A 1,153,433-nucleotide genomic window follows, 5' to 3' on the forward strand; every position below is an offset into this window, starting at 1 on the left:
GAGTATTGATTATAGATATTGCAGAGGTACAGTTTTTCTTGCACTAATACTATTACTATTCCTATTACGAGTGAAATTCCACCCAAACAGAAAACTTAATTTGTACACTGAACTGAGTGGCTCTAAATATTTTGATGATTTTTCTACAATTTTTAAACTTTTTGTATATACCTTAAACAATTTTTTAACTTTTTAAATAATTTTTATAATTTTCTAAAACCTTTTTTCAGCATATGGTGCTTACATATATTCGTGCATACATAGGAGTGTTGCTTATTGAGAAAGCTGACTGTATAAACATATTTACACACAGGCATACATATTTGCACAGGGATCCACACTCTAATGCACTCAAGTGCATATACACAGACACATATGCAACCACACATGCAATCACACCATACATCACACACATACAATATTTACAATATGATAAAAGAGCCGTAGTATTCAGCACAAGCTCACACTCAGCCAATTACTCTCTCTCTAACTCTGTTTCTCTCTCTCTTTCTCTCTCAATCACACCCTTGGATTCCCCACCCCTTCTCACACTTCAAGTAAGTAGAGTGAGTACAGGAGGGTTTCGATCCTCTCATCACAAATGGTTCTTTTGTTGTCATGAGGTGACAATACAACTTTAGACTGCAGCAATATGTGCACCTCATGACACAGTGATCGAATACTAGTTTGCCTTACCATATGTGCAGATTACTGTGGAGCACTACAAACACCACCATACAGGCTCTGCAAGTAGTCTTTGATCGTGAGGACACGTGATACTGCATGTCGCATACCCTTTGTCTGACTCTGGGTGGCCCCATCCATTGTACGATATGCTATCATACCCACAAATTCCACAATCAGTAGTTCTGTACCAGAATGAGTCCCTGTTTAGCATTCGTAATAATCTGCTGCATGTCCTCAAAGTAGCCCATAAGCATTTTCAGATGTATACACACACTAAATCGTTGGTACTCTGCAACTGTTCTGTCCACCGGATTGTCTGTGAACCATCCTGCATTTTCTAAATCATTCAGATGGTTCAGATGTCTCTAAGCACTATGGGACTTAACATCTGAAGTCGTCAGTCCCCTAGATTAATAACTACTTAAACCTAACTAACCTAAGGACATCACACCCATGCATGCCCTAGACAGGAATCGAACCTGCGACCGTAGTAGCAGCGCAGTTCCAGACTGAAGTACCTAGAACCGCTTGGCCACAGCGGCCGGCTAAACCGTTCAGCTCCATGGGTCAACCAGAGGCATATGATTTAGATGTTGATGTTATGCTGACACCGTGTGTATGGTCAGTCTCAGACCCACTGAGTTAATAGCGTATCTCTTGAAACAGGAATAATAAAACATTGAGTGTAATCTTGGATCACGCTGTAATGTTACCATCGGTTTTCATTAGTGATACTTCCAAATATATGATACTCTTGCATGGAGGGGTCGGCGCATCTTGGTGCTGGATGACAGTCCTAATTTCGTCATTCTTGTTAAATGTGGTTAAAGCATAAGGTTTATGCAAGAAGTATTCCTGACGAATAATTCGCTGATCATACTCTACTGGACTGGCAATACTGAGTCATAGCGAGGTTTCAAGCCAACTGATTTAAGAAACTCATAGTTCGCACGTGTTATCACTTTGTATTTGGCGGCTAAGCGGCATGCTATGAACTGTATGCACTGGTTGTACACCGTACATCCTTCCTACCTTACATGTAATTATACAATGATTTCCTCACCGTGATAGTCAACAAGTTAATTATTCTGATTCACAATACACAACTCCAAATAGTCCAATGTCTGAACTGTCACTGGAAGATGAGAGTCGCAGCAATCTTATACCCTGCGACAACTGAGAGGAAGAATCTGTAAATAGTACAAATCAGTTTGTCGTTGAGGTAGGAGTTCGTTGTAATGATACGCTCGACGTGGATTATACTGACAGGCAGTCTGATCTGACTTGTAAAATTTACTAGAATCCTTCTTCAAAAACCTCTCCTTTTATGAAAGCCAATAGTCGCCCTTTTGAAACTTTTTGGTTAAAGTCAGACGTTGTGTTGAAATGAATCTTATTATTTTTTGTCGTTCTTTTCTTTTGATATATAGTTATTTTGTACCAGCGATAATCTTGTGATACAAACAAAATAAGTAGAGATACGGTCTTCAATTGATTAATTTCTGTATCTTCACCTGTTTGTCTCTATAAGTGGTAGCGGGCGGACGTATGAAGAGTTCCGCCGCATTAATATTGTTCAAAAATGTGTGTTTTAACCGTACATTAAAGAAGTGTTATAGAGTTATTAGGGAGACGAAATTTATTAATAAGCATATATGTTCATCATTTCGTTCGCCCCAAGAATCCTGCATCAAGAGGATCGAAGCAGACAAGAAGAATTTGCGGGAGCAGAGGAGGGGCGACCCGGAACCAGTATTGTCATACCAAGCTCTGTCCACAATAGCGGTAACAGAAAAAAAGAAGTATGTACATTTAGGTGACAAATATGAATCTAGAAATGTATTGACTTTAAAGCTCCTTTGACATTATTGTCAGTTAAAGTTCACTCAGGATATGTGTACCTTCCAATTTCTTTCAATTATTCTTTCCAATTTTTTTTGATTATTCAAGCAGCAATTATTAATCAGTTTCCATTACATATTATATTTTTATCCCCACCCCCCGCATCTGTGCCCCTATTCAGTATTCACAGTTCTTATTTCAGATTTATGTGTATTGATGTTTGCACATAGCTCAATACCTTTTCCAGACTGTTGTAAGACAATGTTTAAATGGTAAATGCTCAAATCAATTGGCGGAAAGTAATTTGTACGCAATACAGGTGATCATTCTTTTAAAGTCAAAGTGTACGACATTTGAACCCCAACTGATGAAGGAATGTTTAAGGCTCCTCCTTATATATTCTTCTTTGTAAATGTCAAGATAAACATAATGCATAGATGCCCACAAAAGTGTGTATTAAACTTTTCTATTGTAGAACACACGTCTTCTGCGAGTGAAGTATCGCTGTAATTCTTCTGGTGGTTGCAGGTCACCAAACGAGTCGAAATAGTACACGGTATTTGCATTTTTCATAACGTATGACACACAATGGGTGCTGGGACCTCCAGCCACATCTAATTTCACAATAACACATTCAGCAGTTTTCCACGTAGTCTTTGTAACGTATCCCGCATAAACACACCACAGAATCTTGAAATGTTTCATTTTTTTCTAACAAACTTAAGTAGATCAGTATTTGTTAGTGCTCGATCTGGTAGGACAACTGAAGGGCCCTTTTTTATTTGTGAATGGACCAAGTCTTTTCCTGTATGGTTTCAATTATAGTCCTTTTCTGGTGGCTGCGACTTCCGTCATGCGATTATGTCTTCTCGGTTCTTCTGAGCTTGGGACTTTTAGTGCGTTCGTGACTGCTCGAACAATAGTTTCAGCACCATCAGTGTGGACTGGGATGAGGAATGGTAGAACTCGATGTGTTTTATTAACCGATCCTCTTGTTCGTCTTCCAGCTCCTTTGTGCTTCAGAGAGTTTTTACGTGCATAAATCACTGCCAGGATACAGTTCTTCAAACACCTTTGCTTCTCATTCTTTTTCTTCTTTAGTGCACAACATGCAGTGTTCATAACTCGTTTGAAATTCATCACTGGTAAACCCAAGTTAATTTTTCCACTCATGGTTTTATCAACTGTCAGTACCGCAATCCATTGACGTACACCAGTATCCTTTCTTCTGCATATCCTCTCAGCCTTATCTGCTACAATCAGGTCTACAATGTGACGATAGGGGACGTCTTTATTTGCAGCATATGCAGTGTCATGTTCCATACACGCTTCGTCGAGCAGATTAATCCCCTATCACCTCGTGCCAAGCGTTTTTGAAGCTTTGTTCCAGGTCCACAGTAATTATATCCTGGAATGTGTAATTTCACTGGGAGTTTGTCTGGAAACCCGCCATCTCCTCTGATGCTTCTTCTAGCACGTATTTTATGGTAATGCGGTGGTTTTGGACTGCGCACCCCAATTATAAAGCATATTGTTAGCATCAATCAAACGGTTTTGTGATGCAAGAAAACCAAACCATTTGACTAGCGCTCTATTTCCTCGACGTCTTATGACTCTCTCCATGAGTAACACATCCGGTTCTGAGTTTTTCTGCTAGTCTTGAGTGTAGAAGCAACCTACAATTACTTCACTCTTACTCTCCGTTAAGATATAAGTTCTAGGATTCGTTCTTTTCTCCTTAGAACCCGTAAATTTCTCTGGCAGGTATGTTTTCTCAAAGGCAGTCTTATACTTTGAAATACGCACTAAATCACCCATAGTAAATTTTTGTTTGATTGGAGCCACCATTTTACTCTATTCAGAAGCTATTTTGTTGAGTTCGGATATACTGGTCAATTATTTGTGGGAGAATATCTATCCATTTGTATGATCCACGAAGATTAAAACACATCCACATTTGACCTTTTATTGTTCAGTCCAGCAGTTCAACGACGCTATCCATCAGGTGGATGAACGTTGTGAAGTGGTGAATCCCCTACAGTTTTGAAATATCTGTTGTAAAGCTCTCCACCAATATCTGTTTGAATATTGTCAGGGCATCGATTCATACCCGTCTGTAACAATTGTTCAAACACCCTGGCACGTTTACTCCAGCTTTTGTTTTCACAGGTAAAGCCCAAGCAAATTTAGAGTATGTGTCAATAACCATTAAAATATATTTGAAGCCATTATTCGCACGTGATTTCTCCTGGATGTTTTCAAGATCCGCCTGACATAAGTCATTCAAACTTTTAATCATAACATGGCCGCGAGGGTATGTTTTTCCTGCTGGTTTGTGTAGCTCACGAACCACCGCCTCCATAATTATTCGATGGTACCTCTCTCTCTAAGCTCAGAGACTACTGAAAAACCTCATGTTATTCACATTTATTTTGTTGTTATTGATCTGGTGAATCTCATAAAACATGTCCCAGACGTGTATCTGCAGTAGTTTTCCGGAATCCCTATTTCATAAATAATCTACGAACTACAAAAGTTACTTTGTGGTTTCAGTTAAATACGCTGTTGTTATTATGTTCTTTCACTGTACAATACACAACACTAACTCGTTTCATGGTTAGGAAACGACTGAAACAATTCACTAACGGTTGCCAACAATGACGTAAACTTTCTATATTCTTAATGGAAAGTAATCAAATTTACATGTAATAATCTATGCTTTCCTGGGTGTTCTGGGAAGCTACTGCAGACGCACGTCTGGGATATATTTTATTAGATTCACCAGCCCAATAACAACAAAATAAATGAAAATCGTGCTTTTCTTTAACCTCGTACAGTTTTGCGATAACTTCATATCAGCGAAGTTGCTAAATTTCAGGCAAAATATTTTATTAGCCGTAACTCCGCAACTAAACATTTGCGGACCTATATTTGTATGCACTTTTCCTTTAGTTTTACTTGTAGAATAACATATTAAAATATTTGCATATCTTCGTGAAGCGCCCTGTATATATTGCAGGATTCGATTGTTCACTGCTTTATGCTCAGTGTCTATAACATCACCGCTGCTGCCGTTATTGTTTTCACTATCGAGTAATGGTTTTATAGTGGTTTTGTATTTCTGGGTGCTCTGGATTTTTGCGATCTTATGTACATCAGTCAAATGTAGTACTTCACGATACATTTCCCTGTCATTACCTGAATAATTTCTGTTTTTTTTTCGTGGTTCTTAGAAAAATAAGGCTGATTAAGCTAGTTGTTCTCTCAAACTGCCTATCACCAGTCTGTATTGTACCATTAGTTACATTTATAAGCTGCGTGCCCAGCATAAACGGTCTTCCCCTTCTGATGTTCCATCTATTTGGCCATGGGCGTGACGGTTAATGAATTCGTCAATGGCCACACCATCGTTATCATGTAGTATTGTGTTTGCTGAGAGCTGCCCGAAAGATTCGCTAACCGACGTAAATGTCTGTCTTAGTGTTTGCTATCGATCCAGATGCCCTAACCCTAGCAACCGTAGTTTCCCTTGAACGGCTTTCCGCACCTGAATGACTGCCGGCCGGTGTTACCGAGCGGTTCTAGGCGCTTCAGCCCGGAACCGCGCTGCTGCTACGGTCGCAGGTTCGAATCCTGCCTTGGGCATGGATGTGTGTTAGTTAGGTTTAAGTAGTTATAAGTTCTAGGGGACTGATGACCTCAGATGTTAAGTCCCATAGTGCTCAGAGCCATTTTGAACCTGAATGACTTTCTGCTTCGTCGACATCTCGATGTATACTTACTAATCAGGCTTCTCTGCAGCGTGAGGCTTTATACACTGAAGAGCCAAAGAAACTGGTACACCTGCCTAATATCGTGTAGGGTCCCCGCGAGCGCTCATAAGTGCCGCGCCAGCATTCATTCAGTTTGACAATGACTGGTGAGGAGGTGTTTGAGTCAACCGTCTGCTGCTGTGTATAATAGGTGTAGCACTGAAAATAATGATATTAATTAGTTCAATACTTGGACTATAATGAGATAGGTATGAAATTAAACGCAAACAGAGTTTGAGATTATATATACACATTATTTAAATACTGTACATCAGATGCAGTATTTCAGAAAAATCATCAGACTCTTTTTTTACCTTCTTTGCACCTTTAGAATATTTACCAAATAAAGCTTTTTGAAATGCAACGAATTCCAAGCACATCTCCTTCAAACCGATGATCACCTCACAGTACTCTGGTGTTTCACATGTTCATTTAACTTGTTTCTCTTTTCGCTCTGCGTTGATGCAGAAACAAAGGTACTGTTCCAAATCATCAGCATGAATGCTATGCAAAAGTAGAAAGTTTACATCACTGTTGCGGCTTCTATACTTGGCAACCACCTACGCAAATCTCCCATGCAAGGTGTAACACAGTATCCACATAGTATAAGTTCTTAACTGTGATGTACCATAGATAAAGACACATGTCATTCACAGTGATCACCATACACTGTTGTAACACGCTGGTGTCCAAAATTAAGGCAACAAACCGCTATTTGCCTGTCATGTGTCTAATTCATGATGTAACCGTACAAACTGTCAACAGATGTCTGTACGGTCGTGTTCTGCATGGAAGAAAGCATTCCAGTCAATGGACAACCACGTCAACGTCTTCGTCAGGGCACCTATCAAACAGGGTAGTGCTTGCCAGGTAGTCCTATACCAACAATCGCTGTGTTGACAGTCACAGAAGGTGCAGTATGGCACAGAAAAGACACCTACCAGACTCTCTGCGGTAGAGGGCCAAAGGAAGAGTCGAAAACTGATGTGAACCAATGGCTTAATGTGAATAAAATGATGTGACCCAATGGCTTAATGTGAATCGTTTTGCTGTTTCTTGGATGTGGCGACAGGATGTGGCAACAGTTTATAGAGACGAAACTGTATCAAGAAGTCCAGGAGAGGGCCGACCATGTGTGACATCCAAACGGGAGAACCGTTATTTGGTTGCAGGGCACGATGGTACCGCCTTAATATTGGGCGACAACTGGCATCTGATCTCGTAGAATCCACTGGATGTGTTGTATCGAGGCAAACGGTGTACGAAAGGCTTTGGCAGAGTGGCCTTTATTGTCAGAGACCTGCTGTATGTCTACCTCTGAAGTGTCTTCACAGAAAGGAACGAGTAGACTAGAGTAGTCAATATGCCACCTGGACGGTGGAATAGTGGGCTGATGCTCTTTTCACAGATGAGTCCCGATTTGGTCTGAAGAGGGGTTCTCAACGGATTCGCATCTGGAGGAAACGTGGAACACAAACATTCGGGACACAAACATTGTGGAAAGAAACTGATATTGAGGAGGATCCTTAATGGTGTGGGCAGGGACTACGTTGACCACTAGAACACCTGTTAAAGAAATTGTATGGGTTAATCGGGAAGGTTAACTGCTGTCAGGCATCGTGACGAGCTCTCAGGATCTCATATGCGGTTGTCGCGAGATGCTATGAGCCCAGACTTGGCACTGATGGACCACAATACCCGACCTCATGGATCACAGCTAGTTGATGTTTTCTTGGAAATGGAAGATATCGCATGTATGGCGTGGCCTACTCACTCTCCCAATTTGAATTCCATAGAGCATGTCTGAAATGCACTAGGGAAACAGGTTGCACCGTGTCAGCATCCACCAGCCAGTCACCAACACTTGTGAGCAGCTCTACAGGAAGAATGGGCGTTATTGCCTCACTCATTGATGACATCATTCACAGAATGATCTGTCTTTGTCAGACCAGTATTGCTGCCAGAATGGTCATACACCACACTGAGCACATTAGCCAGTTGTCGGAATGTGTGTGCAAATCCTTCAATTCAGAAGAAACGAAGAACGTTTTTGTGTACAGTTATGCACATTGCAGTTGTTTGCATTCTGTATTCATTACACTGTTTCTACTTTGCTATCACCTGTTCATACTGTTTTGTGGCAAAATAATGCAATCTTGCAAAATTTCCGTTTGTTGCTTTAATTTTGGACACCAGTGTAGATAGTGATGCACCAGTAAGGCGGATGTCTGGTGGAGCAGGGGTAGAGCCATACTGTTTGATCATCTGCTGGTTGATATAGCGCTCCACAAGACATATTTCGTACCAGTCGAACTTAGAAATAGGCACTTTAACAACCTTTGATGCATTTTCAATTTCTATCATCACGTGCAAGCCCCAGTTATGGCGTGCTTCTATACCCACATTTACAAGTTTTGTTCCACTAGGAGTTAAATTGTATGTATAACTGAAAAGCATGTGCACATTTGGTACCTTCTCATCCACAGCATGTGCAGTCTGTCCTTGGGCTACCACAGCGTTGTTGTGGTGGGATGGGTCATAAGTCGGTAACCAGTACTGTCCTCCATCCTGTTGTTTAGGATCACCAGAAGCACTTGAGGCATCCGGAACAGGCCGGGTATCCTCATCATACAAACTGATGAGCAGGGCAGACAATAACAGCTTCCTCTCCTGTTCCAGCATGTGGGCTATGTGTGGAACCTTCTTATCCACAGCATGCGCATTCTGCCCTTGCACTACCACAGGGATGTTCTGGTAGGACAGGTCATATGTTGGTGACCAATACTGACCCCCATCTTGATGTTTAGAACCACCAACAGAACTTGAGGCATTGGTAACAGGCCACTCATCCTTACCACCCAAATCGATGAGTGGGACAGACAATAACAGTTCCTTCTTCTGATCCAACATGTGGGCAATGTGCCCTAGAGGATCCCACATGGTCGCTACAGGTTCGGACGTGCTGGAAGTTGCTTCTGCTGCAGGTCCAGAGGTTGGTGCAGGCCGCTACAAGATGGTGGCTAAGATTACTGCAGCCCCAGATGCAATGGAGGTCGACATGTTGGCGGTTACTCCTGCAGGCCTGGACAGGACGAAGGCTACTGCTGAACAAGGAGGAGGAAGCGCCACATACAGATCAAGACATGAAAGATCTAACAACAATACTAACTATAGAAAAAGATGTAACATATGGTACTTACTTTTCTGCTTCTTCCTGTTCTGCAGACACTTGCTGGATCTCAATTGCTGCTACTGATGCTTCATGGTTCTTCTACTGCTGCTGCTGGTTGACTGAGTGAGGCTAGGCTACGGAGCCACTGAGTTGTTCTTACATCTCCTCCAATGACGTCACCAGATACTGCGGTCCTATTGGCTGAAGCATATCATGTAACAGTATTCAGCATTCCTACTGGTTCCCACCCATTTTTCTTGACCGCCATCTTGGATTACGTCACGTAAGGGGGTGGTTAATTATGCTAATTAATTAATTTGATAACAATTTGTATCAAACTTGGCACACTACTCTCATCACACAACTACTTTGTAGGTGTTATGCTTCTGAATTTCTTTGTGCAACCTGTTTACACTCTGCATGGTTGTGAGTTTCCTCCCGTAATTTAGTGTGCTATTTTTCTCATTGGAGGGCTCTCTATTTAGTCAGTGATGGATGGAGGACTATACATCCTTCTAACTATGAAACAGTGCTGCCACAACGTGATGGGATTTCGAGAGCATTAGCAGCGGTCTATAACTTAGCTGGAGGTAACAGTTCTTCCTGCTCTGGCATACGCCGACTATTGTGCAAGAAAGTACATACATAAGTAAGAGATGCGAGAGCTTGTTACTTGTAACTATGTTCCTTATCCCTCAACGAATGTGAGATAATGACGATGTGGCGAAGAGTTTCGCTACTGGGAAGCTACGGTAGGCCCTGAGAAACAACACTCAGCTGATGTGTGTGTGCACATACCCTAATTTTTCGGACACTATACACTTATGAATGATGATCATACTACTTATTGGGAACGTTATGTTGTTGGAACTTAAGATTACTGTGGTTATTGTTCCGACGTATCCCCAGACACTATTCCTGTAAAAAATTATGTATGTCCAGCCGTCTGGGACGACAGATTTGACGTGGGGAATTGTGATTTCAATGCATTGACGAGTATATCCGACCGTAAGAGATGATAGATTCACTTCATAAACAGCTGCACAATATAGCAATGCAAGGATTCAACAGGATCTGCTATATTGTACAAACAGGATAGGCAATACGGCTGTAACATCGTGGATACACAGAATGTCCTCTCATTGGCTACCCTAAGCAGATCATCACAAGTTTTTTGTGGCACTACCGACTGCGCTCTTTTTTACAGTACACTGACCCATACTGATGATGTCTTTCCAACCCTTTCGTCCACTGTAGCTCTACTGACTGTCACAAAGTGCCAGACACCTGTGCTTTATAACACTTGTTTGTTTCGTGATCGCTTGTGTTGCGAGTGTTCTAGGATTCTTATGTGGAAATTTGAGAAGATTCAGTATGGTGAGTGTTTGTGCTGGACGATTACCGCCCCTCCCTCCCCCTTCCCCCCCTCCCAAGTAAACTGACTGGTTGAGGCTTGGTGATCATGGCAATAGTCTCTCCAGCCTCTCAGCGTCTGGTATGACCGGTATGTGGATGCCAGGGGATGTGTGTGGAAAGACGACTGATGGCGCTGGCCTATGGAAATTTCCGCGATCTCTGACATATAACGTGGCAACTACTATGGAATGGATCGTAGTTTAAGTGTATGTGATTACCAAGGGTTCTGTCCATGTGTTGATGGACGGCGTGTGTGGCGTTGGGTATTACTCAGTACATCCCAGTGGACTCTGTCTTGCAGCAGAAAGCTGGAAATAAATAAATGTGGATTTGTTGGTGTTACTATCCAATGATGCGGTAGGCCCTTTCCCCTCCTTCTTCTTCTGTTGTAAACAGAGAACAAACTACTGAATTCTATAATCCTTTAAAAAATAAACTTAGCAGACCTGTAGGTGTTCAGTAATTACACAACCATGACGTCACAAATCCTCTCTAAAATTCGAAATTAAAACTACAGTTTTATACAGCACTGTTTCCAGTCACGATGTCAGTCTCGTAATTGATCAATTTATTGTTTCCAATAGTGATATTGTGAGCACGCTCCAGTCAGAACCCTGCCATGTCTCCAGCACATTGTTTAAGGACATAGCTCAATTGAGGTGACATTTGAAATTCCTACTACCATTCTCAACTACCTCCAACATAACGGATTTCAGCCAAACGACCTAACTGTGCCAGTATCCACCAACAGGAGGAAAGGAAAATCCAGAAGTGGAAAGAATAGGGTTTGGAAACCATGCAGCTGTGGGATCGACTCCCAGACAGCTCCAGAATTTCCTACCAAATATGCTAGTCCCAGTATCCACCAGTAGGAAGCAAGGGAAAACCGTTACACGCAGAGGCTATCGATTTAATTAATTAATCAATCAATTTAATAGAGTGGGAATATCGCAAATGGAGTATTTCCAAGACATCCACAGCCTGTGGGTACCAGGTACCCTCTGCTTCGTTCAGGACAAAAGAGGGGCTAGTGTGGTTTGCAGTGGCATGCGACAGATGCTCGGTGGTCAGGAAGTAGCCACTTGAGATAGAGAGAGCGAGCATGGGTGTCGACAGGAACTTGCCATGTATCAATAACAAAAAGTTGCTGCCACCTCATGCATTATCCAATAGGAAGTAATAATGAGGGTGAGGGTGGGTAGACAGCTTCTCCCAGCGTCCTCTGCTGGTAGTATTGTGAACTAACTCAGCTAGTGTCTGCATAGCAGGGTGAGCACACAGAGCAGCTGCATCCACTGACCTGATATAGAAGGTGTGTCTTTGGGAGCAAAACAGGAAGTGTATCTGATATTAGATTTCAAAGGAAGCCGACATATGGTATCACACATTCGTCCACAGGCTGTGGTGAGTCCCAGTACAGTGATCGGGATTCAAAGGGTTGCTGGTGCTCTGTCACATGTGATGTGTTATGGCATGTATGAAGACGCGATTGGAGTTTTTCTTTCCACCAGTATGGGTTGTGGTGGGTGAGGAGGGCACATATTTAATCACACAAGACCTGGGGTATACGATGAATGTTTTTCCTGCAAATTGCAATATTCCACACAATCAATCAATCTGATGAGGTATTTCCCACCAAATATGCAAGTGATCAGTCAAAAGTGCCAAAGTATTTCCGAGGAACTATTGGGTTGTGTGATCGCCATAGTAAGGTTTTTGACCTATCTACACCAGTATCAACCAGCAGATGTGAAATGATGTCATAAGAGTGAGGTGCCACAACTGAGGTATTTTCCATCGATTTTTTATATCAAAAGTGGCACAATGTTTCTGAGAGGAGAGATGGACAGGTGGGGAAGGAGGAAGACTGGGGGTAATTATGTCAATTGACATTGATTTCAATTTCGTGTCATGAGGTCATTCCTCTCCAGCAGAGACTGAGTCTTTTTACCAACAATTTCCAGTTGGGAAAGTGGGGGAAGGGAGGGGAAGCTTGGGTGATTTTTCCAGAGGGAAGAGGTTAATTAATCAATCGATTTTTATTAATTAGTCAATTAATATGATATCAAAAGCGTGCTTGTATTGGCCAGGGGGAGGGGGGATTAGTAGGGTATTTTCCAGAGGGTTGGAGAAGGAGGTGGAGGAGGGGGAGGGGTAGGAGATTTCTCAGAGGGATGGATTATTCCCAGGGGGCCATAAATCAATTAGAATAACAATAGGTTAAGTGGATGGGTAGAGGGACAGTGTGCCCTAGAATGTATCCTTGCTTCTGAATGTATGCAGCTCACACAAAAAAGTGCTGTAGCACTCTCTCTACCCTACTACTACCGTGTCTGGATAGCCAAACCCGTTAAGGCAACTGCTCATGAGAAGCGGAAAATAACTTTCGCCATTGCATTTCTACAATGCCCTATGCAGCTGGAAGTCACTAGATTCCCTTTCCTTCCCATTCCTCTATGCCATTTGTGTAACATTACATACACATTTGACAAGCTACTGTCCGTGTTTCAGAATGATGAGTTTCTTTCCACGTACAGCTATTGTAACAAGCATTTTCAATTGGATGGAGATTGCTAGTTTGATAGTCCACCTCCTATTAAACTGTGATGTGAAGGTTGTAAGCAAAGGGATTGAATGAAAAACAAATGGATTTCTTAATGGATCTACTTATTATTTTCATATGAAATGTGCAACTGATTTGGCACAGTTGGCTGGTAATCATGGTGGCCACTCCCTTTTCTCTATATGCAGGCACCTCACTGACTGCCCCAAACCATTTACATGTCTGTATGCTCTTTGAAGAAAGTGTACACACTACAGCAGGGATTGAGTGTTCACTCTATAGACCGGCCTGGAGGAGGAGCTGCTGCATAGCCCCATCAGGTTCATGCCGATGCACCGCCACGGCACCCACGATCATGCGCTTCGCCTCCATCACCCATCCACCATCCCACTGCTGCTCGAGCACAGTATCAGGATATGAATAAAATAAAGTTTGTAGCTAACATACCACAGTGTTCTTTGCTGTGATATTAGAGCAACAACGGCATATAGATGTGCCACAAAACTTTAACCCTGGTCAGCTGATGCCAGTAGGAACCAAAATTACTAATATTGTGTAGGTCGACAACGCACAATTTTTAAACTATGGAAACTTGGCGCCACGCTCTCCAGTTGGCGGCGGGATTGCCTTGTTGCTGGATGCTCTGGACAACGCATGACCGCAAATCCTTTGCCTGCTGGAGACCACGATGTATCCAAGGCGGCCTGCACGCTCAGTGGTAGCGTGCCAGCCTTCCACTCTGGCAGCAAATCCGCAGTGGTCCCGACACATCCACTGTAGTTTCATGATAAGATGTACCGGGAACAAACCCATCAACAGCTATTAGTTCGCGTACAAATTGTGTTGGCCCTGAAAAGGCCCTTTTTTTGTAGCTAAGATTCTGTTTAGTTAAAGCAAGTGCTCGAAGTGGCGACCCTCTGACGCGATACAAGCTTGGCAACGTCGAACGGTGTTTTGCCGAACTCTTTCAAAGATTGATGGCATTACCCTGATGTGATTGGCGGCATGTTGAATGCGATCCATTAATTCCTCTTCGTTTCTAGGTGGTTCGCGTCCGATTGGGTGAACTAGAACGTTGAAGAATCCGCACAGGAAAAAGTCTGGTGGCGTGAGGTCTGTTGATCACGGTTGCCGTGTCCTACGAACACCTCTGCCAATTACCCCGCCGTCAAAGAGTTCATTTAAATATAGCCACACAGCGCGACTGTTATGTGCGGGTGCCCCATCATGCTGCAATCACATGTGCAGCCGTATGTCCAGGGGAACATCTACCAGCAGGCTGGGTAGAGTTTCTTGCAAAAAGTAAGTAAAGAAACACACGAGTTTCAACACGTCGTTAAATACGATAAAAAATTGTTAATCTGCACCCTTCAAAAATTTTTTTTGTAACACGTAATGAGTTTCATGGCATTTTGACCTGCTATATTATGACATACATTGTATAATTACATTTATGTATTTGACTTTTTCGTTTCAATGTAACATTTTACGTAAATTAAGAACTTTATATCTCTGGTTCCCTACGCCAGATGGCGGTTACTGTGATATAACAAATCTGTTATATTTGATGTCATGTTATTTGTATATTTTTCTTCTTTTCTAGTCTTGTAATCTGACACCATATAACTTCACCTGTTGATTTTTATTCTGATATGTTTGTAAATTGTTTGAAAATAACACGCCAGCGTATGTAGGCAAGATGTGCATTTGGCCCCTGTCTTTTCTTTTCTAAGCGTTTTTTAATGTACAATTTTAAAATTGAAATATTCAATTAATGATTTGCAGGTGCACGTTGTTATTTTGTGGTAATCTCTTGGGCAAATAAAGAATTGTTAAGTCCTCACCTAACACATGCGACATAGAGGGTGTTCCAAGACCCTGTCTCACCGAGGTCTGCTGTATAGGTGAATGTAAACAGCGGCTTCAGTTATTGTGATCGCTTCTCAGTTTTGGTTATCGATAACTTGATAGCAGTGTCTGAGTTTAATTTGTACACCACATGTATGTTCTTTCCCAGTTAGTTTATAGTCAGGTGTATTTGTGGTATTTTGTTTTTTACTCACTGATCGCTATGTAAAATTTTTAACTTCCAGCACTGAAGCTGATCACTGTTGTTGTTGTTCTGGTCTTCAGTCCCGAGTCTGGTTTGATGCAGCTCTCCATGCTACTCTATCCTGTGCAAGCTTCTTCATCTCCCAGTACCTACTGCAACCTACATCCTTCTGAATCTGCTTAGTGTGTTCATCTGTTGGTCTCCCTCTACGATTTTTACCCTTCACGCTGCCCTCCAATACTAAACTGGTGATCCCTTGATGCCTCAGAACATGTCCTACCAACCGATCCCTTCTTCTAGTCAAGTTGTGCCACAAACTCCTCTTCTCCCCAATCCTATTCAATACCTCCTCATTAGTTATGTGATCTACCCATCTAATCTTCAGCATTCTTATGTAGCACCACATTTCGAAAGCTTCTGTTCTCTTCTTGTCCAAAATATTCATTGTCCACGTTTCCACATTTCGAAAGCTTCTGTTCTCTTCTTGTCCAAACTATTCATTGTCCACGTTTCACTTCCATACATGGCTACACTCCATACAAATACTTTCAGAAACGACTTCCTGACACTTAAATCTATACTCGATGTTAACAAATTCCTCTTATTCAGAAACGCTTTCCTTGCCATTGCCAGTCTACATTTTATATCCTCTCTACTTCGACCATCATCAGTTACTTTGCTCCCCAAATAGCAAAACTCCTTTACTACTTTATGTGTCTCATTTCCTAATCTAATTCCTTCAGCATCACCAGACTTAATTCGACTACATTCTATTATCCTCGTTTTGCATTTGTTGATGTTCATCTTAGATCCTCCTTTCAAGACACTGTCCATTCCGTTCAACAGCTCTTCCAAGTCCTTTGCTGTCTCTGACAGAATTACAATGTCATCAGCGAACCTCAAAGTTTTTATTTCTTCTCCATGGATTTTAATACCTACTCCGAATTTTTCTTTTCTTTCCTTTACTACTTGCTCAATATACAGATTGAATAAGATCGGGGATAATCTACAACCCTGTCTCACTCCCTTCCCAACCACTGCTTCCCTTTCATGCCCCTCGACTCTTGTAACTGCCATCTGGTTTCGGTACAAAATGTAAATAGCCTTTCGCTCCCTGTATTTTACCTCTGCCACCTTTAGAATTTGAAAGAGAGTATTCCAGTCAACATTGTCAAAAGCTTTCTCTAAGACTACAAATGCTAGAAACGTAGGTTTGTCTTTCCTTAATCTATTTTCCAAGATAAGTCGTAGGGTCAGTATTGCCTCACGTGTTCCAATATTTCTACGGAATACAAACTGATCTTCTCCGAGGTCGGCTTCTACCAGTTTTTCCATTCGTCTGTAAAGAATTGGCGTTAGTATTTTGCAGCTGTGACTTATTAAACTGATAGTTCGGTTATTTTCGAATCTGTCAACAAATGCTTTCTTTGGGGTTGGAATTACTATATTCTTCTTGAAGTCTGAGGGTATTTCGCCTGTCTCATACATCTTGCTCACCAGATGGAAGAGTTTTGTCAGGGTTGGCTCTCCCAAGGCTATCAGTAGTTCTACTCCCGGGGCCTTGTTTCGACTCAGGCCTTTCAGTGCTCTGTCAAACTCTTCACGCAGTATCATACCTCCCATTTCATCTTCGTCTACATCCTCTTCCACTTCCATAATACTGTCCTCAAGTACATCACCCTTGTATAGACCCTCTATATACTCCTTCCACCTTTCTGCTTTCCCTTGTTTGCTTAGAACTGGGTTTCCATCTAAGCTCTTGATATTCATACGAGTGATTCTCTTTTCTCCAAAGGTCTCTTTAATTTTCCTGTAGGTAGTATCTATCTTACCCCTAGTGAGATAAGCCTCTACATCCTTACATTTCTCCTCTAGCCATCCCTGCTTAGCCATTTTGCAACTTCTTGTCGATCTCATTTTTTAGGCGTTTGTATTCCTTTTTGCCTGCTTCATTTATTGCATTTTTATATTTTCTCCTTTCATCAATTAAATTCAATATTTCTTCTGTTACGTAAGTTTTCTACCAGCCCTCGTCTTTTTATCTACTTGATCCTCTGCTGCCTTCACTATTTCATCTCTCAATGCTACCCATTCTTCTTCTACTGTATTTCTTTCTCCTATTCTTGTCAATCGTTCCCTAATGCTCTCTCTGAAACTCTCTACAGCCTCTGGTTCTGTCAATTTATCCAGGTCCCATTTCCTTAAATTCCCACCTTTTTGCAGTGTCTTTAGTTTTAATCTACAGTTCATAACCAATAGATTGTGGTCAGAATCCACATCTGCCCCTGGAAATGTCTTACAATTTAAAACCTGGTTCCTAAATCTGTGTCTTACCGTTATATAATCTATCTGAAACCTGTCAGTATCTCCAGGCTTCTTTCATGTACACAGCCTTCTTTTGTGATTCTTGAACCAAGTGTTAGCTATGATTAAGTTATGCTCTGTGCAAAATTCTACCAGGCGGCTTCCTCATTCATTTCTTCCCCCCAATCCACAATCACCTACTACGTTTCCTTCTCTTCCTTTTCCTACTACCGAATTCCTGTCACCCATGACTATTAAATTTTCGTCTCCCTTCACGATTTGAATAATTTCCTCATACATTTCTTCAATTTCTTCGTCATCTGCAGAGCTATTTGGCATATAAACTTGTACTACTGTAGTAGGCGTGGGCTTCGTGTCTATCTTGGCCACAATAATGCGTTGACTATGCTGTTTGTAGTAGCTTACCCGCACTCCTATTTTTTTATTCATTATTAAACCTACTCCTGCATTACCCCTATTTAATTTTGTATTTATAGCCCTGTATTCACCTGACCAAAAGTCTTGTTCCTCCTGCCACCGAACTTCACTAATTCTCACTATATCTAACTTTAACCTATCCATTTCCCTTTTTAAATTTTCTAACCTACCTGTCCGATTAAGCGATCTGACATTCCACGCTCCGATCCGTAGAACGCCAGTATTCCTTCTCCTGATAACGACGTCCTCTTGAGTAGTCCCCTCTCGGAGATCCGAATGGGGTATTATTTTACCTCCAGAATATTTTACCCAAGAGGACGCCATCATCATTTAATCATACAGGAAAGCTGCATGCCCTCGTGAAAAATTACGGCTTTAGTTTCCCCATGCCTTCAGCCGTTCGCAGTACCTGAACAGCCAGGCTATTTTGGTTGGTCTATCATCCAGACTGTTGCCCCTGCAACTACTGAAAAGGCTGCTGCCCCTCTTCAGGAACCACACGTTTGTCTGACCTGTCAACAGATACCCCTCCGTTGTGGTTGCACCTACGGTACGGCCATCTGTTTCGCTGAGGCACGCAAGCCTCCCCACCAACGGCAAGGTCCATGGTTGATGGGGGGAGGAGATGATCACTATGTGATCGAAAATCGTTTCTGCTATCAAAATGGTTCAAATGACTCTGAGCACTATGGGACTTAACTGCTGAGGTCATCAGTCCCCTAGAACTTAGAATTACTTAAACCTGACTAACCTAAGGACATCACACACATCCATGCCCGGGGTAGGATTCGAACCTGCGACCATAGCGGTCGCGCGGTTCCAGACTGTAGCGCCTAGAACCGCTCAGCCACTCCGGCCGGTGATTCTGCTATCAATAAAACATCAATATTATGGCCAACGCTGACCTTCCTTTTAATTTAACTTATATTATTATTATTATTATTATTATTACAAGCGTTTATTTTTTCTTTAAAAGTCCATTGCACGCCAAAACCTGATGTAGTCAGTATCATGGCCAGGTGGGTGAAGCATCAGGACTTTGTTGTGAGTGACTGGTCCTGTGACGGTGCGGAAGAAGACCGGAAGAAAAAGAAGAAGAAGAAGAAGAAGAAGGAGATACTCGTACCCGATAATGTAAGAGTGATAATTATAGGTTCATGCAACTGTGGCAACACTAATGTTCTCTAGTCACTACTAACACTCCCAGATGGAGTCCACCTTGAACATGTATGTGTATTTTCAAAAACGCCGTTTGAACCCAAGTAACAGCTACTGCAAAAGATATTGCAGGGTGTTGATGGTGTAAATACAAGACATTCAGTCAAAGCAGTCAAATCCCCCTCGCCAGAAAAATTAAAGCTAAACACAGTGTTCGTGTTCGACGATGTTGCTGTGGAAACCCAAGATTAAATTCTACGATATTTCTGTTTTGGTTGTGATATACGTATTGACGTATTTCATTTGAGTCAGACATGTTCCAGAATCCCGAAACAGTTGATAAGGGATAATGCAAATCTCATTATAGCTTTCAGACAAGAAAATTTGAATCTAAAAAACATTTACCTGGCACATATAGTATCCAACATGTCATTCAATGATTTTGTAAAGGTATGTGCACATTGCTGGAATCACACACTGTGGGTTTCTTGTTACTGATAAGCCAAAAAATCTGAATGACGCTAGGTATGGATGGAACTTACAGGAGTTTCTGTCTATGCAGCTATGAAAAACGTGATGAGTATATCAATACACATCACACCATGGACAGTTTGCACTTGTGTCAGCCTGAGTGGATAGGTCTCTTAAACAGAGAATGCGTCTGTACACAGATGGAAAATTTCAATCTCTCGAACTTAAAATTAAGGTTGGTTGGTTGTTTTTTGGGGAAGGAGACCAGACAGCGTGGTCATCGGTCTCATCGTATTAGGGAAGGATGGGGAAGGAAGTCGGCCGTGCCCTTTCAGAGGAACCATCCCGGCATTTGCCTGGAGTGTGAAAGGTGGCTACACTGAGCCACTGCGCCAGAGATTGCGCCAAAGAGTATTATTAAGCCGCCTACACAGTGCGTGTTTAGAGCTCGTAGTAGTCAGTGTGGAGAGAGCTCGTAGAAGACAGTTCGTGTTGAGATGTGCTAGTGGGCACTGCTTGTCGTGAAGTCGGAGTGAGATATGATAGTGGAGAGTGTTGTTCCATGTTTTATGCAGTTATTTGATGGGAGAGATAGCAGATGTTATTCTAATGGAAATACTGTAACGATCAGAGTGCTTTTCGTCAATATATATGAAGGTAAAATATTGCGTGTTTTTTCATTAATTCCATGTTTTAAATAATTCGTCATTACAGGTTCAGTCAACAAAGCATCTGGCGTGTGTTCTTGTATTAGAGTTTAATTCTGGTTTCCTTACGCAATTGTAGTATTTGTAATTTTCTTTTATCACGTCAGTATAATTGGTATTTAAAAATTCTTGTCTTATTGGAAAAGAACCGTGCCAGATGTGTACGTTGAGTCACACTCCCACATACAGAACAGTTATACTTGTGCTTTGGTTTCGTAGGTTTTATAGTTGCTGGGGACTTAATTAATTAACTGTGTTTATGAAAATTTTCATTTCATTCTTTGTTGTTGTTCTTTGCAGTCAGATAGCGTAATAATACTAGTCAGGGCCAACCGTTTACGAGATACAGCGTAATCGGACATAACAGCTACTAAAAATAAAATAATTTCAATCATATTTAATTAAGCCCCCATGCACGTGGCGACCGCTGCTTCGGATCGTCCCTTGGAATCTTCTGATTGTGAAAATAGTAGACTGTAGTATTGTTGTAGTAATTTGAGTTTAGTAATTGTAGTCTGTATTGCATGTGTAGATTTGGTAATTGTCATTTTTCTAATGGTATTTTTCAAAATTTAAATTGTTGCCTTGTCTACGGGTTTGATAATTTAGTGCAATTATTTCAATTGTTCGATTAATCGTGTTTGAGGGAAACTTTTCATGTAAATGGTATTGTTGGAGATAAAGAGCCATTGTGTATAATTTTCGTACAGTGACGAATTTTTTTTTTATGTTTTGTAAATGATTACGCGATCGATGAAGAAGGCAAAAATGATGGATAGTGAGAATGACGAAATTGTTAACATGGCGAACTCGCCAACAGAGGAAAACAGTGTGATGAATAATGAAGTGGAAAACAATGTAATAAGTCGGGAAAATAGTCCGGAACCTTTTCAAAATTTTTCGCAATCAGAAAATTCACAGAATACGAGATCAACGATAGAAGATTCTGAAATAGTATCGAACACAGATAGCTTTATGGCTATGCAGAAGGAAGTTAGTTTTGTGGGAAATGTTAGGAGCGAAAAGAATTTCGAACCGGCTGATATGGAGCAGTTGATGGGTGTAATATTAAATTTGGGATCAGAATTAAAAACACGGTTAGACTCACAAATAGGAACAATTAAAACTGAGATGGGAACAATGGAAACACGATTTAGATCTGAATTACAAACACAGATGGGAACAATGGAAACACGGTTAGACTCACTTGGATCACAGTTAGGATCTGAATTAAAAACAGAGATGGGAACTTTGGAAACACGGTTAGATTCACGAATAGGGACATGTTTCAAAAATATGAAAGATGAATTAAAGAAAAAAATCAGAGAAGTAGTACAACCGATTTTGAATTCTCACAATAATAGATTAGTTGCAGTAGAGATTAGACAAAGGGAACAGGATAGAGAACAGGAAGAAAGAGATCGCGTGGTAGTACAGAAATTTTCAGAGTTAAATTTACAACGTGTAAAAGATAAGGAAGAAATATTTGAGAGAATCGAGGAATCCGTACCAAATGACAGATTAAATAACCTAACACAACAATATGAACAGCTAACTACCAAATGTGTTAATACTGAAACCCGAGTCGCGACACTTACGGAAGTCGTAAATAAACAGAAAGAACAAATAGGTGATTTATCGGAAAGAGTTGAGGAGATTTCAGACAAATTGACAAATCTTAGTTTACATGGGGACAGAGATTCGGATGATACAGCTCCATTACCATTTGCAGAAACCGAAGAGTACCAGAACATAAATAGGCATGTTGAAAATCAGGGAAAATTTAATGAACGCGTGAAAAGGGAATTTGAGGCATTAAAAAAGCAAGTCAAACAAATTGAAGGCGAAATTGTAGGAAAAGACAGTAAAAGAAATTTAGAATCACAGATACCAGAGGGGTTTGAAGAAAATAATTTGTTTCATTTACGGGATGCAACAAGAGAGCGCCAGGCGCGCGAACTTTACAATAATCGACATTCGGACTGGGACAGACGCGGTAGGTCTTTGTCGCCACGAGGCGAGAGTTTTGACTATAAACACTTTTTGACTGTTCGGAAATTTAAGATCTTCCGCAACTCTAAGAATGACATACATCCATGTGCATGGTTAGATCAATTTACGTACGCACTTCCGCCAAATTTGCCACTAAGTCACAAACTAGAAATTATGTGCGGCTATTAAAGTCCTCAGGGGATTCACTACTCTAAGTGAATATGTGCCGTAGCGAGCATAGGGCCCCGAGCTGTAGTGGTGCTATTTCTCTTTTAGTTTTCTGTACCGCTGCCTACTCTTTTACTATTCTTTGCATCTGTCAAAACAACTCTTCGACTATCAATCTATCTAGTGAGTAAGTAAACAATAACCGGATTTGACTAATTTACCCAAAAGTGATTTCGGAAATTACCATGTGGAGTTAATGTACCTTCAGCAGCATTCATTCATAGCTTAAATGAAATTTTACCTGTTTATCTTCGTGACAATATTACTTCGTATATTGACGATATTCTTATTGCTAAACATTCTTGGAGTGAGCATAACAAAATTTTGGATTCATTATTACGTATTTTTGCACGAATTGGCATTACAGTGAACTTAAAAAAAAAAAAAAAATCTGAATTTGGTCGTTCTCAGGTGAAATTTCTCGGTCACATTATTTCTACAGAAGGTATTCTCCCTGATCAAAAAAAAATTAGACGCTATTCGTGATTATGCTGTTCCTACCACAAAACGTGAGGTTGGTAGTTTCCAAAATTTTTGTGGAATGATATACTTTTAAAAAAAATTTTGTAGAATGACATACTTTAGAGAAACCAACAGCTACATGTAAACATGCAGAGAATACAAGGATACCGCGCTGTGTTTTGGCGGCGGCACATACTCAAAGCAACAGTCAAGTCTGCGCGCCGCACAAGGCAGTCGTTGACCGCGAACAATTGCTTCCTACGTCACGCGCCTACAGCTGATCGAGCGCTCAGTGCGAATGCACTGACAGCCGTAAACAAATACACAGTTTAATTTCTCCGATTAAATTCAGTATAAAGCTATAGTGACTTGATGAATTATGTTATTAACATTCAGTATTTTTCAGGATACGGTTTTATAAAATATTTAAGAACTTCAGGTAAATTCTGTGCGTGTCCGACGTTAAGACGACTTGCTATCGAGAAATTTTCAGGAAGAATGTAATTTCGAAGAAGAAACTAATAAACTAAAAAAGCTAACTATTAATTGAGTTTATTTTTCAGGAAACAAATTTCCACTTAGGTACGTACTTTAGACGTAATTGGCTGCTCGCGATTACGTAATTTATACTTTGTGCTAATTTCATGTTCTATGAATTTACTTGTGAAGCGACGTGCTTGCGTACGTTAACTGATTTTGACAATGATTATTAATGAACTGGGTTGTAACTTGCATATATTATGCATCGCTTGGCTGCACTGCTTTTTCACTGATGTCATTTTTTTTTAATTATGTGCCTGCTGTGCTTAGTTATTTAAATTATAATTGTCACCTGATTTATTGTGCTGATGTGGTTAGGTATGTAAGTTATACTTTGTGATTTATCTGCTTGCGCCTTCATGTTTGCTTATTAAGATGACATATGAACATTTATTTGCTTATGCTGATATGATGCTAATGACATGTTTACTGCTATGCGTATGGATTGCATATTTACACATTTCTGTTTTGTTGTCATAACTGCTCTTTAATTTGGTATATAGAAATGCTGATATAAGGTGTACAAACATAGAGTTTAGGTCACACTATGGTATTAATTATAGATTGTTCGCTTGGCAGAGCCTCGTTGTAAGAATTGTGCTGCATACACTTGTTGACATTCTGTTCTCTACTGGTATATTTACTCGCTATTGCTTGTTTTGCTTACGCTAAGTGCCTTATATTTTTAAGATAAGAAAATGAACTGATATAATTCGACGAACGACATTGGTACAAAGAACTTCGTTGAAGTCACATGAGCTGGAGGTTTTATGGAAGCTGTATAAATTTATGCTAATAGGAAGGAAGCTAACGACATGACATACCAACACTAGGTTTAGACCATTGACAGTCATTACACTGCATTTTTCGTGAGCAATTGAAATAGGAAGTGACACTTGATACAAGAAATACTCCACATGTTTGCTTCTGTTTGCCATAATTCTTGAAGTGGTGTACACACTGTGAAATATTATGATCATTCACATTCCGTAATCGTACTTAATTACTGAGAGTTACTCGAACTAAGTCTGTTAGAGGTCATGTATGCATTTCTTTGTTTATAATTCATAATGAGTAGAAGATTGGGCTCAGATGGATTACACAGAGGTTGTGTGTTGACAATGTGTCTTCGGATTGTATGGGATGATGAGGTTTGCATTAGGATTTTATCTGTACTTGTTCGAGGAGACGGACTAGAGGAAAGAGTTGGGTTGGAAGTGAGATGATATTGGCAATAAGGTTCATATTTATCGACGTATTGAAGAGGTATTATTGAGGTATAGAGATTATATGAAGTTGATGATTATTGGAGTTTTTGTGGACAAGAGGTAAGGTAAATGCTATTAATGATGAGGTTTATATGTATCGACGTATCGAAGAAGTATTAGTGAAGTATTGAGATTATGTGATGCTGATGATTATTGGAGTTTTGGTGTATAAGAGGTAAAGTAAGCGAGGAGCATATTTTTTTTGTTGGTCTTAATGGAACAAGGAGGATGAAGATAGCAGACTAGAACACTAAAGTAGAAGGAAGATAGTCTATACACACACTTTGTTAAATCACTAAGCAGTATATATTTTTTTTGAAGAGAGGAAGTATTTGCATATCTTGGCTCACTGACAGTTGTTCAACAACAGTACATTCGATCTGGCTTCGCAAACATTGGTCTTGACATGATGACTATGACGTTGACTTAACTATTATTGACTGTGATACATTGCTGCCATTACTACTTGATACACATGATGCACATCAGATTTTGACAGAATTGCATTTACAAAGTTAACACTATTCAGTTACACAGTAGTACTTAATGTGGATGAAAGATGAGTGAGTGTGTTTTGTGTGTTTTCCTTTCCTAATCCTACCCACCTATCTCGTAAATATTATTTTATTTGTTTGTAGTGGCTTGCACTGACACCCATAAATATTATAGGTTTACTGATATTTCAGTATTTGTAATAGTTAATATGACAATTATCTGATATCATTTGTGTGTTTATTAGAATTTGTATGTTTAGTGTAAGAGCATTGTAAAAGCATTTGTATGTGTTTTCAAACTATTGTTCATGCCTGAACTGTCTGATCAGTGATCGTGAATATTATGGACTGTTACTTGTGCTTTTTCTTTGGTGTCACTAGGACATGTTTAATTTCTGCTGATGAACAGTGTGATTAGTATGTGTATTCAAACTATTGTTCATGCTTGAACTGTGTGATCAGTGATAGTGAATATTATGGACTGTTACTTGTACTTTTTCTTTGGTGTCACTAGGACATGTTTAATTTCTGCTGATGAACAGTGTGATTAGTATGTGCATTCAAACTATTGTTCATGCTTGAACTGAGTGATCGGTGATAATGAATATCATGGACTGCTGTCTGCACCTGCTCAACATTGCTGGGTGCCACTAATGGAACTGCTTCTACTGAAATGAAGTCACTTGTTGGTGTCTGCACCTGCTCAACATTGCTGGGTGCAACTGATGGACTGCTTCTACTGAAATGATGTCACTTGTCGGTGTCTGCACCTGCTCTCAACATTGCTGGGTGCAACTGATGGGCTGTTTCTACTGAAATGATGTCACTTGTTGCTGTCTGCACCTCTGCAACTTTACTGGGTGCCACAGATGGAACTGCTTCTGCTGAAATGATGTCACTTGTTGGTGTCTGCACCTGCTCAACATTGCTGGGTGCAACTGATGAACTGTTTCTACTGAAATGAAGTCACTTGTTGCTGTCTGCACCTGCTCAACATTGCTGGGTGCAACTGATGGACTGCTTCTACTGAAATGATGTCACTTGCCGGTGTCTGCACCTGCTCAACATTGCTGGGTGCAACTGATGAACTGTTTCTACTGAAATGAAGTCACTTGTTGCTGTCTGCACCTGCTCTCAACATTGCTGGGTGCAACTGATGGACTACTTCTACTGAAATGATGTCACTTGTTGGTGTCTGCACCTACTCAACATTGCTGGGTGCCTCTGATGGATTGCTTCTACTGAACTAATGTGACTTGTTGCTGTGTGCACCTGCTTAACATTGCTAGGTGCAACTGATGGACTACTTGTATGGAAATGAAGTCACTTGTTGCTGTCTGCACCTACTCAACATTGCTGGGTGTTACTGATGGACTGCTTCTACTGAACTAATGTGACTTGTTGCTGTCTGCGCCTACTCAACATTGCTGGGTGCCACTAATGGAACTGCTTCTACTGAAATGAAGTCACTTGTTGGTGTCTGCACCTGCTCAACATTGCTGGGTGCCACTGATGGACTGCTTCTACTGAAATGATGTCACTTGTTGGTGTCTGCACCTGCTCAACATTGCTGGGTGCAACTGATGGACTGCTTCTACTGAAATGATGTCACTTGTTGGTGTCTGCACCTGCTCAACATTGCTGGGTGCAACTGATGGACTACTTCTACTGAAATGATGCCACTTGTTGGTGTCTGCACCTGCTCAACATTGCTGGGTGCAACTGATGGACTGTTTCTGCTGAAATTATGTCACTTGTTGGTGTCTGCACCTGCTCTCAACATTGCTGGGTGCAACTGATGGACTACTTGTATGGAAATGAAGTCACTTGTTGCTGTCTGCACGTACTCAACATTGCTGGGTGCCACTGATGAACTGCTTCTACTGAAATAATGTGACTTGTTGCTGTGTGTACCTGCTCAACACTACTAGGTGCAACAGATGGAACTGTTTCTACTGAGATAATGTCACTTGTTGGTGTCTGCACCTGCTCAACATTGCTGGGTGCAACTGATGGACTGCTTCTACTGAAATGATGTCACTTGTTGGTGTCTGCACCTGCTCTCAACATTGCTGGGTGCAACTGATGGACTGTTTCTGCTGAAATGATGTCACTTGTTGGTGTCTGCACCTGCTCAACATTGCTGGGTGCAACTGATGGACTACTTCTACTGAAATAATGTCACTTGTTGGTGTCTGTACCTGCTAAACTTTACTGGGTGCCACTGATGGACTGCTTTTACTGAAAAGATGTTACCGGTTGGTGTCCTTTTTTTTGTATAAACTAATCATTGAAAGCATTTTATGTGAACATTTGTATAAACTAATTTTTGGTGTATTGTGTGAACTATTATGTAAAGCTACATGTATGAAAAGAATTTGTATTGCCTACTGTATTTTATATACTAGGTTATTGAAAGGTCAGTGCAAAGCCAAAATTTTAACTAATTATGTGATATTTAGGTATTAATATTATCTTTTATTTTTGTCTGTATTTTTCTGGACGAATTTGGTGGTATTTTCACCACCAATGCTGGCAAAAATACCATCAAATTCTGGCCTGTGGAGGAGGGGCATATGAAAGGTGGCTACACTGAGCCACTGCGCCAGAGATTGCGCCAAAGAGTATTATTAAGCCGCCTACACAGTGCGTGTTTAGAGCTCGTAGTAGTCAGTGTGGAGAGAGCTCGTAGAAGACAGTTCGTGTTGAGATGTGCTAGTGGGCACTGCTTGTCGTGAAGTCGGAGTGAGATGTGATAGTGGAGAGTGTTGTTCCATGTTTTATGCAGTTATTTGATGGGAGAGATAGCAGATGTTATTCTAATGGAAATACTGTAACGATCAGAGTGCTTTTCGTCAATATATATGAAGGTAAAATATTGCGTGTTTTTCATTAATTCCATGTTTTAAATAATTCGTCATTACAGGTTCAGTCAACAAAGCATCTGGCGTGTGTTCTTGTATTAGAGTTTAATTCTGGTTTCCTTACGCAATTGTAGTATTTGTAATTTTCTTTTATCACGTCAGTATAATTGGTATTTAAAAATTCTTGTCTTATTGGAAAAGAACCGTGCCAGATGTGTACGTTGAGTCACACTCCCACATACAGAACAGTTATACTTGTGCTTTGGTTTCGTAGGTTTTATAGTTGCTGGGGACTTAATTAATTAACTGTGTTTATGAAAATTTTCATTTCATTCTTTGTTGTTGTTCTTTGCAGTCAGATAGCGTAATAATACTAGTCAGGGCCAACCGTTTACGAGACACAGCGTAATCGGACATAACAGCTACTAAAAACTAAAAAAAATATTTTCAATCATATTTAATTAAGCCCCCATGCAAGTGATTAAGGGAAATCACGGAAAACCTAAATCAGGATGGCCGGACGCGGGATTGAACCGTCGTCCTCCCGAATGCGAGTCCAGTGTCTAACCACTGCGCCACCTCGCTCGGTTAAAATTAAGGAGCTAGGGACGTAAGCCCAGATCCTTGTGAGACTGATCAGTGAATTAGGCGCTATGGTGAAGGAAATAGAGATGTTCCCGCATCCTTCTGAGAAAGAAAGCAGATAATTTAGCTGTAAAAGCTGAGGGAGCTCAAAAGGAAGTACATAACTTAACTGTAAAGGTTGCAGCCTGTGAAGCGCCCCGCTTAGTACATAGCAAGATGTCAATAAAGCATAAGGTCATCACTGTACGGAAGGCCGTTCGAGAGACGTTATAGTTGCTGAGGTTAGGACATTTGGGTCGAGAGCAGACACCGCGAGAAATAGTTGAACCAGATACTGAATCTCTCGATGAACTCCCTGCAAAATTACACAGCGACAACGATGATGCTACTGCTAGTTTCATTAACGATCAGAGCATTGCTAGGATAGACAAAACTTTCGGTGTCAGTGTTGAAAAGCTGTTTGGCACGCAGCCTATAACCTTAAATGAAAAAGCAACACAGATAGGGGATAGGGAATTCCAAAGAACACTAGGTCTACGGATCCTCATTTTCCTAAAACCCTGAAAAACAGTAAAATTTTCACCCAAAGATCTGGGGATGTATGGTGAAATACTACAAGTGACTAGTGTACAGAGGAAAGTAGGAAAACAGTGCAGTGCGAAATGCAAAGACATTATAAAACCATTATCATTAGTCGGCCGGTACAGCAATGGTGATGGTACTGACATTCAGCATAAAAGTGTCAACAATGTCTCCTCAGTATATACACTACGACGGCCCCAGTAAGATCGACTACGACTGCTCATGGCATCAGCTGCTGCAGCTACTACAGTTCATTCGAATGAGGTTGTCTCAACAATTTCAGAGCTTAGGGAGGGATACATAATCGAATAAGTATGGACACAGTAGTTCGAGAATAGCACAAACCATCTCGCAAAATAGAGTGTCGCGGGTATGTTACGATTAAAGATTTGGATAACTTATGGCAGGCTGATCTTGTAGTTACAAGAAGTTATTCACACGAGAATAATGAATTCAATTATATTTTAATGGTTACTGATACATACTCCAAATTTGCCTAGGCATTACTTGTTAAAACAAAAATGTGCAGAAATGTTCTAGATGTGTTTGAGCGTTTGTTGCAGACAGGGAGGAGTTGATACCCAGACAACCTCCAAACCAGTCACGGTGGAGAGTGTTACAATAGGTATTTTAAGACTGTGATGCAATAGTATGGAATACATTACACTCAACATTCACCTGCATGAAGGCAAGTGTCGTGGAACGTCTGAACATGACAATAAAAGTACGAATATGAATGCGTTTTCATCTTTGCGGCGCATACAAATGGACAGATATCCGCCCAGAAATAACTGCACAGTATGATCGAGTCAAATATAGCAAAATAAATACAAGGCCAATCGAAGTTCGCAATGATGGAGTGATGTATACGGCATACTATGGTATAAAAATGATGGACCCACGTAAACAGAAATTTAGTGTAGGTGATTTGGTACGTATCTCAAAACACAAGGCAGCATTTGAGATGCCATACCTCTCGAACTGGTCGAGTGAGATATTCACAGTTTCCAAAGTGCAGAGAAAAAAATCTCAGAACTTACATCTTAAAGGATAGGAATGACACTGAAATTTCGGGACGCTTTTACACCGAGGAAATGCATAAGAGCTCAGAACCACAAGTGTTTCTCATGTAGCGGCTCATAAGACGTCGAGGGAAAAGAGTATTAGTTAAATGGCTTGGTTTTCTCGCCACACAAAACGGATGACTTGACGTTGATGATTTGCTATATAATAGGGTGCACAGAGTACAACCAGAACAGTGGTATAACATGTGTGGTAGAAGGCGAATTAAAGGAGGCGGTGGTATTTTAGACAGACTATCAGTGGAAATGCACATTCCGGGGTATAACTGCTGTGGACCTGGTACAAAGCTCGAAAAACGTTTGGCCCATGGTGATAAGGGGACTAACTTTCTTGACGAGGCGTGTTTGGAACGCGACATTGCATACGCAAAAAATAAAGATCTCCCAGGACATCACGTCGCGAATCGAGTTTAGATTTAGGCTAAGGCGATACGCAATAGAAAGGATATTGGTATAGAATAGCGCGTTGTGGCACTTGCAGTTGATAAAACCATGTGTGGTAAAATGAGTTGGGCTTGGAGGTGATGAATTTCAAGCAAGTTATGAATGCTGCACGTCGTGCACTGAAGAAGAAGAAGAAGACAACGACGAAGAAGAAGAAGGGGTGTTTGTAAAACTGTATCCTGACAGAAATGTATGCAGCTAAATGTGCCCTGAAGCATAAAGGACCGGTTAAAGCACCCAGGGTCCTACCGATGCCCAAGACATAAGGTGGAATTATCCCCCTCATCATTTCTGCCCTCGCAGGACTCTCAGCTATGGGTTCACTGGGTGGTGGTGCTGCGGCTATTGCCACAACAGTGAAGAACGCACAACACCCAGGAACAGCTAGAAGAAGCAAGAAGACATAACCGCATAATGAAAACAGCAGCTACTGGAAAAGGACTATAACTGAAACCAAACAAGAAAGGACTAGGACAAATAAAAAAAAGGCTCCTTAGCTGTTCTACCGGACAGACCACTTACAAATACAGATCTGTTCAAGTTTGTCAGGAAAAATTTCAGCATTCCAAGATTCCTTGGAGTGTATATGCGGGATACGTTACCGAAGACTATGTGAAAATACAGAGAATGTAGAATTGTGGATTTAGATTTTGCTGGGGGACGAGAAACCCATTGGGTGCCGTATGTTAAGAAAAAATATAAATAGCGTCTACTCTTTCGACTCATTTGGTGATCTGCAACCTCTGGAAGAGTCACAACGATACTTCACCGACAGAAGACTTGTGTTCTACAATTCTGATCGCTACCAAGTCCTCAATACATGCTTATGCGGGCATCTGTGTATCATGTTCCTGCTAAGGTTTACGAAGGAGCATATATGTAAGGAAACGCATTAAGCATCCATCCGTCAGTTGAAGTTCCTATACAATGTCGTGCACTCTGACTTCAAAATAACGATCGTCAGTATTACCCGTGAATTACTTACCACCCGTTGATTTACGCAGCGGGGAGTGGAGTATAGCTCTTATTGGACTGGAGACTTACAACAGCATTCCAAATATCACAGAGACTAACGATAAACTTCGTCTGGAAATTAATGGTAGAAAAGAAATTGTGGAAATAGAACCTGGGGCACACGATATTGACGATTCAACGAAGTTTTCAAACGGTCTGCACAAAGGATTACACTACGTGCAAACATAAACACACTTAAACCTGAAATAAAGACAATGAGTGCAACGACTGAGTTAACCGGAAAGGATCAAGAGGAAGGCTACTGAGTTTCACAAATCACAAGTTTTGAAGAAGGATCCTAATAAATTCTACAGATCCGACCAGTCAGTCGATGTACTTCCTGTCAGTACAATTCGCGTCGAAAGTAACGTAGCGACAAACTCTTATCTCAACAATAGACTGATTCATACAATTTACGGACTCTTCCCGTCAATAGAGACAGGATATAAGATCGTTGAGAGCCCTACCAACGATCCAAATAGCAGTTCAGGGTTTGAACTATCTGGACCTGCGTATTGTGGACCAGGATAACCAACTTATCGATTTTCGCGGCGAGGAAATCATTGCGCGGTTACATCTAAAGCGGAACCACATTTATTAAAAACTGCCATAATTTCAGGAACATTGACATTAATAAATTCTGTTTAGAGCAGCATCTAGAAGCATGTGCAACATAAGTAGAGTTCCATAACAGATTCTATATAATAGTAACTATTTACCAAGCACCTGCAGGAAATTATAATCTATTCATAAATCATCAAGAAGCTCTTCTGGGTTATTTAACAGAAAGAAGCAAAGAAATTTTGATTGCTGGTGACTTTAATACAGATTTTCTAATGAAATCTTCCAGTAAACATTTACTGCAGTTAGTAATGTTGTCTTTCAATCTAACTCAAACTGTAAACTTTCCAACTAGGATCACTAAATCCTCCAGGACAGCCATTGATAACATTTTTATAGACAAATCAAAGGAACAAAATCATATCATAAAACGTGTAAGAAATGGACTATCAGATCATGACATGCAGCTCCTTGTTTTAGATGTAAATTCTAAGCAGATAATCAAGACTGCTAAGTCTGAGTGCAGGAGAGAAGTCAATCAACCAAAAATTGAGTGTTTTAGAAAACTGCTCAAAGATATGAACTGGAAAGAAGTTTATAGTGCTCATGACATGAATGAAATATATAACATATTCATGAACAATGTCAGTACCATGTTTGAAAACTGTTTTCCTCTAAAAGTTACTCAAATTAAACACAAGTCTATAATAAAACCACAGATTACACAAGGAATAAAGATTTCCTGTAAGACAAAAAGGAAAATGTATCTGTCGACCAAGAATAGCTCCAATGCTGCTGATTTGACTAACTACAAGGAATACTGTAAAATATTTAAAAAAGTAATTCAGACATCTAAACAAATGCACTACGAGAAGAAGATAGCAATGTCAGGGAACAAAATAAAAACAATATGGGATATAGTGAAAGAGGAGACTGGTAGAACCAGAAAGGAACAGGAGCTAATAGCATGAAGGTTAGAGGACACATTAGTATCCGATGGGCATAGTGTGGCAAATCTATTTAACAAGTACTTTATATCAGTTACTGATAAAATGGGATTGTCAGGATCAGTAAATAATGCCCTTGAATATCTGAAACTAGCCTTTACAAATAGCTTCAGGTACATGAAAATGTCATTCACTTCACCAAAAGAAATAACTTCCACAATAAAATCTTTCAAAACAAAGCATTCTAGTGGTTATGATGAAATATCAACAAAGTTAATTAAGGCATGTTCTTGTGAGTTTAGTACAATTCTAAGTTACTTGTGTAACAAGTCAATTATAACTGGGACGTTTCCTGACTGGCTAAAATATGCAGATGTTAAGCCTCTATTCATGAAAGAGGATAAAAAGATACCATCAAACTACAGACCGATTTCACTTTTACCAGCATTCTCAAAAATTTTAGAAAAAGTAATGTACAGGCAGCTTCTCAACCATCTGACCAAAAATAACATATTATTTGTATTTCTGAAGGGTTCTGATATCGAGAAGGCCATTTACACCTACAGTGAAAATGTACTTAATTCATTAAATAACAAATTACAAGCAGCAGGTATTTTCTGTGATTTGTTAAAGGCATTTGATTGTGTGAACCACAACATCCTTTTAAATAAATTAGAATTCTATGGTGTCACGGACAATGCTGCAAAATGGTTCAAGTCATACCTCACTAACAGGAAACAAAGGGTGTCAGTGCAAGAGACTAGTAAATTAAGTCATCAGTCATCATCAGAATGGGAAGAAATTACATGTGGTGTCCTACAAGGATCCATCTTAGGGCCATTGTTTTTTCTTGTGTACATTAATGATTTCTCATCAGATACACTGCCAGAAGCAGAGTTCGTTTTGTTTGCAGATGATGCAAGTATTGCAATAAATAGTATGTCAAGTGTAGCTCTAGAAAGATTTGCTAATGATATTTTCAGGGACATTAATAAATGATTTAAAGCCAACTCACTGACATTAAACTTCGAAAAGACTCACTATATGCAATTCAGAGCTTGTAAGAGGTTTCCACCCAGCATATGCATAAAGTATGAAGAAGAGCAGATAGAAGAGGTTGACAGTCTTAAATTCCTGGGATTACAACTTGATAATAAATTCAGCTGGGAGGAGCACACCACAGAACTGCAGAAACGCCTTAACAAATCTGTATTTGCAATTCGAGTGTTAGCTGACATAGGCGACATAAAAATGAAAAAGCTTGCATACTTTACCTATTTGCATTCCATAATGTCATATGGTATAATATTTTTGGGTATCTCTTCAAGTCAAACAAAAGTTTTCAGAGTCCAAAACCGTGTAATACGTATTATTTGTGGAGTAAATTCATGGACATCCTGTAGAAACCTCTTTAAAGAACTGGGTATACTAACTACTGCCTCTCAGTATATTTACTCCATAATGAAATTTGTCCTAAATAATATATTTCTTTTCCAACAAACAGCTCAGTTCATACATACAATACCAGGAACTAAAATTATCTGCAGAAGAACTTAGAAGCACTTACTTTAGTTCAAAAAGGGGTCCACTACTCAGGAACACTCATCTTCAATAATTTGCCAGCAAACATAAAAAATTAGTTACAAATAAATATCTTTTTAAAAGGAGCCTGAAAGACTTACTAGTGGCCAACTCCTTCTACTCCATTGACGAATTTTTTAATAGAAAAAAATGATGTATTGTATATATTCGTACTGTTAGTATTGTTATTTCAGCTTAAAAAATTGACATGTTCCACATCCACGAGGATCTCCTCAGCACGGATCTATGGAACGAAAAACTAATCTAATCTAAACCAGTGACCTCGAAAGTGCAGAGATCCAGAAGCGGTGGCGGAGAACTTCAACCAGTCAGGGGATCGCAGCAGCCCTGTATTATCAAAGAAGACAGGATGGGAGTAAGATATAAAATCAAAGTGCATACCATGCAGTGCGGCACTTCACAACAGAACAGCAAGGTGATAACACATGCAAACTACGAGTTTCTTTAATCAGTGGCTGAAGTCTCGCAATTATGTCGTTCGATATAACTACCCCGGTGGAATATTATGAGAGAACCGTAAACCAAGAATACTTCTTCCATAAACGTTATGCCTCAACCACATTTGACAAGGACAGTGAAATTAGGATTGTCATCCAACACCAGACACTTTAACCTTCCCATGCAAGAGTTTCATATGTCTTGATGGATCATTTACGAAAAGGGATGGTACTGCTAGAATGGCATCGAATCCTACACATAATGCTTTAGCGTTCCCGTTTCATGAGATACGATATGAACTTAACGGGGCCGAGATTGACCGTACACGCAATGTAGGCAAAACGTCAACTCTTGAAACATATGTCTCTGCTTCTCCTCGGATTTGAACGATTTAGAAAATGATGGATGGTTCATTGACGAGACAGCCGATAGAACAGTGGAAGAATAGAAGAGCTTTACTACGTGTATATCTTTCAAATTGCTTATAGGATACTTTGGGGACAAGCGGCGAATTGTTCTGAATGCTAAACAGGAACTCATTCTGGTATGGAGTGCAACGGATAACAACTCAAACATTCAAGAACTAAATAGGAGAACGAGATCACCATCAATAAAATAATATGGAAAATGTCACACAATACAGTACCGGATGAGCAGCGTTTGAAGCTTTTAAAAGTTCTGAATGGCAGTTTATTTCTACCGCTATCTTTCCGTTCATGGGAAGTTTTCGAGTACCCAGTGCTATGCTGTGGCCTGTTATGGGGTTGTGTACCACTGAGGGCTACGGCGGGACGAAGCCTCTCCATCGTTTCTAGGTCCCCGGTTCAATACACAATACACACACCCAGTGCTGCCGACGGCAAGCAGACAAACGGGATCTATTAAAACCTCCTCTAAGCTGGAGACGCCCAGATTCATCATACTTGTGTTTCAGACCAGTATAAGAGGTAATATAGGAAATGATTCCAATAAATTTGAAAATTGCAAGTTAACTAATGCTAGAGTTTACCTAAACTCTGAGTTCTGCCCATATGATAATTTACTCCTGCGGTGGAATGAAAATGAGTACTGTCTAGCATATGACATGTATGAGAGGTTCTGTGGTTCATACTGTGAAGTGGAGGAGTGTCTACTTAGTCCACGGAAATTCAAGGAGATGACGCAATCATCGTAATAGACTGCTGAAAACAAAAAGAGATAATTAAATCTGGACCTGCAGATGCACGAATCGAATTTGAATCTTTGGCAAATTTCCCGAAACGCACAGCAACATATGCTCTAGTCCTACATGACCTTATGGTCAGTTACTGCCCGATCATTGGTGTTGTGCAATGAGCTGTACAAATGGAAAGGTGCTGCGCCATACCCAGAGCAATCCACAATGGTGTCTCAAGGTGTGAACATAATTGCAGGCGTTCAGGATTTCTATGATGATGAGCGTAGGCAGTCAATATTTAAAGATGTTGCATTCTTAGCGTACACAGAAGATGCCGTAATAATATAGACATTCTCAGCAAAAATTGCATCACCTTGGGCTTGCAAACATGTGAGGTGCGCTAAAACATGGAAGAGTGCAAAGTGATTAACACATTTTCTAGTATGGAATTTACTGGGAAGATCCTGGTATACGAATTTACTGGGATGATCCTGGTACACCCTACAACGATATGGTGACTTTGTTTCGAGTATTCGACCACACAGATACCATCATCGACGTCAAGAGGATGTAGAAGATCTCATGGATGTGTCCAATCTTCAAGTTTGCTGCTATTCAAGACCTGGAATTCTATGGGCGTCTTGTTCTCCAGCGACTCAAGAAGAAGATGTGTGAAAATATTTTTTCTGTGTCTGCTTATCAAAAAGCAAAATTACTTTTAAGCTTTATGGGAAATAAATGTATTTTTACCTCACAATCCGTGTGTATTTTTTCCCACCAAATTCCCCCTTTGATAGTATACAGTTTTACTCAGATACTATGCCTGTGGATTTCTTCAAACACAGGAGATATAATTTTAGATATGTTTGTTATGTGTTTTTGGAAGCAGACACTGTCACTTGCCTCCTGCTCCCATAAGCCAATCTGTGATGCACGATAGGGGTAATCCCATGGGACCGTTCTATTTATTTTGTTATCTTCGATCTTAAACTTCACCTCGTTAATAGCACCCATCTTCAGAAAAGTAGTGTCATTTGTAGAATGAGAATTTCACTCTGCAGCGGAGTATGCGCTGACATGAAACTTCCTGGAAGATTAAAACAGTGTGCCGGACCAAGACTGGAAGTCGGGAGCTTTGCCTTTCGCGGGCAAGTGCTCTACCATCTGAGCAACCCAAGCACGACTCACACCCCTTCCTCACAGCTTTACTTCCGCCAGTACCTCGTCTTCTTCTTTCCAAACTTCACAGAAGCTCTCCTGCATATCTTGCAGAACTAGCACTCCTGGAAGAAAGGATATTGCGGAGCCAAAGGCAAAGGTCCCAAGTTCGAGTCTCGGTCTGGCACACAATTTTTACCTGCCAGGAAGTTTCGTATCAGCGCACACTCCGGTGCAATGTGAATTTCTCATTCTGGAAACATCGTCTAGGCTGTGGCTAAGCAATGTCTCCACAATATCCTTTCTTCCAGGAGTGCTCGTTCTGCAAGGTATGCAGGAGAGCTTCTGTGAAGTTTGGAAAGTAGGAGACGAGGTACTGGCGGAATTAAAGCTGTGAAGACGGGGCGTGAGTCGTGCTTGGGTGGCTCAGATGGTGAGCACTTGCCCGCGAAAGGCAAAGGTCCCGAGTTCGAGTCTCGGTCCTGCACACAGTTTTAATCTGCCAGGAAGTTTCAACGTCATCTGTGTCATACACATTCTTTTTATATACACAAAGCAATAGGGGATAAGTTGCCTTTGTAAACAACAACGACAATGACACATGGTAACGAATTTTTCATTTTATCAATTCACACAGATACCATTTGATTTTTGAGATACAGTTCAGTTCTTGAGATACAGTTCAGATCTTGAGGTAGAGTTCAGTTCTTGAGATACAATTAGACTCTGATATTTCAATGCAGAAATACTTCTTACGCACTATAATGGTAACACTGGATGGGAATATTTCTTAGAACTTTTTTTCCAGTAGTACAGGATGAGAATGTTTTATACAATTTTTTGTTATAAGTCTTTTCCACAGTCCCAATATCATAGGTGGCACAGTAATTCTGATGGACTGTGTATGCTTAGAAACTAATCAGTCTTGGACAGCTAGCGGCAGGTGAAACATAAAAATTATTCTGTTTACATGTCGCACATGGGGCGTAGATATATATATTTACACGGTACACATACGCAATGTATGAATAAATAAATATACAAATATGTTTGGCTTGTTTATGTTTTTGTTTACATATTTTAACTTTTTTTTTCACGAGGCGACAGGCCTATTTTAGACTGCAGCACAGTGTACACCTCGTATCCTCTCAATCGCATACTACACTGAAGAGCCAAAGAAACTGGTACATCTGCCTAATACCGTGTAGGGCCCCCGCGTGCATGCAGAAATGCCGCAACACGACATGGCATGGACTCGATTAATGTCTGAAGTAGTGCTGGAGGGAATTGACACCATGAATCCTGCAGGGCTGTCCATAAGCCCCTAGGAGTGCGAGGGGGTGGAGATCTCTTCTGAACAGTGCGTTGCAAGGCATCCCAGATATGCTTAGTAATGTTCATGTCTGGTGAGCCTGGTGGCCAGCAGAAGTGTTTAAACTCGGAAGAGTGTTCCTGGAGCCACTCTGTAGCGATTCTGGACGTGTGGGGTGTCCTGCTGGAATTGCCCAAGTCCGTCGGAATACACAATGGACATCGATGCAGGTGATGAGAGAGGCTGCTCATGTACATGTCACCTGTCACAGTCGTATCTAGGCGTATCGGGAGTCCCATATCACTCCAACTGCACATGCCCCACACCACTACAAAGCCTCCACCAGCTTGAATAGTCTCCTGATGACATGGAGGGACTATGAATTCATGAGGTTGTCTCCTTACCCGTGCACGTCCATGCGCTCGATACAATTTGAAACAAGACTCGTCCGGCCAGGCAACATGTTTTCAGTCATCAGTAGTACAATGTCAATGTTGACGGACCCAGGCGAGGCATAAAGCTTTGTGACCAGCAGTCATCAAGGGTACGCGAGTGGGCCTTTGGCTCCGAAAGCCCATATCGATATTTTGTTGAATACGCTGACACTTGTTGATGGCCCACCACTGAAATAAGCAGCAATTTGCGGAAGGGTTGCTCTTCTGTCAAGATGAAAGATTATCTTCAGTCGTCGTTGGCGCTGTTCTTGACCATCTTTTTCCAGCCGTAGTATTGTCCGAGATGTGATGTTTACCAGATTCCTGACATTCACTGTACACTCGTGAAACGGTCGTACGGGCAAATCCGCACTTCATCGGTACCTTGAAGATGTTGTGACCGCCAAGTGCTCAGCAAGAAAGTGAGCGTGAATAATGTCTGATAAAATAGTGGGGCGTGCATAAAATATAATATGTAATGAAAACTGATTAAAAATTACTGCTAAAATAATTAAGAAAGAGATTTTGAAAGAATAATTGAAAGAAATTGGAAAGTACTCATATCCTGAGTGAACTTTAGCTGGCACTAATATCAACAGTCCTTCAATATTCAATGCATTATTAGATTAACATTCGTAAATTTACGTACCGCTATTGTGCATAGAGATTGGTATGACGATACTGGTTCCAGATCGCCTCTCCTCTGCTCACGCAAATTCTTGTTTGCTTCGATTCGCTTGATGCAGGATTCCCGGCACGGGCGAAATGATCAACAGAATATGAATGTACGAATAGACAGTGCTTTCGTAACTTTCTATAACATTTCCTTAATATACGGTTGGAATACAATTTTTTTAACGATATTAACTCGGCAGAACTCGTAGTGCGTCCGCCAGCTACCACAGAGACAAACAAGTAAAGATTAATCAGTTGAAGGGCGTATCTATCCTTGTTTCGTTTGTATACCAATATTATCTATGGTACAAAATTATTATTATTATGTATAAAAAGAAAAGAACGACAGCAAAAAATAATGTGATTCTTTACAATTTCCCCCATACGGGTTGATAACTCTGGCCGGTATAGGGCATAGCTTTTATGTTTCAGCCATTGTAGTTATCCTATATGGTTTTCAGTTTATATAGGCATGTCAGCTCCCTTAACACATACATACATACATAAGTTTACTTTCTTAACAAAGTGCTTGCTGTCACAGCAAAGTCCCATTATTGTCAGTCAGTATTTAGCTTGCGAAGCATGCGCACGCAGCTCTACGTCCGTAACCGTCCCAGCTCCCTTTCACATGTTTAATACAAAGTCAAGAGTGCCCGTGTCGTGCGTTCACATACCCTTCACTGCACAAATTCGTGAAGGTCGTGTTCAGCGGCATGATCCCTTGTGAAATCTTCGATGCGGTGACAACTGGTTTCCATATCAGCGGCCCGGAAAATGTATTTCACCTCCTCGTTCGCACTTATTCAGTGGGGATTCCAGCCGTACATCCGACATTCGCCTACAAGGTGTTTCTTGCCGCTTGTACGAAGTTGTCTAGCACAAAAAATCATGTTTTTACGAGGTTGTAGAGCACAGGAAATCCATGTTACACGAAGTATTGTCCTTTTTAGTTCATCACGCACACACTTAACACTTTGCAGGCAGGTTTCGTATGTTTTCATGCTTTGTTTTTGAGCGTCTTTCATTCCATTGCATTACACATTGTAGTTGTAGTATAGTTTCTCCCTTAATTTTCTATGTCCCCGTTTATGCAATAGGCTTTAAAAAATGCTAGTGCAGGCTGCAGCTCACAGGGTTTGTTTGCTTTGGGTGCTCCAACACTTCCAGTTGTGTTTGTCTGGCGCGCACGCGCTTGCAGTTTGTTGACTAGCTTCGGCGGGTTGTGTAGTGCATTGCGCGCTACCGTGCGTATCACAAGTTCGTTTATTCATTTACAACTGGGCTACGCGCAAGGTGAAGCGTTGTGTTTAAAGTATCATCGTATTTAGACACATTAAAGTAAAATTCTTCCTTGTCACATCCACTAACCATATCATTTACACATTTGACATACAAGAAAAAAAGACAAACAAAACTTTTCCTTATCAACTAACAACATAAATTCTAGAATATGATTTTCCAGCATCCTAAATCTAATATTATTATACAAATATACAGCTTAGAGGGTATACCTACCTTGACCATATCTGATGAAGCAAGTGTTGAACAAGCTCGTGCCCCCGCTCCCCTCCAAGGTCATAGAACGGAGGCCTACCGTGACCGGTTCAAGCTTTCCGGCGTCGCGGTGGCATCGGTCTCTGTATTCGGCGTAACTTCCACTGTGTGGACTGTTGGTGTTTGATTACGCCAATTACTATCCTGCGAGGCTCTCGACTGAAATTCTCTATGCCTCTGCGTGTTATTCGGCATATGTGTGTTACTTTGCTGGCCGAATTCCGCTGTCTGTGGGTTATCCGGTTGTCTGTTATTGTTTTGCGTTTGCCAAGAGATCGAATGATTAATGCCGGTAGCTTGTTTCTGCACATATTGTACAGGCTGGGCCGGTCGGAGTGGCCCAGCGGTTAAAGGCGCTACAGTCTGGAACCGCACGACCGCTACGGTCGCAGGTTCGAATCCTGCCACGGGCATGGATGTGTGTGATGCCCTTAGGTTAGTTAGGTTTAAGTAGTTCTAAGTTCTAGGGGACTTATGACCACAGCAGTTGAGTCCCATAGTGCTCAGAGCAATTTGAACCAGTTTTTTGTACAGGCTGGCCGTACCTACTCGCCCGTTGTAGTTGTTTTTGTTAGATCTTTGCGCATTTCTTTTATATTCACCTTTGTATTTACGGCTTTCTCCATCGCCGTTGTGATTACCGTTACCATTACCGTAGGCTTGTGTGAGGTTAAGATTGCCATCCGTGTTGTACTACGAATACCTTGTCTACTTGTTGGTCCGTAAATCTCTTTGTCGCTATCGGCGTATTAACAGGCTTGGGTTGTACTGGTCTCGCTTCCTATATCAAATCTATTGAGTCCAGTACAGATAGAAAGTGTTCGGAGTCGTGTTCCGGGATGGTAATGAGTTTTTCCCTAATGTGGAAAAGAAGATGGCTCTTTAAAATTTTCAGCACGTCTACTTGAGATACCGGGTTCGCCCAGTACCTGGTTTTATTCAAATATTTTTCAAAATAACCCCTTAAGCTTCCATACTTGCTATTGAACGAAGCTGGGTTGAATACTTCACGTCTGAGCCTCTGTTGTGCGGCCTCAGACCAATACTTATCCAGAAATGCTCTCTCAAACTGTTCATAAAAAAAAGTGTGTGAAATCTTATGGGACTTAACTGCTGTGGTCATCAGTCCCTAAGCTTACACACTACTTAACCTAAATTATCCTAAGGACAAACACACACACCCATGCCCGAGGGAGGACTCGAACCTCCGCTGGGACCAGCCGCACAGTCCATGACTGCAGCGCCTATGACCGCTCGGCTAATCCCGCGCGGCAACTGTTCATAATAGTAGCAACGTTCCGCCATGTCCGTAGCCCATAGCAGAGAGTCACCCTGCGTATACCCAACAACAAATCTAATTTTTTGGGTTCGATCCAGGTACGAGGTAAAACATTTCGAAATGCTCTGATAAAGACCACAGGGTGTGTTCTTTTACCTTCAGAAATAAATATCGGAAATTGTCGATGCCTAAGTAATCCCTCATCTGCAAGTAATGTTGACAAACACGCCGCGCTGTCGGTGACAGGCGTTTTTGTGCTCGACAGGTGCAACTGTCGACAAGTGTTGTTGCATTGTGCAAACTTCGTTATTTCCCTTCGACGGGCTCACCCCGTATTGTGGGTAGCCAGTGAAGGTATCTAACTTCTCCAAAAGCATGGGTTTGTTTTCTGTCATATGTTGTATTGGAATGTCAGTAGTTTTAGCAGCACTGCCTCGAAACCTTTCCTCTGCTTCCTTTAAACCCGAATCTATTTTAGCTAGAAGTTGACTTTCTCTTTTAAAGCTTCTTCTACAGTATCTACATTAATTTTGGATTCTGACACTACCTTTTCAGCAAGGGTGCTGCCCTTATCCAGTATCCTGGCTTCAGCTTTTTCAGTTATTTCCTTTACATCTGCACATAACTTATCTCTCTGTTTATTGGCACATTCTGACTCTAAACGTAACTGATCTACTCTTAGACTCAACTTGTGTATTTCTGTAGGTAGGTTTTTGTATACGTCTTGCAGCTCACTGACTCCGTTCGTCGCATTTTTACTGACGCATCCACTTCGGATTGCGTCTCCTGAATTTGAGAATATGCTTCAGTAGGGTCTTGTAACTCACCTGCAAGTTGTTCCTGTTTATAGTCTACGGATGTTACTTTTTCCGTTAATATATTTATATTGCGGGACATGTCGATAATTATTTCTTGTCTTACTTGTTTACCGAGTTCTGTGAACTTGCCGGATAATTCGTCAGTGCGTACAGTTTTGGCCACCTCACTGAACTGTTGATTAATCCTATTCTGGAAATCCTTAAATGCCTGATTTTACGGTGCAAACTGTTGTGTTATTAGTTGCATCAGATGTATCAAAGTGTGTGTCTCATTAGTATTAGCACTGCTTTTGTGAACTGTTTCGTGTTCTTGCGTTCTCGTCGTCGTGAGCAAATAATCAAAGGAAGTTTCGCTGTCGCGCGCTTCAGTTTCACTATATGAAAAAATGTTCCCCGGAGAGATCTGAGAAACTGTCTCATCGAGCGTCATAAAAGTGGCATAATGTTTAGTTATATTACCAGTGTCATCATTTTTCGATAGTGGGACACCAACCTCGTTGTTTTGGTAGCCATCGGCCAGTTCACGAGTTGGCGCATTACCTTCAACTGTTGACAAGCTCGGATTTCTGACATCTTGGCATATTGCATTTTGTAATGAGTTTTCAAACATGGCCATTCCCTTTGACTCCATTGTGAAGAATGTTTAACAAAATTATGAAAAAATATTTTCAAAAACGAAATTTTGTTTGTATCAGTACCTTTCAGTTAAAGCAGTTTTAGATGCATATTCATTAATGAACCTGATTATTCTCTGATACAGTCTTATAGAATTTTAATAAATTATTTTGCGCTTTAATGTTCACTTTACACAAATTTTCGTCTTTCCTATAGAAATGTACTTTCTGTAAAGGATATTAATTAGAAGCAAAAGAGTTTATTTACGTCGAGAGAGACGCCGCCAAGCGCGGCCATTTAAGCATACAGCATAGCAGCTTCCTACCTTTACCACTGAATCAGCATTCCTGGCGCGTCTTGTTTGCAGGCTGAATTTAATTTTAGTTTGCTCCTTCAAGTTTTTATTAGTCCCAATCTCACGGACATTTAACAAATGCAACAAAGGCCTCATTAGTTTCTTGTAACGATAGAATGAACCATTTATCTCTAAAACATTTATCTCAACAATTGAAAGGGCTGTTCCTTTGAACGGTCGCCATTGAATAGTGTCTAGAGAGAATAGGGGGGCGTGCATAAAATATTATATATAATGGAAACTGATTAAAAATTGCTGCTTGAATAATTAAAAAAGAAATTTTGAAAGAATAATTGAAAGAAATTGTAAAGTACTCATAACCTGAGTGAACTTTAGCTGGCATTAATATCAACAGTCCTTCAATATTCAATACATTATTAGATTAACATTTGTAAATTTACGTACATCCTTTTCCTGTTACCGCTATTGTGCATAGAGATTGGTAATACAATACAGGTTCCGGATGGCCTCTCCTCTGCTCACGCAAATTCTTGTTTGCTTCGATCCTCTTGATGCAGGATTCTCGACGCGGGCGAAATGATGAATAGAATATGAATGTACGAATAAACTTTGCTTTCCTAATAACTTTCTACAACACTTCTTTAATGTACGGTTGGAATTCACATTTTTTTAAAAACAATATTAACTCGGCGGAACTCGTAGTACGTCCGCCCGCTATCACTTACAGAGACAAACAGGTGGCGATTGATCAATTGAAGAGCATATCTCTCCTTGTTTTGTTTGTATGCCAATATTATCTATGGTACATAATTGTTATTATATTATATAAAAGAAAAGATCTAGAGAAAACAAACAATATGATTCTTTACTTGCTTAAATTATGGAAGAAAACTGTTATGTGCCTTCGCAACTGGTACTTCAAACTGCATGTGTTGTGAGTTGTGCCACAGAACTTACCCATAAATATGACTGTCCACAGCTTTATTGTACAGATCTTCATTCTGCTTCGATTTGGTCATGGGAACGTTCTCGCTATAAAGCTTATTAACCTCCCATGAAAGTTTTCCAAGCTCAGTGAGCAGCCAAACCGCAGGATTAACCCCGACATAAGATTTGTAGCTATTAAAACTTGAATCCTAGGACGATACAATTTGGTACGTTGTCGCATATGGTCCATGTTTTTCTGTAAAGATGGTATGTAAGGCCCTAGGGTCACCTTCACAGCGGGTCACAGCAGCGAGGAGGCATTCAAAGTGGGCTTACACTACGAACGGGCATCCCTCATAGCCGTGAGCATTTTTAAACTTCATGAATTTCTATTCCTCGGTAGGCATAATTACATGTACCAGGCCCTTGAAAGTGCAGTCTACTAAATGTGCTGCTAATAACTTGTCTGGGGAAAAATAATTGTGACACTTTAAGCAAATATGCCTTTTTCACTTGTAGTTACTCAGTTGAGAGAACCGAAGTCCAGACGTGTCTTTAATCCAAACATAATGATAATTATTACTCTCAGAGGAAAGCAGCATGTTTACATGCATCTTTTGCTCACCAGCAAATTTTGAGGACTGGAGGGGGCGGACGACAATATGCTCGTCTTGCTCATTTGGCTTTCTTTCCTTCCCCAGGTCATAAACATGAACCTGTATTCCGGTGTACTTGGCCTCAAATTTAGGTATGTCCTGGATCTTGACGGAGAGCTCAATATCGTCAAAGTTATAACACTCATAAATGTCAAGTTATCTGCCGTACTTAGATGTGCGTTGCGGATTTTTCTCGTAATTTCTCTCTCAAGCCAGGACTGCCCATGCAAAACATGCCTGATCCTTTTTATTTTCGACATTAATGCATGCCCTCTGATCATTGTACCTTTAGGAAGCTCTATATAACTAGACCTTTCATTTACCGGATCATACACATGTATATGGATGTCCAGGTGTAGCATTCGGCTGAGTGCTATAGCTGATCCTCTCACTTCCATCTCGGAAAACTGGGCCATTGTAGCTCTCAAAACGCATTCACGATTCACGAAACCACTCGGCGATTGACGTGCTCCGAGTTATCACACCATTATCCCCCCGCAGATAATAGATAATTACACTCCTCTCTTCAACGGTGACGGGGGGGGGGGGGGGGGGGTGGTGACAGTTCGATGCACATCACCGCACTGCACATAATGTTGGGACATTGTGTATCGTTGACTACCTTGAGGAGCTGCGTCGCCACGACAGAAAGGCACACTGTTACAAAACCAGCAGGGTCGCGGTACCCTCCAACGGATTCTCTATCCTCGTGAACGAGATTCGCTCCTCAAAGGCATCTGCAATCACCGAGTATTCTAACAATGGAACTTGTCTATACAATCACCAAGGCTATGATCAAATTAGAACTACGGAAGTGGCTTAGGAAACAGCACGTAGGATATTGGACCAAGGTCCATAAACAAAAACATGGTAAGGTAATGATGCCCAAGCCATGTTTTAAAAGAAGCTCTGTAATCCTGGGATTGAACAGGAAAGAGATCAACTTCATGACTGGACTGATGCCCGGCCATGGGAACTTCAAAAAACACCTACACACAATGGGTGTAATGGAAGAGGACCCTAAATGTAGGATCTGTGACGAGGATGAAGAAACTGCATCACACCTCTTACAATACATGGCATTGGAGAGTAAAAGATACAGAATCTTCAGGACAACTAGACCTGAAGAAATTGTGTCTAACAAAAAACTGGTAGAGAGACTCCTTTTTTTAAAAAAATCTTTATTTCCAAAATCTTAATAATTATACAATTTTAACCCACTACCTTATATGATTAGTGGGTCCAGATAATGATACAATGCTTACAATTGCAGCTAAACCCTAAGTTACATTTAACTAACTAATTAGTAGAGTAAGCTGCAGGATAATTGCAATAGGCAGAACTAGTTGATTTTGATTTTATAGGAATTACTTAATAAACCTAACTATTAACTAGTTACTACTGCCTACAGCGTTACATATGTATCAGTCAAAATATAAACCTAATTGTAGAGCCTTGCTCATTGAGCTAAACCCAATGAGCATGCCCCTGACACTGGGCAGGCCAAGATGTTAGTCTCTGCAGGTTTCTAGAGATAAGTACCAAAAAACTAAGTCCTACAACTAATTCTATCCTAAAGTCAAGTTCGGTGCTTGTCATTGATTGGTAGTGTTGCACCCCACTCCCCCTAGTCCCGGAACGCGGCGGATTCGACTGTAGAAGTCGGCCTGTCCACGCTCAGGCGGTATGGGAATAGGGTACTGGACTCAGTAGGTGTTACGTATTTCTCAAGTTCTTGCTTAGAGGGACTCCTTGCACTATTTAACGGCACTGGTTGGCTTTGCTAGATATACAGGGAGCGATAGCGCACAATAAACCTAGTTTCGGTGCGGACAGTGGCGGGTCAGACCTAAGCTGTTTTAGCTCTCCTGTTAAAATTAGTCAATCAATCAATCAATTCTAACTATGGTATGGTGTCACTGATCTGATGTCCTTCACTGAATGACAGGAGAGGGAACTACCACCAGCCACAGGATCTTTGCTATTTCAAACACTATAACTACAACTAGATTACTAAGTCGCTTGTTATGATGTGTTGTGGGGTATGTGTCGTAAATTGCGAGATCAGCAAGGACGAGTTGGAGGAGGAGGAGGAGGGGGACGAGGAGATGCTGTAGTACCAAGCCAGTACGATCAGCCTCGTTGCTGCAGCCCTGACCCACTCGCCAGAGGCAGGGTGGCCCATGGACGCCAGAGCGGACCTGTGGCGTCGGCGGGGGCGAGGGTGGCAGCGGCGGTGGTGACAGCGACTTCTAGCGGCGGCGCCCTTGTCGGCGAGGCGTGTCTTTCTTCGCCGCCCCGGTACCCACAGCACGTCGTATTGCAAGGACGATGGTGCTGTAGAGAAAGAGAAACTAACACAGTTAAGCACAATGTTTCAGACATCGCCAGCGGCTGCAAAGAAAGAAAGAATACGTACGGTTCATTTGTATGCACAGTGAGTATGTATTACCTATTTCGCTCTGGCTCCTTGGCATCTCCCTCGTCTCCTCAAGTCGACGAAGGTCTTTCTCCGTCTCCTCCAACCAAGGTGGCATTTCGTCCTCGCCTGAATTGGGAAAGACCCATCTTTCCAGCTCCGTAAATCAGCTGCAACATAATTATCGAATAATAAACAGATACACACGCAAAACATTAAACTTACAGGAGATCTGCAATGGCTCCAGCTTATCCACAACACATATCCCTCTCTGTTTATATTCTTCTGTCACGAAGTCATCTGCAACAAAGAATGTGTGATATATTTTATCAATACGATGAAAGTTTTGTCATACAGCAACATGCCAGGTACACACAGTATTACGAAGAAGAAAAATGTATATACTACAGTTGCTGCTGCTGGCTTTCAACAGCCAGGTTGTCAGTTATCCGCTGGACATGCACTGAAACAAAACAAATTCTTAGTGAAAATAAAAGAAGTAACATTTTATCGATCCTCGAAAGTATTTACAACAACAACAACGTATTACGTATATGATGAAATTTTTAGAAAGAAATTACGTACACGCAGTACTACTATGAAAAAAAATTAATGGAGATATACGGAAAAAAAGAAGTAACATTTATCGATTTTGATTCTCAAAATCATCTACAATAAGATACTGTGTAAATGTTGAATTTTTTTTAGAAAGAAATTAAGTATGCAAGATACTATGATGAAAAAAATTAATGGGCATGTAAGTATTGTGGCCCCAAAGTACCGTTGGCGGCGATGACGTCATCCAACATGGCAGTGATGACGTCAACCAAGGCGGATTTTGGCGGGAAGTTTCAATTTTGGTGGGAAAGTGCCACGCCCCCCTCGTCCAGAAAAATTGCGCAAAGTTCAAATTCCAGCATGATAATGCACCACACCTCACTTATCTCTACTAAGCAAAGAAAATGGCGCGCAAAAATTACTTGTCTTTATAACTTAACCAGTTTCAAGCAGATGTGTTTGTCACTAGTTCTGGACACCAACCGGCTTAGTTGATATCGGCGTCACCAGAGGATGCCAATGTGATGTCAGGTTATAACGCAAGTAGCATTACTCAAGATAGCGGTACCTAGTGTGTTCACAACGAGCTCCAGAGCCCAACTGGCTTAGTTCATATCGATGCCACCAGAGGGCGCTACCGTGACGTCAAGTGATGACACAAGATCCTCTGCTCTCTCTCGCACCACACCACCGGCCCGCGGGTGTCTGACCACTTATGTCAAACACCCTCGACCGCCACCTCAACAGACACGCTGGATATAATCTTCTACAAATATGCTAACTTAAGTAACACCCGCATCACGCATCTAACCTATCAATTACCGAAGTACTTAATTCCACTTCAATTTTAATCATATTCAATAAGTCTATTTACAATTTCAATATTCAATGATCAAATGAGAAGTTCCTCATTTTCCCACTATCAGCGTGGTGTTCATTCATGACCTAGCACTCCCCCACCCCTCGAATGCTGCACTTATATTGGCTACTGCATTAGTCACGTGATTCGACTTCGTAGAACCTAGGACTTGGAATCAATTTTCACCAATGCCATACCCACCTGGACTTGAAATCAAATAATTAAATTTTCCACCACGATCCTCAGCCCAGCACCACACCACATTAGCCACCCATGTTGGTGGGCTAACGTGTACTAACGTGCACTAAAGCGCACTAATGTGCACAGCACATGACGTCATCCAATATGATGGAGCGAAATGACGGGAAAACAGATCTGAACACAAGTCGTTATTTTACAGGCCATGTCTTCACCATTACACATACTGTCCAATTGACATAGTACACATTACTGCCATCAGATCGTACTGTCATCCCTCCTATGACCTAATCTCAGATAGTGGTCTGTAGGGGCGAGAATTATGCTAAAATTTTTCAGGCTGCGCTACGTTGCTGGGGAGAGTAAGGAAGGAGTCCACTCTATTTACTTTCGAACATTTTATTTAGAGATGAGATATATTTATCACACTGAGGCAAAACACTCTCCATTTTATCCTTGCGCTCACAATACACGCTCTGCAGACAAGCAAAAAACTCCTAATTTACGCAAATAATTTAATTACAGACATTCCCACTCCTCCTAAATAATTCAGCACAGGTATGTCTAGACACGCTCAGTAGTCGTAAACTGTTCAAATAACTCATAGCACAGCCTACACACCTGCTCGCAAAATAATTCAATCAACGCCGGCAAGCACCCGCCGCCAACCCCTATCCAGTACAGCGTACAGCCAGCCCCAACGACGTGGTGCTGCCGTCAACTGTCAAACCATGCACAGGCCCCTGCCCGTGTACTGCAAGCGGCGACATCTCATTCATACTTCATTTCTTTGAAATTCCTATCCAAATACCTAGACACGCATGCTTACGTGGTCGGGCGGGAGCACGGCCACGAGCTGCCCCTGAATGCAGGTGACAGTTGCGTGTATACAGTGTCCCTTATACCCATGTCACAGAACTCCAAGGCGCAGCCCCATACTCGAGACACCTCAGGCCAGTATTGTCTTTACCGTGGATGGAAGAATTGCTTCCATCTAACGGAACATACGTGACGTGTTCAGCTGTGCATGGCTCACACCGTGTCTCCTGGCGAAATGTCTGCGTCGCGGCTCGCCATATATGAACAGTCCCTATCTTATTCTTACATCACATTTCCTACTCTAACAGAACCTCCTTACGAAAGTAACATCGAATGCACTCATCCCAGCGTTCCTAACGTCTTTTCCCTCCAGATTTCAACATACGCAAACGATCCCTCCGCTATGTACACACCCCTATATCCCAGCACAAACGATGGAGCATTCTGATTTGCTCTTATCGAATTTACAGGCCCAATTACTTATGCAGCCGGTATCGAAGCATGATCCACCTATTCTTTCTGGTGCTTTCAGTCGTTATATTACACAGAACGCTAAATTTCATTCACAGTTAAACCCACAAAATTGTCTCCCTATTATTAAATACATACCAGACTCACAAGAATATTGCAAGCCAGGAATATATTTACCACTGTAACTACAATTAAATATTACTGTTCCTGCTACAGTCCGACACCTATCAATGTACAAGTAATCTCTCCTCTTGACGACTGTACTTCAGTATTTATAGCGAATATACTTTTCCACTTAAAAATTCTCACTCATACCCTCGTCGTTATCAACCTGCTCAATCTATACGTCCCTCATGATAGGACACACAGTCATACACCCTAGTCATGCCATAACATTATCCATACTATCTTTACAATGCAATATATACACAGTTTAGACAGTGTAAGACACAGTAGCTTTACAATACAATATATACACGTTTTAGACAAACAGTGCAATTGTCTTTTATATCTGTACAGCACCCGAAAAAATTTTGTCTACAGATCATCAAACATATACCAGACTCGCAAGAATATTGGAGCATGAAACCGATCAACATCCCAGCGATATATCACTGAGTACCTTGTCGATCTAGTAAACATACAGTTCACATCCCCCATCATACAACATCACCCCTTTTACATCAGTGAACCAGTCACTCTCAGAACTGTTCCACAAATTCGCGATCGTTTCCCCTCGACACAAATGCGTTACTGTCTCTGCTTCCTTGCCATCTCGCTTTTCTATGCACATCTCCAGACTTGGGGATTACAAGAACACACGTATTTTCGCCATAATAGTATACCATTTTCGCTATACATCTCGATATCAAGTACACAGCAGTTGCCTCTCAATAGCTAACGCAACATAATTCCCGACATATAGACTCGAAATCATTTCTCTACGAACACGAAATTTTAGCTACGTGGAGCATCCTCTAGACCACTGAGTAACTAGAAAAAAAACATATGAAAAATCATATTTCCATCTGCGAAAACCAATCTCGCTGATCTAACATACTCCAAATCGTCCATATAATTTACAAGCCAACTAAGGTCCTTCTCATGTCTAGAGAACAGGCAAACGTATCTTCCACACACCACGTTTGATCTTCTCTCAACTAAATAAAGATGCGAAATGTGCACAAACAGTCAACGGAACAATTTACATGGGCTGGAATAACACTCCATCGCAATAATACCATCTTCTGAAAGTTCCACTTGATCACGAAAGCTGCCCAACACATACTAAGTATTAGTTCGTTATCTGGTCGTCTAGACAAGGGCAAAGTTAACTCATATACATGCCTATAATCCAACAGACCTTTACATTCGCACAGGAAACGTGAAGCATTACCACCACGGACTTTACATACACTGATTCATTCCAGAAAATCGGTACTTACAACTAAATATTACAATCGCGGTCTCATCTGAACGGTATTCGGCATTGAGCGAAGTATTTGAAATACACTCTGTTGATTGCTGTGTCTCTGGAAATACCTGTACCTTCCTTACGACTAGACATACTCTTCCCTTCTCTATCGCAGTACTCCAAGTAAAATTCATACCCCCCCCCCCCCCCTACAACAGGACATGGACATTTCCTTTACACAAAGACATATACTTCATAAACCTGATGCTCAAATGCGAACATATCACACATTCAGCAGTAATACTAAATATAATATTACCTCATCAATAACTGGATGCATATGATACGAAATAATACTGACCGAAAATCAACGATGGGTGTGCACGTCTCTTACATTTTCCTGCGAGTCATACCACCGTGTCATAGACGTAATCGCGCAAATGTTAAAGAAAAAACACGATCCCAACAACTACTGCATGTTACTGTCACAATCAGTTTTGGTTCTACAGGTGCACCAAGTATACATGTTAAAACCTATACCCGCGTTTCGAATGGAGGTAAGACATTACCTCTGAATGAGGTGGTGTTTTCCGGACAAATACCATAACGGTGATCGTAGAAATGTGTCTATTAATAGCCAACGATGCAACCTCAGGATAAAATCACTGAACTATGAAAGTGATTCGGCTAAGGAACGTGGTATGTACGCGCTATTTGCGACTCCATCATACTACACCGAACTAGATAATTCTTTACTATTTGTAACGCACTCTGTCTCGACATCATATCAGAGGTTCCGCGATATATCCATCGAGCTATAGGTGGTGACAGACAGTAGTAGTAGTTGATGTGCTGATCGAGGTCATAAGAAGAAAAACATACACTATCTTCTCAGATCTATAGCGTTATGCTATATGTTAGAAATTACGTCCATTCAAATACGTACTTGCATAGGCTCACACCCACAAGTCAATCATATTTCACGCACTCTCATATCTCTAAACGAGTCACCTTCCTCGAACCTGACTGCTACAGTAAAATTACAACCTGGTTTTAATCATACCCTACACATCTTGCAGTCACACCCATTTCTACAGCTTCCCACAAGTGCTCGTTCCAACTTAAGTCAGAACTGAGCAGAAGTCGGAGAAAGACATACCCAACACCTTCTGCAACACGTGTAGAAACAAATCGAGCTGAGTTACTGCAGCAGGACCGTGTTTTGAGCATTCGGTGGAAGTGCGCGCAATGTGGTACGTCCCCAAACTAGATACAAGTACTACAGATCCCAAACATGCTATCTTCGTTATTCTATACCCACCTCAACATAGAACAATTACGAACTATAAAAGCTCATCCTATTTACAAGTCACCTAGGCATTGATGCGGGCGCAGTGATGTATAGCTGTGGTCGGCCTCCAGCGCGAAGAAAGAAATTTCACAATACTTCCGCAGAATAGCGTAGCGTGTAGCCATCCAGGAACTCCTAACAGTTCACCAAGTCCCACACCTCAAACTGCAGCTGCCTATGTGGACACGATCATATTAAATATACAGGCATCGCAGAGACCACTTTAAAGTTTTATCACCTACACTCTAAGCGAATTATCGTAGGACACGCTCCCTCTGGTCCTGATTCAAACACTGTTTTCTAGCGTGCTTTTGTACATTGTCAAACATTTCGTTTTCTACCACGCCTTCGAGGTCTGTGTCACATTTTAAACTGACATTAAGACGCTCTGATCCACGACCTCTCACAGAAAACTAGACACCGCATGGTGTAAATCATATTCTTATGGCGAATAGCATAACACTGGATGATTTTTAAATAAAAGACAATTACAACATGTAAAAGGAAACTAGAACAGTTTGGCAGCGTCGTGGAGAGTTTCCAAACTACTGTCCAAAAGTGATTGACGACCTCTACATTTAAACTCGTATGTCAGAGTGACGGAATAGATGATGGCTCCGCGTTCCTATTTCGAGTTATTCCTAATTTTGCACTCATGTACGCGATCACTGTTTAGCTGCTAGCAACCCCCAGAAATTGTCACCCATCCACAAAACTTCTTCCCCAACTCAAACAAGGGATCTCACTCAATCATTATGTGATAACCATCAGCGCACCAATGCACGGATGTGATGGAAAAGACACCGCTGATGTACTGTAATATTAAGCAACACACTTCATAGCGCGAAGAAATTTACATTAAATCCAACACTGTCCAATCATGTGACAGCATGTTTCCTCAATTTCAGTATCATAGCTAAACAATCTCTTCTCTATTTGCAAGTATCATTACGAACATGGACGTATGACTGCTCAGCACGCCCATTCACAGTTAATTCTCGAACACATTAATCATCAAAGTATACCAGACGGCGCTCTACATATTTATAAGACCTCGAGTATAGTACTTAATTTACGATCCATCTCTCTGCGTGTGGGAGTCACAGTGCATTCTCGCCGTCTTAGGCTAAAAGACCATCCTCACACTGTCATTGACCAACCCGCCCTGCAGCACCATTACCGAATTAACATGCAACCGATCAGAAGAAGACCATTACACTGCACGTCCTGTGTATGAATAAAGCTTTCCGAGTCCTAACCAATCCAAGTGCATGAGATTTCTCGAGATGTGGCCATGTCAAGGAGTTAAGCACTCCTTACTGTTGTATAGTAAAAGATCTCAAACTGCCGTCATGTAACAGCATACAGTTAAGAAGAACAAGAACCGACTGATTTTTATATGCAATCGAATTCCAGACGAATGGAGTTCGATACATTTTTACTTAAATCATCCAAGCTATCAATTCTAAAGTATTGTTCTAGAGTCTAGGATCGATACCAAGAAGGTATTGGCAAGAGAGAGAGGACATAAACACACGCACTCCTATGACTACAACGTTCTGCACTTAAAAACTGGCTATAATGTCAGATCGCATACGTTTCCGACATATCCTTCTTCCTGGTTTCTCTATGCTGAACTATCTTATTGAATCGTAAAACATTTGCGTTGCATGATACGAACACAATATAGTTTTGCGGAGATGTATAATGTCCACTGTTCACATCCGATCACGGTTCAGAAATTATACGATGCCGGCATGGATGTTAGTAGCGGGGAATACATCCTACAAGGAAACAGATAAACGCTTACCAGCAGCGTCCGACATGTGAAAATCACAACTCATTCCATCACTGACTCTGTAAACAGCACATCAGTCGGGCAAATGTGTACACATGGATTGCAGCGAATCACAAGCTCTTACCGCTAAGTTAGTTATGACCCTGAAGTCTCGATTTTACACACAAGATGCGACAGGGGGATCGCATAAAATCAAAATTCGTTTAGAGGAATGTGTCAAGTTTCATCACACATCTGATGGAAGTCTTCTGATGACCGAAAGGTTTACCGTTAACCATTGCAAGTAGACACTACTTCAAGCCACATACTAAACACGTAGCTGTATACGAGTAGAATGCAGGCTGTGTCACGTGACTCATGCATCCGGTTAGAACACTGGAAAAAAAATTTACCTGCACCAACTTCTCCTTCTCTAGAATGAATTAGTCAACCTTTTAATCGTACCTCGTTATAGCCCTTTCTCTGTCGATCAACCCCTCCACTCTCTGTTATCCTATAACGCAGATGCAAGGAAGTTTAGAGGTGAACCGATCTCCGTACTCCTCAAAAGCACCAAATACAGTAGTCAACTCGCTTGTGTCACTAATACCTTAATAAATATACAGTGTAATACTGACTCAATGGGATAAAAATGACCACCTCCCTGATTCCCCTTCGTTTCGATGTCAACGTTTTCTCGCATTCCTTTTGTTGGCGCATACTTTATCCCATGTACAAACTGTTCGGCGCGATCCGGAACATACACAAATATTTCCTCAATTTCCCCACATTTCGGTGTATATTTGATCAATTTATTCATATTCCCTAGACATTTTTCGCAATTCTATCGATTTTATGTCAGATTTGTCCATGCGATCACGACGTAACCGCTCGTTCTGGGTTCTAAGGTTTATAATGTATATGTGTTTGTGTAAACGAAATGTCTATGTCCTATTGCAGGGAGGGTATGGATTTTACTTGGAGTACTGCGATAGCGAATGGCAGAGTATCTCTGGTCGTAAGGAAGGTACAGGTATTTCCAGAGCCACAGCGGTCAACCGAGTGTATTTCCCAAACTTGGCTCATTGCCGAATACCGTTCAGTTGAGACCACGATTGTAACATTTAATTGTAAGTATAATTGTAAACATATATGCGACCGGTTTTCCGGAATCAATCCGTGTATGAATAGTCCCTGGTGGTAATGATTCACGTTTCCTGTTAACAACAGCATCCGTGTGTATGTAGGGGTCCGTTGGATTGTAGGCATGTATATGAGTTGCCTTTGTCCTTGTCTAGACGGCCAAATAGCGAACTAATACTTAGTTTGTGTTGGGCTCCTTACGTGATCAAGTGGAACTTTGAGAAAATGGTATGATTGCGATGGAGTGTTATTCCTTCCCAAGCAAATTGTTTGGTTGACTGTTTCTGCACATTTCGCGTCTTTATTTAGTTGAGAGAAGATCGAATGTAGTGTGTGGAAGATATGTGTGGAAGATACGTTTGCCTGTTCTCTAGACTTGAGAAGGACCTTAGTTCACTTGTAAATTATATGGACGATTTGGAGTATGTTAGATCAGCGAGATCGGTATTCGCGGATGTAAATATGATTTTTCATATGTTTGTTTATAATTACTCAGTGGTTCAGAGGACGCTCCACGTAGCTAAAGTTTCGTGTTTGTAGAGAAATGATTTCGAGTCTATATGTCGGGAATTATGTTGCGTTAGCTATTGGGAGGCTACTGCTGTGTACTTGATATCGAGATGTTTAGCGAAAATGGTATACTATTATGGCGAACATACGTGTGTTCTTGTAATCCCCAAGTTTGGAGATGTGCATAGAAAAGCGAGATGGCAAGGATGCAGAGACAGTAACGCATTTGTGTCGAGGGAAAACGATCGCGAATTTGTGGAACAGTTCTGAGAGTGACTTTGGTTCATTGATGTAAAAGGGGTGATTTTGTATGATGGGTGATGTGAACTATATGTTTACTGGATCGACAAGGTACTCAGTGATATATCGCTGGAATGGTGATCGGTTTCATGCTCCAATATTCTTGCGAGTCTGGTATATGTTTGATGATCTGTAGACAAAATTTTTTCGGGTGCTGTACAGATATAAAAGATAACTGCACTGTTTGTCTAAAATGTCTATATATTGTATTGTAAAATTACTGTGGTTTACACTGTGTAAATTATTTGCGTAAATTAGTTTTCTGCTTGTCTGCAGAGTGTGTATTATGAGCGCAAGGATAAAATGGAGAGTGTTTTGCCTCAGTGTGACAAATATATTCGATCTCTAAATAAAATGTTCGAAAGTAAATAGATTGGACTGCTTCCTTACACTCCCCAGCAACGTAGCGCAGCCTCAGTTATTTTAGTATAATTCTCGCCCCTACAGACCACTATCTGGGATTAGGTCATAGGAGGGATGACAGTACGATCTGATGGCAGTAATGTGTACTATGTCAATTGGACAATAAATGTAATGGTGAAGACATGGACTGCAAAATAACGACTTGTGTTCAGATCTGTTTTCCCGTCATTTCGCCACACCATCTTGGAGGACGTTTGCCCACTAACATAGGCGAGTAAGGGGGTGTGGTGCTGGGTTGAGGATCTTGGTGGAAAATTTAATTATTTGATTTCAAATCCAGGTGGGCGCTGTATTGGTGAAAATTGATTCCAAGTCCTAGGTTCTACGAAGTCGAATCACGTGACTAATGCAGTTGCCAATAGGAGTGCAGCATTCGAGGGGTGGGGGAGTGCTAGGTCATGAATGAACACCGTGCTGATAGTGGGAAAATGAGGAACTTCTCATTTGATCATTGAATATTGAAATTGTAAATTGACTTACTGAATATGATTAAAATTGAAATGGAATTAAGTGCTTTGGTAATTGATAGGTTAGATGCGTGATGCGGGTGTTACTTTAGTAGCATATTTGCAGAAGGCTATGTCCAGTGTGTGTATTGAGGTTGCGGCCGAGGGTGTGTGACATAAGTGGTCAGACGCCCGCGGGCCAGTGGTGTGGCGCGAGATAGAGCGGAGGATCTTGTGTCATCACGCGACTTCACGGTAGCGCCCTCTGATGGTCACAATATGAACTAAGTCAGTTGGGCTCTGGAGCTCGCATTGAACACACTGGGTGAAGTCATCTTGAACACCAGTACTTGCGTCATGATCTGACGTCAGGAGAGCGCCCTCTGGTGGCATCGATATAAACTAAGCCAGTTGGGCTCTGAGGCTCGTTGTGAACAGACTGGGTACCGCCATCTTGAATAACACTACGAGTGTTATCACCTGACATCACATTGGCGTCCTCTGGTGACGGCGATATCAACTAAGCCAGTTGGGGTCCAGAACTAGTGACAAACACATATCCTTGAAATTGCTTAAATAATAAAGACAAGTAATTCTTTCCCGCCATTTTCTTTGCCTAGTAGAGATAAGTGAGGTGTGGTGCATTATCATGCTGGAATTTGAACTTTGCGCTATTTTTCTGGGCGAGGGGGGCCTGGCACTTTCCCACCAAAATTGAAACTTCCCGCCAAAATCCGCCTTCTTGAGTGATGTCATCGCCGCCATCTTGGATGACGTATCGCCGCCATCTTGGATAACGGTTTTTTGGGGCTCTATTGGCCTATCCCCAATACTCTTATACAAACTTCTTATGAAAAAGTAACATTTATGGATTATTGTACACGTAAGCATGTACAACAGCAAAGACTCGTTGTGTGACCGCTAAATAATAGCAACATATTACATATAAGAAGAAAAATATATGTATACTACTTATGACAATATTGCTGCTACTGCCAGTGTTGGACCTCTGCCTCCAACTCTTCCGCGATTTCGTGGTTTTATGCTGAAATAATAAGATAAAAAATTTACGCCTAAATCTGAACACACATGCTACAAAACTTTTCTTAACTTCGAAATCTGAAAGCATGAAGGTTTGATACTATGCTGTTTTTACGAAAATCTATTTCGAAATCTGAATATGCAGTGACTTGATACTGCAAAACGTTTTACTAAAATATACACTGTGAATTCCGATCTCACGCTATGAAATTAAATATATGCTTATCTGGTAATTCTGGATGCCTCGGGCATTTGCCACCTGATGCAACTGATCACTTCATTTTTTTCCCCAAGTAAACCAGTAGCACATGCACCCACCATTACACTCAGGGTGCCAGTAGGAGTGTGGCACGTTCTCCCCCCCCCCCCCGTCCCCTCCCCCGTCCCCCCCCCCTGCTGATGATCGCTGGTCTGAGCACACACAAGAAGTTGGTGCTGGTCTGCCAGCCACGGATTTCACACACTTTCGCATGCGGTTTCTGGCACACTCTGGAAATACCACCTTCTTCCACTGATCCAGTCTTTGTGCTGGACGTGCTCTTCAGTTCAACCAGGAAGACTCCTTCTGGTCGCCTGTTCATTCTGCGGCGAGCTGCGGCCACTGACGGACGTGTCGCTATGCAGCGCACGAGGCAACTGGCTCTGTGGCAGCCAACGTGACATCGGCTGTGGGGTCCCGAGCTGGCTTAGTGCCTTCTCTTGGATGACAGCGAACGGTCCGTGCTTCACGATCTAAAGACTTTTAACAGTGTAATTACATGTGATGAATGTTTCATGATGGTATTCCTTGTGCGATGGGAATAAGAAAAAGCGATCGAATTAATTAATTCTTTTCGATGTATTTTACAATTCCTGCATCTTCCCAAACAGCAAAGAATGATTAGCAAGAGAGATCCAACCCCTGAAAAATGAATTTTATAAATAAACGATATACCCTTTGCTGTGTGGTTGAATTTCTTGTCATGAGATCCCTCCTCTCCAGCACAGCCCCGCCAGTTCCCAGGTGGGAGTTTGGGAGGGCGGGTTGAGGGATTTACCAGAGGGTGAGGGGTTAATTAATTGATCAATTTAATTAATTAGTCAATCAAATTGATAGAGTGGGAGGGGCTATTCGAATAACTCAGCCTGAAGGTGTGTGGGAGGGTTGGAGGCTTCCAGAGAGGTTGATAGGAGGAGGGGGATGGTTAGAGGCAGGTTTCTGAGGACAAATTATCCCCAGGTGGTCATAATCCAAGCAATAGGTTAAGGACCTGTCAGTCAAAAGAGAACGATAGGTTTGCCCTTGAATGTATACTTGCCCCTGATGTAGGTAACCTGCTGATGCCTCTGTTGTCCTACTGCTACTAGGTTATTCTTTACAATATACACACAATCTACATTATGGCTATATACAAAATAAATTAAGCGCTACAGTATAGGAAATCTGTATATACCATGAAAGAATGAATAACTCTAGAAACATGCTCACACTCTGAATAAGTTGCAAGAGGGGATAATGACACTGTACCTTATCTAGGTAGATACTTACTACTTTTATGTGCACTTATTGTATGAATATGAAAGAGATTGAAAAAGTAAGGTAAAATGATAGACATGCTATTAATATTTGCAGTCTCACTAAGAAAGGTTGAAATCTGAGAATCAATCAGAAAATAATGAATTAAAAACATTTGCATTATATATATATATATATATATATATATATATATATATATGTGTGTGTGTGTGTGTGTGTGTGTGTGTGTGTGTGTGTGTATAACACTAAAACTTACCACATGGAAATTCCCCAGCGGAAAGCAAGAATTACAAATCGACCATGTAATAGTCCAGAAAGACTCACAAAAAGAAATTTTGAACATAGACACACGTAAAGGCTACTTCGACTCAGACCACCACCTACTACAGATCAGGATTCGTCTTTTGCCCAAGAAAAAGCTCCAGAAGAACAAAATTGTTAGATCAGATCCAGAATACCTTACTTTAAACCAGACACAAATATTACACAAAATTAAAATGGAGAAAACGACAGACTGGACACAACTTTCACAAAGAATCCGAGAGGCTATAAAACTAGCACAAGCACCACGCACAAGGTAACACAATTGGTGGAACCACACATGTGACCAAGCTATTGAACAACGAATCATTGCATCGAAAAAATTTAGTAGCCATAAATCCCAAGAGAATTGGATGAACTTCTTGAAAACACAGAAACAATCAAGCAAAATCATTCGCAGTGAAAAACGACAGTATGATAAACGGCGACTGACGGAGATCGAATCGGACTTTATAAAGAACAATACAAGAAACTTCTACAGAACGTTCAGAGTAAATATGACTGGATATCAATTACCGAACTTGTGCTTCAGAAGACCGGATGGAACCCTAGAAACCAATACCAAAAACAATTGTGACATTCTGGCAAAGTACTTTGAAAAACTGCTCAACACGGACCCCCCTATGGAAGAAATGATGACAGAAACGAGCACATACAATCCAGATAGTGAACCTCCAACTCTAGAAGAAGTTAAAGAAATAATCAAGTCACTCAAGAATCGTAGAGGACCAGGAGAAGACGGCATCATCATGGAAATCTGGAAGTTACAAGACCCAGAACTCACCAAAGACATCCATAGGATCTTGGAAGACTTCTGGAAGACTATGAAAATTCCTGACGACTGGAAAACTGCCCTGATACACCCACTACACAAAAAAGGTGACAAGACTGACCCAAACAACTAAAGAGGAATATCCCTACTACTGGTCACATACAAGATCCTCTCTAAAGCTTTACTGAACAGACTAGAATGCCAGACCGACCACTTGATTGGGGGAATACCAAGCAGGCTTCCGTAAATGGCGGTCTTGTGCAGAACAAATTTGGAATCTGAAAATGATTTTACAACACACACAGAACATGATCATTACCTTTGTTGACTTAAAAAAGGCGTACGACTCTATCGACTGGAAACCTCTTTTCAAAATTCTAGCAGAATACAAAGTAGACAACAAAACACGGGCTATCATAGATCAAACTTTAACCAACACGACCTCCAAAGTAAAGTTCTGTGGGGAACTATCAGAGCCCTTTGAAATTCGCACAGGTGTCCGACAAGGCGATGGCCTCTCCTTTTCAATCTGGTGTTAGATAAGGTAATAAAGGAATGGGAAACATCACAACGGGCGATAACCTTAGGAAACCTACAGATTAAATGCCTGGCTTTTGCAGACGATTTGGCGATTGTCACGAAAGATATAAAGGAAACAAAAGACGCTATTGAAAAACTGCACGAAATCGCTTCCAAAACTGGACTACAGATCTCTTACGAAAAGACACAGTTTATGAGCACAAAGAAACTCTCATCTCTGAACACAAAGTATGACACGATTTACAAAATGGCAAACTTCAAATACCTCAGTGAAACACTACAAATGAGTGGACATAACAGAGACTCAAACGAAGAAAGAAAGACTAAACTGGACAAGGCACACAAAGTAGTGGGGAATCATTACAACAAGAAGTCTATCTCACAAAAAGCCAAATTACGCCACTACGACACCATGGTGCTCCCCGAGGCACTATATGCAGCAGAGGCCACACTAACCCTAGGGCACACACGTATCAGACAATTAGAAAAAGTAGAACGGAAAATACTTAGGAAAATATTTGGCGCAACTAACAACAATGGAATATGGATCAAGAAACCTACAGAGGAACTATATAAACATACGGAGAGAATCACAGAAAAGATTAGAAAACGCAGACTACAATTCTATGGACAACTATACTGAATGCCATCACACAGGCTGACCAAACAGATCTTTGACTGTGTAACCACTAGAAACAACAAATGGGTGGCAGAGGTAGAAAACGACCTGAACCAACTCAACATAACAGCAGACACAATAAATGACAGAATAAAATTCAGAAACATCATTAAGAAAAGTAAACTACATGAGATACAATGTGACAAACGAACAGGCATAAAATGGACCGAAGAACGCAAGCAACAAGATCACAGCTGGAAGATGGAAGAAATATTGACAACCAAAAAGGCAATCAAGATGAAGCCGAAGACACAAAGCCGACAAGAAGCATAGACAGAGGACCAGAAACAGAAACACAGCGAGCAAATGAGGGAAGTTTGGGCAGCAAGGAAGGCAGCAAAAGAAACTGGCCATGTAGTTGAGTCCAAATGCGCTCTTTAAGGGCAAAACACCAATAATATATATACAGGGCTATTACAAATGATTGAAGCGATTTCATAAATTCACTGTAGCTCCATTCATTGACGTATGGTCACGACACACTACAGATACGTAGAAAAACTCATAAAGTTTTGTTCGGCTGAAGCCGCACTTCAGGTTTCTGCCGCCAGAGCGCTCGAGAACACAGTGAGACAAAATGGCGACAGGAGCCGAGAAAGCGTATGTCGTGCTTGAAATGCACTCACATCAGTCAGTCATAACAGTGCAACGACACTTCAGGACGAAGTTCAACAAAGATCCACCAACTGCTAACTCCATTCGGCGATGGTATGCGCAGTTTAAAGCTTCTGGATGCCTGTGTAAGGGGAAATCAACGGGTCAGCCTGCAGTGAGCGAAGAAACTGTTGAACGCGTGCGGGCAAGTTTCATGCGTAGCCCACGGAAGTAGACAATTAAAGCAAGCAGGGAGCTAAACGTACCACAGCCGACGGTTTGGAAAATCTTACGGAAAAGGCTAAAGCAGAAGCCTTACCGTTTACAATTGCTACAAGCCCTGACACCCGATGACAAAGTCAAACGCTTTGAATTTTCGGCGCGGTTGCAACAGCTCATGGAAGAGGATGCGTTCAGTGCAAAACTTGTTTTCAGTGATGAAGCAACATTTTTTCTTAATGGTGAAGTGAACAGACACAATGTGCGAATCTGGGGGGTAGAGAATCCTCACGCATTCGTGCAGCAAATTCGCAATTCACCAAAAGGTAACGTGTTTTGTGCAATCTCACGGTTTAAAGTTTACGGCCCTTTTCCTTCTGCGAAAAAAACGCCACAGGACACGTGTATCTGGACATGCTGGAAAATTGGTTCATGCCACAACTGGAGACCGACAGCGCCGACTTCATCTTTCAACAGGATGGTGCTCCACCACACTTCCATCATGATGTTCGGCATTTCTTAAACAGGAGATTGGAAAACCGATGGATCAGTCGTGGTGGAGATCATGATCAGCAATTCATGTCATGGCCTCCACACTCTCCCGACTTAACCCCATGTGATTTCTTTCTGTGGGGTTATGTGAAAGATTCAGTGTTTAAACCTCCTCTACCAAGAAACGTGCCAGAACTGCAAGCTCGCATCAACGATGCTTTTGAACTCATTGATGGGGACATGCTGCGCCGAGTGTGGGAGGAACTTGATTATCGGCTTGATGTCTGCCGAATCACTAAAGGGGCACATATCAAACATTTGTGAATACCTAAAAAAACTTTTTGAGTTTTTGTATGTGTGTGCATAGCATTGTGAAAATATCTCAAATAATAAAGTTATTGTAGAGCTGTGAAATCGCTCCAATCATTTGTAATAACCCTGTATATATATATATATATATATATATATATATATATATATATATATATATATATATATATATATGATAAGTGTGAATGATAGATTAGTTGGCCTTAGAGCAACTATGTACTTACTTTATAAGTTAATATTAATTTTTTTTACAGGGAACGATGCAAGGATGCATCTGTGTGATGAGAAGAAAAAGAATTTACATAGCTGGTACCAAAAGAAACAGGCCATGCAGCAATATGAGTAATATTTATATATAGATTTGTGTATGAATGTGACAGTGTGAATGTTATGTGTGAATATAAAGAAGTTAAAGGAAGCAAAATGTTATGAAATGGAGTCTTGTACTACTGAAGGATAAAAATAAGGTGTTGGACTGTACATTGAAGAATGCTAGTGTCACATATGAACACCAAATACAAGAGTTCCAAGTCACAATTACACATGATTATAGCTCATCTGAATGTCTTTCCACAAACATTTCTTTTGACACAATTTTCATTGTAAAGTATTTACACATACACATTTTATAGTTTACACAGCAGCTATACGCTACAGCAAAAAGTATAAATTTAGTACATGGAAGTACAATCATTACAAGTACTTATAAGGAAATGACATTAATAAACTTATATGACACAATGATGTAAGAATTTTATCAATAGCACTGCAAACACTGAATAAATAGTTTGTTGAAAAACACAAAGAATCGTTCACAGAGAATTTTCTCAATCATTGCGTGATGTGTAAATGATGGATTTCAACATTCTTTATCATAAGTCCCTGTAGATTTGTACACCACATCCTGGTAGAATTGAGAGAGGTGTGGCTAAGCACAGTTTTGCTTGTTTGTGCTGGAAACGTGACAGTGAAGTTCTGTTTTACTTTCGTTAGTTATCTTCAATTAGAAACGCTTGAGTTAAATGAGATGATGTAGTAGTTCAAACATGTCATCAGATTGCAGATATATTTTTTCCATCCTGACATAAACATGTTTTGCAAATTATTCATGTAAATAAAGATTACATCATAAGTTTATAACTGAAAGGAAGTACTAGCTCATCATAAAAGTTTTAAACATAAGTTATGTATGAGAATTAATATGAAATAACTTATCACTGCAACGTTGCCTCACGACTTTTGAAGGTGAAAATGACTTTTTAAATGTTATTAACTCATACTAAAATATTGTCATGCAAACATCGAAAATGATATGACAAATTCACATATAAACTTGCATATTAGTGAAATATATTAGACCTCACATGCCAGCTAATTTTAAAAGGACATGTATGTGTGGTTATAAGAGCGTATTTACATCATGTTTTAATTTCTTTATGTAAGTCATGTAAAATTTTATGGACCTGTATAAAGATATGTAAGGAAAAATGTATATGAAAAGGGTGTTTAACATATGTGAAACGAAAGGGAACTTCAATAGACATATCACATATTTATCATGTGTTAAATGAAGGAGACACACTTGTGTGAAACAGTGATCAAACTTGTGTGTACCTACAATGATGAAAACATTCTAAGCGTCCTTTGTTGGACGGCAAACTTTACTATGCTAGTGGAATTAAAACATTTGTGGACTTACCTGGAAAATCATTTAGGACACTGAAATATATGATGGATGACGTATTCTATATAAACGTGGTCGGAACTTTCTGGCTTGTCCATCATGGCATTGAACTTTTTAACCAAACATGTATCAACATGCACTCATTCTATGGAGTTACCCTCTGGACACTACAACAACTTGCAGTTCGTCATCATCTACAAAGTTACAGACCTAAAGCTGAACTGTTCTCTGTAGATGCACTGATGGTACCACAAGGCATGTGCACAAAGAACACCACTTAACATGTGGATTTGTGGCTGCAGAAACTATGGGCAGCGGTCAAGCCCCAATAATGGAGCAAAAGTTTTGTAAATTTCGTGTAAACTAATTGCAGTATAAATAAAACTGACATGTGCGATGTACAAATAAAATATAAACTTGGCCATAAATAATTGGTGTGATCCCCAGCCAGGCAAAAAAATAATTTAAGTGGTACTTTCATATGAAATTTGATTATTTATATTAGGTATGTTTGTAAAATGCACCACTGCTATATAATGTCGTCCAGAAATCATGGATAACGCCAGCATACATTAGGGGGCAGTTGTAATAGATTTTGTTTTGTTTTACTCATAAAGCATAAGTCATTGAATGAATATCGAAATACTATGCAACAGATGCAACATAAACATGCCCATGGCAAAAAGAGATATGTACGAAAAGAAAGACGAACATATATTTGTATTCTCATGTTTCCTTAAACTGATATCAAATTTCTCATGTTTCAAGTATCTATCACTTCCCGTCTGTGATTCTGGGTGGATGTGTTGTGTGTGTGAAGGACAGTTATGTGAATTTGTGTAAAAGTGTTTACAATATATCTGCTGGAAAGGGAGGCAGTTTCTTTGATTTCTAAAGTGTTCACAACGAAAATGATAGCTGAATGCACCACAGCCTGCGATTTTCAGATGTAACGGCGACATTATTTATGACCATATTATATTGCATTCTCAAACACGGCGATGAATGGCGCTCCCTTTTATTCAAGAAACAAGCGGTAAATATCACTCTGTTAGAAGGAGAGTTAATATATTAATCAATTTTGAATGTTTGAGAGGTAATCATAACGAGAGGTCGTGGAGGTGCAAACTTAGACCTGTGAATTGCTGATGGTGAAAGTATCCGCCAATCACACACCTCGAAATAATCCGCATTATTCTCACCTCCCTTATGGCGCCAGTACGTAAATGCCCATATATTGGGAATGTTAATGAACTGGCATGTGGCATCGCTAGAAAAATTTCGGATAGAATACGGAAAAGCAATGGTATCTAATTTTCAGCAGAACGCTTTGGTGAATGAACTAACTTTATGGAAGGCTGGCAACGCGTATTTGATGCATTTTTAAGAGGATTAACTTTAGAGATGTCGAGACTACAAACAGGGGTTCCAAAGGATTTGCTTGCAGCTGTCAGACTGGCAAGGAAATTAACATGTCAACCGGATTGCAAGCTACACAGACACTGTCTTCAGTGAATAAAAGGTGTTATGGATTGGGCATGTACAGAAGAAATGTCACCAGCCTCAGGTCAGTGGAAGTAGAAGCAGAGGTTAGCATAGTGGGAACAGTAGTTTCAGAGATAGGTTACCGGGAAAGTGGTAGATGATAAACGCCAAAGGGAATCAAGGTGCACCTATCTGCATTTCCAGTAAACTTAGATACCACTTAGTCGTATGCAGAGATAGATTTTGCAATCAGGGGAATAGTAGGAAAAAAGAATTGCAATGTATTGGTGAACACAGGCAGTGTATGCATGTGTCAGTTTCCAATGGAGAACTGGTGGAACAAGGCAATGGAACCCACTATGGTATAGGCTGTGTGGAATGGGTGAGAGAGACATCACACCGTTAGGATATCCTAGAGGAGAATGAATGAGACACAAGGAGTGTTGGCCAATGACATTCGCCAAACGCCTTTGGAACTATATTATGAGCGAAAGTGAAGTTCTTAAAGGGAAGTGATAATGAATATATGGAAGAGTCGCTGTTGGAATTTAGGGATTTGCATTTCCAAAAGAACTCTTGCCAGCAACATACAGGGTGAATATAATTATAGTTAAACTTTCAAAAGACAATAGAAATGACACCACTGGTCAGAACGACGTCAAATTGCAACGGAATATTATCGGAGGAGTGGAATAACTTACGGTAGAAGAAAAAAAAAATAGTGTGAAAATTGATCAATAGATGGTGCTGCATGTGTCAGAATACGTAAATGAAAACACCTGGTCATGCGCACGACCCATTGAAGTTGGTATAAACACGCCGGCCACTCGGCGTTTCTCATTTCGCGTCTGCGACGTTCGACATGACTGCCTCAATACAGGATCGCGCTCTGCTTGTTAGCCTGTATTACAAGAATAATGACTGTGCAGACGTGGCTCTGCATAAGTTCTGTTCACTGAAGGGTTTGAAAAAATTACTATCTCTGTCACTTGAAATAAGACATGAAAATGAAGAAGGGAAGAGAGTTCAACGAGCAGTAGCAGTGTCAAGCGTTGTGGGTAAGTGAAAAACAGTTCCCCCTCTCCATCTAAACGATTTTTTAGTCGAAGGCAGCAAGGAGAAGAAGCCCATAAGGTAAATAGTGCAGGAGATTTAATAATAATGGTACACTGATCTTAAAATATGCTATCTTAACATTCAAGGAGTGAGGAATAAGGAACGTATTGTCAATAATCTTGGAATAGAAAATGGGGTTGATTTTTTGTGTTTGAGTGAACACTGGGCTACTGTTAAATTTGATAATTATAATATAGCCAATAGCTACTGCAGAAAATTGCATTTAAGAGATGGTGTAGCAATCTATGTTAACAAGTCACTTAGATGTTCACTCAGTGGATTGGAAGTAGATTTTTTTGTATGATGAACTGAACTTTGAAACTGCTGGTATAGTTTTAGACTGTTTTAAGTTATTGGTAATATCCCTGTACAGAGAGCCTAAGGGCATCATCAGTCTATTTCTAGAGAAACTGTACCAGCTGTTACATGTATTTGGCGAAACTAGATGGATAAATTATGATATTGTAGTAGGTGGTGATCTGAATTCAGATTTTGATTTAACAACACACAAACGTAGTGTCACTGAACTTGAAAATCTACTAAACAATCCAACTCACACTGTGTCAATAATAGGCCCACAAGAGAACAAGCATGTCTTGACAATATTTTTGTGAATTTTAAAACAATAGACGAATCATGTGATGTGTCAGAGTTTGCATTTTCTGATCGTAGTTCCGTAACCTTAAATTATAATAGTAGGTTCTCTCCTGATAAGACTAGTATAACTAAGCCTGTCCTACAAAATTGTGATCACCAGACCTGTCTCAGATGAAAAAAATTCATAGATTTTGTAATTCCCTTCCAGACAGAGACGGGTTTGGCCAGTATTATGGAGATACACATTATACTTAAAGTAACGATTTGCCAGCAAATATACTATTTGATAGGTTTTTTAAAGTATTTTTGGCACACTGTCATGACTGCATTCCAACGAAGAAATTCAAAGTAGCCCTAACTGATTGAGTCCTGAAAACTAAAGTTCCAAAAAGACAAAATATGTAGTATACATAACAATTGACCACTCTGAAAAACCAAGTTATGTTGTTGCACAATGTTTATTGTAGATTGAAGTCTAATCAAGCTAAACTAGCCTATGTTACACGTAGGAATGATTATAAAAAAATTATCATAGAAGCCAAAAAACCACACAACCTCAGAAGTATTGAGAAATCAATCAACAAGTGCAAAGCTGCTTGGAAGCTAATAAATAGTTTTGCTAAAGATGAAAGAAGTGTTACAGTTAATATCTCTCCCCAAAAATTCAATGATTGTTTTGTAAAGTCAGTTGAAGAAGTAGGAAGTAGTATTGCTAAACCCAAAATCAGCTCATCACAGTTACTGTAAAAAAATAGTTGTAGATCATCAACAAACACAAGTATCTTCAGTTTCTCTGAGGTCTCACCAGATTTTGTATTAAGAATAGTGAAACAGTTAAAATCATCATACAGTGTAGACATATATGACTCATCCTGTAACATACTAAAGAAAGTCATAGGCAATATAGTGTACCCCCTATCACATTCTATAAACAAATGTCTAGCTGAAGGATATTTTCCTGATGAGCTTAAACTATCTAGGTTGGTTTCAGTTTATAAAAAAGGGGATAAGGACTCTGCCTCAAGTTACCGGCCAATGTCCATAGTCCCATCTTTTCTAAATTTCTGGAACGCACAATTTACAAACAACTATCTGAATACTTTGATAATATAGGAATTATTAGTGGATCTCAATATGGTTTAAGGAAAAGCATGTCATCAATCAATGTGATAGATGCTGTTGTAAAATACATCCATCAAGTATTTGAGAATAAAGACTTTGCCCAAGTCTCTTTTTGTGACCTAAGCAAAGCCTATGACTGTGTAGAACATACACTACTACTTGAAAAATTGAACTTCTATGGTGTTAGAGGTAATAGTTTTAAACTATTAAGATCAGTTTTACAGAACCGTAAGCAAGTTGTCTGTGTTGGCAAGGAATTGTCCAGTGTAGAACTAGTTAAGGTGGGTGTCCCACAGGGATCTGTACTGGACCCTTTCCTGTTCCTAATAATGATTAACGACCTGCTGTTCTGCATTGAATCAAAAACTGTACTATAAGCAGATGATACAAATTTTCTGAACAGCAGTAATGAGCTCCATAGCCTTAAAACTTGTGTTAGAGAGACATTTGATCAAGCATCAGACTGGTTTAAAGCAAATGGATTTTTGCTTGATGAAAATAAAACTCATCAGATAGTATTTAGTCTAAAAGACAAGCTACCATGTGATGATCCTAGTTTTGTTAAGTTTTTAGGGGTATATTTGGATGACAAATTATCTTGGGGTCAACATGTCAAGTGTCTTAGTGGTAAGTGGTCAAGGGTAATCTATCTGCTAAGGCGACTAATGGATTTTGTACCTAAAAATTATGTTACAATATCCTATATCTCATTCTTCCAAAGCATAATAAGCTATAGTATCATTTTATGGGGAAACTTCAGTTGTGTGCGTGACGTCCTGCAACTGCAGAAGAAAGCTATTAGGGTAATTACAGGCTCATCATATAAGGCACACTGTAAACCTGTTTTCTGAGCAAAAATCTATGACAGTAGTAAACCTATGCATATACTATATCTTGATCTATAAAAAAAAGAATCTACCCGAAGCTAAATGCAGAGAAAATATACATTGCTACAACACTAGGATGAATAGATGTATTTATACTCCATTCCACAGACTCTCAAAATCACTGCACAGTTATGAACTAATGAGGGCACGAATTATTTAATAAACTTCCACTAGCTATGCAAGATTTACCAGAGCAACCATTCAAACAAGCACTGTATGACTGGTTAGTTTCCCACTCATTCTACAACATAAAGGATTTCATCAATTGTAATATTATACTGTAATAACATTCCGATTACTCTTTTGCAATTATAATTATATCGTATTATAAGTATGACAATGTAGGATTTCACCAATCGTAATATTACACCGTAATAACAAACCTATTGATTTATTGCAACATGAATTATATTGTATTATATGTATGACTTTGTTCATTGCCTTAATGGCCTGACAATAAAATTATTCTATTCTATTCTATCCCAACTCTGTACTCTCATACTTTCAGTTCAGCTCACGTGTATTTTCATTTCCGCAGGTTTCATATACGCATACAAACTCTTACAAGTCAGCTACACCAGTACCCATTAGATATAATTAAATATAATCACAATTACCTGGTTTTAACAACCAAATAATTTATAGACATCCCATGCATCATGCTTCGTTCAGAGCTAAGAAATGAAGTAAGTTAAAAGTCTTTAGTCCAATGTTCATTTTTTTTTCAACGATCACATTCACTAACACAGCAGAGAATAGCATTTAATTATTTTGTGTCCTCTCACACAGCGTCTGTGGCTCTTGAGGCAAACACTTATCAGCGTCGTTCGACTGCCCCACTTATCGTCTTCTCATTACAAACTTCCAACCTGCACACAGAAACCGGAGGCGCAGTAGATACGTTTCTGCTCTCTTACTTACTTTTAAAATATCGGGTGGTCGAGATGGTGGAAGGCAGAGTGCCTCTAGAATTTACACCGAAAATCTCGAGTCACTACAACATACTCCTCCCACCTATACACTTTCCCTTCTGTGCTTACTACCAGTCTTCCCTCTCAACTCTTGATATTCATGCAGTTGCTTTTCTTTCCTCCAAACGTCTATTTAATTGTCCCATGCGCGGCATCTATCTTTCCCCTAGTTACATGTGTTTCTAGACCAGGACTCCCAGGGTATTTGCACCAACGTATCGTGCAGTGCATAGTGCAGGTGATGGCTTCGCTATGTTGAGACAGTGCAACCCCCGACTCCTGGACTTTGCACAGTAGCGCTGTCTCTTTCCTTAAGTGTACTCGCTTGCTCCACCTGTGTTGACGTTCTACAAGACTTCACCTCTGTTTTCTTCGTCATTGACAAATGTTTATGTGCAGAGGTCGGAGCGTTTAGTTTGGTGCGACAAGACCACTAATGCAAAAGATATTTAAATAATAATAATAACTTTAAATTTTTTTGAGAAGATAATTCTCTTCCATTTTCTTCTTTGTGTATTTGCAATTATGATACTAAGATCTGAAACAAGGGGTCGGCTGACAAAACTTCATAGAGCATTTTTTAAATTACAATCAGAAATACTTGTATGCAATCTTGTTTGTCTACAGGACAAAACAGCAAAACCCCTAATCATCGCTGCTTCTGTGTGCACCAAAGGAAATTCTTCCTTCAACAACTTCTGATAGAATCCGAGCTAACTTTTCATATCGTAAAATAAATCTTGTCAGTGAACACTGGTTTGCAAATCAGTTAGTACAAAAACTAAATCAGGAGGCGCACTTTCAGTTGACATCGATAAGGCCTTTATGAACACATCATGTATTTGCTGCAAGTTAACAATTTCCTGCAATAAAACAAAACCAAATGTTAGTAAATGAAAGTAATGTGTAAAGTTACTTCGAAGAACTAAAAGGCGATATATTTTAATATACAGGTACTGTGGTCTCTTATTTTTAATGTAATGTTACAATTGTACATTTAACAAAATCGGTTTTATCTTCCTGTTAATGATATATCAGTTATTACCTTGCACAGGTCGCTAAACTCATTTTAACTCAGTTTGACTGATTGTAGGACCTTGATATATTTTTCAAAGTGCATTCCTTCCCACACAGATCCCGTCAAACAAAACCATAGTACTATTTGAATAAAGCACTTTAAAAATGTGTGCACCTTATTAAAGGTAAAATTTATATATCACTTGCCTAGCTCACAAAAGTGTTACGTACTTTTCTCTGAACGACTGTTTTTGAAGGGCTGAAGATTATTTTGAAGAGCTTGTATTTTGTTGACCCTATTGTTGATGAGATTATTTTCTTTTGAAGTTTCAGAGTACAACTTTCTAGGAGAGTCATATTGTCTGCTAAAAATCCTGAATCAGCTGCCAATTCAGGGCCATGGAAAAGTGGCTCCAGACTTCCTTTGACCTCCAGAAACTGGGCCACAGAGTGGTGTAGTCGAAAAACTCGGGAAATCACTTTTCCTTTGCTCAACCAGTTTATTTCAGCATGACAGGGAATATCTGGATACTCTTCTTCAAATGAAATCAAAAATTCTTTGAACTGATGTTGAATGAGCCCATGAGAACGAATATACTCGTAGTTCACAATACGCATCACTACGTTCATCACGTCTTGTAGACCAATAACTTTTTCACAAAGAGCCTGTTGGTGAGCAAAACAATGAAGAAAAGGTAAATTTGGCATGTAAACTTCTTCTGCAGCTGATCAATAAACCCTTTTACTGCACTGCACTTGCTGGCACCCCATGTGTGGTTATGGAAACAGCTTTTCCCATGTAAGTCCTATTGCTTCAGCTGCCACTTCAACTGCTTATAAAATATCCGCTCCTGTAGCAGGGTCCATCGAAATCAGATCCAGGAGATCCTCCGTTACATGTATGTCGTCATCCATGCCATACAAAAAAAAATGGTTAACTGATCTGTGGACTCATCAAGTTCTGTGGTGTACACTACCAGTTTTTGATTTTGGCTGCCCATTGTTCATGCAAATTCCAGTCTATGCCACTGATTCGCAGAGATAGTGTTATACTGGAAAGTGGTATTCTGCCTTATGCTGGAACTAATGTGTGATTCATTGTCTTTACTATGTCTAAAAAGATATTCTTTATTAATAGCCCTTTGTAAATGGCTTCCTAGCTGTTGGTAAACATAGAGCAATTTTATTGGATAAGGACTTCCATGATCCTGTCTCCCCTCCCATACACACACACACACACACACACACACACACACACACACACACACACACACATGTGTGTGTGTGTGTGTGTGTGGTATATTCGAAGTCAGGATGTAGCCTGATATATCACCCATGCCTGCAGGGTGGCAAAACTGGTGGAGAAATGAAGGTCAGTCCTGCAACAATGGGACTGAGGTTCCAACTTCTTTGCCCCTCCTGCTTTTATAACTAGAACACTTGAGTGGGTGAGTTCATTTTTTAGCTGCACATTGTAGGAAGAGGTCAGGGTGTTGGTATTTGTTATAAATAATAATGTATTATAGTTATTGTAATTACGTAAGTTTCATCATTCAAGGTCTAGGGAGATAACAAGAGTGTGGATATTTGTTATGAATTATTATTATTATTAATAATATAATTATGTAAGTTTGATCACTTGACATCTAGTGAGAAAACTAGTGTGCATGTATTTTTTTAATAACGAATTAAATTTAATGTTATTGGAATCGAGCGAATTTCATCATTTGAGGCGCCAGCAGAGAGTAATCATCACCCCCCTCCCACAAACAGACATGTAAGTACTCTCGTTTTCCATTTTTTCCGTATTGTTTTGCACTTTCACTGTTTTTCGTTGTTTTGATATTTTCTACATTTTTCAGTTTTTTTGTGCTTTTCTCTATTTTCATCATTTTTCGTGTTTTTCGATTTTTTCACAATTTCGCCACTCTTACACATTATTCTACATAGTTCCACATTTTCCTATAGTCTAAAGGCAGATGTATAAGAATACATATGTTCTTAATGAACTGTTGATGGTGTACAGCAATCAGGCACAAATTGGTTTTATGTTACTTTATTCAAAAAGTACCATTAATGGTTTCGAATTTTTCACAATTCGTCATCAGACAGTTTTTTCATCATTTCATCAATAGAGATTATACATTGACTTCCTGTGAGTTTCCCTAGAATGAACAATAATTCATAAATTACAAACATATAACCAAAATGGTTCCACTACATGTTTGAGTTGGAATACAACTTACATTAGCTGCCTGCTGGTACATTTCTTTCAGCATTTTCTTGCAATTAAATACATTCTCAAGGATGTATATGTTTTCACAGTCACAAACGTTGTACTGCATTGTAAACTACTTTCGTTCAGTCACAAAACGAATGTGCACCAAATGTTTTGGTCTACAGCATATGAAAACAAATACACAGTTTTCATATCACATGAGTGTCAAAGATGTTACAATTCAATGATACAAAGAGATGGAATTTTTTGGGGGGAGGGGGGGCAGGAAACTTAAATTACTGTTATGAAAAATTGAAACAGTGTGTTATGTTAAATCTAAGGCATTAAATGCAGACAGAAATGATAAATACATGGGATGTTGAAAATTACAGCACTAAAAACTTATTTTATACAACAATAGAGATACAAGTGTGAGCAAGAAGTGTGTGAAATTCTTACATGCTTTGAACATCGATGATGATAGTATATTAGAATTTATTAGTATTTACTGCCGTAAATATTACTGACTATTGTACATACATACAATATTGAAAGATTTGTTACTTGATCTGCATTTATATTGATGCATAGAAAGTACTTTCTGGAAGTTTTCCAGGAAAGGAGTATTAGCCAATTCAGTCTGCTCATTTTCGATATTATGACATGAAGTGCTTTTGTGTGTATATATTTCTATTTCCTCTAATATATTCACAGTGGCTCTTTTTTCCCTGAAGTGTAACATTTTCATATTGCTTTCAGTATCTTACTGAATGGTTTTCTTCTGCAATGGAGGCTACAAATGTAGATTTATTCAAGTTTGCGAGCCTTAAGGCCAAAGTGGTGTTCTTTGTACCTATTCTCAAAACTTCTCACTGTCTGGCCAGTGTAGAATTTCGGGCTGAATCACATTGGAGCTTATTTACTGTAGGGAGACTTGGAAAATTTTACATTGTCGATCACTTTTTGCTGGAGTTTACTGTTGGTAGAGAAAATTATATTAATATTCTCCCTTTTAAATAAGTTTGCAGTTTAGTATGATACTGGGCATGTGTATTGGATAACACTATATTCAGATTTGGCTTCTGCAGGAGACTGATTTGTTTTGGATTGAATAGGCCTAATGTGTGAACTGCTGTTCTATGGAGTTGTGGCTTTTGTTTTTATTTTGTTGTGGAGTTTATCAACTATTATAGGATCATAGCCATTAATGTGAGCAATTGTTTTAATTAAACAGATTTCATTTTGTTGTTTTCGCATTTGGTGCACCATGGCTCTGAAATATGACATTTTGTGTTGGTTGAGATTACATGAAGACTTGTCAGTGATGACATCTGTGGTGGTGGGTTTTCTGTGTATGCTAAACCGACGTTTATGGATACTGTTACAGATTTTAAGATCAAGAATATTTATGCTCTTTTTGCTTCATGCTCATTTGCGAATTTAATAGTTTTATACATTTTCCTGAGTTCTGTTGCCAGTGTACCAATTTTATTGTTTGCACCATCAAAAAGCCGGATTGTAGCATCAACATACTTTTTTAGTATATTAATTTGTTAGTGATTTATTGATTAGTTGAGAAATATTTTTGTTCTGCGTGGTTGATGGGAATGTCTGCTAATATCCCAGCTAAGCTACTTTTCATTGCCAAACAATAATGCTGTTGGTAAACCTTATTGTTGAAGCTAAAATAATGTTGCTTCAGGATGAGTGTGAGTATTTCTGTGTGTTCAGAGGTCTCTGCAGTACTAATTGACTTTTAGCTAAGCAGATTTTTTTTATAATTCTAATAGTCTCTTTAACAGGTTTATTTGTGTATCGATCAATTACATCAAGTGATGCAAGTTTAGCTGTGGGTGGGATGTGGATGTCTTCATTAGAGGCTATGAGTTCATGTGTGTTCTGTATGGGGAAGCTATTTTCAAAGGTATAATATTTAGTAATGATGTCTTTCAGTCACAGGCTATAAAATAAACAGGATTGTTTCTTGAGTTCATGATTGCGTGATTAGAACAGCTTTCTTTATATATTTTTAGCTGTGCACATAGTTTTGGTGCTGATGGATTCATTGTTGGACAGCTGCACACTTTATATGTGTTCAATAATGAATTGCAGTTATTTAGAAGCTTACTGAGTTTATTTTGGAATTTCATTGTGGGATCTGACTTTATTGCAGCAATGTTGTTGCTATGGAAAAATTGTAGTGCATCACATATTTCAATATAACATAACAGTAATTTACGTTTCGTTCCACCCTCCTCTAAAACAATGCCATATCTTTGTATCATGGGTTTCAGCATCTTTGATACTCATGTACAATGCAAACTGTGTATCTGATTTCATATGTCGTAAGTCAAAACATTTGGCACAAATTGAAAATTCGTTTTGTGACTGTACAAAAGTGGTTTACAATGGAGTCCAACGTTTCTGACTGAAAATACAAACCTGCTTGAGAACACATTTAATTACAAGAAAACTGCTAATACAAATGCGCCAGATGGACATTTCATGTAAATTACGTTCCAACACAAATACATAACGAAACCATTTTGATAACACATTTATAATTCGTAAATTATTGATTATCCTAAGGCAACTCATAGGAAACCAGTGTATAATCTGTATTTACGAAAGCATGAAAAAACCGTGTGACAATGAATGGTGAAAAATTCCAAACCTGTCAACGTTCTCTTTAAATAAAGTGACTAATTTGTGGCTGGTTGCTGTACACCATCAACAATTTATTTTGATACCCCCAAACCATATATATGGTTTCGAATTTTTCACCATTTATTGTCACACGGTTTTTTCATGCTTTCATAGATACAGATTATACACTGGTTTCCTATGAGCTGCCTCAGGACAATCAATATATATATACGAGGCATGGTTTTTAAGTAGGTACCATTTTGATATTAAAAAAAATGTGCTAAGATATCTCAATAATTTTTACATGAAAGGCTGTACTTTAATCTACTTTTCTACATCAATTCCGCCAATATTGAGGCACTTGCCATAACGTTGTACCAGTTTTTGAATACCCTCCTCACAAAAGTCTGCTGCCTGACTTGTTAACCACTGCATGACCACTGTTTTAACTTCATCATCGTCTTGAAGATGCTGACTGCCCAACTGTTTCTTCAAGTGCAGGAACAGATGGCAGCCATTGGGCGCAAGATCGGGGCTGTACGGTGGATGATCTAGAGTTTTCCATCGAAAATATGTGATGAGATTTTTGGTCTGATTCGCCACATGCGGACGTTCATTGTCTTGCAGCAAAACGATGCCCTTGCTCAACTTCCATGGACTGTTGCTTTGATTCTGGTATGACGTAGGCCACCCATGTTCCATTGCCCATAGCAATTTGTCTTAAGAAATCATCACCATTGTTGTGGTACTGCTCAAGGAAAGTCAATGCACTGCCTAAACGTTTGGTTTCGTGTACATCCTCAACAATTTCGGTACCCAACATGCGCACAATTTTTGGTAATTCAAGTTCTCGATCACAATGGCATACGAAACAGTATGAGAAACATTAGGAAAGTCATCCCACAAGGAGGAAATCGTTAAGTGTCTGCTTTCTCTCACCTTATTGTCCACTTCCTGCACCAAACTTTCATTATCGACTGAAGGACGCCCACTCCGGTGTTCATCATGCAATTTGTGCAGCCATCTTTAAATGCTTTCACCAACTTGCTTACCATTCCATCACTCATAATGTTTTCTCCGTACACTGCACAGATTTCACGATGAATATCGACTGCTTTTAGGCCTTTAGCACTATGAAATCTTATAACAGCCCATACTTCACAGTCGGCGGGACTCACGATTATTGGAGGCATCTTAAACACTCAGTATACAACATAAACAACGAAGAATCAGACTGTAATGGCGTCAGTGTGTAGATTTAAGTGCAGGCTTTCATGTAAAAATAAAATTATTGAGATATCTTAACACAGGGTGGTCCATCTGAAGTTTTGGATGAGATCATCTCGAAACCTATACATCGGGTAAAAATAGTGGGTAAGACAAGTTCGTAAGCTCAAAGGGGGACATCAAATGATACTACACATATCATTTGAATGATTATTTAGAATGATCCGAGAAAGACACATCAAATCGATACAAAATGTGCATTGCGCCAAATTAAGCTATTTTTTTACAAAATTTATCCTATCTGCCACAGTTTTCGATGGAGGGAGGCGGAATGGTATTGAAATCTCGTTAGAGAACTTTTCACAATTGCATTACTTAACCCAATTGGTGCTGCTGTGGCCAAACTGTGAACTATGGCTCAGTATAAAGGGCGGTGTAATGCGATCAGACGTCACTTCACGTTCAGATTGTGAATTGTAAACATCAACTGACGAAAGTAAATTATTCTTTATCGAAACATGGCTCACTATCCACCTACAGAGATTGTTGATGTGATGTTAATTTTAGGTGAATGCCATAACAATTACGCTGCAGCTGCACAATTTTACGCTGATCGTTTCCCAAACAGACGACATCCAAGCGAAAACATTATTCGAAATTGCACTCAGCGAGCTCGAAATGGATACATGCATTGTCCACCTCGTCATCGCGAATACAATGAAAATGACGCTCGTACCCTTACTGTGCTTGTCTGTGTTCAACTGGATCCTGAAAAGAGTAGTCGTGCGATTAAGAGACAAACTGGAATACCGAAATCAACTGTTTTGAGGATTTTGAAGGCACATAAATATCATGTGTATCATATCACACTGACACAGGCATTACGCCGAAAGATATGCAAATACGTGTGCATTTCTGCCAATGGGCCTTGGAAATGATAAAAGGTGACAATGAATTCTTTACATACGTTATGTTCACTGATGAAGCCACATTCAAAAACAATGGCGAATTAAATCGTCATGATTGTCATTATTGGTCCCCTGTCAATCCACACTAGCACAGACACGTTGACAATCAACACAAATGGTCGTTAATGGTCTGGTGCGAAATTTTAAACGGTTACTTGATAGGACCGTATTTTTTGACCGAAATGTTACTGGGGAATCTTATTAATAACTTCTCTGCATGATTTGTTGGAGCTAATGGAAGATGTTGATTTAGAAACTAGGAACGAATGTTGTTCCAACAGGATGGAGCAGCTCCCCATTATGCTAAAAATGTGCGGAACATTTTAAATTTACAGTACCCTGGTCGGTGGATATTACGCGGCGGACTAATTCAGTGGCCTCAACGTTCACCAGACCTAACATCTCCTGATTTTTTTCCTTGTGAGGTTATTTAAATAGTATTGTTTATGAAAGACAGTCCACAATCCGAAACGATATGGAGCAATGCATTCGAAGAGCGTGTGCAGCCATACCATGGGATGTGCTACTCAAAACGGTGGACAACTTTCGCAGACGATTGACTTTATGCACTGAAGCAAATGGGGATAATTTTGAACAATTTCTTCGTGGCTAATTTCATTAATTAAGCACCCAAATTGTGAGAGGCAAGGTGGTTCACACTAATGAATCAATCCAACATGTGAGAGGCGAGGGACTCACGCTAATGAAGCACCCTATGGCAACGTTATTCTACTATGTTCATGTCGTTGCTCCTGGGCAGCGCTTAAAGTAGGATACAGTACATTATGTACAAAAATAGCTTAACTTAGCGTAACGAAAGGACTGGTGCACATTTCTATCGATTTGATACGGCTTTCTCGGATAATTCTAAATAAATCAGAGTTCTTCCCCAATTTTACTTTTTTCTCGATTTCAGTACCATCTGTCAATGGTTTGAAAAAATGTTTCAAACAAAACTTGAGTGCTTTTTTTTTATGGAGAATCCGAATCTGCAATAAAAAATGAGGGTTTCCATTTAACATCTAAAAGTTACCCCCCATCCCACCCAAGGTGGCGAGGGTTGGGGGTCATGTGTAGTATCATTTGATGTCCCCCTTTGAGTTTATGAACTTGTCTTACCCAATATTTTTACTCAAATTACTGCAACACATTATTTAATGAGAACTACACTCTCAAGAGAATGTAAATGTTAAACAATTGTCACAGTATGATTTATAAACTAATAATGTAATATTTAACAATAAATACACTCTTGCAAAGAGCGTAAATATTAACAAATATCGTTGTGCTACATATTAGCAAGTGAGCTCTTGCTACATCAACCTTACATTACTAGTGTGTGTGTGTGTGTGTGTGTGTGTGTGTGTACATGTGTGTGTGCGTCTGTGTGTGAGTGAGTGTGTGTGTGTGTGTGTGTGTGTGTGTGTGTGTGTGTGTGTGTGTGTGTGTGTGATGGCAGTGTGTGCATTAAAATGAGAGTGTTCTGCTAATGGCAGAAATAATGACATCACAACATATTGTGCAAATATTCACAAAATTTATGGTGTCATAGCAAAATTCTGAGGTTTATCTACGAGACATGTGAATACAGTACACACCACCACTGCCAACTGCAGGAGCTGCTATGACTCTACTGTGATAAGTGAGGTCTGTATAGGATATGCAGCACTTTGAGCACTCGTGTGTACAGAGCTATGATCAACAGAGGACTGCAAACCTAAGCTATCTGACCACCCAGCAAAGACAAAACATTGGAAACATTTTAACAATGTATGTGTAGTCATCCCTGACAGACTGACCTGGTTGCTAGTAGAGAATACACTGATATGGAAGCAGGCACTCGAGGAGGACCATCCCACCCATGTGATTATTGGAAAAGAATTCTGAAAAGCTAGTGTAAAAATTTGGCACCTATGCATATAACTGCAAAGCACTCCCCTCCCCTTCTCCTTTTCTCTCTGGACCAACAAGAAACAAGCCTCCCAACCATCCTGCTTTTAATACTAGGGAAACTGTGTGTGGGCTAGTCAGACAACATTCCCAGGTGGAATAAAAAAGAGCAAGAAAATGATTAGCGTAACACAACATAATATTTTAAACAAATATTCCATGCATTATTAGTGCATGAGGTCAGAATAAGGCTCATGAATAACTATGGAAAAATTCAAAGTGTATAGACATCTCTGCTTCCCAAATGAGACTGATCAATGACCATAGTGCAGCAAAAATAAACTATTTCTACATACTACGTCACTGACTCTTCAAGGTTACAACACCTTTGCCAATGTAAAATAGATGTGGCCATAGAGATATGCAGTATTCTCATGCTGACGGTTGATAAGCTGAGACGACTCAGTTAATACTGATCACATGCTGTCAACACTGCATATGAGATATTTGATGCAAAAATCCGAATATGTATACTTTCAACACATCAGTACAAACAAGTACCACAGCTCATTATTTCAACAAATTGTATCGATATCATACATTAAACGATTTACACAATGTGGTATTTTACCAAGAAAGACATTCTTGCTTGTATCTTCCATAAGCATACACTGACAAAGAGCTCATCCCTCCATTACTAATAAAAGTTTGTACCAGTTCTACAAAGACACACTTGGAACTGAACAATTAGCCACGTACTGAGAGTGGAAGGAACTATGCACCACAACACCGCCATGTCACTGACATCTCTGGTAATATACTCCAGTGGTCCCTATGTAGTGTTGTCTGAGACGATCCTATCTGACAAATGCAATGGTGCTGTATCTAACTTATATGGTAATTGTCTAGCTGGGGGAAGTACCGCCAACTTTTGCCAGCATGAAGCACATCTCTTAAAAGATGATGTAATTTGTAGAGACATTTGCACAGAGAGATTGTTGCATCTGGACAGGCATTAACACTCATGAAGCCATAGAGGTACCCACATATGAGTAACATATCAATATCTCTAGTAGTATACTTAGCCAAGTACAAGGATAAAAGCTGATTCACAGTAGATGGCAACAGATCATTACATCATGTCATGTCACTGTCACATCAGGATATATTTGCAGTGTACATCACATCACGTCATGTTAGTCAGCTTAGCAAAGTACTGAGTGGTTAAAGTGAGACTATGAGCAACCACAAGTTAGAGTATACTGTATTATTGGAACTGTGTAACTAGCAATGGTAAAGTTTGTTAATGGTCAGAGTTTACGTCTTAACAGTTGTTCTTGATCCGTTTTGTGTGGTGAAGTGCTGAGGGGCGAAAGAACACTGCAAAACATCAACATTTATTTGTTAGAAATAAATATATTAATACAACTACAACAAACAATATTCGTAAGGCAAGAAATAATGTTTGTTTACCGTAACCATCGTATCAAAGCAGCCATTTACAGCTTCAGTGACAATGTAGGAATGTGGCTTAGATCGTACCTAACTGATAGAAAACAGAGGGTATCACTTAATCATGGAGACAGTACATTATCTTCATCTGAATTGGGAACTGTAACTCTACATGTGTCTCAAGGTTCGGTGCTGGGTCCCTTGCTCTTTTTGTTGAAAAAACATCAGAAAACGACGTTTCAAGATCTGCAACAATGGTTTCTCTGATCTGGTTCAGAAGTAATGGTCTAACTTTAAATGTTGAAAAAAACAGTACATTCATTTTTATGGGTCTCAAAAATTTCAGAAGGACGTAAGTTAAAATGCAATTATCAAAACTTTTTAGGCCTCCACATCGACAATAAATAAAACTGGTTGTGCTATACCCTGGATTTGACAAAAAGACTTAGTACAGTGACTTATGCAACAATCAACTGTTATAATGGCACTGTTATGGCTGCTTATTTTATTAAGGCTTTTTTCATCATTTTTGGTATTTTCATTCATTGTTGTCGTTATGGCATTATATTTTGGGGTAACCAACTAGTGGCGAAAAAGCATTTGTTGCTCAGAAGACAACAGAGTTAATATAAATCATTAATGAAGAAATCTTAAAAAAACACTAAATGTTATCAATGGTCTCACAGTATCTGTCTCATGTGATATCTAATTCAGAACAACTCCACGTACAAAGCCAACAGTGCCAGCATGACTACTGTCATGGCCAAAACACAATTTGCATGCTGGCTGTAAAAATTGGAATCTTATGCAAAAGACCATAAGGTCGCACATTATTCAGGCACAAAGGTGTTCAATGTACTTCCCTCTGACACAAAAAGCCTTCCCAGTGTAATGCCAGAATTTAAAAATAAACTGAATAAATATCCACTGGAAAGCTCTTTTTACTTTCTTGATGAATTTTTAATGTGAATATTTCTTCACTGTAGTTTAGGGATGGCAGAATGTCCATGTAATACTTGTAATTACCATAATGTAAATGAAAACTGTAGCCTATCTTTTCACTGAAATTTTTTGAACTCATTATCAGTTTAATGGTTTACTATAATTTTAGCAGGTTTATATCTTACACTGTGGAATAAGAGTAATGTGGGATTTTATTGTTTTATACTTACGTTTCAGTGTAGTAAATGATCAAGTTTGTAATTTTTAGCATATTTTGTTCCTGTGCACATGTTATGTTACAATTTGTAATTATTAACACATTTAGTTGCTGTACCATGTATGGTTCTAATATTTCAATTTCTAAATTTTTTTAATCTGCTAAACATGACTCATTCCATATTCAGTTAATTCTTTTGTTTTCTGGATCAATGGAACAGAAATAAATGAATAAAATATTATTTCCTTGCCTACCAAATAACATCATAAACAAGTGTATTTTTCTCCGTTAATCGAGCTGACTATTTCACATTACCTGTACTGCAAATCTAAATCATATGTCGCTTTCAAATATCTGGTCTCGTTTTGGAGAAACACTCAATGGGAAAAATATCCTTGCCGTAATCGAACATTTGCAAACTGACACGAAAACAAATCACAATAATAAAATAAAGATTACAAAGAAACAATACCACAAAATCCTCTACTGTAACATGTCTCAGCTTGATGAAACAGTTTAACTACCCGACGTTAGCAGGCGGACAAGATAGTCTGCCTCCTCGCCCCTACCATCTCAAGCTCCAGCAATCTTCCATTGACGTTACAATCCAAGCTGTCTTCCCGAGAAATCTAGACGGTAACGTGACGTGACGCTTCGTCTCGTTCACGGTCTATGTGAATGCCTCATTGGAAAAGCATTGTAGGACGTTTTGACGTGACGGAAAGTGTGAATTTGCCTTAAAAAAATTGAAATATTGTATGACATTTCTTTCTTTTTACAAAGGATAGAATTACAATTTCTTTATCGTAATGTGCGTAAAAAAGTTTTCGGTTGTGTTGAGCCATAGTCATGCAAAACTTTTTAAAAGAGCTAAACCGCCATTTGACTGTGCATTATTATATTTGTCTCTTCTACTACGCAGATTTCGTTTTTTGTGCTACTATAAAGTACAATTCTAAAAGTTGTTAGACCATTATTAAGTCATGTCTGTTAAGGCAGTCCAAAGCCTATTGGACTGCTTTAACAGACGTGACTTAGTAATGGTAAAACAACTTTTAGCGTTGGACTTATTATTATATATTTTAAAAAATTAATAAAAATAAAAACCTGATAAATTACTTTTTCCTTCTTCCCTCTTTTTACCTAGAAAGTGCGATGCAGTACTCTCAGGTGACACCGACTCTTAAAATTATCTGTGGACGTCGTGTTGTATTAGGGAATATCTTTGACAATTTGTATAATGGTCGTCTGCTGGCGTAGTGTGAAAATGTTATCATGTGGGCTCAAGTAATAGATATTTAATGAAATAAATTTTGCAATGCAATTCGTTTGCTATTGAGGACACATTAGGGACTAATATGCAAAAATATTGGCTGGCTACTCTTCTGTATTTGAAACCGATTGGCGGAGTCTGACAGATATTGCTGGACATGTACGTCTATCGAGTAATGACTGACAGATGTCAAGGGAAGCGCGTCTTTGAAAGACCGAAATGAGAAGCGAATGAAGTGATTTTTCTGAACAGAATATTTGTGCTACACCATGGCGGGGCTGTTCGGTTATGGCCGTGAAGCAATAAGAGTGAAAGTGACGGTACGGCTGTTCATTATTAGGGCAATCCATATTTTGTCAGCGAACAATACGATCATTTAAGTTGCCAATACGAATGTGTAATATTTGTTGCATGTTTTTATTTCACATTCGCTTACGTAAAATAATCTATTTCAGAAATGTGAAGGAGTCATGCCCAGGGAACACAGGAAATTTAGTGTTGATCCCCAAATAACATCATTTGAAGTACTTCAGAGTATCTTGGCGAAAGCATTTGATATTAAAGGGTAAGCGAGCTTTGCAGTGCGGGCCGCATAATGAAATAGTTGTACTTTAACTTCAGCATTCTTAAAGACGATCGCTTTTTACCAATTTCATGCGAGTTACATGGGCAGATTCTATTAAAGCTTTTAATCACTGCATAATGTGTCCCTACAAAAAGTTGTTTATTTTCCCACATTTAATTGGTTAACATACTACTTGTTTTGACAAGAAATGTAAAACATTCAGGAGACATTTATTTAATGTGAAGCCCCAGAGAAAATAATTATCGAGGGAAAAACCATTATTCAAATGAATCGTTAGCCTAACTGAAATGGGTCACAGACTTCAATGTACACATCAGTACAGAAGTTATCAAAGTTGATTTAGTGTACATACATACTTTGCAAAGCACTGTGCAATAGTATTGGACACGTCAGTTTTAGATGACATTTAAACACAAACAATTCTATGAATATATTAATAAAATGAATGATAATCTTAATATAAATATCAAAAACTGATGATACATGCAAAGATTTTTTAGCTCCTTACATGAAGTTACTCATATATATCTCAATAGAAGGCATGCTTGTTTGTTGTGGTCTTCAGTCCGAACACTGGTTTGACACAGCTCTCTGTGCTACTTTTTCCTGTGGTAGACTCTTCATCTTCAAATGACGAATGCAACCTACTATCTTTCAAAACTGCTTGCTGTATTCATCTCTTTGTCTGATTTTACAATTTTTGTCCCCTACGCTTCCCTGTAGTACTAAACTAGTGATTCCTCGATGTCTCAGAATGTGTCATATCAACTGAGCCCTTTTTATGGTCAAGCTGTGCCTCAAATGTCATTTTCCCCAAGTTGCGTTCAGTAGTTTCTCATGTATGCGTCTAATCTTCAGAATTCCTCTGTAGCACTGCATTTCAAAAGCTTCTATTCCCCTTTTGTCTAAGCTGTTTGTTGTCCACATTTCACTTCCGTGTGAGGCTACACCCCAAATACCTCCAAAAAAGACTTCCTGATTGATGCTTAAAGCTATGTTTCACATTAACAGATTTCTCTGATATGTTTTTCTTTCCATTGCTGGTACATTTTATATACCCTCTAATTTTACTGGCAAAATAACTCTCTCGTGAGCTAAGCCAATTGCTTCAGCATCACCTGATTTAATTCGCTTCCATTCCATTCCCCTTGTTTTGCTTGTTTTGATGTTCGTGTTATATCCTCATTTCAAGACATTAACCATTCCATCCAACTACTCTTCAAAGTCCTTTGCTGTTTCTGGCAGAACTGCAAAGTCATTGGCAAACATCAGTGGTTTTATTCCATCTCTCTGAACTTAAATTCCTTCTCCAAATTTTTCTTCGGTTTCCTTCACTGCATATTCATTGTACGGATTGAGTAACATTGAGGATAGGCAACAACCCTATCTCACTCCCCTCACAACCACCACTTCCCTTTCATGCTCCTTGACTCTTATAACTGCTGCAGGTTTCTGTACAAATTGTAAATAACCTTTGATGGCTAATTAACTGTGGCAGCTTGTATTTTATCCCTAATATGCTCAAAATTTCTGAGATTAGTTCAATCAGCATTGTCAAAAGCTTCTCCTGGCTCCACAGGTGCGATAAATGTAGGTTTTTCTTCAACCTGTCTTCTGAGATAAAACTCTGGGGCAATACTGATTCACATTTCATACCTATCCCTGCAACCAAATTGATCTGTCCTGGGATTAGGTTCAACCCATTTTCTGTTCAGTAAATTCATGTCAAAATTTTGCAATCATGACTTTTTAAACTGACATTTTGGCGATTTTCACATCTGTCAGTGTGCTTATTTATCTTAAGGTAACTACTTTAAAACAGTGATTATACAGAGATGAATTATCACAGGATATCGTGAATTGTTACAACCTGCAACAATTCCAGATATTTGAACTCATTATGTTTGAACACACCACTTTAATGTTTAGCTTCATGATATTCTTTAACATCATATGGACAAGTTTTTACTAAATGACATTTGAATTTCGTTCTGGAAATATCAATGTTTTCTGTCATCTTTGTAAGGTGGCAAACAATGTATAGAAGTCTTCTTGCATTTACAGGCTCTGTATCAGTCAATAATGGGCCAGTTTCCTGAAATTTGATGATAATTCTTACTTCTTGGGTTTTAATCATGGATATACCTGATTAATGATGCATATGTACATAAATAGTTTCATTATGTGTAGTGATGATGCAGTTGATATGGCTAGTTCCCTGGAGGTATTTTTGTACAAATTATTGGGACAATTTTGCTGCACATCGCACAGCTTTCTTTTGAAGTTTTAGTAATATTTGTATGCGCACATCAGCAGCACTTCACCAGATCAGGATTCCGTATGATAATTGTGGAAGGATTATACCATAGTACACTCTTCATATTGTGTGTGTATGTATTGTCCCCAGCATTGTTCTCATCAGAAATAATGTTTAACTCATTTTGCAACAGACATTGTTTATATGATTCTCCCATGTCCAGTACCGATCCACCATCACACCCAGGAATTCATAATTTTTTCTCTGTCAGATCTAAGGCTCCAAGCTTGTTGATAATTTTGTTCAAGTTATGGTTTTGGTTGCATGTATATGCATATATTTGGTTTGATTAACATTTATAAAAATATTATTTTCACTGAAGTAATTGTTTCCAATTTTATATTTAGAGAAGACTTTAGTCGTCTGTTGAACGCTGTTGATGATAAATGAAATGTCATTTGCAAACATGACAAAATAAGTGTACCATCCAGTACCAGTGACATCATCAAGATGATGGTCACTGCCATTTCAGCCTCATGCAGTATGCCTACCATGACGCCGTGCATTCAGGATCGGAACAGACGAAGACAATCTCATTATACAAAATGTAATGAAAGTGATTCTAATAACTACATGGAACTAACAGGAATTGGCAGATTCAGGGCAAGAACAATGAAAATTTAAAACAATGTATTCGAAAAATTAGTGGTAGAAGTTTCACTTGAGCCATATAGTTCAGACGAAGACCACAATACCACAAAACCTTAATTTGTTCCAAAACGTGATATCAAAAACATCACTTGACCTACCCAGTTCAAGTGAAGTCCATGTAACCACAACTTGCTCCAAAAACCAAACAATAGTCTAGAAAACTTCACTTGCCCTCAGCTAGAACAAAGTCCACAGTACCCAGAAACAACTCCTCATTGCAAGATCTGCTACTGAAATCTTCGCTCCACCTAAATAGCTAGAACAAACTCCAAGCTTGCTGAGCTACTATCAAAGATCTCACTGAATCAAACAAGACCATGATAACAATAAACCGAAACTCACTGATCTATCAATAATTGAAAATCTAACTTGATCAAAATCGCTAGAACAATCTCCACCACCTAAATCAACCTTTATTTTAACAACAATGAAAATGCCTGGGTGGAGCAATACATGAAATAAGGCAAGGGCAATCACTCACCTGTAGTGGATTGATGTGCAGAGCACAGTAACTCATAATAGAAAACAGCATTCATGCTAGTTTTTGAGCTCTAGCTTTTTTTCCAGCAGTAGTACACACATGAACACATGCAATCAAATACACCAAAACACACACACTCATGGGTGTGGCAAGACAGTCTTGACAAGGCTATGGAAGTGTGCATTTCTGTGTATGTAGTTGTGTGTACTGTCACTGGAAAAATAGCTAGTGCTGGAAAGTTAGTGTAATTGCTGTTTTCTGTTGTTTGTTATTGTGTTCCACACATCGATCTGCTTTAGTTGAATGGTTGTCTTTCTCCTTTTTACATATTAATCTTAATTTTATTTGTCATTCACAGCAACTAATAATACAACATACAAATTCATAAAAAAAAGTTCCATTGACTTAAATTTCCACATACAAACAAAACAATCATGCACATTAAGCACAATTACCATAGTTCTTACAAAAAACATAAACCTACATACCAACCGGAATCAAAGATTGTCATGATGGCGGTACAGTGCCTGATCTGAAGGCAACAACTTTGGTTAGCTTCATAAATTCCCTGGAAACATGTTACATGACATATTTGAACACCAGACCATATAACTTCTGTATTTTTATGTACTACAAGACATAAAAGATTTGTGTAGGAGGCTAATGTTTTGCTAAGGGCTTCCCATGTCTTATTTATCTTTCCTGTTAAGTATATATCACTCCAGTCTTCAGAATACAATAATCTTTGTAGCTGTTTGGGTTTGTTGTTTTTGTTTGTTGCATTCTTTAAAGATTTTTTTCTGAGCTTTTTATCTTGTCTGATACTTCAGTTAATACCTGTTAGTGAGCTGCATTGGCTGAGTTTAAGACCTGTACTTTTTGTCTGTGATGTGGTGTATTGGCCATTACATGATCTGTTAATGTTTTATTTTTTTATTGCACAGTTTGGAACTATTTTTACTGCTAGATTAGAATCATAATTGTTGATTAGATAATTGCATCTCCTTGGATAACAGTGGTCTTTCAGTGTCTTAATATTTATATCAGCTGCTACTGTTTTACCTGACTCATAATGATCTGCATAGCCCTAATATCAAACATTTTCCCCCTGTGAACATTGTATTGCTGCTGATTCAAATAACATTTATAAACAGTTGTCCACTGATCATGGAATGTAATACTTTATTTCATTGCATAAATGTACTGTAACTTCTCCACCTATATGTTCAATAATACAGAAGTAAGCAAATTTTTTATAGTTCTGTAGTAAACACTAATTTCATTTTCTTTTAACCCGTGTTCTGTCACAAGAAAAGTGTGTGCTAGTTCTGCTGCTACTGGAACTTTCCTCTCTTCTAGTTTACTTGATGTGTACTGTACATTCTGGTGTAAAATTCTTAATATGGAAACATTTATATCTAAATTTTATATTTCACCTTTTTTCCCAGATACTGGTACAATAAAAAAAAAAACACTGTTCTTCAGATGTCTTGGTTGTTTCTACTCTCCCCAGTTTTTCTTGTGGCTTCTTGCTGGTGACAATGTTTCTTCTGGTAGGGTCATTGGCATGTCTTCTTGTTCTACAAGGCAGAGTGAAGTATCTTTTTTTTTGCTTCGGCCTGAATCTGTGAGGATACTTTTTCTGGAGGACACAATGATGTTTCTTCCTTTTCTCTAAGGCACATCAATGTTTCTTCTTCTAGTTCTTTGTCATTAATCTGTAATGGTCCTTCTTTTCCTGGAGATAGTGATATCACTACTTCTTCTTTCATTGTTGACAGTTGTATTGGTCTGTGAATTTATCTCACGCTGGTTATGCTTACACCTATGCGAGACACATGGAACACCGTTCCTTGCCAGACGGCTGTAGTGTTTGTACTGCAGAGTTGGTAGCCATCTTGTGTGCCCTGGACCATGTCCGCTTCTGCTCAGGACTGTCCTTCACTATCTGTAGTGACTCCTTGAGCAGCTTGCAGCTATCGGCCAGTGCTTCCCTTGCCACTCATTGGTCATAGCTATCCAGGACTCCCTTTCTCTCCTTGATCAACATGGATGCTCATTGGTTTTAATTTGGACCACAGGCCATGTTGGGATCCTTGGCAATGAACTTGCCAATCAACTGGCTAAATTGGCTACCCACAGGCCATCTCTTGCTATTGGCATTCTGGAAATAGACCTTCGCTTTGCATTATGTTGTCAGTTTTTGGGACTTTGGAATGAAGAATGGCACACTCTTTCTTCGCTGAACAAGCTCTGGGCGATAAAGGATTCTACAATTATGTGGTGGTCCTCCTTACGGGCCTCTTGTAAGGCCTCTGTCGTCCTTTGCTGGCTCTGTATCGGCCATACTTGGCTGATTCACGGTTATTTCCTCCGTCTTGAGGAACCCCCTCTCTGTCATTGTAGATCAATGTTGACTGTAGTTCACCTCTCACTGGATTGTCCCAACTTAGCCACCCTGCGACAAACTTCTAGCTTTCCTGACTCACTACCCTTGGCATTAGCTGACAATGCCTCAGTGGCTGATCTAGTTTTATGATTTCTTTGTGATGGGGGTTTTTATCGCTTTATTTAAGGGTGGGACCTTCAACCTTATCAGTGGGTGGAGGGGATGGCAGGCCGTCTTGCTCCCCCCTCTGCCCCGATTGGACTGGCTTCGACTAGGCTTGGTGGTTCACACCCCCGCCCTCTGCCTTCCCACTCCTTTCCTTATGGGGTCTGTTTTATCTTGAGTGTCTATCTTGTCTACCTATGCTTCTTCCTTCATGCCCCTGTCATTAGTCACTTTCTTTCCCTCCTCTCTTCTTCTGCCTTCTTCCTTCCTTCTCTGTCAATAGTTTGTAATTTGATGGCCATTGTATTTCTCTCTTACAGTGTGAGGTTTTATAGGTTTTAGTTATTCCACGGTCAGAGGGACTGATGACCACGTAGTTTGGTCCCTTTCTCCAATCCAACCAACCACCCAAAAACACATTTTGAACCCTTTTTAAATTGAAGACTCCCACTTTTGAGCACTTCACGTAGAGGGCAATAGGCTTGGTAATATTAGTTACTTGAATTTTATTTGTTTGTTTGTCATACAACCTGCTGAACCTCTTCCATGGCTGTCTGAAAATGTGTAAATTTCTCACTTATTATTTTTCATATTTAAAGACACTTTGCAAGTACTTAGGTATATTCTTGCAACTTCAAAAGACTTCATGCTGTTGAAAACCATTTTTACTTGTTTGGGTGCAGCTTCAACAGTTGTTAGCATCTAAGATTTGGTTGGTATTTCGAGTTCAAATTTTTTCCGGTTGTGTTTTGGGTACGGGGGTAGGAAGAATAACTCTTGGTTTTACAGTGCCTGTGAAAGTGCTGCATGTGGTGTTGAACTATATTCCCAGACTTTTAACATAATAAGAGTTCTTCTAACTTTGCCAGTAGCCATTTTCAGGATAACTTGAATAAGTCTTCAAGCATCTTATAATTCATATTGTTGAGCATTTCTCTGTTGCTTGCATGTGAGTCATACAAACCTATCGCCATTCATGCTTCTTTGTATGTTCAATACCTCTAGTTATTTTATATGGGTCCATTACCCATGTGTAATACTCTAAGATGGGATGAACAACTGTTTTGTAAGCTGTCTCCTATGTAGACAGATGCATTTTCCCAGTCTCCTGCCAATGGACCAAAGTCTGTCACCTGCTTTAGCTGCAACTGAGCCTGTGTGATCATTTAATTTCATATCCACACAGATTGTTACACACAGGTATTTGTGTTAGTGACTGATTCCAAATGTGTTTTGGGGATATTTTAGTCATAGGATACTACTTTAATGCATTTTTTAAAGTGCAGAATTTTGTATTTCTCTTTGTAGACTGACTGCATGTTCCTAGTATCTTGAAATAAACTGAAGTGTGCTATCTGCTTTACCTGGAATTGAGCTTATGTTATCATTCCATTTCCTGTTCCTAAAAATTGTCACATACAGGGAGAGATCCATATTTTGTGATGTATGGCAGCATGTGTTGGTTTCAATTAGAACATTGTGCATCTTACAGTAATCCACGCTTGTAACTCTTTTCAGAAGGATAATATTTTGTGGTTCATCCCCAAGTACTTTTTGATTGTAAATTGGACTGGAAAAACAATGATTTTTTTCACACACACACACACACACACACACACACACACACACAAAACCACAGTCCTGGCAGCCAGAGACTGTGGTTTTGTTTGCTTGTGTGTGTTGTCTAATTCCGATGAAGGTGATGTTGGCTGAAAGATAACTTGTTTGACAGTCTTTTTGTTGCGCCTATCTGCGACACAACATCTCTGCAATATGGTGAGTAGCAACTATACTTTTCACCATGCTGTCAGTATTCGATCCTGGATTTTCCATTGTAAGATTTCTATTAGCTCTGTATCCATGTGCCACATGGGTATAGAAACAGAGAAATAAGTGTGTTTACCATCTAATGTACAACCAGCATTTTTCATATCTTGCTACCTCTATTTGTTTGTGAAAGGAGTGAGAGTTTACTTTGAACTTGATGACACACAGATAGGCATATTGATTTCTGTTATAGTGGATAGAGAAATGAAGAGTGATTTTTATGTAAATGCTGAATTTACAAATGTTGCCCACCACTTGCTCTTAATTTTCATTGGATCATAAGACAGTCAGTTGTTCCATTTTCTACCAGATTACAATTCATATCTAGGTTCTTTTGATTTTTATCCAAGAACAATGTCACTTGTTTTGTTGCATGATTGTTTCCTCATTCGTGTTTCTGTTTATTTTTTGTTTACCCGTTATTAAAGCAAATTCATCTGGCAACTATTCACCCAACATAATACTAAAAATTATCAACAAAAAGTTAAAAAAACTTTTCTTAATAAAATCTTTTAATAGTTAAAATTGCAAGTAAATAATGTTAAGTGATTTAATTTTATTTACTTGTGACTTTGACTGATAAGAGTTTTAATGATTTTCTAACTGTTTGTAAAATATTAGATTGCTTGTCTTCATCCTATCAGGAACTAACAAAAGATATCAGTATTTTATTCTTGCCACCATCCAAGAAGACCTCACATCAGAACCAATCTATACATACAGTGCTGTCTGATGCAACATTTACCATAGGCCAACATCTCTCTGTTTCTGTATTATCAATTCAATTCATTGTTAAAATGTCTGACATAGTTTTGTTGTGATGTAGTTACTGCATTTGTGCATTTCTCATCTTCATTTCACCTAGATGTTTGTTCAGTACTTTATTAGTCTTTTCTGACCTTTTTCTGTCAGTTTTGATAGTGATGGCAGGACACAAACATATCCATGATATTTTCTACCTTAAACATTGTCATACTTTACCATATGCACAATGCTTATTTCAAGTACCATGAAAAATTATCAGATTGAAACAGTTTTTTATGCTTAATATGGGAGCTGGCTATCAAGATTTATGATACAATGTAATGGGTGATAATGACATAGTGTAATGTGTGATAAGTGTTGCTCAGAAAAAAGTTGTATTTTATTGCAATGGTGGAAGCAATAATCATTTAAAAATTCAATTATTTCTATGAATTATTTTTGGTATTGCTGAAACCGTACTTAACTTTTGATGTTTTTACACCAGGGGTAATTTAAGGACCTTTATGTGAGATTGCAACTCAAAACAATTCAATTGGAAATAACTGATGGAACTAATTAATGTTATGTGATTCCACTGTGACAGTTTTAGAGTCATTCATGGAAGTCTACTGACAGCATTGTGGAAGTACCCCGATCGTGCAATATTAGTTTGAGGTATCTTTAACTTACCGGGTGTAGGCTGCAATGTGTGTGGATTCACTGCAGATGGTACAATCAGTTTGTCTTTCGTAGTACTTCTGAACACATTTTCTGAGAACTGTCACAAACAACTAGTTACACAAACCACACTCAATGGAAACATTTTAGAACTTATAGCTACAAACTGGTCTGGCCTTATTAACAGTGACAGTATAGAAACAAAGATTAATGATCCTAATGTTGTCATAGCAGCAATGGCTACTAAGTTAATAAATCCATCAAAGACATCAGAGAGCATCTATGCTAGAAAAAGCAGATAAGCAGTTGTTAGCACCCCACTTCGATAACGTATGGGCATCAGTTAGCTCGAGTATGATGGGCTTAAAAGGATATGACCAAAGTTTAAAACGATTGTGAATTGCGCTCTGGAGACTTGTATGCTAAGTAACCAGATTAAGAATGGAAAGGACTCTCCATGGTTTAATAATCCAATTGAGAAAAATCTGAGGAAGTGGACTGTTGCACTCTTGGTTCAAAAAAAGTGTGCAAATGTTGACAGGCCAAAGTTAGTAGAAATTTGTGCATCCTTAAGAACTTCAATGCATGAAGAATGCAACAATTTTTCTATTGTCATGTATTAGTCAAAAAGTGTGCACAGAAATTAAAAAACAAATTCTGGTTGTATGTAAGATCATGAAGCGGGTTGAAGGCTTCTATCCAGTCACTAGTTGACCTGTCTAGGATGGCAATAGAAGATATCAATAGATAAGCTGAAATCTTAAAATTCACATTTAAAAAATCATACATGCAAGAGGATCATACAAATGTATTGTTGTGCAGGTTTCCACGTGGAGGACATAGAAATTGGCATCCATGGTGCAGTGAAACAACTGAAAGAATTGAAAACAAATAAGTCATCAGGTCCAGATGGAATTCCAGTTCGATTTTATAGGGAGTACTCTGCAGCATTGGCCCCTAAATTAGCCTTCATTCATTGTGAATTTCTTGCCCAGCAAAAAGTCCCAAGTGAATGGAAGAGAACAGGTGACCCTGTATTTAAGAAAGCTACACGACTGGCCATTAAAATTGCTACACCAAGAAGAAATGCAGATGATAAACTGGCATTCATTGGACAAATATACTAGAACTGACGTGATTACATTTCCACACAATTTGGGTGCATAGATCTTGAGAAATCAGTATCCAGAACAACCACCTCTGGCCGTAATAATGGCCTTGATATGCCTGGGCATTGAGTCAAACAGAGCTTGGATGGCGTGTACAGGTACAGCTGCCCATGCAGCTTCAACACGATACCACAGTTCATCAAGTGTGGTGACTGGCGTATTGTGACGAGCCAGTTCCTCGGCCACCATTGACCAGACTTTTCAATTGGTGAGAGATCTGGAGAATGTGCTGGCCAGGGCAGCAGTCGAATGTTTTCTGCATCCAGAAAGGCCCGTACAGGACCTGCAACATGCGGTCGTGCATTATCCTGCTGAAATGTAGGGTTTCACAGGGATCGAATGAAGGGTAGGGCCACGGGTCATAACACATCTGAAATGTAACGTCCACTTTTCAAAGTGCCGTCAATGCGAACAAGAGGTGACCGAGACATGTAACCAATGGCACCCCATACCATCACGCCGGGTGATAAGCCAGTATGGCGATGATGAATACACGCTTCCAATGTGCGTTCACCGCAGTGTCGCCAAACACAGATGTGACTCTGATGATGCTGTAAACAGAACCTGGATTCATCCGAAAAAAATGACGTTTTGCCATTCGTGCACCCAGGTTCGTCGTTGATTACACCATCGCAGGCGCTCCTGTCTGTGATGCAGCGTCGAGGGTAACCACAGCCACGGTCTCCTAGCTGATAGTCCGTGCTGCTGCAAACGTCTTCAACCTGTTCATGCAGATGATTGTTGTCTTGCAAATGTCCCCATCTATTGACACAGGTATCAAGATGTGGCTGCATGATCCGTTACAGCCATGCCGATAAGATACCTGTCATCTCGACTGATAGTGATATGAGGCCCTTGGGGTCCAGCACGATGTTCTGTATTACCCTCCTGAACCCACCAATTCCTTATCCTGCTAACAATCAGTGGATCTCGACCAATGCGAGCAGCAATGTCGCGATACGATAAACCACAATCGCGATAGGCTACAATCCGACCTTCATCAAAGTTGGAAACGTAATGGTACGCATTTCTCTTCCTTACACGAGGCATCACAATAATGTTTCACCAGGCAACGCCGGTCAACTGCTGTTTGTGTATGAGAAAAATTGGTTGGAAACTTTCCTCATGTCAGCACGTTGTAGGTGTCGCCACCGGCGCCAACCTTGTGTGAATGCTCTGAAAAGCTAATCATTTGCATATCACAGCATCTTCTTCCTGTCAGTTAAATTTCGTGTCTGTAGCACGTCATCTTCGTGGTGTAGCAATTTTAATGGCCAGTAGTGTAAATGAAGTGGCCCAAATAATTACAACCAATATCCTTAGCATCATTTTGCTGCAGAATTCCTGAACACATTCTGAGTCTGAATATAATAAATTTCTTTGATACAGAAAGGCTTCTGTCTAAAAATCAGCAAGGATTTAAAATCATCAGTCATGTGAAACTCAGCTTAACCTTTTCTCACATGGTATCCTACAAACGGATGGAGGGGAACTGGCAGATTCCATATTCCTAGATTTCTGGAAAGCATTTATGAGATCTATCGTACAGGATGAGCAGCAATGTATGGCTGATTATGGTGTGATGTACAGGAAGTGTCACCACTGAGTGACTGCAAAAGGCCACAAGATGACATAGACAAAATTTGTATTTGATGTGATGAATGGCAGCATGCAAATATAGAAAAATGTAAGTGAGTGCAAATGAGTATGGAAAACTGTCCTGTTATGTTAAAATATGGCATTAGTAGCATGCAGCTTTACACAGTCACTTTGATTAAATATCAAGGCATAATGCTGAAAAGTGGTATGAAATGGAATGGGCATGTCAGGTTGATAATAGAGATGGTGAACCCTCGACTACGTTTTATTCAGAGAATTTTATGAAAGTGTAGCCCATCCACGAAGGAGATGGTGTATAGATAGTTAGTGTGAGCCATTTTTGATTACTCTGTGTTTTCGATCCCAAACAGACCAGATTAAAGGAAGACATTGAAGCAATTCAAAGATGTACTGCTGGATTTGCTGCTGGTAGGTTCAATGTGCATCCAAGTATTATGGAGATGGTTTGTGAACTCAAATGGGAGTCCCTAGAGAGAAGACAATGCTCTTTCCACAAGCCACTACAGCACAAATTTAGAGAACCAATTCCAGATTGATGCTACTGCTACCAACATATATATCATGTAAGGACCATGAAGATAAGATGCGAGAAATTTGGGTTCATACGGATGCTTTTGGAGCATTGTTTTGCCCTTGCTCTATTTCCGAGTGGAACAGGAAAGAAAATGCATAGTAGTGGTACAAGGTGCCCTTCCCATGCACTGTTCTGTGGTTTGTGGTGTTTGTATGTAGGTAGGTGTAGACATGTTGTCTGAAACATAACCAAAGGACTGAAGGAAAATATATTGCCCAGAAGAGAAGGTGAAATGAAATGTGAAAATTTCCAGAGAGCACCTTCATATGCACAAAGTTGTAAAATACAAGGGTAATTTGATAATTAATGCAACATCTTATTTTTCTCAGCCAGTTTTGGTTGAAAAGTGCAGAATTTCTTGTGGGACATTGTGGAATTTTTCTGCCTCAACACCTATAGTTTCATGAATTTCTAATAGGTGCCAGCACTTTATGTAACCTTCAAAATGGTGTCTGTAATGGAGGTGTGCTCAAAACAAAGAGCTGTCATTGAGCTACTTCTGACAAAACCAGAGCATAATATATATTTGTAGGCACTTGTAGAAGTTTCATGGAGACCTGATAGGGAACAAAAGCACATTGAATCATTGGGCGAGGCATCTGTCATCATCGCAACAAGGTCATGCAAACCTGTCCGATCTCCTGCGTGCCAGCCAGGTGCACACAGCTGTGACTCCTGCAGTGTTGGAACTTGGGGACACTCACATTTGAGGTGGTTAACAGATGAGAATCAAACACATCACTGCACAACTGGATGATGTGGAGGTTATTGATACAGTAAGACATGGGCTCAGACGTCAAGCAGTAGAGTGGTACCATGCAGGCAGACAGACCCTCCCATTAAGGTGATTTATGGCTGTCACATTGAATATAGATTGTTGAAAAATAAGTTTTGTAGCCAAAAGAGTGGGGAATAATATGGTGTATTGGAATCCTGAATAAAACCCACTGGCTTTTAGAAAAAAATGTGTTGCATTACTTATTGAGTGCCCTTTTTATATCAGTCAACACATCAAATAATTGTTACGTACAGATGACTGGACATATCAAAAATACCTAAAATCTTTTATTCTATAACTGCAGAATTTTATCTGCACTGGCAAAAAAGAAAGGAAAAAAGAACTGTGCACCTTCTTTGTCTCTGTAAAACATTAACTTACACCATGCTTTGCACCCTTCCAACACCATGAGAAATGATTTTCTGTGCACACAATGCTTGTGATTTATATGAATGAAGTTTGAGGTATCTTATGTCTACACATTCTTTAAGTATATCATCAAGAGAGGGACGAATAAAATGGTATGTGTCTTTCAATGAACTTTGTAGGTTTGTATCTTAAAATGCACAACTGAACAGTTTATCATGTGTGTAAACTGCAAACATGCTGGCCCCCACAGGAAACCCTGTGTTAAACAAATATTTCTGACTCAAACCTTGAATATCATAATTACCATGTGTTATGGGAAGACTTTGGTCACATGACTGCCATAAGTTAAACAATGACCGTCACAAATGTATCCCTAAGTAGGTTCAAAAAGAGGTTGTCACATTATTAATATGGTGTGAGACAGAGTATTTCATAAGAGTGACTGTCACCCAAGAAGTAGTGTAGTAATAAATTGACATTACCCACCGTACACATCACCTCACGAGTGCCTCATATTATGCCAACTGGACAGTGCTTGCTTACATAAGGAGCTATCAGAATTGACATGTGGCAGTGAGTTGGAGTGCAGGAAATACTTCATTAAAATGTGATGATTGGAGAGGCGGTTCATTATTGTACAGAAGATAGTAAATCCTAGAATTTGAGTGCAGACACTGCTGCTTCATTGAGAAGAAACCTTCACTCTTCTTTATGTGTGTGCAGTTACAAGATCTAGCCACTAATTCCAGCAATTCTCTGAACTGAAAAGAGAAAATATGTAAACTGTTTCAAAGGCAGTAGCAAAAACTGTCTCATCGCCCTCATAATATTTGATAAAGACTGTGGAATCTTCTCATCTGTTTTGGTATAAGTGTCCAAATGTCCAATGTGCAAACCCCTAAAATGACTTCTTTTATTGGTGTTGTTCCATTTCTACTGCTAATAAAGTGCAATGTGTTGTAAAACTTGATGATGGTTGACATGATCACTTTGAAGGGAATAGCGATCTGAAGTGCAAATTAAAGATAAGATTGTTTTGGTTTTCTCATATGTTGCCAATGTACAATTCATGTAAGAACCATGAAAGTAAGATAAGAGAAATTAGGGCTCCTAGAGAGATATTTAGATAGTCGTTTTTCCCTTCACCTGTTTGCAAGTGTAACAGGAAAGGAAATGACTAGCATTGGTACATGGTACCCTCCACCACAACCGTACGGTGGCTTGCAGAGTATTTATGTAGATGTAAATCTGAAACTGATGTAAATTAAAGATATTAATCATCGATCTTTAATGAAATTGTACATTTGATATATCTCTGAGTAATAATAGTGAAATAGATAATCTTTTATTTGTCTTATAAATGTTTACAACTATGAGGCTCATTTTAAAAATAAAGTATATGAACTGAACTGACCTTGCGGTCAAATGGTAAGTATAAACTCCCACAATTCAAAATATTGATTGATGCTGTGTGCAACATTAAATTCGGCATACAAAGAATAGCTGTCCCATAAGAAAAAGGTAGTGGAGGTCTTGTTGACAAAGATATTCAAAATATAAACTATATCGGATTATTTCATAAACAAGCCAATGCGTCGCACTTTCTGAATATTATTTCAAATGTGGAGAGCAGTTGACACTCTGAAACCTGTCAATTTTTACTCCATGATGTCAGACTGACTAAGCTACAGATAGTGAATGATAAGCTTTATAGTTATTAGGGAACTTTTTATTGCTGTAATAGCTTCAGTTAACATGGAATTGCCAGATATTTTGTTATCCATATATTATATATTTGCACCCAAAACCCAAACTTCATACTGTTACTGAAGACTGAAATTCATTCATTAAGACACCAAAGCAACAAGGAAAAAATACCCAAGTTTTTGAACGGACAATTTTGAAAGTTGCAATGCAACCCACAAAACAATCAGTGCTTCTACAGTGAAGCAGACCCAGATTCAATTGCTGATCCAGCACAGCAGTTTCATTCAGTGCTGTAATTCTTAGCTTTAACTGCTTGCCGTACATATCAGATTTTGCAGACAGAACTAGATTATAAACACAAAATATTGGCAGATTGTGAAAACTACAAAGAAAAAGATCGCTACATGTAATAACTGATTTACATATCCTACGATGTGACCTCCAACCACCCCGCCCCCTGCCCAAATGCATAAAAAAAAAAAAAAAAAAAAAAAAATCTTGGGATTGTACAGTTACGTAAACAGAGGGTGACACCATCGGTGACCTGTGTAGACAGTGAGCAAAGCTGTGTTGTATACCACGAGGCCTCCCGGTGTAAAACACAGCTTTGTTAGTCCTGTATGCAGGTCAGTAGTGGTGCCCCCTCTGGTCTGAAGATGATCTACATAGACTAAAGCCGGTCACAAGTAATGAAATAAATCATCATTTGCAATCATGACTGTTTATTTTCATTAAAATAAGATATAAATCAGTGCTGTTCCTGACATGCTTTCAGAAATTATCCTCCAGCTCTACTTATTCTGTGAATCATGTTTTAAATTTGTGTAAGACATATGTGTACCACATTGTGTGTCAACGTTTTGAGCCCAATATTGGCAAACTACACATCTCTTGTAGTGATGTGTTGAGTATTGACCTACATTTTAGGTGAATAAAGCTTCCATCAACCCAACGGCTGATTTAAACAACCCAGTACCTTACTGGGCATGGACTTATTGGAGGTGATATGCCTTTCCCTTCCAATTTTGAACTGTCTGACCCAGCCAGGTATAGAAAGACCTATAGTTTAACACAGACTCAGAACTGTGGTGTGTTGTTTTTTGGCAGTTTTCCCTCTGGCAAACATTGCAAGAGGTGAAAGAAGTAATAGTGTACAAATTGCCGAGGACTTCACTGGCTTGTGAACAAGCCTTGGCCCTTTGGATATGTAGACTGTCACTTAACTATTTAGCCACACAATCTGAATTTTTAATTTTACAACCCATTACACCTGATTTCTGTATTTCTTATATCTTGCCACTCCAGCAATATGGAGGCAGACTCGGAGAACGGCAGCAATATTATTTGTATGGTGCAAAACTGTACTTTTGACATTTATGGCTCTAGGTATCATAGCAAACACATTAAATGGGACTGTCTGTTAGCTGTATACAAAAAATAAGCAAGTGGATTGACAGTTCATATCTCTTCACCAAAAACCTTTGTTATGCTGATTCTCAAATATAACTCTCACCTCACTTTTCTGGACCTGGTCTGGTCTTTGCTTTGGAATTCCATTGAGTGCGTGTTCCTGTGCATGATAATTCTGGCTTTGTTTGTGAGTGCTATTGGTGCTGACAGTTGTAACATTATGTAGCATCTTCAGCCATTGTCTGTGTCGATTTTTGTTTTGACAGTGTGTGCAGTTCATGGTAGTGACCTGTTTACTTGGGGTTAGTTTAAGACACAAAAGTACTGACCATTCCAAGGATTATTGTAGTGTGAAACATTGACATGCAGATCATATTTCTGGAACAAATTTATGGTGAAGACGGATGAAATATAACTGGTGGATGACTTCTTGTTACTAATTGTATGACAATTAAATTTCCTCATAACACTATAGTAATACAAACAGAATACACACATAATTTACAAATTTAAAAACATGTTATTTGTATAATTGATCACTCTGCTGTAGTATCCAAAAAGTCTGAGAGGTTTCCAGGGTACAAATTTTGAGGGAACTTTTCAACAATATGGTTGACAGTCTGTCTTCAAAAGCCACGGGTCCACTCCACATTGGTAATCTCTGCCCATCTGTAAAATAGGTCACTGCATTTGCCATGATTATTTCAAATCCTGTTGAGTGTACGCTGTGTCCTAAGGCAGCAGATCATTTGCATGGTTTGTTGCTGACTTGGAGAAAGCTATGGAGCTCTGGTGTGTAGTCGTTATACCATTCTTGCATCCAAAATTCATGGAGGTTGAAGTTGTGGTCCACCAGGTTGCTACCTGTTCTAAGAGGTGTGTGTGTGGAACAGAGTCTGTTAATTTGGCATGTTCTCATGAATTTGGAGTTGTTGGTTGTCCAGATTTTCTTATGTTCTCTCTGAAGGATATTCTTTCTTCTCAAGTTAGATGATGGAATGTGGCTCAGGACAGGTAACGAGAATACTGGAGTGGACTTAATTGTACCAGTAACAATCCACTTTGTTGTAGTTGCGAATCTACCAGCTTCATGTGGCTGCTGTTTATCCAGAGTGGGCTGCAATATTTAGCTGCTGACAAGACAAGGCCAAGGGTAGATGATAGGAAAGTCAATGGTGCAGAACCCCATATTGTACCATATCATTTTTGCAGCTTATTATTTCTGAACTTCAATTTAGCTGCAGTCTTTGTCATGTGCTGTTTAAATGACAAAGTTCTATCAACTGTAGCTCCAAGGTTGCTATCAAAAATTATGTCCAGTTCACAGTTGGCTGGGATTTTTCTCTCAATCAGATTTGGTTAAAAAATTCAAAATTTGTTGTGGGACATGGTGAAATATTCCCACGTCAGTCCCTATAGTTTCATGAAGTTCTGTTAGGTGGTTGGTGCTATATGTAACCTTTAAAATGGCATATATAATGTAGGTGGGTTCCAAGCAGAGAGCTGCCATTGAGTTTTTTTGGCAGGTATTTGTAGGTACTTGTAGAATGTCTGCGGACACCTGTCAATCAACAAAAACACGGTCAGTCAGTGGGCAAGGCATCAGTTGTCATTGCAACAAGGTCACGCGAACCTGTTCAGCCGCCCGCATGCTGGCCGACCGCTCACAGCTGTGACTTGTGCAGTGTTGAAATGTGCGAACTTCCTCATTTGAGGTGATCAACAGATCACAAACCAACATTTCACTGCTCAACTGGACACTTGTCCACCAGTAGGGGTACTCAAAGGTGTGTGCCTGCTGGTTTCTCGCCACGTAACAGGAGACTTTAAAGAGCAATGGAGGACCATTTGTGCGGAATTGCTTGTACTGATCATGACAATGTTTTGTCGAACATTGTCATAGGTGATGAAACATGGTTTCATCACTGTAAAACAGAACCATAATGGCAATCAATGAGATGGTGTCACACCACCTCTCCTCTACAGAAAAAGTTCAGAGTTGCAGTCTGTCAGTAGGGTCATGGCAATGGCCTTGTGAGACTCTGAAGGGGTTATTCTGTTTGATGGCCTCCCTCATGGTGCAACAATCAACTCTGAAGTGTATGGTGCTGCCCTCAGGAAGTTGAAGAAACATCATCAGTGTGTTTGTTGCCACAAAAATGCAAACTAACTTATCCTTCTCCATGATAATGAAAGGCCTTATGCAAGTCTGCACACCCGAGAGGAGCTAACAAAACTTCGTTGAACTATTCTTTCTGATCTGCCCTACAAAATGGATCTCTCACTTCCTGACTTCAGTCTGTTTAGCCAATGAAGGCTGCACTCAGTGGGAAGCAGTAACGGGACGATGGGGAGGTTATTGGTGCAGCAAGATGTTGGCTCCACTATTAGAGTGGTACCATTCAGGCCCAGAAGCCCTTACAGTAAGGTGGCATAAGGCTGTCACATTGATCAGAGATTATATTGAAAAGTAGATTTTATAGACAAAAGAGTGGGGAATAATATAGTGTTTTGGAATCCTGAATAAAATGACATGCTTTCACAAATAAAATGTGTTACGATAATTATTGAACGGCCCTCGTACTGAGATGAAAGCATGTGGATTCAGTTTCATTAGGGCTGGAATCAGTATAACCAAACTTCCTGAACTGAGTGGCTGGCATATATGCAGTGTACAAGCTAAATAGTAGCAGAGCTAGGACAAAGGCTTGAGGTAAGCCATTGTTAACAGTCTTCTGATCGCTAGTGGCATTGCCTATAATTACTTGAAATGTTCTGGCAATCAACCAATTGTTGAGTAGTTGTGCTATTCTTCTGCAGGGTAGTACACAGAGCAACTGACAGACAACTCTCTGCCACCACATGGAATCATAAGCTGCAGACAGATCAATAAGTACAGCAGGGGTCTTTAGCTGTTTCTGGATATGGCGACCTCACAAGTAATTTGTACATCATACTCAGAAGGGCAATAGGACAGTAACTTTGTTATTTTTTTGTTGGGTTTTCCTGGTTTTAAGATACAAATGAGCTTTCTGTGTTTCATAAGTTGTGGAATGGATTCTGTTTGCAGAAGATTGGTGAGCTGCCCACATTTTAACATACTTGACACAATGCAGGAGGGATTCTGGGCATATGCCATCATAGCCTGGAGCTTTACCAGATTTATTATCTTCAAAGACTATTGAAACATCTTCAGGAGTGAATGGGAAAGAATATGGACTACGGTGTGAACAATCTGCCACAATGCATCTCAGGTTTCACTTCACTTGTATGGCGTTGAGGTCCGAAATAAATGGTTTAGATGTTGAGACAATGTGGGCATCAAATGTATTTGGTTTCACAAGATTGTTATTGCATGTTACTAGTTTTCCACTTCCCAAGTTGCGTAATGGAGACCAGTCTTTTCTGCTTAATTGTTTGAAGTCAAGTTTTTCAACTGTTGTTTGTTTGGTTGGTTGGTTAGTTCGTTTGTGGGGGTTGAAGGGACCAGACTACAAAGGCTATTGATCCCTTTTCAACTGTGTCCAGTCATTTCTGGTGGGGCTCAGCATCAAGACTGTGCATCAGTTAGCATGCTATTTCTTGTGCTACAGTTGTGAGGAAGTCCTTATACAGGTTCTCACCAATCTCAAGCCACCCAGAAATGTTCTCATTTTGGTATCCTCTGGGAGTAGACTTTCTTGCTGTGCTGTGAGTGCACACATGAATCTGTCACAGTTATTGATCATGGGCAAATCCATCCCAAGATCGTATCCAGGTTTTTAGAGTAGTTGGACCAGTCTGTTTTCTGAAAGTTTCAGTGTTGAGGGGGGTTGGAATTTACCAGAAGGATCTGCATGCCTGCTTCCTGTATTACTGGGTAGTAATGAATTTGGAAAGTCAGACAGAACTTATTGTGATTGCTACTTCTTGGATGACCTAATAACTGCCTTGATAAATAGTGATATCTGGCAGTCTCCTTAATTCTCTTGCAAAGAAAACATTGTAATGTAGTGAAGTCTAATAGCAACACATTGTTTTACACATTGTTTCACAGTGTTAAACATATTTACTGCTTATAAACGTAGGCTTCTGTAACCATTTACACAGGCAATAAAATTTTTCTGCGTTTGTGATCGCATTGTCAGCATGTAAAACTACCGATGTTTCAGTCATTGTTGCAAGTGATCTTCTTCAAGGTGGTTTTGTTTGACTGCGTGTTTCAAGGGGTGGTAACCTTAATAACAGAATATCACATGTTAATCGACTTGGATTACAATGTTAATGTTTTATACATGTGTTTTCTTGTAGACTGAATGTACAACTAAAATGCCATTGTCCTTACTGAGACAATAGATTTGAACTCAAAATATAAATACAAGATATGCAGTGACGAATTTTATCTTTGAGAAAAACCAGAAATTTCATATTGTTTTATAGAGTAAACTCTATCATCCGTTGATACAGGCTTTGTGTGTAAACATTCAGTATAGTTGAAGCGAGAGGTAGGAAATTAGCCAATGCCTTATTGGAGAAACTTTGTGCTCATGTGAAGTGAATTAGGGAAAAATTCCTTTCACAGTGTGGAATAGTTGGCTTGGCTGTATCCCTCCCTTGCTGCCTCAATAGTTTAGAGACTAAGTAGATGCAAAATAAATGTAAATAAATGGGGCAGCCTTGATCAGTATGTGTTCTGCAAGTACTGCAAGATCCATAATGTAATCCATATGTAAACAGCTGCATCTCTTAGCTCACTAGCTGAATTCTGAGAAATCAACTCTGCTATAACAGTAATGCCATGTTATCTGATGTAGTGATTAAGACACTGAACTTGAATTTGGGAGGAGGACTGACATCCTCGTCCTGCCATCCTTATTTAGTTATTCCAGTGTTCTTCCCCTACATTGGTTAAGGGGAATATCAGAGTAGCTCATTTGAAAATGACATGGATGATTACCTCATAATCAAAAGGACATTACAGCCCAATCTTATTCCCATTTACAACATAAATGCTAGTGGCACGGGCAGTTTCTGAATCATGCATTTAAGGAATCCATTGATGTAAATTTTTGCAAATTTGCTTTACATAGGTTGATTTTTCCCAAATTATTTTTTGTTATGATTATGACAATGAGGATGACGATTTTGTTTGTGAGCATTATTACTGAAATGAATAAATAAGGCAGAAAATGATTTTGTGTCTTGCATACAAAAGTAAGTTAAGACAAAATAATTTTTTTTTTTTTTTTTTTTTTTTTTTTTTTTTGTAGAGAAATAGGTCATTTGGTTGAATAACACACACATTCTGTCATCAAATTTGAGAGATAATTTTATCCAACACAAGATTTGGGATGCACTATATTTCAATAGAAATCATATTGACGTTATGATGGATTTTCCATTTTCATTACTTTTGAGTACGCTGACAATGATTTTGTCTGCAGCTCTGCTGCATTCCTGTTATTCATGGCAAATGTACACCATATAGTCTTTGTATTTGCTCCTGTTAATCCTAACTCTGAATTAAGTTGTATTTTGTATCTACCTTCAGGGATTTCACAGTGTGCTACAGAGCATATGATGACTGTGGAGAGGAGACCTATTTACCTTTGCTTTCTGACTGGGATCTAGATGCTGCATTTATCAGGTTTGTTTCTTTGGTATTTTAAAACTGGCTATTTATGTTAAATTAAAAGGAAAAGTATTTCCAGCTGTTATTCATTCAGATCATAATATGATGCAAATTTGCTGGTAAATATGTCTGCAAACTGATATTAATTTAAACTGTATAATGTGTGCTGTAAATGTGAATAATTAACATTCTCATCAGTCAGAAGGATTGGTAGGAACTCCACAGTGTTTAGCATGCAATGTCCGAATGATAAATAGTGCCCTCTTGCCTTTATTCATGTATGTGATTTTTCTACTTATCCTGCACTATGGCAAAATTTATTTAGTCAGTGTAGGCTGTTCTGATTTTGTTGCCAATTTTTCTACTTACTACTTTCTACTTGATTTTTCTACTTATCCTGCACTATGGCAAAATTTATTTAGTTAGTGTAGGCTGTTCTGATTTTGGTGCCAACTGGTCCTGCAACTTTTCCCATGGGTACCCACTTTAAAAGGATATCAAAGTTGTGGTTCACTCATTTTCTTTTCTTTCTTTTCAGATCTACCAATTCTTGACTTTAGGATAAGATGACCTGTTATTTTTGAAAATGTTGCTAACCATCCCCCAACACTCTGGCCGTGCCCTGGCTCTCTGGCCGTGCCCTGCCATTCTGCCCCGCCACCTGCGGGTTCGGGGGTAAGAATAGGCCTGCGATATTCCTGCCTGTTGTAAGAGGTGACTAAAAGGAGTCTCAAATGTTCCGGCCCTTATGTGATGGCCCTCTCTCGGGTTTGACCTCCATATTTCAAAATTATTCCGAAGAGCAACCCAATTGGGGAATGGCACTTTACATGGTGCATTGTGTCCCTCATGCATTGATACTGATACTAACCAGTTTTCTCGTCGCCGCATTGCAGTCCCGCTCGTTCTTCATCTCTTAGGTGAGGATACATTCCTGGGAGCTATTTCTACCATGTACTACAGTGTTGCTTTCTGCGGAGGTGACGACCATGGACTTCCTTGCACCTAATATCCAGCCCGTTAGCCAGTCCATTGTGGTGGGGCCTCCATGTACCCTGTTGGTTGCAGCCCCCTGACAACTCAGGGATCGCTCTGCTGATGCGTGTGCCGTTAACTCCCCATGTATGCCAAGGAGTAGATGCCTATCTCCCTGGGGCATCGGGACTCCTGGCAATAGCCTTCCTGCCAAGTGGCCCTTGATGTGTCTGGATGGTGCCCGTGGGGAGGTCCCTCGGTCGGAGTGGGTGGCATCAGGGCAATGAAGTGTGGTACATCATCACTTGGTGGTGGCCAGCCACCAGCAGTCTCTAAGCATTCAAGGGCTCAATTTAATGCAAATACGGAAGACCCCAAATCGTTCCCCTCCTTGGCCACACCATGGGAGGAACAAAAGGCTAAGGCAGATAGTGAGACTTATTCACCCCAGTATCTAGTATGTATGAGAGCTGATGGGGAATCCTTTGTGTCTGTGAAGCCTCAGTTCTTTGTAGAGCATTTAGAGGACAAGTTTGGGGAGGTAGAGGGCTTGTCCAAAATGCGCTCTGGGTCAGTATTGATAAAAACGGCATCCTCTGCCCAGTCACAATGGTTACTTAGTCATGAGAAGTTGAGGGATGTTGCAGTTGCCATCACGCCCCATAAGAGTTTAAGTATGGTCCAGGGTATTATTTTCCATAGGGACCTTCTTTTGCAGTCTGATGATGAGCTGCGCGCCAGTTTAGAGGTGTGGTGTACATTTTGTCCGACATGTTCATCGGGTTCTGAGGGATAATCAGGTTGCTACTGGTGCCTTCATCTTGGCCTTTGAGGGTGATACATTACCTGAGAAGGTCAAGGTGATAGTCTACCGCCGTGACATCAAGCCCTATATCCCTCCCCCGAGCCGGCGGGGTGGCCAAGTGGTTCTAGGTGCTACGGTCTGGAACCACGTGTCTGCTACGGTTGCAGGTTTGAATCCTGTCTTGGGCATGGATGTGTGTGATGTCCTTAGGTTAGTTAGGTTTAAGTAGTTCTAAGTTCTAGGGGACTGATGACCTCAGAATTTAAGTCCCATAGTGCTAAGAGCCATTTAAACCATTTTGAACTTCCCTCGATGTGGTTCTTTAAGTGCTGGAAGTTTGGCCATATGTTTTCCCGCTGTACTTCCAGCCTCCCATGTCGAGATTGCAGACGCTCATCACATCCCAATACTCCGCCTCCAATCTGTGTCAATTGCGGAGAGCATCATTCACCTTGCTCACCAGACTGCAGGATCTTACAGAAAGAGTGGAAAATCATGGAATAAGACACTGGACCGAATGTCCTACACTGAGGCTAAGAGGAAATATGAACGATTCCATCCAATTCGAATGACTTCCTCATACGTCGCCACTATGACAACAGTGTTGGCCCCAACAGTTCAGCGCATTCCATTCGGCTCCTCGAGCCGTAAGACTACACATACCCCCTTGACCGTGGGGGGCACTACCCTCTCTGTTGCTGCTGCTGCTGTGCCACCTACCTCAGGAGCAACACCCCCCCCCCCCCCCCCTCTCATCGGGGACATCTGTCCCTGCTTCTAAGCCGGAGAGGCGCCCAACTTTTTCAGCTCCTTTCACTCGCAAGGGGTCCGTTGGGTCCCTCTCCTCTCAGGTTTCCACCAGTGGGAAGGATGATGCCCGCCAGTGGCACAAGTGCCTACAAGCAGCAGGTCGTAGGGCTCCAAGATCCTCTTCATTCCCGGAGACTGAATCAGTGAAGCCCTCCCAGCCAGTGAAACCCAAGGAGCAGTGAGAAAAGTCAAAGAAGAAGACCTCAAAGCCCAAGGAACTTGTGGTGGCACCCACCCCACCACAACCTACAAGCTCTGCATCTGAGGATGAGGTGGAGATTCTGGCATTCACTGAGGACTTAGATCTCGCTGGACCCTCAGACCCAATTGATGTCACTCGCACAGGTACTCAGTTGGTGGCAGCAGGTGACCCTGAGTTGTAACGTGCCTTCTTGAGCACTTTGTCTTTCCAGCCTGATCATGATGTCACCCTCCAGTGGAATTGCAGCGGTTTTTTCCACCACTTGACTGAACCAAGACAGATTTTGAGCTCAACACCTGCTCTCTGTATTGCCCTCCAAGAAACCTGGTTCCCAGAATCATGGACCCCTGCCCTTTGTGGCTATCGGGGTTTTTATAGAAATCAGACTGACTGTAACAGGGCGTTAGGTGTCATGTGTCTGTGTGTCCTTACCTCTGTTTACTCTGAATCGGTGCCTCTTCATACAGCTTTAGAGGCTGTTGCTGTGAGGATAAGGACAACCTTGGATATTACCGTCTGCAATGTCTACCTTCCTCTGGATAGTGAAGTACCTCTTAATGAATTGGCTGCTCTGATTTCTCAACTACCCCCACCATTCCTACTTTTGGGGGACTTCAATGCCCATAACCCCTTGTGGGGTGCTGCCATGATTACTGGCCGGGATAGAGATGTCGAGAATCATCTCTCTCAGCTCAACGTCTGCCTCTTAAATACAGGAGACCCCACACAGTTCAGAGTGGTTCATGACACTTATTTGGCCATTGACCTCTTGCTTTGCAGCCCAGGACATTCACCATCCATCCATTGGAGGTTTCATGACGACTTGTGTGGTAGTGACCACTTTCCGATCTTCCTGTCACTACCCCAACGTCACACTTCTGAACGTGTACCACGGTGGGCCCTTAATAGGGCAGATTGGCTGGCTTTCACATCTGCTGTCATTGTGACACTCTCGCTCATGGTGCTATTAATGTGGTGGTCGAGCAGATCGCTGCATCGATCGTATCGGCTGCAGAACGCGTGGTTCCTCTTTCTTCCGGGTGCCCTCGGCGTAAAAATGTGTCTTATTGGTCGCCGGATATTGTTGAGGCCATCAAAGAGTGTAGGCGGGCCCTCCAATGACATAGGCAGCATCCATCGTTAGAGACTCTATTCTTTTTAAGCTGCTCCGTGCCCATCACTTGATACAATGGTGGAAGCAAGAGTGCGAGGGACAATGTTTCCTCCATTGGTTCTTGTATCCCTGCCTCCCAGGTGTGGACTTGGATTCGCCGCCTTTATGGTCACCCGATCCCACTGTGGGTGCCTGGGATTTCAGTCAATGAGGCAGTGTGCACCAACTGAGGTGAAATCGCCGAGTATTTTGCTCGGAGTTCTGCATCTGCCAATTATCACTTGGCTTTTCTTTCCTTGAAAGAGTGGGTCGAACGACAGCATTTGTCTTTTACATCGCACCACCCTGAGCCATACAATGCTCCTTTTACTGAGTAGGAATTCCTCAGTATCCTTGCCCATTGTCCTGACACTGCTCCAGGCCCTGACAGAATTCACTCCCATTTTCTCAAACATCTGTCTGTGGCCTCACTGCGACAGATTCTGTATGTCTTGAATCGTATCTGGGGTGAGGGAGTGTTCCTGTTCCAGGGGAAAGACAGCATCTTAATCCCAGTGTTGAAACCTGGGAAGAACCATGCAGCGTTGGACAGCTACCGCCCCTTTAGCCTCACCAACGTTCTCTGCAAATTACTCGAACGAATGGTGAGCCGAAGGTTGTGTTGGCTCCTGGAGTCTCGGGGTCTTCTGGCTCCATCCCAGGGTGGTTTCTACCGAGGTCGCTCAACAACAGATAATTTGGTATGCCTTGAGTCTGCCGTCCGAATAGCTTTTTCCAGATGCCAGCATCTGGTAGCCATCTTTTTTGATTTACGGAGGGCCTAAGACACGACCTGGTGCCACTACATCCTTGCCATGCTGCATGAGTGGGGCCTCCATGGCTCACTCCCGATTTTTATATGGAACTTTCTCTCCCTCCGTACCTTCCGTGTTCAAGTTGGAGGCTCCTTTAGCTCCTCCCATATCCAAGAAAATGGGGTCCTGCAGGGCTCTGTATTGAGCATTCCACTGTTTTTTAGTCGCTATAAATGGCCTAGCAGCAGCTTAGGGCCATCAGTGTCGCCCTCCTTATATGCTGACGATTTCTGCATTTACTTCAGTTCCTTCACCATTGGTGTTGCTGAACGCCGACTACAGTGAGCCATTTAGAATGCGCTGTCATGAGCTCTTGCCCACGGGTTCCACTTCTCTGCCGACAAGACCTGTGTTTTGCACTTCTGTTGGCAATGGACAGTCCATCCTGACCCTGCACTTTTTTGTGATGGCCATCCACTACGAGTAGTCTTCCAGGTTTTATAAAGACTGATGAGAAGAGAGGAACAGAAAAATTATCATCGTTGTCATTTTTTGGGACTGGTTTTCGATGCTCGCCTAACATGGCTTCCACAAATTCGTCAGTTTAAGCAAAAGGGCTGGCGGCATCTTAACACCCTCTGCTGCCTGAGCAACACCACTTGGGGGGGGGGGGGGCAGATAGCTCTACATTGCTATGGCTTTACAAAGCCCTAGTTCAGTCACAACTTGACTTTGGGAGTGTAGCATATGGTTCGTCAGCGCCCTCAGCATTGAAGTTGCTTGATCCTGTGCACTACTGCGGGACCCGTCTAGCGAAGGGCGCTTTTTGAACGAGTCCAGTGGCCAGTCTACTAGTGGAGGCTGGAGTCCCTCCATTGCACATCAGGAGCTGACAATTGCTCGCCCACTATGCAGCACATGTCCGTAGCTCGCCTCAGAATCTGAATTACTGTGTTTTGTTTCGAAACACAGTGGTTCATCTCCTGGAACGGTGGCCTCAGTCAAGGATAACAATCGCTGTACATGTTCGTTCCCTGTTGTCTGAACACGAATCATTTCCTTCACAGTGTTTCGTGCGAGGCCATACACATATGCCTCCGCGGTATATGCCTCGGCCGAAACTACGGCAGGACCTTTTGCAATTCCATAAGGACTGTGTTCCTCCTGAGGCACTCTGCAGTCACTTATTATCAGTCCTTGACACGTCCCAGGTTTCTGGAGTCATCTACACCGATGGCTCACTGGTTGATGGGTGCGTAGGCTTTACCTATGCTCACTCGGCGCATATCGAACAGCGCTCCTTGCCGAATAGCTGCAGTGTCTTCACTGCTGTGCTGGTGGCCATTTCTCGTGCCCTCGCCATCTCTCCGTGATCCTCTGCCGCCTTCGCATGGGCCACACTTGGCTGACGCATGGCTTTCTTCTCCGGCATGAGACCTCACCATGTTGTCACTGCGGTCCCCGTTTAACAGTGGTCCACCTTTTGCTGGACTGTCCACATCTAGCTGTTCTAAGACGGAATTTTAATATCCCTGACTCTCTTCCTTTGATTGTAGGAGATGATGCCTCCACAGCTAAATTTGTTTTACATTTTCTACGTGATGCTGGTTTTTATTCTTCAGTTTAAGTTTTAGTTCCTATCCTTTGTCTCCCTGTGCTCTCTACTCTAGTACTTTTATGTTAAGAGATTTTAATATGTTGCAGAGTGGCTGGCTCATCTTTTTATATACTCGTGATCAGCCAGCCCAGGACATCTGCTGTGCTGTTTTAATCTCTTCTGCCTGTTCCTTGTATGACTGTGCTTTTCTTGTCTTCTGTTGTCCCTAGTGTGTTCAGCTTTGTGTTTTTTGTCCATCTAGAACTCCTGTGGTGTGTCTTGTTTGTTTTCCGTTTTATCCCATGGACTTAGTTCAATGGAACAACGGACTGATGACCACTTAGCTTGGTCCATTTCAACATCAAACCATCCATCCATCCCTGACTCTCCGCCCGTCCCCCTCGCCCTCTGCCCGTCCCCCTCGCCCTCGCCCCGCAAAACGCACTTTCCTGGTCCACCCAATATTCCTTGTGAGCCGATGCATGCAGAAATTTATTCTCATCTAACCATCACAAATAATGGCACTGAAACTTCAGTAGTGTTGTCTGTAGTAAGGTAACGTAGAAAACCTATTGTAGCAGGATCTAGCTTAGTAATGAAAAAAATATTAGTTCAGAACTCACAATATGAAAAGTGCTTGGTGATGGGCAAATACCTGAGAGGACTTGTTTGTTGTTTATTGCATAAATGTACAATTTGTTAATAGTTGGGATGCAGTAACTAAGATGGAGCATATATTAGTGAGTTAATTGTGATATTATTCAAACTACAAAAACTCATATTTTCTGAATTACAAGTAATGGTTTGTTCTTTGTATAAAGTCCACCACAGAGTTAAAATTCCCTTTGGGCAGAATTATTTGTTGCCTGTATCAGTGGCATATATTATAAATTTTGCTGGCAGATTCAGAAAAGGGTAGGCAACTCACTGAAAACATACAGCAAAAGATAAAGAATAGAAACTAGAAAATATTTGGTAACAATTCAGACTTATGAGATAGTTTTTAAAATGTGTTTCACAAATAACAGTTTAAGGCATAAATAAATGTCAAAAAATTGACAACTAGTTCTTGATGACTTTCCAATTTTGAATGCTTGTAAAGTATTTTCTGTTTTAGTCTATCAGTTACAGAATTTAGAGCTTCAGCTCTTCCTCATTGTTTGCCATGTATCATGTCTTTACCAACTAGATCCTGCTGGAACTTTTTCATTGTTTGAATTTATTTCTGATTTATCTAAACTTTCATCTATGATACCCTCAGTATTTTCTTTGAGTTGGTTTTCATTCATGATTTTTTGAAACTTCTTGGTTATTATTGATTTCACATTTATGTGGAATAGGCTTGGCTAGAGTTAGCTGAAGTATTTTGGTATTACAAATTTTCTTATTTTGACATTGTGCTACTGATAATGAATTACAAGATCTTTCACCAACTTATCACCAAATTTCTTTTGACAATATCACTATCTCTCAAGTTTTATATCCTTTCTAGGGAAAAATTGTGCATTGATTCCATCTGCATTACGCATGAAATCAAAGCCAACCAAGGGCTATGTCCTGTTAACACTACGTTTCACACATCTGGTGATTATCATCAGCTGCATTTTTGTTTTTGTTGTGGTACACAGTATTATAATTTTGTTTGTTTTCTCCCTATCATTATTAATCATAACATTATTACACATTGTACAAATGAGTGTGACTTTTTTTTTCTTTCATGAGAGATGAAGACTTGTGTGGGTTTTTCAGTCTTAAGGGAAATCAAAAGTGCTCAGTTTTACATTCTGGTCTTTGACATTGCTGAAAGCTGTAGAAATTTCTAATATGTTATTTTCAACATTACAACGATGCTGAGGTTCTTGTCAAACATTTCTTCTAGCAGTGCGACATATGAGAACTAATTGTTCATACTTAGATTACCATCTGTGTTGACCTATGTTGCAGAGAGCTTTCTAACCACAATAGATGAACTGCTGACTTCAAATGGCAGTCCTGCTTGTTATTTACCAGCATATATTTTCAAGTTATGTTCATAGAAAATATAATAGTCAGGCAATGTATAAGTTGTTATCACATACTTTTGAGAGTCCAATGATAAATATTGTACTAAGGAGATAACTTCTCAGGAAATCTAGTTTTTCATCAGCTCCAGGAGAGTAAACCTTGCAAAAACTTTTGATGAAATTTTGAAAAATTTATTAAAAATGACAAAGATGATAATTTTTCTGTTTTCTCCTTTCTCATCAGTCTGTTATAAAACCTTGAAGATGCTAGTAGAGATACGAAGTAGTATCTGCTCATTATGATCGTAAAAGTTTCAATACCATGGCTTTTGGTTTACCACGCAAGTAGGATGCTGAGGCATTGCTCTCAAAGATGTTCGGTGAACTGCAAAGTTTGTTATATTTCATTTAAAATAACTTTGTGATTGATGATTCAGGGAGTCAAATGGTATGATTGGCCACCAACCCTTCTTAGTTTTTTCTCAAGTGCCACATACTCAGTGTGTTGCTTGTTCCACTGGTATGTGCAGTGTCTTGTCAAATGTGGCTGGCTGGTTGGTGTCAGCATCGATCTTCTTCCACTGGAATCTATCACAATTTTTTTTGTCAGGCTATAGATCTTTGATACTTGTTACATTTTTAAAATGTGTATCTTGTCCTCACTGAGGTTTTGTACACTGTTATAATGTAATAAACTTAATTTTGTATTTCACAATCACCTGGGGACTATGTTCCATCGACAGCTGTTAGTTTTACTCTCCATGTCATCTAAAGTGACAAATAACGGCTGACTTCATCATGTGAGTCAAGAGAATTGAAAGACAAACGACCATCTCAATCCTTGCTCTGGTCTCATTCCTCGAAAACCTGTTCTACATCTTTGACAATACTGTGAGAAGGGTAGTTTACTACTCACCATGTAGAGGTGACAATGAGTCAGACACAACAAAAGGACTGCTATACACTTGATCTTTTGGTCAAAAGGCCTTCTTGTCTTTGGCTGATGAGGCCAGACTGCGAACAGCAACAGTGCCTGTTGGGAGAAGCAACTTGTGGTTTTGCAAGTAAGGAGGAGGCTGGGGTAGGGCAGTGGAGGGATAGTAGGGTAGGGGGTGAGAAGTGGTGTAGTGTTACTTGGGGAGCATGCAGAGATGTGGCAGGGACAGGGTAGAGCTGATAGGTGCAGTTGGAAGGTTTGAGGGAGGGGATGGGGGAAGGGAGTGGAGAGAGTGGAAGAGGGAAAAAAGTAATGAGAGTTTTGGTGAACTAGAAGGCTGTGTAGTGCTGAACTGGGAGCAGGGAAGGGGATAGGTGGATGAAGGACACGAACTAGGGAAGATTGAGGCCATGGGGTTGTGGGAATGTGGGATATATTTTAGGGAGAGGTCCCATCTGCACAATTCAGAAAATGTGGTCTTGATAGGAAAGATTCATATGGCACAGACTGTGAAACAGTCATTGAAATCCAGCATGTTGTGTTTGACCGAATGTTCAGCAATTGGCTGGTCCATCTGTGTCTTGGCCGCAGTTTGTCAATGGCCATTCATGTGGACAGATGGATCGTTGGTTGTTGTGCTCACGTAGAAGATAGCACAGAGGATGCAGCTTACTTTGTAGATCACATGGCTGCTTTCACAGTTAGACCTACCACTGATATGATAGGTGATGCCTGTGACCAGACTGGAGTAGGTGGTGGTGGGAGGATTTGTGGGACAGGTCTGGCATCTAGGTCTATTGCAGGGATATGAACCATGACGCATGGGGTTGGGAACAGGTGTGGAGTATTGATAGAAAAGGATATTATGTAGATTCAGTGGATGGCAGATTACCACTGTGGGAGGTTTGAGAAGGATAGTGGGTAAGATATCCCACATTTCAGGGCACAATCAGAGGTAGTTGAAACCATGGCGGAGAATGTGATTCAGTTGCTCCAGTGCTGGGTGATACTGAGTCATGAGGAGAGTACTCACTTGTGGCTGAATGGTGGAAATTTCGGAGGTGGTAGGTGACTGGAGGCTAAGGCTTTCTGATTCTATACAAGGGTGGGAGGGTAATTTCAGCCTGTGAAGGCCTCAGTTAGACCCTTGATATATTTGGAGAGGGGCTGCTCATCACTACAAGTACAATGGTCATGGGTGGCTAGACTGTGTGGAAGGGACTTCTTGGTATGGAATGGGTGGCTACTGTCCAAGTGGAGGTGTTGCTGGTGGTTGGTTGGTTTGATATGGATGGCGGTACTGATGTAGCTATCTTTGAGGTGGAGTTCAACATTAAAGAAAGGCTTGTTGGGTTTAGGAGGACCAGGTGAAGCAAATAGGAGAGAACATGTTGAGTTTCTGGTAGACTTTGGATAGGGTGGCCTCACCTTTATTCCAGACCACAAAGATGTCAGTGAATCTGAACCAGAGTCTGGTAATTAGGAAGGAATCCTCTAGGTGGCCCATGCATATGTTGGATAGGGTGGTGCCATGCCTGTGTCAATTGTCGTACCACAGATTTGTTATAGGTGGTACCTTCAAAGGTGAAGTAATTGTGGGTGAGGATATAGTTGGTCATTGTGACCAGCAAGGTGATAGTAGGTTTGGGGTCAATTAGGCATTGGGAGAGGTAGTATTCAATAGCAGCAAGGCCATGGGAATTAGTAATTGTAGTGTAGAAAGAGGTGGCATCAACTGTAATGAGCAGGGGGCCATGTAAAAATGATTGATACATTTTTTATATGAGGATAGGTGTTTCTCCATGAGAGCACTGATTCTCTCTGGGGGGGGGGGGGGCACATTAACTGGCCACAATGGGGCATCCTGGGTGGTTTGTTTCCTGAACTTCAGGAGGCATATAGAAAATAGGAGTACGAGGAGAGGTTGGAGAGGGGTGAGGGAGAGGGAGGGGGGGAGAGAGAGGGGGGGGGGGAAGGGGGGATTCTGGGATGGTTCTAAGGATTTGAAGGAGAACTTGAAATCCTGTTGGATTTCTGGAATGAAGTCACTGTGGAAAGGTTTGTAAGTGGATGAATCTGACAGATGGCAGTGTCCCTCCACCAGGTGATTCCTGTTGTTGAAAACCATAGTGAGGAAGCCTTTTTCAGCACTCGAGATTATAAGATCAGGATCAGTTTTTAGATGATGGTTTGTGGTTCCTTCTGCAGATGGAAGGGTAGTTTCCATGCTGCGATATTTGGGAAATGATGATGCAACGTTTGAGGTTAAGTAATTCTCGAATGTGAACAGGGGGCAATTTGCAAGCATTGGGTGTGGATCACAGTTGGATGGAGGAGTGAAGTGTGTCAGACAAGGTTCAACATTAGCTTTGGGTGGCTTGAGTGTTGTTGGTAGGTTTTGTGGTGAAAAAGTGTTTCCATTGTAGGGTCTGGGAGGAGGAGGGAAGGTCTTTAAGAAGTTCAGCATATAGAATTTGGGTGTGGGGCAAAAGGTAAGGGCTTTCCAAAGGACTGTTACTTCTGTGGGACTAAGGCTTTTATAGGGAAGGTTCATGGCTATGTTTCAGGTCTACTTATGTTCTGGATTCTGAATGGTAGTGTGATAATGTGGTTGGTCTGCGAGGTAGGGTTTGTCAGCTATGAGTGGATGTGGGGGAAGTTTGGAGGCTGTTCTAGGAGGTGGATAGTGCGAGTCCAAGACAGATGTAGGAGGTCAATGGGTTGGAGAAGTTATTGTGGTGAAAGTGTGCATGCTGCTTTAGTTCCTGGAGGGCAAGAGTTTCTATGTGAAATATGGGATGCAGTGATTTGGAATAGCAGAACAGAGGAATTTTACAGATGTAGAGGTGGTGTTGCAAGGGAGTTTGGGGCTGATTGACATGAATTTGCAGGACTAGTTTGATGAAGGCTGAACAGATAGAAGTCATTGTGGAAGTGGGATCTACAACCAGAGAGTGGTTATGTGATGGTATGACCATTTGGGGCAGGGGGAATCCCATGAGTTAAGTAATAACACAGGAAGCACTATTTTGGACTGGTTCTGGCAAGTGATAAAAAAAAAAAAATAATAATTCTGTATCGGCACAGGTGGAAGGTGCAAGGCTCCATGGTGGAGGATAAAAAACACACAAAAATAAAAAATAGTCTTCACCTTTTTGTTGTCTGAGGTTATTTCACCTGTCTCGTACATCTTGCTCACCAGATGGAAGAGTTTTGTCAGGGCTGGCTCTCCCAAGACTATCAGTAGTCCTACTCCCAGGGCCTTGTTTCGACGTAGGTCTTTCAGTGCTCTTTCAAATTCTTCACACACTATCATATCTCCCATTCCATCTTTACCTACATTCTCTTCCATTTCTGTAATATTGCCCTCAAGTACATCACCCTTGTATAGACCCTTTATATACTCCCACCTCTCTGCTTTCCCTTCTTTGCTTAGAATTGGTTTCTATCTGAGCTCTTGATATTCATACAAGTGGCTCTCTTTTCTCCAAAGGTCCCTTTAATTTTCCTTTAGGCAGTATGTGTCTGACCCCTAGTGATATATGGATCTACATCCTTACATTTTTTCTGTAGCCATCCTTGCTTGGACTTTTTGCACTTCCTGTTGATCTCATTTTTGAGACGTTATTATTCCTTTTTCCCCTGTTTCATTTACTGCATTTTTATATTTTCTCCTTTCATCCCTTCTGTTACTCAAGGATTTCTACCATCCCTCGTCTTTTTACCTACTTGATCCTCTGCTGCCTTCACTATTTCATCTCTCAAAGCTACCCATTCTTCTTCTACTGTATTTTCTTCTCCTGTTCCTGTCAATTATTCCCTAATGCTTTGTCTGAAACTCTCCACAACATTTGGTTCTTTCAGTTTATCCAGGACCCATCTCCTTAAATTCCTATGTTTTTGCAGTTATTCAGTTTTAGTCTACAGTTCATAACCAATAAATTGTGGTCAGTGTCCACATCTGCCCCTGCAAATATTTTACAATTTGAACTGGTTCCTAAACCTCTGTCTTCCCATTATATAATCTATCTGTCTCCAGGCCTCTTCCATGTGTTCAACATTCTTTCATGATTCTTAAACCAAGTATTATTGAGTTACGCTTTGTGCAAAATTCTACCAGGTGGCTTCCTCTTTCATTCCTTACCTCCATTCCATATTCACCTGCTACTTTTCCTTCTCTTCCTTTTCCAACTATTGAATTCCAGTCTCTCATGACTATTAAATTTTCGTCTCCCTTCACTGTCTGAAAACTTTCTTTTATCTTATCATACATTTCTTCAATCTGTTCATCATCTGCAGAGCTAGTTGGCATATAAGGTTGTACTACTGTGGTAGGCGTGGGCTTCATGTCTATCTTGGCTACAATAATGTGTTCACTATGCTGTGTGTAGTAGGTTACCCTCGATCCTATTTTTTTATTCACTATTAAACCTACTTCTCCAGTACCCCTATTTGATTTTGTATTTATAACCCTGTATTCACCTGACCAAAAGTCTTGTTCCTCCTGCCACCATACTTCATTAATTCCCACCACATCTGACTTTAACCTATCTATTTCCTTTTTAAATTTTGTAACCTACCTGCCTGATTAAAAGATCTGAGATTCCATGCTCTGATCTGTAGAATGCCAGTTTTCTTTCTCCTGATAACGACGTTGTCCTGAGTCGTCCCCGCCCAGAGATCTGAAAAGAGGACTATTTTACCTCCGGAATATTTTACCCAAGAAGATGCCATCATCATTTAACCATACAGTAAAGCTGCATGCCCTCAGGAAAAATAGCAGCTGTAGTTTCCCCTTGCTTTCAGCCATTTTCAGTACCAGCACAACAAGGCCATTTTGGTTAATGTTACAAGGCCAGGTCAGTCAGTCATCCAGACTGTTGCCCCTGCAACTACTGAAAAGGCTGCTGCCTCTCTTCGGGAACCACTCGTATGCCTGGCCTCTCAACAGGCTGAGTGGTTCTAGGCACTTCAGTCTGTAACCGCACTGCTGCTATGGTTGCAGGTTCGAATCCTGCCTCGGCCATGGTTGTGTGTGATGTCCTTAGGTTAGTGAGGTTTAAGTAGTTCTAAGTCTAGGGGACTAATGACCTCAGATATTAAGGCCTATAGTGCTTAGAGCCATTTGTGCCTCTCAACAGATACCCCTCCATTACGGTTGCACCTACGGTACGGCTATCTGTATCACTGAGGCATGCACGCCTCCCCACCAATGTCAAGGTTATTGGTTCATTGGGGGAATTGGTTCACAAATAAAGAAATTCTCTCTCTTTAAAAATAGGGAGTGACATATCAGACACCCTGTACAACAGCCTCCAAGCTTTCCCCACATCCACGCATAGCTGACAAACCCTGCCTCGCAGATGTACCACACTTATCACACCCTCAGAAACTCACTCTCATCACGATACAGAATTCAGAACCCAAGCAGTTTTGAAACACAGCCATGATCTTTTCCTCCAAAATTCTTAGTCCCACAGAAGTAATAGTCTTTTGCAAAGACCTTACCTTTTGTCCCACACCCAAATTCAGTCATGCTGGACATCTTAAAGACCTTCCCCTCCTCCTCCTGATCCCTCCCTCCCACAGTGGTATTCTGCCACAAACCAAACTTATGCAATATTCTTGTCCATGCCTACTCCACCCCTGCTACTGACCCATTGCCTCATGGCTCATATCCCTGCAACAGATGTAGATGCAAGACCTGCCCCATGCATCTTCCTGTCACCACCTGCTCCAGTCCGGTCACTGGCATAACCTGTTCCCTTATATGCAGGACTGCCTCAAAAGCAATCATGTGATCGAGCTGTCTGTCTAGATGAATGGCCACTAACAAACAGCGACCAAGAGACAGATGACCAGCTAGTTGGTGAATGTGCTGCCCAACACATTGTGATTCACTTCAGTGGCTGCTTCGCAGAATGTGCCATCTGAATCCTTTCTACCAAGGCCATCTTTTATGATTTGCACAGATGGGAACTCTACCTGCAATATATCCTGCATTCGTGGAACCCTCTGGCCTCAACCTTCACTAGTCCCCATTCTTCAACTGCCTAGCCCCTTCCCTGCTCACGCTGCATCACTACACAGCCTTGTATTCCACCAGCGTGCCCACTAGATTTCTTTCCTGTGCTCTACTTCTCTTCTTTCCTACTCCCCTTTGCATGACCCCCTCCCACTGACTCCTTTCCCTCCCTTAGACCTTGTGACTGCACCTAAAAGCTTACCCCTGTGTTCTCCTGTAAGCAAAACTACACATTCCCCCTCCCCTACCCTGCTGTACCTTCCCCTCACTGCCCCAGCTTCCTCCTTACCTCAACCATCCACAAATTGCTTCTCCCATCAGGCACATTGCTGACCTCAATAGCCAGAGACAATGATCATGCAAATGTGAGTTGTGCTTGTGTGTGTGTGTGTGTGTGTGTGTGTGTGTGTGTGTGTTTGTTTGTTTTCAACTTTAGAAGAATGCCTTTTGACCGGAAACTCAGATATATAGCAGTCTGTCAGTTGTGCCTGTCTGCAGCTCATTGTCGCCTCTGTGTGTTGAATAACAATCTATCTTTTTGAATATTGTTCATATTCCATCCTCGATTTTCCATAGTTCTAATCGTCTTCACCTAGAGCTTGATCAGTGCTTCCTAATTTATCTAACAGTAGCATCACATTATAGGAATTATTCAAACTGTACACTTGTTGCTGTGGCATTTTTACCTGGGGGGGGGGGGGAATAAATATCATGACTATGGAACTCTAATTGGCACCTCAAAGCATGAGATTTTTTACAATGTTGTAATATTCAGGACCATGAACACATGCTGATAAAAGAAATTTGCTGTATATTATCTCGTATCAGTCCTGGCAACAAAAGAAACTGCAGAATTACCTTATGGTACACATTAGCCCTATCAGGTCTTCCAGCAACTACAAATGCACACATGTCAAATGAGTGCTGAATATATACTGGAGATTAGTGGCATAACTTGAGTCATCTTGAGGCCTCCATCCCCTCTCCACCCCAAGATCAGTGCACAAACAAAGAGTTAAGGAAAATAAAAGTAAATTATGAATGAGGCCTACAGACCACACATTCCATAGTTTACATATTACTATATCAGCTACTAAAAATAGGGATGGCTGAAAGCTGCTACCTTCATTCATGTTCAGGTAGCTTTAGATCCAATAGCTTTCTTCAGCTTTCTTATTTAAAGTTGATTTTTTCTTTTAGGCTGTGTGATGTTTGTTAATATATTTGCTTAAATGCATGTAGAACATTTTCAAGCAATCCTGGCCTATCTGTTTGTGTTCTCCAATATTGTGATGTGGGAACATGTCATGGCTGAGCCTGTGACCCATAGCACTTGAATCTGAAGTAACAGATGTTGCCAGAGAGTGGGAATGTATCCTTACTTCCTCCTTGCCTTGCCATGGGTGATAGCTACACCATGTAAAAACATGTTCCAACTGAAACCCCATTGAAACAGACATAAAAGTTGGTCCAAAGGGCATAAAATAGCTTATGCGTGGGAGCAGAAACTCTTACTTATCCTATCCCACCAACTCCACTGCTCCTTTCCTTTTTTGTGACCCACTTTTCATGTACTTAGCTCTTCACATAGTACACTGACATAAATCCCTGCCAATTTCCTTAAATTACCTTTGATCTCTTGCCACATATTCTCTCATTCAGTCATCTTGACATCCTTTTTTGTTCTTTCTTCCTTCCGTTGCTCTTGCGTTGTATGTTGTATCTGCCTCCCTCTCTCTCTCTCTCTCTCTCTCTCTCTCTCTCTCTCTCTCTCTGTGAGTGTCTGCCACAACATTTTATACAAATCATCTGCCCACCCAAATTATTGATGGTCACTGCCAAACTGCACGCAAGAGCAGCCATGACAGAAAAACTACTGAAGAATGCTTGTTTCACTACCTGTGCCATCTGGGTCCTTCCCTCCAACACCATTTTATCTGAATTCCATAGATTGGAATAATCCTTGCAACACATCCATGGAGACTGTGATCATCTTGGCCTCAATCTCTCGCAGGCCTTGCCCCATCTCAGCCTTCCCTCCTGCCCCACAGGCTTAACAGCCCTTACCCTACAGTCACACCCTCCTCTCCTCAGTATCCCCCCTCCTTTGTTGTATACCCTTCTTCATCCAGATCCATTTCTCCATGCCAGTGGTACACTCTGCACAATGTGCCACATTTTTATCCCATGTGCATGCTGCCTCTTCCTCCCTCCCCTCTCCCCCTCCCCCTCCCCCCTGTTAGTCACACTTCCCAAACCCTCCCACCTGCTATTGCTATTGGCCTCCTTTCTCCTCCCACTCAACCTGTCACAAATCCTTTCTAAGTTGTGAGGCAGTGTAGTGCTGACATGATGCAGTCATCCAGGGAACACAGTCACTGCACAGGGGGTGGGAGAGAGAGAGAGAGAGAGAGAGAGAGAGAGAGAGAGAGAGAGAGAGAGAGAGAGAGAGAGAGAGAGTACTTCTTAATTTTTTATATTTCACCAAGGACTTTCCTAACATAATAATTATTTTATTTATTTAGATCATTTGCATGTTGACTGCACGTATGATAGCTCTAAGTCCATAATTTCACTGTGTGGCTTGTCATTTACAGTGCCTCTGAACCATGCTTGGTACTTCAAGTGGATATGAAACCATTTGAGGAAAGTTCAGATGAATGGGAGACCCCTGGGTCAGCTGACACTAATCGTGTTGCTCTCTCAGAAACAAAATTGCAAAACAGGCTACCAGGCATAATAATGAACCAAGTGGAAAGAACATTTAATATGGTGCAACGTGCTTTAAATTTAGTTGAAGATCAACAACCAGCATTCCTGAACACTCCGCCAAGGCCCCCATTGACAGATGCTGAATTTCGCAAATTTCTTGACCCAATAGGGCAGGTTATCCAGACCCGTGAACTACGTACAGTCATCTACCTTGGCGGTATAGAACCAAGCTTGAGGTACGTCTGTGTGAAGAATTATATGATATTGTTTGTGCGTGATTTTTTATCAAATGAACTGATGTTTTTCAAGGATGAATTAATTATTATTTGAATTCAGTTTTTCATTTTTGTAGTAAATGATTATTTCAGTTGCAAATGGCTTGTTTTACATATTCAACAGTAGTTCATGTGCTCTTGTTCAGATCCTAATTACTGCTTCTTTTTCCACATAATTTCACATCACTGCTGCATAGATGTAACCCTCACCTTCTGTCGGTATCTGTGCATCTCTGTTTTCCCCCCTCCACTTCCTTCATCCATTGCCTTCACAACCTTCATACCTGGCTTTTGCCACTAAATGTGAATATTTTATGAGCAGGGTATTGCATAATCATATTACATAATAACCAATTTGTGTAGCACTGATGTTGAATGAAATTGAAGTTATCCATAGCTTTAATATGAAAGGTGTTGACTGGCAAGATACAAATTACGCAATTATGATTAGATGTAGAATTATTGGTATATCTGATATGTGGACCAAATGTAAATATTCATTTCATAATCAGAAAAAATTAAAGTCCTCCAAAATAGGTTGTATGTTCAAAGCTCATTTTTAATTTTTACAAATAGTGCAAAAACACCACTTATGTAAGTCTTGTGAACAAATAAAAAATTTCACAAGGTGGGGGCAGGTAGTTAACCATGGCTTTGTAGTAGCAACCTTACCAGCATTTTTTTTCAAGTAATTAGAGAAAACACAGAAAACATGAATCAGAATGGCAGAATGGGAATCAAAGCCTCCATCCTTCCTAACAAAAGGCCAATCTGCTTAAAATAGCACATCATCTTCATTTAGTCCTAGTGCACAATATTGTTTTGTTTAGACATTCTTCCAAAGAAGTCATTTCTTGATGTAAAAATCTAGTGATGATGATGATTGGTTTCCACTTTGTATACTGCAACTTCATTTTCCTTGCGTGATAAACTGAGTCAACATCCGTCCATAATGAGTGAGATACTAAGCATATAAAAAGGATAAGATATTATTACCACACAACAAAAAGCCTTAGTGTATGATTTTTGAGAAAAAATAGGTGAAAATTGTTACAGTTTTTGTCACACTCCTGTTCTGTAATATCTAAGTAATCCTTCACTATGTAAAAGTTGTTGCTTGATAAGTACTTTTCACTGTCTGTTTAACCCTCCAGTCATGGGCAATGAGAACATGTACATTCAGCTTTTTTCGGACAATTTCATGGGGCCTGTGATTATTGTGTTGCACATAACTTCTGCTCTGTTTGCATATTAGAAGTCATAATTTTCTTGTCAAATACTTTTCTGTTTCTCTGGATCATAGCAAGCTGCTATTTTCCTGTCAACTCTTTTACTCTGGAATGTCGTAGGAAGTATTTTGCCGTCTGAAACAGCAAGAGTTACATTTTACACATTCTGCAGTCTCTCTCACATACTTACACATATACGTTCTGATGGCAGCAGTTTTGTAACCATATGCCCAAGCTTGTGTATTGAACACGATTTAAGATACATAACACTTAGAAAGTTTATCAATAAGCTTATTCTTATTTCATAATGTTGAATGCAATTTTAGTGTTTCCCATATCATTTGCGTTAAATGTCACTTAAAAATAAACTCTAAAGTAAGTTTTCAGTTCTCTTCTTGTATTTCCATAATCCTATCCTAACTACTATTTGTACTATTGAATAAAAATGTCTTGTGATTTTATACAAAAAAGTAGGAAGATCACCCATGGTTAGAGGGTTAAATAAGATCGTTTTAATAATCTCTGTAATCTCTTCAAGAAATTTATTGTATAATCTTAATTTCTTGCAGCCCTTTTCTCTAGTCTGAAAATTGTCTTCGTATTTTATGCTTTTGTTCCTCATAAAAGAATTCCATAGCTAACAACTGAGAGTATGTACAGATAGTATGAAACTAAAAGGTAGTGGCAGCATCCTGATGTAACAAACACTATGTCATCACTCAAATGGACACCTATGCAGATATTGTAGACCAACTATAGACTGAAAGTACCTAAGAATTGGAGATTAAACTGTGAAATGTCTCAAATGATATTAAAAAATAGTTTATGAAATGTAGATGTGTCTGTGGATGCTGCAACTATTTTCAGTATCATGCAGAAATACAGACTCCAACTGGGTCACTGTTTTGGTTTATTTGGATTATCAGTTTTGACCTTTCTTATGGGCCATTGTCAGGTCCATATCTGAAACAGGAGAAGATGGCACTATAATATAAACCTGATCATATAGTGGCTGTACTCAAATAAAGAAATAAGATATCGTAAAGCAAATCATACCTAATCACTGTGAATTGCAATGTATCAGCAAGGTGAAGAATCTGTTAAATTTACCATACTGAACTATAAGGAAAGTTGTTCACATCTGAAGACAGCCTGTAGCAAAAGTATTTGTATAAACATAAAAATTTACCCAGACAGAGTCTTTATTACATCTGATTCCTATTGTATTACAACACAATGATAATGTACTTTGAGATGTGCAAACAATATGGAATTTAATGCAACCAAAACCATGCATAACCAACATTTCCTTCAGTGTTTCTTACCTTTTCTAATAGTTAAACAATCCTATGTCAACAAAAATCTTAAATTTTGAAGTGAACCATTGTTATGCAACTGGCGTATAGTAAAAAATGTGCCCGTCAGGAGTTTTGCAACAGAAAGCCTAGATGGTTGTTTGCAGGTTTGAAGAATAAAAACAATTGTGATAAAAATTTTCAACCAAAATCCATTACTCTGATTGTAGCAATAGTGACACGTGGCAATTTTGATAACACTATGGTGACTGTTCGGCATTTGGCGTGGTACAGATGTCTGCATTTAGTTGTTGGTACAGATGTCTACGTTTGGTTGTTGGTACAGATGTCTACATTTGGTTGTTGGTACAGTTTATTCAACTTTGTTGAGAAGCAGCATGCATTTAATGTTTTAGCTAGGTTCCAGACCATTGTACTGGTTGTTACCTTTCTGGTTTCTTAAATAACTGAAGAATTGTTTATAGAACCTTACGCGGTGTAGTGTGGTAGGGCAGCACTCTCACCACTTGCAAAAGTAAGAGAAGGAAACATAGTAGGTGAATATGGATTGGGGCTAAGAAATGAAAGAGGAAGCCGTCTGGTAGAATTTTTCACAGAGCATAACTTAATCATAGCTAACACTTGGTTCAAGAATCATAAAAGAAGGTTGTATTCGTGGAAGAATCCTGGAGATACTAGAAGGTATCAGATAGATTATATAATGGTAAGACAGAGATTCAGAAACCAGGTTTTAAATTGTAAGACATTTCAGGGGCAGATGTGGACTCTGACCACAATGTATTGGTTATAAACTGTAAATTAAAACTGAAGAAGCTGCAAAAAGGTGGGAATTTAAGGAGATGGGACCTGGATAAACTGAAAGAACCAAATGTTGTGGAGAGTTTCAGACAGAGCATTAGGGAATGATTGACAAGAATGGGGGAAAGAAATACAGTAGAAGAAGAATGGGTGGCTTTGAGAGATGAAATAGTGATGGTAGTAGAGGATCAAGTAGGTAAAAATATGAGGGCTAATAGAAATCCTTGGGTAACAGAAGAGATATTGAATTTAATTGATGAAAAGAGAAAACACAAAAATGCAGTAAATGAAGCAGGCAAAAAGGAATACAAATGTCTCAAAAATGAGATCGACAGGAAGTGCAAAATGACTAAGCAGGGATGGCTAGAGGACAAATGTAAGGATGTAGAGGCACATATGACTAGGGGTAAGATAGATACTGACTACAGCAAAATTAAGGAGACCTTTGGAGAAAAGAGAACCACTTGCATGACTATCAAGTGCTCAGATGGAAACCCAGTTCTAAGATACTGTGTGAAGAGTTTGACAGAGCACTGAAAGACCTAAGTCGAAACAGGGCCCCAGGAGGAGACAACATTCCATTAGAACTGCTGACAGCCTTGGGAGAACCAGGCCTAACAAAACTCTACCATCTAGTGAGCAAGTTGTATGAGACAGGCGAAATACCCTCAGACTTCAAGAAGAATATAATAATTCCAATCCCAAAGAAAGCAGGTGATGACAGATGTGTAAATTACCGAACTATCAGTTTAATAAGCCACAGCTGCAAAATACTAACACACATTGTTTACAGACAAATAAAAAACTGGTAGAAGCTGACCTTGGGGAAGATCAGTTTGGATTCCGTAGAAATGTTGGGACACATGAGGCAATACTAACCCACGACTTATCTTAGAAAATAGATTAATGAAAGGCAAACCTACATTTCTAGCATGTGTAGACTTGGAGAAAGCTTTTGACAATGTTGACTGGAATACTCTCTTTCAAATTCTGAACATGTTGTTGTTGTGGACTTCAGTCCTGAGACTGGTTTGATGCAGCTCTCCATGCTACTCTATCCTGTGCAAGCTTTTTCATCTCCCAGTACCTACTGCAACCTACATCCTTCTGAATCTGCTTAGCGTATTCATCTCTTGGTCCCCCTCTACGATTTTTACCCTCCACGCTGCCCTCCAATACTAAATTGGTGATCCCTTGATGCCTCAGAACATGTCCTACCAACCGATCCCTTCTTCTGTTCAAGTTGTGCCACAAACTTCTCTTCTCCCCAATCCTGTTCAATACTTCCTCATTAGTTATGTGATCTACCCATCTAATCTTCAGCATTCTTCTGTAGCACCACATTTCGAAAGCTTCTATTCTCTTCTTGTCCAAACTATTTATCGTCCATGTTTCACTTCCATACATGGCTACACTCCATACGAATACTTTCAGAAATGACTTCCTGACACTTAAATCAATACTCGATGTTAACAAATTTCTCTTCTTAAGAAACGCTTTCCTTGCCATTGCCAGTCTACATTTTATATCCTCTCTACTTCGACCATCATCAGTTATTTTGCTCCCCAAATAGCAAAACTCCTTTACTACTTTAAGTGCCTCATTTCCTAATCTAATTCCCTCAGCATCACCCGACTTAATTAGACTACATTCCATTATCCTCATTTTGCTTTTGTTGATGTTCATCTTATATCCTCCTTTCAAGACACTGTCCATTCCGTTCAACTGTTCTACCAAGTCCTTTCCTGTCTCTGACAGAATTACAATGTCATCGGCGAACCTCAAAGTTTTTATTTCTTCTCCATGAATTTTAATACCTACTCCAAATTTTTCTTTTGTTTCCTTTACTGCTTGCTCAATATACAGATTGAACAACATCGGGGAGAGGCTACAACCCTGTCTTACTCCCTTCCCAACCACTGCTTCCCTTTCATGTCCCTCGACTCTTATAACTGCCATCTGGTTTCTGTACAAATTGTAAATAGCCTTTCGCTCCCTGTATTTTACCCCTGCCACCTTTAGAATTTGAAAGAGAGTATTCCAGTCAACATTGTCAAAAGCTTTCTCTAAGTCTACAAATGCTAGAAACGTAGGTTTGCCTTTCCTTAATCTTTCTTCTAAGATAAGTCGTAAGGTCAGGATTGCCTCACGTGTTCCAGTGTTTCTACGGAATCCAAACTGATCTTCCCCGACGTCGGCTTCTACTAGTTTTTCCATTCGTCTGTAAAGAATTCGTGTTAGTATTTTGTAGCTGTGACTTATTAAGCTGATAGTTCGGTAATTTTCACATCTGTCAACACCTGCTTTCTTTGGGATTGGAATTATTATATTCTTCTTGAAGTCTGAGGGTATTTCGCCTGTTTCATACATCTTGCTCACCAGATGGTAGAGTTTTGTCAGGACTGGCTCTCCCACGGCCGTCAGTAGTTCCAATGGAATATTGTCTACTCCGGGGGCCTTGTTTCGACTCAGGTCTTTCAGTGCTCTGTCAAACTCTTCATGCAGTATCATATCTCCCATTTCATCTTCATCTACATCCTCTTCCATTTCCATAATATTGTCCTCAAGTACATCGCCCTTGTATAGACCCTCTATATACTCCTTCCACCTTTCTGCTTTCCCTTCTTTGCTTAGAACTGGGTTTCCATCTGAGCTCTTGATATTCATACAAGTGGTTCTCTTATCTCCAAAGGTCTCTTTAATTTTCCTGTAGGCGGTATCTATCTTACCCCTAGTGAGATAGGCCTCTACATCCTTACATTTGTCCTCTAGCCATCCCTGCTTAGCCATTTTGCACTTCCTGTCGATCTCATTTTTGAGACGTTTGTATTCCTTTTTGCCTGTTTCACTTACTGCATTTTTATATTTTCTCCTTTCATCAGTTAAATTCAATATTTCTTCTGTTACCCAAGGATTTCTACTAGCCCTCGTCTTTTTACCTACTTGATCCTCTGCTGCCTTCACTACTTCATCCCTCAAAGCTACCCATTCTTCTTCTACTGTATTTATTTCCCCCATTCCTGTCAATTGCTCCCTTATGCTCTCCCTGAATCTCTGTACAACCTCTGGTTCTTTTAGTTTATCCAGGTCCCATCTCCTTAAATTCCCACCTTTTTGCAGTTTCTTCAGTTTTAATCTACAGGTCATAACCAATAGATTGTGGTCAGAGTCCACATCTGCCCCTGGAAATGTCTTACAATTTAAAACCTGGTTCCTAAATCTCTGTCTTACCATTATATAATCTATTTGATACCTTTTAGTATCTCCAGGGTTCTTCCATGTATACAACCTTCTTTCATGATTCTTAAACCAAGTGTTAGTTATGATTATGTTGTGCTCTGTGCAAAATTCGACCAGGCGGCTTCCTCTTTCATTTCTGTCCCCCAATCCATATTCACCTACTATGTTTCCTTCTCTCCCTTTTCCTACACTCGAATTCCAGTCACCCATGACTATTTAATTTTCGTCTCCCTTCACAATCTGAATAATTTATTTTATTTCATCATACATTTCTTCAATTTCTTCGTCATCTGCAGAGCTAGTTGGCATATAAACTTGTACTACTGTAGTAGGCATGGGCTTCTTATCTATCTTGGCCACAATAATGCGTTCACTATGCTGTTTGTAGTAGCTTACCCGCATTCCTATTTTCGTATTCATTATTAAACCTACTCCTGCATTACCCCTATTTGATTTTGTGTTTATAACCCTGTAGTCACGTGACCAGGAGTCTTGTTCCTCCTGCCACCGAACTTCACTAATTCCCACTATATCTAACTTCAACCTATCCATTTCCCTTTTTAAATTTTCTAACCTACCTGCCCGATTAAGGGATCTGACATTCCACGCTCCGATCCGTAGAACGCCAGTTTTCTTTCTCCTGATAACGACATCCTCTTGAGTAGTCCCCACCCGGAGATCCGAATGGGGGACTATTTTACCTCCGGAATATTTTACCCAAGAGGACGCCATCATCATGTAATCATACAGTAAAGCTGCATGCCCTCGGGAAAAATTACGACTGTAGTTTCCCCTTGCTTTCAGCCGTTCGCAGTACCAGCACAGCAAGGCCGTTTTGGTTATTGTTACAAGGCCAGATCAGTCAATCATCCAGACTGTTGCCCTTGCAACTACTGAAAAGGCTGCTGCCCCTCTTCAGGAACCACACGTTTGTCTGGCCTCTCAACAGATACCCCTCCGTTGTGGTTGCACCTACGGTACGGCTATCTGTATCGCTGAGGCACGCAAGCCTCCTCACCAATGGCAAGGTCCATGGTTCATGGGGGGGGATTCTGAACATGGCAGGGGTAAAATACAGGGAGCAAAAGGCTATTTACAATTTGTACAGAAACCAGATGGCAGTTATAAGGGTTGAGGGACATGAAAGGGAAGCAGTGGTTGGGAAGGGAGTGAGACAAGGGTGTAGCCTATCCCCGATTTTATTCAATCTGTATATTGAGTTAGCAGTAAAGAAAACAAAAGAAAAATTCAAAGTAGGAATTAAAATCCATGGAGAAGAAATAAAAACTTTGAGGTTCGCCGATGACGTTGTAATTCTGTCAGAGACAGCAAAAGACCTGGAAGAGCAGCTGAATGGAATGGACAGTGTCTTGAAAGGAGGATATAAGATGAACATCAACAAAAGCAAAACGAGGATAATGGAATGTAGTCGAATTAAATTGGGTGATGCTGAGGGAATTAGATTAGGAAATGAGACGCTTTAAGTAGTAATTGAGTTTTGCTATTTGGGGAGCAAAATAACTGATGATGATTGAAGTAGAGAGGATATAAAATGTAGACTGGCAATGGCAAGGAAAGCGTTTCTGGACAAGAGAAATTTGTTAACATCGAGTATTGATTTAAGTGTCAGGAAGTCGTTTCTGAAAGTATTTGTATGGAGTGTAGACATGTATGGAAGTGAAACGTGGACGATAAATAGTTTGGACAAGAAGAGTAGTAGCTTTCGAAATGTGGTGCTACAGAAGAATGCTGAGGTTAGATGGGTAGATCACATAACTAATGAGGAGGTAGTGAATAGAATTGGGGAGAAGAGGAGCCCGTGGCACAGCTTGACTAGAAGAAGGGATCGGTTGGTAGGACATGTTCTGAGACATCGAGGGATCACCAATTTAGTATTGGAGGGCAGCGTGGAGGGTAAAAATCATAGAGGGAGACAAAGAGATGAATACACTAAGCAGATTCAGAAGGATGTAGGTTGCAGTAGGTACTGGGAGATGAAAAAGCTTGCACAGGATAGAGTAGCATGGAGAGCTGCATCAAACCAGTCTCAGGACTGAAGACCACAACAACACATGAAATAAAACTTCTGCATTAGGCTTAATGATCTCACTTATTACTTCTTTACTACAAACTGTATTTGTGAAACACTTTGTTAATAGTATTGAACACTTCTCTGGCTGCTCTTCTTACACTCATTCTTCACATTGTTCAGCTTTCATTTGACTTCTCTTGAATCTGTGATGAACCTGTCTTAGTTCACTTATGTTTTCTAACATGGATGTCAAACCACGGTGGGTCTTTCATATGCCTTATGATCTTGCTCAGAACTCACTTGTCTAAGGCAATTCTTCGTATTTTTTCCATCTGTGTTACAAATCTTGATCCTCAGTGCCAAATATGTGATTCTCCCCACTCAGATACTGTGCAATTTGTTTCCTGTCAGCCATGCTGAGCAAAAATATTCTCCTACCTTTCTTAACATTCCTTGTACAACCCTTAGTTATAATTGGTTTCACAGCCCTATGATCACCAATGCCTACCTCTAAGTTAACTGATTCAATAAGTTCAGGTCTATTTGTACTAGATGATCTAAGACATAACCTTCACAATTTGGTTCTCTAATTATATGCTCAAAGTAATTTTCGGACAAGACATTCAGAATAATGTTTCAAAAATCCCTGTCTCTGGCACCTGTTTTGATAGTATGACTCTAAATGGGACACTGTAGTCGCCTCCTATTACTGTAGCATGATTGGGAAAATCACTAACAATATTCTGTAAGTCTTCTCTGAAATATTTTACCGCTACAGCTCCTGACATGACTAACCTAGCCTTATGGATAAAAATTCCAATTTTGACTTAGGATTTTGTTGCTCTTTACTTCTGGTTTCAACCAGTTTTCTGTTCCTAACACTATATGAGCATTATAACTTTCAGTAATCGCTGTTAATTCTGGATCTCTCTTTGGATGATCCTACAGATTACTGATGTCATATTAACCTTTCCTATATTCAGTCCGAAAGGGTGAGCATTCTCTGAGATGATTGTGGCTGATGTAACTTTGATTTTGATGCACAGTTTGTCTCTGACCTCAGGTGTGAGTTTGTTTAATCTATAAAAAAAAAAAGAAAGAAAGAAAGAAAAAGAAAAAAACTTTATGCAAGCTACACATACTCTACTACTCTAGTAGCCACTTCCTGTGTGTCGTTCACACCCAACCTTTTTATGGGAACCCAGCAACTCTTTACCTGATAGCAGAGGGGAGAGGAGGGGAGGGGGGAAGGGGGAGGGAGGGTCTAGCTGTAGTGTCTTTAAATGATGCTGTAGGTGATATTATAATCAGAGCTACAAAATGAAAAGTGCAAGATGCTATATAAACACTGACTCACAGAAAACAACTGCGTAGCACGCAGGATTGCCTTATTGTGAATATTTTACAAGTTCATTAATATTATGAGTAGTAAATATCACAGCACTCTCTCAGAATTTCACCTCTATGAACGTGCAAGGTTGCATCAGATAATTCTTAACAATGTTTCTCTGAGATGCCTGGCACTGTGATGTTTGTCATAAGTAACTCTGCATTGTAACTATGGATGACATTTACCATAAGGTAAACATTCGTTTGCTTATGTTAAATTTCCCAGATATGTGAGTGGCTCAAAGACTTCTTAGGTAATAGAGCCCAGTACATTGTCTTCGAGTGTGTGTGTGTTCATCAGAGACTAGGATATCATCATGAGAGCTCTAGGAAGAGTGAAAGGAATGCTCTCTCTCTCTCTCTCTCTCTCTCTCTCTCTCTCTCTCTCTCTCTCTCTCTCATATATATATATAATAGAGGGAAACATTCCACGTGGGAAACATATATCTAAAAACAAGGATGCTGTAACTTACCAAACGAAAGCATTGGTATGTTGACAGGAGACAATAAAAAACACACACACAAATTTCAAACTTTCGCAACCCTAGGTTGCTTCATCAGGAAAGAGGGAAGGAGAGGGAAAGACAAAATGATGTGGGTTTTAAGGGAGAGGGTAAGGAGTCATTCCAATCCCGGGAGCGGAAAGACTTACCTTAGGGGGAAAAAAGGAAGGTATACACTCGCCCGCACACACACATATCCATCCACACATACAGACACAGGCAGACATATGTAAATGCAAAGAGGTTGGGTAGAGATGACATTCGAGGCGGATGTACAGGGGCAAAGATGTTGTTGAATGACAGGTGTGGTACGAGGGGCGGCAAATTGAAATTAGTGGAGGTTGAGGCCTGGTGGGTAACGGGAGGAGAGAATATATTGAAGGGCAAGTTCCCATCTCCGGAGTTCTGATAGGTTGGTGTCAGTGGGAAGTATCCAGATAACCCGGACAGTGTAACACTGTGCCAAGATGTGCTGGCCGTGCACCAAGGCATGTTTAGCCACAGGGTGATCCTCATTACCAACAAACACTGTCTGCCTGTGTCCGTTCATGCGAATGAGCAGTTTGTTGCTGGTCATTCCCACATAGAACGCTTCACAGTGTAGGCATGTCAGTTGGTAAATCACGTGGGTGTTTTCACATGTGGCTCTGCCTCTGCTCGTGTACAACTTACAGGTTACAGGACTGGAGTAGGTGGTGGTGGGAGGGTGCATGGGACAGGCCTTACACTGGGGGCGGTTACAAGGGTAGGAGCCAGAGGGTATGGAAGGTGGTTTGGGGATTTCATAGGGATGAACCAAGAGGTTACAAAGGTTAGGTGGATGGCGGAAACATTGTTAAAAGTTAACTAGAGGAATTGCAATTAAAACTTAACTCATTCGATTAACAGGTTTTCAAGTAGAGCCAAATAGATACTTTAAGATTACTAGTATTTTGTCTTCCAAATGTTCATAATTAGTACAGAATTTATATTTGTTTATATGTCAACAATACAATTTGTTATGAAACAATTACTGATTTCGCCCTATGTTGAAAGAAACTAACTAGGAATAGTCAAAATAAATTAGAAAATTAATTACATACATAAAACTAAGCATGAAATTAGATCTGGTGTTATATTCTTTAAAACTGCAGGCTAACCTTTCTCTTTTATGGAAATGCAGATAATAATCACTTATGCTAATGGTAAATAGTTAAAACTAACAAAACGAATTTAAGGAGGCAGATATGGCAAAACAAGAGGGGAATTGAAATTTTCCCAGCTTGCTTTGTCACAGATTGACTTTGGTTCAGTGAGAGAATTTTAGAAAAGTGTAGCTTACCTACAAGAGAGACTGCATATAAAATACTTGTGCAACCCATTCTTGAGTACAGCTTAAGTGTTTGGAATTCCCACCACACTAAATTGAAGGAAGACATCAAAGCAATCTAGAGCCATGCTGCTAGATTCAGTATCAGTGGGTTTGATCAATGCACAGCTGTTACAGAGATGCTTTGTGAACTCAGATGGGAATCCCTGGAGGGAAGATGGCATTCTTTTCACAGAACACTATTTAGATATTTATACCATTAAGATAATTTAGACAACAGGCATTTTGCAGGTAACTGCAGAATAATTCTATTGCCAGAGGTCCATGGGCACAGGAGAAGAGAAATTAGGGCACTCATGGAGGTACATAGACAGTCATTTTTCCCTCCCTCCACTTGTAAGTGAAACAGGAAAAGAAATGAATAGTAGTTGTACATGGTACCCTCTGCCAAACGCCACATGGTGTTTTGCAGAGTATATTTGTACATATAAATGTAGATGTATGAAATCAGCATTCTATCTTGCTCTATGCATCTTGGAAAAAATTCTGTGAAATTAAATTCTTTTCAGTGTATGCTTTCTGTTTAATATATGGCGTACTGAAGAAGGGGGTTGTGAAAGTAACAGCTCAAATGTTCTCCCTTTTATGACTAAATTTTTATTCTTCATTATCAGCCCTGAAGCAAATTGCAATATTTCTGAAATTTTCCTTGGTTTTGGTTTTTTCTAGATTTCTCATCTTCTGCTATTCCCGGAGTACCCTTCAGACTTTTTGATAAATTTACCCAGCAGATAAACAAAATCAGAACATTTATGATTTCTTTGTCCATCAGATGATGGAAACCCTGCAATAACTTGTTGACAAGAGATGTATGAGAAATATGTGTTGGCCTACCACCTCTGATGAAAGTAAACCACAATGCCTAGACCCATGTTTAATGTGACTCTTTTCTTCAATAATATCTATCTCTTCTTACTTGTCGTAATTATCATAGCTTTATTAGTAGATGAATTGCAACTATTTGCCAAGTAGAGAAGTAATAGTGTTGTCCATATTACTTCCATCAGTTACTTTGAGCGCATCAAGAATCTCAAACCTTCCGTTTCTGAACTCTGCCAGCCATTAGTCCTTTAGACAGACTGTTATGCATATCTATCGATTAGCCTGAGACGATCTAATAATCTTTGTTGTCTAAGTTCTGTAGAAATGATTCCTTCCATTTTTGGTGATTCAAACTAAATTTTGCAGGACAGTTATCTTATGGTGATTTTATTATTCTCCTCTCATGACCTATTCTGCTCTTCTATGCTTATGGACACACTCATGGAAACTGGGTGGTAATCTTCAGTTAGGTGATCCTTTTCTTCTCTGAACCTGTCGAGCAGTTCTCAAAGAGGAAATCCCAAATATGTGACAGTACCCAGGATACAAGTGACATTTCTTGTGTAGAATAATGGTTTGAACATGTATTATAAAGTGATGTTATTGTGGTCCTCAGTCCAGAAATTTGTTAGATGCATCTCTCCACACTAGTCTAATGTGTGCAAGTCTCTTCACCTCTGCATAATTACTGCAGCCTACACCCACTTGACCCTGGTCACTACAGTCAAGCATTGGTCTTCCTCAAGAAGACTAAACCCCTCTCCCATTCTATCCATTACCAAATTAACTAATCTTTGATGCATGTGTCCCATTAACCAGACCCTTCTTTTAGTCAACTGACACCCATAAATTTGTTTTCTCATTTCAATTCAGTACCTCTTCATTAGTTATCCAATCTACCCATGTAATTGGTAGCACCACATTCTGTTTTCTGCTTCACTGAACTCTTTATCATCCACATTTCATTTCCATAAAAGGCTATACCCTATATAAATACTTGCAGGAAAAAATTTCTAACACTTAAATTTATATCCAGTGTTAGCAAGTTTCTCGTTTTCAGAAACCCTTTTCTTGCTGTCTGCATTTTATGCCCTCTTTACTTCAACCATTGCCAGTTATTTTTCTGTCCAAACAGAAAAACATATCTACGATTTTTAGTTTCTAATTTCCTGTCTTATTCCCTCAGCATCACATAATTTAATTTGATTACTCTCCATTAGTCCTGTTTTACTTTTATGTTTGTCTTATAACTTCATTTCAAGGCACTATACATTCCATTCAGCTGATCTTCCAAGATCATTTCAGTTCCTGGCATAATTACGATGTTATTGACAAACTTAAATTTTTTTATTTCTTCTCCCTGGATTTTAATTCCCTCTCAAAATTTCTCGTTGGTTTCCTGTCCTGCTTGATTAATGTACAGATTGAATAAAATGGGGATAGCTTCACTCCAGTCTGAACTACTGCCTCTCTTTCATAACAGTAATCTGCTTCTTATGTAAGTTGCAGCTAGCCTTCCCCCCCCCCCCCCCCCCCCCCCCCCCACCCCCCTTATGTTATCCATGCTAATTTCAAAATACCAAAGAGTGTATTCAATTCAACATTGTCCAAAACTTTCTTTTGAATTTACAAAAAATATAAATGTGGTTTTTACTTCACTCTTTATCTCCTAAGGTAAGTCATAAGGTCAGTATTGCTTTTCCTGTTTCTAGATTTATGTGGAACCCAAAGTGATCTTCTCCCAGGTCCCCTTCTACCTGTTTAATATGTAGATGAGAATCTTCATGTTTCTAGACAAATATGTTGGAAGAAGATACCAATATGGGCTCTTCAACTTCCATTATAATGCACATTATGCTGACCAAGAGATTGTATTCACCTCTTAATTTGACTCATACGTATTGAGAAGAAATAAAGTAAAATTTACCATTACTCCAGTGACTGTTGTAGCTATTTCATAAGATAAACCTTCTGTTAAAGCTTGTACTTTCCAGCTTTTGAGTAAGTTATGCAGTAATTTTCTAGTGGTGTTTCTGTATCTAGAGAGGGAATAGCTGTTATTAGTCAGGAAGATAGTTACTTATGTGGACTATGAATTTTTGCCTTTACAGGAAAGTTGTGTGGAAGCATATATTAAATGTTTATCCAGAAGGAATGTCTGGGAAGGAGAGAATGGACTATATGAAGAAGAAGTCTTATGAATACCAGTCGTTGCGTGATTGTTGGAAAAACATGGTGCAGAATGGACAGGTATAATTTATTACTACTACATGCATATGACAGTATAATTTTATTTATTAGTAATATTTATATTTTCTGACATCCTCCACTGCTTATTATGCGTATGGACTATCTTACAATACTTACCTGACACGTCTAATTTTTACATAGTTAGTAATCATAAAATCAATTTATGACATTCAAAGAAGATAGGAATAGGTTAGATGTGTAATGACTGTACATAGAAAAAGTGAGGGGGAGAGGGCAGTTGGATTTTACTTCAGCAAAAGAACAAGCTGGGTTTCAGGAGAGGAAAACGAGTAGCAATTAGTGTTAATGGAAAATGCCAGTACTGCCACCTTTTTGATGACGAAATTTTCCTACAGTGCTGATAAACTTCAACAATGAATGGAAGTACAAAATACAGTAAGTTTCAAATAAATAATAAGACTGAGATAATCAATAGTCAAAATTTTAGAAAGGAAATTGTGTAGTTAATGGTGAATTCGTAGAACAATTTGCCTTTTTTAATGTAGGGCAGTTGGAAACAATCAGTTGACTGACAACAAAATAAATAAAATTAGTAAAAATGACATGGAACGGTAAGCAAAATAGATATTTTTTTAAACTAAACTTCTGCTGTATCTGCAACAGAAAGTTTATTTTGCTCTGTAGATGCCAACAGTTGAGAGATTGTTATTGGCTACACCATGCCATGCTCACTTGACTGCCTCCAAATTACTATGGTAACACACTGTCAACATTTTCACTATGCTGCACACATGGGGAGTGAATGGATGAATCTTAAAACTTCAATTGACTTTGAAATGGATGTAAGTGGGACATTGAGCTCAGCCAGTGGTTGGCAGATGGACCAGAGAAGTTCTTAGTTGGATTGCAAGAGGTAATAAAAGGCCAAGATGATGTGCACTTATGGAAGGAAGTAGATTACATTAACATGAATACATCTAACTGAAACTGTAAGAATAGAAAATGTGGAGGGAGTCATTATCCAGCAGTTGGTTGTAAAATATATGTAATCAGCTATATGACATCAACTGATGGGAAAATTCCTTCATTAGTAATGGGGACAGCCAATTTTCTTTTGGTTTGAAGCAGTATATATAATTTCATAGTCTGCGAAATGGTGCCATTTGGACCTGCTGAGGAGACTGATGACCTCTGTATCAGATTAGATTAGAAAAGTCAGTGTCTTGATCACACACCTCTTTCTTTCTTTCTTTCTTTATTTAGTGTATGGTACTACACATGAAGTACAGTCAAAAATATGTAGAAGATACATAGACACACGAATACAGGTAATACATTAAAAACTGGTGTTATATTCTAATGTCCAGTCAGCTTATCTTGTCAAGGCATGATATTGTGGCCATGAAAGTGATTTGTATCACACAGGTAAGCTCTCAGCGTATACTCCTCGACAATGTGCCAGATGGTCTGCTTCAGTGCTCCAGTCTCAGCTTGGGATGAGCTGCTTTACCCCATTTGTGCAGGTTGTACGCACACACTCCACTTCCTATTTGAATGCGATTTATGTTCTTCCAATGATACTGTGGAAGTTCAAAGCCCTTGGAGAGAGCCGGTCAGAGATCACACTTCAAATGGAGCATTTGTAGTCCAGATTTCATGCCATTTGCTGTCAACATTGAAGTTGCTATCAGCAAGCTGCTGAGAGTCAGTCTCAGAGGTGGATTTCTGGAAGTTGGTTTGTTCTCAACCTAGGAATATTTTCAGGGTTGGGAAGTTGAAGATTATTCATTATTTTAGAATATTCTTTCAGCAGGGTTCATGCCTTCTTAACAAGGAGGAACTATGTGGCTGAGTGTTGGAAGCTAGCATAAGGGAATAGTTATTAAACAAATGGAAATTATTCTTTACTGAGCTGAGTGTCAATCTTATTTATGTGAGGACTCTTCAACAAGCACAATAATCAGCTGCAGAAAACACTAAACTGACCACCAAAGTTTAAAGTGTAACTGCTGTTGCTTCCCAGCTAGTACAGCAGAGTTTTTGGATAAGGCTGTTTCGTGTGCTTAATTTCCAAGAAGTTTTTCTAGATACTTCCTGAAAGACAGCATCTTGTCAGCAGTCATTCCAAGATAATTTGAGTGACTCTGGTAGGGAAGCAATGTGTCATTTATATTGACCACCAGTTTATAACATGCTACTTCATTGTTTAAGTAGAAACTGATGGTTTCAGTTTTAGAGAGATGGGGTATGAGTCTCCACATGGTGATATATTTACATATTTTGTTGAGATTGTAATTTAGAGTGCTTTCATCACTCTTTGTGTTGAACCACGAGTCCTAGATCGTCACCATATCCAAACTTCTTTGTGCTGGTTTCAGATATGTCAGAAATATAAAGGTTGAAAAGAATAGAGGGATAATACCGACCCTCCAGGTAGTCCATTATTTTCCTTCTTTGCGTATGAGATTACCCTGCACTATTCATAAGTGCCAGTCTGATGAGAGCATTTTATTGATTAGTCTCTATATTGTTTGGCAGGGGATGACTGTGATCAGCTTATATAAGAGCCCTTCTTTCCACACTGTATTGTTAGCAGCGGTCAAGTCTATGAAGGCTTCTGTTGTTTCTGAAATCCAGCTTTTATATGTGTAGTTAGGCTTAGAATTTGGTCTGTGCAGTTTCTGTTCGGGATGAAACCTACTTGTTTCCCAGGATTCTTGTGGTTACCCAGTCTTGTGGAGGTGTGTCCACAAGTTTGTCGCAACAACTAAAAAGTGCTATTGGACGATAAGTTTCTACTCTATCTGAGGGATTTTTTGGTTTCAGTGTAGCAATAGTTTTAGTAATTTGAATGCATCCCATCAAAACCATATTACTTGTCTGTCTTTACATCCTGAAAAGCTGTTTGTAGTTTCTTCGGTGTGAAGTCCCGAGAGAATTGTGTACCGGCAGATGTTATTTGTCAAATGCTATGAATTTCCTTTTTTATTTTTCTTGTATGTTTTTTGTTTCATGGGGCTTTCAAGAGTGAAACAATTCTGTTTGCTATTTGGTCTGATGTCACTGAGTAATCTGCATGAATTGTTGTGCTACTTCCACCGAACTTCTTCACCATTCTCCAGGACTGTCAACTTGGTTTCTTAAAATCCAACTCAGTTGTTGTTTTGATCCCCTTCTCTCTTCTTTATTCATTCAGTTTTTGCTTCAGTTCATGAGCTAGACCAGGATCTCGCCATCCACGGTATATGACACACAAAGTTCTTTGAATTCATAACTCCGCCCCGATATATGTTCGTTATGGTAGCCAGTTGGTATAAATTTCTTTGCAGACAAGATTACAGCACCAACAAATCATTCATAATTTTCAGATGAAGCTGGTATCCAGCTGATAGCTTTATCAAGTCCTTTGGAGAATGTTTGCCAGTTTGCTCATTCGAAATTTCATTTTCATTTAGAAACGGATCGAATAACCAAAATCTTAAACTTCACTTCATAAATGACTGGTTGGTGTTGGCTGTTTGGAAAGTCATGTAGAACTATTCTGCACATATTTAGAGGCTGGTTTTGAGAATTTTGTGATAAGAAGTAGCGACCTGCGTTGTAATCTCTGCTCCATGCAGCAGACCTGAATGTACCCTTATCTTTTGCATAAAAAAATGAGGCTTAAACTGTTTTCTTCAGCCAATTCTGCAAGTACAATAACATTCTGATCATGGGTGGTAGCTTTTCACATTGCACGATACCTGTTAAAATTGTCTGTACAAGTGGCAGGGTGAGGGGAGTGTGGTGGTAGATATTCAGGTGGCCACTGAACTTCGGGTGGCTTATATGTATGCTTCTTTATTAAAACTGATAAGTTTCTGGCTTTGCAGCCATCGTCAAATATCACAAATACAGCAGTGACTTGTAAGCACATCATCAGCACAGTCATATACTGACTATACACCTTTGTATTGGTGCAGTAATTGTTAGATTTGATGATGGCTGCAAAACCAAAACCGGTATCAGTTTAATAAAGAAGCATGCGACCAAGATGTAGACTTTTATAATCTAATGTTATAGTGTGTAGTGTTCTGTGAGAAAAAACTATATACCATAGCTAATCTCATTTCAGTAAGTTGTCTTAGTATGGTTGCATGGTAGTTTTAACTAGCTAAGATACCATCAGCAAATACACATTTTTTTGTGTGTTCCAGTTTAATGTCTGCTTGAGATCTATTACTGCATTTTAGGTGTGAGAACTACAGTTATAACACATAATTAAGGAAACTGTAGGGTAGGTCAGAGTGATTTACATTTATCGCCTGGCAATTTATGTCGCATGCTGAGGTATGCAGTCGCACCACTCTGTACGAAATAGAAGCTTCTAAGTTGATGCAATCGACAAGTACCGTGGGCAGGGGAGGAGGGGGAGGGGGAGGAGATGAAAAGCAAACAGATGGTAGTTGATCCTAGTATCATGACAAATTGAAAAGTTTAGAGTGTCATATTACAAGGATATCATTAGAGCTTGAACGAGCCATCAATATGACAGTCAAGTGCAGGATGGCACAAGGTGCCCAATATAAGCTCAGTTGAACTAATATTTATGGCCATCTGTGTGTTTTAATTAGAGGAGCTTCCATCAAGTATTATGAATTGTGACAGTGAATAGATAAGCCACAGTACATCAGAGCACTAATTCAACAACTGAGGAGCAGTTACACAATCCAGCACTACTACTTTGTTAGAGGTTCTAGAGCTACTGCCTCACTTGGATATCTATGCACTCTGCACATCGTAGAGTACTCTTCAGACAATTCATGAAAGTATTTGTGGATAGGGAGGGTGTTTACAGAGGATAAATGGGCCTCTGATATATCTGCCTTTTTCTCACACCAATGAATATTACAGAAACCTACTGCCTGACAATGTATCTCATACCGTGCACGTGACTTCTGCCTTCCCATTTGCCACGTTCTCTCAGTTTGTGTCAGAAATGTTTGAGGAAGAATCCACAGTCATTTGAGGGCTTCCATCGTATCCACCTTCCCCTGCCCTCCTCTCCTCCCATTGGAGACAACACAGTGTCGTGTGGAGACTCCTAAGGAAAGCTAGCCCATGTGTGCTGGTAACAAAGACTTCACAATAAATGCACCAAGGAAATATAATATGCTTTTAGCAGTGGTGGAGCCTGAAGATGACAGTAATGTGCCGCTGAAACTAGTCCTGTGAGACAATAAAGACATTGTCAAGATACAGCAGTGGTGGTACTTTTTCTCATACATGATCCCATTTGAGTTCCCGAAGCATCTCCGTAACACTGGTATGTTGTTCAAACCTACTGATAAAAAATCTAGCAGCTCACCTCTGAGTTGCTTCAATGTCTTCCTTTAATCTGCCCTGATGTGGATCCCAAACACTCAATCAGTACTCAAGAATAGGTCAGACTAGCATCCTGTATGTGGTCTCCTTTACAGGTGAACGCTACTTTCCCAAAACCCTCACAATAAACTGTACATCTTCTCTGCCATAATTTCTTACATGCTTGTTCCGTTTCATATTGCTTTGTAGTATTACACCCAGATATTTAAAGAACGTGACTGTTTGAAGCAAGACACTACTAATGCTCTGGCCGAACATTATGAGTTTGTTTTTCCTGTTTATCCATGTTAACTTACATTTTTCTAAATTTATAACCAGCTTTCATTCATCATACCAACTAGAAATTTTGTCTAAATAGTCTTGTAATATCCTACAGTTACTAAACTTTGACACCTTCCTGAACACTACAGTGTCATCAACAGACAACTGGAGCTCTCTGCCCACCCAGTTCACCAGATCATTTATGTATAGAAAATATAATAGTGCTCCTATTACATTTTTAATTCTTTGCTACAGAGCTTTTCATTAATGTTACCCTGTCAAGGAAAATATTGGAATATTTCAGAAGATATATAATGTAAAACATAAAATTACTGTTGATATTGGTAAAATTTTTAAAAATGTTCCTAATGACACTGACCTGGTGTTACAGGTAACTGATGAACTGGCTTACGTTACGAGTATGGTTCGTAAGGATGTGCTTAGGACTGACCGACATCACAAATTTTATGCTGGTAGTGATGATAATCAGAATATTGCCTCATTATTTAATATACTAACAACGTAAGCATTACTGTGAAAATTATATAATTTGCTAAGTTCTAAGTTGTCATATTGGTTTATGTACAACAAAATAATGTTTACCATATACTAATATGCTTGAATTTTTTAATGTGTTGCTAATGTGCTTCTCACAAAATATAACAATGTCAGTTTTTTCTCCAACTAATAATACAGGGTGTCCCATTCAAACCTCCCTGATTTCAAGGACCCAGGAGAGAAAAATGACAGTAGGTAAGACAATGAAAAATACACCTCATTGTAGAGCATCTCAAAGAATTTATATTCCCACGTCAGAAGTACCATGTATCGTCGTCAGACTACAGAATGGTCTCATGAAGTGAAAATGGTGACTCCACAGCAGCGCGCGCAACCAGTAGTGTGGTTTGCAGAAACAAAATCGTCGATTACTGTGCAAAGAAATTATCATCATGTGTGTGAATGTGATCCACTTGATGTGAAAACAATTAAGGAATGGTATAGGAAGTTTCTGGCAACAGGAAGTGTTCTGAAATATTCTGGCGGTGCACGTTATGGAGTTTCAGAAGAGACAGTGGAGGACATCAGACAAACGTTTCTCAGAAGCCCACGTAAGTCAATTCGTCAAGCATCTAGGCAACTTGATGTACCTTGATCAACATTGCATCAGGTAGTTAACCAGCATCTTCATATGTGTACTTACAAAGTGCAAATTCTACAACATTTGATGCCAAACGACAAACCACACCAACAACAATTTGCTGTGGATATGCTGCAGCATATTGATATGGATGCCAGGAAAGATGTTTATTCTCAGATGAGGCAACCTTTCATCTATCAGAAAGGGTTAGTAGGCATAATATTTGGATTTGGGGTTCGCCAAATCTGCACATTGTCATACAGATGTTCGTGATAGCCCTTAAACTAAACATCTGGTGCGGTTAATGCACGACAAGTTTGCTGGACTGTTCTTCTTTGCAAAACAAACAGTGAATGGGTCAGTGTATCTGGACATGTTGGAGCAGTTTGTGTACCCTCAGATACAAGACTTGCAACCCAACATCATTTTTCGACAAGTTGGAGCTACGCCGCAATGGTCAACGGCTGTTCACAAGTTACTGGATAGGAAATTTCCCAATAGTTGGATTGGACATGGATGACCCATTGCCTGGCCATCGCGTTCACCTGACATTACGCCGCTTGATTTGTTCATGTGGGGATTCATGAAGGACTGCATGTATGCGACCAAAGTGGACAATATTCCTACATTGCGACATCATATCACTAATGCGATTGCAACAATAACAGAGGAAATGTTACAAAGAACTTGGCATGATATTGAATATAGACTCGATATTTTTTGTGCTACAAATGGTTCACATGTAGAGGTATAATGATGATAAATAAATAAATTCTTTGAGATGCTCTACAGTGTGGTGCATTTTTCATTGTCGTGTCTACTGTGTCTTTGAAATCAGGGGCTTTTGAATGGGACACCTTGTACAATGAAGATACTGCATGTTTTTAATTTCCCAAGAAGCTAAAAACATGTGATTTGTAAATTTTTCTCCCACTGTTCATTTCAGTAGACTAAATTTCATCTTTTGCTGTCTGTCTGTAATAATATCAGTGAAAGATTATTATCTGGATTAGAAACAATATTACTCTATTTTTGGTTATGAATTTAAAGAGCATATTGGATGAAGCCAAAAAAAGCCATTTGACTCTCTTCAGTGTGATTTTGACAGTATCCTCCTTCATTATCATCCAGTTATCTCTGAATGTAAAGAAACCAGACTGATACAGTATGGTTAAAATATTGTCACTTTTAAATATTCCACACCACTCAATTTTCTTACAATTCCATAAATATTATTAATATTAATATTAATTAATATTTTGTGGTTCAATGGTCAAATGTAAGACTTTCAATTGGATTCTGCTTTGGCCATGATGTGTCCCTAATCTACTCCAGTTATCCATCTGGAGAAAAAGGGAACGTACAATTTACTGTGGAATCTGAATCAAGTCATTCCTGGTGACTCCTCACACAATTGAGAGTTGAAGGTTAGATTAAAGGCAGACTGCAAATTTCCGTAGTCTGGGGAGGGTTTGGTCTGATGATATCCTAGTTTCCGGTCAAGTGCTTTACCACTAGACCACCATGCCTGACAATTATGTGAATTATTCAGCATTAAAGAGAGGGAAAATTTTATAATGAAAAGGCAGTAAGGAACTTCATACCGTATTTACTCGAATCTAAGCCGCACTTTTTTTCCGGTTTTTGTAATACAAAAAACCGCCTGCGGCTTAGAATCGAGTTCAAAGCAAGCGGAAGTTCTGCCATCGAATATATGTAGCGCTACACAGACATGCTTTGTAGGCACAAAGATAAATACTGGTGCCAGAACCTCTGCGTCAGTAAATAAATTTAAAAAAAAAAGGTGGAAGACGAGCTTTTTTTCTCTGCCCCGAGTTTCGACCACTGCATTCTCATACATTATCCAACGAAGTAAATATAAATTCCGCATTGTTCATCTTCGAATGTAGCAGAATTACAATGTACTACGAAAATCCGATTGGCAAGACTGTTTGGGATGTTTGTCAATATGGCCAACTCTACGTTCTGAATTTTTTCCTACCTGTGAGAAGTGATGGTTGCTAATAAGAACCTGATGAAAAGTGAATCACATACAGTATTCTCTTCACCATAAAAATAATACGAATATAAACATTTTGCCATGTATTCTTTCGTGTTTGCTGCTATCTCATTTAAATCCTGTCTGCCTAGTAAAATACGAAACTAGAGTGAGACAACAGCAAACGCGGAAGAATATACGTATCTTGTCATGTTTATATTCGTATTATTCTTATGCCTAGTAGTGATACAGTCAGAAATGAAGCATGGCAACTGACTAGATTTTTAAATCTAAGATGACTCTAATTTCTGTGCAGAATTTGATGTACTAAAGAAGCGGCCGCAAAGATTTTCAAACGGAGAAAAATTTTCGCCTAACTCTCGTTCAGAACACGTTCTATCATACGCAGTCTATTATTTGGTTCTTGTTGATCATTATCAAAGAAAGCAGCAGTGTAAGTAACAACAAATAGAATTCTCTTGCCATTGTTTTGCTAATGAGACGATTCCTCTCTTTCTTTGTTTTTTTTTTTTTTTTTTTTTTTTAAATTGTAAGCGGCCGTAGCGCGCACAAAAGCAAGCCATGCTGCGAGCGCTGACAGGCCATAAATACGCACTATAAGAATGTGACAAACAATGCATGACACAGTACAGTAATGCATTTTCAGCTTAGAGTGACGTAAACACCTATAACAGAGAATGACACTTATCAGATCAAAGCAAAATAAGCAATTGATTCAAACCAGACGAAGCACGTGAGAAAGAAAGGGTACCCGTATAAATACGGACGGAGCATCTGATGCATAGCAATGGCTACCTGGTAAAGCTTAACTGCTAAGCTTACGACTCGAACCAAACTACTGTAGGTGTATCGTCATTCATTCAACCTAAATTGTGTCTCATATTGCAATGGACCAACTTTGTTTTGATTTGGAGGTGCGGCGTAAAACTTTTCTCTCCCCTTGAATTTCGAGTCTCAAATTTCAGGTGCGGCTTAGATTCGGGAATTTTTTTTTCCTTTATTTTGAGTCTCATTTTTCAGGTGCGGCTTAGATTCGAGTGCGGCTTAGATTCGAGTAAATACGGTATGTCCTGAACATCCGGGAAAGGTCATAAGTACAATAAGTGGGTAAACATTTTAAATTAATGAACTGCACTCAACCTTTGTATGAAATGCCTAGCCAACTGACAAAACCTGTCAGAATTTTACAAAATTCTCTCCTGAGAGCTCTTCTACAGTAATTTTTTTGATGTAGATCCTTTTATTTGAATACATAACATAAATGTGTGCTTTATGTAGATACTTTTGTCTGATATAGGCAGTTTTAGGAGAGAAGGTGCAAGTTGAGTTACTTGCTATTCCTTGTTGTGTATATTTTGATCACTATGAAGGATTTCCTCTCTGTTTAGTGCTCGTATAAACCCAGAAAAAAATATTTATATATTGAGATTCTGTAACTCATATGGAGCATTCTTTCATTTAAGGGGAGACGGAACAATCCATCTCCTCTATGTTAATTTTAGCAAATGGAAGGAACATTTTTTCTAAAACCATTAAACATATTGCTCTGAAATTTGGACTACATGTTCAGTGAATATTTCTCTACAAAGTTATAATGACATGTTAAGAAATATTTATTGGTTTTTGATTTACAATTTTTTCAAACAGATGCTTATTTTTTTCTCTAAAATTTTGCACTTTTTCTTCTATATCTCTTGAATTGTACAATATTTTTTACAATTTGTTATGAAAATGAAGGAAAAGTAATAAACAATATTGTGTATAAATTTCTTTGATATTCTGTTAGCAGTTTTTGAGAAAATGTTCCTCAAAGACGAAAATTTTAAAGTTACAGGAAATGGCTTCCAAAGTTTTTTAGGGGGGGGGGGGGGGGGTAGGAAGTCAAGCGGGCCGACTTGGAGCACGAGAGGCACCACAGGACATTTTATTTTCTACTGTCTATACTTTTACAAATAAATTCAGAAAACTTTGTCACCATGACAAGGAAGGAGTCAGGATTCACACTCATAGCAGTGGAAGTGCAAAAACATAACAAAACAGATTTTTTTTAGATATGAAATTTCATCATTTTTTCACTTACTGTTGGCTGCATTTGTTGCTATAGGTACATTTTTCTTCACAAGTAAGAGAGATTCTTTGATGAATTTTGCACAGCATACAAACCATACTTACAGGTGTATGAAACTCCAGAATTTCCCAAATCTATTAAAAACTGTGGTAAAAATTGAGATAATTAACTAAAAAATTAGATTTTTTCTAAACATAAAGTTTAAAACGTAACAGCTCATTCATTTTTTCATAAATTAAATAGATTCTAGAGTTTGACACCTATAAGTATGGTTTGTATGCTGTGCAAAATTCATCGAACAGTCTCTCTTACTTATGAAGAAAAGTGTACCTATAGTAACAAATGCAGCCAATAGTAAGTGAAAAAATGATGAAATTTCACATGTTACAAAAAATAAATTGAACTTCCGCTGCTACGGGTGTGAATCCTGAATCTTTCCTGGTCATGCTGACAAAGCTTTATGAATTTACTTGTAAAAGTATATACAGTGGAAATTAAAATGTCCTGTGGTGCCTCTCCTGCTCCAAGTCGGCCCATTTGACGTCCTACCCCCCTTAATACATTTCTGCCCCATATGATGGATTATCAGCATCCTCTTCTTTCTCCAGCATTAGTTTCCTTTTCACTGGTCTTTTCTTTCCTTTTGCTGCATGTTGTAGGCTTTTGTCTCTTCTTCCTGCACCTCTTAGTCTTTCTTCATCAATTAGGCACATTGTGGAAATGGTGTTGTGTCCTGGTTGTAAGCCTAAACGTTTCAGCACATCACATATGATAATGTTTCCTTCATTGCATGTTGCCACTGCATCATACACTCCAAAATGCAATGTTTTTATCTGTACAAACACTCTTTTGGGAATCCTAATCCAAATTAAATTATTTACACTTTCATTTGGATTTTGTGTTTTCCCATGTAAACACTTTTTCAATAAACTTGGCTGTGATAAATCTCTGAATATGGGCTTAATTACATCAATTACAGCATTTGGCAAACTGTTTTTATGGACATATTCCTTTCCTGATTGGTACTTAAACCATGAGACATCACCTGTGGGGCACAGTGCATATTGTATGTGCTCATTTGTTGATGTAGTATGAAAAAATAATGCACATACTGCTCTCCTCATATGCTCAATGCTTCTTGTATTTTGTCTAATTGCACACCCACAATACCTCTGCAATCTACCAATTGCTTCATCTGTCAATCTTTCTCTTCTTCCAGGGGTCTTACCATCACTAAGCTTCTGGGATCCTAATGTCTACTTTAATTTGCGCAAGCAAGCCCCCATGTGCTTCTGCACATGTCCAATGCACTTCTGTTTTTTAATGTGAATATGATTGCCATATGGTTTGAATTCCTCTACAGCTTTATATCCCTTAGAATCACCATCTGTTAGATAGTATATCATGCATTATACCACTCCTGTGATCTGGAAAAAATTGCTTTCACTCCCTTTTCTTCCATTGCTCCGCTTGTGCTGTGAAAATTTGTTTCACAACTTTCACTGTGTTCGTCTTTGGTGTTGACCATACATCTACAATATTTTGAGAGAACAGCAACAACCAATTCATTATAAAATCCAAATTTGGTTGGTGGTTTTGGCAAGTTCATAATTCCACATAACATTGTCCCTGCAGCATTGCCCTTTCCAATCCAACACAGGCCAATACACTAGCCTAACATTTATATCATACACCTTCTTTCCACTATTACCACTACAAGGAATACTGTTAGAATTAGAAAACGAAATTTCTGCAGCACATTTGTTACACTTCAGTAACATTTTACGTGCCAAACCAATGTGTAAAGTTATTTTCAATTCCAGTCCTCTTTCTTTGCAAACGTGGCATAATACATCATGTTTCAAAATATTAGAGAGCAAGGAAATGTTAATTATTTCATTCACATCATTACTGTTACTTTCACAGTTTTCAAATTTTTCTCTGCTGTCACAAAATTTCTAGCTGGGAGAAGTTCTATCACATTCATTTGGAGTAGTCGGTGAAGCAGTCTGAGCAGCATCTCCCTTCGAAACAACAAAAGATTTCTTCTTCCACTCATTGTACCTTTTCTTAAACAGTCTTTTGCTGAAACAGGGGATACTGATATCCACAAACCAAGTACATAAAACAGGTACGAGCAAAATTCGTCAAATGTGCAAATTGCACAGCTAAACAACACAAAACAAACTCCACAAGTCAACACCCGTGGTATGGCGTTTATGTTTATTGGTATGAACAGTCACTTGTCACAGAGATAAAGCCATACAACATAGGAAAACAAAACACTGTCTAATTCCACAAAGATACCCTGCTTGCAGCCAGTGAGTGGTGCTGTCAGAGGTGACACACCAAGTCACTACAACCATTTACGCAGTGCGTCAACTTTGCACTGATAAAAAACACACTTAGGATTCAGTTAGAAGGGTGAAACTTGATTTGTTTTATTCAAAAAACGTTTTAGACCTCATAGCAACAAATAGACCGGAACTTTTCGACTCCGTGAATGTAGAAGAGGGTATCAGTGATCATAAGTCAGTGGTTGCATCAATGACTACAAGTGTAATAAGAAATGCCAAGAAAGGAAGGAAAATATATTTGCTTAACAAGAGTGATAGGGCACAAATCGCAGAATATCTGAGTGACCACCATCAAACATTCATTTCTGAGGAAGAGGATGTGGAACAAAAATGGAAAAAATTCAGAAACATCGTCCAGTACGCCTTAGATAAGTTCGTACCGACTAAGGTCCAAAGCAAGGGGAAAGATCCACCGTGGTATAACAATCATGTACGAAAGGTACTACGGAAACAAAGAAAGCTTCATCATAGGTTTAAGAGTAGTCGAATCATAGCTGATAAGGAAAAGCTGAACGAAGCGAAAAAGAGCGTAAAGAGAGCAATGAGAGAAGCATTCAACGAATTCGAACATAAAACATTGGCAAACAAGCTAAACAAGAACCCTAAAAAGTTTTGGTCATATGTAAAATCGGTAAGCGGATCTAAATCCCCTATTCAGTCACTCGTTGACCACGATGGCACCGAAACAGAGGACGACCGAAGAAAGGCAGAAATACTGAATTCAGTGTTCCGAAACTGTTTCACTGCGGAAAATCGTAACACGGTCCCTGACTTCAGCCGTCGCACGGACGCCAAAATGGAAAATATTGAAATAAACGATATCGGAATTGAAAAACAACTGCTATCACTTAGTAGCGGAAAAGCATCCGGACCAGACGAGATACCCTTAAGATTCTACAGTGATTATGCTAAAGAACTTGCCCCCTTTCTATCAGCAATTTATCGTAGATCGCTGGAAGAACGTAAAGTACCTAGCGACTGGAAGAAAGCGCAGGTCGTTCCCATTTTCAAGAAGGGTCATAAATCAGATGCGAATAATTATAGGCCTATTTCACTTACGTCGATCTGTTGTAGAATAATGGAACATGTTTTGTGTTTTCGTATTATGACGTTCTTAGATAATACAAATCTCCTTCATCATAACCAACATGGATTCCGCAAACAGAGATCATGTGAAACTCAGCTCGCCCTATTTGCCCAAGAAATTCACAGTGCCGTAGACACTGGCGAGCAGATTGATGCCGTGTTCCTGGACTTCAGGAAGGCATTTGATACGGTTCCGCACTTACGTTTAGTGAAAAAAATACGAGCTTACGGAATATCGGACCAGGTTTGTGATTGGATTCAGGATTTCCTAGAAGAAAGAACACAACATGTCATTCTTAACGGTTCAAAATCTGCAGATGTAGAGGTAATTTCGGGAGTACCGCAAGGAAGCGTGATAGGACCTTTATTGTGTACAATATACATAAATGACTTAGTTGACAACATCGGTAGCTCCGTGAGGCTATTTGCAGATGACACGGTTGTCTACAAGAAAGTAGCAACATCAGAAGACTCGTACGTACTCCAGGAAGACCTGCAGAGGATTAATGCATGGTGCGACAGCTGGCAGCTTTCCCTAAACGTAGATAAATGTAATATAATGCGCATACATAGGGGCAGAAATCCATTCCAGTACGATTATGCCACAGGTGGTAAATCATTGGAAGCGGTAACGACCGTAAAATACTTAGGAGTTACTATCCAGAGCGATCTGAAGTGGAATGATCACATAAAACAAATAGCGGGAAAAGCAGGCGCCAGGTTGAGATTCATAGGAAGAATTCTAAGAAAATGTGACTCATCGACGAAAGAAGTAGCTTACAAAACGCTTGTTCGTCCGATTCTTGAGTATTGCTCACCAGTATGGGACCCTTACCAGGTTGGATTAATAGAAGAGATAGACATGATCCAGCGAAAAGCAGTGCTATTCGTCATGGGGACATTTAGTCAGCGCGAGAGCGTTACGGAGATGCTGAACAAGCTCCAGTGGCGGACACTTCAAGAAAGGCGTTACGCAATACGGAGAGGTTTATTATCGAAATTACGAGAGAGCACATTCCGGGAAGAGATGGGCAACATATTACTACCGCCCACATATATCTCGCGTAATGATCACAACGAAAAGATCCGAGAAATTAGAGCAAATACGGAGACTTAAAAGCAGTCGTTCTTCCCACGCACAATTCGTGAATGGAACAGGGAAGGGGGGATCAGATAGTGGTACAATAAGTACCCTCCGCCACACACCGTAAGGTGGCTCGCAGAGTATAGATGTAGATGTAGATGAATAATAATTTTATAATGAAAAAAATGTTAATCTTGTCATTTTCATCGTTCCATCTCCCCTTAACATAAAAAAATTGCTGTTATAACTTTATTGACACCTTCATACCTAGAGCAGCATCTGCTTTTGGATCTTATGTTATTCAGTTCCTATTTTAGTTCTTTGTGTTCTGACCCATTTTACTTCACCTGTTTCTGATAAATGTATATGAATAAGATACTGGAAAATCTTTTGTGAAATACAAACAGTGGAAGGAGTTAAGAGAACCACTTTCCATATAATTGAGGCATTAATTGACAAGAGATGGAGATTATCAGTAATCGTTGGGCAGTGATCTTCCTTAGAGTTAACAGACAACAAACGACATGAAATCTTGAAATTATTACGTCATGAATGGTGAGCACCATGTGGTTCCCAAGTTGTGCAGCGACAGTAACCAGTCGCAAAATCACTTTTGCAAAAGTGAATAAATAAAACATGATTTTGCGACTGGTTGCTGCATATTTGGTAATCCCTCTCTTCCCCTCCCACCTTCCTTGTTCCTCTTCCTCACTCAACCCTACTTAACCTCTGACAGCAGTTGAACTGCAGCACTGAGACAATGTAACTGTGCATGTAATGTACAAGGTGTGATCAGAAATTAATGGGAATTTTTGTTTTTTGTAAAGATTCTTTATTTATTCATCATCCTTGTCAACATTTGTGCCAAACTTTTTCCAATCTTGGAAGCACTTCTGGACCTCACTGTTCTTCATGGTGTACAGTTAATCCAGTGATTCTGTTTTTATCTCATCAGTGGTGGCGAAATGACGTACTTTCATAGTTCTCTTCAGCCTTAGGAACAGAAAGTCATTGCAGTGGGCCATGTCCTGTGAATGTTGTGACTGGCGTAACATAATGGTCTTGTCTTTTGCCAAAAAACAATGAAGAAGCGTTGAGGTGTGAGCAGGACCATTGTCATGATAAATTTCCACATATGGTTTCACCACAATTCTGGTTGTTTTCTTCGGACTGCTTTGTGCAAATGGTGCATAACTTTCAGGTAGTATTTCTTATTGACTATGTCAGTATAATGCAGGACTCATGATGCACTATCTCATTGTAATTGAAGAAATCAGTGAGAACAGCCTTCATATGTAATTGAATTTGTTCAATTTTTTTTTGGTCTTGGCTCTTCAGGCAGTTTCTGTTGGGACGACTGGGCCTTGGTTTTGATGTCGGATCTGTTTACACATTTTGTCACCTGTTAAAACCTTTCTTAGAAGTTCTGGATCATTGTTGGCTTCATTCAGCAATTTCTGAGTGATGTCTATGTGACATTGTTTTTGGTCAAAAATCAACAATTTTGGAACAAACTTCGCTGCTACACATTTCTTGCCCAAAACACCCAAAAAAAATGCTTGGCATAAGCCAAAGTATATGCCAACATCAGCAACCTCTCTGGTGGTCGATTTGGTGAATTCCCAGAACCATTTTCTTTACCACTTCCACAATGCCAGCAGTAATTGATGTGCTAGGGCGTCCAGGTTAGTCATTGTCTTCAGTGACTTCGTGACCCTCTTTGAAACTTTATACCTCTTATAAACCCTTTTGTTACTCATAGTAGATTGGCCAAAAATCATAGTCAACATTTCAAATGTGGTGCTGCTCTTTATATGTCATTTTTCAAACAAAATTTGATGCAGATTCTTTGATCCACCTTTTTCAAAAGTAAAAATTCACTGAACACTTGAAAACAGGTATAACCTTTCCAACCGTCAACAGTAAACTAGATATTCAAACCAGCTGAAAATACATATATACATCAGGAACAAGTGCATCAACAAGATTTTAAAAAAATTTGAAAATTGGATTTATGTACCCTGTGAAATTAAAAAAAGCCCATTACTTTTTGATCACACCTTGTATATGTGTGTTCATCTCCATGCATGCACGCATACATGCATGCATTTTTTAGTCTGTTAGTTCTGAGGAAGAATGTTTCCCAACACCTTAATGATGATCTCTGTCTTCTTTATGTGCCGTCATTGGGTTGCTGAGTAGTTAACTTTACTCCTTCAGTTATTTATATTGCACTTGTGACTTTCCAATATTCTGCAACAGGTCAGTCATATTAATAATTTAGGAAGTTATTATATGCTACCTCCTTTGTTTTAACACTCATTAATGAGCATATATTTGTTACTAATATTTAAAATGGTATCTGCCAGCATAATGTTCACAGCTCAAATGTATAACAGCTAAAAGAATTTAAAGAGGAAGAATTCATCAATACAGAGTTATTCACAGTTGTTGATTATAATAGTTGCTAGTGGACTCTACACTAAAAACTAAACTGAAGGTGTCATTACAACTTATTGCTGGAAACCTCTATGAGATATGGTAATGTTGTTGGTACTGTGTGTACTAATACAGCACATTGCTGCAGTGCACTGTCGTAGACTGTAAGCGCTCAGTCATTTAGATGCTATGGTTAACGTAAAACAATGGAGTATAAAAATGATAAATTGACCAATATGGTTTTGATTTATGGTCAAGAACATCAGAATTCTGCTGCTGCTGCTCATGTGTGTGCCACATGTTTTCCTGACGGAAAATTTGTCACTAGCTTGTCATTTGAAAGAGACAGGTGACTTTACATCTGTGATCATCAATGCTCATAAGTTGCAATGTTGCAGGGCAGTTTCAGTGGCTGGCACAGTTCCGTATTCTATGGGATGCTCACCAAGTGCAAGTACTCTGATATTAGCTGCACACCAACTGTCACGGTGGTTTGTGTGGAGTACAGTATGTGAACAATTACTGTATCCCTTCCATGTACAGCCTCTGCAGAAACTGAAGCCAGATCTTAATTTTCAATGCCGTAGAGCATTATGAACCAACAAGCCACAGCTCAACAATTCCTCAGTAGAGTACAGGCAATAGACAAAGAAACATTTACCATAAGTGGAATTTTCAGTCAATGCAATTGCCGTATTTAGGCTGGCAAAACTCCACACTTCATCTTAAAGGTTGCCTACATGGACCATTTGAGCTGCCTGGATGTCAGACTGTTCTTCCTGATTTGCTAGAGGATTTACTCCTGGCAATATGAAAGAATATGTGGCTGCTTAATGACAGTGCCACAGCACATCATATGGCTCGCTACTTGAATGGATATTACCCTGGGAGGTGGACTGGATGTAATGGAGCCATTTTATGCCAAGCCTAATCTCCTGATCTCACACCCTGTAACTTCTGATTATGGAGCCAAATGAAAGACCACGTGTATTCCCAGTGACATAACCCAAGAAAGAATGTGGTAGTAGCTGTTGCAAATATGATCCAGGGTATCTGCAGATTTTCGAACACATGCAACTGTCACAGTTTAGAAGGACAGAGCTATGTTCTGAATGCAATGGTGGACGCTTTGAACATCTCCTGTAGATGCTTTGAACATCATATAAATGTGAAAAGTAATCTATATTCAGTATGAAGAATAGAATATCTTTATAACTGCCTCCTTCTGTTTATAAGTGTTCATAGCAATAAGTTGTAATGACACTGCTAGTTTATGTTTAGCATAGATTCCATTATTATTCTTTGTGGTCAGAAATTAAGGATAACCCTGTTTTAACATATTTGTTTCTTTGGTTAGATTTCTGTGCTAAAGTGGCTTGAATTACATGACGTTCTCTGCTTTGAAATAGTCAGAATTTTATTTTTAATTGTCACTAGATTGAGTTTTAGTAGTGTTACACTCGAGTCATGTCCACAAAGGAAATCGAAGTGTTAGCAAAAGGTTTCAGATTTGTTCCTCATCATAAACCTTCCACTAAGCAGTTAGATGTATTAGAAGTTGATATAGAACACAATATAAATAATGACATTGCAACCAGACACATAGCAAGGCTTGGAACACAAAAATGGTTAGAGTGTAACACTACTAAAACTCAATCTAGTGACCACAACACACTGAATAACCTAAAGAAGAAAATCACCCGAAACAAAACAATTACTACAAGAGCAAATAAAAGTAATACCTTGGTCCTCCTGGACAAAAGTAAATATGTTGTAAAAGTGAAACTACTACTCACACCCAATATCTACTGTGTCCTTAACAAAGACCACACAAAAACCTTTAATTAAGAAATTAAAAACTTAACCAAGTCCTGCAAAAGTATAATACACGATTATGAAGCTAAATATTTGATCAACATGAATCCAATAGCTCCTAAACTGTCTGGACTCCCTAAACTACACAAAAAAGACCATCCTCTAAGATCACTTGTCTCAACCTACACTGCACCAAACTACAAAACTGCCAAAGAATTAATTCCTGTATCAAAACCAAAACAAATTTCAAATCTAAATTTGGAATTGTAAACTCAGTGGACCTTGTCAACAAAATTAAAGACCTTCCAATACCAAATAGTGCAAAATTAGTATCCTTTGACACAAGCAGCTTATTTATAAACATACGTACACAAGAATGCCTTGATATTTTGACAGAACTATTATAGAGAGTAGGTGTCAAGCCAGTACAAGTAGAAGACATTAATTTTGCCACCTAAACATGTCTGAAACAAAATTTCCAATTTGAAGGTACCCTTTACAAACAGCTACAAGGATTGGCAATGGGGTCCCCTCTCAGTCCCCTCTTAGCTGTAATATTCATGGACAATTTTAGAAAACAGTTCCCAGAAAATGAACCCCTCAGTAATAATATTAAATACTGGTACAGATATGTAGCTGATGTACTGTGTATGTGGGCAGACAACTGAACACACTCCTAGAACATCTAAATTCACAACACAAAAATATACAGTTCACCATGGAGATAGGTGAAAAATCAATTAACTTTTTAGACCTTAACGTAGATATCACCAAAAATACACATACTTTCCAAATTTGCAGAAAATCCACAGCAACAGACACGCCCCTCATGTTAAAAACACTCAGTAATACACAAACATGCAGCCTTCCATTCCATGGTACATCGCCTCACATCCATACCAATGCCAAAATAGAATTTCCAAACAGAAGTAGACACCACTAAATATATTGAATCTAACAATGGCTACGACCCTGAATTAGTTGACAAAATCCTGCACAAGAAACGAAGAAGAAACATCTTGCCCTACATTGATGCCTCCTCTGCAATAAAAACCACACCAAAAACCAACTGGTGTACTTTTCCATATCTAGGTAAGCTATCAGACAAACTAGCCAAAACACTGAAATCCCAAAACTATAAAACATCATTTTATGTACAAGGCACTACAGTTAATCTCCTATTCAACAGCAAGGACAAAACAGATAAACTAAGCTACAGTGGGGTCTACAAAATAACCTGCACAGACTGCAATAAACTGTACATTAGTCAAACAGGCCAGGCCATATCAACAAGGATGACTGAACGTTAACACAGCTGGAGGGAGATTAAATAAGTCACTCCACCTTTGCTGAACATGTGCCCAAAGGAGAATACAAATATCTAACACACACAGAAGTGCTACATATAGCCAACAAAGGCAGAAAACTCAGCCTACTAGAAGCACTTGAAATTAATAAACACTTAGCCCTAAATCCCCAGCTGGTTCTAAATGACCAATTGCGACTGAGCACATCACTCTTAAACTTTACACAATACAGTAAACCTGCTACTAACCACAAAGTGTCCCAATAGTAAACAAATTCACACCCCTAAATAATGTAATATCCCTTATGTGTTTACATTCCTAACTGTAACTATGTAATATTTGGTATTTATTAATGCACAATTTTTCTAATAACAAAATGTACCCCCAAAGAAAACATCCCTGTTGTACAACCAACAATTAGTGTCCAGAGCAACTGTTCACAACAAATACCAAAAAATTGTAATTCAGTAATTAAGTGTATTTTAAATCATTCTAATTGTTGTCATACATTGTACTGACAAACTATAAAATGTGATTTATTATGTTAAAGAGCAGTTTTACAGAACAAAAAGTCAGAAGACCCATTTGACAATTCCAAAGACAATACCACAACTAAAGACCGTATGTAAGTGCATTGTACCTTAGTCCAGAATGTTTGGTTCTTAAGAACACAATCTCCTTGTAAACAATAGCCAGTAGTTATCTGAAGATAAAATCGGTAGAACAAAAAACCACCTAAGTGTTATTCAACCCTCAATATGGAATTGTTCTATCAAGAAGTGATGGAAGAATCCATAAATAATACATTCTGACACTTTGTAAGGAGAATGTCTGTAGGCAAATCTGTATAAGACCAGTTTTTCTTTTAAAACTTATACACTTGCGAGACTGTAGTGCTACCAAAGCAGGAAACTACAAAATTCATTGAAAACTTCATCACATGAACGTTTTATTAATTATTTTCTATGCAAGCTTGTTGTACAGTGTACTGAGCTAGTGAAAACACCAACTAGAAAACCCCTTATAAGCCTACTCCTTCCTGCCTTTTTGTTGGAGAAAAATTTGTTTTCTGTGTGTCACCATGTCGTATGATGTACAAAACAAAAATGTGCTCATCCATTTAGAGGCCTTGTCTGCTAACTGTTCACCAGCTCACCTATGGCTGCATGTACACATCATAAAATATATGGCCCAGCCAGCATGCATATAAATAAAGACAGAAATCACTTTCAGTGCTTTATATATTAATTACCTGATTTGATCTTCAAGCATATACTAATATCTTCTCTGTGTAGCTTATGAAAAAACTCCCATAATTTGGTACATGTGTAATGTTACATGGATAGAAGAGTGGCAAACAACGACTTTTTCCTCATAAGCTCATTCACAATTAAAAGAAATTGTCATCCTGCTTCCTGTATTTTTTCTTATCTGCCCACCTGAGATATTTCATAACAAAGCCCACAATGACATAACCCATAAGAAGCAGAGACACAAAAATATAGTTAGACATTAAAAACAACAGATTTGTGAAAGGCTGAGTTTCAATATCTCAGTTTTTACTTCTGATGGTATGGACACGCTTGTACAGCAGCCTCATTTTACTTGAAAAATAAAACAAAACATTATATTTGCAAGTGGGAAAATTGGGAATTTATGTCAAATATGATGTTTCTTTCATAAAATAGTGACTCACAAAAACATAGTGCAAAACATATAATTGAGAATTGTGCAAATGTTTTCAAATTCTCAATGGCGTTTTTTTTTTCTTTCTTTCTTTCTTCTTTTTTTCATACTGAAGAACTGACACTAAGCTGAACTCTGATTTTAAAAATAACATCAAATTAATTTAGTGGGGCAATTTCTTTGGCTATGTTAATTGATCTACCTCACTTTTACAATTTGAATGCTGGGAAACAGTAGCATGGTTAGGGATGCTATCTTCTCATTAGTTGTGGAGCACACTGTGAGTAAAGTTAGTAATGGCTTGATGGTTCATGATGCAAAAATATTAATACCGAAAGAAATTGCCACAGTCATCTTTGAAGGTAGTAAACAATGTATTGTGTGATATGAGTAGACCTGCAATACAGATATTTAAAGTAAGTTTCCAAAGTCACAAGAGACAAGAAGTCTCAGAGATAAGAAACAGTCAAGGAAGCATTTGAATCAATTACTGAATCACTGAAGAGTAAAGACAAACATAGATATTTTGAAATATTAAGTAAGTATACTGAAGGTCAGTTAACCATACATTAGCTCTGTTCTAATGCACCTGTGCAAATGTGTCTTTCGGATGTGCTTACTTTTTAGATAGATTAAAATGCTTGTACTAACAATTTAAAATGGATAAGAAAGCAATGTAGACAATTACAGACTAGCTTCCTTGCTGCCAGTCTTTCCAAATGTTTTCAAGAAAGCAAGGTATATGTGAATAGTAAACACAGCTCAGTACAAACAGATTTTCGCTAGACTCCTCACACACCTTAAGTGTAGTAGCCTGACAACCAATTAGCTGCCAGTCCATACTATCTGGATTATTATGTCATAAATTGCTAATGTTCCTAATACATTCAGTTTTTTTACATTTAGTAACAGAGGGATACGAACAATTTTTGTCACACTATTATATGTGGAATTATCTGCTGTTCAGAAGTACCTGTAAGATGTATTTTTGCACTTAATAGATTCTGGGCCATGGCTGGTAAGAAATGTGAACCCACAGAAGTTGTTTATTCTATTGACACTGAATTTGGAAATAGTGCAGCATTCAGAAAACTCAGGGAGGAAATTGCTAGGAGCTTCAGTGTTGGACACAGACCAGAGGCTCTCAGAAATGCATTTGGTAAATTTGGAATGAAAAAAATTGCAGGTGTTTGATATTTGTAATTCATCTTAGCTTCATTACTTGTGTTGTATTATTCTGAGACCGCTTTCTGTTAACTCTGCTAACTGGCTGCATAGGAGAAGATTGGTAGCTTTTCCTGTGATTTGGAGGCACAGTTCACAGTTTGAGTGAGAAAAATGAACCAAAGACGTTGCCCCTGAATACGTTTCGTTGGGTTCAGATTGAGATTATGAGCTTGCCAGTTCATTTCAGGAACATAATTGCTCACAAACTATTGCTTCACAGATGCTGCTATATGACAGGATATATTGTCATGATAATACAATCACTGTCTGGTGAACTGTTCCTCTACAGTAAGGAAGACACAATGCTGTAAAATACGTTCATATCCTTCCACATTTATTGGTTTCTTAAGTGCATTATGGGGCCGCGCCCTAAACACAAAAAATACCCTATACTGTAACACGAACTCGTCCGTACTTCATTGTTGGCACCACACACGATGCAACATAGTTTTCTCTTGGCATTTGCTGAAACCAAACCCTTCCATCAGACTGCCACAGCGTATAGCTCACACCTTTCCACTCATTCACCATCCTGGGGCATCACACTGTACACCCTCTTAAGCTTCACTTAGCACTGATTACAAAATGTGTTGCTTATGAGAAGCTACTCAACCATTGTACCTCATTCTTTTTAACTTTTTATGCACAGTCATTGTGCTAGCTGAACTTCTAGTAGCACTTTGGAACTTAGGAGTGCTTCTTTCCACTGATTCCTAGCAATTTCTTGCAAGGACCCTCCGCAATGGAAGACGATCTCTGTCTGCCAGAACATGAGATCTGCCTGGTATTCGTGTAACTGTGGTTGCTTCTTCACATTTCCACTTAACAATCAGATCACGAACATTCAACTTCAGCAGCTTTAGGAGGGGTCTGAAGTTGCTGACCCCTCCTAACTGAGCCATTTTTTTATTTATTTACATGTCAAGTTCTGTAGGACCAAATTGAGGAGCAAATCTCCAAGGTCATGGAACATGTAGTACATGAAATTACAATATAAAAGTAATAACAGATACAAATAAAATGTTTATGAACCTGAAAAAAGTCAGGCCATAAGTTTAGGTAAATGCGCTCAAGAATTAGCTTAATTATTCAAGTAACTCCTTGAAAGAATAGAAGGATTGGCGTATGAGGAAACTCTTCAGTTTTGATTTGAAAGTGTGTGGATTACTGCTAACATTTTTGAATTCTAGAGGTGGTAGCTTATTGAAAGTGGATGCAGCAGTATACTGCACACCTTTCTGCACAAGAGTTACGGAAGTCTGATCCATATGCAGGTTTGATTTCTGCTGAATAGTAACTGAGTGAAAGCTACTTATTCTTGGGAATAAGCTAATATTGTTAAAGAGAAATGGCAGTAAGGAATATATGTATTGAGATGCCAATGTCAAAATACCCAGACTCATGAACAGGGGTCGACAAGAGGTTCATGAACTTACATCGCTTATGCCCAAACTGCCCATTTCTGAGCCAAAAATATCCTTCTAGAATGGGAAGAGTTACCCCAGACTATAATACAGTACAACATAAGTGAATGAAAATAAGCAAAGTAGACTAATTTTCGTGTCAAACTATCACTCAGTTTTGATACCATTCGAATAGTAAAAATGGCAGCATTAAGTCTTTGAACAAGATCCTGAACACGGGCTTTCCACAAGTTTATTATCTATCTGAACACCTAGAAATTTGAACTGTTCAGTTTCACTAATCATATGCCCATTCTGTGAAATTAAAACATCAGGTTTTGTTGAATTGTGTGTTAGAAACTGTAAAAACTGAGTCTTACTGTGATTTAGTATTAGATAATTTTCTAAAAGCCATCAACTTACATAATGAACTGCACTACTTGAAACCAAGCCAGTGTTGCACACAACATCCTTTACTGCCAAGCTAGTGTCATCAGCAAACAGAAATATTTTAGGGTTACCCATAATACTAGAGGGCATATCACTTATATAAATAAGGAACTGGAGTGTCCCAAACACTGATCCCTGGGGCACCTATCACCTGACTGTACCCCACTCAGACCCCACAACACAGCCATTGTCAACACTGTGAATAATGACCTTTCTAATCTTCAGCATTCTTCTGTATCGCCATATTTCGAAAGCTTCTATTCTCTTCTTGTCTAAACTACTTATTGTCCATGATTCACTTCCATACGTGGCTACACACCATACAAATGCTTTCAGAAGAGACTTCCTGACATTTAAATGTTTACTCGCTGTTAACAAATTTCTCTTCTTCAGAAACGCTTTCCTTGCTGTAGCCAGCCTACATTTTATATACTCCCTACTTTGACACTCATCAGTTATTTTGCCTCTCAAAAAGCAAAACTCATTTACTACTTTGTGTCTCATTTCCTAATGTAATTCCCTCAGCATCACCCAATTTAATTTTACTACATTCCATTATCCTCGTACTACATTCCATTATCCTCGTTTTGATCCTCCTCTCAAGACACTGTCCATTCCGTTCAACTGTTCTTCCCAGTCCTTTCCTGTATCTGACAGAATTACAATGTCATCGGCGAACCTCAAAGATTTTATTTCTTCTCATAGATTTGAATTCCTACTTCAAATTTTTCTTTTGTTTCCTTTACTGCTTGCTTAATATACAGATTGAATAACATCGGGGAGAGGCTACAACCCTGTCTCACTCCCTTCCCAACCACTGCTTCCCTTTCATGCCCCTCGACTCTTGTAACTGCCATCTGGTTTCTGTACAAATTGTAAATAGCATTTCACTCCCAGTATTTTACCCCTGCCACCTTCAGAATTTGAAAGAGAGTATTCCAGTCAACATTGCCAAAAGCTTTCTCTAAGTCTACAAATGCTTAATCTATCTTCTAAGATAAGTCGTAGGGTCTGTATTGCCTCCCGTGTTCCAACATTTCTGTGGAATCCAAACTGATCTTCCCCAAGGTCGGCTTCTACCAGTTTTTCCATTTGTCTGTAAAGAATTCATGTCAGTATTTTGCATCTGTGACTTATTAAGCTGATAGGTCAGTAATTTTCACATCTGTCAACACCTGCTTTCTTTGGGATTGGAATTATTATATTCTTCTTGAAGTCTGAGGGTGTTTCGCCTGTCTCATACATCTTGCTCACCAGATGGAAGAGTTTTGTCAACAGCTGGCTCTGCCAAGGCTATCAGTAGTTCTAATGGAATGTTGTCTACTCCTGTGGCCTTGTTTCTACTGAGATCTTTCAGTGCTCTGTCAAATTCTTCACACACTATCATATCTCCCATTTCATCTTCACCTACATCCTGTTCCATTTCCATAATATTGCCCTCAAGTACATCGTCCTTGTATAGACCACCTATATATTCCTTCCATCTGTCAGCTTTTCCTTCTTTGCTTAGAACTGGTTTTCCATCAGTGCTCTTGATATTGTAATTTTCCTGTAGGGAAATCACTTTGCAGTGCTACTCTCAAATCTTTGATCAATGTGAATGAGTCAAGAAACATACCTTTAATACTGTATTGGAACATTACAGGATTGTTTTTCCTACTCATCCACATTAACTCAATTTTTTTATATACATTTAGAGCAAGCTGCCATTCATCACACCAAATATAAATTCTGTATGAGTCGTCCCATATCCTTTTACACTCACTCGATGACAATACTTCCCTGTATACTACATCATCATCAGGAAGCAGATGCAGCTTGCCATTCACTCTAATATCCAGGAAGATCGATGTACTCTTAAGACATGTCATTTAGTGTGATTTGCTTTCTTCGATAAAAATGTGTCTTCTTTGTAAAGTTAAATACAATCCAAGTCTCCAGAGGCCAGATGCTATTGCATTTCATGCAAGTGTGGCATGTCTAACATGGAATGGACTATTAGAACAGTTAAGGAGAGATGCAAGGAATATCAGCGACATATCTTATCAAAGCCAATCAAAGCAGCTGTTGTCAAGCACTGTGTGAAATGTAGTTATGAATTTAAATGTGATGTGAATAGTATCTTGACGCAAACACCAAGTTTCTGGGACAATGTGATTGAGGAGACTATCAATATAGAGATGTCAGAATATATAATAAATCAGGATAGAAATTTCAATCTAATCAGGGTGTCGGGTCTGGCACTCAATTTATTAAGATAACTGCAGCCATCACACCCACCAGATCCTGGAAATGCTGAGAGAATGTGTTTCACAGAATATCAGTGCCGGCTTTGAGGAACAAAAGAGCATCAGAGGGCATTGTGTGTGTCAGGAGTCAATCTCGTAATCAGCTATAAATAGCAATGTGAGACCAGCAATAGTTCAGTATGGTTGGACTATTGGCAGATAAGTACATGTACCAGTGCAACTTGCATCACCTGAAGTAGACATCTGGGTCTGTTATTGAAGTATTGCACAAAAATGGATACTACTCAGCTGTACATGTGGTAGTACGCAATGGAATGTGTAGATAGTTCACAACTGTACTGGTGCCTGTGATTACTACCACAGGTTCCTTGGAAACCCCACAGCATTAGACTGCCTCATCCAGCTAGCTCCCCTAGTGTGGTTTAGTGTTTTGAGCATCCATTTTTCCTGGACAACAATGTATCCGCACTGAACCATTGATGTTGTACAACAAGAAACCTGATTCATCCAACCAGATGACATGTTTTCATTGATCCATGGTCCATTCCCAATCCTGTGCCCACTGCTTTTGTAATTGGCAATGCCATTGGGTCAACACGGGAACATGTAGGGTGATCTGCTGCAGACCCCCACGTTCAATGATGCACACTGAATGACGTACCTCAAACAATTGTACCTCCATCAGCATTGTATTCTGTCGTCAGATCTTTCGCAGAATGCCACTTCTCCTGGGAGAATGCTGTACTGACCACTGTCTTTTGATAGCAACTAAGTTTACTATTGCTGAGCATTGTATCTACACTGGTCTTTCAATGGAGTGTGTAGAACAGTTTTGCCACAGCAACATTTTTCTGGGACACCATTATTAAAGAATAAATGAAAATATGCCTGGCAGAAAATCTGACGAACCACAATAGTGGGCACCAGTTGGCTGGTAATGTGTCCATTTCACTTGAGACTGAGGGCTAATGTGGAAGCTGGCTGTCTGGCCTTGCTATTTAACCTGTGACTGGAAAGGCTGCTGTTCCTTCAGCAGGGTCTGAGCTTGCACATGGGAAGAGGGGTTTGCTAGTTATTGGGAGTGCCAGTGTTAGGTGTGTTATGGAGCCTCTTAGAGAAATAGCATTCAGGGTTGGAAAGAAACCAATGTTCACTCGATATGTCTGCTGGAGATGTGGAGGAGGCCTTGCCTGTGCCTGTGGAGCGTGCTGGTGCAGTCTTCTACAAGTTGTGGCACATATTGGAACCAATGATGCCTGTCACTTGGGTTCTCTAGGCCAACCATAGTTCTAAGAGTTCATTGGGGTCCTTTGTCTTGGAGCTCAGTGGTGAGTCTCAACCAAAGGCTTTGTCAACTCTTTGACATTCTTGTCTGCAGACTTTTAGTCCTGTGTTAAAAGGTGGAGAGTTGTAGGATAACCCTTGATAAGTCAGGAGTGCACCACACAAAGGAGGAAGTTACTCGAGTACCAGAGTACTTGTGGAGTGCACATGGATTTTTTTTTTAGGCTAGGTGCTAGTTTGAGGTACTTTAATGAACTCCCCAGCTGACAGGCATAGAGTGAAATCAGACTGTGTTCAGAGTAACGACACTTTGACTGTCAAAATTTTTTCAGTAAATTGCCGAAGTATTTGTAACAAAGTTCTAGAATTTACTGCTCTCCAGGAAATTTGTCACACCCAGATTACACTCAGGACCGAGAGGTGGATGAATTCTAAAGTAGAAAACTCTGATATATTTAGCAAGTCATGGAACATATAACAGAAAGACAGCTTAGACACCATAGGAGGGGAAGTGTTTATTGCAGTCTACAAAAACATTACCTCTAATGATGTCGATTTTGAGTGTGACTGTGAAGTTATGGATGTGTATAACAGGTCTAGGTGAAATAAAGTTAACTGCTGGATATTTTTACTGGCTACCCAATTCTACCGTGATCGTTCTAGAGTCATTCAAAGAAAGTCTGCGCTCAGTGGTGCGGAAATACCCAGATCATGAAACATTAGTTGGAGGTGACTTTAACCTACCAAGTGTAGACTCACATTTGTGGATTAATTGTAGGAGGTACAGACATGGTGTCTTGTGAACTACTTTTGAACACACTTCTCTGAAAACTGTCTTGTGCACCTAGTTTGACAGCCTGCACACAGTGGAAATACTTTAGACCTTGTCGCTACAAAAAGACCTGACACTATTGATGGCATCAGTAAAGAGAGGGATTAGTGAGCATGACATCATCATAGTGACTATGGTTACTAAAGCTGATAAATCATACAGAAGGCTGGGACAATTTTTTTGCTAGAAAGAACAGACAGGCAATTGCTAGCATCCCATTTACACAATGCATGGACTTCATTTAGGTCCAGTATGATGGAAGTAAGGGAAATTATGGGCATTGTTTAAACAGCTTTTAAATTACACTGTGGAAAAGTATATACTCAGTTAAGTGGATTAAAGACAAGAAATTCCACTGTAGTTTAATTACAAAATTTGGAAAATTCTGGGGAAGCATAAGCTGTTACACAGTTGTTTAAAAAGAGAATGTGTGAATAGTGACAGGCAAAAGTGGGTAGAGATTCATGCATCTATAAAAAGATTTATGCACAAAGCATACAACAACTACCACTGTCATACCTTAGCAAAGGATCTAGCTAAGAATCTGAGAAAATTCTGGTCCTACATAAAACCACTAAGTGGGTCAAAAGCTTCAATCCAGTCACTCAATGACCTGTCTGGTGTGTAAACGGAAGATAGCAAAAGAAGAGCTGAAGTCTTAAATTTCAAATTTGAGAAATGGTTCATGCAGGAGGATCATACAAACATAACATCATTTGAGCATCACACAGATTCCCTTATGGAGAACGTAGTAATAGGGATCCCTGGTGTATTGAAGCAACTAAAAGAATTGAAAAGTTGCCAGGGCTTGATGGAATCCAATTTGGTTTTACGAAGAGTAATCTGTGGCAAAGGCCCCTTACTCATCTTGCACTTATAATAAATCCCTTGCCCAGTGCAAAGTCACAAAGAACTGGAAAAAAGTGCAGGTGGTTCCTGTATATTAGAAAGGTAAAAGATCTGACCTGCAGAATTAAAGACCAATGTCCTTAATATCACTTGCTGCAGACTTCTTGGACATGTTGTCAGTTCAAATATAACAAATTTCCTTGAGACAAAAGAGCTTATGTCCACAAATCAGCATGATTTTAGAAAGCATAACTCATGCAATGCTCAACTAGGCCTTTTTTCCCATGATATTCTGCAAGCTGTGGATGAACAGCGACATGCAAATTCCATATTCCTAGATTTCTGAAAAGCATCTGATGTGGTTTCGTACTACAGACTGTTAAAGAAGGTACAAGAATATGGAATAGATTACCAGATATGTGAGGGGCTTGAAGACTTCTTAAGAAATAGGGCCCATTATATTATTGTTGATGGCGAGTGTTCATAAGAGTCAAGGGTATCATCAACAGTGCCCCAGGGGAGTCCGACCGAACATTCGGCTTTGGCCACTTACAGCCAAAAATCCCTCCTTCAGCCAAACCTTTGGATTTGGACAAAATATGCTAGCAAGTGCCAAAATTGAACTAACTGTTAGAACTGCACATGGGTGGTGGAAATCCAACAATTAAATTGCAACAGTCATGAAGCCTTCACTATTTGGTGCAGATTCTAGTACATGGTGTTGTGTTGGTCGGTCACCATTGCTAGCAAATACAAGTAGTACAGGAGATTTTCTTACTCAAGAAATATTCTGCATTTATTGATTACAACTCTAATATATCCTCATTTCAAAATGAAGTAATTGACTAGCAATGAAACGGAAAACACAAGTACTGAAACATTACCATACCATTTCTATGACAGAATGAGTCTCGGTCAAGTCAAATAGCTCATACAGATGTAGATTTGATGGGCCTAGACCTTTCTGGTCAACATCAGATGCAGATACTGAAAATGCATCCTCAAAAGATGATGATGGTTTATGGCATTCACAGGATCATCTTGAATTACCTGTCAGAAGTGGTAACGAGTTGGATTTGGAACATCACTATCTGCTCTTTGAAGAACATCTAACATGCTTTTTAAAAGAACCTTTGCTTGTGAGGAACGGTGGTTTATGAATATAAGGCTTCTATTCCATATACTTATTTACGCCCAGTTGCACTTAAATATTTATCTGCTGCTCCTACAAGTGTTCCTAGTGAAAAATTGTTCAGTACAGTGGGACAGGCAATCTAACTTGATTGGTGAAAATATATCTAAAAATAAAGATGATGTGACTTACCAAATGAAAGCGCTGGCAGGTTAATAGACACACAAACAAACATAAACATACACACAAAATTCAAGCTTTCGCAACCAACGGTTGCTTCATCAGGAAAGAGGGAAGGAGAGGGAAAGATGAAAGGATGTGGGTTTTAAGGGAGAGAGTAAGGAGTCATTCCAATCCCGGGAGCAAAAAGACTTACCTTAGGGGGAAAAAAGGACAGGTATACTCTCTCTCTCTTTCATCTTTCCCTCTCCTTCCCTCTTTCCTGATGAAGCAACCGTTGGTTGCGAAAGCTTGAATTTTGTGTGTATGTTTGTGTGTCTATCAACCTGCCAGCGCTTTCGTTTGGTAAGTCACATCATCTTTGTTTTTAGATATATTTTTCCCATGTGGAATGTTTCCCTCTATTATATTCATATCATTAATTTGATTGGTGAAAACATAGACAAGTTATTATTTTAGCTTACAACATAAAACTATTTAACTTTGATTATTAATTCATTTTTGTTGATAGATATCTAAACACTAATGGAAATTTAAGTTTCATTCACTATTATTATGTGTTTTCTAATTGTAACTGTTCAAGTATTCTTTTAAGTAAATAAATACTATAATTCGTTTTATTCCAAGGTGGTGTTATTTCTGAGAGGTTGCAAGACAATTTTAACCATCTCATTAAATTGTTTGGATTATATATTTTATAAAAATCATTATTTTATTCACATTTTGCCATTCTTGAATGGAATTTCTTGGGGCTATTAAACCTTCAACTTCAGCCGGAGGTTAGGACAATAGCTGATTAATTGGTGTTGGCCAGAGATCGACCTTTGCTTGGACACTACCCAGAGTACATACACCATGCTAATAATATTTCAGGACAGGTTAGTCTTTATGAGTCTTCGTTGGCTCACTTGAGGTGGACTGACAGGTGCCCAGTCAAAGTATCATGCAATGATATGAACAAGGCCCAGCTGCAAGCCCAAAGTTTCATTCAGTAATCAGTTCAGTGGGGAGTTTTGAAAATTCACATTTGTATAGGTGTCCATCTGCCAACTACCACCAGTAAATCTGTGATCATCAAACGTCCTTTTTTTAATAACTTATTTTCTGTTGAGCGTTATGATCATGTCCTTAGATCAAATTGTGTCTCAATCCGTGTAGCTGTGGCTACGAAACAAAGTATTACAATATATGTCACATAATGCTTTTGTGTTCACCCTCAGCTTCTCTGCATCACCAACTTGTATAAACTGCAAGTGATTAAGGCTGATTAGTATTAATGATACATTTGGGTGCAGTTCAAAGAATGTATGTTCTGGCTCCTAGAGTATACCTGTCTTAACAGGTTGCACATATCTTTAACATCAGTTGGCAAATAGTGATATCAAAACAGGGTGCAGTCTAAATCTTCAAACAGTGGTAAAACTATTTGGCTGTTCATAACTTGAGTTAAAATTACAAGAAGGTGTAGTGCTGTATGAGGTGTAATAACATCATGCACTTACAAATCCTAGATTTAATGCTGTTTCTTTGTGTAGATTTCCTGGGCCACTGTCCATACCTCAGTTTGAGTAAAAATACCATTGTCAGAGTGAGCTACCATGGCCAGTAACATGTGAATGACAGAGTATGAGATGTTCTGCGCCACAAATATTTACGGTCTTGGGTTTGGGGAATTCTTGTAAATTACGCAGAGCTGCAGCTGGAAGGTAGTAGTTATGGGACCGATTGTCAGATCATATGACCAGTGCGGTTTATGCTGATATTTAGTAAATTATTCTGCGAGGCAGGTTTATGAGACCACTCACAAGAAAGAAGGCATGGCCCGGTGGGCACTGTATATGAGTGTGAAGTAATCAGGGCAGCACCGGGCACTGGCATTCTGTGAAGAACCCATACGTTGCAGTTACAACAGCACCTAGTCCCTGTGTCTAGGGGTCAAAGCAGACTGAGAAAAGCTAACATTGTAATTATTAAAGAGCATTCCACTTGTGCCCTCCAGAGGAGCTAAGTTAAAGGCATATGGGAAAGACGTATAAATAAGCAAGCCCAGAGGCTCAAATGAGGCAGTCGTGTCACCATTCTGTCCATGTCTGTAACTGGACAGAATGATGATTGTTTAAGTTGCAGGTCATGGTGATGTCTGATGATGGATATCAGTAGCCAACCAGCCTGCTGAAACTACCAACAACTTCTGCTGCATGGATGTGCCATAGCTATGGTGGGGTGGGCCATATCTTGGAGCTGCACTGGCATGACGAGTGAGAGGGCTGCTGACCTCCAGTCTCTGGGTGACACCATGCAGTGTATTGCAGGCTGCTGTCCACAGGGGTGGGGCTGGGGTGCAAAATTGTGGCCTCCTGGGTGCAGAGCTGCCTGTGGTCACTGACTGAGCTGCTCTGGGCAGATGGCTGGAGTTGATAAGGCTCACGACAGCAATTTTGGTTGGCTGTTTCCCTTTGATGCTCCACATAGGGTCCACAAATTGCCCTTGAGGAAGGAGTAAGCCATCCCCCAGGCTAATGGTGCAGCCAACACATGCAGCAGTCGCATAACCACGGTGTGAGTAGGAGTGCTACGTCTGCAAGGCTGGGCGACCAGATGCTAACGCAGTAGATTCTGGCAGTGACACACACACACACACACACACACACACACACACACACACACACACACACACACACAAAATCAAAATGGCAATCACCCACCGCCGTCACCAGGATCATTGAAAGGCCAGCTGTGTACGTTCAATGCAATAAGTCAATGACACAGTTGCTAGTGTTTCTCTGCACGCTTTGGCGTAAGTCACCACTCTCTTCCAAGTCATACCTCTTGGTCATTCTGACATAATACAACCCCTGAGCTTGGAAGGATTGTAACACTTTGGTGTCAGAAGCAGTTGTTTGCTTTCCAACATGATATGTTGAGTTTAAGTTTTATTGATGTTATTTTTTATGTTTCGTCTCATTGTTACAGTTAGTTGAGTGAGCTAGGGTACAAGATGTTAAATTTACTTTTGTGAAGCCAAGGGAACCTGTGGACTTAGCTTTATTTAGAGCTAATGGTGGATGTGATAATTTAGTGCCAGTGAGGTGTTCATTTTGCAGTTTGTCTGGGCATAAGTTACCTTGTACCAGAGCTGTAGCAGTTGTTTGTTCTGCATGTGGGCATATTGGTTATCTGTCTAGTAGTGTACTGAGTGTAGATAGGTGGTGATTCACTGTAAGAATTAATTTATGATTACATTTTTTTATTTTTTATTTTTTTTAAAGGATTAAATCAGAGTTTGTATTTAGTCTTTCTTTTTCTTTTCTTTCCTTCTTCAGGTGAATTAAGAATATGCAAAATGGTGGAAACATGTGCTACTACCTCAGATGCAGTTGCTTCTTTAACTCAGTGAGTGCAAGTGTTAACAGAACAGTTTGAGAGCATGAAACAGAGAAATTTTGAACTTAATCATGACTTAGAGGCTCTTCAAGAGAGTCACAGTCAGTCACAATCAGAGCCACAAGAAAGTGAGTCTGGATTGAGAGTGCCTTCTATTCCGTATGATGCGGCGGTGATCGCACTGATTAATTCCTTCTTAGATAAGGCAATGGAAGACGTGACAGTTTTCATTAAGGATGTTAGGAATGATGTGGAAGCATATGGGTAGTCAGATGAAGTAACCCAGTATGTTGCTAATATGCATTTGAGGAGGACACCAAAGGATATGTTGTCTACCATGAGACATTTAGTAAAGCTCATACATTCTGGGAGTGGGCCACTGGATTGTGTCAGGAGCACCAAAAGCAGAAGAGTGCATGATTTTTTCAGGCGATATTAAGTATGTTTAGATGAAGCGCAACGAGTCTGTGGGAGCTTCTGAAGTCAAGTGTTATAGATGTTGTCAGGAGTGGCATGTAAGGAAGCAGTGTAAGCAACCATAATTCTATGCATGTGGTGTAGTGGGCCTCCAGGCATTTGAGTGTGGAGGTATGAAGGGTGAAAATCACTGGCAAGGAAAGCAGCCATCAATGGAAGGCAGTCTCAGTAGCCAGTAACAAGGCACAAGTTAGTGCACAGATGGATTGCTGCATAGTGGGCTTATTGGGTGGCAGATTTCTGGTGGACAGCGGTGTGAATTTTTCTGTTATCATTCTGGACATAGTGGCAAAGAGGAGACTGTGGCCACCATGGTATAGGTTGCATGGTGTTGGCAATAATGGGGTGGAATCATTGGGTTTGGCAGTATTGGAGTTTTTGGTTGAGAAAACTAAGTTCAGTTAATGCATGGAGGCGTTGCCATGCATAGGTGAAGGTTATTCAGTAATTCTTAGGCTAGACTTTTTCGACAAACATCACACTAAGATTGATCATTTGCAATATGCAGTTGAACTCAATGGGACTTTAACTGGGGGAAACAGTTGCAACTGAGACAATGGTGCAAGGTTCACCTGTCATGAGGGCGAGATCAACTAAACTGTGAAAGTTTTCAGTAAAGATCAATCAGCGGGATAAAATACCAGCAGGTACAGGAAAGATAATATGGGTTTCAGTGGATACTGATTTGCCAAGGGAAACATTATTTGTGGTTTAACTGCTCTTAAGCAATGAAGAGACAGATAGTTTGCATTGTTTTATCCGAGGAAAGCCGCAAGTAATCTGTCAGTGTGGAAGTGTTATGAGGAAAAGTAGGTCATTTGAAGGGCTATGATCGAACGGCCGTGGAGAACTTGTTATTGAGATTTAGTGACTTATTTTGTGTGAACAGAGGGTTACCGGCAATCTCTCTGGCACAACTTCACGTACTGAAAGGCAATAGTGCATCAACTAGTAGGAAGCCGTTCTGTATAACAAAGCAGCTGCAACCATTGTTAGAAGAATTTATTGAACAACTTCTATGGGGTGGGATCATAGAACTGAGTGACAGTCCCTTGAGCACAGATACTGTTGTGATGCCAAAGAAATCAGCGGATACGACACGGAAATACAGATTTTGCTGTGACTACAGATATCTGTCTTGGCTTCACAAAAGTAAATTTAACATCTTGTACCCTAGCTCACTCAACTAACTGTAACAGTGAGATGAAACATCAAAAATAACATCAATCCAGACTCCTCCCCCCATGAACCATGGACCTTGCCGTTGGTGGGGAGGCTTGCGTGCCTCAACGATACAGATAGCCGTACCGTAGGTGCAACCACAACGGAGGGGTATCTGTTGAGAGGCCAGACAAACGTGTGGTTCCTGAAGAGAAGCAGCAGCCTTTTCAGTAGTTGCAGGGGCAACAGTCTGGATGATTGACTGAACTGGCCTTTTAACACTAACTAAAATGGCCTTGCTGTGCTGGTACTGCGAACGGCTGAAAGCAAGGGGAAACTACAGCCGTAATTTTTCCCAAGGGCATGCAGCTTTACTGTATGGTTAAATGATGATGGCGTCCTCTTGGGTAAAATATTCCCGAGGTAAAATAGTCCCCCATTCAGATCTCCAGGCGGGGACTACTCAAGAGGACGTCGTTATCAGGAGAAAGAAAACTGGCATTCTACGGATCGGAGCGTGGAATGTCAGATCCCTTAATCGGGCATGTAGGTTAGAAAATTTAAAAAGGGAAATGGATAGGTTAAAGTTAGATATAGTGGGAATTAGTGAAGTTTGGTGGCAGGAGGAACAAGACTTCTGGTCAGGTGAATACAGGATTATAAATACAAAATCAAATAGGGGTAATGCAGGAGTAGGTTTAATAATGAATAAAAAAATAGGAGTGTGGGTAAGCTACTACAAACGGCATAGTGAACGTATTATAGTGGCCAAGATAGACACGAAGCCCATGCCTACTACAGTAGTACAAGTTAATATGCCAACTAGCTCTGCAGATGATGAAGAAGTTGAAGAAATGTATGATGAGATAAAATAAATTATTCAGGTAGTGAAGGGAGACGAAAATTTAATAGTCATGGGTGACTGGAATTCGAGAGTAGGAAAAGGGAGAGAAGGAAACATAGTAGGTGAATATGGATTGGGGCTAAGAAATGAAAGAGGAAGCCGTCTGGTAGAATTTTGCACAGAGCATAACTTAATCATAGCTAACACTTGGTTCAAGAATCATAAAAGAAGGTTGTATACATGGAAGAATCCTGGATATACTAAAAGGTATCAGATAGATTATATAATGGTAAGACAGAGATTTAGGAACCAGGTTTTAAATTGTAAGACATTTCCAGGGGCAGATGTGGACTCTGACCACAATCTATTGGTTATGAACTGTAGATTAAAACTGAAGAATTGCAAAAAGGTGGGAATTTAAGGAGATGGGACTTGGATAAACTGACTAAACCAGAGGTTGTACAGGAATGGGGGAAAGAAATACCGTAGAAGAAGAATGGGTAGCTCTGAGGGATGAAGTAGTGAATGCAGTAGAGGATCAAGTAGGTAAAAAGACGAGGGCTAGTAGCAATCCTTGGGTAACAGAAGAAATATTGAATTTAATTGATGAAAGGAGAAAATATAAAAATGCAGTAAATGAAGCAGGCAAAAAGGAATACAAACGTCTCAAAAATGAGATCGACAGGAAGTGCAAAATGGCTAAGCAGGGATGGCTAGAGGACAAATGTAAGGATGTAGAGGCTTATCTCACCGGGGGTAAGATAGATACTTGCTACAGGAAAATTAAAGAGACCTTTGGAGAAAGGAGAACCACTTGCATGAATATCAAGAGCTCAGATGGAAACCCATTTCTAAGCAAAGAGGGGAAAGCTGAAAGGTGGAAGGAGTATATAGAGGGTCTATACAAGGGCGATGTACTTGAGGACAATATTATGGAAATGGAAAAGGATGTAGATGAAGATGAAATGGGAGATACGATACTGCGTGAAGAGTTTGACAGAGCACTGAAAGACCTAAGTCGAAACAAGGCCCCAGGAGTAGACAACATTCCATTAAAACTACTGACGGCCTTGGGAGAGCCAGTCCTGACAAAACTCTACCATCTGGTCAGCAAGATGTATGAGACAGGTGAAATACCCTCAGACTTCAAGAAGAATATAATAATTCCAATCCCAAAGAAAGCAGGTGTTGACAGATGTGAAAATTACCGAACTATCAGTTTAATAAGCCACAGCTGCAAAATACTAAAGCGAATTCTTTACAGACGAATGGAAAAGCTGGTAGAAGCCGACGTCGGGGAAGATCAGTTTGGATTCCGTAGAAATGTTGGAACACGTGAGGCAATACTGACCTTACGACTTATCTTAGAAGAAAGATTAAGGAAAGGCAAACCTACATTTCTATCATTTGTAGACTTAGAGAAAGTTTTTGACAATGTTGACTGGTATACTCTCTTTCAAATTCTAAGGGTGGCAGGGGTAAAATACAGGGACCGAAAGGCTATTTACAATTTATACAGAAACCAGATGGCAGTTACAAGAGTCGAGGGGCATGAAAGGGAAGCAGTGGTTGGGTAGGGAGTGAGACAGGGTTGTTGCCTCTCCCCGATGTTATTCAATCTGTATATTGAGCAAGTAGTAAGGGAAACAAAAGAAAAATTTGGAGTAGGTATTAAAATCCAGGGAGAAGAAATAAAAACTTTGAGGTTCGCCGATGACATTGTAATTCTGTCAGAGATAGCAAAGGACTTGGAAGAACAGTTGAACGGAATGGACAGTGTCTTGAAAGGAGGATATAAGATGAACATCAACAAAAGCAAAATGAGGATAATGGAATGTAGTTGAATTAAGTCGGGTGATGCTGAGGGAATTAGGTTAGGAAATGAGTCACTTGAAGTAGTAAAGGAGTCTTGCTATTTGGGGAGCAAAATAACTGATGATGGTCGAAGTAGAGAGGATATAAAATATAGACTGGCAATGGCAAGGAAAGCGTTTCTGGACAAGAGAAATTTGTTAACATCGAGTATAGATTTAAGTGTCAGGAAGTCGTTTCTGAAAGTATTTGTATGGAGTGTAGCCATGTATGGAAGTGAAACATGGACAATAAATAGTTTGGACAAGAAGAAAATAGAAGCTTTCGGAATGTGGTGCTACAGAAGAATGTTGAAGATTAGGTGGGTAGATCACGTAACTAATGAGGAGGTACTGAATAGGATTGGGGAGAAGAGAAGTTTGTGGCACAACTTGTGTAGAAGAAGGGATTGGTTGGTAGAACATGTCCTGAGACATCAAGGGATCACAAATTTAGCATTGGAGGGCAGCGTGGAGGGTAAAAATTGTAGAGGGAGACCAAGAGATGAATACACTAAGCAGATTCAGAAGGATGTAGGTTGCAGTAGGTACTGGGAGATGAAGGAGCTTGCACAGGATAGATTAGCATGGAGAGCTGCATCAAACCAGTCTCAGGACTGAAGACCACAACAACAACAACATACAGGTATCTAAAGATGGAAACCATTTCAGATGCTGATCCAATTCCAAATGTCACAAAAACTTTGGATAATCTGGGTCAACATCTGTTCTTTACAACTATGGACCTCAGAAGTGAATACCATCAATTGGAGGTGGTGCCTGAAGATAGACCGAAAACCGTGTTTATCATCCCAGCAGAACATTTTCATTACAAACGTATTGGATTAAAGAACACACCTGCAACTCACAGCGGTTGTTGGATGGTGTACTGAGAGGATTAAAGGCAAAAACTTGTCTGGCCTATCTCAGTGCCATAACTGTCTATTCAAAGGATTTACCAGAGCTTTTTAGACGTTTGGAGGATGACTTTAGTAGACTATGATCGGTGCATTTGACATAAAGTGTGTAGAAGCGCGACATGAGAAGGTTACCATAGGTGCCCAGTCCATTTTCTATGTAGAGTTACCCTGCAGGAAATAGATACATTCTCATGATCATCAATCACTTTTCTTAATTTTTGGCAATGGTATTGATGCCTGACCAGCAGGCTAGTAGTGTAGTGCAAGCATTAGTAAACAACTGGATATCAAAGTTTGGGATGCTTGAGACCATAATTGTGGACCAGGGTACAAATTTAATGAAACAGCTATGTCACATGTTGCATATATGGAAGTTATAGGTAAGTTCATTTCATCCGCAGACCAGTGGAAGAACGGGACACATACATGGGGCAATTGCAAGGATGTTGAGCTATTACGTAGGTTCCAGGCATGACATTTGGGATAGCTGTTTCTTATCTGCAGTGCGACTATAATTTGAAGGTTCATACTGCAATTGGCTTGTTGCCACTTGAGATGTTGTACAGCAGGAAAATGCTATCTCCCTTTGGCAGTTTGATTCCTAACTTACGACTGGGTAGTTAGGCAGTGAGGAACTTTACAAGAAGAGTTGGGAAAGCTTGGAGGAACGTGCAAAAGGGAAACACAAAGGTTCTAGAATGTCAGGAACGACTGAACAAATGCTGGGGCAAATTGCTGCAATACTGCATGGGGCAGTGGGTAATGGTCACTAGTCCCTATAAATCACAGAAGAAAACAAAGAAATTTTTAACAAAATACCAGGGACCATACCAGATCATGTAAATGACCTCACCGGCCAATGTGAAGATACAGTTCCTCACAAAACATCTGTTATATATGTCAGTCATATAAAACCATTTAAAGGGATGGTAGAGAGGACAGTACAGTTATTGGCAACCAACCAGGAGGTGGAAGTTACAAAGGGTAAAAAGAAGAAACCTGGGATTGGTGAGCAATGTAAGGTGCAGAATGTGCCGTGTAGGTTAAGGTCACATAAGTAAGCTATACAATAGTGTGTGTGTTTTTAAAGTGTGTCATGGAGTGTGTGTTTTTATTGCCACAGGGATTTTTTGCTTTTTTGTGGAGTTGTTAGTTTTTCATGTTGTTGTTACTGATTCTGTTTTTTTCTTTATTTTTTGCTTTCTTGGAAGGAGGAATGGGTGGTAGAGTAATTTGTGACCTGTCTGGGTGGCCAAGTAGGGACTGATATGCGGACATGTGAAGGGACTTTGTTCTGGGGGGAAGTAATGGGACAAGTTGTACGAAGGAGCTTCTACCAGCCCGAACTTGCCTCCAGTGTGTGGTGGGTATACATTGTATATATCCATATTCGTGCTGGAATTGGTATGGTTGAATTGCTACAAAGGAGGCAAACTGGTATGGTTGAAAAAACTCAAGATTTGAGAAAGTGGAATAATAATTAGTTGCATGACTTGTGAGGTAGTCGGAATGGATTTTTATCTTCTGATTACACTTATGGGCTCAACTGTTATGACATTGTCTCAGGACATGTTGTAAAGGCCAGAAGGATCCTTGAGGGTGTTGTGTTGTATTGAACTGGGGACCTAAAAATGATGGAGTGGCTTCATCCCCGCCATAACCCTCAGTGGTACACAAACCCACAACAGGCTACAGCAGTCCACTCACCCCACCACCGCCCCACACCAAACCCAGGGTTATTGTGCAGTTCGGACCCCAGTGGACCCTCCCCCCATCCCCAGGAATGTCTCACACCAGATGGGTATAACCCGCAATGTTTGCATGGTAGAGTAATGTTGGTGTACTCTTACATGGAGACAGTGTTTGCGCAGCAATCACCAACATAATGTAATTGAGGCAGAATGAGGGGAACCAGCCCACATTCGCTGAGGCAGATGGAAAACTGCCTTAAAAACAATCCACAGACTGGCCAGCACACTGGACCTTGACACTTAATCTGCTGGGTGGATTTGTGCTGGGGACCGGCATGCCTTCCTGCCCAGAAAGCAGTGCGTTAGACCACACGGCTAACCGGATGAGGGTGAAAATTTTAACATATTTAAATGACACACACTATCCAGAACCTTTGCAGTCCTTGGACAGATTGTGTCCTAGCAAGGGGAAATTTTGATGGAACAAATGTGACAACGGTACATCATGTCCAGGAAGAACCGGAGCACAAAGTATTAGTGGTGAGTGTATCACCTGCTAGCTGTAGCTTGTTTCCAGCAGGCTTTTGTGTACTGTATTTCTGGGTAAGATATAAGAAGGCACAGACTGTAGACGTGCAACACACCAATTACTAGTAAAATGGTTGACTGCCATTGTTCGGGGAAGCAATTAGTTTTAAAGTCTTCATTTGTATATAAGGGCATGATAAGAGTGCGTGGTAGTAGCAAAGAGTGAGCAGAAGTCCTGTATGGTGAATTTGGGAGATTGTCCTCAATATGTAAGTTATTAGAGTTAAGCTGATTTAATGGGAGTACTATGTTCAAGATTTGGGATGAATACTCTCTGAAGGGAGGGGGTATGCAGCGCCATGGATAAGTATAGGTGTGGATTTGGGGAATTCTTGTAAATTCCGTGCAGCTATGGTTGGAAAGTAGTAGTTAAGGGACCAATTGTCACATCAGATGGCAGACGTGGACGATGTTGATATTTAGCAAACAATTCTGCGAGGCAGGTTTACAACACCACTCACAGATGAGAAGGCCCAGCCTGGTGGGCACTGTATACAAGTGTGAAGTAATGAGGACAGGACAGGGCACTGACGTGTTACGAAGAACCCATATGTTGCATTTACAACAATGCCTAGTAACCTGTTTGTAGGGGCGAAGTGGGCTGAGGGAACTGAAGTTGTAATTATTAAAGAGCACTCCACTTGTCCTCTCCAGAGGAACTTCATTAGAGGCATGGGGAAAAATGTATAAATAAGTGAGGCCAGAGGCTCAAATTGGACAGTTGTGCCTCCATTCTGTCGGTGTCTAGAATGGGATAGAATGATGATAGTTTAAACTGCAGGCTAACCACAACATCTGGTGATGGATATCAGTGCCAAACCGGCCCACTGAAACTACCACCAACCTCCACTGCATAGATGCACCATAGCTGTGGCAGGGCAGGCCACACTTTTAGAGTGCACTGGCATGAGGAGCAAGAGGGCTTCCTGGGTGACATTTTCCAGTGGACTGCAAGCTGCTGTCATCAGGAGAGGGGTTGGGGCAAGAAATTGCAGCCTCCTGGGAGCAGAGCTGCCTGCGCTCACTGACCAAGCTGCTCCAGGTGGACAGTCGAAGCTTAGTAAGGCTCACTACAATGACAATGGTCAGCTGTTTCCTTTGGTGCTGTATATGGGGTCCACGAGTTGCTGTTGAGGGAACATTCTGCCATCCCCCAGGCTACTGGTGCAGCCAACATGGTTGATTGCCACTTAGCCATAGCATGAGTAGGAGCATTGCATTTGCAAGGTTGGGTGGCTGGATGCTGAACCAGCAGATTCCGGCATTGGCGTTTGCACTGACCCACACATGCATGCAGCATGGTGCCATTATCGGGATCATCAAAAGGCCAGCAGTGTGCCTTCGATGCAATAGTCAGTGACACAGTTGCTGGTGTCTCTCTGTACACTTTGGCATGAATAACTCCTCTCTCCCAAACCATACCTTATGGTCGTTCTGACATATTACAACCCCTCAGTTTGGGGGGTTGTAACAGCTGTTTTGGATATTAACAGTGAGTAGATGAATCACAGTGGAGTTGATCTCTCCCCAATTTAATGCTGGATGGTAAAAGCATGCAAAAAGCTATGGTGTTCAGAACAGTGTTCCCACTAGGGGCTACAGAAACCACCATCTCATACAAGTAAGTTCACTAAATCCATGTGAAGGGCATAAAAATCTACATAAGTGCAGTAACGTTACTGCTAGACCCTTACACTATGGGGAAAAGTTAGTTGGATAGCAAAGTTGTGATATATATTAATACACAGTGATAACAGTGCCCAAGTGTGCATGACTAAATAGATCTCAAATTCTCAGTATAGTACATTTTAGGATGTGAATGGAATGATAATGTTTATAAGTGATGTTTCAAATCACTGTTAAGAAATATCAGTTTTTACTGAGCACATCTGATATGCTATTGCAACGATTGTATAAATGTCACACACTACTCTGATCCACCTCTGAGTTATGGATCTGGTGCTGATTAGTCTTGGATCAAAATGTAATTTTGCTGGAAGCAAATTTAAGGAATTCCATCTATTTCTCGATTCCCATTGTTCCTCCACATCAATTGTGCATATAGTATTTACCCACAGTTCACAAATTTTGGCTGTAAGCCATTTTTGTATGGTCAGAAAAGATGTCAAGCATCATAGTGATATCATTCTTTTATGGCCCATGTGCATCCAACTTGTAATGGCAATGTCAATGTACAGAGATAAAACCTGGTATCATCATAAAATGAGATCAAAGTTTTGTGACACCCACTTTTATCAATCAAATTACTTTCACTAAAATTAATGAATCAATAGATAATCAAGTAAAGATGTAATGACATGAAATATAATCACGAAAAACCACTCAAAAATGTAATGAATATGTTGTGTCTACTGAAAATTTGTGCCAGACTGAGATTTCAAACCAGGTTATATGAATGTGGCCATTATAAACGTATGCACTGAAAGTATGCCATCTCTCCACTGCCTGACACACATCTTCTATCCATCTGAAAATTAGGTTTAGCCTAATCGGCTGATTTTAGCTAAAACAGTGCTGATTCCTCAGTCAGTACATGTGAGGTGGAAAATGAATGTCATTTAAAAAAATTATGACTGTGGTATCAAAATGCAAATTCTTAATCAAATTAACTCAACAGAGGAGACACTAAGCAGTGGTCAGGCTGGACAGGCTTGTAGAAAAATCTGACTAGCAGCTGAGTTGCTTTTGCCTGAAAGCCATCTAACACAAATATGTGACTGTCTACACTCTCTCTCTCTCTCTCTCTCTCTCTCTCTCTCTCTCTCTCTGTGTGTGTGTGTGTGTGTGTGTGTGTGTGTGTGTGTGTGTGTGTGTGTGTGTGTCCCTCCCCCTCCCCAGTCCCTCCCCTTTTTCTGAGAATACAGCTCAAACAGACCAATCAGACCACAGCATAAGCATGGGACAGAATGTTTGTTTATCCTAATGTGGATATTAAATTCATCATTAATTTTTTAAGCTGCAAGCTTTCAAGGTACAGAATTTGTTTGCAAAAATACCAGTGTAATTCTTCAGACTGATAGTTTTGTAAACATCCTATCAATTTTCAGCATTTCTTGCCATATTTTACCCTTCATCTATAGTGTGAAAGCCAGTTGGCTTTATTACAATTATAATTAAGCACCTGCTGTAGTAGTCTAATTATTAATGTAGAATGACAATTGTGATGCAGCTTAATTCTTGGAACAAGAAATTGTCTTGTTCATTTTTATGGAAGATCGATGTTGGTCTGATATTATATAAGAATTCCCATTTTTCTTTTCTTTTATATATGTATTAAAATTCAATGCTGTTTCATTTCTTCCTGTGTTCCAGATATGCTCTGAATCACCCAACTGTAAGTTACTGCCAAGGAATGAGTGATTTGGCATCACCACTTCTGGTCACTATGGGAGATGAAGCACATGCTTACATATGTTTCTGTGCTTTAATGAGACGATTACAGTCAAATTTTATGCTGGATGGTGTGACAATGACTTTAAAATTTCAACACTTAGCAGAAGGACTGATGTATTATGATCCTGAATTTTACGCCTATCTCAAAATGCATCAGGTTAGTTTCCCCAGTCATAATTGAAGAGTTGGAAGGAAGAAAGTGCTAAATTGCAAGTGCATATTTTGAGTTATGCCATGTTTGTTTAAACTCAAAGACAAGACTATAAATACAAAAAGAGAAACCAATTTATATAGCAAACAGTGTTTTCTAGCAGTTGTGAGGGTTTGTGCCCATGAAGTGCAAATTCTTGCAGATTGGACAACAGAACTGCAAAGTCACAAAAAATCTTTTGCAGTGGTTTGCAAGCTACTAAAAGAGAATCTGTGTGCTGGTTAATGACTTGGTTTATCATCAGTGCATTAAATCATAAAATTTCAGAGCATTAGTTTGACAACTTGGATATATTTTCCAGGCTGAGTCAACCTCAAGTCTGAACTAAATGAACCATTTCACATTGAATCTCCAATATTCTTCAGTTGTTGATGAAGACCATAGCAAAGAACTTCCCCAGGAGGGGCTCCAGGACACAGTGCACAGCATTGCAGAGTCTGAGCGGACACTGTATGATGAAATACACATATCATATGGAGGCCTTGTGTCACCACACAATGCCCTGGGGAGTACATCAAACATTAAAATTCTCACTAAATGAAAACAGCAACACACCAATATCTTTAAATAATAATAATAAAAAAACAGCTGTACCCTCACACAGTATATATGAAACCAAATGTTACCACTACATAGTTTATTTGGAAATACAACAGATAATGTTATCAGACTAATCTTTACTTAATTATGGCTTAGCCCTTTCTTCCACTGATCAATTTAATTATATTGTTTCATTCTTAAAAACATATTTGCATAATAATTAAATATATGTCTTTTTTTAAATTACAGGCAGATGATCTATTATTCTGTTACCGTTGGCTACTTTTGGAGATGAAGCGTGAATTTGCATTTGATGATGCTCTTCGAATGCTGGAGGTATTATGGAGTTCCCTCTCACAGATGCCCCCTGAAAAGGAATTGCCATTATTTGAGAGAAGATTCTGTGAAAAGTCTCATGGGGAATCACCACCACCAATAAGTCCTCTGCTGAAGACACCTCGAGAAAACGCTTACACCAAAGTGTGTGCTCTTCGACGTCAGAGTTCAGCTGCATCTCTGCATACATTTGGAAATGGTGTACCTGTCTCCAGAATATGGCACAGACCTGGATTAGCAGTTCGACAGAACCAGAGTTTGGATGAAACTGTTATAGGTCAACGCAACAGCAAAGTTAAGCATCAGGGTCAAGTGAAACTATTTGCTAGTCTCGATGACAGCAATTTACAGTTAACAAAAGCCAATAAATCCCATTCTACATCCCCAAATGAAGCTCTTTCTGAATCAGAAAATGATCATGTGAACAACAGAATAAACAACAGACTCTTGGAAAGAACAAATGAAGTTTTATCTGGCAGCACGGGAAACTTACTTTCTCCCCAAATGAATGAGAAAAAAAGTTACATAAATGACAAGAAACAGAAATTGTTGGGGGATAAAATTATTTTCTCTTCCTTTGAAAAAATCAACACAAGTCCTTCAAAAGATGAAATTGACAGAGCATCTGGTAAAAGGATTGTGAAAAATCTGAATGAATTTTTAAGCTTTGCATCACTTAGCAAAAATCGGAGTCATCCAGAAAAAGTTCCTGATGTTAAACAGTCAAAGTTAGCATGTCACAGTCTTCAGGAAATCTCACCAGAAGGTAAAGAAGGTAGAAATGATGTATCAAGTAATGACATATCGCACTTTACTACTAGAGAAGTGGAAGAACTTACAGACACTGATGAATTGTTGAAACATGAAGGACTACCAGCTCAGGTAAATGGGCTAAATAGTGATACATTTTGTGAAAGTAGTTCTCCAGATGATTCAACAGAGTACTTCCCAATGACAACATCAATGACACGAGAACTAAGACTAGAACTTGAGAATTTGGACCGCCAGGTCTTTGGTTCTACTTATAATCACTGTGCATTGAATTTAGAAGATTCTGAAGACTTGGAGTCTCCCTGCAGTGAGTCTTTCAGATCAATGGAAGCAAAAGTGGGAGGAGAAGAACTCGATCAAAGATGTGACTGTGTGGTATCAAAACAAGAATCAGAACTTCCAAGTGATGACACAACTACTGAAGTTGCTGAAATATGCAGTATTCCTGCTACTCCAGCTTTGAAACTGGATCTTGATATTCGTTCAAAAGTCAGTTCTATAGTAACACCTACATTGTGTGAAAATAGAAAAACAGTTGATATTGAGTGTGCAATACATAATCTGGACATTTCTTCAACAAAAAGCCATCATTTCTCACAAGCATGTAGCCCAACAATGGGAACAGGGGAGGAAATCTTTGTCTGGGAGAACCCTCTTCAGTGTCCTACCACACCAGATGAGCAGGCAGACTTGGAATTTGATGGTGTGGTTGTTAATGCAAATGACTCTGATAACTGTTTTTCATCTGTAAGTGCTGGTGAAATTTTTGAGAATGAAGGACAGTGTATTAAATCAATAACACCAATAAGATTACTACGTAATAGCTCTAGTCCTTTGAATTATCAGAAAAAAGAGGAAACACAATCAGATGATGCAAGTGATAGTTCAGATGGTTGGGTAGGTTCTACAAACAGCACATCTCATCGCCAGCAGCAAAAATCATTGTGTACTGACCTAAGACTTACAGATAGAGTTTCTGAATCAGAACGACAAAATTTGGAAATAGTTCCAGAATCCAAAGAAAAGGGAAGTAGGGAATCATTCCTGCCTGCAGCTAATTCAACAACAAATTCTCTTGCAGAATCACAGGAACAGTCCAGTCTTACAGCACACAAGAACTCCTCCAATGCTACATGTGTTAACAGTTCGTCTGTGCTACCCACTGTAAGCAACTTAACAAAACAAAATTCTCCAGTCACTAAACAAGCACAATTTGTTGGATCACAGTTACCTCCTCCACATAAATTTGGTGATGGTAATCCGTTCTTAATGTTTCTCTGTCTCACTGTCCTCCAACAACACCGTGATTTTATAATACGTAGTGCTATGGACTATAATGAAATGGCCATGCATTTTGATAAAATGGTAAGAAAACATAATGTTACGAGAGTTCTAAACCACGCTAGACAAATGTATGCTGCATATCTTAGACAGCAAGCTACTCTCAACAATAATGCTGATAGTGGAGTTGATTTAAATGTGTAAAAAGATTATTGTTATTGTGTGTGTTTGGGGGGTGGGGATGGGGGGGAGGGTTTAATTTATTATTTAGTTTGCCGTACCCTGCTCGTATGGCATGTTAAGGTATTTTTTGTCTTATTACTATAGCCTGCTCCCTCCTTTGTTTCTTTCTAAATGGATTTTGGCCTGAGTGACAATGTAGTGAGCTGCCATTTGCAAAAACCATTACACATTTGAATTCAAATACAAAATAAGATTAACATTACAAAGTTGCCTTTATGAGTAACACTGACATGAAATTAACTACACATTTGCTGCCATTCTCACTGTGGCCTCCAGCAGTAAGAATACCTGCTTCTACTACTTCAGACATTTTTAAATTCATGTGTAACAATTTTCAGTGTCTCCAATACATAATAACCACACGCACAGTGTAGTAGGAAAGAAAGAAAATCTAAATTTTAACATAAAATAGGTGAAAGAAGACTAACACCAATGTAAATAGAAAATTAATTTATTGTTAGCAAGATTTATATCAAGTTTTTAACTATATATTAAGAACTCTCAGCAGAATGATGATGATCTTTGAAGCATAAATGCATATTCAAAAAGTATAAAAAATGATAAACAATGTGAGACATATTGTGAAATAATTGCAAGACATTAATGTAATACTTCACAATTTGCAGAAAACAATTTACAATCCTAGTTTCATTTCCTTCAATGAAAAATAAATAACACTTACTGTTTTAATTATCTACTTACCTTGTATTCTGTCATATCATAGCATCTGGTAATGATCTGATGAAACTTGCTGCCAATTTTTTCCGCTTCTCTCTGTCAAAAAATTATTATATAAAAAGGTGACAATATTGTAGAAATCTTTGAGCGTCATACTATTATAGCTTTTGTAATACGTGGCTGGGATTTGTATATATAAGGATTGTACTTAAAACATAATTGTAAGTTACTTTATTTATGTATATGCTCCGTAAGCATGTTTAAAGAGGTGTTGTAGATGAAAGTGAAAGAAATGTAAGCGTCCTACATTTCTAATGTAATAAATAATTATTTATGTGGCACTTGTGTTAACAGTTAAAATTTGTTGTTATAAATGGTACACATTTATTTGATTTATTGGTGTAAATTTACATTTATTGACTTCTATAATTTATTTTGGACTACTGTATATATTTGATAGTAATGTCCTGTAAATGCATTTTTCTTTCTGTAGCTCAAAAAATAATTTCAGATTAAGGCAGTGGCAATAAATTAACCTTATTCTCCTTGACAGGTTCCTTCTCGGAAGATGCTAGTGGTGAGAAAGTGTGTACACATGATCATATGACTCACTTCATTTTGCCTAATGAGTTAAAATATTTGGCATTCCCACTATTGATGATTTGAATCCACCTACAATATATTTTTGTAATGAACAGTTGTGAATTAACTTTATTATCTCCATAGTATGATGCACATTTTCATGCACTGTGTTTATACCTAGAGACCATGTGAACTTCTCACAACAAAGCTGCCCCCCTTTTTTTTTAAGCGATACTGATTAGCATTGCTCTTGCACCTTATAACCACACTTTCTCTAAGATGTGGCCACAAAATTATTTTGTGGACAGAGATCAAACATAGCACAGCCTGTCAATCATGAACCACATTGTTCTGCGGAGGCTGTATCCTGTGTTAGGTGATGAGTTGAGTTTTTAAGTAAGTATGCAATTTATACACAGTGGGCATGTGTTGTTGTTATAGCAACATTGTTGTGTAGACTTTACAGACATTGCACAGATGTGCACTGAAGTCCACCTGTAGGACATATCATTGGGAAACAATAGTTTAAAGTACTCCTTTGGGGTATTTAGTTTTGTTGCCAAGGATGGTTAAGACTGAATCTGACAAGGTGTTACCAAGAGAATTACTTAGACAATTTACAGGTAACTTGTAAGACTTAAAGATTGAGGAATCTCTTCTTCTATTAACCATATCTTATTTTTTCCAGTTAAATGGATTAAGCTATCTTTAGGGTTGTCAAATGCAAAACCTTTGCCTTCTGAATCTTGAAAGCTTTAATTTTCTACATGAGGTCTGATACCCTACCAAATGGGGGCATTCCAGTTATATAATAAACATTATGAAATCAAAAGCAGGGCAGGTAAAACTAGGCCATAAGAAAAATAATCTCAGAAAGTAAAGGAAAGACTGTGTCACAAAAGACTGTGCGGAAGTGAGAAGGGTAGAGGGGACTGTCCTCACACTACAGAGTATTGAATCTGTAAAATATATATGTATATCCATGTCATTTGCTCTTTACTTCTTCTCCTATAATGTTTCTAATCTTTCATCTTTTCACCATATCTCTCTTTCCTTCTTCAGATCGGGGTGGCGATGGGGAAAGGGGGGGGAGAGAGAGAGAGAGAGAGAGAGAGAGAGAGAGAGAGAGAGAGAGAGAGAGAGAGATTGACATGCAGCTAGAGAATGTCTTTGCATGTCAAAGCTGGGCGTCAGTAATCTGAGTTGACTGCAACATACGACACTTCATTCTTTTCCCAGAATCTTTATTTCCTAATTTGTGACTTTACCTCACATCCCTTTAAGTGTTAGCCTGCCGTGTACCACATGACAATTTGTTTCTTCTCATTTGCTCTTTCCTTCTTCTCTCGTAAGGTTTTTAATCTTTCATCTTTTCACCATATCTCTCTTTCTTTCTTCAGAATAATAAATTTAACACTTTTCTTCTAAAAATCTTGTTTCTTGCTTCTTCTATGTTACATGAACTTAAAATTGTTTGACTTCTCAGATCCAGCTTTTTGTTCATTTATTTTCCCAGAAATATGTGAAGAGCTCTTTCGTCAGCCTATTGTCATCCATGCTGTATGGATGTCCAAGATATTTATCAGTCTTTTTGTCCTTATTGTTTTTGTTTTTATTTGTGTTTATTGATTGATTCTTAATTTCCAATCTTCTTTACTTTTTACTGGACTTAAAATTGTCTTCATTCTTCTCTCTAATATTTCTAATTTACAATTCAGTTCTAAGCATTCATTTGCGAAGAGACTTTCTGGTTGCACTGACATCATGCAACACATTTTTTCCATTTATTGACATCCACTTTTTGTTGTAAATATTTTTTGTTATTCCATATGTGATTTCCACTTTGTATATCCTTTCACTGATGGCAGATTTTTCCCTTGAATTCTCTCTCCTAGATACTTGAATGAACATTTTGACTTTGTTTGTTGTATCAATGTCTGTCTCTAAAAATTTGTATGTATTTTTTATGTTTGTGATAAATTTGGTTTTCTCTGTAGAGATTCTTAAACATGCTCTAATGTTTGTCTGTTCCAAGAGTGACACCTATTTCCACATATACTAGATTTTTAGACACTACAAGAAAATTATCTTCAAATGCAGATAGTTTACTTCAATACACTGTTTCTTTTGTCCCTGTTTTATTGATGCTATGGTAGGGCATCAATTATCTGAAACAATTGGGCGTGAGAGTAGGGGAAAAAGGAGGTGTGGATAACTAATTTTTTGGTAACCAATCATTTACATAAACTACTGTACCAGTGTTCATAGTGATATGAAACACAGGAATACTCTGGATGTCTAATTCTCCAACTCCGTGCTTAGATCTGAAATGCGTAAGCCAGCCAGCAATGTTGTCCCTGTATTTGCTGTTCATTTCAAGAATTTGTAGGCAAATCAAATGGCCGTTTTTTGCTTGTCTTTGGCTATGTACCTGCATGAGCTATGTGTAAACTACAGTGTCTAAATCCTGGTTTCCTGTCATTTTCTATGTTTTTCTGTGCAATCTTCCATCTTCACTGTAAGTACACTTGCAAATTTTGTTGCAGCATCATTTTTATTTTACATCTGATACTGTTGCATTTCCAACTCCCATATTCCTGAGCTAAAATTGATTCACTAGCACATTTCTTGAACTGGTCTATTATTGTTCCATAAAATTTTGGGCAAACATCGGCCTGTAACTCACTACCATGATATTTCAGTGTAAAATCTACTGGCCATCTTCAGGTGTATACAGACAGAATTATGAGATACACCAAGAATAATACATTTTCATTTAGCACTATTGAAAATGACACAACAGCACAATCTGTTACAAGTAAAAGTTCACATATCAACATGGAACAGCAATAGCGACGGTTTGCAGGCAAGGGTAAACTGCTGAACTGGCCACCCTAGTGCCAGAGAAATTTCTGTTCTGTGCAAGTGAAATTTTTTGTTTGTTGACCTGAATGTTGTTGGATAGCCAATCATTTAATTGACTGGTGTTCATATAACGTATGCTCTATAGTACTTCATATTTTTTAACTTTTCACTAAAAATTCAATTTTTTTCTAATACATAGTTGAAGAGATTGGAGGGAAGCCATCACACTGCCTTACATTTATATTTATTTTAAAGTACTTTGAAATTTCAGCCATGAACTTTAATTATGAGACTGTGTCTGTAATGTTTCAAGGACTAGATTTGTTAGTTTAGTATTAACATCAAATTCTGAGATTTTTTGTTCAATAGCCTGTGACAGGTCAAAAAATTTTGAATTGAATACCTGTTCTGCGCAGAAGCAGCGTTTTAGGCTAGGAGAAAGATTTCTCTGTAGTTATTGGCATATTTTTGTCGTCTTTCTTATGTGGAGGTGCTTTATGTCGACAATCCAACAGGCTACCTGGTTCTTGTTAAATCTGTTTATTACACATCACCAACTCGACTCGTCTGCAAATGGCCATAGGACGAAACTGCTCAATGTTGTCACATATAGACATGGAACAATGAAGGCATATTGTATAATAAAAATTGACAGCCATGGTGCCCTGTGTTTTTTTAAGTTTTGTCATTCAGAAGTTACATTAAGTCAGAAGTTACATTAAGGCTGTGAACCCACATGTGAAGTCATTTGCAGATCTTTGATAATCTTTTTCAGAATTTTAATAGTTTCTGAAATTTTTTCAGTGGTTCTAGATTCTCACTGAAGTCTGATAATTTTAATTTATGTCTTCACAATTTTTATCATCAGTTAAGACAACAATAAATCTTTCATTCTTGAAGCTAATACTTGGTAGGCCATTAATTTGTTGTTGAAGGTGCGATGAGAATCTCTGAAATTATTTGTTGTGAAATTTTCTTGCATTTGAGTACATTGTGATATTCCGGTTCATCTTTTGATTCTCTTTATTATCCTAGAAGTATTTTTTTCCTTTGCTGTGACTTGGTTTATGCTGGCGCTTATTACTGCTTTCTACCACTCTATTCCTGGAATTCATTAGGACTGCTGGTGATTATTAAAAATATCAAAAATATTGTTTGATAATTGTTTAAAATAAAATGTGTTGTTTTTGATTTACTTGTGCTAATGTACAAATAAACAGGCAAAGTGCAGGTTGTAACAGCTATACTCATGAAAAATAATACTCTGGTACTTTTGTGTACCTCCTTTTTCACAGCTACAGCCAAAGAACTCGGTAGAATTCTTTGTTCATTTTAGTAAGTTAATGTTCATAGGTTTTTGGAATTAAAACATAAAAATTCAATAATAATTTAATTGACATCCTTGCTTAAAATGGTATAGAGAGGAATATGAACAGAAATAAATTATATGTATCAAAGCTACAATTGTTTAATTGCTGTTGTATAAGCAACAGGTTTGATTGTTTAGTAACATACACTACAGGGTGTACTAGAAGAGATCTGAGTAATCTTGTCAGGAGTGGTGACCATTCGGGAGAGAGAGAATTACTTATGCATCTTTACGTAAGTCATATTTACTCAGTCTGTGCTAGTGTATGGCTATGGGTTATTGTTAGACTCAGAGAGAAAATTCACACAAATTTTTACACGAGGTAGATACGACTTTTCTTTCAGATGTTCTGTGTAAAGCATTTGATATTTCCATCATGCCCTTCCCATATTTTCTTTGTATGCCACCTTCTTTTACCCCTTAACACTGTTTTATCTCTGAGTATTGGTGGTATTTTATTCTCATTTTAATTGCAATCATACTTCTGTGAGAAAAATCATAGAAGTTAAGGTAGCTGGAGGCAATAGATTACATAAGAATCTTTTGAACAGACTGTGTGTTGCCCGTTGTCCAATGGAGTTGATTATTCTGTTTTTACGAATAATAGTTAAATAACTTGTTGGCTGTGCCAGGTGCTGCAAATATTGATTTTAAATGGTGTTATGTGCATTCATTACATAGACTCAGTCTGGCTGTTGACCAGGTAGTGAGCACAGAGCACAAGTTAAACCTTCCATTGAAGGGTATCAGCACCCACGTTTTATGAAAACAGGCTAGTTATCAAAACACTGTGCATAAAAGTAGAAATGTCAACCTGCATTGTGGCAAAAAAAAATTCTGTCAATCACTCTTTAAAAGTCCCTAAAATAATATCTTTTACATACCTTTCATTATATACTAAATACTGCCCAATTCTTGTGAAATTGAGTCATATATCGGTTTTCCCTTGGTTAAATAACATGACACATTCTTTTAGACACTCTGTATGATGTTACTCTGAAGTATTTAATGATTGTAAATGAAATCTCTAATGCATCATGATTGCCATTACGAGTATTGAAGCTTATTTTGGTTTAACTGTAGAACTCTTGTTTTTTGCTGTGTTCAGTCAGAGCCCCCTTTTATTTGATGCAATAATCTTATCAAGGCCAGTTTAGGTCTGGGGCCTAGTTTTACAGAAAACATTTTGCAAAAGTTGTCGCCATGTCACTTGCTAACAAATAGTTACTACTATGGGGATTCAAAGTATGAGATACATTCCAAGAGTAAATTCCAATTGTTTATGAAGAATACAGTCCATCCAGTTTTGTGATGTGAAGATTGTTAATGAATGTTCCTAAATCCTCACCAACAATGCCTCACTAGGTCATATCATGCTTTTCCACTGACTTGTCATCTTCCAGTATATATTTAGTAACAGCCTCACTCAAGTTTGTAATGTAGCCTAAAAATGGAAACCAACATGCATAAAGTTTGTGTTTTTACTTGGGAAAATTGACTTAGATGTCAGGTATGGATAACATGAAGCATATCATAAATTCAACCAGTTTGCAGTCATTTGGTGCTTTGCTTTCAGTACTGAGATGCTATTCATTCATTCATGATGTTCTGCAGTCCCCATCAAAGAGGAAACATGCCAGCATATGGAATAAGTCAAGACATACATCAACAAAGTGAAGCAGTTGTTAGAAACTGCATTAATTATTACTAACAAAACTTTGACTTATCTGTGATCTATTTCAGCTTACTCAAGCTAAATTTAACACTGTAAAACTAACAGGAAATATACTGTTATTTTGAAAGGAAACTAAAATAAACTGCTGCTTCCTCAGTTACATTAAATCCCTGCAAAATGCAATAACTTAAATGAAGGCATGCTGTAATTGATTTTTTGGAAGTCATATTAATCATATAGCCAGTTTCTCTGTTCTGCTTTTTAACACTGGTGCCATTTTGTACAGTGTTCTTGATGGCACAGCGAATCACCTGCATGTCCTATTAAGAAATGTGTATAAGTATATGTTTATGTTACAGAGCTTTTAAGATAATTTAAACTGTTCATAACTAAGTATTACAGGGAAAAAATTTTGGAACTCCTGTGAAAGTGATAGGCAGGAGTTCACCAAATATGTGTATAACTCCAGCATAATTATCATCTGTATTTCTTTAAAATTGATCTCAAAACCATAGCTAACAGTTGCCACCTTTTGTTTTTACTATGTCATTTTTGTAAATTTGATCTCTCTTGAAAGTAATGATGTTTATTATTTTAGATGAGCAGACTGTTGTTTGTTTGGCACTATTTATTACCAATATTATTGTGATTATTATTACTGTGTATAGAGAATCTCTCATTGTCTTCTTCTGTGTTTTAAAATTATGACCTTAAAACTGATCTGAAAACTGTGCAGACACACATCATGACTTTCCAACCCAAGAAATAAACTTAATTTATTACCTTGGATGATGTACTGAAAAAATAATGTAATGCTTTCTTTTCAAAGAACCATGTAGTAATTTTTTTAGTCAGTGAAAAACCAAAGAATACCATTGAAATAAAGCCACAAAATTTATGATTTTGGTGTGAAAAGATAAAATATATGTTGTGTGTATTTTGTTCATAAAGTTTACTGAATTTTAATTTATTTGGTGTTGTTATACTAAAAATTGAGAGCTGTCACATTTGTGAGGAAAAAAGACTGTTTTGAAATTAAAACTGGTAAATAAACTGTAAAAAGTCTCTTTTGAATAATACAATAGTTGTGGCACTTCTAGTTGAGTTTATCCTGAGGTTCAGATCTTGTTTGAGACATATTATTCTGTTGCTGTCCACAGTTTTGGTTTCTTACTTTCCCCTTGTTCCTCCCTTATCCACATCTAGTTCCAGTAACAGTCCTACCATGGTCATTGCAAATAGTGCAAAATATGCTTCCTTGTGTAATAATACTATTCCATGTTGATTCAAAGTATCCTAAAAGTACATACTGTTTCTTGGAAAAGCATTAATCTCATAATTTTAGTTCAAATGAAACATATGAGAAACATAAACAGCAGTCTAGGTGGTTGCTTGAAAGAGTGCAGAAAATTCACACATATAGGAGATTGAGTATAACCCTCATTCAAGTGGTTCCAAGTATTATTTAAGCTGGGCTGACATGGTTTGCAGTCTTATGAGACACTAGGTAAGGAGTCTACTTATTGTCTACAGTCACATAAGTGACTTCAACATTGTGACTTTTCAGGCTTTCCTGATGGATCTGTTGCAAATACACTTCTCATATTTTGCACCAGATTGTACTGTGTAAATCTCATGATATTTCATCTATGCAACTGCTTGACATCTTTAGATGGTGATAGCTGCTGCAATCAGTGCTGATGTTGCATCTTGCAGCAGTGACAGCATTAACTACCACCAACAGAAGATGTCGATTAGTTGCATCAGTGAAATATTGTGGAATTTACACAATACGATATGGCAGCAAACCCAAGAAGTGTATTTGCAACTGCAAAATTGTTGCAGATTAACTAAAGTAGTAACAGTAAATAATAATAATAATAATAATAAACCCCATGGAGGCTCAGGAAAAGAATAGGCCTTCGGTATGTTCTGCCAGTCGTAAAAGGCGACGAAAAGAACAAACCAGTAATAGGGCTAACCCCCCTTTTAGTGTGATTAGTTGGTTCAGGACAGAACTAATGAAGCCTCGGACAAGCGCTGTCACGGTCGGGGACGACGCTGGAACCCTATGCCCGTCCACAATGGTAACGACACTGCTAGCCACACGGAAAATGATTTAAATCCAAATAGAGGTGTTTTGCAGGACATGTTTCCTGCAACCACTCTAGAAGGAAAACAAAGACAGAGGATGAGATGATCAGATGAAGTTAACAGACACCTCATGTTCTGTTATTACCAAGCAACAAACTTAGGAACCAACACAACTGGATACAGATCACAAGTATACACAACATTTATTACCAGATACCCAGAATTAAAATTTTTAACAGAACAACTAGCTGATCAGATTCGTGTAATAATAAAAAATAACAGGATACCCCAGTCAGAATTAGAAAACCTCAAACAACAAGTACAACAAATACTGGAACAAAATAATGTGCAATCAGAAGAAGAAGAAGAAGAAGAAGAAAATACAGTAATGGACTCAAACATCCCAGAGCAAACAAACAAAGAACACGCATCAATTAAACAATCAAAGGAAAACAAAATCTTAAGACAGCCACCAGAACAAGCACAAATAGAACATGAAGTGACACGTGTTAGATATAGAAGAAAAATTTCAGTTGACATATATAGAATACAAAGACACAAATACAGACATTAGACCATTCTTGCATAGACCACCAAATAACCCATAAGTCGAAACAACTATCAACACAATCATACACAACAAAATAAATGAAAATACAACTATGGAAGAGTTACAACTACTGATTTATGTAGGAGCACTCACTACACTAAATATACACACTAGGCAGAGATCAGAACCAACCAACACACAGAAGAAACCCACAAAACCAGCATGGCAACACAGGCTAAAGATCAGAATAGAAAAACTGAGAAAAGACATCGAACAGCTAACACAATTTATAAGAAATGAAATATCAGACAAAAAACGAAAAAAGGTTAGGTAAAATCTCTCAACAAGAAGCGATAGAGCAATTAGATGAAAAGAAGCAGAAATTACAAGCATTGGCCAAACGACTTAGAAGATACAAAAAAAGTGAAAATAGAAGGAAACAAAACCAAACATTCAACACAAACCAAAAGAAATTTTACCAGACAATAGATAACACACACATTAAAATAGACAACCCACCAAACATAACAGACATGGAACACTTCTGGACCAACATATGGTCAAACCCAGTACAACATAACAGACACGCATGGTGGATACAAGCAGAAACAGACTCATACAAGATGATACCACAAATGCCTGAAGTGATAATTTTGCAACATGAAGTCACCCGAGCGATTAATTCTATGCACAATTGGAAAGCCCCTGGAAATGATAAAATAGCAAATTTCTGGCTAAAGAAGTTCGCCTCAACACATTCACATCTAACTAAATTATTTAACAGTTACATTGCAGACCCATACACAGTCCCTGATACACGTACACAAGGAATAACTTATCTGAAACCTAAAGATCAAGCAGACACAGCAAACCCAGCAAAATATCGCCCCATAACATGCCTACCAACAATATACAAAATATTAACTTCAGTCATTACACAGAAATTAATGACACATACAACACAGAACAAAATTATAAATGAAGAACAAAAAGGCTGCTGCAAAGGAGCACGAGGATGTAAAGAGCAACTGATGATAGATACAGAGGTGACATATCAAGCTAAAACTAAACAAAGGTCGCTGCACTACGCATACATTGATTACCAAAAAGCTTTTGATAGTGTACTCCACTCGTGGTTACTACAGATATTGGAAATATACAAAGTAGATCCTAAATTAATACAGTTCCTAAACATAGTAATGAAAAATTGGAAAACCACACTTAATATCCAAACAAATTCAAATAATATCACATCACAGCCAATACAGATTAAGTGTGGAATACACCAAGGAGACTCATTAAGTCCTTTCTGGTTCTGCCTTGCTCTGAACCCACTATCCAACATGCTAAATAATACAAATTATGGCTATATTATTACTGGGACATACCCACACAAAATAACACATTTGCTATACATGGGTGATCTAAAACTACTGGCAGCAACAACTAAACCAATTACTAAAGATAACAGAAGTATTCAGCAATGATATAAATATGGCTTTTGGTACAGACAAATGTAAGAAAAATAGCATAGTCAAGGGAAAACACACTAAACAAGAAGATTACATATCGGATAACCACAGCGACTGCATAGAAGCGATGGAAAAAACAGATGCCTATAAATATCTAGGATACAGTCAAAAAATAGGAATAGATAATACAAATATTAAAGAAGAACTAAAAGAAAAATATAGACAAAGACTAACAAAAATACTGAAAACTGAACTGACAGCAAGAAACAAGACAAAAGCTATAAATACTTATGCTATACCAATATTGACCTACTCATTTGGAGTAGTGAAATGGAGTAACACAGACCTAGAAGCACTCAATACACTTACACGATCACAATGCCACAAATATAGAATACATCACATACATTCAGCAACAGAAAGATTCGCATTAAGCAGAAAGGAAGGAGGTAGGGGATTTATTGACATAAAAAAAACCTACATTATGAACAGGTAGACAATTTAAGAAAATTCTTTATAGAACGAGCAGAAACTAGCAAAATACACAAAGCAATCACTCATATAAATACATCGGCTACACCATTGCAATTTCATAACCAATTCTACAACCCTTTAGATCACATAACATCAACAGATATGAAGAAAGTAAATTGGAAAAAGAAAACACTGCATGGCAAGCACCCGTATCATCTAATACAGCCACACATCGATCAAGACGCATCCAACGCATGGCTAAGAAAAGGCAATATATACAGTGAGACGGAAGGATTCATGATTGCAATACAGGATCAAACAATAAACACCAGATATTACAGCAAGCATATTATTAAAGATCCCAATACCACAACAGATAAATGCCGACTTTGCAAACAACAAATAGAAACAGTAGATCACATCACAAGCGGATGTACAATACTAGCAAATACAGAATACCCCAGAAGACATGACAATGTAGCAAAAATAATACTTCAACAACTTGCCATACAACATAAACTAATAAAACAACATGTTCCCACATACAAGTATGCACCACAAAATGTACTGGAGAATGATGAATACAAAGTATACTGGAACAGAACCATTATAACAGATAAAACAACACCACATAACAAACCTGACATCATACTCACCAATAAAAAGAAGAAATTAACACAACTAATCGAAATATCCATACCCAATACAACAAATATACAGAAGAAAACAGAAGAAAAAATTGAAAAATACATCCAACTGGCTGAGGAAGTCAAGGACATGTGGCATCTGTATAAAGTTGACATTATACCAATTATACTATCAACTACAGGAGTCATACCACACAATATCCACCAGTACATCAACACAATACAGCTACATCCAAACATATATATACAACTACAGAAATCTGTAATTATTGATACATGTTCAATTACCCGAAAGTTCCTAAATGCAATGTAACATATACCGTACAGTTAAAAGGAAGTGACGCTTGATCAATGTCCACGTCACTTTCCATTTTTAACCAGACATAACGTCTGAGAAAGGAAAGAAATAATAATAATTTTCTATAAAGCCCATTTAAGATTCTTATCTACTGAACTATTTACAGTTTCAATAACTGGTCATGAATACACAGTGTTTTTCTAGAACTTTATCTTCTTTAATTTTGCAGAACTGTATTACATGAATGAATTATTATCTTTCTGAATTATAAATTGTTTTAACAGAATGAGAATGTGTATACATCAAATTACAAATGTTTGTAATTTTGCAAATAAAATAGTTTAATTTGACAAATTATTTTCAGAACACTCAATTATTCCAAATCATTTTATGTTTGAATAATAACTGGTAAAGAAATAAACAGAAATATAAATATAGGATAACATAATAAAAGATAGAATGTATTGAGTAATTCTCTAAATATCATGTATTATCTCTTCCTGTATGGAATCTAAGAGTCTTGCATTTTAGGAGACACTGCAAGAGAAATGAAGACCAAGAATGCAGTGTTTGCATTGATGTACCAACTGCATGATAGTTTGATGCTCAAACTACACAGGATAGTAACAGCCATGTAAATAAAAAAATTAAAGCATAAGCGGAAACTTGAGGCTTATGTTATTTCTGAATTCTAACTGTAAATGGAGCAGGCAGGCTGGAAGATGAGTCTTTAATATAATTTAAAGCATCATGAACCTGTACATATGAAACTTGTGTAGTGTTTAAAGTTAAATAAAATATTTAAGTGATTAGAATAACAAAGTGATAATATAAGCTGGGCTTAGCAATATACTTTGAATGACTATATGTACACTTAATAGGACGAAAACAGCTCAGCAGAAATCAGCCAGAGTTTCTCTGTCCTGCACAGTACTGATGTAAATATAATGCCATAGGTCAATATTTTGGCTATGTAAGGCACACTTATGAGGAAATACCACATGAAATATTATGAAAGAATGCTCCTGACCATATTCTAGACCTGTAACAAAAACACACAAAAATTTCATATTTATAGGATACACTGCCATCATTGAAAGTTATGTCATACAGTAACTGAGAAGAAAATTTTGGTAGCCTCTACAGCTGAATAAGCACTGTTAAAACTATCTGAGAAGAGGTTCACAAGTTTGATTTCAGCTTTATTTGCTTCATTTCATTTTGTAAAAGATACATTCTTGTAGCTCAACAATTAAGTGTTTGTGATGTTTTCCATTATCCTACATGAAACACATTTGTCAAAGAAGGTGATCATGGTTAATATACCACACTAGACACACCAGTGAATATTGGTAGGCTACAAATTTAAGAGGATCAATTCATGTGACAAGAATAATAAAACTGAGAACAACACTGAATTTCACTGGCAGCAACTACTGATAGCCCATCAAAGTGAGATGATTTTGACATCTACAATAAATAATAAAGAAAAGAATTTCACTGGCAGCAACTACTGATATTGTAGCCCATCAGAGTGAGATGGTTTTGACATCTACAATAAATAATAAAGAAAAGAATATGCTAGTAGTGAATTTATTTTGTCACAGTTATGCAGGTGATTTGTGATTAAAGCTAATATCCAGCAACTGGACAACTGCAGGGGTTTTCTGACTTCATTACTGGATTTAATTCCCACCTTTTACAGCAGAAATAAAGGAACAGAGAAAAGAACTGGCTTAAATATACTAGTTCAGAAGTGAAACTTCGATTGACTGTGATAGTAGCCCTCACAGTGAGAGATAAGCGCTGGACCAGATCACTAACAGAATGCCGTGGCAGCATCCTCGAGTTGAAAAATGGTATCTATGAACTCAGATTCACAGCTTGTGTTAATTATTTAGAATATTTCATCAATTTGGCAAAAGAATATCAAGTGCATTTTATCAGATACTGCAGCTGCACACGAGGAAATCAGTGAATGCTGATAAAGTTGCCACGTGTCCCATCTTCTCTAAATAACACTTGACAATAGGAATACTCTGTTTCCATCTGATCCATGTGTTGAGCATATCTGAACATTTTACACTGGCAGCACAGCCCTTGCTGTCAGAAGGTGTGTTCAGGTACAAGACTGAAGAATTTCTAAGTGAAAAATCCAGGATGGAATGTAACAATATTATGAAAAGGGAAGTAGCTACTCACCATATACCAGAGGTGCTGTGTTGCAGATAGGCACAGTAAAAAGACTGCCAGAAATAAATGAAGCTTTTGTTCCATAAGGCCTTCATCAAAAAATAGACTCACCCCACACACACACAACTGCAGTCTCAGGCAGCTGTAGCTACACTGCAAGAGCAGCAGCACCGGTACATGATGTGAGTGGTGACTGGGTGGGGGTAAGGAGGAGGCTGGGGTGGGGAGGAGGAGGGATAGTAGGGGGGCAGTGGACAGTGCAGTGATGCTTCTTGCTGGGCAGTGCGGAGAGATGCGGTGGAGAGAGTAGGGCAGCTATGTGCTATCGGAAGCTTAGACGGAGGGCAGGGAAGAGGTGGAGAGTGGGGTAGCAGAAAAGGAGAGAAATGAAAAGACTGTGTGCGATGGTCGAATGAGGACTGTTTAGTGCTGGAATGGGAACAGGTAGGCTGGACAAGTGAAGACAATGACTAACGAAGGTTGAGGCCAGGAGGGTTATAGGAATGTAGGATATATTGCAGGGGAAGTTCCCACCTGCACAATTCAAGTGTTGGTGGGAAGGATCCATATGGCAGAGGCTGTGAAGCAGACATTGAAATGAAGGATGTCACGTTTGGCAGCGTGCTCAGCAACCGGGTAGTCCACTTGTTATTTGGCCACAGTTTGTCGGTGGCCATTCATGCAGACAGACAGTATGTTGTTTCTCATTCCCTCATAGAATGCATCACAGTGGTTGCAGCTTAGCTTGTAGATCACATGACTGGTTTCACAGGTAGCCTTGCCGTTGATGGGATAGGTGATGTTTGTGACTGGACTGGCGTAGGTGCTGGTGGGAGGATGTATGGGACAGGTCTTGCATCTGTGTCTATTACTGGGGTTGGGAGCAGGGGTTGTGTAGGGATGGATGAGTATATTGTGTAGGTTCTGAGGATGGCAGAATACCACTGTGGGAGAGGTGGGAAGGATAGTGGGCAGCTGAACACAGATCAAGCATGAAAATAGTAAGAAGGTGTAATCAACTGTGAAAAAAGAAGCAAAATAGAAACATTGAACAGAACAAGCTCATGTGCAACATCAAGCAAAGTTGAAGGGCTGTGGAGTCGTGGTTGTATGGTCACAGGGTTTTGCTGTGAAAAGGGAGATCTGTGTTCAAATCTCCTTCATACCCATTATTATTTTTTTTTTTCACAAAATTATGAACTTTCCATCTGGCTGCTGACGTGTCTGTCTGGTGTATTCAGATTTGTGTCTGTGTTGGGGTTTAATATCTGTCTGTAACAGCGAGATGTAATGAAGCCCCCCCCGATGTACGTACCTCTTATTTGTTCTACATGTTATGACTCTCATGTCCCATTTTGGAAGGTCTGTCTCTTGCATTCCTTTGTTGCAAAAGAGTTTAGACCTGTTTATTTGTTGTTTTCGTTACTGTTAGAGGTCTGTGCAGCATCTCACCTGCTCTCACTATTTACAATGGGGTGCGAGGGTGGTTGAACACAGATATCTGCCCCTTCGCAGTCGAACACCGTGACCATACAACCACGACGATGTGGTTCTTGCAGTTCAGTCAATGTTGCACATCTTGAGCTCAGACCGTTCACTGTCTCTACTTTGCTTCTTTTTTCTCAGTTCAGTATGCCTTTTTCATGTTTCCGTGATTGATCTGTGTTCAGTATTTGAAGGGCTATCCTCTAGGCCATTTTACGACAAAATCTGAGGGGGACGTGATGGGGAGTTTCCCTTGTTAGTAAATACAGTAGACCCTCACATAACGAGCATAATTCATTTCAGAATCTTACTTGTTGTGCAAAACACTCATTAAGCAAAACAATTTATCCTATATATATTAATGCAAAATACGATAATGTGTTTCATGCAGAAAAAGTACTAAAAGTTTTAACTTACTCATTCCATTTATTCAAAGAAAATTATATATACAGTATTAAGTACTTTATTATTCATGGTACATAACTAATTCTGTTTTACTAGGAAGCTATCTATATAGCAATTTGTTTCTGCCAATGCTTCAACACTTCGCAAAAATGCGATGCAGCATATTCTCATAAAATAAATTTGTAGTGTGCGTAGTCACTGATTCAGTGGGGTGACGATTTTTAGTGTATGATGCAACTGATTCCTATGCTTTCAGAGTTTCTCTTATTGTGCCAAAGGATTGCTGGTTTGCTGTTATAGCCTCCTCCTCTGAAGAACTTGTCTTCACAACTTCCTGCTGTGAAATACACTGCTACTCCATAAGCTCTTCTGTGGTCAATTCTTGGCTGTTATTTTCCACAAGCTCTTCAATATCATTGTTATCCATTTCTAGTCCCATGCTCTCAGCCAAAATGCCTCAGAGTCATGTTTGACAACACACTCCGGCCAAAGCTTCTTCCAAGCAGAAGTGAGAGTTCTCTTGGTAGCTCCAGGCGAACGGTCTACCCGACGGGAGGCCCTAGCCACACGACATTTCATTTCATTTCAGTACCTTCCTATGCCTTTTTGGTCCTCTTGACGCAGACAATTATGCTGAAGTAACATTTTCAAAACTCTCTGAGAGTGAGATTAGTAGCTCAGTCAATGCAAAGCAATGCTTGAAGAGTGTTTTAGTATAGAGCTTCTTAAAGTTAGAAATAATGTGCTAGTCCATAAGGTGGAATAATGGAATGGTGTTGCGACGCAGAAGTTGGATGTCGATAAATTGAAATTGTTCAAGGAGATGGTCTTGTAGGTCTAGAGAATGGGCAGGAGCATAGCTCATAACAAGCAAGACATGGAGTCACATGTTTTCACTGAAGGACCAAACACTTTGTTGAGCCAATCACAAAAAAATATCATGTGTCACCAAGCCTTGTTGTTTGATCTCCACATCTTATTTAACCTGCTCTTCTGGGCTTTACATTTCTTGAAGGCTCATGGGGTTTCTGAATAGTAAACAAACTGTGGTTTAATTTTCAAATTGCCACTGGACAGAATAGCAACGTGAAATGGTCTTTCATTGGTTTGTGACCAGGCAATGCATTCTCCTCTGTTGTTATAAAGGTATGCTTCGGCATCCTTTTCCAGAATAGACCTGCCTCATCACAATTAAAAGACTGTTGTAGCAGATAACTCTCAGAATCTAAGACCATCTTGAAATTGCTGATGAAGTTCTCTGCTGCCAATGTGTTGGAACTGGTGGCATCCCCATGCCTGAAAACACTTTCGATGACGGTTCTTCTCTTAGAACGTCTTGAACCACCCACGGCTTCCCTCAAACATTTCTTCACCCCCTGATGATCATGACTACTTCTTTATGAGGTCAATGAAAATCATTCTTGCCTTCTCGCAAATACTGTTCTTGTTCATAGTGTCACCTTGCAATTGCTTTTCATTTATCCATATAAGGAGCAACCTTTCGACATGCTAAATCAGCAAAACACACACCACCTTTGCATTTTTCAGTGACTTTATGTTTCATTTGCAAGATCATTTTCATTCTCTTATGGTCGTCTTCCTGCAGCTTTAACTCCGAGGACTTTATAGAAATGTTATTAAAATTTGCACAAAAAACACTATGTGAACAGAAGTTTAGAAAAATGTGTGATCACAAGCTGCACTAAGATGGTAGCAGAAAGAGCACTAAACCAGACTGCAGTACATACTAAAGACATTGTTCATATGCCACTGCCGATGATGAAAGGTGTTCATATTTTTGAACGTTTCTCCTGTCGTTGCGAATGACTGGTGACAACACACTAAATCTTGCCACACGTTATGCAAAATGTTGCTTGTTAACTGAGTCATTTTTTTACAATTTGTTTTGCTTGGAGTACTGAAGTTGTGTCACATCCACTTACGGCGTGAGAAATATGAATGGCCTTCTTATGCTGTCTGCCAGTTTTAAGCTGTTGATGTTGTTGTTTTTTGTTGTGGTCTTCAGTCCTGAGACTGGTTTGATGCAGCTCTCCATGCTACTCTATCCTGTGCAAGCTTCTTCATCTCCCAGTACTTACTGCAACCTACATCCTTCTGAATCTGCTTAGTGTATTCATCTCTTGGTCTCCCTCTACGATTTTTACCCTCCACGCTGCCCTCCAATGCTAAATTTGTGATCCCTTGATGCCTCAAAACATGTCCTACCAACCGGTCCCTTCTTTTTGTCAAGTTGTGCCACAAACTCCTCTTCTCCCCAATTCTCTTCAATACCTCCTTATTAGTTATGTGATCTACCCATCTAATCTTCAGCATTCTTCTGTAGCACCACATTTCGAAAACTTCTATTCTCTTCTTGTCCAAACTATTTATCGTCCATGTTTCACTTCCATACATGGCTACACTCCATACAAATACTTTCAAGAAAACTTAAATTCTTGAACAGGGGCTTACTGGTTTGTAGGTTTGCATCCTTTATGAGTCTAATCCCCTTTTTTTGTATTCTTATCTGCTGCCGAATGACCCCAAAATATGAGCCTATAGTTAAAGTGAGAAAGAAGGTAGGCACAACAGGAGAGGAAATTCTGGAGTTCTTCTTCACTGTGAGTCCAGATCATGAAGATGTCATCAATAAATCTGTACCAAACTTTGGGTTGGCAGGCTTGGGTAACGAAGAAGGCTTCCTCTAAGCGACCCATGAATAGGTTGGCGTACGAGGGGGCCATCCTGGTACTCATGGCTGTTCCCTTTAATTGTTGGTATGTCTGGCCTTCGAAAGTGAAGTAGTTGTGGGTCAGGATTAAGCTGGCTAAGGTAATGAGGAAAGAGGTTTTAGGTAGGGTGGCAGGTGATCGGCGTGAAAGGAAATGCTCCATCACAGCGAGGCCCTGGACGTGTGGAATATTTGTGTATAAGGAAGTGGCATCAATGGTTACAAGGATGGTTTCCGGGGGTAACAGATTCCAGACGTTCGAGAAAGTGGTTGGTGTCTTTGATGAAGGATGGGAGACTGCATGTAATGGGTTGAAGGTGTTGATCTACATAGGCAGAGATACGTTCTGTGGGGGCTTGGTAACCAGCTACAATGGGGTGGCCGGGATGATTGGGTTTGTGAATATTAGGAAGAAGGTAGAAGGTAGGGGTGCGGGGTGTCAGTGGGGTCAGGAGGTTGATGGAGTCAGGTGAAAGGTTTTGTAGGGGGCCTAAGGTTCTGAGGATTCCTTGAAGCTCTGCCTGGGATTAACTTGGCAAACTTTGTATGTAGTGTTGTCTGAAAGCTGACGCAGTCCCTCAGCCACATACTCCCGACGATCAAGTACCACAGTCGTGGAACCCTTGTCCGCCGGAAGAATGACGATGGAACGGTCAGCCTTCAGATCACGGATAGCCTGAGCTTCAGCAGTGGTGATGTTGGGAGTAGGATTAGGGTTTTTTCAGAAGGATTGAGAGGCAAGGCTGGAAGTCAGAAATTCCTGGAAGTTTTTGGAGAGGGTGATTTTGAGGAAGAGGAGGTGGGTCCCGCTGTGACGGAGGACAGAACTGTTCCAGGCAGGATTCAATTTGGATAGTGTCTTGGGGAGTTGGATCATTAGGAGTAGGATTAGGATCATTTTTCTTCGTGACAATGTGATATTTCCAGCAGAGAGTACGAGTGTAGGACAGTAAATCTTTGACAAGGGCTGTTTGGTTGAATCTGGGAGTGGGGCTGAAGGTTCGGCCTTTGGATAGGACAGAGGTTCTTCCTAAAATTCACAAACCCAATCATCCCGGCCGCCCCATTGTAGCTGGTTACCAAGCCCCCACAGAACGTATATCTGCCTATGTAGTTCAACACCTTCAACCCATTACATGCAGTCTCCCATCCTTCATCAAAGACACCAACCACTTTCTCGAACGCCTGGAATCCTTACCCAATCTGTTACCCCCAGAAACCATCCTTGTAACCATTGATGCCACTTCCTTATACACAAATATTCCGCACATCCAGGGCCTCGCTGCAATGGAGCACTTCCTTTCACGCCGAACACCTGCCACCCTACCTAAAACCTCTTACCTCATTACCTTAGCCAGCTTCATCCTGACCCATAACTAATTCACTTTCGAAGGCCAGACATACCAACAATTAAAGGGAACAGCCATGAGTACCAGGATGGCCCCCTCGTACACCAACCTATTCATGGGTCGCTTAGAGGATGCCTTCTTCGTTACCCAAGTCTGCCAACCCAAAGTTTGGTACAGATTTATTGATGACATCTTCATGATCTGGACTCACAGTGAAGAAGAACTCCAGAATTTCCTCTCCAACCTCAACTCCTTTGGTTCCTTCAGATTCACCTGGTCCTACTCCAAATCCCATGCCACTTTCCTTGATGTTGACCTCCATCTGTCCAACGGCCAGCTTCACACATCCGTCCACATCAAACCCACCAACAAGCAACAGTACCTCCATTACGACAGCTGCCACCCATTCCACATCAAACCGTCCCTTCCTTACAGCCTAGGTCTTCGTGGCAAGCGAATCTGCTCCAGTCCGGAATTCCTGAACCATTACACCAACAACCTGACAACAGCTTTCGCATCCCGCAACTACCCTCCCGACCTGGTACAGAAGCAAATAACCAGAGCCACTTCCTCCTCCCCTCAAACCCAGAACCTCCCACAGAAGAACCCCAAAAGTGCCCCACTTGTGACAGGATACTTTCCAGGACTGGATCAGACTCTGAAGTGGCTCTCCAGCAGGCATATGACTTCCTCAAATCCTGCCCTGAAATGAGATCCATCCTTCATGAAATCCTCCCCACTCCACCAAGAGTGTCTTTCCGCTGTCCACCTACCCTTCGTAACCTCTTAGTTCAACTCTATGAAATCCCCAAACCACCTTCCTTACCCTCTGGCCCCTACCCTTGTAACTGCCTCCAGTGTAAAACCTGTCCCATGCACCCTCCCACCACCACCTACTCCAGTCCTGTAACCCGGAAGGTGTACACGATCAAAGGCAGAGCCACGTGTGAAAGCACCCACGTGATTTACCAACTGACCTGCCTACACTGTGAAGCTTTCTATGTGGGAATGACCAGCAACAAACTGTCCATTTGCATGAATGGACACAGGCAGACAGTGTTTGTTGGTAATGAGGATCACCCTGTGGCTAAACATGCCTTGGTGCACGGCCAGCACATCTTGGCACAGTGTTACACCGTCCAGATTATCTGGATACTTTCCACTAACACCAACCTGTCAGAACTCTGGAGATGGAAACTTGCCCTTCAGTATACCCTCTCTTCTCGTTATCCGCCAGGCCTCAACCTCCACTAATTTCAAGTTGCCGCCGCTCATACCTCACCTGTCTTTCAACAACATCTTTGCCTCTGTACTTTCGCCTCAACTGATATCTCTGCCCAAACTCTTTGCGTTTACAAATGTCTGCTTGTGACTGTGTATGTGCGGATGGATATGTGTGTGTGCGAGTGTATACCTGTCCTTTTTTCCCCCTAAGGTAAGTCTTTCCGCTCCTGGGATTGGAATGACTCCTTACCCTCTCCCTTAAAACCCACATCCTTTCGTCTTTCCCTCTCCTTCCCTCTTTCCTGATGAAGCAACCGTTGGTTGTGAAAGCTTGAATTTTTTGTTTGTTTATCTATCAACCTGCCAGTGCTTTCGTTTGGTAAGTCACATCATCTTTTTATATATATATATATATATATATATATATATATACTAAGACAGAATATGATTCCAATTTGTTCAAATAAAAATTGCTCACCAAGACAGAAAAACTGCATGAATATGGATTACAAAAGGTCCTACCAGTCTGGGAAAATTAACCAAATGTGTATCAGATGGCAGCAGCCCGATTAACTTAAATGCAGTATCACTGATAAAAGAGCTGCAGCTGGAAATCCAATAACTCAAAGTTGACATTTACCTATAAGCACCTTGGAAACACTATCACCTGCTTCATATCAGCACAGGGTAGCTACAATTCACTATATAGAGTATGTCACAAACTTCAGGTCATCGATCACAGCACTTGAGACATGCCACTGGTTTCTACCTCACCTAACTGTGCCATACATGACTACACTAGAGATGTCAATACTCCAGGTCACTGATCCCATAATCCAATTACAATACTTTCCCATGAGATCCTCACAGGTGATGATCATTACTGGAGAATAAAGAGAGACTCGCTCCAATATGACATTCCAAATCATTGTGTGTATTGATGCTGAGTGAAAAATGTTCAGCTAGTGCTGTAGAAACAGTAATTATAAATTACATTCACCAGGATGGCACTCCCCCTCCTGGGGATAAAAGGGTTTGACATTTCCGGGAATTACAGATCAACAATCATGCCACCCCAGGGACAATTGTTAATGAACAAAGATTAATTAAAATAAAGCTTTGCTATCTTCCACAGGTCTTTGAGCCATGTAGCACTTTTTTTCTTTTTCACCTTTCTGCTTCAGTGCTAGAATGTTATTATGATCATAAGAAAATTACACATATTAAGCTGCTAAATTTGATTCAGAGCTCTTTTTAATTTATTAGCCTGAATGCGACCCAGGATGTACACTTAAACAGTCTCAGTGACTAAGTGTAGTCCTACCTTCTAGATATTCAAGACGAGTATGCAAGACCGCAAATAAATATATGTTTAGTATGACATACATTCAGGAACACTACTGCATCTTGACTGGACCAGTACATCTCTTGACCTTAATGCCACAAAAAATGTCAGACTCTTTGGAGTAGCGGGGCTCTGCGTTCAGCCGAAATTTTTTCAAATAATCTAACAGCGTTCAGAAAGGATAGATTAAATACGGTTGGTGGTGGAGTATTTATTGCTGTCAGAAGATTTTGCCTTATTGTGAAACTGAAGTAGATAGTTCCTGCGAAAAAGTATGGTTAGAGGTTATACTTGAGAATCGGACTAAACTTTGGATCATTTTACCGACCCCCCAACTCAGAAGATATAGCTGCTGAACAGTTCAAAGAAAACTTGAGCCTCATTTCATTTCATATATATACCCCACTCATACAATTATAGTCGGTGGTGACTTCAATCTACCCTCAATATTCTAGAAGAATTAGACATTTAAAGCAGGTGGCAGGCCTAAAATGTCATCCGAAATTGTACTGAATGCTTTCTCAGAAAATTATTTTCAATAACTAGTTCATGAGCCCACTCGAAGCATAAATGGTTCCGAAAACATACTTGACCTGTTAGCAACAAATAATCCTTGACATGTAGTGAGATTGTGACCAATACAGGGATTAGCGACCACAAGGCAGTTGCTGCTAGGCTGTCTATCATAACACCAAAAACCATCAAAAAGACACGCAAAATATAACTATTTAAAAAAGCAGATACAAATGCTTTTATCGCATTTTTAAGAGACAGTCCTCACTCCTTCCGATCTGATTATGTAAGTGTAGAAAAGTTGTGGAATGGTTTCAGGGATATAGTAACAAAAGCAATTGAGAGAGCTATTTATACCACATAGTACTGATGCCCCATGGTACACAAAATGGGTCAGATCGCAGTTGCAGAAGTAGCGAAAAAAGCATGCCAAATTTAAAAGAATCCAAAATCCCCAAAACTGTCAAGGTTTTGTGGAATTTCAAAATATACCGCGTACTTCAATGTGAGATACTTTTAACAATTTCCACAACGCAACTCTGTCCTGAAATCTGACAGAAAACCCAAAGAGATTCTGGTCATACATAAAGCACACCAGTGGCAAGACGCAATCAAGACCTTCACTGCACGATAACAACGGTGAAGTCACTGATGACAGTGCCACTAAAACAGAGTTATTAAATATGGTTTTCCAAAACTCCTTCACCTAAGAAGATGAAGTAAAAATTCCTGAATTCCAAATGGCTGGCTCTGAACACTAAGAGACTTAACTTCTAAGGTCATCAGTCCCCTAGAACTTAGAACTAATTAAACCTAACTAACCTAAGGACAACACACACATCCATGCCCGAGGCAGGATTTGAACCTGCGACCGTAGCGGTCGCGCGGTTCCAGACTGTAGCGCCTAGAACTGCTCGGCCACCCCGGCCGGCCTGAATTCCAGTCACAAACAACTGCCAAGATGAGAAACATAGAAGTAGATATCCTCAGTGTAGCAGAGCAGCTTAAATCACTTCATAAAGGCAAGGCCTCCGGTCCAGATTGTATACCAGTCAGGGTTCCTCTCAGAGTATGCTGATACAATAGGCCCATATTTAGCAATTACATACAATAGCTCACTCGCAGAAAGATCCATACCTAAAGACTGGAAAATTGCTCAAGTCACACCAATACCCAAAGAGGGAAGTAGGCGTAATCCACTAAACTATAGGCCCATGTCACTAGTGTTGATTTACAGTAGGGTTTTGGAACATATACTGTGTTAGAAAATTATGAATATTGACACATAGTCAACATGGATTCAGAAAACATAGCTCTTGTGAAACACAACTCGCTCTTTATACTCATGAAGTAATGAGTGCTATCGTAGGGGATGTCAAATTGAGTCTATATTTTTAGATTTCCAGAAGGCTTTCGACACCATTCCTCACAAGCATCTTCTAACCAAACTGTGTGCTTATGGAATATCGCCTCAATTGTGGGATTGGATTCGTGATTTCATGTCAGATAGGTCACAATTCGTAGTAACAGACGGAAAGTCATCGAGTAAAACAGAAGTAATATCGGGCGTTCCACAAGGAAATGTTATAGGCCCTATATTGTTCCTGATCTATAGGACACAATCTGAGTAGCCATCTTAGATTGTTCGCAGATGATGCTGTAATTTACCGTCTTGTAAAGTCATCATATGACCAAAACGAATTGCAAAATGATATAGTTAAGGTATCTACAGAGCAAGATGGCCGCGAGTGTAGAAGTGTGTGAATCTAACTTGAGAAATAGTTATAGTTATGCTGTTAAAAAGGGAGTTTGTAAGAATTGTAACACTGAAATAACAACGCTAAAAGAACGAATTGCTAGCTTACAATTCATAGTCAGTTCCTTAAGAAGCGATATTGACTCACTCAAGAAAGAAAATCGGGATCTGCGATCGAAGCCAACACTAAGTGAAGTGATGCAAGATAAAAGTAATATATCGTCCGAGTGGGTAAAAGTGCCGTACAAAAATAGTGTTCCAACTACAAAAAGAACAACAAAGTCTGCTAAAACTGTCACATTTTCGGAGAAAAACAAATATCATGTTTTGCAAACAAGTGACTGTGATAACGACTCTCCAAACGATCGTGAACTTGAAAAAGTCAGTGAACTGAAAATGAATAGCGTTTTTTCAAATAATGTCAACAACAAACACAGATCATCAGGGAAAAAGAGTAGTGTACTATTACTAACAGACAGTCATGGCAGGAATCTATCCAGCATGCTCCGTGAGAAAAATCGCGACATAGCAGTGACTAGTGTAGTGAAACCGGGAGCGGGATGTAAAAATGTTGTAGACATTAACTCTCAGACGAAATTAATGCAAGAAAATGACTTTATCGTCTGTATAACGGGTTCAAACGATGTGGCAAAAAATGAAGCAGAGGTTTGCGTGAAAACGCTACAGAATTTTTTACAAGCTAATAAATGCAGAAACACAGTAGTCGCCACACTTCCTCATAGGCATGATCTGATTTATAGTTCGTGTGTAAACAAAGAAATTCGGAAAACAAACATTAAAATAAGGAAACTGTGTTCTCAATACACTAAGTGCGATGTACTGGATATAAGCAAGCTGCATGGAAATCTGCACACGAAGCATGGAATGCATTTGAACTATGAAGGGAAAAGATTTGTTTGTGATCGAGTTAGTGAAATAATCAAAGAAAGACTTATAAGGGATAGAACAATTTATCAGCTTCCTGAACATCCTTCCAACAGCGAGGAAAACAAAATAAAGAAGAAAGAAGAACGAAAATACAACACTGCTGACGTTCCTAATTTAAACTAGAGGTATGTGATGCTGTAAATATGATTCCCAATTACCAAATCGTGAATACGCCCGAACTAAAAATTTATCACCATAATGTGCAATCCCTGCGTAATAAGATCGAAGAAATTAACATTCTATTAACACATGAACTTAATGATATCTCAGTGTTATGCATTTCTGAGCACTGGCTTAACCCAGAATTAATCCAGAATACGAAAATAAACAAATTTGTCTTGGCTGCTTACTACTGCAGGAAAAACAGCAAGCAGGGTGGGGTAGCAATTTACACAAAGGATAATGTAGATTTTATTACACTACCTGACTTAACTAGGGCAAATGTCGAAAAGGATTATGAAATTGCAGCTATAAAAATTACTCAGTTCAACCTGGTTATTGCTGCAGTTTACCGATCACCGTCCGGGAATTTTGAACTTTTCTTAAACAAAATGGAGTCATTGCTAAATAAAGTAAATAAAATGGATTGTGAATTGATAATCTGTGGTGACTTCAATATTGACTTCCTCACGAATAGTGGAAATAGGGAGACCATTTTGAACCTTGCAACGTCCTACAATTTAAAGGCTGAAGTAAAAGCAGCTACCCGAGTATCAGAAACTTGTCAAACAGCTCTTGATCAGTTTCTAGTAAAGAAGAGTTTACACAACACCTCACTAAAAATTTTCAATGCAGGTTTTAGTGATCATCTTGCTCAAATATTAAGCATAAAAGTACAAGGCAGTATTATTAACGACATGTCTTTTAGAACAGCATATCGAAGCTATAATCAGCATAATGTGAACTACTTCAACAACTTATTACAGAAAGAAAAATGGCTAGGAGTGTACAAAATGAACGATATAAATGAAAAATTCAACACTTTCATTGATACATTAACCCATTTCTTTGAACTTGCATTCCCACTGAAAACATTAACCATACAGGGAAACTCTAGAACAAACAGCTGGATCACAAAGGGAATAAGGGTTTCATGCCAGAAGAAAAGACTACTTTATGAAATATGTAACTCAAAAAATTCCTCACCTGTAGTACGCGCATACTATAAAAAATACTCCAAAATGTTAAGAAAAGTAACAAAAGCAGCAAAAATACTGCATAATGATGAAATCATTTATAATTCAGCTAATAAATCAAAGGCTATGTGGAGTGTTATAAAAAAAGAATGTGGAGAATACAGACAACCTTGGAAAAATATAACACTATCACATAAAAATAAAAAAGTAACAAACCCCTTAGAAGTAGCCAACACATTTAACAACTTTTTCACAGGTGTTGCTGAAAATATGTTACAATCAAACTTTAAGAGCATCCAGGCAAATGAATATAAAATAAGTGCTTGTAGAGGATCAATGTACATCAGTTCTGTTTCACAAGATGAAGTAGCTAAAGCAATAAAAGAACTAAAAAATTCCAAATCGGCAGGTATTGATGGTATACCAGCAACAATGTTAAAGAAGAGCGCATCAAACCTAATTGAAGTACTCACACATTTATGCGACTGCTCACTTCAGGCAGGCACTTTCCCTGATGTGTTAAAAACATCAAAAGTTATTCCTGTATAAAAAAAAGGGGATAAAGACAATGTAAATAACTACAGACCCATCACAATTTCCTCCTGCATCTCTAAAGTACTGGAAAAAGTTATGTATGAGAAACTTATGAAATTTATAAATAAAAACAGCATCCTATGTAATGAACAACATGGATTCAGAAATAAGAGGTCAACGACAACTGCTATCTATGAGTGCATCAATTCCATCCTAAACCTGATGGACAAAAAACAGGAAACAATAGGAGTCTTTATTGACATGGTGGACCATAAAATTCTGCTATCAAAGCTAGAAAGATACGGTATTCGAGGTCTGTCCAACAAGTGGATCAGGTCCTTCCTGACAAATCGTATGCAGGCAGTATGCGTCAAGCACACAAATATTGAACTAAAAACTGTATCTAATCACTTATCTGACTATAAACAAATAAAATGTGGTGTACCCCAAGGATCCGTATTGGGACCCCTTCTGTTTCTTCTGTACATAAATGATCTAAGCTTAAATATTGATGCACACAAATCAATCATATTTGCAGATGACACCACGATTCTACTAAAAGGAGACGACGATGAACAGTTACAGCAGACAGTAAACACGGTCACGAAACAACTTAGCAGCTGGGCACAGAGTAATCAGCTTGTAATAAACAGTAAGAAAACCGTTGCTCTAAAATTCCACAATGTTCCTAACAAGGACATGTTTATCCCATCAGTCTCTATCAATGACGAACCAGTTGGTAACAGTACTGAAACCAAATTCTTAGGACTTTGGCTGCAGAGTAACATAAGATGGCATAAGCATCTTGAATATCTCAATGCAGAACTGAGCAAAACATGTTATCTTCTTTGTTCATTAAAATCATGCTGTAGTGAGAAAACAGTATTGAATGCATATCATGCGTACTTTCATTCTCGTCTTAGATATGGGGTCACCTTCTGGGGAAACTCTAAAATAGCTAATAGCACTTTTAAACTACAAAAAAGGGCCATTAGAATCTTGTTTGGGTGCAAGCCTAGAGACTCTTGTAAACCCCTGTTTAAGAAATCTGGTATTCCCCCATTACCATGTGTATACATTATGGAAACCCTTTTGCTCATTAAATTAAATGTAATAGGCAAGGACCAGAGACTACAAAAAAACTGTGATATACATGAGCACTTTACCAGACAAAACAGAAACTTACATATGACTCAAATCAGCACAGCACTGTGCCAAAAAGGTACTTTTCACATGGGAGTTAAGCTTTATAGCAAACTTCCTGAAAACATAAAAGCTATCACTGAGGTCAATACATTTGGAAAATCTCTAAAGTCATATTTACAGCATCACTGCTTTTACTCCGTTGAAAAATATTTAAATTTATGAAATGTGTTATATAAATACTTACGTGTAAAGTGTATTATTGTAAGCTTAAATATGTATGCCTTGAAATTACTTTCAGACTGTATATTTATTACTTGACTTGTCCAATGTCTTATGCATAAGCTGCTATGTAGACAACAGGACCAATAAAATACAATCTACAATCTGTATGGCGTACAGTTATTTACACGAGTACTAAAAGAAATCCGCTAAATATCGATTACGCGATAAGTCACACAAATCTGAATGCTGTAACTTCAACTAAATACTTAGGGATTACGATTACCAATAACCTAAATTGCAACAATCACATAGATAATGTTGTGGGTAGAGCAAATCAAAGACTGATTCATTGGCTTAGAAGGTGCAACAGGTCTACTAAAGAGACTGCTTATACCACACTTGTCCATCCTATACTAGAGTATTGCTGTGTGCTGTGGGATCCGCATCAGGTTGGACTGACGGATGACATCAAAAAAGTATAAAGAAGGGCAATTCATTTTGTATTATCGCGAAATGGGGGAGATAGTGCCACAGACATGATATGTGAATTGGAATGGCAATCATTAAAACAAAGGCGTTTTTTGTTGCGATGGGATCTTCTCATGAAATTTCAATTACCAGTTTTCTCCTCCGATTGCAAAAACATTCCATTGGCATCCACTTACATAGGGAGAAATGATCATCATGATAAAATAACAGAAATCAGGGCTCGCACAGAAAAATTTAAGTGCTCATTTTTCCTGCACGCCGTTTGAGAGTGGAACAGTAGAGAGACAGTTTGAAGGTGGTTCATTGAACCCTCTTCCAGGTACTTTATTGTGAATAGCAGAGTAATCACATAGATGTAGATCTATCAAAACATCATGCAACTTGAGCAGGATATGGCATACCTGAAGAAACCCTCTTCACTGAATGTTGTTGTTATCAAGGCAAGATTTTACATAATATTATGAAAAGGAAAGTTGCTGCTCACCATATAGTGGAGATGCCGAGTCGCAGATAGGCACAATAAAAAGACTGTCACAAATAAATGTAGCTTTTGGCCTGTAAGGCCTTCGTCAAAAATAGGCGACGTGCGCGCATACACGCACATGAGAATGCAACTCACACATATGACTGCAGTCTCAGACAATGCCTGAACCAGTCGCAGCTCCGCTATATGGTGAGGGGCAACTTTCCTTTTCACAGTATTGTTACATTCCAGCCTGGATTTTCCATTGTTCAATCATCAGTCGTTGGCTGGTTTGATGCAGCCTGCCATGAATTCCTTTCCTGTGCAAACCTCTTCATATCAGAGTAGCACTTGCAACCTATGTCCTGTATTTGCTGGATGTATTCCAATCCATGTGTTTCTCTACAGTTCTTGTCCTCTACAGCTCCCTCTAGTATCATGGAAGTCATTCCCCATATCTGAACAGGTATCCTATAATCTGTCCATACTCCGTATCAGTATTTTCCACATATTCCTTTTCTCACCAATTCTGCGCAGCACCTCATTTCTTACCTTATCAGTCCAGCTGATATTCAACATTTGTCTGTAGCACCACGTCTCAAATGCTTTGATTCTCTTCTGTCCTGGTTTTCCCCACAGTCCATGTTTCACTACCATACAATGCTGTACTCCAGACATACATTCTCAGAAATTTGTTCCTCAAAGTAAGGCCTACGTTTGATACCAGTAGACTTCTTTGCCAGGAATCCCCTTTTTTTGCAATTGCTAGTCTGCTTTTGATGTCCTCCTTACTTCGCCCATCATTGGTTAGTTTGCTGCTTAGGTAGCAGAATTCCTTAACTTCATCTACTTCGTGACCGTCAATCCTGGCATTAAGTTTCTTGCTGTTCTCATTTCTGCAACTTATTGCTTTCATCCTTCTTATATTTACTCTCAATCCATATTCTGTATTCATTAGATTGTTCATTCCATTCAGCAGATCATGTAATTCTTCTTTGCTTTTGTTCAGGATAGCAATGTGATCAGCAAATCATATAATCGATAACCTTTCTCCTTTAATTCTAATTCCACCCCTAAAACTTTCTTATATTTTCCATCATTGCTTTTTCAATGTACAAATTGAACATTAGGGATGAAAGACTAAATCCCTGTCCTACACCTCTTTTAGCCCGAGCCCTTTGTTCATGGTTATTCACTCTTACTATTCCCTCTTTGCTCTTGTACATATTGTATATTACCCGTTCCTCCCTATGGTTTACCTCCATTTTTCCCAGAATTTTGAACATCTTGCATCATTTTACATGGGCGAATACTTTTTCCAGGTCAACAAATCCTATAAATGAGTCTTAGTTTTTCTTTAGTCTTGCTTCCATTATTAACCACCATGTGAGAATTGCCTCTCTCATGCCTTTGCCTTTTCTAAAGCCAATCTAATCATCATCTTGCACACGTCCTCAACTTTATTTTCCATTCTTCTGTACATTATTCTTGTCAGCAAATTGGATGCATGAGCTGTTAAGAGGATTGTGTGACAATTCTCGCACTTGGCAGCTCTAGCGGTCTTTGGAATTGTGCGGATGATATTTTTTCGGAAGTCAGATGGTATGTCACCAGACTTAAACATTCTACACATAAACGTGGATAGTTGTTTTGTTGCCACTTCTTCCAATAATTTTAGAAATTCTATGGAATATTATCTATCCATTCTGCTTTATATGATATTGAGTCCTCCAAAGCTCTTTTAAATTCTGACTAATACTGTAACGAGATGTATGACAAAGAGGAATGGCCTGAGGACTTCGCTGCAACAGTTATGATACCAATACAGAAAAAGAGAAATACTAAAAAATGTGAAGAGCACCGGACCATCAGTCTAATTTCTCATGCAGCTAAAGTCTAGCTGAGAGTGTTGAACAGGAGGTTATACGGCAAGCTAGATAGAGGGATTGCAGAGGAGCAGTTCGGATTTAGTAGAGGAAAAGGAACAAGAGATGCTATTGGCCTGTTAAGAACTATAGGGGAAAGATATATGGAAAAGGGTAGAGAAATCTCTGCTGTTTTTATAGATTTAGAAAAGGCTTTTGACAGAGTTCAGTGGAACAAGCTGATGGATATCTTGAAGAGGAAAGGAGTAGATTGGAAAGAGAGACGACTGATACAGAATCTATATTTACACCAGAAAGTAAGGATAAGGATTGGAAATGAAATGTCAGAAGGAAGCATCACTGGACGAGGTGTTATACAAGGTTGTTGCCTTTCCCCACTGCTGTTTAACGTATACCTTGAAGAGATTATTGCGAAAAGTTTAGATGGGAAAAGAGGAATATGTATTGGTGGAAAGAGAATAGAATGTATAAGATTTGCAGATGACATGGTATTAGTGGCAGAAAGAGAGCGGACAGTGAATAACGTGCTCAAAGATCTGAATGATGCTTGTGTGGAATATGGGATGCAAATAAACACAGCAAAAACAAAGAGTATGGTCATCAGTACAAGACGCAGACGGTCCAATATTAAAATAGGACAATCTACCATTAGCCAAGTAAGTCAATTTAAATATCTCGGAAGCACAGTAACTGAAGACTTGAGATGTCACCAGGAGGTGAAAACCCGAATTGCCATAGCGAAGGAGGCATTCAACAGAATGAGGAGACTTGTGGCAAATTAGATAAAGGACTAAGGAAAAGGGTTGGCAAACATTTTGTCTGGAGTGTGGCACTATATGGGGCAGAAACATGGACACCGAGACGAGCGGATGAAAAAAGGTTAGAATCATTTGAGATGTGGATGTGGAGGAGAATGGAGAGAATAGGCTGAATGGAAAGAGTGAGTAATGAAAGAGTATTGGAAAGGGTTGGTGAGAGAAGATGTCTGCTGAAGGTTGTAAGAGAAAGGAAAAAGAACTGGTTGGGACATTCATTGAGAAGGGAGTGCTTGCTAGTAGATGCTTTGGAAGGATTGGTTTGTGGGAGAAGACAGAGGAAGAAGGAGATACAAGGTGATAGACGACAAAGGGAAGAGGAAATTATGCAGACCTGAAGAGGATGGCAGAAGACCGGACAGCCTGGAGAACTACCATGTGAAAACCTGCCTTTAGGCAGAACACTGATAATAAATACTGGATCCTGTGCCTCTTCTAAATTGACTCTTGCTTCTTCTTCACTGTTATCAGATTAGCCTTTACTGCAGCTATAGCTTCTTAGAGTTCTACTTGCTCTAGAATTATGGAGTATTATGCATTGTTCACATTTTGTTATCGAGTATACAGGAAATCAGATACACTAACTTGTTCAACATTCTCCAGGAGCCAACAAAGTTTACCACAATCTCATGATCCAACATCAGGAAATAGAACAGGCCACTGCCCTACAGTTACATAAGAAACAGATAATGGGAAAAGTGAGAAAGATATGCCAAGAATGTTTTGTGAAGATTTCTGAACCTCATGGAATATCTAAAGCTTAAAAAACTAACGTTTTTGGTAATTATTAACTAGTACAGCTCTGCCCATCTTTGTATTTAAACATGTACTTACCGTACACACCTGCATCCTCAATTCTATTTGCCTATTCCAATAAATTTTGTACAATACAAGTGATAGCTTTCCTTTATTTTCATTTGTAGTACAACTATAGTTCATACGTTTTTTATGTCTAATTCTCATTGAGAGATGACTAATCTGCAGCAGTCAGCATCCTGATGGTGCCAAGTTTGCATGTTGCACTGAGATATGATTTATCTGCATGGTAGATTTTTCCCTTCAGAATGTTATCCTGTAAGAGTCTTGTATAAGTAAGGATGAGGTAAAATAATTTTATACATTTTCCAATTTTTTTTTTTGTTAAGATGAACTGGCAGGCACACTGGCAAGTATGATGCTCATGGTAGCCAATGGATTAAGAGGGTAACTCTCGGGGTGTGCACAGCACCAGCTCCAAAGAAAAAAAAAAATTAAATTGCTGGAATTGACACATGATTAATTTTTAGGATCAAATACAATTTTTCAACCAATAGGCACATGTACACATTATTCAGAATTTTCTGAAAATCCATCTTATCTAAAAAGGGCTCACTGTCATAACAGACAAACTACAGAAGGTTAAAGAGGGAAGGTGACAAAGGATAGAAAATGTAGACTGTCTACAAAATGAAAAATTTAAGAATACAACTATCTGGGGAACAAAGTGTCAAAAGACTGCCAAGAAAGAGTGACAAAACATATATTGACACACATTCATTATTGACATTATAACAACTGTTAAAACCTGATTACATTGTTGACTTAATTCACCAAATACTGTAGCGGTAGCCAACACTTCAAGTGCAGACTAGATAAATCTATAAATCAAATTTTATAATACTTTTAACAAATGGAAAAGGTAATAGGAAAAAAAATTAAATAAAAAAAATCAGTAATAAAGTATTTCTGTAGTTCATCCTAAATAACCACAAAATAATTCTAATCTTGTCATTCTTAGCTTTTTTTAAGCATATAATAAAAGGGTTTCTAATTTACTAACAACCAAAATAATATTACAGTTTGAATTGTCCTGTTGCAATTTTTAAGTTTTTATTAGGTAATAAAAAGTTACACAATAACTTAAGGAAATGAAGTACCAATTTAAATCAATTACAAAGATTATTTTACATAGAATTTAGTTTGATCTTCATTATTTCCTTCTGTTGCTTCCTGAACCAGCTAGAATCATAGCAATTCGTATGAAGATGTTCACTGTATCTAGATAAATAGAGATTGACCTGAAATAAAAAAAAAAGCAGCACAATTAAACCACAGCTGAAAACTGCATTACACTAACCACAACAGTAATCATTCTCTCTGCAGCAGGTATGTGCCAGCAAGAAACTTTTTGCTAGATTAAAACTGCTTCTCTAGCATGAAAAATTCATTTTGGAAATACCCCAGTGACTGTGACTAAGCAAATTTCAACTAATAACTTTCTTCCAGGGCTGCTAGTATATCAAGGTATGCAACATATCTTTTCTAGGGGTTTTGCAAATACGGGGAGAGATCCTGGCAGAACTGAAGATTTAACGACAGGTTTTGAGTCATTCCTGGATAGCTCAGCCAGTAAGAGAACAATTAAGATTGTAAAAAAACTAAGAGACATTACACAAAAAATACAAGAAAGAAACAAAACTTTTCATGTTCCTGAGAAATTACTGGATGTGTCATGTTATGTAGTGAAAATATTCATTAAAATTTATGAACTCTGTAGCAAAGGATGAGCAGTTACCACAGAAGTGTTCTCACTTAGCTGGAGAACGGTATGTACGAGGCCCGACACAAAAGTAACAATATCAATGATAAAAATTTCTATAGTTTGTGTGTATATTGAATTGGTGGTGGATTTATTTTGGGTCCACACACCTCTTTATCAGCTTCTTTTATAGCTCAAAACATTTCTGCAGTTAATTTTCTACAAGGCCACACATGAACATTGGCATTTTTGATTTCTAGTGGAGTAGTATTAATCCACTGCCACTGAGTTGACAAATTTTGACAGAACTTGTCACAGCATAAGAGCACAGTTCAACATTGAAAAGTAACATTTGCTTAATACTGAAAGCAGTCTTCTACTTCTATCGGTTCTATCAATGATGAAATTACTGATAAAAATAAGCATGTTAATATATAATGGTTGTTTTTAAGAGAGGTAAGCAGGCAGTTAATCAGTTCTTACTGAATATGTCAGCTAGGTACCAAATTACGTTGCATTATAAAATACGAAAAACACATACTAACTAACAAACATAAAATTTCAACTCACTGACACATTCTTAAAAACAGATAATTGAGCAATAGTTCAAAATAAACTGTTGGCACAAAGTGTGACGGCCCAGACAGCCACTGCCTCTTCAGGACAGTGGGGGCAACAGGGAGTCCTGCCAGTCCCTCGATGTGCTGACATGGCTGGGGTTCCCTCAGAGAGAGAGAGAGAGAGAGAGAGAGAGAGAGAGAGAGAGAGAGAGAGAGAGAGAGAGAGAGGGGGGGGGGGGGGGGGGAGATAAAAAAATCCCTTTAATGAATAAACTGTAAAACCAGATCAGCTACTGAGGCATCGTCCCATCGTCCGCCAACATCATAGGTAGCGAGTCAGAAGATTCCACTGCAAGGTGCCTGGGTTAGGATAGTACAGCAAAATGTGAACAACTGTCAAATGGGCAATGCAACAACACTGAGGTGGATCCTCATAATGGAGGAGACAATCATGAGTCAGCCGAGTATGGCCAATGCATATATTCCAGATTCCAACTCCTCAGAACTTCACGGCGATTAACAATATGATTCTGGACGTGTATACGACCTGGAACAACCAGGAGATCCGTGAAAAACCTGGGAATTGTTTCATCCGGGGAATCTTTTAGAATTCCGGAAATTTTTCGTTGTTTTAGTTTTCAGTTATATTTTTGTAATTTCGACTGGTAAGAACTGATACTCTAACAAAGGATATTACTGTATCCCACTACTGCAGAATAATACTGCAGCATTAAAACATGAACGTGCCATATAAAATGCACAGTGCACATACAAGCATCTGCCAACAGCAAAATGTGTCTTCCTAGACTATGCAATGCTTCATAACAACAATTTGCCTCCAATGAGTGTGACGTCACAACTGTTTACATTAGATTCATTCAAGCAGATACGAGTGGGCTCATCCACACGCGCAGTTGAGTCGCGTATGAGTACACTTTCTCCCTCTTCTGGCTACAGAAGTGTGGCTGTTGGCTGTGTAAGCAGCAGTAGCAGCAACCAGCCACATGGGGTACCTGGAAAAATGTTACTGGCACGCCCAAGCTGCCAGATTCACACGTGTGCAGCAGGCCCAGCTCTAGTGGAGGGAGGGCGGCAAACTGCAGTATCTGAACCAGGTGGCAATTTCGGGGGGAGGGGAAAATTCATATTCTTGAGGAAAAAAACTGTTTCACAAAGCACCTAGCATCCAGCGCACGTAGGACTATTGATTATTCAATGATTGTGGAACACACCCCCTGCTGGTTTTGGACATTTTTGAACACAGTCTAAGTTGATTTCTGAATGAATTATAAGTTGATTTTTGAATGCATGCATGATGTCTCTGCCAAGGCTATCCTCGTCGCATCTAGAAATGCATTTTCCTGCAGACAAAACGGGATGGGGCTATACACGCTGAGCGGAATAAAGCCAAACCAGTGAATGCCAACTGCTGCTTGTTTATGCGATTGATTTGGTTTGCAAATGTTCAGCAATGTTATAATTACTTGTGAAATCCATAGATTCAGACTATTGGAGTAGAAATACACGACTAACAGGAATAACAGGTAGAAAGATTACGTATTATCTTCAAGGTGTATCCAAGAAAGCGAAATTATGACAAAATTTTTGGCCAGATTGCAACACTGGACAGGGCTAGTTGTAGTCCCTAGCTAGCAGTCACTTAAGTTAGATTCTGGGAGTAGCGCAGAAAACGCATTGCACAAACACCTACTAACACCTAACTGGAGAATAATCACTGTATAACTTAACCGGTGATTGTGGCAGGGTTAGTAAAGTTAACCGGAGAATGAGTTTTGACAATGGTAAAAATAGTTACAGAATTAGTGATGACAATATTGTTTGTTAGAACTAGTAAGGAGAAGAAACGGGGACATCACACAAATTATGGAAGAATATGATGATTCCAAATTTATACAAAAATTTCGTTCTACTACTTTTCGGTCTCGTGCATGAGAAACTGGAGCGTATGAATGAAATGTGAAACTATTTCCTTTTGATTGTAGTAGGCCAAATAGGTACTTCGTGAATTATATTGTCGTACCATAAAAATGGTCATTATTGCCAAAACAGCCTCGCTTATTTGGTGAGTGTTACAATTGCTGCAATGTTAGAAAGGCCTATTTTCTGTTATCTAGCAGATAGTGACAAAACAGACATAATCAAATCGAGAAACCACACCAGTCTTTGGTACTATTTGTATTAACAGCTTTTTCAGTATTAGATGAGTAATAGTTCTTTTGCAGAAAGGAAAGCATGCCAAGTACAGTTGTAGCAAGATTAGAGAGAAAAATCCCTAGGACCTAAGGACTGAAGAAATGTGTACTGTCTGCCTGTGTCTTGTCTATACTGGCTTTAGGTATCCTATATTTAATTTTATGTCACACAGTAGAGCAATTTAGATAATAGGCAATAAAGAGTCCAGATTTTCTGAAGAGTTCTTGTTCTCCCGGTTACAAATAATCCCACACAGTATTAATTGCAATTTTTAAATTTTTTTATATTTTTAAACGGGGCAAATGTCAAACTGGACGACTGGGAGCAGGAGAGGCACTACAGGACTTTTTAATTTCCACTGTCCTGAAATAGTTTGATGGCATCCATTACAAAATACGCATGTTCGAGTTCCACAGAGCGAAATACAGAGACGTGGTATAAGAATGTTGTTTGAAGAGGCGTGGCACTGCACTTCGGCACACTTAAGACCAAATAACATGTCTTACATTTCCTCGAAGATATATGTTTTAAGCATCAGACTCTTCAGAAAGATGTGCACTACAAAATGAACTAATTTTTGAAAAGTCTTTAATATTTGACGTTCTGATGCGCAGAGCAGTCGAAGTTATATTGGGGTGCGGGATAGTCTCCATGTGACCCGTGTTTATGTTTATTGATTTTTCTGTTTCCTCTTCGTTTACTGCTCCAACATCACATGAAAACAAGATGGATTTCTGTGGCTGGGAGCTATCAAGTGAATTAAAATACATTTACATAATTACAGAAGGCTAAAATATGGTACTGGTCTCAGATTTTATTTTATTTCCACCTTTCCGACAGTCAGTCAAGCATTAATCGCCTTGCAGAATGAAGTTATTTTTGTTGGTTTGCTAAAGAAATTTGGCTTTTATTAAGCTTTCCTGCTGAGGCAGTAAATTTATTTGAAACAAAGTGTTTAATTCCACACTATTGGCTAGTTTCAACTGTTCACTGCATTTCAAGGGCACGTTTTCATGTTCTAGCACATATGGCATTATGCCATAATAAAGAACCAAGCATGAGATAATACAGTATGGCACTCCGAGAAAATTTAAGTCCCAAAAATCACACCGAAAAGCTTAATATCAGGTCGAGGCCTACGTCATTAGGAATATGGACATACAAACGTGCGCTTTAAGGCAAACTATGCATTTTGGTATGGTTCACAAAATTCCGATGCTCTTGAAGTATCCTCAGATGTCTTGTTTCTTTTATGACATAATGTAAGTAAGATTTTTTAATGTTTTACACATATTAACATAAGAGCTTCCTACATCACCGTAGCTGCACAAGCACGCCTCTTATCTGGCACTCTATGGCAACTGCTGAAATGAATGTAACAAGTCGCGGGAAAATATTGGGAATTGGGGTTCGAAAAACGTTATTTTCAAAGTAAATTTCCTTTCATGCAAGATGAACAATGTGCAAGAATGTACGATGAATTTCTTAAATCACAGGGCACTTGCTCTCATTTAAAAATCAACTCTTTGATGACAAGCCATTTAGAAGAATTTCGAGCCCAGAAGATCAGAGATTTATGTCGGTATTAAAACTTTTACTGGCGTTTTGTGTTAATTTATCTTAAAGTGTAACATGTGCTGAACAGATCAACATTATATGTGAAAGCTTAGCTTCTCTTGTATCTTATTAATCTTCCTGATGAATATTATACAAAAAAAGCTTTGCTTTTCTTGTAGCAATACTATGTATATTAACTTAAACCATTAACTTTTCCTGTTGGTGGAATTTGAATTCATACTTTCGTAATATGAAAATATGCAATGTACATGTTGCTACACATCAAAGATCTTTCCAAAACTTGTTTTTCCCCCTGAGTTTCGTTTTCTAAAGTGCTGAGAAATTCTATGCTGCTGTATAAAACCATATCCATTCAAAGGATTGATAAGTTTTACCGTTCCGACGGAAAGTATACTGTCACTTAACATGGAAAAAGTGCATTTTCACCCAGGAGCAAATTTATTTTTAACCGGGAGATCCGGAATTTTTTGCCCTTGTTCGCATATTCACCCTGCTGGAATACTGATCAGAAAGTGGCTTGCTGGTAGCCGATTTGGCCAGCCTGTCTGAGAGTTCATTCCTCGAGATACTAACATAAGTGTCCAGACGAAGACCACCAAGCATCCACACTGCTAGAGGGCAAGAAGGGAAGCCCGGATAGCCAGGAACAAGGGATGGCAAACTTAACACTGATAAAGAGCTTGTAAACTGCTCAAAGGGTTGCTACAGATGGGGAAGCACTCACTGGTGCAGGAACGGACACACTTAAGAGCACGAGAGATAGCTATGAACTCCACAGTGAAAAAACTGCAGCCATTGCCAAGGAGTGGACTTCGTTACATCTCACACGAATGTAAGCAAAGCCAGGGTAACTGACAACCATCGAGCCATCAGTATAGACAACTTCTGAACCATGAAAAATGCTGAGAATTGAGAGTAATTGGTGACGGAGGGCTTCAGGATGAACCGACTCTTTCGGACTTTGTGACATGTCAAGCCAGAGCTGCAGACAGGGGGGGGGGCACCATGAAGGTGTACATGAACGGGCCAAGAGGAGAAGTGGTAGATGGTAAAGATGGCGTTTAGAAAAAAAAATGACCTGGGCTGCAACTGCAGGAGGTGGATCTTTGTATCTGGAAAGACCAGATGGTAGTTTGGGTACTCCAGGGAGCAGTGGACACACAATGCATAAGCGATCAACTGCACAGAAACCACAATGATGGAACCCCTGCCTCCAGTAGGAGGCTGGTGTCTGGGCAAGTCTGAAAGGTACCAGTTACCAGTGATACCCCACAATAGACTACATGGTCCCGCAATTGTAATTTCGAAGGTGATGCTGAGCCATATGTGTAATCCAGAAGGGAATGAGCCAATGCTCTGTAGAGTCTTAACGGAGTATAGCAATCTATGCCCCAGTTGGTGTGGCTGAGGCATTGAAGAGCATTGAGGTGCCATCCAAATGTACCATTTAGTTGATGAAGATGCAGAAGTCATGTCAACCAGGCATCAAAGACCAGTCCCAAAAAATGATGAGAACCCACCACATTGAGATACTGGGCAGCAAGGTCCGGATGGGGATGGTTTGTATGGCGATGACAGAAATGCCTCACACTGGTCTTGGCAGCAGAAAAATGGAAGCCATTACTGACAGCCAAAGACTTTACTCTGTGCATTGTTCCTTGCAGTCTACATTCAGCAATTCCCTTCATGGACAAAGAAAAACATCATCAGCCTACTACGAGGGGAACACTGTAGGTCCTGCAGCCACCACCAGGCCACTGATAGCCACTAAAGAGACAGACCCTCAAAACAGAACCCTGTGGAACCCCATTTTTCTGCAGAGTGGAGGTGCCACAGGAAACACCAGCCTCTACCTTAAAAGTGCAGCATGGAAGGAAGTTCCAGATAAAAATCAGGAGTGAGCCACAGAGGTCCCACGCATGTAAGGTGGCAAGCATATGGTGGCATCTTTGGTAACTTAAACTTTATGCAGATTGAAGAGAACTCCAACAAAAGATGCCAAGCAAAAGATGTTTGGCTGGCAAATTCCAGGTGGACCACATTATCTGCAGTAGAGTGGCCTCGGCAAAGGACACCCTGGTCGAAGCCACAATGTCCCGGGATTCAACGAACCAATACAGCCTTTGACTCGCCATACATTCAAGTAACTTGCAGAAGACATTAGTTAAACAGGTTTGATGATAGCTGTCTATCTGAAATGGCAGTTTACTCAATTTCAAACCTGGAATAACAACCCATTTCTCACCACTGGGAAGAGTGTTCCCCCTCATTGTAGATACAGTTAAAATGGGCAAGTATATGACATTAGCTAGTCCCTGATAAGTGTTCAAGCACTTGGTTGTGCACACAGACCAATCCATGAGCCATCTAGGGACAGAGAGCAAGTGTGCTAGCGAATTCCCACTTGGTAAACTGGGCATTATAAGCCTCAAGGCATTGTGAAACAAAATATAAACAGAAACACAGTGTTTGAGAAGATAGAACACGGGCAGATGGTGGACCAACACTGAGGCCTGGGCAAAATGTCGAGCAAACTGCTCTGTGACAGACCAGGCTGCTGAAGATATCATTATTCAAGGAAATTCCTGGGACACATGTAGGAGGATGGCGGCCAAAAGCATCCCTGATCTTTATCCGTACCTGTAGGGAGGGAGGGAGGGAGGGAGGTAGATAGATATATATGGGTACCATCTCTAGTGTTGGAGGGCATGACAGTGGTCTTTCATAACTGCAGCAATTTCAGGGTCCACCAAGGGACAGCCTTTGCTTCGGGAGAACCCGAGGAGCAAGGAATCGCCATGCACCAGCCGAACGGATGATGTTGGCCAAATTCTTTAATGGCTCATCAAGCCATTGTGTGGTGGAGTAGTTTGGATGGCAGCCAAGGAAAAGGCATCCCAATCAGTATTAGTAAAGGCTCACCTGGAAAGGTGTCCAGGTGAGGGATGCTGAAGAAAATATAAGATGATTGCTGTCACACAACTCATGACTCCCCACTGAATGGAGGGTATGGATACAGGACCACAGACAGAAAGATCAATGGCCAAGAAAGTGCCATGTGCCACACTAAAGTGTGTAGAGACTCCAGTATTGAGGAGGCAGAGATGAAGCCCTGCCAGCTGATCTTCAATAACCTTGCCCTACTTAGTGGTTGCACTATCACCTCACAGACAGTTACGGGTGTTAAAATCCCCAAGGAGAAGAAATGTGGGAGGGAGCTATTGAAGGAGGGCACGAAGAACAAGAAGCATAGGATGCCAGTCTGGGGGGGGGGGGGGGGGGGGGGGGGGGAAATAAAGACTGCACATCATTACTAAATAGTCTAAATGGATCTGAACAGCCGTCACTTCCAGTGCAGTATGAAGAGAAGCACATGATCTAATAATGTCCATGCAGACTGATGTACAGACAACACTGGAGACTCGCAAAGGGCCAGCTTGGTTCTGGCAGAAGGCCTGAAAACCATGAAGAGATGGCGAATGAATAGCCATAAAATGAGATACCTGCAATACAACACAAGCTACAGAGCAGAGAGAAAGAAGAGACTGCAAGTCCAGAAGGTTTCAACAGTAACCGTAGCGGTTCCATTGGATGAGAGTAATACAAGAGGCTAATTGGACAACAGGCCAGAATTGGTCATACTGAGTCAGTGTCCATCACCAGTAACGATGGAGCAACTTCTACGAATGTAAACCATCATGCTCTAAAAGAGAACGAGTGTCCTTGAGGCCCAGAGTGTGGGTCCTGTGTCTGACTAAGTAGCAGACTTCTTGTCCTGGAGACAATTGGTTGGAGGGTTCCTAGAGGAAGCCCCGGCCCTGGCAGATGCCAGAGAAGATGGTTTCTTCTCCAGCCAAGGAGTGGTTCCATGAGGGGAGGGAACAGGAACCACCAGGGAGGAGGAAAGGGAAAGGGGGACAGAACTGAGGTAAGGAGAAAGAGGAAAAGACGCAACAGAAGCAAAGGCAGTGGTTACAGGTACCAGATAGAGTTGAATTTCTATGGGGCATCAGTGGGGGACATATGCTTGAGAGTTTTGAATTCATGAACCTTCCCTTCCTTTTTATGTATCAGGCAATTCAGTGAGGGAATGATATCCCCCACAAAAACCAGGATGAGGGAACCGGTATCAACGCAATTCCCTTAGGACCTATCTGAACTCACTAGATGAAATGAACACCATAGTGTTCCAGTTTAATTCAGAGTTCTTCATCAGATTAAAGGAGCATAGCCTTGTGGAAAATAACACCTTCAGTCATATTTAAGGACTGGTGAGGAGTAATGGTCACTGAGGGATGTTTCTTAAATATTTGCAAGCACAAAGGGAAGCTGACTGACAGGCAGAAGAGGGTTTAATCAGTAGGGAACCTGGATCCATCCTGGTAACATCAGGGGCTCACCCCTTGGGCACCACCCAGCTGCAGCAAGGGCCACCTGGCACAGTTGCACTGCTGGGAGTTCTGATGCACCGAAAGACAAGTGAACATTCCTAAGCACATAAAAGGTGATGATAGCTCAGGTACCAGAACTGTGATCCATGTGTCTTCAGAAGGCTCAGTCAGATGGATACATAAGCAGTTTCACCACACGGGGTGGCTGTATGTGCTGGTGATCTATTGCAGCGTTGATTGGTTGGTTGATTTGGTGGAGGGAACCAAACAGCGAGGTCATTGATCTAGAATGGCAGAAATCAAAAGAAACAACAGAAATGGCACAGTTCAGTGAAGGGGAAGGGATAACGTGCAAACAAACAGGGGAGAAGGGGCATCAGGGCAGCACAAAGAAGAACAGGAGGGGGGAGGGGGAAAGGGGGGTGAAAAACTGTGAGAACAGGAGTGTTCCAGAAATAGTACAGGCAATGGGGTGCCAGCACCACCACCAATCTGTCCTGACATCTACACCTTACCATTATGATGGTTCAACAGGGATAACAACAGGGGAAGAAGACACAAGAAACAGGGAAACAAAATAGCACAACAGGCCACACAAAATGCAGGGAAAAGGTTGGCATAACCTGGTCAGTGTGGAGGTATGGTCAAGACCTCCATAACCAACACCCACGCTAACTGAGGGACTAAAATTCAGGGGGAAAGTTCAAGGACTTATACCTAAGAGGACAAACCATTTCACGAAGAAAACTGAGGACAGACGTAATCATGTGAGGATCGTCCGCTAACACTCCAGGACAAGGAAGGTGGGAAGGCGTATTTAGTGCAAAGGACCAAAAGGGACAAGCAGTCCAGCAAAATATGGAATATGGATCACCGTGACAGGAGCCACACACCTAAAAAGGGTGTGGCATGGATCACTGCAGAGTAAAAAAACCATGAGTCAACCTAGTATGCCCAATATGAAGACAGTAGAGGACAGCAGGTTCCCGCTGGGAGAGGCAGAGGGAAGATCACCACTTGTCGGGAGTCTTCTTGATGGTGCGAAGTTTATGACATAGGGATGTCATCTCCCAAGAGTTGGCAAAAAGGATTTGATGTAAAGCCGCAAACCTGTCCCCACAGTGAGGTCACAGAGAACAGGTGCCCGCAACCCCCAGCCAGATCAGCAGGTTCATTCCCTGAGTTGCCTATGTGGCCAAAAACCCAAATTAAATCAACTGAACATGCAGCATCACCAAGAACAGTGAGAAGGTCATGGATGGCAGATACCAATGGATGGCAGAATAAACTCCAAGCAATAGCCTGAAGGCCACTCATTGAGTCCATACCTAATAAAAGTCTGGTGAGGAGAACCATTTAATAAAGCCGAGACGAATACCAGTTCTGCTGTGAACACCCCACATGTGGCAAGCATGAGATGATGATCCATGCCAACAGAGGCTGTCAAGGCATATCCTGCTTGACTGGCAGAGTTTGACGTAAAAAACAATGGCATCCTGTAACTCCCGTAAGAGTGTTTGGAACAAACAATGGAACACCATTAGAGTGATGGAGTCTTTGCATGCTGGCAACCTCGCAGAGCAGAGGGGAGCTACAGTGGGGAAGAGAGGAAAGAAGGGGATTTCTTTGAGGGGGGGGGGGGGGGGGGGGGGAGGAATGAAAGAAAGGAGTTCTTCCTAAAATTGTTCACAATACAGAAACAGAATTTTGAAAGGGAGGTCAAGTGCCATGGGGGCTGAGAAAAAGGGAGAGTGGAAACATACAAGACAAGACTGAAAATGAGTAGCAGAACCTAGGTAATAGCTGAGTCATAAAGTGAGTAAATGATGGAGAAAGGGGGTGCAGGAGGAGGAACTAGAATGGGAATGAGTGGATATGGGGAAGGGAATGCAGCCTTGGAGAGAAGAAAGGCTGCAATAGCTTGGGGCCCCGTGTGAGCCACACACTACCCACAAAAAGAGTTGTGCTCTTTATGTCGCTATCAACTTAACCTATCTCTGTTAACAGACAGGACGAAGTTTGTAATGTAGTCCAATTTTGCAGGCTTGATACGAGGGCTATCCACAAAGTACATTACATTTTGGAATTAAAATAAATAAAGTATTGGAATTTTTTTAAATTATATACATATGAAAGCCACACTTAAATACTACTTTTCTACATAGTTGCCATTTAAATTAAGGCACTTATCGTAGCGATGGACGAGCTTGGAAATTCCTTCGTCGTAAAATTCGGCCGCCTGCGCCTTCAACCACGTGGTTACCTCTTCTTGAAGCTGTGCGACTCATTACTCGATCGCATCGTTACTGGTGACGAAACATGGGTTAAGCATGTGAACTGCGAGACAAAATTGCAGTCAACGCAGTGGGGCCACACAAATTCCCCCCCAAAACCCAAGAAATGCATGCAGACAATGTCGGCAAGGAAGGTGACGGCAACTGTCTTTTGGGACAGAAAAGGTGTGATTTTTGTGGATTTCCTGCAAAGAGGCACTACAATAAACTCTCAAAGGTATTGCCAAACTCTGCACAACCTCAGAAGAGCAATACAAAACAAGTGAAGGGGAAAGTTGGGCTCAAAGATCTTGCCGATTCACGACAACGCCTGGGCCCACACGACAAATGCCACTCGTGAAGTTCTCGAATCTTTTAAGTTGGAGTTGTTTCCTCATCCGCCGCACAGTCCTGACCTGGCACCGAGCAACTTCCACTTATTTCCAGCAATGAAGAAGTGGTTGGCTATGCAGCGTTTTGATGACGACGCACAGCTTCAGGAAGAGGGAACCACGTGGTTGAAGGCGCAGGCGGCCGAATTTTACGACAAAGGAATTTCCAAGCTCGTCCATCGCTACGGTAAGTGCCTTAATTTAAATGGCAACTATGTAGAAAAGTAGTATTTAAGTGTGGCTTTCATCTGTATATAATAAAAAAAATTTCTAATACTTTATTTTTAATTCCAAAACGTAATGTACTTTGTGGATAGCCCCCTTACATGAATCGAATGACTGCTTAATCTGTCTCATCACTCATGAAACTGCGCACTCAAAATCCAAGTTATTAGCACCCATAAAGATTTGCTTTGGACAAGTAATCTTAAAAAACTAAGTCTGCCTCAAACTTTCGTTAGAACAGCAATAACTGCACTGAATTAAATAACTTTCAAAGACAGCTTCAGTAAGGTAGAAGCCCAACAAATGTTAAAATCTGTGATTGTATTTTTGGTAGATAACATTTATACTCTGTACAATGACACGACACTGTTGAATGCTGTTTCTAAAAATCTCCAAGAGTTGGTTGGGTGGTTGGTTGGATTAAAAAGAGGGGGAAAGGGACCAAACTATGAGGTCATAAGTCCCTTGTTCCAAAAAAATGGTTCAAATGGCTCTGAGCACTATGGGATTTAACACCTATGGTCATCAGTCCCCTAGAACTTAGAACTACTTAAACCTAACTAACCTAAGGACATCACACAACACCCAGCCATCACGAGGCAGAGAAAATCCCTAACCCCGCTGGGAATCGAACCCGGGAAACCGGGCGTGGGAAGCGAGAACGCTACCGCACGACCACGAGATGCGGGCTCCTTGTTCCGAATAAAACAATGCCACAAGTGTGAGAATAAAACAAACGAGACTGACAACTCAAAATGGAATGAAAGGAAAAATCACAAGAACGATGAAGGGCAACAAACATGTAAATGGACTAAAGGAGACAAGAAAACCACAAAAACGCAAGAAACGGTATGAAGAGATTAAAACAACAAAGCAGATTACATGGCTGGCTGACCATAAGAATAAAAAAGGAGAATCCACCAACTCTGCAACACATTAAAACCTCCACCCTAGAAGCACTAAGGTGGAGGACACAGAGGGACAAAGGACATGTGCTAAAATTTAGATCAAATGATAAAACCCACCCTCACAAATAAAACTTAAAACTAAATGGGCCGATGAGGCATTGTCAGATAAAATTAGTGGCAACAAGTCCAGTAACCCAAGATTTCGTCACTGGGCAGTCAAAGTGGGACAGTGCACCAGAATATGGGTCACTGTCAACCGGGTGCCGAACCGACACTCAGACGGGTCTTCACGGCACAGGAGGTAACCGTGGGTCACCCAAGCGTGGCCAATGCGGAGCCGGTAGAGGACAACAGATTTCCTGCGAGAGGTCCACATGGAAGTCTTCACACATTCTTAGTCTCCTTAACGACACGCAGTTTGTTGTGTGTTCTGTTATGCCATTCCGTCTCCCAAAGCCAAAAAACCCCACTGCGTAAGTCAGAATGCAGGTCAGATTCAGAGATGTCTATCTCCAGAAGCAGTTACCGCATAGCCTGTTTGGCCAGCCTGACGGCAAGTTCATTGCCTGGGATACCGACGCGTCCTGGGGTCCACACAAACACCACTGAACGACAGGATCAGTCCAGGGCATAGATGGACTCCTGGATGGATGCTACCAAAGAATAGCGAGGGTAGCACTGCTCCATAACTTTTAGGCTGCTCAAGGAGTCAGTATACAGAAGAAACGATTCCTCGAGGCATGAACAGACAGATGGCCACCAGCTCTGCAGTGAATACACTGTCGCCATCGGGCAAGGAATGCTGTTCAAAATGGCCTCTGTGGACGTAGGCAAAACCAACATGACCATCAGCTATCAAGCCGTTGGTGTAAACCACTTCAGAGCCCTAGGACACATCAAGAATTGAGAGGTAGTGACAGCGGAGTGCGGCAGGAGTAACTGAGTGTGTAGGTTCATGCGAAAGGTTCAGACAAATCTGCGGCCTAGGTGTACACCATGGAGGTGCATGCGGATGGACCTGGATGGGAGGTGGTAAAGGGAAAGACTCCAGTTCAGACAGAAGGGATCGCACATGAACAGCAACTGAGAACCCTGACCTGGGCCCCCGATGCGGGAGATAAACTGCCGAGGGTGGAGAAATGAGATGGTAATTCGGATGCTCAGGAGAACTACGAATGTCTGCAGCCTAACTGGCGAGCAGTTGTGCACGTCAGATCTGCAATGGAGTGACTCCAGCCTCCACCAGGACACTGGTTACTGGACTCATTCTAAAAGCTCCTGTCGCTAGGCAAACACCACAGTGATGTCCTAGGTCGAGTAGATGCAACGCTGAGGGCACTGCTGAACCATAAACCAGACTCCCATAGTCAAGGCGGGATTGAACAAGGGCTTTGTAGAGCCGCAGCAGAGTAGAGCTATCTGCACCCCAGTTGGTGTAGCTCAGGCAGCGGAGGGCGTTGAGATGCTGCCAGCACTTCCGATTGACTTGGCTACCTCACCTTCTTCAGCATTAAGCAGGTGTCAGGAACCAGTCCTAAGAATTGATATGTCACCACTACAGTGAGTGCATCATCATGAAGGTGAAGTTCTGGTTCCGGAGGAATGGTATGATGCTGACTGAAGCGAGAGACACACAACTTAGCGGCCCAAAACTGGAACCCGTGGGCGAGAGCCCATGACTGCACCTTGTGGATGGCTCCCTGTAGGTGCTGCTCAGCAACACCAGTACTGGTGGAGAAGTATGAAATGAGGAAATTGTCTGCACACAGAGAGTGTGAGAGGGACGGCCCAACAGCTGCTGCTAGACCGTTAATGGTCACTAAAAATAGTGATACACTCAATACAGAGCCCTGTGGGACTCCATTCTCCTGGATATGGGGGAAGGGGGGGGGGGGGGGGGGAAGGGGACTATGGCAGCAGGCACCAACTTGGGCACTGAAAGTATGGAGCCACAGGAAATGCTGGATAAAAATCAGGAGCAGGCCTCAGAGAGCCCACCCGTATAATGTGGCAAGGATATGATGTCCCCAGGTGGTGTCATACACTTTGCGTAGATCAAAAAAGATGGCAACAAGGTGTTTGCTTCTGGAAAAAGGCTGTTCAGATGGCAGACTCGAGGGACACAAGACTATCAGTGGTAGAGCGACCCTGCCGGAAGCCGCCCTGACAACGAGCCAGTAGGCCACATTCCTCCAGGACCCAACCCAAACACCAACACACCATACATTCCAGCAGCTTACAAACAATGTTGGTCGGGCTGATGGGCCGATAGCTATCCACACCAAGCGGGTTTTGGCTGGGTTTGAGCACCGGAACGATGGTGCTCTCCCGCCATTGCAATGGAAAGACACCATCACACTAGATTCAGTTGAAGGTGACGAGGAGATGTTGCTCGTAGTCAGAAGAGAGATGTTTAATCATCTGACTGTGGATCTGATCCGGCCCAGGAACTGTGTTGGGGCAATGTGCAAGTGCACCCCATAAATGGGGCATTATAGGGTTCACTATGGCGTGTAGTGAACGAGAGGACTTTCCTTTCCATCTGTCATTTGAGGGTGCGAAAGGCTGGGGGGGGGGGGGTTAGTTCTCCAATGCAGATGCTTGAGCGTAGTGCTCAGTAATCGCATTTGTATCGGTACATAGCACACCATTGATGGTAATGCCAGGGACACCTGAAGTCTGATCGTCCAGACTTCGGAAGGTGACGTATGGCACCCAATGGTCGACAAGTACCTCTCCCAAAACTCCTGTTTCTGTCGTTTTATAACCTGGCGTACATGAGCACAGAGCCGCTTCAAGGCTATCAGACGATTTAGGGAAGGGTGTCACTTATGTGTCTGTAGAGCTCGCCAACGCTCTGTAACTGACTCAGCGACTTCCGGCGACCACCAAGGGGCTGGCGTTCGCCGGGGGCACACTAAAGAGAGAGAGATCGTGTTTCCTGCTGCAGAAACGATTGTGGTAGTCACCTGCTCAACCATCACATCAATGTTACCATGTGGGGAGAGTCAACAGTGACATCAGAGGTGAAATTTTCCCAGTCTGCCTTGTTTAAAGCCCATATGGGCAGGCATCCATGGGCCTGATGCTGGGGCAGTGACAGGAAGATGGGGAAGTGGTCACTACCACACAGGTCATCATGTGCTCTCCAGTGGATAGATGGGAGAAGTCCTAGTCTGCAAATTAATAAATCAATGGCCGAGTAACTACCATGAGCTACACTGAAATCTGTGGCGGCCCCAGTGTTTAAGAGGCACAGGTCAAACTGAGACAGTAAAATTTTGACATCTCTGCCTCAGCCAGTAAGCATGGTGTCACCCCACAAGGGGTTATGGGTGTTAAAATCCCCCAAAAAGTAGGAAAGGTTTACGGAGTTGATCAATCAGTGCACCTAATACATTCAGGGGTACTACACCATCTGGAGGAAGATATACATTGCAGACAGTTATATCCTGTGTCGTCCATATTCTGACAGCCACAGCTTCAATAGGGGTCTGAAGGGGCACAGTTTCACTACAGACAGTTTCGGACATAAACGCAAACTACACCTGACACTCGATTATAGTCGCTACGTTTCCTGTAATAACCTTTATAGCCACAGAGGGCAGGGGTCCGCATTGCTGGGAACCAGGTTTCCTGGAGGGGAATGCAGAAAGCAGGTGTAAAGCTTAACAGTTGCCTTAGCTCAGCCAGGCGGTGGAAAAAACTGCCGCAATTCCACCAGAGGATGACATCATCTTGAGACTGGGAGAGCATGGAACATTCAATGAGGCAGTTTACACCTCAGGGTCACCTGCTGCCACTGACTTTTTGCCTGAGCAGTCTATATCCATTGTGTCTGAGGGTCTGGCAAGATCCATGTCCTCAGCGGATGCCAGAATCTCCACCCCATCCGCAGATGCAGAGCTTGTAGGTAGCGGTGGTGTGGGTGCCACTGCAATTTCCTTGGTCTTAGGGGTTTTCTTTTTGGGTTTCTCTCGCTGCTCCTTGGGTTTACCTGGCTAGGAGGACTTCACTGGCTCAGTCTCTGGGACTGAGGACGAGCGTGAAGCCCTATGACCAGCTGCTTTTGGGCTCTTCAGCCACTGGCGTTTGTCGTCTTTCCCAATAGCAGAAACCTGTAAAGGGAGTGACCCAAGGGACCCCTTCCTAGTGAGAGGAGCTGAGGAAGCCTTGTGCTTCTCTAGCTCAGAAGTGGGGACTGAAATCCCCAATGGTTGGGGGGGGGGGGGGGGGTAGCTCCTGAAGTAGGTGGTGCGGGAGCAACAGGGAGGGAAGTGCCCCCCCAAATCGGCTCGCTCTTTGGTTGAAAAATGGAGGTCAAACCCTACAGGGAACCATCACATACAGGCCGAAATGTGAGAGACTCCTTTTAGTTGCCTCTTACGACAGGCAGGAATACCTTGAGCCTATTCTAACCCCCGGACCCGCAGGGTGATCTCCAAGAGTTCCTGACTAATTTACTCCAACTCTATACACAATATTCTAATAAGCATTTGGATGGATGTGGGCTATATATTTTTTTGAAGAACGATGTCCAGGTCCTTTATTGGAAGCAACTGAGATGGCAAAGTCATCAGGTCCTTATGAAATCCCAATTTGGTTTTACAAAGAGTACTCTGCAGCACTGGCCCCCTACTTAGCTTGCACTTATTGTGAGTCTCTTGCCCAGTCCAAAGGCCCAAGGAACTGGAAAAAAAGTGCCGATGATTCCTGCATATAAGATGGGCACAAGAACTGACCGCAAAATGCAGAGCAATCTCCTGAAAATAGGTTTGCTACAGGTTTGAACATATTCTCAGTTCAAATATAATGAAGCTCCTTGAAATGGAAAAGTTTCTACCAACAAATCAGCACAATTTTAGAAAGCATTACTCACGTGAAACTGAGTTTGCACTTTTCCAGCTTTATATCCTGCGAACTATGAATGAAGGGCATTAGGCAGATTCCATATTCCTAGATTTGCAGAAAGTGCTTGACAAGATGCTCCACCAAGACTGTTGATGCAGATATGAGTATATGGAATAGGTTCCCGATATGCACGTAGCTCGAAGACATCTTAAGTGATAGGACATGGCACATTGTCCTCTATGGCAAGTGTTCATCAGAGACAGGGGTATGACCAGGAGTGCCCCCAGGAAAGAGGATCAGACTGCTATTATTTTATCTATACACAGATGATCTGACAGACACAATGAGGAGCAATTTGCAGCTGTTTTCTGACTGTTCTGTGGTGTACGGGAAGGTGTCACCATTGAGTGACTGGAGGAGGATAGAAGATGACTTTGACAAAATTTCTAGCCGGTCTGATGAACAGCAACAATTTCTAAATGTAGAGGAAAGTAAGTAAGTAAGTAAGTGCAGATGAGTACGAAAAACAATCCCATAACGTTCATATACAACACTAGTAGTGTGCTACATGACACAGTTGGACTGATTAAGTATCTAGGCACAATGTTGCACAGTGATATGAAATGGAACAAGCACTTAAGGACACTAGGAGGCATGGCAATTAGTCTGCTTCAGTTTATTCTGCTAGTTTTAGGAAAATGTTGTTCATCTGCAAAGGAAACCACATATAGAACACTAGTGCAACCAGCTGTTGAGTTCTGTTCAAGTGTTTGGGATTCCCACCCGTTAGGATTAAAAGAAGACATTGAAGCCCTTCAGAAGTGTAACGATAGATTTGTTATCGCAAAACACAAATATTGCGAATATGCTTGGGAACTCAAATGGGAATCCCTGGAAGAAAAGTTGTGTTCCATTCAAGGTATGCAACTGGGAAAAAAAGATATGTTCTATTTGAGGAATGCAACCGGGAAAATTCAGAGAACTGGCATTTGAAGCTGACTGTAGAACAACAACTGCTACCAACATACAGTTCGCATAAGGACCATAAGATAAGAAAAATTAGGGCTCGTACAGAGGCATAAGGACAGTCTTTTTCCCTCGCTCTGTTTGTGAGTGACACAGGATGGTAAGTTACCAGTAGTGGTACAAAGTATCTTCCGCCACACACGGAGTAGGACGCAAGAAAATGCTAGGCTATGTGGTTTTGTTTTCTTTCTTGCAGTCACTTCAACTACAATGGAAGGGCTGTGCAGTGCTGGAATGGGAACAGGGAGGGGCTGGATGAGTGAGGACAGTGACTAACAAAGGTTGAGGCCAGTAGGGTTACGGGAACGTAGGATGTATTGCAGGGAAAGTTCCCACCCGCGCATTTCAGAAAAGCTGGTGTTGGTAGGAAAGATCTATATGATTAAGATAAGGGATATCATGTTAGACAGCGTGTTCGGCAACAGGGTGGTCCACTTGTTTCTTGGCCACAGAGTCTTGGTGGCCGTTCATGCGGACAGACAGCTTGTTGGTTGTCATACCTACATAGAATGCAGCACAGAGGTTGTAGCTTAGCTTGTAAATCACATGACTGGTTTCACAGGGCTACCATGCCTTTCACAGGGCTACTTGTGAAATCAGTCATGTGATTTACAAGCTAAGCTGCAACCTCTGTGCTGCATTCTATGTAGGAATGACAACCAACAAGCTGTCTGTCCGCATGAACGGCCACTGACAAACTGTAGCCAAAAAACAAGTGGACCACCCCGTAGCTGAACATGTTGCCAAACGTGATACCCCTCATCTCAATGACTGCTTCAAAGCCTGTGCCATATGGATCTTTCCCACCAACACCAGCTTTTCTGAATTGCACAGGTGGGAACTTTCCCTGCAATACATCCTATGTACTCGTAACCCTCCTGGTCTCAACCTTCGTTAGCCACTGTCCTCACCCATCCAGCCCCCCCCCCCCCCCCCATTCCAGCACTACACAGCCGTCATTTCACCGCCACACCCAGCCTTTTAATTTCTTTTATTTCTCTCCTTTCCGCTACTTACCCCCTCCACACCTTCTCTCTTTCCCTCCATCTAAACTGCAACACTTGACTATCTGCCACTCCCACCGTACTATCCCTCCCCCTCCCCACCCCAGCCTCTTCCTTACCCCCACCCAGTCACCACTCTCATGCACTGGTGTTGCTATTCGCAGTTGGTCTCAGCTCTCTGAGACTGCAGACGTGTGTGCATGTGCAAGTTGCGTTTGTGTGTGTGTGTGTGTGTGTGTGTGTGTGTGTGTGTGTGTGTGTGTGTGTGTGTACTGCTGACAAAGGCCTTAATGGCCGAAAGCTTTAATTGTGTGAATCTTTTTATTGTGCCTATTGTGACTCAGCATCTCCACTATATGGCTAGTAGCAACTTTCCTTATCTGGTATTGTTACATCCCATCCTCGATTTTCCATTTTTTTCATTTAACAACAAATTTAATACTGCAATGAAACTTCAAAAGCTGAAAACCCAAGACTAACTTACACTTCTGCCTTTTGCATTGGCTAGCACATCACATCAAACCCAAGAACGGGACAAAAATACTGAGTTCAACCAACACAGACATGGCAGGTTTAATTCTGTATGTATTTGCCTCCCATAATTAAATACTTTATCTACTTTTCTAAACTGTGTGTGTGGGTGACTTTATTCACAACATTTATATCCCAACCAGGATCTTTATATCATAGATACACGCAACACGCATACTTACGCGTTTACTGGGTCATATGGACGAGCTGAATTTATGGGGTAAACTTCAGCAAGTTTTATTATTCGCTGAGTATCATACAGCAAAAATCCAGAAAAGAGAAGTAAGCCACCATACATGCTGATGGCATACAAGCCTGCCCCCAGTGCAGTAGATGGTGGTAGAAACATGGTACCTGCAGAAAAATGGAAAATGCATTAATTTAACATTGGCTTCACAAAATCAATAATTTCAACTGGAAGTAGCCCTTATCACAAAAATGCATTGAGAGTTGTAAAAGAATTAAATACCATATTAAATACACAGGGACATTGAAAATATTCATCTGTGTGACAGTAAAATGGATATGAAACAAGCTTAATATATGTCTTTCAATAGGGATGTGGTAATTTGAATTTGTAAGAGTCAGACTACCTGATAAGGAAAGTGCAAGAATTCAAATATGTGTACAAATCTCATTCTAAGGAGCTTCACACTGCATAGGTTACTTCTGAAGGGAAGATTTTCGTTTTATTTAAAGTAGCAGCATCTCTTAACCCATTTCTTAGTAAAAACAATCCTGTTTTCAAGCATCACAACATTTTTTTTAAATTAGACCTTTCTACAACTAAAGAAAAGAAGCTAATACGGATTTGGGAGAAGCAACTAGACATGACTGTCTAGACTACTGTTAAAAAGTTACTTTTCACATTATGAGAACATGCAAAAGAGGCCAACATCTCTTACACAACTTGTTAAATATCGAACACAAAAACTACACTGTTACAATTCTGTGATACTACCTAGATATTAGCTAAGTTTCATTTGTCAATTGTCCGCCCCTGATAGCTAAGTGGTCAGCACGACAGAATGTCAAACCTAAGGGCCAGGGTTCGATTCCTGGCTGGGTCAGAGATTTTCTCCGCTCCGCTAATCATCATCATTTCATCCCCATCGACATGCAAGTCATCGACGGGAGGCCCTAGTCACACAACATTTACATTTTACTGTCAATTAGATAACAGACAGCAATACTCCTGACGTGTATGAACTGATTGGGAAAGTAACTCATTAACTGAAATTTAAAAGTGATGGTGGACAGTTGATACTAATTTTGTGGCAGAAGACATCCAGTAATGACACTTTCTATCCTATAAAACCCGTAACAGTTTTCAGTTTTATTTGTCTCTTGTATTTTAGTACCTTTAGTTTCAAAAGATCAGTGTAAATTATAATGGATGAAAGGACCGATTTCTACAAATCAATTAAATATTCTTAATCTTAGTTAAACTCTTCACAGAAAAAAGGCCTTAAAACACACACACACACACACACACACACACACACACACACACACACACACACACTACTACTACTACTACTACTACTGGCCATTAAAATTGCTACACCAAGAAGAAATGCAGATGATAAACGGGTATTCATTGGACAAATATATTATACTAGAACTGACATGTGATTATATTTTCACGCAATTTGGGTGCATAGATCCTGAGAAATCAGTACCCATAACAACCACCTCTGGCCATAATAACGGCCTTGATACACCTGGGCATTGAGTCAAACAGAGCTTGGACGGCGTGTACAATTACAGCTGCCCATGCAGCTTCAACACGATACGACAGTCCATCAAGAGTAGTGACTGGCGTATTGTGACGAGCCAGTTGGTTGGCCACCATTGGCCAGACGTTTGCAATTTGTGAGAGATCTGGAGAATGTGTTGGCCAGGGCAGCAGTCAACATTTTTCTGTATCCAGAAAGGCCCATACAGGACCTGCAACATGCGGTCGTGCATTATCCTGCTGAAACGTAGGGTTTCGCAGGGATCGAATGAAGGGTAGAGCCACGGGTCGTAACACATCTGAAATGTAATGTCGACTGTTCAAAGTGCCGTCAATGCGTACAAGAGGTGACAGACATGTAACCAATGGCACCCCATACCATCACGCTGGGTGATACGCCAGTATGATGATGATGAAAACACGCTTCCAATGTGCGTTCACCGCAATGTCGCCAAACACGGATGCGACAATCAAAACGCTGTAAACCTGTAAACAAAACCTGGATTCACCCGCAAAAAAAAAAAATTTTGCCATACGTGGACCCAGGTTCGTCATTGATTACACCATCGCAGGCACTCCTGTCTGTGATGCAGCATCGAGGGTAACCACAGCCACGGTCTCCGAGCTGATAGTCCATGCTGCTGCAAACATCGTCGAACTGTTTGTGCAGATGGTTGTTGTCATGCAAATGTTCCCATCTGCTGACTCAGGGAGCGAGACGTGGCTGCACGATTCGTTACAGCCATGCAGATAAGATGCCTGTCATCTCGACTGATAGTGATACGAGGCCATTGGGATCCAGTACAGCGTTCCGTATTACCCTCCTGAACCCACCAATTCCATATTCTGCTAACAGTCATTGGATCTCGACCAACGCGAGCAGCAATGTCGGGATACGATAAACCGCAATCGCGATAGACTATAATCCGATCTTTATCAAAGTCGGAAACGTGATGGTACACATTATTTCTCCTTACACGAGGCATCACAACAACGTTTCACCAGGCAACGTCGGTCGACTGCTGTTTGTGTATGAGAAATCGGTTGGAAACTTTATTCACGTCAGCACGTTGTAGGTGTCACCACCGGCGCCAACCTTGTGTGAATGCTCTGAAAAGCTAAACATTTGCATATCACAGCATCTTCTTCCTGTAGGTTAAATTTCATGTCTGTAGCATGTCATCTTTGTGGTGTAGCAATTTTAATGGCCAGTAGTGTGTGTGATTATTTTTCTGTAGTAGCATATTATACCTAATGATGATGCAAACACTACTCCAAGACCAATGGCCAAGGGACCTCCCATCATCAAGAACTTTTCACTTGGTGCACAAACCGCCACGGTAGAGAGTCCGCCAACCACACCTGCTGTGTACCTGTAATGAAAATCATTTTGACTAGATGGTCAACCACAATGCAATGTATAAATTGTTTTAATATATGTGAAGCAAATCTATCTCTCAAGTGACTAAAGAAACAACAAATCACCCAACGTTCAGGCAAATAATATGCGAGTTAAAGAGTTTTTTTGACATTCATAATTATTACAACCCACACAAGACAGATTGCATGGTAATTATTTGCACCTTATGAAAGCCATTTATATTACACTTCTTAGACCAGGGCCATCATACCAGCAACCTGATCTCATCGATAAATAAACGACTTCATTTATCTTATTCATAATCTACACTGCTGTCTTGTTCTTATAGATTACTATTAATTTTAAGTACAAGCTAGAAGTACATATTCAGTATTACAGAATGAAAAATTTCCCGAAGTGCTGTTACAGTCACGAATCCACATAAAGCTTCCTGAAACTACTGTTATCTACAGACAGACATCTTGCTGGAAATAATGCCAGTTTTAGGGACCCAAGTTGCTCAAACATTAGCAGCACAAGAATTTATTGCATTGAAGTTTATAATTACAAATTCTTCTCTGTGTTGGCATCAAAGTCAGTGGCAGTGCAGCACACTGACTCTGAACATGATGATGCCATCTCACCAGTCTGCAGAGGATATGATCCTGCAGCATTCGACTCGTGTAATTATGGTATTGGGCACACAGCATGCCTCACTAGCAGCCAGCGTAGTCCATACAACACGCATTGCTGCTTAGGATAGAGACTGCATATCACTAGAGCACTCTTGCAGAAATCTATGGGTTGTGCTCGGGTAATCTCTCATCAGATATCCACAGTGTGGAGATGAACAGCATAGCCCTTCCACCACAGAAGGCTGGGGATGTCTGCTTACAGGTACCAGTGCAGGGCAGTGGCAGTTAACACACCTCCTGGTTACAACAACAGAAGGGCAATGCACCAACCACCACCAGTTTGACTTAGCAAGCCAAGTCTTATCATCTGTTGGTTCAAGGTCGACAGCTCACAGCAACCAAGTAAGTATTACTGTCTGAGGCAACGACGTTATGCCTGGCCAGTGATGACCAAATGTGGCCTCCTTTTCTGGGCTCATCAGCAGGTCTTCACTACCCCTCTATTTTGCAAGAATGGCTTTCAGGCCTTAAGCTTGTTGCCTTTCCATCACATTGGCATGCTGGTAGTTGATCTTTTTGAAACTTTCATTCTCTCTTAGAAAATCAAACTGTGCTATTAAAACAACACAATGTCTTCTCATGCCAAGTTTATGATTTCGGCCTCTCGCTCCCACAAGATAAGGCAGTATCTTCCGTATTTGTTCTGTTTTAAACAATGTTGGCTCTCTGTCTGTTTGTCTTTTGATGGTGACGTTGTGTGGGCCTGTTTTGGCTTGATGCTGGCTGGAGAGGATGTTGAGAAAATTTTACATTTGCCTGTAATACTTTTCTGCCGTGTAACATTCCCTCTCCTTTAACAAATATTTCCTGAATTTCTCTTAGTTTGCCTGTGAAATTCATGTTGCATAGGTAACTACACTGTACAATACTCTTTAATTTAAAGATTTGAAAGCTTGTTCACAAAGTTTTTGGTCTGTTCTTAATCCTACATTGGTTCTGTTGAGTCAATATTTTCTAATATAAGTTTACAGTCTTATTCTACACTGCACTGCACTTTTTTACTCCTTTTTGCTGTTATTTAGCCACTTGACATGTATTTGATGGCTTGACATTTAGGTTTTAGATCTCAAACAAAACAGAATGCATAAACTTTTAGTAGAACCATGGCAGCACTTTAGTGAAGTTATACCACCGTATATACCTAAAATTTTGGTTATGCTGGAACATTTGTTCTGACAAAATTCATCTGTTTCATGATGCTGTCAGTTCATTTAGTGAGTGCAAGTTGGGGTTTAAGACATTTTTGAGGAATGTTATGTTTTGTGTGGGTAACACTTCTAATCGTTTTTCTGGCCAATACAATGTAGGTTGTGAGAACTGGATCATGGCTGTACCTGTAATAGTAGCTGGAAAGATGAAATTGTGCTCTTGTTTTATCATTATTAAAATACCACTGTATCACAGTTCTACTGTGGTCAAGACCATGAGATTTCCATTTCGATAACAGTTTACGTTGACAACTTCCAGTGAAAAAACTTAACAAATACAATGTGCTACCACTCTGGAAATGTGGTTTTGGGGATAGACTTTCCTTTGAAACTCCAATAAATCTGTTTTCTATAATAACCGTACCTTACATGCCTCTACATTAGCCTGTATCACACAAGAGAACAAACTTCTATGCTTTCTCTTATATATATACTTGTAACTCTGCTAATGACATGAGGACATAAGCCTCTCTCTGTTCCGAGATTAAACAATATTTCTTGCATCTGTATTTATATCCACTTATTTACAGTTTCTTATTTTATCTGATAAGGGTGAATGGTACAATGCAGGTATTGTGCATTCCTGCCCTCTATCGGAAAGTGAATGGATCACACAGTTTGGCCTATCTTCTGGAGCAACTTCTACTTTGTAATACCTGCTTCTTAGATCCACTGTTTAAAGTATCTGCATTGCCCATATTGTCTTACGTGTCTGAATTAATGGGCATAGGATATGCACCAGGGGCAATTTTGGTCTTCAAATATCTCTAATCACAACAAAATATGTACTACTTAGTACCATCAAGTGATTTCTTCAGGGTGATGACAACATTTGCACTTCCTGGACTATTACTATGTTCTATTATTCCATCTGACAGCTGTTGGTCAATAAAGTCTTTCATCAATAATTGTGAATGCTAGGGTACACAGTACGGTTTCCTACAGACTGGAGCATTGTAACCTCTATGATGGTATTATTATGTGTAACAGGTATCACTGGTAAAGGGCTTTTTGTGTCAAATCAAAATTATAGTAACAAAGCTTGTTGATCATTTCTTTGCAAGTGATCAATTTTCGAACATAATTGAGAAACACTAATGGTTTCACTGTGGCTCCGATCATTACACATGACCTATCAATGTCTTCATCCAGAACGTCTAAATTAGCAGCCATCCAAACCACCTTCCCTTTACCTAGAGGTACATTATCATGGGACCCCGTCTCTTATCATATGTGTTAACAGCCTAGTTGGTAACACCTCCACAATAAGTGTACCTTGCAACATTACCTCACTTGCAGTTGTTCTCATTAGAATCAATAGTTCCACTGAATTCAATCCTTGGATAACAGAAGAAATATTGAATTTAATTGATGAAAGGAGAAAATATAAAAATGCAGTAAATGAAGCAGGAAAAAAAGGAATACAAACGTCTCAAAAATGAGATCGACAGGAAGTGCAAAATGGCTAAGCAGGGATGGCTAGAGGACAAATGTAAGGATGTAGAGGCATATATCACTAGGGGTAAGATAGATACTGCCTACAGGAAAATTAAAGAGACCTTTGGAGATAAGAGAACCACTTGTATGAATATCAAGAGCTCAGATGGTAACCCAGTTCTAAGCAAAGAAGGGAAAGCAGAAAGGTGGAAGGAGTATATAGAGGGTCTATACAAGGGCGATGTTCTTGTGGACAATGTTATGGAAATAAAAGAGGAGGTAGATGAAGATGAAATGGGAGATATGATAATGCATGAAGAGTTTGACAGAGCACTGAAAGACCTAAGTCGAAACAAGGCCCCGGGAGTAGAAAACATTCCATTAGAACTTCTGACGGCCTTGGGAGAGCCAGTCCTGACAAAACTCTACCATATGGTGAGCAAGATGTATGAGACAGGCAAAATACCCTCAGACTTCAAAAAGAATATAATAATTCCAATCCCAAAGAAAGCAGGTGTTGACAGATGTGAAAATTATTGAACTATCAGTTTAATAAGTCACAGCTGCAAAACTAATACGAATTCTTTACAGACGAATGGAAAAACTGATAGAAGCCGACCTCAGTGAAGATCTGTTTGGATTCCACAGAAATGTAGGAACACGTGAGGCAATACTGACCCTACGACTTATGTTAGAAGAAGGATTAAGGAAAGGCAAACCTATGTTTCTAGCATTTGTAGACTTAGAGAAAGCTTTTGACAATGTTGACTGGAATACTCTCTTTCAAATTCTGAAGGTGGCAGGGGTAAAATACAGGGAGCAAAAGGCTATTTACAATTTGTACAGAAACCAGATGGCAGTTATAAGAGTCTAGGGACATGGAAAGCGAAGCAGTGGTTGGGAAGGGAGTAAGACAGGATTGTAGCCTCTCCCCGATGTTGTTCAATCTGTATATTGAGCAAGCAGTAAAGGAAACAAAAGAAAAATTCGGGGTAGGTATTAAAATTCATGGAGAAGAAATAAAAACTTTGAGGTTTGCCGATGACATTGTAATTCTGTCAGAGACAGGAAAGGACTTGGTAGAACAGTTGAACGGAATGGACAGTGTCTTGAAAGGAGGATATAAGATGAACATCAACAAAAGCAAAATGAGGATAATGGAATGTAGTCTAATTAAGTCGGGTGATGCTGAGGGAATTAGATTAGGAAATGAGGCACTTAAAGTAGTAAAGGAGTTTTGCTATTTGGGGAGTAAAATAACTGATGATGGTCGAAGTAGAGAAGATATAAAATGTAGACTGGCAATGGCAAGGAAAGAGTTTCTGAAGAGGAGAAATTTGTTAACATCGAGTATAGATTTAAGTGTCAGGAAGTCGCTTCTGAAAGTATTTGTATGGAGTGTAGCCGTGTATCGAAGCGGAACATGGATGATAAATAGTTTGGACAAGGAGAGAATAGAAGCTTTCGAAATGTGGTACTACAGAAGAATGCTGAAGATTAGATGGGTTGATCACATAACTAATGATGAAGTATTGAACAGAATTGGGGAGAAGAGGAGTTTGTGGCGCAACTTGACAAAAAGAAGGGATCGGTTAGTAGGACATGTTCTGAGCCATCAAGGGATCACAAATTTGGCATTGGAGGGCAGCGTGGAGGGTAAAAAATCATAGAGGGAGACCAAGAGATGAATACACTAAGCAGATTCAGAAGGATGTAGGTTGCAGTAAGTACTGGGAGATGAAGCAGCTTGCACAGGATAGGGTAGCAGGGAGAGCTGCATCAAACCAGTCTCAGGACTGAAGACCACAACAACAACAACAACAACAACAAAAGATCAATTTTGGCATGATGTTTCCAAAGAAAGACAATTCCAAAAATCATAGAATAATCTTAATTAACATTTGACAACACTTCCCTGTATCCTCGAAAACACTTGGCTCCAATGCTAAAGTTGAGCAGTGTTGTGCCTAATGACTTCACGTCATTGCCACTTGCTTCACATAACCTGTACTGTGGAAACCCAAGTCTCTTTCTGCCTCACGGTTCTAGACTAGCTAACGGCATGTGTGTACCAGTGTTCACTAAAAACTTATGTTTCTTTCCCTGCACTACGGCTGATAAAACAGCATTTTGTCTCTGCATACATATGTACAGTGTTCCCTTCTACTGGGAATGCCTCCTGACAGGTAATGCCATCCCGTTTCAGTTTCATGGACACTTTTTTGGTAATATTTTCCTTGTTTCTTATTCCTGCACTCTTGTGTCTTATGACCAACTTGACCAGACCCTTAACAATCTGGTTGGCAAAACTGCTTTTGCAGATGATCCTTACATCCATATCCCTACGGCTACTTCAGAGGCGAAGATTCCATGGTTATTACGCACTTTCATACCAATATCAATTTCCTCCTACAGTGTGGCAATCCTAATAGCTTCGGTCAGGTCAGATCAGTTCTCCACCCTGATTGCATGACATGTCAGCTAAGACACCCTGTAAGGAAACATGGAACCCCTATTTTCAGCTTCCTGCACAGTAACTGCACCAGCTTCTTCCTGTAGTGTCAGCTTGTATGTTTGTGCATTAATCTTCCAGATTCTATCCCAAAATATTTTGCTGACTCATTAAGATTCTACTCAATTTCCCTCTAAAAATCTCTCACTGTTTTGCACCTGATAGCACTGGTGCAAACCATCATCCAGCTCCTGGAACATTACTACCTTGCTAAGAATATCGCAATACATTACATATGCTCTAGCTTCGCACATTAACTGTAAGTTAGTCATACGCATAACTGTTTCATTTGTCCAAATGCACCTTTCAGCAGTAGCTAATACATCTCTAATGAACATAGTGATGTCACCATTTCAGGCCTCCAGGTTGTTGCCTTTCCACTATATTGGAAGGCTGATAGGTGATCTTGTGAAACTTTCACTCTCTCTTACAAAATCAAGTTGTGCTATTACAAAGACATGATGTCTTATCCTTGCTGAGGTCACATTGCTGAGTTAACGATTGCGGCCCCTCTCTTGCATGAAACGAGGCAATATCTTCTGGTTTGTTCTACTTCATGCACTGTCAGCTTTCTGCTCATTTGCCATTTTGATTGTGGCAAGGGGTCTTTGCCTAGCTTGGCTTGATGCTAGACGGAGAGGACTTTGAGGAAATTTTAAATTTGCCCATAATACATTTCTGCTGTGTATGACAGTGCACACTGCTAATGGTGTTATTACTCCAGGAGCATAAACATGTACAAATAGCATTTACTTTTAGTCCATGGCAGAGTCCAGAATTATAAGGTTTTTAGCAAATAACTAATTAAAAGGAATAGAGTGAAAAAATAATTAAAAGGCGAATGCTACTTGGAAGCAATTATTAAAGGATCCAGAAGAGTTTATAAGAATAGGGTAAAAAGGACTTGCTTAAAAGAAATGCCAGAAATAAAACAGCTGAGCTGATGGCAGTTCTCACAACAAGGACTGAAAATGAATTTTACAGTTTTGGAGGGAAACCAGTGAGAGTTAATGTAAAAATCTCAAACCCCAGGAAAAACAAATTGGATGTTTGGGTAGCACATCCAATAAAATTGGACAAACAGGGTTTGGCTAGGTTGTAAATATTCAACATGTGCATTTTTATTAGATGACTCTAAACAAAAATAAGATTAAAAAGAAAATTAAATAATTGAACAAGAAAAGACTTATTGAATTTAAAGATTCAAGCATCACATCACATCAAATCATATTCTGTGAGCAAAAAGATGGAAGAAAGTCCTGTCAGCTAACGCAATCATTGTTAAGTCATAATTTTTATGGCTAGGTGTAGTGACTAATTCAATACAATTAGCCTACACGAGATAACTGGTAAGAGTTGTCTTCTGTTTATTTTACTGTTTTCCAGTAATATCAACAACTCTTCATAAACACACAGATCCTGTGACTTGATATTCTAGTTTTCAAATCAAGGTTCCTGAGGCAGCACACATGCGAAGACAACATCTAAGCAACACTACATGTCAAAACTAGGATGCTGTTTTACCAATAGACATTTCCATATTTGTAATAGTATTAATAACAACAGATTTAAAATCATGAGATGAATCAACACATCCTTATCCTTACCAAGCAGCCCTTATGAGCACTGGCCCACCAACAAAACAAATAGGAGCGATGAAAGCACCCAACACAGCAGAATGCGCAAGCCAAGCCATCTGCTTCACTCCGAAACCTTTCTGATAAGGGATGCTTTGAACAATTACGTTGGTTCCAATAAGTGCTGCAAATGACAAAGCAATTGCCTGGAAATAAATAAATAATAATAATAATAATAATAGTGGTAACAATGCCACAAGAAATCAATTTCACAGCACAAACTTTGAGTAATTTTCAGTGCAGCATTATTAACAGAGTGTTAAATTTAAAAGTGAACTACAATTTGCAAGTGTATGCATAAAGATAAATCATTTAACTTACACCAAATGAATTCTTTGTGACCAAACTCATGACTCTGGGAGACCGCAGAGCTGCAGCAGCACTTGCAGCAGTCACCACTATAGAACCACCAAAATACATGTATGTATCTCTAATTCTCTGCTTCACATATTCTGGCCAAAATCTGAAAACAAATGAAGTAATTATAGCAGTACAAAAGCAAATAAAACCTTGCAAATACAGGTAAACAGAGAGAACTTACGTAGCATGGTCAATAGCTCCAGTTTGTTTCGATAGTCCCAAGCCATAGAAACAGAGTGCTCCTAACCCCAGTGCCGCTCCTCCTGCTACAGCTCCTTTGCCAATATTGAAAGCTAAAAATTAAGCACAATGTTTTCTGGGATTTATCAAATGAAGTAGAGCACACTAAGATGTGTTAAACATAACTATGAAAAAGAAGTTAAATTAAAAATCTTAGCTAATTAGTACACCATCACTTTTTAGTGGTCTTTAGTACACATTAGATATGGAGAATATATAGATTTTGTTATTAAAGAACTATTGAGAGTAGGTATGAATGGAAGGAAACTGAATGATATTTTTAGAATTATCAGAACCTGTAACATGCCAAAATAATATTGCACAGTATCTTACAGTACATGTGTTGCCTCAACTCATTACAGATAGAATTGCAGCCACATCTGAAATTAAAAGGAATGGATATGCTAGCCTAATGTTTCACGTGTTGTGTGTGTTGTATGTATATTGTTGTAGAGGAAGGCAGATTCAGGAGAAAGTGAGAATGCTGCCATGCCTGGTGGAATCAGAGAAACTTTTATAACTATGCATGAGCAGCAAAGATGCAACACAGGCAGCTGGAACGGGCTGCTATTTCACACTGAAGTGGCTGAATTCACTAATCCTTGCATTATTAAAAGCAGCCTAATGTTCTTAATTTGTTAGTGTTATTGGTTCCACTATGATTTTACGTGTTGGTAAGAGTAGTCTAATTCTGAACAGAGATGAATACAGTGTTAGAAGAAATATATGTTGCTCCGTACCAAATCAGGTTGTAGAGGTATTGGTTAGCCAAGTTCAACCTAGATGTTGATTTACTGATGATATTAACAGATCAGTCATTATAAATCAGGAATTTGGTGACATTTCCTATGGTTCCAGAGGAAAACTTGTGTGAGGAAGCTTGTTATAAAGGGAGTGCATTCAAGTTGGATCCTGTGCAGCTTCAGAGAGCTGCTAAGGCATAGTTATTCAATTCTGATCTAGAAGAGATTTAAATGAGAAGTTGCATTATGACAAGCTGCCTATAGTGGTGTAGGAAGTTTGGGTATTTGTTATTTAGAGCTGGTTTGGTTTCCAGTTCTGTTCCAGTTTTCAAGCTAGTGTCCTGTTGTGACATTCTCGTAGGGAGGGTGTTTCAGTTTCTGACGACCTGTGGTACATGGTACCCAGAAGATCAAAAGGTGACTTTGTGCTCAGTTCGCAGGGCAGGCATTAGATAAGTTGCTCTAGAACTTTTCGATTTTGTGATACCAGACTCTTAGCCCACAAGCACACAAATTAACTCCTTAGTTGACAACGTAATATCTGTATACAGTTACCGACTTGTTATTTTGTCTTTCCAAGTAACGAGATATTTCAATAACACAATTTTTACTATCTGAAATAAAATACAAAGAGAAAAGGTAATAAAAAAGAAAAAGAATATAGTATTTGCTGAATACTTTATTACTCATGATTTAGTTTGCTTTCAACAATGTAGGAACAAAAAAATCAGAACTCAAAAGATGACCACATATATAAAGAAATTACATGTGCTTATATGCACATATAATCAGATATTTTAAGTTATCACTGGTATAACTAATGAGTTCATTTTCTAAAATTTATGAAGAAAGGAAAAAAGTGGACATATTATGGAAGGTATTTAGTTTTGCTTACAAGTAACAAATTATTGGGACAGTTGATGCTATATCACTGACTAATCCATAGCCAAAATTTGTTTATGAGAGATATTAAACTTCAATTAGCAGAAGGATTTTCGAAACTATATGCTATTGTAAGTAAATCTGCAAAGGAATTTGCTTGCTTTTAAATACAAAATAAACACTGGGCACATTTCACCTACGATAATCACAGATTACTAGAATTTTTCTACTGTTACGTATTTGTTTGGGAAGAGCTACAGACAGTGATATTTTGATTTTTATATGCCTTTTGCAAAAGGTTCAAGAATACTACAAATATTTAATATTATAGAATATGATTTTTTAGTAAATAATTAATTGCACTGGAGAACAGAAAATGTTTAATTAAACTAGTAAAGTACACAAAGTAGGACAGATTTGAATAGTCTGGTACAGTTTTTAAGGCTAAGACAAGGTAGCTGAGAGACTGGTCCTAGTTTTACTATCCAAACTAAGACAAACAGTGGTAGAACAGATAAAAAAATCTGCTGACCAAGTGGCGGCAGAATACGCACATCGAAGAAGGTTATAATTTTGCAAGCTTTTGTAGCCAGTGGCTTCTCCTTCCAGTGGAATGGTTGAAGGGGAAGGAAGACGGCTGAAGGAAAAGGACAGGAGAAGTCTAGGAAAAGAAGCAGCAGATTTCAGAAAAGTCACCCAGAACCACAGGTCAGGGGAGACTTACTAAACAGGATGAGGAGGAAAGACTGATTGTTGGGAACTGCACCAGATGAGATTTGAAAACCTGAGAGCTTAAAGGTCGAAGACAGAGTAATATGAAAGACAAATTACAGCTAAAACACTGTGCACGAGTTAATAAGAGTGAAAAGCTATATACATTGTATGTAACATAGGTGGGAGGGTGCAGCAAAAAGTAGACAAGTCAGAAAATGAAATATGTAAAAAACTAAACTAGAGTGAAGAAAGGAGTAGTTACTGTGAAGAAATGCTAATACAGAAGAAATTAACGTAAATTAAGGCCAGGTGGGCGGTGAGAAACAAGGACATGGTGTAGCGTTCGTTCCCACCCTCGGTGTTCTGAGAAGCTAGTGTCTGGGGGAGGACTCCAGATGGCATGTGTGGTGGAACAGGCACTGAGGTCATGGCTGCATGTTGTAGAGCATGCTCTGCAAGAGGATACTGTGTGTTGCTGGTACACACCCCCCGCCTACGCTCATTCATCCTAACTGATAACTTGGTCGTAGCATTGCCAATGTAAATGGTTGAACAATATTCACGCAATAGCTGGTATATAACGTGCATCATTTCACAGGTGCCTCTTTCATTGATAGTTTATGTTTTGCCTGTCACAGGACTCGTATAGGTTGTGGTAGGAAGGTGCATAGGGCAAGTCTTGCAGTGGGGACAGTCACACGGGTAGGAGCCATAGAGTAGGGAAATGGGTGCAGAAGGATCATAGGGTCTGACAAGGATATTGTGGAGGTTGGAAGGGCGATGAAAAGTTATTCTAGATGTTGCAGGCAAAATCTCACACAGAATGGCTCTCTTTTCAGGGCATGATTTTAAGAAGTAATGGCCTTGTCAAAGTAGCTGATTAATACATTCAGGACCAGGATAATAGTGTGTGACAAGTATGTGCTCCGAAGATGTTTTTTGAAGGGATCAGCAGTACCAGGATTGGATGTGATGGCTTGGGAAATCTGCTTTTGAACTAGGTTGGTGGGGTAATTACATACAGTGAAGGCTGAGGTGAGAGTGGTGTTGTATTGCTGTTAAGAGTCTGCATCCAAACAAATATGTTTGCATCAAATGCAAAGTCTGCATGGGAGGGAACGTTTGACATGGAAAGGATGCCAACTGTTAAAGTGTAAGTACTGTTGTTTGTTAGTGTGTTTAACGTGGGCAGAAGTGTGTAGCTGACCTTCAATGAGGACGAGATCAACATCAAGCAAAGTGGCACAGGATTCGGAATAGCACCATGTGAAATTTAATTGGGAGAAGGTATTCAGAGATTCCAGGAATTTTTACGGGTCAGCCTTACAATGAATCCATATGGAAAAGGTGACATCAATATACCTAAACCAAACTGGGGGATGTTGGTGTAGAGGGAGATGGCATCAATCTTGACAAGCAATGTGTGTGGTGGACATGGGACGGACATGGATCTCAGATGATGTATGACATGGTTGGTGTCTTTGGTATAGGAGGAAAGTCTGTACTACGGGTTGCAGGTGCTGAACAACTAAGGTAGATATGTTTGGTGGATCCTTTGAAGCCAGCAACTAAAGGACAGCCAAGAGGATTGGTTTTGTGGACGTGACGAAGAAGGTAAAAGGAGAGGGTGCGTGGTTTGGGTGGGGTAATAAGTTCTAGGATTGAGTTGTTAATCCATACGAGAGGCCCGAGGTTTTAAGGACGAACTGCAGGTCAGTTTGAATCACAGGGACGGGATCTTGATTGCAGATGCAGAGGTGTCAGGTAGCTGGCGTACAGCTTTCCTAACATACTCCCTTTGGTCAAGCACTACAGTGGTAGATCCTTTGCCTGCTGCAAGGATAATGATGGAGTCATCAGCTTCTAGGGAACACTGAGCCTGGAGTTCTGTAAAGGACAGGTTAGGGTCATGTTGTAGGGACCTGAGGAAGGGTTGTAAAGCAATACTGGTTGTGAGGAATTCTTGGCAGGCTTGTAAGGGATGATTTTGAGGTAGTAATGGTGGATCAAGTTGAGATGGTGGCTGGAAGTGTTCAAGGCAGGGTTCAATGTCAAGTTTGCTGTTGGAATGGTTTTTGGATTGGGTTGCAAAGTGATATTTCCACTTGACATTACATGTGAAAAAAGATGGGTCCTTCACCAAGGCAGCATGATTAAATGCAGGTTTAGAGCTGGAAGTGAGACCCTTGGATAATACAGATAATTTAGGAGGGGAGAGTGCTTCAGATGAGAGGTTGAGAATACGCTGCTGTTGTGACTGGTTCTTCTAATTATGGGTTACTCTTGGTCTGGGAGGCAGTGGTGAAGGCTGTGGGATGTTAAGGAGGTTGACCAAGCTCTGTTTATAAGAGAGGAGTAGTGGTTGATGGTGTGACTGTTTAGGGAGCTGCATAGGGACAGGAAGGGAAACAACTGTTCAAGTAGTTTAGAAGGTGGGATAACTCATTGAGGTGAAGTCTGGAATGTTATTGTAGTTTAAAGTCGACTTGGCAGATGATACCATCCAAGGAAACATAAGGGCAGATCACTGTAGGATTTAGTAGGAGAAAAGTGTGGTGAGTGTGAATTGGCAGATGAGGCACGTAGTTCACAGATTAGCCGGATAAGAACAAGAGATTGTAAAAGAACCTGGTCTAGAGTAGAATTACATCCTGGAATGGGGTCTTTCAATGTTATGCATTTTGGAGTAACTCCAAGGGACAAGTGAACCTGTGCCACTGAAGGCCAGCTAACACACTTCTGTCCACATTAAACCTACTGACAAACAACAGTACTTAAATTTGTCAGTTGCCCTCCTTTCCATGTCAAAATTCCCTCCCATACATCCCTGGCATTCAAGGCAAACAATTATTCAGATGCAGACTTTACAGCAATACACCACACTCACCTTAGCCTTCACTGGACATAATTATCCCACCAACTCAGATCAAAAACATTTTCTTGGCCCTCACATCCAATCCTGGTACTGGTGATCCCTTCAAAAAACATCTTTGGAGCACACACTTGTCACACACTATTATGCTGGCCTTGAATGTATTAATCAGCTATTTTGACACGGCCATGACTCCCTAAAATCATGCCCTGAAATGAGATCCATTCTGTCAGATTTTGCCCACCAGACATAGAATAGTTTTTCCATTGTCCTGCGCACACAGCTTAAATCTGCACACACAGCTCAACACTGCCAGAGGTGAAACCGATTCTTACTCATCAGATATGACAGCTGTAGATACTTCCAGGAAGCTCAACTTTCCCCACCACAAAGATTTTTCACTTTTCAGTTTACGGACAGGTTACAGTTCCCCGTATTTCCTGTACAGTTTCCTTATACGAGTAGACAAAATAATGTCACTGAGTTTGAGTCTATATATTGGAGTTATTTTCAGCTTATTAAATGAGTATTTATTTGCAGCTGTTGAATGAACTTACTGTAAAATATGTTCCTATCAACTATGGCTAAGAGGTGTCTAACTTAAGGGAGGATGTAATTGATTTTGGTCCAAAAAAAATCAATTTTTCAAGAACATCATTGTTTTGATCTACACAGTTTAATCTATGTTGTGTGTGTATTTTACGGTGATAGCAGCTTTAGAAATGCCTTTAAATTGTCAAACTGATTAACTCTGTACTGGTGGCACTTCCACCTTTTATGACATTTGGGAAACTGCTTGCTTCGGTGGAATTTTTGTCAGTGTGAAGCCTATTTTCATTCTATATATTTGCCTGACATCTATATCTCTGGCTAACATCTTTGCTGTAAAACTTTCTTAAATGTGCTTTATTTATGTTTTGGCAATACTAACACACATTCGTAGGTGAAGGCTGAATTCGCAAATCTTTACGTGGAAATCAAGATTTATGCATAATGGGTGGTGGAAAAGCTGTATTAAGGAAACAGAGGTTTCACAGAAATCAATTTACCAACAAAAAAGAGAAAGCAGCTCGAAATGAAGAACATAAGCTCTCAGCTTCAGTGTCGAAACTTGGGACAGGAAAATTGTACAGGTTCGTGAATGATGTTGGTATGGATACCACTGGAGTCAGACTTATTGATTTAGAGCTTCTCTGCCAGGCTATAAATGTTTCATGTTCATGGGTTAGCTGTAAAAATATGAAATGCTTGATTATTTTTGAAGGAAAAAAAAAGTGGGATAGCTTGTGATTTTAAACTGGTGAGTGGATATTAATTTTTATTTCCCTCCTCCAAAGAAAACTGACACTGGTACCTACCATAGCAATTTTAGGTTAGCATATGCTCTGAGATGCCTTGGACAGGACAGGGAAGGAGGCAATTTATTGTGTGGTTTTCTGAGCATGCCTCCACCCTTGTGCAAAGTTTGAAAAAATAAATAAAGAAATGTCTGATGCCATATGTGATACTGCCAAAGTTTCTATGAAGAAAGCAGTGGAGGAATTGGTGGAAATAGACCAAAAAGAAATATATCCTGGGGTAGATATTCATGACAGTGAATCTCCTGCATATGTTACTGACCTGTGCTTGTCTGTAGATGGAACCTGGATGTAAAGGGGTCACACATCTGTTGTTGGTATTGACTCTGGCAAAGTTTTAGATGTAGAAATTATGTTTAAATACTGCCACCAGTGTGCAACAAGGAAAATGTTCAACAATGAAGACAGTGAGAAACTGTAGCAAGAAAAGCATGCAGCAGCATGCTCTAAAAATTATAGTAGCTCTAGTGTGGACATGGAGGCTACTGCAGTTGTGAGGATATTCTCCAGATCTGAGGACCAGTACAGTGTTAGATATACTAAATACTTTGGTGATGGGGACTGTTCTTCGTTCAAAGCTGTAACAGATAAAAATCCATACAACACAACAATAGAACAGCTGGAATGAGTTGGCCACATCCAAAAGAGGCTTGGTGGTAGGCTTCTTCGCTTGCTGAAAGAAAGGAAAGGTGAAGTACTTGAGGATGGAAAACCACTAGGAGGAAAAGGCAGGTTTACTCTAAAATAAATGGATTCTCTCCAATTATTTTATGGGAGAGCTATCAGGAAAAATCACACATAATTTAGAGCCAATAAGGCATGCTCTGTAGGCAGTTTTCCCCCCACAAACTATCCACTGACCAAACACCAATGCACAATCTGTGTCCGAAAGACGATTGGTGTTAAGTTCAACAACAGAAATGAGATGCATTCACATAAACACTCATTCACCCTGATTTACTGAGGAAGTGTCTTCATGGAAAGACAAAAAATGCAAATGAAAGCCTCAATAATTTACTTCGGATTAGATGCTCAAAAAGGACATTTTGTCGACTAAGTACTCAAAATAGGTGTCTATGATGCAGTTTTATGTTAACAATAATGGACATAATGGCAGAACTGAAGTGCTGAAGAGAGTTGGTATAGATCAAGAAAGCTAAGAGATCAGTGTTTTACCTGCAAATGCAGGCCAGGCAGATTTGAAGAGGCGAGAAGAGAAACCTGGAGGGTGAGGTATATCAGTATGGAGGATTTTAAAATTGAGGTAAGCTTATTACAAGTAGAAGTATGAGAAGAAAAATCTTTGAACATGCACATTTTTATGTTATTAGAAATCTTTTCTCAAAAAGTATACGCGTTAATGCTATGAAATTTTCAGGAACTGTTAGGAATGTGTTGCTGTCTCCCTCTAACTAAAAAACACGAGATCCTCCAATTACATTCTGATTTTTAGATGATTGCATGTAGATAAGGTTAATTTTGGATGTACAAAATTAAAAACTCTGTTAATGATACAATTTGTACCATAAATTAATAACCATAGTTCAGTGGTCTTATAACCTTCTCAGGACACTACATTAAAATTTTCAGATTAATTGCATGATTAGAATTTGAATTATGGCTTTTTATAAAAAAAGACAATAAAAAATTAAAAATTCAAATTTTTGGCAGGATATTAATCCTGCATATTTTTATTATTTTTATCCGTTAAAACACAGCTCTTTTGCTTTACACATGCAAAATTTTAGATTTGTACATTAATAAATATGGCTATGCGATTTTTTAAATAAATGTTTACATTTTCCATTACATCCCCCCTCCCCCTTTATGTGTGATGTTAGTGACCTTTGCAATTTTGAAAGGGGGGGGGGGGGGGAAGATTTGATTGCTACATGTGGCACTTTGCTGCCATCTGTCTTCAACACGGTATTGTAAAGCTGTGCATTTGTGTTGTCACTCTGTGGTAAATTAATGAATGACCAGAAAGTTAATGAACTTATCTCACTATTAATTACACTACTGGTAGACTGCATAAATCTCTTCCATTCAGTAATTGCTGACACCCGAGTGGGCTGCACTGAGAGGAGCCCCTTACCACAAATCCACAGTATATCTTGCAAAATTGGTGTGAATATGTCTGGTGGAATTAAAAATCTGAAGTTCCAATACACATAGGACACCTTCCTGTGTTTGAGAGGAGAGATCTACTTGTGTTGCAGAAGCATAACGAATTTAAGCCTCTGGTCCTCTTCAAACATTTGGCAATACATTTGATATCCCAAATGCTGTGGAGTATTTCAGTCAGTGATAGCAGAGAATGAAATTGACACTGTCAAATATACAGGGTGGTCCACTGATAGTGATTGGGTCAAATATCTCATGAAATAAGCATCAAACGAAAAAAACTACAAAGAACAAAACTCGTCTAGCTTGAAGGGGGAAACCAGATGGTGCTGCCATAGGCCAAACGGATATCAACTGCATTTTTTAAAATAGGAACCCCCATTTTTTTTAATTACATATTTGTGTAGTATGTAAAGAAATAGGAATGTTTTAGTTGGACCACTTTTTTCGCTTTCTGATAGATGGCGCTGTAATAGTCATGATACTAGAAGCAAAAAAGTCGCAATAAACATACGATTGAAAATGTATACCTTAAGAGCTACTAGCAGTTTTCCCCATCTTCAATCTGTGAAACAAATCTATTTTACTGCAAGTTCTTTGCTTTACATATTTTTGAAAACTGGTAGTATTGGGGGAGGGGGAATCCTATAAGCATGTGCTATCAAATGCATTCCTTAAGAGCTATGAGCACTTGTTCATATTTTTTTACTTTGAAACACAACTCTTCTAATGATCAAGTGCTCGTAACATTTAGGATATGCATTTTAGAGCACATGTTTGCTGGACTTTTTTTTTCTTATTTTAGTCCTTACTACCACTTCCCAAAATATGGAAAGCAAACAACTTGCAGTTAAAGAGATTTGTTTCACCGTATCGAAGATGAAAAATTGCTCGTAGCTCTTAAGGTATGCATTTTCAACCCTATATTTACTGAGACTTTTTTGTTTCTAGAATCAAGTACCAAGTACTTTCAACTGTATGCATTTATGCCATTAATTATGATAGACCCTGTAAAACACAGGTTCAGTGAAGTCATTTTGTCTACTCACGCGAGACAACTGGACAGGAAATGTTGCAAAATGGAAAGTGCACAGTGCTCAAAGTTGCCTTTCCTGAAAGAATGCTACAGCTGCTGTACAGGACAACTGAGAATCAGTTTTCCCTCTAGCAGTGTAGAACAGTGTGCCCAAATTACGTAGTTTCTGTCCATTTGTTTTTCTTGAATTTGTATTATTAATAACTCTTATCTATATTCCATTTATTGCTAATGCACTTTGTACAAAGTTAACAACCCCTAGAGACATCTTAGCATTGTGTCGCAAGTGTTTCGTACGCTGTGCTCTGGAGGCTTTGTGTAACTTTGAGCAACACCCTGTAGTTGCTTCTTGTGGTGTAATGAAGTAGACAGAGTGGGGAAGCAAATGCTTACTGTTCAGTTATCAGACCTGTGAAGGAGGGAAGTGCAAGACCACAATGCAGTGACCTACTTTCTCTACCTTCTAACCTTCACCGCAACCCTTCACCGTTCTATAACCTCAGAACACAATTTATCCCTTAATACGGTGTAGTGTAGTTTATCGCTTTGATGAAGTGATGTGTGGCACATGAATTTTTCTAACTTACAATGACTGTCATTATAAAAAGTTTATTTTCGTAATGTATTAGCTATTCTACTGTTTGGATATGTTTTATTTATGCACACACATCGCAAGATAGATGGATGCAGTATACCTGCAAGCTGGGATGACAATAAACATCATATTTCGTTTGCAATACCTGCTGGCTGGGTAGTTAATTCCGTGACGTCAGTTCCTGTGTTTGAGGTAGGGAGTGACACAGACTAAGAGCAGCCCTGGCAATGCTTGAGACATCAAGGGAAAAAGAGAAAATGTGTTATATGGACACTCTTAATTGAAATCTGTAGATTAAGATGGGGCATAGGTGAATTCTTCTCGGGTTATCAGCCGAGTGGTGGCATCGTCTTGTCGCAACCACTCAGCTGATAACCCGAGAAGAATTCATCAGTGGAATACGGTGAGAAAGACTGCAATCACGTAAGATGGACCATTTTTGGACTTCTTCCTTGTCAATGTTTTTGGTTGTTCTGAATAGTTTAACAACTTCGTAACACACAGTTATTTAAGAAAAAGTACAGTATATGAGGTGTTGTTAATAAGCAGCCCTGCCTTATTTCAAGAGCTGGCTGTTTGACTTAACTTCCAGCTGTAAATGCACCACTTTGAGGAAAGTGGTTCAACCAGAACAGACTGGTGAGTGTGCTGAAATAGTAAAGTGAGCAAGCTAGAACAACAGGAAGGTTTAGTTCCCGATCAGACTTTACTTCATCACTTGATGGCATGGTAAAATACCAGGGGAGCATCACATGTGACTGTCGACAACGCACCAGATCAAATATGGCTTTGCTGGAAGTAAATAAAATTAATGAAGAGCAAGACTAGTAACAAGAAATTTGAAATTTCAAGGAGAATTGGTGAATTTTAAGTATGCAGATTTGTGGAAATTGACACCTGTTGTCAATAACAACAAAGATGAACAGCAAAGATTACGTTGCAGTGGAAAATCAACTGCTAGCATTGAGGAGCAAGAATTCTGGAGACATATGGGTAGCTAGTAAACAATTATTAAGGCCTTAGAATACAATTAAGATGGGGGGGGGGGGGGGGGGGGGGGGAACCTAGACCATGAGATAGAAGATTTCGACTGCAATCAGTATACAGCAGCAGTTGTGGATTGCAGCTGTGGCATGTCAACCTACAGCGGTGACAATATCTACTGCGCAATCACTTTCGGTGATACAGCATGACCTACACAACGATACAGCTTCCTGCTGGCATCTAGTCATGCTAAAATCCTGGTAAGTAGTAAGTTCTTCTTCTTCTTCTTCTTCTTCTTCTACACCACACGAGAACAACACCGCGTCACATAAAAAAAGCAAGAACTACAGAATACTATATCGGAGTTACAAATTGAACTTTCCACCTTACCAGAGGAAATAAATTTGGAAATATTGAAACAGTGCAATTTAGTATGAAAGAAAGTAAATGATCAGTTTAAAGATGTGACCTTCAACTTTAAACAATTAAAAGGTTTAACTGTGCAGGAATTTAAAACAATGCAGGATCCAATCTCTGGCACTCAAATGAGATTGACAGTGTTGGAACAAAGCAAAGGTTTGAATGTAGGCACTACTTCAGGCTCCACACTTGCTGCACTGGAGGAGCAAGCCGATAATAAAGTACAAGAAAGAACTGAATCACCTATAGGTATACTACTTCTAACATAGAAAGAGAGAACAGAGAGATAACTACAGAAAATTTGTAATGGGTTAACTAAGACTGAAAAGGAATTATATACATTCGACACTGCATGAGCTTGGAAGGGGGTGGAGGAGGGGGGGGAGGAGGATTTGAAAGAAGTATCAATTTAGCCAAGATCACTAGCAATTTTTTTTACTACTATGATTGGTTGACTGATCTACACTGTCATCATCAGACTTTTTAACGTTATTGGTTGTACATGCATTTTTTTTTTTTTTTTTTTTTTTTTTTTTTTTTGTTGTGGTTTTAGGGCGCAAAACTTCTATGGTCATTAGCGCCCAGCCCGTGACTTAAGACAGTAAGAAACCGAAATTTAAAACCAGCAGCAAGGGGAACAAAGTCAGAAAATTGGAGAAACTAAAAATAGAAGACTGCTTAAAAATCCACTACAGAAAGGGGGTGATTGTCCCCAAAAAAAGCTTCAAATGACTGACGTCATTTCACTGTCACTAATAAACTGTAGAACGCGGTCGGCGGAGCGCGTGTCATCTGCTAAAATCGACGCTAGATCAGGCGACAGCTGTAGACGGGAGCGTAACGGATTAAAATAGGGGCATTCAATTAAAAGGTGTCTTACCGTCCACAGCTGAGAGCAGTGGGGACAGAGTGGGGGAGGATCGCCGCTTAAAAGATGTCGATGGCTAAAACGACAGTGCCCTATCCGGAGTCTAGCTAAAATTACCTCCTCCCGACGACGCGTTCGGGAGGAAGAGGTCCAAGCGCAAGGAAGGGCTTTCACTTCCCGCAATTTATTACAGGGAAGTGCCGACCAATGGGCATTCCATAATTGAGCAACATGGCGACATAAATCGTTCCGAAGATCGGTGAAGGGAAGCGACTGAATAGCTGGCCGAGGAAGAGAGACTGCGGCCTTGGCCGCTACATCGGCCGCCTCATTCCCACAGATACCAGCGTGTCCCGGGAGCCAGAGGAACGCCACCGAGACGCCCCTCAGGTGAAGCAAGCGCAGACAGTCCTGAATCCTGTGGACCAGAGGGTGCACAGGGTAAAGAGTTTGGAGACTGAGGAGAGAGCTGAGAGAATCTGAGCAGATAACGTACTGTATCCGCTGATGGCGGCGGATGTAGTGGACAGCCTGGAGAACAGCGTAAAGCTCCGCAGTATAAACCGAATACTGGCCGGGAAGCCGAAAGCGATTTGGGGTGTCGCCAACAATATAGGCACTCCCTACACCTAACGATGTTTTCGAGCCGTCGGTGTAAATAAATGTGGCGTCCGTCATTTCTGCACATAGAGCAGCAAATGCCCGACGATAAACAAGTGTAGGGGTACCATCTTTGGGAAATTGACATAGGTCACGGAGCAGGCAGATCCGGGGACGGAGCCAAGGCGGTGCTGTACCCCAAGTTGTCAGGAAGGTTTTAGGAAAGCGGAAGGAAAGAGAATGGAGCAGTTGACGGAAGCGGACTCCCGGGGGTAGTAGGGAGGAGGGGCGGCCTGCATACCCTACATCAAAGGAGGCGTCGAAAAAAAGGTCGTGGGCTGGATTAGCAGGCATGGAAGACAGACGGCTAGCATAACGACTCAGGAGGACTGCTCGCCGATTGGACAGCGGAGGTTCAGCAGTCTCAGCATAAAGGCTTTCCACAGGGCTAGTGTAAAAAGCTCCAGACACTAAACGTAATCCACGGTGGTGGATAGAGTCGAGACGCCGAAGAATAGACGGCCGAGCAGAGGAGTAGACTATGCTTCCATAATCCAATTTCGAGCGCACTAAGGCGCGATAGAGACGGAGAAGGACCACTCGGTCCGCTCCCCAGGAGGTACCATTCAGGACACGGAGGGTGTTAAGTGATCGCAGACAGCGAGCCGAAAGATAGGAAACGTGGGAGGACCAGCATAGTTTTCTGTCAAACATAAGGCCCAAGAATTTAGCGACGTCTGAAAACGGAAGGTTGACAGGACCGAGATGTAAGGAGGGCGGAAGAAACTCCGTACGTCGCCAAAAATTGACACAAACGGTCTTACTGGGTGAAAAACGGAAGCCAGTTTCGATGCTCCACGAGTGCAGGCGATCGAGACATCCTTGAAGACGTCGTTCAAGAAGGCTGGTCCGTTGAGAGCTGTAGTAGATCGCAAAATCGTCCACAAAGAGGGAGCCCGAGACATCAGGAGGGAGACAATCCATAATTGGATTTATGGCGATGGCAAACAGTACAACACTCAGCACGGATCCCTGGGGTACCCCGTTTTCTTGGGAGAAAGTACGGGAGAGAGTAGTGTTCACCCGCACCCGAAAAGTGCGCTCTGCCATAAATTCGCGAAGAAAAAGGGGCAGCCGGCCTCGAAAGCCCCAAGAGAACAGTGTGCGGAGGATGCCTGTCCTCCAACAGGTATCGTATGCTCGCTCCAGATCAAAAAATATTGCTACCGTTTGGCGTTGCCGGAGAAAATTGTTCATGATATAAGTGGAGAGAGCGACAAGATGGTCAACTGCAGAACGATGCTTCCGAAATCCGCATTGCGCTGGTGTTAAAAGGCTGCGGGATTCCAGCCACCAAGCTAAACGGTAACTCACCATACGCTCCAAAACCTTACAGACACTACTCGTGAGAGAAATGGGGCGATAGCTAGAGGGGAGATGTTTGTCCTTTCCAGGTTTCGGAACGGGAACGACAATAGCTTCCCGCCACCGTCTGGGAAAGGTGCTGCCGGTCCAAATTCGATTATAAAGGCGAAGGAGGTAACGCAGACTATGGGTGGATAAATGCAGCAACATTTGGACATGGATACCATCCGGTCCTGGGGCGGAGGAGCGAGAAGATGAGAGGGCATGTTGGAGTTCCCGCATGGAGAAAACAGTATTGTAGCTTTCGTGATTTTGGGAGGAGAAAGCAAGAGGTCGCACTTCCGCTGCACGTTTCTTCGGGAGAAACGCTGGCGGGTAATTTGAAGAGCTCGAAATCTCAGCAAAGTGCTGACCCAACGAGTTAGAAATTGCGACGGGGTCCACTAAGGTATCATGCGCGACAGTGAGCCCAGAAACCGGGGAGAAACTAGGCGCGCCTGAGAACCGTCGAAGCCGACTCCAAACTGCCGAGGAGGGAGTGAAGGTGTTAAATGAGCTAATAAAGAATTTCCAGCTTGCCTTCTTGCTATCGCGGATGACGCGACGGCATCGCGCACGGAGCTGCTTATAGCGGATACAGTTGGCCAAAGTAGGATGGTGACGGAAAATGCGAAGAGCACGTCGCCGCTCACGTATTGCGTCACGGCATGCCTCGTTCCACCAAGGAACTGGGGGGCGCCGGGGCAATTCGGAGGTGCGTGGTATTGAACGTTCCGCAGCTGTAAGGATAACGTCGGTAATGTGTGTGACCTCATCGTCGACGCTGGGAAAGCGACGGTCATCGAATGTCGCGAGAGACGAAAAAAGTGTCCAATCGGCTTGGGCAAACTTCCAGCGTCGCGGGCGCCTATATGGCAGTTGAGGCTGCAGTCTGAGGACACATGGAAAGTGGTCACTCGAGTGTGTATCATCAAGGGCGAACCATTCGAAGCGCCGAGCTAGCGGAACAGTACCGACCGCAAGGTCCAAATGAGATAAGGTTGTCGTGGAGGCAGACAAAAATGTGGGGACCCCAGTGTTGAGGCAAACTAGATCCGCTTGGTGGAAGACGTCTAGCAATACGGAGCCACGTGGACAAGGGTGTGGAGATCCCCAAAGCGGGTGGTGGGCATTGAAGTCCCCAACCAGCAAATAGGGGGGTGGAAGCTGACCAAGAAGATGAAGGAGATCAGCTCGTGCCAGTGGTGTGGACGATGGAATGTATACAGTACAAAGAGAGAACGTGTATCCGGAAAGTGAAAGACGGACGGCGACAGCTTGGAAGGAAGTGTTTAAGGGGATTGGGTGATAATGGAGAGTATCACGGAGAAGAATCATGAGTCCTCCATGGGCTGGAGAGCCTTCAACAGAGGGGAGATCATATCGGACAGACTGAAAATGAGGGAGAACAAAGCGGTCATGGGGACGCAGCTTTGTTTCCTGAAGACAGAAGATGACCGGCGAGTAGGAGCGTAAGAGGACCGACAATTCATCCCGATTGGCTCGAATGCCGCGGATATTCCAGTGGATAATGGACATGGGGTGAAAAGAGAATGGAGGAATGTGACCAAAGTTGCTGTCAACTCAAAGACTGCTCGGAGCTAGCAACCGACAGCATGGAATGGCATTCAGCCGAAGGCAGAAGATCCTGATCCATAAGTTGGTCAGGAGCAGTCCCTGCCACCAGCGATCGGCCGGTTGACCGGCCACCAGCAGTGCGCCTCGGCGACACAGAAGATGGCCGAGGGCGATTTCCGCCAGGTGGTGCTGTAGAGGGGGCACGCCTTGGCGGAGAAGGAGAGGAACTGGGTTTCTTTGTAGCCTTCTTGGAAGAATGTTGTTTAGAGGAAGGAGGAACCGATGGTTGTGAAGCTGCGGTCCGTAAAAACTCTTCACGAGTATGCTCTTTTTTGGAAGACTTGGCGTCCGACTTTTGGGCTCGAGATGTAGCAGAACCCGACGAAGGGTGAGCCAGAGAGTGGGCAAGCGAAAGTGGTGAGGTTGAACGAGCGATCTTTGCGCTGGCCGATCTGACGACCGTGGTACTAAAGGTGAGGTCGCAAGTCTGCGTGGCCGCCTCCTTTGTTGGCCGAGGAGAAGCAAGGACAGTGCTGTATTTTCCTGTCTGAGGCACGGTGGGCTTGCGACTGGCGAATAATTTTCGAGCAGCAAAGGTCGACACCTTTTCCTTCACCCTTATTTCCTGGATGAGCTTCTCATCCTTAAAAACGGGGCAATCGCGAGATGAAGCAGCGTGGTCACCCATACAGTTGATGCAGCGAGGGGATGGAGGTGGACAAGCACCCTCATGGGCATCCGTGCCACACGTAACACATTTGGCTGGATTGGAACAGGACTGGCTGGTGTGATTGAACCGCTGACATCGATAGCAACGCGTAGGGTTTGGGACGTAAGGGCGAACGGAAATTATCTCATAGCCTGCTTTGATTTTCGATGGGAGTTGAACTGTGTCAAATGTCAAGAAGACAGTGCGGGTGGGAATGATGTTCGTGTCAACCCGTTTCATTACTCTATGAACTGCCGTTACGCCCTGGTCAGACAGATAGTGCTGAATTTCTTCGTCAGACAATCCATCGAGGGAGCGTGTATAAACGACTCCACGCGAGGAATTCAAGGTACGGTGCGGTTCCACCCGGACAGGGAAGGTGTGGAGCAGAGAAGTACGCAGCAATTTTTGTGACTGGAGGGCACTGTGTGTTTCTAACAACAGGGTGCCATTCCGTAATCTGGAACAAGACTTTACAGGACCTGCAATTGCATCGACTCCTTTCTGGATAATGAAAGGGTTGACCGTGGAGAAGTCGTGACCTTCATCAGACCGAGAAACAACAAGGAACTGTGGCAACGATGGAAGAATCGTCTGTGGCTGAGACTCAGTATGCTTACGTTTGTGACTAGACTTAGTGGAAGGTGAGGAAACCATTGCGGAAGAATCCCCCATGATTACCGGCGTCTCCGATGGCGCGCTCCTCCCTTGTGGGGGCCCTCTCTGAGGGCACTCCCGCCTTAGGTGATTGTTCACACCTCAGGTCACACCTCCCGACAAACGGACGGAGGGACCAATCGGCACTTTCGGAAGGTATCAGCTCGGGTAATCACCCCTCCCTGGGCCTGGCCTTTACCAGGGGGTATGTACGTGTCCTACCTGTCTACCCGGGGCGGGGAATTACGCGTTACCCCGTCACCGGCTACGCATGGAAGTGCGTGGGTCGGCCTTCAGACACGCACAGGGAGGAAGAAAGAGAAAGGGAAAGGAAAGAAGAAGGGGTCTCAAACGCCGCAGCGGAGAAAAGGGTAAAGAGAAGAGGTAAGAAAAGGAGAAGGACAAAGGGAGGAAGAAGACATACAAGCAAGGAAGAAGAAGAATGCGGTACATTTACAAGCGTCCGTCTCCGGACGTAGGCGCAAACCATACTCCCAGAGGGGGAGAAAGTGAAGGAAAGAGCCAGAGGTGAGGGGGGGGGGGGTGAAGACAGGGGATGGGGAAGGATGCGGAAAGGGAAGGTATGCAGCCCGGAAAGGAAGGAAGGCCACATTAGCTCGGGGCCCCGTGCTCGCTACGCACGTATCCACAAAAGAGTTGTGGATCCCCTGGGGGGGGTTGTACATGCATGTTACATAACTGAAAGTAACAGTGATGTTGTATCAAATAAAATCTGGAAGGGAACATCAGCATGTCATAAAATAACACACAATCAAAGCATACAACATGTTGTGCCGATGGCCCAGCACACACTAATCACTTGACACCACAATGGTGACCTTACTAGTCGCCACTGCGATGTCAAGCCATTAGCATATGCTGGGACATCAGCACATGTTGTACTTTATGCAACATCACTACATGACTCAGTATTTTAACAAGCATGTACAACTAATAATGATACACGATCCAATGATGGCAACACAGATCTGTCTAAACCATAGTAATAAAAAGAACTGCTAGTGATGTTGGACTGTCAGCTGAGCTGATCGAGGGATAGCAACTGCGAAATGGAACTACTCTATTGAAACGGTTCCATAGATTTAAACCAGATGGGGTGGTTAACTAAGCCTTTACCCAGGAGATGGGATTGATTCGTGGAGTATCGATTTCACATCAAAGCAGCAGGGTGGGAAACAGCTCTTGTTCAAGAATTTGCGTTCCTGGAACTATTTTTAGGAAAAATTTAAAAAGAAGTACTGGTCTCTTAATGCTCCACAAAAATGGACACTTGAGCTTCTTGATCCAAGGTATTATAATAGCTGAGGAGTATATTTACAAGTAATTTATGTTCCTAATCATGGAGGAAGGTGTAGTACTTAGTCCAGGGGCATCCTGAAGCATTACTAATAAGGTATCTCTCCTCCAACCTCATGAAGGACCACAGAAACTTACAATTAGTAACAGGAGTTTGTATTAATTGGCATTACATTTAGAGTAAATTTTTAGCTACAAATTACACGGACAATAAAATAAGGATATTGGCAAAGAAAATAAAAAGATGATCTGAAAACTGATCAATATTTTGGAAAAGAAATTTGTATACATTGTACATATTGCTCTACAAAACACATGAGCTGAGTGCAAATAATTACAGAGTTTCAAGTTATCCTTAATGAATTACTTTACCTGTCAAGTAGACTTTCTCCAGTAGAAGTACTGAATAAAAAGTTCACAGGAGAATCAGTGTGTGCGTGTGTGCATGTGCTTGTGCATGCTTGTTCCCTTGATGTTGGGAATGGAGCGAACATAACAGGCAATACCCTGTGGTGAAACAGAAGTAGCATTTTTTTGAAACCCCCATAATTTTCTTCCATAGTGATATGCAAGTTTAAAATTTGGCTCAAAGGTGCCTACAACCTTCCTCTGTAATGGTTCAAAAGTATTGTGGCCTGCGACATCATTCTTGGGTTGGGCAATGGTTCAAATAGCAATGTGACAAAATGTGCGAAAAAAGGCCACATCTCATATTTTCATGTGACGTGTTAAGTAGGTTAATGGTATCTCATTGGCACCACAACTCCACCCAATGCCATCATGGATTGTCACAATGACAAGGCTGTTATACCTGATCTAATCCACACTTCACCCCTTCTTTTGAAAACTCTGCAATGGAAGTCAGAATCTCAACACCCAGTATTGAAATCATGCTGTTTTCTTACAGGTGGCAGACGAAAACAATTTAGACACACCACAGCACAGAAACCAACACAAAAAGCTCTCAGGAAGTGGCATAAAGAGTGTCAATGAAACCACCCCTTCCCTTGAGGCACTGATTTGCACACTTTTCGCAGTAAAAAATGACAGTTCTCAATGCGATGAGCGGCAGGATAATGTTCTTGACAACATTCGACACTGCAGATGATTCAGTCCTACTCTAAGAAGACTGTGGAGCTGCAACCCTAATGAACATAATATGATCCCTTTGGAGTGTAGTGCAACAGCAATTTTTGGTCTATTATTTAGGGTGGAACCATCAGGGCCCATTCAAAACCAATCAGCAAAATCTGAACGTGATCTGAAGCAGTAAAGGGTGTTTAAGCCCTTTGGGGGGGGGGGGGGGGGGGGGGGGCTGCAACGTTTATATATGCATCAATAAAATATAAAATCACAAAAATCTAAGACTGCCAAGTTCGCAACATTCTCTGTGCCACCAATGCACCTTTGTTGAGTAAAGACTTCAACATGCATTCTGTGGACAGTTCCTCGCAGCTGCAACCCCTTTGACGAGGGTCACTGAAGGGTGCCACGCTTTCGTGCAATTACAGCGGAAGGTTGTAGGCACCTTTCTTCCAAATTTCAAACTTATACGTGGCAATGGGGCACAATTGCTGTAGGGTTTTGAAAAAGACACTTTTTTCCGCATAGTGTAGTACTGCTGTTGTAGTGATTAATTTTAGTTGAGATGACATTTTATAACCCCCCCCCCCCTTTTTTTTTTTTTTAATTTATCCGAAGTCTGAGGGGGAAAAAAAAAATTATAAAAAAAACAAAGATGATGTGACTTACCAAATGAAAGTGCTGGCAGGTCGACAGACACACAAACAAACACAAACATACACACAAAATTCAAGCTTTTGCAACAAACTGTTGCCTCATCAGGAAAGAGGGAAGGAGAGGGAAAGACGAAAGGATGTGGGTTTTAAGAGAGAGGGTAAGGAGTCATTCCAATCCCGGGAGCAGAAAGACTTACCTTAGGGGGAAAAAAAAAGGATGGGTATATGCGCGCGCACGCGCACTCGCACACCCATCATATACAGACACAAGCAGACATATTTAAAGACAAAGAGTTTGGGCAGAGATGTCAGTCGAGGCAGAAGTGCAGAGGCAAAGATGTTGTAGAATGACAGGTGAGGTATGAGTGGCGGCAACTTGAAATTAGCGGAGATTGAGGCCTGGTGGATAACGGGAAGAGAGGATATATTGAAGAGCAAGTTCTCATCTCCGGAGTTCGGATAGGTTGGTAGTAGTGGGAAGTATCCAGATAACCCGGACGGTGTAACACTGTGCCAAGATGTGCTGGCCGTGCACCAAGGCATGTTTAGCCACAGGGTGATCCTCATTACCAGCAAACACTGTCTGCCTGTGTCCATTCATGCGAATGGACAGTTTGTTGCTGGTCATTCCCACATAGAATGCGTCACAGTGTAGGCAGGTCAGTTGGTAGATCACGTGGGTGCTTTCACACGTGGCTTTGCCTTTGATCGTGTACACCTTATGGGTTACAGGACTGGAGTAGGTGGTGGTGGGAGGGTGCATGGGACAGGTTTTACACCGGGGGCGGTTACAAGGGTAGGAGCCAGAGGGTAGGGAAGGTGGTTTGGGGATTTCATAGGGATGAACTAACAGGTTATGAAGGTTAGGTGGGCGGCGGAAAGACACTCTTGGTGGAGTGGGGAGGATTTCATGAAGGATGGATCTCATTTCAGGGCAGGATTTGAGGAAGTCGTATCCCTGCTGGAGAGCCACATTCAAAAACTGATCCAGTCCCGGAAAGTATCCTGTCACAAGTGGGGCACTTTTGTGGTTCTTCTGTGGGAGGTTCTGGGTTTGAGAGGATGAGGAAGTGGCTCTGGTTATTTGCTTCTGTACCAGGTCGGGAGGGTAGTTGCGGGATGCGAAAGCTGTTGTCAGGTTGTTGGTGTAATGCTTCAGGGATTCCGGACTGGAGCAGATTCGTTTGCCACGAAGACCTAGGTTGTAGGGAAGGGACCGTTTGATGTGGAATGGGTGGCAGCTGTCGTAATGGAGGTACTGTTGCTTGTTTGTGGGTTTGATGTGGACGGACGTGTGAAGCTGGCCATTGGACAGGTGGAGGTCAACATCAAGGAAAGTGGCATGGGATTTGGAGTAGGACCAGGTGAATCTTATGGAACCAAAGGAGTTGAGGTTGGAGAGGAAATTCTGGAGTTCTTCTTCACTGTGAGTCCAGATCATGAAGACGTCATCAATAAATCTGTACCAAACTTTGGGTTGGCAGGCCTGGGTAACCAAGAAGGCTTCCTCTAAGCGACCCATGAATAGGTTGGCATACGTAGGGGCCATCCTGGTACCCATGGCTGTTCCCTTTAATTGTTGGTATGTCTGGCCTTCGAAAGTGAAGTAGTTGTGGGTCAGGATTAAGCTGGCTAAGGTAATGAGGAAAGAGGTTTTAGGTAGGGTGGCAGGTGATCGGCGTGAAAGGAAGTGCTCCATCGCAGCGAGGCCCTGGACGTGCGGGATATTTGTGTATAAGGGAGTGGCATCAATGGTTACAAGGATGGTTTCTGGGGGTGACGGATTGGGTAAGGATTCCAGGCGTTCGAGAAAGTGGTTGGTGTCTTTGATGAAGGATGGGAGACTGCACGTAATGGGTTGAAGGTGTTGATCAACGTAGGCAGAGATACGTTCTGTGGGGGCTTGGTAACCAGCTACAATGGGGCGGCCGGGATGATTGGGTTTGTGAATTTTAGGAAGAAGGTAGAAGGTAGGGGTGCGGGGTGTCGGTGGGGTCAGGAGGTTGATGGAGTCAGGTGAAAGGTTTTGTAGGGGGCCTTAGGTTCTGAGGATTCCTTGAAGCTCCGCCTGGACATCAGGGATGGGATTACCTTGGCAAACTTTGTATGTGGTGTTGACTGAAAGCTGACGCAGTCCCTCAGCCACATACTCCCGACGATCAAGTACCACGGTCGTGGAACCCTTGTCCGCCGGAAGAATGACGATGGACCGGTCGGCCTTCTGATCACGGATAGCCTGGGCTTCAGCAGTGGTGATGTTGGGAGTAGGATTAAGGTTTTTTAAGAAGGATTGAGATGCAAGGCTGGAAGTCAGAAATTCCTGGAAGGTTTGGAGAGGGTGATTTTGAGGAAGAGGAGGTGGGTCCCGCTGTGACGGAGGACGGAACTGTTCCAGGCAGGGTTCAATTTGGATAGTGTCTTGGGGAGTTGGATCATTAGGAGTAGGATTAGGATCATTTTTCTTCGTGGCAAAGTGATACTTCCAGCAGAGAGTACGAGTGTAGGACAGTAAATCTTTGATGAGGGCTGTTTGGTTGAATCTGGGAGTGGGGCTGAAGGTGAGGCCTTTGGATAGGACAGAGGTTTTGGATTGAGAGAGAGGTTTGGAGGAAAGGTTAACTACTGAATTAGGGTGTTGTGGTGCCAGATTGTGATGATTGGAATTTTGAGGTTTTGGAGGGAGTGGAGCTGGAAGTGGGAGACTGAGCAGGTGGGAGAGACTGGGTTTGTGTGCAATGAGAGGTGGTTGAGGTTTGCTGGAAAGGTTGTGAAGGGTGAGTGAGTTGCCTTTCCGGAGGTGGGAAACCAGGAGATTGGATAGTTTTTTGAGGTGAAGGGTGGCATGCTGTTCTAATTTGCGGTTGGCCTGTAGGAGGATGCTCTGAATAGCCGGTGTGGATGTGGGAGAGGAAAGATTGAGGACTTTTATTAAGGATAGGAGTTGACGGGAGTGCTCATTGGCTGAGTTGATGTATAGGTGAAGGATTAGGTGGTTGAGGGCAATGGATTGTTCAGTTTGGAACTGGTATAGGGACTGATGGAAAGAAGGGTTGCAGCCAGAGATGGGACCTTTAAGTGTGATGCCTTTGGGGGTAATGCCAAATGTCAGACAAGCCTGAGAAAATAGAATATGCGAGCGTAATCTGGCTAGGGTGAAGGCATGTTTGCGGAGGGAATGTAAATAAAACTTAATGGGGTGGTTGTGGGGGTGACATGGTACTAGAAGGTGGAAAGTGTAACATGAGGTTGAAATGAAAATGGAAGATAAAAATATATGGGGAGAGATAAGGGTGAACTAGAAAGTAACTGGAGATCTGGTATGAAAAAAAGGCGAAAAAGAGTTGGTTAAGTTGATCCTCTGGTGAACTTGGGTTGGTAGACAGCGATGTGCATGAAGGTTAGGTGGTTGTGTTGCCGCTAAAACACGTTAAAGGACGGAGAAATTCGGGAAAATTTCGAAAAAACGTGTAAGTGTATTAAAAGGAGTGGTGTTGTGGTGAAATATTACGGAAATGGGGCTTACAATTGTCTGACTAAGAGATAATGATGTTAAAACCTGTGGGGAGCGGCTAAAAATGATCAGTGATGTGCGAAAAACGGAAGTGGAAATAAAGTGAAAGTTATTAGAACTAGCCGAAATGGTTGTTTAATACGTGGAAGCAGCTGTTATTGAACTAGAAACGGTGGATTTTATAGCAGCGGTAGAGTTGAAAGCGGAAAATAAAAAATTTTTTTGGTTATGGTTTGGAAGTGGGTTACGTATTATTGAGTATATATAGGCGGGATAAAATTGTATTACGGTAAAAAGGGGAAGGTGAATACAAAGTGAGACTACTGGTAAAAACAGAAAGAGAAAATAAGACGACAGGAAAGATTTCGAAATGCAACAGCGACAATAACAAACGTAATTGTTGGGTTCAAATAAATGATATGGTTATAATAGAGGGAAACATTCCACGTAGGAAAAATATATCTAAAAACAAAGATGATGTGACTTACCAAATGAAAGTGCTGGCAGGTCGACAGACACACAAACATACACAAGAAATTCAAGCTTTCGCAACAAACTGTTGCCTCATCAGGAAAGAGGGAAGGAGAGGGAAAGACGAAAGGATGTGGGTTTTAAGGGAGAGGGTAAGGAGTCATTCCAATCCCGGGAGCGGAAAGACTTACCTTAGGGGGAAAAAAGGACGGGTATACACTCGCACACGCACACGCACATATCTATCATATACAGACACAAGCAGACATATTTAAAGACAAAGAGTTTGGGCAGAGATGTCAGTCGAGGCAGAAGTGCAGAGGCAAAGATGATGTTGAATGACAGGTGAGGTATGAGTGGTGGCAACTTGAAATTAGCGGAGATTGAGGCCTGGTGGATAACGGGAAGAGAGGATATATTGAAGAGCAAGTTCCCATCTCCGGAGTTCGGATAGGTTGGTGTTAGTGGGAAGTATCCAGATAACCCGGACGGTGTAACACTGTGCCAAGATGTGCTGGCCGTGCACCAAGGCATGTTTAGCCACAGGGTGATCCTCATTACCAACAAACACTGTCTGCCTGTGTCCATTCATGCGAATGGACAGTTTGTTGCTGGTCATTCCCACATAGAATGCGTCACAGTGTAGGCAGGTCAGTTGGTAGATCACGTGGGTGCTTTCACACGTGGCTCTGCCTTTGATCGTGTACACCTTCTGGGTTAGAGGACTGGAGTAGGTGGTGGTGGGAGGGTGCACAAAGTGAGTCGTGAGGTGTTCACCAAGAACTAACGCACTGGTAGAAATACCACCATGAAGAAGGGGACCTGGAACAGTTGCTGATCTTTAGTTGCCCAATACACTACTGAGCTTGACCAACACCAGGAATGAAGAGTTGTATGTTCTCAAGCACTTCCAGCATTTGATTAGGTAGCAAGCCTTTGCGTAGAGCCACTTAAAAGTGATTACAGTGGTCTGTGAAGGATGTCTCTTAAGATCTTTACCTGACCCTGTAACAGTCATGAATAGCTGTCACAGCTGGTCCATCATGTTAGTGGGTGGCTGTAGAGGTGTCTGTAGAAAGGGAAACAGCAATTCCAGTGGTGTGGGTGATCATATTGGAGAAGTCTCCTAAAAACTCATTGATGTCATTCGACAGAGGGGATGAAGGTGATGGTGACGTATACAACTGCCAGTTGGCTCTTCGGAGAGACCAAAGTGGCGAGTGGTCCATCTGGCAGTGACAAGGAAGTGACACGATCACTGGCCATCGCAGGAGAGCAATGAGACTGGGGAAGGAAATACAAATAGTCGAAAAGGTGACACGAATGGCAGTAGAGTCAGTAGGAGTACAGTCATTAAGGATATACAGAGCAAGGTCAGGAAGAAGTTGACCAATCAGAAGGCCTCTACCAGATGACTTGGTACTTCAAGAGGGAGGTGCATATGGTAATCCTTGAGTAGGAGAAAAAGGGGGAGAGTTGTTGGAGTAAGGTGGCAATCTCAAGGTAAGTAACTGCCCTTCCTGAGTGGCAAATAATGTTGCAACCGCTCGCACCCACACTGATGTGTGTCCAATGTGGTATGTACAGGAACTCACTGATGACATCTGTGCTAGCCAATGTACAGATCATTCTAGATGCTGCCTTGAGACCAACATTGTTCTGACAGAATGCACAGCAAGTTCTAAAGAGTTGGAGAATGTTCATCAGTGAAATAAGTTTCTTGGAGAGCAACACAGATCACAGTACAGGACAATGTTGTTGTTGTTGGTGGACGACTGTAATAACCATTGCAGTTCCTTTGAATTATCAAGTTTAGGGTCTCTTGGTAAGGTCTGAAATGGCAAAGGGCAAAGAAGGAAGTTCATACACCAGTATCACTGGGTCACTGGTGGGGATGGACTAACAAACAAGATAGGTTTTGAGTCCAATGTTGTGTGTGTGTGTGTGTGTGTGTGTGTGTGTGTGTGTGTGTGTGTGGGGGGGGGGGGGGGGGAGGGGGGGGGGAGGAGGGCGGGGGGATCTGGCACCTCCAGGACGAGTGGAACGGCTTTGTCCAGAGATTTCTCCTTTTTCTGTTTAACCACTTTAGGCAGTCAGGACAGATGTGGGCTTACCCTCTGTGGGGATAGGAAATGATGAGAGCGCAGCACCACGACTTGCAATTAATGACTCCTTTAATTACTAGATGGCATCATTTCACTGGCCTTTAGATTGTCAAGGAAAGAGTTAATGAAAGGGATCCCAATCAGTGGTACATACTGGAGGAGGATGCTGCTCTTCCAGCTGTGTATTGAGAATCGATGACCCCGAATATAGTCTAATTTGCTTGCACAACCTGAGCAAGTTCAAGAACATTTTTCCAAACCAACTTATCATTTGGTACCTTGAGTCCTGGTGAAAAATTATACACCATACCATGTTTAGACTCTTAGGAGGCTTATGGTAAAACTTATGGTAAAAGGTACACCACCAACTTTTTTTAACAGTCAAGTAAAGCCTGTGACAGGGTATGACTCACTGTTTTCATGAAGTTTGAATTATTTTGTAATTTACTAAAGGAAGGGATTTCTTCACATTTTCAGTATTTCCCAGACAGAGCATTGGCTTAGTAACTAGAAAGGACCCTTTGGGTGCAAACATGGAACTGAAGGGTACAAGTTACTGTATTTTGCTTCGGTTTGCTCTCTAAACATGGTGCATGCAAGGAGGGAAGTTCTCAGGCTCATAACAGTCTGCAATGAAGAATTCCAGTCTATCTGAAAAGACCGTTTGAGCTTTGCCACCATCTGATGATAAAGTCTTTTCACGGTGCCAGATATTTGCCATTATGTCACCTCTGAATGAGTAGTGTCCCATGGGGCACCACCTAGCCAGAGCAATGGTTGCACCCCTGGTTTGATAGCCAGGTCCAGAGTCTCAATACCCTCAAATGGATAGGCACTTATTCCTCAGCTTGGACAACATTGCAAACATGCCCCACACATCCCGTAAAGTTAAAAAAAAAAAAAAAAAATATTTGGGACTGAATGTAACTGATGTCCTACAAGAAAGCTGGTTGGAGTCCAGCCAGTGGCCAGTGAGTACACATAAAAGCAAAAACTGCAACACCCGAAGACAACAGCAGGGATCAGTTGTCGAAATATTGCGCAGAAAATGGAAACAACAAATCTGCTGAACACCAGGAAGCTAACTATTAATCAATCATGCCAAGAAAATCAGAGATGACAAACCAAGCTACGTCATCATTAGAGAATCTGATCTACATACCAAGTGCGAGGAAAGGTATAATTAAGACTGCAGCACAGGAAAAGGAGAAGTACTGCAATGGCTTTGTAACCAGTGCTCATTACACACAACTCTCAAAAGGTATAGAGCATACCGCTTACTGCATTGCTGGCAGAGTACTATCCTTAGCCAAATTTATCTTTATAAACTGAAAACAAACCAACAACAAGGAAAAAAAAATCTACATTTAATTCAGGGCACAGATAGAAAGAAAGCTATATTCACAAATGCCTTCGCAGGAGGAGATGACAAGTGAACATCTAATTACACATATATGTACACATCACATTTTCACTATGAACAGTTTCAGTTTATTGGCAGCACAATATGATTGCTTATTGCATATATTACCCAATTCATTTTCTTCCTTACAGATATGGGTTTTCTATCTGTCAACTGGTTGGCTATGTTGGTCACCTCATATTTCCTGCACCAGATTATTAATCTGGAGAATCTATCACCGTCCTTTCATTAAGTACGTTGAAGTTGTAAATAAATGGGAGTTTTATCACTTATGATTACGAAGTTCTACACCTGTGTCATATTTCATGCAATCTTATCTCATAACCATTAAGCTTGTACATTCCCTCAATTTGAAGCCCTAGCTTGTTCAGGTCACATTTAATGTGCTAATCCAGCACCCTTCACATATAAGCTCAATCCCTAAATTTCTAATGGGACCCACTTTATTCTTTGGAAACAAGACAAGGGTACTTACAAACTGCTATGAAACTAGAAATCCCTGAGAATGGATACAACAGGTAGTCTGACAACCCCAAGGCAGCAGTGAAGTCTTATCAAATCCTGTACCTCATACACCAGATTATATGAAGTGTGTAGTAGTTGCAAAAAGTTTAAAACTGCATGCATGGTCAAAACACACTTACTTTACTTTATGCAGAAAAAAGAAGCTGCCCTGGATGTTCCAAACCTTTTTCTGATGGAAAACACAATGAATGTGTCTATAGTCAAGGTGGTGTAAGAATATCAACAGCTTGCCGCACTGTTGCCAGCTTTCAACTGCGAAGCACTAACAGCTACAGGCAAAAACAGTAGCCTTCTACAGAACTGTGACAACACCAAGGCAATCCCACAGAGACATTTACAAAAACGCATTATGCTATTGGTTGAGATAGCACCACAATCAGCTTACACCAAATTAACTATAGCACATAGTGGAAATGAAAGAAATTTTCTGTTTTAGTCAAATCACTCCTCATTATGATTAAACAGCTTGACAAAGTCAATTTCCACAGAGGCCAGGTAACTAAGCAGCAAGTTCCACAGACTTTGAGACATACTGTCATGACATCCAATAACTCAACAGGCTATTGCACTAAGCATAGGATGAGGTAGTTGTGCAAGTACTTTAATTATGCTTCCGCTGCCTTAACCATGTCAACCCCCCTTTTTTTCTGTTTATCTGTAGGTACTTCTATTGGATTATTATTTGTCACTAAATTGAACACCTTATTTCAAAACAGATTTTACTGAATAGAGCCTCCATTCTTACAACTTTATTGAAGATAAATTGTTCCAAGAGAGGATGCAAGGGTAGGGTTTAACACTTCACTATTCAAGAGGTCCAAAGAGACTGAGCACGAAGTCAGACTGGAGGAGAATACAGAGGAAAATCTTTCAGACATTTCTTGTTCTTTTGTATGGAAGCTGAAATAGTTCTATACACATATTTTTCATTGTGTACTATTTCTGTTTAAACCAAGTGCTCATGTGCATGGTGGTACTACATTTCAGAGTTCTGTATAACTTCCACTTTTCAGTCATCTATGAGAGTTTACAAAAGAGCTAATATTTATATGTTGTGCTATGGAATTTGCATTTCTTTTACACTAATTATGGATGGCTAGTCCCATACCAGTGGCAATGTAAAGAAATAAAAGATTTTATACCTGTGAAAGTTGTTTTATCTTGAGAGTTGTATAAAGTTAATGTCCCAAAAAGGACCCATTCCATAATTTATATGAAGTGACTTGGGGAAACTACCAAAAATCAACATATGGAAGATGAAATGGAAGATCTGCTCTCCACTCACCATGAACAAGAGTCCAGTACATAACTAATGTACCACCTCACTTGATGGTTTTAAAGATGATAAAATCAGTGCATAATGAGTTGTGTTCTAAATGAACAACATTTGGTGCCACAATAATATGAATTCGTGTGTGTGTGGCACCATTATCATTGCATTTCAGAATGACTTTCAGACAACACTACCCTAACACAATTAAGAGTATTTATGCCCAGTCACTTGAGTGATATTGGGGCTTCAGTCCGAACTCATGCCTTTTAGAAGCCGTACCCTATAAACTGTGTCCCACAAGCCAACTAATCTCCAACTTGTTCTTTGCGCTTCTCCATGGCACTTAAACTAAGCCAGAACATAGATTTAATATGGCATCAACATTTATTTCAGCACACAATCCACTAAAGAGCAGAAAAGTGATCCCTGAATCAATTATTCTGTCCTCCTTAAGACCAAGTTCACTTTTGCCCATCTTTTTTTCCTTGCCTAAAAAAGTACCTTAGTGAGAATATATCATGTTGTAATGTCACATTACAGTTCGGTTGCAGAAAGTGTGAAATCACTTTATTATCAATCGCAGTACTAAGTTCAACCACAAGATCACTTTAAAAAAACATTTCAAGTTTTAGAGCTAGTAATAATAATTCCCCCACCCCCCTCTCTCCCTGTGTCTGTCTGACTAACTTTTGTGTGTGTGTGTGTGTGTGTGTGTGTGTGGTGGGGGGGGGGGGGGGTTGCACTAAAGATCGCTTTAACTCATTTTAGTAATACTTATTAAAATAATACTTACACCACACATTCTTATGTTCATACAATATTAACAATGGCTACTCACCAGTTTCTCCAGCTGGCGCCAGTAATTTCTCTTTCAACGATCGCCTCCTTGCAAGGCGTTCACTAAATGTATTTCGACTCTCATTTGTAAAACAGCGTACAATTTGAATCTTTGGTGAACACTGTTTCATTGACAGGCATCTTGTACGCAGAGGTTGCAAAGAAGGTGCCACAGACACCCGGCAGACGGTTGTGATTAACATTGTTCCTGCAATAAAAGTATTTTTACTGCATATCAAATATCTCAAATGCATAAAGCACACCCTAAACACAGCTTGTGAAAATGACATCCCAGACAAAAAGTGGTTAAATGTTTTCGAAAGGGCAAAGAGACTGTTAGATAAAATTTAGCTATGGACTAAGCTCATCAGATGTACACAACAGAACTGTCACACATCCACAAGCACACAGAGACAACAGTGGCCGTGTTTGTGAGAATGTGTGCACATCTGATTGATTTACCTGTTTCAACCCCCTATCTGTTTATCTTCAGGTACACATAGTTGCCATACAAACTGCTACTGAGGGTAGAAAAGTAAGATAAAAAAAGCTGAACTTTATTTTCATGTGTTGTTTTATAAGGGAAATTCCAAGAGCATTGCCCCAGTGCTACAAATATGAGCAAAATAGATACTAGCACTGAAATGTTCCAAAACAATGAAAATCATTAAAATTAAAGAAGGCTCCAGAGCCCAATGAAATCTCTACCAGATACCACACAGAATTTGCAACAAAGTTAACTCAACTTTTAATTATCACATAAAGTAGACCCCTGGAATAGAAAACTGTGTCCAGTGGTTGAAAGAAAGCACAGTTTATACGCAACTACCAGAAGGATAGAGGAAGCCTTCCACAAAACATATTCTGATCTCGAAAATAATTATGTATCTCGAACAGAATAACCCCACGGTGACCTATATTGTGTACAAGATCGTGGGTCACACAACACCTAACTCAAGTTTTTCCACAATACCTCTTGATACCCTTGGATCAAGGCAATAAGGTAAATGTAGGATTTACTGTCTTTGGAAAAGCATTAGACTCAGTACCATAGGACCACTTATGAGCAAAACGTATGATAATGTGTGTGTGTGTGTGTGTGTGTGTGTGTGTGTGTGTGTGTGTGTGTGTGTGTGTGTGTGTGTGTGTGTGTGGGGGGGGGGGGGGGGGGGGGGGGGGGGGAATCAATGGTAATTTGTGACTGGATGGAAGACTTCTCAATAGGATGGACACAGTGTACTTCAGGCACGTTCCCATGAAGTACTTTTTTTGTGGGGGTGAGGTGTCTTCTTACTCTTGGTGTTGTATGTTAATAACATGGCTGACTATTTTAATAGTAACAGCTTACTTTTTAAAAAAAAGATGCAGCAGTTTGTAATGGAGTAGCACTTCTTGAAGGAAAGGCTGCAGAAAAAGCCAGTCAGCTCTTGATAAAATCTCAAAGCAGTGCAAAAGTTGGAAACTTGCTTTAAAAGTTCTGAAATGTAAAATTGCACACTTCACAATATGCATAAATGTAGTATGTCATGGCCACAATACCAATGAATCAGCCAATTCATATAAATAACATACTGTAATAATTTGTAGGAATATGAAATAGAAGCATAACATAGGCAAAACAGCTGGGGAAAACACTGTTAGTCTACAAAGGGGACTGCTTACAAAATGCTCATCCATTCCATACTAGCCCTTTCAGTCCTGGTGAACTAAATAAAGCATGTCACACCACTTACACAGTTTTACTTTGTGCTACATTCTAAGACACTTTAGCTTTGGTACTCTAAACACAGCAACACTTCCACTTGACAGCTGCCATCTAGTGCCTGTGTTGCAACCTGCAGTGGAAATCAAGACAGAGGACAGAAACATAGTCCCTCATAGGTAGTGTATATTAAAGTATATGTTGTTTTTATTGGCAGTTTTATCATTCATAAATAGAGTTTAAATAGTGTAAGTATAGCTAGCACAATAATTATGTCAGAAAAGCACTATAAGACTATTTATGTTCATACAAACCTGGTGCAATAAATATAACACACTGTTACAAAAAATTAGGGGAGCATGTGTCTCGACGTCTGGTATATTAAATCTATTTTGATACAGGTGGTATCTGTGATATTGCATGACCTGAGATTTTTGTTTTCAATATACACAACAATTAAAAATCATTCTCCATCTACTGGCGTCATAAGCATTAAGGTGTCAGGTGGTGCCTCAGAAGGAAGTCAATAACACCATTCCAGTGTTTTCTATTTAGGTACATAGATGGCAGTTGGCATTTTTGGAAATTGTATTCAACCAAGCAGATGCAATGCAACATCTTAATGTGGTGCAATTTTCATTGTGTTGCTGCAGATGCCAATGCCTCTCCATGTGTCATCCAAAGGTGGGGGACACACTACAGGGACACAGGCCGCGACACAATGCAAGTTGGACAAGGTTGCCAATGTATAACAACTCCAAGTGAAGAATATCTGGCAATCTCTGTCTTGTGGTGTCATATGGATACTGCCAGATCACTGCAACAAGACCTCAGAAGGTCCGCTGGAGTCAATGTGTCCAGTCAGACTGTAATGAACTGATTACAAGAAAGGACATTATGACCCAGATGCCCTATTGAAGTATCTCACTTGACATATCATTTTTCAATTCACCTTCAGTTCTGCCATTCCCTTGTCAACAGGCAACTTCATCTTGGGCAAAACTTGCTATTCGCAGACTAGTCTGGATAATGTCTGATGGCCAGGTTAGTGTGGTGAGCGGTACCTGCCACCTTGTTAAGCCTGGACATTAAAGTAATGGAATGACACGCAGTGAGTGACAACCTAACTCTCATTGAGCATGTGCGAAACATGCTCGACGTATTTACGATTGTCTTGTTCAATCACAGACACTCCGAGTTTGCTCATGGGCTCTCATTGAAGAATGGGAATGGTTTGTTTTCAAGGCCTATAGGATGTTTCAGCTACTTTTATGTAAATGATGTAGGATGTAATGATTTTTTGAGTACTTAATTTGTGAAAGATAACACTAAAATTTAGTTGCATATCCAATCCTAAATTATTGCTCAAATGAGTACAGGACACCCGTCATGTTCCTCTAATTATTTCGAGCAGTGTATAATTCTCACCAAGTGGTGGCAGGAGGAAACACATATAAAGGTCAAAGAACTGTGCAAGCTTTCGGAACCAGTGGCTCCCTCTTCTGGCAGAAGCACTAAGGGGAAAGAAGGAAAAGGACTGGCAAGGCTTAGGGGAAATGGGGAGAGATCAAAAAAGCCATTCTGAAACCTGGATCAGGAGAGACTTACCACATTGGATGAGAAGGAAAGCTGGATTGTTGTGAACTACACTGAATGAGATTTGGAAACCTGAGAGCTGGTGTGCAGGAGTTAATAAGAGTGGAAAGCTAAGCGCATAGTATTTATGAAGGTGTGGAAAAATAAATAAATAAGAAAAAAAGGACACAGAAAAGTAAAAGGGAGTGAAGAAAGGAATAGTTACTGAGAAGAAATTCTGAGACTGAAGAAATTAACATAAATTAAGGCCAGGTGGGTGGCGAGAACAAAGGACATGTTGTAATGCCAGTTACCACCTGTCGAGTTCTGGGATGCTTGTGTCTGGGGAAGAACCAAGATGGTATGCATGGTGAAATAGGCACAGAGGTCACAACTGCCCTGTCGTACAGTATGCTCTGCAAAAGGATATTGTGTTGCCAGTATAAATCCCTGTCTATGCCCGCTCGCGCTAACTGATGACTTGGTGGTAGCCATACCATTGCAGAAGGCCAAATAGTGTTTACGTAATAGCTGGTACATGATACTTATTGCTTTACACGCGGCTCTCCATTGGATAGTACAAGTTTTGTCAGTTACAGCGCTAATATAGGTGGTGCTAGGGGGTGCAAATGGTGAGCTACAGGGTAGTGAAATGGTTGCAGAAGCAGTATGACGTCAGACCAGGACATAGCGAAGATTGGAGGTGACAAAAAGCTATACCAGGTATGGTGGGAAAAATCTCTGGCAGGAGGGACCTCAGTTCAGGGCACAATGTTAGCAAGACATAGCCTTGCCGAAGTACCTGATTAATGCAGTCAAAACCAGGATAATACTGATCGACAAGAGGTGTACTACTACTAAACTGTTTGTTGGGGAGATCAGTAGTTTCAAGAATGGATGCAATAGCCCAGGAAATCTTGCTTTTGAACTAGGCTCATAGTGTAATTACTTTCAATGAAGGCTGAAGTGAGAATGGTGGTGTACTGCTGTAGAAAGTCTGCATCTGAACAAATACATTTGCCTCTAATGCCCACGCTGTATGGGAGGGAATGTTTGACAAGGAAAGAATGGCAACTGTCGAAATGTAAGTAATGTGGTTTGTTAGTAGGTTTAATGGGAACAGAAATGTGTAGCTTACCCTTGGAGAGGATGAGGTCAACACCAAGGGAAAAGGCGAGGACTTTGGAAACAGGCCATTTAAAATTTAATTGGGAGATTGTATTAACAGATTAAAAAAATTAACAAGTCAACTTCACCATGAGTACGTATGACAAAGGTGTATTTAACAATACCAGAGAAGGAAAGTTGCTACTCATCATATAGCAGAGATGCTGAGTCGCAATAGGCACAACAAAAAGATTTAATGTGCCTAAACCAAACCAGGGGCTGAAGGCTTATGGATTGCAGGAAAGTCACCCCCTCCAAGCGAGCCATGGAACATTTAGCACAGGAACGAGTCATTCTTGTTCCAATGGGTATGTCCTTTTTCTTTTTGTATGTTGTCACTCAAAGGTACAGTAGTAGTTGGCAAATAAAAGATTGGTGAGCAGAAAGAATGTCAAAAGTTTGTAATCATGTGGGTGCAGGTTGAGTTAATGTTCAGCAGCAGACACATCATGTACATGGTGGACGTTGGCATAAAGAGAGGTGGTATCAATGGCGACAGGCAATGTGTGTGATGGAAGTGGGGCAGGCACATATTTCAGATGATCTAGGAAATGGTTGGTGTCTTTAATATGTTCAACATTTTGTAGGTGCTTTGAAACCAGCAATTATGGGATTGCTCAGGGTGACTGGTTGTGTCCTATATGGCTCATTTGCCAATTTCCACTTCAACACACTTTTTTCTTTCTACAATATCCTGCAGTTATCTGTCACTCGTGTCCTCAGATGGTATCAGCTGCAAAGTCAACTTCAAACTGTAACAACCGGTCATACATCAGTCCAAAAAGCTATTCTATCTCTTCCTGCAACAACAATGTGTTCTAGGCGGTGGAATTCCAACACCAGAAAAATCCTCTGTTCTAAGGGATAAACCATGTTGTCCACAGCACACTTGCACGTTGTGAACAGCACACGCTTACAGCAGAAAGACGACGTACAGAATGGCGCACCCACAGACTGCGTTGTCTTCTATATCTTTCACATCACTTGCAGTGCCATCTGTTGTTGAAAATTGTAACTACTGTAATTTCGAAAGTTTGTCCGCCTGAAAATGTACTGTTGTCCCAAGCATATTGCAACAAACGGTGTATTTCTATCGCTGCTCGTTTAGTTTTTATTGCCGTTTCAAATATACCGGTCATTTTTGAAACACCCTGTATAAACACCATTGAGTCTTTTACATTAAGAGAACTCACACCAGGTTATCACTTAAGATGAAATGGCATAGATTGTGTAAATTGGTAATGCACAGTATCCTGTTGGACATCTTGCTCTTCAACAGGAGGGTTGCCACCTCAGTGCCTGTTTCACCACATGTGCCATCTGGATTCTTCAAACAGACACTAGCTTCTCAGGATTCTACAGGTGGGAATTGGCAATACAATATGTCATTGGTTCTCGCCGCCCACCTGGCACATTAATTATTTTCTTTAATTTCCTTTGTTTCAGCATTTTCTCTCAGCAACTATTTCTTCATTCCCTTTTAGTTTTCTGTATCTTATTTTCTGACACAGCCAGTTTTACCTGCCCCTACTTCTAGCACATATAAAGCACTTAGCTTTCCACTCTTATTAACTCTTTCATAGTGATATGTTTTACTTATTAGCCTACCTTCCACTTTTCAGCTCTCATGCGTCTGAATCTCATCTAGTGCAGTCCCCAACAATCTGTCTTTCTTTTCTTCCCATGCATTAAGTCACCCCTGACACGGTGTTCTGGGTGACATTTCCAAACTCTCCCGATTTTCCAAGCCTTGCCAATTCTTTTCCTTCATTCTTCTTCCTTCCCTTTCGGCCCTCCTGGCAGAAGGGGGCACTGGCTTCAAAAGCTTGCATATTTCTTTATCCTCTGAATTTTCTCCTGTCACCACTCGGTGAGTTGATTTTTTTGATCTACAGAATTACATTATATTTTCAAAACTAGATTATTTTCATTGACGTACTAAATGTTGCAAACAGGTCTTGAGGGTTACAATTTGTGAATGTGTACTGTACATAGTACATATTAAATCTCCCTCGTATGAAACCTTCTTTGTCAAACAATGGAAAATCCAGGATGGAATAATGACAATATTTTGAGCAGGATAAATTGCTGCTCACCATATAGTGGAGTTGGGTCACAAACAGGCACATCAAAAAGACTGCTAAGCAAGTAAGCTTTTGGCCGAAAGGCCTTACTCTTGAGCCCACACACACACACACACACACACACACACACACACACAAAAAAAAAAAAATCACGAAGACCTTGTGGCCAGAAGCTTACTTGCTTAGAAGTCTTTGTTGTGCCCATCTGCTGTTCAGTATCTAGACCATGTGGCACGTAGCAATCTATCCTTTTCATAATACCGTCTGAACCTTATTTGTGATTACCAGACAAATGTTTGCTGATATTTACTCCGTTTTCGTAATGTCAGGCATTTATGGAGCAATTCCAACAGAATACTGAATGAAAACAAAGAGCGTGTCATGTTTCTAAATGGATACTGTCAAAGACATTACTGCTGATTCCATCACCATTTTCAAGTGTTGTGGAAACTAATGACTACTTTTTCACATTTCCGAATATTCTTTTTTTTTTTAGGAGTGCACACTGTAAGAACATGTCATTGTCAGAAGCTGAACTTTTAAGATCTGCTGCAGCAATTAGAAAACTGTGATGTATCTGACCTGGACTATATCACTGATGGAGAAAAAAAAATGAATCAGAAACAATTTGGTCTGTGTTTTGTCCAATTGTTGGAACTGATGATACTACAGGGGGGCTGAGGTCAGCATTTTAGCCACTGTTCCAGCATGTCCCACAGATTTTCTATGGGGTTCCATTCAGGTGATACTGCAGGCCAATTAAGATGTAATAGGGTGGAGAAGTGTTCAAAAAACTAGTTACATATTCTTCCAGCCTGATTAACTTTGATATTACTGTCTTTATATGGCTCTGTGAGCAATGGCCTCTTGCAAGAGGGCCGATTCCAAAAATTCATTGCATGCCATTCCCATTGCAATGTTCCCTCACTAACAGGTTGGGATGGACCTTCATTCACTGCCTGCAGCAATTCCTGTCTGGTTTGGAAGTAATTTTGATTCAAAAGCAGTGAAACAGATCTTAGATCCCCATCAATCAGGATCTTTCTCCAACTGCAACTGTAATGTGTTTCGTGGACATGTGTATTAGACCACTGCTTGCAGAGATGTCCAATACTCCACCATTAAACACCAAGAAATCTAGCAGAATCGCATCATATGGCACTGTCATGTCCTTACATTTACCCATGTTTACATACAATGTCCACTTGAAAAGTGTCTCACTGGCTACTACTGATTTATGCTCATAGAGGCAGTGCGTGCACGCGGCTGAGCATGCGAGTAATATCACTGCGCCATCTGTAGAGGTTCAACAATTCATCTGTGTGTGCACATTGTGGTGAGTAATCTTTTGTCCAGTGAGCTTATTTCAACTGATTCCATAGAAATTTATTAATGTTCTATATTTTTTTCTGGTTGAGGCTGTTTTGGAACCTGTTGACATGCATTCCGTAAGTTGATGACCCAATCTGAAAAATCATGGAACAATCTACATTTGGCAACTGACAAACCAAGCAATAGTAATGGAAGACTACGGAAGGCTAGATCTATCACTGACTGTGTGAAGTCAAAATGCTATGATCGTCACCTTGAAGCAAATTTGAGTACTGATGAGCAAATTATTCCTTTTGGGGGATCTTTGAAGGTAAAGCAATCTATAACAGATAAGGGGTATCCTTAGGGAAAGGGGAGAGGACCAGGAGGAATGTTACCTTCCATATGACAAGAGGGCTGATTCATGATTTCATTGCCTATCAAGGGAAAGAAACTACTCTCAAACCTGAAATGACAAACTTTTGGTGTAACTCGAGCTGCAGTGTAACAATTATGTATTATTACTGTTTAGATGGTACGGATGATATTATATATGACAATGTGAGACAGTGACCAGAAACAATGGACAATTACGTAAGGTGCACGGAAAATGTGCACCCTAAAGTCAAAAATCAGATGAAAAAAGTGTGATATTGACTCATATCTGACAAACCATAACAGCTTCTTTAAGTCCTTCCACAATCACCAGGTCCAGTAGCTGAACAATTAATGAAATTAGTGACAACGTAAATAATATCCACATTTTACCAAGATTTTAATAAGATATTTCAACATAGATATTGTTGTGCAGAAAATATTTACTTTATTTCAACATGCTTTCTAATGAAAAATCCAAGTTATTAAATATCTCTCTCTCTCCCGTGTGTGTGTGTGTGTGTGTGTGTGTGTGTGTGTGTGTGTGTGAAAGAGCTTGAATATTTCTCAAGTGTGTTATATCCATATCAAACAGAACAGACAGCGTACATTAGATGTATGCAAATAAGGGTAGCATGAAAGGTTGCAGGTTTGTTCTACTTATGGGAGGTGAGCAAGGGAATAGTGAAAAATCTGAATTGGCAGGTACTTTAAAATGGATGCCTAATACCATTTGCAAGCCTACTTACCAAGTTTCAAGTACCAGTATGCTGTGAAAAATCGAGGAATATACAACAGCCCTTATGTATTTTCCCGAAACATGCTGAAAAGATGAGATTCAACTCATTACAGCATGTACAGAGATATTTGAAATATCATTTTTCCCAGGTGCTCCACCACACAAATGAAATGGCAATTAAATCTGCAAAAGTTGCAGAATAAAAAGTGTCCTTCACCATTAACTCCACAATGATTTGTAAAGTATAGATACTGATGCAGAGGGACACCATTTTCCAATTGAACAGTCTCAATTTCACAAGTTATTGTCATCTCTGAACACAAAATAATACAAGGAAAGAATGGAATGACAGGATATTGGGCACCCCATTCATGGAGCTATTGATCGATTTTATGTCTCAAAGCAGTGTATTAAACTTAAAGGTTGAACAAAATAGCTATATACAGACTAAAATCTAAAACTGAATATTTCTGTCACTTAAATTGAAATGGAAGGAGGAGATCGTTAGTGTTTTAAAGAGTGATCATTTTACTTCTGAACTGTATGGCCAATTATTTCCATCCCATAGAGGAAATGGTTGAATTTCATATTTGATGATTCCATAGGCTTCATAAAGATTCACAACATTTTTGTGGTACCACAGTATGAGCAAAACAGGAGTTTTTACACTTTGGATGACAAACTAGTAATACCCCACATCCATACAGGGTTGAAGCAACGGGTGCTTTGAGAATTCAGAATGGAACATTGACTAAAGTTGAAACAAGGGCCGTAGGTATTTTCTGCAGGTGGCTACTGTTGTCAGCGTGTACAGGACCTAGTAAATACATCAGGGAAGAGGAATCGCAAATGTTCCTGCAAAATTAGTACAGGTGGTGGACCCTTGCCGAGTATGAATTTTCGTTAGATGTATGTTTTGAGATGAACAAGGATGTCTCCTTAATGTTAAAGGAAAATGTGGCACTCTTAACATAAATTATTGCTTTGTGAATTGAAGATAATATTGTAAAGGCACTAAAAATATTTGCTAGTGGTACAAGGACAGTTGAACTAAAAAGTGGAGATCCAGCCTCAATAATGACATCTGTTTAACAATCCAGAATTTATTTTCCCCATCCATTATCTTTTTCACATAATTCTCGCTTTAAACTTCATATGTAATTTAGGTTAAGATATCTGCAAACATAGCCTATATTATAGCAAACGTAACATTATGTGTCATATTCCATTTGTATTTGTCTTCATAAGAAGTTGTAACATTTCTTTTATAATATATTACATCATGTTTCCACAATTAGTAACTGTGCAGATAAATTCTCATAGAATTCTTGAAATTTTAAGGATGTGAAGGTTGTACCCCATTTTTGCAAATTATACATTTTCTTGCTCTTACTTTATAAAGCTTTTAACAAACTTTGCTGCCATTAAAGTTCTCTCTTCAAACAATATACTTTTGAGGGCACGGCTGTTTTTGTTGGTAGAGAAGTGTAATAATTATCAGCATTTGATACCTTCAGAGTGAAATGACTTTGATAAATGCACTTCAATAAGTACAAATACACATCCTTCCCTCAAATTACAATTTTAATATAAAAGTTTTATTTCTTGGCCTTCAGATCCAGTCATTCCATGAGGATTATTCTTTTAATAACACTGATTATAATAATTGTCACTTCCAAAATGGCTGCTGGTTCTCAAATATAGCATGCATGCATGCCTCCCATCCATCCCCCCAACCCCCCTTCTGCAGTTCTCCTCCAGTATGAGCTCATACAAGTTTGCTCATTCCTTGGGTTACTAATAACTTGATCCAGTCAAGCTATTAATTACATAAAATTGAGAATTGTTAACATTCCGGACAAATGTTCATAGTTACACGGTGTAACACCTTCAACAGACCACAAAACATGCAATTGTTATTCTTGTTACACAAGATTAAAAGTACACAAATTTTCTACACGAAAAAAAACTCGCTTAGCAATTTCACATAGGTCTAATTGCACAGACTATCTGTACTTGACTACAAATCGTTTCTGTCTAGTCATAAAATGAAAATATTGTTCACCAACTTTTCACATTCTTATAGTGTGTGTTGTGGGCATCGAAATGGGCTTGTTCTCTTTACGATCATTTCTCTATAGTAAATGTGTAGAAGATGGATTATATGTCTTTTACAGTAGGCATACAATTAAACACAGTTCTACGGTATTCTACGAAGCGAAAAAAATCTACTAATGACGCATTGGTAAGCTATAATTCTCTCTCTAGATCTTACATTTCCAGAACAATCTTTTTTTATTATTATTATTATTAGCAACATGTAGATTGTTGTAGTAACGCGTATACTTACAAATGAAGGATTTCACAGAGGCTCGAAAATTACAAAAAGGCAGCTAACAAGTCTAAATAGTACCTACAGCACCCTATACATTACAGCAAATTTCGCGGAGTTGCCTCACCTTTATACTCGATGTTTCTCTGATCGAACAACTGCCGCACTCTGTTATGTCAGACAAAATCACAGTATTATACATAAGAAGCACTGCAGCGTAATATCGCAGAGTCCTTGCGTGTGTTTACACTCTGGAGGACGCTTGGCGGTGTAATTAAAATGTGTTCGCGTGTTGTCATGGATACGGTTGTGTTTTGGTGTCGTGTGAAGTCCTTGTGTAATTCAAAGGGAAGAATGCGAGCAGCGTCAATAGCAATATTCATGAAAAAAATAAAGTAGAGTTACAACCGATGCGGAATAGGTGCATTTCTTGCATCAGTTCCTTTTTTTTTTTTGTTAAAAAAAAAAAAGAAAAGCTGCACTGCTCCTAAGAGTCCGGGAGTATCGGCAGTATCATGCGTTTCCAAACTTCTCTTGCAAATGAGCCACAACATAAGGACGTAGTGACATGTGTTACGTGGAATACTACCGAAGAAATTTATTCCTGTGGGTCAGTATAAATTTGTAACATAGATTTGTATCATCATATTTATTTACGTGAATTTGCCTTTTTCAGAAAAATGGAATTAAGGAAAATGATAGATCAATTAGATCTTAGGAAAGTGGTAAATAAATTACATCTCTCTTCATTTACAATTAGCTAAATAAGTTGGACGATGGAAACAAAAAAATTACTGAAAATTTCTGTGCGCGGATGAAACAATTTTATGGTTGCCTCTACGTTTGAGTGCGATCTGTTACTTATTACAGTTTTGATAATGGTATATAGGACCTATGTATCCTGCGTAATAATAGTAACTACCAATAGAGCTCGAAAGTTTTATATTTTGCTAGTAGCCATCCTTGAAGTTTTTGCATCTAGAATTCCAGTTTAGTCACAAACAAGCCAACTTTAATTATCTGCTGTAACAGTCGAGCTGATTAAGATTGGAAAATTCTCATGCAGATGCGATTTTGTATTGTATGCAAACACTAATAAGCATAGAGAAAATTTAGTTTTATGATAAGATGAGGAAAAATGAGCCGCAGGCGGTTTATGTAAGTTGTGTAATTAGCTTTCAGACTGCTGCTGATATAGCGAGGAATAATCTCCATCGTAAAGCAGAACCAACTTGCTAAAACTGCTTGGATATATATTTTGGCTAATGTTATACATTAGATTAAGTGCCTCAATGTCTCTACATATTTTGAATGTTTGTGACCCATAGTGCATAAAATGCTATTTGTATTTCATAGAAGGATTGCATCTGATGATGATCATGGCATTTATCCAGTTTACATTGTGACAGTAACATGAAAATAAAAAACAGATATGCCTGAACTCAACTCAATGTACAGCGATGGTTTGATGATGCAAGCTGTGCTGATGTGCCACCAAACAAAGGAACAGTAAGCGTCGCAGACATAATAAAACATTCACTTTTCCCGCAATGATCCATAAACAATTCATGACTAAATAAGAAAACACAGTCAATTATGCTGTTTTAGCATGAATCGTGGATTGAATCAAAGCTTCAATTTGCCAATAGTACCTTTCTATATCTTTTAAATTCCACAGAGGCTATGCCGCTGGACAACCATCCCCAGGAGAATATGATATAATGGAAATTTTGACGCAAACAATGCCATAACACACTACCAGCTAAGGACAAAGATCCAAGTTCAAGTACCAGTTAAGTAGACAGTTGTAATCCTTTAAAGCTTATCTTCAGGCGTAATGGATATACTGCTCAAATACGTGAAGTCACACAGTGTTAGCCTATCTGTTTCTCATTCAGCAATTATCAAGGTGTCTGATCCTTGTTTTTAAACAATTTTGTGTAAAACATACCACATAAAGAACTCCATTTTTCACATAATTTATATCAACATCCACATATAAGTTGCATCTAAGTTACTATCCTTCATGAAAGAGAAACTGCATGCTCTATATATCTCTTGATTATCTTTTGACGAAATAGCAGAGATGTTGAGTCACATATAGGTACAAGCAAAAGTTTGTCCAACAAGTAAGCTTTTGGCCAAAATGGCCTTCATCTGAAGACTGCCATCTAATTCAGATTAAGTCCTTTTTGTTGCTCATTTGACAGTCTTTTGCTTGTGTCTGCATTTGACATTTCCATTATACGGTGAGTAGCAATCTATCTTATTCATAATATTGTCATTATTCCATCCTGCATTTTCCATTTATTTATTAACTTTCATGAATATGTAATGAGCTGAACTGTATAAGAACTCAGATTGCTGAAATAAAGTCACAATCCATGGACATTGGCCACAGCTGGCCATTGCCCCTGTTTGATCAGCACCCCTCAGCAGCAGCAGCAAGACATCTGTGACCCTGTTCTGAGTGTCAGTGATCTGCGGATAGTGGGGCTAGCCTTTGAGAAGTCGGTCTGGCTTGACCGATTTTCATGACATTGATGTGTGCTGCCAATTATGCCAGACACTAGCTATTTCCCTGTACCAAATGGTTCATGGTGGCCCACAAAGGCAACCCTTCTGCGAAATCAGTGCTGAGGACCAACATCTAAATGCCAGTCCAGCTGAGTGTACATCATGTTCGGCACTGCAGGGCTATGCAAGGTGCCTGACATATGCCAGCCTACTCTATGACTTCTATTGATGCATCCATGGAGTCTTCTCCATAAACTGTACTGCCACCAGACTGTGACCTACATACCTATGCCTGACTGGCCTGAACCTGACAGCCAGTGACTGCATCCCTCTGCGCAGGATTGCGTATAATCACCAGATTCCAGCCAGTAAATTGGATTTAGATTTTGGGCAGCACCGCAACCTTCCTGTATGCTGGCTGACATCAGTCACTGTCCATGCTGTGCTGCAGTCAAGCCATGTGCTGTGCTCGAGCTGTCGTCATCGAGTCAGCTCACTTTTTTGGCATTTCTCTGTGTAAGCAGCTTGCCTCCCTGTGCTCTGCCATTGCTATACCTGCCACTGAGCACCAGAATATTACATGAATATGGAAATGCATTTGAATGACTGTGTGAGATCGCTGGATCAATTTTGATGGCTAAGCTAACGAATCACATTGTGTGACTCACTGCATGGGGTTGAATGTCCTTGCAAATTACAATACACACAAGTTACTGGTGTTGGAGGTTCTACCCTCAGGCCTACAACTTACATATTGAACAACAAGGAGGTTCTGGTAAGATACAATATCTTCTTTATTGCTTCTTCAATAATTTGTACAGTTTGGATCCCACCATGTAACTGGTCTGAAGTGGCTGTGGATAAGGTTCACAATGAGCATGACAAGTTTTCGTTACTGGGTTGGATCATAAAGTTAAGATAATAAGGTAGTGTGCATATAGATAAACGTAAACGAATGCCTGGTCTCTTTCAGGTGTAGTTGCAGAAAAGAGTACACTACTGTCTTGTAAATCCAGGATGCAGATTAACATGACATTGTAAATGCAGGATGTATCTTAAAATGTCAAATGAATTTTTTTTTAATTTTTCTTGTTAATTATTAGATGTACCTGATGTATATAATGGGAGACAGTGGGAGATGAGAATTTCAGCATGTAAATATTAAGTGGAAAGAAAAGCAAGTTTACACAAATTGGCTATCTTTCCTTAATCCCATTCCTTTCCCATGATGTGAAATGATGTGGCTGCTAATGGAACTCAGTAAATGAGCAGAAATGAAGATCGCGCAAATGAATACATAGAGAGTTGGGGTGAAGCAAGTGCTGATGTGAACGATAAGGGAAACAAGTGCAAATGGTAATAAATGACACCAGAAATAGAAACTTTAATTATAATTATACTTTAATTATAATTCAACTCTAATTATATGTAAATAAGTGACTATGTTTCAGCCAAAATTCAAGGGCGAATTTTCTTTGTAGAAGGGCAGAATTGTAACGAGATGAACTGTAGCAGAACTTGCAGTGCTGAAATCAGGCCACGAGCCACAAATATCAGTCAAAGCTGGTTTGCACCTGTGCTTGATCAGCATCCCTCAACAGCAGCAAGACTTCTAGGACACCATTACACGTGTCAGTTCCCTGGGACCAGCTTTCTGCCATAAACTCTGCCGCTGTGACCTATGAATCTCTGCCTCAGTATCCCAACCATGGCAGCTAGTACACTGCTGCCCCTCTATGGGATCAGTTGCCATTGCCAGATTCCAGCCAGTAGTTCAGAGGTTGATTCTGGGCAGCCCCATGACCTCCTGCTACGACAGCTGACGTCACTTCCTGCCTTGCCCGGCTGCAGCTGAGCACCGTGGTGTGCCCTGGACCATCACAATTGAGTCTGCATTACTCTGTGTAAGCAGCTCACCTCCCTCTTCTCTGGAATTGCTATGCCTACCACTCAGCCTCAGATTATTATCTGAAGATGGAAATGAATTGTATGATTTGGCTGGCTTAATTAAAGACTTGTGTTCATTCTCAAGCCTGTCCACAGCCATTTCTAGCCAGTTACCTAGTGGAATCCAAGCTGTATAAGTTAGTGAAGAAATAATAAAGAAGTTATAGTACCCTTGCTAGAACCTCCTTTCTGCTGCTGCTCACATCCATACTTTCTTCAGTAGAGAACCGTTACGCCCACACCCAGTGAAGCCACTTTCCTCTCTAACAAATAAGTAAATGTTTGCTGCATGTATTCCCTGTGCTAATTTAAACTAATATTCATAAATAATATTTCACAAATGTAAGGTGTTGCTGATCTGAAGTAGTTGTTTGCTCTTATTAAACTGCTATGGAGCTTCAACACCCTGTTCATTTTGCTGATTGCTGCTCTGGAACTTCACTGGATGTCATAAAGAATTTCATATCTCAGTACAGACAATACTGTGTAATGTTGTTAGTGTTAGTCGTGATCAATAGGTCATAATCTCTTTTTTTAGTATCCTGTTAATAACCAATGTCAAACTGTATGTTGGGTTATTATCTGTGCACAAGCCCATTTATTTCTTTTACAGGGATGATCACGTTCTTCTGAAGTGGAATCTCATCACAAATGAAACAACAAAAGTTACCGACTTTCCAAATGACTTTTATCCAACTGATCTACATTATTTTCCAAAACTGCAGTCATCTATCAAAAAACAAGGACTGGACATTTTACTTATAAGTACAGCAGATGGTAAGTGCTTTTTCTTATCGCTTCATGAGCTAGTGCAGATGGTTACTTTATCTTTTGATGGCATTGTGTAAAATGTTGTAAGATATATAAATTGCTCTCAGGGTTAGGATTGTTTTTTTTCTGTACTCTGCCTCTTTATGGAGAACTCAGCTTTCTTCAAATGATATTTAAGTTATTTGTAAGATGTTTGTACATGTTCATTTGTCAGGTTCTGCTCTGTGACTGACTCTTGCTGCTTGTGCTGTAAGTATTTCCATGGTTTCTTTGTCTTTTATAGTTATAATTAAATACAGCATCCAGTACTTTGTAAATAAACCAAATATAATTTAAATGTAGACCAGAAATACACAGTCCCATTATTGGAACATTACTGGTCACACCTACACACTTTCTGGAAAAAGAGGAGCCAAGTACATAGAAGAAACTCACTTATTCAACCACTCATATATCTTATTCTGTAAATGAGAGAGTAAAGGAGGGCCTTCAGAGTTGTGGAGCAAGTGAAGATATACATGGCTAGCAAAACCAGCTATAGTGATGAGGGCGAATGGAGCAGATATGGTGTGGATCTGTTGGAGTGGCGGGTTGTGGAGGCAGTGGCGCTAGCCAGGGATGGCTAGGAAAACTCCACAGCAAGATACAGCATATCTCATTTTGTCTTGAGCTACAGTGTCAATGTGCTGAGACACTCCTGGATACTCCCTATGTAGGTGTGTGGTCTGCCAGTGGTGCCGATGATGTCAGAGGGTTGGTGCAGCATGATGGCTGCTTGCCATCCACATTCTGCTTCATTGATACTGTTTACCTCACTCAGCAGCATGTGCCTGAGTTATCACAAGTGGCCCTGAGTGAGCAGTGCCAATGATGTGTATGTCCACTGACTTCTCACAGGTGGCCATTTCTAACAGATTAGAAACTCGCCCTGGTGCAGAAGGATGGAAGCAATACTTCCCTGGCTGTGAACTGCTACCCTTAAAGGCAGAAGTTTGGTGGTGCCATGGAGTCTGGGGGATGGATCATCTGTTGTGTTGGTCCAAGTCCACGGGTTGGGACTTAGCACTGAGAGCTGGTTTGGTTGAGCTGGCTTCCGAGACCAGTGTTGACTGTTGGGTGGTCCATAGTGTGTTGGAGACTTCCATGGACCCAATGACATGAGAAGGTGCTGTCAGACTGCACACAACTGTGCTAGAAACAGAGGGTATATACAGCAATTAATAGCACACTTGTTGTGCCACTACTCTGCAACCGGCCACATACAGATCAACACCTCTGTGTCTCAACAGTGTGGTAATATCCTACAGGCCGGCTCGTAGTTGCATGGACTTTCCGCAGTGTCATCACAATTCTGTGACTTGCCCCAGCCACCTCGCAGTGTACAAACAGGTTTGCTTGTGAAATTACATGTCAGCATTTCTGAGCTCACCTGCTTGCTTCACATATGGCCACAAAGTAGCTGCTTTTAATTCAGTAATACCCTAAATCTGGTGACGGCATTACATACCTCCTCTCTTTGACCAAGTTTGAACCCATGACCAGTTGGGAACTGAAGACATCACATACAATGTTATGACATAGATAAATAAATTTTCATCTTACATTACACAACAAAACTTCAAAAGTGGGACACAATCTGTCTACGATTTCTAGCCCATTGGTTTCACTGGACCTTACACTATTACATAAAATCTCTGTCCCCATTTTAGAGGCCTCTTAAACATTAACTTGTTCAAAATATTAAACTACTATGTACATGAATATTCCCTTATTGTCCCATTATGGTGTCTGATACTGTAAGCAACAATGCTCATTTCAACACCACTCAGAGTTCCTTGTCTTTTGTACCAGAATCAGTTATGTACCATAATACACCTCTCTTATTACCATATTTAGCTTTTTGCACCCCTTGTACCTTCTCATGTATCAACGGTTACCCAGTCCAGTGGTATCAGATGTACTGCAGGCTTAAATCAAACAATGGAAACTCCAGGTAGGAATATCAATAATGTAGGAAACGACAGATTGCTACTTACTGTAATGAAAACATGTCAAGCTGCAGACAGGCATGGTTAAAAGACACTCAAGCATAGCTTTCATCCACAGCCTTTGTCATTAAAGACACACACACACACACACACACACACACACACACACACACACACACACACACACACACACCTCATGCACACATGACCACCAACTCCAACACCTTGGGCTGGAATGCAACATCATGTGGGATGCAAGTAGCAATCTGGAGGGGGGGGGGGGGGAGGGGAAGGGATAGTAGTATACGTGTGGGGAGAGAAACGAATGCTATCTGGTGGGGTGTGTAGGGACTGGACTGTCAGCAGGTGCAGCGTCAGGAGGTTGCGGGGCAGAGAGATGGGGGAAAAAGGAACAGAAAAGGAGAGGAGTGGGGAAAGATGGGTGGGTGCTTTGGCAGAGGGTTGCAAATAAACAGGGTGGGAGATGAGAATGGGAAGGAGATGACATGACAGAGGGGGTGGAATCTGTTGGGTGGAGGGTGTGGTGACAGTATGTTGAGGTCAGGATAGTTACGGGAGCAGAGAATATGTTATAGGGATAACTCCCATCTGCACAGTTCAGAAAATCTGGTGATGGAGGAAGGATACAGTTGGCTCGAGTAGTGAAGCAGCCATTGAAATTAACTGTGTTATGTTCAGCTGCACGTTGTGCTCATCCTGGTGGACAGCTGGTTGGTAGCCATACCAATGCAAAAAGCTGTGCAATGACTGCTGCAGAGCTGGTAAATGACATGGCTGCTTTCACAGGTGGCCCAGCCCCTGGTGGAGTAGGATAAACCTGTTGCAGACGTGCACAATATGTGAGTGTCTTTTAATTGTGCCTGTCTGAAACTTGATGTGTCTTCTTTACTGTAGTGTCACATTGATTAGTGGCCCTCTGCTTAAGGTAGATGAAGGCTGTGCAAAACAGGATCAACATGGACACAGTGCCTGTGGTTGTGATGCCTATGGTCTTGACCATGTGCTGCTGCTTCTCATGATATTTCTGTAACATGAAAGCATTTGCTCTATTGAAACCTGTTCCTCCTGTGAGCATATTAGCCAGTTTAGGTATAGGATTAGGTTAGGGTCCAACGTTTCATTCCAGTAGTTCAAATTTCTGATTGTAAGGATTGTTAGTTGCTTCTCTGACCAGTAAAACTGTGGCTGCATAGTGTTCAACTTGGTTTCCTCTGTGACAGAGGCTGACAATGAAAAGTCTGCTGTTTTTTGTCACAATCTGTCCTGTAAATAATTATTCCACTCCCCTGCAGTTCCAAACATTTAGTTTCCGCAAGCTTACCCTGCTCATAGCAGTTCACTGCTACAACTTTGGTACTGTTTACAGAATAAAACCAGTCCAAACCTGTTGGCTGGAAACAGGGTTGCGGCTCCGGGACATCCTGTGGACAGTCCTGACCATCTGCGTTACCTCAATGCAACTACATCTTGCATGTGTCAGTGCCTGTTTTTTGTTCCTTACCCCTTGCTCCAAACTGTTTAACTGTTTAGTGTGCCATTCTATGGTGGCCTTATTCCTCCTTGCTACATAACTCACTTTATCATACCATTCAGTTCCCAGATGTCCCTGACATGCATAGTCCTGAAAACCTTTTTAATAGCCTACCTCCTGCATCTAACCGAGCTGGCCGGTGTGGCCGTGCGGTTCTAGGCACTTCAGTCTGGAACCGCGTGGCCACTATGGTCACAGGTTCCAGTCCTGCCTCGGGCATGGATGTGTGTGATGTCCTTAGGTTAGTTAGGTTTAATTAGTTCTAAGTTCTAGGCAACTGATGACCTCAGAAGTTAAGTCGCATAGTGCTCAGAGCCATTTGAACCATTTGAACCGTCTAACCAACCTCACATACAATGCTATAGCATGCATGGCACTACCTCCACTATCTACTACATTGGCCCCCGCAATTGCTCATATGACTGATGAAACTTTCTGTACTCACTCTTAATTTCCTTCATCGTGTCTTTCCCTTCAATAATCCTCCTAAATCCCATAAACACATCTCTCAAACACCTCACCTTATGACTCATTTCCCAAATCTTCATAGTCAGCTTCTGTGCCCAACGATGACTTGTGAGTACTGCATCCTCTAATGGAAGTCACTCCATTTTGCAATGGTAGTACTCACAATGCCTCCACTTCACTCTTGACTAAGAGTTGCTAAAATAAGAACCACCCTCATTTTTACTTCAATGTGTGGGATGCTAGGAACAGGAAACTTCCATCACTCCCCTTCCCCCCTTAAAAGGTCTACTGTCTCATAGACATACGAAAAGAAAACTCGGCCCTGAAACACCTACTTTATGCACAAATGAACATAGATAGTAAATATAACGTGAACAAAACTCCTCCCTCCTGCCTTCATCCTCTGCTGGTCTATTAATCGTTTATGCCTCTAAATAACATGTATTCTCTGACACAAATGTAAACTATTCCTTTCTTCTTCCTTGGCCTTATCTCCTGTACAGATCGTGCAAGGTTCTGTCACATCTTCTTCTTTCTACTAGCCATAGCTTTACCCTCAATGGATTGATAAAATTTGCATCAACACATCTGGAGCTCCTCAAAATTGCTTCAGAAGCCCAACATGAACCATAGTTATGTCAGTTGGTAATTGAAGCTTAATGTTTACCGGCAGTGTTGTTTTAACTACCTGATATGGCCCTTGACAACGAGCTACAAATTTCTTGATCTTACCTTTTGGAACGTACAAGTTTGATAACATTACCCACTAACCAACTTTACACTGTGGTAATAAGCCCACACGAATTCCGAGTTACTCTTGGCTTTCCAGGTCTCTGGTGTTTGCTCATCAAACATGCCTCCAAATTTCCTTCAATGTTTCAGCAAAATACTTGATGAGCTCCCCATCCTTGCCAACTCATAGCTTTACTTCGTCAAACAGCAATGGCATGTGCCTCCTGTAAACTGCCTCATGTGATGATAATCCTGTTGCAGAATGGACTTTTTAATTAAATGTGTGTACAACAAAAGATAAATAAACATCCAAACCATCACGGTGTATGTTCATGTAATTACTCAGCATCTTTCCTACTCTGCTATGCACGCTGTTCATACTACCATTAGCCTGAGAGTGCAATGGACTTGTGCTTAACTCTTTAACATTTAACAAGTTAAACAGCTGCTTTAACAAATCAAATATGAAGTTTGTCCCCGGATCAGTGATCATAATTTTTGGCTCTCCACATCTGAGTGCCCAGCTGTTGACCAATGCTTGCACTAAAGTTGCTGCTCAATGGTTGGGTATTGCAATCATTTCCACATGTCTAGAAAAAATGATCAGTAATAGTTAATACAAATCAGTTCCCAGCAGGAGTCCTGTTGAATAATCCAGTTTCATACAACCCAATCACGTTAACCCTTTCAGACCCTCTGGCTACAGTTGTGTACATTAACTTTCACCGTATCTTCACTGCAACATTAGTATTTCTTCCCAGTGGAAACCTAAGGTACACAATTGTGAATGTTTAATCTTTTCATCATGCGCAAGTGCTGCCAACTGTTGGGCATCACTGTGAAAATACCAGCAAGTCAATGCAGCAGTGTGTAGAAACTCGTGACTACTAGAATACATGGATGTGGATGGTTTGCAATATTCTACTGTTTACCATACGTACTCAAATAATCTATGCCCTCAAATATTCCTCACATCCTAATTTTGAGGAAGAGAATTTTTTTTTAAACTTTAATTTATTTTATGTACAAAAAAGAAAATGTTTTAATGTAATGGTGTGTTCAAAATTACATGTAATATCAATCGGTTTCTTCACATGCTGCCGCACAGGTTAATAAATCATCAAAATGCAACTGATTCAGTGGCTTGCAGCTTGGCTGGCTGGCCGGTCTGCTGGCTGGCCTATTAGCTGGGTGGCCGGCCGGGAGAACATAACCCTCTCCAGCTGAGACTCTAGGCCCACCTACGATAGCCATCATTAGCGAGAGAATAACTGTTGTCGTCACCATCTTCCCATAGAGAGTTCTGTCCCTTCCAGTGAATTTGTGATACCACATTTTTTGAAGCATTTTTCCACAGTGGTTGTGGAATGGTATCCAATGCACTTTTCACCCACTCACAAGTCTGGGACAAATCCGGCCGATTGATTTTTGCACTCCATGTGACCTTGTGGTTTTCATTAACCATCCATTATGTATATCACTGTTTAAGTGCAACTTTGAATGGCAAGTTTATACACAAAGAAACATCTAGTAATTGTAGTATGGATGTTAGGCCTCCTGGAATAATGACCAAGTCAGTTTTCCATTTTTGTAATCACACTTCCTTAGTTGTATGTCCGCAGAAGTTGTCCAGGACCAACAAGTTATGTAAATTCAGTAACACACCGGGATGATGTTGCCAAACGTGCGTCACCCAGTCAATTACGAGGTCATTGTCCATCTACCCTTAGGGATTTGCTCACTAATATGCCTTTCACTAATATTTTCAGAATAGTTTTCCTTTTAAATATCACGTAAGGTGGTAGTTTTCGTCCCTCACCAGTTATACACAATATCACTGTACATTTTAGCTTCTCACTGCCACCAGTTCGTATCATGATGCTGGATTCTCCTTTCCTGTTTACGGTCTTCTTGAGTGGCATCTCAAAATAGACTGGCATTTGATCCATGTTACCAATTTGCGATCATATATAGGACTGTTTATGTGACAGATTTATCATGTAATGATGAAAATACAATCCCTTTTCTTAGTAATCAACTGGAAGCCATTGAGCGATGGTAGTTTTGCTCTGGAATCCTAATCCATTTCGGTTGAGAAATCTTGATAGCTAGCCCCAGCTAGCTTTGAAAGTGGTAAAGCCTAGTTCTTTAGCTAAAGTCAATGCTTTAAGTTGGCACATTTCACTCGTCACCACGCATCCATGTTGTTGCTTCTCATCTACATATTTGCATAGCCTTTTATCGAGGTTTGGATGCTTTGCTTGTTGGCCGCAAAATGCCCAACAGTTGCTGTTAGTGTTTTGAAGCCGCATTTTGTTTTTTTGCCAGTCGTGAATACAAATCTTGCTCAAGTCATACTTTCTTCCTGCTGCACAGTTTCCAGTGCTCTCAGCATCTTTAATATTTTTTCTGTTTTTCTTTAGCAGTGTACAAGCAATAACAAGAACTTGTCGCCATAATTAGCAAGTTTGAAGACATTATTAATACTTCATTTCTAATGTGCTACAGATGCGTCACAGACTGAGGCCACAGCAATGCAGTATTATAATGGGATCTATTTTTGTAGATGGAGCAGTACCAACCTTGCTTGGAATAATCTGCGCATCCCAGTTTTTTGTCCTTAAGTTCAGGAAAAAACATGCGCGGGTTATTCAAGTAGAAATGGCAATTGAATACTGTTATTGTTATTTTGCAAGATAGCTATTGAATGATCATATTACTATTTGTAACAACAGATATTTTTTTGTAATTAATTATTTTTGTTCATAAAATGAAGCCAAGTGTACACAGTAGGTTTTCAAAACAGGTGCATCATTATAAAATCACCCAAGAGCATTATTACACAAAGAAACATTTTCTTTCCTCCAGGAAAATTTCATGTCTGAAAGGATAAAAGTTTCTTTTGCATCTGGTAACCCCTGCAAAGGTATTAACTTCTGGCTCATAACAGCCACTGTGCCCAATTTATACAACCCCTTATGTACTGATTGACATTTTCTTTCCTAGATCCACCTACTACTCACCAGTTCATTGGTCTACAACTCCCATGTCATGACAGTACCTAGTCATGTGTTTGTTTCAACACTTCCTCTTATAGCCAAGTGTGTGGTACTACCCGCATCCCCAACCTCGTTGTCTTACACAATAATTTGTCCCACAGAGTGAACTGCAGCTTTGATGCACACTGTTTACATTAGGCATCAGCCTATTGTACTACTTACCATTGTGCAATGTTGTGACCCGGTGTCTGTATCACTGCTATGTTTTTACTCAAACTATCTGCTTTTGTGTGTTTCTGTGTAACTTCATACTTGAATTCACTTAACCTTATTGCCCATCTAATCAGGCTACTCAAAGGGTCCTTAAGCCCCAACAACCATGTAAGAGCAGCAGGATCAGTTACCACTGTAAGTCTCTTTTCATACAAATAATATCTGAAATATATGATTCCATGTAGCACACTAACCATCTCCTTTTCTGTTGTTGCGTAATTTGTCTCTGTTCTGTTCAGCTGCCCCGAAATGGGCTCTCTTTAACTCATTGAGCGCGTCTTGGCATTCATTTGCTCATTCAAACTTAACTCTCTTTTTCAGCAGTTGCATAAGTGGTCCAGCTCTATCTGCAAACCTCTTTATGAACGTTCCATAACAATTCCCTGATCCCAAGAAAGACTATAAGTCATTGATATTGCTAGGAATCAAAAATTTCTGTACTGCCTGTTTCAACCTCAGATCCATCTTAACCCCTTTGCCGCTAACAGCGTGCCCTAAATATGCGATTTCTTCTGATGCGAAGTGACGTTTTTCCATGATTTATGTTATATTTGCTGCTTGTAATCTTCTAAAAACCTATCTCAAATGTTACTCTGTGTTATCCTTCATGAAAATCAACTAAATAAACTGGCAAGGTTTCAGTGGCCTCAGCATTGCATTGCAAAAATGCTGAAATGTTATCAGAGCATTTTGTAACCAAAACGCCAACCTACAATACTGAAAATGGCCCCAGGGGACTGAGAATACTGTTTTCAGATGGTCGCTTGGTTATACCTCTTTCTGGTGCTACCCACTCCTCAGATCTAAGGTAGAGAAGTAGTGCACTGCCCCAAACTGTCAAGAGTTTCAGTGATGCTCATGATTAGTTATGGTCTTACTGTAAGGGTTTCTATAGTCATAACAGAATCTATATCTGTAGGTTCTATCTAGTAACTTTTCCAGTACAAGGTTGCAAACATCACTGTATACTGTAAGGTCTATAATATACCAGTGACTCAGTTACTGTAGAAATACAATGCTGTTCTCTTCCTCAAATTGATACAATGGTTTCTCCATCTTTGATCTGTCGATACCGCTAAGATGCTCCAACTTCCTACACACTACAGTTCTATCGGTGGTTTGCACACTGCACTGATGCATGTTGACTGAGACCCTATCCACATCACCCAGGACTTTCAAATTAACTACTAACATTCCTTTGGTGAGCTTTACTCCATTGGCACCAAAATTATCTAAATTCACAAGCATTACTTTCCTGTCAAATTTATTGTGTATGCATGTTATGCTTCTTCTTACAAAGCAACATGATGTGTCTGATACATCATTTTCTGCCAGTGGTTCTACCAAGTACAAAGCATTTGGACACACTTTCTCCCAGACCAACTTCCCAGTACCTTGCGGCACAATAACATGTTAATTAATCCTTACAAGGGAACTGTCGTATATGACATGTTGAAACCTGCCCTGTAACTTTTTTATACAGGAAGAATACACTGAAAGAAATATAATGATACAATTTTATCTGCTGAGACATACTACAATATTGAGTTGCACACCATATAGTGGAGATACTGAGTCACATACTACACATATTTAAAAAAATTAAAATTCCAGGTGGCAGGCGAAATGTACACTCCTGTCGTAGCTGTAGCAGACACATGTACTTGGTTGACAACACATCGATAAACAAATAACACAACACACTGCTATCTTAATTTTAAAACAAATTTCAAGCAAATTTCAGTTTCTATTGATAGTTTCTCTGACATAACTTTCCAAAATTACTATTCTCTCACATTTGTAGCTCATTTAATATCCATAATAATTAGCAGTTGCCTTTATGGTATCTCTAAGTGTTAACAATGGAGATAAAACCGAATTAATTTTCTTTCTAGTTTCTTGGTGCAGGTTCTGGAGTTTGATAGTGATGTGGAATCCAATTAATGGTTACAATTTTGCAAAGATGAAATACAAAGTACATGGTATGCAATTAAAATCACCTACTTCTTCTGGAGACCTACAAATGTGTTACTTATTAGTTAATTTCTTAGACATTCATTTCAATGATGTTAACATTTTGTTAGTAATTGTGGAAACTATGGATGGGAAAAGTTGACTGGTTATAATAGATACCATTATTTTAGTTCTGAATAACGGGTATTCTTTGGTATTTGTTTTCTCTCATTTATAACAGGTATTTCTTATTTTTTACTAATAACTGAGTAAAAAAACTGAAATATCAATTAGCCTTAGCAGCAATGCTAAAACTTTTCATTTTTTAATAAACCTTTTTTTTATTTGTAAAATTTGCATTGCTTTGAAACATTGTATTATTATAGAAAATGGGAAAAGCAATCAGTGCTATTTTCCAGAATGAGATTTTCACTATGCAGCGGAGTGTGCACTGATATGAGACTTCCTGGCAGATTAAAACTGTGTGCCCGACCGAGACTCGAACTCGGGACCTTTGCCTTTCGCGGGCAAGTGCTCTACCATCTGAGCTACCGAAGCACGACTCACGCCCGGTCTACACAGGTTCACTTCTGCCAGTATCTCGCCTCCTTAATCTGCCAGGAAGTTTCAAGTTTCAGTGCTATTTTAATAACAGTGCCGATAGAAACAAGCAACAAACACATGACATGAGAGCTGATACACCATTACTGAGACAATACTGCCCCTATTGTTGTGTGTCATGGCTTAAGGTACATGTATGCATGCAGTGTGCAAGACTTGACACCATGTGGCCTGTATGGTAGTTTCTTGCTGTCATTGCTGGTTATTTGTTGTATTGCAGAATGGCACCAACGTTAGTCTGGAAATAGTTTTATGAAGTGATGTAGCAATGAAGTACAGGGCTTCATTTGCTTTAAAATGTTAAAGATTTGTCTGCCATTTCTATTATGTAATAAATGAGAAACAAAATTATGGTAAGGGTTATAAAATATAAGCTTAACGACAGTTCATTGATAATATACATTTAAAATAGAAAGTAGCTGGTCTGCTGCCTGTGTCTACATAACTTGTCTTTATCTGGTTGTAGCCCTCGAAAATTGACAGAGTTGATCAGCCTCAGTTTTCACCTTTTAGCATTGACTATTCATAATGCCCAAGTAGTGATATGGTCCCCGATTACAACATAATTTTTGAGCAGAGTTACAAAAAATTAAGATCAATAGGAGAATAGTGCTGATTTTTTGTAGTATTCGGCCACTTATCAGTTTTCAAGAAAGCAAGGAATGATGGATGGACTAAGTTTTCTTTTATTTGCCCAAATAGTGATATGGCCCCCGATTACAACATAAGTTTTGAGCAGAGTTGCAAAAAATTAGGATCAATAGGAGAATAGTGCTGATTTTTTGTAGTATTCGGCCACTTATCAGTTTTCAAGAAAGCAAGGAATGATGGCTGGACTAAGTTTTCTTTTATTTGCCCATTTAATTTTATATTTTGTTGCTGTGTATCTTAAAACCAAGAGAGTCATAATTTTTCATCTTTGTTTGATTTCTTTCTTTATTGCAGGAATAATAGGAATAAGGAACCAAAAATCGATTATTTCAGAAACAGGTTATTTTGAGCAGTTTTAACTGTTAGGTTAAACTGAAAAAAAAACCTGAAATCCAGTTGTTTCAGCGATAACCGCCATCCAAAGAAAAAACAGGAAATAACTGAAACAGTTCCATGATTTGTGGTTCAAGTGATGATTTCTGTGCTAAGTAAAATCCACTAAGTAGATTCCAGTGAGGAAGGAAAGGCTATACATTTTTTGGTTCTACAAAGAAAGGGAAAAACACTTCAACGTAAGCAATGTGGAAAGCCGCTTTTGTTTTGTAAAATCTGAACATGAATTATATAAACGGAAGAAAGGTTGACACAAGTGTGAAATGAGCTCGGAAGTGAAACTTGCAAAAATGTGAAAGAAATACTATTTGAAAGCTTTAGAACTGAACATGAAAGTCAGGAGCTATTGAATTGCAGACAGGTACAATGAAAGAAACTGCTAAATTATTGAGCTTTCAGACAAATTCCTTCATCTGAAACACAAAACACACACACACATTAAAGTGGTTTACACAGCACCTAGCAGCCCTATCCTGTCCCTGCATCCTCCCACAGGCAGCACAGCCTCTTCCCCAACCCACCTGCTAAACCTTCTCATTTCATTCCTCCTTCTTACCCCCACTGCCCACCCCAGCAGATTGCTGCTCACATCAAACACATTTGCAGTCAGGCTCTGGCACCCAAAGACAGCGGCCACTTACGTGCAATATGTAAAAAGTCAAAACAGTCCAATACTAAAAAAAGCCTCTAGATATATTATCCCTGGACATAGCTGGTCCATATCCAAGAAGTAAAGGAGGTGTAAGATACATAGTAGCACTAGATGATATTGTCACATAGAAGAAGGTGTAATTAGATGAATGACAAACACTAACTTCACTTGTTGTTGTTGTTGTTGTGGTCTTCAGTCCTGAGACTGGTTTGATGCAGCTCTCCATGCTACTCTATCCTGTGCAAGCTTCTTCATCTCCCAGCACTTACTGCAACCTACATCCTTCTGAATCTGCTAAGTGTATTCATCTCTTGGTCTCCCTCTACAATTTTTACCCTTCACGCTGCCCTCCAGTACTAAATTGGTGATCCCTTGATGCCTCAGAACATGTCCTACCAACTGATCCCTTCTTCTAGTTAAGTTGTGCCACAAACTTCTCTTCTCCCCAATCCTATTCAATACCTCCTCATTAGTTATGTGATCTACCCATCTAATCTTCAGCATTCTTCTGTAGCACCACATTTCGAAAGCTTCTATTCTCTTCTTGTCCAAACTAGTTATTGTCCATATTTCACTTCCATACATGGCTACGCTCCATACAAATACTTTCAGAGATGACTTCCTGACACTTAAATCAATACTCGATGTTAACAAATTTCTCTTCTCCAGAAACGCTTTCCTTGCCATTGCCAGTCTACATTTAATGAAGGTTTATTCAGCACTTGCACATTCAAGAGCGTGGAGCGAACTGCCTCCGGGCAGAACACTTATGATATATATACAGTTACAGAACATTCCAGTACAATGGTTCTTGACATTTGTGGATACTTCTAGAATGTACTTGAACTGAATATAGAAATTAAAATTTTACAGTTCAGGTGAGTTTTGGACTCGCGACCTTCCATGAAACAGTCTAGTATCATAACCACTACACTACGGTTACTGTGCTACTCAGCTTCTTCTGCAACGTCCTCCTAGTCTGGGAACGAGTCATCGGTCCTGCATACTCTGACTCCCGATGTCTGATGTTCGCCCTGGCAGTGATCTTCTTAGAACGTCCTTTGCCGTTATGCTCTTTGTCATCTTTCCGCTTGTTGCCTGTCACTGGAGCTTTGAATTTACCCTGGATTGCAGGATCCTTATAGGACTTCATTCAAAGGACGTGGACCGTATCTCTGATCTTTCGTCTTCTTGTGTCAGGGTTGAAATCTACAACTTCGAAAGTTACATCAGACAACTCTCTTACAACCTTATAAGATCAAAAGTAGCATCTGAGAAGCTTCTCAGAGAGACCAACCTTCCGAACAGGAGTGAAGATCCAAACGAGGTCACCAGGCTGGTAGACAACAGGGCGGTGGCTTGCATCATACCTTCGGCAATCATTTTCTTGAGCCTGCAGCTTGTGGAGTCGAGCTAACTGCCAAGCTTCCTCAGCTCTGGTTAACACCTGGTCGATGTAGTCGCCGTCCACATCATCAGGATGTAACGGAAACACAGTGTCCATCGTTGTAGTCGCCTCATGCCCATACACCAGGAAAAATGGCATAAATCCTGTGGTGTCTTGTTTGGCAGTGTTGTAGGCAAATGTCATGAAAGGTAGCACCTCATCCCAGTTGCTCTGCTCAACGTTCACAAACATTGATAGCATGTAGGCCAAGGTCTTATTAAGGCATTCAGTAAGCCCGTTAGTTTGCGGATGGTAGGCAGTCATCATGTGATGAGTAATGTTCCACCGATGGTTTATCTCTGTCACAAGATTCAATTCAAAAACTTTCCCTTGATTTGTAATTATTGACCTTGGGGCACCATGTTTTAATACAATGTCTTCTACGATGAATTTGGGTACCTCAAATGCTTTTGCTGTTTTTCATGGCTTTTTTAATGGCATAGCGTGTCAGATAATCAGTGCAAACAATAATCCATCTATTGCTGCTAGCAGATGTTGGAAATTGTCCGAGGAGGTCAATGCCAACATGCTGGAAAGGCGTTTAGGCTGGTGGAATTGGTATGAGTCAGCCAGGTGGTTTCTGAGGAACTGCCTTTCTCCTCTGGCACTCTCAACAGTGCGACACATAGTGACAGACACTCGTAAATAAATCTGGCTAGAAAAATCTCTTGCAGATCCTATCATGTGTCTTAATAAATCCTAAATATCCGGACTCAGGTGTGTCATGGAATCTCTGTAGAACATCTAAGCGCATGTGTTGTTTAGGAATCACTGGTAGCCACCTCTTTCCAAACGGATCAAAGTTTTTCTTGCAAAGTAATCCATTAACTACCTTAAATTGTCTTTTCACATCCTCTGACCGATTTAAGGCAAGCATAGTTTGAGATATCTTGGCATCCTTCTTCTGCTCAGCAGAGAGATCCTGGAGTGCAGCAAGACAGTCACTATCTTCATCAAAGTCTTGATGGTCTTGCACAGGGTTTCTTGAGAGACAGTCGGCATCTTGGTGTTTTCTTCCACTTTTGCACTCTATGGTAATGTCATACTCTTGAAGACGTAGTGCCCACCTGGCAAGTCTACCTGTTGGATCCTTAAGACCTGTCAACCAACAAACTGAATGATGGTCTGTAACAACTGTGAACGGCCTTCCATAGAGATACTGTCGAAATTTGCACATGGCCCAGATCACAGCAAGACATTCTCTTTCTGTAGTTGGATGGTTTCTATCGGCTTTTGTAAGTGTCCTAGAAGCTTAGGCTATAACCTTCTCTTTTCCATCCGAAATTTGCACCAGAACAGCAACGATCCCATACCCACTGGCATCTGTGTGTAGTTCTGTAGGTGCTCTCTCATCATGCAGACCAAATACAGGGCCAGTCGTCAGAGCTTTTTGCAGCACATCGAAAGAATCTTGTTGAGCACCACCCCAGATAAATGTAGCATCAGCTTTTAACAACTAGTGGAGTGGCCTGGCTTTGATACAAAAGTCTTTGATAAAATGACGGTAATAAGAACATAATCTGAGGAAGCTTCTCACATCTCTAATACTTTTAGGAATAGGAAATTACATTATAGATCTCACCTTTTCTGGGTCTGGCTGCACATCTTCATTTGACACAAGGTGTCAAAGTGTTTTGATTTCTTTTGCCCCAAAGAGACACTTTATTGGATTAAGTTTCAGTCCACCTTGTTGGAGACGCTTAAGAATGGCCCTCATTCTTTTTGTATGTTCATCAAATGTCTCTAAGAACACTGCAATGTCATTTAAATAACAAAGACACATCGTCCACTTCAGATGACTTAGAAGATTATCCATCCGTTCAAAAGTTGCTGGTGCATTATACAAACCAAACGGCATTACCTTAAAATCATGCAGACCTTCAGGGGTGATGAATGCAGTGTTCTCATGATCAGCTTCATCTACTTCGATTTGCCAGTACCCCGAGTACATGTCTGTGGTTGAGAAAATCTTGGCCCCCTTCAGACAGTCCAATGTATCGTCAATTCGTGGAAGAGGGTAAACATCCTTTCTAGTTATCTTGTTAAGCTTCCTGTAAGCAACACAAAAGCGCCAACTGTCATCCTTCTTCCTGACAAGAACCACTGGTGACGACCATGGGCTCTGCAAAGGCTGAATGATGTCATTCTTCATCATTTTCTCTACCACGTCATGAATTATTCAGTGTTCCGTTGCTGACACACGGTATGCTCTCTGGCTTATTGGTTGATGGTCTCCAGTGCTAATCCAGTGCTTCACTGTCGATTTGTCTAATGTGCTTTTCACCTGTGGATTGCAGCATTCAGAGAACTCTTGAAGAATGGCAAGTAGCTTCTTCTGTTGCTCCTTAGTGAGATATGATGATAGTTGAGCTAGAAAATCTTGTCTTGTAGTGGTAGCGCTAATTTCGTCCACAGACTTGGCATGGGAGGTTTCTATGATGCTCAGCTGTTCTGCAATTAATGGCTCAGTGTTTGTTACGCACATGCGTCTTGGAAGGTTCTGCGATTCTGGGCAACAGTTAACTATCCACAATTCACCGAATCTATTCTTAAATGAGATGACAAAGGCTGGTATGACCAAGTTATTCTTCAGTGGTATGCTTCTCTTACATTCTACTACAAGATCCATGGGTCGATGCATGGCATGACACATGACAATTACCTTTCTGGCACTGACTGCAGGAATGATCACTTCATCCAGCACACTTAGTCTCCACATACTCAGATGCACATCTTCCTGTCCATAGTATCTCATCTCATCTAGGATAGTCTTCGAGCGACCACAATCCATAATTGCCTGAGAAGCTTTCAAAAAGTCCCATCTGAGAATGACGTTATGACTACACTCTTGTAAGATGGCGAATTCTAAGGGCTGTGTGTGGCCACTTATACCCACACTAATGGTAATCTTCATGTAGGTTTTACATATTTCCCATTAGCCACCCTCAGCAGAGATGTTTTGTTGTCGATGAATACAGTTTTCTGCAACTGGTGACGGTGCTTCTCCGAAATGACTGAATATAATGCTCCAGAGTCCACAAGAGCTTGGGCTGGTTGGCCATCCATGAGGATATCAATGTAGTTTCCTATCATTTTTGTAGTGATTGACGGCAGAGGATTTTTCTCTTCGGCATCCTCACCTCCAAGGAAGGTTGCACCCTTTAGTTTTCCAGGTTGTGGCGCTAGGTCGGCTGGAGCTACTAAATGGTGATGGAGACCTTGATTGACATGTTGGGGAGCGTCCTCTCCAGCGGCTAGCTTGCGCCGATTGCAACCTACATCATCCTACACCCACATCGTCTTGTTCATCTTCATCGTCCCAGAGTTGGCGTCATCTAAGATCGGTCTGCTGTCTTCTGGTGCAGGCGTCGTCAAATATCCGCCGCCTTTCTCGACAATAGCGCACCACATGTCCCCGTCGTCCACAGTGAAAACATATGGGTTGGTTATCCTGGGTCCTCCAGACGTCAAGTTCCTCATGCAGCATTGTAGGAACGTAACTTCACCTGGGTCTCGACTTTCTCACAGTTTAAAGGGAGATGAAGGACAAGTGATTGGGTTCAATGCCTGTTCCACTTCCTCCCTTATGACCTCTTGAAGCGTCTCTGTTTTGTGCTCGCCATGCAATCCTGGTGCCTTCTGAACTTCCTCTCTCACTATCTGATGAAGAACACTTGTGAAATCGGTTCCTTCCTCCATCACAGACATCGATACGACATTTGGAATCCATTCAAACTTCTTGCATGTAATCCTTTTTTGATGCATTGTCTCAATATACTGGCACCATTTTATGAAGTCTTCTGCTATCGAAACCTCCTTCAGGAGTAGGGCTTGATACATCTCCTCAGCAACACCCCTCATGAGGTGTGCAACCTTATCTTCCTCCTTCATTCTAGGATCCACTATTTTACACAGCTCCAAGACATCTTGACTGTAGGATGCTGTAGTTTCTCCTGGATGCTGTGCCCTGCACTTTAATTTATCTTCAGCCTTGCACTTCTGTCATTGTGTTTTGCCGAAATATTTGCACACTTCCACCTGGAATATTTCCCAGCTTGTGAACTTCTCCTCGTTGTTCTCATACCATTGCTTGGCAGTGCCCTCCAAGTAGAAAAATACGTTAGCCAAACACATGGTGTCATCCCATTTGTTAAATTTTGCTATATGCTCATATACCTTCAGCCACTTGTTTGGATCTTGGTCATTGTCACCAGAGTGCCCAGAAGAATGTCTCATGTGATGGCACACAGTTGCTGTCATCGTAACATCCTCTTCTTCTTCTGTCTTCGATGGATTGCGATCTGTTGAGTATGGCTCGAACTCAGGTTTATGCCGTGTAAACAGCGGCTCTGTCGTGGCATGATGGGAGCCACTGTGTCGTTGGTAATGTGCACTATCGTAAGTCCCAGTACCTGGCACCTCCACAAGAATAATGTCATGTAGAAGAAGGTGTAATTAGGTGAATGGCGAACACTAACTTCACTTAACGAAGGTTTATTCAGTACTTGCACATACAAGAGCGTGAAGTGTACTGCCTCCAGCCAGAAAAAATACGGTATATATACAGTTACAGAACATTCCAGTACAATGGTTCTTGACATTTGGGTCATTCCATGTCAGTTCAAGCAGGGGTTCCAGCTCATAGTCTCAGATTTGACTGAAATTCAGTACACTAATTCTTCCATGTGTGGAACTTTCGTGTACAAAGTATTAGTTTCCCCTTCCAATTAGTTCCAGAATTATGACTTGTGAAAGAAGGTGACATGACCCGGAAATTGCAACCCACATCTGGCAATCTTATCTTCAGACCCAACTTCAGCTCTTAATAACTTTGGTACTATTCCACACAGTCCAATGAAATTTTTACAACCCAGTAACATCCATTTAGAGAACACACACTATGAATCGAAACACCAACAACATATTTCTGAGGGAATATAAAAAATTCCGAAATGTTATTTAAAAAATGTGATACGTTAAAAGGTACATATTGTAGGTGCCCTCTATGCCAAATATAATTCACCCAAAAAGGGTATAAATTTTTTGTGGTAAGCTTAATGTGGCCTAAACACACACAGAACTCATCATGCCCATACCAGTCACAAAAACTGAGTTACATGCACACAAAAATACAAAAATTTGAAAAATTACCTGAAAAACATGGATTTTTGAAGTGTGGTAGCACAAAACGGACAAATGGTATCCAAGCCAAATTTCACACACTGCATAAGTAGACCATAATGGTATATATCTCAAAATTTCAGCATGTTATTGCAAGACATTTGTGTACAATGAAGTTGACAGATGTATTTGGTGATGTGGCCATTGTTCCACAACACAATTTTTTAAAAACATATCATAAACTGTTCTGCCTCTTCTTATCCACTCCCACAACTGTTTAATCACTAAGCAACAACATATAGACCGATTAATACAACCTGTCATTAATGTTTACTGCATCTTAACTGCTAAAAACCAGTCGATTGTGCTTCAAACATAAGTTCTCCCACACTTTAGCTACTGTACTCTGTACATTGAGTGGCAAATTGTACTGTCCTTCCTGACACTGTGGTAGGAACTGGAATTGTCATAAGAATATGATCAAAAGGAATCCAACACCTGTCTGCCAACTGTGGCCAATGAAATGACCTTGCTGGTCCTGCTGGTGCCATGAAGTTCACAAATAACATCACCTTCTGCTTCACAGCACTCGGCAACACATCCTAAGTACCATTTGTCATCATAAACAGCAATAACATAGCAACCTGGTTGTATGTTGCTGCTTTTGCTTCTGAATCCTGAGTCAGACACACTGTGAAGACACATGTTGTGCGTGAACCTATAGTTATAACCGGACAGTCTGCTCATCTGCACATTGTTAGAGTCCGTTGGAGAGATGTGATGATGGCTCCTTGTGCCTGCAACAGTTTTAACATGTTCGAGTCTGCTTTTTAGCAGCTCTTCGACTGATTTCACCTCATCTTTCGAAGCATAGAATGATTGTATGCCAGAGACATTTTTCTGTGCCCAGGTAAATAATTGAAGAGATGTTAGAATGTGTCCTTCTGTAGGGTGCTGCAGACTATCTCGTGATGCCATGCGCTTAATGGTAGCACCTATACCATTTTTACCATGACTTGTTGTGAAAAAATTCCATTCTGCACGAATCTGAAAATCATGGTAAAGCATGCATAAATTTTTGAGATTTTTACAGTTTCTGTACTGACTAGCTGCACCATCACTGAAGTATTTTGTGCAAAATGTATGCGAGGCAGCTTGTTTTTCACATATGCCATGACAGTGCAAATGTGGGCATGAACTGCAATGGCATCATGAATTAAACAATCACTAAAAACGCACAGGTTCATAACAGACGCATCACCTGATTCACCTCTATAGTAAATCACAAGTGGCTGGAGAGTTGCTTGACTGTTGTGCCAATGGTATCCTTGGATGGCACCTTGAACTATAAATGCATAATTTTCAGGAAAGTCTAGTATTACTATAATTTCATCTTGTTTCAAATTATCCTTACAAAACTGGAGAGAAGCCGATTGTGCTGTTGCTGTGAAGCTGTGTGTGGTTAGTTTGTCCGTTTTTTGACAACACATTTCAACAAAATCTTCCTCTGTCTTTGCTTTGTTTCAAGACTTGTGCGATCCATGTGTGTCCATTGTTTATAAGAAACAAGTTCATTGTCATCCATAAGGAGTTCACCATACAGTTTGTTATTCATGTGTTCTTCAAGGTTTGCCTTACCAGGACACTTTTCACACCTGTGTATCATGCACTGGTAGGAACTGATGTCACACACTAGCAGCTTCATTGCACCTTTGTAATTCAGACGAGAATCCTTTATAGCAGCAAACATCAGCTTAGCGTTTTGATGGGTCTCACATACACAAAAATTGTGTGTGCCCCTTGCGCTTACAGGCACAACCCATTTTGGCCGAAGATTGAAAAAAGATGATAAACCTACTTTGGTATTGGGATATTTTCCTTGAATTCTACATATAGTTCTGGTATGTTGCATAGCAACAGTCTTTTTTGCATCTGTACACATACATTTCCCATTATCACTGTTACACAGTCTTTTTTTCCAGGCATTATTCGGCTGTAGTCATTGTTTTCATGAAACTCCAACACTAGCACCTTTATTTCTGAACTCAATTGCTTACCCAGAGCCTGCTGAAGTTGTGGAACTGCTCCTTGTGTTGCTTTTATTTTCCTAGTTTGCTTTACCATATATATAGAAACATTGAATTCCTTTACAGTGTAGTCAATAGACCAGCTGGAAGGTGCAAGGGTAAGAACAGCTACTTTTTTCTGGTGTGTGGATATGGCACATTTTTCTTTCATATCATGCACAATTTTGTCCAAATCAGAGCATTTCTGGCATGATTTCTATTCCTTTGGAGCAGATAGTTCTTCCTCTTCCACCATTATGTGTCAGCTATTTTGTGTTTTAATTCCATTTGAGCTTCTTGTAGTTTTCTTCTGCCATAGCTGGGCCTGTCTCTTTTCCCAACTTTGTATGTCTTCATGGGAGACAAACCAAGAGCAGTCACTGAAGTATTTAATTGCTCATCCGCTGTGGTTGTAGGTGGCTGATACTCTCATCACTGTCATGTAAATTATCAGAATATTCTTCATTTTTTAGCAGTGTAACACACCTGGAATATAATTTTGTCCTGGTTTCATGTTAAGTCCCATGCACTGATTCACTTTCAATACTGATTTTATATCAGTTTCTCTTATGCTACCCTTCACTGTCTTCTTATGAATCCGAAATGGATCAAAACAACTTCTTTGTAGGAAAGAATACTTTTCCAGAAACACTTTCATATGATGACAACAAACACTAAAGTTTCCTGGAACTGTACTGCTTGTGCCCACAGGGTGTATCCCAGATCTCCATAGCAACTAGTCTTGGTCTGATTCATCCAGATCATACAGTACAAAGTGAATGCCACATTTTGTTCCATATGTTGTTTTATGACATTCAGATGCTTGTGCTCTACCAATACTGCAACTTGTTTGAACAAAAGCACCACTAGTACACTCTTCTGCCTCCATACTGACTTTCCACAACAATACTGACCAGTCTGAACTGGAATCTTAAAAACATGAGTAACCTGTAATTGTTGCATGTTTCCTTTGTTGTTCCTGCCTAACAATGACTCATTCTGTCCCTGAAAACTACCATTGTTTAACTTTCTGTTGCCTAATGGTTCCCAACAATTGCTGCAGCTTTATCTGAAACAAGCCGTCTGCATCATCACTATTACTTGCTAAATCGTGTTAAAAGAAACGTAACCAAATACATCTGTGTCAACTTTTATTGTACACAAATGCCTTGCAATAACAAGTTGAAATTTTGCCACATATTATATTATGGTCTACTTATGCAGTGTTTGAAATTTGGCTTGTATATCACTTGTCCCCTTGCTACCACACTTAGAAAATCTATGTTTTTCAGGTGATTTTTCAAATTTTTTTGTTTTCGTGTGCATGTAACTCTGTTTGTGTGACCGATATGGGCAAGATGAGTTCGGTATGTGTTTAGACCACATTAAGCTTACCACAAAAAAAAAAAAAAACAAAAAAAAAAAAACGTTTTTGAGTGAATTATATTTGGCATAGAGGGCACCAACAATATGTACCTTTAAACGTATTACATTTTTTAAATAACATTTTGGAATTTTTTATTTTCCCTCAGAAATATGTTGTTGGTGTTTCGATTCATAGTGTGTGTTCTCTAAGTGGATGTTGCTGGGTTGTAAAAATTCCTCTGGGTCACGCCACCTTCTTTCACAAGCCATAATTCTGGAACTAATTGGCAGGGGAACTTAAAATTTTGTACATGAGTGTTCCACACTTGGTAGCATTGGTGTGCTAAATTTCAGCCAAATCTGAAACTATCAGCTGGAACATTTTCTCAAATTGTGTTTGAATTGACATGGAGTGACCCATTTGTGGATACTTCTAGAATGTACTTGAACCGAGTATAGAAATAAAAATTTTACAGTTCAGGTGAGTTTGGAACTCACGACCCTCCATGCAACCATAACCACTACACCATGGTGACTGTGGTACTCAGCTTTTTCTACGACAATATTTTCTCGAAACATATCAAAATGTATACCATTAAAAATGCAACAGCCACAGATATCAGAAAAAGAATTGTGGAAGACTATTCGAGAAGAGTAGGTAAACCAAAGGGACTACTAACTGATAATGTTTCATATTTTGTTGGGCAAAAGTGGAAACAATTTATGATCTCATAGGGCACAAAACATGTATGAGCAAGCCTTTTCCACACAGAAACAAGCCCAATAGAAAGAGTCTTTAAAGAATTTAACCAGTTTATTAGGACATACACCCCTCACACATACACCTAATGGGTAGAGTACGTAACTCACTTCATGCAAGTTGTCAATAACCTTCCACACTCTTCAACAGGATTCATACCTAATGAACTGATGTTCTGGGCAAAACAAACTAATGAGTGGTAGTCACCAATACTAAAGGTACACACTGCAGAGATGGCACTACAAGACAAAATCAACAAGCCATGGTTACACTAGAAAACAGGGCTGAGTATAGAAAGAAAATTTATAGTAAGAAACTGAAATGTGTTCCACGATTTTTTGAAGGGCAAGGAGATCTTACAGAAGCATTCTAAAAAAAATTGACAAACTGAATAAGAAGTGGCAATTCCTCTATTCAGGACAATATCTAATTTCCAAAATACCATACCCTGGGATGTACAGGTTAGTTTAAGAGAAAACGGAAGAGACGAGGTTCTCCACCCCCACAAAGACATAAAAGCTTTTATGGAAGAATGAAGCTAGGTAGCATTTTTTCTTTCTATCACAAGATCATTGTACATTGTGTACATGACTCTAAGTTTAATTTTTCTTCTGGAGATATGAATATAATAGAGGGAAACATTCCACGTGGGAAAAATGATGTGTTGGCAGAAGAGCCAACACCGTGTTGCTAGAGGAGGCCGAAAGCCACGCGTTTAAGCTCACGCAAACTGGCGTGAGGTCTGGAACAGGACAATGTAATTAATATAGCCAATAAGGTACGTTGCTGCTGAAATACTTAACTTTAATCCATAATTGGTGTACATCACTCTTGACGGTACATGTTTTACAATTTCAATATTAACTGGTAATTGCGCCTTGCTAGGTTGTAGCAATTGACGTAGCTGAAGGCTATGCTAACTATCGTCTCGGCAAATGAGAGCGTAATTGTCAGTGAACCATTCCTATCAACATCGGCTGTAGAACTGGGGCGAGTGCTAGGACGTCTCTTTAGACCTGCCGTGTGGTGGCACTCGGTCTGCAATCACTGACAGTGGCGACACGCGGGTCCGACGTATACTAACGGACCGCGGCCGATTTAAAGGCTACCACCTAGCAAGTTTGGTGTCTGGCGGTGACACCACATTCCTCCCCCGCAAATCGGCGTACGGTTGTGTTATAAGGCTTCCGCCCGCCGTGGGGAGGACCCCATGTTGACGTATGCGACAAGGTGGGGAGCCTAACAACAGGCGAGGCTGTGCCACCCGCACCCTGCCATTTGGTCCGAGGGGAGCTAGGAAAAGCCTGAAAACCTAGTCCAGGGTGCACGCCAACATGTGGTGTATGCGCCCTTAGAGAGACAGGAGGGGCCGAAGGGTCGACCTCCATCAGAACGGGGCACCTGACGGGTGAAGACGACATTTGGTCTGGAGCAGGCAAGAGGTCCATGTCGGAGGACAGCTGGTCACGGGAAGTGATCGGCAGCGCGTGACCCAGGGAGGCGCTTAGCGGCTGCAGCGAAGCGTCCACTGCGGGCGTTGCCGACGGGAGAACAGGCGGCGGCGGCTGCGGTGCGTCGCCATGGGGCAAGATGGAAGGCATCGTCGGTAACACCTGGGGATGAGGCGAGCCAGTAGATGGGTCCCCAGGGCACTGACCAGACGGCACTGTCGCTGAAAGCAGACGGGGAGCGGCAGAACCCGTGCAATGACAGAGGCGCAGCTGATTGAGATGCCGACGCACCTCACTAGAGGCCCCCAAAACCAGATACATAGCGCGGCCGAGGCAGCGAAGAATGCGCCCTGCGAGCCAACTCCATGAACCTCGATAGTTGCGATAGTATACAACGTCGCCCGGAGCAAAAGCAGGTGTCTGCCACTGCACAGGAACCTGATGCGGCGGATGCAGCAAAGACATCAAGGTTCGATGAGGACGACTGTGGAGCAACTCAGCCGACGAGCGACCATCTCCGGGCTGAGAGCGATACGAAGACAAAAAGAGCAATAACGCATCCTCCCGAGAATGCAACTCTTTCAACTTCAACATCTGTGACTTGAAAGTCCGGACCAATCATTCAGCGGCACCGTTTGACTGAGGCAAAAACGGCGCGGATGGCAGATGTTGAATACCATTGGCCTTGCAGAATGACTGAAATTCTGCGGACATGAATTGTGGGCCATTGTCGGAAACAATAGTCTGTGGAAGACCTTCAATACAAAAGATAGCGGATAACGCTTGGATGGTGGAAGATGACGTCGTGGAAGACATCCGGACAACAAAAGGAAAATTACTGAAGGAATCTACCACAACCAACCATCGAGCATTCCAGAATGGACCAGCAAAATCGATGTGTAAGCGTTGCCAAGGGGAAGTGGCTTTCGGCCATGCAAAGAATTTCTGCGGCAGTGCGGATTGTTGTTCGGCACACGCCATGCAAGAAGAGCACACATTCGTAATCGCAGCATCGATTCCGAACCAAGTACAGTGCTGACGAGCAAGTTGTTTCGTTCGCACTATACCCCAATGTCCTTGGTGGAGAAGTTGTAAGACAGAGGACTGTAACGAACATGGGACCACGACCCTGGACTGATCATTATCAGAATGCAACAACAAAACACCACGTCGAACAAAAAGTCTCTCCTTGTGAGCAAAAAATTGGCGAACCAACGGATCCTCGATCCGTGACTTTGACAAGGGCCATTGCGTAGCAACAAAACGCAAAACGGTACCAAGGACAGGGTCAGCAGCTGTGGCCGTAGCTACATGACAAAAATCAATCAGAAACGATTCGACCACGTCATCGGTTTCCGCATCAATGAACATGCAAGCAAGTTCAGAAGAATCAAATGCTCTATCCTGAGCAACAGGCAAACGGGACAATGCATCGGCGTTTCCGTGCTTAGCAGTGGACCGATACAAGATATCGTAGCGGTACTGCGAGAGGAAAATAGACCAGCGAATGAATTTCTGCGCTGTACGTGGAGGTACAGGCTTGTGTGGATGAAAAAGTGATGTCAAAGGTTTGTGGTCTGTGATGATGGTAAAGTGACGACCATACAAGAAATCATGAAACTTAGTAACACCAAATACGAGAGCCAAAGCTTCTTTCTCGATCTGTGAATAATTTCTTTGCACAGACGAGAGCAAGTTGGACGCAAAGGCAATAGGGCGATTGTGCGAACCATCTTCGTGCGCAAGCACAGCACCGATCCCGAAATCTGATGCATCTACCATCAACAATAGGGGTTTCCGGGAATCGAATGGCGTAAGGCAAGTATTAGAAAGCAACGCCGATTTCAACTGCCGAAAGGCGCGTTCGCATTCCGTCGTCCAGATGAACGGAACACCTTTACAGCGTAAGCGATGAAGCGGAGCTGAAATGGAAGAGGCGTGGCGCACATATCTGTTTTAGTAATTGATTTTTCCCAGCACACTCTGTAGCTGCTTCAAATTCTGCGGCGAAGGCAAGTCTTGTATGGCACGGAGCTGCTCGGGACTGGGATGTATGCCTTGGGCATTGAGTACATGGCCCAGGTAGGGTAAGTCCCGAGCAAAAAACACACATTTGTCCTTCCGCAAGCGAAGACCATTTTGTCGCAAGACCTGAAATAATGTTCTGAGATTGGCTAAATGTTCGTCTTCTGTCTTTCCAGAGATCACAATATCGTCCAGATAGTTTGCTGCAGTAGGGACCGATGCACAAACATTTTGTAAATATTGCTGAAACAATGCAGGAGCGGAGGCACACCCAAATGGTAGTCTTTTGAATCGATACAAACCCAGATGCATGTTAACCACCAAAACGCTTGGATTTGTCGTCCACCGGTATTTGCAAGTACACATCCGCGAGGTCCAACTTCGAAAAATATTTACCCGTGCACAGTTTGTCAAAAAGATCTTCCGGGCGGGGTAAAGGAAAAGTTGCAGTCACTAGTTGGGGATTCACTGTTGCCTCGAAGTCCACACAAAGTCTCAATTTTCCGGAAGGTTTTGGCAAAATTACTAAGGGTGATGCCCAGAGAGAAGCCTGCACACATCCAATGACACCTTGTTATTCCAAATCGTGTAATGTTCTTGCGACCTCATCACGCAATGCGCGGGGAACATTGCGCGCTCGGAAAAATTTCGGTTGTGCGTTTACTTTCAGTTCCAAATGTGCTTTATAGTTCTTAGTGCAACTAAGGCCCGGTGCAAAAATGTCTGCAAACTCTTCACATAGACGAGAAACACTGGCTGAAGGCACAGTGTAGTTCACCGATAGGACCTGATTGACTATAGACAAGTTAAACAACTGAAATAAATCTAAACCAAACAAGTTCACAGCAGAAGAAGAACGAAGGACGTAAAATGACACAAGTTTTGTTTGTCCCTTGTATGTTGCAAGAAGGCTGCACTGTCCTAACACAGGGATAGCTTGTCCTGAATAACTATTTAACTGAACATTTGCGGCACGCAATGGAGGTGTGCCCAGCTGTTTGTACGTGTCGTGATTGATCAGAGAAACTGCAGCTCCGGTATCGAGCTGGAATGGTATCACGTTGCCATTTATGACCAAATCTCCAAAAAGTTTATTGTCCTGCTGACGACAAGAGCGACTGTCTCGTGCAACGTGAACTGACACAGAATCACTTGCGACTTGACGGGATTTCCGTCAACGTCGGCGCACACTATTTGTGGGACGAACACAGTCACTGTTAGAGAAAGTGGCACTGGGCGGAGTGGAATGAACTACATGAATTTCCATGGGCGAAGGTTCACGAGCCTGAGTATTCTTGGTTCGATTCTGATTCCGGCGTGAAGCAAAGGGCCTGGAATGGTTGTGAGTGTCCGATCTGAGCTTTTTCTGGCAAACGCTCTGAACATGTCCTTTTTTATGACAGAAAAAGCAAATAGCTTGGTGTGACGGGCAATTGTCACGTGAATGTCTAGTAGCACACCGCGGGCATGATTTTAGCACTGCATTTGCTTGCTTGCGCGGCACACATAGCGGAGACCTTGGCGGCAGCTGCACGGACTGGCGCGAGGGCTGTTTACTGTTCCGTGCAGCTCGCCTGGCGGGCCGGTTAACCTGACACACGGGTGGCGAAGTTTCAAAAGATTCCTGAGCAAAGTCAAGTGTGTCCTGCCAATCCAATATGTCCATCACTTGTTGAAGGGAGGGATTGACCAGTTTCAAAATCTGTTCCCGTATATGAACATCAGAAACGTTCTGTGCAATTGCATCACGCACCATAGTATCTGAATAAGGGAGTCCACATTCACACTCAAAAGCACAATCCCTAGTAAGGCCTTGCAAAGTTGCAACCCACTCCCGATTAGTTTGACCGGCCGTACGTTTTGTACGAAAGAGGGTATACCTTTTTGCAACTACATTGACTGATTCTTTGAAATATGCATCTAACGCAGACAAAATTTCGTCGTAGGACAGAGTTGCTACGTCGCGTCGGGGAAACAATTTCACTATCACACGGTAGGTGGACACTCCTACACAAGAAAGCAAAAAAGGCTGCCGCTCAATACCTTGAATTCTGTAGGCGGCGAGATGGAATCCAAATTGGTGTGACCACTCCGTCCAGCTTTCCAGTGCCGCATCAAAAGGACGAAAAGGTGGTGCAACTGCATGTTGTGGCTGCGGTAGCGGTGGAGCGGCGGCTGCCGCATCGTTTTGCATTGCACATTGACCCTGGACAAGCTGTTCAAGGGCTTCCAATAAGGCCTGCGTCTGCTGAGTCTGCAAGCGATAAAATTCGGACAGTACATCTGGAGATTGTGGCGAAGCCATGACACAAGTAAATTAGTGCATCAATTGGTACAAATGCGATTTAGCTCATCGCCATGTGATGTGTTGGCAGAAGAGCCAACACCGTGTTGCTAGAGGACGCCGAAAGGCACACGTTTAAGCTCACGCAAACTGGTGTGAGGTCTGGAACAGGACAATGTAATTAATATAGCCAATAAGGTACGTTGCTGCTGGAATACTTAACTTTAATCCATAATTGGTGTGCATCGCTCTTGACGGTACATGTTTTACAATCTCAATATTAACTGGTAATGGCGCCTTGCTAGGTCGTAGCAATTGACGTAGCTGAAGGCTATGCTAACTATCGTCTCGGCAAATGAGAGCGTAATTGTCAGTGAACCATTCCTATCATCGTCGGCTGTACAACTGGGGCGAGTGCTAGGACGTCTCTTTAGACCTGCCGTGTGGTGGCACTCGGTCTGCAATCACTGACAGTGGCGACACGCGGGTCCGATGTATACTACCGCGGCCGATTTAAAGGCTGGCGGTGACACCACAAAAAATATATCTAAAAACAAAGACGATGTAACTTACCAAACGAAAGCATTGGTATGTTGATACACACACAAACAAACACAAACACACACACAAAATATAAGCTTTCGCAATCCACGGTTGCTTCATCAGGAAAGAGGGAAGGAGAGGGAAAGACGAAAGGATGTGGGTTTTGAGGGAGAGGGTAAGGAGTCATTCCAATCCCGGGAGAGGAAAGATTTACCTTATGGGGAAAAAAGGTCAGGTATAAACTCGCGCGCGCGCCCACACACACATACACACACAGACACATACAAACACACACACACACACACACACACACACACACACACACACACACATATACAGACATTTTGTGTTTGTGTCTGTTTTTCTTCTGGAGAGTATTTTAAGATAAAGTAATGTGTATAGGCATAAGCAATTCTTCTGATTTGTACACGTTGGCAGAAAATTAACAGCAGTGAAAGGTGACACACCACTTCATGCGAAGCAAAAGTATAAACAAAATTAGCTTGTGGCTCAGCTGTCTGTGCTCAACAATATGCGCTGACGTCAGTAGTAAGAGAGGAGGCATTGACTTGTGCACATGTGCGACAGGGTGACAGAAGGCGCAAACAAATAGGAGTGCTATATATACAAGTACTTAACAGTTGCATACCAATGGGTGGGGTCAGTAACTGACCCCAACGAAGTTTTTAGGCTAAAACTCCTGTCGTGTTCAGTAGTTTATTTAATAAATACATGACATTTATCGCAATTATAATTGCTACAATCGACAATGAGAACAGCTTTTGGTTTACACTCATTGTTGAGCTATAGCGATTGTTATAACTGAAGGTGTAGCATGTCAACAATCACCACTCGCAGTCAACCGGTAAACAGTGTGGTGAGTTGAAGGTAATATCTTTGTGGCATTTCACAGAATGTACAAGAAGATGAAATTGACAGAAGATGAAATTAGAAATTTGCTTGAGAGTTCAGATAATGAATTTAGTGGTGAACTATCTGAAAGCTCAAAGAGTTCTGGAAGAAAGAAGTACCTGAAAGATCTTGCTCGTGAACTTTGTGACCTCAACATGAAAAGACGTGCTCTAAATGCAGTAGGCCTACACTCAAAATACACTACAGCATTATCAACTTTTCGGTATGAGTGTAATCAAAATCAAGGTGCTGTGAGCAGAGGAAACAACGTTACAGAGCAGTGACGGAAAGTAATATGCAGCTGTGCATAATCTACCAAAGAAAGGACGCTGTTACTTATGCGCCAGAAGCAAAGACCGTAAGTACATGAAGGCTTGCACTTCTTGCAGGAAGTGTATCTGCCCTGCACACACCAAGAAAGAAGTAGTAGTTCGTATTGTAAAATGTTCTGAATGTGAATCTAAGTAATCCATGTAATTGTGAAATTAATACAAATAAATGTAAAAAAAAAAATTATTTTTTACTAAAAATGTCCCAGAAACCCTAATAATAATCAACATTTTAATCTTCTAATGTGCCAAAATTATGGAAATACATAAGTAATGTGATTTATCCTAGATAGAGAATGTATAATGGTTGTGGGGTCAGTCGCTGACCCCTCCCATTGGCGTTGGCCAATGCAACATACAGCATTGGTATGCAACTGTTAACTTAAATACAGAATAAACAGAAATACTATACAATTACATCTACTATTTAAGAACTAAGGAACCTATTAATATATGTACACAGAGATTTAATTAAATACTAAGCTATATAAAATGTATACACAGGCAAATGGAAATATTATGAAAATCCGTACAAGACATGTAAGCGAAGGACTAATGGCAAAACACCATGAGAAATTTCAAATAATTTTCTTTGCAGAGTAAATGATCATAATGGATAACAGAATAAAAGAATGTCTATGAATTTAAACAAAGTATGGAAATATCTGCAGATGTATGCAATGACCAAATGTATCAGTTGGCACCGAGCTACAAAATGCAATTAGTGTTAAGTTAGCTTTAAATTTTTTCTTTCAGTGAGCAGTGCATTATCATGGCATGAAGAGAATTACGCTGAGAGTGGCAGGTACCGAATGGAGAAGTGGGCCACACCTCGAGTAAACAATTTATAAGGATAATTATACAAAGGTCATAAGGCAAATGAAAAATTAAATATGCATCATCACAATGTATCTCCATGACAGTTATCAGTATCTGTTTGCTGCAGAGTACACACAAACATTTAATCGTTTGATTTTACAATAACCAATTAACTTTATTGTGTCACCTGAATGCTTGAATAATGACATTTCTAGGTATCGAGAAATATAAGTCTACGTTAATTAAAATATCATGTTTCACACTAAGCTACACTTGAATTGAAGTAAACAACACTAACACATGAAGAAACAACATGATACTACATGGATGATTTGTCAGTACACATTATTTCAATGAAACAAAGTTCCTTGGCAACTAGTCCATCATTGTACGAGTAACATTTCATTATAAATCCTTGAACCAGTGGATGAGTATTTCCTTTCTTCCCTCGCAAACAAGGAGACGGCGCCAAACGTAGTTAGACCAGCAATGCACAGTGTTTTAGTCCTATTTCCAATGTTTTTCTCCCTCCTCTACCCAAGTAAGAAATGAGCTCTCATAAATGATAAAAGCCTATGTATAAAATGAAGCATAAATGTATCATATGCTTGTATTGTGTCATAATAATGTGATATGTAATTAACTTGTACATGTGATGTGAATGAAGAGAAGTTGAAACTAACAAACACACTAGTAGCAGAACCCAGTTAATGAAAATTTATGATGTTTTAAAACTTAAGAAATTTATGTTCATTGCGTAAGCGATGGATGGAATGTCAGCCATAGGTATAAGCTATCATGCTTTGTATATTGTTGAAACTCAATACTTCTATGAATTTTCATTGGAAAACAAAATCTATATGAGAAAATGAACTTTAAGGACAAGTAATTTATACTATGACTTGGATGGCTATATGTCTCTCTCAACAAGTGAATGGTCAAGTGTGGTGACATGAACATGCGTGTGCATCAAAATAATTTCTGAGTATTGTGGCTCACAACGCTTGACACTTTAACAAGTGCACTGAAGTGGCTTGAGCAGGTACTTACCTCATCAACAGATGCTGTTGGTTGGGCTTCTCTTCACTGAAAATGCGAGTACAATGGGTAATAATGATGCCTGGGCCATAAAAATGGAGATCTTCTGCCACAGCATCGGATTTTGAACAATAAGCACACTGCATCCAGAATGAAGACGAATGCTATGGCAATTCTTCAGTGTGTGACACTCAGGTGAAAGTATGACACTCAATGTGAAATCAACACTAAGAAAGCAAGTGCACGCATGTGTGATGGTAGCGCAAGATGAATATGACCCGGGAAAAACTCGGGAATTTTTTCATCCAAGTGAAAACAGGGAAGAACCCGGGAATTTTTCGGGATTCCGAGAATTTTTCATTGTTTTAGCTTTCAGTTAAATTTTTGTAATTTTGACTGGTAAGAATTGATTCTCTAGCAAAGAATGTTACTGTATCATGCCACTGGAGAATAATACTGCAGCAATAAAATACAAACAAGAGGAAAAAAAAATAAAAAATAAAACTTTAGTGGCAAAGGAAATACGTCATTTACAACAATAAAACATCATGCACGCACAAGCGTCTGCAAATAGCAAAAATATGTCAAAGGCCGTAGGGCGAAGACTATGTAATACTTCGTAACAATAAACTGCTTGTATGAGCATGATGTCACAACTGTTCCCATTAGGTTCGTTTGACCAGTTGCCAGCAGGCTCATGTGCATGCACAGTTGACTCATGTATGAGCAGTACCTTTTCCCACTTCCTGCCACTTGAAGTGTGGCTGTTAGCTGTATTGGCAGTAGCAGCAAGCAGCCAGATGCAAATGAAAGAAATTTTTCTCGCGTGCCCTAGCTTCCAGATTCGCACATGGGAGGGAGTTAGTCTCCACATGACCTGTGTTTGCGTTAAGTGATTTCGTTGCTTCTCTTTGTTTACAGCTCCTACGTCAAATGAAAACAAAATGGATTTTTGTGGCTGGGAGCTATCGAGTGAATTAAAATACATTCACATAATTACAGAGGGCAAAAATATATTATTAGTTTCAGTTTTCTGATTTTATTTTATTTCCAAGTTATTAGCAATCAAGCATTAATCGCCTTGCAGAACAATGAAGTTATTTTTGCAAGTTTGCTGAAGAAATTTGGCTTTATTAATCTTTCCACTAAGGCAATCATTTTATTTGAAACGAAGCGTTTCATTCCAGAGTATTCACTGAATTTCAGGTGCACGTTATCATCTCCTGACATGTACGAAATTATGTCACAATAAAGAACCAAAAATGAGATCGTACAATACTGGTACTCCAAGAAAATTTACATCCCAAAAACCATGCTGAAAAGCTTAATATCAGATGGGATCTACTTCCTTGTGAATCTGGAAAACACGAATGTGCAGTTCAAGCCGAATTATGAATTTTAGTATGGTTTATGAAATTCTGATGTTCTAGGATTATCCTCTGACGTCCTGTTTCTTTTATGGCGTAATGTAAGATCTCTTTATGCTTTATACATACAAACATGTGGGCTTCCTACACCACTGCAGCTGCGCACACGCAATAATGCCTGTTTTCTGGCATTTCTGGCAACTGCTAAATCGAACCTATTTCCAACATTCTCCAGATAGTATTGCGAACAGTGGATTGAAAGTGTTACTTTCAAAGTAAATTTCTTTTTACGCAAGATGAATTATGTTATGTGTGAGAAAGTGTGATGAATTTCTTAATCACAGACCGCTTAAAACTGAACACTTTGAGGCCCAGCCACTTACAAGAATTTTGAGCTCAGAAGACCAGACATTTATGTCATAATTTTAAATTTACTGGCATATTTGTGTGATGTATCTTAAAGTATAACACACACAAAAAAAGATCAATATTACATGTGAAAGCTTAGCTTCTCTTGTAGCTTGTTAATCTTAGAGACCAATATTATATGTGAAAGCTTAGCTTTTCGTGTAGCTATACTATGTATATTAATGTAAACCGTCAACTTTTCCTCTGTGTGTTCGTGGTATGTAACAGTGACCATGCTATTGGCTGACTATAACACGTGTCCTATGCTCGGAATATCTGCTGTCATCAACTGGCAAGATCACATGGCGTGAGATACGACTGGCTTACAAAAGGATATCGGAATCTTGATTTCAATGCTCCGGAAACTAATGCACTGTGTTTGGTGCAATTCGAATTTATACTTTCATAATAAGAAAATCAAAGGTCTTTCCAAAACTTCTCTCCCCCCATCTTTTCTTCTTTTTTTTTCTGAAAGTTCTACACCAGTGTATAAAACGTTAACCATTCAAAGGATTGATAAGTTTTACAGTTCCGAGGGAAATATAAGGTAAACCTACTGACACTTAGCACAGAAAAAGTGTATTTTCACCCGGAAAAAAGCATATTTTTTAAATGGGATACCCGGGAAAAATACGGTTATAATCCGGAAATTTTTTTCTCTTGTTCCCGTATACACCCTGCAGCATCTAACATGTGACCGTTAACGTCTAGCTCTTAGTCGCCAAATCGGCCAGTGCGCCAGTGTAGAACCTGGCAGTGAGAATGAAGCATACTGAACATTATTGTTAGCTCGCTAAATTCAAATATGTGCTATCATATTATTATTATTATTATTATTATAACGATTGCCGGCCAAAGTGGCGGAGCGGTTCTGTGCGCTACGGTCTAGAGCCGTGCGACCGCTACGGTCGCAGGTTCGAATCCTGCCTCGGGCATGGATGTGTGTGTTGTCCTTAGGTTAGTTAGGTTTAAGTAGTTCTAAGTTCTAGGGGACTGATGGCCACAGCAGTGAAGTCCCATAGTGCTCAGAGCCATTTTTTTATAACGATTGTTCCCCTTTAGGAGAGCGATTGAACTTGAATTCGTAATTTCATCTTCAGATGTTTTTGTTCTTTGCTTCCCAAAACCTCCTCATCCTCTCAGAATGCTCCTTCTTCCATTCCTCTGTCCATTTTTTACCAGGCTGACGTGATGTTCTTTCTCCAAACTTCACACTTGTGATTTTATGGCGGCACTCGGTGCGATCTTCAAGATTTTTTATGTTGATCTGCTGTAGATCCCTCTGGACTTCTTTCAGCCATTCTGTGCCACATTTACTCCTTGTTATTATACTGAATAATTTATTTGCTGTTCTGGAGTCTTCCATCCTGTAGATGTGTGTATTAAATTTGGCTTGGCGCTTTCTGATTTCATCTAATACTATGTTGATCTTTCTATAGAGTTCGTTTTGTGGTCTCTTCATCCAAATGCCATTTTTGTTGATTGGACCATAAATCTTCCAGAGAATTTTTCTTTCCTGCTTTTCTATTTCCTTAATTTTTGAATGACCATCAATCACCATTGTTTCAGCTGCATAGATTGCTTCTGGAAGAATCACTGTTATATAGTGCCTTAATTTTGCGTCTGTCGAAATGCACTTATTGTTGTAATGCGTCCATGTCAGCTTGAAGGCCTTCTGGAGCTTGGTGATTCTTTGTTCATTGGCAATTCGGTTTAATCCTGAGGACTGTATAGTTACACCGAGGTATTTAAAATGGCAGACTTGTGCAATTTTACCATATTTTGATATTAAAGGGGCTTTATTTTCTGGCTGCCTTTCCATATATTGGGGTTTTTCATAAGATATCTGTAGTCCGGTTTTTTGTGAAATTTCATGTAGTTTTTCCACTGCGTGAATCGCTTCTGTTCTGTTATTGGTGATAATTGCAATATCGTCAGTGAAAGCAAGGCACTTGACTTTAATTCGGTTCTCTTTCTTGATACCAATTTGGATACCCTTTACGTGAGGTTCCCATTCCCTGATTATCTTTTCTAGAACAATATTGAAAAGGATTGGGGATAGTCCGTTCCCCTGTCGGACTCCAGATTTGATTTCGAAGGGTTCTGATACTTCGCCCATGAATTTCACTTTGGCCGTTGTTCCTGTAAGTGTCTGTTCTGTGATTTTTCGTGTCTTTCGGTCGATCCCAAATTTTTCCATGATTTTAAACAGGGTTCCATGGTCCACTGAATCATATGCTTTCCTGAAGTCAATGAATGTAACTATTGTATTTCTGCATTTCCTCATTTGTAATATTGTCTTTAAGCACCAGATCTGTTCCGCACATGAGTGTCCTTTTCTGAATCCGGCCTGGTATTCACCAATTAGTGTATCTGCTTGGGATTCTATCCTGTTTAAAAGCGCTTTGGAAAGGATTTTGTAAGCGACTGGGAGCAGGGAAATTCCTCTGTAATTGTTCATGTCTGTCTTGTCGCCCTTTTTGTGTAGCAGGTGAATTAGAGCGCATTTCCAGTCCTCTGGTATCTGCTCCGTTATCCATATGTCTGTCATTATATGGTGTAATTTCTGCATAAGTATAGGATCGTTTAGTTTCCAGAACTCAGCAATGATCCCATCTTCTCCTTGTGCTTTGTTATTTTTCAACTACTTGACTATCTCCATAATTTCTTCAAGATCCAGGGCATGTGAGTCTGGGTGTGTGAATACTGGAGAAGAGAAGACAAGTTTTTCTTGGGGTGGTTCGCAGTTGAGGAGGGAACTGAAATATTGGGCTAAGATTTTGCAGTTATTTTTCGTGTTGGTTTCCAAAGAGCCATCGGGTTTCTTGAAGCACAAGCCAGGTGCTTGGTATCCCTGTAAGTTTTCTCTGAAAGTCTTATAAAAATTTCTTGTATTATTTTTGATGAAATCCTGCTGGATTTCAGAGTCTGTTGTTGTCATATCCACGTTTTTCTTTTCTAATTATTTTTGAGGTCTGTTTTTGAGTTTTAAGAAAGTTCTCCCAGTTTTCTTCAGTTTTGTGACTGCTAAATTTTTTCCATGCAGTTATTCGGTTGTCGACTGCCTCATCACAGGTTGCATTCCACCAGCGATGTTTCCTGTTGTGAGGGGGTTGTCCTAATTTGAGGGCTTCCTGAATTTTCTCTGTTAGTTTCTTCCAGTCTGTTGATTTTTCCTGATTAATTTGCATGATGATTTTTTCTTTGTTGAGTTGCAGATATTCCGGATCTGGTTTGGTACTTTTGGGTGGCCTTTTTAGCATTCTGTTGGGTTGGAATTTTGTTTTTATTTAGAGAAGATGATGATCTGATTCAAAGACACCTTTGCGGGTTCTGATGTTTTGAATTTCTTTTATGTATATAATCTTTTAATTTCTTGTAGAAATTTAACATACATAGGATAAGCTGACATATCTATTACATTAAATAAAAGAGAAGCTGACAAATAAAGGGCATCGTCCTCTAATGGCAAATGTAAATATACACATAAAAAAAGGAAAAAAAAGAAGAAAGAAAGAAAAACACTGTATGTCAATGTACAGTTTGAGGGCAATTGTATGAGTACATGGTGAAAGGCCCCCAGGATATTGTAAAATTAAGATTTAATAAAAAACAAAAAACTGAAACACCTATAGATCTTAAGTGTTGGCAAAGACGTAATTATGAATACGTGGTAAGGTGCAGACAAATGGAGGAAAAAAAAACATTCATTCAATTTTTTGTACATGTTGTTTTTTTGCTCACTCTCCTGTAAAGAGAAGTTCTATTAAGTACTCCCCTGTGGGTCCGAGGGTTAGAATAGGCCCACGGTATTCCTGCCTGTCGTAAGAGGCGACTAAAAGGAGTCTCACATGTTTCAGTCTTTATGTGATGGTCCCCTGTAGGGTTTGACCTCCATATTTCCAATTTTTTCCGAAGAGCTAGCCAACTGTGGAAGCACATCTCACATGGTGCATCGTGCCCCTAGTGCATTGAGATCTTAAGCCCCCCTTTCTTGTCATCACATTGCAGCCCTGCTCATTCTTCATCTCTTGGGTGAGGATACATTCCTCTGTGTGGTTTCCCCCATGCACTATGCAGTGACGATTTCTGCGCTGATGACGACCATGGACTTCTTTGCCTGTTGGTTGTAGCCCCCGCACAACATAGGGACCGCTCTGCTGATGCCTGTGCCGTTAACTCCTCACGTATGCCAAGGAGTAGATGCCTATCTCCCTGGGGCATCGGGACTCCCAACAATGGCCATGCTACCAGGTGGCCCTTGCTGAGGCTGGGTGGCACCCATGGGGAGGACCCTTGGTGAGAGTGGGTGTCATCAGGGCAGATGATCTGCAATGAAGCATGGTACATCATCTCTTGCTGGTGGCCAGCCACCAACAGTCTCTAAGTGTTCCAGGGTTCAATTCAATGCACAGAAGTACTACCTCAAATTGTTCCCCTCCCTGACCACACCATGGGAGGAGTGAAAGGCTAAGGATGGCAGCGAGACTTATTTACCCCAGTACGTGGTTTGTATGAGAGCTGATGGGAAGTCTTTCATGACGATGAAGCCTCAGTTCTTTGTAGAGCATTTAGAGGACAAGTTTGGGGAGCTGGAGGGCTTGTCCAAAATGCGTTCTGGGGCAGTTTTGATAAAAACAGCATCCTCTGCCCAGTCAGGGGCATTACTCACTTGTGACAGATTGGGGGATGTTTCTGTTACCATCACACGCCATAAGAGCTTAAATATGGTCCAGGGTGTTATATTCCACAGGGAACTTCTTTTGCAGTCTGATGATGAGCTACACGCCAATTTGGAGCGGCAAGGTGTTCATTGCATCTGGCGCATTCATTGGGTCCAAGGGATAATCACGTTGCCATCACTGCCTTCATCTTGGCCTCCGAGGGTGATACATTGCCTGAGAAGGTCAAGGTGATGGTGTACCACTGTGACGTCAAGCCCTATATGCCTCCTCTGATGCGATACTTTAAGTGCTGGAAGCTTGGCCATATTGTCTTCCCACTGTACTTCCAGCCTCACATGTCAAGATTGCGGATGCCCATCACATCCCAATAATCCATGTGCCCCGCCTCCCATCTGTGTCAAATGCGGAGAGCGTCATTCACCTTGTTTGCCAGACTGCAGGATTTTACAGAAAGAAAGAAAAATGATGGAGTACAAGACCCAGGACTGATTGACCTACACTGAGGCTTAGAGGAAATCTGAACGACTCCATCCTGTGCGACTGACTTCCTCTTATGCTGCCGCTACGACAACAGTGATAGCCCCATCAGTTCAGCAAATTCCAGTAGGCTCTCCGAGCCATAAGACTACACTTGCCCCCTTGACCATGGGGGGCACTACCCTTCCTGTTGCTCCTACAGCACCTACTTCAGGAGCAACACCCTCCCCCCTCCCTCCCCTCCCCCCAACCATTGGGGATGTCAGTGTCCACTTCTAAGCCAGAGAAGTGTACAACTTGTTTGCCTCATCTCGTTAGGAGGGGGTCCCTTGGGTCACTCCCTTCCCAGGATCTTACCAGTGGTACAGCTGACACCCGCCAGTGGCTGAAGCCACCACAGGTAGCTGGTTGTAGGGCTTCATGGTCCTCCTCAGTCCCTGAGACTGAATCGGTGAAGCCCTCCCAGCGGGACAAACCTAAGGGGCAGCAAGAGAAACCAAAAAAGCAAAATACCCCAAAGAGCCAAGGCACTGTGGTGGCACCCACTCCACTGCTACCTACAAGCTCTGCATCTGAGGATGAGGTGGAGATTCTGGCTGAGGACCTAGATCTCACCAGACCCTCAGACACGATAGATATAGACTGCTCAGGCAATAAGTCAGTGGCAGCAGGTGACCCTGAGGCGTAAACCACCTCACTGAATGTTCAATGCCTTCCCAGCCTCACAATCCTACTATTCTACAGTGAAAATGTGGCGTTTTTTTCCATCACATTGCTGAGCTCCAACAACTTCTCAGCCTTCACCCTTACATCTGCATTGCTCTCCAGGAAACTTGGTTTCTGGCGATGCAAACCCCCAACCTCTGTGGCTATCGGGATTATTATAAGAGATTATGAGATGGTATTTGGTGGAGTCTGCGTCTACATCCTTAACTCTCTTTACAACAAGTGTGTCCCTCTTCAAACACCTTTATAGGCTGTCGCTGTTAAGGTGTGGATGCCTCATGCTGTACTGTCTGCAGTCTCTAGCTTCCACTGGATGGTGATGTCCCACAGCATGTATTGGCTGCGCTGATAGCCCAACTGCTGCGACCTTTTCTGTTACTGGGCGACTTTAATGCTCATAACCCTTTGTGGTGTGGATTGGTGGCAACAGGCCGAGGCACTGTTGTTGAGCAAGTGTTGCACAGCTTGACCTTTCTCTCTTAAATAATGGTGCCTCCACACATTTCAGTGTATTGCATGGCACATACTCAGCAATCGACCTTTCGGTCTGCAGCCCTGGCCTTCTACCCTCTATCCAAAGGAGTGTGCATGATGACTTGTGCATTAGTGACCACTCTTTGATCTTTCTGTCACTGCTGCAGCATCACTCTTCTGGGCACCTCCCCAGATGGGCTTTGAATAAGGCTGACTGGGCCTCGTTTGCCCCCATTGCCACTATTGAGCTTCTTTCTCATGACGCCATTGATGTGGTGGTTCGAACGATGACTACTGGCATTGTTTCTGCAGTGGAATCTGCAATTCCCTGTTATTCTGGATCTCCCTGATGGAGGACTGTGCCTTGGTGGTCACTTGAGATTTCTGAGGCAATTAGTGATCGCAGGCGGGCCCTCCAGCGTCATAAGCGGCACCCATCACTGGGACACCCCATAACCTTTATAAGGCTCCGTGCCCAAGCCTGCCGCCTTATTCGCTAATGCACACAAGAGTGCTGGGAAAGGTATGTCTCCACCATTGTCATCCGTACCTCTCCATCGCAGGTTTGGGCCAAGATTAGGCAGCTCTACGGCTATTGGACCCATGTCAGCGTACCTCTGCTTTCCCTGAATGGAGCAGTCTGTACTGACTCCGACATGATTGCAGAACTCACAGCGGAGCATTATGCTCAGAGTTCTGCTTCTACCAGCTGGCCTTCTGCTCCCTGAAAGAGTGGTTGGAATGTCGGACTCTTTCATTCCATACGCGCCACCCTGAATCGTTCAATGCTCCATTCAGTGAGTGGGAATTCCAAAGTGCCCTAGCCGTTTACCCTGATACGGCCCTCAGGCCAGATCGCATCCACTGTCAGATGCTCAAACACCTCTTGGTGAACTGCCAGCAACGCCTCCTAGACCTTTTCAACTGTATCTGGGTTGAGGGTGAGTTCCCATCACAATGGCAGGAAAGCATCATCATCCCCATGTTGAAACCTGGCAAGAACCCACTGGAGGTGGACAGCTACCACCCCATTAGCCTCACCAACGATCCCTGCAAGTTGCTCGAATCCATGGTGGGCCAGAGGTTGAGTTGGCTACTTGAGTCTCGGGGCCTTCTGGTTCCATCCCAGGGTGGGTTCTGTAAGGGCTGCTCTGCCACCGATAATCTGGTCTACCTGGAGTCTGCCATCCGTATGGCATTTGCTTGCCGATAGCATCTGGTTGCCATCTTTTTTGACATGCAGAAGGCATATGATACAACATGGTGACATCACATCCTCACCACGCTTCATGGATGGGGTCTTAGGGGCCCGCTCCCTATTTTTATTCAAGATTTTCTGTTGCTTCGTTCCTTCTGCGTGCAAGTTGGTCCCTCCCATAGTTCCTCCCGAGTCCAGGAAAATGGGGTCCTGCAAGGCTCTGTCTTGTGTGTCTGCCTCTTTTTAGTCGCTATCAATGAGCTCACTGCAGCTGCGGGAACATCTGTATTGGCTTCCTTGTATGCTGATGACTTTTGTCTGTACTGTAGCTCCAGTGGCATTGCAGCTGCTGAACGGCAGCTGCAGGGTGCTGTTCGCAAGGCGCAGTCTTGGGCCTTATCGCACAGTTTTCGGCCGCCAAGACTTGCGTCATGCATTTCTGCCAGCATCTCACTGTTCACCCTGAACCATGGCTTCATCTTGACGGCGAACTTCTTGCTGTGGTGGAGATGCATCGGTTTTTGGGATTGCTTTTTGATGCCCGGTTGACTTGGCTTCCTCATATTTGGCAGCTTAAACAGAGATGCTGGCGGCATCTTAACGCTCTTCATTGCTAGAGTCACACCAGCTGGTGTGCCGATCGGTCTACCCTTCTACAGCTGTATCAGGCACTGATTCAGTCCTGTCTTGATTGTGGGAGCCTGGCTTAAGGTGTGGCATCGCCTTCCATGTTGCGAGATCCGCCTCGCATCTGGAGCTTTCCACACAAGCCCTGTAACCAGCATACTTGTGGAGGCTGGTGTCCCTCCATTGCAAATCTGGTGCCAATGACTACTGGCCACTTTTGCTGCACATGTTTGTAGCTTGCCCACGCATCTGAATTACTGTCTCTTGTTCCCCAACTCGGGCGTCCATCTTCCGAATGGCGGCCCCAGTGAGGGTGTACGATCGCGGTTCACGTCTGGGCTCCTCTCTCTGGGCTTCAATTTTTCCTCTTTGACCTCTTTTTCTGGGCCCATATACATATACCCCCATGATGTGTGCCCTGCCCATGCCTTCGGCTGAATCTGGCACAGGGCCCGAAGGACTCAGTCCCTCCTGAGACCCTCCACCACCGCTTTCTTTCATTTCATGGCTCTGATGTGGTCTATACTGACGGTTCAATGGTTGCTGGTCAAGTTGGTTATGCTATTACTCTTGGGAATCATTCTGAACAACACTCATTGCTGGCTGGCTGCAGTGTTTTTACTTCAGAGCTGGTAGCTATCTCTCATGCCCTAGAGTATATCCGCTCCTGCTCAGGTGAGTCCTTTGTTATCTGTAATGACTCCCTGAGTGGTTTACGAGCTATCGTCCAGTGTTTTCCTCGCTCTTGTCTGGTGATGGCTATCCAGGAGTCCATCCACACTCTTGCTCGTTGTGGCTGCTCCGTGGTTTTGTGTGGACCCTGGGTCGTGTCGGCATCCTGGGTAATTAATGTATTGACATACTGGACAAACAGGCTATCAGTGCCCCGGCCCTGGAGATTGGCCTTCTGGAATGTGATCTCCAGTCGGTGTCATGGCAAAAAGTCATTGGTGCTTGAGGTACTGAATGGTGCACACTGCCTTCTCCCAACAAACTTTGGGTCATCAGGGAGACTACAGGTGTGTGGTGCTCATCCATGCAAGCCTCTCGCAAGGACTCCGTTGTCCTCTGCCGGCTACACATTGGCCATACCTGGCTGATGCATGGTTATTTATTGCGCCGTGAGGACCCACCTCTATGTCGCTGTGGATCAGTGTTGACAGTGGTCCACATCTTGTTGGGCTGTCTGCTTTTAATTGTGCTCAGGCAGACGTTTGCACTACCTGATACACTCCCTGCTCTTTTAACGGATGCTGCTACAATGGCAGGCTTTAGTTTGAGTTTTATTCAAACAGGGAGCTTTTATTGCTCAATCTGAGGGTTTGTCCCTTTTGTGTGTTGCCTCTGGCCTTTGGCCTACAGTTTTAGATTGGGGGTTTAAGTGTGTCTCTTGGTGGTTGACTTTTCCTTTTTTGTTTCCACGGTTGGCCAACCACTTGAAAACTCTGTTTGCTTTTTATTGCTTGTTTTCTGGTCTTTGTCTGTGTCTTTCTTGTTCTGTGTCGTCCCTTGTTACCTCAGTTGATGTTTTATTCCTTGTGGGTTTTCATGGTCGTGGAAAAAGGGACCGATGGCCTTTGTAGTCTGGTCCTTTCAACCCCCACAAACCAACCAAACCATCTCTTAAGCAGTGCCGTGCAGAGGATGATGGGCTACGAGTATTTTGTATCACACGTGTTTGAAATAAGAAAGAAATTTAATAGCAGTATTAAGTATTTCTTATTCAAGTGATGTGAAACCAAGTAGGGGGGTTTTTCTTAATTATGACAAAAACTGGTGTACTTGGAGTCTGCTGCCAGCAGCTACAATTGAAAAAGTGAGAAACGAAGTCCAATAGCCTAAAGATTCATTAAAGCACAGAACATTTCTAATAATGCAATCATGTTATATCAATTAAAAAAACGTTTTCACATGCATATTTAATAATATGTAGTAATATTTATTTATTTTTATTACAACACACACTTACCATCGTGTTATATGATACAATTAAGGGCTCTCTAGGGGCAGAAGGGTGCAGTTGTGTAGACAAGAAGCATAAAAATGTAGAATTTTAATAACATTTGTTTCATTTAGAAAGACATAAGTTTTCACATTAACAAAAATGGAGGCATTACTTTTTGACATATCCTCGTATGTCTAAGACTACTCACAATTTTCTGGTAGATTGGCAGACAAATTTGTATCTTTGAATTTGGTGAATCCTTCACACGTGGCTCTCTTTATGCTAATTTTGGCTTTATTCAGTTTTAATTTGGCTATGAGGCTTTGGTTACCTTTAAATCTGTGGTGGAGTTCTATTTGCTTCAAGAGCAGCTTTATAACATGGCTTTTGAACCACGATGGGTCTTTCCTGACGTCACATATTTGGTTGTCACGTACCTATTTAATGCATTTTGTTGAGTACTCTTTAAACGTTGCCCATTTATACTCAACCTGACGTCACATATTTGGTTGTCACGTACCTATTTAATGCATTTTGTTGAGTACTCTTTAAACGTTGCCCATTTATACTCAACATTGTCAGTCTCAGAGATGAATGTTTCATGTTGACTGCTCAGGTAATCTGAAATCTAATTCTTATATCACTTTCTAAGCAGATACATCTTCCTTTACAATTATATTTACACTCACAGTCAGAATGACCTAATGATCACTGATTCCCTGCTGCACGTCAACTGAGTCCAATATTTTGGGCTATGTTGTAAACAGGAGATCTACATCTATTCTCTGAAAACTGCTTTGAAGAGCATGCCAGAGGGTACTCCCATTGTACCAAACCCTCTTCCCATTCCATTCACTTGTCGAGCATGATGGAAAGCATGTTTTCCAGTAGGAGGGGGACGGGAGGACTATAACGAGCTGCACTTTTGATTCCTTTTACCATTTATAGTGAAACTAATCATTCATAAAAAGTCTGTCTGGTTGCAGCTTTTCCTCCGGTGATATTTACAAAACAGCTACAGTGTTGAGACTTGAGTTCCCCCGCCATAGACAGTGTTCAGGTAACTTTCTGGAATGCAGCTGGATGATGTCATCAGCAACTGCTGATGTTTGGACAGGGGTACACCTTCCATTTTCAAGGCATAACTGCAGTGAGTGAGTGCTGTGCAAGGGAATTTAAAACCTCAGTTTTCAGAGAAACCCCTGAAAGGGAAAACACACACATGTGCACACTGTAAACACTAGTGTCATCACAAATCAAAGATGACCAAAGTCAGAAGTTATTGATAGTGAAATTAGTAATCAATAGGTGCAATAGTATTAATTGTGTCCCTCAATTTTTTTTGACAAGGAAACGGGCAAGGTTCCATGCAGAATTTAAACAAAAACCACCATCTCTATTTATAAGGTTACTTGCTGATTTAATTTCAACTGCTTCCTTAATCCTTTCACTGCTCTGTGTACACATCCCACTACACTGTTTCCCATGTGCTGTGGATGTGTATACATGCACCACTTGGGTCTTTCTGCAATGCTATGGATGTCTGAAAGTGTCCTGAGTTGCCAACCCGTCATTGCTGCAGACGAGTTCCTTCCAAACATTGGTGAATTAAAATGTGTTTAGCATTTATTGTACAAATTATGTGCCTCATTGCATGCTGTCATTTGCAGAAAACCTTGTTTCAGGATCATGAATTGTTTATAAAATACAACCATTGTTGTGACTACATGATTCATGATGTGCAAGGACGTGAATGGGCAAGTCTCATGCAGCCATCATTTGTATATAAAACCCAATAATTTGAGAATGGAATGAGACAGCCTTCAGCTCTCAGTTTTAAGTAAAATTTTACTATCTTACCTACATTTCATTAACTGCAGTGTGTGAGCTAAAATCAACAATATGCAAAAATTCATGACAGTTTACACCAGAGTGCCAGGCCAGAATACAAACTCAGGACCTTTTCCTTTTGCAGGTAGGTGCTTTACCAACTGAGCTACCCAAATATGACTGGCAACCCATTTTCACAACTTTACTTCCACCAGTACCTTTCCTCCTACCTTCCAAACTTCACAGAAGCTCTCCTGCAAAACTTGCAAGACTAACACTCATAGAAGAAAGGATATCATAGAGACATGGCTTAGCCACAGCCTGGGGTGTGATTCCAGAATAAAATTTCACTCTGTGGTGGAGTATGTGCTGGTAAGAAACTTCTTCGCAGTCTAAAACTCTGTGCTGGACCAAGCCTCTAAATCAGGACCTTTGCTGTTCATGGGCACCCAAATATTTATTTCTTGATGGACGTGGAAAAGGATGGCTCTCTTGCCTCCTTTGATGTGTTGGTCAGGAGGAAGGTTGGTGGTACATTGGGTCATGTCATTTACAAGAAGCCTACTCACACTGACTTGCATCCGCAGGCTAATATTTATCACCATCTGGCTCAATGTGAAGAGGTACTTCATACTTTGGTTCACAGGGCCCATGTCATCTTGGACACTGAGAGTTGTCAGCTGAGTTAGCCCATCTCAAAGTCACCTTTCACCAGAACCATTGTAGTGAAAGACAGGTCAGATGTGCACTGTGCTGTCAGCCAACTGTGCACCTGGTGAGTGATGAAAATACTGAGGTCACACCAAAGTCTACGGCCACTTTGTCTTACACAGGGAGCATTTCAAACAGGACTGGTTGCATTTTGCAGAAATATGATGTGATATGTATTTTTCGACCACCATCTACCATCTTGTGGTTTCTGTAAAGGATGATCTGGATTTGCATAAGGCATGTGTCTATCACATACCCTGTAGGTGTGACGTATTGTATATTGGTCAGAGTATGAGGACTGAGGAGGACAACTGTACTGGGCTTAAGAGTCACACACGATTACAACACCCATTGCAGATCACTATATTGGTATCGGTCATCCTATGAAATATAACAACATGGAGACTCTGGCATGCACTTGCAAGTATTGGGATAGTGTATTAAGGATGGAGCTGAAATAAAATTAGCAAGTAATATTATAAATAGAGATAGTGGTTTTGTTTAAATTCTGCAGGGAATCCTGCTCTTTCCCTTTTCAAAAAACAGAGAGACAGATTTAACTCTAAGTCATCCATTCATTATGAATATCGCTATCAGTGGCACGATGTTATGTGTATGTGTGTTCCCTTTCTGCAGTTTCTCTGAAAACTGAGGTTTTAAATTCCCTTGTACAGCACTTACTTGCTGTAGTTATGCCTTAAAATGGCAGGGTTTGCTCCTGTTGAAATATCAGTGGTTCTCATCAACATCACTCTGCTGCATTCCTGTACGTTATTTCAGCAGGTACAGCGTTCTTAAACCATCATGGATAAAATAATGGAGGAATGATTGCTTATATGCCAATCCATGAATTCTAATGAGGCAAACTTTGTCTTTATGATCACTAGGAGAACTGTATGAGGGTGTTTGATTTATGTTCTTAGATTCATCTCTTAAAGCTAGTTCCTAGACTTTTGTCGAATACTTGGTGTCTGTCTTCTAGTGTGTGCTACTTTAGGGTTTACAGCATTTCCATGATGATGTCTTATAGTTAAGACAAACTTGAGACCATTTGTATTGCCTTTCTTTGTATAAGTTCAATATCCCTTGTTAGCCATATCTAGTACAGGACCCCACATACTTGAGCTGTATTCTACGATGAGTCACATGAGTGGTTTGTAAGCAGTCTTCTTTGTAGATTGATTGCAGTTCTCTAGTATACTATGAGTGAACTGAAATCTGCCACCTTGCCACCTTCTTTATCCATGACTGAGCCTATGTGATCGTTGACTTTCATATCCTAGAACTTTTTACACTCAGGTATTTGTATTAGTTGACTAATACCAACTATGACTTACTGCTGTTGATAATATATTTTTTGTTTTGTTTTGTGGAGCACACAATTTTACAGTTTGAACACACAGAATGAGTTGCCAATTTCTGCACTGCCCTGAAATCTTATAAAAACCTGACAGGATATTTGTGCAGATTTCTTCAGACAGTACTGTATCATCTGAAAAAAATGACCTTATTATTATTATTATTATTATTATTATCTTTGTCTGTGAGGTTATTAACATGAACAGCAAGTATTCTAACACACTTACCTGGGGCATGCCAGAAGTTACTTCTACAACTGTCAATGACTTTCCATCCAAATTAAGACATTCATCATCCCTACTAAGAAGAGCCCAATGTAGTCACATATTTCATTTGATACCCTGTATGATAGGATGCAAGCATCAGAGATGAAATTTCTTTGATCCACCATCCAGAAGACGAAGATGGACAAGTTAAGGAATGAGGAGGTGAGGAAAGAAGCCGGAATAAAGACATCCCTATTAGACTGAATTGACGCATCTAGATTTCGATAATACAGGCATGTGATGAGAATGAAGCCAACTAGAACAGCCAAAATAAATTTGGGAAGACATTTGGAAGGAAAAGACTTCAAGGAAGACCTCAAACCCTATGGATGGACTTGATTATGGCTGATATAGTGACCAGAGGATGGACAGTGGATGATGTTCTTCGTGAACAGGTGTATTTGGACAGGACAAAGTGGAAGAGGCTCATTACCAGTACCCAGGAAACTGGAACTGTTGAATAATGATGATGATGATGATGATGATGACCCTGTATGATCATATTTTTGTAAATAAGCATTGGTGTGGTACTGAGTCAAGTGCTGTATATAACTCAAGAAATATTGCACCCACCTGATTGCCTCGGCCCCTGGATTTAAGAATGTGATGTTAGAAAAAAGTGAGCTTTGGGTTTTGTGCAAATGATGTTCACGTAATCCATACTGGTTGGCTTGGAGGAGGTAACTGTGTTCAAGATATCTTATTGTGCTTAGAATAAGTTCTAAGATTCTAGAACAGATGGATGTCAATGATACTGAACAGTACTCTGGTGGCTTACTTCTGGTATCCTTGTAGATGGGTGTAACCTGTGTTTCCCTCTAACTACTGGGCACAGTTTTTTGTTTGAGGGATCTGCGATAAATCAAGGCTATAAAACTGGCTTACTAAGCTGCAAATTCTGTATAGAATCTAATAGGATTCCCATCAGACCCTCAAGATTTCTTCATTATTTTTTATTACAGTTGTTTCCCAGTGTCTGTGACACTACATTACTCATCTTTGGAATGTTGTGAACAATGGACTGGGACAGTTCTCCTTGAATTTCATTTGTGACGGAATATTTGAAAATGAAGTTCAGCATTTCTGATTTCACTTTGCTACTCTTATATTTGGTTCTAGTGTTATCTGTAGGTGTCTGGACACTTACTTTGGTACCACTGATGGCCTTCACATATTACCAGAATTTCTTTAGGTTTTGTCAAAAGTCTTTTGACATGATTGTGTTACGGTACTCATTGAAGCCTGCACACATTGTTTTTCTGACAGCCAAACATAACTTTATTTGGCACCTATTGTGGAGCAGTCAATGATTCCTTAAAAGTTTCTTTACAGGAACTACATCCAGTGGAGACTTCCTTGTATGATGAACTGGATGAAGTCATTATTTAAATCTGAACATTTAATGTATTGTTTAGTGTAAATATGATTGTGAGACGCAACATAATTATGTAACCATTTGAAAATGGACACAAGAGGATTGTTTATGTAATATTATTTTATGAAATTTTTGTTTATAAAGTACTTGTACAATTATTTTGGTGACATCTATAATATAACATGGCAACACAGAGATGATGAGTAACAGAGAAAGCACACAGTTGCTGGAGGCTACGAGACTTCGTATAGAAGCAAATAAAAACAACTGGGGCAGTGAACACATGGTACAGTATGTCATGGCATAGTAAAATTCTGCTTTGCTTTTTGTGTTTTGAGTCTGTTCTGATTGACCCCAGTCAGAATTATTCTGGCATTTCTAAAAGATTCATCTGATTTCATGAGACACTATTTTCTACATGAATGAAAATGGAAACTGAGGTTTGACTGTTAGTGATGTATCGAGTCTAAACGTTTACCTTGGCACCCTGTCCACCAGTGCAGCATAATTTGTCTTAAGAGTACAGAACTATACATTCAGAGCTCAAACCATTCAACAATGGCAACAGTAGTTTCAAGACACTTTTTTTCTGTAAGTGGAAATCCACAAGCTGGCCCTGAATGCTTGCTCAAGAGGTAGAATTGATTTAGCAGAATTTTTGCGTGTAGGCCATAGAAGTACATTCATCTTGCCAGCTGGGAATTAACCATTTCTCATGTTGGAGATCTGGCTTCTTCCACAGTTGTGAGATCATACCAAAAATTTCATTTTTCTTTAGGACGGCTCCAAGTCATCCAATCTCACAGTACTTTTTTTGAGTGGGGAGGGGTGAGAGAGAGGATGTTGTGAATTTCTCCATCTATGTGCCTCTTTTTCCAACAGTTTTGGGTTAATTGTGATGCTGCATAGCAACAACAGTAAATACAGTAACTCCAGACATGCTTGTAAAAGTATGGAATGAGTCTTACTGACATTTGGTTGTTCATCATGCGTCCATTGGACAACAGATTGAACATTTGTGAAAAGCAAATGAAAACTATGATCCTAAACATAATTGTAAATAGTACTCCAAGTTTGTACCTCTGCACATGTAAAATACATGACCTTGTAAAATCAAATGGTTCTTTTGAAAATAAAAACTTTATTGTCCTATGCATAAGTTGAAATCCACCCAAAGTTTCTATCTTCATTCGTGTAAAAGATATAATCTTGTGCAATCAGATGAATCTTTCTAAAATAACTTGTACTTTATGTTAATAAACAGGTATTTTGGAATACTGTATTTAAATTCTTGAGATGCCAGAATCAGCATATCATTTCTGATTTCCAACCCCTATGTGGATGACTAATTACCTCAGGGACTTCATGCCAAATATATTAATTTGCTGAAATGTTTTTCATAAATCCCTACTAACATTATAATATTCTAATACTTCCATTATGATTATGGTTCATATTGGTACCATATATAATTCTATTAGCATCAATATATTTTATTTTTTTCCAGGTAAATTCCATTTGGTCAACAAAAATGGAAGAATAGAGAAATCAGTTGATGCTCACAAAGGAGCCATTTTTAGTGCTCGTTGGAGCTATGATGGTGCAGGGCTTCTAACAGGTAACTGAATCTCCCTCTGAATTACATGGTCTCAGCAACTACACTGTGCTTGAAACTTGTCAAATAGATAGTCACTGTTATTTTTTCTATAGATCATATATTATGATTCAAATATATAATAAATAATAATAGTAATTATACTAATCTATTCAAAACTTAATGTCATTTCATAATACTATTAAAACAGTTGGTATTATACATATGGTTTTTGGATCATCTTATGTTTTCTGTGAACTTACAGCCATTGTACTGTACATTGCTCAATTAAACAGTTCTAATAGAAAAAAATGTATTGAATTTATATAGGCTGATCATTATGTATAAATTTCTCTTTGTTTAGCATTATCATATAGAATTCTGTTAGCAGATAAAATGAGTTTTGTTAAAGTCATTCTTTTTATAGTTTTTATTAATTTATTGGATTATTGGAAGGGTTATGGCTACTGGAAACAATGGACTGGCTAACTTAAGGGTGGACGGAGGGGGATACCATTTTGTATACACAATTTTGAATCAAACTCTATTCATTTACATTGGTTTCATCAAAATGTTGGACTATTTTGTCAGTACATTAAACAAAAGTAAGGATATGTCATCGATGCAGGGCACATAAACATGTGTTCAGTCAATTTCTTTAGCTTTCAGTGAGAGGCTGTTTCTAAAGTTTAAGCCCAGCATTTCACACATACCCATACAACTCCTCCTGTGGTGTTGTGGACTAGAATAGACCTACAATAATTATTTGTCTGTCATAAGAGGTGTCTAAAAGGAGTCTTAAACCTAGTCAGACTTTAACATTGACATCTTAGTTATTATCTGGACAATCATCAGTTTTAGCCCATTTCACCTTTCCTTCAACCTTTTTGGCATAGTTACATATACTCTTGTGGTTTGACCTCCTTGTTCTATAAACTTTTACAAGAGTGCAGGCCATTTGGAGAAGGACACCTAATGTGCTTTGAATGATGACATAATGAAGTAGCTTGAGGACCAAAATCAGTGTATGGAAGCACACATGTATACATCTTGTTATATTGTCTATACTAGTAGATGTCTTCCACACTATTTGCCAATTGTCCATACAAACTAACCCACATTCACGAAGGCCTATAAGACTCATTTACAGTTGATAAAAAAAAAGTGATTTAAAGTTACATTATGTATTGGGAAGTCAATGCCCCTACTTGACAGTCTTGGCTAACAATTTACAAATCTCAGTCACAATACTGATGTAGGTGACAGATGCTTGAGTACATTACCCAGCACCTAAAATCTCTTGTAATTTGACTGGTCCAGCAGGGTACAGCCATACAGCAGTGTGGGGAGTGGATACACCCACATCTCTCAGTTTGCTCCCTAGAGTTCTCATCACACACTCCAATGGACAGGTAACTTCCTGTCTAGCATTCACATCAAATCCTGAAACATTATTTTGTGTACTAAATGTGATTTAGCCCGCCCAGATAGCCACACGGTCTAACGCGCTGCTTCCCAAACGGGAAGGTGAGCCAGTCCCTGGCACAAATCCGCCAGGCGAATTAGCGTCTAGGTGCAGTGTGCAGGTCTGCCTGTGGATGGTTTTCAAGACAGTTTTCCATCTACCTTGGCAAATGCAGACTGGTTCCCCTTATTCCCCCTCAGTTTCATTGTGTCGGCGATTGTTGTGCACCATTTCCATGTATGTGTACCGGGGGGGGGGGGGCAGTTGTGTGGTTGGGGGGTCAACGGGGGCCACACCACACAATAACCCTGGGTTCGGAGTGGGGTGGCGGTGGATGGGTGGGCTGCTGTGGCTTGTTGTGGGGTTGTGAACTACTGAGGGCTACAGCGGGAAAAAGCTTCTCTGTCATTTATAGGTCCCCAGTTTAATGCAATACAATACAATACAAATATGATGTTGAATACCTTCTTCACATCACACGGCATATGCTCTCCCTATTTATATTGCAAAAGCAATTATGTAGGATTTACATCAGATAGGATTAAAAAGCATTCACATTTTAAACATTAATAAATAGAGTTAAATGCAATGAAAGAAAAAATGAACTAACAAGGTGATACACACAGATACACTAAGATACTATTCCTAATTTTTTCAGTACAAAATATGAACATCATCCCATTTCAAAATTGCAAAAGGATATACTTATTTTGTCTCATGGCATATGTGTATCAAATTCTGAAGCACAAATCTATTACAGAGCATAATTATGTAGTGTATCATAGATTTTAACTCAGTCAATAGATAAGACAGAACTTTAAAATTTACATCATCTTACATACTAAATTCATGACAAACAAAACCAATCATACAGTCGTGGAAATCTTCTTACATACTAAATTCATGACAAACAAAACCAATCATACAGTCATGGAAATCTGCAAATACATTTAAACTCAGTCAATAGATGAGACAGTACTCTGGAAATCACATCATCTTACATATTAAATTCATCACAATGGAAAAAAATAGGTACTTATGGATCATGTGTAAATGCTTTCAGTTTAGTGATATTGCATAATCCAAACATCTTCTTAGATTTAGGATACACGAGCCTGTATGCATTAGGATGTGGATTTTCAAGAATTTCGAATGGTCCAATATAAATATCGAAAAAAAATTTATCTCAGATGTTAACACTTTGGATTTTTCTTTGGCTTTCACCGTCACAAGATCTCCTACCTCAGACTTAGAAAATCTGCCTTTACCATCATGTCTCTGCTTTCTCCTATCCCCCTGTTTTTTCATCATTTCCCTAACACACTCTTCCCTGTCATGTGGTGACAGAATTTTACATGGTGGAAACTCAGTATTCTCAGAAATAATGTTAGCTGGTCTGCGATTAAACACGATTTCAAATGGTGAAAAACTTGTTGAAGAATGTTGTAAGCTGTTCATAATATCTTCAAAATCACTGACATAATCTATCCAACTGGTATGATTCCTGCTATAATATGTTCTAAACAGCCTTCCAATGCCTCTCATGTATCTTTCTGCAGGTTTGCTCGAAGGATGGCACACCAAGATTAGGATGTGCCTTATTTTGGTGTGATCAACGAAACCTTTCCAAGCTTGTGATTTAAACTGAGAACCATTATCAGATAAAATCACTTTAGGAGTACCCACCTGATGAAAATATGCTTTTTCAAACTTAGAGATGATGTGCTTACTGGTAGCTTTCTTAGGAAGAAACAGCTTTATGAATTTTGAAAATACATCAAACACCACAAAAACATAACAGAATCCATTCTTGCACTAAGGCAAAGGCCCATAAAGAGCTACAGACATGAGATCTAGGTTAGTATTTGGCCTCTGCTTGTTTGGTTACTTACCTCTTTGACATCTGTCACAGCTGGCAATCTTCTTCTTGGCTCTCCTTCCTATGTTATAAAAATACATGTTTTCTTGAATCTTTTGTGTGAATTTGGTTGATCCACAAAGACCAAAGCTCTCATGTGTATAAGTAATTAAAGTATCAATACACTGTTCCGGCCAACATAGTTTTCAATCCTATGAGTCAGTCTTAAGTCTCCTGAAACTAATGCAAGAGATTTATGTTCAATAACACCTTCAACTTCAATCTCCAGAAATAAATGAGCACCCAAACCAACGCCACTATTCTCTGTCATAATACAGAAAAGGAAGAGACAAATCTGGTCTGAACAATATCTGACTTTGACACAACTGTCCTTTGATCTCATTGAAAGCATCCTGACACTCTTGATTCCAACACTAAATGGTATTCTCTTTCAAAAGTTCGCACAAGCATAGAGCATTCAAAGCTTGGCTACCACAAAATTTTCTGTAAAATCCAGTGAATGCAAAAAAAAGGACTTAAGCTTTTTTTTGTTGCGAGGAGTAGGAAAATTAGCAATAGCATCAAGTTTCTCTTTATCAGGTGCAGTTCCTTTCTACGATATAACATGTCCTAAAAATTTAACTTCTTCCACACCACATTTACACTTAGCTATTTTCAAAATCATACCTCCTGAGTCTAATTTTGAAAACACATCTCTTAACAGATCCAAATGTTGATCCAGAGTCTTTTCAGTGACCAGAAGGTCATCAACATAAACAATTAATTTTGAACTCACTTCACTTCGCAAGATAGAATCCAGAGCTCTTATGAATTCAGCTACAGATACATTTAGCCTTAATGGCACCACACAGTATTGAAAACACTTACCTACACTCAAAAATGCTGTACACTTTCTAGAATTAATTTCTAGTGGGATCTTGTGAAATCCAGAGGTCAAGTCCAAACTAATCATGTATTTTACATAATAAAATTTGTGTAACAGCTCGTCCATGTTCTCAGGATCATTATTCTGTCTAATAAGAAATTTATTAAGATGTGTAGAGTTCAAAACAATTCTCACTCCACCATTTCTCTTAATTACCACAACTAAAGGATTATTGTAAGCACTCCTACTTCTCTCAATTACACCCCATGTTTCTGTTTTCTGATTTTCTTTTTCTACATCTTTCCTTTTTGAAAATGGTATATTATATGGCATGAGAAAGAAAGGTTGATGATTTCTAAGGTAAATCATGTACTGATAGCATTTGACTTTCCCTCGTTTTTCACTAAGCACATTTCTGAATTCCAATAACAAATTCCTAAGTTGTTCCTTTTGTAGGTCATTAAGAGTCGTAGCTTCCCTTACTTTAGAATATACTACACATTCAAAATCTTGATCCTCTGTGTCATCAACATCTATATCATCATCAAACACGTGGCACTCCCCTTGGTTCACAATGTTTTGCAAATAGTTACAACTTTTCCCACAGAAATACAGAAATTAGTTTTCACATAAATATTACTTTTATGTTCCAAAATAAACAATTTTTTCGCACTCCATCCAAAACAAGCCTCAACTTTCACTATCGAATCCATACAGAGAGTTATATTTTCTTACAGTGTAGGGGTCACCAGGCATCCATGTTCAAAGGTTTTGTCTTCTATACTAAACATTAGGAGTACCTGAAATTTTACCAATTTGCTTTGCTTACCTGTAGCTCCTCTGATCTTTACACCTACTATGAATATTTCCACAAAATTCTTACTGTACTTGATCTTGTCTCTAAATTGTTCCGATATGCCACGAATCTGGGTATCTGTATCAATTAAACAGTTTCCTTCCCACTGATTAATTTTAATCTTAATGTAATGACACTCAAAATGTGAATCATCTCTGTTATTAGACACTTCTTGTAAAAGATCACCTTCTGTTTCGTCAAATGCTACATCCACACTGTCTTTACAGGGTTTTATCAACTTTACTGGTATCATAGCATTACTTTGGTTACTCATCTTGTCAGATAAAGGTTGAACACAGTGAGTGGATTCCATAACACACTTAACATCACTTATCCATAACACAACTAACATTACTTATCACAGAAGGACCACAAAATATATTTATGTAAAAATTATATTTCCTACTTAGATCTTCTTTCACTTCATTCCATCAATTCGGATACAAATTTTGACTAACCACAGATAACTTATTCCAGAATGCACATTTATCTATGTTATCATCAATCTTGTCCCAAACAAACTTCAAAAAGTTTTCACCTTTATCCTCCAGGCTCATAGATAACTTACGTTTACTGTTTGGATCATTGCTCTGCATGACATTAATGAAAAACTACTTTGACTGGACTGGTATACCATGACTGTCACCTCCATCATCACATATATCGTTTACCATATCTGTATCGTCAACATCATTCACAAATAACTCTGAAACTTCATTATTCTCAAACTCCACAAGTACCTCATATCGTCGTCATCATCATCATCGTATTCTTCCAAAATTACTTCATCAACAACATCATTAACAATGTAAGTCTCATCTCCATCAAAGTCACTTACCTCGCCTACATTCATTTGCAGTGAGCCATCAGTCTCAGACTTACCAACCTCAGTTATTTTACAGCTCTCATTCATATCTACATAAAAAATACCACCTTGTTCACTTCCAATACAGTCATCACCTGATTTACATACATAAATAACACTGTTTTCTGACCAAGAGAAGAAATTATTAGTTCATACTGCATTGAAATTCTCACTACTCTCATGTTCTGGTTTGTGGTTAGCACCTACAGCACTATAATTAAACATAGTATCACAAAACTTTTGGTCAAAACATAAATGAAAAACCTGATATTCTTTCTGTTCAACTTCAGATACCTGTGCCATATCATTAACACTGTTATTACTTATTGTGTAATTGCAAGTGTAAATTGGGGGTCCTGTGCTTTTTGTGTTTCCTCGTCTAAAAACTGTGGACCTTTATTGAGGCGGACTGCCATTTCTCAAGTAGTTACTTCTATGATTGTTTCTTCTATTAAATTGCCCATGGTTATCCCCATTATTGATGTCCTGCTGATGTTCAAAATTCCTGTCGCTATTAACATTTTGACCCTGATAGAAGTTACCATTATCTCTGTTTCTGTAGTTATTCACATTGTGATCTCTATCATTCCGATTGTTATGGTACATACTTCTTTCTACTACCCTACCCAGCCTGTCAACATGTCATAAAAATTGTTCAAGACGATTGTCAGGTCTGTGTACTAAATCCCACTGCAGCCTTTCCTTTAATCTCCTTTGGAGTGCATCAATCAATGTCATTTCTTCAAATAGTTTGTCAAGGTTGTTAATTTCTTAAGTTGGTTCTTACAAAACTCAATCAAAGTACTGTCCCTATTCCTATAATTAGGACCATTCAAAAATTCGCTTTTAATTCTCCCCTGTTCAGCTTCTGACCAAAATTTATTTAAAAACTTTTCTCGAAACTTTGATATGTTTCCCACTGACTTAAATTTAAATTTATCCAAGACAGAGCTTTGCTTCAAGACATTTTTTAACAAATTTAATTTTTTGATTGTCACCCATGCCTGACACAAAACTATTTGTACAGTGGTGCAGAAAATCCGCTGATGGAAAACTTTTGATAGGAATGTTGGACCACACTATACCATTGCTTGAATACAGATTTTTGTGAATGCAATTTTCCTGAACTGCTGAAATTTTTTGATCTAAAACATTTACATTAGTGTGCATATTGTTTTCAACACTTAAAATGTTTTGATCTTAGCTATTAAAGTTTTGTTCCATTTTTTCCTCTACGGCCTTCTGTTGAACTCTAAGGTGATTAACATTCTTCTCCTGATCTGCAGATTTTCCAAAACAATAAATTTATTTTCCAAGACATCAACTTTTTCATTCAACACCTTGTAAACTCTCTGACAACTTGTTTTTTAACTCTGAAACCTGATTGCTTAGTCAGTCTATTTAGTATTGTACCCTATCCGGTTTCAATTTTTGGGTCATTTAATTGTCCTTTTAGTGCAGTAAATTTTTCTATTAACTATTCATTAACTACACTAAATTTGCTCTTGTTATCTGTCTTCATTTCCTCTAGTTTTGCCAAAATTAATGCAAAATATCAGCTTTTACTGTCTTTGCTGCTTGCGTTTTCACTCGGCTCAAACATGTCCTGCCTAGATCCCACATCTTTCACGTCTGCATCACTACCACCATTATCTCTGTTCATTTTGTTAACAAGTATATGAGTCCACAAGCAAATTAATTTCTCAAATTGTTTGTATGTATCTTTCCTTTTTGATGTCCTTGGTTCTAGTTGTAAAGTTCTCTTTCAATTGATCTGGTCTGTCGTTGGTAGTTCCTCGTCACTGTTGATGCGACTTTGTTGGGCAGCTCTCAGTCTTCTTTCTTTGTGTGATTGGAAATTCATTTATATATAAACTGCAAATGACACAAATCACTGTCCCTTCTTCTGCAACAGACAAAACTTCATTATCAGTCAATTGATTCGTGACAACACCTATGCTTATAATCTTTCCCACCCTCACATCACTTGTTGATTGTCACTCTCTTCCAAATTGCCTCTTTTAATAAGCTTCAAGAGTAGTAAGACTTACAATAAACTTTTTTACTTATCTTCTTTTCTTGTAGTTGGCTCCAGTTCTTCAAGTCTAGGGATGGTTCTTGAGGCTGAAATTTTTGACATTGTATGTTACAAATGACATCATAATGCTGAAGTAAGCCTGTTCTGTAATTTCTGTTTCTGTAATTTTTATTATATCACATTTTTCTATATCGCACTGTTTTTACACTCTCCACTTTTAAATCTAAAATTACATTGTTATTGCCAAAATTGAAAACATGTCTGATCACATCAGAGACATGCCCGCTACTACCTCATTCTGTGGTACTAACAATTTCCCAAAGAGTTTACAATTTTTTTCACAAATGACTTTCTATTATTATTTTGTAAATGAATCCAGAACTAAATTTAATAATCAGCATCAGTTTGTGCAATTAATAGTAGGAATTTTAAGTGTGCCGAATATTTCATAATTTCCAATGTTTCTAAAAGAAGGGTAATTTTAACTGTATATACGGGGTGTATATTAAGTCCATGAACACTTTCAATTATTTATTGCACAGGAACTAAACATTGTACAGATGTCATTCATATTGCATTTTGAAGAGAAACTCTGTTTTTTTTTAATTTTTTTAATTACAAACATTCAATATGTGAACCACGAGTGACCCAGCAAATGTCAATACGGTAATCGAACTCTTGGCATACCCGTCCTTGCATGGCATCGTCGCTGTGGCAGTCACTTCCGGTATTCTCTCCTGGGGCTCTGCTACATCACATGGTGAGGGCAGTACATACACCAGATCTTTAATGTGTCCCCACAGAAAAAAGTCACACAGAGTGAGATCTGATGATCAGGGAGGCCATTTCATGAAACAGCTGTCCCCTTCTGTAGCACAGCTGATCCATTGATGCGGCAGCTCCATGTTCAGGTACCCACAAACTTCATGATGAAAATGGGGTGGAGTCCCATCCTGCTGAAAGATGAGCGGAGAGTCCGATTGCATTTGAGGCATCAGCCATTACTGCAACATGTCCAAATCTCTCGTTACGCACTCCACATTCACTTCACTCACACTGGGACATCCACTTCTCTTTGCCGGAGACAAGCAAACCGTCATAAAGAATTTGTTGTGCCAGTGGTAAACGGCCTTCTTTGTTGGTGGCTTCTTACCGTACTTGGTTCTGAACATCCATTGAACAGCTGAAGTACACTTGTTTGTATCAAACTCCAACACACAGAAAGCTTGCTCCTCACACGAACTCGCCATGTTTGTGACTAATGCTGACTATCAGCGAATTACCAAACTATGTTGCGGTGGTATACATGAAAAACAACTTTCAGGATTTCTCTTCAAAATGACATATGTATGATATCTGTACAATGTTTGGTTCTTGTGCAATATATAATTGAAAGTGTTGGCAGACTTTATGTACATCCTGTATAGAGCTAGTACATATCAATTGCAACAAAGAAAATAAGTAATTTCTTTTTATACATTTTATACTGAAATATAATATGTCATATACAAAATCATATGAAATTCTTTTAGTTAAACAGCTGAGATAATATTAACCTGTTTTAAAGGTAGAAAGTATTTTTGGTATCGATAACTTCTGTTGAAGAAAGGTAATGTTAGAGTAGGGTGTCCCTTTACACTACCCATCTTATGTGATGATGTTTCACAGCCAACAGTTCAGACTATTTACAAATTGCCCAAAAATGGATAGACTAGCAGGGATACGATTGGAGTCTGAGCACAAGGACCTCCAACTGTGCCCTCCTACCTGTGTACATAGAGTTGCCTCACGGTATCCACCATGATGTGTGCCCAGTCCTATAGTTTGGATGGACCTCTTCCATGACCCTAAGGAATGTGCTGACACCACATTTTTCCAATGTAAATTCCTTTAGTATCTCCATGTTTCGCCCAATTCAACAAGCATCTGCACAGTGGATCAAAGTCAACAGCAGATTTGTTTATACATTTGCACACACAAAGGGGCAGGTGAAGTATTCTCTGCCTAACACATATATGTAGAGACTCCATGACCTGCTTAAAAGTCGTATTTCAGAGCTATCCTGGAAATGTTTTGGTTTCTGACAGCTAAGACCTGTTAACTGACTTGTAGCTCCAGAATAGTCATCTGGACACCGAGCTACAGGGGTATTTTGGGAAATGAACTTGCTGACAAATTAGCTAAAGAGGCAACCGCAATAGACAAACTTAAACTCAGAGTGTTGGCCACATACCTACAACTGCCACTGTGATGCCAAATTTTGAAAATCTGTGATATGAACGACAAGCTACTACAACTCTAAACAGGCCGAGGGCAATCGAGGGTACCACCAAGGCATGGCATGCTTCTCTCCAAACATCTCAAAAAATGCCATCTCACTTTGCTGATTATGTCTTAGCCACATCAGACTTACCTACAAGTTTCCTGTGTGTCAAGAGGAGTGACCCCATTGCAACTATGGGAGTCACTTTACAATAGCCCATTTTTTCACAGTGTGTGCCCTGCTGGCTGATCTGGGACAAGCTATCGACTTGTCTACCTCTCGACTCCAGATACTTGTGGATGACGAGACAGCAGCTGAAAAAGACATAAATTGCTTGAGGGGAAGCGGATTATATAAAGAATTAAATGCACCTCAATGTTCAGTGTCAGATCAGAGGTGGATGTGGGGGAAGTACTCCTCACTGCGGTGTGTGCCATGGCTGGCCTCAGGATACTTTCCACCACTGAAGTTTCATGTATTTTAAATTTTTTATTGCATATTGTATTTATTTAACTGTTTAAGCTAATTAGCACTCTAATCTGTACAGTCTTCATTTTCTCACCTCATTTTAATTGTACTGACTACGATGATCCTTCTTGGGTGTTCTTCAGAGACCAGCTACGGTTCTTAGCTGCCTGAGTTTTACCTCACTTTTAACCATTTGACATTTTCAGCCATGACAACAAGGTCACAGACCCTAGAGCTGACGATCCTGCTTTTCAAATTTCACATATTTTACATGAATTTCCAGTACAATGAAAGGCTAATAACTCAGTCTCTTTAAACCCATCATCATCATTCAATCACCAAACAACACACGCTGGCCATGTCAACATTGACTGTTTTTGAGTGGTTGCCAAGGCAGATGAATGTAGGAGGAGAGGAAGAAAATAGAGTAAATGACTTGAAAGGGGCAAGATGTAAGGTGGTGGGGGTGGGAAATAATGGACACTGTTTATTCAGTCAAATGTCTTCACTTGAAAGTTTGTACAAGTACTGTGAACACCAATGGAGACATGATAGAAATGCTACTCTTCATTGGGGAATATAAGTTAGTAGAACAGTAATGATCAGGTTGCACATTGCTTGTGTTTCTATTTGTTTACTATCAGCCCCAACAAGTGGACAAGTTGTGTTATCCCAGTTACCTGTACAGAGTGCTAGTGCACGAGAATCAAAATCAATTTATGTTAACTTTTTGATAATGTTATGTTTATGTGAATGGTACATTGTGATATACTTTTTGAACAGGTCTTGAGAAAAAGATGGGGATTACCGAATAAAAAATATAGGGTATTTTTAAAAAGATATATTATGTTTGCATAGCAAACAAAGTTACAAGAAAGACAGTCATGCTGGTGAATGTTCCCCAGGTAGCTATACATAAACTTGATATAGTATTTATTTTGCTTATGGGCAAACAGTTATGTGGGGTGGTCAAGGTAAATGGAACACTCCGTGTGTTGGATATGTAATAAGAAGTTTTATGATTAATCACACTTTTATGTGTATGAATGCATATTAGTCATGATAGCTATATATTTTCCATTTCATGCCAATAAGCTGGAGAAGATGGCCAAGTTAAAGTGTGGTCACGTAGTGGAATGCTTAGGTCAACTGTCATGCATACTGACTGCCCTGTTTACTGTGCCTTGTGGAGTCCAGATTCAAATCAGATTTTATACACCTCAGGCAAGAACTTAACCATTAAACCACTGGCACCAAACAACAAGCCCCTCAAGGTAAGTTTATGAGCTAATCATTTTACAGGGACTTTAAATTTTTTTCTCACTACCTAGTGTTTCCTGTTTTTTATATGGAAACTTCTAAATGTTATGTAACAGCACAAAAGAGTTTGGTCTTTTCTTCATCTCTTATTTCACCTTAGACTTTAAAGATGATGAGAACACAATAATATATCTACAGCAGCAGAATAATGATACTATTATGTACAGCAAAGGAATTTGTGCATACCATTTATGAAGTAGGAACAATAGAATGGTGGCCATTTGTAAAATAATTACATTCTTTTTCAATAGAACTGGGTGGATGTGAACTAGGAATAACTAAGTGCTGGAGGAAAGGAAAAATCAGTCAGAATCCTGTTTTAGTCAGAACTGGGTAATACTAATAGAACCACTTGTGGTACTATCAGCATCACACCCTACAAAATGAATAATTTCTTTATTAATTCTGGTAACTAAGGACACCCAGCTCAACAAAACGACAACTATAAATCAGACATTAATAAATATTTAGAAAAAAAGCAAAGTTATTCGTACTGCACAACAAACCTGCAGCATCTATATTCAAGTGGACACAAATTGCTGTCACTTATATTGCTGTAGCTATGCCAAAATTCAGCAACTCAAAATCAGAAGACTTGTACAGTCTATTAAATTTTGTTGTTAAAATGATTGTGGACATTATACTATGATCATTTGGCATGCTAATAAATTGGATTTTTATGAGTTGTTCTTTTCCAGCCTGCTGAAAGGAGACAAGTTATTTGTTGATGACTACTGTCCTATTTCTCTTGTACCAATACTTTTAAAAAAAGAAGAACATTGCCTGTACCAAAAAATTTGCAAACATTTCACCTGCAATAGAACACTGACAAGCACTCAGTACGACTTCAGGGAAAACTCATCTACACTGAAAGCTGTTGAAAATGTTGTTTCAACAATATTCACTGCCTTTGAAGCAAAGTCATATGTTGATGCTCTACTAATTGACATGAGCAATGCATTTGACTCTGTGAAAAATTGGACTGTAATAGATAAACTGAGGTGCTATGACATCAGAGATACAGAACTCACTCTTATAGGATTGTATCTTAATAATAGGAAGCAGAAGGTACACTTTAATAGTATGAGCTCTTGGTTCTTAGATGTTCAAGAGGTGTGCCTCAAGGCTCCATACTGGGATCCTTATTGTTTATAATATATATTGATGACCTACCTAGTATCATGCCGTGTAAATCTGTTCTGTATGCTGATGAAACCACTTTCATTGCAAGTGGAAACAATGTAGAGGGGCTAAGGGAACAAAGCAAAGCCATCCTCAGAATTTCTAGTACCTAGTTTAAAGGAAATGAATTAACTGTAAACCAGAATTAAACTGAAAATGTAATTTTTAGTTTACACAATACCAACAACAATTGTATTTCTATTAATCTTCTAGGTGTCCACTTGGATTTCAAAATAACCTGGAAACTCCACACAGATTCTATGTGCACTAAAGTATCTAGAGTAATGTTAATATACCTTTTACAGAAATTTTGAACATTTGTGAGTGAAAACATGATACTCAGCTCCTATTATGCATTTCCTGATAGCCGCATAACATGCCGCTTTGGGGCAACTCCCATGTATTTTCAAAAACAATGTATCTTGTAGGCTGCTTTTCAAGAAAGTAGGCGATAGTCACAACAGTCCACACAAACCAAGAGAGCTACACATTAAGGCAATAATTTAATTGTCACAATATATGTCACAAAGAAAAGATTGACCAACACTCACAAGAACTATAAATACCTTTGAGTCAGACTGTTCAATCCACTGCTACCAGAAGCACACACTATCTCATTTAAATCCTTCAGAAATGTTCTGCAAAACTGACACAAAAAGAAGGCTTTATATGCCACAGAGGAATATTTTGTTTGTGCAAAAGAAGATCTAAAATTGTAACTTAAACTCCTTCTATGTTTGTGGGAAAAGCTAACTGTTTTCTGTATTATTATTATATGTATCATTTGTATTGTTCAAGCTGTACAAATTGTTAACATCTATAGCATGCAAAATGCTCAAAGATGAAAAATAAATAAATAAAAAAATTAAAAAAAATTAGCAGTCACAATATGTTAATAGAAGTAAAATCAGTTGCTGATTATCTTTACTAATTGAGTGTGGTGAGAATTTAAGATTTCACATATTATTCGCTTCCCAAGGTCCTAGTATGGAAGCTGCGCGTTTCTCCATCCTCTGTGTACTCTGCAAAAGAATTAAATTTAATCCATTACATTCATGCCAACTGCTATGTAACTCTCTTGCATGTCATGTTAAGAATTTTATACTTGTTTGGGATTATAATTAGATGACCTTGAGTTGAATGTCATCATGAAACTCAGTTCAGTAATGTTTGACTGGATGACAAGTGCAGTGAGAGACATCCTTTCTATTCAGTTTTTAAACATTAATAATGTTCATGATCATTTTGTAAGATTACCAAATGTGCTCAAGAAAGCTCACAGCATTAAAGGAAAGGTGACAGCTGCAGTGTTCATGAAAACAGGAGAATAGCAATAAATGACAACTGAAAGTGGATCATGAATAATTAAAACAAAACAAAGAACTTTCAGAAATATTTCGTTCAGAATGCTTTAAAGAAGTGCAAAATGATAAAAATTTTTGGAGAAAGCAGATGAGAACTCAAACAGAATGCACAGAACCAGAGTGAGGACTAACAATAAAGAGCAAGTTCAGAGATAAAATAAATAAATTATTCACATGATGCAAAGGTCTAAGGACCTAAATCCATATATATTATAAAAATGTATGTATGTATTTATGTTCCACATGTATTCATAAACTACTGGACCAGTTTCAACCAAATTTGGTATACATGTCGCTTATTGTCTGGAAAGAGTTGCTATGGCTTGAGAATCACTGACCTATCAAAGGAGTTATGGGTGAGATAGAAGTGCTGCCCATGACACACGGATACTCAGACTTTATTCGTCTAGTATCTGAGAATAAGAGCACTCGGTGACTTACAATGAAGTTTACACATAATTTCAAACTTTAAACTTTTTCTCACTGATAACCCCCACAAGAAGGTAAAAAGGAAAAAGCTTATTGCTCACTATATTTTTGCAGTACATGAAATAAAACTGCTGCATTAGGCTTAATGATCTCACTTATTACTTCTTTACTACAAACTGTATTTGTGACACACTTTGTCAATAGTATTCACATACACCACTGAATATACCTCCAAAACTATGTTGTTGTCTGTCACATAGTTCAGGGGGTATGACATCATAAACAGTTGAGATGCATTAAATGCTGCCACACCATGCAAGACATTTAAATTTACTGCTTCTTTGCTACTAACACTATTTGCAACACATTTCACAGCCAGTATCCACACATGCCACTGAATCTACCTTCAAAATTAAATCATTGTATGACATACAGATCAGGAGATATGACATAATAAACAATAAACTTTGTGAAAACAAAACTGCAGGATAAAATTGGTTGGAGATACAGGCAAAATATGGCATAAATTTGTGTGAAGTATACTAAATGTATGTGAAATATATGTGACTGATAGTTTGCAGGCAAAGCAGTTGGTAAAAAACTCCACTGAACCCATGGATCAGTTTCAACCAATTTGCTACATGTGTAACTTACTATCTGGAAAGAAATACTGTGGGGGCAAAAATCAACAACCTACTATTGGGGTGGGGGTGATAATGTGGAGAGAGAAGGGGTGGGAAGAGATGGACAGGCAAAGAGGGGGGGGGGGGGGAGAGGAGGAGAACGTGGACACATTCTGAAGGAGGAGGCGATGGACAGAGAGAGGGGATGGGGAAATGAACAGAGAGAGGAAGGAGGAGAAGATGGACAGAGGAAGGAAAGAGGAGATGGACAGAGAGAGGTTGGAGGATGGAATGGACCAAAAGAGGGTGGAGGAGGAGATAGATGGAGAGAAGAGGAGGAGGAAATGAACAGAGAAAGGGAAGAATTCATAGGCAAAGAGAGAGGGGGGAGGGGGAGGGGGGAAGATATGGGCAGAGAAATGCAGGAGAAAATAAAAAGAGTGAGAGGGAGATAGAGGGGGCAGAAGAAGATGGACTCAGAAGGGGAGGAGGAAATGGACAGAGGAGGAAGTAGCAGATGAGCTGAGAGGGAAGGAATAGATGGACAGAGAGAGTGGGGAGGAGCAGATGGACATAGAGAGGGTGAGTAGCAGCTGGACAGAGAGAGGGGTAGGAGGAGATAGAAAGAGAGTGGGGGCTGGAGGTGGTGGTCAGAGAGAGAGGGGAAGAAAGAGGTGGACAGAGAGGAAGATAGAGGAGATGGGCAGAGAGACACAGGGTAGGAGTAGATGGCCTAATAGACTTGAAGTAAATACGTAACCAAGCAATGCCATGTACCCAGCTAGTTGATAATACAAATGGACAAAGGTCAAAAAAGTGTGGAGATGACAGGTGTAAAAAGAAAGAGAATTTCCTTTTTTTGTTTGTAAAATTTATGAGTTTTGTAGGTAGTGGTATTACTGGCCATAGTCAGTAACCAATGTGCTCCAAATTTGACACTGACTTTAAAATAAACAACTGTAAAGACACTATGTGGAGTTTATCTTGAATTTTCCACTCATCTCACTGTCTTGGTTTAGCAAAAAAGCCACTATGTCTAGCATAGTGAAAACATTCAATAACGTTGATACATGGGAATGAACTCCTTAATAAATAGTCTTCCTGACCATGATGGTCAAATGGCAGCAACAAAACAACAAGAAGGATAAAGCACAGTTCACAGAGTTATAACTAATGACTCAGTCACGTTATCCAGGGAGAATTTACTTGGTGAAGAATGTGAAGAAGTTTACTAAGGGTACGGAATAAATAAGATATTTAATTGTTTCCTAACAACACTATGAACTTAGTTTTCCTTTACAGTGGGTTAGAGACAAATAAATTTTGAGTTGAGAGAAAGAAGGCTAACATATCGGATTGTAATATTTTGTGCCAAGAAGAGAAAGCCTTGTTTAATGCAAAGGCATAGCTTTAAATATTGCAATATTCCTCTCTGTGTCATAACAAAAAGATACTTTAAAAAATTTAAAATTCCAAGAAAAAGGCAATGCAATTTACTGATTGTTACACACAAAATGATTAAACTGCTAAATAAATTATGCAGTATTAAGCTCCCCAATGACAACGGCTGCAAAACAGATGATGTTAGAATCAATTCACTACTCACAGAATTCACTGAATTATTTCTGTCGGTACCAGGAAACATAGGGCAATAAAAGCCAACTGGGTGTATTTAGATAGGTACTGCATACTGTGTTAGTGAACTTCAGTTTTGGCAACTCAAGCATTAAACAGATTGTAGAAATCATTAGATAACTGAAAAGCATCAACTATTCTAAACATGATGGAATTTTGAAAGAACTCATATGAATGCTGTGCCTGTTGCCAAAATTAGGAGATAGGGACATGCTAGGCACAGCGTACATCTGGACAAGAGAGTGAAGGCTTCTTCCAGAGAATATATGGAGGACCACTGTCCCTATGGTAAGTGACGTAATGTAACAGGTCACTTTGCTAAAGAGAAGTGTTGCATGACATGTACTAAATTGAGTAATGATGATTGGCACCATGAATGTTTATTTTAGTAAAGAGTTTAGAATGATTTGCTTTGTGGAAATTTGCTTTCTTGTTTTTAGATGTAATCTGTTGTGGAATGGACACAGGTCTCTGCAAGCTAGGATGATGCTAGCTATTTTATCATGCTCCATAACACCTGCTGCCTGGCAGTTTATACCATGTCATTGGATCCTGCCTTGGAGTAACTGCATGCTCAAGAAGTAGGTCATCGGTGATAATTGCAGTGATGTCACTATCCAGAGAGTCCTAGAGGTCATTCATCAGCTTTCTATTGAGAGAGAATGAACATCAGTTACTATCAAGTGAACTGATATTGAGCATATGCACTACCGCTCATTTTTCATAAACTACTGTATGAACTGCTGAAATATTGTAATGAAAAGGTCATTGTATTGATATTAATGAAGAAAAGCCTTTGCAATATTTGTCGGAAAGTTGAGTTTTGCAAGAGACCATTTCAGCATCCCAGCATAGAAGAAGTTGCAGAAGGAGAATAAGTTTACATTGATGAAGACATCCACAGTTATTCTGGCCTTTGCAGTTAAAGTATAAGAAGTCAGAATTATTAATTAACAGTGACTGGAAACGTATCCATGAGTATATCACATCACATAACATACGAAAAACACCTCACTGGTGTCAGATATTTGCCTTTTATAGTTTAGAATCAGGATTCAGGCACCCTGTTGTGAAAGAAGTTAAAATAGAAGAGCCCCATTAAATGTTTAAGAATGAACAGCAAAGTAAAGTTACCTTATTTCAGCAGAATATTAGGGCACTGAGTATTAACTAAGGTCTTGTCTGTTTCAAAATTTAGAGGGCTCTGAAAAAGTAGACACCCTCTGCCTATCTGAGTACCACATAACCACAGGCTAGAGAAATTAAATATAAAAGATTACAACATGGCATATTACTCATGCAGAACTAATATGGGAAAAGGAGTTGTTATATATATTAAGACAGAACACAAGATTGGTTGGTTGGTTGATTGGTTGGTTGGTTGATTGATTGATTTGGGGGAGGGGATCAAACAGCAAGGTCATTGGTCCCATCATATTAGGGAAGGATGGGGAAGGAAGTTGGCTGTGCCCTTTCAAAGGAAGCATCATGGCATTTGCCTGAAGCAATTTAGGGAAATCATGGAAAACCTGTCCGTCCCCGTTAGCTGAGTAGTCAGTGTGACAGAATGTCAATCCTAAAGGTCCGAGTTCAATTCCTGGCTGCGTCAGAGATTTTCTGCAGTCAGGGACTGGGTGTTGTGTTGTCCTAATCATCATCATTTCATCCCCATCGACACACAAGTCGTCAAAGTGGCGTCAAATCAAAAGACTTGCACCCGGCGAACGGTCTACCCGACGGGAGGCCCTATTCACACGACATTTACATTTATGGAAAACCTAAATCAGGATGGCCGGATGCGGGTTTAAACCATCATCCTTCCGAAACTGAGTCCTGTATGCTAACCACTACACCACCTCTCCTGGAATACAAGGTCAAAAAGATTGAAACAAGTAAACTTTTGTAGTGATCAGCACACAGAAGTAAGTGTTTATTAATTAATACTGAAAAGTTATCCACTTTTAATTGCAACTGCATATTGATCCCCACTGGCAAATTTTGAACTGTTTGTAAGGCATGTGGGTTCCTTAGTGTGCTATCTGTCAGTTAGCAATGTGCACTTAATAATCTGTGGTGATTTCAGTGTAGATTCTCTAAAGGATTGTGATAGGAAAAATGATCTGGAAACCATATTTGGATCCTAAAATTTGATCTCACAATTGGTAATAACACTTCCACATTGGTGGATGAAGGTAGTAGGACTCTGATTGATAATAATTTATAAATTTATAAATGATAGAGCACAGCAATCAGCCGTCTTTTTTTTTTTGCAGGTTTTATTATGCAAATCCAGATTTCGGCTAGTGCCTAGCCATTATCAATGCACTATTTTTTTAATCTTGATGCATGTTAGTTTCCTGTTGTTTGGGCATCATTGATGAAGCTCAAAGCAAGAAAATAACTTTATGCCACATAGCAAGACCTCTCTATGATCATGATGCACAGTTAGTTAGAGTAAATAAGATAGTGTCTTAGAAAATAGAAACTCCATGGAAATCAGTTAGAATAATTTACTCTAGAATCAAAATAATGATGTACACTAGTCAGTCATTGATTTAAAGTACAGGAGACTCGACTATATAGATAATGTACCAGAGACACATACAATGTGTCAAACAAAGAACAAAAACAGTCTTCATTTACAAAAATCATCACAGATTTGTTTCATTACTCTACAAAGAAATCTTCATCACCATTTAAAAATTCTTTGTGTAAATAATAAGATTATTGCATTAGGATGGTACATAATCTTATCTTCAGTAAACCTAGTTTCATGCTGTGAAAGCTTTTCATTTTTAATGTATTATAAATTTTCATAGCCAAGTATTGAGGAGTCAGGAGCAGAGTTTTAGCCTATGATATGGCAACGTGAAATTATGTTTCTTGTGTCACACATATGTTGAAAATGGTTTTCTACAGATAATTCTGGATACGTATGGATAAAGACAAACATTTCATAAATTTAAATACATTGATGGAAAAAAATCACAACAGCCAAAACATATTAATGTATATTAATGAAATTTCAGGAATACATTTGTCTAGGTGACATATTTAAGTATTAACATATGGTACATTAATACCCAGTGTAATCACAAGAATGTTGAATACAAACATGCATGTGTTGTGTTCTACAGGTGCCATATGTCAGTTTGTGAGCTGAAGTTCCATGCCCGTTGCATTTGGTCAGTCATTATGAAGACAGTTAATGCTGTTTGTGGCTGAGGCTGAAGCTGTTGTCTGATGACGCCCCATATATGCTTGACTGGAGACAGATCTGATGATCAAGCAGACCAAAGCAACATGCTGACACTGTAGAGAGTGTTGGGTTACAACAATGGTACATGGACGAATGTTATCCTGTTGGGAAACACCCCCTGCAATGCTGTGGCAGCACAACATGTCAAGTCACCAGACTGACATGCAGATTTCCAGTCAGGGTGCATGGGATAACTATGAGAGTGCTTCTGCTGTCATATGATATTGCACCCCAAATATAAGTCCAGTGTGTCTAGCAAGCAGACAAGTTGTTTGCAGGCCCTCGACTGGCCTCCTCCTAACCAACACACAGCCATCCTCAGCACTGAGGCAGAAGCAGATTCCATCAGAAAACACAGCAGAATGAGCTGTTATTGACACCAATAAAGTTGCAAGTGGCAGTGGTTTGTGGTCAGTGGAATGTTTCTGCAGGGCGTCTGGCTCAGAGCTATCCTTGAAGTAACCAATTTGTAACACTTTTTTGTGTTGCTGTGGTGCCAACTGCTGCTCAAATTATTGTTACAGATGCAGTATGTTGCACCAGAGCCATAGGCCAAACACAATGGCCTTCCCTCTCAGTAGTGCCATGTGACCGTCCAGAGCCCGGTCTTCTTGTGACCATACATTCTCATGACTACCATTGCCAGCACTCATGCACAGTATCTACAGTCTTTCTGCAGTATCACAGAAGGAACATTCAGCTTCTCATAGCTTTATTACACGACCTTGTTCAAACTCAGTGAGTTGCTGATGTGACGTCTTTGTTGGCTTAAAAGCATTCTTGACTAACATAAACTCACCATCTCCAGTCTCCAATCAGATGTAACTAACACTTGTAACCATTATGGCATGTATTTAAACCAAACCTGATTTGCATCCTCTTAGTGCCACAACCAGCACAAATCTTATGCGACTGGTGCTAAATTTTAATAGGCTTCATCTTTTGGATGTAGAAACATGCCTACTGACTTCTGTTTATGTCACAGTACTCCTTCTTGGTGTTGCGATTTTTTTCCCCATCAATGTACTGGGAATACAAATTGTTAGATCTCTGAATAAATGTCGGCATGACTATCTAGGCTTAATACTACACATATTTCTAATCATAGTTTTGTGAAGTAATAATATTCTGTTTACATTACATGCATTCCCCAAAAGATTATTCTGTGTCTTGCAATGGCTTCAAAATAGCTGTGGTAAATAACTGTCCTCATGTCAGTGTCACTTGCATAGGGCAATATTGTCATTGTGAATTCAAAACTGTATAGCTTGTTTGGCAAGTGGCTTATGTGCAAAGACCAGCATAATTTTAAACACTCCTCAGAAATTTGACAGATTGTGCTTTTCTAAGTTCCTGATTTTTATGATTATTTAAAAATCTCTAGATTTTGATTGTTTGGTTTTAAATAATGTGAGGTGGGTTTTTTCATGTTAGTTTTAATCCCTTTACATCAAACAAATGTTCTAAACTATTTAGGGTGTCAGTGACTGTTTGGGGAATTTGTTCTGTGGCCTCACTATCACGAACAGATATGTTGTCTTTAAATAAAACTGAGTGTGATGTTATATTTAGCTTTCAATCATTTACATAAAATAAAAAGTGGATTGGGCTTAAACTAGAACCCTGTGGGACACCCTGTGAAATAATTTTCTGTTTTGAGAGACAGTTTTCTGTAGCTGAACTTTTGCTTTCTATCTGTTAAATATGATTTGAACCATCTCAAAGCACTGCCATTTATTCTGTATCTTTCTAATTTATGTAACAGTAGAGAATGTTTTACACTGTCGAAAGACTTTGTAGCGTCGTAGAAAATTCCTGTGACTTTTTGGAATTTTCCCAGAGATAAAGAAATTTTCTCAACAAATTTATTGATGGCACATATTGTACTCTTCTCTTTCTGGAATTATTTCATATGCTGATGTTAGATTCTGCCATGAAACTTTTGGATGTGGATTGTAACAACTTTTTGAATACTTTTGAAAATGTTGGGAGAAGACTTACTGGTCAGTTGTTCCCTATATCATCCTTTGAACCTTTCTTGAATAATAGCTTTACTACTGCATACTTTAGGGCATTGGGAAGCAACTTTGTTCAAATGGCTGATTTATTTTTTCAGGTATAGATACTGATATTATACTAGAAACTGTTTTAATTACTCTAGTGGGTATTTCATTACATCCAGTTGAATTTTTATTTCTAAGGGAGAATACTACTATTTTCTACATCTTTAGCTGTAATTCATTCAAACTGAGCTAGAACTTGCCTGTTATCCTGACTGAAACCAAAGGGTTGGACATTATTAGGTAACCACTTACGTCATTATCTGATTTTGATACATTTGCGAAAAACTCATTGAAGTATTGTGGTACTTCTGAGAGATTTGTAATGAATTTGTCACCTATCTTAATTTTGGAAATTTGTGGACTGCAGGTTATCATACCAAATCACTTTTTATGACTGGCCATACTGTGTTTGATTGATTTTTATGCTTGAGAATGAATTTTTTATGTACCATTTATTTTGCTGTCTGAACCACCCTTCTAAATGCAGTTTTATGCATTTTTATACAGTCTATAAAATCTAAATTTGCATTACTTATCAATTTATTGTGTAACTGTCTTTCTCTACCACTTCACATTTTTGTACCAGCAGTTATCCATTTCAGTTTGCTTACCATTTTCTTGTGGCAGACTGTGCGGAGAAATATTTTGTTAAAAACATGCAAAAAACTTTCAAGAAATCTGCTATAATTTTTAGAACTTGTACTACAATGACCCACTGGCCAGTTTATTTCTTTAAGACTACAATAAAACAAGTTTATGTTTTCCTAACTGAAGCATCATTTGATGTATGTTTTTCTAATGGCTAGCTCATTTATTTTTGGTAGCTTCAAAAAAATTCAGAATAATCAGAAATACCTAAATCAATGCAGAATTTTTTTGTGTCATCAGATTAATAATTTTGCAGAATGTTATCTATAGTGGTTGCAGTTTGTTTACTCTCTCTCTTGTGGATTCTGTAAAGTTTAGCTTGAAGCCAAATTCTTGAATCAGATCAATGAATTCTGTCAATTCAGTGGATTCATTTATTATGTTTATTTAAAATCAGGAACTATTATAATTCTCTTCTTTTGCTGTTTTGTTAGTTTCTGCAAGAGACTCCAGCAGAACTACTTTTGTTACTGCTTTACCTGAGATTCTGTGTATGAAAATTATTACCATGTTTTTTGTCTTTAATTCTTTACAGCAACTTTCAAATATGTTCTCATCATTTAGAAAATTAAAATCTTCTCTTACTTTATATGTTAAAGAATTGCTAATTAGTATGCAGGTACCCCCATGAATTTTGACATTTCTTCAAAAGCTACCAGCACTCTAATTTATTAAGAATTTTGATAAAATGTTTTGTAAGGCAACGTTCATTTAGGCAAGGGACTGATACACTTCTCACTTCTGTGAAGAAAATTTGTAGATAATCAATTTTTGCTTCTTTGCCATTTACATGTCTTGTATGTAAACCATTTATAAGGTATGTTTAAATGCATCAAAACTGTTCTTTTAGAGTTACTTATTGTTTTAAGGATGGATTTTCCTAATTTTTATTGTTTTAGGCGGCTTGTCACTCTCATCATTCACATTTAGTTTCCCTTATTGCTTATAATTGTGCACATGTCAGTAAACATCTTGCTGTATTTTGCTGACTGTAACCTGTTCAAATGTAGGCCATGCAATCTGTGGTTCTAAATTTGTTTGGATCTACAAATATTGTTTCTAGACTGTTACACTGTTCTTGACAATTCTGTTTATTTTATCTATGTACTTATTGCTCATGCGCTTATTGCCACTCTTTATGCAGGATATATGTTTTTTGTTGTTGTGATCACTTTTCTTGTTTCATTGATAATGTTTTCTTCACTGTAGCTTCGAATTTTTATACCACATGGATAAATCTCCTTTGTAATTTTTATTACAGTTTATTCTTTCCGTAGGCTATGTTTTATTTCAAGAACATTCTTCAAATACTTATTTAATTGAAACTTCCTGGCAAATCAAAACTGTGTGCTGGACCAAAACTTCAACCTTTGCCTTTCGCGGGCAAGTGCTGTACCATCAGATCTACCCAAGCACAACTCATGACCTGTCCTCACAGATTTACTTCCACCAGTACCTCGTATCCTATCTTCCAGACTTCACGGAGCCTCTGTGAAGTTAGGAAGGTAGAAGACGAGCTATTGGTGGAAGTAAAGCTGTAAGGACGGGTCGCAAGTCTTGCTTGAGTAGCGCTGATGGTAGAGCACTTGCCTGCGAAAGGCAAAGATTCCGAGTTTGAGTTTTGGTCCAGCACACAGTTTTGATCTGCCAGGAAATTTCATATCAGCTTACACTTCGCTGCAGAGTGAAAATTTCTCTGCAGTATCCTTTCTTCCAGGAGTGCTAGTTCTGCAAGTTTCGCAGGAGGGCTTCTGTGAAGTTTGGAAGGTAGGAGATGAGATACTGGTGGAAGTAAAGCTGTGAGGATGGGTCATGAGTCATGCTTGGGTATCTCTAATGGTAGAGCACTTGTCTGCGAAAGCAAAGTTCCCGAGTTCAAGTTTCGGTCCGGCACACAGTTTTGATCTGCCAGGAAGGTTCATATCAGTGCACTCTTTGCTGCAGAGGTAAAATATCATTCTGGCTTATTTAATTGATGAGTTCTTATCTTTGGGTGAACCTCTATTGTGCAGTTTCGAGCTGCTACATTTTTAAGCAAAGGATCTCTGAGTATTAGAAATTCAGTTTTGGCACTGTGTTCAGTACTATGTGTACTTCTTTTGTAATTTATGTTGGTCCATTTATAATTCGTCTGTTGTTTTTGTACACTGTTTGTTATTTGCAGTTTTGCTATCCACATCAGGTTCTGTCGTATTACCAGTCTTTTTTATTATATCCAGATGTGTTTTTGTTGTATTGTTTGACACACTGTTTGCATTTTCAACAGCACATAAGATTTTTTTCCATTTTTGTGTTGCATTTTCTTCTTTCAGTGAATTTATTTCATCTTTAAGAATTTAAATGACTCTGTTCAGCAACTTCACAATTTTGTTTTCAGAACTCACTACGTTTATCAACTCTACACAGTCTTCACACTCGTATACACAATGAAACCCATCATTTAAAAATTTGAAGTTGACTTTTGCACACTTCTCATGAAACCAGAAGTTACAGTCCATACATACAACATGTGATTTTTACATACCAGTTTTCTGTGGAGATTGAAGTGTCACTGCACTGATCTGTCAGTTTCATCTTCCTGCAGAAATATTTTTAAGAATAGTTTATAAGGAATGACCTGGGATAAAATTTACAAGAAACCAAATGCCAACATAAAATTTAATCTAATCCATGATAAGCTCATATAGTAGATTTTCACAAAAGCTTATTCGAAAGGATATTAAGATGCTTTGCAAACAATCACTGCTTGCAAGTGGGATTAAAGCATATTGTGAAAGCAAAAAGGAAATACATCTGGCTCCATAAACTTTCCTGGCATAATAATTGGTTGTATTCATTTTGGGTCTCCAGCCATCTGGGCATAATAATTCGGTGGTCCACTGGCCGCCATCTTCAGGTGAGTAGAGTGTCGCACTATCACGCTGGAATATTGTGTCTAGATGATGATATGTTCCATCTGGAGACCCAACATGAATACAACCAATTATTATGCCGGGAAAGATAATAGAGCCACATCAAGAACCACTTTTGGGACAAGATGTTTGAACTTGTAAGGAAGTTTGATAAACTTCATAAGAAGAAGGGGAAGTTGCTGAGCACCCTTGCCTTTCTGCTGGTTCTGGTGAGATAGTGCGATGGACTACTCATCTGAAGATGGTGGCCAGATGGACTGCCGAAATTTTATGTCCAAATGATGATATATTCCGACTGGAGACCTGACATGAATACAAAGGAAATATATCTGTTGCCAAGAACTGTAAGATCCTGCCCACTCGTCTAATATAGGGTGCCTAGGAAGCTGTTTTCTCAGACAGTTAAACAACAATTCAAGTAAATCTTATTAATGGAGTTTATTACAATACATTAAATTGACAGTACTACTTAACTTTACCTTTTTACAAAGAGGCGCTGCAAGCAATTGGCAACATGTAAATAATCAATGTTCTTTGATACACACAATTTCCAGCTAGCAATTAATATAGATCACAAATCATGACTAAATCATTTGGATCACGGCTCGTCTTCTAGTGCGACTCTTCTAGTGCGGCCAAGGGTACTGCAGAGTGGCGCTTATATTCTCTTCGTATAGGGGCCGCTCCTGTTGTGGTGTCATCCTAGTTAGCATTCTATTGGCTGACATCGTCTCACAGCCTTCTCTGCTGTATTGTTCCAGGCCTACGTGCCGGTGCTTGATGTTACACCAGAACAAGAACTAGTAAATACCCTGCAGCAATTGCATACTACAAAAACTACTCAAAATTACTGAGAAAAGTTATTAAAAAAATCAAGCATCATGCAAATTAAGTCAGAAATCAGTAATTTTGACGACAGATTTAAGTCTGTATGGAATGTAATGAAACAAGGGACAGGATAACAGCCCACAGAACAGGATGATATCACTACTGATTTAAATACAAAGGACATAAATGGTCACTGACCAATAGAGGGATGTCTAATAACCATTTCTTAATGTAATAGAAAATTTAGGGACAAACAGTTCAAGAGAAAAATCAAAGCAATGTGCTGAAAAATCTTCTCACTGTAACAGGGTTTACTGCAGGGTTGGAGTGGGTGAGTGGTTCTCTGCTGGATGTTGGTGATAGGTTGGGGGGAAAAAAGTAGCCAATCAATTGATAGAACACTTTATTGATGAACATGAACAGATATGGTTCAGCACATCTGAAACTGTCACAGAATGAACTTGTTTGTTTTCCCCTTCAGAACGTGTGGGTTAGGTAACATAACCCACTGCCTGACATGATCCCTGGGGTAATTTAGCTTTCTTGTTGTGTTTTCCCGTCTTTGTAGAGTCTTTGTGTTCATGTTCTCCTTTTTTTAAAGTCTTGAACAGAAGATACATCCTCTCTTGAAATAGATTGACATAATTTAAAAAAATGATATTTTGCCACCAAAAATAACCTCATTGAGTGGAAGACCTGTGTTTTCATTGATTTTTGAGTTGTATGCACTCATGACAGATTGTAATAGGATCTCCCAATTATCATGCCTACTATTCACGTAATAACTTAGCATTTTGCTCAGTGTCCTGTGTACTCTCTCTGTTCTACTATTCGTCTGTGGATGAAGAGTGCTTGTTTGTAACTTCTTAATGCACCGTAGCTCTACCACACACAGTATTAACTGGCAGATTAGCACCTGCATTGATCCAGACCAGCCTTTCTGTACCTTTTGGTATTGTACCCCACGAGTCAAGTCTAAGAGACCATGTATACAGTTTTTATGGGCTTACACAATGCCTTGAATGTTCCTTGTGATAATTCAGCTCTTGGAACAGTAAAACCAAGACAGAACTATGTCCGTCCAGCTCTACCATGTCTTGCTGCATATTGACTTTAGTGTGATGTTTATTTGGGAAGTCCAGACCTGCAACGATATCGTAACTAATGCCCATGGAAGGCAGGCCTTCCACACATATTAAAAGTCTCTCCTTCCCACTCAGAAAACCCAATAATGTGGAACTGAGAGAATTCAAAATTTTACCACTCACACCACTTAATCTTTGGCACTCAGTATACTCTGGCTCACCACAGATACCTGTGATCATCTATCCAACAACAATTTATACACTCCTGGAAATGGAAAAAAGAACACATTGACACCGGTGTGTCAGACCCACCATACTTGCTCCGGACACTGCGAGAGGGCTGTACAAGCAATGATCACACGCACGGTACAGCGGACACACCAAGAACCACGGTGTTGGCCGTCGAATGGCGCTAGCTGCGCAGCATTTGTGCACCGCCGCCGTCAGTGTCAGCCAGTTTGCCATGGCATACGGAGCTCCATCGCAGTCTTTAACACTGGTAGCATGCCGCGACAGCGTGGACGTGAACCGTATGTGCAGTTGACGGACTTTGAGCGAGGGCGTATAGTGGGCATGCGGGAGGCCGGGTGGACGTACCGCCAAATTGCTCAACACGTGGGGCGTGAGGTCTCCACAGTACATCGATGTTGTCGCCAGTGGTCGGCGGAAGGTGCACGTGCCCGTCGACCTGGGACCGGACCGCAGCGACGCACGGATGCACGCCAAGACCGTAGGATCCTACGCAGTGCCGTAGGGGACCTCACCGCCACTTCCCAGCAAATTAGGGACACTGTTGCTCCTGGGGTATCGGCGAGGACCATTCGCAACCGTCTCCATGAAGCTGGGCTACGGTCCCGCACACCGTTAGGCCGTCTTCCGCTCACGCCCCAACATCGTGCAGCCCGCCTCCAGTGGTGTCGCGACAGGCGTGAATGGAGGGACGAATGGAGACGTGTCGTCTTCAGCGATGAGAGTCGCTTCTGCCTTGGTGCCAATGATGGTCGTATGCGTGTTTGGCGCCGTGCAGGTGAGCGCCACAATCAGGACTGCATACGACCGAGGCACACAGGGCCAACACCCGGCATCATGGTGTGGGGAGTGATCTCCTACACTGGCCGTACACCACTGGTGATCGTCGAGGGGACACTGAATAGTGCACGGTACATCCAAACCGTCATCGAACCCATCGTTCTACCATTCCTAGACCGGCAAGGGAACTTGCTGTTCCAACAGGACAATGCACGTCCGCATGTATCCCGTGCCACCCAACGTGCTCTAGAAGGTGTAAGTCAACTACCCTGGCCAGCAAGATCTCCGGATCTGTCCCTCATTGAGCATGTTTGGGACTGGATGAAGCGTCGTCTCACGCGGTCTGCACGTCCAGCACGAACGCTGGTCCAACTGAGGCGCCAGGTGGAAATGGCATGGCAAGCCGTTCCACAGGACTACATCCAGCATCTCTACGATCGTCTCCATGGGAGAATAGCAGCCTGCATTGCTGCGAAAGGTGGATATACACTGTACTAGTGCCGACATTGTGCATGCTCTGTTGCCTGTGTCTATGTGCCTGTGGTTCTGTCAGTGTGATCATGTGATGTATCTGACCCCAGGAATGTGTCAATAAAGTTTCCCCTTCCTGGGACAATGAATTCATGGTGTTCTTATTTCAATTTCCAGGAGTGTATGTCGTTACCTTTATATAGCTAAATAGAGAAATACTTGCAACTGATTTTGCACCTGGTTGTCCTGTAGTCAAACTTACTGGGAACACTGCACAGTGGTCACCCCACTCCATGAACTGTTAACCAAGGGGTGTGAGTGTTATACTGATTCTACCGGCTATACACCTGTGGACATTTTTGAACATAGTTCCCACTTACTTGCACCTCTGAAATTGTGGTTTCACACATAAATGTTGAATGTTACCCACAGCACCACTTCCATAACAAACAATCTACGCATTAAACACTACCTGCTTCTCCCTTGGTCTAGTTATGGAATCAACTTCAGTTAAAGCTACCACATTTGCCACTGCCTTGTCCAGGGTTCTTGGAAACTTCATGCACACTTTCTGTGACATTCTGGACCAATGGCCATGAAAAAATGCATCAAGTGCCTGTTGATCTGCTTCCTGCAAAATTGCTTTATTGACATGATCGTCATTCATTAATTCATATATATTGATGCTGAATTACCTCATACGATCCACAAAACCTTCTATTGATTCTCCCAGATCCTGTGATATACTGTTAAGTTCTTCATGAATTTCTCATTGCCCGTCATATGTCCATCCTCTACCAATTTTAAAAATGCTACATTTAATAATTGTTCATCACTTGAGTTCTCTAGTTTTGCAATTGTATCCTATCTATCCATGAATACAAAAATATCTTCTTCAGATTTACTGGAAAATAGTGCCACCAATGAGGTCATAGGTTAAGATGTGCCTGAAGATGATCCATACCTTTTTTTGCCCTTCAAACAATTCACTTGTTTCTGGGCTGCAGTCTCAGCTGTCGGTGTTTGATCAGTTACATTTCCTACCCTCTTAGATTAATCTGTTCCTCCAGATTCCCGTTTTTTCGGCATCACTGTAACAGAGACACTTTCACATCTATAAGTCTATCTTAATTTCTTGAATAAGCTTTGATGCGTCCTCCATTTCATTTTATTTTACTCTAGAACAGAATCCCACTCCTAACACCAATATTGCAATACATTTTACTCCAGGCTAGGAGTGGGCGACTGGTTCTCTACTGGAGGTCAGTGATGGTGTAGGTGAAGAAGCCAGCCAATCAGTTGATAGAACACTTTGTCAGTGAGCATGAACAGAGATGGTTCAACAAATCGGAAACAGACAGACTGCAGGTGATAGTAAGTGTTCCTTGGACCGTGGCACACAGTACAGGTGTGCCGACACAGGCACTCCCGTGGATAGTAGCAGTGTCCTGGCTACCATGGCGTGCTGGCAGATGGAGGCTGATGGCTGCAGAATGATTGCATGCGAATGAGGTGACATCCCTGTGTCTAGGTTGAACACTCAGGCAGCGGTCATTGGTTCATGGCATGGCGAAGGCAGTTTCACAGCTATGGGGCAGTTGTCACAGCCTGTGCATTATTGGACAGCTCAGCTGTGATGACTTGCTGACGGGCTGGTCCTGATGGTTTAAATCCCATTTCCACAAGCTGACAGTTGCAGAAGGTGCCCTGTATTGATGCTGCATTGAAACATCTGTAGCAAGGTCAATGGCCTGGTGCGATGTAATTTGAAGGTTGGTTGATCAAGTGGCAGGAATCCTTGTGACAGTTCTCATGTGGGAGTGCTGGCTGTAGAAGCTGTACCTGCTGACACTACTGATCTGGAAGGTGTTGACCTGTAACTGCAGCCTGGTTTAGGTGCTGGGTTGCAGATCCAGCTGTTGGTCTTCACTCATATGGATGTTTCACCCACTTCCCCTTTTGAAATTAAGAATATTATATATTCTCTCAAAAATAAAAACTCCTCTGGATTTAATGGTGTTTTCAATAGTATTAAAGATTTATTCCTGTATAATGAGTACTTTCTTTTTTGAAAGATGTATTACTAAATCAGGGTATTTTTCCAGAGAGAGTGAAATATACCATTGTGAAACTGCTCTATAAAAAAGGCGAGAAGAAAGGTATCACTAAATACTGAACTCTTTCACTACTGACATTAATTTCCACAATTTCTGAGAAGGTGGTGTGTTCTAGAATAGTATTCTAGCTGGACAACAGTAATATCCTCAGTAAATAACAGTTTTTGTTTCAGGAGAGTTTCTCAACTAATAATGCCATTTATATTGTCAGTCACCAAATTTTACAAGCATTAAATAACAGAATAACACTAGCTGGTATTTTATGTTACTTATCTAAGGCATTTGATTGTGTAGATTGCAATATTCCTGAACGTAAATTGAAGGTTCATGGAAGTGATGGAATAGGCAATCAAAGGATAATGTAAGATCTAACTAGAACACTGCAGAAATTTGTACTTCATAATTAAACCAATCTAAGCAGGAGAGATTCTTCTGACTTGGGTGAAAATCATGTATGGAGTTACAAGAAGCTCACTCTTAGGTCCACTATTATTTATCACATATTTAAATGACTTTCCATCGAATATACAACATGCAAAATTAGTTCTTTTTGTGAGTGATGTAATAAATCCAAACACACATACAGCAATATTGGAAAATAAGTTGACAAATTTTGCATATTTTCATTCAGTAGTGTTATATGGAATAATATTGAGAGATAACTCATCTTTAAGAAATAAAATCTTCATTGCACAAAAACTTGCTGTTTGAATAACTCAAAATCATCTTGCAGACATATCTTTAAGGCATTAGGTATTTTAACAACTGCTTTTTAATATATTCATCCCATCATAAAAAGTTCAAAAGAGCAATGGTGGACATAATTACAATATCAGAAGGAAAAAATGACATTGATCACTCCACATTGCTGTTGTCTTTTAGCCCAACAAGGGACACACAGTGCTGCCACCAAAAGTTTTGGTTACTTAGCCAATGACGTAAAATAGTGGTAAACTCTTACATCTGGTTCCCAGCAAATAGCTTAAGTCCTAATCTTGCAAAACTTACGTTACAGAACTCCTGACACATAAAAATAGGTTACAGGTACCAGAGGTTGAGGTCAACAGGTGCGAATTACGTGAAACTGTTAGTGATTGAAATTCATTGACGTCCAGGTGGCAGCAGTATGTCGGTAAAATAACCAAACTGTCCAATTCTGCCTGCTTTGCACTTAGAACTCTGTCTCTTTGTGATGATCAGCAGTGGGGATTGCTACCATCCTTTACATACCTTAACTCAATTTTGGCCCATGGCATAATCTTTTGGGGCAATGCAGCTAACAAGGAGAGGTCCCCAATGGTGGAATTGACTTTTTGAAATCATCTATACTGTGATGTAGGTTAATATCTAAGCTATCATACCCTGCAGCCATTCACCCTGGTAGGCCCTCATTTGCAAATTACTGATAAAAAAAATTTCAGAATTTTGTGTGATGCTCAATACTCTTAATATAGTAACCTCGTATATACTGGTTGCGTAGTGTAATAGATAGGGTAAGACATAGACATGGAGAAGCTCTGGTTAATTAATTTTTTTATTTTTAAATTTTTACCAAAATTACTCTGATCATTATTTTTATTCAACTAATTGGTTTAGATATAATTTTATATTTACATTATTCTGTCACACTATTTTAATCAACATACTGGCTTCATCATTTGCTGTCATTTTTCTTCCATCTTTCTTTTTCCACTTTAAATCTTTGTTTGCGTGATTTTAATTAATTTCATGTGTTAATTTTGATTTAATTTCTTTCATTTCATCATCCTATTTTTTCGTCCATGTTATAGCAATCATTATTTCTATTCCTCATTTTCGTGAAATTCATTTTACTTATTGTTGTGGCTCGCCGATCTTTCAAAGTGCCGCCGCGCAGTTATGCGCATCCTCTACATGCGGCGCTGTCTGCCAGCCATGCAGCAGCAGCGCCACCTAAGCGGCCAGCCAGCCAGTGGCAGCTAGACTCGGACTAAGTTATGATTTGACTGTTAAAGAGTACACACGTCTTACTCTGTTTACTTGATCTGTGACTTTCATGTATTGCGTCTTCCTTGAAATATATTTGTTCAACCTGAAGTTATAACACTTATAATCTCTTCGTTTTTTTAAATCATCATCTCCGTTGTTTTGTCCCTAGTGCAATAGGAATTTAGGCAATGTTTTAATGCTTTTACAATGATTACCATAAAAAAAGTACATCTTGTAATGAAAAATATATTTTTCACACTATTGCACATTCATTACATAAGATTATTTTATTTTTTGTTTTTTAACTGATAGATCATCATTTTCAAATATTTAAATATTATAACAGATAAATATAATTGAAGTCACATTTACAAAAATTCCAAATGGAAAAAGAGTGATATAAAGAAAAAATGAGAACAAATGAAAAAATTCATGTGATGATTAAAATGTGACAATGGGATGGATATAAAAAATTCTTGAAAGGATGGTGTAATTTCAGTGTAGGAGTGAAAAGCTGTCAAGCTTTTTGTGACAACACATTAAACTTCCAGCCATTTCCACTGTGTTTTAAATGTGTGGAATATTAGGATTTTTTTAGAGTCATCAGCCTTTTTGAGTGTTTTGATGCATCCCACCATGCCTTCCTCTCCTGCACCAAAACCATCACCTCTGATTAGCATTAACAACAAACATTTTCGTTTATTTGTTGGATGTCCTCTACATCAAATCTCTCTTTTTCTCTACAGTTTTCCCCATCAGCTGTCTTAACACATGTCCTACCACTCTGTCTTTTCTTCTTGCATGTTTCACAATATTTCTATCCTTACTGATTCTTTGAAGAAGCTTCTCATTTCCTATCTTATCGATCCGTCTAATTTTCAATATCCTTCTATTGCAGCAAATCTCAAATGTCTCAAGTCTCTTCTTTTGTGGATTTCCCTCAGTCCATGATTTACTTCCACTCAATGCTGTGCCCCAAATGTACATCCTCAGAAACTTCTTCCTCAATTTAAGGCTTGTGTAGACCTCTTTTTGCAAGAATGTTCTCTTTGCGTATGCTAATCTGCTTCTTAAATCTCCTTGTTTTGTTCATCAACATAGTTTTGGTTCCAAGACAACAGAATTCCTTCATGCTTGGTGATTATTATTACACCATGGTCTAAGGCAGTTATCTGCGCCACATGTTTCATCTCCTGGGGGTAGAGTCCCAATCGGAGGCTATAAAGACTTTGACAATGGTTTCAAACTCAAATAAATATCTTGAGTCTTTATAGCCTCTGATGATGTCCCCAGCCTTAGAAGGCAAAATATTTGACACAGAATCATACCTTAGACAACAACTAATGCCCATGTTACAGTAATCACCAAAAATGGAAATATAAGCTGTGAAAACATGCATTGCAAAATTTCTTCACTTAGTTTACTGTGTTCCCAATTTTCATGTTATCATATCACTAACCTGATTTCCACTGTTCCTTATTACTTTAGTCCTTTCATTCTTTTAAACAGGTCTTGTAAGTCTTCCCCACTTTCACTGGTGATAGAAATGTTATTATCAAACATTGTCATGAATTTCCTATCACACTGATTTTTAATCCCTCTCCTGGACCTTTCTCTTATTTCTGTTATTGCTTCTCTTTTATCTCTGTTCTTGCTTCCTGTATGAGCAGATTGAAAAGGTCCACCCCTGGTAGCTGAGTGGTCAGCATGGCAGAATGTGAATCCTTAGGGCCCAGGTTCGATTCCTGGCTGGGTCGGAGATTTTCTCCATTCAGGGACTGGGTGTTGTGCTGTCCTAGTCATCATCATGTCATCCCCATTGACGTGCAAGTCACCGAAATGGCGTCAAATTGAAAGACTTGCTTCTGACGAACGGCCTACCCGACAGGAGGCCCTAGTCACATGACATTAATTAAAAGATTGAAAAGGAGGGGAAAAAGATTGAAAAGGAGGGGAAAAAGATTGAAAAGGAGGGGAAAAAGACTTCAGTTTTTTCATACATCCTTTGTAATCCAAGCACTTTTGTCTTGATCTTCCATTTTTATTTTTCCCTCTTGTTTCTTGTACATATTGCATAATACCCACATTTCACTATAACTGATACCTATTTTTCTGGAAGTTTCAAACATCTTGCATCATTTTATGTTGTTGAATGCTTTGTCTTGGTCAATGAATCCTGCAAACATGGCTTAATTTTTCTTAAGTCTTGCTCCCATTATCAAACCTCAGAACTGCCTCATTATGCTTTTATCTCACTTAAAGCCAAATTGGTTATCATCTAACTGATTCTCAGTTTCCTTTTCCATTCTTCTGTGTGTTATTATTGTGCGCAACTTGGATGGATGGGCTGTTGAGCTAATTGTGCAGTAGCTCTCTCATTTTTCTCTGCTTACTTTGGGGGGGCTTCAGAAAGTAAGTTCCATGTGTTGTTCCACCCTAAGAGCATTGTGCAACAATAACAATAGTGGTGCACTGCCATAAGAGAATACATTTTCTGGGTTTCCTGCAGAGACAGTTCTGCTGCATTACGGATAACAAGCACATCACACTACATGACTGAAATAGTGGGACAACTGGCAACATTACAAAGTTGATATATATAGGAGAGAATGCTTCTTGTGAGCAAAAAGACTAAATTGCACACAATTTCACTGTGGAATGCTGGTGGTATATGGTCCAAGTACAGTGTCGCATCCAGCTGTAGTGAAATGGTGTCAACTATTTGACCAAGGCTGCACGAGACATGAGTGATGCTTATTGAGAAATTTAGATTTTGCGCCATGCAGTTTCCATTTTTTTGGCACCTGAAAGAAAGAGATTTTATGATGAGGATGTTTACTCAGTGGTTCTTAATGGCTCTGCAAATAAGGAGCACATTTCTGTCATCAAGGAATTGAATGTTCTGAGACTGGATGACTATATTGAATGGTAATGTCATATAACTGTGTCGCTTTGAAGTGTAGCACAGCATTCAGTAAAAGTTTCTTGAACTTCCATAAAAATGCATTACTTACTTTTGGAAATCTCTTGATGTCTTCAGTATGATATTTTCCCAAACGTCTGATGGTATGCCTTCAGTATCATAGGTAACTGGAAATGCCGTGTGGCCAGGGCCTCCCATCAGGTAGACCGTTTGCATGGTGCAAATCTTTTGAGTAGACGCCACTTCAGCGACTTGCGTGTTGATGGGGATGAAATGATGATGATAAGGACAGCACAACACTCAGTCCCTGAGCAGAGAAAATCTCAACCCAGCTGGGAATCGAACCCATTAGGTATGACATTCCATCACACTGACCACTCAGCTACCAGGGACGAACAGTGTCATAGGTACTGCAACTGAACTTGAATAGGTGTTTGGTTGCCATTTAGAAATTCTGAAGGAATGTTATCTATCACTTCTGCTTTATTTGACTGCATTTACTCCAAATCTCTACCAAACCCTAACTATGATAATAGCTCCTCTCTTCCCTTCAAACCTTGTTCTATTTTTTCTTCTGTCATGTCAACAGGCAGTTTGTCCCCCTCATAGATGCTATCAGTGTACATTATACAGCTCTCCTCTGTGTTCATTGTGGAAATCCTTTTGCATCCTTAATGTTTGTGCCTTTGCTTTTAATTTCACTTAAGACTGTTTTGATTTTTCTATATTCTGAATCTGTTTTCATGGCAGCCTTTTCCTTTTGATTTCTTCACATTTTTCTTAATGTTGTTTCACTCTAGTTCCTCTGCTCTTCCTATAAATTTCATTTGTAAGTGACTTATTGTATTCTTGTCTTTCCAATATTTTCGTACTTTCTTCTTTTGTATATCAGTTGAAATATTTCTTCAATTACCAAAGGTTTCTTTGCAGTCACCCTGTATCTGTAATTGTCTGTCCAACTTCTGTGATTGCCTGTTTTAGAGATACACATTCCTCTTCAACTGAACTGTCTACTTTGATACTCATTCTTGCAGTACATACAACCTGAGAGAACTTACAACACGTGTAATCATTCCTCAAAACTTCAGTATTCCTTTTCTTTATACATTTCTTCTTCTTGATGATGCTTTTAAACTTCAGTTCTACTCTTCACCATTATTAAATCTTCATGTGAGTATATATTTGTTCCTAGCTATGCCTTACACTGTAGCTTCTGATACTGGAATCTCTGTCTCACCATGATGTAATTTAGCTTGTATCTTTCCATGTCTCCAGAGCTTTCCCAAGTTTACTTTCCTCTCTGGTGATTCTGAACAGTACATTTACTATTGCTAGCTGAAATTTACTGCAGAACTCAAGGAGCTTTCCTCCTATTCCTACCAGCAATCCTTTACTCTCCTGTAACTCTCAATGTAGACAAGTGTAATGTGCTGCGAATACATAGAAAGATAGATCCCTTATCATTTAGCTACAAAATAGCAGGTCAGCAACTGGAAGCAGTTAATTCCATAAATTATCTGGGAGTACGCATTAGGAGTGATTTAAAATGGAATGATCATATAAAGTTGATCGTCAGTAAAGCAGATGCCAGACTGAGATTCATAGGAAGAATCCTAAGGAAATGCAATCCAAAAACAAAGGAAGTAGGTTACAGTACACTTGTTCGCCCACTGCTTGAATACTGCTCAGTAGTGTGGGATCCGTACCAGACAGAGTTGATAGAAGAGATAGAGAAGATCCAACGGAGAGCAGCGCTCTTCATTACAGGATCATTTAGTAATCGCGAAAGCATTACGGAGATGATAGATAAACTCCAGTGGAAGACTCTGCAGGAGAGACGCTCAGTAGCTCGGTACGGGCTTTTGTTAAAGTTTCGAGAACATACCTTCACCGAAGAGTCAAGCAGTATATTGCTCCCTCCTACGTATATCTCGCAAAGAGACCATGAGGATAAAATCAGAGAGTTTAGAGCCCACACAGAAGCATACCGACAATCCTTCTTTCCACGAACAGTACGAGACTGGAATAGAAGGGAGAAATGATAGAGGTACTCAGGGTACCCTCCGCCACACACTGTCAGGTGGCTTGCAGAGTATGGATGTAGATGTAGATGTAGGACTCTGTCTTCTGTTTCTTCCCTTAGTATGATGCTCCAATTCCCCAGGATTATTACATTTTCATTTATCTTTACGTACTGAGTTACATGTTAAATATCCTTATATTCTTCCTCCATTTCTTTATCTTCGGCATGTGACATTGGCATATATACTTGAACTATTGTTGCATATGTAGGCTTGATGTTGATTCTGATGAGAGGACTTCTATCACTGAGGTGCTCACAGTCACTCATTCTTTGTCCCACCTTCCAATTCAAAACAAATCCTACTCCCATTAAACCATTTTCTGCTACTATTGGTACTACCCTATATTCATCTGACCAGAAATCTTTATCTTCTTCTCATTTCTCTTTGTTGATCCCCATTATATCTAGATAGAACTTTGCATTGCCCATTTCAGCTTTCTGGTTTCTATCTTCCATAGCATGTTTTCATTTCTGCCATTCATGTACATCTGTTTCTATACTCCATAAGTCACCGTTTGGTGCATGGCAGAAGATACCTTGTAACACAGCTATCCATTTCCTTTAGTGTTTCACTCACTAATGGAGTGACAAGAACATGACTGTCTGTATGCGTCTGTACAAACCCTAATTTCCCATATCTTTGTCATCCTTAAGTGAAATGTACACTGGTGCTAGTAGAATCATTGAGCACGCAGCTTCAAATATGAGTTCTTGAAATTTTCTCAATAGTGTTTTGCAAAAAGAACATTGTCTTCCCTCTGGGAATTCCCATTTAAGTTCATGAAGCATTTTGTAATACTTGTGACTGACTGAGTTAACCAGGAACAAATACAGCAGCAGCCCTCTGAATTGCTTCAATGTCTTCCTTTAATCTGATCTGGTGAGTACCTCAGACACTTGAACAGTACTCAAGGTACCGTTGTATGAGAATTCTATATGTGTTCTTCTTAATAGATAAACTACACTTTCCTAAAATTCTCCCAGTAAAATGAACTCATCCATTTGCCTTCCCTGCTACCATCATTCCATGCTCCAGCTCAAAGAATGTTTCCCTTTCATTGATTATTCAATCTTTTTTTCATGCTTGCCTCCACCCTCTCAAAGATCCAAATGGCAAACTAATGTGGAATATTTGGCAATGGAGAAGTCGTCATGACATTTTTCTCAATTACAGACAATATATTTTGTGGATACACACATTATGTGTTATTAAGGCAGTGGTTTCTGTTGCATTCTGCAGCCTCATGTGATTGATCATTGCTGAGTCTTCCAGCTGTAAGAGCAGCCCCCCCCCCCCCCCCCGCACTAAGGACAAGACAGTGTCATGAACATATTAACTACTTTACTAACTTCATAAAGTTAATAATGAAACATCAGACTGATTGGCTTAAGTGGAAATTGATGTGAAACCTTGTCATACCAGAAGGTGACCCAGACCTACAGTACACAGCCGAAACTGAGGAATATCAGTTTTGAGAAGATTGCTTTGATTTTCTTACTGTAGGTTAAGCAGTAGAATATTTAAGGATATTTGAATTTTACATTAAATGTCTGATCGTTGCTTCCTTTAACAATATTTGAGAAAACAATGAAGATAATTTTGCGTGGTATGTGGTGTACATACATATGATGAGGAATATAAAACACATTTTAGGAAGGGTAAGGCCCATTCAGTGTAATAAATATTTAACAAGAAATCTATGCTTCTAAGCCAGAGACAATGGAAACAATGTTCATTCAAGAGCAATCACTTCTGATTTTTTGTGCTTCCAGAAGCGTGATTACCCTTCTCTATATTTGAGCCACACATGAACATGCGGACTTTAGTTCAGTCCACTTGACTTTTGGAATTGCAAACCATTTGCAAGGAAATATATGGGAACAGAGCTGAATGTCAGTAGTTATAATATTGTGAGAGTTCATTACAAAAACCGCTGTAAACTTTTCAAGACAAAAAAATTATTACACGTATGTACTCTGAAAAAATATCAAAAACACCTTAGTGAGTTAATTATGTTTGATAATACCAGAGTGATACATACAAACAAATAAAGAGCACCAAAAAAATAAGTATGCACTAAATTATTATTTTTATTTGTAGAAATGTGTTTAGTTTTGTGTACCTGAACTATCTTTGAAAACAGCTATTCTTTGACTTAATGTACAGGCAAATAAATAAATTACACACAGTAGCACCTAATAATGAGATAAATCATTAGTTTCTTGCATAAGGTGGAATTTTAATTCCAGTTCCTCCAATTCATTTAACAGTATTGCAACCAATTGATTTATTGTGTATAAATGCAGACTGAAGGGGCAAAAGAAAATTTGTACTAAGGCCAGGATTTGAACCTGGGCCTCCTGCTCTATAGGCAGATGTGCTAACCACTAGGGGCTTTGCACAACTGTATGACTATCCTAGCATGCCTCCGTTCTCAATACAAATTCTCATATTTATTAATTTATCTGGAGACTACTATTCACGTGGTAGTCACATTCTGTTTGGAGCTTCCAGTGGTGGTTGCCAAGTGTGCATGAGATGTACTTACTTGTGTGAATGTGTGTATGTTTTCTTTGCTGAGGAAGGCTTTGGCTGATAGCTGCATATGTAGAATCTTTTCTTTGTGCCTGTCTGTAAGTCAGTGGGTCATATTTATGGTGAGTACCAATCTATCCCATTCCTTATAGTGTTCAAATTAAGTTAACTATGAACTGATTATAAATTGGCAACTAACTAGTTCTCATGTCAATTCAGGTAGTGATTTATATTTAAAGATCTCTGGTTTTACAATACAGAATGTAACACAATTTGAGAAGATTCTGAAAAAAACATGAAACAATGGACAGTCCAGACTGGAAAACCAACAATATTACAAAGAGCATAGATTACTACTCACCATAAAAACATCATGTTGAGTTACAACCATGCATGATGAAAAGACTGTCACACATTTGTGCTTTTGGCCAAAGCATTCTTCAAAAAGTAAAGTGCATACTCATTCACATAAGCAATCACACCTTGCATACACGATTGCTAGTGGTCATGGGTGTACAAGACCAGAGTATCTACATCTACATCTACATCCATACTCCGCAAGCCACCTGACGGTGTGTGGCGGAGGGTACCTTGAGTACCTCTATCATTTCTCCCTTCTATTCCAGTCTCGTATTGTTCGTGGAAAGAAGGATTGTCGGTATGCTTCTGTGTGGGCTCTAATCTCTCTGATTTTATCCTCATGGTCTCTTCACGAGATATACGTAGGAGGGAGCAATATACTGCTTGACTCTTCGGTGAAGGTATGTTCTCGAAACTTCAACAAAAGCCCGTACCGAGCTACTGAGCGTCTCTCCTGCAGAGTCTTCCACTGGAGTTTATCTCCATAATGCTTTCGCAATTACTAAATGATCCTGTAACGAAGCGCGCTGCTCTCCATTGGATCTTCTCTATCTCTTCTATCAACCCTATCTGGTAAGGATCCCACACTGCTGAGCAGTATTCAAGCAGTGGGCGAACAGGCATACTGTAACCTACTTCCTTTGTTTTCGGATTGCATTTCCTTATGATTCTTCCAATGAATCTCAGTCTGGCATCTGCTTTACCAACGATCAACTTTATATGATCATTCCATTTTAAATCACTCCTAATGCGTACTCCCAGATAATTTATGGAATTAACTGCTTCCAATTGCTGACCTGCTATTTTGTAGCTAAATGATAAGGAATCTGTCTTTCTATGTATTCGCAGCACATTACACTTGTCTACATTGAGGTTCAATTGCCATTCCCTGCACCATGCGTCAATTCACTGCAGATCCTCCTGCATTTCAGTACAATTTTCCATTGTTACAACCTCTCGATATAACACAGCATCATCCGCAAAAAGCCTCAGTGAACTTCCGATGTCATTCACAAGGTCATTTATGTATGTTGTGAATAGCAATGGTCCTACGACACTCCCCTGCGTCACACCTGAAACCACTCTTGCTTCGGAAGACTTCTCTCCATTGAGAATGACATGCTGCATTCTGTTATCTAGGAACTCTTCAATCCAATCACACAATTGGTCTGATAGTCCATATGCTCTTACTTTGTTCATTAAATGACTGTGGGGAACTGTATCGAACTCATTGCGGAAGTCAAGAAACACGGCATCTACCTGGGAACCAGTGTCTATGGCCCTCTGAGTCTCATGGGCAAATAGCGCGTGCTGGGTTTCACACGACCGTCTTTTTGAAACCCATGCTGATTCCTACAGAGTAGATTTCTAGTCTCCAGAAAAGTCATTATACTCGAACACAATACGTGTTCCAAAATTCTACAACTGATCGACGTTAGAGATATAGGTATATAGTTCTGCACATCTGTTCGACGTCCCTTCTTGAAAACGGGTATGACCAGTGCCCTTTTCCAATCCTTTATAACGCAACGCTCTTCTAGAGTCCTACGGTACACCGCTGCAAGAAGGGGGGAAAGTTCCTTCGCATACTCTGTGTAAATTCGAACTGGTATCCCATCAGGTCCAGCGGCCTTTTCTCTTTCGAGCAATTGTAATTGTTTCTCTATCCCTCTGTCGTCTATTTTGATATCTACCATTTTGTCATCTGTGCAACAATCTAGAGAAGGATCTACAGTGCAGTCTTCCTCTGTGAAACAGCTTTGGAAAAAGAAATTTAGTATTTCGGCCTTTAGTCTGTCATCCTCTGTTTCAGTACCATTTGGGTCACAGAGTGTCTGGACATTTTGTTTTGCTCCACCTACCGCTTTGACGCAAGACCAAAATTTCTTAGGATTTTCTGCCAAGTCAGTACATAGAACTTTACTTTCGAATTCATTGAACGCCTCTCGCATAGCCCTCCTCACACTAATTTCGCATCGCGTAATTTTTGTTTGTCTGCAAGGCTTTGGCTATGTTTATGTTTGCTGTGAAGTTCCCTTTGCTTCCACAGCAGTTTTCTAACTCGGTTGTTGTACCACAGTGGCTCTTTTCCATCTCCTACAATCCTGCTTGGCACATACTCATCTAACGCATATTGTACGATGGTTTTGAACTTTGTCCACTGATCCTCAACACTATTTGTACTTGAGACTAAACTTTTGTGTTGAGCCATCAGGTACTCTGTAATCTGCTTTTTGTCACTTTTGCTAAACAGAAAAATCTTCCTACCTTTCTTAATATCTCTATTTACGGCTGAAATCATCAATGCAGTAACCGCTTTATGATCGCTGATTCCCTGTTCTGCGTTAACTGTTTCAAATAGTTCAGGTCTGTTTGTCACCAGGAGGTCTAATATGTTATCGCCACGAGTCAGTTCTCTGTTTAAGTGCTCAAGGTAGTTTTCAGATAAAGCACTTAAAAAAATTTCACTGGATTCTTTGTCCCTGCCACCCGTTATGAACGTTTGAGTCTCCCAGTCTATATCCGGCAAATTAAAATCACCACCCAGAACTATAACATGGTGGGGAAATCTACTCGAAATATTTTCCAAATTATCCTTCAGGTGCTCAGCCACAACAGCTGCTGAGCCAGGGCGCCTATAGTGACATCCAATTACCGTATCTTAGCCTGCTTTAACTGTGACCTTCACCCAAATTATTTCACATTTCGGATCTCCGTCAATTTCCTTCAATACTATTGCACTTCTTATCGCTATAAACACACCTCCCCCTTCACTGTCCAGCCTGTCTCTGCAGTATACATTCCAATCTGAGTTTAGGATTTCGTTACTGTTTATGTCTGGTTTCAGCCAACTTTCTGTCCCTAGTACTATATGGGCATTGTGACCGTTTATTAATGAGAGCAGTTCTGGGACCCTTCTATAGACGCTCCTGCAGTTTACTATTAGCATATGGCCAGAGTGGCTGGAGGTAGCTGTCATTTGTGTTGAGGTATGCCTGCTTATGTGAATGTGTGTGTTTTCCTTTCTGAAGAAGGCTTTGGCTGAAAGCACAAATATATAACAGTCATTTCATCATGACTGTCAGCCTTGTGTCATCTGTACAGTGAGTGGCAATCTATCATTTTGATAACATTGTAAAAAATAATAATGCTAGGACCAAAACTAAATTTGGAACTATTTAATGCAATAATACCATTGGAAATGGAAATGAGCGTTTGGCGTCGTCGGCTGGGAGGCCCCTTACAGGGCAGGTCTGGCTGCCTTGGTGCAGGTCTTATTACAGTTGATGCTACATCGGGTGACCCCTGTCTGCCGGATGGGGATGAAGTGATGATGAAGACAACTGAACACCCAGTCCCTGAGTGGAGAAAATCCCCGACCCAGCCGGGAATCAAACCCGGGCCCGTAGGACGGCAATCTGTCACGCTGACCACTCAGCTATTGGGGCGGACATAATACCATTAAAAGAATGGTATTCTGTATCTAAATTTACATCACTTCTCTGAAATTCACACTTATATGTGCCTGGCAGAGGTTTCGCCCAACCACCTTCAGATTATTTCTCTACTGTTCAGCCCTCTAACAGGACTTGGAAAAAATGAAGATTGAAATCTTTCTGCACACGCTCTGATTGCTTTTATTTTATTGTAATGATAATTTCTTCCTATGTATGTTGGTGTCAATAAAGTATTTTTGCATTCACAAAAGAAATTTTGTGAGAAGATCTCCGCACAACAAGAAACACTCCCATCCCCCCACCCCCCTTTCTTTTTAATGATTGTCACCCCAACTCATCGTATCTTTGATATTCTTTCCCCTATTTCACAATAATACAAAATGAGCTACCTGTTATTGGACTTATTCAATGTCCTCCATCCAGATCCATGCCGCAAAGCAGTACTATAGCAGAGGCTGAACAAGCTTAATGTAGGCAGTCTCTTCAGTAGACTTGTTGCGCCTGCTAAGTGTCCTGTCCATGAAATGCACTCTTTGGGTTGCCTTCCCCACAACATTGTCTCTGTGATTGTTCCAGTTTAAGTTTTCATAATTTTAATTCCTCGTTATTTAGTTAAATTGGCAGCTTTTTGATTTGCATGCTTTATCATGTAACCAAAATTTAACAGATTCCTGTTGGTACTCATGTGGGTGATCTCACATTTTCCTTATTTAGAGCCAACTGCCACTTGTCACACCATACAGATATTGTGTACAAGTCATTTTGCAATTGGCTTTAATCTTCTAATGACTTTACTAGACAGTAAACGATAGCATCATATGCAAACAATCTAAGAGGGCTGCTAAAGAGAACAGTAACAAAATTGTCTCAAGTTTCGAGCTATATCAACTCGTAGTTATGTAGCCACATACTTTTTCACAAGTAATCCTCAGCCACCGCCACATGGTGCGCACTTGGCAGTTGTCAATGGCACCTTGGATTTTTAACCACTTGACACTGCTGAAAGCTCAAGAAAATTTTATTCATTTACATCACTGTTAAACCTTGCATTTGTATAAAGAAACAATTATTTTGAAATTAAGGGGAATTACATAAAATATAAGTCAGTATCTCATTCAGTTGAATTAAACAATGAAATGAAATATGTAAGGATACTAAATGGGCTAAAGTAACTTTTGCTGTGCTCTCATCAAATTAACATCTGATCCATGATGATTAAGGAGGTCAAGGAGGTACCTGAAAGAAACTGAACATTTTTTTAAACTTATTCATTCACATTTTAAGTACAAACCTCCAATCCCATTCAAAGTACTCTCCGCTCGCACACATACATTGTCTAAACTTTTATTCCATTGTTCAAAATATCTTTCATATGTCTTTCATTCTAGGGGAAAGGAAAAAAAAAGTCACCTGGGTCAAGGTCGTGTGAATATTTGGTGGGGAGGGGGGGGGGGAGTCATGAGGAACAGAGGTCATACCATTCTTGGTCAAGAAATGTCATACAGACAGGGCTGTGTGAGCAGGGGCGTTGTCGTGATGGAAAAACCAGCTACCCAACTGCCACAAATCTGGCTGCTTCTGCCACATACTGTTGTACAATCTTTTCAAAACTTCCCAAGTAGATAAGCTGGTTATCTGTCTGACCCTGCGGAACACACTTTGAGTGGACAACTCCTCTCACATTGAAAAAAGAAATTAGCATTCTTTTAATGTTTGATTTCACCTGATGAGCTTGCTTGGGGTGAGGCGAACTTGTCATCCACTGGCTTGATTGTTGATTTGATTCATGATCTTAAGCACAGCACAAAGTTTTGCCACCTGTGATAATTTTTGAAAAAAACCTTGAACCATTTCAGGACTCTTCTTTCAAAGCTCAACGTGATTACACACAACCTTGTCGTTGTCCAGCAGTCAGCAGTCGTGACATGAATTTGGCAGCCAGTTTTTCATTCCCATATCTCCTATCACAATTCACTGCACTGAACTCCAAGTCAGTCCCAATAGCTCCACAATTTCTTTAATGGTCCATCATTGGTCTTTGTTGATGATTGCACTAATGTTTTCAACATTTTCATGTGTTTGATCCATGGAAGGATGGCCAGAATGAGGTTTGCCATCAATTGACATTTCACCATTTCTGAAATAGAAAACCACACAAACACTTGAGTTTCCCCCATACAATCATTCCTGTATGTCTCTTTAACATTTCAAGGGTTTCTGTTCCACTTTTTATGAACAAAATCCTGAATCTGACCACACAAAACAGTTTCACTATAAACTCAATCAAAAATAGTCCTCACCACCTTCAATGATGGCACACAGCTTACTGACTCTGGAATGTTTGCTATGTGCACTCCTGGTGGCAAAATGTGGCACTATGAAAGCTTTGCCCACCAAGAAATTAGTTTGGTTTTTTTGGGCGCCCCTCTGCAAAGAGATACTTTTTAAGTTATACATTAATGTAAATCATTTTTGAATTGAAATAAATGATTAATAAAAACTAATTCCACTTAACTTACAATTTTGTATCAAATACTATTGCACTATTTATGGATAACAGTATGCCAAAATTTACAGGGTGGCATAAGCTGTCTGTAGAAATATCTGTTGTCAGGGTGCTTCTTCGACAACACAGATTTTATTAAACACCCATTATGTACAAATAAAATAAGTCACAGAAGATAATAGTTCCTGACAGTTCTCTAAATACACAAAATGGGAAACTCCTGGAAGTGGATACCTTGTGGCCAATTCAGTGCTCTGGAAGTTTCTTTAAAAACTAACCTTTGAGTACAAGAGGACACTGTTTGTAGGTTTGATTGGGAAGCATTGGAATGAAGCATGCTCTTGGTGCACTCATCAGCTGTCAGTTCATCCACTGAAATCAAAACTGTCAATTAAACTTTGTTTGAAGACAATACTGCATTATCCAGGCAGACAAGTCTGTGTGGTAGCCAGACATCAACAATAGGTAACACAAAGTCCAAATCACAGTTGAGGAGAAAACTATGTAGAGCAAAATCACCATCATCAATAGTTACACTTGAGGGATTTCTGTAAACATCAGCTGGTTGCAGCAAACCTGCTTCGGGTGTTTCGTCACATGACCTGGTATCAGTGAATGTATTCTTTCACACTGCGCCTAACAGCCTCCCTGGATGTATAAATAATTATATTAATTGATCCCTTGGTACATCCAGCTGTGTTATAAGAATATCTGTGTCCACAAGTAAAGAAACATAGTAGATATATAACTCACTTATGACACTCACGAGTTTATTTCAGTTTACTGAATTTTTAATGGGCACGAATTTTTTCCTCTCTCACACTCTTACAGCTGCAGAAGTACATACATACACTATCTGACAAAAGAGGGAAGCACCCAGAAGAGGAGGTGGAAATGGAATGAAACTTCACAGGCTGATTGGGTGTGTGATATTATTTCATGGATTACGAAATCATGTCAAATTTACAAAGAAATTAGCAGTATTGATCCTATTTATCAGTATGACATTGAACCTTCTCTTACTGGATGTGTGTCCTGATTTGGTTGGGAATGGTGTCATAAAGGCAAGTTAGTCTATGGCTGTTTTAGCTGGTCATGATGTCCTTGATACTGACACTCAGACAGAGTTGACATCTGAGCTGGACCCACATGTGTTCTCTTTGGGACAGATCTGGGGGTCTTGTGCTATGACATAAGAAGTAACACAGGAGGAGACAGGATATCTGTGACTTACCATTGTCCTTTCAAGTACCCAAGAACTGAAATCATACCCAAATGCGACCCTCGCCATTATTTCAGGAGTAACACTACTGTGTCTCTCTAACACATTGGAAGAATGGGACCTCTTTCCAAGTTGAGGTCACCAACATACCCACTGATGTTGGTCATCTGGGGTAGAACAGTATCACTATACCAATGCAATGCAATGAAATTCATCAGCAGTCTGTGCTTCTTGTTCATGACAGCATTCCAAATGCAGCCATGTTTATTGTGGTATTATTGGTACCCTGTGCATAGAACAGTAATTTCTAGACCAGCTACTGCTAGCCCTAGCCAATAGTGTGGGATGACAAGAATTTTGCAGGGAGTTCAAGTACTGTTCTCGAATGGCAGTAGCAGATGTGAAGGGATTATGACATGCTTGGTGCACAATTTGCTGATGCTCTGGTGTGGTGGTCAGATGTGGATGACCAGTACCTTGACAACAACTATGCGTGCTCTCACATTTCCAAGTAGTCCAACATTGCATGACTGTCACATCTGAATGTCACACAAATCTGGATATTGCATGATTTGACCAGCTGTGCAAATTGAAACTCAAAATGAGGTCTCTTGTAAACTGTCATGTACCAATAATTCTGTCTCAGATGAGTACACAGTGTCTTCTTGTCCATCACATTGTTCACTCAACATCTGACATGCTTCATGCCCTTTATATACCAAATCAGGCTTTGTGACAACACTAAACATGAGTGCCATCTGGTCCCCTTTCTACCAGTCACAGAGAATTATAATGCTAATCATTTACATACCCAATGATAGTGTGTATGTGCTTGAAGTTATATTGGCATCCAACCATGCCTTATGGGTGCTTCTGTTTTACTGTCAGACAATGTATTTTTTTCTTACATGTGTACATATCAAAGTGAACAGCTATATTGAGTCTTAACTCACATTTGTAGTTGGCACAGTGCATACTGACGTACTGCTTTTGATCACTTGCTCTCCCTGTAAACACCCCCTTCATCTTTGCCTTCCTGCATCATCATAACAGGTTGGTCCCTATCATATTAGTGTCTGAGTGACTTGACCCTTCTTTCTAACCTTCCACAGTTTATCCTCTTTCTTCCTGAGGAAGTAAGTAACAGTTCCAGATGTTAAGGTACAATTTTTCCTACTTTTATGTCTATCAGTTGTACTGCAATTCAGTCCTCTGAAGTGAAGTAGAGGCCAGCTGTTCTATCTTCTTGTAATTTTAAAGTTTTCTCAGGTGAATTTTCCTTTTGATTCATGTATGACTAACATTTTCAGAAGTAGAACTGGGAAAATTGTGGCAATTCTTGGGGTAGTTGATTCTTTTGTAGAGTTAAGTCATTCATTCACTCTTCCATATAATGGTCCATACTGTGGATAAAGCCTACATGTTTGCAACAGAACTTATGCGACACCTGTTGCTCTTCTGCTATTGACCCACATGTAGAAGAAGTTTATAGTATCTGAGTTATGCATGTCTTGAATGGTTCCATGTCTCTGAAGCCATATATGATCTGCAGATGCTGAAATAGAACTAATTATTTATATTTTCTGTAAAATGTTAATGTTTCATTTCAGATGACACCATTTGTTCTGTTTATGATTGTTACAGTGGAAAGCACATGATGGATTGATTCTGAAGGCTGCATGGAATTCTAGCAACAATCTCATAGTCTCAGGTGGAGAAGATTGTCGATATAAGGTACATGCAAAAGTAATATCCAAACTCCAGTAATTCATGTATTCAGTAAGTTATAGTAATACTAAAAAAATTATATAATTTGTCATAGAAATAAAAGAAATTATTATATACTGCTGTCAGAAGAAGAGAGGATCTTCCTTTCATAAATATGTATACAATCCTAGTTCCTTCTCTCCTGCCAAGTTGTGCAACATTTTTAATATTTTTGTACAGGGAAATACATCCTACTAAACAAACTGTAGATCACTGTGACCTCACATAAAATTTGTTTATAGCCTTGAAAATAACATAAACATCATTGACAATCACTAATAACTATCAGCTCTGTCATGCCACAGAACATACAGATGTTTCCACTCAACACAGAATGGAATAAATCAGACCTGAGCAATTTCAGTTAGGAAAATGTTGGAGTAACTGTATTAAGTAATGTTTGTTGTTGGTGTTACAGTTTATAAACAGTCAGTTACATACACATTGCTTACAAGTGTTAGCATAAGTTCTGTGAACAGACGTAAAATAGTTCATCATCAAACTCAAGTCTTCTGCTCCTCACTGACAACACTGTCAACCAAAGCAGTATAGAAGTAATCTATTGGTGGCTTGAATATGAAGCTTGTCCAACTGAAATTTGATTCTTAGTGAAGCCTGACATTGTGAGGAAGGAGACAATGGTCTTAAAGTAATTTATTAAATAAAATTTTTTAACATAAAAAAACTTTTAATGTATAGACCACAATTTTCATAATACAATTAAATCACAATAATTAGTTTTGGTTGCTTTCTACAACCATCTTCAGATCATTCAAGTTGTAAGAAAGAGTTGGTTATGCATTGAAAAACATTATAATTAGCTACAGTCACGCAATGAAATGCATTCATATTATGGGCCAACAAGACTACAACAGTGTGTAGTTAAAAGCTTGACTGTGGGCAAGCCATGTTGTGAACCACAATCTCGCAAGATGCAGATAATAAAGAAGGAAAATGACCTGTTGTATAAATCAAAATTGCAATAAATGCCCATTATTTGCAATTGTACAGCTAATACTACAGTGAAAAAAGTACATGCAACAGTAACTATAATTGTCAGCTATTCCATAGTCTAGCTTACAAAGGAGTTATCTAACATGAGTACAAAAAGAGTCATCTTTATAAAATGTCCAAATGTTGAATCTTAAAAGTAAAATGCCACAAGCCCAACCAGCCTGACAAAACACATCAAAATTAACTGAATTATATGAGGGCAAAATTATGCAAGAACCTTTGAAAATAATGAACATATAATACAATTTTTACTAATGCAACTGGCCATTTTCCTTCTTTATTACCTTCATCTTGCAAGATTATGGTTTACAGCCTGGCTCACTCACAATGAAGCTTTTAATTACATACTGCCATAGTCATGTTGACCCATAATATGAATGCATACCATTGCACGGCTGTTGCTAATTATGATCTTTTTCAATGCATATTCCACTCTGTTTTTGATTTGAACAACCTGAAGATGATCGTAGAAAACAACCAAAACTAGTCATTGTGCTGTAATTCTATAATGAAAATTGTGGTCTAGGCTTTAAAAGTATTTTTACATTAAAAAATTTTTGTTTAATAAATTTGAGTCTGGAATTTTTAATCTCTTACTGGCGAAGGAAAACTGGGAAAGCATCGCTACTCAGAACAATGCTGATAGCATGTACATGAGTTTTCAGAGCATCTTTCTTCACTATTTTAATGTAGTATTTCCGAAAGTAGTAAAAACAGTAAAACCTCACAATACTAAGTAATGGGTAACTAAAGGCATAAAAATTTCCAGTGAGAGAAACAGATTTCTGCAGTACTGTTGTAAGAAATATAGAGTAACCCAAGAATTCACAGATTATTCAAAGGCCTACCAAAGAATCTATGATAGATAAGTCAAAGAGGCAAACATTATGTGGAATGACAGTTCCTTCTCAAAAATTCTAGAAAAACTCTTCTATGACAGAATTTTAAGTTTCATAAATAAATATGCATCTCTTACAGTACAACAACATGGTTTTGGAAAGTCTAAATCTACAAAGACAGCAATTTTCGAATTCTTAAACTGCATTTTAAAATCCCTTGATCAACATAAATTAGCTGCAGGTATTTTTCTAGATCTATCAAAAGTCTTTGATGTCCTGGACCATAACATTCTGCTCGAAAAATTAGAAAGATGAGCAGTAAGAGGTGTAGCACATAGCTGTTTGTGTTCATACAAAAAAAATCGCAGGCACAAAGTATCACTTCAGTATGAATTCAACAAAATGAACAAAACAAGAAACAGCTCCTTTCTTTCTAGCGAATTACCAATAAGATATGGTGTACCACAGGGCTCAATCTTAGGTCCACTGCTCTTTTTGATTTATGTGGATGACTTAGTTGAATATATGAGTCCCACAAAAACTTTCCTGTTTGCTAATGACACCAGCATATTGCTCACTGAATCCAGTCCAGAAACTTTGCAGTCCACAGCAGAAAGTTCTATGAAAAGACTTTCTGAGTGGTTCACAAAAAACAAACTCATTATAAATACTGAAAAAAACCGTGTGTGTTGATTTTCATTTAATTCCTCCAACTAATCAAATGTCTATTCAACCACAATTCAAAAATGATCCCCTAGAAAATGTAAGTGTCACAAAATTTTTGGGTCTATGGATTCAGCAAAACTTAAAGTGGGACACACATGTTAATAACTTGTCTAGAAAACTATCATCTGTGTGCTACAGCCTAAGAATTTTAAAGGCTACAACAAGAAAAACAACAGTACTGCAGGCATACTATGCACAGTTCCACTCACTAGTCCGATATGGGATCGTTTTCTGGCGATATTCGACTCACATTGTAAAGGTTTTTAGAATGCAAAAAACAACTCTAAGAATAATTTGTTCCCTTAAAAAGATGGAGTCCTATAAATCCCATTTTACTGAGCTTGGTGTTCTAAATGTTCCAAGTTTATTCATTTATGAAACTATCTTGTTCACTAGGGACTACCTCCTGAAAACAGACAAACTGCTGCAGACAAAAAAACGTACACAACAACAGTACCAGAGGGAAATCAAATATACATCAAAAATATCACAGAACAACCACCTATCAGAGGAGCATAATTAACATTGGTGTAATACTACACAATAAGATACCAGGGGAAATAAAAAATGCTACTCATCCAATATTTAAAGCTAAACTAAAGGCATTTCTAATAAAGCACTGTTTCTATTCTGTCAGAGAATTTCTGAATATGTAACAAAATTAACTGTAATAGGTACCTATTTTTAATTTCCCTACTATTTTGCTAATACTATGTATTATTGTAACAATACGACAGAAGGGAAGTTGCTACTCACCATATAGCGGAGATGCTGAGCTGCAATAGGCACAATAAAAAGATTCACACAATCATAGCTTTTGGCCATTAAGGCCTTTGTCAGCAGTAGACACACATAGACACACGCAGACACACACTCATGCAAGCACAACTTGCACACACTTGTGCCTATCGCGGCTCAGCATCTTAACTGTATGGTGAGTAGCAACTTCCCTTCTCTCGTATTGTTACATTCCATCCTGGATTTCCCATTGTTTGATTGTTATGTATTATTGTAACTTATCTTTGACCTGTCCAATATCAATTGTACAATTTGTGCTGGATGATGAAACTGGATCAATAAAAAATCAAATCTCAAATAAAATGAAATTGGTTACTTGTTCATGTGGAGCTGTGAAATTCTTGTACATGGTACAACACTTCTCCTGAATGGTATATAATTGAATTGTTCTTTATAATGTTAGACATGTAGGTGTCATATTTAATCTGAAGTTAAGATCAGGTAAATAATTAGCAATAAAATATTTTAGTCTGATTTTTAATAGAGTTTATTTGATTAGAGACTTTATCTGGGTAGAAAAGGCAGATATGCATGAGAAGGTATTTGAAATTTTATTGGTTGAATTTATTACTGCAGTAACTGTTCATCTGATGCTCTTGATCCCACAGTTTTCAACTAAAACTGCTAATGTGTGATATTGATATAATACCTCATTTGTTGTTGATCACGCAACTAATTTTCATAACAAATTCTAGTTATTCCTAATGTTGAACAGTTGTGGGTACTGCCCAAGAGAACATTTCCCTCCACCATTTATTCATGCCCTGTGTGCCGAGGTGATGGGGACAGGCGAGGAAGTGAGAAGCACCTTGGATGACGATACAGAAAACGATACATCTGGATGAACGTGAATTGCACCCAGAGGGCGGACAGTGGGTCTGTGTGGTGGTAACACTATTGAATTCAAATTCATGTACAAGGGAAGACTAGCAGCATTTCCTGAGGAAATGGGAATGGCAGCATGGAATGAATGACATACGTAAGAGCATGCAAAGGGGAAGGACCAGTTGTAAGTCCTGAAGGGTTCTGAAAGATGTAATGGAAAGTGGGAACGTGAGGTGTGCACAGGAACATGAAAGTAGAAAGGACCAATAGAGAGTCCTGAAGTGATATGAAAGATGTCATGGAAACAGGTCAATGTATACCAGGGGATTGAAAGGAAGAAGAAGAAATGAGCTCATTGTCACATGCACCCAGAAGAGAACATTGCACCGGCTTCATGAGGACAGGCCAATCATGACTGCAATGGCTCAGCAAAGGCACGAAGCAGTGGGAACAGCATCAGGAAGGACAATGGCCCATGGTGGCAGAAGAGTCTTTTTTTGTTTGCTGAAGAAGCCAGAGAATAGGTGGAAGAGAGGAGAAGCAAAACACTGGAGGGAGTGATGAAACCAACATAATATTTCATGGGACCCAGACTTGATGAGAGCACAAAGCGCTGTGATACCCTCATGAGGAAGGCTGACAACAGCTGTATCTGTCTGGTGAAGGCATGAACTGTCACAGGCATTGTCAGACTTGTCTGGACGAGAGCAAACTCATGGCATGACAGGGTGGCAGCTCAGCCCAGTTGCTGTGACACCAGATGATTACACTGGGAATGCTGACCTTATCCTCAGTGCCAACTTTTGTGTCCTGCAGATGGCATCCGCCAGTGGTTTATGATCAGTAAGAATGAATAAAGGACAGCCCTCGATGTCAGTGCAGAAATGTTTGACGGCCTCGTACACTGCCAGAAGCTCTCTATCAAAAGCAAAATAGTTCTTCTGTGCTGTAGAGTTTTTTTGGAGAAGAAATGAAGTGGTGAAACTGTGTCGCCTTTGCTCTGTTGTAATACTGCCCCAACCGCAATGTTGCTGGTGTCCATAGTGAAGAACAAATTGACAGACGGATCAGGGTGGGCAAGTACAGCCGCGTGAGCTGAAGCTGTTTCAAGAGCCCTGAAAGCCTCTAGCATGGGTTCAGTCCAATGGACTGGTTTAATGCCCAAAGTTTGTTTGCCAGAGAGTGAGTCCGTCAGTGGGGCCTGCATGGCGGCAGCAGAAGGAAGATGATGGCGGTAGTAATTTATAGTACCTATGAAACGTCTGAGATCTTTCTATGTAGCTGGCGGTGGCAATGATGTGAAAGCCTGCATGCAGGATTTGGTAGACTGTATATCGTCTGTGAAGACAGTGTAACCCAGAAACGTCACAGAAGGCTGACTCAATTGGAATTTTTCTTTGTTGACCTCGACACCATTGGATGCTAAAGTCTGGAGGACCTGGGATAAATGATCTTCGTGGTCTTCAGTCAATTTGCTGAAAATGAGTATATCATCCAGGTATGTGAAGCAGAACTTGAATTGTCGTAAGACTGAGTCATTGAAATGTTGCCACGTTTGTGCCGCATTCTTTAAACCAAATGGCATGAAGTTGTACTGGAACAAACTGAGCGGTGTGATGATTGCAGTCTTTGGAATGTCTTCCGGCACTACGGGAATCTGGTGATAAGCATGTTTGCAGTCAATCACACTGAAGATTGTGCTGCCCGATAATATATGAGTGAAATCATTTATGTTTGGAACAGGGTAATTGTCCATGACAGTGCGAGCATTTAAATGTCTGTAATCACCACACATTTGAAAATAACTGTTGTGTTTAGCGACGAGGTGAATTGATGAAGATCAATTGCTGTCCGATGGCTGTAGAATGCCTGCCTCCAGAAGTCTGTTAATTTGCTGCCGGGCTGCGTACAACTTAATGGGGCTAAGGCATCTAACCTTTTGTCTAATAGGAAGGCAAGCAGTGGTAATTATCTTGTGTGTCGTTCCGTCAGTGACAGAAGAGACTGAGAACTGCACACGAGGCTGAGTAACGTTCTGACGTGAAGTTTTGGGACGAGTAGGGCGCAACGAGGCATAGCTGTTAACACAAGTGGGAAAAGGCAGCATGAAAGTCACATGCCTAATACGCAAGTGCGGCAAGTGCTTGTTTGTAGAGGTTGGCTGCGCATGCAGCACGGAGTGAAGTGAGGTGCGCAGCGACTGTCTATTCTTAACTTTGCCTTGGGTAACTGGCACAGGCAAGAGAGGTACTGGCATTGTGCGAAGGACAGCAATGGCCACCGAATTGCTTGGCTGGTGTGTGGGAGAGGGGGAATGTTTATCAACAAGTGGGGTGGCTGCCTGCATAGTGGGCGTGGTCGTGCTGCGCGAGCGACTGTTATTAGACACTGTTTGAAACACAAGGCACTGCGTGTAGTGGGCGCTTGGGTGGTGCAGAGGTCACTGAGCACGAATCGTCACTCACAATGAATGTTTTTGAACTAACCTAATGAGTGTTTGAACTGATGCTTGGTGATGAGTTTCAATCTGGTGAAGGAACTGCGGATTGCAGTTTCAACACTGAGGTGCAGGCCGCAGCGAGCTCATTGTAAGTGTGAGCAATTCATTGTTTCAGCTCGTCATTCTCGGGGCTGAGTCATATTCTGAAGGCAGGTTAGTGATGCAGGTCACAATCTTGCCTGCGAGGGCGGAACACTTGCGAACTAAATCCCATGTTGCGGCGGAAACGGAATGAGGAGTATGGGTGCCGGAGCACGGTATCTGAGCGTTAGACGGGTGATGTAACACTGAACACTGGACTACGATCAGGGAGAGCTTGTAATGGGACAAAAATTCCGTATCAAGAATTGGTTCGGCGATGTAGAAGGTCCATGGGAAATAAAGAGAAGGGGATAGGTGCACCAACACTTTCACAGAACTGACAGCTTGTAACGTTGATGCGTTGACAGCTCGTAGGAGAGACTTCATCGGTGATAAGTCAGTAGGAGCCAACAATCGAGGTATGATAGACACGTTAGTGCCAGTGTCAATTAGATAGACAAACTGCAATGAAATGTCTTTCACTTATAAACGACTGCTCGGCTGAGGGGATGAGTGGATGGAGTGCATGTTAGGGGATGCCCGTGGAGTTCCCCTCAGTACTCGGTGTCACTTAGTTCCTGCAGTTGGTGTTTGGGTGTTGGCAAGGTAACCTGCACTTCTTGGCCTCAGCCCCAAATATCTTGTGGTACCAACAGTGTGGATGAGCCAGATGTGGTGGTGACGTTGACTGTGATAGCGAGGGAGGCTTGTCCTCATTGATATGTTCTGGGACATAAACTGGGATGTATGGAGCATGGGCGAGTCTTCAGTGCTCGGAAAGAGGAGAGAGCAAACGAGTACTGCCTGGCGGTGTAGAAGGCATGGTAGCAAAACGGGCCCTGCCCCTGCCTGCAGACGGCTGGTAAGAAGGAGGTGTAGTGTCACACAGCGATGGAGGATGAGCTGGGTGTTTCTGGTGCAGGAGCACATACAGCTGATCTGCGATGTGTAGGCAAGAACTGATAGACTTGAAAGAGTGTGGCAGTAGATGTATCTGTAGGTTGGCAGGTAACTTGGCAGACCTTACGACCCACAGAGTGACGTCTGGCATCGTGTGTTTACTCACGAGTAACCTGAGGTAGCGCCAAAGTTGTGACGTAGTGCGAGTCCTCAGGTCCTCATCGTACAGAATCTTGATTATCAATTCCTGTGGCGAGCAGCCAAGTCGGTCCTATATCGTTTTCAGGGCAAACTCATACTTTGGTCACGGTGGAGGTGAAAGTAGGTGATCACAAATTAAATCTGAGTGGTCGTGAAGGTGTGCAGCCAAACATAGGAACTTGTAGTTGTCATCAGTCACTTGATGCAGCTCAAAGAGGTGCTCCACCAGTGCGAAACATGAAACTGGATCGTTCACATATAGGGGAGGTAGCTTGGGTAGGTGGCCTGGAGGTGGAGACGAAGGTGGCTTCGGCGTGTCTTGGAAGGCCTGCGGTCCTGCTGCACAAGAGTTCATGCTGGGATCTGGCATCACCGGAGCGGAAATGTTAGTAACACACACATTCAGAACAACGACTGGTTGTAATGTCTCTGAAGATGCCCAAAAACACGACGCAGCAGGCACGGTCGGTACCATGGGAGCGAATGGCGAGCGGCGCATAATGAGGGCCCATAAACTGGACTGGAAATTGCAGGAATAGCACTGACATTGTCCAACTCAGAAATGACGTGGAAGGCCGGTGCTGCAGACGCAGACAGTACTGCGGAAGAAGCAAGCAGTTGTATGGTCGGAATCGTGGCCACCCGTGTGTGAGGGGGGCTGGGGGGGTGGGGTGGCCTGGAGCCTAAAGTTGTGACAATAAAAGTTTTCTATGCACACTGGCCATGCACCCTTGAGGTAGGACCATAAAACGCTGGTGAAACCTGTTGGCGGTCGTACTGTCGTAGTACAACGTTGCTGGGTGAACAGGCTATGTTGGGTGCACTTGTACCCACGTGGTCGCGAAACTGTGCCGCTGATCCGATGGTTTGTTCTGGCAAACTGGATGCATAAAAGTGTCTGTTACTGATTTGTCAGGAAGGCAAGGCTGGCATAGCTTGTTAATAGTTGACTGTGTGTGCGTTTTGCACAAATTGTGGCGTTGCACGCGGCACTACTGTAACCGATGTCATGGCGTGTAGAGGATCAAAGCACGTGTGCGAATTTCAGTACCTTTGAACTTTGTACGAGTGATCGATCGTCACACTATTTAGTAGATCGTCCACTTCACTTTTCAATTGTTGTTGTGCGTACTCCGACGAAACAAAGCCTGAGTCCATTGTTTGAGGTAACTGCGTAACACTCGAGCACTGTGGAGTTGCTAAAGTAGAGGTTACCCTCATCGAAGATCATAGATCATTGTCCATTAGCTGCGAAATAACTGATGGCAGAGGGTTGTCTTGGCCTGGTCGTTAAGAGCTGGGCCTCCAAATCTTCATAAAGAATGTTCGGTGATGTAGCCATGGCATTGGATGTGAAACCTGTTGATTCTATACGACCGATGCGGAAGTCACGGAAGACGTAGAACTTTTTGTCCGGGGTCACCAATATTGGATTCTGGATACGGATTGTAATATACATAATAAACATTTCCCAAGTTTTCTGTATACACATATATTTTACCATAAAGACTGATACACATGAACACTGCATGAAGTACAAAGACAGACTGAATTAAACATGGCGGCTGGTCAGAGCAGTTAATATTCCAAAGATTGTTATTTGTGTGGTCGATGTGACCTATCGACACCACAATTGTAACACACAATACTTCTTGTGTTATTCATTTCATACTTCAAGTAGGATTTATATAAGCTAACAACTCTGTTAAAATGATTATCATAGCTATTATTGCATTATGCCACTGTATTTCTATTGTTTGTATTCTGAATAAAGTCAAAAACTGTAAATTTAAAAGAATCAATCAATGGAAAATCCAGGATGGAATGTGTAACAATATTATGAAAAGCAAAGTTGCCACTCACAATATAGCAGAGATGCTGAGTCTCAGCTGTATGTGTGTGTGTGTGTGTGTGTGTGTGTGTTCTGTTTTTGCTGAGGGCCTTGCTGGCTGAAATCTTATTTGTGACAGCCTTTTTGTTGTGACAGTCTGTGACTCAGCATCTCTGCTATATGGTGAGTGCCAACTTTCCTTTTCATAATACGTTTAAAAGAATGGTATATGCAAAAATATGCATTTTACAACAATACAGGCATATAATAAACACTACAGCACATAAATAAATTAGTTGTGGGAAAAATACACAGCATTAAAGAAGGCAATATCACTGATACCACCAATAATTATAAGCATTTATCGACTTTTGAAGGAAAAAAAAAATCTGGACAAAACACATCCTAATATATTGTTAAAAAAACTAAATTTTAATACGTTTCATTACAATGCTTTATTAATGTCAGTGAGAGCTGGTAGTCATGTAAAAATTCAAATGCTCAAACATATCTATCTAAGTGAAAACAGAAAAACTCATTTTTACGGAGGACCATATGTGTTGCATTTATTAACTTTTGAAAAAATGCTCCTAAATTTGTAAGCACAACCAAAGCACAACTCAGTTACAATCCTCACTGAAAGAATGTAATGCTAACAGCAATGTTCAGAATAGGCTGTAGGGTTGCCATAAGGAAATTTAACACAAGCTAGCATGCAACTAAAATTTGTAAACCCAGCTATTCCATTGTTGTCAGAGCAATACGGAAATATACCATGAGTTCATTGTATAGAGATGTGGCATACACTTAACACTGCGAGCAGAGTTCACAAGCAGAGTTCACAGGCCGGTCTTCCCATTTTAACAGTGCCCCAGTGCCAGTCATGAGAGTGCACTGGGATAGCGGGAGTCTCTACCTCTATGAGGGCATCACACTGGTCAAGGTGCAGTCACAGGAACTATCATAATGATGCATCAATTATGCCTCACATTCTTCCTTCCTTAGGGCTGAAGTGATGAGAGTGGCATCATTCATACGGTGATAGCCTCAGTGGTGAGGTGTTATGATGCCATTACATCATTGGCAGAGCTGCAGTGGAAGTTTATGGCATGACAGACCTCTGGTCAACCATGTGCTGCAAGTCTGTGCTGCATGGAGCACAACATTTGTATGTAGTCTACCTGCATTTTGTGGGTGTTGTCATTCTCATTATGCAATTGAGCCATGAGGTGCCTATTTTCAGGAACATGTGCATAGAGGATGAAATAACCACCCTGTGATGGACCCATCATGAGGAACAGCCCACATAAGCCAGTGGCTGTTGGTGGCTGCATGTGGATGCCCAGAATGGCCGACTGCCTCAGTGAGATTGCACTACCAGGTAAAGGAGGGGGACTTTGTGTTGGCCGACACATCGTGGCATTTTCCAGCCTCAGCAAATTTTTAAAAGGCAGCAGTACTGTAATGGGGGAGGTGGGGGGGGGGGTGATGTCATGTTGTCACTAAGGCAACACTCATCTGTGTGTTGTGCCTGTACAGAATGTTGTAACTTAGCCCTGGGCATATACAGATCCTGGCTCTGAGGTGATAGCTGTAATGACAACAGATGAAGAGTTGACAGTTACTGCCTTTGCCTCCACAGTGGAACTGCTTGTCATCTACAGCAAGTTTAGATGCTTAGAATGCCCCACTCCTTGGTGTTTATGTTAAACATGTAGCGTCCACACATTGTGACGGCCATTGCCAGTATCCAGGTCATTCAGAGTCTTACAATGGAATGTCCAGACTGCAATATCAACGATTATGAAAAGGGTAAATTGCTCTCACTGTAGAGATGACACGTTGAGTTGCAGAAATTGCACAATGAGAAGACAGCTACATACTAAACTTTTGGCCAAAGCTTTCTTCAGAAAAGAAAGAAAAACACACACACAAAAACAACATTAACACAAGCAGGTGCACCTCATGCACACATGAGTGTGTCTCCAGCCCAGAGCAGTTAGAGATATAATCATCATGCGTGTGTGAGTTGTGCCCGCTTGTGTGAATGTGTGTGTGCTTTCCTTTCTTTTCTGAAGAATGCTTTGGCCCAACTGACTGTACAACAGTCTTTCCACTATGCCTGTCTGCAACACAGCATACAATCTTTATAGTAAGTAGCAGTATATCTGTCTGCCTCTAGTGGTCAGAGATAGTGGTCATTTTTATGTGAGATGTTCCTGCTTGTGTGAATATGTATAAGTTTTCCTTTCTTCTCTGAAGAAGGCTTTGGCTGCAAGCTCAGTGTGTGCCACTCTTGTCATTGTGCCTGTCTGCAACTCTGTGTGTCAGCTTTACAGTGAGTAGCAGTCTATTCTCTTCATAACTGTTGACATTTTGGTCAGTGTCTAAATGTTTATGCCTAGATTGGAGTGTTTCAGTTATACCGGGTCTGACACGGGAGTGACCAGGTATCCAGGGACAAGATTTCGTCCTACTTGTGGCAAATGTCATCCAATAGTAGTAGTAGTAGTAGTAGCTTTATTCACCCATAGATCTCTTTTTCAAGGATATAGAACATGTTAAAGTATTTACAAATTTATATTAAAAAAACAAAGATAATGTGACTGACCATACGTAAGTGCTGGCAGGTCGATAGATACACAAACAAACACATACATACACACAACATTCAAGCTTTTGCAACCAGTGGTTGCTTCATCGGGAAAGAGGGAAAGAGAGGGAAAGATGAAAGGATGTGGGTTTTAAGGGAGAGGGTAAGGAGTCATTCCAATCCCGGGAGCGGAAAGACTTACCTTAGGGGGAAGAAAGGGCAGGTATATACTCGCACACACACACACACACACATATCCATCCACACATACACAGTCACAAGCAGACATTTGCAAAGGCAAAGAATTTGGGCAGAGATGTCAGTCGAGGCGGAAGTACAGAGGCAAAGATGTCGTTGAAAGACAGGTGAGGTATGAGCGGCGGCAACTTGAAATTGGCGGAGGTTGAGGCCTGGCGGATAACGAGAAGAGAGGATATACTGAAGGGCAAGTTCCCATCTCCGGAGTTCTGACAAGTTGGTGTTAGTGGGAAGTATCCAGATAACCCGGACGGTGTAACACTGTGCCAAGATGTGCTGGCCGTGCACCAAGGCATGTTTAGCCACAGGGTGATCCTCATTACCAACAAACACTGTCTGCCTGTGTCCATTCATGCGAATGGACAGTTTGTTGCTGGCCATTCCCACATAGAAAGCTTCACAGTGTAGGCAGGTCAGTTGGTAAATCACGTGGGTGCTTTCACACGTGGCTCTGCCTTTGATTGTGTACACCTTCTGGGTTACAGGACTGGAGTAGGTGGTGGTGGGAGGGTGCATGGGACAGGTTTTACATCGGGAGGCGGTTACAAGGGTAGGAGCCAGAGGGTAAGGAAGGTGGTTTGGGGATTTCATAGGGATGAACTAAGAGGTTACGAAGGTTAGGTGGATGGCGGAAAGACACTCTTGGTGGAGTGGGGAGGATTTCATGAAGGATGGATCTCATTTCAGGGCAGGATTTGAGGAAGTCGTATCCCTGCTGGAGAGCCACATTCAGAGTCTGATCGAGTCTCGGAAAGTATCCTGTCACAAGTGGGGCACTTTTGTGGTTCTTCTGTGGGAGGTTCTGGGTTTGAGGGGATGAGGAAGTGGCTCTGGTTATTTGCTTCTGTACCAGGTCGGGAGGGTAGTTGCGGGATGTGAAAGCTGTTTTCAGGTTGTTGGTGTAATAGTTCAGGGATTCTGGACTGGAGCAGATTCGTTTGCCACGAAGACCTAGGCTGTAGGGAAGGGACCGTTTGATGTGGAATGGGTGGCAGCTGTCATAATGGAGGTACTGTTGCTTGTTGGTGGGTTTGATGTGGACAGACGTGTGAAGCTGGCCATTGGACAGATGGAGGTCAACGTCAAGGAAAGTGGCATGGGATTTGGAGTAGGACCAGGTGAATCTGATGGAACCAAAGGAGTTGAGGTTGGAGAGGAAATTCTGGAGTTCTTCTTCTCTGTGAGTCCAGATCATGAAGATGTCATCAATACATCTGTACCAAACTTTGGGTTGGCAGGCCTGGGTAACCAAGAAGGCTTCCTCTAAGCGACCCATGAATTGGTTGGCGTACGAAGGGGCCATCCTGGTACCCATGGCTGTTCCCTTTAATTGTTGGTATGTCTGGCCTTCAAAAGTGAAGAAGTTGTGGGTCAGGATGAAGCTAGCTAAGGTAATGAGGAAAGAGGTTTTAGGCAGGGTGGCAGGTGATCGGCGTGAAAGGAAGTGCTCCATCGCAGTGAGGCCCTGGACGTGCGGAATATTTGTATATAAGGAAGTGGCATCAATGGTTACAAGGATGGTTTCCGGGGGTAATAGACTGGGTAAGGATTCCAGGCGTTCGAGAAAGTGGTTGGTGTCTTTGATGAAGTATGGGAGACTGCATGTAATGGGTTGAAGGTGTTGATCTATGTAGGCAGAGATACGTTCTGTGGGGGCTTGGTAACCAGCTACAATGGGGCGGCCGGGATGATTGGGTTTGTGAATTTTAGGAAGAAGGTAGAAGGTAGGGGTGCGGGGTGTCGGTGGGGTCAGGAGGTTGATGGAGTCAGGTGAAAGGTTTTGTAGGGGGCCTAAGGTTCTGAGGATTCCTTGAAGCTCCACCTGGACATCAGGAATGGGATTACCTTGGCAAACTTTGTATGTGGTGTTGTCTGAAAGCTGACGCAGTCACTCAGCCACATACTCCCGACGATCAAGTACCACGGTCGTGGAACCCTTGTCCGCCGGAAGAATGACGATGGATCGGTCAGCCTTCAGATCACGGATAGCTTGGGCTTCAGCAGTGGTGATGTTGGGAGTAGGATTAAGGTTTTTTAAGAAGGATTGAGAAGCAAGGCTGGAAGTCAGAAATTCCTGGAAGGTTTGGAAAAGGTGATTTTGAGGAAGAGGAGGTGGGTCCCGCTGTGACGGAGGACGGAACTGTTCCAGGCAGGGTTCAATTTGGATAGTGTCTTGGGGAGTTGGATCATTAGGAGTAGGATTAGGATCATTTTTCTTCGTGGCAAAGTGACCGATCCATCGTCATCTTTATTTTTAAATATATTTTTCCAGCATGGAATGTTTCCCTCTATTATATTTACAAATTTAGATCAATTTAAAATAAGCTACTTCGTATACACATATATTTACAGACTTCTAGTTAGAGACAATCATTAGATTTACTCCTGGTATACAATACTTTTTTTTTTTTTTTTTTACAAATAACTTATTATATAGTGTAATGCCACATTGTTCACTCATATGTCACTATCAGTCACTGCACACACTATACACACATTGTTTCATAGCACTTCAGTCACAACATACACACACACACACACACACACACACACACACACACACACTGGTGATCTCTGGGCCATTTTCTGTACCGCAACTTCCCATTTGCTATCCTGAAAAACTGAGTCAGCATCCCTCCATGATGAGTGGGATGTTGAGCTCAGAAAGAGGAAGAGATGTTAGTATTGTGCTGTGCATAGCTTGGGGGTAAGTATTTCTATAAAGGAAAAAAAAGAAGGAAAAAAACATAAAGTGAAGGTGTTATGTGGAATGTTTGATATTTTATAATCATTGTTATTATTATTATTTATTAGTATAACATTCTTTATCAAACCCCTACTCTGTTTTAGCTAAGTAATCCTTCAGTGCATAAAATGTACTGCATAACAGGTACTTTTTAGCTGCCTTTTTAAATAAGTGTGTTTTGGCAATATCTTTAACCTCTTTTGGTAATTTATTGTACAGTTTTATTCCTTGGTAGAAAATGCTGTTTTGAGTTCTATGTTTATTTTTCCTTGGTAAATGTTAGTTGAGTCTATCTCTTGTTGCATGGTCATGGACAGAGCTGTTTGTGCAGTAATTACCAATGTTGTTTTTGATGTGTACAACTGACTGGTAAATGTATTCACATGGAGCAGTTAAAATCCCCAGTGTTCTGAACAGATCCTTACAATGAGCTTGACTAGTATTTTTGGTTATTATTTTTATGGGTCTTTTCTGGAGTTTGAAAATTGTGTTCATATTTTGTGCATTTGTTCCCCAAAAAAGAATTTCATAGCTAAGAATTGAGTGTACATATGAATAATATGTAACTAAAAGACACTGCATGTTACACACTGATGATAGGATTCTAACAAGGGAACCTCCCCATCGCATCCCCCTCAGATTTAGTTATTAGTTGGCACAGTGGATAGGCCTTGCAAAACTGAACACAGATCAATCGAGAAAACAGGAAGAAGTTGTGTGAGACTATGAAAAAAATAAGCAAAATATAAAAACTGAGTAGTCCATGTGCAAGATAGGCAACATCAAGGACAGTGTGAGCTCAGGAGCGCTGTGGTCCCGTGGTTAGCGTGAGCAGCTGCGGAATGAGAGGTCCTTGGTTCAAGTCTTCCCTCCCATGAAAAAGTTTAATTTTTTATTTTCAGACAATTATTATCTGTCCATCCGTCCGTCCGTCTGATGCGAGGTAACTGCGCCATAGTATGAGGATGCTACACCTAAACACTTCTTTGGGAGTGATTATCACATCCACATGAAAACCTAAATCGGGCAAGGTAGAAGAATCTTTTTACCCATTCGTCAAGTGTACAAGTTAGGTGGGTCGACAACATATTCCTGTCGTGTGACGCACATGCTGTCACCAGTGTCGTATAGAATATATCAGATGTGTTTCCCTTTGGAGGAATCGGTTGACCTATGACCTTGCGATCAAATGTTTTCAGTTCCCTTTGAAGAGGCAAGTCCTTTCGTCTACTAATCGCACGGTTTTGTGGTGCGGTCACAAAACGCAGACACTAAACTTACTACAGTGAACAGAGACATCAATGAACGAAGGGACAGATAATAAATTTGTGAAAATAAAGAAAGTAAACTTTTCACTCAAGGGAAGACTTGAACCAAGGACTTCTCGTTTGGCAGCTGCTCACGCTAACCATGGGACCACGGCGCTCCTGAGCTCACACTGCCCTTGATGTTGCCATCTTGCGCATGGATTACTCAGTTTGTATATTTCGCTTATTTTTTTCATAGTTCCACACAACTTCTTCCTGTTTTCTCGATTGATCTGTGTTCAGTTTTTTAAGACCTATCCACTGTGCCAACTTATAACTAAATCTGAGGGGGGTGCGATGGGGAGGTTCCCTTGTAAGGGCTTAAAATGCTGATGACATTCTGTTTGCAAGTACCTTTGTGTGTTCACACCACTTCAACTGAGAATCAATATTTATTCCCAGGAATTTTGCATTTGTTACACAGTCTATAGAGGTGCCATCTACATTTAATTTAACATTGTCATTTTTCCTCTTCAAATTGAAATTCATGGCATTAGTTTTCTTTATGTTCAGTGTCACTTTATTACTTATTGACCAATCATAAACTTTCTTGAGAGTTTCATTTACTTTCTTGGCAAGGAGTTCTCTTGTTTTCTCAGTGACTGTAATATTGCTGTCATCAGCGAAGAGGTTGTTTTCACCATGAGTAACACTACTGGGAAAGTCATTGATGTATAGCAGGAACAGTATTGGTCTTAATACACTACCTTGCGGATCCCCTATATTAATATATTGTGGTTCTGATAAGTGTTTTACTAAATGTTTAGATCTATTTGAAGTATGTGTTATCTCTACTGTTTGTACCCTATCTGTTAGGTATGATGGAAACCAGTTGTTAGCTACCCCTCTTATCCCTAATGCTTCTAATTTATTTAATAGATCCTTTTGGTCGACTGTATCAGATGCCTTTGAAAGATCCAAAAATATGCCTGTGACATACTCATCTTTGTCAAGAGCATCAAGTACAACTTTTGTGAATTCTACTATGGCTGACTCCGTATTTTTGCCACTTCGGAAACCAAACTGTGATTCGCTTAAAAGATTGTATTTATTCAGGTAATTCATTAATCTGTCTTTCATAATTGCTTCTATTATTTTTGAGAATGCTGACAGCAGGGAAATGGGCCGGTAATTTTCTATGTCTTCTGCATTTCCTTTCTTAAGCAAAGGTACAACTCTTGCCTGTTTTAACTGCTCTGGAAATGTCCCTGATGTGAAGGATTAATTTATTATATTTGTTAAGGGGCCTTGTATAATCCATAAGCATTGTTTCAGTACACACATTGGTACTTCATCTAAGTCTACTGACTTTAATACCTGGAAAGCAATCTTATCAGCGATGATACTGACTGAATCCTTTGTCACAAACCTAAAAATATTGAAGGCAGCAAGTTTGATGATATTTTTGATATGGGAATAGTGATGAACTTATACACAATATCAGCAGTGAAATGTTCTGTGACTGGCTATGTTGGTTGTTATAAATGACAGAATGACCTTGGGTACTTGATAGTGATGTAGATCCCAAATTCCAGTATGTAGCTGTGACTATAAGAGATGCTGTTGCTCCCTTATGGACATAAAATTGTATCTCTATTTATTGGATGCACTGTATAATGTGAGATTGTTGCAGGATATGATTTTGTTGGTGCAGCATCGTCATAACACTGTTTATTTGTATTGGTCACAATGGAGTGGTGTGCCATTGTAGCCACATGGGCCCACTTGTGACAGAATGTGAATAATGTGTTTGTGTGCTGGAAGTGGTTTTAACCATGTTGTCTGAAAAATTGTGACAATAGTGTTGGGTGTGACAGCGTTGCCTATACTATGTATGAACATGACACTTAGATGTTTTAGACCACATGAAAAATTTTGGTGGACAATGCTGAGGCTATGGATTTTCAGACTGGGTGGGCTTGTCTGAAAAAGATGAAATTTCTGCTGCCTCAGATAAATATTTGAATTGTTTGTCTGCTGATTGCAACACTTTGAGCACCTGTAAATGTAAAATGTCCGAATGGACTCCTCTGTGAGGAATGGATTACATATAACAGAATCCTCATAGGAACATTGACACTGAGCATTAGAACACTTAAAATGGCATCTGTGGCTTAAGCCTTGTAGGCCACTAACTCTAGCCTGGTCTGACAACAATGATTTCTTGTGTAGACTGTGGAATTCCTGCCTGTGCACAGTGATGTGGCTATTCTCACTATAACAGGGACAGAGTAATGAGGAAATATCTTTGAAAGACAAGACAGTCGGTTTCATAAACAGAGGTAAACAATCCGTAAGTTTTACAAGCTGTTGAGTGCAAGGTCATAAGTTCAATATTTAGTAAGGGTCATTTGAAACTGTTGTGTTAACATTTATGACAGGGAAAATATTAGCTGCTAATGACTCACCATGTGCATCAGGAGGGTGACAAAATGGGTTTCCGTGAGGTGCACAGATCAACCTTCTGTGGGGTGTAACTAAATTACACTTCTCCAGATGGAAACTGTCAACATTCAGGAAATGTTCAAAACAAACCATTAATTTGCACCACAGTGATCACAAAGTTTTGCACAATCAAGATTGAACTTTGGGAGTTACAGACCATGCAGGACATTCAGCAAGGTATCCACTCTTAAAAAATGCATATAGATTCATGTTGGTCAGTAACAGGGTAAATGAGACCTGATGGAATGTGATGGCATGCAATCAAATGCAAAACAGTCTGTTATGGAACTTATCATGAAACTGGCTATCCTATGAGGTGTAGCTGTAGATGGTGCGATGGTGTGTTTTATAGGCACGGAAGAAACAAACATTCAGAGGCTGAATTTGTCCAGTGGTTCCAGGTGGTATGAATTGCAATGTCACATACCTTTCAGGAGGGATAGTTTGCTCTAAATGAGTATGATATTATTTGCTGACCAGGAATCATGCAGAAGCAAGTTACTTTGACGAGCTATTGGCCATAGCTGTAGTCCTCTTATGCCCATTTTCTCATGCTTGCATGCTATAATGTATATATTCTCCGCTGCCCTTGCAGGATCATGCACACATGAAAGATCTATAGGGCGCAGAGCAACTCCAACATCTTGCACCACAATAAAAAACTTTTCAGCGAATTTACCATCCAGATTAACAGTCAGCATGACTGTATACGAATGCATTAAGGCATTGATGTTAGTTGATTTTGATACAACTCTCTTGGTACCTCTGATTTCCAGAGTTCCTATCATATGAATTTCCTCTTCAAATCCTGATTGGTCAGAGTTGAAAACAAATTTTTTACTGAATGCTGGGGTAAGTTTGTTTATCTCATCCTCAATTTTTTGGACTGATTCCGCAGTTTGCTGTACATCATCAAGTTGGCGCTTTGTTTGAAATTGTGTTATCTTACGTCTTCCAGTTCTGTAGCAGTTTACGACCATCCACTGCTTCCCTTTAAATCACTGTAATCTATGTCATGCACAGTTTGATGTGCACAAAGTAGTAGGCCACTATCACGCACATCCTGTAAATTGTATCAAGCATCTCTGAAATGCGCAGGCACCAGTTTTTGTAATAAGTGCACCTTATCCTATCTTGAATATTCATTGTTTCTCTTATGCACTACATGACTATATTGCTGTGGATTTCTTTTTAATCCGTTCATAACTAGTTTTTTAGTATACTGTGGATGATCTTCCATGTATGTAATTATGTTTAGTACCCTACCCACTTCTTGAACAATGATTGTCCTTTACTACATTTCATTGGAGATGGGATTGTCTGACATGGATGGTGAACTGCTAGCCTCAACACCTGTTTCAACATCACTTTCACTGTTAAGCACATATTGTCATCTTTGTACTTCTCATGTACATTGTCTGCACAGTCAAGCGTGTATGGCAACGCCCATACCACTGATTCATCTTGCAGAAGTGCTAATATTTTGTCTGGTACTTCTTTCCCACTCTACAAAATTCCTAGGGTTGCTTTCTGACAAAGTGCCAGTTTCGGCAACTGTTGTTGTAGATATAGTACAATGTTTGCTTTGTTTATTGTTCACATTGCTCTGCTTTGCTCCATCACCACTAGCAGTGTTGTAAGTTACTTGTCGACTAAGCAGCTCAGCTCCAGTCATATCCCCATGCTGTGCTCACCATTGGATATCTCCAGTCCCACCCTCTGTTGATTATTAGCCAATATTGTGGTTGCATGTTAGGCAATACATTGGGCGTTAAATGCTGTAAACATCATTGGCCTTTTGTGACCTCGCACTCAGATTTAATAATAAGAACAGATTATGGTAGGAAATGTCAAATAAATCCAAATTTTCCGCCGGCCAAAGTGGCCGTGCGGTTAAAGGCGCTGCAGTCTGGAACCGCAAGACCGCTACGGTCGCAGGTTCGAATCCTGCCTCGGGTATGGATGTTTGTGATGTCCTTAGGTTAGTTAGGTTTAACTAGTTCTAAGTTCTAGGGGACTAATGACCTCAGAAGTTGAGTCCCATAGTGCTCAGAGCCATTTGAACCAAATCCAAATTTTCCAATTAACTGAGTACCCAGAAGTTTCACTGATAAGTGAACATGTTGGGTAGTCTAACAGAGTGTTTTGTCCCATCTGAGCTCTGTTATCTTATGCTGTGGTTGTTTGTTCCACTGTACGGGTCACTGCAGGCTGTACTGTTCCATATACACCATGAACAGGTCTGTAAACAATGTCCTACCCAACATTCACATTGCTTGTGGAGCAGTGGGATGAAGTGCTAAGGTTGCAAGGAGATGGTATGCTTAACATTTCCCAACAGAAGGCTACCAGCAGTCAACACCTTTAGAACTGCATACCATTATTTGAGAGAAACGAGCATATTAGCACTCAAAAAGGCCAATACTGGATTGCAAAGAAAATTGAGGTATGTAGAATCTTGAATAGTTAGTCCAATGTGATAATGCCTTCAACCAATATCCGAGCATCAGCTCACAAACTGGACATCACACATTGGTTTGCTTGGAATATTGCAACAGAAAAGATTTACATTGCTACCATGCACAAGAGATCCCAACTTTGAAAGTAGAAGATTATTCAAGGCAAATGAGTAAAATTTAAGTTATGTTTTTTTTCCAGCATTGCAGTGGTTCACACTCTCAATAAAAATTCATTCATGTTCTCTGTTCATTAACATAAATTGAAATATGTAGCAATTAGATGCCATTATTAATAACATTGCACCTTCCAGTACCACTTGTTGAATATTTTACTACAGTGCTGTTTGTGCAGTACAGCTTATTATCTTAAAAAATAAATGGCATTTTGATACTTTTAGCATAGCTTATTTACTAACCAAGCTTTACCCAGTCAACATCATGAAAAATTCACGTCTAACATAACTTTCCATGAACAGGAATTCAACGTATGACTGTTCAACTGAAATAATTATCTTCAGATATTTTAATTAGTAATTCAATTTGATAGATAGCAGGAATTAGCTGTGTATTGGGACTTATGCTGGTTTATGTGTAAATGTTTTAGTTTACTGTGTTAATTTTTATCCATTAATTTGCCTAAGCCCTAGTTTACAGCAAAGATTGAAATTCAGTATGTCCACAGCAATCAAGCTGTGGGGGCAGTAAGAAAAAATTAAGAACATTAATTTTCTTATGTTTTGTAGAAACTCCTATTGGATGTTTCATTGATCTTGTACTGTCTGTCTCTTCCCATCCATGGTAGAGATAGGATGTGAATTTCTGTTTAGTTTGCTAGTATTGTGAAATATGTTAATTCTTATGGTATGAAGCCAGTGTCACTTAGTATTTTTTTATTTCACCTGCTCTTTGTGGAGTTGTGTCGCTGTGCGTAATTTAGCTGAGACACACATTCCCGGGCAAACTCGCTATTGTTCCACCTCTTATGCAGTGCCAGAAAATTTCCTTCATAATTATTATTCTTAAAATTATTAATTAATCAGTAGAGCTGGGACACTTCAGTTAAATGCATACACTTCCTCATAATTGCCATACATTGTCTTTCATTTAATTTCCATAGCTCCACAATGATGCATTTCTGACCTATGTCTGTCTATCAAATTTTGCTCAATTTGACATCCCCTGCTGTGCTCTAACCTTATTATCAGTCTTTTTTTCTCTGCCTTCTAGAACCACACACTGTCAGTGTTTCCAGCTGAGTGGAGCTGCCCTCCTTCTGCAGAGAAGACCCCTATTTGCTCCTCTTCAATGATTTAAGGCTGTGTAACAGTGACTAGCTAACACTTGTGCCACTATATGTTACATTGCTGGGACGTAATAATGTAGGTACCAGCTATTCCATCTGATAATTCCAAGCCTTTCTCAACATTTTATACTGAGCACTTACTGAGACCCATCTGTGCAGTTCCTGCATCTCAGATACAGGATATGTTTTTAATTAAATTCATGTTAATGAGTATATGTGGAGTCTTCCACGAAGCTTCAGGATTGCAGCCGGATGATCATGGTGTCTTGCAACGATATTTCAGCTAACAACCTAGCAGTCACCCTCAGTTGACTTTTCCACAGCAAATTGCTGCTGTGTGGCACTAAGTTTACACCTCATGGAATACTCATTATGCTAGGAACTTCAAGATTCACATATGTGGAGTAGTTTAAGGCATTTGTTGCTGTGTTTTTTGCAATATTTGATATCTATTGCAATTAAGTCATTATAGTGTTTTATCGGAAAACATTATTGCAGGTGTGGGACACATATGGAAGACAGCTGTACTGCAGTTCAGTTCACGACTACCCAATTACATCTGTTTCATGGACACCTGAAGGAGACTTATTTGCTGTTGGTTCTTTCAATACCCTGAGACTGTGTGACAAATGTGGAGTAAGTCATATTTTCTTTCTTTGTGTGTGAGGAATGTTTCCTGAAAGTTTGGCCGTACCTTTTTGTAACACCCTGTATGTGTGGCATATATGCTGCTTCCACAGTTCTCAAGAGTAATTACAGATCTGATCATCAAAAGTCTACAATATTTCAGCAGATAGCCATTCCACCACCATCAGGTGGCACAGATGGAGTGAAATGTCTGCTGTGGGCTCATGGTATGTTGGGCCATTACGTCGGCAAGTGTGTATATCACACAAGGAACTCAGGTGATTTCACCTGTTGGTTGAAAGAGCTAATACTGCAGGAGTCCAACATTATTGTCAGCTCTGATGTCATCTCGTTTTTCACTGGATTCGCTTTGGAAGACTGCACAAAGTATCGTGAACTTTTGACAGTTAGATCCAACAGTACACTCAAAAGTCATGGAAGCATTGTATGAGGCATTTGTGTATTGTAACTGATGGATCAATGTAATTTTGTATGAGAAGTAGTGCTTTCTAATAATTTAATAGAAAGTTGAAAACATAGGTAAGCACTTTCACATTTTCAGCACAGATACAGTTACAGCAAAGAAGAAGTCATGCTTTGGAAGAACTTTCCATATAACAGTCAGTCTCTCCCTCTGTTTACTATTTTATTCTACCCTGTACATGAAGAGCCAAGAGTGATCACTTCGCTAATAAAAAAGGACTATGCAGTCTCACTCTTAGACATTTTCTCGTCATCATCTGAACATACAGGACATAAAAAATAGTCATTTTTGTCATATGCTGGAATGTTCAGTCGCTGCCATGCAGTTTCTTTCAAAACCTAGACGTACTACTCTAGGCCAGGACCCCATAATTTTTGAAGATACAACACAGGCTACATTTCTAAAATAAATTAGAGAAAGTAACAGTATATTAAATGATAATAGCGTCCTCTTGGGTAAATCCATGGAGAAGAAATAAAAACTTTGAGGTTCGCCGATGACATTGTAATTCTGTCAGAGACTGCAAAGGACCTGGAAGAGCAGCTGAATGGCTTGGACCATGTCTTGAAAGGAGGATATAAGATGAACATCAACAAAAGCAAAATGAGAATAATGGAATGTAGTCGAATTAAATCTGGTGATGCTGCAGGAATTAGGTTAGGAAATGAGATGCTTAAAGTAGTAAAGGAGTTTTGCTATTTGGGGAGCAAAATAACTGATGATGGTCAAAGTAGAAAGGATATAAAATGTAGACTGGGAATAGCAAGAAGAGAAATTTGTTAACATCGAGCATACATTTAAGTGTAAGGAAGTCATTTCTGAAGGTATTTGTATGCAGTGTAGCCATGTATGGAAGTGAAGCATGGACAATAAATAGTTGAGACAAGAAGAGAATAGAAGCTCTCGAAATGTGGTGCTACAGAAGAATGCTGAAGATTAGATGGGTAGATCACATAACTAATGAGGAGGTATTGAATAGAATTGGAGGGAAGAGAAATTTGTGGCACAACTTGACTAGAAGAAGGGATTGGTTGGTAGAGCATATTCTGAGGCATCAAGGGATCACCAATCTAGTATTGGAGGGCAGTGTGGATGGTAAAAATCATAGAGGGAGACCGTGAGATGAATACACTAAACAGATTCAGAAGAATGTAGGTTACCCTAGGTACTGGGAGATGAAGAACCTTGCACAGGATAGAGTAGCACGGAGAGCTGCATCAAACCAGCCTCTGAACTGAAGACCACAACAACAACAACAACAACAATATGGTATAAATTAAAAAAGATGAAGCAACCAAGCCATTTGTGCCAATCTCGCATTAACTGCACAAAATAATAAACACCATAACTATCATATTTACTATAAATACTGTCTAGAGTTATGCTAAGTTACTAAAGCATGTGAGAAATGTCATATACATTACTAAATTGCTCGAATGGCAAAAAGCAAAGTAATGTTATGTAACCTTATAGTCATTACTGCCTCCCTCTAACAGGTGGTTTTAACAGACAGAAAATACAAATGCAATGTCAACTGTGACCAAGATTAAAGAATTAACTACTCAGTTGCAATTGCAGGACATGGGGCTATGATTTGTGTGTTACTTGTTCATAACATATTCAAAATAATAAGCATAAATAATGAACACCAACACTCTAGATTTTCTAATGTATAGTAGAGATTACATAAGGGAATATTTCTAGTTCATTTTTTTGCTAACATCATGTGCATAATGGCTGAAAAGTATATTGGCATAAGCAGATGGTAAATGTGCATGATACTAATGCTAGCTATTAGCAATGCATGTTGAATGGAGAAAGGAAAGGGAAGATAATAATATATGTATATTAACTGTCTGATGTACCAATGTCCAGATAGGATCAGGAGAGAGCTACATAGGTGCACCTAAAGTCACATTACCAAAACACTTTTGTAATGAAGAAAAATAAGCTTAAGTCACATTGAGTTGAACATAGAGGAACATACTTAAGAGAAAGCAGATGAGGAATCTCAGTGACCAGATATGGTTTCTAAATACAGTAAGGGTGAGTCCTTCAAAATATACAGGAAAAGGGGAGGAGATTACAGTGGTATATAATATTAAATGTGACTGAACCTTCATATATAAATTTGTGTAATTATTAATGTAGGTGTACCAGTGACAGTATGATCCACACCAAAATGAGAATGAATGGGCACTGTTGCTGTGAACATAGATGGGTGAATAGGGATTATCATTTTGTGGAAGGAGGCATCTTGATGATGGTTCCTGTAGGAGAAGGATGCCATTTATTTGGAGGGTTACTCAAAGGTTGCAGAGTAGATGAACCTCCCTGAGCTGTGTTGTCTATTGTGTATACATATTTAATAAATAAATGGTAAGTATGCAAGTGTTTGAGTTCCGAGTGCTGTTCATCAGACAGGGAGGAGTAAGTGGATAATTACAGCATGCAAGGCAATGAAAGTTGTTGGTTGCTCTAAATGTGCAACTCTTCTGGTTTGGTGGCAGTGCTGTAAAGGTTAAAAATATTAGATTTCTATACATGCTGTAATGAATCTTCTGTTATACCTAATGTAGGCATAGTAGGCAGGTTTGTACATTTTGCAGAATTTTGTAGGCTTTTCTTTTCGTTAATAGGAACTTGGTTTGGTAAGAGAGTTGTAGTAGGGCTGTTTATACCATTTGTGACTGGCTGAGCTTTAAGGTTGAACTGATACGGAATTATGTAGTAAATCTAGCTACTTACCTGTCTTACTTGATCCAGGGTAGAGCAAGGAAGAGGTACACGTATTGTTGATAAGCCATAGCTTCCTTAAATGTGTAGTTGGTTAAGTGGGTTAGTTAAGTGAATGGCAGTTCCTATTTGTATTGCTACACTATCCATGACTGGCAATAGCAGAGTATTAAAACCGATTTTCAGGACCATCGGTGATGAAGCCAGTGGTGATGATTCAGTAGAACTGGCAGATCATCTTTCGGCCCATTGGTAAGACTCCTCCCAGTAAGGGGTCCCTAGGGTGGGGAGTGGGATGGGTATCTATCTTTGGTGTCTGTCACCTTTCCTTCTTTGGTTCCGACACTCCTAGTCTTTCTTTTCATTTCCTTCTTCTCCACGAAGAGTACCATGTCAATTCTGCCTATTTCCAATGTTGAAATCCTTCTCTCATCCATCTTTTAGGAATTATTTTTACAAGACTGCTAGAGACACAGCACACAAACAAGTGACTTCTTGATGATGTACAAAACATTAAACTGGTAACAGTGACTGATCATTACTCCAAGTCCAAAGAGCATGGTTAAGCCATGAGTCCTTATCCTACTTATAAAATGAATTGATGATTAAACTAAATGCATAACAGAATTACCAGTCCTCATTGTGGTCAGTTCACAGGTGTAGAGAGTTAGAGCCAATGCAATAAATAAATTTATGAGCAGGGCATGTTATGACTGTAACTTACTTCATGAATTTCAGTTAAGCATTTTACAGCTATAGATGAGCCCTTTGCTTTTCAAGCTGAGGCAGTGTTTGTTACGGCTGTACCGCTCGTCAAGTACTACTGCATGTGCTGGGAGATGGCATTCCAGCTGATATGAAATACTTATCATCCAATTTTTCGAAAATTATTAGGTGAAAAAATTTGATTTTTGCCCTTCTTACAGCCTAATATCTTCAATCAATAAGGAATTGGATTTCATTTCATTATCAGTCATACTTACTGTGTTCCATCAAATGAAGTGAAGAAGTACATGTAATTTTAGAGAGTTTGCAGAGGTAAAAATGCATTGCATAAACTTTGCATCTGGTTCATTTCAGTTCACACATTGCAGTGAGTGAAATGTAAGTAAGATATTGAAATTTTATTTAAAATTAAAGTCAGAATGATACAAAATTTTGTTCCCGAGGCATTGGGTTTTATATCTGATGGACGGTCAGGCACGACATTCCTAGTTCCGTCCATGTGGACTTGCTGGCTGCTATGAAATACTTATCATCCATTCTTAAAACAAAACTGTTATGTGAAAAGAATTGATTTTTGCACATCTTACAGACTAACATCTTTGCTTGATAAAAGGACTGAATTTCTTTTCATTATATACTATAGTTACTGTGCCGCATCAAATTAAGCAAAACATTGTGCAAAATTAAAGATTTTGCAGAGGCAAAAACTTTGTATATGGTTGACATTGCAGTAAATGAAATGTAGATAAGATATAAAAAATTTATTTAAAATTGAGAGCAGAAGGATGTCTCACATGACATGCCCACTCATGTCCTTCCACATCAACAATCATGGTTATAACAATCATCATATCTCTTAAACATTTCAAGATATAGAACAAGGTTTTTCGCAAATTATAACAAACAATGAGGCATATATGTTGTGTGATAAATATCTGAAACTTTTTTATTCACCAAGATATGGAAGTAACTTGTCAGGAGCAGTGAGTGATCATCAGCTCAGAATGCATACAGACATCCAGAACACTCTAGGAAAACCCAAGCGGCATGCATATACATGCCCATAACATCTTCAGAATGGTGTAGCAGGATATGTACATGCCCACAGCAGCAAAAGGGTTGATAGTCCAGTCAAATGATTCTCAAAAAGACCAAATAGTGGAAAGTTTTGTAGATTTTTTTTAATGTGGTTTTGAGGGTGCTAAATCCAAAATTTTGAAGTCCTACCAAAATTTCAGCCTAAAAATACTCTGAAAAGATGCAGTACTCTGCAAAGCTGAGTGTTTGTTAAACTTTAGAGGATAAAAATTTGCACAAAATAGAGGTTAGCATTTTTTCAAAGCTGAGCAGATAGTCCTTCTCAGGACCTACCACCCACACCCTTAGTGTACTTTGTTGCACATCTGTTGCTGTATTCTATCCTTCACTAGTGTCATGATGTCATTGGAGTGGCTGGTAGTTGATACTTGCCATGATGGAGGGGTAAGACGTTTGTGTAATGCCAGTGACATCTCCCCCTCCTGACAGTCTGTTGAAGTAGTATGGAAGTGATATAGTGACTGCCTCATTTGTGAAGAAATCAGCTGTAGTTTGTTTCAAAAACACTGGATACAAAATTCTTGCAAATAGTTCGAAAAGGTCATCTCCAGAGGAAGAACTACAATGTGTGGTTGAAACAGCAGCAGGCATACATGTTGAAGATATTCAATCACAGGTTTACAACACAACAAAATAGTCCCCTCCATGCCAGTTTCTTACAGATCATCCCTAGTTCTGTCCAAAATTTCATTACTTGACTAGTGATGAAGAAGAAGTGAGAAAACTAGAATAAATAGAAGACCAAACGTGTGGCCCTAGCATGCGACATTGTGGCAGCTATCAGACCCAACACTTTCTTGTCACCATTACAGATTGGCCTGGCCACATTCATCTGTAAGATATATGGCTCTCAGAAAGTGGTTGATGTACTGTCTGCTTTAGGAAACAGGGCCCCCTACACAGAATCAGTTGGTTTGGAGTGGATGGCCAAGGGATTGGAATTTGACCCAAACTCTTGATGGAAACAATAGCTTCCATGTAATGGGAGGAATCCAGTGTATTACACTACTTGAAGATAAGCCATATTTCCTGTTGTTCTTATTATAATTTGCCATTGTGAAATCTCATGACCTCATTATTGTAACAGACAGTGGACATTGGTTTCATATCTATTATTTACTTGTTATCTGCTATGAACTGAAATTAGTGATCTCTTATCTTACTTAGCTCTAACATACCTTTACATATTCTCAATCTGCTGATAAATCAAGTAAATACATTGGCAGTGGTGCACAATGTGCAAAGAGGTTGTAACTTCTTTGAAATTTCATTAAAACTGTTGTATTAATAATATAACATCATGATACTTATTATTATTGTTACCAAATAAAAACTAAACAATTAAGTATTATGTCATTTACATAAGTTATTTGAACACCTTTTAATGGTAGGATTGATGAAAGTTTTCATTTTGCCATTTGAATGAACATCATAGCATATTGAGATGTAAGGAGTTGGGTTACACTGTATGGTTGATCTGATGAAAAAAACATTTGAACTTACTTTGTGAGAAATTTAATGCTCTTTATTTTCATAAATAGTCAACTTAACAAAAATTGAGTAGTTTCTGAATTGTAAGCAAAAACCCCAGAAAAATTCCATTTTTTCATGGTTTTTATTATTTTTGACCCATTTCAAGGACAAAATTTTGGTGGGTCTTTGAAAATTCAGTTTCAGCACCCTCAAAAACATGTAGAAAACATGTCAAAAACAAAAAAAGAAATTTACAAAACTTTGCTCTAAGAATCTCCGTTTGAATGGACTGTAATGTTGAATGAGTGACTCTTCCTAAATTTGTTTTTGTGACTGTGATCAAAGAAATACAACATCAGGAACATTGTAAGGTTTAGGGGTTACTAGCTCTTGGCGGGCAATCCAATTGTGATAATCAAGCAATGGTATGACTGTATCACTCTTAAAAGTTTTAAAAATTTGATTCTACAAAATAGTTTTCAGTTCCGAAGTTGGAAAAGATGAATATGTTCTAAAGACTAATTGTAATTAATTTTTTTAGTGGTATGAATTTCAAAGTGTGTGCAGCACTACTAGTATTATCTGTTTGTTTATATTCAATAACTGTGATGACATAGTTCTTCTAAGGAGAGTGATATGTGATGTAAAATATCACTTAAGTAGAATGATGTGTTGCACATACCTACAGTACTGACAAATGATAATTGCCACCCAGATAAATATAATTTATTTTAGTTAAGTGGTTTAGAATTACATACTGTGTAGAAACCTGTTGTTATCAGGAAAGTACACAGGTTCTGGGATATACACTGTGTTTCTGCAAGGCAGGACGATGATAGCAGGTGTATCATAATTCACTGTACCTGCTGATTGAGTTATTTATACTCTGCAGTCCTGTCCCAGCTTAGAGATGTGCTGCATGCCATAGAGCAATGAATGCCATGACAATCTATATTACATAATGGGAACAAAAGTTAAGTGTTTGTGTATAGTAACTGATGGAACAATATCATTTTATATAAGAAATAGTGTTTTCTAATAATATGTAATGCTATACAGGGAGGTCAGAAACAGTCTGTGAAATTTTGGAAGGGTTCTGCTGGACAGAGCGTGCTGACAAGTAACTGATAACAAAAAATATTGATGGAATGTGCCATCTCTGAGTTATTTAGAATTAAAGTTAGCCAATCAGTTTGTTGTGAGTGCAGGTTCAAACACTTACATGCACTAAAATGTGGTAATGCAGAGACATCCTGTAGTCCATGAGTTATCAATTGTTGAAATGCTCATACCTCTCTCTCTCTCTCTCTCTCTTTTTGTTGTGCCTATCCGCAACTCAACATCTCCGCTATATGGTGAGTAGCACCTTTCCTTTTCACAATATTGTTTGCAAAAGCTACGTTTCTTTGGTTTGAGGAAACACATTTAGTGACACCACCTCTGGAAGGCTGCATGAATTTGTGCATGCGATGACGTGATTGCCTAGCTTCAATGTTAATAACTTGGAAATGGTGCAGCATATTGAATTTTTTTCTAACAGTTTTTTTCTAGCGCAACCTTGCCCGTAGCACACTTACAAGCTTTTCAGACTGTTTCTGACCACCCTGTATAAAGATAAGTTGCTTAACATTATTACCAAAAATCTCAAAAGTTCTTGACCAATTTAATTCAGATTTTTACACTATGCTATAATAAATATCAAGACAGATATAAGCTATGTATTTTTAATATACATGATATATAAATCCATACTCATATTATAAACACAAAAGTAAGTCTGTCTGTTATGCTTTCATGACTAAACCACTCAACTGACTTTTAAGGAAATTAGATATTGTGATAGCTTGAATGTTCAACAAGAACATAGGCTATTTTAAAAAGTGTGTAGTACAAGATATTTATTGATTTGAGGAGTGTAATGTGAAATATGTGACAATAATTACTCCTTGAAAAAGCTGTTTACTCTTTGATTTTTGAACCCTTATCATATTTGTGACAATAATTACTCCTTGAAAAAGCTGTTTACTCTTTGATTTTTGAACCCTTATCATATTTGTGAAAATGTTTTTTTTGTTTGATATTTTCTACGTAATATGATTCAACATAATGAATACAATGGTTATACAATCCTCAATGTGTTTAATCCGTACTTCCATACTAAAATCATTCACAAACCCATTGCATTTTAACCACTGAGCATCATGTGTCTCTTAAAGCCTCTGAAACACTTGAGAACTCGTAACAATGGCACCATTTAAATACTGTCTGACAAAAAGAGATATGTCATGCCTTTACATGTAGACTATGGGATACTTTTAGTGAGTCTGCATTTGATTATGATTTGTGAGTGCAGCTGAAGTTAACAGGCACACATGTGATGGCAACTGATATGTCACATGCAAATATTATAAAATTTTTGCTGCATCAAACTACAAGTTACTTGGTTTCTCTATTTGCCAGTTTAACACTGATTAATAATTTTAGAAACTCAACATTTTATTTTAGTACTGTCACCATCACTCATCATAACAAAACTATTGATATGTATCAACAGCTTGTGGTCTTGTAGTTTGATTTTCTACTGGGTTGAATTTACTCCTCTCAGGACAGAGTGTATGCATTGTCCTCATCATCATTTTATATTCTCTGACACACAAGTTGCCAATGTGGAATCAAATACAAAGACTTGCACCAAGTGGTTGAAATGGGCCCCCTGGCCATTAAAACTGTACATGGATTTCATTTCATTGTACTGAAGTTAGACCCCAGCCACAGTTAACAGCTAGATAGGATGCTTATATAATCCTCAATGTGTTGTTGCGGTTAGAGTCCAACCACAGTTATATAATCGTCAATGTGTTTAATCCATACTTCCATATCAGTATTACTAAATGTGAATGTAACATTTTCGGTTACATTTTCATGACTAAACTGCTAAACCGATTTCAAGGAAATTTGATACAGAGAATTTTGAACCCCAAGGAAGGACATAGGCTACTTCAGAAAGGAAAAAAAAAAAAAGAAAACACGACTAAGAGATGAATTAAGGAATGGAACATATTTTTTTTTAATGATTTCTTGAAGCGTTAGCTGCCATTTTCTTTATTTCCTGGCGTGAACACCTCAAACTGATTTATGAGCATAACATGATGTCATAGGAGCAATGACATATAAGAGGTAATCTGTTACCAAAAAATCATTCATAAAATACCTGAAAATGGCCTAAGTTCAAAATTGTACAATCGTACAGGAAAAAAAAAAATGGCAGCTGAAGGCTTCAAGAAATCATTCAAAAAATTCATCGCAGCTGCGGACGCTATCACATTGCAAATCTTTTTTTTATAATGATGAACATGAACCGTGTTAAAAACTTTGTTGCATAATGTACATGTTGTATAATGTACAGATGCCAAGCCCCTCTGTATGCCATGTCATCATGCACTGGGCAATAGCTTACTTAATCAGCATCACTCATCATAACAAGTTTATTGAGGTGGGAGCACAGCTGTGGTTAATAGCTGGTATAATATATAAAGGGGAACCACTGTTAGGAAATATCTCAAAAGTTCAGGACCAATCTAATTAAATTTTTACACATTACTGAAATAAACTTCCAGATGAACATTGCCTATATCCTTTTAAATATATATTATATGTTAATACCAGTGGAGAAACCCAGTATTTCCCAGGTATTTGTTTATAGCTGTGCCTCCATGCCCATACCATGCAGCATCTGGCCTTTGTTCTTAATGTTTATGATGACATACCTCCTGAACTAAGCGTTGTCAATGACATAATTCTGTAGCTATATTCAGTGACATATGTGGATACCGCCTGGGAAATTTATAGCGAGTAGAGTTAGTAGCAAAAAAGTAATAAATTTAAAGTCACGTGTTATGTAATTGTTTGTCAGACATCTCATTACTGTTATGATGTCATATCTCCTGAACTATATGTTGTAAAATGATATAACTTTGCACTTACTTTGCAGCAGCATATGTGATTACTGACTGTACAATGAGTCATGAATACAGTTAGTATTAAAGAACTAATGAATTGTAGCATCATGCCTCGTGTGGTACTTTTACCGCATGGACTGTGGAAAAGTAGTAAGAATAGAAATTTTTCTTTGCATCATTTTGTAGGGGTTGTCAGTGAAAAAAATTTAATTAAGGTTTGAAATTATGTAAAAATTTGTTGCAATTCACTAACTGCTCTCATTCTTAAATACTGAATGAATAAATTCTGGGAATTTATGTGTTGTTGGCTATGCTTCTTTTTCATCCTCATCTGTTTGATAGATAGGTAGTTTTCACCCCGCAGTGACTGTCACCTTATAATATGTGTAGGTATATGTTATAATTATATAACAGAGAAATGCAAGGCCTACCATAGCACACTTGTCATCAGACCCAAATTCTCAACTTATCCATACACTACTAATGTAATGCCCCTTGCCAATTATCCTCATTATTTGCAGCATTTCACTGATTTCTGTAACAGTATGAGCATGATGTGCCATCCTGATCTTAATTATATGTATGGTATCTGTTCTTTTGGATGTGTCTGAAAGAACAGACACATTTTTTAAAAAAATTTCAGCCGTTATGACTCAAGACTCAAAGGAATGAATGACATTAGCTGCCAGTGCACATTGATTTAAATCAATGCAGAAAGTTGTTAATTTGTGGTGGACCAGGACTGAAACCCAGGTCTCCTGCTTACTAGGCAGATGTGCTGACCACTGTGCCATATGGCCACAGTCGTCATTGCAACGGGACGAATTACACTGGCACATCTATCAGACCCAAATTCTCAGCTTGTCCATACACTAAAGATGTAGTACCCCTTGCCCATTATCCTCGTTAATCATGGCATTCTGCTGATTCCCATTCCAGCATGATGTGCATCCACACTGAAGTGATTAATTGATTATCCTCACTGTAATTATATATGTGGTGTCTTTTTTTTTTTTGGACATGTTTTCTATTAAAACTGATTCCATGAAAGGAAATGATGTACTGTACTGTGAAATCATACTCCAGAAAATGACCAAAGGGTACACATCCACCTCCTGCTGCCATGAATCGGATGAAGGTAGCAAATGCTGAGGTGTGAGCAGGTCCAGCTCTATGGGTATGACAAGAGGAGGCGAGGGCTCTGTCTCCATGGGGTCATTTGTGGTGTTGTGAAGACACCCTCTGGTGGCAGCTGTGGCCGCAGTGTCCTCTGGACCCATGAATCTAGTGGAAGAGAGGCTGAAAGATCATTGTGTACATGACGTAGGTGAAGTTAATTTTGATGGCAGTGCTGCAAAGCATCAGGACCTGAATTAAGATACATGCAAGCACCAAGTCGACAGATGATCTCGCCTTGTGCCTACCATCCACTGCTGCTAAAAACCCTGTAAAAGGCAATATCATGCAGTGCGAAGTGATACTTGCGACCTTCCTTCAGCACCGGATGGTGAGGAAGGTGAAGCAGGTGGAGCAGTGTCCGATGGTGGAGGCCGTGAAGCAATTCCACTGGCGATGGTTCATCTCATGGGTGCGAACGATATGAGGTGAGAAACAGTTGCAGTGCTTGATCCCTGGTGTGTGAGGAGTGAAGTTTGGCCATCTGCTGCTTGAATGTTTTGACAAAACATTCCACTTTGCTGTTTGACTGTGGATGGAACAGTGCACTAGTTAGATGCTGTATGCCATTTCATTCACATAATGTTTCAAATGCATTTGATGTGAACTGAGGGCCATTGTCAGACACTATTACTTCAGGTAAACCTTCTAGGCAAAAAATGGATGACAACAGCTGAATTGTGCTACGTGATGTTGACGAGTTCATTGCACAGCAAAAGGAAACTTGCCATATGAGTCAACCACAATTAGCCAGTGAGTGTTCCAGAAGGGTCCCACAAAGTCTGTGTGCACACATTGCCGTGGCGATTTTGTGGCAGGAGCGGTGCTTATATTCACTTCTTTCAGATGTCGCTCCTGCTGCGATGTAATCCAATTCCGCACAGCATTGGCCGATGTTTCCCCACTACCTTCTCAGGTCTTTGATTCGTCTTCATTCTGGGCTTGTGGTTATGCCAGAATGCATTTCATTTCCATAATATTGCCTTCAAGTTCATCTAGTTCATCTCTCTTATATAGACCCTCTGCATACTCCTTCCACCTTTCTGCGATCCCATCTTTGCTTAGGATTGGTTTACCATCTGACCTCTTGATGTTCATACACCTGCTTCGCTTTTCTCCAAAGGCCTCCTTAATTTTCCTGTAGGTGGTATCTGTCTTTCTCCTTGTGAAATACGCTTCTAAATCCTGACAGTTGTCCTCTAGCCATTCCAGCTTAGCCATTGTGCACTTTCCATCTATCTCAATCCCTTCATTCCCTTTTGCCTTCATCATTTGCTGCATTTTCATATTTTCTCCTTTCTTCAATTAAATTTAATATCTCCTGTGTTATCCAAGGATTATTATTAGGCCTTGTCTTTTTACCTACTAGGTCTTGTCTTTTTACCTATTTGATCCTCTGCTGCCTTCACTATTTCATCTTTTAAAGCTACCCATTCATCTTCTACTGAATTCCTCTCCCCTGTTCGGGTTAGTCGTTGTCTAATGCTCCTTCTGAAACTCTCAACAACCTTTGGTTCTTTCAAACTATCCAGGTCCCATATCCTTCACTTCCTAGCGTTTTCCAATTTCTTTAGTTTTATTCGGCAGTTCATAACCAATAAACTATGATTAGAGCCCACATCTGCCTCTTGAAATGTCTTACAATTTAAAATCTGGTTCTGAAATCTCTGTCTCACCACTATATAATCAATATGAAACCTTCCAGTGTCTCCAGGTCTCTTCCACTTATACAACATTCTTCCCTGATTCTTAAATGAATTGTTAGCTATAATTAAATTGTGCTCTGTGCAAAATTCTACCATACGGCTTCCTCTTTCATTCCTTCAGTACATATTCACTTACAATTTTTCCCCCTCTTCCTTTTCCTGCTGCCAAATTTCAGTCCCCCAATCCCCCAACAACCTTCATGAATTCCTACTTTTCCTGTTTAAATTTTCTAACCTACCTACATGGTTAAGGGATTTAATATTCCACACTCTGATCCATAGAATGCCAGTTTTGTTTCTCCAATGATGACATCCTCCTGAGTAGTCCCCAACTGGAGATCCAAAAGGTGACCTGTTTCACTTCCAGAATATTTTACTCAAGAGGATTCCATCATCGTATAATCATGAAGTAGAGATAGATGCCCTCAGGAAAAATTAAAGCTGTTCGCAGTACCAGCACAGCAAGGCTGTTTTGGTTGATATCAGTAAATCACACATACTGTTGCCCGTGCAACTACTGAAAAAGCTGCCACCCCTCTTCAGGAACCACACATTTGCTCTGCCTCTCAATACATACCCCTCCATTTCGGTTGCACCTGTGGTATGGCTACCTGTATCGGTGAGGCACACAAGCCACCCCACCAACAGCAAGGTCCATGGTTTGTGAAGGAAGCTTTTGTATCAGAAGTGGACAGTGGAGTGATAAGAAGGATTTACCCCATTGTGAAGTCTGTGACTTGTTCATGCCGAGTGCCGGTGCTATGGACCCAGGGTTTCTTGAACTTTGGCAACTGCAGCTGTCATGCAGCAACAGAACCAAGAACAACAAACATTGCAACGAGAACAGTGTACTGCTGTCATTCAGCCCTTGTCTCAACAGCAGCAACATCAGTCAGTGGTCACAGCTGCACCCCAACACCCTTCATCTGCTTTGACAAGGCTTCAGAGGGCTGGTACGTATACCCCAGTGTTTTGAACTGCATTGTATTCAAAAAATGGCTCTAAGCACTGTGGGGCTTAACATTTGAGGTCATCAGTCCCTAGACTTAGAACTACTTAAACCTATCTAACACGTCCATGCCCGAGGCAGGATTCAAACCTGCATTGTATTGCTTATAGCATTTCCAGTAAGCAACAAACTGCTTTACTCTTGTGTTCTAGCAGACATTTGTATTAAGTGGTGCAAAAACTGTGACCATTCTCCAACTATAGTGATTTATCTTTCAAAGAACTATTTCTAGCTTCTGAATACTACGGTCATCTGTCACACCTTGCTGTAACTATGCTAAAATTTAGTCAGTGTCATAAACAACATGGACAGTCTTATGAAGCGTAGGTTACAGACTTTTAGGCTCTCACATGTCAATTCCAGGGAAGTTATGGCTAAAGCGTTAGCCACATCTGATCCTAGGCTCTGTGAAATTCTTAAAAATGATAGATCCTTGGAGGTCACTTCCAAAGCTTAGCATACTTTCACTAAAAAAATTGAAGTCTCAAAAATTGTTAGTCTCCATCTCAAGCAACAGTCAGCTGACGATTGTGATTAAGTGTCTTCTTTTTATGTCTGTAAGTCTCATCCAAGTTCAATGTCATCCAGATCATTAGTGTCACTTGAGAGTATGTCAGTCATAATGGTCCTCTCTTAGTGCTGAATAAACACTTTTTAATTTTAAATGAGTGGGTTAGGAACACTTTCTCCTCTCAATGCTAAAGTATTCACAGCTCCAGTCATGCCCAGACCGTGGCAGATGCCATTCAAGAAGTTGTTACCTGCATCACACTGCACACTGCTTGATGTGTGGCAAACTCAGGCAACTGGCATCTGTGTGTCAATAAGTTGTCCACCATCATCTCATACCAACAGTGTCTGGTGACAGCACTTCACTCCACACACTCACAACAGCTGACCAGGTAGTTCCATGAGCATCACTGAAGCTGACCTGGGCTCGTACTATTTCTAGCTAATCAGTGGAGTCCTAGTTGGACACCTGAGCTGCCATGTCAGTAATCAATGAAGACACATATCAGTAGCTTGGCTTATCTTTTCTGCAAAGGACTCAGTGGCAGGTAATGTCTTACTGCCAAAAGACAATTCCTCTCCTCAGTGAATTGTCATTTACAACTAAGCACTAAGCACAAAAGTATCAATTGCTTACTAACATTATTAGTAGTGAAGTTACTTAATGCTGTTAAAGTTTTCGATGCAGATGTGGTTATGGGATTTGGTTTGAGAGTAGTGAATTATGTAAATTTAGTGTCCAAAGCAGTGCCGTTTTCTGATCTCACTTTTCTTAGCAAAACATGCAATGAGATTGCCGGCCGGAGTGGCCGTGCGGTTTAGTGTCCAAAGCAGTGCCGTTTTCTGATCTCACTTTTCTTAGCAAAACATGCAATGAGATTGCCGGCCGGAGTGGCCGTGCGGTTCCAGGCGCTACAGTCTGGAGCCGAGCGACCGCTACGGTCGCAGGTTTGAATCCTGCCTCGGGCATGGATGTGTGTGATGTCCTTATGTTAGTTAGGTTTAATTAGTTCTAAGTTCTAGGCGACTGATGACCTCAGAAGTTAAGTCGCATAGTGCTCAGAGCCATTTGAACCATTTTTTTTTGCAATGAGATTTTCAAACCATTACTGTATTGTGCAAATAATTGTGCTGCACATATCCCCATGAAACCAACAGCAGAACCAAAATTTTGTAGAGCTCATTTGATACCATTTGCTGTTAGAGATGCTGTTCAGACTCAGCTTGCATCGCTTCAGGAACTAGCCATCATTCCATGCATGATACCTATGGTTTTAATTAAAAAATATAATGGATATTTACACATTTGTGGAAATTTTGAGGCATCTATCAATGTTCAGTCCAACATTAATCTCTATCCTATGCCTTGCCCAGAAGATTTTTTAATAAAGCTAGCCATAGACCAATATTTTTCAAAAATCAGTTTTAAAGATGCTTATGTCCAACTTCCATAGGGTAACAAATCAAAACAGTTGCAGGTTTAAATACACAAATACACCATTCAGCTTGTACAAGTATGACTGGTTTTCATTTGGGGTCATAGTGCCCCTGCCATGTGGGTCATTCCATGTCAAGTGTCCCAGTTTAGATGGTGATCCCAGCTCGATCATCTTCAATTTTGATGAAATTTGTACCGGATGTACCTGAGGACCCTACATGAACTTAGCCTCACCTGTATTTTGGTTGAGATGCTAGAGCCATTTTCGTGAAGACCACTTTTACAGAGACTGAAAAGTCATGAAGAAATCGTTAAGTTTAGCATTCCACTGTTCCTAATGTAAAAGAGCTAGGCTCTTGCTTCTGGGCATAGTGGTACAACTTTGTGTGCTCTACACACAAATGTTGCAAGTAGAGTTCAGAAAGGAATGCATTTGGCACAATCTCAGTTCAAAGTGGGCAACAAACCATGTCGCGAGAAATTTGCCCCATAGTTTAATGAGGGATAAGTAGTGGAGAAAGTGCGCTATGGACCTGGTCTGTTGCCAAACTACTGTCTGTCTGGGTGTTTAGTATATCACAAATTTTGGCCTGGCTTGTGTGTTTAATTACTGTGTTACCATCCTGTAAATTTGCTAAAAAACATGAATGTATCAAAATATACCTGTGTTCAAAGTCATGTATCTCAAACTGGATACCTACCACATTACATTCATTAACACCATTCAACAGAGTACATTTCATTCTATTAGAAAAACTTATTTTCATTTTGGTGTCTCTTTGGGTAAGGTGCAAAAAATTTACCTAAAGTATTGACTTTTTTGATAATTCGGAGAATCCTTGCATTGGTCCATGGTGGCTATGCCACTCTCAATCTCAAGACTGGTAACCCCATCGCCAAGGGGTCACGCCCGATAGCCATGCATGGTCAGCAATGGGTGGGTTTCTTTACTACAGGTTCCCAAGCCTGAAAGTGGGTGTCTAGCAGGTTCCCAAGCTGGAGTGTGAATATCTAGCAGGTTCCCAAGTCTGAATGTGGGTATCTAGCAGGTTCCCAAGCCTTTTTTGGGTCTCTCTGTGGTTCCCAAGCCATAATACAGAATTTTCAGTTGTTAAATGTTTTCAATTTTTTGCTGATGTCCATAACTATTGCTTCCGGCAAACTGTATTGCCGCCCCATTAGTGAAGCAGCTGGGACTGGTATGACTGTAATTATCCATTGTTCTGATATCCAGCGTATGTCTCTTCTAGTAGGCCAATGAAATGATTGAGGAGCTCCATGAGGATACATGAAATTAATCAAGGCATCTCTTTCTTCACAGGAAACTTCACAGATATTTCCTATCCACCATTTTCCATCATCAATGCAAGCAACATACTGGCCAGGCTGTAGTTCATTAATGGCAACATGTTTAGTAGCAACTTTTGCATGTCGGTTAACATTTGCTATAAAGGGTAATGTATCATTTGATACTCTGTGAATCTTAAGTCGCTTTTCATCAATTGGCACAAAATGGTGATGGTATCTTGCGCCAGACACTGTACGTCCATCCTTAAAACGTTTCTATTGACCAATTTTTGTATCTTCTATAATTTCTTTTTTAATATAAATAAATTCAATGCCATGAACCCTTTCTTTTTTTTCCAATATTCAAACAGATGAGTTGGTATTGTCAATTGGGCTTTGAAGGCTAGCTCTTGCTGGTAAATGCTTAACTGTGCCCCCAGTTCCGTCACTTGGTGATTTCCCATGGCTTGTTCCAAAAAAATTCCATTCTGCAATAATGCCAAAATCTTTTTGATGATGGCAAAGATTTAGGGAACTCTTAAAATTTTTGTACTGTGCTGCAGAACCATTGCTAAAATAATGAATATGCTTAATTTCTTTAAAAATGCACTTAAGGGATTTAATCAAGTACATTAAAAACACAAGCACTGTAACTGTGTCAGGTCGGCAATCACTGATTATGCAGTAGCTGACACTCTTTAGGTCTTCATTACCTTTGTCGTAAGTGACAAGTGGATGTATTGTAGCTTGACTATTTTCCCAATGGAATCCCTGCACTGCATCTTGGACAATAAAGGAGTAATTTTCTGCAAAATCCATTAATATAATCAATTCTCCTGGTTTGAAACCTTCTTTAGTGAACTGCAAATGCTTGCTCTGATGCTTTGCAATGTAGTGGTGAGTAGAAAGGGCCAACAGTTTTGTAACTAATAGTTCAATGAATTCTTCAACTGTCATTTCTCTGGTTTCAAGTATATCTCTATCAGTGTGAGTCCATTGTTTGAACTGAATTGTATCTTCAGGATCAATATCTGCAAAAAGCATTTTCCAAATATTCATTTAGAGCTTCTGTTTCTGGACATACTTCACAGCGAAGAAGCAAGCAATCCTTTGTTTCCAAATTACAGACAATTTTGCTCAGTAAAATTTTGTAATCTTCTTTTATTGGGCTATGTGCCAACATTAGTTCCACATTTTGATGTATTGTGCAGACACAGATTGAATGTGAACCAGCTGTGCCTACAGTCACACACCATTTTGGCCTTAATCCACAAAATTTGGAAAATCCAATTTCCGGTCCATTTTTATTGTGGTATGCAACAGACATTTCTTTTAAGTTGCTCAGTAATAAGTATTTCTGTTTTTTAACGTTTTCTCCATCTATCCAAACAGTAATACAGTCCCTTTTTGCTGGACAAATCTGACTAAACTCTCCATCATAAAGTTGTTCTGTGACTCTTGCCTTAACATCCTCAGAAAGCTTTTTCCTACATTTATCTTTGGGCTGTGCCTTCTGTATCATTCTTTCTGAAACTCAAATTTCTTCCATAGTCTTTTTGATAGACCAGCTTTAGGGAACTAAGGTCAAAATTTGAATTTTCTCGTTATTATTTCATATATGTAGTTTTTCTTTCAATTCTTGGATCAGCTCAATGCAATCTGAACACATCAAGCATTGCTTGCTTGTGGATGGTTGCTCCAATTCACTGGAATCTAGTCCTCCCACTTCTCCAATTTTCTTAATAATTGCACCTTCAACTTGATGTATTTTGCACTTTGCATATCCTTTTGTACCCCTTGCACCAATTCATTGAAATTTTAATGGTGATATTCCAACAGATGTTAAGCTTGTATTCAAATTGTGACCAACATCAGTCTCATCATCTTCATCTGACTGATATGTAATGTCCATTTGTGAATATTTCACTACATCAAATTCTTTTCTACAGGAAGGGCACATTTTTTGGCCTGGTTTAATATCAGACATGGTTATCCTGTTTAGTAGGTCAGCTGTTTCTATGTTGATTGAGCACAAGCTTTTTCGTGTAGTGTGGTTTTTCTTGCCAAAAGGGTTGCAGCATGATCATTGCAAAAATCCAAATCTTTTTAGGAGTAAAGCTTCATGATGGAAGCATAATTGAATATTTTCAGTAGAATGTAAACCACTCCATCTAGTAAGTAATTCTTGTTCTTCTAAGGAAAGTTGCTTCGCAGCTTTAAGGCACTGTAAGTCATTAAATGGCATGGTGAATCAGTATTTCCAAAACTGCATAAATTAACTTGATCTTGTTCTTCCATTTTAGCAACAACTTGATATGCTTCAGACACTTAAATCAAATTGTCGAGTCCTAAATAAAGAAAAGAAATAAAATTAACTAGCATTCAGCTTCCCAAAAATAATGTAGCAGTCTCTAGTGCAGTTAAATGGTTAAATTTAGCAATGAACCTGGCACAAACAGGTTTAAAATCACCGAATAAACAGCAAAATGAATATTTAAACAATGAAGACATAATCAACAAAATTCCCAATTTTAGACGACATTTTTGCACCTTACCCAAAGAGACACCAAAATGAAAATAAGTTTTTCTAATAGAATGAAATGTGCTCTGTTGAATGGTGTTAATGAATGTAATGCGGTAGGTGCCCATTTTGAGATACATGACTTTGAACACGGGTATATTTTGATACACTAATGTTTTTTAGAAAATTTACAGGATGGTAACACAGTAATTAAACACACAAGCCAGGCCAAAATTTGTGATATACTAAACACCCAGGCAGATTAGTTTAGCAAAAGACCAGGTCCATAGCGCATTTTCTCCACTACTTATGCCTCGTTAAGCTATGGGGCAAATTCCTCGCGACATTATTTGTTGCCCACTTTGAACTGAGATTATGCCAAATGCGTTCCTTTCTGAACTCTACTTGCAGCATTTGTGTGTAGAGCACACAAAGTTGTATCACTATACCCAGAAGCAAGAGTCTAGCTCTTTTACATTAGGAACAGTGGAATGCCAAACTTGACGATTTCTTCACGACTTTTTGGTCTCTGTAAAAGTGGTCTTCACGAAAATGGCTCTAGCACCTCAATAAATTTACAGGTGAGCCTGAAACTTTGCATAAGTTCATGTAGGGCCCTCAGATACATCATGTAAAAATTTAATCAAAATTGAAGGTGGTCGAGCTGGGAGCCCTAGGACACTTCACTTGGAATGACCCATATTCCAAATATCAAAGACACTTAGAGCAGTTGTTTCAGGGATTCCCAACTGAGTTAACTACTTAGACAATAGCTTAAGCTTATCCAGTATGTATATTTTAGAACCCATGACTGCTAACTGAATCCAAATACATAAAACTGCAACCTTCCACTTTTCTGAATATTATTTATTACTCCTTGAACCAGGTTTTGAAACTATTCAGGTTCATCTTTAGCTGGTTCCCTGGATGTTACATCATTATTTCTAGCATAATGCAGGGTGCTGGTATGCGACAGTATGGGCAGCTTTGTTCGTTAGAGTCCATCTGTCTGCTTCCATTTTGATGGCCAGTTGGTACATCACTCCACACTCTTTTACTCAATCTGTATTCATTTACACTGTGACAGCGAGACTCACTGTCATAGTGCAAATGAATACAGATTGAGTGAAAGTGTGTGAAGTGATGTACGAACTGGCCATCAAAATGGACACTAACGAAAAAGCCCATAGTGCCAAAATTTTTGCTGCTAAGAGGCACTGCAAGTATTTTGTAAAAAAATGTTGAAGAATAGTTTATAATAGTGGTTTGTACAGCCCTGCCCACCTAGCGTTCGACTCGGCGAATCACTCATGCAACGCCACATAGCGGGACTATGCGGAGTCCCCTGATGCCAATTCTAATCACCTAAAGCCTGGTTTACAATGGAATGAATGGAAGTGAACACGTGCAAATGAGCATTTGCAGAAAATTCGTTACCATTCGCTCGTATATGAGTTGAATCATTTATACTAGAGGTAGCGGAAGAGAACACGAGATAGTGAACATTGCCTATGAATGCTGTGTTATTAGTTTTTAGTTTTTTGAGTACTATTCAGCATACAGGATACAATTCTATCTTGTTAAAGTCACATTGTGAAACTCTGCTATTCATTGAGGATTATTTTGCATGTCAAGTGCACTGTTCTTGACTGAGTATGCAAAATAGGACAGGGAAGAAAGAATTTAAGTGCCTCAATTTGTATGGAAGTGTGACATGCATGGAGATCATGCACTTTACATGGAACTGCATCTCCATCTCTCCTTAGCACTGGTCCAAAATTTTCCTTACATGTCGGTTGCCATTTTCCCCTGGCTTCTCATTACCATTGAGGGGAAATTTATAAACAGATCACTAATTACTGACATTGAACATCATCTCAAGAGGTGACACAGCTACCTTTTCCACTATGCATGTAAGGTCTAATGGTCGTATTCTCCCCTACAAAACAAAAATGAACTAGTGGCAAAGTGTGAACTTTGAGATCCAGAGGCACAGGATCAAATCCCATCCACACCACAACTTTTTCACTATGATTTTTAACTGAGCACTGACTTCTCACAGATGTTGGAGTGGCCATGAAAGACATGTGGTTCAGATTCCATGTTAAACTGCAGGTCTCCCTCCAAAATTAATAGACTAATTTTCATGGGGTGTTTGCAGGTAGCTTGAGCATAGTTTGGGGCACTGTATAGACTTTGGTTCAGCAAAATCAGATAAGGGAAAAAATATTCCATGATTTATAGTTTTACTAAGACTTTCATGGTGTCTGTCTGTCTGTTCAAACACACTAATCTCCAAAACTAATGGTGAATTTTCATGGCTTTTTTGCAGGAACTTTAGTATAGCCTGAGGCACCATACAGGCTTTATTTTATCAAAATCAGATCTTGGAAGAAAATATATCTGTACATATTACAAAAATGTATGTATGAACATTCCACATGTCCTCCAAAACCTCTGGGCTGATTTCAACCAAGCTTGTAAACATATTACTTACCATCTGGAAGGAATCACTTTATGGGTAAGAAACAACAACCTATTGAATGGGTGGGGGTGCAAAAGAAATGTAGGCCACAACATGCAAATACCCAGATTATTCATCCAGTTTTTGAGAATGAGAGCACTTATTGACTTGCAACAAACTTTGTGGATAATTTCAAACCTTAACGAAACTTTTTCTCATGGACACCCCAACAAAATGATGCAAGGAAAAAGTTTATTGCTTACTACATTTTCTTTGTTCATTTTTGCATCAGGCAGGATATTTTAATTTTTTATTTCTTTACTACTAACTATACTTGCAGCATATTTTTCAGACAGTGAATACATATACGACTTTGTGTAACATCACGTGTGCTGGGCTGCTGTTGAAATTGCTCGTCAATATTTTATGAAGTTTTAGTCTTCAATTACTTATTTTAAAGTTTATTTGTGTTAATATTTACTGTGAAAGTAACTTATCAATGGATTTTCATTAATCTCAGTCTTTCTTCCTGTGTTATTGACTCAAGTGGTCTGTTATTCGTGAGTGTGCTTACATTGTTCGTCCAAGCCTCGCGCCTCAGTAGCATGTTTACATTTTGTGGCGTGCAGGTGCAGCTGTAGCAGTTATAATGCTAAGTACTGACAAAGTTATTTGTTCACAGTTATACAGTCATTAAATTTAATAGTTTTCAGTGGTTTTTCAGGCTGTCTGTGGTAAAATAATGATTTAATAAACTTTTGGAAACGTTCGCTCGCTGTGTTTTTTAGAGGGTTCTGTGTATTGAAATCGTTTTATAAACTTTATGCTTTAGTTTTCAGCTGATGTTTCTTATTGTTTCTAGTGAAATATTGCAGTAAAATTTTCATTCAGTGTTTTAACTTAATTGGGTATTACAGTGGCCACTTGAATTTTTGGTTTTAGCTAATAATTTTGTGAAGTTTTCATCCCAAAGCTTCTACTTTGGGAGCATTGCCCCCCCCCCCCCCCCCCCCCCCCCCCCGCCCCCGCCCCCCTTCCTTTCCAAATGCTGGGGACATTGGTCCCCAACCTCCAGCCAGAGAAGAAGCAGCCTCCTCCAGCTCCTCTCAAGTGGAAGGGGTCCCTTGGGACTTACCTTCCATGCACCCCCCTTGCCCCCCCCCCCCCCCACCATTCCACGGTCTAGTTGGTTGCTGGTCGAAGGGCATCACATGTTCTTCCTCTCTCCCTGAGGCTACTACCAAGAAGCTGTTCCAGCTAGCCGCTAAGGAGCAGCGAGAGGGCAAACCATCAAAGAAGAAGGCTGCAAAGAAGTGGGAGCCTCCAGTGGCCCCCTTCTGCTCTGTGTCAGAGACAAGGTGGAGATTGTGGTGTCCCCCAAAAACCTAGATCTCGCCAACACCTCGGATGCAGTAGTACTGGATACCAACACTCATCCGGTGGCTATAGACAATGCTGAGGTGTAATTTGCTCCTGGGTCACTTCATACCTTCCCAGGTGACAGAAAGCACTCCACCAAGATTGTCTTTCCGCCGTCCACCTAACCTTCGTAACCTCTTGGTTCATCCCTATGAAATCCCCAAACCACCTTCCCTACCCTCTGGGTCCTACCCTTGTAACCGCCCCCGGTATAAAACCTGTCCCATGCACCCTCCCACCACCACCTACTCCAGTCCTGTAACCCGGAAGGTGTACACGATCAAAGGCAAGGCCACGTGTGAAAGCACCCACGTAATTTACCAACTGACCTGCCTACACTGTGAAGCTTTCTACGTGGGAATGGCCAGCAACAAACTGTCCATTCGCATGAATGGACACAGGCAGACAGTGTTTGTTGGTAATGAGGATCACCCTGTGGCTAAACATGCCTTGGGGCACAGCCAGCACATCTTGGCACAGTGTTACACCGTCCGGGTTATCTGGATACTTCCCACTAACACCAACCTGTCAGAACTCCAGAGATGGGAACTTGCCCTTCAGTATATCCTCTCTTCCTGTTACCCACCAGGCCTCAACCTCCGCCAATTTCAAGTTGCCGCCGCTCATACCTCACCTGTCATTCAACAACATCTTTGCCTCTGTACTTCCGCCTCAACTGACATCTCAGTCCAAACTCTTTGCCTTTACAAATGTCTGCTTGTGTCTGTATATGTGCGGATGGATGTGTGTGTGTGTGTGTGTGTGTGTGTGCGTGCGTGCGTGCGTGTGTGCGCGCGAGTGTATACCCGTCCTTTTTTCCCCCTAAGGTAAGTCTTTCCGCTCCCGGGATTGGAATGACCCCTTACCCTCTCCCTTAAAACCCACATCCTTTCGTCTTACCCTCTCCTTCCCTCTTTCCTGATGAAGCAACCGTTGGTTGTGAAAGCTTGAATTTTGTGTGTGTGTTTGTGTTTGTTTGTGTGTCTATCAACATGCCAACGCTTTCGTTTGGTAAGTTACATGATCTTTGTTTTTAGATATATTTTTCCCACATGGAATGTTTCCCTCTATTATATTCAAATTTATATTTTCGTAATACAACTCCTCCTCCCATGAACCATGGACCTTGCCATTGGTGGGGAGGCTTCCGTGCCTCAGTGATACAGATAGCTGTACCTTAGGTGCAACCACAACGGAGGAGTACCTGTTGAGAGGCCAGACAAATGTGGATCCTGAAGAGGGGCAACAGCCTTTTCAGTCATTGCAAGGTCAACAGTCTGGATGATAGACTGATATGGTCTTGTAACATTAACCAAAACGGCCATGCTGGTACTGCGAACGGCTGAAAGAAAGAGGAAACTACAGCCGTAATTTTTACCGAGGACATGTAGCTATATTGTGTGGTTAAATGATGTTGGTGTCCTCTTGGGTAAAATATTCCGGAGGTGAAAAACTCCCCCATTTGGATCTCCAGGCGGGGACTACTCAGGAGGACGGCGTTATCAGGGGAAAGAAAAGTGGTGTTCTATGGATCGGAGCATGGAATGTCAGATCCCTTAATTGGGCAGGTAGGTTAGAAAATTTAAAAAGAGTAATGGATAGGTTAAAGCTAGATATAGTGGGAATTAGTGAAGTTTGGTGACAGGAGGAACAAGACTTCAGGTCAGGTGAATACTGGGTTATAAATACAAAATCAAATAGGAGTAATGCAGGAGTAGGTTTAATAATTAATAAAAAAAATAGGAGCTACTATGAACAGCATAGTGAATGCATTAGTGTTGTCATGATAGACACGAAGCCCATGCTTACCACAGTTGTAAAAGTTTATGTGCCAACTAGCTCTCCAGATGATGAAGAGATTGAAGAAATGCATGATGAGATAAAAGAAATTAAACAATGGAAAATCCAGGATGGAATGTAACAATACCAGAGAAGGAAAGTTGCTACTCACCATATAGCAGAGATGCTGAGTCGTGACAGGCACAACAAAAAGATTTACACAATTACAGCTTTTGGCCATTAAGGCCTTTTGTCAGCAGCAGACACACATATATACACACACACACACACACACTTACGTAAACACAACTTGCACACACATCTGCAGTGTCAGAGAGCTGAACCCACACTGTGAACACCAGCACCAGTGCATGATGAGAGTGGTGACTGGGTGGGTGTAAGGAGGAGGCTGGGGCAGGGAGGGGGAGGGATAGTATGGTGGGAGTGGTGGACAGTGAAATGTTGCAGTTTAGACGGAGGGCTGCAGAGAAGGTGTGGAGGGGGAGAGGGTAAGTAGCGGAAAGGAGAGAAATAAAGAGAAATTAAAAGACTGGGTGTGGCAGTGAAATGACGGCTGTGTTGTGCTGGAATGGGAACAGGTAGGGGGCTGGATGGGTGAGGACAGTGACTAACGAAGGTTGAGGCCAGTAGGGTTACGGGAAAGTAGGAGGTATTGCAGGGAGAGTTCCCACCTAAGCAATTCAGAAAAGCTGGTGTTGGTTGGGAGGATCCATATGACACTGGCTGTGAAGCAGTCATTGAGATGAGGGATATCATGTTTGCAGCTTGTTCAGCAAAAGGGTGGTCCACTTGTGTGTGTGGTTTTTTTTTTGCCACAGTTTGTCAGTGGCTATTCATGCGGACAGACAGCTTATTGGTTTTCATGTCTACATAGAATGCAGCACAGAGGTTGCAGCTTAGCTTGTAAATCACATGACTGGTTTCACAGGTAGCACTGCCTTTGATGGGATAGGTGATGTTAGTGACTGGATTGGAGTAGGTGGTGGTATGAGGATGTATGGGACAGGTCTTGCATCTAGGTCTATTACAGGGGTATGAGCCCCGAGGTAAGGGATTGGGAGCAGGGGTTGTGTAAGGATGGACGAGTATATTGTGTAGGTTCGGTGGACGGTGGAATATCATGGTAGGAGGGGTGGGAAGGATAGTGGGCAGGACATTTCTCATTTCAGGGCACGATGAGAGGTAATCAAAACTGTGGCGGAGAATGTAATTCAGTTGCTCCAGTCCCGGATGGTACTGAGTTACAAGGGGAATGCTCCTCTGTGGCCGGACTGTGGGACTTTGGGAGGTGGTGGAGACTGGAAAGATAAGGCACAGGAGATTTGTTTTTGTACAAGGATGGGAGGATAATTATGGTCCTTGAAGGCTTCAGTGAGACCCTAGGTATATTTTGAGAGAGACTGCCCATCACTGCAGATGTGACGACCATGGATGGCTAGGCTGTACATAAGGGACTTCTTGGTTATGGAATTGGTGGCAGCTATCGAAGTGGAGGTACTGCTGGTAGTTAGTAGGTTTGATATGGTCAGAGGTACTGATGTAGCCATCTCTGAGGTGAAGGTCAATATGTATGAAGGTGGCTTGTTGGGTTGAGTAGGACCAGGTGAAGCAAATGGGGAGAAGTTGTTGAGGTTCTGGAGGAATGTGAGTAAGGTGTCCTCACCTTCAATCCAGATAGCAAAGATGTTATCAGTGAATCTGAACCAGGTGAGGGGTGTAGGATTCTGGGTTTTTAGGAAGGATTCCTCTAGATGGCCCATGAATAGGTTAACATAGGATGGTGCCATGCGGGTGCCCATAACCATACCATGGATCTGTTTGTCGGTAATGCCTTCAAAGAAGAAGTAATTGTGGGTGAGGATATAGTTGGTCATGGAAGGAGGTTGTTGGTTTGGAACCCATAGGGTGTCTGGAAAGGTAGTGTTCAATAGCAGTAAGGCCATGGGCATTAGGAATGTTAGTGTACAGGGGGGTGGCATCGATAGTGACGAGCAGGGCACTGTGTGGTAAAGGGACAGGAACTGTGGAGAGTCGGTTGAGGAATTGGTTGGTATGTTTTATATAGGAGGATAGGTTCCGGGTAATAGGTTGAAGGTTTTGGTCTACGAGAGCAGAGATTCTCTCAGTGGAGGCACAGTAACTAGCCACAATGGGGTGTCCTGGGTGGTTGGGTTTATGGACTTTAGACCATGATAGATACTCCCTACAGGAAAATTAAGGAGACCTTTGGAGAAAAGAGAACCACTTGTATGAATATCAAGACCTCAAATGGAAAAACCAGTCCTAAGCAAAGAAGGGTAGACAGAAAGGTGGAATGAGTTTATAAAGGGTCTATACAAGGGCAATGTACTTGAGGGCAATATTATTGAAATGGAAGAGGACACAGGTGAAGATGAGATGGGAGATATGATACTGCGTGAAGAGTTTGACAGAGCACTGTAAGACCTAAGTCGTAACAAGGCCCCAGCAGTAGACAACATTCCATTAGAACCACTGATAGCCTTGGGAGAGCCAGCCTTGACAAAACTCTACCATCTGGTGAGCAAGATGTATGAGACAGGTGACATATCCTCATACTTTGAGAATATATTAATTCAAATCCCAAAGAAAGCAAGTGTTGACAGATGTGAAAATTACCGAAGTACCAGTTTAATAAGTCATGGCTGCAAAAAACTAACACAAATTCTTTACAGATGAATGGAAATCTGGGATAAGCCGACCTCAGGGAAGATCACATTGGTTCCATAGAAATGTTGGAAGATGGGAGGCAATACTGACTCTACGACTTATCTTAGAAGATAGGTTAAGAACGGCAAACCTACATTTCTATCATTTGTAGACTTAGAGAAAGCATTTGCCAGTGTTTGACTGGAATATTCTCTTTCAAATTCTGAAGGTGGCAGGGGTCAAATACAGGGAGCAAAAGGCTATTTACAGTTTATATAGAAGCCAGATAGCCAGATATCAGTTATAAAGAGTTGAGGGACACAAAAGGGAAGTGGTTGAGAAGGGAGTGAGACAGGTTTGTAGCCTATTTCCAATGTTATTCAGTCTGAATATTGAGCAAGCAGTAAAGGAAACAAAAGGAAAATTTGGAGTACAAATTGAAATCCATGGAGAAGAAATAAAAACTTTGAGGTTTGCTGATGACATTGTAATTCTGTCAGAGACAGTGAAGGACCTGGAAGGGCAGTTGAATGCAGAATGGACAGTATCTTGAAAGAAGGATGTAAGATGATCATCAACAAAAGCAAAACAAGGATAATGGATTGTAGTCAAATGAAATCAGGTGATGCTTAGGGAATTAGATTAGGAAATGAGACACTTTAAGTAGTAAATGAGTTTTTATATTTGAGGAGCAAAATAATTAATGGTGGTTGAAGTAGAGAGGATATAAAATGTAGATTGGCAATGGCAAGGAAAGTATTTCTGAAGAAGAGAAATTTATTAACATCAAGTATAGATTTAAGTGTCAGGAAGTCGTTTCTGAAGGTATTTGTATGGAGTGTAGCCATGTATGAAAGTGAATAATGGATGATAAATAGTTTAGACAAGAAGAGAATAGAAGCTTTTGAAATGTGTTGCTACAGATGAATGCTGATGATTAGATGGGTAGATTATGTGACTAATGATGGGGTACTGAATAGAACTGAGGAGAAGAGGAATTTGTGGCACAAATTTACTAGAAGATCGGTTGATAGGACACCTTCTGAGGCATCAGGGAATCATCAGTTTTATATTCGAGGGAAGCACGGAGGGTAAAAATCATAGAGGGAGACCAAGGAATGAATACGCTAAGCAGATTCAGAAGGATGTAAGGTGCAGTAGTTGCTCAGAGATGAAGAAGCTTGCACAGAATAGAGTAGCATGGAGAGCTGCATCAAACCAGTCTCTGAACTGAACACCACATCAACAACAACAATACAAAAATATGCAGGAAATATGTTGCTCCCCATCGAAGGTCTTTCCAAAACTTATCTCCCTTCTTTTTCCCAAAAGTGCTGGGAAGGTCTCTGTCAATGTATAAAAATTAACCATTCAAAGGATTGATAAATTTTACATTTCAGAGGGAAAAATCTGTGGAAAACTTGTTACCACTTAGCAAGGAAAAAGTGCATCTTCATCCAGGAAAAAGTATATTTTTTAATAGGGATATCCAGGAAAAATCCGAGAATTATATTTCCTTGTCCACTTATACACTCTGTGTCCTTTTCCAGCTCTGCATTGGCCATATGTGGCTAACATATGGTCACCTCCTCCATCGCGAGGATCCACCTTGGTGTCGCTGTGGATCTTGTATGACTGTCGTCCACCTCTTATTGGACTGCCCAATTTTAGCCACTCTGCGGCGGACTTTTTACCTTCCCAACACCCTGTTTACAGTGTTGGGTGACAATGTCTCCACGAGGATTTATAGTTTTACATTTTATTTGTGTGGCAGCGGGGGGGGCGGGGGGGGATTTATCGTACAAACTAAGGCCCTCTCTCCTAGGCTTCCACCCTCCCTCCCTTATACCTATTTGTAACTCTTTCTTTGATTTTGTTTGCCATAGTGTTCGTCTTTTCCCTATATGTGTTCTTCTCACCTTGTCTTTTAGACTGGCAATTTTAGTATGTTGCACAGTGGCTGACTCATCCTTTTTTATCCTTGTGATCAGCCATCCCTGGCCATCTGCTATGTGATTTTATTACCTTCCTCTACCTTTTATTTTAGTGTCTGTTTCCCCCTTTGGTTTGCTTCTTTCATTTTTGTGTTCAGTGTGGTTCCTTGTTAGTTTTATGCCCTTTTACCTTCCCCAACTAGTTTGTTTTTAATTATTTTTCCTTCAGACTTGTTTGCTTGAGGAAAAAGGGACTGATGTACCTGTAGTTTGGTCCCTTTATAACCCCAAACCAACCAACTAACCTTGGCAGCAATGCTGCACATGCTGCTGCATCATGCTTTGGGACAGCTTGTGGGGGGAGAGAGTGGAAATCACATCATGAGGTATGCTTACCAAAACAGGCTAGCGTATGAGGGCAACTGATGTTATTGTGTGTACATTAGCTTACTTACTCACCATCATTTATCATAACAAAACTACTGAAATGTTAGCACAACCATGATTAACAGCTAATTCATTATAATACCTGCATTAGATTACTGAAAAATTAGGTAAACTTATGCTGCTATGGATTCTCACACTCTTTTTAATGTTACTGTGATGTTAGTTTGTCATCAAGCATTTTCTATCAGTACTTACATCCTGCCAAATCTTACCCTCATCATCATTAGCAAACTGATCTCATACTGTAGTGCACACTATATCATCACACTATAACATATAACTGGGTAAACATGTATCGTAAGGACACATTAGAACACAGTGTAAATTTCTGCATGCTGTGCAAATATTTTAAGAGAGGATAATTGATGACATGAAACTGTTTCAGAAAATATTAATAACTATTGCTATTCCAACTGAATTTTTTTGTCTCTTCTGACAGATAGAATACCTACAAGAGAAAAAGAGATTTGACTGCTGTTAAATCCGAAGCAGTACTTCTTCATATTAAATATAGTGCTGTACCACTTGTGTCTGAGCAAACATTTCTTCTGACAAGGTTGTAATCCTGGTGAATTCCTAAAAAAGAGTTAACTTTTGGGGAAATAAAACAGACAGAGAAAAGAGTCTCACTAAGTTTACTATTGAACGTGGGATGAGCAAGGATAGAACCAGTACCCAAAAGAGGAAAGTAACAAAGGAAATGAGGAAAGAAGATAGCCTCAAAGACAGACAGATTCCCCCACCCCCACCCTTTCCCTACTCCCCTCCACAAAACCACACACAGTTAATTTTCATTGGTCTGAAATAGTAGAGTGTAGAGGCCCCTTTCTGTGGGCCAGTGGTCTCAACACCCTTCTATTTCAGACCAATCTCAATTAAGTGCTCACCAACTGAGAGTTAAAAACTACTTTTACCGGTTCACATTTCTTTTCCAAATATTCAGGTAGGGCCTTGCAACAGTATTGATATAAAACTTCCTAGCAAATTGAAACTCTGTGCCACACTGGGGCTCATACCCAGTACCTTTGCCTTTTACAGGCAAGTGCTCCACCAAATGTTTGCCTGCAAAATTTGAAGGTCCCAGATTCAAGTCTTGATCCAGCAAACAGTTTTAATCTGCCATGAAGTTTCATATCAATGTACACTCAGCTGCAGAGTGAAAATTCATTATGCCCCCAGACCGTGGCTAAGCCATGTCTCTGCAGTATCCTTGCTTCCAGGAAAGCTAGTTCTGCAAGGTATGCAAGAGAACGTCTGTGATGAAGGTACTGACAGCAGTAAATCTGTGAGGACGGATTGCGAGTCCTTGCTTGGATAGCTCAGTGGGTAGGTAGAGCAATTGCTTGCAAAAGGCAAAGGTGCAGGGTTTGAGTTCTGGCCTGACACACAGTTTTAATCTATCAGGAAGTCTTATATCAGCATACATGCAGCTGTAGAGTGAAAATTCATTCTAGTATTAATATAATTCTCATTATTTGATTAAACATTTATGAAAGTTACATCAATAAAATTAAATTCATTTTGTAATTAATTGAAGTGTTTACATATTATTTTATAAGGAAATAAGTGTATAAATGCAGTTGCCTGCTATGAGATTTTGCTCAGATTGTTAAATCTGTGTTTTTCATCTTCAGTTTGTATTAAAATTATTTGAGAGATAAACCAAAAACATAATATTACTTAATACTACAACCAAAAATAATGAAAGGCATAGAATTGTGCATCAATAGTATAAATATTTAATAGAAGGATCTTAAATTGTAGTTGTGTATTCGAATATCTTCATTAGTTAACTCAGGCTCATCTGGATAGTGTTCTATAGCCACGTGGACTCACGGTGAGTAATATCATACCTCTCAATGGTACTTTCTTACCTAACATTAGGAGTACAAAATGGTGGATATATAATATCATCATATTTATTTAGTGGCGTAATTCAGCTTTAGGGTAGACCTACAGTATGGCTTACAAATTATATGATGTATCAATAATTCTTTAATGTGGTCATAAATAACAATGCAAACTTCTCTCAAACTGTGACTCTTCCAAAGTGCAAACCTAAGTAAACATGTGAAGTTGTTTCAAAAAGGGAATGTAAGTGTCTAGTCAAATCTCTGAAAATGTGGACATGAATGGTATTGTCTGAATGTGAGTGGTATACACGATAAATGGAAAATCTCAAAATGGGAAATCGGTAAATACATGAAATTATTTTTACTTGAATATCATATATGATGATCTGTAAATCTCAAAAGTGGACTTGGTTGTATACATGAGATTATTTCATTATGAGTATCATACATAATGACTTGAAATATCAAAAGATGGCATAAATATGTTGATAGGAGGTGACTGAATAATAAAATATGAGGGGATCTGTTCTATACTGTGCTTGTGACATAACTGAACAAATCTACAATTAACTGAATTATTTGAACAATGCAACATACATTTCTCACAGGAATATGTGGGGAAAGTATAAAATATGATAGACAATATCTTACTGAGACTGGATTTAAATAAGGACAATAGAGTCTAACAAAAATGAATGGAAATAATGAATGCAATTTCCCAATAAGTATACTCTGCCTGGCACCGAATCATCTAATTTTAATATTCCATCAAATGGAGTGATTTCGGACACTAGGGTGAATTCGGACAGTATGGCTTATTTGCTCTTTGCCACTGCATAGAAACAAAGAGTTACTTATTTTAACGTCTGTGCACCAGTTATTTTAAGTGCAAGATTGCATTTATCACTTTCCACAATTTTTATTTTGCATCTATTGTTTCCCTAGGTGAATAATTGGCAAACAGTCTCAGTGTTAAAAATCCATGCGTTATCGTAAAGTGGAGCTTTCAATTGTTGCGCCAAGTGGGAAGTTATTGTAACCATAATTGTCAACGCACTCAGTAGCTAACAGCATTGAGACAATTTCTGTACAAGTTTTTCGAGTTTCTCATGCAAGGTTATAAAATAACGATGGTTTTTGTTAAACTGTGTACTGTCTGGGGTGATTTTGGACAGTGCCAAGAACGTATAAGGGCAGGAGAGGTGCTACAGTATGGTGTAATTATGACCTGGAACTTTTAGATAAAGCTGTTCGTGATATTCAGAGTGGTAAATTATCATACAGAAAAGCGCGTGATTTGTATGGTATACCTAAATCAACCCTACAAAATAAAGTGCAGGAAGCACATCTGAAAAAAATGGGATGACAGCCAGTACTAAATAAAGAAGAAGAAATGTTGAAGCAAGGTATCTTGAGGGCTGCACATTGGGGATTCCCCTTCATTAAATTGGATATTAGATATTTAGTTAAAGGCTACCTTGGTAAATCTGGCCGAAAAGAGAAGAAATTTCGTAATAATTTGCCAGGAGAAGAATGGGTGCATTTATTCTTCAAATGACAGTCAGAAGATTTTTCCGTTCGCTTACGCGAAAATATAAACAAGCTCGTGCAGAAGTGAACAAAGAAACTTAAGATGTTTTTCTCCAATATCAAGGCAAAGCTGGAAAATCTCCCACGTAGCAACATGATCAACTATGATGAAACCAACATGTCAGATGATCCAGGCAAGCAGCAGTTAATTATGAAACAAGGGAGTAAGCATGCCGAAAAAGTGATGGACTCATCAAAATCTCGTGTCTCAATAACGATGGCAGCTAGTGCTGATGGTAAACTGCTTCCTCCATAAGTCCTTTACAAATCAGAGCATTTGTTGGACATGTGGCAAGAAGGTGGACCACAAGGAACCTGTTTCAATAGGAACAAAAGTGGATTGTTTGACCTGCCAGTATTTGAAGACTGGTTCTTTACAATTGCTTTGCCCTATTTGAAGAGGCAAAACTGGCCAACAGTCATGATTGGAGACAACTTATCCAGTAACGTGTCTTTACGTGTTATTGAAGAGTGTGAACGGAACAATATTTCATTCATTCTCCTTCCCCCCAATAGCACGCACCTCCTCCAACCGCTCAATGTAAGCTTCTTCAGGCCAATGAAAGCAGCGTGGTGAGCTGTATTAACTGATTGGAAGAAACACACTCATGGTACCATTTCCAAGGATGCCTTCCCATCTCTTTTGGAGCAGACACTGACTAAGATTTCAGCAAACTCCAAGGAAAACATAAAGGGTGGATTTCGCGCATGGGCCTAATCCCTTTTGATCCAGATCATGTCTCACAAAAATTTCCTGATAATGAGGAGAGCCAGCAAAGCAATGCAGACGCATGGTCTTCCGCTTTTGAGGAAATGCTCAAAGAAATTCGTTATCCTCCAAATAAGCTTTGTAGCTCCAGCTGCCACTGCAAACTAGACATTCAGCCTGGAAAATCAATCACTGGCTGAGATTTTCAAGGAAACGAAAACAGTGCTGAAACAAGTGACAGTGCTTCTAGTAGTACTGAAAGTAGAAACGACACATCATCCAATGAAGTTTAACTGCTGGAAGAAGAGGCTTTTCTTGTTGCAGAGTACAAATACAAACATGGAAACAAGGAGCAAACAAGGCAGTATGTTGGAGTGGCCACAAATGTTGGTGCTACGGAAGTAAGTGTGAAATTCTTGCGCCCACACGAGAACAGTAAAAACATATTTGTGTTTCCTAATGTCCCCGATGAAGACACAATACAAAAATTGCAAATTTTGAGAATAATTCCCACACCAGTTGAGAAGAGAGGAATGTTCATTTTTCAAGACTCAAAGACAATTGTTTATTTAAAGTGTTTGCAACTTAATTTAGAATGATGAGTGAGAAAAATTATTTTGACCTTTTAGTTAAATTACTTTGTTTGTTTCTGTCTGTTTCTAATATTTCAGTAAAGTACTGTAAAAAATTTTTATTTAAATTCTTGCAAAATAAAAACTTATCTGTAATATATAAAATTCATTATATCGTTCCATATCACTTATTCGGAACAAATGGCTACCCTAAAATGTGTAAAATGTCACCAAAATCAAATAAAAAGCATGTAGAATTTATAAAAAAGGCAGTAACTGTCCGAATTCGCCCTCTATGTACTGTAACTTTGAACAGAGATTTACAAAACACATGTGTCCGAAATTACCCCAATCCATGGGGTGACACCAGGCACTTTATTTAACTGCCTCAGATAAATATACCTACACATACACTTTCTGGTTCTGGGATATTTTATTCGTTACACATATACCCTACCACTTCCACAACAATTAATTTAATCTAACAATATATACGAAAGCTACAATCAAAATAATGACAAAACCATCCGAAATCACCCCGTTTGACGGCTCCCATATATCTCCCCATGTGCACGTTGTGTGTATCATTATACACACCCCTTCTGTACATGCACCTCCACCTCAGAGTAGGCTAGTCAAATAAAGATTTGACAATATAATTTCTAAGGATAGTAGGTGGGGAAGGGGGAGGGGGGGGGGGGGTAGAGGATCATTCTACTGAAAACAAATATGAAGAATTATTATAATGAACTTGGGTCCTTGTAGGCATCACAAAGAATGTAAATCCCTGAGGAAACATAGCGTGTAGTTATTACCACTCTACATCACTGATCAGATAGATTATATAATGGTAAGACAGACATTTAGTAACCAGGTTTTAAATTGTAAGTCATTTCCAGGGGCAGATGTGGACTCTGACCACAATCTATTGGTTATGAACTGTAGATTAAAACTGAAGAAACTGCAAAAAGGCGGGAATTTAAGGAGATGGGACCTGGATAAACTGACTAAACCAGAGGTTGTACAGAATTTCAGGGAGAGCATAAGGAAACAATTGACAGGAATGGGGGAAAGAAATACAGTAGAAGAAGAATGGGTAGCTCTGAGGGATGAAGTAGTGAGGGCAGCAGAGGATCAAGTAGGTAAAAAGACAAGGGCTAGTAGAAATCCTTGGGTAACAGAAGAAATATTGAATTTAATCGATGAAAGGAGAAAATATAAAAACGCAGTAAATGAGGCAGACAAAAAGGAATACAAACGTCTCAAAAATGAGATCGACAGGAAGTGCAAAATGGATAAGCAGGGATGGCTAGAGGACAAATGTAAGGATGTAGAGGCTTATCTCACTAGGGGTAAGATAGATACTGCCTACAGGAAAATTAAAGAGACCTTTGGAGGAAAGAGAGCCACTTGTATGAATGTCGAGAGCTCAGATGGAAACCCAGTTATAAGCAAAGAAGGGAAAGCAGGAAGATGGAAGGAGTATATAGAGGGTCTATACAAGGGCGATGTACTTGAGGACAATATTATGGAAATGGAAAAGGATGTAGATGAAGATGAAATTGGATATACGATACTGCGTCAAGAGTTTGACAGAGCACTGCAAGACCTGAGTCGAAACAAGGCCCCAGGAGTAGACAACATTCCATTGGAACTACTGACGGCCTTGGGAGAGCCAGTCCTGACAAAACTCTACCATCTGGTGAGCAAGATGTATACCCTCAGACTTCAAGAAGAATATAATAATTCCAATCCCAAAGAAAGCAGGTGTCGACAGATGTGAAAATTACCGAACTATCAGTTTAATAAGTCACGGCTGCAAAATACTAACGCGAATTCTTTACAGACGAATGGAAAAACTGGTAGAAGCTGACCTTGGTGAAGATCAGTTTGGATTCCACAGAAATGTTGGAACATGTGAGGCAATACTGACCCTACAACTTATCTTAGAAAATAGATTAAGGAAAGGCAAACCTACATTTCTAGCTTTTGTAGACTTAGAGAAAGCTTTTGACAATGTTGACTGGAATACTCTCTTTCAAATTCTGAAGGTGGCAGGGGTAAAATACCGGGAGCAAAAGGCTATTTACAATTTATACAGAAACCACATGACAGTTATAAGAGGGAAGCAGCGGTTGGGAAGGGAGTGAGACAGGGTTGTAGCCTGTCCCCGATGTTATTTAACCTGTATATTGAGCAAGCAGTAAAGGAAACAAAATAAAAATTTGGTGTAGGTATTAAAGTCCATGGAAAAGAAATAAAAAGGTTGAGGTTCGCCGATGACATTGAAATTCTGTCAGAGACAGCAAAGGACTTGGAAGAGCAGTTGAACAGAATGGACAGTGTCTTGAAAGGAGGATATAAGATGAACATCAACAAAAGCAAAATGAGGATAATGGAATGTAGTCGAATTAAGTCGTGTGATGCTGAGGGAATTAGATTAGGAAATGATACACTTAAAGTAGTAAAGGAGTTTGCTATTTGGGGAGCAAAATAACTTATGATGGTCGAAGTAGAGAGGATATAAAATGTAGACTGGCAATGGCAAGGAAAGCGTTTCTGAACAAGAGAAATTTGTTAACATCGAGCATAGATTTAAGTGTCAGGAAGTCGTTTCTGAAAGTATTTGTATGGAGTGTAGCCATGTATGGAAGTGAAACATGGACGATAAATAGTTTGGACAAGAAGAGAATAGAAACTTTTGAAATGTGGTGCTACAGAAGAATGCTGAAGATTAGATGGGTAGATCACATAACTAACGAGGAAGTATTGAATAGAATTGGGGAGAAGAGGAGTTTGTGACACAACTTGATAAGAAGAAGGGACCGGTTGGCAGGGCATGTTCTGAGGCATCAAGGGATCACAAATTTAGCTTTGGAGGGCAGCGTGGATGGTAAAAATCATAGAGGGAGACCAAGAGATGAATACACTAAGTAGATTCAGAAGGATGTAGGTTGCAGTAAGTACTGGGAGATGAAGCAGCTTGCACAGGATAGAGTAGCATGGAGAGCTGCATAAACCAGTCTCAGGACTGAAGACAGCAACAACAACAACAACATCACTGACACCAAAAAGTGTATTCCAATAACTTTCTCTATACACCCCATGTAGCTCAATATTTTGAATAAAGACATGAGGCTGACCTTCTGCCTCAGATCTTCTTTCTCGTCCTTTTAATTTGTCATAAATATTGAAATTCATCAATGTTCAGTTTACACTTAAAGGTACACCTGTATCTCTATCTTTTATTTTCTTTGTTAACCACCTCACCAATACATAGTTATGATTACAAAATTCTGTACAAAAATCACACATTTCAGATGGAACAATATCAAATACAAATTGACCATCAGGTTTGTTGTTATTAGTTCTGAATTTAAATAATGTCTCCCAAATAGACTGTTCACCTACAAACTTGACAAAAGAGGCACGTCAGCATATAATGCAATATTTGTTGAACCTTTCGTTCAATTAAACTGTCCACACATTCCTCCAATGTCCTTAAACTAGAATATGAGGTTACTAATTCATCTGAATCTGTACCTTGTTCTGAATCTTGAGTGAGACACTATTGTGTGAAACTTGTTGTGGATCTGTATTTAGTTTGATAGCATATCCATTTATCAGATTGATAACTAAATCAAACTGTCCAAGTACGTCAGAATGTAACCCACATTATATGTTGAAGCTAGTAGATTCAGATAACTTTTTATTTATTTCTAAATTTTTCTGACATGAGTCATTAAAAGATTGACCCATCTTAGTGATAGTCAAATCTAACCCGACATTCGTTTCAGAAATACCTTGTTCAACTTTAGCAACCCTGAGCCTCTATTTTTGTGTTTAATTCATTAGTTATACCAGCAAGAATTTAAGTCATCACCCTGAGACTTTAAGACTGCTTTTAACTCTGCTTCTAAACCAGCAATAGTAATGTATCTTTGATCATTAGTTGTATCTAGCTTTTCATTCCGGTTATCACCATGGGGCTATAAGTCAGCATTGTATTGACTAACTGTCCTGTTCTAATGTTTATCTCATACACAGCCTTGAGCATTTCCTCCATCATTTTGGTCAGTACAGGCAGAGAGTTGAAGCAACAATATGTTTACAATTACTTTTCGGCCACCAAGAACAGTGTAAGTGTCAGTAACCTTCTTAAGAAACCTTAGTAGCACAAAATCAATTTCAGCTACACCAAACACCCACAAGTATTGAAAAAAAAGTTAATTTGGCTTCAATACAGCTCAACGAATTCAATTGAGTAGCTTGCCAGTCCAAGGGGATGATGACTAGTTGGGTTGTTGCACTCACTGAGACCATATTGTTGTAGACTGCCATTGATACCTCTAGCTGCTGCATCATTGCTGGGGACCCGATGAACACAGTTGTCACAAGTTGTAGTATTGGTCACCAATCTCCCAACTCATGGACTTCAAATAATCTTCTGCAACACATCTTTTGCTGATACCTTCGGTACTTATCAACAGAATTATTCCTTCTTAAATGCTTGCTTTTTCATATATGTATTTAGCTACTCACTTCCCCTCAACAGTCTGTTGTTTACTCAGTTGTTGATGACAACAGTGATAACTGTCCTGTTGATCTTCACTTAAAATTCCAAATTGTTCTTAAATACTTCGTAGTTTCTAGTTATTATTGACATTCTCCAGCAATCTGATACAATTCCAACATTAATTGTTCTGGGTCTTGTCACCAGGGTGTCAGAATTTGTTGTTCCATTCACTGAGTATATTGAATTTCATAGGTTTGTATGCAACTGATCTTCAGTTAATGAATAATATTTAGTTCCATGGTGTTCTTGACTTAGACTGCAAATCTCTTGGACTTCTTCTCTTCTCCAGTATGGAATATTGCTGGAAGTGAGATGCTTTAACATCACATGAAATCCTTGGAAATAAATATGAAGAGTTTCTTCAAAGACATCCTCTGTATGTTCTTTGATAACAGTGCAGTAAATTCTTCTATGCAAGACTTTCTTAATGTAAGAATATCATGTATAATTTTCTCTCCATATCTGACATAAGAGCATAAATCAAACAGTGGAAAATCCGGGATCAAATCATGTATAATTTTCTCTCCATATCTGACATAAGAGCATAAATCAAACAGTGGAAAATCCGGGATCGAATGTAACAATATTATGAAAAGGAAAGTTGCTAATCACCATATACCAGAGATGCTGAGTGACAGATAGGCCAACAAAAAGACCCCATTCCAGAAACCAGCAGGATTTCCAGTCCCTCCTCAAATCCTTAGGCCCATCCCAGAACCTCTCCCAGGAGTCCATCTCTCTGCTCACCCCTACCACTCCCCGTACACCTACCTTCTGCATGCATGTTAAAGTCCATAAACCCAACCACCCAGGATGCCCCACTGAGGCCAGTTACTGTGCCACTACTGCGAGAATCTCTGCTCTTGTAGACTGACAGCTTCAGCCTATTACCTGGAACCTACCCTCCTGTATAAAAGATACCAACCATTTCATCCACTGACACTCCACAGTTCCTGTCCCTTTACCACTCTGTGCCCTGCTCGTCACTGTTGATGCCACCATGCCCTTTACACTAACATCCATGACCAACTATATCCTTACTCACAATTACTTCTCCTTTGAAGGCATTACCTACAACCAAATCTGGGGTACAGCTATGGGCATCCACATGGCACCATGCTGTGCCAACCTATTCATGGGTCATCTAGAGGGATCCTTCCTAAACACAGAATGCTAAATCACTCACCTGGTTCAGATTCATTGATAACATCTTTGTTATCCTGATCAAAGGTGAGGACACCCTATCCATATTCCTCCAGAACCTGAACGACTTCTCCCCCATTTGCTTCAGCTGGTTGTACTCAACCCAACAAGCCACATTCCTAGATTGGCCTCCACCTCAAAGATGGCTACATCAGTACCTCTGTCCATATCAAACCTACTAACCACAAGCAATGCCTCCACTTTGACAGCTGCCGCCCATTCCATACCAAGAAGTCCCTTCTATACAGCCTAGCCACCCATGGTCGTCACCTCTGTAGTAACAAGTGGTCCCTCTCGAAATAAACTGAGGGTCTCACTGAGGCCTTTACAGACCGTAGTTATCCTCCTAACTTCATACAAAAGCAAATCTCCCATGCTTTATCTTTCCAGTGTCCCATAATCCCCCAAAGTCTCACCATCCAGCTACAGAGGAGCATTCCCTCACAACTCACTACCACACAGGACTGGAGGAACTGAACTATGTTCCCTGCCACGTTTTTGACTACCTGTCACCGTGCCCTGAAATGAGAAATGACCTGCCCAATATCCTTCCCACCCCTCCCACAGTGATAATCCACCATCCACTGAACCTACACAATTTATTTGTCCATCCCTACAAGGCCCCTGCTCCCAACCCCTTACATCATGTTTCATATCCCTGTAATAGACCTATATGCAAGTCCTGTCCCATACATCCTCCCACCACCACCTGGTCCTGTCCAATCACAAACATCAGCTATCCTGTCAAAGGCAGGGCTACCTGTGAGACCAATCAGGGGATCTACAGGCTAAGCTGCAACCACTGTGCTGCATTCTACATGGGCATGACAACCAGCAAGCTGTCTGTCTGCATGAATGACCACTGACAAACTGTGGCCAAAAAACAACTGGACCACCCTGTTCCTGGGCATGCCACCCAACATTACATTCTTCACTTCAGTGAGTGTTTCATAACGTGTGCCATCTGGATCCTTGCTGCCAATACCAGCTTTCCCTTCAATATATCCTACGTTACCATAACCCTCTTGGCCTCAACCTTCATTAGCCACTGTCCTCACCCACCTAGCTCCTTCCCTGTTCCCATTCCAGCACTATACAGCCATCATTCCACCATGACACACAGTCTTTTTTCTTCTCTCCTTTTCTGCTACCCCCTCCCCCCAACCCGCTCTCCCCACCTCTGTCTAACCTATCGATTGCACCTGGCTGCCCTACCCTCTCTTCACTTCGTCCTTGTGCACTCCCCAGCAGCACTTCACTGTCTCCCACCACTATCCTGCTACCCCTCCCCCTCACTGCCCCACCTCCTCCTTATCCCCACCCAGTTGCCACTTCCATCATTCACTGCTGCTATTGCTTGCTGTGTGGCTTCAGCTGGCAGAGGCTGCAGTCATGTGTGTGTGTGTCTATCAGCTATTTTCAACAAAGTCTTTGTTGGTTAAAAGCTTATAGTGTGACAATCTTTTTGTTGTGTCTATCTGTGACTCAGCATCTCCACTATATGATAGGACTACAAATGTCAGTTTGATAGTTGTAAGCATGGTCAGGGAATGAATACATTTAAATTGTTCATTTATTTTTTTCCATTTCTATCAACATTATCAATTGTGGCTCTTGCTCCAGAACTAATATGCTTCTTTGACCTGGGGTGTTGACCAGTGGAGCAAGCACAAACGCCTCACAAAGACCTTCTCTTATGAAGGTAATGTGGCCATTGTCCAACCTTGAAGACATGCATTGTCTCTTGAACTGACTCACCACATGCAAAAAACATAACAAACTTGCCCAACAGTTGTGCTTTTCTATTTGCTACATTTTTGTATCAATTTTATTTGTATATGAACATCATTAGTCAGAACTGCGGATGTAGAATTATACACCACTTTTCCAGTGTTTTATGTTATATGACAAATTGCACATCTAAGTTTGTGATAATTTTTTAGTGTATTTCTAGCAACAGGGTAAAATACAGACGACTTTTTGATTTTTAATGTTTTGATTATCTGTTTGACCTTACTAACTGTAAATGGATGTATATGCTGGTGACTGATTTTGTTGCAATCACATCTCTATAGAAGCCCATAGTCTCCTTCAAAAAAATCTTTGCAACCAATTTCCTCTTGTGCTTCCAGGACAGTGGATAAAGAGGCAACTATTGTAGATAAGCACAACTGCATCTTTTGTAATAATAGCCTATTATCTCGTGGTGGTGCGGGAAAAATGTAGTATCAACCAGAAAGAAACTTTTTGCGCAAAAAAAGAGAGGAAAACCACAGGCAAATAAGTTGGTTGTCTTTGGTTTCACTTGCCAAAGCAATGTTAGTGTATTAATGTTTGTTCTACAAAAATATGCAATTCTAATTTCTTCCAGTTTTATTTATTTTTCCTCATTTACAATATAAATGTACAACAGATAGTATGAATACAAATTACTTAAAGAGCTTGAAAAAGATTATCATATTTGACGAAGTTATTGTTCAGTTATAATCAATATGAACAAATAATTACTTTTAGTATTGTGTGTGTGTGAGTTGGTCTTGTGTGTGTGTGTGTGTGTGTGTGTGTGTGTGTGTGTGTGTGTGTTTTCTATTTCTGAAGAAGGACTTTTTTGTCTGATAGCTTAAATATTTACCAGCCTTTTCACTGTGTCTGTCTGTGACCCGCACCTCCTCTTGCGGTGAGTAGCAGTTTATTACTGTTAGAATATTATTATTACATATTGGACTTTCCATTGTTTGTCGGTAACTAGAATATTTATACAAGTTTGTGTAATGGAAGCAAGAAGCAAGTCATGTTTTTTCTGTTACTGGACTGAGAGGAACTATTACTTCATTTATGTGTATCCAGCAAAAGATGACGACACGCTATAGATAGATGGTGGATTGTAAGGTTGTTTTTAATTTTTACTTCCCTACTGGCTATTTTTACTCTATAAAAACTGTATTTATGTTATTATCTGCTTGATTGTAGTGGTCCTATTCTTTGGAGAAAGTCAGAACTGGAAGCCTATTTAATATATCTTGGTCAAGTGATGGAACCCACATTGCAGGTGCCTGTGGAAACGGGCATGTAATATTTGCTCACACTGTTGAGAGGTATGTACTGAGTAAAGCTGTTTAAAATCACTCATTTTAATCTTGTTTCTTTATTTATGCATCTTCTTTTTTTTCCCTTAAAGGAGGTTGGAATGGAAGAATTATGAAGCAACGGTCACTGATCGTAAATCAATTTCAGTTCATAATGTGAGTGATGATACTTGGGAAAAACTTGAATTTCCAGATCGAGTGATAAGATTATCTTTTGGATATAACCATTTGGTAGTGATCACACCCACACAGTGCCATATTTACAGTACAAAGAATTGGAATACGCCAGCCATTTTTGATCTACGAGAGGGAACAGTGTCTATGCTGCTACTTGCCGAAAGGTAAAATGTGGCACTAATTTGTAATTTTAGTGTTTATTAAGTGAATAGTGTGAGTGTATAGAACCTCACTGTACAAAATATTAATGATCCACTTAAAAGAACACACTAGTCACTTTGGTGCCCTGTAGATGGCTGATGTAATTCAACACAGTAAGTGATACAAATGAGAAGTGTTCAAATGAAAAGGTACAAAACAACACTGTGGCTATAATTGAAGTCCTTATTCAAAAGTAATCATCAGGGATCTGAGCAAAACTTTTCCACTGTTTCACAAGCCAAAGGTTTCCCTATTCCCAGAATTCCTGTGGCTGTGACAGGAGCCAGTCCTCCACTGTTTCCTTCATTTCATCATCTAATGAGCGAAGTGGCACAGTGGTCAGCACTCTGGATTCACATTTGTGAGGACAGTGGTTCAAACCCATGTTTGACCATCCAGATTTAGGTTTTCCATGATTTCCCTAAATCGCTCCAGGCAAATGCTAGGATGGTTCCTCTGAAAGAGCAATGCCAGTTTCGTACCCATCCTTGACACAATCTGAGCTTGTGCTTTGTCTCTAATTACCTCTATGTCAACCTGACTTTAAATCCAATCTTCCTTCCTTCATCTGAGTTGAAGTGCTTCCCTTTACTCATCAAACTCATTGAGCATGAAAAAACTGTAACAGTGAAGTGTACTGTGAAACACTCCATAGTTTATGTAAGTCCATGAAGAACAAATGGCCTGGGCTGCTCACAGAGGGAGTGATTGTGCTCCATGATAATGTGCACCCACACATCTCCCAGGTCACACAAAGTGTAATGGCCAAGTTGTAATGGGAACAGCTTGAGCGTCCACACTACAGCTCGGACCTGTCACCCTGTGACTTTCGCATATCTGGTCTGCTAAAAAACGTATCAGAGTTAAGCACTTAAACTTACACAATGAACTGAAGGACACAGTGGACTGACCCCTGTCACAGCCACAACAATTCTGGGAATAGGGGATCCCTTGGCTCATGAAACAGTAGGGTAGTTGTGCTCAGACCTCTGATGGTTACTTTTGAATAAGGACTTCAGTTATGTCCACATTGTTGTTCCGTATTTTTTCATTTGAACACCCCTTACATGTGCCAGTGGGCTGTATGGAATTAATGCAATAAGGTAGGTCGGTGTAAAGAGGTGACAGAAGTGCAGAGAGGGGCTATCATCTTTGGGTGTACCTATAACCACCCCATGGACGAAGTTCCCTGATTTATTGGTTAGTTAGTTATTTACATGATCCATGGATCTGTTGTGACTTCTTGCTATGATGTGAAATGAGTCTGTGTTATTATCACAGAATACTTTTTCAGTGAGAAATGTGGCAGAATGCTGCACATTTACAGGATTGCTGATATTTAAGATTTAAAAAAAAATACATACTTGCATATAGTGATTTATACCTCATTGTGTTCAGTCTCTCTCTCTCTCTCTCTCTCTCTCTCTCTCTCTCTCTGTCTCTCTCTCTGCCCCCAAGCCCCTTCTCTGTTACAACACATTACCCCCTTGCTTACGACACATTGCACACAAGCACGCATGCATGTGCCCAGACACACACACACACACACACACACACACACACACACACACACACACACACACACAATACAGCATGCTACTGCACACATTCAGAAATTTTGCTGTGGAGTAGAAAGAGTTGTCAAACATTTATGATTGTGGACTGTATTTGAAGTTAATTTCAGTACCCACTAAATTCTTTACATTACTGAGTAGGCATTCAAAGATTCCTGTGGCTGAATACCTCACTCCTCCCTGTGCTGCACCACATCTGAGTGTTAAACAGTGTAAGTCACGTTTCCTTCAAGTATCAACAATATTAGGAAAAGGATAGATTTCTACTCACCATAAAGATGACACATACAGACAGGTACAATAAAATATTGTTACACATGTAGCTTTTGGCCAAAGCCTTCTGCACATTTACGCAAGCAAGCACACCTCACACACATGTGATCACCATCTCCAACAGCTCGGAGTGGACCAGTTACCAGCAAGATCTCTCTCTTACATCTTTGCCACTGATAGATGAAAGACATATCAAAGGCAGAGACAATGTCCATTGTAGGATTAGCAAGTCTACCACAAGCAGTGGTAACTATGCCACATGACCACCAGCCACACAGGACAACCACCTGGGAAACTATAAAACTGGCAATATAACTGACTGCAGAGTGGGCAGAAATTCTTTTAGGGCAGCTTTCTCAAGTAGATCATTGCCTACTACAGTAAGCAGCTTTCTTTTTTACCACCACTCCTGTTGGGCTCTGAGCACAATATCTCTCTGCTTCACTGGACTCTGCTGAATTTGTCATCATGTTTTACTGTACTACTAGGGGACTTTGACTCTGTCAGCAGTACTCAACTGTAGGTGATAAATTTTGAAACATTTCTGCTGTATATCTGTGCTGCTGTACTCTGTGTCATATTGTACACTTTGTACTTGCTCTCATTACTATCAAGTGTCACTAATTCCATCCTGTGTAGATGGTGAACTTCAGGAATTTCAAGTTTCCATTCCTTCCACTTCATTTATTTTCTTGCTGATTTTAATTTTTCCCAGATCCAAGGATCCATGATTTAAGTTGTATTTATGTTTGATGGCCAATAAATACTCTAACTGTAAAGTGTTTATTACTTTAAGCTACAGCCATCTCTGATACCATAATATTTGAGTGCGGTGTGTTAATGCAGACTGTTCGACATATCTACAAGGAATGATGTACCATTCACAGTGATGTAACATGGCATAAGAAGAGTAACTGTAAAAAGATCATAACCAAATGGAGACAAGTGCCATGCTGTATCAGTGATGTTGGTTTCAAACCTGACAGGCGTTTCTGCTGTTAGTGAATGTTGATATATCTCAACCACTTTCTGAGTGTACATTTTAAAGGGAACTGCAATTAGTGGACATTTGGTGCCAGATATCTGGCAAAAGACCACTTGTGACTGTGGTACATAAGGCTGCATGTTTTTAGTGCACAAAGAACATTGAAACTAGACAAATGCTGAATGGACCCATGTAGTGTGGTCTGATAAATTATGAGTTTGCTCATTTTCAAATGATGCGAAACACTGAGTATGCCAATGACCAAACAAAATATTTAATCTGCATTGTATCTAGAGCATAATTCAACCCAGGTAAGGTCCTGATATGTTTTTGGTGTGTTCTTCATAACAGCACTCGAGCCCACTCATTCAGGTTACCAAGAACACGAGCCAGGATATTTTTTTCATCATTCTTGGTGATCAAGTGTAGCCCACGATGAGTATCCTATGCACATTCCTATCTTCCAAGATAAAAACAAGCATGTTATCAGGGCTGCATACTTACTTTCATAGTTCAACAAACACTCTGGCACTCTATCACATCTCGACTGACTCGCTAAATCACCTGATTGTAATCCCATAGAAAACTTCTGGAACTATTTGGAACAGGAGGTGAATGTAACAGTAAGTTTACTAGCTGCATGGCATCCAATTACCAAAGTGTGGTTTTAGTCGGATTTGTCATAACTGAAGAAACTATTTTACTCTCATGCTCACAGAATTGAAGCCATTATCAAAGTCAGAGGCAGTGTTACATGTTATGATTATTTCTATTTGGAGGAAGTAACATTTTGTTCAGTGTGGTTATATATACCTATTTTAGATTTACCTCTCACACTAATTTGTTAAATTAATGGTAGTAGTGTATCCAGGACTGGATGAGTGTAAGGCTACTGTAGGAAGTAGGAATCTGGCAGTGCACAAAATTTGTGAATGAGAACAGTAATGCACTTTTAGAAACTGACTGCTGTGCCAGGTTTATTCAGAAAATGTACGACTAGAGGAAACAAACTATGGTGCCAGAGAGGCCACAAACAGACTGAGGGGGATGTTGTGCAAGAGCGGGATGGGAAGGCATGCCTGAATGGGTTGAGGGCTGGCAACTAAGAGACATTGAGGTCTGTCCCAGCTCACTCTTACCAGTCCATCCTATGGCCCCCACGTGACCATTTGGTTACTTGAGGGTACTCTGGAGCCATGTGGTAGTACAGTACCAGCCAAACATGGTCATGACTCTTCAGTAAAATGCAATTACTCCTTGCAGAGAACAAAAATTGAAAAAGTAAAAATTTTGTTTGAAAAATAAAGTTTCCATTTAATCTGTTGGCCCACTATGCACATTCCCTCCCCCTTCTGTAGGAGCAGTTTAACTGATTACAAGAATTCCAATGCAGTGATTGAATTATTTAAATGATTTCTATTTTTAACTAAAGAAAAGTGCTCCCTTGGACAGGGGGCATTTACTAAGAGATGGTATTTTCTAATGGAGAGTAATTTATTTACTAAAAAATGTCTGCAGTTAGTAAAAAGGGGTAAGGGCACAAAGTTTTGTAATTTCATTGTCTTTAGAAATAATATTACAATTACTTTCAAGGTCTCAGTTGGCTTATTTTAGTTAATAACAATGGAAATATCCTCGAGGATGATACGAGCTCCAGGAACTGAAAATCCCTGGTTCTACCAAACTGGTGCAAGCCAGACGAATTACAAGCATAATGGCAAGTACACCTAAAAACAACATTACCCCAGGTGGACGATCCACCCGTCGCAAGACGGCAACCAGGCACTCGGATTCTGGGGGACCTGGAGATGTACTAAAGGGCGAGTCGGAGCGCTCTGGCAAACTACCCAAGAAAACACACACATACTTTGGCACCTTCAACATACAGACACTAATACAAACGGGAAAATTACACAATCTAACAACGGAACTCACCAGTCAAAAGATCTTGATCGTAGCGCTACAAGAAACAAGATACACGGATTCAGATACAATAGACTACGGAAACTACAGATTCTTCAAGAGTGGAACCAACAGGAAAATCGGCAAAGGAGGAGCACTCCTCGGCATGGCCTTCGCAGTAAACAAAAACATCCTAGACTCAGTAAAAGAAGTCAACGCGATCAACAACAGGCTCATGACCATGCGAATCAAACACGCCAACAAGAACTACACCCTCATCAACGTACATGCCCCCACGAACGCAGACAACAAGGACAAACCAGAAGAAACAGACAAATTCTGGGACAAACTCGAAACCACCCTGGCAAAAATACCCCAAGACAACGCGAAAATTCTACTAGGCGATTTCAGCGCACAAATCGGCAGAGAAAAACGCTACAGAAAAACAGTAGGAAATTTCCCTGCACACAAATTCACCAACAAAAACGGCACCAGACTGATCGAACTCTGCCAGCAAAACAACCTCAAAATCATGTCAACCTCCCTGATGTACTAAAGGGCGAGTCGGAGCGCTCTGGCAAACTACCCAAGAAAACACACACATACTTTGGCACCTTCAACATACAGACACTAATACAAACAGGAAAATTACACAATCTAACAACGGAACTCACCAGTCAAAAGATCTTGATCCTAGCGCTACAAGAAACAAGATACACGGATTCAGATACAATAGACTACGGAAACTACAGATTCTTCAAGAGTGGAACCAACAGTAAAATCGGCAAAGGAGGAGCACTCCTCGGCATGGCCTTCGCAGTAAACAAAAACATCCTAGACTCAGTAAAAGAAGTCAACGCGATCAACAACAGGCTCATGACCATGCGAATCAAACACGCCAACAAGAACTACACCCTCATCAACGTACATGCCCCCACGAACGCAGACAACAAGGACAAACCAGAAGAAACAGACAAATTCTGGGACAAACTCGAAACCACCCTGGCAAAAATACCCCAAGACAACGCGAAAATTCTACTAGGCGATTTCAGCGCACAAATCGGCAGAGAAAAACGCTACATAAAAACAGTAGGAAATTTCCCTGCACACAAATTCACCAACAAAAACGGCACCAGACTGATCGAACTCTGCCAGCAAAACAACCTCAAAATCATGTCAACCTCCCTGATGAAAAACCCCAAGAGACAAAAGACGTGGCGATCACCAGTCAACTCACTAGGCGAATTCCAGATAGATCACGTGGCAATCTCCTATGACTACCAGAAAGAAATCCACGACGTCCAAGTGAGAAAAGGCACCAACATAGATTCGGACCACTACCTAACAAGAATCAAAATCAAACTCACACCAAGAAGACAACACAAAAAGAAATTGACCTCACCGAAATTTGATACAAGAAAGATCAGAGAATCGAACATCACAGAACACTGGGAAAAACAAGAGGCGAAATATTGGACCAGCTTTAAACAAAAAATTGTGAACACAGCCAAAGAACTGATCCCGCTGACTAGAAAACCCAGGCACCCTTGGTGGAACACTACCTGCGAATCGCCCTACAAAATCGAAGAACAGCTTTCACAAACTACAACAGCAACAAAACACAAGAAACACAGGACAACTTCTATGAAATTCGAAGACAAACATCGAAAACAATAAGACAAGAGAAACGCAAATACATAAACGATCAGCTAAACTCCATCGAAGAGGACTTCAGAAATTTCAACACACGGGATTTCTACAGGACGTTCGCCAACCAAGTCAAAGGATACTCACCGCAGAACCTCTGCTTCAGAAAAGAAGATGGAAAACTGGCACTTACCAACAAAGAAAACTGTGAAGAGCTCGCGAAGTACTTTTCAAAATTACTAAATTGCCCGGAACCTAACTCAACCTTCGAACCCCGAGAACCGGCCAATGCACCGGAAGACTCACCATCACCAACAAAAGAAGAAATCCTCCACTGCATAAAGAAACTGAAAAACAACAAGGCAGCCGGTGAAGACGGAATAACGGCAGAACTGCTGAAGAACCTAGGACCAAACTCGCTAAACGAAATCACACAAATCATACAGAACACCTGGACAACCGAAATCATACCTGATGACTGGAAGACCGCACTCATTCACCCGCTACGCAAGAAAGGTGACAGGACACACACAAACAATTATAGAGGAATTTCCCTGCTACCGGTCATCTACAAAATTCTATCAACCTGCCTTCTCACCAGAACGCAAGGACAACTGGAACCCGCCATCTCGGAATACCAAGCGGGTTTCAGACCCAACAGAGCCTGCCCCGAACAAATCTTCAACCTGAAATCAATCATAAAATCCCACATGACAAGCCCCAAAAAATCATCTGCACTTTCGTCGACTTCAAAAAGGCTTACGACTCGATCGACAGAAAGTCCCTCATCCAAATCCTCAGAGAAAAAGGCCTAGACCAAAAGACCCGAAAACTAATCGAACAGACACTAACCAATACAAAATCCAAAGTCAAATTCATGGGCGAAATCTCGGACCCCTTTGAAATCCACACTGGCCTAAGACAAGGAGATAGACCATCCCCGCTATTGTTCAACATCGTCCTGGACAAAGTAATGAGCGAATGGGAAGCTGAAGTCAGGAGACAAAACACCTGGAGACCAGTCACATTAGGAAGGAAAAGACTGGAAATCCCTTACCTAGCATTCGCAGACGACCTAGCGATACTGACCTATGACCCAACATCAGCAAAAACACAGATCGAAATCCTGAAAGAATGCGCCGAGAAAGTCGGCCTACAAATCTCTTTTGAAAAAACGCAAGTCCTAACAAGAGAAGGTGACGACATCACAACCAAGTACGGCAAAATTAAAGGGGTCACACACTTCAGATACCTAGGCGAAATCATCGAACCGACCGGAACAGAGACACTGGCTTATGAAGACAGACAACAGAAGACACGGAAATCACTAGGCATGGTACGAAACGTCTACAACAAACAATGCATTTCCAGAAACACCAAGATCAGACACTATAACACAGTGATCAAACCCGCCGTACTGTATGCCAGCGAAACACTAGCACTCAACAGGAAAATCAAAATTGAAGAAATAAAAAAAGAAGAACGCAAAATCATGAGGAAAATTTTAGGAGGAAGACCCACACCAGATGGCTACAGACTACAGAAGAACTCAACAGTAGAAGCATATTCGAACATCGAGAACGATATGAGAAAAAGGCGCCTTAAATTCTACGGACATTTAGATAGACTCCCTGAAACAAGACTCACCAAGAAAATTCTAGAACACATCAAGACACTTAAAGTCTCGACAGCCTGGATGGAAGGAGTCCGAAAAGACCTACAAGCAATTGGCACCACAAACACCACAGACAGAAGCACCTTCCGAAAACACATAGGCAATTGGGAAGTAAAGTCAGAAGCGCTAAAACAGCGGACCAAACAAGAATGGTCTGAGGAGAGAAAAGAGGCCCTCTCCAAGAGAATGAAGGAGTACTGGAAGGACAAGAAGAACAAGCCTTCAAAGTCATAAGCTTAACGATTTCCTTTTAGGGAAAATTCGCCAACAACAACAATGGAAATATATGGCCAGTTCAAGCGGTAGACTGACTTGGTTATGTGGTGGCCTGGAAATGACACTAGGTGGTAAACAGTGTACTAAGCTGGCAAGACAGTATGAGGCATTTCAAGATATTACTAGCTGGGTAGTGGCTACACTGGCATGTTGGCAGTGCATGATTACGGAGATGGAATACTACAGTCAGGAACAACAGCATTGGGGTTGCTGAGGGTAGTTGTCTAGTGTGACAGTCAGGCCTCATAGGTTATGAGAGACTGTAACACTCCATCAAAGGGGTGCATAGATGGAGGCACATGGTAGTATATTTCAAATGCGGCTAAGGGGGTGAGAGGCTAGTCTGATGAAGTTGACAAAATTTTGCTACATCTTCTATAAACTCCTTAGTTCTGTTGTATAAAGTTACAGTCTCAAAAGATTTGTAATATCTGGTCAATTTGGGGTTAGGGAGGATGCCTTGTGACACCAGTCACACAGCCTGAAATCCTAAATTGCTCTATTATGGCTCTGCATCTTTCTCGATACAGGAAGCAGCAGCATGGCTGAGGCATCCAATAGCCTCCTGTGTATTGTCACCCCGCAGTGATGATAGTTGGGTGACTCAGGATCCGGATGGTCTTGGTTAGTTGTGGCCACATGTGTTGTGACGTGGCTCATGCAATCTGAACTGTGCAGTAGGCGGCAGGCAGGGGAAGTAATGGCAGTGACCTGCTGCCCCAGCTGATGCTGGCCTGATGTGGTGGCAGCTCCTGGTCCTGTGGTTTCATGGTGGACTGCGCTGATGCAGAGTTAAACTATGTTTCACGAACAGCATTCTAGATGGTGCCCAAGTCACAAAGTCCTATGGTGATAAAGCTGCAATACTAACAGAAGTGACTTTAATGGAAAATAGCTAGGTATTTATATGTTACCGAGCTGTGCTTGCTTGGGCTTTGTTATCCTTTGCAACATGTGTACTAAACATTTTGGCAGATGCTGGTGTGAAAAGACTTCCATCCTCTTCTACATAAGTGCTGTTATGTCAACTGTTTCCATACCATGCCCGGCCGGCTTGCCTCATAATGTAATGTAGCAATGGCTGTGTCATATTTTGTAAGACGTAACACCCATATTTGCCTGCACCTGGTGCTACTGAAAATCACTTCCTTTTTTGCGTATTTCTGACCCAGTGTGGTCCGTGTGCTGCTTTGCACTCCTCTTTAACAAGACCCAGTCCCTCAGGTCTACTATATTACATATATGCACTGGCAGCTGGCTCAGTCATCTTTAGTCCAGTCTTTTCTCAAGATTGCATATACCGCTATCTTTCCTCATGCACTACTTATTCAAAGCTCCACTATTTCCTTTTCAGCTTAACTTAACTTACAGATATAGTTGATTCTACTACGTTTTAGTCTCTGGGAATCGAATACACTGTGTTTTGAAAAGTGGCTGGGTCCAAACTTCTTCTTGTGTTTTGCTTTTTGTAGATGTAAACAAGGACTGTGCTTGACAGAGCATGTGACACTGCAGTACTTACTACGACAATGGTCAGATTGTTTCTCTCTGATAGTGGTTTTTCCTGTACTCGTCAACATGCTGCCTCAGCATCTCCACAGGGATTTTCCCCTCTCAGTTTTTGTACAGACTGAATTACCCTGGGTCCTAAAGTCCAGATTTTCAGCTGGTAATACTGCTATAGGTTCCTCTGGCCATTACAGTCAATGCTGCAAAATGCTCAGATGGATTATTCGTGGCATTGTGACAGGTAGACATAAAGCATGCATTATGACTCATTTATTAGGAATCTGCTTTTGTCTGGCTCTAGTCTCTTTTCTGCAGTGCGCTTCCCCTGTTTGTAGCAACTGGTTACTACTATCATTCTCTTGAAGGTACAGTGCAACCGGTGGGCCTCAATCTGCTGGAAGTACAACTCAGGACCAATCACATCTTTCTTGCAGCCATTTTCCACTTCATGACACAGCAGTGTCTGCACTGATCTGGAGTTCTGACCCTCTCTCAATACCCAGTGTGGACAAACTGTAACTTCACCCCTGTAAGACTTCTGTAACTCCTCTTCTACCTTGCCTCATGCCCACTCTTGTCCTCTGCATTCAATAACAACCACTGTTCTCCAAGGACCATCACCGCTCGGAGAACAGGGATACACTTTACCCTTACCTCCCCCTAAAAGTCCCCTGCTAGCCTGCTGTAGTTCATTCAGCCTATCCTATACATTATGCTATACTTTTACTGAACAAACTCAAAATATAAGTGTCCTGTTATCTGCAAGGCCTTAACCCATATGGATTACTTCTCATTGGATCATCTAAAGCTTCTCACTCCCTCCTCCAAACCACCTTCTTCACATTTTTCTTCCGTTCCAACTTCACAATTCTTGGCCTACTTCTGTACTCTCACAAAACCATTTCAAACATGACGCGTGTACAATTTTCTTCCTCGTGAGCAGGTAGATCTCAACATTCACTGGTGACATACTTTCCACAACTTGATATGACCATGGCTATTTTGCAAAAATTTCTTTGTATTTCCATTTGGATTATAAGAAGTCACTAACGTTACTCACTGGCCAACCTTGTACTGCAGCATTCTTGCTGAACAGCTGACTGATTCTTCTTGTTTTTCTAGTGCCCTGGTATTAGCATTGTGCACTCTGTTCCATATTTCCCTTATCTTTCTTGTGAACTATTTAACAGGTTCTCCTGTCTTACCCTTCTTGGCGCTTAACATGTCGATTGGTGATGGCATCTTATGACCATATACTACCGCGTTTGGTGACAATCCTGTATTCATGTGCTGCTTCAAGTTGTTCGTTGAGATCACATACCTCAAACAAACATTCCAGTTGGTATGGTATGTACCCACATAATATCCCAACATGTTCCCTATAGTTCTGTGCCCTCTTTCTGTTCTTCTGTTAGCTTAAGGATGAAGAGGACTCATTCTCAATTTTTTTACACACAACAGCTTACACTACTCCTTGAACAAATCTGAAATACAATTGGTTTCCTGATCCATCACTATCATCTCAGGTATGCCGAACTTCAGTATCCAATTGTTTACTAGTGCCTGCACCACTGTTACTGTATGTTGGTTGGGCATTGTAACCATTTCCAGGTATTTCAAAAAATGGTCTATAATCATGAGTACTTATTAATTCCCCACAGGTGTTCTATTCAAAGGGCATAAGACATCAATCCCAAGGAAATGAACTGGTGCTAATGCTTCAGGTAACTTCTGCAGTGGCACTCTTGTCTGACACAAATCAGCTCTCTGTGCACACTGTATGTAATTCTGCACATATTAGTCCATGTCTGCGTTTGTATTCCTGCACCAGTACCTCTCCACTACCCTCCTGTTTGCAGACCTACATCCCTGATGACCTGCTAACACATGACCGTGTGTCACTTGTGATACTCTATCTCTCAGCTTTGCTGGCACCACCACTCAAGGTCCTATCTTAGTTTCTCTGCACAACTACTCATCCTGCACACAAAAATGTGATTTTTCATGAAATTGCTCACATTCATTGTCCATTTTCTGTCCTGTCTGCCATTCCTTAAGCTCATTAGCTCCTGTTTGTAGTACTACCACTTTTCTACTTGATCCATCTGTGTTTTTGTTTCTCTCCACATTTATGTAAAGATCTCAAAACCAAATTCATTCAGTCACACTACCCATCACATCAATCTACTAAATGAATCCTTCAACCCCAACAACCATTCAAACACTGCATGATCCATTATCCTTCAAAAATTTTTCCCATAGAGGTAGAACTTGGAGTAGGTAATTCCACAAATAAGGCTAAACATTTCCTTTTCCATCCTTGAGTAATTCTTCTGCACTGAGTTCATCTTCCTTGATGACTTGACCAATGGATATTCCATGCCCTCATCTTCTTGAGACAACACACCACCAAGTGCTTGGTGGATGCATTGCATGACAGAGCGAATTCCTTATTAAAATTTTTAAACACTAAGGTAGGACTCAGTGACAAAGCTTCTTTCAATTTGTTGAAAGCAAATGAATTTTGAAACTTCCTTCAGCAATTACATAAATGATCTGTCAATATCCACATATCTTTTTACAAACTTTCTGTAATAAATTGTGACTCCAACAAATGATTACAGTTCTTTCATCAGTTTGGGTCCATAAAATTCATGTATGGCTTTAACTAACCTCAGGTCTGTCCTAACCCCATCCTTACTAATTATATAACCAAGGTATGCCGCCTCTTCTAACACAAAATTACATTTCTCTGTACTCATTGTTAAATTTACAGTCCTCAGCCTCAACCTTGCATCACCTCCATAACAAGAACGCCCAAAGACATTGACTGTGGATACTCTATCACAGACACAGTCCCTTTGACTGTTCAGAGGTGTCACTAAACCCACCCAACGATGTAAAAAACCATGCATGAGCAGCGCCTATTAGACGGAGGGGGTCCGACAGCCGATCAGTTCCAGTCATTCCTCCAGGAAGGAGGTACATGGCTCGTGTTGTCTACAGTTCAACCATGCCTAGACGGTCAATACAACACTTTGATTGCATCCGCATTGTTACTTTGTGTCAGGAAGCGCTCTCAACAAGGCGTCTCAGAATGGACCAAAGCGATGTTGTTCAGACAAGGAGGAGATACAGAAAGATGGGAACTGTGGATAACATACCTCACACAGGCAGCCCAAGGGCTACTACTGCAGTGGATGACCGCTACCTGCAGATTATGGCTTGGAGGCACCCGGACAGCAACACCACCATGTTGAATAAAGCTTTTCGTGCAGCCACAGGATGTTGTGTTATGACTCAAACTGTGCACAATAGGCTGCATTATGCGCTACTTCACTCCCAACGTCCATGGCAAGGTCCATCTTTACAACCATGACAGCATGCAGTGCAGTACAGATGGGCCCAACAATGTCGTCAGCAGCAGAAGAGTGGGAGTAGAGGCAGAGCTAAGTATTTTGGTAACAGTAGTTTCAGGGGTGGGGAACTGAGGATGAAGCACACAATAAACACCAAAGGAAACCCAAGGTCCACTTATGGGCAAACTCAGTAAAATTACAAGCTACAAAGTCATATGCAGAGCTGGATTGTACATCAGAGGCATTGTGGTGAAGAAGAATAGCGGGCTACAGTTGGACACAGGGGCACATGTGTTGGTTGCCAGGGGAGATCTGGTGGAACATAAGCTATGGAATGCACCAAGGTATACTTTGTGTTCAGTGAAGGATAGAGATGTCACACCAATGGGATCAGTGGACACAGATTTTCGCCGTGGTACAGTTCAGTTCAGACAATGTATAGAGACTGTGCCACATTGAATGAAATTTTCACTCTGAAGCAGAGTGTGCACTGATATGAAAATTCCTGGCAGATTAAAACTGTGTGCCGGGCCGAGACTCGAACTCGGGACCTTTGCCTTTTGTGGGCAAGTGCTCTACCATCTGAGCTACCCAAGCACAAAACAAGCCCCATCCTCACAACTTTACTTCTGCCAGTACCTTGTCTCCTACCTGCCAAACTTCACAGAAGCTCTCCTACGAGCCTTGCAGAAAGTTCTAGCACTCCTGGAAGAAAGGATATTGCGGAGACATAGCTTCTACCACAGCCTAGGGGATGTTTCCAGAATGAAATTTTCACTCTGCAGTGGAGTTCTTGAGTTCGAGTCTTGGTCTGGTACACAGTTTTAATCTGCCAGGAAGTTTCATATGAGCGCACACTGTGCTGCAGAGTGAAAATTTCATTCTGGAAACATCCCCCAGGCTGTGGTAAAAGCCATGTCTCCACAATGTCCTTTCTTCCAGGAGTGCTAGAACTTTCTGCAAGGTTCGCAGGAGAGCTTCTATGAAATTTGGAAGGTGGGAGACGAGGTACTGGCAGAAGTAAAGCTGTGAGGATGGGGCGTAAATTGTGCTTGGGTAGCTCAAATGGTAGAGCACTTGCCCGCAAAAGGCAAAGGTCCCAAGTTCAAGTTTCGGTCCAGCACACAGGTTTAATCTGTTGGGAAGTTACACTGTGCCACATGTGAGTGAGTGCTATGATATAATTCTAGGGTTTGATTTCTTGAATCAGCATTGTGCCCAAAATTGACCTCTGGCAACACATTGTGGAGTGTTGTGGAAAAATGTTACATCTGGGCAAAACTACTGCCTGTGTGGCAATGTCACGAGGGGAGTCAGTATGAGTCTATATAGTATAAAAAACTGTTTAAACTGTGGTGTCACCGCCAGACACCACACTTGCTAGGTGGTAGATTAAATCGGCCGCGGTCCATTTAGTACATGTCGGACCCGCGTGTCGCCACTGAGTGATCGCAGACCTAGCGCCACCACAAGGCAGGTCTCGTGATACGAACAAGCACTCGCCTCAGTTGTACGGACGACCTAGCTAGCGACTAGATGTATGAAGCCTTTCTCTCTCATTAGCCGAGAGACAGAATAGCCTTCAGCTAAGTTAATGGCTACCAACTAGCAAGGCGCCATTAGCCTTACAGTGATTGTAATTAAAGTCTCCTGTGTATCGTCAAGAGCGATGTACCACAATGATTGATTAAAGATAAGTATTAATCCAGCTACGTACTTTTCTTCATAGCATTAATTACGTAGCCTGTTCCAGTACTTCACGCCCGTCTGCGTTAGTCTAGCGTGCATTTTCAGCCATCTCAACCTACAAGGTGTTGGCCCCACTGCCGACACATCACTTGGCGACGAGGATGGGATCTTGTGTTTTACTTTGCCCTAATTTATTTGTGTCATGGCTTCGCCACATTCTCCAGATGTACTGTCCGAATTTTATCGCTTGCAGAATCAGCAGACGCAGGCGTTATTGGATGCCCATGGACAGCTCGTCCAGGGTCAACGTGCCATTCAAACCGATGCGGCCGCCGCCGCTTCACCGCTACCGCAGCCACAACTCGCAGTTGCACCGCCTTTTAGGCACTACGACCCGAACCACGAGACTTGGCAGGAATGGTCCCGCCAGTTTGCCTTCCACCTCGCCGCCTACAGAATTCCAGGTAATGAGCGGCAGCCGTTTTTGCTTTCTTGTGTCGGTGTGTCCACCTACCGTGTGATAGTGAAATTGTTTCCCCGACGCGACGTAGCAACTCTGTCCTACGAGGAAATTTTGTCTGCTTTAGATGCCTATTTCAAAGAAACAGTTAATGTGGTTGCAAAACGGTATAAGTTTTTTCGTACAAAACGTACGGCCGGTCAAACTAATAGGGAGTGGGTAGCAACATTGCAAGGACTTACTAGGGACTGTGCCTTTGACTGTGACTGTGGTCTTTCTTATTCAGATACAATGGTACGTGATGCAATTGCACAGAACGTTTCTGATGTTCGCATACGGGAGCAAATTTTGAAACTAGTTAATCCCTCCCTTCAGCAAGTGATAGACATATTGGATAGACAAGACACACTTGACTGTGCTCAGGAATCTTTTGAAACTTCGCCAGCAGTGTGTAACATTAACCGGCCCGCCGGGCGAGCTGCGCGGCCCGGTCAACTGCCCTCGCGCAAACAAACGCAGCTGCCGCCGCTCTATAAACCAGGTGTGCCGCGCCAGCCCACAACTGCAGTGAAATCATGCCCGCGGTGTGCTACTAGACATTCGCGTGAACATTGCCCGTCACGCCAAGCTATTTGCTTTTTCTGTAATAGGAAAGGACATGTTCAAAGTGTTTGCCAGAAAAAGCTCCGATCAGACAATCACAATCATTCCAGGCCCTTTGCTTCGCGCCGGAATAGACCCAAGGACACTCAGGCTCGTGGGCCTTCGCCCATGGACATTCATGTAGTTAATTCCGATTCGTCCAGTGCCACTTTCTCTAACAGTGACTGTGTTCGTCCCACAAAAACTGTGCGTCGACGTCGCCGGAAATCACGTCAATTAGCAAGTGATTCTGTACCAGTGTCTGTTCAAATTGCACAAAACAGTCGCTCTTGTCGTCAGCAGAACAATAAACTTTTTGTGGACTTAGACTTTGAAGGCAAAGTGATACCATTCCAGCTCGATACCGGAGCTGCAGTTTCATTGCTCAATCACGCCACGTACAAACAACTGGGCGCACCTCCGTTGCGTGCCGCAAATGTTCAGTTAAAAAGTTATTTCGGACAGACAATTCCTGTGTTAGGACAGTGCACTCTTTTTGCAACATTTAAAGGACAAACAAAACTTGTGTCGTTTTACGTTCTTCGTTCTTCTACTGCAGTGAACTTGTTTGGCTTAGATTTATTTCAGTTGTTTAACATGTCTATTGTAAATCAGGTCCTATCAGTGAATCAGACTGTGCCTTCAGACAGTGTTTCTCGCTTATGTGAAGAATTTGCAGACATTTTTGCACCGGGCTTAGGTTGCGCTAAAAACTATGAAGCACATTTGGAACTGAAGGTCAACGCGCAACCGAAATTTTTCAGAGCGCGCAATGTTCCCCACGCATTGCGTGATGAGGTGGCAAGAACATTAAACGATCTAGAATCACAGGGTGTAATTGAACGTGTGCAAGCTTCTCTCTGGGCCTCACCCTTAGTAATTTTGCCAAAACCTTCCGGAAAATTGAGACTTTGCGTGGACTTCAAGGCCACAGTGAATCCACAACTAGTGACTGCTACTTTTCCTTTGCCCCGCCCGGAAGATCTTTTTGCTAAACTGTGCCCGGGAAAATATTTTTCGAAGTTGGATCTAGCCGATGCGTACTTGCAAATACCTGTGGACGACGAATCCCAGCGTGTATTGGTGGTTAACACGCATCTTGGATTGTACAGGTTCAAAAGACTGCCGTTCGGGTGTGCATCCGCCCCTGCATTGTTTCAGCAATATTTACAAACTATTTGTGTGTCGGTCCCTACTGCAGCAAACTATCTGGACGATATAGTGGTCTCCGGACAGACCGAAGAAGATCATCTTGCGAACCTACGAACGTTATTTCAGGTCTTGCGACAAAATGGTCTTCGCTTGAGGAAGGACAAATGTGTGTTTTTTGCTCGTGACTTACCATACCTGGGCCATGTCATCAATGCCCAAGGCATACATCCGAGTCCAGAGCACCTCCGTGCCATACAAGATTTACCTTCCCCTCGCAATGTGAAACAGCTACAGAGTGTGTTGGGTAAAATTAACTATTATCACAAATATATGCGCAATGCCTCTTCCATTTCAGCTCCGCTTCATCGCTTACGCCGTAAAGGTGTTCCGTTCGTCTGGACGACGGAATGCGAACGCGCCTTTCGCCAGTTGAAATCGGCGTTGCTTTCTAATACTTGCCTCACGCCTTTCGATCCCCAGAAACCCCTTTTGTTGATGGTAGATGCATCGGATTTCGGGATCGGTGCTGTGCTTGCGCACAAAGTTGGCTCGCATGATCGCCCTATTGCCTTTGCGTCCAAATTGCTCTCGTCTGCGCAAAGAAATTACTCGCAGATAGAGAAAGAAGCTTTGGCTCTTGTGTTTGGTGTTACTAAGTTCCATGATTTCTTGTATGGTCATCACTTTACCATCATCACAGACCACAAACCTTTGACATCGCTTTTTCATCCGAACAAGCCTGTGCCTCCGCGTACAGTGCAGAAATTCATTCGCTGGTCTATTTTCCTCTCGCAGTACCGCTACGATATCTTGTATCGGTCCACTGCTAAGCACGGAAACGCCGATGCGTTGTCCCGTTTGCCTGTTGCTGAGGATAAAGCATTCGATTCTTCCGAACTTGCTTGCATGTTCATTGATTCGGAAGCGGATGAAGTGGTCGAATCGTTTCCGGTCGATTTTCGTCGTGTAGCTACAGCCACAGCTGCTGACCCTGTCCTTGCTACTGTTTTGCGTTTTGTTGCTACGCAATGGCCTTTGTCAAAGTCTCGGATCGAGGATCCGTTGGTTTGCAGATTTTTTGCTCACAAGGAGAGACTTTTTGTTCGACGTGGTGTTTTGTTGTTGCGTTCTGATAATGATCAGTCCAGAGTCGTGGTCCCACGTTCATTACAGTCCTCTGTTTTACGGCTTCTTCACCAAGGACATTGGGGTATAGTGCGAACGAAACAACTTGCTCGTCAGCACTGTACTTGGTTCGGAATCGATGCTGCGATTACGAATATGTGTTCTTCTTGCATGGCGTGTGCCGAACAACAATCCGCACCGCCGCGGAAAGTCTTTGCATGGCCAAAAGCCACTTCCCCTTGGCAACGCTTGCACATTGATTTTGCTGGTCCATTCTGGAATGCTCGATGGTTGGTTCTGGTCGACGCCTTCAGTAATTTTCCTTTTGTTGTCCGGATGTCTTCCACGACGTCCTCCGCCACCATCCAAGCGTTGTCTGCTATCTTTTGCATTGAAGGTCTTCCGCAGACTATTGTTTCCGACAATGGCCCACAATTCATGTCCGCAGAATTTCAGTCATTCTGCCAGGCCAATGGTATTCAACATCTGACATCTGCGCCGTTTTTGCCTCAGTCAAACGGTGCCGCTGAACGATTGGTCCGGACTTTCAAGTCACAGATGTTGAACTTGAAAGAGTCGCATTCTTGGGAGGACGCGTTGTTGCTCTTTTTGTCCTCATATTGGTCTCAGCCCCGAGATGGTCGCTCGCCGGCTGAGTTGCTCCATGGTCGTCCTCATCGCACCTTGATGTCTTTGCTGCATCCGCCGCATCAGGTTCCTGTGCAGCGGCAGACTCCTGCTTTTGCTCCAGGCGACGTTGTATTTTATCGCAACTATCGAGGTTCACGGCGTTGGCTCGCAGGGCGCATTCTTCGCTGCCTCGGCCGCGCGATGTATATGGTTTTGGGGGCCTCTGGTGAGGTGCGTCGGCATCTCAATCAGCTGCGCCTCTGTCGTCGCACGGGTTCTGCCGCTCCCTGTCTGCTTTCAGCGACGGTGCCGTCCGGTCAGCGCCCTGGGGACCCATCTACTGGCTCGCCTCATCCCCAGGTGTTACCGACGATGCCTTCCATTTTGCCCCATGGGGACGCGCCGCCGCAGCAGCCGCCGCCGCCGCCGCCGCCGCCGCCGCCGCCGCCGCAGCCGCCGGTCCTCCGGCCGGCACCGCCCGCATTCGACGCTTCGCTGCAGCCGCCAAGCGCCTCCCAGGGTCACGCGCCGCCGATCGCTTCCCGTGACCAGCTGTCCTCCGCCATGGAACTCCCGCCCGCTCCGGACCACATGACGTCATCGCGCGTCGGCTACCCCGACGCACTGGAGGTCGACCCTTCGGCCCCTCCTGTTTCTTTCCGGGCGCATACACCGCATGTTGACGTGCACCCTGGACTAGGTTTTCAGGCGTGTCCTAGCTCCCCTCGGACCGAATGGCCGGGTGCGGGTGGCACAGCCTCGCCTGTTGTTAGGCTCCCCACCTCATCGCATACGTCAACATGGGGTCCTCCCCACGGCGGGCGGAAGCCTTATGTCACGACCATTCGCCGATTTGCGGGGGAGGAATGTGGTGTCACCGCCAGACACCACACTTGCTAGGTGGTAGATTAAATCGGCCGCGGTCCATTTAGTAAATGTCGGACCCGCGTGTCGCCACTGAGTGATCGCAGACCTAGCGCCACCACAAGGCAGGTCTCGTGATACGAACAAGCACTCGCCCCAGTTGTACAGACGACCTAGCTAGCGACTAGATGTACGAAGCCTTTCTCTCTCATTAGCCGAGAGACAGAATAGCCTTCAGCTAAGTTAATGGCTACCAACTAGCAAGGCGCCATTAGCCTTACAGTGATTGTAATTAAAGTCTCCTGTGTATCGTCAAGAGCGATGTACCACAATGATTGATTAAAGATAAGTATTAATCCAGCTACGTACTTTTCTTCATAGCATTAATTACGTAGCCTGTTCCAGTACTTCACGCCCGTCTGCGTTAGTCTAGCGTGCATTTTCAGCCATCTCGACCTACAAGGTGTTGGCCCCGCTGCCGACACATCATAAACTGTGAACACTCACACTAAGACTCAGTTCACACAACTATATACTTAAGGTTACTAGGAAATTGCTTTGGGTTAATGTTAAATCTAATTTACAGCTAGGGGTTTTGTGTGAGGTAGAAATATTGGAAGTATACTTAAGGGTACTAGGAAATTGCTTTGGGTTGGCATCTCCTTCTCTTCACCAATGAGTGTCGAATATGCCTTCAACCAGACAATCATCGGAGGCTTGTTTGGAGGCAACCTGGTCAGGCTGAACGCCTTACACACACTGTCCAGCAAGTGTAGCAAGGTGGAGATTCCATAATGTTTTCGGGTGGCATAATGTGGGGCTGACATATGCTGCCGGTTGTCATAGAAGGGGCTGTAATAGCTGTACGATAAGTGAATGCCATCCTCCGACCGATAGTGCAGCATATTGGCGAGGCATTCGTCTTCATGGATGACAAATCGCGCCCCGATCATGCACATCTTGTGGAGACTTCCTTCAGGATAACGACATCGGTCGACTAGAGTGGCCAGCATGTACTCCAGACATGAACCCTATCAAACATACATGAGAGAGATTGAAAAGGGCTGTTTATGGATGGAATGACCCACCAACCACTCTGAGGGAATCAACGCCGAATCGTCATGGAAGAGTGGGACAATCTGGACCAAGAGTGCCTTGATGAACTTGTGGATAGTATACCACAATGAATGCAGGCAAGCATCAATGCAAGAGGACATGCTACTGGGTATTAGAGATACTGATGTGTACAGCAATCTGGATCACCACCTCTGAAGGTCTCGCTGTATGTTGGTACAACATGCAGTGTGTGGATTTCATGAGCAATAAAAAAGGCATAAATGATGTTTATGTTGATCTCTACTCCAATGTTCCAGAACTCTTGGAACCGAGGTTATGCAAAACTTTTTTTGATGTGTGTATAATCAAGATACACAACACATTGACATGGTTTCAGACCATTAAGAACTCTGCCCAACAATCTCTGAAATGTTGCAGCTGCATTTTTCAGTCCAAAAAGTATTCGTCTGAATTGATAATATCCCAATGATGAAGAAGATGCTGTTTCTCGCTGATCCTCTGAAATGACTTCTAGCTGATAGTAGCCACTCCTCGAGTCCATGATTGAAAAATATTTGCACTGTCTTAAATAGGCTATGGTTTTCATGATATTCTACAAAGGTTAGGCATCCATTATAGTCATGGCATTCAAGTGCCGGTACTCACAACAAAACCTATGTTTTTGTGATCCATCCACTGACATTTTGGCCATAAAAACAATGCTGAACTGCAACAGGCTACTACTTTCCTCAATATCCCATCCTTTAGCTGCTGATTGATGAATTCCTCCAGAATTGGCTGCAGGTAACTCTGTACTCTATATGGTTTGTGGTAAACTGGTGATCCATTTCCCATTGATATTTGGTGTTGCATAAATATGCAATGCTCCCAATGGTCTTTTTGGAAAAAACAAAGACCAAAATTCCAACAATGGCTCTTATATCTGTTGCTTGGCTCTCCCCTTTAGGTGCTTCACTTCCCCTCATAATGCAGTTTTAGTGGTGTTTGGTCATTGTCTGTGGCTGGTATTACATGTCCCATTTCTTCTCCTCCAGGATATCCACATTAGTGATCAACAGACTCTTTCTTAACCTTAAATCCTTGGCGCTGAAATTATCTGCAAACACAGGTACCATTTTTTTACCATTCACCTCTTGTACATGTGCAACACTTCTTTTCACTAAGGAACTGCCAGACCCAATACTTTATTTACTTCCAACATTTCTACCTCATACAAAACCCTTAGCTGTAAATTAGATTTAACATTAACCCAAAGCAATTTCCTAGTAACCATAAGTAACAATTGTGTGAACCGAGTCTTAGTGTGAGTGTTCACAGTTTAAACAGTTTTATACTATACAGACTCCCCTCACGACATTGCCACACTGGGAGTAGTTTTGCCCAGTTGTAATATTTTTCCACAAAACTCCACGATGTGTTGCCAAAGGTCAATTTTGGACACAATGCCGATGCAAGAAATCAAACCCTAGAATTATATCATAGCACTTACTCACATGTGGTACAGTGAAACTTCCTGGCAGATTAAAACTGTGTGCTGGACCGAGACTCAAACTTGAGACCTCTGCTGCAGAGTGAAAATTTCATTCTGGAAACATCCCCTAGGCTGTGGTAGAATCCATGTCTCCACAATATCCTTTCTTCCAGGAGTGCAAGTTCTGCAAGGTTCACAGGGGAGCTTCTTTGAAGTTTGGAAGGTAGGAGACAAGGTACTGGCAGAAGTAAAGCTGTGAGGATAGCGCTTGTTTTGTGCTTGGGTAGCTCAGATGGTAGAGCACTTGCCCGCAAAATGCAAAGGTCCCGAGTTCGAATCTTGGCCCAACACACAGTTTTAATCTGCCAGGAAGTTTTGTATCAGCGCACACTCTGCTGCAGAGTGAAGATTTCATTCAATGTGGCACAGTCTCTACACATTGTCTGAACTGAACCGTACCATGACGAAAGTCTGTGTCCACCGATCCCAATGGTGTGACATCACTATCCTTCACTGTACGCAGAGTATATCTTGGTGCATTCCATAGCTTATGTTCCACCAGACCTCCCCTGGCAACCAACACATGTGCCCCTGTGTCCAACTGTATTCCGCTATTCTTCTTCACCACAATGCCTCTGATGTACAATCCAGCTCTGCATATGACTTTGTAGCTTGTAATTTTACTGAGTTTGCCCCTAAGTGGACCTTGGGTTTCCTTTGGTGTTTATTGTGTGCTTCATCCCAGTTCCCTACCCTTGAAACTACTGTTACCAAAATACTTAGCTCTGCCTCTTCTCCCTCTGCTGCTGACAACATTGCTTCCACACGTCTCCCATCTATAACACCTTATTTTTGCCCAAAACACTGTCCAACTAATTTGCAATCTGGTTGACACATCAATTTCCTCACATTCTGCTATTAGCCTAACAGCTGCTTGCAAATCAATTGGTACCCCTATTCATGCTCCCCTCAGCATTTCGGAAGACAACTCTCTTAAAAATGTGTCAAGCATCCTCTGCTCAGTGCCCTGTAAAATTACTTAATTCACTATAGTGTTCTGCCTCAACTTGTATGTGCAACCATTGATCTTCCATATTTTATCTGCAAGTTCTTCTACTGATTTCATATGCCTCTTTGTTATGATGCCCAACTGTTCCATAAATTGCCGGTCACTGTTCTGCTTTGTATACCTTTGAACAAAACCCTTTTTAAATTCTTCAGATGTTCCAGCTCTGTTGAGAGCCTCCATGTGATATAACCCACATAATCTTTTGCTTCTCCAGTTAATCTTAATTTTACTACCCTCAGAAGTTTTGCATCAGACCACCCTTCCATTTCCACCAAATCCCCAAGATCCTCCATAAACCCTGGCACATCCTCAGTTGTTTTACCAGAGAAAGGAGTATACCTCTACTAGAACATGTAATTCTGTATTAATTGTGCTACCCTTTCCAACAATATATGAGCTGCCTCTGGTTCTAATACTTCTTGCATCTCTGTCTCTGCCAGAGCATTTCCCTTCTTGAAACTCATTTTGAAACACCAAGACAAATAAAATAAAGTACATTAACTCAATTCTTATGTCTTGTCATCAACCATTTTGATTCACGGCACTGTCTGGCCACATTCCTGCAATATTTACTAGTAAAACATGTTACTGATATTGATTCTGTACATGGTGCCAAATGACCTTCCAAATTACACTATGTACACTCCTGGAAATTGAAATAAGAACACCGTGAATTCATTGTCCCAGAAAGGGGAAACTTTATTGACACATTCCTGGGGTCAGATACATCACATGATCACACTGACAGAACCACAGGCACATAGACACAGGCAACAGAGCATGCACAATGTCGGCACTAGTACAGTGTATATCCACCTTTCGCAGCAATGCAGGCTGCTATTCTCCCATGGAGACGATCGTAGAGATGCTGGATGTAGTCCTGTGGAACGGCTTGCCATGCCATTTCCACCTGGCGCCTCAGCTGGACCAACGTTCGTGCTGGACGTGCAGACCGCATGAGACGACGCTTCATCCAGTCCCAAACATGCTCAATGGGGGACAGATCCGGAGATCTTGCTGGCCAGGGTAGTTGACTTACACCTTCTAGAGCACGTTGGGTGGCACGGGATACATGCGGACGTGCATTGTCCTGTTGGAACAGCAAGTTCCCTTGCCGGTCTAGGAATGGTAGAACGATGGGTTCGATGACGGTTTGGATGTACCGTGCACTATTCAGTGTCCCCTCGACGATCACCAGTGGTGTACGGCCAGTGTAGGAGATCGCTCCCCACACCATGATGCCGGGTGTTGGCCCTGTGTGCCTCGGTCGTATGCAGTCCTGATTGTGGCGCTCACCTGCACGGCGCCAAACACGCATACGACCATCATTGGCACCAAGGCAGAAGCGACTCTCATCGCTGAAGACGACACGTCTCCATTCGTCCCTCCATTCACGCCTGTCGCGACACCACTGGAGGCGGGCTGCACGATGTTGGGGCGTGAGCGGAAGACGGCCTAACGGTGTGCGGGACCGTAGCCCAGCTTCATGGAGACGGTTGCGAATGGTCCTCGCCGATACCCCAGGAGCAACAGTGTCCCTAATTTGCTGGGAAGTGGCGGTGCGGTCCCCTACGGCACTGCGTAGGATCCTACGGTCTTGGCGTGCATCCGTGCGTCGCTGCGGTCCGGTCCCAGGTCGACGGGCACGTGCACCTTCCGCCGACCACTGGCGACAACATCGATGTACTGTGGAGACCTCACGCCCCACGTGTTGAGCAATTCGGCGGTACGTCCACCCGGCCTCCCGCATGCCCACTATACGCCCTCGCTCAAAGTCCGTCAACTGCACATACGGTTCACGTCCACGCTGTCGCGGCATGCTACCAGTGTTAAAGACTGCGATGGAGCTCCGTATGCCACGGCAAACTGGCTGACACTGACGGCGGCGGTGCACAAATGCTGCGCAGCTAGCGCCATTCGACGGCCAACACCGCGGTTCCTGGTGTGTCCGCTGTGCCGTGCGTGTGATCATTGCTTGTACAGCCCTCTCGCAGTGTCCGGAGCAAGTATGGTGGGTCTGACACACCGGTGTCAATGTGTTCTTTTTTCCATTTCCAGGAGTGTACATCTGACAGGTACTAGCCAGTTGTGTCCACATTACCTCTAAAGTGTGACAAATCCACTGGTTTCTTACTTTGAACAAAATTCGCCATACAAAGAGCTCGGCAGACAGCTTCTTTTCCACTATCAAGATACTTTTGGCAATAACAATTAAATTTCTTGATTCACTGTACTGTAAGCCATATGTTCAAATGTTGTGTTGAAAAAGCGATGCCAGTGTTCTGACACCAGTTGTAATAATAGGTGACAAGTTCCAAATTGCTTTATTATTGCTCCCTGACACGTATCAGTACATGAAGCAGCAGCATGGCTGAGGCATCCAGCGGCCCCGAAATGCTGACAGAGCACAATGTTAGCCAGGCATTTGCTTGTGCTGCCTCTGTCAGCAGTGACTCTGGGTCCTGGCAGTCTCGGCTAGCTGAAGCCATGTGTGTTGTGGCAAGCTCACACATCCTGTGACATCTAGAAGGCGGCAGGCAGGTGATGTAACGTCAGTCACTCACTGCCCTGCGGCTGTTTCCCTGGGGCTGATGTGGTGGCGACTCCAGGCCCTGTGGTTTCAGGGTGGACTGCTCTGACTCAAAGTCCAACTGTGGTCCATGAACAGCATTCCAGATGGTGCCCAAGCATCACAGCCCCATGGTGATAGAACTGCGATACTAGTAGAAGTAACTTAAGTAAAAAATGGCTAGTTATTTATAAGCTTCTCAACTGTGCTTGTTTGGGCTCTGCTACACTTTGCTGCACATAAGCCATAACACCTGTGCTTGCCTGTCACCAGTGCTACTGCAAACCACTTCCTACTTTGTGTTTCTATGACCCAGTATGGCCAGTGCACTACAGATTTATTGAAAAATACACTGTAAACTGCCTATCCAATTATGTGCTCTCTGTGACATACTAATCCCATCAATACAACCTTTTAACACTTTTTAAAATTAATTCATATATTTATTCCCAGTGAGGTAAGTATTAACTGATAAATCCCAATCACAATGAGAAGTTACTCCTTTGGTTTTCTGGCCAAACACATTATCATATAATGTTCTACATATCATTCCCATCATCAACATATAACATATGGCTTCCATATCGATAAGCAGCAGGCAGCAGCAAGTCGTATACTCTTAGCTCACTTATTTGTTACATAGTTTAATTCTTAATTTCTTTGCGTGTTTTTTGGTACTTGCATTGTTTAATTCAAAAATTTCGGGCGTATTATAGTATTTGAGAGTTGTAGCATCACGTTTTAGTACCTGAATAGTGTAAAATCGTGTAGTCTCCTTCCGCCGCCGAGCAGTGTGTCAGCAGTGCGCAAGTAGCAGCATTACTGCATTTACTAGGCAATCTTGTATTTTAATAACCATTTAAATTTTGTGTCGAATTGTTTGTGCTCTCTGTAGATTAGTTCAGACGTTCTTTGCACAACAGTTTTTAGCATGGATAGGGACTGCAACTGCTGTGTTCGGATGCGGGCTGAGTTGGCATCTCTTCGCTCCCAGCTTCAAGCAGTGTTGGCTTCGTTCACACAGCTTGAGGCTGTTGCCAATGGGCATCACTGTGGGGGTCCGGATGGGGGTTTGTCGGGGACGGCCAGCTTGTCCCACACTTCCCCTGATCGGACTACGGCTGTGGCTTCCCGGGATACTGCCCACATTGAGGACGACCCCTCACCCATGGTAGAGTGGGAGGTCGTCTCGAGGTGTGGCAGGGGGCAAAAGACATTCCGGAGGGCTGAACGGAAGGCCTCTCCAGTTTGTCTGATGAACCGGTTTCAGGCTCTGTCTCCGGCTGATACTGATCTTCGGCCGGACATGGCTGCTTGTCCTGTTCCAGATGTTTCCACTCAGTCTGCAAGATCCGGGCGGTCGCCGAGGGTGGGCTTACTGGTAGTTGGGAGCTCCAACGTCAGGTGTGTAATGGAGCCCCTTAGGGATATTGTGGCAAGAGAGGGGAAGAAAACCAATGTGCGCTCTGTGTGCATACTGGGGGGAGTCATTCCAGATCTGGAAAGGGTCCTTCTGGACGCCATGAAGGGTACAGGGTGCACCCATCTGTGGGTGGTCGCTCATGTCGGCACCAATGATGTGTGTCGCTATGGATCGGAGGAAATCCTCTCTGGCTTCTGACGGCTATCTGATTTGGTGAAGACTGCCAGTCTTGCTAGCGGGATGAAAGCAGAGCTCACCATCTGCAGCATCATTGGCAGGACTGACCGCGGACTTTTGGTACAGAGCTGAGTGGAGGGTCTGAATCAGTGGCTGAGACAGTTCTGCGACCGTGTGGACTGCAGATTCCTCGACTTGCGCCATAGAGTGTTGGGGTTTCCGGTTCCGCTGGATAGGTCAGGAGTCCACTGCATGCAGCAGGTGGCTACATGGGTAGCAGGGGTTGTGTGGCGTGGACTGGGCATTTTTTTTAGGTTAGATGGCCTCGGGCAAGTACAGAAAGGGCAACAGCCTCAAAGGGTGCTGGGCAAAGTGAGGACATGTGGGGACCAAGCAGCAATCGGTACTGTAATTGTTAACTGTCGAAGCTGCATTGGTAAAGTACCAGAACTTCAAGCACTGATAGAAAGCACCAAAGCTGAAATCCTTATAGGTACGGAAAGCTGGCTGAAGCCAGAGATAAATTCTGCCAAAATTTTTACAAAGGCACAGACGGTGTTTAGAAAGGATAGAATGCATGCAACTGGTGGTGGCGTGTTTGTCACTGTTAGTAGTAGTTTATCCTGTAGTGAAGTAGAAGTGGGTAGTTCCTGTGAATTATTTTGGGTGGAGGTTACACTCAACAACCGAGCTAGGTTAATAATTGGCTCCTTTTACTGACCTACCGACTAAGCAGCATTAGTAGTGGAACAACTGAGAGAAAATCTGGAATACATTTCACATAAATTTTCTCTGCATGTTATAGCCTTAGGTGGAGATTTCAATTTACCAGATATAGACTGGGACACTCAGATGTTTAGGACAGGTGGTAGGGACAGAGCATTGAGTGACATTATACTGGGTGCACTATCTGAAAATTACCTCGAGCTATGAAACAGAGAACTGACTCATGGAGATAACATCTTGGACCTACTGATAACAAACAGACCCAAACTTTTTGACTCTGTAAGCGCAGAACAGGGAATCAGTAATCATAAGTAAATAGGAACATAAAAAACGGGAGGAAGGTTTATCTGTTTAGCAAGAGTAATAGAAGGCAGACTTCAGACTACCTAACAGATCAAAATGAAAATTTCTGTTCCGACACTGACAATGTTGAGTGTTTATGGAAAAAGTTCAAGGCAATCGTAAAATGCATTTTAGACAGGTATGTGCCGTGTAAAACTCTGAGGGATGGGAAAAACCCACTGTGGTTCAACAACAAAGTTAGGAAACTACTGCAAAAGCAAAGAGAGCTTCACTGCAAGTTTAAATGCAGCCAAAACCTCTCAGACAAACAGAAGCTAAATGATGTCAAAGTTAGCATAAGGAGGGCTATGCGTGAAGCGTTCAGTAAATTCGAAAGTAAAATTCTATGTACTAACTTGACAGAAAATCCTAGGAAGTTCTATCTGACCTTAAATGAGTAAGTGGCTCAAAACAGCATATCCAGACACTCCTGGATAACGATGGCATTGAAACAGAGGATGACACGCGTAAAGCTGAAATACTAAACACCTTTTTCCAAAGCTGTTTCACAGAGGAAGACCGCACTGCAGTTCCTTCTCTAAATCCTCGCACAAACTAAAAAATGGCTGACATCAAAATAAGTGTCCAGGGAATAGAAAAGCAACTGGAATCACTCAGCAGAGGAAAGTCCACTGGACCTGACAGGATACCAATTCAATTCTACACAGAGTACGCGAAAGAACTTGCCCCCCTTCTAACAGCCATGTACCGCAAGTCTCTAGAGGAACGGAAGGTTCCAAATGATTGGAAAAGAGCACAGGTAGTCCCAGTTTTCAAGAAGGGTCATAGAGCGATGCGCAAAACTATAGACCTACATCTCTGACGTCAATCTGTTGTAGAATTTTAGAACATGTTTTTTGCTCGTGGATCATGTCGTTTCTGGAAACCCAGAATCTACTCTGTAGGAATCAACATGGATTCCGGAAACAGCGATCTTGTGAGACTCAACTTGATTTATTTATTCATGAGACCCAGAAAATATTAGATAGAGGCTCTCAGGTAGATGCTATTTTCCTTGACTTCCGGAAGGCATTCGATACAGTTCCGCACTGTCGCCTGATAAACAAAGTAAGAGCCTATGGAATATCAGACCAGCTGCATGGCTGGATTGAAGAGTTTTTAGCAAACAGAACACAGCATGTTGTTCTCAATAAAGAGACGTCTACAGATGTTAAAGTAACCTCTGGCATGCCACAGGGGAGTGTTATGGGACCATTGCTTTTCACAATATATATAAATGACCTAGTAGATAGTGTCGGAAGTCCCATGCGGCATTTTGTGGATGATGCTGTAGTATACAGAGGAGTTGCAGCATTAGAAAATTGTAGTGAAATGCAGGAAGATCTGCAGTGGATAGGCACTTGGTGCAGGGAGTGTCAACTGACCCTTAACATAGACAAATGTAATGTATTGCGAATACATAGAAAGAAGGATCCTTTATTGTATGATTATATGATAGCGGAACAATCACTGGTAGCAGTTACTTCTGTAAAATATCTGGCAGTATGCGTGCGGAACGATTTGAAGTGGAATGATCATATAAAATTAATTGTTGGGAAGGTGGGTGCCAGGTTGAGATTCATTGGGAGAGTCCTTAGAAAATGTAGTCCATCAACAAAGGAGGTGGCTTACAAAACACTCATTCGACCTATACTTGAGTATTGCTCATCAGTGTGGGATCCGTACCAGATCGGGTTGACGGAGTAGATAGAGAAGATCCAAAGAAGAGGGCACATTTCATCACAGGGTTATTTGGTAAGCGTGATAGCATTACGGAGATGTTTAACACACTCAAGTGGCAGACTCTGCAAGAGAGGTGCTCTGCATCACGGAGTAGCTTGCTGTCCAGGTTTCGAGAGGGTGCATTTCTGGATGAGGTATCGAATATATTGCTTCCCCCCACTTATACCTCCCAAGATCACGAATGTAAAATTAGAGAGATTTGAGCGCGCACGGAGTCTTTCCAGCAGTCGTTCTTCCCGCGAACCATATGCGACTGGAACAGAAAAGGGAGGTAATGACAGTGGCACGTAAAGTGCCCTGCGCCACACACCGTTGGGTGGCTTGCGGTGTATAAATGTAGATGTAGATGTAGATATGACAGAATATGCAAAGGACGAAGATATTCAGTGTAAATGAACTAATATATAAACATCTTAATCCCTAGTTCTTAGCAATAATTGAGGTCTATGCCTTGATAACACCATGTTTCGAAATATCTTTAATTATGACAGTTACCTGACAGCTGCTGATCAGGTACAGCAGTGTTCGGTGTGTTGAACTGCTTACATTACCTTCTGTTACATATAATCCAAATGGCCAACTCAAAGACAACCAGAGTTAGTAGAACAGATATGACACTGGGTATAACCATTTCATGCATGTATACCAGTGCGTTCCAATCAGCAATCTGCGCGGTGGTATGATCAAGAGTAATTTGGGCTCACTCTCACAGTAATAATTCACCAATTCATTGTGGCAGGTGAACTTTTGAGTTATTAGGCATTGTAGGAAAACTGTCAGGTTGTGGCAGCACGAAAATATTTCAGGCAGGTACAGCAGGAAATATTTGTTACTTCTATTACATTTGTAAGTTAAACGATCAGATAATCTAACAGTGGATGTGATTCCATCATCATAAGAACTGTCTGCTGTCAGTTAATGTAACCCAATAAATTTGAGACATAAATGCATGATTATAGCAAAGAAGTACTATTACAGTTGGCCTTGCTACAGAACATAGCAAGGTATTTACACTGGGTACAAACAAGCGTTCGAGCTTTGTGACAGATGTGTGGGGACAAGGGGGAGCCTTGATTTCCTCTAAAAATAAAGCAATTTCATGATTCATGGCACTAGTGTGGAGTGATGATGCAGAAAACTTGTAATAGTTTATATCAGTGCTAACCTGAACCTCAGCACAATCTACCAAAGCTAAAACATGTCTCAAACAATATAATAATATGAAACTTCCTGGCAGATTAAAACTGTGTGCCCGACCGAGACTCGAACTCGGGACCTTTGCCTTTCGCGGGCAAGTGCTCTACCACCGAGCTACCGAAGCACGACTCACGCCCGGTACTCACAACTTTACTTCTGCCAGTACCTCGTCTCCTACCTTCCAAACTTTACAGAAGCTCTCCTGCGAACCTTGCAGAACTAGCACTCCTGAAAGAAAGGATATTGCGGAGACATGGCTTAGCCACAGCCTGGGGGATGTTTCCAGAATGAGATTTTCACTCTGCAGCGGAGTGTGCGCTGATATGAAACTTCCTGGCAGATTAAAACTGTGTGCCCGACCGAGACTCGAACTCGGGACCTTTGCCTTTCGCGGGCAAGTGCTCTACCAACTGAGCTACCGAAGCACGACTCACGCCCGGTACTCACAACTTTACTTCTGCCAGTACCTCGTCTCCTACCTTCCAAACTTTACAGAAGCTCTCCTGCGAACCTTGCAGAACTAGCACTCCTGAAAGAAAGGATATTGCGGAGACATGGCTTAGCCACAGCCTGGGGGATGTTTCCAGAATGAGATTTTCACTCTGCAGCGGAGTGTGCGCTGATATGAAACTTCCTGGCAGATTAAAACTGTGTGCCCGACCGAGACTCGAACTTGGGACCTTTGCCTTTCGCGGGCAAGTGCTCTACCAACTGAGCTACCGAAGCACGACTCATGCCCGGTACTCACAACTTTACTTCTGCCAGTACCTCGTCTCCTACCTTCCAAACTTTACAGAAGCTCTCCTGCGAACCTTGCAGAACTAGCACTCCTGAAAGCACTTGCCCGCGAAAGGCAAAGGTCCCGAGTTCGAGTCTCGGTCGGGCACACAGTTTTAATCTGCCAGGAAGTTTCATATCAGCGCACACTCCGCTGCAGAGTGAAAATCTCATTCTGGAATATAATAATATGATCTGCATGAGGCATCTTGCAGCAGTTAACTGTGGGATGTTGCAGCTAGTTAGTAAAATTATTCACGATGTGTATTGATTTGGCTTCACACTTAAATAATTAACTGGATATTCACAGGGTGGACAGTGTCCATAATATAAAGGAGAACAAAGTAAACATGAAATAGTAGGAGTGGACAGAGATATTCTCTTGTTATTTTCTCTTGGAAGTCACAATAGTCAGCAAGTAACACTGAAAAAGCAGATAAAATACCTTTCTGCACTATCAAAAATTTTTCACCATTTAATATTTGCTAATTTTGAATATGTAAGCTTTATTACAAAAACTGTATTTAGTGTGTAATGGAAGCAATAGTGTATTTATTTGTGCATTTATATAACTGATTGTAATTATGATGTAAGTATTGTAAATTGCTGGCTAATAGCCAAGGGAAAGCAATAATGAAATGGCAGAAGCTGTATTGTTGTTTATCTTTGTGTATGGAGAGTCTCTGTCACACTGCAAGCAGAGAGGACAGAGCAGCTTGAGTCCTGAAAGAGTGTGGAAATGGTTTTTGGGCACTCCTGCAGACACAGTGTGGAGCTATGATCGCTCCATTGTAGACGCACCTACTTTGTTAATCCATGGGTATTGAGAGCATTTTGAGAGTGGACAGGCAAAGGAAGCAGCAAATCTAACTACTGCCTGTCTCATAATTATCCGTGGACCTGGAAATGAATTGTGTTTTGCAATCAGCAGCAACAGCAGCAGCTCAGCATTGTCATTGGATACATTCTCCACCATCCGCACAGCTACAACAGTGTACGGCTGTTAACTGACGAAGTGTAACTAATGTTGTACAGGCATTACCTATGGGCATTTCTTTCACAAACTTTAATAACTAACTTTCTTGAATAATAATCTGCAATAGTTAAAAGTGGTAGAGTACCTGTGTTGTCATTGTTCTCAAACATTATTACCAAGCAGGGTCCCACACCTTTCCATTCAATACCCAAGTGTCATAAAAATATGAAAGCTGATAACTATTTACTGCCAGTTTTGTTTGTATGCTAATGACCAGTTTCAGTCTAAATTTTGGTGCCTCAATAACTGTTCATTCTTGTATTCCTTATTGGAGTCTTAACTAATTTGCAATTTTGAGCATTAACTTCACTCACTCAAAGTAACATAAAATTTTGCTGGCAAAAATAATACCTAAAGATATAGCACAAATTAAGAGTGTGCAATTTCATTTATTTTGTATTTAGCTTAGTGAGTGACTTCTGCCAGTTTGGTATGTATTTCATTGTTCTCACATTAAAGGCAAATCAGCTGCTCATTTGCTTAAAGTAAATTCAATTCAATCTTTCAATAATTAAAAGTAAATTCCTTGCCATTTTCCAATTTTTACATAAGAAAATTTCAGTTGCAACCAGTCGTTTATTTAACCAGCAACTTCTTTTAACTTTACTTTCAAAATTTATCACTTCAGAATAAGTAATTGCAAACTCAGTGCTTTCTGATTCATTTATTTTATCATGAAATGTTGTGTTGTGGAAAAGCATGACAACCTCCTGTTGGCACACCTGTGATCATTTGCTTGATTTTCTTTGCCATTACCTTTCTTAGGATTTTGGATATTCATGACCCTAGTGGACTAGTGACCATTTAATTATTGTTTTTTTGCTAATCAGTATTTTTTGGTATTAAATATTATGTGGTACTCTTTCCTCCCTGTGTGATTTGTGAGTGATTACACTATATTCCACCATCTCAAAATTATCAGTATTTAGATTAGGTTTCCTTCACCTTGTCTGTATCTTTTGCAGTTCCCACCCAGAGATCTGATTGGGGGACTACTTTATCTCCGGAAAATTTTACAGAAATTACTGGCGTGATTTACTGCTGGTGCTTGGGATATCCATAGTTCTCTAATGTGGTGGTTTCCTATTGCCTTACACATCCTATACTGTTTTCCATCAGCTGGTTTTTCCCCCTTTGAAAATGATTTCTCATTTCCAGGGCAAGAGGGTGCCGTGCCCAGCAAATGCTGGTGTGATGACTTATCCTGGTCACCTCTCGGTCCCTGTCTGCGTTAGCCATCACATGAAGTGATGTTTCCCACTCTCTTCCTTGTACAAGTTTAGATCAGAAGTTTCCCTTCATCAAGTCTATGACCTGGGAAGCAAAATCACAAGGGATGGTAGAAGTCAGAAAGAAATTGTGAGCAGAATACAACAGGCCAAAATTGTATTTAATCTGAGGAGGAACTTACTCAGTGAAACTTGGACAATGGGAAAAGAAGAGAGAAGATGGCTAGAGGCCTTGGAGATGTGGTGCTATAGATGGATGATGAAGATCATCCATCTTTTTTTTTCATGTCAACTAATTACCACTAACATGCATGAGCATAATCTGCATTGACCCTCAGTTTTAAAGAATAGAACACCAGATCTAATTTTATGCTTAATTTTGTGTATGTCATCAATGTCCTAATTTATTTTGCCAATTCCAACTTTATACTTTTGCTAGAGGGTGAAATCAGTAATTGTTTCATAACTTAAATTCTATTGTTGACTTATAAACAAATATAAATTCTGTACTAATTATAAACATTTGGAGGAACAACTAATAGAATTCTTAAAGGATCTATTTGGCTCTATTCAAAAACATGTTAGTAAACTCAGCCCTTAATTAATTCCAAAGTAATTACCAGTTTTGTCAAAAGTATTGTTTGCATAACTATATCAGTTAATTTCATTATTTAAACAAATAGTTCAGCTTGTGTCTTGTAGTAGAAGAAAATGTTAAAAAGGAGGAAATTTTTGATGTATTCAGATGTTTGAATGAGCTAAGTTTTAATTTTAATTTCTGTAAATTAAACATCAAACAATGTGTAATTTCAGTGCCTATTATTGTGAGGATGTATAAGGGTCTGATTTTTGGGCCTGAGACTGTCAGTCCACAACTGAGTTTCAGACGAGGAACCTGTATTGGTTAGATCAACAGCAATGCATCCATTTAACTGTGAAATAAGTGTAATAGGCCGTGTGCTAAAACAATGTGTGTCTGTTCAATATGTGCTGTATTATGTGGCAAGAACTGTGTGGTTAGGTTTTTACTGCTTGTAGATGTTCAACAGTAAACTACTGTAGCAGTGTGTTGATATTTTCTTGCAACCTATTAATGAAACTTATCGAAAGTTAAACAGTAGTGCACTGGCCATATAGCTGTGTATTACTGGGGGGGGGTGGAGGGGTGGGGGGTGATGGGGGGGGGGGGGGAGAGGGTGTTGTGAACAGTGATAGTAAAGAACTGTGAAAAGCAACTGTGCACCTGTCGGCTACATCATTTACAGTAGTCAGTACTGCACTTCCAACCTCTATTTTTGCAGCCAGTATCACAATGCAGTATGTCATCACCGAGGACAATCAACAAAGAAATAAAGCAGGTGAACATCACAGAAACAAATGGGACATCATTGTGTGTGTCAATTTAGTGTCCGGGTAATGGGCCATGATACATAGAACATTGTAAGTGAAAATGATATATTGGAGGGTGCAGTAGCCACCAGAAAGATCGCGCTAGGTGCATATCGGCAAGGCGCATCACGGACAGTAGTTGCCACAAGTAAAGTCCCATCCACCAGAGGGCACGCGAGAATTCGGCTGCACCCTCTGCCGGCGGAACAACAACAACTCAGGCAGCACGGGCCATGGCCAGGCAGTTGACATCGGGCATGCCTAGCAGACAGTTCCCGGTCTACACTATGTGAAGTGCGATGGGAACATGAATCGTGTTACTGCACAAAAGGTGGCGAGGAAGAGCATGCCCACCACCGGCGGCGTCTACGCGGTTATGGTAAACAGTTCATTCCCCTACTGGGTCAATTCACTACCGACGTTACTTACAAATCAGCCACTCGACCTCTTACTTTTATTGTTGTCAGTGATGCAAGCTCCGCTAACCGTTTTGGATTGGGTGCCTTTCAAGCTTTCGGTTTTTCTATCGCAGACACCATACAGTTGGTCTCCGAAGACATTCCCTATCAATCATTGGAATCTTTTACCTCTGACTTAAAGGATATCTTTGAGGAGGGTCTGGGATGTGTTTCAGACTTTGAAGCTCACTTAACGTTGAAGGTGTCGGCTCACCCGCGTTTTCTACGCGCGAGGCAGATCCCCTTGGCTCTCCGCCCTCAGGTAAAAGCAGAGCTAGACCAGCTGACAGCCCTCGGGGTCGTTCGTCCCATTTCTTCTAGTGAGTGGGCTTTGCCCCTCGTTACTGTCAGGAAACCCTCAGCAGTTGGCCTTCGGAATATCCAGTGCCCCGGCGATATTTCAGCATTATCTTGAGCACGTCACGTTGACCATCCTTCATTGTATTAATTACCTGGACGACATAATCATCACAGGTCACAGCACGAAGGAACACTTGCACAACCTTCGAACCCGCTTTCTCAAATTCAGGTCCGTGGGCCTGCGTTGCAACCTGCGTAAGTCGAACTTCTTCCAACCGTCCATTGAGTATGTGGGCTACACCATCTCTCAGCACAGCGTCCAACCACTAGGAAGTTGGGTCCAAGGTATCGTCAACCTTCCGTGGCCAGCTTTGCTGAAGGAGTTACAAGCTTTCTTAGGCAAGATTTCCTATTACCACCGGTTCATTCCCAGGGTTTCCACCGTAGCCCGCCCCCTGTACTGCCTTCTGCGCAAGGGTGTTCCTTTTGATTGGCCCCTGCATGCGAGCGCGCGTGCACATCGTTGAAGGGCCTCCTCACGTCGGCGCCTTGTTTGGCTACTTTTGACCCCAATAAGCCATTGGTCCTGGCTACAGATGCTTCGCAGTATGGGCTGGGGGCATTCCTGGCCCATTGTAATGCGGATGGCTCCGAGCAGCCACTGGCGTTTGCGTCTAAAACTCTTAGTCCCCTGCAGGCTCATTACTCCCAAGTGGAAAAAGAGGCGCTGGCCATTGTCTATGCTGTTACCAGGTTTCACCCTTTCTTGTATGGCAAGAAGTTTCAGTTAATCACTGACCATAAGCCATTAATATCATTATTTGTCCCCGCCTCTCAGATTACGGATAGGGTGGCCCACAGACTGTAGCGCTGGGCCTTGTTCCTCTCTAAGTGCCATTATGACATTCATTTTCACCCTACCGGACAGCATGCCAATGCCGATGCTCTTTCCCGTCTTCCGGTGGGCCCAGATCCTCAGTTCAATCGGGAGGAGATTATGTGTTTTCATCTGGATATGGCATCCCGCCAAGCAGTTGATGGCTTTGTGATCACTAGCTCTAGAGTCGCCAGGGAAACGGCAGCTGACCTGGTTCTCCGGCAAGTAGTTCGCCTCGTTCAGCAGGGGTGGTCATCACGACCTCCAGGATAGGCCTCAGACCCTCTTCATAATTATTTTGTTCTACAAGCCCACCTCTCAGTCTTGGAGGGAGTTCTCTTTCTGGCTACCGATGATACAGCTCCTTGCGTGGTTCTTCCTGCAAGTTTTCGAAGAGAGGTCCTCACGTTATTACATGAGGGGCACTGAGGTGTTTCCCATACTAAAACCTTGGCTCGCAGACATGTGTACTGGCCCAGTATTGACAGAGAAATTGAGCACTTGGTGACTGCCTGTTCCCAGTGTGCAAGCCAACAGGCATCTCAAAGGTCAGCGTTCTCTTCATGGCCGCCTGCAACCCAGGCATGGGAACGTGTTCACATAGATTTTGCGGGCCCGTTTCTCAATGGCTTTTGACTCATTGTCATTGATGCTTATTCCCGATTCCCATATGTGGTTCACTGCTCCTCAACCACTCCAGAAGTTGCAATCCAGGCACTCACAAAAATCTTTTCTGTGGAAGGTATGCCAGTCACCCTGGTATCGGACAATGGACCTCAGTTTATTTCACAGACCTTCCAGGATTTTTGTAGGCGCTTCGGTATTCAGCACGTTTGCTCTCCCCCGTTTCATCCACAATCGAATGGGGAAGCCGAGCGCATTGTGCGCACATTTAAGTCGCAGATGAAAAAGTATGTGCACGAATTTCATGTGGAGGAGCCGTTGACGTTTTTCCTGATGCCATACCGGACCACACCGATGGGAGAACGCAGCCCCACAGAGCTCCTCCATGGGCGCCAACCTACGACTCTACTGCACCTCCTCCGGCTTGGTCCTCGCCAGTCTTCGCAAAATGGGGTACCTGGCTTTCCACTGGGTATGTCGGTCTGGGCACGTGGGTTTGGTCGTAATCCACATTGGATACTGGCGGTGGTCCTGTGCCACAATGGCCGCCAGCTCTATACCTTGCAGGCAGGGACCGGGAGGTACGTCGTCACCAAAATCAGCTATGTCCACGTTTGGGCACCCACCCTCCGACCCCTCGGGCGCCGGCTTCCCCATTGCCGTCACCCGTGTTGTTTTCTCATGGGACACTACCGCTCTTCCCACCTGTGACTCCGCCACACTGCGATGGTTCTCAGCTTTGGCGACCTCCAGTAGCTCCAGCAAGGGCATCGCCAACGTTAGAGATACCCCAGCGGGAGCCGGCCCCCTTCGCACTTCACACGCCTGGTTTCTCAGGAGGCTGGTTCACCTGTGGTCGCCCTTCCCCATCGTCCCCGCCACTGGGTCTTGCCCCTCCTGAGGTGGACCGGGATCTGGAGTTCGACGGCTTGTCAACTGTCTTGTCCGGGGCTCCGGTGGTGGGATGACGGGGGCCTCTTCGTGTGGGTCACTTCCAACCGTATTCGAAGGTTCCGACTCGAGGGTTGGCAGGTCCCTCCGACTCCAGCCTTCCAATGGACGTGGAGGTCATCACTACTGCACGATGCTCCACCTTCCGATGTAGTGGATCACAGTGGCTTCACCCCCTGAAGGAGGAGGAGAGCAGTAGCCACCAGAAAGATCGCGGGAGGCGCACATCGGCACAGCGCGTCACGGGCAGTAGTTGCCGCAAGTAAAGTCCCGTCCACCAGAGGGCACGCGAGAATTCGGCTGCGCCCTCTGCCGGAGGAACAACAACAACTCAGGCAGCACGGGCCACGGCCAGGCAGTTGACATTGGGCATGCCTAGCAGACAGTTCCCAGTCTATACTACGTGAAGTGCGACGGAAACGTGAATAGTGTTATTACAGAGGGGGAGGGAGGGTGGGATCCACAGATAAGTATTAACATTAATGACCTTAGCCCAAGTGTTACTGACTGATAGGAGGACTGGAAGATACAGTAAAGGTAGATTGAAAACTGAATAACTTTGAGGGATGTCCAAGTCTAACATTTGCATTAAATACAAAGTTTGCATTGTTGGTGTGGGGGAAGCTACAGCAACCCAATTAAGTCAGTAAAGTGCTTAATGCTTGTGTGAGATGTGTGTGTAACTGTATGACAATAAGACAAAAGGAGGTAGAACAGATCATGGAATGAAAATGAACTGGAAGTGAGTACCATGCACAGCTGAGAGTCTGTGGAACTCCTAATTACATCACACTAGCTCCACACCACTGGAGAAGAACGGAAGACCAGTCAACAACTTCATAACTGCCTTATAAATTGGGACAAGTTTTGAGGAGCAACACCGATAGTCTGTTTAGTGAGCCCCATGTACTCATTCATCCTCAGCTTGTTCAGTGGGGAGTGTTGCAGAATAAACCAAAATAATTTAATTGGATAGATTAAAAATACACTCACTAAGCAGCAGCAGAACACACACACTTCAAACTGCAACACCATGCCAGACTTCACCTCAAAAAGCTATCCCACCTTCTCCTAAGCTATCTGAACAGTGATGTTTCCCTTCCTGTCCCTCTGCAGCTCCCAAAAAAGACAAACCAGCAACCACCACTCCTCTCCTACAAAGTGTGTTTGGCCAGACTCCTTAACATCCCATAGCCTTTACCTCTGCCTCCCAGACTGATAATAACCATTAATCACAAGAACCAGTCACAACAGTACAGTGTACTCAACCTCTCATCTAAAGCACTCTCCCCTCCTGAATAATCTGTATTATCTAAGGGTCTCACTTTCAACCCTAAACCTGCATTTGATCATGCTGCTTTGATAAAGGACCTATTTTCATTCTCACGTAATGTCAACTGGAAATATCACTTTGCAACCCAATCCAAAAACCTTTCCAGCAGCAAACCTGACATTGAAGCTTGCCTTGAACAGTTCCAATCGTGATCCCAACTTGATCCACCACCACTACCTCAAAATCATCCCTTACAAGCCCTCTAAGAATTCCTCACATCGGGCATTGCTTCACAAACCTTCCCCAGGTCCGTGCAACATGACCCTAACCTGTCCTCTGCAGAACTCCAGGCTCTACTTCTCCTGAAAGCTGATGACTCCATCATTATCCTCCCAGCAGACAAAAGATCTACCACTGTAGTACTTGAGCAAAAGGAGTATGTTAGTGAAGATCTACACCAGCTGTCTGACACCTCTACAGTCAGCATCTGCCATAAAGATTACATCCCTGTAATTCAAACTGACCTGCATTTCATCCTTAAAACCTCAGCTCCTCGCAAGCTCTAACGTCTCAATCCATAGAACTGCTCACCCCACCAAAACTATGCATTCCTACCTTTTATCTTCTTCCTTAGATTCACAAACCCAATCATCCTGGCCATCGAGTAGTTGTTGGCTTCAAAGCACCCACCGTATATACATCTTCCTTAGTTGATCAGCACCTGCAACCCATAGAACAAAGACTTCCCTCCTATATCAAAGATACCAACCATTTCGTAGATTGTCTGAAATCCATGCCTGTCCAGTCCCACCATACCCCTTACTCATCACCATTCATGCCATATCCCTTTATACGAGGGTAATCCCAAAAGTAAGGTCTCCTATTTTTTTATAAATACATAGACCTGTTTATTTCTGCAATGGTTTACATCAGTTTACAGCTTGAACATTTAGCTATTTTTTGACATAATCACCATTTTTGTCGATGCATTTTTGTAGACGCTCAGGCAGTTTTTGTATGCCCATGTCATACCAGGTCACTGCCATGCTGTTCAGAATGTTATGAACCTCATCTTTCACCTCGTCATCGGAGCTGAATCACTTTCTGGCCAAACCTCAGGAACAAACATGCAGAGATCATCCAGGGTGATCCACCAATCTTCACACATGCTTTGCTCAACATTCAACACTGTCTCCTGAGAAATTGACGGTCTCCCACTCCTTTGTTCATCATGAATTTCAGTCCAACCAGCTGCAAATACTCTGCACCATTTACAAACACATTCACTTCCATCAATTGATGATGGATTTCAATTGGCACAGTGCCCTTTGTGTTCAAAAATTGAATAACTGCGATCAATTCACACTTGGCGGTGACATCCAACGGGCACTCCATTCTCAACGGCTGCCAAGCCAAGACTGAGCACCTCATCACGGCATGCACATGTTCACACACAGCGCATGAAGCACTCTTTGTAAGTGTGTGACCAACTGCCACACAAAGAGTTCTATACTTATAAAAAAATAGGAGACCTTACTTTTGGGATTACTCTTGTACTAACATCCCCCATGTTTTTCTGCTGCTGAACATTTCCTCAGTCAGTGCCCACCTGATTCCAAACCTATGACATCCTTCCTATTCATCTTAATTAACTTTATACTTACCAACAAGTACTTCACCTTTGAGTGGCAGACATACAAACAGCTCAAGGGTATGGCCATGGGGACCAGGATGGCTCCTTCCTATGCCAACCTTTTCATAGGTCACTTGGAAGGGGCTTTCCTGGCATCCAAAAGTCTTCATCCCCTGGTTTGGTTTAGATACATTGATGACATCTTTACCATATGGACTCGTGGTTAGGCTGACCTGTTAAAGTTCCTGGAATGGCTGAATACATTTTCCCATGGTCCTATTCCGAATCCCATGCCACTTTGCTTGACTTTGATGTCATCCCCACCGAAGGTCAGGTACACACTTCTGCCGACATTAGACCTATTAACAAACTGCAGTACTTACATTTTGACAGTTGCCATCTTTTCCATGTCAAATGTTCCCTCCCATACAGTGTTGGCATTCAAGGCAAACATGTTTGTTCAAATGCAGACTCTTTACAGCAGTACACCACCATTTTCACCTCAGCCTTCACTGTAGCTAATTACACCATGGGCCTAGTTCAAAAGCAGATTTACTGGGCCATCACATCCAATCCTTGTACTGCTTATCCCTCCAATAAACAGCTTTGGATCACATCACATGTCACTCAATATTATCCTGGTCTTGAATGTATTAATCAGCTACTTTGATAAGGCTATGACTTCCTAAAATCATGCCCTGAATGAGATCCTTTCTGTCTGAGATTTTGCTCTCCAAATCTAGAATAGCTTTCCGTTGCTCTCCCATTCTCCACAACATCCTTGTCAGACCGTATGGTCCTTCTGTACCAATCTCCCTACCCTATGGCTCCTACCCCTGTGTCCATCCCCACTGCAAGACATGCCCTATGCAGCGTTCTGCCACTGTCTATATGAGCCCAGTAACTGGCAAAACATATACTATCAAAGGAAGAACCACCTGTGAAATGACACATCATATTGCAACAATCTTTAAACATTACCACTTAACTTGCATTGGCCTGTGGTTCATCGATGTTGTGGATGCTGTGAATTATGAGAACATCATGAAAATTTCAAGCTTGACAAATTATTTATTGACATCAGCTGATCGACAGTACTGACAAAAGTGCAAAACAACTGATGAACCTGAGCTAAACCAAACTGAACTGCACCAACTCCTGAAGTAAACATAACATGACTGACTGCCCACAAAGCATCGCTGCGTTGCTTTAAATACCATTTTAACAACCACTACCATTGTTAATTTATTACAAAATGTAACTTACAATTAAAAACAATTTCATCTACACTAACTGCTGTTACATTCATACAGGTTATAAAATATAATGTCAAATAACATAATATTTTTATCATCATCTTGGTTTTATGTGTGAAAATTAATTCACAATCTGGATTTTAACAATTATTTTGATTTTCCTTTAATTCCATAATTAGTGACTGTATTGATTTTATTGCTAACATTTGTTTGAAGTCTACACATCGTGCTTCGCCAGATTACATAAATTAAATACACATGTTTTTTCAAATATTGGAATTTCGTAAATTTGGATAGTCTAACTAGCAAGAGGTAAATTGGCATATGTATGAGGTGCGACAATAAAGTAATGAAACTGATGTGAAAAAAAAATGTTGCTTACCATTTTAGTCAAGTTTAGTGCTGTGTCCTTCAAAGTAGTTCCCTTCTGATTGCACACCCTTTTTCCAGCGCTTCTGCCATTGAGGATAACGTTTCTGGAACTCATCTTCTGTAATATCCTCCAAGACCCTCGTCACAGCTTTTTGGACATCTTGCGTTGTTTGAAAATGGTGTCCCTTGACTGCTGTTTCAACTCTTGGAAATAGAAAAAAGTCACACAGAGCGAATCTGGTGAATAAGGTGGCTGTGATAGTACTGAAATTTGTTTTGAGGTTAAAAATTGCTGTACTGACAGAGCAGTATGGGATGACGTAATATCGTGATGCAGAATCCAAATATCAGCAATGTTGGCATGGACACGAAGAACTCTTTTACGAATTCTTTCTAAAATTTCTCTGTAGAAATATTGGTTAACTGTTTGTCCAGGACGCACCCACTCTTTATGAACAATTCCCTTGGAATCAAAGAAGCATACAAGCATGCATTTCACTTTTGACTTTGACATGCAAGCTTTTTTTGGTTTGGGTGATCCCTTTGAGCACCATTGCGAACTTTGGCATTTTGTCTCTGGATCATACTGAAAAAACCAACTTTCATCACCAATGATAACATGGCAACAATTCTGGATTGATTTCAATTTGCTCTAACAGATTGGCTGCCACATTTTTCCATGTTTCTCGCTGTTGTGGTGTGAGATTTTTGGGGACCCTTTTTGCACAAATCATTCTCATACCAAGATCTTCAGTTATTATTAGACGAACCATTTCTTGATTGATGTTCAGTTCTTCTGCAATCATTTTCATGGATAATCTTCAATCAGATCATATGAGTTCATGCACCCTAGCCAAGTTAACATCCGTCCATGAAGTTGATGGTCGTCAACTGCGGTCTTCATCTTCAACATTCATTCTGCCTTCACTAATCATTTTATGCCAATGAAAAGCTTGAGATCTTGACATAACCTCCTCTCCAAAAGCCTTCTGAAGCTTACCATAAGTCGTCATCACGTTTTCACCCAATTTAACGCAAAAAGAAATGACATACCAATGCTCAATATTATGCGGTTCCATTTCTGTGACAAGAGAGACAAACACATGTTAACTTATTACAGCACAACTCATGACTGAGCAGTTGCATCAGTGTGTCGCTTGGACTAGAAGCAACTTATAGACCAAGGTCAAAGGTATTGTGCCTATGAAAGCCTGCAGGGTTGCCACAGTTTGCAAAGAAAATCAGTCTCATTACTTTATTGTCACACCACGTACATATTTTTGTTAATGGCTACAATCTATTAACAATCATGAGAATGTACATCATTCCAGAATATTCTATATGTATTAACAAAGAAGAATATGTTTTTGGGCAAACTGAACTGAACAATACCTATGAAAATACACATAGAAGGCCCTAGGAGGAACTGAATCATACGATAAATTCATGGATGCGTATAAAAAAGGTGGTATCGGACAGTTCATAATGATCTTGGGGGAGACTGTTGCATAATACATCCCCCCCCCCCTCCCCCAGCCACTCTTACAAGTATTACTTGTATGAATACATATAGACGATCTTGTACTTTCAAATCACATGTTTTCAATACATTTAAATTTTCATAGTATTAGTTTTAATAGAAAAAAAATCAAGTTTTATTGTTCTTAGCTCTCACTCCAGTTACTGGTTCACATCACACATCTTAAGCAATTGGCAGCTTGCAATCATCAGTCCTTTTGTGCTGTCCATCTTGTATCTGCAATCCCTCTTTTTCTGGCAGTCTCTATGCTCCAATAGCACAGTCCACTATTAGTTTCACAATTTTTAGTTTTTACTTCCAGGTCAGGTAAGGATCTTAGATACAGTTCTCTAGGTAGGAATTACACAAAGATAAGCATACCTAAACTGTAAAGATTTAATTATATACAGATTAAAGTCAAAGAACAAAAATAAATTATATAAGTTTCCTTTCTTTTTGATTAGTATTTCAATATATTCCACTATACGGTATATTTACCCCCCTCCCCTCCAGATCTCATTTTACTCTTTATCATCTCAAACATAAACTCATAGACTGTTCCTCATCACACAATCTCGTAATGACATACTTTTCACAAAATGTCTTTTGTCACAGTGCAACTTGTCCATTTAATAACATGTGTACATCTTTAGCAATGTCCATTTGTACATCTCATTACCAAATTCATAAAATCATGACCATGCCTGTAATTCTCCTAGAAACACCTTTGAACTGCTTCATGCTATCACTTCCCACAGATCAAATACGTGTTCTGCAGAATATAACTACAACAATCTCCATTATCTCATATACTCCCAGATTCTATTTTGTCATGAAAATGCTAACACTAACTTATCTGTAACTATTATACACTGTACAGTACACATACATATGGATCTAGAAAATTGTCTTTTACTCCCAGAATTATACATTGTCCCACCAATTACCTCCTGAATATCGTCACTGGTTCATAAGGCTAATATCATGCACAGAGAAAGTAAACATTACTTACAGATTTTCTACAGAGTATGATGACCAGAAAGTAGTTTCTTAACAACACTTACAATACTTATCATATACATAGTACACACTTTAACCTATTATCATCCTTATCTCTACAAAGCTGTCGTAACTTTCTCACTATGTTTTACACAAATCATTCCTCATGGACTAGTTTTAAAATGTCCTTTTCACTTATGTTTCTGCTATAGTCATAACCATTGTTTGAAATGCTTAAAGAATTATTATTTACACATCTTAAGAGTTACAAAATAATTACAAATTATTGAACAATCATTACTGTAAGAAAGTCAAATTTAGTTCACAGTTTATATTTTCAAATTATTCCTCAAATAATGCCACTCAGTATTCATATTACATACAGAAAAGTTATACTACAGAGAATGGATACTATTTACAGTAAGAGATAACTTCATTACAGGTTTAAAGATGATTGAAAGATGTAGCATCCAAAAACAAAAAGAAAAAAATTGAATGCTACATAGCTTGGAGACCTAGTGCTCACCACACGCTTGACACAAAGATGTGGTGCCCTCCTGAGGGCATTTACATCATCTTAAGAACTTATCTACAGAGTCATCTGGTCCATAAATCAACTCCCACTGTACTCTTTTGGGTAATCTCCTTTTTAAGGCATCTGTTTGTATTAATTCATCAAAAGGTTTGTCTAAGTGCACTAATTTCCTCAACTGGTTTTCACGAAAACACTTCAAGCTACCATGACTTTCCCTATACATTCAACCATTTGGGAACTCATTTTTAATCCTAGCTTGCTCAGATTCTGACCAAAACTTATTTAAGAACTTTCTTTCAAGTTCATCATATGATGTGGTAGAATTAACATTCTGAATGGCCCATGAGAGTTCTTCTTCAGCCAAAAATCGCTTAACAAATTTAATTTTAACATTGTCTGTCATGTCATTACTAAAATTAACCTGACAATGCTGTAAAAAATCAACAGGAAGAAATTTCACATCTCCTGGAAAGCACTTTAAAGGTATGCCACCCCATATGCAGTTAACATTACTAACAAAATGTCTTTGAGCTACACCTTTTTGTAATTTTACAACTTTCTTGCTTAAATCTACAAATAATTTTTACACAGATATATTTTTTCATCACACTTCAGTTCTACATTACTAATTTGAATGGTAATGTCTGTAAATTTTAACTCAGAGTTCCTTTTATAAGCTTCTACTTTGTCTTCTAAAACTCTCGTAGTCTGAACAACCTCTACTTTAAGTTTAGAATTTTTTAATTCTACATGTTTATCTAGTTTTTCGAGTCTCTCCATGTTTTTGAGCAACTCTAGTGTGAAATTAGTTTCAAATATATCTACCCTTTCTTCTACTGCTCCCACATGAGTGTTGATTTCACCCTGCCCTGCCTCAACAGCAATTTTTAGTGCTGCCAAACCCTCCTGGATTTCCCTTATCTGATTAGTATTTTCAGTAACAGTATTCTTTAATTCTGCCATTTGTTCACTTAATTGCTGACTTAACTCTTGGTTTTGCTGACCAATATCCTGCCTAATCTGTCCCATCTGTTCCTTCGCTTCTTCCATATGCTGCATTAATAACATTAACAAATAATCTCTGCCTACTCTTCCCTGGTTAATTGGAGTACTCGTGGTGAAATTTCACTGGAACCCCCTCCACCAAAACTTTGATCTACACTTGGATTACTCCTGGACAATAGTTCACTAATCCTAGGTCCGAAGTGTTTTCTACAGATTCACAGCCTACATGCTTCTCTTCATTCATTTTTGTGTTCTCATTGTTATTCATAGTACACAAATGTCACACATCACTATTTAAAATTAGAAAATTAAAAATATCAGTTATTCATCTGAATTCCAGTGGTGCAGTCTGAGAATTTGGTCCATTATCATCAGGTAATGATATCCAAAACAGACGATTTTGCGTTCTTTCCACAGCAGATAATGATTTCTTTTCTTTTTTTTTCTGGTCTTTCCATAAATGGTCACCACAAACAGTTCTCTGGGCAAAAGTTTTTGTTGTTTAGATGCTGCATTCATGTTTTTACATAACCTGAAACAATCACTTATTAAGCACATTTCCAATTTCAAACATCAGTACCAGCTCTACTCCATCACATGTAATGATCTTTAAACATCACTACTTAACTTGTGTTGGCCTGTGGTTCATCAATGTTGTGGTTGCTGTGAATAATGAGAACATCATGAAAATTTCAAGCTTGACAAATTATTTATTGACATCAGCTGATGGACAGAACTGACATAAGTGCAAAACAACTGATGAAACTGAGCTAAACCGAACTGAACTGCACTGACTCCTGAAGTAAACAAAACTTAACTGACTGTCCGCACAACATTGCTGTGTCACTTAAAATATGCTACCATTGTTAATTTATTACAAAATGTAACTTACAATTATAAACAATTTCATCTAAGCTAACTGCTGTTACATTTGTACAGGTTATAAAATATAATGTCAAATAACATAATATTTTTATCATCATCTTGGTTTTATGTGTGAAAATTAGTTCACAATCTGATTTCAACAATTATTTTGATTTTACTTTAATTCTGTAATTAGTGACTGCATGGATTTTATTGCTAACATTTGTTCGAAGTATACACATCGTGCTTCACCAGAGTACATAAATTAAATACACACACGTTTTCTCAAGTACCAGAATTTTGTACATTTGGGTGGTATAACTAACAAGAGGTAAATATCTGCGTAATTTACAAGTATCATTAATTACAATGAATTTCATAAAAATGAATAACGATTGAAATTACATCACTGGATAATGATTGTTATTTTCATTTGAATTGTAATGTGGTTTTTGTGTTAGCGAATTTACAAATTGCATTTATGGTAATTAGAGGCGTTAGTTATTTATGCTAACATTTCCAAAGCCTCTTAATATTTGTTGCTAAACATTTATTACTTCAATTTCACGATCTGATATTTAATTTGGCATATGTACATATTTTTATTAATGACAACAATCTATTAACAGTCACAAGAATGTACGTCATTCCAGAATATTCTGTATGTATTTACAAAGAAGAATAGGTTTTTGGACAAACTGAATTGAATGATACCTATGAAAATACACATAAAAGGCCCTATGCAGCACTGAATTATACACTAAATACGTTGATGCATACAGAAAAGGTGGTATCGGACAGTTCATAATGATCTTGGGGGAGCCTGTTGTATAATAATATACCAGCTGTTATACAATAACTGTTTGGCCTTTTACATCGGCATGACTACCACCAGATTATCAGTTAGGAAGAATGGGCATAGGCAGAGAGCATATATTGGCAATATGCAATAGCCTGTTTCAGAGCATGCTCTTCAGCATGACCTATGTGCCCGGTTCACCACACGCACCATCTGGATTCTCCCCCCAGAAGCCAGTTTCTCAGAACTCCACAGCTTGGAAACTAGCGCTACAACATGTCCTTGGTTCTCGCCACCCACCAAGCCTTAATTTATGTTTATTTCTTCTGTCTCAGCATTTCTTCACAGTAACTACGTTTTTCTTAACTCCTTTGTAGTTTTCTACCTCTTTCATTGTCTTACCTGTCTATTTTTTACATTCCCATTCCCACCTCTGTTACATGCACTGCACTTAGCTTTCACTCCCATGCATGATGTTTAAGCAGTAATCTGTCTTGCATATTACCCTGTCTTCCGCCTTTAAGCTCTCAGGTTCTCAAATCTCAACCTATGCAGTCCACAACAATCAGTCTTTCCTTCTCATTCCGTCTGGTAAGTCTCCCCTGACCCACCATTTTGGGAGACTTTCCCAAAATCTACCCCATTTCCTAGACCTCTCCAGTCCTTTTCCTTCATCCCTCTTCCTTCTCCTTCAACCCTTCTGCCTGAAGAAGAAGCAACTACCTCCAAAAGTTTTCCAATTATAACTTTGTTTTGTGTGTGTATTCTGCCACAGCTTGGTGAGTAGATTTTCTTATCTATCCAATTAAATTATTTTGTCAAAATAAACAAGAAAGATTTTATCATCACCAGAAGCATAGTATCTTTCCCACGTTGTATTACTGCATGATGATACTGCACCCTGGTGCTGAATGTAGTTGAACATGTGATATACCTGTTCATGGGCATGCACAAGTGCAAGATTTCTTTAGTTTTCATATGAGGGATAGAGTCGTAAGTAACAGGGTGCTCACCCAATTAGTGATGCACATGAATGGAGTGACAGTATTCCCATTGTTGTTTGTCATTTTTAGGTTGTTCTAGCCATGAAAATTTGAATAGGTCATGGGGAGACATATCTTGGGCGAAGATGAAAGGAGTTTCTTCCAGCTATCATACGATGTTGCCCAAACACTTACTGATTGATGATGGTATACTGAATCATTCTGCTGGAAAATGACACTGACCACTTACTGTGCCACTTAAGGAAAGGCATAAAACCACTGTTAAAAGGAATATTAACTCCGCAAAAATACTTTTAAGTATATGTTCCCCACTATTTCAAATAAACATACAAGACAAGGTGCACACTATCTACACATCATTATCCTTTACAATCACAAACAATTGTCACCATGTATGTTGTAAAGTAAATGCCTTAAGCTTCAGCATGACTTCATTTACCTCATACTAATACCATGGACTCCCTCTCAGTACATTATAGCAACTCCTATAAAACCTCAAACTTCAACATAATACACACATCAAAAAAAGTTTTGCATCACCCCAGTTCCCAGAACTCCTGAAGACAGACATTGACTGTGGCTATTGTATCACAGACACAGCCCCTTTGGCTGTTCAGAGATATCACTAAACCCACCCAAAGACGTAAACAACCATGCATCAGCACCAGAGGAGGTCCAACAGCCGATCAGTTCCAGTCGTTCCACCAGGAAGGAGATACATGGCTCGTGTTGTCTGTAGTTCAACCATGCCTAGACAGTCAATACTGCAGTTTGATCACAGCTGCATTGTTACTTTGTGCCAGGAAGGTCTCTCAACAAGGGAAGTGTCCAGACATCTCAGAGTGGACCAAAGTGATCTTGTTCGGACATGGAGGAGATGCAGAGAGAGAGAGAGACAGGAACTGAGATGACATGCGTCAGTCAGGCCACGTAAGGGCTACTACTGCAGTGGATGACTGCTACCTACGGATTATGGCTTGGAAGAACCCTGACAGCAATGCCACCATGTTGAATAATCCTTTTTGTGCAGCCACAGGACATCGTGTTATGACTCAAACTGTGCACAATAGGCTGCATGATGCGCGACTTCATTCCTGATGTCCATGTCAAGGTCCATCTTTGCAACCATGTCACTATGCAGTGTGGTACAGATGGGCCAAACAACATGCCAAATGGCCTGCTTAGGATTGGCATCACATTCTCTTCACCGATCACTCTTGCATATGCCTTCAACCATATAATCGTCAGAAACGTGTTTGGATTCAATCCAATCAGGCTGAACGCCTTAGACACACTGTCCAGCGAGTGCAGCAAGGTGGAGGTTCCCAGATGTTTTGCGGTGGCATTATGTGGGGCTGACATAAGCCGCTAGTGGTCATGGAAGGCGCTGTAATGACTGTACAATAGGTTAATGCCATCCTCCAACCGATAGTGCAACCATATCGGCAACATATTGGAGGCATTCATCTCCATTGACGAAAATTCATGCCCCCATCATGGACATCTTGCGAATGACTTCCTTCAGGATAACGACATCCCTCGAATAGGGTGGACAGCATGTTCTACAGACATGAACCCTATCAAACGTGCCTGCAATAGATTGAAAAGGGCTTTTTATGGACAGAATGACCCACCAACCAATCTGAGGGATCTACGCTGAATCACCATTGAGGAGTGGGACAATCTGGACCAACAGTGCCTTGATGAACTTGTGGATAGTATGTCATGTTGAATACAGGCATGCATCAATGCAAGCAGACGTGCTACTGGGTAATAGAGGTACCGGTGTGTACAGCAATCTGGATTACCACCTCTGAAGGTCTCACTGTATGATGGTACAACATGCAGTGTGTGCTTTTCATGAGCAATAAAAAGGGCAGAAATGATGTTTATGTTGATCTCTTTTCCAATTTTCTGTACTGGTTCTGGAACTCTTGGAATTGAGGTGATGCAAGTTTTTTTTTATGTTTGTATTTCACTTAAAAGTGCTCTCATATCTATATTTCATATCTTACTAGTTTCAGGGGAGAGGGACTGTTGCAACCTGATGCAACCTGGTCTCTATCTCACATTGAATACAGTATACAAAATGCTGAAAAAGTAACACATGATACAGTAAAGCAAATGCTCATAAAACGTGTAAAATAAAACACAAGTGATACACTTAAGTGTAACATGCATTTCAAAGTAGGTGGAACAGTGATGTAAGCAGTTAGCTCAACATTGTGCGTTTATAATAGTCATAGTATCTCTCCATCATTACTGAATCATAATTATCTCACATAATTCTTATTCATCCCTTCAATAATGAGGGGGTGTGACTGTTGCTTGAAAAATCTTATTTCTTAAAATCATGTAGGAGCTGTGAGTAATCAATGTTAACCCTTCATGAATTATTACTGTGAAGCTGCGCTCACTACCTTCTGTATTTTTGGTTTCTTTCAAGTACCATTGTTTGTCAGTCAGATGGAGACATTGGTGATACAAATTTGGTGATAGTCATCTCTTTGGAAAGTAGTCTCCTTTATGGAATTCCAGTTCTCAGATGCGTGAACGTTCATAGTCTCATTCTGATTCCTCACAATTTCCTTATACCCACTTTTTCCTGACTTACCTGCACTAAGACTGTATTCCCATAGTGCTGGATCAGCAATCTCAGTGTGCAGCAGCAAACTTCTGATGGTGAACTTACTTGTGCTGTTCAGGATTTCACGAATGATACCTTTTGTAGATTAGGTGAAGACTCAAGAAAAAGGTAATTTTTAAAACTGTAAGACATTCCCCAAGGTGGCGAATGCCAAGAACTGTAGCTGTAATTTGTTTTGCTAGTCATATTTGTTTCCAGTGACAAAGCGATTGACTTGAAAATCTCCTTTTATGGCTGTATATATTCGTATTTGAATAAGCTGCGGCTGGTAGCATGTCTGTGGCCAAGAGGTGATGTAGCCTCCTACTGAGTCGGCTGGGCCTTCGCCCAGTGACGCCAAGCTCTTGCTGTGTCTCTTCGGGCATGTACATGTATGGTCTGACTTCAAGCTTCATATGATTTGCTTGAAGTTCAATCCACTGAGCTGCATTCTTCAACAAGGAGGGGTCACAGGGAACGTGAATGTGTCTCGCTTACTGTATGTTAAAATGTATCTGCACATTATCCCTTTGATACTGATGTTCCATTGAAATGCAACAACCTGCTTCTCTTCATCATGTAATTGTTTCAACAGTAATATAGATTACTGTAGATAGTATCTGTATGAACAGATGGCTATGATTTGCACTGGTGTTATTGCCAGAAAATAATTCTTAGAATTGTGGGTTCAAAATAAGATAAGTATTGATGAATGTTTTTTTTTCTTTCCAGTTTGTTTTTGTGCAATGAAATTGTACAATTCTTGTTCTTTATCTTGTGGAGTATTTTACAATATTGTATTGTTGTCAGAATGTTGTGTTACAATCAGAGATACAAAGTTGGAATAAAAACTTATGTTGTGTTGTTCATAGTGACTTTCTGAAGTGCGTAGGGATGAGGCACATGCGTTAGCTTACATGTAAGGTGCCAAAGGTATCTTTCCACAAAGGTGAGACATCTGGTCTTCTTCACTTGTGATCCGGGCAGCTGCACTGGCCAGGTGTTCATCCTAAGCAAACAAAAGACATGGGCTCATCCATAAGTGGATGGGGTAGGAGTGGAGGGGTGGGGGTATTTGAGGATGTCTACAGGACAGAGATAGGTCCATGGGAGCAGAAAGGTTAGATGGCTGCTTAGTCAGTCGCAATAAAAGAGTCAAATATGAAGTCAAGTTTCTTCCAAAAGCTAGGTGATGAGTGGTAATCAGTGTATGGAAGTGGTTGTATCAGTAGGACACATGGCAAATGGCTAGTACAATGTGCTTACAGGTTATAATGATGCATAAATTCTGTTAATTTTAATGTCCTAGCAACAACACACTGAGCCATGGCACAATGCACCTCTTGTACATAGGTATGTACACAGCTGAGCACACCTGTCACGCAGTCTATTTCTTCAGTCCCACTTGTGAAGTATAATGTAACTGAGAGGAAGGTTTATTGCAGTGACATAAAAGTAAAATGATGTAAAACCTAGATACGACTATTAAGAACCACACTTGCTCTGGTTAACATGTAGAAGTCATTTACCAAACTTTCTAACACAGTTGTGTGTAAGAGAGGTATAAAATCAATCCTCCATGAATTTAGGCAGGCAGTAGTTAATAATAGCTGAGAAGTCAGGTCAATGAGGGAAAATACTCCACTCTTGGATGTTCATTGTCCACTGGGTTAGTATCTGTAGTCGATTGTTCAGATTCATATTGATCTTTCACTGGAAATATTTTTATTAGTTGCTCAGTGATGCTAATTGAGTGAATATGTCAGGTGCCAATTTGTTTTGGGTTCAACATTTGATCATCAATGAGCAAAGGTTATATATTTGGCTGTAACACATTTATATTTCAAGTGGCCCATCTCAAGAATGATGAATGAAAGCAACACAATTACACACTGACAATCTATTGTTGCTTCATGTAGTTGTTCTTGAGCATGTGAAACTCTTGGTTTTCAAGTTAATGAACTGAAAAGCTTTATCAAAACGGTAACTGATTACAAGTATTGTAGCAGGTTTAGAATAGATTAACAAATAAAGATAGAGGCCAGGTATGGCAGAAAATTATAATTTGAATAATTATGTGCAACCTCGACACCTCAGCACAAGATTCCGAGGTTGGCCTCTCTACACAAATAACACGTTGTATGCAAAAATACATACCGTAGCATCCGGTTTCCCTAAAATATGTATCTCTGCTGCTTACTCCTGCTATAAATGGCAGAAAAGCACCATGAACCTGCAAGAATTTGTGGTCCTATCAGAAATTGACAATAATTTTTGCTATGAGAGTAGGGGAAAAATTCTCTATCCATACTTTACTTAAACATAGATTGATGTAAAATTGGATTAATTAAGGTAGAAGGTGAAGGGAGCAAAGTTCCAACTCATGGCCAAAACACCCTATCTTCATTCCTTCACAGCCTCAACACCTTCTCTCTCACCTGCCTCACCTGGCCCTCCTCAACCCAGCATGCCACCTTCCTGGACATAGCAAGGTCTATCTTTAGGTGCTGTTTTGCTTGTCACCAGTTTTCTATTTCAGTTAGTATTTATTAGGCACTCACCGCATACAAAGTTCATAAGGTAGTCTGAGGCACAGCCTGATGCACAGCAATCACTCTTTAGTTGGGAGGGTAATTTATGAACTGAGTCCATGTCATAGTGATGTTAACAATGATGTGAGAAACTTAAGGCAGATGGAGCATGATGAGAATCAAACACAGAGTTCCTGTACCTAATTCTGGCCAGCCTTGTATACAGCCCTGGATGAGTGAACTGCACAGGTCACATGGTGAGATCATGTAGAGACTGGCAGTGCCCTCTCACTATATTCCGATAGTGCAGGAACTAATGTCGGTTTGGAGATGTGCTACATATTCTTGTCGGAATCCTCCATAATCAGCTCTGCGTCAGCTCTGCGTCAATGCTAGCTGGCTGCACACCTGCCTTGATAGTGCCCTCTCTGCTGTTGTGATTTTTGTCTTTAATTAACTCCATATTGACACATTCTGTTTCTGTCAAGGATGCAAGAATTATTCTACACTTCATTCATGAGTGGAACAGGAAGAAACAAAACATGTGGTACAGTAGCAGTTACTCACTGTGTTGCTCGTCACAGTCATTTAAAGAATTTGCAGTTGTAAATACTGCTGTGCAGGCACAAATATTTCATTTTTCTGTTGTACAAACTGCGTAGTGTGTTTTGCTCATGCATTTTTTGTGTACCGATGCAACTTAAATTTTTGTGTAAAGTGTTGTAGCCACATCAGATGTCTAATTTGGTTATCTTGTTTAGTTTGTGTGTTATTACTATTCTTCATACTATGTTTTGTTGTATCTCCTGCATTATGTTGCTTACCATTTGAGTGAACAACTCTGCTAAGAAATTCCAAATATTGACAGTCATCTGTTGTAAATAAAGAGTTGAATAAAAAATAAATCAATTTTATCTCTGTCGCAGACACTTTGTTATTGTTGGAAAGTCATACTTCACATTACATGGTTATGATGGTCGATTGCTGTGCTCTCCAAAATGGGGAGGAATGCAACCAGAAACTCTTAGCCCCATGTTTGTCAGCACTAGCTGTGATACACTGGCTGTCAGAGATCAAGTGGATGATAGGGGTGAGTGAAAAAAATTAAGAAAATTTTTCTCTGCAACATTTTTTAATTTTTTAAATTATTTATGTTTTTTTAGTACTGCAGTGACTGTAAATTAGTCTTAATGAAGTTTTGCTGTAATCATATTAATTTTAGTAACAAAGTAGACAATTCCAATTATAGCTTTTACAAATTTTAGATCCCAAGATCCATGTACAATATTTAGGTTCATAGAATTTCTATGTAGTTTATAATATGTATAAACCTTTATAAATGTACGTACCCTCCATATATAATTTTTTTAAAACTTTATTGCAGCATTGTATCTTTACACAAGCCTGCTGTAATTAAGATATTTGACAGCATTATATAATAGACTAATTACTCTGCTTTTCCCAGTTATTCCAATCTTCTATTAGGCAGGAATCAAACGCCTCTATAATTTTACTGAAATGTACATTTTACATTATATAAATCATAAAGTAAAATGTTTTACAAATTCATCATAATATTAATTAAAAAAAACTGGATTCTAAACAACATTTTCAATTTAATCACCAGGACGAACAATAAACAAACTCTTGGGTGAACAAAAGTTGATTTTGTGTGTATTTGTATTTGTGTGTGTGTGTGTGTGTGTGTGTGTGTGTGTGTGTGTTGACTATGTCAAAAGATTGAAATCACATCTTCTCGCGACTCCTTGAATATATACATATAGAAATTCCTGGATGGGGGGAAAAAACGTAAAATTAGGGCAAGGAAATCACTCACTTATAGCATACTGATGTGTGGCGTGTAAAAACATGTAACAAAAAACAGTATTCACACTAGCTTTTGAGCTCTTGCTGTTGCTCTAGTAAAAGTACACACATTCACAATCACACAAACATGCACTCCCCTTGTGCATTTGTGTTTCTGCATGTTTGTGTGTGTGAATGTATGAATTTCTACTAAAGAGAAACAATAAGAGCTTAAAGTTAACATGAATACTGTTTTCTGTTACTTGTTTTTATGCACAGCACATCAGTCTGTTATAGGTGAGTGAACTACATATGTACATACCACTAGGGACAAAATATCATCAGGACTCTCAACAGTCATGTAGTGACCTAGAAACTGTGGATTCAACAATAATGTCTGTCAGCTTTTATTATTTCTACATGTCACCTATTTGTCTCATGTGTTAGAGTAACTAGCAGCACATTTCTTTGTTCCAGCTATTAAGACATATAACAACAAAGTTATGTTAAAGTTGCTCTCCTCTTTGTCTCATGTGTTAGAGTAGCTAGCAGCACATTTCTTTGTTCCAGCTATTAAGACATAGAACAACAAAGTTATGTTAAAGTTGCTCTAGGCATTCCATAATTATGCTAATTTTTACATACTACCTATTCCCACCCCTGTAGTGTGAGACAAGGGCTGCTCTTATAAACAACCACTGGATGTGACTTTTTAAGGGGTATTCAAAAAGAAACAAGCTGGAGTCAGAAATGCACAAACTGGTGACAGGAGAGTAATATTGTGGCATGTGTAATGGGGTGTGGTTCCGACCAGAGTGTGGAAGTTCACAGCCCATTGATAGAGGGCGTACGTGCACGTCACATGACAATACAGAGTTAGCAGCAGCATGCATCAGTCGCCCAACATTGCCAGTCACATTGCAAACAGTGACATGAAGGCATCAAGTGAAGAGCAAAGAGGTGCTGTTCATTTTATGACAATGGAAGGAGTCCAAATGTCACAAGTGTACAGCGAACACTGCATTTCCTTGTAAGGGTCAAGGCATGGCACAAGTACTTCAGGGAAGGACGGGTGTCATTAACCAATGATGCACGGTCTGGAGCACCATACTGCATTACCGATGACATTGTCCAGCTGGTGGATGCACTCATTACCCAGGACTGCCTACTGACAGTGAAAGCCATAGCCACCGTGGTCGGTTTGAGCGTCAAAAGTGTTCACACCATCATGAAGGAACAACTCCACATATGCAAAGTTTGTGCCCAATGGGTGCCCCACAGTCTTCAACCACACCAGGAAGCATGATGAATGGCCCACTGTCTTGCTCATCTGCAGCACTATGCTCAGGAAGGGAATGCATTCCTGGCGCGAGTGGTGGCTGGAGATGAGTCATGGTGTCATCACTTCGAACCAGAATCAAAACGACAAAGTCTCCAGTGGAAACATCCAGTGTCACCACCACCAAAAAAAGCCAAGGCCATCCACACAAGTGTAGGAAAGGTTATGCTGGCGTTCTTCTTTGACCAAGATTGCCCCCTTCTGATTCGCTTCCTGCAACATGGGACAACTTTGAATGCCCAGTGCTACTCGCAAACCTTGACCTACCTTCGCCAAGTGATCAAATCAGAATGACCAGGCAATCTCACCCATGGGGTCATTCTGCTCCACGACAATTCAAAGCCTCATATGGCCAACAAAGTCACGGCACTCCTGCAGAAATTCAAATGGGAGGTTCTCAGCCACCCTCCATACAGTCCGAACCTCTCTCCATGTGATTACGCCAGTTTTGGTCCCCTTAAAAAGGCTCTGAGGGGCAAATGATTCATCTCACATGATGACGTCCATCTGTACACATGGAACTGGTTAACATCACAGCCCCAGGAATTTTATGAGACAGACATTCACCGCCTTTTGTCACAGTGGGACAAGTGTCTAAACAGTTAGGGTCAATACCTCTAACATACAGGTTCTGGTTTCTATAATTATGCCTCTGGCTTATTTCTTTTTGAACACCCCTTATACTGTTGTTTTAAAATTGTTATAATAAACATTGGTTGCTCAGAAGCTGGTTGAGTAGTTTGTCTACAGTGAATATTTAAAGAAACAATGTTGACAAAATGGACAATTTGGGTGAAGATTTTTATTGGATGATTTTTTAAATGATGCCCATGAGCAGGCATAGAGTGCAATATGCAACAAGTTGCCTTTTATAAATTCAATTTAATTTATTTTTTGTATCAATAATTAGTTTTCAAGCCAATGCAGGCTTATCGACCGATAGAAGTGGTACGTGAACATTATGTGAACCATGAGCAGCTAGACACTATAATGTTGATGCTTGTGGAAATAATGGATATTTAGTTGACAAAAAGTTTGTGAAATGAAAAGGTTGTTATGTTTTACAACATCATAATTAAAAAAGAAAAAAAGAAAAGAAGAAAAAAAACCATGACTGACTGTATTTTATACCCACATAAATCGCCAACACAATTTCCTACTTCTGGCCTTGTCAGAGTGAGCTTTTCTGGTGCTGTATTCCCATTCCCTTCACCTTCTGTTGTGCTAGCTCTTGCCAGTCCCTTCCTTTTCCTCTCTTCTCCTTTTGACTTATTTATTCATCTTGTCTCCTCCATTCATGCAGCCCTCCTTCCCAAATCCCCTCAGGCTACAGCTTGTGGTGTAACATGTTGATTCTGTGGAATAATATGTTCCACTTCTAACCACTTAGGCCAACAAAAGATGTTTGTGAGAAATGGAAACGTTTTTAAATGCATAACATCACACTGTTCATGCTCTGGTTTGCCATATGTGCAGATTTTGTGTGAAAGATGTCATCTTAGAACACTGACAAGGCATAAAAGCAAGTGAGCATGTCCACCTGTTGTGGAGGACCACTCGTGCTTTGGCATCACTGCTTGGGGTGGTACCTTGGAAAACATGGAGGAAAGGGTGCAAGTGATAATGACAACACCAGAACAATTGAAGATGTCAGATGGGAACTCTCAATCTGTAATGTCAAATCAGTACTGCAATACATCTTATGTGAGAGCTGCAAGTTGTGTGAGATCTGATTTGCCTGTAATTGTAAATGAAATTGTACAGAGGATACAGTGTGATTATAATACAGAAGAGTTATTGCAAAACTGATTAGTGGCTTGAACAGATTGGAGCTTTCTTTCAGCACTCGCCCATTGCAAAAGGTGATGAACTCTCATTGTCGCTGTCAAGTAGCACTGCATAGCATGTCCACTTTAGCGAACAACTTCAGGAATAGCGACTGCAAGATATTTGTGAGGTAAACATTGGCATACACATTGACAGGATGATGGGTATGGAGTGGTACATACTGAAAACCATTCATTTATAGCACTACATTTGCCACCCATGTACAGAACGTGAATTAGAGGTGCTAAAATAACTGAGCATTAATAGTAGTAAAAAAAAAAATGGGAAATTTGATAAAAATAATGGAAGAAGATGCAACATAGCCACAACAGCCCAAGTTAATTGAGAAAGTCTCAGTGGTCACATGCAGTGGTGTTACCTGAATTAATTTGAATATTTAAGTAGAATTAAGTTTAATTTGGTTAAGCCAAAAGAAGTGTTAACTGATATCAAGAGTTGAGGAAAGAATACTAGTTGACCACAGCAATGATGTCAACAGCACAAGATATTTGCATGCTTGTATAAACTTTGGAATGTGAGTGGAGAAAAATTCTGTCAATAACAAAGGAGAATTCTGTGTTGTGATTTTGAGATTACAATTATGCCAGTAATCTCCGACAGCATCCTTGCAGTGGCTGACCACAATGCTAAAAGCACAGCCCTGCTTTTCAGTGTAACATCGTATCAGTTCACTACAAAATGACTGCACAGTGGCTCATCACTACTTTGCATAGTCCAAGTGTGAAACACATGCAGCTAGGTTTATGCCTGATTAGGTGAACTAAATACAGCACCAACCTGAGATTTTTTTTCTTTAGTAATTTATTCTTTGAGCAATGTAAAAACACATTGCACTTGTTTTGTCCAATGGTGTGATTACCAGCAACATTATCTAAATGCTATTAAGGATACATAGACCCATGTCTTTATGTATGCTGGTGACACTCTGCAGAATGGAAGGCAGTTTACCAGAAATATTAAAGAAATTAGAAGAGTAGTCTAATAGTATGACAACTCAAGGACAAGTGCTGTCAAATTTAAAAGCACAAGGGGAGAAACTAAAAAGACAAGGGGAGGTGGTAGCTACAAAAACAGACGAAATTTCTAATACAGGGATGATATTACAGTTACCTAAGGAGTTACAAATGAAAACATAAGGAACACATTAAAAAGGTAAATGATAAGATTCAACAAATTTCCCACCCATGAATTTGAAAGTGCACAAAATGAAATCTCAGATGTATGAGGCTGAGTGCAGGCATTAGAACAACGTAGAAAATTTGGTGAAGTAATTAGTGACACAAACACTTTTATCAGTTGGAAGGAATGTTTACAGCAAATGGGTGCACAAAAAGTACAGGAGAAAATTAAGTCTACTAGCACTACCCACAATCTTCAGGCAATACTGCAGAACACCAGAAGGAATTCCGGAAGTTGTTGGAAGTCTTGGATTAGAGATTAAATTAGATTCAGTTTTCGTTCTGTAGACCCAAAGAATGAGATGATTCTCGTGGATGTGGAACATGTCAGAAACTGTAACATAAAAAACATAAAACATTTGAATATAATACTTAATACCCTGATAATTTGTCAGGAGATTGTCAAACTAGGTGAATACAATACATTAAACTGGAATAGCTAATATGTACAGAATTAATACACAGTCAGAATAAAATGTTGTTATGCACCATTAATAAATTTATCATACACAAGATACCTAATCTCGACTGTTGTGACAATGTGCTGTCAGAAATGAAATCTAACCAACATTTTAACTTAAGCTGGCCTAACAGTCTCTGTTTAGATATTCATCTTACAGTACAAGGAGTTGCCGATCAAAAAAGTCTTTCATTCTGTTTAAACAGTGCTTTATCTGAAACCAAGATTTTAAAGGTCGCTGGCAATTTATTGAAAATGTGTGTTTCTGAACATTGGACCTCTTTTTGGACAAAGGTAAGTGATTTTAGGTCTTTATGTAGTGTGTTCTTATTTCTAGTATTGATACTATGTATTGAGCTATTGGTTGGAAACAGAGATATATTAGGCCTACTTGCAACAAATTTCATTAAGGAATAAATATACTGAGAAGCTGTGGTTAGAATACAGAGTTTGTAGAACAGGTTTCTACATGATGTTATTGAATTTACTGCACGAATGGTTCTTATTACATGCTTTAGCATGCTAGAAACTTTTGCTCAGTTTGATGAGTTACCCCAGAATATGACCCCATATGACATAACAGAATGAAAGTAAGCAAAATATGCAAGTTTCATTATACCTATATCTCCTACATCTGACACCATTCTCACCGACAGACTTGTTTAGCCACTTCAGCAGTTCTGTGGTATGCCCTTTCCAACTGAATTTATTATCGAGTTGTAATCCCAGAAATTTAACACTGTCAGCCTCTTCAATCTGAATGTCTTCATATGTTACACACATGCTGAAAGGAAATCTATTACAGGTTCTGAACTGCATATAGTGGGTCTTTTCAAAGTTTAATGAGAGTGAACTAGCTTTAAACCATTTATTAATGTCAGTGAAAATTTGATTAGCAGCCATTTCTAAATCCGTACTTGACTTGCTACTTATTGCAGTGTTTGTATCATCTGCAAACAAAACAAACTTAGCATCTGGCAATGTAACAGACAAGAGGTCATTAATGTAAACAAGAAAAAGCAATGGACCCAAGGTGGAACCTTGAGGAACACCACATGTAATTAATTCCCAATCAGATGAAGATTGACTGCTTACTGCACAGATATTTTGAAACAATGCCCTTTGTTTCCTGTTAGTCAGATAAGACTCAAGCCATTTCACAGCAGTGCCAGTAACGCCATAATATTCTGATTTACTTAAGAGAATGGTGTGGTTCACACAGTCAAAGCCTTTTGACAGGTCACAGAAAATGCCACTAGCCTCTAATTTATTATCTAATGAATTAAATACATTCTCACTGTAAGTGTAACTAGCTTCCTCTATATCAGAATTCTTAAGAAATCCAAACTGTGGCTTGGATAATATATTATTTGCAGTCAGATGCTTAAAGAGACGCTTGAACACAACCTTTTCAAATATTTTTGAGAAAGCTGGCAAAAGTGAAATTGGTCAATAGTTTGATGATATCTCTTTATCCTCCTTCTTGTAAAGAGGCCTAACTTCAGTGTATTTTAGCCAGTCTGGAAATGTTCCGCTGATAAGAGATTCATTCTTTATAAATTACCCAGTGAGAACTTAGTAAGAAAATGACTTATCAATAATATTGGAGTCTCAAGTGATTTGGTAGAGGAATTTCAACTAGAAAGTGGCCTAAATTTATCAAAACAATTTCTAAAGTTAGAACTTGATGGGGATGTTCATCCAATTTATTTTTTATGGTTTTTTTCTGGGTCATGATCTAATAAATGGGAGTATCATAAGAAAGGACATTTTGCACTTAATTATTTAGTAAGGGACATAGCAGTCTGGGGAACTCCTCATTCAGAACATTTTAAATCTTGGGTCAATTTTCAGGAAAAATTCAAGAGGAAATACTAGTCCTCCAGCACACAGGAAAAGCTGACTTTAGAATTACTAGACCCAAAATATTATAGTAGTTCTTGGGGATCTACAAAAAATACTAAGTGGCATCTGACTTGATCTAAATATCTAGATAACCCATTAGAAGAACGACATTTTGCGAAAATATTGGTATGTAGATTACCACAGTATGTAAGGAAGGAAATTTTCGGATAGAGGGTGGACAAGAGTAAGGAACTTGCTGACCATCATTTTAGGGCTATATACTTTATATAAAGAACATCCAAAGATAAAACTGGGGAAATAATGAGGCAGAGGGTATTTTTCTAATCAGTTCACAAAGAAAAGAAAAACTAACTTAAAGCAAAATAGCAATTGGAGTCATTTGAAATACAGAGGAAAGAATAATATACAGTTGCAGGTGTTTGTACCAAACACAGTTAACAGTCATGTGGGAAACACAATACCTTTAAATGGGTCTGTGTCAAATAATGGAGTAATTAAGGGAAATGGAAAATGTGGAAACTCTTGGGACAGAGGCCAGGATACAATAGAACCATAGGTCCATATATAGAAAAATTTATTTCTTGTACACATAAGATATCTATGTGAGAGGGGTTGTTGTACAAGGAGGAAGAAAAGGAAGAAAATCAGTCAAAACTCATAACAGTTGGTGAAATATGCGACAGGAAAGTGGATATTTATACAGATTCTGGTAGTGAAATTTGACTGAACTCACAAGATTTTTTACAAGCAATGAAAAAAAATTGCTTGTGTGACATTCTACCTATCACCAGTGTATGCATCATAGAGATTACGGGAAGCTATTTTATGTTAATCAGACAAGAAATGCATTTACCTACAACTGTAGGAAATGCAAAGTTTCCTTTTGCAACAATATAGTTGTGCAAGACTGGGTTTCAGCTGTGGCAGCTATGAAGTTGAACTACCAACGTGAGCAAAGAACTTTGAGTGGCTGTTTCTGCAATTACATCGTGTCTTGAGAAACTTTCTTCTCAAAAGCAAGCTCATCCATCACACAAAAATTTTGTAATTTAAATTTTTAATGCTCTTGTAAGCCTTGTTTGCTGAATTATAAATGTTGTTCATTTCATTTTCTTAAATGACTGTAAATGTGGTAAGGATAAATAATTTATTTAGTATTTTAATTATAATAAGTCATGGAGTTTTAGTTTCCGCTGCATAAAATCTTGTAAACTGAATTTGGTAAATAAGGCAGAAAAAATATTTTTAAAAAATGACTGTTTTTATTACTAAAATGGGCTGCGAGGGTGGGGGGTCAGAGGAAAAACGTTTGAGAACCACTGACCTGTACTGAACGTCCATCCTATGATGTACAAAACCTGTAAATTAGAATCTGATTATTCAGAATATGGAGTTGTTTTGGAATTGTTTGGAGGGGAATGGAATCTTTCTGTAAGGAAAAGCCTTAATAAGCATGAGCTAAATTACAGTGCTATGGAAAAGGAACTACTAGCTCTCAATTTTTTAAGAACTCCAAATGGAAATTAGTTACATGAAGAGTAATCAGAACTATGTTTCCAATGCATTGTCAAGATGTCCTTTAGCTGTGAATTAAAAAAGAGAGAGACTAAGATAGCCTGGTGTCAATTTTGCAATCAGTTTCCAAAACTTAAATTATACTGTTAGAACCCTATCTTTAAATACAAAAATAAATGAATATTTTTGCATTTAATTTCAGTAGTGCAAACAGATGTTGTTGTTATCATCTAAGGTGGCATTGTGGTCAATAGTTGATAGTATCTTGTTCTGGACATTAAATGCTATGCCATCTGGTTGAAAGTTATACATAGGTTCCGCAGAGTGTTGAAGAAGACCTAATATGGTTTATCCATATGGGTCATGGACATTTCGGTATAGTTAAGTGCATAAAGAAAAAATTTATTACTTCATGAAACTGTAAAACTACTATGATCTTTGGAGTATGGCAGAAGTTTAAAGGTGGTAACAGACATTTACATTATTGTAAAGTATATCCACAAATACCAGAAGGATTGCACAATTTAGCCACTGCCAATTTTTTTTGCGACAGTTACCTACAGGTTGAAGAGGGGTCACTTATGTCTTCGTACTGATAGAATGTTGGTCAGAGTACATAAAAGCTTTTCCTATCAAGCAAGCAAATGGGCCTCTATGATCTTTATCTCTTTGATCCTGCAAAGCTCTTTCTTAATTTTCCTTTCTTACTTCTTTTACAGGAATAGCTATTTTATCACCCTCTTTCCACATTTATATATTTCCCTAGTTGAGACTCTTGTCTTGTGCAGCTCAAATGGTGATATTTACAACCCACAAATGAGTACAGCATGGGGAAGTAACACATGTACAATGAACAAATATATTCACTGTTAAGTAAGACAGATTATATGTCTGATGTTAAAATACACGTTAGGCATGTCATGTAAACAGGGGGAAATGGTGGGAAAGGAAACCATTCCCTAAGTGAAATATGACATGGTAACATGCAATCAAAAACCAGTAATTTGGTGAGTCAGTTGTTTTGTTGCCATAGTTAAGGTTATAGTTATCTCTGGTGAAAGAGCACTAATGAATTGTGTAACAGGTGCTGCGCAAAAATAATACAACAGAATCGAGCAATCTCTGATGAGAGAGTGCGCTACTGGATAAAGGATGTAAGTAAATGAAATAGGAAGGCTAGAGTTAGTAATATATTACATTCAGAGGTGTAAAAGTGAATGATTGATTAGTGATTAAGTAGATGTGTCTTATTTTATTACAAAAATAGGAAAGATTAAATAGAGATTATGAGCAGACTTAAAATTATTCTCAACAGATGTCAATAGAGTGAGCATTTGTCTAAAGAAATGAAGAAAAAATGTATGTTTCACATAGGTAAACACTCTGAACTGCATTTTTGCATTGTTTTTTGTGTGGATGGAATGTGACTGCCTTGATAATAAAGAATAAAGATAAACTTTTTTACTCTAGTAGCAATGAATAGATCCCTGCCAAACAGTCATTGTCCACAAGTATTTATTGGAAAGTTAAGACTACTTGTAGAAGCATGCATGTACAAACACTGGAGGAATAACATGAGAGAAGGTTTATTATTAGATGATTTAATAAACATATTTAAATTATGGCATTGCAAGAATGACTGGATAGAGCTGATATACTGTGAAGAAACTTTGTTGTTGGGCTGTACAAAGATAAGGGTCTGTGAATGTGCACACTGCTAAAGATTTTGTACATATGTGGGCAACACACATTGAAAACATTTACGCAGTGTCTGCCTGATGTAGAAGAAGGTGTAAGTGCAGCTCTTACAGAGATAGTGAGACTGTTGAAGTTTCTCCAAAATAGTTAAAAGCTAATGGACTTATCTGGCCATTGATGATTTCCACACATGGTTGACTTACCACAGATCTCAAGTCTGAAACTGCAGAGAGTGGTGTAGATTAAAATGTCAGCAGCATGTGATCCTTATGGTTGTACATGGGCAGGGAGAGGGAAGAAGGTTGTTACATATGCTTTGTGACGAAAATGTACAGGAGGGTGAGTGGTCAGGACTTGTGAGTGGGCATCCAGGGCTGCCATTAAATGACAGAACAGGAAATTAGGTAAAATAAAGAGAATATATTTCAGTGTACAGTATACAAGGGACACACCTAGGTTCAGAAGTTACCAGGTTTATGCCAGTCTAGGAGGTCGAACAACTAATTGAAGTGGGCAACAGAAGGGAAGGCAGTTCACGTTAATTGATGTCAGTGGGTGGTCATGGAACACAGAGCCAGAGGCTCTGCCTCCCAAGAAAGACATCTGTTGCGCTCGAGGTCTGGATCACAAGAGAGGGAAGCAACTGTGTTCTCCACTGCAGAATCCTCCAGTCCCACACACGTGATCTGTATCCAACGTATGCTATTGACTAAAACTAATGGTGTGAATTCACTAGTGAGTTCAGATGAGGGTTTAAGGCAGCTCTCCTCAGCAGCTTTAACTGGATAGAACTGTCTCGGTTCTGAAAGACAGGCAACTTGTGTCATGTAGGCAAAACCGAAGTTGCTCTGGGAGAAAACTTGTAAATGTACAATGGCAAACATGAACCTAAACATTTTCTATCTTAATAGATTTGAGGAACTTATTCTGTTCTGATCAATCAATTAAAAGCAAAGTAAATGCAGTTGCCTTTGAGTAAGAGCCTGTAATACTGATATAGCTTGATCAAACAGCACAAATATCTCTCATTTTCTTATTTACAAAAAGGAAATAATGCACATGTAGAATAATTGGATGATGGTATGAAAGGGAATCCAATACAAATAAAATGCAAAATGAGAAGGTCAGTTACTAGATTATAGCATGTGATGAACAAAAGTATGGTTGAATAGACATTCACTAGAATTTTGACCAAAGTATGTTAAGCATGAAATGAGGTGGTCAAGGAGGTATTTTGTCTTTTATCCAAGCAAGCTAAATTATGTGATAAACATTTTTCTAAATTGAAAATGCAAAGGGGAGAGCTAAGAAATCAAATTTTGAAACAAGTAGGTATGTGTAAGAAATGATGAGTCAAGGCATATGTTACAACAGAAAGAAATCGTAAAAGTGATGGTGATTTTTGTAAAGAAGGGCCCCTGTGGATGATAACTTTCACGTTCATCCTGAGAAATCTAATATTCATTAACTACAAGGACTGAAAGAAAAAAAAATATGTTTTTACATGTTTTGGTTTGGTTTTAAGGGATTTTAACTGCAACTACTAATAATGATAATAACTGAATGAAAGTTAAAACTGTTGTTATTTGATGAACAATTTTTAATGTTATAATATGTTTGTAATTAGTCAAGTAAACTGTGTTACATGACATATTTCATCTCAGTGGGGACATTGTTGGTGTAACATGTTGATTCTGTGAAATAAAATGGTATTCCACAGTTTGTACATCGCTATTCCACAGAACCGACATGTTACACTTCTAACCACGTAGGCCAAAGAAAGATTTTCATGGAAACCATAAACATTATGTGGATACTCTGGTTTGCTATACTTGTAAGTGCAGCTTCGGTGTAAAAGGTGTCAGCTCAGAACACTGATAAGGCATTTGAGTGTCCTGAGCTCTTGTGAACATCCACTTATGCTTTAGCATCATGGCTTGGTGATGCCTTGGAAGCCACAGAGGAAAGGTTGTGGGCGATAATGTCAATAACAGAACAGTTGATGATGACGGTTGGGAACTCACATTCTGTAATGTCAGATCAGTACAGCAATATGTGTAATAATCTATTTGTGAGCTACAACTTGTGTCAGATCTGTATCAACCACAATTTTAAATGAAATTGCATGGAAGAAACAGAGCAGAATGCAAACTTGTAAAGTAAATTAAATGACATTTGGTTCCTTGTGTGCTATATTTTCTTTGATGGCTCCTTGACATCTTACATGTCAATTATGTTTCTTATTTACTCAGTCAGCTTCACATTTTGCATTATGAAGCTCTCTGGACAATCGTTCAGTGGACACAATCAGTAATGTTTATTATGTATTCAAATAAATGTTTTCATTAGCAGTTTTTTATGTTTCACAATGCCCTCAAACAACATATCTATTTTCATTCCCACTGACAGTGATTTACAGGAAGTAGGGACTACATACTAATGAATGTGAAATAAATATAAAAAGAAAGTAATAGTAATTTACTGTTGTTTGAAAATGAAACATTTGTCTTTGGAAATCAAAGATGATGATCTGTAACGTGAGAAGTTTGACAAGCAGGAAACTATTAAACGAATAGTGTTAATACAGACAGATAAAGAATGAAACCTGCAAAGACAGTACACTAGAAGAAGAGAACTGATGTGATTGGTTGGATGACAAGGGCGGACCTTGTGAGAGGTATGAACTGCAGATGAAATATTTTTTGAATATGTAACACAAATGACTCAGCCCACCATTTGAACCAAACTCGCAAATGAAGAGTGAAGGAGAATGGGAAGCGACAATGTATCATATGAAACCATTTAAAAACTGATGTACAGAAAAAAAATTCTATCTCTATATTCATGTTTATCTATCTTGCCATTTCCTTGCATCTTCTTCTGAACTCAAAACCTGTTACCGATTTTTTGATATTAGTACAATACAGTATGTAATGGTGGTAGCTGTACAAATGCCTTGTTATATTTGTTTTGAATTTTATTCTTCTATTTCCGATGAGGGCCAAAGGTTCAAAGTGCATTTCCCAAGCTGTGAATGCTACAGTTTGTGTAGCTCATTTTGATGTTTGAAATTTCTTTCTGTTCCATTATTATTCTAGTTTCAGAATTTTACACTTGTATTACAAGATAAAGGCTGATATATACTGTTTACAGCAGTGTCCTGCTTTGTTATAACTTATGCATTTCCAGTATCCAAGTACATTAATCACAATTTAATGATTCTCCTTTACAGTCTTGCATCTTTTTGAAATAGGAAGTACTCGTTCTATAGCAGAACTTCCAACTATTTCACATAGCATGAGTGTCATGGAGATTGCCTTGAATCAAGCGGGATCTTCACTGATGAGACAGCTTGCCATTATTGACAAAAATCGTGATTTGTATGTGTCAACCATAAGAGGCATGGCAACACGGAAACTAAGAAAACTTGGTAAATACACTTCTAGTTTTGGAAATCATTAAACCTTTTGTAATTTTACACAATGAATATGTCAAATACTACAGCAAAGGCTACATGAGTCATTATTACATTAGGAATATATTTGTAAGCAGTGTTCACATAACTAAATTCGGAATAAGATAAAAGCAAAGGACTTGCAGCAATAGGCCATTGCCAAAAACACAAGAACTGAAAATGGGAAACAACAATGGCCAGATACAGTAGAAATATGCATATACATGACATATGTTTAAATGAAGTTTCTGTTCAGTGCACAAAAGAGCTGCTACTTTCAATATAGTCAATGATTTTAGAATTTTTGCATCTCATTTTCTATTTGCTTATGGTGACAATCATTAACTACAGTATTAATAGAGCTACTTATAAAAATGTTGAATATAAAATGGAGGAGTTTGGCAATGGTGGCATAACTACTACTATGTTAATGTATTGTTTGACTCCAGTGGTTGGCAATTGTTGATGTACATAGACTATAGTTGTCCAGTTTTCTGACTTCTGCCAATTGAGGACAGAGCACTTGATGTGGTAATAAAAAGTGTGCAAATAACATGCGTACTGAGAACGAAAATGTAAACAAGTTCAGCATAGCTGAAAGTCATACATATTTGAAATTTTTATTGAATCTCAGGAGACAATTTGTAACTAACATAGGAAATTAAAAGCAACTTTAGTAAATGAAGAAAATTTTTAGAAAAACTTGAGAGAAAAGAAAAGTATGCAAAATAAAATAAACATTACAAGATGTTGAAACAATGGTAGGTAGAGCTACATCAACCAAGAAACAAATGGTGCAGAAAGATGGCACACACGATAAACAACTCGCACCACCATACAACCAATAAGACCAACATGTGAACCTTGTGAAGAATGAAAATATCGAGGTGGTACCTATATCTGTAGCATTTCCAATAGGATTGAATATATTCTGCAGAAATTCGGTGTTAAGTGTGTTTCTCAAACACCAAGATAATGGCCCTTTTAGGATCTGTAAAATGATTTTGGTTTGCATAAGTGCAGTGTCTGCTGTATCTCATACAGATGTGGCATGTCATACATTGCTCAGACCATTATGACCAATGAAGACCAGTGCACAAAGCAAAAAAATTGTCTCAGATGCATACAACAACTGAGCAGACCTGTTGCTGGACGTTGTCATAGTACCAGTCTTCCTACAGAATATAACACAGAGATTATGGCATGCACTTCCAGCTATTGGGCTGATGTTATTAAGGAAGTAGGTGAGATTATATTAGCAAGTGGCCTTATAAACAGAGATGGAGGATTTTTCTTGAATTCTGCACAGAATCCTGCTCTCTTCCTGGTGAAACAGCAGAGAAACAGAGTTAATGCTACTTGCTCATCTCTTGGTATTTACTATTCCCTGTTGATAAATTCAGATCTTGGTCAGCTTTGGTTTTGTGGTGGCGTGATCTGTTTACAGTTTGTGTGCTGTCTTTCTGCTTATGCTGTTTAATGGCTCTTGGTCAGTGCACTCTTGCCTGCTGAAAGTTTAAATTTCCATACCAGCTACTCTCCCGCTGCACTTGTGCCTTGAAAGTTATGGGGTGTTCACCTGTCAAAATATTAGTTGTTGTTGAAAGCATTGCACCTGCATTCCTGTTAAAAAATTTTAATTTGATGAAAAAAGGAGAAAGAGGAAAAATTGTTGTGGAAGAGAATGGAGAACATCTCTAGACTTCAGAAGTTCCTGTATTAGCTTACAGGATCCAAATAATTTGAGCAATAAAACAGGAACCTAGATCCCTCCCATATGACATACAAACATGTGAATGTTTGTGCTGCCCTTCAATATCCCATGTTAATCTTATTTGGTACAGGACCTACAAACATGGGGAATATTCTAATAGGTGTTGTACTAGTGTGTCGTGAGCAATCCCTTTAGTAGATCGATTGCATTTTTCTACTATCCTACCAATTAACTGAAGTGTACCATCTGCTTTACGTCTAAAACTGCAACTATCTGACAGCCTTCATCTATAGCTTCAGGGTGTCATTTGAGAAAAGCATGAAATGCATAAATAACCTGAAAGGAATTCCAATGGGCCCTGGAGCCTCATTTATTTTTTTCAATTTTAGCTGTTTCTCTGTGCCATTGATATTAGTGCAGCCCATTCTTGAGTACTGATTGAGTGTTTGGGATCTCCACCAGGCTGGATGAAAGGAAAGACATTAAAGCAATTCAGAAGAGGGCTGCTATATTTGTTACCAGTAGATTCAGTCAACATGCCACAGATGCTTCGGAAACTCAAATTGCAGTCCTGGAGGGAAGTTGATTTTCTTTTCAATGAAAACTATTGAGAAAATTTAGAGAACTGGCATTTGAAACAGACTGCAAAACGATTGTACTGCCGCCAACAATCATTTCATGTAAGCACCAAGAAGATAAGAGGAATTATGTCTCTTATGAAGGCATATAGATAATCATTTTTCCCTTGCTCTATTTGCAAGTGGAACAGGAAAGTAACTGATCGATGGTGGTACAGAGTACCCTCCACCACCATACACCACACATGGCTTGCGGAGTATGGATGTAGATGTAGACATTAAGATCTATATCACTCATGTCTGAGGTCATTTGAGAATTAAACTGGGTCAGTACTCCTTTGTAAAGGAACTTTTGTAAACAGAGTTCAGCATTTCTACTTTTTCTCATCAATCCACAATTTCAGTTCCTGTATCATCCACGAGTGTCTGGAAAATAATGTTTGTGCCTTTACATAATCCAAGAATTTCTTTGGGTTCTGTGAGAGATCTTTTGATAATAATCTGCTTCAGTAGGTGTTGAAGGCAACATGCTTTGCCTTCTTAGACAGCAAACACATTTTGTTTATCTTTTGTCTGTCTATATCGCTATGCTTCCTTGTCTTTATTTCATTAGAAGTTTCTTTACAATGAGTGTGTTCCACGGAAAATCCCATCATGAACTGCTCTACCAGCTATATACTTATCCAGTGCTTGGCCAGCTAGTCTTGTAAACTGTAGCCACATTGCTTCTACAAGCTTCTGTCCTGAGTTAAGTGTTTCAAGTTCCTTGTAAGGATAAGACACTAATGCCCTTTAATAATTTATGGAATGTTCTGGTTGAAAATTGTGAATTACTTATGAATAAAGGAGATGACTCACTCAAAGGCAGAAGCACTACATGGTTGGCTGGCACACAAAGAAAAGTTATGGAGCTTGGCTAGCTTTCAGATTGCACTTCCTTTTTCTGGCTGTAGGAAAAGTATGCACACAAACACACACACACACACACACACACACACACACACACACACACACACACACACATGCACATGGCTGTCTCCCTACATTGTCCTCAGTCGAAAAAGTACAATGTACGGAGAGAGGTGTGCACATTTGTATGTGTGTGTGTGTGTGTGTGTGTGTGTGTGTGTGTGTGTCTTTTTGCTACAGCCAGAAAAAGGAAGTGCATTTCAAAAGAGAGCCAAGCTCCATACCATTTGTTTATGTTTATCAACAATGCAGCACTTCTGCCTTTCAGTGAGTCGTCCCCTTTATTCCTAAATAATTACTAATGCCTCTTTATTTAATTTACTGAATATATCAATCTTTTAACTTGTATTAGCAGCCATTTATATTTCAGTAATCATTGTTGGTACCAGTGCCTTGTGGTTAGCAATAGTCAGACCTGAAGACCAAAAGTCATGGGATCAAATTTCAGTCAGAGCAAGGAATATTTCAGTCTACCTGTAACATAGTTTTCACATCTCAGTGATGTGAAGATTCACCAAGAACACCATGTGGTTTGGACCCCATGTTAAACTGTGATCCTCTCCATAATGGGATTACTGGGGTAGGTCAGCGACATGCAAGTCGCCGAAGTGGTGTCTAATTGGAAAACTTGCACCAGCCTGTTGGTACCCATTTCAATGAGGACATCCTCAAAGAGGTCAGTTCTATTTGTTGCCATTGGATCCAATATATTTCCATTATGAGTGAGCAGCCAAACTGTCTCTTCCAGGTAGCTTTCAGGAACAAACCTGTATTAATCACAATCAATGGCTGATGATTGAGTGTACTCCAATGATGACAATGTGAATGTGTAACATATATCTTGGTAAGCTGATGATTTCTCTAAACTTCTCAGTTACTTCTGAGGGTGAATCTGCTGGTCAATAGAAAGACCAATCACTCATACTGAGTCTTGCTCAATCTCACATGCCTCCTCAATTTATAAGCAGTGGAATTGAGTTTCCTGTCTACTATGACAAATATGACATGTCTGTTTTCTATTTGCCTATCCTTTGGTTGTACACTTATATTTTACCCCAAAATCTCACTGCTATCAATTTCAGATTTTAACATTTTCTGTACTTAGTATTAAGGGAGCTCCTTTAATTTCTGGGAACACTTCAAACTCTGGCATTATGCTCAGAGTGCTTTGACAATTGAGCATTAGTATATTAACACACTAGCCTGTGTGGAGCATTTCTTTGCTTCTCACACTGATATGCTGTGATCATCTCCAACTATTGTTATCTCGACTGAACAAAGTGTCACCTAACCTTAAATAACCTTGTGCACACACCCCACTTAAATACCTGGATAGTAGCCTCTGATTGATGTGTAGTGCACACCTGACCCAATGAGGGGGAGCCTACAGTTCTCAGTCATACATCATAAGTGTCATAGAAACTTCAAAGTCTCTGGTTTGGCCTTCCTCTTCATTCAGAATCAAGGAGCCATGGCCAGTTCTTGGCCAGTGATGCAGGCTATAAGTTCCATTAAAATTCTGAGAGCAAAGCTAGTCTCCTCAGTCTTCTCTATAAATCACAGGAATGATCCAAGTATGAATCAGAGCCCAGACAACAGACATCAATTGTTCCAATGAGTGCCACAATCTGCAGTTGGTTCTACACTGTTCCCCCCTGGGGGCTGCTGGAAAAGCCTCTTCCCCACATTGAATGAAGCATCGAGGGATGCATTAAGAGTGTATAAGGTGATCCTCCCCATTCTTTGCTGCCACTTCCCTAAGGGGTTCCATTTTTGCCATTCATGTGAACTGCTGACAATTAATGGATTACTATCCTTTTGCATTTGCCTGCCCTTGATATGTGTCACAACATGTTTCCCAACAAGTGAAGTGAGTCTGGTTGGCTCAGTTTTAGTTTTAGTGGGAGACAGTATCTCAAACTTGTTGCTTAGAAATGTAGTTGTCTTGAATAACACTTAGGAAATAGCTGGAACGACACTAAACCCAATTTACAGCTGATGCAATAGATGATGGGGCTCTTATTAATATTCCCTACATACATTTGCTAGAAGTAGGATGTGAGTATCTAATACTGCTGACTGCACAGGTTGGGTTTAATTGCTGGACAATTCAGAGGAGGAAGTTCCATGACGTGTGTGGTTATCTTTACTCATATCATTAGGATGTAGAGTTTCCCATAACAGCAGCATTTCTGCTAAATGTGTTATGTTCATTTATGACTTTTCTAAATATTATTATAGTAAGTCATAGCAAAAATATTAATTGTAAACACATTACACAACTTCTTTCATTCTACAGCGCTTCATAGTGGAAATGCCTGAATTACAGTACTTGTCCAAATAAATGAATTCTGTATGAGGGTAGTTAATTGCTGACTGGGTAGATGAGGTACTGATCAGCAGTCAGGCACATAAATGGGCCAGGTAACTGATGAGCTTTAGTAGAACAAGGTCTTTAGTCAGAGAAATAACAATGATGCACAACTCATCTAAATTCAGTTACTCACTTCACCTGCACCCCTCCTCGAAATTGTGGCCCAGTTAGATTCAGTAGTGATATTATCCAGGGTGTATGATAGGGAAATGAAAGACATTGATTGGGGTGGAACACAAGAGGAGCAGGTTAGGAAATATTATACAGGTATGAGAGCTGTAGATACACCTACAGAAAAAATTTGGGGGGAGGGGGAGGGTGTATAATACCATGAAGAAAATGTACAGGGAAAATCTGGAGTTGTGTGTGTGTGTGTGTGTGTGTGTGTGTGTGTGTGTGTGTGTGTGAGAGAGAGAGAGAGAGAGAGAGAGAGAGAGAGAGAGAGAGAAACAGGTGTAGGGAAGAAAACAGGAGTCAGGCTACAAATCGAAAATTTGCCATTCTATCCTCAGCCAGTACAAGCATATTGTTGGTCACTTATTACTTCTTTTACTTCATTTGAAAAATCAGAGGATAGTGTGGACATACCATCTCCAATAGCACTGTGCCTTGTAAAGCAGTGTGATGTTCATACCAATATTTCAATTGAAGAGCACTTTACTTTTGAAAAATATCAAAGGGTGTGTGCAACTCATACGAGGGCAGGGAAGTGTGATGAGGTGTGATCAAAAGTGAGGAGCAGAGGTAGATGAAGGGCAGGAGCATGTGAAAGATGAGGCAGGTGAGGTTGCAGGAACAAAGAATATTTTGGATTTACAGTTTCCAAGCTCACATTCAGGAAATCTGGCATTAGAGGTGAGACTACTAGTTCTGAAGATGTAACTGTCTACTTACCTGCTGGTTACAGCTGACTGCATTGTGCTTGCACTGCAGCTCTGCAGGGACATAGGATTGGGCCATGTGTAGTGGGCAAGGATAGAAAGGAAACTAGGTGCAGGAATGAGGGTTGAAAGATGGCTGATGAATAGAAGGGAGATTTAGCAGGTGCATAGGGTAAAGGTGTGACACCAGTAAGCTTGTTCTGGCCTCAGCCTGGGGGACTTGTGTGTGGCACAAGAGTGTATTGGTTGGGGGATATAGAACAGAGGAAGATGGATATTGTAGATGGAAGAGTATGGGTGCAGGATGAGTGAATTAGGGTCCTGCAGCAGGATGGAGATGGATATGGGGCGGATACTAGTAGAGGCCAGGAGGATTATGGGATCAAAAGAAGTATTGGGAAGACAGCTTCCATCTACTTAGTCCAAACAAGCTTGTATTTAGGGATTGGAGGGGGGGGGGGGGGGGGAAGATCCAGGTGACATGGATTGCAGAGCAGTCATTGAAATCAGACATAATACGCTCAGCAGCATGTTCTGCCAATATGTGGTCAACCTGGCCACAATCTGATGGTGCCCAATCATTCAGCTGGACAACTGATCAGTGGTCATATTCACATAAAATGTTGTGTAGAAATCACAGAAGTGCCAGTATATAATACAAGTATGTCTGCTTTCACAGGGGCCCTGCCTCTGATAGGATAGAACAGTGCCTCTGATAGGATAGAACAAATGTCAAATGGACTGGAGTAGTATGGCTGTGTGGGTATATGAGACAGGTCATGAACCTGGACCTTCCTCAGACATATGATCCATGTGGCATGGGGATGGGATTAGGTGTGGTGTAAGGTTGGACTAAGATACAGGGTCGATTTTGGGAGGGGTTGAAAGGACTGTGGGTGGTACTTTCCTTATTTCTGGGTACAATGGTAAAGAATTGAAGCTGTTGCAAAGGATATGGTTTAATTGTTCAATCCAGGATGATACTGAAAAGGGTGGGGCCTCCTTTGTGATTGGTTCTTCGGGGTGGTCGGAGGATTAAAGCTGCATGTGGACCTGGCACAGAACATCTCTTTGTGGAGTAGGTTTGGAGGATACTGCCTATATGTGAAGGCCATAATAAGAAGTTCTGTTCCTCAACACTGCAGGTGCACTATCCACAAGTGCACTTTCACCCTTCCCAAAGTAGTGTTCCACCACCAAACCAGTCAAAGAGTATCCTAGTCAATGTTATGTAATTGGATAGATAAAAAATCTACTCACCATGAGGCAGCAGGAAAACACACACATAAAAGAAGTTTATACTTATGCAAGCTTTTGGAGCCAGTGGCTCCTCTTTATGGCAGAAGGGTTGAAGGGGAGTGAAGAGGGGTGAAGGAAAAGAAGTGGAGAGGTGTAGGAAAAGGGGTTGATCTCGGAAAAGTCATGCAAGATGTAAAAATCTGAGAGCTTCAAAGGAGGAAGACAGGGTAATATGCAAGATAGAGATTACTGCAGAAGCATTGTATATGAGTTAATAAGAGTGGAAAGCTAAGTGCACTGTACGTAACAGAGATGGGAGGGGGATGGCAAAAAATAGACAGGACATAAAATGAAAGATTTAGAAAATTAAAGCAGAGTGAAGAAAGGAGTAGTTACTGTGAAGAAATGCTGAGACGAAAGAAACTTAGCCTAAATTAAGGCCAGGTGTGAGGCGAGCATCAAGGACGTGCTGTAGCGCTAGTTCCCATTTGATGAATTCTGAGAGACTGGTGTCTGTGGGAAGAATCCAGATGACAAATGCGGTGAAACAGACACCAAGGTCATGACTGTCATGTTGGGAGAATTAAATTTCATGTGGTCCTAATCTGAATTCCATGCCACTTTCCTTGACGTTGATCTCACCCTCACCAAAGGCCAGCTACACACTTCTGTCCACATTAAACCTACTAGCAAACTATAGTATTTATATTTTGACAGTTTCCATCCTTTCCATGTCAGACATTCCCTCCCACACAGCCTTGGCATTCGAGGCAAAGATATTTGTTTGGGTGCAGACTCTTTACAGCAATAAACCACCATTCTCACTTCAGCCTCCACTGAACGTAATTATCCCATCAACCTAGATCAAAAGCAGATTTGTGATTGTATTAATCAGCTACTTTGATAAGACCACAACTTCCTAAAGTCGTACCCTGAATGAGATCCATTCTGTCTGAGATTTTGCCAACCAAACCTAGAATAGCTTTCTGTTGCCCTCCCAATGTCCACAATATCCTTGTCAGACCCTATGCTCCTTCTGCACCCACCTCCCTACTCATATGGCTCCTATTCCTGTGACTGCCCCCACAGCAAGACTTGCCCTATGCACCCTCCTACCACCACCTGTGCCAACACTGTAACTGTCAAAACATATACTATGAGATGGAGAGCCACCTGTGAAACGACACATGTCATATATCAGCTGTTATGTAAACACTGTTCAGCCACTTCATCATGGCTACTACCAGTTTATCATTTAGGATGAATGAGCATAGGGAGAGAATGCATATCAGCAATACACAATATCCTGTTGCAGAGCATGCTGTACAACATGACAGTCCTGTTTCACCATATGCACCATCTGAATTCCAGACACCAGTTTCTCAGAACTCTGCAAATGGGAACTAGCACTACAACATGTGTGCTCACCACGCACCTGACCTTAATTTACGTTAAGTTTCTTCTGTCTCAGCATTTATTCACAATAACTACTCCTTTCCTCACTCTCCTTTAGTTTTCTACATCTTTCATTTTCTGATCTGTCTATTTTTTGCCATCCCCCTCCACCTTTGTTACGTACAGTGCATGTACGATGTTTTTTCAGTAATCTCTGTCTTGCATATTACCATTTCTTCCACTACTAAGCTCTCAGGTTTTCATATCTCTTTGGGTGCAGTCTCCAACAATCAGTTTTTCCTTCTCGTCCCATCCGGTGAGTCTCTCCTGACCTGTTGTTCTGGGTGACTCTTCGGAAATCTACCCCTTTTCCTAAACCTCTCCAGTCCTTTTCCTTCACCCCATTTTCCTCCCCCTTCAACCCTTTTGCCAGAAGAAGGAGCTACTGGCTCGTAAAGCTTGCATAACTATAACTTTCTTTTTTTGTTTGTGTTCTCCATCTGCTGCTTGGCGAGTAGATTTTTTTATACTTTCAGTTACATTATATTGTCAAAAATTGATTATTTTCGTTGTAATATCCTACTCCAGCCGCACACCACACCTACACTCAAGTCAATAATAACTGGTTCACTTTATGGATTTCTTCTTCTTCATCTTCTTCTGCTTCAGTCAGAAGATGTACATTTTTAGTGCTGCACATTTTCATAATTTTGGCTGAGGTAAACTGATGCTGCACTGTTCATTTTTGACATTCCAGTGTTGAAGTTGTCACAAAATCAGCTAAGTAAAAAGTCCATGGAGTTCGCATGTTTATTTATTATGTAAAAGCTGACTTAGGACTTTGCTTTGTGGGGGACCACACATGCCAGGTTCATCTGCCAATTTGAAATTATATTTTACTGTTCACATTGCTTCTCCATTATCTTTCATTAATTGTATTAGTAGTCATTTGTGTTGTGATATATCGCAAAATTTTGAACATTTACGAGTGTCGTGATAAACTTGTACTATTATTGACAATTATATGCTTAAAATTACTTCTGCTCCTTTAAAAAGCCAGCCTACTGTTGTTCTAAACATCATTCTCTAGTAGCATTATATAAGTACATGAGAATCAGAATAGTTATCTACAGACTGAGTAGCAGAGGTACAGATCAGCAGAAACACACATAGAATAGATCAGATAACTCCTGATCTTTAGTAGAACAAGGTCTTTAGTCGGAAAGGTCTTTATTCAGATGCTTGCAAAATTATATTTTGAAAATTTTTTGTAAATTACAAGCATTGTGGATAACTGATTTCATAGCAAAACAGCATTTGTGATTCACAATTACTGTCAAGGAATAGATCACCCCAAATTCTAGTGTATATCAGTGCAGATTGATGTACATTTTGGAGAATTTTCAGAAGGTACCATTGTTGTGTTGTATGCCGCTAGTGGTCATGGAAGGTGCCATAACGGCTGTACAATACGTGAATGCCATCCTCCGACCGATAGTGTAACCATATTGGCAGCATATTGGCGAGGCATTCATCTTCATGGATGACAATTTGCACCCACATCATGCACATCTTGTGAATGACTTCCTTCAGGATAATGACATTGCTCAACTAGTGGCCAGCATATTCTCCAGACATGAACCCTATCAAACATGCCTGGGATAGATTGAAAAGGGCTGTTTAAGGATGATGTGACCCACCAACCACCCTGAGGGATCTACGCCGAATTGCTGTTGACCAGTGGGACAAACTGAAACAACAGTGCCTTAGTGAACTTGTGGATAGTATGCCAAGACGAAAACAGGCATGCATCAATGCAAGAGGACATGCTACTGGGTATTAGAGGTATCGATGTGAACAGCAATCTGGACCACCACCTCTGAAGGTCTCGCTGTATGGTGGTACAACATTGAACATGTGGTTTTCATGAGCAGTAAAAAGGGCAAAAATGTTTATGTTGATCTCTATTCCAAATTTTTGTACAGTTTCCAGAACTCTCAGTACCGAGGTGATGCAAAACTTTTTTTGAGGTGTTTAATTGTGATAAGTTGCTTGAAAACTGAAATTGATTGCAGTGAAATTCCTGGCAAAAATTTAAGTGTATATCAAAGGGCTAGGCTAATTGGAAATGGAAGTAGTGTATTTTTTGCACTACACAAGAAACTTAAATCACTGAGACAGAAACTGAACCTGCATGTGAGCTGTTTGGGCAAGTTTCAGTATCAGGATTAGGCATAAAATGGCAACTGGATCCTTCTATTGCCCTCCAGACTCACCTCCTGATGTAATCGTAAATTTTAGAGAAAACCTCAGTTTGCTTGTACACATGTTCCCCAGTCATACTGTAATCATCAGTGGATACTTTAATCATTCAACAATCAAGTGAGAAAATTACAATTTTGTTAGTAGTGGATATGTCAAGACATCCTATGAAACATTACATCTGCATCTACATCATACTCCACGAGCCACCTAATGGTGTGTGGAAGAGGGTACTTTTTGTACCAGTAGCTGAGGCCTCCAACCCTCTTGCACTCACAAATAGCACATGGGAAGCATGATTGTTGGTAAGCCGCTGGCCGCTGTATTGACTCTAATTTCTCGAACTTTCTCCTTGTGGTCACTACGTGACATTAAATGTGGCGGGGGGGGGGGGGGGGGGGGTTAGTAATAATATGTCTGACTTCCCAGAAGGTGCTCCCTCGAAATTTCAGAAGTAAATCTCTCTGTGATGCACAGCATTTTGAAATGTGCCACTCTTCATTGGATCTTCTCTCTCTCTTCTATCAGCCCTTTCTGTTAGGTATCCCAGATAGATGAACAATACTCAAGAATTGGTTGAACAAGCACCTTAAAGCCACTTCCTTCATGGTTGAGTTACATTGCCTTAAGATTCCTACTATGAATCTGAGTCTGGGATCTAATTTTCCCACTATTTGTTTTGTGTAGACATTCCACTTACATTCGACCTGGATAGTTACTCCTAGATATTTTTTTGTAGATACTGTTTCTAGCGGTTTGTCATCAATAGTGTAGCTATGCAGTAGTGGATTTCTTATCCTATTAATGCATAATACATTAAATTTTATTTACATTCAGGATCAACTGCCAGAGACTCCACCATTCATCAATTCTCTGTTTGCAGAATCCATGTTGATTTTTATAGAGGAGATTCTCTTTCTCCAAGAATGTCATTATTCTTGAGCATAAAACATGTTCCATAATTCTACAAAAGATTTACATCAACGATATGGGTCTATAATTGTGTGCATCTGTCCTATGGCCCTTCTGAAAAACGGGAATGAGCTGTGCTTTCTTCCAGTTGCTAGGTACCCTTTGTTGTTCAAGCAATCTACAATAAATTACTGCTAGAAGGGGAGCTAGCTCTTTCACAGAATCTTTCTAGTATGTTATAGGTGTCTCATTTGGTGCTGACACCTTTCCACTACTAAGCGACTTGAGTTGTTTGTCTATTCCATGATCAATTATCTCAATATCTGCCATTTCAGCATCCATACAATGATTGAAAGGAAGGACTGTGCTAAGATCTCCCATGGTGAAACAATTTTGGAAGACTGAAATCAGTATTTTGGGCTTCTCTCAGTTACACTACTGGCCATTAAAATTGCTACACCAAGAAGAAATGCAGATGATAAATGGGTATTCGTTGGACAAATATATTATACTAGAACTCACATGTGATTACATTTTCACGCAGTTTGGGTGCATAGATCCTGAGAAATCAGTACCCAGAACAACCACCTCTGGCCTTAATAACGCCCTTGATAATCCTAGGCATTGAGTCAAACAGAGCTTTGATGTCGTTTACAGGTACAGCTGCCCATGCAGCTTCAACATGATACCACAGTTCATCAAGAGTAGTGACTGGTGTATTGTGATGAGCCAGTTGCTTGGACACCATTGACCAGACGTTTTCAGTTGGTGAGAGATCTGGAGAATGTGCTGGCCAGGGCAGCAGTTGGACATTTTCTGTATCCAGAAAGCCCCGTACAGGACCTGAACATGTGGTCATGCATTATCCTGCTGAAATGTAAAGTTTCGCAGGGATCGAATGAAGGGTAGAGCCACAGGTCGTAACACACCTGAAATGTAACGTCCACTGTTCAAAGTGCCATCAATGTGAACAAGAGGTGACCGAGACGTGTAACCAGTGGCACCCCATACCATCACGCCGGGTGTTACGCCAGTATGGCGATGATGAATACATGCTTCCAATGTGCGTTCACTGCGATGTCGCCAAACACGGATGCGACCATCATGATGCTGTAAACAGAACCTGGATTCCTCCAGAAAAATGACATTTTGCCATTCGTGCACCCAGGTTCATCGTTGAGTACACCATCACAGGCGCTCCTGTCTGTGATGCAGCATCAAGGGTAACCGCAGCCATGGTCTCCGAGCTGATAGGCCATGCTGCTGCTAATGTTGTCGAACTGTTCATGCAGATCGTTGTTGTCTTGCAAATGTCCCCATCTGTTGACTCAGGGATTGAGACATGGCTGTACAATCCATTACAGCCATGCGGATAAGATGCCTGTCATCTCAACTGCTAGTCATACGAGGCCATTGGGATCCGTATTACCCTCCTTTTATTTTATTTATTTATTTGTCAAGTTCTGTAGGACCAAATTGAGGAGCAAATCTCCAAGGTCACGGAATGTGTCAGTACATGAAATTACAACATAAATGTAATAACAGATAAAAGTAAAAGTTCATGAACTTTAAAAAAGTCAGTCCATAAGTTTAAGTAAACGCTATCAGCAATCAGCTTAAATTTTCAAGGAACTCCTCGACAGAATAGAAGGAGTGACCCATCAGGAAACTCTTCAGTTTCGATTTGAAAGTGTGTGGATTACTGCTAAGATTTTTGAATTCGAGTGGCAGCTTATTGAAAATGGATGCAGCAATATACTGCACACCTTTTTGCACAAGAGTTAAGGAAGTCCGATCCAAATGCAGGTTTGATTTCTGCCTTGTATTAACTGAGTGAAAACTGCTTATTCTTGGGAATAAACTAATATTGGTAACAAGAAATGACAATAAGGAATATACGTATTGAGAGACCAATGTCAAAATACCCAGCCTCGTGAACAGAGGTTGACAAGAGGTTCGTGAACTAACACCCCTTATTGCCCGAACCGCCCATTTCTGAGCCAAAAATATCTTTTCAGACTGAGAAGAGTTACCCCAAAATATAATACCATATGACAATAGCGAATGAAAATAAGCAAAGAGACTAATTTTCATGTCGAACGATCACTCACTTCTGATACCGTTCAAATAGTAAAAATGGCAGTATTAAGTCTTTGAACAAGATCCTGAATGTGGGCTTTCCGTGACAGCTTACTATCTATCTGAACACATAGAAATTTGAACTGTTCAGTTTTACTAATCATATGCCCATTCTGTGAAATTAAAATGTCAGGTTTTGTTGAATTGTGTGTTAGAAACTGTAAAAACTGAGTCTTACTGTGATTTAGCATTAGTTTATTTTCTACAAGCCATGAACTGAGGTCATGTACTGCACTATTTGAAACCGAGCCAATGTTGCACACAACATCCTTTACTACCAAGCTAGTGTCATCAGCAAACAGAAATATTTTAAAGTTACCCGTAATACTAGAGGGCATATCATTTATATAATAAGGAACAGGAGTGTCCCAAACACTGATCCCTGGGGCACCCCCCACTTGACAGTACCCCACTCAGACCCCACATCACAGCCGTTATCAACATTGTGAATAATGACCTTTTGCTGCCTGTTGCTAAAGTAAGAGGTGAACCAATTGCGAGCTACTCCCTGTATTTCATAATGGTCCAACTTCTGGAGCAATATTTTGTGATCAAAACAATCAAATGCCTTAGTTAAATAAAAAAAAAATATGCCAAGCATTTGAAACCTTTCATTTAACCCATCCAGTACCTCACAGACAAAAGAGAATATAGCATTTTCAGTTGTTAAATGACTTCTAAAGCCGAAATGTACATTTGATAGCAAATCATATGATATAAAATGATCAATTATCCTTACATACATAGCCTTTTCAATAACTTTTGCAAACACTGATGGCATAAGAATAGGTCTAAAATTATCTACATCATCCCTTTCTCACTTTTTATAAAGTGGCTTTACTACTGAGTACTTTAATCATTCAGGAAACTGACCATTCCTAAAGGAAAAATTACAAATATGGCTAAATACAGGACTAACATGTGCAGCACAGTACTTTAATATTGTGCTAGACACTCCATCATAACCATGAGAGTCCTTAGTCTTCAGTGATTTAATTATTGACTCAATATCCCTCTTGTCTGTATCACAGAGGAGTATTTCAGACATCAATTTCGGAAAGGCATTTGCCAAGAAAGTTATATGATTTCCTGTAGAAACTAAATTTTCATTTAATTCACCGGGAATGCTCAGAAAATGATTGTTAAATACTGTACATACATCTGATTTATCAGTAACATAAATATTTTTACTGCGAACTGACTTTATATCATCGACCTTGTGCTGCTGACCAGACACTTCCTTCACAACTGACCATATGGTTTTAATTTTATCCTTGAATTAGCTATTCTATTCGCACACCACATACTCTTTGCCTTCCTGTTAACATTTTTAAGCACCTTACAGTACTATTTTTAATGGTCTACTGTAGCTTGATTGTGACTACTTCTAACATTTTGATATAATTCCCACTTTGTTCTACATGACATCCTTATCCCACTAGTCAGCCACCAGGGCTGCCCATCATTACTGCTAGTACCCCATTTAGAATGTTCTAATGGAAAGCAACTCTCAAAGAGCATGAGAAATGTGTTAAGGAGAGCATTGTATTTATCATCTATGTTATCGGCACTATAAACATCCTGCCACTCTTGTTCCTTGACAAGGTTAGAAACCTCTCTATTGCTGTTGGATTAATTTTCCTACATAGTTTGTAATTAAATATGACATTGGTTTGAGTACAAAAGCCTTTTAGTGTTAAAATGTGTGCATCATGGTCTGAAAGGCCATTCATGCTTTTACTAAAAGAATGCCCATCTAGTAATGAAGAATGAATAAAAATATTGTCTATGGCTGTGCTACTGTTCCCCTGCACCCTAGTTGGAAAAAACACAGTTTGCATCAGATCACATGAATTTAGGAGATCTACCAACATCCTTTTCCTTGCACCATCATATACAAAATTTATATTGACGTCACCACATATAACTAGTTTCCAGTACTTCCTACAAAGTGAATCAAGAACCCTCTCTATCTTGAGCAGAAATGCTCTGAAGTCAGAGTTAGAGGACCTATAAACAACAACAATTAGAAGTTTAGTTTCACTAAATTCAACTACCGCTGCACAACATTCAAATATCTGCTCAGTGCAGTGTTGTGATACCTCTATGGACTCAAATGGAATACTGTTTTTTACATACAGAGCCACTCCCCCACCCCGCAAGGATCTCCTTGAAAAACAGCCAGCTAATCTGTAGCCTGGTAAAGGAAGCCTCTGAATTGTCAGATTATTTAAGTGGTGCTCTGATATACCAATAATTTCATAGTCAACATCTATAAGCAGTCCACTAACTTTATCTCTAATACCTCCTATATTTTGATGAAATATGCTAATTTCTTCTCTACTTGGAAACATTACATCCTCAGAAGATGAGCCCATAGTTAGAGGGATTTCCTTTATGCAGGTATACCTATAAGCTGAGTTCAATCTAAAAAATGTGCACCTCTAACACCAACTACTACAGGAACTTTTCCACAAGTGACACCACCACCACCACCACCACCACCCACTACACTATCACCTATAAGCTTAGACATATTCTGCTAACAGTCATTGGATCTCGACCAACGCGAGCAGCAATGTTGCGATACGATAAACCACAATTGCGATAGGCTACAATCAGACCTTTATCAAAGTCGGAAATGTGATGGCATGCATTTCTCCTCCTTACACGAGGCATCACAACGACATTTCACCGGACAATGCTGGTCAACTGCTGTTTGTGTATGAGAAATCGGTTGGAAACTTTCCTCATGTCATCACGTTTTAGGTGTCACCACTGGCGCCAACCCTTGTGTGAATGCTCTGAAAAGCTAATCATTTGCATATCACAGCATCTTCTTCCTGTCGGTTAAATTTCGCATCTGTAGCACGTCACCTTCGTGGTGTAGCAATTTTAATGGCCAATAGTGTATCTTCCGCTTCACTGCCAGTATGATCACTGAATAAATTAATAGATGATTTTGACCCACTTACTGATTTTACATATGACCAAAATGTCTTAGGATTTTTACTCAGATAGGATGACAAAGTGTTGCTTTCAAAGTCATTGAACACTTCTCTCATTATTCTCCTTATGCTCATTTTCACTTCGTTCAGCTTTTGTTTGTCAGCTAGGTTTTTATTTCTCTTGAATCTGAGATGAAGTTCTCTTTGTTTACGTAACATGGCTGCTAAACCATGGTGGTTCTTTCCCATCCTTTAAGACATTACTCAGAACATATTTGTTTAGGGCATATTGCATGATTCCTTTGAATTTTTTCCATTTGTTTTCCATATCTTCGTCCTCATCACCGAATATTTGATGCTGGCTGCTCAGATACGCTGAATCTGTATCCTGTCACTTTTGCTAAACAAAAAAATCTTCCTACCTCTCTTAATATTCTTTGTCAGACCCATTGTCATAGATGCTATCACAGCCTTATAATCTATGCTAATTGATTCGATAAGTTCAGGTCTGTTTGTTGTCAGGAGATCTAAGCCATTACCCTCATGAGTCGGTTATATAACTATCTGCCCAAAGAAATTTTTACACAAGACATCCAGAACAATGTCAGATGAATTCCTGTCTCTGGCACCAATTTTGATAGCATGGCACTCCCAATCCATACCTGGCAAGTTGAAGTCACCCCCTATTACAACAGCACGACCAGGAAAATTATTATTGGTATTCTGCAACTTCGGTTTGAAGCACTCTACCACTAGAACTCCCAGGTATTCTCTAAAAGCATCTGATTACCATTTTTGACTGATCTTTGATACTTAACTTCACCGAGATTAATTCACAATCGGAAACTGTGATAACCTTGCTAGATTTTATTGAATACTTTACTGCAATAAACACACCACCAACATTGGAGACTTACCTATCCTTACAGTAAATATTCCAACCTCAATTTAGGACTTTGTTGTCATTAATATCTGGTTTCAATTAACTTCCTGTTTCTAATATGATCTGTGAATTATAGCTTTCAGTAAATGATACTAATTCTGACACCTTTCCATGGATGTTCCTGCACTTTGCTGAAATCATATTAACCTTTTCTATATCTGATCTGTGATGATGAACGTTCTCTGAGGACATTGTGGCTAATTTATCAGGCAAATCATCTTTGATCCTGAGCGAGGGTTTCTCTAACCTAGAAAAGCCCCTTGTGCACACCATAAGTACTATGCTATCCTAGTAGCTGCTTCCTGCATGTAATGCATGCCTGACCTATTAAGGGGAACCCTACAATTCTGTACCCAATTTTGGAGGTCGAGAAATTCACATCCAGTATCATCGCAGAATCATCTGAGCCTCTGCTTTACACCTTCTACTCTGCTCCAAACAAGAGTACCTTGATCAGTCCTGATTATCATGCTACAAATAGACTCCTTAGCTTGCATCCCATGTGTAATGGTGGCTGCCTTCACCAAATGAGCCTCCACCAGAATGAGCTGAGGATGCCCTCAGAACCCAAACAGCAGGCATTGTTCATGCTGACTTGCGGTACTATATGTAGGCGGTTGCACCCAGTACGCATAATAGCTGCCAGCAGCACCTCTTCCACAACTTGGATGAGACCTCCCAGAAAGCATACTGAGCACAGACTGGCATGTTTTCCCACTTTCCCTGCTATATCCCTGAGGGGCTCCATCACCCGCCTAACATTGGAGCTCCCAATGACAAACACACCCATCCACGGTACTTGTCCAGACTGGGCAACAGAAGAGGCATCCCTTCCTGGCTCAGAGTTATCATCAACACTGGGTAGAATCTTGTACCTCTTGCTAAGGCATAGGTAGACAGCTACATGACCTGCTCTCTCTTTCTGCCTACCACCCAGTGACCCACGAACCCACCTCTGTCTGCTGCCCACTCTTGAGTGAAGATGGACTGGTCAGATGTTGCATATCTGAAAATGCAGTGACACCCAGCTCACCAAGGGATTTCAACGGCACCAAAGATGTTGCAGGTCTTGTTACCAGTGCCCCAATGTCACTGCAACTTTGAGAATTATCCAGAAGCATGTCAACAGTAGCCAACACTGCTATCATCTGTTTACAGACATCAGCCAATTCTCCTTGAGTTAAAACGCAACTTAACTACTCGTATTGTTTTTACTTAATAATGGGGTTCCTCATAGTTACTCATGATCTGCCACAGTGGTGGTCCTGAATCCATTAACAGTCACTGTAAATTTAACTATAACACTAAATTAATAATTAATCTTGCATAATGTTTCAGTATATTTATTATACTTTCAAAACAAAATCAAATCATTATTACAGAAGTAAACAATACTTACAATACAAATCGAACAGCTAAATGCTCACTGCTCAAAAACCAAAACCAGACTGACTCCCTGTGCCAATGTGGCTACCCCTATATATATATATTCCAAACAATCCTGAACAATCTTCGGCATTGTTTAGAATCATTTTTTGATTAACTAACAATTAAAATTAACATATAAGAACTGAAAATACATACATAAACGTATGTTCACTCCAGAACAGCAAGTACAATTCTATGTTGGATCGTATTTGTGATACTATTCGAGTATAATATTTCGAATACATAATTACAATAATGCATTTACATATTTCGTTAATTACTTGAAGCTTCCTTCATTGAAAATGTTCCCTTCATTTACAGAGCTTCTACACTTTGAGGTAAATGAAATCAAACAGTTATTTTTGCAGTTATAATTTTTTCTAGAGAAGTTACATATTTTGTATGCATGTGTAATCCGAATTCATCTGGAGAATGTATATTTTAAGTGGGTCTAAATGGACTGTTACGTTTCAACACTCCAAAAGGATTTGTGAAACTGAAAGTTGAACAAAACCTTTTCTGACACATGGAGGAACAAGCATTTTACTTATGGTATGAAATAAATCCAGTATCTGATTAAATATGTAAATTAATATGAAGCATAATACAAAATTATTACTCAATAGTACAAAGATCCAGTTATTTCTTAAATATATGAGGTAATTTGCAGTACACAGACCGCTTTACAGAAAATCTTGATGTTGGCAGTTCGCAGACTGCTGTGTAGAATGGAATGCCTGAACAATGACCGATTATTCTATTTTTCATTCATAAAGACACTTCCGATGCTTAATTTCCATCATTACAAACATATAACTATTACTCACAGGAATATTTACGCAATACAATCGTTGCTTCTTCCTTAATAGTAAGTGTCAACATATAGTAGTATTGAGACATCATGAGTGTGGTTGCAAATTGCTCATTCCTCACGATAATATGGCTACATAACAGAGCATATTTGCATATAAGTAAGTTTTTGCAACTTACGTGTAGATACACAATAAATGAATCATAAATTACTGCTACATCACGACAACAATATGAACAGGCTATATATATCTTGTTCCCCAGATCATCCTATAAAATAGGCTTTAGTCACTTAATTAAAGCTGACACGATAAGTGAGAAGTGTCTCAGCAATAGAGACATATGCATATGGACAGAGGGAAAGATAGCTTGGTACTCTGATGAGGAGTAAGAAATGAAATAGAAGATTTGGAGTGTTGGAGTTGAAGAAGAAAAGATGACAGACCCCAAAGACAGGAAACCCCCCTACCCAGAACCCCAAGTGTTCCAGTACTTCACTGTGACGTTGGAGGGAGAGGAGTGTTCAGCATTCCCTACAGAATGGACTTGCCACTGCGTCACCTTCTCAGTCCCCAAAAATTAACCCCAACACTCCCTACTGACTGATCAATGAAGGGTGAACAATTAGCATTCTACAGGACAGAGTACATGACATATATAATGCTATGTTGGTTAATTCAAGTGACAAATGCTAGATACTACCAGCTGACGTACAAGCAGTCCCTCTAATATCTGGGTTTGATCAAACATAATTAATTACAAAAACAATGAAAATATTGAAACCTGTGACATATCTGACACATAAACATGGAAAAACTAAAGTGAGGTACAAAATTACTGTGTTCCTGTCATATCTCCTGCTGCTCAAACATAAATTAGTACATAAACATGAAAATATAGAAGTAAGGTACACAAATACCATACTGAATTATTACATATCCCATGTCGATAAATAAACAAAGTGAGGTTTCTCTTTGGACAGATCATCCAAGTGTTATAATGCTTATATTATGAGAAGTATTTTCTCACACATCAGTATATGTGCTAAACACCATAAAGTCAAGTGTGAAAATGACAAAAAAATTATGTCACATTTTCAAAATTAAGCAGGAGGCAGGTCTGAGACATAAAATTCAATTTTCTGGATTCTCATCCAAACATCATATATGTTCTCTTCTCAACTGACAATGCATATGAAGGACCAAGGACTTTCATTAAGTACACTTAACAAAATTATTTCAAGTGGCAGCTCATACAAACAAACAGAAGTAAGTTTGAGAATATCTTGACGATGAGCGATTACAGAGAATTAGGTTGCATGTGACATTATATCATGGTATAATTATGTTAATACATTGCTAGTTCTAATTTTGTGCTTGTAAGTTGTAGATCTAATTAAAGTAAATATATTTCTTTTGAAAGGAATAGAGCATTGATGAAAGGTGGTTACTGAGAACCATGTTGCACTTGACAGTATATCATTGTGTCAAGTAGAGGTAGAAGATATTTCAAGCAGCAGCACATATGAATAAAACACTCGTAAGTTTTAGAATACAATGACAGTGGGTAATTATAAAGAATTATATTGCATGTAACAGTATATCTTTGTATTAAGTCTAGATAGACCAGATTAAACTGATGATTATAGTGTACATCGTATCATGTAAAGGTAGTTGTCAAGCAATTTACAAGAAATGGTAATTGTTAGCCTTTCAGACATCTATTTTCATGGAAAAATTATGACAGTTTTCAACTGTTGAAATGCATCTAGAAATAATGACTGTACCACTTGTAGGACCAAACGTTCTTCTTTCTTTACAAGTCAAACTCAGACTTTAGAGTAACTGAAATGACATGAACATTTCAGGTCAGGAAATCATAAGGATGGATAGAGGAATTTGCCCACAATAACTGTCAAAGGCACCTTGTTCTCGTGGCTTGGTAGTCGTCATCCCAATTTTCTCTCTCTCTCTCTCTCTCTCTCTCTCTCTCCCTCCCGCTCTCTCTCTCCCCCTCTCTCCCTCCCTCTCTCTCTCTCCCTCCCTCTCTCTCTCTCTCCCTTCTTGTAAAGACTGGGTGCCACAATGGCAACAAGCCATAAAATCAGATTTATATTGCTAAGTACCAGCAGGGTACTTCCAGAATATATACTGCTCAAGAACCAGTTGGCAGACTTCTCGTTGATCATCACCACATTAGACATGATGTAGCAACATCAGATCAGACAGTAAATAAAATTGGACACAGATAAAGGTAAATTCCAACATAGGTTAAGGTAAAGGATGAAGTATCACAGGTTACATTAAAACAGGTTAAACATTATTTAAAAAAAACTTAGTTCAGCCATTCTAAAGGTGTGATCTATGCTTTTCCTCACCAGGTAAGGAGTGTCCGCTCACAACAAGCTTGGTCCCTAGTCATATCATAGTGTGTAAAAATAGATATAAAATCGCAAATGGCGCTGTTGGATTTGGAATGTACACAAAATATAGTAAGGAGAATAAAGAAACACTAAAAACTGCTCTGCAGTTTCTTGCTGTGCCCTAAGATGGCAAGCTCTTAAACAGAAATAAATTTCTCTACTGAAGAGAATGTATCTACACTTAACTGTTACCAAAAAGTCTGCTTACCCAAAAGCTGCTGCACGAGATAACTATTCTAAACTATACACTGTGTACCAGCACAAGATTTAAACTTAGTGGCATGATGTGGCAGTCTGACAGCAGGAAAATTGCACTAGGAAGCCACCTTACACAAGGACATGCACCAATATTTACACAAAAACAAAAACTTACAGTAATTTGCTAATCAATGGTCTACATAGTAAAATATACAGATATAGTTCACTTCTATGCAGAAGCAGGTCAGAAATAAAGAACCTGAATTACTGTATATCAGTAAATGCTACTCTGCTACCACTGCTAGTGCGTCTGTTAGGCTCAGTGCCTACTGGTACATTATTAAATTCCTCCATTGAAAACTGTCTAGAACAGATAATTTGAATCCCCATTCATGATGAAAATATATTAGATCTTCTGGCAACAAGTAGACCTGACCTCTTTTAAGATGTGCACATCAAAACTGTTAACATTGACCATGAATCTGTTCTGGCAGTAATGATCACAAATTAAGAAAAAGCATAGGGCAATAGATAGAGATGCTGAATGAAATGTGTTTCATTGTCAAGAGAGCAAGATGTGATACCTTCAGTGATTACCATTGCAGAATATTGTTAAATGACCTTTCACAAAACACAAAGAAATTCTGGTCATATGTAAAGACTGTTAGTGGCAATGAAGTTAGTGTCCAGTCTCATATGGAGAAGACTGGAACTGAAGTTGAAGACAGCAAAGCAAAAGCAGAAATGCTTAACTGTGTTTTTAAATATTACTGTACAAAGGAAAACCCAGGAGTTTTGCTCCAACTTAATTCTCGTACCACCAGAAAGATGAGTGAAATAAGTGTTAGTGTCAATGGCATTGAGAAGCAGCTGAAATCATTAAAACCGAACAAAGCTTCAGTGCCTGATCGAATCACTATCAGATTCTATACTCAATTTGTTGCTGAGTTCTCTTTTAACTGTAATTTATCATAGATGCCTCAAGTAAAAGAAAGTGCCCAGTACTTGGAAATAGCATAGGTCACACTCATTTACGAAAAGGGTAGTAGTGTTGATCCACAAAACTACCATCCAATATCATTTACATCAATTTTTTGTAGAAGCTTAGAACACATTCTGAGGTATCTCAAACAGAATGGCCTCCACCATGCCAATCAGCATGCGTTCCCAGACATTAATAATGTGAAACCCAACTCATTTTTTCAAACAATGAAAAATCCAGGATGAAATGTAACAATATTATGAAAAAGAAAGTTGCTACTCAACATACAGCAGAGATGCTGAGTTGTGTGTGTGAGATGCGTTTGCGTAAGTGTGTTTGTGTCTGTACTCTATTTTTGACAAAGGCCTTGATGGCTGAAAGCTTATTTGTTACAATCTTTTTGTCATGCCTGTCTGCGACTCAGCATCTCCGCTATGTGGTGAGTACCAATCCTTTTTTTCTCGCATGACATACTGAAAACTTTCAATCAAGGGAGTCTGGTAGATGAGGCATTTCTTGATTTCTAAGAAACATCTGACTCAGTACCAAATCTACAGCTATTGTCAAAAGCACAATTATATGGAGTACCAAGCAAAATTTGTGACTGGATTGAGAATTTCTTGGCAGGGAGGATGCAGCAAGTTATCTTGGATGCAGAGTCATTATCAGATGTAGAAATAACTTTGGGTGTGCCCCAAGGAAGTGTGTTGGGATCCTTACTGGTCAAGTTGTATATTAATGACCTTACAGACAAGATTAATAGTAACTTCTGACTTTCTGCACACGAGCTGTTATCTATAATGAAGTACGGTCTGAAAGAAGCGGCACAAAATATTCAGTCAGATCTTGATAAAATTTCAAAGTCGTGCAAAAATTGGGAGCTTGCTTTATATACTTAGAAATGTAAATTTGTGCAGTTCACAAAACAAAAACAACATAGTATTCTATGACTATTATGTCAGTGAGTCACAGCTGGAATTGCCAAACTCCAACAAATACCTGGGTATTACACTTTGTAGGGTTGCAATGCACGTATGGTCAAGGGGTAGTGTCTTTGATCAGTAATCAGAATGTCCTCAGTCCCAGGTCCAAAATCCGCCACCGCTTAAATTTTGATTAATAATCAACATCGCCAGCTGAAGACTTCCAACATAAGAAGTCACCCCCAGTCTATCAACTGCCTTGTCAAAGAGGGCAGAGAAATGGACAGAGGTTAAGTCACTCTCTTGTCCTTGGGTTGGAAAACTGCCTCTAAAAGCAGAAGAATCAGCAATGATCAATTGCATTAGGATGCAGAAGGCAATGGAGACCACTGCATTAAAGACACATGACTTGTATCTACAGGATATGTGGCCTGTAATTGAAAAAGTGTCATAATGATGTCCCCATTGGCAAAAGATTCCAGAATAGTCCCCCATTCGAATCTCTGGGAGGGGACTGCCAAGGGGAAGTTGACCATGAGAAAAACATTGAATAGCCAATGAAAGGATAATGTTCTATGAGTTGGGGTGTGGAATGTTAGAAGCTTGAACATGGTGGGGAAGCTAGAAAATCTGAGAAGGGAAATGTGAAGGCTCAGTCTGATATAGTAGGAGTCAGTGAAATGAAATTGAAAGAGGACAAGGATTTCTGGTCAGATGAGTATAGGGTAATGTCAACAGCAGCAGAAAATGGCATAATGGGAGTAGGATTTGTTACAAATAGATCAGTAGGGCAGACAGTGTCTTCCTGTGAACAGTTCAGTGATAGACAGCAAACAAACATTTACAACAATAGTTCTGGTATACATGCTGCAACTGTACTCGGGCTCATTCACTACCTATTTTTCAGATGGCTCATCTGCAAAGGGGGTTGGTAGTGAACGGTTGCATTTGCACCCTGCACACCTAATACTGAGTCATATATTGGCTAGCCTTTGAGCAGCAGTGAACTGAATACACAATTGTCTATAGCACAACCTTGCGCAAGATGAGGTACACTATACAAGTTCAGATTGAAACTTTTCTAACTTTGTGGCCATGGATGTTAATAATAATCGATGCAATTTGTACACATGGTTTATTGTCTCGCACCTACACACTTTCACGTTGTTCCTTCACAGTTTATTCACTTACACTGGTGTCCATGCTTACACTCGTGGCACTTTGCCACTCTGAACTTACCACCACAATGGACAAAGAACCAATTTTTCTGTTCATATCCCCAGTCCTGAATCAGGTCCCGTGACACTACATTAATCAAAATAATTCCTAAACATGGCCACAATTCGTTTACAATTTTTATATGATTTAAATACTTAAACCTAAATACATTATATACTTTTACACACTTTTATCACCACATAATTTTATAATTCATTGCAATTTAAAAAAAAAAAAAAAAAATAGAAACACTATGCAACAGAACTATGAACACTCATCAAAAAACAAAATAAGTATTTTCATGTCCATTTTGCATTACACTATTTTCACTCTGTATTTAATACATAATTTTATTCTTAATCCCAGAAAATTAAAATCAGAACTAATTTATGACATGCTATCAGATTTACATAATGAGGAATAACTCCATGTTTTGGCACAGTTTCACCCTCAACCTTTATTTAATGAAGTCTTTGCACAAAATATGAGACATACAAATATTTGTGTGGCACTACAAAGATCAAAACTGAATGGTGTCTTCATAATAAAATAACGACTTACTTTGCAGTTGTTCTAAACATCTTTATTACTTAATTCCACTATGGAACATTTTGATTGAAGTACATCAGCCCAACATATTATTTCTGCTGCTGTACTTTAAATTTAAATTACGAACTACTTGAAAGAGCTCCATATTATCCTCCGTTACCTTACAATGCCGATGTCGCAAGCTGAAGATGAAGAGACAGAGAAAGTGTATGAGGTTATTGAAAGAGTAATACAGTACGTAAATTGAGATGAAAATCTAATAGTTATGGCAGACTGGACTGTAGTTGTAGGGGAAGGAGTACAAGAAAAGATTAAAGGTGAATATAGGCTTGTGACAAGGAATGAGAGAGGAGAAAGACTAATTGAGTTCTTAAATAAATTTCAAGTAATAACAGCTAATACTCTGTTCAAGAATAACAAGAATAGGAGATGTTTTTGGAAAAGGCCAGGAGAAACAGGAATATTTCAGTTAGATTATATCATGGTAAGGCAGAGAATCTGAAATCAGATATTGGATTGTAAGGTGTACCCAGGGCAGATAAAGACTCAGATCACAATTTGGTAATGACGAACAGTAGGGTGAAATTTAAGAGACTAGTCAGGAAGAATCATTGTACAAAGAAGTGGGATGTGAAAGCACAAAGGAATGGAGGGATACACTTGCAGATGTCCAAGGGATAAGGAATATCTTAGTAGGCAGTACAGTTGAAGAGGAATGGACATCTCTAAAAATGGCGGGCACAGAAGTTGGAAACAAAAACATATGTTGTTGTTGTGGTCTTCGGTCCTGAGACTGGTTTGATGCAGCTCTCCATGCTACTCTATCCTGTGCAAGCTTCTTCATCTCCCAGTACCTACTGCAACCTACATCCTTCTGAATCTGCTTAGTGTATTCATCTCTTGGTCTCCCTCTACGATTTTTACCCTCCACGCTGCCCTCCAATACTAAATTGGTGATCCCTCGATGTCTCAGAACATGTCCTACCAACCGATCCCTTCTTCTAGTCAAGTTGTGCCACAAACTCCTCTTCTCCCCAATTCTATTCAATACCTCCTCATTAGTTATGTGATCAACCCATCTAATCTTCAGCATTCTTCTGTAGCACCACATTTTGAAAGCTTCTATTCTCTTCTTGTCTAAGCTATTTCTCGTCCACGTTTCACTTCCATACATGGCTACACTCCATACAAATACTTTCAGAAATGACTTCCTGACACTTAAATCAATACTCGATGTTAACAAATTTCTCTTCTTAAGAAACGCTTTCCTTGCCATTGCCAGTCTACATTTTATATCCTCTCTACTTCGACCATCATCAGTTATTTTGCTCCCCAAATAGCAAAACTCCTTTACTACTTTAAGTGTCTCATTTCCTAATCTAATTCCCTCAGCAGCACCTGACTTAATTCGACTACATTCCATTATCCTCATTTTGATTTTGTTAATGTTCATCTTATACCCTCCTTTCAAGACACTGTCCGTACCGTTCAACTGCTCTTCCAAGTCCTTTGCTATCTCTGACAGAATTACAATGTCATCGGCGAACCTCAAAGTTTTTATTTCTTCTCCATGGATTTTAATACCTACTCCGAACTTTTCTTTTGTTTCCTTTATTGCTTGCTCAATATACAGATTGAATAACATCGGGGATAGGCTACAACCCTGTCTCACTCCCTTCCCAACCACTGCTTCCCTTTGATGTCCCTCGACTCTTATAACTGCCATCTGCTTTCTGTACAAATTGTAAATAGCCTTTCGCTCTCTGTATTTTACCCCTGCCACCTTCAGAATTTGAAAGAGAGTATTCCAATCAACATTGTCAAAAGCTTTCTCTAAGTCTACAAATGCTAGAAATGTAGGTTTGCCTTTCTTAATCTTTCTTCTAAGATAAGTTGTAGGGTCAGTATTGCCTCACGTGTTCCAACATTTCTACGGAATCCAAACTGATCTTCCCCGAGGTCAGCTTCTATCAGTTTTTCCATTCATCTGTAAAGAATTCGCGTTAGTGTTTTCCAGCTGTGACTTATTAAACTGATAGTTCGGTAATTTTCACATCTGTCAACACCTGCTTTCTTTGGGATTGGAATTATTATATTCTTCTTGAAGTCTGAGGGTATTTCGCCTGTCTCATACATCTTGCTCACCAAATGGTAGAGTTTTGTCAGGACTGGCTCTCCCAAGGCTGTCAGTAGTTCTAATGGAATGTTGTCTACTCTGGGGGCCTTGTTTTGACTCAGGTCTTTCAGTGCTCTGTCAAACTCTTCACGCAATATCATATCTCCCATTTCATCTTCATCTACCTCCTCTTCCATTTCCATAATATTGTCCTCAAGTACATCGCCCTTGTGTAGGCCCTCTATATACTCCTTCCACCTTTCTGCTTTCCCTTCTTTGCTTAGAACTGGGTTATCATCAAAGCTCTTGATATTCATGCAAGTGGTTCTCCTTTCTCCAAAGGTCTCTTTAATTCTCCTGTAGGCAGTATCTGTCTTACCCCTAGTGAGATAAGCCTCTACATCCTTACATTTGTCCTCTAGCCATCCCTGATTAGCCATTTTGCACCTCCTGTCGATATCATTTTTTGAGACGTTTGTATTCCATTTTGCCTGCTTCATTTACGGGCAATCATAAAAGTTGGAAAGAAAAACATGGGTACAAAGAAGGTATCAGCACAGAAACCAAGGGTAACTGATGAAATACTTCAGTTGATTGATGAGAGAAGGAAGTAGAAAAATGTTCAGTGAATTTCAGGAATACAGAAATATATCTCACTGAGGAATGAAATAAATAGGAAGTGCACTGAAGCTAAGATGAAATGGCAGAATGAAAAATTTGAAGAAATCGAAAAAGAAATGAGGATCAGTCACGGTAAAGCAGGTGGCAGACTGCAGTTTATTGATAGAGTACTGGGGAACTGCAAGAAGTATACAAATGAGATTAGTTACAAATCACACGTGTGACCCATTCTAGAATATTATTCAAATCTATGGGACCTGTACCAAAAATAATTATATGGGGATACCAATGTATACAGAGGAAGGCAGCACAAATGGTCACGCTTTTGTTTGATCCATGAGAGAGAGAGTCACAGAGAACCCGAAGAAACCGAGTTGGCAGACTCTTGAAGACAGACAAAAAGTGTCCTGAGATAGTTAAAATGGTTCAAGAACTGGCTTTAAATGGTGACTCCAGTAATATAATACAAACCGTTACATATTGCTCATGTATGGATCATGAGGCCATGGTGAAATCAATTACAGCAGGCACAGAGGCATTTAACAATCATTCTTCACACACTCCATACGTGAAGAGAATAGGAAGAAACTCTACCAACTGGTACAGTGGGGTGTACCATCTACCATGCGCTTCACCATGGTTTGTGACATATAGATGTAAATGTATATATGTATAACACAAATTTTTAGCACACTATTCATTTTTTTCTCAAACATATACAAGCTAATACATTCTCTCAATTCATTACAGTACTCTTCTCACAATGAACAGTTGATTCCATGAGAGCATTAACAGTAACATCATAGCACAGAATGTGAATGTCAATTTGACAGTCTTGGTTTAAAGTATGGAATACTAATTATATTACACTGTGCTTTGCCTTCAAAAGTAAATCTCAGCATTGTTTAGTTTTGGCTTTTATTTCTGAACTGAAGCACTATACTCCTTCCTGGGCTGGCAATGTATGGAGCGTACACAAACTCCCATGCAGATACTTCTTCCTGCATGGTTACTGTGAGCTCCATCTCACCTTGATAACACACTTTCTCCCTTGACATGGCTTGTCACATGAAAGTAAATAATAAATCAGCACAGTACATGTGCTATCATATGTCATATTTCATTGTATGGTTTTATTGTTTTTGAATATCATTCTTTGGAAAAGTAGCCACCACTCTTCCAGTGTGTTGTATAACATCACATATTGTCCCACTTAGGTGGATGATCTTATGACAAAGTCATTTATTATGCTTAAGTGATATATTAATTTCTGCAAATAAGTAATAACTTTCACAAGTGCATAATATTTTATCACATTGCTTGCACGATAAATAATTACAGACTTTTCTTTAATTTTATTTTTTGGTCCACCTACCACTTTTAACAGAGTTATCAGCACTGTACCACTTTGTGTTGCTGTTACATAATCTGCTTCTCACAGCTACATATTCTGTAGACAGCCAACACTAAAACTGATTATTCCACCGCTTGAAGGCTACACTGATATTTTATTCTCTCACACCATGGAGCTCGGAAGGAAAGGGGCGGGGGGGTAGCTAGGTATACGTGGGAGGAGGGAAGAGCAGAGTCTGGTGGAGCATACATGGACTAGAAGGTAACAGGGAAAGGCTGCCAGCTGCAGCTTCAGGGTGATGTGGGGTTGGGGGTTGAGAAAGGGGAGCGGAAAAGGAGAGGAGCAGAGAGGCAGAAAGACTGGTGTATGTGTTGGGAGAGAGTGGCGCACAATGAGGGTGAGGGAATGTGAATTTGGAGGAGGGCATTGGACAGAGGAAGTGGAAACTGTTGGGTGGAGGTTGTGGGGCTGTAGGTTACCACAGGTTGAGCCTGGAATAATTTTGGAAGTGGAGAATGTATTGTAAGGATAACAGGATAATTCCCATCTGTGTAGTTCAGGAAAGCTTGTGGTGGAGGTGAGGATTCAGATGGCCTGGACTGTGAAGCACTGTTTGAAATCAAGTATGTTATGGTCTACTGCATGTTGTGACATAGGGTGGTCCACTTTGCTCTTAGCCACAACTTGGTTGTGGCCATGCATTCTGGTGGTCTGCTGGTTGGTAGTCATACCAATATAAAAAGCTGCATAATGATTGCTGCTGAGATGGTATATGACATGGCTGCTTTCACTGGTGGCCTGGCCTCTGATGGGGTAGGATAAGCCTGTGACAGGATTGGAATAGGAAGTGCTGGATGGATGGATTGATTGGGCAGGTCTTGCACCTGTTTCTCATGCAGGAATATGATCCTTGAGAAGGATTGGAATTCGGAGTGGCATATGGATGGACTAGGATTTTGTGAAGGTTGGGTGGGTGACGGAACACCACTTTAGGTGTGGTAGGCAAGGTCTTGGGTAGGCTGCCCCTCATTTGAAGGCATGTTGATAGGTAATCAATGTCCTGATGAAGGATATAGTTCAATTGTTCCTGTCTGGAATGTTATTGGGTGATGAAAGTGCACTCCTTTGTGCTGGTTCTTGGGGTGTGGGAAATGGCATGGGAGATCTGTTTGCGCATTGGGTCTGGGGGATAGTGCCTGTCTGCATAGACCTTGATGAGAGTCTGAACAAAGAAGTTCTTGTCACAGCAGGTATCCTGGCCCTGGGTGGCCAGACTCTGTGGGAGGGATTTTTTGGTGTGAAACGGATGACATTTATCGAAATGCAAGTACTGTTGGTGTTTGTTGGCTTTAATGTGGACAGAAGTGTGGATGGAGGCATCAGAAAGGAGGAGGTCAATGTCCAGGAAGGTGGCACATAGGGTTGAGGAGGACCAGTTGAAGCAGATGGGAGAGTAGGTCTTGAGGCTGTGGAGGAATGAGGATAGGGTGTCTTGGACCTAAGTTCAGATGATGAAGATATCATCAGTGAACCTTAACAAGACCACAGGTTTTGGGAGGTTAGGAAGGTTTCCTCCAGATAGCCCATAAATAGGTTGGTATAGGATGGTGTGATGCAGGTGTCATTAGCTGTGCCGCATTTGTTTATATACCTTGTAGTTGTGTGTTAGGATAAAGTTAGTGAGTTGTATGAGGAATGAGATAGTGGGTTTAGAATCTGAAGTGTGTTTGACAAGGTAATGTTCAGTAACAGCAAGACCATGGCCATGAGGGATGTTGGTGTATAGGAAAGTGTCATCAACAAGAGTATGTAGGGGTGCGGGGGATAAAGGGTTGGGGATGGTGAAAAGTCGGTGGAGGAAGTGGGTGGTATCTTTGAGATGGTAGGGCTAGATTTTGTGGAATCGGTTGGAGGTGTTGGTCAGTGGGTGCATAATTAATTAGCTACAGGATTGTTGGGTTTGTAGACTTTAGGGAGCATGAAAAAGGTGGTGTATGGGGTGTCATATAGATAAGGAGGGAAAAAGATTCAGGGGAGAGGTCCTGTGAAGGCCCTAAGGCCTTAAGCGAGGATTAGAATTTATGTAGGACTTCTGAGATGGGATCACTCTGGCAGAGTTTAAAGGTGGACAAGTCAGACAATTAGCAGAAACCTTCTGCCAGATAGTCACTGTGGTTCATCACACCAGTGGTGGAACCTTTTTTCCACAGGTAGAATTATTATGTCAGTATGTGTTCTTAGGCTGTGTATGGCTATTCTTTCTCCTGCTGAAAGGTTGGTGTTCTTAGGAAGAGAAGTATGGTGACACAAATTTGGAGGTGAGGAATTCCTGCAGGGTAGATGGTGTAGATGGTTAGGTGGGTAACGGGGGCCGCATTGAGGGGGGGGGGGGGGGGGGGGGTGTCGGATGGCAGTATGAACTGGGAGACACAGGGTTCAATTTTGGGATTTGGTTGGAGGGATTGGTGGCAAGGAAGTGTTTCTGTTGTAGGGATCAGGTGAAGGAAAATAAGTCTTTTAAAAGTCCATTATGATCAAGTTTGGGTGCAGGGCTGAGGGCAAGGCATCTGGATAGGATAGAAACATCTATGGGTCTGAGGATTTCAGTGGAAAGATTAACAGCAGTGTTCCAGGACTGTTTCGACTCTGGATTTTGTGTAGTGTTGGTAGGGATTTTTGGGAGATGTAGCAAGCTGAAGAGATCAACTAGGCTGGGGCTGGGTGCTGTGAAGAGTTGACAATGAGGAACACTGTGGATACAGTCGGGGTTGGAAAGTGTAGCCCCAAGACTGAAGTAGGATGTCAACAGATTGGATAACTTATTGAAATGTTGTCTGTAATGCTCTTCCAGGTTCTTGGGGGGCAAGGGATTCAGTTTCAGGAATGTGATATACACTGAAGCACAAAAAAAAAACTGGTATAGGTATGCATATTCAAATACAGAGATATGTAAACAGACAGAATACGGCAGACAGATAGAATATGGCGCTGCAGTTGGAAGTGCCTATATAAGACAAGTATCTGGTGCAGTTGTTAGATTGGTTACTGCTGTTACAATGGCAGCTTATCAAGATTTAAGTGAGGCTGATCATGGCGTTACAGTCGGCACTCGAGCGATGGGACACAGCATCTCTGAGGTAGTGATGAAGTGGGGATTGTGTCTTATGACCATTCCAAGAGTGTACTGTGAATATCAGGTATCTGATAAAACATCAAATCTCTGACATCGTTGCGGCCAGAAAAGATCCTGCAAGAACGGGACCAACAATGACGGAAGAGTATCGTTCAACATGTCAACAGTCCAAACCTTCTGCAAACTGCTGCAGATTTCAATGCTGGGCTATTAAAAAGTGTCAGGATGCAAACAATTCAATGAAGCATCATCGAGATAGGCTTTTGGATTCGAAGGCTCACTCATGTACCCTTGATGACTGCATGACACAAAGCTTTATGCCTCACCTGGGCCCATCAACACTGACATTGGACTGTTGATGACTGTAAACATGTTGTCTTATTGGACAAGTCTCATTCCAAACTGTATTGAGTGATTGGACATGAATGGTATGGAGACAGCCTCATAAATCCATGGACCCTGCATGTCAGCAGGGAACTGTTCAAGCTGGTGGAGGCTCTGTAACTGTGTGGGACGTGTTGAGTTGGAGTGATGTGGGACCACTGATACATCTAGATATGACTGTGACATGTGAAACGTACGTAAGCATCCTGTCTGATCACGTGCATCCATTCAAGTCCATTGTGCATTCCGACAGACTTGGGCAATTCCAGCAGGACAATGCAACACCCCATATGTCCACAATTGCTACAGAGTGGCTCCAAGAACACTCTTGCGAGTTTAAACACTTCTGCTAGCTGCCAAACTCTCCAGACACGAACATTATTGAGCATATTGGGGATCCCTTGCAATGTCCTGTTCAGAAGAGATCTCCACCCCCTCATACTCTTATGGATTTATAGACAGCCCTGCAGGATTCATGGTATCAATTCCCTCCAGCAATACTTCAGACATTATTTGAGCCCATGCCATGCCATGTTGCAACACTTCTGCTGCTCACAGTGTCCTACATGATATTAGGCAGGTGTACCAGTTTCTTTGCTCTACAGAGTATGTGGTACGGATTGCACAGCAGCAGTATCTTGTGGAGAGAACAGAGGTGGTTGTCGGATACCTGTGCCATGGAGATGTGTTTTTGCAGTATCAGCTTTGTGAGAAACAGAGACTGTCAGAACCTGAAAAGAGGAAGGTCATTGTGAAAGGAGGGGTAGGATCCAGAGTAAGGAACTTTTATGGTTGGTTAAACAATTTGGGGGGATTCCTTGGCTTAGGCAACATTCAAGGAACAGTGCATGGGTCTGGTTTTAGCAAGAGGAAGGGACACTTTTCTGAACTAGTTCATAAAGTTGGGGCGTAGGTCCAATGTGGTGGGGATGGCATTGGGGAAACAGGAAATGACATAGGAAATGGATGAATGAAGGTGTTAGGTGGTTGTGAGGGGAGCTGGATAACAGAAAAATACACATAGAAATACTTTAAAATGCAAATACATAAAAATATGTACAAGTACTTACAAATATGTGAAATGCACAAATAAATGTGCGAAAAATGTAAACATATGTGCAAAAAATGTATGGAACAAATGAGCTGTGGGAATATGCACGTACTGGGATAAGGGAAGTGAGAGAGGGGAGAGGAGATTCATTAGGTCAATGTTGAAAAGTTGGTGTGGCTCAGGTATGTGTTGAGAATAACATGCAAAATTATCCAAGGGCAGTGGGAGAAATGGGATGAATAGGAATAATTATAGTTATCGGCAGAAAGAATTTGGGATATGAGAAGCTGCACCAACAATGTGCACGTTCATGTTGCCATGTGTTCTTGTGGATGAGGCCATTGATATAGTGAGCTTGGCTGTCAGTACTTGTACGTATATCAAAGTAACTCTAAATATGGCTACAGGACCTTCAGTTCTACTTTTATTACTCATATCTGATGGTTATCACAGGAGTGGGCCAAGAAGCTTTAATCTAATTAATTTCTGTTTTATTCTTGTAAAAATTAAACCTGTCCCACTAATCAACTGTGTAATAATCTAATCTCCATTGAAAATGACAAAACTTGATTGGTCCATGTTAGATTCTGAAATTTTTTTAGCCTCTAAACAATAGATAGTGATTATTTTTCAGTTGCTGAGTAATTCAACTCATGCTAACTGAGACTTAGACTGGTAAAGGCTATAGTTCTATGTTCACCCTTTTGTGGACCCTGTCATGGTCATCAGAATTTAACGGGTTGCCACATGACAATAATGAACAAATCTGAACAGTGGGTGCACTATCCTACATGATAATTCATTGTACTGTTTCATTGTTTGTGAGTACCATTTGTCTGAAAGGTAAAACTTAGGGTTACACATTACCATTCCTAAGTGATATGTAACACCACTCCTGCTCCAGCCCCAACTTTGCTCATCCTGCATCCACACCCTCTTCTCCGTGGTCTCCGTCTTTTTCTGTTCTATATCTGCCACCCATTCTAAATCAGTCCTTTACGTCACCAAGCACTAGGGCCAACTACCCCTGCCTGCACCAATGGCACATCCATATCCCATGCCACTGTTGCCTCTCCCTCCCATCTGTCACCCTCACTATACCAAACCTCCATTAACCAAAGTACTTTAATTTTGTGTGAACTTGATGTCACTGAGAGAGCATTTATTTCCCAAATAAAATACATTTGCTGTCCTGCTAGTGATGAGTTGATATCCCATGGTAATATGTATTTATATAAAAACAGAAATAAGTGTATGACCTTCAACTACCTAACCATCCCCAGCCTTCCATGTTCTCAAACATTTTTGATTAGTTAGCCTATAACAGAATTTTGCACCACTTCACTGGCAATATCCTTTTGACAGCTGGTCAGTTTGCCTTCTGTTAAGGTTTTTCTATAAAGATTGCAATGTTTGTTTGCACTGGCTCTCTTATGGGAGAACTAAGCAAGGAAATCATCAGCTCACATTATCTGTGCCACTGACAAGACCATAAAATTCTGCTAAAAAAAAAACAGAAGACTATGTTAAAAATGATATTACAGAAATGAAACTTAATTCGGAGTGAGGAGACCTTACATGTGCTGCCCTGAAAAGTTCGATATTTGGACTAGATCTGTTCATTACCTACCTACTTTACCTGACAAGAAAACTGAAGCGCCCAGAATGGGAGGAGAAAACAAAATACTGATGAGCTCAGGGCATATCTTATGTTACTTCAGAGATTACAAACTCTTGCTGGCAGTAGAGTAACTCAGCATCATGCCAACAGATGATAGACACACGATGTGTGCACGAGCATTGCCCGGATAAAAGATGACGCACAATACTGTCACACAAGAAGTAACACATAAGGGCATGGGATGTACATGATATACTGTTAAGCTGGCACAGTTCCTTCAATGACTATCAGCTGTGACCTGAAATCATACCTGATGGATCTTCGCACCATGGTGCCAGGAGTAACACCACTGTGCCTCTCCAAAACATTGGGAGAATGAGTCTTCTTGCCAGGTCTCTGTCATACTTGCCAGTGATGGCCACCAAGGGCAGTCAGTGCTAGACACCATTCATCTGCAGTCCTGAACCTAATGTGATGCCATTAATCAGCAGTCTGTGCTTTCTGGTCACAACACCGTTCTAAATGCAGTCATCTGCCTTATGGTGTTGACAAGAGCCTACTTGTCATATGATAAGTAACTAGTCTGGCTAGTCTCCAACCAATGGTGAGGGATGACAGAGAAATTTGCAGGGAGACCATTACTTGTTCCTGGATTGCAGGTGCAGATGTGAAGGGGTTATGATGTGCATGGTGCATAATATGACAATCTTCCCTTGTGGTTGCCAGATGGCTTGACTGGAACTTTGATGATGAGCCCTCAAGTTTCCATTCAGTCCAGTATTGGGCCACTGTGACATCTGAATACTCCAGAAATCGGGATATTACATGTTTCAACCAACCAGCCAAATGCATATCGACAGTGAGGTCCTTTTCAGTATCAGGCAGTGCTGATTGCTCTGTCACAAACAAATACACAGCATCTCCATGTTCTTCACAGTGATCACTCAACATCTGATGTGATTCACACCCCTTATATACCCCAACAGTCTTGGTGACAGCACTAAACACAAACAACACTAATACCCTCTTGTGGCTATTCAACCTGGTGCAAAGACTTGCAGCTCTAATCCCTTATCTACCTACCTACAGTGTGAATGTGTACAATGTGTACAAAGTTACCTTGACATCCTGCCATATCTTCTGGGTGCTTCACTTTTTTGGTCAGGCACTGTATGTTCAAAAGCAAATCATCTCATTCTCATTTAATTTCTGTGAATCACATGAACTAGTGACCACATGTCAAAATGGTTGGCTCAGCAAGAACAATGCTGTTTCTTCTTTCCATCCATGTATAAACAGATTTACTGCTTCATATCCAGTGTTGTTATCAGAGGTGGTGCACTTACTGAGGAAGAAACCAACTGCTCTTTCCATACCTGAATTCTTTTTTACAATTGTGTATGTATAATATGTCCTTTCCACAATTGTGTTTGTTATCTTCCATCGCTAATGCTGTTATTTACAACATTTCTTACTAAATTAACCATTGTATCTCATGCACAATTTGTGAAATCAAACACTGAAGCTCTATGTTCTGTTTAAAGGATCAATGGTCCAATGTCTGAGGTGGAATTGTGATGCCAACATTTTGGCTGCCATTCAAGATACAAGACTGTCTGTCTGGTATTATCCTCCTGTTTTGCACATTGATAAGAGGCTTGTTAAGAAGACAGTGTTAGTAAAAGACATCAGGTGAGACAGATATTTTTGAGAAATGTATTTGTTAACACTATGTTTAATGCATTACTATTTCAAGTTAATGCACATTTTATTACTGTATTATTTTCTTTAAAATTTTTATTTGTCTTACGACACTCTATAAGGTTTCGGTACTAGTGTAAAATATGTTAATTAGAAAATGTTTAAATTGAAACCCAAAAGACTATTATTTCTTTCTTACAACAACTGTCTAAAGACTCCAGATGTCACTTCCTTTTTTCATCATATCATTTTTCTTTCCGTAAACTATTTCACTCTTTTTCTCTAACTGTTTCAACTTTTGAATGATGATAGTTTGAAAACAATCATTTTGAAAACATGTATTTTATCCGTCTTTTTTTTTCCCATGGTTTTCTAGTCAGTGGTCCATGGTCCATCAGCCATTTTACCAGAATAATTGTTTTTACATACAGTTTTTAGGGTTCACTGATTTGACTTAATTTAAATTTCAACAAACATTCAGCATTTTATTGACACTCTTTTAAGATGGGTTTATAGGACTTCTTATGTTTCAATCATAAAGGACTTTTACTGTTGTTTCAAAGATATTTTGTTTATTGTAACCACACTCAGATTTCACTGAAAACGGTAAGGACACTGATGATGAAACTGTCATGTGCCATAAACACAAACCATCATCATCATAAAGTTTACGGGAGTGCCACATGAATTTGATGTAAGTGATACTGCATTGAACTGTGACTGTGCCAATCTTACATTACTTCTGTACAGTTTTTGAACTTTAGTACAACACACAAAACAGTAATTTGCACATTCTACTTAAATCAGTAGACAGGGCGTTCTCATAGACAAATTATTTTAGTTTCAGACTCAATTGCATTACACATGATGTCACAAGAAATGCTATAGTAAGGGGTCTATCCCGAGACTTAAGACAAGAGACTGCCTAAAGTATACATCCAAGCTTGACATTCTCTTCTTCAACGTTGTTCATTTGGGCTCATGGAATCATCTGTCTGGCATATTCCTTGGAGCTGTGGTTGGTGATGATGTCTGTGTGCACTTATTCTGAAGTCATAACATTTACTGCTGCACTGCAAAGCCACCTGCAGCCCAATGAATACATCAGACAGAAGGTGCACAAGTCCAAGCTGAAACAAATATTATGTTCAATACGTAAAAAAACATGGGTTTACAGAACAACATCTTACGTAAGATTAATGGCTACAAGAGCAACACCATGACTCACTAAGTTTACTTATTCATACCTAACACTGAGGGAGCAGAAATGTTAGCTTGGTAACCTTTGCGCACACTTTAAAATTTCTGTGATCTCAAACTTTCCGCTCCCTTGCCACCCGTGTGAATGAGTGAACATAACTAATTTCTACATTTTTATATAACTACCTAAATGATTAGAATATAATAGAGGGAAACATTCCACGTGGGAAAAATATATCTAAAAACACAGATGATGTGACTTACCGAACGAAAGTGCTGGCAGGTCGATAGACACACAAACATACACATGAAATTCAAGCTTTCGCAACAAACTGTTGCCTCATCAGGAAAGAGGGAAGGAGAGGGAAAGACGAAAGGATGTGGGTTTTAAGGGAGAGGGTAAGGAGTCATTCCAATCCCGGGAGCGGAAAGACTTACCTGCTTGTGTCTGTGTATGTGCGGATGAATATGTGTGTGTGTGCAAGTGTATACCCCTTTTTTCCCCCTATGGTAAGTCTTTCCACTCCCGGGATTGGAATGACTCCTTACCCTCTCCCTTAAAACCCACGTCCTTTCGTCTTTCCCTCTCCTTCCCTCTTTCCTGATGAGGCAACAGTTTGTTGCGAAAGCTTGAATTTCATGTGTATGTTTGTGTGTCTATCGACCTGCCAGCACTTTCGTTCGGTAAGTCACATCATCTGTGTTTTTAGATATACCTAAATGATTATGTATATTATTCCTTTCTTCATATATATAATGCCTTGTTTGCTAGATCTAATCTATTCAAAGAAAGGCATCAAAGAATCCTGTTTCAGTATGACCTTAACACAAAATTACTATCTTTCTTTTCATAGCAATTATTAATGTGTAACTTTATATTTGTCTGCAACTGCCTGTAGTGTGTTGCTGGTTAAACTAATTAAATTATTGTATTAAATGGTAATGAATCATCATCAAAAGAACCAGTTCCATTATTACAATTAACTGTTAAGGAGTGTTGGAAGAAGGGGATATTGATTCATACACCCAATGCCTTGCAAAAATCTGACTGCCATTTGCTATCATAGATTGATATTTTATCTGCAAGAAACTTCGAGAGATCATGATGGAATTATGTGCTAACAATCCATAGGCACGCATTATCTTCTTTCCCTTTTACACATACAGAGCAGTAATACTATCTAAATGCGTTTGATATTCACTAAATAGACTAGAAGTCATCTGTGGATATAGTGCCATACAAAACTTACATAAACTACTCTTAATATAGCCACCCTGTAGAAAAATATAAATCTCTCATATGTAGATATTCAAATAAATGTTCCCTTAGAAAACTTATCATACTGTAGTAAAGAACTTAAAGTTGTGCACAAATTTTAGTTCAGGTGGGGTACATGAATTCTGAATGTTATTTTAGGGACAGGTATTGTTTGCCTCAGAACATAGCTTATGTAAGATAGAGACTCAGGAAGGATTTATGCTCCTTTGCATCTTACTGCCATTTACATTGATAATCATCGTAACAACATCAACTATCCAAGTAATTGTCTATGAAAACAGATTTCCTTGTTATAACGGATACTTTATAGTTCAAACAATGGAAAATCCAGAATGGAATATAACAATACCAGAGAAGGAAAGTTGCTACTCACCTTATAGTGGAGATGCTGAGTCATGGTTACAAAATAAATAAATGGATCCTTGCTCCTTCCATCTGTCTCAATACAGAAAGGTTTCCTTATCCCTAGCCAGATCCCAGCCCACATACTTTTCCTGCATTGTTGCTTGGCTCATGAAATTCCACCTAATGGCCTTACCATCAAATTACCTCCACCTGTTCAGATTCCGCCAATCCTTAGCCATCACCAATGTAGTCCTGCAAAACAATATCAACCAAGACCAATCCTCCTTGCAGTACCTTCTCTCCAGCCACAAAATTCTCCTGCTATGTAATCCCAAATTCCTGGAACCCATAACACACATTGAAACCCTTGCCCTGCAGGAACTTGAGCAATATGCACAACACCACCACAAAAATCTCTCCATCCTACTCACTTCCTACTCCCGCCTTGGAGTACCACTGTCCAACACTTCTACAACAACCTCCAAACCTCCCCCACCCCCTCATAGCTGACAAACCCTGTCTTGCAGACCTACTACACTTAACCCACCCTCCAAAACTTCCTCCCACCACCACACAAAACCCAGAACCTAAACAGACCCGCAACACAGTTATGAACCTTTCCTCCAGAAGACTTAGTCCCACAGAAACATCAGTCCTTTCCAAAGGCCTCACCTTTTGCTCCACTTCCAAGTTCAACTATGCAGGACTGGTTATAGACCTTCTCTCCTTCTCCCGGTCCCTACAGTGTAAACACATTTTTGCCATCAAGCCAACCAATCAGACTCAACCAAAGACCAATATTGAAGCCATCCAACTGTGATCCATACCCACTGCCTCCAAACCACCCCATTAACTTTCCAGAATTTCTTAACCTCGAACCTTGCCTCAACATCATTCCCCAAATCCCTCAACATGAAAACTAACCTTACATCCACAGAAAGAACCACAGTCCACCACCTAAAAACTGATCCTGACCTTATAATCCTACCTGCTGACAAAGGCTCCACCACCATTGTTTTGAACCGCAAGGATTACGTGGCAGGACTCTTGTCAGCTGTCAGATACTTCCACCTACAAACCATGCCACAGTGATCCCATTCCAGTAATCCAGCAAGATCTCCAGTCACTACTCAAATCCTTAGGCACATCCCAGAACCTCTCCCCAGAGTCCAGAGTCTACTTACCCCTACCACTCCCTGCACTCCTACCTTCTACATGCTTCCTAAAGTCCATAAACCCAACCACCCAGGACACCCCATTATGAGCGGTTACTGTGTGACCACTAAGAGAAACTCTGCTCTCGTAGACCAACACCTTCAACCTATTACCCGGAACCTATCCTCCTATATAAAAGATACCAACCATTTCCTCGGCCGACTCTCCACAGTCCCTATCCCTTTACCACACGGTGCCCTGCTCATCACTGTTGATGCCACCTCCCTGTACACTAACATTCCTAATGCCCATGGCCTTACTGCTATCGAACACTACCTTTCCAAATACCCGATGGATTCCAAACCACCAACCTCCTTCCTAGTCTCCATGACCAACTATATCCTCACCCACAATTACTTCTCCTTTGAAGGCATTACCTACAAACAAATCTATGGTACAGCTATGGGCACCCGCATGGCACCATCCTATGCTAACCTGTTCATGGGCCATCTACAGGAATCCTTCCTAAAAACCCAGAATCCTAAAACCCTCACCTGGTTCAGATTCACTGATGACATATTTGCTATTTGGATTGAAGGTGAGGACACCTTATTCACATTCCTCCAGAACCTCAACAACTTGTCCCCCATTTGCTTCACCTGTTCATACTCAACCCAACAAGCCACCTTCCTAGATGTTGACCTCCACCTCAGAGATGGCTACATCAGTACCTCCATCCATATCAAACCTACTAAACACCAGCAATACCTCCACTTTGACAGCTGCCACTCATTCCATACCAAGAAGTCCCTTCCATACAGCCTAGCCATCCATGGTCGTCACATCTGCAGTGATGGGCAGTCCCTCTCAAAATATACCGAGGGTCTTACTGAAGCCTTCACTGACCATAATTATCCTCCCATCCTTGTACAAAAACAAATCTCCCATGCCTTATCTTTCCAATCTCCCACCACCTCCCAAAGTCCAACAGTCCGGCCACAGAGGAGCATTCCCCTCGTAACTCAGTACCATCTGGGACTGGAGCATCTGAATTACTTTTTCCACCAGGGTTTTGATTACCTCTCGTCATGCCCTGAAATAAGAAATGTCCTACCCACTATCCTCCCACCCCTCCTACTGTGGTATCCCGCAGTCCACCGAACCTACACAATATACTCGTCCATCCTTACACAACCCCTGCTCCCAATCCCTTACCTCATGGCTCATAACCCCTGTAATAGATCTAGATGCAAGACCTGTCCCATACATCCTCCTACCACCACCTACTCCAGTCTGGTCACTAACATCACCTATCCCATCAAAGGCAGGGCTACCTGTGGAACCAGTCATGTGATTTACAAGCTAAGCTGCAACCACTGTGCTGCATTCTTTGTAGGAATGACAACCAACAAGCTGTTTGTCTGCATGAATGGCCACTGACAAACTGTGGCCAAAAAACAAATGGACCACCCTGTTGCTGAAAACGCTGCCAAACATGAAATCCCTCGTCTCAATGACTGCTTCACAGCCTGTGCCATATGGATCCTTCCCACCAACACCAGCTTTTCTGAATTACTTAGGTGGGAAATTTCCCTGCAATACATCCTATGTTCCTGTAACCCTCCTGGCCTCAACCTTCATTAGTCACTGTCCTCACCCATCCAGCCCCCTCCCTGTTCCCATTCCAGCACTACACAGCCATGATTTCACCATCATACCCAGTCTTTTAATTTCTTTTTATTTCTTTCCTTTCTGCTACTTACCCCCTCCCCCTTCTGCACCTTCTCTCCTGCCCCTATCAAAACTGCAACACTTCACCGTCCGCCACTCCCACCGTACTATCCCTCTCCCTCCCTGCCGCAGCCTCCTCCTTACCCCCACCCAGTCGCCACTCCCATCTTGCACTGGTGCTGCTGCTCGCAGTGTAGTTTCAGCTCTCTGAGACTGCAGACGTGTGTGCAAGTTGCGGTTGCTTTAGTGTGTGTGTGTGTGTGTGTGTGTGTGTGTGTGTGTGTGTGCGTGTACTGCTGACAAAGGCCTTAATGGCCAATAGCTATAATTGTGTGAATCTTTTTGTTCTGCCTACCACGACTCAGCATCTCCTCTGTATGGTGAGTAGCATCTTTCCTTCTCTGGTATTGATACTTTACAGTTCCCTGCACAACTACTAAAATGTAGACTGGTCTCCTGATTATGAACATACTCTCCCTAGGAGCAGTTACTTGTATAGATCTTGCACATACAAACCGTAAAACACCTCCATCAGTACTAAACCCTTTCAAAAATAACAAAACAGATTAGTTCCCTGATCATTCTAAAATTGTGTACTAAGATTAATTCTGAACCTCAGCACTCAAATCTTCTTCCATACAAGTTGTAGTTTCTTCATTGTTTATAATGCTGCTAGCTTATACCAGCGTTATATCACTACAAGGATGTATGTCATTCCTTCCCACTCTCAAGGCAGGGGTTCATAAGGGTCCACGGCCACTAAATCCCAGAGGTTATGTATCATTGGCTAAAATAATGTATGTGTTCCACTTGTTGATGTTTCTAGAGTTTGATACAAACTAGAGGTTCCAAGTAATCTTTTTACTTGTATGTACATTTTCTTAAATTAATAGTATTCTTTATACAAAGTATACCTTCCTTTGCTCCAAATTGTGCATATTCTAGATGTATGTGCTGTACTAGTATGAATACTGCACATCATGGTATACACACCACCCAATTGTTCATTCTATTATTCTTATGGAATAAGACACCCTTATGTATTTTCCATTTACCATCTCTTTGTGACTCTGCTTTTTTTTAAAAAAATAAAAATAAAAAAAAATAATAAAAAAAAGATGAGCCTATAAAAATGTATCTTCTCTTTGCGTACTTCCTACATTATTTGCTAATTGTCTACTCTCCCAGTCAGGAAACATATTGCAAATTGTCACTCTTATTGTCACCCCTTAGCCAGCGCAGATACACAACACTCTTCTACCAACAACACACTATGGTATTGAAAAATGAGAACAATATTCTCCCACTGCACTTGAGTGGATTTTAGCCTACATTTTAGTAGTTGTACAGGGAGCTTAAAACAAGGAACCCTGTTTTCATAGATAATTACTTGGACAGCTGATGTTATTAGGATGGTAATCAATGTTATTAGCAGTAAGATGCAGAGGATCATAAATCCTAGGTCTCCTACAATGAATTGTATTGGCCCCATCTCCTTTTTCTTTTATCTCCTTCCATACAGGTTGTAGCTCTCTCCATTGTATACAGTGTTAATAGCTTATTCCAGCATTTAACCACTACAAGTGTGTGTTGTTCCTTCCTACCCACTAGGCAGTGGTCCATAAAGGTCCATGGTCACTACTAAATCCTGGAGGCATTTAGATATAATTGGGTACAATAATATATGTGTGCCACTAGTTGATGCTTTTCTGTTTTATGTAAAATGCAAGTCCTAAGTAATCTTTCTACTTGTCTGCACATGTTGTTAAAGTAACAATATTTTTTTACATGCAACATACTCCAGAGAGTGCATTATCCCAACAGCCTTGCCACAGTAGTAACACCAGTTCCCATCAGATCACCGAAGTTATGTGCTGTCAGGCTGGGCTAGCACTTGGATGGATGACCATCTGGTCTGCCGGGTGCTGTTGGCAAGTGGGGTGCACTCAGTCCTTGTGAGGCAAACTGAGGAGCTACTTGATTGAGAAGTAGTTACTCTGGTCTCGTAAACTGACATATGGCCGGGAGAGTGGTGCGCTGATCTTATGACCCTCCATATCTGCATTCAATGATGTCTATGGGCTGAGTATGACATGGCAGCTGGTCAGTACGATTGGGCCTTTATAGCCTGTTCAGGTGAAGTTTAGTTTTAATGTCCCATACTGCACATAGTAGTATGCACAACACCCAACTGTTTGTTACTTTAGTCTTATGGAATATGACATCCTTATGCATCTTCCACTTATCATATTCTTGTGACTGAGATTTTTCAAGTTCCTCAGTATGACCCTTTAAGAATGTCTCTTCTCTTTGTGTAGTTGCTATATTATTTGCTAATTGTCTTACCTACAGAAGGCATTTATTATTTTGTAGTATGCAGACTACAAATTGTCATCTCTCTGCTGTATCTCTGTCTGTTTCTATACATATTGGCAGTTGTGGTGACATATCTCATACTATGCTGTTGTGATCTTTTACATACTCTGTTGTGAACTTTGAATAGTGGCTAGAATAGGGAGATTGGCATAAAATAGAATGTATAATGGAAAGTGATTAATAATTGCTGCTTGAATAATCAAAGAAATTGGAAAGAATAATTGAAAAAAATTGGAAGGTACACATATCCCGAGTGAATTTTAACTGACATTAATATCAACAGACCTTCAATATTCAATACATATATTCAGCATTTAAATTTACATACTTCTTTTTCTTGTTACTATCATTGTGCATAGAGCTTGGTATGACAATACTGGTTCCGGAATGCTCCTCCTCTGTTCATGCAAATCATCTTGTCTGCTTCAATCCTCTTGATGCAGGATTCTCGGCACGGGTGAAATGATGAACAGATGCAGTTCATTATATAAGTAGTCATATATAAATTGCTACTTCTTAATAAAAAAAAAAAAAGATATTGTACTATGGTATTACTGTCTCATTCCATACTAATAAATATTTAAATTATTTACAAGACCATACTGCAGCAAACGTTTCCTTTTTCGTTATACTATAATTCCTTTGCTTCCTTTTTAACATTCTGCTCATAAGAGCTATTGGACTGTGTTTATTATTAATCTTCTGGAGAATCTGGCAACCCAAACCATGGTCTGGAATGAAACAGCTAGAAAAAATTGCATTTGCCATGAACGTATGGTAAAATCCTATCACACCTAAATATGTCTTTGTTTTTGTGGTGCAGGATATGGTTTTATGGCATCCAGCCATTGTGGAGCAGGCTTTATTCCTTGTATGTTAATAATATGTCCTAAGAACTCTACTTCTTCCTTGCCAAACTGAGATTCTGATAACTTAATGCTGGTGCCTTCTGATTTGAGGTTTGTAAACAGTTGTTCTAAGGTTTTGCAATGTTCAGTCTACATTTTGGAAATAACAACAATGTTGTCTACACAGATTAACACTTTTTCTCTGAGGTCTTGTCCTGTAGTATTATATAATGCTCACATAATAACAGACACAGGCATTTTCAAACCAACACAAATACTTTGAACTGATAGCATCTCCCCTCAAAAAGAAATACAGTTTATTTCCTTGGATGTTTTGATAGAGATATTTGCCAGTATCCTGGTCTCAAATCCAGCTGCTAAGGTGTTTAAGACCTGCAAAAATTGTCAATAATTTATTGATTATAGGTGTTCTATCCCGTTCTATTCCCATTATTTTATTTACATTTCTTGCATCTGACACTAGTTGTGCATAGCCATCTGGTTCCTTCACTACTACCACAGGATTATTGTGACAGCTGCCAGATGTTTCAGTTACAGCCCAGTCTTTCACTCTCCCAGTTTCTTGTTTGACTGCTTCCTTCACCACAAGAAAACATGATAAAGTTAGATGAAAAATGGTTTCTGTTGTTTTATTTTAAGCTCACACACATAACTTAAAAATGGAAATGGATAGGTTAAAGTTAGATATAGTGGGAATTAGTGAAATTTGGTGGCAGGAGGAACAAGACTTTTGGTCAGGTGAATACAGGGTTATAAATACAAAGTCAAATAGGGTAATGCAGGAGTAGGTTTAATAATGAATAAAAAAAATAGGAGTACAAGTAAGCTACTACAAACAGCATAGTGAACGCATTATTGTGGCCAAGATAGACACAAAGCCCATGCCTACTGCAGTAGTACAAGTTTATATGCCAACTAGCTCTGCAGATGACAAAGAAATTGATGAAATGTATGAGGAAATAAAAGAAATTATTCAAATAGTGAAGGGAGACAAAAATTTAATAGTCGTGGGTGACTGGAATTCAAGCGTAGGAAAATGGAGAGAAGGAAACATAGTAGGTGAATATGGATTGGGGCTAAGAAATGAAAGAGGAAGCCATCTGGTAGAATTTTGCACAGAGCATAACTTAATCATAGCTAACACTTGGTTTAAGAATCATGAAAGAAGGTTGTATGCATGGAAGAACCCTGGAGATACTAAAAGGTATCAGATAGATTATATAATGGTAAGACAGAGATTTAGGAACCAGGTTTTAAATTGTAAGACATTTCCAGGGGCAGATGTGGACTCTGACCACAATCTATTGTAGATTAAAACTGAAGAAACTGCAAAAAGGTGGGAATTTAAGGAGATGGGACCTGGATAAACTGAAAGATCCAGAGGCTGTACAGAGTTTCAGGGAGAGCATAAGGGAACAACTGACAGGAATGGGGGAAAGAAATACAGTAAAAGAAGAATGGGTAACTTTGAGGGATGAAGTAGTGAAGGCAGCAGAGGATCAAATAGGTAAAAAGACGAGGGCTAGTAGAACACCTTGGGTAACAGAAGAAATATTGAATTTAATTGATGAAAGGAGAAAATATAAAAATGCAGTAAATGAAGCAGCCAAAAAGGAATACAAACGTCTCAAAAATGAGATCGACAGGAAGCGCAAAATGGCTAAGCAGGGATGGCTAGAGGACAAATGTAAGGATGTAGAGGCTTATCTCACTAGGGGAAACATAGATACTGTGTATAGGAAAATTAAAGAGACCTTTGGAGAAAGGAGAACCACTTGCATGAATATCAAGAGCTTTGATGGAAACCCAGTTCTAAGCAAAGAAGGGAAAGTAGAAAGGTGGAAGGAGTAGGTAGAGGGTCTATACAAGGGCGATGTACTTGAGGACAATATTACGGAAATGGAAGAGGATGTAGATGAAGATGAGATGGGAGATATGATACTGCATGAAGAGTTTGACAGAGCACTGAAAGACCTGAGTCAAAACAAGGCCCCCGGAGTAGACAACATTCCATTAGAACTACTGACAGCATTGGGTGAGCCAGTCCTGACAAAACTCTACCATCTGGTGAGCAAGATGTATGAGACAGGCAAAATACCCTCAGACTTCAAGAAGAATATAATAATTCCAATTCCAAAGAAAGCAGGTGTTGACAGATGTGAAAATTACCGAACTATCAGTTTAATGAGTCACAGCTGCAAAATACTAATGTGAATTCTTTACAGATGAATGGAAAAACTGATAGAAGCTGACCTCGGCGAAGATCAGTTTACATTTCGTAGAAATGTTGGAACACGTGAGGCAATACTGACCCTACGACTTATCTTAGAAGAAAGATTAAGGAAAGGCAAACCTACATTTCTAGCATTTGTAGACTTAGAGAAAGCTTTTGACAATGTTGATTGGAATACTCTCTTTCAAATTCTGAAGGTGGCAGGGGTAAAATACAGAGAGCGAAAGGCTATTTACAATTTGTACAGAAAGCAGATGGCAGTTATAAGAGCCGAGGGACATCAAAGGGAAGCAGTGGTTGAGAAGGGAGTGAGACAGGGTTGTAGCCTATCCCCGATGTTATTCAATCTGTATATTGAGCAAGCAATAAAGGAAACAAAAGAAAAGTTTGGAGTAGGAATTAAAATCCATGGAGAAGCAATAAAAACTTTGAGGTTCGCCGATGACATTGTAATTCTGTGAGAGACAGCAAAGGACTTGGAAGAGCAGTTGAACGGAATGGACAGTGTCTTGAAAGGATGGTATAAGATGAACATCAACAAAAGCAAAATGAGGATAATGGAATGTAGTCAAATTAAGTCGGGTGATGCTGAGGGAATTAGATTAGGAAATGAGACACTTAAAGTAGTAAAGGAGTTTTGCTATTTGGGGAGCAAAATAACTGATGATGGTTGAAGTGGAGAGGATATAAAATGTAGACTGGCAATGGCAAGGAAAGCGTTTCTGAAGAAGAAAAATTTGTTAACATCGAGTGTAGATTTAAGTGTCAGGAAGTCGTTTCTGAAAGTATTTGTGTGGAGTGTAGCCATGTATGGGAGTGAAACATGGACGATAAATAGTTTGGACAAGAAGAGAAAAGAAGCTTTCGAAATGTGGTGCTACAGAAGAATGCTGAAGATTAGATGGGTAGATCACATAACTAATGAGGAAGTATTGAATAGAATTGGGGAGAAGAGGAGTTTGTGGCACAACTTGACTAGAAGAAGGGATCAGTTGGTAGGACATGTTCTGAGACATCGAGGGATCACCAATTTAGTATTGGAGGGCAGCGTGGAGGATAAAAATCATAGAGGGAGTCCAAGAGATGAATACACTTAGCAGATTCAGAAGTATGTAGGCTGCAGTAGGTATTGGGAGATGAAGAAGCTTGCACAGGATAGAGTAGCATGGAGAGCTGCATCAAACCAGTCTCAGGATTGAAGACCACAACAACACACATAAGTTTTAATCACTTCTGCAGATAACGAAAAAATATCTTTATGCTTTATCAAAATGTCTATTAAAACATTCTTTTCAGTCTCATTTAAGTATCACAAAGTAATTTAATTTGTTAGATAAAAAATCTACTCATCAAGCAGTAACAGAATATGCACATAAAAGACAATTGTAATTGGCAAGCTTTTGGCCAGTAACTCCTTCTTAAGGGAGTGGGGTGGGAGTGGAAGAAAGAGGGTTTGAAGGAAAAGTACTGGAGAGGTCTAGGAAAAGGGGTAGATTTCAAGAAAGTCACCCAGTCAGGGGAGATTTACCACTTGAGATGAGAAGGAATTGGGCTAATGAGCCTAGTGACCAACCACTACCACTTGGGTTTTCGATGGGTTAAACTTAAACCCTATATTTTGCCCCAATCTTTATAGTGCACAGAGTTCAGTATTGAGATCCTCAATATCTGTCTTCAGGTTTATTGGTTTTTCACTTAAATACAACTGGAAGTCATCAGCGTACTTATGGTATTTGATGCAGGATAAAACTAATGACATATCATCTACGTACAATGAAAAAGAGTATAGGACCTAATACCGAACCCCGGGGGCACCTGATACTACCTGCCTCCATTGTGGCTTCGTGGTAATGAGCATGACACACTGCTGATGACCTATCAGATGTGAGTGAAATCATTGCACTTCACTTGGTGAGAAATTTAGGCTGCAAGTTTGGCAAGTAAATTGTCAAAGTTAACATGAGCTTTGTGAAAGTCTAAGAAGTCCATGATAGTGGCCTCATGTGTCTAATAGTCAAATAGTAAATACTTGTTTTAATTAAAAGATTAACAAACAGAATAACAATATTGATTGATCACTGTAAGTAGAGCTAGATTTGTGGAGTAGGGAAGATGCTGGAAATTGATTAACATGTAACTACATTCACTTAAATCTTTATTGAACATTAAACATGATGGCGTCCTCTTGGGTAAAATATTCCGGAGGTAAAATAGTCCCCCATTCGGATCTCCGGGCGGGGACTACTCAAGAGGATGTCGTTATCAGGAGAAAGAAAACTGGCGTTCTACGGATCGGAGCGTGGAATGTCAGATCCCTTAATCGGGCAGGTAGGTTAGAAAATTTAAAAAGGGAAATGGATAGGTTGAAGTTAGATATAGTGGGAATTAGTGAAGTTCGGTGGCAGGAGGAACAAGACTTCTGGTCAGGTGACTACAGGGTTATAAACACAAAATCAAATAGGGGTAATGCAGGAGTAGGTTTAATAATGAATAGGAAAATAGGAATGCGGGTAAGCTACTACAAACAGCATAGTGAACGCATTATTGTGGCCAAGATAGATACGAAGCCCACGCCTACTACAGTAGTACAAGTTTATATGCCAACTAGCTCTGCAGATGACGAAGAAATTGAAGAAATGTATGATGAAATAAAAGAAATTATTCAGATTGTGAAGGGAGACGAAAATTTAATAGTCATGGGTGACTGGAATTCGAGTGTAGGAAAAGGGAGAGAAGGAAACATAGTAGGTGAATATGGATTGGGGGACAGAAATGAAAGAGGAAGCCGCCTGGTCGAATTTTGCACAGAGCACAACATAATCATAACTAACACTTGGTTTAAGAATCATGAAAGAAGGTTGTATACATGGAAGAACCCTGGAGATACTAAAAGGTATCAGATAGATTATATAATGGTAAGACAGAGATTTAGGAACCAGGTTTTAAATTGTAAGACATTTCCAGGGGCAGATGTGGACTCTGACCACAATCTATTGGTTATGACCTGTAGATTAAAACTGAAGAAACTGCAAAAAGGTGGGAATTTAAGGAGATGGGACCTGGATAAACTAAAAGAACCAGAGGTTGTACAGAGATTCAGGGAGAGCATAAGGGAGCAATTGACAGGAATGGGGGAAATAAATACAGTAGAAGAAGAATGGGTAGCTTTGAGGGATGAAGTAGTGAAGGCAGCAGAGGATCAAGTAGGTAAAAAGACGAGGGCTAGTAGAAATCCTTGGGTAACAGAAGAAATATTGAATTTAATTGATGAAAGGAGAAAATATAAAAATGCAGTAAGTGAAACAGGCAAAAAGGAATACAAACGTCTCAAAAATGAGATCGACAGGAAGTGCAAAATGGCTAAGCAGGGATGGCTAGAGGACAAATGTAAGGATGTAGAGGCCTATCTCACTAGGGGTAAGATAGATATCGCCTACAGGAAAATTAAAGAGACCTTTGGAGATAAGAGAACGACTTGTATGAATATCAAGAGCTCAGATGGAAACCCAGTTCTAAGCAAAGAAGGGAAAGCAGGAAGGTGGAAGGAGTATATAGAGGGTCTATACAAGGGCGATGTACTTGAGGACAATATTATGGAAATGGAAGAGGATGTAGATGAAGATGAAATGGGAGATATGATACTGCGTGAAGAGTTTGATAGAGCACTGAAAGACCTGAGTCGAAACAAGGCCCCCGGAGTAGACAATATTCCATTGGAACTACTGACGGCCGTGGGAGAGCCAGTCCTGACAAAACTCTACCATCTGGTGAGCAAGATGTATGAAACAGGCGAAATACCCTCAGACTTCAAGAAGAATATAATAATTCCAATCCCAAAGAAAGCAGGTGTTGACAGATGTGAAAATTACCGAACTATCAGCTTAATAAGTCACAGCTGCAAAATACTAACACGAATTCTTTACAGACGAATGGAAAAACTAGTAGAAGCCAACCTCGGGGAAGATCAGTTTGGATTCCGTAGAAACACTGGAACACGTGAGGCAATACTGACCTTACGACTTATCTTAGAAGAAAGATTAAGGAAAGGCAAACCTACGTTTCTAGCATTTGTAGACTTAGAGAAAGCTTTTGACAATGTTGACTGGAATACTCTCTTTCAAATTCTAAAGGTGGCAGGGGTAAAATACAGGGAGCGAAAGGCTATTTACAATTTGTACAGAAAGCAGATGGCAGTTATAAGAGTCGAGGGACATAAAAGGGAAGCAGTGGTTGGGAAGGGAGTAAGACAGGGTTGTAGCCTCTCCCCGATGTTGTTCAATCTGTATATTGAGCAAGCAGTAAAGGAAACAAAAGAAAAATTCGGAGTAGGTATTAAAATTCATGGAGAAGAAATAAAAACTTTGAGGTTCGCCGATGACATTGTAATTCTGTCAGAGACAGCAAAGGACTTGGAAGAGCAGTTGAATGGAATGGACAGTGTCTTGAAAGGAGGATATAAGATGAACATCAACAAAAGCAAAACAAGGATAATGGAATGTAGTCTAATTAATTCGGGTGATGCTGAGTGAATTAGATTAGGAAATGAGGCACTTAAAGTAGTAAAGGAGTTTTGCTATTTGGGGAGCAAAATAACTGATGATGGTCGAAGTAGAGAGGATATAAAATGTAGGCTGGCAATGGCAAGGAAAGCGTTTCTGAAGAAGAGAAATTTGTTAACATCCAGTATAGATTTAAGTGTCAGGAAGTCATTTCTGAAAGTATTCGTATGGAGTGTGGCCATGTATGGAAGTGAAACATGGACGATAAATAGTTTGGACAAGAAGAGAATAGAAGCTTTCGAAATGTGGTGCTACAGAAGAATGCTGAAGATTAGATGGGTAGATCACATAACTAATGAGGAAGTATTGAATAGGATTGGGGAGAAGAGAAGTTTGTGGCACAACTTGACCAGAAGAAGGGATCGGTTGGTAGGACATGTTCTGAGGCATCAAGGGATCACCAATTTAATATTGGAGGGCAGCGTGGAGGGTAAAAATCGTAGAGGGAGACCAAGAGATGAATACACTAAGCAGATTCAGAAGGATGTAGGTTGCAATAGGTACTGGGAGATGAAAAAGCTTGCACAGGATAGAGTAGCATGGAGAGCTGCATCGAACCAGTCTCAGGACTGAAGACCACAACAACAACAACAAAACATCTAGACCTGGAATATCATGTGACTATTTTCTGAAAAACTCCCTTGCAACAATTCAGTGCCACAAACTTCAATTTTAAAATACTGACCAGCTAAAATTCTGAAAAAAATTTCCTTAACACCTGTAAATGGCATTGAATTCTTAAAAATTTTGTACAGTTATCTAAATAGGATAAAGTTCTCAAGATTTCTTATAAGATCTCAAAACACAAATGGGCATAATCCAGTGATATGCAATGTCTTAAAATTTCTTGTACAATAATTTTTTACACGCCTCCAAAAGGGACATTTTGTAATACACTGATATACAAGCCCCTTCTACAGGCCCGAATTTTTTTAATCATTCAGATAAATATAATCAGTGTCATGCTCTGAAACAGATGCTTCTTTACACTTGGGAGACTGGTCAGATTATGATCCAATACAACTGCCAACTAGCCACCTCCCTGCATGGCAACAGGATCCACATACCATCAGTGCAATAGCAAATCACAACACAAAGTAAGGCCTAGAGAAACACATAAAACTTTTTAAGCACTGCAGTATGAAGTGAACAGATGAACTGAAATTGCCTATACTTGGTTTCAAAATTTTAATCCAAAACACTGATAAATTTTACTATTAACAAACATGGAACAATCCCCAAGATTAATCACTACTAATTAGGATGACCATAATGGCACAAGAATTTAACATACAATTGGGCTTTAATCACAGTTCCAGATGGGAGACATGATACTGCGAGAAAAATTTGACAGAGCACTGAAAGACCTAAGTCAAAACCAGGCCCCTGGAGTAGACAACATTCAGTCAGAATGACTGATAGCCTTGGGAGAGAGAGCCATGAGAAAACTATTCTATCTGGTATGCAAGAAGTATGAGACAGGTGAAATACCCTCAGACTTCAAGAAAAATGTAGTAATTCCAATTCCAAAGAAAGCAGTTGCTGATAAGTGTGAAAATTACTATCAGTTTAATGAGTCATGGTTGCAAAATACTAACAAATACATTCCATACTATCACAAATACTTAATACAGTGGAAAAACTGGTAGAGGCTTATCTCAGGAAAGATCAGATTGGATTTTGAGAAATGTATGATCATGCGAGGCAATACTGGCCCTACAGCTCAGCTTGGAATATACGTTAAGGAAAGGTAAACCTACATTTGTAACATTTGCAGACTTACAGAAAGCTTTTGATAATGTTGACTGGAATACTGCCTTTGAAATTCTGAAGACAGTAGGGGTAAAACACAGAGAACAAAAGGCTACTTACAACTTGTATAGAAACAAGACAACAGTTGTAAGAGTAGAGGGGCAGGAAAGGAAAGCAGTGGTTGAGAAGGGAGTGAGACAGGGCTGTAGCTTATCCCTGATGTTATTCAATCTGTACATTGAGCAAGGAGTAAAGGAAACCAAAGAAAAATTTGGAGTAGGAATTAAAGTTGAGGGAGAAGAAATAAAAACCTTGAGGTTTGACAATAACATTGTAATTCTGTCAGAGACAGCAAATGACTTGGAAAAGCAGTTGAACATAATAGAAAGTGTTCTGAAAGTAGGATATAAGATGATCATAAAAAAGCAAAACAAGGATAATGGAATACAGTTGAATTAAATCAGGTCATTCTGAGGGACATAGATTCGTAAATGAGACACTTAAAGCAGGATCAGGTTTTGCTATTTGGGCAGCAAAATATCTGATGATGGATGAAGTAGAGGTAATATAAAATGTGGACTGGCAATGATAAGAAAAGAGTGTCTGAAGATGAGAAATTTGTCAACATTAAATATAAATTTAAGTGTTAAGAAACCTTTTCTGAAGGTATTTGTCTGGAGTATAGCCATGTATGGAAATGAAACATAGATGATAAATGGTTTAGACAAGAAGAGAGCAGAAGCTTTTGAAATGTGGTACTACAGAAGAATGCTGAAGATTAGATGGATAGTTCACATAAGTAATGAGGAAGTACTGCATAGAACTGCGGAGACAGGAAATTTGTGGCACAACTTGACAAAAAAAAGGGATCAAGTGATAAGACACGTTTTGAGACATCAAGGAATCACCACTTTAGTACTTAAGTATCAGAGGAAAGTGAGAGAGGGGGATAATTGTAGAGAGAGACCAAGAGATGAATACAGTAAGCAAATTCAGAAGGATTTAGGTTGCAGTAGGTATTTGGAGATGAAGAGGCTTACACAGGATAGAGTAGGATGGAGAGCTGCATCAAACCAGTCTTTGGACTGAAGACCACAACAACAACAAACCTTCCATCTGCAGCAGACACAACCTGCCACTAACTGGGCTAAAGATCAGTGGTTTGGTTTAGTGACCAAATTGCAAGTAGAGATTTGTGCATTTTCCATATCTATTTAGATAAATGCTAAACTCAGTACCCACTTCCGACCATCTTAAATAGCACACAGTGCAGGTGTTTTATTCAGGGAGACAGATCATACTGTCTACACATCTTCATTAAAGAAGGCTGAGATGGTATGTTAAAAAATAATTTATTGTCGAAAATGCCACAAATGCAAGGATGAGTGAGCATTGTCTGAAACAGTGACACAATAAAGAGAAATTCATGAACTGTTGAAAAATAAAAGAAGGCTTCCTCAAATAAAATGCTTTAATTTTACCTTGAAGTTCAACTATGATCACCTGTGAAGCATAATACATATAAGTTTATTTCCACAATATTTATATTAGTGAAGACTCAAACTGAAAGAAGTACTGAATCAAATTCACACATTAAAACATGTAAATTTCGGACTCCAGAAATGTGGACAAAAAAGTGTGTTCCTTGCATTATAATCACAGACAAGAAAGGTATTATTTCCGAGAGATGGAGGAACTTTTGAAAACACAGTAACTAAAAAAGATCAAGGTTTAACATCAACAATGAGCTCGCTAAAGACAGAGACAAGTTCTGTTTGCACAAGGACAGAACAAGAAACTGTTCATAGTATTTCTGGAGGTACAATATGGCAAACCATTCATTGCAATGATGAGTAGCAATGGACCATAAATCAAGTCCTGCAGGTTTTTAGTCTGAACTTCCTTCATTGAAGAGCATGTGTTTTTAACTGAGATGAACTATCATCTTTTCCTTAAACAAGACTTGATTGCAGCTAGAAATGGGTTGGATGTGCCATAATATTCCAGTTTTACAAGTATTGTGTTTTAGGATGTACACTCAAAGGTTTTGCTGGGATCACAAAGCACAAAGGATACCATACATATCCTTATTTTCAAAGGCATTTAATGATTGGTTTAGTAGTAATATTTTTACTGTATTAAGATTCAGACTGACTGTTGGAGAGGATATCATGCTTTTTGAAACAGTTATTTAGCTGGTTGTGTATTAGAGACTTGAAAACTTTGGAGAAAACTCTCTCTGTATGAACAGGCCACAGAAGGCCCAAGGTACCGAACATCCACTGTGTCATCCTCAGCCAATATGCGTCTCTGAGTGTGGATATGGAGGGGCATATGGTCAGCCCACTGCTCTCCCAGCCACTATCTTGGACAAAACTGGGACAATAGAAATTGGTTGGTAGTTTTGGGGCAGATTCTTCTCTCCATTTTTTGAGATTGATATCACTTTAGCAGTTTCATGTACATCAGGGAAAATTCCAGATTCTAAATATGTGTTAAAAGTGAAAGTAAAAGGTTGACACATAAGAAGCATTTTTTTTTTCAATAATAATTTGATGAACAGTAATAGACCATATTATTGGAGTTAGCACTGCTTTTATATAATAAACTAGGGGGTGACAACATTCCAGTGGAAGGCATCCCTCCAATGCAGCTCAGCACCAAGCAGCTCAAATGTATGTGTGCCGTTTTGCTTGATTTTGTTTTTCAGTTCACATACTGAGGTTATCAAGTAATCATTCACTTTTGAGTCCAGCACTGCAACCTGCTGTGTGGGTTTGGGAATTTTTTGATTGATAATGCCCCATGCTTCTTTGCATTTATTGGGAACACCATATGTGTAATCTCTGTGAGGACAAAAGAATGTAGAAACACATCACAAATTCGGAAATATTTGTGTCCACCGAAGTGCAAGTGTGGGCTTCTGTGTCCACAGACACAGACACAGCAAAGAAACTCCATTAACATAGATGCATGCTGAAATTAAGGACTCATAAAGAAAATACCAGGCAAAAACTTCCCACCCCTCTTGTGGGTCATGCCATAAATGGCACTAAAACATGTCATGTTGCCGTGCTTTTAGATTCAAAGATTTAATGTGTTGCAGAGTGGCTAGTTCACTCCATTTTAGTCCTGTGGTGAGTCAGCTGCATTTATAGTGTTGCAGACCTCACTGTCTAGTGGTCAAACCAACATATCATTTTCATCATTATCGTTATCATCATGTCACCAGCAGACACCATTTTTTTAATCTGTTAAAATACAGGAGTGAATCAGTGACTGTAAGGCTCTTAACAGCATCTCTGACTAAAGATGTAAAAAAGAATTTTAAGGGAGGTAGGAAACATATTTGCTTATCACATGTGAAAGAAAATAGATTGCAGATTATCTGAGGGGTTGCCTACAAACATTCATCCCTGAGTACAAACATGTGGAGCTTAAATGAATAAAATTCTAAGTGTTGTACAATACACTTTAGACACCTATGTACCATAAGAAGGTGTGAAGGATGGGAATGGTTGTTGACTAGATGCACATAATTGTAATCCTGTATCACTGATGTTGAACTGATGTAGAATTATGGAACATTTTATGCTCATGCATTTTGATGTTTTTGGAAAGTGAAGTACTTCCGTACAGGAATCAACATGTACTCCACAAATCAAAAATCTTGTGAGACTCAGCTTACCCTCTATTTGTGAGATCTAGAGTGCCACACTGCCAGCTCCATGAGGCTGTTTGTGGATAGTGTGTTGTATATACGAAATTTGCAATGTTAGTGTAGCAAAATGTAAGAAAACCTGTAGAGGATCAACACATGGTACAAGAAGTGGTAGCTGATCCTCAAAATGTAACATGTTGCACATAAGTATGTGAAAAGATCCAGTACTATTTGATTACATTAGGGCAATAAATCACTGGAACCACCAACAGCCATACAATATCTGGGAATGAGCATCCAGAGTGATTTAAAGTGGATCTACATCATAAGGTTTGCTATAGGGGAAGCAGATGTTTGGATGAGACTCATGGAAGAAACTTAAAGAAATGTAACTCATCCACATATAAAAGTGACTTACAAAACTTTCATTCGACTGCTTCTTAAGTATTGTTGATCAGTCTGGGACATTAATACGAAGGATTAATACAAGGTATAGGGAGGGTCCCCAATGAGAGGGGTGCATCTTGTCACAGGTTCATTTAGTAAGTGCAACAGCATTATCAATATGTTCATCAAACTCTAATTTCGGAAGCTACAACAGAGGTGTTGCGCATCATGGTGTTGAAATTCTGGGATTGTGTGTAACATCTAGAGTCAAACAACATATTGCTTCCTCCCACATACTCGTACATCTTGTAAAGTGATCAAGTGATCACAGTGGGAAAATTGTAGAAATTAGGGCTCATAGGGTGGCTTACAAATGGTCATTCTTCCTGCGTATCTCTTGTGAATGGAACAGGAAAAGGGGGAAATACAGCGAAACGAAAAGTACTTGTTGCCACACACTGATGGTGACTTCTGAAATAGAGATGTAGATTTATACATAAGTACAATGAATACTGAATCACTCTGCAGTGAGATGAGGCTATACAGGATTCAGTTCAAAGGAGTATGACACTATGAATATAGCATGCAAATAAAACTTCATTCACATAGGTTGGGGGTGATGGAGTCTTTCTGGATATTCAGTTTTCATTTATACCAGTTAATATGTTTAAATTATATATAATGCATAAAAAAGTAACAACAATAAAAGTTGTGGATCTCTTTAAAAACTGACCAAAGAAATGAATCAAAATGAAATAGTTGAATGTGTGAACATGCTGATTGATTTTATCAAGAAAACACCTGTATATTGATTTCTGCATTTGTCTCCCATTTATTAATGTATTGCTCATATGTTTACAGTGAATTTGGAAAAACCCCAGTGATTGTTAGTTTTGTAGGGAACCATTTAGGCATCAGACGTACTGATGGCTCTTTGGTTAACTGCAGTATTTCACCCTATCCATCAGTTCTGCATAACTATGCTGCTTCTTCTAATTGGAGTGATGCTTTGAAACTATGCCGACTTGTCAAGGTTTGTATTTTTAAAAAATCATTTATCACTAAGATGAACTGCGTCTGAAGTGTACCTAATGAAGATTGTTTTGAATATTGTAATGCTTCGTTACTGGTGTCTGTAGGATCCAATTTTATGGGCTTGCCTTGCTGCTATAGCAACACATGCCAAAGAGTTAAATACAGCTGAAGAAGCATATGCAGCTATTGATGAAGTGGATAAAGTTCTCTATATCCAACGTATTAAGGTATGTCACATGAAAGCTGTTCTGTATGTAGAATACTTCTAACATCTGTAAGAGTATCTGTGGTCCATATAATTATGTTTGTTTTAATTATCAGTTTAAAAAAAGAAATTGAGAAAATTCATGAAATATTGTTTTGTTAATGATAACTGATATGTATGGCAGTTTTCCCATTTTAGTCCAAATAATTCCAAAAATTATGCAACCACATTAGTCTTGTAGAATAAGACCCAGTTTTGATAGATTAGCTCAAAGTGCAATTTTAATAAAGTATTTGCTGTAGGAGATTACAATAGATAGGAGATTATAAGTATGCTGAAGCTTAGCATCAAGAACACATTATATGCAGATTTATGCTGCAAAAAAGCCCAAGTTCTGTTGTGTAGCCTGCAGGTTAACAAGGAAGCACATGAATAGCCATCAGATGAAGTGGAAACATGAAACCTTAGACATCTACATCTATGCGGAACTGAATAATATGTCTATGGAAACTGGGTTTGTCCTTCCATGACATTTAATCTTGCACCATGCTCCCACTAGCAGTGATGTGTGTTTGGAACTAGTAGATGGAAGAGAAATATATGCAGTGATGGCCAAATACCACAACATGAAGTGTGACTTGATCATGGAATAACTGAATCTTGTATGTGTGGATGAAAGGGCATACAATATCATCCACAGTGTTGGCCCAAAGGTGGAACACTGCAACGATTGTGTGTGTCTCTGCAGTGGCAGTTACAAGCCACTTGCTGCAGGCTGGATGGGTAGCACCTATGCTGCTGTAGCAGATTCTCTTGCCTGCATGTTTGCCTGTCAGCTGATATGTAACTCAGTTGTGCAATCAAGAGTACTTCTTTCCTTATAAGAGAATAACCATATCACATATGCCAGTCCCACCTAGTTTTATATAGAACTGTTTCAGCATGTAGCTCATAACAAAATTGTAACTATTCAGTTCTAGTTGGTTGAAAAAAAAACTAGTTTTCAGCTTAGCTGTATTGTTATGTAGAAATACTGTTGAAGCAGTCAAAACTCCACGTTGGAATATCAACAACGTAGGAAAAGATAAATTGCTACATAAGTAGCAGACAGGCACACTTAAAAGACAGTTACATAGAAGCTTTTGGCCACAGCCTTCATCAGAAAAAGAAGGAGAAACACACACCATACATTCACTCAAGCAAGCACACCTCATATATGCATGAATGCCAACTCTTGCAGATCATACCTGAATGCAGCTTTTATGTGGAATGGAAGCAGCAATTGGGGGGGGGGGGGGGGGGTCAGGGAAGGGAGGGGGACAGCAGTATGTGGGTGAGGAGGGAGGAGAGTACTGCCTGGCAGAGTGTGAAGGGACTAGACGGCCAACAGGTGTACTATCGAGAGCTTTGCGGCAGGGAGGTGGAAAAAATGGAGTGAAAAAGGAGAGGAGTGGGGAAGGATGGGCAGGTGCATTGGCAGGGGGTGGCAACACAAAAGGGGGTGGCAGATGAGACTGGAAGGAGGAGATAGGACAGAGGGGATGGAAATTGTTGGGTGGAGGGAGTGGGGACAGTATGTTACTGTAGGTTGAGGCTCAGATAATTATGGGAGCGGAGAATTTGTTCTAAGGATAACTCCCATTTGCATAGTTCAGGAAAGCTGTTGGTGGAGGGAAAGATCCAGATGGCTCTGTTGGTGAAGCAGTCATTGAATTCAAGGATGTTATGATCAGCTGCATGCTGTGACACCGGGTGGTCTACTTTCCTCTTGGCCACTGCATGATGGTGCCCATTCAGCCTGGTGAACAGCTGGCTGGTAATCAAACCAATATAAATAGCTGTGCAATGATTGCAGCAGAACTGGTGTATGACATGGCTGCTTTCACAGATGGCCTGGCCTCTGATGGTGTAGGATAAGCCTGTGACAGGGTTGGAATAGAAAGTGCTGAGTGGATGGATTTGGCAGGTCTTGCACCTAGTTCTTCTGCAGGGACTGGAACTGGGAGTGGCATAGGGATGGACTAGAAAGTTGTGGAGGTTGGGTGGGTGATAGAACACCTCTTTAGGAGTGGTAGAAAAGATCTTGGAAAGGGTGTCCCTCATTTGAGGTCATGGTGATAGGTAAGTAAGGTGAAAGATGTGGTTCAGCTGTTTCAGTCTCGAGTGGTATTGGGTGATCAAAGGGGCACTCCTTTGTGGTTCATCCTTGGAGTGGTGGGAGCATTGGGAGTGTGGGAAATGGCACAGGAGATCTGTGTGCAGACCAGGTCTGAGGGATGTTGCCTGTCTGTGTAGGCCTTGGTGAGACCCTCACTATATTGGGCAAGGGAGTTCTCGTCACTGTGGATATCCTGGCCCCCAGCAGCTAGGCTGTATGGGAGGAATTTTTTGGTGTGAAAGGGATGACAGCTATCAAAATGCAGGTACTGTTGGTGTTTGGTTGATTTAATGTGAACAGAGGCATAGGTGGAGCCATCAGACAATAGGAGATCAACATGCTGGACTGGCTAACACAATTACTTGTAAAAGTGGTCACGCTACCAACATGCTTTCAGATTGTTATAGCACAGAAACTGTATGTTTACAGACATGGGTTCAAGTTCAAAATATATCTACTGACTCCCCTTGACAAGTCCTAGAAGTTTGTAACTGGTAGTTCCGAACACCCTGTATAAAAATATCTGAGGATTATTGGTGTTTTCATTTAAAGTGGACAGTTTTGAAAGATGTAGCTGGGCTCTTAAAGTACGTCATACTTCTTAGCTTAGTCAGTACTATGTAAAGTGACTGTTGTACAAACTGATGTAATCTCGATAGTTTTGCTTAAAAAATGTTGTCTATTGAAATAACTCTGTTTCATATTATGTATTCAGTAGTGGTAGATTATCTAAGATATCTAAATGTTTTTAATTAGGCAGCTAATTAATCTCAAAGATTTTGCCTGTTATCGATATTGATACAGGCAAGATATTGCTTCCAGGAATTCCAAGATCACATCAAAATCTCTGCAGTGGTTCCTCAGGCTAGTCCAGACAGATAAAAAGAAGTGAGCATGTGACTTCAGTTTGTATATGTAGAGGGAGAAAATTTAATAAAACATTTTTAATTTACGTACTAAAATAGCAGTACAACTTACGTTTTATTTATGCATGCAGTAGTGTTCGTCTATTATGCTTTTGACAGATGATGAGTGCTATGTATGTTCAGATGGCAAATGATATTTTTTATGTTATATAATAACAATTTAACAAGTTTCAGATTTTTGCTTTACTTGTACTGTGACACCTTGCTTCTTGACAAGTTTCATTACTTAAGGTCAATGGGAAGTGCTTTTATTAGTGAGTTTTTGAGTATCAAAATATGTAAAATAAATAACTCAATCTTTTGACAGCATTGACTTAGCAGTTTAATTTTTTTAGTGCCAAGGGACAATAGAGTTTAATATGTGGCATCGGTATGAACTTGATAGTGGTACACCAAAATGTTCTAGAGAAAAAGTGGTCTTAAAAGATTGACGGATGGATGGATATGAAATGACATAAAAATTATTTTTTTCATGTGATATAATTGCAAATTAACAATTTTCAGATTTTTTCCTCTACTTGTACTCCGAAACCTTGTGCTCTGCAAAATTTCAGGGTTCTAGGTCAACAGGAAGCACCCTGCAGGTCTTGATGTGTGAGTTTTCGGGTATCAAAATATGTGGCATAAATGGCTGTATCTTTTGATTGCATTGACTTAGAAGCTTACAATTTTTACACTGCTAAGGAAACATAGACCATAGTATGTGACATAAATTTTAACTCTTCCAGACAAAAAGTGTCTACAAGTGCCAAGATATATTACATAAATGGCTGTATCTTTTGATTGAAGTGACATACAAGCTTAAAATTTTTACTCCTCTAAGGGACCATAGGCCTTAATATGTGATATAAATTTGAACTTGATACATTTCCCTGTTTGTGAAAAAAAAGGTTCATAGTTGGGGCAGCAGACAGACAGACAACAAAGCGATCCTGTAAGGGTTCCATTTTTACAGATTGAGTCATGGAACGTGAAAAATTAACAAAGTTGTATGTTGATGTCATATAAGCTGGGTTATTTTGTAGATGGCATATATTATTAAATAATTGGATTGTATTCAAACAAGTAGCAAATATACACTTCAAAGAGCTATTTGGCATGGTGGTGATCACACTAGTTACATCCTATAGTCCGTAGGATTCCCTGTGTCTTACCAATATTCCTTGTGTTGTGTGTGACCAAGAACATAGCTGTTGTATGTTATGCATTTCTGAGGAAGTTACAATTAGTTGTCTTCATATTTATGACAATGCTAACTAGTAAGTAACATCGCAGTTCTCATAATGAAAATGAACGTCAGTTAACTTGATAATTTTATGATACAATTTTGGCCAGACAGTATGGTGAACATTACAATGGATTTTTGATTTTAGCAGTTGCTAACTGACAAAAAATGTACAAGATGGTAGATGCATATGTATGTCACAGGTACTAGTGTTAGATTTGTGTATAACGTGTATGTATATACATACTGTAATATCTTTAGAAATATTTTATTTTTGACTGTTTCACTTAGATACTGTGACTGAATGGTGTACCATAACTATTTTGCCATAGATTGGGTATTATACATTTTTATGCATATATAGGTGAATTTAAGATTTTTGCTTGACCAAAACTGGTTGTCTGAAAATATTTGTAAGGGTGTTGGCAGCAACACACAGTGTCTACTGTGTTGAATGGTTGGGGAGCAAGTGTAGACTTGTCAAGATGATCATTTTGTTCTCCTTATACGGGATGTGCAGATTCACTAGTGGGAAAAAGGAACAAATTCACCAATGCTCATGTTGCAACCAGACTCATTTACTGATGTTGTAGAGTACACAACGCTACTCCAGGCACACACTCAGCAGGCAGGAAGGATGCTGAACTCTTGGTCCTTGACGACAGTGCATTATCAGAACTTAAGCAGTGGCCCACCTGGCTCAAGAGTGAAGTGTTCTTGCTGGGTAGTCAGCTCTGATGGCAGTTGGTGTTGAGTCAGTGCTGGCAGTGCAGCTATACCCCTCAGCCGCACGGTGAGTGGGTTGTGTCAACAGTGTGCCGATCAACAAGGCAATGTCCTCCAGGGAGTTAACTGCAGCCCCCAATCTTTGGCAGGAATTATCTGGTGAGGGCTGTTGTTAAGTGAGTTTGTGGGTAGTAGGGACACAGTTCAACACTCAGGCCCTTCATTGCCCAATGCAGGAAAATATGGCAAATGGTCCTGTTGAGCATTGTGGAATGACATTGGTGGTTAGGTGGTTGCACCAGTTGACAGTGACTGAGTGATGATGTTTCTTCATACCACACTTCACTCTTGAGCCAGGTGGGCCACTGCTTAAGTTCTGATAATGCACTGTCGTCAAGGACCAAGAGTTCAGCATGCTTTATAGTGATTACCGACATGATCCTCTTTGCCATCTGGCTAGGCAGTATTTATATGTCCCCTTGCCTGACACATCATCATGTACACATCTCAGATGTCATATAATCACATTGTCATAATGTTGAAATGTTGTGGATTATCATAATACTTCTGGTTGCCAGATAAGTGATAACACCAATGTACTATAGTTCAATTCTTTTATCTTGGCGGTTCGCTCATGCCCGCCCAGACGCGGGAGATTGCTGCGTTGCCAGTTGTACGCGCTAACAGAAGCAGTGCCATAGTATAGTTCGCAAACTTACGTTTAGGGGGGAGCGCGCAGTTTATGAAGTGAAGCCACCACGGCTGCATTAACCGTTTCGCTGCTACAGAGACGTGCTCCCTGCATTCCGCAATGTGCGCGATTTTGTCATCATTGCATTGCTCGCCTGTGCAGACACATGGTGTTTCGACTGTTTTGACACACTTTATCATTTGATTTCATAAAAACTATTTGGCCCAAAAACTTGATTTTTACACATTTTCTTGACTTACACCTTCCCCCCACAAATGACTTAATTTTGTTTCGATGTTCAATGCAGTTATTGTGCAGCATTAGAGGTAGTAAACCATTGCACAAAATTTTGAAGAGTTTGCAGAGGTAAAAGTCCATAGCGTATACTTTCCATATGGTCGATTTTAGTTGCCACTAGAAATTTCAAAAAATTACATTCAAACGAATAAAATTCATGAAGTAAGGCACTTTGATATTGTTTTCAAATAAAGAAAATATTAAGCGCAGAACAAGGTTTGAACTCAGCACCTTTCGCTCAGTAGCCATTACGCTAACGCAGCTCGTCATTCAATGTATCTCCCGGAGGACTTTAAAAAATCACGCAAAATACCAACAAACACTGTTGGTATGACTATGAATTACTCACATTTCGTCGAAGTACAATAGGAAATAAACAATTACCGCTGTTCTTTATTGTGAAAAAGCGCTTAGTGAGAATGATACAAACACCTTTCCTTGCTATCGCCTGAATTAGGAGGCTTATTGCTTGTTTGGTTTAATTAATTAATAGAATATGAAGCAATTGGTATAAAGAATGCTTTTTCCAAACTTTCTATAGAAGAAAGTCTGCTATCAAGACATTGCTTTTGTTCAATTACTTTATTTATGACTGAACGTTTCTAAAACTGAAGACACTCGTCAGTGCTCTGCACTGCAGTCGAGCTCTGGCAACGTCGTTCTTTGTTCATTGGCTGACTGTGTTTTGTGACGTCAGATGCGCAGAACGAACCTAAACTCGGCCGCCGTCATAAATGACGCGCATTTTAGTGCCAAATGATGTGGCATAATTCTAAAATAGCTGCTTGCTGCAGTTACCCAATCATCAGTGATGACCTACAACAGCTAGCTAGTGCTGTTACATTCCTCCCCCCTTTGAGAAATTTGGCCTTTGAATTCCAAGCTGCTGCACAACATGTAACTATTTAAATGATGATTTTTTATTTCAACAAAGTTTCTGCTGGGCATACATCCTTCATTTACACTGAGTCTTTAGTATCTGTTTACACTTAGAACATTGTTCCTTATTTATAGTGAGCACAATTCCTTATGTGCACTGATAGTACCAACAGTATAATCTGTTCAAGCAGGCTATGTTTGTGTACCACTAATGGTCTCCTGGGCATTTAGGTACTTGTTCAGCACAGTGTGGATGGCTTTCTACTGTTGATAGTCGTAGGCCATGCAGGCTGTGATCAGGTCCGAGGTGTCCATGTTGGAAGTACCAGTAAATGTTTCTCAATAGTGGTGGATGTGTTGAAAAAATTATCCCATATTCATGCAGCCATTTTGAACTGTTACCATCTTGTCTAGAGAGGTGACAGGGTGGAACATATGGAGGCACTTTTTTCCAACATGCAGCATCCTAGATTGTAGATTCAACAACTACAGCAGAAAGCACGTACCATTCAATATGATAGTCCCTGTTATCACTGGTGGTAGCAAGAAGGATGAGCTGAAAATGTCACAAGTTCCATTCAGTATGTGGTCCACTATCCCATAGCTCTAAATATTCCATCTCACTGGGACACCCTTGATCTTAGCTGATGGTGACCATGACGATGGGTTCCAATACAGAGTATATTCAGTTAGGTCCTATCTTCTAGATGTGGAGACAGAGGCCAAGAATTATACATGAGCATTCCCTCATAGGAGTCTTCACAAGAAATAGGTTGTTTCATGTGTCTCCATGAGTGTTTGTACTATGTGGAGGAACAATCTGTAATTCACTCCATCTGGCATATTATTTCTTGTTGGGTGTAAGTAGTAAAATTTCTTCTGTTTTCAGGCACTTAAATTTACCTAATGTTTTCTGGGATATCACAGAAGAAAATCATGTAAAGTTCTTAGGCTTAAATCTTGATAAAAGTTTTCATTGGAAGATGCGCATTGGCTACATAGCAAATAAACTTAACAGCTTAGCATTTCGCAATTTGTATTTTGCCAGGTGCCACAAACATATACACCAGGATTATAATGTATCACTGGTACTTCAGATCAGTTATTCATTCTGTCATAATTTTCTGGGGAAATTCAGGAAATGTTGTGAAGCTCCTAGTACTACAAAAGAAAATAATTATAAACATGTGTGTTGACAAACATTGTGTATCCGGTTGACCACTGTTAAAAAATTAAAAAATACCATCTATTCCCTCCCTTTACATATCTGAGATGTTTTTATTACTTTATATGAGGGTGGTCTGAAAAGTAATGCATCCAAATTTTTTTACATGAAAATAGCTTTTTAAGTAAAACAAATGTTATTATAGTCTACACCTTTGTTCTTTATGTCTACATATTTGCAGCCTTCAGTCACTGGAGGGCTCCAAACTGTAGCATGTAACATAGTAGTATGTAACATAACTATATCAGTGTGAGTTTTGAATTCGAATAGTTTGTCCACATGTGGAGCACCCTTTCCTTCAGCCTGACAATGCCAGACCACACGCAAGTTCTGCGACATCTGCAACAGTCTGATGCCCTGGGTGCACTGTCATCAATCATCCGCCATGCATTCTCGACTTGGCCCCATCCAATTTTCATGCCTTTCCAGGACTTCACCTCAATAGCGATGAAGCAGTGCCAGCAGACGTGGAGGTTGTAGCTCCATCAGTGAAGTCAGACATTGTACAGTGACAATATTAACAGTTTAGTCTCTCATTGGGGTAATGTGCTTGTCATCATGTGACTATGTTGAGAAATAAATATGTAGACATGTAGAAAAAGATGCTGGTGTTAATAACATTTGTTTTATTTGAAAAGCTTAAAGAATTTTCACATAAAAAATTTGAAGGCATTAATTTTCAGCATGCTCTTATAAAAACCAGCATACAATAAACTCTTTCCATTTTGATCGCAACTACAGCATTTGCCATAGAGAGAATTTTAACTCCCAATATACCATTTAAAACTCTATGCCTAAACAGCAGAGTATATGAGATTAAAATTTACAGTAAAATACAAGGCAGTAATATATTTAACGAGGATCTTGATTCACTGAAAACATTACTCTTTACTCTTCTGGTGGAAAAGTGTTATTATTCTATTGAAGAATTCATTGAGGACAGTTTCACAATGTGAACAACATAATTCTACATTTTATTTTTGTGCACTGGAAACTGTATTATGTGTTTGTGTAGCAGTGTTTCAAAAATGTGTATGAAAGAGTATAAATGTTTGTATCTATGTTAAAAAATGTTTCTTATTGTAAATCTTGGCATGTCCCCTATACATCAAATCAAATTATTTGAAAATTGTGTGTTGTGAGATGAATAACACACATTTCCATATCACTGAGTATGGGTGTACTATGTTACATTCATACCCACCACTGGTACATGCTAAGGGTACCCAGCCCATCAAATGGAAACATGCACACACTGTACTAACCTCCACAGTGGTGATATGGTGAGAAAAAGGCCTGAGCTCTCTTCCAAGTTTGCAGCTACTTTCAAAGTGACTTTTGAATCTTCCTGTACCTGTCTCAACCCTGCAAGAAACTGTTCTGGTGGTAGTCATTGGAGTGAGATATCCCCGAACTTCTCAGTGAAGGGCTTCCAGCAGTGCTGCCACTTCAGTGCAAGCATTGGCCATGATCTCTGTCAAAGTGTGCAAGGATCTTGCTAAAATCGATCAGGTGTTGAGTGCATCTTGTCATATCCAAATAACATCTATATTTTGATTTATTGTACCAGCAGAGCCTTTATCATGACCAGTCAGTGTAACAGATAAGTCTCTCAATTTATTGGTGTTATTCAGTATCCCACATTCTGTATTTGGTAATGGTTATGTATTCTATTTCATTGTGATGCTGTTCCCTGCTTCTCCACCCATGTTTTATTCAGTTACTCTATATCTCCTTAGTCAGCTGTCCTGAAATCGATCTTCAAACTTCTATCTCTGGCATTTATCCTCCTGAAGGTGTGTGTCCTGCAGTTGATCATAGAGGTGACTATAAGTAGCTTGCTGTATCTTGTAGCCCTTTGTACCTCCTTGAATATGCTCTGGCTCTCTTCCACCTGCTGGATTAAAAAAAGATAAAAAATATATATAAAAAAAGAAATAACTGCCATCCAGGCTCCACATCTCATTTAAAGTGCCCAGTTATTAAGCAAGCTTTTTCGTCCACTGGTGGTCTGTCAAGTGAACAGTACTGCACTGCATAATGGTTTTATCCACAGGACAATCACCTCTCTGAACTGCAGAGGTGATACAGCACCACCAATATGACAACACCTCTTCTGGCCACGGTGAAAAGATATACTGTAGAGAGAGCAGAGTGGCTGATTCTGAATTTGCACATTTTTTGGTTTATGTGGACAATGGTTCAAGTGCCAGATGGCCCTGCACTGATGGCACACAGGAGGATCATGGTGGACCCATGTGGTAAAACTGGGAGCATGCAGTACTGCAAAACTAAGCATGCCACTCAGACATGACTTCATGTCCGTCCAGTAGTGCTCACAAAGAGCCATAGAGCATCGTTTATGTCTGCACATGTGCAATGAAAAATAATAATAATTACAAAATAGCATGATGCACCATTGTAAAAAGAGATAGATGTGCTGTGAAAGTGATATGTCTGATTAGATACAAAACCAAGTAGGTTTCTGTAACAGATTTTCAGCAAATAATTGATAACAATTATAATTTTGTACCCACAAAAAACATTGACCCATCTGTTTATAATGCACTTTGATGCACATCAACTGAGGTAATATATGTTTGATTGAATATATAATTAATCTGTGAGAGACAATTTAATAGGGCACTGAATTAAAGTGAGCTTAATTAATGAACCAAAACAACTACAGTATCAGAATGACAGGATGTGTTGGCAAATGTTCATAATATTTATATTATAAGAATTGTAACAATATTATGAAAAGGCAACTCACCATATAGCAGAGACGCTGAGTCACTCAAAAGGAAAGTTGCTACTCACCATATAGCAGAGATGCTGAGTCGCAACTGAGTAGCAACTTTCATTTTCGTACTAGTGTTACATTCCATTCTGGATTTCCCATTGTTTGAGTATATTATAAGAATTGTATGTTTAATTGTCAGTTTTAATTAATTATTCAATATTTTGCATCAATTTGCCAATAAATTAAATATGGTTAGATATGCTTGAATTCTGAAACAGCAGGCAATTTACTATAAGAAAGAGATGCCACACATGTGTACAATAATTACTCAATGCACAAAGAGAGAAGACTGAAAATGATCATTGCAATTAAAATATGTATTTATTCAACTTTGATTTGTGGTCAAACTACTTGATGTAGAATCAAGTGTGATATTTCCAATGCTTCTGATGATACATCTAGTTTTAAAATTGAACTGTTGTATAAAAAGTTGTAAATAATGCATAAAAAGCTGTAAATAAGGCTGCTAACTGCTCAGAGTCATGAAATGTTATAGATGCTTGGAATTTCCACAGAAGTGTGGACTGAATTATAAAAGTGTAGCAGCACATTGTTCATTCACACTCGCTTGGACAGAGTGGAAGAGGCAGGACCTATGCTGTTCTTGGTGGTGATCAAGCTGCATGCTTTTAAAACATGGAAGTTTTTAGTTATATTGGTCACAAGACCTAGAAATATTCTGTGCAGTAGCCAATTGGCGACTTAGAGAAAAATCAGCAGTGGTGAGCATTCTGATTTATACTGATGATCCAAAACATTATGCCCACCTGCTTAATAGCTTGTTTGTCCACCTTTGGAATAAAATACATCACTGATTCTGCCTATCACAGATCTGGCAGTTTCTTCATAGGTACATGGAGGTATGTGGCATTAGAAGTCTACCGACAGGTCATGTAATGACCTCTGATTTGTGTACACAATGATGGCACCTGTTAGTGACCCAGATGGGTCCATTGGAGTTACACTATGTGATCAAAAGTATCCAGACACCTAGCTGAAAATGACTTAAAAGTTCATGGCGCCTCCTTCGGTAATGCTGGAATTCAATATGGTGTTGGTCCACCCTTAGCCTTGATGACAGCTTCCACTCTCACAGACATCAGGTGCTGGAAAGTTTCTTGGGGAATGGCAGCCCATTCTTCAGGGAGTGCTGCACTGAGGAGAAGTATCAATGTCGGTCGGTGAGGCCTGGCACAAATTTGGCATTCCAAAGCATCTCAAAGGTGTTCTGTAGGATTCAGGTCAGGACTCTGTGCAGGCCAGTCCATTACTTGGATGTTATTTTCATACAACCACTCCGCTATAGGCCGTCCGTTATGAACAGGTGCTTGATTGTGTTGAAAGATGCTCTTCAACAGTGGGAAGCGAGAAGTTGCTTAAAATATCAATGTAGGCCTGTGCTGTGATAGTGCCATGCAAAACAACAAGGGGTGCAAGCCCCCTCAATGAAAAACATGATCACACCATAAGACCACTGCCTTCGAATTTTACTGATGGCACTACACACGCTGAGAGATGACATTCACCAGGCATTCGTTATACCCACACCCTGCCATCGGATCACCACTTTGTTTACTATGATTCATTACTCCACACAAGGTTTTACCACTTTTCAATCATCTAATGTTTTTGCTCCTTACACCAAGTGAGGTGTCGTTTGGCATTTACCGGTGTGATACGTGGCTTATGAGCAACCACTAGAGCATGAAATCCAAGTTTTCTCACCTCCTGCGTAACTGTCATAGTACTTTCAGTGGATCCTGATGCAGTTTGGAATTCCTGTGTGCTTGTCTGGATAGATGTCTGCCTATTACACATAACAACCCTCTTCAATAGCCGGCGGTATCTGTCAATCAACAGACGAGGTTGGCCTGTACGCTTTTGTGCTGTACATGTCCCTTCATGTTTCCAATTCACTATCACATCAGAAACAGTGGACCTAGGGATACTTAGGAGTGTGAAAATCTCATGTACAGATGTATGACACATATGACACCCAGTCACCCGAACCTATTCGAAGTCCATGAGTTCCGCAGAGTACCCCATTCAGCTGTCTCACAATGTCTAATGGCTACAGAAGTTGCTGATATGGAGTTCCTGGCAGAAGGTGGCAGCACAATGCACCTAATATCAAAAATGTGTGTTTTTGGGGGTGTCCGTATACTTTTGATCACATAGTGTACATCAGGCAGATTTGGTTGCCAAGACATCTACTTGAATTCGTTCTAATGCTCCTCAAACCACTGTAGTATGATTCTGGCTCTGAGACACGGACAATTATACTACTGAAGGATGACATTGCTGTCGGGGAAGACATCAAATATGAATAGATACAGGTGGTTCGCAGCTATCAGCGTGTCTTCGATTATTACCACAGGTCCCATGCAAGCCCAGGAGAATGTCTTCCATAGCAGATACTGCTCCCACCAGTATGCTTCCTTGGCACACCACACATTTTGAGCCACCATTCACCTCAATGATGACATTTTTTGGGACAACCATTGACATAGTGTAGCAAAAATGTGATTCACCCATAGAACCAATATGTTTTTGGTGATCAGCAGTCAAATCCCAATGCTCCTGTGCCCACTGATAATGTCACTGGGTCAACATGTGAACACATATGAGTGGTCTGCTATGGAACTCTATGTTCAACAGTGTGCAATAAATGGTGTGTCCTGAAGCAATTGTGCATGTACCAGCATGATGCTCTTTCAGCAGAGGTGCCACAGATCACCCTCTGTCCTAATTTACAGAGCCAACAAGCCTCCAAACCCCACATTCTTTGAATTATTGTGGGCTTACAACCATTTAGCACCTAGTTGTAGTTTCACTGTCGTGCTACCTCTTTCCATAAATGCTCACGGCAGTATCATGTGAACGTTCAACCAGCTTCACCATTTTCGAGATACTCGTTCACAGGCTCTTTATAATAACAATTTGCCCTTTGTCAAAGTCACATATCTCAGAGTATTTCCTCATTTGCAGTCCATATCTTCGCTAGGGTGATCGCCTGCCCATGTCTGCTCTACTTACATATTTTTGCTATCGCGTCACATGCCTGCAACACCACTAGGCAGCATCCATCAATGCACTGGGCAGTGGCCATAATGTTTTGGCTTATCAGTGTATTCTGCCAGTAGTATGATGGGGTTTGCATATTTTGCATATTAACCTTGTTCAGACTTAGAGTCATCTGATACTGAATCGAACTCTGACTCTTTGTAGGGAGTCTGTACATTTCAGCATAGATTAATACTTATAATCAGTCCATCATATGACTGTTGGATTATTTGTGTTGATCCTAACTTTGAACAATTTTAAGCTGTGGAGACATGCTGTGTTACCTATTATTTTAATTATATAGTGATTTTATTACACACTATATTGGAGGCTCAAGCTATTTAAATCTGCTTAACTTTGCTGATGATTTTAATCACCATTCTGCATTTGTGTTTGATTAAGCAGAGTAAACTATTATTATTGAACACTACAAACTGTAATTATTTAGAGTACTGCAGATATATTCAACTGAACATTGTTTAATCCGATACATACATCAAGAACAATTTATTATTTTATTTACAAAATGCACACACATATGGTTGACAGCACCCCCTAAAGACAATGCAGAGACAGAGCCAAACAACTTCTATTTCAAAATATTTAACTGTGCAAGTTGCATCATCCCAGATGTTACCATTGCTTGCCATCACCTGCGGGCTTGCCCTGAGGAGTGGTGCCCCAACCGTGACCTAGGGAACTTCATATAGCTTGCACAACCATGGTGTTAGTAGGGAGTTTCAGTTTAACATTAATGGGCAGGTTCATCTTAATGACATAACAAGGCCTCTGGTACCATATGAAGAATTTCTCTAACTTACCTTATGAGCTATATAGGCAGGTTAACATTATCCACAGCAGTGTGACTTTTGGCATATGTACCTTCTTGCCACTCTAGTGCTTTCATGTTGGCTTTCTCTATTTGATCCCATATTGCTTGGAAAATTTTCACAAAATCTTACACAGCTGACATACTCTTCTCAGTCCATGATTTCACTGTCTGGAAAGGTGAGAGCATCTTCTGATCGTGGAGTACCTTGTATGCCAAGAGCCCCACACTCCTGTGCATCTTTATGTTTTCATGTTATAGGCAACATCTTCTCTATAGTCCAATGCACATGTTAGATTTTGCAATTGGTCTGTGGATGCAAAGCACTTGTTCTCAGTTTATGGATCCACATTAATGGACATAATTGCTTCACTAACTCAGACATGGAATTGGATCCCTTGACCCATAATTAGTGCTTCTTGGGTTCAAATCTTCAATAATTAGTGTTTAACCATAGCCTGTGGTGCTGTTTCAGTCAGGTGACTAAGTAATCAGATAGTAATTTTCAGTGACCCAGCAGTCTCTGTCTGTATTATCTCCATGACCTGCTAATCCAAAATCATTTGTTTGCTTCAGTACTTCAGCTCACAAAACAGCCGGTACAACTATTCATGATCCCACTTCATTTACTTAGATAACAGACTATCATCAATAATGAACTGCAGTTGTGACATAAACTGCTTGTGCTTATTTTGCCATTTTGCAGATAATACATGTACATGCAGTACAGTATGCGCTTTACAGCTTAGGGCATCTGCAATATCATATGTCTTACCCAGATGATGTATGTTGCTGAAATCAAATTTACTAAGTGTAAGTGCCCACAGTGTCAAACTTTGTAGCCACCTTAACTCTGTGTGGGTCCATTATGGCTTCAAAATTCCTTGCATATAAACAGCAGCAAAAATAAGTTGTGCCGTAAATTAGAGTTAACATCTCCATTTCCGTGGGGGAGTAATTTTCCTCAGCTTTGTTCAACTATCTTGAGGTGTATGCCACAGGATGCTCTGACTTGAAACACACCCAAATGTGTGATTACCTGTATCATGGTTTTAATCTCACTATGTTCCATCTAACAAATGCTGAAATGTGACTGGTGCATTCTTTAATTCAAATGGCATACACCAATACTGATATTGGCCTGATGGAACAGAAACTCTGTTTTCAGATAATCTTGTAGTGCTACTTCCGTCTGAGGCCAGTCAATCTGTAGATCTGTTGTCGTAAAATATCTGCATTGTCTCAACTTATCCAATGTTTCTATAGATGTGTGTGTCAATAACTGTATGTTTATTCAGGTATATCTTCATAACAAAACTAATAGGTGTTTATTTCATTAGTGCTCTTTTTTGGTCCAACCGCTACTGGTAAATGCAATAGTCTAGTACTTTATTCAGTGATCCCATCTCGTAACTGCTGGTTGATAAACTCCTTCACACATTGATGGTGATGGTATACCTAATAAAGTTTTTGATATACAGGCAATCCATTGCCAATTGGGACTTTGTGTTGTGTCACTGGAGCGACTGGTATGGCTTCAGGAGGAGTAAATAAATCTTCATGTTCTACTAGCAATTCTTCCATGTTTTTTCCACTCACTTGTCTGAATGAGTTCCTTTCCCACGTAATCAATCCTTCTTGCCATAAAACTCTCAATTGGCTATCAATAATCCTTTAAATGACTCCACATCTGCGATTCCAAAAGCACCAGCCCAGATGGGCACTACCCAATTCCTGACTAAGTCATGTATCCATACCACAATCTGATGCATGAAATGCCTCATCTATTTTTTTTTTTTTCTGCCTCCACTACACATAATATATTCAAAAGCATATCAGCTCCTAAATGTGCACAGACTAGCATTCCTGTCCAGTCTCAGTATCACAATGTGGAGGTTGCTTATGCAGAACCAGACCTCCATGAAAGCCTGGAAGTACCTCTCATCTGCCAGAAAACTCAATACAGGTTATCTCAGTGAATCTACAATCTACATTACTTGCACCTTGAAAGATCCTACTTTTTGTTATTAATTGAGAAGAGCCCCCATAGATGTAAAAGCAGGTGGTTATGATAGGGATACTAAGAAATAAACTCCACCTCTTGAGCAGTTCTGTCTAAATAAAATTCTGAAGTGTAGGCTTCAACTAACTCCCAGGCATCGGAACTAAAATGGAAAAAAAGCTAGTACTCAAAGAAGTGTTACCTACTGTGAAGCCTAAATTTCTGGTGTAACAGTCTTTTCTGATGGCACATTGATGCGAGCTTAATTGACCGACTGCAAGCATTTGACACATGACTCAACCAGCTCTCACTGGTGGGAACTGTCCACAGTGATTCCTGGGTTGGTTTAAATAGTCACTCTTCAGAAAGTAATGAGCTGCCCCCTAGTCACTCATGACTGGATGGACACATGTTCTGTCAAACATTTTTTTATTCCAGTCTTTGATCACAATATAAAGTCCTTCGACAATGACTAGTTTCAGTCAGTAATGACCATCTTCAGAACTACAATATAAAAAACATACAACTAGTGGGCAGTCTATCTTTCAAAGCAATACAGTGTTTCATATCACAATATACTCTCATACAAACTGGGAAATGTACAGATAAAATAAGATAAAACATACCTGTTCTACACCATCTCCTAATGTGAGAAAGCCATAATGGCACCGTCAAAACGTATAAATACACTCAGCAAAGCATAGTCACGTAGAACTAAAATATGTCATTTTGCAACTGGCATTACTGTACAAAACATACTGAAGTGCAGTAGCTACCAGAAATATGTTGGCCTATTTGCTTCATAGATGCCACTACTGCGGACTTAGATGCATTCTTCATTTACATAAGAACCATAATGTGATGAAAATACATTAGGTAAAATACTTGTAGCAGACTTTTAAATTTTGATAATTATTATAGAAATTAACTGTGATAAAACAAAAGAAGATTACAGTTAACCATATAAAATTATTTAAAAGAAATATATAAAGATAATAGGTGTGACACTTTTATGGTTAATTTACAGTCAAAATTAAAATTACATAATACACTGCCTATAGCAACCTATATATTAACTATGAAAGATATAATGTCTATATGACAAAATAAATGTACGGAAGAAAAGACAGATTAGTGATCAGCTCCCTCTGTTGGCTCAGCTGCCAGGATGTTCCATAGGTGCACCATGATTGTAAGAACGTAACGACTAGAGGTTTTTTTTCTGCATCGTGATATGTCGCCCACAGAATAGGTTTATGCAACATCCAAAAAGTCAATAAATAAAATTATATAGTGTGGCCATGTTGTTGTTGTTGTCTTCAGTCCCGAGACTGGTTTGATGCAGCTCTCCATGCTGCTCTATCCTGTGCAAGCTTCTTCATCTCCCAGTACTTACTGCAACCTACATCCTTCTGAATCTGCTTAGTGTATTCATCTCTTTGTCTCCCTCTACGATTTTTACCCTCCACACTGCCCTCCAATGCTAAATTTGTGATCCCTTGATGCCTCAGAACGTGTCCTACCAACCGGTCCCTTCTTCTTATCAAGCTGTGCCACAAACTCCTCTTCCCCCCAATTCTATTCAATACCTCCTCATTAGTTATGTGATCTACCCAACTAATCTTCAGCATTCTTCTGTAGCACCACATTTCGAAAGCTTCTATTCTCTTCTTGTCCAAACTATTTATCGTCCATGTTTCACTTCCATACATGGCTACACTCCATACAAATACTTTCAGAAACGACTCCCTGACACTTAAATCTGTACTTGATGTTAACAAATTTCTCTTCTTCAGAAACGCTTTCCTTGCCATTGCCAGTCTACATTTTATATCCTCTCTACTTCGACCATCATCAGTTATTTTGCTTCCCAAATAGCAAAACTCCTTTACTACTTTAAGTGTCTCATTTCCTAATCTAATTCCCTCAGCATCACCCGACTTAATTTGACTACATTCCATTATCCTCATTTTGCTTTTGTTGATGTTCATCTTATACCGTCCTTTCAAGACACTGTCCATTCCGTTCAACTGCTCTTCCAAGTCCTTTGCTGTCTCTGACAGAATTACAATGTCATCGGCGAACCTCAACGTTTTTATTTCTTCTCCATGGACTTTAATACCTACTCCGAATTTTTCTTTTGTTTCCTTTACTGCTTGCTCAATATACAGATTGAATAACATCGGGGATAGGCTACAACCCTGTCTCACTCCCTTCCCAACCGCTGCTTCCCTTTCATGCCCCTCGACTCTTATAACTGCCACCTGGTTTCTGTACAAATTGTAAATAGCCTTTCGCTCCCTGTATTTTACCCCTGCCACCTTTAGAATTTGAAAGAGAGTATTCCAGTCAACATTGTCAAAAGCTTTCTCTAAGTCTACAAATGCTAGAAATGTAGGTTTGCCTTTCCTTAATCTATTTTCTAAGATAAGTCATAAGGTCAGTATTGCCTCACGTGTTCCAACATTTTTGCAGAATCCAAACTGATCTTCGCCGAGGTCGGCTTCTACCAGTTTTTCCATTCATCTGTAAAGAATACGCGCTAGTATTTTGCAGCCGTGGCTTATTAAACTGATAGTTCGCTAATTTTCACATCTGTCAACACCTGCTTTCTTTGGGATTGGAATTATTATATTCTTCTTGAAGTCTGAGGGTATTTCGCCTGTCTCATACATCTTGCTCACCAGATGGTAGAGTTTTGTCAGGACTGGCTCTCCCAAGGCTGTCAGTAGTTCCAATGGAATGTTGTCTACTCCCGGGGCCTTGTTTCGACTCAGGTCTTTCAGTGCTCTGTCAAACTCTTCACGCAGTATTGTATCTCCCAATTTTGTCTTCATCTACCTCCTCTTCCATTTCCATAATATTGTCCTCAAGTACATCGCGCTTGTGTAGGCCCTCTATATACTCCTTCCACCTTTCTGCTTTCCCTTCTTTGCTTAGAACTGGGTTTCCATCTGAGCTCTTGATATTCATACAAGTCGTTCTCTTATCTCCAAAGGTCTCTTTAATTTTCCTGTAGGCGGTATCTATCTTACCCCTAGTGAGATAGGCCTCTACATCCTTACATTTGTCCTCTAGCCATCCCTGCTTAGCCATTTTGCACTTCCTGTCGATCTTGTTTTTGAGACGTTTGTATTCCATTTTGCCTGCTTCATTTACTGCATTTTTATATATTCTCCTTTCCTCAATTAAATTCAATATTTCTTCTGTTACCCAAGGATTTCTTCTAGCCCTCGTCTTTTTACCTATTTGATCCTCTGCTGCCTTCACTATTTCATCCCTCAGAGCTACCCATTCTTCTTCTACTGTATTTCTTTCCCCCATTCCTGTCAATTGTTCCCTTATGCTCTCCCTGAAACTCTGTACAACCTCTGGTTTAGTCAGTTTATCCAGGTCCCATCTCCTTAAATTCCCACGTTTTTGCAGTTTGTTCAGTTTTAATCTACAGTTCATAACCAGTAGATTGTGGTCAGAGTCCACATCTGCCCCTGGAAATGTCTTACAATTTAAAACCTGGTTCCTAAATCTCTGTCTTACCATTATATAATCTATCTGATACCTTCTAGTATCTCCTGGATTCTTCCACGAATACAACCTTCTTTTATGATTCTTGAACCAAGTGTTAGCTATAATTAAGTTATGCTCTGCGCAAAATTCTACCAGACGGCTTCCTCTTTCATTTCTCTCCCCCAGTCCATATTCACCCACTATGTTTTCTTCGCTCCCTTTTCCTACTCTCGAATTCCAGCTACCCATGACTATTAAATTTTCGTCTCCCTTGACTACCTGAATAATTTCTTTTATCTCATCATACATTTCATCAATTTCTTCATCATCTGCAGAGCTAGTTGGCATATTGTCTGGCCATACACTTCATGAATAGGTAAGGTATAATCAGTTACAGGATTAGAGTGACAAATGTATGGAAGTAAAGCAAATTCATATTGTTCTTGACATAAATCAGCAACAAGGCTAGATATAAAAAAAGCGAGGCATTAAGTGGTTGTTGTAGTATGTTATCAAACAAAGCAAAGTAGGCGTTGGGCACAAAATCGCTTTGCCCTTTGAGTACCCTTGTTTTTTGGCTTTGTAAATCTCCAACTCCTCCAACAAATCAAGAACACAACTCTTCTCTGCCCTGTGTAGAATGCACATACAATTCTCAATATTCCCTATAGTGTGGTCAGTTTCTGCTAAATCCACTCTCAATGCAGTTTTGTTATGTGCCTGCAAATGCTCCTTGAATCTTACTTTAAAAGAATGTCCAGATTGACTCATATAAAATTTGCCACAACTACAACAAATGATCTTGTAAACCCCAGAACGATCAAATTTATCAGAATTATTACTCAAATTATGTTTACATGGAGTTTAAAAGTTTTTTTAACTTGAAAACCACATCTAACCTTAGATTTCCTGAAACATTTTTCTATTTGCTGGGAAATTTTTCCATAAAATTTCATTGGAATAGTTTTCAGTTTTTCTTTATTACTTCTTTTTTTCTGGTTAATTATGGGTCTGCATACTATTTATATTCTGTTTTTTATCATATTGTATGGGCACATAACATCATTTTCAGAATAACCATTGGCTAATGCAATTTGCTTTAAGATACTAAGTTCTTGGCATATTTCATGGTAACCAAAACAGTTGGTGGATCATTGAGGTGGAAAAGGCCCTTTTATATCATGGTGGATGGCATGATTTGACACCAGTAACAGTATCTGTAAAAGTAGGCTTTTCTGAAAATCAAAAATTTATGTCTATTATCAACTTTCTTAATAGTAAGGTCTAAATAGTTAATTGAGTTAGCTTCTTCTACTTCTGTAGTAAAAGCTATTTTTTGGTGGACGCTGCCTATGGCTTGAGCAAATGTGATAACCTCATTCTCGTCACCCTCTAAGGGTAGCAAGATATCATTGACATAATGTTTATAATATACAGGCTGAGTCACTAACTACTGCCACCTAGAATATCTCTGAAAATATGATAGCAGCTGAAAAATTTGCAGGACAATGGGGGCCATAATATGACATTGGTTTTTCGTTGCTAGGTGGGGTCACTTCATAGATATGAAGGTCAACTTTGTTATTTTAAATGGGATTCTATAGTTTGGCACTTATTTTCTGATAGCAGCTATCAATATGAATCCAATGATGTGTACCAGTAAGATCTTTGAAGGCCAACAAAGGTCAAAAAGGTGGCATGAACGTCCATTTACAGACGGTATTCGAAATGATGACAATTGATATCAGTGCCATGCTGCAATCTTCTTATCATTGATTGAGTGGTATTCCTTATCACTTTGGCACTTATCAAAGCACATGCTCTGACAATTCTCTCTCGTATACCATGCAAATTGTAAATATTTGCCGAATATGGCATATCCATCTAACATGCCATTGACATGTAAACACCATTTGACACTAATAGAAATGGTAAGACAAGTATTGTCGAATCAAGCGAATGTGAATGATATATTCCTTCGAAGAACAACTCAATATGCTTCTCATTTATGGAGAATGCCAACGAAATTCAGTGAGAGCTAGAGGCTTAAACGCCGAAAGATATCCTCAGTGTACTCACCCTACACGTCATACATTTAAATATGTGTATGATAAATTGAGAACAATTGGATCTTTGACACATCAGAAACATATCCAGCAAAAGAAAGTTACTAACATGGAAACGGAAATTGATACTCTTGCCACTTTGGTTCGAGATCCTTGTGTTAGTTCGTGTCAAATCGCAAGGGAATCTGGCATGAGTCAGAGTAGTGTTGTTCGTGTTCTGCATCGCCATAAATATCATCCTTACCATATCAGTCTCCACCGAGAATTAACTGATACAGCTTGTATGCGTCACATTGAATTCTGCCGATGGGCTCAATTCAGATTCAGAGGGATGACAATTTATTAATTTGATTTTATTTACTGATGAGGCTAATTCATGAACCATAGAAATGTTACTTTGCATAACATGCATTACTGGGCAACTGAAAATCCATGTTGGATTCTGGAGGACAGAATTATATGCCCCTATTTCATCGAAGGAAATCTTAATGGTAGGAAGTACACCACATTCCTGCAAGAAACATTAGGTCTGTTATTGGAAGAAATACCTTTAGGAACAACGAACAGAATATGGTATCAACATGATGGGTGTCCGGCACATTTTTTGCTGATGGCTAGAAATGAGTTGCAGAGACAATTCTCAAATCATTGGATCAGACGCAGAGGAGATGTTTGTGGCCGGCTCGTTCAGCAGACTTGACGCATCTGGATTTTTTCTTGTGGGGATTCATAAAAGACATTAAAGATGTTCCAACCGCACCTAAAGATATGCGAGAGAGAATTGTCAGAGCATGTGCTTTGAAAGTGCTGATGTGATAAGGAATACCACTCAATCCATGATAAGGTGATTGCAGCACTGTATTGATACCAATGGTCATCACTTTGGACACATTCTGTAAATGGATGTTCATGCCACCTTTGTGACCTTCGATGACCTTCAAAGACCTTACTGTTACACATCGTTGGATTCGTCTCAATAGCCACTATCAGAAAATAAGTACCAAACTACAGCATTCCATTTAAAAAAACAAAGTTGACCTTCATATATCTGAAGCGACCCTACCTGGCAACAAAAAACCTACATCAGATTATGGCCCCCATTGTCCCATGCAACTTTTGTCCCACAAACTTTTCAGCCTCTATCATACTTTCAGAGATATTATAGGTGGCAATAGTTAATGACTCACTCTGTATAGTCTTGTCATTTAGTTGCAGAAATTTAGCAAAGAACTTACATTCTAAGTCATTCATAAAAAAGTATGCTAATGTATCAACCAAACTGTTACCCATCCCAAGACCATTTTTTGTTCCTATATTTTGCCATTGGAGGTAAAAAAGGTATAAGTTAATGTAAATATTAAAAGTTCTATTAATTCTGTGTATTCTGCAGTACTGACCTCATTATGAGTTAGCAGATTACATGTAATGTATCTGCACGAATGAGCATTGCCTTCTCTTTTTCCAACTTTGTATTAAGGTTTTTTTAATATATGACTCTCGTGATTAACGGCAGTAGAAGAGTTACACTGACTGGATAAAGCTTTATTAACTTTAATGGCTGTGTCTGCAACTTCTAGTTTCATCATCTTAGCTGCTTCGCACACCATTTTAGTTTCAACTATGACTCTTGTTATGGTTCATTATTAGTATTTGGAGTGGCATTATGCAGTAAACCTTTATTCAGCAAAGTATTTTCGTTCTCACTCAGTTCGATATTTGTGAAGTTAGATATCCTATCAGAAAAACGATGTTGTCCAATGCCACCCTTATGTTCTACTACATTAACCTTCTGATTCTTTTGCAGTATGCCTAACTTTTTGTTATGCCTCTTTATGTTTACACAATTCAGGTAATTGGGTCCTAATCCAGATCGTCTAACTTTTGGCTTTAATTGACAAGGCGAGGGCTGACCACTGTTTAATTTTCATTTTCGCGTTGTTGGGTTTGTTTGTTTTTATGATAGGGTAGCTAACTTGACAAATATTGAATTCATTTTTATCTCTTACATGTGACAATAAATCATGTGCAGTTGAATTTATTTCATTTGCTTGGCAATATATATCATGCGTAATCAGATATACCCCAGTCAAAAAATTATCCCCTATCCCCAACACAATTCCTTTCATTCCTTACACCCATCAAGGCTATTCAGCACCCTCTATAACCACCTGACACCTTTACTTGCCACTTCCAACAACAACTTCCTTCTCAACACTATCTCCCCCCCCCTCCCCCCCCCCCCCCCACAATGGATCCCTGCTGTATTTATCTGCACCAGTTCAGAAAAGTTTCCCTATCCCTAGCCAAAACCCTGTCCCATATCCTGTTTCTTAAATGCTGCCTAAGCCATGGAATCCCTCCACCTCCAATGTCCTAACCCTAAAAATCCCTACTTCTGGATACCACCCCTCCTTCCACAATGACCCTCATCTTTTCAGACTCCACCAGTTCCTTTCCTCACAAACTTGGTCGTACAAAAACACATTTCTATGGCACAGGGGCACAGCTTAACCACCTTCACTCCCTCTGCAAAATACTGTTACTATGCAGTCCCCACAACCAACACTTCATCACCCAAATTGAAATCCTGACACTCCAACACCCAGAAAAACATTCCACACACCATTTCCACAAGCTATCCAGCCTGCTGCCATCCTACTCCTGCCTTGGGGCACCACTACACAGCAGCCATCCTACCTTCAGTGTTCCTCCTCATCAACCTCGCATGCATCCAGACCCTGCCTAGATGACCTTTTCAGCCTACAAAATTCTCCAAAACCTCCTACCAACACTCCACAAAACCCAGAGCAGAAACAATCTCAGAACACTGTTGTTAACCTCTCCACCAAAATCCGCAGCCCCACAGAAGTTCCAGTCCTATTGAAAGGCCTCATGTTATGCCCTACTCCCAGATTTAACCATGTTGGACTTGTTTAAGATCTACACTCCTTCAGTAATGAAAAAGGCCAGTACAATGCTGACAGATATGACCCCAAATCATTCCCTTCCCTGGCAACATCATAGGAGGAATGCAGGGCTAAAGATCATGGACAGACATATTCTCTTGGATAATTAGTCTGTGCAAGTTCTGATGCGGAATCCTTTTTAATGAAAAAATCTATGATTTTTGTAGAGAACTTAGAGAACAAGTTCAGGGAAGTAGCAGAAATCTCCAACATGTGGAACAGGTCAGTATTGATACAGATGGCATCCCCTGCCCAGTCACATGCATTGCTCACCTGTGACAAGCTGGGTGATGTCCCAGTCTCCATCACTGCCCACGAGAGCTTAAACATGGTCCAAGGGATTATATTCCATAGAGATCTCCTCTTTAAGTCTGTTGACAAGTTGTGAACCAACCTACAGTGAGAGGTGTCCATCAGGCATGTGTGTAGGGGGCCTAAGGACAACAGGGTTGCTACCAGTGTCTTCATCTTGGCCTTTGAAGGAGATTCATTGCCTAAAACAGTCAAGGTCATGATATACCATATGTTCCTAGCCGTATGCAGTGATTCAAATGCTGGAAATGTGGACTCATGTCCTCTCGATGTAATGCCAGTCCCACATCTTGGTACTGTGGACATCCATCACACATGAACATTCCTTGTGCCTCTCCTCCCATTTGTGTAAATTGTGGAGAGCACCATTCGCCCTGTTCACGGAACTGCGCCGTTTTTCAGAAAGAGTGGAAAATAATGGAATATAAGACACTGGACAGACTGGCCTACAGAGAGGGCAAAAAGAAGTATGATCACCTATACTCTGTGCCCATGATCTCGTAATATGCTGTAGCTATGATGATGTCACCCTCTCCTACAATGGTAACCCCACCTGCTGTGCCTCATGTAGCAGATCCTCAGGGTCGCCAGACTATGCCTGCTTCCTTGATGCTTGAGGACACTCCTCCTCCCATTGCTCCCTTAACATCTACTTTGGGAACAAGGCCCTCCCCAGCCTTCGGGGACATCAGTCTCCACCCATCAGTCAGAGGAGAAACAGCCTCCTCTGGCTCCACTTGCAAGGAAGGGGTCCCTCAGGACGCTGCCTTCCAAGGCTTCTGCTGCTGAGAAACTGGACACAACCAGTGGCTGAATGAGCCACAAGCTGCTCATCATAGGGATTCACAATCTTCATCATTTCCTGAGACAAACTCAGAGAAGCCCTCACAGCCAGAGAAACTGGAAGAGAAGTGAGAGACCAGAGAGAAGAAATCTATCAAGAAGAAAGAGATTCTGGTGGCCCCCACAGCACTTCTGGCAGGTTCCAATTCTGAGGTGAGGTGGAGATTGTAGCATCCCTCAAGGACATAGAGCTCTGTGGAGACTCAGAACCAATGGACACAAAGGCCACAAGCCCTCACAGATGGCAGCAGGTGACCCTGAGGTGTAAACTGCCTCCTTGGTCCCTTCATGCCTTCCCAGCTGGCTGAGCTATGACAACTCTTGAGCATTACACGTTTTTTTGTTTTTTTCCCTCTTCAGGAAACCTGGTTTCCAGCAACGCGGAACCCCACCCTTCATGGCTATTGGGGACATTACAAAAATCGTAACAGGATGTCAGGCAAAGTCTGTGTATATGCTCTTACTGTTATATATAGTGATATAGTGAACCTGTATACCTTGAAACATCTTCAAGAGCTGTAGCTGTCAGGATGAGCACAACACAGGAAATTACCATCTGCAACATCTAACTTCCTCCAGATGGTGAAGTACCACAACATGTATTGGCTGCACTACCTCCTCAACATCCCCCAACTTTTCTACTTCTGGGTGATTTTAAGGCTTGTAACATGTTGTGGGATGAAACCAAGATTGCTGGCTGTGGTAAAGCTGTCAAGAATCTGCTAATTCAACTCACCCTTTTCCTCCTTAATACAGGTGCCCCCATTCATTACACTGTGGCACGTGGTACGTACTCGGCCATTGATCTCTCTGTTTGCAGTCCTGGCCTTCTACTGTCCATCCACTGGAGAGTTCATGATGACTTGTGTGGTAATGACCATCTTCCACTCCCTCCCCCAGTGTCACTCACCTGGATACTTGCCCAGATGGCCGCTAGACCAAGGCTGATGTGGGACACTTTCATCTCGGCTACAACCATTGGATCTCCATTGCTTGGTAACATTAACATCTGTGTGGTGATCCAAGATGTTACTTCAACCATTGTTTCTGCAGCTAAATCAGCAATCCTTTGTTCCTCTGGTTGCTCCTGGTAGAACACATTACCTTCGTGGTTGCCTGAAATCGCTGTGGCCATTAGGGATTGTAGGCGGGCCCTACAATGTCAAAAGCAGCACCTGTCAATGGAGCAGCTCATTGTCTTCAAATGGCTCTGTGTCTGGATCTGTCAACTAATCAAAAGACAGAAACAGGAGTGGTGAGAACAGCAAATCTCCACCACTGGAACACGAACCTCTCCTTCCCAGGTTTGGACTAAGCTTTCATGCCTTTACAGATGTCAGACCCCTGCAGGTGTTCGTGGGATTTTTACACCTGGAGCTGCATATACTGACACATGGAGATGCATATACTGACCCAGACACAATCACAGAGTGTTTTGCTGAGCATTATGCTTTAACCTCTGTGTCTGAGAATTACCACCCTGCCTTTCATACCCTAAAACAGGAAGTGGAACAACAACACCTAACTTGTACTACACACCACCCTAAGCCACACAATGCTCCATTTAGTGACTAGGAATTTCTCAGATCAATTGCAGATTGTCCTGACACAACCCCTGAGCCAGATCGTATCCATCACCAAATAATTATACATCCATCAGTGGGTTACCAGAGTCACCTCCTTGGCGTCTTCAACGGCATCTGGAGTGACAGCAAATTCCTGTTGCAATGGTGAGAAAGTATCATTGTTCCAGTGCTAAAACCTGGTAAGAACCTACTTGACATGAATAGCTATTGTCCTATTAGCCTCTATAACATTCCGTGCAAGCTGCTCCAATGTATGGTGAGTTGACAGTTGTGTTGGCTCCTTGAGTCCCAAGGTGGTTTTCAGCAAGATCACTCCAGCACTGATGACTTTGTATACCTGGAGTCTGCCATCTGAATGGCCTTTACTTGCTGTCAACACTTATTGCTGTTTTTCTTGACCTGACAAAAGCCTATGACACAACTTGGTGGCACCACATCCTCACTATTTAGCATGAGTAGGGTCTCCGGGGCTCACTCGTGATTTTTATACAGAATTTTTTGTCTCTCCACACCTTCAGAATTCAAGTCAGTGCTTCACACAGTTCCCCTATATCCAAGAGAATGGGGTCCCACATGGGTCTGCACTGAGTGTCCCACAACTTTTAGTGGCCATTAATCGTTTTGTAGCAGCTGTGGGGTCCGCAATATCACCCTGCTTATATGCTGATGACTTCTGTATTTCCATTTGCTTGTCTACTATTGGTGTGGCTAAACATTGACAGCAGGGAACCATAAGAGTGGCGCAGTTGTGGACCCTCACCCAAGGCCTTCCCTTTTTGGCTGCCAAGACTTGCATCATGAACTTGTGTTGCCATCGCACAGCTCACCTGCACTTTATCTTGATGACTACCTCCTTAATGTTGCGGACTCTTATCACTTTTTAGGACTGGTTTATGATGTCAGCTTAACTTGGCTTCCCCATCTTCATCACCTTACGCAAAAGTGTTGGCAGCAGCTTAACATTCTTCAATGCCTGACTCACATGGAGACTGGGCTGCAGATTGCCCTACACTGTTGTACCTGTACAAAGCTCTTGTACAGTCCTGTCTTTGCTATGGGAGCCTGACGTATGGTTCAGCATCACCCTCAACATTGCGAATGCTGGACCCTATACACCATTATAGAGTTTGACTTGTGATGGGAGCTTTCTGAACGAGCCCAGTGAACAGCCTATTCGCTGAAACTGGGGTTCCTTCACTGCATCTCAGATGACAACAACTGCTTGCAAAATATACTGCACACATTCACAGCTCACCTAAACATCTGAATTACCATTTCCTTTTTCTTAACACAATGATTCATCTCGTGCAATGGCGGCCCAAATTGGGGATTACAATTGCAGTCCATGACCAGTCCCTTCTCACTGAACTCAAGTCTTTCCCTCTACCATCTCTTCTCAGGGTCCACCCTCGTAGATCTCCCTCGCATATACCTCAACCACAGATTCATATGGATCTCTCAAAAGATCAAAACAACTCAATTCATCCTGCAACCCTCTGCCACCTGTTGCAACCCTCTGCCACCTGTTTCTCTGTATTCTGTATGTGTCCCAGGGTTCAGAGGTAGTTTACACGGATGGCTTGATGGTCATGTTGGGTTCACTTACGCTCATGTGGCACATACTGAATGGGGCTTCTTGTTAAATGGCAGCAGTGTTTTCACTTTAGAGCTGATAGCCATCTCTCATGCTCTAGAGCATATCTGATCCTGTGCTAGGGAGTCCTTCCTCATTTGTAGTGACTACTTGAGCACCTTACAAGCTCTTGACCAGTGTTATCCTCACCTTTCTGTGGTAATTGCCATCGAAGAGTCCATTTACATCCTTGAACAATGTGGATGGTCAGTAGTCTTTGTATGGACCCTGAAACACGTCAGAATCACAGGAACTGAACTTGCCGACAGGCTAGCTAAAGAGGCTACTCGCAAACCGAGTCTGGAGATCATCATACTGGAATCTGATCTATGATTGGTATTACGCTGCCATTTTTTGGATGTTGGAATATGCAATGGCGCACTTTGACTTTGCCAATTAAGTTATGCAAGTTAAAGGAGACAATGAATGTGTGGCAGTCCTCAATGTGAGCCTCTCACAAGGACTCCATTGCCCTTTGCTGGCTTTGCATCAGCTGTACTTGAGAGTGGTCCACATCTTATTGCACTGTCCAGATTTAGCCATCCTGAGACAGGCTTTTAACCTTCCTGACACACTACCTATGGTGTTAGGTGACAATACCTCAATGGATGATCTAGCTTTTTGTTTTACTTTTGGAGGGATTTTTTTATTACTCGGTCTAAGGGTGGGCATGAGGCCTTCTCTCCCAGGCCCTTACCCTGCCTCCATTTTAACTCATCCTCACTTCTGTGGTGCTGGCTGTTTGACTTCATGTTAATCTTTTCACCATTTGTGTTTCTCTTGTCCTGCGTTTTTAGGCTGAAGATTTCAGTGTGTTGCAGAGTGCCTGGCACATCCTTTTTTATTCTTGCTATCACCCAGCCCAGGCCATCTACTATATTGTTTTAATACCTTCTTCTGCTTTTTTCCTTTCGGTTAATGTTTTTACTTTTGGCTTGCTTCCTTCATTTTTTTTCTTTCAGCGTGCCCCATTTAGTTTTAGGCATTTTGTTCCTTCCCCAGATTTCAGGTGAAAGAATTCTTTGAGGCTATGGTTTGAATCCTATACCTGTGGGACTAAGGAAAAAGAGGCTCATGACCACGCACTTTAATCCCTTTACTCTACAAACCAACCAACCAACCTCCCAAAGTGATGTTCCGCCGCCCATCCAACTTCCACAATATCTTAGTCCACCCCCGGGATACTCCCACACCAACCCCTGCCACAGGAATCATACCCCTGTTGAAAATCCAGATGCAAAACCTACCCAGTCCACTCACCCAGCATCACCTACTCCACTCCCAGCACAGGCTTATCCTACCCTGTCAGAGGTTGGGCCACCTGTGAAGGCAGCCATATTATATTCCACCTCTGCTGCAACTACTGTACAGCATTTTATGAAGGTACATCAACCAACCAGCTGTCAAGCAGAATGAATGGCCACTGGCAAACTGTCACCAAAAGCAAGATATACCACCTAGTGGCACAACATGCAGCAGAGCACAACACGCGAGATTTCAGTGGCTGCATCACAACCCGTGCCATCTGGATCCACCACAAAGCCACCAGCTTTTCCAAGCTGTGCAGATGGGAGCTGTCGTTACAGCACATCCTTTGCTCCTGTAACCTTCGTAGCCTAAACCTAAGGTAACTCACTGTCCTCCCCCATCCCCCACCTGCTAGTGCGTGTATGTGTGGGAGGGGGGCGGGGGGGAAGGGGGGGGGCATGCGCATGTGTGTACGCATGCGTTTATGGGTGGGCATGTGCATGTGGGAGTGGGTGGGCATGGCCACGTACACCATACACTGCCCCTGTATCCCCACCTAATTTGTGTGCTGTCATCTCTTGCTGTAGCCTATGAAATCATGTGCCCACCCATCTGCCATCTGCCACCTCTACCTTCATCCCTAGCTAGCTCACAGTGGCTCCCCATTTCCCCATGAACTGCTAGACACTTCCCCCCAATCCCTTCCCTGTCTCCTGTCTCTCTCCATCCCTCACCCCACCCCACACTGCCATTTCACCCCAGTACAGTCACTGTGGACCAGTAAAAAGCTGGCAGTCAACTGAGCACAATATAGTAACAAGGATGCACATGGGAGTGTGTGTGTGTGTGTGTGTGTGTGTGTGTGTGTGTGTGTGTGTGTTTGTGTGCATGTTTTCCCTACAGCTAGAGAAATGAAGTGCATTCCAAAAACTAGCCAATCTCCATACCTTGTGTTTGTGAACCTATCGATGATGCAGCACTTCTGCCTTTTGGTGAGTCATCTCCTTTATTTCTAAATAATTCATAATTTTCAAACTAAACTTTCTTTACACTTATGAAATACTCTTTAACGTGTTTTTCAGCCCTCCACAGTCTGTTACCAATCTATCATTTACTCTTAATACCACCTGCTCCTCTTCATCTCTGTTTTTATCTGTCTTCTTATTTGCTATGTTCGATATTATAGTATTTTGCAGCATGTAAGACTCACATTTTTCTTCAAAAAATTGCCTCCAAAACTCAGGTGCATTTTATACCAGAAATTAACATAAAAATGTCCAGCATTTGATTTAAAATTCCCACATTATAAAAATGGTCACATATTTGCTATAGCAAGAAACCTATCTCTATTTGGCAACAGTTGGATCAACTAACAGCAGCAATGCGGTGCAGCGATGTGAAGAACATGAATTGCAAGGAGCTGAGGATTGCTTGCTAAAACTGTCTTCACCCACCCCATCATCACAACCCCAGAACATTGTCTAGCCTATGATGTGTCATTGCAGTTTTTGGTGCTAGTGAACATAAATTGAAAGCGATTTGTGTTATCAGTAACAGTACAATATTTTTGTAAGTAGCTAGTTTCGTAATGGAAAAAAATAAAGGGTATTCATATTATGTGGGCTGTAAATTGAAAGTGATAGCATATGCGGAAGGAATTCACTATTGTTGGGCTAGTAAAGGAGAACTGAAAAAAATGAGGATGACTAAATGTGCAAATAAAGAACTGAATGCAAAATGGCCAAAAGTAGAAGATGACGTATTGAAATGGATTCAAGAACATCATCAAAATGGCATTGGAATTAATAGAAAAATGATTCAAATACACACTAATAAGCTAGCACTACAGTGGAACCTAACATACTTTAAGGGTGTAGTCAGTTGGTGCACCAGTTTCATGAAGCATCATGGGCTTAGCACGCAAATCAAAATCAAAATATCTCAGAAAGTACCACAAGAATATGGAGAGAAAATATTATCTTTCCACTGCTTTATTATTCAACATTGGAAGAAAACCAGTGTGGAACTAAGCCAAATAGCAGATATGGACAAAACTCCTCCAATATTTGATGTGCCGAGTAACGGAGCTGTTGCCATGAAAGGTGCAAAAACAGTAACTATAAAAACACATGGACATGACAAAAATGCACTACATTGTTGTCCTTTCATGTTGTGCTCATGGTACTAAACTTAATCCAGTGATCATTTTCAAGCACAAAACAAATGCCAAAACCTTCTGAAATACCACCATGTGATGTAGTTCACTTACATGACAAGGGTTGGATGGATGAGGCTGGTGTGAAACTATGAATTAACAAAGTGATGGAGAGAAGGAAAGGTGCTTTATTGAAGAAGAGTTGTCTTCTTGTGCTGGATCAGTTTAGTAATCATTTGAAAAATTCTGCGAAAGGAAACACTGAGACAGGGAAATACAAAGCTTGCTCTTACTCCAGGAGGACTTACTTTACAATTGCAACCTCTTGATGTCTCAATAAATAAACTATTAAGGTGTATATAAGAGAAGACTAAAACAAATGGATGATGGATGAAACCCTACATGAATTCACACCGAAGGGAGCTTTAAAATGACCTACAATAAAACAGTCATGACCTAGAATGAGAGAATACATTATTGTTAAATCTTTCAAGAAGTGCATCATAAGTAATGCTCTTGATGGCAGTGAAGAAGACCAGGTTATATGAGAAGAGGACAACAATGACAATGAAGAAAGTTCAGGTGACAATTTTTACTGATTTTAAAGTTCAGTTCGGTTTTATAAACAAAAAATTTTTTTAGTCTGGCTTTGAAATCTATTAATAAAAATGGTAAAAATGTTATTTTTTTGAAAAACTGCTTAAAAATTAAGGACATCTTGTAGTCTGTAGTGTCTTATGGCCCATAAAATATGTTATCTTCTTTTTGTTATCTGATGTGACCATAATTTTCTCATAATGCATTTGCCTTGATGTTTTGAATGGTGATATATGTGGGGGGAGATAATGGAAATTAATTAATAATTGCTTGAAATATTGGAAAAATTGATAGGAAAGAATAGTTGAAAGAAATTTGAAGGTAATTTATGACTCTGTACACAATCCCGGTTCAACTTTAACTCATACCAGTAGCAACAGATCTTCAGTATCAATATATTCAAGGTCAATTTTCATAATTTGTGTTGCACACTGCTTCAGATTAATTCCATAGTGTGTATTCTTGATTATGACAATGTCAATGCAGGTTTGCTCCTCCATTGTTCACATAAATTCTTCTTGTCTGCTCTGAACCTCTTGATGCAGGATCTCGACAGCAGGTGGACGTCTTAAATGTGCTAATAAATTATGCCTTCTGAATATCTTTTTATACCACTTTTAATGTACAGTTGAAATACACATTTTTAATGATGTTGGTATGATGGATCCAAGCATATGTCTGCATGCTACCACTTATAGGAACAAATGGGTGCAGACCCAGCAATTAATAAACTGAAGAGCGTACTTCTTATTTTGTTTCATACAGATGTATCAAAACGTTATCCTTACCACAAAACAACTTACCAATTTATCTTTGCCAGTGTTTGTAACCCATTCAGTTTACATATAGCTTACATATAAGAAAAGAAAAGAATGAAAAAAATTGTATGATTCAACACAGTTGGCATTACTATCTTAAGTATTTTGCAATATGTTTTGTAATGAGCTATAGCATCAACATCAGAGCTGTTTCTGACTGACAGCTAGTTCCCTTAAGTCTTACAAGGTATCTTTATATTGTGATTAATCCATGGCTTCTTTGTAGACTTTAGTGTGGGCTAATTTTGTGGGAAAACAGTTTTCAGATATGGTAAGCAAATTTTTAATAAAAGTGTTGTAGTTTCCATTCATGCCATCAGCACTGGATACAACACTCCAGTTCATTTCTTTGAAGAGTTTCCTAAAACAATCAATTTTTGGCTTATTGAACTCATATTTAGGAGATTTTGTATCCTGATCAGTATTAACATTCAAGAAAAGAAATTACATGTTGTCATCTGAGAAGCCTTTGAGTAGTTGGGAAGAGGTAACTAAATTGTATTATAAGGTTAGTGAGTGCAATTAATACTTACTGGAAGAGTTTTTAAGAAAATTTACCATAAAATCGAAATCAACAACTTTTTAAATTGTTAAACAGGGAATAAACTTCAAGGTGACTTATGAACACATTAAAATTATCTGCAGGTGTTTGGTATACACTTTCTATTAGGAAGTATGTATTAGAAAACTCTGGTTCTGTCGTACAGGCTTCCATGTGTTGCTCTTGCCAACATTTACAAATGTCCAGGTCTTTTTTTTTTTTTTTTTGTTTCAGAACTGAGACGCTAAACTAAATCCTGTAACAATTAAGACATCTATACCAGTATCAGACAGTGGAAAATCCAAGATGGAATGTAACAATATTGTGAAAAGGAAACTTGCTACTCACCATATAGCAGAGATACTGAGTTGCAGACAGGCGCAACAAAAAAAATTTCACTGATATAGCTCTCAGCCAGTAAGGCTGTCATCAAAATTAAATGACAAACACATACTCACATGAACGCAACTCACACACACATACCATACACATATACCAGAGTATACATGATGTTTAGAGAGATAGATTGTGGTGTCACTGCCAGACACCACACTTGCTAGGTGGTAGCCTTTAAATCGGCCGCAGTCCGTTAGTATACGTCGGACCCGCGTGTCGCCACTGTCAGTGATTGCAGACCGAGCGCCGCCACACGGCAGGTCTAGAGAGACGTCCTAGCACTCGCCCCAGTTGTACAGCAGACTTAGCCAGAGATGGATCACTGACAAATACGCTCTCATTTGCCGAGACGATAGTTAGCATAGCCTTCAGCTACTTCATTTGCTACGACCTAGCAAGGCAGTACTGCATATCCTACAAAACCACTGATGTGCCTGATTTACTTCCCGAATTCCCACACCACTACAGTCATCTCAATGGAAAAAAAGCTATAGCATCCATCACATTACATCTGAACTAACAATTGTATAGCAAGTTCGGCACTTTTTATTCTTGGTCAAATAATACTTTAATAAGAATAAGTCAGTTATATTACTGGTAAACAAGAAAACACGTTTACAAAAATTTGGCCTATATGCAACTGCTTGTAAACAAACTACTTCTGCAAAGTTCCTGAATTAGGCAGCTTAAAATTTACACTATGTTCTGAAAATATGAACTGAATAATGAAGGGATATGCTCTACTTAAATTGCTGAGAAAAAAAAGAACATTAAAGAAGAGTGTCTAAAGTTACTGCACCAAAATGTAGACAAAAACATAACTACAAGCCGACTTAAAGATCTTTTCATTTTTGCTGTTGTAATACATCAAGAAAAGTAAATCATTTAAAAGAAAGCTTATAAAACACCAATAAATGTATTTATGAGTAGTCTGTGCTAAATTTTTATTACAGTCTAAATAACTTATCTTTAAAAGAGTGCAATACTGACTTGACTCACCTGGCACAGGGCTGCCAATGGGGCTAAGAATGGACTATTTTACATCATGCATAGAGGAGTTTAACAATAATTCTTCCCACACTCCATATGTGAATGGAACGGGAAGAAACCATAATAACCGACACAATTGGGAGTAACCTTTGCTATACACTTCACAGTAATTTGCAGAGTATTGATGTAGGTGTAGAATGGAAATTAACTTGATTCCTTTACTGGCTGGGTGGGCACTATTTACAAATGCCCTGGCCTGTCATGTCCTCAGGTAGTCAACATGTCATAATGCTGAAATTATATCCTTTACTTCAGTAACACCATTGGTTGCCAAACGGGTGGTTGTACCAACCTACTCGTGCTGGACATGGTAGTATATAAGATATGTTCAAAAAATTCCAGACTGTTCGTAATTTTTGGAGCAAAATGCAGTTGGCATCCCTGCATATGCCTGTGTGTAGCTGCTGGACGTTTCATTGTTGTATGGGTGTTAGTTATTGTGCTTTATTGTGTAGAACACTGTGTCACACAGTCTGCGAATTTCAAGATGACATGAGTTAGAGAAGCAATGCGCCTGTGTTAAATTTTGTGTGAAACTTATGAAAACTGTTACAGAGGCACATCAAATGATGCAAGAAGCCTACGGTGCTGAGTGCTAAGCCATACTCAGTATTACGAATGGGTCACATCTTTAAAAATGGCTGGATGGGAGTTAAAGATGACGCTCATTCAGAACGCCCTTCGATGACTACCAATTGTACTCATGTCAGGAACATCAACAAAATTGTGCATACCAATCAAAGACTGACTGTCTCAGAGATTGCAGAAGAATGTAACATTTCAGTTGGATCATATCACGAAATCCTAATACAGCATCTTGGAATGCATTGTTTTACTGCCAGGTTTGTCCCATGGCTCATGAGTCAAGACCAGAAAGACCTACGCCTCGCAGTCTGTGAAGAGCTTTTGGATCACACAAATGAGAATGAGATGTTCCTTAACATAGTCATAACTCATGTTGAGATGTGTGTCTATGGTTATGATGTTGAGACCAGGGTTCAGTCTTCACAATGGGTCGTGAAAGGTTCTCCGTGACCAAAAATAGCATGTCAGGTCATATCAGATGTCAAAGCCCTGCTGATAGTTTCCTGTGACTGAAGGTTTAGTTTATCATGAATTCGTGCGACAGGGGAAAACTGTTAATCAATGGTACTATTGGGTTGCGTTGCAATGCCTGCGAGAAAATGTGAGAAGGAAACATTCTGAAATGTGGTGTGACACAATTCGTGGCTCTTGCATCATGATAACGCAACTGCACATTCATCCCTGTTGGTGTGTGACCATTGCACAAAGAACAAAATCACTGTGCTGCCTCATCCTCCGTTCTCTTGAGACCTGGCTCCTGTGGACTTTTTTTTATTTCCAAAGCTGAAAACCCCATTGGAAGGACAAAGGTTTACAATGATATATGAGATGAAAGAAAATTTGCAGACGATGCTTCACACACTCCACCAGGAGGTGTACCAAGACTGCTTCCGGAAGTGGGAACGATGTTGGGAGCAGTGTACCAGTTGTGAGGAGAGTATTTCAAAGGAGACCATGCACAATAAGTAAAAGATAAGCATAGAAAAATTCTGTGGACAAAGTTCCAGAATTTTTTGAATAGACCTCATAATTCTGAAATATCTGCTTGTTGCAATCTGTGGAGGTTAAGCAATCATCAGGTGGTGACCTGCAAGAGCTTGAAATTTGTCATTACAGTAAATATCACAACAGCTTTTGGTGGTTCCATGTGCCATACTTTAAAAACTGGGATAAACTCATCAACTTTGATCAAAAGTAAGGGTTCTGCTCATTAACATTTGATTGCATGGTTAATAAGGGGTACCACCTGGAAGTTCTACACCATTTTCATGAAGTAATCTGAAGAAAATTTCCCCGTTAGTGACAGAACAATTCATGGTAGTTGCACCACAATTTGATACTAAATCATGAAATTTTGGCTAAAAACAAAACCATAAAACAACTGACATGACCACCTGTGATTTCCTAATACTACTAAAGCTGAAAAGAACCATGAAAGTATGACATTTTTCCAATCTTGATGAGATGTGGAAATTATATATAGAGAGTCTTCTTTGTACCATTTATTTTAGTCTTATATAAGGGGTTTAAGTTGGCTGTTTGGCAACATTTTACATAAAATTTCCAAATTTAATCACCCATGTGACCGATTATAAGTTGATTATGGTGACAAAGACTATTGGAGAGATAATGGCAAGACCACTCAAGGAGCTAAATCACATTCTTAAAATTGTATTCCTAAAGTGTTCCAAAAGTATTATTTACCATTGGGAGTATATTGAAAAGAAAAAATAAATATTGATGGATGAATAAAGTGTTTTATGAAATATGAGAATTGCAGTAATATTTGGATCAACTTTGATGTTTCCATTTGTTATTTTCACGTATTTCTCTTTGTGCTATATTTGGATAATATAACTTGAAAATTCACCCCTTTGAGGCAACTTAGAAAATTAAATTTCTTTTTCAGGAAATCCCAGTTGCAGCTGCTAAAGTAGCTGAAGTGTCACTGCTTGCTGGAAGTACACAAGATGCCGAAAATACACTACTGCAAAATGGACTGATATACAGAGCTATTATGATGAATATTGATTTTTATAATTGGACAAGGTATATTATGTGTATAATTGTGATACCTGTTAGAATCAAAATATTAATGGGTGTAAAATATGGTAATGTTACATCTTACACAAAAAACTAAAATAATATATAATTAATAAGAACTTATATACAATTAATGATTCATATCCTTTATTTACCGTTGACCACCTGTGGTGGAATAGTCATTTTACATTGATAGCATGCTACATTTTCCTTCAATAGTACCTTAAAAACTAAATTAGGTTTACATATTCCAAATAGAACTAGAAATGACAGGAGTAACAATAAAATAATTAATAAATTCACTCAGCCATGTCACATAATAAAAACTTAAAAATTAATGTTAGTTGATTTTATATTCTTAAATTCCAGTATATCATAAACAGGATTAGTAAGTAGCCATTTTAATACTTTGCCTCTGAAGCTAGTTATGTGGACTGACCAAACAGAAAATTGAAGTTTATGAAATGTTCTTAAGTTATTAATTGGATGGGAATTCTCCATTTTTGCCAGCCTGTGCCTAGGTATATCTAATTTTATTTTGCATCTAGTGTTATGATGGTGTATGTTTTCCCTCATTTTGAAATCTGCTATATTGTTTTTTCACATACAGTGATGAGACATGTATATAGCGGTTAATGACTGTTAATATTTTGAGCTATATGAATAGTAGCTGAACGTGCTCTGATCTGCCAGCATTGCTCGTTGCCTTTACCGTGTTCTTTTGAATTTTTAGAATTTCACTGATGTGAGGAGAAAGTCTCCCTATCAGCAGTCTATACATTATATGTGACTGAAAGAGTCCAAAATAAATAACTCTTAAGCATTCTTTTGTTATAAAGCCTCTCAGTTTCTACTTTAAATAAGTAACTCGAAATAATTTTGTACAGGCGTGGTTGATTTGGAGAAAATAGAACCACCTGTATGAGTATCAAGAGCTCAGATGGAAAACCAGTCCTAAGCAAAGAAGGGAAAGCAGAAAAGTGGAAAGAGTATATAGAGGGTCTACATAAGGGCGATACACTTGAGGGCAATATTATGGAAATGGAAGAGGATATAGATGAAGATGAAATGGGAGATATGATACCACATGAAGAATGTTAGCACTATTGACCACATTCTGACCATTAGTGAAGTGATAAGCAGAGCAAATGAATACCAACAGCCTGTCTGCATTGCCTTTGTTGATTTTGGAAAGGTGTTTGACTCCATTAGCAATATGGCTGTCCTCCAAGCTTTGAGTGAGCAAGGAGTGGGAGCAGCATACATTGAAGTGCTCATCAATATCTATGAAACTTCTTCAGCTTATGTTAATATCGGTGAATCAGCTCAAGAATTCCACATCATGAAGGGCATCAAGCAAGGAGAATCCACCTCCCCAAAACTATTCTCGACTGTACTGGAAATGGCTATGTCAAAGCTGAGCTGGTAAGGTAAGGTAATTAGAATTAATGGAAGAAGGCTTACCAACTTGAGATTTGCTGATGATATTGCCTTACTGGCTAATGACTTCGCAGAGCTCCAAAACTTAGTTACAAATCTTGCATTGGAATGTCAGTTGGTTGGCTTGAACTTGAACCTTTTCAAAACAAAAGTAATGTCCAAAAAATGTGTACCAGCTGGAAATGTGAAAGTCAAGGACAGTCCATTAGAAGAGGCCATTGAATATATCTACTTTGGCCAGATTATAAATACAAAGGGAGATGTAAGGCCAGAAATCTACAACTTGGCTGGTAAGCATTTGGGAAGAATTCAACAGTATTCAGATCAAAAATACCAGTAACTCTGTAGAAAACAGTATTTGATCAATGCATTCTTCCTGTGCTGACATATGGTTGCAAGTCATGGACACTGAACTCATTTACAAAAGAGAAGCTTAGGACAGCACAGAGAGACATGGAAAGATCAGTGTTGGGCTATACAAGAAAGGGTAGGAAAAGGGCAGATGACATCCCGTATGTGATGAAGGTTAAGGACATCGTAGAGACAATAGGCTCCTTGAAATGCCCATGGCCTGGCCATGTCGCAAGAAGAAAAGGTAGTAGATGGACAACGCTAGTACTTGGAGTGGAGTCCGAGAGAGCATCGGGGGCTGAGAGGAAGACCACTGGACAGATGGGACAATGATATCAAGAAGATCGCTGTTAGCACCTGGCAGAGAACTGCCCAAGACTGTTCCACTTGGAGAGGACTGCTGAAAGCCTATCTGAATCCATGACTTGAAGAGGCCACCTCATTTAATGACTGAGTTGGCTAATGAAGATGATGATGATGATGATGATGATGATGATGAAGAATTTGACAGAGCACTAAAAGACCTAAATTGAAACAAGGCCCCAGAGTAGGCAACATTCTATTAGAACAACTGATAGCCTTCCAGCCATGACAAAACTCTTCCATCTGGTGAGCAAGATGTGCAAGACAGGCAAAATAACCTAGGACTTCAAGAAGAATATAATAACTCCAATCCCAAAGAAAGCAGGTGCTGGCAGGTGTGAAAATTACTGAACTGTCAGTTTAATAAGTCATGCTTGCAAAATACTAATACAAATTCTTTACAGATGAATGGAAAAACTGTTAGAAGCCGACCTCGGGGAAGATCAGTTTGGATTCTGTAGAAATGTTGGAACATGTGAGGCAACACTGATTCTACGACTTATCTTAGGAGATGGCAAACTTACATTTCTAGCATTTGTAGACTTAGAGAAAGCTTTTGCCAATGTTAATTGGAATAGTCTCCTTCAAATTCTGAAGGTGGCAGGGGTAAAATACAGGGAGCGAAAGGCTATTTACAATTTGTACAGAAACCAGATTGTAGTTATAAGAGTCAAGGAGCACTGAAGGGAAGAAGTGGTTGAGAAGGGAGTGAGACAGTTATTCAGTCTGTATACTGAGCAAGCAGTAAAGGAAACAAAAGAAAAATATGGAGTAGGAATTAAAATCCACGGAGAAGAAATAAAAATTTTGAGGTTTGCTGACAACATTGTAATTCTGTCAGAGACAGCAAAGGACCTGGAAGAGCAGTTGAATGGAATGGACAGTGTCTTGAAAGAAGGATATAAGATGAACATCAACAAATTCAAAATGAGGATAATGGACTTTAGTCAAATTAAATCAGGTGATGCTGAGGGAATCAGATTAGGAAATGAGACACTTAAAGTAGTAAATGAGTTTTGCTATTTGGAAAGCAAAATAACTGCTGACTGTTGAAGTAGGGAGGATATAAAATGTAGACTGGTTGTTAACATTGATTATAGATTTAAGTGTAAGGAAGTCTTTTCTAAAAGTATTTGTATGAAGCATAGCCGTGTATGGAAGTGAAACATGTGCAATAAATAGTTTAGACAGGAAGGGAATAGAAGCTTTTGAAATGTGATGCTACAGAAGAATGCTGAAGATTAGATGGGTAGATCACATAACTAATGAGGAGGAACTAAATAGAATTGGGGTGAAGACAAATTTGTGGCACAACTTGACTAGAAGAAGGGATTGGTTGGTAGGACACATTCTGACACATCAGGGGATCACCAATTTAGTATTGGAGGGATGCGTGGGGGGGGGGGGGGGGGGGGAGGGGGGGGAGGGGGGGGGGAGGGGGGTAAAAATCATAGTGGGAGACCAAGAGCTAAAAACACTAATCAGATTCAGAAGGATCTAGGTTACAGTAGTTACTTGGAGATGAATTGGCTTGCACAGAGTAGCATGGAGAGCTGCATCAAACCAGTCTCTGGACTGAAGACTACAACAACAACAACAACAACATTGGTTGGTTGATGTGTTTTGCTGCAGTTAACTTAGAGTCTATGTGAATTCCTAGAATTTTAACTGCTTTCACCTCTTCCTCTTTCGACAGTCCTAGCATAATTTGCTTGTTTTTATTGGGGCTACAATACAGAGTATTTCATGAGAAACAATTTAGTACTGCTTCCATGCCATCTTGCAGAACTAATGTGTTCTCATGTTGAGCTAGCAAAGTTGTGTCATCAACGCAACAAATAACAAACTTGGGAACACAGTGGGTAAATCGTTGGCCGTAATTGTAAAAAAGAATGGCACAATGACAGAACCTTGTGGGACCTCCATTTAACTTCTTGCAATTGTGAGTGCCTTTTTCTCACATAGACAAACTGTTTCCTATGTTTTAGATAATATATAATTACTGCCATTGCAGAGTTTGTACACCATAGAATTTGAGTTTAACAAGTAACATATCATGAGAATATTTTGGGTTAAATTTTTTATCATAACAGAAACTAATATAAATGGCTACTTTTGTTGTGCCTGTATTTTATTTATGAAAGGAGTATGAAATAACCATAACTCTTACACCTGATCTGTTTTCTGACATTAGTCTTGTCAGTAGGCAAGATTTCATTGGTTCATGAAATTAATTTGCACAAACAACTGATGGATATACTTAATTTTTTTCCCAAGTTATTGATGTATGTGAAACCATCACTACATATAATGCTGCCCTCTTTGCTTAGCCATTTTCTCTCTTATTATTTTTCTTGTTTATAACTTAGTTATTTACATGTTCCATTAATAATAATCTTGACCTACTGATATGAAATGGCATGAGTCACGTTTTCACACACACGCGCGCGCGCGCACACACACACACACACACACACACACACACACACACACACACACACACAATGTAATAAACACTCAGAATTTCTTCTGTGGAGTTGAAGCAGCTGTCAAGCATATGTGGTTTCATTTTATGTTTGAAGCTGACTGTGTTATGTATTAAGTTCCTTACATCACTACGTAGATGGTCAAAGATGTTTATGGCTAAATACCTAATTCCTTTCTGTGCCACATGAAGGGGGTGTGTGGTGTGTAGTGGAAGTTGTTTCTCCTTCTAGTACATATGAATGCTCATTTTTAAAACTGTTATTGATTGTTGTCAATTAACTTCATAAGGGAGAAAATGTACTTTGAGGATGTTGACAGTATCCCCAATTGCTTAAAGAACTGCCTACAAGAGGTTCTTTAGTGGACCCCACATATTGTCCTTATTACTTGCATCTTTACAACTAACACTTACCCCAGAATATGATGCAATAAAATGTTAGTGAATGAAAACAGGAAAAAGTAAATCAAAGTTTTGTCAGTTTCATACCCATGGTGTGATATCACCTGTAATACAAAAGTTTTGCAGAGAACAGGTTTAAGATATGAAACATGTAACTTCCAGTTTAGGTTCTTATCAATATAAACACCTAAGAACCTTGAATGTTCTGTTCCGTTTATTGATTTACCCTCATGCATTCTTTCTAATGGCATGGTCAGGCCTGTGTAGTACAGAATTGCATGTGTTTGTTTTGAGGTAATAATGTGGGAAAGCTACCCTAGAATGCCTAATTTTGGGAATGGGGATGATAAAATGGTGACATGTAATCATAACTCTGTAAAGTCTGGAGCAATTTCAACAAAACTTGCTCTGTGTTTGATTTACTATCTGGAAAAATATTCATGGTGTTTCATAAAGATGCATCTGATTTCACAGTACTATATCTTCTACTTGAATAAAGGTTGAAACTTAGGGGGAATTTCAACTTTTGCATTTGACTAAAAAGTTTTTATTTCTAACGGACCATCCAGTTTTACAAGGGTATAACTTTTACATGTAGGCACATACAAGACTGAGGTACTTCTTACAATTAAATTTAAGATCAAAGTTTTCATTTACTACTTGCCAATGTTCAATGTGCTCCCCCACCAGATGCAGGACAAGCATCGAGACAACATTCATATTGTTTCAAGTGTGTCTGTAGCTACAGCATTCACTGCTGGTATTATGCAACATCACAGTCTGTGGGGAGGCACATAGACGAAGTCCTTAACAACCCTGTAACAGAAAAAAAGAGATACTATGAGATCAGATGACCTTTGAGGCAGGAGTAGAGGAGTAGGGTGTGGATAGCAAGGAGTTGACATGTTCATGTAACTGGAAATGAGTGATATTCATGTTGAATCTCGAGCTTTGGAGTTGCTGTACTAATTAATTAGTTAGCTATTTGAATGTTTCATGGATCATAATTGTATCCTGTCACTATTATATGGAATGAGTCAGTTTTACAGTTATAGAACATCTTCTCAGTGCACAATATGCCAACATGCTGATCACTTATATGATTGATTAAGGCCTTTTTCCTTGTTACATGCATACAGGGATATCTCAAGCACATATGATTTTAGGTTGTGTTTGCTTGCTATGTGTTCACAGTTACACAGTGTTACAGTTCTGATGATATTTCACACATAGAAATTTGACTGGAATAAAGGTGGTAGAACAGTTTTCAAAAATTGAGAATATTATAGTGGTGTACACATAAAAAGGCAAATGATGGGCTGATACGCCATGGTAAGCAGGCCTGTATCTAGCGGGGAGCAAACCGGGGTATCTTCCCTGGGCAGCAATTTCAGGAGGCACCAAATTCATATCCTTGAAGAAAAAAACCTTGTTTCATAAAGTGCCTATCATCCAGCACATGTTGCTCCTTCAATTAGTCATGTGATTTTGACACAAATCCCAGTTGGTTTTTGAACCTTTTTTGAATACATTCTAAGTTGATTTCTGAATGAGTCATAAGTTGATTTTTGTACGCATGTGTAGTGTACGTGATGTCTCTGCCAGGGGGATCCCCATTGCATCTAGAAATAAAAACCTTTCCCACAGACAAAAGGGGATGGGGCTATACGAACTGAGCTGAATAAACCCAAATGGGTGAATGCCAATTGCTGTTTGTTTATATGGTTGATTGGGTGAGCGAATGATCAGCATTGCTATAATTACTAGTGGAATTCGTAGAGTCAGATTACCAGAGTGGAAATAAGTGACTAACAGGATAACATTCAAGAAAGATTATATATTATCTTTGTGGTGTATCCAAGAAAATGAAATTTGTACAGAAAATTTTTGCCAGATCGCTACACTACTAGTTGTACAGTCCCAGGTTAGCAGCAACTTTAAGTTCTATTCTAGGAATAGTGTGGAAAACGCATCATATGAACACATAATAATGCCTAACTGGAGAATAAATGTGGGATAACTGAACCTGTGATTCTGGCAGAGTTAGTGAAGTCAACCAGAGAATAAGTTTTGACAATGGCAGGAATAGTTACAGAATTAGTGATGACAAGATTGATTGTTAGAACAAGGAAGGAGAAAAAACAGGGACATCACACAAATTTATATAAAAATTTCATAATACTAATTTTTGATCTCAAGCTTATGAAACTGGAGTGTATGAATGAAATGTGAAACTTTTTGCTTGTAGTAGGCCTAGTAGGCATTCAATATTGGTATTTTGTGAATTATGTTCTGTCGTGTTATTTATGTAAATGAGGTACGTAAAAATAACCATTTGTGCCAAAACAGTCTTGTTTACTTGGTGTGTGTTACAATTGCTGCAATATTTGGAATGCCTGTTTCATTTTATCTATCAGACAGTAACAAAATAGACGTAATCAAATTGAGAAAGCACACCAGTCTTGGGTCTATTTGTATTAACAGCTTTTACACTGTTAGACAACAACGTTTTGATTTTTTGTGTAGCAAAATATTTGATGAAGTTTGAGGTGATAGATTGTTTTCCAGGAAGGAAAGCATGCCATGTAAAGCTGTAGCAAGATTAGAGAGAAAAAAATGCTGGGCCTAAGGATTGAAGAAATGTGTACTGTCTTGCTTGTCTCTTATCTAAAAGAGAAAGGTATTGGCTAATAGCCAATAATGATTGCAAATTTTCTTAAGAGTTCTTATACTCCTGGTCACATATAATCCCACCAAGTATTAATTGTGAGTCCTTTTTCAAGTGGGATAGGATGTCAAACCAGCCAACTGGGACCAGGAGAGGCACCACTGAACATTTTAATTTCCAGTGTCCTGAACATAAGTTTGACAGCTTCCGTTACAAAATATACACATTTTAATTTCATAGAGTGAAATAAAGTGATGTGTGATAGAAGAATACTGTGTTGAGAGGCATAGTACTACACTTTGACACACTTAATAACAAATAATACGCCATACATTTCCTTTAACATATTAATCTTTGGTGTCCTATCTCAAATGCTCAGTGGGAGGGGGTGTCATTATCAAGTTTTTGCCCCAGTTTGGAAATATTGTAGATCCAGGGCTGGTGGGAAGGGGCAGTGTGCTGCATGACACTCCAGATAATTGTATAATTCTGCTGCATCTGTCAATTACATACACTTTAGGATGCAAATAAAATGCTTAATGCTGATTTTTGTGTTAGTTTAGGTATTATAATGGCACTTACCCTCTGTAATGTTCAGTATAGGTATCATGAAGCAAAAATGAGAAGTTTATGTAAAGAAACAACAGCTGTAGTGTTTTCTGTGGAGAGCCAATACAGAAACAATGTCTCAGTATGGTGTTTACCCCTGTGTCACCAGTTACAAAGGTAGGCAATGGTTGAAGTGTAGATTAGAGACAGAAAGCACACTGGTGACACCATACAGTATTCTCTCTCTCTCTCTCTCTCTCTCTCTCTCCCTCTCTCTCTCTCTCCCTCCCTCCCTCTCCCTCTCTCTCCCCCTCTCTCATTTTCACACACACACACACACCTACACCTGCCTTCTTACTTTCAAACCACGGTAGTGTTGCCATCCATGATATTCGAGGTTAGTGGGTTGAATGTTAACCCTAGGATCCATGAGTGTTTGGATTAACATTAATGCATGAAGGGGTCCCCAGAAGCTCCCATTGAAATTTCTATAAATATCATAATTTTTATCCTTCTTACATTTATTGTGAAAACATACTTTTATAAATAAGTGAATGCACTCTTGTAAAACATATCTGTAGTTAGTTTAAATTTGGAAAACATTAAAGAAAAGGTTTGGACATTAATTTCAGAGGAGTAAGTTTCGACTGATGACCATAGATGTTAAGTCCCATAGTGCTCAGAGCCATTTGAACCATTTGAGTAAGTTTCAGTTTAATCTTTATTAATTTTATTATTTTGGCATATAATAAATTATTTTAGCATTTATATAAACTAGGAATTGCACATTGGTGAGGTACAATGCAAATCAATATGCATAAAGCATCCAAATACAGAATAGAAAGAAAGAAAGTGGCAAAGTTGCACATTACATAGACACAACAAAAATTAAGCTACTCGGCATTTTATCCTAATAAAGATTAGATGGCCAGTCACAAAAGTCTACACGTTACTGAAAACATTCTCCACAGACAAGCACACTACGTTCATTGCATATGTTCTTGGAACATTTTGAACAACACTGAGCAGTTTTCTTTGGCAGTTCACATGAACACAAAAACCATTTTCTGGGTATTTTTCTTTTCTGGATGATATCTGTTTCTTGGCCACATCTTCTCAATGCTTGTAAGATATTTCTTTGCAAATCTGGAGTTATGCTCCACACACCATATGTGGATGAATAAGCCCTAGGCCCAAATCTTTCAAGAAAATCCTCCTTTTATGTGATTTTACATTATACTCTGGGCATTGATTCATTAATAAATAGAAAGCATTTATAGCTGCAACATCCATTACATTAGCCCATAAAACAAATGACCCTCTCCTTGTCTGTCTTTTACAAGTGTAAGCATACACCTTTTGGCCAAGAGAATCAACGCCTGATTTTGTTTTGTTATAAAATAGAATCATATTTTGTTTTTTCTTTCTGTGAGTCTCATCACCTGTGACATCGTGATGCGTGGAACTTAGTAACACCACACTGTAATTCTTCTTTGATATACAACTCACAATAGTCATATCATCTCTGAATCCAAATGTTGAAGATAGAACCTCTTGTACCTTACATTGTTTGTTTCAGGTGGAATTTGTGTTTTGTTATGGCAAAGAGTACCAACTGCTGCAATTTCATCCTTCAATAAATCTTGAAACAGGGATACATTGGGAAAGTAGTTGTCCATCATGATATTGGTTGAGCTTACTCTAAGCGTCTTTACCACATGAGGTGCAACATTAGCTTGATGAGGACGATCTGGGTTTTGTCTTGAGTACACTAGCCCATCTATAGTGCATGATCTCAAGGAGTTGCAGAGCCAGAATGTCTTTATTCCATATTTTCCTGGCTTGCTTGGGATAAATTGTAAAAATCTGCAACACTGTCTGAAAGACACTAGCTGCTCATCTGTTGTGGAGTTCTCTCCTGGTTGAAATCTTTGTCTGCAGTTGTTTGTGAATAGTTCCTGCACATTGTGGAAATCTGTTATATTATTGTCTTGACTCCTAGCTTGTCAGGTGCACCTATCTTTGAACATTATGGCTCTCCTCTTTCTTCAGAGTTGTTCACAGAAGAATTTGCCATATAAACAGGGTTACCAGTAGAGCTGTGAAACAATTCTCTTATAGAAACATCCCAGCTTTTGTAACTGTCAGCTAATAGGAGAAGAGAGATGTATTCTCTACTACAACTGTGGAAAGAACCGCACATAGCAGCAGAGAGCATTTCGTCATCAGTGGGAGGAGCATGCACACATGTCCATAGGGTAGGAGGGCTGATAGACAAGAGAGTGATCCGCTACTGTGGGCACTGGCTTGCTGGCCAACCCGCACACCCCACGTGACTGATTCTGCTCCCTCATTGGTTGGCTTTGAACTTTCTGAAAGTGTTACTTCCTCAGCAGCCCCATGGATAGTGTCCTTAGCTCAACAGAACCGAGCATGGGATCCATCCCCATTGCTGTGGGGCTGCTTATGTAACCTACATCTCACCACTGAGGCACATTGGTAATTGCAAGAATGTATTGCAAAATTTGAAAAAGAAAATAATTATCTTTTGTACCCTAAACACCACTTTGGGCTGCACAATTCCCTCCCCATTCCATGAGAGCCAGATATGGGTTCTTAATCGATTCATGTCAAGTTTGATAACCAACAAAAATATAGCTGTTGAAGTGGCTGTCCAGAAGTTTGTCGACATTTAATGTTTTAGGAAAAGGGCTTATCCTAATGGAGGATATAAATTAAAAGTTAATAACATACTAGGGGGATTGGGTACAAAGTTTCAGTATTGTAATAAATCTTGTTCACAAGTATTATTTCTTGAACAATCTTGCTTAACAATTTTGCTTGAATGTTACTTCCCAAATTTGTGACATTGTCAAAGATGGTGCAGTGGACGGTTGTCAACCGGGTATGGCTGGGAGCATGGTAGCAACAGACAGCTGGGCTGTAGCTGAGCCATCGCAAAGTTATGCAGGCACCATGATAAGGTCCTGGTATCAAGGCTGACGTGCAGCAAGTGGATTGGCTACCAGCAAATGCAGCACTCATGGATGGGTGTTGCATCAGTGGGGGTGTGAGTAGTTTGCAATTTATGGAAAAAGGGAGGTAGAAGGGTAATAATGACTAACACTAGAAATACAGTAATTTGCTGTTAAATGCAGGATTACAAAAGAAATTAATAAAATAAACTTTACATAACTCATAATAGTTAGTAAATACTTGAGATTTAAAGTTAACAAATGAAGGTAGTTTGTCCTTTGCAAATCTGGTCTTATTCGACCTGTAGAAGAAATGGAAACAGAGTTCATATCTTAACCCGAAGGAGGACTGTGCCAATGAAGTGACATTGTTAATATCAATATTCACCGACCTGTGGTGCTGGTTTATGTGATTTACCATAGCCATATTTATATAAAATCTGTACAATAAAGCCAATGTCAAGTAGAGATAAAGGCACTTATGTAACACTCAGGATGACCACTCGATTGTAATAATTGTGAGTGTGCAATTCAGCAAGGTGTGCAGATCACAATCAAGAGAAATTTGGAGAAATTTGTCCATGCTCCTTTTCTAGCAATTAATGATGGACTCAAAGAGGTGACTCTGTAGTGTGTTAGATAATGTCAGAGAATTATGTAGGGGGACTGGCAGTTCAGGTGGATACAACATTATGGGCCTAAGGTTAACATTAAGGGTGTAAACTAAATGTGCTAAAAGTTTAACAGTATGTGAATAATCCACTGTAATCCATTAGACGGAGATAATTACCATAAACCAAATATAAATTAAATGTGTCTGAATGCAAATTTGTGTCTCGGGTTGGACACAAAAGCCATCCATAATTTGTGGAATGAAAGTCCCTTTATGGGAACAGTAATGCATTACAATATTAAGTGCAAGAAGGCATTTCCCTTAGATATTACTTAGAAATAAAGCAAGTTGCTATACCATGGACTAACTACATTTATTAATTCCCAAAGGCTCATGTTGAGCGATATCTGACTGCATTGAAATATTCACCCATACTGACATAATAAAATTAAAACACATCTTCAAATGGCGGTCAAGCTCAGAGAGAAGGGGTACACTGTCAGGTGAAATACATCAACATATTACATGAAATATAACACTCTAAGGCAGAACTCCAGTCCTTAAATTAGCAAAACGTATATATCCTTAAACAAAACTTGTAAATGGCAGCGGAGCAGGAGGAGATGAGGTATTGGTTTAGTCCTTATGTGCAGTATTGCACATTCTGACTCTTGATCAGCATAATGTACATGAAAGCACTGAGCAGTGTGTGTCTAACAGCTTGTCTCACAGTCTGTTATGTTTGCATACTTCAATATTATTCTCATGGTGTAGAATCAAAGGCATGATTTTTCTTTACGTATTCCTAGCAACTTCTGACTCTCTCAAATGTATTAATTATTGCGTGATATATTCATCGTTGTTTGGTATCTGTGCGTGTTTTTATTCCTTGCATCTATGTTCTTTCTTGTATATTCTTTGCTGCCAAGTTATCATTGATTGCCAACTCCTTAGTGGTTTTTGACTTACTTCCAGTATCAAATCAGTTATAGAGCCATATTAAAGGTTCTTGTAGACGGTGAGTGCTGATTCTCCAGCAATAACTTACCTTGATGCGTTCAGGTTGCTTGTCGGCTTGCTACATTGTAAACAAATTTCTTATAGCCTAAGGTATTTGTTTCAAGACATTGTGTGTAGCATCTGGTATATGGAATAAAATTAATTCAAATTAAATTGGTTGTTTGTATCAGATATATTGTTCACAGGTGTGTAGATAGTTATGTACGATGACATTACTGTGGTTTGCCTATGTAGAGGGATGAAATGTCATTTTTATTCAAAAATTTCTAAGTTCATTATGTATGCTGTTGAGGACTGCAGTGAGGCTACGCTTGATGTTGTGATTCTGCTCCTCAGTGCTTATCAGAAATGCTATGCGAGGCTCAGCAGGTCGAATGTCCTTCTGGTGGCTAGAGCATCACTTCTGGAGCATAAGCATAAGTGCATATAATGTGAGCAAAATACATTCAGTGGTCTGTTATTTATTTACACAGTAGAGATATCAGTATTGATCTGTGGTATGCCGAGATTTTGTTTAATTCTGTCTGCAAAGCATTAAGTTCCTCAAGGAAAATGAAATGCAAGTAAAAATGACAGTTTAATGAACTGGTTATGCATAGTTCCTTTAGAGGTTTAGGTTCTCCCATTTCAAGTATAGCTATTAACCAATGACAAATTTTATCTCATTAGGTGAAAAATTACTGTATATTGTCAATAATAAATATCATTCACATCATGCTACAAAGTAAGATTTCCTGATTTTGCATTTCCAGTAGAAATCATTGCTTGGACTACAGTCTGTGTTAGACATTGATCTGCCTGGTGAGCTCAGATTATACTGTTGTGTATTGTACTACCCCTCTCTCACTCAATGAGAACTTCCATGAAAATGCATGCTGCAGCGGTGCCTGCTAAAACCTGAACCTCCGTTACTCGTATTGGCTACAGTGACAGGTAGGACGGCCAAATCTGCTGGCAATCAGTAACTGAACAGGGGTGGAATAATTCTGTTTATTCAAGGTTATTCACATTAATATCCTGAGTTTCCAGTCACACAATGCACTTAAATTGCATGTGAGGTCTCCAGTATGCCTATTTTTTTCCTCTGGGAGAGACTCAAATATTGGCTTGCTATGCAAGGAATCTACCAAATTACCTGGGCGAGCACTGTACCTTCCAAAATTTGTTTTATTCAAGCCATTAGGCGAATGCATAACTATTCATGCAACGAGTGGATTTAATTTACAATTTCCTGTTTCAAAATATCATTGTTAAAGTACATTACAACCTACAAACTTGGTGAGAAGAATTAATCTTTCGATGTTTGTTAAGTTAACCTTAGGCATGTGGGTGCGTTCTTGCACAGGCAGCTCTCCAACATGTCAAGCATTGGGGTGGAGCTTACAGTTAAAGGCTCTGTGACATCCGATGGCAGGTATTTTGTTCTATCACAGAGCCACGCACTTAGGCTGTGCTCTTAGTGACACCGACAACAGTCCTCAGACACCACCGCCGGCGTGTCTGTTCTCCTTCATCAGCTCTTGGCTGGGTCAAGGAGGTTAGGTTAGGTTAGGTTAAGTTCGTTAGGTTAGGTTGGAATTTATTCTATATATGAAGTTGATTAGATTTTAACCTCGTAGAGTGGGGTGGATACTAGGATGCCTATGTGTTTGGATATTAGTGTTGCATAGTGGCTTCTGTTAATTAAAGAGACACCAAATGCATGTGGATGAGCTTTCTTGTCTTGGAAAGAATGTTTCAACTACTGTACCCTCTGTCCTCTGTTATCGGAGTAACCAGACAAATTTTACAAATATATGAGATGACTGAAGAAACTTTATGTTACATATTTGAGATAATTCATTGTGACATTGAAAAGCAAGTTAGAAACACTCTGTTTCACAGTATTCATTTAAAGTTGTGCAGACATACATCAGTTAACATTCAATGACTGTCATTTAGCACTCGAGTGAAAGACAAGCTTAAAGTGAAGCATAAGATACTCTGAAAACCTAAAGCACTTGAAAGTGGAAATATAGTCCATACACCACATTTGTAACTTAATTATTACCCTACAGGTATAAAATGCCAGTAAACACTAGTAATAATTTGTAGACAACTAATGACAACCTACGCCTAAAAAGATCCTGTATCGTAGCTATAAGCATATAAGATATGCCACCCTTTACACATGAATAAATTATTTTTGACGTTATAATCTATGCCTAAAGTTTCCAGTAAAGATTTTGCCTGTTCGAGATTTCAAATAAATCTGTGATTTCAGTCCATATGTTCCGAACTATATCCTGATTATAATATTTTCATCCTCAGACTGTCACAAATTCACTCTTTCTTCAACTAAACTTATCAGTTCCTCTCATTCCATATTTCATGAAATGATTTTAATTTCATCAATTGTCATCTGAAGTCTGTACATTCAGATGATAAGATCAGCAGCAGTGTGACTGCACACGTAGTCACTTAATGATTTGAAAAAATTGGCCATCACTGGCCTGTGTCGGGCATCACAAGAATCGACCAATATTGGAACCACTGTGACCACAGCCTTATACAATTTGCTGTTGTTCATGATGTCATGCCTAGTGGCAACAGAACTTTTTCACTCATATTTTCTCCCATATTCCTTATGGAGCAGGGGTGAAAAGCATTTAATGATTAACCTGTATGTGATGCTATGGTTTGATGGCCTATAGTGACACATTCAAAGTTCTGTTGTCTTCAGGCTGGCATATGTAACTTCCCTTGACAGACCTGTCATTGTTCTAATTGTTTTTCATAAGTAGGCACAGGGGTGATAAAAAACATTAATGTGATGTAGAACTTCAGTGGTACGTACGAATTATTTCAGTTCCATATCAAGTGATCTGAGTGAATGAGTAATCAGTGTTTACTAGTGCTGAGCTGGCTGTTTTCTATCATATATAAGTATCCTTAAAAGCTTCCTCATTTGTAGCTGACTCTGGTCAGAACTGCAGTGCATGTAAAGTACTCAAAGAAAGTGTAAAATACTGGTGTAATGATGTACAGATGTTTCACTTAAGTGTGTAGGTCTTGGCTCATTCATAAATCAAGATACAGTGAAGCATTGATCAATCCATATGTGTTGCAGCTTATTTGTTGTTAACAGTGTGATTACAGTGTAATGGTGTGATTTATGTGCTTGGGTAGCTTCAGCATTTTGTTACATATCAATTAACTGAGAATGAATGTTAGACTGAAATGTAACTCAATATCAAATTTGTAAGTTGAATGTTGGATCCTCCTGTAGGAAGGCTGACTTGTTAAAATTCAGCAGATATTCTCCAAAAACGTTCAAGGTGTAGCATAAGAAGCAGTTTCTGATCAATCCTCTGACAGAGAGCAATTTGTAGTCCTTGAATGTATTTAATGTTCAGACATGACTTGCAATTATGTACTCCTGAATGGTGGTTACCAGTAAGCATTTGAGAGACCTTTTATGAAATCTTACATCTGCTTCTAGTGCCAATAATATCATATAAACTAAATACTTCCTAAATGCCTCACAGAGGTCTTTTGTCGTACATGACTTATGAATGCAATGACCCTTGTAATTACGAAGTCTTTTCTGTGTGAGGTATCCTCGTCCATGACCATAACCAATTGGTTGGCAGATACTATTCTGCATAACATAGTGATTGCTGTTTCAAATGCTCAGTTGTACTTCCATGTTTTTCTGCAATTGGCATGAGTTGCCATGAGTGCAAAAGCAGTTACTATGACTTCCATTAACATTTATACTCATTTCCTGTGGTTAGTTACAAAATTATTTCTCTCTGTTCTGGCTGCTAATTATGGAAACTATGTTTTATAACATGACACAAGTACAAACATGTATGATCACAAACATGAAAAGCACAAGCAAATTCTCACTGTGTACAGGGGACAGCAATTCATCTCCTTGGCTATTGTCTTCATCCTCTGAGTACATTGCATAAACAAAACTTCCATTAATCTTCATTCAGTAATAACAGTGATGTTTTTGCTCACCGACAGAATGTATTTAGTCCCAGGAGCATAAGGGTGCTTATTCCTAAAGGCATATTGGGGACAGGCTGGCATCAGCTGGTCCTTCTTTTTCTTTGGCTTCACCATTGCAGCATTTTTACATGCCATAGTTGCTTTAGAAGGAGAGGCAAGTAGAACTAATTGAAATGGTGTAGCTGGTCCATGATATGGTTTTTGCCAGTCAAAATGTACTGTGATAGTATGATCAGAATAACTGTATTTCAGCTTTTACTGGAGAATTTATCCATAAGAGTGGATAAGTGCCCTCATAACAAGGAGCAAACTTCTTGGGTCACCCTTACTTCACCATGGGATTTTGAAGCATACTAAATTGTCGGGCTTGTACTGAGGAAGTGTAGTGCTTTTGTTGTTGTGTTCCAACTGTTTTATGTGGTTTTGGAATTACTGTATTTAACCTATTCCAAAAGGCTCTGAGACTGCGAGTTACCCTTTTCAGTTCACCTACATTGATGCCAGGAGACAATTTGTCAATTTCAAACAGCTTCGTATGGATAGTATCCTGTGGCCTCATGGACACAACTGTTGTACACAGAAGCGACAAATCTTACATATCTGTCCCACTCTAAGAGTGTTTTCAATACATAATACAATAACATTCACACAGTAGTTTTGTGCACACACTGAGTCACCTGTTGGATTTAGGATGAAAGAGCATAGCTTACAAGTTTTTGATTTGTAACTTTTGCAGATTTGTGTAAACAGTGCTGACATAAAATTTGAGCATTAGTCAATGAGTGTTGCATCATGACTTCCCATTGGCAACACCAAGTGATCGACAAAGCTGCAAGCAACAGTTTCAGCAGTCATATCTGCAAGTGGGATCAAAATTAAGTACCTTGGAAAGTGATCAGTAATTGACAATATATATTTATTATTCTTGGTGCTTTGTGGGAATGGGCTCCAGATATCTAAGGCCACAATTTGAAATGGTTTCAATGCTTCTGGTAATGTTTGTAAATGAACTTTAGTCCTTGGTAGAGGTGCTATTTGCACACAAGGCAGACAATTTAATATATATTCCTGAATGTCAGTTTATCGACCTCTTCACCAGTAATTTGAGGCTATTCTTGCATTTGTGGCTTGTCACCCATTATGGCAGGCCTGTAAATTGTAAAGACACAGTGCAATTATTTGTTGTTGCAGTTCTTTAGGTATTCCTACTCTGTTGCCCAATTGTGTCTTGCGATATAGTATACTGTCTTCTGTAACAAAATCAGAGAGTGATGCATACCAGTGAAATTCTACATCTCTCTCTCTTGTGATTCTTGCAATTCTTCTATGGTAACATCATCTATTTGTGCAAGTCTAATTTTCCTGCTAAGCATATCAGCATTTCAGTGCAAACAGCTGGGTGTATGCTGAACTGTGTAATCATACTCAGATAATTTCAATGCCCACCTTACCAACTAACTGCTGGGTTCCTTTAAACTCAGCATCCACACTAGTGTGGCATGGTGGAGAGGCAGACTACCTTTACCTCACACTCTTTTTTTGGACTGATTCCACATATGAATAACTCAACCGCTCTCACTTCAGCTTCTTCAACTAACACTTCGTTACATGTATTGCCCCTTCCTAGGGTGTATGTGCGACAACATACTGCCCAAATCTGTATGCATATGTTTCAAAGTCCTTCCCGTTTTTCTGTCTAAGAGTGGACACCCGATCACGGTAACAGCTACACTCACACTTGTCTGAGTAGCACTAATAGCTAACCCCACACTTGTCAGAGTAGTGCTCTGCCAACCTCTTTACCAAGAATTCAAAAGTGAGTGCTTCCCGCAACGTGTCTACTGATTTAACGTAAGTTTGTGCACTAGCCAAAAGCTTCAGCTTGGTGACATTTAACAAAAATGTCCTGGCCATGTGCATGTATGTCCCACGTACCTTATGTCTTGCAAAAATGTTGTTACATTTTCGCCTGGCTTACCAGCGAAAGAAGATAGTAAAGTTATGGCTGGAAGCATACTGGCTTTATCTGGTACTAGTTTCTCTGGTTCAACTTCAGGGGCTCTTGAAGGGCCCCGAGTTGCTGCATTTTTGGTAGCTGTGGCTTCACATTCATGAGTTATCATATTAGGCCATTCTGTAGCTCAATTTTTCAAGTGACAGAGTGCTTATCTACTGTTGCAGTAAAGTAATGCTATCAGGCTCATTTGGAGCTGTAGTTGCAGCATTGGGAGCCAATTCAGTCCTCTCCACTGGTTGACAAGGCATGGCTATAAAACTGGGACTGAGACCAAACAGATGTACACAAAAAGAGGTCTCACTCTATTCTAGATGATGGAGAGATCTCTTAGCAGAAGTTCGCTGGAGTTGTTAACTAGCAGACTGCATTGCTGTGACACATCGTTTGTAGGTAGCATCTGCACCAGTTGCAGCGGAGGCAGCAATGGTGACCTCAGCAGCGACACGGTGGTGGCAGCAGTGTCAATGGTGGTGGAGGTAGCAGCATTGGAGGAGATGGTGGCAGGAGCAGTGGTGGTGCGCTGCATCTGTCGAAGTGATGTGGCCCACGGCAGTGTAGCAACTGCCAGTGTCTCACCTCTGCATGGCTTGGGTGGCAATGATGTGTGGCTGATGGTGTGCTTTGCAGCATTACTTAGCCATCCCAGCTGACTGCTGTGGCAGGTGTGCTTGTCATGAAAACTTACGTGCGAGAACATCAGGCACACATCTCATGCAGGCGTACATGTAACCTGTGGCAAGGTACTGCCCAGCACAAGTGTGCCTACCAGCTCATTTGAGTGAAGAGGAAAAGGTTGGGTGGACATAACGATGGTGATCCCACTTCTAGACACCACTTGTATGTGTCAGGATGGGTTAAGGAATGTAAGTGGGCATCAAGGACTGATCCTGTTCAGTTTAGCATAAGGAATGAAACAGGGAGTTTCTAAAAATGGAGATTTATTCTCCTTTTCCTATTCTATGGGGTACATTTGGTCTACCATCTGCTGTGACCACTGAGGGAACTGCGCATAGTGGCAGAGAGCATTTCGCCCTCAATGGAAGGAGCAGGCAGATACATCCATAGGGTAGGATGGCTGATAGAGAAGAGAGTGATCTGCTCCTGCAGCCACTGTCTTCCTGGTCAGCCTGCACACTCCACATGACCAATCTCTAAACTCCCATTGGTTGACTTTGAACTTTCCGAAGGCATTACTTACCAAGCAGCCCCGTGGATAGTATCACTAGCTCAATGGAACAGAGTATGGGGTCCATCCCCGTTGCTGCGGAGCTGCTTGTGTAACCTACATCTCACCATCGAGGTGCAGTGATAATTACAGAAAGATTTGCAAAATTTGAAAAAGAAAATAATGCTCTTTTCTACTCTTAACACCATTCTGGGCTGTGCAATTCATTGACTTCCTCATTTGTGGCATTACACCATTTTTGACCTTTTATAGATGCTGAGCATCATCTTCCCAGATTTATGCAATAAACTATTTAATTACTTGTTACAACATTACTCCAAGCTTATTTTGGCATTTGTTTATTTGTTCCCCTAACAGGACTGGGAGAAACTTTTATTATATTATGAGCAAGCGTTCTATTAGAAGGGGGTGGTGGTTTACTCCACTGATTTCCATCGTGTCTGGTAAAGGAGTTTGCAGGCTGGGCTGGACTTGCTATATTATTTGCATATTCAGATTAGGTTGTGCTTGGCATATTATTTTTATTTGCAAGTTGGGATGCATTTGTTTATAGTGTTTGAATTTGCAGGCTACACTATATTAGCAGGCCAGGCTATCATGGTAATCCTACGTCATTTACATCCTAAGATTCACCACTACTTTCTTCAGATTCTGAGCTGCACAATATAGATATATATGCAGGATCAATTTCATCTTCAGAAGCAATACTAGTTTCACATTTGTCCAACCATCAGAAATAATCATTGATGCTTATGAATCATCTACATTTATAGTATAAGCAGGTTCTCTTTTTTGAGTAGTTCTAGATGATTCCATACTGTAATGAACATTCCTTGTGTAAAAAAAGTCTAAATAGTTACTCTGTCAGAGGAAGAGAGAAAAAAGAAAAATAGAGAGAGTAACAAACATAATTACTTTCATCAGCTATGAGAGTAACAACTTTCACTTCTGAGGTCAACTTCAACAATGACCATGAATTCTATTATTGTTGTTGCTAGAGTTTAGCAATTGAAGCAATTGCCAGTATAAGAATATAACAGGTACCAAGTATATATGATTTTAATATGATTAAATGAATGATTAATTCACTCTCAGGCCTGAAAGGACCCCATCGTATACACAAGGTTAACAGTGCCGATCATAACGAAGCCATAGGGGTGGGTGAGGGTGGAAACAGGGTGACATGTGAAGCATAAGAGCGGAATGCCTGAAACAGTTTCAACCAGACTTAGCACACACATCACTTACTGTCACAATAAAGACTGGGGGTGAGACTTGCTTTGCACTCCTGTATAGGAGGCGAGAGTAGGGAGGAGGTAAAGTGAGAACTATCATAATGGGTGACTTTAATGTCACATCCAAAGACTTTCAGGGTTGTTTGTGTTGATTGTGTTGATTGGTGATAGCCTTAGTGGTATCTTATACCCATTGGTGGAGTGGGTGACATGCTGGCCTGCTAGTAGACAGCAAAATTAACTTCAAAAGCAAACTGAAATCATATCTGCTCAACAACCCCCTCTACTCCATAGAAGAAATTCTGGGATGGTAAAGTTATGTGTGTTAATATATATTAGAGAGAGAGAGAGAGAGAGAGAGAGAGAAAATTATAATACTAAACTAATTGATATGTTCCACATCACTGTTATTATGATCCATGGAACATGAAAATAACTAACTTACATATTTTGTTAATTTTTCCCTAATTTGCAAACTCTGTTGCTTGTGTTTTATTCTTTAGAGTTCACATATTTTGTCAATGCTGTTTCTTTAAGTAGCATTAAAGTGAGCAAGCACAGCCTCACACAGTGACACTGCCAGAAGAAAGTATGTTTTTGTTCCTTCCAAGCACCTCCAAAATTAAAACCAGTTTGCAAAAGCAATGAACAATAAACTCTGTAATACAACTGAATATGGAAATTATTGATTATCTGATGGGCAGTTTGTACAAATATACAATTTGTTATAAAAAAGTGTATTGCAGTTCTACAGGAAATAGGTTGAGTCAAAACTAGAGAAAAATTTGCGCTATAAACACACATCCAAAAGAAACTACTTGTTGAAATATGGGCCATTTTATACTTGTGCTATGTGAGTTCACTACTCAGTGGTGTTAGCTGTCTACATGTTGATCTTCATTGCTCTTTTCTCATAGGTTATTTGTCCCTGTACTTATTTCTCTGATTGTGATGCTGTTGACAGATATAGTGCTTATAATCACCTACACCATCAACTTTGTATATATTACTATAGTGTTGTCCTAACACCAGTGATCACCAGTGATTCTGTGGAGTATGACCAACATAAACAGTGGAATGGAGTACTATTATTCCACGCAGGAAGTGGCAGACATAATATTATGTGATTGATTGACTTCTTTATTAATCCATGAAACAATTTACATTAGACAGATTTCACCAATTAAAACATAGACAAATGAACAGCATAATATTAATTTATTGGACTATAATTGACACTAAAATTTATTTTAATATATAATTATATTTATTTTTTACTCTTATATTATTTGTACATATATTATAATGCAGAACTTCTTAAATCAAGTAACCTGTTTTAATTCAGGTAGTCCATTACTATATAAAAACTTTTAATTTGCAAATATCAACCAATAGAATATCCAGGATGGAATGAAACAACAGGTGACAATAAGTGAGGACACTGTATCCACATTCATCCAGAACCTCAGCAACTTCTCCCCTGTTTGCTTCACTTGGTCCTACTCAACCCAAAAAGCCGCCTCCGTAGATGTTGACCTCCACCTCAAAGATGGCTACATCAGTACCTCCGTCCATATCAAACCTACTAACCACCAGCAATGCCTCCATTTCAACAGCTCCCACCCATTCCATACCAAGAAGTCCCTTCCATACAGCCTAGCCACCTGTGGTCATCTCATCTGTAGTCATGAGCAGTCCCTCTTGAAACATACCAAGGGTCACACTGAAGCCTTCACTGATCGTAATTATCCCTCCATCCTTGTAGAAAAACAAATCTCCCGTGCCTTATCTTTCCAGTCTCCCACCACCTGCCAAAGTCCCACCGTCTAGCCACAGAGGAGCATTTCCCTTGTAACTCAGTACCACCCAGGACTGGAGCAACCAAATTACATTCTCCACCAAGATTTCGATTACCTCTCGTTGTGCCCTGAAATGAGAAATGTCCTGCCCATTATCCTTCCCACCCCTCCCACAGCGGTATTCCGCTGTCCACTGAACCTACACAATATACTCATCCACCCTTACACAACCCCTGTTCCCAGTCCCTTACCTCATACCTCACACCCCTTTAATAGACCTAGATGCAAGACCTGTCCCATACATCCTCCCACCACCACCTACTCAAGTCTGGTTACTAACATCACCTGTACCATCAAAGGCAAGGCTACCCGTGAAACCAGTCATGTGGTCTACAAGCTAATTTAGAACCACTGTGCTGCATTCTATGTAGGCATGACAACCAACAAGCTGTCTGCCCACATGAATGGCCACTGGCAAACTGTGGCCAAGAAACAAGTGGACCACCCTGGTGCTGAATACGCTGTCAAACATGATATCCTTCATTTCAATGACTGCTTCACAGCCTATGCCATATGAATCCTTCCTACCAACACCAGCTTTCCTGAATCACGTGGGTGGGAACTTTCCCTCTAATTCATTCTACGTTTCCGTCCTGTTCCCATTCCAGCACTAAACAGCGATCATTCCACCAACACACCCAGTCTTTTTATTTCTTTCCTTTTCTGCTACTACCTGTTCCCTGCCCTCAGTCTAGCCTGCAGCACTTCGCTGTCTGCCACCCCCACCATATTATCCCTCCCCTCCCTGCTCCAGCCTCCTCCTTACCCCCACCCAGTCGCCACTCCCATCATGCATTGGTGCTGTTCCTCGCACTGTAGTTTCAGTTGCCTGTGACTGCAGTCATGTGTGTGAGTTTTATTTGCACGCGCGCGCGCGCGCGTGTGTGTGTGTGTGTGTGTGTGTGTGTGTGTGTGCGTGCGTGCGTGCGTATGTCCATCTATTGTTGACAAAGGCCTTAATGGCCAAAAGCTATAATTGTGAGAGTCTTTTTGTTGTGCCTATCTGTGACTCAGCATCTTTACTATATAGCAATATTGTTAATTTGTAAATAGTTCCTTAGTTTTGTTTTGAAAGAGCATAGTGTATCTATGTCTTTTATATGTTGTGGTAATTTAGTATATAATTTGATAGCATTGGACAATAAACTCTGCTGAGTTTCAGTCGTCTGTCTGGATGCAAATTGTAACTGTGTCTAATTTCATTATCATGTACTAAACAGTTTTTATGTAGAAGTTCATAGTACTTGTTTTGGATGTATCAAGTGTGACTTTATTGTTCACTCCTCACATACATACACTGCCAGTGTTTCGTCAGCTTTCTCTCTTAGTACTTCTGATGACTTGCCAGTGATCAGTACATTACAATAATCTGCAAATAGTATTGGCTACCCCTGCTTGATACTTTGTGAGAAATCATTAATGTAAATTAGGAACAGCACTGGATCTAGCACTGTATCCTGTGGCATGCTTGTATTTCTATATATAGGGTCAGAATTGTGTGTTTCAATATAGTTAGAGCTACTTGATTTAATTTTAATTTCAGTCAACTGTATTTGATTTTCTATGACTGGAACCACTTGCTACCACCTCCTCCCCTATTCTCAGTTTATCTAGCTTAACATTATTTTGTGATACACTGTGTTGGTTGTTTTAATTACATCAAAGACTATACCTGCTTTTATTTTTCGTGGTTTAGTGAACAGTATTAATCAACTGGTACATGTTACAAGTGCCAAATTACATCCTCAGTACCACATTTCTTCTGATAAATGTTCACAAGCTCATCCGAGGAGACATGGGGTCATTTACTACAAGGACAAGGAGTCATGATGGACTTTGCATAGTTTGCCACACTGTAGTTGTAGGATCAAGTCTTAAGACAAGGGGAAGGTAATCCATGATAAAAGTGTATAAAGTATTGGAGCTGTTAAAATGATAAACCACAGCCTTGCTTGGTCAGTTCTGCCAAATGTGTTGACTGACATGGAGCGGGACGATAAATTACCATAATAGCCACATCCGGAAAAATGTGAATCCTCGAGCAATCGAGGAATCAAGGCATCCAAATCACTCTAATGTGTGGACAGAAATTGACCATGACAGACTCAAAAGGCCATACAGGTTCCCAGAAAAACTTAAACAGTGGAGCTTATGACCAGTTCCAGTGCAACAAATTACCCAGGCCATTAGAGTATGTTACCCTTGCAGAAAGATGTGAGATGTGGTTTATCTGTAAGGGTTACTACCACACTTTCTGTACATCAGTATGAAAGACGTGCATTTAATGAGCAATGGATTGGTCAAGGTGCTCCAATAGCAGGGCCTCCTTGTTCACCTAACTTGATCCCTTACGTCAGTTGTGTTCACTGATCTGCTAGTGTAAGCTGGCTTGTGCTCCTCACGCCTCATCAATGAGCAACGAGCCATCTCAGTGCAAGTAATGAAGGAAAAGGGGAAGAGGAGGGAGGAGGCACTGGAACCAGCCAGCTCAGCATGAGAATTTATTGTCAATGAATCTACTCTACAGCAGCTAAAAGCTCTACAGAGATGTACCGTGTCATGGTGGCTAATTAATGCCTTTTGTGGCAAATTTCTTTCCTAAAACTGTTGCATTGATAAGAAATGTCCATGAACTGAAATTTACATTTCTTTTAATTAATTAGACGAGGAACACGAGGCAGCTAAGTATGAAATATGGTATTTGTTACAACTGATGCAGCCTTATGGTAAATGTCGTTCTCAGATGTAGTTTGAATTGACATCAACATGTATTTTGTGACTCTTTTATTCATACGTTAAACATAGAAAAATGGCATTTCAATGACTACTACTTATTTTGGTTTTCATTAAAGCAATAGTCATCAGTTTCTACTCACTACTAATTTGAAGACAAGTTTTTAAATTGGAATCAGTCAGTGCTCTTCTGTGGGTAGATTTCATCCTTTATCATTGCAGAAAGAAGTTTGTCACACAAGTTATGTAGGTCCAGATCTTGACGTAATCATAACTGCAAACTTGTGAAGCTGTGGGAATTTATGTTGAAGAAAATTTTTGTGCGAGTTTACAAGATTTATTTTGTTATGGAACTTATCATTCAACTGTGTGTGACACTGCAGGTCTATAAGCGGCGTCTGTTGCTTGGCATCCTATACTGATGTTATAAGCTGATACAGGTGTGTCTGACCTTTGCTTTGAAGTTACCAACATGGCCATAATGTTGCTTTTCATCTATTTTAAAAGAGCCACTCTGTGCTTTAAAGCACTGAATCATTAAGTTTATATGCTTGGGTGTAAAACTACGTTGAACTTAACATGTTGCCATTCCTCTGAAGACAGTGCACTGTTTGCATTTCTCCTGCACTACATAATGATATCTGACAGCCATGTTTACCATGAGAACTCGCTACTCAAGCAGCAAGCACACATGAGCACCCTTGCCCACCTAACAGGCCTTCCTTAGATTTCTGGTTATGGAGACATTTAAGACACTGATGTATACCAGATCCATCAACAATGGGCACAATTTATGAGAGTGTGCATCTCTTTAATGTGACCAAAATCGAGGTCAGCCAGTGTGTTCCCATGAGTTTGTTATCATTTAAAGTATGTATAAGACAGAGTGATAAACACATTGAGCATCTCATGTAGTGTCAAAAAACAGATTGTTAACATAGGGCAAATGATACATACCTCAACAATCATTTCATTACAGACAAATGTTAAGGAAACTTTTTCTTCTAGCTTTGGTCAGTATTCTTTCTTGTGAAGTTTGGAAGACCTTTTTTGAACATTCTGTGTATTGCTACCTCATATAAATGTGGTCACATAAAAAACAATCATTAAAGATGTAAATCATTTGATAATGGAAACATTCATAATGCAATTCATTTATGTTCTTAGCAACTCTCGCTATCTCCATGTGTGATCATTTGAGAAAACTATCATAATAGTGTTAGAAACAGTGTTAAAATATTACTATCAACAGAATTTTTAATGGCAGCACCACATATCCAGTATTCCCCTTAATTTGTGCCTTACACTGTACATTCCCACTAATCAACTTTAAAAATGAAAAACTGTTAGTTTATGGGAATTTACAGACACAATTTTATCTGTGGTACTGTAGGCCCTAATATTTCTCTCAGTTTTTTTCTTGTGTTTATGTCAGAGCATTTAAATTGCAGTTGAATAGTGGCCGGGTTTCTGTACGACTTTCATTTTAACTGTGCCATAACAATGCAGAATTTAAGAGTTCATTTTGTGATCATGTTGAAGTGTGTAAGCACTCTTTCCTTCTACTCTGTCCACACATAATATCTTTTCTTTGTAACTGTTTGCTTATTCATACTGTATTAACACACTACGAGGCTCTCTTTCACATGTAGAATGATACCAATCTTCTGGGTTATCGCTTTTGTTATTATTTTCCTCCTGCTCCTTTGCATACATTGTGTGAATATGAACAATGATCACAGATTATAATGATGATCAAAATTTTATACTGCTTGATTTTCAATAGTTTACTCACTAAGACATGTCTTTGATGTGTTTTGTTTGTTTACATGTTATTTCTCTGTTTTCAGAGCAATGGAACTGGCTATAAAGCATAAAACACACATTGATACTGTGTTATACCACCGTCAAAAATACTTAAATGACTTTTCTAAAACTGAAACACTAGAAATGTTCCTGCAGTTGCATAATGAGGTATGATGCACTTAATGATAGAATAATCTGTGTCTTTTGTGTGCCTTATTTTTTTCCCATGGATTTTAATTGTTTGTAATTCTGATGACATTGTCCTTTTTCATATTCATAAATTAAAATAGTATTCTGCCATTTGGATTGTACTATTTTTCAGCTTCTCTAGTGGGAAACTCATTGGACATAGTTGTTGCAGTGTTTTTCAACTCATTGTGAGATATAACAGTCCGAACAGTGTCAATATTTTCTGGAGCTGATGCGTTGTCCAAAATCCAGATCCTTTTTTTTTTTTTTTTTGGCTGTTCTCACTGTCAGTTTGTTGTAAGTTGGCTCTGAATTATATCAGGGAAACACCGTGTCATTTTACCAGGCATAGAAAGGAATTGAATTTTATCTTTATTTTTCATGGTTTCCCCAAATCACTTGGTACAATTGTCAGAATGATTCTGTTGTGGTTGGCAGGAGAGCCAACACTGTGTTACTAGTTTAAGTAGCTGCCAAGTGAACCTCACTAGATTTACTCAATACAACAGTACACAGTTATGTGTTGATGAAATTTATGGATGGTATGAGTAATTACCCCCCCATGAACCATGGACCTTGCCGTTGGTGGGGAGGCTTGAGTGCCTCAGCGATACAGATAGCCGTACCGTAGGTGCAACCACAATGGAGCGGTATCTGTTGAGAGGCCAGACAAACGTGTGGTTCCTGAAGAGGGGCAGCAGCCTTTTCAGTAGTTGCAAGGGCAACAGTCTGGATGATTGACTGATCTGGCCTTGTAACAATAACCAAAACGGCCTTGCTGTGCTGGTACTGCAAACGGCTGAAAGCAAGGGGAAACTACAGCCGTAATTTTTCCCGAGGGCATGCAGCTTTACTGTATGATTACATGATGATGGCGTCCTCTTGGGTAAAATATTCCGGAGGTAAAACAGTCCCCCATTCGGATCTCCGGGCAGGGACTACTCAAGAGGATGTCGTTATCAGGAGAAAGAAAACTGGCGCTCTACGGACCGGAGCGTGGAATGTCAGATCCCTTAATTGGGCAGGTAGGTTAGAAAATTTAAAAAGGGAAATGGATAGGTTGAAGTTAGATATAGTGGGAATTAGTGAAGTTCAGTAGCAGCAGGAACAAGACTTCTGGTCAGGTGACTACAGGGTTATAAACACAAAATCAAATAGGGGTAATGCAGGAGTAGGTTTAATAATGAATAGGAAAATAGGAATGCGGGTAAGCTACTACAACAGCATAGTGAACGCATTATTGTGGCCAAGATAGATACGAAGCCCACACCTACTACAGTAGTACAAGTTTATATGCCAACTAGCTCTACAGATGACGAAGAAATTGAAGAAATGTATGATGAAATAAAAGAAATTATTCGGATTGTGAAGGGAGACGAAAATTTAATAGTCATGGGTGACTGGAATTCGAGTGTAGGAAAAGGGAGAGAAGGAAACATAGTAGGTGAATATGGATTGGGGGACAAAAATGAAAGAGGAAGCCGCCTTGTAGAATTTTGCACAGAGCACAACATAATCATAACTAACACTTGGTTTAAGAATCCTGAAAGAAGGTTGTATACATGGAAGAACCCTGGAAATACTAAAAGGTATCAGATAGATTATATAACGGTAAGACAGAGATTTAGGAACCAGGTTTTAAATTGTAAGACATTTCCAGGGGCAGATGTGGACTCTGACCACAATCTATTGGTTATGACCTGTAGATTAAAACTGAAGAAACTGCAAAAAGGTGGGAATTTAAGGAGATGGGACCTGGATAAACTAAAAGAACCAGAGGTTGTACAGAGATTCAGGGAGAGCATAAGGGAGCAATTGACAGGAATGGGGGAAATAAATACAGTAGAAGAAGAATGGGTAGCTTTGAGGGATGAAGTAGTGAAGGCAGCAGAGGATCAAGTAGGTAAAAAGACGAGGGCTAGTAGAAATCCTTGGGTAACAGAAGAAATACTGAATTTAATTGATGAAAGGAGAAAATATAAAAATGCAGTAAGTGAAACAGGCAAAAAGGAATACAAACGTCTCAAAAATGAGATCGACAGGAAGTGCAAAATGGCTAAGCAGGGATGGCTAGAGGACAAATGTAAGGATGTAGAGGCCTATCTCACTAGGGGTAAGATAGATACCGCCTACAGGAAAATTAAAGAGACCTTTGGAGATAAGAGAACGACTTGTATGAATATCAAGAGCTCAGATGGAAACCCAGTTCTAAGCAAAGAAGGGAAAGCAGAAAGGTGGAAGGAGTATATAGAGGGTCTATACAAGGGCGATGTACTTGAGGACAATATTACGGAAATGGAAGAGGATGTAGATGAAGATGAAATGGGAGATATGATACTGCGTGAAGAGTTTGACAGAGCACTGAAAGACCTGAGTCGAAACAAGGCCCCCGGAGTAGACAATATTCCATTGGAACTACTGACGGCCGTGGGAGAGCCAGTCCTGACAAAACTCTACCATCTGGTGAGCAAGATGTATGAAACAGGCGAAATACCCTCAGACTTCAAGAAGAATATAATAATTCCAATCCCAAAGAAAGCAGGTGTTGACAGATGTGAAAATTACCGAACTATCAGCTTAATAAGTCACAGCTGCAAACTACTAACACGAATTCTTTACAGACAAATGGAAAAACTAGTAGAATCCAACCTCGGGGAAGATCAGTTTGGATTCCGTAGAAACACTGGAACACGTGAGGCAATACTGACCTTACGACTTATCTTAGAAGAAAGATTAAGGAAAGGCAAACCTACGTTTCTAGCATTTGTAGACTTAGAGAAAGCTTTTGACAATGTTGACTGGAATACTCTCTTTCAAATTCTAAAGGTGGCAGGGGTAAAATACAGGGAGCGAAAGGCTATTTACAATTTGTACAGAAACCAGATGGCAGTTATAAGAGTCGAGGGACATGAAAGGGAAGCAGTGGTTGGGAAGGGAGTAAGACAGGGTTGTAGCCTCTCCCCGATGTTGTTCAATCTGTATATTGAGCAAGCAGTAAAGGAAACAAAAGAAAAATTCAGAGTAGGTATTAAAATCCATGGAGAAGAAATAAAAACTTTGAGGTTCGCCGATGACATTGTAATTCTGTCGGAGACAGCAAAGGACTTGGAAGAGCAGTTGAATGGAATGGACAGTGTCTTGAAAGGAGGATACAAGATGAACATCAACAAAAGCAAAACAAGGATAATGGAATGTAGTCTAATTAAGACGGGTGATGCTGAGGGAATTAGATTAGGAAATGAGGCACTTAAAGTAGTAAAGGAGTTTTGCTATTTGGGGAGCAAAATAACTGATGATGGTCGAAGTAGAGAGGATATAAAATGTAGGCTGGCAATGGCAAGGAAAGCGTCTCTGAAGAAGAGAAATTTGTTAACATCCAGTATTGATTTAAGTGTCAGGAAGTCATTTCTGAAAGTATTCGTATGGAGTGTAGCCATGTATGGAAGTGAAACATGGACGATAAATAGTGTGGACAAGAAGAGAATAGAAGCTTTCGAAATGTGGTGCTACAGAAGAATGCTGAAGATTAGATGGGTAGATCACATAACTAATGAGGCAGTATTGAATAGGATTGGGGAGAAGAGAAGTTTGTGGCACAACTTGACCAGAAGAAGGGATCGGTTGGTAGGACATGTTCTGAGGCATCAAGGGATCACCAATTTAGTATTGGAGGGCAGCGTGGAGGGTAAAAATCGTAGAGGGAGATCAAGAGATGAATACACTAAGCAGATTCAGAAGGATGTAGGTTGCAGTAGGTACTGGGAGATGAAAAAGCTTGCACAGGATAGAGTAGCATGGAGAGCTGCATCAAACCAGTCTCAGGACTGAAGACCACAACAACAAAACAACAATGAGTAATTAACAAAGAATTAAGTATATGTTGTTCTGTCTTCATTGCACCAGATCATCTTTCATCAATATTCATTGCTTATTCATCTTCTTCATCAATATATTCATATGCATGATTATTCTGCAGTTCACGCTAAAGTGTTTGGCAGCATGTTCAGAAAACCACTTTCAGACTGTTCCAGTCTTGAGTAATGTGTGAGAAAAATGAACACTGAAAACTTTTCGTATAAACCTTGATTTTTCTTATGTTACTGGTGATCATTTCTTCATGTGTAAGTGAGAGTGGCATTTGGAGGAGAAAGTTGCTAACTGAAATTTCATGAAAACATCTCATCTTTGTTTTAATGATTGTCCTCCTCACTCTCTTATTGTATTCATGGCACACTCTCCACAGATTCATGATAGTACAAAGTGAGCTGCCCCTCTTAAAATCTTTCAAAGTCTTCTGTCAATCCCATCTAGAAAGGATCGCATTCCATGCAACAACACTCCAGAAGAGGATGGAGAAGCATAGTGTTGGCAATCTCTTTAGTAGATCTGTTGTACCTTTTAAACTTTCTGTCAATAGAACACAATCTTTGATCCACCTTCCCCACAACATGTTTCCAATTTATTGGTAGGTAACCTGCAACCTTTAAACTTGTGTTATTTATTGAGTAACCTGAGTTTAATAGAAGTTTTTTCATATTCATTAGAGGACTTCACACTTTTTATTGTTTAGAGCCATAATCACTTTTTGCACCATTTAGCTATCTTGTTGAAATCAGTTTGCAGTTCATTTTTATCTTCTGATGACTTGACTAGATAGTAAACAGCAGTATCGTCTGCAATGTAAGAGGGCTACGCAGACTCTCTCCTGAAGCACTAACATGGATTCAGAATAGGAGAGGGCCTGTAACACCTCCCTTAGGTACACTTCAGTTTCACTAGATGGTGTCCTGTCAGTTACCATGAACTGTACCTTTCTGACAGGAACTCATAAATCCAGTGACACAACTGAGAGATAGTCCATATGCATGGAATTTGAGTAGAAGCCACTTGTGAGAAACAATGTCAAAATCCTCCTGGAAATCTAGAGGCATGGAATCAGCTTGAGAACTGCTGCCAGTAGTACTCATTACTGCATATGAATAATGAGCCAGTTGTGATCCAAAAGGAGGATATTTTCTGAATCTGTGGTGGTTAGATATAAATAGATAATTATCTTCAAGATGTTTCCTAATGTTGGAACACAGTATACAGTCCAAAACACTGCTACAAATGAGTGTCAGTGATAGGGTTCTACAATTCAGCAGATCCTTCTATTTCCTTTCTTATGTATTGGTGTGATTTAGTTTCTGTAATATTTACTGCATTTCCTTTGCTAAATCAATTTCTGATAACTGTGTTTAGCAACTCTCCATTAGTAGTGTTTTCACTGATAACATTGCCATTGCACACTGAAAGTTCTTTATTGTGTTTTGCTGCTGCTATTCTTTGCACACAACCAAAATTCTTTGGAATTTCTGTCAGGTTTCAAGAGAGAGTTTCATTGTAGAAATTATTAAAAGTATCCATGCTAAGTTTTTGAACATCTGAAAACTGTTGCCAGTCTTCAAGATATTGCATCCTTTTAAATCTGGCACTTTTTAAAATTAATTCTGCAAAAGTGTCCTAACCTGTTTTATATACTGTCAGGGATCTGTTTTGTCTCTTATTGATGTACATGGTACAAAACTCTCAATCCTCATCAACACTTTTTTTTTTACCCGAGCCCCAATTGACCAAAGCTTATCCAAGTTAGTAGAGGAGGAATGGAGATGGTCATTTAGGAATTTATGGTATTCAGACTCGCTACAACAACCTTTTAGAGGAGGAGGAGACTAGTGTCTAATGTCCCATCGACAGTGAGGTCATTAAAGATGGAGCATAAAACTTGGATTACGGAAGGATGAGGAATGAGATCAACCATGCTCTTTCAAAGGAACCATCCCAGCATCTGCTTGAAGCAATTTAGGGAAATCACAGGAAACATAAATCAGGATGGCCGGACATGAGTTTGAACCATTGCCCTCCTTAATGCGATCTGGTGTGCTAACCACTGTGCCACTTCGCCGGTCCAACAACCTTGTGGTCACTAATTGCTGAATCCATCATGGCACTATTTGCTCAGGATGGTTTATTGCTAAGAGGTCTATTATGTTATTGCAACAGTTTACAATTTGTGTGGGCTCTGAACTAATTGCTGAAAATAATTTTCAGAGAAAGCATTTAGTACAGTTTCAAAAATGTTTTATGCCTACTGCCAATTTTAAATATGTGCTGTCACCAATGTATCAAGGGTAAATTGAAGTCAAACTAATTATAATTGTACTTTTCAAGTACTTATTCAGAATGAAACTCAAATTTTCCTTGAACCTTTCAGCAAATACATCATCAGAGTCAGGTGTCCGTAAAAGGAACCAATTTTTAATTTTCTCCATTTGTGTAATAAATCGCATAGCAACTCCCTATTTCAATTTTTCTATAAGCTGAACTACTACTATCAGTAACAAACATGCAACCACTAGTTGAATTTAGTTTTTCTAACAGCAACAAACATGCCATAACCAACTGAAATCAGTCTTATCCTTGATGAACAAGGCTATTTCCTTGGTAAAAACTTTAGCCAGGCTCATGTACAACTTTTGTCGGATTCCATTACCTATAACAATGTATGCTTCAGTGCTCTGTGTGACTACTCGTAACTCTGGTTCTTTCATTAAACAGTTATGACAGGTTAGTATAATACCAAGTTGGTATCAACACCCACAGTTAGTTTCACCCTGTGCTCTTCATGGCATCCATATCTGGACTGTCTCCACCAAGTAGGTGCACTGTGTGCACACTGGATCTCTTCCCCTCCATGGCAGCCATATCCTTAAAAGGTTCCATCACATGCCTTATATTGGAACTCTCCAATACCAGTAATCCCACCCTTTATGAATGACTGGAGCTTTTGGGCTAAGAGGCTTCCTCTGAAACTCACACAGCTTCATTATCCAGGCTATCTACATTGTACCAGTGCTGCAGTGCCTCTGGCTTAGTGGCTGTGTTGGGTGGAATGGGTGAGAGGAAAAAGGAGGTGAGAAGGGAGGTGGGGGAGGGAGGAAAGGAGGTGGGGAGGAGTAGGAGATGAGCAGGAGCAGAGTGAGGTAAAGGAAAGGATGGCTGAGAACTGGGAAGAAATAAAGCAAATTCCACACTGTGGCCCATAGAATGCAATATTGGTTTCCTTTCGATGATTAAATCCTCCTGAGTAGTCCTCATTCAAATATCCAAAATGTGCCCCCCCCCCCCCCCCGAGTAATCTTCACCCAAATATCCAAATTGGGGGTGGGAGTGGGGGTATTTTACCTCCAGAAAATTGTGCCGAAGAGTATATCAACATCATTGAAGCATACAGAACAGATGCATGTTCTTAGGAAATATAATGTCAATAGTTTGCATCTGCTTTCAGCCTTGTCACAGTATCAACATATAATAACCATGTTGACTGCTTTTAATTTGGAATATTCTCTTGTTAATCCACCCCTCAAAAGTTCATCTTATGGGTTCTTATAACAACATTTTTGGCATAATTATTCTAAAGTCAGCAGAAAATGCAAGAATAATAAATTATGAAGCTATTCAGGTGTTCAGTTCACACTCCAAGGAAACTGCCCAATGTATCTTGCAAAATATGCTAACTTAAAGTTTAATTTATTCAGAACAGAGAATGGAACAGGTTTTGGAAGTGTATTTCATAAAAGGAAATACATATTAGGAACTACAAGGTGTGTTAAAAACCTCCATAAAATGAAATACAGATTTGAAACTATAAAGTCTGCTAAAAACCTGTGGCTTACTAAGGACAAACAGAATCCTATAGGACAGAGAGACAACTCTACAATGCATTAAAATAGTCCACTAATCCTATACAGTTAAGACATCATAAGACCTGTTACAAATTTGTATTCGAAAAATTTGAGAAGTCTAAGACTGTATGCGTATTGTATGAAACTAATAACTCAAGTAATAAAGTCAAAATGATCTGGAACATTCTTAAAGGAAATAGAACTACATTCTCCTCTAGGTGGCATGAGCTGTGAAGCAGGCATTGAAGCCAGTCATGATGTGTCCTAGTCACCTCACTACCTATTCTATAAATCCTCCATTCTGCCTCCTTTTACCCCAACCCTCTCATGCATTTCATTGTGTGATGCACATAACTCCCTATGACAGTGCCATGGCAAAGCTAACTCGTGCCACATTCCTATATATATATATATAAAATAAAAATAAAAACTAATAAAATATAGGGAACTCATTTGGGAAATAGCCAGGGTGAAGTTTGGTATAGTGAGAATTAGGTATAACAGGATTTTTGTTCAGATGTGGAAAGAGTTGCTAATACAAAATTAAATTACCGAATATAATATGTGAGATGCTGAATTTGATTGAAAAAAGTAGGAAATGTAAAAATGCAGCAAATGAGATGGGCAGAAGGGACTAAAGACATGTACAAGATAATATTACTAAGACATGTAAAGTGGCAATGCAAAATGGCAAAATGAGAAATGCAAAGCTGTAGAAGTAAGCTTGATTGTGGGAAATTCATTTGCCACATATAGCAGTGGGACTCATGGAGAAAAAAGAAGCAGCTGTATAAATAACAAGAGCTCTAATACCAGGCCTGTACTAAGCAAAGGCAGTAAGGCTGAAAGGTGTAAGGGCTATACAAAGCAAAATAAACTTGAAGACAATATTATGGAAAGGGAAGGGGAAATATATGAAAATAAGATGGTAGACATGATACTGCAAGAAGAATTTGACAGAGCACTGAAAGTTTTAACTCAAACCAAGGCACCTGGAGTAGATGACGTTAGCACCAAATTATTGAGATCCTTGTGAGAACTTACATGACAAAATTATTTCACCTGGTATGCAGGATAAATGAGATACATGAAATACCCTCAGAGATTTAAGAATGTAATACTCCCAGTTACAAAGAAGGCAGGTGCTGACAGATGTGAATATTATCAAACCATGTGTTCAATAAGTCATGAAGTTCTGAAGGTAGCAGGGATGAAATATGTTTGGAAACCAGACTGTAGTTCTAAGTGTTGAAAGACATGAAAGTGGTACAGTAGTTGAGAAGGGAGTGTGACAGGGTTGTAGCCTATACCCTATGCTATTAAATCTGTACATTGAGCAAGTGGTAAAGGGAACCAAAGAGAAATTTGGAAAACAAATTAAATTTAAAGTAGATTAAATAAAAACTTTTGAGTTTCACCAATGACATTGTAATTCTGTCAGAGGAAAGAAAAGACTTGAAAGATAATGTGATTGGAATGGATAGCATCTTGAAACGATGTGCAAAATTAACATCACCAAAAGTGAAATAATGGAAATGAAGTGATGCTGAGTGAATTAGATTAGGAAATGAAACTCTAAAAGTAGTAGACATGCTTTGCTATTTGGTGAGCGAAATAAGTGATGAGGACCAAAGTAAAGAGAATTTAAAATGTAGACTGACAATAGCAAGAAAAATGTTTCTCAAAAAGAAAAGTGCTGTAGCCTCTATTCTAAATTTATGTATCAGCAATGGTATTGTCAAAGTGTTTGACTGGAGCATATTATAAGCTGGAATGAAACATAGACAATGAACAGTATACACAAGAAGAAAGAAGGAATAAGATATTTACTCTGCAGTGGAGTGTGTACTGATATGAAACTTCCTGCCAGATTAAAACTGTATGCCATACCGAGACTTGAACTTGGTACATTTGCCTTTCGTGGGCAAGTGCTCTACCAAAGCTCCTGAGTTCAAGCCTCAGTCCGGCATGCAGTTTTAATCTACCAGGAAGTTTCATACCAGTGCACACTCAGCTGCAGAGTGAAAATCTCATTCTGGAAACATACCCCAGGCTGTGGCAAGCAATGTCTCCGCAATATCCTTTCTTCCAGGACTGATAGTTATGCAAGTTTCACAGGAGAGCTTCTGTGAAGTTTGTAACATAGGAGATGAGTTATTGGTGGAAGTATAGCTGTGAGGACGCATCATGAGTCATGCTTGGGTAGCTCAGTTGGTAGAGCACTTGCCCGTGAAAGGCAAATGTCCTGAGTTCGAGTCTCGGTCTGACACACAGATTTAAACTGCCAGGAAGTTTCAGAAAGAAAGAGTTATTGAAATGTAGTGTTACAAAGAATACTGAAGATTTTATATATAAATCAAGTAACTAACGAAGAGGTACTGAATTGATTAAGGGAGGAAAGAAATTTATGGCAGAACCTGACTAAAAGAAGTTATTAGTTGACAGAACACATCCTGAGGAATCAAAGGGTAGTCAGTCTGGTAATGGGGGGAAAACATGGCATTTCAGCATTGTAGAGCAAGCCCAGGTCTCAAGTACAACAGTAAGTTTCAAGTGGAAGTAGGCTGCAGAGATTATACAGAGATGACAAGACATGAACAGGATAATCTAGTGTACAGAGCAACGTCAAACCAGTTTTCAGACTTTTGATCACAACCACAACATCTCCAGTTACTGTCTGCACCTTATTTTTTTCTAGTCAAGTTCAGGAAGACAGAATATAACTATTGAACAAGAATATTAAAATTGCCAGAGAATTCCATTTATACTGCCGCAGTTGCAAATTGGAATTTATTTTTGACATGTCAATAACACATCCTTCAGCGTGTAAATCTATGCAGAACCTCTGTATGTCTATTGCATGAAATGATATATTGCTTTTTACATAAATGGTTACCTCACCTCTGCCCACATGTTTCCTCTGAAATATCCAAAACATAGTTTTTAGAGTATTGAGCTTTTCCTTTTAAGCAGCTATGTGATGTGATTTTTCATTAAACACAGAGTGCAGACACAGTTAATAACTTCTAAGTATAAATTTACTGTGAGCAGATGAAACTTAAAAAAAAGATAATTCTGATGAAATACTTTAAACTTGTGGTCGCCAGAAGCCCTTTTATCATATAATGTAGACTTACAAAATCTGTTCTCTGCTGAATCTGTGAATGGAGGCACAATGAATAATAGGAGGTGTGAGTAAGCAACACAGTTTATTCCCTCACAAGAGAAGAAACATACATAACTTCGATGATGGGGCTACCATTGCCATTTGGACAGCAATTAGATGGATGAATCTGGGGGTCAGATTGCTGAATTGCAGAACTCCCAAGAAAGTCCAGTTTCAAACGTAGTCAAAGACCAGATGAGGGTTGATCTGCATGGTGTGGTGTCAAGCTAACAGCAATAGCATAGTCCAAGGAGAGCCTACTGGAGTGTGGTACTGCATGTTCTTATAAAGCCGTGGTGGCTTATGAATATGCCCACCATCAGTGAGACTGTAGTGGTGTGATTTGAGCAGCATTGGCGTGTAACTGTTTCACAAGGGTAGGTCAGCTGGTGTTGCTAATATACTGCAGAGGCAGCTGTGTGCAGGCACTGTTCAGCTGGGTGGTGCTGGGTATGAACCAGAAACTGATAGATCTGGACTGTGTGATGTGTGGCCTATAGCTGAATGGTGGCAAGTGCCATGGTATAGGCACCGATGATAGTGTGCTCTCTATGTCTGTTGACTTTTGTGAAGCTGTTAGCTTGGAATCCTTGCTGTACTGTACACAAAAAAATCTGGCTACATACTGGAGGTGTGCATTGACATGTGAAAGTTTTTGTTAAGAGGGTCTGATGGTGACAATCCAGAATGCAGCTGCATTTTTGTTGTTGTATCTGGATCAGCTTGTGGTAAGGAAATTTCCTGCATTATTCTGGGAGACTGGGTGCTCATGCTGCTGGTGGTACTATATCCAGACCAAATATTTACTAATTTCTTCTGTTTTATTGTAATTTCACAAGAAAATGTATTGGTAGCACATTTAATGTAAGGACTGAAGGTAACAAGTCACTAGACAGTGGAGGCACTGGGTCATCAATAGACAGATAAACAAAACTGAGAACTATGCAAGCTTTGTATGAAACCTTCTTCTTCACACACACACATTTGTATGGTTTCATTATTGATCCAGCTGACTATGTTGTGTTAGCACTGCAACTTGAGCTGTGCTGAAGAATTGTGTAGAAAGGAGTAGATGAGGGGAGAAATAAAGCTAAAATTGCAGTGGGTGGTGGGGAAGGATGGTTGACAGCTGAGAGGGAGAGGCAACAGGTGCATGGAGGAGGAATGTGGAGCCAGTTGGATCACTCTGGCTACAAGAAGGGGCATTTCTGAGCAGGACACAGTAATATGGGGGAATGAGCTGGATGGGGTAGATAGAACAGAGCACTAAGGGAAAAGAGGGTGTGTGCACTAGGGTCATGGGGCAGGGGTGGGAAGGAAGGATTGTGGGTACAATATTCCTCATTTGTGGCCACATACCTGCTGTGGGACAGATGGTCAACAATATGTTCCCCATTTTTGGCCACATGATCAGGGTGGGAAGACTATGGACAGGCTTTTCATCATTTTTGGTCATGTGCCCAGAAATGAGGAACATTTTACCCACAATACTTCCTTCTCCTTTAATACTGGTAGTTGTATTCTCCACCACCCAATCTATACAATATTCTAGTCCACCCTATGCCACATCTACCCCCAATCTCCAGCCCCCTGGTGTGAGGGTACATGTTTATTTTTAATAATAATAATAATAAGTATTAGTGTGATGATGTTTTCATTTGCTGGTAACGTTTATGTTTGAGGTACTCTTGGGGCATCGTGCAGTGACCCAAGTTTGCCTTGTGACATGCTTACATCATCATACAGTGTGTCCTGAGAGGCTGCAATGCCATGCACCATTCTTTGCCTTTGACTTCTCAACAATTCAAATATATATCAGAGATTCGATGTAAAATGATTCATTTAGCCCAGACTTGAAGTTGACTCAACCTTGAAGATATATCAAGTTGTTAATTGAATGTTCCAATGTTTTAAGAATGCAGGGACTATAAACTAATTTGTTATCCTGTAGACAGGCTTCCTGTCAGTACCTTGGAAACCATCACAAGGAGATTTTTTGAGACTTTACAGGGTTGTCATCTGGGCTGGAGCCTAACTGCAAGAAGCTGCACTTTGTCAGAATGAACCCTCGCAATGGGTCATACCTCTCTGAAAGATCCAGGTACAAGACATATCTGAAACACCCTAGTGGCACGTCCTATTCCACTACCATCACAGGCTTACTGTATTGTATAAAGGGACAGGGCCTCCCATGAAAGCAGTTCTGTCATATACCAGCTCTGCTGTAATTTCTGCACAGAATATTATGTGGGCATAACTAGTGAGCAATTGTGTACTAACCACCCATTGGCAGAAAATGCTACTGAGCACAACTTACTAGATTTCAATGCCTACTTCACAACCTAAGCCATGTAGATCCTTCTGCCAAATCCCAGCTTCTTGAATTACATAGATGGGAATTGTCCTTTCAACACATACTTTGATCTTGCAGTCTTCCTGAATTTAATCTCCACTAGCTTCTGCCTCACATCTGCCTCTACCCCTGACCCTGTTTATTTCTTCTTCTGTTGAGGCTTTCCCTCTCGATCCACTCCTATCCCTCTCACTTGCAATGATCAGGATATCACAGAAGCAAACCACGTGAAGTTCTTAGGCCTAAATCTTGACAAAAATTTAAATTGGAAGGTACACATAGATTTCTTAGCTAATAAACTGAACAACTTAGCATTTGCAATGTGTATTTTGTCAGGTGCCACAAACATGGATACCAGAAAGATAGTTTATCACTGCTACTTTGAGTCAGTTATTCGTTATGGCATAATCTTCTGGGGAAATTTAGCAAATGTCACTAGGCTCCTAGTATTACCAAAGAAAGTAATTAGAAACATGTGTATTGCAAAAAAAAACAAAAAAAAAAACAAAAAAAAAAACGAGAATCCTGTCGACCACTGTTAAAAAAATTTAAAAATACTATCTATCCCTTCACTTTACATATATGAGATGGTGGTGTTTCTATATAAAAATCAACATACACTAGACACTTTCTGTTTTGACCATAACTACAGCACTCGCCACAGAGATAACTTGAAACGTCCAACACATCGTTTAAAACTTTATGCCCAAATGCCAGAGTATATGAGGTTAAAAATTTCAATAAAATAAAGGGCAGTAATGTATTTAAAATGGAGCTTGGTTCACTAAAAAGATTGCTCTTTACTCTTCTGGTGGAAAAGTCTGATTATTCTGTCGATGATTTCATTGAGGACAGCTTCACAGTCTGAACACAGGGATTGTATTACATGTGTTATTTTATGTACATGTGTATCTGTAACTTAGAAAAGTAAAATATAATGTAAACTTTTGTATTTCTCTTTAAAAAATGAAAAAAGTCTCTTTTGTAAACCTTGACATGTCTCCTGTACATCAAATCAAATGATTTGAAAATTGTATGTAGTGAGATGAATAAATCACAAATCGCATATCAATCCCCCCTCCACATTACTGTACACTGTGTGCAACTCCCACTACCTGCAGTCAGATTGAGCTCATTGCTGCCACAATCATATCCCAAATGCGTGCTACCTCTCCCTCTCAGCCATCAACCTGCCTCCCTAACCCTTCCTAATGACTCCAGCTTCATTTTCTCCTTCACCTACTCCATTCTACAGAACCCCTCACCTTGTTTGAGCTGCATTGCCAGCACAAGTAATCAGCCAGGACAATGTAGTTATACAAGTGTATGTTTGTATATGTATGTGTGTCATGTGAACTCTTTAGTTCTGAAAAAGGGTTTGTCCAAAAGGAAGCAAATTTCTAAACCTTGTTTATGTGCCAACGATGAGTCAGTGCCTCTTCTGATTGGTGAGATGTTACCTTTACCTCTTAAATTATTTGTATTGCACCAAGGACATCCTTACCATCTTGGTAGTAAATTTGTTAGTTACGGTATAACTGGTTTTAACACTAATGCTTACTTGTTTTCCTTTGATTTCACAATTTTTGTGACATCCAATGTGTCTTATTTTCACAGTGAGCAACATTTCTGTTTTATCATAGTCAAAGAAGTTCAGTTACTTCTCTGTGATTTAGGTTGCTGACAATTTTGTTTTAGAGCTTTTACTTAACCTTCCATTCCTTTGACATTCTCCTCCAAATGCAAAAATATTTTGTTGATGCCTACCTACATAGAGGGAAATGATCATCAGAATAAAATTAGAGAAATCAGAGCTTGCACAGAAAGATCTAAGTTTCTCCTGCATGCTGTTAGATAATCAAATGGTTGAAAATGTTCAATAAGCTCTCTGCCAGGCACTTAAAGTTGAATTGCAGAGTACCCATGTAGATGTAGATGTGAATATAGATTGAGACTGAGTTGCATTCCATATACTACATACCATTCTCAGTTTGCAGAAACCTACATATGGAAGTTGCATTTTAGAATCATCTTGTCCTTCCTACAAAATCTTCTAATAGTTATACAGTCTTTTTGTTTATTAATATTATTATTTTATATTAATGTGATGACACATTTTGATCGACATATCTAGGTGGTTCTTTCCCATTCCAAATCAGATTTAAGAACCGGAGGAGCTGATATAAATATGACTGTTATGAATTTTTATCGAACTCTCATTTTGTACCATCTTCATCTACATTTTCTTAGTTTTCATATTTTAAGTGCTGCTTTTAGTCCATTGAATTAAATGTCTCCATCTTTGATGTTTTCAGACTCTTGCACTATTTGTGAAGTAGTGTCTTTGTGCTAGACCTTTCCATAACGAATCAGCCATTGAATGTCAATCTGAATTAAACATTTTATTTAACTTTGTTGTTTATAAACTTTAAGATTTTATGTAATTAGTGTTGAGGTCTTCTTCTACTGTTTTAGAAAAATTATACAAAATCTTACCAATATTTCTGGTCATGTTTCCCACCCTCTTATTTTGCAGTAGATCTTTGCTGTTTGTGCCAAGTAAGGTGTATCAGTACTTATCACACTAGGCTGACATCTGGGAGGATGTCAGTTCAAAATTACGTCCAGAAATCCTGATTTAGGTTTTATGTCATTTTCTTAAAGTAGTTAAGGCAAATGCCAGAATGGTTCCTTTGACAGGTCACAGTCAATTTCCTTCTCCATCCGTGAATCAGTTCAAGCTTGTGCTCTATCTCTAATGACCTCAATGTCAATGGGATGTTAAATCTTAATCTCAATGGGATGTTAAACCCTAATCTTCTTTCCTTTTCTTCTGTTGGCAGTTTATGTTCTTGTGTTAAGATATTTTCTACATTCTCCATATTTCTTATCAATTCCCTTTTTTAAACTTTCATCCCACTTTCTTAGTCTTCTTATTCTTTGTGGGCTAGAATAGACATGCATAATGCCTTGCCTGTTGGAAGAGGTGGTTAAAAAGGAGTCTTTTACCTAGCCAACCTTTTACACTGACAGCACAGCTATTATCAGGATACCCATCAATTTTAGCTCACTTCACAGATTCTCCCTCAACATTTTGGCTTGATTACTTACGGTCTTATTTTAGAGTTTCACATCCATTTTTCTAAATTTGAAAGAAGTGCAGGACATTTGGAGAAGGACACCATAGGTGATGCAATATCTGTCAACTGTGCATTGTGATGTTCTGCACCTATAATTAGAGTGAATTTATGTTCACACCCAAAATTAGCATGCAGTAACCAATCCATCATGGGGAATTATCATGTATGCTCACAGTTGTAACCACCTGACAGTGTACAAATCACACTGCTGCGCCTGAGATGCAACCTCCCCTGGTATGCCGAGAAGTAGGTGACTGTCCAATTTGTGATATCAGGACTCCTGGCAATGGCTACTAAGCCAGATAGTCTTTGCTGTCATGGGTGGAGTGTTGCAATTTACACTTACTAACACTCTTTATTTCATATTCACTGGATAAACAAATTGTGAACAAAAAGTACTGAATCACATGGTCCAAAAGTAGGTAGTTGTCATCACAAGGCAAATGGTGTAATAAGTGTATCATAAGGAGCACCAACAAGAACTGCTTTTCCTGGCAGAGTACTCACTTATTTCAGGCTGGTCAGCCACAGGATCCCGCCAGGTGACTCGACGATCGCTTTGAGGGTGTGATTTCTTTCTGGTGTTTGTCTCGCTGTGACCGTTCATAGCTTGCAGCACCACTGGCGGTGCAGGCAGCAAGTATGTATTGATTCAGACAGTTGCAATAACTTCATCTCACTGTCCAAGTTGGTTACATCCACCCTCCCACTCCACAATGGCACATAGGTGCGAAAGTTGACCCAACAGTGCCAGCACCATTGGCGGTGCAGGCAGCAAGCATGTATTGATTCAGACAATTGCAATAACTTCATCTCACTGTCCGAGTTAGTTACATCAACCCTCCCACTCCACAATGGCACATAGGTGCAAAAGTTGACCCAACAGTGCCAATTGCAATGAGAGGGCGATGGGACAGCAATTAGTATGGGGACCAGGAGGGCCCACAGTGGGTCTGAGTCCAGGGACAGAATGAATCTCTATGTTGACAAGCACAGGATCACCCGGAGCAGCAAGGCCACACATGGAGTGGCCAATGGAGGTGGACCACCTCTGCTGGGGCTGGAACAGAGAAATATTGTGGCATCAGGCTCCACTATGTGACTGCTGAGGCACCAAGCACCTGGCCAGGGTGAAGTGGAGCTGGTGGCTCGAGAGGTGGAAGAGGGTGAGGCAGCAAGGCTGGGGCTACTGACTGTGACAATCTGGTGCATAACTGGTTCTGGTGGCACCACCAGAGAGATCCCCAGCACTGTGGGAGCCATGGAATGTAGCAGGAACCTAGGAAGGAAGGACAACGACTGAATGATCATGCTCTCATCATGGCGCAAAGGCAGAACTGGCAATAGGTTCAAAGTAGGGTGGTGGGGGTCAAGGTCCCAGTGGAGACAGCAGCATAAGGAGAGTCCATCCGTGTAGTAACTCAGCAAGGCTCTTCCCAGCGATGGGACTGATCCAATAGGTGGCCAAAAACAGCATGGTCGTCTCATCCTTGGAAGAAGAGTGCACCACGGCTGACCTATTCTCCTTAAAGTCCACACCCTCAATTCTGCCCACTCATTAGATTACAGATGGAACATGGTGCTGAGCATGTGTATGATCCCTTGGACCTCACAAAAGCAACTGAACTGTGCAGAGGTAAACTGGGATCATTGTCTGAAATGATGGTCAATGGGAGACCGTCAGTAGCAAAGATGTGAGACAAGGCCCAAATTACATTTGCCGACATGATAGATGGGGCTGGGTGGATATAAGGAAATTTGGAGAATGAGTTGACCACAGTGAGCCACATCCACTGGAAAAAAAGGGAGGGGAGGGGCTGGCAGAGACATTGTGAATATGCTCCCCGGGGCTTGTGTGGGGCCAGGACAGAAAAACATGAGGAGGAACTGACTGCTGGCAGGCACATGTTGTTGTTGTTGTGGTCTTCAGTCCTGAGACTGGTTTGATGCAGCTCTCCATGCTACTCTATCCTGTGCAAGCTTTTTCATCTCCCAGTACCTACTGCAACCTACATCCTTCTGAATCTGCTTAGTGTATTCATCTCTTGGTCTCCCTCTACGACTTTTACCCTCCACGCTGCCCTCCAATACTAAATTGGTGATCCCTTGATGCCTCAGAACATGTCCTACCAACCGATCCCTTCTTCTAGTCAAGTTGTGCCACAAACTCCTCTTCTCCTCAATTCTATTCAATACCTCCTCATTAGTTATGTGCTCTACCCATCTAATCTTCAGCATTCTCCTGTAGCACCACATTTTGAAAGCTTCTATTCTCTTCTTGTCCAAACTATTTATCGTCCATGTTTCACTTCCATACATGGCTACACTCCATACGAATACTTTCAGAAACGATTTCCTGACACTTAAATCTATACTTGATGTTAACAAATTTCTCTTCTTGAGAAATGCTTTCCTTGCCATTGCCAGTCTACATTTTATATCCTCTCTACTTCGACCATCATCAGTTATTTTGCTCCCCAAATAGCAAAACTCCTTTACTACTTTAAGTGTCTCATTTCCTAATCTAATCCCCTCAGCATCACCCGATTTAATTAGACTACATTCCATTATCCTTGTTTTGCTTTTGTTGATGTTCATCTTATATCCTCCTTTCAAGACACTGTCCATTCTGTTCAGATGCTCTTCCAGGTTCTTTGCTGTCTCTGACAGAATTACAATGTCATCAGCAAACCTCAAAATTTTTATTTCTTCACTATGGATTTTAATTTCTACTCCATATTTTTCTTTTGTTTCCTTTACTGCTTGCTCAGTATACAGATTGAATAACATCGGGGAGAGGCTACAACCCTGTCTCACTCCCTTCTCAACCACTGCTTCTCTTTCATGTCCCTGGACTCTTATAGCTGCCATCTGGATTTTGTACAAATTGTAAGTAGCCTTTCACTCCCTGTATTTTACCCCTTCCGCCTTCGGAATTTGAAAGAGAGTATTCCAGTCAACATTGTCAAAAGCTTTCTCTAAGTCTACAAATGCTAGAAATGTAGGTTTACTTTTCCTTAATCTAGCTTCTAAGATAACTCGTAGGGTCAGTATTGCCTCACGTGTTCCAACATTTCTACGGAAACCAAACTGATCTTCACCGAGGTCAGCTTCTACCAGTTTTTCCATTCATCTGTAGAGAATATGCGTTAGTATTTTGCATCCGTGACTTATTAAACTGATTGTTCGGTAATTTTCACATCTGTCAACACCTGCTTTCTTTGGGATTGGAATTATTATATTCTTCTTGAAGTCTGAGGGTATTTTGCCTGTCTCATACATTTTGCTCGCCAGATGGTAGAGTTTTGTCAGGACTGGCTCTCCCAAGGCCGTCAGTAGTTCTAATGGAATGTTGTCTACTCCCAGGGCCTTGTTTCGACTCAGGTCTTTCAGTGCTCTGTCAGACTCTTCATGCAGTATCGTATCTCCCATTTCATCTTCATCTACATCCTCTTCCATTTCCATAATATTGTCCTCAAATACATTGCCCTTGTATAGGCCCTCTATATACTCCCTCCACCTTTCTGCTTTCCCTTCTTTGCTGAGAACTGGGTTTCCATCTGAGCTCTTGATATTCATACAAGTGGTTCTCTTTTCTCCAAAGGTCTCTTTAATTTTCCTATAGGCAGTATCTATCTTACCACTAGTGAGATAACCTTCTACATCCTTACATTTGTCCTCTAGCCATCCCTGCTCAGCCATTTTGCACTTCCTGTTGATCTCGTTTTTGAGACGTTTGTATTCCTTTTTGCCTGTTTCCTTTACCGCATTTTTATATTTTCTCCTTTCATCAATTAAATTCAATATTTCTTCTGTTAGCCAAGGATTTCTACTAGTCCTCGTCTTTTTACCTACTAGGTCCTCTGCTGCCTTCACTACTTCATCCCTCAAAGCTACCCATTCTTCTTCTACCGTATTTCTTTCCCCCATTCCTGTCAATTGTTCCCTTATGCTCTCCCTGAAACTCTGTACAACCTCTGGTTTAGTCAGTTTATCCAGGTCCCATCTCCTTAAATTCCCACCTTTTTGCAGTTTCTTCAGTTTTAATCTACAGTTCATAACCAATAGATTGTGGTCAGAGTCCACATCTGCCCCTGGAAATGTATTACAATTTAAAACCTGGTTCCTAAATCTCTGTCTTACCTTTATATAATCTATCTCAAACCTGTCAGCATCTCCAGGCTTCTTCCATGTATACAACCTTCTTTTATGATTCTTGAACCAAGTGTTAGCTATGATTAAGTTGTGCTCTGTGCAAAATTCTATCAGGCGGCTTCCTCTTTCATTTCTTAGCCCCAATCCATATTTACCAACTACGTTTCCTTCTCTCCCTTTTCCTACTACCGAATTCCAGTCACCCATGACTATTAAATTTTCGTCTCCCTTCACTATCTGAATAAAATCTTTTATTTCATCATACATTTCTTCAATTTCTTCATCATCTACAGAGCTAGTTGGCATATAAACTTGTACTAGTGTAGTAGGCATGGGCTTCATGTCTATCTTGGCCACAATAATGCGTTCACTATGCTGTTTGTAGTAGCTTACCCGCACTCCTCTTTTTTTATTATACTGCTTTCAGCCGTTCGCAGTACCAACACAGCAATGCTATTTTGGCTAGTGTTACAAGGACAGATCAGTCAATCATCCAGACTGTTCCCCTGCAACTACTGAAAAGGCTACTGCCCCTCTGCAGGAACCACACATTTGTCTGGCCTCTCAACAGATACCCCTCTGTTGTGGTTGCACCTACGGTATGGCTATCTGTATCCTTGAGGCACGCAAGCCTCTCCACCAACGGCAACATCCATGGTTCTTGGGGGACGCAGGCACATGTAGTACAGGACAAAACCATCAACTCAGTATCCGTATTGATAACCAGCCAGTAAGTTTGCTAACGTGCCAGCTGTGCATCCATGAGATACCACAGTGACCAGTATGTAAGAGATCAAGGACCTTCAGGCAAAGAGCTGGCAGAATAATGACCGGAGACCAGTTTTGTTCTGTCTAGAGGAGGAGCATTCCATTACAGAGTGAGAGTCAGGACCGAGGCTGTCTGTGGGTAGTCTCTGAGGCCAACAATGCTGAATCCAATGGACAACAGAATGGAGCATGTGGTCCACCTGTGTCTGAGCTGCGACTTCTGACGCATCAAGGGGGAATTCCTGAAGGGCCAGTGATGAAATCTATTTGAAAAATGATGACTTCATGAGCATCAAACTCAGGATCCAAGCCAGCTGGCAGACAAAATAGAGTATTGGCATTTTAGGTTTGTATAGGATGTCATACATGTATGCAGACAGAAATAATGCCCTGTGCTGAAGCGTTTGTGTCATTTTGGCCCAGAGTCTGGATCAGAGACCAAACAATGCAAGTAACAGCTTTTGGTCTGTGCTCAACTGAAACTTCATGCTGCACAGTTAGGTATGGAACTTCTTCACTGCATAGATAATAGCTAATGCCTCTTCCTCTATCTGCAAATAGTTGCACTGAACCTGGGTGAGAGTTTTGGAAATGAAAGAAATGGCATGGTCAGAGCCATCAGGCTCCCACTGGGAGAGGACTGCACCAATTCCATGCATAAGGCATCAGTGGTGATGAGAAGAGGCTGTCCCAACAAGTACGGGACGAGGCATAGCTCTGACTGCAGTGCCTAATTTAGAGTGAGAAATGCCAGCTCATATGCAGGTGACCACACAAAGCTAGCCGCCTTCTTACACAGGGTGTTGATAGTGGCCACAAGCATGGCAGGTGGGTGTATAAAACGATCAGAATAGCTAATCTTCCCTAAAAAGAACTGTAGTTGTTTCAGAGTTTTGGGTGGGGGACGTTTTCAATGGCCTACATATGGGCTCAGGTTAGTCGGATGCCTTGTTTAGGTACTCCACCAAGTGCTGGAAAAAGCTACACTTACTGAGGTTACATTTCAGACTCTCAGCCAATAAATGAGGAAACAAGGAATGAAAATTCTGGAAGTGGTCAACCATAGATGCCCCTGTTATAATGATGTCATCTAAATAACAGCCATATGAGGAAATGCCCTGAATCAACTGTTCCATGCAGCACTGAAAAATAACTGGGACATTAGCAATTCCAAATGGAAGCCAGTTATACCAGTACAAGTCAAAAAGTGTGTTAAGCACCAGCATTTCACATGAATCTGAATGTAATGGCAGCTGTAAATATACCTCCAACAGATCAATCTTTGTCTAACAGGCCTCATATAATAATAGTCTTCATATAACAGGATCCTGGAGAACAGGTCCTCTGGTCATGGACTTGGAAAAGAATCTGTGATTAATTGGTCATTCACAGCTTTAAAATTGCTGCACAGCCTGAGAGAGCCATCCTGACAATGATGAGGGGAGAAGCTTGCTGACTGGAAGAAACTTGGATGATCACATCGTGGGTGATATGACCAACCTGTCCAGTTCTGCCTTCACTGCATCCTAGAGGATGTGAGGAATCAGGCACACCCATTTCAACCATAGGCATGCCTTGACGGATGCCATCTGACCAAAATGTCAAGTGAACAAGCTCTAAAAGGAGGTCGTGAAGCCTTCAGTGCCTTGAAATGAAATATCCAGGTAGATCAAATGTACATTCTTAGAAATGGAAATCCCAAACTGCTTGAAGGCATCTAATGTAAAAATGATTCCTGCTGTGCCAGAAGAAACTGCCAAAAATGAAAGTGTGTCAGATGCATTCTTATATAAGACCTCTGTAAAAAAAAAAATCCCTACACTGGAATTTCATGACCAATGTGGGCTGTAGCCTTCCTCCGAAACCTGTTAAGTGGAGAAGAGCCAGCATCACATAGGTAGAAACATTGGTCAGAGAAGAAGAGGCACCAGTATCCACCTGGAAAGAGACCACCCAATCCATCATATGCAAGATATGTAGGAATTTTATGGGTTTCTCTGATGCCAGATGAAGCACAGTGTCAATGATGTGAATGGTGTGAGCTGTAAAAGATGACTTTGTGTGCATGGTCACGACTTCACTATGTGCAACAGCAAACTGAAGCAATGTGCCTGCAAAGGCCACAGGCAAAACTGATAGCTTACTTATGAGGGCAGCACAGTCATGAATGCTGAGAGAAACACTGGTGGCATGAGGGAAATGACACTGCCAAATGTGCTTGCCAGATAGGCAAGTAGACACAACCTACGAAAAGAAACTATGACTGGAAACACTTGGTGTGTCACGTCCATTTCAGAATGATTGTGGAGAACAAGTTGTTCACCTCAGAATGCTGGGATGCACTCCAATTTTCCTGGCACTTGTTCACCGTATGTGTACTGCTGGCCTGCTGTCCTGGCCGATATGGCAAAACAGGACTCCTCTCTACAGTCTGAGTCTAGTGTGGGTTCAAAAGCCATGGCAATTTTAGGGATTTTGTTCAAGCAGGGTATATACAACCCGGGACAACCGGGAGATCCAGGAAAAATCCGGAAATTTTTCATCTGGGAGAAAAGCGGGAAAAACCTGGGAATTTTTTAGAATTCCGGGAATTTTTCATTGTTTTAGTCTTTAGTTAATTTTTTTTAACTGACTGGTAAGAACCAGTACTCCAATGAAGAATATTACTGTATCATGCTACTGCAGAGTAATACAGCAGCAATAAAACACGAACGAGAGAAAAAAAAAAAAACGAAAATAAAACTTAAATTGCAAAGCAAATGCACCATATAGAACAACAAAACGCAGTGCTCATACAAGTGACTGCCAACAGCAAAATGTGTCAAAGGCTTTAGGAATACGATGCAATGCTTCATAACAACAAATTGCCTCCGATGAGCGTGACGTCACAACTGTTTGCATTAGATTTGTTTGAGCGTTGCAAGCAAGCATATGCGCATGTGCAGTTGAGTCACATATAAATAGTACCTTCACCCGCTTCTGGCTACAGAAGTGTGGCAGTTAGCTGTATAAGCAAAAAGCAGCCAGATGCTATCTGGAAAAATTTTACTGATGCGCCTAAGCTGCCAGATTCACGTATGCGCAACAAGCCCGGAACTAGGGGGCGGGGGCAAACCGGGGTATCTGCCCCGGGCGGCAGTTTCAAGGGCGGGGGGGGGGGGGGGGGGCAAATTCGTATTATTGAGGAAAAAGACCTTGTTTCACAAAACGCCTAGCATCCAACGCACATTGGTCTATCGATTACTCATATGATTTTGAATGCATCCCTGTTGGTTTTGGAACAAATTCTAAGTTGATTTCTGAATGAATCATAAGTTGATTTTTGAATGCGTGCATAGTGTATGTGATGTCTGTGACAGGGGAATACCCGTTGCATCTAGAAGTAAACTTACCTGCAGACAAAAGGGGACGGGTCTATACGAGCTGAGCGAATAAAGCTGAACTGGTGAGTGCCAATCGCTGTTTATGTGGTTGATTGGGTTTGCAAATGATCAGCGTTGTTATAATTACTAGAGAATTCCATAGATTCAGACTACCAGAGTGGAAATAAATGACTAACAGGAATACATATTGTCTTCTCCGTGTATCCAAGAGAATGAAATTTTGACAGAAAATTTTTGGCCAGACCGCTACACTACTAAGGGCCAGTCATACAGTCCCCGGCTAGCAGCAGCTAAAGTTCTATTCTGGGAGTAGCATGGAAAACGTGTTGTACGAACAGGTAATAACGCCTAACCGGAGAATCAATGCGGTATAACTAAACCGGTGATTGTGGCAGGGTTAGTGAAGCTAACCAGAGAAGAAGTTTTGACACTGGCTGGAATAGTTACAGAATTAGTGATGACAAGATTGTTTGTTAGAAAGAGGAAGGAGAAAAACGGGAACTCACACAAATTATGGAAGAATATGACAATTCCAAATTTATATAAAAATTTCATACTACTACTTTTCGATGTCATGCTTCAGAAGCAAGAGAGTATGAATGAAACGTGAAACTATTTCCTATCATAAAACTTTTTGCTCGTACTAGGCCTAATAGGCATTTGAAATTGGTACTTTGTGAATTATATTCTGTCGTGTTATAAAAATGATGATTTGTGCCAAAACAGTCTCGTTTATTTGGTGTGAGTAACAATTGCTGCAATATAAGATGGGCTTATTTCGTTTTATCTAGCAGACAGTGACAAAATTCACGTAATCAGATCGAAACCCACACCAGTCTTGGGTACTATTTGTATTAATAGCTTTTCTAGTATTAGAAAATGACCGTTTCATTTTTTCATGTAGCAAAACGTTGATGAACTTTGATGAGGTAATAGATTCTTTCTCAGAAAGGAAAGTGCACCACATAAAGCTGTGGCAAGATTAGAGACGGGAAAAAAAACCTAGGACTTATGGATTGAAGAAATGTATACCGTCTTGCTTCTCTCTTGTCTTTACTCATTTTATGTATCCTATATTTAATTTTATGTAACACAAAACAGCAAGTTATTGGCTAATAGGCAAATTTTCTGAAGAGTTCTTGTTCTGCCGGTTACAAATAATCCCATCCAGTATTAATTGTAAGATTTTTTTTTAAAGAGGGGCAGGATGTCAAACTGGCCGACTGGTAGCAGGAGAGGCACGACAGGACATTTTAATTTCCACTGGCCTGAATATAGTTTGATGGCACCCATTACAAAATATTAAATGTTTGAATTCCACAGAGCGAAATACAGAGACGTGCGGGGGAAGAATACTGTGTGAAGAGGCGTGGCACTGTACTTCGGCTCACTCTAGACCAAATAACATTGTCATACGTTCCCTCAAACATATGTCTTATGTATCAGACTCAGAAAGAGGTGCGCTACAAAATGAAAATATTTTTGAAAAGTCGATTTTTTAAATTTCTGGCGTCCTACCTCAAACACTCGAGGGAGGGGGAGCGCCACTATCTAATATTGCCGCAGTTCGGAAATGACGTAGATCCGGAGCTGATGCACAGATCACTCTGAGTTGTAGTGGGGAGGTGGTAGTCTCCACGTGGCCGTGTTTACGTTAAGTGGTTTTGTTGCTCTCACGTCAAGTGAAAACAAAACAGATTTCTGTGATCAGGAGCTATCAAGTGAACTAACATATTTTCACATAGTTATGGAAGAGTCTCCCGCATCGTCCCCTACGCTCCTCTGAGTATGGGACCTCACCATCATCATCATCATCATCATCATCATCAAAATATGTTATTAGTTTCAGATTTTATTTTGTTTCCATTTTTCTAACAGTCAAGCGTTAATCACCTTGCAGAGCAATGACGTTATTTTTGTCGGTTTTTTAAAGAAATTTGTCTTTTATTAGTCTTTTCCGCTGAGGCAGTCAATTTACTTGAAATGAAGTGTTTAATTCCACACTATTGGCTAGTTTCAACTGTTCGCTGTATTTCAAGTTTCTAACAGGTTGCGGTAAAATATTCTGAATGGTTGTTTGAAAAGCGTTACTTTCAAAGTAAATTTCCTTTTACGCAAGATGAACTATGTGCACGAATGTCCGATGAATTACTTAAATCACAGAGCGTTTGACTCTTCATTCAAAAATCAAATCTTTGAGGACGACCATTCAGAATATTTTCGAGCCCAGAAGATGAGACATTTATGTCGTTGTTAAAAATTTTCCTGCCACATTTGTGTGCTGTATCTTAAAGCGTAACACGTGCAAAAAATGTCTGCATTATGTGTGAAAGCTTAGCTTCTCTTGCAGCTTATTAATCTTATACATCTACATGGTTACTCTGCAATTCACACTTAAGTGCCAGGCAAAAGCTTAGCTTCTCTTGCAGCTTATTAATCTTATACATCTACATGGTTACTCTGCAATTCACACTTAAGTGCCAGGCAGAGGCAACACTATGTATATTAATTTAAACCATTACCTTTTTCTATTTGCGTGTTCGCGCTACGAAACAGTGATGTTGCTATTGGCTGACTACATCACGTGTCCTATGCGCTGAATATCCGCCGTCATTGGCTGGCGAGATCGCTTGACATGAGCTGCGACGGGCTTACAAAAGCGCATCGCAATCTCGATTTTGAATTCGAATTTATACTTCCGTAATATGAAAATATGCAGTGTATATGTTGCTGCACATCAGACAACTTTCCAAAACATGTTTTTCCCCTGAGTTTCGTTTTCTAAAGTGCCGGGAAATTCTGCACCGGTGAAAGGATTGATAAGTTTTACAGGTCTGAGGAAGAGTAGTGTTACTCAACACGGAAAAAGTCTATTTTCATCCTGGAGAAAGTGTATTTTTAACCGGTAAATCTGGGAATTTTGTTTCCTCATCCACGTATACACCCTGTCAAGGAATGATCTGCATGGCACATAGTTTGTGCACACACTTCCCTATCTGGTGCAAAATGAAGAAGCAAATCTCCTAGTCATAGAATCGGCATACGATTTTCGACTACCATCTGCCAAACAAGTGAAAGCACAATGATGACTAAGGCTGCGAAGTTCAGTGAGCCAATCCTTACATGATGCTGATGCCAACTTCTGTCATCAATGAGACTGTCTTCCACAGTGGTTTGACAACAAAGTGCAAATATCAGGAAACGATAAAGTATCCGAATTCACTGTAGGAGACAACTTATGGAGAAAAGCTAACTTATCTCTAGAGGACCATGGCAGAAAAAATGATCGCATCCATTCAGTGTTGGTTAGCTGGTATGACGCAAAATTATTATTGAGGTGCTTGGAATACATGTATCACAGTCAACGGTGTCCACAAAGGAAGGAAACAGAGGAAGAGCTGTGGGAAAGTCACCTCTGACCGACAATACTGATCACTGTTGTAGTAAAATCAAGTGCTGATGCTGTTGCTACATTAACTGCCTGTCCAACTAATGCTGTTCCTTTTTTTGCACCAGCCACTTCCAGGCCTATGATGTCAGAGGAATGGAAGCATGGCAGGTCCAAAAATACTCTTTGACACTGTTGATGTTTACACTTACTAACGCTCTTTATTCCATATTCACTGGATAGACAAATGGTGAACAAGAAGTAAAGAATCACACAGACCAGAGTAGTCCAGGCCTGGGGCAGTAATTGTCATCACGAGGCAGCCAGCGTAATATGTGAATCATACAGAGCACCTACAAGAACTGCCATTCCATGTGAGGCGGCCACTTATATCAGGCAGGATGGCTGCAGGACCCTACCAGATGATGCAGCAAACACTTCAAGGGTGCCGCTTCTTTCTGGCATTTATCTTGTGGTGGCCACTTGCAGCTTGCAGTGCCATCAGTGGTTCAGGCTGCACGTATGTATTGATTTCAGATAGTTGTGATAACTCCACCTCGATGTCCTAGTTGGTTACATCATGATGCCTCTGATTGAAGTGAGTGGCATTGAGGTGGACAATCTGCAGTGAAACTGATCAAACTCACCCATATCAGTGCCATGCCAATGCAGCCGTCTCTACAGACATAAAACAAGATTTCAGTGCAGAGACTTATGACATCTGGTGTTTCCCTCTTTGGCCACACTACAGAATGAGAGTCAGGCTCAAAGCAATGGAGGTAGACAGTTTGCCCATTTCTTGATATGCCCCAGAACTGATTGAGATTCTTTGCAGCAATGAAGCCACTAGTTCTTGTTGAAAATATTGACAGTAGGGTCAGAAAAGGTGCCCTGGTGGGGAAAATGAGAAATGAATGTCTGTCAAAATTATTTCTTCTTCTTTTTGCCATTTTAAGGAATGGGTTTTGGCATATTCCAGGACCAAAGGAATTTAACAACACTGTTTGTCCATATCTTCACTGTCTGTCTTATATCACATTTTTCTGTTTGGTTGAAGGGTAATGCTTGCCATGATAGGCACTCAGTTGGCATCCTTCTGATGTTGTCAAAGAATTTTTGGTATAGTGTCTAATCTCTTCTGTCTTTATTGTTTTCATGTCTAGTTGTTGCCCTATACATTGTGTCCTCTGCCTTGTAGTGTTAATCTTTAGATTAGTGACCTGCCAACCAAAACTTTGAGTGATAACCAATGTGTCTGAATGGTCTCAGGCTACTTTACTTTTAAGTTTTTATCTAATTGTTTAAGTTAATTCACTATTTAGTCCATAAAATCTTATCTTCTCATCCCATTTTAATTGCAATGGATATGAAGACCCTTCTTAGTGTATCCTTCAGTAATGCTGGTATGGGCCAGGTGTGGGGGGTGCACTTCCTGCCACAGATACCTACCACAAATAGCCTTCAGCTGTGTCCACTTCCACTCCTACACTGGCATTCGTTCCCCATGTCCAGCTACAATTTCTAGCTGCCTTGATTTTATCTCACTTTCAGTTATGTAATACAAGTTACTGTTATTAAAATTTTCAACCATGACAGCAACTGTCCATTCTTCTTATCTTGCTTCTCATCACTCCACATGATTTTCTGACAAAATGGGGGATTGTTAACCAAAATATTTAGCCCCATTATGTTAGCTGATTTCTGTTTTCTTTTGTACCATGTTGGATTCGTTCTGACAATGCTCATAAGTAAGCTGTGATCTGATTCTATTTTTGGTCTTCTGAGTACTCTGATATCTAATACCAATTCTAAAACAACAACAGAAATTTGTGGTCAGAATAAATAATGAATGATTGAGAGGTTAAAATTATTCTGGACCATTAGCAGTACACATGCTTCTCCTCTTCTTCCTTCTTTCACACTTTGGCAGAACTGTACCTTATATATTGTTTGTAGTGTTACAGCTACTGAAACACCTCTTCCTCCCCCCCCCTCCCCCCCCCCCCTAAAATTTCACTTGTTCACCCTTATGAGCTGTCTCCTGTGCAAGAAGTACAAGGCCTGTTACTACTCTTCAACTATACTGTGAGTGCTAAGTCAGCAGTAGTTGTAGTTTCTGCACAGTTGAAGCATGGATGATACTACCCTTGTCCCTCTTACCAATAAATTTGAGGTGCTGTCTCCCACTGAAATTGAAACCACTCCAACACATTTCACATGTAGGGTGATCTATTGGTTCCCTTGAGATGGAAAACAAAAGTGAAAAGGTAAGGACCAGTTAAATTCCTGCGAAGAAAATGCATGGTAAATAGTGGTACCCCATAGAAAAATACCAGCAAGGGATAAAAAGAACCATCTTGTGCACTCAGTGTTTATGCTTGGAGGCTGCATTCAGAATGTCAGTCACTAAGAGAACAGGGTGTAACCAGCTGCAGATTGTGGTGCAAGTTGGAACGAGCAATGCATGTCATCTGGACTCCAGTTCCCATAAAAACAACTGAAATTTGTGGTCAGAATAAATAATGAATGATTGAGAGTTTTAAATTATTAGCGACTGACTATGTTCACAGTATAACAATGGAAACTCCAGGTAGGAATATCAACAATGAAGCAAAAGACAGATTGCTACTTACCGTAAAGAAGACATGTCCCATCCGAGAAGTCCAACACAAACTCCAATACCTTCTTAAAGCCTTAGACCCTTCCCAGAACATCTCCTCCAAATCCATTTCCCTCCTCATCCCTATGACACCCTGCACATCCGTCTTCTACATGGCTCCCAAAATCCACAAACCCAACAGTCCTGGATGCCCCATTGTGGCCAGTTATTGTCCCCCCATTGAAAGAGTTTTGGTTCTCATTGACCAACACTTCCAACCAATTGCCTGCAATCCAGTCCCCTACATCGAAGACACCTTCCACTTCCTTCACTGACTCTCCACCATCCTCACCCATTCACCAGCTGGATCCCTACTCACCACTGTTGATACCACCTCCCTATAAATCAACAGCTCTCATGACCTTGGTCTTACCACTACTGTATGCTACCTTTCCCAGACTCCACACCCACTACCTCTTCCTCATACACCTCACTAACTTTATCTTAATCCACAACTACTTCTCATTTGAAGGGAAAGTATGTAAACAAATCTGCAGCACATCCATGACCACCCATAAGGCACCCTCCTATGACAACCTTTTTATGGACCATATAGAGGAGACCTTCCTAGACTCTCAAAACACCAAACCCCTAGTCTGGTTCAGGTTCATTGATGATATCTTCATGATCTCAACCCAGGGCCAAGATACTCTATCTTCATTCCTTCACAACCTCAACACCTTCTCTCCCATCTGATTCATGTGGTCCTCCTCAACCCAGCATGCTGCCTTCCTAGATGTTGACCTCATCTTCTATGATGACCCCATCCTCACCTCTGTCAACATTAAACTCACCAACCACCAACAGTACCTGCAATTTGACTGTCGTCATCCCTTTCACACCAAAACATCCCTCCTGTACAGCTTGGCCACCCAGGGACAGCATATCTGCAGTGACAAGAAATCCTTTGCTCACTATGCTGAGGCTTTCACCAAGGCCTTCACAGACAGGCACTAACCCCAGATCTCCCACACCATTTTTCCTCACACTCCCAATCCTCCCAACCACCCCCCAGAACCAGTCACAAAGGAGTGTCCCCTTCAAGACTTGGTACCACCCCAGACTGGAACCATATCTTTCACCAAGGCTCTGATTACCTAACATCGTGCCATGAAATGAGAGACATCCTACCCGAGATACTTCTCACCCACCCTAAAGTGGTGTTCTGCTGCACACCCAACCTCCACAAGATCCTAGTTCATTCCTATGCCACTTCCAATCACAACCCATTGTCACAAGGATCATATCCCTGTGAAAGACTCAGATGCAAAACCTGTCCAACCCACCCACCCACCACTCCCTAATCCAGTCCTGTCACTGGTTTATCCTACACCATTAGGGGCTGGGTCACCTGTGAAAGCAGCCACGTCATTTACCAGCTCTGCTGCAATCATTGCACAGCTTTTTATGTTGGTGTGATTACCAGCCAACTGTCTACCAGGATGAATGCCCACCACCAAACTGTGGCCAAGAGCAAGGTAGACCACCCTGTGGCACAGCATTCACATGAACATAACACACTTCATTTCAATGGCTGCTTCACTACCCGAACCATCTGGATCCTTCCCCCACCTCCAGCTTTCCCAAGCTGTGCAGGTGGAAGGTATCCTTACAGGACATTCTCCCCTCTTGTAACTACCCCAGCCTCAATCTATGGTAAATACTGTACCCAAACCATCCACTGAACAGTTTCCACCTCCTCTGTTCTATCATCTTCTCCCCATTCCCATCTCCCACCCTGTATATTTGCAGCTCTCTGGCAATACACCCACCCATCTTCCCTGCTCCTCACCTTTTTTGCTCCATTTTTCACTACCTCCCTGTCCCACAACCTCCTGGTGCTGGACTTGTTGGCAGCCTAGTCCCTGTACCAGACAGTGTTAGTCTCTCTCCCGAACCACACAATACTGTCCTTTCCCCTTCCCTTCCCCATCCCATATGGCTACTTGCATCTCACATGATGTTACATTCCAGCTGAGATGCTAGGGTTGGCTGTCGTGTGCATGAGGGTGTGTGTGTGTGTGTGTGTGTGTGTGTGTGTGTGTGTGTTTTTTTACTGACAAAGGCTGTGGCCAAAAGCTGTATGTGAGTCTCTTTTAGTTGTGCCTGTCTGCAACATGGCGCGTCTTCTTTATGGTAAGTAGCAATCTTTCTTTTACTACATTGTTAAGTTCACAGTCTGCATTACTGTCCCCAGAACTGAACGTGACTCATTACTTCTTAGTCAAATAGAAGACATGAACTAGAGACTTTTTGGCTTAGGAGTGCACTACACATCACAAGCTGCTACCCAGGTAGCTGACTGTAAGTGGGGCACTCAAAATGTTTTATTTTTAGATTCGGCAACTCTCGGGCAAGACTCAGTAATAAGGATGGGCAAAATCTTGTCATTGGATCCTTCTATTGACCTCCAGGCTCACTCCCAGATGTAACCAACTTTAGAGAAATCTCTGATTACAGGTACATGCATTACCCAATTAAACTGTCATTACTGGAGGAGATTTTAATCATTAGTAATTGATTTCTTTAATAATACTTAATGCTTTCACTGAAAACTGCATAGAGAAATTGTAAACCCACTGATGATTGAAATACTCTGTGGGCCATTAAAGATGCAAAATGAAGAATGATAGCAAATAAAAAATTTTAATTACTGTTTGTATACAGTAGATAGATCATAAGACTAAATTTTTAGGTGACTTGGGGTATCCAGGAGCCAGAAATTAGTCCACAGTGCTCCCACCACATGCAGCAGCAATGGCATTAACCAAGCTGGCCACTGAGTCAGACTGAGCGTGGATGACAGACATGAGTATGTCATTCCATGATGCTTAATCTGAATGATCAAGTTCATCAATTATAGTGGCTGGAAAGTGTTGGTGTGCCAGTCTCTTGGCAACCTGTGACCAGATGTTTCCAATGGCTGAAAGATCTGGAAAAGGTGTTGGTCAGAGCAAACAATAAAACACCTTCTGAACAAAGGCAGCTCAGGACAGGATGGGCAACATGTGCTTATATTATCTTGAAATGTTTTTAAACTGTGAGAGAGAATTGCCAGCCATTACTTAGTTTCAGGAGTCAAAATTTATTAATACCAACAGACACATGTACAAGTGTAACACCTTAATATATCTATCAGCATACTACACTTTTTGCCTTCTGTTGATAAGTACTGACTTGTAATTATGCCAAATCATTTATTAGTTTTCCTTGAAATGTGTTTATCTCTCAATAGTGCAATGCTTGATTCTTTCAGTGACTACAATGTCAAAGCCTTATTGAAGAACCTCACACAAAACCCAAGGAAATTCTGGTCATATGTAATGGCTATCAGTGGCAAGAAAATTAGTATCCTGACAGTTATGGACCACAGAGAAACCAAAGTTGAGGAGCAAAGCAAAAGCAGAAATGCTCATACCACTGCAAAGATGAATCATATACATGTTAGTATCAGTGCCACTGATAAGTAGCTCAAATCGCTAAAATGAACAAGGTTCCAAGGCTCAGTGGAATCCCTGTCAGATGTTATGTGGAATTTGCATTTGAGTTTGCTCCTCTTGTAAGTTTAGTGTGCCACAGTATAGTACAACATATATATGAGAATAGTACACTGTGTTTCCAAGAACCTGCTCACAGTGATTGGAAGAAAGTGCAGGTCACACCCATCTACAGGAAGGGTAGCAGAAGTAATCTACAAAACTGCCATCCAGTTTCATTTGCACCCCTCTGTTGTAGAATCTTAGAATATATTCTGAGCTAAAATGTAATGAGATATCTTGAATAGAATAACCCTGCCCATGTCAGCCAGCACGAATTACAAAAACAATGGCCATGCGAAACACAATTTGCATTTTTCACTTCAGATCCTGAAAGACATATACCGTGACAGTTAGGGACATGTGGTATTTCTTGACTTCTGAAAAGCATTTAAGTAAATATAACAACATATTAATGAAATTTTGAACATACAGGATATCAAATTAAATTTGTAATAGTGGCAGTGTATTATGTTATCTTGGATGGAGAGTCATCAACAGATGTAGAACTATCTTCAGGCATAATTCAGAGAATTTTGTTTGGACTTTTACTGTTCATTTTGTATATCATTGACCTATCAGCAGAGCCATATGCTTTGGACTGCTAGCATTGTGCAGCCCATCACCATGGGCTGGCCTGTCTTGGGCAGGCCGCCCCATCCTTAGCAAGCTGGCCCATCAGTTGGACTCAGTTCAGCCTGTCACTGGTCTGGGTGCCCATCCAGCTGGTAGCTCATGTGCTGTGGCCAGGCACTGGGTGCAATGCTCATTCTGTGAGCTACATCTGCAGCGCTAATCTCATCTACATATTGAAGGCTCATAAAGTTTCATGTAATCTGCCCAAGTGTTTAGGAAAACCTAAAGCTGCAAGAGGTACTTTGTTACAACATAAAGTCACATATACTTTTACATTTCCAAACAAGAGATTTGATGAAATATAATTAAAAAATACTTCCAATACAAACATAGCTACCAAAAAATATGCCATGTGGATAACAGTCTCCAGAAGCAAGATTCAAAAAGCTTATGTTTCTTGGAAGCACTCTATATCAAAATCAGCTTGACAATAAAAATAAAATAAATAAACATAAAAATATTTATCTTGTACTTACATAAAATAAAACTATCTATACTTGCAGTAATTAGTGTGAACCTTACCAAATAATTGTGTATAAATTGAATGTTATTTACATTTTGAATACACTCTGTATTCCTTTTTTTGAAACAACATGTCCTACTTGATTGTAATAATGTTCTACGGAGGCATTACATTTACACCTACATATATGATTACCCTACATTTCGCAATTAAGTGTTTAGTGGAGGGTTCATAGGACCATTTTTAGAGCATTTCTTGACTGTTCCATCTTGAATAGCACAAGGGAAAAATGAACACCCAAATCTTACTGTGCGAACACTGATTTCCCTTACTTTGTTATCATTTTCATTTCTCCCTACGTAGATAGGAGTCAACAAAACATTTTGGTGTTCCAAATAGTGAGCTGGGGATTGACATTTTGTGAAAAGTTTAGGTCATATCAAAAAATGCCTTTGTTTTAATAATAATCACCCAAATCGTGCATTGTATCCATGGTACTCTGTCCCCTATTTTGCTATACTGTAAAACTAGCTGTTCTTTCTTTGAACATTTTTGATGTCTTCCATCTATCCAGTTAGGTTAGGATCCCATACTGCACAGTGATACCCCAGAAGAGGACAGGCAGATGTAGGGTAAGCAGTACCTTTAGTAGATTTATTGCATCTTCTAAGTATTCTGTCAATAAAACACCATCTTTGATCATCTTCCTCTTAACCTTTTCTGTGTGATGGCTCCAGTTTAAAATGTTTGTAATTGTAATCCCTTCATATTTAGTTGAATCTACAACCTGTTAATTAATGTAGACTGTGGCGTTTGTAACAGGAAATCACAAAGCCAAACATACACCTAACACTATGATTCTTAGACACAATTTGTTGAGAAGCCACTTGTGATGAACCATTTCAAAAGCCTTCTGGAAATCTATATTTATGGAATTAGCTTTAGATTCTCTGTTGATAGTACTGTTGCTGCATGTTAATAAAGAATGAATTTTGTGTCACAGGAACAACATTTTCTAGATCTGTGCTCTTTGCATGATAACAGAGAAACACATCAGTTTCTTCGAGGTAATTTCATTTCTTGTGTATTTGTGCAACTTTCCAGTCATTAGGTATGGATTTTTCATTGAGTAACTGTTGTTCATTATAGATGAAACTGGAGCATTTTATCAGCATAATCTGGGGTGGAATCTAATTGATATACAATCTGGACTGGAAGACTTGCCTTTTTTAAGTGACATAAGTTGGTTCACTTTGCTGGTGGTATCTACTTCCAGATTATCCAAATTACTCATGTTGGCATCTTTTGTTGATCCAAGTTCTGGAATACTTACTATGTCTTCTTTTGTGAAAGTATTTTGGAAAACTGTTTCTAGTAACCCTGCTTTAATTGCAATGTCTTGGGTAACAGTACCACTGCAATCATGCAATAAACGTATTGGTTGTGTATACATTGTGTATGACATGAATCTCTTTGGATTTGTGCCAGATTTCAAGGCAGAGTCTTGTTGTGGAAACTATTAAAAGTATCTCGCATAGAAGTCCACACTAAGTTTCGAACATCTGAAAACTGTTACCAGTCTTGGCGATTTTACCTTCTTTTAAATCTGGCCTGCTCTTTTCATTGATTCTCTAACAGTTCTCTGATATGTTTTGTGTACCATAGGGGATTTGTTCCATCTGTTAATAATTTACTTGGCATAAAATGATAAATTTCCATTGACACTATTTCTTTGAATCTAACCTTCATGTAGTAGGCTGTTAAGTAGTTAGTGTGGAATCAGTGAAGAATATCTGGGTATCCAGACTCACTAAAACCACCTTTTGGTCACTGGTTCCTATATCTGTCAAGATTCTCTGCTCTCTCATTGTTCAGCATTGTTTGTCACTAAGGGGTGTTGTATGTTATCACAATCATTTACCCTTTGTATGGGCTCCTGAACTAATTTCTCATAATATACTAGCAGCATGAATAGCTAAAAATCTTGTGTGCCAGCCTAAAAATGTTTGGAAGTAATTATGCTGTAATTTTCAGCAGTAAAGTGACATATTTTGGTCTTCACTATCTGGCTCACTTGTTGTTAGGTTCAGTCTCATTTTGTCTTTAAAACATATACTGACATTCTCAACTATATCTTTCTCAGAATTCCATTCTCCAAATCCACTCTTCTTGGATGATGGGCTTTTATTCCCTGATGTAGTTTCATTTTGTATGTCTAAAAAAGACTAAATCATTGTCAAATGTCTGTTATAAGAATTAGAAAGTCAAAGTTTGAGATTTTGTTCTAATTTGATGCAGAAAGTTAACTGAGAAGCCTTCATCAAAAATTATCTCTCACTTCCATTTCTTCCAAAGTCTAACAGTTCACACGTAGATGCAGTAGCTCATTGTATTTTATATAGAAGCTTGCTCACAGTGTTCACTCATTACGACTTGGCAATTACGATACCTCTCACTAGGTTACAGCCACCTTAAACAATACCAATCAGAAGACCGAAATGAAAGTTGATTCATGTGGTTCAGTGATACCACATACAAAACTGTAAAGGCAGTTCCCCTTTTGTTTATTGACTACATTCGTCATCTGATATGGACAAAAAATCTGTGGACATGCTATTTTGTTTGTGGCTCAGAGTGTACCATTTCCACTAACTTCCTGGGCTGACCAATGAAGGACTCTGTTTTACCATGCTGTACCATGCAGCAGTTTCATCTCCTCCTTGTCATTTCTGCCACCCGAAATCACCCATCTCTCACATGCAAAACATATTTACAACAATTATTAGTTTTTTCTCAAACAGTTAATCTGGGTGCCCAAACAATTATACTTACCAGACAATCGCATATTGTGTAAGGTGCAAATGCTTCACATAGAGATGACAAAAAAATTAATTACTCAATGGATTGCCACAAATTCTTTTTGTTAAGGAAATGCAAAAAAAGTGTGATAACACTTTATTGTTAGGAAACCTTCTCGAGACGATGAGGGGCATTGGCTCTGTAGGCTAGCAAGTGGATTAGTGATTTCAGCCTGTGTCACTATGCATGAGCCATTAAAGGCCCTTCACGCCAGCCCAGTAGAGCAGAGCCCGTTGGGATGGCCCAGGTACAGTGCACCAAGGCGACCCAGTCTGAGCTGTGTCCACTTGCTCTACATGATCAAATTTGCGTGGGGTGGGCTGCCATGGGCTGGCTGTGCACGATGTGCACATCTGCCTGACAGACAATATTAACAGTAACCTCAGACTTTTTGTAGGTGGTGTGGTTATGTATAATGAAATACTGCATGAAAAAGTTGCTCATTTACCCAAGCAGACATCTTTAGATTCTGAAACAGATGCAAAGTTTGTCAACCTGTTTAAGTGTTCAGCAGTGTGAAATTCTGCACTTTACAAAGTGCAAAAATTGCATTCAGTGACTAGAATGTTGTGGATGACAACTGGAATGGAAACATAAGTAAAGCATATAGCTACCTTCAGCTTTTTAGCAACATAATGAGAAAATGCAGTCAGTGTACAAATCACTTGTGCATCCCATCTTAAAATATTGCCCAAATGTTTGGATCAACTCCAAATATGACCAGTCTGTACACTCCATGTAGCAAAGTGAATAAGGACTTTTTTTCCATTTTTAACCTTGTTCCTGTCTGGGGCATCATAAGAGGGATCCATGTGTTTGTTTTTCTTTTTAGATGTGAAAGCAATAATGTGAGGGCTATCCAGAAAGTAGATTACGTTTTCACCTGCAGCAGGCTCATCCAAGATCTGCGCCCGGCAGGTGCAAGGCAGTGTAGTTCAGCGTCCCGTACACAACTGTGTGTCGCTAGTGTCGGCATAGGAGCGAGAGACAGCTGCAGAGTGAACAGGACTGCACACCAAAGCACAGCTCTGAGTTGGACTGTCCAGCGGTCAGATCCAACATAAACAAAATAACAGAGGTAGTGCAGATATGTAAAAGTTGTCGATGAGTGGTAAAACAAGCTAACCATTTACTGTTTAGATTACAATTAGTGTTCATGTGGCAGAATTACTACACAAAGCTTTAGAAGACAATGTCCAAAACAACAATCAAAGAACAACTTATAGTTTTCTGACCCACAGGTTGAGCCTATTTGTATGGCACATGCATATTTGTCATATGTACAGTAGGTATCTTCTGAAAGACATATCAATATCGTAAATGAACTAGTGTCATAAATATTCTAATTTCGAAATAATTTTATGTAAGAGATATAGAATCTCATTCTTACTTTTAGTAATTACAAGTAAATATTTTTTGTTGTACTTCATGCTACAGCTTTTTGTATCCCTTTACAGAGTTTGGACATCGGATCCTTAGTTTGCTGTTTTGTACACAATAATTTTAATTGGCCAAGTTTGAAAACTTATTAAAGAAATAGAATTAAGGTTATAAAGACTTTTAAACCTTACAGTCAACATTGTTAAAGAAGACAATGTTTTGCACATTTTTCTTTTTTGAGGAAATTATTTTGTCTAGGTTCACTACAATATTGCAGGAGACTGCAAATCTCAAGGAAACAGTCAAAGTTTTATTGCTAAGTAGTGAATGCTTCTTAGTTTTAACTAGCTTTAAAAGGGAGAAAAAGTGCTCACATATATATGTGGAAACAAACATTGAGAGAACTTTGGCCACGTGCTTGTGCAAAAGAGGATAATTCTCTCAAGGAAAACAGCTGTAAAAGTCATCCAAAATCTTACACATAAGAAAATGGTCCTTCAGGCAGATATTGCTCTAGTTGAAACACTTGTGAGACATCCTCTGCCCAAAGGGAAAAATGGGCCAACAAATATATCTAGGCTGATTGAAGCTCACTTATCTCCAAAAATCTGTTTTCAAGCTCTTCTTACAATTAGCAAATTATTTGAACATAATCTAAAAAATCCACATCTTCTTTAATGCTGACAAATGCAGGGAAGTGTCCATGATTCTCCTCGCACAACTGTTTTTCCCACAAAATAAGTTTTTTTTTAAATGCCTGAATCGTCTGCACTAAATCAACAACATAGTGATTTCCACCTTTGAGTGAAATGTTCAACGTATTTAAAATGACCAGTTAGGTCACTCAAAAAAGCCAAATTCACCACCCACTTAGGATCACGAAGTAATTCTTCAGGACGTCCTTTCATTTCCAAAAAAGTATTAATTCCTTCTCTCAAGGAGAAAAACCGATAAAGCACCTTTCCTCTGCTCAGCCATCTTACTTCAGTGTGGTAGGGGATGTCTGGATATTCCACTTTGATATCAGCCAGAAATTCTCTAAATTGGCAATATGTGAGTCCATGCGAGCAAAGATAATTAACTGTTCGAACAATTGTTTCCTTAACATTTTTTATATAGACAATCTTCGCACAAAGTGTCTCCTGGTGTATCAGACAATGGACTGCCGCGAATAAGGAACGGCCTTTCAGCCATTTTTGACCTGACGTAACCCAGGTATTCAGTGTGTACACCTCATAGCACAGGGGCTCCATCCATTGTTACACTGGTCAGGTGTTCCCATTTTAAGCCCATTGGTCATTTTCCATGGCTACAAAAATATCCAAATCCATGGTTTTGTCTTTTAATGGTATAAGGTCGACACCCCAAATGAATATGACGAGCTATAAAAAATGAAATGAAGTTTGCCGCTCTGTCCACTAATCGCTGCTCCATATCTGAGGCCATATGTTCAACTTGGGGAGCAACAGAATGAGGCAAAAGAGCTACTTTTTCAAATTTGCTGTGAGGTCTGCTGGACAAATACAAGCCACCGAGTCGACCAAGCAATCCTTAATGAGGTTCCCACCTGCAAAGCATTCCCTGCTTTCACAATTCTCAGCGAGCATCTGTAACTCGCATGCAAACTTTGCCCACCTGTTTCCTGCTCCAACCACAGAAAACAAAACTTTACAATGCAAAAAAAACTTTACAGTTAATTTTGTACAATCCTGTTTTTAACACACTTTCATCATTTTAACAATTAATTGTTTCATTCATCGAAACCCAAATAAAAAACTAACAAAAAAAGATTGGGTTTAAATGCGTTTTGTCCCAGCTCCTCTGAAAAGCAGGCATAGATACTAGAAAGGACAGTGAAGTGTGGTCGCAAATAAATTTTTATCTATTGGAATATTTGTTTTTTAATTAATTGAAAAGATAGATCAAAATACAACATATGTTTTCGCATCCATCAAATCACAAATACAGAAAAACAAAGAATGACTCTTAATGACACCTTGCTGTCCGAGAGAGCATTTGTGACAGCTTTTCAGAAAGTGGGTAAAAAAAATGTATCTGAAACTTTTCCTTATGTCTGTGCGATGTGATTTAATGCCACTCAAATATAAAAATTAACTGAAAAGAAATGTTCCTTGTTGCTGAAAATCTGACATTCAATAACTGGCACATTGATAAGTGACATATCAGATTATAAAATATAGTTTTATTTATTTATGATGTTTATAAATAATAAAGCGTCAAATGCTGCTTGAAATTTTCTTTCAGTTCTTCAAGCTGTGACTGATGTTCCTCTTGTGACAAGTGTTCAAACTGATCTTTGTGTCAGGTATTAAAGTGCCGTTCAGTCGAGTACTTTTTTAGATACATGATGTTCTGATGACATACTAAACATTTGGCATGATTTTCGACACCAGTACAAAAGAAATTAATTTCCCAGTCGGATTTAAATAGTGCAGACGTGCCACTCCCTTACATCTGTTGACTAACGGCTTTGTACCGTATCAATGCTTTTGACTGCTGTGGATGTGGCAGTCTGTCTTCTATATGGAGCATGCATACAGTGGCATGGTGAGGCGTGGCAGGCAGACCTGATGGTCTGCAAAGTGACACGGCTCAGCCACAGCACCCCAGGGGCACAGTTTGGATGAGCCTTACCTACAGCAACAATGGATGGGGCTAGTATGGCCATATTGCTGTCTCAGCTTTTGTCCATTCACTCAGCATCCAGCCTTGCCAATGTGAGATTCATGTCATTTCCCATTATTTAACACAAAAAGTTGAAAATGTGTGCCACAACTGTTTGCAATTGTATGAAGGTGGAGTGTGCCAGTGGTGTATTAAATTTATAAATGGCCAAACTAATGTTCACAATGAAGAATGAGATGAATGACCAATAATTGCAACTGATAAACTGGTCCCAAAAATTGACGAGAAGATTCAAGAAAAGCATCAATTCACTATGACACAGTCCTCGTTCGGTTTTCCATAAATTCCACAAAGTTTGTTGCATCAGATCATTTCATAGAAGCAAGGCTATCATAAATTTTGTGTAAAATGGATTTTAACAACCTTGACAGAAAATCACAAGAACCAACATATGCCTACATCATTGACCTTTCTCGATTCTTATGAAAAATATGGTGACTTATTACTTGATTGAATCTTACATGGAGATGACACCTGGGTCAAGTATGTGAATGTGAGACCAAATTGCAATCTGTGTGGAGGAAGGGGGGGGGGGGGGGGGGGGTAACAAACTTCCCCAAAGAACAAAGTAAATGCTTGAAAACATTGTCTGCAAGAAAGAATGTAACAATGTAACAATGAAATTTCAGAGCTTCTTTGCTGCTTTGATAAGTGCCTAAACTTGAGTGTGATGTATTTATCTACTTTCTGGGTAGCCCTTGTACTTCCCTCCAGCTAGTTACTAGCAAGGAGCTGTACCTAGTGTTTGGGGTGCCATTTCATTGTGGTTACTGAAACCTTTGGAATTTGAGTTCCTCCGTTCCTGGCATTTACAAACCAATTTGATTTACCGCTTCAAAGAATGTTCTGCTTGTTGCTCCTTACAATAGTTACTCTGCAGATGTCAAATTATAAACTTTTTTGTGAAATGCAATGCATTTATCCTTCTCTTTTTTTTCCTTCTAATGCACTTACAGATAATGTACATCAAAACTCTATTGGACTATTTCTCATATGTTGCCTGACTGACAACATTGGATAATGATCACAATCATCATTTTCTTGAATGTGCTCCAGTTTTCCAGGAGCAGTGAATAAGTATTACAATCTGCTTAGATGTCATCATCCATAATCTGCCAACCATTTTAAGGTGACTTCAACATAGAACTCATTAAGGGGTTGTTTCACTTGGACAAGATGGCAAGTATTTTTTGTTATTTGTTTTTTACTTCGTCATTTTCTACAGCATTGTCCTTAAGAACTTCACCTCACAGCTTGTTGTTTTCTAATGTTTCTGTTGCTTTGGGTGCAGGTTTCTAAACTGTACGGTGGTAACTTGTACATAAAAGTCTTGCGGAATATTAATTTTTATTTCCCCTAAGGAACTTCCCTATCTCAAAGAGTCTAATTCACAAGGTAATAAAATTGACCTCACTATGAACCCGACTAGTGAGTTCTGCAGATGCTCAGTCACATTTTATTACTACATTGCAAAGTCAACATAACTGATGTACTTATTCCAACTTTGTTTCATCTATAGTGGTGTTAGCACAGAAGTTCTGTTGCCTAACATCCAGAACTAATGTTTTGGACTTGCTGGTATAATCTTGAGACTGCTTGGATTTAACATTCTAGTTGTTTAGCTACTGTTGCACATTAGCCTTGTTTTCATCCTATATTGCAACATCATCCGCAATGGCAAAGTTGAGTTTCTTGAGTCTCTTCATTATTTGTTCTATTATTCCCCATAGACAAATACAGGATTTGTTTGGTCATCCTGGTGGCAGATGCCAAGCAGTTGACATGTTCTATAACAGAGAGCAAAAAAATAAGATTCACACATAATATTTTATGAACTTCTTTTACTTAACTTGATTGCCAAATGCAAGTCCAGAGCAATATCCAATACAAGTCGATGAGATGGATTGAGTCCAATATCCACAGTAGTGACAGAGGCTGAGTGACAACATTTAGGCTAGACAGAGAGCTGAACTGACTGATAGTTGAGACTCACTTTCTTATCTGAATTTTTATTGCATAGAAGCACCACAGGGCTTTGCTCACCTTACTTCTAGATTGACAAAAATTGTACTCCAGGCCTGGGTTTTACAACTTTGTTTTCATCTTTTTAAGTATGTACCATAGTTTTATCATTATTTATACAGATGGATCCCAGCAGGAGAATGCTCTTAGTTGTTCTGTGGCTTTCTCTGGTAGGGTTTTTAAAGTGTGTCTTCCAGAACAATTTACAAATTATGATGCGGAGTTATATGGCATTCTAATGGCACTGGAGAGGGTTCACAAACATCACCATATGAGTTTTCTTGTCTGTTCCGACTCTCTTAGTGCACTGCAAGCATATCACCAAATGTATCTGGTAGACCCACTGATTCAGCTCATCCATGACTCCTTACAAAGGCTCCAGTGCCATGGAAAGGAGGTGGCCTTTTGCTGGGTACCTGGCCTCGTTGGGATACGACATGGCTGCCAAAGCTGCCAAGGAAGCATCCATCAAAGTCCCATGCCGTTGCACACCATTATCTCATTTTCTGACAGATGCATCATGTGTCAGTGGGAGACTGAATGGTTGCAGGTGTCAGACAACAAACTGCAGTCGCTCAAATCGACCACAAAGGCTTGGTGGACTTCGTGTCAGCCTCGCCACTGGAAGGAGGTTTTGCTTACCAGACTGTGCATCGGGCATAGCCCTTTCACACATGGCTTCCTCCTCCAGCAGGAGGATCCAACATTCTGTGAAGTTTGTGGCGTGTCACTTTCAGTTTAGCATATTGTGGCTACCTGTGTCCTGTATACTGATATTATGGCAGGCCCTCGGTCTCACTGGAGATCAGCCCACCATCCTCGCAGATACCGATACTAGTGTTAACAGAGTGGTGAAATTTTGCGAACTGTCAGACCTAATCCCTAAACTGGTGGGGAAGCAGACTTTAGTACATTATAAACTGCTCCACATGTGGAGACAGCCTTCATCCCCACCCATAAGATTTCATATTGACTTTTTGACAGGGTGCTGATGACCATGATGTTGAGTGCCCCCTCAACCCAAATCATCATCATCATCATCATCTAGCTTGACTGAATGATGTGTGAAAATGGTTTTGCTGTTTATCTAAATTTTTCTTTGTATGTATGACTGTGTATTTGTAATCTGTTATGCCCTAAATTGTCTCATTCATGTGGAGACTGGTTTCTTATCTGGTGGCTAGACCAGTACAGTGTCCTTTAAGTTAGCTCCTTAGTGGCTCAGGCTGAGGAGGGTGTGTCTCGGAGCTGGCCATGGATTGGTGGCATGATCACATGGGAGCTGCCAACTTCTAAATGTGTACTGGTGCTGCATGGTATCGATAGCACATGATACTGCAGGATTTTCTGTGAATTGTGGACATATTTTACATTTCTGTCAAAAATTTGTGGAGAAATTACAGAGAATAAAAAAGCAGTATATCTCCTTATTATTGGTGCTTATGAATAGCATTGTTACAAATGAAAATATTATATTGCTCTGAAACAAATTCCTTTGTACTGTAAGAACATTTATTGGTAAGAAACTCCATCAAGGCCATTTGAAAGTGGCTTACACTTGAGCTTTTTAAATTCTTTGGAAGTTTGTTACAAAATCTGATCCTCATGTAATAGGGGCTGTTGTCTGTTTGGATGATTCATGGAAGGAAAATAAGGTATTGTATGTGCAATAAGGTCAGCTACTCCTATACATGCCTGCCTGTTCCAATAACCACAGGTCATAATTGCTCATAATTAACTTGTGTTGTGGTGTTGTCCTCCTTCGGTAAATTGATTTTCTTAGTTTTTTGTGTAAAAGAGAAATGTGATGTTTCCAAGAGAGAGAGAGAGATGCGTGTCTAACACTACACCAGGGAGGGCAGTTTTATCATCCAACTTTATTTCTGTACCATTATCAGTCATAACATTCCATTGCACTCCAGCAGGTTGATGGTTTACTTGAAAGACCATTAGACTTATTTTACTAAGGTTTAAGCCCAAGTGATACTGTGAAAGTAATTTTTCAAGCCAAGCAAGACACCACAACAAATTAGGGCCAGATCATTCTCATTGTGTTTCCAGGTAACAAATGTTTTGTTGTCTGATAGTTACCTTGCTATTGTGCACTGTGAGTAGATTATTAATATATAATGTGAACAATTAAGGCCCCACAACTAGCTCTTGGGTCAAACCACACTGCACTGTAGCTGGACTGCAGCTGTATATTTTAATAATGTTGCTCAATTTGTGTGTAAGTTGTGTAACCTGATATCTGTGTTATAGGTATGATTGTAACAGACTTAGCTATTTATCTGATGACAGCTCATAGCAGCTCATGAGATAGTATGACAAAAGCTGGTGATAAATTTAGGAACAAATATGGCACCCTTTCTTTCTCATCTAATTTCATTAATACTTTGTGCACTAGATCACATATGGCAGATGATTTTGAGTAGCCTTTCCTAAAACCATGTTCGATGACTTGTAACATTTTTTCTGTGACAAAGAAGTTTTCTAATTTCAGTGCAACATTTTTTTCTAAAAATTTGGATCAGAATTAAACTGATTGGTCAATAGTTCTCAACTTTGTCAGTCCTACCTTTTTTAAGCAGTGACATGACTACTGTAAATTTTAATTCAGATAGAAATACACCTTCATTTAAACTTTTATTGAACAGGGGAACCAGAACAGCAAAGAGTGACTGTTTGCACCTCTTTAAGATAATGGAGGGAATTGCATTTTATTCAGTGCCTGTTGTAAATTGATTCCTTATTTTATTTATAATTCGCTCTTTTCCAGTTTTATTTATTTCATAAACATTGACCATTTTTGTACCTGGTTAGGAGTTCTATGATCATCAGAACCAAAGACCACATATATTGTACCTGAGTTACTAAAAGCATTACGACTATATAAGGGTCACACTATCATTCCTCAGTTGGATACTGCTGATGCTACATTTCGGTTTTCTACCAAATCACTTACTTACACAGTTCCATATTGATTTTTTAATGTTAACTGAGTTTGTTATACAGTTTTTTGGTGTATGTATATAGACTTTTTGACGAGATAGGTAATTATCTCTAGGTTATCACTCTGGGAACTGTTTACATATTTTCCAGCTAGTAAGTATTTTCTACTTCATTTGTCTCACTCTAGAAGACACTCTTACACAATTCTGGGCATTTTTTTTTTTTTTTTTTTTTTTTTTTGAAAGGGATTGTCAATGTTACGTTGAAATGGATAAAGTGTTAAAAAAGTTATTTCACTTGTCTGCAACATTTTCAGCACAATATACATTATTCCATGTCTCAGACTACAGTGAAGACTTTAACTTCTACAAAGATTTGTCATTTATACATCAAATTTCCTTCGTCTCATGAATTCTTTGTGGATCGTTTATATTCAATATTTCAGCTGTCTGACAAATGTGATCTGAGAGGTGGAAGTTTACTGTATCAACTCTATGTATGTATCTATTTTTTTGTCTGTACAACTAGAGGTGTCTCTAGTTAGTTTGGTTGGCACATGAACTCTCTCTGGGAAATTTTTAACTACGCAGAATGTCATTTAGCTTTTCATAATCTTCAGTGTACTCTAAGGAATCCATATTACAATCACTATCTAAAACAGTACCTACATCCTTATATTTCCTACTTAGAATGTCAATCATTTTTTCTATGTTTTGTAAGAAATCATCAACTCTGTTATTAGGAGGTCTGTAGGTCTATAATGATCAGGGGAACTTTGTTTACCACCAGCTTTATTGCTGAAATTTCAAATGTCATTTATACACAAGTTCTGTGATGAAATACAGTTTTGCAGAATGTATATGCTATGTGCAATACATGGCCTCACTCCCACTTTTATGTTCTGATTGAAATTAGTGGACATAGCATAGCTGTCAGGTTTAGTAATTGTAATTCAATTATTGAACAAAACATGTTGTGTAGGAATGACTATATCTGCATTCTCCTCACTTAGAGTTTGCTGTAACTTGCATTCACTTGTTGCTTAGGTGCTGAATATTTTGATGTAACATTTTCAGGTCTGTTTGTTTTTGTTTTTTGTTTTTTTTTGTTTTTCCTTTCCTTTTTCTTCAGGACGTTTCTCCTGAAAGTATATCTTTTCACAACTTTCTTGTGATCTGTAAAGTTTAGATGCTGTGGTATTTTGGACATTTTTCTGTTTACTATATAGTTCGAGTCTCGGTCGGGCACTCAGTTTTAATCTGCCAGGAAGTTTCTTATTATTTTTATTTTCTACCTCAGTAAAGGAATCCCAAAATGTGTTTTGAACTTCGTGAGTCGCAGTTGATTCAGTCTCATCTCCTCTACTTCTTTTAGTGGGTGTGGTAATGAACTGCTACTGGTGGAAGATTCTTTGCCAAATTCCAGAAGATATTTTGTTGAGCTGTTTCATCTTCAACAACACTCAGATAGCCTGCCTTGAATCTTGTGTTGCAAATAAGTGATTTGTCATCTTTATTTAAGGATCTGAGAGAACTTTCTAATTCAGCTTTCAAAGAGGCTCCCTACACATAGTAAGTCACTAGATCCTTGTGCTGTCTCCTCCTTGTCTAAGTACATATTTACTGCCACAACATACAGTCTTACCTTGTATATGCAGGAGTTACCAAAACTTCTTTCTACGAAGGGCTTCTAAAGCTTAGCACTCTACTCCATCAAAAACTACTGACAATACATCAAAAAGTAAGTGTATTTTGATCAGCCACATACAGCAACAGAGCACTTTTTCGTTCCTATAGGCGCTTTGCCACATAAATGGTGGAATTCTGTCTTGGGCTGATATTTGCGCCAATGGATACTCCAGTAAATTTAGCTCCTTTTTAATCACCAACAACTTTTCTTGAGATAAGCTCTAATGAATGAAGTGCATTACAAGTGGTCTACCAGCAGCAATTATGGACCTTCAGTGACTCAGTTACAGGCAAATACACTCCTGGAAATTGAAATAAGAACACCGTGAATTCATTGTCCCAGGAAGGGGAAACTTTATTGACACATTCCTGGGGTCAGATACATCACATGATCACACTGACAGAACCACAGGCACATAGACACAGGCAACAGAACATGCACAATGTCGGCACTAGTACAGTGTATATTCACCTTTCGCAGCAATGCAGGCTGCTATTCTCCCATGGAGATGATCGTAGAGATGCTGGATGTAGTCCTGTGGAACGGCTTGCCATGCCATTTCCACCTGGCGCCTCAGTTGGACCAGCAGTTGTGCTGGACGTGCAGACCGCGTGAGACGACGCTTCATCCAGTCCCAAACATGCTCAATGGGGGACAGATCCGGAGATCTTGCTGGCCAGGGTAGTTGACTTACACCTTCTAGAGCACGTTGGGTGGCACGGGATACATACGGACGTGCATTGTCCTGTTGGAACAGCAAGTTCCCTTGCCGGTCTAGGAATGGTAGAACGATGGGTTCGATGACGGTTTGGATGTACCGTGCACTATTCAGTGTCCCCTCGACGATCACCAGTGGTGTACGGCCAGTGTAGGAGATCGCCCCCCCCCCACACCATGATGCTGGGTGTTGGCCCTGTGTGCCTCGGTCATATGCAGTCCTGATTGTGGCGCTCACCTGCACGGCGCCAAACACGCATACGACCATCATTGGCACCAAGGCAGAAGCGACTCTCATCGCTGAAGACGACATGTCTCCATTCGTCCCTCCATTCACGCCTGTCGCGACACCACTGGAGGCGGGCTGCACGATGTTGGGGCGTGAGCGGAAGACGGCCTAACGGTGTGCGGGACCGTAGCCCAGCTTCATGGAGACGGTTGCGAATGGTCCTCGCCGATACCCCAGGAGCAACAGTGTCCCTAATTTGCTGGGAAGTGGCGGTGCGGTCCCCTACGGCACTGCATAGGATCCTACGGTCTTGGCGTGCATCCGTGCGTCGCTGCGGTCCAGTCCCAGGTCGACGGGCACGTGCACCTTCCGCCGACCACTGGCGACAACATCGATGTACTGTGGAGACCTCACGCCCCACGTGTTGAGCAATTCGGCGGTACGTCCACCCGGCCTCCCGCATGCCCACTATACGCCCTCGCTCAAAGTCCGTCAACTGCACATACGGTTCACGTCCACGCTGTCGCGGCATGCTACCAGTGTTAAAGACTGCGATGGAGTTCCGTATGCCATGGCAAACTGGCTGACACTGACGGCGGCGGTGCACAAATGCTGCGCAGCTAGCGCCATTCGACGGCCAACACCGCGGTTCCTGGTGTGTCCGCCGTGCCGTGCGTGTGATCATTGCTTGTACAGCCCTCTCGCAGTGTCCGGAGCAAGTATGGTGGGTCTGACACACCGGTGTCAATGTGTTCTTTTTTCCATTTCCAGGAGTGTAAATAAAACGTCTACCAAAATCAGACTCGCACACTCCAAATCTTTGACCATATTAGCACCACTGTCATGCTTAAGTAAATGTACTTTGCATAGGTCAGTATACCAATGGTCTGTGATAGTATTAATCTCCCTTGCTATATTTTCTCCAGTGTCAAAACCTAGAAATGGCTTCATAGCAAGAACTCCATGTTTCAGCTGGAATTCAGGAGACAACCAATGAGCTGTGAAATTCAGGAAGCTGCCACTGTTATGCAAACAGCTTCATACAACAGAAGTTATGAGAGCACCTAAAATATTTCTTTTGGTTTTTTCATAAATTATTTTGTAGATATCAGGAACAATTGTTTGGGAAATGTATATATGGCTTGGCATTTTATGGGGAGTAACGCTTGTTCTAGGAGTCTTATACGAGGGCTGGAACTTAAATAGTGGCAACTATTTATTCATAACTGATACGAGAGAGTTACATGTTTGCACCTGTTACTGTCCTTCAAAGTAGTCACCAGCATTTTGTAGAACCCATTGCCAGTGATGTGGAAGGCATAGTATACCATTAGCAGAGCCTGTTCTGTTGATAGTGCAAATGGAGCGGTCTAAAGTTATGGTGATTCTCATGTACGACTGTGATGGTCTTATCCTCACGCATTATGTTCCTCCATGGCAAACCGTCAATGCACAGTATTACTGTTTGTTTTTGGAGCATCACCTGTGACCAGCTTTGCGAAAGAAGCGGCGATACTTTCTGCGCAACCCACCCATCATTTTGCGTGACAATGTGTGGGTGCATATAGCGCAAGCTGTGGCTGCTCTGTTCAGTCGATGGAACTGGGAAGTACTGTACCATCCACCATACTCCCCAGACTTAAGTCCTTGTGACTTTGATTTGATTCCGAAGATTAAGAAACCACTTTGTGGCATTCGCTTCAGAACTGTTCCAGAGATTCGACAGGCAGCAGACCGCTCCATTCGCACCATCAACAGAACAGGCTCTGCTAATGGTATACTACTCCTTCCACAGCTCTGGCAACAGGTTCTACACAATTCTGGTGACTACTTTGAAGGACAGTAACAGGTCCGAACATGTATCTTTTGTATCAGTTGTGAATAAATAGTTGCCACTATTTAAGTTCCAACCCTCGTAAATATGGTCCTTTCAACAGATAAAAAGCTCACTATTTAATGAAATATTCTCTGCTATTAAATAATGATTTTTTAAACTTTCATAACATTTGCATCCCAAAGCAATTGCTTTTCAAGTGATTCTGACATAGTCAATTGCATTTCTGCCAGTGTTGAAGACAGATTTTTATTGGGGATGGCTAAACATGGTGTTGATATACTAGCAGTTACACCTTTGTTAACGGCTTGAAATTTATCTAGAAGTTTCATTTTCAAATGATTCTTCACAGGTAAAGTATCTGTTAGGTAAAAAAATATTTTATTAGGTTTAAGATAGGTTTGGTATTTTCTATTAGTTTAAACTGTTTTTATAGCTATATTTTACAAAAACATCTACAGATCACAAACAAGTTTAATTAAACCAAGTATTCCATAAATCATCACATCTGTGAACACACACCAGTTGATCAGTGTTAGAAAACATTTCAAAACAAAAGAATAAATGTCGAGTTAAGGCTGTAGTATGGACATACTTTTTTTCCTTCTTTGCCACAAGAAATCTGAACCCAGTACAACAAACAAATAAACAGCATACTTATTGTTGTCACTGTTTGGATCAAAATATTCACAAACAGGCAATCTTTTCTTTACCAATGACAGTTTTTGTAAATTCTCTTGCACTTAACACATTATTTTAGTAGTAATCTCAAATAACACGTGAAAGTGATCACAATTTACAAAAAAATCAAACAGGTAAGTTAATAAATATGTCAATCACTCCCTTCAGTTATGAATGACATTGTCTGAATTTACCAAATACCTGACCGTCTGTGGCTCACCTCCACGTGCTTGCTCAGACCTACACATTACAACATGCTTCATGACAATGTTTGGCCAAATATCTGGTCACCAGATCTATCTGGCTTGTAGGATGGTCAGTCAGCTGGTTTCCAGCCAAACAGCTGTCTGTTTCATCTGTCATTTTGGTCTGCGCATGATAGTGCACCATACCAAAATGATCCAAAAATCCATGTGCAAAAATGTGGTTTTTCAGGGGATCGTATCTCAGGTTCTTTTGATCCCACAGATAAGGGGCAGGTGTTTTGGATGGCCCTTGGTCTAGCAATCACTTGTACACCTATCAGAAGAATGGGCATACTGTAACTATCCTACACTATGGTGTCACTGTTCAGACATTACACGTTTTCTCCAGCGCAAGAAAATTGAGCAGAACAGTTGGTTTCTTTGCATTAAGGGCATTCTAGAGTGGACCTTAGGTGGCTTACCAAAGACCCATTTGATTGTGGTTGGTTGCTGAGAAAACCCCCAAAAAAACTCTGATTTTTGGATACCAACAGTACCAATTGTGGGGATGGCTACTGATGTAATTTATATTTGTGGAAAATCATCCAGATTTTTACCATATCTTCTTAAGATGATGTTCTTGGGGAAATATGAAACTTTTTTCAAAATTATTATCCATCACCAATATCCACATGTTCAAAGTTATTGTATTTAGGCAGAAAACTGCAAAAACCGGTTTTTAACCATTTTTTGCGCAGTAGGCTACAGTTGACCATAGAAAATGACTTAAATTTTAACTTACATTCTGTAAACTTTCATCTAGAAACACCATCTTCTCATTTTCAAAAATCTTTACCCATTATTAAGATACACCCGAAAACCATGATTTTTGGTTACCAGAAGTGCCAGTTGCAGGAATGGCCTCGTCAGTAATTTCCATTCCTGGCAAATCATCGATATCTGTACCGTATGTGTCTTAAGATGATGTTATCAGTGATCTTGAAACTTTTTTTGAGATGCTTAGCCATTAAAGAGACCCAGAGGTTCAGAGTTACCATACTTATGCACATAAATATGTGCATAACAACTGGTCTGAGTAATATAGTTTTACCTGACATAGTGAACACATGGTAAGGATTCTGGGGTCATTGCAAGGGTTCTGAGGTCACCAAACTATGTTTTAGCCACAATTTTTTCACCAATAAAACTTAATGAAGTGCTGTCTGTATAATAGGTGTCTCACATATACAGGCTGTCTTCACCTGGCAGCAAAAGCACCCCACAAAAAATTATTTTTCCATATGAATTTCTTTGTATTTGCAAGTCAAATGCTACTTTTTTGGTATATTGTAGGTGTAGCCAAAAAAAATGTTGTGCATTCTCATGTAAAGTAGTGTAAAGTGAACTTGTGTTGGATGAGAGACGAGTGTTAACCTTACTTTAGGCTTACTTATTTGTTGTTTATATGTTTGAAATTATATAAATCTGTCAAAATACATAAATAAACTGTCATAATTATACTGAAATACAGAATTCATTTTAAATAAGCAGCACACCCTCCTGTAATAGGGAAAAGAAGGGAACAAGCTGAAAAATGCTCCTGTTGGAGCACACAAAAATCAAAAATGCTTCTAATCTGACAGACAAGTAGGGAACCAGCTGCCTCAGTCCTCATTCCACCTTCTGGAGACCACACACTGGCTTGGAGGGAGGGGGGAGGAATAACATGATAAAATTTACCCACTTTCCCCCATTCCCCATACAGACACGTTAAAATTTCCCAGTCTAGGGTTCAAAACCATCCACAAGGACATGTGTGGAGGGGAGACAATGGTGGTTAAAGACAAAGACAGCAGACTGAAAGCAAGAAAGAAAGAGACAATGGCAATGGGAAAGAGAAAATGGGATAAAGATAATGGCAGTGGGACAGAAAGACAGTGAAAGTAGCAGAGAAGACAGTGGGAAGGAAGAGCAAGATAGGGGGATGATGACAGTGACAGTGGGAGAGAGAGATAGGAAAAAGAGCCAACTGGAGAAAAAGGGAACAGTGGGAGAAAGATAGATATGTAGACAATGGCAGTGAGAGGGAGATTCTGAGTATGAATGTTTCACAGGGTACAAGGGTTTAGAATGTTTTGTGTTAAAAGAATGTGAATATGTTCACATGCCAATATTTTTGGCAAGGAAGGCAGAATGAGACTAAGGTAGCTGATCCACTATTTGTCTGTCAAAGTCTTTTAAAGAGGAACATATTAGCCCGTTTTGCACTACATCAGGAACATTTTTCCACTGGTAAAATGTATTTCATTTTAAATGTCTCAATTCCATCATTAAAAATATAATCTTGGTAAAGTATCATGCAAGAGAAGATCCAGGATTTAAAACTGATACACTTTAAAAAAATTAGAACTATGCAGAATTTTCAAGAGTAACTGTTAAGGTCACTCTAAACTGGAACAGATATGTTGCTGTGTAAAAATACAATGATCATGCTAAGTAGTAGCTACAAAAATAACCAAATGTTACAGATTATTTGCTGACTAATGAACAAACTGCATTTTAAAAGCAATATTATCAACTAAGTGTTCACAAAAAATGTGGTGTGAAACCTACAAAATGACAACTCCAAAAGCAAACTGAAATGCTCTCTTAATTCCCTAAAATTCTACTGTACCTATATCTCAAGTTAATCAGTACATTCTCCAGTGTAGTCACATATTGCATTTCCTCCTACAAACAGTCAAAACATAACTTTAAGCAAAAATGAAAGAAAGGTGACTGTGTAGTAATTCATTTTAGTTATTGGTAATTTTTATAGTTTCATGCAAAATGTGACAAAATAGTCACATTATTAGTGAGTGGATCTTTGCAAGTAAAAAAAATAAATGTATGAAGAAAGAAGGTGTGGACAGAGTGTAATTTTTATATTTGTTTTAGACATATAAAGTAAACAGTGTAAATTGTGTTTGTATTTTGTGCTATTTTATCATTAGGTTGAGATTGATGAGGAGAAAATCACAGCAAAAGAACGGATGGAGCTTGAAGCTGAGCAGCAGAATTACTCCATAAAATAAAGTTCCTGTTGTGAAGCAACTTGGTCCCATTACATGAAGCACCATGGCATGTTGTAACACTGTGTTTGTAATAAGGAGTTCAAAATTTCCTCCTTTACTAGTAGTTTATTTCTAACTTATACCAACATTATTGTAATGCATGTTAGAAGCTTGTAGCAGGCATAATATACCATTTTCAGTCAGTAATGCAATAAAGAGTTACTTTATTATTTTTAACATATACTGGTCTTTTAAATATGTCTGCTTGTGTCTGTATGTGTGGATGGATATGTGCGTGAGTGCGAGTGTATACCTGTCCTTTTTTCCCCCTAAGGTAAGTCTTTCCACTCCCGGGATTGGAATGACTCCTTACCCTCTCCCTTAAAACCCACTTCCTTTCGTCTTCCCCTCTCCTTCCCTCTTTCCTGACGAGGCAACAGTTTGTTGCGAAAGCTTGAATTTTGTGTGTATGTTTGTGTTTGTTTGTGTGTCTATCGACCTGCCAGCGCTTTCGTTCGGTAAGTCACCTCATCTTTGTTTTTATATATAATTAACATATACTGACCTTGTTATTAGTATTTCCAACATCTACTGTGGATGCAAGTGTGTGTGTGTGTGTGTGTGTGTGTGTGTGTGTGTGTGTGTGTGCGCGCGCGCGCGCGCGCGCATGTGTAAAGCTAATGTGCTTGACAGAGTCATGCACCCGGGATCATTCCTTTCATGGGCAACTCTTTTATCCAGTGAGCTATTCAGACATTGCTCATGACCTGCCCTCAACTTCACTTCTGCCACTAATTCATTCCAGTTGCTTTCTATACGTCACAGAAGCTGTCCCGCATATTTTGCTGAAATAGCAATTTTAATTTACCAAGTAGTTTCATAACAGTGCACACTCTGCTGCAGATGTCTGGAAATAATCCTATGGGTTATGACTAAGCAACTTCTTTGGAATATTTTATTTTTCAAGAGTACTAGTTCAGCAATTGTGCAGGAGAACTTCTGTTAATTTTAGAAAGTAGGCTAGAGCGACTGCCAGAAGTGAAGTTGTAAGTGTGGGTCGTCAGTCATGTCTGGATAACTCTGTTGGTATGAGTATTCTTCATTAAAGGCAGATTTACAGTTGAAGTACCAGCCAAGTATATTATTTTAATCTGCTAGGAAGCTTTAAAGCAGTTCATACTCTTCTAATGAGTGAATGGTTCAATCAGGAAATAAAAGTAATTCTGTGTTGCCTTCTCATAAAGAAAAGTAACTATTCTTTTTGCAGTGAAAGAATGGTTTGGGTCATTAATCTCATCAAATCATTGTGCACTGAAGTTACTCATCATGATGTTTCATTATTAGTCTTAAAACAATGTAATATATTTGATTTTCTAGTTTCATTGACCTTGCTTCTTTTTATGCCTTATTGAACATTTCATTTGTGTCTGAGAGTATTGAGAGTATTATTCCTTTTGATTTTGTATTTGTATTGGACAGTACCAGTATTACTACTGCTACCTACAAAAATTGATCATGATATGCTGGTGGTCTAGCGGTTCTGGCGCTGCAGTCCAGAACCGCGGGACTGCTACGGTCGCAGGTTCGAATCCTGCCTCGGGCATGGGTGTGTGTGATGTCTTTAGGTTAGTTAGGTTTAAGTAGTTCTAAGTTCTAGGGGACTTATGACCTAAGATGTTGAGTCCCATAGTGCTCAGAGCCATTTGAACCATGATATGCTATTTAGAAAAACCTGGAACTCACCTGGAACTTATAGCATTTGAGTGTCAAAACTAATTTTTAATTTATTGTGCTGCAATATCTGCAATAATGTAAAACTTCAACTATTTAGACATTTACGGGGCAATAGATAACATTATTAATATATGGAAGAATGGAAAGGATAGATTGCTACTTACTACATAGAGGATGAGTCATTGAGACCCAGGCAAGTACAGTGAAAAATAATGATACAAATATTTAACGTTTTGGACAAAGCCATTTTTCCAAAGTAGAAAACAGACACACATTCCTTGAGTGCAACTTATATGCACACCCACTCCAGACACTGAGGCCTGACTGCAGCCACGTCTGATGTGAGTGCTTGACCTGTGTGGCGAGTAGCAACCTACACTCACGTGTGTTATTATTAGTAATTGATTTACTTGGTTAAAGTTATTTTGTTAATTTTTTGTGCATGCACCTAATAAATTTGTGTTCTTTTTAAACATATATCTGACTGTGGAGCAGTTGTTTACAATATGGTATATTTTGAAGAAAATGGATGGAAAATATATTTTTAGTGGATGCAAGAGAGAAAATTCTTTGTGTTTACAATATAACATTTTAAATATTGTTTTGACAAAATTATGCAATTGGATAGATAAAAAATCTACTCACTAAGTAATGGCAGAACACACACACAAGAAGGTTGTAACTGGAAAACTTTCCAAGCCAGTGGCTCCTTCTTTAGGCAGAAGGGTTGAAGGGGGGGGGGGGGGGGGGGGGGGGTGAAGTAAAAAAGGACTGGAGAGGTCTAGGAAAAGTTGTAGATTTCGGGAATGTCACCCAGAACCGCATGTCATGGGAGACTTACTGTACGGGATGAGAAGGAAAGACTCTATGGTAAGTCTCCCCTGACCTGCAGTTCTGGGTAACTTTTCCAAAATCTACCACTTTTTCTAGACCTCTCCAGCTCTTTTCCTTCACCCCTCTACCTTCCCCTTTAACCCTTCTGCCTGAAGTAGGAGCCACTGGCTCCAAAAGCTTGCCAGTTACAGCTGTCTTTTATGTGTGCGTTCTGCCACTGCTTGGTAAGTAGATTTTTTTATCTATCCAATTAAATAATTTTGTCAATAATTGATTGTTTACGTTGTTATAAATACTGTTTTGGGATTATATATCATACAATGTTAAATAAACTTTAAAAAGACACTGTGGTATAAGTAGATAATCAACGTACGTCATTGTAAGCATTGACACTATTCTTATAACAATAAGAACTTTGCATATAGCTTCTACTTTTCAGCTGCTGAAACAGGAATAAGGTTAACCTACAGATACAGAGCCCTGCTTGAAATGTTCTTGTTTCAGGAGCTGGTATGCAGATGCTGCTTTCTGCCTGAAATACTGTTAATACTGACTTCTGTCTTTCATTTCGAATCGAAGACTTATGTAAACATTACCATTGCACCTGAAATGGTAGTAATATATCTGAATAAAAATGCATGGTGTGACTGCATAGGCTTTCCAGGCATAATAATTCTTGGCAGTCCCTTATGATTTGCTATCAGATCCTAAAATCAACATGACTCAATATTTCAGCAATCCATTTGTCCACCATCTTCAGGAGAGATGCTGCTGCTTAGTCCTTTTAAAATATCACACTAAGACTGGACCCCATTATCCTTTATATGTCCCCAAATCGTACATGGCACTTGTGCTACCCACCACCAGTGCTGCCCTCAAGACTAGGTTTGTGGCGCCGCCTGTAGTAGACACCGATTCCAATGATGTATTGCAATAAGAGACTATCATCAAATACTTGGATGACCACACCAAAGAACATTGCGCTTTGATGCAAAATAGTAGAGAGTTTCACATCTATTAATCAAGCTGTCCGCCAAACTAATTTCAACTGACTCCTTGAACACACTGTTCCAAAAATTAGAAATACTGGTATCTACCAGGATCTTGTCAAATTTCATCCTATGTCCTTCATTTGAACAGTGATCAACTACCACCCATTGTCAGGCTGTTACACTCTCGTGTGATAATGATGTTCCACACACCTGTTCTGAATTGTGCAAATTGAGCCAATGTAAGCCTTCTCACACTGATATGAAATTTTGTGAATGCCAGGCTTCTCTGTTAATGTGGGAGGGATCAAACCATACTTTTTTACCTCCACAGGGAAGTGAATATTTGGGAAGATTGAACTGAGATTTTTTGAAAAGCTGCCATGAGACCAAATAACAATATTATTGTCTACTTAAAAAATAATGCAGGTTTTAATACAGCCAACTCCAGGGTACTTTCCATAAAGTCTTGCATAAAGAGGTTGGCAACAATATGTGACAAAGGCCTCCCCATAGCAGTTTGGTCTGTTTGCTCATACAATTGATCAATGACTAAAAAGTAAGTGGGAGTCAACACATGTGTGATCCAGTCAGCTAATTCAATGACTATGTAACTGTAATGAACCCAGCAAGGGACTGTAAGTGATTACACCAAAACTTAGTAAAACATGTCACTCAAATGCAATCTCTCTTAACTGATATATGAAATTTACTGAGTTTGTAACATCATGTACACACTGGATTACTAGAGGGTTCAAGAGTGTAGCAAGGTGTTTTGCTACATGGTATTTCAGAACATCTACGTTATTGACAATAGGCCTTAGAGGATCCGCTTCCTTGTGGATCTTCAGAAAATCATATAATTTAGGATGGACAGTACAATACTAGTGAAGAGTCATGATAGTACTTTATGACAAGCAAGTGAAATGGCGGCAAGTGGAAGTGCAACATTTCTTAATCCACATAAAAACACTAATTTAGACAATGAAAAGTGCAGAAACTACGAAAATGTGTTGAAAACCGGCATCAGGTGTGTAAAATGTAAACATTCATTCCATTTTCGACATACTAAAATTGATCAGTCAGTGAAAGAAAATAACGAATTCGTGACAAACTGTAAATGTATTCAGTGCTGCCTCAAAAACACAGGTAAAATAACGACTGTAATTGCAAATTTTCAGCAACAGTTGGAGACTTAATAAGTAAAATTCAGTGTCTAAAGGCTGAGGTTTCTCTAGTAAATGAAAAGGTGAGCGAAACTGATCATGAGTGACTGCTCAACAACTGTAAGCCTAAATCAAGAACAAAAAAAAAGGTTCCAGTTGTTATGGCTAAAAACAGGTATCAGATTCTTGATGAGATAGTGGAAAATGTACCATTTAAATCTGTGCAAACAACGAGCAACACTCCAAACTGCAAAAAAGCTGCCGGTAATAAGTTAAAAAAAAGAGGCCCTAAACTTGTGTGCTAACCGAAGTGAATGTAAACAACCTGTCCAAGATAACAACAGTGAAATCCAGGAAAGTGGATGGAAGAATCTGGTCCAAGAGAACAATAGAAGAAGCAAGGTGAATCGGAAACACAAGAAGGGACAGATCCTAATATATGGAGACAGTCACGGTCGTGGAATAGTGCAAAACATTTTGAGTATCCAGGATGACTTTACAGCTGTGGCTCACATTCAACCTGGACCATCTCCTTCTGCTGTGGAGAAGTTGTGTATCAAAATAGTGAATCTTTATCATCAAATGATTGTTTCGTAATCATGGGAGGAACAAATGATATAGCAAAAGATCAAACAAATGACACTATCATGCACATGAAAGTGGCACTCGGTAAGTTGATTAACACTAATGTAATTATCATTAATATTCCACAGAGGCATGATCTAATAGAACAATCTATAGTGAACTTGGAAGTGCACAAGTAAAATGATAGGCCTAAAACAATATGTAATACATTTCACAATGAATCCCTGGTAAATGTCAGCAATCTAGAAAGAGACCTGCATACAACTCAAGGTAAGCACATGAATAAAAGAGGCAAAAGCACTGTCAGCTAATTAATTGTCAAGGAAATTAGACGAAATTCTCCACTAAGCAGTGTAAATGTGTGGATTGCCATGGAATGGCACAACCCACTAAATCAGAATCTGGCACACAAACAACCACTGCAGGCAAGCCTGGGAAACTTGTAAACCCTGCTGGACAGTTTGGTAGCCCTAAATCATTCTGTATTGTCCAGCAGGAGAAACTCAGACTTAATGTCGTACATCAGAATTTTGGTAGTCTTAAAAGCAAGCCCAATGATATGAATATTATTACATATGAGAATGCAGGCTTTCTCGGTACATCTCAATGATAAAATCTTCTTGGGTTGACAGCCGAGCCAATGAATTGTTCTCCAGCAATGTTTCAGCATGTTTTTTACTTGTCATCTTCAGGCAAAGTGTCGGGTTCACATCTTATCCAGATCTTTATAGCCATTGGACCATGGGCTTCTCTGCATCCTCGGTACCAGTTGAACCAATCAGGCACAAGCAGATCCAGCATGGCGGTGCATGGTGGGGTGGAGCCGTGGGCGCTGGGTCCTGGTGTCTCATCTCGGTGTGACCTGTTTATTCTATCTGCCGCCACTGACCTGCCTCCATCAGTGTGCTCTCATCTTATTCTTGATAATGTTGTGTTCCACGTAGTGCTGAATTGGAATGTTGTGTTCCACGTGGTGCTGAGTAGGAAACCACTATCCCAACTGACCAGGTTATCAATTACCTGTATCTCCACTGCCTCTTTAATAGTCGAGTCCCAGAAACCTTTTGCTCTACATAGTCTCTTGGTTTCTTCAAATTGAAATATGTGTTCTTAACTGAGGCTGTGCTCCGCTACCGTGGATTTCTCTTTTTGTCTGAGGCGAACGCTTCTCACATGCTCAGAGATGTGTTGTGTTACGCAACACTGCATCTGTCCAATAAATTGTTTCCCACATTCACAGGAAATGCTATAGACACCTGGTGTTCTTACACCCCAGAATATTTATGACTTTTGCTGGAGGATGGAAGATGGTTTTTATCTTGTTCTTCTCCAGTATCCTGGCAATCTCTGGCCATGGACGGCCCTGCATACGGGAGGAATGCCACACCTTTGTTGTTCTCTTCTTCCTGAAGTTCCTCCTCCTCCTCCTCCTCCTCCTCCTCCTTCTTCTTCTTCTTTTTGATCATCTTGAGAGTGCATATAATCTGAATTTCAGTCTATCCATTCTTCTGGAAGGTTTCCTCCAGGTGCTGAATCTCAGTAGATAAACTGCCCTTGTCACATATGTCATGAGCTCTGTGGACAAGGGTAGTGAGCATTGGTTTCCATTGTGCTGGGTGATGGCAGCTGTTGGCATTGAGGTACAGATGTGTGTGTGTTTTCTTTTGGTAGACTGAGTGTCCCAGTGTGCCATCTGTTTTCTTCTTTATTAGGATATTGAGGAAGGGTAGGCACTCATTTTCTTCCAGTTCCATTGTGAACTTGATGTTCTCGTGTATGCTGTTCACATGGTTGAGAAATCCCATTAGAGTGTACTTGCCATGTGGCCAGACCATAAAAGTATCGTCCATGTACCAATAAAAGACCTTGGGTTTAAGGTGTGCTGTTTCCAAGGTGATATCCTCGAAGTATTACATGTACATATTGGTGATACAGGGTGCCAGTGGGGATCCCATAACAACTCCATCCGCCTGTTGGTAAAACTTGCCTCCACACTGGAAATATATGGTCATGAGTGCATGGTGGAATAATTCCACTGTCTCTTCATCAAAGTGATGCTCCTGTAGTTTCAAGGAGTCCTCTAACAGTACTCTCGTGAAGAGGCATGTAACACCAGAGCTGACCATAATATCATTTCTGTCAAGATGCCACTCCCTGAGTGTCTTAACAAACTCCATGGAATTCTTGACATGGTTGGGACATTTACTCATGAGAAGCTTGAGTAGTTGTGCCAGGTGTTTGGATATACCATAGGTAGGAGAATTGATCGTGTCTACTATCGGGCGTAGTGGTACCTCCCTTTTGTATATCTTGGGGAGACTGTATAACCATGGTGGAACCAAAGCTCTGGGGTAAAGCCTTTTTATTAGGATCTGACTCAGACCTGAGTTGTTGAGAAGACCAATGGTCTTTCTAGTCACAGCTGTTGTAGGGTCCTTCTACACTTGTTTGTAGGCCTGGTCCTGCAGCAGCGAATTAATCTTGTCCCAATAGTCAGCCGCTCTTAGTAGCATTGTCGTGTTCCCTTTGTCTGCTGGTAGAATGACAGTATCCTCATCTTCTCGGAGGCTGTGTATCACCCTGTGCCCTACTCCGCTCCACCACATACCGCTGCACCGATTCCGCCTGCATCTGATTGGCCTGACCAGTGCTGAGGATGCAGAGAAGCCCGTGGTCCAGCGGCTATAAAGATCCAGATGAGATAAGAACCTGAACTTCACCTGAAGATAGCAAGTAAGAAACTTGCTGAAATGTTGTTGGAGAACAATGCATTGACTCTGCTGTCAACCAGAGAAGATTTTACCAATATGTGTCTTGATAAACCTGATATTTTAATCATAACTGAACGTTGGTACACTGAAGGCCTAATTAGCATTAGTCAAGCACTCTCCATGAAATACTGTTCTGCCTTTAGTAGGAAAAACAAGTCTGGGGGTGGCGTAGCAATCTTCACTGTTAAAGCAAGTAATTTCAGTGTTATTGACTTCAGTGCATTCTGCATAGGAGGAATCACAGAATTTGTTGCTATAAATCTAACATGGGGTAGAGAAAATATAGCAATTATCAGTGTGTGTAGGCCAGCTGGGGCATGTATGGATACATTTTTCAAAAATCTGTCTGGCTTGCTGATATATATAGCCAGTACATTTTCTGGGTTAAATGGCCATGCAAATACTATAATAACAGGAGATATAAATATAGACTTATTAACCAATGACGCCAATACCGAAAGGCTACACCTCCTTCTCGATGAATTCAATCTGACCCCACTTATCCATGAGGCAGCTAGAGAGACTAACAACAAAACATATCCAGATAACATGACAACAAACATGACCCATCTTTCCGACAGTACATCTGTTCTAAAACTAGCCATCTCTGATCACCATGCAGTACAGCTTCAGTTGGAGGCAAATGAGATGCCCTATGTCACCATAAAGAATCTGTATGCAAGCAAAAGAATTATCTATTATGAAAACATTAATAGATTGAACTGTATGTTAGCACACATACCATGGCTTGAGAATGATAGCTTTGCTGCTGACTTCTACTACTGCTTTGATGCCACATCCCCAGTTGTAGCCACAAAAGTTAAACAAACTAAAAATATAAACAAAGGTATCTTGATAAATGATGATGTCACTGAAGCAAGGGGAAAATTAAAATTATTCCATAGCACAATGTTGAATAATAGACAAAATCTCAAGGTAAAGGAGGCCTTCAAAACTTATCGAGAATACTGTAAAGATTTATTAATACACCCTAGGAGCAACTATGTTGCAAATAAGTTTCAGGCTTCACATAATGTTACTACTGGTATCTGGGGAGTGATAAACAGTTTTAGAATAGACAAGAGACAAATCCTGTATGGAATTTATTATTGAGCACAATGGGATAGTAGTAAAAGATCAACTTGAAATTGATAATATGTTCCATGCAAATTTTTCTTCAGTAGAAGAAGCCATCAATGAGAAACATAATAAGCTGCAGTATAATTTTAAAGGCAATTCATCTGAGCATAGCAAAGCTGCAAAGAAATAATTAACATCATTAGCTCTCCCAAATCTTCCAGTTCCACAGGGCATGATGGCCTCAGTTTTAATGTATTAAAAGTGTACAGACAAAATGTCTCTGTACCTCTGCCTGTAGCAATAAATAATATAATAGAATCATTCACCTTTCCACATTACTTGTTAAAAGACTGCAGCCCAACATTTGTTCTGGTTTGTAACAGCACAATACCAGAAACAAAGAAAAAATTTACATCAGCAGCCACAGAACAGCACTGTATGAGAAGGGTCCACAATATGCAGCCAAATTAGCCAAAGCACAGCCCAATAAAGTTATGACACTATCCACATTGAAGCGTAAATTTCAGCTAAGGAAATTTCTGTTACAAAATCCCCTTTACACACTAGAAGAATACCATACTTACATGCAGAATAAAAAGAGCTTTGAAGAAATATGTAGTTAGTGTTAAGCAAACCATTTTAATTGTAATTTAATTATTTTGTTAATCAGTAACATATTCAGAAGAATGTGTTATTGTGCTATGTGTCAGGAATTGTAACCTGTTTTTATACATATGCAATGAATCATTGAGTGTTCAATAAAGTGTTATTATTATTATTAACTTTTCTTCAAGAGGTTGTTTGTCTCCCTTCCAACTCTCTTCTCTCTTTACTGGGTCATCACTAAATCTGTGATATCCTGGATCAGATGATAAAAACTGCATCTTATGAATATAATCCTGCTTATCCAACAGAGGGGATGTTGTGGTTCTTGTGTACATAATATTTTACAGTAACTTCAAAAAAAAGATAAGCAGTGAGACTGTTTGTAATTATTAATATCTATTGTACGCCTTTCTTGTAAATGGGTCTGACACCATCATATACCAGGTGCACTGATGCTTGTTATGGAGCTTGTACAGCAGAGGAGATGGTGTTGTTTGCTTTATTTAGCACTAAGGGTGCACAACTTCTCTAACTTCAGTCCCTCTTCTTTCCGCTTAAAGTTGTTTTTGTATTTCTGAATTTCTATGGCGTCCTCGCTCATCCTAACACAGTACCTTGAACCTTACTATAACTTTGGTATTTGGCTTTTAGTAGTTATTATGTACAGTTGACCGTATGTGCAAGGGATTTTGTAGGCTTCTGCCATTGCAACTATTGGGTGCAGATCCTTAGCAGTATTCCGACATTCACATGTACTTTTCTTACGGTGGAACAGTGTTTCAATACCATACCTTTTAAGTACTCTGCTGATGCAATCTGTGACCATTTTCATTTTATTTTATTTTGTTTTCTCTTTTCCCTTCTTCTCCAGATCTTTCAGGATGTAGTGCCCCATATCTTTGTCAAAGATGCTGTTTCTTCTGAAAATAATTCTTAAATTAAGCTATTCCTCCAAATAATGTCACTCAGATTGCTTTAGCCTAGTACACCAATGTCTTAAATACTCCTTTTCTACTTGGGATGGTAATTGGAATTTTTGTGAGCTAGAGTGGGCTTTCTGTAGGCTTTCTGCCATGAAGTTCATATAAATTTTTATAAGTAACTGTAGGCCCAAAAATGAGATTTGATCTTTATTCTCATTTTGCATTGTGAACTTTCCATCAGAATTAATATCATTCAGAAAATTTAAATTCGTATACTTCGTTTCATGCATGACATCATATAACAAAAGTGTCATCAATGTAATGAAACTAACCAGTGGGCATCTATACAAATCTGTTACAGCTGTGCTTCTCAGGTTACCAGAACCACAACATCAGTTTACTTGTAGAACAGCTTCCCAGACCCTGATGATGTATCCTGCAGTAGGAGACAAAGCACTTTTTCTCATTCATCATGAGGGACCTGTATTTCTTTTTTAACCTTTCTGACCCTATCCTCTCCTCTCTTTGATGAAGGAACTAGTTCCAAATGCTATGATAAAGTCATCACTTATATGTGTGTGTGTCTGTCAGCAGTACTAAACATTTCAGTTTCTAAAGGTAAGTACCACCAGAAATCCAGTGTCATTTTTATTAGTACACTGAATAATATACAATAATGAGACAAAACATTATAACTACGTGCTTAATAGCTTGTTCATCTGTCTTTGAAACTAAGTACAGGGTTATTACAAATGATTGAAGCGATTTCACAGCTCTACAATAACTTTATTATTTGAGATATTTTCACAATGCTTTACACACACATACAAAAACTCAAAAAGTTTTTTTAGGCATTCACAAATGTTCGATATGTGCCCCTTTAGTGATTCGGCAGACATCAAGCCGATAATCAAGTTCCTCCCACACTCGGAGCAGCACGTCCCCATCAATGAGTTCGAAAGCATCGTTGATGCGAGCTCGCAGTTCTGGCACGTTTCTTGGTAGAGGAGGTTTAAACACTGAATCTTTCACATAACCCCACAGAAAGAAATCGCATGGGGTTAAGTCGGGAGAGCGTGGAGGCCATGACATGAATTGCTGATCATGATCTCCACCACGACCGATCCATCGGTTTTCCAATCTCCTGTTTAAGAAATGCCGAACATCATGATGGAAATGCGGTGGAGCACCGTCCTGTTGAAAAATGAAGTCGGAGCTGTCGGTCTCCAGTTGTGGCATGAGCCAATTTTTCAGCATGTCCAGATACACGTGTCCTGTAATGTTTTTTTCGCAGAAGAAAAAGGGGCCGTAAACTTTAAACCGTGAGATTGCAAAAAACACGTTAACTTTTAGTGAATTCCGAATTTGCTGCACGAATGTGTGAGGATTCTCTACCACCCAGATTTGCTCATTGTGTCTGTTCACTTCACCATTAAGAAAAAATGTTGCATCATCACTGAAAATAAGTTTCGCACTGAACGCATCCTCTTCCATGAGCTGTTGCAACCGTGCCAAAAATTCAAAGCATTTGACTTACTCATTGGGTGTCAGGGCTTGTAGCAATTGTAAACGGTAAGGCTTCTGCTTTGGCCTTTTCCATAAGATTTTCCAAACCATCGGCTGTGGTACGTTTAGCTCCCTGCTTGCTTTATTCGTTGACTTCCGCGGGCTACGCGTGAAACTTGCCCGCACGTGTTCAACCGTTTCTTCGCTCACTGCAGGCCGGCCCATTGATTTCCCCTTACAGAGGCATCCAGAAGCTTTAAACTGCGCATACCATCGCCGAATGGAGTTAGCAGTTGGTGGATCTTTGTTGAACTTCGTCCTGAAGTGTCGTTGCACTGTTATGACTGACTGATGTGAGTGCATTTCAAGCACGACATACGCTTTCTCAGCTCCTGTCGCCATTTTGTCTCACTGCGCTCTCGAGCGCACTGGCGGCAGAAATCTGAAGTGCGGCTTCAGCCGAACAAAATTTTATGAGTTTTTCTACGTTTCTGTAGTGTGTTGTGACCATATGTCAATGACTGGAGCTACAGTGAATTTATGAAATCGCTTCAATGATTTGTAATAGCCCTGTACATTACTGATTCTGCATACCAGTAATCCAGCAGATTGTTGGTGGGTTTCTGGATCTATGTGGCATTGGATGTCTATGCACAGGTTATGTAATTTGCATTTACATTAGGCAAATTTGGTCACGCAGACACAGACACAAGTTCACTATAATGCTGCTCAAACCACTGTAGCACTGTTCTGGCTCTGAGACACAGTCAAGTAGGGGCCTATACTGCTGAAAGATGACATCGCCATTGAGGAAGAGACCAAGCATGAAGGGATGTAGGTGGTTCACAGCTGTCAGTATATCTTCTGTTTCTACCACAGACCCCATGCAAGTGCACGAGAATATCTTCCTTAGCACAAAACTGCCCCCACCAGCCTGTGTCCACGATGTGGTGCATCTTTGGAACTGCCATCCACCTTAGTGACTGTGTTTGTGGAGATGACGATCGACCAAGTGTACCAAAAATGTCATTCAGTCAACAAGGCTATATGTTTCCATTGATCCCACTGCAATCAGATTTGATGATGTCGCTGGGTAAACATGTGGACACATATGTGTGATCTGCTATGGAACTCCATGTTCAACAATGTATGATGAACAGCGTGTGCCTAAACAATTGTGCATGCACCAGCATTGTACTCTTTCAGCAGAGGCACCACAGATCACCCTCTGTCCTACTTTACAGAGCAGACAAGCCTCAAAACCCCACATTCTGTTGTGAAGAGTTATGGTCTTGCAACCATTTAGCACCTAGTGGTAGTTTACTGTCCTGCTACCTCTTTCCATAGATACTCATGACAGTAGCATGTGAACATTCCACCAGATTTTCTGTTTCTGAGATACCCATTCACAGGCTATACCTAATAATAATCTGCCCTTTGTCAAAGTCACTTATCATAAAGCATTACCCCATCTGAATCCCTTAGCTTCATTAGGGTGATCCTCTGTCTGTGTCTGCTCCACTTTCATACTTACATTACCTCCTCATGCTCCTGCAATGCCACCAGGCAGCTTCCAATGTTGTAGTGGGCAGTACTCATAATATTTTGGCTTATCTGTGTATATGTCAATACTATAGATTTCATTGGGATCTATCATCAGGACAGAGGGATATTTTGAATTGAGAAAGGCATCCGACAAGGAAGCTCTGTATCACCAATACTTTTCTCAGAAGCCCTATAAAAAACTGTTGTACCTCTAGCTCTCTAAACTTGATTTATCGGTCAGGGTGAAGGATGACAGTTTTTGGGGGCAAGACATTTTTAGGAAGCCAGTTCACCCTGATTTGTATTTTCAGGCTGATAGGTCTTCCCACCTGGCTCAGGATGAAGGGGTAGTTCATATCTTGTTTCATAGGTGAAGTTTCTTTTGCCAGTAAGGGTATACTGAGAGACAGATTAGATGCATGTTACACTATCAACCAACCAAGAATTGGGTATATGATGAGAATGACATGGCACCTAAGTCTACAGTTTTACTGCCTTATGCATGTAGTGTTTCCAGCAGGTTTGTTAATACTCTGAGGAAACATAGTGTGAAGTATGTTTTTTGACCATTATCTTAGATTGGGGCCCTTTGGGTTCTGTAAGGATGGTCTTGGTCTGTGTAAGGCACATATCTACTGTATCCAGTGCAGTTGTAGCAAGTCATACATAGATTAGACAATCAGGACAGTGGAGGTCTGCTAAAACATCACACACTCTTACAAAACACAAGCAAATCTGTGATAGTGGAACATAGCTTGGTACTGGTCATCTGATTGGATATAACAACACAGAGATTCTAGTATGTGCTTACAGTTACTGTGATACTCATATTAACTAAGCTGTTGAGGTGAAATTAGCAAGTGACCTTACAGGCAAAATCAAACAATGGAAAATCCAGGATAGAATAATCACAATATTTTAAAAAGGATTTCATGCAAATGCACTCACACGCATGACCACTGTCTCTGGCTGGGCTGCTAGGCCAGACTGTGAGCAACTGTGTGTGATGGGAGAAGCAGTATGGGTGGTGGAGTATGGAGGAGGCTGGGAGGGGGAGGGATAGCAGGGTAGGTAAAGTGCTGCTTGTGGGAACATACAGGGACAAGGTGCAGAGAGAGTAGGGTGGTCAGGTGCAGTTGGAAGGAGAGAAGTAATGTGGAATAGAAACCTGTGTAGTGGTTGAATGGCAACAGGAAAAGGGATAGGTGGGTAAAGGACAATGACTAATGAAGGTTGAGTCCAGGAGACTTATGTGAACATAGGATATATATTGCAGGGAGAGTTCCCAACTGCGCAATTCAGAAAATCTGGTGTTGGTAGGAAGGATCCAGATGGTTCAGGCCATGAAGCAATCATTGAAATGAAGAATGTCATGTTGGGCAGCACGCTCAGCAACTGAGTGGTCCAGCTGTTTCTTGGACACAGTTTGTCGGTGGCCATTCAAGTGGACAGGCAGATTGTTGGTAGTCATACCCACATAGAAGACAGCACAGAGGTTGCAGCTTAGCTTGTAGATCACATGACTGGTTTCACAGGTAGCCCTGCCTTTGATGGGATAGGTGATGCTTGTGATCAGACTGGAGTAGTTGGTGGTGGTGGGAGGATGTATGGGACAGGTCTTGCATATAGGTCTTTTACAGGGATATGAGGGCTTGGGAGCAGGGGTTGTGTAGGGATATTGTATAGGTTCAGTGGGTAGTAGAATGCTGCTGTGGGAGGGTTGAGAAGAACATTGTGTAGGACATTCCTCATTTCAGGGCACTACGAGACATAGACAAAACACGGGAGGAGAATGTGATTCAGTTACTTCACTCCTGGATGGTACTGTGTGATGAGGGGAATGCTCCTCTGTAGCCAGTGGATGGGACTTCGGGAAGTGGTGGGTGACTGGAGAGATAAGGCACAAGGGATCTGTTTCTGTACAAGGTTGGGAGTGTAATTTCAGTCTGTGAGAGCCTCATTAAGATCACTGGTGTATTTCGAAAGGGACTGCTCATCCCTACAGATGCTATAATCACAGGTGGCTAGACAGCCCCTCTCAAAATATACCATGTGTCTCAATGACTCTTTTACAGACTGAAATTACCCTCCAAGCCTTGTACAGAAAGAGATCTCCCATGCCTTATCTCTCCTGTCACCCACCACCTCCCAAAGTCCCACCATTCAGCCGTAGAGAAGCATTACCCTCTTGACTCAGCACCACCCAGGCTGGACCAGCTGAATCATATTCTCCACCAGAGTTTTGTGTACCTCTCATCATGCCTTGAAACGAGGAGTGTCCTACCTGTTATACTTCCCAACCCTCCCACAGTGGTATTCTGCCAGCCACTGAACCTAAACAACATCTTTGTCCATCCCTACATAACCCCTGCTCCCAAACCCTTGCCTCATGGTTCGCATCCCTGTAATAGGCCTATAGGCAAGACCTGTTGCATACATTCTCCAACCACCATCTACTACAGTCTGGTCACAAGCATCACCTCTCCCATCAAAGGCAGGACTGTGAAACCAGTCATGTTATCTACAACCAACAACCTGTCAGTCCCAAAATGAAGCCAAGAAATAACTGTACCACCCAGCTGCTGAGCACACTGCCCAACACAACGTTCTTCATTTCAATGACTGCTTCATGGCCTGTGCCCTCTGGATCCTTCCTACCATACTTTTCTGAATTGTGCAGTTGGGAACACTCCCTGTAATGTATCCTACGTTCCCGTGACCCTCCTGGCCTCAACCTTCATTAGTCATGGTCCTTTACCCATCTGTCCCCTTCCCTATTTCCATTCTGCCACTACACAGCATTCTATTCCACCAACACCCAACACACCCACAGAGTCTTTTTACCTCTCTCCTTTTCAACTCCTCACCCCCACCCCCCCACCCCCAAAAACAAAAAAAAAAAACAAAAAAAACAAAAAAAAAATCATCCATCTAAACTCCTGACTGCACCTAGCTGCCCTAACCTCTCTGCACTTCATCCCTGTATGCTCCCACAAGCAGCACTTTATTATCCACCATCCCTATGCTGCTATCCCTCCTCCTCCCAGCCTCCTCCTTACCTCACCACCCAGGTTGCTTCTCCCATCATGCACAATTGCTCACAGTCTGGCCTCAGCAGCCCGAGACAGTGGTCATGTATGCGACTGTTGCATTTACGTAAATGTGTGTGTGTGTGTGTGTGTGTGTGTGTGTGTGGTGTCTAATTCAGAAGAAGGCTTTTTGGCTGAAAGCTTACTTTTTAGCAGTCTTCTTGTTGCACCTATCTGTGACTCAACATTTTCACTAGATGATGAGTAGCAATCTACCCTTTTTGTAATGTTATTCCCTGAAGATATTTAAAAAGATTTGAACCTAATACTGTTTTGAACACAAGTTATAATTCCTACTTTCTTCATAGTTTTTTTACAGAAATAAGCTGCTAATTCGTGCTCATTTATGTTTAGCTCATGCCTTTGTATATTTGTGTTGTTCTCAGAAAGAGATAATATAGCAACCTCCTTCTGACATCCTCAATCGTGTAAACAGACAAGAAACTCATTTTAAATTTGTTTATTAGTTCTCTAGCATTCTTATACAGTATGTATCAAAAAGAATCATCCAATTTTAAAAAATCATAACTATTATGTTGTTTGAGATATGTGCATGAACAACATACTATTGAAAAGACCAAATTCTCAAGTTTTACATGGTTCTTGCTAGGTAGCAGTAGTGCGCACCTACCTCAGTTCTAGTAAAAATGGTGTTGGAACAACAGAAAGTGTTTTGTGTTCTACATTTTGTGCAGTGCGGGTCATTAATAAATGTTCAGTATGACTTTTGTACCTTACCTGGTGTGGATCCTCCTACAGCACAGAGCATTAGATGATGGCATGAACAATTCTGAGAAACAGGTTGTTTATATAAATGCCAATCACTGGGCCATCCCCAAGTGTCTGACACAGATGTCGATTGCATCCATAGTTTCACAAGGAGTCCGTATAAATCTGACTGTATGTGATTATTTCTTATAGGGGTTTATAAAAGACTTTTTTATGTGCCTCCCTTATCAGCAACAATGAATGAGCTGACACATCGCATAACAGCAGTTGTGGAAACTGTAACTCAAGACATGCTAGCTGCAGTATGGGAACAGTTTGAATACCGTACTGACATATGCCTTGCATCTCACGTGTTGCATTTTTGAGTTTCCCATTTATCAAAAAACAAAATTTATTGTATATGTTTATTAGTTTCAGAAATATAGACATGCCAGTTTCGGAAGTATAGACATGCCAAATTGGGTGCTTCTTTTTTATACACTCTATATATCACAGTAAGCATTTTCAAACAAGTTTCTTTTTTGTGTTACCTTTCATTTATTTTGACCTAATTTTAAAGCAGTCTTTGTGAATGAAGTATTTAGCCTAGAATAGGATCACCTCTTATAATGACAGTTGTACTACCACTGCTAAAAGTGGAACCTTATTTTTTCAGCTATTAGTTCAGCTAATCTGTCTATCACTCCTTTTAATCTATAGGTCATGTTTCACATATCCCCTTCTCCCAATAGCAGCCACTGGTGCAGCACCATTGTGAGCCCCACCCAATGCCAACACCAACACAGTTAGTTCCTGCTTAACTCATTTTTGATCATCCAAGGTTGATCTTGCCACTGAAGAATCTCAACAAAACTCACATTTGTGTGCAAGGTTACTGCACCTATCTTATCTAGGTCACTTCTATTTTATCTTCTACATGGTGCCCCAACCAAAATCAGAACATATTTCAGTTTAAATTTTCTGCCACATTAGCCTTTCATTGGAGCTCATCATTGGCACTATGCGCTGCTTATTGTTTTTAGTAAACATTCATAATATGAAAATAGTGAATATGTTGAAATGAAGTGCACTAAAAGACCAGTGATTGTCAGAGGCCCTCACACTGCTCAATCAGCAGCAAATGTAATCACTACTTTACATGCCTGAAATCCACACACATGATGTTTTGGCAAAATATTCAGCTTCAGAACAGTCGAACATAGATTAGTGAACTGGCAAGGGAGCACTAGCCAGAAAGCCCCACTTTGAGAGTCTTTTAAGTCATAAGGAGAGCAGAAGGTCTTCAATACAGATCCTACACATTGAAGGTAAGACAAATGCTGTCCATGAGCATTTCAAATCAGTCACTTTAAATTGCTCCTATTTTCACTGAAAGATAATGCCGCCAGGCAAATAAGATTCTTTTCTGGTGCAGGAAAAAAAAATTTGTTAGGTGATTCTAAATGTGAAAGTAAACTGAAACAATCCTGTGATTATGTGTCTGATTTTCGATCATTACTGAACTGGAGAGGCTGAAGACTACACACATCCATAAATGAATATGAAGACAAGTGTGAATATTACTTACCCAAATGCTGTGTAGGTGCTGTGGTGAGATGATGACTGATCCATCCTACACGAATTATTGGGGTTTTCCAACAGATGGCAGCACTGTGACATTGCACCAAGGCTACAGCTGCAAGCGTACACCGTGTGCAATTGTGGGTCGGATCAGCAAGCAGTCGTGAGGCTGAGCACATGTCATGGTTAAGTGTTGTTTGATTGAGCAAGTCTATTGTGTCCATGAATACCAATATGATGCATATGTTCCTCCATGTGGAATATGCAGACGTTGTTTGTGTATAGGTACTGTAATGGCACGCCAGTGCAGCTGTGACAGAATACCAGAGATGTTTTCCTGATCAACACATGCCCTGTGCCAGGGTATTTTCCAGGGGTTTTCAAACATAATGTGAATCCAGAACACTACCCAGCATATATGTAATATCATAAAGTGAGGCCATCTGTTCGGAAAAGGGAAGAGATTATTGGAATCGTACAGTTGTATCCCCCCACCAGTACACAGCTTGATACTTCACAAATGCAATGTGATGTACATTATATTCTGGGGGCTTGTACTCATTCCATGTGCAGCCCATGCAACATCTACATCCAAGTGGCTCAGTAAGCGGACAACAATTTTGTGAATAATTAGTGTACACAGAGACGTGCAGCACACTTAATTTACAGATGAGGTTACATTTACATGTAATGGTATCATAACACCTGCAGTTTTCATCTACATCTAATACTCCGCAAGCCACCTGACGGTGTGTGGCGGAGGGTACCCTGAGTACCTCTGTCAGTTCTCCCTTCTATTCCAGTCTCGTATTGTTCGTGGAAAGAAGGATTGTCGGTATGCTTCTGTGTGGGCACTAATCTCTCTGGTTTTATCCTCATGGTCTCTTCACGAGATATATGTAGGAGGGAGCAATATGGGCAATGGAGACAAGGAAAACAAGATTCCAAATTAAGTTCTCAGAGAATGTCTGATGTGGTGTGATTGATGACCTGGTGATAGGGCCTGTGTTCCTGCATAATCACAGGATGGCTGCAGCATATACACATTTCCTGGTAGAAGACCTACCTGTACTTTTAGAAGACATGACACCAGAGCAATGATGGCAGATTTACCTACAACATGATGTATCACCATTCACTGTACCAGATGAGTATCCCAGTATCTGAATATCACATTTCCTCAGTGATGGATTGGCGGTGATGGACTTGTTAACTGGCCTGCCAGATCATCTGATCTAATCCCATTAGACTTCTGTTGATGGAGTAAGTTAAAGGAGGATGTGTACGCTACAAAGGTGGATAAACATGAAGAACTTGTTGCTCGCATTACTGACACTGTTGCCCTCATTGAAGCCCCCAAGATGATGTTTGATAATATGCAACACAACACACCCTCCAACACATTGACATGTGCACTGAGATTGGTGGGGGACTTTTTGAACAGCTCTTGTAGGGTGGATCAGTCATCTGTCCCACCATTATTCTGTCCAACAGAGTGGTATCTTGAATTCCACATTTTCATAAACACGATGCTGTGGCCCATATGAGCCACTGGGCTCAAAACTGAATGTCAGACAGTTTTCATATGTTTGAGATGGTTTGGCCTCCCTATATCTCTAATTTAAATCTCCTGGGGTGTTATATACGGAGAGTGGTTGAAAGGGTCTCCAGCAAATCCTGACACCGCATTAAGGATCACCACTGAGGCAGCATTGATTGACAGTGTCTCAGATGCATCAAGTTGTGCATGCACACACTTCAAACTGAGATTGGACTGATTGCTCTGTAGAAGTCCCCTTGTACCATGCTAAAGGATTTTTAGTTATATTTTGCTTACAAAATTTTGTTTGAAGAAACATTTAAATTTGTCCAGGTTTTGGTGTTGCTTTGTGAGGTCACCACTGCTGAACTTCAGTCATTAAGAGAATAAATGTAGCCTCAGTGAGCCATAACAGTACGTGGCTAAACCACTCTAGTTGCAACAATAAGATATTAAGTTATTCATTTCTGGGTGTATATACCATCAGTGCAACTTGTCGTTCATTGTCATCTGGGATCGTTTTCAGCAGAAGCATTTGCAGGAAGACATTAAGAGCACCATTAAAGTGGTAATGTAGTGTGCTTGTGGTGGCATGCATGAAGAATATTTAACCTTAATGCAATTATAAGGAGTACTGTCCAGTACTGAATCATTTCTAAGTACAAGGCGTCATTAGAATCTCATAGCATAAGTTCATTATCATGCTTCCATAACTACTGCCAACAAAGGAAATAATAAATCAACAGTAGCACCTTAGCCTGTTTTACCTTTCTGAATCTCATCCACTGGTAATTACATGGTTTTAATTAAGAAATGACTGATCATCAAAAAGAAGAGGCATAATTCTCCACAAAAAAGAGGCAAACGGCACCTCACAGTGTGCACCCCAACAATCAACACTGTGTCATCTTAGCTACAAGGTCTGCAATCTTCCTATCATTAAGTTTGCTGTACCTATCCTACATTACTAGCAAGCCTGTGACTGCATACCTTAGTCACCCACTGGCACACTATTACAGATAATTACACGTGTGAGGTACACACATCAAAAAAGTTTTACATCACCCCAGTTTCCAGAACTCCTGAAGATAGATGTTGACTGTTCAGAGATGTCACTAAAACCCACCATAAGATGTAAACAACTATGCATGAGCAGCGCCTATTAGACAGACGGGGTCTGACAGCCGATCAGTTCAAGTCATTCCACCAGGAAGGTGGTATACGGCTCGTGTTTTCTATAGTTCAACCATGCCTAGATGATCAATACCATGGTTCAATCATGCCCGCATTGTTACTCTGTGCCAGGAAGGGCTTACAACAAGGGAAGTGTCCAGGCATCTCAGAGTGAACCAAAGCAATGTTGTTTGGACATGGAGAAGATACAGAGAGACAGGAACTGTCGATGACATGCCTCGCTCAGGCCACCCAAGGGCTACTGCTGCAGTGGATGACCACTACCTACAGATTATGGCTCAGAGGAACCCTGACAGCAACACTACCATGTTGAATAATGCTTTCTGTGCAGCCACAGGACGTCATGTTATGACTCAAACTGTGTGCAATAGGCTGCATGATGCACAACTTCACTCCCGACGTCCATAGCAAGGTCCATCTTTGCAAACATGACACCATGCAGCGTGGCACAGATGAGCCCAACAACATGCCAAATGGACTGCCCAGGATGGACATCATGTTCTCTTCATTGAGTGTCGCATATCCCTTCAACCAGACAATTGTCGGAGACATGTTTGGAGTCAACCCTGTCAGGCTGAATGCCTTAGACACACCGTCCAGTGAGTACAGCAAGGTGGAGGTTCCTTGCTGTTTTGGGGTGGCATTATGTGGGGCCGATGTATGCTGCTAGTGGTCATGGAAGGCACCGTAATGGCTGTACAATATGTGAATGCCATCGTCTGACCAATAGTGCAACCATATCAGCAGCATATTGGCGAGGTGTTCTTCTTCGTGGACGACAATTTGCACTCCCATCACGCACATCTTGTGAATGAATTCCTTCAGGATAACAACATTGCTTGACTAGAGTGGCCAGCATGTTCTCCAGACATGAACCCTATCAAACATGCCTGGGATAGATTGAAAAGTGACAACATGACCCACCAACCACTCTGAGGGATCTACACTGAATCGCCATTGAAGAGTGGGACAATCTGGACCAACTGTGCCTTGATGAACTTGTGGATAGTATGCCATGATGAATGTAGGCATGCAGCAATACAAGAGGATGTGTTACAGAGTATTAGAGGTACTAGTGTGTACAGCAATCTGGGCCACCACCTCTGAAGGTCTCTCTGTATGGTGGTACAACATGCAATGTGTGGTTTTTATGAGCAGTAAAAAGGGCAGAAATGGCAACAGGTTCTGCACAAAGCTCGTGACTACTTTGAAGGACAGTAACAGGTGCAAACATGTAACCCTTTTGTATCGGTTGTGAATAAATAGTTGCCACTCTTTAAGTTACAACCCTCATATCACTGTATTACTGTATTCACAAAACATTATACTAAATTACATTATATAGACACACACATTAGTTCTGTTGCTGTATGTAACTATGAGTACACCTAGTGAGACTGCATCTCAATAAAACAGTAATAATGGCAGTGTGCCAAATAATTATCTGCAGTGATGGCAGATATGCGTCCGCTCTGGACTGCTACAAGTACAAAAAGGTGGCGCCTTCTCGGCAAGACAACTGAACTGTGTAATTATTCTAATCTGTCAGCAGTTTCATGCCACAATTGATACAATTGCTTATACTACTTAATATCTTAAGTAATTCTTTATTTATATTCTCAACTTATATATACGTTTTTGCAGTACGTCAATGCCCACCCTGCAAATGTGCCTTTAAATGTGGTATCATTTTGTCATAACATTGTTTAGTGCATAATGCTTACCTCTTCTTTTATAATGGCAACTTATTGCACTTTCAATGTATCAGTACTATGGCCACTATAATAGAAATAATAAAAATAATACTGAAGCTATGATAAGATCTTTATGGGTAACATACTTTACAAAGCCTGTACATAACATTCTCTTCACTATTTATGACACACTTGGTGTTGTAATGCAAGAGACCCAAGAAAGAAAACTTTTAGTCAGTTGGCTCACAAAAACAGTTTGGCTAATGGTTTTCAGGTAATAAAGCCAGTCGTTTTGAGATTTGGTAAACTCGGAGGGAAATGCCCAGCAGGAAGAACTCGAAATGTCACTGAGTCATTCAACATTATTATTTGGTCACAATGTTGAAAAACTTACTTATTGAGTATCACACACTCAAGTGTGGGGCAAATGATGATGTCATTATATTTTATCCTGGAAATAAAGGAAGAATAAGTTCTGGAAGTACTCTTATTAAAGGCCGGCTGCAGTGCACAGCAAAAATGTATTATGGGCAAATGTAAAATTTTCTCCAAGCACTCTCCAGCTAGCACCATGCCAAGGCAAGCCCAGTCAATGGCCTGTGTTGCAATCTGAATAACAAATGGGTAGGAAGCCAGCATTGTGAACAGCAGAACAATCCTGGAAGATACTGTCTCATCTCGCGTGAGTGTGAGGCTTTTTTGGTAAACTTAGTAACATGAGCTCACTGAGGAGAAGATATAATGTCATTCTAACACCAGAGCCTGCTTTCACAAGAGAGAGTAAAAGCTCCATGAGAATACCTATCAGCCTGCTGATATGGCAGACCGGCAACAAGCTGAAGCCCAGAAAGCCATTCTTGTGAACTAGAGAGTTGGTGAAGACCACTGGTGGGCCCAGAAAAGTAGACCACATTCAGTCATCGCTGGCCAGACATCACATCACTTCCTCAGATGAGCAGTAATAATAGTCAGGAGATCACCTATGAAGCCAAAACTGTGAGGTGCTGCTATCATTCGCCAAGATGACACCTTTCTGGTCAGCTGTACTCACTAGCTGTGAGCTGCCGACCTCACTACCACTGATGAGAAGACTTTGGAGACTTCTGCCTCCAGCTTGCTGAGCTGAACTGATGGTGTTCGGTGCACTGTCCACCTGTCCCAGTATTTGGGAGGTACGATAACCACTACTGCCCCAAATAGTCACTGTAAGCATTAATCGATTTTCACCAGCCTTCCTTGCTGTTAGGGCTATGCTGTTTTCCCTTTTTGTGCCGTGCAGAGCTCCTGAAAGTTTATACGAGCACACCCCTTTGGTGGCCACGAGAGTGCTATGGTAACAGGCAGTCACTGTCCTGGGCAGCAACGCCTGCTGTATGGGTCATTCAGGCTGCCAGCAGGACCTGCTGCCCACCAGGCAATGGTGTTTACATGAAAGGATACTGCCGAGCACTGCTGCTGGCCTAGCTACCACCACAGAGAAGAATACATGAGTGTATTCTTGCTCCACCGCATTCCACACTCTGTCATCTCCTCAATAGTGGGGTCTCAACCCAGACCCCTAAAAATTAGTATCAGAAGTGTTTATGTCAACCACTTCTACAGCATCATCATCAATAACCGGAACTCCATCGCGATGTAATGCAGTACGATGAGTGAGCATTTTTCTGTAGGCCTTTCTTATTGTGTTATTGTTTATGGCCGTGTTGAATAACAGGGACATTAATTCCATTCTCAGTGTGTTATTTGTTAAACTGCAAGAACTTGTCATTGTTAACAAGAAATGCCAGGGAAATGTATTCAATACCGGTAAGGTGCAAATCGTGTAATTTTTCGGGCCATGAGTAGCCATGCTTTGTGTGAGGACCATCTACATGCGAAATTTATATAAGATTTGGGCACTTGATGCAGTACTGTACAGATTCACACTGGGCTATGATCCGACATAAAAATTAATTTGTTTCATTGTTGTGTGTACCAGTTTGTACCTTTTTTGAGTGAGCACTGTATTTTGTTGTGAGCAAGGCTCATCACACATTATATTTAACTATGGGGTAGTGATATTCATGAAGAGCCATGTTGGTGAATCGTTAAGTAGTAAAAAAAGTGTATGATGTAGTGTATTTAAGTGTCTACCTCATCGTTTTGCATTGTGAGATTTTGTGAGATTTGTACAAATGTGAGGTTTTGTACAAATGTTAATGGGTCAACCATCTCGTTGCCGAGTCCATAGGGAGCTATCCTGGAGGAAACTTTGAGATTAGATAATGTTAATAGGTGTCAGGAATCAAAAGTTGTGGTTGTTGCTGGAAATTTATTGCAACACAAAGTAATCACATTGAGTAAGTAACAAGGAATAATGTAAGAGTATCAGCTCCAGTATCTTGTAAAAATGTGGAGTCTGGAGCGCCAAATGAAGTAAGAATGTCCTGTGTGGGTAAGAACAAGGTGATACTGAATTAGCTGCAGTAGTATTTATGCCACTAGGTGATAATGGTTGTAGTGTCAAGGCTGTGGAACGTGAACCAGACGTACAGGTAAGTTCCATATTTATCCGAATATAAGATGAGGTTTTGTCCGAGATTCGTCATTCGAAAAACACAGAATCGTCTTATATTCGCAGATTCAACTATTGCTGCTGAGGTCAACATTTTTACGTTTTTTAGTAAACTATCTAGGGGTGTTCTAACATTTATAGGGATCGTCTTACATTTAGAGATGAAGCTTTGGCTATTGAGGTCACGTTTATATTTATTTTTAAGAATTCGGATGGGCAGAGCTCGGCAACGAGCAAACGTTATCAGCCCTCCAACAGGTTCGAAATTTCTCGATATGCCGAAGCGCTCGATACAATATCGATGTTGCTCGAACAATTACGCAAGACGGTAGTGCAAGCGCCACTCGAGAAACTATGAACTGGCCACTACAGTAGTCTATTGCTCTGATTAAAATTTGATAATTTTGTAAACCACAAGAGAAAGTTGCAATAAATTCTATCTTCTTGCAAACTTTTCGTGTTTGAAAATGTTTGCATTACACGTTCTCAAACGTACCGGTACCGTATACTAACATCAATGCCGCTTATTAAGTAAATGTAACATTCAAAAACGGAAATGTTGTCCTTCGAAAAATATTAATTGATCCAGAACCCAGACCAATATTTTATTTGGATATTAGAGACTGTAATGATTTACTAAGTGGATTATAAATGAGAAATTCGGTGTTTGTTCGTGTTTTAGAATACCGGGTAATAACATTACCAGATTTTAATCAGCTTTAAACTTGGTGATATTCTGTTGAAATAGGAAGGAAAATTAATCCAGAATGAAATGTCTAACAGAGAAAATAAGTCATATTAAATTGTCTTGGGACGATTGTACAATCTCCGGTTAAGCTCCATTCCTGGAATAGCGCGAGAAACGCGTTGTACGAACCCGGAATAGCGCCTAACCGGAGAATAAACTACCGGGATAACTTAACTGGTGATTTTTGGCCGGTCAGCCAACTTAAATAGGAAATAAATTTTCAAGATGGCAGGAATAGTGACAGTTGCAACAACAATGACGAGATTTTATCTGAAATGTTCTTGAGAATGTGGAACAAGAAAAAAGTGAGACGACGCCGATTCAGAATTTTTACCAAGATTTCGCTTATCAAAGGAAGCAGTTCTTCGCCGTTTCAATTGTGTATGTGAGAAAGTGGACCATTTGATGGACAGGTGAGACTATTTCTCTGTTTTGTATTTGTAAAATTGTAGTAATATACATTTGATTTCACTGCTTCACGAATTCCGTCGTGTTATTTATGTAAATAAGGCACATTCAAAAATAGTCTTATTTATCTGGTGTGTATTACAAGTACTGCAGTACTGGAGAGGACTCTTTCGGTTTATTTAGCAGTGCCTTAAATACATAACCAAATCGAAGAATAACACCAGTTTTGGATACTATTTGTATTAACAGCTGTTTCAGGTTTATACAAAAACATTTATTATTCACGTAGTAAAACACTGATAAAACGGTACCGATAGTGTACAAATTTCATTCAGCCACATTACTTCAATAGCAGAAAAATTTGTGGGTCTAGTGCAGCAGGGGATACAACCCGTCGGCTTTGAACAATGACGTCATTCCTTAGTCATAGATCGTAATGTCTTCACTTCGAGGCATAGATAATAAAGCAGTTCTGTGTTCTAATAAGCACTATCATTAAAATAATTGAATAAAATAATTGAATGTAAATCTAAAAGCGATCGCTTGATATTGGGTGCATCATTAAACGTGTGACTTAATTAACCTAATTATTTGTTTCAAGATATTGCTTAATAAAGTAGGATCAGTTTATTCTATCTCGTGAGATTTTTAAAAAAAAAAACAGCCAAAAAACACTTATTAGGTACTGAAGGGAGCTGATTAATAAAGTAGGATCAGTTTATTCTACCTCATGAAATTTTTTTTTTAAAAAGCCAAAAAACTCGTATTACGTACTGAAGGGACCTAGAACACTAAGAAGAATCGCTTCTCGGCTTTTGACAAGATATTGCTTAATAAAGTAGGATCAGTTTATTCCATCTCGTGAGATTTTTTTTTAAAAAAAGTCAAAAAAACACTATTGCTTAATAAAGTAGGATCAGTTTATTCTATCTCGTAAGATTTTTTTTTTTTAAGTCAAAAAACACTTATTATGTACTGAAGGGAGCTAGAACATAAAGAACAATCACTTCTCGGCTTTTGACAAGATATTGCTTAATAAAGTAGGATCAGTTTATTCTATCTCGTGAGATTTTTTTTTTTTTTAAAGTCAAAAAACACTTATGCTTTTGACAAAATCAATGTTTATCTCTCTCGCATTCCTTTGTTTCTCAACATTCTCCTCAGCTCTTTCATCTCTGTAATACATGCTCTCTGGCGACTTGTGACGTCATTGTTCAAAGCCGATGGGTTGTATCCCCTGCTGCACTAGACCCAAATTTGTTCCACTTTTTGTAAATATCACGACAACTTTCGCCTCTTAATGAAAATATTGGGATTATAGGCCCATTAAGCTGAGTTTACGTGCAGTAAGATTACCAGCAAAGTTAGTATTTAAAAACATGGCGATGGCTCCCCAGCTATTGTGTTTTTCAATTATCAGTGTTATCCACATAAGCACATCCATATTTATTATAAAATAATAGCTATATATGTGTGTTAAAGGAGGATAACAGGACTTTAGTTAATGGATCAGTGTAGTTGTAGGATGGGGAAGTAGTGCCTGGAATGCTATGTTTTTATCTGTTCTTGAATATCAAGTTATTTTCAGTGTCCTCCTTTATTTCAGATTGTAATTAGCTGAAGGTAACTTATACTGATATATTGCACTTCTGTGAAGTAGCATTTTTTCTGAAATTGATGGCTTAGTATGACTGCTTATTAACAAAAAGTTTGATAGTATACTAATATTCAGAGTTCACTCAGCCACATCTGTAACAGAAAATATTCTTCACTCTTATCTCCCATTGGGACAAAAAGTTTCCATCTTTTACTTAATGCCTCAGAGCAAAAAAATTATACACCACCTAAATCATTCCTGTAAACATCTAAATTATTTGTGCTTACTCAAGCTAGGTTTAACACAGTCAAATTAACAGGAAAGTCAGTCTTTTTATGGAAGCTGTAGGATATAGCTGTTGTGTTTCTCGCTTATTAGTATTATCCACACAACCAGACCCATATTTGTCATAAAGTAATTGTTATCTGTGTGTCATAAGAATATAGGAACTTGTCATCAGCTAACAGGGAATCTTTCGTTGCTGAATCTACGTAATAGTAACAGTGGAAGGAGTGACTGGCAAGTTATGTTCTAAAGTTTCTCTTGAACTGTCAAACAAATTGTCTCATTTCATTCTTTTTCCTTCTTTCAGAAATGACTACTCCACTAATGAAGCAGCTGCTACTGACACTCAAATATTTTGCCTCTGGTGATTTCCTCTGTCCATTGGACACTTTATTGGTATTGACACGGGGGCAGCCAGCAACATTATTAGAAGGGTGTGTATGACGCTGGACAACATATACACACTACAGGATTGTTAATTATTTCAATTGTTGGATGTAATTAAGTGAAAATAAAATAAACACATGTATGTGGAATAAAATACGTTTCTTCTGAAATCATTTGTTTAATTTGTATTTTCTAATCTTAATTTTGAACTTTGTGCTGTTTCTTTTTTGACCAATGCAGTTCTTCCTCCATTCTCTGGTTCTTGTCATGCTATTTTGAAGCAGCACCATCAGTAACTCTGCTAATTCTTCCACATTTAAAAACAGCTATTTTTATTCTGGAAACAAACCTGACGGTTTTAAACTAAGATAACTGTTGAAAAGGAAGATATAGTTGAATTATGTGCGGAATACTGTTCCTCAAACATTTGGGATGAGATACAATAACAGCTTCCAGTTGGGATATTTGTCATAGATACGTTTCTACTCAAGCATTACAAAAAAGATTATAGTTGTTTATTGTAAAAGTTGGCATTTTATTTTTAATACATATACTGAATATAATTATTGGCAATCACATCATAGGAACAAGATTTATACGTCCCCAATAACTGCAAAAATGGATCCACAATATTCAGTAAAGGTACTTTCTGCTGTAATGAATTAATCATTCTAAGACACATATACTACAGTAAGCTGGCGAGTAACACCTCTCAAGATTGTCAGTCAAATCAATTATGTCTATCAGGTCCGGATCCAGGGGGGGGGGGGCAATTTCAGGGGGCGCCAAATTCATATTCTTGAAGTAGAAAACCTTGTTTCACAATGTGCCAAGCGTCCAGCGCACGTTGGCCTATGGATTCTTTGTATGATATTGAAACACATCCCTGTTGGTTTTTTTTAACATTTTTGAACACATTGTAAGTTACTTCTGAACGAATTATAAGTTTAATTTTGAAGGTATGCATAGTATACGTGGTGTGTGCTGTGGGAATCCCTGTCGCATCTAGAAACAAAAAACTTCCCATAGACAAAAGGGGACGGGACTATGAGAGCTGAGTCGAATAAACCCGGACGGGTAAATGACAATGACTGTTTATTTAGTTGAGTGAGTGTGCTAATTAGAAGTGTTATTATAATCATTAGCGACATCCTCAGATTCAGGCTACGAGGATGGAAATAAACGACTACCAGAAATAACAGGTACCGTAATAAAGATTCACATTATCTTCTCGGTGTATCCAAGAAAATGAAATTTTGACCGGAAATTTTTGACAGACCCCTACACTACTAAGGACCAGTTATACAGTCCCTGGTTAGCAGCCACTTAAGTTCTATTCTCAGAATAGCGCAGAAAACGCATTGAACAGACACGTAATAACGCCTAATCAGAGAATAAAAGCAGGATAACTGAACCAGTGATTCTGGCAGGATAGTGAAGTTAACAAGTGAATCAGTTTTGAAAATGGCCAGAATAGTTACAAAATTAGAGATGACGAGATTGTTAGAACGAGGAACGAGAAGAAATGGTGACATCACAAAAATTATATGGACGAATATGATGGTTCCAAATTTATAAAGAAAAAAATCGTACTACTACTACTACTATTGCTATCAATAACACTTTTCGATCTCATGATATAGTTCAATTCTTTTATCTTGGCAGCTCGCGCATGCCCGCCCAGACGCGGGAGATTGCTGCGTTGCCAGTTGCACACGACGCACGCGCCAATAGAAGCAGCGCCATAGTATAGCATAGTTCGCAAGCTTACGTGATGGGGGGAGCGCGCAGTTCATGAAGTAAAGCCACCACGGCCGCATTAACCCTTTCGCTGCTACAAAGACGTGTTCCCTGCATTCCGCGCGAGTGCGCGATTTTGTCGTCACTGCATTGCTCGCCCTTGCAGACACATCGTGTTCCGACTGCTTTGACACTCTTATCAATCGATTTCACAAAAACTATTTGGCCCAAAAATTAGATTTTTACACATCTTCTTGACTGATGTCTTCCCCCCATAAATGACCTAATTTTGTTTCGATGTTCAGCGCAGTTATTATGCAGCATTAAATATTGTAAACCATTGCACGAAATTTTGAAGAGTTTGCAGAGGTAAAAGTCCACAGAGTATACTTTCCGTATGGTCGATTTTAGTTGCCACAATGTTGAGAATGAAATGTGGACAAGATACCTAAATTTCATATAAAATTTACTGTATAACAATAGCTCATTTAAGTACCACATAGGTGTCGTATGTAATATTGAGAAATATTCCGTCTTTCACGACTGTAACAAAAGTGTTATTTACACTGAGCACGTTTGGCTTTATTTTCAAGCACTTCAATCAATCAAAAGGAAGTAGACAAAATACATTAAACAAAACTGTGGACTTACAAAAACATTAGGACTTGAATATACCGTCTATCAGTGAAGTGCTCTGAGCTATGTCAAATATAATTTTTGTGTGTGGCACACACAAACATCATTTATTTGCTAAAACACTGATCTGCCAACACAAACGTTGAATTTTGTGTTACCGCAGCACAAAACTACGAAAGGTGACCTGGCAATGGAGGAGACAAAATACTGTCCACTGAAGATGCTTCAAAAGAGAGAAACGCGTCTGGTCTAAATAAGTCCCTTATTACAGTTGCAGAAGAGGAATATATTTCAGTACCATTGGTAAAACTGCGACTGTGGAACAAAAACGAGAAAGAGAACATGAGTACCATTGTGTATGTGCCATACCTTTGCTTGATTGAAGTGCTTTAAAATAAAGCCAAACGTGTCTGGTGTAAATAATACTTTTATTACAGTCGCGAAAGACGGAATATTTCTCAATATTACATACGACACCTAATGTCGTACTTAAATTAAATGAGATATTATTATACAGTATATTTTATATGAAATTTGGGTATCTTGTCCACATTTCATTCTCAACATTGTGCCAACTAAAATCGACCATACGGAAAGTATACGCTATGGACTTCTACCTCTGCAAACTCTTCAAAATTTCGTGCAATGGTTTACTACATTTAATGCTGCATAATAACTGCGTTGAACTTCGAAACAAAATTAAGTCATTTATGGGGGGAAGGTATCAGTCAAGAAGACGTGTAAAAATCCAATTTTTTGGCCACATAGTTTTTGTGAAATCGAATGATAAGTGTGTCAAAGCAGTGGGAACACCATGTGTCTGCACAGGCGATCTCTCAAAGGCTTTTGATTGTGTAAATCATGAAATTCTGCTAGACAAGCTCAAGTATTGTGGCATGAGTGGGACAGTGCACAAATGGTTTAATTCGTACCTAACTGGAAGAGTGCAGAAAGTTGAAATAAGTAGTTCTCGTAACATGCAAAGATCAGCACATTCCTCAAACTGGGGAACTATCAAGAATGGGGTTCCACAAGGGTCAGTCTTGGGTCCTTTGTTGTTCTTATTATATATTAATGACTTGCCATTCTATATTCATGAAGAGGCAAAGTTAGTTCTCTTTGCTGATGATACAAGTATAGTAATCACACCTGAGAAACAAGAATTAACTGATGAAATTGTCAATACTGTCTTTCAGAAAATTACTAAGTGGTTCCTTGTAAACGGACTCTCACTGAATTTTGATAAGACACAGTACATACAGTTCCGTACAGTGAATGGTATGACGCCAATAATAAATATAGACCTTAATCAGAAGCATATAGCTAAGGTAGAATATTCCAAATTTTTAGGTATGTCCATTGATGAGAGACTAAATTGGAAGAAACACATTGATGATCTGCTGAAATGTTTGAGTTCAGCTACTTATGCAATAAGGGTCATTGCAAATTTTGGTGATAAACATCTTAGTAAATTAGCTTACTACGCCTATTTTCACTCATTGCTTTCATATGGCATCATATTTTGGGGTAATTCATCACTGAGGAATAAAGTATTCATTGCACAGAAGCGTGTAATCAGAATAATAGCTGGAGTCCACACAAGATCATCCTGCAGACATTTATTTAAGGATCTAGGGATATTCACAGTAGCTTCTCAGTATATATACTCTCTTATGAAATTTGTTATTAACAACCAAACCCAATTCAAAAGTAATAGCAGTGTGCATAACTACAATACTAGGAGAAAGGACGATCTTCACTATTCAAGATTAAATCTAACTTTGGCACAGAAAGGGGTGAATTATACTGGCACTAAAGTCTTTGGTCACTTACCAAATAGTATCAAAAGTCTGACAGATAACCAACAAGTATTTAAGAAGAAATTAAAAGAATTTCTGAATGACAACTCCTTCTACTCCATAGAGGAATTTTTAGATAGAAATTAAGAAAAAAATAAAAAAATAAAAATAAAAAACACAAAAAAATAAAGTTGTTATATTAACTTAAGTATGTTGTTAAATTAACCTAATTATGTCATGTATTGGAAAATTCGACTCGTTCCACATCATTACGAAATATCGTATTCATGATCCATGGAACTAGTATTAATCTAATCTAATCTAATCTGACAAAATCGCGTACAGCGCGGAATGAGGGGAGCACGTGTCTACAGCAGCGAAAGGGTTAATGAAGAGACAAATCACTAGAAATTTCAAAAAATTGCATTCAAACGAATATAATTCGTGAAGTAAGGCACTTCGATACTGGTTTTAAATAATGAAAATATTAATCACCGCATAAGGTTTGAACTCATAACCTTTCAGCCCAATACCTTAACCGTTACGCTAGCGCATCTTGTCCAAAGACACAACCCCATGAGGACTATAACAAGTGACGCAAAATATTGACAAACACTGTTGGTATGACTATCAATTACTCACGCTTCGTCGAAGTACAATAGGAAATAAACAATTACCGCTGTTCTTTATTGCGAAAAAGCGGTTCGTGAGAGTGATACAAACACCTTTCCTTGCTATCGCCTGAATTAGGAGTCTTATTGCTTGTTTGGTTTAATTAATTAATAGAATATAAAGCAATTGGTATAAAGAATGCTTCTTCCAAACTTTCTATAAAAGAATGTCTGCTATCAAGACATTGCTTTTGTTCTATTACTTTATTTATGACTGAACGTTTGTAAAACTGAAGACACTCGTCCATGCTCTGCACTGCAGTCGATATCTGACAACGTAGTTCTCTGTTCATTGGTTGACTGTGTTTTGTGGCGTCAGATGTGCAGAACGAACCTAAACTCGGCCGCCAACATAAATGACGCGTACTTTAGTGGTACTTGGTCATTATATTCCATCGTGTTATTTATGTAAATGAGGTGGATAAAAATGTTAATTTGTGCCAAAATAGTCTCGCTTATTTGACGTGTGTTAAAATTGCTGCTGTGTCCGCAGCTCGTTGTCGTGCGGTAGCGTTCTCACTTCCCACGCCCGCGTTACCGGGTTCGATTCCCGGTGGGGTCAGGGATTTTCTGTGCCTCGTGATGACTGGGTGTTGTGTGATGTCCTTAGGTTAGTTAGGTTTAAGTAGTTCTAAGTTCTAGGCGACTGATGACCATAGATGTTAAGTCCCGTAGTGCTCAGAGCCATTTTTTAAAAGTGCTGCAATATTAGAAAGACCTATTTCGTTTTATATAGCAGACAGTGACCACATAAGTCGTGGGTACTATTTGCATTAACAGCTTTTTCAGTAGGGGAAAATGACATTTTGATTTTTCATGCAGCAAAACATTCGACGAACTTTGAAAGGTAATAGATTCTTTTGCAGAAAGGAAAGCACGCTGTAGCAAGATTAGAGGGATAAAAAAAATGCTGGGACCTAAGGACTTATGAAATGTGTACTGTCTAGATTGTCTCTTGTCTTTAGTGGTTTTATGTTTCCTATATTTAATTTTATGTCGCCCAGAAGAGAAATTTATTAGCTAATAGGCAATAAAGAGTGCAGATTTTCTGAAGAGTTCTTATTCTTCCGGTCACAAATAATCCCACTTAGTGTTAATTATTAGCTTTTTAAGGGGTAGCATGTCAAACAGGCCGACTGGGAGCAGGGAGGCACCACAGGACATTTTAATTTCTAAGTCATGAAAATATAACGTTTGAGTTCCATACACCGATATACAGTGACGTGCGGTAGAAGAATGCTGTATGAAGAGGCGTGGCACTGCACTTTGGCAGACTTAAGACCAAATAACATGTCTTACATTTCCTCGTACACTACAAAATGAACATACTTCTGAAAAATCGTTTATTAAAATTTTAAACATCGTATTTAAAAAGCTTGAAGGGAGGGTCCACTATCAAGTTTTTGCACCGGTTTGGAAATATCATAGATCTGATGCTGATGTCTGTGTTGTCACAGCTGGAAACTCTGAAAAGACCAACTCAAGGTAGACCACATTTCACAGTTGCTTTAATATCATGTCCCTACTTGGGCTGTGGCGTCCTTCCCTTGACAACTTCATCAAATCGTCAATTTCATTGTACACAACTTGAAACTGACATTCCACCTATGGGGCACCGCCAATCTGTGGCCTCTGCTACCTTTTCTAAGCACAATATTTTCGTGCTTCTTTCTTTATGGAAACTGTTGCATTTTTCGGCAGTCTAGAAAAAGCTCCTTCAGGTTAAGCAGCAATACCTGATCCTTTAATTAATTTTACGATGGACCGTTGTACTGTTATACATGCAAATACCCTACATACTTAATTACATGTTTTTCTCTAATGTTTTCATTGAATGAGAGCGCAGAAGTTTTCGTGTTTTCTACTAGACTCTTTAACTCTTCTACTGTATCTACCAACTTCAAAATGTCCTCAAACAAACGACATGTGGTCTGGAATGCTTATCGCTCACGTTAGACACGCTATTTGTGCAGACAATGGGTTGTATGAATAAAAACGAGAACATTCTCCAGAGTTGATGACTACAGTTAATATGAAATGACGTACGCGAAAATCCCCAGTGCGCTCGTAAGTTGTTGCCAACTTAACTCGACGAAAACGCTATTCTCGGAATAATCGGAGAACAAAATGGTGTCGTACAACACGCGCTCCAAGTTAACCAGATTTAACCCGAATTTGTACAACTGGCCCTGTAATTGTTATCGCAAAAATAAATCACAGCGCCAAGACTCCAGAGATTGTACTAAAAGACGTCATTAGACCGCGGGACAAGTGCAAGTTAGAGAATGGAACTGAATCGCAGTTGCGATCTTTTATTTATGTACTAGTTGGTGGTATTGCATACGACTGCACGTTAGAAGATGTTGCAGTCTGTTATTCACAAGCTCAGCACTACGAAAGGATTAGGAGGATAGCAGTGACACCTGCTTGGCTGAGAGCTATGGTAACTGCTGGTAGGGGAAGGAGAGCGAGCAGCTAATTTTGTTATGTCGCCCACGATGTCAGTCTGAACCATGTATTTTGGCTTTTATGAACATCTACCACAATTAAACTGCGGTTTTACATGAAACCGTTTGTAGTAGGAATGGAACTGATTTTAAAATTGGACAATACGCTCAACAACAGTATTCATTTCTCCAGGGGATGGTAAATATGTAGTTGGGGGTCAGTGACGTATTTATGTGTTTCTTCCTGCAATGTTGTAGATGCTTGCCGTGAAGTATGGCGCGAATTAAGGTGGTGGGGCTGCTGGTTCTACACAGTTCCACGCCGACTGGTGGCGATAACCAGTGCAGCAGTTGGCAAGGACAGAATGCAAACAGATAATCAAGCAATCCACAAACAGTTGATTATAGTCACATAACCACAAGTCTGTTTCAAACAGTGGGCAAGGCCATCGAGATTTCGAATCTAGAGCTGTACAAGACACCAACTGGAGCATCCGAACCCACAATGTTCACTAAGTTGGCATCACCTCATATGAGGTGGTCAATATGGAGGTTAGCCAGGAAAACTTAAAAAACGTCTTAACAGGTCACCATTGGACAACCAATGAAGAAGAGGGGGGGGGGGGCATAAAGCTAATTAGAAAATGTTTTACTAGATGTGATCAGAGTTGTTGTTGTCGTGGTCTTCAGTCCTGAGACTGGTTTGATGCAGCTCTCCATGCTAATCTATCCTGTGCAAGCTCCTTCATCTCCCAGTACCTACTGCAACCTACATCCTTCTGAATCTGCTTAGTGTATTCATCTCTTGGTCTCCCTCTACGATTTTTACCCTCCACGCTGCCCTCCAATGCCAAATTTGTGATCCCTTGATGCCTCAGGACATGTCCTGCCAACCGATCCCTTCTTCTAGTCAAGTTGTGCCACAAACTTCTCTTCTCTCCAATCCTATTCAATAGCTCCTCATCAGTTACGTGATCTACCCACCTAATCTTCAACATTCTTCTGTAGCACCACATTTTGAAAACTCTATTCTCTTCTTGCCCAAACTATTTATTGTCCATGTTTCACTTCCATACATGGCTACACTCCATACAAATACTTTCAGAAACGACTTCCTGACACTTAAATCTATACTCGATGTTAACAAATTTCTCTTCTTCAGAAATGCTTTCCTTGCCATTGCCAGTCTACATTTTATATCCTCTCTACTTCGACCATCATCAGTTATTTTGCTCCCCAAATAGCAAAACTCCTTTACTACTTTAAGTGTCTCATTTCCTAATTCAATTCCCTCAGCATCACCCGACTTAATTCGAATACATTCCATTATCTTTGTTTTACGTTTGTTGATGTTCATCTTATATCCTCCTTGCAAGACAATGTCCATTCTGTTCAGATGCTCTTCCAAGTCCTTTGCTGTCTCTGACAGAATTACAATGTCATCGGCGAACCTCAAAGTTTTTATTTCTTCTCCATGGATTTTAATACCTACTCCAAATTTTTCTTTTGTTTCCTTTACTGCTTGCTCAATATACAGATTGAATAACATCGGGGAGAGGCTACAACCCTGTCTCACTCCCTTCTCAACCACTGCTTCCCTTTCATGTCCCTCGACTCTTATAACTGCCATATGGTTTCTGTACAAATTGTAAATAGCCCTTCGCTCCCTGTATTTTACCCCTGCCACCTTTAGAATTTGAAAGAGAGTATTCCAGTCAACATTGTCAAAAGCTTTCTCTAAGTCTACAAATGCTAGAAATGTAGGTTTGCCTTTCCTTAATCTTTCTTCTAAGATAAGTCGTAAGGTCAGTATTGCCTCACGTGTTCCAACATTTCTACGGAATCCAAACTGATCTTCCCCAAGGTCGGCTTCTACCAGTTTTTCCATTCATCTGTAAATAATTCGCGTCAGTATTTTGCAGCTGTGGCTTATTAAACTGATAGTTCGGTAATGCTCACATCTGTCAACACCTGCTTTCTTTGGGATTGGAACTATTATATTCTTCTTGAAGTCTGTGGGTATTTCGCCTGTCTCGTACATCTTGCTCACCAGAAGGTAGAGTTTTGTCAGGACTGGCTCTCCCAAGGCTGTCAGTAGTTCTAATGGAATGTTGTCTACTCCCGGGCCATTGTTTAGACTCAGGTCTTTCAGTGCTCTGTCAAACTCTTCACGCAGTGTCGTATCTCCCATTTCATCTTCATCTACATCCTCCTCCATTTCCATTATATTGTCCTCAAGTACATCGCCCTTGTATAGACCCTCTATATACTCCTTCCACCTTCCTGCTTTCCCCTCTTTGCTTAGAACAGGGTTTCCATCTGAGCTCTTGATATTCATACAAGTGGCTCTCTTTTCTCCAAAGGTCTCTTTAATTTTCCTGTAGGCAGTATCTATCTTACCCCTAGTGAAATAAGCCTCTACATCCTTACATTTGCCCTCTAGCCATGCCTGCTTAGCCATTTTGCACTTCCTGTCGATCTCATTTTTGAGACGTTTGTATCCCTTTTTGCCTGCTTCATTTACTGCATTTTTATATTTTTTCTCCTTTGATCAATTAAATTCAATATTTCTTCTGTTACCCAAGGATTTCTACTAGCCCTTGTCTTTTTACCTACTTGATCCTCTGCTGCCTTCACTACTTCATCCCTCAGACCTACCCATTCGTCTTCTACTGTATTTATTTTCCCCCATTCCTGTCAATTGTTCCCTTATCCTCTCCCTGAAACTCTGTACAACCTCTGGTTTAGTCAGTTTATCCAGTTCCCATCTCCTTAAATTCCCACTTTTTTGCAATTTCTTCAGTTTTAATCTACAGTTCATAACCAATAGATTGTGGTCAGAGTCCACATCTGCCCCTGGAAATGTCCTATAATTTAAAACCTGGTTCCTAAATCTCTGTCTTACCATTATATAATCTATCTGATACCTTTCAGTATCTCCAGGATTCCTCCATGTATACAACCTTCTTTTATGAGTCTTGAACCAAGTATTAGCTATGATTAAGTTATGCTCTGTGCAAAATTCCACCAGACGGCTCCCTCTTTCATTTCTTAGCCCCAATCCATATTCACCTACTATGTTTCCTTCTCTCCCTTTTCCTACTGTCGAATTCCAGTCACCCATGACTATTAAATTTTCATCTCCCTTCACTATCTGAATAATTTCTTTTATCTCGTCATACATTTCTTCAATTTCTTCGTCATCTGCAGAGCTAGTTGGCATATAAACTTGTACTACTGTAGTAGGCATGGGCTTCGTGTCTATCTTGGCCACAATAAGGCATTCACTATGCTGTTTGTAGTAGCTTACCCGCACTCCTATTTTTTTTATTCATTATTAAACCTATTCCTGCATTATCCCTATTTGATTTCGTACTTATCTGTATACACCTGGCCAAAAGTCTTGTTCCTCCTGCCACCGAACTTTGCTAATTCCCACTATATCTAACTTTAACCTATAAATTTCCCTTTTTAAATTTTCTAACCTACCTGCCCGATTAAGGGATCTGACATTCCACACTCCGATCTGTAGAAAACCAGTTTTCTTTCTCCTAATAATCATATCCTCTTGAGAAGTCTCCACCCGGAGACCCGAATGGGGGACTATTTTACCTCCAGAATATTTTACCCAAGAGGACGCCATCATCATTTAACCATACAGTAAAGCTGCACGCCCTCAGGAAAAATTACGGCTGTAGTTTCCCATAGCTTTCAGCCGTTCTCAGTACCAGCACAGCAAGGCCATTTTGGTTAGTGTTACAAGGCCAGATCAGTCAGTCATCCAGACTGTTGCCCCTGCAACTACTGAAAAGGCTGCTGCCCCTCTTCAGGAACCACACATTTGTCTGGCCTCTCAACAGATACCCCTCCGTTGTGGTTGCACCTACGGTACGGCTATCTGTATCGTTGAGGCACGTAAGCCTCCCCACCAACAGCAAGGTCCATGGTTCATGGGGGGAGGGTAGAGATATCAAAAATGAATTGTGCCAGGAAGACACCACTAGCCACGGAAGAGAAGATGAGGAAACAGTGCAAGCAATAGTTTACACCCAGATATTGAACATCCCATTACATCTAACAAGACATTTCAGGGACTATTTGATGAATTGAAAAAGCATGGCTGCATACCAATGTTTCCAGTTCAGAACTGCAAAATACAGACAACAGTAGGAAGCAAGTTAGCAAAAGCGTGGGTGCATATCATTGTTTCCAGTTCAGAACTGCCAAATACAGATAACAGTAGGAAGCAAGTCTACAGGAATCAAACTGCAAGCATTAATCCCTGTCAAAATTGATAATTTTTCTTTGCAACGTATTTTCTAGTGGTTGAGAAATTGATGGTAAATCAACTTATTGGTATGGACACTTTTAGAAAATATCAGGCACAAATTGATATAGGAAAAGGGAAATGGCATTTTACAATTAACAACCAATAATTCTCAGTAGATTTGTTTAAAATGAACTCCATTGTAAATAAACAAGAGCACACCTCAAATATTCACATGCAATTATTTTATCCACCTGTCGTGTTTTTAAATATACAAGGGGTTGAATAGCTTCCAGAGGAGGACATAGATAATAACATTGTACGCAACAAGGCAAGTTAATTTGTGTGTTTGACCGAAGACCAAAAAGACAAGCTTCAAGAACGGACAGTCAGATACACATGTTTCTGGGAGACGTCCTGTTGTAATAAATGGATATAAATATAAAATGGAGGTATCCCCGCAGCCAAACTTTCTGTTTCTGTTCATACGCCATTCTGTGGGTGAAGAAGGAGGTAGTGAGAAGGAAAATTAATAGAATGACAGATTGAAAAATTATACAACCTTTTTTTCTCCCCATACTGCAGTCCTATCTTGGCTGTTGGTAAGCCAGATGGTAGTGTCTGCCTTGTGTTTGATGCCCGAGGGACAAAATTATTGTACCAGTTAGGAAGCGCCCAGACAAGCTAGATGAACAATTATGAGAACTCCATAATGTCAACTATCTCACAGTAATAGATCTGAGAGCCTCATACTGAAAATAGACTGCCTGTGTGCATGGGGGCAGAAGTTGTGAATTCTGCATCTTATCATTCGTCCTGAACATAATTGTGGTTGTGCTCATTCCCACCCCAGATTGAGTCGTGGTACCTGATTTACTGTTTGTGTTGATAATCTACTAATACTCACCCCCACCTGCACAGAACATCTAAGAGTGTTAGTGCAAGTCCTATGCATATTTTTGGAGTTTGAAGCCACAGCCAATATAATGAAACCACGTTTTGGTAAAGAAAAGGTTAAATTCCTTAACCACATAATATCTTCACAAGGTATACTCCCAGACTGACAGAAACTTGATGCAATCAGACACTGTCCTGCACCTCAGAATAAGAAGCAGCTAAAGGCATATCTAAGTGTAGTATCATTGTTTAGAAAATTCATACTCAAACAACTTTTGAATAGTGACTCCTTGTTAAATCTTCTAAGAAAGAACCACCCATGGATACAGACTGACTAGTGTCAGGGTGATTTTGACAGTATAAAGGAAGCCCTGTTGAATTCCAATATCTGGATCTGAATGATCCTATTCCATAACATAACTGGAAGCTCTTGCAGTGGGCATTTAAAAAGTTTGAATACTACCTGTAGAATAGACAGTCTAAAGTTTATTGTGACACTCAGTTTTCTTTTAACTTGCAAGTGGTTACATTATAGAATAGCCAGTTGGTGCTTGTATTTGCAAGAGTTCCACTTTGAGATTGATATATTAAAGGCAACCAAAGTGTAATTGCAGATGCCTTGTCAAGGCTACCTCATGGACTTGACGAATTCCTGGTATTTATGGAACATAATTCGGAAATCAGAGTTTTTTATAGCAAGATAAGACACAACAGCCATATTACATTAAGATGTATAAGAGTATGGAACAGCTGCAACAAGCAGATCTGAAATGGTGAAAGGTAAGATTGAAACTATTACAAAATGGTGATGATAATTTAAAGAAATTGTTTACTATTTATTTGCTTCACATACACCACTCAAATCAAAGCCAGTGGTGTGACTGTCTGCCAGAAGACAAAGTACACCATTTTATATTGCATACTCACAATGTCTGGCGTAACTATGGTGTTTCCAAGTGCACTAGCAAAATAAATACCTACTGCTACTATCCTACTTTGTGACAGAAGGTCCTTTAGATGATACCAAAGTGTATTATATGCCAAAAGACAAAACATATCTACAAGCCCAAACTAATTGAGTTGCATCCAAGATTACCAGAAAGATCTTGAGAAACAATATCTTTGGATGTGGCTGGGCCCTGTTCAAAAGTGAAAGGGGGCATAAAATATATTGTAGCTTTGTAAGATGTTTTTTTCTTCAAAATATGTTAGTCAGTGACTGCAAGTAACATCATTAGAAGAATCACAGAAGACCATCTCTCAAGGGTAGGAAAGCGAGAAATATCATTAACTGATAATGCATCATATTTTTTAGGCAACTAATGGAAAGAATTTATCAACACAAACAGAATTAAACACATACTAGCATCCCAACCCTACCCAGAAGCAAGCCCGATAGAGAGAACATGTAAAGAATTTAATAGATTCGTCTGCACCTATACCCCTCAAAATTGCACAAAATGGATTGAGTATGTTATGCCATTTCAACAAATCATCAACAATCTTTCACATACATCTACTGGCTGAACATCAACTGAATTAACATTTGGAAGAAGACCGCTAGATGACGGGAAAAACCACTGCCTAAAATACCTCGAAAAGAAATGCCATTAGAGGATAAAATACGCTAGGTGTTGGTCAATCTTCAGGAAAGGCAGAACACAGAATGAGACAGTACAAGGGGGTACCCAAAAAAAGACCTAAATTATTTTTTAAAAGCTATACATATTTTCAAATTGCTTACAAAACAACCTTATCCCCTCAAAATACTCTCCGTTAAAACTAATACATTTGTCCAACAGGTGCTTCCACTGTTCAAAACATTTTTTTGTAGTCATCTTTAGAAATGGCTGACAGCTCCTCCCTCGTTTTTTTCGTAACTTCTTCAGTGTTCTCAAATTTGTGACTTTTCATGCACTTTTTCATGTGAGGAAATAAGAAGAAGTAGCACAGAGCCAGGTCAGATGCGTAAGCTGCATGGGGCAGCAGAACCATGCTATTTTTAGCCAAAACCTGTCTAACAGAAATGGCTGTGTATGTAAGTGCATCGTCGTGGTGGAACAACCACTCTCCAGTCTGCCACAAATCAAATCTTTTTTATGAAAACAGAGCTCCAAGATAATCCACTAATCTCTGACAATTGATCAGTTGTCTGTTGATGGTCTGTGAGCACAAGCTCTCAAATTTTTTCAATATTTCTGTCAATTTGGGTAGTTGATGGATGCACAGAACGAGAATTGCCATCAATCGACATGTTGCCATTTTACAGTCAAGCAACCTACTTGTACACTTGAGTTTTTCCCACAGCATCATCTTGGTAAGCTCTTTTTGCATTTAAACAGTTCATTATCTTTTTTACTACATAGAAAACAAAATTTCACATGTGCACATTGTACACTTAAACTTGTTATCATAATATACAAAACAAGAACAAAACAGTGCTAGCATAGACAGTCAGTGCAGATAAACAGAATAAGCCAGATCAACAACACAGGTGGCACTGAATTGGTGGCACTGTTGCGCTATAAACGCATAGTAGCAGAAATGCATACTACACAATTTGCGCCCCTGGGACTGTTATTCTGTTTTTTTTTTTTTTTTTTTTTTTTTCTGGGTACCCTGTCATATAATATGAAATTAAGACACACTGTTCCATTCCATGCAGGACAACAGGTATCCTAAGGACATGCTCAAAATCTGCAAAGTATCAGAAGTTAAACTGCAGATCGCCACCTTCTGTATACAGGTCCATTTGTCATATCTAAAATCACACATCCAGGCTGCTTGCACATTAGCCTACCTGAACAGTGGAAAGGACAAAGGACTCCATCCACATAAAGATTTGCAGGAATTTGTGCACTAGGCAAAGTTAGCATAGGTTAAAAAAGCTAGAAGTAGCATATATATACACAAGATGACACAGTTGATTTGAACCTGTATATCACAATTTTATGCTTAGTATTTTTCCATACTTATAGGATGTTTGTTAATTGAATAGAATGTAAGTTTTACTAATTTAAGAAATGTTGGAACACATGAGGCAATACTGACCCTACGACTTATCTTAGAAAATAGATTAAGGAAAGGCAAACCTACATTTCTAGCATTTGTAGGCTTAGAGAAAGCTTTTGACAATGTTGACTGGAATACTCTCTTTCAAATTCCGAAGGCGGAAGGGGTAAAATACAGGGAGTGAAAGGCTACTTACAATTTGTACAAAATCCAGATGGCAGCTATAAGAGTCCAGGGACATGAAAGAGAAGCAGTGGTTGAGAAGGGAGTGAGACAGGGTTGTAGCCTCTCCCCGATGTTATTCAATCTGTATACTGAGCAAGCAGTAAAGGAAACAAAAGAAAAATATGGAGTAGAAATTAAAATCCATAGTGAAGAAATAAAAATTTTGAGGTTTGTTGATGACATTGTAATTCTGTCAGAGACAGCAAAGGACCTGGAAGAGCATCTGAACAGAATGGACAGTGTCTTGAAAGAAGGATATAAGGTGAACATCAACAAAAGCAAAACGAGGATAATGGAATGTAGTCAAATTAAATCAGGTGATGCTACAGAAATTAGATTAAGAAATGAGATGCTTAAAGTAGTAAATGAGTTTTGCTATTTGGGGAGCAAAATAACTGATGATGGTCAAAGTAGAGAGGATATAAAATGTAGACTGGCAATGGCAAGGAAAGCATTTCTGAAGGAAAGAAATTTGTTAACATCAAGTATAGATTTAAGTGTCAGGAAATCGTTTCTGAAAGTATTTGTATGGAGTGTAGCCATGTATGGAAGTGAAACATGGACGATAAGTAGTTTGGACAAGAAGAGAATAGAAGCTTTCAAAATGTGGTGCTACAGAAGAATGCTGAAGATTAGATGGGTAGATCACATAACTAATGAGGAGGTATTGAATAGAATTGGAGAGAAGAGAAATTTGTGGCACAACTTGACTAGAAGAAGGGATCAGTTGGTAGGGCATATTCTGAGGCATCAAGGGATCACCAATTTAGTATTGGAGGGCAGCGTGGAGGGTAAAAATTGTAGAGGGAGACCAAGAGATGAATACACTAAACAGATTCAGAAGGATGTAGGTTGCAGTAGGTACTGGGAGATGAAGCTTGCACAGGATAGAGTAGCACGGAAAACTGCATCAAACCAGTCTCTGGAGTGAAGACCACAACAACAACAAGATTTCTATCAAATGTCCATGAGCCATAAAAAGCTCTAACACTTCCATAGGCAAGTCCAAGATTTACTTTAATAATCTGTGCATCTCTAAACACTCTGTAATAATATGATGCCTGAGACACAAAACAGATGATGTTATGAAGAGAGAGAGGCACTACCCATACACAGTGGGGCTTGCTTATAGGTCAACAGCCACTGCACATGGGCACAGTACAGCATAATTTGACACACTGCATCACCAGCAGACTGAAGCTGCTTAGCAAATGAACGCCAGCCAAACTGTATTTTAGAAACTTTACAATATAAGTTAACTACCATGGAAATGAAGAGTCTACACTACAAAGCTAAAACTAAAAAGAGAGTAGAATTAATCTCAGGAGTATTTACAGCAGACAAAACAAAACAAAAACTTCATACGAAAAACCAGTGCGAGTGCTTACCAAGAGCAAAACATTTTGATCCTCGGTAGAGTTGTGGGACGACAGACATTTTACAAAAGGGTGGGTTCAGAATAAAGTAGAAAACATTGTAAACTTACCTTGACCTTGACCAAGTGTCAACATGGTGCTGATCGCACAAGTTGATTTCAATTCCTGAAATATGTGAGTTATGACAGAGAACCACTGCCTTAGGCTGCAAATGATGAGCCTACTCATCACAGCATAGATTATCCAAGTATGCACACACCATGGTACGTCACTTTGAAGCAACATAATGAACACTTTCCCAGCAAACTTCATAATAAAAAGTGAAATGGTATCACAAACTTGGACAGCGTATCTGTAGTTGCACTTCCAATGAATTCACAACAAATGCGCACAAAGTACATGATGTGATGTGCATGTGCTTAACCGTGCCGGAAGCAGGCAATGGTTATACTCCAATATGGGGAGCAAAAACTTTGATCTTCAAATGTGCTTGTTGTAAATTATTTGTAAACATAAATTTACATATTATGATGCTGACACATTCTGGGTAAAGAACAAATTAAAAATTTTGCACCAATAAAGTTCTTCTGTACCCATGCAGGCAAAAAGTCATAATTTAAAATTTTAGAGCCAGGAAATTGAAGATGTTGGATTGCACCACAATTGTTTCCTGTCATCCAGTTGTAGTCAACCACGCCAGTATACAATAGTGGGCAGTTCTTTAGGTACCTGTAAGGTTTATCTGCATATCAATGCTTGTAAAATAGCTCTTCTGTTCTCATCCACCGTGGTTTACAGTTGTATATTTGTTCTCTTTGTGCTAACAACTGAAAAGAAAGAAAAATATCTTATTGCTACAAGCCTCAAGTACTCTTGTTCCCCCTATGCACACAATGAACCATTCCAGCAAATCTTCGGACGCACAGGAATAATCCTCAAGAAAATGACCACTGCATCATCATCAGTGTTGTCGTACTATGAGAGAGAAAAGGTAATTATTATTAATAGGAAGAGAACTTCCAAGACTAATCATTTTGAGTTCATGTTGCAGAAGACTGAAAGCAATACCTATCACCATCTCCTGCATAGTGTTTGTGGGGGAAAAAAATCTTTAACAATCGACAGGCACTGCTGAGTACAACACTATCACCATACCGTTCTCTCTAGCCAAATTAATTGTATTTTTATATAGAAACTGCGATTTGCAGCTAACATTTGCCAAGATGACTTTCTCTATGGAAACTTCTATCTGTATGATCTGTTGGACTCACAACCACTAATGAGAAACCTTGGAAATTTCTACCCCTGGCTTGCTGATCCAAACTAATGGCGTTTCCACGCACTGTCCACTTGTCACAATATTTGGACAATGTGCTAGCTGCTGATGCCCCTGAATAGTCCTGTAAGCACTCGTCAACATCCCCAGCCTTCCTTCGTGGAATAGCTATGCTGTTGTCCAACTCTAGCTGAGAGTTTACCTGGGTACATTGCTTTGATGTCTATGAAGTGGTCTAGCAATATGTAGCTGCTGTCTTGGGCAGAAACGCCTGCTGTAGGGCAAGCAAGACCTGCCATCTGCCTGACACCACATTTATGTGGAAGTACACCACCATGGTGATGTCCTCTGAAGATTGTTGAGAGTGTGTCAGCACATTCCAAGGTCGTGCACTGCACTGCCACTGTCATGGATGCCATCACAGAGAAGAATACGCAGTTTTATACTTTTAAGTTAGAACAAGTTGTACCACTAATGTCATATCATTAGTACTCAGTGCACCACATCTTGCCTGCTCCACCGCACTCCACACTCTGTCATGCCAACATAACTAGGAGTCTCAATCCAAAGCCCTACAGCTGTAATACACCAACAATTCTGGAAGATTTGGACAACCATGAAATATCAAGAGCAGACAAAATCATTAAATAAGAGAAGAAAATTAAAATTGGGTGGCATAGAAAGATAACAAGGATTGCAGGGGTGATGTATTTTAGCTGTTTCTTATCCTTGTAGCTATAATTTTTTATTTTTTACTTCTGTTTCTGGTAAACTTTATTTTCTGTTATATGTGGCCTACTTTCCATAAAATTCTAGCTACACATTTCAAATTTTTACCATAAGCTCATAACATTATAGTGGCAATGTGTATCTATACTAATAAAAATATTTGATAAAATTCTGTTGTAGGAAACAAAACTTTACAATAATAGGGAAAACAGTAAACATTATTTTAAAAATTGATAACCCATTTGCTACATTGTACATCCTAACAAAACGTCAATCAGCGAAAGTTATAAGTTATGTAGAATTTTCAACTTATGCTTTTAACAGTTCATGACACAATTGGTCAAGAATATTTTTTAAGTTGGTTGCAGTGGCCATTTACATGCTCTTGAAATGAAATGCAAACAGAAAAATTAGACCAGATGAACTTCTTCCCAAGTTAAATTTGTAAAAAAAATTAAGTCAAAACTTGTGATTTCCCTTCTCACAAAATTTCCACTTTTTATGAATAATGTTACCTGAAAAATGACAACTATTCTTCTGTGAACTACACACTTGACCATGTAGTATTGTCAAAATTAACTGTTGATACCTGATTAACAAATTTTTTAAATTGTAGTGCAAAATGATATGGTCTTGTCTGGCTGTTACCATTACAGTACTCAACATGCCATTTAAAAGAGTTTGAGTGCAATGAAATTATTAGATGTAGTAGAAGTTTCAGTCTGTCATTAGTAGTTCACTGGTATCATGCTGTTTGTGTTAGAAGTCTACATGTCACCAAGTTGACAAATTTCATATTCATCCAGTTATAAATATAATGCTACTTCAAATTTTTTGTATTAATATTAAAAACAATGAGAATAACAGAATGATGTAGTGATATAGTAAGGGTCATCTTTATTCTGACACACACATAATATACCTATGTGACATATCATTTTCGAAACTCTTTTCAGTAATAATAAGTATAAAATTACAAACTTGAACACAGTAGCTTTACTGAAACTTCTGTTCTTCAATTAGTCTCATACTCAATCTAAAACATGAAACACACAGGACAAAATTTTAATACTTTGGCTATTAGATGTATCAACATAAAACATTAATGACAGACAGAAAAAGCAATAAGAAAATAACATGTGACATGAGAAACATAGTAACAATTTAATCAACTGTAATAAAATAATGTAAGCTTTCAAAGATTCACTTGGAGGACAGAACAAAAACCAAACAGATGATCAGTTACTACCAAGACAGACAGACACACACACACACACACACACACACACACACACACACACACCACACTATTTAACCTAAGTTTAAATACTGAACATCTTACTTTCTGACACAAAATACAATTTTTAAAAGCAAGTTTTCTAGCATAAGAACACACTATTGCTTTTTTTTCTTACTGTCTAGACACCTAAATTGTATGTTGCTAATATTTACTGCAGTTTTTATCAATATCTGTTGGATGCTTAAGCTGTAATAAAATAAGAAAATGTCTATACATTACAATAAACAATTAAAACAAATTCATCAGAAGTTTAATCTATTGATACCCAGAACCAACTGAAAATACCTATGTTCTATTAATGTATCAAATATTAATTGCTACATACTTGTAATTTATTTGATAAAAGGCATTTCAGTAAAATTATACATTGCAAGGCAAGATCCCTTTACATAAATGGTAATTAAGGGCACAAGCAAAGCATGAAAACTTCTTGTCCAGTTAATTCGTACATTGTTACTGTTGGAAAACATCCTAGGAGAAGACATTTTTGATAAATAAACAGGAATTTTATGTTCATAAAATCATTTCTGAGTTAAATTTCGTTTAGAATTTCTACATAAAAAATCAGCAAAATACATCAGCTGAGTCATAGCTATATATGAAAAGTAGCTTGGATCCGCATTTTCAGGTGAGTCATTGAGCAACAAATGGATTTAGTAATACATTACATATAAACTTCACTTGCTCAGATTACATTAAAGAGCAACAAGTGCTGTAAGATAACTTGTCTGTAGGAAAATAATAATGGGCATGTCCCAGTTGTTTTCCACTACGTTCAATGTCATATGCAGTGTAACTGATCAACATCTGATAATGTGTCCATTGGTGGTGACAACTAGCTCATACATATTGCTAGTATGTTAGCTACCTGAACTGTGATTGTATTTGCAATGAGGCAAATGGTGGTTTAATACTATTTCTATAACAAATGAGTATGATAGACTATTTGTTGGACTTTTAGGGACAAATTCTAATATGTGGTAAACTGGGGTTGACTGTTGTTTTTTCTGGTGAGCCTGTAGTAGTACTACCACTGGCAAACAACCAAAGCAGATGTAGATATTTAAGAAAAACAAATATTCTAAACATGTTAATGGGAGATCCTGGTAAGGTGTAAATGATTTATAGGCAGAAGTAACAGCTCATCAAACAATATAAGTGTGTAGCTGTCAAAAGACTCATGAATAAAACTGAGAAACTATGCTAGTTATCAGATGAATCTTACTTCACAATTACCAATTACATGTAGACCAGTACTACTACACAGCCCCAGCTAAGAGCTGCCACTGCAGTTTACCTGGTGTGTGTGTGTGTGTGTGTGTGTGTGTGTGTGTGTGTGTGTGTGTGTGTGGGTGCGCGCACGTGCATGTACACACGAGTGAGTGCTTGCACTATAGGTCAAGAAAGGATTCATCTGAAACCTAACAAAATTCTCAGTGATGTTTACTTGCCTTTCAATAACTCAGTGCTTTTCCTATCCAGGAGTTGTTACATTTATTCCTGAATAATAAACATTTTTAACAGATACAAGAGATATATGTTAAGCATGTAAAAGAATAAGAACGAGGAAATTTATTACCTTCAAAGTTCTTTCTGTTACTACATTTTGGACATGTGTGATACATTACTATTGTTAGTTGATAAGTGCTGCCAATGTCTGCATTACTAACAACAAAACTGCCTAATATTTTGAGCACTTTGCACAAGAGTTCTTTGTACTTTATCCTTATATATCTACTTCCTGAACTTAAAAATATCAGAATTCTCAGTGCTAAATAATATATTTTTAAAAAATAGTGAATCCGTGATAAATATATTCATTTGCTAAGATGATATATTGAGTTTCAGTGCCATAACATGTGCATGTTAACAAAATATGTAATATATCTCGGCAAAAGCTTTCACACCAAATGAAAAAATCTGATATTTGTGACATTTGGCTATTTTCAAGTTGAAACACTTTGTCACTGTCTTCACTATCAAATATGTGAAACATTTCTAGTAAGTTTTTTTCCTTACCAAATGACACTGCTAATTTCACCATACAAAGTCCACAGTCTTTTACGAAAGACCCGCAGTACTGGAACTTGGAAAAGGCACTTCGAGGCCTTGTTTATCTTCTTCATCGCTGACACACATTCGAGTAAGTTCTGAAGCCACACTCTCAGCTTCCATTTCACTTAAGCTACAGACTCTCAGTTCATCATTTGACTCACAATCTTCATGAAATTTCTCGTTTGATATGGTGGGTGGCCCTTTGTCGATATCAGCATGTTGCACCCCAGAAAGAAAACTGCAGAACAAAGTTACCCATCATGTATCATATAACTCTGTATATCACCAAAGAAATATACTGCTTTACATAGTGAGAAACATAAATACATGCAAATTGATAATAACATAGTGTAGTTTTAGTAGAGAATTCCATTTATCATACAAAGAAAACACCTTCCTACAAATAGAATTTCTAAAGCAATATCTTTTTCTACTAAATGTATTTTGAAGGACACTGGAAAAGACACTTTCCTATCATGAAATTTGCTGGCAACCACTAGCTAAACCTTCTTTAGTTTATATGCCAGTTCACATCTTATATTTCTTAAAATTGTAAGTTGTTTATATTGCAAAGCTTGTTGATTACGAAAAATGTGTTTCAAATACATTAAAAATTTACGATTGTCAGCAATGAAGTGTGAAGATTGGATTAGAATACATGAAAGATGCTAAAAATGTGAAGACAAATGGGCACCACAATATATGGTTTGTATCCTCAATATAGTAATAGATATGTTATCCATGACTGTTACATTGGTATATTTATTTCATTTTCTGACATGCATTGACACACACGACTTATGAGCAGTTTCATCTAAATTACTATTAATAATTAAGGATATGAATTAATAGAGGGAAACATTCCACATGGGAAAAATATATCTAAAAACAAAGATGATGTGACTTACCAAACGAAAGTGCTGGCACGTCGATAGACACACAAACAAACGCAAACATACACCCAAAATTCAAGCTTTCGCAACAACCCGGTGTAAAACCTGTCCCATGCACCCTCCTACCACCACCAACTCCAGTCCTGTAACCCGGAAGGTGTACACGATCAAAGGCAGAGCCACGTGTGAAAGCACCCACGTGATTTACCAACTGACCTGCCTACACTATGATGCATTCTATGTGGGAATGACCAGCAACAAACTGTCCATTCGCATGAATGGACACAGGCAGACAGTGTTTGTTGGTAATGAGGATCACCCTGTGGCTAAACATGTCTTGGTGCACGGCCAGCACATCTTGGCACAGTGTTACACCGTCCGGGTTATCTGGATACTTTCCACCAACACCAACCTATCCAAACTCCGGAGATGGGAACTTGCTCTTCAATATATCCTCTCTTCCCGTTACCCACCAGTCCTCAATCTCCGCTAATTTCAAGTGGCCGCCACTCACACCTCACCTGTCTTTCAACATCATCTTTGCCTCTGCACTTCCGCCTCGACTGACATCTCTGCCCAAACTCTTTGTCTTTAAATATGTCTGCTTGTGTCTGTATATGTGTGGATGGATATGTGTGTGTGTGCGAGTGTATACCCGTCCTTTTTTCCCCCTAAGGTAAGTCTTTCCGCTCCCGGGATTGGAATGACTCCTTACCCTCTCCCTTAAAACCCACTTCCTTTCGTCTTTCCCTCTCCTTCCCTCTTTCCTGATGAGGCAACAGTTTGTTGCGAAAGCTTGAATTTTGTGTGTATGTTTGTGTTTGTTTGTGTGTCTATCGACGTGCCAGCGCTTTCGTTTGGTAAGTCACATCATCTTTGTTTTTAGATATACTTTACTATTAATAATAATATATGTTGTTGTCAGTGGTCTTGACTGCAGTGAGAAGTCTTCTTTTGGGGTGAATTAAGGAGATGGTCGGGTAGAATGTCTCTAGAGACAGTAACATATCATCACAATTAAATGAATCACCTGAAATTGTATTTCCACAGCTTCCTTGATAATCGTTCAAAGAACATCATCATTTAAGCTAAGAATTTGACAGTTAAAAAAAATGGAATGACCAGCTGCAATATAGTATATTGTTCAGTAGCAGCAGGTTTGCAGTGTTGTGGTAGGTGAATACACAGATGATGATTGAAGCACCACTTCAGTACGGTGTGTATAGTAGCCCTTTACGTTTCCTTATCATACTTGCAGAACATTTAAATGCCCTTTTTCTGTAAAAATCTATGATCTTTCACCGAATCAATCAGAATCATATTATTAGCTCTATGATTTTTAAAGACAAAGGCAAACTTGTAGTGACCAAAATGATGTGAAATGTACACTATGTTCCAACAGTGTCCAGATACCTTACTGCTGTTCACACTAAACAGATCTGCCATTTTACTGATGGTTTATAAATTCTTCTTACATTATGTGATCAAAAGTATCAGGACACCTGGCTCAAAATGACTGACAAGTTTGTGGCGCCCTCCATCGGTAATGCTGGAATTCCATATGGTGTTAGCCCACCCTTAGCCTTGATGAAGTCGGTGTTCCAAAACAAAAGGTGTTCAGTAGGATTCAGGTCAGGACTCTGTGCATGCCAGTCCATTACAGGGATGTTATTGTCATGTAACCACTCCACTACAGGCCGTGCATTATGAACAGATGCTCGATCATGTTGAGAGATGCAGTTGCCATTCTCGAATTGCTCTTCAACAGTGGGAAGCAAGAAGGTGCTTAAAGGGGTGCAAGCCCCTCCATGAAAAACGCAACACACCATAACATCACGACCTCCGAATTTTAGTGTTGGCACTATGCGCACTGGCAGATGATGTTCACCAGGTGTTTGCCTAACATAACCTGTCATCGGATCGCCACATTGTGTACTGTGATTCGTCACTCCACACAACATTTTTCCACTGTTCAATCGTCCAGTGTTTATGCTTCGTACACCAAGCGAGGCATCATTTGGCATTTACTGGCATGATATGTGGCTTATGAGCAGCTGTTTGACCATGAAATCCAAGTTTTCTCACCTCTCACCTGTCATAGAACTTGCAGTGGATCCTGATGCAGTTTGGAATTCCTATATGATGGTCTGGATAGATGTCTGCCTATTACACATTACGACCCTCTTCAACTGTCGGCAGTCTCTGTCAGTCAACAGACGATGTCAGCCTGTACGCGTTTGTGCTGTATGTGTCCCTTCGCATTTCCACTTCACTATCACATTGGAAACAGAGGACCTAGGGATGTTTAGGAGTGTGGAAATCTCCTGTACAGGCATATTACACAAGTGACACTCAATCACCTGACCATGTTCGAAGGCCATGAGTTCTGCGGAGTGCCCCATTCTGCTCTCTCATTATGTGTAATGACTACTGAGGTCGCTGATATGGAGTACCTGGCAGTAGGTGGCAGCACAATGTACTCAATATGCAAAAATGTTTTTGGGGGTGTGCAGATGTCCAAATACTTTTGATCACATAATGTATTTCTATTACAGTATTTAATCATCAGGGAGATTTACAACTAATCACCAAGAGTTAAATTTGTTTCATTTCTTCCAAAAGCAAGGTGCATCATTCATTTTTGGGGGACTGACCTGGACAGATGAGATTCTTTAGTTTACTCCAAAGATGATGAACAAGGTTCGATACAGGCATCTGAGATCAGTCCAGCCAATTACTAGAACTACTGTCATTCCTTTGCAGACAGAAGCACAGAAAAGGCTACGCTGCCGCTCTGTGAAAAATTTACTTTAGCCTGATTCACTCTAAGATAGAAAAAAAAAGATGCACCACAAAGAAATTATCTGAATAGGATAAAAATTAGTAGATGCAGTAGATGTAATGTAACCATAGAGATAAACAAATGATTACAATTTCAAAAAAATTCGATGATTTATTCAAGAGAAAGAATTTCACAAACTGAGCAAGTGATTAATGCATTGGTCCACCTCTGGCCCTGATGCGAGCTGTTGTTCAGCTTGGCACTGATTGATACATTTGTTAGATGTTCTCTTGAGGGATATCATACCAAATTCTGTCCAAATGGCACAGTAGATCATCAGAATCCTGAGTCGACTGTAGGGCCCTGCTCATAATGTTCCAAATGTCCTCAATTCATGAGAGATCCAGTGATCATGCTGACCAAGATATTCTTCGGCAAGCTTGAAGACAAGCAGTAGACACTCCCACCATGTGCAGGCAGGCATTATCAAGATGGTTTGCCATGAAGATCAACAAATGGGGCTTAGAATGTCATTGATGTACCACTGTGCTATAAGGGTGCTGCAATGTCAACCAAAGGGGTCCTGCTATGAAATAAAACAGCACCCCAGATCATCACTCCTCACTGCTGGAACATATGGCAGGTAACAGTCAGGTTGATATCCCACTGCTGTCCAGGGCATCTCCAGACATGTCTTCACTTCTTATTGGAGCTCAGTTTGTGATGGAACTCATCACTGAAGACAATTCTACACCATTCAATGAGATTCAAGGCTGAATGTGCCTAGCACCACTCCAAACGGTCTTGATGGTGTACAGTGGTCAATGGTAGTCAGCACAAGGGGTGCTGTGAGCTCAGTCCCCTTTCTGTGAGCTGCCTAATAATGGTCCTTGTAGTCACTCAAGCATCATTCGCACATTGGACTGATGATAATTATGAATCTGGAGTTCTGAGTGCCCCTCTGACGATTCCTTGGTCCTCACATTCTGTCATCTTTCTAGATTGACCATGTCCTTCACATCAGTATTATTGGCTTCTCTCCTATCATGTTTCTTAAATAGAGGTTTGACAATGGCACACTTCAGTCTCTCTGGAAAAACATCCTGAATTAGTGATGCATTACATATTACAGATAAGATGGGCTTATTGTGTGGCAACAAGTGTGTTGAACTCTCTTGGAAATGACATCAAAACCAGGTAAACTTTTAATTTTGAGAGAATGTATAATTTTCTTAATTTCAGAAGGAGAATTTAGTGATACTTTCATATGACTGAATTTTATGGGAGTTGCTTTTCAAACATACTGTTGTGTACTTCTCTTGAACTGTTTGTCCCTATACTCTCTACTATATTTAAGAAATGACTGCTAAATATATCTGCCACCTGTGACTCATCATTTATAACCCTTCCATTCAGTACAGTAGTGATTTTATTCTATTCTGTGGCTGGTTGTCCTGTCTCTCATTTCCCTATGTTCCATATTTGCACTATACTGACAATGTACATTTATTCTCGTGGTCAATGTTGGGCACCAAAGCGACCATGAAATCTAAATTGTATGACATCTTGGTATGTCATTCTATCACTGGCCTCTGTACGTCAGCTGCAGCAGAAGTCCTCTATGTCAGTTGGCAAGTTTGTCTGATTATTGTTTACAGGTTAGTGGTATCTATCAGTTTTTTAGATCTGCCTAATGATGGAATGGTTTACTGTTTCACTGATGTTTCGATTTTACAAAACATCACTAACAATGGGTGTGATCACATAAAACTTGAGTGAAATACCTCTCAAAGCATGCCTAAACTTGTGGTCCCCATCAGTTACAACACATCTGTGATTGCGTCAGAAAAAAAGTGCTCGACATCTACATACTGCACCTGCATTTAAGTAGCAGTAAAACTGTCTACAGATATCAGTAGACTTTTCAGGGTGAGGTATGCAGTAGTTATTGAACTGTATGTGTTGGTGATGGTTAGTGGATTTCATATGGATGGAGGAATGAAAGCACAGAAGGCAAATATCCAGGTAAATCACTCATGGAGCTGAAAAGAACCAAATGAAACAGAAAAGGAGAGAAAAGTTTAAGGCTGTAGATAAATGACAACAATGTCTCTTAGCCCTCACTGCTTCATGAAGATATCACCAATGAACATGAACGATATGAGTAGTTTAGGATTTTGAGTTAGTAGGAAGAGTTCCATAGACACACCATAAACATGGGATATGAGAGTCCCATGCAGGTGCCCACAGACATATTACACATTTGTTTATATCCCTTCCTCGCAAAAGAAATAGTCATCATGGGTAAGTGTAAAGAATAAAGTAGTAGACTGGGAGTTTGGAGGATATTAGAGAAGGAAATATTTAATGTCGGCAAGTATAAGTGTAAGGACTGAAGTAGTAGACTTGGAGTCTGCAGGATATTAGGGAAGGTAATATTTAATTTCAGCAAGGCTATAGGCACGTGGGTTGTTCACAGGAAGGTAGATGGCATTAACACTGCAACCAAGGAGAAGTTTGACCACTCAACAGCAAAACACGTTGTTTAGTGCAATATAGTTAATTTTTGTTAAATGTGGTTGTTTTTGCAATTAATCTGATTGTGCACAATAGGTCAATTTTAATGGCTGCTTAAAAACCTATGCCATCTGCCTCCCAACATGACTTCTTGAAATTGCACCAGCTGAAAATGTGCCTTCAGTATTTTGTTGTCTCAAAATCCTCCTCATCTCTATCCTCTTTAGTCCCTATCTTATACCAATTGCCCTGTTCACAGTTCATTTCTTGCCTGCCCCCTCCCACTCCCTCAGTCTGACACACTCACTTTAATTCTGATTTCATGTCTAATAACTCTCACCTGCACTTCCTCTGACCAATTACCAGTTCACTTAACACCAGACACCCACCCCAATTAGTCATCCAAGTCAAACTCTACTGCTATGAAAATGTGGACGTGAGTCTATGTACTCTGAAATCACAAGCTCATAAGATGAACTGCTATATTAAGTCCCTGTTTATGAGTCTACCCATCCCTCAAATATTTCAAAAATATGGTGACGTGATATCATTTTCATATTCAAAGAAGGGAAAGCAGAAAGGTGGAAGGCGTATATAGAGGGTCTGTACAAGGGAGATGTACTTGAGGACAATATTATGGAAATGAAAGAGGATGTAAAGGAAGATGAGATGGGAGATATGATGCTGTGTGAAGAATTTGACAAGCACTGAAAGACTTACGTTGAAACTAGGCCCTGGCAGTAGAAAACATTCCATTAGAGTGACTGATAGCCTTAGGAGAGCCGGCCACAGCAAAACTCTTCCACCTGGTGAGCAACACGTATGAGACAGGCGAAATACACTCCGACTTCAAGAAGAATATAATAATTCCAATACCAAAGAAAGCAGGTGCTGAATGATGTGAAAATTAACGAACTATCAGTTTAATAAGTCACAGCTGCAAACGATTAACATGAATCATTTACAGAAAATAGGAAAAACTGGTAGAAGACGACCTTGGCTAAGATCAGTTTGGATTCTGGAGAAATGTAGGAATACGTGAGGCAATACTGACCCTACGACTTCCAAAAGAAGATAGGTTAACGAAAGGCAAACCTACATTTATAGCCTTTTGTAGACTTAGAGAAAGCTTTTGACAATGTTGATTGATACACTGTCTTTCAAATTCCAAAGGTGGCAGGAGTAAAATGCAGGGAGTAAAAGGCTATTTACAATTTGTACAGAAATCAGATGTCAGTTAAAAGAGTCGAGGGACATGAAAGGGAAGCAGTGGTTAAGGAGGGAGTGAGACAGGGTTGTAGCCTGTCCCCAACATTATTCAATCTGTGTATTGAGCAAGAGCAAGCAGTAAAGGAAACAATAGAAAAATTCGGAGTAGGTATTAAAATCCATGGAGAAGAAATAAAAACTTTGAGGTTCGCTGATGACATTGTAATTCTGTCAGAGACAGCAAAGGACTTGAAAGAGCAGTTGAATGGAATTTACAGTGTCTTGAAGGGACGATAAAAGATGAACATAAAAAAAAGCAAAACAAGGATAATGGAATGTAGTCAAATTAAATCAGGTGACGCTGAGGCGATTAGATTATGAAATGAGACACTTTAAGTAGTAAATGAGTTCTGCTATTTGGGAAGCAAAATAATGGATGATGGCTGAAGTAGGGAGGATACCAAACCTCGACTGGCAATGGCAAGAAAAGCGTTTCTGAAGAAGAGAAATTTGTTAACATTGAGTATAGATTTAATTGTCAGGAAGTCTTTCCTGAAAGTATTTGTATGGAGTGTAGCCACGTATGGAAGTGAAACATGCACAATAAACAGCTTAGAAAAGAAGAGACTAGAAACTTTTGAAATGTAGTGCTACAGAAAAATGCTGAAGATTAGATGGGTAGATCACATAACTAATGAGGAGGTACTGAATAGAACTGAGGAGAAGAGAAATTTGTGGTACAACTTGACTAGAAGAAGGGATCAATTGATAGATCACATTCTGAGGCATCAAGATATCACCAATTTACAACTGGAGGGAAGTGGGTGGGGTGGGGGGTAAAATCATAGAGGGGGAGCAAGAGATGAATACAATAAGCGGACTCAGAAGGCTGTAGGTTGCAGTAGTTACTCGGAGATGATGAGGCTGGCACAGGATAGAGCAGCATAGACAGCTGCACTAAATCAGTCTTTGGACTCAAAACCACAACAACAACATTCACATATAATTTGTACTTTATAGATGAAGCTGATATTTGAAAAAAAAAAATACAGTACTTGCCTTGGTTCTGTAGGGGATGGTGGCCTCTGAGGTAAGACAGCAGTTTTTGAATTCATGGTAAGCTGCATCCAGTCGTTAAATGAAGCAGGACTGAAAAAAATTACACAACAAAATTTGAGATACTGAATAATGTGAAGGAATCTCAAGCAGTTTCTATAGATTAAAAATATACTTACTGAGGCACAGATCGTATAGCTGAAGAAGACTGATAAATATTTGGAAGTGTGAAGTTGTTTTCTAGCATCATCATAGGCATAGGCGGCATAATTTCACTGTCTTCCATTTGACATTCACTATTCTTTAGTAACATTTCATCGAACTTCAATACAGCTACAACCCAAATAAAATACATTTAAAAGAGATGTAAAAAGAAGTTCAGTTTAAAAACACATGTTTAAAAAAGTAAAATGAGTCATTTGTTTAGTCTAATTCTATCAAACTTTGTTCAAGTTCACATTAGCACAATGGTGACATATATTTTTGAAAAAAATATCTTACACATTTGTCCATACAGATTAAGTAAACATCTTGACCTGCATGAGTGCTGTAAGAACTTTACTAGTGAACTGTAAACAGTTGAGTGTCTGGCAAAAATAAATACAATGTAATTGAAAGTCATGACAAGTAGGTAGAAAGTTTAAGCAGAATAAGTCAGTTTTCAGATGCAACTCTTGGGAGGGGAGACATTTCAGAGAATATATCATTATGTGTGTTTTTCCTCAGATTTCAACACTGCTGCGAATTGCGTGTACATTCATGTCCATTCACTATGGAGAATTTTTGCATACAAGTTCGCAACATGATCCTTCATTCATCAGTCAAGTGGTTTTAATCTACTGCCCAAATTATGTAATAAGCTGGTGGTAAAAACATGTTAACAAAGACATGCATCCTGGTAACACATGTAAAATTCTATCAGTTTATGCATGTCAAAGACCACACATTAATCACCCATCCTTCTTTCCTCTCTTTAGTTTTCTGTGGGGTGAGAAGAAGAGGAAACCTAGTGAATGGAAAGAGGGAGGTCAGCCTTACATTATACTACACATTGCTCATGTGGTTTGAGTGCATAAGAAATGGGCCACACATTTTGCACTTTCTGTGGAGACCATGTGTAGCTTAAGGCTGACATAAAAGAGTTTATAATGATGAATATTTTGTGATTAAAGCTAAAATTATCTTATTAATTACCAAAAGCATGTAATGGTGCGCGCTGCTGCAATATAAATGTCCGTCATCACAAAATTTCAAATTAGAGTATTCTGCAAGTCTATGGCTGCTACTGCTTCAAATGTTGCTTGATCACAATGTGCTCTAATGTTCATGCAAATATGCTATTTAATTAAAATCTTCAGACTCCTGCTAACTGAGGACTGTGAAGCTGAAAGGTAAAGTACGTAGACAGCACACTTCAAATTCTTGGTCTGCCTGTTATATTTACCATGCTTGGTAAAACAACAGTTTTCCTCCTTTGATGCTAAAGAATGCACAAAGATATTGTGGATCGTTTCAAATGGGTAATGACTTTTCCATGGCTAACTTATATTACTTCATAGTCGTGTAGAGGAACATTGAAACAACTTTTTCAAATGAAAGTGACTTTTTTGTGGATTTTAGTTTGATGAATACTAATGTGACAGCAAAAAAGCCATATGACCCACAATTTTTTAACATTTAACACTCAGAGTTTTAAAATGCATTTTCAAAGAATGGAAAGACCAGGTTGGAATAATGACAATATTATGAAGAGGCTAGTGCTACTCATCATTATGGAGAAGATAGTGCTACTCATCATATAGAGGAGATGTTGTGTCACAGACATGCACAACAAAAACAATTATATACTTGAGCTTTCAGCCAAAAGCCTTCTTCTTCTCTTCTACAGTAGAAAACACCCATAAACTCTCTCTCTCTCTGACACACACACACACACACACACACACATACAGCAATTGTATCTCAAATTGACGGAATGGACTGCAGGCACATTAATAAAGATATCTCTCTGAAATTTGTCTGAATTGCTCCTCTGGCATGTCCACAAGGACTAACAGGCTAATTTTTTATTTTAATTTATTCATTAGTTACTGCAAAAAATATGACCAAAACCACACGCAAAACTAAATATTCATTTCAAATATCTGCCATTTTATTCTTTTGTCTAATTTCAAAAAAATGTGCTACTGTTCCTTGCACATCCTTCAGATTAAGAAAATTGTTTGTTTGTTGATTTCAGTTAAGATCTGCAGACTGCAGGACTTCTTTCATGGACACAACACGTTTTGGACAGAGCAACTTCAACTCCTTGAATGGCGGGGGGGAGGGGGGGGGGGGGGGGTTAAGGATACATGATACTTTTCTGGCTCAATATTATGTAAAAATCTACAACTATTTCTTTCAGGCACTGTTTATAATGCATACGTTTTACAGACTTTTTGTTGATATCAGGAAATGTAGCACACTTTCTAAACAAATTAAAAGTATTTTGAATATTTTTGAACCTGCTTAGGGTTATTAAAAATTTACAAAAAAACTGATGCAATTTTCTTTTACAAATTGTTTCCTCAAATTGAGGTACCATGCCAATGTTATACATTTGAAGGAGACCAAATTTTTACCAGATGGCTGAGGTACTAGACCTATTTAATTCCACCTATTATGTATATTACAATGATGAAAAATATCACATTTTACATTTTGATTTTTATAATTTTTCTCTTAATAAAAATGTTATTTTTTTCTATAATTTAGTTGCTTCTGCAATAAAGCTTAGGTCTACTACAGAAGTATGGGCTACTGCAAGTTACAGAAAAAAATTAGAGCAATGCTTTTTTAAACTTTAGGAGATATTTGTACCTGAATTCTGAAAAATACAACATGCGGGAAATTGCGAATGAACATATGAGTCCAATTAAACTGTGCCTCAGAACATTCCTGAAGCATAGTCTTCATCCTGCAGCAGTTCTTCATCTTCAAGCTTCCTCTTGGCATTCCTTTTAGCACTTCTTGCTTCTTAGGTAACTTGAAGAGTGAGTCTTTCAGCTTCATGCACCTGTTGTCTGTCACACACAAGCAAGTGATCTTCCTTATTAGAGCCACATTTCATGCCTAAATTTTTCAGGAATTCCAACTTTCCTATCACTCCATCATTGAAACACATCACTGCATCTAGTACACTGACTTTTAATTCATTTAGTCCTACAAAAATATTCTTGGGTAATCTTTCCCATATGCAATGGTTGAAACCTTCATTTTTATTCTGAGTGCCCCCATGAAGACATTTACTAAGCAAAACAGGGTCACTCAGGTCTCTAAAAATTTGTTTTATTTAATTCATAACAGGCTCAGGAAGAGAATGCTTATGATGATAAATTTGACCACTTTCTATTGCTTTTTGGTAACCACAATAAGAATCTGTTCCTTTAGGACAAAGTCCGTGAACAGGGTGGTAATCTGTGGACAAATTATGAAAGTAGGTGGCCCATACAGCTTTTCTCTTTGCTGTAACATCATTCAGAGGTGCAGTTCGTCTAATGGCCAGTCCATAACAACTCTGAAAGTCTATTTCAGTCTCTGTCAACCTGCCTCAGCCAGACAGAGATTTTCCATCAGATAGCAACTTTCCTTTCATTTCTCTTCATAGCTTCCTCAATCTAGCACCCATTATCTTTTGCACATGCCCACAACACTCCAGTTTTGTTACCAAAGTATCACCATTAACATTGAACTCATTAATTTTACTGAAAGCTTTAGAGTCCCCATCGCCTAGGTGCTTCGTATATCTAACATTATAAACAGGCACCGACCTCTGAAATATTTTTAGAGCTCCATCACACTCCATACCTCCACTGTAACAATCATAATTCTTAGAACACTGATGTTCAATATGTTCTTCAGTGGGGCACCATGGCAGGTGTGGCAGCACTTAGATAAGCACTGAACATCAACAACTTTTCCATTCTCCAGAGAAGTATCACTTACAACACCATTCAAGGAACGATGCCCTCGACATTGCCATGTCCCATCAAGTGCAACAGCATTGTCCCTGGTTCCACTAATATTTACAGTTTCTTCTACGGCACGTTTCATAGACACTTTAGACACAACTGTCAAGACACCTAATGTTTCCTTCCATTATATTGGTCCCCTCAAACCCAGAATCCCCCACAGAAGAACCACAAAAGTAATGTTTCCTTCCATTATATATATATATATATATATATATATATATATATATATATATATATATATATATATATATATATATATATGGAAGGAAACATTTCACGTGGGAAAAATTATATATAAATACAAAGATGAGGTGACTTACCGAACAAAAACGCTGGCAGGTCGATAGACACACAAACAAACACAAAGTCACCTATATATATATATATATATATATATATATAGTTAATATAATGGAAGGAAACATTCCACGTGGGAAAAATTATATATAAATACAAAGATGAGGTGACTTACCGAACAAAAACGCTGGCAGGTCGATAGACACACAAACAAACACAAACATACACACAAAATTCAAGCTTTCGCAACAAATTGTTGCCTCATCAGGAAAGAGGGAAGGAGAGGGGAAGACGAAAGGAAGTGGGTTTTAAAGGAGAGGGTAAGGAGTCATTCCAATCCTGGGAGCGGAAAGACTTACCTTAGGGGGAAAAAAGGACAGGTATACACTCGCACACACGCCCATATCCATCCACACATACAGACACAAGCAGACATATTTCAATATGTCTGCTTGTGTCTGTATGTGTGGATGGATATGTGCGTGTGTGCGAGTGTATACCTGTCCTTTTTTCCCCCTAAGGTAAGTCTTTCCGCTCCCGGGATTGGAATGACTCCTTATCCTCTCCTTTAAAACCCACTTCCTTTCGTCTTCCCCTCTCCTTCCCTCTTTCCTGATGAGGCAACAATTTGTTGCGAAAGCTTGAATTTTGTGTGTATGTTTGTGTTTGTTTGTGTGTCTATCAACCTGCCAGCGTTTTTGTTCGGTAAGTCACCTCATCTTTGTATTTATATATATATATATAGTTATGGTCTTTAAATATGTTTGCTTGTGTCTGCATATGTGTGGATGGATGTGTGTGTGTGTGCGCGAGTGTACCGTCCTTTTTCCCCCTAAGGTAAGTCTTTCCGCTCCCGGGATTGGAATGACTCCTTACCCTCTCCCTTAAAACCCACATCCTTTCGTCTTTCCCTCTCCTTCCCTCTTTCCTGATGAGGCAACAGTTTGTTGCGAAAGCTTGAATCTTGTGTGTATGTTTGTGTTCGTTTGTGTGTCTGTCGACCTGCCAGCACTTTCATTTGGTAAGTCACATTATCTTTGTATATATATATATATATAATACAGGGAAACATTCCACGTGGGAAAAATATATCTAAAAACAAAGATGATGTGACTTACCGAACGAAAGCGCTGGCAGGTCGATACACACACAAACAAACACAAACACACACACAAAATTCAAGCTTTCATAACAAACTGTTGCCTCATCAGGAAAGAGGAAAGGAGAGGGAAAGACGAAAGGATGTGGGTTTTAAGAGAGAGGGTAAGGAGTCATTCCAATCCCGGGAGCAGAAAGACTTACCTTGGGGGAAAAAAGGACAGGTATACACTCGCACACACACACATATCCATCCACACATATACAGACACAAGCAGACATATATCAAGCCTGAGAAAATAGAATATGGGAGTGTAATCTGGCTAGGGCGAAGGCATGTTTGCGGAGGGAATGTAAATAAAACTTAATGGGGTCGTTGTGGGGGTGTTGTGAGGGTGACATGGTATTAGAAGGTAGAAAGTGTAAAAAGAGGTTGAAATGAAAATGAAAATAAAAATATATGGGGAGAGATAAAGGTGGACTGGAAAGTAACTGGAGATCTGGTGTGAAAAAAGGCGAGAAGGTGTTGGTTACAGCTGGGCTATGTTGGACTTGGGTTGGTAGACAACGATGTGCACAAAGGTTAGGTGGTTGTGTTGCCGCCAAAACACGTTAAAGGACGGAGAAATTCGGAAAAATTTCGAAAAAACTGCGTGTAATATATTAAAAGGAGTGGTTTTGTGGTGGCAGATTATGAAAATGAGGCTAACAATTGTCTGACAAAGAAATAATGACGTTAAAACCTGTGGGAAGCGGATAAAAATTATCAGTGATGTGGGAAAAATGGAAATGGAAATAAAGCGAAAGTTATTAGAACTAGCCGAAATGGTTGTTTAAAAGGTGAAAGGAACTGTTTGTGAACTAGAAATGGTCGATTTTATAGTGGCGGTAGTGTTGAAAGCGGTAAAAAATTTTTTTTGGTTATGGTTTGGAAGTGGGTTACGTATTATTGAGTATATATAGGCGGGATAAAATTGTATAGCAGATTACGGTAAAAAGGAGAAGGTGAATACAAAGTGAAACTACTGGCAAAAACAGAAAGAGAAAATAAGACGACAGAAAAGATTTCGAAATGCAACAGTGACAATAACAAACGTAATTGTTGGGTTCAAATTACTGATATCAATATAATAGAGGGAAACATTCCACGTGGGAAAAATATATCTAAAAACAAAGACACAAGCAGACATATATGTGTGTCTGTATATGTGTAGATGGATATGTGTGTGTGTGTGTGTGTGTGTGTGTGCGCGAGTGTATACCTGTCCTTTTTTCCCCCAAGGTAAGTCTTTCCGCTCCCGGGATTGGAATGACTCCTTACCCTCTCCCTTAAAACCCACATCCGCTCGTCTTTCCCTCTCCTTCCCTCTTTCCTGATGAGGCAACAGTTTGTTGCGAAAGCTTGAATTTTGTGTGTGTGTTTGTGTTTGTTTGTGTGTCTATCGACCTGCCAGCGCTTTCGTTCGGTAAGTCACATCATCTTTGTTTTTATTGCACACTAAAGGATATTTACTTCCACAAATATATGTAGCAGTTGGGCAACAAACATTCAGTAACATATAAACAAACTGCTTCAGCAAAACAAAAGCAAATGCTAGCAAAGACAATCATTTACAGACACTAGAAGCCTGCACTGTTACCAACATGTACAATGTATCAGACATATAATTGCTAGAAACAGAAAGTTCATAGTTCTTTTCGAAATAATGCTGGTTTCTGTAACATAACTAGAGGGGTCGTGGTGGCATACATGACCATAACTTTAAAATTTGGTATACATAGGTCATTTTTCATTTGAAACCCTATAATGTATATATCAATGTAATCAGGAAAGACTATAGAATTTAATAAAGCCATGAAAAAATTTTGATTTTTTCACCATTCATAAGTACCCTGTATCCTTAATAATGATTAAATTTCTTTAAAAAATTAGAAAGAATCTTTAACACATAATCAAAATGGATTCTTCATGCTGTTCTTGTGTAACACAATTGGCTCTTTATTTACATAAAGCAGTGAGTGTTACTGACAGAGGTCTGAAGCTGATTCCAAATTTCAGTTTAAGGAAGTCTTTTGCCAGTGTTCCTCCAATTAAATTGTACTCACATTGCATGCTAATGGAGTACTGTGTCAGCTGTATGACTGCATTCATGAATTGTGTCAGAAAGGTCACAGTTTTTAGTAACTGACAGAAAGTCATCAAGTAAAACAGAAATGATACCTGGCATTCCACAAGGAGAAGTTATAGACCCTCTGCTGTTCTCAATCTATATGAACAATTTAGGGGACCATCTGAGCAGCACTCTTAGATGGCTCGCAGACGATGTCATATACTATCTACTGAAATCATCATAAGATCCCACTGAATTACAAAATGATTTAGACAAGATATCTGCATGGTGTGAAAAGTGCCAACATTAAATGTGTGAGGGCCGTCAGGTGAGTACTAAACAAAACACACAAATGTAAAGGCTGCAAAATCACCTAAATACCAAGGGGTCATAATTATGAGCAACTTCACTTGAAACCATCATATAAGAAATGTGGGAGAAGTAAATCAGTGACTGTTTTATTGGCAGAACACTTATAGAATGCAACAGATCTGCTAAAGAGTCTGCTCACATTACACTTGTCCTCTTATGGAGCACTGCTATGTGATGTTTTATCCTTATCAGGTAGGAATGATGGAGGACATCAAAAAAGTTCAAAGAAGGCCACCTCTTTTTGTATTATCAAAAAATACGGGAGAGAGCCTCAAAGTTGGGCAATCATTACAACAGAGGCACTTTTGCTGCAGCAAGATCTTTTCATGAGATTAAAATTACCGACTCCCCCTTCTGAATGTCAAAACTTGTTGTTGACTTCAATCTATATAGGGAGAAGTTATTAATTATCATCATGATTAAATGTGAGAAATCAGAGCACACACAGAAAGATTTAGGTGCTATTCAGGTGTGGAATGGGCAAGAAATAGTATGAAAGTAGTTCTATGAACTCTCTGATAAGCACTTAGGTGTGAATTGCACAGTAGTCCTGCAGATGTAAATAAGATTTAAAAGTAGTGCAAAGATTGGCAACCTATTTAAATGTTCAGAAATGCAAAAATACGTTCAGAAACACAAAAATGTGCATGTTACAAAATGCAAAAATTTGGTATGCTATGACTGCAATATCAGTGAGTCACAACTGGAATCAGTCAACTTACATAAATAGGGTGTAATGATAACATGGGGTCAGTCATAGGTAGAGCAAGTGGCAGACTTGGGTCCATTGGTACGATAATGGGAAAGGACAATCTATGAAGGCAGGTGCTTGCAAAAACTTGTTTGACTCTTCATGAATAGTGTTCAGGACTGTGAGACTCATACCAAGTAGGGAAAACATGGTCTATTGAACCTGCACAAACAAGGGTAGCACAAAGTGCCATTTTTTTATGTGACCCATGGAAGAGCATCATGGAAATGATGAAAAACAGAACAAGGAGATATTTGAAGATACACAGCAACTATTCCAAAAAAGCCTACTTACAATGCTTCAAGAACCAATATTAAATGAGGAATCTAGAAAAATACTACAACTCCCTACATATCATTCTCGCAGGGACTATGAAGACAAATTAGAGTAGGTTCAAAGACATTTAAGCAGTCATTCTACCTGCTCTTCCATATGGGAATGGTATGAGAAGAAAGCTCTATATATATGGCACTATGAGAGTAGGTTCAAAGACATTTAAGCAGTCATTCTACCTGCTCTTCCATATGGGAATGGTATGAGAAGAAAGCTCTATATATATGGCACTATGGGAAATACATTCTGTGATGCACTTTTCAGTAGTTTGCAGAGTATGAATGAAGAGCTAACAAAAGGTGCAAGGTTCCTGAGGCTATGATATTTTCTTCTCTCTTTCTGTTTTGTTTACAATCCCTTAATGTCATGCAGTCACATGACTTTTAGCTTTGCTAAACTATACCTTCATCTCAAGGATTCCATATGACAATGCTCAAGTTGTGATTTCTGATATGATGTACATATTTCCATGTAGAATAGCTGCATAAAAGAAGTGGAGCACATGTATGATTCTTTGTGATGTTTGCATAAATAAAAGCAAATAACCATACCAACTTATGCTCTTTTCAATCTATGTTATGCAAAGCAGGCAAAAATCTGTAATTAACAAATCATATTTCATATAGTTTGTGTCTACTGTTATGGGCAGAAATTTTAAATAAAAGTTTGTTATCTCTTGCTGTAGTTTTAATTATGGTGTTTTTAAACATGACAGTTTTAATGCTCCACAGTTCTATGTCAAAAACTGCAAATGTGTGATGTTGATTATATACACACCATATTTACATTGAATAAAGTGGAATTTGCTACTTACATTTATCAATTGGCCCCAGTTTTTGTGCTATACTGAAAACAACATCAGCAGTCCAAAACTCAGGAACACGTGCAAATATTTTTCCAGAATCAAGAGGCAAATGAAAACCCAATGTATGAAGTAGCTGAATAAATGGTTGATACAGCATCAGACTTTTCTGCTCAGATGTCCATGGCACCACAGGAATTGACTGCTTCTTCACTAGATACACAGAAACAGTTGCTTATATTACATGACCTACTGAAGAACTGTACAGAGTTATAACATGGGCACGAGTTACTTTAAAATGGGTGAGGGGATGGCTAAAAATAATTCTTAAGATATTCAAGGCTATATTGTACAAAATACTGAAATTTACAAAAAAATTGACAGTGATTGATAACTGGTAATTAAATAACTGAACCAAATTTTTTAACATGTGGGTTATATTAAAATCGCAAATTTCTACTCTTTTCAACAGTTTTTTTTTTTTCAGTTGAAAGAGAAAAAAAGAACAGCTGCCACTACTGAAGACAGAAACAGCACTGTAATTTTGTACTAAATGGTAGACAGTTGGTATTAATTATATTTTTGTGCTAACTGTCTTTGATGATTTAGATGATTCATCTGAAATACAAAATCAAATACGTTTCAAGTTTTGGAGAACATAGTGATTGGAAACCAAAATTAAATTAATGTAGAGGTAGTTTCCATTGAAACATTAGAAATACTGTCCTTGTGAGGAAAAAATTATGGTTGTAATTGAATATAAACTCAAAAATGCAAAGTGCGATACAAATTATCAATCACAAAACCATTCAATTAGCATTATAGAACCAAAAGAAACTGAAGTGTACAAAACCACTAAAAAATGTAAGTTGATCAGAGTAATGTATACCAAACATGAAAAAAATGTCATAGTAAAACAGTCAATTCTTCATTATAGGTGACTCCTTGCTACAGTAAAAATGTCATCCTCCCTAACTAAAAATTAACATTCCATATTATTACACAGGTGGCACACTAATCTCATGAAAACTTCAACACCACTTTAAATTCAGGAGAAAGGGCAAGAGGTGCGTGTATCAGGCATTCTGAATGTGTTTGTATTCACACAGGAACAAAAGTTGCTTTGAAGCAGCAGCAAAGAGATAATCATCAGTGACACAAGGAATGTAATTTGGATGCCCATAAGCCTCATTATGACTTCTAGGCTAATAATCAATGTAATTGTATTCAATGAATTAATTATAAATGTAGCAAAATCTGATGTCCAAGCAACAGATTACCATAACAAAAAAAATCCCTTTGGCCTTGATGAAAATTGTGAATATGTTCCAAAATTTTCAGATGCAGACTTAGCATAAAAAAAGTGGTGTACATCCTAAACATATTAGAGCATAGAGCAGTACACAACACAACTGCACACTCACTATTTCAAGTAATTACTAGTAATCAATGTTTTGAAGGGGGCTGCTTTCCAGAGGTATTGAAGTGTGCTGAAGTTAAATAGCTTTTCAAATAAAAATCAAGACAGGCTGTAATAAATTACCATCCTATCTCGATCCTGCAGTCATATCTACAATATTTGATGAAGTTGCTGTTACAGGATCCAAAACTTTATTGCAAAATATTCCAGATTATTTCAAACAATAAGCTGGTTTTCAACAAGGGGAAAAACAAGATATGCATTATGCTGTTTTGCTGAGAAAACGGGTGACAAGAATTTTCTGTGATCTCAAAAAGGCTTTTCATTCTTTAAAACATGCCTTGGTTATCTACATACTCAGCAAGTATGGAGTAAGAGGCAGTGCCCCACAATGACTTTAACATATTTATGGAGCAGGAAATCAAGAGTTATCATTATTTTAAATTATTATTCTGATCGGAAAACAAAGTTTCATGGTGTCCCACATGGTTCCTAGTTCAATTTCTGTTCTATAGAATGAACTATCATCGAAAACAGCCACCCATCAGTTCTTCTTGCAGACAATTCTTAGTGTGTTGGGATATAATCAAGATACAGAAACAAATCCTGAATCATTGACCCTCAAGGGCTTAGAAACTTGGTCTCATCTAAATGGGTTGAATCTAAACATATTTAAGACTCACATAACATAGTTAAAAGCAGTTGTCAAAATCATTCATAACAATCTAGATATCCCTGTTGCTGATCATACCACCCAACATGGCATCCTTCATTTCAATGACCGCTTCACAGCCTGTGCCACCTGGATCCTTCCCACCAACACCTGCTTTTCTGAACTGCGCAGCATATCCTATGCTCCCATAACCCTCCCAGTCTCGACCTGGCCCAACAACAACTTCCTTGTTCCCATTCCAGGACTACATAGCCCTCTACTCCACCAATGCACTTAGTCTTTTTACTTCTCTCCTTTTCTGCTAACCCCTCCCCCCCATCTCTCCCCCGCCCACTGTTTAACCTCCAAACTGCAGCTGTCACACTCTCCACCTCATACCTGCACACTACCAACAGCACTTTACCTCCCCCAACCCTACCCTGCTATCCCTCCCCCTCTCTGCCCCAGCCTCCTCCTTAACCTACCCTGTTGCCCCTCCCATAGTGCCCTGCTGTTCACAGTCTGGCTCCCCCCCCCCCCCCCAAAATCTCTCTCTCTCTCTCTCTCTCTCTCTCTCTCTCTCTCTCTCTCTCTCTCCTCTCTCTCTCTCCATCTCCTCCCCCAACCTGTTTTCATCTCCTCTACCACCTCTCTCTGTCCATATCACTGTGTACATCTCCTCTTCTCCCTCTCTCAGTTCGCCTCTTCTACACCTCTCACTGCCTGTCTCCTCCTCGCTCTTCTCTCCCCGTCCATTTCCTCCTCCTTCCTCTGTTCAATGTTTTGATGGAAAAATAACCGTTAGCAATTTTTAACTGAGAAAACTATTTCAGATTATATGCACATGATTGTACACTATTTTTAAATTGATGGAAATATTAAATCATTCAATTAAACTGTTTGTATTTTTGAACGTTTTAAGATATTCATTCTTGTGATCGTAATTTATTAAATCATATTTTACATATTGCAGGTAAGTTTAAGTGTTTCATTTATTTGTTTTTTTCTATCAGTCCAACAAAGGAGGGGGACATTCACAGATGTGGAACAAGTCAAAGCATACATTAATATGAGGCAAAGACATCACAGGAATATAATCCGTATACTTAATTAACAATAAGACATCATTATAGTGCCTAATGCTGTTTACCCCCAAGGCATCTAAATTTAATTAAGTAACTTAGTAAAAAAGGTGCTGCCTTCTCAGTTTTATTATATAGCTCACATTTATTTGCTATTAGCAGCTTAGCATATACTTGGTTACAATGATATTTTTCAAATAAAATATCCTCACATCTATAAATACTGTGTTCTGTTCATAGTACATTGTTACAGATCATACAGCTTTTTAACAAACATTGTTACTTGCCATATAGCTTATACATATTTTCAATCACTGAATTTAAATATTTAGATCATTTGTAGAGAAAAGTGGCTACTGAGTATGTTTTTAATTCTCTTTTGAATTGGAAGGGATTCCCAATTTCTTGCCTTGTGTTATTTATATTTAAATTTTTAATTTGGTCCACTAAATCTTTTTTCAGTTCTGATTTATAATTATACCATTACAACTAGAAAATTATAACTGAAAATATGAATAAACTAATACTAATGACTACAGTCTCTATATCTGCAACTAGGTAGTCATATTTACACAATATTTTGGTAACTGATAAAGAATGTGGGTTATACACTTCACTTCGTTAGGTTCTCAAAGATTTTGGAGGAACTCTTCAAGACTATAGAAACAATGTTCTAATAGCTATTCTTTTAATTTTGCTTTAATTTTTTTAGATCATTTAGTACTTTAATTTCTTTTGGCAGCCTATTACAATAATACATAGTATTAGCAAAATTGTAGGCAAATTAAAAATAGGTACCTATTACAATTAATTTTGTTACGTATTCAGAAATTCTCTGACAGAATAGAAACAGTGTCTATTAGAAATGCCTTTAGTTTAGCTTTATATATTGGATGAGTAGCATTTTTAATTTCCTCTGGTACCTTATTGTGTAGTATTACATCAATGTTAATTATGCTCCTCTGATAGGTAGTTGTTCTGTGATATTTTTGACGTGTATTTGATTTCCCTCTGGTACTACAGATGTGTACATTTTTGTTCTGTAACAGTTTGCTGTTTTCAGGAGGTAGTCCCTAGTGAACAAGATAGTTTCACAAATGAATAAACTTGGAACATTTAGAACACCAAGATCAGTAAAATGGGTTTTACAGGACTCCATCTTTTTAAAGCCACAAATTATTCTTAGAGCTCTTTTTTGCATTCTAAAAACCTTTACACTGTGAGTTGAGTATCCCCAGAAAACGATCCCATATCGGACTAGTGAGTGGAACTGTGCATAGTATGCCTGCAGTACTGTTGTTTTATTTGTTGTAGCCTTTAAAATTCTTAGGCCATAGCACACAGACAATAGTTTTCTAGACAAGTTATTTACATGTGTCCCACTTTATGTATTGCTGAACCCATGGACCCAAAAATTATGTGACACATTTTCTAGGGGATCATTTTTTAATTGTGCATTAACAGACATTTGATTAGTTGGAGGAATTAAATGAAAATTGACACACATAGTTTTTTCAGTATTTATAATGAGTTTGTCTTTTTGTGAACCACTCAGAAAGTCTTTTCATAGAACTTTCTGCTGTAGACTGCAATGTTTCTGGACTGGATCCAGAGAACAATATGCTGGTGACATCGACAAACAGAATAGATTTTGTGGGACTCATATATTCAACTAAGTCGTTCACAGGTAAATGAGGTAAATACATGAAAGAGGACAAATCCTCGTTCTTTTAAAGGGGTCTGCAGTGTGTGTTCCTTTTTATTTCTGCCATGATTCTCACTGTCCTTTTTGCATCCTGAAGAGTTTTAGGCAGGGTGGCAAGTTACGCCAGTAAGTGAGCCCACACTTCAGAAGTGAGTATATTAACATAGTATACAGACATTAGTCAATACTTATGGCAACAGTTCTCAAGCACTCTCCTTAAACAGCACATAATAATTAGTCTCTTAAATGTGCTATCAATGTGAGTAACCCATTTAAGATTATCTTGGAGCCAGATACCCAGAAGTTTTATATTATCTGCAGGTGCAATATCTGTGCCTGATATCTGAATTTTTATACCCTCCTCACTGTTTCTCTTGACATTATGAAAATTTAATGATATTGTTTTACTTTTACTTAATATTAGCTTGTTTTAGCTGAACCTGTTTACAACACTAGTTAATGTCTCAGATAGTGTTGTCTGTAATATTTCTGCTGTCATCTGTAAACTAGATAGTGATATGACACTGTTTGGTTGATGCTTAGTTGTTTATGTATGTCAAAAATAGGATTAGATCCAATACTGAGCTTGGTATGCCACACTTTATTTCTTTGTAATCAGAAGTGTGTGGTTGCTTTATCTTCATGAAATTGTATTTCTAATACTTGCTTGCACCCAGTAAGATATTATCTAAGCCAGTTGATATGTCTACCACTGATAGTAATACTATCAAGCTTCTGCAGCAATAGGATATGGTCTCTGATGTCAAAAGCCTTGGACAGATCACTACATATGCCAGTTACTTTTTCTCCACTATCAAAGTTTTGGAGCACTTTGCTCAGAAATTCAAGTACTCCTTTTTCTGATGATCAACTTTTCCAGAAACCATGTTGGTCTGTCAATAATATGTTCCACTTTTCAAGCAACCTTTTATCTAATACCTTTGGAAATACATATAGAAAAGCAATAGCTCTATAATTGGCTACATCTTCTTCCTACCCTTTTTGAACTGTGGCTTGTATTTCACTATCTTTAAGCAGGAAGGAACGACTCATGTTGTGAATGAACTGTTGAAAAGGTAGGCTAATACTACTGCAATGAGGCAAGCTGCATTTTTAAAGTTAGTGAAAGTTTGTTGAATATCTTACCACCAGGGTAAGTAACCCCATTCTGAACCCTGGACAAGGAAGCAAAGTCTACAAAAAATAATCTTTGTGTTTTGTACTGTGACTGCTTACATCACAATTAAGTTGAAACTGATTTTTGCTACGTATACGTTCTGTCCCAGTCTGGTCTGATGTGCAGTATTACAAACTTGAATGACAATGCTTTACATTGTTAATAACCCTTGCCCAAAAATCATATGTTGATATACTCTCACACTAAATGACATAGACCCCAAGGTCAGACAGCTGAACAACCAGAACACTCTAAATGTCTAACAGCTATTAGTTTGAATTAAGGTTATTGGTAATCTATAGCACTCAGTTTTGTTTTTGGGATAGAGTATGTCTCTGTACCATGTTATACCATATTCCTTTAAAGTTATGCTAAAAAGTTTAACCTATTCAGATAATTTTTCACTATGGGAAAACGTTGCTGATGTGATATCAAAGGGATGTCTATCGGTACTATGGCCGATGACTCTGGTAATGCGTGTCACTTTTTCCTCGGCCAATTCCACATCAGACATTGTTCTTCACAGATAAATAAGTATGCCACTGAGGCAATCATTCAGAACTGTCAGCAACATGGGTTCATGACCAAAGGAAATTTGAAGCTCCTCTTCTTCGTATATTTCTCCAGACATTCTGTCAATTTTTTGCTGGATGTTTGATTATTCACAGGTTTGTTGGAAGAGCAGCTGCTACCTTGTGATAAATATATGAATTGGTCTATATGAAGTAACTTAAGTCAAATATGGGTAATTGTGGCACATCACCGAAGGAGACACACTCTGCAGCTGAAACATGAGTAGCAACTGCTGCACGATACAACATTTTGTTACCATGAAAATTTTGTGCATTTTAAGAAGAAAGATTGCTTTGTTTGGGCTTCAAGGTCATATAAGCCCAGGCCCCCCTTTTTAGTGATGTTGCTATCATTACAAAGTATGCATTATAGATATTGCGTGTCCATACAGTTGAAGCAGTTGCAAAGAGAAGGATGGACCACAGATTGCTGCAACATGCTGCAATTTTGTAAAGACGCACCCATTAATGAAACACACACTCTGTATCCACTGACCTCAATTTGTTTTTCCTATTCAAATAATGAGAAGTCCGGAATGGAATAACAAAAATATGGAAAGGGTGGGTTGCTATTCACCACACAGAGAAGGCATTGGGTCATATACAGGCACAATGAAATACTTCAGCATTTGAATGCACTGCCCGAGACATGTGCTTCACTTTACTGACTGCTTGACAGCCTGTACCATTTGGATTCTTCCCACTAACACTAACTGTTCTGAACTGCACAGGTGGTAATTTTCACAATGATGTATCCTTCATTCCTATAATCCACCCCAGCCTCAAGCCTCCTCCACCCTGACCTCTCCTGCCCTGCTCCCAATCCAGTACATACATGCCTTCTATCCCACTGACACAACTCTTCACCAACTTCTCTCCTCTCCCTTACTCCCTCCACCTTCCTTTCCCATCTAGGCCTTTGCCAGACCTTGCTGCCCTATCCCATCCCAACCATGTCCCTCTATGCTTCCACAGGCAGCACTAGCATCTTCCCCCACCCAACCCTACCTTGCTATCCCTTCCCCTCCCCATCCTACACCTCTTCCTTTTCCCCACTACCCGTCCATCTGTATTGTTGCTCCTGTCAGATGCAGTTGCAGTCTGCCCTTAGTGCCTGGAGACAGTGGCCATGTATGTGTGAGTAGTGCTTGTGTATAAGTATGTGTGTTTCCTCCACTTCTGAGAAAGAACTTTGTCCATAAACTGAAATATTTCTATCATTCTTTTTATTGTGGCCATCTATAACTCAACGCCTGCTCTATATGATAAGTAGTAATCAATCCTTTCTGAATAGTTGTTTTACCTATTTACTAGCCAAACTGAATCATCTATATGATTCCAGTAGATTAACCACATGCCTTCTGGATGTGGATTGGTTTTTAACACTATCTGCTTCTGTTTGGTTACATGATACAAGCACTGTGTGGTGATGTAGTTGGATTCCTGATCAATGCTACTACTCTCTTTTTTATTTAGTTGTAACCCATTATTTTGCTTATAATCTTGGATGATCCTTCAGAATGCCTTTTAAGTCTGTCACATTATTTATTTTGACCATCACAACTTCTTTGCATAAGATATGATTTACTTTCACCTGTTACGGGTTAGATGCATCAATCTAAAGTTTCTACAAAAGGCTGACAAAAACTCATTGTGTTTGTGGTTACTATTGCATAGTTTTATTAGATTCTGCCCTAGGCATTCTCATAGTCTAAAAATGTAATATCTGCTATTAGCTGTTATTCCCAAGTCATGTCAAGAAATTCTCTACAACCAAATGGAATGCCTTAATGAACTGATCTGCTCTCCCACTACATTGATAGAACCCCAGGAGATGATGTGCTCATCTTTAAGTCTGTCATTCACTAGGTGCTTTTAGATACTAACGTCAATATTTAGTAGCATGACCAGCTTGTAGTCTCTTATATTGACAGTGTGTGCCTGTTTTGGTTTCAAGACAGTCACATCTTCCACAAATACCATTGGTATGTTCTATACAACTATAAGCCCATAGTAAATTTCGCTATGCCTTTCTCCCATTATATGCCAATATGCTTATATGGTGCTATCAATACGTCATCCGTTCTCAGTGACTTGTGGGTTGATGCTGCCATTATGACAATTTTAAAATGAAGGAATTTTTTCTAAGGGGTGGACAGTGGAAGACCTTGGTATTATATGGGGGGGGAGGGGGGGGTGCTAGTTCCTTATGAGAGTTCTATGCCATATGAAACAAACTGCAGAGGTTCAGAATTAGGTTAATGGACTATTGAACTCTTTCTGTTTGAGTAAAGTGTAACTGAGACAAAAGTACTTATCCAGCCAACCAGTACATCGACAAGTGTGGATACTCACCTGAAAACAACAATGGGGCTGATCAGGAGACTCAAAATGACTTGGGGTCAAGTCAAGACAGGTCTTGCCTCTGCAATTTAACTGTCTTGACAAATTTCTACATAACCAGTTCAGTGGACCAATAATTTTTGCTACTGAGAATGGACACACAATGTGGGAAGTCATTTAACTACTCACATATCTAGACAGAAGTTTTTCCATGCTATGTGAAGTGAGCTAATGAAAGTCAACTGTGTCAACTAATCACAGTGTCTTCTTTAATGCTTATTATGATGTTCAGATAACTGTACAAATATCAAGTAGTAGCATGCTTAATTTACTATGATAATATTATATTAAATGTTACCTTCACGTATCATGTAGAAGTAAATAGATACATTAAAAATATATACTTCACAGATACAGAAACCACAGTTCATCATTCCTATTGGTCCAGTGGGACCCAAAATGAGCCCTGACTAAGATACACAGCACTTTCTGCTAAAAACTATTCTAGATTTTGCTTGTTTTTACAAACTTTATTTATAGCTATGGTGTTCTCATGGTGCATTACACATCACCTATCAGTTTTGTGAGTGCTGAGCATGACAAGAAGTTCTGCAAAACAATACTAAATGCCTTATCTAAAAACCATCTTCAATAGTAATTTGGAAGACAACTTATGAATGAAATGTATATGTTCTAATAGCAACAAATACATTTGTCCACTTTGAGGATGTCTATGCTGAACTGGTTTCAGTGACAATGGGGCAGTTGCAGCAAGGATGACAACCAAAGTACAATTATCAACTAAAACGAATAGAAAGATTTACATGTTGAGTAAATACTATGAAAAAGATAGATTTCTACTCAACATGCAGTGGAGATGTTAACTCACCAGGGTGTATACATGGACAAGAAAAAAAAAATCCTGGTTTTTTTCAGATTTTCCAGGTGAAAGTACAATTTTTCTGATTAAGTGATTGGATACTTTCCCCCGGAACCAAAAAATGTGTCAATCTTTTGAGTGGTTCAGTTTTTATACACAGGTGTAGAACTACCCGATACTTTAGAAAACGAAACACACCAAAAAAAAAAAAAGAAAGTTTTGGAAAGACCTTTGATGTGCAGCAACATGTGCCCTGCATATTTACGCATTATGATACGCTGCATATTTTCATATTATGAAAAGTATAAATTCGAATTCCATCATAAAACAGCATGGTAGTTTCCAAAGCACTGAAATCAAGATTGTGACGTGCTTTTGTAAGCCAATCACAGCTCATGTCATGTGATCCCACCAGGCAGTGACAGCAGATATTCAGAGCATACGACATGTGATGTAGTTAGCCAGTAGCAACACCACTGCTTAGTAAAGCAAATGGAAAAATAGGAAAGGGTAATGGTTTAAATTTAATATACCAGATGGTTATAATTAAACTTTCACTATTGAACACGTTATAACAGGAAACTAATTACAGTATGAGTACTAAAATTTGGTAGCATTAATGTCCAGAGTAAGAGGTGTACGATTTCCATGTGTCACAGTGCCACTGCCAATTCCAGCTATGGCCACCAGGTGCAGTGGTCAGTCTTCGTGATTCATAGCCTCACACACCTGACCAGTCCCAGTGCACTTGTTGTCGTGTCAACATGAGCTTGGACAAAAGGAGCTCTATTGTCAAAACAACAGTAATGCTGCAGCTGCACTTTGAGAATATCACCGGCTGAAGGAATTATTGAAGGGTCCACTTTCTCCATATGCTGTGCAGAGCATGCTAAATAAGCTCAAACCAACTGGAGAACTGGGCATCATTGTGGGAATAGGCTGACAATTGTTTGCATCACAGGTGGTTGATAAAATCGCTGTTGCTATGGTAGATAACACTGCATGAAATACCCGATCATCAGGCAGTGCGCTTGCTGTGTCAGGACAGTTGAACATCCCATGGTCCACTGTAAGGAAGTCCGCCCCCGGTAGCTGAGTGGTCAGCGCGACAGACTGTCAATCCTAAGGGTCCGGGTTCGATTCCCAGCTGGGTAGGAGATTTTCTCCGCTCAGGGACTGGGTGTTGTGTTGTCCTAATCATCATCATTTCATCCCCATCGACGCGCAAGTCGCCGAAGTGGCGTCAAATCGAAAGACTTGCACCAGGCGAACGGTCTACCCGACAGGAGGCCCTAGCCACACGACATTTCATTTCATTTCACTGTAAGGAAGGTGTTTCAAACCATTCTCAATTGGTATCTGTGCAAGATCCATACCGTACAGCAGCATACACTACAGGATGTACAATGACGTGTTGACTTCGCTACCACTTTCTCGCAAGGATTCCAGATGACAAGGGCTGGCCTTGGATCACCCAATGGACAGACGAAGCTCATTTCTCTCTGATGGTGAGGTGAACACACAGAACTGCTGAGTGTGGGGATCTTCACCTCGAGTCACTGTGCATGAAGTTCCTCCATATGGTGAATGTGTCACCATATGGTGTGGCTTCATGGCTACATTCATCATTGGCCCATTCGTTTTTGAACAGGCTGGCACTCAAGGACCAAAGACATGCAGTGTGACTTGACAACAGTACTGCAATATGCTTCGCCAGCATGACGTACCTGCCCTACAGGAGAGAGACACATTGAACTCTACTGTTTTCATGCAAGATGTGGCCCCCCACCGCACATCGCTCGTGACATCAGCTGCTTCTCCGAAACACATCTGGAAGCAATTGAATTATCAGCCCATCATTTCCAAATACTTTCCAGTACAATCACTTGATCTCACTCGCTGTGATTTCTGGTTGTGGGGCTACCTGAAAGACAGCGTTTACCAGGGAAACATTCACACATGTGCCAATCTGAAGCACAGCATATCAAGAGAGGTAGTCAGCATACCTACGGACATGCTTCGTTTTGCTGTGCAGAATGCAATACTGCGCTTTCAGACTCTTCTGGACACTGACAGGCACCTTGCTGAGCCCCTTTTGTAGCAGTAACTGTACCAGTAGGCAATGGTATGATGTAGCATAGCAGCACATTAAAAGCGTTTCAACTAAATTGATTGTGCACTATTTCTCTTCCCCATGTCCTTGACATTAATGCTACCACATTTGGTACTCATAAGGTAGTTAGTATCTGTGTTATAACATGTTCGATAGGGAAAGTTTAATTATAACCATCTGGTACATAGCATAGCTACAAGAAAAACTAAGCTTTCACATATAATATTTGTCGCAAAGATTAATGAGCTACAAGAGAAGCTAAGCTTTCACATATGATATTGGTCTTTTTCATGTGTGTGTTACACTTTAAGATCCATCACACAAAAGTGCCAGTAAAATTTTAAATAATGACATAAATGTCTGGTCTTCTGGGCTTGAAATTCTTCTTAATGGCTGGAGCTCAAAGTATTAAGTTTTACATGGAAGCCAAAAGCTCTGTGATTTAAAAACTTCATCAAACATGCACACATGTAACATAGTTCATCTTTCCATCTAGCATAAAAGGAAATTTACTTTGAAAGTAACGGTTTTCAAACCTCCATTCACAATATTTTCCTGCAGTCTGTTAAAGATACTTTTGTTTCAGCAATTGTCAGTGAGCACCAGAAAACAGAAGTTACTGCGCATGTGTGGCTATGATGACATAGGTAGCCCATATGTTCGAACATACACTATGTGATCAAAAGTACCAGACACCTGGCTGAAAATGACTTACAAGTTCGTGGGCCCTCCATCAATAATTTTGGAATTCCACATGGTGTTGGCCCAACCTTAGCCTTGATGACAGCTTCCACTCTTGCAGGCATACGTTCAATCAGGTGCTGGAAAGTTTCTTGGGGAACTGCAGCCCATTCTTCACAGAGTGCTCCACTGCAGAGAGGTATTAATGTCAGCTGGTGAAGCCTGGCACTAAGTCAGTGTTCCAAAACATCCCAAAGGAGTTCTATAAGCTTCAGGTCAGGACTCTGTGCAGGCAAGTCCATTACAAGGATTTTATTGTCATGTAACCACTTCGCCACAGGCCATGCATTGTGAATAGGTGCTCGGTCATGTTGAAAGATGCAATCACCATCCCCGAAATGCTCTTCGACAGTGAGAAGCAAGAAGGTGCTTCAAACATCAGTGTACACCTGTGCTGTGATAGTGCCATGCAAAACAACAAGGGGTGCAAGCCCCCCTCCACGAAAAACGCGACCACACCATAACACCACCGCCTCCGAATTTTAGTGTTGGCACTATGCACACTGGCAGATGATGTTCACTGGACATTCGCCATACCCACATCCTGCTATCGGATCGCCTCATTGTGTACCATGATTCATCACTCCACACACCATTTTTCCACTGTTCAATCATCCAGTGTTTATGTGAGGCATTGTCTGGTATTTACCAGCATGATGTGTGGCTTATGAGCTGATGCTCAACCATGAAATCCAAGTTATCTTACCTTCCGCCTAACTGTCATAGTACTTGAAGTGGATCCTGATGCTGTTTGGAATTCCTGTGTGATGGTCTGGATAGATGTCTGCCTATTACACATTACGACCCTCTTCAACTGTCAGCGGTCTCTGTCAGTCAACAGACGGGGTCAGCCTGTACGCTTTTGTACTGTACATGTCCCTTCACATTTCAACTTCTTTATCACATTGGAAACAGTGGACTTAGGGATGTTTAGGAGTGTGGAAATCTCACTTACAGATGTATTATGCAAGTGACACCCAATCACCTGACCATGTTTGAAGTCCATGAATTCTGCAGAGCACCCCATTCTGCTCTCTCCCGATGGCTAATGACTACCAAGGTCTCTTATATGGAGTACCTGGCAATAGGTGGCAGCACAATGCACCTAATATGAAAAATGTATTTTTTTTGGGGGGGTGTCTGGATACTTTTGATCAGATAATCTTACATTATGTCATAAAAAAACAGGAAATCAGAAGATACTTCAAGAGCATCGGTATTTTGTAAACCATACTTAAATGCATAATTCGGTTTAAAGTGCACATTCGTATGACCAGATTCACAATGACGTGGGTCCCAGCCTGATATTAAGCTTTTCAGTGAGATTTTTGGGATGTAAATTTTCTTGGAGTACCAGTACTGTATTACCTCATGTTTGGTTCTTCATCATGGCATAATGCCACACATGCCAGAAGATGAAAATGTGCATTGAAATTCAGCGAACAGTTGAAACTAGCCAATAGTGTGGAATGAAGCACTTTGTTTCAAATAAATTGACTGCCTCAGTGAAAAAGATTAATAAAATCCAAATTTCTTTAGCAAACTGATGGGAATAACTTCACTGTTTTGCAAGGCGATTCATGCTTGACTGCCAAAAATGAAGACATAAAATAAAACCTGAAATCTGAAGTTAATAACATATTTTAACCTTCCATAATTATGTGAATATATTTCAATTCACTTGATAGTTCACGGTCACAGAAATCCATTTCTTTTTCCTTTGGAGTGAGAGATGTAAATGAAGATGACAGTAAAATCACTGAACTTAAACACAGATCATGTTGAGACTACTCCCCCTTCCCACTACAACTCAGACAGCTCTGCGAAAGTGCCAATATGGCAGCTAGGGCGCGCCAGAAAAATTTTTACGGGTAGCATCTGGTTGCTTGTTGCTACTGCCAATACAGCTAACAGCAGCCAGAAGTGTGAAATGGTACTGCTCATATGCGACTCAACTGTGCATGAGCCCGCTGGCAGCTGCTCAGACAAACCTAATGTAAAGTTGTGACATCATGCTCATTGGAAGCAGTTTGTTCTTATGAAGTATTGTATAGTCTTCATCCTACAGTCTTTGACACATTTTGCTGTTGGCATATGCTCATGTGTGCACTGTGTCTTGTTTTTGTAAATGGCACATTTCCTTTACAATTTAAGTTTTATTTTTTTTTCTCTCATTTGTTTTATTGTTGCAGTATTATTCATCAGTAGTGGGATACAGTTATATTCTTTGTTACTGTATCAGTTCTTACCAGTCAAAATTACAAAAATTTAACTGAAAAATAAAACAATTAAAAATGTCCAGAACTCCAAAAAATTCCTGGGTTTTTTCCTGATTTTCTCCTGGATGAAAAAATTCCCAGTTTTCTTCCAGATTTCCTGGTTGTGCTGGGACGTATACACCCTGCTCACACACACATACTACAAAAAGACAGCTAAACAAGTGAGCTTTTGGCCAAAAGGCCTTCATCTAAAATATATAATAGGCACTGTACATGTGTGCGAGCACAACTCACACACATGTGCCCAATGCCTCTGATCCTCAAGGCATCGGTGAGTCATGCTTGTGTGAATGTGTGTGTGTTGTCTGCTTCTGGCCTTCTGGCCGAAAGCTCACTTGTTCAGCAGTCTTTTTGTTGTAGCTATCTGTGACTCAACGTCTCCACTGTATGGTTAGAAGCAATCTATATTTTTCATTGTATTGTCATTATTCAACCCCAGATATTCCATTGTTTGATTTTACATTTACAGTAAACTAGATAAAGAGCCAGTAGTGTAATATCCCAAAGAGGAACAGCCAAAATTGAATAAAATATTTTGTATTTAACATAACCCATTTCAAGAGACTATGCTGCCATCTTCAGGTCTTAAATTCTTTGTTGTAAAACATGTTTATTTTAAGAAACTTCCTGCAGGAGCAGGAGAGCTTCTGTAAAGTTCGGAAGGTAGGAGACGAGGTAGTGGCAGAAGTAAAGCTGTGAGGATGGGGCATGAGTCGTGCTTGGGTAGCTTAGTTGGTAGAGCACTTGCCCGCGAAAGGCAAAGCTCCCAAGTTTGAGTCTTGGTCCGGCACACAGTTTTAATCTGCCAGGAAGTTTCATATCAGCACACACTCCACTGCAGAGTGAAAATCTCATTCTATGTTTATTTTATGCTGACTTCACATACAAAATGTCAAGATGATAAAAATAGCACATTATAATAGGTTTGTCATGGCCAAAATATTTAAAATCATAATGCACCTTGTGCAACAGGCTATGTTTCTTGCTTGTAATTGGGACTTAATATGTATCATAATATAGTAAACTAGCACCTCTCGGCATTGGCAAGATCAATGTGTGGAATCTAGGGGGCGAAGCCCCCCCCCCCCCCCCCCCCTATATGCACATATGCAAATGCTGTAGTATGTGCGGCAGCCTATGTATAACATAGTGAACTCTCAATGTTAAATCCCGATATAAAATCGTGGCCAGTATCAGGTAATATTCTTCCAATGTAGACATGGCACAGTTATGCAACTGTTGCTAGGCGATGGAGTTGGTCAATACCGATTTAAACTCAAGTTTATATCAGTACTTCATTTGCTATTTGTCAGGATGCATTATGTCTATTTCATGACAAAGGGGATGCAGTAGTTCAAGGTGCAACATATACAGTCTGTCCCATTTATCTTGACCACCCTAAATAACTTTTTGTCCAGATGCAAATTACAAAATGTTCCAGGCAAGTGTTCTTTAGCCCTCAGGGGCATCAATCAGTATGATTGCCTTTGTTGTAACTTAAGATATGAACAGCAGTATGACTTTTTTAAATGGCACATGCATTTTTTTATTCGGTAATCCATTTCCTCTCCTAAAGACCTATTCAAAAATATATCACAGTGTACCATTCACTGAAACACAACGTTATTAATTACATAACACAGCATTGACTTTGAGCCCGGGATCACAAACTCGTCCACTTGCTGGAGTTGTCAGAAAACAAATGAAAACCAAGTAAAAGCATAACACAAAATTGACTTTGAGTCTCCTGTACCATTGACCAGGAGTAGAACATTCAAAGGTGCTCAAAGTGGTGACCCTGGACACCAATACACTGGAGCACTCATTGAATGAAAGAATTATTTACTGCTTCCGGTGTTGCCTGCTGAAGAGAATTACAAGCAAGCATCATACGTTCCTGCATGTCCTCTGGAGTTTTTGGAATATCGTGATAGACAACATCTTTAATGCATCCCCAAAGAAAAAAGTCCAGAGGATTTAAATCAAGAGACCTAGAAGGCCATGTAACTGTTCCTCCTCAACCAATCCATCTGGCAGGATACCTTTGGTTCACAACACGACATACATACAAGACATTATGCGCTGGACATCCTTCGTGTTGATACCGCATAAGCATTCTGGTTCTTAGGGGCACTTTATCCATAAGAGGAGCAAGAATTCATCTGAGGAAGTTGGCATATGCTGTGCTGTTTAGACTATCATTAATGAAATAAGGGCCTATAATTGTAGTACCAAGCATCCCACACCAGACATTAACTCTCCATTGATGCTGATGTTCCACCTGCCTAAGCCAACGTGGGTTGTCACTGGACCAATAATGCATGTTCCTTGTATTTACCTGTCCTTTGTTTGAGAAGGAACATTCACTGGTAAATAGAACATTGGAGAAGACTTTTGGGTTGGTGAGGATTTGCTGCTGTGCCTACTGACAGAACTGTACACAATTCTGGAAATCATTCCCATGCAATTCTTAATGTAGGTGTTCATGGTAAGGATGGAACTGGTGACATGTAAAAAATGATGTACACTGGTTTTAGGAATGCCAATATTGGGTTCAAGCTGTTGTGTGCTCACATGGGGATTCATAGCAACGGAAGTGAGAACAGTAACTTCGGCAGCTTCGTCTGTGTGAGTGCTACGACGATTGCGTTATTGGGGGTTTAAACTTCCCATTTCCTGAAGCGTCACAACAAGATGAGAAACCATCTGTCGGGAAGGTGGGTTCTTGTCAGGATATTGCTCTCTGTACAGCTCCACTGCCTGCGTAGCATTTCGCCTACCTTCAGCAACAACAATAAAAGAAAAGTTATGTGGGTGCAGTTGATAGGAAGGACAGCCTTTACTGTATGCTACTCTACACAACAGTATTTAAAAGGACTAAACTACTGTACTAAATTACCCATAGATAAGAAAACAGTAATGCAATTACTGTTCTGCTTACTTACATTCCCCATAGATGAGTAGCATTTCTACTTTCTCTTCATTGGTGCACATTCTACTCACACAACACTTCAACTGACGATGGTTGACAGAATGACAGGTGTGCATTCTACTTATGTTTACATTTGTCCTCTGTCAACGTCACCATGCGGATGTGTTCCATTATCCAGAGTACCTGCACTAAGCGCTGGGAGCGTCAACGTGAATGTTGTGTTATGTAATTAATAATGTTGTGTTTCAGTGAATGGTACACTGTGATACATTTTTGAATAGGTCTTTAGGAGACGAAATGAATTATCAAATAAAAAATACAGGGTGTCATTTAAAAAAGTCATACCGCTGTTCATACCTTTGTAAAAAACAAAGCTACAACAAAGGCAATCTTGCTGATTGATGTCCCCCCTGATGGCTAAAGAACATTTGCTTGAAACATTTTGTAATTTGCATTTGGACAAACAGTTATTTAGGTGGTCAAGATAAATGGGACACCCTGTATATGACGGTGGCATAGCCAGAGTCTTGATGATTTTTGACATTCAACTCTTGCTTGTAATTGGGATTTAATATGTAACACAATACAGTAAATTAGTGCCTCTCAGCTTTTGGCAAGATCAGTGTGTAGTATCTGAGGAGTGGGGGGTTGGCTTCATATTTTAAAATATTTTAGCAATTACAAACCTTTTATAATGTGCTATTTTTATTCACTTGACATCTTGTGTGTGAGGTCAGCAAAAAATGAGCGTGTTTTACAAGAAAAGATTTTAAGACCGGCAGATGACAGCATAGTCTGTTGACGCCATTTATCTTAAATAAAAAAATATTTTATGCTATATTGGCTGTTTAATGGTTTTTAACAATTAAACAGATCACCCTTCAGTTTTCTCAAAATCAGAAAATTCAATCAAACAGAAACATTTGGCTTTGGGCAGGAGCATGTAGAGAAACTGTGGCTGAAGTTTAGAATAAGAGTTGAGCAAGCACTACTTGGATCTGTACACAATAGAACAGTTAAATGATCAAGGAACTGTCTCTGTAAAATCACCTCTAAATAAACAATTACTGTTGCGAAACAGGTGATTGGGAACCTATTGATTAATGTCACTTCCATCTTAGCAACAATTGACTATATAATCAATACCAGTGAGATGCAGAATAAGATAAAATGAATAGACATACGTTAGAAAAATGGAAATTACATGTGACAGTCAAACTTTTAGAAATATATTATTGCAGTTCCACAATGTTATCCCTCCTTATTTTTAATTATTTTTTCTACATCTACACGTATACTATGTGAACCACTGTGAAGTGCATGGCAGATGGTACTGATATGTCCCATTCTACCAGTTATTAGGGCTTTTTCTCATTCCATTCACTTATGGAGCACAGGAGGAATGATTGTTTAAATGCCTCTGTGTGTGCTGTAATTAATCTATCTTGTCTTTGTGATCCTTACGGGTTGTAGTATATTCCTAGAATCGCCATTTAAAGTCGGTTCTTGAAAATTTGTTGGTAGACTTTCTCAGGGTAGTTTCTGTGTACTCTGAAGAGTCTGCCAGTTCAGTTCAACTCTTTGAACATATCTGTGACACTCTCCTGCAGGTCAGACAAACATATGGCTATTCGTGTTTCTCTTTTCTGTATACGAGGTGTGGCTACAAAATAACAAAGACTATTGCTGTAAAACTTTTTATTTAAAAAATCCACATATTTAGTTATTGTCACTCTCAATATACACCCTCATCTATCCCCACAAAGTTCCAAGCAAATTTTTCATTGATGGAGACAGTGCTGGAACTCTTCCTTTGTGAGTTTCTAGATGACGTGTGCCACTTCTTCTTTCACTGCTTCAGTGGACTGAAATTTTGGTCCTTTTAATGCAGATTTGATCTTGGAGAATAGATAAGTGTCACAAAGTTCTAGGTTAGGCAAATACAGTGGATGGTCTAACACTGGGATGCTGTAAACCACTAGAAACTTCTTAACAGACAATGTAGTGCATTGTCTTAATGCAGAACTAAATTCAGGTCTTTTTTCTTCATTTTATCATGGGTTTGAGCAAGAACCTCAAGGTAGTAACGTTGATTAGTAGTTTGACCTTCAGGGACACAGTGAAGATACACAATTCCAAGAATACAGTGTAGGAGGGGGACAATCATCAATGCTTTGAATCTCAGTTTGCTCATTCGAGCTCTTATCATTTTTGGTGAACTTGGGCCCTTCCAATGCCTGGATTGGAGCTTAGTTTCTGTATCATAAGTGAAAAGCCAAGATTCATCACATGTTATCACTCTTTAGCAGAAATTATGATCATTTTCAATGATATTCAAAGTGTCAGTACAAACATTGTTATGGGCTTCCTTTTGTTCAGTCTTTCACACACTTTTTTACATTAAATTTATTATGTAAAATTTGCCTTGTGCATTAATTGTCAATTTCTATGGTTTCACCAATTGACGGAATACTTGACTGATGGTCAGATCCAATCAGAATACCTACTCTGATGATGTTGAAGAGTGTCCTGGGCATGAGTTTTCTATAACGTCTTCTCAGCCTTCTGGAAAATGCCTGAGCCACTCAAACACTCATGTATGTGATAAACATTCTTTGCCACATACTTCTTTTAGTAAAAATTAGTAAAAGATGGGTTTCAGTAGCAGTTATTCCTAGTTTCACAAGAAACCTTATGACGATTTGTTGCTCTGTTATTACACTTAATATTTTTCTGGCAAAACAAAATAACAGATCTTACACCAATGAAGGCCATGGCACAATGATTTGTCTACATACACCAAAGATGGCAGCATTCAACTGAGATGGCTTCCCACTTCACAGCTACTGGTCATTCATCTTTCACACACGCATACTTACTCTTTGTCGGCATTAGCCATGTTATTTTATAGCCTCACCTTATATGTTCAATATCTGCTGTTAGTCCTATTTGGAACAGGGTCCCACACACTTAGGCAATATTCTAGGGTGGATACACAAGTGTTTTGTAAGAAATCTCCTTTGTAGACTGATTGCATATCCCTAGTATTCTGCCAATAAACTGAAGTCTGCTACCTGCTTTACCCATCACTGGATTTATATGATCATTCCATTTCATGTTCCTACAGTGTGTTACACTCAAGTATTTGTATGAATTGACCAATTCCAACTGTGAATCAGGAATATTGTATTCATAGTATACTATGTTTCTGTCATTTTGCGAAGTGCACAATTTTACATTTCTGAACATTTAAAGCAAGTTGCCAATCTCTGCATCACTTTGAAAACTTATGAAAGTCTGGCTGAATATTTGTGCAGCTTTGTTCAGACTGTGCTTCATTACAGATAACTGCTTTATCTGAGAAATGTCTGATGTTACTATTAAAATTGTCCACAAGGTCACTAATGTACAACATGAACAGCAAGGAACTCAACACAGTTCCCTGGGGTACACCCAAAGTTATTTCTACATCTATCGATGACTCTGCATCTGAGATAATTGCTGTGTCCTCCGTACCAAGTAATCATCAATCTAATCACAAATTTCACCTGGTGCTCCAGCTGTTCATACCATTGATAATAAGCATAGGTGTGGTACAGGGTGAAATGCTTTTCAGATATCATCTAACCTGGCTGCCTTGATCCATCGCTTACAGAATGTCATGTGAGAATCGTGCACATTAGGTGTCACATGATCCACATTTTCAAAATTGTTCTGCTTGAGATATCTCATTACACATGAGCTCAGAATATGTTCTAAGATTCTACAATAAATGGATGTCAAGGATATTGGACTGTAGCTTTAGGAATCACTTCTGCAAACCTTCTCATAGACATGTGTGGCCTATGTTTTCTACCAACTACTGGGCCCTGATTTTCTTTGAGGGATCTGTGATACATTATAATTAACAGAGAGGCTAATTCAGCTGCAACTGGGTATACAATCTGATTGGGATTCCATTGGGCCCAGGGGCTTTGTTCAATTTTAAATGCTTTCAGCTGCTTCTCAATGCCATTGTATCTGTTTCACTCATCCTTTCAATGATATGAGGATTAGATTGGGGCAATACTCTTGGGTTTTCCTTTGTAAAGGAACATCTGGTAACAGAGTTAAACACTTCTCTTTTGCTTTGCTACCCACGGTTTCAGTTCTTGTCTTGCCCATGGGTGACTGGACACTAATTTTGGCGCCACTTAAACCATTTACAAATGATCAGAATTTCTTCTGTGTAACAATTTCATGTAAAGATGGTGGTGTACCATCAACATACAATGTCTTCCTAGTTCTATTAGGAAATTTTAATCCTCTACAAAGTTAATGATAACATTTGAAATAATTCCTGGTAATGGCATGTAAAATGTGAAAATTACTAGCTTTTACATTTCCATGTCAACTAATATGACACTGCAGTCCAAGCACTAGACAATGCAGTATTCTACAGACTGTGATTCTGAGCATTTTTAACACACTGAGCTGATACATGAGGGAAGACATCATAGTGATCCTAGATATGTAAGAAGAAGAAGAAGAAGAAGAAGAAGAAGAAGAAGAAGAAGAAGGAGTGACGAATAAAACGATTCCCACAGCGCTCACAAGCTGTTAATAAAATAAGTTCATATATTTGAACATCATTTAACTTACATGAACAATAGTAGGCCACAGGTTCCAGAATAACCTTTTCATTGTCCATCTGATGATTCTCTGTTGCAAGTTTTATGTGACAGATGTCAATAAGAACTTTCTGAAGCCATTTTAACCCATTTCCCTTATTTTCCTTTAACAGATGATCTGTAATTTTAAAAAAATCTGGGGTTACTGACCTTCTACCTGTATGAAGGTAAAATTATCATTGGACTTTTTAATGAAAAATTTGTAAAATAAAGGAAGTCAACTGCTCACATCTTGTTTATCAGTGCATGGCTCACAGACTCACCTAACATTACAGAGGAGTTACAAGGTTTCAATTTAAAGGTCTTTTTCTAATTGAAATAGATATTCTCACCACAAGCACACAGATACTGATACATACCACTTGTGGGAATGGTTATGTGTACTTACACTAGAACAAAAAGTAGCTCAAAAGTTGGCTAAGCCTCTGTACTGTTTTGTGCATCTATGAGCCAGTCATCAACTAGCCAAAGCAAGTACTTGGCTTTTCTCCTTTTTATTTATTATTTTCATCCTGATATTTCTATTATTCCATTATTTTAGTTTGATTTTTTTTATATCTACAAGAAAAACAACAAACCTTTAAGTGATGTAACTCTGTCATCAACATCTGCAGTCAGTCTGAAGTCTAAACCAGTCGCTTCTTCCTTTTCCCATATTGTTCTACTGCTATTAACTGCTTTGGAGGTAACAAGTTCTGCATTGTTATGAGCTGTTTGTTTTACTTCATTTGTAACCTGAAATTAAGAACAGTTACTGAATATAGGTAACTGTGCATATTAAATAGTAAACAACTGACAAATTGTAGGGATTTCATTATCCGAGTTAGAGCAAGAATGAGCAAAAACGCAAATTTCAGAAATTTTGGTGAGCTTTGTCATGTTTTCCATAACTGAGTCTGAAACAGAAGCTGACAGTTCAAAATTCAATGTCACTATTATCTACTACTGGTTTGCAGCTCTGAAACAATGCACCTAACAGCTGTAAGACAACAACAAAGTAAAGATGTTCAGATTAAAATATTAACATAAAGAGTTCAGTAGTCTTCCACATTAAGCAGTTATAGAGGCCAATATTTTTAAAAAATTTTAAATATTGACAGTAGAAGCATGAGAGGTACAGTAAAAAGTATGAAGGAACAATTTTTGTTGTATGCATTGCACCACTGTCTTGGAATAAGGCTTTGTGGAAACCCTACAAACTTTCTACGTCATATCAGTATTGTTGCGTAGAATCCACAATCAACTATCAGTTATGAGAGTCGAATCATCAACAAGACATCACACTGAAAGAACATTTGCTGATCACACACGTAAGCAAGTTCCAGAACCTTCTAGAAACCACATACTTCAAATTACAAACAATTGCATAAGTTGGGGATCAAACCAGTGACCTGCACTTTTCCAGGTAGCAACTACAACCATTACACCACAAAGCACACAGTGCAGGATTGCTGTTTCAGAGTAAACTAGAGCTTCTCAGAGCTGTCGTTAGTGGTCCTTCAGGTGGAGGTTGTGATAAATATTCACATTCTAGTCATGTTGTCACATTCTCATGGGGATTGCAATTATTAAAAGGAATTACTTCAATTCAGGCATTAAAATGTTGGGTTAGTCTTTATGACCTTTGTATTGGAAACCCATAATGTACTATGATAGGGCTTCATGTGAAGCATATGGACGAGCTTTCAACAATATAGGATCATCAACCGTGTCTTTCTAAGAAATGTGACACAGGCAAAGCAGTGTTTTACTTTATTTTCTGATAGTCTAACATTCTGCACATGTATAAAAATCCATACTATGTCACCTGGATTGAAGCTTATTGATCCGTGTTTATAACATTTGTGGTACTGACCCTGGGTGTTCAATGTCCTTGCTTCTTAGATTCCAGTCATGAACTGTTTGATGTATTCTATTTATTTATTTATTTATTTATTTTTCAGGTTCCTTTGGACTATATTGAGGAACAATTCAGTTCATAGTTTCCAGAAATTGATTAAAAATTTTTAAACTAAAGAATCATTCAGAACATTGTCAGGCTGAGCAGGAAGCATTTTCTTCATCTTCGTCTTAGCCTCTTAACCACGGATCAGGAAAAAACATGTGAAATCTACAATGTCTTGCTTTGCTGCATTCTGTCACAACAGGTAATAATGTATCCCAGTCTCTTTGTTCAATATCAACACATACTGAATACATCTGATACCTGATAATGTCTAATTAATATCTCTAAAGTTGCTAGTCTGTGGGTGCTAGGCAGGCAGTTGTCACCCTGTGGACACTGTTGTATTGTGAGATTACTTCTGACACCAGTCTTGGCTGAAACATTTTTGTAGGACCAAAGAGCATTTTTTTTTCTTCTTGCATTATCGTCCTCAGTAGGACACGACTATGGGCAGCCACTTCATGGATTGCATTTTCCTCTTCTCCTCCCACCACCTCTTCCTCCTTGGAAGATATTCAGTATCCTCTTCTTCTGTCTGCTCCACTAGTGACATTCTATCCTTTTCCTGTATCATTCTTTGTCATCGATCTCTGGCATATGTGTCAGTCTGCACTCGCTTCTCTGATTTTCCTTTTCTTCCAAATTGACCTCAAATTCTGGTCAATCCTTCCAGAGTTCACCAACTGACTTGGTTCCTATCTTTCCTCTTGTCCTCCCCATTGTTTCCCATACTTTTTTCATGATTTTATCCATACTCATCCTGATTACATGTCTGACAAACCTTGCCTTTTCAGCTTGAATTCTCTATACTGACTTTGTGCTTTCTCACAAAATCTTTTAGGGCCCAGTATTTCTCTCTCTTCTTTCTCTAGTTGTTCAGCACAATTTATTCTTAGTGTTACTGCCTCAGCTGCATGTAATACCACATTTCTCATTGTTGCCTTAAAGTATCTGATCTCTGCATATGTGGATATTGTTTTTACCAGTCCATACATGACTTGCATGGTACCAATGTGTCCCAAAAGGCCACATGCGAGAATGTGATTTTTCAGGTATTGTATCTTGGGTTCCATTGATCACAAACATAAGGGGTCAAGTGATTTGCATAGCCCTTGGCATAGCAGCCATTTTTATACCTATATCCTACAACACAGAGTCAAAACTTAAACATTACACATTTCCTCCAGTTCAGGCAAATTGAGCAAATCAATTGGTTCTTTTGCATTAAGTGTGGTCTAGAGGGACCTTAGGAGGCTTATAAAAGCACCATTTGTTCATGGATGGTTCCTGAGAAAACCCAGAAAGATCATGATTTCTCAGTAGGAAAAATACCGATTGTTGAAAATTTCCCTTCATGGTTGTTTGTTGAAATTTTTACCATATATTCTTAAGCTGATATTCTCAGACAACTTACAAACTTTTTTCAATATAAAACTTTTTGTAGGTGACTGTCTACATGTGTTAAATTTTTTGAAAGCAATTGTATGTATATTCTCTACCAGTTTCTGTTATTACACCTGCCTTCACAGGAGAATAACAGTGTACATCAATGGATAAAAAAAACATGTTCGTCAAATATGATCCACCAAATGTAGAACATATAACTATCATAATAGTCTGTCTGAACATTGTCCATATAAATGTGCTATACTTTGGCACAGTTACAGTAATGTACAGTACATTTAGTGATCAAAAGGTACTTCCTGGGTAAAAGAAAAAAAAAACTGATAATATTGATAAAATTGTACAGATGTCAGATTAACATGACATGGTAATTTTTAACTATAATATCTAAAATTTATAATAATAACAGCCAAGTAATTATTTGAAAATATATATAAGAGTGGCATTTGTGGCATTCAGGTTTCACTGTTGATCTAATATTAGCAATGGACCACTTGTGTCGCTTTAAATAATAAAATGTATAAAGGTGTATCTTTCACTCAATACATTTAGCACACCGAATGGAATATATATCCAAATCCTATTCTTATGAAGAATTCCTGGATATTGAGGAAGAAAAAGTTAACTACCAAAGTTAAACCATCCATCTGAACATCTGAACTGTTACTATTTCAATGAGTTTTGACTGCAGCATGTTTATGTAAATCATTTTTTATCTATAAAGAGGAGGTCCCATTTCATAGTCTTGGTCATTGTCCGTACATTTATGGTCTCCACTTCAAAATACTTTTAATTTTAAATTTTTCAAGGGCTTTGGGAGCTCTGACTCTTCCTTTACCCACTTTTCAGCTGATCTCCCGGAATACAAACACCTGCTGCATGGGTCAACTTTGGTTGACAGGAGATTGTCCCCCTGAGGCAATCTCAATTTGATAATTCAATTGTGTGATCCATTCTTTGATTTAAAAGGAAAATTCTTTGGGATGGTTAGTGTTCGTCCAGTTACACAACTGAGGCTGTTAGCCCAAGAAGATAAGTTCAGAACATCCCTGACATGGAGAAACAGAAGGCTTTGGTAGCCTCACCTAAAGTGGTGTACAGTCATTACCTGATATATTTTGATGGGTCTTCCACTCTCTCTGCAATTGGGAAGTCAAATTCCTCTTCCACCTTGAGATTGTTGGCCAGATTTCACATGTGTAATAATCCTAGGCAGGGTCAGTATACAAGGTACTCCATACTTCAATATCAAATCTTCTACAGAAAATCTGGTTATGTCTCCCATCTTGCCAGTTGTGCTGATTGATATTTCAAGCTCATCACCTAGCTCAAAGAATGGTGGGCAGTCATTACTTTGAATGGTCTGCCACATAAATAGGGTTGTAATTTATTGATTACCCATACCGAAAGATACTCTTTCTCAGTCTGAGAATAATTCTAGTGGGACTTGGAGAGTATTCAGGAGGCATAAGGAATCATGGGATCACTTTATCAGTTCCACCCTGTATTTGCGTAAGAACTGCACTCATCTCAAAACTACTAGCCTCAGTTTGTAGTTTCGTCTCAGCATTCTCACCAAAAATTGCTAGCACTTGTGAAGATGTCAGTACCTCCTTCAGGACACAGAAAGATCTTTATTGCTCTTAGCTTCAAGAATATTTGGTAGCTCCCTGCAGCAGTTCTTACAGTGGCAGGGCCTTGCAAAAGAAATTCTTCAGAAATCCTCTGTAATAGGAGTATATTCCAAGGAAGCCTCTCACATCACAAATGTTCAGAGGAGTTGCAAAATATGTTATGCCTCACATTTTTTGTCAGAACGGATGCACTATATATCTGGTAACTGCGTGCCCCACGAATTTGTTCCCTTGTGGACCAAAGGGGCATATTTTTGAATTTAGGTGCAGACATGTGTCATGAACAGTTTTCAAATGTCTCAAATGCTCTTCAGATGTTTTTGAGGAAACAGAATGTCATCCTGGCAGCAAAAGACACTCTGTCCATTTAAGATTTCTAAGCAGTCTGTCCATTATGCATTCAAAGATGCGTTAAACCAAACAGCATAACTTTTAACTTATCAAAACCATTAGGTGTTTTGAAAATTGTTTTTTTCCCAGGCGTCTTCTCCAAACTTGATCAGCCACTAGCCAGTCTGCATATCTACTTCACTCTCTTCCTACAGTCCAAGGTGTCATCAATTCATTGCAATTACTTTGCATCACTTTTAGTGATTTTGTTCAGCCCAGGTGATCAATACAGAAACACTATGTGCCACCTTCCTTCTTCAAAAGCACAAAATGAATGAATGACATTGTACTGGCAGCACCTTCTCCATTTCCTTTCGAATTAACCACTGTTCAGCTGGACACAACCCAAATTAGCGCCATTTAATTGAGAGACCAGTGTCAAGATGGCATTTCACTCTGGGTTGTGTGGATTGCCTTGTCTTCTCTCCGGAGTTGAATGTGACCAAAAACTGACACATAATGGCTAACATGTGCCAACATTATTCCTCAAGTTGGCTGTGTAGAAGATTCTTGCAACAGTTAGTCGGTAGTGATACCTTAATATGATTCTTCATTAAAGGCATTATGTGGATCTACCAGGAGGACAGTTTTGCCTACCCCTTGCACACACACTTAGAGGTGAGTTGCTACTGTTTATGGCAAATGGTGGTCAAGAGCTCTCCTTGTCCACTTGTAATGAAGATGATCATCACTTTTTTGAGGCTGAGTATCTTTTTGAACTTGTCTAGAGTATAACAGTCTAACAAAGCATCCAGATGGTTGACTATAGTTCAGTCCAAAGTGGTAGACAATCACAAAGAATCTTGTCAAAATAACTTCACTAATCTGGAGCTCCACTCTTCCACAGCTTATGAATGATTGTGGTACCCGCATAAAGCCCATCCAAGTATAACACTGCAGTTACATTCTGAGAAAATGACAAATTCAAAGCACTGCATTCTTTCATTGACCACTATTCCCACAATATAGGTCCCCATTGGCTGGAAGTATTTTCCATTTGCAACATTGAGCTTTTGGATCTCCAAACATAAGACAATAAACATTTGATAGCACAGACAATGACTACCATCTAGACAACTTGATCATTAGTGACAACATCAGTTTCATTTCCTGATGCCTTGTCAATGGTTATCTATGGAGGATTTTTGTGCACCATGGGTTCACCTCCATAGATGGCTGGCTTGTTTAATATTCCTGGTTTTGATGTCTATTAAAACTGATGACACCTATGAATGGCAATACAGAATGACTGCGGCACACTGGACAATGACCTTGATCAGGGTACAGCTATTAGCTTTGTCCCACAAATTGGCATCATCTGCAGTTGTATGATGAGTGTAGAACTGCCCTGTTCTTTACATCTTGCAGTGTTGAACAGTCTTCTTTCTTCCTAGTAGTGTGTGGCATGTGCAGGACATTCACAATGGAATAATATCCTGTAGTCCTTTTCTCTATGTTGTTGAGGAACTAGGATGTTGTGTAGTGGAAGCCAGGTTGGCTGACCTCACTCTCAGTTTTCCATGGTTTCCCGTGGGTGCTTTGCCCAGATGGGGGGGTCCAAGGTCTGGGGCCCTGCTGGTTGCCTATTGTCAATGGTGTTTGGTAAGCGTAGTCCAGCCTGGAGTGGGAATGGAGCTGGTAGAAGTCCAGGGTTTGTGATTTAATTTCTCATTGTTGGTTTGTCTTGTAGAGATTGATGCCAATGACAGACAAACCTATGTTTGAATTAATGATTGTATTTCCTTTTTGCTGGGCTCAATAGTTAACACTGGTATTTCTGGCTCTCTGGAATTTGACAGTAACAGATGTCATAAACCCATCTTCTTTTACTATTTCCTGTATGAGCTATGCAATATCTTGATGATCATTCATGACAGCCATCACTACGACATTTTGAAGCCTTTCAAACCTCTTTCATCATATTTACCTGGTGCATTGTCTCAAAGTTCTGGAACCATTTAATGAAAGCCTCTCTTGTGGTGACATCCTTCAAAAGAAGTATTTGATAGACATCCTTCACAGACATGAAATTTAGTCGGCTTTCCTCATATTCTCATTCACTGTGTGATACATAGTGCCACAACACTTTGTATATAGTACTGTGTTGTCTCCCCCTGGCACTGGGCTCTATTTGTCAGTTGTTTTTGAGCAATGCTGACCTCTCCAAGTTCTTAAGCTTCTCTTTGTTGTTCTCAAACCATTGCTGTGTTGTATCAATCAAGCAAAAATATATGTGAGACACATCCTATCTACTGTATCTAGCAAACAAAGAGAATTTCTTTAGCCATTTTGTTGGATCCTGGGCAGCATCTTCCAAAAATACAGCTGGACACCTGACTCACTTATGCTTTAGTGTCCATTGGTACCTTGACAATGTAGAATCTAGGAGGAATGTGCTGTTTGTATTCTAGTTCCTGTCCATGAAGATGACAGCTTCCCCATACTGTTATGGGTGCGATGGCAATGTTGATGTTTGCGATACCCAGCTCTTCCACCAAACTATGTGTGCAGAATCTGAAATCAAGTACCAGTTACAAAAAGCTGCATCATCACAAGGCCTAAAACTTCAAATTGAACAATGGAAAATCCAGGATGGAATAATAACAATATTATGGAAGGGATATATTACTACTTACCATGCAGGGGAGATACTGAATTGCAGACAGCCACAATAAAAATAATGCTAAACATGTGAGCTTTAGTCCAAAAGGCCTACTTCTAAAGCAGACAACAAACACACTCTGGCAAGCATAACTCACACATGCCCAGAGACAGTGGTCATATATACGTGTGATCTGTGCTTGCGTGAATGTGTGTGTGTGTGTGTGTGTGTGTGTGTGTGTGTGTGTGTGTGTGTGTGTGTGTGTGTGCTTGTGTGTGTGTTGTCTACTTTAGCAGAAGGCCTTTTGGCCCAAGGTTTACATGTTTAGCAGTCTTTTTATTGCCCCTGCCTGTGAGTCAACATCTCTTCTACATGGTGAGTAGCAATCTATCCCTTTCATAAACACTGTCAAAACTTCACACTAAGTGCACATTTATTGATCACACTCAAAAGGTATACATGGAACTGAACTGCATGTATCAGCAGAAAGTGCCCCTGTTTATAAATATAAAGAATGTTCTAGTAAGCTGCAGTATTCCATAAATAAATAAGTCTCAGCACCTTCTAGAAAACACAAATGTCAAATGTTGATTGCAGGAGGCAGAAATATAATCAGTTATCCATATGTTACCAACTTGTAATTATAGCCACTACATAATGATGTATGATACAAAGATGTGGCAGTATATGTGACTTTCTATCCTATTCCATTTGCATACTGAGCAAGGGAAACATGATTATGTATATGTCTCTCTACGGATCCTAATTTCTCTCATATTATTCTCATGAACCCCACAAAAGATATACAATGGAGGCAGCAGAACTACTGTACACTTTTTATTAAACAGTGGTTCTCTCAATGTAGTCATCAAGGTTATGAGAGAATAATATAGGTTTTCTTGTAAATATCCTCAATTAAACTGCCTGAGCTTCTCTGCCACAATTTCATATAGGCTACACTGCTCTACTATGATCCTAGAAGCACATTTCTGAATTTGTTCAATGTCTTATCATGCACACTTTATAAAGATGCCAAACACTGGTGCAGTGCTCTAAAATAGGTATGCAGTTCTCTTTGCAAAAGCATCACACTCCTTCTAACAAATCTAAGAAATCTAAGTTTTATATTTGCCTTCCCATTGATGTTCTATCTGATATTTTGGATCCTCCTTATAAAAAAGATTGAACTGAACTCTGTTACAGTCTCATGGGACTACTTACTGTACCAAAGTTATCAATAAATATGACATAGGAAAGAAGCTAATAATAACAAATCTGATGTAAAATCTAAAAATAACTCCAAACAGCTTGGTCCTTATTTGTCTCGAGCAGTCCTCAGTTGTTCAATACTGGGAGTTTTTATAACAATGTCACTTATTCAATACTCATATAAAAATGTATAGTACTAATGCAAAATATTTATTTTACTGTTTATCATGTTCATTTACTTACCTCATGCTCTGCTTTCATGAAATCATCAAACTGCTTCTGTGTAATTATATCCTGAGTAAGCAGCTGTTGTATTATCTGGGGACAAAAATTGGATAGCTTTTCGTAAAAGAAATATTTCTAGGATTCTCATAAAAATAGTAACAGATTATGCAGCATTATAAACATTAGTGCTGTGTTTATAACTATAAAAACTAACACACACACGCAAAAGAATGAATCAGTTGTTTTGCGAGAGGAAACGAAAAATTGAAATAGGACTGCAGGTATTTTATGATGCAATATGTAACTGTCAAAAGAGTTATTTGAGCTAATCAATTGTTTATACTATTAAATTACCTTTTAAAACATAAACAATGTAAAAGATCTGAATTTCATCCTCTCCCTATGGCTTTTTGGCTTTTAAGTTCAGGATGGAGTTTTATATTCTAGTGCACAGGAACACACTAATCACCAGAAAAGAAACTGAAAATGTTCAGTTATTCAAAAACAAAGTAAAAGACTACCTTATTATTCACTTCCACAATTTATACAATATCTGAACTTGGAAGTATGAATTCACCTAAACTCTAACATATATTAATCAGTTTTCAGTATGTAGACAGCTATTCTGTGTAAAACTACATTCAAGGTGTATGAGAAAACTACTGATGCTGACACTGCAAGCAACCTGGCAATTCTGTTTTGTTCTAACTGTGTTCATTTCTTCCAGATGTTCAGGCGTAGTTTCAGCTCTGTACAGCCATCTGTGATTTTTGAAAGCACCATCAGTGACATTGTGTTTTTGCTGCGTGTTACAAAAAATGGAACAGAGGAATTTAGAACAACATTTTGTAATCAAGTTTTGTGTTAAACTTCAGCAATCTGCTCATGCATCCTTTGAAAAGTTGAAACAGATCTATGGGGAACATTCCTTATCAAAAGCACAAGTTTTTCACTGGCAAATATTATTTTTGGAAGGCCAAGAACAAAGTGAACCTCACTCAGGGAGAAGTTTAATTTCAAAACTCAATGAAAACATCATCAAAAATGTGAGTGCACTTTTGAGATCAGGCCGATGTTTAACAATAACATGTGAAAGTTTGTCCCAAAATGGTGCCAAAAAATCTCACAGCCGAGCAAAAGGACTATCAAAGAAACCTGTGCGTTGATCCTCTTTGGAAGATTGCCAATGACCGCAAATGGTTCAGTGATATGATGAATTCTGGATTTTAGTACAATCTAGAGACAAAGCAGTGAAGTGAGGAGTGGCACACTGAGACATCTCCTCAACCATAAAGCTTGAATGAGCAAACCCAAAATCAAGACAATGTTGATTTAAAAGGTTCAATTGATTGAGAGTTCACACTGCAGACTAGGGGATGCTGCATCATAAAAACACCTCATGGACTTTTTTTTACCTCAAAAGACATTACTGCTGTTCCACAGCCCCCTGCCCCCCTCCTATTCACCTAATATGAGACCTTGTGACATTTTCTTTTCCCAAAACTGAAAAATGTCTTAAAATGAGGTATTTTGGGACTCGAGAACATTCAAAAGAATGTGACTGGCACGTTAAAGGCCTACCAGTTGAAGCCTTTCAGTGCTGCTACCAAGACTGGAATAACAACTCCACTGATGTGTAGCTGCCGAAGGGAACTACTTTGAAGGAGACAATGTTGTTGTTTGAAAAAACTAAAAACTTTGGTAGGTAAAAAAAATCAGTCTCATTACTTTTCTAACACACCTTGTAAAAACTAGCCCAATGAAACAAAGTGTGTGCTTACAAGGACACTGTTCCTTTATTGTAATACTTGAGGTAAAGTTCACCCAGTGTATTTTCATCCTTCGTTTCTTGTATTCCTTGTTGAGAGAGGAGGATAATATGAACAGTAGAACATTATACTTAAGAGTTTCATCCTTCACTTGTCCTCAAAAAGATCTAACACTGGACTCATTGCCAAAAGTGCTTTTCAGGGTACAAAACAGCATCATAAAAACTATAAATGCTGATGTTCCTCCAAAGAAACTGTATTCTCTGAGAATAAAACAGAAAATTTTACTAAAAATTTTTTTGGCAGATTAAAACTGTGAGCCAGACTCCATCCTGAAAGCAGGACCTTGCTTTTCATAGTCATTTCTCTTACTGACCACATGGCTCATGACCTGTCTTCTCAGCTTTGTTTCTGCCAATAGTTTTCTCATACTTTCTGAACTTCACAGAGGCTGGAGTGACACTCCTGGGAGAAAGCATAATGTGGAAAAATGGCTTAGCCACAGCCATGAGGATTATTTCCAGAATGAATCTGACTCTACGGTGGAGTGTGTGCTACTTTTGATAATGGCAGGAAATGCACCTCGAACATGATCTTTATTGTGTGGATAGCTCACTCAGTAAGAGAATTGCCCACAACTGGCAAGTTTCTGTGTTTGAATCCTGGTCCAACTCACAGTTTTAATCTTCCAGAAAATTTTGAAACATCACACATTCCATCACAAAGTGAAAGATTCATCATGGATTCTAAGAAATGTCTACTCACATTACCGGATCTCATTATCTGATTATTTTTCCTGTGCTGTGTCAACATAATTTACTGGGATGGTCATGTGTAAATACAAAAGTGGAAAGTGTGAATACAGATGAAACTAACATTTGTCAATACTCCAAACCACCTCTCCCCCCTCCCCTACCATGCACATACACTTATCTCCATCACTCAGTCCCTTATTTTAGTCAAGTTGTGCCACAATTTTCTCCCTAGTTCAATTCAGTACATCTTTCTTAATTATCCTAGCCACCCTTCAAATCCTCAGCATTCTTCAATATCACAATTTTAAAAAGGTTCTATCTTCTTGTCGGCAAATCTTGTCACTCACGTTTCACTTCCATCAGTGGTTTTGTTTGTTATAAATGACATTTATTTTCCTCTATTTATTTCCTATACAATGTATTTCAGGAAATAATTCCCACTATCAAGTGCATACTGTGTGTTATAGATTTTATGTGTGATGTTTGTGATATGTGAGCTGCTGCAGTATTCTGGTGCCTTTACTGTAATGTATAAACACAATAAAGGCACTAGAATAAAGGAGAAGCTCACATATCACAAACATCACACATAAAAGCTATAACACATGAAAAACACATTTGATAATGGAAATTATTTCTGAAAAGTGTCGCACAGGATACTGAAGAAAAATAATGACCAGCAGTATTTTATCACAAACAAATCCATTATTTCTACAGTCTCAGGCTTTCACCAATGATTTCTAATGACTCCATAGCCCTTACATTTATACACTCCTGGAAATGGAAAAAAGAACACATTGACACCGGTGTGTCAGACCCACCATACTTGCTCCGGACACTGCGAGAGGGCTGTACAAGCAATGATCACACGCACGGCACAGCGGACACACCAGGAACCGCGGTGTTGGCCGTCGAATGGCGCTAGCTGTGCAGCATTTGTGCACCGCCGCTGTCAGTGTCAGCCAGTTTGCCGTGGCATACGGAGCTCCATCGCAGTCTTTAACACTGGTAGCATGCCGCGACAGCGTGGACGTGAACCGTATGTGCAGTTGACGGACTTTGAGCGAGGGCGTATAGTGGGCATGCGAGGGGCCGGGTGGACGTACCGCCGAATTGCTCAACACGTGGGGCGTGAGGTCTCCACAGTACATCGATGTTGTCGCCAGTGGTCGGCGGAAGGTGCACGTGCCCGTCGACCTGGGACCGGACCGCAGCAACGCACGGATGCACGCCAAGACCGTAGGATCCTACGCAGTGCCGTAGGGGACCGCACCGCCACTTCCCAGCAAATTAGGGACACTGTTGCTCCTGGGGTATCGGCGTGGACCATTCGCAACCGTCTCCATGAAGCTGGGCTACGGTTCCGCACACCGTTAGGCCGTCTTCCGCTCACGCCCCAACATCGTGCAGCCCGCCTCCAGTGGTGTCGCAACAGGCGTGAATGGAGGGACGAATGGAGACGTGTCGTCTTCAGCGATGAGAGTCGCTTCTGCCTTGGTGCCAATGATGGTCGTATGCGTGTTTGGCGCCGTGCAGGTGAGCGCCACAATCAGGACTGCATACGACCGAGGCACACAGGGCCAACACCCGGCATCATGGTGTGGGAAGCGATCTCCTACACTGGCCGTACACCACTGGTGATCGTCGAGGGGACACTGAATAGTGCACGGTACATCCAAACCGTCATCGAACCCATCGTTCTACCATTCCTAGACCGGCAAGGGAACTTGCTGTTCCAACAGGACAATGCACGTCCGCATGTATCCCGTGCCACCCAACGTGCTCTAGAAGGTGTAAGTCAACTACCCTGGCCAGCAAGATCTCCGGATCTGTCCCCCATTGAGCATGTTTGGGACTGGATGAAGCGTCGTCTCACGCGGTCTGCACGTCCAGCACGAACGCTGGTCCAACTGAGGCGCCAGGTGGAAATGGCATGGCAAGCCGTTCCACAGGGCTACATCCAGCATCTCTACGATCGTCTCCATGGGAGAATAGCAGCCTGCATTGCTGCGAAAGGTGGATATACACTGTACTAGTGCCGACATTGTGCATGCTCTGTTGCCTGTGTCTATGTGCCTGTGGTTCTGTCAGTGTGATCATGTGATGTATCTGACCCCAGGAATGTGTCAATAAAGTTTCCCCTTCCTGGGACAATGAATTCACGGTGTTCTTATTTCAATTTCCAGGAGTGTATTATATGATAATGTGGTATCATCAATGCCTACACCATGGCACCTGCCACCATGTGGTCGCAGGTCACAAGTCACATGGCCTACAGCCACCCATGCCTGGGTCACATGCACTGCCTTCCAGCTGGACTGCGCAGACATGGCCCATGCACGTAGCTGCCTCCAGTGCACCCATGTCAAATAGCTGCATGCCAGTATTACACCAATCACGCTTTGCTACACCACTGTCAACTCATTGATGCCACGCAAATTCCTACACTGCCAGGGCTTTATAAATGTGCACAGTACCTCACTCAGCAGTACTGTCTTGGATTTCACGGTTGCTAAAAACTAGATGCCACATCATTCTGTTTGCCCTCGTCTGGACTATCGTCTATCCTGGGACTAGACTATACAGGAATTATTTCTACTTGACAGTCAAGCCATTTGGTTCATCCATAGATCTTGCTGACCACCATACCAGAGGCAATGCTAGTTCAGTTATTGAAGTGTTGCTCTATTCAGTTTTCCTGTCTTTACTTGTAGAGGAATAAACCCCATTGATTACTCACACTTTCTGTTATATGTTGTTCCATCATTCATGGCTACAACAAATTATTGGTGTCAGAGGCTGGTTGTTGTATAGGCACATCCTTGCTTTCCAATTCTGAGTCCAATCATCTCCAATGGGGTATCATTGTACAATTTTTGATTGATTTCTGGAGCAGATGGTGCTGAGCTTTACATTTTGGGGGAAAGCTTCTTTTTGATTGCTCTTCAAGACTCCCAGGTAGTGCTTACTGTTGCATGGTATTAGTTCTTTCACATGAAGTTCCAAATTGCCATGTTCCATCAAGAGTGGCTCATGGAGTTTTGGGGCTTGACTTGCACCTACAAATTAGTATGTCCCTGATGTAAACTGTATGCATATACCAAGTCGTGGAACATTCCTGTTCAAAATGTTACTGATTCACAACTTTGGGCAGAATTCCTCAAACTACTGGACCCCTTGAGGATGTAATTCATATAATCAAGGCACACAAATTGTTTGATACTGCAGAGCTGGAAATGTTGCCGCCTGTGATGCGCGCTATTGAGACCCATTGGTCTTCTCCACATAGGGGTTCTGCCTCTGCTGGGCACCATAAACAACCTATGGCAGACCTGCAACGGCTGCATAACAGTGACAAATTGCAATCCTGCCCTCAGTGCTACATCTGCCAAATCAAATGCTTTTTTGCTCAAACATATTACAGGATGTGTATGTTAACACAGCCACCCTCAGTTCTGAAGCCATGGTGTCCATCAGGTCGATGTCAATGACGTCGAACTCCTGAACCAGTTGGTTTGTGATGAGTCATTCCTGGTTCAAACCTTTTACAGCAGTTCCACTGTGCAGGAATCATCCTAGGCTATCAGTCACTCTCAATATCCCTTGGTGCTTGTATGTGAGCCACAGAAACTTTTCATTCTGCTGCGTATTCAGAACCAGGATGTCCAATTCCAGCTGGATACTGGGGCTTCTGGTACATTATCAATAGGTGCATGTCTGAAATAGCTTGGCTACTCACAGCTTGAACCTCAAAACAGGCTCCCACTACATACAATGGGGACCACATCACCTTCCTGGGCACATGTCCTCTACAGATGTAGTGCAGATCTACAAGAAATGTAATTCCAGTCACGTACTTCACTCTTACAACAGTCCTAAAATATCTGGTCTCGATATCTTTAATATTTTTGGCCTCCAAATCCCAGATAATATAGCAATGATCAATTCCCACAGTCTCCACAACAGCATCATGTAGCTCTGTGACAAATGTAGTCAGCTTTTTGAGGACTCTTTGGGTAAGGCAAAAGACTTTTTTGCCCACATTATCTTGAAAGATACAGCCCACCTGTGATTCATCAAAGCAAGAGGTGTCCCCCTACACCATTCAGGAGGAAGTTGAGGCAGAGTTGAGATATATACATGCCAGCCACCACCAGTCAATGGGTATCACCCCTTGTCATCATCAGAAAGCCCAATAGACAACTACGTCTTTGTGCAGATTTTAATTCCACTGTCAATGCACAGTCTGATGTGGATTTGTACCCTCTCCCTTGCCCCCTAAACTTAATGGATAAATTACAAAGGGCCATGTTCTACTCAAAGATCGATCTCAAGTACACCTACTTGCAACTCCTTATGGATAATGCAACAAAATCTTTCCTCATCATCAACACTTATATTGGGCTGTTCCAGTGTGGCAGCAATTCCACTCCAGCCATCTTCCAACAGTTTTTAGAGCGACTGTCACTGAAGATCCACTCTTGCTCCAGTTGTGTGAATGATATCATCACCTCAGGCAGGACTCAAGAGGAGCAGAACCTAGTCTGTCTCTTCGAAACCCTCACAGATGCAGGACTCTGATGCAACCAGGAGAAATATGAATTTTCATGTGCCCAAATCGAATACATCAGCCACATCATTGACTACTGTGGTATCAACCTTTCACCAGACACTTGGAGGCTATTTGGAAGCTCCCACCTCTGAAGAATCTTGGGGAACTCCAGGCTGTCCTTGGCAAGATCTCATAACATCTTCGCTTCATCCCTAATGCTGCTCAGTTCGTGACCCCGTTATTAGCTTTTAGAGAGAAGAATGTCTCTTTTGCCTCATTGTCTCAGCAAGTAAAGGCTTTCCATGCATTAAAAAAATAAAAAAAATCTTGCTTAGTTACGATGATCCATGATATCAATGCCATAGACCATCCAATTGCTTTTTTATTGAAATTTCTCAACACATCTCAGTTTAATTACAATCAACAAGAGAAGGAATACTTGGCAATCATTTAAGGCATTTCCAAGTTTCATCAGTATCTTTATGTATGGAAATTTTTTTCTGCTGGATGGACTACAAGCCCCTCTCCAGTCAATTCCATTGAGCCAAACCTGTGTCCATCCAGATGGCACAAAATCTCCAACATTGGGTGCTTACCCTGGCCAATTACACTTATAAAATACTTTAACACCCAGCGGCATGCCATACCAATACAAATACTTTATCTCACCTTCTTGTCGAATCAGATGCTGTGTTTGATTCTTCTGAGGGTGCTTGCTTTTATATTGAACAGACCGATGAAACCACCGTGGTTACCTCTCTGACTGACCACTATCAAATCACCAGGTCCACAGGGTAGGGCAGTACCCTTCAGCTCCTTTTACGTTGGTTTTCCCAGTAGATTGCCTTTTGGTCCAAAATGGGGTTGTATTCCAGACCCAAGTGCTGATCCTGGTATCTTTGCAGCAGCAGGTTTTGGACTTACTTCATAAAGGACTTTGAGGCATCATCTGTTAAAAGCAGTTGGCCAGGCAATACTGCACCTGGCTGGAGATGGACAAAGATATTGAACACATGATCATGCATTGCCAAGAATGTGATGGGAACCTGCCTGCTCCATGCTAAAAGGTTTTCAAGTGGCACCGACAATCTTGCAGGGCTATTTTGGGATTCGCGATGGCTTATCATGGTGGACACTTTTTTCAAATTTCCTTTTGTGGTCCCTCTGCATTCCAAAGTGTTGGCCAGCATGATCTGGGCTCTAGCATCTATATTCTGCCAAGAAGGATTATCAACTACTATTGTATCTCATAATGGCTCACAACTGACTTCAAAAGAATATGTGGCTTTCTGCAAGGCCAACAGCATCACACACATCAGAACAGCACCTTTCTCACTTAAGTCTAATGGTGAAGTGGAACAGTGACCACTCCCTCCACCACTGCAGCCACAGGCATCATGTCCCCTCACATTGCAGCCTATGGTACTGTGGCCACTTGCAGTGCAGTTGCAGCTGCAATTGATGCCATGGATGCTGCTCCTCCTGCTGTCCCAGCCTGAATCACCATCCTCTTCACCAGCATTTACTAAGATCCCTTGGACCTAGACTTGCCTATGCCACTGCAGGATTGTCCATGCCAGGATGGGCAGGAGCTGCATTCTGCCTCTGGTTTTCCTTCCAGTTTTTCTGGGGGCCCATGCAGCAAATGCTGGAATGCGAGTCAGTCATGTCTGTATCCAGCTCCTAGTCTGACCTCATCTCTCTGCCTCCAGCTTGGCCCCCTCATCATTGCTGTGGCCCCACTTAGTACACCACCACAGTAAAGCATATGATGGGTAGAAATGTGGTATCATAAATGCCTACACTATGACACCTGCTGCCACGTAACCACAGGTAACCTGTCACACAGCCTATGGCTGGCCATTGAGGTGTAACATATCACTTTGGGGAACGTGGTGTGTGTGTGTGTGTGTGTGTGTGTGTGTGTGTGTGTGTGTGTGTGTGTGTGTGTGTGTTAATCACTCTTCTCTCTAACCGAAGAAGGAGAGTTATGACGTTGAAGAAGCATTTTTGTTATTTTAGTAATTAAGTATTTGTTTTGGGCCTCACATTGTGTGGTAAATTTTGTTTCTCTTATGCATGTCATGGGAGCAAAAGTGGATGTAGTGTATCTGCAAAGGCAGGGGTGGTAGGCACATGGATTCCTGCCCACATGATGGAGACACCTGCTCACTGGGAAAGTTATTCCATGAAAATGCCATCCCACCTCAGAGTTTCACTGGGGACCACAGAACCCCATCGTGCAAGAAAATACGATATTGCAGTGCCTGTGTTATTCTGATTATGATGCAAAGTTCAAGTGGACATGCATGCACGTCCAAACGAACAGGTACTTCGGTGACTAGAGCCTTTATGAAATACATTTAATGTATTCGCAATGTATTTCATGCTCGTGACCAAAGTTTTCTATTGTTGGTTATATACTGAGTCTTTGTGGTGCTGCAGAAATAAACATCAAATTAGAATTGTGTGACAGTGATTTTGTTAGTGCATGCCAATGGTTACCAGAGGTGTAGCAACAAATGTCCCTGAGTGGTTACAGGATTTGAATAACACTATAGCGGATTTAGAGAATGCAATATCAACTATAGAAGCTAAAACTTCATGTGTTACTAACTTATTAAGCAAGTTTGGTGACATGAAAACAAGTTTAGAGAAAAACATTAGGGCATCTTGACAAGAGGAGAAAGAGATAAATGCTAAAATTACTAAGTTGAAAACTGTAAAAAAGACGTTAACTGGGGAGTAACACGACAAGATACATAAACAGTGCAATCAAGTAAAAGAGAAGGTTGATGAACAATTTCATGAGGTAAATAATGACGTGAGGAATGCAAGATTTTATGGAAGAGCAACAAATCTCTGACACACAATAGAGATTGACAGTACAAGGACAAACCAAGGAATCCGTTTTAAGGATTATTTCTACTTCCACCTTTGCTAGTTTACAGGATCATGTAACTGACTTCATAGAACAGAAGGTACTAACGAAAGTTGAATCAACTGTCAGTACAACACAGTATGCAGTTCTCTCAGATAGGCTTGGGGAGGAATTAGTGAAAATCTCGGATGAGCTCACGAAAATGAAAGAGGAGATGAATAAATGAAAACTACTGGGCAATAGCAGATTGTCAGGAGAGCTAATTGAGGAATTGCAACTGGGAAATGGAACAAGTTTTCCTAATCAATTTCCAAAGTTCAAACCAGAGGGAAATGTAAACCTGATGTATTTTTGGAGGGCACTTTCTAGGTCACTGACTAAATGTCGTGACTATTCAAGAAAAATTACCCATATTGTGCTACACATTCTACACTCTACAGACATGATTTATTTATTAGCCTTGTAGCTTCAACATCCATTTATGTCAATACATGATTTTAGATGTCTACTATATTTCTGAAGAAGACAAATTTATATTTGTGGAAACCATGGTAAAAGGTTAATAAACCTTTAATTCTGAAAACTGGTTGGCTGTTATTTTCCAATTCTATCAAAAATCCATTTCTACATTTCAACCAAGTATGTTAATGAAAGGAGAAGAAATAACTAGCAGGAACATACTAATTCCCTAGAGCTAATGATGAAATTCAAAATTAGACAATAAATGTGATCCCTCCTGTATATTGTCCACATCAGTGGGTAACAGGGAATATGATTGACACTAAGCATTGATCTTTACTGACACAAAAATTACTTGCACTTCATCTGTTGAAGTATTTTGCAACCTGTAAATTATGATTAATATTCAGTAAGCTGAATTAACCTCCATTTCTTTCCTGTTTAATTTATGTTGTAGCCAAAAATAAAATTCATGTAATAATAATTTGCAAAGCTTGATATCTAAAAAATATTTGATGTGACAATGTGTCCTTTTTTTACAATGTACTGAAAAAATTCTCTCTCTCTGCTCTTATGGAAAGGTTATGCTTAAGATAACAGCCCTGTCAAAAACTTTATTTCCAGTTAATTATTTGAACTATACTAGATTCTCATCTTTAACTAACATTTACATTTGTAATAATATGAACTAATGTAAAAAAAAGGAGATGATTTTATATGAGGGCAAAATTGTTGTTTGTCTTACACCAATTTTTGTTTTGTTGATAGATCCATTTTCATTATACATTTCTTTCATCTTTCCAAAGGGGTCAGAACTCCTTGCACTCTGTACATAGTACCAGTATAAATTATCTTTCTCATCCTTTGACCACCTGCAGCACAATAATGAAAATTCACATTAGACTTCACTAGGCAATTTAATATGATGTATCTTTATTCTCTTATCACTGAATAATAGATATTAGGTAAAATACTACATATGTGATCTTAAATATTGATAAATGTTCTTACCCTGTATCTTTGTCACTTTTAATACTTTCTGAGTCTTTCATTTGTACATTTTGTTCAGATGGTAGATGAAGAGCCACTGGAGTTTGTTTAGGTACATTAACAAATTTGTGGATCACATATTCAATTAAATCAGACCAAACCTGTTTTAAATACAAGGAAACCTTTTAGATACAACTAAAATAAAGAATTACACATATGAGAGTCCATAAGAGCTTCCAAAAATACAAGTTTCTAATGAAGTTATAGTTTGAAAATGGATGTGATGGTCCAAAACTAGTCATCACACAGAAATGACTATTATCACAAATGTGAGACTTTAAAAATAAATAAATAAACTTCTTAGTCCTCCACATTTTTTGGAACTTTATCATAGGAGTGTTGAATATAACACATAAATGCTTAAGAAGGACAGAGACCCAACAACCAAATATGTTGTTCTCCTATTTATTGAAGAAGAGAAAAAATGAAAAAAAAGGAGAAGACTAGCATAACTGTCTGAGTGAAACAATGACAACTAGCACATTTGGCATTTCTTAAAGGTTCTTGAAAATTAAATAAAGTATAAAACATAAAAATCCAGTAATCTGGTGTAAATATTCTATTGCAAAATAGTGAAGCTTTAAACATACAGTTGTATTGACTTACTATGCCACCAAGTGTGACAGTGCAATTGTAAGGTAACAGACCTAACCAGCTGGCAGCACATTAGTATCTTCCATGATTATTTGGATATGTGGAGGTAAATTGATCATACTAATATTTTCCAATTCAAGTAATAGTAAGTGATGTAAATATCAGCATATTTTTGATGCTTTAATGTGATGCAGTTTAAAAATATGTAATGTACTGACAGAAAATTTCTGTGCACTTCCTTTAAAAAAGTAACTCATCTGTAAGTGAGGTTCTGAAATGCAGCCTAACTTATGACTGACCCCTACCTTTTGTGGAATGTTATCAACTTTGATAATTTAGTCTTGTTAAAGGACTCTTAAATGTAACTGGGCTGATAAATTTCTATAAATGTTGGCTGGTGCTTTTTATAAAAAAAATACATATATAAAACCAATGTTGAATGGTAAACTGGTGCTGGGTTTAAATTTAAAAGTGGTAAGCCCTGAAGCATTGTATAGTTTCCAATAATGTAATAATGAAACTTCTTCATAAATGCAGTATTAGTGTAAATATATAAAAATTTTACTAATGTGCTTTTATTTAAATAGTTTCTTCCCAACCCAAGTTCCCTGAAAAGACACTGTGTGCATTTGACTGTGTAGTGTATTTGTCCCAGATGAACTAAAATAAATTTCCTTTGTGTGACAATCCACTTGTTAATTAATGTTAGACATCTGAGAGTGTAAATTTGCTTGGAGGGTGTTCTGAGTAAGTTCCAGGAGATTATTTTGAATGCCTGATAGTCTATATTTTGCTTAACAACAAATGAATTGTTGTTTGTATATACCTAGAGTAGGCTGAAACTTCCCACTGATATTTTAGGCACTGGCATTCTTTTGAGAAGAGCTGGGCCACTTACTAATCTAGTCATGCAGATTTAGATTTTTCATGATTTCTTGTATTCACATACCGAGATTGCTGGAACAATTCCTTTGCAAAGGTTGTGGTGAATTCCCACCCTTTTAACATCCAGTCGAAGCTTGCACTCCTCTCAAGGACCTAGCTATAGATGTGATGTTGAAACTTAACCATCTTTTGCTTCATAACTTACCATTTTTAAAACTTGAAGTTTTCTTTGATGATACTTCCCACGACATTTTTACCATATTTCCAGCTAACAGGTATTTGCTGCAACATTATTTTGGTTTGTGCTGTCTAGCCAGTCTTTTTGGAAATTAGAACTTAGAATCCATGCCCCTACTAAAAAGTCCATATTTGCCGCTGTTGTTATGGCTATTTCTATGGATGCTTTCTGAAAATGTTTTAGCTTTTATGTTGTGTAGTAGATTATACTACATTTCCACTGATTACAAATAATTTCTTTCAGTTTCAAACGGTACTCCTTTCATGAAGATGAAGAAGGAAAAAAGAACACATATTATGTTACCACGACAACCAGTTCAGCAGGATTATTTATCTAAAAGAGCAACTTATTTGAAGTAAAGGATACCACGTGTATCTCTGATACAAAATGATGGTACTATGTCTACTTTCTGCGCTAATTTATTGCCATTAGTTGAGAAACAGAAAGGAAGAGAAACTTACGACACATGACAGTTTCCAATAAAAACTTATTTGCAACACAAAGACTTATTGGCAGTGCATAATAGGTGAGATCACCATGAGATTAAAGTGTGTACTGCTAATGCTAATTGATCTTGTCAGTTGACCCTCCCACTTATGTGTGTCTATGGAATACGTCAATCGTGATTGAAGAATTGGAGAAATTAAAATACGTCTGTGGAACTTGGCCAAAATATAGGACTGCTAAGAATATTCTTAACAACTGGAAAGCAGGACTGTTTGTCTTTGGAAGCATACATATCAAAGAACTTTCAGAGGTCAAACTAAGTGAATGGTCTTAATTTCAAAAGTGAAAGTGGAGTGGGTAGGGTTTAATGTAATAGTAGGGTTGTCCGATGGTGACAAACCAATAATAATGGGCAGACAGAACTCCAATATTTCAATAATGGGGAGTTCCATAAAGAACAAATACTACAGGAGATAAAGCATGATGCACGAGGCAGTTCAAATGTTAAGAATGTAGATCCTCTAAGAAACGATAAAGAAAACCATACAAATCCGCACCACATTCCTCTAGGTACAAGGTGATACAACTGCAGTGAATATCAGCACACACTAAAGAATTGTTGCAGTTAAAGCAAGGCAAGTAGAAAAAGTCATTCAAAGTAATGAGTCAGTAAACATTTTTAACACTACCAGCATCTGGTGAAATCATACATAAAGAATGGTATGTAAAATCCAATGCATCAGCACTTATGTTGAAGTGTACAAGTGATTTCAATTTAAAACAGCAGTAAAAGATAAAAGCATTAAAAGACTTTAAGTACACAGTCTATGGCATAAAACAAAGTAGTTACTATTGGAACGCCAAACTAGTAATACTCTAATATGTTTAAATTTCAAGAAATCCACAGATGACTGCTTTGTTTACAAGAAAAAAGCAAAGAACAGAAATATTTGTCTTCATTGTTTATTTAGATGACATGCTGATTTTTAGTAGCAAACTACAGGGCAAAAATTACTTTAAGAAACAATTTAAACAGAAAGAGCTTGGAGAAGCGATTTATGAGGGATACCCAGTGTTGACTTTTATGAGTGGAACAGACTCATTATTAAAATCAGTTTTCAGTCAAATACAGGATAACATGGAAAACTGTAATTCAGTATCCACGCCGCTAGACAATAACCAAGTACTAACTCAGAAAATTATTTCAAAGACAGAGAAAAAGGGCTACCATGAAGAATGCCCCATAAAGAGAGGCAATAGGTAGTTTAATGTGTGCACAATTTGATAATAAGCCAAATTTTACATATGCGGGAATAACCCAAGCAGTAAACAGAAAGCTCTGACATCTAAAAAGAACTACAGATTTCAAATAATCGTTTTCTAAAAATGGGGATTACAACATCACAGGACAGAGTGATGCTGAATGGGCTGGTGATGATAAAAATAGGAAACTGAACACTAGTTTCTTGTTTAAGTCACTAAGGTGCAAAAGTTTCAAGGAACAGCTCTACAACAAAAGCTGGATACATGGAAAAAACCATTACCTGCCAGGAAGTGTTCTGGATGCAACAACTAGAAAGAATTTTCCTTTCTCAAAAACATGCCCTAATTAAGTTGTAGTGGAGCAACAAAGGTGCAGCTGCCCTACGAATGACAAATAGGTTCAGAGGTTGCATTAAAAACATTAATACCATGCATTTCATCAAGCACAAAAGTGATTTTGCAGAAATAACAGTAAAGCAAATTTCAAGTTAGCAGGCATTGATGACAAAGCTGCTGCCAAGAACCAGATATAAGTACACAGGTGTGTGTGTGTGTGTGTGTGTGTGTGTGTGTGTGTGTGTGTGTACATTGTCTCTTGTGTGTGCCTGTCAACGACTCAATGCCTCTGATATTTGATGAGTGATCTCCTTTACTCCTAAATTATTTCCTTTCTGACAGAACTTTCCTTTTATATTGCACAACAGTGTCATATTCATTCTGGCAAAGTTAAAAATTTCCAGATAGAAAAGGCACACACTCCTTATTATTGAATATCATCCATATGCCAAAGCTTTAGCTGTCCTTTATTACTTCCTGAATTTAAGAAAACCTTCTCAGAATCCTTCGCACCTCTCCAAAAAAGGTGTTCTGTTGTTGACAAAATCTATAAAACACAACCCCTTGCCATATGGGCCACATCCCTGCAAAAGACCTTGGTGCATGACTTGTCTTACGCACACACCCAACACATCTCAATTCACTCCCATCACTAAAGGTAGATGCCAGGGTGCTTCCTTCAAAAAAGACATGGCTGATTTTCTTACCAAATCCAAGTTTGCACTCCATCTCTAATGACGTTGTTTGTGATGGGATGTTAAACCCTACTCTTTCTTCTTTTTTCTGGTCCCACCAAAGGCATATCCTATCCCATCAATCAGAGATAGGGACATCTGGAAGCATTCATGTCATATTGCGTTACCTCTGACAAAACGTGTTTCAGTGGGTCTGCAACCATGTTTGGCTCGATAATACACTATTGTCTTGGTCACTATATTCCTTTTACTATTGCACCTGATCACAAGTTTCACTTTAACAGCATCTTCAAATCAAATCTATGGTACAAAGAACTAACATTAAAAGGATGGAACAAACTTTTATACAGACAATGTTTACAATAATTGCTGTGATGCATAAGTTGATCACATATCTTGTGGTTCCATAGTATCTAGTCAGAGTACTTAACCAACACTAAGAGTCAAACTGACTCTTACCATACAACACATTAAAAAGTAAGCATACCCGCCACCAGATGGCTGTAGCTAATGGAACATAATAAATATTATTTCCCACATGAATTTTTAATTTGAAACAATTATTCCCCTCCTTAAATATCCTAATTACTATTAATAACTTGAATAAGCAGTATTAATGTTCCACAACAATATTTATTTAATAGTTTGTTATGAACCAGATTTCAGTTTCTTAGGGCACTAAACAGATAGTCCACACAACTTCAGCAAGAATTCACAGCTGTACAAAGCTTGTTGTAAAAAGATATGTAACATTTTATGGCTATATTGATACAAAACAAATGTCACGTATCTTTGTGCAACAATCTTTGTACAGCTTTGAACTCTCATTGAAGTTGTGTGGACTATCTGTTTAGTATTACATTTTCTGACAATGGCCTAAGAAGCCGAAAGACAGTTCATAGTGGACTATTAAATAAATATTATTGTGGAACATTAATATTGTGCTCTCATGTTATTAATGTGTCTATGTTCCTCCAAGAACTGACGGAATATTCCATAAATATTCTAATTACAGCATAACAATATTATCACTCCCCATACAGTGATGATGCTGAGTCGCAGATAGACACAAGAAAAAGACTGTCAGAAATTGAGCTTTCAGCCAACAAGGCCTTTGTCAGAAATAGATAACATACTCAAGCTCACACACATTCACGAGATGCAACCCACAGACACATGACCACAGACTCTGGCTGCTGGGGGCGGAGACTGTGGCCATCCTGGATTTTCTGTTATCTAATTACAGCATAAACATATAACATTTAGATATGGATCACATTGAAAAACAATGATGACAGTAATAACATAAAAGACAGTGAAAAGCAATAACAGTAAAAAACACTGATAACAGTGAACAATACTGACGATGATATTACATGTGCACTCGTCTGTAGGTATTTTCTAAAGCCTAACTTTCTTTTATTACAATATGTTGATAATTATTACTTTGGGACAACCTATCACAATGGAATAAAACATAATTGTTATGTCATACTTGTTTTGCCTTTATTCTTTGCAAGGCATCTTCAGTAGCAAATTTCACATTTTTTGGTCTACATGCTGTATTCTTATTCCTAATGGAGTGAAATGTAAAAAAAGAAATTTCAAATAGCCGTTATCAGAAGAACAGCTATAACAAAGGGATGAGAACACATAGTGTAAATCAACATCCAAAAAATTTGCCACTGAAGATGTCTTGCAAACAATAAAAGCGAAGTGCACACGTAATATATATGTAATAAAAGTTGAAACATTATAAAAATGTAAATGTTAGTTTATTCAAAATTGTTAACCAGTGAAAATACTTGACACATTGCTATGAAATTTTGCTGCTAGAGATGTATGTTTTTAGGTACCGGTACCTAATTCTTTAATACATTATGTGGAACACATGTATCTGCAACTTTTTGAGATTTTTTTGTAGCAATGTTTCCCTATTATTAAATTTATATAAATTTATGTATTACATATATTTAAAAAACAGAGAAATGAAAACAAACGTGTACACCAATAGAACATGCTGTAAAAATTTCAAAGCAATGGGTCAAAATTTTTGGAAATTTGCCGTTAAAAACATCCATATTTTCTATGTCATTATAAATGTAGATCTTTGTTTCTTTAAAATCTAAAATCTCTGAATATTCTTCACAGATTGCTTTGAAATTTCGATATAACGTTGCATCTGAATACCCATGTGTTTTCATATACTTACTGGAACACTATGTGGTATATATGAAATATATGTATGTATTAAAAGGGGATACATTATAAAAATGTAAATGCTGTTTTGTTCAAAATCTCCAAAAGTTCTTCACCAATTGCTTTGAAATTTTGACATAACATTCAATTTTAAAATTGAAGTTTTTCAAGTAGCTAATTCTTTAATATATAAATATATGTGTGTTTCATATAAATTGAAAGCACTGTTACCAAAAATCTCAAAATATACGTTTCTGATTTACTTCAGATTTTTGCACTTTTTGTAACAACAATTTAGAAACATATGGACTATATACTTTTAATTACATAAATGTATAAACAAAATATACAATACTGAAACACTGCAAGCAAACAGAAAAGTTATATTTATGGTTTATTGGTTTATGATTAGAATGCTACTACCTAATCTGAATTTGTAATAACAATAAACAAGGCTCAAGGTCACAGAGACAGGGGAAGAGAAGATTGACACAGAGTAGGGAAGCAGATGACGGACAGAGAGAGGGTGAAAGAGGAGGAGGAGGAGATGGGCAAAGAAAGCAGCAGGGGGAGATGGAGAGAGAGACAGGAGACAGAAGGGGATTTGGACATACGAGGGTCACTCCAAAAAGAAATGCACACTATTTTTGTAAAAATACAGTTTTCATTCTGCATGTGTGAAAGTTTTACAGCGTGTAGATACATCCTTCCCACTTGTTTTCAAACTTATTTCAACCTGTTCCCGTGAGTGGCGCCATCACAGCAAGTCTTCAAGATGGCTGCTACACTTGACGTTCGTCAGAAGCAACATGCTGTCATAGAATTCCTGTGCTATGAAAACGAGACAGTGGGAAACATCGACAAGAGGTTGAAAAAGGGTATGGAGATACTGCTGTCGATCGCAGTACAGTTAGTCAGTGGGCAAGCAGGTTACGTGATGAAAGTGGGCACGGCAATATTGAGGATTTTCCTCGCGGCGGCCTCATACTGCACACACTCCAGACAATGTGCAGAGAGTTAACGAACTGGTGACTGCTGACAGACGCATCACAGTGAATGAACTGTCACACTATGTTGGGATAGGGGAAGGAAGTGTTTGCAGAATTCTGAAAGTGTTGGCGTTAAAAAAGGTTTGTGCCAGGTGGGTTCCCAGGATGTTCACAGTGGGTCACAAAGAAACAACAAAAACTGTATGCAGCAAACTTTTGGAACAGTACGAGAATAGTGGAGATAAATTTCTTGGAAGAATTGTGACAGATGATGAAACATGGCTCCATCATTTTTCACCAGAGACGAAGAGGCGATCAATGGAGTGGCATCATGCAAATTCACCCAAGAAAAAAAAATTCAAAACCACACCTTCTGATGGAAAAGTTATGGCTACGGTGTTTTTCGATTCCAAAGGACTCTTGCGTGTGGACATCATACCAAGTGGAACCACCACAAGTTCTGATGCACATGTGACGACACTGAAGAAACTTCAAGCTCGACTGAGCCATGTTCAACCACATCAGCAAAAGCAGGATGTTTTGCTGTTGCACGACAATGCATGGCCACATGTCAGTCAAAAAACCATGGAAGCGATCACAAAACTCAGATGGACAACACTGAAATACCCGCCTTACTGTCCTGACCTGGCTCCATGTGACTATCATCTTTCTGGGAAACTGAAAGACTCTCTTCGTGGAACAAAGTTTGAAGATGATGACTCCCTTGTGCATGCTGCCAAACAGTGGCTCCAACAAGTTGGTCCAGAATTTTACCATGCGGGTATACAGGCGTTGGTTCCAAGATGGTGTAAGGCATTTGAGAGTGATGGAAATTATGTGGAGAAATGAAAATATTGTTCCTAAAGGATGTATCCACACACTTTAAAACTTTCAAACATGTAGAATAAAAGATGGATTTAAAAAAAAAATAGTGTGCATTTCTTTTGGAGTGACCCTCGTATATCCAATTAACATACATATTAGAAACATTTGCTTTCTCTTTTCATTCTTTTCCATGTAACCAGACTGAGCTACAGTCTAGCATGTTTGGGTACAATTACTCTCTTAATAAAATTGTTGTTATATAAGTATTCTTACAATCATGTTCCCTCTCTCAGGTTTTCATAATATGAACAGGCCTCAAAGTAATGTCCCCATCACCTCTATGCGTGTTACAGCGCTAGCAACAGTTATGTATTAATATTGCAGTCATATGGTTCTTCTGCACATGTAAAAATTATTGCAGCCTTGTTTCTTTAAAAATTAATATTGTGTATGCAGTGTCATGTGATTCAAGTCGCAAATCTTTTGACACACAATAATGTCTACCATAAAATGATTTTTACATGTTATATGTTTACATTGTAATTAAACTATTGATGTTCACTAAGATGTTTTAACTCTGATGGTATGCTTTGGATTCATAAAACGTGTGATCAACTTACATTTTACAGCAACTATTCTATACATGATTTGTATAGAAGTTTGTTCCATCCATTTCATGTTAGTTCTCTGTACCACAGAATTGATATGAAGATGGTACAGTGAAACACATAATCAGGATTAGTAACGAAAAGAATGTAGCAGTCAAGGCAAGAGTGTATTACTGATTTACATCATATCATCTATGCGTAACTAACATGGCCTTTCGAGTGAGCCTGACCACCTGAATTAACTGTCACCAACAAACTCCAAACTGGCTTCCAACCCCTGTCCCTCCCCACCCCAACCCCTGTGCACTGTAAATGTATGTGCACGCACGCACGCACACACACACACACACACACACACACACACACACACACACAGAGAGAGAGAGAGAGAGAGAGAGAGAGAGAGAGAGAGAGAGAGAGAGAGAGAGAGAGAGAGAGAGAGCCCACTTGACAAAATATCTGTACAAACAATGACAGTCAGAGTCAGACTGAAACTCCAAAACAGTATAGTTTTATACATGTGTGTGTGTGTGTGTGTGTGTGTGTGTGTGTGTGTGTGTGAGTGTGTGTGTGTGTGTATTTAAAACATACAATGAGAGGAATTTTGAAATATTTGTTATAATGTGATCACACCTTTCAGAAGGGCATCCAGAGACAAGTCTGTTGCATACTTCAAGGTGTATAAATATTTATTCAGTTATAGACAATTTCGCAAAAATTTCTTGGAAACGAGAAAAAGTTGTGTGAAGTATAGATGGGACTTACCAAAGCCTGGTGAGTGGTGAGCTAATAATATACATTGCAAGTGAAGTAATATGACATACTATGACATTACAGTTCCAAACAGCGTGAACTTCCGGCAAGAGTAATGAGTATTCCAAATGGTGAAACAAGATGTTCTAACACCAACCTTAGCCAGGTGACAGGAAACATAGCAGCCTCATGCAGAGATTTTGATGGTGAGAGTAAATTACTTATAATATGAGGAAATAGCCTGGCTAACAACTTGAAATATAACATTAAAGATGACATGGAGGAAATAGAAACAGCAATAACACACACTTGTGTGGGGATTTGGAGTAGCATGACCAGCCCTACATTAACAGGGCTATTAACCCTGTGAACAAAGAGCTGAGCATATTGCTTCAGCTGAAACAAAGTCTCATATCTGTGCCACACCTGTTGCTACGATTAAAAGGTGGGGATACACTAATCAAGGCCTGCAACTGAATTGCAGGAAATATTAACTGACCATCTCACAGAAAGTGTAAGAGGGCCACAAGAATACAAGACAAAATCTCTGTGATTACTGGAGTCAAAGGGGCACATTTTCATGTCAGAGTCAGGTGACAGACAGACAATGGTGAACGGAATTAGAGCAGAATGGGACTATAAAACATGTACAGTTTCCAGAAAAATAAAATTAATTTATTCCTACAGGACATCAGAGGGTTGAAAAACAAGATAGATGAGCTTTTTGGTTGCCTAGAAGATGTGGAAAATTCTGAATAACATGTAGTCACAGGTATGGAGAAGTTATATTTGGGTCTTTCAATGTAATTTCAGTATTCAACTTACTGACAAGTATGCAGCATGGTAGTAGGAGACAGATCAATAACATCTTTATACACAGTGCTCAGGCTGAAACAATTAATATGTACCCAATTGCTAATGCACTTGTCAGTCAAACAGGAATTAACATTCTCCATTAACAGGAATCTCCTTACAACCGCCTTTCTATATCTGCTATTTTCATCCTCGTCACTACCACTACTACTACTATTATCTTTTTCGTAACCACTACTGCCACTTTCCATCTTTCCTTTCGCTCCCTTCTCCGATACTTCCAGCCTGTTTTTCACCTTTAGCCCACAGACGCTTGAGTCAGCCACGACCTTGGACACACCAGTAAATACGTCTTCCCCCGCGAAATCCAGCTTTTGTCCTTCTTCCGGCCAGCAGGTAAACTGAGCACGCTCGGTCCTACAGGTGGCCACAATGGGACGGACCGGTTCCGGCGGCGGGCTCTTTGTGGCCCACGCGAACGCGCAGTCGCTAACGGCTCACTTCGACGAGTTCTGTGACCTGTTCGGCCAATCGCTGTTCCATATTATCCTCGTCTCTGAAACTTGGTTGAAACCAAACATTTCTTCCAACGCTATCCGAATCACTGGTTACTCTCTCCTAAGCGCAGATCGTGAAACACGACGCGGGGGTGGTGTGGGTGCCTATGTTCGCTCTGATCTGACACCTACTGTACTATGCACATCGGATGCAAAGGGCGAAGAAGAAGCAGAGTTCTTGTTTTTCGAAATAAATACATCAAATCAGGAACTGCTAATTGGAGTAATCTACAAACCTCCAAACGTCGGTGCCATGTCCTCTTTTCAGTCTGCCCTGTCCTCACTCGTGACACAGTATGAACACATAATCATTATGGGCGACACAAACATCTACTTACAGTTAAAATCTCCCTCTGCAGAAAAACCAAGGCGACTGTTCCACTCCAATGATATGAGTTTAACACCACTGGACCCAACTCATCACACGCCACACACTCATAGATATAATAGCAACGAAGCAATCAGATAAAATAATTCGCGCCAATCAGACATCCGCTCCGGGACTCTCTGCTCATGACATGATATTCTTAAATTACTCAATGCATACTACCAAAGAAAAATCTCACCTGGTAACCTACAGAAACTTAAAAAATGTTAACCATGGCGCTCTTCAAAAGGATTGCTCAGATATTCCTTGGCATGATATAAGCAATGAACCGACTTTAGACGGAAAAATTCGGGAATTATGTCGCAAAATTATTGCACTGTATGATAAACATGCTCCTCAACGCACTGTCAAGGTAAAGAGAGCTCCCGCTCCATGGCTCACCACTGCATTACGCCAGTTAATGAATAAACGTGATGCTGCACATAGGGCCTTCAAGCGTAACCCAACTCCTGAGGCGTACGAAGCTTATAGGAAACTCCGAAACAGAACCAAGCAAAGCGTGAGGAATGCCAAAATCAGACATGCCCGCTCTGTCGTATGCGGCATATCAAAACCTGCTGCACTGTGGAAAAAGCTGCGCAGTTTCGGTATAGGGAAGTGCAGATCTGACGCTGTTTATCAAGCGTCTGCAGAAGAATTAAATGATTTCTTCTCAAAAGCTGTAACCTGCCACGCAGCGACAAATTACCAGCCCCAAGATATCAATCTCTCGAGAGACAAGTTTTTCCTAAAACATGTCACTACCGGCACAGTACACAAGGCAATTATGAGAATCTCTTCCGAGGCAGTAGGAAATGATGGAGTGAGCATTGGCATGATTAAGAACGCCGTAGACACTATTATTCCAGTTATCACAGACATCTTCAACCTGTCTCTTGTCAGTAGTACATATCCTACTGAGTGGAAGCAAAGTTTAATTCAACCTATACCCAAGACTGACAACCCTAAGTCGCCAGGTGACTACAGGCCGATCAGCATACTACCTGCAATATCTAAAGCCCTAGAATACATTGTCCATGAACAGCTGACGGATTACCTCAAAACTCATAACATCCATGACAAATATCGGTCAGGCTCTCGAAAGCACCATAGTACAGCAACTGCATTAATCAAAGTAACTGATGACATTAAACATGCTATGGACAGACGTGAAGCTACCATCCTAACACTGCTTGACTTTAGCAAGGCTTTTGACACAGTTGACTTTGATATATTACTAATTAAAATGAAACAGCTGAATTTCTCAAACAGCGCAATGCACTGGTTCGACAGCTACCTCAAAAACAGAAGTCAACAAGTCGTTTGTGGGTCGGAAAAGTCATCATGGAAAAACGTGCGCTCTGGAGTTCCCCAAGGCTCTGTCCTTGGTCCATTACTCTTCTCACTGTACATTAATGATATTTCTTCAGTGATTCACTCCTGCAACTACCATCTATATGCCGACGACATCCAACTGTACATAAGTGCAAGCCCCAAGAACATTGCTGACGCAGTAGCGAGTATGAACACAGATCTTTGCTCTGTTTCTCGATGGGCACAGAACCTAGGTCTGAAACTAAACCCCAAGAAATCCCTGGTCATACTTATATCTCATCCAAAGTTAATCAGCCAGTACTTTCGCGAAACAGTCCCTCAAATACTCCTCAATGGTACCCAACTACCATACCAAAAAACAGTAAAAGACCTTGGAATAATCTTGGATGAACACCTAAACTGGGAAGAACAAACGTCACAGCTTGCCAGAAATCGCTCTCCTCCCTACATGCAATTCAAAAATTTAGAAAAATATTTCCAACCCATGTTAAACAAAAATTAGTCCAAACACTAGTCTTACCTAATCTTTACTACTGTGACGTAGTTCAAAACGGCACAAACAGTGAAAATTCTAGATGCCTCGAGCTAGTGATGAATGCTTGCGTTAGACACGTGTGCAATATTCGGTTGTATGATCATATCAGTCCAGCTAGGGTGGATACGCCCACAAAAGACACGCGATCTCCGAACGATGTGCTTACTTCATCGATTTCTTAGCCACTGGTGCCCCCAATACTTATCTTCTCACATTAAACACCTATCATCATTCCACAACCGCAATACCAGATCGGATACATCTAGCATCTTGGCTGTACCTTTACATAACACAAAATCTTTCTCCGTGTCATTCTCCATCTCAGCCATACAACTATGGAACGCGCTCCCCTGTGATCTGCGTCTTATCCAGAACCACTCAACATTCAAGAGGGAACTCAAAACTTACATATTAGGGATGGTATAGCCACCATTGTTGTGCCCCTCTCATCTCTTTCTTTCTCCTCTCCATCACAGCTTTGAATTTTACCGTTCTATATCTCTTCCTCTAACCTATCTACCTCTTCTATATCTCTTTCACCCCATTCTATTGCCTTATGTCTCTGCTCGATGAGAATAACTCACAAGCTGCAAGAACATAATGAGAAAATTCCCAACTAACAATAGGACTGACATTCACAAAAGAAAAGTATGTTTACTTTCATATACATAGTCATTACTATTATTATTATTATTATTATTATTATCATTACTATACTTGATTGGTATAGTTTTTTTTTATAGTTATAATTATCATTGTACTACTGTTATAATCTCTATTTTTTTCTTTAACACCAATACTGTATAATTCGTTATATGTCCTTAATGTTCTGTAGAAACTGTAACTCGTTCAATCTGAGTATGCCTGGTTAGGTGTAAGAGAGGGCCTGAAGGCCCTAATCTTGCCAGGTAAAATAAATGCATAAATAAATAAATAAATATATGATCATGATGCACAATCAATGGAAGTAAACAATATGGAGTTTACAACCCTGAGATAGGTTAATACAAAGCACTGAGGCTTATTAATGAGAACAGGGTACAATGTTTTTAAGAGTCAGGTGACAAGAGTGGTAATATAGAAAGAGATGCTAATGTCAAATTCAGTTTATTCCATAGTAAATTTGTTCAATATTTGGAAGTTGCTTTCCTAAAAAACTATTGAAAACATCCATTAAAAAAAGGAGGAGGGGGACGAAAAGAAGACAGAAAGAAAGAAAGATAAAAAGAAACAAAACCCGTCGATAACTTAGGGAATCAATATCATGTAAGAAGAAGAGGGAACATCTGCATCAAGATCACAATAAGTCAAGATCTGACATTACTTGCATACTACACAAAATGCACTAGTATTTGAAGGAAAGTCATTAAAATGTCCAGAAGTATGCACATCCTGACCCAAATAAATAATGCAGATAATATGATTAAAACTATATAGCATATTCTCAAATGTGAGACAAGACAGCCAGGCACTATACAAGATCCCATAACAATTAAAATAAATAATAATATTGTGACTTATACTTCACAAATTGCCAGAACTTTCTAAAAGCAGCAGCAAAAATTGGCTCATATGGTTCAGTTGAAGAAGCAAGACAATATATTAAAATATCATTCCACAAAACTTTAAGGAACTAGAAGCATTGCCAACATCCTTCACTAAAATTAATACAATTCTAAAAATTCTAAAAGACAAAAGTTCATGCGGGGTTGGTAGTATTTCAAACAGAATTCTGAAAAGTTGTTCCAACTTAATAAGTAACGTGATTAATGATGTATGCAATGCATTATTGACACAGGAAATTTTTACAGACAGGTTAAAATACACAATTGTTAAACCTCTTCATAAGAAATGCAACACGACAGACTTGCACAATTACTGTCCAGTTTCCTTACTGACACTGTTTTTCAAAATATTTGAAAAATTAGTGTACTCAACAGCAGTCTCATAATGGAAAACAATTTACTTCGCGTATCACAGTTTGGATTCCAGAAGGGCTGTTCAACTGATAATGTTATTTATACATTCACTCATCAAATAGTATACGTAATAAATAATAAAATATCACCAGTTGGCATTTTTGTGATATTTCAAAGGCATTTTATTGTGTAAATCATGTTAATCTCTTAAAAAAACTATAGCATTATACAATTTATGGCTTTAGGCACAGCTGGATTGAATCATACTTAAAAAACAGGATACTTGTGCATGAAGTTGTGCTGAATAATTCAAACAAAACAGAATACTTGTGCATGGGGTTGTGCTGAATAATTCAAACAATGTCGAAAGGGTAAAGAATATTAGTGGCTGAGGAGAAATCACAAAGGAAGTAAGGGTTCAATTTTGGATCTGCTCCTATTTCTTATACACACTGATCAGCTAGAACATTATGGCCACCAACCTACTATTAATATAAACCCATGCAGGCAATAGCAGGACTGCCTGGCAAGGAATGACTGCTAGTCAGACACAAGTATGGTGCATGTAGTATCAGTGAGCATGCTGCCCGTGTGTAGAACGGGGAAGACACACGATCTATCTGAATCTGACCGAGGGTAGATTGTGATGCCCCAGAGGCTCAGCACGAGTATTCTGGAAAATGCATGACTTTTCAGTTGTTTGAGGAGTGCTGTGGTGACTTCTTCACCACATGGCAAAAACTAGGTGAAACGATGTCCAGACATTGTGGGGTTGGGTAGCAGCCACTTCTCATTACAGATGGCGGACATCAAAGGCTGGGCAGTCTGGTACAACAGGACTGGTAGTGAACTGTGGCATCATTTATTCACTTACTATTGGCTGCATTTGTTGCTATAGGTACACTTTTCTTTGTAAATAAAGACAGATTCTTCGATGAATTTTGCTCAGCATGCAAACCATACTTACAAGTGTATAAAACTCTAGAATTTATTTAATTCATGAAAAACTAAATGAGCTGTTACATTTTGAACTTCATGCTTAGAAAAAACTCAAATTTTATAGTTAATTATCTCAATTTTTACCACATTTGGAGTAACAAAAATTTCTGATAACTTGCCCAATAACATAAAATGTCTGACAAGTAGCAAAGCATCTAATATAATGTGCCTGGTAACAGAATAGTGTCTTACTGGTGTTAACAGTTTGTCTGAGACAAAAAAATGAAAAGACTAGTTGACATATTGTGTATGTGCCCATCACACATATAATACCAGGCATCTTTTGACATTAGTGAAGTTGAAGTATGTGATATCAACAAGATACATAGGGCATGTTTCTGAATGGGTGATGCTCACAGGGGTACACACCTTGGGCAAAGTGATGTAATGAGAGGGATAATAGACATCAATAGGTTATCCACAGAGATGGGATGGATGGCACAGTATAAGGTTTTAAGTGGGGGAAACTTTTTTAAGCCTGTCCCTCTTCATCAAAGCTAATGATTAATAAATTCCAGTTCAGGTTGATCTAGTGTGATAAGGGGAATACATTTGTCTTGCGTTGTTGTATCTGGGTATTATTCAACTCTCTCCACATTCCAGATTGGCTTCAACGTTTTGAGGTTAAAGGAAGGTTATTAAATGTGCTTCATTGTTATACAGCCTTAAAGATTTTATACAGGTCACAAAATGTCGGAATGATTTGGATGTCATTATTATTGTTTTGTGGCTTTCATTTTTACTGGAAAAGGATTATTTAGATATGATTTCAGGAAAAAATTATTTCATTTTTCTACTTAGATAAAATCAGATCAAGTAAAATCCTAGAGTTTCACACAGCTGTAATTTACACCTACTAATTGCCTCAACTGATTCAGGATTCTCTTTCTATGGAGATAGGAACAGAGTCTGAAGCTTTCAAAAGATGAACCAGAATTACATATGGACAGGAAGCCAATGCAAGCACAAAATGTGGTAACGCCACACCAGCACTACACTGGTAACAATTAATGAGCATGCAATAATAGCATCCACTTCACCACCATGATTTCACCCTGCTGTTAACTGAGCTCCATCTCTCAGATTCTTACTAAGTTTACAAAGCCCACTGTACGACTGTAGCCCCTGTCCTCTGGAAAGTTTTAGCTTCTAGAGTTTTCCCCGTGAAAGGAAGACATAATCAAGCACCAGCAGCCTGTAGCTCTAGTTCTGATAATCACAGTTGTTGAAGGCTCTGGATTCTATTTCATTTGCTGCAGCTTAAAATCTATGGGACCACATTCAGGCAAGTTGCTGCAGAGGAATGGAGGTCACTCTTTAAAATAGGTTTTACAATTATTTATCAGGTATCACAGCTTTTACTTACATCAGATACTTCAAAATCTGTCTCCCATATCTGTGAAAAGGATTTAAGAATGTGTGGCTGAAAAAGTACTGTAGCCTTTTCCAAATCCCCTGCTACGTGATGCATCATTGTGAAGACACAGTTATTGACAAACTCTCCATTACTTTGGAAATCTTCCAGAAGAATTCCATACTGGTACATTATTTCTGTAGTTGCAAACCTAGAAAACAAATTGACCATAAAACAAGAAAAACCATTAAAAAAGTGTATTTCAGCTCTGCAGAATATGAAATGAAAACCAAATTGTGACATTTTCAAAAACTATACGATGAGTGATTATGAACATGTCTAATTTATCAGCTCCAATGTTCAAATAAAGGCACTGTTTTATAGAATCTTCTAATGCACAGTGAATATCTGTTTGAAACATGCATATTAATATTATATTCTTTGAATGTTTTCAGACTGTCAAAAATTATCACATTAGAAGAATAGGTATGAAAATAGTGCTTGGATTTGAAATACCAATCTGGAGCAGCAATGGTTTCTTGGAGGTAAGGTGGTCAGAATGCAGTTTCAACATCACATGAAACGTTCCATTCTAGTTGTCCAACCTATTAACGATATGTAAATAACATAAATAAACAGGATTAATTTGCACAGTTCATTCTGTACTTGTTCAAATATACAAACAAAACAAAACAGATCTCTATCTATGAATTTGCATATTGTCTAAAATGTCTTATTAATTTATTTCCAGCATTCTGCTTGCTGCATTCTAAATTTCAAGTGGAACATAAAATTTGAATTATGCTAACAAATGTAACAGTTACTCAATGAAACTTTTATTCATATATCACTAATACAGGTGCTCTAAAATGATAACAAATAGTAATATGACTGAACTAAACTATATGGTGTGGTAGTTTCTGGCTGTTAGGTTTCAATATATTTTTTCTTAACGGCCATTTACTCAGTTCCATTCTCTATTAACTCAGCAGAGTGCTAAGAATTGACACATCCATATACGCATATATATTAAAGGCTTTAAATATGAAGAAACTTACCATGTTATTGATTCTTCCGGTAACAACTGCAATTAGTACTTCAATAACAGCAATAAGTTTGGTACTTATAAGATAATTTAATGTGAATATAATAATAGGACTGACTGACTAGTTATTACAACGTTGAAATACTTAACCTTGGAAATTACGAGGAAGCTCTCAAAAATTGCCTATTAACAAGAACTCGTAATTATGTGGAAATTTATTAATATGACATGCAGGTGCAGTAGTGTTAGTAAGTGAGCAGGGTAAAAGGAGATGGTAAATCATGGAAACATGTCATGAAAAAATATCCAGATTTGAACAGTTCCTTTATTGGAACATTAACAAGGCACAATCACTTGCACACACTTATAAAAATTTCTATGGGCAAAGTAACCTCAAGCCAGTTTGTATATCACTACGTGCAATGAGTGCCCGCTGTTTGTCAGAAAGATCAGTTAACACAATCTCTTTAGACAACATGAAAGAACATCATTTATATTCTTGTGATACAGAAAATGTGACTAATTTAATACAGGGGTGAAGAACTATGCTATACAAAAATAACTGGACATAAACAGGTAAAGAGCATATCTAATCTAAGAAAAAGAACAAGGCAAAAATATATACAATTTATGAATTGAGAATGTAGTGACTAATCTAGTACAATAACCAAAGAAATTGCATGGCACAGTAATGAACTTGTAGTCCATAGGTGAACTGATCTAACAATTTTCATATTTTGTCTCTAACTGACACACACATGGTGCTGAAGCAGGTTACCCAGTTCACAAAAGTGTCCGATCACACTTGTAATATTTTGAGAATTTCCGCGTAAATTCTAGAACCACTCGGCCTTCCGCCATCTCAAACCCACGATATTTTAGATGTGAGTGGGAGAAAGGAAATCTGTCTACTGTATGTCACCTGTCTGTGCGTACAGGCGTGAAATCAGTCACGAGCAAAAGGTCGACGTGGTGGTTGAACGGCACCGACAAGTACTTGTTGGGTGATCCGTGGAAGTTGTAGTGAAAGCACACGGTAGAACCAAGGAACTTCTGTGTTATCCTGTGCTTTTTTGTAACTGTGACTATTGTTAGTGACAAAAGAACAATTGAGATTCAGTATTGTGAAAAAACTCTTATCTTGAACTTGTTGGAGACAAGATGTATTTTATGATATGCTTGTAGTAGAGACATGGTTGTTAAGCCATCTCTTTTCTAAATGGACTTAAATCTGTTTCTAATGTGAGACGATATGAGTTACTTACAAGAAGTTTAATGTTTATATTGAAACTGTGAATTTGTTACTGTGCATAGAGTCCAAATATACAGACAGGGCTGCTGAAAGAGAAGAGTTTTAGAAGAAAAGGCCTATTAAAAAAGTCATCACAAAAACGTTAGAGTAAGGCCACCAGTTTGAAAGGACCGAAAACAGGAATTTTGCGACGAAAAAAAGAGAAAAAGCTATCAAGCCATAGCAACTGAGCAGAACAAGACAAATGAACCATTAAGAGAAACTGGATTATGCCAAAGTATCCGCAGGAGAAAATTTGTAATGGCACATAAGGGAGAAGACGTAAGATAGTCACAATGTGAAAAACTGGAGAGAAGATCTTGACGTATTAGACTAAGAAGATATGGGCCTAAAACAATATGACTAAGAAGATCTAGTGTGGGGAGTATACAGCTCTCACACGCATCGCGGGGATGCAGACATGGAAACCAGCCTACATCCAACGCCGCCGGCACCAGCTGCTCTTCACCGGTGCTGACCTGACGTCACATCCGCTCACCAACGCTGCGAGAATTCTATGCTGGGTGGGCACAAAACAGAACTGTTGTATCTTAGCAAGAAGTCATACAAACTATTTAATGAACTTTATTAATGTAGTTATTATACTAATAGCTAACTTCTAAATGCTCACAAGATCTAAAGCTTGTAAAATTACGGATCACATTCAGCAAATTGGAGAGACGTCAGAACTAGCCGTGGCAATGAGAATTACTAAAGAAGAGCCTGATTGGTCTGAGTTAGTCAATCTATCGTATTTACTCGAATATAAGCCGCACTGGAATCTAAGCCACACCCAAAAAATGAGACTCGAAATCAAGGAAAAAAAAATTTCCCGAATCTAAGCCGCACCTGAAATTTGAGACTTGAAATTCAAGGGGAGAGAAAAGTTTTAGGGCGCACCTCCAAATCGAAACAAAGTTGGTCCATTGTAATACGAGACACAATTTAGGTCGAATGAATGACGATGCAGCTACAGTAGTTTGGTTCAAGTCGTAAGCTTAACAGTTAAGCTTTACCAAGTAGCCATTGCTATACGTCAGGCACTCCGTCCGTATTTATACGGGTACCCTTCCTTTTTCACGTGCTTTGTCTGGTTTGAATCGATTGCTTATTTTGCTTTGATCTGATAAGTGCCTTTTTCTTTGTTATAGGTGTTTACGTCACTCTAAGCTGAAAATGCATTACTGTACTGTGTCATGAATTGTTTGTCTCATTCTGATAGTACGTGTTTATGGCCTGTAGCCGCGCGCAGCATGGCTTGCTTTTGTGCGCACTGCTGCCTCTTAAAAGAAAAAAGAGAGAGAGAGAGAGAGAGAGAGAGAGAGAGAGAAAACAATGGCAAGAGACTGCTACTTGTTGTTACTTACGCTGCTTTCTTTGATAATGATCAACAAGAACCAAATAATAGACTGCATATGATAGAACATGTTCTGAATGAGAGTTAGGCGAAAATTTTTCTCCGTTTGAAAATCTTTGCGGCCGCTTCTCTAGTACGTCAAACTCTGCACAGGAATTAGTCATCTTAGATTTAAAAATCTAATCAGTTGCCGTGCTTCATTTCTGACTGTATCACTATTAGGCATAAGAAAAATACGAATGTAAACATTACAAGATACGTATATTCTTCCGCGTTTGCTGTTGTCTCACTCTAGTTTCGTAGCTTGTTAGGTAGATAGGATTTAAATGAAATAGCAGCAAACACGAAAGATTCTTATGGTGAAGAGAATACTGCATGTGATTCACATTTCATCAGGTTCCTATTAGCAACCACCTTTTCTCACAGGTAGTAAAAAATTCAGCACGGACAAACATCCCAAAACAGACTTGCCAGTCGGATTTTCGTAGTACATTGAAACTTTGCTACATTCGAAGATGAACAATACGGAATTTGTATTTACTTCGTTGGATAATGTACGAAAATGCAGTGGTCGAAACTCGGGGTGGAGAAAAAAGCTCGTCTTCCACATTTTTTTTAAATTTATTTACTGACGCAGAGATTTTGGCGCCGGTATTTATCTTTGTGCCTACAAAGCATGCCTGTGTAGCGCTACATATATTCGACAGCAGAAGTTAGTTGTGGCGGCACCTACCAACATTTTTCAGAACTTCTGCTTGCTTTGCACTCGATTCTAAGCCGCAGGCAGTTTTTTGGATTACAAAAACCGGAAAAAAAGTGCGGCTTAGATTCGACTAAATACAGTAACCACGACTCAAAATGCTGCTCGAGTAAGGAACTAAGTGCAGCTCTAAGTAAAGAAATAAGCTTAGTACATTCTAGTTTAAATGCTCAGAATGAAACTTTTGGACTGTTAAATGCCAAAGTCGACACACAGAGCAAAGAATTTGGTAATCTATGCGAAGGCATGGATGCTTTAAAGACTGAATTTGACACACTGAATAGTAAAGTAGAGGATTTGAAATTAGACTTAAAGAATTAACCAATTCCTTGGACATTCATGTAAATCAACTGTTCACTCACTTTAGTCAGAAATAGAATGATCAATTACAAGATTTAAAAGTCAGAAATAGAATGATCAATTACAAGATTTAGTAAAAAAGTTAGAATTTGATATTGAAGAAAAATGTAATTCTGTAGAATCAGAAATCAATGAAAAGTTAGGATCATTTGAAAATGTATGCAATGTTGAGTTTGATGCTGTAAAGCAGGGATTGTATACATTAAAAGAGAGTGTTGAAAAGCTAGATAAGTTAATGCCAATAATCCAATCACAAATTACACAAGTGGATAATGTAGAAAGAAGATTCCAAGAGAAGATAGCAAACTCTGATATAGTAAATATAAGTAGTTTGGAGGAACAATTTGAAGGGATTATAGATCGAAAAGTCATGGAGAGAATGACATATGTGCCTGTGTATATGAGTGGATGGATGTGTGTGTGTGTGTGTGTGTGTGTGTGTGTGTGTGTGTATACCTGTCCTTTTTTCCCCCTAAGGTAAGTCTTTCTGCTCCCGGGATTGGAATGACTCCTTACCCTCTCCCTTAAAACCCACATCCTTTTGTCTTTCCCTCTCCTTTCCTCTTTCCTGATGAAGCAACCTTGGGTTGTGAAAGCTTGGAATTTGTGTGTGTGTTTGTGTGTTTTTTATTGTGTCTATCTACCAGTGCTTTCTCATTTGGTAAGTCACAGCATCTTTGTTTTTTAAATATATTTTTCCCACGTGGAATGTTTCCCTCTATTCAAAATGGAATGAGGAAGTGCTCTCATATGGTCAACCCAAAGACAAGGTAGAGGTACTGATCCTTGCAGAAAGGGACAATTTCGTGATAAAAGTCACAAAATTTTGCAGGGATTATTCTGGAAAGTTTGAATTCTAGGCACAATGAGCATAATTACATTTTATGTAAGTTCACGAGTGTCAAAAAGAACACTTTCATTTTGCCCAGAGTTCCTCCAAACTACAACAGATAATAAAGCTAGTACATACTAAAGAAAAAGTACTACAAAGGTTAGAAATAATAGAATACTCAAGTGTCATGAACACCTGCAGTTTAGGATTGGAAATAAGGAAAGAGTCCTCACAATTCTTAAATATTATAAAAGATGACTAAAAACATGAAAAAATGTTCAGGTCTTCATGTCAAGGTGAAATAAACCAGCATAAAGGAATGCTCAGCTAAAGATTGTTCTAGAGAGAGAGAGAGAGAGAGAGAGAGGGGGGGGGGGGGGGGGGGGGGGGGGGAAGATGGTTATTGAAGTGAAAGATGCATGTAGAAACATATATGAGAAAAGTATATTGTTATCATACGAAATGTTGTTGTGAATGATGTTATGTACTTAATGATTATGTATAAAAGATCGCATGTCCGATCTGAGTGTGAGGGGGGATTTGTAGTGTTTCGAAATTTTCCACATAAATTCTAGAACCACTGGGCCTTCCACTGTCTCCAACACACGATATTTTAGATGTGAGTGGGAGAAAGGAACCCTACCTACTGCGCGTCACCTGTCTGTGTGTGCAGGTGTGAAATCAGTCACGAGCTAAAGGTCGACATGGTGGTTGAACGGCACTGACAATTACTTGTTGGGCAATCCGTGGAAATCGCAGTGAAAGCACACGGAAGAACCAAGGAACTTCTGTGTTATTCTGTGCTGTTTGTAATTGTGACTATTGTTAGTGACAAAAGAACAATTGAGATTTTGTATTGTGGAAAAACTCTTATCTTGGACTTGCTGGAGGTAAGACATATTTTATGATATGTTTGTAGTACAGACGTGGTTGTTAAGCCAATTCTTTTCTAAATGGACTTAAATCTTTTTCTAATGAGAGACAATACGAGTTACTTATGAGAAGTTAAATGTTTATGAGCGAAGTGTGAATTTTGTTCTTATGAAGATCAAATATACCAATAGTTATTGAAAATTATTCTTCGAGTACCAAATTATTTCACAAGTGGTGAGAGAGTCTTTAAGGTTCCTGTAACTAGCATCATTCTACAAAGAGGAAGTTAATAGAGTTTCCAGAAGCCAGCTATTCAGAGAAGAAGATCGGCTGTATGGCTGTATACACCAAGTAAGTCGACTCGTATAAGAGAAGTGGGAAGCTTCCACATACACTTCACACTTAGTCATCAAAAACATTAGACACTGTACTTGCTATATCATAACAGATTCTGTGAAGTGGGTACTCCACAAGCAGAACGATCGTGAAGAAGCAGTGTTGTATCATTTGTGCCCCGAAATACTGTGTCAGTCCTATGCCAACCAGTTCTCCATAGGCATCAAGAGAAGCCTACAATACTGTTTGCTTAATAGGCACAGAAAACCAACTCATCTTTGAAGTCTTCACAGGTTGTGCACCTATCCTGTAGCACCACAGTATGCCATTAAGTTCTGATATAATTAATAAATTGAACACATAAGAAGCATTTAATCATTGCACTCATCATGTGGATAGCTCAGGATCAGCGTGAGAAGTGCCAGGGGTTGGGAGTGCTTCCTGTAGCGTGCCTCTTGAGTAACACCTGCATGCTATGGCAAAGAGACATGTGGCAGAGAAAACTCTTGTCCTAGGATCTTTACGGCCTGTAATGCACTTTTGCTGGGTGACACATCACTTGCTACAAGAAGTGATCATCCACTATGGCAAACGAGTGGCAGGCACGAACGCATAATAGTGTGTCACCATAATGATGCGTACTTACTTTTAGTCTCATTTGTATTTACGTTTTTGTTATTTTATTCATCCAAATTCATCATACTTGTTGACTGTATCAAACACATACTTTTAGTGAGAAAAAAATATAAAAGTCAAAGAAAAATCCATATGCCACTTTTTGTAAATAGGAAGTGTAATAGTTACCTGAACAGCTCATAATGCAGATAATATAATGTAACTGGACATATACAAAATCTACTCACCAAGCGGCAGCAGAACACACGCATTAAAGAAGATTATACAATACTTAGGCAAGCTTTCAGAGGCAACGGCTCTTTCTACAGACAGAAGGGTTGAAGGGAAAGGAATAGGGGTGAAGGAAAAGGACTGGAGAGGTCTAGGAAAAGGGATAGATTTCAAAGACTTATCCATGTGGTAAGTCTCTCCTGAACTGTGATTCTGGGTGACTTTTCTGAAAACTACCACTTTTCCTAGACGTCTCCAGTCATTCTCCTTCAGCCCTCTTCCTTTCTTTTCAACCCTTCTGCCTGAAGAAGGAGCCACTGGCCTCAAAAGCTTGCCTCAGTATAACCTTCTTTTACGTGTATGTTCTGCTGCCGCTTGCTGAGTAGATTTTTTATCTATCCAATTACATTATATTGTCAAAAATTGATTGTTTTCATTGTAATAATGCAGACAAATTTGAAATGACATTCACAAGCCACTTCTTGGAATGATATTAATTGCAGCTTATTCACTCTCTCACTATGTCACAAGTACCGGTACCTGTTTGGCTTATAGAACTGTATAATGATGATAGAACAATGTATGTTATTACTGTTGATTGGTTACAAGAGCATTTACAAACAGAAAATGTGATTACAGGAATCGTGCTCAATGTCAAGGAACAAGCCAATAATTCTCATTAATTTTTTTTCTTTGGTTGTTGAAAGATGAGATAGACTGTGTTTCACTTTCTGAAAGAATTAATGAAGTATGGTCAATATGCATATGCTTACATTTTTGGGTGCACTTTACTATCCGTGGAAAATTACAAGCTTTATTAGACTGCTAAAATATAACTCAATGTACGAGTAACACCATCCGCAAGTAAAATGTGCAATTAGACTTATTTTATCTACCATGTATACTTGTTCATGAATGTTACATAAAACAAACAAACGTAAACAATATATTAGATGCTACTTGAGGAATGGAAATTAAAAATGTATCTGAAAACTAAAACTATAATGAATACTGTATTAAATTATGGGACTAATCTTACCATAAACAATGTGATACAAGATGAAATTTCACATACCACACAAAGAACATGTTTTAATTCACTTTGTCTCTGTTATACACTTTCAGTTGCTTTGAGGGTACTCAAGCACTGGTAGTTCCTTCATAATTCTGGTCAAGGACTCAATATATGACAACCATTTTTGCATCTGTGGAATAGTTAAAAAACAAGTGGACAATGCATAATTCATGTTCCTCTGTGACATGTGTGGGCACTGCAAACAGACAGTACTGTTTCATTGTACAGAACTGATTCAATGAGATTATTGATTAACTGCTTCCAGCTCTGTTACAGGCACAGGGGATATTGCACCACCAGTAATGAATATTCCAAGGGAACTGCAGATATATTACATAGAAGAAAAGTCTGGAGAGTACTATGTGTTTGAGTCATAATATCAGTTTGTACTGTCTTATTCACCAACTGTTTTTAGTGTAGAATTGTCATCCATAAAAGGTAAACAATTATCACTGGCTGAATAAAAGTTTGGAATAACTCATCCCTCTATCTTCAAGTCATCAAAGAAAATTTTTTTTTTACTATTTGCACATTTGTAAATCTGTTGTCGTTGTGGTCTTCAGTCCTGAGACTGGTTTGATGCAGCTCTCCATGCTACTCCATCCTGTGCAAGCTTCTTCATCTCCCAGTACTTACTGCAACCTACATCCATCTGAATCTGCTTAGCATATTCATCTCTTGGTCTCCCTCTACGATTTTTACCCTCCACGCTGCCCTCCAATGCTAAATTTGTGATCCCTTGATGCCTCAGAACATGTCCTACCAACTGGTCCCTTTTTCTTGTCAAGTTGTGCCACAAACTCCTCTTCTCCCCAATTCTCTTCAATACCTCCTTATTAGTTATGTGATCTACCCATCTAATCTTCAGCATTCTTCTGTAGCACCACATTTTGAAAGCTTCTATTCTCTTCTTGTCCAAACTATTTATCGTCCATGTTTCACTTCCATACATGGCTACACTCCATACAAATACTTTCAAAAACTACTTCCTGACACTTAAATCTATACTCGATGTTAACAAATTTCTCTTCTTCATAAACGCTTTCCTTGCCATTGCCAGTCTATATTTTATATCCTCTCTACTTCCACCATCATCAGTTATTTTGCTCCCCAAATAGCAAAACTCCTTTACTATTTTAAGTGTCTCATTTCCTAATCTAATTCTCGCAGCATCACCCGACTTAATTTGACTACATTCCATTATCCTCGTTTTGCTTTTGTTGATGTTCATCTTATATCCTCCTTTCGAGACACTGTCCATTCCGTTCAACTGCTCTTCCAAGTCCTTTGCTGTCTCTGACAGAATTACAATGTCGTCAGCAAACCTCAAAGTTTTTATTTCTTCTCCATGGATTTTAATACCTACTCCGAATTTTTCTTTTGTTTCCTTTATTGCTTGCTCAATATACAGATTGAATAACATCGGGGAGAGGCTACAACCCTGTCTCACTCCCTTCCCAACCGCTGCTTCCCTTTCATGTCCCTCGACTCTTATAACTGCCATCTGGTTTCTGTACAAGTTGTAAATAGCCTTTCGCTCCCTGTACTTTACCCCTGCCATGTTCAGAATTTGAAAGAGAGTATTCCAGTCAACATTGTCAAAAGCTTTCTCTAAATCTACAAATACTAGAAATGTAGGTTTGCCTTTCCTTAATCTTTCTTCTAAGATAAGTCGTAAGGTCAGTATTGCCTCATGTTTTCCAATATTTCTACGGAATCCAAAATTATCTTCCCCATGGTCGGCTTCTACTAGTTTTTCCATTCGTCTGTAAATAATTCACGTTAGTATTTTGCAGCTGTGGCTTATTAAACTGATAGTTCGGTAATTTTCACATCTGTCAATGCCTACTTTCTTTGGGATTGGAATTATTAATGCCAATTCCTGCCACACCACAAGCCTTCAGCCATAAAACTGGGATGCCTCATGTGCAAATACTGAATTGCTTTGCATCCTATGCTATCTTCAAATATGAATGCATTTACTTCAGGCGAAACATTAAGTTGTGTCATCAGAAAACAAACTACAGGCCATTTCTATGTAACCCCCACACTCATCCCGTCCAAATTTCTTCCAAAAGTCCTCTGGTTTTCTGTTGCTGCAGTTGAGTCTCATTCGACCCCCTATTCCTTGGCTGTGGTTGATCTCATCTTGATCTCTGAATGCGCTCCATTTTCTAGAGTTTTTGAATTACATCTAATGACATTTCAGTAGAATTTTCTACCATATGTTATGACTGATCGGGTTCTATAAAGCCAATACCTTGTCTTCCCACAGATTCTGATAAATCACATTCCTGAGACTTAGTACTGCCTACACTTTTACTGAAATGCATACTTGCATGCATAGAACAAATTACTGTTGGGATATCCAAGATTTCAGTTATTTGTCACTTGTCATTCATCTGCCCACATTAACATCTAAGTGAGCAGAAGCCTTCTTACTTTTCCTTTAGTAATACTGAGCTGTTTTCATTAGGCAGTCAAAAGGCAATGAATTTTTACATTTCATGAAGTTCACACTTCTGTGTTTGTCTACAAGAACTAGTAACATTACAGTGATGTTTTATCAAGATCTAGTAGAGTATTATAACAAATTTCATCTGGTATCACTTTCTCACATATAATCAAATAATCTGAGAAAATTCTTATCTTGCAGTTAATGGTGTGAATCAATATGTTAATATTTGCATTGCTGTTAACAGTTTTTGTTTGCGTAACATGTAGATTAGAGGCCACACCACAGCTGTTTTAGCTACACACAAAGCTACTACTGTGTCTGCTAAATAATTCCATTCATAGCTACAAACTATGTTCTCTTGTCTTGAATTTACCCACAAAACTTGCTAGATGTACTTCATAAATACGATTTTCTTTCACTGGTAAGTGTGGTGCCAAGTGAAAAGCTTGTGAAAGTGCAGAAGCACATGGTCCATGCTAAAGCAACTTTCATCCCCTTGACATTTCTCATAGATATACACACACCTGAAATTTCAACCTTGTGGAATTAAGATATTTTATTAGGTTTATCTTTGATGGAAAGATAAAAAAAAACACAGAGTGGATTTCTCAAAGTATTTTCTTAATGACTGAAATTTCACTTTACACCGCAGTTTGGGACTAGGTGCATTAATTTCATGTCTGGTTAGTCTTCATTGCTTGCCTTCTGAAAATGCTTCAAAATACCAATGTCTCACCAGACACAGGTTCACTCTGGACATAAGAGAAGAGCTGCCTTCTTGTGATAGGTTGCTCCACAATGGGAATACGTTTCTTAATGGTTACTAAAACTTTATCCTTGGGTACATGAAAAAATTTAAGATTTCGACATTAGGAAATCTCAGTGTGGGTCCTGAAGTTTTCCTTGCACAATGAATGTTTAATGATGTTCCTGGATTCCAACTAACATTCTTTACTTCTCAGCAAAATATTTCAACCAAACATTTGTCAATCATTTTCAGGTCGATATCTACACCTACACATACACAATACTATCCACTGTATGGTATGTGGTAGACGGTATCCCATACCATTAATAGTCATTTCCTTTCCTGTTTCACTCACAAATAGAGCAAGGGAAAAACAGTCATCTATATGCATCTGTATGAGCCCTAATTTCTTGTGTCTTATCTTCGTGGTTCTTACACGCATTGTATATTGGAGGTAGTACAATTGTTCTGCATTCAGCTTCAAATGCCAGTTCCCTAAATTTTCTCAATACCATTCCTCAAAAAGAATGTCGCCTTCTCTCAAGGGATTCCCATTTGGGTTCCAAAGAATATCTGTAACACTTGCATGTTGTTCAAACCTACCAGTAGCAAATGTTTCAGCCTGCCACTGAATTGCTTCGATGTCTTCCTGTAATCCAATCTGGTACAGATTACAAACACTCAAGCAGTACTGAAGAAAAGGTCACACTAGTGTCATATATGTGGTCTCCTTTACAGATACACTACACTTTTCTAGAATTCTGCCAATAATCCAAAGTCGACCATTCACCTTTCCTTCGAGAATCCTCACATGTTCATTCCATTGTATGTCACTTTGCAGTGTTACGCCCAAATATTTAAATGATGTTGACTGTGGCAAGGCAGACACAACTAATGCTATATCCAAACATTACATGTTTGTTTTTCCTACTCATCTGCATTTTTCTACAGTTAAGCCATCAACATCTAGCACAGCTTACATCAGTCATCAATGACCCATCTGAAGATGAACAACAGATGTCTTACTGAAATGCTTTACTCGGAAGTAAACAGTGACTGTTTGGACTCCCAAATCATCATTGAGCATTAGTAAATATAGTTAGTTGAAGGAAAGTTAGAATATAATATTTTGCAACAATGGATAAAGAGTGCATTTACTTTTTTGCCATTATAAAATATTTTTAACAAAATGAAACAAACTTTCAGTAATTTTATATGAAGTAAGTTAGATCATATGGGTTATGAGATCTTAATAAATTGAGTTCAGATCCTAATCCATGTTGTAATTGATACCTCTATCACTATTTACTACAGAAGAATGCTGAAGATTAGATGGGTAGACCACATAACTAATGAGGAAGTATTGAATAGGATTGGGGAGAAGTTTGTGGCACAACTTGACCAGAAGAAGGGTTCGGTTGGTAGGACATGTTCTGAGGCATCAAGGGATCACCAATTTAGCATTGGAGGGCAGCGTGGAGGGTAAAAATCATAGGGGGAGACCAAGAGATGAATACACTAAGCAGATTCAGAAGGATGTAGGTTGCAGTAGGTACTGGGAGATGAAGAAGCTTGCACAGGATAGAGTAGCATGGAGAGCTGCATCAAACCAGTCTCAGGACTGAAGACCACAACAACAACAACAACAACAACATCACTATTTACTACAATTATGACACTTTTATTTTAGTGGACTCTTCACTAATACTGCTAAGAAACTTAGAGCCTACACTGTAATACTAGCCTTGTTGTACCACATTTCATCAACATACTTCAGGAAGTGATCATTGACTGCTGATGTTCTTAGTAAATCCAAGAAAACATGTCCAAAATATTCTGAGTTGAGAGGATGAATTGGAGTGTTATTCACCAGAATTAAATTTAAATTTTTTGTAAAAATGGTTACATATGTTGGCTATGGATACACAAACAAAAGCAGAAAGTAAGCTGGTCTTTTTCACTAGTAAATGCTTCAGGTAAACTAATATTTTTGGTTTAAATACGGACTGCTTGTTTTGTTGTTTTTACTCAATGATCTCAAACTTTGATGTTTGCAACAGGTAGGCTCCTAAAGGATATTGCAAGAAAAAGCTTGTGGATGAAGCCAGTGTGAGGAAAAGAGTGGTAACCAACAAAATATTCCAAAATACTTTTAGTCTGAAAAGTTGTCATTGATCAAATATCGACATCAAGCATATCCATCTGAGGTATTCAGAGGAAAAAAAAACTAGGTGTTACATTTGTGGAACTGCTCTGAGGAATGATATCAACCATCCTCCCTTCTCTCTGGCACAGAGGTAGAATCATCGCAAACTTATTACTCCCGCAGATGATGTTATTGGTGTTTCTATGTATGCAGAGCAACTGTTCTGTTGCAGTACTAAGGATGGCAAACATGTATACTCACAAAACCCCATTGAATTAATATTTCATGAAGCTATGAATATGTATGTAAACAATCATCCTACAGGATTCATCCGAAAGATAGAAAGTTTACATTCTTTTTTGTGTGCCTGTCATAGATACAATGCTTCTACTATTCAGTGAGTGGTCCCCTTTACTCCTAAAGTATTTACATTGCATAAACAATCCTTTATTTCTGAATCTGTATGCCCATATGAGACATGGATTGCTACTTGACAGTCTTTGAGCATACTGATAAAAGCCACTGCAAAACAATATTTACAGTCTAGAATAGCTCCTGCAGTGATAATACTGAACAATTTTGCCCATAGAAACAAAATTAGATGAAAATACAGCCCTACCATAAACAATGTCAAAAACCTGCACCACACAGTTAACTTTGGAAAATGAAGTGGTACTGGTTGACGTGTGTGCAGATTTTTTGTTGCCCACATTCTGCAGTTATGTGTATTGACATGTCCTTGAAGATGGAAATGGGCTTCAGCTGTCCACAGAATGTTGGAAGGCCATTCACCGTCCACATTTGTGCGAGCATGAAATTTCAGAGTGAACTTTTGTCGCTCTGGCAGGTTGGCAGGAAGCATCTCCTGAACATGGGTGATTTTGTATGGATAGCAATGTAGAATGTTTTGTAGGATTTCATGCACCACACACGTGTCCAACGTTTGGGCACTGCACGTTTGCACACCACTGCTTGACCCCTCCTGCAGTACTGTGGCCACATCTTCAACAGACGCTGGATCAGCTGCTTTCCTCCCTTCTCCACACTGCACTTCAAAAGAACTTGTCTTTTTGAATTTTGTAATCATTCTCTCCAGACCCCTAGCAGACATCAAACCAGTGCCTTTTTTCATGCCCTTGAGGGCATGGAGCTTCTGCAGTGGTAATGGTCCACAGCCACTGTTCTTGTAAAAGAGGTTTAACAGCAAAGTGTGATCCTTCTGGGAGACAGTCATGTTGGGCATCTCAGATGCAAACTGAGGAACAGGTATGTGCCACGCATCTGTTGGTGTGCATATTCTGATAAAGTGCCATCTGTTGGTCAAATTGCCATAGATTTTTTGTTCCATAACATTTCCCCCTGTTTCAAGTGTTTTGAAACTTTAATTATGGACACCCTATATACACACACACTTTATAAGGTGATGCTAGTTGTTCTTCAACTTGCATTTATCTGCAGTCATTTTCATGAAGGAAGAGTGTTAACAAAAACTTCTATACCCACAGAACCCATAAAAAGGGAACCAACAGCTGTAATTATTACCATCTGGGAGAAGAAAGAGTAACATGTAAATCATTCACTTAATTGGTTGAAAACTAAAGTAACGTACCTCAAAAGATGATTCAATACACTGAAATATATTTGAATTAGGCTTTTAATGTTTAAAAATTATATCAGTGTTTCTTCAAAGCAAGAATACATTTATGTCAGAATACCACATTAAGGCGAAAACAAGACAAAACTTTTAGAGTAATGTCAAAACAAATTCTGTAGTAGATGACTGGACACACAGTTATCACATTACTCCAAAAACAAAATTTTCAAATAACATTCAGTGAAAAATAAAATTAGAAATTTTAGATTTTATCTACTGTAATATAGTGAGAGGTGAGAACATGTAATGCATCAGGAACATTGTTGAACATGATCACTTTGGTTGGGCAGTTGTTAGGGTGTGGGGAGGCAGAATGCTGCGACCTCCAAGTCTTTGAAAATGGTACACTCATTGGTCAATGTTATCATGACATTGTACTCCTTCCATTGTGCATCTTTTCAGGGATGCACTTGGCCCTGATTCCATTTTTATGGATGACAATATGCAATCACATCAAACTGTGCAGGTGGAGGTGTTCTTGGCAAGAGGGTCTATTTGGTGAATGGACTGGCCTGCCCACTTCCTCATCATAAATCCTACTGAACATGTATGGGATGCTTTGTGGAAATGTACCATAGCATGGAATATCAACAATGTAGAAAAGACAGACTGCTACTTACCATAAAGAAGACAAGCCAAGTTGCAGACGGGCCCCATTAAAAGTCAATTACATAAAGCTTTTGGACACTGCCTTCATCAGTAAAAGAGAGGCACGTGCCATTCACAAACACAAGCAAGCACACCTCACATACACATAACTGCCAACTCCAGCATCTCAGGCTGGAATGCAACAGCAGCATGTTCACGTGCGCCAATGACCATCCAGCAGTTGTAAATCGTACAGGTGGAGGAATGGAATGTCCTACCGTAAGAACTCCTTGCCAACCTTGTGACCAGCATGGAGTACCATGCAGAGCAAGTATTGCCACCTGTGTGATCACACACCTTATCAAGAATCATATTTCACCTTTCGTAATGTCCAGGGGACCATCGTAAATTGTGTTGACTTTGGCATAATTATTGTGTTTGAATAAAAGTGTCATTTCTGTTCATCTCACTGCATATTTATTTCAGTTGCCTACTGCACTATACTGCTGTGGTTTTTCCCATGTGTTGTCAAAGTTTCATCAAGCTCTGTTACCTGTCAGTGATACGTCATGTGAAAGTTGCTTTCATCCTTAAGTTCTGTACACCATTGTATATCACAGCCTCAAATCACGTATATGGTATCATTACCAGTTTTGACTTATTTTCAAGTTGTCATCAAATGGTCTGCATAGCTGTAAGTCAACTTGACAGGTCCTGAGAGGTCTTCACAATGTAAACATTTCTGCATGACTTAGTAATAAGTCAAAATTGATAATAATGCCATTTAAGTGATCTGAAGCTGTAATACACAATAAAAACAATTACTGTAGAGTCATTATAATCTCTCAGGCAGTATGCCTGTTGTTGTGGTTTTCAGTGCAAAGACTGGTTTGATGTGGTTCTCCATGCTACTTTATCCTGTGCAGGCCTCTTCATCTCTGAGTTACTACTGCAACCTACATTTTTTTGCATCTGCTTACAGTATTTGTCTCTTGCTCTACAATTTTTACATTCCAAATGAATTAACATGTGCATGCATGCCCACAAATGTGCACACACACACACACACACACACACACACACACATACACACACACACACACACACACAGCACTTCCCTCCATTATTAAATTGGCCATTTCGTTATGTCTCAAAATGTATCCTATTAACTGACCCCTTCTTTTTTGTTAAATTGTGCCACAAATATCTTTTATCCTTAATTCTGTTCAGTGCCTACTCATTAGTTCCATGATCCACCCATCTAATCTTCAGAATTCTTCTGTACCACCACATTTCAAAAGTTACTATTCACTTCTTTTCAGAAGTGTTTATCATCAACATTTTACTGTCATACAATGCTACACTCCAATGAAATAAATTCAAAAAAGACTTTCTAACATTAATTCTATATTCAATGTTAATGAATTTAGCTTCTTCAGAAACGCTTTTCTGGCTACTGCTAGTCTACATCTACATCATACGGTCCGTGGTGGAGGGTACCTGATACCAGTACCATTCATTTCCTTTCCTGTTCCACTCACACATAGAATAAGGGAAAAATGACTATCTATATGCCTCCATACAAGCCCTAATTTCTCTCATCTTTGTGGTCCCTATGCAAAATGCACATTGGTGGCAATGGAATCTTTCTGATGTCATCTTCAAACGACAGATCTCTGAATTTTCTCAGTAGCATTCCTCAAAAACAATGTAACTTTCACTGCAGGGATTGCCATTTGACTTCCTGAAGCATCTCTGTACAAATGTAACAGCCAATCTATGAACTGCTTTGATGTCTTCCCTTAATCCAACCTGGTGCGGATTCCAAACACTTGAGCAGTACACAAAAATGGGTCACATTAGTGTTCTACACACGCTCTCCTTTACAGATGAAACATACTTCCCTAAAATTCCCCCAACGAACTGAGGTCGAGCATTCACCTTCCTTACTACAATCCTCGCATGCTCACTCCATTTCATATTACTAGATATGTAATCAACTGTAATCGCTGTTCAAGCAGCATGCTACTAATGTTGTGTTTGAACATTACAGAATTGTTTTCCATACTCATCTCCATTAACTAACATTTTTCTACATTTAGAACTAGCTGCCATCAATCACATCAACTATAAATTATGTCTATGTCGTCTTGTATCCTTTTATAATCACTCAGCAATGACACCTTCCCCTATACCACAGCATTATCAGCAAACAGCAGCAGATTGTTGCTCATTCTGCCTGTCAGATCATTTATGTATATAGAGAATAATAGTGGTCTTATGACACTTCCCTGGGGCACTATTGATGATACCCTTGTCTCTGATGATCACTCCCCATTGAGGACAATGTACTGGGTTCTATTACTTAAAAAGTCTTTGAGCCATTCAAATATCTAGAAACCTATTCCATATGCTTGTACCTTCATAAATAGTCTGCAGTGAGACACTGTGTCAAATGCTTTTTGTTAATATAGGGATACAAAATCTGTCTGTTTTCCTTTATCCACAGTTCATAGTATATCACACGAGACAAGGGCAAGCTGAGATTTGCATAAGTGATGCTTACTGAAACTATGCTGATTTGTGGACAGAAGCTTTTCCCATCTCAAGCAGATTTATTATATTCAAACTGAGAATATGTTGAAAAATTCTGCAGCAAACCAAGATGGTTAAGATATTGGCCTCTAATTTTGTGCTTCCTTTCATTTACCTTTCTTATACATAGGGGTCACCTGCACATTTTTCTAGTCATTCGGAGCTTTTCGCTGGGAGAGAAATTTTTAATAAATGGAAAGTAAGTACGGGGGCCAATGTCATAGAGTACTCTTTGAAAAACCAAACTGAGATTCCATCAGGACCAGGCAACTTATTTGCTTTCAACTCCTTCAATTACCACGTTACACCAGGTATGCTTAGTACTATGTCCTTCATATGGGAGTCTGTGCAATGATTAAACAATGGTATGTCTGTACAATCCTCCCACATGAACAATATCTTAAACACAAGATTTGAAACTTCAGCTTTCCTTTTGCTATCTTCTATTGTCACATCAGACCAGTCAAGACACGACTGGAAACATGCCTTCAACCCACTTAGTGATTTTACTGGGAGAGAATTTTCTTTGAGTCTCAGCAAAATCTTTAGCTATGGAAGATGGTGGTAGCAGTTGTATGATTTGTGCATTAGTCTTTTTACGGACACTCAAATCTCTACTATCTTTCACTTCTTGTCATTTGCACATTCTCTTTTGAACCAAGGGTGTAACAGCCGTTGCTTCCTCAGCATTTTCCAAATCTCAATGTTAAACTACAGTGGGTCTTTTCCAGCCTTAATCCACTTTCTCGGCACATACTACTCCAGAGTGCAATTTACGATCCGTTTCAACTTTGGCCATAACTCACTTATGTCCATCATACAGGAATAAATGTCAGTTCACTGTCTTGACAGCATACTAACAACTGCATATGTGCTCTTTCTAGCAAAAATATTCTCCTGGCCTTCTTCGTTGATTTATTGACTTCAGTAAGCATCTCTATTTGGAGACCAAGCCAGAACTGTTTGTAGCTACAAGATTTAAAATATTTCCACTTCATGTGGGCTGTTCAGTTAGTTGCTCAATACAGTTTGTGGGAAACGAGATCAAAAGTACTTCACAATGCTGATTGTTCATACCCCCTGCAATGAATCCGTAGACATCCCAGTCTATACTCAGTATGCTAAAGTTGCCAACAATTAATACTGCATGATCTGGGTATTTCCACACTATTGAACATAGAATTTCATTGTATGAAGGGCAGCAAAAGTTCACAACATTTTTATGCAGCTGTGGAGTAGTAGATGTAACACAAAGTGTGATGTGTCAGCTACAAGGCAATGAGGGCCAGAGGCCTCCAGGAAAGAGACTAGCTAAATAAAAAGAGGCCGAAAATGGGGAACAAGAAATGGTGGCAGCTGTAAATAACACTTGTGGTATAATGATGGGTCATTTAATGAATAATGGTAGTCACAGCCCACAGATGGAGGGATTCTGCTCACTGTTAAATTAGAAGTATTTAGAAGTTTCTGTTTTTTTTATCTTAATAGAATCAAATACTTTATTTCACTTACTGTTTAATATGTTCTGTGATGGAAGCATTTCCTTTGTATTGTGAGAGCTTAGAAGTGCAGTCCAGAAATAGCATCAGAATATGATTACTAACTATAACATCCTGGAGATACTGTTTTGTCTGAAATTTTTGATTGTAACTGCGCAAAAGTAGAATGAATAAATATTTCAGGTCTTCAGTCATTGCAATTTCCACTGTAAAAATAAAAAAAAGTCCTGCATATTAGTATACTGTTACACACACACAGACACACACGCACAACCTAAATAATCACAGTTTAAAATGATTATTTACACAAAGATAACTTTTTTCTTTTTTCTGTATCTATCTATACACAAATACGTAACAAACAATTATTATAATGAGCATATTCAACAATGAATCAATGGTGACATAAAAATATGGCATAAAACCACGCACATTCTGGCAGAAGGTAAGTAACTTAGGAATAAAGGAGACCACTCACCAAGCAGTAAAAGCATTGAATTGTCAACAGGCACACAAAAAAATGAAAACGTTGCTCTCTGCACACTTACCTTGTGTTACCTGGACACACAATGCAGGGATTGCAGTTTGGCAAGTGGACTGAGGTGAGGGGTTGTATCAGCTGGGGTGGGTAGCAGGAGAAAGAGACAGAAAGCAGGAGGAGGGTTTGAGAAGCTCAGAGGGTGGCAGAGGGAGGCAGCAGGTGTATGGGATAGGAATTCAGGAGGGAGAGGCAGCATGTGCATGGAATAGGATGCAATACACAGAATCCATAGCCAATGTATGGTGTGATGCACTGTGACAATGATGAAAAGGTGTTGACTGGGAGTGGATGACAGAACAGAGGAGAGGAGACTGATGGGTAGAGGGAGTGGGTGCAAAGGGCTAGTGAAGATAGAGATTAGGAGGATTACAAGAGAGACGGACGTGTTACAATAACTTTGATCTGCGTAGTTCAGGAAGCTGCTGCTGGAGGAAAGGATCCAGATGTAATAAGTTTTGAAGCAGTCACTGAAGTCAAGTATGTGGTGCTCAGCAATGTGTTCTGTGTGGGGTCAACCCTACTCTTGACCAGTTTGGTGGTGGCCATTGTTTCTGGTGGATAGCTGGTTGGTGGTCAAGCCCACAAAAAATACTGTGCAGAAATTGCAGCAGAGCTGGTAACGACATGACAGTTTTCACAGGTGGCTCTGCGTCTGATGGGGTAAGAAAAGTCTGTGACATGACTAGAGCGGGATGTATTGGGTGGATGAATTGAGCAGGTCTTGTACCTGGGACTTCCACTTAGATATGACCTCTGTTGCAAGTACTAGGAGGAGGTGTGTGGCATAGGGATGGGCCAGGATGTTGTGTAGGTTGGGTGTGCAGTGGAATACAATTTTAGGTGGGTCACCCAGTTGCTCCAATCCATGTGGATACTGGGTAACTTGTTAGTATGATCCCACTTATCAGTATGACGTTGCACCTCCAGCCTGGATATATGCATTTACTCAGTTGAGGATGGAGCTTAAAGCCATTGTATCCTCTTCTGAGGCAATCTGAACCACAAGTGTCCTAACTGGTTCAAAAATGGTTCAAATGGCTCTGAGCACTATGGGACTTAACTTCTGTGGCCATCAGTCCCCTAGAACTTAGAACTACTTAAACCTAACTAACTTAAGGACATCACACACATCCATGTCCGAGGCAGGATTCGAACCTGCGACCAAAGCGCCTATAACCGCTCGGCCACCCCGGCCGCCCTAACTGGTCCTCGATATCCTGGATAATGACACTGAGAAAGCTGACGTACAAACTAGTGTCACCAATATTCTATTTGGGGACAGATCTGGGGATCTTGTTGGCCATGTGAGTACTTCAACATCAAGCAAACAGTTCATAGAAGTATGTGCCATGCTTCGATGAGCACTGTCCTGTTGAAAAGTGGCACCACAGTAATGTAGCAAAAGAGGTAACACATGAGGATGCAGGATGTTCTTGCCATACTGTTGTGCCGTCAAGGGTTCCCTCAGTCACTACCAGCCATGACCTGAAGTCATAACCAGCTCCCAAGATGGCATCGCGGTGTGAGGAACCATTGGATAGGACTTAAGGTCACAGCCAGTAGTGGTTGAGGAAACTCTGGCAGCATATCAACAGGACAATGCTGGCCCACAGAGGTCACATGTCTATATGAACTCTATCTGTGATGTTGAGGTACTCCTGTGGCCAGTAAGATTGCTAGATCTGTCCTCGTTACAACACATGTGGGACTGTCACAGACAGCAGCTCTGTCCCTGTGCCAGTATCCAGGACAAGTTACAACAGCTGTGCACCAGTATGCCTCAGGAGAAGCATGCCAACTGAATTAGCGCATAAATCCAGGCCAGAAGGAATGTGCCATACTGATAAATGTACTCATAGTGCCAACTTATTTGTAAATTACTCAGTATTGTAATAACTGCAATAACATCACATAGCCTCTCAACCCATGAAGTTTCATTTCATTTCCTCCTCCCCTTCTAGGTACTTCAATTTTTTAGGAGGCAAGCAGAAGAAAATTTACTACTTTTTGCGTAGTTACAGTGTAATGGATGATTATTCTACTACGAGGTAATGGCAATTAAGTGAGGTATAATATGATGAAATACAGTGAACTGTTAAAATATAATGAGAATTATTGTAAACTGAAATGATGATGTTCTGATGGGGTTACTTGTGAATAATGTATGAAGGAACAATGATGCTGATGATGATGAACGCAGTGATGATGTATTATAAGAAGCATGATAAAGAAGTTATATTCAGGGTTTTTGCTGTCTTTAAATTTAGTACAGTATATATTCATAATATCATTAGAAAATGTTGAAAATGGATGAAATGGATTTCTGTGTGATGAAGAAGTAGTAATGCTTGAGTCGCTGTATCACTCTGAACCTTGTAGGAACATATTATTACAGATATTAACACAAGTTCATGAGAAATTGTATCAAAGATTGGAGAAACAAATTGGAAATCATTACTGCAACAGATGTAGAGAATACTGCTTAAAAATAAGGCAGTGAATCTGTTGCTATTAGCACTGTCCATTAAAACAGCATCATGACTGGGTATTTCAACTTTTACATCTTAGCACTAAGCTGTTTAATTTAAGTATAAATTATGTATGAACTTGCTTACGTCTGAAAAGAATTTCTTCCAGTTCTGTGACCATGTCAATGACACTGAAATTCACATGAATTTACATGTGTTCTAAATATTTACATGGACTTTTGTCATTTTAGTGCTGATATGAGTAATTTCATTCAACATTAGCTCACATCTGTTTCTTTCCAGTACCCATGCAGCTACATGACTACATGTTCTTATACAAATCTTGTATACAGAGATTAATTATGAACTTCAAATAAATGATATGCTAGTGTTTCAATATCAGAACATGGTGAATAGTAAACTGTTTAGTGTTAAGTCTTTACTTTTCAAAATACTACTTCTATATTTACAGTCCTGTCAACACTCAAGCATAGCTGTATAACTTGGTTTTTACACTGTTTTTGCTCTGATTATATTAAGTTCTGGCAAAATTATGTACTATTTCTGAAAACACTGACTACAAACTGTACCTGATGCTACACTCCAACATGGAACTAAATAATAAAGCCAGAAGGTGGTAAATGATGAGAGCAGCTAAGAATAAGGACATAGATACAGAAAGGGGAAACCCAGTTGAAACCAAATGTGATGATTATCATAAAACAAAGGCAACTTATTTAAAAAGATATTAAAAGAGTTCATGAAACAGTTCATCATAACTGAAGTAATAAACATTATTATTAAAGCCTAGAGGATCTTCAAAGTGTATTCTGTGAAAAAAGTGTTCCTCAAAAAATAAAAAGTTTTTCCACATATTTCCTTTACAAACAGAAATTATATGAGTTATATTGGTTCTCACTCCTTTATATACACAGGATGGCCAGAAATAGGCTGAAAAGCTTGTGAAGGTGTAACAGGGGAGGTTGTGATGAGAAATAATTGTTAAGAAAAAAATTCAACTGTTCCAGAGTTATTTAGCATTGATGTTAGCCGATCAGGTCATCAAGCATGCAAATTCAAGCAGCTTGACAGCGACATTGTCACCAAACTTGTTCTTCATTTGGATTCCTCATACCAAACAAACATAGCTTTTGATCACCTAGCTTAAACTTATCACTTCTGAAATAGTCAAATTTTAACTGTAATGAGCATTTGGACAAGTAGAAACTCACGGACTCATAGAGGTCTGTGCATTACTACATTTTAGCATGTGCAAGTGATTCACTTGTGAGGGCAATGACCTGATTGGCTAATTTCAATGCTAAATAACTTGGAAGCAGCACACTGTAATTATTTCTCAATACAACCTCCCCTGCAACACCCTTACAAGCTTTGTAGTGTTTCTGACCACCCTGTGTATCATAAATTCATTGCATCCAAACAATTTTATCACATTTTGCATTCTAATTTACTAATGTTGCTTCATGTTTAGTTGGTCTAAACTAAGTTGTAGGAGTGCAGATTATTAGAATGTATATTGCCATTTTCAAAGTTTGTGCTAATTATATTTACTGATTAATGAAATTCATTGAGATTAATCATCACACAGAAAACAATTTTTATTAGTCTCCTGAACAACACAAACACCAAAACTTCGCAGGAATGTCTGTAACTGATTATGACCCACGCACAACTCTGTTCAACCTGCGTCAACTCTTTTTACACATATCCTCTTGTTCTGGTCCATGCACACTCTGCCAAAATATCATCTATAAATTTTATGTGTGATATTCTGGAAAAGTGGGTAATGTACCAGACCAAGACTTCTTCAGTTCAGTACATGATACACATTAATAATGATGCAAGTGTGTGTGTATGAATATGTTTCATAAATACAGTTTAACCTTTCACCATTTGTTGAATGTTGTCACTTGTATGTGAAAACAGGAGGTTTATTTCAATGTTTCTACAGAATTAAAGTGATATGGAATCAGTGTTTCCAAAGCAACACAATACAGAGTATAGTTTCTGTTTTACAGTATATTTTAACAAGTAAGAAAAAGCTAATCAATTTGAAATGTATATTTTTGATCTAAGAAGCATGAAAACAGTATTTGTAATTCTATAATTAGTACAAAAATCAATACTATTGAAATTCATTGTTTCAATATCCATAGTTGTTAGTCTAGTTCCTGCATGATCTGTCAATCAATGCTCTTCTCTCTCTCAACCTGTACGCTGCTATCCCTTCCCTTTCCCCGCCCCCTCCAGATTTCTGCTTCTGTAACATGTGACAGTTACTTTCCAATGTGTAAGTGTATTTTAGTTGTGCCTGTGTGCAACTTAACATGTCATCTTTATGGTAAATAGCAGTCTATCTTTTCCTAATATTGTTCATAAATTTTAACTGTAAATCAATTTTGTAGACAGTAAAACAATAATATGTAATATTGTATTTGTTATGATTCCATTTATAGTGGGGCATTACTGCCCACTGAGAGAGATGAGAGAGTTGATTTTTGGAGTCAGTTTTAGTGTTGAGAGAGTGTTAATGTGTGCAGTCCATTCAAAATTCCAGATTATGTAGATTCACCGAGAAAAGTTGCTTTCAAAAGAGAAAATAAATGTCAAAATGCATAAAAAACAGTCTTAATTATTTAACAATGAAAACCATCAATTATTAATAAAGTTATTTAATTGCATAGATAAAAAATCTACTCCCCAAGTGGCAGTAGAACACACACATAGAAAAGGCTGTTGTGATTGGCAAGCTTTTGGAGCCAGTGGCTCCATCTTCAGGCAGAACGGTTGAAGGGGGAGGAAGAAGGGTGACGGAAAAAGACTGGAGAGGCCTAAGAAAAGGGGTAGATTTTGGCAAAGTCACCCAGAACCGGTAAGTCTCCCTGACCCACAGTTCTGGGTGACTTTCCCAAAATCTACACCTTTACCTAGACCTCCCCAGCCCTTTACTTCACCCTTCTTGCTTCCCCTTCAACCCTTCTGCTTGAAGAGAGAGCCACTGGCTCTGAAAGCTTGCCAATCACAACAGCCTTTTTTATGTGAGTGTTCTGACACCACTCGGTGAGTAGATTTTTTATCCATCCAATCAAATAGTCTTAATTATTTGGTGAAGTGCACTAACTAGGTCCCACATGCATCAGTATCCATGTTAGCTTTCTCCAGCAAACAATTACTGACAACTCTTTATTGACATGAAGACCAAGAGATAAGTATCTGAAATATAGCCACCTGACACAAAATATTTGCTGTTTATAATATGCTTCAAGAAGCTGCAGAAGCAAAATACAAATGGTTAAAGATTTTTATGCCTTCCTTCTTGTGCCATATTAGAACTTAGTAGATAGAATAAATTATGTCTCCTTCTAGTATTATATTTATATGTTCACAGTGTAATTAACTGTTGGCAACAAGCTTCGTAAGATTGGAAATGAGATGTGAGGTTGTTGTCAATATGTTCAATTGTTTACAGAGCTGTTCACAAGATGTTCTCAAGTAGACACCACATATTATTATTATCACACACTTCTCTGCACCAAACATGTTTTTTTTTTTTTTTTCAATTAAGCGGTAGTCCACTGTATGATCCCATTAGACATTAAAGTAAATCAACATTTTTACATTTGTAACTCCAAAATCTGATATTATCAGTTATATGATAGTTCCAGGGCAAAGATGTTTAAGAAAATCGTAACATGTGACTTTCATTTCAGATTCTTATCAATACAAACACTTACGCATGTAGAATATTGTGTGTCCTTTCTTGATTTGCCCTTATGCATCATTTCTAATGGTAGGGTCAGGCCTAGTTCAGTATTGAATTGTGCTTTATCTAAATTTAGTGACAGTACATTAGCAGAGAAAAAGTTATGACAGTCTGCTGGCAAATGGCACACACTGGGTTCTCTACAGGCCAACTAAGCTGCTAGTTAGTTTGCTCATTTTCTCTCATTGCTCCAGTACCTAATAAGCAATAAGGAAAGGAGGGAACTGGATAAGAGCTGGGAAGGGAAAAGACAGGTGGATGCATTTGCAGAGGTTGGCACACAACAAGGGTGAGAAGACATGAACAGGGAGGAGGTGATGGCACAGAGGTGGTGGAAACTGTTAGGTGGAAGGTGTGGAGACAATAGGCTACTGTAGGTTGAGGCTGGGATAATTTTGGGAGCCAAAAATGTTTTGTAAGGATAAATCCCATCTGTGCAATTCAGAAAAGCCGGTGTTGGACAGGACGATCCAGATGGCATGGGTTGTGAAACAGCCATTGAAATCAAGCATGTTACGTTCAGTCACATGTTGTGGCACAGGGTGGTCAAACATGCTCTTGGCCACAGTTTGGTGGTGGCCATTCATCCTGGTGGACAGCTGGTTAGTCACAACACCAACATAAAAAGTAGTGAAATGATTACTGGAGAGCTGGTATATGACATGGTTACTTTCACAGGTGACTCAATCTCTGATGAGATAGGATAAGCCTTTGACAGGACTTGAGTGGGAAGTGCTGGGTGGGTGGATTGGGCAGGTCTTGCACCTAGGTCTATCCCTGTGAGAATGGGTTGGGACTGGGAGTGGCATAGGGGTGGACTGGGATGTTGTGGAGGTTGGGTGGGTGACAGAACACCACTTTAGTAGGGGTGGGAAAGATTTTGGGTAGGATGTCCCTTATTTCAGGGCATAATGATAGGAAATCAAACCCCTGGTGAAGGATGTGATTCAATTATTCCCTTCCAGGGAAGTATTGGATGACAAAGGGGGCACTCATTTGTAGTTCGTTCTTGGGGGATTTGGGGTGTGTGGGGAAATGACAAATTTGTGGACTAGGTCTGGAGGACAGTATCTGTCTGAGAAGACACTGGTGAGACCTTCAGCATACTGGGCAAGGAAGTTCTTGTCACTGCAGATATGCCATTCCTTGGTGGCCAGCCTGTATGGGAGGGATTTTTTGATGTAGAAGGGATGGCAGATGTCGAAAAGCAGGTATTGTTGGTCGTTGGTGGGTATAATGAGGACAGAGGTGTGGATGGAGCAATCAGAGAGGAAGTGGTCCTTCTTGGACATTGACCACCCTGTGGAAGACCCTGGTGGAAGATATGCCAAATCCACCCTCCCAACACTTCCTATTCCTGTCCTTTCACAGGTTTATCCTATCCCATCAGAGGTCAGGCCACATCTAAAACCAAGCCATGTCATATACCAGCTCTGTTGCAATCATTGCACTGCATTTTATATTGGTATTATGACCAATCAGCTGTCCACCACGATGCACGACCATCACTAAAAAGCAGCCAAGAGCATGATACACCACCCTTTGGCATAATAAGCAACTGAACATAAAATGCTTGATTTCAATGGCTGTTTCAGATGGAAGTTATCCTTACAACACATTCCCTGCTCCCTAAACTATTCTGTCTGGTCTCAACCAACAGTAATGTACTGTCGCCACACCCTCCATCCAACAGTTTCCACCCCCTCTGTCTTATCACCTCCTCCTTATTCACATCCCGTCCCACACCGTGTGCCGCTCTCTATCAACACATCCGCCCATCTTTCCCCTTCCTTGCTCCTCTCCTTTGCACCTGCCCCCCCTTCCCCCCAACCTCACTGCTCACATCCCAGCTACAGCACCTGACAGTCTTCTCATGCCTCCATATAGTCCCTGCACACTCCACAAGAAAGCACTCTTCTCTCCCTCCACCAATACCCTATTATCCCACCCCCTCCCTGTCCCACTCCCGACTGCCATGCAGTGTGACAGTTGCATTCCAGTCCGAGCTGCCATACATTGCAGTGATGTGTGCTTGCTTGTGTGTGAATACGCATATGTGTGAGTTTTCTTTTCTGAAGAAGGCTTTGTTGTCCGAGAGCTAAACATGTAATAGTCTTTTTGTTGTAAGTGTCTGAAGCTCAGTGTGTTATCTTTATAGTGAGTAGCATTCTATCTTTTTCCTTATACTGCAGACCTAAAAAGTATTTTCTCCATTAGCCCCTAATGGCAGCATAAGGCCATTAAATTACTGCAGGAAGTGGTGAAACCAGGAAAACCTTCCAATGAATATGAAATGCTTACTAATAATAAATGACAGACATCCACACAACTACTTAGTGGATGTTAAATAAAGATATAGACAAAGTTTTAACTAGTGATTAACATGTAACAAAATAATCATACTAACTTATGACAATTTTACGTGTAATTATGCCATGTTAGGTTGCTCTGTACTATAACATATTATGTGCATCCAGAGGCATGGAACATATATACTTAAATAAAACATATGGTGACAGCGTTTACGGGTTATGTCTGGAGGCCAATAAATGAATAACAAAAGTTCATCATTTATAACCTGGGTTAACAATATTATATTGGTATAAAACAACACACTGTGGAACATGGAAAAACTTAAGTTCATCATATTCACTATTAGAAATAATCTCTACAAGAATATTTGTTTTTAAGAAGAGAAATCATTTATATCTCATTACTTCACAGACAGGCTGTCATAGAATAAAAGGTACAACAGCATGCCATCTCATTAAATCTAAGTTTTAAATGATAGATTTTAAAGTTGAAAGTTGACAATCAATACTTGACTTTAATTATGTCTTGTGCTGCATTACACTGACTTACCTAATACGATTGTAAAATGACGCATGGGTTAATACACAACTCATCAATTAACTAAGCCATTGGTAAATAGCACATCTTGAGGTTGAGGAAGTTTTTCTTGTGATCTGTACCACCCACATAGTCTACATGGTTAAACTAGGAACTTTCTCCTTGTGATACACAATATTCCAATTTTGTGCAATTGGTAGTCATTGAAGCCTGATCTCAATTTAAAGTAATAGAGAACTAGCAGTTTTGATTGGCCTCATCTTGGTGGGATCTCTAGGTTTGCCAAACATGTTCCTGGTCATGACCAGACAAATTCCCCTAGGTTTTTGATATTTGGCATGATCCACGTGGGCACATTATGCTTATCAAATTCTATGAAGGTGGCTACCCCTCCCTCCAGTCCCCCACAATCCATCAGACACTTTACAATTAATTCTTGTCATGAAACTTCCTGGCAGATTAAAACTGTGTGTCGGACCGATACTCGAACTCGGGACCTTTGCCTTTCACGCGCAAGTGCTCTCCCATCTGAGCTACCCTAGTACGACTCACGCCCCGACCTCACAGCTTTACTCCCACCAGTACCTCATCTCCTACTTGCCAAACTTCACAGAAGCTCTCCTGCAAACCTGCAGAACTAGCACTCCTGAAAGAAATGATATGTGGGGATATGGCTTAGCCACAGCCTGGGGGATGTTTCCAGAATTGGATTTTCACTCTGCAGAGGGGTGTGCGCTGATATGAAACTTCCTGGCAGATTAAAACTGTGTGCCGGACCAAAACTCGAACTTGGGACATTTGCCTTTTGCGGGCAAGTGCTCTACCATCTGAGCTACCCAAGCACGACTCACGCCCCGTCCTCACAGCTTTACTTCCACCAGTACCTCGTCTCCTACTTTCGCAGGAGAGCTTCTGTGAAGTTTGGAAGTAGGAGACGAGGTACTGGCGGAAGTAAAGCTGTGAGGATGGGGCGTGAGTCATACTTGGGTAGCTCGGATGGTAGAACACTTGCCAACGAAAGGCAAAGGTCCCAAGTTAGAATCTCGGTCCGACACACAGTTTTAATCTGCTAGGAAGTTTCATATCAGTGCACACTCCGCTGCAGAGTGAAAATCTCATTCTGAACTCTTGTCATTCCCTCCCAATGCAAGATAGAAGAGCAATTTAACTCACAACACTGGCCCATAATGTATGCTGAACTGAGTGACATTACCTGTACAACTTTGTTTGACAAGTCAATAATAAAAATTCTCACTATCTATTAATCTGAAGTGACTATTTTCATTTTATAGGCAGAAAGTCTCCTCAATTTAGTGACCTTAATCTCAGACAAGGCATTCAACACAGAGAAAATATTACATACAGAAAAAAATGGACTTGGCATCCCATATGAATTTTCCATGCTTTTCATATATTGGTAATTTTTCCAAGTTATATACTTATTTTTAAATAGGATTTTTATAAATAAACCCATGGGATATGGATATGAGTAACTACTTACACTGCAATTGCAGAAGATAGTCCCTGTCCTCAGGGCTTAAATGTGATATTTTTTTGTATGTTTCCAAAGCTTGAATAAATTCACGAATTGCAGTCACCACCTGTCGGAGGACAAAAATACTGAATTTATTAGATGTTTTTTGCAAACTATCTATGAGAACATACAAAACAACTGTACATATTTAAACACAATACAGATTTCAATTACAGGAGTTATTAAACCAACATCAGTGCGAAAAACGTCACTACTACTACTACTACTACTACTACTACTACTGTTACTGCTACTAATAATAATTCATGAATTGGAGAGGATTGAAAAACTATTATAAAAATAAAACATTAAACTTTAAAAGATAATTATGAGAAAAAGTAAGAATACAGAAACTGTATTGTCAGAAGAAAGAAAAAATGATAATGTGGGAAAAGGCAAGACAATACTGCAAAAGTGGGAAATAACACAAAGAAGAGGAACAGAAACTGTAGATCAATATGATTGGGGGCAGGAATGACAATGATCACTTAGGCTTTCAGCCAAGGGGCCATTTGGCCTGTCCATGAACAGGCTGATGTTACTGAGGTGGTGCCAGGTGTCTGGCAACCAGAGAGGCTAGTGTCCCTCCACACAGCTATAACCTCGGTTTGGTTTTTTGAAACCAATGGTCACTGGATCTTCTGCAGTTTCAGGAATAACATTTTGAGGAATTTATGAATTAACTACTAACAGAATCCAGAAATTTCCACCACTTGACAGTCCTGTGCTCAAGCAAGCTATTTGTGTTTGATCATCATGTTCAGTTTAAATGATTTGGGAAGCAAAAGACGATCTAAGTCAGGGGTGGGTAGAAGATTACTTGGAACCAATGTCTGTATGATGCAAGTGTAATGTTTTAATCAATGCATAATCTTACATAATATTTAATTTACAGGCATACTAAAATTATCCAGCATGTCCTTTACTTCATCCTTTGCTAAAAGTTTTACAAAATGAGAACAGGAATGCCTGAATAAAGTATAGGACTGGTGATCTGTCAAGCTATCACATTTTGCATGATGTCTTCTCTTGGCTCAAATCATGCTCCTTTCAGGGGCCTTTTCAGCTAGGGAAATAGCCGAAAGTCACACAGAGTTGGAGTCCTTTTTGCATTGTCTAGCATTTCTTCTGCTATTTCCAGACAGAGTTGCTTGCTCTCCATTATCAGCAGCAACGGTACGAATTTTGCAGACATTACACTAATGCACAAATCTCTGATCAAACCGAATGTACCAATCCAATAGTTGCTCCTCCACTGTTTGTAGGTTCTTGCACTGTGGTACAATAGCCTTCCGTAACCAAAGTATGCACTAGCTTAATGATATTGTCATACAGGCTTGCTGGGGGTCTGCCTGTACACAGTTCACCGTCAAGTGACATGTGGCCATTTTTGAAGTGGATGTGCCACTCCTTTCTCCATGAGTTACTCATAGCTTCATCTCCAAAACCCTTTTGAAATCTTGTGAATGTTTTCCACTTGGATATCCCTAAGCTTGTGCAAAAATTATATGCAATATTGCTGCTCAGTTTGTTCTGTCATTTTACAGCTTACTAGAATCTGATGAGTGCTCATTACACGTCCTCACTCAAAGGAAGATAGCCAGCAACTGACACTTTCTGTTAGCAGGAAAAACTACACGGCTTTGTGTGAATTTCCTGCACCATATCTCCACAAAAGAAAGTCTCCAGTGCTTCATTTATGTGGGAAAGAAGAAGGTTTGAAAGTTTTTGTATGCTCCTATAATATATCATGAAAGGCATATGGTAAGCTAATATATTAATACTCCATTATCAGAGACTGTTTTAAGGAGAGGTGCTGAATGTTTCAAACAGAACATCAACAATCTCTTACAGGACATACGGGAGCAAGATTCAAGAAACTGGCTAAGCCTATGCAACACACTTTAAATATCAGTTCTGAAATTAAGACAGCCTCCAAGTACGTACAAAAATAGATGGTGGAATACAATGTGTGATAAAGTGATAGAGGGCTGACTCAAAGTGTGGACTCAGTTAAACAGACATTGAACAACTGATTGATGGGAATCTCTCCAGAAGACTCAGAAAATTGCCTCTCCAGAATAATCTACAAAGGAAAATGAGCTGCTGCCTCCTTCTTAAAGCCCTCTTAGTCAGTGCCTCTGTTATGTTAGTGGTTAATTTCTATTTGACCTCTCCACCTCTGATTTGGTTTACTTATTGATCTCTTTGCTACTGGTCAATAGTTCAGCATTATTTTAAGAATTTTATTTTCATGAGCTTATGACAAAAAGAAAGCTCATAGATATAGAACAAGACTGCTTCAAAAACAACACCAAACACCATGAATTTGAGAAGACCTTTAAGGAGAGTCTGTCTGGTTACCAGACAGAAATACTACATTTCCATTGAGCAGACAGATAATGAGAGATGAACACCAAAGAAAATTGAATGATACTGGTTGACTACTTCTAAGTCTTGCTCAACTATGATATGTCATAATAAAGACTGCCCTTCAGAAAGCCGATGCCAAATTTGAATTCAAAATCTACAACAATATAGGAATCATTAGATATCATCACAGCACTTAAAAACTACTAAGCATCTGGTGAACACAGCATTATTACTGAGATATGGAAGATAGCAAGAGAGGAACTCTTAAAAATAATACATACATGTTTAACAGAGAACTGGTACACTGAAATAATTGCAGTGGACTTGAAATGTGCATTTATACATCCACCTGATAATAAAAGTGATAAGGCAGATCTGAATGAGTACAGAGGCTTATCTATTTTGCTGGTCACATACAAAATTCTTTCTAAAGCTCATCTAAACCATTTGGAACAATAGACTGACACCTGATTGACATCTACCAAGTAGGATTATGGAAGAACAAATACAGAACTTGAAGAAGATCTTAAGTTTCTCACAAATGTAGCAGCACAACTGTGACCTTCATAGACTTCAAGAAGGCATACGACTCTGCCAATAGACAGTGATTTTGGCAGTCTAGAATGCTATGAGTGGACAGGAAGGGTGAACTCTTGCAAATACCAACTCAAAAGTAAAATTCCTTGGTGAAATCTTTTGACAAATGTATAAGTGTTCCATTTGTTGTTAAACTCCATTCTGCATTAAGTTATAAGAGAATGGGAAAAGATGTCAAAGGCATAAACATCAGAAGGTCGATGTGTAAAATCAATGTTAAAAGCTTTGCCTTCAAGCAGTCATCACTAAGACTGAAGAGGAAACTAAATATGCCACAGAAATGCTACATAACATAATGGAAAAGGCAGGGATCCAGATATCTCATGAGAATACCTATTACATAGAGAAATGGCATTAATGCACCTGGAAAGTTCTATTAAAGATGAAATACGGAGTGATTTTACAAGTATCCTCTCTCAAACAGCATAAGATCTCATATTATCATCAGCATTGGACAGTAACAAAAACTTAGAAAGAGCTGTAAAACAAACTTACAAAGATCTGTAAAACTGCAAAAGGCATTCTGAATCATGCAAAATTACTACAGCCAAAAAATTATACTGCTCAATGGAAAATTCTGACATACAAGACAGTTCTTTTACCAGAAGTACTAAACGTATCAGGGACCACTGCTGTTGAACTTGCAGAAATTGAAAAATGTGAGTGAAAATTTTTCAGGAAAATATATGCCCCCCCAGAAGAAAACATACACTGTAGTGAAAAAAGTCATGAGATATCGATATACAAATATACAGTTGACAGAAGGATGTATACACAAGGTATAAAAGGGCAGCGCATTGGTGGAGCTCTAATTTGTGCTTGGGTGGCCATATGAAAAGGTTTCTGGCATGATTATGGCGGCATGATTGGAATTAACAGATTCTGAACGTGGAATGATAGTTGGAGCTAGATGCATGGGACAGTCCATTTCAGAAATTGTTAGGGAATCTAATATTCCAAGATCCACAGTGTCAAGAGTGTGCAGAGATTACCAAATTTCAGACATTTTAGGCATTACCTTTCATCACGGAAAACACAGTTGCTGATGGCCTCCACTTAACAACTGATAGCAGGGGAATTTGCGTAGAGTTGCCACTGCTACCATACAAGCAACACTGCATGAAATAACCACAGAAATCAATGTGGAAGATTCAACAAAAGTATCTGTTAGGACAGTGCGGTGAAATCTGGTGCTAATGGACTATGGCAACAGATGACCAACATGGATCCCCTTGCTAATAGCATGACATTGCCTGCAGCACCTCTAGTTGGCTCATGACCATATCGGTTGGACCGCAGATAACAGGAAAACTGTGATCTGGTAAGATGAGTTTCAGTTGGTAAGAGCTGATGGTATGGTTCTAGTATGGTGCAGACCCCATGAAGCCATGGACCCAAGTTGTCAACAAGGTACTGTGCAGGCTGGTGGTGGCTACATAATGGTGTGGACTGTCTTTACATGGAATGGACTGGTTCCTCTGGGCCAACTGTCTTATCTTTGACTGTAAATGGTTACATTCAGCTGCTTGGAGACCATCTGCAGCCATCCGTGAGCTTCCTGATCCCAAAAAAACATGGATGACGATGCACCAGACCACAATTATTCACAATTGGTTTGAAGAACATTCTGGGCAGTTTCAGTGAATGATTTGGCCACCCAGATCACCCAACATGAATCTCATCAAATACTTATGGGCCTGTACAGAGTAAGAAACACACACAACTTCAGTTCAATTTACAAACGTGAAGTATAAATAATGCAGCACAAAAAACACTGCAGAATGGCAAAAACTGCCAAGCGCATACACAAATCAAAGTCTTTCACTGTCAGCCACTGCTAGCAAGAGGGCAAGAAGCAGAATAAGTAAAGAAACACCAATAACCACAGAAGATGCTTTATAAATAAAATCAAAATGCATCTGGTGTAATTCTCTTTAATTAAATTGCCATAAGCTCAAGATGAATAACCAACAGTAACTGATTCTATGTTCATATTTAAAGAATGAACAACAATAAACTCCAAAAGGACTAGCACATTATTAATTTAAAGAAGGTTGAAATCAGCTTGTTAGAAGAAATTAGGGAAAATTTCCAAGATATGAACAGAAGAAATCACAATATATCGTCTTGTCTTTGGGACACTAAAACCAAGACGATGATTCATGGAGAAGTTTAAAAAGTATAAATGGCCAGAAGAAGAAAATCACAGTGAATTCTTGAAGAGAATTTGTTACATAAGAGAGCAAAAAGCCAGCAAAGTGTTAAACAATCAGCAACCCACATATGCACAGCTGTTTTGAGTTTTTGGGCCTCAAACATAGGGCATTTGCCTTTTGCAGGCCCATTCTAGTAACTGAGCTAACCAAGCATGACTCACAACCCACTCTCACAGCTTTACTTCCATTAATGCCTCCCTCATCTCCTACTTTCAAAACTTCACTGAAGTTCTCCTACATATGTTTTGGGACTAGTACTCCTGGAATAAAGAATATAAAAGAGAAATATCTTGGACACAGGGAGGAAGATTCAGTCAGAATACTACTTAACACTACATGAACTTACACCAGCAAACAAATTACAAAGAAAGCTGCTACTTCCTCAGTTACATCAAACTAGTAACCCTCCTCCCCCCGATTCCTTGTGGAATCAAACTCTCAGGCATGAAACAGCTTCCAACAGCTAATCTACGTATTCTCTATATTATTTCTTCCTGGAATGCTAGTCCTGAAAGGTATGCAGGAGAACTTCTTTTAAGTTTGGAATGTAGGAGATGAGTGATCACTTGCCTGTGAAAGGCAAAGGTTCCATATTTGAGTCCCAGCCTGGCACATAGTTTTATCTGCCAGGAAGTTTCAAATCAGTACAGCAGCCAGAATGCCAATCTACTATTTCTGATATGTGTCGTGGTGATGAACATATTGACACATTTCACAATTCTTTGTGTTTTGCATATCAAACAATTTAGAATATAGAGGGACATAGCTGTTGGTATTTTTAATCCCCGTACTCATGTCTGCCCCTTTTCTCTCCTCAAAGTAATTGACTATAGCAGAGTTCCATCTATTAACTGATTAACAAAAAAGGCATAGTACGCATTGAGTAATTGCTTGTCACTAACTAAGTAATAAATACACAACATGTGTACAAATATAACTGATATGACTGCTCTCGTGTAATTTCATGCCAAAATGAATTCTAAGAAGTTAGCAGAAGCATACCCATTGCTTCACCATTAATACACAAACTGAAGAGAATTTCTATAGTTTTTCATCATCACCAAATAATTAATTCCACATTACATTATGGTTTCTGTGAGATGATCCCCACTTTGCATTTATAACACTATTAAGTCTTTTCCAGCTGTAACAAATGTAGTGTCATCTGTATAGAGTGTGGACTTACACAATATAATACTGAGCAAGTCATCGACATAGATTACAAAATGTAAAGAGCTTTTGACAAACCCAATTTTTTGGACATCTGAACATGTTATCTCATACTGCTGAACTATACAATTTTTTTTTCTCTCACTCAGATATGGTCTGATAAAAGAATGTTCTGAACCTGTAACCCAATACTACCAGAACTATTCCCCCTGTAGAATTCAGTGGATGATAGAACCAAATGCCTTTCTGAGATCCACAAGCAACTCATTAGGAGATAATATCTGTTTGAATGAGGATCGTCTAAGGGAAAGAATGTCTTCAATTGCTTTCACTGTTGACAAAGTTTCAAATCAGTGTGAGTTACTTAGAACAGTGTATACAGTCATATAGTGACAAATATGGCATAACTACTTTTGAAAGTAAGGGCACAAGACAGGTTGCATGGAATTTAGTAGGTGCAGATATAATAATCAACGTTTTTAGTGATGAAAACAGCCACTATCAAGTACCCCCCCCCCCCCCCCCCCCTAATGAACCATAGACCTTGCCGTTGGTGGAGAGGCTTGCAATGCCTCAGCAATACAGATAGCCGTACCGTAGGTGCAACCAAAATGGAGGGGTATCTGTTGGGAGGCCAGACAAATGTGTGGTTCTTGAAGAGGGGCAGCAGCCTTTTCAGTAGTGGCAGGGGCAACAGTCTGGATGATTGACTGATCTGGCCTTGTAACATTAACCAAAATGGCCTTGCTGCGCTGGTACTGCGAACGGCTGAAAGCAAGGGAAAACTACAGTCATAATTTTTCCCGAGTGCATGCAGCTTTACTGTATGGTTAAATGATGATGGCATCCTCTTGGGTAAAATATTCCAGAGGTAAAATAGTCCCCCATTCAGATCTCCTGGCGGGGACTACTCAAGAGGACATAGTTATCAGGAGAAAGAAAACTGGCATTCCACGGATCGGAGTGTGGAATGTCAGATCCCTTAATCGGGCAGGTAGGTTAGAAAATTTAAAAAGGGAAATGGATAGGTTAAAGTTAGATATAGTGGGAATTAGTGAAGTTTGGTGGCAGGAGGAACAAGACTTCTGGTCAGGTGAATACAGGGTTAGAAAATACAAAATCAAATAGGGGTAATACAGGAGTAGGTTTAATAATGAATAAAAAAAGTAGGAGTGCAGGTAAGCTACTACAAACAGCATAGTGAATGCATTATTGTGGCCAAGATAGACACGAAGCCCACGCCTACTACAGTAGTACAAGTTTATATGCCAACTAGCTCTGCAGATGACGAAGAAATTGATGAAATGTATGATGAGATAAAAGAAATTATTCAGATAGTGAAGGGAGACAAAAATTTAATAGTCATGGGTGATTGGAATTCGATAGTAGGAAAAGGAAGAGAAGGAAACATAGTAGGTGAATATGGATTGGGGGTAAGAAATGAAAGAGGAAGCCACCTAGTAGAATTTTGCACAAAGCATAACTTAATCATAGCTAACACTTGGTTCAAGAATCATGAAAGACGGTTGTACACATGGAAGAACCCTGGAGATACTAGAAGGTATCAGATAGATTATATAATGGTAAGACAGAGATTTAGGAACCAGGTTTTAAATTGAAGGACATTTCCAGGGGGCAGATGTGAACTATGACCACAATCTATTGGTTATGAACTGTAGATTAAAACTGAAGAAACTGCAAAAGGGTGGGAATTTAAGGAGATGGGACCCGGATAAACTGACTAAACCAGAGGTTGTACAGAGTTTCAGGGAGAGCATAAGGGAGCAATTGACAGGAATGGGGGAAAGAAATACATTAGAAGAAGAATGGGTACCTTTGAGGGATGAAGTAGTGAAGGCAGCAGAGGATCAAGTAGGTAAAAAGACGAGGGCTTGTAGAAATCCTTCGGTAACAGACGAAAGTAGAGAGGATATAAAATGTTAACTGGCAACGGCAAGGAAAGCGTTCCCGAAGAAGAGAAATTTGTTAACACAGAGTATAGATTTAAGTGTCAGGAAGTCATTTCTGAAAGTATTTGTATGGAGTGTAGCCATGTATGGAAGTGAAACATGCACGATAAATAGTTTGGACAAGAAGAGAATAGAAGCTTTTGAAATGTGGTGCTACAGAAGAATGCTGAAGATTAGATGGGTAGATCACATAACTAACAAGGATGTATTGAATAAAATTGGGGAGGAGTTTGTGGCACAACTTGACTAGAAGAAGGGATCAGTTGGTAGGACATGTTATGAGGCATCAAGGGATCACCAATTTAGTATTGGAGGGCAGCGTGGAGGGAGACCATGAGATGAATACACTAAGCAGATTCAGAAGAATGTAGGTTGCAGTAGGTACTGGGAGATGAGGAAGCTTGCACAGGATAGAGTAGCATGGAAAGCTGCATCAAACCAGTCTCAGGACTGAAGACCACAACAACAACAACAACAACATCACGTATCCAGTGAATTAGTGACTGCCATTTTATATTAAATTTTGTATACACATGAAAATTGAAGAGATCATATACATCCTCTGATTCTGAGTGACTTAATTTTTCTATTGTCCTGTTCAGCTCATCTGACTGACACAGCAGTAGCCGAGTTCAGTACTGCCTAGTTCCTAGTACTGCCAGGGATTTTCCCTCAGTGGGATGTGTACTCAGTCTCAACTCAAAACTGAGGAATTACATGAATGAGAACTAGTGACTGCAATTTCTGGAAAGGTGACAACTGTTGAGAGAGCAGTGCACTGACCCCTATGCCTCTCAAACACATCAAAATGATGACAGATGATGCCACAGCAGTCGGTCAGTATTGCATTGTCCTTAGGACCAGAACATTTAGTTGGTACTGGTAATTTAGCCATTGCTATTTTAATGTCGCTTACTTTTACCTCTTTCCATTTAAAATCTGGAGCTACATCGCCAGCATACTGTGGGAACTTACTAACATTATTTTAGTTATGGATGATGTCATATTTCTGGCTTTTTTCAGTGTTATGTGTATTATTCCTATCACAAACACTAAAGAAGAAACTGTGTGGTACAATAGTTAAGAAAAATGAGCACTGTTACTGCAATAGTTTAATAAAATAACTACTGAAGTCCTGGTGTGACATCATCACACCTTTACTTCTATGCACATGAGTCTTGATAACAATAAACTTAGTTTTACATTTATTTTGTGGGTTATTAATGTAAGCATCATTTGCCTTCAAATGATTAATCTCATTTCTGATTTGTATTTGCTCTTTAATTTTATGTAGCTAGCTTTCTCAACATCACATTTTTTTACTTGTCATAAGGAATCATCACTGGAGTTCTAAGCATTTATAAAATCAGGTGTAAACCAGTTACACATAGGTGTGAGATTATGTTTCGTGGCAGTTCCTTTACTTTATTTTACTACCTTCAGGCAACAGATTTTAATTGTATGTGAGAGGGCATACAGAAATAACATAAACTCATCTTCAAAACGAGCACTTTCGAGAATATAATTGCATTTTGTCATCTTTAACTGTGACTTGTGTGTGGTGTCTTATATCACTCAGAAGCCTAATATACTTAATTCCAATGCATTTTTGTTTTTAATTTTAACCATGTACCTTTATGATCTGACAAAATAATAAATACTGAAAAATATAGTTCATACAGTTTTTTGAACATTTGTAATTACATAATCAAGATAAGGAAACTGCCTTACCAAATTATTATTAACAGAATACAGGACATCATGATCTTTGCATGTTAAGTAGGTGAAGTTGCTTAAGTGTATGTAGCCTTATGTGAGTATTTATGTCTTCAAAAATTAAAATCTTCTATCCAGACCATTTTTAAACATGTCGGATAATTTTCTCTGAGGCCTGTGCAAAACACTCTGATATCACTCTCTGTTGTACCGTATACAGATACGATTACATGTGTTAAATGTGAAGATGCTTCTCGTGCATTTTCTATGCATTAATCATCAACACAAAAGTTAAGAATTGCACATCTGTGCCAGTATGTTGCTGACAAAACCCTCGTCTGACCAATTCTTGAGTATTATTCATCACACTTTGGCCCATACCAATGGAAGTGACAGATTAATAGCCAAAGTAAAGCTGTATGAAGCACCATTAATTTGTGTATTCAGTATGAGAGTATCATATGTAAGCTCAACAAACTCTAGTGGGAGATGTCACAAGGAAAGTGTTGTGCATCATGAAGAGTCTTAAAAAACTGGGAGAACTCCAGATGTGTCAAGAAATATATAACTTCCTCCAACATATATATTACATAATGATCATAAAGTCAAGGAAGGGAAATTTGGGCTCGTGAATAAGGGTATCAACAATCATTATTCACTGATACCATCTGCAAATCAAACAGAAAGGGTAGGAAATGAATTATGTACACTGTATGCCTGTTGCTGTATATGTAGTCTACTCATAGCTTGAAGGTTTAGCACTTGTATAAATAGAGATATTGTGGAAAATGACTTGACCACAACTCAAGATAAGTTTTGAAATGACATCTTGGAATTGCCAGTGGCATGTACATAAAACAACTTCCATGTTATCATTAACTTTTGTACACTATGGGGACTTAGACTGAAAGATTCGTGGTAGATGATAACACTACTAAAGAATAGCTGCCACAAAAGTGAGAGATATGGACTCAACTTTTGATTTGGTATTTTAGTTTCTATCATTTTTCAATGCTTATTTCAGTGCACACTGTACTGGTGATTCAAAGATTCAGATTCAGATTCTTTATTTGTCGTCGATCACACGCAGTGAAATAGGCATTACAATTATGTCAAGATACATAAGGAGTTACTAAATTAGTGAGTGTTTACATTACAAGTACAAATTATTTATACTTCATTAATCTATATACAGTATTGGAATCATAGACTTAAAACTCAATTTCTATGTTACAAGTATCCATGAATTCTGTGAGACTGTAGTATGGATTGTCTATTAACCATTTGTGCAGTTTACGTTTAAAATTATTGAAAGGTGTATTGAGTGCAGTATGTGGTAATTTGTTAATAATTTCAAACAGTTAACTTTGTGAGAGTTGCCTGTTTTTGTCAGCCTATGTCTAGGAATCTCAATACTGTCTTTGTTTCTGGTGTCATGTAAGTGTATGTTCTTTCTGGTGTTAAATTTTGTTCTGTTCTTTTTAGCAGATATCAGTGATGCATAAATATAAAGATTTATCACTGTCATTATTTCCATTTTGATGAATAAGGGACGGCAATGTTCCCTTGGACCAACCTTGCACATTATTCGTAGAACTTTTTTCTGCATCAGTAGTACATCACTGATATGACATGAGTGGCTCCATAGTAACAGCCCATAAGATATATGAGACTGAAAAAGTCCAAAGTAAGCTGTTCTGAGATATTTGTTACTCACTAGATCAGACAGTTTCCAGATGAGATAGTATACCCTCGATAACTTTTTGCATACCTGGTTGATATGGGGTTGCCAGTTAAGTTTGGAATCAATGTGTATTCCGAGCAGTTTTTCGGATTTTGGTTCTACCTCATTAGCCAGTCCCAACTGCAGATGCTGAGTTTTCTCTGGATTACATAGACGTTTGTTAGCCGAGAACCAGTTTAGTGTTAAGGTGAGAGTGTCCTGTGATGTATTCAGAGCTTCAGAATTTTAGTCAAGTTTCTGTATGTGAACACAATGGAAAATGCAGGATGGAATGTAACAATATGATAAAAATGATAGTTGCTACTCACCATATAGCAGAGATGCTGAGTCGCAGATAGGCACAACAAAAAGACTGTCACAAAATAAGCTTTCGATCAACGCGGCTTTTGTCAAAAATAGACAACAGATAGACACACACACACACACACACACACACACACACACACACACACACACACACACAAATGCATGCACAAGCGCAACTCACATCCACATGACCACAATCTATGGCAGCTGAAGCCACAACTGCCACAGACTGTGGTCATGTGTGTATGAGTTGTGATTTTGTGTGTGTGTGTGTGTGTGTGTGTGTGTGTGTGTGTGTGTGTGTGTTAACAAAGACCTTGTTGGCCAAAAGCTTATTTTGTGATAGTCTTTTTGTTGTGTCTATCTGCGACTCAGCATCTCCATTATTTGTGCTAATTCTGTTGTGTGTAACATCTACACCTGCTCTGCTCATAGACAGCTTAGCATTACCTTTCAGAGAGCAGTTAAAATTTCTATAACAGTACATACTAGCCTTTTACTAAGCATGAGAAGATTCATATGCAACCTTGTTATTTCCCTATAGCAATTTCAGCTTACAAGTATTCAGCATTACTTACCAGATGCAGTCTACGAATGGATGGTTTGACATCAGCACTCTCTTGAGGAAAACAAATTTCCAGTTCCTCACAAAGATTTACTCCTTCATAAGTCAAGTACGAGACAATTCTAGAGGACAGGACCACACTGAAAATATAATATGTTCTTCGTCTAAGTTACAAGATAAAATTTAGGTGCAAGAAATTACATATCACTGATTGTCAGTGGAGTTTAGTGGATAAGTGCTGATAAATAATAAATTTTACAAAAAATCATTTAAACTTTTCACTAAATTTGCACTACACTACTGTTCACAGTTCTAGTAGTTTTGTAGTAATGCAAAAAAAATGGCAAATACTATGATTCAAAAACATTAAACTGCTTTTGCTACAACTTCATAATATGCAAGCTGTGACATTACAGACAAGTAACAGTGCACTTAAAACATTTTATCAAACAAACAACATCTGATATACACTGGTGCACAACAGAAAAGTGGAAAATTCAAGTAAGGTACCAACACTCTTATAACAATAAATTTGTCGTTCATTTTGTACAACTGTGAAAGGCACAGAATTTTGCACGACTGTGCTACATAATGAGAACAGTATTAAGAAAGAGAGTAGATGCATCCCAGAACAGTGGCAAATGGTGAAAGGGTTTTGAGATTTTGGCAGCAAGTGGCTCTTTTGCATGCATTTGCTATTAGTCAATATCCCTTGCTTCAGACAATACTGATTTCATGATTTCATACATCTCTCAGTATAGTGGGTTTGGACACAAATTGATACAAATTGATTTTATTTTTTCATTATGTACTTCCTACACTGTGATGCATACATGCCAGGGGCATTCAATAAGTAATACAACAATTTTTTTTTTCTTGGCCAATTCTGGTTGAAAAACTGGGGAATTTTTTGTAGAACATCATGGAATATTCCCACTATGGCCCCTACAGTTACATGAAGTTCCGATAGGTTGTGTCACTAGATATAGCCTTCAAAGTGCTGTCTGTAATAGAGGCGCATTTCAAGTGGAGAGCTGTCACTGAGTTTCTTTTGACAGAAAACCAGAGCATCACAGATATTCATAGGAGCTTGCAGAATGTCTATGAAGACCTGGGAGATAATAAAATCGTAGTGAGTTATTGGACAAGGTGTCTGAAACCATCACAACAAGGTCACACAAATCTGTCCATCTAGCCACACACAGCTGTGACTCCTGTAGCTTTGGACTTAGTGTGTTCATCAGCACAAAAATGCAGATGAACTTCTCCTTCTTCATGATGATGTACGGTCTTGCACAAGTCTGTGCACCCGAGAGGAACTCACAAAACTTCGATAGACTGTTCTTCCTCATCCACCCTACAGCCAGGATCTCGCACCTTCTGACTTCCATATGTCTGGCCCAATAAAGGGTGCACTTTGCAAGAAAGAGTACGTGGATGATAGGGAGGTTATTGATGCAGTAAGACATTGGCTCAGAAGAGTGGTACCATGCAAGCATACAGGCCCTTACAGTTCAATGATGAAAGATTGTTGCATTGAACACGGGATTTTGTGGCAAAAGGTGTGGGGAATAATATGGTGTATTGGAATCCTCAATAAAATCAACCTGTTTTCAGAAAAAAAAATTTGTCTTACTTACTGAATGCCACTTGTAATTACGGATATTTCCCCTGTTATGAACTACTGCTTATCATTCACGTACAATTCAACTTTCAGGTACAAAAGTCTCCTACTCTGTACACTGCTCAGAGTTATGACATGTGGTGTGTGTTTATTCTGTTAAATAAAGTTCCTATTTTTCCATTGATCACAACAGTTATTTGCCACTTGGGTTAAGAAAAACAAGCTATTCAAAGGTTGGACAGGCCTAATTCTAGCTGCACCCAACAAATGGTGAACCTGATCTTATTTTTAAGCTGACGAGAAAACCACAATTCTAATTTGAAATAATTTCACAAGATGACACATGAACCAGCAGTATCAATATTAGCGATGGGCATACTTCCACTCTGGCTGCATAACCTTGTATTGTAGTCTGCGCAAGTTGAAGTGAGTTTTTACTATGCTGACATCATAGCTGGTGCAATAAGCTTTCCTCAGTAGTGAACCAGTTAGACCACCGCTTTGTTGTGGAAGTACAGTACACCAGTGGCAAATTCTTTTGGTGAGCTCAATACAGAATTAATTCGAAGAGACACAGCCATGCACGAAGACAGAATTCATCAAGTGCTGATGCAGGAGGATATTGGAGACCACAAACTGTAAGTCCGGCAGTGTTCAGATAATTCTGCTGAACACCACTTGGCGCAATCACCTACCACTGCAAGTTAACGCAATAGTGGCGTCCCAAAGAGAGATGCCATTGGACGGTGTGGGAGAGCTCATTGACAGAATTTGAGAGACCATCACTCCTTCTCAGATTAGTTCATTATCAGAGCTTTGCAGCAGTAAAAAAACAACAGCAGCAGTTGTGCACTCTGACTATGACTCTCTAGTGGCAAAGATTGAGTTACTGGGTACTCATATCAGCAGGCTGTTGTCTCAAAGTGGTACTGGCAATGACAGAGGATGAAACCATAGAAGATCAATCCATGGCTGTTGCTTCTGCCATGACCAATGTTTATGTAATGAGATGGTTTCGCCATCTCCTTCCAGATGGAAGAGGAATGTCATGTATGGCTAGTCCCTGATGACCAGGCACACCCAGCATACACCACTGCCCTGTGGGTTGCTGTACAGCCAGACACCAGCAGTTGGCACTACTCAACTTGACTGCGCATTCCACTGCAGTAAATAGAGCACCACAATCACTGGACACAGCGGGCACTATTTCACATCACAAAAGCCACATGATGATAGCCACTTCCTGGTACCGGTACACCAGGCTCCCTTTGTAGGACTGTTGCCTGCAGTTCTCCAGCAGTCTGATTTTGAGTAAACGATGAGTCTACTACACAGCACTACCAAACCTGCTGTTCAGTGCCACATGGGCAACTATTTCTTTTCTACATCCATCAGCCCACAATGGGAACTTCATCTGGCAATGAGGGTACACTTTTCATACTTCTTGTGTCTTCAGAATTTCGCTCCAGTATCTATGTTCACCCAGGTGGGTCTATTTCTGCACTAGTGTGCTTCCATGCTCATTCGACCAACATTCTTTGCATATACTTTTCGCATGACTTCTTCTGCAATCGAACTTTCACTTTTACAGCTTGTCCAGTTGTGAGGCCAGCAGTTGCTCCATTTGAACCAGAATACCAATCATTTGCTTCAGTGCTTTTCCAGTGCCAACACCCCCATGTGCTACAGCCAGGGCAAAAAAGCTTCTGTTTCATGCTTGGCACTTCCTGCGCACTTCAAAGCTCCTCCAGTAGCACCTAAGCTACCCTAATGCCCTCCTGGTGTAGGATGACATGTCTGTATCCCCACTTTCCTCTGACTTCAATGTGGTCTCGGATCCTTGGCTCATCTTCCTGACTCCACTGGACCAATTAGTACATAATTGTACTCTTCCCGATGCTTCTCCCCTGGCCACCTCAACCCTTGCCCCTGACCACTTGGCCTCTCGTATACTCACGAACTATGCTGCTACCTCAGACTCATCCACCACAGCTCTTCTAGTGTCTCGTGAGATGGTGCCTCTCGACATGGTGCCTCCCAATGTGGCTCTTAGACTTGCTCCAGCACTGCCCAACACATCTCCTACAACAGCTCCAGCACCTCCTGACGCAGTGCCCCATTCATTCCAGCGCATCCTAACGTGTGTCCTACAACTCTCTGGTGCCTCTGATACAGCTCCTATGCCTGCTCCGGCAACTCCCACCGTGGATCCTATGGTCGCTCCAGCACGTCATGGTGCAGGACCATGGCTTGCTCTGGCTTCTCACGATGTGGTTCCCACGCCTCCTCTGGTGCCTCTAACGTGCATCCTACAACCATCTGGCACCTCCTCATACCCTGGTGCTTCCACTCACTATGGTGCATCCGCCAGCATGCCGTCTCCACCTAAAGTGGTGCCCCTACCCACTATTGTGCCTCCTCCCACATCGGTGCCTCCAGTTTTCGCACTTGTGGCACCCTCGCCGCCCTCCTGGTAGCCACTGCCACCTCCAGCACTGGCCTGGTCAGTCTCCTTCTCCATCCAATCCAGTTCTGGCCTTCTGATGTCTGTTCCATGGTCTTCCTTTCTCCTTTCGCTGCTGCCAAAGCTTATACTTCTTCTGCTATCACTGCTCTGGGCCTCACTCCTCTTTCTGCATCATCCATTGCTATGGCTTTGGTGGAACCCTGCCAAGTGCCACCCCCTCCTGGTCACCAGCCTTGGCCTTCCTCCCTCATGGCTCTCTCTGATGGTCTTGTGGACTGCTTGCACTCCTGTGCATCTCTCATGGAAGTTTAGGATCAGCAATGCCTCATCTTGGGGCCTTCGGAATCTTCAGTGACCTTCTCAATGATGTCTTTGCAAACCTTTTGTTTTTTGAGGCCACCTCACCAGACAACCTTTTTCTTTCAGATGGTGTCCGCCTCATGGTCCCACACTGAGAGCTTCTTGTTATCTACTCAAGGACCACCATTACTCTTGCTGCTGGCCTCAGCACTGCCCTCCACCCTTGCCACTGGCCCACGTGCCCACTTCACACCCTTCACTAGAGCTCTGTGCATTACACACTGGCCACTGGTCCGCTAAGGCCAACCACATGTGCACGTGGCCCACTCGTCGTCCTCCTTCATACCTTTTGCCCATGTTCCTCTCACAGCATTGGCTCTGTGCAACCACCCTTAGATGTCTGCTTTCTCTCAAGCACCAGGTTTTCTTCCCCGCAGGCACCTTCGTGCTACACCATGTCTCTTTCATCCTCTGATATTGTCTCTTGCTGGCAGAGCACTGGCCTCTTCTCTTCACTGGTGCCTCTGTTTTCCAGTCCTCTTCTCCAGCTGGCTGTGCTGCCTCCTCCATGTGGAAAGGAGTGCCATGTGCTTGGCTGTTGCCTCTGCTGTGGTCACCATCTACAAACTGAAATGGCTCCACCACCTTCTTCCAAAGGGAAGAGGAATGCTGCGTCCTTGGCTGTCACCTCTGCCATGGCAACTGCTTACATATCAAAATGGCTTCACCATCTCCATATGAAGAGAACAGGAATGTCATGTGCAGCTAGTGCCTTATGACCTAGCACACGCACCACACAGCACTGACCTGTGTTTGGCCATCCAGCTGACACTGCCTGACTTCACTGTGCCAATCCACTGCAGTAAGAAGGGTGCCATGATCACTGGACACAGCTGGCACTATCTTGCATCCATGAAGCCACTTGATGCTGGCCATTTCCTGGTGTCTATACACCAGGCAGCCTTTGTAGGACTGCCTAAACAATTGCTACATAGTACACTGCACTATGTCAGAACTACTGATAGTCCACCAGTGTCATGCATTTGGCACCCATTCAGCTGATTATAACTAAAGCCAAGTTTGTCACTAAGTGGCCCCTGGTAGTCCTCTCTACACCTAATAGGTAAGAAGTGTGGAGCATGGAAAGTATGTGGAGATGATCATGTGCTTAACACCAGGATGTCCCAGATCACTACCCTGAGTCATTATGGTGGACTATAATTACACCTTGCATGGTGCAACCATATTCGCTATACTCAATTGTGACAGAGCCTATATCCTGATTCCGGTAGCAGAGGAAGACAAAACAAAATCAGTGATTATCACTATGTTGGGTTGTTTGAAAGTATGTAAATGACCTTTGGCTTACGAAATGCTGCTCAGATACGGCTAGAATTTATTGATTCAATTCTGCAAGGCCTGCCATTTTCTTTTCATCTTACTAAAGTGCTTAAGTGTTTATATCAGTACATGGTGAAGTCTTGAACATCTAGATGCATGTTTGGCAACCCAAGATTGCTTTCTTTGGCCATCAGATACCTTCTGCAGGCTACCTACCATTATCAGAAAAGACTGAAGTCATCCTGCAGTTACTGTACCCAAACACCTTTAAAGAAATGTCCTTTGCACACCCAAAGCTTGATGCACACTTAGTGATAGTGGTGGACACAAGTCAGACAGCTATCAGTGCAGAGTTACAACAATTTTAAGGTGGCAGATGGCAATCATTTGCTTACTATTCTCAGAAACTGTCACCATCAAAGCAGACATGGAGTGGCTATGACTGCGAACTTCTTACCATGTATGAAGCAGTCAAGTGCTTTCAGCCACAGAGGAAGCAAGAGAATTTTCCATCTACACGGGTCATAAGCCATTGATTTACACCTTCAAGTGGAACAGCAATAACTGCTCACCTCATACGTATAACCACCTAGAATTTATAGCTCAATTCATCACCAACATCAAGCACACTTCCAGAACTGACAATGTAGTTGCTGATTGCTTCTACGTGTCAACAGTGTGTCAAGGCCTATTGATTTCATAGAACCCACACTGGCATGACAAGTTGTCCAGGAGCTATAGAGTTCCCTAAACAATGCTACTTCTGCATTATAGTTGCAGCTTGTCAGCGTTCCTGGAGAAGATGTCAAGTTGTATTGCAATCTCTATCAGGGAACATCTCATTCATTCCTACCAGCTGCATTTCATAGACAAGTCTTCAACGGCCTACAAAACTTGTGTTACCCAGCAGTTTGTTCAACATATCACTTGGTATCAAAAGTGTTTGGTCAGACCTAGGGTGTACAAAGACTGTCATGAGTGTACATGTATATGTTTGCAATGTCAACATAGCATAGTGCATGTGCCAGTCGGTCATTTCCCTGACACAACTTTATGTTCCGCGTACATGCTTACTGATGTCATAGGACCAGTACCTCCATCAAATGGCCAATAATATTTGCTTACTATGGTTGATTGGTTTACTTGCTGGCTATAAGCGGTGCTGTTATACAATATTTCCACACAAACATTAGCCTCCACTTTCATATCGGCGTGGTTATCTAGGTTTGGTTGCTCACTGCACATTACTACCGACTGTGGCCAACGATTTAAGTCTGACTTCCTCACCCAGCTCACAGAATTCTGCAGATACGTGCACCATAAAAACGCTAACAATCATTCAGCGAGTATTGGCACAATCAAGCAATGGCATCTGTCCCTTAAGCTACACTCGTATCATGACACTAATTGGACGACAACTCTCCTGATAGTTCTCCTCGATCTGATGAACATGTGCAAAACAGTCATAAACTCACTGTTAGCAGAACTTGTTTATGGTGAAGCATTACGCCTCCAACGAGAATTTATTGATGCACATTCTCTGCAGCCATCTGGTCAAAACCAACCAGAATTTACACATTGTCTAAGGGACCATATTGCTCACATTCATCTTCACAAAGCTTTCAGGCATGGCGTGCCACCCAGTTACATGCATCATGATATAAGTAGTTGCTCTCATATAATAATGGATAGTGTGAAATCTTCATTATAAACGCCTTATACTGGTCCACACTGTATTTTAAGAAGAGATGTGCAGGCATTGGATACTGCAGGAAATGGCAAGACCACAACCATTTCTTTCAATTGCGTCAAGCCCACTTACATCTTCCAGGATGCACTAGAAGCTGAAGCACAAGAGACAACCTCATCTCCCAGTACCAGCATCAGTACTGCAAGTGCAACAACTGCCCAATGTAGAACTGCAACCAGAGTTCATAACTTGATATGGACATTTTGAGCACTTTCCTGCATGTTTTCTTAACGATGCTCTATTTCCAACAAGTGGCTGATGTATTGTCAGAGTGCCATCATGTGCTATGTGTGTTGTTGTCACAGTTGTCAGATTTAATTATTCAGCAGCCAGTGACTCTGTTCGCAGCAGCAGTGACAGTTTATTTTTTGAATTTTCGTAGGACCTACTTCTCGCATTGTAATGTGTACATGGTTATGGAGTCTTCCCCGTTACGAGCTGCTGCTTATCATTCAGGGACGGTTCTCCTTCCCAGTATCACATCTCCTAATCTGTTCATTGCTCACAGCTATTATATGTTGGATGTATTTATTCTGTTATTTAAATGTCCTACTTTTCATAGATCAAGGAGTGATTTTTCAAGCACTATCACTCAGCTTACTAAATACATGCTGTTCTTATGTTGGATAACTCTAATATAAGTTGCACCAAATTACCTTTAAAAAAAAACTGTAAATAAATTTTTGTGTTTAGATGATTGTACTCTACAGTGAGTGAGTGACAAAATTTTGTGTTGTGAAACAATAATCTTCTATTCTGTTCCATTCTATTCAGCTATGAGTTTATGTTATTTGCCAGATTATGCTTCTCTTCTACACTGCAGGCCTATTTGGTACCTTTTTAGCCAGTTCACAAAGCTGAAGTGTATGCATGTGAGCGCTGCACGCATGCACGCACGTGCCCACACACACACACACACACACACACACACACACACACACACACACACACAAAGCAGTGTCCACACGTGAGTTTATGCTTAGCCTCTGGCTTTGACAAAGAATTGATCTTGTTCAAATTAAAATAGCATTTTTCTTCCATACAATTACAGTAAGTGATTTCACACTGAAATATGCTCTGTATAAAATCTGTGATCAAAATTGTCAGAATTAAAGAGTTATTACAGTTGAATTGATTAAATTTTTTATTAATCATAATGTGCACTTACTTAACATGTTCCAACTCTAATTCCAATTGTGCTGCAAATTTCAGGAAGTATGTAATTAGCCAAAAGAAGTGTGATGTATCAACTTGTATGCACTGTTTAGGTGAGAGAAGCTGTATAAATAATTCTTGCACCAAGCATCCATATCCTTTTAAAAGGAAATCCACTGTAAATTCCTTTAGGAGATTGGAGATATCTTCATCTGTAGGAGTATGATGAAGTAGTGCTTTCATATTCATTCTGAAAAGTCAATGGTCAGTTATAATAAAAATATAAATGCAATGCATTTCATAAGCATCAGATGCAAGCCATTGAAAACAGGAAATTGGGCCTCATTATTTCTGGTAACTTGGAATTAGTATGTCTCATAAACTATTATAATCTCTAGCTGGTATAGAATACAGTTAACAAAAATTGCTAGACTATCAATAGAATATTCTTCGAACAAAAATTCTGCTTGTTAGATCCAAATATCGATGATTTATTTCTGTTGAGTATGTATTAATAAATAACAAGAAATAATCATAAACAGGTGACAATCTATAGTAGAGAAATCCAATACAAGTATGTTCAACAATAACATAGGAAGTCTGAAACTCACATGTTTGTTTTACTTCTCTTTACCAACTTCTTTCTTCTCCATTCTTTCTGATCTACCTTCATCACTTGTGCTGGTTTGGAATTATACCATAACTTTTGCATTGAATGTAGTTTCTGATGTACTGGTCTGACACAAAAAATATAAACCTATTAGGCACATACACCAAAGGTAACTTTTCAAGTGACTGAGAATCATCAAATACATAAATTTCTAAGATGAAAGTTATGCCGTAAAGATGCATTCACAAATGATTGAATATTTATCATGCCATTTATTTTTATAGCTCTATCACACATTTGATGCAGTTTTATGGGATATAAACTCATCAGAAATTGAGTAGCAGGATCGGGCCAGATTTTGGGATTCTTACATTGATATGCCAATACATTTACTTCCTAATGGTATTTTCAGTTAATTATAACTTGAATCTAGGAAGAAATGTAAATCTGACAACCACAATAATAGACACAAAATAATTTCAATTAAGTAATTGTTCCCTGTCTAGGTTTCAAAAAGAGTTTTATATTCTGACCTCTTTAACAGGTGGCTGGCGGGTGTCAGGCCACAAACTGGAAACCCCAAATACTCAAAATTGAAGTAAAAGAGTACATTATTAACTACTTCTTTTGTATTTTATTAGAACATCGGAACTTATGGATGTACATTCTAGCTAATGCTACATTTAAACATGAAACACACTTTAACTTTATCACAGTATGGACAGCTCACAGTGCTCTGTGTAAAGTTACATATGTATTTAGTTTGAGAATCACATGAACATTATAAGAGGAGGATCAACTGATGTTTAGAAGGTAACTGACTTTTTTTTATTATATTTGATCGTTCTTATGCTTTACAGATGTTGCTTGTAGTGGTTGATTCTACTTAGTAATGTACAATGGCTTTTGATCTGACGAGAAATTGGTTACAGATATATATACGTTATATGTGTGATAATGCAATTTTGTTGCTTGGGTTTCAGCTATCAGTATATTTCTACAAAAAAAAGCAAAATAGTAATTTTGGAAAAATTAAGCAGTTCTCAATTATGTCACTGAGGATCAAACAGCACAGTTTGGTCAATGAGAATGGGGGTGGATTCACTTCCAGGATAAGGTATTTAGTTTGTCATTCCTGCATCCTTTTAGTTAGACAGGATGAAACCAATTATCAGCAAGGTCTCCAATACCGTAACATCTTAACTTCTCTAGGAGAATACTATGAACAGCACAATCTAATGCATATGACAAATCACAGAATATAACAGCTGGCAATATTTTGTGTTATTTAAATTTCCTATATTCTGATTTGTGAATTGAAAAATAGCATTTTATGTGGAGAGATTCTTTTGGCATCCAAATTGGGGCTTAATAAGTTTCTTAGTTTGAAGGAGATTTTTTCATGGTTCTTGCATACATAATATTTTCCAGTACCTTCAAGAAGGAGCTAAGTATTGCGATTTTTTAATAATTATTAATATCTCACTACCTTTCTTGTAAAGGGGACTGATGATAAATTTCAGTCTGTCTTGAAAAATCCTCTGTGACAGTATTTTACTGCATTTGTGACTGTATATATGTGAAAATAGGATTTTGGTACTTTACTTGGGCTATTGTCAACTCAATGAAAGTTTTTGATTTTGAGGAAGTTAATTACATTCATATCAAATAGGGGTAATGCAGGAGTAGGTTTAATAATGAATAAAAAAAATAGGAGTGAGGGTAAGCTAGGTAAGCTACTACAAACAGCATAGTGAACGCATTATTGTGGCCAAGATAGACACGAAGCCCACACCTACTACAGTAGTACAAGTTTATATGCCAACTAGCTCTGTAGATGATGAAGAAATTGATGAAGTGTATGATGAGATAAAAGAAATTAGTCAGGTAGTGAAGGGAGACGAAAATTTAATAGTCGTGGGTGACTGCAATTCGACAGTAGGAAAAGGAAGAGAAGGAAACATAGTAGGTGAATATGGATTGGGGCTAAGAAATGAAAGAGGAAGCCGCCTTACTGCTAATAATACAGTATTTTCTCTTTTATATCAGGGAATTTATCAAGAAATCTAATTCGAAGTCATTAAGGGAAATAAATTTCTGTTAGTATGACATCCACAATTGTTATGTAAGTTTCATAATTGAAACTTCAGCTATAGTTGTACAAAATTTGTATTATTTACATCTTGCACAACCTAATTTCTGGGTCTCCGCCCCATATTCAGGCGCAACAGTAAATTGAAAGTGAAACTTTTGTGTGAACAGTAAAATCCATGAAAAGCTTCCAGTAGTACAAAAGCAAGATAGGAGGAAAAACCAACAAATTTTATTAAATGAACAAAATAAATTCAGTTAGCATGGATTCGGCCAGTTATTGGATGAGGCCTTGTAAATAAACATTCGAAACATAATTTCAACTATCTGCCATATTATCCTAGCAGAAATATTATTCAAACTGTATTTTTTGCTATATTTTGGGAACATATTTGTAATGGTATTTTTAAAGATGTATTTCGACAGCTACTGCTACATAATGAAATTTTGCCCAGTCCAGTGCAGAAATGACCTGTCGATATACACGCCCATAAAAGTGATAACTGAATGTGGAATAATCCTAGAGAATTTTTGTGTCCTGGGTATACACGTTTGGTGCCATGTACAGAGTGTCTCAAACCTTTTGGATCAAACTGAAACAGGTGTTAATGTGTTCACAACCAATTATATTGAGACAGGGAATCAACAATTCGAAATGCACTTTATTGTGTTACGGACATACACAGGACACAACAACAAAGCTCATAGTGATTGTTCAAAGTGACTATCACCGTCTCTATGTGTGTACTGCAACAGGCCATGCAGTTCTGCCACTCTCTCATGAAGATTCTGGGTGTCTATCGTACACTGGAATAGGCAGCAGATGATAAACAGCATACATCCCTGAGCACCAAACAATCATACTGTACACAACTTGGCTCACAGCACGTGTGTCATGTGACAACTGCAAGCATGACACTGGCACATTAACCTGAGCCACATGATCACCATTATCCCTGGTGTCAGTTGTCCATTGCATCAGACAGCTTGTGATATGTTCATAGTGAAGTGTGTTAGCTTGTACAGTGCATGATGTGTAGTCAAAGATGGTACATAACTTATTGATAGAGTTGGCAGACATGCATTTAATGTATGGTGTGACATGATGTAGTGCCCACAGAGCAACAGAAACACAGAAAACGTTTTCCCAACAGGTGTCGTCTTAATTGGAAGATGTTTATCTCCATGGATATCAAATTACAAGAGACAGGGTCATTCACACTGCAGAGAGCTGGATAAGGTTTTCACCTGAGATATGCCTGAAAATCAGACTTTGAGAAGATGGTGTTGGATCATGTAGCCAACCACCCAGCAATAAGCATCTGTCAACTTACACACAAAATGTCCACTTCAAAGGGCACAGTGTAGAGAGCACCAGTGGAATAGGTATTAAACCCTTATCAAAAAAGAACATGTGCAAACACTAGAACCAACATATTCTGAGCCCAGAATACATTTCTGTGAATGGATTATCTACTGCAGTGCTGTAGTGCTGAACTTCATACAGCTTGTATTGTTCATGGAAGAGGCCTCATTCACCCATGATCATTTCAACAACAGCAACAGCCATATCTGGAGTGAGGACAATCCCCATACCACACACATCGGCGATCACCAACAACAATTCTCTGTCAATGTACGGGTAGACACTGTCGAGGATCACCTAACTGGACCTTATTTTCTGCCTCTGCATCTGATTGGTCCATGTTACCTGGTGTTCTTAAAACATGTGCTGCCACAGTTCTTGGAGAGCATATCCCTTGTTGTCTGTGAAAGGATGTGTTTTCAACATTACAGTGCACCTGCCCACTTCAATGTTAATGTCCATGAGTGCCTGAACAACATATACATTCATCACTGGACTGGCAGAGGTCTTATCCCATGGCCAGCGTGATAACTGGATCTCACTTCTCTGGACTTCTTGCTCTGTGGTTATGTCAAGACACCAGTGAAAGAAAGACTGTAGAAATGGACAAAGACCTGCTTGCTAGGGTCCATGCTGCATGAACCCTAGTACAAGAGACAGCAGGAATCTTTGAGAGAGTGCATTACAACTTCATGTGCTGTTGCCGAGTATGCATTATGACTAGTGTTCATCACTTTGAACAATTACTATGAGCTAGGCTGTTGTTAATTGGTGTACACTGTGTATATTCATAACATAGTAAATATGCATTTCTGAGCATTGGTTTCCTATCTCAGTGTCTGAACATAATTGGATGTGGACCCATTGTCACATGTTTCAATTTGATCCAAAAGATTTAAGACACCCTGTATTTCCAGAAACCCACCAATGACTTGTCATATCCATCCTACACAGAATCTGGAGTGTATTGCATTCCAAAGGTGGACCAACACATTATTAAACAGATGGTCATAATGTTTTGGCTCATCAGTGTGTGTGTTGTGTGTGTGTGTGTGTGTGTGTGTGTGTGTGTGTGTGTGTGTGTTGGTTGGTGGGTGGGTAGCTGTGGGTGGGTATGTGTGTATTGCGTCATTGTTTCCTTTAGTTTCTTTACACTCTTACTTTTTCATCTTTCCTCTCTCTTTCTATCAAGTTCTACTCTCTCTGGTGCGTCATAGCCTCCCCCTTTTCATCTTTGTTCCACTCCTCCTCACAACAGGCGAGTCCCTCTCATCCTGAGGTCTGAATTATCTGCCCTTTGTTTTTAACCTTCTCTCAAAGAAGGAACTATTAGTTTCAAAAATTAGGACAGTGAATTTATTTTTATATGTGCCTGTCAGTGGTAGAGACATTTCTCCTGAATAAAAGTGCTGGTCAGTATTTCTATCTCACAATTTTAAAATCAAAATCTAAGTAGGTCAAGGATGGCACCACACAAGTACTTATAAACTACCTGTATTACCGATTGCCTTTCCAGCTTTCACAGCCATTAGAGTTTCAGTCTGAAATGTAATTCTGCCCATTGACATGACCTTAATAAGATTTTGAAGATATTTGCCATTTATATTCTTTCTTTGTGGCTGTTGTTATTTGCATTGGAGGAGCATGTTGCATAGGCAAAAGTTACTACTTTCTAGGAATTTGATGCTACTGTCATTGTAAATACTTATCAGAACAGGGCTGCTTTCTACCCAGGTAAATATTATAGATGTTATTTTGTTAGACTTTTTATGATGACAAGCCAGAAGCCTACCTAATCAACATAGCAAAAACTAGGTAATTTACAACCAAAATTAAAATTCCAACCATTCGGCTGATCATTAAATTGAAATATTGTATGAAGTGCTCTACACTTAATGTACTTCTAAAAATAAAATGGAATACCAGTTAAAAAAATCTCTTGCTTTCCACAGTCACAGTTATACTTGAAATAACAGTGTTTTGCTTCATATTTCTGATTGTTGTAATATCAGCATTACTGCATCTGATCTTAACAATGCAGGAAAAGGCAGATTGCTACTTACCACAAAAAATACATGTTAAGTTTCAGACAGGCACAATTAAAAGACACTTACATAAAGCTTTTGGCCATATCCTTCATCAGCAAAAGAGAAACACACACTAGTCACACACACAAGCATGCACATCTCATGCACACATGACTGCCAGCTCTACCATCTTGGGCTGGAATACAACTATCACGTGGGATGCAAGCCGAGATGCTGGAGTGGGTGGTCATGTGTTCACGAGGTGCATTTGCTTGTGTGTATGAATGGCACGTGTTTCTCCTTTTGCTGATGAAGGCTATGGCCAAAAGCTTTGTGAAAGTATCTTTTAATTGCACCTGTCTGCAACTTAACATGTCTTCTTTACGGTAAGTAGCAATCTGTCTTTCCCTACTTTGTTGTTATTCCTATCTGGAGTTTCCATTGTTTGATTTTGCATCCAGTCCTAGTCATTCAGTCATAAATGATCAAGGATTTTCGTTGACACCACTACTCCATTACACTTTCATCACAGTGGCAGAGAACGGTCATTAATATCAAAATGTATTCTATATTATATAAAATATGAACATTATCTCAAGATGCACCTCTCAAGTTTGAAACCCGTGAAACATACAGTTTGGATAAATAAGAGTACATTCTGTAATAATTACTGGTTGCTGTTTTAATTTCATTAAGAGATTATCTTTTTTTCACATTAACATTATCCAATAATGCCAGTTTTCAATGAGTTAATATCACAATATCTACATTTAGTAGGTAATTATGTAAAATCCACTTGTAAACCAAAAATTATAATGACTCACACCTTTTAAATTGTGGGCTGTCATCATCATTGCTGGAAGTTGATACAGAACCTTGATTTTCCACCTGAGTACCATATCCATAGTCTGAAAGCTCTGATGCTGATGGACAATCTTTTCTAAGATTGTTGGATGTTTCCATAGACCAGCTGTTGGGACTATGTTGTGTGTGAAGTGCACCTGACTGGGAAAGATCCATTTTGATAACTCATTGCAGAAACCTCCTTAACAACACTATTTATTTAGCTCAACTGAAAGGTATGGCCACATTAATGGGGATAACAACATGTGGAAAGCAACAAAAATGCTGTAATGTCCCAAAATGAGTCTAACATAACAGTGCAAAACACAAAGAGATAAAATTCAGTGTGCTTTAGTCTGGCCCAACTTTTAATTTGCTCTCATTTTAGGTATGTGTAATAACTGAAAACTATGTAGGTTATATTAAATATTACAGTTTTGCACATTTCAGAAGATATCCATGACGTGAGAGAGGTAGTTGGTGCAATGTGAAAAGATGTACAGGACTAGAGACAAAAGTCTTACAAATGTATTTTCTTAAGAAAAACAGTGAAACAATAATGACACTGAAATAATATCCACTGAGGAAGAGATAATATATCCGATGTGACCATATTACTGGCAAATAAGTGACAAAAAATAAAGGTGAATATATTTTCCAGATAACAAATATGAAACATTAATATCATTACCTTCTGTTCAGTGGCTGTTGAGTGAGATGGAGTGACTTCTTCAGAATCACTCCGATGTTTTTTTTTATTGAAGGTTTTGCCTACACTTAGTTTTCTATTTGGTCGCATTGGGGTTTGAGGCTTACGTTGGATTTCAACTGTATCTGTGCAGAAAATGTTTATTTTATTTTCACATGGAAATTACAGTTAGAAGAAGAAGTCTTACAGGAATTCCATTTGGAACTTACTTTTTCTGTTTGCTTTGTTTGCTTCACAGTGAGATGTTTTTCTATAAGAATGCTGCAATTGGAAACATATAATTTTTAATAAATTAGGTTATATCTATTAAATGTCTCAAACAATTGGAAACATATAATTTTTTATAAATTTGGTTATATCTATTAAATGTCTCAAAAATCATTGACTAATTTCCAAGTACCCTTATTAACAAGCAACATTACTAACAACTATTTCAGCATTACAAAAATTACCAAAATTTGTTTTAAACATCTTATTCTCTACACTGCCAAATTCCAATCTGAGTACCCTGTATTTAAATATTGTTATGAAAGGGTGCTAAACTACTGCATAAAATGGAACAGTTTTTTATCTTTAAAATCATGCCTCTAAATGTAACAAATGTGTACTGAGACATTGCCATAATGTGTAACACTTTTTGTCCATAAAATAGGAAAGTCTTTTAATTTATCACAGATGTACACTTTTCAGAAAAATAATTCTGTTTATGAACAACTTATGAGACAGTAAAACATTACTTACTATGCCCACAACATAAATTGGCACTTCGTGCCAGAGCTGCTGAGAGTGGACTACCTTTGTGTATCAGGAAACATCTGAAATCATGTTGTGCCTGTGTTTTCACAGAAGCGTAGGTGATAATACAAGAAAAGAACAACTGTTTAAATGATTTTATATTGCCAAAACTGAAATCTTGTGACTGCAAATTACAAAATACCACTGTAAAATGCTATTTCAGACATTATTGTTTACTAGCTAATGTTGGCAGAAACATGTCAGCACTGACTGACACTAATTCTTCTGCTCTCAGCACCCCTCACACAAAATGCCAAGTTATATTGAACATATAGCATATTGATGTGGGACTCATAAATTTAAAAATAGGCAAAACTTTTCACTCTCATAATTTTTAAAACTCTCTCATAAACACATGGAGAAAAACAGGAAAAAATGGAAGGGTATATTGCAGCAAAGAAAATGAAAAGTTGTGTGTGTTGATGGTACATGAATTTAAAAGTAACAATATTTGTAATAGCTAATATAGGGTATAGTGGAAATACCAAAAAAATAAAAGCAGGAAGAATGTGACAAAAAATGGCTTCAGCTGAACAGGAAATAGCAGACAAGAACCAATTAAAAATAAATTTCATTAAATGTGTTTTTACAAGTCAAACTTTATTTATTTATTTTCTTTATTGGTCAAGCAGAGGCAGAAAGACAAAGGATGGGAATGAAGAAACCATGAGAGAAGTTTCACATTCATTAACGAGTCCACCTGCTCCTAATTAATGCTTGCATCTCCTCTTTCTGCAATTCTCTTCAAAATGTTTATCTTTTTCTCTGTCCCAATTTACACTTCAAACTTCATTAATAACAATAACAATAATATTTTTTCCATTTCTTTCATTCATTTCTCATAGCCTCTTCAACAAATTCTGCTCCCACATTGTGTTTTTACATAACCTTGTAACATTTGCACCAAGCAATTTTATTCAGGTAAAGCTCTCATCCCTGACTTATATGTTGTCCAGGCTTAGCTTATGTGTTGACAGTTTTCCTGATTTAGGGTTTACAACTTCTTTTTGTTTCAACAAAAAATTTTATTTTTTCCTATTTCCCATCCTCCCCAGCCCTCCTCTTTACCTCTACCCCCCCCCCCCTCTCACCCTCTCTCTACCTTTCTCTCTCTCTCTCTCTCTCTCTCTCTCTCTCTCTCTCTCTCTCTCTCTCTCTCTCTCCCTCCCCCCCTCACACGCGCACGCACGCACACACACACACACACACACACACACACACAATTATGTACAAATTATTTTAAAAAGTTCCATATGTTAGAAATTGAATATTAATTCTTTCATATTTTTAATCTGACATCTTGCTTCAATCATTCCAGCTTAACAATACATAGGTACATATGTACCCCTGTAGATAACATAATTTTAATTTATAGTGTTGCAGGAAATATGTGTTATTTCTACTTGCAATACCTGAAATAAATAATTTTACTCAGTAAGTTGGCTCTCACTCCTCCATCCTCCATCAGTGATACTGACAATTTATTATAAAAATTAGTGTTTTTAGCATATATGGTATACCTGTTTTGAGGGATGTTGTTCATTTGTATTTTGTTTCATTTCACCAGTGCCACAGTGATTAGTGAGTGATTTCTCATAATTGTTACCACCATTGTCTGAGGAATCAGATGTTGGGTCTGACGTTACCATAGTTGAAGAGTCTTCTGCACCTTGATCCTGCACAAATATTAGAGTTACAAGCAATTATATACAAATTTTCTTCTTCTTTTTTCAATAAATCATTGAACAAAATAAAAACAATTACACAAAATGTAAGAATTAATTGTCAGACCAAATGAACTGAATGAGTATCCTGACCTTCTGATATCAAAGAATCTGCTTTTAAAATTGGAATATAAATAACGTGAATAAAGATAACCACTCAGTATATAGCAGTATTATTAAGCAGTGTAACATTGCAACTCAGCTTATGAACTGGTATTTATCTTCAGAGCGCGCGTGCGCGCGCACACACACATGCACACACACACACACACACACACATACACACACACACACACACACACACACACACACACACACACAGAGAGAGAGAGAGAGAGAGAGAGAGAGAGAGAGAGAGAGAGAGAGATGGAGAGGTTAGGGGGGAGGGTGGGGGGAGATATTTTCCAAAGCTGCAGCCCAACATATCCAGTCAGTCCACAGGTCCAGTGTAATGTAACTCTCTTTAGTTCCACTGAGCAACACCTCCATTATACAGTGAGTGGTTTCTTTACACATTTTATTGTCTATATTCCATATCAGAAATCCTAGTCACTTAATGGTGTTAGTCATCAAGTTAATCAGATGACTAAGAGGAAAAATGTAATCTGAAAGCCAATGAATGCAAACAATACGTTGAAACTCTAGTGTTAGAATCTAAACTGTTTCTGAGACATTTTACCAGCAGTTTATCGCTGTTTAGGGCTTTTATTTGAACAGACAGCACTACTGAGGATGTCCACACTTACATTGCATTTCACAACATAGGTACAAGATTGCATTTCACAACACAGGTATCAAGTTCTATCTCGTGTTTGTGGCAGCATGTCTCGAATATTACCAAATTTAAGTTTTATTTATTGCAATTTTTGATTGCACAGGGATTTCATGTAGGGCTCTGAATTCATATACTGTACATAATTAATTATCTAAATCAAGGACTATAAATTAGCACTGCATAGGTATTTCTAGTTTCACAGTTTGTCTATAAGGGTTCATATGCAAGTTCACTGGTTAAAGACACTGTAGTGTGGCTAGCTCTCGATCAGAAAGGTCACACAATGCCTGCACAGTTTTACAAAGCCTGCTTTATTGTTTGATGCTATGATATCTGCTCAACAAGCATTTGACAATGAGGTACGAGATAGCTAGACATTGTCAGAACCTACAACCAGTTGAGGATAGTTACCTACAGGACAGTGACCCTGAGGACAGTTGCCTCTCAACTTCCAAAATTAATTCTGTTTCACCACCGCACCCTCGCATGGTAGTGTCACACAGATCAATTGTTTGTAGTAAAACCTTCACACTCTTGGTAGCTGATACACTTGAGGAGCATGGAGAACAATGTTGCTCCTGTTCCAGTGAGGTAGCATTCTTGAAGCTGCACTTCCTCAATGTTGTCAATGAATACCCTTAGTTTTAAACTGAATAACTCGTATGCTAAATGCCACATACAGCAAACCAGAAGTCAGTGCCCATATCACGATGTGCAATGCTTGATATGCAACAAGCAGGGCAACCTAGTGGAAGTTTGCATGAGCCAGTGCATCACATCATGACAAGGCAGAACAGTGGTCCATTGCATAGTGTTGTAGACCATTTCAGAAGTGATAGCACTGACCAAGCTTCTGCTCTGCCTCACTATTAACATTGTGTGTGTGCTATTTCAAATTGACACCAGGGCTGCAGTGCCACTCAGTAATATGGACATATTGGGGTGCAGCTATCTTGGCGGCAAATTGGCACTTATAACAAAGAATCTATACCCCTACAAGGATAGCCACTGTTTCAAAAAAGGTGTAGAAATGCAGCTGATTGCACTGATTTTTTAGGATTCTGTGGTGTAACAGTGCACCCACATTTCATCACAAGTCACAATCCACTGCAAAACATGTTCCCCTTTGGTTTGGTGGCATGTCAGTAGCTGTTTGCACACCTCAAAATGACAAAATTTGTGCTCTGTGGTGAGAAGATGAGGTACCCACCTTGTTGATAGTTTTTTAAATCCAAGGTTATCACTAATGATCACCTAAGCACTACCAAATCTTACACCAACCTCAGTAGCAATTTCAGCAACTGTTATTCAGCCATTATCTTCAATAAGCTGGATAACAATGCAAATGTTCTCCTCAGTCTTGCAGGTCCTCAAGCAATGTCAACTTTTCCTTACCCTTGTAAAAATTGTGCTGTAAAATTTTTAAAAATTTTGGATGGTTTTATGCCCTCTGTTGTGAGAAACTTGATTACAATGCATTGTGCAACAGATAACGCCACCTCTTGCTCTGATGTTGCGATACTGACTAAAGAAACAGTATGACAATGTTCTAGTTGTGGAGAATGATCACTGGAAACAAAAGCAACAATGAGAAGATATCGTGACACTCCCCACTTACGAAATGGCATGTAAAACCAAATTTCAGTTTGTATTTGATTCACCCTCATAGGAGCAGTAAAAGACGGACCTCGATCTTTCACAGGTTTGAGAGTAATCGCTTCAATAACAATGAAGGGGCCATACCAACAGTCATTGTTCATAAACCATCTGAAGCCATTAGAAAATGTGGCGATTTTAAGGCCAACATCAATGCCTAGTAACAGACAAACTGCTAACAAATTTACCAGGTGGTCACTACTTTCTAATATCAATCTCTCACATACGAGGGTAAGTCAATTATTATCTGCAAAGAAGTTATAAAATTTTATTGTAATCAAATAGGAAACTTACAAGAACATCATTTTATGACATAATTTTCTTGCATTTCAACGCACTTGGTCCATCATTGTACAAGCTTCCTGATGCCCTCATAAAAGAAGGTCTCAGTTGAGCTGCGAGCCAGGAATGCATTGCTTCTTTCACTGCTTCGTCTGATGCAAATTGACGGCCCCTTAATGACTGTTTGAATGGACCAAACAAGCAATAGTCAGAAGGGGAAAGATCGGGACTGTATGGAGGATGATCCAGTACTTCAAATTTGAGTTTCTGGAGCATTTCAGCAGTGTGGGCAGCAGTATGCAGACGGGCATTGTTGTGCAACAATACAACACCTTTTGACAGTAATCCTCAGTGTTTGCTTCAAATTGCAGGCTTTAGCATCTCACTGTAACATATACTGTTTACTGTTGTGCCCCTTTCCCCATAATGTTCCAGTACTGGACCTTGTGTGTCCCAAAAAACCGTAAGCATAAGTTTTCCTGCGGACAGTTGAGTCTTGAACTTTTTCTTGCACGGCGAATTTGGATGTTTCCATTCCATACTCTGCCGTTTACTCTCCGGCTCGTAATGATGGCTCCATGTTTCGTCATCAGTAATAATCCTGTCTAAGAAGTTGTCCCTTTCATTGCCATAGCAATCCTAATGTTTTTTTGCAGATGTCCAAGCGCATTTGTTTATGCAATTGTGGGAGTTATTTGGGACCCATATTGCACAATCTTTATGAAACCTAAGTCTGTTCTGGATGATTTCGTAGGCAGAACCATGACTAATTTGCATGTGATGTACCACTTCATCAATCGTTAATCGTCTGTCTAAGAGAATCATTTCATGTGAACATTCAATGGTTTCTTCATTTGTGGCAATAAACAGTCGTCCGGCTCCTTCACTGTGCGTAACACTTGTGCGACCATTTTGGAATTTTCCAATCCATTCGTAGACACTCCACTGTGGCAAAACACTGTTCCCGTACTGTATCAAAGACTCGGCCCCTGATACGCCTTCCGACCACAAAAAACATATCACTGAACGTTGGTCTCCTTTGGTGCAAATAGACAGCAGAGCAGACATGATTAACAGCACGGCAGCGATAACAAAACAAACCTGGCAGCTTGTAAACTGCAAAGATATACCAACAAATAAACAAAGCATGCGTCATCAACATAAAACGACAGTACTACCAAAATAAACAGAAATATAACTTAATTGCGGATAATAACTGACTTACCTTCGTACATATCTACAGTTACCCTTGGATGCTGACATACAAGTTATCCTTGTAATAAACATTCATATTGGATTATACCAATACAACTGATTACCATCAATGTCACAAGAGCGCCAGAAATCTTATGATGGTTTTTGCAACAGCTCTTGCTCACTACTCAGCAGTGTGTTAACAATTTATGTGACATAATCATGATAAGAACCATGAGGAAGCAACACCTTTACAGTTTACCTGCTTTGTTTGATAGGCTCCAGACTCACAGTCTTAAGTGTAGATTAGATAAGTGCACTTTCTTTAAACCTCATGTAAAATAAACAGAACATATATTAAGTACAGACGGTCTTTGACCAATGTCAGATCATCTGGAGGCATAAAACAAACTGCCATTTCCATAATCTTAAAGAACTACAAACTTTTCTCATCATCATCATTTAAGACTGATTATGCCTTTCAGCGTTCAGTCTGGAGCATAGTCCCCCTTATAAAATTCTTCCATGATCCCCTATTCAGTGCTAACATTGGTGCCTCTTCTGATGTTAAACCTATTACTTCAAAATCATTCTTAACCGAATCCAGGTACCTTCTCCTTGGTCTACCCCAACTCCTCCTACCCTCTACTGCTGAACCCATGAGTCTCTTGGGTAACCTTGCTTCTCGCATGCATGTAATATGACCCCACCATCTAAGCCTGTTCACCCTGACTGCTACATCTATAGAGTTCATTCCTAGTTTTTCTTTGATTTCCTCACTGTGGCCACCCTCCTGCCATTGTTCCCATCTACTAGTACCTGCAATCATCCTAGCTACTTTCATATCCGTAACCTCAACCTTATTGATAAGGTAACGTGAATCCTACTCAGCTTTCGCTGCCATACAACGAAGTTGGTCGAAAGATTGAACGGTGCACAGATAATTTAGTCTTGGTACTGACTTCCTTCTTGCAGAAAAGAGTAGATCGTAGCCGAGTGCTCACTGCATTAGCTTTGCTACACCTCGCTTCCAGTTCTTTCACTATGTTGCCATCCTGTGAGAATATGCATCGTAAATACTTGAAACCGTCCACCTGTTCTAACTTTGTTCCTCCTATTTGGCACTCAATCCGTTTATATCTCTTTCCATATGATATTACTTTCATTTTGGAGATGCTAATCTTCATACCATAGTCCTTACATTTCTGATCTAGCTCTGAAATATTACTTTGCAAACTTTCAATCGAATTTGCCATCACAAATAAGTCATCCGCATATGCAAGACTGCTTATTTTGTGTTCACATATCTTAATCTCACCCAGCCACTCTATTGTTTTCAACATATGATCCATAAATAATATGAACAACAGTGGAGACATGTTGCAGCTTTGTCTTACCCCTGTGACTACTCTGAACCATGAACTCAATTTACCGTCAACTCTAACTTCTGCCTGACTATCTATGTAAAGACCTTTAATTGCTTGCAAAAGTTTGCCTCCTATTCCATAATCTCATAGAACAGACAATAACTTCCTCCTAGGAACCCGGTCATATGCCTTTTCTAGATCTATAATGCATAGATACAATTCCCTGTTCCACTCGTAGCACTTCTCCATTATTTGCCATAAGCTAAAGATCTGGTCCTGACAACCTCTAAGAGACCTAAACCCACACTGATTTTCATCCAATTTGTCCTCAACTAATACTCGCACTTTCCTTTCAACAATAACTGAGAAGATTTTACCCACAACGCTGATTAAAGAGATACCTCTGTAGTTGTTACCATCTTTTCTGTTTCCATGTTTAAAGATTGGTGTGATTACTGCTTTCGTCCAGTCTGATGGAACCTGTCCCAACTCCCACGCAATTTCAATTATCCTGTGTAGCCATTTAAGACCTGACATTCCACTGTAATTGATGAGTTCCGAATTAATTTCATCCAACCCAGCCACTTTATTGCACTGCAATCTATTGACCATTTTCTCCACTTCCTCAAATGTGATCCTATTTCCATCATCATTCCTATCCCATTGTACATCGAAATCTGAAACATTACTGATCGTATTTTCACCTACATTGAGCAACTCTTCAAAATATTCCCTCCATCTGCCCAAGGCATCAACAGGATTCACCAGTAATTTTCCTGACTTGTCCAAAATACTTGTCATTTCCTTCTTACCTCCCTTTCGAAGACTGCTAATTGCACTCCAGAATGGTTTTCCAGCAGCTTGACCATAAGTCTCCAACCTATTTCCAAAGTCTTCCCAAGATTTCTTCTTGGATGCTGCAATTATCTGTTTGGCTTTGTTTCTTTCTTCAACATAACTTTCTCTCTCTACCTGAGTTCTAGTATGTAGCCATTTTTGATACGCCTTCCTTTTCCTTTAACAGGCTGCCTTGACTGTGTCATTCCACCCAGCTGTTCGCTTCATCCTACCTTTACACACTACTGTTCCAAGACATTCTTTACCCACTTCTAGTACTGTGTCCCTGTACCTTGTCCATTCCTTTTCCAATGACTGTAATTGACTACATTCAACTAACTGGTACCTTTCTAAGATCACTGTTATGTACTTGTGCCTGATTTCCTTATCCTGAAGTTTCTCCACTCTTATCCTCCTACATATGGACCTGACCTCCTGCACTTTCGGCGTCACAATTCCAATTTCACTGCAGATTAAATAGTGATCAGTGTCATCAAAGAATCCCCTGAATACATGTGTGTCTCTCACAGCCTTCCTGAATTCCTGATCTGTTATTATATAGTCAATGACAGATCTGGCTCCCCTGCCTTCCCAAGTATACCAATGAATGTTCTTATGTTTAAAAAACGAGTTTGTGATTACTAAGCCCATACTGGTACAGAAATCCAAGAGTTGTTTCCCATTCCTGTTGGCCTCCATATCCTCTCCAAATTTACCCATAACCTTTTCATACCCTTTTGTTCGATTTCCAATCCTGGCATTAAAATCACCAATGAGCAGAACACTGTCCCTGTCCTTTTCTCTAACAACTACATCACTGAGTGCGTCATAAAAACTATCCATCTTATCTTGATCTGTCCCTTCACAATGTGAATATACTGACACAATCCTAATTTTCTTGCTTGACACTATCAAATCTATCCACATCAGTCATTCGTTTACATACCTTATTGCAACTACGCTGGGTTCCATTTCTTTCCTGATGTAAAGCCCTACACCCCACTGTGCTTTTCCTACTTTGACTCCTGACAGGTAGGCCTTGTATTCTCCCACTTCCTCTTATTTCTCACCCCTTACCCGAATGTCACTAACAGCTAAAATGTCCAACCCCATCTTACTTGCAGCCTCTGCTAGCTCTACCTTCTTCCCAGAGTAGCCCCCATTGATATTAATAGCTCCCCATCTTGTTACCATTCGTTTGCCGAGTCGTATCTTAGGAGTCCCTGGTTTATCAATTAGAGGTGGGACTGCGTCACCTCCAAAGGTCTGAGGCATTTTGCTCTGATTGTTGCCAGCATCATATTTAAAGTACCAGGGAAGCAGGTTGCTAGCCTTACTTGCCCCGGATCCCATTGAGTTTTACCCCTAATGGTTGAGGAACTAACCGGTGGATTTGCCGTCTGAGCACAAAGGTGACCACGAGTCCGAATATGTCCAAGATGCCCGGCCATATTCCAAAGTAACTGGTATCCCGACTGTCAGGACCACTTACTTGGCCACTCATACTTTGCCCATGATTCATGAACTAGGACATGACAACAGGAACCCACACCATGAACTTTTCTAAGGAAAATAAATTATTATGGAAAATTCATATCCAAGTAGGCCTATATTTGTCATCCTCTAAATTTGTGTGTGGTCTGTCAGCTGCCAGAGAGCCTTTGCTACCTGAAAAAGAGTGCCTCAAACCTGCTCTTTCTTTATTGATGTTTATGCCCAAAATATGGATTATGTTGACCTCCGACACATCACATTTTGGCATTGGTATAATTCTAACCCACACAAACACCTACAAGACAGAACATCCTTTTATGTTACCATACTAAACTTTATCCCTGGCAAAAAATTTCTCATGTTGAAAAAAACAACCTTAACCACAATTTACGGGGTGAAAAAGTTCCATGTATTCCATATGGTATCAAGTTACAGTTAGTGACAGACCAGAGCTACTTATCTCTCTGTTTGATCCAAAGTGAAAATCCATGAGCAAATGACATGGAGGCTTCAAGGTGTGCCTTGTTTCTCAGCAATTATAATTGCAACATTCACTACAGGCCCACTTTGTAACATGTCAACACTGACATGTTATCCTGTCTCCCAACAGGGTCTGACACAGGATTCAATAAAAAGGAGGTTGTTTGCTTTTCCATCAATCAAAACATAAAGCATACACAAACAGAGTTCGCAATCATGGCCCATCATGACATGAGTGCAACACAGAAGAACCATTTCTTCATCATGTGTTATTTCAAATTCAGCAGGTTTGGCTGGAGCGTAGCCAGAGGCTCAGGCTTCACTTTCAGAATGCTTTCCTCTGTGTGACACCACCTTAATGCTGTTGATGGCATCCTGCTGTTAGCCACAGAGGACACACAGTGCAAAGTAGTCGTACTACCCACACACAGACTCCGTATACTCCAGCTCACATCACAAGCACTGGGGAATGAGTCATATGAAGGCCACGACTAGGCATCACATTTTCTGGGTGGGAATAGATGGGTGGATAGAATGAATGGAGATCTTCTGCAATGTATGTACACAAAATCAGTTTGGCCTGTGCAGCATTTTTCACCATGGTCCAACCCATAACATCTGTGGGAGCAGTTGATGCATGTGGATTTCATTGGATTATTCAAATGTGGCTTTTGGTAGTAGATGCCCTCTCTGAACAATATGTGCCCTGTTCAGTATCTTCACAATAGAGAATGCACTGCACACAATAGTTTCTGATGATGGTCCTCAATTCCTGGCTCTGAGTTCCACCAGTTCAGCCTGCAAAATGGCATAGGTAATCTGACTACCACTCCTTTTCACTTAGCATCAAATTTGGAAGTTGAGCAGCTGGTCAGGACCTTTAAACTTCAGGTGCTAATGGCACACTCTGAGGAAGCCCTTACCCAATTACCAGCATCATATGAGTCCACCCCTATCAGTGGTCACTGCCAGCTGAACTGCTGCACAGGTAATGACCATGAATTTCACTCAGCCCGTTATGCCCAGCATCTTGGACATGGCACCATCAAACACACACTTATTAATACTCAGGCACCTATGTCTAGGCTCGCATCTGTGCCCATAAGCTGGGGTAGGTGCCCCACCCTGTTGTTGGCCACAGGGGACGTAAAATGTATGATCTCATGACTCATGCACCAATTCCCCTGCAATGTCATCAAAATCAGATTCTGCCATGACACTGGAAGAATGTCACACCCAAAGCTACAATGACTGTGCGAGCAAACATTTCCAGTTTTGTGCCAACACCTAACAGTGCTCATTGGTCTCATCAGAGTGCTCCTCCCCTGCAAACATTATTATTGCGCAAAACTCCAACGCGTCATGAGCTTCATCCCTGCCTAGTATTTCAGTAGTAGCAACGAAGTACTGACAAAGAGAGAGAGCTGACCATGGAGACTGAGCTAACCTCTCCACCCACACAGCTCCCAGCTCCTGTAGTCCTGATGGGCACCACTGGAATGGCACTCTTTCTCCAGTCCACCTCACTGATGCCTCCACTCTGTTGCCACTGTTGAACAAAGTGGATGTCATGGTCCCTGTGTCAGCTCCCATGCTGCCCTACCTGCATCTCCAGTTCCCCCTCTGTCATTGGTCCCATTACTCTTTGGGAAATTACTGACATTTGGGCCAGTTAAAATGGGAAGGAATATTGTATCACACTTGGGTCAGTTAAAAGGAATACTGTATACCCACCAAGTACCAATGAGGATAGTCCACCAGCGGGCAATGATATAAATGTGGAATTGATTAGTTGCCTGGAGAAAGACTGGAGCATAATCACTGCCCCATGCAGCAGCAGAGGCTGCCAGAAGGCACAGCTCAGATGGGCAAAGTTCTTTGGTTTTTGGCCACTTTAAACAAGTGTGCATCATGGCAGGAAGTAGTCCACGTACTTGCATGAAGCACATATTCATCATCATTACAATATTGTGTTGACTTCTTCTCTTTGGACTTGGATTTCATTCTGCGTGCAAATGTACTCATATATTGCTTATGACAGAGTTGGCATCCATTCTGGAAATTATCAGGTTGCACATTCCTTGATGAAGTCATATATTACTGTCTTCCAGTTAGTACCATTTGTAAATGTGTTCCACATCAGTTTGAACTTTATTCTGAGTGCTGAATAGTCGGACTTGCCTATCATAATTGTGAAGGACAAACTGTGTTTGTATCCACTGAGATAAAAATTTGCTATTGCAGCTAAGCATAATTACTATTATTCAGTAAAAGTTCAGTATTTTTACTTATAAAGAACAGACACAAAAGAGTCTTTAAGACAAAAATACACCAAGTAAGATAAAAAAAGAACATAAAAGTATCATACCAGGCAATTATTTAACTTTTGGAGGAAAAGGCGTCATTACAAAGAAAGGATAATACAACTACGTCAAACAAATGCAAAAAATGACAATTTTCATATATTTGTTAAAGATCATAGAACAGTGTCATACAGAGACTGAAGTAGAAAGATCTAAGGAAGATTCTGTCATGTACATGAAATATAAGAAGGGGAAGGAGGAACTGGAGTGACAGGGGAGCAGTTGTTGGAACTATCATGTTTCACACACACACAACAACAACAGAAACATGGAGGAACTGGATGCAAAAAGGTACACAGAGATTGAGACACAGTGTTTCTTAAGCATCAAAATCAGAAAAAAGTGTAAACAGAAAGATACACAGAGAAAACCCAATAGCCTTCTATTACACATTCCATAAATTCCAAAATTAAATTGCCCTTGAGTGCATGAAAAAGGAAGAGTATCTAACATCAAAATAACTGCTAAGTATTTTCTTCTCAAGTGTCATTTCACTTTTTTCTGTGTATGAAGAAAATTCCATGTTGATAGGGCAGCAATTAATTAACTTATTGTTGACATTTTAGAGGATATTATGAAAATAGACACAAATATATTACCGGTGGTGAAGTGTTGCTTTCGTTATCCTCTGAGCTTTCACTAAGAGATGCTTCAAACCAGAGATTCAAAAGATTCTGCAGTGTTCCTACATGCTGATCCTTGTAGATTAATGCAATGAGCTGAACCATTGTCACACCCCAGTGTGCCTAAAACAAAGAGAAAAACACACACTATAAATACACGCAGGTAGATAGCATAAAAGTAGGATAAACATGGTTTATGGTTTGTTTCGAATACAAAACAGCAGCCTGTGCAACACAATTATGAGCAATAATTTAATACAGTTTAACTAAATTAATTGGCCATGATGTTGTTTTCATATGCTGGAAACATCAGTAAAAGTAAATGAAAAAAATGCAAATTTCAATTAATTTTGTACCTGTTTATTATTCTAAGCAGTTGGCATTCTACAACTGACAATATTTTAGTAACATTTTTCACAAAACATTACAATCCATGTCTCTTTGGAATAGTGTGGACACATTGCAAGAAAATTTTAAGACATGTTATTCTTTATTTTAAATCCAGAAACTAGATTTCTATAATTCTTAGAAAATATGTTCACCGTTTTCACACAAACAGTTTTTTGGGTATGACAAAATAGTGGTTTTAAATATGGTTTGAACATTAGTATTCATTTATATTTCAAACTGAGTATTTTAGCAACTAAAAGAAATTAATGCCAATGTATAAAGCTTTTATTAATTTTTCAACAAAGGACATTTGAAGATGGATACAGTAAAAAAAATTAGAAAAAGGCAATGCCTCCTCGGCAGATGAATGCAGGGTGGTGCATAAACACATAGGTCTATAACTTGTAATGACTGTAAGGATGCAAATGCATATGGTGATCAAAGGGAGTTGGTGATATGCACTATTACTGGTGAACTAGGATTGTGGGATCGCGTGTGTGGGTGTGCATAGCATAAACTTATCAACTGTTTCTGTAACTTCATTACTAATTTGCACTGTTTTATTTCCAGTAATTTGGTTATACAGTATTTTAGTCTTATTTTGACTGACTTTCAGATCTACTTTCAAACTTATTCTCTTAAGTTCTTCCACTTGTTGTGGATGTTTTCTACACTAGAGACAAAGACTATGATACCATCAGCAATTGATTCGAATATTTTTCATTAAGGCATGTGTTTCCTTTACTTATAATGATCTGAAAATTTTCTGAAACAGTGGTTGAAAACTGGCTGCTCTTGACAACAGAGCAGGCAGGAGCTCAGAGTCTGCAGAGCAGTGTGGCGTGCCATGGAGTTGCATCTGTGACAAAGTTCTGTGACCATGGGACTCTGTAACTAAGGAGATCTATGCATAAAACAAAACCAAATTTGACTTGGAACCATAAGGAGAGTCTATTCACATTATTATCTGGTTGTATGAACTTAGTCATTCAGAAGTTAAACTGATTGTAACTGGGAAAAAGAAACCCTGTTTGTGAACCTATTACCACTTACTACTCTGCAATAGTAGTCATTTCACAGGAAAAGTCTGGGGGGGGGGGGGGGGGGGGAAGTTTCCATTTTACAAAAACTATTTTCATCAGTTGTTTCAGGAAGTTTACAGTTCATTATACATGAAGAAAACACAAATCTTAGTAGAACATACTGAATCATTTCTAATGGCATTCCACCCTTTGTGTCTAGTGAAGAAAACTTCCAAAACAAGTCAATGAACTTAACAGAGAATGTTTGAAAGAAGGTTTGACAGGTAACCACAATAAGACCAAAATAATCAATCTCCTGAAAAGAAAACAGTGAAATTATAGAACCAGTTAATGAGTTTTCATAGTTTAGTGCACTTGACTATGACTGTATCAACGGCAAAAGAAATAAACAGAAAAGTAAACAGGACCAGGACCTGTAGTAATTTTTGTGAATTAAATAGACTCTTCAGGACAATACTTCTGACATGTTTGGAGAGAATGTATACAATCAGAGTATGTTGTCACTTTTAACACATGACAGTGAGCCATTGACTTCTGATGCAAAAACCACTCAAAAACTGAGAGTTACATGTTGTGAATAACTAGGGGAGGCAGAGAAACAAAAAAATGCATCAGGAAACAGACCAAAGTGAAAGACATAATTACAACTAATAAAAAGGAAATGGAGGTGGCAGAATATATAGTCAGCAAATGGACAGTATATGAATCAAGGAAATTCTTCACTGTATTTCTTTGGATAAGAAAAGATTAAGATGATCAACAATTAAAAAGAGAAACATGAATATACACAGCTGAAGATTTTAATGCATGGAAATGTCTAAAGGAGGCCTTTTCCACCAGTAGCTTATGGTTATGACCATGTGCAACAATTGACATGTACATCTACATTCTCCAAATCACTGTCAAGTGGATGGCAGATGGTACTTCACATTTTACTATGGTACCCAGTCCATTTACATATACATTGATCAGTCAGAACATTATAACCACTGACATATTATCAATATAAACCCTTCACTTGGCAAGGAATGACTGCTAGTCAGACACATGCATGATGAATGTAGTATTAGCGAGTGTATTGCCTGTCTGCAGAATGGGGAAGGTGCATGATCTATCTGAGTTTGACCAAGGGCAGATTGTGATGGCTCTGAGGCTTGGCATAACTTGTCGGGTGTTTGAGGAGTGCTGCAGTGAGTGTCTTCAACACATGGTGAAACGAATATGAAACCATGTCCACATGTCATGGGGTTGGGCAGGCACCCCTCATTGCAGATGTCAGACATCATAGGCTGGACAGGCTGGTAAAACAGGACAAGTGGTGAACTGTGGTGGAACTAACATCAGGTTTTAATGCTGAGCAGAGTCCAAGTGTGTCTGAACACACTCCTAACAATGGGCCTGCACAACCAACGACCCACACATGTGCCAATGTTAACACCACAACATTGGCCACCTTGACTGAAATGGGCACGTGACCATCAGCATTCAACATCAGTACAGTGACAGAGCATTGCATGATCTGATGAATCCCAATACCTTCCCATTGTGCCAATGGGAAAGCACAAATCCGAAGTCGTGGAAGGGAACAGCCCCTTGATACCTGTACTGCAGGTTAAAGACAATCTGGCGGTGGCTCCATTATGCTCGGGGGAACATTCACACGGGCATCCATGGGTCCAATGGAGCTCGTGCACGATGACAACCAAGGAGTATCGTACACTGGTTGCAGGCTGCATATACCAGTTTTTGACAATCCGGTTTCCCTACGACAGGGGTGGAAATAGGTGCATGAGAAAACAGGTAGCAGTTGTGATTTAGCACTGTTTACATGCTCCCTTGTACCAGATGAGACATGCCAGTACTACATGACCTAGCCACCTTGGTCCTCTGCACATCTGTGTGGGTTGCTTTGCTAATACTGTCATCCCATAGTGCTGTTACAGCTTGCAGCCAAAATACTGGATGCACTTATCTTCTCTATTCATGTTGACAGGTTACTTAGGTATGGTACTTCCACTGACACCTTAGCAAAATGCAATTTACTAAGGAAAAGAAAAGAATATGGTGCTGCCTTTCCTAAACATGACTCTTTACCAACAGCCTGATGGTAAACTTAATGACATCATGCACAGAAAATCCACCAGCACCGACAGGTACCTGCATGCCCCCTCCCATCATCACTCAGCGCAGAAGAATGCGCCCTGTATGTTTTAATCAAAAGATCACAGGATCGACAATGAAGAACATCTGATGGCAAAACTACAAAACCTCAGGTCCATCTATAGAGACAATGGTAATGGAATGAAGCTAACAGATAGAACTATGTAGACAGAGGATGAGAGTAATAGGAAAGAGCAGAAGGGAGTACAAAACATTGTTCTATTACCATAAGTACAAGGGTCATTGAGTGTGTGGGCTAAATTCCTCAACAAGCATGTGAGAAACCAATTTCATGAAGCACCGACAAAATAAAAGGTTTCCAGAATGAGATTTTCACTCTGCAGCGGAGTGTGCGCTGATATGAAACTTCCTGGCAGATTAAAACTGTGTGCCCGACCGAGACTCGAACTCGGGACCTCTGCCTTTCGCAGGCAAGTGCTCTACCATCTGAGCTACCGAAGCACGACTCACGCCCGGTACTCAAAGCTTTACTTCTGCCAGTATCTCGTCTCCTACCTTCCAAACTTTACAGAAGCTCTCCTGCGAATGGTCAGATGAATCGTACCATCGAGGATCGATGCCGTGAACACCAGAGGCACACTCGACTGATGTATCCGAGCAAGTCGGCGGTCGCTGAACATTGTTTGTCGGAAAATCACGCCATGGAGTATGACCGCACGAGGATTCTGGTACAGATGTCGAGATACTGGGACAGCGTTGTTAGAGAGGCCATCGAAATTCGCACCAATGACGACCTCATAAACCGTGACTGTGGCTATAATCTTAGCAAGGCTTGGGAACCAGCGATTGGGTTAACCAAAAGTAAATCGAGCAAACGTATATTTGTGACGACCACGGCGGACAGAGCCATCACACCAACATCATCTCAGACGCCGTCGCAATCTGTTCCACTGCGCGACCGTGGCGCGGGGCGCGGTCGGCAGAGGGAGCGCGCCGCGGGCAGAGGGTATTTAAATCGGCCGCCGCCGCGACCGAACCCAGTTCCCTCTGAGCAGCCATAACGTATGGATCTCCGTGCCGGCACGTTCACAGGAGCTCAGTCCATCAGTTCACCTGATGATGGCGACATGTATTATCGCCGAAATATTGTGCCCATTGGACACTATAGACCGGCAGCACACCCGTGGATATTTTGATTACAGATTTATCATTACAACAGCATACTAAAATGCACAGATTGTTCAGATTGATAGTTAATGGATGTAAAGTGAGAAACTGCATGCAAGGTCATGATTTCTTACAGGAAATAACATCAACTTTTCTGATGTTTTAATTGCTAAATAATTGGACAGCTATTATCCACTTTGAATCAAATATTCTGTAATTAAAAAGATACAGATTCAATTCAGTCTAAGGAGATTGAATAACATTCATTGCTAGCTTCCAGCTACAAAGTTCACTTACAGCACGATCCCTGAACATACTACAAGATTCTGCAGAGAGCTGCATGGTGTATTCCAGCAAACTTAATGTGTTGTGAGATGAATTTGGATAACGTCATTAACTAACTATACCAGTGTGCTTTAAATAATGTATAAATAATAATATCCAAGAATCTAAAACTCAAACTGTAACTGAACTGTAATTAAATCAATAAATCCAAAACAAAGAGAATAAATGAAATATGTTTTAATTTATGTATCATAAGTGTCATCAACAGTGACTGAACAAATTACAAATCTTTTAATTGTTAAACTGTATTGTAATATCTTGCATTGTATTCTAGTCAATGTGTTGTATTTTGTATCACAGATAGGTTTTGTGGAGTCTGGTCTTGGCAGCAGAGCAGTCCAGGTCCATCACATCAGAATTTTGCATTGCTAGAGGATGGTGCACAGGCAAGTACATATAAGAATCTTGTGTTCTCGCTCACCTGTGCCACTCTGATCATTTTTATTCTCTTCACTAATAGAAGAAGATATATAATTTTTCCATATTTCCACTATTTTCTGTGCAGAGTCTTCAGGAGTTTGTTGGCACATAATTGGTGTTCATTCTTTCCCTGAAGTGCTTAGAATAAGCATGTGTTAGTACTAGGAAAGTATGCAAACTAAGTATGATAATATGTTTTGTTAGTGACTTAATCTGTGGGGTGATAAAGACATGTGCACAGTTCAAAAGGCAACAAGATCAGAAATTAAAAGTTCACCCTGCCAGGGAAGTTCAGGAAGTAGTAGAACCAGCTGCATCAAATCCAAAAAAGTTTGAAGAACATCAAGTAAAGTTTTTGAGCAAATTCAATGGGTGGGTGCAGGCTAAGGAACAAAGAATTATTCACTGTGTTAATAAATGTTTTAAAGAGGCAGCAGAAAATATTTTGGTTGATAATTTACCCCAACCTAATCAAATTAAACTAGATCTGCAAGATGTGAAAGACAAATTGGGATCTTACAGTGGTGGACAAAGATGGTCCAGTCCACTGAAACATTTATGCAAGACTTAGAAGAGGACCAGAGGCAATAAAAGACTGTCCAGTCAAATTGCACAAGGAGGAGAGACAACAGACTTCAAGCCTCAGATTTGAATATGGTAAAGCGTGTCTGCATATCAGATGCATAATAACAATTTATTTTCTCTGCACACTGTTCATTTGTCAATAAATCTTTATACTACTGTGCAAGAGAAAGTCCTAAAACATAGACAGTTTCAGCCATTCTCACCAGATGTGAAAACTGTAGACCCTGTCAATTTCATATGAGGATTTAGAAGAGCATTACCAGGATCCTAGATTGAAGTCCAAAAGATTAACTATGTGTGAGGCTATATCCAAGGAGATGGTGCATCATGGACTATGGACATGATGGACTCGTGTAAAACATATGAACAGTCTGAACAGGCATTCCTAGCCAAATATTGGTCTCATGGAAGCTATAAATGCCTGAGGAAGGAAGTATTCAATCTGGAGCCCTTCTCTTTCAAAACCAATTTTGAAAAATGTTTGAAAGAAGCAAGATACTGGTGTGAGTCTATTACTCAGAAGGATATACTTCAGATTCTAAAAGCAAAACTACCTGCTGCAATCCTTAAGAAACTATTACACGCTCTAGAAGACAGTTTGGAAGAATTTATGTCTGTACTTGACTCCATCTGTTTAATACAGGAGGACATAAAATTGTGAAAAGGACAAAGTAACTTTTGTGTGTGTGGTGTTACTCCACATAACACCTGCACAAATAACCAACAGGCACATGAAACAACTGCTAGTTGGCTGATGCAACACAATTACAATAATGGACAAAACACGAGGGGCATTCAGTAGGTAATGCTACACATTTTTCCTGAAAGCAGCTTGGTTTTATTCACAATTCCAATACACCACACAATTCCCCAACTCTTTTGGCTAAAAAAACCCTATTCTTCAACATAATTTCTATTCAATATGATGGCCTTACACAAACTGACTGGGAGAGCCTCTATGTACACATGGTACCCCTCAACTGGTCAACATCACAGCCAACATCTTGCTGCAACAATAATATCTCCATCAACCACATACTGCTTCCCACAAAAGTGCATCCCTCATTGAGCCAAACTGATGGAAGTCGGAAGGTGTGAGATGTTTGCTGTAGAGCAAATGAGGAATAACAGTGACCTCCTCTTGGGTGCATAAATTTCCTGAGAGTAGTGAAATACATTCCAAGTTAACCTTTGTACCATGAGGGAGGACATCAAACAGAACAGAACCTTCACAGTCCCAGAAACTGTCACCATGACTTTACTGACTGAGGGTGCGACTCTGAAGTTTTTCTTTGTGGGAGAGGCAGTGTGGCACCACTCCATGGATTGGCATTTTGTTTCCGGTTCAAAGTGATGAACCCACATTACATCGCCTCTGATGAAGTTCGAAAAAAAGTTGTCATGATCAGCCTCAAATGGCGCAAGCAACTCTATGCAGATGTTCCTTCCTTGCTCTTCATAGTCTTCCAACAGCTGCTGAGGAACCCAGTAGGCAAACACCTTTGAGTACCCCAACTGTTGGACGAGTATGTTAGCACTACCAACACATGTCCAGCTGTGCAATGAGGTGTTTGACTGTGATCTGTCAATCACCTTGAGTGAGAGTGTCCTCCTGTTCCAACACTACAGAAGTCACAGCTGTGCACAGCTGGCTGCACACAGGAGACTGTACAGGTTTGTGAGATCTTGTTGGAATAGTGACAGATGCCTCACCCAAAACTCATTGTGCCTTTGTTTATTGCCAGTTCCACTTGGACTTTCTGCAAGTGTCAATGAATATCTGCGATGCTCTTGTTTTCCATCAAAAGAAACACAGTGGCATTACAGCCACCATTTTGAATGCTACATATAGCTTCATCACCAATCAGAATTTCGTGAAACTATAAGGGCTGAATTGGGATTGTTCCATGATGTTCCACAACAAATTCCACATTTTTTCAACTGAAATTGGCCAATAGAAAAAATGTGTTGCATTACTTATTGAACGCTCCTCTTAATAACTAAAGACAAAATGGGAACGCTTGCAGTCACTGTCCTAAATAAGGTAGGCAGAAGATTGGAAAGGAGATACAATCCAGGTTTTATTCCAGTGTGATCAGTCACCTTATCATAATCAGTCAAATCAGCTGCTACCTACAAATTATAATTGCTGAAAACAATCACCAGTAATGATGGAAGTCAAAGCTGTTCATTCTAATAATTATTATCTGTTAAACTAGACTCGACCGGATTGTGCCCAGAGATTGGTCAGCCTACCGTTCAGTTCTTTTGATATAATGATGGAGAGAACAACTGGGAGGAACTCTGTGCAAATGTTAATGAATGTATGAGAGAATATCCCTCAGCACTGATATCAGCCATTCAGGCAACAGTGGAGGATACACCAGTTACAGTTGCACTAGATAGTAGAGCATTGGTGAATGTTTATCAGGCAGCTTCTTCCAGAAAATATCACAAAGGACCCAGTTACCTAGTATTCTAGTTCACAACTGTAAAATTAGCGGAGCTATAGACATACAATCATAGCGTATAAGAATACAGACATTCTGGAGAGTTGGAAAATGCAGCAATTAAATCCGCATACCTAGTGATAAATAAATTGGTAGTCAAATGTATTCTAGGCCTAGAGGGGATCTGGCAGAGGGTCGAACAGATTGACTTATCCATGAGGAAGGTTCTTTTTTGGACCAACAGAGTGGTGGCTCAAGTAGACTTGATACAAAAGAAGGGTAATCACAGTAAGTACTGCTGACGGGTAAGGATAAAATCAATAGTGAAGCAGGGCCAATGAACTCACATTTTTCCAGTAAAGGTAATGAATGTACTCAGATTGTCAGACCAACTATAACAAAAGTCAACTGAGCCAGACCACTTTACACTTGAGGAAAGAAAACAATTGCCTGACCTTCTGAAACAATACTATAAAGTGTTTGAGGAAAACCAGGAATGATGAAAGGACATACCTGTGATTTAGATGTTTTACCTCATCAAACATACTTCCACAACTTTTGTTCAATTCCACGGAGATAATGTCAATCAGTGAATGAAGAGATACAGAGGATGCTCAAGTGAGATTTAACAAAACCATCAACCAGTCCATAATGCAGTCCGCTCCTAGTTGTACCTACATCAAGAGCTTAAAAAGTTCTATGCTTGAAGGAAGAGAAGAAGTGACATGCCTGATCCTAAAGCATACATATGACTGTCATCTGTAATTATAAATATATTGTCTAAAAACAAAGATGATGGAACTTGCCAAACGAAATCATTGGTACGTTGACAGAGACACTAACAAACACAAACACAAAATTCAAGCTTTCGCAACCCACTGTTGCTTCATCAGGAAAGAGGGAAGGAGAGGGAAAGACGAAAGGATGTGGGTTTTAAGGAAGAGGGTAAGGATTCATTCCAATCCCGGGAGCTGAAAGACTTACCTTGGGGGGGGGAGGGGGGGGCGGGGGGGGGGGGGGGAGGACAGGTATACACTCGCACACACACACACACATCCGCACATATACAGACACAAGCAGACATTTTGTGTATAAATATATTGTGTTAGTTATAATGTGACAAGTTTTCTTTAAATTTTCAGCAGTTATTGTATGTGTAATATACAAATACATGCAAATCGATACATATTATTAGTGTGTATGTCTGAATATGGATTAATGACATTTCTTCCTGGCAGCATATGATTCATTAATTGATTCAAATGTTGTGATATGTTGTAAATAATAATGATTTTCTGATTTTTCATTACTTATCAGTAAAGCTGTTAATAATGACAATATAACAGTATTAAAGTTACACAGTTTAATTTAGTCAAATGGTTTGATAATTTTAAGAAGTTTTGTTGAAGAGAGCCTTCTGCAATTACAATTAATGTAATAATTCCCAATTGAAAATGAGCCACCATGGATACTCTACACTGATTAGGATTACCATGTATTCCATAGCTGAGGCACTTTACATTCATGTACATGGTTTGTAACAAGATGGGGTGAGTCTTGAGGTCGTTGTGATGTTTTATGCTCTCAAAATGTCCCATCCTACTTCGGGGGTATTTCACTGGGCTTCAGATTATTGGTGCTGGGTGTGGTATCACTGATCTAACTAATCGCTGAACTGAATTCGATCAGCTTCGGGGGCAGTAATCATATCAATTGTTTTGTAATAAAAGATGCATGAAACTTTCTATTATCAAAGTCTATTGGAAAAAATGACAAGCTATAACTACTAGTAATGAACTTCATATGAAGTGTTGTAAGGTATTATGTGGAAGAGTAGAGAACTAATGAACACACGCATCTGCAGGTTCATGTGTGAATTAATGTAGTGGCTATACACAAACTGTGAAAATTTGCTGTTAGACTGTGGAATGTCACTTGATCTTTGGACAATGCATTAAATATTATTGTCACCAAGATGTCCACAAGTGCATGTAACACTGTGATGAATGTGGGATACCTGGAGTGTACCAAGATCAACCAGTGATTGTTGATATGGTCCTCCACAGTACACAAGTGACTGATGAGTGGATGTCAGTAGTCATAACTCTCAATTCAGGTTCAGCTACTCCGTTAAAATAACTCTTCTAAATCCCAAAATTCAGCACAGATCAGAAATGAATAAACTGTTTCTATTAACCTCACTGTTTTACAGTAAAATCAAATAATGGAAAATCCAGGATGGGATAAGAAACTGCCTCTCTCTATGAATGGCCACTGACAAGCTGTGTGCCAGAAACAGATGGACCACCCAGTTGCTGAGCACACTGACCAACACAATGTTCTCCATTTTAATGACTGCTCCACAGCCTGTACCATCTGGATCCTTCCTACCAACACCAGCTTTTTTGGAATTGCACAGGTGATTTCTTTCCCTGCAATATATCCTTTGTTGCCATAACCCTTCCGGCCTCAATATCCGTTAGTCACTGTCCACCACCTACCTAGCCTTCCCTGTTCCCACTCCAACACTACATAGCTTCCTCCTCCTGCTCCACCAATGCACCCGTTGTCTTTTTGCTTCTCTTCTTTTGCAGGAGTCCAGATACTTTTGATCACATAGTGTATAGTGAGTGGCAATCTGTCATTTTTATAATATTGTCTTTTACAGATAAATAACCTTAAATAAGTACTTACAAACCGTATATTCACAGGCATATGTTTCATGTTCACATGTCATCACCTCAAACATGGTGCTATGAGAGTCCGATCCTGGGTCCTTCCCATCTGTGAATTAACGCTGTTTCTTTTCTGTCCCACCATCTACATCTGTTCTGGCATCAAGAAGGACTCCTTTTGACTTCACACTCAGATCTTTTCCACCTATTGTGTACCATAAACATGACGCCATGGCAACATCAGTTAAACTTATTATGCAAACTGATATTTTGTTTTCATGTGTTCTTGTGATTATATACCTGATTCCACCAAAACCTTTAAACCAATACCAGATTCAAAAAGTTTTTCATACTTGAGTGTAACAATATGTACAAACTGTATTACTACTTTTGTATCCAACAGTGATTCAGATTCCTCACTTAGCACAGACTTGGACATTTCAGAGTTACTAAGGTGGTGAGCAACATCAGCAGGCCATGCCATAAAGGGAGCCACAGCTGAGAAATATATGTCACGTGGCACTAATCAATGCCAAATATTTGCCACTGAGCCTGTGGCCTGGGCTCAATGGTGTGGCTTATTCCTTGCCTCCTCTGTAGCTGTTTGAATCATACCACTGGACAGCCAAGTAGAGTTAGCCTGTTTCCAATCTTGAGTGGTTAATGATCTGGAACTGTTGTATTGCTATGCCAATTTTGCTACATCCCAGACTTGTTTGTGGTTCATTCACTTTGTGGAATCAGCCTGTTGTGGACTTGTAGGAATGTTTGTTTGTTTCCTTGTTTTGGAAATTTGTGGTAAGGTCTTGTGGGACCAAACTGTTTAGGTCATTGGTCCCTAAGCTTATACACTACTTAAACTAACTTACGCTAAGGACAACACACCCATGTGTGAGGGAGGACTCGAACCTCCGACAGGGGGGAGCCGCACGGACCAGGACAAGGCGGCTTAGACCGTGCAGCTACCCCGTGTGGCTGTTTCCTAGAGGTTTGGTGTATGCACAGGAGCAAGTGACCATAAACAGTTTCTAACCACACCATGCAGGAAAAAGAAATTACCGTTGGGTACCATCATACTTATCATTTATTCTTTTACAAATTACTCAAACTAATACAATTACAGTAACTAAAACTTTTAAAATTTGTCAATAAATTTCAAACATATGTAACCAACTGAACTCGTACTCCTTTGTGAATTTATGAATGTGGAACAGTGTTCAATGAGCTATGTTCCAGCTTTTCCATGGTTTCCCCTGGAACCCTCACCCAAATGGGAAACTCCTTCGTTAATTAGAAGTCCACAGCAATACTATTCCATAAGCTGTAAACAAAGTGACTAGTGCAAATATTTTAAATCTTATTGATAAAGACATAGCATGCTATTACTGGTTACCCAATCCCGCAGGAATTATTGTTGTACACAGCTACTCGAATTACATTCAGTAATAACACCTAACACAAAGTATGAACTTAAAGCTGACAAAAACCTTAGCAACCACAAAATGTTAATTTATCAAAATTTCACTCATACGAGGGGCATTGTAGTATATCATACACAGTGATTGTAAATTTTATAACTCAAGATATAAATGAACATCATCGAAATAGCTGCGAGAGATAGAGGCACTACCTGGCTAGCAGCATTAATCTGTGAATGGAACATCTACCCATGTTAATGCAATGTGCTTATGAGTACACACATTTATCACAATTAGCATCTTTTGTGTGAAAAGCATTGTTAGCAGCTGCCAATACTGATTGTTTTGATTCATGGAAGTTAGGCTAGCATCAATGATGAAATATTGTCAGTAATTTCTTCAAATGTGACAATGTGTACTCCTATTTCAAAGAATATTTCTTGGTTAGTGCTTGAAAGGTATATTATTATTTTATTTGGTAAAAACACACATTACACGTTACAACAGCCTACTATGACATGTAGATCATCCAGATTGATTGTTAAAGGGTCCCAGTGAGAACCTCATCCCAAAATCATAATTTCTTTTGGGAAATATTATCAACTTTTCTGATGTATTAAGTGATTCATAACTTGACAGCTATCATCCACTTTTCATCAAACATTCTGTAACTGCACACATAGCATTCTGTAACTGCACATATACAGATTCTGTTCACTCTATGCAGATCAAATAATAGCTACAAATTTCACTTGCAGCAGCATCGCTGAGCAAACTACCAGATTCTGCAGAGAGCTGTGCAGCAAATTCCAGCAAACTTAATGCACTGTCACATAAATTTATATAACATCATTAACTAATCATAACAGTGTGCTTTAAATATAAATGAATAATAATATCCAAGAATCTAAAACTCAAACTCAAACTGAACTTTAATTAAATCAATAAATCCAAAACAAAGAGAATAATTAATTAATAAATGATATTTTTTTTTATATATTGTAATTTGATGACACTGTTCACAAAGCAACTGACGCAGGTGTGCAGGAGACCAGAATGGCCACAGGGACACAGAATACTGAAATGCCTCAGCCAGCAACAGGCAGCAAGTAAACAGCACTACATCGCAACTGCTGCTTGTTTTCTCATCCACCTATTTGTACCAATGACAAGAAGTAATGCAAACACCAATAGAGCACATCTAACACCCACCCTCCTCATCCTCAATATCCTATCATGTTATAAAAACAGTTTCTTCCACAAGTATATAAGAAAGTTTTCCTCATTCAGCAGTCTAGCTTAACCCCGGAGGAAAGCCATTTGTAACAGTGGCTTAAACGTTGTAGAATTTTACATATCAACAATGCAATCACACATTGTGAAGTATTTTATTGACAGTGACAAGGGCTGTGGAAACCTTTGCTTACATTTAACCAACTTAAAGGGAATCTATGGAAAAACCAAGCAGCTTGAATCACTGTAACTAAGAAGAGGTAAACTGCTGAACTGTCTCTTCTTCTTGAAGAGATGCATCACCTCTAGTGTAGCCCAAAAATTTTTATGGTTGATGTTCTACATAAAACTGGTGAGGGATATCTGTATACAAGCCAGTAAAGCTTTGTTTCAGGAAAGCATTGACCACATTCATATTATGATATTGCAGTGCTTGTAATATTCTGATTATGATGCAACACTTCCTTTGGACAGGACAGATGTATTTGAAAGTCACTTGTATAGTATCAGCAAATAAACATGATATTTCAAATGCCTGTGTTATTCTGATTACAATCAAAGTTCCTTTGAATATGCATGCATGTCCAAAGGAACAGGTACTGCAGTGACTACAGCCACAATGAAATACATGAAATGAGTTCACAATTGCAAATAAGGACAACCATCAGCTGTAGAATGGAATTACAGCAATAAAAATTTGTGCCAGACTCGGACTCAAACTTGGATTTCCCACTTATTGCGAGCAGTCGCCTTATTATTTAGCTACCTGTGCACCTACCGTTGTGTCCTGAATGCTGGCTCCAGTACTTTGTTATACCATTTTCAAATTACCACATGGAGAAGACAAGCTTGAGAACTTCCACCAACACCTGATCAACAGCACAGCAAAATAAAATGTACTATGAAAATAGAAAAGAATGGGGTACTGCCATTTCTCAATGTGGAAGTTTATCAAAAGCCTAATGGTAAACTTGCCCACAGAATATCCAGAAAATCCACTTGCATGGACATGTACCAACATTCCTCCTCCTACAACAACCCTATGCAGAAGAAATCCCCTCTGCACCAAAATGGCGCACACGACTGGTCATGAAGAACATCTGATGGCAGAGCTAAAAAAGCTCATGTCTGTCGCCAGAGCCAATGGTTATGGGATGAAGATGATAGATAAAACTATGGTGACAGGGGAGAAGGTAATAGGAAAGAGCAAAAGGAAGTTCAAAACATTGGTCTATTACCATATGTACAAGGGGTCACTGAATGTGTGAGCGAAATTCTCCATCGAGCAGGTGTCAAGCCAATTTTCTGAAGCACCAACAAAATAAAAGGTGTTACTGGCTCAAAAGATGCAATTGACAAGCTACATACTGATGGAGTCGATGAAATAGGCTACAAGTGTTGACTAGTGTATGTGAGTGATACATGGTGAGGGATTAGCACATGGGTATCTGAATATGAAAGATGAGTGAAGGAAATTGATAATATTTCAAGAGCCTTGTGTACTGGCTAAACAGCCACTTAGCTTAAGGAGGAAGATTGTAAAGGTGTTATAAATAGCTGTGCAACCTGACAAAATAAATTTACAAGATGGGTACAGACCTCTAGCATCCCAGCTGCCAGTATTAACAGCACTTCAGGATGACAGCATTCACAAAGCAACTCAAACAGCCACACATCAGAATGCAGTAGCCACAGGGACATGCGAGTACTGGCATGCCTCAGCTGGCAACAGGCAGCAAGTAAATAATGCTACATCATGACTGTTGCCTGTTTTCTCATCCACCTATTTCCACCAATGACAAGAAACAAAGAAAACACCGATAAAGCATGTCTAACACCTCTCCTTCTCATCCTCAACACCCTATCAGTTTTCAAAACAGTTTCTATCACTAGTACATAACGACCGAACTTTTTCTTATTCAGCAGACTAGCTCAACCCCTAGGGAAGGTCAGTTCAACAGTGACCGAAATGTTGGAGAATTTCACATATTGACGATGCACTTACATACCTTGAAGAATTTTATTGACATCTGGGATAGTTCTATCAAGAGTGCATGTGGAGTTACGCCTACTTTTGGCTTGTTCTTCACAATGTCATCCCAACAAAACCAGAAGTACATGGTGCAACAGAGAATTGTTCATTTTTTTCTTAATTCTACTGCCTTTCACAAAATGGATGTGAGCTTCATTATAAGTGGTTTATCTGACCATGACGGGTAAATGGCAGCAATAAGACATCCTCATCAACCAGGTTCAGATAAGAAAAGGAAAGTACAATTTCATAGAATAATACGTGATAACTCATTTACTGTATTCAGAGAAAATTTATAGAATGTACAATGGGAAGCAATTTACCAAGGAAACACAGCAAATAACAAATTTTTCCCACGTGGAATGTTTCCTTCCATTATATAAATTTATTTCTTACAGTGTTATGAACCCATTCTTCCTTTACAACATGTCATGAACAATTAAAGTGAAATCCAAAGGAAAGGGTGAGTAATGATTGGGATCAAAGTATTTTGTGTCAAGAGACACACCTTTATTTAAAGACGAGAGCTAGCCTTAAGCAGGAGTTTAAGGGACAAGCAGTAGTGCAAAATTCTTCACTGTTTCATTAAGAAAGGACAAACCATACCCTACTCACAAAGAAAAATCAAAACTCCTAGAAAAAAATAAGGCAAACATTATTGGACATGAAATAAATAAACTCAATAGGGCAAATGAAATTCAGCTTCTTGATAATAGTAACAGTGAGACAGATGATGCCATATTGATATCATTCATTACTAAATTCAATTAATTCTTCCTAATAGTGGCTTGAAGTGAAGGAAGAAAAGAATGGGCCATGAAAAATAGATCCACAAGAGTTCCTCATAAAAGCACTGTATATTCCACCACCAGATGTCAGTTTTGCTGAATCAACTATTAGAACAATTACAAAAATCATTACATCATTGAAAAGTAGTAACTCTTCTGGCAATGATGCTACTTTGTCCAAATTACTAAAATCTTGATTTTGTAGTCCTACCCCCCCCCCCCCCCCCTCTCCCCCCACTCCCTCTTATGTCACCTTTGTAACCAAGCTAGAGCATGCCACTTCACTGATATGACCTGCACTCAGACTGCAACAGTGAGCAACTGACAGGCTCACAACAAGTAATAGTGTGGAAAGGAGAGGGGAGTGGAGGCGAGGGAGAAACCAGAACTGTATTGCTTCATGATGGCTAATTAATGCCTTTCTATGGCTGTTGCATTGATGAGAAATGACAGTGAAATGAAACTTACATTTTGTTTAATTGATGAAGTGAAGAACATGTGTCATCCAAATACAAAACATGACATTTAGCATGACTGATAGAGCTTTATGATGAATGTTGTTTTCGGAGAAAGTTTACATTCACATCAGTTTGTATTTTTGTTGCTGATTTATTCATACATTAAACACAAAAACATTGAATGTTAATGTACACTACTTACTTTGGTTTTCACTAAAGCATCAATGTCTGGTACCACTTCTGGAGCACTGATAATTCAAAGTTAAGCTTTTAAGTTGATGTCTACCAGTGTGCTTCTTTGGGTAAACATTGTTCTCCTCATTGTGAAGAAAAAGGTGCTCACACAAGTATGAAGGTCCAAACATTACCACAATCGCAGCTTCATACTTGTAAATTGGTGGAAATATTTATAGAAGTCTACAAGACATATTATGAAACTTACCATGCAACTTTCTGTCATGCTATATATCTGTAAGTTCTAACTGTAGCTAGGCATCTTGCACTGAAGTACTGACATTGTAAATTGATGTTTGCAAGTCTGATCTTTGGTCTGAAGTTCCTAACTTGGCCATGATGCTACCTTTCATTGATTTAAAATGAGCTACTCTCCACTTCAAGTGCTAAGCCATAAGTATATATGCTTGTGTGTGTGGCTACAGAGAACCGAATATATGATCATTCGTCTGAAGTCCTGAAGAAAGCAAACTGTCTGCACTTCCACTGCACCATATAATGACATATAAGTGTCCCACTTTATCCCAAGTGCTCACTCCAAAAGGGAAAGTGAGCATGAGTGCTCGTGCTCATCTAACTGCCTCCTGTAAAGACCTGTAAAGTGTCTGGTAGTAATACTCATTTATAAACGTGACCTGTAATTATAGACTCATCTCCTTCCTCCCTGATTCCTGTAAAAATTTTGAGAAGTAAACTTAAAGTAATTCTTCATGCTTTCCCGGCGATCTGTTGACATCTTGGATACACGGGAATCCAGTCAAATATCCGGCTGGATTCTTGAATATCCAAGATGTCAAACTTAAAGTAGTTTGTTGAACTACCTCTCTGAGAATAAACCTTTAACAGCAGCTCAGTCTGACTTTTGTAAAGGCTTCTCTACAGAGAAAGAAATTTGTGATCTCATGAAGTGGAAACAGAGAAAAATAATTACCCTTTTGTCATTTTCTGCGGTACTGACAAAGACTCTAATTGTGTAAATCATAAAATTCTACTGTGTAAATGAAAATGGTAGGGCATTAAAGACAGTCACCCTACATCAATGGGTTTTAGCAATAGAAAATCTTGGGAGTTACAGTGACAAATGAAACAACAGGAATAAGACTAAATTTGGATAGAAGAAACATTAAATTTGCTGTCCCGCAAGGTTTGGTGCTTATTTCACTCCAGTTTTTGAACTACATGAATGACTTACTCATGACATTGGAAGACTTCTCAAAACTATAATGTTTGCTGGTGACATAAGTATACTGATGAATGGCCTGAACATGTCCATACCAGACACAGCCATGAGAATAATGGAACAGACTTACTACTACTTCATAGCAAACAGCTTAAACCTTAAGCTTTCTTCTTAAAAATTCTCATATTATGCAATTTCACACAAATAAAAGTGACTTAACAGGTACCAGTAGTAGAATTCAATAGGCACACATTAAATGAGAAGCAAAAAATGTTCAAATGTGTTTGAATTCCTAAGGGACCAAACTGCTTAGGTCATCAGTCCCTAGACTTACACACTACTTAAACTAACTCATGCTGAGAGCAACACACACACCCATGCCCGAGGGAGGACTTGAACCACCGGCAGGAGGGGTCGCGCAGTCTGTGACATGATGCCTCTAACTGCACAGCCACTCTGCGTGGCTTAATGAGAAGCCTTATGTTGCGGTCCAGCAGATGGATAAGTTAGCCATGAAGCTCAGGTCAGTGTGCTTCAGACTTCTCACATTGTGTTGTCATGCAGACAGGATTGCTAGTGTAATATGTACACTTTCAGTCAACTCCAGCCAGGCTTAATTTCCTGGGAAATGCAACTAGGGTCAAAATGTGTTTGCTATACATAAGTGTGCAGTAATAAAACTGCAAAAACTCGATAATCACACATCTCGGATAATTGTTTTCAGGGACATAGGGATCCTTATACCTACACGCCAGCATGAAATGTCCATATTGGTATTTGTGGTTAACAATAAGGGTGATATTACAATGAAATATACAATTCACAACCACAGTACTAGAAGTACAAATAATTTCCATGTAGACAAAATGTGGAGTTTAATACTACGGTGCAGAATTCATAGCAGGTCACTGGCAGACATCAGGTATGAAACTGAAGATATACATATATTAAAAAACCAAGTAAAAGATATCTCATTAGGTGCTTCTTCTACAGTTATTAGAATACTTGGACTCTGTAGTTTGTCAGTATCTAGACAATTGTGTAAAGTTACAATAATGCTTTCTTTGAATTATTAGATAAAAACATCAGGAGAAATAAGAGGACAGGTAGTGGCATTTTTCAGAGTAGCTTCTTTTCTCATAATATGAGGTCTGTTAGAAAAGTAGCCAAGCTTTGACCAGGATAAAAAAAAACTGGGTTACCTGGAGCACTGGACACGTAATCACCCTCAAAGTAGTCCCCTTTGGACACCACACATTTCTCCCAGCAGTGCCACCATTGTTAGAAGCATGCCCAAAAAAGACTCCTTTGGAATGGGGTTTAGATCAGCTGTCATTGCTGCCGCAATGTCCCCTCTCATCTGAAATCTTGTTCCTTTCAATGGCCTCTTGAGTTTGAGGAACAGCCAGAAGTCACAGGGGGCCATATCAGGAAAGTAAGGAGCCTGTTGAAGCAGGGAATCTCGTTGTTCACCCAAAATGTCTGAATCAAGTGTCACAAATGTGCTGGAGCATTGTCATGATGGAAGTGCCAGTTTCCCATGGACCACAAGTCCAGTCTCTTGCAGGGCACAGCATCAGATAGGCAAGGGAGGACATCCCTCTCACACTCTTTGATGATTGTTTGACACTGTGGTTTGTACTCATGGTGTACCATACCATGGGCATGAAAGAAAGCAGTCACCATCATTTTGATGTTGCTGCGCACTTGGCAGGCCTTCTTTGGTCTTGGTGATGAGGAATGCTTCCACTGTGACAGTTGGGATTTTTTCCTGTTTGTATCCATACACCCATGACTCATCATCAATGATTATGGTATTCACAAAATCAGAGTCACTGTTTGTGGAGTTCAGCAGTCCCTGTGAGACTTCAACGTGAAGTTGCTTTTGCTCCAACATCAGCAGCTTTACCACAAATTTCACCAACACTCTCTTCATGGCCAAATCTTTGAACACAATGAAATGTGTCAAAAAGGTGCAGATACCCACCTCTTCTGCAATTTTTCTGATAGTCACATGACATTCCTGCATCATCACAGCATTCACTTTGGTAATAACCCAGTCATTTCAGATGTCAATGGCTGACCACAGTATGGCTCGTTCTCCACTGATGTGCAGCCATCTTTAAACCAGTTGTACTTCCCCTTAATATGTGTGATGCCCATAGTATCAACCTGGCAGTCACCCTAGTTTCTGGAAAAATTTTATGCAATAGCACTGCTCCAGTCATTCCATCATTTCCCTTGCAATAAAAAACCAATGCGAGCACTACACACTACCTCATTCAACTGCTGCTTGCCAGCAACTAACTGATGCTATTGACAGGTGGAAAAAATTCATGCATGCACATGAAGGTTCATCATCAACTCCTGCAAGTGCATTAGATTCAAATCCATCAGGTGTTCACAAAAGAAAGAGAGAGAGAGACAGACCAGATATTTTTCTACCAGACCTCATACACCTGTAATTTAGAAATAATTTTCTTATTTATCAGTGTGAGCAGATTAGCACTAGTCATATTTGTTGTTAGTATACTTTACAGTGAAAGCCTGCAGTGTCTGCAGTTTCCTGTAAACATATAACATTATTTGTCCCTGAAGGTTCTCCTTCATAACATGATATAGAAACCATGATATGTGAAAGAATGAATTAATTAATTAATTAATTAAAAAATTTTTCTGCTTATAACTTCAGTCTTTTCCTTGATAAATTCAGACGTGAAATAAAATCCCTTGAAGATAAATTTTGAGGTTAGTCACTGCTCCTACGAACATAATCATTGTCTTGTGATTCTATCAGTAGCTACCCTTCCAATATCTTACATGAAAATGTCCATTTAGGACATTTTATAGTTATTGGGTCCCATAATATGTTTGGTAGATTTAAATCTGAACATAAAAAAATGATGTGTATAGTACTGTTGCTGGTTACAAACTGTGACTGTACCAAGAGACAATTGTGTGTCATTATGCCCTATACTTTCATCTCCTAATACACATTGTTTTAATGAGACTGAAAGTAGTATTAAAGACTACTTCTTGCCAGAGGTCTCTGGATGTCATAGGTCAAATTTTTTTAAAAATATTTCAGCAATGGCTGGAACCAAAGTCACAATTTTTTTTATTAATAATGAAACTATCTAAATGCTAAGGCACAAAACAAAAACAAAACTAAATAAATCTAAAATTCTATTTTGGCACTTAAGAGGCTTTACCAAACAGTCCCAACCTTGGTTTATTGACATCTGTAAAACACTGCTCTGAAAACTACAATCACACAATGAAGTTACCAACAACTTCTTGGATAACTCCCACAACCTCCCGTAACTTACCCTATGTATTAGCAATGAATTACTATATTATTATATACTAGAAATCCCCCTTCACATGGCATCTTCAGTGATACCATGGCATGATCCATTGCCTCATCCACTTAGACAAATTCATATCAAGGGTTATTAACTTCAGGATACCAGTCAAGGAGACATGCCAGAAAAGGAACATGAGGTTGATGGAATTTATTGAAATTTCTTCATTAGCAGTATCAAAATAAATTTGAATAAGGTGTACCAAGGATGAACACATTCTCTCATTTCTAATGAAAATGTCAAGCAATGGAAAATCCTGGATGGAATGTAAAAATATTAGGAAAAGGAAAGTCGCTACTCACCACCATATAGGGGACATGATGAGTCGCAGATAGGCACAATAAAAAGACTGTTAAAAATTTAGCTTTCGGCCAGTAAGGCCTTAATCAAAATTAGACGACAAACACACACATACACACTCATGCAAATTCAACTCACACACACATGACTGCAGTCTCAGGTAACTGAGGTCACACTGTGAGCACAAGCACCAGTGCATAATGGGAGTGGTGACTGAATGGGGGTAAGGAGAAGTCCAGGACAGGGAGGGGGAAGCATAGCAGGATAGGGGTGACAGTCAGTGACGTGCAATTGGGAGCACGCAGGGACGAGGTGGAAAGAGGGTAGGGCAGCTATATGCAGTCGGAAGATTAGACGGAGGGCAGCAGAGGGGTGGGGAGAGAGGGGATAGCGGAAAAGGAGAGAAGTAAAAAGACTGGGTGCAATGGAGGAATGAGGACTGTGTAGTGCTGGAATGGGAAAAGGGCTGGATGGGAGAGGAAAATGACTAACAGTTCTCTGCAATATATCCTATGTTCCCATAATCCTCCTGGCCTTAACCTTCGTTAGTCATTTTCCTCTACCATCCAGCCCTTTCTCTGTTCCCATTCCAACACTACACAGCCCTCATTCCTCCATCACACCCAGTCTTCTTACTTTTCTCCTTTCCCGCTATCCCCTCCCTCCCCACCTCTCTGCTGCCCTCCATCTAATCTCCCAACTGCACATAGTTGCCCTATCCTCTTTCCACCTCATCCTTGCACACTCCCCAACAGTGCGTCACTGTCTGTCACCCTTACCCTATTATCCCTCCCCCTCCCTGCTCCAGCCATCTCCTTACCCCCACCCAGTCGCCACTGCAGCTCGCAGTGTGACCTCAGTTGCCTGAACCTGCAGTCATGTGTGTGTGTGTGTGTGTGTGTGTGTGTGTGTGTGTGTGTGTGTGTGTGTGTGTGTGTGTGTGTGTGCGTGTGTGTGTGTGTGTGGGTGGGTGGGTGGGTGGTTGTGGGTGTTTTATCTTTCTAATTTTGATGAAGGCCTTACTGGCCAAAAGCTAAATTTGTGACAGTCTTTTTGTTGTGCCTATCTGCAAGTCAGCATCTCTGCTATATAGTGAGTAGCAACTCTCCTTTTCACAATACTGTTCTAATTAAAATGTATATTTCTTATGTAAATGATCCTATTTTCATGCAAAATTAGCTGGTGATATCACAAAATGTCTGCCACCTACATCATTGTAAGGTTCCTTCTTAATGACGAACATATTTATTGTGAAACAGCCAACAAAAATAACTGCCAATAAGAGTCATGATGTGTGATAAATGGTACACTCCTTTCTACAGCATTGGCTCCAACATCTATCTTTTGAAGCTGATTATCTCCATAAATGCTAGACTAACTTTCCAACTAACTTGCCCACATCTGGGGGGATATTTGGTCAATGGTGCGAAGTGGGTGGGAGGGGGTTGTTAAAGCATATTATGTTTAGGAGTTCAAGGTACTTAGTACCTGATGGAGAGATCCAAATGGCCTTTGTGGTGTAGTAAATATTTACTTCTCTTAAGCCATGCTGTGGAACACAACTGTCATCAAGACAGACAGTTCCTCTGTGTCCTTTCATAGACTCAGCCAGTTTAGAGGAGCTCATGCATTGAACACATGCTTATTGGTGAATAACATGTGAAACTATACTTGATATAGAGTTTTTTTATTATTTTAAGTATTTCAATTGGCAGAACTTGGAATTTAACCATGTGCAAGTAAGTACTGGTCAGCCATTCTCTCTCCCTGTAATTTTACAACTGTCTGAATTAGTATGACAACTCTGAAAAAGTTACTAAGAATAAATAGACACACCAGTGTATACCTAAGATGCTTGCTTTCTCACTGTGAAATGTAGGGGAGTAGAACAAGTAGAGTAGAACTGTTTGTCTTGATATTACTTCTAACTACACAGATTAGTTACCTAAAATGCCAAAGTTAAGTTACAATCTGAATTTTTCTGGTTCTTCTTGATAAAATTGAAATTAACATTTTCTTGGTTACTATAGAATCAGTCATTTTTTTAGAAACATGTCATTTAAGGAAATATTCAATATTTAATATTTTTAAGATAATTTTGAATGCCCTAGTAATTTACTGTAGCAGGCATGATTTGCCCCATTTTAAAGGCATCAGTTTCCTCTACAAAAAAGGAGTTAAACTCCTTTCATCATTTAGTAGTTGAGAATATGTTGCTGTTCAAAAACATCAATTTTGTACAAAATGCAAGACCGCGTAGTTTGTACAATATGCATCACCATCACTGGCAGCAGCAGCAGCAGCCATTTATCATGCACTGCTGGATACAGTACTCTTCCAGGCTTCTCCATACTTTACAATCTTCAGCTTTTAGTGTCTACTTTTTGTATTCCTTGTTTCTTTATGTCATCCATTCTTCTTCCATTAGATCTTCTAGGTCTTTTCTTATCATGAGCAATCTAAGACACAAACTCCAACAAGCACCTGCCATCATTTTGCCTTACTATATGTCCAGTCCGTCTTCAGTTTCATAATAGTTTCTATCAAGTCATCAACCCATGTCTTGAGTGTCCTTCAGCTTATTGTTTTTATTTGTACTAAGTAACTGTACTAACTAACTGTTGCCATAAAATTGTCACTACCTTGTGATTAGTATACTGATTGTACATTATTTTGATCACACTTTAATGGTCAGGCATATTGATTTACTGGTATACTGATATATTTGTTCTGTTCAGCTCCCCTTCCCAGCACCCACCACACTCAACATTTGCTGAAGTTTGTTGGTATTCAGAGCAAATCAAAAAATGTCATCTTGTAACTGAAGGTAGTATAGGTAAAACTGTTATATACACAAAATTCAAGCTTTCGCAACAAACTGTTGCCTCATCAGGAAAGAGGGAAGGAGAGGGGAAGACGAAAGGAAGTGGGTTTTAAGGGAGAGGGTAAGGAGTCATTCCAATCCCGGGAGCGGAAAGACTTACCTTAGGGGGAAAAAAGGACAGGTATACACTCGCACACACGCACATATCCATCCACACATACAGACACAAGGTAAGTCTTTCCGCTCCCGGGATTGGAATGACTCCTTACCCTCTCCCTTAAAACCCACTTCCTTTCGTCTTCCCCTCTCCTTCCCTCTTTCCTGATGAGGCAACAGTTTGTTGCGAAAGCTTGAATTTTGTGTGTATGTTTGTGTTTGTTTGTGTGTCTATCGACCTGCCAGCGCTTTCGTTCGGTAAGTCACCTCATCTTTGTTTTTTTTATATATATATATATATATATATATATATATATATATATAGAAGGAAACATTCCACGTGGCAGGTCGATAGACACAAACAAACACAAACATACACACAAAATTCAAGCTTTCACAACAAACTGTTGCCTCATCAGGAAAGAGGGAAGGAAAGGGAAAGACGGAAGGAAGTGGGTTTTAAGGGTGAGGGTAAGGAGTCATTCCAATCCCGGGAGCGGAAAGACTTACCTTAGGGGGAAAAAAGGACAGGTATACACTCGCACACACACACATATCCATCCACACATACAGACACAAGCAGACATATATATATAAAAAAACAAAGATGATGTGACTTACCAAATGAAAGTGCTGGCAGGTCGACAGACACACAAACAACCACAACCACAAACATACACACAAAATTCAAGCTTTCGCAACAAACTGTTGCCTCATCAGGAAAGAGGGAAGGAGAGGGAAAGACGAAAGGATGTGGGTTTTAAGAGAGAGGGTAAGGAGTCATTCCAATCCCGGGAGCGGAAAGACTTAACTTAGGGGGAAAAAAGGACGGGTACACTCGCGCACACACACACATATCCATCCACACATCTTTATGTACTGTAATAGTCTTCAAGAAGCTGATTTACGTAGAGTACATTCTTTGGTTTTCTAGTGCAACCAGCATATATTTTATTCTGACTTTTATGCATTCCATAAATCCGTACAAAGTTCCTTCTTTCTACAATTTGTTTAGCAACCTGTAGATGGTCCATTGTCCTACACTCATTTCTGGACCAGCTTGTCCTTTTCCTTTAATAATGTTTTTTCTAGATAATGGATAAGGATTTTTGTAAATTTTATAATACATAACCCATCAAAAATCTGGTGTTACCAAGCTATCTGGCCCCTGTCAGGACTTTTTTTATGGCCTCTGTTCTTATAGTGTTATATGGTTGCAAGTGATATGCCTTCCCTTGTGGAATTGTTGGACAGTCTGTGTTAGTACACCAATAAATCAGAGAACTACATTCATAGTGCAGTCATGGGCATGTTCTAATATGATAGCTCCTTTCTGCCATTCTGTCTTGTCTTTATGTTAACCCCTCTTACTGCACTAAGTCCATAAAACTGACTGTCACAAACACACCACTTCACACCATAGATTTACATCGACATTTTAGTGTCTCAAGACTACCTGATACCAGTTCTACAACATCTACAGTGCTCCAAAATGACCAGTGTGCTCTTTTAAGGGGGTGACTAATACTCTGTCTAGCGAGTTTCTGCATTTTTGTATAAGAATGTTTCTGTCCTGATTTTCGAGTTTTCAGTTGTTTGCTGAAACAAGCCTTTATTTCCACCAGTACATGCACTAATAAACACATTTTAGTATTGCTATTAACATGTCCAATGTCAATGTGCAAGTCATCCAAGGACAAATAAATAATAATAACAATTCAGTTATAGTATACTATACCAATAGTACCTTTTGCTCGCATGTCAGAAGATGGATAAGAATCTTGTCCACATTCTGTGCAAATATATTCCACAGAATCTGATTTTGCATGCTGGTATGGTTTGTAGATGACTGGTTAATGCGTGTTTCTGGAATATGTAGAATATTGCGCAGCAGGAGTAAGCAGTTATTGATGCTCTCACATTCACTTTCAGATAGCTTTTCCTTCTGCAAATTGAAAATAACAGTTGTTTTTATTAATAGGGACTAATTTAATGTGTTTCCTAAACAATAAATTACCTCTTATATCATAATGAGTTCTGTAGTACCTTGTCAAGTAATATTTTCATGAAGTCAATGACAGCCCTCGTACTTCGAGAATCCACAAATGCTTCCTTTCCTGATAAGAGTAACTGGTTTACCTCGGAAATTGTGAGGCGACCAGCATCCGTCTTTGATACTGAATCCACTGCAAATAAGCATTCTATTGGTGTTGTTGCGTTCACAAACACTCTGAAAACAAAAACATTAAAAACAATCACATAATAGTCTTATTTTCCATATAGTCATTCTGGAGAGGGAAGTGGGAGAGAAACCCAACAATCATTATATGGACACAAAGAGGATTTTTTTTACAAGTGGTGAATTTTTTATGCGCAGAGTTATTTTTTCATGTCTACATCTAATTAGTTGAAAACTTGTGTACTGGACTTGAAGTGTCAGTTTATAACTGTACAATAATTTTACAATTACACATTAGACCATTACAGCAGTATACAGTGACAGCACTATTAGACAGTAAATACATTAATACATACAAAACTGCTGTAGGTCAGCTGTTGATAATGACTCATACAATGAATGTTACATAATCTTTGTTTAAATGCACCTCCAGGAGACCTTTTTACAACTACTACAAGCTTATTAAATAATTTATGGCATGTTAGCTCATAGCTAATAATTAATTTTGACAGTCTATGACGTGATACATAAATACGGCTACTGTTTCTCAAATTTTCAAAGTGGATGTTTTCTCTGTGTTTACTCTGGGCAAATTCTTTGTATAAAATAAACTATATTGCATTTTATATGAAGAACAAAATAATTATTAAGTAAAAACAATTTGCTGCATTTTTCTCTCATTAAGCAAAAATCCATTCATTCCAAATCCATACAATGCTTGAGCAATGGTATTATCAACACAATTTTAGGTATTGAAGACAGGTCATTAATTATTAACGGCACCAAAAAAGGTCACAACACAGATCCACAGTGGACATATATCTTCATTTGTTGTGAACTAGGTCTTTCTCTAGGAATACAGGCATATTGCTTACCATTCCTCAAATAAGATTGACTGTTTGAAAGAAAAGAGTGACATAAAAGCACTGATAGAAGTATAATCAAAATAGAGGGAGAAATATATGCAACAAAGGCTTTGGTAGTATTGAATTTGTGTATGGATTGCGTATTGGGGAGCAGACTGGAAGGCAGGATGTCAAGTAGAGTTGATTTTGGTGAAAATGCTGTGAATGTTGGGAAGGACAAAAAAGAGCAAATGGTTACATTTAAAGAATAGCAAGACTATGCAGAATACAGATGCATTTATGAGGCTATATTATGCTATTACAGAAGAAGACCATAGAAAGCAGAAACAAATAGATCATGTGAGATACAGCAATTTGAAATAGCATCTATAAGATGAAGGACACGCAATAGAAGAGTGGAAATTACCTGGAAAATTGCAAAGCACAATAGTAAAATTGAAGAAAATGGTTCAAAATCGTTTAAAAATGAAACTGAATAGGGAAAAGAAAATGAGAGGAAAGAAGAAGGAAGGAGGATGAGATGAGAAAGCTGAACAAGACAGAAAATGCACAAAAGTTTCAAAAACACACATGTGTGCAGTGGATGAAAGGATGGAACAAATTTTATGGGCATGAAAAAGGATGGCAGAAAGAAGGAGGAGGAGGAGAAGGAAAAGAAAGATGGACTACACATCTCATTACACAGTAGTGACAGACAAGACACAGTGTTGTTCAATAAAAAAAGACTTCATGAGTGTAAATCAGTTTGCCAGTCTTCATTATGTTATTTGTAAGTGAATGCTTCAGCGCAATTAGTTTTTACTCTATATTGTCAACAAGTCACAAGTTTACAGCAATATCGCGTCCAGACATCAATAATGTGCAGGCAAGGAGTAGGGCTTTTCCTTCTGTCAGAAGTGGGAGCTAGGACATCAAAACTGTGCAGATGCATGGTGACTCAGCTTGTCCCCACAACAGGTGACTAAAAGTAAAATGAGGAAGCCACAACTGCTTTCGACGGGCATTCATCTGAAATCATTCACTTGACACCCCTCGCCTGCTACTTTTGACATACCATACTCGATTCATCTTATTTCATTGTTTCTGTATTATAATCGTGTGTTATGACTATGTTATTTCAAGGCAATGGTGCATTGAAGATTTATCAAAGACATGTCATTATAGGTACAGTTTGTTGTAATTAAATGTCAGTTAATGACACAATGGCTGTAATAGTCCTTAAGAGATTCTAATTTAATGGGATAGATAAAAAATCCACTCAAGAAGCAATGGCAGAACACGCACATAAAAGAGGGTTGTAATTAGGCAAGCTTTCGAAGCCAGTGGCTCCTTCTTCGGGCAGAAGCTTTCCTTCTCATCTTGTGCGGTAAGTCTTTCCAGAAATCTACCCCTTTCCCTAGACCTCTCCAGTCATTTTCCTTCACCCCTCTTCCTTCCCCTTCAACCCTTTTGCCTGAAGATGGAACCTCTGGCTTCAAAAGCTTGCTTAATTACAACCGTCTTTTATGTGTGTGTTTTGCCATCGCTTCATGAGTCGATTTTTTATCTATCTAATTAAATTATTATCTCAAAATTTGACTGTTTTCATTGTTATATTACAAGATTCTAAGATGAATGATGGTAATGCTCAAAATTGTGTATGACAATTGTGGTCATGTGGCTAGAGACATGCACTTATGGAGTTGAAGGAAATAGGTTCACGTCCAGGTAGACGGTTCCCCTGCCCCACCCCTCCCCCAGAATCACGTTTGTAATACATTCTGGGACTTTCTTATTCATTTAACATAAGTATGTTGTGCAGTACTCGAAGTATATATAGGAATGTGCAGTATCAGGAACTAGTTTCTTCAATTTCGTGACTTCAGTCTGATTAAAAAACAAAAGATGAAATTTCGGTACATGAAACCATCGGTATTTTGTATATATAGGAATGTGCAGTATCAGGACCTAGTTTCTTCAATTTCGTGACTTCAGTCTGATTAAAAAACAAAAGATGAAATTTCGGTACATGAAACCATCGGTAATGATGTTTATATTCTTTCTTGTCACAAAAATTTTGCTGTTTATTTTTTAATATGTCACAATTTCTGATGGTATGTTTATGCAGGAACCAAAGAGCATAGCTTAAACTGCTGAGAGTGAAATGAGCAGCAATCATATTTATAGCCTTGCTTCTCACAAGTATTTAGCTACAATAGAATCCTTAACAACATGTTCATAAATATGGCAGTAAAGACAAAGATCACATTACACAGAGCAGCAGTGAGGGATGTCATTTACCAGTTTCTGATTTCAGCCAAACACCAGCTATGCAGTGTGGTACTTCCTCATTTTAGTCACTCATGAAAATAAAGACCAAATTACAGCTAACACTCAGATGGATTTGGAGCAAAGATATGAGTGATAATGTGAAAGTACTATAATCAAATCATTAGTTGAATGATGTTTCATGTGTGGCTGTTTTGGTTAATAATTAATCTCGATTTATCTTTTGTCTGTTACATTACTGCTTTGTAAAAATGTACAGACACTGAAGCACGTGTATAGGGCGAATTCATTTAATTCATGCATGTTTAAATGTTTTTTAAAGTATTGTGTGATTGATGTGTTGCCTATTACTTTGTCATACCATGGAGGGATGTGGAGTAAATTATCATACTGTACTAGTTATGTCATTTCAAACTTTTGTTTTCCAAATTTTCTTGTCAAATTTGAAAAATACGTTAGTGGAGGATGTAAGGTATCTTTTCTTTAATATGAGTTTTGATGTGTAAGAGTTATGTGGCAGTTAGCGTACTGCATGGAATTATGGCTGGAGTACTGCGTCAGATAGTGAAATAGTTCTGAAGTAAAAAACAAAAAAAAAAAAAAAAAAAAAAAAAAAAAAAAAAAAGGCCCGAGTATTAAATGAATAAGTATAAAAGAATAAGCAAATGTAAATAATGGTGCATTCAAAGGCAATAGTTGGCAATGGTTGTGGTGACTAGCAGTTGCATCAAATGGTATCACTGTTACAAGCTAAAACAGGAATCTGTACAGTAAGTGAAGGAGGAGGAAGAGTATGCATTTGTAATCAGTGTGTGTCATGGAAAAAGACTCAGTACAACATACAGTTTTTGATCAAACTGTGCCATGTGAAGAGTTATTTTTCTTTTCCAAATGACCGACAAATTCAGTGACTTACTAATTAACTTCGATATTTACTTGCCTGCATCGGCTTCTTGTATCTCTAGCAAATGCTGCAAATATGGAAATTTGTCTGCGCTAGACACATCTGTTCTCCAGGAAAGTATCCCTCAAACATGCATTAAATATGCCAAGAGTTACAGGATTATTAATACTCATATTACCATCAATTTCTTCAGAAGATTGCAATATAAATCACATATATCTACACTGTGTATCTATCTGTCTGTATATTATTCAGGAAGGAGGAATCATTCAAAATCTAGCAACATTTTCAGGCATGTTTATGTGCTTATCCATTAATCAGCGTCTCAACTTTCAACAATTTGTTGCCCTAACTCCATAAATTATTTATATTTCACTAAGTACTTTTCATGTCATATCTCCCTTTTAATCTATCACTGAACGGTTTAAGCTCTTTACCACATTTACAGTGAAACTAAGTCAGATCTCAGATAACTTGGTCATATTAGGTGATGATCTACAACAATTTTGTGCTAGAAATTCTGATGAATTGATATCAGGTTTGGTGATACCACAGTCTCACTCAAGCGATTTAATAAGAAAATCATAGAGAATGTGTGGAAAGATACTGTTTTTTTCATTTCTGGAATTTTTGCCAACATTTTGTTACTAGCTTCCATGCAACTTTGCACTTATTGTTGGCTTCCTCAATATTAGTAAGATTTTATTTACCCTCCTTTCTCTTGAATGGATTTTTTAATAATTATTTCTACATTTAACAAATTAATTTCACATAATTGATGTTATACATGGAAAATAATTAAACTAGTTGATTCGTATTAATCAAATGAACAGAATACCAAAAAATATTTGTGTATGACATTTTATTTTTGAAGGCTATGTTCATTACTTTACATTACCATTCAATACTTCCAAAGACGATTTCAAAAACTTCTTGAATAATACCTTGTCCAAAAAGTCATTAACTGAAATGTGAGTGTCACATTGGCCAGACCAGTGTCTGATAGAAAAGGAAATTCTTAGACTGAAAGTTAACAGGCCTTAAGATCATGAGGCCAGAAAAAATTAAATCCTGTTGCATCACTTAATTTTAACATTTAAAAAAGTGTTACATAAATATACTACATCTCTAGCTGATTTATAATTTACACATTTTAAACTGAATTGTCCTAAAAGATTTTCAGCTCTGATGTCTGGCTACGTTACTGTCTAAGAAACAGTTCCCACATGCTGAAATTAATTTCACAGAATCAAGTTAATCTGAGTGCCTGATTTGGGGCCTACATTTTTCTCTGCGGTGCACACCATCACCACAGCAAAAAGGCCCTAACAGTTAGTAAGCTGTCTTCATAAACCACAATGCCTGTATCTGTTCACATTGATAACTGACATAGCTGCTTCTAGATTACTTCAACAATATTGTGCAAAGGAGAGTTGCTACTCACCATATAGCGGAGATGCTGAGTTGCAGATAGGCACAACAAAAAGACTGTCACACATTTAACTTTTGGCCAGTAAGGCCTTCGTCAAAATTAGATGACAAACACACATATACACACTCCCACAAACGCAACTCACACACACGTGACTGCAGTCTCAGGTAACTGAAGCTGCACTGTGAGTAATTGGACCAATGCACGATGGGAGTAGCGACTGGGTGGGGGTAAGGAGGAGGTTGGAGTGGGAAGAGGGAGGGATAGTAGGGTTGGGTGCAGACAGTGACGTGCTGTTGGAGAGTGCATAGGAACGAGGTGGAAAGAGGGTAGGGCAGCTGTGTGCAATTGGGAGGTTAGACAGAGGGCAGCAGAGAGGTAGGGAAGGAGGGGGATAGCGCAAAAGGAGAGAAATAAAAAGACTGGGTGTGATGGAAGAATGAGGGCTATGTAGTGCTGGAATGGGAACAGAGAAGGAGTTGGATGGGAGAGAACAATGACTAACAAAGGTTGAGGCCAGGAGGGTTACGGGAATATAGGATATATTGCAAGGAAAGTTCCCACCTGCACAGTTCACAAAAGCTGGTGTTGGTGGGAAGGATCCATATGGCACAAGCTGTGAAGCAGTCATTGAAATGAAGGATGCCATGACTCACAGTGTGCTCAGCAAAAGGGTGGTCCACTTCTTTCTTGGCCACAGTTTGTTGGTGGCCATTCATGTCGACAGACAGCTTGTTGGTTGTCATGCCTACATATAATGCAGCACAGTTTGCAGCTTAGCTTGCAGATCACGTGACTGGTTTCACAGGCAGCCCTGCCTTTGATGGGATAGGTGATGTTTGTAACCGGACTGGAGTAGGTAGTGGTGGGAGGATGTATAGGACAAGTCTTGCATCTACGTCTATTACAGAGGTATGCACCATGAGGTATGGAGTTGGGAGCAGGGGTTGTGTAGAGATGGACAAGTATATAGTGTAGGTTCAGTGGACAGCAGAATACCACTGTGGGAGGGGTGAGAAGGATAGTGGGCAGGACATTTCTCATTTTAGAGCACAACGAGAGATAGTCAAAACACTGGTGGAGAATGTAATTCAGTTGCTCCAGTACTGAGTTAGGAGGGGAATGCTTCTCTATGGCAGGACAGTGGCACTTTGGGAGGTGGTGGGAGAGTGTGAAGATAAGGCATAGGAGATTTGTTTTTGAACATGGTAGGGAGTAAAATTACAGATTGTGAACGCTTCACTGAGACCCTCAGTATATTGCAAGAGGGACCGCTTGACACTGCAGACGCAACAACCTAGGTTGTCTATGCTTTGTGGAACGGACTTCTTGGTATGGAATAAGTGGCAGCTGACAAAGTGGAGGCATTGCTGGTAGTTAGTAGGTTTGATATGGACGGAAGTACTGATGCGGCCATCTTTGATGTGGAGGTCAACATCGAGGAAGGTGGCTTGTTGGATTGAGTAGGACCAGGTGAACCAGGAGCGAGAAGGTGTTGAGGTTCTGGATGAATCTAGATAGGGTGTCCTCACACTCAATCCAGATCATGAAGATGTCATCAGTGAATCTGAACCAGGTGAGGAGTTTGCGATTCTGGGCGTTGAGGAAGTATTCCTCCTGATGGCCCATGAGTAGGTTGGCACAGGATTGTGCCATGTGAATGCTCATTGCCGTACCTCAGATTTGTTTGTAGGTAATGCCTTCAAAGGAAAAGTAATGTGGGTGAGGGTATAGTTGGTCATGGTAATTAGGAAGGAGGTTGTAGGTTTGGAATCTGTCAGGCGTTGGGAAAGGTGGTGTTAAATAATAGTAAGGCCTTGGGCATTAGCGGTGTTAGTGGTAAAGGGAGGTGACATCAATAGTGACAAGCAGGACACCACGTGGTAAAGGGACAGGAACTGTAGAGATTTGGTGGTAGGAAATGGTTGGTATCTTTTATGTAGGTAGGCAGGTTCCAGGTAATATGTTGAAGGTTTTGGTCTAAGAGCGCAGAGATTCTCTCAGTGGGGACACAGTAACCTGCCACAATGAGGCATCCTTGGTGGTTGGATTTATAGATTTTGGAAGCATGTAGAAGGTAGGAGTACGGGGAGTGGCTGGGGTGAGCAGAGAGATGGACTCTGGCGAGAGGTTCTGGGATGGGCCTTAGCATTTGAGGAGTGACTGGAGATCCTGTCAGATTTCTGGAACGGGGTCACTGTGGCAAGGTTTGTAGATAGACTTATCTGACAGCTGGCTGTCAGATAGTTCTTGCAATTCAAAACAACAGTGTTGGAGCCTTTATCCACAGGTTATGATTATTAAAGTTTGGGATTAGTTTTTAGATGGTGGACTTCAGTTGTTTCTGCAGATGTAAGATTTAGTTTGCATGTTGAAAAATATGGGGAATGATGGTGAGGCAAGGTTTGAAGTTAAGAAATTCTGGAAAATTAACAGGGGGTGATTTGGGGAGTAGTGGGGTGTGGATCATGGTTGGATGGAAGAGTGAACTGAGTTAGGCAAGGTTCAATTTTGGTCCTCAGTGAGTCTGATAGCTGATAGGTAGGGTTCATGGCAAAAAAAGTAATTCCACTGTAGGAACCAGGAGAAGGAGAGAAGGTCTTTAACGAGTCCTGCATGGTTGAATTGTATGAGTGGGGCAAAAGGTGAGACCTTTGAAAAGGAAGTGGTATTTCTGTGGGGGTAAGGCTTCTGGAGATAGGTTCATCACTGTGTTTTGGGTATGTTTACATGGGAGGGAGTTTTGGAGGGTAGGGTTAAAAGTAGCAGGCCTGCGAGACAGGGTTTGTCAGCTATGAGGGGATGTGGAAGAGGTTTGGAGGTTATTGTAGAGGGGGGTGGACAGTGGTACTCCAAGGTGAGAGTAGGAAGTGAGCAGGGTGGAGAGCTTTCTGAGATGGCATTGTGCATGCTGCTCTAGTTCCTGGAGCGCAAGATTTTCAATGTGTGTTATGTGTTACAAGGAATTTGGGATTGCATAGCAGGAGAATTTTGTGGATGCAGGGAACGTACTGCAATGAAGTTTGTGTTTGGTTAATATAATTTTGCAATGACTATGTTGGTGAGGGTTAAGCATTGTCAGAATCTGAACAGTTGGAAGTCATTGTGGAAGGAGGAGGTGGCAGCTGGAGGTGGCTAAAAGCCATTTTTGGGGATTCCATGAGCCAAGCAACAACGCAAGTAGCAGTATGTGGGACTGGGTTCTGGCTAGGAATAAGGAAACCTTTTCGTGTTGACGCAGATGGAAGGTGCAAGGATCCATGGTGGTGGAAAAATTTCGAAAAATCATGTAAATAACACAGAATTATGTCTGAAAAAATTCGCAAAAATACACCCAAATAAGTGTGAAAAATCATGAGAAGGATGAAAATTGAGACAAAGGGGGAAATAAAATGACATCAACACTAGTGAAGAGTGAAGACTCACTAAAATTGGCAAGAAGTCACAATGAGGTCAAAGAAAAGATATAAATAATATATAAATATATATTTTACTGTGGGTAGCATGTCTGATGGAGGACAAGTATGATGAAGGGGGGATGGCAGATGTGACTGGATGAGGTGAAACTGAGTGTGATGGGGATAGAACAGAGAAAGAGTGAGGAATGGGGAGGGGTTCATAGGATGACATACAAGATCGTGTGGCACCGGAAAGGTGTGGGAAATAACACGTGAAAATACAGGAGAGTAACGCAAGGAGAGTGATCAATTGAAGGTATCATTTAATGGTATCAACGGGATAATGTGGGACATAAGATGCTGCAACAACAATGAGCATGGTCTTGTAGCTGTCTGTTCTGCGCAGCCAAGATGGTTTATACAGTGAGGCTCTTAAGTACATCATGCAGTGCAGTTTGTAAGGTGACAAGAGAAACACAAGAAAGAAGAAAAAGAAGGACGGACATTGAGTATAGCGATGCATTAGAAAATAGTAACAAAGGAAAACAGCACTTGGTTAGGATCAAAGAGAAGCCGTCATAGAAAAATCAAACAATGGAAAATCCAGGATCGAATGTAACTGTGATATGAAAAGGAAAGTTATTACTCACCATATAGTAGAGATGCTGAGTCGCAGATAGACACAACACAAAAACTGTCACAAATATAGCTTTCGCCCAGTAAGGCCTACATCAAAATTAGATGACAAACACACACATACACATTCACGCAAATGCAGTCTCAGGCGACTGAGGCATACTGCAAGCAGCAGCACCAGTGCAGTGCATGTTGGGAGTAGCGACTGGGCGGGGGTACAGGGGAGACTGGGGGGGGGGGGGGGGGGAGTGGGAGGCATAGTAGGGTGAGGTGAGGTGCAGACAGTGACGTGCTGTCGGGGAGCCTGCAGGGGGTGAGGTGAAAAGAGAGTAGGGCAGCTATGTGCAGTCAGGAGGTTAGGCGACAGATAACAGTGGAGAGATTGCGGGGGGGGGGGGGGGGGGGGGGAAGATGTAAAAATACTGGTTGCGATGGAGGAATGAGGGCTGTGTAGCACTGGAATGGGAACAGAGAAGGGGCTGGTTGGGAGAGGACAACAACTATCGAAGGTTGAGACCAGGAGAGTTACGGGAACATAGGATATTGCACGGAAAGTTTCCACCTGCACAATTCAGAAAATCTTGTGTTGGTGGGAAGAATCCATGTGGCACAGGCTGTGAAGCAGTGATTGAAATGAAGGATGTCATGTTTGGCAGTGTGCTCAGCAACAGGGTGGTCCACTTGTTTCTTGGCCTCATTTTGTCAGTGGCCATTCATGCAGACAAACAGCTTGTTGGTTGTGATGCCCACATAGAATGCAGCACAGTGGTTGCAACTCAACTTGTAGATCACATGACTGGTTTCACAGGTAGCTCTGTCTTTGATGGGATAGGTGATGTTTGTGACCGGACTTGAGTAGGTGGTGGTGGGAGGATGTATAGGACACGTCTTACATCTAGGCCTACTAACTGCGGGGGAATGAGCTGTGAGGAAGGTTGTGTAGGGACGGACGAGTGTGTTGTGTAGGTTCAGTGGATGGTGGAATACCACTGCAGGAGGGGTGGGAAGGATAGTGGGCAGTACATTTCTCATTTCAGGGCACAATGAGAGGTAGTCGAAACCCTGACGAATGTAATTCAGCTGCTCCAGTACTGGGTGGTACTGAGTTACAAGGGGAATGCTCCTCAGTGGCCAGATGGTGGGCCTTATCAGGTGGTGGGAAACTGGAAAGATAAGGCACAGGAGATTTGTTTTTGTACTAGGTTGGGAGGATAATTATGGGTTGTGAAGGCTTCAGTGAGATCCTCAGTACTTTGCAAGAGGGACCGCTTGTCACTGCAGATATGACGACCTCAGGTGGCTAGACTGTACAGGGGCACAGTAACTGGCTACAATGGGATGTCGTGCATGGTTAGGTTTATGGGCTCTAGGAAGTATGTAGCAGGTAGGAGTGCACAGAGTGATAGGGGTGAGTAGAGAGATGGACTCTAGTGAGAGGTTCTGGGAAGGGCCCCCACTGAGAGAATCTCTGCTCTCGTAGACCAACATCTTCAACTATTACCTGGAACCTACACACCTATATAAAAGATACCAACCATTTCGTCCACCAACTCTCCACAGTTCCTGTCCCTTTACCACATGGTGTCATGGTCATCATCACTATTGATGCCACCTACCTTTATACTAACATCGCTAATGCCCATGGCCTTACCATTATTTAACACTACCTTTCCCAACACCCAACAGATTCCAAACTTACAACCTCCTTCGTAATCACCATGACCAACTATATCCTCAACCATATTACTAACCTACAAACAAATCCAAGGTATGACTATGAGCATTCACATGGCACAATCCTGTGCCAACCTATTCATCGACCATCAGGAGGAATAGTTTCTCAACGCCCAGAATCCCACACTCCTCACCTGGTTCAGATTCACTAATGACATCTTCATGATCTGGATCAAGTGTGAGGACACCCTATCCACATTCCTCCAGAACCTCAACAACTTCTACCGCATTTCCTTCACCTGGTCCTACACAACCCAACAAGCCACCATTCTAGATGTTCACCTCCACCCCTAGATGGCTACATCAGAACCTCCATGTATATCAAACCTACTAAACACCAGCAATACCTCCACTTCAACAGCTGCCACCTGTTCCATGCCAAGAAGTCCCTTCCATACAGCCTAGCCACCCATGGTCATCGCATCTGCAGTGACGAACCGTCTCACTGAAGCCTTCACTGACTGTAATTATCCTCCCAACCATGTACAAAAACAAATCTCCCATGCATTATCTTTCCAATCTCCCACCAGCTCCAAACGTCCTATTGTCTGGCCACTGAGGAGCATTCCCCTCGTAACTGAGTACCACCCAGGACTGGGGCAACTGAATTACATTCTCCACCAGGGTTTCGATTAAGTCTCATTGTGCCCTGAAACAAGAAATGTCCTGCCCACTATCCTTCCGACCCGTCTCACAGTGGTATTCCACCGACCACCAAACCTACACAATATACTCGTACATCCTTACACAACCCCTGCTCCCAATCCCTTACCTCATGGCTCATACTCCTGTAATAGACCTAGATGCAAGACCTGTCCCGCACATCTTCCCACCACCCCCTACTCCAGCTCAGTCACTAACATCACCTATCCAATCAAAGGCAGGACTAACTGTGAAACCAGTTATGTGGTCTACAAGCTACATTGCAACCACTGTGGTGTATTCTGTGCAGGCATAACAACCAACAAGCTGTCTGATCACATTAATGGCCTCCGACAAACTATGGACAAGAAACAAGTGGATCACCCTGAACACGCTGCCGAACATAATATCCTTCATTTCAATGACTGTACCACATGGATCCTTCAACCAGCAACAGATATTCTGAATTGTGCAGGTGGGAACTTTTCCTGCAATACATCCTGCATTCCCATAACCCTCCTGGCCTCAACCTTCATTAGTCACTGTCCTCACCCATTCAGTCCCTTGCATGTTCCCATTCCAGCACTACATAGCCCTCATTCCACCACCATACCCAGTCTTTTTATTTCTCTACTTTTCTGCTAGTTCACCCTCCTTGACAAAAAGGTTTCTGACTCCATTTGACCATATCAGTCTGCCTTGACGATGTCAGTTGAATTGTGTTTTATTCATCTCATGACGTACATTTGCAATACATTTGGTTTGCGTACACGAGACATGTCAAAAATTTATAAAACAATTACAATTATTTTTACATTAATAAATATTAGCACTATAATAAATAATGACACTATAAGGATAACACATTGTACCCAGTGCCAAAGATCAATGAACATCATTTTGAATTAGTAAAATTGCTTCTTCCTAGTTGGGTTCAACATTCAATGCAGTTCCATTTATCTGGGCTTTGTACCATTTCAAGATGCCATCATTAGAAAAGAGTAGTGACACTTCACTTTTACTAAAAAGGCAAAAATAAACAGTTCTTCGTATATAAAATGTGAAAAGTGAGTGATAAAGAGTGTTTTGGGTTCCAAGCACAACTAATGATTACACAAAAAGTGCACAAAAGTAAAACTTAAAATTCATCAGTGATGATTTTCTGTGGATGTGCCATGGCTGCTACATGACGAAATGACTGTTCTTGTAAGTGCAGTGGATTCAAAAAACAAAGTTATAAAGTTGCTACAAAATGACATTGAGGCATTAAAAATTGAAGTATTAACTATAAAGAAAGAATATCATAGATTAATATGAAAAAAAAACAGTCCGCTATGTGTGAAATCCATCAAACAGAAAAACAACAATACCACAAAATACATGTATACATACTAGCAATGACACATCCATGATGTCATGATAAACACAGCAAGCCAAAACCATGTGTATAAATATAAACAGAAGGTGGTGACAATCAGTAAAAGAAAAGACATGTCTATGCAAGGAAAAGAAAATGAGTTTCTAATAATTGGCAATCACTGCAGAAAAAAAAAGCCATTCCCAACTGACATGGGAAATGCAAAACACAGAACTGCACAACTGAATTCTGAAACCAAACATAATTACAGAGATATCTTTACACATGTTGATATGAAGAACAAATTGCTAAAGACACAAGAAAACTGATTCCTTTGGCAAGTGTCTATGTGGGATCCTAGATGATGATATTTAGTGGAATCATAAAAAAGAAGGTCAGTGAGAGACAAAGATATCTCCAAAATAAATTTGACATCAAAGAATAAGTATATTGTGGTCTGCAAAACTAAGCAGAATGTTTAGAAATGTCTGCAAAATCATTAGAAGCAAGAGAAACTAATATTGCCTGAAGGGGGTGAAAAACCAGAAGCTCTAGCTGAAACAGCAAAATACAGGCACCACACAAAAAAGGAGGTATTACAGAATATGCTCTCACCATACAAACCACAATGTACAAGTCAGCAAAAGAAAAATTAGATAGAAGTATTTCACCAGATTATCCAACACATTGGAAACAGTAAGCTATAGCTGGAAGTATTCCTAAGTATAATCAGGCATATTATGCATCAGTGTACAAGGACTAATTTAAACTCACAGAGGTAATCTGACATTAAAGGACTGTATTTTATCCAGTTACTTCTGTAGACCTAAACATAAAGATGGTGAAGTTTCTCCATTTATTATAACAGGAATGCTCCGAAAGACAGCAAACAGTAAAAGTGTAAGGTTACCCACAGCTAGAAAGAAAAAAAAAAAACTTTGAAATGACTAATGTAGTAAAAGACAACTTTACAGTGTTTTATGTACATATCACCAGGTGGCAAGATTAGCATTGTTCTGAAAAAAAAACTGCTAACATACTAAGGATGAATATGAAGAGAAACACTGTTACACATGGAGACTTCAACATAGCAAAAGGTTCAAAAACAAGACAAAGTTTCGAAGAACTGTTAATATGGTATAAGATGCAGACAACAATAATTTTGCTAAGAAGAGTGACCTCTCAAAGTCAGACAGTCATTGGTAACAAACAATGAAAATTCCAGGTTGGAATGTCAACAATATACAGATGAAAGCTCAATGTGTAACAGTCTTTTCACTGTATCTGTCTGCAGTTCAATGTGCCACCGTTATTGATTACATCATTACTAACATTAACAGGTGTAATTATGAGTCATATATAGTTCAAATAGAAGTCTCCCATCATCATGGACAGCTGATCTCCATCTGCAGAAGCAATGACATACTATCAGAAACAAAAAGAACAACCAAATGAATCAGGATCATCGGTGAGTAAAATATTAACATCTTTAGAACAATATTAAGTAGACAAACCTGGAATGAAAACTTACAGGCACAGAATGTAAATAAGGAGTATGATGTATTTATTACAACAATTAAATATTATTTTAGTATAGCATTCCCCTTTAAAGAGACAAGAAAAGCTGCAAGACTGAACACAGTGGATTATCAGTGAAATATAACCAGCCACAGAAGATGAAGTGAGGAAAACTGTACAGAACTGAAGTCCAAGAAATAAGCTGGTGAGTGATGAAATACTGAACCACATAATAAAGATAGTAAGTGAGTGAATAATCACACCACTGCTGGACACAGCAAACAGCTCTTTCAGAGATGGAATTTTTCCAGAAAAACTGAAGATAAGCAAAGTGGTACCAACATACAAGAAAGAGGATAAGGATGATCCCAAAAACTACACGTCAGTTCCACTCATATTATGTTTCTCCAAAATCTTGGAAATGATTATGTACAAAAGATTAGTCACTTACCAGGACAAACATAACATTCTTGTACAATCACAGCATGCTTTCAGACAGGGTGTATCTAGTCAATCAGCAATTTCAGTTCTGGCAAAATATACAGGGTTTACATAATGTCGGGGAACACTTTCAATTATTTATTGCACAAAAACTAAACATTGTACAGATGTCATACATATTGCATTTAGAAGAGAAACTCTGAATTTTATTTTTACAAACATTCGATATGCGAACCATTAGTGACCTGTCAGATGTCAATACAGTAATCGCATTCTTGCCATACCTGTCCCAGCATGGCATCATTGAATGTGGCAGTCTCTTCACGTATTCTCTCCCGGAGCTCTGCTACATCACGTGGTAGAGGCGGTACATACACCAGATCTTTAATGCGTCCCCGCAGAAAAAATTCACATGGAGTGAGATCTGGTGATTGGGGAGGCCATTTCATGAAACAGCTGTTCCCTTCTGTAGCAGGACCAATCCATCAATGCGGCAGCTCTGTGTTCAGGTACCCACGAACTTCGCAATGAAAATAGGGTGCAGCCCCATCCTGCTGAAAGATGAATGGAGAGGCCAATTGCATTTGAGGCATCAGCCATTGCTGCAACAAGGCCAAGTAGGAGTATCCAGTGACAGTGCTCTCAACAAAGAAGATTGGCCCGTACAGTTTTCGACGTGACATGGCACAAAAAAACGTTTACCTTTGGGGACTCACACTCAAATTCAATGCATTCCTGTGGATGCTTTGTACCCCAAATTCGACAATTGTGCCTGTTCACTTTTCCATTAGTGTGAAAAGTGACTGCATCACTAAAAATTAAGCGATCAACAATGCCATGCCCATCTTCATTCAATTATTGCAACTCCGAACAAAACTCAAAACGCTTGTCTTTGTCATCATCATTGAGCTTCTGCACTAGCTCCAATTTGGTTGGTTTCATAGACAGCTTCTGTCGCAAGACTTTCCACACTGTCATTGGAGCCATTTCGAGTTCACCTGATGCAAGACGCACTGATTTCTTTGGAATCCTTATGGATGTCTCTCGTACGCGTTCAACATTCACTTCACTCACACTGGGATGGCCTCTTCTCTTTGCCGGGCACAAGCAACCCACTGTAACAAATTTGTTGTGCCAGTGGTAAATGGCTTCCTTGTTGGTGGCTTCTTACCATACTTGGTTCTAAACATCTGTTGAACAGCTGTAGCACACTTGTTTTTGTTGAACTCCAACACACAGAAAGTTCACTCCGCACTGAACTCATCATGTTTGCGACTAGCGGTGACTATCGGCAAATTACCAAACTATGCTGTGGTGGTATACATGAAAAAAAACTTTAAGGGTTTCTCTTCTAAATGACATATGTATGATATCTGTACAATGTTTTGTTTTTGTGCAATAAATAATTGAAAGGGTTCCTGGACTTTATGTACACCCTGTATTATACACTTCTTAGATAAAAAAGATGTTGTATCTGCAATTTTTCTGGGTGTCTCCAAAGCGTTTGACACCACTGACAGTGAAATACTGGTACAAAAATTAGGAAACTATGGTGTTTAAGGGAAACCAGGAGAGTGGATACAATCATCCTTATGCAACAAGAAAGAGTATCTATCAATAGGAAACTCATAGCAATCAGAAAGCAAAGCCATCAATTATGGAGTGCCACAGAATCCAGCAATGGGCCTTCGCTATTTGACCTCTTCGTTAATGATATACATGTTGAAGAGAAGCAGAAGAAAATATTGAAAGCAGATGACATGACAATACAGAACAGTGATAAAAATGTGGAACAGTTTGTAAGAAGAGCATGCATTTCTGCATAGTCATAGCTCAAGGGCTCTTGAAGAATGAACTGGTTATAAACCTGTGTATGCAGCATTCATAAACAAAGAGAAGGCTGTAAACATGGATTTACATGTGGACAAAAGAATGGAACAAGTAGAATCCAACAGATTCTTAGATATTACTGTGGATAATGACCAGGAATGGAAACAGGATATTAGCTCTTCCTGTAGGGAACTCAGTTCTGACATATTCATGATGAAGCAGCTATCGCAGTATGCAGATGTATGGCTTCAGTGCACAGCATACCATTCATTTTTTTAACCACATCTGACAATGAAGTGACAATGTGAGGAAACACAAACACTCAAGAAATGAAGTGTTCACATTACAGAAAAAAAATATATAAAACAGGATCATTTTAAGAAGAAAGATTTCTGAAACATGCAGAAACTGCTGCAAAAATCTAGGGATCTTTAATTTTTACACCTCCATAAACTACAAATACAAAACAATAACATCCATCACAAAAGATAGTGCAGAGTGGATTACTAATGTTATTGTAGACAACCACAACACACAAAGAAAGAATTATATACTACACATACTCCACAGTTACAATCCTAGAAAAAGGACCTCTGTACTCACGTATCAAATTGCTAAGAAGTCTGCCTAAAAACCTGCAGGGTAGTGTGCATAACACTAACTTTCCAAAGAAACTCAAAACTATCCAGTGGAAAAGAAATTTTACAGTGCTGAAGGTATTTATCATATTAGATTTGTATATATTGTTATTTACAATCAGTGCCATTAGAATGTAAGCAAAATGGTCCTATATTGCATGTACATTTACTGTACACAATGCAAACCTACAGGACCAAATAAAATTTGATTCAATTCAACTGAATTCAATACCACCAATTTGCCATATTAGTGAAGTAAGATTCCTGCCGCTCTTCTGTGACTGCCACCAATAATATGATTGGAAGTCTGTTGAGTGTTTTCTGGTCTACTCTTCTTTGGAGTATTACCTCAGTTTGCTGTCATCAACTTATGAAGCTATCTGTTGTGGTGATATCCTTAATAAGAAGCACTTGCTAGATGTCATCTGCTACTCCTTCATTAGGTCTTAAACATTATCAGCTTTCTTAATATTCGGCTTCACTGTGATAAATAGCTTCAAAGCAATTTGTGTATAACAGTTACTTCCCAAAGCCTGATTCTTTAAAGCACTAAAGTCTTGCATATAAAACAGCTTCAAACATCTGATTACTTTACAAATGAATTAATCTGTCAAATATTTGATGGTTAATGATATAAAACCCTAATTATGCTGATTTCATTAGCTTCAAGTTATTCATCCACTGACTAATGAAAAAATCAACACTAAAATTTATTGTGTAAAACTTTTAACATAATGATTAGATTATGACAAAAACGTAAACTTAAAAGTTTGATTGATAATTGTGTGAAATAATAAAAATAAAATTTTTGTTGTATCTAAAAACCACTAGACAGGCAACCTGCAATTTGGACTGGATTACTGTTTCAGATGTTTAGCAATACAGATGACTGTGTTATCTCCCTCTCTATGTTGAGCTCTGTTCTTCAGTTCTTCTTTAGCTGTGTAGACCTACCACTGATTGGCACCAAATGACTTCTTAATTCTGCCTGAAATTGTATTGGCTCTTGAGCATTTTCTCACTGTTCTTAAATCACTGAAGGGCTGTACCAATGAAGCAGATGTTGGTAAGGTACATCATATCAACCCAACCACTGTATTTAGTGATACTGTCGAATCTATTTAGCTATTAAATCATACTGTGGTCAGCATCTCCTAAAAACACTGCCAGATATGTGATGTACTTCTGATTCATTGATGAATCTGTAGAGATCCAGCTGTATGATGAACTGATAAATAAAGGTGATACTGAGTCACCTTGTCGGCCGAAAGCTCATTTTCAGACAGTCTTTTTGTTGTGCCTACCTGCGACTCAGCATCTCTGCTATATGGTGAGTAACAACTACTGTTACATTCCATCCTGAATTTTCCATTGTTGATAAATAAAGGCAGCAGTTTCCAATCAGTAAGGCTTAGGATCTAGCCTTGAGAATACTGACTGTACAATGACAGTCTGTTGGATGATTCAATCACGCCATACCAGCTGAAGAACTGATATCACACCGTGTCGATGTGCCTCCTCCATGTCAGCAGCATCGGAACATCCATGGTGTAGACATGCTTCCTCAGCATCAGCAGCATTCTGACAACCACAAAGAGGCTGTGAATCAAGACTGATGTCTCAGCTGCCCACTTCCTCTTCCACTTGACCAGTGGACCTGTGCCCAGGCATCGCAAGTCTGAGCTTGAGAATGGGAGGAAGGGGATATACATACAAGATGGCACCCAGCAGACATAATCAATTAGGACCACCTGAAGTCAGATTGCCATCACATTGCACCATCTGGACAAACATACCTGGATGAATGTCCGATATGTTTCAGAATCAACATATACTGGCAAAGCTTAAAATCACTAACATATATTTTATTCATTGTCTTAAGCACTGCATTGGGCAATTTATACACATGCAGTACTTCACAAGTCTCTCAGGCAACTGACAACAGATCTTCTTTTCCACTGGAATCAGGAAAACCGAATGGAAAACTACATACAAAGACAGACATAATGTCTTTCTAGAAAATAACTTTAGAGAAGGATAGTGAGATGCACCAAAACACAACTCTGAAAAACTAAGAAATAAGAAGCACAATTTAGTGTTGGTAAACAATACATGCTCAACAGTATCTAAATTTCTGGGAAACAAATAGAAAGAGAAAAACAGAACTTTATCAGTTACAGGAAGAAAAATTAAGTTGGATGAAAGTAACCTCTGTGAATCAATGGTGACAGTAAAAAAGTTATTCATAAAGAAGAGCTGTGTGACAGACCTGTTCCCTAGGCCTAGATGATTTTGGTGTGGGCACTAAGCTGTATAAATATTCAAATGACCACTGATGCTGGAGGCGGATGTTAATGAGTTTCTGGAGGCAAAAAAGTTGATTAGCATGGAACCTAGAAGTTATCTAGGACTCCAAAATCCACAAAGGGCAGCTATGTCATGAGAAGTGGCTTTGTACTGGAGGAGAAATGGACCAATTTTTTTTTGCTTTACAAAAAGCAGTTAGGAGTCAGCTTTCAACATCTACCAGCAAATAAGTGTATGTATGGAGACTTTTATTCATTTGCGGTTGGCAGCTGCCAAATTGTGTGGTACTACCATCGGGCTTCATGACAGGTGAGTGATACAGTGTTATCAGCGCACTTTTGGTTGCAGGTTTTAGCAAGGTGCTTCTAGGCAGAGAGAGAGAGAGAGCTGTTGGAGAGTATAATAATGTGCTAAAAAGGGGGCATAAATCATGGAGTGGTGTTGGAGCTGAAAACTGATAAATAACAGAAGACAATGACTACATTTTCATAATTTCCAGGATGGCTCTGAACTATCTAACATACTGTGCTTCATTTTTTCCCCTTCTGTGAAATCTGTATTGGATGGTGATTTTTTAAAACTCCTGCTATGCAATGGTAATCCATTATTGAGATGTGGAAGACAAACAAGTTATCTCAACACAGAAATGCAGCAATACTCATTAGCCTTCAAGGTCTCCCCAAAGAAGGAGATTAATAGGGGCGCACTCTTGAGAAGTCTCTTGTCACTGCACAGGGGGTAATGAGAGACAGCTGGTAAGGAATGGAGGAGCAGGTAGTAACAAATCGCACCAGAAATGTGCCAAAGTCAAAGAAATTTACAGTGCATGCAACAATATAACTGTGTTCCAAAGACTACTCATATCTCTTAATGGAGAAGAAATAATACATGTGCATCTATGAACATGAAGCTTTGATCATTTTGTTCCTCTTGAGCTGGATATTTTACAGCTTTTCTTTTCCAACTTTCTGTGTCCTTTCTTCCATTTTCCTTCAGTTGCCAAAGACAAGCTATGATAATGAGGTTTAGATATTTAATATACATTGTCTGCTGTTGCTGATAAGCTGCTTGAATTTCATTATTCTCAGCAAGCACAACCCTTCTGTCTGTAACATTTCTAACACTATTTTTTTTATTTATTCTGTATGCAAGGCAATGCACTAACACAAAAAATAATAATCATAAAAATATCAAACTTACCTTATTATGCCATCTGTTATTCTAATATCATCTTTTGCATTGATCAGAAGTGGTATAAACTCCTAAAAAATAAGAATAATAATATTTTAGCATTACATTCAACACATTTTTATTTTTGTCTTCACTGTATTAAACTCAGTGAATTCAATACATGACGGCAGTGTCATTAACTTAAATTGAGGACTAAACTATTTAAGTTATTTGAATGCATTAATATTAAAATCAATGTGTGGTGCATGCTGTAAATTGTGGTTTATTCACCTCATGATACATATCTGCAATGCGTATGGTTTGTCTAATGGAAAATCTCCAGGTGCCTATGAAGTGAATGTGGGCATGGTAAAACCAGCAGGCATCTAGGCCCTACAATGATTGCACAGGACCCTCAATGCCATGTGGAAAGACAACAAATGCCTTCAGGCTGGAGTAAGGGTGTTACAGTTCCTCTGCTTAAGAAAGAGAGTAGATGGAAGCCCACTAATTATAGACGAATAAGACTGATGTCACATGGGTTGAAAATTCTACAGAAGATCACAGAGCAAAGATTGAGAATAGTCATTGAACCACAACATAATTGGATAGACAAAAATCTACTCACAAAGCACACACATAAAAGACAGCTGTAATTGGCAAGCTTTTGGAGCCAGTTGCTCCTTCTTAGGGAGAAAGGTTGAAGGGGAAGGAAGAGGGGTGAAGGAAAAGTACTGGAGAGGTCTACAAAAAGGGGTAGATTTTGGGAAAGTTACCCAGAACTGTGAGTCGAGGGAGACTTATCGCACAGGATGACAAGGAAAGACTTTCTTTCCTCTTCAACCCATCTGTCTGAAAAAGGAGCCACTGACTTCGAAAGCTTGCCAATTACAACTGTCTTTTATTTTTGTGTCTGCCGCCACTTGGTGAGTAGATTTTTTATCTATCCAATTAAATTATTTTGTCAATAACTGTTTTTGTTGTTATAGAACCACAACTGAAGAGGGGTAGTATGGTTTCAGAAATAACACAAATAACACTTCAATAGTGGATCTAATTTTCTGTGCCCTCAAGATGATGAAAAATACTGGAAGCAAGGCAAGAACCTTTTAATCATGTTCCTAAATGCAAAGAATGCATATAACAGTGGAGGTCAACATCAAGGAAAGTGGCATGGGATTTGGGTTATCCTACTCCAAATCCCATGCCACTTTCCTTGACATTGACCTCCACATGTCCAATGGCCAGCTTCACATGTCCGTCCACATCAAACCCACAAACAAGCAACAGTACCTCCATTACGACAGCTGCCACCCATTCCACATCAAACAGTCCCTTCCCTACAGCCTAGGTCTTCATGGCAAACGAATCTGCTCCAGTCCGGAATCCCTGAAGCATTACACCAACAACCTGACAACAGCTTTCGCATCCTGCAACTACCCTCCCGACCTGGTACAGAAGCAAATAACCAGAGCCACTTCCTCATCCTCTCAAACCCAGAACCTCCCACAGAAGAACCACAAAAGTGCCCCACTTGTGACAGGATACTTTCCGGGACTGGATCAGATTCTGAATGTGGCTCTCCAGCAGGGATACGACTTCCTCAAATCCTGCCCTGAAATGAGATCCATCCTTCATGAAATCCTCCCCACTCCACCAAGAGTGTCTTTCCGCCGTCCACCTAACCTTCGTAACCTCTTAGTTCATCCCTATGAAATCCCCAAACCACCTTCCCTACCCTCTGGCTCCTACCCTTGTAACCGCCCCCGGTGTAAAACCTGTCCCATGCACCCTCCCACCACCACCTACTCCAGTCCTGTAACCCGGAAGTGTACACAATCAAGGGCAGAGCCACATGTGAAAGCACCCACGTGATCTACCAACTTACCTGCCTACACTGTGACGCATTCTATGTGGGAATGACCAGCAACAAACTGTCCATTCGCATGAATGGACACAGGCAGACAGTGTTTGTTGGTAATGAGGATCACCCTGTGGCTAAACATGCCTTGGTGCACGGCCAGCACATCTTGGCACAGTGTTACACCGTCCGGGTTATCTGGATACTTCCCACTAACACCAACCTATCCGAACTCCGGAGATGGGAACTTGCTCTTCAATATATCCTCTCTTCCCGTTATCCACCAGGCCTCAATCTCCGCTAATTTCAAGTTGCTGCCACTCATACCCTACCTGTCATTCAACAACATCTTTGCCTTTGCACTTCTGCCTCGACTGACATCTCTGCCCAAACTCTTTGTCTTCAATTATGTCTACTTGTGTCTGTATATGTGTGGATGGATATGTGTGTGTGCGTGTGCGAGTGTATACCCGTCCTTTTTTCCCCCTAAGGTAAGTCTTTCCGCTCCCGGGATTGGAATGACTCCTTACCCTCTCCCTTAAAACCCACATCCTTTTGTCTTTCCCTCTCCTTCCCTCTTTCCTGATGAGGCAACAGTTTGTTGCGAAAGCTTGAATTTTGTGTGTTTGTTTGTGTGTCTGTCGACCTGCCAGCACTTTCATTTGGTAAGTCACATCATCTTTGTTTTTTATATATATATATATATATATATATATATATATATATATATATTACAATACAGAGTTAAGGATTAATATTTCTATTATTTACCCCATTACCTTAAATGGCACAAAATGCATATACTATATTTACAGATTTATTTATTCCTATTCAAGAATTCATCTACGGTTTAGAAGGAGTTGTCAAGGAGATATGATTTCAATTTATTTTTGAAACTATTACTGCTGTCTGTCAGACATTTTATTTCATCTGGTAATTTGTCGAAAATTTTTGTAGCAGCATATTTTACCCCTTTCTGTGCCAAAGATAGGTTGACTAAAGGATAGTGTAAGTCTTTCTTTTTTCTGGTATTATAATCATGAATGTCACTGTTGTTTTTAAACTGGTCCATGTTGTTGAGAACAAATTTCATTAGTGAGTAAATATACTGTGAGGCTGTTGTAAGAATTCCCAATCTTTTAAAAAGATGCCTACAAGATGTGTGACTATTAACCCCACACATTATTCTAACCACTTTCTTTTGAGCAGTGAATATTTTTTGTCTAAACATTGAGTTACCCCAAAATATTATTCCGTATCACATCAGAGAGGGAAAGTATGCAAAGTATGTTAGCTTACTAATTCCTATATCCTCAAAATTGGCAATTATTCTGATTGCAAAAGTTGCTGAACCTAGTCACTTTAGAAGATCCAAAACATGAATTTTCCAATTAAGATTCTCATCTATGTGTACACCCAAAAACTTAGTATGCTCTACCCTGTCTACTGACTTCTGTTGATGTGTTATATTTATTGAAGGAATTGTACTTTTTGCAGCAGAAAATTGGATGTACTGTGTTTTTCAAAGTTTAGAGCAAGCCCATTTGCAGAAAACCAATTAATGACTTTTCCAAAGACCTTATTTGTATCATTTTCAATTGGAGTTTCTTTTACCAGATTAATAATTATGCTTGTATCATCAGCAAACAGTGTCAGTTCAGCTTCCTGTTTCAGATAGGAAGGGACGTCGTTCACATATATCAAGAACAGAAGGGGACCCATGATTGAACCCTGTGGAACACCCAATGTAATTTCACCCCAGTTACATGAAGTGGCAAACTTATTTAAATCACTTGACACATATAAGGAAACTTTTTGCTTCCTCTTCTGTAGGTACGACTTAAACCACTCATATGCTATTCCATTTATACCATAGAACTGTAATTTCTGTAACATAATGTTCACAACGGTTCACACAATCAAATGCTTTGGACAAGTCACAGAAAATTCTTATTGGTGACATTTTACTATTTAAAGACTCTATTACGTGGACAGTGAAATTGTATATTGCTGTCTCAGTGGAACAGCATTTTTGAAATCCAAACTGTGATTTACTAAGTATCCCATTACTGTTGAGATGGCTAACCACTCTTGAGTACATTACTTTCTCGAAGAGTTTTGAAAATGCTGTAACCAAGGATACTGGCTGATAATTACTGACATCTGTGGTGTCCCCCTTTTTGTAGAGCGGCCTGACAATGGCATATTTTAACCTGTCTGGGAAAATACCTTGAGTTAATGACGCATTACATATGTGACTCGAAACAACAGCTGTAATTGCTCCACATTGTTTTAATATCTTATTAGAGATGTCATCTACACCAACAGAACATTTATTTTTCAAAGATTTAATAACTTTACTTATTTCACAAGAGATTGTTAGGTGAAACTTAATCTAATTTTTTTTTCAAAACAGACTCTTCCATGTACTGCCTGGCTTTTTCTTTTGAACTGCTCTCACCAATTTTTTCTCCTACACTTAGGAAATGGCTGTTAAACACATTAGCTACTTGTGTACTGTTGGTTAGTATGGTCTCATTCTCCTTAATAGTAATACTACCTACCCCAGTGGTTACTTTTACTGTCTCCCTTCTAACAACATTCCATACTGATTTTATTTTATTGCCAGAGTTGTTAATTTCTTCTCTAACATACATATTTCTAGATTTCCTTCCAACTTTTCTCAGTATGTTACAATAATTTTTATAGTGTAAAACTACTTCTGAATCTTTACTAGTTCTTGCTGTCTCATAAACTTTTCTTTTTCTTTCTGAAGACACTTTAATACCTGTAGTAATCCAAGGTTCCTTTGAAAACTGCGTGGTGTTACATTTAGTCATTTTCTTTGGAAAACAATATTCAAAAAGGGATATAAATTTATCAAGAAATAGGTTGCATTTATCATTAGCATTTGGCTCATTATATACATCTCCCCAATTAACATTTCTTAAGCTTTCTTTGAAGTGCTCTATAGATACCACGTTGAGCAACCTTACACTTTTACTTAATGATTTCCGAGCTGTACACCCTGTTAGGTTTTGTAAGTTAATCAGTTGTGCATCATGGTCTGACAATCCATTTGCCACAGGGAAAGCATGTGTTTGTTTTACATCCTCTTTCTGTACAAATACATTATCTATTAGTGTGCTATTGTCTTGAGTTATACATGTAGGGAAATTGATCACTGATTCAAAGTTATATGTTGTTAATAACACTTCTAGTTCACTTTTCCTCTCAGAATTATTTAGAAAGTTTACATTGAAATCACCACAGATTAATAACTTCTTCTTTTTGTCTGTCAGACAGCATAATAGGGAGTCAAACTTTTTTATGAATAGCTCCCAGTCTCCTAATGGGGACCTGTACACTGTTGCTAATATCAATACTACATTATCTAGCTGAAGTTCACATGCACAAACCTCGAAGTGCTGATCAACACAAAATTTGCTTACTTTTACAGTTTTGCTTTTATACCCTTGTTTTATGAAAATGGCAACTACACCTTCATCCATCCTAGATCTACAAGTGTAATATGCTAAATTATACCCACTTATACTGACACTATCCATGCCCACAGTTACATAGTGTTCAGACAGACAGAGTATATCAATCTCATTCTTATTTTTGAGATCATCTAAACACACTAATAGCTCATCTACTTAATTTTTTATTCCCTGATGTTTTGATGAAGTAAGTTGATACTGCCCTTAGCTTTACCCCTTTTTATGTGAAGTTTCTTTTATTCTATTTATCTTGATTGTCATCTGTATGGACATCGGCTTTAACCTAAAAAATCTGTCTGCCTGGACCCATTAACCACAGGGATCACCACTTGTGTGACTGTGGACCCCCTTACAGTTTCTGCTAATAGAGAAGCTAACTTACTTTTCCCCATCCTATTCAGGTGCAGGCCATGTATAATGTATCCCCACCTACAAATAGCATTTACTGGAACAACACTTATGTGAGATTTTGCTGGTGTCTGGAGAATCCTGTTCAGCTCAGTGTTAACATGCTTTACAGCAGTGTTTACCCATCATGGGGCAGAAAGACCTCCACAAACCCCACATTTGTGTGCTCAGTTTCTGCTCCTATTTTATCCAGATCACTCCTAATACTGTAGCTTGGATTCATAGCCATGCTGTTTCCTGCTCCCTCAAACTATAATTACGTGATCTTCCTTCTCAAAATCACTGCATAGCTGACCAAGCTTTCTGTCAGCTGGCTAAGGCTAGCACTTGGTTTCACAAAACTTGTGACCTGGTACCCTGCACCTAATTTCTCCTGAAGCTGCTGGCCCACACCCCACCCATGACTGCTGCCTATAAGCAGAATTCTTTTTTTCCTATTCTGTTTTGATCCCAACTTGTCTTTTTTCTTTAAGCTAATATTCTGCTTCAACCTACTTTCAACTACATCTGGATGAGGCCCTTCCTCAACTTCAGATAGCAACCCAAACTGATTTACTAATTGAATTTCTGGAGTTTTTTCAAGTGTTTCCCTATTTAGCCCTTTGCCTGCTACCTTTCCCCAGTTCCCACTCTCTTTTTCCTCCCTTGACCTACATAATTCCAAGTTCGCATTTTCTAATTCAGCCTGAAGGACACAAATTTTTGCCTCCTGTTCACCGATTTTTCTGTCCTTTCTACATAACCTACACTGCCATGGAAGAGATTCATTTTCTACCCTCATTTCCTCGCCGCTACATTCGCCCCAATCAAACCATAATTTACAGTCTACACAGAACACCCCCTCTTTCCAAATTTCTGCGGAAACCACTACATTTGTCACACATTATTTGATAGACAAACTTAACACAAAAGCAGAGAATAAGTTGTATGACCTACACAAATTAATTTGACTTTGAAGTGATAACTCTAGTCAAAAATGAAAATCTACACTCGAGCAAAATTTACGTCCAAAAAACGTAAACAAAACTAGCGACTACCAGTCTTTTATGAAATACTTCCTTTTCAATCTAAATATGGTCAGAAAAGTGAAACCTTCAATAGATAGCCTAGAGATGACGTATATACACTAGTCTAAAATGTAATATTAACTAAATTAGCTCTTGTTTCAATATTAATCACTTAACTCAGCGAGAGCTTCATATATGCACGTCTGCCTAGCTCCAGAGATCCCAGTACTAAGAATACAACATCCACATCAGTTAGATGAAGACAGTGGTGGTGGCAGTCAACAGAGAGGGGCACCCAGCAAGTGTAAAACTAGAAGATCGCCACCCAGAATATGTAGAAAGCTTTCCATACCTCAAAAGTATAGTCACCAGAGGTAATTCTGTCAGACAGGAGATCACCATCAGAGTGCAAAAAGGCGCTGAATTCTACGAACAAGTGAAAACCCTGGAATGTGACAACATGGTTCCAGAAAAAGCAAAATTAGTTATGTTTGACTACTAATTTGCAGCAACACTGACCTAAGGTCTCAAAGCGTGCAGTCTCAGGAAGAGAGTTTCATCAAGTCTCCAGGCCTCAGAAATAAAATTCCTTAGACCCAACATCCAGAAGACCAAGGTTGGTAAGTTAAGGAGTGAGGAGGTGAGAAACAAAGCAAGATCCGAGACATCTCTTTTAGAGTGAATCAGCACAAACACACCATGGTGGTATTGACACATAATAAGGTTGGAGCCTATAAGAACAACCCAAATAAATTTGGAAAGAGAAGTGCATAGAAAACATCCTGCAGGAAGACCCAGAATCCATTGGATGGACATGTTCAAGGATGACCTTGCTGACAGAGGAAGGAAATGAATGATATTCTTTATAAAGGATTATACATGGACAGGAGTAAGGGGAAGACTCTTGTAAATAGTACCTGGGAGACTGGAACTGTGTAATGATAATGTACAGAAAACATGTCAAAAATTTATGATACAGTTACAATGATACTTACACTAATAAATAACAATACAACACTGAAATGATATTTTGATGAACATACATAGTATGTATCTATTACATACATACATAAAAACAGATGTATGTATGCATATTTGTTTCACCTTTTCTCCTAAACTACAGGAGTGATTTCAACCAAATTTGGCACACTTACTTCTTATTGTCTAGTGGAAGTATTGTTGGGGGTAAGACCCATTAAGCTCCCACAGCAGTGGGATGAGAAGGGTTGGTAACACCTGAGATCTACAATGCCCTGCACATCAGGCATGTTTTGCAGGCATGAGCTCCAGAGGCTATGTGTGCAGATGGGCACATCTAGCCTTACATTAAACAGCTGATCAAAAATAAAAAAGCAACTTCATACCTCCCATTAAATGGATCAATTTTATCAATTACGGTGGCATCAATACAGAATTATTTCGTATACTGTATTATTGTGGTTATTTTGTATACTGTTGCAGAAGTCAGTACCTATTTTCATAAGATTTTCATTAAATGATTATAATTAAAGAATGAATATAAAACCAAGTTTTGCTTATTTTAGGGCTCCATTAAATACACTCCTGGAAATGGAAAAAAGAACACATTGACACCGGTGTGTCAGACCCACCATACTTGCTCCGGACACTGCGAGAGGGCTGTACAAGCAATGATCACACGCACGGCACAGCGGACACACCAGGAACCGCGGTGTTGGCCGTCGAATGGCGCTAGCTGCGCAGCATTTGTGCACCGCCGCCGTCAGTGTCAGCCAGTTTGCCGTGGCATACGGAGCTCCATCGCAGTCTTTAACACTGGTAGCATGCCGCGACAGCGTGGACGTGAACCGTATGTGCAGTTGACGGACTTTGAGCGAGGGCGTATAGTGGGCATGCGGGAGGCCGGGTGGACGTACCGCCAAATTGCTCAACACGTGGGGCGTGAGGTCTCCACAGTACATCGATGTTGTCGCCAGTGGTCGGTGGAAGGTGCACGTGCCCGTCGACCTGGTACCGGACCGCAGCGACGCACGGATGCACGCCAAGACTGTAGGATCCTACGCAGTGCCGTAGGGGACCGCACCGCCACTTCCCAGCAAATTAGGGACACTGTTACTCCTGGGGTATCGGCGAGGGCCATTCGCAACCGTCTCCATGAAGCTGGGCTACGGTCCCGCACACCGTTAGGCCGTCTTCCGCTCACGCCCCAACATCGTGCAGCCCGCCTCCAGTGGTGTCGCGACAGGCGTGAATGGAGGGACGAATGGAGACGTGTCGTCTTCAGCGATGAGAGTCGCTTCTGCCTTGGTGCCAATGATGGTCGTATGCGCGTTTGGCGCCGTGCAGGTGAGCGCCACAATCAGGACTGCATACGACCGAGGCACACAGGGCCAACACCCGGCATCATGGTGTGGGGAGCGATCTCCTACACTGGCCGTACACCACTGGTGACCGTCGAGGGGACACTGAATAGTGCACGGTACATCCAAACCGTCATCGAACCCATCGTTCTACCATTCCTAGACCGGCAAGGGAACTTGCTGTTCCAACAGGACAATGCACGTCCGCATGTATCCCGTGCCACCCAACGTGCTCTAGAAGGTGTAAGTCAACTACCCTGGCCAGCAAGATCTCCGGATCTGTCCCCCATTGAGCATGTTTGGGACTCGATGAAGCGTCGTCTCACGCGGTTTGCACGTCCAGCACGAACACTGGTCCAACTGAGGCGCCAGGCGGAAATGGCATGGCAAGCCGTTCCACAGGACTACATCCAGCATCTCTATGATCGTCTCCATGGGAGAATAGCAGCCTGCATTGCTGCGAAAGGTGGATATACACTGTACTAGTGCCGACATTGTGCATGCTCTGTTGCCTGTGTCTATGTGCCTGTGGTTCTGTCAGTGTGATCATGTGATGTATCTGACCCCAGGAATGTGTCAATAAAGTTTCCCCTTCCTGGGACAATGAATTCACGGTGTTCTTATTTCAATTTCCAGGAGTGTATTTAGCATTTTAAAAGTGTTCCATCACCATAAAAGTTTGAGAACCACTGGGTTCGAGCTCAACCATGAGATGGCACCCACGGAGTATTCACTTACATGGCCTTTTAATGTTTATGTGTGTTTGGTATGATACTCTTTGTGTATGTATGTGGTATTGGTTATTCAGAATCTTTACATAAAGAGAACATATCATATATATACACTGCACCTGTAGATGCAGAAACTTTCTATTGTCTCTTTCTCTGGTTTAAGTGTGCAAAAGCCTGGTTCCTTTGCTTTATGCAGACACTTGTTAGTGAAAAGCCCCAAGAGCATATTAAGTTTGTATTGATTTTATGGGTTGTTCGGCTGTTATTAGTTTAAAATTTCTTTTCATGTGGATGGTTATGTTATTTGATATATGGGGATCTATTGTGTCTTACCTACGTCTATCAAGAGGTCAAGAGATTTTCTATGCAGCCAAAAGTACATACGGCGAATTTTCTGCTTACATACCATGTACCAGAGAATCACTATATCACTTCCTTTAATTGACTTGTATGGGTATTCGGTCTCTACTGTTGCATCTTCTTTAGAGTGTAGCTACAAGCTGTATTGGTTTCTTAGAGTTTGATAAAATTTATAGTCACTTTAGTTCTATTTTTCAGATGCACCTGACGACTGGGCTGTTGTACTTAAACCCAGTTGTGTCTTTTTCCTTAATTGGAAAATAAAATTTAATATGACTATAGTTGAAAGTTGTCAGTCTTCAACAAAAGGAAAATGGAAAATTTGCTTTCTACTATCTGTACATACAGAATATCAATACAGACACAAATAAAAAAATACTGAAGTTGCTGTAATTTCAGCAAAACAAGCCTGGGCAAAAAAAGAATAACTGTGTGTGCTCAAGGCAGAATCTATTCAAAAACGAATTTATTTGTAACCAAACATGAACATGTGAGTGAATTCCATCTCAAGATGATTATCTGAAATTTTCCTTAGCAGACAGATTACTGTTTCTATGAAAAGACTCCAAAAACAAATATGATAAAATTCTGCTTCATCCTGCATCTCTAAAAGTATCCATGGTACTCAGAAAATTTTAGATCTTACAGTGAAGCTTGTATGCTTGATTAATGTGATTGTACCATCTATATACACAATGACACAAATTATGTAATATACTGGATTCACTTAGGTATGGAAATTCTGTCATGTTTCATAATAATGATTTCTGATTCCGTACTTTATGTAATTTGGAGACAATGTACATCAAGCTACCTTTTTTAGGTCTGAAGACGGTCATAGCTGACCAAAATTAATTACCTGCTTAATAAATTTTATGTGATCTGTGTCTGGATTTATATATATAAAAAAAGCTCTAAAAGAAGTTTTCAGTACCATCAAATCTCTTCAGAGCATTATGATGATATCATAAAATAAATAATGAACTGTTATTCAGCTGAACTTTGTAACACAAGGCCCAGGAAAAAAACTACAGAGTATATGATAATGAATTTGCACCATATGCTAGAGCATCTCAAAGAGTTAATTTACCAGTCATCAGTACATCTCTACATGTAAATCATTTGTAGCATGAAGAATATCAAGTCTGTATTCAACTTCTTGCCATGTTCTTTGTAACAAATCCTATGTCACTGTCACAATCACATCAACGATTGGACATGTCCACACAGACACCATCTTTGATCCTGCAGCCTTTATATGACAATTAATAATGACATTAGCTGCTAGTGGACATTGAATTAAATCAATGGGGAAAGTTGTAAATTTGTGCTAGACCGAGACTCAAATGCAGATATTTCTGTTTCTCACGAGTGGTCACTGTGACCGCCTCAGCTATCCGGACATGGTCCCTGACTGACACAAATTCCCAATTTATACACACACTACTAACATAGTGCCCTTACCCATTACCTTCACTCCTTGCAGTGATCACTGATACTCATACGCAAGAAGACCAATGATCCTCTCAATGCAGATGCGCAATTAATCCCAAATAATAATGTAACTTTTCCCCTGATTACTTGTCCTATGTCTTCCATTGAGTCTTCTGAAACACTATGACATGTGCCACCAGAATGTTACACAATACTTCTACTTGAAAGAAACCTATGATAGAATTCCTTAATTGTTTTCAGATCAGGTGAATCACATTCGTATAACCTATGATACATTTTTTGTCCAGTAAGCGGCAATTTTGTTTCTGTAAACCACTCTACTGTTTGTGCGTGCTGTTGTGGAATTGCCATTTTCTTTTATGTGATCATGCTGCAGCTGACAAGAATAAGTTGACGTATCTGATGTGGGAATATAAATTTTTTCAGATGCTCTAGCATGTATGCAATTTCACAGTCATATTTACTGTAGTTTTTTTCCTCGGCCTTTGAAATGTAGGAAGTAGGAAAGAAAAACCGTGTATATTCTGTTACTTATGTAATGAACCTCTTCACAGCTGCACTTTTCCAGACAGACAAATATGTTATTGCCAAGACACTTCACTCAAAAGGAGATAAAACATCAGTTAAAAAATACCAACCCATCCCACAGTATTTTCAAACAATTAGAGAAGATTAAATACAATGGACTTTATAAATACCGGGCATTTATAATTAAAGTGCAGCTACTCAGAGGGGTCAAGTGTCTGCTGTAATTATCATACAGTCGAAAAACTTGGTAGATATTCTAATACATTAATGCGTAGCAGATTTAGGCTGGAGAAAATTAATTTCAATTTTGGCCACCAGGTGCAAGTGTGACACTGTAAATGCACGAAAGACATACAAATGTTTCCATATGTAATGGATTAGGAACAGGTCATGGGCAGAAAAGGTCAAACAAGTGAGAAAGGCATAATATTGATTTTATTACTAACCGCCACTTAGACAATCTGTTAAAAATAATCACTAAAAAAGTTGATGAGATGCTGTACAGTGGCAGAAATGCACCTAGTGGCCAAAATTGGAACTAACTTTTTTCCCATCATAAATCAGTTCTTAATTAATGCAGTAGCATACCTACAACATTTCACTACCATAGGATAATTAATGCACTCACTGGACCTCTGTGAATAGCTGCACTTTAATTATAATCACCTAGCACTTAATATATGAAAACATATTTGATAACGATCTGCTCAGATGTCAAAAAGGGCTGTGAACTATATAGACTACATTTATCTTAACAGAAGATACATTAGAATCAATAAACCAGATATTACTACTATTTTGAATACCTTGTGACCTAGCTCATGCTTTTTATAGTATGAACAATGAAATCCTCATCAAAAAGTTAAAATATTATGAAACAGTAGACACAGCAGGTTTGTGATTTTCGTCTGGAGTGAATGACACAAAGCAAAATCTATGAGTTTCATGTTGATCACATAACAACAGATACTTGGAACTGAAGCAATCAGACCTGGTGTTCCACAAAGTTCTACATTGGGTCCTTTGTTGTTTTTATAAGCATAAGTGATCTTCTGTTTGCAGTTCAGAAGATGCAAATGTTGTGCTGTTTGTAGATGATAGAAGTGTAGGAATAATAATTAGTATCAGTCTCCTTACTGAAATGGCAGCTAATAAAATATTTGAAAACATCAACAGATGCTTAAAGGCAGATGGAATATCATTGAATTTTACCAAGACTCAGTATATACAGTTCAGTACTACTCTTTGAACTCCATATACTATAAATATAGTTTTGTCAAACAACAAAATACAAGAAATACAAAGCATAAAATTTTTAGGATAACAGATAGAACACAAAGGAAACCTACTGTCTAGAATTTATTAAATGCCTCACTTCGGTTGCTCACAGTACACACATTACTGCTATAGACGTCATTTAAAAATGAAGAAACTAATTTATTCTGCATGTTTCCATTCACTAATGAATTATGGAAGCAGTTTTGGAGAAACTTAACTTACAGGTATAATATTTTCAGAATACACAATGGTGTTGTAAAAACTATATATAGTTTTAATTATCGAACATTTTGCATAGACATCATAAAGAAAATTTTGGTATTTTGACTACTTCACAAGGCTCCACCACTATGGTTGTGAACCACACAGAGAATGCATGCCACAATGACCCCCCCCCCCCCCCTCCAGAAATCCAGTAGGATGTCCAGCCCGTCCTCATATCCCCCAGGTCCATCCCAGAACCTCTTTCCTGAGTCCATCTTCCTTCTCAACCTCATGACTGTGCTGCCAAAGAGAGGATCTCTGGCCTTGTGGACGAACACTTTCAACTTTTTCTCCCTATATCTATAACCTTTCCTCCTATATAAAAGACACTAACTATTTCCTCTTTTGACTCTTTAAAGTTCCTGTTCCTTTACTATTTGGCACCCTGTTCATCACTATATGTGGCACATCCATCTACACTAACATCCCCAATGTCCATGGCCTTCCCACTATTGAACACTAACTTTCCTAATCACAACTGACTCCAAATCTACAACCTCCTTCTTGATCACCATGACCACCTGTTTCCACACCCACAATTACTTCTCCTTTGAAGGTATCACCTAAAAACAAATCCATGGTATAACAATGGGCACCATGTCACTGCCATCCTATGTCAACTTATTCATGGAGTATCCAGAGAAATTCTTCATAGCACTAAGAATCTCAAATCTGCAAACCTGATTCAGATTCTTTTATAACAACTTCAAGATCTGGACTGAGGATGAGGACACATGATCTTAATTCCTCCAGAATCCCGACACCTTCTTCCCCACTTGCTTGAGCCTGGTACTCCTCAATCCAACATGCCACCTTCCTTGATGTAGACCTCCACTTCAAGAAGGCTACATTAGTACCTCTGTGCATATCAAACCCAATCACTGGGTGCTCAATGATGAGGTTATGTGTCCGAAAATAAATAGAAACAAATGTCTAAAATGATATAAGACAAGGAAGAGTAAGATTCACAAGATTACACTCACCCACAGTCGCCCACACAATCACTTTATCTCACAACCTGTAAGACAGCACAAATATGGTCAGATGTTCTAAAGCTTTCCACTAAAATGCAAATAATACAAGAAGAGAGCTAAAATAATCACAGGAATTTTGTGTCTGACTGGTCACTTTAAAAAAATTTTTTTTAAAAAATGGATCAGTCATGCACACTGAGAACACATTAAAAACTTCTCCCAACAATTTTAGGGAACAAGCTGGACATTGCACAGAACTCCAAAACTCAACCACATTTGTGTCATTCTTACTTAAAAGTAGAGAGTGACTGTCAGCAAATTAGCTGCTGCCTTCTTGTCTGATCTACTAAAACGTGGCAAACCAAGATCTGTACATCACTAGCACCTCACATTGGAGGGTCCTCTAAACAGAGTCAGAAGTTATACATCACAGGGCTGCGTCTTATGTGAAAACAACTGGGAATGACCTCATCCCATCTGCATGAATGGTAGGATGTATGCTAGGGCTGAGCTGTCAGCTTTACTATGTGCACCTTTTGTCAGTCAGTGCCAGCCACTTTTCTTCCCATCAATGCCTGACTCTACACCTCAACAGGGGAATGATAGCAAGTAGGGAGATGGCACAATGAACTACCTGATTATCACAACACATCTCCTTGGCTGCTACATATGCCATTTTATTTCCCTTAGTATCTAGTACCCATGTGCCCTGATATTCAGCAGAAAGACATTCCCTTCATCTGCGTTTTCATAGGTGGAGAAGGGTGTTATGGATGGTTTGAACTACTTTATCTGCTGGTACAAGTGCTGTAAACAGTTAAGGGTACTCAGGGAGTCAGAAGTCAGAAAAGACCAGTAAGTTAGCAGTCATAACAAATCTCATCTGCTTCAGTGTCCACAATATAGCATACAAATCTGCATGAAAAATAGTAAATTCCCTGTTTAGGCCCACCCATGATACAGATACATGGTCATAAAATGTCATAAAATATTGTAATAAAAACAGATGCAGGAATGCAGCTTCTCCTTATTACACTAGATCTAAAATTACTCTGGGCCTCTGTATTAACCAGGGTAGTAATTGGTTTCAACTCTGTATTTCGGTTTGTACTTAACCCACACCAAGTGACTCCAGCACATGCTTTATGCAGATCCCAAACTGCCTTGTTGCTAGTGGATGATTCAAGAAAGACGGATGAGCAACAGTATGGTACGGTGGTGAATTGAGAGCAGCAAGAATGTTATATGCTTGACAAATAATGAGGAGTTGTCACCATATGGTGAATGGTGGATCCCCAGCCTCCACACAGAGAATGGGTATGGGGCTGGTCGTGTAAGTACCCTTGACCAGGCTGATCCCTCATAGTGGATAATATCAATGATTTTTAGGAAAGAAGGTCTCTCTGATCTGTACATTGTGCACCTATACTGTAGCAGAGATCTCACAAAAACCCCATTAAACTGGAGCAGATGCACATTCCACACAGAGGATGGGTATGGGGCTGTTCGTGTAAGTACACTTGGCCAGGTTGATCCCTCATAGTGGATAATATCAATGATTTTTAGGACAGAGGTCTCAATGATCTGCACACTGTCCACCTATATTGTAGCAGAGATCTCACAAAATCCCCATTAAAGTGGAGCAGATGCACCACACCCATTCCACAAGTCCTGTGGCTAAGTGGTCTCTGGGTCCCTGACTTCAGACAATTTAGGTGAGATTACCATGACAGTTTTCAATCAAAAATAAGTCACTGAAACCTCACCAAGCCTTTAAAATGTGGAATGGTGTACTTTATGTGCAAGTGAGGTAAATTAAAAATAAAATGACAATGATAAAAATCAATAAACATTTTTCTGTAAAAATGTAAAACCTGTCTCTACAGCTCATTTCTCCTCTAAGTCATAACTGATGAGCTACTGTTGCAGTGTTGGAGGTGGAACAAGAAACTGCAAAACAGTCCACAAATTAAGAGCATTGTACAGGATCCTTACTATAGACATTACGCTGTTTATGGCTATGGCAAAGAGGGTAACACTTAAAAACTTCCTCGGGAACACCATTCTCCTACCCAAAACTATCTGATAGCATGGTACCAAATCAGTACCTAAAAGGCTATTTAGATAAGAAAGATCGAATGACTGTGGGCAGGTGACCACAAAAGCACTATTGGTGGAGCTATCCTACAATATTGTGACTGCAAGCAGTGTCATACACTTTTTTGCTGTCAAAAAACACACCTATACAATGCTGGTTCCATAGGAAAGCATGCTGGATAGCCACCTCTAGCAGGGTCAGGTCACTGGGATCAACATCTCCAGAATCCACAAAGAGAGCGGGCTAGGGAGTTGTCTGTTCTCTAAAATCTAGATCAGAGAATGGCTGACCATTCAATCCAAGGCCTTTCCTACACAGCTTGTTAAGGTGATGTTCCTGTAATTTTTGGAATATTTTCAGTCCTTTTCTGGTTCGAAAAAGGGTACCAAAGTTGAATCTCTGCATGAGTTGAGAAGTTTTCCTGTCTACCATATTGAATTACAACATTCTAGTATGATTTCCTTTGACACTGTCTGCAAGTTTTACATCATGACTCAGAATTATTGGATCTGAAGACCGACTCACTCCTCTCCATGGTCACACAGTAGCAGTGGAGTGCTGGATTCTGGCTGGCAATGGCAGCAGTCATTGCAAAATCCTTTACCATTGGCTGAGCGAAGTCACCAAGTGTTGTTTGGAGGCAACCTTTCTTCTGCTATACATAACAGACTGGATTGACCAGAAATCCTCCTGATGACCCCCCCTTCCCCCTCCCACTTTTGGAGAACAGATGGAGGAGTTGACACAGTCCTGAAACACTTGTCAAGACCTTTTCTTGCTTTCTTTGATTATGCATCAAGCCTTGGCTATTGCTACTTGAAAGGCTGTGAGGGTTTTCTGCTGCTCAGTAGCTTTCTACCTGTTGCTGAGCCACACATCTCACCTGGACTGGAAAGCAGTAATCATCAATCCACGACACTATAGGCTGCCTTCTAAGAAGACCTGACGACTTTGGGATGGATAAGTCGGCAGCATGGTGTATCATAGGTGTGATGGGATCCACTCATTCCTAGATGTTGCCTCAGAGTTTAGATACAGGCAGCTGGCTGAACAGTGTCCAGTTTGCTCTGCTGATCATCCATTTTGGTGGTTTCCAGTCAAGGACTGGTAGATGGATCCAAGTTGGAAGTGATCACTAGAATGAAGGTTCACCAGTAACTTCCCACTGAGCAGAATCTGTGAGGCCTGGGGAGCAGAAAGAGATGTCTGTGGGTGAGGATGACATAGCAGCAGCTCTGAAATGAGTGGGATGCCCATACTGAGGATACACAGCTTTGAGACATCACGAGGCTCTCTGAAACTCAACTCCTGGAACCAGTAGACTGTGAGCACCATAGAACAATATAGGAATTAAAGTCTCCCAATAAGACCAATTGTCAGGGAAGTTGGTCCATGAGATTTATTAGAGCAACACACTTCAATTGCAACTGCAACTGCTTGGAGGTCAGTGATCATGGATAGAGCAGAGGACTGGTGTGTGTTATTTACAAACAAAGTTACCACGACCTTGGCCCTTTCCCCAATCTGATCATCCTTGCAGTGGAAGGCATAGCCTTGTTGCATAAGGGCATCAGTTAAGTTTAAAATGTTTCTCTTCTAAACATAACACGGGGAATGTTTCTGCACTAGGTGTTTAAGTTCCTCCTCATGTCTCATGAGCTCACTAATGTTCCACTGTAATATGGGAGCATCTTATCAATGATGTTCGTCTTTCATGCTGTCTCTCTGCCAGGGTTGGGATCCAGCAACGGTTGGAGGCTTAATCATTGAGCTAGATGGTTGCTTCAGGCAGGCCTCATAATTCATTGTCCCCAAAACAATACCATTAAAACTGTTAGATATAATGAGATCTACAATACTTAAAAAAGAGGGAAACATTCCACGCAGGAAAAATATATCTAAAAACAAAGATGATGTGACTTACCATACGAAAGCGCTGGCAGGTCGATAGACACACAAACAAACACAATCATACACACAAAATTCTAGCTTTCGCAACCAATGGTTGCTTCGTCAGGAAAGAGGGAAGGAGAGGGAAAGACGAAAGGACGTGGGTTTTAAGGGAGAGGGTAAGGAGTCATTCCAATCCCGGGAGCGGAAAGACTTACCTTAACGGGAAAAAAGGACAGGTATACACTCGCACACACACCCATATCCAACCACACATACCGTATTTACTCGAATCTAAGCCGCACTCGAATCTAAGCCGCACCTGAAAAATGAGACTCGAAATAAAGGAAAAAAAATTTCCCGAATCTAAGCCGCACCTGAAATTTGAGACTCGAAATTCAAGGGGAGAGAAAAGTTTTACGTCGCACCTCCAAATCGAAACCAAGTTGGTCCATTGCAATATGAGACACAATTTAGGTTGAATGAATGACAATACACCTACAGTAGTTTGGTTCGAGTCGTAAGCTTAGCAGTTAAGCTTTACCAGGTAGCCATTGCTATGCGTCAGACGCTCCGTCCGTATTTATACGGGTACCCTCTCTTTTTCACGTGCTTCGTCTGGTTTGAATCAATTGCTTATTTTGCCTTGATCTGATAAGTGTCGTTCTCTTTGTTATAGGTGTTTACGTCACTCTAAGCTGAAAATGCATTACTGTACTGTGTCATGCATTGTTTGTCGCATTCTGATAGTGCGTGTTTACGGCCTGTCGGCGCTCGCAGCATGGCTTGCTTTTGTGCGCGCTACCACCGCCTACAATTTTAAAAAAAAAGGAGAGAGAGAGAGAGAGAGAGAGAGAGAGGAATCGTCTCATTAGCAAAACAATGGCAAGAGAATACTATTTGTTGTTACTTGCACTGCTGCTTTCTTTGATAATGATCAACAAGAACCAAATAATAGACTGTGTATGATAGAACATGTTCTGAACGAGAGTTAGGCGAAAATTTTTCTCCGTTTGAAAATCTTTGCGGCCGCTTCTTTAGTACATCAAATTCTGCATAGAAATTAGAGTCATCTTAGATTTAAAAATCTAGTCAGTTGCCGTGCTTCATTTCTGACTGTATAACTATTGGGCATAAGAATAATACGAATATAAACATGACACGATACGTATATTTTTCCGCGTTTGCTGTTGTCTCACTCTAGTTTCGTAGTTTATTAGGCAGACAGGATTTAAATGAGATAGCAGCAAACACGAAAGAATACATGGCAAAATGTTTATATTCGTATTATTTTTGTGGTGAAGAGAATACTGTATGTGATTCACTTTTCCTCAGGTTCTTATTAGCAACCATCACTTCTCACAGGGAGGAAAAAATTCAGAACGTAGAGTTGGCCATATTGACAAACATCCCAAACAGTCTTGCCAGTCGGATTTTCGTAGTACATTGTAATTATGCTACATTCGAAGATGAACAATACGGAATTTATATTTACTTCATTGGATAATGTAGGAGAATGCAGTGGTCGAAACTCGGGGTGGAGAAAAAAAGCTCATTTTCCACCTTTTTTTTTTTAATTTATTTACTGACGCAGAGGCTTTGGCGCCAGTATTTATCTTTGTGCCTACAAAGCATGCCTGTGTAGCACTACATATATTTGACGGCAGAACTTCCGCTTGCTTTGCACTCGATTCTAAGCCGCAGGCGGTTTTTTGGATTACAAAAACCGGAAAAAAATTGCGGCTTAGATTCGAGTAAATACGGTACACAGACACAAGCAGACATTTTGTCTGCTTGTGTCTGTGTATGTGTGGATGGATATGTGTGTGTGTGCGAGTGTATACCTGTCCATTTTTCCCCCTAAGGTAAGTCTTTCTGCTCCCGGGATTGGAATGACTCCTTACCCTCTCCCTTAAAACCCACGTCCTTTCGTCTTTCCCTCTCCTTCCCTCTTTCCTGACGAAGCAACCATTGGTTGCGAAAGCTAGAATTTTGTGTGTATGTATGTGTTTGTTTGTGTTTCTATCAACCTGCCAGCGCTTTTGTATGGTAAGTCACATCATCTTTGTTTTTAAATATACATCTTTGTTTTTAGATATACTTAAAAAAGAGTAAAAAATGGACAAACGGGGTATCAAATTAACCAGTTTGAGGTCTAACTTTGCAAAGAAAGCTTTAATTGCTTGAAAGTAATCAGTAATTAAGAAAAGCTTAATTAGTGATTTGAAGGAAAATTACAGAATTGATTTTTGTCAGAATTTTCATAGTCAAGCAAAGAGTTGGAAATGGACAAGTGGGATACCAAAGTGACCAGCATAATGTACAGTTTCACAAAAAATTGAATTCCTTGAAAGTAATCAGAGTAATTAAGAAAAACTTAATTAATGATCTGACGGAAAACTGAAATAATTCACGAACAGCTGCTGCAAGCTACAACATATATGAAGGGTCATAAAGTCCATCTCTTCATGTCTAGATGTTATGTGCTCATAGAAGTTTCATTGGTGTGGTATTTAACATCACAATCACTTCCTTGATCTATATGCTGCTAATAATAATAGAATATCAATTGATATTTAAATATATTTCATGCTTTTTGAACAAAAACTGAAAATAAAAAGAAGGTTTTAAAAAATCAAGCATTTGGTGAAATAATTTGTCTAAAAGGAAGAAATAAAATAGGTTAGAGAAAGATTTGACATGCCTCTGAATGATGCTGAAAATGATGTGCAGCAAACGAGGCATATCAAATGTCCCTCTAGCCTGTTTTATTTCTTACTTTTAGAAAAACCATTTCGCAAAACATTTTTTCATTTTTTTTATTTTTTGGCTCCTCTACCTTACGTCTTTCAAGGTAAGCACTGCAGTCTGTACTCCACACAGGGTGGTCCCCAGAGCAATTAACACACTGCGGAGTAGAGGAACAAATGACTCCCATGTGGGTGGTGTTACAACATTTGTCACACCTTACCTGGTAAAGTGGTGAGACAAAAGTGTTGGTATTTAAAATAGTGTACTGGTTTTGGTATCAAAGGCCAAACATTTAATCGAATGAAACCTGCCTTGACATGCTCCAGAAGTGATGTGCTACTGAATATAAGAATAAAGGAATATGACTTCACCAATTCGCCATCTGCTCTTTTCATTATATTTTGCACATAAATCACACCTCCTTTAGCCCACTTATCTTTTAGTTATTCTTTGGGAATATTTATAATATACCTGCATGACACAGTACCTTTGGTACAGTTCAAGGTGTTGTGTAGCTCTATTTCAATTCCACTTTCCCTTGAGACATTTAGCTGCATGGAGGTTTGTTGCTTACTGGGAGTAAATGTTTCAACCAACAATGTCCAATTTCTCAGTCGCATTATGGATTTTAAGGTTCACAGCAATGTTCTCTAACTCTATATTAATGCAAAAAAGTTAAACTTTCTCAAAGCTCCCCTCTTTTCTTTTAACTATTAAAAACACATTCTGTCTAACAAAATGTGTTCTGTTAGTATAAAAAGAAGTATTTGGAATAATTCCTGCTCATTAGGACTGATTACATAAGCCCTCTTGTTGGGTGGAGTGTTGATACCCACCAGCAGTATATATCTTCTGTTAGGAGGTGATTCAGAGAAATCAATGGTTCCAACTTGGTCGTCCCATGAGTAGATAGTGAAATGAGACTCCACCCGGACAGAGCCCTGCTTGCATGAGTAATACTTACACAACTGAGGTGTGACGGATTCCCCAGCAGTTGCCCGCTAATGACTGTTATGCTTCAACATACATGCGTCTCACTGGCACGCAGCTCACCTTGAGATTGAGGTTTCTTTTTATACGGGTTTATATCCAGCCAAGATCCCCATTCCCTTGACACATGACGATCTACCACCATACTGCAAGGTGCTTGCTGAAGCCTGCCCAGAGCTTATTGTTACAGAGGACTGACGGCTCTTACCATTAACAAGGTCAGGAAACCCAGATTCTTCATAAGCTCATACTCAACAAACCAAGACCGAGCTCCCTGAGCTGCAGGCTATTTAGAATGATATGGAGTGTAGTTGTGACTTTATCAAAAATAAGACAGATGACAGATGCAATGAGCATTACCATTCCCCCCCCCCCCTCCCCTCTTTCACACCCTTAGTGATGAGTAGTTCTCTCCAGATCCACCAAGGTTCTCACTGAGGCCATCACAAACCAAAACTACACTCCCCACCCTGTCCACAAACACATAACATGTGCCTTGTCTTCTCAAGTCATCTACCAACCCCAACATACTCATTAACTCGCCACACAGGAGCACCCCCCTCGTAATTCAGAAATATCTGGGGCAGAGGCAACTGAATCGCATTCTCCATCAGGGTTTCAACCACCTCTCATCACACCCTGAAATGAGCACCCAATTTACGCAATGTCCTAGTCTGTCACTAGTCAACCTCTGCTCTCAACGTGTTGCCTCAATGGCTCATCTCTCTTCAACAGACCTACATGAAAGACCTGTCCCATACATCCTCCAGATATCACTGATTTCAGTCTCAGACATCTCCTACCCCATTAACAGCAGGACCACCTGTGAAAGCAGCCATGTGATGTACCAACTCTTAGCTGTAACTGCTACACTGTATTCTACAAAGGCATGACAACTAACATGTTGCCTGTTATCATGAATGGCCACCTCCCAACTGTGACCAACAGACAGACTCAAATCACTGCTTCATAGCTTGTGCCATCTGATTTCCTTCCACTGACACAAGCTTCTCTGAACTGCTTTGGTGAGAACTCTCCCTGCAACATATCTGTTATTCCTGTAACCCCTGTGATACCAATGTTCGCTAGTCCCTGTTCTCCACCAGCCCATATTCCCTTTCCTGCTCGCATTCCAGCCCTACACCTGCATAATCTTTTCCCCTTCCTCACTTCTCTCCTTCCCCCTCTTGTCCCCCCCCCCCCCCCCCCCCACACACCTTCCAGCACAATCTCATGTTGCTGCACCTAAAAGCCTACCCCTGCACACTCCCACAGTCTCCACCAACATCTCTCCTACTCTTACCCTGCTATCCCTCCCTCTCCCTGCTCCACATCCCTTCTGTACCCCCACATCCATCCCGTCTGAAATCATTCCTTATGTTGTCACAGTCGCACTTAGGCCTTTGTAGCTGGAGATGACAAGTGGCCACGTGTACATGAGTTTTTGTGTGTGTGTGTGTGTGTGTGTGTGTGTGTGTGTGTGTGTGTGTTATTTATTTACTTTGGCTACGTCCTAATGCATAATCTTTTGAACTGCTGATTTTTATTATGTTTCTTCTGATTCAGGAAAAAAGAATACAAGTACAACTAGATTGTATTTCATAAAGAACATCTACATTTTCACAACTGGAGTTCTGTATGGGCTCTGAGGAGAGATGATGGATCTACCTTCAAAGTCTACTTGGAGACTGTGGGGAAAAAAGAAAGAAAGAAAAGAGAGTCTGTATTTAAATGGTATTGTGAATATTCATTTTTACTCATGCAATTAAAACCAATGATTGTAGAGATCTGTTATTTTCATGATACTTCTTTTTATAACAAAGCATGAAAATTAATGATTTCAGATTTCCAGGACATGAAGCAACACAATGTTTTTCTTCATAAATCTGTGTAGGCTATGTCACTGAATTGTAGTCATCATTTATATTTTCCTGACACTCACCAAAATATCCATACTAAAAGAAAATATCTGCTTGAATTTGTGCTCTCTTTCCACTAAATTCTCATTATGTTGCTCTTCATAGTGAAATATATGGTTGCAATGTCAAATCTAGTTTAGCTCAGACTTCTACAGCACGTAAGACAACCTGGTGAACATTGCTGGCCTTAACACAATACAAACATATTGCCATATAATTGGAAGACAGAGGGATACTGAATCCTTAGCTCATATTTCCTCTGCTTCTTAGATAAAATACTTATAGTAAGGCACTCTTCAGCCACAAATGTAAAACAAAAAACAAAAATTCAAAGCCCAAAACTGAACTTAAATAGTAATTAATTTTATCATTAGTTCATTTATAAAGAATATAATATCTACAGTACATTGCTTTTTTCTTAAATATTCAGTTATTACAATTATTTCTTGATGCAAGCAAGCACTAGGTTGTAAAATGTCAGTAGCGGGTGGCTTATACACGTGGAATGACACAGCGATTAAGACACTGGACTACCTGCCATCCAGAAACATATTATTCCCTGATTCTCCTAAATCATTTTAGTTGAATGCCATGATAGCTGCAGCAATTAAGTCATGGTCCCTATCCTTGTCCAACAGGGTTAGTGTTATGTTACTAATGACCTTTACGTTGATAAGTTGTAGAGAAAAATGCTACTGCTTGCTATTGGATCAGTAAACCCTTTAATGTAGTGGGCTTAAAACAAAGGAAGACAGAAGAAAATGAAGGAAGATAAAGGTCTGATGTTCTGTCAGCAATGAGGTCACTGTGTTCCCAACTGAGACTGCTGCTGCAGGCAGAGGCCTGGCAGTGTCCTGTCATGGTACCGCTGGTGGGTACCATCAAGTTATCATTCTGACATTTGCCTAACACAATTTAGGGAAAACATGAAAAATGTACATCTGGGGCCACGCGGGATTAGCCAAGTGTTCTAAGGCGCTACAGTCATGGACTGTGCGGATGATCCCGGCGGAGGTTCGAGTCCTCCCTCGGGCATGGGTGTGTGTGTTCATCCTTAGGATTATTTCGGTTAAGTAGTGTGTAAGCTTAGGGACTGATGACCTTAGCATTTAAGTCCCATAAGATTTCACACACATTTGAACATTTTTTTGTACATCTGGGTGACCAGATGGATACTTCAACTACAGTCTTCCTGAATGAGAATCCAGTGCATTACCACAGTATTTTTCATAGGTGTTTAAGGAATCCATACAGGGGCAAAGAACTCTTATATAATTCATTAGTTTCCAGTCAGTTAGCTAGCAGTCAGTGCTCAGTTACATTAAGCTCTTTATTTGTTTTTGGTTGTTACAACCTAACAACTGTCTCGTTCATTTCATATAAGCATCACCACCACAGAGATGATTCTGCAAGTAGAAATGATCATATCACTAATAGAAGATAGAGAGTTTTTCTAAAAAACTATAGTGTTTCTCTTACAGTTTACCTTCTTAATTGCATGTGACAACCAAAGATATCTTCGAAAATTACGGTCTGATTGAATATCCGTTGAAAATTTGTTTAGTATTTCACCCAAAGCACCTGGAACACAATACATGCATTACTTGGAAAACTCATCTGTATTCCTTTAATGTATGGTAGGATCTGATTCATTCCACTTTAGCTATCTCCTGAAGGGCTGTTTTTGAATTTATTGTCTATGGTACATTGTTATACTTACTTAAACAATTTTCATTAATTTGATAAACATCTCCTACATTACCACCTAGTGATGCAAATATGTTTTGGATCTCCAAGTGAAACATAACATCCATTTTTATTTTATTGTAGGCTTAATTCTGAAAAAAAGATACAAATTAATTATTACTATAACATACCATTAATGCTACATATTTAGTGATATTGTTTGTTTCTCAAAATTGTAGATGATACTTTAAAATATAACGGTTTTGTAAATGGGATTCTCAGATGAGACATCAGCTGTCATTGTGAAATCAAAGATCAAAAAGGAAACGAAGGTGTAAGAAAAGATTTATGAATGTATAAACTAAATGAAAAAATAAAGGAAAATAGGTGAAAATGGAAGTAACATGTAGACTGTATGGATGGTGAAAGATTGCCAGTAAAGGCTCTAAATTATAAATGCACTGGAAGAAGAAATGTAGAAATACCATACACGATATGGTTACTGTAACAGGCAATCTGCCTGACACATGACACGGAGAGGAAGAAGGAGAAGGTAATACATTCTTTTGCTAGGTTACTTACCAAATTTTTCATTAATATCTTTTTTTCCAGATATTGTGGTTCGAAGTGACCATGGTGCACAGATTTTAAAATAAGGATAAAGGAAGAAAGTGTGCAGTCATCCAATATTTGCTGAAAAAATGACATGAGTGCACGAGAGATACATAAGGGCATGATGGACACATTTGGAGGGGTTTCTGCTTCATATTGCAACGTGAAAAAGTGGGTGGCAGAATTCAAGTGGGGCAACACCTCGATCCAAGATGTACCTCACAGTGGAACACAGGTAAAGGCCAATTCAGAGAAAAATGTCTCTAAAATCCAGGATATCATCATGGCAGACTGGTGTCTGATGGAACACTACACTGCTGAGAGAGTGGGTATATCTCAGGAATGCACTGCTCAAATAGTGTGTTTGAGGGAGGCCATAGAAGTGAAACACATTGGGATGTTGACAAAATGAGTGCTCTTTTTCATCAGGACAATGTGCCCCTGCACACATCTGTCATTGCAATGTGTGCCATCAAGTACCATGGCTTCAAACTGCTTTGAACACATTTTCGATCAGATGATGATGCCAAGACTGTGCCGAATGAGTTTTTTGTAATACAAGAAGAAACATTATACAAGGAAGGTATAATGGGCCTGCAACACTGATGGAAGAAGTGTGTGGCTCTAAAACAGGACTACACTGAAATATAGCCATAAACATTTGGACTACTGACAACCTTTACTGGGTTGTCCAAGAACTTTTCAGTTTCCCCTCAACCTTCATATATACATGGTGTTACAAATCTTTGCATTAAGTGACTGGGAATCATAGAACACATCATGGGAACAACTTTTGTTACAAGCTAAATGTTTGCTGATTCTTCCCAACAATGTTATTCATCTTTGTGTATTGGTTATGTCCCTGAGAGGCTGAAGGGCATTGGTACTCTACAGCATGCATATGCCTTGTATGTTGCCTATAATCCTGGCAAATGCCACATATGAAGCAAAATTAAGGTTCCTGATTCACTCCTGAAGTAATTCTCCACTTACAGATACTCATTCTCAAGGTATTCTTACTGAAAATAACTCTATCAATTTAATGGGGCAGGTAGTATGCAGCACACCTGATTCGTAGACCCTGACAATTTAGTGAAATCTCGTCATACCAGTTTGGTGAAATCTTGTCATCTGAGAGCCAGTGAATACTAAAGGATGCCTAACATCACTGGGAAGTGTCAGCGAACATTTTGTCTCCAACAGCAGTTGTTCATATTACGTGATCTATCACCCCTAGACATTTGATACAAAGACTGAAATGCCCAGTATATGGTCACACAACTTGTCTGGTTTGGCAGAATTTTGCTCTTGGGGCACTGTGTACAGTTATGATTGAAATTCAGAGAACAGCACTACTTAACTGAATATCATCAATCTCATATATAATTTAAAAATTTAAGCAGCATACTCCAGGAAAATTCTCACCAGGTATGAATGTTATCTGTTCCGTATTTAACTGGCATTTGAAGTGACATCTCGTAGCAATGATGGGAGCTGCAAACTACCGAGCTGCCTGGTCCACCAAACTGCAGTGCCAGTTTGGCACAGTCTATAGCCACTAGGAAGTCAGTCAGGGTCACGCTGCTCTCGGTAGCAGTGGCTTGCATAGGACTAGCACCACAGTTGGGAATCCTTACACCTACCTCCAGTCCCCAGAAACCTTTATCGTGGAAACCTTATCAAAACCCCTACAGTAGTTCCTGAGATTAGCTTTCACATACAGACAGAAAAATGTGATGAGAGACTTTAGAATATGTATAGATGATTCCAAGGAGTTCTGCTGTTCACCGCTAGATGGCAATGCCGTTGTCTTCACATTAAAGCTCTGTATACAGAGCTTTATTTCACATTGATGAGGGACTGCAATTCATCATAGTGCCTTTTGGTGTCTACACTGTGGTAGTCTTCTTAAGCAAGCCAATGTGGAAGTGATGCATGTACAACTAAGTTGCTTCTGAATGGATGAAAGTAGCATATTCAGAGTGGAATGTCATATATTGGTCAAACATGTGTACAGTGGAACAAGTGTACAGAGCATCATCAGAATACATGTCTAGGCCAGACAGATAAATCTGAAGTAGCAGAGCATTACCTTACCACAGCACACCTAGCACAGTATGAGAAGAAAAAAATTATATTCTCTGAGGCTGTAAGGTAAAGGAGGTCATAGATATTCACACTCCAAAGACTTGGGATTCCAACTAACTATAGCCTGGCATCCAGTGCTGCTACCATTAGACTAAAGAAAAACAGCTTTTCCAGAGCATACTGGAGGACCAAGTGGCTACCAACCTTCGTTTAGGTCCCTGCCATTCAAAACCCAGCAGCAGCATCAAAACATAGCAACACATGCAGGGGCTCTGAATATGCTACCATCATGTGTCCAGAAGCTATATTGTCACACACGAATGATTTCTGGATGATGCCTGCATAAGAAGACTGCCACAGTAGGGACATTTGTAGTCGCTATTAGCCAGAAATAACCAACAGCAGCCATCTCACAATATTTCCACTCCTTGAAGGGATTTTATGATAATGTACAGTCTCTGTAGGTTACAATGTAATACCTTGAAAACTGTTACAAAAAGTATGCATTATTAGAGAGCATGAAAGACCTAATATGGATTTACACTTACAGGTGTGCATGAATTTCACTGTTAACACCTTTTTGTTTTTACAATGAAATTATTTTATGCATGGACTAAGTTATTGGAAATATATGATACAAATCCGTAGTAAATCCTACATCACTGCAACTTAGTTCCTTAGATATTCTGTGGAATGCAAAATAAATAAAATACAGATATACATATGAGATTTAGTTTCAAAATGAAAACAGGTTATATGCAGGTGGATTTAGTGAAGAAAATATAGTATGGAAGCATACATATGGTTCTATGTATCTCTAGGGATAGAAAAAGCTCTAGGAAATAGCAACTGACTAGGACTTGCTGCAACTCATGTGAATACTCACCACGAAGTACAAGGGCTGCGTAGCAATTTGTGGATGTTTATCACGTGGACTGCATTTGTAAAGTCTGTCAATGCTCTACTGCTGGCAGTTGTTGGTGTACAGAGTTTTGTGACCTGTGATCAGCACACATCTACATTGGTAATCTGTCTCCTTTGAATCCAATCCAGCCCTGTAAGTAATACACAAAATCATTTATATAATAGTGTTAAATTTGGTTTCCAGAAAATCTCAATGGTTTACAAAATGCAATGTCTGCTTTTTCTCATTTTTTACACACATATGTTTCAACACCCAAATGAAGCATGTGGTTCAGTTTTTTTTATTTTTGTAAAATATTGTACAATGTTTTTGTTTTCTATTTTAGCCTTAAAACAATAAGCATGTATGCTGCATTAATTTAGTAGTTGTACTGTAGTATTAAACTAGACCAATTTTTACAAAAACTATTCTTGAAGAAAGGTATTTTTAAATAGTAACTGTAGAGAAATCTATCTCGGTTTCCCTTTGAGAGGCGAATTGTGCCTTTACTAGATAGTAGCAATCATTATACATGAAACCATTCAAAAAATTTGATATAGTATTGGAAGTTTTCAAAATGAATGAGCCTGAGACAGCTCATACACCCTCGAATAAATTTTCATCTAATTTTAACTCAGTGTGCATTATCATTTTCCTATTACCATCATCATCATCTTGGGCAGTTTCCAGCCACTGGCTGGGTCTGTCGGGAACACAAGCCTCTCCATCATGTTCTGTCTTTCCACCATTCCCCCTCTTCCACCTTCATCCAATTCTCTCCTCTTCTCATCACACATTCCTTCACTCCCTTCACCCATCTATCTCTTGGTCTTCCTCTGGGCCTCTTCCCCTCCAGTTGCAGATCAAACATCCTCTTTGGAATTCTTCCCTCATCCATTCTCTTCATGTGTCCATACCACTGCAGTCTTGATTTTTCTATCCTGTCCTGTACTGGTTCCTCCTTTAGTCTTTCCCTCACATACACATTTTGCAATCTGTCTCGTCTTGTTACACCCAACCTGCTCCTCTGGAACTTCATTTCACTAGCCTGTATTCTACTTTTGTCGCTTTTGTGCATTACCCATGTCTCACTTCTGTATGCCAATATGGGGACAAAGTAGGTTCGGTATATAATTCCCTTGGATTTCTGTGGCACCTCCTTGCTCCAAATAAGCCCCCTAATGCATTTGTAGAACTGCCCTGCTTTTCTGCACCTTTCATTTATTTCCATTGCGTTTCCCCCCTTACTTTCAATCACGCTTCCCAGGTACTTGAAGTTCTCTACCACTTGTAGTTTTTCCCCTCCACAAGTTATATCCACATTTGGCCTATTCTTCTTCCTTGTTGTGACGATTATTTCACTTTTTTTTTGCAGAGAAATGCATTCCATATTGTGCTGTCGTTGCCTCCCATGCATCTAACTGCTCTTGCACCTCCTTCTCGCAATTTCCCCATAACATCAGGTCATCAGCAAAAAGCACTGCTTTCATTTTATGATCTCCAATTGCATCTGATACTTGCTGTAGGATTTCATCCATAACAGTAATAAACAATAAAGGCGAAAGTGCACTTCCCTGTCACAGCCCATTTTCCAGCTTGAACCATGCAGTACGTTCCCTCCCCACTTTCACACAACTCTCACTTCCCTCATACATTTTTCTGACTTTTCGTGTTATCTCTTCATCTATCCCTTTTGCGTTCAGCACATCCCAGAGCTTTTCCCCACAGATACTGTCATATGCCTTCTCAATATCCAAAAAGGCCATGATTAAGTCCTTCCCGTACTCATAGTGCCTTTCCTGCAGTTGCCTTACCGCAAATATGAGGTCCGTTGTTGATCTTCCCGGTCTGAAACCGTACTGCTCCTCTTGCAGTCTACTTTCAACACTGCTTCTTATTCTCTTCTCCAGGATCTTTTCATAGATTTTTCCACAGTGGCATAGCAGGGTGATTCCTCTGTAGTTCTCACATCTCCTTTTATCCCCTTTCTTGAAGATCGGGACTATAATTCCTTTCTTCCAATCCTTGGGAATTCTGTTCTCCTTCCACACCACCCTCATCACTCTGTATAGCCACTGGGTTCCTACTTCTCCTGCTGCTCGTATCATATCCACTGTTACTTCGTCCCAACCTGGTGCCTTGCCTCCTTTCATCCTCTTTATGGCTTCTTCCACTTCGTTCCAAGTTAGATCATCAATTTCCCCACTATTATAATCGTCTGCTGCCTTAGGCTCTCCATTGCTGTTAGTTACCCGCTTGGCGGCATTCAACAGATCTTCAAAGTACTCCTTCCAAATCTTTTTGAGCTCATGCATTTCCTCCACAACTCTTCCATTATTATCCATGATCCTCAGGCACTCACTTCTGTCGTTCCTCTTATTTCTTACCATGGTGTAAAGTACTTTTTTGTTCCCTTCACTGTCCTCTTCTAACATTCTTGTCCATTTTTCCATCCACTTCTTCTTCTCCGCCCTTACTATGGTCTGTGCCGCTTTCTTGCTTTCCTTATATTTTACCCTAGCTTCCTCTGTTCGGGTCTGGAACCATTCTCTGAAGGCTTTGTTCTTTCGAAGTACTGCCTCTTTACATAAGTTGTTCCACCATGGGGTTTCCCTACTTCTCCTCTTTGTGCTAGTTCTTCCGCACACAGTCTCAGCTGCCTCAACTAGAGCCCTCTTAAAATCTCCCCATTCTTCTTCCACTGTTCTCTGATCTTCCTTTGGCAGCTTCTTCCTGATCAGTGTCTGGTACTGGGTCCTCCGTTCATCCTCTTTCAGCATCCATGTCTTCAACCTTTTCTCCTGTATATCTGTTGCCCTCCTATCTTTCTTCTCTCTCAGGGTGGCTACCAACAGCCGATGGTCACTGTCTAAGGCCTCAGATGGAATGACCTTAACATCTGTGAGGCTGCTCATCATCTGCCTATCCACTAGTACATAGTCTACTACTGAAGTTTGGGACCAGTCCCCACTGTACCAAGTTATTTTCCTATTACCATGTGCTTAAATTCTCCCATGTCTCATATTTTCTTTTTGTTGGCTCTGTTAGCACCTATGTAAGTACCTGCTTAGGTACCAGATAACTTTGTTGAATAACCTATTTTCTCTCTATGCAATCCTCATTACCACATCTAAGATATGGAACTTTCTGCTTACTTTAATCTGGTATACCTTCCCATTCTTAAATAAATTCTCATAACCTACAGTTTTTACTTCCTGCCTAGCGAGTCTGTTCCCTTCCATCAAGTTGTATGTTCAATGCCTAGAAAGTGGCACAACAATTAAATGTTGAATGGCAGTTTTGAGAGGACAAATAATGCACAGTCATTCTGTCAGCACTGATTCACCTCATGCAGTGTGAATACATGATTTCTATAATAGTAACAGATTTTATTGTCACTTTTACTCTGCTATATCACTGTAACGTAAAAGTCTAGTTTGACACCCACTGACATGGAATGGTAAGCCATTGGACCATAGCCTTCACATAGGCCTCGACTGGCCCCATATCACTGACCTTTAGTTGCAGAAGGATTCTGGAACATGTAGGCCTATTGTACTTGAACATTATTAAATACCTCAAAGAAAATTATCTATCGGCACACAGCTAGCAATGACACAGAAAATATTCTTCTTTTGAGCACAACTGACTCTTTATTCTCTAAAGTAATGAGGGCTATGAATGGGAATCTCAGACTGATGCCATATTTCTAAATTTCCAAAACGTTTTTTACAACATTCGTAACAAGTGGCTTCTAGTCAAACTGCATGCCTATAGAGCATATTCTCAGTTGCGCAACTGGGTTCAGGATTTCCTCTCAGAAAGGTCACATTTTGTAGTAACTGATGAGAAGTCATTGACTGAAACAAAAGTAATACCTAGCATTTGCCAAGGAACTGTTATAGACCCTTCTACTGTCCCTAATATACATTCACGTTTTAGGAGACAGTCTGAGCAGCCTTCTTAGATCGTTTGCTGATGATATCATTTAGCATCTAGTACTCATCAAATGATCAAAACAATTTGAAAAATGATTTAGACAAGATAACTGTATGATGTGAAAATGCAATTACCCTCAACAATAAAAAATATTAGGCTCTCCACATAAATAATAAAAAAAAATTCTGTTAAATTTTGGCAACATATAAATCACACTAAATAACTAGTGATTACAATTACAAACATCTTAAACTGGAATCATCACATGGAATATGTTGTGGGGGAGGAGAAATAAGACTATGTTTTACTGGCAGAACACTTAGAAGATTTAACATTCTTTTTATATTTTTTGCATGAAGTCATACAATAATGGCTTACCAAATGTCATGTTGTTACATATTTATGTACAAAGGATTCATATTTAACTACAAAGGTTGACACTTAGTACAAGGGTGAAACAAATATAACTGGACTCCTTTTTATAAGTTTATTTAAGCTTCATAAAATTTCACATGCATGAACTTATTTTTCTATATAGTCTCATGAACAAGAAACGCATTTTTTCCCAACAGATAGACCGTTTCTTATCTCATTTTTGTAAAATGAATGTGGATGTGACAGCAGCCAGTTGCGCACAAACAGTAAAACAGCACCACAGTCGTCAAATCTGTGATCTCCAACTGCTCCCTTTAGTAGTCCAAATGCATGACTATCGCAGGATGACAAGTCCAGACTCTAAGGAGGATGCTCTAGTGTGGTCCAGAAAAATTACTGAATTTTTTGTTGAATTTGGGCAGCTGTGTGGGGTTGAGCATTTTTAGAAACCACAATGACATCCTGGATTGGAAATGTGCGCCTTTTCAGATGATAAGCATATTTTTCTTGGTCAAAATGTTGGCTGTAGTATACAGCAGTTCAAAGCATGACTTTCATGGATAAAATCGATGAGAAGAAGTAAAATGAATAAAGAATGCTGCAAGATCCTTCCCCACTGAAAGACAGTTTTTGGCTTTGAAGAGTGCAAATTTGTCCTTTCTGTCCCAGAACAAGCTGCCTTTTTTTGGATTCATGGATGTAATAGTGCTCCCACATTTCATCACAAGTCAAAATCTGGTGCAAAAAAAAATGTTCCCCTTCAATCTGGTAGCATGTCAGTGACAGTTTACACATCTCAAGGCAATGAAATTTATCTTCTGCGGTGAGAAGAAGAGGCACCCACCTCGCGGACACTTTCTGAAGTACACAGTTGTCAGTAATGATCACCTGAGCATTACCGTTGCTTATGCCAACCTCAGTAGCAATTTCAGCAACTATTATTTGCCAATCATTTTCAATGACATGGCTAACAATGCAAGTATTCTCCTCAATTACGTGGGTCCTTCGGCAACATCAGTGAGATGCATTCCCAACAGCTTCTCATCCTTGTAAAAACTGTTTGTGCCATGTGTATACTTGAATCTTTCCCAGGGTCTTGACACCACAGTGTGGCACAAGTCTTTTCAAAATGTCAGGTGGTTTCAAGCCCTCTGTCATGAGTAACTCAATTGCAATTTGTGTGCAACAGGTGATGGTACCCCTTGTCTGACTAAAGAAGTGGCACAACAATGTTCTAGCTGTGAAGAATTATCACTGGAATCAAAAGCAACAATAAGCAGAGATCTGGTACTCACCTTTACAAAAAGTCACATATATTCTTTCAGTGAGTACAAACACTTATTTAGAATTTTTTTTAATTTTGTTTTACATTGATCTCCAGTATATACTCTTACTGATTCTGGCAATTTGTTGTACCTCACTGAGTCACTGATATAAGGACTGTGGTCTATTTTGCTCTTTGTCTGTAATAATTGTTCTTATTTCTTGCCTTGTGATTATGTACATAATAACATTTTGGTGTGTCAGCCCAACAGCTTACAAAAAACTTGAGTGTCTATATACACTGTCCAGTCACAACAATTTGGACACCTTTTAAAAGAGTGCAGTGCAGTCTGCTGTAAGACATGCAGGAAGAGTGTCACTGGGGTTCTGGAGGTTACTAACAGGGTGTTCTGGAGGTCACTAACAGGAATGTGAAGCCACGCCAACACCATTACCATAGCCAGCTGTACTAGGTAAACAACTAGGTGGCATCAACAATTAGACTGAGAGGGTCCCACAGATTCTCAATTGGGTTTAAATCCAGGGAGTTTGGTGGCCAGGAGAGTATGGTAAACTCATCCTGGTGCTCTTCAAATCACACACATGCACTGCGAGCTGGGTGACAAAAATAGCTCTGAGCGCTATGGGACTCAACATCTTAGGCCATCAGTCCCCTAGAACTTAGAACTATTTAAACCTACCTAACCTAAGGACATCACACACAGCCATGCCCAAGGCAGGATTCGAACCTGCGACCGCAGCAGTCCCACGGTTCCGGACTGCATCGCCTAGAACCGCACGGCCACCACGGCCGGCTGCTGGGTGACATGCTGGTTTGTTCTGCTGATAAATGACATCGTGCCAAGGAAAAACAAGCTGTATGTAGAGGTTGACACGGTCCCCAAGTACAGATGCATACTTGTGTTGATCAACTGTGCCTTCCAGAATGATGAGGTCTTGCAGAAAATGCCACAAAAACATTCCCCAAAGCATTACACTCCCTCTTTGTTTGCTTTCAGACATTTCCTACCATATACACCAACAGGCATATGTCAGATGGAGCATAAAATGTGATTCATCAGAAGAGGCCACCTGTTACCACTTAGTGGACAGCCAGTTGTGGTATTGACATGCAAATTCCATACTTCATCGCTGACGATCAACAGTCAGCATGGGTGCATGAACTAGGCACCTACTGCTGAGGCCCATTTGCAGCAATGTTTGCTTAGCGGCTGTTGAGGAGACACTGTTGATAGCCCCTTAATTCATTTGGGTGGTCAGTCACTCAATAGTTGCTTGTCTATTCGCCTGTACCCATCTCTGCAATTGTCATTCATCCCTGTCATCTATGGCCTACAGTGAACCACAGCTGCGTCAATGCAGATTTTGGATAGTGCCATTTTTCCAAGCATCGTGTACCTAAACCACAGTGACATACAAAAAGTTGACAAACTATTGAAGTGCTTTCACTCTTAGCTCAAAATCCAACGATTGTGCTCTTTTTGGATGTCAAGTAAATCACTGCATTTGTGCCTTATGACAATGACTACGACATGCTTTATATACCCTCCAGGGCTAGTACTGCCACATGCTGTCTGTAAGTGGTTACTGCACGTTGATGCCGAACATGAGTGGTGGTGAATGGACCATCTATATAAAAAGATATTTCTTTTTGATAAGGGCTTCATGACATGTTCTCCAGTATCCCAGACCATTTGTCAATATAACACTTCTCTTTAGTAGCACCAGGGTCATTCCATGTTAAAGAGACTTGGTGACAAAAAAATTAAAATGACAATATTACAAATATAACCTTAAAAATGCCAAGTTAAAAGTACATTTGTTCATTGCAAAATAATCTTGAACATGAAAAAATTAAATTTCTACCTTCACTAAGCGTTTAAAGTGCACTACTCTATGGCACCACAGAGAGGTATGTTTTATGCTATTTCCAGATGAGTATTAGTTGTGTTATCTATGGCTGATTGTTCTATTGTTGCAAAGAATATTGAAGTCAACATTGTTATAGCTCATAATAATTCGTTTTGTTGAAGTAAGCTAATTGCATTTCTTTATTTTGTTAGTTTTATAATATATATGCAGCTTGTAACACCCGTAACAAAAAAGATATAAAAGTTTAATTTGTAATCTAGTAAATTTGTTCTGTACAATACCTTTCTGTAAAAGTGAGGTTATGCACATGTTTTACAATATCATACCATTACATGGCATTTTGAAATCTTATTTAACACTCTTAGAGCTGTTACGAGTGTTACTAATTTTTGTTTCGGGTGTTACTTAACACATGTGTAACACCAGTAACTTGAATTGGAAGCTTTAATGCCACCTTCATCTTTAGTAGGTCTAGGCCCTACATTTAAATTATAACCAAAGGGTATTATTATGAATGAAAAAAGGTTTTTTAACTATGTTTATTACATATGAAAACAGTTTTAAGCATGAAAACTAAAATTTTTATTCCTCTGCATACATTTCTTTAAGCACTACACCTACATTATAAAAGTTAATTAGAGCATTAACCTGACTCAACTGATGTTCTCCTAAAATGTTAATTAAGCCCAAAATTCTTTAGATTACATATAATTTATGTTTTCCATTTTAACTTTTCCAAGAACAACAATATTTCTAACCTCAGTTTTAAATTTTATATAGGCCCAGTAAACTGCTTACTGAGGCAAATTCTAGTCATTCATAAGAGCCTATGTTAAACAATGTACTGTACTGGGCAGTTCAAAAACAAATATACTCTGTCCAATCTATGTTATTTTGAGAGAGACTTTGGACTGACAGTTGAGTGGAATTTTTTGCCAGTTCACATGGTAAAGGAGCCATGGATGGCATTGGAGGTGCACTGAAGAGGAGCATGTGTACAGCTGTTAGATCTAGGAAAATTATTATTAACAACACAATTGACTGTTATGACTACACTCTGAAGAATTTTTCTAAAATTAAGGTATTATAGGTTGATAACATAACAGTGGAGCATAACAGTCCTATTTTGGATGAAAGGTGGAAAATTTTACAAGGGATTCCTCAAATTCAGGGCTGCCATCACTTGTGGCCTTATAACACAACTGATTTGCTGGTTTTAAAAACAGCAGAGTCATTAATGACAAGGGTGTCAGTATTTATTACTGAGGAGGCCAAAGTTAAAACATTACATGCAAAAAGATGCATAAACTTCTATGAAGTGTGCAATTCTGATGATTCTGATCAGGAGACTGTTTCACTATCTGAATCACAAGACAATATTGGAAGTGCTTGTGAGTTAAGCCTAACTAATAAAATTGAAAAGTCTGATTTAAAATTTGGGTTATTTGTCTTGGCTGACATTCCAAGTGACAAAAAGAAGCCAACCCTATCCAAAATTCAATACTGTTACTTGGGAATCTGCCAGAGTGAGGTTGATGAAGAGGAGGATGTGAAAATAATGTTTCTGAAGTCAGTAGGAAAAAGTAAAACACTTTTTAAACTAGATGAAACTGATGTTTGTTTTGTGAAATTCAGTCAAGTACTATCTAAGGTAACAACACCAGAAATCAAACAACAAGGTAACCGTTTGTACTATGACTTCAATTTTGAGTTGGATGTTGCTGAAAAAGATTATTAAAAAGTTTTTAAACCTATCAATAATAAGAAAACATTTTTGTCATAAATTTGTTAGGCCTACAAAATGAGGTAAATGAAAGTAACGATATCTTGGCCTAGTTGTGCTTTAAACTGTAACAAAATGTTTTGTGTAATAAATAGCTTTATCCTTCAAATATGTTTTCTTAAGTACATACTTTTATTCCAAATAAACTATAATACTTCTTTTCTTTTTATGCAATTGTAAGAGGTAGATTTATTCCTTTAAGAATGAAATCTGATGCATCTATGTAACACCCGTAACATTTAATGTAACACCCGTAACAGCAAAAAATATATAAATACTGAGTTATGATGTCCAAAAAAATAAAAATTTATATTTCAAAATAAAATTTGGGGCAATACCTCTTAACAGTTGTTTTACAAGAATAAAAGCTTCAAGTTTGCAGAAATTAGAGAATTCCCTAACTCATAACAGGGGCCAGGTCTACCTTTTGGTAACACCCGCAACACTACTTTTTTGATTAATAACCAGGAGAACAATAAAACAGTTCCAGTATCAACATTTATAACATGAAATATAATGTAAGCCTTAAAAGTTTTCAATATTAAATCCAATAAATATTTTTCCTTACATTATTTTTCCTGATTTTAAGGTGTGTACATGTAACACCCGTAACTATGGAATTGCCCACCAGTGCTCTGTTCAGGCACACCTCAGCAGCACACACCCCCACAGTCCTATCCCATAACTTATAAATGGGAAAATTTTCCCATAGAAAACTGTTTTTAGCATTTTATTATATACAATTCTGGACATTTGGATACACAAGTAAAATGCACTGCTTATTTTCCAGCATACATAGTTAACATAGTCTTCTCACCAAAGATTACCATCCAAGCACAGACCAAGGAACTCACAGTCTTCATTGTTTGTATAAAAAATTCCCCAAATATTTCCTACATATGGAGGGCACAAGTCACCTGCTTTGAACTCCAGTAACTGTTATTTTTTGATATTCAATTTTAGATCTTGGTTATTAAAATATTTAGTCACTTCAGATACCCCTGTGTTTAAAAATATGTTATATCCTCCTCATTGTCACTGTAAAACTGCAGAAAGTTGTCATATGGGCAAGTAATTATATGGGAATTAAAAGGTTGTATAATATCCTTTACATACACAATAAAAAGAAATGTTTCCAATATCGACTCCTTGCATTACTGCTTCAGTCACAGACCGAATGTTGATTTTCATAATTTTGTTTTGATAATTTATATTTCTATATTGTTTATGGTTTTTTTAGGTACGTAGATAAGAGTTCAAGAAATCTGTGTGTGATATTGCATGCACGGAATTTCTGGAAGAGAAGTGCATAATTGACCAGGTCAAAAGCTTTGGTGCGATCTAAGAATATGCCTACTGTATGCTTTCTTTCAGTCTGATAACTATACACTTGGAGCAAAAATTTCTGTGAGAGTTGTTGTGATCTTTTTGGAATCATGTTGAGTTTCAGTGAAGATATTTTTTTTTCTTTTTAGCGAGAAAGGTTGCTGTTATAACACCACGGATTCAAAAATCTTATGAAATGTAGGAATCGGAGATTTGGGTCTATAGTTTGATGCTTCTTCCTTTGATCCTTTTTTATGTCTGACAATGCTCCTTTTCAGTGCATTAAGAAACATACCTTCTCTGATGCAACAATTGATGATTTATGTAATTGTATTAGCCACAACTTTTGTGAATTTTTTAATTACTGTGCTAGAAAGACCATCCCATCAACCTGTGTGTTTGTTTTTTTAGTTATCAAATTATTTTGTTTATTTCTTGTTCTTTTACTTCCCCAAATAAAAGCCCTTAACTGGTGTATAGCAGAGTATCAGAATGTTGAACAGATCTGTGTCTGGAATAATAGTGTCACTTGGGGGATAAAAGATGATAAAAACTCTTTCTTGAGCTTGTATCAGTTGACCTTCATGTCTGATATTTACTGATTCTCCCTCTGTGTTTGTATGTGTTTTACGGTTTTTGTTAATAAGGTACCAGGAGGCATGTTGGTGGTGCTATCGCTTCACTGTGAACTTGTCTTCTAAGATTTAGGGTTTTAATTTGAAACTTTGTTTAATATGTTATATTTTTCTTTGAAAATGTGGAGCCCTTATGATTTGTAAGTATGTAGAGGTGATGGATGTTCTGTCTAAGCTTGACTAATCTATGTCGTAGTTTTAATTTAACTCTTCTTTCCCATTGACTGAATCGGCCAGGGTGGCCGAGCACGTCTAGGCGCTACAGTCTGGAATCGCACGACCGCTACGGTTGCAGGTTCGAATCCTGCCTCGGGCATGGATGTGTCTGATGTCCTTAGGTTAGTTAGGTTTAAGTAGTTCTAAGTTCTAGGGAACTGATGACCTCAGAAGTTAAGTCCCATAGTGCTCAGAGCCATTTGAACCCATTGACTGAGAAGTGCTTTTGTTTTAATTGAACAACAAGAGTTAAAATGCTTCAACACAATTGAATATAATTCATTCAATTTATTATTTGAGCCTTCTAACTTGTATACGCTGTCCAAATTGTCTCTAGCTAATGTATTTTTGAACCTGACTACGTTCTTAGTGGTACTGCTTCTTTTCTGCTGAATTAGTCTTGCAATTTCTGGAGGATCTACATTTAAGTAATCAATTTTCTGGCAATGATCAGAGAAGTGGAATTCTATGTTACTGAACTTAATACTATCTTCATCACATTTGCTGTTTATTGCATAGTCTATCCTACTGGAGGTTAAATCTGTTATTCTGTGAGGTTATCGGGTCCAACTTGGTCAGTTATGTGACAGACACCCAGAGCTTTGTTTCAAGTGTGCTGTTCTTAAAGCCTTCATAATGTATCACAGTACCAGTTAATTCAAGTGGCCCTACTCTGCAGTACTGTTCAAGAAATAACAGTCTCTTTTACTATGTTGAGTAACATAAAAACCTAATCCATCACCTTTTTGATGCTGGCTACGGTAATTACTTCCTAGGGATAGCCATCTAATTTAAAATGTTTTATTTTGTCTTGCTTTAAGTCATTTTCTGTTGATACTAGAACATCTGGATTACATTCATCGATGACAGACTGCAGCAAGTGTAATTTATTTCGAACATGTTGTATGTTTAAATACCTCAAACAGAATGGCCTGCTCTCTTCCTTTTTAAGGCTTATTTTCAGGGAATACAGACAATGCGCTAACATATTCATTTGATGCAAAAACAACTTCTTTCATTACATTCAACTGTTGCTTTGCTATAGACACTGGAGACTCACTTTGTATACATGAGAGAGATTTGCACCTGGCTTGAACAGTTTTTCTCTTATTGGCTCACCATAAAAAACACTGTGCCTCTTTCCTGTTGTGAGTTCGATGACACTGCTTCTGCTGTGTTTGGTGATGCTGGTTCTCACAGCATTGTAGTTATCGATGACACTGGTGATTCTGATGCTTCTTATACTGTTCCTGTAGATTGAAACACTTCACTGCACTTGGCATTAATATGGTTTGCACTTTGTGAAACTTCTGGAGCTTTACAAGTTGTGCTTCATTTACCTCTTCCATTTCTGGTTCAAACAATTTTTGTAATTCACAGCTGACTGACGACTTGTTTTTTCCACTGCACTTTTCTGTTTAAACCAGTCGGTAATCTCTTAAAGAGATTACCTAAACTACACTTGCCCATCCTCTTCTGGAATATGCTACACGGTATGGGATTCTTACCAGACACAACTGACTTAGGAAGTGAGAGCGTCAAAGGGCAGCTAGTTTTTTCTTATAATGAATTAGGGAAGAGAGCGTCATGGGTATAATACTCAAGTAGAGGTAGCAATCATTAAAACAAATGCTGTATTCGTCGTGGTGAGATCTTTTCACAAAATTTCAATCACCAGTTTTCTCATCCAAACGATAAAGTATTTCACTGGTTCCTACCAACAAAGGGAGAAATGACCACTGTAATAAAATAAGAGAAATTAGATCTTACACAGAAACATTTGTGTGTTTATTTCTCCCATGTACTATTCGAGAGTGGAATGGTCAAGAAAATCTGGAATTAATTGTATGAATCATCCGCTGATTGTTTACATGTGAACTGCAGAGTAGCACTGTAAATGAAGTTAAAGTGGGGTTTTGACACTTGTCCAACCATCTAGTTTTATGTTTCCCTTATATGACTCAAAGTAATAGTTCTCTCTTCCTTCCTTCCAGTTTGATAACTACATGCTGCTATTTGCGTATGATCACTCGTCCATTCAGATATTATATAAAAGTGAATAGCCCTGTCTGCTCCATGTGCCTAGGTTAAAGCCTTCAAAGAGCTGGTCCCTGTTCACATTTGCAGCATCCACAAAACAACTGTCTCGCAATATATTTAAGAATATCACCCGAAGAACTCTTAATATACATAATTTTGTCTTCTTTGTCATTTCTGAAAAATATATTCAGATTCTACACACGATCTAGTAGTATGTCAAATTTCATATTTTTCACAACATCTCAAAAATATGTCATTTTGCCTTCTCTACAGTCACTTTTGTTTCTTTTTACTTCTTATTATTTTATTTACTGAAATTGGGAACAATGGTACCTTACAGTCATCCATGTGCACACTCTGTATTACGTAGAATTATTATGTATTTTGTCCAAAGGTGTGGCCTATGCTACTTCAAAAGACATGTCATTTCAAAATGTGCACTCTCTGACAAAAAAGTGAGACTTCCTAGAAGATATGGTCAGATGTACAGGCACACCATCAGCAGGTATTAAATTATCAGAGCTGTGGTTCTCTGTGAAAGTGCATTAATGTTGTTTGTGTGCACTGTTGCTACCCAACCTCTGGCAGCCCATTCTTCCTAATGAGCTGAAACCAGTGAAGGTAGTGTTGTTGGATTCTGGGATCTGAAGCGAAGTCAACATTCTGACTCACTCCAAACATTTTCCATTGGGCTAAGTTCTGGACTCTCTAAGTCAGTGGTTCCCCATCTTTCCCAGACCATTATGCCTGAGTGTAATCAGATTGTAGCTAGTACCTCAACTTCAGAATGAAAAGAATGTTACCTGAACACTTTTATTTTTAAAACAACAAAAGATGAATGATATTTACTTTTTTAGGTGTTTTATTATACTGTGGCCATGGTGGTCTACTAGCTAGGGCACTACCCTCCAGTCCTGGAGGTCCTGGATTCAAACTGGATAGGGGCATGGACTTTTCCTCATTCCAGTCACTCCAGGACTGTCCCGGGTCTGTTGTCAAATGAATAACAGGGAGCTTTCCCAGGGGGGTGCAAGGTGGTTGGTGCGCTGGGCTCACAACTTGCCCCTCCTAGTGCCACAGGTGATAACTGGAATTGTTTATTTCCAACAATCAGTTTTGTATGATAATGCATCAATTCTCTGTGCCTCACGATAAATACCTAAACTCCTTCTCAGAAAAGGAAGCTAACTATCCATATTGAGAGCACACACTTATTGCAAAGTACACTTCCTCTCCACCACTCCTCTCCCTACTGACTCTTGTTTTACCCCTACCTGTGTGCCCATTTTAAAATATACAGTTTTGAAATGTGTGCACTACACTTTTCGTTTATAAATAGGTTTATTGCTGGACTCTTTATTTCTGAACTGACAGAAATTGGGAGACTAGTAATATAGCAGCCACTACATTGTGACTGTCCTGTTGTGATATCAATTAGTTTGTTTACCTGTTGCAAAAGTTAATAATGAAGCAGTTTCTGTCCATTGCAGGAACGAGTATGTCTCAATTTTATTGGCTGTGTGTAGGGGGTGGAGTGTGTGAGGTGAGGAAGATGTTCACACACTTGTTTCACAAGCTGAAATCTCCACCACAATGCTACATGTTCATCCTAGTAGGAATCTACTTGAAAAAATATAATTATTGGAAACTAGTGTATTCAGTATTACAGTCTTATGAAATAGAGATAATGGGACAGAGTACCACACTGTGACAACAAGCACAGTGACAATATACATAAATATTCCATGACACTCATAATTTTATGTGTTGTTATTTAACTCTTGATTTAGTTTAGTATTTTATACTTCATGTGTAGAGAACACAACCTACATACAAGGGTGAATATTTATGTAATGTATGTGGAAATAAATGATTAATTATTAACAGATAACCACATATTTGTTGAATGCCAATGTAGCATTACATCAACACAACAACGCTCGCTCTGACACACGGTATTATACTGCAATGGACACAGATTCATTCCTACCATACCAGCCATGCCACACATATTTTCACGTTGGAAATGACAGACTCACCAGAAATGGCTGCAAGCAATGGGATCATCAGAATCATGATAAGGTTTGTGCAACTGGAAAGCCAGTTCATATTAGCACAGATATGGTCACATGAAACCAAATATAGCTATTTCGTAGCAGCACTAAATGAAGATATAGTTGCAGAAGACATACGTGCATGTGACACTATTACTCAATCTCGGATTGTGTTGCAGATTCAAATGGCAGTTCACGGCGGCAGATGTGTCACGTCCAACTCTACAAACAGATTTCTTATCTTTTTACAGCCTGGTCCGTGATCTACAACATCAGTGACTGATAGATTCTATCACTAACCTTGATAGCCAAGAAAAGATATGTTGTGTCATCCCGAAGACTGAGTGCTTGATTCTGGAGGATATTCCATTAAAATGTCTGGTACCAGTGAAGCACACCACAGTACATCATATCTTTACCACACCAGGGCCATCAGCCTATGCACATCCTAGTCCTCTCACACTGGAAAAGTTAAAAGTCATGAAGCAAGAATTCTGTCAAACCTCCCCGTAGTAGTTGGATGGCCCTGTTACACATGATGCTCATGTGGTGATTGCTTTCAACTCAGCACGAGGGCCATCCTTGACTGGTATACCATGTCACATATCAAAGACTTTGCTTTCAACATACAAGGTAAGAAAATATTCTCCACTATTCACTTAGTGTGAGTGTACTATGAAATTCCTATTGCACCTGAAGACAGACACAAGAAGTCTATAACAACGTCCTTCAATCTTTTTCAGTGTGTGAGAATGTCTAATGAAGCACAGTCATTTCAACATTTTATGGACAAAATCGCAAGAGATCTATATTTCTGTTATGTCTACATAGACGACACATTAGTGATATGTACATCTGAAGTGGAACAGCAGCAACATTTAACAAAGATATTTAATTGTATGTGTATGCAAGGCCTTGTTACTAACCCTACAAAGTGTACCTTCGGGGCAACAGAAGTCCAATTTCTTGGATGTACAACTGATGGCTTCCGGCCTCCTAAAGATAAGGTGGAAGCCATAGCCAAGTATTCCTGTCCCATTACTCTTAGGCAACTACGTCATTTTCTTGGCACATTTAATTTTTATCATCAAAACATACACAACCATGCACTAATAACAGCCCCATTAAATGAACTTCTGTAGGGCGCACCGAAGCTGAATACCAGAATGCAACGGACAAACGAATGGATACTGCTTTCTTAACGTAAAATCAGAAATAGTGGGGTGACACAATTAGCTCATGCACTATCACAGGCTCCACTTGTGCTCATGGTGCATGCATCAGCTACCGCTTTTGGCACTGTACCTGAGCAACAAGTTGGCAGCCACTCATGTTCTTTAATCATAAACTGTCATTGTCACATCAACACTGGGCAACTTATGAGCAACAACTCTATGCCACATATGCTGCACTCACTAAGAAGCCAACACTTCACCACATACATGGACCATGAACTGCTGACAACTGTTTTCAATATAAAACCAGAGAAAACATCACCAACACAACTTCGACAGTTGGACTATATGAGTCAGTATATGACCCATGTAGTCTATGTGCAATGAAAGTTGAATGTACCAGCAAATGCTCTCTCAAGTTTTAAAGCTATAACCACTGCAATTCATTGTGAGGTCCTCGCTCAGTCCCAGCATCACAATGATGGATTACACAAGTTATTGGATCACCCAAGGAATTAAAGTTACAACACATGACTGTACCAGCAACAAAAGTTGATACTGTACTGCAACATGTCTGGAGCAAAAGTAAACCATTCATACCTCATCAATTTCGCTCAGAAGCAATTGCGTCAGTGCACAGCCTGACCCATCCTGGGGTCCGAGGCCAAGTGAAATTAGTCAAACAGAGTTTCATCTGGTTAGGAATGGATGCTGACTGTAGGACATTTGTCAGACACTGCATGGCACACCAGAAAAATAAGATCACTCAGCAAATCAAGGCACCATTAAGCACATTCCTACCATAAAGTAGTCAGCACTCTGAACACGTGCACCCGGACGTTGTGGCCCCCTTTCCACTGTCCGAGGGCTACAGCTGCCTTCTCACAGTCGTGGATCGATTTTCAAGATAGCCTCAAGCTATCCCTATGAAAGACATTACAGCCAAGATGGTAGCACAAGCATTTCTCCGCAAGTGATTTGCCGGTTTGGCGTCCCAAAACCCATTACAGCAGATCAAAGATGCATATTTGAACCACACTTATTTAAAGCGCTGGACATCTTGTTAGACACTAAACACACACACACGTGGCTTATCATCCAAAAGTGAATTGAACAACAGAGCGCCTGCATTGTCAACTCAAGGCAGCCCTTCGGTGTCACGCTACAAGAAATTTGTTGGAGATGTTACCCATCATACTCCTTGGTCCCCACATGTGATTTGACTTTAAGGCTACAGCAGCTGAAATAGTGTATGGACAAACACAGCGCCCACAAGGGGAGTTTATGCATAATATGATGGATGATATGGTCAATGCGACAGAGTCTGTCACCAAATTATGATCACACATCTGACAACTCCAGCCAGTGACACCTAGAGAACAAAGTGGATGACACCCATTCATATTCGAGGACCTCTCTAGCTGCAATAACGTATTCATACAAAACGACATGATGCACAAGCCACTGCAGCCGTCGTATGGAGGGCCATGTACAGTACTTGGTAGAAGCAATAATACTTTTATGATAGACATTAGGGGTGTGCCTAACACCGTATCAACTGATAAGACTCAAACCTGCCTTCTATGTTACGCAAAATGCATTGAAGACAGTCAGCCCCGCACCTGCTGAAGATAAAGATGCAGTACGGAAGATAAAGATACAGTATCTGAAGATACACACGTCCAACATAATGTCGAACAACCAACAGGTCCGCAATGAAGAAAGTGACTCTGAGTACAGTACCACCACAACCCACTGAGTTCAGCAATAAGATACTCAATTTTCCAAAAACAGTGACATCGCAAGCAAGACGTCATGTCCGATTCAACCTGAGGTACCGCTGACTTTGAGGGGGGCGGAAAGGGGGGGGGGGGGGGGGGGGATTGTCATGTACAATACGGTGACAAGCACAGTGGCAGTGTACATAAATATTCCACGACACTCATAATTCCATCTGTTACTCTTAGCCTCTTCACTTAGTTTTAGTATTCTATGCTCCTCAAAAGTGAGAGTATGTTTGTAATACATGTGGAAATAAATGATCAATCATCAACTACTAACCACAATGGTAGTCTCTTTTAAAAATAACTTAGTTTCGTGACTGAAATATAATTGAACCACTTTGTTTTTATCCCTCTGGAAATTCCATTTTATCCCTCAAGGGATAATCACCTGCAGCATGGGAACCACTGATAGAACAATATTTCCTGACATGCGCCATAGCACTGTGCCACACAGTAAAACAGTGCAACATACTGGTTGAGAAAGCCTTATCTACAGTTTTCCTTAGCGGTGGAATTTGGAAACCTAACACCGCCACGTTTGTCGAGAATGAGCTCACTGAGTTAAACATTTAAGTACGGTATGCACGACGACTTTACAGAAACGGCGTGGAAACATGGCAAGCATATGTTCTTTAAAGGCATACTAAGGGAAAAGAAACGTAAATCAGGGTCGCATAAACGGCACTGAGCAGAGTAAATTATCAGTAACCTTAACTCAAACGAATAGCTGTCATACTTAAGGATTCTTGTTACGGCGCTTGTTATGCTAACAAATGATGTGTGCGTGTGTGAGTGTGTGTGTGTGCTTAAAGTTTCCGTTGACAACTGGGTAGCACAAATTCGTAACAATAGTGGCACAAGTTCGTAATAATTCACAACAGACCACAATGAAATAGAAATTAAAAACTCTCGATGTGGCGGTCTATCACAGAATTACAACGAATTTATTCTTCAAAAGCTCCAAAATACACATACTTTTACGGCAACGATCTATTATTTACATTGATTTAAAAATACTGCCCAAACATCTGCATGTAATCCTAAGTAGTATTACCATTTTCAATTCAAAACTGCTACCGGTTAATTTCCCTACGATCTTAGCTGTGCAGTGCATTATCAGGATCCATGACTGCACAATGCCTGTCTGCAGTACTACATATGTTACATCGATAAACCGGTTCTGTACCACAGGCCAAAATACAATTTAACTCTTTCTGAAACGACCATTCTATAATGAGGGCTCAACCCGAGCAACAATAGTGAGGAACCTACGTTACTTTGAGTTCATCTTACAGATCAACATTGCAATTGAAAATCCCGCCATATATGAAATCCAATGCGGAACATCGTTTTTAGAAGCGAAAAAGTCCAAGAACTCTTGACGTTCATAGTAAAATTCGTGCCGTATACGAACCAAATATGAAGAGTGGAGACGTCTGTCAACGGTGTCATTTTAGAACAGAAGGATGAACGTTTTGTTGATGGCACAACTGGACAACAATCTGCTGTCAGCAACAAACTGGTTCAAAAACTCACAAATTCGGGAAAACAGGGCTTTCATTGTAGCGGTACCTATATGAATAAACGCCTATCCGGATTCACAGCACCTTTTCCCAGTTGCAGGTTGCCTGTCTACGGCTCCTATGGGAAACAAATGTTTGATTTTTCAATTTATCATACAGTTATTAGCCTGTTTCAAAAATGTAAAATGCTATCGTGATCTACTCACTAAGAGCTACAATCATACATTATAGATATAACACAGTAAGTCAAGTATTACAGTTTGAAACTATATACAGGGTGATGAAAAAAATTTCGCTCTTGATCGCGGTCGGCATGCGATTCCTCATCCTAGTTCAAGAGAAAAGCGTATCTAGCCAAACCGATTCACGCCTGTAGGTTTAGCAGAAATGCAATTTAAAAAACGATGCACTGGCAACGCTGTAACTGCGTGCAGCATGGCCAAGAACAGATATGAACCCTGCACTCTGCCAGAGCCGTCCCATTAGCGCAGTGAGATGAGGCACGGCAGTGACGAACGATATGCAGACTCACCTTTTTTTCAGTTAAAGCATCAAATTATATCCAATTTACAGCTCCACAATGTGCTATCTTGTGTATTTCTTTCTTTTACTGTGTCCAGGACACAAATAAAAAAAAATGTTCAAATGTGTGTGAAATATTACGGGACTTAACTGCTAAGGTCATCAGTCCCTAAGCTCACACACTACTTAATCTAAATTATCCTAAGGACAAAGACACACACCCATGCCCGAGGGAGGACTCGAACCTCCGCCGGGACCAGTCGCACAGTCCATGACTGCAGCGCCTTAGACCGCGCGGCCACAAATAAAACCCAATAGAAAACAATAGTGCATACAGTAATATTGTACGTAACACAACAGGTAGCCTACATCAGATTGCACATTATGCTACTCACAATAATTCCATTCTGTACATTTGACATCCAGGCTTATCTTCACAGAGCCGCTTGTACATGTGTGAGCAACATTCATCTTAAGGATCCAGGGTACTTATAAATGGTTGGAAAAATCAAATTTTTTTATGACTTTATTAAATTCTATAGTCTTTCTTGATTACATTGATACGTACATTATAGGGTTTCACATGAAAAATGACAGATATATGCCGGCCGCGGTGATCGAGCGGTTCTAGGGCCCAGTCCGGAACCGCGCGACTGCTACGGTCGCAGGTTCGAATTCTGCCTCGGGCATGGATGTTTGTGATGTCCTTAGGTTAGTTAGGTTTAAGTAGTTTTAAGTTGGAGGGGACTGATGACCACAGCTGTTAAGTCCCATAGTGCTCAGAGCCATTTTGACAGATATATACCAAATTTTGAAGTTACAGTCATGTATGCTGTCACGTCCCCTTCATTTCTGTTACAGAAACCAGTATTATTTCGAAAAGAACTTTTTGTTTCCAGCGATTATACGTATGATACATTGTATATGTTGGTAACAGTGCAGGTTTCTAGCGTCTGTAAATGATTATCTTGGTTGTTATTTACTTTTGTTTTGCTGAAGCAGTTCGTTCACGTGTTATTGAATGTTTGTTGCCCAAGTTCTACATATACCCAAGTGGAGGTACATATCCTTTAGTGTGCAATAAATAAGAACTTTGCCACACATCTAAAAATTCAATAAAAGGACATTCCGTGGTAACCAGTTCACAAACAAAGCAAGCCACACTGTTGAAAGTAACCTGTAGTGACCTATTTCTGACAATCGATCCCTACTAGTGTACAGTGCTTCAAAAACATTCTGTGAAGTGTAAATTTACGTGCAGTGATATAGTTATTATTTGACTTAGCTTTTGTTAGTTATTCGCTCATGTCTACACAATTCATTCATGTGTGTAGTGTTAAGTTATTGCTAAATATATGTGGGAATAAAGGAATTGTTTTCTCCAACACCCACATTTGGTGACACCCGACGAACTACGTAACATCCGCGTCGGCTTCAGCGTTTAACGAAGTTCCGCAACGATCAAGTTTGTAACTTCCGCGCCAGCCGCGTCGCGCTCGTTTCAGCACGATAATGACCGACTCGCCAGTCTCAATTCAACCTGAAGCCAGCAGTGCAATTAACAGGGTGACGATAAAACTTCCACCATTCTGGTTACATAATCCTCTGTTGTGGTTTGCCCAGTTAGAAAGCCAGTTCGTCCTCGCACAAATATCGGCGGACGAAACTAGAAACAGCTGTGTGGTTGCAGCACTTACAGAAGATCTAGCAGGAGAAGTACAAGATATCCTAGCCGCACCACCGGATACCGATCGTTATGCATCCATAAAAAACGCATTAATAACGCGTTTGTCACAATCAGAGGCAAAACGGCTAGAGAAGCTACTGCGCACTGAAGAACTCGGAGATCGCACTCCATCACAACTCTTACGACGTTTGCGCACACTGGCAAGTAACACTGTAACTGATGTGCTACGAAATATTTGGTTGTCTCGGTTGCCGTCAGATCTCAAAAAATTCTCACGGTATGTGCAGGCGATTTAAACGCACTGGCACAAACGGCCGACAGGTTAATTGAAATGTATCCCACATCAAGTGTCTCAACATTAACGCCACAACAAGAAAATTCGCCCACAGTGACGTTAGTCTCCTTACAATCACAACTGGCAGAGCTGACCGCACAGGTAGCTGCATTACAAACAGCGCACAACCGCCAACGGCCACGCCGCCGACGGTCACGAAGTCGCAATCGATCACCATCACTACAGAACTTATGCTGGTACCACAAGACATTTGGTAATGATGCACGAAAGTGTACGCCACCTTGCAAGTGGAAACATGAGGCAGACACCGTAGCAGCGATAACTTCCAGTGCAAACACTCGCCGACTCTTTGTGACAGACCGCGAAACAAAACTACAGTTTCTCGTCGATACAGGCGCAGAAGTGTCCGTATATCCAGCAAACCGCCTATCACGCCGGAGCTGCGACGACTTATCTATACGCCGCCAATGACTCCAAAATTACAACATACGGTCGAGTAACATTATTCCTTAACTTGGGGCTACGCCGTGTGTTTGAATGGCAATTTACAGTGGCAGATATATCACAGCCTATTATCGGAGCAGATTTTTTGTCCTTCTACGACTTACTGCCAGATCTGCGACGTCAGTGACTAATAGATTTGACTACTAGTCTGCATACAACGGGAAAAGTCCGTTGTATCACACCACTAGAGGTACGCACAGTCACAGGCGACACATCATACATACGATTACTGAAAGGATACCCCGAGACCACACAGCAATCGCCTACTCTCCCACCAGTCAAGCATACAACTGTCCACCACATTTTGACCATGCTAGGGCCGCCAACTCATGCTCTGCCTAGACGTTTAACGGCCGAAAAGCTAAAAGTGGTAAAGCAGGAATTTCGCAGCATACTGTCACAAGGGATCTGCAGAGTTTCTAGTAGCACTTGGGCATCCCCAATTCGCATCGTGCCTAAAAAGAAGAATGGATGGCGCTCCTGCGGTGACTATCGCCAACTCAATGCAAGGACCATTCCAGACCGGTACCCAGTTCCACATATAGGCCGGCCGGTGTGGCCGTGCGGTTCTAAGCGCTTCAGTTTGGAACCGCGTGACCGCTACGGTTGCAGGTTCGAATCCTGCCTCGGGCATGGATGTGTGTGATGTCCTCAGGTTAGTTAGGTTTAAGTAGTTCTAAGTTCTAGGGGACTGATGACCTCAGAAGTTAAGTCCCATAGTGCTCAGAACCATTTGAACCATTCCACATATAGAAGACTTTTCTGCAAATGTTCACGGTAAGACTATATTTTCTACCATTGATCTAGTTCGAGCTTACTATCTGATCCCTATAGCTGCAGAAGACATTCCTAAAACAGCGGTGACAACACCATTCGGTCTATTTGAATTCACCCGAATGCCATTCGGACTATGTAATGCCGCCCAGACCTTCCAATGTTTTATGGATGAGGTTACAAGAGATTTGGATTTTTGCTATGTTTATATAGATGATTTATTGGAGATGTCTGCATCGGAAGAGGAGCACCTACAGCATTTGGCACAAGTGTTTCACCGCCTACGCACACATGGACTAGTAATTAATCCTGCCAAGTGTGTTTTTGGTGAGAAAGAGGTCCACTTTCTAGGATATTTGGTGAATGCACAGGGTATTCGACCGCCACATAGTAAAGTAGAGGCCATAAACAAATACCCCCGCCCTGTCACAGTCAGAGAATTACGACGATTCATTGGAGTAGTGAATTTCTACCAACGCTTCATTCGCAATCATGCACTGATAACTGCACCACTGAATGAACTACTTAAAGGCGCACCTAAACCTAACCACAGTGTGCATTGGACTATCGAGGTGGACACTGCGTTTCACGCTATAAAAAAAGCTATAACAAGAGGCCACACAATTAGCACACCCGGTCGCGCATGCTCCACTCGCTCTCATGGTTGATGCTTCGTCCACTGCCATTGGTGCCGTACTTCAGCAACAAATTGATCAGTTATGGCAGCCCATTGCATTTTATAGTCATAAGTTGTCACCATCTCAGCAACGTTGGGCAACATATGACTGTGAGCTGTAAGCAGCTTATGCGGCAGTAAAAAAATTCAGACACGCATTAGAAGGGCGACAGTTCACGATTTACACAGATCATAAACCGCTTACCTATGCCTTTAAGGTAAAGCCAGAGAAAGCGTCGCCCAGGCAGCTGCGACACTTAGATTATATCAGCCAGTTCACGACCAGCATTGTGTATGTGGAAGGGAAGCTAAATGTTCCAGCTGATGCACTTTCGCCGGCCGAAGTGGCCGTGCGGTTAAAGGCACTGCAGTCTGGAACCGCAAGACCGCTACGGTCGCAGGTTCGAATCCTGCCTCGGGCATGGATGTTTGTGACGTCCTTAGGTTAGTTAGGTTTAACTAGTTCTAAGTTCTAGGGGACTAATGACCTCAGCAGTTGAGTCCCATAGTGCTCAGGGCCATTTTTTATGCACTTTCTCGCATAGAAGCAGTTTCTACAGTAGCAGATGACATCGCACAGGTGGAAGCAGTGACAAAGCCCATTGATTACGACGCCCTCGCGCATGCGCAACAATGTGACAGTGAGTTGCGTGATCTATTGCAACAAGAGAAAGGATTGAAGCTACAGCTCGTGACAGTTCCTGAAGCAAACATTGAGTTGTACTGTGACGTAGCAAGAGGAAAGATACGTCCATTTGTGCCACAGCAATTCAGAACACAGGCAATTGCATCAATGCACAATCTGTCACACCCAGGAGTAAGAGCCACACTCAGATTGATCAAACAAAAATTTGTATGGCCATGTATGCACACAGACTGTAAAATATTTGTGAAGCAATGCTTGGCGTGCCAGAGGAATAAAATCACACAGCATGTCAGGGCACCATTAGGCACATTTCTTCCACCAAATCAGCGTTTTGACCATGTGCATGTTGACATCATCGGCCCACTCTCGACATCAGAAGGCTACAATTATTGCCTCACGGTGATTGACAGGTTTACTAGGTGGCCTGAGGCATTTCCAATGAAGGACATCACTGCAGAAACTATAGCTCAAACATTTTTTCGTGGTTGGATTGCCCGGTTAGGAGTGCCACTGAGAATTACAACTGATCAAGGACGACAATTTGAAGCCTACGTTTTCAAAGCATTGGCTACGTTATTAGATACGAAACGCATACGCACCACGGCATACCACACCGCGTCAAATGGCATGGTTGAGCGTCTTCATCGACAGTTAAAGGCAGCACTGAGATGTCACGCAACACCGAATTGGACAGAGACATTACCTATCGTACTTTTGGGTCTACGAACGTCATTCAAAAGTGATCTGAAAGCAATAGTAGCAGAGCTGGTGTATGGACAAACGTTACGCCTACCTGGAGAATTTCTGCACAGCATAGCAGATGATACAATCACAGCCTCAGAATTCGCCACAAGATTAAGAGAGCATATACGCCAATTGAGACCAACAATACCCAGAAACCAGCTTGGAAGACACTCGTTCGTTTTTGCGGAGCTAGACAAGTGCACGCATGTATTCTTACGCAATGATACAGTGCGTAAACCACTGCAGCCACCATATGACGGACCATATCTGGTAGTCAGTAGGGATACGCAATGATACAGTGCGTAAACCACTGCAGCCACCATATGACGGACCATATCTGGTAGTCAGTAGGGATACCAGTACTTTCCGCATAATGATTAACGGTACACTCACCACAGTTGCAGTGGACCGTATCAAGCCTGCATTTCTGGACGCAACACACACCACAGCTACCACTGAACACAGACCAGAGAAGACAGGAGAAGATACAAGATGTGTTCCTGTACCCCATGAACACCACAACGCTCAGCGAACACCAGTCACTGCAACACCAAGACCGACGTCGAGGACTACTACACCACTCCCTGACACAACCACTGACACATGTGACGCACCGCCCGGTTTCAAGAAAGAAGTAGTTACAAGAGCTGGACGGCGTGTGAAATTTAATCTGCGGTATCGTTAGCGTTAAAGGGGGGAGTCATGTAGTGACCTATTTCTGACAATCGATCCCTACAAGTGTACAGTGCTTCATAAACATTCCGTGAAGTGTTAATTTACGTGCAGTGATGTAGTTATTCTTTGACTTAGCTTTTGTTAGTTATTCCGTGCTGTTCATGTCTACACAATTCATTCATGTGTTTAGTGTTAAGTTATTGCTAAATATATGTGGGAATAAAGGAATTGTTTTCTCCAACACCCACAAACCCATGTATCAGTTCTTCGGGGAAGAAACTCCCACATGGCACGCCACCTGGTGATTCAAATTTCTGTGTTAACAATGATGGTGTTTGTAGCGGATTTATTGTTGTTTATGTGGGCATCTTATCTTCTTTGACAAAGGAAGTGTCGAAATGTCAATAATGTGAAGATGTAGGCTGTCTGGGAATAACTGAACAACAAAGTAGCAGGAAGGGTTTAGCACCAAAATTAGTTGTTCTGTGTAGATCCTACAGTAAATCTAGCTCGAAAATGACTTCTAACATTATGCATAATTCATGTGATGTGAATTTGAAGTTAGTGTATGCAATTTGTGCAATAGGAAAAGGGAAAAAAGGCTGCTCAAACGTTTTGTGGTTTGATGGACCTTCCTCCTCCTTCCAGTAGGTTCAGGAAGTACATAAAAATACTTTCAGGCGCCATGACGGTTGTGTCTAAAGCATCTATGAAGTGCGCGGGAGAAGAAATTGTAAATATTTGTGGGACCAGAGGCATTGCTGTTGCACTTGATGGAACATGGCAACATCGAGGACATTGTTCCTTGAATGGTGTTGTAAGTGCTACTTCTCTGGAAAATAGAAAAGTTATTGATGTTGAGTGCTTATCCAAGTATTCCCACACCTGCCATGGTAACACTTAAGGACATATTGAGCATCAGTGTTCTAAGAATTATGACGGTTACAATGGAGGTACGGAGTGTGAGGGGGCTCTAAAAATATTTCAGAGGTCAGTGCCCATTTATAACGTTAGATATACGAAGTACCTAGGCGATGGGGACTCTAAAGCTTTCAATAAAATTAATGAGTTTAACATTTATAGTGATACCTTGGTAACAAAAATTGTAGTGTTGTGGACATGTGCAAAAGAGGATGGGTGCTAGAGTGAGGAAGCTACGAAGAGAAATGAAACGAAAGTTGCTATCTGATGGAAAATCTCTGTCTGGCCGAGGCAGATTGACAGAAACTGAAATAGACCTTCTTCAGGGTTATTATGGACTGGCCATTAGACGAACTGCGCCTCTGAATGATGTTAACAGCAATGAGAAAAGCTGTATGGGCCACCTACTTTCATAAGTTGTCCACAGATGACCACTCTGTTCACGGATTTTGCCCTAAAGGAGCAGATTCTTGGTGTGGTTACCAAAAATCAAAAGAAAGTGGTCAAATTTACCATCATAAGCATTTTCTTTCTGAGCCTGTTATGAATGAAATAAAACCAAGTTTTAGAGGCCTGAGTAACCCTGTTTTGCTTAGTAAATGTCTTCATGGGGGCATTCAGAATACAATACATCCTAACAAGGGTGTTAGGTGAAAGTGTGTGTTGTAAAATATGTGGAGGGCCAGTTAGTTTACATGAAGACAGTGAGGTAGCAAATGGACTATCCAGGAAACTTATCATTAATTGTGCCAACTGTAGATATACTCGTTCATTTTGGAATTTTGATAAGTGTAAAGATAATTATTTTGAAGTAAATGTTAGGTGGTTTTATGGATTGAGAGCTATTGGCAAAGGACACACTGCAGCAGAAACAATGTGTGCTGTGATGAATATGCCACACCCACCTTGTAAAATCAACAAGTATGCACGATTCATTGGAGCTGCTGTAGAATCTGTTGCATGTGAGTCAATGAAAGGTGCTGCAAATGAAGCTGTTGAAGTAAATGATGGTATGACTGACATACCAGTAGCTTTTGGGCAGACGCACCTACAGTTCTAAGAATTCTGTTGCTACAGTGACCCGTGTGGATACTGGAAAGGTAATAGATTTCCAGATTTTAACGAAACATTGTTATAACTGTAAATAAGGGAATGAAGAAGGGCATACCTGTGACAGAAATTATGAAGGAACAAGTGGTGGTATGGAGGCCTTTGCAGGTATTGAAATTTTTAGTCGATCTGTAAATGAAAGTGGAGTATGTTACACTAAGTTCTTAAGTGATGGAGACTCAAAAGCATGTAACAGTGTAGTAGCCACTCAGCCTTATGGCGAGAAGAGTATCACCAAACTTGAATGTGTTGGTCATGTCCAGAAAAGGATGGGCACCAGGTTGAGGAAGTTGAAATAAAGTTTGAAAGACAGAAACTTTCTGGTGGCAAAACCATAAAAGGTAGGCTGATGGACAAAATGATTGATGAACTACAGCAGTATTATGGGACGGCCATTAGAATTAAGCAGGCATTGTGGGCTACCTTCTTCCACAGACTATCAACTGATGAGAAACCAGTGCACCACCTTTGCCCTCACGGACTTGATTCATAGTGCAATTACTGCAATGCCCTGTACTCACACAGCCATAAACATTCCATCCCAGAAGCAGTCAAGAGATCTGACAAATTCTGAATTACTGAAGAAGTGTCTGTATAGTCAGACTCAAAATCCCAATAAGTCATTCAATGATCTTATATGGACTCGCTTACCAAAAAGTTTTTTGTTGGAATGAAGACATTACAGTGGGGGTCAGTGATGCTGTTATTGTTTTTAATGATGGCAACATTGGTTGGGTGAAAGTGCTACAGCATATGGGAATTAATCCTGGAACAAACTGCATCAGAGAACTTGAACGGATGGACAAGGTTCGCATTGATAAAGCTGAGTATGCAGCACAGTTGGCCACTAAGGAGTCCTGAAAGAGGAAAAGAAGAAAAAACTTGGAAAAAGCTCAAGAGGGTGATATACAGTATGGTTCAGGGTGCTTCTGAGTCACTAAAAATAAAAAAATTAGCATATATTAAGTGAGTTACACTCTTTTGAAACTTTAGAAGCTGTTCTTGAAAATTTACATTTTCTGTAGCATCTTCTCCAAAACCTCAGAAACCATTTCAAGTAGAGTATTCAAATTTTCAGGGAGTAATAACATACATATCCTGAGCCTACTGAACTAAAAGAACAACATAATGTCATGTACAATTAAAATTATTTAGGATAACGTGCAAAAAAGGCCACAAAATTTTAACTGTGTAATTAAAAAATTGTATTTCCGAAAGCAGTGGCTGAAATGCGTTATTGTAGTTCAGTAGACTCAGAACATACAGTTTAATGTCCAATAAAAGTTTCATGTCAATGGCTACAGTGGTTTCCTGAAATACAAGGAAACCAAGTCACTAAATTTAACATGGGTGGGATATGTCCCCTTAAGTCGATCCCCCCTTCATTGTCGACCTCAGCCATGTCTTTGTAAGCCGCAATGTTGAAAAACTACTTCTTTCTACTGTAGCAATAGATGCAGGTAGACAAGCAATTATTTTGTGCAGCATGTTCAAAGTAGGATAGTCAGATCTAGGACAAACAGACAACGCTTGCATAATAGAATCACGATCATTAAGGGCGTTTATGCTCGTTTGCCTGCATTGAAGAATCTCTCCCATTAGTCTCTTTTTAATCACAAAGAGTGATTCTTCTTCAAAGAACGGTAGTTCAGTTAAGCACTGATTCAATCTATGTGCCAGATCATTACTGTCATGTTTCAGTAGTTGTGAGCGCTAAAGTATGTTGAATTTTAAATGATAAACATTTTCTTAAGCAAAACGTTCTCTCATGTCAGTCGTAGCATGCCCGTGTTGAAATAAAAACAGCTCTTTTCCAATATGCCATAGCATCAACATTATGATCGCAGTTTTCCCTGTGCCTTTGTCTGCCTGTAAGGCGAGGAATACTCATCTCCACGTCTTAATTCTTGTTACATTATTAGTAAAAATATTGTTACGAGTCTCGTAAAAATATTTTTACTGATAAATTACAATGAATTACTATTATTAATACTTCACAATCAACTGATCACTCTCACTTTTTAATCTGCACACTTGCATTTGCAACAACTAGGACTTTTTATTTATTCATTCTTCAATCTCAATATTTCTGCTTCTGAATGTAAACTAGCTTCCTATTCGGCGAATTGTCCGTTTTTATAACGTTACGTACCGAAGGTTCTCTGCACAAGAAAACAGTAGAATATTTGCGACTTTTCTCGAACAAATGCCAGACAGAATAAGGTATCGAGATCACTTGAATGGTCGTGAGTTTTCTCGTAGGTATGTGTTAACTATCTATGTGCCGGACAGAAACGTATAAAATATGATGACACGGAGACACATGCTACATAGGAAAGTACAACTACCCAATAGCTCGATTCAATCGAGTCGACTTGCCAATGAAACGAACGAATAGCGTGCGGGCTGACTGGCGGGGCTGGCAATACTGGCGGCCACTCAAGGCGGGGGAGGGGGGATACCGCGGCCCACCGTATGTATCCGCCACTGGGTGAGATTGTGTAAACTCAGCTGAGTTTTGGCAAAAGAAGCAAATTTCAACGTGGCAACGAGAGAAATGTGTAGCTTTTACTCAAAATTCCACCCTCGTGACTCCTTTCTGAAAATTACAAATGGTTAACAAGCCAGGAGAAAATAAATCGCTGCATTTTCGGCGGAATTCTTTAAAGATACTAAACATAGAAGAGGTGACAGATCTCCTTGAATGGTCATCATGCAAGTGTTGGCATGGAGGGGGTCCACTTAACATTTACCAAAAATGTGAGTGTAGGCTTCAGTTTAGAACAGCAGTTCCGCTCCAGGCGCCCCCCACCACTGCCGCTCTCCCCTCACTTCCCCAATCGATTGCCGGCCGGTGTGGCCGTGCGGTTAAAGGCGCTTCAGTCTGGAACCGCGTGACCGCTACGGTCGCAGGTTCGAATCCTGCCTCGGGCATGGATGTGTGTGATGTCCTTAGGTTAGTTAGGTTTAAGTAGTTCTAGTTCTAGGGGACTGATGACCACAGATGTTAAGTCCCATAGTGCTCAGAGCCATTTGAACCCCAACCGATTGCGCATCTAGCGGCCACGACGTTTTGCGCGCACTATAGGCTTTGTCACAGCAGAAGCTTCTCTTTCGCCTACAGTATCCATTCAAAACTATAATACTCTAGACTAGAGCAGCTTCTGATGAGAAAAGTTCACTTATGCTGCAAGGAAGATTTTCTTGCATATGGAGGTGGTATGATAGAGGCCCGGACGAACTATCTGTGCTCGAATCCGAAGTGATAACATTCGGAGAAGAGGAACATTCTGCACACTCGTCTGAAACGACTTTTCAGGTGATGCAGGCCCATTGTTATCCCTGGCGACACAGCCTGCAGTGACGCTGTGGAGGGGTGTCTGACGGAGTTGCACGGAATCAGAAGAAATAAGGTTCAGAAGATTTTACGTAACTCGGTGCGGCCGTTGTGACGTTACAACAGCCGTGGCGCTGTCACGCGGCGCGACGCGCCTGCACCCGGGACAATGACGCAGGCGCCGTGCTACGGCTGGCCGGGGACTAGCTGCCTCGTGGGACCGGATCACGCTTGCGTCACTCCGCTCCACTGATGGCCGAACGACAACTGCACTGTGGGAATTACTGGAATTCGAGAAACATTATCGACTTCTTCACTTGTTATATAGACGAGGCAGAACACTGAACTGAAAGATATACACGATGGAAAAAGATATCGCAACAGCAAAACACAATGTAGAGTAATGAGATTTCAGGAATACATTGTCCAGGTAGAGGGTGTTTCAAAAATGACCGGTATATTTGAAACGGCAATAAAAACTAAACGAGCAGCGATAGAAATACACCGTTTGTTGCAATATGCTTGGGACAACAGTACATTTTCAGGCGGACAAACTTTCGAAATTACAGTAGTTACAATTTTCAACAACAGATGGCGCTGCAAGTGATGTGAAAGATATAGAAGACAACGCAGTCTGTGGGTGCGCCATTCTGTACGTCGTCTTTCTGCTGTAAGCGTGTGCTGTTCACAACGTGCAAGTGTGCTGTAGACAACATGGTTTATTCCTTAGAACAGAGGATTTTTCTGGTGTTGGAATTCCACCGCCTAGAACACAGTGTTGTTGCAACAAGACGAAGTTTTCAACGGAGGTTTAATGTAACCAAAGGACCGAAAAGCGATACAATAAAGGATCTGTTTGAAAAATTTCAACGGACTGGGAACGTGACACATGAACGTGCTGGAAAGGTAGGGCGACCGCGTATGGCAACCACAGAGGGCAACGCGCAGCTAGTGCAGCAGGTGATCCAACAGCGGCCTCGGGTTTCCGTTCGCCGTGTTGCAGCTGCAGTCCAAATGACGCCAACGTCCACGTCCACGTATCGTCTCATGCGCCAGAGTTTACACCTCTATCCATACAAAATTCAAACGCGGCAACCCCTCAGCGCCGCTACCATTGCTGCACGAGAGACATTCGCTAACGATATAGTGCACAGGATTGATGACGGCGATATGCATGTGGGCAGCATTTGGTTTACTGACAAAGCTTATTTTTACCTCGACGGCTTCGTCAATAAACAGAACTGGCGCATATGGGGAACCGAAAAGCCCCATGTTGCAGTCCCATCGTCCCTGCATCCTCAAAAAGTACTGGTCTGGGCCACCATTTCTTCCAAAGGAATCATTGGCCCATTTTTCAGATCCGAAACGATTACTGCATCACGCTATCTGGACATTCTTCGTGAATTTGTGGCGGTACAAACTGCCTTAGACGACACTGCGAACACCTCATGGTTTATGCAAGATGGTGCCCGGCCACATCGCACGGCCGACGTCTTTAATTTCCTGAATGAGTATTTCGATGATCGTGTGATTGCTTTGGGCTATCCGAAACATACAGGAGGCGGCGTGGATTGGCCTCCCTATTCGCCAGACATGAACCCCTGTGACTTCTTTCTGTGGGGACACTTGAAAGACCAGGTGTACCGCCAGAATCCAGAAACAATTGAACAGCTGAAGCAGTACATCTCATCTGCATGTGAAGCCATTCCGCCAGACACGTTGTCAAAGGTTTCGGGTAATTTCATTCAGAGACTACGCCATATTATTGCTACGCATGGTGGATATGTGGAAAATATCGTACTATAGAGTTTCCCAGACCGCAGCGCCATCTGTTGTTGAAAATTGTAACTACTGTAATTTCGAAAGTTTGTCTGCCTAAAAATGTACTGTTGTCCCAAGCATATTGCAACAAACGGTGTATTTCTATCGCTGCTCGTTTAGTTTTTATTGCCGTTTCAAATATACCGGTCATTTTTGAAACACCCTGTAACATATCTGAGTGATTAACGATGCAAGATCATAGGTTGATGCAAACGCGAGATAAGCCATTGCAAATGTAAAATGCTGGGTCATTAATAACAGATGTAACGACCAGAATGTTGAATGCAAGCGTGCAAACGTGCACGCATTGTGTTGAACAGCTGCAGGGTGTCAGTTTGTGGGATGGAATTCCATGCCCGTTGCACTCGGTCAGTCAATACAGCCATTAATGCTGGTTGTGGATGACGCCAGAGTTGTCGTCTGACGACGTACGGTATGTGCTCGACAGGTGACAGATACGGTGATCGAGCAGGCCATGACAACAGGTCGACACTCTATAGAGCATGTTATCCTGTTGGTAAACAGCCCCTGGAATGCTGTTCATGAATGGCAATTCAGCTGGTCGAGTCACCAAATCATCATAATCATCATCATTTGGTTTCCTGCCTTGCGGCAAGTTTTGACTGCATGCTTCTCTGTTTTCTGTGTTCCTCTTCATTCTTTGGTACCCGGTACCCTCCTTGTGGCCTGCTGACATCATCCAGCATCTGGAACTTCCTTCTGCCCTTCCCTCTCTTTCCCAGAATGAAACCTTCAATTGCTTCTACTATAGTTCAATTCTTTTGTCCTGGCGGTTCGCGCGTGCCCGCCCAGACGCGGGAGATTGCTGCGTTGCCAGTTGTACGCGTTAAGAGAAGCAGCGCCATAGTATATAGTTCGCAAACTTACGTTTAGGGGGCAGCGCGCAGTTAATGAAATAAAGCCACCACGGCCGCATTAACCCTTTCGCTGCTACAGAGACGTGCTCCCCGCATTCCGCGATGCGCGCGATTTTATCATTGCACTGTTCGCCTGTGCAGACACATGGTGTTTCGACTGCTTTGACACACTTTATCATTCGATTTCACAAAAACTATTTGGCCCAAAAATTTTATTTTTACACATCTTCTTGACTGATACCTCCCCCCCCCCCCCCCCCCCCCCATAAATGACTTAATTTTGTTTCGAAGTTCAACGCAGTTATTGTGCAGCATTAGATGTAGTAAACCACTGCACGAAATTTTGAAGAGTTTGCAGAGGTAAAAGTCCATAGCGTAAACTTTCAGTATGGTCGATTTTAGTTGCCACTAGAAATTTCAAAAAATTACATTCAAACGAATAAAATTTATGAAGTAATACACTTTGATGTTGTTTTTAAATAAAGAAAATATTAAGCACCGAACAAGGTTTGAACTCACAACCTTCCACTTAGCAGTCATACACTTTCACCATGACGCTATCACAGCTCGTCGATCAATACATCTCCCAGAGGACTTTAAAATATCACGCAAAATACCGACAAACACTGTTGGTATGACTATGAATTACTCACGTTTCGTCGAAGTACAAAAGGAAATAAACAATTACCGCTGTTCTTTATTGCGAAAAAGCAGTTAGTGAGAATGATACAAATACCTTTCCTTGCTATCGCCTGAATTAGGAGGCTTATTGCTTGTTTGGTTTAATTAATTAATAGAATATGAAGCAATTGGTATAAAGAATGCTTTTTCCAAACTTTCTATAAAAGAAAGTCTGCTATCAAGACACTGCCTTCGTTCAATTACTTTATTTATGACTGAACGTTTCTAAAACTGAAGATACTCGTCCATGGTCTGCACTGCAGTCGAGCTCTGGCAACGTCGTTCTCTGTTCATTGGCTGACTGTGTTTTGTGACGTCAGATGCGCAGAAGGAACCTAAACTCGGCCGCCGTCATAAATGACGCGCACTTTAGAGGGTAATCTCTTCTTAGATTGTGCCCTGCCCAGTTTAGTTTTCCTGTTCTTCACCGGCACCAGCATCCTCCGTTAATCTCCAACTCTCCTCAGTGCTTCTTCTTTCCTGACTTTATCAGTCAAGCTGATCCCCATTCTACGCCATACCCACATTTCAAAAGCTTCAATTCTCTCCTCATCCTGCTTTCTCAACATCCACGTTTCAGCTGCATACAAGGCCACGCTCCATATTAAGCTCTTGACCAATCGCTTCCTTAATTCCTTGTTTAAACAACTACTTAGGAGTCTTCCCTGCTTTTGAAATGCCTCTTTCGCCTGCTACACAGGCTCCATTCAGGTCATTTAGCATTTGCGTCAACATCTCTCGATTTTCTGCGAGGATCGCCATGTCATCTGCAAATCTTATACATTCAATTTTCCGCCCACCTATCCTGACGCCTCTTGTCACCAGATAGACGTACAAATTTGCAGTCACCACGAGAGTGCTCCTGCTGTCATACGAAAGCGCACCCCGGACCGTAACTCCAGGTGCATGCCCAGCACGCAGACAGGTTGGTTACAGGCATTCACCTGGCCTCCTTCTGACCAACACACATCCGTGATTGGCACCAAGGCAGAACAAGCTTTCATTCACGCCACAGGGCTTCTAGCTCGGAGCTGTCCGGCGCCAACTGCTGCTCAAATTCTTGCTGCAGATGCAGTATGATGCGCCAAATGTGACGGTCTTCCCTCTCCGTAGTCCCACGCGGCCGTCCGGAGCCCGGTCTTCTTGCGACCGTACATTCTCGTGACCACCGCTGCCAGCAGTCATGTACAGTAGCTACATTTCTGCCTAGTCTTTCTGAAATATCCCAGAAGGAACATCCAGCTCCTTGTTGCCCCATTATATGACCTCGTTCAAACTCTCTGGGATGTTAATAATGGCATCTTTGTCGCCTTAATGGCATTTCTGACTAACATCAACTCACAACGTCCAATCTCAAAGGTAACTAACGCTCACGATCGTTACAGCTTGTATTTAAAACAAATATGATTTGCAGAATGAGATTTTCACTCTGCAGCAGAGTGTGCGCTGATATGAAACTTTCTGGCAGATTAAAACTGTGTGCCCGACCGAGACTCGAACTCGGGACCTTTGCCTTTCGCGGGCAAGTGCTCTACCAATTGAGCTACGGAAGCACAACTCACGGCCGCTACTCACAGCTTTACTTCTGCGAGTACCTCGTCTCCTACCTTCCAAACTTTACAGAAGCTCTCCTGATTTGCATCCTCATAGTGGCGCTACTAGCGTCACTCTCACGCAACTGGCGCCTAATTGGAACAGATGTCATTTTTCAGAAATAGAAACACGCCTACCAACTTTCGTTTATGTCGCACAACACCTTCTCGGTGTTGCGATTTTTTTCTCCTTCAGTGCAACTAAAACATTTGATATAAAGTATTAGAAAAAACTCCTAGAACTACATTAACTTTCAAATGTAATACGAAAATGCAAAAGGGTAATATGTATTGAAAGAAGTGCAGGTGAAAATAACGTTGCTTAAGAACTAATGATGCGGGAAGTGGCAACAATCTTTGTAGGGGCATTGAAAATACGCAAATGACACAAGGGAACGTGACAACAATTGGACTGCCATTATCCTAACGGGCGTCAGCGGCCTCGGAGTAACGTCAGTTATTACAATAGGGGAGGTCACGTGTCCGGATCATGCTTGGTTGTAGTATGTTCTCTACGTGAATCAGAATAGTAGTGAAAACCAACATCACATAGCAGTCTGACGAGTTGTTCATACGTTGAAACAAATTCTCACTGAAATACATCGTAATATGTGATACGTAATTTCACAATGGTAGGCAGATTCAAATGAATGTCTGCGTGCAGATTTACGCATATTTCTGGAAGACGTATCATAGTACTTACTATCTAGACAAAAATACTACCACAATCAGTTTGCCTTGGCACTACTATGAGTGGGAGGAGCGGGAGTGTAGAAAGAAGGTGTAACGTACGAAAACAACCAACATTACTGTCAAACGTACAGTTTCCAGAGTCGCTAGATCGCCTGATAAGATTTGTCTCAAAGATTAGTCGAATATCAATTGAAGACAAAGTCTGAAAACGAGTCCGTGATCAAATTTTATTCACTTTATTTTACAGGTCCGTCTTGATCACGTAAACGTTCACGCTTCACTAATACTGGTTTCGGCTACTGCCATCTTCAGATTCTAAAAGTAAGTGCACTTACTATGTACCTACATGTGTAGTTTGACGTTGATACTACATCAGAATATTTTATGACCTGAAGGTGGCAGCAGCCGAAACCGGTAATAGTGAAATATAAAAGTTTACCTGATCAAGACGGACCTGTAAAATAAAATTAGTCGAATAAAAGTCTGCAGATTATAGGCATTTTCAGACCGAACACAAAATTTTAGAATTAATCATAAGGAACTGCAACTCAACACACCACTTTCCCAGCCTGTTCCTTCTGAGACATCATTTATCTTCGTGTACACATAAATCATTCATATATGAAAAGATCTCGCAAGCTACTTTACACGTTAAAGTTCTCTTTCCATGTTATGTATTCGATTCCTTTCGGTTCTCGGAAACAAAGTTCTCGATTCCTTGAAGTCCTGGGTTTTACCCAACTCTAAAATAGACACCTCTGAACATCTGACTAAAGGTGCTCTGATATTACTGGTATGAGTAAGTACCGATACCTTTGATACGATACCACTGATATCAGTTTCGATGTCAGTATTCGACCAGTTATTAGTATCGTGAAAAATAATCAGATCGGAGAAAAAATAAGTCACCTGCAGAAAACATCACACTGATTGCAAGTAACACCACCTATATCCCTCATAACGGCCAAACTCGCCGAGGCAGAGAGTCTAAAAGTTTCTTCAGGCATGCTATATAGAGCTGAATCCACGCACTAATGATTGGAAATTCGCTGGGGCTAAAATCAGGTAATATAGCGGGTCAGCTGAGGTACGATAGGCTGGGTGAGTGTTCGTCAAACCAGGAACGTGTGCGTGCAGCCCTGTCAATGCAGCTGTCGTATTGGAAGGCAGGCGCTTCTGCAGCTTTCTCATCATGAAGATGTGGGAGAAAGGACAATCCTTGCTCACAGAGTATGTTAAAATAAACGTCTTGCTTCGCGCTCACAGTAAGCTGAATAGGTGGACCCAAGTCACTGTAGGAAACACCCCAAAACATCACAAAACCACAGCCTGGCGCACATCCCTCCCCCAGTGCAAGGTAAACGCGTCACTGGCCCACCATTGCACCCGACGACTTGCATCATTTGAAAAGAGACAAAAGCGTGACTCTCTCACTGACTTTTAATTTCCTTTCTCAATTTCTCCTTCGTTTTCTTTACTGCTTGCTCAGTATACAGACTGAAAAACATATGGGAAAGTCTACAACTCTGTCTCACTTCCATCCCAGCTACGATAATATGGTTTCTGTACAAACTGTAGATAACTTTTCTCTCCCTGTGTTTCAGCCCTGTCAGCTTCAGAATTTCAAAGAATGTATTCCAGTCAACACTATCCAGATCAAGATCTAACTCTAGAAATGCTATAAATACAGGATTGTCTGCCAGATGGTATAGCTTTCTTATGGCTTGTTTGCCCGGCGATCTCAATAAACCTGAGGTAATGTCGTCTGATCCACGTGACTTCTTTCGGTTCATACCTTTAAGAGCTCTGTTAAATTCTTCTTGGTATCGCCTCTCTATCTACTTCACCTCCCTTCTGCATAAATTTGTCTCTCAGTTTGTTTCCTTTGAACAGGCCTTCTATACACTTTTTCTACCTGAGATTATTCTTCTTGGTCACTGCTTGAGCTCTTGGTATACGGCGGGTGTACAGAACGTAAGCTAACCATCGTTCGTAAAATGGAAACCATGGCGACAAACTGATGAAGCTTTGCACAGACGTGTTGGACAATGTCTCTAATATGCCTGTAGATCCCGTCACGTTGCACTTTGCAGTTTTGAGCGCACAGTCAGTACGCAATGATGCCTAGTAAATATTGTCTCCCGCAAAGCATTGGTGCCTGCCGAGAGGTTTCGCCTGATTTCATGTAAACGCACATAACGTAACCGTCATGCGTTTCCTTCTTCAGAACAATTATCGACCGCGCACTGCAAAGGCAATTAAGACGCTCCTGCAGGGTTTTCTAAGGCCAGTCAGCGCGGACATGACTCCCTCTGATTTTCATCTCCGCTCTGCTAACTATGATGAAAACATTTTGGCATAGATATCGAGCTGCAGACCAGCGTAGAGAACTGGCGCAAAGCACAGGCTGCCTTCTATGGCGAGGGTATCATAAAGTTGGTAAAACGTTACGACAAATTTCCATGTCGGAGCGGCGACTATGTAGAGAAGTAGCTGGAAGGTGCAGATAGCTGTTGCAAAATAAACGTTTCTAATTTTCACTGAGGTTTCCATTTCGCGACCGATTGGAACTTACTTTCTGGACACCCCTCGTACAACGTCCGTCCAAAAAGTTCCGAGATATTTTATTCTTAGCTTGTAAGCAATGTCAGAGCAATAATTGCGGTGACAGCTTGAACTAACAATTGCAATCGGTCTCTCAGTTGTGAGCAGGCTGTGTTCAGTAGTGAACGGACGGCCGTCGTGTTCCAAAGTTACAATGGAGCAACCTTTCCTAAACTTGAGTTCATTCAAGACATTGTCTAGAATGTTTTGTAGAAGAGAAAAGTGTGCGCAAAGTTTGTCGCGCACACCACGACTCCCGGAGAAAAAGATGTGTGTGTGCCTGCCGCGACTTGATTGAACTGAAAAACGCAGACAGTTCTTTTCTGTATAAAATCATCACGAGAGACGAGAGTTGGTGTTATCGATACGAACCTACCACAAAAAGATAAAGTACAGAATTTTATTTGACGTCATAATTCCTAAGTGATGCGTGAGTTGAGCAGCTTCCCAAACGAGGATTTTTATGACGGTTTCACACTGTGGTTTGAAAGTTCTATGCGTTGTACTCAAGTTAGGGGGTGGGGGTCGGGGGAGGAATTACGTAGAATACCTGAAACGTTAAAACCACCAACTTTTTTTGTTAATCCAGTTTCGAACATTTGAAATCCCCCATTACCATAAAAAAGTCCAGTGTAAAAGTATTTTAAGGCTTAACACGAAACGGGGCTGAATATCCAATCTTACCTAAGCAGCTGAATCGGCAGCAAGGAACGCATTTCGAAGACGCTGCGGCGGGGCGGGGGGGGGGGGGGGACATTTATCTGCTTCTCTTTCCTACAAAAATTATGTCTGTATGGCACTGTGAGTGTTCAGATCCGTATCTTAGCATCATTTTCAGTGACGAGGCAATACTTCACATCAGTGGTTTCGTAAATCGGCACAGCTATCAATCCTGGGCAGGTAAGGTCTCACAATAAATAGTAGAATAATGCAGAGAGGCTGTATGGCACACCATGACCTCGCACAGTATCCCATGCCGCATTACGTGTCTATGCAGATGCTACGTGAGGATGTTTTCTGAAAGTGTGGCCACACCTTTTTGTTAGACTGTATATAAAAATGAAATAACGATCAACTCGATGGTTCATCTGAAAGCAACAAATAAGGACGTTCCTATTTGAGCTGTTGTCCTCGGCCTGTGTAGTGGCTCATCAGTTATAGTGTGCCATACGCATCGTCTTTAGCCTTATTTCACTTATGGAAAGCACTGCTATATACACATACTCATGACAAGTATTGTGGGGCTTTGGTTCAAATTCAATTACTGAATTACATTGAAGAGGCAAAGAAACTGGTACACCTGTCTAATATCGCGTAGACCCCCGCGAGGACGCAGATGTGGCGTAACACGGCGTGGCATGGACTCGACTAATATCTGAAGTAGTGCTGGATTGAACTGACACCATGAATCCTGCAGGGCTGTCCATAAATCCGTAAGAGACGAGAGGGTGAAGGTCTCTTCTGAACAGCACGTTGCGAGGCATCCCAGATATGCTCAATAATGTTCATGTCTGGGGATTTTAGTAGCCAGCGGAAGCGTTTAAACTCAGAAGAGTGTTCCTGGAGTAGCAATTCTGGACGTGTAGGGTGTCGCACTGTCCTGCTGGAACTGCCCAAGTCCGTCGGAATGCACAATTGACATGAATGGATGCAGGTGATCAGACAGGATGCTTACGTTCGTGTCACCTGTCAGAGTCGTATCTAGACGTATCAGGGGTAACATATCACTCCAACTCCACACGCGCCATACCATTACAGAGCCTCCACCAGCTTGGACACTCCCCTGCTGACACGCAGGGTACATGGATTTATAGACTCGTCCGACCAGGCAACATGTTTCCAGTCATCAGCAGTCCAATGTCGGTGTTGACGGGCCCAGGCGAAGAGTAAAGCTATGTATCGTGCAGTCATCAAGGGTACACTAGTAGGCCTTCGGCCCCGAAAGCCCATTTCGATGATGTTTCGTTGAATGGTTCGCACGCTGACACTTGTTGATGGTCCGGCATTGAAATCTGCAACAATTTGCGGAAGGGTTGGACTTCTGTCACGTTGAACGATTCTCTTCAGTCGTCGTTAGTCCCGTTCTTGCAGGAGCCTTTTCGGCTGCACCGATGTCGGAGATCTGATGTTTTGCCGGATTCCTGATATTCACGGTACACTCGTACGGGAAAATCCCCACTTCATCGCACCTCGGAGGTGCTGTGTCCCATCGCTCGTGCGCATACTATAACACCGAGTTCAAATTCTCTTAAATCTTGATAATTTGTCACTGTAGCAGCAAGAACGCTCTCACAACTGCGCCACGCACTTGTCGTATATAGTCGTTGCCGACTGCAGCGCCCCATTCTGCCTCTTAAAATATTTCTGTATTTGAATAAGCATGCCTATACCAGTTTCTTTGGCGCGTGGCGGATTTTATGCTAAGATGGCAGCACAGGTTCAATAAACTTAAGAACGGCATCACGGAATCACCAAAAATATGTATATATTATCTGATCAAAAGTATCCTGACAATAATGCGAAATTGGTCATCAGATGTCACGAGAGGTGAATGCGCTAGTATAAAATGAGGCGGGGAGTTTGTGTTGTCAGTAGAGAAGCAGTAATAGCAGAATGGGTCGCTTAGGAGAGCTCACTGACTTCGGATGTGGCGTAATTGCTAAACCTCACCTGAGTAACATATCCGACAGGGACATATCAACCCTTGCTAACCTGTCCAAGTCTACTGTGGGTGATGTGATGATGTGAGGTGGAAACGCGAAGGAAAAGCGGTAGCTAAACCAAAACCAGCCAGACCTCGTATACTGACGGAACGTCGAGCATTACCGAGTGTCGTAAAAAATCGCATGACGTCAACGAAATCAATCACTTGTGAGTTCCAAAGTGCTACCAGTAGTCCAACTAGCACAGTGACTATGCGTAGGGAGTTAAAAGTCATGGAGAACAATGGTCGAGCAGCTCCTCATACGCCATACATTTCTGTAGTCAATATTAAGAGATGTTTGAGATCGTGTAAAGAGCGACGCCACTGGACCGTTGATGACTGAGAACAAGTGATTTACGGTTATGAATCGCGCTATACCTGTGGCAATCCGACGGAAGGTTTTGGGTTAGGCAAAAACCTGGAGAAAGTTCCTGACTTCATGTGTAGTGTCAACAGCGCAATACGGAGAAGGTACGGGGATGTTTTTCGAGCTCAGGGTGTGGTCCTCTTATTGTACTTAAGAAAACGCTAAAAGCGGAAGGATCTTAGCAGATTCTACAGGATTATGTAGTGCTTACATTGAGGAACAGGTCGGGAAAGAGAATCGTTTGTATCAGCATGACAATACAAGCTGTCATAAAGCGGCATCTGTGAAACAACGGTTTGTGGGTAATTACACTTTTGAAACGGACTGGACTGCCCGAGTCTCGACCTGAACCCAATGAAACAGTTCTGAACGAGTTCGGGCGGTGACTTTGCAACAGAGCTCAAGCGGTTGTAAAGGCGAAGAGCGGACACAGCGACTGTTAATGTCCAATAATAGGTGTCCACGTACTTTTGATCAGATAAAGTACGTCTAGACAGAACCTGAGGTCGACTGTTGGGTGAAAAAAATCTACTCATATACCCACTGGATTAGGTGTTCTCAGTCTCTAAAGAAGTGAGAGACAAAATCTTCACCTGAACACGTCAAGATTTGCTACCTCTTTCGTCCCCTTAGTGAGGTATCAAGGACTACGAGAGTGCTGCCGGTGTCAAGCTAACGACTAGCAGCACGTGGATTCGATTCGTGCGCTACGGGCTTCGCAGCATTGACGTACACGAAACGAGCGTGTTGCGTAACGCTAAAGCCGACGCTGCGTTTGGAGCCGGGCCTCGTGTTCTGCGGTGGAGCCTCGCCACCCAGCGACAGCCGGTAGTTCCACTCCAGGCCGCCAGCACTGCATCATTTCTCAAAGGTGGGAACTGTTCGTCCAGCCCATTTCTAAACAGTGAGAGAAAACCACAACTTGAACATCAAAACCATATTCTGCACATTTTGTTCAATTATGGTATCTACAGATATTGCTTCTGTCGCCGTCGTCGTCATTGACCACAACCAATTTACGACCAATGATGGATGAAGACCCATCCTAGATATGGGGTTGGGGTTGTTTGGGGGAAGAGACCAAACAGCGAGGTCATCGGTCTCATCGGATTAGGGAAGGACGGGGAAGGAGGTCGGCCGAGCCCTTTCAGAGGAACCATCCCGGCATTTGCCTGGAGAGATTTAGGTCGTCCTCCCGAATGTGGGTCAACCAGTGCGCCACCTCGCTCGCCTAGATACGTCTCAACGCTCATAAACAGTGGAATAGACACACCTTGATAGTAGCACGTAGAACCACTTTTCTCCTGATGACGGCGCAACACGTCATATCATGGACTCGATGAGACACTGAAAGCTTTGGGCAGCCAAGGTGATCGATGATTGCTCAACCGCAGCGCTCAATTACGGACACAGGCTGCACTTGGATCCGAATGAGCGCTTATCTCATTCTACGGTGCCGCAGATGTAATCAGGATGACCGCAGCAACTGATCTACAGGCCATGTTAGCAACCTTATGTGTTTGGAGTGATCCTCGATTGTTTTGGATTGGTTGGTGGGTTTAAGACACAAGACTATAACACCACCGATCCTTCCATTCGGAGAGAATCAATAAAATTCTTCTAAACGAAATCACATGAATTGACAACACGTCAGTTAGTATGTTCGTCTAAGATGGAAAAAGTGGAATGGAAGGATAAAACCTGTAGAAAGGAAACGTTATGTGCAGTAATGTGGAGGGAAGTATGCCAGCAGAAAACAACCGAAAGTCCTCCGGGGTACGTCAGCCACGACATGGCCGTGACGAAATGGTCTGAAAATGCCACTGCCGCTTGTCTTTGGCTTGACTGACACGACGAGATCTGACATCGCAGTCACACAACTGTCTCTGATTTAGTTGTTAATGAGTATATTCACTGAAGCGACAAAGAACTGGTCTTGGCATGCATATGTCAACAGGTAGAATACGGCCCTGCGGTCAGCAACACCTTTATAAGACAACAAGTGTCTGGCGCAGTTGTTGGATCGGTTACTGCTGCTACAATGGCAGGTTATCAAGATTTAAGTGAGTTTGAACGTGGTGTTGTAGTCGGCGCACGAGCGATGGGGCACGGCATCCCCGAGGTAGCGATGAAGTGGGGATTTTCCCGTGTGACCATTTCACTGGTGTACAGTGAATATCAGGAATCCGGTAAAACATCAAATCTCCGACATCGGTGCGGTAGGAAAAAGATCCTGCAAGAACGGGACCAACGACAACTGAAGAGAATCGTTCAATGTGACAGAAGTCCAACCCTTCCACAAGTTGCTGCATGTTTCAATTCTGGGCCATCAACAAGTGTCACCGTGCGAACCATTCATCGAAACATCATCGACATGAAAATTCGGAGCCGAAGACCCACTAGTGTACCCTTGATGACTGCACGACACAAAGCTTTACTTCTCGCCTAGGCCCGTCAACACCGACATTGGACTGCTGATGGCTGGAAACATGTTGCCTGGTCGGACGAGTCTCGTTTCAAATTGTATCGAGCGGATGAAACTGTACGAGTATGGAGACAACCTCATGAATCCATGGACCCTGCATGTCACCAGGGGACTGTTCAAGCTGGTGGAGGCTCTGTAATGGTGTGGGACATGTGCACTTGCAGTGATATGGGACTCCTGATACGTCTAGATACGACTCTGACAGGTGACACGAACGTAAGCATCCTGTCTGATCACCTGCATGCTTTCATGTCAATTGTGCATTTCGACGCACTTGGGCAATTCCAGCAAGACAGTGCGACACCCCACACGTCCTGAATTGCTACATAATGGCTCCACGAACACTCTTCTGAGATGCTCCTCTCTTACCCTTACGGATTTTCTGACAGCCCTGCAGGATTTATGGTGTCAGTTTCCTCCAGCACTGCTTCAGACATTAGTCGAGTCCATGCCACGTCGTATTTCGGCACTCCTGCGTGCTCGCGGGGGCCCTACACGAAATTAGGCAGATGTACCAGTTACTTTGGCTCCTCAGGGTATTATGCATCAGAGTATCTCCTGGTGTTGTCTAACAAACTTCGTTTTCATCGTTTCTACACAAAGAATTCAGCAGAGAATCTCTTATTTGATAGAATGCAAGTTCGTATGGCTAAATGTTCCACTCATCTGAATTTCACGCAACCAGTATATCAACGCTGTTCCTGTTCCCCTCTTTATTCTGTTACTTGTCATCTTCTCCCTTGTAGTTGGTCCTGACATTGTATTTCTATTGCACACGGGACAACTTTTTTTAATGGTTTGCGAATTAAGGTTCAAGTCACGATGCCTTTAGAAAGAACTGTTGTTATTCTCTATTTAGGTAATTTCCGTACTTTTCGATACAATATTCAGTTCGTGTAATGAACTTCAAGACTGAGCCGTGCCACGACATCGATAGTCGTGTCACACCTTAAATGACATCTTTGCCCTACCGAGGCGGAAATGGTCTCGGGCAGGGAGCGGAGGCAGTGGTTCTCAATAGCTTCCTAGCGGGCCACGAGGAGGAAAGACGAAGGCAGGCCTAGGTACGGCGTTGGTTCCACGCGTTGGGTACGCGAGCAAAGCTACCATGGCTGGGCTTGGATTACTCGCATCTTCCCAGGGGAGTTTTCGGCCATCTTCTGCTATGGCTTCTTGCTGTCAACTGTGCCTTCCGAGCATCTGTGTCCGTATTGGCCACTGCACAGTTCTCCCCTGACTTGTGTGTCTGAGCATCGCCACAGCCTCCGACTATTTGGTGAGCAAATTTTAATGTACTGCTTGGTTATTTGCAAGCTGCTTAGCCTTCTCCGAACTTTGGGGAACACGTGATGTTATGCTGTCCGTCAATTAGTTGCCGTTTGGTGTGGTCTTAGTGCCGGGTTATCTTGCACACTTTTGCCCGGTGTTATCTTGTGCTGTGTTGAAACTGAATGTCAAAGCGTGGTACTCTGCTCAGCCCCTCATTTGATAGGCCTGCATAATTTGGTTTTGAGGAACCTTTAAATAGTAAAAGGTGGTAATGTTTACAAGTTGTCCTCGCTGATTAAGTTGGATCTGGTAACTGCTGAATTGTTTCCTCTTGCTGAAGCCCACCGAACATTTTGCTCAAACAAGTCATTTCATTATTGGTTTTCGATATACTACCTTTATAGTGTGTTGTGGATTAAAAAGCTGTTGTCATTTTAGGGGAAATGGTTTGGTTCTTTGGGTCTAATGTCTAACAAATTTTAAAGAGCCTATTGTCTCGTGCCGTTTATGTTAAGCTGTAGTCGTTTGGTTTAAAAGTTGGAAACTAAAGAAATCCTACAGCCTTGTAATTAATATGTGGTGTATATTTCTTACATTTCTATTGGCCTTTTACGTTAATATGCATGTGCTTTAAATGATATTTTAATATGTGTTGTAGAAGCGAGAGCTCCCAGATCTTCCAGATTTTCCGTACTGTAAGGTATCTCGAAATTTTCCGGTGACGTCGGGCTGGTACTTCTAGTCCCAAGCATTTTCTTATTTCTAACATTTACCTCACATTTTGCTGTCATGATTCAAATTGTCATGTCTGTTGTAAGTTTCATGAGGAATTAATTTAATTACGGTCAACTGATATTTCAAATGTTGCAAAATTTCTCTTTAACTTGTTGCATTTTAAAAATTTACAAAGTTTATGTTTAACTTGTGAAATTTTTAATAGTTTACAAAATTTAGATTTAACTTGTGAAATTTTAAGAGGCTGCAAATTGTCTGCTTAGCTTCACTTCAAGAAGGGGCACAAAGAAAGCTAGTCATTTGCTTGGGTTTAAAACTGCTTCCACAATTGCTTAAAATTAATATTCATATTTGCTTCATCATTTTCTTAATTAAGTCAGCTGTAAGGTAATAAAAAAATTGTGATGGTTTTAATAAATGTTTATACGCGTAATCGTAACTAATGATGTTCGATCCCTTAAGACCCGATCTTTCTTCCAAATCAGCCAAAACGCAAGGACATTTTTATTCTCCGGTTTATTTTCTTCGGTGTCAATTGGCTGGCCGTTTTTATCTGCCGGTAGAACACCCAGCCGTCGACTAGTTAGTAACGCTCTTGTAAAACTCAACTGACTTATTCACACGTAAGACATTCTAAAGCTGGAAAAAAATTGATGCATTAATTTCGACGATTCTTGATCACGTAACCTAATGTTAAAAGTACGTAATGATACCAGCGTTACTTGAGTAAGAGATGACGCTAGGAAAGCCGTTTGATACCACTGATAGGAAGACGACTTTTTTTTTTTTTTAATAACGCACTAGGGGAACATGTATTGGAGTCGTGAGAGAGCACTAAGCAGAAAATATAAGTAGTAACAGCGATGAAGAATGGTTGATCTCAACTTTCGCATCATCACTAAATGCCCATAAAATATGAATGATGACGCAAATTAACGAGAGAATTTTTTTTCCTCGCGATTGTGCGAGTCATCAACAGCACTAACATTATTTTCCCCGATTTCATACGATAAGTTAATTCTTTGCGCAGCACCGGGAATCGAACCCGGATTCCTGCCTTTCGTAGGCAGCGCAATACCAATTACACATCATCCGAGAACGCTTCACAGACCGACAGAAGGTTTCCTCTTGGTAAGGACTCCTCCCCTTTTCTTCTAAACGCTGGTGTGATGATGTGAGACTCATCCGCAAGCAACTTCAACTTGTCGCGTATATTCGCGTAGCTTGCGTTCTTCACAGAGTAAAATCTTTGTTTTTCAAGGTTATCATCGCTACACATTTTTAGAGTCAGGACCAGATAAACATTTTTGCAGTCAGGACCAGGGCAAGACAAACTCATAGCTGACGCTGGTGAGTCGTAAGGCCGATGATTTTTCAGTTCATTGTCGGTTTTGGAATGGTCAGATTATATCAGGCCTTGGATTCCGGTTTTCCGCGGGACACAGGACAGTGAGGTGGCGATTCCGTCCACGTGTGGAGTAGGTCCCCACGGTATAGACTGCTCCATTGACCGAGCCCACTATGAAAGTATACATGGACGCCGCTAGAACGCCTTCACTAAGTTCAGCGGTGCTGTAGGATGAAAATTAACACGCTTCTACAGCCAAAACCCATTCCGTCAGTGCCAAAGATCTTACAGCAAGGAAAACAGGAAACTGTCGACAGCTGGTTAAAAAGATAGCTCCAAAGATGTTGCACTATCCCGTTAAGGCGGCGGTGCATCAGTTGTTACATTACGTGAAGCTAGATCGCATGCTACACATCACCACAATGACCTGGCAGCGTAAAGGATTATTAAGTTAACCGAATTATTCCAGGCATATCAGGATATGGCAATGCGTGCATTTCGTGGACTACATGAGTGAAGCGTTTTTCTGGTGAAAAGAAAAGGTGGTGGTTAACATCGAAGTACCAATAAATAATAATAGGCTCATTTTATGCATACGGCCGTTGCTCCATAAATTACGGCAGCGTGGAACTTCTAATTCTTGCCTCTCAGTAGTTCCCACTATTCAATTTTGGTTCATGGTAATGTGTGTAGTAAAGTAAAATTTGACGCTGCTTTGAATTATGCTCGAAATCAGCCGACTGAGAATTTAAAGTTATATGTTCAACTTAGAATCTTAAAATTTTCAAGAGTACAAGGGGGCATTTGTCTGGTGGAACGTGAAATTCTGAATTAGCACCTCATCTACTGTCATGATTTTGAGCATCATCCGAAGGCACATCAAAGTTTCTGTAATCTATTCCATTTCTTACATTTGAACAAACTTCACAAAACATTCTACTATTTTTTTCTAATTTTCTTTTCAAGTGTCTTTATTTTTATTTTATTTATTTTGCAGAACTAGACTTCATGCTGGACAGTTTGATACCCCATTTGTCCGTTTCCCACTCTTCGTCTGGCTATGAAAATTCAGACAAAAATCCACTGTGTAACTTCTAGAGAGTCTTGCTTTCGCCCCGCTCAAAGATTTGACCAAAATAATATATGTTTGCGACAACGATCTACGACATTGCAATCTGAAATGCCACTGTGTGGACTGTAACCATGATTCTGGGCCATTATCTAGAATGTACGAGGACAATCCTGCTCAGGACTTCCCCTTCTTTGCTTCGATGGCACCTATGCATTTGTAAAACGTAAATTTATTTCTAACATATAACATGTGTTTAAACAGTGTCTATTTTAAACCAACAAAGACTTTAATTACCACGGTGGAATGTTACATATTTGACAGACACATTTAGGCAAAGTTAACTAGTTTTCTTAGGACTGCGGCACAATGACGATGATGTTACTGGTAGTCTGACTTATGAAGACTTAAATACAGTTCTACACGATAATAGCAGTTTCAGACCTTCTGTATGAAATGGAAGCATGAATTCTGGAGAACAACAGAAACTAAATTCAAACAGTAGGTGCACTGTGTAGGAGCTAAGTGTATTTTAACGTGGGAAGATTGGTTCTCGTATGGTGGGCGCTTCGTTGACCAAAGTAAGTGTTTGGTGTGTCCAAAAGGTACCGTACAGAAGATTTATACCGCGTACAGGGAAAGAACAAAAAATCGCTTGCTAACCCATAACGTGGACGAAAACGTGTGTTGAGTGAAAGCGACAGACCATCACTGAAGAGGATTGTGACGAAAAATGAGAGGACGACAGCTGCAAAAGTCAATGCAGAGCTAAATGTCGCACTCGAAAACCCTGCTGGCTGCAAAACAACACGGAGAGATCTCCAGAAGCAGGGAATTGCAGGACGAGATCAAAATCCAAAACCACACATCGGCGATGTAATTGGTCCGTTCAGAAAAACACGGCGCCGAAGCCATAAAACCTGGGCTATGGAGCAATGGTAGAAAGTCATTTGCTCAAATGTATCTTGTTTAACACTGTTTCTAACTGCTGGCCGAATTGGCGTCCCAACAGTGAAACATGGCGGGAATTCGATGATTTGTGCAGCCCTATCATAGTATTCCATGGGTCACATGGTTACTCTACAAGGCGCATTATTGCCAAGGATGAAGTGAACATTTGGGTGCATCTCATGGTACAATGGTTGTTCCCTAATCGTGATGCTGTGTTCCAAACGACAGGGCTCCTGTTCACACATTTCGCATCTTCCAAGAATGGTTTTTTGAGCACGTGGATGAATTGTCGCATCTCCGTTGGGTACCAACAGAAAAATTTTGGGAAAGTTTTTAAAGATGCTGAGGAAGTTAGAATGAGGAAGTAGGTACCCCATTTACAGACAGAGCCTTTTAAACAGGAGCATATTAGCCGTTTTTGTGCTGAAATAGGAACATTTTTCCGCTGTTACAAGAAGGTGAAAGAGTTGAGTAGCCTGCAAATGAAGAGACGTGGATAAATACTGAGAAATGCGAGCACTTAAATCATCATAAGAGCTTAAGGAAAACTCAAATGATGGAAGGAATAAATCGAAGTTCTTTTCAATGACGATGGAAGGTGATCCTCCTCCATCTGACGCAAGAATCATTTAAGTCAGTCCTGACATCACAAGGAGTTTAGTAGTGCATGCAATTAAACTGCAAAAGAATGGTAAAGCCACCGTCTGGATGGAGTTCACGTTGAAGTTATTAAAGTTTTACTTGAACAGGAGTCGGTCTGTCTCAACCTCGTAACATCGTTGTTCAATTCTATCTATGCATCACGATAGGTACCTTATGGTTAGCTGAGATCAACTTTTATACCACTGCCGAAGAAGACCAATTCCTCACAGAGTGATGACTATCGTATGATCAGCTTGATGCCTGACGTTCTCAAAATATTTCTGTAAATCACACACACACGGATTTACAAGAACTGTGAATCCCAAATCGATATCACCCAGTCTGGCTTCCGAAATGGGGTTGAAATCACGAAGTGCTCTTCTCTTTAAATGTACCAGTGCAGAGATGCAGAGAGATGAATGTCGATGTATACGCTTGTTTCATCGACTGTGGTGTTGACCAAACCGATTTACGCATCATCAGCGCGCTGTACTGGAATCAGACCGCAGAGCTAAAAACTAACCACGGATCATCAGAAGCGACTACAGTTAGTAACGACGTTTGTCAGGGATCTATACTATCACCTCTCTTATTTAACATTTACTCCGAAGCAATTTTCAGGGAAGCGTTGGCGGAAGAAAGCAATGAGATCATTATAAATGGAAAGATATTAACAATATTAGGTTCGCAGATGACACTGTTATTACAGCAAATGATCTACCTGTGCTCCAACACATGATAAACAATTTAGTAGAGTGCATTTAAGACTTTGGCCTGTTCGTCAACACTTCCAAGACCAAAGCTGTAGTCCTCTCTAAGGGAAGAATCCAAGCAACCTTGTAAATAAAAGGCTCTTAGATTGAACAAGTATCCTCCTTGAAGTACTTGGGCACTGTGACGGATGAGGAGCGTAACTGCAACAAAGAGAATAGAGCTAGGACAGAACAGACCACGAGACAATTTATTAGCCTTTATTAGCATAAACAACTTTTCATACGATAGAATTTTAGTCTGTATCCGAGAATTCGAATGATTCGTAGCTACGCGTTCTCCATTTTTCTCTATGGATTCGAAAGCTGGAGCCTCGACCAGTATCTAGAGAAAAGAACTGATGCTTTTCAAATGTATCTTTATCGCCGTGTCTTACTTTAGGTGCTGAAAATTTCAAACGAAGAAGGGTTTCATCGGATGATAAAGTAGAAAGAACTATTGCTCACTATAAAACAAAAGAAGACTCAATATCTACCACACATTATAAGAGGACAGGGTTCAGCGCAGGAACTTCATTATTTAGAAACATCGCAAAAAAGAAACTATTGGAGATACCAATTTAATTTTTTTTTACATAGAACATTAAAGTTTTATTTCGTTAGGTTCTGAAAACGATATCTTGAAGGTAGCCTCTGTTTTGCTCAATGTATTTGGAGAGTCGAAATTGCAAGTTTTGGTCCATTCTGTTCAGTACGTCTCTGTCGGATATTGGTAATATGGACCCAGGGTCCAAGGACGATTGGTATATACCAAGAAATTACGACTGCCCCATACGAAAAAGGTCGCAGGGGGCTACATCTGGCGAGCATATTAGCTGCTGAAGATTGCCCCTCAAAGAGGTGAGACGGTCGGGGAAGTGGTCACGCAAGATTGTCATTGACTTCCGTGCCATGTGAGATTGTCTTGTTAGAACCAGAAATCGCACACATCCTTTCCTCACGTTCGGGAAGAAAAAACTCCTCAATATTTTCGTTCTCTTCGGAAAACCATAGGCCAATAATGGTTGTGTGCAGATCGGTTTCTTCTGGTGTCCTGGTGGTTCATGGAGATCCTGCTTTCTTTTTCTGCACACTACCAATACCCAGAAAGGTGTACACCCACATAACAATACATTTTCGATCAGGAACATGACCTACTGGCTCGATATTGAATTGTTCCTTGAATGCACGATGGTTACGGTGATCGAACGGCCACTGGAAAAGTAAGTAGCCATGGGAAACGCACGCTCCTCTCTCGTCCACTGCATGATCGCTACTAAACTAACTTAAAACAAAAACGCGTTAGACCCCGCACTTTCGGATGCACTCAGACCCACACAGTAACGATTAACGGCCGTTGTGTGGTGCGTGTTTCAAATAAGGAAGTTCCCGCGCCGCACCCTGTACCTGTTATTACAACACATAATCGAAGGGAAAATACACGGGAAAAGGTATGTTGGAAGACGAAGGAACTCATAGTTGAAGGACATTCCGCAATGGTATAAAAGCACGTCAAAAGATGCCTTCCATGCTGGAACGTCACGTCCAATGGACCACCAATCTCAGAGAAGTCAGAGAAGGCGCATTAGGAAGAAGATTTTTATTAGTGGAGGGCCGTATCCAGATTCCTTCGGTTTGCCGGTTCTACCTGTGGACTCACAAACTATGCGAATTTGCTGTTGATAGCAAGTAAGGTGTCAGCCCATGGATAACGCACCTTTTAATGACAGGCCACAAGCCCACCAAGTGAGCAGTCCATTGTGCTAGCAACTGAAAAATAACCTGTCTTAAATGCAGCTTGTAGCTTCTATTTTCGAGACTTTCAGTTTTCGAGCCACTTTATTCTCAGAAAGTTAGGGGTGAAATTTGAGACCTGATATACACTACTGGCCATTAAAATTGCTACACCAAGAAGAAATGCAGATGATAAACGGGTATTCATTGGACAAATATATTATACTAGAACTGACTTGTGATTACATTTTCACGCAATTTGGGTGCTAGATCCTGAGAAATCAGTACCCAGAACAACCACCTCTGGCCGTAATAACGGCCTTGATACGCCTGGACATTGAGTCAAACAGAGCTTGGATGGCGTGTACAAGTACAGCTGCCCATGCGGCTTCAACACGATACCACAATTCATCAAGAGTAGTGACTGGCGTATTGTGACGAGCCAGTTGCTCGGCCATCATTGACCAGACGTTTTCAATTGGTGAGAGATCTGGAGAATGTGCTGGGCAGGGCAGCAGTCGAACATTTTCTGTATCCAGAAACGACCGTACAGGACCTGCCAACATGCGGTCGTGCATTATTCTGCTGAAATGTAGGGTTTGGCAGGGATCGAATGAAGAGTAGGGCCTCGGGTCGTAACACATCTGAAATGTAACGTCCACTGTTCAAAGTGCCGTCAATGCGAACAAGAGGTGACCGAGACGTGTAACCAATGGCACCCCATACCATCACGCTGGGTGATACGCCAGTATGGCGATGACGAATACACTCTCCCAATGTGCGTTCACCGCGATGTCGCCAAACACAGATGCGACCATCATGATGCTGTAAACAGAATTTAGATTCATCCGAAAAAATGACGTTTTGCCATTCGTGCACCCAGGTTCGTAGCTGAGTACACCTTCGCAGGCGCTCCTGTCTGTGATGCAGCGTCAAGGGTAACCGCAGCCATGGTCTCCGAGTTGATAGTCCATGCTGCTGCAAACGTCGTCGAACTGTTCGTGCAGATGGTTGTTGTCTTGCAAAGGTCCCCATCTGTTGACTCAGGGATCGAGACGTGGCTGCACGTTCCGTTACAGCCACGCGGATAAGATGCCTGTCATCTCGACTGCTAGTAGTGATACAAGGCCGTTGGGATCCAGCACGGCGTTCCATATTACCGTCCTGAACCCACCGATTCCATATTCTGCTAACAGTCATTGGATCGCGACCAACGCGAGCAGCAATGTCGCGATACGATAAACCGCAATCGGGATAGGTTACAATCCGACCTTTATCAAAGTCGGAAACGTGATGGTACACATTTCTTCTCCTTACACGAGGCATCACAACAACATTTCACAAGGCAACGCCGGTCATCTGCTGTTTGTGTATGATAAATCGGTTGGGAACTTTCGTCATGTCAGCACGTTGTAGGTGTCGCCACCGGCGCCAGGCTTGTGCGAATGCTCTGAGGAGCTAATCATTTGCATATCACAGCATCTTCTTCCTGTCAGTTAATTTTCGCGTCTGTAGCACGTCATCTTCGTGGTGTAGCAATTTTAATGGCCAATAGTGTATGTAACAATATAAACGGTTTTGCTAAAAGATAATTTTGTGCGCTTCACGATCCCCCATCCCTTTCATGCCCTTGGGTCCGCACCTGGCCTGTACCAGAAATTTTCATTTTTACCTTTTATTTCAGAAACACATACTTTCCAAGTTAAGGTTAAGCTGAGCCGGCGTCCTATTTTCTGACGCTTTTTTACAGCAAATCATGCCAAACACGATGCGTTATCAAGAGTTTTTTGATTCGACGCAGTAATTAAATAACATATTTTCGTAGTACTCTTATTTAATTACAAAACTCATCAAATACGGCACTGCTGCCCAAACACATAATAAAACATGGTGCCTGCTCAGGTGGCTTCTAACAAGAAATCACAGCACAGAATATGTGACGTCACGCTTACTTCGCTGTCGTCACGTAGGATAGAAGAATTTAATTCAAACGAGTAGTATTATAGCTTCTTACGGAACCACGTACACTGAGGGCAGAACCACATGCATTGAGGTAAGAAAGGTCATGGGTTAGCGCTGAACGTGTATACATATGGCAACAGTATCACGTGTAAGAAGTATAAAAGAGGTAATGCATTAGCGGAGCTGCCACTTGTACTCAGTTGATTCATGTCAAAGGATTTCCGACGTGATTATAGCCGCACACGGGAATTAACGGTCTTTGAGCGCGGAATGCTAGCTGAAGCTAGACGCAAGTGGTATTTCATTTCGGAAACCGTCAGAGAATTCAGTATTCCACGATCCACAGTGTCAAGAGTGTGCCGAGAATACCAAATTTGAGGCATTACCTCTCACCGTGGACATGCAGTGGCCGACGGCCTTCACTTAACATCCGAGAGCAGCAGTGTTTGCGGAGCTGTTAGTGTTAACAGACAAGCGACACTACGTGAAATAACCTCAGAACTCAACGTAGAGCGTTCGACGAATGTATCCGTTAGCACAGTGCGGCGAAATGTGGTGTTAATGGGCTATGGCAGCAGACGACCGACGTGAGTGCCTTTGTTAACAGTACATCTGTACCACCTCTCCTGGATGCGTGACAATATCCGCTGTGCCCAAGAGGACTGGTTAATCGTGGCCTTGTCAGATGAGTCCTCCTTTCAGCTGGTAAGAGCTGATGGTAGGGTTCGAGTGTGGCGCACATCCCGCCAAGCCAAGGAACCAAGTTGTCAACAAGACAATGTGCAAGCTAGTGGTGGCTGCATAATGGTTTGAGCTGTGTTTACATGGAATGTATTTGGCCCTCTGGGCCCACTGAGCCGATCTTTGACTGTAAATGCTTATGTGCGGCTACCTGGAGACCATTTGCAACCATTCATGGACTTCATGCTCCCAAACAACGATGGAATTTTTATTGATGACAATGTGCCGTGAGATCGGGTTACAACTGTAAGTGACTGATTTCAAAAATGGGTCAAATGGCTCTAAGCACTATGGGACTTAACATCTGAGGTAATCAGTCCCCTAGACTTAGAACTACTTACACCTAACTAACCTAAGGCCATCACACACATTCATGCCCGAGGCAGGATTCGAACCTGCGACCGTAGCAGCAGCGCGGTTCCGGACTGAAGCGCCTTGAACCGCTCGGCCACAGCGGGCGGCTGTGACTGATTTCAAGAATATTCTGGAAAACTCGAGCGAATGGTCTGACCACATAGATCGCTCGACAGGAGCCCCATCGAACATTTATAGGACATAATAGAGAGGTCAGTTCGTGCACAAAATCCTGCACAGGCAAAACTCTCGCAATTACGAACGGCTAAGGAGGCAGGATGGCTCAGTTTTTTTTGCAGGGGACTTCCAGCGACTTGTGCGGTCCATGCCACGTCGAGTTGCTGCACTACGCCGGGCAAAAGAAGATCCCAAACGATATTACGAGGTGTCCTATGACTTCTGTCACCTCAGTGTACATTGGCATTGCCAGCTCATATCCAAATTATTACATTTCAACCGAACCTCAACCTTGGGCTACACTACATATTAGGTATTCATCAAAAACTTCACTCCGTTAAATAGTAAAAATGATATTTACTAAATGCTAACACAGATATTATCAATGTTTTGTTGTACCGTCATAAACAAGTCTGGGTGACGTCATTTGCCCTGTGCTGTAACTGTCTGATACAAACCGAACAGCTGCTGTGTCGTGTCGGAACAGTAGAGCAACGTAAACAAGAGAGGGGAAGGGTAGGAGAGGGGAAGGGTAGGAGAGGGCGCGCGGCCCCCACCCCGCCGTCCCGCCGGCAGGCGGAGCGCGTGTGGAGCAGCCACGTGACTGCCGCCCAGGGTCCTGGCTGCTTAGGTGTCTCGCTGGTGTCAATGGGCCCAGCGCGCCTCCGGAAGCCATATGTGGCACGTAGTCAACAATGCTATGCTCCACGCGCGATCTCTCTTGCTGGCCACAGCAGGGTTCGTTCGAGGTACAGATGGGTCGCTCGCGAACTAACGGGTCCAAAGGAACGGTTCACCAAGATGAACGGAACGACCGAGGAACGAATTCTAAGGAACGGTCTTTCATAGTTCACTTCGGTCGCGGCTTTCTACTTACAGTTCCCGGGAATGGGAAACTGTCGGTCTCGTTCCCGCAACGGCACGTCGGCCGGTCTCATTCCCAGCCTCGGTCCCGTTCCCGTCTGTCTCGTCTCGGTCTCGCTCGGTCGGACTCGTCCTTCTTCGCGTAGCCACTCGTCGCAGTTCCACTGCCGACTGCTCATAGTTAGTTCAGTGTCGAGTTGTTCGTTTCGTTCGCTTCGCACGCCCACTCTAGATCTGTTTCAAACCTTTTTTTAACTCTGAACTTCTGGTTCTTTTCGTATTCTATTCAGCGTCCACGACCGGTAATTAAAATGTATTTTATAATTATGTCAACTACATAAAAATTACGTAGTATGTAGTACATACATCTTTCGGGTAACAAAACGGCGTACCAGTTTACTTCACTATTTCGATAAACAGCAGAAGAAATACTTGTAAAAAGGAAAGATTTTTTGATGCAAAGGACGTCGGCACGGCACACACGAGTGGCCATATTCCGTCTTTTTTTGATCCAAGGTAAAAGAGCATGGTCATTGTTATGGAAGGCAGACCGACTTACAACCGAATGAATCCCGCGCTTCGAAATTGAATGTCTGGTCTCACATTTTGAAAAGAGAATATGATAACTCTTACAATATTATTTCAGTGGTACAGGGTGGCGCACGAAAAATCGGCCCCGAGTACTAGACTGCTCACAGTCGCCCACCAGTCGTCACCTATTGTTTGGAAGTTGTTGTTTGCATTAGCTTATTTGTTATTTCTTCACTGCCTAATTATTACATGTTTATCTATTCCGCTCCTGCGTAACGAGCAGTCTGTACTCGGGGCCGGTTTCTCGTGCGCCACCTTATATTATTTCACTGCGATCAGCCACATAACGCTACAGTTGGCTTAACGAGATGTTTTGCAGAATCACGAAAATTACAAGTATGTGAGAATTCTGTTATGAATAAAAACTCTGTACTCCAGGGGAGAGGCAAATGCCCCCTCTTGGCGCCTTCCATCTTCAGTCACCTATGATACTAATTTTCAATTTTTCACAAGTACCATATACCAAGCACAATGAACGGCGAACGAGTAAAAATGAACGGTTCCCATAAAATGAGCGATCACCAGTGAACTAGTTCCCAAGGATGAACAACTTTGCCCATCTCTAGTTCGAGGACTATTTTCCACACAAGCGACAGCGACGTATTGTTGGCGCCCCCAGCCCCTCGCATCTGACTCAGATATTTCTTTGGGCTCCTGGTAATACCTTCGAAAATAAATTCAAATCAGATGGTGGTGGAAATGGATTCCCTTTTCTTCTTTTACAACAGACACTACATAGACTGTCCTCTACAACCGAAATAAATTTCTGAACCTTATTCCAGTGCTAAATATTACAAGAAGCAACAATTTATATTTAAGGTAATTCTTCATTTAATTAAAAGCTGTTCGCTGTCTACACTGTCGAGTCACATTACTGTGACCACTTATCAAATTCCCCAATAACCACATTTTTCAGTGCAGACCGCTGCGAGGCGTGTACGCCGCGCTAGATTTCTCGGCTGAGGATTCACGGCACGATCTGCCCGACCTAGATCGTCCCACAGATTATCGAGTGGGTCTAGGTGGTCCCGCAGATTTTCGACTGAATCTAGGTGGTCCCGCAGATTTTCGACTGAATCTAGGTGGTCCCACAGATTTTCGACAGGGTTTCAATCCATGAATTTAGTGGCCAGGGGAGTACGGCAAAGACATCCTGGTGCTCTTCGATCAACGCACATACACTGCGAGCAGTGTCACGCGTTGCACCGTCCTGCTAGTAGATGCCACGGTGCCGAAGAAAATCAAACAACATTAGGGGTGGACATGGTTCCGAAGGATAGATACTTTTGGTGATGCACTGCTCCTTCCATGATGATGAGGCCGCCACAGAAAGCCACTAAAACATTCCCCAGATCATAAACACTCCATCCTCCGGCCTGGACCTTTTCGAGGATTGTTGCAGAGTGTTTGCTTTCAGACGTTTCACGCCGTGTACACCAACGGTCATCTGTCATCTGAAAAGGCTACCTGTCGCCACTCAGTAGACGTCTCCTTCCAGCCTTCATCGCCACTGAACAGCAGTCAGCATGGAGCACGGATCAGGCGCGAGCTGCGGAGGTTCACGTTCAGAAATATTCTTTAAACGGCCGTTGAGAAGACTCTGCTTGTAGCCTATTGTTTAATCTGGCCAATGAGTTGCTCAATAGTTACACTTCTATTTACACTTACACATCTCTGCGGCAGTCGTTCACCACTGTTACTTATGGCCCGTAGTGCACCACAGTTATCTCGGCGATTTTACCATGCACGGTGTACTTTAACTTCGGCGACGGGAGAACAGTTTCCTGACCCGAAAGCCAATGATCATGCCCTTTTGGAAGTCAGATAAATCAGCTGGAAACTTGAGAGCTTCTCACAACAGTATACGCCGTGAGAGCTAACATTAACGCCCGCATCTCGTGGTCGTCCGGTAGCGTTCCCGCTTCCCACGCCCGGGTTCCCGGGTTCGATTCCCGGCGGGGTCAGGGATTTTCTGTGCCTCGTGATGGCTGGGTGTTGTGTGATGTCCTTAGGTTAGTTAGGTTTAAGTAGTTCTAAGTTCTAGGGGACTGATGACCTAAGCTGTTAAGTCCCATAGTGCTCAGAGCCATCATCAGCTAACATTAACATAAACAGCTGCACTGTTTTCCACGTCCCCCGACACGCTTTATATACCCTCCACTGCTAGTGCTACCACCTTCCGTCTGTGAGAGATTATTGCCCGTTGAACGTGGTCATACTAATGTGACTGGACGGGGTATCAATCGAAGCGGAAAGAATGAAAATATAAAATTTCTGTTAGTCTTTTAATTTAACAATGGAGCCATGTTTTGAGGCATCAGTCTTCTGACTGGTTTGATACGGCCCGCTCCGAATTCCTCTCCTGTGCCAACTTCTTCATCTGAAAACAGCACTTGCAAGTTATTTGATGGATATATTCCAATAGCTGTCTTCCTCTACAGTTTTTGTCCTCTACAGCTCCCTCTGGTACCATAGAAGTCACTCTCTGAAGTCTTATCATCCTGTCCTTTCTCCTTGTCGTGTTTTCCATATATTCCTTTCCTCTCCAATTCTGCGAAGAACCTCCTATTCCTTACCTTACAAGTCCACCTAATTTTCAACATTCGTCTGCAGCACCACACCTCAAATGCTTCGATTCTCTTCTGTTTCGGTTTTCCCATAGTCCATATTTCGCTACCGTACAACGGTGTGCTCCAAACATACATTCTCAGAAATTTGTTCCTCAAATTGAGAGCTATGTTTTATACTAGTGGACTTTTCTTGGCCAGGAATGCCCTTTTTGCCAGTGCTAGTCTGCTTTTTATGTCCTCCTTGCTCCGTCCGCCATTGGTTATTTTGCTGCCTAGGTAGTCGAATTCCTTAACCTCATCTACTTCGTGACCATCAATCCTGATGATAAGTTTCTCGCTGTTCTCATTTCTTCTACTTCTCATTACTTTCGCCTTTCTTCGTTTTACTTTCAATCCATATTCCGTACTCACTAGACTGTTCATTCCATTCAGCACATCCTGTAAGTCTTCTTCACTTTCATTCAGGTTAGTGATGCCATCAACGAATCGTATCATTGATATCCTTTCACCTTGAATTTTAATCCTACTCCTGAACCTTTCTTTTATTTCCATCATTACTTCTTCGACATGCAAATCGAAGAGTAAGGGCGAAGGACTACATCCCTGTCTACACCCTTTTTAATCCGAACACTTCGTTCTTAGTCGTCCATCCTTATTATGCTCTATTGGCTCTTATTCTTATTGTAAATTCCCCGTCTCCCTATGGTTTACCCCTACTTTTCTCGGTATTTCGAACTTCCTGCACCATTTTACCCTGTCGAACGCTCTTTCCACGTCGAGAAATTCTATGAACGTGTCTTGATTCTTCTTTAGTTTTGCTTCCATTATCAGTCGCAACGTCAGACACCTCCATGGTGACTAACTTTCCTAAAGCTAAACTGACCCGTCATCTAACACAACCTCAGTTTTCTTTTCCATTCTTCTGCATATTATTCTTGTCATTAGCATGGATGCATTAGCTGTTAAGCTGATTGTGCGATAATTCTCGCACGTGTCAGCTCTTGCAGTCGTCGAAACTGTGTGGATGATATTTTTCCAAAAGTCAGACGGTATGTATCCAGACTCATACATTCGCACCATCAGAAATAGTCGTTTTGTTGCCATTTCTCCCAATGGTTTTAGAAATTCTGATATAATGTTATCAATCACTTTTGCCTTATTTGATCTTAAGTCCTCCAAAGCTCTCTTAAATTCTGATTCTAGTATTGGATCCCCTATCTCTTCTAAATCGACTCCTGTTTCTTCTTCTATCACATCAGACAAATCTTCCCCCTCATAGAGTCCTTCAATGTACTCTTTCCACCTATCCGCTCTCTCATCTGCATTTAACAGTGGAACTCTTGTTGCACTCTTAATAACACCCTTGCTTTTAATGTCACCGAAGGTTCTTTCGACTTTCCTGTAATCTGAGTCAGTCTTCCTGACAATCCTTTCTTTTTCGATTTCTTCACATTTTTCAAGCAGCCATTCCGTCTTAGCTTCCCTGCACTTCCTATTTATTTCATTCCTCAGTGACTTGTATTTGTGTATTCCTACTTCCTTCTTTCGTCGATCAACTGAAGTATTTCCTCTGTTAACCATGGTTTCTTCGGTGTTGCCTTCTTTGTACCTATGTTTTTCTTTCCAGCTTCTGTGATTGCCATTATTAGAGATGTCCTTTCTCTTAAATGTACTGCCTACTGAACTATTCCTTATTGCTGTATCCATAGCCTTAGAGAACTTCAAACGTATCTCGTCATTCCTCAGTACTTCCGCATCCCACTTATTCCTCCTGATTAATCTCTTGAACTTCAGCCTACTCTTCATCACTACTAAATTGTGATCTAAGCCTACATCTTCTCCTGCGTACGCCTTAGAATTCAATATCTGATTTCGGAATCTTTGTCTGACCATGATATAATCTAACTGAAATCTTCCCGTATCATCCGGCCTTTTCCAAGCATACCCCCTCCTCTTGTGATTCCTGAACAGAGTATTCGCTATTACTAACTGAAATTTATTATAGTACTCAATTAGTCTTTCTCCTCCCTCATTCTTCGTCCCAAGCCCATATTCTTCTGTCACCATTACTTCCGTTCCTTCCCCTAAAACTACATTCCAGTCCCCCATGACTATTTAGTTTTCATCTCCCTTTACGTGCTGTATTACCCTTTCAGTATCCTCATATACTTTATCTATCTCTTCACCCTTAGCTTGCGACGTCGGCATGTATACCTGAACTTTCGTGGTCGGTGTTGGTTTGCTGTCGAGTCTGATAAGAATAACCCTATCACTGAACTGTCCACAATAAGACACTCTCTGCTCTACCTTCCTATTCATAACGAATCCTGCTCCCGTTATACCATTTTCTTCTGCTATTGATATTACCCTCTACTCACCTGAGCGAAAATCCTTGCCTTCTTTCGCTTTCACTTCAATGACTCTTGCTATATTTAGATTGAGCCTTTGCATTTCCCTTTTCAGATTTTCTAGCTCCCCGTACCACGTTCAAGCTTCTGACATTCCACGCCCCGACTCATAGAACGTTTCCTTTCGTTGGTTATTCTATCTTTATCTCATGGTCACCTCCCCCTTGGTAATCCCCTCCTAGAGATCCGAATGGGGTACTGTTCCAGAATCTTTTGCCAATGGAGAGATCATCATGACATTTTTTTCAGTTATACGCCCTATTCCTGTGGATATAAGTTATGTGTCTTTAATGTAGTGGTTTCCATTGCCTTCCGCATTCTCATGCCGTTGATCATTGTTGATTCTTCCGCCTTTAGAGGCAGTTTCCCATCTCAAGAACGGGAGAGTGCCCTGAACGTCTGTCCGCTCCTCCGCCTTTTATGACGAGGCCGTTGGCAGAATGAGGGTGACTCCTTATGCCGGAAGTCTTCGGCCGCCGATGGTTATTATTAATCAGAATTTGAGCAGTGATGGATTTCGAGCCCAGGACCGAGGACTAATCAAAGACGCTACTCCCAGACCACGGAACCGTACAATTTTACAACTGACAGCATAATTAAACCGTCGTCCTCCCCAGTGCGAGTCCAGTATGGTAACCACTACGCCTCATTGCTGGTCACACGTTAGGAACGCTGATTTTTCATTCATTGCTCAACAACGGTTTGAAGACGAATGTAACATCAGTTCCCACTCAAGACCTTGTCAGGAACAGCATAATCCCCGAATAATACTGTACTGATTTCGATTGTCGAAACAAGATAAATTCTTCAGTTGCGATCGTAATTCATAATTATTTCTGAATGAATCAGTAATTATATCAGCTGATGGAAATTAGAGAAAATGGTAATGCTACACTTGTGTTTCATTACCGACTGTAGTCCACCCCATCTGGCACCAAGTCCACGTGCTGTGTTTCACAACGAAAAGCGCTTCGGGCAGTGGGCATATCTACTTTTGTTTCCTAGTGATTCATTAAAAAAAAACGTCGACGCGTGTCCTTCCATCCCCTGCTTAAAGACGGCAGCCGATGTCAATCGCAGTCGCAGGCTCCGCCTTCCACCGCCCGCTGAGAGCTGGGTTACACAACTGATAAGACAATCGCGCTTCTGGGGTCCTGTCACAAAAAGTTGAGCCTGCTTCTCAACGCCACTCCATTTCTCTGTTTCAGCTCGATGCCAGTGGCAGTCCCTTTCAGCCTACTCGAACACGTTTTCTTTATCCGAAACTGGCAAGAGCTACTCTGGGCGAAGCGGCCCACAATCTATACTACTATATAAAGGCAAGCCGTTGTTACCAAAACTATCGAAAAGTAACTGAGTTTTAATAAACATTCAGACATGGACATATCCCATATACAGTGGAAATGTTGCTAGCAAAAATCTCGAAAAGTTCTTGACAAATTTACTTAAAATTTTACACGGTGCGTCGCTGCGACGACGGTGATATATATATATATATATCACCGTCTATGTCCGTCTGAATGTTGATTTGAGTATCGTATATATATATATATATATATATATATATATATATATATATACTCCTGGAAATGGAAAAAAGAACACATTGACACCGGTGTGTCAGACCCACCATACTTGCTCCGGACACTGCGAGAGGGCTGTACAAGCAATGATCACACGCACGGCACAGCGGACACACCAGGAACCGCGGTGTTGGCCGTCGAATGGCGCTAGCTGCGCAGCATTTGTGCACCGCCGCCGTCAGTGTCAACCAGTTTGCCGTGGCATACGGAGCTCCATCGCAGTCTTTAACGCTGGTAGCATGCCGCGACAGCGTGGACGTGAACCGTATGTGCAGTTGACGGACTTTGAGCGAGGGCGTATAGTGGGCATGCGGGAGGCCGGGTGGACGTACCGCCGAATTGCTCAACACGTGGGGCGTGAGGTCTCCACAGTACATCGATGTTGTCGCCAGTGGTCGGCGGAAGGTGCACGTGCCCGTCGACCTGGGACCGGACCGCAGCGACGCACGGATGCACGCCAAGACCGTAGGATCCTACGCAGTGCCGTAGGGGACCGCACCGCCACTTCCCAGCAAATTAGGGACACTGTTGCCCCTGGGGTATCGGCGAGGACCATTCGCAACCGTCTCCATGAAGCTGGGCTACGGTCCCGCACACCGTTAGGCCGTCTTCCGCTCACGCCCCAACATCGTGCAGCCCGCCTCCAGTGGTGTCGCGACAGGCGTGAATGGAGGGACGAATGGAGACGTGTCGTCTTCAGCGATGAGAGTCGCTTCTGCCTTGGTGCCAATGATGGTCGTATGCGTGTTTGGCGCCGTGCAGGTGAGCGCCACAATCAGGACTGCATACGACCGAGGCACACAGGGCCAACACCCGGCATCATGGTGTGGGGAGCGACCTCCTACACTGGCCATACACCACTGGTGATCGTCGAGGGGACACTGAATAGTGCACGGTACATCCAAACCGTCATCGAACCCATCGTTCTACCATTCCTAGACCGGCAAGGGAACTTGCTGTTCCAACAGGACAATGCACGTCCGCATGTATCCCGTGCCACCCAACGTGCTCTAGAAGGTGTAAGTCAACTACCCTGGCCAGCAAGATCTCCGGATCTGTCCCCCATTGAGCATGTTTGGGACTGGATGAAGCGTCGTCTCACGCGGTCTGCACGTCCAGCACGAACGCTGGTCCAACTGAGGCGCCAGGTGGGAATGGCATGGCAAGCCGTTCCACAGGACTACATCCAGCCTCTCTACGATCGTCTCCGTGGGAGAATAGCAGCCTGCATTGCTGCGAAAGGTGGATATACACTGTACTAGTGCCGACATTGTGCATGCTCTGTTGCCTGTGTCTATGTGCCTGTGGTTCTGTCAGTGTGATCATATGATGTATCTGACCCCAGGAATGTGTCAATAAAGTTTCCCCTTCCTGGGACAATGAATTCACGGTGTTCTTATTTCAATTTCCAGGAGTGTGTGTATATATATATATATATATATATATATATATATATATATATATATATATATATATATATATTTTGTGTGTGTGTCCGCTTTCGTTTACTTTTCTTGTAAGCACTTTCAACTCAGTAGCATATATATATATATTGTGTGTGTGTCCGTTTTCGTTTACTTTTCTTGTAAGCACTTTCAACTCTGATAGCAGGGCATGTAAACCGTTTGACAAATTGTTTTTCCATAGATTCTTCCTTCTTGTACAGGGTGTTAAAAAAGTATCGAATACTTTGAGACGTGGTAGTACCCATCGAAACACGAAAAATAAGTCCAATAAATATGGGTCCACAAACGCATACTCTCCGAGATAGATACGTGTTTATAGGAAGGGCTGCACGACGCTTGGTTGCGGATATTAGCACAATAGTTGCACTTGCCCACCGCAAATGTGACGGCAGGGTATTACAATGTTTCAGTCACTGTACTCTACCTACCATTAGGTGGTCTCGAATCAATTGTGTGATTCGAGTAGTGTTGTACGCAACGTTCTTTTCGTCGTGTTTGTGTGCCTTAATGTACAGTACTGTCAATCCTAGATACATATCATGATATTTTACAAGTTTCACAAGAGATGGTATTGTGAATTGCCATAACCAGCATGTTTGGGCAGATGTAAATCCCCAAGCAATTCAGGAAAGAGGACATCTGCACCGATTCTCAATCAACGTACTGCCAGGAGCACTTGGCGATAGATTAACAGGGCCATACATGCTACCATTAAGGTTAACTGGGCAGCATTATCTGGACTTTCTCATTAATGTAGTGTCTACCTTGCTGGAGGCTGTGCCATTGCAACAACGAATACATATGTGGTTCAGGCATGATGGCGCACTAGCACATTTTTGCCACAATGAGTGCGAACATCTGATGCATAAATTTCAGGACAGCTGGATTGGTCGGGGAGGGGGGGAGGAAGGCACACCTTGGCCTGGTCATCCTCCAGACATCAATCCCCTAGACTTTAGGTTATGGGGACACTTGAAGGAATTGGTCTATGCCATGTCAATCAATGATATGCGGACACTACAGAGTTGCGTCTTCAATGCGTGCCGGCAGGTACGACAACAACCGTGTGTACTTCAAAGGGTGGATCATTCCTTACGCCAGATAGCAGAGAGGTGCATTGTCATGGATGGGCATCACGTCGAACACCACTTGTAAACACTTGTGTAACGCAAAAGTGTGCAATTCAGGGCCCATGTTTATTGGACTTTTCTCAGAAAGTATGCATTTCCGGGTCCACGTTTATTGGACTCATTCTTCTTGTTTCGATGAGTACTACCACCTCTCAAAGTAGTCGACATTTTTTAACACCATGTATGTAATTTCGAACAAAAACTGTAGACATAAAAAGTTCTGTTTTATTTTCTTCCTAGCCATCTGTTTTACAGAGAACAGGACAGCTGGATTATGGCCTATGTTTAGCATACTTCTATGGGATCTGAATCATCTGAAATACGGTAATTCTACCTACTCGCAGATTAAAACTGTGGGAAATACTGTCAGTGGAGCTGGTACCCTCACAGATCCAGCAGCCAGGGAGGTCAGTCACATATGCCATATATCAATGATCCGAAGCGATTTACCCATCCGTTTTAAGCGACTTCAATTTTCAGCCAAGGTTTTGTTTGCAATAACAATAATCAGGTCTCAAGGTCAGAGAAGGGGGTAAGAGGGAAGAGCACGATTGGAGGGGGAGTGGAGAAAATGGACAGAGAGGAGGGAGGAGGCCGTGGGTAGAGATATGGGGGAGGAGATGATGCACACAGATAGGACGGGGGAGGAGATGATGCACAGAGAGACGGGGGGGGGGGGGGGGAGATGGACAAAGAGAGGGGAGAAGAGGAGATGGACGGAGAGGGGGAGGGAAGGAGTTTAGGACGCATATCCAGTTCCCATACATATTTAGCAGTTGCCGAGTTCGTTAGTCTGGCATCAGACGCAATCGAGAAACCATTGTGGAAAGGCAAATAGTACCAAACTTCATTGAAACAAGGGGTCGAGGAGCAACTGCTGGAAGAACGAGGTGCGGGAAATGTAATCAAAAGTAAAATTGTAATGGAAGTCCTTATAAGCGACTATGCTGGGTCTGGTAAGATACGCACAGTACCAGAAATTCGATGTAGGATTTCCAATGGCAGATACAGCCAATACGTATGTTTGTATGTATGACTGTGTGGCAGTAAATAAATCGCAAACGCCAGAATAACGCATATCGTTTTAAATTTTGCACTTATACGTACCTAGAAGGCCCCGTTAGGTTAGCCGAGAGCGCTAATGCGCTGCTTCCTGGACTCCCGTAGGCACGCCGGCCCCAGATCGAATCCGCCCGGCGGATTAACGACGAGGGCCGGTGTGCCGACCAGCCTGGATGTGATTTTCAGGCGGTTTTCCACATCCTGCTAGGTGAATACCGGGCTGGTCCCCACATCCTGCCTCAGTTTCAAGACTCACAGACATTGCAACATGTTCGCACTGTTTCATGATTTACACTAAACGCAGACAGCTGGTGTACACTGATTCCATACAGGGAGCACGGGGTGGCGGGAAAAAGGGCATCCAGCAACCCCTTCAAATTAACCATGCCAAATACGATTGTAACCATGCCCACCCTGCAAAAGCTGCAGGACAAAGGTGCAAGCGAAAGAAGAAGAAGATTTATCTAGAAAAAAGGCAGCACTTGTTGCTTGGAAAGTGGCCGATACATAGAACTCCGCGGCCAATAGTTAATGACGTGCAGTCAGACCAACATTACAGGTGTGCTATGAAAGTGTACCCGACTAGAACAACGCGATTTTTGTGAGCTGAGGGACTGTCCACAGAACACGTCCATAGCGATATTCGTCCCATGTATGATTGGAATTACATTTCATGGAAATGTGTGTTCAATCGGATATGGTAATTCATCAAAGGACAATAAAAAGTCACAAAAAAGGAGTGTCCTGGTCGCACTGGTTATCCAGTAGTGACACACAGTTTCCCGTCATAAGGGTATATTTCCCTATCTAGACGTACTTCGCTACCCCCACGACACATCGGTCTTGTGGGTTGCAGCAACTTAAGGAACCAAATAAACCCGACATGTCACTTGTTAGAAGCGAACGCTGCTACGAGAATTCTATGCTATAGGGTTTTAACGCCCTGTCGAACGATGGGATAAGTGTTTAAGTTTACAAGGATAATATGTTGAAAAGAAAAAAATAAATTTCAGCCTGGTACGCTCGTCTCTGATGTCTCCATCCCATTTGAGACTTACTTATGAATCACCCTCGTATGTAGGCGTAGGTATATACATGTGTGGGTGCGAGGAGGGGGCTGTTTAAATCTACGTTATTAGCACCTTTGATAAAATAGTGTGGGAGGCTGTTAAGATAGGGGCGGGGGGGAGGGGGGGGGGGAGCTGTCCATGGGCGTTATCAGAACGTCATGCTCAATCCTATTCTGACGATTCATGCTGGCTTTCGGCGCCACGGAAAGTGCTGTCACAACTTTCAATTTGAAGATTCAGTTCTGAAAAAGTACGTAAGATTCATATTTGAATAACCTCATAAATTTACAAATGTTTCGAGTTTTCTGCATTACCATGCTTTACCAAATAAACATTGTTTGTTTCATAGGTATCACTCAGCCCTATGACAAGAGTAGTAGCGTTAGCAGTGACTTGTTTTCCAAATGTAGTGAATTGTTCCATTTAAAATTCACGTGATATGCTTGGGAAAAATATTATCGTGATATGGAAATGTTAAAATGTTCAGTAGTCTGAAGAAGGAAAGATTAAGCATGTTCCTCATATTTCTGGCCGATCTCTAGCTGATTTTGAAAGATACGTCTGACAGAGTGGCCAACGCTGGCTTGTTCAGCAACTCACAAACACCAACTGTCACGCAGCAGAATCTGTGTTGCCAACTGTTCAGTTTTTTACCGAGTTGTTCGGTATTTCAGCTCGTGTTCGGTGTTCGGTACCACAGTATGAGTGATTTGGTATTTTTAGAATTCCACTCATATCAGTAATTTATTTACTGATTTGCAAAATCACGTCTATAAGCATTTCTTGCGCTGTTGCCAGCTGATACGTGCTGCATTCATGCCCTTCATTGGTTGTTGTTATAATATTATGCTCACATTAAGAGAGGATACCGACTCTCGTCAGAACGATTGTTTCTTCGGAGAAAAAGCTAACCAACAAGTTTAAAACTAAATAAGATTGCACGAAATAAATTCAAGAATGAAGCTCCCGTAGCCTACCAAAGAGCTGAACATTATCTTAAAAATGGTTTGACTACGAAAACTCTCCTTTGAAGATTCTTAGTTACGTCGATGTAGAAAAGGTAACTCCTACATATGAAAAATATGTACAACCATCAAGGGTGATGGGTACTGAAGAAGACCTTGATAAACATAGCTTATATCAATAGATCCATATACTAACTAAAGCTCTGGAAGTTACAGAATCAATCTCGTACGTCCACAAACACGTTTTGTGGAAAACGTTTTAAAATTAAGAAAAAAGGCCTAACATAAAAAAATTACCAAAAGCTTAAGAGTCTTCGGTCATATAAATCATTTATGGTCCTACGCTCGAAAAAAATTGAGTGTCGTTATGGTAAAAGGAGAATTATGCATTTGAATATACTTATGAATTTCAAGTTTGCAACGACTTTTACCAAAAAATTAAAGGCAAGGAAAATTTGTTGGAAGCTGCAGCCTGCAATAACAAATACGAGTACTGTAGAATTTTTAGCGTTTGCTGTTTTATTGTGTTCACCTTCATACCTCAGGTCAGCAAATGCTTTCGCCAGGTAATGTTCGGTATTTCGTCAATTTAATCCGGCAACTCTAGTTACAACAGCTTTTTTTATTTTTTACTAATAACTAGGTAAAAAACAGGTACATCAGTTTTTTCTTAGCTAAATACAACTGCTTTATACTTTTTCGATGAACTTCTACTCCTTTGAGATACTGGGTTACTATAGGAAATGGAAAAAACGATTAGGTTGTTTAATAACAACGCCGACAGAAACGAGCAACACGTGACATAAGAATAGGTACAGCATTGCTGAGGCAATACTGTACCCGTTGTCTTTTACTATCCAGAAGCACCGATCATTTCGTTTTTGTATTACTATTATTTATTTTTGGAGCAAAGAGGCTTGTCATTTTAAGCCCAAAAATATTTATCGTCGAATTAAGTCAGGTGATGCTGAGGAACCAGATTAGGAAACGAGACAATTCAAGCAGTAGATGAGTTCTATTTTCTGGACAGCAGAGTAAACGATGATGGACGAAGTAGAGAGGATATAAAATGTAGACTGACAATGTCAAGAAAAGCGTTTCTGAAGGAAAGAAAATTTATGAACATCGAATACTGATTTAAGTGTTGGGAAGTTTTTTCTGAAAGCATTTGTATAGAGTGCAACCGTGGATGATAAACAGACAAGAAGAGAAGAGTAGCCTTTGAAATGTGGTGCTACAGAAGAGTGCTGAAGATTAGGCGGGTATATCACGTAACTCATGACGAGGTACGAAATAGAGAAAAGAGATTTGTGCCACAACCTGACTAGGATAAGAAATCGGTTGATAGGCCACATTTTGAGTAAAGGAATCACCAATTTAGTACTGGAAGGAAGTGTGTGTGTGTTAAGCAGATTCAGAAGGATGGAAGTTGCAGGGATGTAGAGGCTTGCACAAAATAGAGCAGCACGGAGGGCAGTATCAAACCAGTCTTTGGACTGAAGATCACAATATCTCTGGCTGCTGGAGGATTGGTATCGTCTTTGAATGATACTGTTTTGATGAAAGGAGTCGACTTACAGATCAACCCTTTACAGAACGAGTATTTGTGAACAGATGGGGCAATAAATATCGGCCAACGGATTAATTCGTTACTGAAATTACAGCTATTGTCAAGTAATTGTTCCTGGTAAATGTTCTACTTTGCCTATTATCTAATTTTTACACATGGATTTTTTTAAATCAATTGTTTTCACATTACTCTTATAAAGCAAACAGATATATCTGACTACAAAACGGGTTTTTCACTCGAACTAATTAAACAGAATGAGTGCAACAAATTTTACACACAAAATCTTATTATTGATCAGCCATTTCTATAAAAGAATACAAGAAAAAGCAAACTAAAGCACCAGTAACAAATTAAGAGCTTAACAATTTATTAGTCGTTTAAAATAAAAGGAGAAAGTAGCTGATCTGGTATCTGTGTCTATGGTACATAGTATGCTTTTATCTGTTTGTAGACCTTGGAAATGGACAACTTAATAAGAAAAACAGTTTTTTCCAATATCAGTTTTCATCGTTGAGCACTGACTATTCGTAATGCCAAAATGGTTTATGATACTCGATTACAAAATAATTTTTGAGCAGTGTATCAAAAAATTAGAATCAATGGGTGATTTTTATAGTATTTCACCTTATTACTTTTCGAGAAAAGCGGCAAACAGTATACGGACTAAGTTTTGTTCTATCTATCTATTTTATTAGACATTCTGACTCTACCTAACTTGAAATGTATAATGCACACATCTGAAGGACTCAGGATTTTTCACTTTTTGTTCGATATCTGCGTCTGCAACTGGAAATAATAGCAATAAAAAAACAGAAAATTGGTTATTTGAGAAACCGGTTATTTTGAGCGGCTAGTCACGTTAAACTGGAGATGAAAAAAAAGGTATAGCCGAAACCGGTCCTTTCAGTGATAACCGCCATTCAGACCATATAGTTACCGCCACAATGAAAAACCGATATTCAGAGAGGATTATTTTGTATGGCGAACGCACTGCTTTTGATGATGTAACTAAGAACTCAGATGTCTCAGTTTGTATGAAACGCGAAATGCGTGAAGGTAGATCACTTAACATTGAATCACAGTCGCTTGTTTCCTTACCAACAGTCCAAAACTTTGCAGATACGTCGGCTGCCGCTTTTAGCTGGCTTCTCATTACAACTAAGGAGGAAATTTAAAAGTTGAACAAGAATTACCAATGAACAACACAATGTGATAAAAGGTTAGCTTTTATACTTTAACGTAAACGCAACCGGAGACGTTTACGTTAGTAATTGTTTCGCGTTTCAATAGCTGTTATATAAGGAGCGATCAAAAAGTTTACATTTGAGGGCGTTGCTGCAGCGTATATGCAACGTAGCGCGACTCTGATACTGGTATATAAGCACGGACAAGTTGTCAAGGGGTCAGTGTGGCATTCGTATCTTCCCGACGTGCGTGCACAGTGCGGTAAATGCGAAAACGTGTACTATGACGACGTTGTTACCATATGCTTTCAAACAGGACCAACGTCCTGTTATTCTTTTCTTGGCTCCCGAAGGACAAACATCAGAAGATATCGAACGGAGAACGAAAAATGTGTATGGGGCAGCACGTCTGTCGAAAATCACCGTTTGAGGAATGGTGCGCAGAGTCCCGTGGTGGTCGCGATTCGACACGACGCCGGTCGGTCTGTGAGGCCAGCCTCATCCACTACAGACTACTCAAGTGAGAGAATCTCGAGCACCCGCTACTCTAAGCATCGTTACCACATGAGCTGCAACATTAGCTTGATGAGGATGATATGGATTTTTTCTTGAGTACACTAGCCCATCTATAGTGCATGATCTCAGATTTGCAGAGCCAGAATGTCTTTATTCCGTATTTTCCTGGCTTGCTTGGGATAAATTGTAGAAATCTGCAACACTGTCTGAAAGACACTAGTTGCTGTTGTGGAGTTCTCTCCTGGTTGAAATCTTTGTCTGCAGTTGTTTGTGAATAGTTCCTGCACATTGTGGAAATCTGTTATATTATCGCCTTGGCTCCTCGCTTGTCACGTGCATCTATCTTTGAACATTACGGCTCTCTTTTTTCTTCGGAGTTGTTCACAGAATAATTTGCCATAGCCGGCCGGGGTGGCCAAGCGGTTCTAGGTGCTACAGTCCGGAACCGTACGCCCGCTACGGTCGCAGGTTCGAATCCTGCCTCGGGCATGGATGTGTGATGTCCTTAGGTTAGTTAGGTTTAAGTAGTTCTAGGTTCTAGGGGACTGATGACCTTAGAAGTTAAGTCCCATAGTGCTCAGAGTCATCTGAACCATTCGAATTTGCCATATAAACAGGGTTACCAGTAGAGTTGTGAAACAATTCTCTTATAGAAACATCCCAGCTTTTGTAACTGTCAGCTAATAGGAGAAGAGAGATGTATTCTCCTTCTCCTGTTCTACGGGTACATTTGGTCTGTCATCTACTACAACTGTGGAAGGAACCGCACATAGCAGCAGAGAGCATTTCGCCATCAGTGGGAGGAGCAGACAGACAGGTCCATAGGGTAGGTGGGCTGGTAGACAAGAGAGTGATCCGTTGCTGTGGGCACTGGCTTGCTGGCCAACCCGCACACCCCACATGACCGATTCTGCTCCCCCATTGGTTGGCTTTGAACTTTCTGAAAGTGTTATTTCCTCAGCAGCCCCATGGATAGTGTCCTTAGCTCAACAGAACCGAGCATGCGATCCATCCCCATTGCTGTGGAGATGCTTATGTAATCTACATCTCGCCACTGACGCACATTGGTAATCGCAATAAAGTATTGCAAAAGAAAAAGAAAATCATTATCTTTTCTACCCTAAACACCACTTTGGGCTGCACAATTCCCTCTCCATTCCATGAGAGCCAGATATGGGTCATTAATCGATTTACTTCAAGTTTGATAACCAATAAAAATATAGCTGTTGAAGTGGCTCTCCGGAAAAACCCGCCCTATAGTCCTGATCTTTCCAATGCGATTATCAAAAGGTTTTCAATAGTCGACGATTCCTGTCGGAAGAGGAAGTGCAGCAGGCAGTTGCGGACTTCTTCACGTAGCAGGACACGGTGTTTTACCAAACGGATATCTTCAACACGATCCGTCGGTGGGATGACTGTCTCAACGCTCACGGTGATTTTGGCTGATTGGTATACCGAGATTGGCTTACCGATCTGGACTGTAAGGCCTTCGAAAGAAAATTTTTTGATCTCCTCTTATACGGGTGTTCAGAATTTCTCGTTACAAACTTCTAGGTTTTGTAGAGAAGAGTGTTCAAAATGGGTCAAATGGCTCTGAGCACTATGGGACTTAACATCTGAGGTCATCAGTCCCCTAGAACTTAGAACTACTTAAACCTAACTAACCTAAGGACATCACACACATCCATGCCCGAGACAGGATTCGAACCTGCGACTTTAACGGTCGCAGACTGAAGCGCCTAGAACCGCCCAGAGAAGAGTGAGTACACAATATTTTGACTACAAACTCATGTCCGCTTCCATTCTACTTCTTCTTGAGGAATTTAATTAGGCGTGATGCAGTACCATTATTAGTTAGCAATCGATAGGAAACATAACAAAGCATCCCTTTATCACTTAAGCTCACTTGTTTGTATTAACAATATTAAAGATTACGTGTACACATTATTCCAAAGCAAAAAAGTATGCAGTAAATACACAACGTAATGTTTACATGTTAATACAAACAATTGCGCTTAAGTGATAAATGGATGTTTAGTTATGTTTCCTTTCTAATTGTTCCCCAATAATTGTACTGCGCCATGCCTAATCAGACTCCTCAAACAGAAGTGGACGAGTTCAACATCTGGATAGAAACCGTCGTAGATTGGAACGGTAGTTTCCGGATATGGGTTTCTATACAAAATATTATGTACTCACTCCCCTCTACAAGTCCTAGAAGTTTGTAACGGAAATTCTCGAACACGCTATATATCAGGTAATTTATGTCAACAGTGGCGTACTCGAAGCTCTTCAAGGATTTTATTAAAATACACTCCTGGAAATGGAAAAAAGAACACATTGACACCGGTGTGTCAGACCCACCATACTTGCTCCGGACACTGCGAGAGGGCTGTACAAGCAATGATCACACGCACGGCACAGCGGACACACCAGGAACCGCGGTGTTGGCCGTCGAATGCCGCTAGCTGCGCAGCATTTGTGCACCGCCGCCGTCAGTGTCAGCCAGTTTGCCGTGACATACGGAGCTCCATCGCAGTCTTTAACACTGGTAGCATGCTGCGACAGCGTGGACGTGAACCGTATGTGCAGTTGACGGACTTTGAGCGAGGGCGTATAGTGGGCATGCGGGAGGCCGGGTGGACGTACCGCCGAATTGCTCAACACGTGGGGCGTGAGGTCTCCACAGTACATCGATGTTGTCGCCAGTGGTCGGCGGAAGGTGCACGTGCCCGTCGACCTGGGACCGGACCGCAGCGACGCACGGATGCGCGCCAAGACCGTAGGATCCTACGCAGTGCCGTAGGGGACCGCACCGCCACTTCCCAGCAAATTAGGGACACTGTTGCTCCTGGGGTATCGGCGAGGACCATTCGCAACCGTCTCCATGAAGCTGGGCTATGGTCCCGCACACCGTTAGGCCATCTTCCGCTCACGCCCCAACATCGTGCAGCCCGCCTCCAGTGGTGTCGCGACAGGCGTGAATGGAGGGACGAATGGAGACGTGTCGTCTTCAGCGATGAGAGTCGCTTCTGCCTTGGTGCCAATGATGGTCGTATGCGTGTTTGGCGCCGTGCAGGTGAGCGCCACAATCAGGACTGCATACGACCGAGGCACACAGGGCCAACACCCGGCATTATGGTGTGGGGAGCGATCTCCTACACTGGCCGTACACCACTGGTGATCGTCGAGGGGACACTGAATAGTGCACGGTACATCCAAACCGTCATCGAACCCATCGTTCTACCATTCCTAGACCGGCAAGGGAACTTACTGTTCCAACAGGACAATGCACGTCCGCATGTATCCCGTGCCACCCAACGTGCTCTAGAAGGTGTAAGTCAACTACCCTGGCCAGCAAGATCTCCGGATCTGTCCCCCATTGAGCATGTTTGGGACTGGATGAAGCGTCGTCTCACGCGGTCTGCACGTCCAGCACGAACGCTGGTCCAACTGAGGCGCCAGGTGGAAATGGCATGGCAAGCCGTTCCACAGGACTACATCCAGCATCTCTACGATCGTCTCCATGGGAGAATAGCAGCCTGCATTGCTGCGAAAGGTGGATATACACTGTACTAGTGCCGACATTGTGCATGCTCTGTTGCCTGTGTCTATGTGCCTGTGGTTCTGTCAATGTGATCATGTGATGTATCTGACCCCAGGAATGTGTCAATAAAGTTTCCCCTTCCTGGGACAATGAATTCACGGTGTTCTTATTTCAATTTCCAGGAGTGTACATAAAAGAAGATGATGTCAATACAGTAGGATTAATGGAATGTGAAATATACATACGACCTGTCAAATTGGCTACTTGATGAAGTCTGCTATGCAGTTTTTAGACAGCAGACAGCGTGATCCAGGGTAAACCATTTCTATTAATTCCCAGAAATATTTAATGTAACAGTAATACACTGGCCATGTAATTATACTATGAACATATACAACGAGAATGATCAGGTCTTTCGTATGTTTTTAATTTTACTTGGTAAAAACGTTCTAAAGCCAAGATCGCATAAATATTTCTTTATTTACAGATAATGGCTCTCGACACACTCCGCTGTCATTTCATGTCTTCCAAAATTTATGTTATAAAATGTGTTAACTTTGAGTTGGACCTCACGGCAAGCTGTCATGTAGGTAAAATGTAGCACACAATACAAATGTTCGTCATAGATAAAACATTTCAAATCAAAGAAGCACTCATGTCTCGTACGTAGCACTCACAGATGATTCTTACGCCATAAAAAAACACACTACACAATAAAATGCACAGCAGCACATCTGTTACGTTAGCTGGACAAGGTGATTCTTGATTTTAAACGTTTTATTTATGACATATCTTTACAGTATGTGCTACATTTTATCTTCGAAACAACTTGGCGTGAGGTCCAACTCAAAATGAATAAATGTTGCGACAAAAATTTTTGAGGACGTGAAGATGAAAGCGAAATTCGTCGAAACCGGTTGTTTGTAAATAAAGAAATACTTACGCAATCTTGCCTTTAGAAAGTTTTTACCAAGAAAAGCAGATCGCTCCTCTAATTTCTCGGTATGAGAAAATTCAGTCATTTTTTTCTATTTTAATCAGCACAGCAGTCAAAAACTCAAAAATTCAATACTTGAGAAAACTCGACATAAAGAACAATCCTATACGTAGGGCAGCCACACCTAGAATAATTATACATGGTGAAAGGAAAACTCAGACAAATTAAAATATATTGAGATATTAATAAAACTGATGAGTCAAATTAAAATCACTCTGAGACTGGAGCAAGCGGTTTCGTAGCATGTAGGTACATCCTCAGGCGTATTTACGATCAAATGTCCCATGCCATCTAAATGGCTTAATGCGTGCTGCAAGGTGCAATGAGAGGTACTAACTGACGCAACTGCCAATTGTAGTCAAACTTTAATAAAGCTAGTTGTCACTGATAATTTACGTTCGGAGAGCGCAAAACGTCTATGTGGTAACGTGAAACCGTCTGGACTGATAAACATCTGAATTTTGAGATGACAGTGGGGAATACGCCTGTGTCTACCATTCTCATTTTGACAACAGAAATAGTAGATGTGTTCCAGGAAGTGATGCTACACACATGTGTGAGGCCGTCAGCATCGGCTTCCTGGGGTAAAACAGACGAAATGTGGAAGTTACGTAACAGCAGAGCACTAAAAATCACTGTTTTCTTTCAGTTGACTCGAAGAATTAAGTCTATAAAACTTACATTAAAAAAGTATAAGCTTCCTTTAGATTTCACTGGGCACTTTACACGTATTTTTCAATGACATAAACTAAAGATGCTGTTTTTCGACTTGCGTCCATTTTCTTTCTGGAGTGCGATTTATTCGTACTTGTTCACTTTCAAAGAAATTTATTTTGCCTTTTCTTTGTTAATAAAAAGAATTACAAAGCTTGTATTTACTCACTCCATTCCCGCCTAATGCAATCATGTAAAGAATTTACCGTCTTTTTTAATGTCTGCAGTAGGATCTTTGAATGCTCTGGCGATTTTCTACCACCTGTGTTTCTTTTCCTACGGTATTTGTGTTGTGGACTTCTTGGATTCCAGAAGCACGTACGTTATCTACGATCTTCTATCAGCAACATCAGATTCTCTTCGGACCAATTCATCACTCACCCACAACAACAAGATTAGAGTAGATAGCATACGAAAATTTTCTGAATTGCCGATGCCGAAGCGGAGAGGAGGCGAACTTCTTTTGATGATTCGATAAAAGACCGACAACCGGCGAAACACGAGCGAACACAAGCGGATGCGAACCGAACACGCGGAGTGTAACACAAGCGGATGCGAACCGAACACGCGGAGTGTTTACTCACGCGCGCCTAGCCTTTACACCAGGGAGAATTCTCGTTCGCTCTTGTTCGCTTCGGTGTACGGCTCCGTATGCCTCACGTGCCGGCACACGCGACAACCCACCACACACGGACAGCCGCTGCTCCGCTGTTGGGCTCCCGGTCTCCACTCCATCTACAAGCTTACCGGAATTTATGAATTTCAACAGTCTTTCGCGTTTGGGCCTTACATCATTATCAAAGGCTCTACAAGAAAAATGCATGAAAGGGTATAAGTGAAAAGAATTTTTTTTTCTTTATTGTTATTTCATCCACCTCGCCTCATATGGACAGGGGGTGGGCTGTCAGTAGATACAATTTGCTACTCTCCAGCCACCTGAGAGTAGAAATTTTAAAACATAGTATAAAAATTGGACATTGCTGTTGACATAAATGAATATTTTACACAGCAAAAAACAGCCTGCCAGTTACACAAGTTAAAAATATAAAAGGCTGATCGTTGATTAATAAAAATCTAGACACAGAAGAATGGAAAATGAGTGTTGTACATGAATGAACGTACAAAAACAAATGGGCAATTGCATAATTTGAAAGGTAAAAGGCCGTTGTGCTGATCGATTGAAATAGAAAAAAATGTTCAAATGTGTGTGAAATCTTATGGGACTTAAATGCTAATGTCATCAGTCCCTAAGCTTACACACTACTTAACCCAAATTATCCTAAGGACAAACACACACACCCATGCCCGAGGGAGGATTCGAACCTCCGCCGGGACCAGCCGCACAGTCCATAACTGCAGCGCCCTAGCCCGCTCGGCTAATTCCGCGCGGCGATTGAAATACACTCCTGGAAATGGAAAAAAGAACACATTGACACCGGTGTGTCAGACCCACCATACTTGCTCCGGACACTGCGAGAGGGCTGTACAAGCAATGATCACACGCACGGCACAGCGGACACACCAGGAACCGCGGTGTTGGCCGTCGAATGGCGCTAGCTGCGCAGCATTTGTGCACCGCCGCCGTCAGTGTCAGCCAGTTTGCCGTGGCATACGGAGCTCCATCGCAGTCTTTAACACTGGTAGCATGCCGCGACAGCGTGGACGTGAACCGTATGTGCAGTTGACGGACTTTGAGCGAGGGCGTATAGTGGGCATGCGGGAGGCCGGGTGGACGTACCGCCGAATTGCTCAACACGTGGGGCGTGAGGTCTCCACAGTACATCGATGTTGTCGCCAGTGGTCGGCGGAAGGTGCACGTGCCCGTCGACCTGGGACCGGACCGTAGCGACGCACGGATGCACGCCAAGACCGTAGGATCCTACGCAGTGCCGTACGGGACCGCACCGCCACTTCCCAGCAAATTAGGGACACTGTTGCTCCTGGGGTATCGGCGAGGACCATTCGCAACCGTCTCCATGAAGCTGGGCTACGGTCCCGCACACCGTTAGGCCGTCTTCCGCTCACGCCCCAACATCGTGCAGCCCGCCTCCAGTGGTGTCGCGACAGGCGTGAATGGAGGGACGAATGGAGACGTGTCGTCTTCAGCGATGAGAGTCGCTTCTGCCTTGGTGCCAATGATGGTCGTATGCGTGTTTGGCGCCGTGCAGGTGAGCGCCACAGTCAGGACTGCATACGACTGAGGCACACAGGGCCAACACCCGGCATCATGGTGTGGGGAGCGATCTCCTACACTGGCCGTACACCACTGGTGATCGTCGAGGGGACACTGAATAGTGCACGGTACATCCAAACCGTCATCGAACCCATCGTTCTACCATTCCTAGACCGGCAAGGGAACTTGCTGTTCCAACAGGACAATGCACGTCCGCATGTATCCTGTGCCACCCAACGTGCTCTAGAAGGTGTAAGTCAACTACCCTGGCCAGCAAGATCTCCGGATCTGTCCCCCATTGAGCATGTTTGGGACTGGATGAAGCGTCGTCTCACGCGGTCTGCACGTCCAGCACGAACGCTGGTCCAACTGAGGCGCCAGGTGGAAATGGCATGGCAAGCCGTTCCACAGGACTACATCCAGCATCTCTACAATCGTCTCCATGGGAGAATAGCAGCCTGCATTGCTGCGAAAGGTGGATATACACTGTACTAGTGCCGACATTGTGCATGCTCTGTTGCCTGTGTCTATGTGCCTGTGGTTCTGTCAGTGTGATCATGTGATGTATCTGACCCCAGGAATGTGTCAATAAAGTTTCCCCTTCCTGGGACAATGAATTCACGGTGTTCTTATTTCAATTTCCAGGAGTGTAGATATATTAGTGAGTGAAGTGTTGAGGGTATGTAGACTGCTAGGGATAAGCGCATTCGAGAGTAGTGGGCGTTTGTGTGGATGGGGTATCACTAAAGAATAACTGGTACAATTATATAAAACGTACACTATGTGATCAAAAGTATCCGGACACCTCCAAAAACATACTTTTTTCATATTAGGTGCATTGTGCTGCCATCTACTGCCAGGTACTCCATATCAGCGACATAGACATCGTGAGAGAGCAGAACGGGGCGCTCCTTGGAACTCACGGACTTCGAACGTGTTCAGGTGATTAGGTGTCACTTGTGTCATACGTCTGCACGCGAGATTTCCACACTCCTAAACATCCGTATGTCCACTGCTTCTGATGTGATAGTGAAGTGGAAATGTGAAGGGACACGTACAGCATAAAAGCGTACAGGCCGACCTCGTCTGTTGACTGACAGAGACCGCCGACAGTTGAAGAGGGTCGTAATGTGTAATAGGTAGACATCTATCCAGACCATCACACAGATATTCCAAACTGCATCAGGAGACACTGCAAGTACTATGACAGTTAGGCGGGAGGTGAGAGTATCACGCCGGTAAATGCCAAACGACGCCTCGCTTGGTGTAAGGATCGTAAATACTGGACGACTGAACAGTGGAAAAACGTTGTGTAGAGTGACAAATCATGGTACACAATGTGGCGATCCGATGGCAAGGTGTGGGTATGGCGAATGCCCGGTGAACGTCATCTGTTGGCATGTTTAGTGCCAACAGCAAAATTCGGAGGCGATGGTGTTGTGGTGTGACCGTGTTTTTCATGGAGAGGGCATGCACCCCTTGTTTTGCGTATTACTATCACAGCTCAATCCTACACTGATGTTTTCAGCGCCTTATTGCTTCCCAGTGTTGAAGAACAATTCGAGGATGGCGATTGCACCTTTCAACACGATCGAGCACCTGTTCATAATGCACGGCCTGCACAGAGTCCTGATCTGAATCCGAAAGAACACCTTTGAGATGTTTTGGATCGCCAACTTCGTGGCAGGCCTCACCGACCGACATCGATACCTCTCCTCAATGCAGCACTCCGTCGATAATGGGTTGCCATTCCCCAAGAAACCTTCCAGCACCTGACTGATCGTATGCTTGCGAGAGTGGAAACTCTCATCAAGGCTATGGATGGGCCAGCACCATATTGAATTCCAGCATTACTGACGGAGGGTGCCACGAACTTGTAAGTCATTTTCAGCCAGGTGTCCGGATACTTTTGATCACATATTGTACAATAGTAATAACTGAAGTGCGAGCACTCAATGAAAAAACATTGACAAAACACATAACATGCAAATCGTACAAAACGGAGAAAAGTAGAACTACCCAATATGAATAACACGTTCTAAGGAAAAACGAAACTAAATTCTTCGAACATTGATACAAAGTATCTGGGCTACATTACTTGATAACTGAGTGCAAACTGACTCACTGTACACATCCAGGTATTACGTGAAGAAGGCAGTCAGATGACAGCACCGCAGTCTAAAACAACGTACTAGAATGCGACAGTATCGTACTTTACGGCGTTCATGAAAATGACGTGTTTTGAAATACAGAAATACTGATAGAGTTGATAGAGACCATGGAGTTTTAAAAGATACATAATATTGTTATATTTATTCCATCATCCAGGTTATTATCTACCTAATAATCATCTGGTGCAAGGAGACGCGAAAATTATCACCGCAAGAAGGTGTCAATGTGTAAAAATGAAATTAAAATACATGAACATTTAGCTGTTCAATAAAATGTTTTATTGTTGATGTCCGTCCAAGTATTTCTCTTGCAGAGCCTTTGAGAATGGTGTTAAGATGAAACCTTTAAGGCAGTACAAAATTAATAAATGCATTGGTCAACACTAATATCAGTTTTTGAGTGCATTAAAAATGGCCGCAACCTCTCATAAAGCAGTTCTGCATTTTGCTGCTGAGACACGTTGACACCGAAAGCACTCCGTAAAGTCTACACTCGAATGAATATGTATTTTTTTTCAAAATACCCTCTTCAGAAGCCTAGCCCATAGCTAAGAGATACCCTGCATATTTCATTCAATACTGCTGTGCCAATTTTTATAGGAAGATTGCAGGACTCTTCGGAACTATGAGGCGCATCCGAAAAGCGTGAGCTGTTTACTCATAAGAATATATAGCCGTCAGAAAAAGCTTTTATTGGCGATTTTAGTTTCGTACAATCCTATTTCAGTTTTCCACGTAATCGCTGTTCTCTTGTAATCACTTTCCGTAACACTTCACTAACTTTCTCAGCATACAAGTTCCCCGCCTGTGAAATGAAATAGTTGACAATAGAGCTCTTGTGTTTCCCGTCATTTTCAAACAGTTGTCCACCAAGTCACTGTTTCAGATGCAAGAAGAGGTAATGGTCACTGCGTGCTAGTGGCTGGTCATAGAGTTCGCAACGGAAACGCTGAACCTTATCTACGGTACGGGCACTGGTGCGTGGACGCGCGTTTTCCTAAACGATAGTTTCCAGCACCGTCGATTTTGGGGGCACGTATGTTTGGTTTGAGTTTTCACAGTACATGCCACTTGTAACTGTAGGCACACGTCCCATGAAAGCAACCAAAAGAACAAATAATAGGGAGTTGACTGATGTTTGTCAGTTTTGGCGAAGTTGATTGGCACTGCCGATTTTCCTGTTGTTTTGATTCCGCGATGGCATGTAATATTCCTGTCTTGTCACCAGTAACAATGTGGACAAGAAATGATCTACATCTTATCGATAGTAGTCATAAAAAGCTCCGCCGCACGACACACTTTGCTCTCTATGTTGCTATCTAAGCATTTTCGATACCCACTGCGCTTACAAATTTACGATATCCCGGTTTTGCCTCACAATCGTGTGCGTCCAAAATGAGGATATTCATCACCCAGAACACAATTTGTTAGTTGTTGATCAGTTCGCTATCTTTAGTCCACCTGTTGTGCGATTTCATCGGACTGGATATTGAGGGTGCCATTCCGCTCACACGCACATTTCTATGGTCACTTATAAAATAAGCACCACTCCTGATGAAGTTATGCAGTTTTACATCCTTTTGAACCCCAAAATCGAATTACAGAATGCCCTTCGCAGCTGGCGTGGGTTACGATTATCGTAGCCATCGTTATTTGCTTTCACCCAGATTCACACGAATATTGCATCACAAAAATTACTCATCTGGCTACATTCATGTAACTTTGTGCCGAGTTCCCCATGTTTAAATACAAGCAAACGGCCCTGACAGTTCGAAGATGCCTGGTACATTTGTTTCCATAAATCGAATCAAAATCGAGACACTAGGTCTGCCTTGAACAGATAGTGTTGAATGTGATGAGGCGTAGTCTTAGTGTAGTAACCACGATATAACAAAAGTAAAATATGAAAATCGGATTATTAACAAAAAATTATGTTCGAATTGAAACATAGTTGAAATTTGTATAACTGATACGAATGTATCATATAACACAAGTCATTTAACTACCCCTATCGACGGCACAGCACCCACATCTTGTTAATGGTGGGTCCCATGATGCCTATTGAAAGTGAGTCTCATTCTTTCTTTTTTTTCTGGGCTTATGCTGTGTCTTCGCGGTGTCACCATGTTAATCTGGATTTGGTAATGCAGGCGATGGCTGGACGTGCGTAAAACAGCTGCATTAATTCTGTTAGTTATTGTAGAATAAGAGTGGAGAAAATCGCAAAGAATATTATGGACTAGTCGAAGGTTTAAACAGGGGACTGCTGGCAGAGGAACACTACATAATGCTATTAAACGATCTTACGTAAGATATATACTAATACAAGTTATTCGTTAGCTCAACTGAATTTTCACCTCATTTTCGGTTTCAGATTGAATATGGTTAATGTCAGTTTGCATATGGGTAAATATTCTCGATAGTAAGATTTCTGGCCACTGGTGAAACAATCCAGTCCTGTGCCTTTGCAACAAGAATTGCAGCAAATTCATTATTTGTAATAAATAACATCTACTTTTGAGAGAATACTTCTATTAAATGAATAAGGAAGACCCAGAATATTACAGAAAACAAAATGTTTAAAAAATTGAAAGTGGCTGGACACGAACCCATTACCTCCCTCGTCAATACTCACAAGCCCACAACGCGATCAGTTGCGCTGAGGCTTCAGCACAGCAGCTTGGCTTCCATATAAGGAATACACTGTCTAAAGACTGTATCCACAGATGTCATTATTTGATATTTAACATGCAAACTGTACTAAAAAGACGCGCTTTCAATAGATCATAACTGAGCCGTAACTTTGATACGACATATTTTCGTAGCACACAAGTTGTAGCACTAAAAACATCGACTAGGGGAAGCCATGTCCTACCGATGTGTAGTTTCCTGTCATTTTATTATAACAAATCGTAGCCAAAACGATGCGTTTATAACAGATCAGTTTGTTATTGCTTTGAGACAATTTACATTCATATAACGTACTCTACACGAAAAACTAAAGAAACATCACAGACCTTGTTTAACGCCATACAATGTGGCAGCTGCTACGTTCTGCTTGCGATGTACAACGACGTCGCATCTCATGCAAGATTCTTTATTCCACGCCCCGTAGTGTGGAGAAACGCGGAACTCCATGCTGTGACGTCACCAGCTCCTGGACCAAATGCGTTTTCAAGTCCTGTGAGAGCGGGGCTTAAGGCCTCCTCCGCGCTCCTCTCTAGGTGTTCCGATGTCTCTCTCCTAGAACGCTTACAGCTGCTGTCACGTTTGTTAAGCCTGTCCACGGCCATGTGCTGTTGTTGCAGTAACCCTGTCGAGTTCATTCCTCACCATTCCAGCAACAGCAGTGTCCGCAGAGCGCGCGTTGGCCGTGTTGGGTGCTTCGTCCCGTGCGCTACCACGTGAGGCACTTGGCACAACAAGCCAGTTCATGTCAAGCAGGATGTCTGTTTTTTGTTTTTTTCACGTGACGGACAAACGCATATGAGCCCACTAACTACACATACTTCCTCGACACAAATGTAATGAAACTGTTCGCATTACTAAAGAACTGCTTGCCTTGCCGCATTAGTACGCGTGTGTAATCCGGCCTTGAACTATGTACTTAGCGGCGGCAAGTTTCATCGCAATCGATCAACTTAGTGTCATTGGATGAGCAGCTCACTACAGACGTCTGCTTCCACTACTGCCTGTGACTATCGAGCACGAGGTCTGATACAAATAAACGAGACAGTTGAACGTTAAATTACTAAATATCTTGAATTAGCGGTGGCTGCCTTCAAAGTTGGGCTATCTACATCAACATCTACACGACAGTTCTGTCATTCACAATTAATTGCTTGACAGGAGACTCATTGAACAATTTTCAGATTATTTCCACTGTGAATTAAATGGAGGAAAACGAACACCTCCGTGTTTCCGTACAAGCTCTGAATTTTCTTATGTTATTACAATGGTCATTTTTCTCTATGTAGATTGTAGTCAACAAAATGTTCTCGCATCTGGAGAAGAAAGTAAGTGATTGAAATTATGTGAAAATAGCTCGCTGTATCGAAAAACGCCTTGTTTTAATGACTGCCACCCCAACTCGTGATATACTACTACTCCCTATGGCACGATAATACAAAACGAGCTGGCCTTTGCTAAAGTTTTTCGATGTCATCCGTTAATCCTATCTGGTAATGACCCCTAACCCTATCCCCAGTAATAATTCAGAACAGAACGGAAAAGCGTAATGCAGGAGATCTGGTTGGTAGATATAATGTCTAAATCATTTTGTGATTCCTTTTGATCTTCTGACGACTTCACTAGACAGTAAACAACAACATCGTCTGCAAATAATGTTAATAGAGCTAATCAAATTGTCTCCTAAATCGTTTACATAGATCAGGAACGGCAGAAGGCCTATAACACTTCCTTTGGGAAGGCCAGATATCCCTTGTGTTTCAGTCAATGACTTCCAATCAAATCCTGCGAACTGTGACCTTTCTGACAGGAATTCTTATTTAAGTCCACACATGTGCATTCATTTCTTGCTCTCCTCATGCTAGAACACAGAACAAATAAGAGAAGGTAAAAGACGATCAAAAACGTTCATTTTAATCAAGATTCCTTTGATCTCTTCAGCGATGTTATATCTTAACTTTCCTGTACATCTTTATACAACGTAATTACAGATTGACAATAAAAAAAATTTCTCATCAGCTGTCCTTGTATCATTTGTCATTAAAAATTATCATCTCATCTTTCCCGTACATGCATTACATCACAATTGCCATTCAGTTTATACGTTTGGTAAAATTTGTCAGAGTTCTATGTCGATAAATAGTCGCGCACTAATACACGGCACAAGAAAAAGTTCCTTGGCAATGCGTGCTGACTGCATTGCTTTGTATTATGGTAGTTCAGGAAGTTGCATAACCAGAAGAACTTTTGGAATGTGTGGTGCAGCGCACGAGCAGCAAGTCATTAAGGTTGTAGAGAGAGTTCAGCCACGTAGACTCAGCACGGCTCTGTGTTGTGTGACTACCAAGTGAGGTGGCACAGTGATCGACACTCGCATTCGGGAGGACGCCGGTTCGAGATCCGGTCATCAATGTTTGGGTTTTCTGCGATTTTCCTAAATCACATAAGACGAAGGCCAGCATGGTTCTTCAGTTTGCTTCCGCAATCCGAGCTTGTCGTCCATATCTAATGTCTGCGACGTCGACGAGGTGTTAAATCCATCAGGGACATTTCAACACTTCTAAAAATTACCAAATCGATTGTTGGTGCTGAAGTCGAAACGCGAAGGAACAACCACAGCTAAAACAAGACCAGACAGACCTCGTGTGCTTAAGGACAGGTACCGTGGAACATTGCGGTGAGTAATTGTAAAAAATCGTGTGAAATCAGCTGAAGGAATCACTCGTAAGTTCCAAAGAGCTACTAGCAGTCCAGCTAGCTCACTGAATGTGTAGAAGGCATATGAGATGCAATGATGTGTGAAATGGAATGGCCTGTCCAGAATCCCAACCTGAACCCAATGGAAAACTTTGGGGTGAGTCAGAACGTCGACTTCGCTATAGAGCCCAACGTCCAACATCAGTACCTTATCATGTTTCGGATCTTGAGGAAGAAAGACCTGCCATTCCTCCACAGGCGTTCAGACACCTCACTGAAAGTGTTCCCAGCAGAGATCAAGGTGTCAGAAAGGCGAAGGGTAGACACACGCCATATTAATGCCAACTAATAAATGTCCAGATACTTTTGATCTGGTAGCGTACGCCCCCCCCCCCCCCTCATGTTGCCATCATCACAAACTTTAGTGTTTATTTATATATTTTTAACTAGGGCAGTTTTGTTCCTGCAATAATTCTTCGAGGATTTCTAGATAGCTTGGACTAGTCGAGAAAATAATCTGGGTAGAGAATGAAGAGACAAAATGGCCTGCCATGAAACTGAAAAAAGAAACTAATACTGAAAAATTCCTTTGGTCATCTTTCCTTGAGAAGTATGGATGGTTTCTCAATTGATGTTCGTGTTATGGTGGTTTTGGTGGGGGAGGGGGGACGACAGTGCTGGTAGGAGGAAGAACCTCGAAACGGTTTACGGAACGTAGCTTGCTCCTCTGCAGAGACAATAGGACGTTACCGGATTTTAAGTCTCTATCTGACAGACCGACCATAGTATACTCTACCTTCGGGAATAACTCGGCATGACGCTGAAACGAAATTTGCAATTTAATTCAAGTCACTGACATAGAATGGGATTATCACAAGCTCTTAATATCCGCTCTTATCATAACGATGGCTAAATTCTTGCATTAAACATTCGTTTTAAAATATGGAACAAGAGAGCACTTATAGGTGCGCGTGTTGTCACTGCTATATGATGAGGACTCCCGCAGAAATAGCTAATTTTCGATAAATTTTCTCGGTATTTTTTTAATGTTCCTGGTTTCTTTCATCTGATAAGAGTCCACTCCATAGATCGACGAAAAAAATGATAAATGTCGTGTTCATCTATCCCGGCTGAAACAGGAGATTTCTGGGATGTCCTGCAGAATTTTGTTTGTCTAAATTTGAAATTAAATATTGTAGTGGCTGACATCAATCGGTCTAACGACAGAAAAAGTATGGATTCAATCCATTCCTTTGAGCGCTGGACGTGTGGTACCTCCACAATTATTTTTTTCAGGCAGCAAGTCACAGTCATGTATGTACCCACTTTGACTGAAATTATTCCAGGTGTTCCCAACAATGCTAGATCAAACCCCATTAATTGGTTTATACATATAATATCCGCCATACCGAGCGGAGTTGCGCAGTGGTTAGCGCACTGGACTCGCATTCGGGAGGACGACGGCTGAAACCCGCATCCGGCCGTCCTGATTTAGGTTTACCTGATTTCTCTAAATTGTAAATGCCGGAACAGTTCCTTAGAAAGGACACGACCGCTCTCCATCTCCATCCTTCCCTTACCCGAGCTTGTGCTCCGTCTCTAACGATTTCGTTGTCGACGGGACGTTAAACACTAATATCCTTCCCCTCAATATCCTCCATAAAATGTGCTGCACATTAATATAAAATATATAAAGGTTAGAAAGATACATAATATCTAGAAGTGCTGGTGCTCAAGAGCGGATTTTGAGTATAAGGCTCTTTGGTCCCTCCACAGCAGATTGGAGACATAGTTTGAAAGAAGACACTCCAGATCTCAAGACGATGGGGTATCCTGTGTTAATTGTTTCCTCACAGGTCTGTTTTGCCGCCGCACCTGCCACTTCAGTACCAATTGTACTTCCTTCAACAGCAGGTGAAGCAGGTATCATTGTTATAGGTCCCGGAACATGTGCGAGTCTGGGGAAATGAAACGCAGACTGAGCCACCAAGGACGCCTGCATGGAACACGATGTGACACAATGCGCCATTCTCCTGCAGACTGTCTTTCCACTGTTGTGCCATTCCGCTGCAGACTCTCATTCCACTATTGTGTCGGTGATACACGTAATTGTGTATTTTTTTTTTTTTTTGAGAGGGGGGGGGGGGGGAAATTGCTGAGAGCAAGGGCATACACTGCGTTTCATGAGGCTAATTATCCGACCGTAGCATTCTTCATTCCGGTCACTCACGTGGAACGAAGTGATCGGACTCCATCTCCGAATTGTGAACTGTCCCCTAACACATGGCTTTACACTTCAGTATCAACTCATTACCATGGACTCCAGCGTGCCGTAGTACTCAGCAGAATGATACCTCATTACCCTGCCCGAAGTGGGGCAAATATATGTCCCGAACAAAAGTCTCTGCCGTGCAAATTCGCTGTGTAGCTCGATTAGCATTCAGTAAAGTGAAGCAGATGAATTCCTGCACTGCATGGTCACATCTCATCTCCTTCATAACTGTGGGGGCATGTGCATCGTTGGATCGAAAACTGTTCATTCGGAGTATTGTTTCCTAGAATAACAATTAAGGTACCAATGAAATTTCTCATCACAGAGCGTAGTACTGAACACTCATGATGTTCCCTATATACATGGCTTTACATGCTGCTACGTGAAATTTACAGCACTTTACATCTTTTCTGCGATTTGCGGAAAGTATATACTGGAGGTGACTGATCACCTGCTGCTTCCTCAAACATTGTGGTATAAGCCAATTATTTGCGGACAACGTCCGCTGAGCAGTCGGCAGGTCTGATTGCCATATTGCCACGCAGCGGGCCGTATCGGAGATTTTCTCCTCTCGGGGATAGGACGTTGTGTTGTCTTCACCATCATTCCATCATCTACAAGCAAAGTCGCAATTCGGCGGCCGAACTTCCCCAAGTGGGGACTTCCGGCCAGTTATCGCATACGATCATCATCATCAGCTCTAACAACGAAACTAAGATATACATGATACGATGTAAAGCTGCCTAACACGGAAGTCAACGGTCGGCTCCGCAAATTCTTCAGGAGAAAAAGGTCTAATTACTATTTCGGTGGAACCAAATTACAAAAAAATACTTCTCGGAACATTTCGTCGAGCAGAGCTGTGGTATAATTGATGTTAGTGTGTTGGCTGAAGGACAGGTAATTTGAGAGTATCTGAGTTCCTGCCACGAACGTGTCACGTGTCCAAGCCACGTGACCGCGACCTGCGCGACGGCCTCTATCCGGTTGCTGGAGCGACTACGGCCGCTGCGCCAAAATGGAGGAGAGAGGGAGAAGGAATGGAGAGAGGGAGGAGGGGAGGCGAGAAGACGATATCGGCAGAACGCCGTAATATCTGCAACAGGCCACATCGCTGAAACACGGCGCTGGACGCTTTTGCGACACAGCCGGTCGCTGGTCTAGCTGTGAGCCTAACCGACACGGCGTTAATTCGGGAACAACTGCATCAATGACGCTGCTTATTTATGCACGTACATTTTCAGTCGGCCTCACAAGGCTGAGTGATGCTGTTGCAGACCATATTGACCCAGAAAAATATTCAATCAGTCACCGGGAATCGACCCATAAACTGACAACACGCTTGCGTACGCTCCCGTGAGATTAACCCCTGTCTCCCCCCCCCCCCCCCCCCAACTTCTCATATGAAACTGTCGCCCTATGCGTCCTGTGGCGGGGCGCCACATAACGTGATAAAAATGATACTGAATAAATTCACAAATATACCAAAACTGAGACAAACATTATCTGAGAAAAATAACAAAGACTCTGTAATCAATTATTACGATCTACGAATGTAATTGGAATCTGTTTCTTTTTGCAAAAAGATAGCTCTCTCTTCCCTCTAGTTTCTTCGTAGTGTAAGAAGCCATTTTGTGGTGAGGCACGAAAATGTGTAAGTTTAATTTAACATTTACCCTAAATATAATCAAATATTACTTAAAAGTGTCGTTAATGTTTTTTGTACCAGCTCCTATATTCATGAAGCGATAGATTTAAATACTTCATGCATATTTTATAGGGGAACACTGGTGCAGAGGTCAGCGCCATTGTCCTAAATGATAACGGCCCAGATTCATAATAAAAATCATAGTATTCGCTAATTCTGACAAGTAAAAATAAATGTAAATGTAGGAGATTTTTCTTGATTAGCGGTTCTTCCTTTGAAACAATAAACGTAAACAATATTTCCAATATTGAATCATATTTGAGTACATTAAGATCAGTAAATCTTTTCGATCCCCGCTTAACGAAACTGCGATAATTTCCTTAGTCTTGCATTTTCACGGAAGTAAAAATAATTTACAAAAATTCATTATTATAAAACATTTACAGTTATATATTCGGAATTTTGTGTGTTGGTGGTGTCTTTTAATATAAAAACACCGTGTCGGACAAACTAACTGCAGGAAGTACCACAACTTAGTCACGGACGGGCGCGCGGGGTAGCCGCGCGGTGTGGAGCACCATGTCACGGTTCGTGCGGCTCCCCCCGTCGGAGGTTCGAGTCCTCCCTGGGCATAGGTGTGTGTTAGTTTAAGTTAGATCACGCAGTGATTAGCCTTAGGGACAGATGACCTTAGCAGTTTGGTCCCATAAAAGTCACTGACGTAAATAATTTTACCTTGGATCGAAATCACAAAACACAAATCTTGGAACCGGTAGCTGGACTAAACGTAACTCACACCAGCTACAAAAGCTCGAAAATGAAAAACCATAGAACTTGTACCTAAGGATTGAAAGTAAAATTGACAAAAATATAGCACAAACATCAAAATGGAAGAAAGAAAATAAACAGCTAGATATAAAGGAACTTCCCGGCAAATGACAACTCGAAGCTAACACGAACAAAATACAAACATACCGAGGAATGAAAATGCTAAGAGGTCAAACTGACAAAATATGCAAAACCAAAGTAGGTAATGAAAAAATTAACAAGAAACACTAAATGCCAGGCCGAAGGAGGTACCACTCAAATCAATTCTTTCCCACAACCCTCGCGCAACAGGCTGCAAAATTTTAAAATAAAAAACGCAAATACTATCCCAAATCAAACAGAGAAACCCACACACACAAGACACAACACTCAACCTCTCGCCCTACCATTGTACCCAAAAAATATTAAAACGAAAAACCTCCGCCTAGAGAAACCAACAAAAAGATACCAAATTCACAGATTACAATAACAGAAAAAAAAACAACAGAAAATAAGAAAAATAAATGAAACCCACCGACACCTAACTAACAAAAGGAGGCTTGTGCATTTGGCTGACCTCATAAAAGCTAGAAATACACAATAACCTTAAGAAATACTCTTCCTCCAACACTATTCTTCCAAATGACGTTGCAATACTGAATTTCCCTCCTTCCCAGCCCTAAAACAGATTTTACAGCCCCGCCCAAAACCCCTCCATTATTTTTGTACACGTCTCCGTCTTATAACTTTAAACTGAATGTTGTTTTACAACAAAACGATAACAACCGGTGTGACTCAACTCTTATATGAAGCAAACTCATCTGACATTACTACTGAACCTTCGACATGTTCTTCAGTCAAAGATGTTAACACTTCTTTGGTACGATTTGAAACCACCCTAAATACAACACTGGCACAATCCTCCCCCAGAAATGATTACTGCAATAACTCAAAGCCCAACTACCTCATGCCCCCTTTCGTCCTCTCTTTTACCAAAATCAAAATTATATTCGTCTACTTCAAGTACAGCCTCTGCCCCCCCCCCTTTTTTTAATGATTCCCTGTACTTTAAAAAGGCCCCACAAACTTCTTTACAGAATGAAAACCAGTCAGCAACAGTACGACATGCAAACACTGCATGACAGATTTAGCGAAATATTCGTAGCAATAATAGTAAGTTAACATGACTAGTACTTCTAAATTTGGCCTCTGTCTTTCGAACTAGGATCCTCTGCGGATAGAATTCCATATATTGTTTCTTCTACAACTCCACATATATCCATCAGACGGTCTTGAAGCTGGAACCTTTGTCAGCACAATGTAATTTCCATAAATACTGCACTTGTAAAAATTCCCATATAACACAGAATTATTGTACAAATCTGATGGTAGATTTACGATCAGCAATTCTATGAATTTCGCTGTAAATAAACGTACTCATCCATAATGCAAAAGCAGTTGTCTATGAAATCAGAATCTTATAAATCTGGAATACTTTTAACAACAAAAGATACCTAAAATAAATTACGATATGAAAACAAAAGAGTATACATCAAAATTTCTAATATACGCGCGTAACGAAGAAATCCAGAGAAAACATTTAACATTACTACTAAAGTCTGCGACATAAACAAAATAACGTCACACATTATGCTATTCCTCAAAGCCGAAGGGTGGAATCAGCACTAGAACTGATCCCAATTATTATCCGAAATATCGCTTTATAGATCATACAGAAGGTCCTTTAGAAGTATAGCCATGTCATCCGTAGTACGTGCTACAACAGACTGCTTTTAAGTATTCGAACAGTATAGTCACATCGTTAAATTTTGAAAGACTTATCAAAATCAGAACATGTTCTCTGTCAAAAATACAGTAGATTGAAGGGGAAACCTCTCAAAAATATTAAGTCTTCATACAAAAACTTGTCTATATATAATCTTAATTATATGAGTATGTATTCATTAGCAAATACATATTACTTGCAATTTATGTTGCTTTTTTCGCCTTTACATAAATTCATCATTTAACATCGATGTTTAGAGGCCGACCATTTTAAGCCATCGTTGTCGGCATCACACATCTCGCGCGGCTTTCTCATGCTGGCAACACTTCTACGCGCCACTGCAATCTCTGTCACAAAGATATTTCTGTAATAACATAGACCACGACGCATAGACACTGACTGGAGGCATACCTATTAAGAATTTTTTTGTTGGTAATAGCGTGTTCCGACTTTCACGTAACGTTCGAGTAATTGTTTGAATAAAACTTTTTAAAACAAACTTAAAATTACCAAACATTTTCTCCTGGCCCCATACAGATTCCCAAACCTATACAAACAGCCCTGAAAATTTATGCGTGTGAATTTTTAATAGCTATGGCAATAGTTGTAAAATTTAAAACGAAAAGCGTTGGGTGTATGCAATAGATAACGAATGCATGAATAGTTGGCCCAAGTCACTAACAATTTTATTGTACTGCTAATGATATGAACAGTTGAGTGATTTTTCTCAGCGACAGCTACTCTCTACATTCCTTAAAATTGTTGCATGCACCCCACGTTTTTCGTTTGAAATTTTACAAGTACTGTCACAGCTATTAAAAATTCACAAGCACGAATTTTGAAAATCACCTGTATGAGGCAGCGATAAATAATTTTACACTTTTTAGTTGGATTTAAAAACGTGTAATATTAAAGAGTTTTTTATTTTAACAAGTATTTTCTGCTTTGCTATTGTGTGTGTGGGATTTGTCAATCGATTTTACACATTATGATGAGATTACAACAGGGGTATGTGGTACATATTAGGTTTATTTCAGTTTTTCTTCACATGAGTCACCCAATATATTGCTTCCTCCTACGTGTGTCTTGCGAAAAGACAGTAAAGGTAAAAATTAGAGTTCGAGCTCACACGGAGCCTTATCAGCAGTCGTTCTTACTGCGAAACACTCGCGACTGGAACAGGAAAAGTAAGAAATGGCAGTTGCACGCCAAGCACCCTCCCACACATCACACACGAAAGAAAGTTAATGTATTGTCATCCAATTCTGACCCATGTTGAAAGTTTCAAGTCACTAGCACATCGGGAAAAAGACAGTGGTTGCCCTCAGCCACACACAAGACACGGAAGCGAGTTAAAATCGCATTGTCATCCAGTTTTGACCTATGTTGCAAGTATCAAGTCTCTAGCTCGTCGGGAGGTTATTTGATAATCAACTGCAGAATTTGTACGGAACAAACAGCCATACGGAACAAACAGCCAAGAAAGTGACCTAATAAAAACGTGTTAGGCAGGTACTTCAGAGGTTACTAATGTTCTCGGTTCCACGAAATACACAAAAAGAGCACTTTTTTGTCCCAAAATAAATATGCCCTTATTTTCGCTATAGAACATTTTTATCAGATATTTTAAACTATGACATTGCATGGATTGCTCTTTAGCCTTTTTATTTGCTATATACAAGAAACATATTTTTAATCACAGCAGTCTTGAAATGATATAAAACAGCCCTTACTGTTCTCAAGGTAATTGTCCAAAACTGCGTCTGCAGTTTGTTTGTTTTCTTTTGTGAGCATTTCACATTCATAGTACCAATCTTGCAGAACGTTTTCGGGACCTTTTGGATATTTAATAGTAAATTATCTATCTATGAAGCGACACTCTCCCAATTGTTCACTTCAGCACGTTCAGCATAACGCAAAACGTTAGTTTTCCTCGACTGGCTGCTGAAGGCCCAGTAACGTCAGACGATTTGCAGTGAAATTCGCAAGCACGGCCTTTGGAACTGACAGATCGAATTACTAATCGTAATTCACTCATAGCAGGACTGTTTACTTACGGAACCATTTGTGAAACACAAAGACAAAAGTAACAATAGCAATTTAATGACTACTCGTGCACGGACAACGAACATATGTACAAGCAAAATGAATCATCGTAAATTTTGCTTCTATGCAATAGGCTACTATTTTTAAATGCATCTCTTAACTGTGTACTTGCCACAATAGAAAATAGATTAAAATCCATCGAGATAGAAATGAAGCTGCAATAGAGACTGTTTGGGCAAGACTCACGAGGACACGCTGAGTGCCATAAGCCGGTATCTCAGAAACTTCGCTCAGCGGAAGAGGAGCCAAAATAAACGGTCACGTGTCTTGGCTTGCCCGTAGATACTTGACCGTTTCTGAGAAAACGACTGTCAAAGTTTTCCACATAATTTAGATGCCTTTTTAGCACACGCTAGTCGTAGCCGAAACGGTGGCCTCTCACTTTTGCACGCCATGTTCGAAATCCGATTATTGTTTTTATTTATTTTATTTTATTTTTTCGTTTATCTACCCATTTCCGTAGAAGGTCACTACACGAATATTTCTTATCAAGTTGGGGATACAAGGGCATTATATTAATTGTAAAATTGCAACTGGGTTCACAAGTGTCAAATTTATTATGTAATATACGTGCGTATGGTATTTTCCGGGGTTACAATCATTTTAAACTCTATATTTTTATATCAAAGTTTAATTTTTATATTTTATTCTTATGTTTATTCAGGATGATTTGATGCATTCCCATGGATAACGCGGGTCGTAAAAACATTAGAAACATGGAAATTTCGAATACTACGAGCATTGTGAGAAGACAGATCTGCCAGAGTGACATTTCTTCGTATGAATATCGCTCCGGAAAGAAAAGTCCTTAACACTGCTGAAGATTTCACACGTTGGTAGTAATTTTGCGGCAAATGACGCTTAACGGATTACTTTTCCGAAAAATGGCGCTTGCAGTTGATTACGAATCAAGATGTACTACAGGAACTTCACGAAAACAATTTTTTCCATCCATTTATTGCCTTTTTCTTCTTTTTTTAAATTCATTCACCAAACGTACAGTTAGTAGACGAAGAAGGACAATGTTATTGCATTATACATTGGAAAACACTTGTATAATAATCTTCTACGGACACTGGTTGAAAAATGAAAAAAAAAACAAAAATAATAATCGGGTTTCGCAAACGGGTCGCAAAAGTCTGATGCCGCGATGTGAGCACTGTGCCACCGCTTCGGTTGAACTACGAGGGTTGGAACTTAAATAGTGGCAAATATTTATTCACAACCGATACAATGTTTGCACCTGTTACTGACCTTCGAAGTAGTCACCAGCGATGTATAGAACCCGTTGCCAGCGATGTGGACGGCGTAGTATACAGTTATCAGAGCCTGTTCTGTTGATGGTGCGAATGGAGTGGTCTACTGCCTGTCGAATCTCTGGAACAGTTCTGAAGCGAATGCCACGGAGTGGTTTCTTCATCTTCGGAATCAAATCAAAGTCACAAGGACTTAAGTCCGGGGAGTATAGTGGATGGTACAGAACTTCCCAGTCCCATCGACCGAACAGAGCAGCCACAGCTTGCGCTGTATGCGCCCGCGCATTGTCGTGCAAAATGACGTGCGTGTTGAGCAGAAAGTGTCGCTCCTTATTTCACAAAGCAGGTCGCATATGATGCTCCAAAAATTAACAGTAATACTTTTCATTGACGGTCTGCCATGGTGGAACGTAATGCGTTAGGATAACACCATCACAGTCGTACACGAGAATCACCATAACTTTAGACCGCTCCATTCGCACCATCAACGGAACAGGCTCTGTTAGCGGTATACTACGCCTTCCACGTCGCTGGCAATGGGTTCTACACAACGCTGGTGACTACTTTGAAGGACAGTAACAGGTGCAAACATGTAACTCGCTAAGAGGTCCATAAAGTACCTCGAAAACTTTGACTACAGTTTTCTCGGAAATGGTCGAATATCTACGGATAAGTTGAGACACTTGTTCGTTTATTTTGGCTCCTCTTCCACTGAGCGAAGTTTCTGGAAAATCAGGTTGTGGCACATGCCGTGATCTCCTCGTCAGTATCAAGAGTGCGCAGAAACTTATAACTGGATCCTTCTATTGACCTACAAACTCATCCCCAGCTGTAATCGAAAATTCTGCAGTGAACTTCATTTCGCTAGTATGTGTGTCCCACAACTATACTGTTATCATTGGAGGAGATTTAATTACCCAACAATCGATTGGGATAATAAGAGTTTCGTACGAGGTGGGCGTGACAAGGCATCCTGCGGAACAATAATAAATGCCTTCTTGGAAAACTTCCTAGAATAGATTGTTCGGAATCTCTAATAGTAACAAATATACTTGACGTTTTTGAGTATGTCTAAGTTGAAACTGGTATCCGCAAACGGCGAAACATTTCTAACACAAATGATTATCAAAGTACTAATGGCAACAAAATCAAGTAGAAAGATTCGTATGTTCGGCAAACTAGACACTGGGGCTGTAGTATCATGTCTCAATGAGGAAACATTTGGCACTGCATAGAAGCATGTAGAGGAACTGTGGCTCAGGGTTTAAAGAATATTTGACAATGCACTGGATATCTGAGTACTTATGTACACTCCGTGGTATACAGTCTCTGTAAAGCAACTGGTATGTAAATATTGATTACTGTGCAATAGATGCAAAACAAAGCATACAGCTATAGAGAGACAAATGCTGAATGAAACGCGTCGGTTGTCAAAAGAACAATATGTGAAACCCTCAGTGACTGCCACAGCTAAATCTTATCGAAAGACCTCTAACAAAAGTAAAATTCTGATCATCTGTAAAGGCTGTCAATAACACCAAATTAGAGTTCACTCGTGGATGACATATGAACATAAACTAGTGGTAGCAAAACAAAAAAACAAAATAACTGTCCCAGTTCAGTTCTCGTACCAGTGCAAGGATGCAGACATTAATGTCAGTGGGGTCGAGCAACAGCTGAGATTTCGAAGACAAAATTAGGCACAACGCGCACATGTTTATTTACGTAGTCATCCTTCCCACGCTATATATGTAAATGGAACGGGAAGAAATACAAATGCGAAGCATCCTCTTCTACGTACTTCACAATGGTTTGAAGAGATAATAAGTAAATATAGAACCAACGACCTATGATCAGATGCGGAAGCTGTGTGGATCAGTTATTCTCCAAAAGTTTTCTGTCCTCTTATTTAACAAATACCATGTTACATCAGTTCGCTGTTCTACGTCAGACGACCGAGGTGTATTATCAACAGCAATCGTCAAAAGTCCCACGACAGTAAATACATGATGTCTCGCATAAATGCAGACCCAAGTGTCCTACGAGTATGCTGCTATGCAGTGGACTATTGAACTTCTCAGTTCTTTTCATGCGTACCACACAAATCAATCGACGTAGTCTGCACTGAAAACTGCGAGTGAAGAATTCGAGCAGTATATTCATGAATATCTTCAAGATATTTCACTCGATACTATTTTGTATTTAAAGGGGCAGCGAGAACAATATTGATAACAATTACGCCCGCATACTTTAATTACCGCCTCTTGTTTATTGCAGTTAGTACGAATCAAAGGGAGTGTACCAACTCTCACGGTGAATTTAGAGAGGTAGGGAAAATAGACGTAAAGAGAGGCAGACTTTACTTCTGACGAAATGATACAGCTTGTATGACTTTCGTTGCTCACAACGATTGTCGGTTTCTCTTTGAAGGCTGTGTATGTTCTTAGAGCGTTCCTGGACCCGGACAAAAAGTGGCCTTTCATTTACGTCTTTACAATTTGGGACCAACGTTTACTAAGAATACCGCGAGATCCGAGCGAGACGCTGTCGTATCTCCTGATCACTGCGCAGCGAGTTAGCAAAAGCTGATGTCCTGTGAAATCACTTGCGAAACACAGTCAGCTAAAGCTACACAATGAAAAGAGCGGAAAATTCGCATCGGTAGTGTTTTTGTCACAGAACCAGAAAGAAGTAACTAAGTGATCAAAGTCTTATCTTACACTTTTAATAGGCCTCTATGAAATTATGAACACTGATATTTCACGAAACATACAGTATTAAACAAATCAACAACAACTCATTGATTCACTATACCTGTAAAGGGAAAAGACAAAAATAAGGTGGAGGGAGGGACAAGGAGACCAGCAGTAATATTACAGCCATATCTATTCAGATCTTGGGCTATCAGAATTAAACACAGAAGAATGGAAAAGAAAACTCAGGATCTTCTAGATGACGATCAGTTTGGCTTTAGGAAAGTTGAAAGCGCTATAGAAGCAGTTCTGTCATAGCGCTTCGTAGTCGACGTAGAAAGAGCGCTAGGCATTGTAAAACGAGGCAATATGTTCGAAATTCACAGGAAAATGGACGTGGGCTATAGGGAAAGACGGGTAATATACAATTTCTAAAAAGAGTAAGAGGTGAAACAGAGTGAAGAGCTCGGATTAAAAAGAGTCTAAGACAGGAATGCAGTTTTTCGTCCTCACTGTTCAGTCTACACATCAAAGAAGTAATGAAGAAAATAAACGAAAGGTTCAGAGTGGGACTAAAATTCTTGGTGAAAGAATATCACTGTGATTCGCTGATGAAAGTGAAGAAGAATTGCAGGATCTGCTGAATGGAATGAATAATCGAGCACATCAAAATTGGGACCACAAATTAGACGAAGTGTAGGACTTCTGCTGTCTTGGGAACAAAATAACACGTGGTGGGAGAAGCAAGGAGGACATAAAATGCAGACTAGCTCAGGCAAAGACGGCATTTCTGGCCAAAAGAAGTGTTGTTGTTGTTGTTGTTGTGGTCTTCAGTCCTGAGACTGGTTTGATGCAGCTCTCCATGCTACTCTATCCTGTGCAAGCTTCTTCATCTCCCAGTACCTACTGCAACCTACTTCCTTCTGAATCTGCTTAGTGTATTGATCTCTTGGTCTCCCTCTACGATTTTTACCCTCTACGCTGCCCTCCAATGCTAAATTTGTGATCGCTTGATGCCTCAAAACATGTCCTACCAACCGATCCCTTCTTCTAGTCAAGTTGTGCCACAAACTTCTCTTCTCCCCAATCCTATTCAATACCTCCTCATTAGTTACGTGATCTACCCACCTTATCTTCAGCATTCTTCTGTAGCACCACATTTCGAAAGCTTCTATTCTCTTCTTGTCCAAACTGGTTATCGTCCATGTTTCACTTCCATACATGGCTACACTCCATACAAATACTTTCAGAAACGACTTCCTGACACTTAAATCAATACTCGATGTTAACAAATTTCTCTTCTTCAGAAACGATTTCCTTGCCATTGCCAGTCTACATTTTATATCCTCTCTACTTCGACCATCATCAGTTATTTTACTCCCTAAATAGCAAAACTCCTTTACTACTTTAAGTGTCTCATTTCCTAATCTAATCCCCTCAGCATCACCCGATTTAATTTGACTACATTCCATTATCCTCGTTTTGCTTTTGTTGATGTTCATCTTATATCCTCCTTTCAAGACACTGTCCATTCCGTTCAACTGCTCTTCCAAGTCATTTGCTGTCTCTAGTATCAAATATCAACCTTGAGGAAGACATTTCTGAGAATGTATGTTTGGAGCATAGAATTCTAAGGAAGTGAGTCATGGGCTGTGGGAAAACCGAAAGAGAAAATAATCGAAGCATTTGAGAAGCGGTGATGCAGAAGGATGTTGAAAATTAAGTGGACTGATAAGGTAACACATGCGGAGGCTGTCGGAAGAATGGCTAGGAGAGGAACATTTGAAAAACACTGACCAGAAGCGGGGACCGAATGACAGTTTTAGTAAATCAAGGAATAACTTCCACGGTAGCGGACAGAAGTAAAAACTGAAGGGAAGACTGAGATAGCAACGTTTCAAACAAATAATTAGGGTGTACATTCTACTCAGACATCAAGAGGTTGGCAGAGGAGAAGAATTTGTAGCGGTCCGCATCAAGCCAGTCTGAAGGCTGATGATCGAAAAAAGAACGCAAGGATGGTGCAGGTACGGGTCTATTAGTGGTTGTCCCAGAGCGTCTCCTGCTACCGACTGCGGGTACACTGCGCACCAGTTGAACATTTTGCATTATGACAACACTGTTTTAAGATGAACTGTTTACTTACCGTATATACTATTATCTTGTATGGGGTAAACTTGGTAAAGATGGCTGGCTGGTTCAGTATTTATTAGAGATGGAGTATCTCTGTCACTTTTCATTTTCTGACAACTCTGTAACACAAAATACAGGGTGCTTTAAAACTAAATTAATTTTAGTAATTTTTAAACATTTGATACAATGTACCAGCGGCAAGGAGCATACACGAGTTTTGTTTCTGTCAGATGGAATCCTCCGAGTATAAGAACAAATTCTTATGAGGTATCGCCATGTAAAATGCGCGGTTATTTGTTTACAGCAATCTTAAATTACGTATACAATCTACTGTCGTAATTGCTTCAATCTTTACAGAGTTATGCTTTACACGCATTCCCTTTCCACTGTCATTCACACCTAGAGCTTAAATGCCATCAGCTATCACCAGTCAACCTAGTGACCCCGGAAACAATGGCTGTGATACCAATATAGTTTTACATGTCGCATCCTCTACAAATACATTCCACCTAAGATTTTAGGGGTGTCTTACCCCACCAGTATTATCTTATTCCACAGAGTTAGTCATACATGTACCAAGTTTGGTTGAAATTACTCTGGAGTTACAGAGCTAAGCTAGAAAACACACACACAACAAAGATGCAAGGTGTTCCAAGTACTGTATAACACAGGCGCTGTGTCTAGCGTAGCATCGTGGGTAGGCTCCATTCGCCACATAGGCTACGGTCCACTGTTTCTACTTCGTGGCAGATGACGTATCAATTATTCTTATTATTATTGTTGCTGTTATTAATACTAGCTGTAGTGACATTCTATGATAGTCTGGCAATACTGCGGTAATACTGTGGAAAATAAAGAAAAATAGATAGAGTATTCGTAGTTCTGTAAAACATGCAGGATTTTTACAATTCCTATAACAGTCTTCTGGGATTTGTAGAGGGGACGTAGTAGATAAAGTTTTGACAGTAAATCCATATCCGGAAGAATCCTGTTTGGATGATGTAAAATAATTTTGAAAACTGGATTCCTTTAACATTATTCCTTTCAGATCTCCCGTTTCACAGAACGGACACAGCGGAGACAATAACCCGTTTGCTCTCCTCAGGAGCCATGGCTTGTACAATGTTTAGAGTACTCGTCGTTGGGTTCTCTTCTACAAGTTGAAAAAAAAGGAAGAACATTTTTGTCTACCGTTATGCATGTTGCAGTTGTTTATGTTCTGTATTCTTTATGTTGTTTCTATTGTACTATCACCTGTTTATACTGTTTTGCGGGAAAATAAACGCAACCTTGCAAAATTTCGGTTTGTTGCTTTAATTTCAGACAGCACTGTAGATTTTTGTGAAAAATATACAGCGTTTTCATTTGAGTGCTTATCAGTTCAGTTTTCAGTAGTTTTGTCCCGCTCTTCCGCTAGTTTTGTGATCTATTCTTGTTGGCTGTTTGGTTGATTGGAAGTAAGAGACTAAACAATGATGTTATCAGACCCTTGGTCAAGAGTTTGTTCATCCGGAGGTAGTGACATCCACCAGGAATGTGATCGGATGAGGAAGGTACGTAGGAGTGGTTAGACCAAGGCACTGAAGGCAATACTGATACCAGAGCTGGAAAACGATTTACGGGGAAGTAAAAGCATATGGACTGGATTGGTACGTAGGTCAGAGCCGGCAAATGACCTCCGAAGGCTCAGCCATGGCGATAGACGCCACACCATCGCTATCCACATTCGACCTACCCCGTCAATCAGATTAGGGGCAAAAACAGCTACAGAGTAAAGAATGCCTTCTAGTCAACAGATCCAGGAAAGTAAAAGCGAAAACGCTAAAAATGTAATGGACATCAGTTGGGCCGTCAATAATTAAGCAAGATGAAAAAGTTAAGGCTACACATGGTCATCCCCCCAGGACTTTGCATGCGAAAGGTGGCAGGCCCTCCCTCATCCGTCCCACCCCAGATCCATCACAGTCAAAGCGTTAAAGAGGGGCTTAGCGCCAACTAAGAAACGTGATTTTACTTCTAAAGCGGAAAACAAATTGCGGCAGAAAAAGAGGCAAACCGCCTCAAAGCAATTGCATCTGACGAAAGGAGAAATGACAGTCAGTAGGCGAAGGAGGCAGGGTCGAGGGCCCCCATGTCCCAGCATGTGGTAGGAGACACCCCCAACCACAACCATCCTGCCCCCACTCCGAACGTAGTTTAAAACGTTATAGCTGAGAATAAAAACCATTGTCAAGAAGAAAACGGAAAAACAGTTCAATTATCCATGGGTTGTCCGGCAACATGAGAGGCAAACAATTCTGAAGACCATGCAGAGACAGTAGGAGGGGGCATTCCACCAGGGTATGAGCAACTATCAGTACGGCTCCACGTAAAGTAAAACTATGGGTCAGTCTGGTATGACCAATGCGGACGCGACATACAGCGGTGTATTTCTTCTGGGAGAAGCCGAAGGAAGACTGTATGCTGCAGTAGTTTCCTTGATAGTGCGAGCTAATTAGAGGAAGCAGTAGTCCACCAGATGTTCCATCTCCAGGTGAGCGGAGGCCTTAGCTGCAACCACAAATCAACACCAGACACCGGCGAAGTGAAAAGGGGGGAGGGGGAAGGGAGGTGGGAATAATCGCTCCTCTAGCGTGACTTGGAACCTAAAGAGAAAGGTAACTGAGCAGGCATATGATTGACAGCAAAGAGAAGGTCATGAATAGCGGATATCACAGGGTGACAAGAGCAACATCAGTCAGTGGCTTGGAAATTGCTCATTGAGTCACTACATGCCAAAACGCAGTCAAGTGACAACCCAGTTAATAAAACGGAGGGCTCTATTAATGGCCATCAGCTCCGTCGTAAAAACGCCGTATTTTCCCGGTCACAAATGGTGTTCCTCACCAGCAGGAGATGCAAGAGCCGTCAGTGTAAAATTTTGCAGCACCTGATTCTCTTCAAGAATTTAAAGCAACAGATGCCGAAAGGTCAAGGAGGCGACGGAGACCTGAGGTCATTGACATCGATCGATCTTCATTCGTGGTCTAGGTATCAAATACGGTGGGCTGTGCGAGAAAACATAGGGATTACATTACAAGAAGGAGAGGCAGTGGTCTGTAAGGGGCATCCTATACAGTAATCCTACCCAAAGGTGGGTGTCAGGGGGTCGGTACCCCTCTCATATGCAAAAAGAAATGGAATGATGCCCTTAAAATGCAAAAAGAATAAGATAAGCTGAATGATCAGAAAATTGTCGAATAGCGATTTCATAGGCAAGCAAAAGTTGATACCGTCGGAGCTGAAGAGGGAGAATAACCACTTCGGCAAAGAGGCTGTCTACAGTATTAGTCCAGAAGCTGCTAGTGCGCAGTCGAACTCCATAATGGACGAGGTCTAACAATTTCAGAACTGGTAACCATTGTCCACGCAGGATCAGAGCCTGGTAGGTATAAGGGGATTATCGTGATTCTCACTCCATGCAGTGTGGGCGAGGAATCACAGAGTACAAAGCTTTACATACAGTTTGTCTTTAGATGACGAACATGTGGCCGCATAGTCGGCGTCTTGTCAATCAGGAGTGCCGAAAATCGGGGCTCTGCAACAATGTCCGAGCACTGTGTACCTAAGTAGAGTTCTGGGACAGGATGGACCGTAGTATGACCACAAAAGTGCATGATGGTGATGAGAAAGTTTGTGGCACTCAGCACAGAGCATTGCGAACGCCATTTTCTTGGACATGTGGAGAGCTGAGTGAAGTACCAACTCTAGCCCAGAACAACAGTTGGCATAAAAACTAATGAATAAAAACTTGAAGGGAGCCTCGAACAACCCAGTCATGGAATGTATGTACAATGTGATGAAGCCAGGTGGTTCCATGTGCCTTACGTAGGACAAGATAGACAGCAGTGAGTTGCTGGCGTTTAGAAAAAGCCTGTCGTACGACCATTGCCATCCTAACCAGATGTTTGGTTGCGGATCATCCCTCCTGAAAGTCACACCGACAGGACAAAACGCCCTGACATCACAGAACGTAGCTTAATCGGCGGGCAATCACCCTTTCAAGCAGTTTGCAGATCACGTTGATGAAGCTTATCGGCCAGTAACTATCGATAGACGTTGGGTTTTTGCCCGACATAAGGACTGGAATAGCGAAGATACCGTCTAGTGCAATAGGGTTGAAGACCCTGAGGAGATTCAGCAGTTAAGTAACAGACAGTTGTTGCACCATCTGATGGTGAATGGAATCAGGTCCCGGGGCCATATCGCGAAATTAGGCAAGACACTGAACCAATTTCCAATAAGCGAATTGTTAATTATGTAATTCTGCCTACTGAGGACCAAAGGAGAGGCATCTGGAAGGCACCGCGTAAGGAGAGGATGACGCCATTGCACAATGGGTCACAAGGTGATCAGCAAAAGCCGATGAATCGGTACAGAGACCATTCTGAAGGAAGAGACCTGGCTCAGTTGTGGTTCTTTGGCGGCCCAGGAGACTACGGAAACCACATCTGTGATGCAATGCCTTTGGTCCATCATGACACTGACCAGTAATAAGAGGACTTGTAGAAAGGGGAATAGGAATGGTTGGTCGCATCAGAGACGTCTTGCACAACCTCGTCGATGCAGTCTAACATGGAAGGGGCGAAGGTAACAGCAGAGGCATACAACTGCCAACTGGCTGTTTGAAGCAGTCAGCATGGTAGTCGGTCCGTCTGGCGGTGGCAAGGAAGCGACAGAATTGCCGGAAAGTGGTCACTGTCACAAAGATCGTCGTGTTGTAACCACGAGTTTGGCGGAAGAAATCGTTACGTCGGTACCTAAAATGGAGCCACGGACGGCACTCAAGTGGGTAGGAGTACCATCATTGAACATGGTTGGTAAGAAGCTGGTCAATTACAAGACCCTTACCAGACGAAGTGGTACTCCCTCACAGGGGATAGTGCGAACTGAAGTCCCCAATTATGAGGAAAGCGGGAGAAAGATGTTGGGTTAAGGTGGTCAACTCACTACAAGTAAGTGGCCTGTCTGGAGGAAAATAAACATTGCAAATAGTGGTCGCTGAGGTCATCTGCACCCGCATCGCTATTCCTTCCAAAGTGGTATAAAGGAGAATCCACTCACTGACGACATTTGTGTGAACCAATGTACAGACCCCTCCAGCTGCCCTCTCGGGGCACCAGTTCTTCTATGTATTAATTCGGCCTTGTGTGGATATCACGCCCTTGAGCACAGTCGCAGAATTAGTCGTACAAATATTCTATAATCAGTCTTTAGATTAACCGCAGTTCCCCAGAAAATCCTACAGCTTGCTAGAACTACATTTGAACCCTGTGAGATTTTTCTGCTTCTTGCTCCATACACAGCTATTTCCAACTGTTATCAGGAAATGATAGGCTTCAATTGCATTCCGGTAAGTAATAATACACTCCTGGAAATTGAAATAAGAACACCGTGAATTCATTGTCCAAGGAAGGTGAAACTTTATTGACACATTCCTGGGGTCAGATACATCACATGATCACACTGACAGAACCACAGGCACATAGACACAGGGAACAGAGCATGCACAATGTCGGCACTAGTACAGTGTATATCCACCTTTCACAGCAATGCAGGCTGCTATTCTCCCATGGAGACGATCGTAGAGATGCTGGATGTAGTCCTGTGGAACGGCTTGCCATGCCATTTCCACCTGGCGCCTCAGTTGGACCAGCGTTCGTGCTGGACGTGCAGACCGCGTGAGACGACGCTTCATCCAGTCCCAAACATGCTCAATGGGGGACAGATCCGGAGATCTTGCTGGCCAGGGTAGTTGACTTACACCTTCTAGAGCACGTTGGGTGGCACGGGATACATGCGGACGTGCATTGTCCTGTTGGAACAGCAAGTTCCCTTGCCGGTCTAGGAATGGTAGAACGATGGGTTCGATGACGGTTTGGATGTACCGTGCACTATTCAGTGTCCCCTCGACGATCACCAGTGGTGTACGGCCAGTGTAGGAGATCGCTCCCCACACCATGATGCCGGGTGTTGGCCCTGTGTGCCTCGGTCGTATGCAGTCCTGATTGTGGCGCTCACCTGCACGGCGCCAAACACGCATACGACCATCATTGGCACCAAGGCAGAAGCGACTCTCATCGCTGAAGACGACACGTCTCCATTCGTCCCTCCATTCACGCCTGTCGCGACACCACTGGAGGCGGGCTGCACGATGTTGGGGCGTGAGCGGAAGACGGCCTAACGGTGTGCGGGACCGTAGCCCAGCTTCATGGAGACGGTTGCGAATGGTCCTCGCCGATACCCCAGGAGCAACAGTGTCCCTAATTTGCTGGGAAGTGGCGGTGCGGTCCCCTACGGCACTGCGTAGGATCCTACGGTCTTGGCGTGCATCCGTGCGTCGCTGCGGTCCGGTCCCAGGTCGACGGGCATGTGCACCTTCCGCCGACCACTGGCGACAACATCGATGTACTGTGGAGACCTCACGCCCCACGTGTTGAGCAATTCGGCGGTACGTCCACCCGGCCTCCCGCATGCCCACTATACGCCCTCGCTCAAAGTCCGTCAACTGCACATACGGTTCACGTCCACGCTGTCGCGGAATGCTACCAGTGTTAAAGACTGCGATGGAGCTCCGTATGCCACGGCAAACTGGCTGACACTGACGGCGGCGGTGCACAAATGCTGCGCAGCTAGCGCCATTCGACGGCCAACACCGCGGTTCCTGGTGTGTCCGCTGTGCCGTGCGTGTGATCATTGCTTGTACAGCCCTCTCGCAGTGTCCGGAGCAAGTATGGTGGGTCTGACACACCGGTGTCAATGTGTTCTTTTTTCCATTTCCAGGAGTGTATATTGCGTTTCATGAAGGGCCGAACTTCACATTTCGTTTACGTTTACGGCCGGCTGACAAAATTTGTACCACGCTGATTATATGTCAGATTTAATTGAGTAGCGCCACCTTTCATTTGGAATGGGAATGGTTTGGAATGTTATTCCCTAAAAATGTATTATCTGCATGAAATAAAGAGTTTGAACTAATAATATTTACCAACTCGTTAACATACTGTGCAGAATGAACACTGATGGCTGTATAATACTTCACCGAGGGAAAAGAAAAATCTCTTCCGTGGTAGTGAATGACTCAGTGTTCATGGTCAAAGATCTCTTGCAGTAGCGTCTTCTATCAAGACATTATTATTAGGCAAAACTGTTCCAAAATGTCTCATTATTTACTTGCAAAGTCCTTGGATCGCCAGTTTCAAATTACACTGAGGTGACAGAAGTCATGGTATACCTCCTAATAATGTGTCTGACCTCCTTTCGCCTAGTTTAGTGCAGCAACTCGACATGGTATGGACTCAACTAGTCGTTGGAAGTCCCCTGCACAAATATTGAGCCATGATACCCCTATAGCTGTCCATATTTGCGAAAGTGTTGCCGATGTGCAGAATTTTGTGCACGAACTGACCTCTCGATTATATCCCATAGCCGGCCGAAGTGGCCGTGCGGTTAAAGGCGCTGCAGTCTGGAACCGCAAGACCGCTCCGGTCGCAGGTTCGAATCCTGCTTCGGGCGTGGATGTTTGTGATGTCCTTAGGTTAGTTTGGTTTAACTAGTTCTAAATTCTAGCGGACTAATGACCTCAGCAGTTGAGTCCCATAGTGCTCAGAGCCATTTGAACCATTTTTTTTATATCCCATACGCTGACGATGAGATTAATGTCGGGCTATCTGGGTGGTCAAATCATTCACTCGAATTGTCCAGAATGTTGAAATCAATCGTGAACGACTGTGGCTCGGTAACATGGCGCACCGTCATCCATATAAAAATTCCATCGTTGTTTGGGAACATAAATCGCTGCAATTGGTCTCCAAGTTGCTGAACACAACAATTTGCAGTGAATGATCGGTTCACTTCTACCAGAGGACTCAGTCCATTCAATGTAAACACAACCAACACCATTATGGAGCCACCACCAGTTTGCAGAGTACCTTGTTAGGAATTTGGGCCCATGGCTTTGTAGGGTCTGTGCCACAATCGAACCTTACCATTAGCTCTTACCAACTGAATTCGGGACTCATCTGACCAGGCCACGATTTACCAATGTCTAGGGTCCAACCAACATGGTCATGAGCCCAGGTGAAGCGCTGCAGGCGATGTCGTGCTGTTAGCAAAGACGATCGCGTCGGTCGTCTGCTGTCATAGCTCCTTAACGCCAAACTTCGTCGCCTAACTGCTACTTCCTACATTATTTCACACGGTGTTACTTGTCTGTTAGCACTGACAACTCTAGGCAAACGCCGCTGTTCACGGTCATTAGGTGAAGGTCGTCGGCCATTGCGTTGTCCGTGGTGAGTGGTAATGCCTGAAATTTGGTATTCTCCGCACACTCTCGATACTGTGGATTTCGGAATATTGAGTTTCTGATATGGAATGTCCCATGCGTCTAGCTCCAACTACCATTCAGCGTTCGGAGTCTGTTAATTACGATCGTGCGGACATAATCACGTCGGGCACGTTTGCTCATGAATCACCTGAGTACAAATGACAACTTTGCCAACTTACTGCCCTTTTTTAATTTGCGTGCGTGATACTACCGCCTTGTATATATGTGTATATCGACATCCCACGGCTTATGTCAGCTCAGTGTAAACCACACAAAGCCTGAATACTGAAGCCGGCTGCTGTGGCCGAGCGGTTCTAGGCGCTTCAGTCCGGAACCGCGCTGCTGTTACGGTCGCATGTTCGAATCCCGCCTCGGGCATGGATGTGTTTGCTGTCCTTAGGTTAGTTAGGTTTAAGTAGTTGTACGTCTAGGGGACTGATGACCTCAGATGTTAAGTCCCATTGTGCTCAGAGCCATTTGAACCTGAATACTGAGAACGAACAAACAACAAATTAAATTGACACTCATATTTCTATAGCGGCAAGTTAAGTTTTTATCCTTTCCTGGGTTTTCCTCGTAATATTTTTAAATTTCGTGCCTGTTTTTCTGTTTAATTTTTGTAAATGTAAATTCATTTAGTCCGTAGCGCCGTAGTTACTCATTTGTTTTGGTTTGAAGATAAGCGTCCTTTCGTTTAGTAAGCCAGTCAGTCAGGCTCCATCTCCTGGCTGACATACATATAAAGAGCGGTAAGTTAAGTTTTTATCTTTTCGTGTCTTTTTCTCGTAGTATATTTATTAAATTTCGTGCGTGTTTCCGTTTAAGAGATGTAAGCTAGTATTTTGTAAGTGTAAATTCGAGCAGTCTGTAGCGCAGATTTCATTTCTTCTGTGCAGCCAGTACATAACTAGCTGTGGCATCAGCCTCCATTGATGACACTTCGGGAGAGTGGCAGTTTGCATATCTAGTATATTGTATGCTTTTATAGATTACGTCTCCTGCTAGTCTTGTTAGGACGGGTAAGATGTGTGCATGCTGTGTAGTTCGTGAACAGCTGAATGCGCTTTTGGCTACGGTCAGTCACCTTCAAGCTGTTGCCTCGGGGTGTAGCGGAAAGCGGAGAAAGCGGCGCGTCGCATGGGACACCTCAGGTGCCTCTTGCTTCGTCCACAGGCTCTGCTACCAAGGCACCCCCGAGTGTACCCGATGCAGTGGATCCGCTGTCACAGAGAGTGAGTGGCAAGTCGTTCGAGGCGGAGGGCCAATGTGGAGACTGCTCCTCTGGCCTCGCCCATTCACCCTGTGAGTAGACAGGCAGACGGGGGGAGGGGGGGGGGGGGGTTACTCGTTATCGGGAGTTCCAACGTTAGGCTAGTTATGCAGCCCCTTAGGCAGATAAGAGTTCAGGCCTGGAAAGAAAGCCAATGTGCTCTCTGTATGTCCGCCGGGAGGCCTCATCCGAGATGTGGAGGCAGCCTTACCTGCAGCTGTCGACTGTGCAGAGTGCAATCATCTGCAAGTTTTGGCTTACGTCGGTACCAACGACGCTGTGCGGTGGGTTCTGAGGCCATCTTCAGTTCATACAGACGGCTGGCGGAAGGGGTGAAGGTTGTTGACCTTATGCATGGTGTGCAAGCAGAGGTCGCAACTTGCAGCATTGTTCCCAGAGTTAATAGGAGTCCTTTGGTTTGGAGCTGAGTAGAAAGCCTCAACAAAAGGATTCGTCGACTGTCATAGTCTTCGCTGCCGATTTCTAGACCTGCTTTATCGGTTGATGTTTGTAGGACTCCCTTGATGGGTCAGGGTGCACTAAACCAAGGAAGCAGTTAATCGGGTAGCAAAGCACTTGTAGAGTGCACATGAGGGTTTTTTTTAGGCAAGACTTCAGTTTGAGGTACCCTGATGAACATTCGCCAGTCTATGCGCGGCAAGGGAATTCAGACCGCGTTCAGAGAAAAGACACTCTCAAAATTTTATCAGTATACTGTCGAAGTATTCATAACAAAGTTCCCTAATTTACTGCCTTCCAGGAAAGTTCTCGCGCTCAAATTATTCTAGGAAATGAGAGTTAGCTTAAACCTGAAGTGGAAAGCTCTGAGATATTTAGCGAGTTACGGAACGTATATCGAAAAGACAGATTAGAGGCCATTGGAGGGGGAGTGTTCATTGCAGTTGACTAAAATACTGTCTCTATTGACGTCGAAGTTGAGTGTGACACTGAAATTATCTGGCCGTTTATAACAGGTCTAGATGAAACCACGTAATTGCTGGAAATTTTTACCGGCCCCCCGATTTTGTTGTGACAGTTCTAGCGTCATTCTAAAAATGCCTATGGTCAGTAATGCGTAAATATCCAGATTATGCATTACTAGTTGGAAGCGACTTTAACCTATCTAGTATAGATGGGATGTCTATGGATTCATTTCAGGGGTACACAAAGACAGTCGTACGAAGTACTTTTGAATAAGTTTTCTGGAAACCGTCTCGAGCAGCTAGTTCGACAGCCCACATGTAAATACCTTAGACCTTGTAGCTACAAATAGGCCAGACCTTATCAACATGATGTCATTATAGCAACTACAGTTACGAAAGTTAATAAATCACTTAAAAAGGTTAGGACAGTGTTTCTGCTAGAAAGAACAGACAAGCAGTTGTTAGTATCTCACTAACACAATGAACTGACATCACTTAATTCCATTAAGATGGAAGTAGAGGAATTATGCGCAAAGTTTAAGCAGATTGTAAATCTTAGTCTGGAGAACTACGCGTCCAATATGTGGATTAAGGACGTAAAAGACCCAACATGGTTTAATAACGAGACACGGAAAATGCTGAGGAAGTAGAGGCTGTTGCACTCTCGGCTCAAAAGAGAACGCGCAGATGACAACAAGGAAATGTTAATAAAGATTAGTGCGTCTGTGAAAAGCTCTATGCGCGAAGCATGTAACTGCTACCACCGTCAAGCAAAAGATTTGGGAGACAACCGGAGAAAATTCTGGTCCTATGTAAAACCGCTAGGGTCTAAGGCTTCCATCCAGTTACTTGTGGTCTAACCTGGTGTGACAGATGAAGATAGCAAAACAGAAGCCGAAGTTTTAAATTTCAAAATGGTTCAAATGGCTCTGAGCACTATGGGACTTAACATCTGAGGTCATCAGTCCCCTAGAACTTAGAACTACTTAAACCTAACTAACCTAAGGACATCACACACATCCATGCCCGAGGCAGGATTCGAACCTGCGACCGTAGCGGTCGCCCGGTTCCAGACTGAAGCGCCTAGAACCGCTCGGCCACACAGGCCGGCTTTAAATTTCAAGTTCATGAAATAGTTCAAGCAGGAGACTCGTACAAACATACCGTCGTTTGATCATAGAACAGAGTCCCGTATGGAAGACGAAGTAATAAGCAACCCTGGTGTAGAAGACAACTGAAGAAACTGGAAATAAATAAGTCACCAGGTCCGGATGGAATCCCAGTTGGGGTTTTCAAGAATTAGTCTTCGGCATTGGTATCTTACCTGGCTTGCAAGCATGTGGAATAGGTTCACAGGTATGTTAGTCTCTCGAAGACTTCATAAGTTATAGACTCCAGTATGTTTACCTCGACGGCGATTGTTCATCACAGAAAGTGTATCGTCAGCAGTGCTCCAGGGAAGTGTGACAGGACCGCCATTATTCTCTATACTCATAAATGATATGGCGGACAGGGTAGGCGGCCGTCTGCGGTTGTTTGCTGATAATTCTGCGGTGTACGGTAAAGTGTCGAAGTTAGTGACTGTTGCAGTATATACGATGACTTAGACAAAATTTCTAGTTGGTGTAATGAATGGCAGGTAGCTCTAAATGTAGAAAGATGCAAGTTAATGTGGATGAGTAGGAAACACAAACCCGTAATGTTCGGATACAACATTAGCAGCGTCCTGCTTGACACAGTCAAGTCGTTTAAATACCTGGGCGCAGCGTTGCAAAGCGATAAGAAATGGAATGAGCATTTGAGAATTGTAATAGAAAAGACGAATGGTCGACCTCGGTTTATTGGGAGAATTCTACGAAAGTGTGGTCCACCTCCAAAGGAGACCGCACATAAGACGCTTCCATTCGTGGATGGAAGGCGACTTTCTTTTCGAGGAACACTATTGAGAAAATTTAGAGAACCGGCATTTGAAGCTGCCTCCAGCATGCTGTACACTACGTGTAAGGATCATGAAGATAAGGTATGAGAAAACAGGGCTCGTACGGAGGCATATAGATAGTCCGTATGGGGTACCCTCCGCCACGCGTCGTACGGTGGATTGAGGAATATCGGTGTATATGTCGATGTACAGTGTTATTGACAACGTTCGCAACATAAATGCATAGTAACCGTAATAGAACACTAGACGCCGTGCTATGAGACCGCGTGAGAAGGAGCAAGATTTTGCAAGGAGTATATTCTAGAGTTGGCATAATATTCCGTGATTGGTCTTTTTTTTTTTTTTAATTTCGAAAGTTGTACAGTACTCACGCCAATTTTAAGAAAGTTGGGTTCAAATGGCTCTGAGCACTATGGGACTTAACAGCTATGGTCATCAGTCCCCTAGAACTTAGAACTACTTAAACCTAATTAACCTAAGGACAGCACGCAACACCCAGTCATCACGAGGCAGAGAAAATCCCTGACCCCGCCGGGAATCGAACCCGGGAACCCGGGCGTGGGAAGCGAGAACGCTACCGCACGACCACGAGCTGCGGACAAGAAAGTTGGGCACTAGAGGATGAGATCGCAATCACTTCCGTCACAGTGACAACATCCTAATCGATATACACCAGCTTTATTGCCGGCGGCGGTGGCCGAACGGTTCTAGGCGCTTCAGTCCGGAACCGCGCGACTGCTACGGACGCAGGTTCGAATCCTGCCTCGGGCATGAATATGTGTAATGTCGTTAGGTTAGTTAGGTTCAAGTAGTTCTAAGTTCTAGGGGACTGATGACCTCAGATGTTAAGTCGCATAGTGCTCAGAGCCATTTGGACCAACCAGCTTTATTGTCTCAGTCAGTGGGAACTGCCGGCATGTTTTTAATGATGAACGAAACTTATCTCTGCGCTTCCATAAATCTTAAATAACGATATTATACTTTTAACTGGAGCGTCATTCACTAAGTAATAAGGTCTTTACAGTCTAGGATAAGGTAAGATGCGAAAGATCTTATGCCTGGATAAAATCATTTTCACGTATCCTCCTTAACACATGTGCGGGACGCGCGTGACATTTAAGACTGTCACTGTTTTAACAACTGCCCGTCTTGGAAAAACCAGTTTCGCAGTACGCGTGGCGCTTACGTATTTACTTATGTAAGGGCAGAAAAACAGGAAGTCCTACTAATCAACAGCAGAATATACTCTCAAGAAAGCAATCTGCAAGTCAGTCCTGCGTTTTGACATGGGCGACGTGAAATAAAATTATCACCGACCTCCAGTCTCACAGCCAACCATATTACCAGCGTGACTATAAACATGAGCAGCTACGTGAAAATTTCTTCTCTATCTCACTTGTGGCTGTTGAAATTATGCTGAAAACTTATCTACTACGTATATTATTAACATCAACTGCACAATAATTTTCACTCAATTTGGAACGCCTTAATACTTCCTACATATTATATAAGCTCAATTTTTCAGGAGGAGTCAGACAGCATATTACTTCCCCCACATACATCTTGCGTATTGACCATGAGGAGAAAATTTGAGAAATTAGAGCCAATACAGAGGCCTACCGACAATCATTCTTCCCACGAACTATTCGCGAGTGGAACAGGGTTGGAGGGATCAGATAGTGGTACCGAAAGTACCCTCCGCCACACACCATTAGGTGGCTTGCGTAGTATGATGTTGATGATGATGTCTTGGCAACAACAGAGACAGCTTGATAAGTAGTGAATCAAGAACTGGTCTGTAGTAGTCTCCACTGTTCTCCTTTTTCTGATTTCATCTCTACAGCCCTTTGCTAGATCAAGGCTGTAACAGTGAGTTGCCATATCGCTTTCTTCTTGGTGAAGGCTGTTTGCTTGAGCAGCTGTGACACTTATCCAAAAAGTGCGAGGATATGGATTTTGCACTGCGGCCAGTTCGTGCACAAGATTCGCGCAGCCCTTTCACCAGCAGTTGGGAGGCCATGACCAGGACTCCGCGGCGGCGGCCTTGCGCTCAACTGCTGCCCGGGCGAAATGTCAGACTCAGCTTGGTAACGGTTCACACGTCGCGAGTACAGACGTAAAAACTACAGAGGACGAACGAGCTGCCAGACATTATGAATGTGTGCTGTAACTGGAGTGTACACGACAAACAAACAAACACACGCCTGAATAAGAATGTACGTCTTTATGAGCTGGTCGACAAACCCAATGCTGAGTTCCGGGGGTACGCTAGGGGTTGCGACCACTTCAAATTTTTTAATCCACGGAGGGGGGAAAAGTTAAATTTCATTAACATTAAAAGGCAGCAGAATCTTACATCAATAACGTTATTAGCAAAAACAGGTAATAATATTAGATTTCGTCGATATCTGGGGCATTTGTAAATGGTACGTTGGTATTTATTATCTTTAGGAGTCATGGCAGCCAATGTTACAGCCTTTTCGAAACTATTCTAGAATATCGATCTGCATAACATTATTGAAATCGTTCCGCATATGTACCTTAATAACAATAAAAAAAACACACACCTTTCGAGAAGGCAGTGCTTTTACCGATATGCAGTGATGTAATGTCGTCTGTTCACATCTGTATACAGTGTTGAAGAGTCGAAATGAATTGTTAGACTACGTAGAGGTTTACGAAAGTTCCTAGAAGAAAAGAAATGTCTAGTTTCTCTACTACCACTGACAAACACAATTAACTGCATACGTACGTCCACCAGAGAATACGAGAGATGATTTTCACAAATGACTCATGTTTTAAGCCCATTAAAAGAGTCACTGCACCTGAAGACTTTTGCCAACTTGATGTTTATCAAATTAGTAGGAGCTTCCTCATCCCAATTCCTTCTGTAGGGACCTGTTTCCTGAAAGAAAGACACCTGGCTGCATACAGCAAAAGTAAGGAGAGGAAGCAGAAGATTTATGGTATGATATTCTGATGCCGATTTCGAGTCTGCTTGAAACAACCAAGTTCATCTGCAAGGTATTTCTTTTAACCTTAATTTTAGATATTATAGACAAATCTGAATTACATGCTTTCTTTAATGTACGCGTTAAAAGCACGTTATAACATCTTAGAGCAATAGTTTGTAAACTATGGACATTGGGAATAGGTCACTCAGAGGACGACCTAAATTTTTTTTACAGACAATCAGCACTGGGCACACCAGTTGTAGTACGCAGTAGGAAGTCTGATCACTATTCCTCTCATTCACTCGTTTACTCACAAATGTCTTCTCGCATTTGGTAGATACATCTCAGTAAACCGGTTTCGACTCTAACGAGTCATCAACAGAGCTAAAAATTCAGTATTTTCTTATGAAAGTAACACGTCAAGTCGTCAATAATTCATTTTAAAGATCCACAATGAGCCCCTAATGACAATTTGACGTGTTGCATTCGCAACAAGATATTGAATTTTTAGTTATGATGATGGTTCGTTAGAGTCTGACTGCGATATATCTGCCAAATGCGATCAAAACATTTGCGAGTCAAAGGGAGTACTTCAAATAGATTTGCGTGCTCCAGTTTGACAACGTCAGTTTTATTCACTTTCCTCATTCATTCATCATAGTGTTAAGAGATAACAGCCGGCCTTTGTGGCCGTGCGGTTCTAGGCGCTTCAGTCTGGAACCGCGCTGCTGCTACGGTCGCAGGTTCGAATCCTGCCTCGGGCATGGATGTTTGTAATGTCCTTAGGTTAGTTAGGTTTAAGTAGTTGTAAGTTCTAGGGGACTGATGACCTCAGCAGTTAAGTCCCATAGTGCTCAGTGCCATTTGAACCATTTAGGAGATAACAACCTCTGACCCTCTTAAACACGAGCGGGATGGAACGCTTAGGTTAATTCATCCAAAGCTTCACACAATTCTCAGCACCACTGAAGAGTTCAACGTACAGCGGCAAAGTAGTAATCAACTAATGAGTGCACTGTAACACTAATGCCGATGCTAAATGATGGATCGACGCTCCGTGTGAAGCGACTCTTCGACCTACAGGGTGACAATTCTTGAACTATATGAAAAAAAAAGTAAATCAATTACAAACGACGGCGTGCACACACTTTATTCAATACGTAAACGTCACTAAAGATATTCAGTTTTAGGCTCTGATATGTTCGATATGCCTGCCATCACTGGCGATTATGTGGCGCTGACGAATTGCGAAATTGTGCATGACCCGCTGAAGTGTCGGCAAATCGACGCTGTCAATTACCTCAGTTCAGCAATGGTTTTGGGGTTATTGCTGTACACCTTGTCTTAATATAGCCTCACGAAAAGGAGTCGCGTGTGTTCAGATCCGGAGAATATGGCGGCCAATCGAGGCCCTTGCCAGTGGCATCTGGGTAACCTAGAGCCAGAATGCGGTCTCTCAAGTGCTTCTCCAGGACATCAAACACTCTCCTGCTTCGATGGTGTCGAGCTACGTCTTGCATGGACCATGTCTTGTCGAAATCAGAGTCACTTTGGATAATGGGGATGAAATCATCTTCACGTACCGTTACTATACGGTAGTCACCATGCTGTCGAGGAATATCGCATCGATCACTCCGTGACTGGACACCGCACACCACAGTCACCCGTTGAGTGTGAAGAGACTTCTCGATCGCGAATTGCGGTTTCTCAATCCCCCAAATGCACCAATTTTATTTATTGACGAACTCATCCAAATGTAAGTGGGTTTCGTCGCTAAACCAAACCATGAGCATGCGCATACTAATTCCCATCAGGCCCCGCAGCCAACCGTACAGTTCGAACGTCCTAACGCAAACCGTTCAGTAGTTATGACAATTTTATTCCGTATAGTTCAATAATTGCCATCCTGTGCATTTTACTTAGAATTACAGATTTATTGAAGTATGCCTCCTGGGGAAACAATTATTTGACTGTAATTATTAGAATCATCCCAGAATTCGAAAAAGAGGTTATACTTTTTGAGGTAATGTCGGACGTCTCCCTCATTTTCCCCTATGTGCCCTTTCTTTGCCAATGACACTGTGATTCTGTCAGAGACTTGGGTTGTCAGCTGAACGGAATGGATAGTATCTTGAAAAGAGGTCATAGGATGAACATCGACAAAAGTAAAACAAGGGTACTAATGAACTGCAGTTGAATTACATCAGGTGATGTTGAGAGAATTAAATTAGGAAATGAGATGGTAAAAGTAACATGAATTTTGCTATCTGGGCAAAAAAAAAAAAGAAGACTCACGACGTCCTGAAGTAAAGAGAATATAAAATGGAGACTGGTAATAGAAACAAAACCATTTCTAAAAATATGAATTCGTTAATGACTAATATAAATTTTAGTGTTGGTAAGTATTTCCTGAAAGTACAGGGTGTATCAAAAGAATCATCCTATTTTAAAAAAATCATAACTATTATGTTATTTGAGATATGTGCGTGAACAACGCACTGTTGGAAAGAGCAAACTCTCGAGAATTACACAGTTCCCGCCAGGTAGCAGCAGTGTGCGCCCACTTCAGTTCTAGTAAAAATGGTGTCGGGACAATAGAAAGAGTTTTGTGTTCTATGTTTTGCACAGTGCGGATTAGTAATAACTGTTCAGTGTGACTAGGTATGATGTGGATCCTCCTACAGCACAGAGCATTACACGATGGCATGAACGATTTCGAGAAACAGGTTGTTTGCGTAAAGGCAAATCGCCGAGTTGTCCCCGAGTGTCTACGTCGAACGCATTCGCTATAGTTTCACAAGGAGTCCGCAGAAATCTCAAGGGGGACATATTGAACACCTATGAAAAGGCATGGCAAAATACTTTTTGTGATTCCCGTTGGTCAAAAAACAAAATTCATTGTATATGTTTATTAGTTTCAGATATATAGGTGTGTTAATCGGATGATTCTTTTTGATACACTATGTAATTGTGTGCTTACAATATTACATGGAAGTGAAACATCGACTATTGACAACAACATGCTGGGTGATCGACGATACAACTAATTTTGTTTCTGATACGCATTTTGTTGCAAAGGCATAGAATTAAGTTAGATTTTTGAAATGGGAGCTTACATTAGCTTTAGTCATATCGGAATGAGTTTAAGAAGACATTTCAAATATTTCATCTTCGAACTGAAACTAAAATAGTTTCATGGTGACATGGGACCTTACGTTGTCACCACTGAGCATCCGTGCTTCACTGGGACATGACTATAAAGAACGTTGTGCCAAAGTTATTTTTTTAAATACACTGATTACTCGTTTACTGAAGTGACAAAAAGTCATGAGATAGCGACACGCACATATACAGGTGGCGGTAGCGTCGCTTATACAAATCCTAAAAAGGCGATTCATGTCAAAAATGTTTCCGACGTGATAATGGCCGCACGACGGGCATTAACAGACTTTGAACGAGGAATGGAATTTGGAGCTAGACGCATAGGACATCCCACTTCGGAAATCATTAGGATATTCAATATTCCACCATTCACAGTCTCAAGAGTAGGCCGAGAATACCAAATTCCAGACATTACCTCTCACCATGGGCAACGCAGCGACCGAAGCCATCACTTAACGACCGAGAGCAGCGGTGTTTGCCTAGAGTTGTCAGTGTTAATAGACAAGCAACACTGCAAGAAATAACCGCAGAAATCAAGGTGAGACGTGCGACCAACGTATCCGTTAAAACAGTGAGGCGAAATGTGTTGCCTTTGGGGTTCGTGACCTTAATGGTTGGACCATAGAGACTGGAAAACCGTGGCCTGGTCAGATGAGTCTCGATTGCAGTTGGAAAGGGTTGGTGGTAGGGCTCGAGTGTGGCACAAACCCAACGAAGCCACTGACCCAAGTTGTCAACGAGGCACTGAGCAAGCTAGTTGTGGCACCATAATGGCGTGGGCTGTGTTTACATGGAATGGAATGAGTCCTCTGGTCCAACTGAACAGATCTTTGCCTGTAAATGCTTATGTTCGTCTACATAGAGACCATCTGCAGCCATCAATGACTTCATGTTCCCAAACAGCAACGGAATTTTTATGGACGATAATGCACATGTCATTGGGGCCCCAGTTGTTCGCAGTTGGTTTCAAGAATATTCTGGACAATTCGAGCGAATAGTCTGGCCACTCAGATCGCTCGACATGAACCCCATCGAACATTATGGTATATAATCGAGAGATCAGTTCGTGAACAAAATCCTGCACAAACCAGCAATGCTTTCGCAGTTATGGACAGCTATGGAGGCTATGGAGGCGCATGGCTCAATATATCTGCAGGTGACTTCTAACGCTTTGTTGAGTCCATGCCACGTCGGACTGCTGCACTACGCCGCGCAAAAGGAGGTCCGACACATATTGGGAGGTATCACATTGCTTTTGTCACCTCAGCATAGTTGATATCGTCTTCCCAACCAGATTCTTTATCTTTGTAATAAAAAGCAGTACAAATACAGAACATGTTGAATTTTCAGCTCTCCTGTTTATAACATTAAATATGCAGGTGAAACCCTCATATATTTCACAACTGAATGACAGCATTCGTGTTGCAAATTTCGTGAATAATCCGTATCACAACCCTCTAGCACCTTTTTGGATCCACTTCTCAACTTCTGTAATTGTTCTTTATTTTATTCTAAAGTGTCGTTCTGTTTCGTTTGGTGTGAAGGTGTCAATTCGTACTACAACCTCCAGTACTACACAACACATTTTTTCTGAAAACAGGATGGTACAGATGATACATCACGTACACTTGTCGATTCTCTTTGGTACATAGTGCTGTATGAATCTGATAATATACAGTAAAACTGAATTATCATTTCCTCATACTGTTTAATAATGCTATGCAAATGTTTAAACTACTGTCAATTTTAGGAGGCAAGGAACTAGAATAATGTGTATTCTTGAATAAATAAACAAACAAGTCGTCGAATCCGTTCCTCTACAGACCCAAGAGGATTGTGGCCACATTGAAACATGTCGGAATTGAAGCGTGATGCAGATGTTCCCCTCTACTTATCTCAACTTAATGCGTAGTACATGGCAACATGTTGCACAACGATCGTCTTTCCATGGCGGATATTGTGCAGCAGTAGATTTTGACAGCTTGCAGTGGTTTCCTCAGTGCATCCTACTATAAAATCCTCTACAATCTCATTTATACTGACAAGTTACGTACTGTAACGATGCTATCGAAACTGTACTTTGTGCTCACTGAAAACGTCACTCTCTCTTTTCAATTTTTAGTATATGACAAACAAGGTCCTGTGTTATGAAACTACAGAGAGTTGTTGGCGAATAAAAATAATGTTCATCCAGAGGTGATATTGATTAAGAATAAAAGTCCAACGCGATGCCGCAAATGAGATACCGAATTTTACAGTTACACAACAGATGAATTCATAAAGCCATTGAATTATTGTAGAGACATTTAAGGGTAAGAAAGGGCAACCTTCACGGATCGCTGTCGTATAGCAGGTGGGCTATGAAGCTCTACCGAAATACTGCCGCTTGTGCAAGGTGATACCGTTAATAGAGATTAGATAGAAGACAACTAACTAAATTAATCTAACGGTCTGAAAGGTACTTCAGGTATCTCATCTGATTAACTAAGGATCTAGGCCCACCAGACAAAAAGAAAAAGAAGAAAATGCTCACCCCTAGAAGAGATCCTCACACTCGGACTGTGGAACATCACTTTGTAACACCACCTTGATAATGGCCTCAATTCGGCGTGGAAAAGACCCCAAAAGTTCCATCAGGTACGCCGTTTCCAGTTATGGACACAGTCACGCCCTCTGCACATCCGAGGAATGAGAAGAGAATATAGGTGCAGCCGGCTAAAAGTTATTTGGGAACATGAAGTCCATGAATGACTAAAAAAGAACTCCAAGTTGCCGAACATAACAATTCCCAGTCAATGATCGGTTCAGATGAATTCTATGTAAAAACATCCCACGCCATTATGGAGCACCACCACCGTCCTCTGCTAGAGTACTGCTGTGCGGTATGGGATGAAATAACAACAACGAAAAAAGAAGAAAAAACAGTGACCGACAGTCGAAGCCTACTCACCAGCCCGGAGACCGCCGCCTACGAAGTCTATCTCGAGCCGCCAGCCGTCCACAGCAATGCCTTGGCCTCACGAAGCTCTGGCGCCAGGACAATGGTAATCAATAGCTTTTTATTGTTTTGTGCTCTCGAAAAGCCGTCCGTAACAGTCATCTCTCCGGACGAAGTTTTTATGCCTGTTTAGAGTCACTGAACTCGTCTGCCACGACAAACAGTTACACTCTTTCATCAGAATAACAAAGCTCTCGAAACAGAGGTAGAGTTACATTCACCAACAGACTTCTTTGTGACTTTTCTCGTGTTTACGACAGAACGGAGTGTGATTTCATGTTGTTATCAATAAATGTTTTGTTCCTTGTCTACCTGGGAGTGAGTTCTTGCTTACCGTGCCCTGCAGCGGTCACTTAAGTTGGAGCTGTCTGGACTGATTTTAAGGGTGAAAAATTTTCCCATGACAGCCAGTGTTTTGCAACATGTGACGCAGAGAAAGTTATAAAAGTGCTGCCAGGAAGCTGCACCCTACAGATGTGCTATAAGCGGGGGTGAGGGCGGGGGGGGGGGGGGGGAGGTTGGGGAACCGTTGGGAAGTCTTAATGTGTAGTAATTTCGTTGAGAGTTTTGACACCTCGCGAAATGGCGGAGTTGTTCGGCAATCCTCGTGGGTTGCAGTAGTCGTCACTATCGTAATGGTGGTGTTTTCGAAGGTATTTCTGAAGGCAAGAGAGAGTGATGCTTCCTGATCAACCCGTTTACTTTTTTGCAGTACTGAAAGATTCCGAAGGTGTTTTACCGTGCGCAGACGTGGATTTTGGGTGGAAATTTCCGGTATGCTACGCGAGTACTTCCTTTAAATGGGCGTGCACGTGCTCGATAGGCAGAGCCCTCACATCAGATTGCAGAGCCATTAGCTAGCAGGACGGTAGCGTTTTAGTGAACGAGGCGGACCTGCCGAGATTTAGCGGAAGCCAATAAATGTATCTGTTTAGAAATCTCAGCGTGATACCGAGCGAGGTGGCGCAGTGGTTAGGACAATGGACTCGCATTCGAGAGGACGACGGTTCAACCCTGATTTAGGTTTTCCGTGATATCTCTAAATCACTTCAGGCAAATGCTGGGAGGGTTCCTTTCAAAGGGCATGGCCGACTTCCTTCCCCACCCTTTCCTAATCCGACGAGGCCGATGACCTCGCTGTTTGGTCTCTTCTACCACATCAAACCAATCGTGAGAGTGGTGTTTTGAAGTGACTCTACACATTTTCGCTTGTACTGTATTCCTGTTTTGTAGTTGTGCAGGTTACTGGCTGGAGTTGCTAGTAGTCAGTTGAAAGCGGTGCACTGTCAACTGTTAGCGTGAACATATCCCATTAAAGTGGTCGGATAACGGAATCTTTCCTGAGAGTAGTTGTGGCCGAGCGGTTCTAGGCGCTTCAGTCCGGAACCGCGCTGCTGCTACGGTCGCAGGTTAGAATCCTGCATCGGGCATGGATGTGTGTGATATCCTTAGATTAGTTAGGTTTAAGTAATTCTAAGTCTAGGGGACTGATGACCTCAGATGTTAAGTCCCATACTGCTTAGAGCCATTTGAACCATTTGAGAGTAGTTAGATGTCAAAATAAGAGACCAAGTGATGGAAAAGAAACCGAAATTACTCAGCACAGGAAACGCCATTAGATCAGACTCGACACCAATTGGATTTTTCACGAAATGTTGGAGAGAACTGGCTCCTCTTCGATATAGTTCCGCACTACCGTCTAATGAATAAAGTACAAGCATAAGGAATATCCGATCAGCTACGTGTGAAGAGTTTCTAGCAAACGTAACACAGCGTGTCATCACAGTTGTCATTCTGAACGGAGAGAAGTCTTCATACGTAAAAGAACTTCAGTTACTTTGTAGGTAACGACTGACGTTCCATGAGGCTTTTCGCGGATAATGCCTTTGTACACAGTGATGGCGCGACACTAGAAAATTGTAGTGAAACGCACGAACAACTGCAGAGGATCGGCTCTAAGTGCAGAGCATGTCAATTGACTCTCAATATAATCAAATGCAACGTACTGCGAACACGTAAACAGAAAGATCCTTTTTTGTATGATTATAAAATTACAGAACAATTACTGGATGCATTTATTCCGATAAAAATTTACTGAAATGCGAAAGAAACTGGTACACCTGCATAATATCGTGTAGGGCTTCCACGAGCACGCAGAAGTCTGCAACACGACGTGGCATGGACTCGATTAATGTCTGAAGTATGCTGGAAGGAACTGACTGCATGAATCCTGCAGGCTGTCCATAAATCCGTAAGCGTACGATGTAGTGGAGATCTCTTTTGAAGAGCACGCTGCAATGCAGCCCAGATATGCTCAATAATGTTCATGTCTGGGGAGTTTGGTGGCCAGCGGAAGTGTTTAAACTCAGAAGAGTGTTCATGGAGCACTCTGTAGCAATTCTGGGCGTGTGGGGTGTCGCATTGTCCTGCTGGAATTGCCCAAGTCCGTCGGATGGCACAATAGACATGAATGGATGCTGGTGATCAGACAGCATGCTTATGTACGTGTTACCTGTCAGAGTCGTATGTAGACGTACCTGGGGTCCCATATCACTCCGACTGCATACACTCCAAACCGTTACAGAGCCTCCACCAGCTTCAACAGTCTCCTGCTGATATGCAGGGTCTATATTTTCATTAGGTTGTCTCCAAACCCGTACACATCCATCCGCTCAATACAATTTGAAACAAGACTCGTCCGACCAGACAACATGTTTCCAGTCATCAATAGTCCAATGTCGGTGCTGACGGGCCCAGGCCAGGCGTAAAGCTTTGTGTCATGCAGTAATCAAGGATACACGAGTCGGCCTTCGGGTCTGAAAGCCCATATTGATGATGTTTCGTTGAATGGTTCGCACGCTGACGCTTGTTGATGGCCCAGCATTGAAATCTGCGGCAATTTGCAGAAGTGCTTATAACCCTCCTACCTCTCCAGCTAATTAGGCCTTTCTATATGACCGTATACCTAAGTACCCTAATCTGTGGGGAAAAGGCATCCACTCCGAAGAATAATGTAAAACCGAGAAAAGTAGATGAAGTTATAACCGAATCACCACTGCTTAGTACTTTATCAATAACGATTAGAAACACATTTCGGTTAACTCTATATATTTTTATTACGTAAACTAGCTTTTAATTAACAGTAGTTTGTGGATACAAGGTTTTCAAAGTATGTCATTAATGAAAAAAAAAACAACGGTCGCCAGTTCCTCGCCAGATCAAAAATAATTAAATTTAAACTGAACTTTACACTCATATGCTATCTTACGTAAAAATAGTTATTGGGGTCATGACGTAGGAAAAGTACCCCAGTACTTCACACCACACATGTCGAAGTAGTCAGATAATAATCAAATAGCAAACAGATACAACATACTATATTACTTTTCAAAGATCGGTTACAGTAAGATTATTTACCGTAATACTGACGGTCGTAATTGCAGCAAGAAGAAATATTATTTGAAATTTGGTAGGAACTGTCATTTACCAAGCAATTACTCTGATATTTCTTAATAACAAAAGTTATAAATTATGCCACAAGCTATAAATTAAATCTGCGCTTTGACAGTGGAATTCAGCGTGCAAGTTAACGTGAAGTTTTACTACCAATTATTTATTATGAGAGTTACTCTATTTTTAGCAAACGAATTAATACTGGCTTTTGCATCATTCTATTTCTGACATTATTCATACTATAGCCAAAGATTTCATTATTACGTAATTGTCGAAAAGTTGGAAAAATTATGTTTTGATAATCTAATAAATTAATATTCACTTCATTTTCTGATTACCTCGGTTCAAATTTGGAAATTTGTGGTATGGTCTTATGGGACCAAACTACTCAGGTCACCGGTCCCTAACGCTACACACTACTTAATCTAACTTAAACTAACTTACGCTATGGACAACACACGCACCCATGCCCGAGGGAGGACTCGAACCTCTGACGGGGGGGGGGGGGGGGGGGGGGGGGGCAGCCACATGGACCGTGACAAGGCGCCCAAGACCGCGCGGCTACGCCGCGGATCGGTTCATACAAAGGGATAAGATGGATACCACTTGGATAATGACTTAGGAAAATTGTTTACGTGACAATTTGCACGAAAAGAATGTTATTTAAGCAATAAAATTCCAACTACGATGGTCAGCCTATTACACTTCTAATTATAAAAAGTCTAGATCTTATTTCACTTCATGATGCTCTTGGTTTGTTGGACGGCTTCATTTTGAGGTAAAATAGGGCACAGTTTGATCTTCTTACCATACCAAATCTAATAACAAGGGTCCAGAATTACTCTTGCTGCAGTTGTACTGTACTCAAAATGCCAAACAACAATTTCAGTTTCACTGCTCCGCACTTCGGAGACTTTTTATCTCCGCACTTTTGCGTAGCCACGCCGGCGAATACACACAATCGACACCAATCGTCTCCTCGTGACTCCGAACTGCTACTTTCTTGGCGCTGTCGCAAGCCCAGCAATAATGCATTTACAATTTATTATACTCTTGAGAACAGCATTACCCGACTAGGCCAGCGTGTCTACTTAGAAAATGTTAACATTCTATGCGTATTCTCTTTCTTAAATAACAAATAGCGTTTGTAACTTGAAAACATACTTACAAGAATAATATTCAGTAAAACTAACAAACCAAACTTTTTGAAATTTTTTGTAACAATGCTTCCCTTTTATATATATTACGTATATATTTATATATTACATACATATTTTAAAAACAGGTACACTATGTGATCAAAAGTATCCGGACATCCCCAAAACATACGTTTTTCATATTAGGTGCATTGTGCTGCCACTCACTGCCAGGTACTCCATATCAGCGACCTCAGTTGTCATTAGACATCGTGAGAGAGCAGAATAGGGCGCTCCGCGGAACTCACGGACTTCGGACGTGGTCAGGTGATTGCGTGTCACTTGTGTCATACATCTGTACGCGAGAATTCCACACCCCTAAACATCCATAGGTCCATTGTTTCCGATGTGATAGTGAAGTGGAAACGTGAAGGGACACGTGCAGCACAAAAGCGTGCAGGTCAACGTCGTCTGTTGTCTGACAGAGACCGCCGACAGTTGAAGAGGGTCGTAATGTGTAATAGGCAGACATCTATCCAGACCATCACACAGGAATTCCAAACTGCATCCTCCACTGCAAGTACTATGACAGTTAGGCAGGAGGTGAGAAAACTTGGATGTCATGGACGAGCGGCTGCTGATAAGTCACATATCACGCCGGTAAATGCGAAACGACGCCTCGCTCGGTGTAAGGAGCGTAAACATAGGACGATTGAACAGTGGAAAAATGTTGTATGGAGTGAAGAATCACGTTACACAATGTGGCGATCCGATGGCAGGGCGTGGGTATGGCGAATGTCCGGTGAACGTCATCTGCCAGCGTGTGTAGTACCAACAGTAAAATTCGGAGGCGGAGGTGTTACGCTATGGTCGTGTTTTTCATGGAAGGGGCTAGCACCCGTCGTTGTTTTGCGTGGCACTATCACAGCACAGGCCTACATTGATGTTTTAAGCACCTTCTTGCTTCCCACTGCTGGAAAGCAAATCGGGGATGGCGATTGCATCTTTCAACACGATCGAGCACCTGTTCATACTGCATGGCCTGTGGCGGAGTGATTGCACGACAATAACATCCCTCTAATGGACTGGCCTGCACAGAGTCCTGACCTGAATCCTACAGAACACTTTTGAGACGTTTTGGAACGCCGACTTCGTGCCAGGCCTCACCGACCTACATCGAAAACTCTCCTCAATGCAGCACTCCGTGAAGAATGGGCTGCCATTCGCCACAGCACCTTCCAGCACCTGATTATACGTATGCCTGTGAGAGTGGAAGCTGTCAAGGCTAAGGGTGGGTCAACACCATACTGAATTCCAGCATTACCGATGGAGGGCACCATGAACTTGGAAGTAGTTTTCAGCCAGGTGTATATAAAAACCGCGCTTATTCGAATGCAACGTTGTGTCAAAATTTCTAAGCAATCGCTGAGAACTTTTGGCGATTTACGATTTTGAACAAACGAACATTGACATCGTTATATAAATTTCCCATAATTTATGTATTACATGTTGCGCTCCAGTAGACACATAAAAACACGTCCATATTTGAATGCACTAGGGACACGTTTTGTCTCTGCATGATCTGTACAGGAATACGTGGCTAATATTCCAGCGGAACTGCTGCAATCAAGTGTCGATCACGCTGTTTTACGGCTGCAGCGTCTCATCAACGTCTCCGGTGCTCATATTGAATAATTGTGTAAGCAGCGGTTAATAATAAAATCATCATTATACCTTTCTCATTTGTCTGATGTTTTCTGCCCACGTCCCGTTCTTAGTCCATTACATAAGGAAACGTTTATATACGCCTTTCTGGCATTCACAGCCCCAGATTTACACCTGGTGGCTAAAACAAATTAATTTTTTCCAGCGTAAATCGGTTCCGCATTAACGCATTAGAACACCTACCAAGTTTCGCTGCCATACTACAATAACAGGCCACACAGGACACGTCTGAGAAACTGCACTTTAATAATAACCACCTAGCAGAAAGCATTCTTGTCGAGATGATTAACTTACGACGAAATACAGGCGTAGCCGTGTTACAGCGTAAGTTACTCGAAATTTGGGAAAAAAGTCAGTATTCCACCGCAGTGTCAGAGAATCCGACAAGAACTGGCGCGAGACACGTGTCCGTGTGTCGCGAATGATTCACAGCCTTGAGCGGTCACGTGCCGCGTCTTGCGTCTGCGAGGCCCCACTCCCAGCGTGTGAAGGTCAGTCGATAAACAAGCTGGCAGTAGAAGCCGCCACGTACTCATACGGCTGGCTACTCTCGCGGGTACAAACACGAGCTCTGTTTCTACCTTGCGCCGTACTACTAATATCCAGTACAACTGTTCGTTTCCACTAATGGTGTAAAAGTTGACCTTTGGAGGGGTCGCTGATCCTGCCACACATGCAGAGGTCCAATTATACCCTTGTTAACATAAAATCGGTAGGCGGCCTCGTCATGTAACTACATTTTTGTTCGTAATACTTTTTATTTGATTTTTCAACTTGTGTCCATAGTTGCTAAGCTTCTTTAATGATGCCGTGTTGCCTACAATTGTCAGTTTTTAGTTTATTTACACCTATACTACTGCATAATTCGGATCGTAGGCTGCCTTATTTTCGTGAGCTACTGAGGTGAAACAGCTGCAAGTCTCATACAACGCTTCCTGATGGGTACGTCCTTTCTTGACAAAACAGCATTATTATGTGAAATCATCCGAAAAGTGACATTTTCTCTTTCCATCCTAAAACATTTTCGTAAGTTACGGTACGATAAGTTTATTAGACGGTAAACAATCAACAATAATACTTTCGTCATCGAAGTACATGTCACTACACTGTCCACGCCCTATATACCAGCAGTAAACACTTAAAACATTAACAACTTGCACTCGTTGTTCGTATTACGTTTAGAAAGAATCGTCTTATCAGACCGCTGTTCAAATAGGAACTGCCAGATTCTTCCACGTGGCTTAAATGGTTCCAACCCATAATACAGGAGAAGTCAGGTATTTTCTCGAATGATGGCTAGAAGGTGCTTGCATCATCGATACAAGATACGCAAAATGCAACGCTATCTGTGAGACGATGGCATAAATAAAACTAAAGGAGCTGTATTTACATGCTGCACTAACAGATGGCGTTATATAAGTACGTGACACAGCGCTTTCGTAGTATCTAAAAGGCGGGTCCACACTGAGCGCGCCGTGCTGCACCGCGCTGCTGCACCCCGCGCACTGCTGTAAGCACAGGAGTGCGCCTTCCGCGCACTGTGTTCCAGTTGGAGCGCGCACGTGGTCTGGATATGGAGCGAGCCAAGACCCGTCTAAACTGAGCGCGAGCAAACGCGCCACTTCCTTTGATGTACCGACAACAGCCGGAAAACTGCGCGGCGCGGCATTCCGCTGCTCGACTCGCTGCGGCTCACTTCGTCACCGTCAACGAGCACGCCAACGCCATGGCTGTACGGAAAGGGAAGCAGATTGCCGCCGCACTGGAAGCTCTCATCCATGCGATGGGGTTCAACGGCGGCCGCCAACGGCAGCCAAAGCGCAAGCGCAGGCAGCAGAACAGCAAGAGCCTGCAGTGCTACAATTGCCAGAGGGCTGGGGCATACTGCGCGCGAGTGCAAGAACGCCGTTGCGTGCTTGAAGTGCGCGGCGGCACACGCCACCCGCAGTTGCACGAAGCCTCGTGGGATGGCTAGCAGCTGCGCGAACTGCGGCGAGCCCCACGCCGCCAACTCGCGTAGCTGCAGCTACCTCAGGGACTCACGCCGCCAAACCGCCGCACCACGCCCTGCGGCGGCGTCAAGCGCCACGACGGCCACTCCGCCCCCCCGCCCCCCCCTCGCTCCGGCGACGGGTGGGGTGCGAGCTGCGTCGCCTAGAAGCCGCCACCGACCAAGCTATGGCCGGTTTCCAAGCCGCCTTTGCGGCCGAAAGGGCCGCACTAGAGCAGGAGCTCGCAGCTGTGCATCGCCAGCTCCACCAGCTGCGCGAAGAGCTGCGAGCTATCAACAAGCAGCCGCCGGTTCCCGCCGCTGCCCCACCTGTGAGTCGACCGGTGGGGGTCGATGCGGCCACGCAGACAACCGCCGCCCCGTCCCCTGCAGCAATGCGGGAGGCGGCGCCAATGGTTACCGACGATGTGACGCCTGGGCTGCCCCCCAAGGAGGCAGCTGCAAGCAATGGTGCTACCGCGCCTCCTGACTGCTCGCAAGTTGAGCCGCCAACGAAGAAGAGGAAGCTGAGGCTACCATTCCCTGGAGTGGACAACGTGCAGACCGTCCTCAAGAGCATTGCCGCGTCACTGCAAAACGGGTCATACCCCTACCCAGACCTCCCGTACCCCTTCACCCCACCCGGCCAGCCTAAGCCTCCCCTCCCCCATCAACCGCTCCACCTACGCACATACAGATGGCGTACCATGCTGATGGAAGCAGTCACGAAGAAAGAGTTAGCCACGATTAACTCATACCCTATTTTCACGCCCTCCCAATGGGACGACCTAGTTGACATCATAGATATGTGGGTGAGGGGAGAGTTCCGGTCTGGTAGGAGAAAGATGCATCCCGACTACATATTTGCCGTGGAAGAAATCAAACGAAAATTCGGGAAATAACGCCGCCTAGTTCAGTAATGATCACCATGCGAGGCCATCACCAGACGTAGCGGAGACTTGCTGAAACCACCGGCCAGCCATTTAGGCCGTTCGCTTTCTACTTCTCTCACTATCCTTCTTACTATGCTTTGATCTTTCTTTTATTATTAAAAAAAAAAAAAAAGCACAAAGTCAAGCAAATACGGTAAAGCCAAGAATTTTTCTCCCCAAACCACCATGTTAGAAGGAGAAGCGCCTCGCGCGCTAGTACTTCGTTCCCAGACGAGGACATCTTCCTCCTTGAAGTGTGCGCAGACGCGCGGCGCGGCACGACGCGGCGCAGCGCGGTTCGCCGTCCACACTGAGCGCGCAGAGCCGCGCACAGCCGTTTGGCGCGGCGCGGCGCGTTCAGTGTGGACCCGCCTTAAGATGAAGGTCTTAGCTCGTAAGATATACAGGGTGTACATAAACTCCAGGAACACTCTCAATTATTTATTGCACAAGAACTAAACATTGTACAGATGTCATAAATATTGCATTTTGAAGAAAAACTCTGGAAGATTTTTCTTTTCTTTTCTTTTCTTTTCTTTTTTTTTTTTTTTTTTTTTTTTTTACAAACATTCTATATTCGAACCACGAATGACCCGGCAAGCGTCAATAGCGTAATCGAATTCGAATGCCCAGCATGGCATCGTCGACTGTGGCAGTCGCTTCCCGTATCCTCTCCCGGAGCTCTGCTACATCACGTGGTAGGGGCGGTATATATACCAGACCTTTAATCTGTGCCCACAGAAAAAACTCATACGGAGTGAGGTCTGGTGATCGGGGAGGCCATTTCATGAAAACAGCTGTCCCCTTCTGTAGCATGGCCGATCCATCGATATGGGAGTTCGTGTTCAGGTACCCACAACTTCACGATGAAAGATGAACGGAGAGTCCGATTGCATTTGAGGCATCAGCCATTGCTGCAACATGTCCAAGTGGGAATACCCAGAGAAAGTTCCCTTGGCAAAGAAGAATGGCCCGTACAGTTGTCGACGTGACAAGACACAAAACACATTTACCTTTGGGGAATCACACTCAAATTCAATGCATTCGTCTGGATGATTTGTACCCCAGATTCGACAATTATGCCTGTTCACTTCCTATTAGTGTGAAAAGTGGCTTCGTCGCTAAAAATTAAGCTATCAACAATGCCATCCCCATCCTCATTCAATTGTTGCAACTGCGAACAAATCTCAAAACGCTTGTCTTTGTCGTCGTCATTGAGCTTCTGCACTAGCTCCAATTCGAATTGTTTCATAGACAGCTTCTGTCGCAGGACTTTCCACACTGTCATTTGAGCCACTTCGAGTTCACGGGATGCACAACCCCCGATTTCTTTGGACTCCTTATGAATGTCTCTCGTAAGCTCTCCACATTCACTTCACTCACACTAGGACGACAGCTTCTCTTTCAAAGACACAGGCAAC

General features: G+C 40.2%; 5 protein-coding genes across 8 annotated transcripts in view; 2 read left to right on the forward strand and 3 right to left on the reverse strand.

The window, feature by feature from the left end:
* Positions 1-74,423: 74,423 nt before the first annotated feature.
* Positions 74,424-75,315, reverse strand: LOC124775753 (protein ZBED8-like). The gene is made up of 2 exons (XM_047250582.1): positions 74,929-75,315; positions 74,424-74,543 (listed from the first exon to the last, which is right to left on the reverse strand). The coding sequence occupies exons 1-2, from the start codon at positions 75,313-75,315 to the stop codon at positions 74,424-74,426; spliced, it is 507 nt and encodes a 168-aa protein (XP_047106538.1).
* Positions 75,316-87,514: 12,199 nt separating this feature from the next.
* LOC124776985 lies at positions 87,515-193,753 on the forward strand. The gene is made up of 8 exons (XM_047252230.1): positions 87,515-87,850; positions 87,986-88,095; positions 110,526-110,621; positions 128,466-128,816; positions 143,665-143,803; positions 149,781-149,911; positions 190,244-190,481; positions 191,325-193,753. The coding sequence occupies exons 1-8, from the start codon at positions 87,800-87,802 to the stop codon at positions 193,665-193,667; spliced, it is 3,459 nt and encodes a 1,152-aa protein (XP_047108186.1). The 5' UTR covers positions 87,515-87,799; the 3' UTR covers positions 193,668-193,753.
* Positions 193,754-228,894: 35,141 nt separating this feature from the next.
* Positions 228,895-302,949, reverse strand: LOC124776826 (growth hormone-inducible transmembrane protein-like). Of its 3 annotated transcripts, none has more exons than XM_047251983.1 (8): positions 302,866-302,949; positions 291,455-291,661; positions 260,650-260,761; positions 260,430-260,571; positions 260,079-260,254; positions 252,511-252,632; positions 249,704-249,875; positions 228,895-229,107 (listed from the first exon to the last, which is right to left on the reverse strand). In XM_047251983.1, exons 2-8 carry the CDS (start codon positions 291,654-291,656, stop codon positions 229,020-229,022), a joined length of 1,014 nt encoding a protein of 337 aa, XP_047107939.1. In that variant the 5' UTR covers positions 291,657-291,661; positions 302,866-302,949; the 3' UTR covers positions 228,895-229,019. The 3 variants fall into 3 exon arrangements, with proteins under 3 accessions (XP_047107939.1, XP_047107937.1, XP_047107940.1); XM_047251981.1 differs by having other exon boundaries at positions 302,757-302,894; XM_047251984.1 differs by lacking the exon at positions 302,866-302,949 and adding an exon at positions 292,802-292,932.
* A 271-nt stretch (positions 302,950-303,220) lies between these two features.
* Positions 303,221-733,571, forward strand: LOC124777183 (intraflagellar transport protein 80 homolog). Its single transcript, XM_047252496.1, has 16 exons — positions 303,221-303,348; positions 307,816-307,979; positions 359,371-359,481; positions 371,252-371,430; positions 409,822-409,911; positions 433,269-433,406; positions 477,725-477,849; positions 477,933-478,181; positions 534,758-534,921; positions 548,774-548,971; positions 587,704-587,851; positions 610,269-610,440; positions 610,547-610,669; positions 649,684-649,823; positions 677,563-677,686; positions 733,326-733,571. The coding sequence occupies exons 1-16, from the start codon at positions 303,254-303,256 to the stop codon at positions 733,404-733,406; spliced, it is 2,301 nt and encodes a 766-aa protein (XP_047108452.1). The 5' UTR covers positions 303,221-303,253; the 3' UTR covers positions 733,407-733,571.
* Positions 733,572-782,858: 49,287 nt separating this feature from the next.
* The window catches only part of LOC124775108 (protein timeless), a 384,357-nt gene continuing 13,782 nt past the window's right edge, over positions 782,859-1,153,433 (reverse strand). Inside the window, exons 2-29 of one of the 2 annotated variants that reach the window (XM_047249934.1) lie at positions 1,121,179-1,121,284; positions 1,017,028-1,017,196; positions 1,013,476-1,013,593; positions 1,013,242-1,013,336; positions 987,430-987,491; positions 966,126-966,309; positions 965,827-966,024; positions 938,872-939,018; positions 927,621-927,776; positions 925,515-925,566; positions 925,288-925,430; positions 924,580-924,758; positions 918,271-918,396; positions 917,673-917,909; positions 909,036-909,162; positions 896,333-896,432; positions 885,202-885,394; positions 864,738-864,936; positions 846,976-847,115; positions 846,710-846,836; positions 835,567-835,641; positions 826,718-826,874; positions 826,111-826,257; positions 803,586-803,786; positions 793,976-794,129; positions 793,800-793,889; positions 785,304-785,577; positions 782,859-783,020 (exon numbers count right to left, since the gene is read on the reverse strand). In XM_047249934.1, the coding sequence (XP_047105890.1) occupies positions 785,346-785,577; positions 793,800-793,889; positions 793,976-794,129; positions 803,586-803,786; positions 826,111-826,257; positions 826,718-826,874; positions 835,567-835,641; positions 846,710-846,836; positions 846,976-847,115; positions 864,738-864,936; positions 885,202-885,394; positions 896,333-896,432; positions 909,036-909,162; positions 917,673-917,909; positions 918,271-918,396; positions 924,580-924,758; positions 925,288-925,430; positions 925,515-925,566; positions 927,621-927,776; positions 938,872-939,018; positions 965,827-966,024; positions 966,126-966,309; positions 987,430-987,491; positions 1,013,242-1,013,336; positions 1,013,476-1,013,569 (3,615 nt within the window). In that variant the 5' untranslated portion in view covers positions 1,013,570-1,013,593; positions 1,017,028-1,017,196; positions 1,121,179-1,121,284 and the 3' untranslated portion in view covers positions 782,859-783,020; positions 785,304-785,345. The remainder of the gene's footprint in view (positions 783,021-785,303; positions 785,578-793,799; positions 793,890-793,975; positions 794,130-803,585; positions 803,787-826,110; positions 826,258-826,717; positions 826,875-835,566; positions 835,642-846,709; positions 846,837-846,975; positions 847,116-864,737; positions 864,937-885,201; positions 885,395-896,332; positions 896,433-909,035; positions 909,163-917,672; positions 917,910-918,270; positions 918,397-924,579; positions 924,759-925,287; positions 925,431-925,514; positions 925,567-927,620; positions 927,777-938,871; positions 939,019-965,826; positions 966,025-966,125; positions 966,310-987,429; positions 987,492-1,013,241; positions 1,013,337-1,013,475; positions 1,013,594-1,017,027; positions 1,017,197-1,121,178; positions 1,121,285-1,153,433) is intronic. The other variant, XM_047249936.1, reaches the window with a different exon arrangement.

This window comes from Schistocerca piceifrons, chromosome 2 (genome assembly GCF_021461385.2).
Source record: "Schistocerca piceifrons isolate TAMUIC-IGC-003096 chromosome 2, iqSchPice1.1, whole genome shotgun sequence".
Classification (NCBI taxonomy): domain Eukaryota; kingdom Metazoa; phylum Arthropoda; class Insecta; order Orthoptera; family Acrididae; genus Schistocerca; species Schistocerca piceifrons.

Coding starts and splice junctions, on each gene's coding strand:
- LOC124775753 (XM_047250582.1), bottom strand. CDS start 75,315: ATGCGTATTGTGAACTACGAGTATATTCGTTCTCATGGGCTCATTCAA. Junction 74,544..74,928: donor AAACAGTCGTTCAGAGAAAA/GTACGTAACACT, acceptor GTTTTATTGCAG/GAAATTGTTAACTTGCAGCA.
- LOC124776985 (XM_047252230.1), top strand. CDS start 87,800: ATGGCGGGGCTGTTCGGTTATGGCCGTGAAGCAATAAGAGTGAAAGTG. Junction 88,096..110,525: donor AAAGCATTTGATATTAAAGG/GTAAGCGAGCTT, acceptor ATCTACCTTCAG/GGATTTCACAGTGTGCTACA. Junction 190,482..191,324: donor CCTATCTCAAAATGCATCAG/GTTAGTTTCCCC, acceptor TTTAAATTACAG/GCAGATGATCTATTATTCTG.
- LOC124776826 (XM_047251983.1), bottom strand. CDS start 291,656: ATGTTAATCACAACCGTCTGCCGGGTGTCTGTGGCACCTTCTTTGCAA. Junction 260,762..291,454: donor GGCGCCAGCTGGAGAAACTG/GTGAGTAGCCAT, acceptor CTTAATTTTTAG/CTTTCAATATTGGCAAAGGA. Junction 249,876..252,510: donor AGTGTTTGCATCATCATTAG/GTATAATATGCT, acceptor ATTTTTCTGCAG/GTACCATGTTTCTACCACCA.
- LOC124777183 (XM_047252496.1), top strand. CDS start 303,254: ATGCGTTTCCAAACTTCTCTTGCAAATGAGCCACAACATAAGGACGTA. Junction 477,850..477,932: donor TTTGCTCACACTGTTGAGAG/GTATGTACTGAG, acceptor TTTCCCTTAAAG/GAGGTTGGAATGGAAGAATT. Junction 587,852..610,268: donor GTGTTAGTAAAAGACATCAG/GTGAGACAGATA, acceptor ATATGTTTACAG/TGAATTTGGAAAAACCCCAG.